Below are 1153433 nucleotides of genomic sequence, written 5' to 3' on the forward strand. Positions count from 1 at the left end.
CTAACTGCCCACCGGTTCCACAGTAATGGTGATTTATAAAGTAGGGAAGTAACTTTACTTTATAAAATTTATAAAGCAGAGTTACAGCAAGTTAAAGCATATAATAATAATTACTTACCAAGTACTTTATGTTGGATTTTTGCTGTTTGGCAGAATAAATCTTCATAAAACAACTTACTATAGTTAAATCTATCTTTTTGTTTATACTTTGGTTGCTCCGCTACCACCCACCATGAAAGCTGGAATGCCCACTAGTGGGCGGTAGGGACCAGGTTGACTACCACTGCTCTAAATGAAAGTGAGAAAAATGTGGCAAAAAAGCCAAAAGTCAGTGAAGAAAATGATGATTAAGCAAAGTAAAAAAATAGCAATTAAGTTTAGCAATAAAGTTACATATTATACGTAGTGTCTAAGTTAAATTTTGCAGTTAAATGTAGCATTAAGTGTGTAGAGAGTAAGGTATGTTAAGCAATAGCACACAAAATGAAAACCTCCTCTGCCTTCGCCTCTGCCAACATCTTCAGCTGACCTTGAAGGTAAATACACTTCATAAACCAGTTTATTTCTTTATATTCTCTCTTATTATGTATATATGTATATGCATATGTATTTGTTATTTATAAAGTACATTTTCTTATTTAAAAGCGTATAAAACAAAAAAATTCATGTGGTTTTTGGGGGCTGGAATGGATTAATTGCATTCTCACTCATTTAAATGAGGAAATTTGATTTGACACACGAGCAAATTGAGTCACGTGCTCAGACATGAAACATTAAACTCGTGTGTCGAGGTACCACTGTATTTGAAATGTATTAAATATTAGATTTCATTTTTCTATTTTTATTATATGAATCACTTTTTAAAATAATGCCAAATATTTTTTTCTGTGAAATTAATGCCATAATAAATGTTATAATCACTACTGCTGGAATTCTTCAGCTTAATTTAAAGATGAATAAAGCCACCCGCTCTTCTTAGCTGGAATTTCATGGAATCCACCTTAGAAAGGCTCATAGGCAGTAATTTCCTCTTGTTCACCACTAGATGGTACTAGTCACCAAAATCTCATAGCAGATGCTGACCCTTTTGAGGTGATAGAAGATGCAAGAACTTTGTCAGTACTGCTAACTGTAGGCTTCTAGTGCTGGAGTCTGGGGGTGAGAGAAAGGCAGTCTGCGCGGGCCCTTTTCCTCTGAAAGCTCAGGATGTGCCACACAGGAGGCACTAGGAGCAAGCCCTGAAGTTCAAATAAAATTCTAAGTAGGAAAATATGTTAGCTCAAGGAACTAGAGAATCATTTAATAGGTTATACCTCTTTGATACTGCGAACTAAGTAAGGAAGAGAGATAAAACAAAACTGCTCATAATGCATATTTTAGTTCTTAGATCAAAAATATGCAAAACCTGTTTTATTAAAACAGCTGTTGTCCATTTAATAATATAGAAAACACTGCTTCAAATCATCTGCAAGCTTGAGATTTGCTTTTCTTTTTTTTTTTCTTTTTTTTTTCTTTTTTTGCATTTTTCTGAAGCTGGAAACAGGGAGAGACAGACAGACTCCCGCATGCGCCCGACCGGGATCCACCCGGCACGCCCACCAGGGGGGGGTGCTCTGCCCATCCTGGGCGTCGCCATGTTGCGACCCTCCTGGGTGTCGCCATGTTGCGACCAGAGCCACTCTAGCGCCTGGGGCAGAGGCCACAGAGCCATCCCCAGCGCCCGGGCCATCTTTGCTCCAATGGAGCCTTGGCTGCGGGAGGGGAAGAGAGAGACAGAGGAAGGCGCGGCGGAGGGGTGGAGAAGCAAATGGGCGCTTCTCCTATGTGCCCTGGCCGGGAATCGAACCCGGGTCCTCCGCACGCTAGGCCGACGCTCTACCGCTGAGCCAACCGGCCAGGGCCGAGATTTGCTTTTCAGTTGCAGTTCTTAAAGATGCTGTGCCCTAAAATCATACTTAGGTAGTCTTCTCTCTTTCTGCCAAGCTCGCATCCCATCCCACATCCAGTGTTTTTTAGACTCAGAGATTATTCTTGAAACTGGATTCACAGAGTTTAAGTGACACTCAAGGTCACTCAGCTAGTGGGAGAATTTTGAAGTAAATTCAGATCATCTTGCTACACTCTTAACTTTCCTACACATTGTGTACCAGGCACAGACTGACAATATGAGCTAAAGCAAACCTTACATGAGCAGTGTCAGTATCACATCTCAAGTGTCCAATAAGCTAAAAGTGTGGATGGAGTTATTAACATATCGTCCCTCTGCCTGGATAAACATGATGAGAAGTCAATCTAAGAGACCCAGGAGAAGAATTAAGAACTCATCGTCTTGTACTCTCCAGGGGGTTAATTGGCTAGAGATGACTGACTGGTCAAGCATGTGCACAGATTTGAGTTACTTAGAATTTAGGGCATGTTTTAGCCTCCTGAAAGGATACTAAGATACCACTTTCTTTCTACCACCAGATTGGATGATTTGCTGTCCCTAATGAAATATTTGTTTATATCCTGTTATACTTTTTTACTTAAGAATTTTCAGAACTAGTAGTTTCATTGTATTAAGTGTTCTAGAGGTATATACTCTTCACTTTTAACATGTTCTTGTTTATTCAGTAATTTATTTCAGAAAGTACTTTATGAGCATGGGTCTGAAATTTTGGTAGTGATTGCCTTGCTCCAGCATCATCCAAGCTTTGCCAGGGGTCTCCTGTGACACCATGTTATCTATTACGTCTCCTCCTCCCTGAGCAGTCCTTCTCCAGCTAGTTCTCTGCTGAGGCATTACTATGGAATTCTGTGCCTTTTGACAACCTTCACCCATTTTGCCCCCTACTCCCCAGAAACCACAGTCTGTTCTTTGAATCTATGAGTTCAGCATTTTTTTAGATTCCACATATATGTGAGATCATACAGTATTTATCTTTCTCTGTCTTATTTCATGTAGCGTAATACCCTCAAGATTAATATATTTGCTGCAAATGGAAGGATTTCCTGTTTGGTTTTTATAACAGCTGGATAATATTTCTGCTGTATATATGGGTCACATTATATCCATTCATTCGTCAGTGGATACTTAGGTTGTTTCTACATCTTGGCTATTGTAAATAATGATGCAGTAAACATACGGTGCAGATATTTTTTTGAGATAGTGATTTAATTTCCTTCAGATCAATACCGAGAAGTGGTATTGCTGGATCATATGTTAGATTTATTTTTAATTTTTGAGGAATCTTAAAATTATGGTCTTGTACTCTCCAGGGGTTTGGCTGGCTAGAGATGACTGGTCACGCATGTGCACAGATACATGAGTTACTTAGAATCCTGCCACATCCTCACCAACACTTGTTGTTTTCTTGTATTTTTGATAATAGGCATTCTGATAATTGTGAGGTGGTATCTCATTGTGGTTTTGATTTGCATTTTCCTGATGATTAGTGATGTTGAGCACCTTTTTATGTTACCTGTTGGTCATTTTTATGGCTTCTTTAGGAAAACATCTACTGTATTCAGTTTCTCTATCCATTTTTTAATGACTGCTTTCTATTGAGTTGTATGAATTATTTATACATTATTATATATTGGAAAGAATATTCTTTATATGTTGAATATTAACCCTTTATCGGATGTATGATTTGAGAATATTTTCTTCTGTTTTGTAGGTTGCCTTTTTATTTTGTTGATTTCCTTTGCCATACAGAAGCTTTTTAGTTTGGTTTCATTTGGGTTTTCTGTTGTTGTTTTCCTTTTATGGTCTTTGCTTTTGGTGTGAAATTCAGATAATCACTGACAAGACCAGTGTGTAGGAGCTTATTATCCCCTGTTTTCTTCTAGGAATTTTATGGTTTCAGGTTTTACATTCAAGTCTAACCTATTTTGAGCTGGGAGGTCTTCATACTGATTCAGTCTCCTCTCTAGTAATTGCTCTGTTCAGTGATTCAGTCTTGGCAGGTTATGTTTCAAGGAATTTTATCCATAACTTCAAGGTTATCCATTATGTTGGTGTATAATTGCTTATAGTGGTCTCTTATGATCTTTTGTCTTTCTGTAGTATCAGTTATAATGTCTCTTCTTTAGTTTCCGATTTTATTTTAATCCCTTTTTTCCCCGGTGAGTCTAGCTAAAAGTTTGTCTCTTGTTTATCTTTTCAGAAAACTAGCTCTTAGTTTCATTGATCTTTTCTGTTATCTCTTTTTGGTCTCTGTTTCTTTCTACTCTGATTTGGTATATTCTTCCTTCTACTAATTTTGGACTTAGTTGTTTTTTTTGTTGTTGTTGTTTGTTTGTTTTTCCTTTTCTAGTTCCTTGAGGTGTAAATGTAGGTTTGGGAACTTTCTTATTTCTTGATGTAGGCGTTTATCACTGTGAACCTCCTCCTAGGACTGCTTCTGCAGCATCCCGTAATTTTTGGTATGTTGTATTTACGTTTCCTTTGTTGCAAGACTTATTTCTTCTTTTGATTCCTTTGACCCAACAGTTGTTCAGTAGCGTGTTGTTTAATCTTATGTTTGTAAATTTTCAGTTCTCTTTTTGTGATAGATTTTTATACCATTGAGGCCAAAAGCAATGCTTGATATGATTTCAGCATTAAAGTTATTGATAATTGTTTTGTGGCCTAATATATGATCTATCCTGAAGAGTATTCTATGTACACTTTAGAAGAATATATATTCTGCTAATTTTGGATGAAATGTTCTGTTAATATCTGTTAAGTCCACCTGATCTAATATGTCGTTTATAAGTTCAGTGTTCTCTTACTGATTTTCTGCCTGGCTAATCTATGAATGGTAACTGTAGAATATTTGAAGTTACCCTACTATAATTGTATAGCTAGCTATTCTCCCTTTAGGTCTGTTAATATTTGCTTTACATACTTAGATGCTCCGATGTTAGATGCATAAGTATTTATAAATTGTTTTATCTTCTTCTTGGATTGACTCCTCTATCATTATATAACGACTTTCTTTGTTTCTTATTACAATCTTTGTCTTAAAGTTCTTATATAAGACAAAATAGCTATCTCATCTTTCTTTGATTTCCATTTGAATGGAATATATTTTTCCATTATTTCACTTTCAGTTTGTGTGTGTCTTTATATCTGAAGTATTTTATAGGCAACATATATATACTGCTCACAAAAATTAGAGGATATTTCAAAATGAATATGAAGTGATAAAATATCCTCTAATTTTTGTGAGCAGTATAGCTAGGTCTTGTGCTTTTTAAGGCTTTCAGCTACTTTTTGTCTTTTGATTGGAGAATTTAGTTCATTTACATTTAAAGTAATTACTAATATGTATGAACAGACTTAGTGCCATTTTGTTCATTGACTTCTGGCTGTTTTGTAATTCCCTTGTTCCTTTTTTGTTCTCTATTTTGTGATTTGATTATTTTTTTTGTATTGGTATGCTTAGATTGCTTTTTTAAATTTTATATATATTATAGGTTTTTGTTTTGTGGTCACCATGAGGTTTACAGAAAACAGCTTTTAACAGTCTATTTTAAGTTGATAATAACAAGTTTGAATACATTCGGAAGCTCCACCTTTTTATTTTTACTCTCCTTCTCTGCCACACATTAAAAAAGAGATTGCAATTTGTATTTCTTTATCTTGTATATTTATTAACAAATTATTGTCATCATATTTTTACTACTTTGAACATTGATGCTTGATTTATAAGTGATCAACCTACCACCATGACATTAGATTATTCTGAATTTAACTATACATTTACCTTTACCTGTCATATTTATACTTTCAAATGTTTTCCTGTTACTAATTAGTATGCTTTCATTTCAACTTAAAGACGTCTCTTTAACATTTCTTGTACATCCAGTCTAATGGTGATGAATACCTTCAGCTTTTGCTTGTTTGGAAAGCTTTTATTTCTCCTTCAGTTCTGAAGGACAACTTTGCCAGGTAGAGTATTCCTGGTTGGCTTTTTTTTTCCCTTCAGTACTTTTGACTATGTTGTGTCACTTTCTTATGGCCTGTCAAGTTTCTGCCTAAAAAAAATCTCCTAATGGTCTTATGGGGGTTCCTTTGTTGATATCAAGTTGTTTTTCTCTTGCTGCTTTTAAGATTTTCCTTTTGTCTTTAACTTTTGACAATTTAATTATAATGTCTCTTTAGAGTCATTATTTTTAGAATACTGAGCTTCCTAGATTGAGATGTCTGTTTCCTTTCCCTGGTTAGGGAAGTTTCCTGTCATTGTTTATTCAAGTAAGGTTTCTCTATCCCCTCTTCTGAGACCCCTATGATGCAAACAGGTCTGTTTGATATTGTCCCATAAGTCCCTTAAGCTGCCTTTACTGTTTTTCATTCTTATTTCTTTTGGCTGGTATGATTGGATGAGTTCCAATGCCCTGTTTTCTAGTTTGCTGATCCTTTCTTCCACTTCATCTAGCCTGATATTGAAACCCTCTTGAGTTTTTTCACTTTATTTACTATATTCTACACCTTTGTGATTTCTGTTTGGTACTAATATTTTCTGTTTGTTGAAATCCTCATTTATGTATTGTTTTCTTGAACTTGGTGAGAATCTTTATGATCACTTATTTTGAGTTCCTTACCAGGTAAGTTGATTTTTCTGTTTCATTAAGATGTTTTTCTGGGGTTTTATCTTGTTCTTTCATTTGGAACATATTCCTCTAATTCATTTTTCTTGACTTTCTGTCTTTCTATGTTCATTTCTGTGTATTAGATAAAAGAGCAACCTCTTCCAGTCTTGAAGGTGTGGCCTCATGTAAGAGATGAACCTTATTTTTCAACCTTGGCCTAGGTCTTGGTTTTCTCTCAGATGTTTGTGATTATCCAGCCTACTTTGTCCTTAGTGTCTTCCAGTAGTTGAGGGTGGGCCAGGATCTATCAGTGTCCCAAAGGGGAGGATTTCAGTGAGCACCTAGATGCAATTGAATGAAAGCTACTTTTAACCCTTTGAGTAGTGAGTTTTTTGTTAACCCTTTGAATGAGGATGTACATGAACTTCGTACTACTCAAAGGGTTAAAGCAGGGGTCCCCAAACTTTATACAGGGGGCCAGTTCACTGTCCCTCAAACCATTGGAGGGCCGCCACATACAGTGCTCCTCTCACTGACCACCAATGAAAGAGGTGCCCCTGCCCTGGCCGGTTGGCTCAGCGGTAGAGCGTCGACCTAGCATGCGGAGGACCCGGGTTCGATTCCCGGCCAGGGCACACAGGAAAAGCACCCATTTGCTTCTCCACCCCTCCGCCGCGCTTTCCTCTCTGTCTCTCTCTTCCCCTCCCGCAGCCAAGGCTCCATTGGAGCAAAGATGGCCCGGGCGCTGGGGATGGCTCTGTGGCCTCTGCCTCAGGCGCTAGAGTGGCTCTGGTCGCAACATGGTGACACCCAGGATGGGCAGATTATCGCCCCCTGGTGGGCAGAGCGTCGCCCCATGGTGGGCGTGCCAGGTGGATCCCGGTCGGGCGCATGCGGGAGTCTGTTTGACTGTCTCTCCCCGTTTCCAGCTTCAGAAAAATGAAAAAAAAAGAAAAAAAGAAAAAAGAAAGAGGTGCCCCTTCCAGAAGTGCGGCGGGGGCTGGATAAATCGCCTCGGAGCCACATGCGGCCTGCGGGCCCATAGTTTGGGGATGCCTGGGTTAAAGCAGGGGTCCCCAAACTACGGCCCGCGGGCCACATGCGGCCCCCTGAGGCCATTTATCCGGCCCCCACCGCACTTCCGGAAGGGGCACCTCTTTCATTGGTGGTGAGAGGAGTGTAGTTCCCATTGAAATACTGGTCAGTTTGTTGATTTAAATTTACTTGTTCTTTATTTTAAATGTTATATTTGTTCCCGTTTTGTTTTTTTACTTTAAAATAAGATATGTGCAGTGTGCATAGGGATTTGTTCATAGTTTTTTTTTATAGTCCGGCCCTCCAATGGTCTGGGGGACAGTGAACTGGCCCCCTGTGTAAAAAGTTTGGGGACCCCTGGGTTAAAGTATGCGAATACTTTGGCAATACTTTTTCTGGGTAAGACTGGGAGATAGGCTTTTCTTTCTATTTCCTCTGCACCGAGACCTAGGGGGATAACCAGTTAAGAACTGTTTCTTTGTTTGCTACCATCCTCTTGGCCCTATGAACACAAGCCCTGCTGGACACCAGAGCCAGGCTATCAACAGATGTGTCCTTTGGGCAAAGTCACCAAAGCTGGGGCACCAGATATAGCACAGCCGCCATTCACAGAGACACCAGTGGTGTGGGGTAGGGCAGAGGGAGGGTGTGAACATGACATCTGCTGTCCTTCCCATCCCTGGAGAAGAGGGCAGTTGGACTCTACATGTTGTTAAAGGGTAAAAGGATAAGCCTGACCCTTAGGCTATATCTTTTAAGAGCTACAAGTAGGGATCTTTCAAGGAAAGATACTAGTTCATTCTGCTGCCTCTGGGCTGTGCCTTGAGGATATAGCTAGTTAAGAACTGTTACTCTGTTTGTTACAGTCCTGTGGGACCCAGAGATACAGGCCCTGCCACTAGCACCTGTCAGTCGAGGGGTATATGTCCCAAACAGCAGCTGCGAAAGCCAGGGGGTCAGAATGTGTAGATCCTTTCCCAGAGTCACTCACCTGCAACCTGGGGTGAGTCAGGAGGAAAGCGTGAAGGTCCTACCTGCTGGCTCCCCTGGTCTCTGGAGAGCACTGCAGTTGCCATCTAGGTGTGTATTACATTAGAAGCCTGTCCTCAGGCAGAAGCTTTGAAGATTAGCAGTTAGGCCTCTTTTACCACGAGACTCCTGACTCCAGTCTGCTCCACACTGGGCCTTGGGAGGGCAGCCATGTGACTCTGTGTGAGCCCTTTGAGCGCTTAGTAGTTCGCTATGACCCTGTTGGCTTTCAGAGATAGATGTTTTGAGGATCCATCAGGTGGAAATCTTAAAAGTTGGGGTGTCACATGTGGGATCCAAATTCTGCTCCTCAGGAAGAGTCCGAGAGCTGTGAGTTCTGGTTGCGTGTCACCCACCAAGGGTGGGTTTTGTGGCGAGCTGGTGATCAGCCATTTCTGCCTATTTCAATGTGAGTTTTTTCTTGCTCGCCTGACATGCAGCAGTCATTTAGCTATTTCTGGATTTCTTTCAAAGGGAATTGTTCGATATGTAGCTGTAGATTTGGGTGTCTATGGGAGGAAGTGGGCTGAGGAGCCTTCAGTGTTGCCATTTTGACCCTGAACTCTACTAGAGTTTTATAAATAGTTTTCACAGTCTTCCTCTTTGGGGGATCTGAAACATGGTAAATAGTGTCCCCAGTTGCTTTGAGGCATAGCCCTATACCCTTTCCCAGCCCTGACCTAACAGCTGCTGTGATTCTAGAAAAATAACTGTGTGCTGCCCGAGGATGTGAAGAATTTTTACCTGATGACCAATGGCTTCCACATGACATGGAGTGTGAAGCTGGATGGTGAGTCAGCCCCCTTGCTGTATGGGGTCATTTCCTGCCTGAGAGATTAGACAACATAAGTCTGAGGGCCATTACCGCTTGAGTCTTTGAATCTGGATGGCTTTCCTGGGTTCTCCTAAAGTACAGTGTCCACAAGCTGTGACCAAAGCTAACATATGCCATCGTTCTTCACCCTATCCCCATGCCAAAGTCTGGCCAGTCCTTAACTGGAAGCTTATTTTAGAGGTTTCCTGTTGAAATGAGATGAAAGAAAGGAGTAATCACCACACAAAAATCCGGAGCCACCTCAACTTGAAAGCCCGAGGAGCCCACCCCCAAGCAGTCTCCACAGGGCGAGCTGCAGTGGCAGCCTCTGGTGGGCAGAAGAGGGGCTCCTTCCTCAGTTTCCTGCACAGTGACGATTTCAGGGCTCTTCCTCAGACCAGAGCCTTTCCTTCTCTCCCTCACATCTCTTCAGCCTAAGTCACTGCCCATCTCAGCATTAGCTGTGTCTGCGACAGACTTCGTGTGCAGAGGTGGGAACTCGTGGGGAGAGCGTGCAGATGCAGGCACTAGGCAGACACGGAAGGCAGTGCTGCACGTGCAGGGGAGCTCCAGTCCCATGGCATCAGCTGGGCAATCCTGAGGTAGCCGCTGAGTGCAGCCAGTTCTCGGCACAGACCTCCCTGTCCCTGGAGGCCTTTGTTCCCTCCACACTCTAACCACACCCCCAGATCTGCCGTCCTTGGGAAGCACCCCGCTCCTCTCCATGCTGTCACGGAGAGTGCAGTCACTGCTGCTGCCAGTAACTGTGCAGACCGGCTCTCCCCTTCATGGCTTCTGCCTCCTGCCTTTCCCTTTTTTGGTGATTCCCAAAGCCTTACTGTTTCTCTCTCCCAAACGAGCAGAGGCACTTCTTGTAGCTTACTACTGAGCATTTAAAATGAACTTTCAGTGTAAAATACTGTCCTCAGATGGCCTAGAAACCGTTCATGTCACCAGTATCAGAAGTCTGCTTTATAGAATGGCCATGGCCTTTGGAGTTTAGTGCACCAGAGAGAGTGGACAGAAGCGAGACTTGCTCACATCATGGAGATTGGTTAGCCCTTCACAAGCTTGAGAAAAGAAACATTTCAGGAAGCTTATATGAATAAGCCACTCTTCATTATTATGCCTTCTCTAATCCTCCCAACTCATTTGCCTGTCCTTATTCCCATTAACATACCTATTTTTCACTGGGTAACTGGAGTCAGTGACAGGAAGGCCAGCAGAGGCAGCTCACCATGTTGACTTCTTCAGTGCTCTTTTCTTTTTGAACGTTCCGTGGTCTGTACACCAGCTGTTTTATTGTCGCACCATTCCAGTTCTTTAGCAGTCAGAAGTGTATGTCTGTGAGCCATCCTGTGTCCAGCACCCTGTTCACAAGGCTTCTACATAATAGATAAGGAAAATACACATTCTTATTTATACCCTAATCGCAGAAGACTGCAACCAAGCAAGAAGCCTGCTAAGTTGTCTCCACTGAATAAGGAAAAATGAAGTAAAGGGGGAGGGATTGTCCATCGTGAAAGCTTATAACAAGAGTAGAAGAAGGGGCAGGTATAGAATCGAAGCTGTTACTCCTGTGGAAAGCGCATGTAAATTCTCATGCAAGGGAGAGAAGGAAGAAGAACATTTTTAAGTCCTTTCTCTTCAAACGGGGCTCCTACGCTAGATCTCCCAGTTCCTTTGCGCATCCTTTGTAATTCTTCTTCAGTACTCCGCCCTAACACAGGCCCTGGGGACTCTTCACTGCGGCCCCAGTGGCTTTTTTTTTTTTTTTTTTTTTTTTTTGCACGATAGGTTGGTGCTTTAGAGCATGTAGCACAAGGATTCTCTTCTTCCACTTTCCATCAGATTTCTCGGCCCTAGGATCAAACAGTAAGTGGGCTTAGGTTTCTTAAGCCAGGGGTCCCCAAACTTTTTACACAGGGGGCCAGTTCACTGTCACTCAGACCATTGGAGGGTCGGACTATAAAAAAAACTATGAACAAATCCCTATGCACACTGCACATATCTTATTTTAAAGTAAAAAAACAAAATGGGAACAAATACAATATTTAAAATAATGAACAAGTAAATTTAAATCAACAAACTGACCAGTATTTCAATGAGAACTATGCTCCTCTCACTGACCACCAATGAAAGAGGTGCCCCTTCTGGAAGTGCGGCGGGGGCCGGATAAATGGCCTCAGGGGGCCACATGTAGCCCACGGCCGTAGTTTGGGGACCCCTGACTTAAGCAGAAGCCCAGCTGATAACCATGGTAAGTAGGCTGTTACTCCATGTAATTCTCTTTAATGTTCCCCTAGAGAACACCGTTCCATTGGGCAGCATGGCAATTAACAGTATCACCAAACTGACTCAGCTCAACCAGTCTTCCATGTACTCCCTTCCTAATGCTCCAACTCTGGCCGACCTGGAGGACGATACCCAAGAAGGTACTGGGGGCTTCTGCTCTGAGTTAGAAATTAGCCTGCTTGTTTCCCTTTGGTAATGTTGCAGACTGTGGGAAGATGTGGTGGCATTATGTTTCTCCAAACCCTTCCCATCCATGACTAAAAACAGCTTGTATAAAGGAAATTTCCATGAAGAAAACGCCAGGGTTGGAATCTTTGTTTTGCTTCTATCACCCACTTCAGCACCTGGCACATTTTAGACACCTAAGGAATATTTGGTAAATGACTGAATGTTACAGATTAAACTTTGCTCAGCATTTCCGTATCCGAGGTTTCTGGGAACATGGCAGTCTACATGCAGCTCCCTTCCTCCCTCCAGGCTCGTTGCCACTTCTGATTGAAACGGCTTATAATTCAGACAGCTGCGGAAGCTCTGAGCACCCGAGAAGTGAGGACTCCTCAGTCAGAAGAGTGTTTGGCTGCATGTCACAGACCCAGTTACAATGTCTGAACTAAATACTTTTATTTCCTTTCTGACAACCCTGGAACCAGGCTGGTGCGGCTGCTCGAGGAGCTCAGCGCTAGTCTCCTTCTGGCTCCTAGGGCACCAGCCTTGCTGTTTGGTTTTCATCCTCATAGGCGAGGGATGCGGGCTCTACCTCAAAGCTTCCAGCTTGTTCCAGGGAAAAATGTAAAGGGCAGAAAAACCCGTCTCTCGGCAGAATCTTGCCCTTCTTACCAGGAAAGCAGTGGTTCTTTCAGAAGCCCTTCCCGGTAGCCATTAGTGAGAACAGAGTCAGGTGACGCATCGCTGCCAGGGGCTGTGAGGAGGTGTGTTTAGCTATGCAGTATTGATTGCCTCCTCAAGCAGAATTGGGGTTTAAACAAGAAAGAAAGAATTAATATTGAGTAGGCCACTAGCATCTCCAATACTGAGGCCTTGGAGTGCACTGAAGTCTTGGCAGAGAGAACCAATACAAGACTTTCTCCTTCAACTGGACAAGCTATTGGGCAGCAGGAGCAGTTCATCAGCTGAGACTGTCAAGTGATGGACCCTGCAGAAAGCCCGTCACTCAGAGACGTGTAGAATTCTCAGAGGTGGGGGGAAAGTCACACTGACTTCATATGTGTGTGCCAGGCCCACTGACCCTTTAAAGACAGAGTTAAGTAAGTGGAGGAGTCTTCCCTGCTCTTGAGGCCGGAAGAGTAGAGTTAGATTAGACACCAGAGAGGATGTCAAGGGGCCTTGGCCAAGGACTGAGCTGGGATAGAGACCACATTGTACGACATATTCATGGGGGTAAAAACCATTTCCTATAGGGAAAAAAAGTAAAGATTTTTCAATTAAACAACTGACTGGATGAATTGAAGACTATAAACATTGAGACTGAGTTAGTAGTCTGAAAAATGAAATACAAGAAATATCCAAAAGCACAGATGAGTAAATTTAAAAGGGAAAATTATGACGGAAAAGGTAGTAAGGTAAGAGAAATAGAAAATAGATCCAGGAGACCTTCCATTGGAATTACAGGTGCTGAAGAAGCAGAACAATGGATGGAAAGACAATAAATAAACAGTAATAAAATACAATTTCTCTGCAGATTAAAAAAGTTCTCCTAGACCCAAATTGAATTCATGAGAAAAGAGACACCTAGGCATTACATGATATGGAAAAAAATTACAGACGTCTAAGTAAAAATAACAATTTACTTGTGAAGGAATAATAATCAGACTTCTTACCTGCAACAGTGAAACAGGAAGATAATGAAAAAGCACATACTGGTTACTGATAGAGAAGTCAAGAGTCCTGAAAATATAGATCAGACACCTTCCAGGTATAAGACTTATTAAAGGATGTCTTAAACTTCAAGGATATATTTTAACCAAAAGATAAATGAAACTGAATGGAGAGCTCCAGATGTGGATGCAGAAAGAGGAAAGGAATCAAGAGATTAGTGAATCTCCTATGAACAAGAAAGAATGTGTGTATTTAAAATTAAATTGAATTCTGGTCAAGATGGCAGAGTAGGTAAAGGCTGTGCTTGCCTGGCCTACTTCCACATCACAAGTGCACCTAGACTTTAGAACAGCCATTGAGAACCACCTGAAGTCCAACTGAACAGAAGTCCTGTAACTAAGGATATGAAGAAGGAGCCACAGTGAGACTGGAGCAGAGGTGTGGACCAGCATGTTGCATAGCTACAGTGTGGTGATTCAGAATCAGGAGAGACTGTTGCCGGGGGTCCCCTGAGGAGCAAGGGTCACAGCCCGACACCGGGCACGCCAGCCTAAGGAACCAGTGCAAGGAAGAGGGGTCCCTATAATATCTCTATGAAAACCAGTGGGGAAATTCTCCACATGAGACGGAGGACTGCTGAAAACCCAGGTGCTCCTCTTAAGGGTCCCACAGATGGACTTCCTCACTCCCACTGCAGGGGCAGCAGCTCAGAAAACACCAGGGACCTATGGGAACTAAGTTGACATGCTTCGGGTGAGAACTCAAAGGGCAGGGGTCAGGCAGGGGTCTGGGATGGAAGTACTGACAGGTGCCATCATTCCTTCGTTGAGTCCTACCCGCACCCAGTGTAGCACAGGTGGGCACCAAACCGGTGCTCTCCATTAACCTATCATTCTTCACCGTGTTCTGGCAATTCCCAAGACCCCATCCCACCCAATTCACGAGCCCGGCCTAAGCTGCTTCCGGTAGCTTTTCCACAGGAGCAGCCTGACTCGGCTCCCACTGCAGACCTTCGGAAAATTGCTCAAAGGCCCACAAACCCCAAACTAGCAGCAGCTGGCCTCTTGCTAAGCAGCCCCAAGCCTGGCACAAGCAATGACCTGTCCCAACTTGCATTTGAACTCCCATCAGGTGGCCCTAAACCTGGCATACGCAGCAGCTGATCTTGACTTGGAACATAGCTGTAACTAAGCAGCCACTAGCTCGGCACATGCAGAGGCTGGCCTCAGCTCACAGGTGCCCAGCACAAGGGCAGCCAGCCTCAGTTCACAGCGTAGCCTCTTCCCAAGTGTGTCCAAGTCCAGCATGAGCCAAGCAGCAACAAATCTCAGATCACTTGAGCTCCTACCAGGTGGCCCCAAGCCCAGCATAAGTGGCAGCTGACCTTGGCCTGCCTAGGAGCCATTGCCAAGAGGCTCCAAAACCAATACACCCAGTGGCCAGCTTTAGACCACACCAGAGCACCACCCAGCCAACTTCACAAATGACATACCCAAATGGCCAGAGCCCCTCCAAAGTGACCTTCGCTTCGTGGGGTCAGCCCTTGCATAAGAGCTCATCTGCGGTCGTCACAGCCAGTGAACCCACCCGCAGATGTGTCAACAGCAGTCAGGGGTCAACTACAACAGGAAGTCACACATCTCCCACAAGGAACACCCCTGGGGCACCCAGCTCAGGTGACTAGGACACTGCCATTTCCCAGAGATGGAGCAGAAACAAACAAGGAGTCAACTAAAATGAGGAGACGAAGTTTGCTTCAAATGAAAAAACTGGACAGAACTCAAGAGAAAGAACTAGACGAATGGAGCCCTCAAAAGGAACCCACTCTGCCAACACCTTGATCTTGTCACTCCGGAACTGTGAGAGCCACACAGTCTGTGGTGCTTCGTTACAGCAGCCCTAGTAATGAATACTAAGACTGTTCCGGGGTTCTCATAGTAGGAACTGTAGTACTGGAGAGGAAAGAAGCAGAGAGGAGTAGGTTTCATACTAATGAAGGGAAGAAATTGTACACCTTACTGAGGAAAACAAGTGTCTTGGTGTACCAGTTTTCTATTTCTGTATAACAGATGACCACAAATTTTAACACTTAAAACACCATAAATATATTATACAAACAATACAACAGTTTTCATTCATGAATGCAGCTACAGATTAGCAGGGTCTTTTGCGTAGGGCTTTCCCAAGCTAAAACCAAGGTGCCAGCCAGTGCTGCGATCTCAGCTCTGACATGGTGCCTCTTCTAGGTTCTCTGGCGGTTGACATTAGTTTCTTGCAGTTGTGGGATTAAGTTCCTGTTTTCTTGCTGGCTGTTTGCCATGGGTCACTCTCAGCTCCTTGCCACTTGACTCTCTCACTAAAGGGCAGCTTACTTCTCAGCCAGCAGGAAAATTTCTCCCCAGTCTGCTACAACAGTTTCATATAATGTTCCCTAATCAGGAGAGCAACTGCTGTTATATTCACAGGTCCAGGAAGGAGGTTTCCCAGGGTGTGCATTCCCAGGAGCAGGAGTCTTGGGGCCAGCCTAGAGCTCTGCATGCCGCACGTGGCTTAGGAAATGGTATATTTTCAAATACAGGTAGTCATATTATCCAGTCGTGCAAGCAGACAAAACAAAAAGGAAAATAACTGAAGAAATAAAAAAAACTACATTAAAATCTCTTAAGGGAATTGTTGAATCACATGAGAAAAAACAAGAGAAAGGGAAAGAAACATTATAAAGCAAAATAACAAAGCATTAAGAGATATAAGATAAAACAGCATTCATTATATCAGATATGTTGTGATGGACTTTCTCTTTTGAAAAATAAACACTGTCACATTGACATAAAAAGCACAGCTCAGCTATGTCATTTTCAGGACCATGCTTAAACTGATGACAGACTTCTTCTGGTAAATCAGAGCAGCCTTCCTGCTGAGGACAACTCGGGGGTGAGGGCAGCGTGGGAGCTCATCTTCCTAAAAACATCAGAGCTGACAAGGTGCTGAGGTAGTGCCAGGTCAACATCCAGAAGAAAAGAGAATCCAGGGGAGAGACTCAGCATTTGGGGTTGCTTTTGCCTGGGGTCCATTGTACATTGTCCTTTTCAAAAGAGACCATGGCCAGTTGGCCCAATGGAAGAGCGTCTGCCTGGTGTGTGGAAGTCCCGGGTTTGATTCCCGGCCAGGGCACATAGGAGAAATGCCCATCTGCTTCTCCACCCTTCCCCCTCTCCTTTCGTTCTGTCTCTCTCTTCCCCTCCTGCAGCCAAAGCTCCATTGGAGCAAAGATGGCCCGGGCGCTGGGGATGGCTCCATGCCTTCTGCCTCTGGTTGCTGCGAAGCAACACCCACGTGGGCAGAGCATTGCCTCCTAATGGGCATACTGGCCGGGTGGATACTGGCCGGGTGCATGCGGGAGTCTATCTCTCTGCCTCCCTGTTTCTTACTTCAGAAAAATACAAATAAATAAAGAGACCATGGGGCTGCTCTGAAAAGCTGAGAATTTGACCCATATGTTAGACGAAGGCAATAAAATAGAATCCAAGAACTACAAAAGATGCCACCATAAAAACCACGGTTCTTTTAGATGACAGAATGAACCAGAAGTAACCACACTTCATGTGGACTCTAGCTCAGGTATGTCATCTGTGTGTCCCAGAAAATGCTAAATCCCAAAATTGAACTAAATTGATCCCAGCTTCCTAACTACCTCAGGGGCTTAGCAGAAAGAAACAAACTCACTTTAAAGAAATTCTAAAATTGTGTTAATGGTTACACAACTCTGTAATTATACTAAAAACCATTGAATTTTATAGTTTAAATGAGTGAATGTATGGTATGTGAATTGTATCTCAATATAAAACTTTTTTCAAAAGAAAATTCTTAGAAGATAACATCATTCCAGACCTCAAATTGTTTTATAAATGATTTTTCAAAAAATAATTCCTGCCTGACCAGGCAGTGGCGCAGTGGACAGAGCATAGGACTGGGATGTGGAGGACCCAGGTTCAAGACCTCGAGGTCGCCAGCTTGAGTACGGGCTCATCTGGTTTGAGTAAGGCTCACCAGCTTGAACCCAAAATCACTGGCTTGAGCAAGAGATCACTCGGTCTGGAGTCCCCCAGTCAAGGCACATATGAGAAATCAGTCAATGAACAACTAAGGAGCCACAACTAAGAATTAATGTTTCTCATCTCTCTCCCTTCCTGTCTGTCTGTCCCTATCTGTCCCTCTCTCTGACTCTCCGTCTCTGCCACAAAAAAACAAAAACAAAAAAACCCCCACAGTTTCTACTAAAAAATAACCAGGGACATGAAAAACCGCAGCATGAATAAGAACCAGCACAATTAACAGGTAACAGATCCACTGGTACTCCCAGGAGTGGGCTTACTAGGTACAGTCTGTGACATATGCACACACACAGAGATCGAACCAAAATTCCAGTGAGGAACTGATGACATTGCAGATTTGAAACTAAAATTCAAATATTGACCTTGTGCTTTTGGTAACAGCAGACTACTTTTTATCAGATCAAGACTTAAGCCAATAATACTCTAAACTCTGGAAAATTTTAAAAACAATTACCTCAGAGGTCTGGATAATAACCAAAAACAGGCACAAACTGGAGTAGCATCTACAAATGGCAGAAAGAAAGCACCCTGAATGAGTTTTCTATTTGTTTAACTTTATACCTGAGGGCGGGCCTCGGTCAGGCTGGCTCAGACCTGGTGGGATCTATAGTGGGAACTTTGGATTTCATCCATGATGGAATAACAGAGACTAGATGCATCCTCCAACCTGGATCAACAGAAACAGACAAAATCTATAGAACAGTAGGTTTCAAGGCACCATCAGACAGTAAAAGCCAACGAGCAAGAGATGAGAAACAAAGGAGGTGAACCCAGCTTACGACCTGAGTTCCCAGTCTGCAGCACGGGGAGCCCAAGCAGAACCTACTGCCCTCCGTACATGGAGGAGACAAAGCTAAGAGCACAGCGAGGGGAAGGCAGCTCGAGTTCACAGGGCTGAGTAATAGAAAAAATAGTTGGTTTCGCAGTGCATATATGAGTTATGTTTATAGTATACTGTAGTCTATTAAGTGTAGAACAGCATTATGTCTAAAAAACAATGTGTATACCTTAATTACAAAATACTTCATTGCTAAAAAATGCTAACCGTCATCTGAGCCTTCAGTGAGTCATAATCTTTTTTCTAGTAGAGGGTCTTACCTTCAGTTTGTAAAAAATGTACTGTATTTCTCCATGTTAAAGACGCCCCCATGTATAAGTCACATCTTAATTTGGGGGCCAGAAATTTGAAAAAAAAATGTATTACATAAAGTTATTGAACTCAAGTTTTATTCGTAATAAAATTCATACAACTGCTGATCACTGTCAAAGAAAAAAGCAGGAAATGCAAGTAAAAACATCTATAACCACTGTATAAGATGTCCCCAGTTTTTAGACCCCAAATTTTTTGAACAAAGGTATGTCTTATATTTGGGAAATACGGTAAATATCTGTGAAGCACGATAAAGCCAAGCACAATGAAATGAAGTCTGCCTGTAGTGAATCCACCAGAACATAAGGACGTGTCCAGAGACGACAACGGGAGCGTTCACAGCAGAGGAATAGAGGTGAAGGCCTATCGATAGGGCGTGCTAGGTGCATTAGGGTACATCCACTCCCGCAGACTATCCAGGCAGCCATTAAAAGGATTGAATTTTGGTTGCACCAAACGTCTTAAGAGGCCTTTCCGTGTGGTATTATTGCATGGAAAGCAACATTCAGATACAATGTGTGCAAACAATCTTGACAAAATTTAAATATACCCCTGTATGTCTGTCTAGGACCATATGAGATCAAGAAAAATATGAAGGTATAACCTCCTAGGGAGGCAAAAAGCCAAGTTAAAAAAACAAGGAAAACATTTCAAAGAAATGTAAATATGCATTTATATAAAATTGTGTGTATATGTAGGTGGTGTGTATGTGTGTGAATATATGTGTGTATGTCAAAAATACTGTTTATATATTTTGTTTTATCCAACCTATAAACTCTCCACCCCAGTCACTAATACTAATCTTTATTACATATTAGCTGTAATCAAAGAAGCAGAAGAGAAGGTTTCTGATGCTTTATTTTTAAGAATTTATCTTTTATCTGTTACTCCATAATATTTGATTTCTAGATAGGTATTTCTAACTTGAGCCAGACTTAGCATTAACTATAACATAAGTTAATATTATGTACATCTTAGTCTGTGGGAAGGTGATTCTAATCAAAAGATCATAAAATGCTATAAATAAGGGGATGCAGTTCTCTGGAAAAAAGAAAAAAGGTTGTCACCACCGGGTCATCTGGATTGCTCTGCCTTGTGTAGTCCCCTTCCGAGTCCGGTCTGTTTTCCTCGTGCTGCCTTTGTCCACCCTTGTGACACCGTGGATTGGTGATGGGGAGCCCAGACAGAAGGCCAGACTGTGGATAAGGTCCAGGGCATTTAGAGTGTAGCATTGTTTTGGCCCACATTGGAAAATAATATTTAAGAGTATGTCTGAGATGAGGCTTTTACCCCCGTTTTTTTAATCCTAGCAAAGCTGGATGAATAAGTGTGTGTTTGAGTTGAGTATTTGAACATTGCCATTACCTTCTGGGTTTGCAGCCAGTGAGAACCAGCCAGAGAAGCCTCACTTTGATTCTCGCAGTGTGATATTTGAGCTGGATCCTTGCAATGGGAATGGGAAGGTTTGCCTTGTCTACAAGAAAGGGAAACCAGGTAAGAATCATTGACAAGCATGGTCCCGTAGTTTGGGTGTAGCGTCAGCTGACCCTGCTCTCCATCTGTCACACGGAGGGCACACTCCTCCCTGGCCTCCTGAGACACTACCAGGTCTCTTCCAGGTGCCAGGACCTCTCTAAGCATCTCCCTCTGTGCCAGTTACTAGAGTGTTTTTAAGTTATTGTCATTTGTGAGTTATTGCAAAATAATGGGATTAGGATAACAACTGAATAAAAACTAAAAGGAATTGTCATTCTTTTTATAACTCCTCCCTCAGACGCATGTGTTAGAAAAGCATCCAGGAAAAATATTATCTTTCTTCAATACTTCTGTATGTGAGCCAATTAACAGCAATAAAAACCTGAATTACTAGACTTGAGTCTAAGACTACGATAGGAAATCAAGGAAGGCTCTGGCTCCTCGAGCAGTGGCCACTCCCTAACAGCAGTTCAGGCCCCGGCCTACAGAGCTGGACACAGCCCAGCCCTCTACAGGTGGCTGTCTGCCTGGTAGGCTGAGAGGATACACCAGGGTTCACCTTGCCTTGGGGGGGTGACAGGTGATCTTCAGCTGGAGGGATCTTTATGAAATGGCCTTTGAGCTGCATTTTGAATTGTGGGTAGGAATGAGATATGGGCTGGGACAAAAGGGTTTGGCGAGTTACAAGGGCCATCCGAGCAAAGAGGCACAAATAAAAGCCATGTCGTAGCAAAGGGCAACTGATTTGGGGGAATGACCAATAATTCCAATTCACTGGACCCCCGTGGTTCATCCTGTGGAAGAGGAGGAGATGAAGCCAGAGGTCAGTTCCCCTTGTGGGTTTTGAAAGCCAGGTGAAGTCTAGACATAGCTTAGAAGAGGGTAGGGACTTGAGAATGTTCAGAAGAATGGCAGGATTCAAAGACAAATGTGACCACAAGCAGTGTGGGGCGAGGAAGAGACTGCAGGGTGGAGGCCACTCGGGAGATGGTACAGACACTAGGCGGTGAACTAGGGGAGGCCTACCAGGAGGAAGAGACTGCAGGGTGGAGGCCACTCGGGAGATGGTACAGACACTAGGCGGTGAACTAGGGGCGGCCTACCAGGAGGAAGAGACTGCAGGGTGGAGGCCACTCGGGAGATGGTACAGACACTAGGCGGTGAACTAGGGGCGGCCTACCAGGAGGAAGAGACTGCAGGGTGGAGGCCACTCGGGAGATGGTACAGACACTAGGCGGTGAACTAGGGGCGGCCTACCAGGAGGAAGAGTGGAGGGTCGGAAGCAAGTGTGAGGCTGGCCTGGAGCCACAGTGCCTGCTTCGGGCCAGCCGGATGTCTCCCGCAGACTCCGGGAGAGGGAGCTGGTCTCGGCCCCTCCAGGGTGCTTTCTCATGGCACATCTAACTCCTGGCAGAGACGCTGTAGGAAGCCAGCACCATTCAGAGCTTCTCTCCCTCAGGAAGCTGAGGCCACAGTATGTCCCGCTGGGGGAGGGGAATGCTGTTTCCGTCCAGAAAAGGAGTGCTGCTGCCATAGCCCGATGCGCAGATGACCACAGCCCAGCAGAGGGGTCAGTCGACTGATCAAGAATCCCTAACAGGCCCTGGCCAGTTGGCTCAGTGGTAGAGCGTCGGCCTGGCGTGCAGGAGTCCCAGGTTCAATTCCCAGGGCACACTGGAAAAGCACCTATCTGCTTCTCCACCCCTCCCCCTCTCCTTCCTCTCTGTCTCTCTCTTCACCTCCCGCAGCCAAGGTTTCATTGGAGCAAAGATGGCCCAGGCGCTGAGGATGGCTCCTTGGCCTCTGTCTGCCTCAGGCATTATAATGGCTCTGGTTACAACAGAACAACGCCCCAGATGGGCAGAGCATCGCCCCCTGGTGGGCGTGCCAGGTGGATCCCGGTCGGGCGCATGCGGAGTCTGTCTGACTGCCTCCCCGTTTCCAACTTCAGAAAAATACAAAAAAAAAAAAAAAAGAATCCCTAACAATACCAAAGAAACCAGGCACAATGGCCACTGGAGAATAGGACTGGGAGGTTGGAAGAGAAAAAAGGGAACTTTTACTTACGTTCTGCATCCCCTCTGCTATATGAGTGTTTTTAAACCAGGAGTATGTATTGATGGTATTAGCTAAAAGGAAACCATGTTAAGCCATCCTTTCATTCAGTTCCTTTGCTATTTCAGCACTGGCGAAGGACACCGAGATCTGGTTCCTGGACCGGGCCTTGTACTGGCACTTCCTCACCCAGACCTTTACCGCCTACTACCGCCTGCTCATCACACACCTGGGCCTGCCGCAGTGGCAATACGCCTTCACCAGCTATGGCGTCAGCCCGCAGGCCAAGGTGAGGATGCCTGTCTCAGGCTGTGGAGTGGATCAGAACCTTCTCGGGAAATGCCTAAATTGCAGATCTCAGCTTTCCCATGATTCAGGAGGTCTGGGGTGGAGCCAAAGACCTGCATTTTCAATAAGCAGGGCAGGTGATTCCCACCACACTTTATACTCACTAGTTAAGTGGTTTCCAAACGTGGCTGATGCTCAGTATCACCTGGGGAGTTTTTCCAATGGAACTGGTCAGGCCTTAGGTCTGACTGTGGGTTCTGGATGGGCAGTGCACGCCCGTGGGGACAGAGAGAAGTCCTTCTCCTCTCTACCGGGCCCCAGCCTCCCAGTGGACTTCCCGCAGGCAGCCCTGTAGTTTCTCGTGTGCCCTGACGGGGCACTCTGCTGCATATGGCTTTGTATTCCTTTTTCTCCATCACAAATGCAGTCTACTGTTCATATTGTGCATCTCTTCACTGCACACGCCACTCTGGAGCTCATTCCCTGTCAGCACAGAGAGCTGCCCTTTTTAACAACAGTGTTGCAGAATATGGATGTGCCTCGTTTCTATCCCAGACCCTGCCAAACCCACCTCATGGGCTGTGGCTGGGGTGAGGGCAGAACAGCCAGACACTGCCCTGTGGGTTTGGGACCTAGCATCCCAGGCTCAGGGCTCACTAGAGCGGAGGAAGGAAATGGACTCCAATTCTTAGTTCTCATGCTGGTACTTTAAAGGTGATGAGACCTCGGCCCTGGCCGGTTGGCTCAGTGGTAGCGCTTCGGCCTGGTGTGCAGGAGTCCTGGGTTCGATTCCTGGCCAGGGCACACAGGAGAAGCGCCCATCTGCTTCTCCACCCCTCCCCCTCTCCTTCCCCTCTGTCTCTCTCTTCCCCTCCCACAGCCGAGGCTCCATTGGAGCAAAGATGGCCCGGGCGCTGAGGATGGTTCTGTGGCCTCTGCCTCAGGCGCTGGGATGGCTCTGGATGCAACAGAGCGACGCCCCAGATGGGCAGAGCATCGCCCCCTGGTGGGCATGCTGGGTGGATCCCGGTCAGGCGCATGTGGGAGTCTGTCTGACTGCCTCCCCGTTTCCAACTTCAGAAAAATACAAAAAAATACAAAAATAAAAAATAAAGGTATTGAGACCTCATAAAGTAATGCTGTCACTGACTAAAGTGCTAATAGATTTTCTAGGAGTTTTTCATAAAAACTTACTCTCTTTGCCTCATCTCTCCAGCTCTCTACCCTGGATCCCCACTAAAGAGCATAAACAAAGACGTTTCTCCTTTGAATTGTGACCCTCTCTCCCAATTATGCCTTACAGCAATGGTTCAACATGTATAAACCCATCACCTACAACACACACCTGCTCACCGAAGAGACAGACTCCTTTGTGAACAAGCTGGATCCCAACAAAGTGTTCAAGAGCAAGAACAAGATCTTTATCCCCCCGAAAAAAGGACCTGTCCAACCTGCAGGTGGCCAGAAAGGGCCCTCCGCTCCTCCCTCCACCCCGAAGTCCTCTGGCTCTGGAAACCCTGTCCGGAAATGAGCGCCCCCCCCCTCGAGCTCCCGGCCCACCCCACAGCGATGACTTCCATGCGCAGGGGCCCAAGGGGTGGTCCGCGCCTGGGGGCCTCCTCCCATCTGAGTGACCAAGTCCCAGGCCTTGGACTCCCGTCAGCATTAGCCGGAGTTGGAAGGGCACACTCAGGTCTCCCCAAGTCTCCTCAGACCCCTTGCAGCAGTTTGTGCCATCCCCTGCCTCCAGAAGCCGCGGAGAAGTTCAGATCTTGTCTAAGTAACCAAATAGATCTGCTAGAGCTCCCTGTCTTCCCAGCCACAGCCCTCTCCCTTCAGCTGTGATTAGAGCAGCTCCGCCAAGAACTGGTCTTGACGCATGAGGCATCAGAACTGCAGTGTTCACTTGGTATCCACTAGTCCCTTATAACTATTTAAATGTAATTACACTAAAAATTCATTTCCTCATGTATATTGCATTATAGCCACATTCTGAATATTCATGTGGCTCGTGGGTTCCACAGAGACAGCACAGAGACAATGGACATGTCTGTTGTCACGGAAATTTCTACTGGACAGCACTGCATTCGAATATTTTTGCACTGCTCTTCCTCAGATCAATATTTGTTAGAGAATGTTGATACCTTAATTGGGTGGGTTATAATGTTCCATGACCTCTTGAAAATACAATTGTATGTTCTTTCTTTACTTCACCACAAACAAATCTCATTTCTTTTTCAGTTTCCTATAAAGTTCCTCATCTTCGTTTCCTATAAATTTTTGCTTCTAGTTTTATGTTGTGATGTTTGCACTTTTGCCAAAATGATCTTTCTCAGTTGTTTTTATTTTTAAAGGAGAGGCGATTCCGCTGTGCTCCATTTAAAGACACTCCCCAGAACTGCTCTGCAGGACTTCACGAAGAGCTTTGATGAAACCAGTCACTGTTCCCAAGGGCTTTCCCCCTGCTCTGCCTACTCACAGCCCTGCCCCAGTCAGGGAGTGAGTGGCTCAAAGAGTAGACAGGGACCAGGTTGTCAAGCACAGGAGTGGAAGTTAGTCTTGCAATATTTTTATCCTCCCAGAACTGGTCACACGAAAGGAAGAACCAGCAGCACCAGATAAGAGATTCCAGCCTTTGGCCGCTCCTCCAAAACAGTTGAGGTCAGAGAGGATTGAGAAGTGTCATCTTCCGGATGGCAGACGGCCTTCCTCTGGTGCTCCTGCAGGATTACTGCTCTGTCAGTCTCTGTCAGTCCCCGGTCAGTTCCGGGCTTTGCAAGGGAAGCGGCAGTGGCGCCCTCGGGGCAGTGGCGCCCTCAGGTCAGTGGCAGTCTGGGAGGGCCTGTGAGGGCCTCCGAGGGCTGGAGACTGAAGGGGTTCTGATAAGGAAAGGCTCAAGACCTGCCTGGGGACAGGCAGGGCAGGGCTGTGCTCCTAGGCATAGGGGCCAGTGCGAAATGATGTGGGACCTCTGGTTCAAAAATCAGGAAACAGTACCACCAAAGGCACTACAATGTTTTCCCTTTATTCCATGGTTTCTCTAATAGCTTGTTAAAGTGGGGTTTGCTACTTAATGCTGTTATAAGTAAAATTTCAGTATTAGCATTAATTTTATCACTCATCTTTTTATTGTCTAATTCCAGTTTTAGCTGCAAATATAAAAACATTAAAATTATAAACATTAACTCAAGCAGAATCACCCAAAGTACATAATTGTATTTCATACCTTCCATATACATATTGTATGCATATGTATTCTTACCAGAATGGTGGAAACACTGCCTAAAATTAGCTCAGATGTTACTGTTTCAGTTCAAGATATGTATACATTCTGTCAACCCTCCTTTAACTTACTGATAAAGGTCAGCAAGAAAAAGATACTGAGCTCCTATATGATTTTATTTTCTCCACCATCATTTTTAGCATAAGGGGTTGGCCAAAAATACAGGAAAGTAACATAATACAGACTTTGTTAGGGTTCCGTGGTCACTCATGGTCCTTGGGATGCCATTACCTTCCTTTTGCATTCGAGTCAACTCTGGTTCAAATGAAAAGGAAGGCTTTTGGGGGCTCTCAGTGCCCCCACTTACTCAATCGCACGTATCTCCTCTGCTCAAGTGTACGGTCCTTCGTCTCATCAGACTTCACTAAAAACCACGAATTCAAAGATGAAATTAAGGACCACAAACTAGTGCGAAGAGAGCAGTAAACCCAGTGTCGTGGCGCTCCGCATGGTGCCCATGAAGCAGGCCCTGGAGGAGGAGGAAGGAGTGCTCCCAGAGAAGGGCTTCGGACGAAACGTAGGCTAAGTGGGGAAAACACCGCGAGATTTACGTTTAGAAAGGGAAGTGATTAAGATGGCAATAGGCTCTCCTATAAATCATCTGCCCCTCCTTAACCCAAAAGACACCATGCTGGAATTAGAAAATGAGAATAAATGCAGAATGCCTCCGGAGAAAAGTGCAGGCTTGATAGCACTCAACATCAATCAGAACTCTTCCTGGAGGACAAGATTCCCAAGGCGCAGAGCACAGTAGGCGGGAGTGGACACAGTTTCTTGGACACTGAAGTTCTTGATGGAGTAAATGGCAGTGTAAAGCAATTTTATACACAAAGTTTGCATGGAAACCTGCATGTAAAATGAATAAACAGCAACGAAGTCTACACAAAGTGGGTTCTCTTAGACCTGGGCAACTCGTCATAGGCAGCCATTGAAACTTAAGAAAAAATTCTGTTCCTTAGTCTCTCTCCTGTCACATTTTAAGTGTTCCGCAGTCACATAGGTCTAGTGGCTACCACACTGAATAGGTCGTATGCAGAACATTTCCATCACAGAGTTCTGCTGGGTAGCCCTCTCAGGTCAGGCACGGCTTGTATTTACAGTTCTCATAATCATTCTGCTGCCAAGCCTTTTTATGTGATGCTCTACTCAACAGAGACATCTACCTAATTTAAGACACCTTATTTCTAGGACAGCATCCTTCCCTACTTTATATATTTTACAACTCCTGGTTTACAGGGAAAGCCAAGGGTGAGTCAGCAGCCCCTGCACATCTTGGAAAAGGTCCCTGCATTCTGGCACTGGAGTCAGGGCTTTGCCCCACATGGTAGGCACCAAAGCAGCTCAGCCTCTAGGCCTCCACATGGTCTCCAGCGAGGAAAGCTGGGAGAAATGGAAGAACAGGTTTTCGGCATCTTAAAGGAGTACATCTCTGCCTCCTCAAGGCCCAGGTGGGCCTGGCTTTGAGAATGCCCTCCTGAGCTCGGAAATGTTCCCTCAAATGATACTCAGTTACCTTTTTCTTTTCTCACAGCATAAAGACTGGCAAAGAATATCTTGTAGACCAACCAGGACAGGGACACAAACAGCCATCAGAATAGTTCAGATCCAATAAGAGAGACCTCATCCCTCAAGCAAAAGCTGCAAGGGACAAACTATTAAGGACAAGATTAGTAAGATGGAAAAGCAGCTTGCCTTTACACTATTTGTAAACGAGGTCACCTCGTGATCCAAGTGGAGGTTCAGATTGCTGCTGAGGGGCTGTGTAACGCCTGGCGGTCCTGAGGCACAGCGCCCACAGGTGGCGCTAGCCCACACCCACTACTGCGATGACACTGGGGTCCTAGAATGGAGGCTTATTACGTACCTTAATAAGGAAAGTTGTTTTTCTTAAATATTTGATTCTAAAACAGGACTAGTGTGGCCTTAATTACAATCTTCACAACTCATGTTTTCGCCCATTCAAAATAGGAAATAGCCCTCTGTAAGAATGAGACGGCACTCGAACCCCAGGTGTGCAGGCTTTATTAGAGGAGAAAGACCTGCTGGGGCACTGCTCCAGGAGAAGTGCACTGAAACAGACTCTGAGGCAAACATTTATTAAGGCGGGGAGAGCTTTGAGCAAGTGTGCGTTGAGTCAGCAATCCTGGTGTACTCCCTTCTGCAGTCCTACGATTTCAGATTCCTGGAACGCTTCTCCTCGGGGCAGCTGACCACCTCCCTAGAACTTTTCTGCTTCAGGGGTGATAGTAAGTAAGCAAGGGTGAGGTCAGATAGACAAGTGGAACAGCGAAAGGGCAGTTGGAAGTTCTGGTGAATTCATGTATCTATCATGTCTCAACTCTGAGGTATAAAAGAAAAAGAGGTGAGGGGAAGAAAAAAAGAGGAAAAAAAAGGGTATGAGGTCCAGGAAGGAGGTTCGTCTCGGATCAGCCATCTTCTGGAGCTACTTCCTGCTGTTATCCCTATTGAGGGCCTCCTTCCTGGACCTCTCCCTGGGGCAGTTGGAATAGGGGTTATTTATAGGGTTCCAGACTTTTTGTTTTGCGAGGGCAGGTTTTAGGGTTGGTGTGTAGGGTTAGGTAGATTTTTCCAATTTTCTGATTGGTGAAGGTCTGCATACGGTTCTGTAAGAAACTAGTGAACAAATGTAAGAGGTAGGGTCTAAAAGTTAGAAAAATAAATAGGAGAGTGAGTGGACCAATGAAAGGCAATAGTCAAGACACCCAGTTTGTGTGAAACCACTGATTCCGTGTTTACGAATGCTGGGCTTCAGAGAAAGAGAGAGAGAGAGAGAGAGAGAGAGAGTAGGAATAAGACAGGGCAGTGGCCAGTCCCCCTGCCCCTAGACCTACTTCTGTAGAGATTCCTAAAGCAACAAGAAGAGGGATTACCTGTACAGCTCATTTGGTCCTTAGATTGACGGGTAGTGTACTAGGAACTGGAAGAGGCTCATGGGGTGAGATAGATTAGGGTACAAGTTTTTGTCTAATTAGTAGGGAGACACATATAGGTGTTGGTTCCACACGAGTAGAAAGCACCTGATTGGGTGAGGTAGGTTGAGAGGTGAATAGAGAATAGAAAGACAAGGGGTCAGTTTCGTTTCTTTGTTTCTGAGCTCCAGATGGTCAGGGTGGAGGAAAGAGTTGCCCTTAGCAGCAGTGGGAGTTGTCAGGATCACAGTGTGTGGACCTGTCCATGTGAAAATCAGTCCTTGGGTGATGTAATGCTGGAAGCATCTCTTGGATAGTCTTTAAACAGTTTGCTGAGTAACCTGTAAATCCTGCAAGTACTTAGGGAAAGTGTGGTTACATTTCTACACTTTGTAGTTAAGGGTTTAAGTCCTAGTGACCACTGTTTCTAGCTGGAATTAATAGCAGGTCCCAGCCTATAATAGACATGGGGCATTGAGATAAGAGGAATAAAGGAGATGCTATATACATTAAATAAAGTAACAAAATCAGACTATCAATACCCACAGTAGAGATCCTTGAAGGATAAATAAAACTCAAATATTCAGGCAAGGCATAGTAGATGGCCCTTGTGTTTATAAGAAATGAGATTAGCTTATCTGCTACTTGAAAGAAATACCTTAGGCTCATGAACTATATGTCCTTGCGTCTTCAGTGGCAATTCCCAGCACGCTGGGCAAGGTCAGGTCACAGGTAGCTGGAGCAGGGCTAGAAGAGACTGAACCCTCCCTCCATGGAGCAAGAGGGCAGCTTACCTTCTCGTGTCCCTCTTTCCACAGCACAGATGTGTCAACCAGTGGGGCTGGGAAGCCTGGCAGGCTTCAGTTCAATGACCTTTCTTTCCACTCTGGAGCAGGACCCTGATGGAATTCTATGAAGCCCTTTAGGGTGCTGGAGCCTTTAAGAGCATATGCCAAAAGCTGGTATTTCCTGACTTCTTTTGGGCCTTATTTGTTTTTTCTGTTACTTCCTTGGCCATTATAGACCTTAAAAGCCATGCTCAGAAGATCTCACTGAGAGGTTTGACTAAGCAAAATTGGGAATCCAGTGTTTATAGAAGCCTATTAGACTGAGGAAAGAAAAGATTTGATCTGCGGTGGTAGGTGGTTGGAGACTGCGGAGGGTATGATTTCGATCTAAGGTGAGACCTTAGGTGGTGGGGGTTAAGGTGATGCCCAGATAAACTAGGGACTGAGAATGAAGTTGAGTCTTAGCAGAGAAGACGCAATATCCCTTCATAGTGAGGAAGTTAAGAAGGGTGGAGGTGTGTCTCCTTGAGGCAGGCAGGGAGGGGTTGCAGAGGAGTAGTTCATCTACATATTATAAGAGAGTATTAGTTTTAAGATTGCATGCTGTTAAATCCTGAGCTAGTGCCTGCCCAAACAGGTGTGGGCTGTTTTTGATCCCCTGGGGTAAGACAGTCCATGTAAGTTGCTGTGCTGCATTAATGTCCGGGTAAAGGCAAACAGAAAGTAAGAGTCAGGGTGTAGAGGAATGGTAAAGAAGGCATTTTTGAGGTTTAGGACTGTGAAGTGAGTGGTGTTTGAGGGAATGTGTGACAGTAACTGGTAGAGATTAGGGCTACTAGACAGAGGGGAACTACTGCCTCACTGATTAGGTGTAAGTCTGGTACGAGGTGATAAGCCCCTGAAGGTTTTTGAACAGAAAGGATGGGGGTATTGCAGGGAGAGTCCGTGGGGATAAGCCTTGATTTAAGAGGCAGGTAATTATTGGTTTAAGGCCTTAGAAACAGACGCAGTTAAGGAAGAGAGGAAGCAGAAGGACGGACAGTGTGAACAGCTTAGATGGAAAGAAGGAAGGTCAGAATCTGCAGGAGGAGAAGGAGGATTCGTGGTGGGGCCAAGTGGTCAGAGGAGTTAAAGGATTTAGAGCTCTGAGGAGAGGGGAGGGGGCAAGGGGTAGTGGAAGGCAGAGTCAGTCTCTGAGGAAGGGGAAGGATGGGACAAAGAAGAGAAAGAGACTGAGCCGCCCATCTGTAAGGAGGGAGAAAGGGTTTAAGAACATAGTGGAGAAGGGAGGGGCCCCTGGCCAGCAGGGGAGGAGAAAGAGAGACTGGTATTGCAGGTGAATGAGAAAACAGGTTTCTGTGAAGGCAAGGGGCTTTCTGGAGGGAGAGACTCGAGTGGAAAAGATTTGCAGAGGGACCAAAGAGGGGTCCTGAGAGAGGGGTGCCCTCGGGGGTCAGGCAGGAAGGGAGAGAGTTAGGAGTCTGCGGAGGAGAGATTAGGAGCGAAGGTTTTAGGTGAGGTTTCTCTGGCCAAAAACGACCTGCATGTAGAACAGGAGGCACAGAAATTAAGGGCAGGAGAGAAGGGAGAGGAAAAGCCTGCATGTAAGGAATCTCTGATGCCCTCCCTGTCCGGTGGCAGAAATTGTAAAGATCTCTTAAGACATTGTAATCAAGGGTTCCATTCTCTGGCCAGTGGGAGTCGTTGTCTAATTTACATTGAGGTCAGGCTGTATTACAGAGAAAAATGAGTTTTTTTGGTTTGAGGTCAGACAGGCCAAGTTTGGCGAGATTTTTGAGGACACAGCTGAGGGGAGTCTGTCCGAAAGGTTTGGACTGAGAGGAGCCCACAGTAGAGGAGACTGGTGAGAGAAGGGGGTGTCCCTGCCTTCAGTCACAGTTCCAAGAGGAGAAAATCTCCCTAGAAAGAGAGTCTCAGACAAGAGGTCGTCACCCCAAGGCCGAGATCCCAGGACGTAGGAGAGGGGTCTGGCTAGGCGCGCCTAGACTTTCATAGAAGTCCAGTAGAGGAGTAGAGGCAGACCACCCGTAGATATGGGGTCCGAAGTCAAAACCATCTGACCAGGAAGGAGTGTTTTTAGAGAGAAATTTGGAAGCCAACCGGGGAAGGAGAAGGGAGAAACTCCTTACCTTCTGGTCCAGCAGGGTTCAGGACAGGGTTAGACTGCTGGCCAATAGACCCTGTACCGGGCTTCGGCACCAGATGTAAGAATGAGACGGCACTCGAACCCCAGGTGTGCAGGCTTTATTAGAGGAGAAAGACCTGCCGGGGCACTGCTCCAGGAGAAGTGCACTGAAACAGACTCTGAGGCAAACATTTATTAAGGTGGGGAGAGCTTTGAGCAAGTGTGCGTTGAGTCAGCAATCCTGGTTTGCTCCCTTCTGCAGTCCTACGATTTCAGCTTCCTGGAACGCTTCTCCTCGGGGTGGCTGACCAGCTTCCTAGAACTTTTCTGCTTCAGGGGTGATAGTAAGTAAGCAAGGGTGGGGTCAGATAGACAAGTGGAACAGCAAAAGGGCAGTTGGAAGTTCTGGTGAATTCATGTATCTATCACCCTCCATATTATAAAATCAATTAAAAACAGGAAGATTTCAGTCAAGCACAGACATTAAAAAGTCTGTCTAACCAAAATCCTGAGACTGGGCCATTGAAGGCCGTGGATTTGAGGTGAGTTATATAATAAAATTTATCCCTACGTTGTCACAGGGGAAAAAAACAACAACATTGATTTATTAACAAGTTTACAATTTCCGGACAGTCTTTTTGTCCGAAAAGAGACAAGTTATTTTTTCCTAGCTGCCGAGAGGGGCTATGGATCAGAACCTTCCTTCCATTGAGACTGCATTGCTGAGGCTGCACTGAGCTGGGAATGAACTCCCTTTATTCCCTTGCCACTTCCAATCTTATGCCTCATCTTTTATATGATCAGGGCTCTGATGTTGATTGAGTTGCTCTAAATCTGTAGCCAAGTCTACCACCAGCTGCTGGGTGCTGAGTTCCAGTAAGAATAACCTTGTCTAAATCAACATGTCATCAAGGACTGCTTTTTTTCAGGAACTGGATAAAGCATCTACAGAAGCTTCCCTAGGCAGCCAGTTTACTTATTTGAAAGCTGGGGTTTACAAAAATATACTTATTCCGTTGAGTACACTCTCAAGTGTTTTTTAGACAGGGTGACTGCTTCATTTTCCTAGCCCACTGCTCTGGCCAGGAGTACCTGCTGTCCCTCAGCGGGTCCCCCGTCCAGCGAACAGTACGGGTTTAAGAGCATTCACAGGCAGATGCTATTACGGGGCTGGGTCCCTCTGTAAAGGAAAATGAGCATTCTGGTTTATTTTCTGAAAGAGCAAAACAGCCAAGGCCTCTGCTTAGCTGGGTCTGTATCAGCAGTGCTAATAGTGCCCTGCTAACCTTGTGCTTGATGGAATGCCATATCTATAACATGCTCTGCAGGTCCTCTGTGAATCTCCTGGATGCATGACCAAAATCCATTTCCTCCTGTTTCCACCAAAATCAGGTAACTTAAAGATTCTATCAAAATGAATAGAAGAAATGTGTTCAATAGAAACTGGTTGTCTAGCCCCTCCCCCGGGAGCTGAGGTGAGCGTGCTGGAGTCTCTCAGGACCCATGGGGACCAGCACATACATGCAGCCCGCTCCTCCCCACCGCCCACAGCAGAGAGCCTGCAGCGTGGGGCCCCGGAGGTGCTGTGGGTCCTGCACCCCTGATCCCACGTGCTCCTGATGCAGCGTGGTGTCACAGTCCTTCCTCAGTGAGGGTTAGAATGTGCTCTTTCTCATTCTCACGTGTTAATTTTCCTGTACATGTAATGCTCTACTTCTAAATTACAAAACATTCTGCAAACAAATCGTTGCTGATCTAGTGGTTAGGAATAATTTCTATGATGTCAACAGCTGAAACGGGGTTTGAACTACACAATCATAAGTTTGTACTTCAAGTACATCTTCTTAAAAAAAAATAAAGACCGTAATTAAATAGTGCTTATTAAGAGAATATAAATCAGCAACCCGAATGACCTCTTACCTTATCCTTTCAGCCATCAGAGCGGAATCATTCCATCAGAAAGTCACAAGATGCCTTTGAGCTTCTCAACTTTTCCTACTTGAGCTGGATGTAGATGGACAGATGGGTGGGTGGATGAATGGACTAGGAAAACCCGGCCTCCAGGGCTTCGGCTTGGTCCCGGTGGGACTGACTGGCTCCCCACCCACCCGGCCTGCCCCTGGTTCTGTCTCTTCGGCATGTTTGGGCCCAGAAACAGAGCTGGCTATCCAACTCACAGGCCATCGTAAGGATTCTAAAAGAACAAAAAGTAAACTGTTATGACAGCCAGGATATATCACTTTCTATCCTCAGTCCTTGGGGCAAGTTACTCCTTTTCTCTCATGCCCGGTTTCTTCATATGTGGAATGAAAACACAGAGTAGCAATAAGAATTATATAAAATTATACATAACAAGTACCCACACAGAGATGCCTTTAATAAATATTTTAACTATTTTTAAAATCTTTCAAAAAGTCCATTTGCCCTCCCTGAATTGTCTAGCAAACAACAGATTTTTCTAAAAAATTGATTTTTTTTTAAACAAAATTGATGGGGCATTTTAATACCATGGACCATCACTGCAATTGCAAAGACACTCCATCCCTGATCCTAGGCAACAGGTGCTTTCATTTTTACTTACCTCTCTGACAGAATGTATAAATAGCTGCAGAGTGGTTGATTAAACTAAATTCTAATTTTAGTTGACACCACCTCTCATGGCCCCAGGTAAGCTCCCTAAGGGGAAGGATCATGACCTCACTTTTCCTAGCTGAACCCCTGCACCCCCAGCCCCCGGCACAGGGTCACCTCTCCAACAGGCCCTCAGTGCTTATTTGTGATTGGTGTATTACTGTATTTCCTCATATATAAGACACTCCCATGTATAAGATGCACCTTAATTTTGGGGCCTGAATTTTGAAAAACAAAATATTACATAAAGTTATTGAACTCAAGTTTTATTCATCATAACGTTCATACAACTCCTCATCACTGTCAAAACTCCCATACAGCCTGACCAGGTGGTGGCGCAGTGGATAGAGCGTCGGACTGGGATGCGGAAGGACCCAGGTTCAAGACCCCGAGGTCACCAGCTTGAGCGCGGGCTCATCTGGCTTGAGCAAAAGAGCTCACCAGCTTAGACCCTAGGTCGCTGGCTCCAGCAGGGGGTTACTTGGTCTGCTGAAGGCCCACGGTCAAGGCACATGTGAGAAAGCAATCAATGAACAACTAAGAAGTCGCAACACTCAACGAGAAACTGATGATTGATGCTTCTCATCTCTCTCCGTTCCTGTCTGTCTGTCCCTGTCTATCTCTGCCTCTGTAAAAAAAAAACAAAAAAACCCCAAAAAAACAACAACTCCCATCCATTATTAGCTTGTCCTCATCTGTGTCTGATGAGAAATCACTCTCTTCAACAAGGAGCGCAAAAACAAGCACAAAAAAGCAGGAAATACAAGTAAAAAATCTACAACCACTGTATAAGACACACCCAGTTTTTAGACCCCAAATTTTTCAAAAAAGAGGTGTGTCTTATACATGGGGGAATACGGTGTTTTACTAGGGCTGTGATAAAACATCACCATAAATGTGGTGACTTAAAACAACAGAAATTTATTCCCTTACAGCTCTGGAGGCCAGAAGTTCAACATCAGTTTCAACGGTTTCACTGGACCAAAATAAAAATGTCAATGGGGCCACAGTCTGGAGGTTCTAGTGGAGAATTTGTTCCTTGCCTCTTCCCAGTGTCTGGTGGCCACTGGCATTCCTTGGTTTGTGGCCACATCACTTTAACCTCTGCCTCTGTCTTCACAACTCTTTCTTGTTTATCAGATCGCCCTCTGCCTTTTCCTCATAAGGACGCCTAGGACTGGATTTAGGGCCCACCTAGATAATCCAGAATACTCTTCCCATGTCTAAACCCTGCATTTATTCACAGCTGAGAAGACCCTTTATTATAAAGTTACTCTTTAGAGGTTCCTGCAATTGGGACCTGCCATCTTTGGGTGACTACAAACTACAGCGGCATCTACTGAAACACCATCCCAGGACCATGAGCCCAGAGAAGGTGGATTTGGGGACTGAGGACAGTGAGGCAGCCACCTACAGGTTAGGAGCTTGGAAGCCAGGTCTCTTGTAGCCCACTGTGTTCAATGATGGACTTGGAAGAAAACAAAACAGGGTCTTAACTCTCCATGTCCCTATGCACCCACCCCCCCATCACCAAATCTCCAAGTTATTTTTTAAATAGAAAGAAAAAAACCTTTAAGATCTCCCCTCCAAAAAACAAAACAAAACAAAAAAAACCTTCAAACCCAGGCATCTTTAACAGGAAAGCATTTGCCTTTCTTTACCAGCAGTAATTTCGACCCAAATTAAGAATTAGGCACAGGAATATCTATGGTGATGACCAGCAAGATTAGCAATAGCACCCCACAAGTGTTTCAAAGGTCTCTTAGAGAAATTGAGCCTCCTGAATCAAACAGCGCTAACAAAGAAAGCCAGAGTGAGTGGCAGCAAGAAGACAGGCAATGAGCAACAGGAAAAACCCTTCAGTTTCACTAAAAACCACTAAGCCAAGTCCCCAATAGCAAGAGACCCTCTATGCTTAGTTGTAACCAAAAAATTAGCTTGCTTACTTCCTCTGAGAACTTTTTTTTTTTTTTTGGTATCTTTCTGAAGTGAGAAGCAGGGAGGTAGAGAGACAGACTCCCGCATGTGCCCAACTGGGATCTACCTGACGTGTGCACCAGGGGCAATGCTCTGCCCATCTGGGGTTTTGCTCTGTTGCAACTGGAGCCACTCTAGCACCTGAGGCCAAGGTCATGGAGCCATCCTCAGCACCCAGGCCAACTTTGCTCCAATGGAGCCTTGGCTGCAGGAGGGGAAGAGAGAGAGAGAAAGGAGAGGTGGAGAAGTAGATGGGCACTTCTCCAGTGTGCCCTGGCTGGGAATCGAACCCGGGACTTCCACTTGCCGGGCTGACACTCTACCCCTGAGCCAATTTGCCAGGGCCTCCTCTGAGAACTTTTTAATTCTTAAAGTTAATATCAGATTTATTCAGCCACTCCCAAATGTGACCTTTTTATTCTAAAGCAGTAATTCAACAAAGCACCTAGGGCCCCTGTAAGGGTATCAACGTGTCTGTTCATTAAATGGTGTGAGGAAAAATGCCTCTTCCTTTTGTTTGTACATCATGATCGCCAGTGATACAGACACTCCATGTCTATTCAGTGCCAAAGCAAATAAGTGTTCATACAACTCTAAACCATATGCAGAACAGTACACCTTACTTAGCTCCATAAGGAAACACCACCTAACACCTTTTAATAAAGTGATTAAAAAAAACTCAACTATCTGTAACATACCGACCTAACTCTGGCAGGTCCCAGCCTCTCCTGGGGTGCTCACAATGCTCATGAATTACCTGACAAATAGAGCCTGACGTTTCTCCGTGAGTAGAGATGCAGAAGACGGGGACACCGTTACAGAGGCCTGTGGTGCTGTGGCGTGAACCTATGATCGCTGGTTCTTCAGAAAACACGTACGCCCAGATTCCGGAACGTGGAATAACAGTGTTGACAAAGGTAGAATCAGGGACCCAGTGATCTTTCAACCCCCCAAGTACCTGCTGCAGTGGTTTGTTTACCTTTCCATGTTTTCGGAGGCAGGGATTCTTCACAGGGAGCCATGCGACCCTGGACCCAGTGACTTCTGTGAAGGGCTCAGCTACCACCTGGGCAGCACCCCCTACCGCGTGACTCTGCTGTTGCCAGGAGACCTGCACGACCCCTCCAGCTCTGGACACCTTAGCTTCTGAGGGCCTGTACTTGAGTGCCCAGGACTATACTCGTCATTCTCTGTTATCAAAGCCTTAAGTTTCCATTTTGTTTTGGTGACTTAGTAAATTTTTTGAGAAAATGCATTTTTATATAAAGAGGCAAGTGAGTGAGTTGCAGAGTGGTTCGGATTTTTAAACGCTACTCTAACTTTCGCCTCCGTATCTCGCTGGAGCAAAACAGAGCATGTGGGTAAGGTTATTGCTAGCATGTCCTGCAGACTGCCTGGAGCCTAATTAATCAGGGCTTCCAAAGAGCGCGTCCTCAGGGCTCCTCATCTATAGCCAAAAGCGGAACCCCCAAGGCCTGGGGGCCACGCTGAGACGGGCCTTCTGATGAGCCTGAGGAGAGAGGTCTTGCTGATTTGGAAGGAGGCAGGCAGGTCTGTGGAGCTATTTAAAGTCAGACAGCCAAGAGAATAAAAATGTCTGGTTATGACATTAAACTCTATTTATTTAGTATTTGAAACATGGTGTACATTTATGAATTCATATAAACATTTAATACATCTAAAATCCACAACTGGTAAACAATCTGTGCTTTCTTTTGTGTACAGTTTTGGAGTTTACATCTGGATATGTTGGTGTTGCGGAGAGACCCAGTCTGTGAATCTAATCCAATGGCCTCATATGACCATTGTAACTGTGACGGAAGTGAACTGCTCCTTGAAAGGACTGTTCCTTGCACAGAGAAGGCGTCACACTTGGGAACTACTACAACCACGTGTCGAAGAAACAAGAGAAACACAGCTGACACAATGGAGAAAGTACGTGAAGGAGGCCCCGAGATCCACTTCAGTGCCCAGCGTGCCAGCCAGCCACGCAGGGACGCACGGAAATGGGCACTCCCTTTCCGAAACCTCAGATGTTAATGTGGAGCCTCCTGGCTGCCCGCTGGAGGGGAGGTGTCCAGCAGGAGCGCGCACTCCACTCGGGCACACTTCCTAGGGTGCCCGCGGTGTCACAGCTGCACCTCCGAGGTGCCCACCAGGCCCAGGGCTCTGGCCTCTTCCGGAGTCAGGCCGCTCTTCAGGGTCCTTCGCACTGTGGTGGTATAAGCAGATCGCAAAGGGAGGAGAAGGGAAGGAGGTATTAGCAGCCAGGCATACGGAATTTGGTCCAATAGCCCCCTACCCGTAAGGTCCCCCAGGGGACGAGTCACAGGGCTCACAGAGGCTCAGTCCCCTTCTGCTCCTGCTGAAGTGCCTTGGTCATCTATCTGCCAGGGCAGGGGAAATCTTGGGGCTGCAAGAGGCTGACCTGAGGATGGCACAGCCGACGGGGCTTATAAGGGAAGAAGGGGAAAGAGGCCATCCTTACACAACTTCTGAGCACTGCAGAAGTGCAGATGGCGTGCTGAGAGCACAGCCTTTGACGAGCACAGGGGACGGATCCGAGCTGGAGAAGCAATTACAGAGCATAGGAAGATGTGAGTCCCAGCACTGCAAATTAGGGAAGGTAACCCCACTCATGGGAACATAACCAAGAGTCCATGGCCTTACAGAGCAAGATGCTGAGGACCCAGGGCAAGGAGCAGCAGTCAGGATGAGTCTCTGTGAGCCTCGTGGGTCTTCGTCTCAACTCATCAAAGAGCCTTGAGAGAGAATAACCAGGATTCCTTGCAGACTGGATGCCAAGAGGCTAACTGCTAAACCGGGAGGATGTGGTGGATATTCTCTGTGCTGCACACAAGGCTCAAGAAGGACCAATGATCTCCCCTCCTGTCACTTGAAAAAGAACCAATGATCCCCTTCGCCGGGGCTTATAACTGGTCTTCGGAAGAACACTCATGTTTCACTGACTCGCATTGGCTTCCCTGTAGCTTGGCATTATGGGTTTTCCCATTGTTCAGAGTGGATCAGTTTTGACATCAAAACAAAGGCTGGATGAGGTGAAAGAGGAGACAGCTGCCTCTTCCAAGACGAGGCCTTTCCACTGAAAGGTAGCCTAATTACATGTCCCTTAATTTATAAATTATGTTTAGCCTACCTTCCATCCTAAAGCTTCAATCAGCCAGCGTCCCTGAGCTGATCAGGGAGGTCCTTGGTCAGAACGTGGAGGAAGTAGAGCTCACTGCTGGTGTCTTCCCATCCTTCCTTGCCAGACCCCATTCCCTGAATCCACTCTGGGACCATGGCCTGTTTCTCTGAAGCCTCCTCTGGGGTCTCCCCAGAGTCCAGGGCCCCACCTCCTCTGTCTGCAAGCGATGCCCCAGACTCCACATCTCCCATCATCCCCTGGGGAACAGCCCTCTTCGCCTGTGGACAAAGTCTGAAGCATCTGTGCCCGTGGTAGAATGCAAAGGGGCTAATATTGATTAATAAGTGGTTGCTTTTCTCCCAGGAATCAACATTTTGAACAGGGCCCAACACCTAATCCATGAATTTGGTCAATGAACAAATTTTATGGAGAACCTATTGTGTGCTCAGTACTTCACTCAGAGAATCAGCACACTTCTGCAAGGCTCACAGACATCAAGTGCGGGTTTTCACAGAGACTCAAACACCTGCACCATGCCAGAGTCACACACCACCGCATTCCGAGGCCCAGCCCTGGGCCCCCAAGCTGCCCATCTGCAGCTGCTCCCGCACGGGCTCCCCCTCCCCCACCCCAGCCGGGCTCCAGACTGAGTGTCTAACCCATCCAGACAAAACGTTTGGCTCCAGAGCTTTGGCTGGAGGCAGACTGCATTTAATTGAGTAATGGAATTTGTTCTATGGGGCAGCAATAAAAATACTAGTTTGTAATAACCTTTTATGTCCTTTAAACACTCCTTCAAGTATTTGTTAAAGAAAGATAATTTTAATGGCAGAAAACAAGATAAAATACTTCTCATTCTTGAAAAGGACTACTAAGACCTCTTATCCAAGATGCAAAGCTCTGCCCGAAGAAGTCCATGCTGCCCTAGCAGGACACTTCAATTCCGTTAGCTGCAGAAGGCAGCATGGACGTGTGTCTGTGGACCATGCTCTTGCACCTCTTAGGTAAACATGCTTGGCCAAATGCAGAGAAGACTCCACGGCCTGGTGGGCATTTTGCCCATGAGGGCATTTGAATGCTGCTTTAACACTTCTGGTCACACGTTTGTTTTAGTCCTGTAACTGTAGAGTTTGGTTCAAGTGAATACTTGAATCAGAACCCTGGCACCTGACAGCATGTGCAATGATGGATGGATATGGGCCCTGGGCCAGCCCAACTGGGACAGGCTCAGAGCACAGAGCAGAGCTCACTGGTGCTTCGTCAGCCTCACTGCCTGGCTACCCAGGGGCTGACTTCAGCATCATGCTGTACTCACAGTGTCGATGGGCCAGACCCCTGGGACCCTCCCACACCCCTCCTGCATGGGCTATGCGTTCTCTGCTGCAGGGAAAAGCCAGTATGTTTCCCTTTGCTTGCCAGATGTGTCCTTGAGAAATGAGTCTTCCTAGAAAAATCTGTCCCATCTATCGAATCGTACTTCCTGTAGGCCTTCATGACAATTCCGACAAATTCTGTCATAATAAACATAGTAAATAATGACTATAACAACCCCTTTATAAACATAAATATATTAGTCCCCCATCTACAGACTTTAAAAATTTGAATCTTTCCTTTGTTAAATAGTTGAAGTAAATTCATGTTACCACTTAAAGAAGGTGTGAAAGGAAGGCAATCAGTTAATATCAGTTTCGTACCCCAATTCAAATCATGCAGGGAAAGGGCTCTCTGGGTGTCCGTTCATCCAGCTGTCGGCTCATCAGCTCACTCATTCATTCAGCAAACGTTACTTGAGCCAAGTACTGCAGTCATGCAGACAGGGGCTGACAGGGACCTGCTGTGAGAAGTCAGCCAACCCTGTCCAGAGAGGGAGTTGGCTCTCACCCCAGAAAGCAAAAATGGGCTGGGGACATAAGAGGATGAGGGGACCAGCAACCGGGGGCTGGCAGGATGTGGGGCTTTCACAATAGAAACACAGAGGAGATTTAAGCGCTGGAGGTGGGGGGACTGGCTTCCCTCTGGTAAGATAAGGTCTGGGCCCTCTCCGTTCCCCTTTCCTACTTGCCACTTGAATGCTCTGGCTGCAGCTACCCAGCCTGTCACATGCCACTGCCTCCCCTCCTCACAGCTGCTCAACAGAGAGCAGACCGTGGAAATGTTTACCCCTGCCCGCCTCGCAGCTCTTCCACAGATGCTGCGGGTCACTTTGCTGGCACCAGCGGTCACTCTGCCTCAGGCATTGGCGATGGCTCTCACGCAGCATTGACAGCAGTGGGACCTGACTCAGGGGTGCCTCTGTGTCAACATGCAGTGCAGGGGTGTCTGGGGACTCAGACAAAACCTACGTTCTTTTTCTCATTTGCCCCCTTCCTAGAATTAAAAACAAATGTTAATCCTACAGGTGTTCTCAGGTGACTCTCTGCTAGAATGACTTAAATCTGAGAAGATTGGCAATGGCGGCCATAATTTACTAGCCGGAACGTGGATTATTTCATTTGATCTTTGCAGAAAGCCTGTGAGATGGGTACTGCATCTCTCCACTAAGTGAGCAAAAGGCAGAGATCGAGCCCACGGTGCAAGCACACACAGTAAGTGGCAGAGAAGGACCGGACACAGAACGTCTGACTCAGCCCCCCCTGGAAACAGCTGTGCCCCGCGGAAGCCTGGCCGGGCACCCACTCACCATCTTTCACACAGATGCCAAATGCACCGGGTTTAATTCAGGTGACAGAACTCCACTCGTGCTCCTTCACCTGTGGGTCACTGACAGATTTTTTGTTTGTTTTTTGCATGTAATATCAAACAATGGAAATAAATTGCTTTTTGGTAATCTCTAAGATTCTAAAGTTTTTCTACCAAGGTCCTGGCTGGTTAGCTCAGTTGGTTAGAGCATTGCCCCAAAACACAAAGGTTGCAGGTTCAATCCCCGGTCAGGCCACATACAGGAAGCAACCCATGAATGCACAAATAAGTGGAACAACAAATGAGTGCTTTTCTCTCTCCCTCCCTCTCCCTTCCTTCTCTCTAAAATCAACCAACGTAAGAAAAAAATAAAAAAGATTTTCTACGAAGTATACTGAGAACAGCGTGTCTAGAATATAGGGACTAATATCGGAACTTCAAGGTGTCTGACGCGCATATGTCTTGTGGTTGGGGACACCCAGCCCTGCTCCACTCACAACTGTCCTCTTATGCTCTCCTTGTTCCTCGAAGGACTTGTCTGCCGAGTGGAGAAAATATCACGTCTCATCATGCCTTTTGGTCTGAATGTAGGAAACTGGTTTAATGTGTAGAGTTTTTAGTGATTTGATGTTAGAATTGGAGTGGGGTTTTGATTTTCATCAACATCAATTATTTAACCATCTGAGGTATTTTCCTTATTTCCACCCTCCATCTTTTTTTTAAGCATATAAAATCCTCTTCCATTAAAAGCAGAGGTTTCCTAAATTGACATACATTCTACAAAATAACTGACCAGTACCTTTTGAAAGTGTCAAGGTCATGAAATGTCCTCCACAGACAGACAGGAGGAGACATGGTGACTCAGGGCAATGTAGGATCATAGAACAGAAAGAGGATGTTGGTGGAAAAACTGGTGAAATCTGAATCAAGCCACCAGTTCAGTTAATAGTACTGTGCCAGTGTTAATGTCTTCGTTTAGATAAACTGTCCTATACCATGCAAAGTGTTAACATTAGGGAAAGCTGGGTCAAGTATATAAGGCAATTCTCTGTGCTATTTTTGCAACTTTTTTGTTAGTATCTTTTTATTTTTTCAAAAGAAAAAGTTAAAAAAATGAAACTTGAACAACAATAAGCCAAGGTTTTCAAACTTCACTGGTTTAAACTTGACTTCTTAGACTCAGCCCTGACATGCAGGAAGAGGACCGCATGCTCCAAACAGCCTTCTCAGGAGATCCAATGGCAGCCAGGTTTGGGGTCCCTGACTTAAATCCCTGCCAATGGGACTGAGACACAGGGAAAGGCGGGCCCTCAGGAAGGCGATGGCCTTTGTGGTGACAGGGTTGAAGTAGCAGAGTTTAGGTCACTCAAGCTGAAATGTCTCTTGGAAATACTGAAGATAGCAGGTGTTTTCTATCACCCCGGTCTCACAACGGTTTCGGCTCCCGTCACACTGCCCTCCCACACCCGTGGCTACCTTCACATCCGGGGCTCCCCAGAAATCTCTTTGGTTCCTAGGTAGGCCCTGAAGAGAAAGCAGCCAGTTCAAAGGCAAAAGCCAGCTGCCTCATAAGAGTCTTGTTATGGGGGAGGGAAGGGAGAGGGTGGTGCGTGGCTTGAGAGGAAACAGATCAAACACGTTCTCTTCATTGATCTCTGGGAGAACCGACATCAACTTGGGAAGTCTGCAGTAAGAAAGAAGGCGGCTCTGGGCCCACAGACTCGAGTTTCCAGCACCATTTCAAGCGCTGCACCAGACAGAACAGCCTTCCCCCTTTCCAATGCGGTCCAGCTCTTCCGTTCTCCTCGGGGTGTCACAACAGTACTAGACAAGTGCCACGCTGACCATGCAGCCTCTGGCGCACAGGTGCAGGCCCATGACACCAGCATCTCCTGGGGATAAAAGGAGAGGTGAGGACGGGTCTGGGCTACCAATCAGAGCAGGCCACGTGGCGTGGACAGGGGCCCGCAGGGAATGAGGTGGGCGAGGTGGCAGAGTGCCGACTGGGGAGGTGTTGTTTCTGGGCACAGACTTTCTTGCGACTTGTACACAACAGCCCCCAAGCACCTGCAGGCAGCTTTGTATTGCCACCAGGTTTGGGAGCTTTGAGCAGCAATATCACAGAGCATGGAAAAGAGAGAGGGCAGTGGGAACCCGCCACAGGTGCCTCACTTAAACCTCACAACTGCCCCTGGAGGTTGGCACGACTGCCCTCACTGTATCGAAGAAGACTGGGGTTCAGTGAGGACAAGTAATTCATGGAGGACCCAGTCCTTCTCTGATCTGTGAATTCCTGAGCTTTGAAACTGATGTTGGACTTGGCAGCAAAGGCAACAGGAACACCACAGCCTTCTCTCGGCGAGGCGCTCGGCACCTCCCAGAGCCCCCGGACGGGGACCCCTGGTCTGTCCTCAGAACAGCTCTCGGAGGAGGAAGGACAGGCTCTCAGGTTCCTCTTTCTACTGATTCTCCCTCCTCTCTGGGCCAAACGGGTGCCTGGCACCCAGACAGACATGGTGAAGAACACCCGAGCCAGCCTCCTTTCAATGTGCTGTTTCCAGTAAGGGGGAGGCGAATGGGCTGAAAAGAAAACTACCAGAAGGCCATTCACTCCGTGAGACACTTCCAAACTCTTCCCCCATTGGCTCCCCAACTGTCAGGCACCTCCCTCAGCTCCCTGCCACCCTGGAGTCTCGGCCTCCACCCGGCCCTGCTCGGGGCTCGGGGCTCGGGGCTCGGGGCACCGGGCTGCTCCTACCCCTGGGCTCGGAAGCCAGGTCTGCACACCCCTGCTCTGGACCTGCTTCCAGGGCCCTGATGATTCGGGGTTTGTGTACAGTTTTGATAGCTTCTGCTCTGGTTTGGACCTCATTTTTCTCCCTCCTTCCTAGACTCTAAGCAGGTCCTTCCTCTATTCCCTTCCCCACTTTCCCCCTTCCGAGCCCCTCTCCTGCCTCCACATACCCCTGCCTGCAGGGCCCTCCCCATGCAGAGCAGAGGCTGCAAAGGCCTTCCTCACTTCCCTTCTTCCTTTTCCAGGGAAAACACCTCAAAACCCACTACAGGCTTAAAGTAGGTCCCAGAGAACCAGAGAGCCGCTGTCAGCTCCCTCCTGTTCTGGCCCCTCCACTCCTGCAGCCGGAGGCACAACTCACTCAGGCCCTCAGCCACCCTCAAGAGCTACCGACTCTCAGCCCGGCACCTGGTTCTCACGTGGACTTGTCCTATTTGCTCTCCTGTTCTGTGCCCTGCACACGTGTGTGGGCACCCTCAGCCGTCTTCAGTGGAGGGATCAGACCAGCTTTAGTGAGTTCAAAGAATGATTGGGTGCTGAGTAAACAGTAACGACACTGTTGTTGAGAAGACAGAAGTTGGATGGAGGAAACGTTAGTTCTTGCCAACATCTTACTTTACTTATCGCAAGAGCAGTAATTTTAAGGCCTCTGGCCTATTGGCACTGTTATCTTGCCCTATAAATATAAATTTTATATAAATATGAAATTGGTTCATGGTAAGTAAGGAAGAACTATTTAAATAAAATGCAGAAGAATTTTTTAAAAATGAGGTTAGTGGGAAAATTCCTCGTATTTTCAAATACCACTTTGGAAAAGTAGAGACAACTAAACTGTGTACTGATTAGATCTAGGGTTGAATCTCATATTTTGTGAGGCATAAATCATGTTTTTTTTCCAAAACAGATTCAATAACTGCTCAGATTCAATCATTCTCTTTCTCCATGAAAGTTTACTTCTTAGATAGGATGGCTACATTCCTCAATATTCTACAGCAGAGATGAGGTTTTAGTTATAGCAAATCAACGTTTACTATGCCTGGTGCCCTGTGAGAGGACCGAACGGGGACCTCACAAGAGGCACACTGTGCGGGGGGTGGGGGGTCATGTGTGAGGGGAGGACGTAAAGTCTGAGTTCTCTGCGTTCCGTTCCCAGCAGGCCCTGGAACTGCACCCCTGGCTCTGCCCACCGAGAAGCTGTTCTTGTAAGGGTATCCAACCTTATGATACTACTTCACTAAGAGATTAGTTGATTACGTGCAGGTCACATCAAAGTGGTCACATCTTTAGAGAAATATAGCTGTGAGCCCACAATTCCATGGTCATTATCACAGGCGGGGCCCAGACTCTCCCTTGGAGGGAACTCAGCAGAGAGGGGCACCTGCCTCTCTCAACCTTGGCACGCCCCTGGTAACAGAGAGAAGGCAGCGCTGAGTCCCTAGTCCCCGCTCTGTTCCATGACCTTCCGGGCTAGTGGCCACATGCAGGCAGCCAGCTGGGTGGAGACCCTCTTCTCAAGATGGGTCCAGGAGAAAAGAGCCCTGGGGAGGGGCCCCCTCTGCACCCAGGCACGAGGGCCCATCCCGCAGAATTACACCCATAATGATGCCTCAAGGGCCAGTTAGCTTCAGGGTTTTCTAGGGAAGGCCAACATCCACGAGGCCTAAAAGAACAAACAGCTCTGGGACAAAATACCTGACCCAATATGATGAAAAGAAAAACAAAAGCAGAAAAACAAAACAAAACCAAAAAGCTCAGAGAACGTTCTCCCTCGGTCAGACGCAGCGGCCGATTGGCAAGTCTTGGCTAGACTCTGGGGAACACACGAGGTGTGTTGGATCAACCGCTGCACAGGCTAGAACTCAAGTGGACAACTCGAAATGTTTTATATAATGAGACCCTGATAGCACCAGCTGGAAAAGCAACAGAACTGAGCCATGGGAACCTGCAAATCGATAAAGATGCCCCTGGTGTGTCTCAAGTGACTACATTTGTCAGGCTTGAGCAAGACATTTGGTGTGGCCTGGCCACCAGCACCGAACAGGAAAGCAGACATTTAATTTGTTCAGAGGATCCTCAAGTGGCTGGCAGGTCATAAATTTCTAGGTTATGGGATGGATTCTGTTTAGTTTTCTGCAATAGCTGGACTGTTACTGTCTTTGGCCAAATGAGTTATAGCCCAAATATGTCAGTTACTCATTACCCACTTGCCTCATTGCCCCCATTAAACCATCAAATAAAACTCAGTGTGGTTTTGCGGAGGGACCCAAAAGGCAAAACTTCATGTTGATTTTGTAAATTATTTCTTTTCTTATTCCTTTAAGCGCTTGTGAAAAGCTGGAGTTTATCACCCCTTTAAATGGAAATCAAAGTAACTTTCTCTGTCTTAAATTTCTGTGGATTGTGCAATTACTAATAAATTAAACCTGTTACAGATCAACATTTACATACAGACAGTGCTATTCTTGTTGCAGTAACTGCATCACAGGATGAAATGCGTTTGGCTAAATAAAAAGAATAGACGGCTGTTTTGCATAAGATTGGAATGGAAACGATACCAAAGGATATTATTTTATGTCAACAACAAAAACAGGCAAAATATCTCTCTGGCCAGATTGAAGAGGAAAATTAATTATGGCTGTGTGATTGTCCCAGTGACATTATGTGTTTCTGTAAGAATCTGGTTCTCTAGACCAGAGGGCAGGGCCAACACTCTCTGCCAATGCAGGCGTGCAACCTGCAGGAGTGCGTTCCCTGGGACTCTGGGACTGGCCAGGCCACTGTCTCATGCAGTCTCTTTTTCTGACGTGCCTGGCCCAACCCTGCCCACCTCGGTGAGGGCACTCCCTGGCCTGGCATCCTTTCTCTACCCCCTTTCCCTTTGTTTCTTCCTCCCACCCCCACCCCCATATGCTTTTCCAAGGTTCTCCCAGGAGTGATTCTTGCGCTGAGGTTCCACACTGTAGCAAGACCAGGGGTGACTGGGTACAGGGTTTCTACCATCTGGTTTCCGGTTTATTGAAATAACTAACAGGAAGGCAATAAAGGGCAAACACTGAAGATAATCTACTGAAGATCTCCAAAAGCCTTTCATAAGCTTCATTAAATAAATCTATTTTAGAAAAAGATTTCTTATGAAAAATAGCAAGAGAAACACAGACACACTATATGGACAAGCCATCCACAAAAGAGATACAAATGGAAGAGACTCAACTCAGCCTTCCTAGTATGCAAGAAAAAGTCAGCTAAAACCCCAAGGAAATGACCTTTCACCCCTTCAGCCACGCAGGAAGAGAAGTGCCACACTGGCCTGGAGCCCCGAGTGGCAGCACGCAGGGTGGGGAGTGCGGACGAGCCCCATGTCCCAGGAGAGGAGTTTGCCGTGGAAGATGTGCACCCCTGAGGCCCCACAGTTCCACCCAGGCCTCACATCGAGGGCTGCTGCACCTCACTGTGCCCATGCGTCACCTGGACATCTTGTTAAATGCAGATTCTGAATCAGTTGTGCTGGGGGTCCTCATGGATATGTTTCTAACCAGCCTCCAGGAGATGCCCTAGTGTCTGAGTAGCAAGCCCATAGCCAAGTTCTTACACTGGTTCACTAGGAGACTGGCAAAGACTTCACCGCAGCACCAGGACATAGCAAAGTGCTGGGAAGAATAGACGTAAAGGCCTTAGATATTGATGCTGGAGCCCACAGATATATTCCTGAAGATGTCTCCCTCAGTGATAGTTTTCCATTTAAAAAAAATGGCGAGAGTGTGGCAGGGACACACACAGTGGAGGGGAAGCCCTCCTCCTCCTCCTGCCGCTCATCACCCAAGGGGCAGGGTGGAGGGAGAGCCCTCCTCCTCCTCCTGCCACTCATCACCCAAGGGGCAGGGTGGAGGGAAAGCCCTCCTCCTCCTCCTCCTGCCACTCATCGCCCAAGGGGCAGGGCGGGGCTCCAAGAGGCTCTGAAGTGGCTGGCCTGGGTGCTTTCAGACACCTGCAGCGTTCAACACTTGGCAGAAGGTTCTGAGGTGCAGCCACTGCTGAGAGCCACAGCTCAGGAGCCTTGTCACTCAGAGTGGACCCAGGACCAGCAGCACTGACCTCATCCAGGAGCGTGGCAAACACAGACCGTCAGCTGCCCGTCGTGCTAAATGAAAACTGTCTCCCCCCCCACCGCCCCCAGCTCTGGAGGTTGAGAAGCCCTGCTTCTCTCCGGTGCAGATGTCACATGCCACTTTCCTGTCTGGGAAGAAGTCTCCATCAGAAATGAAAGCAGACCGTATAAAATGAACAGTGTCCAAGAGTCGGCAGCAATTTGGTTTGGTGTCCTTTACCCTAGAAACAAGTGTGCCGATGGGTCACACAAAATCCTGGGGTCCAATGTACGCAGCTCAAACCCAATCACAGCCTGTGTGACCCTGAAGGTTGGCACCACTGGGAGCTCTCCGAGTCTGACTGAACTCCTTGCCTACTTGGACTCACTCTCCTGTCACTTTTGGGAGTCAGGACATGGGGAGGCAATCAGCCCTCCTTCTTGTAAGAACATAAATCCCTTCCCTACTCATCACCCTTTATTCCAGGAAACAGAGCCAGTCAAGACTCAAGCTGCCACTGTGTGACCAAAGCTTGCGGGCTGAGCTTTCTCTTGACACATGCAAGGGACACAGCAAATGCAAGTGCTATCAAAGGACTCAGGAGAACCCTGGCACGGTGTCTACAGAGGCAACGCTACACCCAGCACTCAGGGCAGGGGCAGGGGTCAGGCTCCAACTAAAGGAGAAGGCAGTTGCTCTGATTCCGTTGAATCCTCATTTGATAGAAAAAGAAAAGCAAAAACATTGGTCAGCCTAGGCTAACATTAAATATTTTAAGCATCCTTTGGTAGGAAAAAAGCGAAAACATTGGTCAGCTTAGGCTACCGTTAAATATTTTAAGCATCCGAATGACCATGAAATCCCTGGTTTTCACCTTGAGCGTGTTCACAGGCAGCAGCAAAGCCCTGGGGGAACCACCTCGAGCTCAGAAAGTGGCCCCTGAGGCTGGGGGAGGGGAGAAATACAGCCTCTACAAAACATGCAGGTCTGTGCTTGGCAGTGGGCTGCCCTGAGCCCACCCCTGCGTGCCCAGCACATGGAAGGGCCTTTCAGACCTTTGTAGGAACAAAGAGTGAATTGAAGGAGTTCTGGACAGAAACGACAAATGCTGGGCAGGGGAGACTGCAGCACTGCTTCTCCAAAACGCCCACACTGACTGCCAAGTATGACACCTTCAGCTGACGAACACCGGTGGGCCCTCCAGGCACTACTGACAACGCACCGGAGCCCCCCTGAGTCTCTGCCCTTCCCGGTCATACAGAACCGGAGGACAGGTACCTGCGCAGTGAGCCTCTCACCCCAACTCAAAGGCACTTACAAGATTTCCGGTTAGCCCGCGACCGTTTCCGCTCCCGGGGCACCGCTCGCTGACTGGGCACTTGGGTGGCCGACTTGACGATGCGGTCCATGATCTCATCAGCTGCATCATCCGTGACATTTGGCGAGTCATCGGTTCCCATAGTCCATGAGCTGGTGGATCCTGACGAATTAAACAGGGAGAGCGATGATCTCAGAGAGAAGGAAAGCACCAAAGACGACACACAGCCCTGCTCCTGCAGCAGGGACGGGGCCGAGCCGGGAGCTTGAGCCTGACGGGTCTGAGTGCCCACCGTCCCCACCACAGGGCCAGGGGCACCGCTGTGACCCCTGCCCTCCAGGCTCTGACCTCACACACACCTGCACTTGGGGCACTTCCGTTGTAACACTTTGCACACAGTTGTGTTCTTGTCTTTCACTGTCTGTTAACTTCTACGCTTGGCTATTTTACAGATTTTATCTTTATCTTTAGTTTGAGCTTTTAGTCCATGGGATGCCTCCATAGGTTTTCTTAGTATTTCTTTTCCTTGGATTGCTTCAGTTTTACATTTTCTATTAATCTATCTTTGGATTCACAAACCCTTTCTTTTGCTGGGACCAGTCTGCCTTTAAACCCATCCAATGAGTTACTTATTTCAGATATTTTCTTTTTCAGTTCCAGAAGGTCCACCATTTGATTCTTTTTATAAATTTTAACTGTCTGTCGGAATTACCCAATTTGTCTATATTTTCCTTTACTGCCTTTAACATTTAAAATGGTGAAACTTTTCAACACCTAGATCACCAGTGGATCTGTCAATATTATCAGTCACATTTTCACATTCTTCTCTTGGCTCACAATTTTAACTGGACTTTGTAAATAAAAGAATGAGAAGCTTGACCAGGTGGTGGCACAGTGGATAGAGCATTGGACTGGGACACAGAGGACCCAGGTTCAAAACCCTGAGGTCGATGGCTTGAGTACAGGCTCACCAGTTTGAGCATGGGGTTGCTGGCTTGAGCGTGGGATCATAGACATGACTCCATGGTTGCTGGCTTGAGCCCAAAGGTTGCTGGCTTTAAGCCCAAGGTCACTGGCTTGAGCAAGGGGTCATCTGCTCTGCTGTAGCCCCTCCTCATCAAAGCACATATGAGAAGGCAATCAATGAACAACTAAGGAGACTAAGGAGCCGCAATGAAAAATTGATGCTTCTCTCTCTCTCCCTTCCTGTCTATCTGTTCCTATCTATCCCCCTCTCTGTCTCTCTGTCACACACACAAAAAAAGGAGACTACAGTTGGTGTCATTTCCCCTCAGGCTTCACCTTTTTCTGTTGGGCAGACACAGTAAAATACTGTGCAGTGCTGGGGCCAGACAGCATTTGGGGGGGGGGCAGATTCAGCCCACCTCTGTCTTGATATAGCTGTATGCATATGTTGAAGGTGAGTACTGTTGCTTATTTCCTCAGAACTTCAAGGTTGCAGGCGGCTTCCTTCAGCCTTCCTAGCCCAGCCCCTGCCTCCCGTGCTGCCCAGCGCTCAGCAGAAGCCTCTTGGAGAAAGCTGCCTGCGTCTGGAGCTCCTCCACCGTGCGGCCCCTTACGGCAGCTCCCACGGCTACGGGAGTCCTGCCGGCTCTCTGTACCATTAGAACCACTCTGCTCAGGGCGAGCCCCACACAGAGCCTGTGCCTGGACATGGCAAGTGGCTCTCTGTACCATCAGAACCACTCTGCTCGGGGCGAGCCCCACGCACAGCCTGTGCCTGGACATGGCAAGTGCTCCTAGAGCGGCATCTCGGCTCCCCTGGGATTCTGGTTTGCGTACTCCTCTTTCCTTTCTCAGCTCTCAGATGCCTTTTAAAAGAGAGCTTTGGTGTTGTCTAGCTGTGGTAGCAGGACTGGCCGCTTGCCACTCCCAACTACGTGCCCCTGGAAACAGCCATCTCTGTGCAGAGAGACCGAACAGCCCTCCTTCCTAATCCCTTTCATCAGCTCATGAAGATGAACCTATTTTGTATAAACCCAGAAAAAAAATCTTCTTCTCTTTGTCCTTTCAAGTCAGAAACAGTTATTAAAAATAATTAGCACAACCTGTATGTTCCAGTAAAGATACTGGACTTCATCTCCCTGATGGCTTTCACCCCGCTTTGCTGGCTTCCTGCAAGGCACAGGGCTCAAGACCCCTGGTGTCTGGGGTCACCCCCATGCAGGTCTTAATGTTCTCCTTGGTCTTCCTGGTGGCCATGTTCAGTCCAGCACACAAATTCTGCAAGAGCTGCCAAGCACAGAGAGCCCCATGCCTGGGGTGTCGGAGGCTTTTCTGAGTACCACAGGGTATAAATGGTTCCATTCCCTCAAACCCATAACATTGCAAAGCTGTTTTATTTTATTCTTATCCTTGTTTTATGCTTCATCTAGACCACTGGTAGTCAACCTGGTCCTTACTGACCACTAGTGGGCGTTCTAGCTTTCATGGTGGGCGGTAGCAGAGCAACCAAAGTACAAATAAAAAGATAGATTTAACTATAGTAAGTTGTTTTATAAAGATTTATTCCACCAAACTTAGCAAAAATTCGACATAAAGTACTTGGTAAGTAATTATTATTACATGCTTTAACTTGCTGTAACTCTGCTTTATAAATTTTATAAAGTAAAGTTACTTCCCTACTTTATAAATCACCCTTACTGTGGAACTGGTGGGCGGTTAAAAAATGTTACTACTAACAGAGATACAAAAGGGGGCGGTAGGTATAAAAAGGTTGACTACCCCTGGTCTAGACTGACAGTCTCTCCTGCTCAGCATTTAATGATAGTTATTTTCTTCACCTTCTAACTTTCCCCATTTTCTTCTCTTGTAGTCCTCCTTGTTTACATACTTTCTAACCTGTCATTTCTCGGCTGTTCTGAGCAATGGAGGCCTTTTATAGACAGTAAGATGTAATACTTTTCTAATTGTCATCTGTGTCTTAAGTGGGGCCAGGGTGAGTGGAGATAGACCCTCTTCTGGCGTACTCTAAGCTGCATATCAAAGTAAAAGCCCTGTTAAAGGGCCAAGACCGAAGCCTAGAGACAAAGAGTGACCTGCAAGTCAGGGAGCAGGGAGGCGGTGGACTCCGGGAGCAGGGAGGCGGTGGACTCAGGGGGCAGGGAGGAGGTGGACTCAGGGGGCAGGGAGGCGGTAGACTCCGGGAGCAGGGAGGAGGTGGACTCAGGGAGCAGGGAGGAGGTGGACTCAGGGGGCAGGGAGGAGGTGGACTCAGGGGGCAGGGAGGAGGTGGACTCCGGGAGCAGGGAGGCGGTAGACTCCGGGAGCAGGGAGGAGGTGGACTCAGGGAGCAGGGAGGAGGTGGACTCAGAGGGCAGGGAGGAGGTGGACTCAGGGAGCAGGGAGGAGGTAGACTCCGGGAGCAGGGAGGAGGTGGACTCCGGGAGATGCATGGGGCCTGGATAGACTGAGAAGGGGACAGCAGGAGCAACATGGTGGCTCAGGGAGACACAGAGCATGTCCACCATGTGGGGGTGAGTGAGCCCCAAATTTGAGAGACAGGATAGGCCCAGACCACAGAGGTCCTCAAACAACAGGACAGATGATGCGGCCATATCCTGCGGTCAGTGAAGTAACTTAGGAAGGCCAGTGTTGAGTCAAACTAAACCAGGGAGCCATAAATCAGCATTCTCAGAAGAAAACTGAACTTAATTAATTTATTATTGTTGTTATTATTATTATTATTATTGAGAGAGTCAGAGAAACAGAAAGACAAGAAGGAAAAGTGATGAAAAGAATCAACTCTTAGTTGTGGCATTTTAGTTGTTCATTGGTTGCCTATCCTGTATGCCTTGATGGGGGCTGGGGGGGCCCTAGCCGAGCCAATGACCCCTTGCTCAAGCCAGCAATCTTGAGCTCAAGCCAGCGACTCTGCACTCAAGCTGGTGAGCCTGCACTCAAGCCAGCGACCTTGGGGTTTCGAACCTGGGACCTCAGCACACCAGGTCAATACTATCCACTGAACAATACCATCTGGTCAGGCAAAAACTGCATCTTAATTCTTAATTAAAATAAGTCCCTTTCAACTTACGAAACCAATCTGGATATACTTATCTGTTTTTACTATCTTGAAGTTTTAGTTTCCTGTCTGCCTTTCAGGGTTTAAGTAGGCAGACAAGGACAGTGCTTTTGTCTAGGGGTCAGCAATCTTTTGATGTAGAGAGCCAGGTATTTAAACTTGAGGTTCTATGGTCCCTGCAGTCTCTGTCATAGCCACACAGCTCTGTCACCACAGAGGGAAAGCACCACAGATAACACACAAACAAGTAGGGGTGGCTGTGTTCAATAAGTCCTTATTTACAAAACACATGGCCAGCCAAACTTGGCCTTGGGGCTGTATTTGCTGATCCCTGATTTAACCTAGGAGGATTCATTCACAACAATAATTCCTCTTGTGTGAATTAAGTTATATTTTTGGGACTGTCTGTTTCTGAGATGAAGCTGTGGAAGGTGGGCACAGAGGTGAGTAAAGAAAAGTGTGGTTACATCAGCACTGGGGAGCTGACTGCCCATAGAAGCCACTGCCTGGGCACAGTAATCTATATCCTGGGATGGGACCGGGCCCCCATGGGGTGGCTAACTGCAAAGTCGGGCCCTGCCCAGCCCGGAGGTACCTCGGCTCACTCGGCTGCGCGCGCGGACGCCCAGCACCGGGGTGGTGTCCTCCACAGCCGGGGACGAGGTTTTCAGCACAGCCTTCATGTTCTCGTGCTCAGCGGCGTCCTCAGCATAGCTCAGGCCCTGTGGTTGGCTCGAAGGTGCTGGAGAACTGCCGGAGAATTTGCCGGACTGCAAGACCAAAGGAGGGGGAGGGCGTCAGTTGACTTCCCAAAAGCCAACTCAAGCTTATAAAACATTGAGTTGAGGGAAACCTCGTCTGTCTTCCTCTGTGTTTTTTGGCTTGTGTGCATTCTGCAGACACATCTGTTATGATAGTCTGAGGTTGTGGATGAGCTAGTGACAAAACATCTGTGTCCACAGAAAGTTCTTTTATCAGAAAGAAAAGCCCTGGTTCCAGCGGGACCACACCCATCCCTCCGCTTAGCAGGTCTCCTGGCCGGCTGCAAACTCCCTCCGCGGGGGGCCTGCAGGGGCGGCTGGATCACCTCGGTGAAGAACTCAGAAACCCAACCCGTTTCTCACGCCACAGCCCTCATATGAGAGTCAAAATAGGCTGTGTTAATTAAATATAGTAAGCTTTTAAGTTTTTTAACTTTAGTGTCAGAAAGCAGTTAACATTTTCTTATATATCACTTATGACAGCAGAATTTTAAAAGTGGGATTTGGTCACAACATTACACAAGAGTAAGAGCTGGGAAGAGCTTTTCCATATCCAGACCCACCTCACTTTACAGAGAAGGAAACTGAGACCCTGCAAGGTTAAGTGACTTGCCAAAGGCCCCTAGGGGGTTGGTTTCAGGGACCAGATCAGAGCATGACTCAGAAATTCATGCTGAAACTTACTAGTTGTTTTAACAAGCTTTACATGTATACAGTATTCTCTAATTCCAGCTGAACAAAGATTCAGGACATAGATATATTACAGGAGGTATACTAGGTCATTTGGGCCATATCACACAGTGCCCGACCTCTCGAAGAAACAGAGAGAGTCAGATCCACGTTTACAAGAGGAGCTCCACGGATCCCAGGCCACCTCTATGCATCCAGTGTCCCGGTCATGGCAACAGGGAGCCCAGGACACAGCTGTGGTCTGTACATCTGTACTGTTCCCTCCGCGTCTTCCAGAGCCAGTCAGCTCAGACTTGGACTCTGGTCCTGACCTCTGCACCAGGACCAGGAGGAGGAGCCCCTGCCATCCCATGCCTCACACACTAATCCCACCAGACGCAGTGGTGTGCCAGGAGAGGAAATGGGCATAAGTCAGAGGCTGCCCACAGCTGGTCACTTCTATGGTCTGGCACATGGCCACTACCTCGCTTCCTCTTTGGTTTTAGGGGTCTTTTGTGGTTATTCGAGAGTCCATTTCTCATATTTGTGTTGCCAAGTATGGTCTACCGGCCTTACTCCTGCTCAGACAGAGCTGGAGGGAAAATTCTCTGCCTGCTTTTCTAGCAGTAGAGAGAGGTCCACTGAAGCTGTCACTCTTGACAGGGCCTGGGATGTAGGGATATCTTGGAAAATGCAGTTAGCCACTCAGTTGTTGGCACACAGCATGACCAGAACTCATGTAAGGAGGTTAGTGATCACACAGAAACCGACAAGCAAACGTCCATGCATGGCTTAGAGCACTGAGCAGTGCCGACACTTCATGCTGCTCATGTTAGGTTAGACTCTACAGCGCTCCTGTAGAAGGAAGGTCAAACACGGCATTCTTCATGTTTATAAAGAGTCGTACCTCAACTTCATCCTCTTCATCAGTCTACCCGAGGGGACAGGACAGGACGGGAGAGATAGAAGAGATTCTTAGAAGGCACAGAAGTCAGCAAAGATGAGACCATCTCATGTCATATCATATTCCAAATAAAAGAACCGACCCCCACAGCCAGGCACACCCTCTTGATTTGGAGGTTGCCACGCCCTGCTCACATAGCCCTCCTGCCCTCGTCTGGAAATTCCCTGCACGCGTGAGTCCCAAGCTACATCCTGAACGAAGTCAGAAGGGGCTTGCAGGCCTCCAGGTCAATCTCCTAAGGCTGCCCATGAGGTCGATGGCCAGCTTGCCTGGTTCGTCGGCCGCTACAGACCTTACTCCCAGCTCTGTTCCCTGCCACTCAGACAGCCACAATCTGGAACTCACCACCCGGCCTGCTACCAGGGCCTCAGTCAGTGACTGGCCTCCATCAGCCTGGCTCTGCCTATCAGCTGTTGTCTCCCCTCTCGTCCCAAATGTTGGACCCCTCCCGGCCTGGGCTGCCAGGTATATATACCTCCGAGAACCTTCCACACACAGGTCAGACGGGACAAGAGGAACAACTGCCCAAGTAGATTGGATATCACATCACTCTCTCCTCAGAAGCATGAGATTAAGTTCTCTTTACAATCTCACCTGTCCCTCATGGAGGCTGTCAGAACTGACACGCCATCCTTTTAATTCTCAACTTCCTGAAGTAACTTCAAAGGAAATACCCCTTTTCTAAAGATAAATTAAGGACAGAAGTTGGATCAATCTCTTAACTTTAAATTAAACATGCCTCAATTGTACCTGAGTTTGTTTCCACTGAGCTGGTGAGGCTGGGCCAGCACATCAGACACAAGGGTTTTGAGAACCGACTCAATTTCTGGAAGCCAAAATGACACCAGGCTTCTAGTGCATCACGTTCCACACTGCCCCCAGCCAAATGGCACTGTGACAGGAGATGACAGTCCTGCTGTGCTATTTTTTTTTTTTTTAAATCTTAGAACTTATTTATTTAACCAGGATGTCTGGTGTTTCTTTCAGCAATTAGCACACGAGCAAGATGCTGACATATAAAATCTCTAGCCCTCGCATATCCCCGAAGTAATTAGCATTCCCTTTACACAAAAGAGGAGGCCGGGCTTGCGGGGAGGCTCGGGCCTCCCCCAGCATCACTCCTGCCTTGCCTGGGAGTCCTGGCGCGGAAAGCCTGTGTCCTCGCAGCCCACTTGGAGCTTCATGACAGCGGACAGGGCCACCACTGCCTTGGGCTGCCTCGGCTACGGCACCGTCTTGTTGAGAACCAGTCTGGGACACAAGCGTGAGGAATTACCGAGTTTCTTACTGGCTCTTCCCCGGGAGGACCCTGGACTTAAGAAAAGGAGCCTTTTGCATATTCAGAAACAGAGAAAGGAGGGGAGAGACCAACACAGGGGAGTCGATATTGGGCTGACTTTACAAACAGAGGGTCTTAGATTTAACCCAGACTTCTCTGTGTCTTAGAAAATCATGGTTTTCCTAAAAGCATCTCTGTCTAACCAGTACCACTTCCTTCCTCATTATTTGGCATCTATATTAAAATTAACTTATTGCACAGTTTCCTCTAAAAATCACTTCCGGCTCTAATACACCGGCACTCTGTGATTTTCAAGCTATTTGTTTGGTTTTGTTCTCAGTGGTTTAGGTTGTGATGTGTTGTTTTCTAACCAAATCATGACATCCTTAGGGGATAAGCTTGTCTTCTGTTATACCCTCAATCGATGCCCATCCCGTGCTGTGCATGCGCTGGAAGCCTGCTTACCTGAGAGTTGGAAAAACATGAAGCTGTACACTTAGTTTTAAGTGACAATATACTAATCTTCCAGCAGATGGCAACCTTTCTACACAAGTGATGCCACTTAGCTCATGAACAATAGGGACTACCTACATTGAGGATAAACCTTGCGGAAGCCTGTACTATCCAGATGTTAATGGGAATTTAAATACTTTTTAATCAAGCCCTAGAGAAATTTAGCCCTGCTTATACATAGGAAAGCTAAAAGTTGTCAGACAAGGACAGAATTTCAAAATTAGATCTGTAAAAAAAAAAAAAAATCTCAAGAATTTAGCAAGAGCCTGACTGGGCGGTGGCGCAGTGCATAGAGTGTTGGATTGGGATGCGGAGGACCCAGGTTTGAGACCTCGAGGTCGCCAGCTTGAGCACGGATTCATCTGGTTTGAGCAAGGCTCACCAGCTTGAACCCAAGGTCGCTGGCTCGAACAAAGGGTTACTCGGTCTGCTGTAGCCTCCCGGTCAAGGCACATATGGGAAAGTAATCAATGAACAACTAAGGTACAAAGAACTGATGCTTCTCATCTCTCTCCCTTCCTGTCTGTCCCTCTCTCTGACTCTCTCTGTCACTAAATAAATAAATACATAAAAATGCTTTAAAAAATAAATAAATAAAAAATAATTTGGCAAGAAATTTTGATGTGTTTTCATCACTACAAGCATATCAGATTTGTATTTTTTTTTACCCTCCAATGTTTCTCATTTCCACAAAAATAAGTACTCCCCTTTTACAACTTTTAGTATATATGCTGCCGAAGTGAGCGCCCCTTTTACAACTTTAAAAAATAATACGGAATATTGTGGCATGAAATGTGGGACCTAGTTTGCCCAGGTGCATTCCGTTTGCTCCCAGTGCTGCTGTCATCCAGCTGGAGAAAGATTCTATTGAGCCAAGACTGCCTGGGAGGAGACGGGAGACGCCAGGATGGCCTCTGGAATGCCAAGGGACTGTACCAAGGGCGTCTCCTGCAGAAAAGCGGTCTGAGCACTCTCTAAGGGTCCAGAAAATTCCAAGGAAACAAGGGGTCTGTGTGGGAGTAGATGGTAAGGGGATCAGTCCTTACTTTACCTCAATTATTTTAAAGCACTAAGATAATGTATCTGGGTCTTCATGAAAAGGTCAGACCTCTTAAGAATGTGGACAGTAATCATGTGTCCTGTTTTCCTATAACATGAACACCCTTCTGAGCACAGACAGCAGCCTCGATGAAGTCTTCTTAATTGATTTTATCCCTTCCCAAAGAAATCAGCCCGACTTGAGTACAGCTGAGGCATGCAAAGGATATTGGCTTAATCATTTATCTATTCCATTTCTTGGGAATGGGTAAACTGAGAGCCAACGTGCTTCTCGACATACATACAGGTGGAATCAGTTTCACAAAGGCACGTCAGAAGGAGACACCTGTACTGTGTATCTTTGTCTCTGGCATCTTCACGTATCCTTTCTCCACTTATAAGCACCTACCATCTGAGAACTCCCTACACCCACGGCCCAGTGGGCTCAGGGATGAGGTGGGAGAGATGGAGGAAAAACCCAGTAGTGAAACAGGTAAGTGTGCAGGGTCCCCCACAGGGCTCTCCTGCTCCGTGCACTATCTTCTGGGATCATGTCCCATCCTGATAGCCTCTGACTCAAGGGACTGCCAAGAGCCCATCCGAGTGCACCTTTGAGCAAGCACATCAATTATTTCTCTATTCAGATGACTTGATGGGTGATCCATGTGTCAACTGATTGGTTATACAGCATCATTATGATGTTTAAAATCCTGAATCAATTCCTAAATCAGTACATTTGTCTTCTGATAAGTGTTATTGTCTTCCATCACAGAAGGTGAAAATGAAAACTAGCATTTAATGTCACCAGCACTATACAACCCCCCCCCACACACACATGGGTTACAAGTTCCTTCTCCAGCCACACATTCTTTTTTATTTTTTTATTTTTTTATTTTCTGAAGTTGGAAACAGGGAGGCAGTCAGACAGACTCCCACATGTGCCTGACCGGGATCCACCCGGCACACCCACCAGGGGGCGATGCTCTATGCTCTGCCCATCTGGGGCATCACTCTGTTGCAACCAGAGCCATTCTAGCGCCTGAGGCAGAGGCCACAGAGCCATCCTCAGTGCCCGGACCAACTTTACTCCAATGGAGCCTTGGCTGCAGGAGGGGAAGAGAGAGACAGAGAGGAAGGTGAGGGGGAGGGGTGGATAAGCAGATGGGCGCTTCTCCTGTGTGCCCTGGCCGGGAATCGAACCCAGGACTCCTGCAAGCCAGGCTGACACTCTACCACTGAGCCAACTGACCAGGGCCAGCCACACATTCTTAACTTATATGTCCTAGTTCCTCATTCATTATATAGCAGATATTTTTTTTCTTAAGTGAGAAGCAAGGAGGCAGAGAGACAGACTCCCTCATGCATCCCAACTGGAATCCACCCAGCAAACCTCCTACCAGGAGATGCTCTGCCCATCTGGGGCTGTTGCTCTGTTGCTCAGCAACCAAGCTATTTTAGTGCCTGAGGCGAAGCCATGGAGCCACACTCAGCACCCAGGGCCAACTTGCTTAAATTGAGCCATGGCTGCAGGAGGGAAAGAGAGAGATAAAGAGAGAGAAGGGAGAGAGGAAGGGGTGAAGAAGCAAATGGTGCCCTGACCAGAATCAAACTTAGGACATCCATATGCTGGGCCAATGCTCTACCAATGAGCCAACTGGCCAGGGCTCAAATTAAAAAAAAAAAAAAAAAGGAAAGAAAGAAAGAAAGAAAAAAGGAAAAGCACAGTCCCCAAACTGTGGGGCATTTTGTGGTTGATTGTACTTTCAAAATAAAAGACATAAATAAGCTTATTTCACCTGACCAGGCAGTGGCGCAGTGGATAGAGTGTCAAACTGGGACATGGAGGACCCAGGTTTGAAATCCCCAAGGTCACCAGCTTAAGCATAGGCTCATCTGGTTTGAGCAATGCTCACCAGCTTGAGCCCAAGGTTGCTGGCTTAAACAAGGGGTCACTTGGTCTGCTGTAGCCTCCCAGTCAAGGCACATATGAGAAAGTAATCAACGAACAACTAAGGTGCCGTAACAAAGAATTGATGCTTCTTATCTCTCTCCTTTCCTGTCTGTCTGTCCCTGTCTGTTCCTCTCTCTGTCTCTATCACCAAAGAAAATAAATAAATAAATAAGCAAGCCGATTTCTTGAAACTTACATCAGTGATCATCTTCCCTCTGGTTTTATTCCTCTCCCTGTGGTTGGCCCGCTTCTGTTTCTGCTGCAAGACCCTCTCCCTGGTGGTGCGATACTCCAACGCAAATTCACTAATGATCCTGCAGAACTTGTTTATGTTCACTTCTCGAATTGCATACGGTGGGTGTCCCATAAAGAGCAAGAAGGAATGGAATCTGCAATGAAAAATAGTGGCAATGAGTTCAGTTTTAAGGAACAAAACATCAAGGATCTAAAAGCGTTCTGTAATAAACCAATCAGCTGAAGACGCTGTTCTTCATTCCCGGGGCTTTGAGGCTGAAGAGTTTTCTCAAGTGAAAATGCGACTCACTTTCTCACTAAGAAAGGCTATGTCAAGATGGCAGGATTTCAGAAGATTATATATCTTTTTTTTTTTTTTTTTTTTTTTGCTTGTCTGTGTTGCAATGCTTGCTAAAAAGGATAGGTGAAACTTTTGTTAAAAAAATAAATATCGTAGTTTCTAGGCCCTGGCCGGTTGGCTCAGCGGTAGAGCGTCGGCCTGGTGTGCAGGGGACCGGGGTTCGATTCCTGGCCAGGGCACATAGGAGAAGCGCCCATTTGCTTCTCCACCCCCCCTCCTTCCTCTCTGTCTCTCTCTTCCCCTCCCGCAGCCAAGGCTCCATTGGAGCAAAGATGGCCCGGGCGCTGGGGATGGCTCCTTGGCCTCTGCCCCAGGCACTAGAGTGGCTCTGGTCGCGGCAGAGAGACCCCCTGGAGGGGCAGAGCATCGCCCCCTGGTGGGCAAAGCTTCGCCCCTGGTGGGCGTGCTGGGTGGATCCCGGTCGGGCACATGCGGGAGTCTGTCTGACTGTCTCCCCCCGTTTCCAGCTTCAGAAAAAAAATAATAAAAAAAAAAAATAAATATCGTAATTTCTAGATTATATAAAAATTGAAAAAGGAATAAAAAAATGTTGCTTAGCAATTCCTTGGGGATCTGCTCCAATGACTACTTGGAAAAGACATGCATATATTTTGAACATACCTATATTATAAATAATATGTAAATTGATTTATAAAAAGATGCTTGTAAAGTTTTCTCTGAGTAAATATTTTGAAATATTTTCTTGTAATATTAATATAATCTTAATTTAATTAAGAACACATTGAATGAGCATCAAAATAAATTTACATCGGCTATTTAATTTATAAATAAAAATTTGTCAAATTTTATTTACTTAAAATTTTTTGTAAAAGAAATTAAACGAGCAAACAGTGCACAATTTTTAGTTATCAGGAAATGAGAAAGAAGATACTAGAAGCCAGAGTGAAATTTTTATGTAGAACAAACAGTATTATAAAAACTTTTGTTTTTGATCACTTGAATTTATAGTTAGAATGAGGTTTGGTTTATTTTTCAAATAAGGGACATTGGCTTATTCTTTTTGTGGAGCAATAAAATAAAGCATACAACATTAACTTAAGGTAAAAGGCACCAAATGATGCTGTTTAAAAGCAAAAGTACGCCTGATCAGGTAGTGCTGTAGTAGACAGAGTGTTGGCTTGGGACACGGAGGACCCAGGTTCGAAACCTGAGGTAGCTGGCTTGAGCGTGGGCTCATAGACATGACACCGTGGTCGCTGGCTTGAGCAAGGGGTCACTGGCTCAGCTGGAGCCCCCTCTTCAAGGTACGTGAGACAGCAATCAATGTAATAAGTAAGGTGATGCAACTATGAGTTGATGCTTCTCATCCCTCTCCCTTCTTGTCTTTCCCTCTCTCAAAAAAAAAAAATACATACATATATATTTGCAAAATTCCTAGGGAAAGTATAAAACTCTTAGAAGAAAATGCAAAATTTTATGACTTTGGATTAGGCAATTATCTCTTAGTATGATATCAAAAGTGTAAGCACACAAGGTAACAAATAGATAAATTCAACTTTATCAAAATTAAAAAGCTTTTGTGCTTCAAAGGACACTATCAAGAGTGAAAAGATAATCCACAAAACGGATGAAAAGATCTACAAATCATATGTCTGATAAGAAGGTTGTATCCTGAACATATATATAAAAAAAATCTTACAACTCAATACTAAAAAGACAAATAAAAAATGAACACAGAATTTGAGTAGACATTTCTCAAAAAAACATGTGCAAATAGCCAATAAACACATGAAAAGATGTTCAACACCATTAGTCATTAGGGGAATGCAAACCAAAACCACAATGCTACAGTTCACTCTCACTAGCATGGCTATAATTGAAAGGACAAACAATAGCAAGTGTTGGTGAGGATGATGTACAGAACCCTCAGATAGCACTGGTGAGACCATAAACCTGGTCCAGCGGCTATGGAAAAGTCTGGCAGTTCTTAAAAAGCTAAAATGGACTTACTATATGACCTAGCAATTTCGTTTCTATGCATATACCCCAAAGAAATGAATATACATGTCCACACAAAACCTTCTACACAACTGTTCACAGCAGCATTAATCATAATAGCCAAAAAGTAGAAACAACCCAAATATCTATTAACAGATGAATAAATGTGTTATTACCATAGAAGGCCTGCATAATCAGCCTACTACCTCTCTGACCTTATCTACTATGTTCTAACCACACTGGAACCCTCCTGATTCCTTAAACAAGCCCACCTCAGGGCCTCACTCCCTGCTATGTGGTATGTAGGGGACCCTAACAGGACACAGATAAGCTGAGAACTGGCAGAGGGTCAGGGAGGCCACTGCATTGGGAGGACCATGAGCCCTGACAAGGCATCCAGTACCAGCTGTTCCCTATGCCCAGACATTGACACCATAGACAGGTGCATGGATAACCGCCTCTCAATCCACAGGTCTTTGCCTAAATAGCACAACTTCAGAAAAGCCTTCTGTGACCACCTAATGTAATCAGCACCTTCTTGTCACTCCCATTTATACTTATAGTTTTTCTTCCTGGCTTATTACCACCTGACATTATATAGAGATATGACATGATACATTGGGATAGGGTTGTGTAACATACTACATATATTGCCACTTCTCACTACTCAAGATCTGTGTGCAAAACAAACCTAGGGAGGAATCAAACAGTGAGAAGAGGAAGGGAGAAAGAGAGACAGGTACATCGATCTATTCCTGTACATGCCCTCACTGGGGATTGAACCAGCAACCTCTGCGTTTTGGGATGATGCTCTAACCAACCAAGCTATCTGTCCAAGGCAGGGGAGTTCTCTTTTATATTTAAGTATAACCCAAGAGTTCTTATCTTCTACCTTCTAGAACATCGTTTTTATGTACAATAGGGGATTAAAACTTAACATAAGTTAGTAGAATTCAAGCATATATTTTGCAAACAAGCCAATAAAATGCACATCTGAAAAAAAGATTCCCATGCATGTTTGAAAGGAAAGACTAGGGCATGGCATGTCTGCATAAGGAAGAGGGGTATGGCTTTAAGGGATTAAAACAGTGAAAGGAGTTTTTTGTTAGTCGAGTTTGTCACTTTCAAAACACGTGACATGAAGGTCTGACGGTTATGGAGGCTGGTTCCCCTCATCAGAATCCTGAGCACAAACCAGACTTCTTTGATCTGTCCCATCACTCACCATTTTTTTCACATGTACCACTGAGTAGGGTGTGTGGCCCAGAAAGGGGACACATGGATTTTAGGGTGCTAGGAAGCCAGGGTGGGTGTGCCCTTGTGTGCTGCCCGTCTCTCCCCACAGAATGGTAGCCTCTTGCTGCAGTTCTCTGCCGCTCCCAGGAAGCCTCCTCCCCACCTCCCACCTGCTCCCATCTCTCCAGAGCCTGCCTTCGAGGACCTGCAGCCTACGCAGCAGAGCGGAGTCCGGCTGTCGGTGCAGCCGTGTGAAAGGAGAGGTTCAGATGCCGATTCGGACATCCAGAACAAGATTTTCTTAGCCAGACAACAGTTTTGAAAGCCAGGTTTTTCCTAAAGAGGACTAAGTTCTTTTGTTTTTAAATTTAATGTATTGGGGTGACACTGGTTATAATTATAGAGGTTTCAGGTGCCCAATTCTTTAACACATCCCCGTACACCACTTTGGTTCAGTCCTTTATCAAGAAGGGACCCACTGGAATAACTCAGGGAGGGCCCGGCAGAGCAGTAAGGGTGGTAGAAAGCCTGGCCTTGAGCTGTGTGACTGAGGGGAGCAGAGAGGTGGCAGCCAGATGCGTGTCCTCAGCTCTGCCCCCCAAGGAGGCCCTGCAATGGGAAGAGGTCTGTGGAGAGGGGGGTGCAAAGTCTAAAGGACTCCTTTCGCATCAGAAGGCTCCCAGGGAAAACGGAGCACTCCTGGCAGAGTCCAGAGGGCAGCCAGTGAGGTGAGGAAGCCAGGGGGCCTGGACTCATGGCTCCCGTGGGACCTGAGGTGGTGTACTGGGACGCTGTCTGCTGGCGGACAGCTGCAGGGTCTGGGCAGATGGGTGGCGCAGAGGCAAAGACCTGATGACTTGTTCCTTCAGCCGCTAGTCAAGCAGGAGATGCCAGCAGAGGCTGAGCACAACCAGTCCTAGCCTGTCCGTGTGGGAGACCAGTGAGGAGCTCAAGTCTCCATCCATCTGGGAGCCTGTCTCCCCCCTCACCCGTAAGGTACAGAAACCACGGTTCTTCCCTGAAGCCAATTTTGAGAGGAGTAGCAGGGAGGAGTTGAACTCTTGAAGACCAGACATTCAGGAGGCTAAATGTTTAGCTGTTTACATGATTGGCTAGATTACCCAACAGCTACCCAGCCAAGTGGGTCCTCAAGGAGATGGAGTAAATAATGAAATAAATAAAAAAAGCCCTTCTCTCTGCACATCTGAGTGCCATGAAAAAAAAGGAGGGGGGTGCCTCTTGGCTACCTGTGTAGGTGTGAGTTAATCCCCAGGAGGTAGGCATCTTCACAATCTGAGAGCCTCAAAGCAGCGTCCGCGTAACAAGTGCTTCTTTAAAAAGTGCCCTGTCAAGTGAATTCCTCACTTCACAGATAAAAACATAACTCTTACACTTGCGTGTGAAAAAAAAAAATGATGAAGGCCTAGCTCCTTGAGACCTCCTTTTCTGAAGTCCTGTTTAGGCTGCTCTTCATGACCAGGGTGATTCTGTGACCCGGTCCGACTCTCACCTAGGGTGTGACTCCTTTTTAGGCCTCAGCTTCCCAGTGTCTAGAGGGGATGTGTTAGATCACCGGGTTGTGGGCTGTGCTCCTGGAGAGCGGTGGGGGGGGGGGGGGGAGGGAGAGAGGAGGCGCAGCTCGTCGTTGGGGTTCTGTGCCCTCATCTCCATTCCAGCAAGACGGTCCTGCTCTAATCAGCTGTGCATCTGGGACTCCCGATAATGACTCCATTTAAACCTGGGGCTCATGGTTTGTATCTGTGGATCTGTGGCTTGGCCACCACCTGGACCAACCTTGCTCCTTTTACCTCCCACCAGAACTACAGTCAGTTGCTGGCTCATGCTTGTCATCCCAATGGGATGGCCAGCAGTGAGTAGGCAGGGATCCAGGTTATGCAGGGTCATCCAGGTGACCAGGTTAACAGGAAGACAATCAGAGCAAGCATTATATATATGTTATATGCCCTAAATATACATATACATATATATATATATATATATATATATATATATATATATAATTACACACACACATGCATTATAGCTTAAGGAATAGATGGATCACTGAGATTTTATCTGTCAGGAATAAAATGGTTAATGTGACTAGTCATAACAGTTTTATAAGACTTTATAAAATTGCTCCAGTTTCATGATATTCCAAATGGAAACTATTTGTTTATTTGAGTAGTTTTAAGTGGGAAATTGCTTGTATCATACAAAGCATGGAGGGCCAAAGCACTCACATTCCATGCCTCCCCTCTGTAACCATGTTAAAAGCACAGTGTGCTTTGATTTCAGTGAGAAATCAGACAAAGTCGCGGGTAAGATCCTCCCACCCAGAGGACAGCTGGGAGGTCCAGATGAGACACAGTGACTGGGATGCAGAGTTGAACAACCAAATTCCCAAAGTACTGAGTAATGAATAGCTGTCAACCTAAAGGGAAGATTCCGTTCCTTATTCCTGTTCCTAACATCTAAAGATCACTGCCACTGCCACCACGACCCACACCAGACAGTCTGGATCAAGACCCAGGAGGTACGATTACCAAAGCGGCAAGTGACACAAGCTGGCAAGGGCTCACAGGCAGACAAGAGAATTAGCTTTTTACGAACACAGGGCTGTAAAGGACAGCGTAGGGAATCTAGTGAATAATACTGCATAACCAAGTGGGGACTGGGCCTCCTGGGGGACCGCTTGGTAAGGTATATAAATGTCTGATCACTACACTGTACACCTGAAACTAATATTGTATGTCAACTGTAATTGACAAAAAAGTTCTGTATGACTTCAGGAAGGTGAAGAAAACAAGGAGAGAAGGGAAAAGGAGGGAGAAAATAGAAAAAAGTAATAAAAAATATATAGGATGTTCATGGATAAATGGAAATACAACACATCTGTTTTAAAAAAAAAAGTATCAAGTGCTCAGGCGCCGACCGGGGAGTTTGCTGGAGAAGCAGGCCTCTGGAAAAGGCTGCGGCTTAGATGGCCCCAAGGGGAGGCTTCCTGAGCCGAGCTGAACGAGGCCTGGCTCAGAGGGGCTGCCGTCCGGGCTCCTGCTCCACGTGGATCACAGCCTGCAGGTCTGCAGGGCTGCACATTTGCTCACCAAGGTGTGCGGTCCAGCACAGAGCACAGAGACCCCACAGGCCAGAGGAAGGGACCCACCGCAATGTCTGTGAGGAAGCGAACGGAAAGAAAGCGGTGGTGCATTGTGGGCAGTGCCCTGGAGATCCGGGCTACGGTCTGGGCTGGACTGGACAGCCGCGGAGCTATCCTCGACCCCAGGCAGCCGCCCTACAGGCAAGCAAGACCGGACACTGGCTGCTGCGTCTTTCAGGGTCCTCTTGGATCCTGTAAGTCTGCGGAAGGCTGGTCCAGAGGGGGGCATTCCTGGTGGGGCCCAAGCCTCATCCAGACAAACTGCAGCAGAAAGCAACCACCAGAGAATCAATGAATGGAACGCATCACAGGGCAGACTGTGGATCATATAAAGAAGGAGCTTTTCTAACGAGTCAATCTGCCTTAGAAAACGTGGGCTCTCTGTTCAAACAAACACAGAGATTCAGGGTCAACTCCTCAGAGATGTTACAGATTCAATTCCGGATCAAGGAGCACTTCTGAATGACATTCTTGAGGTTCTTTCTGACCTCAAGAGTCAATGGCATTATATTATTGTATATGTGTGTATGTGTGTATGTGTGTGTGTAAGAAAAAATAAGTGCCCATGAAACAAACATGTGCATCAAAGGTGCTCTGGCCATGTACCAAGAATTTATAGTAAATTTTTGTAACTGTAACCTTCCGATCTTGGTTTGCAGAATATTTTCAACATGCCATTTTACTGGTGTTTCCTTATATTCCTCAACCCACTTACCTGTTAATTATTCTTCTATGAACAATCTTTAATATTATAATGCGCTCTGCACAGTCTTTCAGGAACTCTGACATTCGTTGTTTTAAAACTGGTTTCATTTCATGTTTTGCAATTGCCTTGAGGTGATCCCATGAAGCTTTGCATCTTCTCTCCATCTGACATAAATTATCCTGAAGTTGATCAAAGTCAACCTGAAAATAAGAAAGCGACCATTGAAAACGCGCGGAAACGACGAGGCCCCAACCTGAACCCGGAAGCCAGACTGCCTCTGGGAAGAAATAAACATCGAAACCAAATCTGCATCTTGAAGTACAAACATATTTACAGCCTAAACATCACCCACTTGTGTATCTGTCATTATCTTGGCATCAAATTATTTAGTGATAAAACAGTTCTCCACATAAATCCAGTGCAAGTGTCACTTTTGTGTGTGCGCCACGTTTGGAAAGAAATCTAGGCAAGCCTTGAAAACTGTAAATTAAAACATAATATCAAGGAACCCCAGTACAAGATGAACTGAACAGATGTATCATAAAATTTTTCAGAGCACTCTTGTTTTTCAGAGATGACAGTTCACTTAAGGTTGTTGGAATGCACTATAGTCATACAGGCTGATTGTACAGATAGGTGATACCAAACACTAGGGATACATAGAACCCACCAGGCGAGTGTGTGTGTGTGTGTGTGCGTGTGTGTGTGTGGTCTGAGTGCACGTGGCTAAGCCTCATGTGTAGGGACAGGTATAACAGAGCACTCACTGTGCTCTTCAAGGAAGTGGGAAGTCTGGATTGACTGAAGTGGCCTCAGATGAAGCTTTCTAAGGTAATGCTTTTATAGAGTCTCTAGACTAGCAATTGTGTAAATCAGGGTTAGTCATGAAAAAGTGCCCTCGAGGGTCTTTATGGAGATGTGGGAGAGGGGAGAGGGGAGAGGGGAGAGGGGAGAGGAACTGGGCAGGCTGGGAGGGCTGGAAGGAATGGATGAGCAGGGGGCTGAAGGGAGGGCACAGACAGGGGCAGGGCAGGTGTGGCCCAAGAGAGCGGGGAAGGCCAGGCAGCCTGGGTCGGAGAAGAAGGAAGGTGTGCAGAGGGAGCCACTGCGGCTCAGGTGCCAATGTGGTCACGAGGGCAGGCAGCCTGGTTGGAGGAGAAGGAAGGTGTGCAGAGGGAGCCACCGTGGCTCAGGTGCCAATGTGGTCACGAGGGCAGGCAGCCTGGTTGGAGGAGAAGGAAGGTGTGCAGAGGGGGCCACCGTGGCTCAGGTGTGGTCATGAGGGCAAGGCCTGGGTAGGAGGAGAAGGAAGGTGTGCAGAGGGGGCCACCATGGCTCAGGTGCCGATGTGGTCACGAGGGCAGGGGCTGGGTCGGAGGAGAAGGAAGGTGTGCAGAGGGGCCACCGTGGCTCAGGTGCCGATGTGGTCACGAGGGCAGGGGCTGGGTCGGAGGAGAAGGAAGGTGTGCAGAGGGAGCCACCGTGGCTCAGGTGCCGATGTGGTCACGAGGGCAGGGGCTGGGTCGGAGGAGAAGGAAGGTGTGCAGAGGGAGCCACCGTGGCTCAGGTGCCGATGTGGTCACGAGGGCAGGGGCTGGGTCGGAGGAGAAGGAAGGTGTGCAGAGGGAGCCACCGTGGCTCAGGTGCCGATGTGGTCACGAGGGCAGGGGCTGGGTCGGAGGAGAAGGAAGGTGTGCAGAGGGAGCCACCGTGGCTCAGGTGCCGATGTGGTCACGAGGGCAGGGGCTGGGTCGGAGGAGAAGGAAGGTGTGCAGAGGGAGCCACCGTGGCTCAGGTGCCGATGTGTTCAGGAGGGCAGGGCCTGGGTGGGAACGCCCAAGGGGGCTCGCTGGAGCGGCCTTAGATTCCGGCCACTCCCTCCAAACAACAGTAGAGGGGACCAAGTCAACAAAGGTTGATTCTGGGAGACAATCTGTCAGCAGGCAGGATAAAGATGTGCTTAGCATGGTGGTGGTGGAGATGTCCGGGGGGCCAGGCCAGACACTGCATGCCCTGGGTTTCCTGGGCACTAAGGAGCCAAGAACAGAAGGCAAGCTAGGCGGAGCCCTGCGATTCAGGTCAACCGGGGTTCATGGAACTTTTGAGAAAAATGATTTTTTGAAACCAAATACATTCTGGGTCTAGATTTTAAAGGCTTTACTTTCTATGATACTGTGGAGCTGAGAAAATAATTGGCATTCAGCTGAAAGGAAAAAATAAAGCAGATTTAAATAAGAACTGAGTAGTTTAAAGAATAAGTCTAGAAACTGATCCAGATGACCTGGGATTGACAAGTACCATGGAGGAGGCCTCGGAGGTTTAAGGCAACTGTACTAGTTCTAACCACAGCTCTGGCTCTGTCTGGCAGCTCCCTTGAGCCACAATAACCTGACTGCCGTCCAGCTCAGACACGCACCAAGCAGCCCTGTGCTGTCTAACCGGTGATACTTGCCCAGCACTGCAGTGGGAACACAGCAGGCAGAGACGTGGAGGTGAGGGACGGTATTTTTAGGGAAGAGAATCCACTGTGAGCTCTTACAGTGGTGGCAGAAGAAAGTGGCTTCACTACCAATAGAAGCCAGGTGGGAGCCCTTTGGTAAAAAGCATTTTGAGGGCTGAGCTTAATGTAGGTCTTTCGAGGAGCACTGGAAGGCTACCCCACCTGGCAGCCCTCCTGGGAAGGACACATGACCTCCGATTCTGTTACTAGCTTCACTTCTTAGGGGAGAAATCGATGCACAGGGAGGGTAAGTAACTTGCCAGAGGCCACACAGCTGATACACGGTGAAACTGGGATTTGAATCCAAATCTCCCTGGATCTAGAGTCCACATTCTCAATCATCACTCCTTAGGCCTAGGCTTGCCCATGAACACATCCTGCCCAGGGAGAGAGCTGGCCCAGACACCCACTGTGAGAAGGACCGAGGCAGGGCTCCGTCCGGGCCACTTCCCACGGGTGGGAAGGCCTGTGAGCTGTGCTGTGGAGCAAAGTCAAGTGTGATCCAGTCCGTGTGGGATGCTGGGGACACTGAGGAAGCTTTCCTGCAGATGCCAGAGCAACGCGCCCCGTGGGGACTGTCGTGGTGAGGCCCACAGTGTGAGACTCCAGGGTGTGGAGTGAATGCAGCTAGGGTTGGTGAGTCCTGAGGCTCACTTTGTACCTATCTGCACACAAGGGCCCCTCAACACCCAAAAAGGCTTTGAAATAGTGGTATGTGCCCTCTTGACCTCTTGCTGCAAGTCACAGGGACCTGGGTCAATTGTCATGTTTAGTAATTGCCAAAGTTAATGGGTAGAACCTATATATAATTTTGGCTTGTGCAGCCAAGCCTCAGGCAAGAAAAAGTCATTTAGTTATTAGTTAATAATAAGTAATCATCCTTTGGAAAAGGCCTGATACTGAGGGGGGCCTGGGGCCTTCACTCGGGTCAGCCCGGTGTCCGGACTCCTAAGCCAGGGCTACTTTGGTTACAAGCAGGTCCCACCCAGGGGAAGGCCCTGGGAGGAACAAAGGACCATGTAGAAAGGGAACTGATTTGTTCTGGGTGGTTCTGGAAACAGGAGCAAGACGAATCTAGACAGCCAGACAGACCGTCTCAAACAGAGTTATTCCTAACAGTCTTCTGGGACGGTGCTCATGGTGCAGGGAGGGCAGGGGGTGTCAGAGCAGCAATTGGAGGATCCATTTTGGGATACTCAGAGGGGCTTTTTCCTTGGTTCAGATGTTAAAGTCATATTTGTAAAGACTTCAGAATAGCACCCGGCACACGGTAAACATGGTAAGGGTGCCTGTTTTCTAAAAACCTCTCTGTTAGCCCTCTGAGCTGGGGGATCGCTGGCCATGCCTCTTTCCGCCTCAAGACATGGCCCCTGTCAGGCTGGCTCGGGGGCCCCTGCTCAGTGTGCCTGGCAGCTTGCCAGCCTGTTGCTCCTGCAGCAGGAGAAGGAAGGTCCCCACAAGTCAGTACTGTGGGCGCAGGCAGAGAGAGGAAGAGCTTTGTGTGTGGGGGGACCTTAGCAAAGCCCCCTTCCCTACTCCTCCCCCTTCTGCCCACCACTCTCTCCTCTCCTCATACGAGACTCCCACGTGTCCCCGAGCCGAAGGTCACTGTGCGTTCAGCTCCTTCGCCTGGGAGCTAAACACTCCTGTCTTTCCAGGAGTTTCCACCACACTCCTCCCCGTGTGTGTTCTGTCGCTCTGCTGTTTGGGATTCCTCCGGGGTTGTTCCACCTCAGGGATGCTCCTGCAGTGGGGGCAGCTGGCTGTCTAGCTATTGTAACTGTCCCTTTCCTAATAAACCGTAAGTTTGTGAAGCTTTTCACTCTGCACTAAATTTTGCAGCTTGCAGCACAGGGTCCAACGCTGTGTCCCGGTTACAGCCCCATAAAACGGTTCCCTCTGTGGGAGATCACAGGGATGGCCAGTCTGGGTGAGCAGGGGTGGGGGCGCCCTGTTTCCTGGCGTGGCACCTCACGGCAAGGCCCTGTGGCAGTCTGGGGAGGAGCCAAGTCGCATCCTTCTGACATTTTCCCACCTACAACAAGCTGGGGAGTTCCAGTGCCTGCGAGTCCAGCCTGGTGAGTAACACGGCTCCGCACAGCCGTGGCAGTCAGGACGGATGGCAGGCTCGCCTCACATACCTCAGCAGGAAAGAATCCGACAGGGAACTGGAGATGGGAAAGGATCTGAAGAGCCCACTGCCAAAGGCACGAGGCGGGCCACGTTCACAAACGCCAGGGCAGGGGACTCAACAAGCCCTGCAGTGTTTTACTCAGCAGAGCCCACGCTCCTCGGAGGTGACGCAGACCCAACCGAGGGACAGACAACCGACGGCTCCACGGCCACACACGTACCTTGGCTGACCTGGTGACGGCCCCGATCTCCGAGTACAGGTCGGAGCTGTCTGGGAAGTTCTCCACCACCATCGTGCACACGTGATGGAGGAGCGACTGCTTGTGCACGGTGTCTTTGACTTCCGGAACCTTCTCGAGGTAGCTTAACTCAAATGCTTTGGCCTGGTAGGTGAACATTAAATAGAGACAGGAAGAACAAATTGGACGCGGGTTCTTAGAAAGGCACAGAATGCTAGAATCAATGCCCTGTTGCAGTAGCCCAACATTTAAACCTAGCTCCTTTGTGACAGGAACTTCTTGGGCCACATGCTCTATCATTCTTAGCTGATCACACGTGGACAAGCCACGCCAGAAGGAAATGAGCCTCCAGCCCTTCCCCACCACGGCCACCAGCCACAGGCTGTCCCAAGGCTTGGCCCCTAAACACAGAGGTGCTGGGAGCTTGGGCCTCTGTCACCTGCGTATCTATAACCTCTTCCTCCCTTTGCCCTATTGCTGTTCTACTTCCTGGCCAAAGATAGGCCATTTTTTCAAAAAGTTTGTTAAAAATATAAGTACAGATTCAAGTGATAAAAACAAATATTTGTACTTACACACATCAGACCAAAAAACCAAACAAACAAAAACAACAGCCCAGAAGAATAATCTTCCATGTCAATTTTGAGAGTAGCCAACCTTGGAAGAAATACTGTATTTATTTTGCTTAAGTTTCCTTATTTATAGCAAGACACAGGTTCAAATAAATAGGCCCTGATATTTTAAGAACAAATTCCGTCTAGATTTTCAGCAGGAGGACACAAGAGCTGATTTTTAGTTGTGCTTTGGAGGACCAGAGGTCTGAGTTCCCTCAGCGAGCGAAGGGCAGGGGCTTCATGACAAGTAGTAGGAGGACAAGGGACGTGGGAGACTTACATTAGTTCCGTTTAGAAAGTTCCCAATGGCTAAGAGAGTAGATAGGATAAAGCCCAAGGTTTTATTGTTCTCCAACTGGTCTATTCCTTCCTTCAGGTCCAAAAGTGGTTCTGCCACTTCCTTTCAATTAAAAAAAAAAATGGAAGAAGATGATAAAGAACGTTCATCTTGGCTGTATGTTGTTCTTTTTAATTTCTGTACAAGGTAATAACAAGTGGAGTTCTCCTCCATATAATGCGGTCGTTCCCCCAGGATTTGCATATGCTCCTTGTTATGAAAAAATGCTGAAAGGCAAGCAGTGAGCAAGTCTAGTCCCCAAAATCTCCCCAGCAGTCACCAGTGGAGGCCAAGTGCATCTGTGGCTAAGAGGAGTTAGTGCTGGGGTATAAATAATCTGTCCTCCCCTTTTCCTGCCCACCTTCCAGGCACCAGCAGGGCCCTTAGTTCACAGCCTCCTCTCCTCCTGTCGTGTCGCCATGTGACGTCTGTGACACTCCTCCCTCACATGTTCCTTCAGAATCTGGACCAGTCTTATTTGCCTTTCTCCTCCCAGGTACATGACACTGGAAACTGTGGCCTCACTGTCCCTGGACCACCCAGGACTCTTATCCTTCCCTCTTAGCACTCTGCCTGGTCACCTCTTAGCCCGGGTTACTTTCTGCAAGGCCACCACCCTCGTTGCTCCCTCGCTTTCAGAATGCCCACTCCCTCACTTGTAGACTGTCCTATAGCCTCGTGGCCTCAGTCTCTCTCTATTATCACTGTGTGATCCGCATTCCCATGTTCCTCTTAAGTTTCTCCCCGAGCCTGTACCCCAGAGCTAGAAGGTTCAGCTTCATTCTCTCCAGCCTCGCTTCTTCCCTGCCTGGCCCCAACCAAGGCTGACCCAACGGTCTGTTTTCTCCATGATATTATCTCACTTTGCTAAAGACAGTCACCTAAGCATGCTGACTGGTTCTGTGACCAAATCCTGCTAAGTCACCTCAGCAGTCCTCAGTTTCTTCATCCCTGCTGATTCCCAAATGAATTCAAATACAGCGGTTTCCTCCTGAAGTCCCCCAGACCCACTGCTACCTACCTGGCCCTCATTATAGGAGTATGCTCTCTCCTTTGCAGAAAGAGGAAGGCCTTGCAACCTGTCCACCTGTGCTTTCAATCTGTCTCCTCTGGGCACTTCCTCTCAGTTAAACTCATGTCCAGCTTACTGTCCACCTATCCCTTTTCCTCTCCACTAGTTCCTTTTGCTCAGCTGGCAAAAATACTCACACTGCCCCAGGCCAGAGGGGATTCCTGCTTCTTCTGCTTTCTATTCAAGATGAGTCTCCTCCCTCTGCCTTGACTATCAAGGCCCCCTTCCTTCTACTCTCCTCTCAACCTCTAGCAATCTGTTTCTTCTTCAACTTTCTTTCAAGATATGTTCTCAGCCCTGGCCGGTTGTCTCAGCAGTAGAGCATCGGCCCAGCGTGTGAAAGATCCGGGTTCAATTCCGAGCCAGGGAACACAGGAGAAGCACCCATCTGCTTCTCCACCCTTCCCCCTCTCCTTTCTCTCTATCTCTCTCTTCCCCTCCCACAGTCAAGGCTCCATTGGAGCAAAGTTGGCTTGGGTGCTGAGGATGGCTCCATGGCCTCTGCCTTAGGTGCTAGGATGGCTCCGGTTGCAATAAAGCAACCCCCACGTGGGCAGAGCATCACCCTCTGGTGGGTATGCTGGGTGGATCCTGGTCAGGTGCATGCGGGAGTCTGTCTCTCTGCCTCATTGCTTCTCACTTCAGAAAAATACAAAAAAAAAAAAAAAGATATGCTCTCAAAGGGACCCAATGGCCTGCTAATTGCTAGAGTCAGTGGCATTTTAGATGATTAGCATCAAGTGGATGGATTACAGATCACTTTCTGTGTTGTGTTTTTCTATCTTTTCCAAATCTTCTATAATGAGAATCTAGAGTCAGAAGAAACTTTAGTAGTTGTTTTGTTGTGTGTGTGTTTTTTTAACCCACAATTGCATGTCTGAGGCTGGTGCCAGGCAAACACTTTAGAACAATACCTCTCTGGCAGGCTGCTGGCCCCTTAGTTCAGGCACAGCCTCATCGTAATCAGCTCAAGCCCTCTCTCGAGAAAGACACTACACCACCTTCACCAGTTAAAAACTGACTTTCTCAAGACTGGAGAGGTAGGACTGGCTGCCTCTCGTCCTAAGAGCTTACCTTCTCTGTACTTTCGTAATCCATCTTGAATGCCCAGAGGTGGAGCCGGGCTGAGAGCTCGCTGATGGAGGAGAGTGTGAGCAGGAACTGCTCCGCGCTGCCCAGCGGGGCCTCAGGGTTGGCCAGCTGAGCCTCCTGGATTTTCTGTTTCTCTTCTTCCGTAGGGATCATGGTTAGAATTTTCTAGAAAGATGGGATGATACAGTATATGTTCTCTCTTAGTAATGGAACCTATCCCACCCCTTTGATGTTTCCAAATTCACATTGCAACTTTCCAATCAGGTAGTAGAGACAGTCTGTTGTCCATGTTCCTAGCACTCAGTGGCATCTACATGTACACTCATTTGTTTTAAACTTCCCTCCTCCTCTCTCCTTTAATCTGTTTCATGAGCAACTTGCCCCAAATGTTCTGGGTCTTGTACATAAAGAACCCTCTAGGCCAAAGAGGATGATGGTGGGAGAAAGGTGAAAGAACCAGATAGAAGACTAGAGAACAGCTCCTTGTTCCCTAGGAAAGAGAGTACCACATGTCAAGAGCATGTACTTACCAGTACTTCTGATTCATTTTAAAGCTTACCAAAGTGGATCATTTTCAAAGAACTCAGATTGATTTGCACATAGGACTTCCTAATTTTAAATGTTTTAAATATTTAAACCATATTTAAAATGTATATAGAAATAAATAAACTCTAAACAAATATCCAATTCAAGGCTGACTAAGGAAAAATGAGGATGATATTTATAAAGAGCAATCCCCAGCAACTGCTAAAAAAAAGTACATCTTTTTGCTTCTATTTCATTCTGGTTAAGATCAATTGCAGAAGGCAGGGGACACAGAAAAGGCATCATGGGGATTATGGCTCTTAGAGATTCAAATTTTTTAGTGACGACATTTTAGAAGAAGAGAACAGTTCCCATCACGTGACATAGCACATACAGCATTAGTTAAGATACAGCGCCATCGTTTTTCTCTCATTTCTCCTTCTGTAGCATCAAAGAAACACATCTTGTGCCATACTTTTTGTCACTTGCGTTAATTCATTAATTTTAAATGGCCTTGGTTACTGCTCTACATAGCAAGCATCTGGATAACAGGTGGGGATGAATTCTGGTTCTGGGTGAGATGGGCCAGTCACACACCACCCTGTCTGTCCCACTGAATGTAACTATACACCCTGGACAGCATGCATAGAGCAGCTCTTTGAAGACTCTAAGAAACATAAATAGTGGCAGGTGGACTGCAGAAGAAGACCAGCACTGGAAGTTCATCTGAACATGTAGGCAATGAGTTGACCATTTTTCCTCTGGCATTCTGCAGCCTGGGCATAAGGTAGCCAGAAACCTGGATGAGAGTATCCGGTGCAGCAGAGAGAGCTCCAGTGAACCCTGTAGTCCTGACTGGAGGAACGGGAAAACGGTCTCCTAGCAGTGGCGGCCGGAGCCGGGAGGCACCTAGAACTCTGAGGGAGGGATTCTTTCTTTGCAGTGTGATGCTGGGGTCCCAAGAAGCTGGGGCGAACGCCTTCTGCTTTTCTTCTCTGTCCTCCCTTGGCATGGCCCTAGACGTTAGCATAGTTACCGAAGAGGGGTGGCAAAGTGAGGTAACTAAAGCCCTAGCTTTCTGTTGGAAGATCAAACGGGAAAATACAGGAGAGGACACTGAAAGTACAGAGCCTGGCCAAGCAAGTGTATCAAGTTGTTTAAGAACTTCTGGGTTCGTCCCTGAGCTGCTTATATGTGAATCTGACCTTACACAGCACATCAAGGACTTGGAGACCTGAACTAGTCCTCGAAAACTTTGATAAGTGAGCTGACCCTGGAACCACAGTCCACAAGAGGCAGGGAAGAGCCTGCAGCTTGAACCCAAACAAAGAAGGGGTAGTTTTCAATTCTATATATAAGAACAGAATTACCCTGATATAAAAAATAGTCAAAGATAGTACAAGAAAGCAAGCCAGAGACCAATATCCCTGATGAAACTAGATGCAAAAATCCTTAACAAAACATTTTAAAATATATAAATAAATGTCAGTATGTTAAGATATATAAAGACATGACTATATTTTACATAGCAATAGAGTAAAAATAATAAACATGTGATTGGTTCAATATACAACATCAATACAATTAATCTACCAGATGAATAGTCTGAACAAAAAAATTCACATAATTGTTTTAATTGATACAAACTTTTTTTGATAAAATTCAATACCCCTTTATTATACACAAAAATGAATAAAACAAAAAGACTCTTAGCAACCCAGCAGTAAGAGAGATTTCCCATATCTGATAAATGACATTCATAAAAACCTACAGTTCACATCATGTTTAGTGGTGACAGATTGAGTGATTTCTCTCTAAGACTGGGAACAAGACAGGAGGTATATAAAAAAAGCCATACAGATTGGAAAGGAAAATTTTAAATTGTTCCTATCACACATGGTATAATTGTCTACATAGAAAATTGTGAAAAATCTAATCTAAAAAAATTATGGAACAGTGAGTTTGATACTGTTGCATGATATATGGTCAATACACAGAAAAATCCATTTTATTTCTATATATCGATAACAAACAATTACAAACTGAAATTTTAGAAAAAGCCTATTTGACAATGAAACATTTAAGTATAAATCTAGCAAACCATGTGTGGATCTTTATGCTGGAAAGTAGAAAATGCTGATAAAAACGATTGAAGAATATTTAAACAAACATATGGGCTGAAAGACAACAGTCACATATTAATTTCTCAAAAAGCAGTTCAATAGAGAAAAGGCACTATTTCCAACAAACAGTTTTGGAACATTTAGAATTCTTATTCAATAAAGGAACATCAACCTAAACCTTACACTTTACACATGAATTAACTCAAATCTAAAAGTAAAGGGTAACACTGCAAAAGTTAAAAAAAAAGAAAAAAGAAACACAGAACAAAATCTTTGTGACTGATGTTAGGCAAGGCTCTCTTAGACATGATACCAAAAAAGAACAGGTTGATAGATTTAACTTCACCCAAATTAAAAACATTGTCTCTGTGAAAGACGCTGTACAGAGAACAAAAAGACAAGTTACGGTTCCTCATAAGGGTCAAACACAGTGTTACCATATGACCCAGCAAAACCATTTGTAGATTTTACCCTAGAAACAAAATTAAAACTTATGTTTGCACAAAAACTTGGATATGAATACTTATAGTAGCTTTACCCATAACTCCAAAAACTGGACCAAGCTACATATTCTTCAACAGGTGACTAAAGTGCCCTCAGCAATAAAAAGGGACAAACTACAGGGACGTACCACAACGAGGATGACTCTCAAAGGCCTCAACCATGCCGAGATGAAAGAAGGCAGCTACTCACTGCATGATTCCACTGATGTGAAATTCTCCAGAGGACAAAACCACAGTGATGAGAACAGATCAGTGGTTACCAGGGGCCAGAGGTGAGCTGAGGGTGTGCCTAGAAAGGGACAGCCGAGCACATTTTTGGGGGGAGATGGGACTGTTCAGAATCCTGACTTTGCATTGCCTGAGTTTATGCATATTTTACAACTCTTAGAACTGTATACCCAACAGTTTAATTTTACTCTACAGTGTGTCCGTAAAGTCATGGTGCACTTTTGATCGGTCACAGGAAAGCAACAAAAGACGATAGAAATGTGAAATCTGCACCAAATAAAAGGAAAACTCCCAGTTTCATACCTATTCAGTGCAGTTTGATGTGGGCTCACGCACAGATTTTTTAGGGCTCCTTAGGTAGCTATCCCGTATAGCCTCTACAGACTCGTCACTGACTGATGGCCTACCAGAACGGGGTTTCTCCACCAAACTGCTGGTTTCCTTCAACTGCTTATCCCACTGAGTAATATTATTTCTATGTGGTGGCGCTTTGTTATAAATGCGCCGATATTCACATTGCACTTTGGTCACGGATTTGAATTTAGCGAGCCACAGAACACACTGAACTTTCTCTGTACCGTCCACATCTCGACTGGCATGGCCGTGGCTGCTCCGCTGTATACACGGTGTTACGTCATCATCTGCACATGCGCACATGCTGCCACATCATCCTACAGAAACTGGGAGGGTTTTCCTTTCATTTGGTGCAGATTTCACATTTCTATCTCTTTTGTTGCTTTCCTGTGACTGGTCAAAAGTGCACCATGACTTTACGAACACACTGTATATTAATGCATAAAATAAAAAATTAAAAAGCTGGACTCCTGACACCATAATCAGCAAGCATGCAGATGTCAACAGGATTGTGCCTCAGGATGTACATGGGGTGAGGAGGACAAAAGTCATCAGGGTTTGGTGAGAGTGCTATCAAGCAGGGCTGTCTTCGTCCTCTATCAGAAGCCAGTGACGCCAAACTGCATTGAAGATGAGTGTTCTGTACGGGAGTCAGACTGAAGTCACAGACTCTATGCCTTCAGATACCTCCTCTTCCAATGTTCTCTTCATCCTGGCCCCAAACCCTGAGAGTGTGTGGGGGGAATGGGAGCATCAGGGGCCATCAATATTCAGTAACAGGCTCATGCTTTGACCCCACCTGTCCACATGGATGGTATCATAACATAACCCAAGGAATCCAAGCAGAAGCCACTTCTTTGCAAACACCCAGGATTTGAACTCAACCAGCATTCAAAATAAAAAATGTAACTAAAATCTGCATTTTAATTTTCTCCTTGCTCAAATTGTTTTCACCATGTACAAGAGTTCCAAAATAAAAAATTGTCAACACTTGACCCCTTTCTTCAGAAGGCATTTTCCTGCCATGGTCTTAGTTGCTTTTCTTCTTTGGGAAAGTCATCAAAACTCTTACTTTTGTTTTTCACTTCTCTGACTAATTTAAACCATTTGTTCACTGTTGGAGATGTATGCGGTTGCCATCTGCCAGTTTGTTTTATTTATTTATTTTTTTACACATCACTGGCAATAAAAACAGCCGTAAGACAGTGGAACGCCAGGCAAAGCCGCCGGCTGAAGGTGATGGCTGTTTTTTCCATGAGCAGATGAAAGGAGACGAGCAAGAGAAGGAACTCTAATTTGCTCTTCTGCCTTGTCAGGAGATTTAGTGACAATTTTACGATCACCATTTGGTCCCACAGGGAGAAAAAACATCAAACAAGAACACTACACAATAATCTCAGTGTATTTTCTCTTACTTTCTCTCCAGCACTGCTTTACGTAGACTTGCTTTTGTATCCGAAAGCTGTATTTCAGAGAAAAATGCACAAGTCTCACTGTTCATGGACAAATGTGTTTGGCTATCTCATTCACCTGCTGCTCAGATTGTAATGAGTAATTATTTTGCCTTGTGAGTTTTGAACAGAACCCTGGCTATGGCTCTGGATGAAAATCTCATACAAGGATTTTGGTGACAACAAGAGAAAGTTGAAGCCCTGCAGAGCTGGGCCTGGTTTGTAGGCAACTTGCATATTCTCCTGAGATAATGGCTTTCTACTCGGGAACTTATCCTCATGGACATGCACAGACATCTTTCCTTTTTTCTTTTTTTACTTTTTAAGGTGTCTTGATAGCATCTTCTTTCACTGTTGTAACTATTCAGTGAAGCACATGGGATAGAAATTATTGCATCAAACTTGCAGATGAGGTGACTCACCTGAAGCGAGGCTGCATCACCAGGCGGAGCTGGAGACCCACCAAGGGGCTGCTCCTCGCCTCCACACCGCCGCACAGCCCGCAGCAAGTCAGCCAGGAGCACAAAGCTGACCACGGGGCTAAGGTGCCCAACCTTCAGGACACTGTCCCTGGCACTGCTGACTGACCGTGGTGCCCGCACGCAGGCTCAGCTGAGTGTGCCCGGCACCCATCGGGCACCTGCGGACAGGAGTTGCACCACACAAAGTGCTTGGGAAAGTGCTCTCGTTCTGTACCTGTGGCCAAAGGGAACTTCTGTTTGTAGGATGCGGACAGGCCTGGCAGCCACACGGGCCAAATGAAATGTTCTGTGGGACCACTGAATGGTGCTACCCTCTGAGTCGACTATAAAATTCAGAAAGGAAGGTCCCACTCAGAAACCTCTTTGTACCTCCCTTTGTGGTACCCTAATGACATCTTACTTGGGAAATATCACTAATACTACTTAGAAGCGGCCTCAAAATAATGTTCTCAAATTTAATCCTCTTAAGAAAAACGACTTCCTTAATGAAGTTAGTTAATGACTCCCTTGGGTTTACACAACAAACTGGATGCATACCGTCAGGTTGCTAGGCAAAGCCACAGGATGTCTTTTAATACATCCTAATCACATTCAGGTACACAGAGGTTTCCCATCACTCTGTTAAGCCATGGTGCCATGCTACAGTGCCTGCGTCCCAGAAGCAGACAGCTTGGCCAAAGGCCCTTTGCATGCAAGCTAGAAATCTTATTAGTAAAGATCTGCAGGACAAAACTTCCATCTCTTCTCAGTCCTGACTTAATTCCTGACCGACAAGCCTAGCGAATAAAGTCTGGGTAACTGGCTCCACACAGGGCTGTAGACCACGTGTGCCCCTTGAGTCCCTGAGATCAGGGGGCAGAGACAGCACGTAATGGCTGACATGCCTGGGTTCCAAGTTCTCCGAGAGAACTGGTGTTTGCTGGACTCTACTCAACTATGACTGACAAGAGTTAAAAAAAACATATACACAGCTTCAGGAATCACACAGGCAGCCTGAAATTACGGGTTCTCAATCGGGGTGATTTTGTGCCCAGCAAACATTTGACAAAATCTGGAGACAGTACTTCCGGCTTGTGGGGAGAAGCCAAGGATGTTTGCTAAACGTCCTACAGTGCACAGGGCAACTCCCACAGTACAGAACTGCCCAGCCCAGAATGTCAACAGTGCCACTGTTGAAAAACTCTGCTTCAGATGAAAACTGGGATAGAAATGTGTAACTCTGCACACTGTTGTGACTAAATATGGATGCACTGAGCACTCAGGACACAGTAAACTCTCGGTAAGGGCTTAGCAGTGTTTTTTTTTTACCTCTAAGTCTTCTTGCTTTCTATCACTGCGTATATCAGCTACCCCAGGAGAAAGCCACAGGCAGCGCTGGGAAGTGGCCTGTGTGGCCTCCTGAGTCTTCTCACCTCCCTTTCAGGGTCCTTCTTATTCTTTTTGGTGCCCACGAGCCCTCCTGGGCTAGCCGTCCTCCAGACCCGTGCTCTGCACTTTACACTCAGAGTCTAGAGCTCATATTTCACCTGACCTCTCACTGGCTTGTGAATTTGGGCACAGACTAAAACTGGGACTCACTCTCTTCATCTCTAAGATAGGAAATTTAATAGTATGTATCCCATAGGTTCTGACGAGCCCCTGTGCAAAGCACTACCCGGAGCCCGGCCGCAGGGAGAAACCTAAGACCGCCAGTGTCAGTGCTATGTGGCCATTCCTGTGTCCATCATCATTACTGAGGCTATCATTACTCCTTTCTGGATCAAAAAGGTGCTCAGCTGGAAACCAGTCAGGAAAGGAAAAAGTGATTTGATTCATTCTAAAATCTAAGTAACCTACTGTATCTGAAAACTTCCCTCCCCAGGGAGATCTGCATCTCAGGAAAGAACAAAGGCAAACCCAAAGGAATCAATCTCTCCTAATGGACCTTTCAAGTTCTCAGGAAAAGAAGGGGAGATATTTTTAAAAGAGGACGTTGTCATTTTTTCCCTTTAATCAGGCTGGCTCTGGCTGCATTTGCAGCCTCCCTCTCTTTGTATCTATCTGAAGCTTTGCAATCTCTAAAAGATGCTTACATAAACAGGAAGGTCAGAATGGGTATCAGGGAACCACGTTCTTTGTCATTTGCACTTGGTTTGTCCAGGTCGGCAGCCCCCAGCTGCCCAATGGCAAGCCAATGCCTTTCTTCTCCCTTGCCCCTCTGGGGGTCCCAGAATCGGGCTGCCTCATACCGAGGCCTGGGCAGCCCCCTTCTTCCTGACGGCAGTGTCTCAATGTCCCTCTCGGCATGTACCTACTGCCACCGGCTTTCTCCTTCGGGCCCTCTGCCCAGTCCGCCATGTGCTCTCACTCCCTGGCTGCCCACTTGCATCGTTGCCCGGCTCTGCTGCCTGCTCTGACTCTGTGGCTGGGAGTTCAACTCCTCTCCAGCCTGAAGGAAATGCATTTCCCTCCTTGGATCTGCTTCTTGAAGCAGAGTATGTGTGTGTTTCTCAGAGCAGATCCGTTCAGGCCTGTACTGGTTTCCTAAGGTTGCCATCAGCACAAACTGGGTGGTTTAAGACAACAGAAACTTACTCTCTCATCATTTGAGAGACTAGGAGTGTGCTATCAAGGAGTTCTCTCCAAAGGCTCTAGGGAAGGACCCTGGCTTGCTGCTCCCTAGTGTCTGGCAGTTGCAGGCAATCCTTGGTGCTCCCTGATTTGTCAACACATCACTCTGGAGTCAGTTCTGCCTCCATCATCACATGGCTTTCTGTTCTGTGTGTCTCCCTGTGTGTTTTCTGTCTTCACATGGCATTCTCCTCTCTGTGTCTATGTCCCAGTCTCCGTCTTCTTATAAGGTTATCAGTCACTGCAGTAGGGCCCACCCTAATCCCATATGACATTATCATAACATGATCACATCTGCAAAGACTATTTCCAAATAGGGTCCTATTCTGAGGTTCTGGGTGGGTATGTATTTTAAAGGGATGCTGCTCAACCCAGTGCAAACCTCTAGGAACCCAGTGTTTCCTGCAGAGGGTTCTTGTAGAGCACAAAGGTATGCCTGCCCAGCGGGGCTCTGATGCCACATGCCCTCCCACACTCAGGGATGGGTCAAGTCTGGCACCATGACCTGAGTCATTCCTCACGTTCAACTCTTTTGCCAAGAGTCTGCTTTCCCTCACTGCAGTCAGTCCTCATCTGTTCCCTCTACTTTCAAGACTTTCAAATAAGACTATGTATGAATGAACCCCAACTATGGAAGAATGAAAAAGGAATCCAGGGCTTCTTGCTAATAGGAGAATGGAGTGGGTGTCACCCAATGCTATGAAGCAGTGTCCTCCAGTCCCCACTCTGACCCAGTGGGGTCCAGGCTATATTACCCATCAGTAGGAATCTGTGGGCTGGGCCACTGGCTCTACTCACTCTGTCTCTATTATTAGGAGATCTGACTTGCTGCAAACTGGCACCGCCCACAGTGAAGGACACAGGTCCTGGTGGAAGGCACAGAACCCTGCCCGGAAGAACAGGTGAGCTGTGGCTCCAGCGAGGACACGTTCCAGTCACGTAGTCACAGCCAAGTCACTCAACCTCCCTCCACTTCTGCCATTCAGATCAGCAAATGCTAAAGACTCAGTCAGCTTGGGTTCTCCAGTTTATCAAATGAAACTTATCTCTACATACCCTAATGAGTGCAAAGGGAGAAACAAAATCATTTACATGAATATGAGCACATCTGAAAACCTTACTTTTGAAACTGCTCATTAAACATATGGGGTCCTTGGGTTATGACACAGTTCCATTTCTACGACAGTAACATAACCTAAATTTGGGGGTAAGTCGAAACACATCCTAGCCTAAGTCACTTACTTATCCTAACACCGTTATAAAATCATAATGTAGTACATAGAAACACAACTAAGCCACAGAAAAAGAACATAAATATATTATGCGGTACACTGTACTGTAGTAACAGAACAAAAATGACAAAAAACGAGTGTAAAAAAAAAAGTACGACACTAACAGTGTAAGCCGAGACGCATCTCAATTTCTAAGTTTTTATGGGTATAAAGGTTGTAAACTTGAAACGTTGTATGTCGAGACTGTCATCACCTGAGGACCCTGTATACTTAGTTTGAAATTAAGTGGAAGAAGATCCTAACAGCCTCCTAAAGAGGTCATCATACTCTTCTTCCAGGTTTAGGAGGCAGAGTAGAGTCAGAAGGAAGTTGGTAAATGAACCAGATGAGGATCCCTGAACTTCATAGGTAAAGGGGGATTTCCCCGTCTCCCAGAAGCGTTTTAAAAAATGTGAGAATTATTAACATTATTCAGAGTCTGGCTGAAACAGAAAAATATCAAGCCATGCTACAGGAAAAGTCATACTGGACACAGTAATGCTTTACAGATGTGACGCATTACAGAACAGAAAGGATGGTAGAGCTTCTCTTACCTCAATTCCTTCTTTGTTTAAGGCATATTCGTCAAAATTCAGAATAGCTATTTTAATCGTTCTTGGAGGGGGCAGCACTGTCAGGCCGATATTGATAGCATTGCTCCTCTTGGAATCCAGGACAATGATCTCCTGCCTTTTCCCGTCTGCAGCAGTTTTCTTGGTGACAAAACAAGGAGAATCTGAGATTAATGTATCATCTTTGGTCTTTTCTGTGTTTCATTATTAAAAGCAAACTCGCTACTTATTTAGAGACGAAAATCAGTGGCCCCAACTCAGCTTGGAAAAGACTGGCTACCGCTCAGCGTGGAAGAGATCAGGGATTAGCCCCGAGAAGCCGCCAAGCGCAGGTCAGCAACGGAACTTCGCAAGTCAGAGATATTACAAAATAAAATGGATTTTCCTTCAATTGGGAATAATGTGATATTTTGTAAACAAGGAAAAAAAAAACACCTATTTTTTTTTCCATAGAAGCAATGGAAACAAAACTAAAACCTCTCAGGGCTCACTTCCTATGGTCTGCAAGGTGTCAGAATGTGCTCTGCGTGGCCCTGGAGCGCCTGGTGCGTTCCTGCAGGTGGAGACGGTCAGCACCCAGGCCAGGAAGACGGGAGTGATGGCGGGATCTGCCCCGGCTGGACCCCTGGCTACATCGTCTCAGGCGCTCCTCTCACCGTTCAAACATCCCCTGCCTCTTACCCCAGAGCACCTGCTACACAGACATCTTGGCAGCTGCAGCTGGGGGGAGGGGCGGTGTGAAGAGGGACCTTCTGAGGAAGGAAAACCAAAGGGCACGTGCTGGTGAAGAGGAATGCGGGGCAAACAGGCCTAGAGGCTGAGGAGGGTAACATGGGGACAGAGGTGTCCAGGTGTCCACCCAGAGCCCTTGTATGTGTGTGGCTTCTCTGCTGGTCTGAGTGCTTCTTGGGGGCAGGCCCTGGGTGTGAGGTGCTGAGCCATCACCTGCCCAGAGGTGAGACAAGGCCTCCGCTTTCCCCCTGAGCTCTTAGGAAGTTAAGGGCGGGTGGCCATGGGGACGAGTGGAGGGGCTCTAGCCCAGCAAGCTCCCTGACTCTGTCGTTTGCACTTGGTTTGTCCAGGTTTCCCTTCCGGCAAACAGAGCTGGGAGAGCGACTATTTTTATTCAGATAACAAGCCTAGCGGATAAGGATGCAACAGGCATGGTGCACATCCTGAAGGAAAGGTGGGGTGTGTTCACAGAGAGAGGGGCTTGACCGGGGGGTTATAAGCTCATCTATGATGGGGGGGGGTCTGGAGAAGCTGACCCTGAGGTAGACTGTCTAGGACAGCGGTTCTCAACCTGTGGGTCGCGACCCCAGAGGGGTCGCCTAAAGCCATTGGAAAATACATAATGCATATCAGGTATTTACATTCTGAATCATAACTGTAGCAAAATTACAGTTATGAAGTAGCCACCAAAATTATTTTTTGGTTTGGGGTCACCGCAACATGAGGAACTATATTGCGGGGTCACGGCATTAGAAAGGTTGAGAACCACTGGCCTAGGATCTAGTCCTGAGCTGGGGAGGGAAGATAAGAAGTGGCTTTGTCAAACTGAAAATAGAACTACCTTATGACCCAGCAATCCCTCTACTGGGTATATATCCCAAAAACTCAGAAACATTGATACGTAAAGACACATGCAGCCCCATGTTTATTGCAGCATTGTTCACAGTGGCCAGGACATAGAAACAACCAAAAAGCCCGTCAATAGATGACTGGATAAAGAAGATGTGGCACATATACACTATGGAATACTACTCAGCCATAAGAAATGATGACATCGGAACATTTACAGCAAAATGGTGGGATCTTGATAACATGATACGAAGCGAAATAAGTAAATCAGAAAAAACCAGGAACTGTATTATTCCATACGTAGGTGGGGCATAATAGTGAAACTAAGAGACACTGATAAGAGTGTGGTGGTTACGGGGGGGGGGAGGAGGGAATGGGAAAGGGAAAGGGGGTGGGGAGAGGCACAAAGAAAACAAGATAGAAGGTGACAGAGGACAATCTGACTTTGGGTGGTGGGTATGCAACATAATTGAACGACAAGATAACCTGGACTTGTTATCTTTGAATATATGTATCCTGACTTATTGATGTCACCCCATTAAAAAAATAAAATTATTAAAAAAAAAAAAAAAAAAAAAGAAGTGGCTTTGTCTAGGTTGCTGGAACTGCCAGAGAAGAAGCTAGAGGTTTGGGAGGGACACCTCCAGGGGACCTTGGGGGACCTCAGGAGCCAGCCACTCTGACTCCACTGCAGGCCCCAGCCAAGTAGCTGAAGGCTGCTCAGTGTGAGTCTGCGCTGAGGCCCCCTAATGGCCAGGCCTGGGAGCGCTCGGACTGTCCGGAGAAGCTGGCCTGTTGCTACGTTTAGACTAGAGGCTGGACGCTGGCAAGGAGAAATGGACTGTGGCCCCTTAAGCCCTACTGAGCCCTTCCAAACTCAATTATTAAAATTCTATTTTACATCCTTAAATATGCATTTGGTAATAAATTAAAATTTCTTCACGAGGAAAATAATTGAAAGCATCCCAGCAGTTCTGGAGCCTGGTGGTCAAGAGGAACAATTCCTCTTTGCACAGTGGGCTTCCAGGGATATGTGGCATACGGAAGCATCTCCATTTTGCAGGGCAAACTTGTTTTCTATTTCTTGAATCAAATAAGCCTATTGGGAATCCCTGAAACTTAGCTTTCAGCTCTAATTAAAAATGTTACTTTGTGTGTGAAAGGCTAAGAAGGAATAAGAAAAGTTTGATAAAATGCTGACTACAGGCAGTGAAGAGGGATGTTATAATTCTCAATGCTCACATTGGGGTGCTGGGGTGCCCAGCCATCCAGGCTCTGCAGGACCCCTACCCCAACCACATCCTTCCCCTCCTCTGTGCTCACCAACAGGGCCTTGACATTCTTCAAGTTGGCACTGTGTGAATTATATCAGTCACCTCCCTGGACCCTTTGCAACTAAAGCTGGCCCTGTAACTTAGTTCTGGCTTTTGTTTTTCTGATGAAAAAGGGATAGAGCCAGAGGGCCATGCCTTTTGCCCTTCCCCATTCTTCCCACCTCGAGTGTGGACTTGTGGCCTGGAGTGGCCACACAAGGCGTTGTGAAGCCATACAAGGATGGCAGCAGGGAAGGCAGAGGGAGCCTGGAATCTGTCACTGGGGAGGCAGTTACCCAGAGCCCGGTTCCAGTGCAGAAGACATTTCTCAAAGGCGGGGATTCCCTGGGAATCATTTGCCCTTAGCCGCTCACTGATACAAGTCCCCCAAAGGCGGGGACTCCCTGGGAATCACCTGTCCTTAGCCGCTCACTGATACAAGTCCCCCAAAGGCGGGGACTCCCTGGGAATCACCTGTCCTTAGCCGCTCACTGATACAAGTCCCCCAAAGGCGCGGACTCCCTGGGAATCATTGCCCTTAGCCGCTCACTGATACAAGTCCCCCAAAGGCGTGGACTCCCTGGGAATCATTGCCCTTAGCCGCTCACTGATACAAGTCCCCCAAAGGCGCGGACTCCCTGGGAATCACCTGTCCTTAGCCACTCACTGATACAAGTCCCCACACCTTAGAAGCCCGGAGAGATGCCTGGGCAGGCCCTGCCCAGCTAGAGCCTTGGTGCAAATGAGGAAAAGAAAGAGATGCCCCTCTCTGGGGAGACACAGCCCTACTGGCAAACAGCCTGAGAAAAACGCACTACTCAGGTTTCAGCTCTTCCCCTCAACCAGTGTCCATGTGCAAAACAATGTGCATCGACCTATATGGGGACTCTGAGCCGGACACAGCCTTGTCCCCACTTTCAATAGAAGTCAATGGACACGAGCAGACACACCCACACACTCCCCTGGAAGTCAGGAAAAAGCCTCAAAGCATATGAGATAATGGGGAGAGCTATCCCCAGAGATGACTCTCCATGTTCTCAGAGCACTTCCTCCCACTTCCTGAAAGAATAAGATTAAAGTAATATCTGAAATTGAATGATTCAATCTCCAGATTTTATCCAAGAAGTGTTTTAAATGCTTTTCTTCATAATTACAACAGGTTCCACTGGATGCTATTGAACACGCAGTGTCCTGGCTCACGCTTTGCCTGGATGAGGTAGTGGTCATGTAGGGCTAACTCCCTCCTTCCCCCCACAGTAACCTACAGAAGCACCTGCAAGAACAAGGCCAAGTTCTCTCTGTCCAGGAGCACATGTTCATTTCTAAGGATTAGCAGTCACCCATTCTGACCCATTTCAATCATTGTTTTGGGGTTCAAAGTCCTAGGTCAGCAAGTATGACCTTCACTACATCCTTCACATGGTCCTGTGACAGAGAAGCTGTCATCCATCCTCTTCCACAAGGCCGTTAATGCCCCCCTATTCTCCATGCCCACCACCTCCACCCTGAGCCTGCCCCGGCACCCACCATCCCACCACTGGTCTCCTGCTTCTAGCCTCTTCTCTTCCCAATGCTCCCTTCACACACTTGCTAACAGTCTGGCTCAATCACCCATTTCCTTACTGTACTTCTTTGATCGAAAGTCAGTGATTGTCCATTGTTTGAAATTAGAAAAGTAGAAAATTGGTTGACAATGGAAATAGGCTATAAAGCAGAAGCCAAAGAAGAAAGAGTGGTCCTTGTGGAGAAGATCAGGAAATGCTAAATGCCCTTCTAAAGGGATCCAGAACAAAGGGGTAAGATGTGATGGGAAAAAGGTGGAACAGGACTTGGGATGATGACAGGGGGCATAACTTCTAGGCAGGAAATCAGAAAGTTGTTCTGCACTTGATACGAGACCAAATACATCCCAAAAAGCAACATCCAAAGTAGGAAACAACAGACCTCTTGATATATCAATAGAGGGTCTACCTAAAGGAAATAACATCATCATCTTGAGAATAATAAAAGATGTGAATAAATGAGGAACATCATATCCAGGATAGGAAGTCTCAATGTTGTAAGGAGGCTCATTATCTCTCATTGAATATATACATTTAAAGTAATTTTAATAAAAATCCAGCAAGATTTGTTTTTGGAATAACAAACTATTCTAAAGTTACTATGAAAGGTTATGTGTGCAAAAATCAGTATATAGAATTTACTTAGCGATAAAAACATTATAAAACTGATATAATTAAAATGTCTAGCACTAGAATAGCTAGAATGATAGAACAGAAAAAGCTCTTATACGGTAGTCCAGCCCTATCATTCCAACAAAACCACCAGGTTAGTGAGTCACAATTCATTAGGAAAGCCTGATTTCTAAGATGGAACCGAAGAAAGTAACCTGAAGTAAAAAAAATGCCAATATGGCAGGTTAACATCATGATAGAGACTGGATTGCCAGACATCGTCCTTCTTGAGAAGAGAGAAAGCAAGAGTTCAGGCATGGGTAAGAGAGGAAGCAAGGGTACAGGCATGGGTAAGAGAGGAAGCAAGAGTACAGGCATGGGTAAGAGGGGAAGCAAGGGTACAGGCATGGGTAAAAGAGGAAGCAAGGGCACAGGCATGGGTAAGAGAGGAAGCAGGAGTACAGGCATGGGTAAGAGGGGAAGCAAGGGTACAGGCATGGGTAAAAGAGGAAGCAAGGGCACAGGCATGGGTAAGAGAGGAAGCAAGGGCACAGGCATGGGTAAGAGAGGAAGCAGGAGTACAGGCATGGGTAAGAGAGGAAGCAGAAGTACAGGCATGGGTAAGAGAGGAAGCAGGAGCACAGGCATGGGTAAGAGAGGAAGCAAGGGCACAGGCATGGGTAAGAGAGGAAGCAGGAGTACAGGCATGGGTAAGAGAGGAAGCAGGAGTACAGGCATGAGTAAGAGAGGAAGCAAGAGCACAGGCATGGGTAAGAGAGGAAGCAGGAGCACAGGCATGGGTAAGAGAGGAAGCAGGAGCACAGGCATGGGTAAGAGAGGAAGCAGGAGCACAGGCATGGGTAAGAGAGGAAGCAGGAGCACAGGCATGAGTAAGAGAGGAAGCAGGAGCACAGGCATGGGTAAGAGAGGAAGCAGGAGTACAGGCATGAGTAAGAGAGGAAGCAAGAGCACAGGCATGGGTAAGAGAGGAAGCAGGAGCACAGGCATGGGTAAGAGAGGAAGCGGGAGCACAGGCATGGGTAAGAGAGGAAGCGGGAGCACAGGCATGGGTAAGAGAGGAAGCAGGAGCACAGGCATGGGTAAGAGAGGAAGCAGGAGCACAGGCATGGGTAAGAGAGGAAGCAGGAGCACAGGCATGGGTAAGAGAGGAAGCAGGAGCACAGGCATGGGTAAGAGAGGAAGCAGGAGCACAGGCATGGGTAAGAGAGGAAGCAGGAGCACAGGCATGGGTAAGAGTACAAGGATTATGTCACACACCACAAGAGCCCCTTGGCTGACTGGAGTCTCAAGGCATGATCAGTGATGGTTCATGACAAACCCTGAGCAGAAGCAGGAGAAGAGACTAAGTCTTCCAACAGTCTCTTTCTGATTGGCTGTCTTCCCATATTTATTGATATTTATTGATTTGTTGCCTCTTTTGGATATGGATCCCATTTCCTTAAGCAGATATTTCCTGAGTGTCTGTGAAGTGCCTGCTTCTCGAGTGGGGACACTGCCACAAGGACTGTGGAGGGCCAGGAGGCCCATGACACCCACGGTCAGTCCTGGGGAAATAAGAAAGAAGGGTTCCTGCCTCGAGTCTTTGATAAAAGGTCAATCAGCCGAACCTTTGCCCTCTTTCTCTGTAAGCCCCAGAACTATCAGGGAGGAAAAGGTGTTGGAAGGAAGCTCCTATGGGCCCAGCATCCATCCAGGCACAGGACTCTAAGTTAGGAGTTGGACGGAAGTGAAAATGGAAACAACTCTCTCTGGGGTGAGACAGTCACCCCAAGCAAGAGCGGAAGTGATGTTGTGTGGGATTACCTCTGTGGAGCTGCTTCTGAATAGGTTACTTTTCCAAATATGTCCAGAAATGTTCAAGGAAAAGGCACTTTTCTTTTAAGAGGGCCGGGGTATCCTGGAAATAACCCAGTCTCTGGTTTTTGCTTGCAGAAAGCCTTCCTTAGCTGAACCCTGAGCGAAACCCAGCACGGAGCAGAGCCGCCCCTCTGAACCACGGGCCTTTGGGAAGCCTCCGGGATGTCAGCAGCTGCCCTTCCAGAAATACTGAGAAACAGTCTCTGGAGAAATGCTTCAGGCTTAGATACCATGTAGGGCTTTTGTTCGATTTTGCTTTTCACTAAGCCTAGAAGACTGCAGGGGGAGGGGAAGAGGGTGTGGCTAGCCAAACTGGTAAGAGAAAGAAGTTACCCTCTGTGCAAAGGGGTGCTATCAGAGACTTCTTAGAGAGAAGGCACAGAAAAGAACCAAGGCAATTCCACACCTTTGTCCCCAGCTGCCTAGGAGGGCTGAAGGTCCAGCTTCCAGGAAGACAGAAGTGAGCTCCTCTCCAGAAAGAGGTTTCAAACAGGCAGCACCCAAGGCTGCAAGAGTTACCGGATTTCTGAGCACAGAGGAGTTAGCCAATTTAAGTAGTGATTGCTGACTTCCAAGGTGCAGGGCAAGGGCTGAGACTCTTCTCTGCAGCCCTAGGGTCATTTGGTGGTCAGGTTTCTGGGTTGGGGTCTACTCTCTAGAACCAACTAGGTCCAAAAGGTAGGGCCCTGCGAACTCAGCCACTCCAACGGGCAGAAAGTTACATACAATAATAGGAATATTTTCTGGAACGGAAAAGCGAGATGTTCAGGCCCACTCGGGAACCTTGGTACAACAGCCGGGCTTTGATGCAGAGACGATGTCTACCTGCCTCACAGGGAGAAGACATGAAGGAACAAAGTATTGCCTCAAGAATGAGTATTTCAGAATCTGCAAGTAAAGAAACCACTGGATTCACTCAACGACCCCAGAGGTCAGATACCTAGACCAGGCCTGATTTCTCCCCGCCCTCCCCTACCGCCCTAGGGGAGAGCAGACTCAGAGAAGTTGACAGACTTGCTTAAGGTCACACAGGTAGAGGTAGAGCCTAGACCAAATGAAATTTAAAATTGCAATAACAAATCACATAGGTCTTTCGAGGGGTGGGGGAGGAGAGTCTTTTAAGATGGCAAGAGATAAAAATCCCCAAGGGAAGAGTACAAGGATGTGTTCAGAGATGGACTGAAAATTCTCCAAACAAAATGGAATCCAGGGACCACAGAGACAGACTCGGAGTCCCTGAAGCGCCACTGAAACTACCCAGAGGAGCAAGTCATCCAGGTGGGTCAGCTGGGCTCTGACCCAGCATAGCTCTGTGACCTTGGCAGGCCACCGAACCTCTCTGTGCCAGACGGCTCTCTGGCATCTATCTTGCAAGGTTTGTTGTGAGGATGAAAGGAGACAATGGATGCAAAACAATGAGAACAACGCCTGGCCTGTGGCAGCACTACAGAAGTGTCTGCGCGGACTATTAGAATAGTATTGCTGGTATTAATATATAGAAAGTACTTATGTCAATGCCTGGAACATAGCACTTTCTGAGAATTAGTTCTTAGCTATTTTCACCACCAATGACTCCCTTATATCATTTTCATTCTACTGATAACTGCATTTTAAAAATATATAGTCTACCAATGTATATTTTTCATAACGAATGCATCTACCACACTTACTGATCAAAGGCATCTACATAAATAGTGATGGCGGATCAGATCAGTGCTCCTACCCTGACTAGTGAGAGTTTCAGGGGAAAGTATGGAGACTTGATACTCAATGTAGCTTGCAGAGCCGAGTTCCAGGGACCTGGACATCATGGGACTTTGTGAATAACTGTAAATGACTCATGGATGTTCATGGGACTCCATGTGTGCAAGCCCCCAAACACATGGAATCCCAGAGATTAAAATGGGTGCAAAAAATAAGCATGCCCCGCGTGGTACTGAAGACCTCCTTGCAAAGAGAATATTCTGGTTTCTGTTTTTAACAAGGATAATATCATGGTGATTTCCAGACGCCCAATTCTCTTCTGAGGCTGACAGACTGGCCTCCAGGACTGATGGAAAGGGGAGTGCTGGAGAACGAGCAATAGATGCTTCTTCTTTGCTAGAAGACATGGCTCCTCATGACTGAGAGCAGAATGGCAAATGTGAAGTCACCACCATTAACTGGAAGAAACTCAACATCATTTATCTGAGGAGGAAACAGGTCTGATCAACCTACCAACACCCTCTGAAGGAAAACCAGAAAAGGTAGCTTATTTAGAGCAGCACTTTACAACATGGGGTGCACAAGGGATTCTGTAGGACTACCCTTAGACCACAGGGTACTTGGGACCCCACCCCAGTGACCCTGATCGCCACAATCTGGAGTGGGGCACAAGGGTCAAAGCTGTGTAAAACATCTCTCTTGCAGCCGGATTCTCTGATTTAGACTCTCAAGCCTAAAGACTTTGAGATGGGATTTTTAGGGGAGTAAAAAGTTGTTCTTTCAAAAAAAGGAAACAATTTAAAAATAGGAAACAAAAGACAAGGATAAGAGACCATTTCTTAGGATAGAAAGACAGTAAGTAGCAGGGCCCTCGCCTAGCCCCCATTCCCAAAGCAGCAAGGACTAGCCCTGTTGTTTTTGTGAATGATGTGGGATCTAGTCCTTATGGCTACAGACAATGCAGGAAGTTTCCATTGATGTTAAAATGAGCCTGAGGTGCCCCCAAAATGCCCAGCTCCTCCTAGAGCCAAGAGCTGAGCTGTCAGGCCTTCTGCACACAGGCACGATGCCGCGTGGGAGGCCTGAGACTGGGTGTGACAGATTCCTGAGGACACGGCCACACACTCTGCCACAGCTAACCCCACACAGCCAGATTCCGGGGGTGGTTCTTGAAAATAAAACAGAAAACCCTGCTCCACCAGTCCTGGGGCTTCTGTCTGCGGGACACCACGATAAAGAGGGCCAGGGTCCAGGGAAGGGTCTCTGTGAAGGCAGCCACGTCCTTATGAACGAACAGAACAATATGAGGCAAGTAAGGAGGGGAACATGACCAAAGCTGTGGAGGCGTGTGGTCTGGGCAGGTGAACAGGGCATGTTTTCCTGAAATGCAGCCACAAAGGATCACTCCTTTGGATCTTTAAGGAGTAATTTGATGAGCAAATTTTTTTAAAAAATTCAGCCTCTGACAAGTAGATATTCAGCACACAGAACGTGTCACTGCAGAGGATGCCGTGGCTGAAAATAGAAACTAACTAAGGACGTGATTTATTAAAAGGACTCTGTGAGTCTTGGAGAATGTCGCTAAGTTTGAGAGCACTTCCATGAAAGGCGACCGACTTCCCAAAACCCTTCTCAACATCACTGCTGCAGACCCCGGTCTGGCTCAGAGAGACGCTCGTTCTAGAAAAGGCAACGCATTCCTCACTCCCTGCTAACTGCTAAGAGTGACGCCACTGGATATTTTCAAAACTGTTCATTGAGAAAATGACAATGACAATGATGCTGTGATACAGATGTCAGGAAGATGTGACAGCTACGAAATTTTCCTAAGTTCTGTAACAAGGGAGCAGGCAGTATACGTGGGAAAGTATTAAGGCAAAAGACAAAACAACAACAAACACACTAAGTCTGAATAAACACTAACACATCTTTAGTGAGGAATAAAGTTTCTAAGGCATTTGCCTAAACAGGCTCGCTTTATTCTTTTTTTTTTTTTTTTTTTTTTTGTATTTTTCTGAAGCTGGAAACGGGCAAGCAGTCAGACAGACTCCCGCATGCGCCCGACCGGGATCCACCTGGCACGCCCACCAGGAGGCGACGCTCTGCCCACCAGGGGGCGATGCTCTGCCCCTCTGGGGCATCGCTCCGTTGCAACCAGAGCCACTCCAGCGCCTGAGGCAGAGGCCATGGAGCCATCCCCAGCGCCCGGGCCACCTTTTGCTCCAATGGAGCCTTGGCTGTGGGAGGGGAAGAGAGAGACAGAGAGGAAGGAGAGGGGGAGGGGTGGAGAAGCAGATGGGCGCCTCTCCTGTGTGCCCTGGCCGGGAATCAAACCCGGGACTTCCACACACCAGGCTGATGCTCTACCACTGAACCAACTGGCCAGGGCCACGCTAAATTCTTAAGTTTAGGAAAAAAGTATTAATTTCCCATACTTGCGGTCTGAGTTTCTATAGCAGAGGCCAACTATAAAACAGTTACATCTTCAATGTTAATATAGTTTATCTAGTACCCTAACCTAGACATCATCATCTCTGAAATTTTTTAAAATGTCATAGCAAACAATGTCTGATACATTTAGAAACTTCAAGGTAAATGAAGTTGGACAAATTTCGCCCAATCTATTCTACAGTCCCCTCTCCATGATGAGCCTAGTGGACCCAAGGTAAGACAGAACTGAATCCCCAGAGGAAAGCCACGCCCCTTTTTGGGTAGATGTGTCCTCTTCCATCCCACATCTATCTCGGTCTGTCTACAACTCGGGATAGAAAAGCTGTCTATTGGGAGCAAAAAGACTTTGCTCCCCTTGATTAGGCACAGGTTAAAAGGCTACTTCCTGGGGCTCGTCAGGATGATGTCACGTTCATGCCGGGTACATCCCCAGAGCCCCAAGGGCTTTCTGCCCTTAGATCTTTTTCTGGGGTCACTTTTTCTCCTATGTGATTCTCCACATCTTAGGCCAACAGTAGAAACACAACATGATGAAATTTAGCACAGGATTTCTGTCTTTCTCCACCAAACATAATTAAAGTAATCTTACTGAAAAGTTGTGTGTATTTCCTGCTGAGAGACAATAAAGTAGATCCAATTCCAGAAACTAATTGGAAAGGAAACCAAAAAGAACATTTTTCTGTTCTTATCATTTCCATTAAGTGGTAGCTCAGCCTTGGCTCTCGCTCACGAATCTTTGTTTGGGGGGTGACCTGGACGGCCATAACCATGACCTTTTATGACTCTGCTCTCGTGTTCAGTTTTCTGATGGAAACTAAAACAGATTCCTTTTGCTAAGCGTTGTCTTGTAAAATCTACTTCATTTTCTTTTTGTTACACTCTATTGTGCTTAATAAAAAACTTCTCATGAGCCAGAATTCGGAAGTGGCTGTTTACAGCTGTGTTTCATACAAATCAGTTGTGGATTAGAAACAGAAGTTGAAACTGGTTAGATATGTAGTGGGAACATACACATAGTGGATTCAGCTCTCCAGTGTATTGTGTTTTAAACCTAATTTGCATTCTCATCTTTTGTGACATTTGTAAATTAACCCCTGCTCACATTTTCTATCCCCCAGAAACTGGCGGCATGGGCTCCTGAGTCCTGTTGTAGAAAATTCTACAGTCAGTTTGGTAAATTTTTCAATATATCACTTTCCTCTTAGGCTCTCACTTTATAAACACCAGGCAAACATTTGTCCTTTATCTAGGCAATAAACTGTTTTAAGAGGTCACCATGTACTTCAAGCAAGAATGAAACTTTGGGCTCCTAACAGGGCACCAACTGGACTTACTGCTGACCACAGAGGAACCAAGAGGAGGGAGGTAGGGGAACTGTCCATTATGGGTCTTCTGAAGGAAGCTTTTAATTCTTACCATTTCCTTTGTAAAAAGGATGTCAGAAGTGCCTTCTCTGCCAAACTGTCACTCTCTTTTATTTCTCCTACCTCGCTGTCAAGGGCCAGCCTCTCCCCAGCAATCTTTGAGGGTGATGAGCAACCAAGGGAGACCTCGAGGGCGCGGCCAGCCAAGGGAGACTCCGAGGGCGCGGCCAGCCGAGGGAGACTCCGAGGGCGCGGCCAGCCACATGAGCTGATGGGGGGGGGGGGGCAGAGACAGCCAACTAGATCAGAGGACCAGAGGGTGGAATGAGTGACATTAAGTTCTGAGTAGCTCCTGGCAACCAGAGACTGCTGTTTTAACTCAGCCAGCTCAGTCTTCTCCAAATGCCAGGACTGACTTTAAGAACTGAAGGAGTGCTGGGCATTTAGCTTAGAGTGTCGGCGTGGTGTGTGGAAATCCTGAGTTTGATTCCCAGTCAGGGCACACAGGAGAAGCAACCATTTGCTTCTCCACCCCTCCCCCTCCCCTTCTCTCCCTCTTTCCCTCCCCTCGCCAATGCTCCAGTGGTTTGAGCAAAGTTGATCCCAGGCACTGAGGGCAGCTCCATGGCCTCACCTCAAGTACTAAAGTAGCTACGTTGCCAAGCAAGGAAGCAATGTCCCAGATGGGCAGAGCATCGCCCCATAGTAGGCTTGCCTAGTGGATCCCGGTCGGGTGCATGTGGGAGTCTGTCTCTCTGCTTTCCCACCTCCCCTTAATGAAAAAAAAAAAAAAAAAGAACTGAAAGGGGGCACCCAGGCAGCTCAGCACCACATGTTAACAGTCCTGGGAAAGTCAGGACACAGAGACACCTAGAGTGAGTGAGTGCCCAGCATCACTTTCTCAGGTGTCATTCTCTAGAGAGGACAAAGGCAGGTCTACTTTCAGCTAAAGGAGGGGGCTGATTTGGCATGATTTTCTGTACGAGAGTCCAGGGCTTTGGGTTTATAAACAGGAGAGGGCTTTAATTCTGGCTGGGGGGATGGTTCCCAAGGCTGGAGACAAGGTAGGCTCACAGCCTCCCTGAGACCAGGCAGAAATCAACATGAGGCTGAAGGCGAGCTCTGGAGGAGCACACACAGTTCCCGCCCTCTCCACAACGTGAGTTTTAACAGGAAGCTGACCAATTACAGCTCCCCTGCCTGGCCTGTCAGCAAAACACAGAGGTGACAGGCACTAACTCTGTCACCAGATTCCTGTCTGAAGGATGCTTTCGTCCTGAGGATGCTCGCTGCACCTAGAGCGTTTTGATTCAGAACAGGCTGACTGGTAAGTCAGGGCACCTGACTCAGGCAGCTCTATCCTCACCCCACACAATGACACATGGAGAAACATGTGCAGCTAGAACTGGTTCATGAGGATAAGTTCTTGTATACTCACTCTAAATTATACTTTACAAAGTGTTTTCTTAGACCCCTAGATCCTGAGAAGGATCGTCTTAAACCTGTTTTATATCTGTCACACACCCAGAATCACAAGGGTTTCATAAAAACAGTTCTTTAAGTGCTAGAAAGAAGACTCTTAATGCAGCAAATCATTAGAAATAAAATCTGTCATCCAGTACGCTGCAGCTACTCTATCAGTGTTCACTAACCATGACTTTACTGTTAATGTCCGGTAACTTCACGCACAGCACTTTCCGTTTATAAAAACGGATGCAACATCACTCTTAAAAATACCACAGCAGCAATGCCTACCGAGTTCTCAGACATTTATGACCAATCACGTGGTTACCGCTGAGGGTCAAACGACTACTACCAGCTATAACCAATGAAGGTGAGAGTAATTAAACACATCTCCCGGGGAAAGTCAACATGTTTGATAAATTAGCAAGTGTACTCTGCTCTGGCTGAGGTTAACCTCTGCCGTTGGGCTCTGCTAATATTGCTGGGTTAATCTTTTTGTCTTTTTCTCCAGATTATTTGGAAGCTACTTTACCCAATGGTGTTACTAAGATGCCTTGTTAGCTATTGAGGTTCCTTGCTCACTTAGCTTACATCTAGGATGTCTAGGACATGGCACAAAAGTAATGTATTAAAGGTCAGATTTTTCCTCTAACACCTCCCCCCCCCTTTTTTTTTACCAAATAGCAAAAGCAACACAAAGGGCAGTTTATATACAAATCTCTTGGTCCTACTCAACAGCTTCAGATAACTCTGTAAATCAAGAAGCATGCCAGGTGCTAGAGGTACCTTTGAGACGGACAGTTCCTTAGATTTAGACTCGAACAGGTGCTCCAGCCTGGAAGTGTCCACTTTAATAGGTTCCAGTTTTGACCACAGGAATTCTCTGCAGCGGCGGTTGTTCTTACACGGCCACTCAAAAGGCCGCACTTCGTTCCAGAAAAGACGGATGGTCTTCTTTTTCTTCGTGAATGCCGGCTGACCCCTGGGTACCTGGGGCCACCCTAAGCCCTGAGGAGCATTGAGTACTGGAGGAGGAGCCAATAAATTACCGGGGACTGGAGGGGGAGGCACGCTGTCCAGCAAGGGCGGAGGGGGTGGGGGCGGCAAACCCAGAAAGGTAGGTGGGGGCGGGGGAGGCGGCCCCGGGGCCTCCCCATGACCCAGGTCCACGTCCAGGACATCGATGTCATCCTCCTCCCCTAGGTCGGTAAAATCCATGTCTTGGATTCTGAGCTCCCTAGGATTGGCCATGAGCTGGTCCCAGATGTAGTCAGATTCCGTCTTGGGCTGTGCGGATGTTTTCTCTGGGACCTTGTCATCGGTCTCAGCGTCGGAGGAGATGGATCCTCTCCCAAGGTCCCCGCTGTTAAACTTCTCAGCAAAGGCTTTCACGCTGCCCCGATTGTCCAGGCAGCCAATGTTCACCGTCCTGATGCTCTCGTCCTGGGCCAGGGAGTGGGCCTGCAAGGTGGATATCCTGCTGGCCAGGCTGGCCACCGCCTCCGCCCCCTGCTCCGTGCCCACCGGCTGGCCCTCGCCCTTCTCCTCGGCATCCGTGGGCTTTCTGTTATGGGCATACAGCATGTCCAGCATGAACCGTTTGTTGGTGAGGATGTCGCCACACTGTTCATTTACACTGGCATCCTGAACACCCGTGGGCCACAAACCTGAAAGCATGTAAGAGGGGAAAAAATGAGAAAGTAGCAGGGGCCTCCATACCACCAGAAAACCAATTAGGTAATAGGTGGGCTTTCCACACAGAGCCACTTCAAAGAAGACAGGGAAACAAAGCAATTGAAGAGGAAGGTGGTTGTGGCTGACAAAACACTCTTGACTCCCAATGACCCACTGCAGGACCCAGGACTCATGTAGGTGTGACTCTGCTCGTAGCTTCTGCCTAGGCTCATGGGAGAACTGTTGCTGACCTTTACTACTCACTGGAGACAGCTGGTCAGGACCCACCCAGCCACAAGGCAACCAAAGGGCTTTTGTCCTAACTAGACACAGGGAGGCAAAGAAGATGCTCCCTCCCCCACAAAGGTGCTGGAAAGGCTGTGGAGTTGTTTCTTCCCCACCCCACCACATCTGCACCAGGGTAGTTCAAATTACCTGGAGAAATGCACAGATCATGCCATTGGTTGCAATTTAAGTTCACGGTCACTAGTCTTCAGGAGATTCTTAAAGCTGCCTGGCAGTCTTATCTAAGACCTTTCCTGGATAACCTTGACACCCACCCTCTCTCCTCTAATTTCCCTCACCTATCTCATCTTCACACAACATGGCCTTGCTTCCTAGTTCAATAATGTAACAGACAAAATCAGAGGAGATCGTCGGGGCTCTTCAGCCCACCTCCACCACCCTGCCTGCACCTGAATGCCAACCATGACCTCCGTCCAGTAACTACTGATACACTGCCCATCTTAGCAGGAGTCAAGTGCTCTACTTGTGCATTTGGAAACCACTCCAGCCTCTCTCTGTCCTGCATCGCCCATGCTCCTCCCACATGACCTTACTACTGGCAAATGAACATGGTATAATTTCACCCATCTTAAAACAGACAAAAACCTCCACTTATCCCTCCTGCTATAATCCAATGTTTCTCCTTTCCTTTAAATTAAAGATGCTTATGAGTTTTTGCTCACTGTCTCCAACTTCTCTATTTTCTCTTGAACCAGTTTCAGGAAGATTTTGATCCCACCACCTTTCAAAGCCACTCCTTTCCAGGTGACCAATGACTTGCCGGTTGCACTAACCCCAGCTGATCACTCCTTCCTTTCTATATTTATCTCCATCACTTGGCTTCCAGGACTTGCTCTCAGCAGGTTTGCTTCCTTCTTTCTGGCTACTCCTTCTCAGTATCTTGTGCTGGTTCCTCCTTATTCTTTAACCTTGAAATGTCGTAGACCTCTTCTCTCTATCTATCCTCACTCTTAGTCATCATCTAATCCAGTCTTAGGGCTTTAAATACCACCTGCTGCAACTTACTCCCATTCCCCTCACTGAACCTGCTTCTCCTGCATTTCCTATTTCAGGTATGGAAACTTCATCCATCTTTCCAACAATTTTAAAAACCTTGGAGTTATCCTTGACTACTCCTTTTATCCCACACATCTAACACAGCAGGGCACCCTGTTAGCTAACTCATGTCATATCCAGAATCCAGCCACTTTTCTTACCTCCTCCTGGTGTCACAATCTGGGCTAAGCCAGCATGGTTTCTTGCCTACAGCATTGAATGGTCTTACTGGACTCAGTCTCAACTCCTGCTCCTCTACAGTCAGATCTTCATACCAGCACCCATTCATGATCAAAACTCTCAACAAAGTGGGAATACAGGAAACATACCTCAACATGATAAAGGCCATCTCTGACAAACCCACAGCCAACATCATATTCAATGGGCAAAAATTAAAAGCAATCCCCTTAACATCAGGAACAAGGCAGGGGTGCCCCCTTTCACCACTCTTATTCAACATAGTTCTGGAAGTCCTAGCCATAGCAATCAGACAAGAAAAAGAAATAAGAGGCATCCAAATTGGAAAAGAAGAAGTAAAACTATTATTATTTGCAGATGATATGATATTGTATATAGAAAATCCTAAAGTCTCAGTCAAAAAACTACTTGACCTGATAAATGAATTCAGCAAGGTGGCAGGATATAAAATTAATACTCAGAAATCAGAGGCATTTTTATATACTAACAATAAACTGTCAGAAAGAGAAATTAAGGAAGCAATTCTCTTCACCATTGCAACCAAAAAAATAAAGTACCTAGGAATAAATTTTACCAGGGAGATTAAAGACTTGTACTCGGAAAATTATAAAACATTGATAAAAGAAATCAGGGAAGTGGAAGCATATACCATGCTCATGGTTAGGAAGAATAAACATCATTAAAATGTCAATATTATCCAAAGCAATTTATAAATTCAATGCAATACCAATTAAAATACCAATGACTTACTTCAAAGATATAGAACACATATTCCAAAAATTTACATGGAACCAAAAGAGAACATGAATAGCCTCAGCAATCTTGAAAAGGAAGAATTAAGTGGGAGGTATCACACTTCCCGATATCAAGTTATACTACAAGGCCATTGAACTCAAAACAGCCTGATACTGGCATAAGAATAGGCATACATATCAATGGAACAGAACTGAGAACACAGAAATAAACCCACACTTTTATGGACAACTGATATTTGACAAAGGAGGTAAGAGCATACATTAAAGTAAAGACAGCCTCTTCAACAAATGGTGTTGGGAAAATTGGACAGCTACCTGCAAAAAATTGAAACTAGACCACCAACTTACACCATTCACAAAAATAAATTCAAAATGGATAAAAGACTTAAATGTAAGCCGTGAAACTATAAGCATCTTAGAAGAAAACATAGGCAGTAAGCTCTCTGATATCTCTCGCAGCAATATATTTGCCGATTTATCTCCACGAGCAAGGGAAATAAAAGACAGGATAAACAAATGGGACTATATCAAACTAAAAAGCTTTTGCACAGCTAAAGACAATAAGGACAGAATAAAAAGACAAACTACACAATGGGAGAATATATTTCACAATATGTCTGATAAGGGGTTATTAACCAAAATTTATAAAGAACTTGTAAAACTCAAAACCAGGAAGACAAACAATCCAATCAAAAAATGAGTGAAAGAAATGAATAGACGCTTCTCCAAAGAGGACATACAGATGGCCAATAGGCATATGAAAAAATGCTCAACATCACTAATCATTAGAGAAATGCAAATTAAAACCACAAAGAGCCTGACCAAGCAGTGGCACAGTGGATAGAGCGTCGGACTAGGATGCAGAGGACCCAGGTTCGAGACCCCGAGGTCGACAGCTTGAGCGCAGGCTCATCTGGTTTGAGCAAAAGCCCACCAGCTTGAACCCAAGGTCACTGGCTCCAGCAAGTGGTTACTCGGTCTGCTGAAGGCCCGTGGTCAAGGCACGTATGAGAAAGCAATCAATGAACAACTAAGGTGTTGCAACATGCAATGAAAAACTAATGATTGATGCTTCTCATCTCTCTTTGTTCCTGTCTGTCTGTCCCTGTCTATCCCTCTCTCTGCCTCTCTGTCTCTGTAAAAAAATAAATAAAATTAAAAAAAAAACCGCAATGAAATATCATCTCACACCAGTCAGAATGGTGCTCATCAACAAAACAACACAGAGTAAGTGCTGGCAAGGATGTGGAGAAAAGGGAACCCTCCTGCACTGCTGGTGGGAATGCTGACTGGTGCAGCCACTGTGGAAAAGAGTATGGAGATTCCTCAAAAAATTAAAAATCAAACTGCCTTTTGACCCAGCTATCCCACCTTTAGGAATATACCCCAAGGACACCACAGCACTGTTTGAAAAGAAGAAATGCACCCCCATGTTTATTGGCAGCACTGTTCACAATAGAGAAGATCTGGAAACAGCTCAAGTGTCCATCAGTGAATGAGTGGATTAAAAAGCTTTGGTGCATATATACTATGGAATACTACTCAGCCATAAGAAATGATCACATCGGATCATTTACAACAACATGGATGGACCTTGATAACATTATAGTGAGTGAAATAAGTAAATCAGAAAAAACTAAGAACTATATGATTCCATACATAGGTGGGACATAAAAATGAGACTCAGAGTCATGGACAAGAGTGTGGGGGTTATGGGGTATGGGGGGTAGAGGGGGTTGGGGGAGGGGAGGAGCACAAAGAAAACCAGTTAGAAGGTGAAGGATGACAATTGGACTTTGGGTGATGGGAATGCAGCATAATCAAATGTCAAAATAACCTAGAGATGTTTTCTCTGAACATATGTACCCTGTTTTATCGATGTCACCCATTAAAATTAATTTAAAAAAAAACATGGAGCAGTAAGGAGGCTTGTATGATCCAAATAGCTCCTTAAAGTCTCCTTCTGCTAAAAATAAAAAAATAAAAAAAAAACCCAAAAAACAGAAGACAGTGTTTGAGCATGATGGAAAAATCTGGTTATTTGGAGTCCCTATAATTGGTCATACAGTCCTGTAAATAGGGTGACTGCTTTGACACCAGGAAACTACAGCAGATAAAGTGGCCAACTCTCTCACACCAGATTGCCTTTCTCTTTCTCCATTTATTGGCAAATGTTGGCAATTTCTTATTTTGGCAACAGGAAGAAGAGCATAATCAGGTAACATTTTAAATGCTGTGTTTATTCACTTAGGTCCTCCTATATGGTTATGTGATGTGCTTCTTTGCCCCTAGTTTTTCCTTTGCTCTGAAGTCTACTTTATCTGATATTAATACAGCTACTCCTGCTTTTCCTTATTAATGCTGGCATGTTATATCTTTTACCAACGTTTAACTTTTCATCTGCCCGTGTCATTTTTGAAATGAATGAATTGACAGCATAGAGTTGGATTGTGTTTTTATCCACTCTGCAAATCTCAGTCTTCCAATTTAAGGTAATTATTGATATGTTAGTGCTTAAGCCTGCCATTTTATTTGTTTTGTGTCCTTTATCTCAGTTCTTATTTCTTCCTTCTCACTCACAGTAACTTACTTGAACATGTCTTAGAATTTCAATTTGAGTTATACTGTTTTGGAGTATGCTACTTGGTGTAATTTTCCTAATAGTTGTTCTAGGTGTTATAATATATACATTAACTCATTAGTCTACTTGTATTGATATTTTACTACTTTGCAGTATAGAACCTTACTTCCATTTAGATCCCTTTATCCTCCCCTTTTTAATATTATTGTCAAAAGTATTTTTTCTATGTATATTAAACACAAAACCAAATAGAATTTTTGCTTCCAACTTTAAATATGATTTAATAAACTCATGAGAGAAAAGACAGGTATTTTAGTTAACCCCTATTTTTATCCATTCTGTTCTTCCTTTCTGAAATTTCAAGTCTTCTTCTGTCTTCATTTTCTTTTTGTTTGGATAGTTTGTTTTATCTATTCTTTAAGAGTAGGTCTGCTAGTGACAGATATTCTTAGTTTTTCTTTAATTGTAAATATTTATTTTCCCTTCATTCTTAAAGGTTATTTTTGCTGTATATAGAATTCATGGTTGACACATCTGGTTATTTGGAAGCTACTGGGTGGGTTGTTGGGGGTAGGACATCAATAGATTTTTCTATTAGTGCTTGTCTAGGGTAGGGAATATATTAATAGCCAAAAAGATGGTCTGTTCTGTTAGGCTAGGCCTTTTCCAATCCTTTGGCTAGGGTAATAGACTTTACTTGGTGCTTCATTGACACAGCATTCAAGACAGGTTCCTACGCAATCTGTCTTCTTTCCACCTTTCAGAGTTTTGCCTATGATTGGTTGTTCTGTTATGCCCAGGATGTTTATATTTTAGTTGTAAGAGGGAGAACCTGAGAGAAATTGAGCTTCTCCATCTTAGCCAGATGGCTCTTCATTCATTTATTCACCAATGGTTTTGTGAGCCCCTACCATGTTCTGGACACCCAACTTGGAAGTCTGAACTCACAATGAACAAGACAGACATCCTCATCCTCCCAAAGCTTACATTCAAATGGACACAAAGAACAGTTAGACAAGTAATGACAAAATGTGATGAATGCTATGATAAAGCCTCTCCATACAATAATACATGAAACAGAACACAGGAAACAAATAAACAGGACACTACACAGCTGGAATACGTTGACTCTCTTTCAAACCTTACTAGTTCAGATACAATCATAGGAATAATATTGGATATCATTTTGATTGTCTTTGTGATTTAGTTGAGAACATTCTGAAAAGGAAGAGCTACACAGACAAAGCTGTCCGACTCCACAGCTGCTAATAGTGTCTGTGAGCAGTGGGATTCTTTTCAGAATCAAAGAGCTACCACATAAAAACATGATCACACCTCTTAAAAGCACCAGACTGAAGCAGAAAAATCACTGTGAAGCCTAATTCCTGAGTGTATATCCTTGGACACCACCAGCTCTTGTTAGGAAGTCGATGGCCCTGCACTGGGAGCAAAATCTCCATTTTTGGAAAGTTGTCCTTATTTGGAAGAATATTGGACAATATGATCCAAGAAAGTTCTGTTCCCTGGCTTATTTTTACTAAGACAACTTGTTGATATGTTTTAGGCCTGCTCAAACTAGTTATGAAGAATAATTCTGATAGCTATTCATAGTAAATAAAACATTTTAAGGCCAAACTGATCAAGAAGACTTGACCACCTTGTACTCTTACTCTGGCCATAATTACATTAAATGTGAATAAACAAGTAGAATTTGGGAGACTAACTGTAATCTGACTTGGAAAAAAAAATTAAGTATTAATATATTTAATATCTCTTAGCACTTAGGTCTTCAACAAGACACAAGCCTTTCAATGCAATATTTCCTAAAATAGAAATTAATCACATCTTTCTGTCTTCTTTTTTTTTTACCTGTATCATAGGACTAGTAATGTAGAGAATAAAATCTAATATAACTGGTGAAGGCTCAACGATTAACTATTTTAGATGAAGCCATTGAATGACAGGTTTCATGGGAGACATTATAGCTCCATTCATTCATTCATTCATTCATTCATTCATTCATTCAATTTTCTGTCACACACCCATGCTTCAGAGACAATGTATTCTTAATCTGTGAACTAACAAGGCAGACATAGGTCATGCCATTGGCTGGCAGGCCCTTACAGAGCCTTCATGCTACCCTCAGGCTTGAATGCATGTCAGTCTGCGGCAGAATGAAGGTTGGCCTGTAAGACATGATCCAACAGTGACAACTGTGCATCGAGAGAGAGGTGGCTCCCTAACGTCCTGACAGCACTCAAGTCAGGAGTGAAAAATCAACCCCATGGTTTCACAAAGAAATAATAATTCAAACGATTATATTAGTTATTTGCAATTCCTACAACCCTCTGTAGCTCCCTCCACAAGTCCCTACTGAGGACTAACATTACCTTTAATCCTGAATCATAGTCACCATTACGTAGGTGAACTGAACATCAGAATATCAAATATAATACTAAAAAGATATACTCCCCTAAAAAGAGCATGTACTTTGTACCAAAGAAGAGCATGGTCCTGAGTCTGCTGTATAAAATGACTTAAACTATGTCCATGCCAGTAGAGTGCATCTGTGGACATGAGCGCTGCGAACTGCCCCTTTCTGGAAGTCCTCATTTGATTCCCTTTACACAAATTTGGACTGGTCTGAGATGTTGTCATAACGGTTTAACACGTGTCACTGGAAAAACTCAAGTGAGTAGACAACAACATGGCATGTCTCTAAATTTAAATCAGGAAAGAGTCACAGTGAACTATGAACAATTAGAAGGAAATGAGGAATAAGGGGCTCAGTCCTCAGAACGGGGGCTCTGTCACCCTCACGTTCGGGCTCTTTCCCACCTGTGGAAGTGATGTAGCAGCATGCAGAGGGTGTGGGCATTCCCCCTCTATGGGGCAGGATGCTGCTGGCTGGCAGTGTGGCCACATTCCTCCCCTCCAGACCCTGGTGACACAGCCCAGTGAGTGAGCTGAGCCAGCAGGTGACCTCAGAGGCCAGCAAACCAGGCCCCGCACCCCAGGGCTCCCTGGAATGTTCATGGAGAAAGGGGCTGTATTACCTGGTCCCCTGTCCCTGGAGAGCTTGTCCTCCCGCGCCCCAGGGCCCCCCGGAATGTTCATGGAGAAAGGGGCTGTATTACCAGGTCCCCTGTCCCTGGAGAGCTTGTCCTCCTTCTCCTCCCGCTCTAGCGTGCTGCTGGAGGACGAGATGCTGGAGGCAGAGCAGTTGTCCCTCTCGTTCACCTCTTCGTTCCGCCTCTCTTTCTCACTGAGGGAGGCTCGCTCTTCTGGCTCCTGCTCCACTTCACTCTCTGTCCCCACGTGGGCAGGGGCTACTTCCTGGTGGGCCTCACGGGCCGCCTGCCCCGCCTCTGCCTCTGGTTCTGGTTCTGCCTCTGGATCAGGTGCGGGATCCCCGGTGCTCCCTGGTGGAGACAACAATGCAGACACAATCACAACAGGAATTTCTTAGAAGTGTCGAGCGAGGCGTGAGGATGGATGTGAGGCGCACTTCTCTGTGCCCTTCATAGTAGGCAGAATTCTGCAGACGGCCCCCAAGACTCCTGTCCCCTGGTGAGTCAATCAAACACAGGTCTAGGCACTGCTAGGAAAGGATTCTGACTGAGGTTAAATATGGAGATTATTCAGGTGGGCCTGATCAAATCCCAGGAGCCTTTTGAAAGCAGGATGTTGTCTGATTAGCAGCAGAAAAGGAAGTCATTGAAATTAGAAACAGGAGAAGCATCTGATATGACCCTGATGGCTTTAAAGATAGAGAGGCCATGTGTCTTGAAATGTGGGTAACCTCTAAGAAGCTAAGAGTGACTCCTGGCCAACAGAAAACAAGGAATAGAGACCTTGGTTTTGCAAGCACAAGAAACTGAATTCTGCCAACAACCTAGATGAACCTGCAGGTGCACTGTTCCCAGGGGCTCCCCATAAGAGCCCAGCCAGCCCAACCTTGACTGTGGCCTTGTGATAGGAAAGGCCAAGAACACAGCTGAGCCATGCTGGACTTCCAGATTTCTGACCTATGGGAATTGTGAGATAATGAATGGGTGCCATTCTGAATTGCTATCTTATACTAATTTATTATCCAGCAATAAATAACTAATACATGATCCTTCTGACTCTCAGGGAAAGAGGAAAAAACCAACCAACCCATCGTGAATCAAGCTGATAAGCAAGTAGTAGCCCAGTGTTTTATCAGTGGCCACACCAATGAGCCCTGTCACCCTCTGTTTGAATCGTTTGCCCATAATGCAAATTAGTCCATAATTTTGAAAGCTATGCAGAAGAATCCCTCATGAGTACAGAACTATTTGTAAACCGATCAAGATTGGAGACTGGATGCTTGCACCAGGTCAAGCCCTCATGCCCCTGTGTGTGTCATCCTCATGCCCCTGTGTGTGTCATCTTCATGCCCCTGTGTGTGTCATCCTCATGCCCCTGTGTGTGTCGTCCTCATGCCCCTGTGTGTGTCATCTTCATGCCCCTGTGTGTGTCATCCTCATGCCCCTGTGTGTGTCGTCCTCATGCCCCTGTGTGTGTCATCCTCATGCCCCTGTGTGTGTCATCTTCATGCCCCTGTGTGTGTCATCCTCATGCCCCTGTGTGTGTCGTCCTCATGCCCCTGTGTGTGTCGTCCTCATGCCCCTGTGTGTGTCGTCCTCATGCCCCTGTGTGTGTCGTCCTCATGCCCCTGTGTGTGTCGTCCTCATGCCCCTGTGTGTGTCGTCCTCATGCTCCTGTGTGTGTCGTCCTTACGAAACTGGCACGGTGTGGCTTTCTTTGCATGTTTTTGCTAAGCGAAAATCTCAGCTGTGTGTTGTGAATAAGTAACAAAGTGATTGAGAATACAGAAAAAAATTTGAGCCAACTGCCACATAAGAGGGCCAGAATAATGGGACATACCACCCCTGAGGGTCTTTGACCAATGTGGGCAAAGCCACATGGCTGGAATCCTGGCAGTGTGCTCCAAGAGTGTGCGCTCGGACCCAAGGCATATACATCTTCAGACAGGATCTGCAGGTGGCCTGGGCAGACCCCATAAGGACAAGCAGACCGGGCTCGCTCGCTCTCTCTCTCTCTCTCTCTCTCTCTCTCTGGAGGTATCCTGCCAGCGCTGGTGAGCAAGAATAGCTGGCAGTGGGCTGCGCACAGCAGGCCCCCAGGAGACCAGGCCATGGCATTATTATGGGAGTGGAAAGCTCAGCCCTTACTGGGCAGGGGGCCTAGCTGTCCCCCAGCATCTTAGCAAGAAGTCACATTGCCAGGACTCATGGGTCTAACACGTTCGCCCCTCGTCTGCTCACAGGCTGCCTTCCTCTGAGAATGCGCCAGGGAATTCGGGAGGGAGGTGAGCGGTGGGGAGGATAAGATGCCAGTCTCTCCTCTGTCCCTGGGTAACTTCCAACCTACGCAGGGTAGAACACCCCTTGGTGCGACTCCTCCCTAGTGTCCTTCAGGGAACACTGGGGGTAGAGGACGGAGGGCCTCTTCCTTCTGTCAGCCTGGGGCTTGATGACTTGTGGCTTGTCCATCTTCGGCTGGGGACTCTAGCCTAAGGCAGGAGCCCGCTTCCCTGGGAGACGGAAGAGAGGCCGAGGCAGCACAGGCCCCTCTCTCTCTTGGCTGTCCCTGCTAAGTGTGTTTAAGGGGGACGGTCATAGGAATTGATGATCCGAGGCAAAGTTTTTGAGCAGAGACACACTGGCTGGTGGTAGCAGGAGGAAACCACAGGGCAGGACCATGAACATGAACCCATGTGCCTATGAATGGGTGTGTCAGGCACTTTTCCTTAAAAGCAAAACCAGGGCTGCTACAGGGAAAGAGTGAACATCACTTCAGGAAAAATTCCCTTTGATGTTGAAGAAACTCTTATAGTAATGTCTTTTTCATCTGATAATAGAAAGAGATATAAAACCCTCCCCAATTCACAAGTATGGCAAAAGCATAGTTTTAGCAATAGCAGTGTCATCATTTGGTTGACAGAAAGCATCTGTTCTTGCACACATTAACTTCAGAATAGCCACATCAAAACGAAAATGTGTTTCCGACAGCCTAGCATGTGGCATGCATTTGAGGTTTAACTGGCGAGCATATGGCGCAAACTGGTGAGGGTGCCTTCCGGAGGCTTCCTCACTGACAGGGAGAGGGGTGCAGTTGGTTGCCATAAGCCTGTGTCTACTCCCCATCCCCAGGAGACTGGGCAGACAAAGTAGGAGGGATCCAGGATTTGATGGCTGTTTGGCTCTAGCCTACACGCACTCCACTGTCTTGTTTCCTTCCACTTAAGCAGTGGCTCTGCCCTCTGCTTAGACAGCCAGTGGCTGTGGGGATAGGTAATAGACACACAATCTCTAGAAAGCCACATACTCTTGGGAATAAACAGGGCAGTTGCATCCCCAGACGTGAGGGCCTAACTTCGTGGAATCAGATGTTTATTTATATGTGTGATCTGACCACTGGGAGAGTTTCTCTTTTCTTTTCTTTTCTTTTTTTTTTTTTTCCTTTTTTCTGAAGCTGGAAACAGGGAGAGACAGTCAGACAGACTCCCGCATGCGCCCGACCGGGATCCACCTGGCACGCCCACCAGGGGCGACGCTCTGCCCACCAGGGGGCGATGCTCTGCCCATCCTGGGCGTCGCCATGTTGCGACCAGAGCCACTCTAGCGCCTGAGGTAGAGGCCACAGAGCCATCCCCAGCGCCCGGGCCATCTTTGCTCCAATGGAGCCTTGGCTGCGGGAGGGGAAGAGAGAGACAGAGAGGAAAGCGCGGCGGAGGGGTGGAGAAGCAAATGGGCGCTTCTCCTGTGTGCCCTGGCCGGGAATCGAACCCGGGTCCTCCGCACGCTAGGCCGACGCTCTACCGCTGAGCCAACCGGCCAGGGCCAAGTTTCTCTTTTCATTACTGCTGGGGAGGTAGTCATCTCCACAAGGTCTGACTGCAGGTCTGTGGTATGTGAGGTTGTTCTAATGATGAACAAATTAAACAGTATTCACACACACACATTGAAGTCAAAGAAGGCAGAGAGCACACATATATAGCTGCCCATTCTCGACCATCTCTGTGCTATATACACCAGGTAACACCTGTGTCATTTGATGTAACATGCGTCCCTACCTTCAGAGGTCTCACCACTTGGCTAGGGACACAGGGCAAAAAACAAACAAACAAAAAACAAACACAAAAAACAAAACCCATCAATAGGTCACAGCTGTTTGTGACCAGGTACCCAGGTGAGGGCACTAGATAACAAGTGCAGGAGTCCCTGGTAGGAGCAGCCAGGGTCCACGGAAGAGCCCTTCTCGAGGCCTGATCTGTGGTGGCGCAGTAGATAAAGCGTCAACCTGAAAACGCTGAGGTTCCCGGTTCAAAACCCTGGGCTTGCCTGGTCAAGGCACATATGGGAGTTGATGCTTCCTGCTCCTCCCCCCTTCTCTCTCTCACTCTCTCTCCCCTCGCTATAATGAATAAATTAAAAAAATATATTAAAAAAAAAAAAAGAATCCTTCTCGAGTTGTATTGATCAAACACAGGTACAAGAGCAGAAGGTCCTTAAGGGCTAAGACCCCACCTCCCTTTCACATCCAAGAGCCCCCAGAGAGGTCCTGAGCCAGCACCTGCTCATAGAACTCTCACTGGTCTCAGGAAGCACCCTGAGAACACACACTAAATCCCAGGACGTTGCCGTTCCCCTTCCCCATGGTCTTTCATCAGGAGCTCCTTTATGAAGACCTCCTTTCCCACACACACAGTCGTTTCTTCTGAGTTATTACCCAAGCCGGCTGTCTCCGGGCAGATGCAGGGAAAAGTGTCATCTATACTCTGTGAGTCCTTGACAAACAGGAGGACCTAGAGTTGTCTGCTGGAAAAGTCCTAAAGAGAACTAAGGTACTTGCCAGCGCCACGGGGTGAAATTGCTCCTAACCTCCCGCTGTTGCTAGTCCCAGCATTTATAAGCCTTTCTCTGGCCCAACAACGGTGTTGGTGGTGAGAGACAGTGTCACACCTGACAGCCTTGGCTCTGGCCATCATGGAGGTTACAAAGGAGCAAGAGCTCCTAGCCTTCCTGCCATAGCCTCTGCACAGCAAAGGTGGGCCAACCCTGCCACCAACGGACAAGGGGAAAGACCCGTCCTCAGCTCCCACTAGACACAATTACAAATATTTATCGATGTGATGGATATTCTAAGAGCAGGAGCCTGGTGCCCTGGAGGGTATGGCAAGAGTCTGTGGCAAGGCCTGGGAAGGGATATATGTCTCGGTGCTAAAATGACATTTCAGCCGAGTCTGTAAGGATGAAAAGGAGTTGAAAGAGGGAAAGTGGATATGAGAACGTTCTGGGCAGAGACTCGGAGCACAGGGTGTGCTGGAGGAATAAAAGACGTCCAGTGTCGGGGGCAGGGCCACAGGCTTTATAAGGTGACATAAGGACTAAACATTATCTAAGGGCAGTGATGGTGGCTTCAGGTAGAGACAGGCCATGTTTCATTTTGCCTGAGAGGACCCCTCGATTCCACGTGCATCGCAGCTGCACTCCCTCTGGGACAGCACAGGCGAGCCGGTAGCCGCAAGCAAGGCTCCTCGTCCGTGTGGAGCAAACAGACCAGGAGGCAAACCTGCAGACACACAGAGTGGGGAGCGGACGGCGATGGCCAGTCCGTGGGGCTCAAGAGCAGAATGCATAAGCAGCGCCACGGGAAGATTACAATGGTTGAAATTCTGGACAGTGGGACCAAGTTTCCAACCTGGAGACCCACTGGGGGAGGTGCTGTGTTAGCATCTGAGGAGCAGGGGCTGCAGGAGGGCTGTTGGCTTCCTTCAAGGCCCTGCACACAAACTGGCCACTAGATCCTCACCACCTATCTGTCCCAAGGTCTCCTTGTTGTCCTCAGAAAGCCGAGGCCAGGAGGAAATGGTGAAGGCTCAGGTCAACATGCCGGCAGAAAGAGAGGGACAAGGTGCCCACCCTCCAGCTCACACCTGCAAGGACCCTGCAGCCTCGTCTTCACGTGAGACTCAGGAGCGACGGTGGTAAACCAAACCTGCGAGTCAACGGCTTCCAGGGCTCCCCACACCTGTCCACAGCCACCCACACTGGCCAATCGCCTCCGAATGAGGAAGGACACAGAAATCCGACGGCAAAGGAGGGCAGCCCTGTGGGGACCGGGCCAGGTGACAGGCAGCCCTCTCCCTGTGGCTGGATGCGAGTCTGGAAATAAAAGGAGGACATGGCAAGAAGTAGCTGGCAACACAAAAGGCATCCAAACCTGGGATTGGTCTTTCTGGACCGTGTCCCGACACAGCAGACTGATGGGATCTTGGCGTTGCCTGAACGCACTTAACAAAGGCCAGAAAACTGGCTTTGGCCAGAACCTGCGCTGACCTGATTCAGAGGGCTTTAAACTAAATCTTAAGGTCAGAGGGTGGGGGAAGGGTATTAGAAGGAGAAATAAATTTTAAAAAAGGGATATGGTAATGGGTAATTGATATAATGTGGAGAAATAATAGGAAGGCATTTACAATATATTCAGGACCCTGGTTGTTGCTATCCTGTAGGAAGGACCCATGGCTAACATGGTTACTAATGGGAATTCTCTATCCGAAGGAAACAGACAGAGAGTGGCTGGGGAGCCAGAATGGAAACAGCAATACAGAACCACAGGGACAGAGGGAACACTGAAGTGTTTTGATTGAGCGACTGTAAGAGGGTGCCTACTCAGATCACTGTTACTTCCCTCCTGCAGGTCACAGAAGTCCGAGAGATGAGGAGAGAGCAGGGCGTGAGGATTTCAGCCAGCTCAGCCCCTGTTCCCAGACATAGTGCAAACACTGACTCGTCTTAGTGAGTTCTCTTTGTCCCTCCGAAAGCCCAGCACCGATTCCTCATCTAATTTTGAAAATCTCACTAGATATCAGATCCTGCTTGGCCTTCAAGTCAAGTGAAAATAAAAGTTCTATATATCCGGGCAGTTCTAGATACCATAACCACATTACCTTGTTTATATTAATCACAGCAACAACATGAAGGGTGGTGTTCCATATGAGAAACGAGAAAACAGGTTCAGAGAAGTTAAGTAACTTGTCCAGGGCTACGGAGTGGGCTGGGTCCTCCCGGACTGCTTCTCCCAACCCGTTCTCCACTCAGCTCCATGCCTGGGGAGGCGGGCCTCTATGGAGAGCGCTCCTCCATTTGTGGTCCATCTCACTTTCAGACGAGATAGCGGAAGGTGAGGCTGGAGTATTTATGCCCCTGCTCTCTTTAAACGGGGTCGCAATTTGGCAGAAATTGTCAAGTCACCATTTCTGAACCATGGGCTCCCTGCCAAGGCTACAGAGATCTTACCAAGTCCCAGCCGGTCACCAAGTTCCTCCAGGCCTAGAGGCAGACAGAGTTGACATGTTTCACTGATCCTAGTTTCTGGATGCTTTGCAACCTCTAATGTCCCCTGACCCTCTGCATACCTCTGTAAGTAGTCCCTTCACTGACCACCCTCAGGCACCCTTCTGAAAGTGCACCATCTCCTTCCAAAAGGACTCACTGACAAGCACAGCAAATGCTAGCAGAGCTGGGATTTGAACCTTGAATGGCCTGATTGAAAAGCTTGGGCTGTGAATCATGCTGTTTCTGTGTGGTGAGTTGACTTCAGCCTTAAAGGATAAGTACACTGTAGTCATTGCTTTAAAAAAAGAAAGTACGGTGGGTACAAACATTTCAATTCTGCTTTTATCGATGCCCCTGACAGTGAGTCCAGGAGATCCAACTGGAATCTTGTCAAGCAATTTTTCTTTGAAGAGATAAATTGCTGGTAGAAAGATCTGAATTTAATAAGTCTTTGGGTGGCTTCAACTGATTTCAATCTGTGATGGTGTCTCGATGACTTTGCCAGGACTTGGCTTTCTGGCAGGTCTTATGAAACCAAGGGCTGGGCCAGCCAGCTCTATAATAGTTGCTCCAAACTGTGTAGATTCCAGGGACCTCCCCAGTTCATAGCTAATAACTAACACCATCAACTTTAAACTGTGGTTGAATCACATAAATGTGAAAAAGGTCCCAAGGGAAAAAGCTCAGAACTTTGAAAATTCTTTAGCCTTTGCTTTTGGTGTTGGGCCAGTTCTTTCTAAGCTGTTCACTCAGATTCACTCTACAGCAGGGTTCCCTAGCCTTGATACTATGGATATTTGAGGTTGGCTAATTCTTTGTTGTGGAGGGCTATCCCGTGCACTATAGGACATTTAGAAGCATTCCTAGGCTTCTACCCACTATAGGTCAACAGCACCTTCTCCCCAGTTGTGACAACCAAAAATGTCTCCAGGCACTGCCAAATGTCCCTTGGGAAAAAAAAAATCACCCCTGATTGAGAGTTACTGCTTTAGGTGAATAGTTTCATCAGGATAGGCACAATCTCAGCTTACTCAAGTTTTATAGAAGAAATAGTTTATCACCTGCAAAATACTGATTCATTGCCTAATGAATTTATATGCCTTCGAAATTAAGCACAGCTTTGTTCTCAGAGTTTGGAGCTAGATTTTCTAAACCACTCAGGCTGAAACCATCTCTACAGATGAAAACCATACATGGTCAGAATCACCTTCAGAAACCCTTCTGGAGGACGCCTCTTTACCAATCCCATCCCCACCCTGGTCGTTCCAACAACCAAGGTTTTCATTCAGTTTCAGGGGAATGCAGTAAGAATTTGAGCTTGATGTTCTGGGACATATTGTCTCCAAATACAAATCCTTAAACTGTAAAATCACATTTGATGTAGCAAGTCATTCATACGACAAGAGGCATGTGAGTAAGGAATGGTTCAAGAAAATAAACAGGTCTTTGGTCCTCGTGTCATGCTCACATCGGGACACTCACCTGAGCTGAGTGTTGGGAAGGATGACAAACGCTATTAAATTGTCATTTCCACTCCTCCCCTTTTGCCTCTTAGATTATGCTTCTGATTGAGTTCACTTGGCTAAACATACATATGATACAACTCCACTGTAGTATCATATAGGACAAAAAAGAAGCCAGTTTTAGGTTCAATTATTCTAATATTTCTTACCACAAAGATTCTATTTCACATTATAAACAGAAAATGAGGAGCAATTTAAGATGATTGTATCATTTATTACTCTATCATTATCTTGAACTTGAACCATATGCATAGTTCCAAACATCAACCCCCCAGTTACAGAGACTTCCTTTGAACTTGTTCAAATTTCTCTTTGACAGTCAGACAAGTCTTGCCTTGGTTCAAACAGAGTCAAACAGAATCAACTCCAATATTTGTCCTTCCGTGCCCCGTAGGGCTGGTGGAGGTCCTGGCTTTACTACATGCCCATTTTCTTGTAAGAGTAAATAGGAAGACCAGCCTCTCCTCAAGGACAAAGACGCTGTCTGATTTCAAACTGGCAATGCGTTCAACAGCACTGCTAGCTCTCGTCAAGTCCCAGACAGAAACAACAAGGACATCAAAACAAAAACTGCTATTTTGGAAGGGATACACTAACACTAAAATGGACAGTCCTAAATAATAACAGCTAGCAAGTAAACTGAATTTGAGGGGATTTTATTTTATTTATTTTTTGCTAATTCACTTTTTTTCAGGCTGAGCAAGATACTTACTCTTAATTAGATGTTCTAATATGATTAGTAGCAACCTCATTCATTCCATAAATATTTATTTAGAAGTCTTAGGAGCCAGGCACTATGAAAAACTGTCTTCCTTAAAATATTTTTCAAGCTAAAGTGGTCTCTTAAGTCATAGTCAATAGATATTATATCAAAACAACAAATATCTAAGGAAAATATTAGCCCTTCCTATCAGTGGAATATGACCATGCCCAAGCAGAACCAGCTAGCCTGAGATTGGGGTACAACTAGAAATCCCACTCTTTAATTCTCATCCCAACAGGTTGAGCCTTTCTCAGTTACATCTAAGCACTGATGGATGTGGCTCTCCACTTAATCAGTGATTGAGTTTATTTGTGCTTGTTAACAAATTCATTCACGAAGAATTCATTCATTGTTAAAATATGGAGTATTTTAAAAGGCAGTTGAATATGTTAATTACAAATTTGTTAAGACTCATTCTCTGAATTTTCTTTCTTTTTTAGAGTTTGACCTCAGAAAGAAATAGTCCTTAGACACTGTGTCAACTCTCTGTAAAAGCTCCACCTGCATAGTAGGCCGCCATCATTCCTTCACTTTTTAGAATGGATTAGATAGTCAAAGGTGTGTCTTCCGTCATGGCCTGTATAGTAAATACCTGGGTACAGGGGAGAGAGCCATCTGTGTAGATTAATGTGTCTGCTTTCTTTTTTTACATGTTGTTTATTCATGCAGGAGCTCATAAAATATCTACTAAATGCCTATGCTGCTCCAAGCATTGAGTGATCACAAAGGTGAGTGCATGCATGGGCCCTCCTCTGAAGAGCACATAGATGAGGCAGGGGGACGGCTGTATATGCAGGGAAATGCGCCCTGTATTGGGGACGGCTGTATATGCAGGGAAATGCGCCCTGTATTGGGGACGGCTGTATGTGCAGGGAAATGCGCCCTGTATTGGGGACGGCTGTATGTGCAGGGAAATGCGCCCTGTATTGGGGACGACTATATGTGCAGGGAAATGTGCCCTGTATTTCAGGCATGCACAAGCTGAAGGGAAACAGAGGAGAGGCACAAGGAAGGCTTTAGAGATGTTTCAAATAGCTAAATAAAAGCCCAGCGGGCACCCAGTGGAAGAGGGCAGTCAGGCACAGAGGCACACCTGAGGGAATGCAGTACCTTCCAGGGACACAGTGATTGGTGCTGATGGAACCTAACTTGTGGGGGTGGGGGATGGGGGGTAAAGACTGGTTGTAGGAGAGCCAAGAGAAGAACAAGATATAGATAATGATTGAGTTGTTAAGTAGACCCTGGAAGATGTAAGATCTATTAGAACCAGATCAGAGATGGCTAACACTTGGACTAAGGCACTGGTGACAGAAAGACAGGGAAGAGGGCTGACTTCAGAGAAAAGAGGACATAAACACTTGGTGACTGACTAGATGTAGGGGAGAACATTGAGGGAAAAGTAGAAAATTATATGTATGCTTCCAGCTTAAATGACTAGGCCAAGAAAGATGGTCTTAACCAGATGACGACTAGCAAATATAAGCAGGTTTGCGGGTAGGAGTCTTATGGGTGAGGTCTCCCATCTGAATGTCTGGCATCCATGAAGTCTGAAGTGTCTGAGGAGCATTCAGATGGTAATGCCTACAAAGGTTGGATACACGCGTCCTAGCTGTAGATGCAGACCCAGCAGTTTTAGCACATGGGAAGTAGTTAAGAATCACAGATGTGATGTGAAGACACAGCCAGAGAGTGTTGAAGAGAGGGGTTGCTGGAGAATGAACCTTGGTAAAAACTTGACACCTAGAAGGCAGGCAGAAAAAGAGTAAGAAGATTGAAATAAAATGATGAGATGGGTATGCAACATAATTGAAGGACAAAATGACCTGGACATGTTTTCTTTGAATATATGTACCCTGATTTATTGATGTCACCCCATTAAAATTAATAAAAATGGAAAAAAAAGAAATAAAATGATGAGAAAGACTGAGAAAAAAATTGATGAGAAAACAATGATGAAAAATGTAGAAGACAATAAAGCCAAACAACACATAGAGTCTGGAGATTACCTAGAGGGATACACAGGGATCCAGAGATGCTGGATCTAGAAAGTCAACAAAATCTACCGAAACGTCTCACTATATCTAGTGGAGGCAGCTTTCTTGGAGGGGCTGCAGCTTCAGAAGGCTCCAAAGATTCATGCCAGGTTCAGAGGCAGATAAGATATAGTCCAGGGTCACTGAACCCAGGGATTCTCTTGAAAAAGCATAATTTTAGGGACTGGAAACCCCATGTGTGATTATCTTGCTCCGCACTGCAGGCACTGTATCATTTTGTACAAATACCTTATGGGGGGGGGGGGGTAAGGGAGAGGCAGGGCTGCTAGAGGCAACAGAGGAGTGGAAGAAATAGCAGAGTGGTGATCGAGGCCCTGGCCACAGATATGGATACTAGAGGGAACCAGAGAGTTATGCTTTTTTGCCAGTTCCCAGTCTCAGTCACTGACTATGGAAATTCAAACTGCCACACTGATTGAAGAATGCTCATCGCCCCTGCCTGCGGCCGCCGCCTCACCGTACCTGGGAGCATTTACCCAAGGCTCCGACCTGCAATGAAAGGCACTACTGTCTTTCCAGATTCCCTGTTAGCACCTCAGGGTGCAGAAAAATTCATTCACCTCCAGTGCCTGCTGCAGACTGGGTCTGGCAGCTCCTGGTCCTCTTTTGCTAAGTAAAGAACAAGCTAATTACAGTTCAAAATTCAAATTTTTGGTTTACATTAAACAGATGTTAGGATGCACATTTGACTGTAAAGGTTGATTCAAAACCCTTATAATACAATGCTTGGAAACAGTTCTCCAAGGTCTCTCGTGTTCTGCTATCTTGCAAGCAGTGGCTCTGGTAGCCTTTGGTTCTGGAATATCTAACAGCCTCGGAAGACAGAGACAGTGTCTCCCTCTAGAGCAGGGGTCGGGAACCTATGGCTCAAGAGCCAGATGTGGCTCTTTTGATGGCTGCATCTGGCTCACAGACAAATCTTTAATAAAAATAATAATAACATTAAAAATATAAAACATTCTCATGTATTACAATCCATTCATTTCCTACTGCTCATGTTCATGGCTGCGGGTGGCTGGAGCCAATCACAGCTGTCCTCCGGGACAACACCAAATTTTTATTGGATAATGCATAACGTACATGGATCGTTGTATGGCTCTCACAGAATTACATTTTAAAATATGTGGCATTCATGGCTCTCTCAGCCAAAAAGTTTCCTGACCCCTGCTCTAGAGCAAAGGATTGGTTGGTTTATTGTCCAGTGTATGAAAGATGTCTTTCTCTGGGACAAAGGGGAGGCATGCTAACTGCCTACTATAAACGAGTTGGGATCCCAAAGCTCAGGGTCTGTGTGTGTGCACGTGCAGGTATTACTTGGGCCTGGTCACATCACCTCATGGAAATGGGGCTTGGAGAAATGGCACAAATGCTGATACTCAAGCTACTGTTATTGCTATAAGTAATGAAGTCCTTTGGCTCTGATCCAGGAGCCTCATGTCTTCTGGCAATATCCATGAAATTGGGGCAGGCTGACTTACCAGCTTACCACGTACAGTAGTCTTAGCTCCTTCATGAGTGGGAGGCCTAATTGCTATCTGTGAAGTTACGGTGTTGATCACACAGTACACTTCCTTAACAACTCTCCCAATGCCATTATTTGCCTTGTCTTTACTTAAGTAAGATTCACATTTTGTCTACATCAAAAGGACTCAAAACTATTTAATGATTTAAAATACAGTGTAAGAAAATACATGGCAAGCAAATGTTATTCTCAATGGGAGAAAAAAGGGGAAGGTTTTGTCTTTTTTCATTTTTAGAAACAGCGAAATGGCAAAAACCAAACCGAAAAACCCTACAATGATTTGCAAAGGCTTGCACACACACACACACCCCCAAACCCCACAGCAGTTGTGGCCGGCAGGGCTTTGGCCTTAGGGAGAGTTTCTGAGAAATTTTAATTGACCAAGTGGCATCAAGTAGCAACAGTCAGGTGAGGTATGGGGAGGTGGGTCAGCCCTGAGTCACAGAACCACAGAGAATCTAATCTCCTGCCAATTCATGAAATACGGGACTGGAGGTGTCCAAAAGCTTTATGAGAGGGAACCAGCATGCATTAGGCTGACAACTGATGATCTATTGTGACTGTGCCAGCTGGAAACGGGATACCAGATGTTTCTGATTGCTGCCACGTGGATTGGGTCACCTAGCAGAGTGTCTACACCTAAAGGAATCTCGGAACACATTGCACAACAAAGGTGGTAAGATGCTCAATGGCCAGTAATGACCGCAGCCATGACGACGGTGACACCTCCATGAAACATGACTATTCATTTAAACAAACTGAACATTTCATGATAATAATTATATGTCTGTAGTTTAGGTACAGGTGTGAGTATCAGGAGCTAGAGCAATTATATTTACCAGTACTTGAAATGCTTGACTATCTGAAATAAAATATCAGTATACCATGTCAACAACTTCTGTAAATGCCTGCCGTGCCTGCTGGTGAGTAGGCCAGGGCCGTGCAGCCTACGGTTTACATCCCGAGGGCCAAACAGTGAAATATTTGGAAATATCTAGGAATCCAATTATAGGTAGAAACAAAACATCACTGTTGAACTATTTTTCCCTGACATAGAATATAGTGTGGTAAAATTTTCAAATGTACTTCTAAAGTGCTATTTATTTCTCTGTGAAAAGAGAGGGTTGCTGGAGAACGAACCTTGGGAAAAACTTGACACCTAGAGGGCAGGCAGAAAAAGAGTAAGAAGATTGAAACAAAACGAGAAAGACTGAGAAAAAATTAGGTGGGACAAAAGTAGACTTACATCTGTTTGTATTGAAAATAATAAAATAATTAATAAACAATACAGGAATAAACCATGTCACATACTCACACTGTAAACTACTTTTGCCCTGCCCTGTAGAGCACTAAACTAAAAAATAAGAAAAATAATCCAGCCATTTATATGCTCTCACCTGACACCAGCAGGTGAAAGATACCCAGGCTTCCCCAAACTACGGCCGTGGGACACATGCGGCCCCCTGAGGCCATTTATCCGGCCCCACACCACACTTCCAGAAGGGGCACCTCTTTCATTGGTGGTCAGTGAGAGGAGCACTGTATGTGGCGGCCCTCCAATGGTCTGAGGGACAGTGAACTGGTCCCCTGTGTAAAAAGTTTGGGGACCCCTGCACTCTTGAAGGCAGCTCCCTTCTCTCTCCATCTGGCCTTTGGTGTGTAAGCCAAAGAGCAAAAGAGGAACACAGTTCTAGCCTCCAAGAAAGGTAGTTCAACCCTGAGACACCCTCCAGAAGCCACCATTAACACCTGGCTTTGAGATGAGTGGTTCTCTACACCTTGTTTCTATGAAATAGGTTACCTAGATCTGATACCCACTGGAGTAATAGGTGATCTTGCTATATTTATTTCACTTGTGGGTACACAGCTTACTTTTAATCCTCAGAGCAACTTCCTCAAGGGTATACCAAATAACTCGATCCTAGTAAGAACCCTGTACCTTTTTCTCTGGTTTGTGAGAATAATTTATTTGTTTCTAGTGTTATCTGTGATTTTTTAAAAAAAATGATAGGTAATAAACTGACAAGCTAGATATTCTGATGTATACCACCAAAGCTGAGTGAAAATAAGGAACGGATAATTACAGCAATGGGTAAAGAGATAGGCTCTTCCATGTTTACCTCAGTTTGGGGCTACCTGCATTAATTACAGCACAGTGCGAATGAGAACACATGTGTATGTTTGTTCCTTACTTAGGACTGGTAGTTTCACACAGAGAAAACATATTCTGACCATCACCACTAAGTCTAGGTAGTATTGGGCAAACATCTGCCCTGAGCCACAAGAGGGCCAGATGGGAAAATGATTCAAGCACACACTGACTTGATGGTGGGGGTAGGGCATAATACGTACAAAAGTTATAGCAGATTTTACCGGGAACATTTTTGCCTAAAGATCTCACTAGATGGCACACAATGCTGTGGGTACTTTATCATTAGCCCTTTCTTCTTTTAAAATATACTTTGTAAAAGAAAAGATGAAGACACTTTTAGTGTTTTCATACCTTCTGCTATTAAGTTCTCCGGAATCTGAGTAAGTTTTAACAAAAGAAACCACAAAGTGACCTTCAATCCCGAAGTACAAAGAGTTTAATAACAAATACATTTGTTTTTTTCTTTTCTTGTAAATACAATCCTGAAATGCAGGCCACAATTTTGCAGATGCTGAGGAGAAGGTGTGGCATTGCTGTGGACACCACCACAAATACTGTGATACTGTGACACCCTGAGAAACAGCTGGATTGAAGTCAAAACGCTGGCTGTGCTCCCAGCAGGGAGCCAACAAGAGCTGAAGCACGTCTTCCCATCTCTCTGACACTTGGTAAAACACAGACAGTAGCCTCCCCTACTTCCCTAGATGCACAGGTGTTAAATAGCAGCATCTGGGGGGAAGGGGCAGAGCACGAGAGCAACGTGAAGTGGGTCACTGTCATACGATTCCACAAGGAGAAAGAATGAAAAAGCAAGTCAACCCTGGCACATTTGGACCACATAACATAATGCCAGGTGTCTGGTGCAGGACAAACATCTGGATGTGTGATTACATTTTTTATTCTTCCTCCAGATGCTGCTGGGATATTGTAAAGGTTAGGGATAAGCAAAAAATTGCTTTCAGCATTTGAAAATATGACCTGGTAAAAAGAATAGGCTATTAATTGAATGCTTAGTTTCAAAGAACAATGACAAATTAGGCTGAGGGAAACCTTTCTGTCATATCAACATTATATTTCTGTCCTGAGGTCAAAGACCCCCAAGTCAGAAGGAAGCCTCAGCAGTTCTTTCTGAGACCATTCTCTAGCAGCGTTTCTTCTCATATACATGTAATTTCCAATTGTATGAATTCAGTTATGTATTAGGACAAGGATGTTAGAATAGTTGACTGGTCCCAAGTGACTTGGATGATGACTACTTAACATGTGACAGATGGCTCTTCTCAACTTCTTAAGAGCCACTGCTTTCCTTTTCAGAAAAAAAAGCAAATGTCCCATAGTGTGACTTTATCAGTTTGTAGTCATGACTATATTTAGCTCTGCATTCCTTTTTCAGGGGCAGAGATCACTTGTATGATTTCACTCACAATTTTCTCAGTCTCTATTAATTCCTTCTCTGTAGAGAAAAATAATATTTGCTATTTATCTTTCTGGAAGTATACTTGAAATAACTTTGTTTCTTTGAATGTACATTGTATATACTCCAAGTAAGTAGTTTCTGTGTTCTTGTTGACATTAATGTTCTTTTCAATGGGCTAGAACAGCCTCCACTTTGACTGTAAATGGATAAATACCTGAGGAACTCTTTTTGCCACAAGTAGATTTAAAATGCTGAGGACAAAGACTATTTATAGATATTGACAATTACCTCTCAGCGTGGGGCCACTCTGTATTTCATAGTAGAGACAAACATTCTGTAAAATTCTGGAGGAACAACAATTAGAATTAAAAGTCTCAAGGTTAAGTGCTGAGCTCCTTTGCTGGGAAATACTTTTCACATTGCTTCTGGAAACACCACGCTTGAGATAGAGCAGTGATCTCAGGCAGGGTTTGGAACGCACAGAGTTGTTACAGAAGAGTCTTTTTTTTTTCCTGATTCTCAGTCTCAATATTTTAAGACCAACATCACTCGTCTGTGCCTGAGCCATCTGCCTGGGACAGTGCTCCATGGCTCAGGGACCAGGAGAACCCGGACGGGAGGGAGAGCAGTGGAGCAGCCAGCCTGCTCCTGCAGAGCGAGCCCTGAGGCTTGGAGAGCCAGCAAAGAATTGGACAGATGACTTTGTTCTGTTACATCCAGTTCTGCTGAGGTCATGGAGTCCTGGCTTGTTTAAATTAAACTTTGCGCCATATTTAGTCAACCCTCCTAGAGTTAAAAGTTTAGTGTCTCTGTTGTCTTAGGTTGGCTGAGTCTATGTCAGGCTGCAAGCCATAACACTCGAGCAAACCCAGCAGTGCTAGCTGCAGGGTTAATCAGCATGCCTTGTGGAGGTGCCTGTGCCCAAGAACCATCCTCTCTGTTAATGGGAAAGAAAAGGGACCCAGATTCGCAGAGTAATTGGGAAAACAGCTGATGCCCAAAGCTGCAGAGTACAATACCCTTGTTTTTCCCCAAAGAAAGCTAAGGCGACAGGGAACTTGTCCAGGGAAAGCCTGTCTGTCTGCACACAAGCACCTCCACCCACACCACGTGCCAGCAATCTGTACTATTCTCCATAGTCTTCCCTTCTTCAACGTGTAACTCCTATTCTCACCAGGTCCACGTTTTTCTTTGCTTACACTGATTACTTCTATTCACCATCAGTTTAATTTAAACCAGACCAACAATTCCTAGGGTAAGAAGAACATTTCAAAGTGGCCACTTTATGGGGCAGAGCCAATAAATAAATAATATCCAAATTATAGAGTACTAAGTTAAAACCCTGTGATTTAGGATTAGATGTCAAAGTCAGTCTTATTCTCAGTATTTTATTTCAATGACCATCTTTACAAATCATTTTGTTTTACTATAAGTGACTCTGAAAACGCTATTTTATTAGTGGCAGCTCAGGATGCAGCCACTCCCTAAGCTTACCCTTAGTTGACTGTCAGCATTAGTTTGAACGTAGGAATGATTACCACCGCCCCAGAAAAAGCCTGTCTGGTGTTAATGAACCCGCCAGTCTCCCCCGCCTCTCCCAGCACTCACCTTGGGGATGCTGAGGTGTTCCTGAGGAGGAGGATGCTCCCGGGAGAGCTTCTTGGGAGTCTAGAGATAAAGGGCTTGGACTCAGAAGGGCGGAGGAGGCAGGGGCTGCCGGTGAGGTCAGGTCCAAGGCGAGGTCAGCTCTGCCCCGGCTCGTGCTCCGGCTTCTCAGCTCCTTCTCGTGTGCCTCCGCTGCCAACTGCTCCAAGTATTTGTATCTGAAAGTTAAATTCCAAAGCGTTTCCGTAAAAAGAAAGAGGAGCCCGTGGCTGATGCTTGTTTATGGATGAAACACCTGCAGAGTGAGCTGGTTTCCCGATGCACAGAGCACAGCGCAGGGCTGGCTGGAGAGCCCGCTTGCCAGAAACACCCAGTGAAGCCAAGATGCAAATGATTAAAAATCCCGCATCATGCATAACCAAACAAACGGAGGGGAACGGCCACATCACACAGGCTCCAGATACCGGGGCACTGCTGCAGAATCCTAGTTGGCCCTTTTAGGAGACATTTGTACAAATAAGCAAAACAACAATAACGACCATCAAAAAGGGCCCAAAGTGACAGCTGAAAACCACACGCCCTCGGAACTCATAGCTATGAAATGGGAGGGTGTCCTCGTGTGACAGAGGGAAACAATGCCCCCAAATACCATAAAGGGGGTGTTGGACGAAGGTCTCCCTGAGTTTCTGAACCTGCTTCAATGCTAACAGCAATGCGACTGGAATTCACTTTGTTCTTCTGGTGTCGACCATGGAAACTTTTTTATATTCTAAAATATTTCTCAGTCGGACTCAGACATCCAATAGCTTGGACCTGACGTCACATATAGTTTATTCATCAAAGTCAGTTGAAAAGAACAAAGATACATCTGTTTTGCATTTCAGGCAGGCAGAACCCACTAACTGTTTATTAAGACCAGCTACCAATCATATTCCTCATGGTGCGCTTTATAGATCAGACCAAAATAACTTTGAAATATGTGCCTCTTCCAGATGTCTGCTAATTTTACCCACCATTATTTGCTCAGAAATAAATTTATGAACCCAGCTGTAGCTGGGTTCTGACTGTCTTACCCACCACTAAACTTTGAAAACAGCTTATTCAAGACCCTTACTCACATTTGTCCAGATTTATTGCTTCAGTTCCTCCCCATAGGCAAGCCCCTAACCCTGGCCCACCTAGGCACCAACTTGGCACTCCTAATTCACCTCGATAAGAAAGGTGGGACAGCTATATAAAACCTTGAGAAATGCATTTCATTTAAAAAGCACGCATTTCTTCATTTCTCCTGAAGGGGGCATGGCTCCCCATGTCTGAAACCATCAGCCCTTCTCCTGCCAGCCCCAGGGTAGCCTGCCCTCCAGGCCAGGCCCGCGTGTTTCCCCGTGAGGCCTGCCTTGACCACCGCAGCTGGAAGTGATCTTGGCCGTGCCTCTGAACTCATGTCGGATATGTAGTCCATTCAACTCAGATGGCATTTTACATTTACTGCCTGGCATATTTAGTCATCTTTTCACATGTGCGTGTCTGTTTCCAACAAGCAGATAATAGGATTTCTGAGAGCAGGGAGATCACCTCCTTTGTTCTTTCCCTCGGTGCCTCGTGCCTCGCACTTGTCAGCGGCCTGGAAACAGGCAGGGCGGGCAGTGAGACCCCTGCAGGGGGCACCCACATGCAGAGGTCCACCTGAAGTACAGGACGCCAACGGGGCCAGTGCACCTATTTCACTTTCTCAGGGGGTGTGCATACGTGCACGGTGGTGCAGCTCCGAGAGAAGGTCTGTGGGGGGTCTGCGCAGGTACAACCAGCTGAGGTTGGCTTGGAGAGCCGCTGCCTTGCACCAGAGGTGGAGACGCTATGCCCAGGGAGAAAGCTTGACAAACTCGAGGCTTTCCTTGCCCAGAGCCACCTCTCAAAAGGTAGGAGAGGTAACAAAAGATAAGTATTTCTGAACTTATTTTTGACCAGCAAGGAAAACCCACTTGGCTCTGGAGGTGATGGGAATCTTGGAAGAAAGTGATCTTGAGGGTCAGTGCCCATAGGAGGCATATTTTAAACAAGACGGCAGCAAACAGAGAGCCAGAGAGGCTGTGAGCCCAGGGGGAGTGTGAGCATTGAGCCCAAGCACTCTGGGACAGAAGGAAGGGACATCAAGGAATGACATGTAAATAAGGGGAGCTGCGTGGTCCAGGAGACCGGAATCCTGGAGCAGGAAAGCCGTGCTCAGCAGGGAGAAAGATGACAAAGCCAGGACAACCCATTTCTGACCTGGCCCCGGTGCAGAACGCACTCGCCACGCCTCATCCTGTGGGCAGCTCAGTTGGCAGGCATGTGCGAGCAACCAAAGGGTTCACCTCTTGTTCAGGGAGCTCCAGGGGTTACTCACCCAGAGTCCGGGTGAATATGACTCAAAGACTATTCCTGGGCACCCCTAGGTCTCACGAATGCCATCCTCGAGGGTCCAGGAGGCATGGGAAGAGTCACAAATTCAATCGGAAATGTCCCAAGGATGTTTATGTGGTGGGCAAAAACATCAGGGGAGGGGCCATGGGGACTTGCTTAGTGGGTAGACAGTTTCGGTTCTACAGAAGGAAAAGCGTTCTTGGGAATGGCTTCACAACAGTGTGACTGCACCAAATACTACCAATTTGTGCACTTAAAAAAGATGGTTATAATGGTAAAATTTATGTTCTTTACATTTTGCCACATTTAAAAACTTTTCAAAAAGGCAGGGGCAGGGAGGCTCAGATGTCAAAAGCCACTAATTCTTTCTATAAAGGTAGCGGCAGTGCCACCTTCAACGGGCCGGAGTAGTGAGGGTGGACTGCATGCTAGGCCACCTGGCATTACAGCTGTTCAGCTCCATGACCTTTCCTGGCCTCCACACACCTCCCGCCATCCCTAGGGGAAGCTGGGCCTATGTCATGACCTCCCCTTACAAAGTGACTCTAAGTGGCACCACTTAGGGGCCCAGTGGAACTTGATTCAGGAAGCCCACCAGCCTATGCAATGACTGTCACAAGTCCCTGCTGCCTACTGACACGACCTCAATCCCAAGACTCTGACGAAGCCTCGTGTGTGCAAGGCTGTGGGCTTTCTATCTACAGCCCCAAGAAAAGACTTTTCATCTTTGCTGCCTTCATCTAAACGTTCCCATTTATCTTCCCTCTGCCCAGTTCTTTTGCTTCTTTATTCATCTTTTCATTATTGATTGAGCAGTTGTTGAGTGCCTCTCATGTGCTAAGAACCACAGGGGACACTAGAGATTTAATAATAAACAGGAACCCACTCCCCCACACACACCTCATGGAGCTCACAGGCCAGTGGAAAAGACAGTCAAACCAACCTTTGGGACAAGCTCAACACCCACACGGGGGCAGCGGCAGGGCTGGGACTGCAGCCCAGGGACACACTCAGGCCCAGTCTCTTCCCACAGAGCCCCACAGAAACCCTGCTTGTCTTCAACCTGAACCTGCTTACCGATGACTTCTCCTGTCGCCCTCCTACTCGGAAATGTCCCCGTATGTTAACCCCCAAACCTGGCTCCCTCTACGTTCCACTCTGTCCTCTACCTGTTAAGCAGTGCTCAGAATCCTGCCTTCCTGCCACACGGATCACCTCTTGCATCACTTCCCAGATCGCAGCCCAGTCCCCGCCTGGCCCTGCGCTCTGCTCCCGTAAGCCTGCTTGGCGACAGGCATCCCTCCCCGTGACCTGCCGCTCCGACTCCTCCCCATCCTGCCCCTGCCCCACCATGCCCCCAGTCTGAATCTCATTCCTTCCTGGTTCCTTAAAAAATTATTCATGAATGTCACTTAAGTCGATTATTATCAGAGACAGCCTTTCTTCTCATATTTAAAAAGTTAAAAGCAGCACCTCCACAGAAACGTGCTCTGGGTCTATACCGCTGTCAGCACAACAGTCTACATGAAATTATGAAGCGAGATGATAGGAAATAAATCAAAATCAAATCAAATGTGTCTGGATGACCACTGCACATCATAATACATAGCAAAGTGACATTCATTTGTTACCCTAGATCAGGGGTCCCCAAACTTTTTACACAGGGGGCCAGTTCACTGTCCCTCAGATCGTTGGAGGGCCGCCACATACAGTGCTCCTCTCACTGACCATCAATGAAAGAGGTGCCCCTTCCGGAAGTGCGGCAGGGGGCCAGATAAATGGCCTCAGGAGGCTACATGCGGCCCACGGGCTGTAGTTTGGGGACACCTGCCCTAGATATTACAAACCTCAAAAAGCCCTCTGCTGTGATTCTGGCCATTTTTTTCTGAGTCATCGCAGGAAGAGTAAGAAACATGGAGCCCTACACACACATGCCCGGCTCTATCAGGAAGAGTTAACAGATGGAGTCCTGGTCCTTATTTCTGTACTGCTCTCCTCCTTTGATCTCCATCAGTTTCCCCATCTATTTCCAAAGTCCATTATACTTGGGAGTCTGATCATTTCCTGGTTACCACCAACAGCTTTCCAAACGGGGATAAAAGCGTCTCTCTTCCTCACTCCCATCTTCACCAGGTAATCCAAGATGCAAACCAACCAAGGGAAGTGGCTGGTCCAAACCAGAGGAAAAGGCTCTGACGCTTCCCCAAACCTCCATGGAAACAGAGAGGTGGGCCGTAGGGTAAGAGCCCGCATGGGGCCAAAAAGAGCCCGCGCCTGCTCTAGCTAGCAAGACCCAGGCAGGCGAGGGGCACGGGAGCGAGGGCTGAGCGAGGAGACGGGAGGGCGTGGCAAACTCTTCTGCACAAGTTTTCCAGGCTTAAGTGATATTCTGCTTTGGGAAAAAGAACAGTAAATAATATCCAGAAAGAGGTAGCCTTTGGTGGTTTGGAAAATTTTGAGTTCAGTCTGAGCCAGTTCAGACCTTCCATCTCCCCAAGAGCTTTCGAGCCTTGCCTGTGCAGACATTACGTGACGGTCACGTTGTCAGAAGCTCAAAAAAGTGCAAAATCTGGAGGAAAAGCTAAAAAATAAGATAAAAGTTGACTTCTTTTTAAGCTTGAGCACAAAGTCGACAGCATTTTCAGTATATGTCGTGTTTACCGGTGTCAAAAAACCGTATGAATTCGAGAAATCGAAGTTTCTTGGTTCTTTACCAGCCTCTTTCACTCTAAATCTGCTGGCTGCAACTGGTTATTAGGAGGGCAATAATCGAAAATGTTGGAATTAAAGCAATGCCATAGTTTTGTTTATGAGGCTGACATAAGCATCTAATTTTTAAATTGAACACAGGCAGACTCCACTCCTCCATGCCACAGACTGTCCTGATCTATTTAGTTGATGGTGTCTAAAAAAATTAGTACGATTCCATGTTTTATTGGCATCGTTCAGAGACTGTTAGGTTCCCAACTGGCTCTGGTATGGTATCAGCCTTTCCATCTCTCCATGCAGTAACCCCCTCTGGTGGTAGAGGAAATAACTGCAGCACTACGGGGTAAAAAATTGTCTTGTGCTGTTCTACTTCCCGTTTCCTTTGCTTATCTAAATTGATCAGATACTGAATACATTAACTTTGCATCTTTTAACTGGATTCAAAACATGTTGCCATTGAAATTTTAAAAGCTGCCTTACAGTCTAAACATTAACAATCTGAAATAAAGCTGTTACTGCATTTGCTCACTTATTCCATACATCTTTCCTAAGTGTCTAATAATATGTGTCAAGAACTGTGGCAGAAAAAAAAAAAAAAAAGAACTGTGGCAGGCACTGGGACAACCAAGAGAAACCAGGCCACCACCGAGCTGGGTACAGTTCAGTAAGGAGACAGGTCAATGGTCAGGCCCATACAGTGAGCATCTCAGGTGCATGTAGCTCCCCAGCCAGCGCTCAGCATAGTGTGTGTACTCAAATTATTTTTGCAGAAATGCTGAACAAGTGACCTGGAAACATACAGTAGTGTAAAGCCAGAAACCAGGGTCAGGGCCACTATCAGAGCAGCCCAGCCCATGCAGGTTCGCATTGGATTCGGACAGTCGGTAAAGAAACAACGGAGCCAAGAACTGATGGGCCTTCATCTTTAATCCTAGCTTGCACCCGGCGGGCAAGTAAAAACACACACTGGGCTCCAAAACCCACTCACATTCAGTGCTCACAAAGCCACTGAATTATCCGAGTTTCCTAGAATCAAAGGTTTCTAGCTCACCAGCCTTATTCTCCTCAGTTCCCCATCTCCTTCCTTATCCCAGATACAAACTCTACACAAACTGGCATCTCACTCAGCACTCCGCCATCTTGGCTGCTTCTCCTGGCCACATGGCCTCTTTCTGCTCTCCGCTCTGCTCTCTCCTCTAATCATCCCAGGAACCAAGAGAACAAGCTCCTGCTCTGTCCCCATTTTATAGTGTAGAAATCCAAACCCTTAATCCAATATACAAAATAGGGAAGTCTCTAATACAAAGTCACTTCTCTGAGGCATGATTGGATTGTACCGCCCCACATCAAAATGGGTGGGAAAGGCCTAATCCCAAAACCAAGCCCCAGGCTACAAGGATTCTACCTGCTCACAGAGACACACATTAATATCACCTGGGCGACGGCCTCCTCGTGGGCAGCGCCGTCTTTAACAAAGTGAGCATAATTCATTTTATCTGCCCAACAAGTAGGAACACCTAACCCAGGCTCCATAGTGGTGGTGCAGAGTATTGAAAATATATACATACCACATGTCAATATACTAAATTAATGTGCTCATTTGGAGAAGAATTTTGGAAACAGACTCATATTTTACACCATGATGGCACTAAATAATTAACCTGTACTTTCCAGGAAAATTTAGATAACCAGGACCCTCTATTGTGTAAAATGCCAATTATCAAAGGTCTTAGGTCTCTTAGGTAATGCTTGAATGTTTTAATTAGCACAGTCTCCACTGCATGCTTGGTTAGGAGTGCAGTCAGTCACGTGCCATGTGGTTACGTGGGAAAGAAGAGATATACAAACCTTTCTTCTCTCGCTTGTCTTTGCTCCTCTCTTTTGTCTAAATACTCTCGGCTAATGGGAAAATATGGAAGAAATAAAATAGGGAAGAAAAAGAACAGAATTATATGCTCATAAAATCGCCAAGAAATGATTAACAGTATACAAAGAAAGCCCACTTTTGCCTCGGAAATGGAAAGTGATTGTCATTGACTTTATAAAAACCATGGGTAAAGACTGTACTTGAAAAATACTAAACAGAATGGATTTTCCATAAAATCATAGGGAGTCCGAAAACATGGGATTACTGGATTCACTCAGAAACATGACCAATTACTTTATGGAAAGAAAAATGAAAGCATATGGGGGGAAGGGAGAAGAAAAAAATTATCAAAGGATGAAACAATGCATGAATAAAATATGGCAATCACAAGCAAGCAAGGGCTTTCAGGGGTGATTAACGTTCAATCGAGCTCTGGTAGCTCCACAGCGTTCATCTCTGGAATGAAGTCTGAGCGACTCGGGTGTCACGGCCACTTTGTGCTGCACTCCCGAGTCTGAACGTTCCTCCCACAGCCCAGGATCCTTCCTCTGCACCCCCACATTCTATCTCTCTGCAGGGATCACTGGAAGCTCCTGCTTTGTGCATTCTCTTTTGTCTGTACCCACGAGATGCTCAATTTTGTCCAATTTTAAGGTTTGTTTTTCTGTTCTTGCTGGTGAGGTTTCAATGTGAACCTAAGTGTAAGACCACGTGATCAGTCACCTCTCAATAGACCATTTATTTTCCTGAAGAATTCTGACATTAAGGTTTTCTACATTGGACCTATCATAGTTTAAACGTTCTACCCCTCGATGCACTGGTAACTGAACATAAAGTCAGAGCAACTAAAACAGGTTAGGACAGGGAGAAAAAGCAACAAAGACTCAAATTTTGTTATCATTTATAAATGCCCATCCTCATCACTTTCTGTACTAGAAATAATTTGTTTCATAACCTCATCACTTTCCATACTAGAAACAAATATTTCCATAAGAACATATTCCACAAAAATAACAGCAGATAAGGAACAACTTTTAGATGACATGCAAGGAGCAAAGCCCAGGAGCAGGAATAACGCAAATCAACATGATGGGTAGTGAAAGGTCAGCCATTTGGATAATTCCAGGGACTACTTTATATTCCATTTCCTACTTCATTTTTTATTTCATTCATATCCTCAGACTTTTAGGAAGAAACTATAGTCATTGTAATTAATAGTTGTACATGGTCTGTCCTGATGGTCAGTGTTCCTTCCTGGACAAGGTTTATTTTAATATTTTCTTTCTTTCTTTCTATCTATCTATCTATCTATCTATCTATCTATCTATCTATCATCTATCATCTATCTATCTACCTACCTACCTACCTACCTATCTACCTACCCACACACACACCCACCCACCTACCTATCTATCTCTGTTGATAGAGTGAGGCTTAGACCCAGGCAACTATCTTCCTAGGCCATGCTCATAACTGAGAAACTCTGGTTATGATACATATTTCTTGTTATATGTCATATGGATCACATATATATTATATATAACCTAATGACTAATATATATTGCAATACACTATGCACTCTTACTCTATTCTTCTGTGATTCCAATGACATGAATGCTAGACATTTAGGTATTGTCCTAAGGGTCCTTGAGCAACTGCTCATTTTTTTCCACTGTTCTGTTCTGGTTTTCAGATTGGATAATTTCTCCTGTTCTGTCATCATGTCCAGGCTCCTTTCCCTGCCTCCATTGAGCTATCAAGCCCACCCAATGAATTTTTTTATTTTGGTTGTTGTAATTTTAAGTTTCACATGTATTTCCATTTGATTCTTCTGTATGTCTTCTATTTCTTTGTAGAGACCTCGATTTTCGTTTCTTTCTAAACTATTTGCCCTACTTCTTAGAGCCTATTTATAATAAATGCTTTAAAGTCTTTGTCTGATAAAGACAACTTCCTTTTGTGGTTATTAGCACATTTTGATTCTCTTTTCCTTCTGAGTTAAGAGTCTCCTGGCTCTTTGTATGACAAGTTATTTTGGATTGCATTCTGTTTATTTTTAAGTATTTTGCACAGAGACTCTGGGTCTTATTTAAATTCTGTGAAGAAACTTGACTGTTTTCTTTTGTTTCTCTTTAGTAGGCACACAACTAGGTTAGATTCAGCCTGCAAGTTCTGGCTGTCTTCTTATACTGGTTCCAACATTAGCTCAGTTTTCAAATATGTTTAGTGCTATTGAAGCCGAGCCCTGTGTGTGCAGTCTGGGCCCCGAGTGGTGGTCCATCTGCACTTTGTTCTCCAAGCCTGTGCTGTGCTGCTTCAGGTCGGAACCGCCACACTTGCACAAATTGGTACTCTGATTTCTCCACTCTTTCCTATCATTTCCTGGCTTCCTTGTGTTTCCACTTCTGATCCTCTAGCCACAAAGCTTGGCTTGGTTTTCCCTGCTCTGCTGTACTGACTGTAACTCCGCCCGCACCCAGGGCAACCCAGCAGGAGGACACAGAGAGAAGGTGCTGATGTGTCTGGTCCCCTTGGGCTCACTGCTCTTCCGGTCACAGGAAGAGCTCCCTACATCAGTTTTAGGGACCTGCCTGGACATCGCTGCTGTCATTGTGCTTCTATAATAATATTGCTTAGAGGCTGGGGTAGGAGAGAAGGAAAAAATATGAAAACTCAGGAAATTCTCTCCACTCTCTGACCCTTAGAAATTCCTGGTACAGCTCTTCAGCCCAGAAAGAGAGGCTTTCTCACATAGATCTTTCAGCACGCACGTGGTACGTGCATCTGGGTCTGGGGGTGTCTGAGCACAAGCCAGGTGATCGTGGAGGAAAGAGTGGTAACCCTTCACTGGTTCAGTGGCATGTTGTATGCTAGCCTCCTTCCCCAACTGGCCCTGCCCCCTCGAGCACTTCAGTTTTCAGAGCTCTGCGCGCTGCCCATGACGGACGGGGCACACAGCGGTGCCAGAGAGGCAGCGGGGCGGGTGCTGACTCCATCTTACACAGAGCTGTTGCCCTGTTCTCAGAGCTTTTCAATCAAAATCTTTAGGTATGCAAGCTAATCTCTGAATTTTCCAGGTGTTTCAGCCAGATTCTCCACTGCTATTTGGTGGTAAAATATGCAAATCTCCCCAGAAAGCTCTGACACAGGAAGCATTTAACCTGTTCCAGTGGTTTTTACAAATTGGTCTTTCCAAAAGTGACAAATCCCCGAGCTACGTCATGAGAAACGGTGCATACAGGTCTGGCGTTGCCATATATCATTTAGTGGAAATCTGACAGCGCAGGGCATGCCACCCAATCGCGGTGGGGCTGGTGTTGTTCTACTTCACGCACCCACTCATCCAGGCTTACAAAAGCCAGGGTGGGCATTTCAGCGCAGACTTGAGATATTTGTTTTCACACAGCAGTGAGTTACAGTTATGGCAACTTCACAACTTCGCTCCTATTTTGATCATTTTTCCACAGTTACACATACTCTTCCTGGCTGCTGAAAAAAACATTGAACCTGTAAATCCTCCTTGACAATGCTTTACATTCTTTGTAGGTTTAACTGGGAGGGGTTGATGGGAATATTGTTTGCCAAAGAAAATGAACGGAGGAAACAGGAAGTGGAGGTGGGGAGAGAAAGAAGAAAGATGTAGCAGCCACAGGAGAGGTGACTGAGAAGACAAAGAAGGGAGAGATAAGGACAAAGCAAGTAGGAAGGCGGGAAAAGAAAGAGGGACAAAAGGATGAGCAGAGGAATGAGAGGTGTAAGGGGAGACTCAGTGGGGTTTTTGTCCCATGGAGCCCTACACAACACGGAGCCCAGGGAGGGGCCCGGACGGAGGTGAGGACAGGGAGAACAGGTGAACTGGCCGAAAAGAAACACAGTGATGCTGGACTCAGCGGGCAGACAGGTAAGACATGGAACCTGGTGTGGGCCACACGCAGGAACATATTTTTGGAGCTGAACAGAGACCAGGAGATCAGGGGACAATGAGCTGGGAGTAATCAGCACAATGACTCCCCACCCTCCACCCCTCCCAGGAGGAGAGATTACTGTTTTAAAAAAAAAAAATTTGGAAGATTGCTACAGGGAACAAGCAGCAAACCGGAAAGTGAGAAAAGCATTTTCTTTCAGGCATCCAATAGAATATGAATAAAACATGAGTAGCTTTAGGGGAAATGGCAAATGAAGTTAAGACAATTAGGTTCTCTGTCTTTAGGAAGGCCTGGATAAGACTGTTTTAGATCATGGAAGACCCAAGAATACAGAAATGCTTAATTGTATTTGGCTTGCTGGCTGTGCTTCCTGCCATGTGGGTAGAGAAAAAATGGCTGGAACAAACCAGATGTATCCTAATGCAGGTATGTTCTTGCTCTTCTTTGAAAATCCAAAGAAAATGCAAACCTCCTAACCTGATGACACTATTATTCATCATACAGAGCTGTGGAGGCACGTGCTTTCATTTCAATTCACTATTTTAAAAAGCTGAAAGTCCTTCTTACCTGAATTTGTTCCTTTCTTCCCGTTCTATTCTCTGCAGCCTCTCTTCTCTCTCCTGCCGCCGCCTCTCCCGCTCTGCCGCCAGTGACTCCTGGTGCTGCCTAAAGGATGATGTGAGAAGACCACTCAGAGAAGACCTAGAGATACAATGAGTTCATGTTTTAGTGGGCTGGCCTAGGGTTCCAGGCACTGACGTAGGAATCAATCAGACCTTGGTGAGGACGGAGGGTCTGCCGGTACCTAGGTAAGCACTTGGGGGAAATGACCGGGTGTCTCGGCTATTCTGTTTCAGCATCGTCATCACTAAATGGAGACGAGTACCCTGCCTCATGCACTGGGAGGACAAAACCGGTGTCACGTATAAAAAATACTAAGCATTCTGCACAGGGAAGAAAATCGTCAACACCAAGACAATGGGAGAAAATATTTGAAAGTTATATATGATATGGAGCCGATATCCAAAATATATAAAGAACTTATATAACACAGCAGTGAAAAAACAAACAATTCAGCTAAATGGGCAGAAGATCTGAGTGGATATTTCTCCAAAGAGGACATACAGAGGGTCAACAGTTACATGGAAAGGTGCTCTGCATCCCTAATCATCAGGGAAATGCACATTAAAACAATAATGAGATATCACCTCATACCTGTCAGAGTGGCTGTCATCAATAAATCAATAACAAATGTTGACGAGGACATGGCAAAAAGGGAACCCTTGTGCACTGTTGATGAAATTGCAAAGTGTTGAGTTTCCTCCAAAAGTTAAAAATACAACTGCCACATGACCCATAAATACCCATTCTATTTCAGGTATTTATACAAAGAAAACAAAAATACTAACTTGAAAAGATATATACACCCCATATTTAGTGCAGTATCATTGACAACAGTTGAGATATGGAAACAACTAATGTGTCTCCATGATCATGAATGGATAAAGGAACTGTGACACACACACACATACACATACACACACACACACACACAGTGAAATATTATTCAGCCATACAAAAGAATGAAATCTTGGCATTTGCTTCAACATGGATGGACCTCAAAGGTATTATGCTAAATAAAATAATTCAGCCAGAGAGAGACAAATACTGCATGATCTCTCTTATATGTGGAATCTAGAAAATACATACATACATACATACCAAATTCACAGACACAGAGAACATGTATCAGTGGTTGCCAGAGGCAGGGATGGGAGAAATGTTTTTGTTTTAGTTTACATAAATTGGATTATTCTTTATTTAATATTGCATAAAAATAAAAAAAGACAATACTAAGCAACATGCCTGGTATAAAAACAGTCAATTTCTCTTTCTCTTATATATACATGCATTCATGTACGCACACACACATAGTCGTTTTAAAGTCGGTCTATGGCAGGACTTTGATGAGCTGGAATCAATGTTAAATCTAAAACTCTTTAACATTTTACATTTTTACCATATATCAGTTGCTCAATATACTGCCTCAAATAATTGTGTCATCTTAAAACAGGGTATTGGGATTAACAGTTGAGTAGAAAAAGACATAGCAATGGTTTGAAACCTGAGATAGAATTAAGGATATTTCCTTCTATGTCAAGAAGCATCCAAGAACACTCAGCATTTTCAAAGGACGGCCCCTGACTCTTGGTAAAACCAAACACACTTGGTAGTAGACACTGAAGAGGGCATATGGGGAAGATCAGCTGTGGGGAGACCTCAGTGAGAGATCACAGGGGTGGGTAGAACAGGAAATTTGAAGTCAGGAGAATGGAAGGGACAGCCATCAGGGTCCCTGTGCTGGGTTGTTCTACACACTGCCCGTAGATGCCATCTTTCCTGGGTCAACCTGGAGGAAAGCACAAGGCCCATCATCCCTGCTCCCTGTCACCCCACCCTGCACAGATCATGCCTTGAAGAGGTGTCAGCTGCCTTGGCCCATGGGACAGACTTTCTTGGAGGGCTCTTGAGGACAAATTCAAGGGGTGTCAGAGACTGAGTTGTGTGATTCTGGGGTGGGTGCCATTCCCTCCCCTTCACTCCTCCCATGTCTTACTGGTGCTTCCTGCCCAGGGGAAATGTGCTGACACTACCCTCCTGACTCCCAGCGCTCTCCTTGGCTGAGCTTGCACCCTGCAGAGAAGTCGCTGGCTGTGGGTAGTGTGGGGTCTCATTATTAAAATGTCCACACTGCCCAAAGCAATCTATAGATTCAACACAATTCTTATCAAAACACCAATGATGCAGTTCACAAAACTAGAACAAATAGACCAAATATTTATGAAACTATGCTGTACACCTGAAACTAAGACAAAATGATATTGAATGTAAACTGCCATTAAAAAATGAAATTTAAAAAACTGGGATTCATGTATTCTACACATTCTGCCCCAAGTCCCACAGCCACTGTCTCCAGAAAAGGCCAGTCAGGCCTGGTTATTAGCCAGGCGGTAGAAGTACAAGGAGGAACCTCTACTTCTGGTAGCTCTGGGGAGCTCCCACACTCCAGGATCACCAGGGGGCTACTGTATCAGCTCTGGACACTTAGGCATAGACAGACCTGTACATATCTTTTACATAAAAGTTAGACTGTCTTATATAATTTCTGTTTTGTTTAGGCAATATCATTTTTTATATTTTTTCTGTTATGTGTAGTCAAATCTAATCCACAATCAGAGAGGTTGCCTATACTTCTTGCATAGTGTTTGACAGAAATTATTATATATATATAATAGATTTGTTTAACCTAAGTTTTATCATATAGATGCACATATATAATCTGGTTCCCCAAATTAGAGAAAACACAGTCTTCTCAAATACACAGGGACTATCCAAAAATTGGCCATCAATCTTACCACAAAGCTTATGAATGAATGCCAAGAATTGGTTTTATATGGGCTACCTTTCCAAGCACAATACAACTGAGTTGAAAATAAGTAACAAGATGATCATAAAAGTGGAAAATTTAAAATACTTCTAACTCAGATCAAAGAAGAAAAATGCAGAAAATTAGAATACAATCAAGCAGTACTATAATTTAAAAAAACTATATATCAAGATTTGTAGGATGCTTCTAAAATAGCATTAAAAGAAAATTTATTGCCATACGTGTTTATATTTTTAAAAAGTAAAATATATGGGTTCAAATTGTGGTGAACCCAACAATTTGAAAAGCAACAATGAAATAAAATAAGGCAAAGGAAGGAAATAAAGATGGAAACAAAAACTTATGATATAGGACATGAAGGTATATAGAGAAAATCAATAAAACAAAAATTTGGCTTGTAATTTTTTTAAAGCTAATAAACAGGCAAATTCTTTCAGAATTGCTAAAAAAAAAAGATGAGGCAATATTCAAGAATGACAAGTAGCAAAAATAAAGAAAAATTATGATGCAACAAGGGGAAATTTTATGACAGTACATTAAAAAGCTTTATAAAATGTTTGATTTTATAAAAGTATGTAACTTATCAAATCTGACTCAGAAAAAATAGAAATTTTAGATAGCCCTATTAACCATTAAAAAAATAGAATCAATTGATCATAGATATAGCCACATGCATCAAGGAACAAACAAACAAAAGAAAAAACAAAAACGAAAAGCCTCTCTAGGCTCAGATTTTTAAAGGTGGTTGTACCACTTAAGAAAGAGTTCATCTTGGCCCTGGCTGGTTGGCTTAGCAGTAGAGCGTCGGCCTGGCGTGCAGGAGTCCCAGGTTCGATTCCCGGCCAGGGCACACAGGAGAAGCGCCCATCTGCTTCTCCACCCCTCCCTCTCTCCTTCCTCTCTGTCTCTCCCCCTCCCGCAGCGAGGCTCCATTGGAGCAAAGATTGCCGGGGCACTGGGGATGGCTCTGTGGCCTCTGCCTCATGCGCTAGAATGGCTCTGGATGCAACAGAGCGACACCCCAGAGGGGCAGAACATCGCCCCCTGGTGGGCATGCCGGGTGGATCCCGGTCGGGCGCATGCAGGAATCTGTCTGACTGCCTCCCCGTTTCCAGCTTTGGAAAACTGAAAAAAAAGAAAAAAAGAAAAAGAAAGAGTTCATCTTAATCATATGCAAAGCTTGAAAAAACAGATTGAAGGGAAAGCTCTCCAACTGATTTCTTGATTAAATCACTCTTACACAAAACCCAGACATGAACACTAAGAGGACAGAAATTTATATAGTGATTGCAGTTATGAACACCACTGCGAAAATGTGAAATACAGTCATGTTGGGTTTCTCCAATGAATGCAATTATAGTTTAAGATAAGCACACCGGTGAATGTCATTTACCACATCAGTAGATTGTAAGAGAAAAGCCAGGACTAGCTCTGTAGGTGCAGAAAAAGCTTTAAACTCAATAACCATTTGATATAAAAAAAAAAACAACAACACTTTTTTCAAACTTAGGAACAGGAGAGAGCTTTCTAAACCTGACATTGGGTATTTCGTAAAGATATTTTTAGAAACTACAGTAAGCATCACTCTAAATGCTGAAACATTAAGAGCAGTTTTTGTTTGTTTGTTTGTTTTTTGTGACAGACAGAGTCAGACAGAGGGACAGATAGGAACAGACAGACAGGAAGGGAGAGAGTTGAGAAGCATAAATTCTTTGTTGCGGCACCTTGGTTGTTCATTGCTTTCTCATATGTGCCTTGACTGGGGGGCTACAGCAGACTGAGTGACTCCTTGCTCGAGCCAGCTACCTTGGGCTCAAGCTGGTGAGCCTTGTTCAAACCAGATGAGCCTGTGCTCAAGCTGGCTACCTCGGGATCTTGAACCTGGGTCTTACGTGTCCCAGTCCAACACTCTATCCACTGCGCCACCGCCTGGTCAGGCAAGAGCAGTTTGACCATTAGAAATGATTCAAAAATGCCCCCATCATTGCTTATACATACTTGATGTTATTGAGGAGGTCTTAGTACAAAAAGATAGAAAAACCACATGCATTAACATCAGTTCCTTGTTTAAAATGACAATATTAGAGATTGTTTAAAATTAGAATAGTATTAGAATTTGAGAAAGTGAAAAGTGTCCAGTTCTGTCAGGTGGATCCTGGCATTGCTTCCTGGGTGCCTCAGAGAAAGAATAATGCAGATGACCCTCCTGCCCAGTTGGACCAAGCAAGAGAGGGTCTCACGTTGGCTCTGAGGCCAGCATTACTCCAGTAGGCACACCTGCAGGTGGCATTAAGAACATGTGGAGGCTCTTTCTTCAAACATTTCAGTTCCGAAAGAACTACTAACTCAAAGCAATAAGAAATGGTTCTTCTTTTCCTGAAGGGAAGCATGATGCCGGAGCCATTCAAGATCCATTCTCTTGAACACTCTAACACAGATCCCCATAGCAAGGAGAGAAAATTAGAGAGCTCCTAAGAGCTTGCCTGTCCTGGATGCACATAAGCCATTTTGGTCGTACTTGAAACAAAGGGTTATAAATATAATGTTAATAAATTAAATTTCCCTAGGTCTCCTGCTACCTAAATAAGCCCAACATGTGAGAGCATAAACTCCTGTTCTATAAATCCTGTTTCTAGAAATGAGCTCACCCTATAATACCAATGCTGGAATGCATTCAAACCATAAAATCATTATTAAAAAACAAAACAAACAAACAAACAAACAAAAAACCCAAACACCAAAATTCAAGCTAGCATAATAAATTCTTCTTTTTATAAAGGCATCTTTAACAGATTCTTTTTTCTTTCATATTAAGTTTTCCAGTAAAATACCTAATTAGAAGTTGCTGCAATGTTTAATCTTGAGTGGTCTGAGGACCAGCTATGATGTCAGGTAATAAGCAAGAGCTCTGGACTGAGAAAACCTGAGTGTGGCCACTCAACCTCTCTGAGCCTCAGTTTACTTGTTTGTAAAATGAAGATAGTAATACTCTCAACTCATGAAGGACTATAAGATTTAAATGAGTGGTATGTTTGAGTTTGCTTAGAACAGTGTCGGGGCCACAGTAGGCACTCAACAGACATCATTTTGTTGGGAGTCTAAAAATTGTAGATGCGGAAGAAGGCTTGAGCTGCAGTCCCCAAGGCCAGATCTGGACTATGACACTGAAGTTCCCAGCCTGAGAAACTAGAGTGGGTTGGGAGTTTGATCTGAACCTTCCCAACATGGCTACCAGCTGGGTCAGTCATGGAGACCGCATGCCATCCCAGAATGCACCTGCAAAGCTGAAGTCAGCGAAGTTACACCCGAGGCAGCTGAAACCGAGTGACGCCACACAGGAATGCAGGTGGTGAGAGCACAGGGAGAGATTTTGCAAGGATGGGGATGATATACTCTGAGCAAGAATTACGATATTTAATCTTGGCTATACCAGGTTCCAGGATCTGCCCCATAAATCCCATCTGCTTAGAGCCATGCTCTCTAGGACATCTGGAACAGAAACTTTATTTCACTGAAATATGGTTGGTAATAATAGTTAACCTTTGTGGAAACAATATGGGGTGCCAATTATTTTATATTACATCCTCTTTACAGATGAGGAAACTGAGGCACAGAAAACTTACATTTAGAATGTAGCAGAGCTGGGCTCCTAACAAACCTGTTAGGCCAGAGACCCAGTGTTGACCCATGTCCTACGGAAAGTTGAAAAGGAAGGAGGCCACTTCATCTCCTTTAATGAGGACAGCATTACTCTGGACTACCACCATTTTGGAAGACAGTTGGCAATTTTTAAAGAAGTTAAACATGCATCTATTACTTCTCGATATTTATCCAAGAGAACTGAAAACACATTCCCATACAAAGGTGCACACAAATGTTCCCAGGCAGAACCTGGAAGCGACCAACGAGGCTCTGATAAACTGTAGTATGTTTATATATACAGTGAAGTACCACTCCGCAATAAAAAGGAATGAACTATGGAAATGTATGACAAAATGGGTGAATCTCAAAACAATTATGCTCATTGAGAGAAGCCAATCCCTCCACAAGACTACCTACTACAGGGTTGTATTTATACAAAACTCTACACACTGTAAACTAATCCCTAATGAGAGAAGGCAGACCGGTGACTGGGGGCTGCTGGGGGATGGGGCGAGGAGGCCGTGCTCACAGGAGAGCAGGAGAGAGAGCGTGGCTGGGGCGACGGATACGTGCGTTACCTCGATTGTGGAAATGTCCACTGGTGCGCACACATGTCAAGACCGATGCGTACTTTTTTGTATGTCAATTCTATGACAAAAGTGTTGAAAAATATATGCTCCTTTAGTAGGTTTGAGTTAAGTAAAATCTTATTTTTGAAAGGAGCAAATCTTTAACATCTTACTTAAAAAATAAATTATAATCTCTGGTTACACATGAACAGAAGTCACTTACATTTTACAAGTTATCTAATATTTGAAATTATCACTTAATTCACAAGTAGACGATTTCACATGAAGACCTAGAGGTAAAAAATAATAATGAAGGGGCAATTCGATGATGCGGAACAGCGAGGCTATCCTCAGGACCCAGCTACGAAATCGGTGTCACGTGATCAACTGCTTATAGGGGAAGAGGTAACTCGGGGTTACACCCAGCTGAACAAAGAAAGGTCAGAATCTTCCTTTGGACCTTTGGGGCCACACCCCAGCTCTCAGGAGGAGATGAACAGAGCCCTAGGAACAAGCACCTTTTCTCCATCAGCACTGCTACAGTCCTGGAGACGTCTGCCGTCAGAGACGGGGCATGGCTGTATCTCCGGAGCCTGTCCCACACCGCTCCAGTGAAGAGCTGAGCCCCCCCCACCATCACCACCACCATGGGAGGACACAGCCCGGCTCCTGCAGCTGCTGCGGAGACGGGTCCCGTGTGCAGTCTCACGTTACTGTGCTGGCTCATGCAGACAGCGTGAAGCCATTCCTCCGGGCCGGCTGGCATCACACCTTGGCCTGTCCACTGGCCCTTCTGCAGGTTCCGGCCCTGGGCATATAGCAGTTCTAGCTCATTCCCTCTTAGTTTCCACCCTCCTGTCCAAGACCAAGTGATTCCTCCAGCCAGAAGGAGGTCAGTCCTCTCCTGTCACAGCTCCAGGTCCACCCTATTTGGCCCATAATTAAACCATTCTCCTGGCCGCTTCCAAAAGCTTTGATGGCCACCATACCTCCTGTGCTCCATGGTTTCCTGGCCGTACTGACCCGGACTAAGGTCCATGCTTCCCACCTCCTCGCTTCCTCTCCACTCCAGGTCCACTCTCCCTCCCCCCACTTACCCCTTCTCTAAACACCAAATCTCTTCTCAACACAGCCTCTGCCTCTTTCAGATCTCAGGACTGTGTTGTAAAGACAGACATGAACTCACTCTATTTTCCTCTCTCCCTCTTTACCTTCCCTCCCGCACATACCCCCAGCTTCCCATCAGCGAACCAACCGCAAACTGCAATCTGCCCTCCATCAGAGACTCAGTTTCCCAGACTTCTCACCAGAGGTGTCTGCGTGAGGATGGACCACCTGTGCTATGCTCCCCCTCTCCAGCTTTTCTATGAAGGTTCCTTTTCTTCACAATGTTTACTCCAATGGAAACTCTTTGTAGGCTGATGGCGCACTTATCTTCTGTTTCTGCCACTAGATGTAATCCTTGTGAAGTCAGGGATAGGGTCGGAACTGGTCAGTGTCGGAGCCCCATGCCAAGCACAAGGTTGGCACATTGTGAGCACTCGGTATTTGCTGAATGAAGTACATGAGTATGCAATGTTTGTGAGTGTGTGGGGGTGAGTGTGTGTGTGTGTGCAGCCCCAGTGGCCAGGTTTCCAGCTGTCACTGGCTACAGTGGTTTTGCACTGTCACTGTACAAGGAGTACTGAATAAAAAAGAGTAGAAGGGACTATCTAGCTACACAGTAAATTTCTTCCACATTCGGTCTCTTCTACTATAATGGTAAAGCTTCTCACTCACTGCTGGGCTTTGAGGTAACGAGTAGGGAAATTGGATAAGAGAACACATATCAGTGACCCTGGAATACATTTTCTGAAGGAAAAAAATCTCCCCCTCCTCTTCCCTTTTGCTCTGTAACCGTTGTACAATGCCAGAGCAAAACCACTGTCGCCAGCGACAGCTGGGAAGGTGGGCGTCGGGGGCCGAGACAGAAGCAAGGGGTGAAGGCACACGGCTCAGCTGACAGCACCGAACTGTAGCATCTCCAGCTCTGTGGGCGCAGGAATGCCATCCGTCCTTTTTGATCTGTGATATTTACACTTTCTTGTTACAGATCTCACCTAATTCTAAGTGTTACACACGCTGTTCTCACTTCCAACCAGAATGATAATACATACGTCTTAAGGTTGCCATGTACATCTTTTCTGTAAACAAGGGTTAGAAAATTGTCTAGTTAAAAAATATATATCTTATTCTGATTCCACTTTCCCAAGGAAGAAAACAGGATTCAGACAGGTGAAACAAATGTTCCTGCATTTGTTCCTCTGGTTACTTGACAAAGAGGAGCAGGGCAGTGAAAGGAGCTGGGAATCTCACGTGAGAGGCACAGGAATGGCTGTCACCTGAGAAGCAAGAAGGCCTCGAGGCAGAAGATGAGGACCTTGGGGACAGCACAAAGGATTCCCTGCAAAACCAAAACATGTCTTTACAATTCCTGGGAACATGGATTCTCCTACGTATAGTCCTGCTTGCCTTAGTAAAGATTTCCCCAAAATCTTTTTTTTTTTTTAAACAGCCAGTCAGGGAAGATAACCTATGATCTTATGGGACCCAGGTTCATTGCCATGGGTGACGATAGGGTTGTGAGCCCCAATTTAGAAACAAATGGTAGACACATAATGATTCCAAGGGCTGAGAGCTTAAATAGTAGACTAGGAACCCAAGAAGATGTCACAGTCCCTTCTGTCTAAAGAAGTCAGAGGACAATTACAGGGCAGATGTCACCTACTTGGGTCTTAGAGGATGTGAAAGAATTGACTAAATGAAGAAGGGAGGCAGCTAGCCAAGGGACAGAGAAAATAGGAAGGAAGGGGCCTCAGGAGAGCCTGGCATGTTCAAGTGATATTTCTATGGGGGTAAAGTACAGGGAGGATGGGGGTGGGGGCTGGAAGACGCCTGTAGGACCCAAACAGGAGAGATCCTACAGGCGATGGCAATCAGGCTGAGATACACTGAAAGGTAGTTGGAGTCATTCAAGGTTCCCAAACAGGAAGAGTCACCTGCTCAGATTTGTATCTCAGAAAGGATAGAAGACATACACCACTGTAATATATAGTACAGGCATGACGTAGATCTTGAACTAAATCTATGGTAGTAGGAATGATGATGAGTAGTCTGATTCAAAACAGATGTGAGATAAAGAATCTCTAGCATCTATTGAGGGCCCAGAGCAGCCCCCCTCCAACAAACACAAAACAGAGGGCTGACACAGAGCCCAGGTTCCCTAATGCCCGCAGTTGTTACATAAAATGGCCATCCGAGAGCCAGGCCCTATTGTAAACTCACTCTGTCAACTGACCAGTGCTTCTCCTCTGCACTTTGGATGTAACACAGTCAATTAATCAGGACCTCATTGTGCCTTACAGGAACTCATTGTCTGTAACAAGATTGCTATCGGGAAGTAGCAGCAGGCAAGGAGGAAGTCTGCTTGCTGCTGCTCAGTACAGGAGCCCGTGGCTTCTTTCTGTGACTGGCAGGGAATATTCGGCATTGGTACCTTTTACTTTGTGCTGGCAGTTGTGAGTCCAGAACCATTAACTGTGATCACAGAAAAAGGCATGCTTTCTATCCCATTTCACATGCTGTTCAGGATTTTCTCAGTGATTAAAAAAAAAATTGCCTGACCAGGCGGTGGCGCAATGGATAGAGCGTTGGACTGGGAAATGAAGGACCCAGGTTCGAGACCCCAAGATCACCAGCTTGAGCGCGGGCTCATCTGGTTTGAGCAAAAGCTCACCAGCTTGGACCCAAGGTCGCTGGCTCGAGCAAGGAGTTACTTGGTCAACTGAAGGCCCCCGGTCAAGGCACATATGAGAAAGCAATCAATGAACAACTAAGGTGTCACAACAAAAAACTGATGATTGATGCTTCTCATCGCTCTCTGTTCCTGTCTGTCTGTCCCTATCTATCCCTCTCTATGATTCTCTCTCTGTCTCTGGAAAAAAAAATTTACTTTGACCAATTTAAGTTTAAAATAAAAATTTAAAAAAAGCTTAACTAAGACCTTTTGGACAGTGGCATTCTTGATTCCTCTGACACAAAATTTAAAAGACACTGTGTAGATCAAGTGATAGGACATAGTGAACAAGTATTTGGGATCCAGACAAACACATGGGTCATATATGTTAAAGAAGAAATGATTTGAAAATCAGACAAGTAGAACCTCAATGCACAGGGGATACCAGTGAGGGCAAGAAATGATAAAAGCCAAAGTTGCCCAGAATGGGAAGACATTAGCACTCAGACTCATACAGAACTGACCGTCACCTGGAGGAAGAAGACACAGGTAGCGGCAAACTGCACTCAGGGCAATAGTCAACAATCCTGCCACGCAGGCAATGACTAGAAGAGCTAACGTAACTGAAAATAGGTAGAAATGCATGGAAACAGAGACCATCGTTCTGAAGGAAGAGTGAACACACCAGTAGTAGAGACAGGTGTTGAAGGGGTCAAAGGGACTGGGATCCCACAAGGGAGAGTTCGAGCTGGGGGAACAAGCCACCACTCAGCATGACAGGCTCCCACTTTCCTGGTCCTAGCTCCTTGGTCCCAGTGTCCCCAAATATTCCCATGCCCTTTATTCCAGCACTGTCGATACTCACACAAAACTCAACAACAGCCAACTGACAAACTAGCTGGACTGTTTCAGTGTAGCACACAATACATTCCTATTCCAAAGACTACTAACCGAATGGGACAGACAAGTGCTGGGAGAAAGGAGAGCTCCTGACAGCCCAGAGTGGTTGACCAGAGAAGGTGGAGATCTGACCTGCTCCTGAGGAAATGGCTCAAGCACACAGATACATAAACACACCTGTATTCCCATTGGTAGATGACAGGTTGTCAGGGAAGTGATGGATTATTCAGTAAATGATATCCAAAGTGAAAAAATTTAAGTTGGATCTTTGTTTCACACCATATGCCAAAGTAACTTCCAGGTTGATAAAATATTTAAATGTGAAAATTATAACTATGTAAGTATTAGAAGAAACCACAGGTGAAATGCTTTCTTTGGGAATAACACTAAACCCAGAAGATAAAAACATTCATAAATTTAATTTTTAAATTTTACATTTTTCTGCATGATAAAAACACCACAAATGAAGTAAAAAGACCAATGACTGAGGAAAATCTTTGCTTCTCCTATCACGGTTTATGAAGAACCTCTAAACTTCAATTAAGAAAAAGACTACTCGGCCCTGGCCAGTTGGCTCAGTGGTAGAGCGTCGACCTGGCATGCGGGGGACCCGGGTTTGATTCCTGGCCAGGGCACACAGGAGAAGCGCCCATTTGCTTCTCCACCCCCCTTCCTTCCTCTCTGTCTCACTCTTCCCCTCCCGTAGCCGAGGCTCCATTGGAGCGGAGATGGCCCGGGCGCTGGGGATGGCTCCTTGGCCTCTGCCCCAGGCGCTAGAGTGGCTCTGGTCTCGGCAGAGCGACGCCCGGAGGGGCAGAGCATCGCCCCCTGGTGGGCAGAGCATCGCCCCTGGTGGGCGTGCCGGGTGGATCCCGGTCGGGCGCATGCGGGAGTCTGTCTGACTGTCTCTCCCCGTTTCTAGCCTCAGAAAAATACAAAAAAAAGAAAAGAAAAAAAAAAGAAAAAGAAAAAGACTACTCCATGATCATGAATCAAAAATCCACAGAACAGAAAACATTAAAGGCCCCTGGATGCCCAAAAAACTTGCTCAATACATTCACAATAAGAGAAGTGAAAATATAAATATTAATGACACACAACCCTTCAGGTGAGTGTGGGTTGGCATGTTGAATGACCCTTGGGTGGGGCCATGGGTAAACCAGCTCTCTCAGTCATGGCGGTTGAGAATCAACAATCTTTATGGAAAGCAATTTGGCAAAATTCAAAATTTAAAATACAGAAACACATACTTACTAAATTGACATCTAGGAATTTATCCAAGAGATAATCACTGGGTGTACAAAGTAGTGCCCAGAGAAAAAAGTACACTATATGCAGCCATTTAAAAAAAGCAACAGCTAACAGTACTGCTATGGAAAGAAACAAGATACGTATTTTAAGTGAAAGAGCAGGAGGCAGAATAACTTGTAAAATTGTTATTATTTGTGTAAAGATATGACATAAGATATCTCTGGAAGTTTCCACAAGAATTGCTAGGAGCAGTTGCTTCTGGAAGGATAATGGGCAAGGCAGGAACTACTGTTCACCCTTTCATACCTTTCAACTATTATATTTGTACATTAAAGCCTATATTAAAATTAATCAAATTTATTCATCCCTTATTATACATATGACTCCCAAAGGGAAGTGTCATTACTTATGTATGGGCTCACAGTCTTCCAAAAGTAGGGAAAACTCCACTTGGATAACTAGACAGGGCAGATAATTGCCCAACTCTTCAGAGGGCTCTGGACATTAATCCATAGGACAGACAGGTGATTGTCATCGACAGTGAACAGTGGCACTGTTGTAAGTGGAAAAGAGAACAGAATCAGTGCTTAAGGCACATACTGATCCTTCAGGTTTCAGCTCAACATGTCCACAACGAAGTCCTCCTTTGTCCCTAACATCTAAGCCTGAGGCCCCTCCGATATGCTCCCATTAAGCACTCAGCATATTCACCCGCTCAGGGTCCCCTTCCACAGGGCAGGGTGGGCCTCGTTATCGGGCGCTCACAAGCCCCCCACAAAGACGGACTGCTTCAGGCACCGTCAGCCCCAGGCATGGACTTACTGTTCCCTCAAGTCCACTGTGCCCTAACTGTCACACCAAACAAGCCTCCAGCCACCATTTCTGAAAAGGCCCACAAGATGGAGACGTCCCCACAGGGATGGGAACGAACACCATCCGCCTGGCCCAGCTTCCCAGAGCCACAGATTCATGTGGTGTGATTGCTGTTTGCTTGTTTATGTTTTATTTGAACGCTTGAACCTGAATGGCTCAACAAGTCCTGTAATTATGTTCTCCCTTAACAATAAAATATTTAGAACTTTTCCACTCAAAAAGTACATTTTTCAAATCGAAGCACTTTAAAAGCCTGCTTTCACTACAGTCGCATCTTGTAACCCTGAGGGCCTTTGCAAATAACTCCGGCATTCCTATTTTGTTTTGGCACAATTCAAGTTCCAGTGTCATGAGCATTAACGCTACACTCTGTTCCCAAGAGAGAGCCCTATACACGGAGCTGTAATAGGAGATGTGGGGATGGATTCTTCTTAATTCCCTTGTTTTGACTTAATTTTGTACACTGTTTCTTCAGTTTTTCCTTTCTAGGTCAATTTATCATTCCCAGTTTTATTAACATCCAACACACGAATGAATGTGCCTGAGGAAACTATGGAAAACTCTGAAGTTCACACCGATGTTCAGAGTAATGTCCTAAGTGGCCCACCTGCCCGAAGGGATGTTTTAATTGGCCTGATTTTCCTACAACTTCTGAGAAGTGAAATCTGTTTCCAGATCCAGAGCATGAAGTTCTAGAGCTCCCAAGTACTGCACGGGGGCCCCAGCACACTGTTTAATGGTCGGGGGTTCGCCGACAGAAGAGGGGGTTTTACCCACAAAAATGCAACTGTTGCTCACAATAGTTCAACGTCTTTCCTAAGAAGAAAAGTTTTTGGTTTCAATAAAATATGGATATATGAAACATTTCAACAGTAAACATTACACATTCTGCTAAAGTACATAGCTCAGTAAAAACAATCATATATCTTAATAGGGCAGAATATAATATTTGCCAAGGTGAATATAGATTCTGGGTTCAGTTGTCAAAAATGAAAAAGTAAAGTGTACTAAGGCACATATTACCATAAATGCACCCGGCATAATATGCTTGGGCAATGGGGTGCAAATAAGATTTGGAGTTGGGGACCCCTCTTGTTTTTCTATTTTTTTTTTTTTACAGTCACAAAACATAGCTAGCAGGAAGGGGTGATGTAGTCAGGTCTGGTGGCTTTCTGGTCTCGATAATGAAACTGCACACCTAATGTTTCCCATGATTCATCACATGGGTTTGCAAGGGCACAGACAGTGATGGTTGAAAAAAAACCCATGCACACGGAAAGTAGCAATAGACTCTTTGAAGCGATGTTACTCACTAGTGGATACAGGGATGGCAAAGGTGATCAATGTCCTGTGGCAGAAATGCACTGTAAGAGGGAACAGGCGGCTTAGTAGAGGCTCCTGCCACTGCCAGTCCCCATTGAGCAGTCTCAGAGCACGGCTCCCCTTAGGCGAGGCACCTGAGCCTTCTTCAGGCGGGACCGCTGGGTCCGCATCTTTCTTGGTGTCATTCAGACTCCTGAGGCTCCTGCCACTGCCATTCTCCATTGAGCAGTCTCAGAGCACGGCCCCCCGCAGGCGAGGCACCCGAGCCTTCTTCAGACGGGACCGCTGGGTCGTCCGCATCTCTCTTGGTGTCATTCAGACTCCTCAGGCCTTGCATGCCCCAAGCTGAACATCTCCACCCTCCATGTGCTTTTCTTCTGGTACCTTCTATCTCAGCTCTTTGCTTCTGACGTCCACATGCAGGCCTGAGCCTTCACTCGCTCCGCTTCCCCTGCTGCCGCCCCCCTGGCCGCAGTCAAGTCTGCCCAAACCCGCTTCTCCCCTCGAGTCCTCGGGTCACTGGCCTTCTGGGACATGGTCACCTTTCTTGGAGTCGGAGGCAGTTTCTGGTGTCCCCTGTCCCTGCAGCTTCACCCTCTAGGTTCCATTCATTGATATGTTAGACAGGACATCACCAGCTGTTTTCAAACCTGAACAGCCTGTGGTCTCCGGGTGAAGACTAACTTCCTTCCTCAGGCTTCTGGATCCAGCCCCACTCTTCCTCAGTACCTCCCTCCCCCAGGAGACACTCAGCCAGGTCAAGAAGAGAAGGAGACACAGGTCAAATTTGTTTTAAATTCAGGATTTGAGGCAAATGACCCCTGGGAATTGCTCATGTCTAGATTTCTGATCAGTTACGAGTCGCTGGACATTATACTGCATCATCACACATTGTCACTTCCCACGGGAGCCGCACTGTGGGGTCCACACAGAGTTTCAATGTGTCTTTGCATCTGTTCATCAACACCACCCTCTAAGGTACGGGTTGGCATACTTGGCGTTTTACCCTCTGGGGTAAAATAACTTGCCAGTGAGTTGGAACCCTAACCAGTGTTCTCTAACTCAGCACTCTTGCCATATAAGGGTAACTGTTTTTAATTGTTCTAAAATTACAGGTCTTACCTTTCCCTTGTAAACACATCCTTGTGCAATCACTCACTTCTAAAAGTAATAGTAAGTGAATTTCTGGTGGTCTAATACTCTTGCCAAGTTAAATTCCTTCCAGAGGCCCATACAATTCTTTTCTCTTCTGGTAGGTCCTGGGTTAATTATACTGTACCTTAATGGGCCCACTACCTACTGATTTACACAGACTTAATCATTCAGAGGTGAAAACTGATGTGTTTAAGACAGATTGCAGAGCCTACACCAGATCTACAAGTTTCTGGGGGTCGAATCAAAATATTCACATTTAAATGTGTTGGTGAATATTTTTATCCTTTCTATTGAAAGTAGGTAGCGAGATGAGACAATAATAACAATGTATCTTTCAAAAACATTTTCTTACTAAATAGGGTGAAAGAAAAAAAAAACAATCTTGTCTTTAGACTACATTCTGTAAAGCAAAATACTTCAGATTATACTTTTATTTATACTTTTTCCATTAGGGACTCTTAATCAAAGGGATCCCTTTTACCTGAGGACAGTGAAGCTGTCAGAACGCTCCTTATAAAACCCACCTTTCCAGCCTGGCCTCCTGTGGGGATGAAAGGGAGGATGTGGAGGTGGTAGGCACCAGGGATCCAGATGACGGTCTTGAAGATTGGTACGAGTGGTTGCCAAAGCTGTTGTATCTAAAGTGTGCAGAGGATTAAGTAGGGGGACAGAGGAGACAAAGAAATGAGTACAAGTCACTAAATAAGAAACAGCAAACCATCTTAATTTTTTTGCAAGAAAAACAGGTCTGGAAATGCTGGCATCATTAGTGATTGCACTAACTTAGAGAAATTCACTAACTACCCTGTTTTGATTATTTTTCAGTAGAGAAGTTTCCCAAAGTCTAAAACCATTGGGCAGCAGGTTTTTTGACAAAGGGTTTAAATAAGACATTCATATTTCCTGTCTTTTAAAATAATGAACATAAATTATAACCCAAATTATTTTCATTTGAATCCTAAAGATTTTTCTTGCCTCTCCTGGTGATACAATTAGCATTAAATCCATCCAAGATTTGTAGAAAAGTGCCAGATGTTTGGCTAAAGAAACATCTTACAAATTCTGCTTTAGGTATTTCTGAATCAATTTTATTCATTAACTATAGTCTCGCCGTGCAGCTGGCGACCACGAGTGAAATGCCACCAGGCTCTCTGGGTTCACCTGTGGTTGAGAGGTGCACGTGCCATGTTTTCATTCAATACTTCCCTGGAGCCAAAGTTACAGACACTGGGTTCAAATGAGCTTTTATAAACATTTCCCAGTCATCTCTGGCAAGTTTCAAGGTTTGTAAAATTCCAGTTTTCTTTGTTTTTCAGAATAGATGTCCTTTAGCAATTTATATGTAGCCATCATCACTCAGTGATTTCTCAGAAAACAAATCATCATGTGAAGCCCTGGCCTGGGGGGGTGGACACTCATGATTAATTACAAATAACAAGCTTCAGAGAACTCTGCCTCTCAATCTACTCAACCACAGGGAAGGGCTGACTCCTTCCCCTCAGCTGGTTAGGGACATTATGTTTGGGTAAATGGGACCTCAAGGGTCACGATGATATAAGTGCACAAAGACATTCCTGTGTACGGTGAATACAGTCCAAACTCCTGTCAACAGAAGTGAGTACTAATCATTCTGAGAAGCAATCTGACCTCAAAATGTAGATATCCTTTGACAGAGTCAGTCTACTTTTGGGAAGTTATCATAACCTTATGGTTATTTATATACAGAAAATGTCATGCGGAAAGCCATTCACCGTAGCATTATTGAGATCACAGTGAAAAACTGGAAACTACCCAACCAGCTAATAATGTCAGAATGGGTGAGAAAATATGATATAGTATTCACAATGGAATATTATGCAACCATAAGAAATTATTGCCAATTTTTAAGTGATAATATGGAAAAGGTCATATATATGGTATATGCTGAATTAAAATATTAGGATATAATCTACACCAAGTTTGATTATAATTGTATGCAAATATTCTTAAAAGTCAAACATTATGTGTAGAAAAAAAGCATTAAAAAATCTATTTCAAAAAGTGAAATAGAGATAAAATGTCAGTTTTCCTTAACAAGTTCCACTATCATAATGAGAAAGAAAATATTTACATTTCCCCCAATCTATCCTGTGTTATTAAGTCTCGTGTGCTGGGCTGTTTCCCTTACTGTTTAGTCGGTACTGCATGTGTGGCCTGTGCTCAGGACCAGGTGCCCCACCAGGCGACAGGGACTCATATCACACATTACTCCACCAGCCCCCTCTGTGAACATGCCACCTTTGTGGGGCGTGGTTTCTGGCATTTGTGTTCCCTCCTCCTTAAGAACCCAACACTCTGCACATCCAGCAGGTTAACTGCGTCTCTGAGTATTGGTTTGGTTTTACAAGGAGATGCCCCAACCGCGGTTCCCTTCCGACCATCGCTATTCTATACAACCAGCGCGGTTCCCTTCCGACCAAAAGTGGGCATCCAGGAGAAAGTCTCAACGGGGTTAGTTTACTAAAATTACATTTACATGATGTTATGGAAGTAAGACAAGCATAACGCGCTTTCCCCTCCTTTGGTTTTTATAATGGCTGAGCAGTTAATTCAAATACCTCCCAGTCTAGTTTTGCTTCTCAGTTTCAGAGGAACTGAGTGGATCATGCAATTCACTACCCAGTTGTTGTTTTCTTTTAAATTCTTTTTAATGACTAACTGGTTGGTCTCTAGTATAAGCCATTTAATTGCGATCATCCCCTGATCAGTCAAATCTGTCACTGGTTACCATCAGAAAATTAATGGGAACAAACAATATTTAGACAGAATTCAAAAGTGTAGCAAATATTTAAAACCGTAAACTTTTCTCAGTTAAATCTAAATCAATCCTCATTCACAAACATGTTGCTGCTTTTTCACAATTTCCATGTATATCCATTTCAGCAATTTATAGGTCTCTGCTGCTCCCACCCTCCAAGGGCTGGAAGTGGTTGTGACACTTGGAGACCAAGTTTGAGGAACTGGGTCCCAGGAAAGGCCCATCAGCGGCTGTGAGCCCATCACCAGAAAGCTCTGGATTGCCATCAGGAGCTAACACCACCCTGCTGGGAAGATGAGGTTACCAAGATATTTGAACTTCAATGACATGCACCACTCCTAACTTGCACATAAAGGGCATAAGAACCATGATAGAGGCGATCCTCAAAAATTGTGGGAAAGATCACAGCAATGCCAGAGCTTTAAATCTGGAAAAAAACAGGTGGAGAGCTTGTCGTTCGGAGGTGTTCCAGCTGGAGTTCACAGACTCCTGGGGGTATACAAGGACATGAATTTTCAGATCCTCAAGTTCCATATTGGCTCTTTCTTAGAATGGATCTGCCAACGGCCATCCTAGGGACCCCCGATTCTCTTGTTCCACTCCCCCTTCCACAACTACCTCTCACTTACAGTGGGGGAGGGATAAGAAACAGTTTCACCCAGGCAGAATCTGTGTGGGATACCACTTTGAGCTGTAAGACCTCCAGGGTGCGTGCCGGGCAAAGGACTGTGATAGGAAAGCAGCGTGCCTGAGGCAATTCCTTAAGCAACGCTTAAGAGGGAGAAGGCGGTGCTTTCCTTACCCAGGGACACACTCAGAGCCAGGTCTCAGATACGGTCTCTGTCACCCACCCAGCTGCCTGCAGTCAGACCCCAGAAGTGAGATGCATATTAATGGATCTGAACTGAAACATGAAGTCAGACTGTTCCTGACGGTCTCGTGTGACTGAGGACTGGCTTTGTCAGTTAAGCATCTGGAGGTGTTTCCCATTATTAAATCAGTTCAATTCAAATTCCCAAGGTTTTGACAAAAATAAATTAAAAGCACATATACCATAGACAAATTACAGCCTTTACAATTACTTAAGTTTATGATTAAAAAAAAAAAAAAACTAGACAGGCCACTTGAAACTTTGAGAGAAGTTTTCATCATCTTTTAAGCTGTTCGTAAGCAAAAAGGGTTGATGACCGCAGTTCTAGATGAATTCTTCCATTCATCCGATGGAATGGCTGACACCCATAGTGATGGGTTGTTTCATGGTGTGAAAGAATTCCTGGAAGGCTTCACCAAGAGTGAGGTGTGACTTCTTCCTTGGCACCCAAGCTGAGGGTCCCCCAGGAAGACTCTAACCAAAAAGTCTTATTGAGCAGGACTTGCCTGAATGAGTCCTGGCAGGGAGCAGCCAGGGTTAGGGGCCGGGTTAGGAGTTATTGTGTACTTGAGTCCACGCAGGAGACTGACAAACTGCCTAAGAGAGAGGCCTATACACCGTACAGGTCAGGACCAGACTGTGGAGCAGGTGCCTGGGGTGGAAACCACTCCCTACCTCCTTAGCCTCTCTGTGCCTCGGTTTCCTCTTTCACAAAGAAGGGCAAGTAATAGAACCTACCTCTTAAGGATCAAGTTGATACTTTTAAAGCACTAATTTGTGGAAAGTATAGGCCTGGCTTATAATAAATGCTAGCAACTATTATTACCAGAAGATAGGAGTGGCCATGTGTGTTATCAGTTATTGATTTTGGACAGCTGATTGCTCCAAATACACAACCCTCTGGTCCCCATCCCCCCACTGTGCAGAAGTTTGTCATCCAGGCACTAGTCAAGGGCAGACAAGCACTGCTGATAATTCCCTATGCAGTTTTGATTTGCACACCTCCCTTCCCCTGCCTTCCTCTCCAATTTTATGAGTTATTGAAGTGTTCACATAATAGCATTAATGTCCATGAAGTGATTCAAACTGCAATTGCTGGCCATCTTGTGGGAAGTGATGAGCCCTCTTTGAAAGGAAAAATACATACAGTAGAATAAAAACAGAACGCTACTGAAAAGGGAAAGGAAATAAAGGCACCCACCTATTGGAAGAGAAAGACCGGAAGTTGTAAGGCTCAGAGGCAGAATACGAGCTCGAATGCAGAGAATCAGAGCAACTGTTAGAGGAAGAAACGCCCCACTTAGAATGCCGCATGGCAAGGCAGCTAAGCAGGTTGCTGAATTCTGCTAGTCAAGAGACCCTGTGCCAGAGAGATGAGCACGAGATGGGTCCGCTCATCTCATGCAAAACATATCTGACATATCTCAAAGATATGTCAGACTGTGCATATTTCTAAAACCTTACATTTAAAATCCATGTTTACTAATTGTATTATAACAAAAGAATCCTTTAATTCAAGCAAATGACAGTTTTCTTGTGCCCCTGGCCTAACTACTGGTAAGTAAGAATTTAGTCGGGGGTTGGTGAGTTAGTTCTCACCACAACTGCACTCTGCTCTAACTGGGATCCACACAAACCGGGAGGCAAACCAAGCGATGCAGTTAGTAGGCTGCGGTGCCTTCCCCGGGTGAACCTCACGCAGGCCTCCTTGTGGCCCGGATCTACCTTTCCTTCTGGGCCTCGGCTTCCTTCTCCTTGGTGGATAAGGGCGAGTCCTCAAAGTCATAGGAGAAGAGGTGGAAGGGGCTGTGGGGCACGTAGGGCAGCTTTTCTACCGCCAGCGAGGCCTTCGGGGGGCCGGGTGCAGTGGAGGAGGTCTGAGAGGCTGAGGCAGGGGTGGGGTGGGGCAGCAGGGCAGGCCCAGAGGACCCACTGCCCCAGGGGCTCCCCCCTGCAAGGCCGCTGGCTGGAAGCTGCTTTCCCTGCGAGGTGGTGCTGGAGGCAGAGGGGAGCGCTGGAGTCTCCTGTCCGGTGGGGTTCTGCTCTGGGGCGGGGCTGGCCTCGCTGCCGGCCCAGCAGGGAGAAGAGTGGAAGAAAAGGAAGGGAAAGAAAAGAGATTCAGGAGAGAGGGAGTGAAGGTTAGGAAAGAAAAAAAGACATGTAAAAACCCACTGCTGTCATGGCCACTTTCCAAATCCAGCTGTGCTTCTCGAACTGCAGTATAAGCACCAACACCAGAGCCTGGGTTCGCCCAGGAAGCCCAGTGCCCTCGGCTTGCCATTCTGGGAGACCCACCCGGCTTATGGGCATAGAGGCCCTTGGGAGAGGATTTAATGGAACCCAAAGGCTCTTCTGCACCTGCCCTTCAGCTGTCCTCTTTGCTACAAAGCCAGCCTGGAGGAAAAGACATCCCATAGCGCTATCCTTGGCTCACTGCCCTCAGCCCTTTCTCTAGGGCAGGTCTGCCTGGATAAGAGGGAAGGACCAGAGCTGCCAATAAGGAATGCAAAGAGCCAGGGGAAGGGCCAGCACAAGGATCACACACTTTCCCGGGCCCCCACCCCTGGGCCCTAGACACGTGTCCTGCGGGCAAGTCCCCTTCTGCCCAGGTGCAGCTATAAACACACCCCACCTTCAGAGGACTGGGTGCAGACCACGTAGATACTTTGGTGCAGACCCTTATAACATGAGAATTTATGTTAACTGCATTTTTCAAAATCACAGCCCCTCTCCCAAAGAACTTGACTCCTGGCCGTGCCCATTTGGGAATGGGAGGCGAGCTGGTTTCTTCCGACCTCACCATCTGAGCACCATCTCCATATACGGGCAGTGGTATACCTGTTTCCCTGGCCCGATAGGAGGATAAGACCACACTGATGTGCTAGATATAGGCCTGGCACGTGTGGTGGGCACACACGGCAGGCATGGAGGATGGGTATGTGTGGTGGGCACACACGGCAGGCATGGAGGATGGGTATGTGTGGTGGGCACACACGGCAGGCATGGAGGATGGGTATGTGTGGTGGGCACACATGACAGGCATGGAGGATGGGTAGGCATGGTGGGCACACATGACAGGCATGGAGGATGGGTAGGCATGGTGGGCACACGACAGGCATGGAGGATGGGTATGTGTGGTGGGCACCTATGGCAGGCATGGAGGATGGGTAGGCATGGTGGGCACATATGGCAGGCACGGAGGATGGGTAGGCATGGTGGGCACACATGGCAGGAATGGAGGATGGGTATGTGTGGTGGGCACACGCGGCAGGCATGGAGGATGGGTATGTGTGGTGGGCACACACGGCAGGCATAGAGGATGGGTATGTGTGGTGGGCACACACGGCAGGCATGGAGGATGGGTGGGTATGTGTGGTGGGCACACACGGCAGGCATGGAGGATGGGTATGTGTGGTGGGCACACATGACAGGCATGGAGGATGGGTAGGCATGGTGGGTACACATGGCAGGTATGGAGGATGGGTATGTGTGGTGGGCACACATGACAGGCATGGAGGATGGGTAGGCATGGTGGGCACACGACAGGCATGGAGGATGGGTAGGCATGGTGGGCACATATGGCAGGCATGGAGGATGGGTAGGCATGGTGGGCACACATGGCAGGCATGGAGGATGGGTAGGCATGGTGGGCACATGACAAGCATGGAGGATGGGTAGGCATGGTGGGCACACATGGCAGGCACGGAGGATGGGTAGACATGGTGGGCACACATGGCAGGCATGGAGGATGGGTAGGCATGGTGGGCACACATGGCAGGCACGGAGGATGGGTAGGCATGGTGGGCACACGACAAGCACGGAGGATGGGTAGGCATGGTGGGCACACATGACAGGCACGGAGGATGGGTAGGCATGGTGGGCACACATGGCAGGCATGGAGGATGGGTAGGCATGGTGGGCACACATGGCAGGCACGGAGGATGGGTAGGCATGGTGGGCACACATGGCAGGCACGGAGGATGGGTAGGCATGGTGGGCACACATGGCAGGCACGGAGGATGGGTAGGCATGGTGGGCACACATGGCAGGCACGGAGGATGGGTAGGCATGGTGGGCACACATGGCAGGCACGGAGGATGGGTAGGCATGGTGGGCACACATGGCAGGCACGGAGGATGGGTAGGCATGGTGGGCACACATGGCAGGCATGGAGGATGGGTAGGCATGGTGGGCACACACAATGAAGCAGCCATCAAGCAGCAAGGGGGGCAATCGAAGACACCACAGCCACAGAAGTAAACAGAATCTTTCCTTCTACTTCAAAGTCTAATAAGTTTACACCCGAGAACAAATAACATCAGATTAAGGTTAATAAATACCTCAGGTACTGTCAAGATCTAGCCCTGGTGTTTAATATGCACAACTTTATTTCCTAAAACTAAAAAACCTGACTCTAGCCTCTAATCAATAACACTTTCAACAGTCAGTCATGTAGTCATGGTGCTATCTGAAGTATAACCACCATCTATCTACCTGTGCAAACAATTCTATGTAAAGACAGCACGGTGTCAGTAGGGGTGCCATTGAGAGGTGCCCATTCTGGCCAGATTCCTCCATCTGGCCCATAGGTGCTGAACTGTGTGTCTGGTAGTTGAAGAGTCTGTGTGTGGAGTGGAGGGGGATGGAGGGGTATGAATGTGTATGTTTCAGTACATATAGAGCCATGACCTTGTATTTATTGAGGGTCTACACAATTTCCTGCAGCTAGTTTTTTTTTTCCTTAGGTGGGACTGTCAATTAAACCTTCTCCCTTCCCAGAGCATCCCTAACTTAAAAGTCACTATTCCCCCACAGGACATTTGGCCTGGGAGAAGAGCTCTAGTAAATGCCAACCCTTGCTGCCCTCTCATTCCGAACTGCGTGGCTCACCCTTTGTCACCAAGCCATTCCTTCCCTCTCTCCATGCCCTGCCGGCTTCCTCTCAGGTATTTCCAAAATGGTGGTGGTGGGGGGAGCAATCATTAGTTTGTCAGTTCCGAGAGGATTCCACGACCCCTGGGTATGGTGGGCATTTAGTGCATCGAATGAGCCTATTTGAGAACTTTTGTTTGTGCTGATGACCTAGAGAATGAGGCCACAGCAGCAAAGAATCACATGGACTTTGAAGTTAATAAGAGAAAGGTTTTACCTCAATTCTTCTAAGATCATTTTGATTTTGCTTATTTGTGTAAAAACTAATAGTAAAAATGTCAATTTGTAGCATAATCAATTAAGTGGAGGAAACCAACTTTGATATATTCAGGAATATCAGAAATTACCTATGCTCGATTTTTATTTTTAAACAGACACTATTTTCGGAAAATGCCTACAAAATTTAAAAATATCTGCAAGGCACCTATGTGTGTTACCATCGTCTGAAGACAGAAAGAATGCACGTTGGAGGCAGGAACAAAGAACAGTAAACTCTCTGACAGGCCCTAGAGCTATGTTAGTTGTTCTGGGCATGAAAAAAACACTCGGAAATTTAGCTGTACTGTAGAGTATAAAAAGTGTTCCTGCTCACTTGGATAAAAAACAAACTTGCATCATTCACATAGAAGTTACCCACACATTTTAGCTAATACTGTACTGGTAAAATTAGTAGAAAGAAGGAAACACACATAATTATTTTTACTACAGTGCTGAAAGGGTTACGTTTTCCTGTCAATCTGAGTGAGCTAAACAAGGGAAGGAACAGTGGGAAGAAAACCAATTGGGCGAGTTTTCCATAAAGCCTGGTTAGGAAGGCAGTATTTAAGTTCAGCTCTCTAATGAAAACGTGCTCAGAGATTTCTGCACACTAATCACTCTGTGGCTCTGTGTACAGGGTCAGTTAAGGTTTGCCAGGGGGGGCTGGTGAGGAAGGGAGGGGACTGGTGCCTGCAGACTATTCATTAGTGGGGGTCTGGGAAGGCCCAGTCCTCAGTACCTGTCCTTGCCCTGAGAGGGGGCATCATCCTCTCTCTCTTCCTCGGAATTGGGTTCCGTGACTGGCTGCTCCTCTTCCTCTTCCTCCTCCTCCTCCTCCTCCCTGAGAGAGGCCAGGAAAAGAGAAATGCAGACAGAGACAAGATGGAGAAGCGAGATAAACATTATAGATGAACAAGAAGATAAAGCACAGAAACTCCAGCTGGATGAAATGAAAAGAGCCCGTTCGATCTGTTAGGAGAAAGGAAGACAGTTCAGAGACAGGGAAATTTAAATGTGGGGTAGAGAGGCAACAACCCAGCACAGGCCAGATTTCTTTGTTGATTTGGCTGGATGCCACTGCCTTGCACCCCACCTGGGATGCAGAGCAGCTTCTGGCCTTGGGCGGGACTCGTATGGTTTTCCTCCTCCACACACAGTCACGCAGTGAGTGCTTGGTGATGCCCAGCTCCTGCAGCAAGCCAGGTTCTCACCTCTGCCCTGCACCACTCTTAGGTGGCACCGACCTCCACAGCGGGCGTGTGCTTGTTGCATACCATGCCCTCGTTCTGTGAATGGGATTCAGAGGGAAGGAAGGGAGGGCTGAGGTACCTCCACTTCAAGGGTGGACGCATGGCCTAGGTGGCGTCAGTCCGTGTCACCCCTGGGGTTTCTCCTGGTGCCTTCAGAGGAGCCAGAGCTGTGAGGCCACCCTAAGTCTGGAGCCTCCTGTAGCTGCTAGTGGAGGGAGACTGTCTGTGAGTGAAACTGACCCAAGAAAAGCAGAGTGAAGAGAGAGCGCAGGCAAAGCCGTCCCCATGACAAATTTAGAACCTGGACCCAGTACTTTTGAAGTTCCATTCTGGCTTTTTACTAATGGAAGACGATAAATTCTCATTTTTGCCAAGGGTAGTTTAACTTGGGTTTTGCCCTTGCACTAAACAAGGGCAGACTGTAATAACTGCCTCATTACCCTTCTTTGGCCTCTGAATCCTGTCAACATCTGAATTATGTCAGTGTCCACATGAAATACCTACCCAAGACCATGTAGGCTTCTAGGCGCCTTGACAAAGGAATTGAACCTCTTGAACTGCAGTGACTTTTACCTTTTTTTCACTTCAGCCCTGCACACATGGGTCCTCCTCACCATGATATGGAACTGGCCTACACCCTGCATCCAAACTTCCTATCCCAACCTCAAGCCCCCGGCACCCACTCTCCCATCCCGCTTCTCGAGAACCACCTTAACTCTCCTGCAATCTCACGGCGCCTGTCCTCTGCTTTCTAAACGTCCACCAGCCCCCACTTCCCTTCAGTCCTTATTCACCCACCACTTTCGCCTGGTCAAGATCTTGAACTCTTCTGTCTCACTGCCGGTCAGCTGTCATAGAAGCTTCACAAGACAGGTCCCTCCATATAACCAGCGTGCCTTTCGTGCTCCCTGCTGGTGGTCCCCCACCCCCTACTTCAAACGCCGTAGGTTACTTTGCATGTTTCTCTTCTCCGCCTAAAAGGAATCACACCATGACCAGCTTCTTCTGTTCAGTGTTACATTTGTGAGGTCTGTCCACATGCTTTACGTGCAATTGAAGACCATTGTCTTCATTGCTATATAGCATGCCCTTGTGTGAATACACCACAGTTTAGTTTATCCAATCTGCTGTTAATAACCAGGTACTTTTCAGTTAAAAATGACAACCTTCAGCCGGAGGCCACCTCCCCTCAGCTGGATTGGCAATTTGCAGATGTTGTCACTCTTGGTCTACCTAGCACCCATGAAAGCAAAGCAGGATCTAACCTGGTTTTATCACTCTGTTGTTGCTGCTTTGGTCCTTCTAAGCAAGCCTCCTAAACTCAGCTTCTCAACCCTCCTCTCACACAGTACAGACAACAAGATACCACTGGCACCACCCTCTAGAGCAGGGGTCCCCAAACCTTTTACACAGGGCCCAGTTCACTGCCCCTCAGACCGTTGGAGGGCCCAACTGTAAAAAAAAACTATGAACAAATCCTTATGCACACTGCACATATCTTATTTTAAAGTAAAAAAATAAAACGGGAACAAATACAATATTTAAAATAAAGAACAAGTAAATTTAAATCAACAAACTGACCAGTATTTCAATGGGAACTATGCTCCTCTCACTGACCACCAATGAAACAGGTGCCCCTTCCGGAAGTGCGGCGGGGGCCGGATAAATGGCCTCAGGGGGCCGCATGCGGCCCGCGGGCAGTAGTTTGGGGACCCCTGCTCTAGAGTAAAGGACAAAGCTGTGTGTGGTCCCCAGGAGACCTGCCCAGGGCCCTAGTGGAATCAGGTGGTCCTGAGAAATCAGTTATGACACAGGTATGACCTGTCTGTGGCAGCTAGTTAGAAAGCTCTGCAATAAGGTTTAGATAAGATGCAGGCCTCTGAAATGCCCCATTTAGTTCTGTAAAATGCATAAGATGGATCAAAATGAGATGAAAAAGAATATTTCTTGTTAAATTTATGACAAAGAAAGTGCCCCTTTGGGGTTTGCCTGCATCACTCTGTGTTGGAGGAGACTTAAACTGGAGTTTGAACTTAACCTAACAGTGACTCACACTTTCTGTTCATTTGAGGGTTTTTTTAGGTTACCAAGGGTCCAAGATGAGGTTTAAAATTTTCCAATTAGTGATCTTAATCAGTTAAGCCACATATCTGACCAACTGAAGCAGTGATTTCATTCAAAAATAGAGTTTTGTTATCCACCAAAGACAAAAAAGTTTCCCTCCTCAGATTTTTGCCAGCCAAGAGAATGAAAAGACATCTAACAGAGCCCAGCTGTTGCTCCAATGTTTCCATGGTGAGAACCCAAAGTTAGACGGGGAAGTATTTATTGTCCTTGTAGCACGCAAAGTTTAGAAGGCATTTAAAGTCCAGGCCCTGGATACTGAATATACCCAAGAACTGGACTACCAGCCAGAACCTTAATGCATAAGCCATTATTTTGCTATTTTGTTTTAGAATGAAATACTAATGGATCCAGCACATTCTTTTTGCTGAAAACATGGAGTAGTTTAATATAATGGAATTCCAGTCTGTAGAGTATAAACATCAATAGAAAAAAAGGAAAAAATAAAACCCCACATTTAGTAGCCAAGTCGCAAATTTATTCATGTGTAAAACAAATCAATCTAAGGACCATGAGCTGTCTCACTATTTCTTTTTATATACTTTGATTTTATGTTTTAGGAAAACCTTATTCTAAGCCACAGATACCAGTAAGGTGCTTTAAATGTCCCTAAGCAGTCTCACAGAACAGAAGAGAAACTAGGATGATGGCAGACTAAAATGCTCTATGACCTCTTGGAAACAGCAGAGACGCCAAGCACGGTCCCGGACAGGGAATTCAAGATGGCAGCCTGCAGAGGTGAAAACAGCCCTGCCCTGTGTCTGGCGTGGCTTCATCCTGAGACCCTGGGGCTCTCTTATCTTATAAAAGAAAGTGGAAGAGCAGAATGGGAGTCTCCAGCTCTAGTGATCTGTGATAGATGAAGAAACAAAATTGTGTGGACATTAGACAAGTGCTTCCATCTCTAGAAGTTGTCCAATCACTAGTCTAACGTGTGTTGTCTAGTCAAACTCATTTCTAAGTGTTTCAAATAATGGCACATCTTACACACATTCTGTCTTATGTTTTTTACAAATGGTAATGGAAATATGTAAATATGTAAATAAGGTAAAAGGTGAAGGACTCCTCGTTAGAAATGAGACATAATATGTGTGTGTTTAAGCAGCAGACATCAAATACAACTCCCACCACGAGGAATCCAGGCGTGTTTCAGAGTTTTAGTGCAAAGTAATATCTTTCTAACTCGTGACTCAGATTGAGTCTAAAACTCTAATTGCCTTTTTACATGCTTTGCACTTCAACATGCCACAGTCAACTCTTAATATGGTCATAAAGTACAAATAATTGACATTTAGAGATAAACCCCGAATCTTACATTTCAGCCAGGATTCTTCCCAATAACCTCATTTTCTATTTTCTATCGCCCCAAGTCATGCTCCAAATTACCAACAGTAACCACATGGACTTGTTTGGGTAGTATTTGCTTTCTGCTTCATTGACCATCTGCTGGTATAGATGCCAGTGAAGAATGAATTACATAAAAGGAGATAATGGGAAGAGAAAAAAGCAGCAAAGGGCCAGAATTATCTAGAGACCAAGGAAACTGGACACATGTCACAGGTCCTCATTTCCCTGCACACTTCCACAGTTCCCACAGTGTCCCAGTTTATGGGCTCAGCCTGGTTCAGGAGGGTGATCCTGGAATACCCTGTGTGTGTCCTACTGACTTTCCAATGCATGCCTCAAAGTCTCCACACCTCTCCACGGCCAATAGCAATCTCCAACCTGGTGATCCTCACCCTTGTGATGTATTATTTGAAAATATAAATACTTAGATCCTACCTTCAGAAATTGTGTTCAACTATTTGGGGGTTTGGACTGAGCATGAGTTATTTTAGTCCATGTGCTTCAGAGGGTTGGGAACAACTGCCCTAGTCCAAGCTATCAATGTTTTTCAATAGTTTTGCATCAGTAGCAACCAACAAGTGTTTCTGTTTCCATCCCCCTTCACCTCTGATCTGATCCAAACCAGTCAGACAGCCATCTGTTCAGGTGCGCATGGCTGAGCATTGCATGTCAGGCAACAACCAGACTCCAGGCTACGGTTTTCAAGACTCTGTGTGACTTGACCTGCTGAATGTGCAACCTCATCTCATCTCTCTCCCACCTCGGTGTCCCACTCTACACTCCATAACCTTGTCTCTTGAGACACCTAGTCGTACCCTGGTACAAATACCCTTTCCTCCGTTGGCCATTGAACATGGCAGTCCATCAGCCCAGGTGGCTCTTCCCATCCTTTAGGATTCAGCCTAAATGCTTGAAAAGGCTTCTTGGACCACACCCCACCCCACTCTTTTCTTTTCTAAAGAATCTTTTACATGAATATTTAACTACAAGTATCCATACTTTCTTTGAAAACAGTATAATATTACTGATAAAATTAAGTCCCCTTTAACCAGAGGTAACCACTGTTAAATTTCCAGATTAAAAAAAAAAAAAAAGACATATTACCATATTACTCTACAATCTTTTTCTAGAGAAATTGATGTGACTAGTAAAGTCTGTTGATACTTCCAATATGCTACCTTTGTTAATGCTGGTTGCCTTCCACCATATGGCTATTTCATGTTTGAATTATTGAGCCTTTCCCCAAATCTCTGCTGTTGTGATGTAAAGATAATTCTACACATGTCTTTGGACATATCTGCAAGATCTCTTCAAGGGCACACCTTTGTACCCATTATGTCTACCACACAGCCCTGTTTGCTCTCTTCAAAAGCTATACCTGCTGACTTGCTACAATATTTATGTGTCACTGTCTCATGAAGCCAGGAGCTTTATGAGGACCATATTTACCATGTATCCTCAGAATCAAGAATGCGGCAGGTGCAAGAAAATATGAGTTGAGTGAATAATGAATGAATGGATATGATTTCGTTCTCCTTTAGCTCTCGAGCCAGTGTTCCTGCCTCAATAAATGCAGGGCAGTAATCATAATATCAAAGTTCATAAAATGCCAGTACTGACTAAGAAGTCTATTCATGTAAGCTTACTAGAAAAACAAAACAAAACATACTCAGTATTGGGGTTTGTTTTCTAGAGATTTGCTGGTTTGCTCATTCACTTATAGACGTGAGCTACTGCGGATGTGGACCTGAGTCTCAGCCATGTTTTAACAAACATAAAAATCACGTCATCTTTGTGTCATGATTATTCTCCCCATTTCCTTATCAAAATTATTTACCCTGATGATTCAAAGGCAATTTTACAAAAACTTGTTATAGTTGAAAACATGTAAACAAAGAAAACTATCTCCTCCAGTCCAGTTAACTGCATTTGCTCCATTTCAGAGAGCCTGCCATAGGCATGCTGCCGTGACACCCTCCCCGACTCCGCCCGCCCGGCCCCCGACCTCTAGCAGAGAAATGCCTGCACGCAGCAGGTCCAGACTGGCCACTTCCTGGTGGCAGCTCATCTCTAGTCAATTTTTAATCTCATGTTTATAAAACCAGAACCACACGGCTGGAAAAATAAAACCTCAGGAATGAAATTATTTCTCTGAGGCGATGTGAATACCATAATTGAGTATTCCTGAGGTGTGATATAATTGCCTCTGAATTCCTTACTGAGTTTCATGTCTTTGAGAAGCACGCTGTATCAGGTGATCAAAAAGCATTTAAGCTGCAGATACCTGTCCCGAATGTGCCCGGGCATCCCTGAGCTCTGCAGGGTACTCTCCAAGGGCAAGGGGCAGGCTTCCCTCTTCTTTGCTTGGCCCTGCCTTCTGGGGAGCTCTCTCTCCAGGGAATACAGACTCCACTGGGGGCCTGCACTCACCCATTTATTCTATTAACAAAATCTGTGTCAGGTGCTCTCATGCTAAGCACTTTCACTCCTTTTATCCTCATAGGAACTGCTGAGGTAGGTACTATTATTACTGCATTCACAGAAGAGGAGCTGAAGCCCAGAGAGGTTAAGGAATTCTCCCAGAGCCACACAGCTAAGAAGCCAGGATTCAAACCCGGTAATCCACTCCAGCATCCAAGCTCTTAACCTCCGTGCTCTGCTACCTCTGCTATAACCATTTCTTTGTGGCTGGGGGAAAAAAAAAATCTCTCCTATTTAAGGACTGTAAGAAGCCATTAATTCTTTCTGCTTTCAGATTCTTTTCTGACCATCTATGTCTCCTCTCACCATATTCATGAGCATGGGGAGCCTCCAGCTCTCACCCTCCCCATCCTACCGAGGCCCCATTCTACCAGGAGAGTCCATTACAGCTTGGTACGGGGCACCACAAGACATATCCAAACAATGACTACAGCCCGTGTTAATTCTGATCAGTTTCTGAACCCTAAACATGACCTTGCTTAGGAATAAGTATTTTTCTACTCAGATACGATGCTCGTGTGGCCACTGGCAGCTGGCTGAGCTAGTGGTGTGAGACGGCACTGACTTGGGCCAGGGCTCCCTTTCTCCGCGCCTGCCCGCTCCTTTCCAAAGCCTGTTCTTAAAGGGCTCCCTTGCAAAACACTTCCCCCGCTTCCCTCTGCCTGGTCTTCCTTTTTGCCATGTCAGATTAGGCCTCTTCAACCTACATTTTCAGAGGCTTATTTCCTTGTTCGTTTAACCTTCTCCAGTAAAGAGTTATCACCAGGCTCTCCACACAGACTCTTGTCAAGCAAAGATAATCTCATTCCTTCCATGGCTGGATTCAATCAGCTCAGCTTAGTAATCACTAGGAAGCTTCTTTTCCCTTTCCAAACGGATCCTGGGCACTGCCTGGGATAGAGAGAGAGATGCTTACTCTGTCAAAGGCCACCTACACTCCCACCTGTCCCTTCATGAACAGCCAAAGAAAATCAAGGTCTTCCAGGAAGGGCTGTGATCATTCAAAACACAGATGGAAAGGTGTGCATTACAGCAAATGTGGCTTTTGCACAGGTCAGGAAGAAATGGATTTGACTGTAGAGAAAAAAATTCCTGGCCCTGGCCTATTGGCTCAGCAGTAGAGTGTTGAACTGGCGTGAGAATGTCCCAGGTTCGATTCCTGGTCAGGGCACACAGGAGAAGCACTCATCTGCTTCTCCACCCCATCCATCCTCTCACTTCTTTCTCTTCCCCTCCTGCAGCCATGGCTCGATTGGAGTAAGTTGGCCCCAGGTGCTGAAGATGGCTCCATGGCCTCTGCCTCAGATGTTACAAAGAGCTAGGTTGCTGAGTAGCTGAGCAGCACCCCAGATGGGCAGAGCGTATCCACCTAGTGGGCTTGCCCAGTGGATCCCAGTCAGGGCACATGCTGGAGTCTGTCTCTGTCTTTCTCCTATTCTCACTGATTAAAAAAAGGAAAAAAAGGAAGGGAGGGAGGGAGGGAGGGAGGGAGGGAGGGAGGGAAGGAGGGAGGGAGGGAGGGAGGGAGGGAGGGAGGGAGGGAGGGAGGGAGGGAAGGGAAGGGAAGGGAAGGGAAGGGAGGGAAGGGAGGGAGGGAGGGAGGGAGGGAGGGAGGGAGGAAAAAAGATTCCCAAAGCAAATCCAAGATTTGGCTAGAAACAAGACTCTTTCTTTCTTTTTGAAGTGCGCCCCCTAACACGCCCAAAGTGAATGGCTTGTCTCTTCCTGACACATCACACCAAGTAAGGCCACTCTAGCTTTAGAAACAGTTACACTGGAAGACAACTGACTGCAAGGTTCACCGACCTGGAAAGCATGTGGACTTCTCAGTTTCAGTGTTGTGTGAGATGATGACTCTACACTTTCCATCTAGGGCTTTATCTGATAGCTTCTTTGCTCATTCGGTTTATTTATCCTGGGCTGTGGCATCTAAGCCTGGGCTTCAACCCTCACCTACATGTACCTGAGTTCCAGAAGTGCCTCTCAATCGACCATAGACACCTCAAACTTAAAATGCCCAAAGCTTACTGAGTGGCCTTACAGCCATCCCATGACTCTGGGTTCGTGGTGATGTAAGAATAACCCAGACTCCTTCCTCTTTCTCACTATAGCGTCCAGGCAGCACCCGGAATCTCAGCACCTCCCCTACTCGCCACGCTCCCTGCCACTGCCCGAGGCGGCCTGCTCCATCTCCCCTGGACTGTCCAGCAGCCTGCCTGGCCACCTGTTTGCAGTCAGCTCTCCTCCAGTGCACTCTCCACACTGCTCCCAGAGCAGTCTTGCTGAAACACACGCCTGATTGCACTTCCTCACTTACAATTCCTCAGTACCCCTGGAAGTTTTAAGAATAAAATCTGCCATTTTCTTCAAAATCTGAAAAGAGCCCCAAATTCAATTCAGCAAAGTCCAACCCCTCCCCACCTCCAAGAAATCTGCAATCTGGTCACTGTGAATCTTGGAGAAACCGGGAATCCTGCCCCAGGAATCAAAGGGGCTTTACTGAGTGACTTCCTCCTTATACCTCAAGGCCACTGCCTTCTCCTGGTGGAGGCTTCCCCAGCTCCAAGCTCACTCCCTATGTCCCTTCCTTACTCAATACTCAGGGTACCAGAGCCTCTTGGACACTAAGTGATAAATCCAAATTGCTGGCTGTATTCCAATCACACCTACCTCAGGAAGTCACATCTCTTGTGGGTGAATCCCCTTTCTAATGAATCATTTACCATCAGATAAATCTTCCCAAGTAGCTACTTGCCGCTCATGGTACCAGCGGTTGTTAACCTGGTTGTTGTGAAATCCTCTAGTGTGTTTACGCCAGTGCACACTCTTCCCTCCAGGTCATGTCCATATTTATTTAACAATTACCTTCTTTAATAGACCAATATCCGGGAAAGCTCCGGGGCATGGAGTGACTGTAATGATAACAACCCTGAGCTGAGCACACACTTGGGCTGCCTCTCTTCACACCCTCCCCCCACTAAAGAGGCACCATCAGCCTGAGTTTGCAGTGGAGGAGACTGAGGCTGAGCCTGGCAAGAAAGCTGGTACTGTGGCTGCAAAAACCAGGCCTGTGCTCTCAGTGGCCTCAGCTGAGGTACTGCATTTGGCCAAGCCTCTGGGAACCAGGACTAGGATGGTCACCCAAGTCATAGATTTTGTAGGTTAACAGCAATTACATAATACCTTCTATCCCATAATACTTTGTGCTTGCAAATCTATTGCTCATTGCCAACTGTTTCCAAGACAGAGCTGGGGAGGGTATCTCTATATCTGCTATACATCCTGCACCTAACCAGTGAATGAATTCTCTGACCCCTGGCAATGGAGTCCTGTGGACAAGGCCTGATACAAACCAGAGAGTAAAGCTCTGCCCACAACTCACCTCCTTCCTGTCAAAGTATAGGGAGATGAGCTAAGCCACACTACACGGTTCAATAATTAGGCTGCCCCGTTTGCCCACTGGTTCTTGCAGCTGGTGGAGAGGTGCCAATCCCCTTCTGCACTCCTGCAGGAAAACAGAAAACACCACCCACCACCCTCTCCAGTCACCCCCCTCCAGCTCCTACCTCTGAGGCTGAGCCCTGGGGCTTGGCTCCCTTCTTTCTACCACCCACTGGGCCGCTAATTGGTGTGCATCAAGTATGACCCTCCAAAAGGTGAGGACTGGTTGGCCTCCAATAATTGATAGTAACTGCAGCTTCCTCTCTCTCAACCGTGAGTGTCTGTTCTCTATATCTTCCTTCCCTACCCATCACCAAGATTATGGCTGGTTTGTTATGATTAACTGGAAAGGCTTGTTCCAATGCTGCGATTATTGCTCCGGTATTTTTGTAACTCCTCTTTGGGAACTGTCTGCAGTGCCAATTTATGAGAAAAATAAGCAAATTAGGATGGCGATTTCAGGATCAAAATCAAACAGTAACTATACCCAATATAGCTCATTAGGATTACCAAGCTCTAGTAAACATTTGCTCTGAATGATGTTTTGCTTTCTCAACAAATCTAGTTCCTCCTCCAAAGAAAAAACACTTGCCACTACTGAAAACATTCTACAGGTTCAGAGACTAGCTGCAGGAATGTTTGGTTCTGAGTGTACACTCTGGACTAGGGCTGTCTGGGTTCAAACCCAGTTGTGTCCCTTCCCACCTGTGAAATCTGGGGCAAGTTCTCCTCTCTGTGTGTCAGTCTCCTCATCTGTACATTGGGGAAGATACTGCCATCATCTTCATGAAATTTCCAATATGTGTGAAATTGCTTAGCACAAGAGCCAGCACAAAGTCAGTGCTTCATAAATACTGGCTTCTGCTATCACTGCTGCTCCTACTACTTATCTCTGAGATAGTGAAAGAATTGCAAAGCATTCTTCCAGGACAACACAGAGAGGTTGCAGTTAGAAAGAAGACACACTTTCCTGAGAGAGCATGACACCTAAAAGCTACATAGGGGCCCTGGCTGGTTGGCTTAGTGGTAGAGCATTAGCCTGGCATGTGGAAGTCCCAGGTTCATTCCCAGTCAAGGAACACAAGCGAAGTGACCATCTGCTTCTCCACCCCTCTTTCTCCTTCCTCTCCCACAGCCATAGCTCGAATGAGCAAGTTGGCCCTGGACACTGAGGATGGCTCCATATCCTCATCTCAACTGCTAAAATAGCTCAGTTGCTGAGCAGCCCAAATGGGCAAAACATCAGGCCCAGACAGGGGACTTGCTGGGTGGATTCCAGCTGGGGACATGTGAGAGTCTTTCTGCCTCCCTACCTCTCACTTGATTAAAAAAAATTAAAAGCTACAAAGGAAAAAGATTTACAAATTGGATACTTTAACAACAGATTTTATGCATATATCAAGAGACACCATAAATTATGATACTTGGAAGACAGGGAGAAACTATTTATGACATAGTTGTCAAAAAGTTAATATCTATAATGTATAAAGAATAATTTTTCTGCTTTTGTATCTGAAAGTTTCTGTACTAAAAACAAAGAGTAGCTGTTCATCAATTTGAAAGGATACGCCATTCAGAAGACAAATGAGCAAAGAATATCAACAGGCAATACTCAGAAAAGGTCAATAGTCAATGGACAAACTAAAGATGAACAACCTCAGAAGTCAGCAAAAATGCAAATTAAAATGTGCTGAGGCACATTTCACTTTTCAGAATTATAAAACTTCCGAAAAACTCTTACTATCCAGCACTGGTGATGGTGTGGAAAAATGGTCAACTGCATGCTGATGGTAGGACAGCACACTGGATTGCCCCTTTTAGAAAGCAATGTGGCAATATCAATATTTAAAATGTTGTATGCCTTGATCTAGAATTCCATTCCTGAGTATCTCTCCTAAAAGAAAGCTAATGTGCACAAGTGTGTGTGTATTCATTACAGCAAGTTTGGTACTAGGAGAAAACTAGAATCAAGCCATAGCAAAATGAATGAAGGTTTTTCCATACAATGGAACACTAGGCAGTATTTTTTAATGTACTGATACGGAAAATTATCAGTGTAAAAAGACAGCAACATGAAGTTACTACTTATTAATGCTCAGTACCTAGTACATTTGTTTTATATCTACAGAATCACAGGAGGAAACAAGAGGGGGTTGTTTAGTAAAATGTTGGGACAGGGACTGCGAAGGCAGACCGTCTCACCTCTAAGCCAGCTCCACAATAGATTAGCTGTGGGACTCTGGACAAGTTACTTCAGCTCCTTGTGCCTCAGTTTCCCCTCCTGTCACATGGAGGTAATAACAGTACCTACCCCGTGGGGTAAGGGTGCAAAATGGATTTAGCACACTAAAGTTCTTAGCACAGTTCCTGGCAAACACTTAAGTGCTCAGTAAAGGTTACTGTTGGTCCATTCGTATATGGACTATGTGATCCAACTATCTCCATTGTATGTCACATAGTTGGTACCACATCCTTAAATCCTCTATTGTGTTTATTTGAAAACATACAGAGTTTCCACTTATTCAGTGCCTGCTCTGTGCCTGGGGCCCTAAATTGATACATGGCTATTAGTGGTAGAGCCCGGCACCCCCTCCCATGCTTCAACATCTCTGCTATGTCCAATAAATAGACCACAGTGACTCCGCAGGCCACACTGGTGAGGACTTGCACAAACAGTGCTCCTCCACTCCCTCAGTGCTGTGACCTATCCTCCGCCAGTCAGTGCAGACCAGACTTCCGACGCTGGTGTCTGCACTCCACCTCACACCATACCCTGCCAGCCAAACTCCTGTCCCTACAGCATAGATGGGCCGGCCATCACCTACCATGTCAGCATCCATGGCTGGCAACCCACCTGGCCATGGTCCCTCCTCATTTTCCTTTTTCTAGGACCAGCAGGGGCCAGGCCATATATTATGCTCTCTGCTACATAAAGGTTAGGTATTCTGGTCAAACTACTGAGTCCAGTTTTTTCCAAGTGCAAACTCAAGGCCTGGCCACAATCCCTGACTCCCCGTCATCCTGCTTACTTCCTTATACCTTTCCATTTATTAGAATAAATACTTTTGTATAACATATATTGAACCTTTCCCCCTTATTTTTATCCCTAATCTAACCTACAGGATAAAATTCTTTATTTTTTTATAACAGAGACAGAGAAAGGGACAGATAGAGACAGACAGACAGGAAAGGAGAGAGATGAGAAGCATCAATTCTTCGTTGTGGCTCCTTAGTTGTTCATTGATTGCTTTCGCATATGTGCCTTGACTGGGGCTGGTGGGGGGGGAGCGCTACAACAAAGTGAGTGACCCCTGGCTCAAGCCAGCGACCTCAGGGTTTTGAACCTGGGCCTTCTGTGTCCCAGTACGATGCTCTATCCACTGCGCCACTGCCAGGTCAGGCTAAAATAGCAATTCTTGAATTTAACATTTCAACTTCTTGACCACCAGCTAACGATACCACCAGCCAAGAGGAGACTCTTCGTTACTCCTTCCCAAGTCCATTTGATTATCTGTGAGTACTGGGTGGGCAGAGGTGGCTCTAACGAGCTTGACCCCTGCGTTACTATTCCTTCAAATAGGTTCCTGAGCTTGGCTGTAGAACAGTACACCTTCTATTATATAACCATTCTTCCAGTATGCCATTTTGTTTTATGCTGGTGTCATATCCCATTATCAATGTTTGGAATGTGATGAATGTGACGCTGATTAGACTGGATATGCTGGGCATATAGATTACTGAGAAGAGCAAGAGGTTTAGTCAAGCCTTTGGTTCCCCAAGAGGGTTCTGCACATTCCCTGAGAATTAGAAGTGCACAACTTTGCTAAATGGAGTCAAAACAAAAACAAACGGACCTACTATACTCTCTATGTGGTAGCCCAGAAATTTTGAGAATTATAGTCTCTGAAAACAAGAAAACTTTGATTCATGAACATGAGCATTTAAAGTAAGTCCACAGAGGTCTCTGTGATTTTAAGGAAGCTATCTTCCAATAGCCCTAATACTTCTAAACCATGGCATCATCCTAAGAAGAAGAAAAAACATTTTAATCAATTACCTACCTTCCTCTAAGGCAGGGGTTCCCAGATTCAGTACTATTGACATTTTATAAGAGGTCATCCTTTGTTGTGGGGGCTGTCCTATAATATACACTGTAGGATGTTCAGTTAGCATCCCTAGACTCCACCTCCAAGATACCAATAGCACTCCTCCTGCCCCAGCTATGATGAACAAAAAATGTGTCGAAGCATTGTCAGATGTCCACTAGGGCAGTGTTCCCCAACCTTTTTTGGGCCACGGACCGGCTTAATGTCAGAAAATATTTTCACGAACCGGCCTTTAGGGTGGGATGGATAAATGTATCATGTGACCGAGACAAGCGTCAAGAGTGAGTCTTAGACGGATGTAACAGAGGGAATCTGGTCATTTTTTAAAAATAAAACATTGTTCAGACTTAAATATAAAAAAACGGAAATAATGTAAATTATTTGTTTTTTCTCTGCGGACCGGTACCAAATGGCCCATGGACCGGTACCGGTCCACGGCCCGGGGGTTGGGGACCACTGCCCTAGTGGACAAAATTACCTGTGGTTCAGAACCACTGCCTTACAGGACACCTAGGACCACCTGCCTCCACCTTCCTGAACAGCTCCACCTTTCCCAGACTCAAGGCCAGACCCCCTTGCTCCCAGCTAGCTCTGTAGGTCCCCTTGTCTGACACATGCTCTGCATTCTCCAACCCCCTCAAAATTCCACAGTGCTGTGGGAACTCGAGAGCAACCACAACCATCAGCCAGATCCCCTACAGCCAGAGTCTCTTCACGGAATAATCTGTGTTCTAACCCTGAACTTAAGCACGCTGTTCCCTACAGCCCTCTCCCATGGCATGCTGGGCTCTTCTCTCCGACTCCACATACACCTCTTTGCCGACTCCAGACCATTTCCCTCCCAAATTCCCTCAAGTAACCCAGACCCTTAGGATCTGGCCTACCACCTGCTTTTATACAGTCTGGCAGCTAAGAATGGTTTTCACATTTTTAAACGGTTGGAAAAAAATTCAAAAGAATATTTTATGGCATGTAAAGTTCCAACGTCAGTGCCCACAAAGTCTCACTGGAATGCAGTCACACTCATTCATCTACCTATTGACTACAGCTGCTGTTATGCTACCAAGGCAGAACTCAAACAGTGGCAACAGACACTGTCTGGTTTGCACAGCCTAATATATTTACTATCTGGCCTTTGACAGAGGAAGCTTCCTACCCTTGCCTTTAAGGCACGGGGCAGTAATCTGTACCATCCACTCCCAACCCGTTGTCATCATCTACAACCTGCCAGGTCACTGGTCCATGTGTATTAAAATATACACATGACCGAAGGCTGGATGGCACAAATGCTTCCACCAGTGACTGAGTGAAGTTCAAAATTACCTCTGCGGGTTGGAATGTTGCGTGGAAATCAACAGGATAAAATTTGAAGTTCATATATGAAGTTCCATGCAGTGCTCACTATCAGAAAGACTGACATAAGGAGCAGGAACAAGACCTGGTATGTGTTGACAGAAGTAGGAACCAGGATGAATAGGAAAACATTATGGGGAAATTTTATCCATAGAATGGAAGACTAAGAGTAATGGAGCTATAATAGGTCACATGACTTTCCTAGCAAGCAGAAAGATTCGAGGATAGAATGGGGTGTCCCAGGGAGGAGAGTCCTGAGCCTGGAGTGAATGGGAAGCCTCCTGCTCTGAGCTACACGACCTTGAAGACGTTTTAACCCTAAAATTATATACTATTACAATTTAAGCCAGAGACAATGGTTCTTTTGCTGATTAGATGCTAAAAATAAATTTTCTTAGAAAAAAAAAAAGTGCTAACATTTTCTTCCTTCCAATCAAATCTGTAAATTTAAGTACAAAGATAAAACACCCATAGTTGCAAAAGATAACTTTTTGGTGACACATGACCAATAAACTCGCCCCTTATTTGGTTAACAGCTTGGTGAGGTTTGGTTTCTATTTCTTCAGAAACCAAAGCAAAGCAATATGAGTTAAGAGTCTTATCAGTCCTTAGAATTAAAACCCATCGCCTAGCAGGTCTACGTCTATAAGGAGACTTGGAGATTTTCTGCTTTTCAACTCTCTTTGAATTTTGGGGTTTCTCTTCAATGGAAACAGAAGCACATCCAATATGTAAATCAAATTCCCTGTCTAAAAAGTCAGACGTGTAAATCTCACTCAGAGACTATATTTAGGAATGGTTAGTTGGGAAATGGTTTTGCCCAGTTCCGACATTGAAAGGCAAAGACCAAAGACTCGAGTTTAATCCGCGGCTCAGCCGTCTAGCCCTATGATTCGTCTCAAGGCACCAACCCACTGGTTGATTTTCTACTCGTAGAATGAGGATGCTGACATTTGTCCTGCCTGGATGCTACAGGGGAGCACTGTGGGAATTAAATGATGTCAGAATCAAATGATATGGAAGGGTCATCTGAGGGCTGGGGGCCACAGACATGTTAGGATATCATGAATCTCTTTCTAGACTCAGACATTTTTATCTTCTTTTCAAAGTATCAGCATTCGTTGGGTTACAAGGTTATAACATCCAGCCTGAAATTCCTCCTGTGTGGAGTATGTGGGCATGTTGCTACAAGTTAGCAGTCCCTTGGGCCAGAACATTCAGGTAGGTGAGGAGTAATCTAGGTCAGGCATGATTCTGTGTCTTTCAAGGCCTACAGGGAATCTAACAAAATGAATTACTTAATACCAAGGTAATGTTTAGAGGCACACATGTTGACCAGGTGGCTAAGCTATGCACGCAGAGATCGTTTCCAGTTTTGTTTCCCGTCCCCCTTCCCCTCTACCCCACTCCCGGCTCTGCCAGACTTGTGCTGTTGTTCGGGGGCCGTCGGGCAAAATCCCCCCTGCAGGTCCTACGGATGAAGCCACTTCCTGATCCTCAACCTGTAGAACCTTATCTGCCTTCATGAGCTGGAAGGTATATTTTTCTCAAATAAATGCTACAAATTTAACACGAAAGTAATAATTCCTGTGAAATGAAAAGACAGCCCACTTTGGAAAGGATGAGACAGCAACATTCAGAGCAGCTTCTGTGGACTCCTGGTTCCAGATCCCACCCAGCCCAGTGCCTCCAAACTGTGAATTGTGCTCAGGATGGTCTACTCCACCGCTATTACCTATCACAAGGCACTGTTGCCTGAACTCACAACATGGGGACCTTTGGGAAGTGTAATGGCAAGTAATAGAACAGGAACAAGCACAGCAGAGTCACGGAGAACAAAAGATCAGCATGTGCTACTGACAAGGTCTCTCAGCTCCTACCCTCAGCATCAATGGTGGTTTTAAATAAAGATTTTTTTAGCTCATTGTATACACACATTCCTCAACTCTCTCCACGTTAATTTTTCAAGTATTAGTTACAAGAAGTGCTAGAGAAACCTTCAAGGGCCTTTTGAGCAGTGCCTGAGTTTCCTGATGATCTTAGATCACAGAGTGCAATGGTCGAGATGTTGTTTTTCGTCAATCTGTTTAGAAGTTTTGGTCTTCTTTACACTAAAATAGACTCTCAGAAAACAGTAAGAGCTTTAGCTAGAGGCCTATGTGGTAGAGCAGGTTATCAACATGGACCATGCCTTACACATCACTCTCAGACCAGTACCCTCTTCCTCCCACAATGGGAGGTACCCAAGGGCATGGGTTGGTTCATGTTTTAGTAAGTCCATGAATCTCAGACCATTCAGGGCCATCCTCAGTAGCAACGGAGGTAGGTGGTCCTTCAGGGGTAGAGAGAAAGGGACATATCTTGATCACTCTTTAAGGTCATCCAACTTATTCCGAGTTATATTTTTCTTCACCCTGTTGCCTCCTGAACTACATTTGGCTCCCAGGTGGATCTCTATGATGGGGAGAAAGGCTCCAGCCACGTGATCTGAACAGAACTGGCAAGTGGTGTATCAATCAGGCTCAGTGGACCTGGGTGGCATGGACTGGTCCATAGAGCCCCATCATCCTAGTAAACTGACAGCATCAGGAAGACAGAACTGGCTCAGATCCCAGGACAGCATGGCTACACCTGTGCATTATGGGATCACTTCTGAGTTCCCTTAAATTTCATCAAACTTTGTATTTTGAACATGTACAATTTCTCATGAGATGGACAATCTAGCTCTTTCTTCCTACCTACTTGTCTCATTCTCACTTTCTCCCAACCTAGATTTGAGGTTCCTAAGGACAAGGATCAGACATTTTCCATTTATATATCTTCACGGCTTCAAACAGGCCCGGCCTATTGCACACACTTAATAAAAATCTTTGCTGCTTGACGGACTGAATAAATGATGGAATTCACATTCACTGGGAATTCAGATGTATATACAGTTACATATTTTATATATGTATATTTTAGAACTTACACTGATTTGTTCTATTTAACTCAGCTGTAACTGTGTATTGTCATCAGTGTCTGAGGACTGTCACCATCTCACAGCTGAGAGATGGCATCGCATTTATTTCTAGGTCAAAACTTCGTGTTTTGTATTCTTTTTCATTTGATAAAGCACAACTTTTCTAGACAGACGTTAATTGAAGTATTAAATAATATGAAAACACAGATGGGTGGAGAAGAAATCATGGAGTTAGTAAGAACAAATCTATGCTTGTCACCAGGGCCACCTTGCCCTAGGCAGTTCCGTGGGAATTTGGGGTGATGTTTTAATGTAGAGAAGAGACAGGGGAGTAAGTGGGATGAATGTGGGGCTCCATGGAGTTGAGGCCTCACTCCCTAGGTTTCTTGTACCCCTCTCCACAGCTAGGTGAACACTTACTTTTCACGGAGGTCTCGCACTTGACTGGGCTTGAAGCAGGGAGCCGACTGGGAGCAGGGACTGCTGGGGGCCGACAGAGGATTCTTCGTGCTCTGGACCGAGTGCCGGCGGCTCCGCCTGCGGTCCAGCCCCCGCGGCTCCCTCTCGCTGCTGCCGCCAGTACACACGCTGGCCCTCCTCCGGTCCCGGCGCCCGCTGGGGGGGGGCTCGGCCGTCTCATCCCCGTCCTCGTGTCGGAGTGCCACCTGCAAAAGCAGAGAACGCCCAGCGCCAGGTCAGACCTGACATCCTGTCGCGCCCCGAGGTGGGACTGTGCGCTGCAGGCGCGCCCTGTGAGAACTGAACGGGCTTTTCCCAGCCTGCTGCCTCAGAGTCTCCGCAGGGTCTTCACAAGCAAACCCACCCACGGCGCAGGCTGCAGACCGAAAGATGCCGGCCGCCGGGCATTTACCCAAACAGGCACGAAAAAGACGATATCCTGAATTGGTCTGCGAAGTGTTTTGTAATTGCATGGCATCTTCACCCTGGACCCCCAGTCTGCCATATTCCTGGGCCATGCCCTGCTCTTCTCTGGTCCAGGAGGTGGAGTCCCTCCTGCGGCCCAGTGACAGGAAGCCCTAAACTTCCTGATGGTTGCAGAGCTGGTTTTCCCAATGAGGGAGCTGGAAGGAGCTCGGAGGGATTCTGGTCATAGTGGGGAGACACAGGATCCAGGTGAGGGGCACCAGCCTCCCCCACGGGTCTTGTTGAGAGGCCGAACCCACAGAATGTGCTACCCTCTTACAGACCTCACATTCCTCCCTCACTAGCAGCTCCCCGCAGCAGCCGGGTCTCAGGGCTGGGGTGGAGCCTGTAGTTAAACTAGACAGCCTGCATATGGGAGCCACCAAAACATGTACCAGAAACAGGCTTGACCTCCAGAATACAATTTTATAAAAAGTGATGCATACTTGTGCAGAGGAATAACTGGCTTATATTTTGTCCCTTGGGCTTTCATGTGGAAACCTGAACCAACTGTCACCACCCTACCCACCCCACCCTCTTCCGAGGGGTATTTGGGTCCTGCCCCTAGTTGGTGCCCCTTCAGAAGCCCGGCTCGCCTGCCCCTAATCTCACCCTAACCTGGACCCAACTCCGCGGCTTGCTCACCTCACCTCATTGGTACACATCTTTGCACATGCCCCTTATGCATGCTCACTCTTCCCGGCCATGGGCTATCCACCTGTATCTCCAGTTTCTTTAATTTTTTTATGCCTACCTCCTCTAAAACCGGATAGTAAGAAGAGCACGAGTTACCACCGACGAGACTTTTGTGTGCAAGCTTGCTGTGCCACGAAGAGACCAGATGTGACCTGCAACAGGACACTGACCCTCACTCTAGCCCACCAGATGAGGAAAATAGGATTGCATCTGCAGGTTTAGAGCAAGGATAACTTATATAAAGGTAATTTACGCAAAGCAGCTAGAGCAGGGCGCTCCCTGTGGCTGGTACTCAATAGCCATGACTGTCCTTCCCCAACCTATGCCCTCAGATGAGGGCGCCTGGGATGCCCACAGATTCCTCCATCTCACAGGCCTGGTGGGTCAGCCACCTTGCAGTCCAGGTAGGCCAGGCCCACCAAGTCCAGCAGTCTCTCTGACTTGGCAACTTTGGGAGTCCCACAGTGTCATGTCCCCTCAGGTGCAAGTGCTCCAGCCTGTGGGTGCTCTCAGTCACATTCCCCAACTTGGTCCTGGTGCGAGAATGAAGAAGTGATAAAGACACAGAGAGATCATCACACTACATGGCGTTTATATCACCTAGCTACAGAAAATCTGGCCATTGCAAAATCGGTGAGCCCCCGTGTCCAGTTTGGGCAGCAGTGTTCGCCAAGCAAGGTAGGCTTGGCAGAGTCGAGGCGAGGCCAGCCACTCCCACGCAGGTACACAGGACTGGGCACCCGAGACACGTGGCCTGTTTCACAAGCGTGCACCCCTTCATCTGCCCTGTTTCCCGTACCCTCCAGCTTTAGCTTTCAGAGAAGATCGATTTAGTGAAAACTCTTCTGTCTCTGAGCCAGATACATTTTATAACAAACTCTCAGATATATGAAGGCGATTTAATACTATTTTGACTATTTGGTGCCTCTGAATTTACTAACCAGACATAATTTTGGGAGGTTTGAGGTAAGAATTGATACGAGTTCAGAAAAAGCCCGATTGTTATAAAATCTCGTTGGAAAGGCTGTTTCCTAGGAATCTCCTCTCCAGTTGAACTGCAAGAACTAAGAAATTATGCACTTGGTCAGTCACATTTATCATCCTCTCAACCTGAACACTTTAAATGGCATTCTCTGGGGAGAGTTTGAGAATGATTACGTACTTAACCAAGGACAGTATTTTTAAATATTTCTAGCCAATTACTTTTTCTTCATTTTGAGATATAAAAATTCTAGACCATTTGAACTCACTCTGACCTGAGGTATTGATTCTGCTTCTCATTAAAGACACATTTGGAATGATAAGATTAGGGGCCAAAGTAGAGCTCAGATATTTCTAATTCCTTGTCTAACCTCAGTGATCCAAGGACCAAACAGCTTTCCCCTCCCAGGGCCTGGCAGAGGCCCTCGCAGTGTGCGCACAGGGCAAGCCACCTCATCTGCCTTCTGTCAAGAAACTCAGACACAATCAGAAAGTTTCAATGAAAAGAAAAATCTGGGGAAATTATCAAAGCAACATTATAAAGTGAAATTCAATGGGGGACTTCCTAAAGCTCAGATCCTCAACAAAAACACTAATTTCCTTAAAACAAGAAAAGAGTGATAGAGGGGTGATGGGGGCACAGAATCCCAGCAGAGCCCAAGGCAGCCTCGGGCTTGGTATCACCGGAAATTGGGGGCTGCTGTTTGCTCATGGTTTTGTTCTTAAGATAAATCCTAGACTCAGCAGTGTCCACAGAAGACAGGAAGGCAGACTTCACTTCCACAGTGGGGCTACAGTGGCAGTTTCACATTCTCCCGGTTCGAGGGAGTCCTACAGATTAGAGTCAAGGACCCTACAAGCTGGGAAACACCCGAAGAGGACAAACCTCACTAGGAGACTTACTCAGAATCTGTGGTGTCAGATCTAATTTACTGTAAGTGCAACAGATGTCCTCCATGGGGACACAAGGTGAGGTCGAACTTGTCCTGAAAGATCCCTACTGTCACCCAAATGATGGAGTGAGTCACTTGCTAGATCCCATGTCAAATATCTTCTAACTCTTTTAATTAAACGTGGAACACTGTTTGTAAATGAAAACCCAGACTGAGGAAGAAGATTCCAGAGTCCAGAGCACTGACCACTGGCACCCCCTACCCTACCTTACTGAGAAAGCAGTTAGAGCAGCTGGAAGTGGCATCTCTGAAAACTTCTATCAGTTTTTGAGGCCACTGAACGATTTGAGCATTCTTTCTAATGCTTTATTAGAAAGAATTTATTGTGGAAATGTTCAAAAAGATACAACATATGGTTTTGTTTGTTTGGTTGGTTTTTTTTGTGTTTATTTTTGTGACAGAGAGAGGAACAGACAGGGACAGACAAGAAGGGAGAGAGATGAGAAGCATCAATTCTTTGTTGCAACACCTTAGTTGTTCATTGACTGCTTTCTCATATGTGCCTTCACCGGGGAGCTACAGCAGAGTGAGTGACCCCTTGCTCAAGCCAGTGACCTAGAGCTCAAGCCAGTGACCTTGGGCTTTAAGCCAGTGACCTTTGGGCTCAAGCCAGCAACTATGGGGTCATGTCTATGTTCCTATGCTCAAGCCAGTGACCCCGTGCTCAGACTGGTGAGCCGAGCTCAAGCTGGCAACCTTGGGGTTTCAAACCTGGGTCCTCTACATCCCAGTCTGATAATCTATCCACTGCGCCACAGCCTTATCAGGCTATACAAGGTATGTTGAAGAGTATAAAGACTGTGACATATTCACTACCAATTATGGTTCAACAGTGATCAACTCCTGGCCAATCTTGTCTCATTTACACCCTGCTCCCTCTGTGTCCCCAACCCCACACAGCCAGTGATTTTTTTTTTTTTTTTGGAGGGGCGTAATTCCAAGATCACATAATTTTATCTGAAACTATTTCAGTATAAATCCCTAAAAGATAAGGCTTTCTAAAAACCATCACCGGCATACACTGTCTCACTTAAAATGGTTTCTATCAACTACTATCCAACAATCCAAACATTCCTGATGGAGGCCAAAAGCTATTAAGGTTTCTTGGAGTTTATATTGCTACCCTGCTACTAACATCCATGACTGGCAGCCACCTTTACACAGGAGATCCAGTCCTGCCTGACATGTGGTGGCTCGGTGGGTAAAGCATCGACCTGGAATGCTGAGGTCACCAGTTCAAAACCCTGGGCTTGCCTGGTCCAGGCACATATGGGAGTTGATGCTCCCCCCCCCCATTCTCTCTCTCTCTCTCTCTCTCTTTCTCTCTCTCAAATGAATTTTTTAAAAAAGAAAGAGATCCAGTCCTTTCCCTTACTGCTATCCCACATCTTCTTTTTCATTCATATATATACAACCTGATTCAGTCTTTAGGGGACATGGATGCCAGCGCTGGTATCATTTCAGAAAGTAACCATGCTGCTGACAGGGTGTGACAGGCTGGAACAGCACTGGGCTCCCCAAGAACAGCACTTCCTGTGTCCTTACCCTGTGTAGCCCCTCCTACACTGAGTCCAGGATTACTCACATGACTTCCACTGGCCAATAGGACATCTCAAACACGATGCCAACGGAGGCTTGAAAAGCGCTGGTGTTTTTGTACTTGCGCTTTGGAAATGCTGCTATCCTGTGAAGAAGTATAGGCTAGCCTGGCTCAGCCAAGAGCCAGCATCGATGCCAAACCAGGTAAATCAGGCCACCTTACACCACGTGGCCCCAGTCCAGCCATCAGATGACTGAAGCTGCCTGAGTATCTCCCAGGTGAACCAGGTCCAAAGCTCTGACCCACAGATTCATGAGCAACACTTGTTCTTTCAGGTCATTACATTTTTGGCATATTTGTTATGCCCAAGAGCTAACTGATACACATTTTTTATCCCCATGACAAAGAAGGATCTTAAGATATTAGACCTGATAGTTAATGATTTCTAAAAGTACTGATTACCCCTCATCCCCAAAGTCTCCAGCCTTCAGATGCCTTTCCCATTACAAAGACCACATTTTGAGAATTAAAAGTTAGAACACATAACCTGACAAAAGACTTATTTCTTTTTGATTTGTGAATTTACGTATTTGTAAAATTATACGAAGCTATAAAAATTCAAATGAATGAAACATAGATTAACTCACCTTTCTGAAATGGAATTAAATTACATGGAATTGGGCCTGTCCCCAGAAAGTCTAGGACATATGGTCACCAGACGTCCTCCACTACTAAGAAGAATTCTAGAAGCCCAACCAAGTTTTCTTCAATTGCTTAAAAACATTCATAGAGGAAAATACTGGCTTTGCTTATAGGCCTCCTTGCTGCTTGTGTGTATTCTGAAATTAGTTGTCCTGTAGCAATAAATACATATTTTTAAAACTGCATTGGCTTTCAGAACAAAATAAAAATCCTGACTTTGCCTGGTATATAAAGCACTCAATTGTCACCTTGAGTGATTACTCAGGGCATCTTCCCTCTAAGGTGAACTATTTTCTGATTAAATCATGCCCTTACTTCAACCCAGCATCTGGAAAACATTGTCATAAAACATGTGATATAAAAAGAGACCTTTATTTGAGTACTTACTGCACTTCTACGCTGAGCAGGTGCACTACTGGGCACCAGGGCTCGAGAGAGGAATGAGGCATACAACGTAGAGTAGCTCAAAAGGAAACAGGCAAGAACGTCCTGAGGGCTGCTCAGTCCAAGGACATAAGCGCCTGCTCTTCCACGGTTATTAACAAAGTGCAAGGACAAGCAGCAGAGGCTCTTTTTACCTTGTCAAGGAGACCTCGTGGACAAGGGGCACTTGAGCTGACTCCTACAGGAGAAGTAGGAGTTTGCTAACTTGAGAACTAACTTGAGAGTACTCCAGGCAAAGAAAAGAGACTAGATACAGGAAGGTTCCCCGAAGACCTGCTTTTCGCATTCAGGATATAGATGTTGAATGTGGCTGAAACTTCAACGACATCTTAGGAATGGCTGGAGTAAAGGCCACAGAGGTTTGAGGCCACAGACCATGTAGGCCCTTGAACTAACTCAAGGAGTTAGGGCTATATCCTGCTGGCCATGAAAATGATTTTTTCATTCATTCATTCATTCATTCATTCATTCATTCATTCATTCATATATTTATTCACTTGCTTACTATTGGTTGTTTTGTTCAATAGTGAAATGGCCTAGTCAGATCTGACTTTCCCACACCTTGTTTTCAGTTGCAGGGAGTAAGGAAGGAGGAGAGAGAGCAGAGAAGGCCCCATGGGATGTAGCACCTGCAGGATGTCAACCTCGCCAGGTTCTGCTTTCGCTGCCCTCCCCTTCCAATCACACCAGTCTCCTTTCGACCCTGCACGCCTGGTGAGCTGGAGCTCCTCCATTGCTTTCCTCTACGTCACTGTCTCTCTTGAGGCCGTCAGCTCAGAAGGGCCTTCCTTATCTACACCACAGTTTCTCATCCCACCTCATCTCTTTTCTTCATACGGCTAAACACCATTCCCATGTGACCAGCAATTTCACTCCTAGGTATATATCCAAGAGAATTGAAAACGTATACATACAACTATTCTTAGCAACATTACTCATAATAGCCAAAAGATGGACGTAATATGCCCAAATGCCCATATGATGGTGAATGGAGAAATAAAATGTGATGCAGCTGTACAATAGAATATCAGTCAGAATGAGTCTTATAAAACATGTTAAGTGAAAGCTAGTCATAGAGACCACATGCTGATTCCATTTACATGAAATGTTCACTTATGTAAAAGAAGAGACAAATAGATACAGAGAGACAAAGTAGATTAGTGGTTTGGGGTATGAAGTGTGGGAGCACGAGAGGAATAAGGAGTGTCTAATAGGTCCAGGTTTCTTTTGGGGGTAATGAAAAATTCTGGAAAGTGATAGTGGTGATGGTTATGCAACTTTATGAATATACTGAAATCCATACGATTTTACACTTTAAAACGGTTAATTTTGTGGTATGAGAATGATATCTGGAGAGGAAAATGTGAAGAAAAAAAAAGTGAAACACCACTGACAGAATGTCCTCTGACATAGCCTCATTCACTGCATTATTGTGGAAAAATTTGGGTCGAATCAAATAAGCTTTCCTATTCAAAGTCACATTACCTAAGAGAAAGCATGTCTCCAGACTCTGTCCCCCACTAGTCATGGAAGGAAACTAGGATGATGGAGAATGCAATTTGCTATTCATAAAATGTGCTCTAACCTTCGTTTCAAGCAGGGGTCTCAAACTCGCAGCCGTGCGGCCCGCCCACCAATTTTATGCGGCCCGCAGACTAATCAAACTTCGTGGATTAATCTGCGGGCCAGTCTGCGGGCTGCACAAAATTGGTGGGCGGGCCGCGAGTTTGAGACCCCTGGCAAGTCCAGACAACAGTCACATCAGATAACTAACTTTAACCCACTGGGAACAGCTAGACATCAAGTCAACAGGCCTTGAAGCCATGCTGCATCACCCAGAGCAGGGCCTGACCTCTGCAACTGTACCGGGCTCCGTCCTCGTGCTCAGCGGGGCTCTGCACTTGGCTTCCTGCTCTGCCTTCCCCATCGGGAAATTCTTATTAACTTTAACTTCAAACTTGGGTTTTATAAGTGAAGTCCAGTGGGAAAATGGAGCACATGTATGCATAGAGGTGTAGATGCAATACGCATGTCCGCTATTCCATGCCCCTGTGAGTCGAGTTCTGGTCGACCCGTGACACTGGGAGGTCAGTGAGACTGTCTGGCTAAGCAGTCACTGGCAGCCCTGGAGGCAGGGTTTCCATGCAAACCAGAAAGTGCTCTAAAGGAAGAGATGGCAACCCAAGGGTCCTATCTAGGGTGCGATTCAGCCAGTTCGTACCAGTTCGGCAGAACTGATACCTAATTCTTTGTTGGGTTTGGTGAACTGGTTGTTAAAATGGCACTTGTCATCAGGGATCTCTAATATGAAAGGCACAAATTTACATTCCTTACTCTTTTTTAACATTCATCTGCGCAACAGCATATTCTAAGCGCCCGTAGTCATAATGTTCATTCTGTCCACAGGTGAAATAATTTTAAGTGAGGATGCCAATCAAAGAAGCAATATGGAAATATCTTAAATAGCAGTTTTACTGCTTTTTTTTTGTCAGGTATTATTTAATATTTTTTTTCATTAATATTTTAAAACTCTTTCTTATAACCAACCTAGTTTTGTGCATCTCTTTTATTGTTCTCATTTAGGTATTAAATGCACGAAGTAATAAACTACTTTCTGGTATATCGGGGGGTTTTTTGTACTTAAAATGGTCATTAGGGCAGAGAACCAGTTGTTAAATTATTTGAATCCCACCACTGGTCCTACCCTATTCTTTCTCAACAGTGTTACTTTCCCAGATTAGCCAACCACTGATGCTGAAATGACGACATAGGAAAAATGAGGAGCTAGGACAGCCCACAGCCCACAGCTCCTTTCCCTTTCAGCCTTCCTTACTCATCAGTAAGTGGAAGACAGAGTGTTGACAGAATGAACACATGTCAAGAAATGAAGTAAAAATAGCTGAGTTAGTTTGTACAGCGTTTCCACTGTTCTGGTAAGGATAAAATGCCTATGGATGCAGGGGTGACAAATACCGAATTTTGCTGAGTATGCATCCAGGTTAAATGCTCTTATAATAGCATTTTAAACTGGCATTGCACAATGTAAAGGTGCACAGTAAAAGCCCTGTTAATACTTTTTTTTAATTTTAAATTTTTATTATTAATTTTAATGGGGTGACATTGATAAATCAGGATACATATGTTCAGAGAAAACATCTCCAGGTTGTTTTGACATTTGATTATGTTGTATTCCCATCACCCAAAGTCAAATTGTCTTCCATCACCTTCTATCTGGTTTTCTTTGTGCCCCTCCCTGCCCTCCCGTAACCACCGCACTCTTGTCCATGTCTCTGAGTCTCAAAAAAAATGAGACCCTGATAATTTTAATTGTTCTTTCCTTACAATGACAGTAAATAGCAAATAAAAAGAAACACCGTAACAAGCTGAGAGAGACTAAGGAAGAAGTAAAAAGATGTTTAGTATCTTTAACATCAGTTTTCCCCCATGTTTTTATTTTGTCCTACAAATCACGTAGCAGGCCCTGCCTGAAGTCCCACCCCTATGAAGTATGAGAAATACGATCTGTTTGTCTCTCTGTCTCTGCCCCCCTCTCAGCCTCTCTCTTAGCCTGAATGAAAACACTGCTGGTAGAATCCATGTTTTTTAAATTAAAATAGCAATAAATAAATGAGCAAGCAAGCTCCCATGCTTCTGCCAGATCGGTGCTTCTCTCACTTGAGTGTGCATCACAAGCACCAAGAGGCTTAGATACCCCGGACTGCCAGGCCCACCCTCAGAGTTTCCGCTTCACCAGGTCGGGGCTGGGCACTGAGACCTTGCATTTGAAAAAGTTCCCGGGTGTTTCAAGCGCTGCTACATCACACTCAGAACCACAGGTCTAGAGTGTGTTTACCTTGGCCTTTGACATTTGTCCAAGCTGTAAGATGCCTTAAAAAAGGCATGGTCTGTTACCTCATAAATGTTCAACTGCTCCACTAAGTCCAGGTCAGTTCCTTTCTTGCTCAGGTGCCGCTGGGACACGGCTGCAATGCCCAACTCCTCCAGGCAGTCCACCACGTCATAGAAGGTATCTTGGTCTGGCAATCCTGATAATGTCTGGACGAAAGAAAAACAGGACACAGACATGTCTTAGATAATTGTCTCAAGGTTCTCAAGGCATTTATTTATTTGTTTGTTTTTGCATGGTAGACAGTGGCCATGATTATAACAATATGGGACAAAGCAAGATAGATAACAAGTTCAATTGAGAATTAAAAAACTTTCTTGTTTTATTATTATTATTTTTTTATTCAATGAGAGGAGGGGAGGCAGAGACAGACTCCTTCATGTGCCCCAACTGGGATCCACCTGGCATGCCCACTAGGGGGCGATGCTCTGCCCACCTGGGGCCTTTTCTCCATTGCTCAGCAACAGAGCTCTTCTTAGTGCCTGAGGCAGAGGCCATGGAGAAATCCTCAGTGCCCAGGGCCAACTTGCTCCAATTGAGCCATGGCTGCAGGAGGGGAAGAGAGAGAGAGAGAAAAAAAAAAAGAGAGAGAGAGAAAGAGAAGTAAGAGGGGGAAGGGTGGACAATCAGATGGGCACTTCATCTGTGTGCCCTACCTGGGGAATCAAACCCAAGACATCCATATGCTGGGCCAATGCTCTACCACTGAGCCAACCAGCCAGGGAACTTTCTTATTCTTTAACATAAGAAGAATGAACCCCATCTTATTAGTCAGGTACTGTGTCCCCTCCCCTTGAGTATAGGGATATCATGGCCATGATTAGGTTAGGTTATGAGGCAAGGGTGAAGGAATTCTACAGATGTCATCAAGGTCCCAAATCAATTGATTTTGAATTAATCAAAGGGGATATAATCGTGGGTGGGCCTGACCTAATCACATGAACCATTTAAAAGTGGGCTAAGGCCTTTTCCTGAACTCAGAGGCTGGAAGAATGATAATCCTGCTGGCCCCAGAGCAGGAGCAAGTCACCATGAGCTCTACAGCTGCAAGAAAATGAGCTCTGCCAACAACCACAAAAGCTTGGAAGTGGATCCCAGGCCTCAGATGAGACTCCAGCCCCAGTCAACACCTTGACTGCAGCCTCGCGAGAGTCTGAGCAGGGGACCCGGCGAGGCAGTGCTGGACACCCTCCCATGGAAACTGTGAGATGATAAATCTGTGCTGTTTGAAGCTGCTAAGTTTGTGGTAATTGGTTACATGGCAGAAGAAAACCAGCATAGTCAGGGATCAGAAACTCCTGTTAAGATCTATCTACCAACAGCTGGAGTGATAAGAATTTAATGATTCTCTCTCTCTTCTTTCAATTTGGTAGGCCTTCCCCTTGGTCTATGAAATTTATGAAAACACGAGAAATTTCAAAGCAGCAACCCAGACACAAATAAGTAGATAAATAATCCAAGAAAGAAAAGGCTGACTTCTCTTTGAATTCTGCCTCTCTTACAAGAAGTATCTCAAACTAGGCCTCTGATCAGAACTGGAAGGACCTCTGAGGTGATTTACTGCAAGTCCCTTATCTTATAAGTGAGGGAGATAAAGGCAGGGAGAGAAGGAATTTGCCTGAGGTAACAGGAAGTTCCCGAACACCTGGGATAAACCCTGCTCTACCCTAGTCTCCTCTCCCTCACACGCTTGCCTTCTACACAAATTATTCTGGCCTTCAGTTTCAGACACAGACCTTTAGTCCCTATTGATTTCACTATCTTGCCTTTCTAAGAGCCTTACATATATATTTCAAAATTATTGTCAACATGGTGACTTGCCTCGGAAGAGAAAAAACCCAATACTTTCCTAATGATTAACAATCATTTCATAGCACCAACTTCCCTAAGACTTCTATGTGCACTTACTAATATTGGAAAGAATGTTTCTCTTCATAATGCTAACAATGCCTTTTCCTCTCTAGGCTGAGCCACCAGACTGTTCTTGAGATCAGAAATAAATGAAAAATAACTGGATGCAGTCGCTTCATGAGTCAGGGGCCCCAGCTCGGACACAGAACAGGAGCTGCGAACCAGATAAGGCTGTAATAAATGGTGCGCACACCTATGGCCAAGTGTGATGTGAGCCACTGTCTGCAGATGCCAAGCCAGGCGGGCACTGAGGCGTCAGTAGGCACAGCCGTCCACTGCACTGCCCCCAGCTCCCACAACTAACTGGAAAAGTAGGCACCTGTTCAAAGAAGGCTGTCATCAGAACAGGGCATCCTTTGGTTTTAGCGCCCAGAATTTGGTTAAAAGATGAGGAGATGGAAATGGTGACACCAAGGCGAAGGGAGGGCTGATGGCTGGAGGGGCCCTAACTGCTAACGACTCTCCCAAAAGCAGAATTTGAGGAATGCAAATCTTTCTATACCATAGTGCAGGGGCCAGGACGAGGAATGGGGGGGTGAGGAGGGAGCTCTGGAGTCTCCTCACCTCTCCATTCCCCTCCTTCTTTCCTTTTTTCCCTGCTGAGTTCTTTTTCTCAGAAGTTTCCAGGGGGTTGAATTCCTAGATCTAATCCCCATCCCTCCAGGAGGCCCTACCATGATTGGCTGGGAGGATTACTATTAAATAATTAAACAAATAGGTCTAGGAAACCAAATAGACTCACGGAGCCTTTGATCACAAATAGGCTGAGAATTGAGTGTATTAAGAGGTCATCTGTCATTTCCACTGTGAAGATCTGGGCTGGAGCCAAGCCTGCATCCCCCCACCTTTCCTGTGTGGCTGCGGCGGCAGAGGGAATGACCTTGGCCACAAGCAAATGCGGTTTCTTTCTCCACTTGCACGGGGAGGGACTACACATCCTAGACACGTGTTCACCCATTTTCAGCTATTCTCTAACATGCTCGGCCATTCTGCCATAGCCCCATCTCTCCCCAGACCCTGTCCTCCCATTCCTACCCTGACACCTCACTGCTATGGCATCTACTCCTGGCAAAGGTGGCAGTTATTCCAGGAGAGACTGTGAGGCAAAGGTCCCTTGATGCCTTCACTCTCAGCTGACACCTCATGACCCACTTCCTGCTTCCTCTCAGACCTTGTCTTGCCTGCCCTGGTGATCAGTAAACCTTTACAGGCATCTCTCAGCGGGAGAAAGCTCTGTCCTAAAGGACATTACAGTTTCCTCTCCCCAGGTTTTTACAGATTGCATCCAATCTTTCTTGTAAGATAAAATCAGTATGGCCAAAGCCTGAACACAAAATTTGTAGCAGCATTATCTATGAAAACCAAAAGCTGTAAACACCTCAATCTCCTTCAGTGGGTGAAGAAATCAGCCATCTGTGGTGCATCTACAGTGCATATAACACAGCAGCAGGAAGGAGGGAAGTATTAATACACCCAGAAACAGAGAAATCTCTTCCATTAATAGAAGCCAACATCAGAGGGCTACATCCTATACGATTCCATGTGACATACTTTTTTGTTGTTGTTGTATTTTTTCCAAAGTGAGAAGCAGTGGGGAGGCAGACCACATGGACAGACTCCCGCATGCGCCTGACCGGGATCCACCTGGCATGCCCACCAGGGGGCGACGCTCGGCCCCTCTAGGGCGTTGCTCCGCTGCAATTGGAGCCATTCTAGTGCCTGAGGCAGAGGCCACAGAGCCATCCTCAGCGCCTGGGCCAACTTTGCTCCAATGGAGCCTTGGCTGAGGAAGGGGAAGAGAGAGACAGAGAGCAAGTAGAGGGAGAAGGGTGGAGAAGCAGATGGGCGCTTCTCCATGTGCCCTGGCTGGGAATCGAACCCGGGACTTCCACGCGCCGGGCCGACACTCTACCGCTGAGCCAACCGGCCATGACCCCATGTAACATTCTTGAAATGACAACACAATAGTGATGGAAAACAAATCAATGGTTGTCAGGGGCATAAACAGGGGATCAGGAAGTTACTATAAAAGCAGAGAGATTTGGAGGGGAGATGATCTGCATTCTATTTATGAAGGTTATCCATATATACTCATACAGCTAAAACCAAAGGAAAAACATGAATCTTGTTGTATGGTAATTAAAAATTAATAAAAGAAAATATAAAAACAAAGGCAAATACTAAGAGTGAACCCCGTCTACAACACTGAGCCCCTGGCCCTGCTAGAGCAGAGTCCCCTCCCTGGGCTCCGGGAACCCTCCTTCCCTGGACACCCCAACCATCCCCTCAGCAACGCCCATCACTCATTCTCCCATCTGCCACGGATGATCCCCCTCCGTGTGGGGTACTCCCACTGAGGGAATTTCAGCTGGATCAAGACTGGGCACTATATAACTTCAGCTCTCAGGGTGAGAAACGATCTTCTGAGGACATGGGGTGGGAGGTGGGGGGAAGGATGGAGGTGGAAATTAGTCTGGATCTTGGAAACGCCCTTCTATTAATGCCTCCCCCCCCCTCCATTTAAAAAGTGAGACTTCAGTCCCAGAACCATAATCAGGCTAGAATTGAGTTCCTTGTTTTGCCATAAAAATGTTAACTCTTTGAATTCCATGTCATTAGGACATCTTTTATTATGTTGAAACAAAAGTCAGAAAAGCAATATAACAATTTCCTAGATTTCAGAGTCTAAATTTTTTCCAGACCCACATAACATTTCATTATTTTGTTTGGGATCTCAGAGGATTTTTACTCACTGGGGCAATAAACACGACTACAATTCAACAACGGAAGACAAACCCAGTGTGGGTGCCAGCCGTCTGCGGACTTCTTTCAGAGGAAAAGATAACATTTGGAGTAATGTCCTCAGGACCTGCCTGGACTTCCCCTGGGCCAGAATTAACAAAAGATGAGACAGAACTGCCAGAAGAGAAAGAGTAAGCGAGGAATTCCTGGACATGGAACACCGTATGAGGCCAAGGCAAGTGTGACACGCGCTGGGGCCTGGCCAGCACTGGCAGCAGACGGGCCACACCGCACAGACGCCGCCCGGGCCATCGGAACAGCTGAGCGCGGCCTCTACCAGTGAGACGGATAGCGTTACAATGGAAACCGCTGTGCAAGAAAGAAAATTCCATTTTTTGCTGAATTCAGTGTTTTCCAAAACAATGTCAGTGACTGAAGATGACAGGAAATCGATGACCTTAATCTTACAAGACCAACAGAAAATTGCTCTAAAATTGCACAGTAAAATAAACTCAGAGATTTTAAAGTAAAAGCAAAATTCGTATCTACCAGAAAGTGGTGCTCATTCCCCACTAGCATTGTAGAATTCCCTGTGTCCTCATCAACAATGCCTGTCATTAAAGAGCGATCCCTACCCATGGGGCCCAAAGAAAATGTCTGTTGTTTTACTGCATATTGCTTTCAATCTCCATAGGTTTAATGTTATTAATTTTTTGACCAGGGTCTTAATTATTTAGGATAGTATCATTTTCTGTCCTTTTTTTTTTTTTTTTTGCAAACAATTTTCTAGTTTTTCATTTGCCTTTAGTGTTTGTTTTTTGTCTGTTTTGTTTTGTTTTTGTAGTTTTCTGAAGTGAGAAACACGGAGGCAGAGAGACAGACTCCCGCATGCACCCAACCGGGATCCACTCGGCAAGCCCTCTAGGGCAGTGGTCCCCAACCTTTTTTGGGCCACAGACCGGCTTAATGTCAGAAAATATTTTCATGGACCCGCCTTTAGGGTGGGACGGATAAATGTATCACGTGATCAAGACAAGCGTCTAGAGTGAGTCTTAGACGAATATAACAGAGGGAATCTGGTCATTTTTTAAAAATAAAACATTGTTCAGACTTAAATATAAATAAAATGGAAATAATGTAAGTTATTTATTCTTTCTCTGCGGACCGGTACCAAATGGCCCACGGACCGGTACTGGTCCATGGCCAGGGGTTGGAGACCACTGCTCTAGGGGATGATGCTCTGTCCATCTTGGGCGTTGCTCCGTTACAACCACAGCCATTGTAGTGCCTGAGGTGAAGGCCACAGAGCCATCCTCAGCTCCTGGGCCATCCTTGCTCCAATAGAGCCTTGGCAGCAGGAGGGGAAGAGAGAGGAAGGAGAGAGGGAAGGGTGGAGAAGCAGATGGCGCTTCTCCTGTGTGCCCTGGCCGGAATCCAACCTGGGACTTCCACTCGCCCGGCTGAAGCTCTACCACTGAGCCAACAGGCCAGGGCATTTGCCTTTAGTTTTTATTTGTGGTTTTCATTTCTACAGATAAAACCTTATAGAGTTTGGTACACTAAAATATTTAAGTCCTTTTCTTTGGAATGTCTCTTGACTGTTTTATTATTAGTATTAGTATTAGTATTAGTGAGACAGACAGACAGACAGAAAGACAGGAAGGGAGAGAGATGAGAAGCATCAACTCATAGTTGTGTCACTTTAGCTGTTCATTGACCGCTTCTCATATGTGCCTCGACTGGGAGGCTCAAGCAGAGCCATTGACCCCTTGTTCAAGCCAGTAACCATGGGATCATGTCTATGATCTCACGCTCGAGCCAGCAAACCCACACTCAAGCTGGCAAGCCCACACTCAAGCTGGCGACCTCAGGGTTTCAAACCTGGGTCTTCAGTGTCCCAGGTTGGTGTTCTATCTATTGCACCACCACCAGTTAGGCATTGATTGCTTTTATTATTAAAGTAATCTTCACCTACCAGAGATCAATTAATCTTCACGTTGACTTTTTTCCCCTCATTTTTCTATGGTTTGATGTGTTACATTAAACTCTTTGATCTGGAAATTTATTTTGGTATATGATCAAAGTATGTTTTTGTTTGTTTCCATTTAGCAAGACCTCTCCCAATCATGGATGAAGCTAACTCAGCCCCCAGATTGCAATGACGGGGTAATAAGTTCTGAGCATTGGGTCTGTCTCAGGGTTCCTCTGCTCCCCTCTGTCTGTTGAGCAAAGAATGGGGATCACATTGTTTTAATCCTTAGAGTTTGCACAACATTTCAATATCTAGTATAAGTTACTCCTTATAATGATGCTGTTTTCTACCCATTTTCCCCAGTTCACGAGACCAAATGCTTCTCCTGTTTCATTTCAGGGAGAGTTTCCAGGTCTGCTCTGTAGGCCTGCAACCAGCAGCCCGTGGAGAAACGAAGGAAGCCCGTAGCAGGACTGATGCGGGCTCTGGGGTCTGGGCGCACCAATCTGCAAGATCCAACCACCGGCCCCAGCCTCAGTTATTAAGGAGGACCGCATTGAAAGAAGTGGGCTGTCCCAGGCCGTGTGGACCCACCACTGTCAGAGCAGCAGCCCCGGGGATCCGGGGATGAACACTGAAGATCACAGCCGCCCTCGAGGTGGCGACCCGTGAGGGGCATGGAGGGGGGATGAGAGCACAGGGTGCAGTCACCATCGTAAAGGAGGCTGGGACCCTCCCCCAGGAACTCTGATTTCACCCCCAACCTTTATTTCTTCCTGACTGTGACCTATTTCCTTAAAGTAAAACGTGCTAATTAATTTCTGAAGGAAAAATGTTTTTAAGGGGACCTCTTGATAGGAAAAGTCGACATAAAATCCTTGCTGTCGTCTTTCTGGTTTTATTAAAAAAGATCAAAGCAACTGGGAGCAAGCAGACACTTAGAGGGCCTCACACGCATGCGCCGAGCACAGAAGCACACACGCCACATGTGAGTGTCAAGGGTTTTCTCCTGCAAAGGAGCACACTGTAGCCGTGATTCCAGCCACTGTGATGGAGGGCCACAGGACGTGGCTCTTTTTCAGAGGGAAAATTCTAAATGCTCACATTGTATTAGTTCCCTAGGGCAGCCAGAATTAATCGGGCAGTCCCCAGGCTGGGAACAAGATAAGTTCAGTAGGTTTGTTCTTAAGTTGAAAATGTATGTCACTTGGAACAGCTACAGTTACCTATTAAATACAACTTAGATCAGGGGTCCCCAAACTTTTTACACAGGGGCCCAGTTCACTACCCCTCGGACTGTTGGAGGGCCGGATTATAAAAAAACTATGAACAAATCCCTATGCACACTACACATATCTTATTTTAAACTAAAAAAAAAACACAAAACGGGAACAAATACAATATTTAAAATAAAGAACAAGTATATTTAAATCAACAAACTGACCAGTATTTCAATGGGAACTATGCTCCTCTCACTGACCACCAATGAAAGAGGTGCCCCTTCCGGAAGTGCAGCGGGGGCCGGATAAATGGCCTCAGGGGGCCGCATGTGGCCCGCGGGCCGTAGTTTGGGGACCCCTGACTTAGATGCTTGTCTTAACATAGTAGTTATTTTTACCTTTCTGTGCATATAAATAAACATTTCAAACCTACAGAACCTACCCCATTTTTAACCCAGGGACTGCCTGTACTAGCAATGGGGTGGCTTAGAACAATAGAAATGTATCCTCTTAATAGCTTGAGAGACTAAAAGCCTGATACCCAGGTGTCAGCAGGGTCACGTTCTCTCTGAAGGCCCTAGAGGAAGGGACTTCCTTGCCTCATTCTAGACCAGTTGCTAGAAATCCCTGACTTTTTTGGGCATCACCTGACTTATAAATGCAGTCTATAAGACAACAGTCTCTGCTTCTGTGTTCACACGGCTGCCTCCCTTGTGTACATGTCTCTACATCGACTGCTCTCTGTGTGTGTCTCTCTTCCTGTTCTCATAAAGACACCAGCCATCCTGGATTAAGGCCCACCCTAATGACCTTACCTTACCTTGTTTACATTTGCAAAGACCCTACAGTCTCCAGTAAGGTCACATTCACAGATACCAGGGATTAGGATGTCAACCTAAATTTCGGGGGAAACAAAACAAGCCACAGAAAACAGTGACTGACCTTGTTCAATAATGTCATCGCATACACTAGCAGCTCCGTGTCGACCCCATCTTTTTCCTCCAGGATTTCCATGATATTTGACCAGGGTATGACTCCTATGAGTAAAGCAAAAATCATTAGGAATAGGAATTCAACATTCCTTATCTAACTCGTATCAGAGTTTATCTATAGACTCTTCACCCAACGATTGCCGTATCTCAGTCACCAAATATCAAAGCGTGACACATGTTCTAATTAGGTGAGAACATACTACATTATTCTTGTCCCCTTGAAAATGTATGTTCTTCAGTGTCAGGAGGCCTATAAATTTGCTTGAAAGTTCCTTTTATCTTAATTATGTAACTTTTAAAAGAACGTTTTCTGCTCAGCTCTTTAAGCTGTGCGCTTGCCGGGCTCTCTGTGCACCAGCATGCTATGCTCTGCACTCCTGCAAGGAGAGGGATGTGGGAGGACTCGGCAGCCACACTAGCAGTGGGCTCGAAGAACTAACGGTGAGACACCCGTCTGGCAAACAGTTTAAGAACTGAAGTATATTAGCTCTATTTAACCAAGGCAGAAACACTGTTTAAGCATAAACCAGGTACAAGGAACTGGGTCTAGTGGAAGGCTGTCCTCAAGAGTTTTATCATCTAATGGAGCAATTAGGCCTCAGCATCAGAACACATGACAGCACAGAGTGAAAGCACTTGAAAGGCAAAAGCACTTATTGAAGCCTGTCACTCGGGGAGGAGGTCTCCTGCTGTGCAGACGGTGGTGGAGGGCTTGGTGCACAGTGGTTCCTAACTGGGGCTCTGCAGGTGCAGGCTCATAGGTCGTTAACCCCTGGCTCCAGGAGAAAGTAGGGAGACTCTTCACATCAGCACTGCCAAGGTCGCAAAGGGTACAGGACACCCTGCCACACTTCCTGTGCCTGAGACTGATATTTGAAGTGAAGTGTTGCCATGCCTTTAGTGTGGTTGTATGGAGCATGAAGCTCTTTCCTGTTTTCTCTGTAAAGATCACAAAGGGTATTTATTGCTGGTTTTTTGCTAATAAACGTAAATGCTGAACTAACCTAAAACCAGTGGCTTCTCAATGCTGGTTCTCGGATGTGTTGTGTCAGAGCTGACGCGTCTGCTGAGATGTGAAGGGAGGTCTCTGGGAGGGCATGGGGTGGGCTAAGCTGGAGCAGTTTTAAAATCACCAGAAGGAAAATGTGCACAGGAAGAAAAGGAGAAAAGATAGCAGAATTTTAAAAAGGTACGGCACCTATACAATGGGAAAGATGTCGATGTAGTTTGAGGTAGCCATCTGTTGGCTCTCCCAGCGAGTACACAGAGAGCCTTTCCTTCAGCCGAGTTGCCCAGCTGGTCAGAATGAGGCAGGCTTCTATGACCCTTTCTAGCTCTGAACACAAAAGCATGATCTTTCTCCTGTTAACTGCTGAATTGTCTTCCTTCCGATATTTATCATCCAATGATGTTGAAGTCCTCACCTGTTCTTCAACCCCCCGCAAGGTAACCATTTCTGCCCTCAGGACAATCAATCAGTGTCATTTGTAGGTCTTGGGTCTCACTGTCCAGGTGCAGTCCAAACGCTCTAAGTGCCTATGCTTGTGTTTATAAGAAGAGCAACTTCTATTATTCATACTCGGCACCCAGCCTCAGCAGAAAACACATATTTTAGTTGGTTACCCACACGTGGTTAAAAGGAAGATTGTGCAGGAGAGCAAGCATTGAAGCTAAGAACTCTCACTGGTGCTGGTGAAAAGAGCTGCCTCCTGATTGCAATCTTTGGAACCAAAGATGCCAGCAGAGCCTGGCAAAGAAAAGGCCAACGAGCAAAGGTGAGCATCTTGTAGAGAGGGAAGTAGGCAGATTACATTCTCCCTCTCACATATAGACAAACACACTTGGGTACCATCTTATTCTTTATAATGAAAACATTCAACTGTTTTAGAATCATAAACCATATATATCATCTTACTCCTTCACACAACAAAGAAAGAAACTGAGCCCCAGAGTGGTGGGATGAACGGTGGCTCAGGAAATGCATCTAACCTGGAGTGATGGCATTGAGCTCATAGGATTGCTCTCAGGTATCATTGAGATAAAGGTTTTTTGCCTTCACACTGACAAAACTCATCAGTAGAAGACAATAACTGATTTACTCACTCACCATCCCGTCTCTCCAACTCCACCCCCAAGCACTGGAGTGAGTGTAGGCTCTGTGAAAGCCTCTTTTTCCTCTGATGTTTCAAGCACACGGTTGGTATTTAAATATTTGTCAAGTAAGTGAGTTTTATATGAAAAATTCTTTGCATGGTGTCTGTTCCATGGTAGGCACTACAATATTTGTAGCTGGAATTGTAATCGCGGTTAGAGGTGGAAACACCCTGGGAGCACAGGCTCCTAGGCCAGAACTCGCTCCCTACCAAACCACAACGCCTCTCCCTTAACCCAGAATAAATAAGCACGGAATAAGTTGCTCAATACTTTCCCCCTTTTACTTTCTAACTAGGTCTCTGTATTAAACCCCAAAGGAAACAAGATCATCAGCATGATGCCTTGTACATGAGTTGGTCTAATACTCGAACAGGAGGTCTTCACAGTGTGAAGACACGGAGTGCCATGTCTTTCGGCACGATTGATCAAGACACTCAGCATCCACACTTCAGCTATAAATAATAATGGGAATGGACTTAAGTTCTGTCAACCCCTAACTTCTACCATGCTTTGTGCATTCTTCACAGATCAATGCGTCCCCGAGTGGACGCCAGAGACAAGAGGACTTGAAAGGGTGGCTGGATGCCCTCCCCTGTTAATCATGTGTGGTCCACATGTTTCAAAATTATGTCATATCTCATCATCTCACATTCCCATGAAAAATGGAACGTCTTCAAAAGCAGTGCTGAACCAAATTCGTGCTGACTCACAATTTAGGACTGAAATAGATCACCCAGTCTGGTCACTCGCCCCACCCTCTGTCTGAGGGGCAGACCCATACAGTCAGGGAGAAGGGCATCCTTCCCAGGGCGGCAGATCGCAAACAGCTTCGTGTCAGTCACCACGAGGAGCTCTCAAGGAAAGGGGCCTGTGTTGCTGCGGAAGGACAAGGCAGAGCCCTCTCGGGGGCCTCCGTGAGCTCTCACTGCTGTTCTATCTTCCTGCCAGGCCCTGTGCCCTAGAAGGACAAAGAAACATGGAGTTCCAAGCCAAGGAGAAGATGACTCAGCAGTCTGAGCAGAAGATGTGTCTGACACACACACACACACACACACACACACACACAAATCGGGGAAAGATGGCCATCATTTTGTTTTGGAAGAACAAGTACAGCACAGCCCCTGTGTCATACCCCAAGACTTCCTCGAACCCACCTCTTCAGTCCAGTCTCTGAGCAAAAGTGCCGCTTGCTAGAGCAAACAGGGCATTTTTAATTTTTATTAACTTGTAAATATATATTAGTCCCCACGATGGACTTAGATCTGCAGCGTTTCTACTGGCTCTCTCTGCAACTGGCCCACTGTTGGCCAGAGGGTAAACTGCCCAGGCTCATGGAATAAACCCTTCTGTGATGTTTATGAAGCAACCAGGAGAATTTATTCTGGGACAACCTCATTTGCTGTTGATGGAAGTAATTTTTGAGGACTCATAGCTTTTTGTTGTTTTTCTTTGTTAATTCTTTAAATCAGACAGTTCCATCATCCTAAAAAATTCCTTTCTATTAAAACACAACAGTCTATACTTGAGCATACCCATTCTCCACCCTATCTCCCCAGAGGAACATGTTCAAAGCCACATGAGTAGTAAAATTTATGGCTTACACAAAGGACATGCTCGAGTGGCCCTTGGCCACTTCTGGCACTTTTGTCTACTCTCACCCAGCTGAGAAGGAAGTGAAGAGCTCCTTCTAAACCTGCTGGTGGAAACACACCTGGAAATCATGTTGCTCTCTGCAAGCACTATGGTATATTTATGTTTAATTCCATCATAGGGGTCAGGAGCACTTTTACCAGCAGTAAAATACTATGATGCTATATGCATGCATTATAAAATTACGGCCAAGGCCACATCTGCCTATAGAGAAACATGCTATTGAATCACATGTGATAAGCTATGTCGTAATATTTTCCATGAGTTATATTCCTTTTTTCCCAGCTGCGAGTGCTTAGTAACAGAGAGATAACAGTAGTTGTGCAAAACTTAAGAAAATTTATAGGCAAAAAAAAAATAATAATAAAGTTAAGTAAACAAACCATTTGCTTCTTAAATTTTTTTTTTTTTTTTTACAAATTGGGAAACGGTCATCATGCTGTCGTGGAGGAGAGACTGAGCACAGCACAGAGCCCCTGTCTGGGCCAGTCGATGGAGTATTGAATAGGGGGCCATGCTTTGGGTTCATCTCAGGATCACTCTCCTACCCCACAATATACCCTTTACAAAATATGAAGCCCAAAAAAGGAAACTGAGTTACCAACTGAACAAAGTCAAAGAACAACTCCAAGGCCATGAGAAGACTGGCCCTTTTAACACGGCCCCCATGACAAGGGCTCATGGGTTACCTGAAATTTAGGACAGGAAAATGAAGAGCCCATTCTTCATCCTAAAGCAACCCCCAGAGCTGGGGATAGAGCATGACTCCTCTAGGCATGGATGAAGGGATCTGCCTCGCTAACCTTCCAAACACTCCATTTGGCCCTAAATCTCATTTGCTGATCTTGGAAACACCAACTTTGGTTTCTGAGCCATTGACAGTCTTCATTAGGATTCTCAGCTGGCCCCAAGATCTACTCTTAGCCATAGGGAATTTCAAATCTTGTACCAGATGGCAACACGCTATGGTAGGAAGAACACACAGACATGCCCTGTCTGGAGCCCATTTTCCAGAGTCACAGGCCCTGGCCACGCACTAGGGTTTGTCTCTGGCACACACATCCACACAGAGGCCCAGAGTTGCCTGTGGCCTGTGATCCACCAGGTGGGGAGCTAACATCTGTCTGTGCAACCACGGGAAAAGCATGGGAGCCCGATTTTCGGTTCTAAATGGTTTTCATTAACTTATATTCCAATTTTCAAAGTAACCAGTGACCTACTTTCTTTCACCTTTGAATTTAGCACTGGGAGGTGGGCCTCTGAGCAACACTGAGTCACAGACACAGAAGATTTGAACCAAAGAGGGCTCTTTAGGCCCCTTGTTTCTTTTTGACAGTTGTATTTTGGCTGACTTGTGCATACACAAAACCATAAGGAAATGCATCACCATGATAACAATTTCTGTCTGGGGAGATTAGAGTGATTTTGCTATTGCCTATTTTATACTGGTTTTTTTTTCCAAACTCTCTACAGAGAATTACTATAGCATTACTATAATCATAAAAAGAAAATAAATGTTATCAAGCTTTGTTCTTTGAGTTTTTGTGGAGATGATGATGATGATAACAATAATAATATCTTACTGGGGAACAAAACCAAACGAAAAAACCCAACATCTTCACTTCAGGCTTCGCAGTATTATAGGGGCCAAAGCATGTGACACACTAAGCCAGATCCCAAGCTGGCTCTTCACCAAGGGTGCAGTGCAGGCCAGCCAGCTTGGGTGCCGGGACCCCAAGAGGAGCTGGGAAGCCTATCGTCAAGCAGGGTGCACACCCAGCAGAGACAGCAGTGGAAACAGTGCAGCAGAGCAGAGGGACACAGGGGCTTGGAGAGAGAGCACAGGGTTGTCTGACCAAGGGGACAGGACCACGCACCTCTCTTTGTGTCGACAGCAGAGACCGCCTGGATCAGCAGAGGAGCGTTTGACTCCGAGTACTCCACAAAGACGAGCAGCAGCTTCAGGGCCGTCTTCACCACCAGGCGGAACTGCGCAGAAAACAAACCATCAGGAGGGGGCAGGCACAGCCGTGGACACCCAAGGCACCGTCTCCCAATGGCAGCTGCACCCAGGGCCTGCTCCGGCCTGGTGCTCTTTTCAACAATTACACGGGTTTCTTCATTGGTGCCTCAGAAGGCAGGTATTAGAATTATCCCATTGCACAGATCAGAAAACTGAGGGACAAGAGTATCCTGCCCAAGAACACACCCCTAAAATAGCACCAGAATCTGAACCCAAGGCCTTTGGTCCCAGAGCTCACACCCAGCGGTCTCTCAATACCTCAAGTAGCTGCTCCTTATCTATGGGGATATGTCCAAGACCCCCACTGGATGTCTGAAACCACAGGTGGTACTGAACCTTTTATACTATGTTTCCCTTATACATACACATCTACAGTACAGTTTAATTTATAATTAGGCACAGTCAGAGATGAATAATAAGAACATGATAAAAAGGACAACTGTAGCAATATGCGGTAATAAAGTTAACATGAATGTGGTCTCGTTCACTGTTCTGCGCTCACTCTTCCATTTGTGATGATGGAAGAGGATACAGGCTTGTGTGGCGAGATGGAGGAAGGTGAACCATGCAGGCAGCAGGACGTAGTGTTAGGCTACCATTGGGGTAACTTGAACACAAGCACTGTGATGCGGCAACAGTCGTTCTGATAACCAAGATGTTTGCTAAGTGACTCCCGGACAGGGAGCCTGTAAGTGTGGATATTGTGGACGAAGGGATGAGTCATGTCCTGGGGGGGATGTTGTAGGATGGTACAAGATTCCATCACACTCTTCAGACCAGCAAGCAATGTAGGAATTATGAACTGTTTATTTCTAGAATTTTCCATTTAATATTTTCAGATCGTGGTTGATCATGAGTAACTAAAACCACAGAAAGCAAAACCACAGACAAGGGGGGAATAGTGTACTTTGTTTTTTCTAGACTAGAACATTGTAAAGTAGGAATGATCACAATTCTAACTTTTTTCTGGTGAGGACACAGGGACAGCAGGTTAAATGACTTGTCCTAGGTCACAACAGCTAGCTCAGGTGAAGAGGAATCTGAACCAGGTTCCAGTCTTAAAACTGAACAAAGAAGGCCATTTTGGGCCTTGCAAACCTCCCTCGCTGGGAGATTGTGGAGAATTGGCTGCAGGTTCTCCAGTTGCAGCCCAAGGAAGACCCAGGACCTCCTGGAAGCATCTTCTTACATCAAAATATTAGGGACCCAGTAAACATTACCGGGAACTCTGAGCATGGTGCATGCTCTCGGGCAGCCGCGGAAAAGCACCGCTCATCCCAAGTCGTGTTGTGCGAACACCTCTGCTCCCGTGCCCTCTTCACCCCGTCACACTTCCCTGCTAGACCACCTGTCATCTTCTACTGGCTCCATGTCTCTCTCCAGCCCGCCCTGGGGTTCCCAGATCCCCTTTACAGGAAAGCTTCTCAAAAGAGTTGTCACACTCTTTGCTCAACTTCTTCCCTTCACATTGACAGCTCAACCCAATCTGACCGGGCTTTGATCACCACCAAGCAAATTAATTTATTCCTATTTAGGGTGCCAATGGCCTCCATGCAGTCAAATCCAATGGTTACTGCCCTGTGCTCACTTTAGTTCAACTCATCGCCCTCTCTAGAAACAGCACCCGCTCCCACGGCTGAGCACAGGCGCCTCCCTGAACGGCCGCCCCTTCTCTGGCTTTGTCTAAGGCCCTCAGCCTCTGGGTGTGGAAAAGCCTCCGAGTCCACTCCAGTGCCCTTTCCTTCTCTGTCCACACACTGACTCCAGGTGAGCTCACCCAGTGTCTTAGATTTAAATCCCATCTGTAAATCAATGCTAGGTGTTATTTGCCAGGCCCAACCACACTCCCGGGCTGGGTGGTTGCACACTCAGCTGATCCCTGACATCTGTACTCAGGTGCTAACAGGCATGTCAGACTCAATGTGATCCATGGAGAACTCTTCATTTTCACTCACGCTCGCCCCATCTCACCAACCACTCCAACCTGCTCCTTGCACAGTCTTCATCCCAGTCCAAGGACCCGCCATCCACTGCGCGGCAAGTGGGAGTCACCCTGAACTCTCACCCCATTCTCACAACAAAGCTATCTACCAGTTGTGACAGAACTCACTTCAAAAACTGTCCTGACTACATCCGCCTCTTCGTCTCCCATCCTGGACCACTGAGAGAGCCTCCTAGGCACCTCCACCCTTGTCCCCCTGACAGCCAGCCACCAAACGGCAGCCGGAGTGACCCTGCACTCTCGCCCTCCCGGGCTGTACCTCACACTCAGGACACAGTCTACTCCTGCAGGGTTTATGTCCAGACCTCTGTGCTGTGCCGGTCAACGATCTCCTCTCCTGTCACCCTCCCTTCTGTCATCGACCTTTCTTTAGTCACATGACTGTGTTTCTAACAGACTGAAGCTCACTCATGATTCAGTCAGTCTCATTGGCTGTTCCTTAACCAGTTCCTATAGGAGTGGTCTTTTCCTATCCCTCAGGTCTGAGAAATGTCCCCTCGTGGGAAATGTCTTCCTGACGACTTCATCTGAAGGAGCCCCTTGGTCACTGTCACATTACCCTATTTTCTTCACATCTGTTATTATTACCTGAAATTGCTACATACACATCTGTTCACCTAATACTTCTTTGTTGCTCCTGACTAGAACCTAAGCCCCAGTGGCCCACATGTTTTTTAACTGAGACACTGGAAACAGCATCTGTCCCCAAGGAGTTGCTCAGTCAGAACTGCACAGGAGAGACAGGCGGGCACGCCCCTCTCACGGAGGCCCCTTGTTCAAATCCAGCCCCTTACACTGTGTGGAGCGAGTCGCCTCGGCTCAGCTTGCACGTCCTCACCCCATCACGGTCCTCAGCGAAGCCGAGGCTCCTGCACAATTGTTCCGGGGACAAGCAGGGCCTTGGACTCTGTTCTCATGGTTCCATCCCCACCACACCAGGGATTGACTTCTTTGGAAGGCTTTCAGCTCTTTAGGGCGTTTCACCTTCATAACTTGGGTCCCACATTTGGTCCTCTGTTCCCTGAGAAGGAATAAACTAAAGGCCAGAGTGTTTTTCTCACCGACTACAAGGTTGGGGGTAACAGGGAAAGGCATGGCATAATGAGCAGTACTATCTTTGCACATTTAGAGATGAAGAAATTTCTTCAAGTAAATAAAACACCCAGCAAGTCCGGGCTTGGAGACTTCCTTAGTGGGCGGAATGTCATTATGTGGTTTGAGCCTTCTGGTGCCTTCCTGGGAAAGAACCCGGCTGCTGCCCAGCCCCCTCCCCCTTAGCAGCTCTCAGCAGGGTCCTCATGCCCATCTCCTCAAGGTTGCTGTTGAGCACCTCTGTGGTCATGGGGCCTTGGCGGACATGGTCCCAGGACCCAGAACCCCTTAGCCACTCTCTGTCACTAGGCTCTCTAATTAAGAAAACCATTGTTTCCTAGCAAATCTTTTGCTATTGGTCTCAACATGCCTATTCATGTCATCTTCTTTGCTGTAAAGACTCTGTTTGGAGTGTCTTTGGCACTGTAATTAAAAAGATAGAGAGAGCCCCCAAACTCTTCTGATTTATGATTTCAGGTTTCTATGAATTTGGCTTCAGTTGAATCTAAGTTTATATGTGTTTGGAAAATTTACTATTTAAAATTAATAATAAATATATTAGGTAGTTAAACTACCTTAGAAAAACAGAAAGCAACATTAACTTCATGGAAATGCATGGCAGTAATTGCAAGCATGTCCTAACTAATCATCAAAATAACCTAGCAGGACTCTTCTGAAATACCTTATTAGCATTTCTGCATACACTTGAAAGTAATAAAAGTATATTACTTTGAAAGATCTCTGTATCAATCCCTCATTTATCCAGAAAGCACTTAATTTGATGCCCTCAAGTATGTAGAATACAGTCAAACCCTTCAAAGCCTTGGTTCTTTTTGGTACTTTTTTCTTTATTAAGTGAGAGGCAGGGAGGCAGAGACAGACTCCCACATGTGCCCCTGACCGGGATCTACCTGTCAAACCCCTTAACGGGCGATGCTCTGCCCATCTGGGGCTACTGCTCTGTTGCTCAGCAACTGAGCTATTTTAGTTCCTGAGGTGAGGCCATCAAGCCATCCTTAGTGCCCAGGGCTAACTTGCTCAAACCATTTGAGCCATGGCTGTGGGAGAGGGAGAGAGAGAGGGAGGGAGAAAGAGAGAGAGAGAGAGAGAGAGAGAGAGAGAGAGAGAGAAGGGGAAGAAAGAAGTAGAGAAGCAGATGTCGCTTCTCCTGTGTGCCCTGACTGGAAATTGAACCCAGGACTTCCACACGCTGGACTGATGCTCTACTGCTGAGCCAACTGACCAGGGCCACCCAATCCTTAAAACAGCCACAATGGAGGCCACACACCCATTCCTCCAAGTCCAAACACACGGCTAATCTCAAAGTTCTTAAATATCCACACTAGGTGCCACTTGTGTTTATCTTAGACATTCTAACAATAATGGTTACTGAGACTCTAAGCCCACATCTGCTGAAAGGGGCAAAGCAAAGACCAGTGACAGATCAGGTAAGGCAGGCCCACGAGCGAGAAGGTTGGGAGCGAGCTACCAGTTGCCGGCGCACACACCACTGCATGGCTCAGATGCGGAAGGCTTTCCAAAGGGATGTGGCCGTGTCACTCCAATCTGAACTGTCTGACTTTCAGCTCTGCCTGGTGCTCTGCCATGTTCTAGTGAAGAGTCCTATGAAATGACATATAAGCTCAAACACTTGCACATCTGTCTAGCGCCGAGGGAAAATCAATCATAATTGATTCTCATTTCTATGGAAGATCGACTTCTTGGGAAGATAAAGCAACCAATCGCCCATGAGAGGCAGGGGTGCCAGGCAACAAGGAGTCAGCCTCAGAAGCAGGCGCTCAAGGCAAACGGGCGGATGCAGAGAGCATGAATTCCTACATCCGGAGGCTCTGCGTGGCCACTTGCTGAGGTTGTTGCTGAGGGAATTCAGAACCTGGATGGAGGTGGACTGGCTGCCCCATAAGGTCTCTCCCAATCCCAAGATGCTCTGCTTCTCCTTTCAACATTTTCAGCACCTTCCAGATTCCCAGCCCCCAAAGAGGGTTTAAGGGAGTAAGAAAGCAATGGCCCTGCCTTCAAGGAGGTGGTCATCCCACTGCCAAGAGAGGACCCAGAACACCTCCACAACACACAACTGAGAGTGCTACCCATATGAGGGGCCCCCAGAGCCAGGTCTTTGAGGACAGAAGCCCTTCCCAGGGGACAGCCCCTTCAGTGAGGGGGAAAGTCGGCCATTCAGGCTCAGAGCTGATCCGGCCACCCTTCTGGGTTTCCCTGGAGCTGAAAAGCTGTGTGACATCGTTTGGGTTCCTGCTAACACCAATGATCCCACTTCCCCAGGGCTGGAGGAATCACACTGAGGCTCTATGTTCAGCCTCTGGGCCACATGTTACCTACGTTTCATGGAATTACCTTCTAGGAATGCTAGTATTCTATTTCAACACTCCATTTTAATCAAGTATGTTTGATATTGTTTTAATAAAATGCACAGCGAACTGAAAGTGCATAGCAGGAACCAGAGAAAAGCCCTTGGTACGAGGGGAAGACCTCCAGGTGTCACCTGCTGTGCTTCTCAGACACATTTAGCACATTTTAGGGGCGCCTGGGTCGAGCTCCTCTTTCTACTGCAGCTCTCAACTCTCTGTTCTTCCTAGACACAAAACAGAGGCCACGCGTCCTCAGAGGAACAGAAACGCCTCTAACCCAGCGATGTACCACTTGTCAGGCCTGAGTCGGGGACTAAGCCTCCAGATTGCATAATGACTCAGGGCTCCAACATCCCCCTCCGGCCAGGAGGCTGGACTGGAGGGTGGCTCGATGGTACCCACACGGTGCTCTGCTGTTTGTTGTTGTTTTTGTTTTCATTTTCTGGGTCAACCCACAGGGGAGGTATGGACTCAGCCTGCACAGAACCCACTGTCTAGGTTTTAGATAAAATGTAACCACCAGATGTATGGAAAAGGAATAAAAGGCAATTTTCCTCAATAATTTTGCACTTAAAAGCAAACTGGAGCTCCCTGCATGTTTTATTGTACTTAGAGAAACCCAAGAACTATACTTAGCAGGTCAAATATGCTGCTTATTAAGTAGAAATAAAAGTATTCCCAAAAAATTTCCAAATTTCTACTCCTCTTCTAAAAATTCAACAACCGTAAAAAGAAAACAATTTCCAAACCTCAGGATTTAAATTACAAAGGGGATTAGAAAAACATGTTTCATTCTATTTGTTTCGTTCTCCACAAGAAAAGCATAAATACATGTTATAGAAGTGGATGCTGGTTATTAAAACTGAATTCAAAATTGGTGAGATAACTTGATCTGCAAAGCTTTGCCACTGTTTACACATTTACCAGAAAGAACTAAGATTATCTGAGTATGTTAACAACAACAGAAAAATTCAAGTATCTCAAGATACTTACCTTTCAGAAGTTCTCAATTAAACACTTTATTCCAATAACATACACTTAAGTCCAGAATTCCTGTGCAACAAACTCAGATTAGGCTGTCAAGTCTTTGTAACTGGTCAGCCAACAGTCTAATAGACACCTCAGACTCAAATAGCTCCCCCCCCCTTCAAAGGCACTGTCAGCAAAATGAGGTAGGTCTTATTGGAAATAAAGTACAGTATAGGCCCCAATGTGTTACCTGGCACAGAACTCTGGGCCTTGGCTTTCAGGTGTTCCTGAAGGAGGGATACAGACACCAGGATTGGCACATCTGCCAGGACAGGAGTCACCAGCACCAAGTCTGTGTGCTATGGCCACAGGGTCTGGGGGTGGACTTGCTAATGACCCGATGAAATGGACAAAGAGAGCCAGCTTTGTGATTAATGTAGCAGGCCAAGTGCAAGGCTGGGAACCTCTTGGGTAGGAAATCTTACAGAATACAGCAAACTATTTAAAAATAATTAAAACATGTCAAAATAATAAATAGTGCTACAAATGAACATTTCTTTTTTCTGTTGAGATAAAATTCTTGGGGCTTAGCTGGGAGTTTCTTTAAAGCACAATGACTAAAAGTGGACAAGACCAGAAAACATCCACTTCGCTAACTTTCCCCGAAGCTATTCATTGTAATTATGAAGCATGAGGTAACATAGGCCCATAGGTACCATAAATCCATCCTGTTACTGTTAACTAAGGGATACCAGGAACTGCACTGAAATACTGCCCTATGGAATATCGTGAAGGAGGGAAAACCATCAAGGCTGGGTACTCTTCCAGTTAGTGACATCCCTATTTCCGGATGCAAAACCTCATGTTCTATATAACTTGTCACACAGCTAATTTCTGGAGGAAGTCAAAGGAAAACATGGGCAAATTGATTCTTTCTTCTCTACTACAAGGAACCCATCTTTAGCTCTTGTCCAAAAAACTTAATAAGCCTTGGGAAAATATGACAAATATTCTTTACCAAGCAATCATAAAAGTAAAGGAACTTTCTTAAATAAATAACCAGCCCTGGAAACATGACAGTGGACAACTGAGCATCAGGTATGGTGAATGTGCTGTTAGCAAGAGTCGAGCAGCCAGCTCACATCTCGTCAGATAGATGGAGGAGGGAGGGCAGATGAGCACAGGCAGGTGAGCACAGGCAGGTGAGCACGGGCAGGTGAGCACAGGCAGGGGGGAGAGGCATGGGGGTGGCGGCCAGCAGCCTGGCAAAGGGAGACCTAGCCTTTAGCGCCATTCTGGTTTATCAACGAGCCTCTTAAGGATCAAGGAACCACCAACCGGCTCCCTGAGTGGATTAGAGAAACTATTGTCCCAGCCCTGTGGCTGGAGACCCATCCTGGACCATGGGGTCCCCTCAATATGTTAGTCCCTATAAACTCTGGCCCGAACCTCTGGTCTCTTTGACATCTTCCTGAAACAATGACTGGCAAAACTCTCCCCACCCTAGTTTTTCTTCCACTGAGATTATCCTCAAATGGGAGTGGGGGAGATGGACAACCATGAAATCAAATAAGTGAGAATTAGCTTTCTGAGTGTAATAGCCCAATATTCGGTAGAATAGCAATCAATAGTCCTAAAGCAGAAGCTGGCTCTTTGTATCCACAATGCCTCTAACACAAATATTATAGGCTATGCCATTAAAACCCATAGAATTAAAAAATTTTGTAGGCATTAAATATTATGTTTCTAAAATATTGTAATAAAACATAAAAATGCCTGATATATATTTTTAGTTCACTATATAAGAAAAATTTAAAGAAAAACTGAAAAGAAATGTCCAAAGTTAAAAATCTTTATACCAAGGTAGCACTTCAGATGATTTTTACTTCACTTTTTTGTAGTTTTAAAGATTTATACAAGAGAGTACATTACTCTTATAATCATAAAAAAAATCAGTAAAAGTTTTAAAAGGCTATTTTTTAATATCTGATTTCATATTACACCAATAAATTACAGTGTTTTCTCCTCAACTTGTTGTCGCAACTACATCATGAAAATGACTTTTTATTTTTCTTCTTTTCCAAGTGAGAGGAGGATAGAGAGAGAGACAGACTCCCACATACCCCCTGACCAGAATCCACCTGGCAACCCTTGTCTGGGTCTGATGCTCTGCCCATCCGGGGCCATGCTCGCATCCAAGCTATTTTTAGTGCCTAAGGCAGAGGCTTAGCACCTGTGCCTATGTGCTCGAACCAATCGAGCCATGGCTGCAGAAGGGGAAGAAAGAGAGAAGGGGGAAGAGGAGGGGTAGAGAAGCAGATGGTTACTTTTCCTGTGTGCCTTGACTGGTGGTAACTGAACCCAGGACATCCACACACTGGGCTGATGATCTACCACTGAGCCAACTGCTAAGGCCATAAAAATGACTTTTAATCTAAATTTATATGAATAATATACATATTAATTCAAGTAATTTGGAAATATTAAACTCAAAAATGCAGTAGAATTCCTTGGTTGAGTAGATCCATGGTATTGAATATATTCATAGTGTTTTTCAATCAACAAAATTAGACCTCTGGCTTCTACTTAGAAAGCCACAAAGAATGTCAACTCCAAACCTAACAATAAGAAAAGCCAAATAATCATTAAAATCATAACTTTTGGGGAGTCCATTAGAAACCTGAGGTTTCGGGGCAACCCACAGTCTGAACTCTAAGGAGCAACAGCTTGCATTCCACCAGGAAAAGATGAGACACCAAAATGGCCCGTCTGAAGCAGAGCAGGGAAGGAAGGTAGAGCCTCCAGACCATGCAGTAAGAGAAAACACAGATAATAGCTTTAACAAATTGCAAAAGGGTCTGACCAGGCAGTGGAGCAGTGGATAGAACATCAGACTGAGATGAGGAGGACCCAGGTTTGAGACCCTGAGGTCACCAACTTGAGCACAGGCTCATCTAGTTTGAGCAAGTCTCATCAGCTTGAGCCCAAGGTTGCTGACTTGAGCAAGGGGTCACTCAGTCTGCTGTAGCTCCCTGGTCAAGGCACATATGAGAAAGCAATCAACTAAGGTGCTGCAACAAAGAATTGATGCTTCTCATCTCTCTCCCTTCCTGTCTGTCTGTCCTTCTTTCTGTCTCCATCTCTGTCACCAGAAAAATAAATAAAATTAAATTTTAAAAAGTGAAAAATTTTAAAAAGGCCTGGACTTTAGCATGGACTACCGTAAGAATATGGAACTCCCAGGAACTACAGACATAGAGAAATTCAGCATCCGCTTGCCAGTGCTCTCCAATGACCTTGATGCCACTCATGAAGAAGACCTAGGGGACAGCTAGAGACCTAAAAACACCTCCCCATAGTGCAGGCCTGTGTGTGGACAGATTACCAGAAAAGCAGCAACAACCCCCCCAGGAGGAAGGGAGCAGCCACCAGCCCACCTGGAAAGGCGGAGAACCACACACAGCCTCCTCCTCTGTGAGACAAAAGCCATGAGCCACAGGAAGGGGCCGAAAATCTTGTTGTCCTTGCAGCACAGGTGGTGAAGGGGGGGGGGGGGGGAAGACTACAACTCCTGGGGCAGGGGCAGAAAACCTAGATTTTTTTCAAAGTCTTCTGCTACCAAGGGAAATACAGGATCGTGGAGACTGCTTGGCCACAAGACCCTGCTAAAGACTAATGTGGGCCAGAAAGGACAGAGCAAGCCCAGGCCAGCATCCCCAGGCGAACAAGCACCAAACGACAGTAGCTTGTCACTAAGAAAGGAGCAGAGGAATAGAGAGAGACCCTCCCTAAAGCTCAGAGTAAGAAAGGAACCATTGACAAACATTCTAGCAAACCGGCACTCACTCTAAGCACAAGAGAGTGCTTTAAGAAGCCAGGCAACTGGTGGTGCACTGAAGACGACACAGCAACAACAAACCCAAACCCAGATCCACACAGGAGCGGACTGACAACCAACCGCTCCCCTCTAACATCTCAGAATTACAGACCTGCCCATTTGTAGACACTGATACCACTGACCTCAGTCCATATCGACCTCCCTCTTCATGACATCAAGCTTTCAACCAAAAATTCCAAGATGTACAAAAGAGCAAGAAAGCCCCCAAGTTCCCACCTTTGCTGTCAAAGAAGCAAAGCAATCAACAGAACCAGCCTTAGATTTGACTCAATGTTGGAACTACGTAATTCAATTGTTAATATGTTAAAGACTCTACTGGACAGGCGAACACCACACATGAACAGATAAGAAGTTTTGGCAGAGGCAAACTATAAGAAAGATCCATGGAAATGCTAGAAATAAAAAGCACAATAAAAGCCATGAAGAATGTGCTTCCTAAGTACACAGCTGAGCAAAGAATCAGTTAACTTAAATAATATGTCAATATACACTGCCCAATAAAAACAATGAGGAAAAAGAAATGAATAAAAGTTTTACCTATGCAAATCATATTCTTTTTTTAAATTTTATTTATTTTTTATTTTTTCTATTTTTCCGAAGCTGGAAACGGGGAGGCAGTCAGACAGACTCTCGCATGCGCCTGACCGGGATCCACCCAGCATGCCCATCAGAGGGTGATGCTCTGCCCATCTTGGGGCGTCGCTCTGCTGCAATCAGAGCCATTCTAGCACCCGAGGCAGAGGCCACAGAGCCATCCTCAGTGCCCGGGCAAACTTTGCTCCAGTGGAGCCTTGGCTGCGGGAGGGGAAAAGAGAGAGAGGAAGGAGAGGGGGAGGGGTGGAGAAGCAGATGGGCACCTCTCCTGTGTGCCCTGGCCAGGAATCGAACCTGGGACTCCTGCACGCCAGGCCGACGCTCTACCACTGAGCCAACCGGCCAGGGCCGCAAATCATATTCTTTATGTCACTGAAAACATTAAAGCCTAAAACTTTCCTTTCCTGGACAGAAGTCAGATGTAAAACCTTAAGCATTCTATTGATGATAAAATGATTCCAGTGAAGACATACAATCTGTTTCCCAATGTGAAGACACAGAGATTAAAGGACCTTGGAAATAATGTGACTTAAATGATAGTATAACATGTGACCTGTTATAGTGAGAATGGGAGTTCAGATAATTATGCTTATCAAGATAGAAACTTCATTTCATTTTGTACATTTAGACACATCAATTAAAAGGATTCTTCATAACACTATTAAGAATTTACAAGGTAGGCACTCAAACTATTCAAAGTCAAAATTAGTAAATCTTGAGACAACGGAGAGAATAGAAGAGTTGCCAAAATCTATAAAGAGTTAACTACCCCAATTTTCAGAAAAAGATTAAAGAGGAAGTCTAAACATCATATCCCACACTTTACTAGATCCATTCTTGATCTCTGGCAATATGCTCCAGATGATCAGGGGATGAGTGTCTCATGAGCACTTAGAAAAGACAGGAAAACACTGGGACCACCGGTTTCCAGGTGAGCTGGTCCTGGCCCCTGAGCACATCTTCTTTTTTAACAGGTAAGAGGTTGGTGGACTTGTGGAAAGAGTTGTTAGCTCACAACACTGGGCACTTCTATGCCGTTACAATGCTCAGTGTTATACATATTCTTCCTTATCATGATTACACTTTATAGATTATTATCTCCATTTTAAAGATGAAAAATAATCTACCCAAAGGATCACACAGGTAGGCTTGACCCTAAAGCTCTGCACTTACCACCAGAGGCAGTATAACTTGACTTCAGGAAGGCCTGTCAACTCAATGGAGAAACGAGAGCGCATGGTCACAAAGTTAGGTGTCTTCTCGCCGACTGCACCAGGTGATCCGAGCATGCCTGGACTGATCGGTCTCAACCTGCAGGCTGCACTGGATTATTATGCACCTCGCCTCTGCCGACATTTTGGTCAATGACACAGAAGTTCTGCTTATTAAATTTATGTTAAATCAAACCAAGATTAACAGATTAATATGATGAATGGCCAAAGAAAAATTCATGTAATTATCTTGGGGTTGGAACTCTGGCCTGGAATCAAAGGGAAAGCCCTGCCTTTAGGTGACAAACAGCCGCAGAGATGCAGATGGGGAGAAACTGGCAAACCCGGCCGTGTGAAAAAAACCTGGGAGGTTAGTGGAGTCTCAGTTTGATTTGAGCCGGCACCCAGAGCGGCTGCTGAGAAGCCCTAATGAATCAGAGGTGGGATCTGTGGAGGAAAGATGTGGTATCGGTGTCCCAGGAGGCTGCCGCATTGCTAGTCTTTGTACAGGACGGGCAGAAAAGTTAGTAACCTGTATGATGAGGAATCACAAATTACGTACCCAAGAACTACCTGTGGAAACCATTGCTTATAGCTTGGACAGGATAATGTAGCTGCCTCTAAAAACCCAACTTCCATGGAGAAGCGAGTGCGTGGCTTCAGAAGGCAGTGCGCAGCATTTGTTCACGACAGAGAGGTAGATGCAGGTCCCAGTAAGGAAGGCTTTCCGCCGATTCCGGTGTCTAACAATGGCGGCTGGCATTAATTATCAGGACTGGCTGGCGAATGTCAGCAACACCTTCAGCAAGACTTTGTCACCTCTCCAAGACTGGGATTTTGTGATTTTATAGTATGTATCTCAAAAAGCACTTCAGATCTCATCCACACGTGGGTCATCGAAGTACCTTACACAGCAGTGACATGCCAGTGACTCCGAGATTCAATGGCTCACCAGCCAGCACTTCCCTCAGCACCTGGCACCTTGGATGCATCTGCTGAGCTCTCCTTGGGGACCCTGCCTTCATCTCAGAACCAGCGCATTGAAGCCTTCCTGCTGAGGAGCTCCAATTTCCAACTTCTCTCCTCCTATCAGAATCCTAGCTGCTCAGATTCAAAGCTGCGACCCCCGTCTTTGATTCCTGCTCATATTTTTCCATATTCAGATATCCAATCCTAGAAAGCTATTCCTCAAAAGGTCTCCATATTTCCATTATCCTCTGTCCAATGTGACTCTTGACCTGTCCTCATCACCTCACAGGTTTGATACTGCTCTAGCCCTTAGCTTCCTATCCCTGTCCATTTCTCCCCCTCTGCCACTCCATCTGTACAGCATATGTTACTTATCACCTTCATCACCTTACTGTCCTAACAAGAAATGTCAGCAGTGTCCCCAGTGTGTGTGTGTGTGGGGGGGGGGGGGTGCCCGCGCGCACACGTGAGAGGGAGAGAGAGAGAGAGAGAATGGCTCTCTGATGTGTGTAAGAGTATGTGGAGGTATGTGTCTGAAAGCAGGCTGTGACCAGGGCTTCCCTCAGCTCCGGTGGAGTAGCCCTGCTGGCGCTGGGCATAAGGGAAGCATGGCTAACCTCACACAGGTACAAAGGGTATCTAGAGATCTGTGATCAGCAACCTAGGGCACAGCTGGAGGAGTTAGTTTCAATGGGGCTGACAGAATACTAGAGAGAACAGAGAGAGCCGTGGTGGATAGCACCACAGACAGGGAAGAAGAAGTTAGGGGGTTCCTAGGGCCTCCCCCATGGGACAGAAGGGAATCCATAGACACACAGAGAGACAGATGCCTTGTTAGAGTGACAAAAGGCTGTGCCATATAAGCTGAAGCATCTTACTCCAATTAATTAGACTTCCAGATGTAGGAAGAGAAAAAAACTTCATGCCATGTGAGAAGTCACGGGGTGGGCATCTGCTTGTTACCGCTGACTGTGGAATTTAAAGGTGGACTTTGGTAAATAGAATAAAACACTTTATTGAAAACACTTTTTTCTTTCTTTTAAAAAGTAATTATTGGCTGCAAACACATCATTTTGTCCTCTATGAGTCTCAAATATCTGCAAATATGCATTGCATAATGACCCTCTGGCAAACTGCAGAAGCCCAGCCTGTTGCCTTTCATGGAAGGAAAAATGAAGAATTATGAAGACAGGATGACAAGGTTTCCCTAACCTGGGTTTCCTGATCAACTCTGTGCCTATTTAAGGTAAAACCACAGGATCTTGAGGTAAACCATTTGGGTTCTGATAAGTCTGATTCTTAGTCAAAAGAAAGCCTGTAGGGCCCCTGGCTTTTCTGACTTCTTAACTGCATCTGAACTGGGAAAACCTCTTGTGGCCATACTGCCAAATTTATATGTTTAAGGAAGGAACCGAGGCTACCTTCTCGAAGCCTAAGGGCCTGAGGTTGGTGCATCCTCTCTGCTCGCAGCTTCCTCGCTACCCAGATGGGGTGGGGGGGCGTGTCAGGGACACCCTGTAGGTTTTGTAAAGAAGAGGTGATCCCATTAGAACTGCTCTGAGAACAAACTCAGTAGCTGCTGCCATTGTTGACTGCTGGCCACAAGCCTGACACTGAGCACACCCTGCAGTGTCACCTGACGTCACAATGCGTGAACACAAGCTGCGCTGTGGGGCATCACCCATGGTCCCCTTCCTAACACCATAGCCACAGGGTTGAGGTTGACCCTTGGCTCTATTATCTGGAGCCAGAGACTACTATGGACCTTCCTTTGGGAAAAATGGAAGATGGAGACAAACACCAGCACTGATCCTGAACTGCTGCCCCAAGAAAGACGCCAATGTCCCAGCTCAGAGGGCCGGAGGGCAGACGCCCAGGGTCCCGGACACTGCACGTGCCACAGAAGGAGCCCGGACGCAGAATTCCTACATACTCATTCTTGAGGGCTTTTCATTTGACGATTTCTTCATGGTATTTAGAAATGCAATAAGGATTTTCCTGTGTGTCCCTTTTTAGTTGTTTTCCTTACAGAATGATTCTAAAAAAACTCGACGAGATGCTGTTGCAACAGGGAAGACTCCGAGTCTTCTCCGATCCCCTGAGCAGACAGGTGCGTCCGGTGAGAGCTGTTTCCTTTCGTTTCTCTCCCCTTTTCCCTACCCCCCGCCTGTGGTCTCTGCTCTCATCAGATCCCATCGCCTCCCTTCTCTCCTTTGTGTCTTTCCTCTATGTATCTTCTCTCCGCCTCCCCTCTCTGAGGATCGGCTAAAAAATGGTCACTGATCCTACTGGAAACATACAAGGTGTTTTTTTTTGTTTTGTTTTGTTTTGTATTTTTCTGAAGCTGGAAACGGGGAGAGACAGTCAGACTCCTGCATGCGCCCGACTGGGATCCACCCGGCACGCCCACCGGGGGCGACGCTCTGCCCACCAGGGGGCGATGCTCTGCCCCTCCGGGGCGTCGCTCTGCCGCGACCAGAGCCACTCTAGCGCCTGAGGCAGAGGCCAAGGAGCCATCCCCAGCGCCTGGGCCATCTTTGCTCCAATGGAGCCTTGGCTGCGGGAGGGGAAGAGAGAGACAGAGAGGAAGGAGGGGGTGGGGGTGGAGAAGCAAATGGGCGCTTCTCCTATGTGCCCGGCCAGGAATCGAACCCAGGTCCCCCGCACGCCAGGCCGACGCTCTACCACTGAGCCAGGGCTAACATGCAAGGTTTTAATTTGGTATAAACAGGGCTGACTGTTGGTGTTTTTGGTGTTTTATTGCAACCATAATACAGCTATAAAGATTTCTTACTTCAGCCATGACATGTACCAAACGTCCATTTCTATGGCAAAATCTCCTTCATTTCCCTGGCTTTGGGGGTCCTGAGACCCTCCAGAAGCCGCGAGGGGGAAGCAGTGCCAAGCGCACGTGGGGGCTCGGGAAGGCTCCAGTGGAAGGCAGGGAAAGCCAGAACACACCGAAGCAGGGTGCGAGATATAAATCTCCCCCCAGCCTGGCTCGGACGAACCAGTGCGCTCGCGGTTCCGCTCAGCTTCTAAGGTCACCCCAGCCGTTTATAAATAGAGTAAGCGCCATTTTCCATAGAAAACAAAGCCACATAAAAAAAGAACGTTTTCAGTCTCCTGAGAAAAACTATGGCTATTTTTGCTATGAAATGAGGAAAAATTCCATTATCAATAATATCAGGAAAAAATACCTTGAGAGAAGATGTAAGGGTCAACCTGAGACCCCACGGGCACGGATACCAGGGCCATTTACAGAGGGCAGGCCCTCCCACCCATACAGGGCTCAGTCACCAGGGATCTACAAGTCTAAAAAAAGGCACAGCCTCAAGCGAGATCTGTTCTTGACACAAAGTCAGATCAGGGCTGGGCACTCCTGAAGCCCAGCAGAGTTCTTGAGAAGCAGAAGCTGTGAGTGAGGCAAAGCCAAACGATATGGCTCCCACCAGGAGCATGGCACGGGTGCATGTAACAGCTTCCCAAAGTAGCGTGACAGTGAATGCAGGGATGGGGACCTCAGGGCTGGCCATGTGCTCTACAGGGGCCCCCGGACAGCTATGTGGATTCTGTGACCTGCTTATGTCAGGTTCAAATCCCCTATCCAGGCCCGTGACCCTCCTCTCCCTAACTCTGCTGCCACGACAGTCACCCTGAGCTCTTCCATGATGCCCTGCCCCACTTCAGCTCAAAAGCTGACCACAGTCCAGCCTCAGTTTATTTGCTCCTGCTTGGAAGAGGATCACTTCCTCCTCTTTCTTCTACATCCCAAGGATTAGGCACAGCACTACCACAGTGCGAGGGCCTCACAGCCAAGGCACGGCTGGCAGACATGTGCCAATCCCCATGGAGGAAATCAGATAGAGTCTCATATCTAAGCATTATTTCTCCAACTACAAGATGGGGATTACATCATTGGCTTCATCATGATCTCAAGCGGGTTAAAGGAGACAATGCTTGTGAAGCAACTTACTATGGTGTCTGTTGTCTGGTACATCTTTCATAAATGTTGATTACTTTCATAATGGTAGAGCTGAAAGGCAGTTTGAAATTCTTTCATCCACATATAGGAACATGCATATACATCTGTACAACATGTAAATATGTAACAATGTATATGAAGATGAAATACAGCAGGTAAGACTGATGCTATAGTTATGATATAAATTTTAAATTAAACATTAAAGAACCAGAGGTGCTGAAAGCATTTTGACCAAACTTAAAAGAAGAAAACTGAAAAGGCATTAAAAGCATACACCCTTGCAACGTGACTGCGATTTTAAATCTATAAAACAGGAGTCCTCATGTGTACTGCGACAAGGCTGGAACCCAGTTGAAAAGAATTTCTTTCTGCAAAACCACCTCAGTCGGGGTAACAGAAAGAAGGGTGTAGGATACCAAAACCAAGGTCAGCCAGAGTCTTCTCTTACCTTTGACCCAGTGAGAGTGTATAGCCACTGAATGGTTTCATTGTGGTTTATTACTCCGTTCATCCCATCCACGTATAACATGATCTGGCCCAAAGCTACAGAGAAGAGAAAGAAGCAAGGAGACATTATGGTTGTCCATGTGAACATATTTTTCAACATATATTATGTCAGTTGAGGGTTTCATACTTTAAGGACACAGCAGGTTAAGAACCAAATGTGAAGAGAATGCCTGGGCCCTGAAATGAGCAAAATCTCATTTCAGAGGGAAAAATGTTGACCGCAGCAGAAGAAACAAGGGCTATTCCTGGTGTCTGGAGGATACAATTAAGGTACCAATCCAGTGATTGCTGTTTCTCTGTGTCTTGATGTATAACTGCATGTTTTTATGTTTCTATATCTGTGCGCAGTCCTAGACAGGCAAAGATATCCACACGATGGTGTCTGGGTCGTGGCTCCTGCCGAGGCCAAGTGGACAGAAGTCTCCAAAAGCAACCTGTCAAGTTGGCCCAGCCTGTGGCCAGGCAGGTCCCGGAGGCTGCAGAAACATCCCTAGCCAATACTATTTGAATCCTTTAGATAAAAGATACACATGTATTTAAATATTATTCATAATTCCTTTCAGAGATTTTCAGATGGTAAAATGTCAGAAATCATGAAAAATATCATTTTTCAGATACAAAGTCCTAAATTCTTAGTCAAGAAAAATACAGTCACCATATTTGCCATTATCAAAAAGAAAATCCAAATGTTATTACTATTAAAAAATATGTTAATTCTATTGTTCCTTTAACATCAAAATAACCTAGATAATGAGCAGAACAACATACTCTAAATAAGTGGGCTCCCTAAAATCATGTCTGGTCTCCTAAGTCTCATTTCACCCATAATTAATTGGCATGGCATTGACGTTTTTAGGCAACACTTTTTTTTTATGGTAATGGTAGGACACCACATTTTAGAAAACTGGAAAACACAGAGGAGTGAAGTGAAAATAATTCATAATCCCATAATTTAAGTCAATCATTCCTAATATATTAATGTATTTTTCTTGCATTTTTTTCCTCTGAGGCATTTCTCACAAGTTTATATGTAGGTTGTAGGAAACAGTCTATATACAAAATGGTGTTAGTTGAGAAAAGTAAAACACAAACTAGTGAGTAACACTAATTCCAAGTATACAAATATATGTGTGATATTAGAAAATCATTATTACCCTACTCAACAAAAGATCAGATAACACAACCATATAATCATTCTGAAAAAGAAATTATGCTCCTAAATAGATAAAAGCTCAAAAAATTTTTAAAAATTAATTAAACCTATCCTTGATACAATAAACAGCATATTTTGGGAAATAACAGACTCTTATTTTATGTAATGATGAAATTCATATTGAAATCAGGAATCATTTAAAAATGAAGCCTTATGACCTGATTATTTAACACTGCTCTAAAATTCCAGCCAAAATTAATGACAAGAAAAATGGTAAGAGGTAGTATGATTGGAAATAAATACATAATACTGTCATTTTTTTGCATAAAATATCATAGACTCAATATAATATTCACCTATAGACTGTATAATGAAGGCATCATGATTACAACTACTTCTCATCTGGATGAGAAATATGTATGTTACATAAAAAGAAAATCAAAGTTTGATATAAAAAGATTATAAGATAAAAGGACATATGACAACAAATATGATAAAGGTTCAAAAATGTATAAATACTACTACAAATTGATTTAAAAAAAAATACTAAATGCCAAGAGAAAAAAGAAAGCCAAAAGTATTTCATAAGAGAGACAAGCTAGTTTACAGTAATACACAAAGTTGTTTGTTCTTACTCTAATTGAAGAAATATAAATTAAAACAATATTGAGGTAGTTTTACTTAAGTTGTCAAAGATCATTTTAAAAGAAATGATTAGGTTATTAATCGCTAGCGAGGTTCAACAGGTAACTTTATACATCACCAGTGGTGCGGCAAACTGGTACAAATCCTGTTTTAAGACTACTTAGTGCTATAATTGTTTTTAAAATACTACAGTACATATTTAGTGCCTCCTGTGTGCCATGTTCTGAGGAGGGACTTTATACATGTTATTAATACAACAGCCCTACTGTGCAGTGGCAGCTATTATCCCCACACGAAAAGGAAATACCTGAGGCTCTGAAAAGAGGAAATGTACCCCCAAGCCCTTTGAGCCCACCTCCGGCCAGGACGAGCAGACTCCTCTGTACCCACACTGGAGCCGAAAGTCCTCTCCAGGTTCCTCCCCTAGTCACTGTGACTGGAGGATGCTAGGATGCTATCCTAAGGAAATAACCCTATGTTAAAGAGGCCTGACCAGGCGGTGGCGCGGTGGATAGAGCGAGGTTCGAGACTCCGAGGTCGCCAGCTTGAGTGCAGGCTCATCTGGTTTGAGCAAAGCTCACCAGCTTGGACCCAAGGTCGCTAGCTCAAGCAAGGGGTCACTCAGTCTGTTGAAGGCTTGCGGTCAAGGCACATATGAGAAAGCAATCAATGAACAACTAAGGTGTCGCAATACACAACGAAAAACAAATGATTGATTCTTCTCATCTCTCCATTCCTGTCTGTCTGTCCCTGTCTATTCCTCTCTCTGACTCTCTCTGTAAAAACAAAACAAAACAAAACAAAACAAAAAAGGGGGGGGATGATACAAAGGTGCTCAATTAAGCGTCATCTACAATATCAGAATATCAATTAAAACCTATAATACTTATCATAGCTCTAAAATTCAGCATACACAGTAATTTACCAATGCTAGGTCCTAAACTGCGAAATGTTTATAATAAAAATTAAAATGTAGAAAATTATGAATAAAAATCACATAATTCAATTAAACACAAAAATCTTCATGCATGGAAGGAAAGGAAAACCACAATATATTATGCATTGTGATAGTGTGTGTGTTCTTTGGATGTATTTTTTCCTATTTTCCCACTTTTCCATTATGAGCTATTACCTCTAGAATAGAAAAGTAAACTAATAGAGGAAAGAGAACAAAGTAAGACTGTATAATGCCGAATGTTAGGTGCTTTTTTTGGTTTTTAGAATTTTTTACTAGCCGTGTACCCCTCCCAGCTCTGAGAATTCAGCACATCCTGCCCCATTTTCGCTTTCCCCCCTTTCTTTCCTCCTCTCCCTTCCAAACCAACTGGCAAATCCCCAGGGAGGGGGGATTTACACTACAGTCCTCCCATTTGAGTGCCACTGTTGAAGAGGTAGGTGCTGGGAATATGGGCAGGGAACACTTTGTAAATTATATGATTGTCTAACCACTGTGCAGTACACCTGAAACTAATGCAAAATAATACTGAATGTAAGCTATAATAAAATTAAAAATATTTTAAAGAAGCAAATCTAGAAGCAGATTTAACATCTTCTTCTACAGCAGCCTAATAGCACAGAGAGAAACACGACAGACTCATCAGGCTGTGGCAGGTACATCCCCCGGACCTTCTCCCCAAGGCTGACTGGCAGAAATGACGCTCTTCATCCTAACCTCTCGGAGCCTCTAGACTGCAGAAAGCCCAGGAAACCAGGACACTGCTACAAAAAAAGGAAGGCAACGTAAGATTTATAAGGCAACTTGAATATTGTTTTCTCTTTATGATGTTTCTCTCCAAGATTCTATTAACTGATACCATTTCAGACAAAAAGTCACCAGAAAGTTTCTGTCTGGTGGAATTCAAGTTTCTGATTACACTGATTTGTGATAATAAGCTGGGTAATCAACAGCTTGCCCACTCAATCTTTTGTTCCCTAGCTCAAGTGCTAAAGCACTGCTTTCTATAAAAAAAGCCACTCCAAACACAAGATGGCGCTAAATACCAGATTCAAGTGGGTTAATACTGGCTTCAACAGCAAAAAAACCACCATTCTATATGTGGGTCTATGAATAAAACTCACAGGAAAAAAACGAAACAAACAAAAAGTAGATGGTCTGGGTCACAGGAGTCACGAATATTAGTAATGCACATTTTCAAGTAGGGTGAGGAGGGTGAGAGTGTCAGAACAGAGTGGTGGGTAACAGCCCGATCTACTATGAGACGGCCTGGCTCGTGGACTTTACTCTAGGCACCTTAATTAATTTTCCTGTGCTTCAGTTTCCCTATCTCAAAAATGAGCTAATAATACTGTAATGCCTGTTTTTTCAAGGATGTTGTAGGAACTGAGTTAGAACACTGCCTGAGTCAGAATAACAGCTCAGTAAATGTTAGCCGTGTAAACCACCTCACTGAAGTCAAACATCAATTATCTATTGAGCAGAAGTACACGTTGATAGAATATCAAAGACAAAGTGGGAGAGTGGGTCCTTTGCTTAACCCAAAGTGATAAAAACTTTTTCTTCTAAAATTCTTATAGCTTCACTTTTTATATTTATATACAGTACATGATCAATTTTAAAATAATTAGAATATAAATTGTAAGGTTTAGATTCAGGTGTTTGGTTTCTTTTATAGATATCCAACTGATCTAACATTATCTGTTACAGAGATGATTATTTATTTAACTGCTTTTACAAATTTTCCCCAAAAAATCCATGGGCTATATTTGTGCGGATCTACTTGTAGATTCTCTGTGCTATGACACTGGTCTATCTGTCTTGTTGCCATTCCCACATTACCTGTTTACTACAATCACTGGCTTTAAAATCAGGTAGCATGCCTCCTAAAATGTCATTCTTCTTTTTCACAAAAATTTTGGCTATTCTTGTCCTTTGTCATTTTCATATAAATTTTGGAAGCAGCTTGTTTAAATCTACAAAATCAAAAAAAGTCTTTCTGAAAGTATTATGGGAAATGCATGAAATGTGTAGATGAATTATGGGAGAATTGACCTATGTTGAAGCTTCTAACTGCGAGGCTACTACATCAATGAGTTTAGATCTTCTCTGATTGTTTTCATAAGTGTTTCTGTCATTTTCTTTTTATAGTGACAAAAGTCCTTAATCAGTTGTCTTCCTGGCCATTAGTTGGCCTGCAGAAGTAAATCTTCATTCCTTGATTTACTTGCAATGTATTGGACACACCTCTTAGCACTTTTCAATGGCGAGAAAACAACTTCAGATTGAGAGGCATGGACAACTCGAATTTAATAACATTGCTTTGCTTTCATTAAATTCATTTTCATAGTTCCCTTCCATTATTGCCACATGATACTAGATTTTCATTTCTAAAATGTCCTATGTGAAGATATTGGTCCCTGATCCAAAATATACAAAGAACTCACACTATTCAACAACAACGAAATAACAAACAATCCAATTAAAAAATGAGCAGAGGACCCAAACACATAACTCTTGTTTTGTCATTTTTAACTACAGGTCTTATATCTGGGTATTTTGCCAGATTTATATAAGTAGCTCATATTTTTTTGGAGCTATTGGAAATATTTTTAAATCTTGTCCATTCCCAACTATTTATTAACAGCATAGAGAAGTAAAATTTATTTTTGTGTGACTTTGCATCTTATAACTTTATTAAATGTATTAATTCTATGAGTTTTTTAGGTTTTGTTTTTGTAGATTTCCTGATATTCCTATAGAGAAAATAAGGCTGTCTTTGATGAACAGTGTTATTTTGTCCCTCCCAATCTATACCCCCCATTCCATCTTCTTACAATGGTTAAGGTTTTTGGTAGAATGTTCAACTGGAGTGCTGAAAAGTGGACAGCCTTGTCTTATTCTCAATCTCAGGAAGAAGGCAGTCAGTCTTCTGCCATCAATTATGTTAGGTGTAGGTTTTTGTACATTGGTCTTTATCAAGGTGAGGAAGTTCCACCCAATTTCTAGTTTGCTAAGAGTTTTAAAATAATAAATGAATGTGAATTTTGTCAAATGCTTATTCTATTTCAACTGATTCTCTGTGCCTTTTCTTCACACTGTTTGGTGGACATTACACAGAGTGAATTTCAACTACGATATCAGCCTTGCATTCCCTCATGGCCACGGTGCATCACTCTTCTCATATAGTGCTGGACTGGCTATCATTTGCTGAGGATTTTCGCAACTTGGTTCATGAGAGATCTTGGCCTGTAGTATCCTGTCTCTGCCTCATTTCATATCATGTAATACTGGCCTTCTCAAATGAGTTGGAAAACATTCCCTTCTCTTCTGTTTTCTGGAAGAGACTGTATAAGATTGGCTTTATTTTGTCTTTAAATGTTTGGTAGAATTCGCCAGGAAGCCATCTGGACCTGGAGATTCCTTTTTCAGAAGATGAACTGCAAATTAAATGTATATAATAATCATAGCTAATATCAAGTATAGTAAAAGGGCTAGTTGGGCTATCTATTTTATTTTGGCTGAGTTTTAGTAGTTTGTGGTTTCTAAGGACTTTGTCCATTTCAACTAAGTTATCAATTTTATGTGCTCAGAATTGTTCACAGAATTCTCTTATTTTTCATTCAATGTCTGTGGGGGCTGTTGTTATATCCCCTCTTTATTCCAGATGTTGGCAATTAGTTTCTTTTTTTCTTTGTCATCAATTGCTTGTTATTTTCCTTTTCAAACATTTTATTTTTCTTTTTGTTTAACTGAGTTTTCCCTACTGTTTTTCTGTTTTGAATTTCATTATTTTCTATTCTTATTTCATTATTTTCTTCCAATTGTGGTTTTATTCTTCTTTTTCTATCCTAGTTTATTAAGGTGTTTATATTATTGATTAGAGATTTTTTTCTAATTTAAGCATGTAATGCTATAAATTTTCCTCTATTCATTACTTCAACCACATCTCAAGAAAAAAAATTTTTGACAGAGAGGAAAGGAGGTGAGGGAGAGGGAGAGGGAGAGGGGAAGAGGAAGAGGGAGGGGGAGAAGAAGGAAAAGAGGAAGAGGGAGAGGGAGAGGAAGAAGAAGAGGGAGAGGAAGAAGGAGAGGAAGAGGGTGAGGAAGAGGAGAAGGAGAAAGTGGAAGGTTGGATAGAGGGAAGAGGAGGGAGGAAGAGAGAGAGAGAGAAGCATCAACTCATTGCTCTACTTTAGTTGTATATCCATTGATTGCTTCTCATATGTGTCTTGACCAGAGATTAAGCCAACAACTTCAGGCTTGAGCCAGCGACTTTGGGCTTGAGCCAGCAACCCCAGGATTAAGCTGGTGACCCCAGGATCAAGCTGATGACCTCGGGTTTTGAACCAGTGACCTTGATGGCGCTCTACCCACTGCACCACCACTGGTCAAGTCACATTCCAGAAATTTTGATATTTTATATTTTCATTTTCATTTAGTTCAAAATATTTTCTAATTTCCATTAAGAAATTTTCTTCAGCATATGGACTGTTTAGAAGTATGTTGTTTACTTTCTAAATAGCTGGAAATAATCCTGTTATCCTTCTGTTTAATTCCATGATGGTCAAAAACAGACAATCTCAAGTCTTTGAAGTTTGGCTGTGACCTAGGACACCAGGATACGGTCTCTCTTGGTGAATGTGTGATGCTCACTTGAGAAGAGTTCCATATTGCTTTAGCTGTGTGGGGTGCTCTCAAAATGCCAATTAGAACTAGCTGGTAGATGGTGCTGCTCCGTTCCTCCTTAGCCTTGCTGATTTTCAGTCTACCAGTCCTATTGACTTACCAAGAGGAAGTGTGTTGAAGTCTCCAGCTTATAACTGAGGGTTTTCCATTCCTTATTTCAGTTCTTTTAGTTTTTACTTCATGACTTTTGAAGGTCTAGGTTTTCCAATTCTGTGTGAATTAACCCTTTTATCATTATAATGTCCTTCTTTATCCTTTGCCATTTTCTTTATTCTAAAGTCTACCTTCTCTAATGTTAGTATAGCCTTCTTTTGATTCGTGTTTGCATGATTATATATTTCTGTACCCTTTTGCTTTTAAACTGTCTTACATATAACATTACGTGGGTTTCTTGCAGGCAGCATTTAGCTGGGTCTTACTCTGTTTACTCAGTCTGATTATGTCTTTAATTATTGTGATTAGGCCAGTTACATTTAATATAATTATTGGTGTATCTGAATTTAGGTCTATTATTTCCAATCTGTTACTGAAATGATCTAGTGAGTTTTTTTATTGTGCTTATTATATTTTTCATTTCTAAATTCTCCACTTGGTTTTTTTCTTTATACCTTCTATATCTTTCTTTGCTGAGACTTTCTATCTTTCCATTTATGGCAACAGTGTCTGTCACGCTTATTTCCTGAAGCATTTTTATATTAGCTGCTGTAAAGTATTCGACAAATCCCCAGTCCTCTTGGCACTGGGGTCTGCTGATTTGTCTTTTGCCATGAAAGTTGAGATATCCTAGTGTGTTGCATGCCAGGTAATTCTGGTTTGTGTCTTGGACATTTTGAAGATTATATTATAAGACTCTGGGTTTCGTTTAAATATTACAGAAAATGTTGACTCTTTTGTTTAAGCAGGCAGTTAACCTGGTTCAGTTCAAGCCACATGCTATGACCTGTCTTTCGTGGGCTACGGTTCCAACGCCGGGTCAGTTTTCAAAGCCCTTGTGCCACTTGGACTGGCGCTGCATGTGTATCCACTGGCCAGTCTGGGACCGGCCCAGTGATCTACCTTGCTATCCACTTCTCAGCATTCTCTGCATGCAGTTTAGGGTCAGATTCGCACGTGCACTGTTTATGGCGAGCTCAGGGCTCCACAAACATCTCTGCAAGTCACTTTCCTGAGCTGCTCCTCCATTATCCATCCCCCTGATACTTTCAGGTTCCCTGGGACACCCCTTCTTAATCCTTCAACCAGAAAGCTGGTTCATTATTTACCCTGTTCTGCTACCATCGCTGCCTCAGGTCCGGTTTCCACTGTTTGTTCTGGGTTACAGCAACTGCTGATCCCAGCTGGAGTCCCTACTGTGACGTACGCTTTTTCTAATCCATTACAGATATTGTTACCACTGAATTTTCCAAATTATTGAAAATTCAGCTGAAGCGGGAAGGCCTTAGGGCTCACGTCTGCCTCAGGATAAGGCCTAGGGCTCCGCACACCCCCAGCCAACCTACCTTTCAGCTTCTTGCCCATCCCACCTGGGTTTCTGTGTCTCTGGAACCTTCTGCCACCATCTCGGGCCTTTAAGTCTAAGCCTATCAGCTGTCAATTAATTACATGTCTCTTGCATTTAAGAGAAGTCCTTACATATAAAATGTATATTCATTCTACAAACCAGAGGCAGACATAGTCTTTGAAAGAAGAATTCCTTACACATCAAAGATGTACTAGAAAAAAAACCCCAAAATCAGTTATTTGCCTGCTTGTTCATGTCCTTTCCTTTGGCCCAAGATGCCAGAAATGCCACGAAAGAAGCTGAAAGGTAATTCCTTCCTGGCAGAGTCATCAGACTTTCTAAACAAAGAGCTTTTAAACGCTGCTGCCCTGTGTGGTCTTTTAACAAGCCCCTCATCCATTCTTTCCTCTCACCCGAAATTACAGTGAAATCACAGGTCATGCGTGTTCTGTAAGTGGGCTCAGAGATGCAAGGGCTACAGTACCTTCTGAAGAGAGTTACACTGTGTAGAGCCAAGGATTTTTAATGCAGTGTGGATTATTGTTTTTACAGAGCACTGTTATAACTATAGGTATATCACATTTTACTCCAAAGCAGCCCTTTTGCATACTAGACAAGGCGTGGTTTGTAAACTAAGTAACCCCTTGTACATTTGACCCTGCGGTTCCCATGGAAAAAAGATCCCACCCACTGAAGTCTGAGCATTTCAGTTTGCCTTTCTATATAGCACCTACCTTTCCACTAATTATTTTTTTCATTTTGGGGCGACTTTTAATTTTTATATAATTTCAGAGTTATGAAAAATTGCCAGAATAGGACTCTTGGCTGCCCATACACGTTTCACACAGATTCATTCATTGTCTACCTTGTGTATCATTTACTTTATCATTCTCTCTCTCCTTTCCTAAACTTCTCAAAAATATTTTTAAAATAAAAAAATTGTGCATATTTAAGGTGAACAACATGATGATCTGACATACATATACACAGCGAAACAATTACTGCAGTCAAGCTAATTAGCTATCTCCTCATGCAGTTACCTTTTCTCTGGGTGATGAGAGCACCTGAAATCTACTTTCTTCGTGTATTTCGGGAATTCAGCCCAGTGTTACTAATAACAGGCTGTACATTGGATCCCTAGACTCATTCATCATGCTTCCCCACTCTCGATTTTTTTTGTCAAAAGGCAGTGGGAAGGTAAGTCTGTTCTACAGCCATTCCAGAAGAGCCGATATTTTACCACTTGAAAATGTGTCTAAAAATAACTCCTATTTATTTCAATCAAAAGTACAGAAAAAACAGACTGGTTGTATAAAAAATTGGAGAATAATTGTCTCGCTAAAGGCAACTCTCTCCTAAAAACAATGATCAGTAATCACTAGAGTTTCTTGGGGTGTTTTGGGGGAAGGGGTGGGAGGGGTCGACCTGTGACTTGTGCTTTGGGAGTCAAGGCAGGTGTCACTGAGCTGTTGGATGGAGTCCGTTCTTTCTGGGGGCCTGTGTAAGCCAAAGACTGATGCTGTGTTCTCAAGCAGAGCACTGTAGGGGCTCCGACAGTCGCTGAGAGTCCTTAAATCAACGTCTCCCCAGAGAAGGAAAAACCATTACCACTACTAAAACCTTATCTTCTGGGAAGGGCTAATTCATCATTAAGATGGGATTTCATCTTATTTTAATCAGACCATTAAAACTTAACTCTTCTTCACTCTGAAATGGATATGCCGACCCCCACTTTCCATTATTCACCGAAGCCTGCAGTAAATATTGAAAAGAAGTTGATAATGCTGACATTCTTGGAACTAAATGGAGACCTTGGAGCCTGTGTTATTATTATTCTCTCTCCCACTTAACTGTCTGCCCTAAATAACAAGCCCAGACCACGTTCTCCCCAGGGGCAACTGTCAAAGAAGTATTCTTTCAGCACTGATTACTGCATGAAAATTAAGGAGAAGAAGCTGCCAATTCTAGACTGAAGACAAGAATTTGATCAGCACAAAGAGCTCCAACAAGGTGTCAAAGTTTTAAGTCCCCTGCTGATCTTTAGCAGGATTTGCAATGCAAATCTTCAGAAGCAGTCTTTGAAAAATTACTAACCTCTCTCCACCCCAGGATTCCTGCTTCCTAAAAAAGGGTCCCCCCCAAATTTTAAATAAATCAGGCCTATGGCCTCTCTTAATGCTTGCAGGCTACTTCAGTAACTCAGAAGACAGAGGGCACTCTACCAGGGCCTCCAAAGCAGTGCCATTGGGGTGGTTCTTTCTGATCACCTTCCCCACGAGGACATTATGCAGCCAAGCCCTGCATCCTCTTCTCCTAGCTAATGCCAAACAGGGGACTGATTTTTTTCTGAACTATTCCTTTACCTTCCCACCAGCAGCAAAGTCGAATTCCAGATTCCCACAGCAAAGGTCCAAAGCAGACCCTCCCCAGCCTCCATGACTGTGGAGGCTGTTGTGGCCTTGATCACATGCTCCCTGGCCTCTCTCCGTCTCTCCCATTCCACATTTCCCCATTTTTTAGATAAGGAGAAAGCAAAGGCATGAAGAAAGGTTTAATAGATGAGCAGGTTTTGAGCTTCTAAAAAATGTTGGCAGACTTTTAATTTTTCTGTGCGAAGAAAAACAGTCATTTTAATAACCTGCTCTATAGTGATCTGTCAGGATCTACGTCCAGTGAAATACCCGGAGCAGCACCCAGCCATCCCAAGGCATCTCAGAGCCAGAAAGGGAATGAACCACAAACAGACTCCACAGTCGTGACTGGGCCATCCTGATCACCTCATGTGCTCAATCTAACCCTGCTCTTCCCACAGGGACCTGGGGTGGCATCATGAGTCAGCGACAAGGGCTTGACAGTGACCCCGCGGAAAGCAGCTCCTCCCCGGCTTAGGGAAGGGACGCACTAAAGGTGTACACATCGGGCATCTTCTCCAAATAGCTTACCTGTATTCTGAGGTGACAGAGGCAAGAGGCATGAAGCTTGAGAGAGCCAGTAAGCCCAAGCGAGGTGGGTTGAAGCTCATAAACACCTCAATTTATAGAAGGGAGGGGCTGTTTTGAGCCTGTGTGATTAGAGATGGTTTCATGAGGAAGGACAATAGAACCATAACTTAAAGAATGGGGCACACTTAGCTGCAAGAAGACAGATGGGCTTCTGGGACATGAGAAAAAAAGAGATCTATCAATGGTTCCCCTCATTTCTGCTTTCAGGACAGTGTTGCCCAAGCTCCAACATTCTGCATTTCCACAACATTACTTCCCAAAGCCATCTGTGGGGATGTAATGTGACACGTCCAGCGCCGGGGGGCACTAATAAGTGGTGTCTATACCTGCAGTCCTAGCTGTCCCAGATGTGACTTTGTAAAAATCTGAAATATACGTTTTGGCATTATTTAAAACATCAGAGTATATTACAGTAAGTTAATTCCATATTTCTATTTAAGATTTCATAACCTTTACAATTTTAATTTCCTAAAGCAAAAACCAACTTACTAAACTTTCTAAGTTACTACACTATTTAGGATATTCCTAAAATCCTACCAACTATTAGTGAATCTATATCTCAAGGGACTCACACTGGGCCCTCTCCAGGGTGTAGCCCTCGGCCGTCTGAAAAGGATCCGTGTCCTGAGACTACCCTGGCTCTGCCAGCTACCAGGCAGATGCTACTCAGGGCTCTCCAGCTGGGCTGCAGAGGAATCACTGGTGCCTTAGAAGCCTTAAACCACACCTCCTCACCCTCTTGGCCCCGCCCCCATCACTTGATTTGATTGGTCCTGTGTGTGGACCTGGCATCTGTGTTTGTCCACGTTCCACAGGTGACTCTCCAGCACAGCCAGGGATGTGAACCTCTGGTCCATGCTAAACCAAACCACTATCTAAGAACTCTGCTGGCTTAGGGTTCTCTCCCAGCTCAATATCAGCACCTACTTCTAACCAAAACCAAACTCAAAGGCCAACACAAGAAAAGCCAAGTTCCATGCTGTCCAGCAGGCAGAAGACTGTGGCTATGGACAAGTTAGGGGATGTTAGCTCCCACGAACCCAGCTTGCTTGCTCCCACCCACAACTCCAAATCTCAAAAGTGGCTCCCAGTCCTCAGCCTGTTTGATAGACAATTTTAAAATTTCAACTTTGAAACATTATTTTCAAGTCACATAATGCAATGTATTAAATAATGTTTTAAAGTAAAACAAGCCTTAGTGTCTTCTCAGAGGATTTATCATGTTGTTGTGGACCTCCACAACGGGATTTCGAGGGCTTTTAAAAAATGGGGTACAGTGCAGTCGCCATTTGCCTACTATGGCTTAGTCAAACCTAAATTCTTTAGAAGTATTACAGGTTTGACAAATGCATTTTATGATATTATTTTATTATCTAGAACAAAACCAACACATGCATAGTAGACAAAGAATTGGAGACCTTCATATTGTGATTCATTCATACTCATTCATACCTATTGGCTCTGCAATGGTGATGTTTAAAGAAAAAAGATGAAGAGAAAGAATAAAATTTCCTTCAAAAACAGAAAAATAACAATCAAATCTCTCTCTTGATTGTGCCTATACCACTGTTATCTGCATTCCAACAGACTGAGATATGTATGTGTCACTTGGTTCCTCACACAGCGCACCACTCGTGGCGGAGACAAAGACTACTCAGAGACCACATGGAGGGCACGGTGGGACCTAGGGAAGACCACCTCACAATCCCCTACACAGGTTTCATGAGAGAGCCCGAACACCCAGTTCCTACAGGTATTTATTGATACACACAAATAGAAGCAGGGACAAGCATGAGGAAGTCAGGAAGGGGAACTTCTTTAGAGCAGATTAAAGGGCAAGGAAGTAGCTCAAATGCCCCCACCTATCCATTAATCAGAATTGCTAATTCTATCCCTATTGTGCTTCATTCAGCACAATACTGCATTCAGTAATTTTGTCAGTCAAGCCATTGTGGTTTTTGCCTCAGGGCACTGGACTCTGTCCCTGCTCTATGTTCCTATTCAGGGCCTCTACATACATGGATACAGTAATATGTATGGATACATTGAACATATTTTAAAATCGTATCAACTGCATGCTACAACATGGATGAACCTTGACCAAAGAATCATGCTAAGTAGAATAAGCCAGTCACAAAAGGACAGCTATGGGATGACTGCATTTACAAGAGATGTCTAGAATAAGCAAATCCACAGAGATAGAAAGGGGACTGGAGGCGGAGAGAATGGGAATTACAGCTTAATGGGTACAAGTTTCTGTTTGGGGGGATAAAACGTTTGGAAAACAGATAGTGGTGGTGGTATTACAACATTGTGACGGCAATGAACGCCACTGAATTATACAATTAAAAATGGATAGCATGACAGACTTTATGTTATATATATTTTACCACAATAACATAAGTAAAAATAAAATCATATCAAAATACTGCTTGGCTAAAGACCAATTGCCTAATATCCATAGCAGAAAGTCCTGAGAGCAACTAAGACAATGCCTCCAGGGTCAGGGGGCCTGACCTCCTGACCTGGGTGTCCAGGGTCCGAGCAGTTCTGGGGATGTTTCCTGTGTACAAACAGGTGTAAGACTAGTCCAGCCCTCGAGAGCTGCTGGGGTTGTGAGTCCCTGAACTTCACCATCATCCATCCTGTCTCCTTGGCCAACGCACTAGACTCCTATTTATTTAACAGCTGTTCCCTGGCAGCTGTAATCACACGTTCATTAGAACTGAATTGTTTTGCCATGCTAATAGTCATTACAGGCTGTCAATGATGAGCACTTTGTTTTCAGTTCTACAAACACTGAGCAATGAATGCACGGGTAATCAGCTACTTAAGCTGAATAAATACTAGGCATTCTCAATGGGAGCAAGAACCAAGAGAGACTGGTTCTTGGGGGCAAGAATACCTTAGATATTACAATGATTTATGGTCCTCAGGGACGCAGTCTATAACAGATATACAGTATGTCTTTGTCATTAAAATTTCCTGGGGGGGGGGTGGCTAAGAAAAAAATGTATTAAAAGTCTCCCTTGGAGGATGATAATGGCAAAAAAGGAAAAAAAAATGATTGAAAAATATTGCTTAATTAAAGATGTTCCTTAAACCAAAAAGAAAGAAGACAGCTGTTTTTCAAAATAAAAAAGAAGAAGAAGAGGAAGAAGAAGAAGAAAAGAAAAACCTATGAAAAGAAGCTTTAATTAGAGAGCAGTGTGTGGCTTTCCTGCGGGCCTCCTCCAGCCTCCAGCACCGTGTGGCTCTCTGTGAGGGGCGTTCCCCTCTGCTTGGCGAACTCGCCCAGCTCTCCCTAAGGCTGACGTGTGCACTCTATGATGCAAGCAGTCACGAGCATTTGTTAAGCACCAGACACTCACTTGGCTCATTTGGAAGGACCTGCCCAGTCCAAATGGACAGAACCCGCAGCCATCAGGAAGGGAGAATGCCTTGACCCCTTGCTCCACTGCAGCCTTGAAGGGAAGAAGCAGGCAGCAGGCAAGGGGAGTAGCCACACACTTGAGCTCTGAAGCCAAGAAACCTGGGCTTGAGGTCAGGCAGCATTGGCTCTTATCAAACAATTGGCACAAGTGATTTGAGCTCTGGAGAACAGAGATGGTGATGTTTCTTACAGAGAGGCTCTGAGAACCAAGCAAGAGATGACAATAGACATTTGTCCCTTACAAGCTCAAGTAACTACTGGTAATGCCTTATCGGGTGAAATAATAGACCAGCTAGGAAGTACATAGCTACCCGTCATGATTTCCATCAGTGTATGCTGTGTACCAACACCCTCTCAGTCCTGCCAGGGCCCTGCAACTATCTCTGCGGGGGGGTCCAGCTTCCAGGGCAGCACACAGGAGAGTGAGCTCCAGCAGGTCAGATGAAAGCCCAGCTGGAAAACCAGAGAACAGTGTGGAGCTGCAGCAGGCAGGGTTTCCAAGTCAGTGACGAATTTCGGCAACATGTATCCCTCTCTTCCATGCTAATTTATTGAGCCAAGAAGAGGCGGACTCACTCCGGGTGCCCAAGGACACACTGAAAGGACACAGTGAGTTCACTTCCCACAAACTTGAACTAATAAGCAGGCAAAGAAGTTGGCTGCCTTTGGGGTATGATTTCAGGGGCCCTAGAGGGAACAGGCCTTTGAAAAGTATGCCTCTCCCCAGCTTGCTGAAACTTTTTCAGTGAATACATGTTTCCATTCCACAAAAAAAAGGTAAGCTTCAAGCATACCTCCCCTAGGACAGAGATGCTAGCTAGTAAAGCACACTCCAGGGCCTCACTCCCACAGGCCCTTTTCCCAGACCTCGGGAGGGGCCCTAGCAATGCGTTCTCATAGTCTTATATTTTCATGCAATTTGCAAAAGGAAGATACCGTAAGAGAAATCACTGAAGACCATGGTCCCTCTCCATGCTAGCTGCCTCCATCACACTTTCTCCCGTGGCAGGTGGTAGAATGATCACAAGCATGTGGGGACCCAGGAAGAGAAGTGAAGTGGGGGTTTAGTGGGATGTATTTACACGGTTTACCATCTCTTTGGTGTACAGTTAGATTTTTGCTGGTCATCCCAATGGAAGAGTGACTCCCAGAATACCCCTGCTGGCCAATGCAGCCACTCACCAATTGTGAGACCGCAGGGGAGGCCCAGAGGTCACACTGCAATGTCAGTGTGTCCTAAGTGTGAGGCAAGTATGTGAGCAGGAGGAAAACCAGAACTTCTGATGCAAAGAACAAGAAGTGTATCTGTGGTCTATTTCTCCAGTTCCGTTGCTCCCATAGGAAAGAAAACTAACAGAGATTCCTCACTCTCCATGGAAAACATCCTAGACACTTCCAAGAGATTACCCTGAATGAGCTGTGAAGATTAAAAAAAAACAACACAAAACAGTCTAAAGCAAGGATTGGCAAATTATGTTTCAACAAATTAGAGCCTATTGGCCAAATCTAGTCCACTCCCTGTTTTTATAAAGTTTTATTGGCACAAAGCCACACTCATAATTTATATAAGGTCTACCAAAAGTTCTGTCCATTTTTGGAATAAAACAAAATACAAATTTTTTTTACCATCAATAAACTTTATTAAATAATATAATTGCCATTATTATTAATGATTTCTTGCCAGTGTGAGGGCAATTTGTATATCTCATTTTTGAAAAATGTTTTATCTTTTCATGTAAAAAATTGCACCAGTGCTTGTTTGATATCTTCTTCATTTTTGAATTTTTTTCCCTTCAAAAAATTTTGTACGGACAAAAACAAGTGATAGTCGGAGGGTGCTAAGTCCAGGGAATATGGTGGATGCGACAGACGTGCTTCTGTAGCATTTCTTCCTTGTTGAAAGTCGTAAAAATTACAGTGGCATAAATGAATTTTATCAGTAGCCATGGATACACTATCGCTTCACACATAAGACTAATACGAATCAACTTTGTTTTAGTTAATTTGCTACGTCAGTATGTATTCATTAAGTGATAAAAAATAGAGAGGCACACATGCGCCAAATAAACGTGCTTACGTGTCGAAACTTGTTATGATAGAAACGGACAGAACTTTCCGGTAGACCTTATATATTGTCCATGACTGTGTTTGCCTGTATAAGCAGAGCTGACTAGTTGTTACCAGGGCTCTGTGGCTCCCAAGGCCTAAAATATTACCTGGTCCTTTACAGAAAATGTCTGCTTACCCCTGCTCTAACTATTAATAACACAAAGCAAATTCTGATCAGCCATAACAAAACAAAGACTGAATTATCATCCTGCTTTCTAATAGAAAATGCTACCAAATCATTGTAATATTAAGAGAATGGTAAGCATGCAGCCAAAATATGCACCAAAAAAACAACAACTGTGTTTAGATGTATGTTTGTTTGTTGATTAACAAAAATATTAAGACTTTTTCTGAGTTTTGGGATGTTTCTGAAGACCTGTTATAATCTGTCATTTGTTCATTTATTTTCTCATTCTAAAATATTCACTTTTGTACCCCAAGTTGTAGGACCTCAGACCACACAAAAGCTGGACATGCACCTATAATGTATAAAGAGATGACCCCTGATTATTGTCGTGGCCCTCAGCACCCCACGCAGAGTTCTCCTTCACTTTGTTGGCGGGGGAGGGAAACTGATAGAAGAGGCACACAGAGGAAGCCTCTAATTGGAGACAAGGGAGCTCAGAGTAAGGCAGTGGTGATAACCGAAATAGATATATCCTCAGGGAGCACCAACCTTACACGAGGAAGAAAAATCACAGCTCTGTTTAAAATGAGTGTGTTCTGTCCAAGCAAAGTAATAAAAGGAAGTGTAGGCAAGGGTACAGAGGAGGCAGAGGTAGCTGAATGCTATGTAATTAGTAAATAAAAAAATCACATGCAAATCACAGCCTATTAGTAAGAAGGAAAGGGTAAAGTCAGCGAATCTGATTTTAAAAGCTTCCTTCTGAGTGGAAGAGGAAGGCTTTCTTTCTCTTTCTGATGAGCCGAGAGAGACCAGAGCAGAGGAAGGGATCCTGGGAGGTCAAATAGCGCCACTGGGCTGACAGCTGGCAGCTAGGCACAGCGGTGGGATTCAGCTGATTGGCACCAGTCTGGCAGAACCAATACCTAATTTTTTGTTGACTTTGGAGAGCTAGTTGTTAAAATGGCACTTTGTAATCAGGGTTCTCTCTAAGGTGGGCACTTGGGCAGCCACCAATGTGGAAATCACAAATTTACATTCCTTACTCTTTTTTAACGTTCATCTCCACAACAACATATTCTAAACTCCCATAGTAATATTCATTTCATCCATAGATTAAAAAAAATTGCAAGTGAGGATGTTAATCAAGAAGCAATATGGAAATATCTTAAATAACAATTTTATTGGTTTTGACCTGTGGTGGCGCAGTGGATAAAGTGTTGACCTAGATTACAATTTTATTGTTTTTTTTCGGGTACTATTTAATACTTTTTATTAATATTTTAAAACTCTTTCTTATAACATAATCTAGTTTTGTGTACCTCTGTTATTGTTCTTATTTAAGTATTAAATGCATGAAATAATCAACTACCTTTTGGTATATCATTTGTTCATACTTAAAATGGTCATTAGAGCAGAGAAGCGGTTGTTACATTATTTGATCCCACCCCTGGGGAGGCAGTCTTGCAATTGTGAGGTGAGCAAAGGGGGAAGGTTTGAAACCAGCTGGCTTCTCTACCTCATCCTGCCCTGAAAAGATGAACAAGTTCCAGAAGTTTCCAACCCCAAGAGTTTGTCAAGGAACAGGAAGTGATGACTGACTGCGGTCCACAGAGAAGGTCAGTAATTTCCAAAAGGTAAAGATGAGTGAGGTGGCTGGAGCCAGGTGATTCTTCCTGTGCTGTGAAAACATTGGTGGCAACAGGACAGGTTGCCAATGAGGCAGGCCCGGAAGCTGAGCAGAGCACGGGCCAAATGTGAGCGTGAGCACAGCCCAGGCACACTGCAGCTCTGCAGGGAGACAGCCAGGGGCGGTAGCCTGAGGTGGTCCAGCAGGAAAATCCCAAGAGTCTTCATGCATAAGGGAGCGCTTATGAATGGTGCCAGCCTAGAAACTGAAATCCTAAGAGACTCCCTAAATACTAGACAACTAAGGCAGAGCTGTATGGATTAACCAAAAGGTTCCAGATCGTCATGTAAATTTCAGTTGATCTGATTAATAATGCAATTTTTGGTGCCGTTGTTTCATTTAAAAATCACATAAAAATGCTTTTAACATATAACTGGAGATATAAAGCACCCCTCCTTCCAGAGAACAGGTAAAACGAGAGAGGTTATGAAGCTGAGCTCCATAAAACATAATTACTGACCTCGCAAGCCTGTAACTTCTCTCACACTAATGTGCTCTCTCTAGAGAAATACACACATGCACAAGAAGACACGTATAGGAGTTTTTACAACATCAATGTCTATAACTGTGAAAAACTGAGGCAACTTAAATGTCCATCAGCAGGAGATGGCTCCTGTTTCCATATACAAATATGCCACGCGACAACAAAAACAAATATAAAATTTGTTTATTCCTTATCAAATTATTCCTTATTAAATCACAGAAAATCACATGTACTGTACTAGTTGCAAAAGCTCTGCAAACCATATACACAGTACTATATAAGGATTAGAGACTAATACATGCAGGGTGAGGGTAGTAGTTACTAGAGGGAGGAAAAAGATGTGATTGACTTTGATTTCTTAAGGTTAATAGTATGTCCACAGATATTCACCTTATTTTTCCTCATACATCTTTGTACGCTTTTAATATTTTGTAATTCGTTTTTAAAAGAATAATTATCAAATTAATTCCAAATTGTCAGATTCTAATACAACAATAACTACATTCTTTAAAATAGAAAAAACAAGTAATCAATACCATCTCCCTAAAATGCTCTGACATTTTGAATCTTTATCCACATAAATCTTTTATGACACTGTGATGGTGATATATGGAATCTTGAAAAAACATTTTTAATGTTGAAAATACTTTGAAATTGTCATTTAAAAGAACCCTCAAATATTTCACTGCATAGATATGCCTTGATTTTAACCACTCCCTTTTTCTTAAACATAGATTTCTTCTAATTCTCCATTACAAATAACACAGTGCAGAATATTTTTGTGTGTGTAATTTTTTCAGAATTATTTAAGATATGTTCTCAGAGGTAGGATTATAGGTCAAAAGTTTGATCATTTTTATGAGTCATTATACACTGTCAAGCATTTTAAATATAAATGGTGGCAAGACTACTGTTTCTGGCCAATGTTGAAATAGAGGCACCAAATTTCCCCTTCTGCTTAAAATACACAAAACCCCGGTTAACTGCCTTAAGACAATTTCCAGGCCGGGACACAGGGAAAGGGCCTCTAGGGAGGGCTAGGCAGTCCATAGACTCTGCATCAGGAGCTCTAGGAAAGCAAGGTACTGTTTTCCCCGTGTATAAAACGCTCCCATGTATAAGACTCACCTTAATTTGGGGGCCCAAAATTTGAAAAAAAAATGTATTACATAAAGTTACTGAACTCAAGTTTTATTCATCATAAAATTCATACAACTCCTCATCACTGTCAAAATTCCCATCCATTAGCTTGTCCTCATCTGTGTCTGATGATGAATCACTGTCTTCATATATTATCTCATCCTCAGTTCCATCTGTGGCATTTGAAATGCCACAACTACTGTATAAGACGCACCCAATTTTTAGATCTCAAATTTTTCAAAAATGGGTGTGTCTTATACACGTGGAAATATAGTAGATAGAATTCAGAGGCCCGAATATGACAGACAGCTGCCCAGAGAAAGAACCTGGAAATCTAAGGAGGGTCCCCTTTGAGTATTCAGCATGCTAATCAGTGCATGCAAGTACCTGAAGCTAGGGAAAGAACCACCCAGAAAGATTAGAAGGAAAAGTGCTTAGTGCTCATACAGGGCTATTTCCCCAGCCAGACTAGAAAATCTCATAATTCATGGAACATTGGGTACAGTACTCAGAAGGATCTTGTCTTAGTCATGAGGAATAATTAACCCTCCACTAAATGCTTCTCTGATAATACCTTACCTTAAAAGTAAAACCTAAAAAGATCAAACGATTTCCAAGTAAATTAAATATGTCCCAGAACAAAATTTATAAATATTAGTAAGAATATAAAAATACAATACTAGCATGCAACAAGGTGAAATTCAGTGTCTAGAATTCAATAATAATAACAATAATAATAATAATAAACTATCAAGCATGCAAAAAAGCAGAAAAAGATGTTCCTAGTTTGAAGAAAAATTAATCAAAACTAAACAGAACTCACACTAATACTGTTATCTTGGACAAGGCCATTAAATCAGGTCAGAATCTGGTCTGTCTATGGGCATGTAAGAAGGTGCATTCTGATGTTGTTGGGTGGAATATTCTATAAATGCCAATTAAATCAACTTGATTGATAGTTTTGTTTCAGTCTTCTATATCCTTATTGATTTTTTTGTCTGCTTGTTCTATGGATCACTGTGAAAGTAACTGGGTTTTTCTATTTCTGTTCTGTCCATTTTCACTTCAAGTACTTTGAAGCTCTGTTGTTATGTGTAGAAACATTTAGATTGCTATTTCGACTTGATAAATTGACCACTTTATTGTTCTGAAATGATATTCTTCATCCCCGGCAATATTCATTTACCTTAAATCTATCTTGTCTGACATTAACATAGTGTTTAGATTAGCATTAGCATAGTTTATCTTTTTCCATCCTTTTACTTTTATCTTATTTTTATCTTATAGAAAAAGTTTGTTATATGTACGAAGCATTTGGGTCTTGCTTTTTAAAAATATATATATAATCTGACTTTAAATTATTGAGTGTTTAGAACAATTATAGTTAATGTGGTTAATTGAATGTTTAGGTTTAAATCTATTATTTCGCTACTTTTTATTTGTTCTACCTATACTTCATTACATTTTTTTTTCCTGCTTGTTTTGGATTAGTTTTTAGAATTTTTAAATTTCTTTTGTTGTCTTTAGCTACATATAACTCCTTGTTATTTTTGTGACTACTTTAAGGTTTATTGTGTATATAGTTATCCCATTATACTTTTTTCCAGTGATATTATACCACTTCACGTACATGCTAAGAAACTTGCAATAACAGTGTCATTTCTCCCCTACCAGTCTTTGATAATTCTTTTTAGATATTTACTCTAAAATATTAAAAGCATGTGAAGAAATATAAAGAGAAATAAATACTTATAAATATACAATTAACCCTAAGAAATCAAAATCAATACTACAGTTGAAGCTCCTTGTATAGCGCTCAGCAGGTGCGTCTTTCTCTTCCCTCCAAAGGTAACCACTACTCTGATTACACATATATTAATCTCCAATCCTTATGTAGTACAGTATATACATGTTCTTTCAACAAATGGTGCAGGAACTGTTATTTATACATAGTGGGAAAAAGAACTTTGATCTGCATCATATGCAAAGATTTACTCAAAATAGATCATAGATATAAATTTAAAATCTAAAACTATAAACCTAAAAGAACACAGGGGAGTAAGTCTTTGTGACCCTGAGTTAGGTAAAGATTTCGTAGATATGACACTACCTACATGTACAGTACATGAAAGGAAAAAGAAATGAATAAATCAGACTTTTCAATATTGAATATGTCTGCCCTTTTAAAGACACCATTCAGAAAAGACAAGCCACAGACTTGGGGAGATTTCTGCAAAGAACATAGTTGATAAAGGGCTTGTATCTGGAACGTATAAAGAATTCTCAAAACTCAAAAAAACAAAACAAGAAAATCAATATAAGTAACAAAATAAACACAAAATTATAAGAAACAGACAATTCCATTTAAAAATTGGCAAAAGATTTGAACAAACATTCCAGCCAAAGAAAATAGATAGATGGCAAATAAACACATAAAAAAATGTCCAATATCATTAGTCATTAGGTAAATGCAATTTAAAACCCCAGTGGGTTACCACGACTCACAATTAGATTGGCTAAAGTTAAACAGACAAACCATACCAAATGTTGAAAAGCATGTGGATGAACTAGATTCTCATACAATAGTGCATGTAAAATTGTATACCCACTTTGGAAAAAGTTGTCAGTGTTTTAAAAAGTCAGCATCCAGCCTGACCAGACAGTGGTGCTGTGGATAGTGTCAACCTGGGACACTGAGGACCCAGGTTTGAAAACCCAAGGTTGCCGGCTTGAACACAGACTCATCTGGCTCAGTGCAGGTTCACCAGCTTAAACGTGGGATCATAGACATGACCCATGGTCGCTGCCTTGAGCCGGAAAGTTGCTGGCTTGAAGGCCAAGGTCCTGGCTTAAGTCTGAGCTTGCTGACTTGAGCAAGGGGTCACTGGCTCAGCTATAACCCCCCCCCCCGGGTCAAGACACATATGAGAAAGCAATCAATGAACAAATAAAGTGCCACAACAATGAGCTGATGCTTCTCATCTCTCTCCCTTCCTGTCTGTCTCTCTCTCTCTCTCTCTTGATGATAAAAAAAAAAAAAGTTAGCGTCCATCTACCTTATGATTCAATGATTCCCTCTTAGGTATTTACCACAGAGAAATGAAAGCATGTGTCTACAACACTTGTACAGTAATGATTACAACAGCGTTATTTTGAATAGTCTAAAATTGAAAACACCCAAATGTCCATTGATATGTAAATATATAAATAAATTGTGGTTTATCCATACAATAGATTGCTACTCATCATAAAAAGAAATAAACTATTAATAACGTGCTATATAGATAAATTTCAGAATAATTCTGCTGAGTGAGAGGAGCCAGGCAATAATAGAATGCATACTATCTGCTTCTACTTATATATAGTTTGAGGGAATACAAACTAATCTATGGTGACAAAAAGTAGCGCAGAGGTGGCCTGGGGAAGGGACAGGTGGGGCTGGGGATGAGAGGAACTACACGGGAGCACAAGAAACTTTTTTTGGGGATGGATACCTCCACTCTTGACTGTGGTGCTGGCGTCACCAATGTATACAAATGTCAAAATGTATCGAACCTAACACATTTAACATGTACAGATTATCTATTGTATGTCAATTGCATCTCAAAAGCGTTTAGAAATATCGAAGGTTGCATCTAAGAAAATAGAAATATATTCCACTAAATGAAAAAGAAACAACTGCATAACAAATGCACTCTCCTCGGCAAATAAGTTTGGAGCTTCTCACAATCTCACTCAGAAATCATTGGACTCCCAGAGCTAAACATGGTACCCGGCACACTGTCAACGTGCTCAGTGTGGTTTGCTCAGTGAATGCACAAACTTGAGTTTTAAACACTCATCAAACCAAAATTTCACTCAACATTAATCCTTTTTTTTTTTTGCTCTGAAGCCTAACTCAAAACTATGGGCTTCATGAAAGAACTGGCCCCCTGGTGCCCCACACTGGGCCCATGCTGAGAGCTGACCAGTCACCCCAGGGAGGAAAGAGCACAGATGTACCAAGCTACCAGAGGTGCCCAGCTCCCACAAATGTTACTTCCCTTTCTGAATTACTCTAGGGTTTCTGCCCTCCCACGTTCTTTCTCCCTCTCCCCTTTTGTCTTACTGGATTTGTAAAGAGGAATGGTTAAGGTCCTTGTCCCTGGTTTTAAAAATAAGTGGTTTAAACATGTTATGTATCTCCCTCCCAGTAAGAAAAACAAAACAAACCAATATTTTCTTCTAGCTCGGGGTGTTCTCCCCTGCGTCTTGGCTGTAACGCTTTGACACAATGATCTTAAAGTGAGGAAGGGACGGGAGGGGCTCTCCCACCTGAGTCAGTGCATCAGATCCGGGGCTTTACTCATGCAATGGACAATGGACCAGCCCCATGCCGCTGGGGGCTTGGCCTTTCCTTGCCCATACTCTTCTCTCCCCCCCAGGATGCTACTTCCCTTCAGTAAAGGGGGCCAAGGGAAGGCTCTCCCCAAAGACTGGCTTAGGGCAGGGCGGATCAGCTCCGTGAGGTGGTCTGTGACAATTTAGTCTAGAGACTGTATGGCATGGCAGCACTGATGACTTTGAAGTCCCTAGATCACATGTCTTGCTTGGAGCTTTCATACTAATTTGCCCTAAATAATATTAACAATAAAAGAAACACAGAGAGGGCTTGAAGGAGCCAACATTTGAGCTTCAAAGAGAAGCATTAAGCAAGTATTTGGTGTCATTGCTAGATTCTTCATGCCATACAAGCTTTTGCCTCCTACAACATCCAATAAATATTACACTGAAATGTACTAGGTGTAGGGGGAATACCTGTGTACAAGCAAACACATGCATCATGTCAAAGGACTTGAGATCCTAAAGTCAAGTTAAAAACAACCTGCTTTATCTTTCAAAAGAAAAGCCTAAAGTCTCCCTAATGACCACTCCAGCCTGCCCTTCTTTTCCTGTTGCTGGACAGGGAACATGGGGAACTTCCTCAAGTTGCTCATTGATGCCACTCTCTCTGAAGAAAACAATAAGCCAACATCTGAAAAATTGCTATGCTCCTAAGAGAGCCATTGTATGTTGATCGCACCAAAGATGAAACTCGCCAACCACCACACATGTTTAAAGTTGCTTTTAGGTTGCCCAGGTTAATTTTTTAAATATCAAAATCAGAAGCACAAATGATGGAAACCAGTAGGAAAAAAAAACAAACACAGAAAAACATGAGTAATAAATACACAAATATGGAATAAAAACAGCCCAAATGCCACTAAGAACCTGGGCAGTATATCCTAGGGGTCCCAGTTCATAGTATCACTAAAAACAGAGGATTACCAGCAATATGTAAAGCTGAGATGCCGCAGGATGACAGCCTGGGAAAGTGCGCCCTGAAAGGGACTTCTCCCTGCGCACCTACAACACGGAGCTTATTGTCCATTTCGCTCAGGCACTTATCTCTTCAGGAGGAAACACCTACCATGACACACACAGAGTTTCAAGACAGATTCACAAAGGTTGCATTCCAAAAGGCAAGCCTACATCACTCATGGAGGGTCCTTCTAGGAAAGAAGTGTCCCAGGCAGCCCTCAGCAACTCCTCACAAGCTGTCAACTCTGTACCCGGCTGTTCTGACAGCTGTAGAGGCTTAAAACTGTTTTTAAACAGCATTTTTTATATCAAAGTAGCAGGTATTTTTTAAAGACAACTAGATATGGATAGTTTTGGGTTTTTGACAAGCATCCCCAAGTCCTCTACCTTCCAGGTAAATTCTGCCATGTCTTGCCGAGCTCTTCTTTCAATGATGTCCTCAGAAAGATAAAGCACACGTGCAGAAATTGTTTCCAGAACCTAAAAGCATTTTGTGATACACATCTTTGAGCTGATACACTATCGGTAGTATTGCTGGTAGCTGAGGATTCAGGGAGCTGCTCTCAATGCCCTGCCATCCCTTTTCTAAACTTTGGATGTAGAATAACCTCCAGCTTCCTCCCTCTTTGGGTGAAACGTCACCTCTTCCGAGAGGCCTTTCTACCCAGCCTATATAAAACAGAGTGTGCACTGTACACCCAATATCCTCCTGTCCCTATGCCCTGCTTTATTTTCTTTCACAGCAGTTATCACCACCTGTCATTATTACATCTACCCTTTCTATGTTCCTGTCCATCACCTTGGCCAGAATGGAAAGTTCCATGAGGCAGGACCGTATCTACCTGGTTCACCACTGTATGCTCTGTTCCTGGCTCACTGAGGACGATATAAGTTTCTGTTGACCCAAAGTGGGAGAAAAAAGGGAGGGGGGCCTGAGCATGGCTGAAGTTTACATTCTGAAACCTCAAGCAAAATTTTGCATGACTATCTCTAGTATTGCTCTAGTATATACAGCATAGACATAATCTACAAGCATGGCTTCAATGCATCCTCATGACAACAGTACGTAGATAGTATTATTAGCCCAGTTTTAAAGATGACAAAACTAGATTTAGAAATTTTAAGTTACAAGTCTAAAACTTTAGTCTAAGGAGTGCCAACTTCTGAGAATAGGCTGTTTTTTGTTAAATTTTTTAAAGTTAAAATCATCTGCAAAATTTCTCTGTTTACAGGTTCATAGATACTTGAAAAGTACCCAGCACTCAGTTTAAAGAAAAGCCTGGGGAAGATGTGAAGGAAGGGAGGGAGACACTTAGGAGGCTGAGCAAGAAACAGCTGAACACGCTTAGCTGCCAAGCCTGACTTGTCCACCGACACTCACCTGGTTTTTAGGTTTCCTCCAAAACACATCTACTGCTCCGCAACTCTGGTTGGTTTTCCTTGGCTTTTTTCAAACTGTAGCCAACTTCTCAGCTTGCCAAAACTTGTGTAAGTCCAGAGGCAGTGGGATAGCCGGTCACTGTGACCGTGACGGGGCACCGTGGCGTCTGCAGCCAGCCAGCCTCTGCATGACTCAGGTGCCCAGGCAGCTCACAGCAGGAGCTGACTCAAGATACAACCTGATTCATCGAGCCCAGGGGATGCCTGGGCTTTGGCCCCAACTAATAAAGCATTACCCACAGCCTCGATGCAAGGAGATGGGAAACAAACAAGAAGTAAAAAGGAAAGTCAACACATGGTGAGCAAGCGGCATATGGGCTCCTCGTCCCCACGAGCCCATGAGCGAGCAGAGGATAGCACAGCAACAAGGAGTGTGTGGGGGGATGTGGGGCGGGAGCCTGGGCCCGTTTCCAGTACTAACTCTTCTAACCTCATCTTTCCTTAGAGAAGAGTCTAGTCAGGAGCCTTTGTTCAAGGGCAGCACCCTACCTGCTCAAATATTCAAGGGAACAGCCAGAAAATCTCTCATTCACATGGCATATTTAATGAACACCTGTAGGTGCTTGAAGCTTATAAAAAGACCTTAAAACAATTTTATGTTTTGCATGAAGATTTAATTTGCTGCAGCAATATTCAAATACCCTCCCCTACCCCAGATAATTCATCCGGGTTTTGAGTCATCAATGTGTCAGCCTTCCCTCAGAGATAACTGAAAGAGATTAGAAGCATGATCATTTTCCACAAACACTTTCATTTTAAAAAGTAGAACTGTTTTTTTTGTTTGTTTGTTTGTTTTTGTGTATATGACAGAGACAGAGAGAAGGACAGTAGGGACAGACAGACAAGAAGGGAGAGAGATGAGAAGCACTGATTCTTTGTTGCGGTACCTTAGCTGTTCATTGATTGCTTTCTCATATGTGCCTTGACCGGGGGGCTACAGCAGACCAAGTTACCCCTTGCTCAAACCAGCAAGCTTGGGCTCCAGCTGGTGAGCCTTACTCAAACCAGACGAGCCTGCGCTCCAGCTGGCGACCTGGGGGTTTCGAATCTGTGTCCTCCATTTCCCAGTCTGACACTCTACCCACAGCGCCACTGCCTGGTCAGGCAGTAGAACTCTTTTTGAAACACTAAGCACTGTTAATATCACTAAATACTATTTAAAAAGCAGAGAGAGCAAACACGTTGATACATTTTAGTGCCTTCATCCCCAGTATTCAACTGGGCCTTGCCTTTATGTCAACACACCAAACCTGATCCTTTACCTTCACCAGAGTCTCCCCAGGGGCTGGCTGGGCTCCTAGGTCTTCACAATCTTAGCCCACCTTGGCTTTAAAACGCTTGTTAGCATCTAGAAACTTCAAGAATGTTCCCCTCTGTTCAGGTAGCCTAATTAACCAGTTAAAGTTTCTTCCTGGATCATGGACTGCTATTCCCCGCTGAGTGCCCTGACCTTTCCTCCCTGAACATAGCAGGACCAGTGCACATGTTATGATGTACAGTCCCACGAGGCTATTGAGGAAAACACCATGGGAATTTAACTTCTTGATCACAGATTTTTCTGCTGGTAGATTTCTCTAAAAGGGGATTGTATCAATCAGGCTTCTCCTGAGAAACAGACCCAATAGAAGGAAGATGGGTGGATGGATGGATGGATGGATGGATGAATAGATTTTAAGGAACTGGCTCCTGCGATTGTGGAGAGTGGCAAATCCAAACCTGCAAGGTGAGCTGGGAAACTGGAGGCCCAAGAAGAGCCAGCACTTCCCCATTCAAATCCAAAGGCCATCTACTGAAGAATTCCTCTTGCTTAAAGGAAGTCAGTCATTTGGTCTATCCAAGCCTTCAACTGATAAGGTAAGGCCCACCCACACTATGGAGGGTAACCTGCTCTCTCAAAATCCATTGATTTAATTGTTTATCTTACCCAGAAACATCAAGAATGATGTTTGACCACATATCTGGACTCTGTGGTCCTGCTAAGTTGACACAGAAATTAATCAGCACAGGGAGCTAATGTATTCCCTCTCCCTCTGCCTTTTTTATGCTTACACATATACTAAATGTTTTGAAAATGTAATAACCTCTCTTAGCAATGCAGGTGCCTGCAGAAACTTCAAAGCTTTATAAACTATCTGTGACAACTTAGAAATTGATTCCCTTTACAAAGGTTGTCACACAAATCATAAGTTTAAGACTTTTTTTTCTAAATATGCCATTCTTTATGGAAACAAAAAAAATCAAACTTTTTTAAATAGAAAAAGAGTGTTGTAAGACAGAGTAGATATTTTTCTAATATAATTTCTATTTAGCAAACTGATTCTGGAAGAAAAGATAATTCAGGGGACACCATATATATTTAGCAGGTAGAAAGGGTAAATGTCAAAGCCGAGGGTAGTAGAGAATACTCAGTGAAACCGGCCTTTTCTAGAACTTCATTTTAGTTTTTGGAAAACATTAGTGTGAAATGTTTGCCTATTATTTTTCTCTGAATTTACCAAAAACTAACGCAGTGTTTCAAATCCTTAAAAATAAAAATAAATTGGACTAATTTGAGTCAGTAAAAGAGATAAAGGCACCTCCACCCTTACCATCCTTGACACCCGTGAGATTAAAAGCACATTAACATAGAAATCGTGATGTGTTGTACTTCCTGTTTGGGCGCCAGCTCTGATCCATTTAATTTTCACAGGGCAGCTAGCATCATAAAAAGACAAGAATGGTACTAACTCTACAAAGGGCTGTGGGGAAACCCATTAAAATCGTCCTCAGTATAAATAGCTCTATCCTTGGTATGTTGGCCTTTTAATTCCAGAATTATGAACTGGGAGCCAAGTTCCCATTTGTGAAACAGCTTTGATGTTGGGCTGGTGAGGACTGGACCGGCAAGGATTATTTCCTGGGAGCCCTTAGATGCGGGCACATCTCCTGCCTCTCCCCTGGGCTTGTCTCCCAGTAAAGAGTACTTTAGAAGCACAGAGTATTGCTATCTGAAGATCTCTAAATACTTAAAAGGAAGGGTATACATTTCTCATCATTTTCATGAGAAATAGCCTGGAAATTTAGCTCAGTTCAATTGTGAGGCTCACTTCCAATTTCGTCCCATAAAGAGACACATTAGATTAAATGCCAACTCTAAAAAGATTTTAGGAATCTATGGACCCAGAACCTGAACTGCAAACAACTTTCCTGTTACCCTAATGTCCCGGGGGCCAGTTCTACATTTTACTGACTACTCGAATAACTTCTCATTTTGTTTGGAAGGAATAATGAAATGTGAAAATAATAAAAAATGAAAAAGCACAGACATGCGTACCACATTTTATATTTCTGACTGCTGAAATTGAAAGCAAAAAATGAATAAATAACAAACTTTTCAAACATGCCTTTTCCTAAACTCCCTTTGAAAAGTGACATAAATAGAAAAAGAAACAGCACAGAATCAAGTACTTGCTTGCTGTTGGTGAGGACAAACTAGCCTGGAGACGAGGATTGGGGAAACGAGCCCAAGAGGCTAGGTGTGCTCTGCTCCACAACGTAGGGCCTGGAACCAGAGAGGCCACACAGAGTGTCCACGGGGCTGGGGGCTGGGGGCCAGGGCTGGGATCCGGGCACTTCTAGCTCCTTCCTTGAAAGCTGCTTTCGAACCAACCCGTCCTTCCTGTCCTCACTTTATGCAACCCTGCTTTCTTTCTATACTTCTCCAGCCCACTGTCTCTCCCATCCCTGCTTAAATCACTGGGTACCACTCAAAAAAGAGGGTTTAGTCAGGCAAGCACAAGCCTGCAAACTGCCACACTATGAAGTCTATTACTTCAAATGCATTAACTTTATGTAATCAGCAAGACCCCCCCACACACACACACGCACACACACACGCACACACACACACGCGCACACACGCACACACGCACACACACGCACACACGCACGCACACGCACACACACACGCGCGCACGCACACACGCGCACACGCGCACGCACGCACACGCGCACACGCACACGCGCACACGCACACACGCACGCGCACACACACACGCACGCACACACGCACACACGCGCACGCACACACGCACACGCGCACACGCACACACGCGCACACGCGCACACACGCACGCACGCACACACACACGCACACACGCACGCACGCACACGCACGCACACACACACGCACACACGCACGCACGCACACGCGCACACACGCACACGCACACACACGCACACACACGCACACACGCACACACACACGCACGCACGCACACACGCACGCACACACACACACGCACACACGCGCACACGCGCACACACGCACACACGTGCACACGCACGCACGCGCACACGCACGCACACGCACACGCGCACACGCACACGCACGCACACGCACACACACGCACACACACACACACACGCACACGCACGTCTATAAGTTGCATTTGGCACCACCGCACCTTTCTCCCAACTGTACCTTCAAACTATCTTTGAAAACCCTAGCACAGGTAACCCCGATTTCTGGTCACAAGGGTATCTGATATGGCAACAAAGGATCTTTGTCCTATGCTACCTAAACTTTTAGCCATCACCATTCTAAGAGTTATTCCAAGGGGGGGGGGGGAGGAATATTCATCCATGTGACATCTGTAGGGTCTGTAGGGATAGCCCTTCTTTTATTTGTGATATCAGTGATTTGTGTCTTCTCTCTTTTTTCTTTGTATCATTCTTGCTGGAGATTTATCCATTTAATTATCTTTTCAAATAACCAATTTTTTGTTTGATTTTTTTCTTTTGTCATCCTGTTTCAATTTCACTGGTTTTTGTTCTTATCTTAATTATTTCCTTCTTTCTGCTTGTTTTGGGTTTATTTTGTTCTACTTTCTCAAGTTTCTGGAGGTGGGAGCTTAGATTAGTTTTTCTCTCACCCTATTTAGTATAGTAAATATATTTCCACAAGTTTTGATGTGTTGCTTTTCATTTTCATTCTATTCAAATATATATTTAACCCTTGAGACTTCCTATTTGATTAACTGATTATTAGAAGGATATAGTTTAGTCTCTGAGGGTTTAGACATTCTCTGTTATCTCTCTGTCATTGGTTTCTAGTTTGATTTCATTGTGGTTAGAAACATACTCTGTGTGATTTTGGTTCTTTTTAATTAATTGAGGTTTGTTATGTGACCCCCACTATGAGGTCTGTCTTGGTATATATCACACAGGCTTTTGGAAAGGTTGTATATTTGTATATTCTGCTGTTATTAGTTGGAGCATTCTGTAAATGTTTGATAGTGACACCAAATTCTTCTACATCCTTGTGATTTTCTGTCTAACTGTCGTGAGAGGGGTATTAAAGTCTCACAATGTAACTGTGGATTCGTCTCTCTCGCCTTCAGTTTTATCAGTTTTTGCTTCACATACTTCACAGGTCCAGCGCTCATGCACATACATTTAGGATTTGGTATGCCTTCTTGGCAGACTGAACTTTCCATCCTTATCTAACGTCCTTCTCTGTCTCTGATAATTTTCTTTGTCCTTTTTCAACACAGCAGTAGCAAATATCCTGACTGTCCACTTGGCCTCCCCCAGCGCCAGCTCAGCAAAGAAAAGGAAGGGCCCCTCATAGCCAGCCCCCAGGGAGGGGCCGGTATCCACTTCCCCATGGACTCCCGGGAGATGAATGCCCCCATCTGAGCACAGTCAGGAGAAGACCAGATGGGGTAGTGGAGAAACCCAGAGCAACGGTCTGACGTCATGGTGAAAAACAGGGGCACGAGAAGGCTCAAGAACTGGGCTCCTTGGCCCACAGCAAGGGTGAACGATGGAGAGTCCGCAAGGCCCTCCCAGGCCAGAGCCCCCACCCTGAAGGAAGAACGTGAGGGTTGTGGAGGGAGAGCTGGGGCTGTGTCTGCAGTGGAGACAGAGCAGCCTGCCTCCCGTCCAGCAGCAGCCGGGAATCCAACCCCGAGGCAGCCGCGGGCAGCGCAGGCGGAAGCCTCGGCTCCAAACAAGAAGGGCCAGGAGGGTCAGGAGGCCCGGACTGAAGGGAAACCAAGGCCATGTCAGATTTCAGTCAGGTTAGAACATGTTAGTCAAACTCTGATTCCGTAAGTCTACCTTCCTCGACATTTGTTTTTCTTTCCTTTCATGTTGTTAATTCTAGAAAATGTTCCATTTGAAAAATGACACTATTTTAGCTGAACTAAGGGGAAAAAGGGACTATTTCCCAGGCATTTGTATGGGGGCCAGGATTGCAAGCAGAATTAGTGCGCCCCAAGCGGCCAGGGGTGGCACAGCCTCGGAGCAGCAGAAGCAGACAGGAGTATGGGAATGAGGCCTTCCCTCCTCCTCCCTGCTTTGATCCTCACCGGGAAGCTGCCGCTGCTGCTGCCGCCTCCGCAGGGAGTCTGAGCTCGGGGCTGCTGGCACAGAGGCAGGGCAGTGGCAGGCACACATGCGGGACCAGCACGGGGCCTGGATGGAGGAAGCCCAGGAAGCCCACGGTGCACGCAGTAGGAAGAGTTCAGGGGCTGACCCGTCTCGGCTGATTTCAGAATGCCTAAGTGGGCTCAGCGGGGCACCAACGTCCTTCAATCCATTTTTATTAATGACAGGAAGTCACCAAGACTTATTTGTAAAATCACAAAAACACACGGAACAATGGTTTAAAATCAAGGTGTCACAAAGTTCGGAAGCATGAGGAGACCACGAAGCTAGATGAAATTGTATTTGTGTAAGACGGACATTTACACTGGCCCTGTTCGTGGGAGGAGGGATGAATTTTCCACACCAATCACGTGTGTAGATCAGGAGTCAGCAAGCACAGTCCATGGCCCAGGCTTGGTTCACCTTTTGTGTTTGTGCAGCCCGTGAGCTAAGAGCGGGTTTCTGCTGGTGAGTATCTGCGGTCAATTTGATGATAGAAAATACTAATTTTGAAGCTCAAACAAAATGTTATCCGCCCACACCAAAATTTCACTCGTATCATTAGTGAACCCGAGTTATAAAACCATCGCACTCAATTATTATTATATTTTGAACCTCGTCAGTAAAAGTTCTACAAACTTGCTTTCTCTTTCATCATAGAAATACCTACTCAATATCCTCAGTGTTGCCTCTTGCTCCAAAATGCCTAACATATTTAATTTATGGTTCTTTACAGAAAAATGTTGTCAACCTCTGCTACAAATTAATAATATACATGAAATGGCAAAAAAAAAATAATATTTTTTTTCTTTTTCTTTTTTGTATTTTTCTGAAGCTGGAAACGGGGGGCAGTCAGACTCCCGCATGCGCCCAACCGGGATCCACCAGGCACGCCCACCAGGGGCGATGCTCTGCCCATCTGGGGCATTGCTCTGTCACGACCAGAGCCACTCTAGCGCCTGGGGCAGAGGCCAAGGAGCCATCCCCAGCGCCCGAGCCATCTTTTGCTCCAATGGAGCCTTGGCTGTGGGAGAGGAAGAGAGAGACAGAGAGGAAGGAGAGGGGGAGGGGTGGAGAGGCAGATGGGCGCCTCTCCTGTGTGCCCTGGCCAGGAATCGAACCCGGGACTTCCACACGCCAGGCCAACGCTCTACCACTGAGCCAACTGGCCAGGGCAAAAATAATAATTTTTGATATATTGGTAAGCAATCAGAGAAATAAAATATGTGAATTTTAAAATAATCATCTGTTCATTAAAGCACAATTCAGCAGCCCTCAATTTGCTGATATAATTCTGACTTAAAATATCAGACACGTGTATTTTACACTATTATCTAACTCAGACTTTTGCTCCAAAAGGCCCTCTGTTTTCAGGCAAAATAAAATAACATCAGACCCCACCGAGTAAAGGGATTTCTGCTAACTGCTTCCCTCCTTACACCCAGAGTTTTACTTTCAATGACCTTCAAGGGTTCAGACCTCATATTAACCCTTTACTTCTCCCCAAAGCAACCACGAAGTGGCTATTGGAGGCAGAAGGATGATGTGTATGTAGGGAGGGACAGGAGAGAGGGCTTTTGCCACCCAGATGCCAGCCAGGGCCCATAGGCAGGGCTGAGAAGGCCTGGTCAGAGACCCACTCTGGATCTCCTAATCTGGGATGAAGTTATCGGTTCAGAGACTTGACTCTTGGCAAGTGAAAAACACGCATTTAACTCAAGCAACTGACCAGTCCATTGAGCCTGCCTGTCAGCTCACAGCGCAGAATCACAGGTAGCACTGTTTGGGTAACGCTATTTTTGTTTGTTTCTTACACATATTTTTAATCTGAAAAAAAAATCAGTTTCCTAGAGTAGCAGCGGGATGGAGTTTGAAGGAACAAATGGGACAAGTTAGTAAAACAAGAAACACAAGAAGAAAAACATTAAGAAGACATCAAAGTGGCTCCGACTGGCCCAGTAGGGTCTTCCCACCACTGGGGGAAACTTTCACAGATGGTCCTGAGTGTTTTGAGTGGCCTTCTAAGGATTTATAGACAAGTAAAAGCTAGACATGGGGTTTGCAAGTTAGCACCCGGGAAACACCCCTCTCTCTTGCACGGGTTGGGGGGGGGGCATCTCTGAACCAGTGGGCTCAGCAGAGCTTTGCAAAACAGGAAATATTTGAAACAAGCAGGTGATTCAGTTCCTGCACATCTTTTGAAGGCACTTGGGATAGTTTCGAAGGTACTGATTGACAGGATAACCCAGGGTGATTAAACAGGCAGATGCTGAACTTATGAGCCACATTAATAAAATTCCATCTCTGGTGGTCACTCTGGGTGGGGACCAGTCCCACCCAGAGCAGCTGCAGGAACATCCCTCCCTCCACAATCACCCCGTGCTCGGGCGTCCACCCTGCCTCATCCACAGCTGGCCAGGAGAAGGAGAGGCTGCCGCCTTGCTCACTACTGGGAACACAGCACAGTGTTACCAGGGACAGGCAGAGGGACCGCGTCCTGACTGAGCGGCGGGTCTATCTTCTCCTGAACCCCAGAGTACAGGCAGTAGAACTGTGACCATTGTTTTTGGCTGTCTGAAGGGTTGTCACTGGAGTGGAGATTAGAATGACTGCATGTCCCACCCAGGGACAAAAGGAGAATGTTACAATGATGCAGATTCCAGGAAGGAAAACTTTTGTCAGAAGTGTCCAAAAATGGGATGGGTCAGCACTCCAGGGTAGTAAGACCTAGAGGTAGGAGACCCAGCCATCATAAATGGGAAGTTAGTCCAAATGACCCAATAATTCTGACATTCTTAATATAAATACTAATGAGGAAACTATTTCTCAACAACACACAAGCATTTTAGACAACATATCACATCATTCAGTTTCCTATTTCCCACGCCTGTCCCCTACACACACACACACACACACACACACACACACAGCCTCTAATGACAGATTTTCTTACCTTACAATTTCTTTGCAAGCCCTGGAGGGCAGGCCAGGCTATGCCATGCTTTCCTCAAAAGCTAAGACATTAAGTCACCTTCCCCCATGCACTCCATGAGGTGGCCAGTCACCTGCTGTAGCCAAGAGCCACCTACCAATTCTTCAGCCCCCCTCATCTTCACAGCCATCAGAGTTTTCATTCCTTGGGAAAGTTATCCAAAGACCACCACCAAGGCCCTTAGACTTTTCAGGAGACACCGGACCCCTGAGCTTATTCTGCCTGCCCCACAGAGCCATACCTAACAGTCCACTTTGAAGACAAGCACATCTGGACAGGTGCTGTTTCAGCAACGTGTCTCTTACAAGAGCTCAGTAAATATCCGGACTCTCCTCCTCCATCCCTGGCCGGTTTCTTCTTCCAGGCATGCCATTGGCAGAGTGAGCATCCCTCCAGCCCTCACTCTGTGCCAGGACAAACCTAAGTGCATCCCACACATGCATTCATTCAACCCGGCAGCAAGCTCTCAAGGGGATACTTGTATTATCCCATTTATAGCTGAGGATATGCCTTTGAGAATGTCTAGTTCCTAGTACTGAAACCTGGCTGTATATCTTCTATAAGTGGCCCGGCTCAAGGTCTAAGGTCCTCCAGGGCTTTCTGTTTCCATTGGTAAAGCACCAATGTTCCCCCTCACCTGTGACTCGAGTATTCACAGCTCAGGGCCAATGCAGCCCGCGTCCCAAGCCCCTGAGTGTCTGCCCTTGAGTTGCTGGGACAGTTCAGTCCTTGGGGCTTCTTCCTGTCTCTTTGACCATTTGCTTTCTGCTCTCTTGTGGCTGCTGGGTTTTCTCCTGTGCCCCGTGCGAGCTAGAGTCATCCAGCTGTGCCCCCGACCCTGCTTCTCACTGTTGAGTACTATCTACATGGCTCCTGCTCACCCTGCGCCCGATTTCAGAGGGCCCTGTGCTAAATCGGTCACACCCCCATCCCATCAAACCTCAGGTCAGAGGCAGTGCAGCCCACTGCAGTCCAGCGCCCAGGCTGGCAGGGCCAGAGCTACCCTCATGGCTCAAAACCCTGTCTCTGCCACCTAGGGAACCTTGGTGCTGCGCAAACCCTGTAAAACCTGTTCCGACTTCCCCCTCGTGTTTTAGATTCAGATATTCAATTGCCTGCTGACATTTCCACATAAATGTCCACAAGCATCAAGCCATTCAAGCACACCCTGCACACTGCTCCCCCGACCTCCCTCTCTGCCTCATTCAGTGATGCCCTGGTGTGCCTTATGACTCTGGCTTGGCACCTGTTAGTCACCAGACGCCTCCCTCACCCTCAAGCCCCGCACGGGCAGACAGTAATGCAGCCACCACCCATGTGGGGAGCAGTAGCTCCCCTTATCTCCTCACTTCAGACAGGGCCACCTCAGCTTTCCCCTGCCGCCAGGCTTGCTCCTCCCCCCCCCCCCCCAGAGCCCCAGTCCTAAGACCAGATCTGAACCACGCCCCCTCCCTCCAGACCCTCTGAGTGCCCTGCGCCCTGCCGCACGCCAGTCCCGGCTCCTCTGCAGGACACTCGGACACTCCGCGCCCTGCACTGCCAGGCCCTGCCCCGCCTCCCTCCTGCTCTGACCACTCCGCCCCTGGAAGTGTTGGGCAGGCATTCGTTCGTTATGCGGTCCCTTGCTCTGTACCTTTATTCTCCTGTCCCCTTGCCAGAAACAATGGTTTCTGACCTAAAATGTTTTAACAACAGAACCTTTTTCAGAGAATGCTTATGCGCAAGCCTGGAATGTAACACAGACCCAAGTGGAGGCTCTGCGGCTGCAGTGGGGGCGGGGCTGTGGGGCCTCAGAGGGACCCTAGGGTTTGAGGAATAGCACGTGGAAACCTCTGGTTTCTCACACAGATGGGAGCAGGAGTGGCTCCGAAGGTGACTCACGGAGGTTCTAGGGAAAGCTTTGGGCTCCAGTCCCCCGAGGAGCAGAGCAGGTGAGAGCCTTGGAGTGTTTCTAGGGGAAGGAAGAGCCAGGAGGCACCCACGCCACGCTGAGAACACGACCAGTAACTGCAGCAGCTCCTTCCACCCACAGGACACCCCAAAGATGCCTTAGCGGTCACCCTCGCATAGGCTAGGCACCTCCAGAGGCCACCACGGGGGGTCCCCCTTCCTGCTGCTCTCTCCCAGGGACGGTGGGACTGGGAGGAAGTGGCTGGGGACGAGGAGGGTGAGGGTCCTGCAGAATCCTAAGCACGCAGACTAAGGGCTCTCTGAATCGTGGCACCCACTGCGTGCGCAGTGAGACAAGAAATGAGACACTCCGTACTTTCGTGTACTTTCAGCCTGAAAATTACAGAGCCTCGCTCGCGTCCCAAATTATAGTTATAGAGAATAAGCAGCAGGGGTAAGATCTGGGGCACGGGGGGAGCTCACGATTGTCCTCCAGTGACATGCGAGCTGCATGGCAGGGACGTTTCTCCAAGGGCAGAGACAGCAGCGGGCCAGCAGCACGGCTGAGGGTGAGCATGAGGGCAGAGGGAATGGCTGGGGAAGAGACTTTCTTCCACAAGAGCAAGAGCTGGTGCCAGGCCACCAGCCATGCAGAGGGCTGGGCAGGGCAGCAGGGGACACAGGGGAGCACCTGTGAGGAGCCAGCCACAGGTGAACGACTCTGATCGGGAGCCTCCGAGTCTGAGCACATCGCAGGCCACAGACAGCAGACGGTGGAGGTCAGGAGCTGGAGGAAGAGACAACCCATTTTGGAGACATTATCCTGACTCACGTGGGTTTATATCTGTTCCTCTAAGTTCCATCACTTCTCAGGGCATTCAAGGCATGCCCTTTTCATATCACACATGCTCTTGTAAACCAAGGGGTTCATATAACCTGAGGTGCTGCTGCAAAGGGCTCCTGCAGACATCCTGTCCACCCCAGTGACACAAGAAGTGCCTTTTAGTGACTCAGGAAGGGACGGAGGGATGGGCCAGCTGGGGAGACACAAGAAGGGGAAGGGTCCCATCAAGCAGAACATGACAGAACAGGAATGGCCATGTCCACTGAAATAAGAGTCACAGCTGGAAGAGAGAGCAAAGGGTCAAACTGTGAGAGCAAGGTCAGCCACAAGGAAAGGAAAGCCTGTCCAAGGGGAAGGGGAGAGGTGTGGCTGTGACAGCCACGAGTCTGTGGACCAGTCACTCTGCCCTCTGGGCATCCACTTCTCTATGAGAAGGCCAGCAAGGCATCTGCTGACACTTGGGGCTCTAACACTCTGCGAGCAGCCGGGCAGTCAGCCACTGAACGGGGCACTGAATCTCCACGGTCAGGGAGGCCAGGCCCTGAAGGCCAGTGGAGCTGGGCCAAGGAAAAGTCTCTTCCCAGCCCAAAGACTCCAGTACCAAGGTCACCGACCATTTCAGTCACGTGGTCACTCACCGCAGGGGCCTCAGGGAGAGCAGCACTCAGTCTCGAAGCCCCCCACAGAGAAGCAGCCCTCTGTGAATGCAGGATGCCCATGTTCAGTAGCAGCAGCTGACTCGGGTGGGGAAACACTTGGCACGTTATAGAATAAGTGTGAAAACTCCCCTGACTCAGTGATTCCACTCCTCTGTGTACAGCCCAGAGAAACTGCCCAGAGAACACGAGGAAACACAGGAACGCACATTAGCGATGTTTACAGTTCCAACGTCAATGCGCAGCAACCCGAGAACCACTCAACAGTGGTAATCTATTCATACAACAGAAGACTATCCAGTGGCAGAATGGACAGGCAGGACCATGTTCACTCTTAGATGAATCTCACATCCTTATGTTCACTTATCTTTTCAAAAGCACTCAGGAGGACAAGACTCTGTGCCAAGGCACTGTTCCCTGAACAAAGTGAGTGAACACGTGATCACATGTCAAGTTCTACCTGTCCTGTAGAACAATGTCACCCCCTACAGAGAAGCGTGGAGGTGCTATTGTCACAGAGGTCAGCAAAGGCCAAATCATGTCCTGGTGATGCTTCTTATCTTGAGCAAGCGGTGGGTGCATATAGGTTGTTTTATACCTTTATAAGTCCATTGTAGTTTAAAATAAAAATTAATTATAACTATGACTGATAAGAGAATTAACTGATAAATAGAGCTAAATATACCCTGTCCTCATGATCCTGAACCATCTGTCCATGCCCCCCACACCCCCTTCTCCCCGCACAGAGAGCCTAGTGCTCACCAGGGGTGGGGGAGCCACACCCTGGCAGAGGCACCCGAGCACCTATGCCCTCGGCGGGTGCAGGCACAGACTCCGCAGACCGCCGTTCCTGTCTCTCAGCCCGTGTGCAAACCTGCAGTCCACAGAGGCTGATGTTTCTCAGGAAGCAGAGGCTCTCAAGGTCAAAAGTGATGCTCCTGGAATCTAGCCCACCCTCGTAGTGCCTGCTGCTCCAGAGCCCTGCGAGGAGCCTTTGTCAGAGATCTGACTTCTGCTGTTGGACAACGGACTTCCACTCCAAATTACATGGGCTTCTCGGGCTTCAGACTGCCTCAGCCTTTTCACACATTCAGAATACATGTGATATGAAAATAGTTCCCCAAAACCTTCCTCTCTTTAGTTTCCTGCATTGAAAAAAGAAAAATCAGCAAGCAGGATGCACTTATTCCCTGAAGGTGCTCTCCCACGAAAACACACAGGGCCTGAAAAGGGCGCCCCAAAGCCTCATCAGGAATAGAACAGGAAAAGACACGGCTTCTGCCTCACTCTGGAACTAGCAGTTGGGAAACAGAAAGCAGCAGATGTGATCACATGTCAAGTTCAGGCCGGTTTGGAATCTGAATTTTTTTCTTTTTTGGCGAGGCAGGGAGAGAGAGACAGGAGTACTGAGCTGGTTCTGTAAGTGCCCTGACCAGAGAATCGAACCAGCAACCTCCCCAGGATGGCACTCCAACCAACTGAGCTCTCTGGCCAGGGCTTTGTTTTTTGTTTTTTGTTTAAGGACAGAGAGAGAAAGGGAATGAGAGGGGAGGAGGGAGGGAAGCATTCATTCGTTGTTCCCTCAGTTGTTCATTTATTGTTTCCCATGTGTTGCTTCCTATATGTGTCCTGACTGGGGATCAAACCAGCAACCTTGTCATTTGGGGACGACACTCTCAACTGACTCAGCAAACCGGCCAGGGCTGGAATCTGAATTTAAACCATGTGCCCTCGAATGCTGCCACATTTCCAGAACAACCTCCTATCAATAGGATTTTCAGAGCTAAGCATTCTGGTGTTTAGCTATATCTATAGAAGCAATATCCAAAGCCTGGGTATCACCCACAGCTACATCTATTTATAAAACTCCCGGTAAGCAGTCTGCCTCCAGACACTCTCTTTATAGCAAATGATGGTGACGTGCGCTTGAAGTCAGAATCCCCCCAGAGTGTAAGGAGTTTGCTGCGATGTGCAGCATCCGGTCCAGCTGACACCAATCTGTCAGCAGGCCCGCAAGTGTGCGAGAAACAAGGTGAATGGTGATTTGGCATGGCACACTGGCACAGAAGCAGGTGTGGAAATACGTGATGTAATGTACACAAGGCCAGCTTTCTAAAGGAGCAGAAGCTGTGCAATGAAGTCAACAGTTTTCTCAGTACCCAAACCTTCAAGGCATAATCTGATAAAACAACCCTGTCCTCTTGTTAATACTGTAAGTCTAGTTAACAAAGGAAGCCAAAGGCACCCGGCTGTGCATATGGTCCCGGCTTTGAATCAACACTGAGCCAAATGAGATCACAGCCCCCACAGGGGTGAATTACCTATACAACCTGAGGCTAAAAGGGAAGCCGGAGAGATAGCAGGCGCCAGCTCAGATACCCAGTCTAGGGTGCTGTGACCTCGAAGGGGGAGAGCCAGGACACTCTGCACTGCCCTCTGGCTCTCTCAGCTCTGTGCCCTTTGCCCAAGGGGAAAAAACTGAGCTACAGAAGAACAGACTTTGTTCCAGAGAAGCACAGGGCTCGCATTAGGAACGCAGAGCACTCTGTTCCCAGCAAACCATGCCAAATGCCCAGAATGGGGCTCAAGATGTCAGGCTCCTATTACCTAATATGGCAGACTGAACGAGACCAGCCAAGGACGCTGAGGTTCCATCTAACCGTCCACGTGTATGGACATGGCTTTGCCTATGTTCATGATCATCCCTGTGGTTCTTTCCTCCAGTTTTTCTAGCTTTTAATCCTAAGGCTTCTTTGTTTTATCCTTGTTATATGGAGTTGTTGTCTCGCTGACATCCTCTTAACAACACTTACTGGTTGATTCCTTTACTGAAGGGCCTCGCAAGCGCCAGGCACTGCCCAGGGTGCCTGCTTAGAGCGGGACATGGAGAATCCAGGGGCAGATAAGAGTGCCTGATCATTAAGGCGGTCTCTGCCCAGTCAGGGAGAAGGACAGGGGGCAAATGGTTACAAATATTCTGTGAGGTGGGAAGGTCAGACCCCCAGAGGTCTCTAGGTAGGGCCCCCCAGAGGTTATCCTGGGAAGGGTATCACAAAGGGTAAAGAGAAACCCTACAGTATGCCAAGGAGGAGGGTGCAGAAAGATCAGCATGTATAAAGCAAAAGGTCAAGTGCACAGTGGATTCAGGCCCTTCCATTTAGTTCAGCTTTACGTACACCCTGACACAGAGCCAGAGTAGAGGATGTCTTACTCCCTGGTGACACAAATATGTCTTCTCAGTTCCGCTACCATATGCCAAGATGGGAACGTGCCCTGTGGCTGGTCTGTATGCTGAGTCCAAAACACGCTTGTGATGGTAACTGCCAGGAGACACCACTGTACTCAGGTGACAGAAGATCCAGAAGGTGACAGAGACAGTGGGCTTGGGAAGCTCCTGTACGCCGACCCCCTTTCTTGTCAAGCCCCTGGGGAAAAGCAGCCCCAAACCATTTCCCCTACAGCAGTGGTCCCCAACCTTTTTTGGGCCACAGACCAGCTTAATGTCAGAAAATATTTTCACGGACCGGCCTTTAGGGTGGGGCGGATAAATGTATCATGTGACGAGACAAGTGTCAAGAGTGAGTCTTAGACGGATGTAACAGAGGGAATCTGGTCATTTTAAAAAAATAAAACATCCCTAGCGTGCGGAGGACCCGGGTTCGATTCCTGGCCAGGGCACACAGGAGAAGCACCCATTTGCTTCTCCACCCCTCCGCCGCGCTTTCCTCTCTGTCTCTCTCTTCCCCTCCCGCAGCCAAGGCTCCATTGGAGCAAAGATGGCCCGGGCGCTGGGGATGGCTCTGTGGCCTCTTCCTCAGGCGCTAGAGTGGCTCTGGTCGCAACATGGCGACGCCCAGGATGGGCAGAGCATCGCCCCCTGGTGGGCAGAGCGTCGCCCCTGGTGGGCGTGCCGGGTGGATCCCGGTCGGGCACATGCGGGAGCCTGTCTGACTGTCTCTCCCTGTTTCCAGCTTCAGAAAAGTGAAAAATAAATAAATAAATAAATAAATAAATAAATAAATAAATAAATAAATAAATAAAACATCATTCAGACTTAAATATAAATAAAACGGAAATAATGTAAGTTATTTATTCTTTCTCTGCAGACTGGTACCAAATGGCCCACGGACCGGTACCAGTCTGCGGCCCGGGGGTTGGGTACCAATGCCTTACAGTATCCTACAACCAACAAGCCTACAAAGACAGAATAAAAAGAGCACTAGTCATTTTATTGTAGGAGTACATTAGGTTATAAGACGGGTTCTACTGCTACCATCTCTTAAGATTCGGCCATTGAGAGAACACTTCTGCGATACTTGCAGTACCTTTTAAATAACTCCTTTTTCATGAGGAAGCATACTAATTTCTCAGTGCAGGACTAGACTAGTCAGAAAATAGACTTTAGACCAGATAATTTAGATGACAATATGCCTCTCCACTTTGGCTCAAAGAAGACAAACAGCACCCCTTCTCACTTGTTAACTAGGCACAGTTCCCAAGGGAATAATCAGAGGGTCTTCAGCAGGAAAATGCTCCCAGAAACCTTCCATCAGGTACTGAAGAGCAGCTAGTCGCCACTGTCCCCTTCCCCAGTGTCACAGCACCCAGATGTAGTCCCCACAGAATATCAGTGTGTCCAACCAGGGGCTCCTTAATAGGTTGCAAGGTTACTATTATCTCAACTATAATTTACAAAAGGGTCAGCCCTTCTTGATTGCAAGCACCTTTCACATTGGACTTCATCTGACATAAGAGGGATTTTGTAATCCACATGGAATTCAGAAACAAAACCATAAAATTACATATTTCCTTTCTTTTCAAGCCTGATAATGCCTAGAAACCTTTGTGCTGTGTTTTGCCTACATGAGAATGAACAATTGACTCAAGTACAGCATTTCATGTTTTTATGAAATTCCCATGAAACGTGATACATGAAGCTGCTTCTAAAAAAAAGAGAAGCTGAATTATGAAAAGCTAACATCTTGAAAGACTGAGCAAAGAATAACTGAAAAAGTTTCCTGTGTCTTTGAAACGGATGCTATAGGATTGAACCACTTAAAATTTATCAACTACCTTTGGAAACAATGCTGATGCAAGCAAAGTTGAGAGGAAAATACCAGAATTTCAGGATATTCATCCAAAACCTAACTTAATACAGTGTTTTTCTGTATATCCATCTTGACTCGATGGCTCCTGTCCGGAGGCCACTGCCAAGTGCCTTGTGGTAAGGGGCCTTGGCTGGAGCTCTCCCCCTCCCTGCAGGTGTCTGCACAGGGCACGTGCTGGGCGGGTGGACACGTGAAGGAGGGGATGGTGGGGACGCAAAGAAAGATGAGCAAAAGCCATCTCTGAAAAGGAGCAAGACTTGCCCAGAACCCTTGTGCCTCAGTGGCCCATCTTTAATTCATGGGCAAGATCCCCCAAGATGACCCAAGTGCTGGCTTACCAACGTCCCTTCTTTTCCTAAAACCTGCCCCAGTCCTTACGAGACCACCATGTTCTCTCATGTCCCAGGCTACTGGAAATAGTAAATTTTCTTCTGAATCACCTTATCAATTAGTCAGTCTGTGTACAGGAGAGAGCCCTTTTACTGCATGGGCATAGATGTCACCAAAGTTTTTTTGAGATACCCAAATCAGTAGCCACCGCCAGAGCGGGGGGTCTAAGCAGACCGTGTGAGAGGCCCACACCAGCAGTTGCAGGGACGTGGAGGGGAACCGAGTTGAGATAGACGGCATGTAGTTGCCTAAGAACCCCACGGGAAAAATAAGAAGTTGCTGCCTTTGTGAAGCCTTCGCCTACACCCCCCCACACACACAAAGACCTCTGTTACTTCTGCGGTCACACAGCATTTTGTATCAATTTTAGCATGTCCAGATGGCTTTGTATTACAATTTTTGTATGTAACTGCATTTGTTTTCTATTGCTGTATAACAAATTACCATCAATTTAGCGGCTTAAAACAACATACATTATCTCAGAATTTCCATGGGGCAGGAGTCCAGGCCCAGCTTAGCCGGGTCCTCTGCTCCAGGTCTCACAAGGCTGCAATCAAGGTGTCAGATGGGGGTTGTGGCCCCTCTGAGGCTTGGGGTCCCCTTCCAAGCTTATGTGGTTGTTGGCAGCATCCATTTCCTTGCAGCTGTAGAACTCATGGCAACTTGCTTCTTCAAGGTCAGCAGCAGAGCGTGTCTCTGACTTTTAGACTCTCTTTCAAAGGTTCACCTGTTTCGGTCTGTCCCGCACAGGATAACGTCCCTTTTAACTGACTCAAACTCAACTGATTTAGGAACTTAATTACATCTGCGAAATCGTTTCACCTTCGCCATATAATGTGACCTAATTACATTTCTGCGATATTCACGGGTCCATCATAATCACAGGTCTCACTCGCACTCAAGGGAGAAGATAACACAGGCTGTGCACAAGGGGGCGGGGCTCTTTCGGGCCATCTTGGCGCTCTGCCTACCACAGTCTGCATATCACTTGCCCTGCTACAGTCTAAGCTCTCTCCTCTTAGCACCTTATTCTTGGACTTGTAACCAGTCAGTATTTAGTTCGTGTTATTCCCATCTACCCTGAACTCAGACACCAAAGTGACCGAATCAATCAAGTCACACTCACTGATTAATGAAGAAAAAAAAAACAAAACCCAGTCAATTCACCTTTATTTATTGAGGCTCCAACCCCAGAAAAACGGGAGCACAGCTGACAAAAAGCAATAAAATCTAACATCTGGGGGATGTTGATCTTTATGTAACCCTCAAATTAAGACCTGGAAGAACTAGGAAAAGACAGAAAGATCTAGACAGAAGGATGTGGGGCAGCAAGGTGCACACAGAGAACAGATTATCTGGACGCAGCTGGTCGTGTGAGTTGAGAACAGGGAAGCTGGGAAGGCGGCAGAGTGAGGCAGCCCTGTCGGCAGGCCCTTCCCTCACGGCTGCCAACCTGCTCCTCCGGTCCCGCCTTGGTCTGACTGGGGAGGCCAGCCCCTGGGGGTTTCTGTGACCCCTCCTGACTGTTGGTCCTCAGGCTCTGGAGGAGCAGCAGACCTATCACTGTCTCCAGACCTCACCACGAACATACGAATTCCTGGACATAAGCTAATACTCACCCAGCTAACCCTTCAAAACTCTGCAGATCAACATAAATAGCAGCCCCTCAATGACTAAGGGCACCTTCATTTTCAATGACTTGGCTGTGCTCTATGTCATGTAACCAGGTGGCCCTCTCTGAAGCTCGAACAAGACAACATATGCTTGGTGACAGCCCGGAGACCCCACCACAACCAAGACAGAACACAGAGAAGAAGGAGAGCCAAACAGCTCCACGTTCACTCTCCTGCATTTTCTATTTTACGTAGAAACACAGACTCTTAGAGCTGGAAGGGATCTAAGAGGTCATCATCTCCTTGGACCCCACCCCAAGTCTTGCAGCCCTAACAGGACATCTGGTCCCTGCTGGAGCATTCGCAATGCAAGGTGCTGTGATGAGGAAACTCAGTGCCATGTGCCTGCCTAAAATCAACTGAACAAGCATTCTGAAAATGCCCAATATTTCCCAGAATAAGCACACACCATATATAGTATTCCCACGCTCACCCCCTACCTCTCGGGCTGCTGGCGGACATCATGACTGGCCGTGGCGCTCTTTCCTGCTGATTCTGGATGTGGCTTCAGAATCCTCAACAGACTGCTCCAGAAAGTCACCGCTGATCAGTTTGTGTTGGCAAAAGAAAGAAACTAATTTTCCAATTCTGTTCCAGCAGTTTGTCTTCGGTCGAAAACCACTTTCCTCTTGCTCCTACTCATGGCTCCTAATCTGCTTTTAAAAGCAACTCGTTTGCCCCTTCCTCCGAAAACAACTCTTACATTGGTAACTATATCTAAATGTATCCCCCACTTAAACCCTTGCAGGGTCCCAAATCTGAGGGGACCTGATGGGTAAAGAGTGGAGCTCTAATTCTGGGGTGATTAGGATGCCCCAGTAGTGTTTCAGGGAAGTCTGGAGCCGAGAAGGCCCTGGGGCCGGAGGTGAGTGTGTGCAGTGGGGGCCGTGGCACACGGTTTGGTTCTGCCTACGGAAACTGGCTCCAGAAATGTCAGGCCAACCTAGCCCAGGAGTGGCTCTGGGGGAGTCCACTTTCAAGAAGCAGAGGACAGGAGAGGCTGGGGAAAGGAAGCAAGGAATAACATGGCTGCGGTCAAAAGAATACTGAAAATCAAATCAAATGAAAATGCTCCCAATCACACGCCATCATTTATCGTATTACTGCTGTCTCCCACTCCGCATCTCCTGACCATGCACGCCCAGGCCCCAGGGTGAAGTATGCGCTTACCCACACTCCCTCACAGACCAAGCACTGCACTACATGAGACCAAGGCAGAGCTCCATGGCATGGTTCTAGGCACTCCCCTCCAACTCATTCATTCATTTACCTTTTTAAATCAAATAGCTACTCAATATCTATGAGGCTTCAGGGTCGGGCTGGAGCTGGGGCCACAAAGGCCATGACAACACTACTCCTGCCACCAAGGAACCCTTATTTATCTGCTTGAGAGGCAGTCAGAGAACTCCTTGAGAAACAAAACATACAGTATAATCCCTTTTTATATGGATTTTATCTTCAGAAAGCATAACATTTAAAATCAAGATATAATCTTGATCTACTGAACTAACAAAATTATGAAAGAGAAAATTCAGTCATTTAGCATTTTTTTCTAAGTACAAAAAACAAATCAACACAGGCTATAGTGACTCAGAAACAAGACAATCTGGCAAACTACAGCTTCAGGTTAGCAAACCCGGGCTCTCTCTGATTCTCCGAGTAAACCAGCAGCTTCTTCGGGGATTATGGCTTCTCTTCTCCACAGACATTCTATCCTTCCTCTGTTCTCTCCTCCAGCCAGGTTTCACTGAGCTCCTAAAATATGGCTGGCATCAAGGATGGAAACTGACATGCAGGCAGGCAGCCAACTATGGTAGAGGGAATTAGCCTAGGGTTTCTGGCCCAAAATGTATTTGCAACAAATATTTATTATCAGTAAGTGTCAATACCAAAACACGCACAGAGGACCACACTATCAGGGGACAAGGGGAGGTCTGGAGAATCTGGCATCTTAGCCCATCCCAAACACAAACAGGAAGCAAAGGGTAAAGCGTGAACCAGGTGAGGAAGGGCTCGTAGACAATACCGAGGTCAGAGTGAAGGCTGAAGCGACTGGACTGAAACACTAGCCACATGGATACTCTGCCCACGCGAAGGGGCAGGACTTCTTCCTGGGATGAGAGGAGCCCCTGAAGGGTCTATCTACACCAGGGACTGAGGAGTTCAGATCTAGAAGGCCAACCCTAGCAACAGGGGAGAAAATGGACCAAAGGGAGGCAGAAATTAAATCAGAGAGACTAATATTAGCACGTAGAGAAGATTAGGAGGGAAAAATGCTGGTCTGAACTGAGAAACTATAGCTGGAAATGAAACAAGATGGAAGGATATGAAAGGGAGTGAGGAGAAAGGGGTCAAGAAGGCCGAATCTGGCTGGGGATGATGACAGAGAGTGAGTGAGAAGGAGGGGTCCAGGTGGCCCAGGTAGCTGACGTAAATGTGATGGAGGACCATGCTCCTCACAGAGGTGATGAATAAGGCAGCTGTGGGGTACTGACAGGTGTGCAAAGGTGCTGTGCTGAGCTTTGGACACAGGGCCTAGGCCAGCGGTTCTCAAACTGTGGGTCGCGACCCCGGCGGGGGTCGAACGACCAAAACACAGGGGTAGCCTAAAGCCATTGGAAAATACACATTTATTATACGACCAAAACACAGGGGTCACCTAAAGCCATTGGAAAATACATATTTATTATACAACCAAAACACAGAGGTCGCCTAAAGCCATCAGAAAATATATATTTATTATACAATACATTTTTAAATAAAATATGTATTTCCGATGGCTTTAGGCGACCCCTGTGTTTTGGTCGTTCGACCCCCGCCAGGGTCTCGACCCACAGGTTGAGAACCGCTGGCCTAGGGGATACCCAGGACATGGCTGGCTCCATACATCTGGGACATTGCAGAGTGACCTGCGCTGGGGTCTTGTGCACATCGGTGGCAGGGGAAGCCACATTGTCAGGGAAAAGAGTGGCGACCTGCAGGAAGGCTGGTCCAGTCTACCAAGAGCCCTTAAACCTCCAAAATGCAGGAGTCTATGAACACAGCAACTGATATTTCCCCAACAAATCCCAGCCAAGAAAATAGTTTTAATCCATGTTTCGGGTTAGTTCTAAAATTTGCTTAAGACATTCTGTTCTATCATAAATTTGGATTTGTAAGTAGATGCCCTATAAAGGAGACCACAAGAGAGGTAGTTACAGCCAAGGAGGTAACAATTGTGACTTGAGGTACACCTCGTCAGCTGTCCCTCTGGAAGAGTCTACCAAGCAAGGAAAGAAGGACAAAGTGAGAGGCTCATCTTTAGTATGAATAAGATGGAAAAATTCCTGATGAACACACGACGTTGGTATTTGACTGTGGAAAATTCCACACAAAGGAATGGCCAAATAACTTTGTCTTTTTCCTTCTTTTCTCCTATAAAGGGAAGAAGATAAAGGCTTCTAGGTGAGATGAAAATTCTGCAGAAATCTCTTTGACTGAGACGGTGGCAGGAATGGCTCTTTAAGTGGAAGTGCTCAGAGGTACAAATGCACAAAATTACAAGGGTGGTTGTTGTTGGGGAGGGGAGGTGGGTCTGCAAACTGGCCTGAGTGTGACTCCATTTAGAATGCAAGGTAAAATTGGTCTAGGAAAGAGTCGGGTTGAGGTTCAATTACAATATATTAAGTTAAACCCTTTGACTTTGCCATTTCTGTAGGTGAAAAATGGTCAAATACGAGCAGTTTCCCACGACTTGGTCTACCAATGCTCCACAGTGGAGGTGTTGGGCAGGTAGACCTCGCTGTGTATTGCTTTATCAAGACTGCTCTATGTGAAGTATTTTTGTTAATGCTCAATGCTTGCTGTGTTCAAGAGTACTCATCATTCACTTTTACTTTTGAAAAATTAAAACTTGAAAGAAAAAAAACCTTATTAATCATAAAGCAAAGTTACCAAGAGAAAAAACATTATCTAATTACAGGGGAAAAAATACCTTGAAAGGTGGCAAGAAAGGGGAAAAGCAAAATCATGATTAAAGTTGCAAGTATCCACCTTGAGTCAGAACCTGAAGGCAAACATCCTACTTGCTGCCAAACACGGGGAGGGGCTCAGGGTCAGGAATGTCACCTCACCTGGGGTCTAGCCCAGTACCTCTCTCTGTCACCTGAGAACCCAGAGGAGAAAAAGCACTGGGTCCTCTTCAGAGGCCTGGCCCTGGCCCTGGCCCCCACTGCTTCCTCCAGCAGGTGCGCCCTCCCACCTGACCCTCCAGCAGGTGTGCCCTCCTCACCTGACCCACCACAATCCTGCACACGGACTGCAGACTGAGGGCAGGGCGGGGCCAGACCACAAGCAGCGGGGACTCAGAGAATCTGGCACCTCCAGAAAACAATGGCAGCACAACAGAAGCCTCCAAACCACCTTCCTACCAGTCCATCCAAATGACCCATGGGAAGCACAGTGGAGAAGAGATTCCTCCAGCCCCAAGCCCGAGGGTAGCCAGCCACATGCCAGTGTGGACCCTTCTAGAGGGGTCCATCTAAACACACCAGTGACTACAACGTCCTCTCCTAGGGAATGCAGCATTGTGGGAAGTGATTAGAAAACTCCAGCAAACCCACAATATCTTGAGGTCTAGTCAGGCCAAGGGGTTCCGTGAACTTTCCCAGCAGAATGGGCCAGAAGGTCAAGGACATGAGGGTAGCTCAGTTATTCTCTGACCCAGTTTTAAAGGGGGATTCAGGCCTGATTCACCCCTGATGAGGGGGTGACAAGAGAGGCCACAGATGGGACATTCAGAGGTATCATTTCTGTCACCACACACCAACAGCGGCAGCACGAAGGACTCAGCCTCCCTCCCCAAGGAAGGGCGGACTGTGACTTTCCTGCCCCTGACCAAGCCCTTCAGCAGGTTCGTGCTGGGTTCAACCTGGTGGCCGCATCCCCAACAGTGTGCCAAGTGGGTGAGCAAAAAGGTCAGGCCAAGGTCACAGATCAGGGCAGAGAAAACATTAAATGCTAACAAAAAAACAAGCAAAAGTGTGAAGACCACGTCGCCCGCCTGTGAGCGGCCCAGCGTCTCAGCCCTCCGCAGCCCACAAACCACAGCTGGCAAGCTAGTCCAGGCACTCAGAGGAAGTCTCAGACGTGCAAAGCACAGAGGGAGAGGCGGCCAGCGCGCCCTCAGGGAGAAAGGACTCCACACAGGAGACTCGGCATGTTCACCAAGTTGTTGTCACGACTGAAGAAGCCAGGACCCGTAACACAGAGAGCTCATGGTCCTGTGCATCAGTGCAGTGTGGCTGCTCAAAGCCATGCGCACCCAACGGAGGTGAGAGAGACCTTCTTGGGAGAGGACATTCCCAAACCAAATCTACAAAATAAACAGAAAAAGGACCCAAGAGAATTTTCTCGCTCTATCGTGTGGTAAATAGCAGGCCCAATTAAAAAATAAACAAAGAAAATAAATAAATAAATGCATAAAATTGAGAATGTACTCTTGAAAAGGATTTGTTCCAGACATGGAAGGGTATGCAAGCATTAGTTTTGAATTTTCAAATAAAGTTGTCCATCCTTCCCAAAGTAATAGGCAAATTTAATTCGATGACAACCAGAGTTACAAACCATGTTATAAAAATGACTACAAAGTTCATGGTAGGAGTAAGCGTGCTCTCGTCACCAGGAACGGCACAGACTGTGAAGAGTGGTCACCCCACCGGGGTGGATTCTGAGGCTCACAGTGCAAAACTGAGATGAAAGTCTTGGCCTGACCTGTGGTGGCGCAGTGGATAAAGCGTCGACCTGGAAATGCTGAGGTCGCCGGTTTGAAACCCTGGGCTTGCCTGGTCAAGGCACATATGGGAGTTGATGCTTCCAGCTCCTCCCCCCTGTCTCTCTCTCCTCTCTCTCTGTCTCTCTCTCTCTCTTCTCTAAAAAATGAATAAATAAAAATTAAAAAAAAAAAAAAAAAAAAAAAGAAAGTCTTGCTGTCATCAGGTTACAAGTTCAAGCAATGCGGCGGGTTCCCGAGAGGAACCTTGTCTACAAACTCTCGCCTCAGTCAGGGGCTCCGCCCACTCTCAGCTTCCATTTCCCAAGCTTGGCTGTTCAGACTCTAGGTCCCCACTGTCCATGTAGTGATAGGATGTCTATCCTTAGATGATTTCATAAGGGCTTGAGTGGCTTTGCACGTTTGAGAAATGCCAGAGGTGAGGGAATAAGAAAATAAAATGTTTTTGTTGGACTGAAGCGCCAAGGTCACAAAGTAGCAATAACATCACAATTTCTGTCCAGCTGTAACAAAGCTGGGCTTCTCTACTTTAGGTAACAGTAATTCTTTTTCACAGGCTGTGATGTTATTATTCAGAGGTCTCCAACGTACTTACCTATGAGGCATAGAGGCCACCAAATAAGTGGGCAGCCCAGGGGTCCTACAAAAGGCAGTGGTAGGGACTGTGGGAAACAGCCCACGTGCCCCCAGTCAGGGGACCAGCTTCTTCCAATTCCAGCTCATTGGGCCACGCAGCGATGAGGACCCCGTGTTGGCTCAAGTGTGCAGTTTTTCCCAACAGAAGCCAGAAATCCATATGTTTATGTCAAATTTCCCAATTTTTAAATGCTTGTGATTATTTTAAAATCTTTCAACATGCTAAATTGGGTAAACAAAATACCTGTGTGTTCACTCTGGTCCTGTGAGCTGCCAATTGGTGCCAGCTGACATGATTCCCTCCTGCGACTAGCCCCTGTCACACCAACTCAGCACAAGGAGAGACATCAAGTGAGGAGGGACTTCATCCTCCACACCGGCCTCCCCACCCCCCAGGGGCTGCCAACAGACACCACTTGTGCAGCTGTGCCATCCACACCCAAACCAGGCCATCTGGCTGCCATAAGTGATCCCTGACATCCCGACCAAACACAGAAAGCTCGCAGCAAGAGGCAGAAGAGAGGAAGGCTCCTCCAAGCCGGCAGGTGTGGCCCAGGACCAGAGTCAGGGACTACGGGAGTGTCAAGCCAGGCAGTTCACTGGAAAACATGGGAACCAAGCATTTGACCTTGGTTCGGGACAGAAGCTGCTGCCGCCTGCTGCTGCCGCCTTCTGCTCCCAAGTCCTCACCCTGGGACTGGTTTGAGCCCCTCCCTCACCCCCGTGTGCCCAGTCTGAACCCAACCTATGCTCTCTTCCTTTGTTCTGAAATGCCAAAGCACAAGCACTTAAACTTTTCTGAGATGGGGGATGTTGCTGCAACTACCATTTGATCATTTTGTACCACTGCTTTCTGAAATCACAAAATCTCTTCCTATGCTGTCTATAATATTTCTGTTCCTGGTGACATAGATGCCAACAGAAACGATCTGTCCAGAAGTCCTGATCCTCATTAAGAGATCACCTAATATGCAAGGCATTTTTCCCCATGGTCGAATATAGTTAAGTGATATTTGGTAAGGTACTAAGGTTGTAGTTTTTTACAAAACAAAACAAAACAAAAGTCTAAAATCTGGATTAAATATCCCATTTTTAATACTGGCAACCATTAAAACATTTTTAAAAGACATACTATGGGGGCAAGTTTTCTCCTAAAATGACAGGGTTGAAGGAGTGCTAAGACCATACCCAGCTCTGATCATGACTGAGGTGGTGTCTCACAACGCGTAGATGGCTTTAGAATAAAATCTCATTTCTCCATGCAAAACTAGCCCTGACGAGGCAGCTTCCCTTCAGGTACAGCCAGAAAAGGTGGCTGGTCTTACTGATTCTGCTCGTCTCTTTCTCTTTCTCCCCGAAAACGTATCACCTATATGCAATTTCTAAACCAATAAGGCAAATCCGATACAACACCTAAGATGGGCCGTGCCAGCCCCTCCCAAGGGCTCCTCCAGAGCAGGGCTGTTTCTGGGTTTCATTGTCACGTTCCTCAGGGTCAATATGGCCCACAGTTGGAGGCTCAGCATGTGTGTGGAAAGTTTAAGTTCCCAAGAATATACCACTCTAGGTCCTACTTCAATAAGAATAATTGTGAGGTACAAATTCCACAGTAGATTTATATTAAATACTGGCTATCACAAAAAAAACTTTAGATCATTAGCTATGACCATCCAAGAATAATAAGCCAGATAAATATTATTTCTACATGTTGTACATTTAAGACCTATTCCCAGCAGCCGGCTCACATTTTTTGGAGAGCGCTTGGCTACACCGTAACTCAAAACCTATCTTTACTTCTCAGCAGATACATCCTCTACTAAAAGCAACAGATTCCTGGGCCTCAGAAGAGGAGCTGACAGAGGGCTGAGTGCAAAAATAAAGATAAATTAAACGAGGTCTGAAAGCAGATGTGGAAAGCACTGGGTTCTCCAAATGCGCTTGTTTCCTTTGGATCTGGGGACTCGCACCTGGTCACACAGAGCGGAGCTCCTAAGGTAACACGGCAAAGGGCACGCTCCTCCACACTTGGATGGTCGGCCCACCTTACAGTGTGTAACGCTTTTTCCTTTTTATCTGGACCCAGGGTTTAGGCTCTGGCTAGTCGTCAGTCAGTTCCCCTTCCCCAGCAGCTCATCAGGACTACACACCCAGCCACCTGCCATGTGGCTCTCAAGCTCCAGGCTATGACGTTCCCGCCATCATCACCCAGGACCAGGACAGCCCTAAACTCCGGCACCCTCGCCCGTCCTAGCCTGCTTCCTCCGCTTCCCCATGGCAACCACAACAAGGGTGCTGCCCCCCGAGGACTCTGCGTGCCCCTGGATAGCACGCTGCGCTCTCCCCGGGAAACTGGGAGCTACAAATGGAACACTCTTTCCCATTCCTCTCCCTCGATCTGCATCTAAGGTAGTATGGTTAAAATACGCTTGGGCAAATAAAGAGGCAATCCAAAGGTCATCCTTGATTGCAAACGTCTCCTGGCAGCCGGCAGCTGATCGCAACCTAAAAAAAGTCTCCATGAGACGTTTTTCAAAGTCAGGAAGGGGTGACTCAACATGTGGCCTAGGAAAAATGATAGTTTCCTTGTATAAAAACACAAAAGTCACACCCCAAGAAATCTGTCATTTACAGCCCTCAGAAGGTACTTTCCTGGCAGGGGTTTCGGGTCGAATGCGTCAGAATATGCTGATGTTTGCACAGTGCCCTCGTTACCCCGAGTCCTCCGCGGCCTCGCTGAGGTGGGGCGAGCATGCGAACACGCCCCTCCGCATGGAAAACAGGGCGCCTTGTAACCAGAACGGGCGAGCACGTGCCCCTCTCCCGGGTAACACGTGGTGAGTCTTCCGCCTCCAGACATTACCGGGAAAGCAAGAGCTAAGGGCAAGGCCCCGGTGCTGGGGGTGGGAGCTCGGAGTCCCCTACAGATTAGGAAGAGCTGCCTACAAGGAGGGTCTGACCCCGCTGCCATTCTCTGCACATCCAGAGAAGCAGCAGGCGGTGGCAGGGCCCACTCCTGGCTGTGCTCCGGTGTTCTGATTCTTCAACATGTCGCAATCGCCTCTGGCACCTTCCCAGGACAGATCGGAACCCTGCACGTCAGTAGCGCCCTGCAGGTTAATGATACGCAATCGTGAAGCCGGCGAGCGCAGCTTTAGTTACATGAACACCTCCTTCCATCGCCAGGAAGGGCAACTCACACGACGCGCCATATGCGACCTTGTGAAGCCACCAAAGTCACTCTGCCTCCTGGAAAACCAACCGTCCTCTCAGCAGCGGGGAGGCCCTCACTCCAGCCAGGCCACCACATAGTGTTTTCTAGAAGGTTTGCTCAGCTGGGCTGAGTTTTTCCTTCTTAATTCCCTCTATGTGGCAAGCACTGGCCACCCTCAGGTCCAAAGCCAGGCCTTTCTCTCTTGCTGCCAAACCTTCCAGTCCAGAAAACCAAATATAGTAGGTCCTTGAGTAATAGTTTCATTCAGCATCATTTTGTTGTAACATTCATGAGATGTCATAGGCACTTAACTCTTGTTTGTATCAATCACCTTGGGTAAAACTGGTTTCCTTGCATCATTTTGCCACAGTTGCAAGAACCTATGGACACATTAAGTGAGGACTTACTATATGTACCACTTCTCTACCCTCCCTTTCAGCTATTAGAGTCAAGTGGCCCAGCTCTAATCCATAGGAAGTCGGCAGGGGATTTTTTTTTAAGAAAATTAAATTTAACAGGGTGACATTGACCAATAAGAGTATATAGGTTTCAGATCAACTTTTCTATCGCATTTGAACTGTTGATTATGTTGTAGATCCATCATTCAAAGTCAAATAATTTTCTGTCATCATATATTTATACAGGGGGCTTCTGACAAGAATGATAGCTTCCTGATAAAAGGAATCTGACCACATTGGCAGAGCCCTTGTGTCTCCCCAGCCTTGAATGTAGCTATTTACACTGATGATTACTCAATAAAAGCATGCATTTACACTCCCAAATAAGCATCAGAAGAGTAACGATAAATGCGTGGATGGTTTTATAATAGTATTACTTGTATAGAGGGGTGTGTGCTTACACATTCATGCAAACACCTACCAGAGAAGACTTCTTTTTGTAAAGTTAAAATGATATATACTTTAAACATAACAAAAATATTTATTGTCAATTTGGACCCACTATTCAGAATTAGACCACTTTAGGTATATTTCCTTCCATGTGGTTAAACTTCTGACCATCTATATTTTAGGTGATCTGGAAAACAAACTAGAAGAAGTTCCCCCACCCTGACTTCTGTGCTTTTCCCTATTTGAGGTGTCCTACAAGTGTGAACGGAATACAAGGGTGAGAATCAAGGCTTGCACTGTCCCTTCGGACTCAGAAAGACAGCTGCATTGGAAGGCAACTAAGCAGGAGAAGTTTCTGGTTAACTTGTCTACATATGTCACAAAAGTTTCCATATAAGTGTTTTAATTGTACTGAGGATAGAAATAATAAAAATCACCAATGGAGCCTCTGTACAGACAACTTGTAATGAGGCTCTATCACACGTCCAGGAAAAGCTAAAGATCAACAAAGGGAGGCAACTCCTTCGCCTCACAAACACCACGTGCAAGAAACACCAGAGGCTCGGGGACTCTCTCACGCACACTGGGCATTTATCAAAGTGAATGGAAATGGCTAGCACCGACTTGAAAATATGTCCTTAAAAGCATTTTTTAAATGAACCTGTAGTTTTCTCTTTTGTTTTTGCCTTTTCTTACAGTGGCTTTCCAGGGGTCAGGGAAAGGGAGGACTCCGCGTTCAATGTGCTGGGTAACAGCAGAACAGAGGAGACTTCTCAGAGTAAAACACAACAGGAACTGCAGCAGACCGTTTCATTTGCCTGTCTCCAAGTAGCCATGGACACTTGAGATTAAATCACACGTTTCATGTATTTATCCTTCATCCCGGGGAGAAGGAAAGGAGGGGCTTTTTCCTTATATGGTCACAGAACAGAGAGTTGTGGGGTGTCAGGCGCACGTGCAGAAGAGGCGACAGAACCTGCACCAGCCCCGATGCACCCAGCCCCTGGCACGGCCCCTGCTGAGCACACACCAGACAAACTGACTTTATCAGGCAAACATCCTACCTCTTGAAGTCTCAACTTTTTCAGCTGTAAAATGAAGATAATATTAAGCGATACTAAATTTCTCCTTTTACAGGTCAAAACTGTTGACAGCCATGATGTCATATGGTCCAACCTAATCATTTCTGCCCTGTTATTCACAGACGTTTCCTAATAGGATCAAATAAAATTAGTATTTATATGAAGGGGTACAAACAGAAGACCTATAACTATAAAAAGAGCATTAACCTTATAAACTGGAAGTAATCAGTGCTACAAACTCCACATGTGCATTGCTTTATAAAAATGAAATTACAGAGGTAGGTGTCAGAAACAGTCTAATGTGAATTCCTGGGTGCACCCCAGACTGATCGAGTCGAGAACAGGAGGACCAGTCCAGTGAGAGATGCGCACTTCTGACACCTGGTCCCAGTGAAAGCTCAAATTGAAGGAAATATTTTTTCCCAGGAAATAAATTGGCCTCCTTAGTTTTGAGTGGCTTTCTGCTGAAATGTAGGCTTTACCCAAGCCCGCATTTAGTATGTCCTCTTCCTCACTAAATCAGGGATTATAAAGAACCTAGTTCATAGTACATTCTTTTTTCTTCACGTGAAAGTCAATAAAATGAGCTCAGTCACTAATAACTAAAAACTGATAAAGCCTGATGAAGGTGTCATCTTTTGCTACAGAGTGGTTTCACCACCTTGCTCCTTAATCCAAGTCTTTTATTTTATTTTTTATTTTTATTTATTTATTTTTTGTATTTTTCTGAAGTTGGTAACAGGGAGACAGTCAGACAGACTCCCACAGGCGCCTGACTGGGATCCACCCGGCATGCCCATCAGGGGGTGATGCTCTGCCCATCTGGGGCTTTGCTCTGTTGCAACCAGAGCCATTCTAGCACCTGAGGCAGAGGCCATGGAGCCATCCTCAGTGCCCAGGCCAACTTTGCTCCAATGGAGCCTCAGCTGCAGGAGGGGAAGAGAGAGACAGAGAGGAAGGAGAGGGGGAGGGGTAGAGAAGCAGATGGGCACTTCTCCTGTGTGCCCTGGCTGGGAATCAAACCCAGGACTCCTGCATGCCAGGCCGACGCTCTACCACTGAGCCAACCGGCCAGGGGCTAATCCAAGTCTTTTAAAAAGCCCTCAGCATTGAACTTCCTGGAGGGGGACCCCAGACCTCCCTTGCAGCAGGGGCTGCTGCATGGCCCGTTGTGACTTACCCCTCAGAATGTAGTTCTGATAGTTCTGGTCTGCCTCAGCTCCCACCTTGATCAAACAGGTCAGACCTTCAGCCACCACAAATTCATGCACCAAATCCTTGTCATCCTGGCAGAAGGGGGAAAGAAAAAGACTTCAGATACTGTCCCAGTCCAGCCTCCATCCAGACTGTGCTGTTAAAACTATGCACAAGCATTTGAATGAAGCCAGACTGACCCCTAAGACTGGTCTGCTCTATTCAAATGAAGCATCCAACTGTGGCCAGAGGAATTTTACAACCAGTCTTGACATTGTTGTTTGTCAAAGACCAATTATTGCCTTCTGGGCAATCTAATAAAGACAAAGCAAATGAATCCCCCGACTGTCTGCAATATTTATAGTGTTCTGTTTCCCATTCTTCAAAAATCACCAGGCTCGGCCCTGGCCGGTTGGCTCAGTGGTAGAGCGTCGGCCTGGTGTGCAGAAGTCCTGAGTTCGATTCCCAGCCGGGGCACACAGGAGGAGCGCCCATCTGCTTCTCCACCCCTCCCCCTCTCCTTCCTCTCTGTCTCTTTCTCTTCCCCTCCCGCAGCCAAGGCTCCATTGGAGCAAAGATGGCCCAGGCGCTGGGGATGGCTCCTTGGCCTCTGCCCCAGGCGCTGGAGTGGCTCTGGTCGCAACAGAGCGACGCCCCGGAGGGGCAGAGCATCGCCCCCTGGTGGGCAGAGCGTCGCCCCCTGGTGGGCGTGCTGGGTGGATCCCGGTCGGGCACATGCGGGAGTCTGTCGGACTGTCTCTCCCCGTTTCCAGCTTCAGAAAAATACAAAAAAAAAAAAAAAAATCACCAGTCTCCTCCACAAGTCCCTAGGGACTAACCCATGGAGCTCAACAGGTTTTAACAACAGGAAACATTTGATAGCAGCACAGACCATCAATGGAGGATTCAAAGCCCCTCGTGTGTTCCAAAAGACAGTCCTTCCAAAGGTATCAGAAGGTAGAAAAGACGTCTTCCCACTTCCCGAGCCGTGCACCTGCCAGACCAGCAGAGCGCAGACGCACTGTGTGCCTGGAGCAGCACACCACTCCTTGAAGGAGCCACTGTGTTCAGCCTGCAGACCTGACCGCAGGAGGCAAGGCGTGGACGAAACCTCAGAGGTCATCAACTCCATGGTTCACAAAGCAAGGTCTCCAGACCCACGGGCAGAAAGAGTGTCACCTGGGGAACTTGTGAATGCAGACACCTAACCCAACCCCTAACTTACTAGATAGGAAAGTCCACTGTGGGGCTCAGTGACCTGTGCTTACCAAGCTCTCCAGGTGACTCAGAGGCATTCAGACGGGCCTCAGCCATCCAGATCTGGAGGTGCTCATATACGTTTCAACCCTGATCCCTTCACATGAGGATCATCTGGGAGCTTTTAAAGGAATAGGAAGCAGGACCCTTCCTGGATGGACTTCACCAGAATTTCCGGGGGTGAGGTCCAATCTTTGCTATTAAAGTCCCCAGGAAATCCTCAAGGCTAGCGGGTTCAAGAACCACTGATCTAACCCTACCTCCTCTTTACAGAGAAGGATTCAAGAGCGGCAAACTTTGCCCAGATCGCCTCTGTCCCGCCGGCCCCTGAGCACGGTCGTTTTCCTGGAGCAGCCAATCCTATGGACAGCTAGGAAGGAGATTTTTCTCTGGCTGCTTCAGGAGATCTCCTCAGTCGGACAGTGCCGTGTTGCACATGCAACCAGGACAGGGCTGGAACATTCAACCTCAATTATAACAACAGAGCAAAAATTAAAAACAAAACAAAACAAAACCTCAGTGATGTATATAGTAGAAAGCTTAATGGAATAATGAAAGGTTATTATTATAGGAATGGTTAGCAACCATGGTTTACCTCCAAAAAAAAAGAAAAAATAATTTAGACGAAACTGGCATCGTTCTCCTGTCTCTATGTTAAATCAGCTCCTCATTTTGATTTGATTTTATGGCATTTTCCAATTATATGGATGGAGGACTTGAGCTAAATGTGGGCAGGCCAGGCAAAGGCTCCCTTTGAACGGAGAAAGCACTCTCCATGTTCAGAGGGCACGGGGGGGGGGGGGGGGGGGGGGGGGGAGAAATGCTTGCGCCCTGAAGGTAATGAGAGACAGCTGTGTTAACTCAGACTTGAAGATAATCATGGCTTAGGAAAGCAAGAGAAAAATGGGACAATATCATGAGTTTTTGGAAAATTACTTTACACTCATCTGTATAAAGGAAATAAAAAATAATTCTCTCTCCATCCATATCCTTTTCCACCAGCATATGTGAAAAGTGAACATTTAGATGAGCTCATGTCTAGTCAGAAAGTTTTTCCAAGCATGTAACAAATGTTTATTACTTTAACTAAAACTAGATTCACACATGACTTCATGGTGAAAAAGTGAGAACAAGCTCTCAAGAAACCACTCAAGCTAATCACTAATATTAATATAGCATAGAGTTGACTGTCTGGCAAAGGTACTTTGAAAAAAACACTGGTCAGAGGAGATAGTGGATATAAAAATAATTCAGAACCCTAGCTAAAATGTATGCACATATGTAGATAAGGCACTTAGGAAGTAGACATTTATGGATAATAAATGTGGAGAGTATCTTCCAAACTGGCAATGTACTAGATTTTAAACACGTACCCTAAAATATAAAGGCATTGATAAGGGGTTCTTGAAACATTGGTTTCCAACTAGAACGCAATCAAAATGTTAACACTAACTGATAAGTGATTATCACTGCATTTCAGAATTTTCTTTAATAGCTGTTCATTAATAGCTGTGATCATTTTTTAAATACCTATTAGTCAAGAAATATTCAACTCAATCCAAACAACCAATAGCTCTAGTTTTTTGCACCCTTATAAGTCTAGTTGCAAAAAGAACCTCCACATCTAGACACAAGAGCTGATGGAGAGACCGGCTCATGGGTGTGAGAAGTGATTTGGTCCCAGACAGCTTGCAGCCTGTGTAATCCATTCAGCCCCCAGTGCACCTTTGCTCTGTGGTTTACAGATGTTTTGTGCATTCCTGGGTGGTCTTCCTGTCAGGTTATGAACTCATATAGCAAGCACCTTCTTCCTTACCTACACAGTGTAGGCAATGGATGCTCAAAAATATTTGCTTGACAATAGTAGAAGTAGCATCCTTGATGATGCAGAGAGACAACACTACAGAACAGGATTGGTGAGGGGATTTGCAACAAGACCTTAAACATGTTTATTTTTAAAATTTTTCACCATGGAAAACTTTAAACATATACAAAAGAAGACAGAATAATTTAGTGAACCCCTGGTGTCGATCAACTCACACCAATCCTATTTTATCTGTTATCCCCCCATCTGCTGTCATATTAATTTGAAGCAAATTCCAGACATCACATCATTTAATCCATAAGTATTCCAGTATGTATCGCCAAAATAGGTACTCTTTTTTTTTCTTTTTATTCAGTGAGAAGAGGGAGGCAGAGACAGACTCCCACATGTGCCCCGACTAGGATCCATCCAGTAAGCCCACTAGAGGGTTACACTCTGCCCATCTGGGGCACCACTCAACCACTCAACAACTGAGCTCTTCTTAGCACCTGAGGCGAGGCCATGGAGCCATCCTCAGTGCCTGGGGCCAACTTGCTCCAATAGAGCCTTGGCTGCAGGAGGGGAAGAGAAGGAGAGAAGGGGGAGAGAGAATGTGTGAAGGGAGAGGGGGAGGGGTGTAGAAGCAGATGGGCATTTTTCCTGTGTGCCCTGACCAGGAATCAAACCTGGGACATCCACATGCCAGGCCAAGGCTCTAGCACTGAGCCAACCAGCCAGGGTCATGACTCTTTTTAAAATTATGTACTCGCCTGACCAGGCAGTGGCGCAGTGGATGGAACCTTGGATTGGGACGCAGAGGACCCAGCTTTGAAACTCTGAGGTCGCCAGCTTGAGCGCGGGTTCATCTGGTTTGAGCAAGGTGCACCAGCTTGAACCCAAGGTTGCTGGCTTTAGCAAGGGGTCACTTGGTCTGCTGTAGCCCCCTGGTTAAGGCACATATGAGAAAGCAATCAATGAACAACTAAGGTGCTGCAATGAAGAACTGATGCTTCTCTTCTCTCTCCCTTCCTGTCTGTCTCTATCTGTCCCTCTCTATGTCTCTCTCTGTCTTTGTCACAAAAAAATAAAAAATAAAGTAAAATAAAATTATGTACTCATAATAAAAAATTAATACTTACTTATGTTATCAAATGTCCAGTCAGTGACCAAATTTCTGTCTCATAAATACTGTTTTCTTACAGTTTGTTTTAGGATACAAATAAGATCCATATGTGGCAATTAGTTGGTATAGTTTTTAAATGTCTTTTAATACATCTCTTTTTGTTTTCCTTGAAATTTATGTGTTGAAAAAACTAGGTCATTTGCCCACAGTCTGGGTTTTGTTGATTACATTCTTGTACCTTGGTCTTATTATTTATAAATTGGTTACTGCATATATAGGCATGATTAGATCCAGGGCTGATTTTGTTGGCTTGACAACATTGTTGATGGTAGTGTGGGTTTCCATGAGGACATACAAAATATCTGGTTTGGTCTCATTTCTGTCACAACAGCTCTTGGTCTCAAGGGCTATATCCATTAACTCATTAGGGGTTACAAAGTTAAGATATTTTAATTCGCCCTGGCCAGTTGGCTCAGTGGTAGAGCGTCGGCCTGGCATGTAGAAGTCCTGGGTTCGATTCCCAGCCAGGGCACACAGGAGAAGCGCCCATTTGCTTCTCCACCCCTCCCCCTCTCTTTCCTCTCTGTCTCTCTCTTCCCCTCCCGCAGCGGAGGCTCCATTGGAGCAAAGATGGCCCGGACGCTGGGGATGGCTCCTTGGCCTCTGCCCCAGGCGCTAGAGTGGCTCTGGTCGCGGCAGAGCGACACCCCGGAGGGGCAGAGCATCGCCCCCTGGTGGGCAGAGCATCGCCCCCTGGTGGGCGTGCTGGGTGGATCCCAGTCGGGCGCATGCGGGAGTCTGTCTGACTGCCTCCCCGTTTCCAGCTTCAGAAAAATACAAAAAAAAAAAAAAAAAGATATTTTAATTCTAACACTCCTTCTTACTTCTTAGGTATGTAGATTATTTTTAAAAACAAAGTGTCACCTCAACTACTGTTCGATTATCTAAAATTCACTTAAGAGGCTAGATAGGCCCTGGCCGGTTGGCTCAGTAGTAGAGCATCGGCCTGGCGTGCAGGAGTCCCGGGTTCGATTCCCAGCCAGGGCACACAGGAGAGGCGCCCATCTGCTTCTCCACTCCTCCCCCTCTCCTTCCTCTCTGTCTCTCTCTTCCCCTCCCGCAGCCAAGGCTCCATTGGAGCAAAGTTGGCCCGGGCACTGAGGATGGCTCCATGGCCTCTGCCTCAGGCGCTAGAATGGCTCTGGTTGCAACAGAGCAACGCCCCGGATGGGCAGAGCATCACCCCTTGGTGGGCATGCCGGGTGGATCCCGGTTGGGTTCATGCAGGAGTCTGTCTGACTGCGAGTGGATCCCGGTCGGGTGCATGCGGGAGTCTGTCTGACTGCCTCCCCATTTCTAACTTCAGAAAATACCAAAAAAAAAGAAAAAAAAAAAGAAGAGGCAAGATAAATATGAGATTCTAAAACTTTACCCATTTTCAAAATAATGAGCTGGATGCTAACATTTTCCAATGACGAACAATCTACTACGTTTATTTTTTCTAGTATCATTATCCTCTCATCAATACAAATACTTGATGCGCTTTATATCATTTTAATTATCATCCTATTGATGCTTATATTGTCCCTTCTTTGGCCAGCCAGTGGGAGACTCTTCAACATGTTTCTGAGTTATTCTGGCAATAGTCCTAGTAGTATTTGATAGCTTCCTTTCTGTATTAAAGGTTCCAAGTTTATTTTACTCATTTCCTACACCAGACTTAGAATCAGCTATTTCTCCAAAGAGGTCTGGTTCCTTTCAGTATTTTAAGACCACAATCTTACTGACTGTGGTGCTTTTTGCTAATGGGTTGATCATTGTTTCTAATCTTTTTCCATAAACAGAGCTAGAAATATGCTTATTTGCTTGTTTGTCTGTTAAAATAATATACAACATGGGTTCAGTCTGACTCTTCCAATTAAGAAATATGGAGCTTTTAACTTAACCTCTTCTATCTTTCTCTTATTTCTCCCACACACCAAGAATCCTAACCTCTGAGAACTCTAAGAGTGACAAAATTGGGATCTCTCTCTCTCTCTCTCTCTATCTCAAAATAGCAATACCAACAGCATGATTACCGTACACATGTAAACAGTTCACTTTGAGTGTGTGGTTCAAGATGCACAAATTACAGTGTTTTTAAAGTCACTTAGAATAGCTTTTCTCTGTGTGGTTCTGCCAATTGGATACTAAACAAGGTGAATACAGGTTTCGAAAGAAGTCGAGGCTGAACAGTGGACACAGTAGGAAGATGGAGGGACTAAGTGAGTTAGGGTGAGGAACGGCATGGCATGGCCCTCTGGTGGCGCAGTGGCAGCCCAGCCCTCCTGCAGCAGGGACCTGAGTTTGAGAGGAGGAAGTAACGGAGGGTGAAGAGCTTTGGCTTTGTTCATCTAGGAATAAGGATACACAGATGGATACGTTGGAAGTGGAACTTCGGGACAAGTAATTAGTCAGTGAAGCACTGACTAAATTAGAGACAGGAAAGACTGAAGACAGACATCTATCTGCTGGGCTATTCAGCTCACCCAGTTCATTCATCTGGCACCAGACACTGTGCGAGGCCCCTAGGACTCAGCGATGGAACCCAGGGAACTCCCAGATGATGAGACTCAGACAGTGCCCTGAAGTATCTTAAGTTCTGTACTTGACATAAGCACAGAGGACATCAAAAGTATTCCGAGGGACCATGATTAGAGTGAGGGGTCATTTACTTTAGGGAGAGGCTCTCTGACAGGAGAAACCAGGAGGGAAACTCAGAGATGTGGAGAATAGATGTGGGGTGGCAATGCATTCTGGGATAAAAGCGATAGGTCCAGGGGCAGGGGTACAGAAGAGAAAGGCACAGCTTGCTCCCAGAATGCAATCACGGTGAAACTTAGGATGCATTCAAGGACAGTGAGGTGTGCACAGAAGACAGATCCAGAAGGGCCTCGGTGTTATACTGAGAGCCCCAGAAGTAACCCAGAAGGCTACACGGAACCAGCAAAAGAATGACTTCCCCAAACTCCTCTGGGAAGCACAGAATGGGTTGAACTGGGGAGGACCGAAAGCAGGCAGTGCCCGTGGATAGCTGTTTTAATTCTCCAGAAGAAACGGCCTGAACCAAGACACAGCCCAAACCCCAAGGCAGTTTTCTGAGATGTGCAGCCCGAGGGCAATGACATAAAAGTCCACACTGAGAGAGACTGACACTGAGAAGGGACTCTGCTCTGGGAAAACCGTGGGGGCGTGGTCAAACAAGATGAAGGAAGAACAGGAGGAAAACACGCAGAGGGGATGGATTCACTGGGGAACAAAACTTTTGTTGCATCCACAAAAACACTTGTTCTTACCTAATTCGAGTGTGCTGATCTCAAATCTGATATTAGTTTTTCTCTGTAAGTTACAGTTTTTTTGCAATTCAAGATTTTAGGTTTTCGTCTTATTGTAAAATTTTCAACATTTAGTTTAACATAATGAAGTAGAATGTCTTCTTGGGCATCATCTTTGTGAAAAATATAATAATTTATAAAATGCAGTAAATACACTAGTACACTAAAAGATATGATTGCAGCAAAATTTGTCTACAATTTTGAAATAGAACATATTAAAACACATATTTTAATCATAAAATTTGCACAAAACTTATTTAAATTCTATTCAGGCAAAAATTTGCATTTGTAGCTCTTGTGTTTGTGTACTTGTTGAGGACAATCTTGTTTGATACTCCAGCAGTAGTCTGCTCATCACTACCAGCTCCGAGATTTTCGGGAAACTTATCAAGGTGACTGACGACTGTTCAGGAAGTGAATCTTAATGCTCATGTTTCATCCAATGTCGCGAAAAGCCAACAGCATTCTTTGAACCAGAAGTTCATAGTTTTCTGCTTTTTTGTTGCCTAGGAAGTTCTTTGTAACTGCCACAAAAGACTGCCATGCTGCTTTCTCCTCCTTATTCATCTTCCTGGCAAATTCTTTGTCACGTATGAGGGTTCGAATTTGAGGTCCATTGAATACACCTGTTTTTATCTTCTTGAAAGACAAGGCAGGAAAAGCAGAAATAATATGTCGAAAGCACTCACTTCCTCTATTCAAAGCCTGAACAAACTGCTTCATTAAGCCAAGTTTGATGTGAAGTGGGGGAAAAATGATCCTGTCTCTATTAACTACAGGTTCAGTCACAATATTTTGCATCCCTACCTCCAGAGCTTCATGTTTCGGCCACTCCTTCTGTGTCCAGTGTTTCTCCCAAGCTTGGCTGTCCCACAAACACAGAAAGCAAGGATACTTCATGAAACCTCTCTATTGTCCTAGCAGGAAATTTACCATTTTAAGATCCACACAAATGATCCAGTTATGCTCCTCATACTTCAGAAAGTCAGGGACAATTTTTATGTCATTCTCACTAAGTCATTCAATTCGGGTTGACTAAGCTGCTGAGGGGTTAATGACTGCTTGGCATTAGAAGAAGACCCTTCAGATTCTATACAACCATTTCCTCATGCATCTTACCAAAATACACTTGATCACCATGTTCACTTTCTTCATCCTTAGAAGAAATAAAACCATTGTAAACTGGAACCAGGAGTATCTCAGAGTGTGGGATAGGTCATATTGCTGAAGGAACATTAGGATATGCGATCGTATGCCGTTTATTCTTGCCAATGCCCTTTGTATGGATCAGACAGAAATAACAGTCACTGCTGTGGTCCTTAGGTTCACGCCAAACCATGGGAATACCAAAAGGCATTTCTTTGTGTTTCCCTTTTGTCCAGTCATGAAGCATTTCCTCACAATTATGACACTCAATATGAGGAGCCCAATTCTTGTCTTGATTGCCAAGGGGAACTTGAAAATAGGCAATATATGCATGTGTTACAGATGATGAAATATTGCGCTTTGACGTTGAAGTGTGTAACAGCCACATATATAAGAGAAGGTGTCAGGACTATTTTTACATTTACACCTACTCGAAGAAGCCATGATTCGATCTTAAAACAAAATAAGAGGGTGTTTTTTATCAGATAATAATTTTTTACATTTAAAAACAACTACAATTATGTAAAAGTGATGTTTGTAAAACATTAATTGCCTTGTGGTTATGTTCAATCCAAGAGTCGTTGCCCTTTAACTCCAATTTAAAAACCAATGCATGCCATTAACTGTAACAAAAAGTAATTAAAATTGCACAAAAACTAGAGCATGCACCCCCCAAAAAACGGATTTCAGATTTGGAATCAGTGATGCAGAAATATATAGAAACAGTTCTAAAACCTCATGCAACAGAAAATGGAAATAATTAGTTCCCCAGTGTTGTTGACCTGCCCATTTGCCTATTCCCTCTCAAACAGGAAGACACGAAAGGGACTGCCACGCTAGCTAAAACAATCACTGACAAAGGACATCTTTTAAATATGTAGATAAAACTACATATTTAACTGAGGAGAAGTGGAATCTACCCCAGAGTCCAACATCACAATGGAAAGAACAACAAACACACTCAGACACAGGTTCAATGCAAATGCCATCTCCTCCATGAAGCCAGCTCCTGATCCTGCCTGGGCAGAGCAGCCTCGTCCTCCTCCCCTGACTTTGTGTCCCTCTCCTCTGCCATGTCATGTGTGTGACAACCTCGAAGCTCATCTGCACACCTGTCTCCGCCCTCTTCACTGAGCTTGTGACTTTGTCAGGGCAGGGACCTAGGGAAGGCTCAGGAGAGAAGGGCTAGATGGACCCGAGAGAGACGCTAGCACATGTGCACAAGGGGTCGTGTTCTAGCAGCGTGTTTACAAGAGCAAAACCCTGGGAATAAACCAAACCATCTGCCAAGAGAAGAATGAACAATGGAACCTGTGCTTCATTCATGCGATGGGACAGTCACTCAGGGCTGAGCCAGTCATTCCTACGTCTATCCGCTCTCAGCGAGTAAGGTCAAGTATGACGCATGTGGCATGGTAACATAGATATTAAATCAACACAGAAGAATATGACATTGCTGGAAATATTCACCATTAGTAAGAAAACATACACGTGCATGATAAACACCAAATGTAACAATCAGTCGGTAGGGACCTGGGGGTGGGTTGGGAAGGAAAGTTGGTACTGCGGAGCAGAACACAAGACTTCGATTAATCCATAGTAGGTTTTTCTTTTTAAAAGTCTGAAGTAAATATGAAAAAATATTATGATTTAATAAAATTGTCTTTACTTATTATGTTTGAAATAGTTGATATGGTAAAAACACTCTCAACTGGTATTTTGACCTAATTTACATTGTAATTTAAAGAGACTTTTCTGTAATCACTAAAAGGTGTAACCTTGTCTGGGTCTCATTCCACAGCAATGCAAACACAGAACCTGAGAGCACTCTTTTTCCTTTTTTTACCTGAAATATCTGCTTCAGGGAGAAAAGGGCCCTTCTTAAATCACGTCCACTGGAGTTGTACAGTTTTTCTGAAATAAAGAAATAACATATAAAAATTAATTGACTCAAAAGATGGCAAAAACACAGAGAGGATATGAACAGCTACAGAATTTCCACTGGAAAGGGGAGTACATCGACTCCATGTCATTTAGGATACAGGGCTCACCTCCAACACTGCAGAACACATCTGGGCGGTTACAGGGGACAGGAAGCAGGTTTGGGGGGGATGAGTTACAGAGAATGATGCCCAGATCTGCACCCTCAGACTTCACCCTCCCTCTCTCCAGATCTCTATGTCTAGCTATTTATAGATCATTACACTTGATGGTGAACTGTATCCAAAAAAAACCACACAGATTAAACAGAAGTCACCCTTCCACCAGCCTCCTTCCTGGCCTCACAGCCCTGAACCACCATGCTGTCAGTGGCTGGGCTGAGAAAGTTTTGTGGTGCCTTCTTTTCTCTGGGGACTGATGGTCCCCTCGAGAGACCCAAGGGAAGTATGGTGGCTCTAAGCACGGACCGGCTCTTTTGATGACAGGAACCCAGCCTCATCTCTGCCTGCACCTGACCTCTCCCTCATGTTCAAGGTTGGGCCCTGGCTCTGTGCAAGGTAGGTGGAGGAGCCCTGACTCAATATTCTCTGGCTCAGGACTCCTGCCAACTTCTACAACCCCACTATTCAGTGGATCCCATTTAACATTTACTAATTAAGCCAGGCTGTGTGAATAAGGAGGTGAACTTGACTCAGGACCCATCCTCCAGAGGTCCCAAAGCAGCAGGATAAATAGATGAGTGATCCACAATGACCAGGTAGCCACTGTGTAGCTCTACAAAGTGGTGAAGGCACACAGGAGGAAGGGAGAGTGCAGTCCCGCCGGGGTAATCAGGATGCCTGGGAGCACGGATTCTGCTCGGCTTCTCAGACCCAAGCTTGGCCCTGACTCAGGTGGCTCAGGTGCCCAGGGTTGGGTTCCTCACACCAGATATTAGATTGCCCCATTATAAATCATCCAACACGTCACATATTTCCTGAGCACCTGCCAGACACTATTCTGGGCACGGAGGGTACAGCAATCAAGAACGGATATAAGAGCAAATGTTGAGTTTTCATTTTTATTTGATTCAAAATTAAATGAATGTTGAATATTTCATTCCATTCAAAAGGAATAACTTTATCCTGTGATTTTTTTGAACTATGGTTTATTTAGAAGTACAATATTGCTTAAATTACAGATATTTGGGGATTTTCCAGTTTAATTTCTCTATGCTGAGAATATATATTTTATATATTAATTATTTAAATTAATTAAGTTGATTTTATGGCCCAGAATTTTTTCATATTGGTGAATATCTAAGGCACACATGAAAAAAATGTATATTCTGCTCTTATTGGGTGGAGGTTCTATAAATATCCAAGTTCAAGTGATAGGGTTGATAAGGTCTTCTATTCTTTTTTGTTTTGTTTTGTATTTTTCTGAAGTTGGAAACAGGGAGGCAGTCAGACAGACTCCCGCATGCGCCCGACTGGGATCCACCTGGCACGCCCACCAGGGGGCGATGCTCTGCCCATCCGGGGCGTTGCTCTGTTGTAACAAGAGCCATTCTAACGCCTGAGACAGAGTCCATAGAGTCACCCCCAGCGCCTGGGCCAACTTTTACTCCAATGGAGCCCTGGCTGCAGGAGGGGAAGAGAGAGACAGAGGGGAAGGAGAGGGGGAGGGGTGGAGAAGCAGATGGGCGCCTCTCCTGTGTGCCCTGGCCGGGAATCAAATCTGGGACTCCTGCACGCCAGGCCGACGCTCTACCACTGAGCCAACCGGCCAGGGCTAAGGTCTTCTATTCTTATTGAATTTCTATTTACCTGTTCTATATTTTACAATGAAGGGAGTGTTAGAAATCAACTATTATCGTGGATTGGTCTATTTCTTCTTTCAGCTTTACAAGTTTCTCTTAGGTCCTTTGAAATTCTGTTGTTAGGTGCACTCACAATTAGGTTGCTATGGCTTCCAGGTGAATTGACCTTTATGTTTATGTAATGTCTCTCTTCATCCCTGGCAATATTCCTTGTTTTAAAGGCTACTTTTCTAACATTTTTTCATATTAATATGGTAGGTTAGTGTGTGGTTAGTGTTTCTAGGGTATACCTTTTTCCATCCTTTTATATTTCACCTATCTATGTAGAGTTTCTTGTGGATGTGGTTGCAACCTGTTTTTATCCAATCTGGCCATCTTTATCTTCTAACTCAGGGGTCTCAAACTCAACTCAGCATGTGGGCCGCAGAGCAAGATCACAGCCGTTCGGCGGGCCGCACTAGGTCTACAAAAGGCAACTGTTACGCAACACTTTTCTCACTGCAGTTGAAAACAAAAAAGAATCACTACAACAAGCACAATCGTACATGCAGTTTACTCAGTGTCACAAAACGACCAGAAATTGTAGTTCGCATCACAACTGCTGTTAACTAAGCTAATATCTAGCTAGGATGCTAGAGAAATGAAAAATACAAGTAGGCCCCTAGGCTTACTTAATTTTATCCAAAATATTTTGAACTTCATGGATTAGTCTGCGTGCCGCACAAAATTGTTCGGCGGGCCGCATGCGGCCTACGGGCCGCGAGTTTGAGACCCCTGTTCTAACTGATCTGCATTCACTGTCTTTCTAACCTCTAGAACATCAGAACTGGCTCCTCTGTGGCTCTGACAGAAGACCCTCAGGGAGGCCTGATGGTGCCCCCTACCCTTTGATGAGAAACAAATGCCAGATCTTTGAGTACTGCCAAAAAAACTCTTCCCTCTTCTTTTTCTGCTGTATCTCTTAATTAAAACAAACTAGAATTTCTACTCAGAGGACTTTTCATTCCAATTGTCTTTAATTCTTTAAAAATACTTATCATTATTCGTTAAATAAGTTTTAATTCCAAATGCTGAATAATAAAATAGTATGATTCCCAGGTAATAATTATTTCTTTGATGTGAGAAAATTATCCCTACAGACTTCAGAAAGAGATTCCCAAAATGTAATGCAGTATTTTTTCATATCAAAGCTCAAAAGATCAGCCAACTTATATAAGAATATTATGTATTTCTGCTGAAATGACCTTTAAAACATTTTGTTTTGTTATTTTATAAATTATAAAGCGCTAGGTGAGGTCTAGATAAAAAATCTATCCATCTGGCGTCTAAGTGGTAGTTTCTTTGTTTTGTTTTGTTTTGTTTTGTTTTCCATTTTTCTGAAGCTGGAAACAGGGAGAGACAGACAGACTCCCACATGCGCCCGACCAGGATCCACCCAGCACGCCCACCAGGGGCGACGCTCTGCCCATCCTGGGTGTCGCCATATTGCGACCAGAGCCACTCTAGCGCCTGAGGCAGAGGTCACAGAGCCATCCCCAGCGCCCGGGCCATCTTTGCTCCAATGGAGCCTTGGCTGCGGGAGGGGAAGAGAGAGACAGAGAGGAAAGCGCGGCGGAGGGGTGGAGAAGCAAATGGGCGCTTCTCCTGTGCGCCCTGGCCGGGAATCGAACCCGGGTCCTCCGCACGCTAGGCCGACGCTCTACCGCTGAGCCAACCGGCCAGGGCTAAGTGGTAGTTTTTTGTTGTTCTTCTTGTTATTTTTTTTTTTACCTTTTATAACAGTGATAAACAGTGAAGTTACATTTTTATGAAGAAAGATCCCTCTCCCAAAGTGCTGCAAACCTTTTCTTTTCCTATGCAACCAACACTTAACAAATGTCATTAGTTGATCCCTAGATTATATGAGAGCAATACTGGAGTCATCACCATGGTGGTTGAAAGTTAAATGAACAAATGCTCATTCAAAGAGATAGTACTCTAGATTACTGATTTTTGGAAAGGATAATTGATATTATAACTCTACAAAGAACCAACAACATGGTGTAAAATGAAATAACAGGGCTTACTTAAAGCAACATTGCATCTATTTTAAAAACATTGTGGTACCAAAAAGCTTCTATACCCTACCTGGCTTGTTCTATTGATTCTTATTTTATTTTTAAATTGCAGTTGATGTGCAATATTGTATTAGTTTCAGACATTGTATAGTGATCAGACATTTATAAACGTTAGGAAGTAGTCGCCATGATAAATCTAATAACCATCTGTCACTATTCAGTTATGATATTATTGACTATATTTCCTATGCTGTACTTTATATCCCCATGACTAATTTTATAACTGACAGTTTACACCTCTTACTCTTCGTCAGGTTTTTTGCCTCTCCCCCAACCCATGCCATCTGACAATCATTAGTTTGTTCTGTTTCTATAAGTTTGTTTCTGTTTTATTGTTTGTTCATTTGTTTGCTTTTTTAGAATCCCTATATAAGTGAAATCATGGTGTTTGTTTTTCCTCTGACTTATTTCACTTAGTTTCATCTATGTTGTAGCAAATGACAAGATTTTCTTCTCTTCTATGGCTGAATAATACTGCACAGCTTCTTTATCCATTATCTGTCAGTTACAACTAAGTTGCTTCCTTATCTTGACGACTGGAAATAATGCTACAATAAACATAGGGGTGCATAAACCTTTTCAAATTAGTGTTTTTATTTGCTGAGTCATATGGTAGTTCGCCTTGTAATTTTTTGAGAACTCTTCATACCATACTATTTTCCACGGTGGCCGCACCAGTTTACAATCCCACCAACAGTGCACTAGGGTTCTCTTTTCTCCACATCCTCTCCAACATTTATCATTTGCCCTTTTGATAATAGACATTCTGACACAATGGGATCTCATTGTGGTTTTTATTTGCATTTCCTTGATTAATGATGTTGAACATCTTCTCATGTGTCTGTTGGCCATCTGTATGTTCTTTCTGTTGATTTTTTAACATGAAGACACCACTGTTTACTAAGAGGTTAGGAAGGATTAGGGATAAAGGACATTTGTAAATGACATAAAATGTCATTTTATGAGAGTCACAATTCCTGCTGGTAGAAAAGGAGCCGACAGATGTTTCACCACATCAGACACTACATTCAAACCAAAGACTGCTGATAGCCCTTTGATGTGGTTCAGGGAGAAGGAGAAGCATTCCTTCCCACAGCCTAGGGTCTGGCTACCTTGCTGTGGGCTAGCCACAACTGTAGGTGTTGTAGTCTGCAGCTTTAACTGCTGGGAAATACTCTGAGTTCAAGGAACTGACTGCTCCATTTGTGTTGCATACTGGCTCACTATACAGAAAGTCAGACTCTGTGGTTCTGGGGCCCTCCCCTTCAACTTAGACTAGAGTGTGAAGGAATCACCAAGGAGCAGAGTATGGACTGCCAGCTTCCAAAGGATATGCTTGATGTCACTCGTGGATGCATTCCCTATTGAACATCAATCATTTCTTCTTTAGAAGCAGCCTGTCTATGCAGATTTCAGGTATAATTCTCAGTCCTGGGTTATAAGGCTTCCTCAGTGTAGAATGACTGATGACCTTGCTGCTTCCTTGTTCTGTTATCAGTGTCCACAGACTCTGCTTTCTTTCTGTGGATCTTAGGTGCATGCGTCTGTGGGCCTGTGTGTGCAAATGCAGGTGCACATTTGGCTTCCGCCCGTGAATGATGGAGCAGACCTTGAAGGTCCTCTGCCCACCACCTATACCTGATACACTTTGTAGACTGTGCTAATGGTTCCCACACGCCAAGGGAGGAAATGTGTGCACATTGTCTGAAAATCAAGCAATGTGGGAGGAAAAGGACCCCACGTGCAGAGCTGGGGTAGGGGATGCTGGAGCCCACCCTAAATCAGCAAGAGAGCAGCTCCAGAGACTTCACCTGTGTGTGAATGTCACACTTCTCCCAGGAGCTCAGATGTTCTCCCTTCTTTTCTTTGTCCACCTTGGTTATGAACACATGCCAAATGGGGGTTGGGGGATGCAGTCCCTCTCAGGGGGCAATGCAGGGAGAAAACGGATCCTGCCACCCCAGGCTCAGCTTGAGAGCACTAAGTCAGAGCAACCGGAAAAAGGTGCCTGAGTGAAACGTGGGTCCCTTCCTGGTGAATACCAAACAAGCACAAAATCAAAGCCAAAGCAGAAGCCTTGTGTGTGAAATGGGTGGAAAGAATTGAGTGCTGATTAGCAGTTACAAAAGAGTCACTGGATTGTAAAGCACAGCATAGGGAATCAAGTCGATAGTATCATAATAACTATGTACGGTGCCAGGTGGGTCCTGAAAATATAAGGGGGCCACTTTGTAAAGTATATGATTGTCTAACAATTATGCTCTACACCTGAAACTAATACAATATAATATTGAATATAAAAAACAACAACAAAAAATGTCAGGCTGGGACCAGGTTGGAGTTCCCAGAGGTTTGTCATTCTTCCTGAAGCTTTGAGACTGCCAGGTGGGAGGTATGCAAATAAGGCCCCACCTCCCACCAGGACAACCGCCAAGGGGTGGCCCGTAGCTCAGGCTGCAGGAGCCCCATGCAAGAGGCACAGCCAGGGCCAGCAGTTGGAAAGACGCTGTGAGGAGTTGATTATAAATTCAGCAACTAGTGCTTGGCAAACAAGTGGATGTGTGCGTTGATTCTCCCCCTTTCCAGGATGAATAGACCTGAAATACACTCATCTGTGTGGGGATAGCCTTTGAGTAAAGGGCAATTCGGAGCCTATATTGGGTGGGGAAAGGAGGTGTGATCACGTCATTTGTTAAAGTCTACATAACTGCCGTCCCAAATTTTCTCTCCACGGTTCCTACCTTCTAAAATGAAACATGCTCCTTTAAGAGATATACAAAATGTATGACAGTCTAAACTAGCCTATGATAACATGGAGGAGAGGGCAAATTAGTTAAAGGCCAGTGGGAACCATTCCCACTCTGTCGTTAGGAAGGAACCCGCATGGCCCGCAAATATCAGCGCTGAGAAGCGCAGCCTGAGAGGCCCTGCACTTCCTGCTCTGCCAGGGCAAGTGCAGACACTTCCATGTGGGGGGGGAGGAGAGTCCAGACATTCTAAGGAACCAGTGAAAAAATTAGCACCAACTTACATCGGCACAAGAATGTGGAGGGGAGGAACCAAAGGCATCTGTGAGTGTGTCGAGGGAAGTGGGAGAGTGAAAGATACATCTTGAATAGCATGTTCAGGCTGTTAAAATCACAACTTGAAGACAAATGGTTACAATGTGGCCTTCTCTCATCAAGCGTCAAACATATTAACCAAGTGAAACATAGCCAAGACCACAGAGGCCCTCCTCTGCACAGGGAGACAGTGACTTTCCTTTTCCCTTCAGGCTACTGCAAAAGACATCCCATTGAGGAGGGAGATTATTCCTAGGCAAAATGCCCGTGCCTCTATTTAAGGGTCTGTTTGCACCAGTTACAGACAATATAACCATCACGATTTTTCAGGCGCAGCTGCGAGACACGAGTTCCTCCTTTGCCAGGATGTAGAAGCATGGCATCTGCTCTTCAGGCTCACCCAGGGCAGAGGGCTGGGGAAGAACAGCTCTGCGGAATGTGACCAAAGACAGCCCGCGGAACACCGGTGGCCAAGCTCGCGAGATGCTCCCTTCCCCGCCGGGAAGCCCACAGCACAAGTTACTGTCAGCACAAAGGCAAAAGAATTCCACTCTGGAAACTCTTCCCATGGACTCAATCATGACACATGACGCACTGAGGACTGGGATGTACAACCCATTGCAACCTGCGACCATTGCTTCAATATCGCCCCTGGATATTTAAAGGGGGAGAAAAGAGTGGCACAGTGGAAACGCTATTTTTCAGTGAAAACATTGCTTGGTCAGATTCTGGAAATCACCTTTCTCCAGTGATTTTTAAGCTTTTGGAGTTAGATGCATTTGAAAGTCATGCATAAGCCATAAAATGATATTCAGATACTAAATGTTAATGTGACCTATGGGCCTTTAGAAGATCCTACGGACATGAAGTTAGAATCCTCGATCTAGTACCACACCTTCCTTTCCCAGGCGACGAACCTAAGGCCCGAGAAGTGACACGGTTGCTGTCCCTGGCGCTGGGATTAGCGGCTCTCAGAGGAGGGGGGCAGTAACTGAAATGGCTAGTAGAAATGGAATTGGCCATATGTTCTGTCTGTACATGGAAAAATAAACACTGGGCCACGACAAGTCACTCACATGCTAACCGTGACACTCAAGTATCCACGAAATCCCGAGAGAAAACACACCCAGAGAAAAGCAAGGACTCTGGTTCTGGAGGTGGGCTGTGAGAAGCAGTGCAGGTGACAGCAGGGACCCCAGGGAGCCCTGCTGCCCCGCCCCTCATTAGCCGGAAGCAGCCAGATCAGCCTGCGGGTAAAGAGGGTAAAGGTCAATGGCAATAAGTGAGACCTGATGAAACAAGACTGCTTAAGAAGACCTTAATTAAACCCAAATTCCCTTCCTTACACCCAAATTCACTGTAAGTGCTTATTTGTAACATAATCCTTACAATATTCCTTTATTGATTACTTACTAAGCAGGTCTTATGCTGAGGTTACAAGGGCAAATGAAGACAGTCTTAGTTATCAAAAGAGTTGATGGCCTAATAGAGGAGACGGACATGTCCCCCAATAATGCCAAGGCCACGTGAGAAGGTAACGGCACCACTATAGGGCCACAGAGGAAGGGAATACCCGTGAGCCTGGGCCTAAGTGTGGAGATTCAGACGAGCTGACAGCAGACTTCAAAGGCACAGGCAAGGTTAACCACAGTGAGAGGCGCCGTGCAGGAGGGAGGCTGGAGGAGGGAGGACAGAGCCCACTCAGCAGCCCGGGGGGGGGGGGGCAGCGGGCTCAGGAGGGACAGCCGCTCAGCTCGGCCAGTGCATCCACAGGCTGGGGCAGTGATGGCCTCGGGCTGGGGACATGGGAGAGTCGGCATGGGAAAGTTGAGCCCCCACTTTCTGTCTCACAGGCAGTGACAGGGGGTTTGAGAGGTTCTAAGCCAGGAAGGGATCCCACAAAGCACGATTTTATCACGTGTTTGGCACGGCCAGCCAGGGCCGGTGAGCAGGAGCAGCAGTGGGTCAAGGCAGGAAGCCTGTTAGGGGGCCTCTGAAACCAACTCAGCGAGGGATGGTAGGTCTGTGCAGGAGCAGTGAGGGCAGGTTGGAAGGGCTGATCTGAGGGAGATGGAGTGACAGACCTGAGTGTGGGACGGGGGACGAAGGACTCCCAGAGTTCCAGCTTGGCTGACTGAACTTGCGGGGGGGCCACTCCCTGAGAAATGGGCCACTGGGAACATGGGCAATCTGTGCCCTGAAATGGATCCCCTACGAGTGTTCCCAATCACTATGTACGGATGAGAGGGGGGGGGGTGATTATTTGAAATATGGTGTTGGAGGAGAGCCCTACAGATAGTCTGAACCACCAGAAAGATGAACAAGTGGACCCTAGAGCAAATCAACCTGAAACACTGCCGGAGGCAGGGGTGGGAATGGTAAAACTGAAGCTGTCCAGGGTTCTTTGGAAAAGACATCAATGCTGGGAAAAATAGGAGGAAGTGGGAAAAGAGGAAGACCAAATATGAGATGGACTGACTCCATCAAAGAAGCCATAGGCATGAGTCTACAGGAGCTGAGCACCACTGCTGAGGGCAGGACGTTACTCATTCACAGAGTTGCCAGGAGTCGGAGCTGACTCAATAACGTAGTACCCATAAAAGAGCTCAATGCTGTCCTTGCATCTCTGGGGTCAGAAGAGGCCTAATGCCCCAGCGCTCGTGCGCTGGGCTGGACCAGGGTGTCCTGCTGCTTCTGCCACACCCACCCTGGGTGCCAGTCAGCTGCTCCTGGAGGAAGCCTTCAGCCTCTCAAGCCCCTTGCTGTGAAGTCCAAGCATTCACACTTGTCACAGAGGGCTGCAATCAGTTTCAGTAATGGTGCTGTTTTAATTGTCTATTTTTTCATACCACAAATCAGCCATTATTACTATTTTTTTACAGTGTTTCTCCAAATATTTCCAACAACTAATGATCCTTTTGCAGTTCACCTCACTAAACTGTAAGCTCCTTAATGTCAGAACCTGTGAATAACTTGCCTTCATAACTCAAGTACCTAATATCTCAATAATGACTGATTAACTGACCAAGTTGACTCTGACACCTGGAAATAGAACCTAAGAGGATCACATATCTTCCAGATCCCTAATGCCCCCAACATCTGGCTGATGGCAACTTCACAGGTTAGTCAAACCTAAGCACATTCCAGAGTCTGGCCTTCAGTGAATGGGCCCAGCCCCCAAAGTCACTGCCCCACTTGGCCACGTCCCTCTGGCCAATCTGCCGAGGAAGACGTGAAACTCACGTCCATACTCAAACCCGCCAACCCTCGGAAACAACCAAGATGGCCTTAATTGGGTGACTAGATCAATAAAATGTGGTATTTCAGACAATGGAATACTATTTAGCGATAAAAAGAGTTGAGCTATTAAGTCACAAAAGTATATGGAGGAACCTTAAATGTTTATTATTAAGTAAAAGAAGTCAATCTGAAAAGGCTACATACTGTATGATTCCAACGATGTGACATTTTGGAGAAGACTAAACCATGAAGACAGTAAATGGATCAGTGTTTGCAGAGGTTCAGGGGCAGAGAGAGACAGATGAATAGGAGAGGTGGGGGGCTGGAGGGGGGCAGCGGAACTATTCTGTGGGATACTATAACGGTGGATACATGCGATGATATACTTGTCCAAGCCCATAGAATGTACAACACCAAAAAGCTTAACCCTAATGTAAACTGTGGTCTTTAGTTAATAATAATGCAACAATATTGGCTCATTGATTATAACGATGTATCACATTCATGCAAGATATTAATGGGGGATTAGGGGTTGGAAGGATATAGAGAAATTCTCTGTACTTTTCGCTCATTTTTTTCTGTTCTCCAAAGCTGAACCCACAGGGAGTAAGAGGTTATGAGTTTGGAGATTACGAAGGACACTGCTCTCCTTATAATCCCTTCTGCACCCATGCGACCTCAGGCCCGAAATTCCCATGTGCACTTTTATCAGACCTCCCATACCAGAGCCAACTCTTATCCATGCCTTTTTCTTCCTGCCCCTGGCAGTGTCTGGCACATGGTCAGCTCTTAGTACATGGCTGATGGACACAGGACATGTTCTACTGGCTGAGCTCAAGAATCTATCGACGTATGATCCCCTAAAAGGTCCAAGGGTGGGTTTTGGGTGTGTCTGTACATATGGTTATAGCACAGGTCTATAGCCTTCTCTGGCTTCCAAAGGGCACAAAAAACTTTTAGAACCCTGGACACTCCAGGATGCTTCTTTGTATCACTCAGCAGGCCATTCTGGCTCTTTCCTTTTTCCAGACAACCAACAGCCACTTGTGGGTTCCTAAGGCCAAGCCAGGCAGGGGAGTGAAAAAGACAAACAAGGCACCATCTTGCTTTGTAAAGCTTGGAGTCAGTGGAACAAACAATTTGTCAGCAGAGGACAGCGGGCACTGCAGGCACTGACAGAGAGGACACTGCAGAGGAACAGGGAGGTGCCAGCATGTGGAAGCCACCCTCCAAAGTGGCAAACAACTTCCAAGAAGCTATCACCAAGAGGCTGCACCAGGCTGAAAATTATACGATTTTGTGCATGGTTGTCTGTCATCACCATCTTGCTGAGCCCCACCCAGCTTCCCAGTTTGTTACCTTGGAAACCACGCTGCCACCCTTTTCATCTTTACTGAGGCAAACAGCCCAGGCAGGGCCACCACGTACCTCTGGGTCTGAATTCCCTCGAAGGAAACACCGCCCCTGCCTGAGGGAGCTGGTTGGTTAGCTTTGGGCCCCAGCAAAGTGCACTCCCGTCTGCTCCCATCTTGGCTCTAACAAAACTCTTCCTTCTCAGGGGCAGAAAGGCTGGGGTCAGCTAGTGTAGGCCACTTAATGAATTGAAATTCTGTTTAAAACACGCCTTCTTTTTTTTCCAGGGATCAAAGAATGGTGGAAAAGAGTCCTTAGAGACCATCCAGTAGGCCACCTCCCTCTGCGGAAAAGCTAACCGCTTGCCCGGTCCACAGATGCCCTGCACCTGTGTGGAGAGGGGTCAGCGCCCCCACACTGCCCCTCTCAGAAGGCTGTTGACCCGGGGGAATCAGATCATTAGCATCTGAAACGTAGCAAAGACACTCAGAGGCAACCAGTCGAGTGACAAACAGGTGTGGGGACCTTTTACTTCAAGTGAACTGTTTCAGAACTCGGTTCCTCTGTCTACAGGGCTCCCTCTCCAGTGCCTTGGCTGCCGGCCTTCCTGCCTCCTCCTCTCTTTCTACACTTTCTTCTTCCTTTGTTCCCTTCTCCCCAAATTAGGACTCCAAAGAATCTCAAAATATTTATTTATGGACTTTTATCATTCTCTTTCTTTATTTTAGAATTAAGTTGAAACATTTAAACGTATGTTTCTTCCAAATTACATATATTTCTCTTCCTAGTCCTCTAAACAATAGCAAAAAAACCCGCATGGCCGAGCCTGCCTGAGTGCAGGGTGTTTCTCTCCTGAGGTGGCCTCCGCGCACGGGCAACGGCAGCGGGCGACTCGGCCCAGCGCAGCCCTGCTGGCGGGCGCAAAGGGAAGAGAGCGATCCTGAGCAAACCGGCTCATCGTCTTCTCCCAGCACTTCTGGAAGCACCCAGAGTCCCTGGTGGTGCCCAGTGGAGACCATCCCTGCTTTACTCTCCAGGGAGCACATTTAAGAGAAGAGAAGCATCTGGCACAAGGGCATAAAAGCACACCCCCACCCCAGCAGCCGCTGAGGACACGCCTTGAAACTCTGCAGCCATGTCCTCCGGGCACTGACTGTAGCCAGGACTGGCCTCATCTTGGCCGCAGCAAAGCACACCCCTCTCCCCAGCCTCAGCCCACAGAAGCAGACACCCTCAGCCCCTGACCTCCTCTCCTGCCCACCACTGGGGGGCACTGTGCCCTCTTCACCTACTTTGTGTCCACTTCACCTTTACTCCCAGCTGGCAAGGTCCTTGCCCTGAACAGTGCGCCACCCTGGTCTGCCCTTGGCCTTCTGCCTCACTCCCCATCGCCTTGGACAATACCAGCATCTAGACTCCTAAACTGATGTTTGCATTTCAGAAAAGATTCCTGTCTGTGCCTCAGTTTCCTCATCACTAACACAGGATTAAAAACACATATTTCAACATTCTGGAATAATGCGATAATGAACACAATAATGTGGATAAAGCACCTGCACATTTGTGCTCAATGACGAGTCTGCTTCCTTCTCTCTCCAAACCCCAGAAGCTTCCATGACATTTCCAAAATAGTAGCCAAGATCCTTCATGCAGTGATAGGCAGGCCTTTCATGGACATGGCACTCTGGCTTGCAAGGTACCTCCTTGTCCTGTTAGGTCCTTCCAACTGTGCTGAAAAGGTCACCTGAGCTCAGACAGCCCTGGTGGGTCCCTGGGGGTGCCTCTCCCAGGCAAGATCACTCCCTCGAAGAGATGGCCTCTTCCTTCCTGGGCTCAATGGCTCTTGACAGGGAAAATGGTCACCATCCTGCCCTAAACACTTTGAGAAAAAAGAAGTGGCTGTCTAATCCCTGGAGAGAAGATAAGGATCATTAACTGGGGTCAAAAGGAAGCAATCTGGCATCAATCATGTCACCGAGCAGAGATGGCAAAACTCAGCAGTCCACCCGACCCACCCCATGGGGCCAGGCTCCTCCGTGAAGTGTTCTTCAAGATGGAAACCGCCACCAATCTATGGCGAGTGGCGATCATGCAAACAAAACTGCACCAGAGAAAAGGGGTTTTAAAACAATTCTTTTGATTAAAGTTTATTCTCCAACCAAGGAGGAGGGTTACATCAGTAAAAGAATACAGCATTGCATTTTTACAATAAAGTGCAGCAGACCTTAAATATTGATTTTTGTCTTGTAACAAAACCTGAGGGTTTCTGCACACGAAAAGAACAGTCTGCATCCCAATTCTCCCTTTCCCTCTGGGTTTATTTGAGGTTGTGCCAATGTCCTGTGCCAGGGAGGGCTAAGCTCAGGGTGACTTAGAACTGTGGCAAGTTGTCACAGTGAAAATGCAGAATAGCCCCAGCGAAACTGTTCATCACCTCTGTACTAACAGCTAGGTCAGGCCAACTTCCTGGAGAACGTAATTAGGCTTCTCCTAAATTCATCCTAAAAAAACACTGCACGTGGCTTCAGATTTCTGGCAGACTTCCATTATGAGGAAGAGGACCAGAAAAACCAGAGTCAGAAGCCTCAGTGACAGCAGCGCAACGCCCCCCACCCCATCCTCAGGGGATAAATTCCGAGACCTCCAAAGGATACCGAAACCTCAGATAGTACAAAACCCTACACATACATATGCTTTACAGCCTCTCTTTGGCTTATCCAAATTGTCAGCATCCCCACTCCTGTGTTTTGGGACCATTATTAACTAAAATAACGGTGACTTGAGCACAGGCACTGCAATACCATGTCAGACGGTCTGATAACCAAGACCGCTAAGTGACTAATGGAGGGTAATGTACACAGTGCGGATACGCTGGACAAAGGGATGATTCATGTCCCAGTCAGATTGGAGCCGGACAGCACAAGATTTCATCACACGACTGAGAACGGTGTGCAATTCAAAACTCATGAGTTGTTTATTTCTGAAATTCCATTTCATATTTTTGAACCACAGTTGACCACAGGTAACCGGAACTGTGGAAAGTGAAACCGTGGATAAGGGGGCCCATTATTGAAGATAATATTTTATCAGTATTTCCTAATGAAATCAGCAACTTGCCTGGCTGTAACTTCTCCCACTGAATAATGGAGCTACCAAGTGCCGACATATGGAGAAGGGGGCTCGTGACTCTGAGTCTCTTACAGTTACTTTACGGAGAAGGCATTGCATCCCAGCCTCACAGATAAACAAAACACAGTGCCCATGAAGAACCTGGAGTCTACTAGGAGTGACTCGCCAACAGATATGGTCCATTAATACAGGATGTGGTGAAACAGGACAGGGCCAAAGAAGGGTTGCCCAGTCATCGTGGGAGTTCAGGGAGACTCCCCAGGCAGACTCTGGGAAGCTGAGCCACTTATTCAGGTGACTGAAGGCAGACACAACTTTCCAGGCTGCGGGCTCAGATGCAACAGACCCCCAAGAAGTTAGAGTGCCTGCTGTTGCTGGGGAGTCTTTGCGGTCCTGCGATACCGAGGAGAGGGGCCGTGGATGGGCAGATCAGCTCATCCCTCCGGATTAGACACAAGCTGGTTCCAGGAGCAGGCGTCAGTCATGCATGTGGTAGGCTGGTGGCGTGGCGTTTTCTGATGTCCACCCAACCAATACTTTGTTACCAGCTCTGTGCTGAGTTTCAGGTTCCCTCAATGAGGTTGGTGTTTTGTGATGGTAGTGCCATTTGTTTGCAAATTAAAAGAGTCCCATAGTGCCCCCCCTCCCCTGCCAGCCTGCCTATAAGGCGCTTCGCAGGTGTGAGTCTGCCTTCTTTTCCCCTCCAGTGTCTCTGCCTCGGGAGGTAACAGCTTTATGCAGAGTCCACCTGCTTCACCCGAGTCCATTCAAAGGAAAAGCACTGGGTATCCCTGGATTTCCCCATAGTGGTGAGATAAGGAGCGAGGGCCAGGAGCAGCTCAAGGATGGACGATAAGCCACAATCGGGACACAGTGCCTCCAACACCCAGTCAGCCGGGGTCTAAGCCAAGGGAGCCTTTAAAGAGTCACAACCACTGGTCACTGACAGAAGACCAGCAAAAGGGCATGCTCTTCTAACACGGCAATCCCAGCAAGTCTCCAGGAATCGAGGCAGAGACACTGAGTAAACTTCTGACTGGTACCTGACAATGGTCAGGACGTGGGGGGGGGGGGCTAAAGCACCTTTGCAAGAGATAAAGTTATCTTTGGCTTGTGGTGATCTACCCCCTACTCCCTGAGGCCCAAGCTCCGCACACATTACCCCTGGACACAGAGGGCAGCCCCCTCCTTCCCAAGGGCAGATGTATTTCCAGTAGAAATGCAAGTGAGTGATAAAGACAAATGGGGCAGGGCTGGCGTGGCCACACCCTCTGTGTGACGTATTACCTAGGTGGTAACTCCAGATGCAGGGCTATGCGGGTAGGTGGCACTTAGTGACAGAACCCAGCACGGGAAGCTGCTGAGGGTGGCTCCCTTTGGTGCCCCAGTGTGGTCTCTCTGCTGCTCTGCCCTCACTCCACACAGACCAGAGCCACAGGCATGGAAAATGCCCTCAGTAATTTCTGTGGTCGGACAGCAGGGCCCCAGCCTTCACCACACCCCCCAAAGGGCTGGAGCTCTTTCCTCAGGAAAGAGACATGGACACCCGTCATTATACCACACTTAGAGGCTCCCTCAAACACTGACTGCAGATAAAGGTGCCATTAGGGTAAAACCAAGCCGTTTGCAAGGCCCAGACGGTTGCCGTGCTCTGCAAGGGAGCAGAGCTCGGCTTTGTTTTCTCCTCGTCTGAAAAATAGGAGGAGGCTTGTTGTTGTTTTCTTTTACATTCTCATTGGGACATAAGACTAAATTTTTAGCATCATTCCACCAGTTAATACTTCTCTTTAGAGGATGTTTAAGCAAAGTCAGCCTCAAGTCAGGAAAGCACTTTTAACCTCTCTATGAATCAAATAATTTAAAGAGCAGCCCTTCCCCGTCCAGCCCCCTGTGTGGCATGTGAAGGAAGGGGTACAGCCGTATGCTGCCTTCTACTGTAAAGCAAATTATCAGAAGTTTGGGGCACACGCTTTCTGTGATGTCTGTTAAAGGAACAAGACAAATGAATAGAAAAAGATTTCCAAGGCCCTGGCCGGTTGGCTCAGCGGTAGAGCGTCGGCCTAGCGTGCGGAAGACCCGGGTTCGATTCCCGGCCAGGGCACACAGGAGAAGCGCCCATTTGCTTCTCCACCCCTCCGCCACGCTTTCCTCTCAGTCTCTCTCTTTCCCTCCCGCAGCCGAGGCTCCATTGGAGCAAAGATGGCCCAGGCACTGGGGATGGCTCTGTGGCCTCTGCCTCAGGCGCTAGAGTGGCTCTGGTTGCAACATGGCAACGCCCAGGATGAGCAGAGCATCGCCCCCTGGTGGGCAGAGCGTCGCCCCTGGTGGGCGTGCCGGGTGGATCCCGGTCGGGCGCATGCGGGAGTCTATCTGACTGTCTCTCCCTGTTTCTAGCTTCAGAAAAATGAAAGAAAAAAAAAAAAAAGATTTCCAGAAATCAGCAACAAAAGGGAAGCAATTAGAGACACAGGTTATCTATGTAAGAACATTCATTACTAAGAATTAGTCACATGATCTGATTTATTTTAAGATACAAATATTGATCAGCTTACGACCTATGCAACTTACAACCATTTGACTTTACGACCACAATCGCTAGCCACAACTACTCCGCGTCTGGCAGCGCAAGCGTTGCCCAGCTGGGCTTATGACAGTGTGGACCGGCTTCCGGCAGCACTACCATCTCCGCGTGCACCATTTCAACTGTTATCCCAGGCTCGGTACAGCAATTTGTGTTTTGTGTCTTGGATATTTTCATCAAAACCCTCCCAAGATGTCTACCAAGAGAAAATTGTCTTTGCAAATATTAAACCAGTTGTACTGGTAATGCAGTGTTTTATTTAAGCCTTATGAATGTAAAAATAAGAAACAAAATGGTATAGAGATTATACAAATTGCATAAAATGAACAAAGAAAATTATGATATATAACAATAATGAAAGAAAATTATGATAATAGCGTGCGGAGGACCTGGGTTCGATTCCCGGCCAGGGCACACAGGAGAAGCGCCCATTTGCTTCTCCACCCCTCCGCCGCGCTTTCCTCTCTGTCTCTCTCTTCCCCTCCCGCAGCCAAGGCTCCATTGGAGCAAAGATGGCCCGGGTGCTGGGGATGGCTCTGTGGCCTCTGCCCCAGGCGCTAGAGTGGCTCTGGTCGCAACATGGCAACGCCCAGGATGGGCAGAGCATCGCCCCCTGGTGGGCAGAGCATTGCCCCTGGTGGGCGTGCCGGGTGGATCCCGGTCGGGCGCATGCGGGAGTCTGACTGTCTCTCCCTGTTTCCAGCTTCAGAAAAATGAAAAAAAAAAAAAAAAAAAAAAAGAAAATTATGATAAAATATGACAAAGATTTTTATAGCACATTTCACAGTACTGTACATATAGCCTACTCATGACCAAATTGTGTCACCACAATCGTGTTCCTGTCAGAACCAATCGTGGTCATAAGTCGAGCACTAGCTGTAGACCTACAGAAATAGTTGATTTCGTGGGACCTTTTGTTGCCTCACACTTCCATGTGCCCAGAAATCACCTACAGAGCTGTAAGGCACAGGTGTGGATTAGGTAGCTTTGATGTAGGCATGACAGTCTGCATTTCTATCCACTCACAGGTCCCAGGACCACAGAGAGGGAGCCACTGAGCTTGGGGTAGTAAGTTAATGCCTTCAGGGTTTGAAGGGTAGGCTAACCACCAGGATGACCAGTTAGAGTTTGAAAGAGCCCACGCCAAGGGTGGCTAGCACAGTGCATCTGACCCTGCCGTCTAAACCCGCTCGCCAGAGCTCAGAAGCCAACGTCAGAGAGGATAACACACTTCTCCAATGGCAAGAGGTTACAGTGCTGAAGACCATGTCATCGCCGGCTAGAAAGATTGTAAGGCGCCTCTGCCCTCTAACTACAGTCAGTCCCTCCACCCGCCCTTAGCTGGAAATATGGGGGACTATAAAACCTGCCCTGCTCCTGTGAAAATACTTGGTAATGTATTTTACCAGCATTAATGATGACTTTTCTCACCCGAGAATAAAACAAAACAAGCCAGTGGGGATTGAACTCCTTTGACACATATGTGATTTTCACACTCAGTAAACAGATTAACTAATCTATTAAAACATAGACACAAATGACAGGCTAGAGCGGCTATGAACTGACTACCACTGCTCCTTCCTCACTTCAAAGACATTGCTGGGCTGTGTTGAGTGGAGCCTTAAGCAGAGCCCAGTTCTGCTGGGATCTTTGCTCACATCTGGCGGGGCGGACCCAGACTGCTCCTGTCTCTCCATCCGCCATACTGCCCTGCTGGCTTGTCCTATGTTCGGGACACACCAAAAACCCTGGGTCATTTTCAGGGACTGGCCTTCAAACCAGAGATCATACTACCTGGCAAAATCTCAAATTCTTCCACTCTTCCCTCTCCCTTCCCAAAGCACCGTCCTGCCGGGCTGCTCGGAGCCGGAGGCATTGCATTTGAAGTGAGGCTCTGCCTCTGTTCTCTGTATTCTGAGTCGGTGCCTCTGTCTCTGGGGCATGAGTGTGTCTAGGTGACTCAGAGAAGAGTACCTCGTGTCCCTTGGCTATCATTTTTACTGGAAGTGAGTCATACATTCTAAACCTGGTAGGTATTCTACAATGTTCTGTGCCTCTTAAATGCTGATCTGGAATAGTCAATTCAGTTCCAGCCAACAAACATTACTGGACTCCACAGGTAGAGAAAGAAAGATAAAGAAGAAGTACACTTGCTCTCAGGGAGTTTGAAAACTAGTGTTTGGTCACCCTGCTTTCCCTCTTTCCCCCATGGGATTCACAGCCTCACATCTTCAGAAAACATCCCCTTCTGAGTGACACCTTCCTGGCTATTTAAAATCTCTGTCAAGCACTCAAATAGACACATCTCAGAACCGCTTGTCTATTGTTCTCCTCATCGCATTTATCACTGTCACTGTATTTTACTTATGTACCTTGCTTACTGTCTCCCTCACCGCCAGCAAGCGCCACACGAGCAGGGACTTTCGCTGCTCACCACTGCTCACCCCATTGCTATAGCCCCAGGGCCTAAAACACTGACTGACAGACACATAATAGGTGCGGAATAAATTTCTGTGGAGTGAATGAAAGGATCAGTGCCCTCCCTCCCCCTCCCACTTCCTCTTATCTTATGAATAGGGTGTTTGAAGGCTGTTTCCACCGCCTTCTTCTTTCTTATAATATCTGAGAGCTAAGAATAACTTTCATACCCACCTTCTGCTGAACTCCTTTAAAACTCCAACCCAGATCCTGGCATAAAATAGGAATAAGCTTCCTTCACATCATTGTTTGGAATTAAGGACACATGAATTAATTTGTTCTCCCTTTCACCTAGAGTAATGGCAGGAGTCCCAGGTTCAGAAAGACTGCCTCCGACTTGGTAGTGTAAGAACTCTTTCTGTATTGTGTAGGAGGGGAAGGAACGCCGTTTAAAATGCCAGCCATCAGATTTAAATACCTATGTCTTCGGTGGCTTATATAAAAATTGTTTAACTTATTTCCAACATTAATTTCCATGTTTAATTGACTTAGGAAATAATAATAAAAGTGCAATTTTTATCATGTGCGTTTTATGTTTATTTTTTTTAAAGAGAAAAATAGTTAATGTTTCATGAAAAAATGTAGAAAGCTTTAGAAAAGAGCTATTAGGTTTCAGTGCACAGTGCAAGCACACTCTTGCTTTCTGTAATCACATGTACAATCCTTTTGATTTGGTAATGCAGGCCACTACACACTCACTCCAAACAATCGTGTATTAACACATGGACTTGAAAAAGTCCCTGAAAATAGTCTCAAAATAAATGTAGAGATACAGTGCTGTATAAAAATATATTAATCTGTCTACACAAAACACTTAGAAATACAAGTCAAGTAAATTTTTTAGAATGAGACCATGTCTAGAAATACCAGTATATGTCCTTATAGAATGGATTTTTGTTGCGCTTTTTCATCTCCAGAAAGAAAATAAATACAAGCAAGCCTTTGAATGACAGCTATAAAGTCAGCTCAGCAGACCAATTCTATTCTCAGAAATAAAATTACAACTTTATCAACACAAAAGTTTGTCTTTAAAATTTGACAAATTTATGAACTGTCACAGGTACAGAGAAAAGTTTGATTTGTCCATAATCCACATATGCATTTCACATTTATTTTCAGGTGTGTCATAATCCAAAATATGAATGAAGAGACTAAAGTATTAGTTTGGTATCTGTCCATGGTACCAGCAGAACGCAAAAGCCCCCAATTTCAGAACCATAAAAAGCAATTTGTGGCAGCCAACTTGGGTGGTAGGAAAGGGAAAGAAAAAAAAAAAAAGAGGGAAGAGGGGTGGGTAGTGAATGTGCTGCCTCCCCCAAAAGCAGAGTTTTTTCTCCTTTTTCCAGCCACCTTCTACAACATAAGGAAATTTCGTCATCTCAATAGAAAGACCATGGGTTAATACGCACTCCCTTTCTTTTCATTGTTTCCTCCCAAACCCTGCAGTCCTTGAGAGAGTTTTGGCTCACTTGAAGAGCTCAGTCCAAAAGGAGGCCTTTCAAGAGTAGATTACAGCTGACTGCAGAAATTCCTGAGGCAATTTACTAAGAAAAGAGATGCAGAGAGCAAACACAGAACTAACAATGATTTCCACCACTCCCCTCCCTCCCTCAACCCTCTTGCATTTCTCTTCCAGTGAAAGAAACGAGCTCAGGGAAATTAAGGTTCATTTCCAACACCAGCTGGAAAATTCTTTAAAAGACCATAATTAAGTTTGCATTCCCTCTTCTGGGTGGACATTTCAGCTACCCCCGATTTTCCACTCTGGATCCCTTTGATGGACACTTGACAATGGATATCTTCACGTATGTGTGCAAATATTTCTCTACAGAATTAAATAAAATTGTGTCCATGATTCTAATGTGCTTGGTGTTGGAACACAGCAAGTCAGAAGCAATACATGAAGCGAGGAGTGGGGTGGGAAGGCTGGGGCGCGTCCAGAGCAGCACTAAGAAGAAGGCATCCGGCCAGTGGGCGTCAGAAATGTCCGTCAGAAATGTCCGAGGCTCAAGGCAAAGCTATCTCCCACTGGGCCACCAAGATGCCACCTCATAGAAATAGGCTAATTTGCAGCAAGTCCATTTGCCTAGACCCTCTTTGCAGAACTTACTTGTTTTTCTTTATTATTTATCAAGTTTTAGCAATTTGTTTGGATGTGTTGATCCGAGTTCTGGATGGCCAGTTTTTAGGAATGGCTTGTTTGTTTCTGACCCAGCCCCCTGCAGCTGGGAGAGCAGGGAGGGGAGAGGGCGGGAGGAAGCACTGGATACCAGCGTTGCCTACTGGGCAGTCAGCTGCAGGAGCAGCCATGGGTGGAGGAGGGGGAAGGTGGGGTGGGGTGGGGCGGAGTCTGGTCATTTTACATCTGTGCATCTAATCCTTTGGTTGTGGACATTCTCTCCTGACAGAAACTTTCTCCAAATACAGAAATAGCCCTTCTTCCTCGCCTTCTCCTGGGTGCCCCGGTCCTCCTGTCTCACCAAGCTCTACACACCTTCACGGACTTGCTATGACACCCCTCCTAGCCAGACAACTCGTCATGGTGGCTCCTTCTCCTCTTTAACGTCTCATGGCACAGCACACTGTGTCACCTGATTCGCCATTTGATTAGACAGCACATGACAGTTGTGCAGTTCTTTCTCCCCCAACTAATGGTAGGCAGTTTGCTGACGAAACCCTCCCCCTGCGCTTCTCCCCCATTCTGGCAGCTTCAAGAACATCCCGTGGGAAAGAAAGTGTTCAATGAGTTTAATTGACCTCCGTACCCCCGCAGTGAAATGGCTATATCCAGTTTGGCTCTTTCCACTTAGAAACAGTTGATTTTGGAAGCAAGAAAGGTCAAGAGATTGAATTATACATCAAAGAAAAACAATTTGCTTCCAGAGTCCTAATTTTTCCCACGACTTGCTTTGAAGTGGCTAAAGGACGTGAAATTACCTACTCACTTTGATCATGGGGATTCAGTGACTCCAACTGGCTTAAGATCTGACTTAAACCTCAATGCCAAGTATTCTACAGCCCTTTCCTAGTTATGGGGGCCAAAAGGCAGACCTTGCCCTGAGCAACATCTTGGAGAGTTGAGTATTCTGATCCTTTCATCTTCAGTCTCAAGGGGCTTTGAAAAAAGGACACTCAGAGAACAAAATGCTATTGTAGTGTCTCAAAGAAATTGCCTCTTCCATGGCATCTCTGTCATTCTAGGCAGGTAGTCCAGAATCTGAGTCCACATGCCCTCCCATGCACACACAGGTCTCAGGGCTGTGGGAACGGGGGTCCACTCTGGATCGACCTGCCCTGGCTTCTGGGCTCACTCCTTCACACCTCATCAATGGCCTGGCCTCCACCGTCCCATCTGGCTATCAGCGATTCATACAAATTAATGCTTTACTACCTCATTAGTGTTGAGGCTCATCCTGAGAGAGCTAGAACTTGTTCCTATGGGTTCCCTGTCATGAGGGAAGTTGTACAACCCTGATCTGGACAACTGAGGATTTTAAACATATAACTACATTATAATTAGATCACTTTATCTGGTCCAGAAGTCCTTCTGAGTCCCTTTCTCCTAAAGGTCATTAACCCATAAAAACAAACACAATGATGAAGAAAAAAATTGACTTCTTTCCTATAATGAGAGATTTTTCAGAAGGAAAGAAGAGAAAGCATATGGCATAGCTCTATTTTTAATGACACATAAGAGCCTTCAGGTTATTCAGTAAATATGGCAGTTTATAAACATGATTTATTTCTATATTAATGACAACTAGGGACAAGTGAAAGAGAGAAGGGGGTTCAACCAATAGAAATAGAGAAAAATCAGAAAGAGACAAAGAGAGGGGCAACAGAAGAGGAAGCTAAAAGCTCTCCTCATACATACACACACCAACCTCACCAATCCCAGACCTCCCATGGAGTCGATTCCCCTGATCCAGCCTGTTAAAGGCCACCCGTTCCCAGAAGCCCTTCTTGGATGATCCCAGCTTTGTGAGCTCTCCTCACTCCCCTCGGGGCCAGGTGTAGTTTGCCAGTGAGAAAAGTGACAGCACGAACCATCCCCTCATTCCCACGGGCTGAGCTCTCCCACTCCGGCCACTCTGCCTGCCCGTCTGCAGGAACAGGAGAAGCCAGCCCTGTGTGGCCTGACAGGCTCCACCCCACAGTCCTGCACCCTGTGGCCAACAAGGGCAGCCACGGACTGGAGACAGAGTCCTGCCTGCCCAGCCGAGGGCATCACCTTTCCCACCCCTGCAGAGGGGAGCGTGCTCTCGGGGCCCCTCGGCAGCCTGTAACAGACAGCCTTAACCAGCAGCACCCAGTGGAAACGGGTCCAGGCCCCACGGCCAGGGCACCTCAGTGCCCCAGACACACTCAGCACTGTGACTGGTGAGTCCCAGGGCTTAATAAAGAACTGCCAGATTGACGGGTGGGCCAGATAAGTGAATGAACCAACAAACTTCATAAGTTATAAACCACTGTATTAGTGAAATGCTTTTAAAAATAAATTTCTCTTGACCAATCTTTAGATCATATTTTTCCTAACATACCTAGTGAACTGTAAATTCTCTGTCACATTTTTTTCAACTCATAGGTTTTAGATAACATTATCTAGGCCATTATTAGCTTTAAAAATGTGTGTCTTTTCTCTGGTTATAAAATACCTTCCTACTGTGAAAAAATGCTGCAATTATGAAAAAATAAAAATCTACAATTATATATCTATTTATGAGCTAAAAGTCTCCTATAATTCCACCTTGTAATTTTGTTATATATTTCTCCAGATTTCTTAAATAATAGAGTTACATCAGATAGACGTTTGGACTAAGCAGCATAAACAATAGCTTCTGCACCTAATTATGCAAGGGAAATTTTCTAAGAAATGACTTTACTGGTGTTTTATTTCAATGGCAGGTCTGTCCCTTTATGTTTCTTCACCCTTCTCTAAGACATGTCTGACTTAACTATGTAAAATGTCCGCTATGACAGCCTGTGAGGAATGTCAGCTAGAGGCTTCACCATCTGGGGTCTCTACAGATCTTAGGGGCCAAGAAGGCCAGCCATCCAAGCTACCAGGGCCCCAAGGGACACCATCTCTGGTGGGCTTAGCCCTAGGGATGGCCCAAAGCTGGTGAAGGCTCCAAGGACCAGTGAGCACTCAGGCCCGTCGAAAGCGAGGGCACAGCCACATGCACACTAAGAAGGAGCTGAGCCACGTGGGGGCCGAGCGTGGGTGAGGGAAACACTGCAGGAAGGGTACAACCTCTCACCCAGACAGAAAGCAAGAACACTTTCCAGGTTGAATAAACAAATACAGAAATAGTACCAAGTCCTTCTGTTCTCCAAGTACAAGGCATAAACCTTGGTTTTTGGTTTGTTTTATTGAGATATATTTCATATAAGATAAAATTGACCCTTTTAAACTGTACAATTAAATGGTTTTTAGTATCTTCACCAAGTTGAGCACCTATCACCACTATCTAGTTATGAATATTTATATAACCTAGAAACAAACCCTAACCTATTAGCAATCACTCCCCACTGGCCCCCCCTCCCAGCCCAGGCAATTTTTTTTGTCTTATGTATTTGCCTATTCTGGGCGATTCACGCAAATGTAATCATATGATATGCGGCCTTTTTATTGGCTGTTTAGCTTCTTTTAGTTAACCTCATGTTTCCAATGTTATATCATATATCACTACACTCAGCACTTTTTATGGCTGAATAATATTCCAATGTTGGGATAGACCATGTTGTATTTATCCATTCATCAGCTGATGAACATTTGGGTTGTTTCCACCTTTTACCCTCATAAATAACGTTGTGTATAAGTTTTTGTGTGAACATGCATTTTCAATTATCTTGGGCATAGAGGGGTGGGCAAAAGTAGGTTAATATTAATAATAAATTATATAATAATTAATAAATAATAATTCAAGAATAAACTCTGTGTTCACATACAGCTATAAACCTACTTTTGCTCACCCCAGCATATCTAGGGATAGATTGGCTGGGTCGTATGGTAACTCCATGTTTATGAAACCTTGGTTCTTGATGAATGATTTTCTCCAGCAAAGCAGAGACCCTCCCCCACCCACACATGCACATTTTCTATTACTAGTGGCTGGGCCCCACGAGACCCTGATGTTTTACAAAATGCAGAGAATGGGACATGCCCAGAGGCCTTCTCTCCTGGAATATTCTCATACTATCTCTGCCCTCCTTAGAGCCACAAGACATTCAAACTCCTCAAAAGACTGTGAAGACGGAACTGAGCCCCTAACTAGCCAAGAATGGCCAGCAGCTCCAGGTAGCTCTGACCTCATTTTAAAGGAAAAAGGGTCACACTTTCTAACATCCAAAGGATACAGCCTGCCAGAGGGTCACAGGACTTGGGAATCCACTCTGGGCCAGGGAGGGGCATCTGGTCTGCTGGCTCCATGAGCCCTTCCCTCGCCACCGCCTCACCAAGTCTAGGGCAGAAATGGTCTAGGAAGCATGACTGGGAAACCAAGCCAGATCTGAGCCTCCAGAAGGTTCTTCCCTGGGGTCTCCAGGGCTTGCCCTATACCTCCCTCCATTCTCCAACCATTGCTTCTTGGATACCAGCACTCAGTTTGCAGTCTGCCTCCTCACTCAAAACTCAGCATCCAATTATAAGGACTTGGCCCAAATGGTGGGCCAAGAACCATCTTGAAGGTATTTTCCCAAACCTATGGAAGTAACATCGATATCTCAATCCTGTTTTCCTCCCTCCCAGGCCACATTCCCATCACTATCACCTACTGCATCCCTCCTGTAGGAGCCGCACTAACTCTTGAGACAAAGCAAAGGAAACCATGTCCCCTCAGATATAGTGTAACCAGTAAAATATAATCTTCTGGAGTACAGTTTTTACTGTTTTACAAGATTAACCAAAAATCAAGACGGTTCCTTAGGGTTCTCTAATACCTTTCAAGGTTTTTTTTTTATTGTCCTATGTTGCACAGATATTAAAAGACATGTGGTTTCCTAAACTCCATCTTTACTTAACCGTCCAGGGTCAATGGAAGAAGAAAGTTAGAAGAAACCAAGTATTTATACAGAAAACTTGGACATCGCAGCCAAATGACCGTGACTCAGAGGAAGAGTGGGATGTGGGATCAGCAACATTGGGATCGAATTTATTTCCCAAAATAGGTTCCAAGTTGTGATTTTCAATTTTATGTGTCAAGTTGACTGCCCTGGGGGGATGACAGAAAGCCAATGAAATATTATTTCTGGGCGTATAGGAGAGGGCATTATTTCTGGGCATATAGGAGAGGGCATTATTTCTGGGGTAGATGAGAGGGAAGAGAGCAGCACTTGAATAAGTAGCCTGAGTTAAGAAGATCATCTGCCCTCATGAATGCAATGGGCATCATCCAATCCACTGAGGGTCTGAATAGAACAAAAAGGCAGAGGAAGACTGGATCTGTTCTCTTTATGCCTGAGCTGATACATCCATCTCCTCCTGCCCTGAGACATCAGCACGCCTGGTTCTCAGACCTCTGGACTCAGAACAGGATTCCAATCATCAGCCCCACTGGTTCCCAGGCCTTTGAATTCAGACCATATTGTACCACCAACTTTCCTGGTTCTCCAGCTTACAGATGGCATATGTTGGGATGTCTTGTTCTTCATAATTGTGTGAGGCAATTTCTATAATAAATCCCCTCTTTTATATGCATATACATTCTATTAGCTCTGTTTCTCTGAAAAACCCCAGGTAATACACAAGTATTACTTATCACGAGGATGCCTCTCAAAACCTGTGTTCTGGAGAAAAGAGCTTTCTATATCAAGGTGTTCTCAGAGCCACCAATATATTCCTCTGGAACGGAAATCTTGCAGAGGGAGGTTAGACACAGCTGGCCCAGGGAAATGGAAGGGTTAGGATGAAAATGATGAAGGAAGGATGCTAAAATGCCTTCCTTTAGGTTTCAGCTCTTCTACCTCATCAGTGTATTGGTTCCTCCAGATCTCTTTTCTTGGTGCAGTGAGGAAATTATTAATGTTTTATATTGGGGGGGAGGGAGATATATTTGGTGGGACACTTGAATCTATGTAAGCACAATAAATTAAAATCAATATAAAAATATTTTATAGAAGAATGTACTGTAAAAATGTTCTAACGGTCCCTCTAGACTAGAATCACAACTCTAGCCCCGCTATGAGTGACTCAGCAGTGCTTCTCCAACTTTCATGGGCAGGGATCTTGTGAAGATGCAGGTTCTGAATCAGCAGGTTTGGGTGGGATCTGAGATTCTGCACTTCTAATTGGCTTCCAGAAGAAACTGGTCCTGCTGGCGCAAGCACCACACTTTGAGTAGCCAAGATTAAAATACCACATTTCATTTCCCTGGGCTGGTGGCCTACCTACAAATGAAGGAAATTCAGAATTGGATTTGATCATTTCTAAGGACTCTGCCTCTTGTGAAATCCTAATTTCTTTGGAGGAGATACAAAGTATTAGTGACAACCACATGCAGACAGCAGAATTGTTGAGAGCCAGTTTCAAACTCCAGCTCCTTAAGTCTACACAATGTTCATAGCAATATTTTTTAAGAATACTCAAAAAGTGGACCCAACCCAAATGTTCATCAACTGATATATGTATAAATGAAATGTAATACATACAAACAATAGAATATTATTCAGCCACAAAAAGAATGAGGTAGTACTACATGTTACAAGATGGGTGAAGCTCAAAAACAGTATGCTAAGTGAAAGAAGCCGGTCATAAAAAATCAACAATTACAAGATTTAATTCTATGAATTGTCCAGAATAGACAAATGCAGAAACATAAAGCCGATTAGCGGTTCCCAATTTAGGGCTGTGGAGGGGAAGACAGGGAATGAGCAGTGACTGCTAGTGGGAATGAGGTTTCCTTTTGAAGTGATGGAAATGTACTGAAATTAGATACTGGTAATGGTGGTACAACTCTGTGGATATAACAAAACCCATTAAATTGTATACTTTAAATGGATGACTTTTATGGTATTAAATTTTATGTCAATGAAGCTATTTAGTTCCTATATTTACAAAATATATGACCATGGACAACTTGGGTGTTTTTTCATCCATAAAAGAGGAATGAAGTAAGAATAACCTGCACTGAATTGCTGTGGAGCTGGCCACCATTGTGTGAACAACCGCAATCTCCAACTTGTTCACCGAAAGCCTTCAGCAGCATTAGTCAAAAACCCTACCAGACACTTATCCATACTTGAAAGTTCATTAAAGCTGCATCCCTAATGGGAAGCATGTAGGGGAAATAATTCATAAATTCCAGTTTACAATAAAATATGAACAATAGAGCGATGGAGTTTGCATTTACCACTCTTCACTTTTTTTTAGAGACTCCGATTATTTTTCTCAAGCAACATCATTACCTGAGTTTTGCCAATTTCATTCTCTCCACCATTTAGTTGCTGAAGTCCTGGGAACCCTGGACACTAAAATGATTGGAAACAGTTATGAACTCTCTACCTGATTTGAATCTTTCACCGCTATTTTGTTACTGTCCACAAAAATCTCTGTAAATCATTACTCATATCATCTAGTTTATGTAAAACTCCATGGGGTGGCAACAAAATTGTACTTTGGAATCTATATCCCTAAAACAAATAACCTTCCATGTGCTACAAAGAAAATATCCCTTATACTGTGGATAGACAGACAAGCAATTGTGAGAGTAGCAGAAAAACAGCTACCTTTAAATGGGACTACTTTCCCACGGGGAAGCTCTCCTTTACTGCCTTTGCCCTGGTGAGTCTAACTCCCTACAGCGAAACCTTAAGAAGAACTTTCTGAAGTCAGCAATCTGGACAAAAGGAGGCTTTACTTGGAGAAGCGCTCAATAGACCATTGTTTGGATCCTGATTGCATGGACCGCTTTCTATTCTGAATGAGCCCAGCGCTCAGGAGGAGCCCAGGAGGCCACCAGTACAGGGCAGTCGGTAACGACCACTCGCAGTGAGTATAGATAGGATGACCAGGGGAAGTATTAGGGGTGGTTTGTACCTCTAACCTTGCAGGCTTCGGGGAGAAGATATGACCACAGGAATCCTGGAGGGAGCACAACATGTCACAAAGCAGGATGCAAGCCAGCTGGGGTCAGGCAGGAGGGAGCGAGTTCATCAGGAGGCCGCCTGGCCTTCATCAGCTCATGGCACTTGTGACAGTGTCCACGGGGCACAAACGCATTTTCCTCTGCCTCCTAGGACTGAGCAAAGGACCAGGGGTGGCTTCCTTGTGTTCTCATAGCCACCCCTTGAAAAATAGTGCACAATCTCTGCCCTTTTGTTTTTATGACAGAAATGCATTAGCACTGTTAACTCTGAGATGCTACGATGTCTGAGTCACAGAGGAATACGCGTGGGCGTGCGAAGCCAGGGCTGAAAGCCTCCAGGTCTCTGCTCAGAAAGGCGAAGCAGGCCTCCTACACCACATGCCATTGTCTCTCCAGAAGAAGGTGTCATTCGTCCAGGGGTGAAGCTGCCAGCTACTTAGCATTCACTAACCACCTAACACCTGCCAGCTCTTCACCTGCTACTTCATGTCCAACCACATCACCTTGGCCATTTTATCCCTTGCTGCCAGTGAGAAAACATCAATGTCCAGAGGACTCTGACACTGGCCAGACCTCCCACGCTCAGTGGGAATCTGGCTAACTGTGTCTCTCTCCCCCTCTGGAGGCAGGATACTTCTCCCCTCTGCTCACCAGGGGACGCAGAGAGTCACGGAGCGGACCCAGAGTCTGCACTGACTGCGGAGCGCCGTTCCCATTACAACTCTCTTGGGGCCCTGGCCGGTTGACTCAGCGGTAGAATGTCGGTCTGGCATGCAGGAGTCCCGGGTTCGATTCCCGGCCAGGGCACACAGGAGAAGCGCCCATCTGCTTCTCCACCCCTCCCCCTCTCCTTCCTCTCTGTCTCTCTCTTCCCCTCCCGCAGCCGAGGCTCCATTAGAGCGAAGTTGGCCCAGGCACTGGGGATGGCTCCATGGCCTCTGCCTCAGGCGCTAGAGTGGATCTGGATGCAACAGAGTGATGCCCCAGAGGGGCAGAACATCGTCCCCTGGTGGGCATGCCAGGTGGATCCTGGTCGGGCGCATGCAGGAGTCTGTCTGCCTCCCCGTTTCCAGCTTTGGAAAAATGAAAAAAAAAACACAACTCTCTTGGAACAATACACTTAAGATATATTAATGAAATGTGATTACGGAACTACATAGGGCAGGAGGAAGTCTGATTAGGAAGTGCTTACTCTGTCACTGCTCCCCCCACCTTCTGTGCTAAATCTGTGCCTCAGAACCGTCTCCACCAAGCTCTTCCGTCCTACAGGATAACTGCTGCAGACAGGAACGATACAGTCCTCTGAGTTAACCCCCAGTGCACGATGCAGGGAGACTACAGGAGGCTCGCTCAGAGAGCTAGTATTTACTGAGCATTTACTATGCGCCAGGCTACTGTTAAGAAAGGAGAAGACAATCGTGGGCCAAAAAGGGGCCTAGTTCCTGCTCAGTGGCAGAACCGAAACCCCTTCCACAGGTCTCCTGATGTAAAAGAGGACGCTAGCTGCCACTCCATGCTCACACTCCTTCTCTGAGCGACGTGTTCTGCATCTAACCTTCGCCAGAGTGCAGAGGAACTCAGCGAGGCAGACAAGACCCCGGCCTTGGGGCACCCCACCCTCTCCTACCAGCTGGAACTCCTGCCAGCTCTCCACTCCAGAATTGCCTCATGAACCAATTTCCTAAACTTCTAGGTCAGCCTCTTGACAAAGAACAGGAACTCGTTTTCTAAAGACTCCTTCCCACACATATGCATTCCATAATTACACAGATCAAGACACAGGAGGAAATATGCATGAAAACGGCTTGATTTGTGGAAACAATAATGCTTATTCTGGCTCAGCCACAGAGCCCTGGAGCTCCCCTCCCCCAGATGCACTGCCACCCCCATAACCTCCAACAAGTTCCCTCAGGGCCTGAGAAAGCCCACAGGCCAGAAAATTCTAACTCCCTCCAAACCTGGTCAGCACCGACTGGTTTCACATGATGATCAAACTGAATGAGATGAAGCTTTGCAACCCCCTGTCAAACCTGACCTTCCCGCCAAGTTCCTGCAGGGTCAGCATCGGCTGCCTATTGGTCCGGTTGTAGCTGCCTAGGACGGGCTCCATTTCTGGGAGCTGAGGAAGCAGTTTGGTTTTCGAGCCCCACACATAGCATTTGTACCCCCACGGCTGAAGGACAAGGTGATGGATACCTTGAGGGGACCTGGCCAGCCTGCTGGGCCTGGGGCCAAAGGAGGGTCAGATACTCCAGGGCCACTGCCCGTCTCCCAATCACAGGACCAGGCCGGACAACTGCCTGCACTGCCATTGGCCAGCTCAGCAACCAAGGCTGTCAACGGGGCCCGGGGACCTCTGCGTGCGGCTTGTACAGGCCCCTTCATCTGTGCCCAAACCCACAGAACCTAACCATGGGGAAACGTCTCCTTAAGTCTCAGGAAGATGGAGTCAACAGCAATCATCCAGCCCCAGGAGGGTCAGTACTGTGAACCTGGTGCTAGGCAGGGAGCTGGGGTGGGGGCCACAGGCACGTGTATAATGAAAAATTTCACCCCAATTCTTAGAAAACAGCAGAGTGGTCACAGTTCTAAGAGGAGAAATCCCCATACTGTGACACCAAAGTCCTAAGGCAGGAAGAGACCAGCCCCGGGTTACTGGGTCTCCTTCCTTAGAGCTCATCATGATCTGAACCCAACACCACTGTCCCCGGAGTGACTGTCTGCCCTCCCTCCTTGCCCCAGCTCCAGGAAGGCCCAGGCCTGGTCTGTCCTAGTCCCCGTTACTCCTCCAGCAACAAGGCCTGGACCTGTAGCCCAGAAGGTACTCAGTGCTCATCTGTGTGATCAACAGTGCTGGCACCCTTGCCGCCCTCCACCTGGAGGTGCCCTGCTCTCCCCTGCAAGCAGAGCTGAGGCCAGCAGCTACCGGAGGGCGTGGTCTGGTGGTGGGAGGGCGTGGTCTGGTGGTGGGAGGGCGTGGTCTGGTGGTGGGAGGGGCGACCTGCATGAGGAACCAGAAGAGCTGGGGACAGACTGTGCTCTGCCACCAACCTTGCAGGGATGCCTTTCAGAGCCACAGACTGCTCCCCCACAAAGTCCTGGGATGGGGGCGGAGTCTATGCTCACTCAAAGTCTGCTGCCTCTGAAAGTCAGCAACTACTCAGTCTGCCTGGCACACTTCCTCGCACCGGCTCTGGGCCGCACCCTCTGCCGCAGCTGCCGGGCGCCCTTGTCGGCAGCATGCTCCCACCGCCACCTCCAGAGCCCCAGCTGGGCATTCCTGCGTCTCAGTCCCTATCTTATCGCCCTGTTCTTCCCCCACCACCTCCGCCTTCCCTGTCCCCAACTGACGTCCCTGACCATCTGGGTCCTTATCACCTTGTCTGGCTGGCTATTCTTAGTACCACATTTTCCCCTTGTAGCCCTGAACTCCTCCATCCGCCTGGACCTCTCTGCTGCGTTACTCGGCCCGAGCAGAGGCACCACTAGGCGTGTGGCTCCAGTACTACAGGGTCCGTGCAGTGGAAGGGACAGCAGAGACAATCTGGCCAGTTGGAGCCCTGCAAGTGATGAATGCGGCCACTATTCATCGTGTGATTGCCCCCCACACACACACACACACAGACGCTCCACACAGAGCCTGTCTTCATGCTGATAGACAGTGGGGGAGAGGCGTGTGTAGGAGCTGGGGGCTACCCTAACCATCTAGCTAGGGACACACCTACCCTCTGCCTCAGACTGTAAAAGTATCTTCTGGGATTTCTTGCCATTTGAATTTGTTTTCAAAAGTGTCTACTTTCCTGCTGGGTCTGCAGTGTGGGCACCCGTGACATAGATGAGGTCTGGTGCCATCTTACCGCCTTGCCCGAAACGTGAGCACCCCCAAGTCTCGTCAGAATTGGACGTAAATAAGTGGAGCACATCTTTGAGAGATGGGACACTATTCACTCAGTGACACCAAGGCCAGCACAGAGCGCTTCTAGGCTGCTGGGAAGTGTGGCAGCATTTCCAACAGGCTCTTACTGGATCTGGACCACCACTCTGTAAGGAGAGAGTGGTGCTTTCTGTTTTGTAAATGAGCAAACTGAGGACAGTAAAGTCACATGACCTTCTCCTACCTCCCTTCCCCAGCTATAAACTGAGGAGTTGGGATTTGAATCCAAGCAGTCAGAGCCCAAAGCTTCTGCCCTTGACCCCTCACTCCCTCCTGTTCATCCTGTGGGAGTCGGGCTGGACCACCTCGTGCCTCTGCCCAGGTTGAGAGCATCTAGGGGCATCCACAGGTGGTGGTACCTCCTCTCCACCTGCAGGGCATCTCTCTCGGGAACACAGGGTACACAGGAAAGGGCGTTTTTAGCTTTAAATGTTGAAAACACTCTTCACACAATGACTTTCTAACCACCCCAGGAAAACAATTATCCTGCAGTGTTGCAAGTCGGTCAGAATGCTAGGAGATCACTGGAGGAGCAAAACAAGGGGTGCGGCGAGACGAAGGCGAAGGCGGGGAGCCCCCAGGAGAGGCTGGGACCCGCGACTCTTATCTTCTGAGGGTCTCCCACCCTCCCGAATGCAATGTCTTCTCCACCATCTTTAAAGAGTTGGACTCACTGGTCAGCAGGAGCACGCACGGTCTGGGAAGACCAGCCCAGGTGGCCAAACAGACACCTGAGCCCAGACAAGGGCTCAGGCCGGGCTCAAAGGCAAATTCACCCACTTTCAGGGACCACATCCATGTGAGGTTCCCTATCTCTCTCCCCCTGGGAAAAACACGGGCCATAGTAGTTCACCCAGGGGGACGGCAGCTCTCTGATGAAAAGCTGACAAGTCTTTATTTTGTCATGAGGTTTCTATCATGGAGGGATGGGGAGAAGGCCAGGGAAACAGGCAAGCAAGAAGGTGAGTAAGCCAAATTGTCTAAAAGCAACTGACAGCCCTGGCCGGTTGGCTCAGTGGTAAAGCATCGACCTGGCGTGCAGGAGTCCCGGGTTCGATTCCCGGCCAGGGCACACAGGAGAAGCGCCCATCTGCTTCTCCACCCCTCCCCCTCTCCTTCCTCTCTGTCTCTCTCTTCCCCTCCTGCAGCCAAGGTTCCATTGGAGCAAAGTTGGTCCGGGCACTGAGGATGGCTCTGTGGCCTCTGCCTCAGGCACTAGAATGGCTCTGGTTGCAACAGAGTGATGCCCCAGATGGGCAGAGCCTCGCCCCCTGGTGGGCGTGCCGGGTGGATCCCAGTCAGGCGCATGCGGGAGTCTGTCTGACTGCCTCCCCGTTTCCAACTTCAGAAAAATACAAAATAAATAAATAAATAAAAAATAAAAGCAACTGACAAATATTATCTACTTTGCAGACTTACTCTAATTTTAGGCTTTAGAATTGAAGTCAGGCCCTGGCCGGTTGGCTCAGCGGTAGAGCGTCGGCCTAGCGTGCGGAGGACCCGGGTTCGATTCCGGCCAGGGCACACAGGAGAAGCGCCCATTTGCTTCTCCACCCCTCCGCCGCGCTTTCCCTCTCTGTCTCTCTCTTCCCCTCCCGCAGCCAAGGCTCCGTTGGAGCAAAGATGGCCCAGGCGCTGGGGATGGCTCTGTGGCCTCTGCCCCAGGCGCTAGAGTGGCTCTGGTCGCAACATGGCGACGCCCAGGATGGGCAGAGCATCGCCCCCTGGTGGGCAGAGCATCGCCCCTGGTGGGCGTGCCGGGTGGATCCCGGTCGGGCGCATGCGGGAGTCTGTCTGGCTGTCTCTCCCTGTTTCCAGCTTCAGAAAAATGAAAAAAAAAAAAAAAAAAAAAAAGAATTGAGGTCAGATTCAAACTTAATCTCAGGCAAAATGTACATATACCTGGGAAGAGACGAAGGAATATCTACGCTTAGGGTGCTTTAGAAGGACTTAGATTAGAAAAGGGGGGAAAATCCATGTCCTCCCCTATTATCCTCATGGCAGATTCTACTTAATTGAACTCACTGAGCCCAGACACAGCCTCAGAATCATTCTTAGCATGGCATTCTACAAATCTAACATCAATCAATAAGTGTTACCTTTTGAGATAAAAGTTATTTGGGGTTCTTGTTTAGGTCAATATACAGATGATCAAACGTTAACAGATGTTGGATGAACCTAGAAACTTTAGGAGGATACTGGCTATGCCCTCTCCTATTACAGCCCCAGATGACTGCATCGGGGACAGATCAAGAAGGACTTCCACAAGGGCTGGAAGGCAGCGCTCTGCCTGTGCTGGCTGCCAGCCCAGGGCTCTGCAGAAGCCAGTCCAGACTGCAGTCTCCCTCCCAGTCAGCAGAGGCCTCGTGTTATCCCAGGTCACTCTGGACCCATGGTTACAGGAAGGTGGCCACAAATGTCATCGTGTGTGATCCTTCAAAGTTCCGATATCCACATCTGTCTGTTTTTCACCTAAAACTGTCAGACCACATTGATAATAAATTACCATTTCATTTTAAAAGTTTTAAACATTTCACGGTAGGTTGCCTGTGTTTGTTCGGGGGGAGGGTGTGCCTGTCAGGGGGAGGGCAGCTAGCCCGTGTATGTTCAGGGCCAACAGTACACACAGAGGAAAGAGGGGAAGACAAGGGGGGACAACGAACGGGACTGAGAGAGGGGTCTCTGTTCTCGCCGCCATCAACCACACCACCACCACCTCCTCCCTGGGGCCTCCCCGCCTGACCCTGCCTCGTCCTGGGCCTCCTTCCCAAGGGTACCATCCACCTCTCTGTCCCTGACTCCGGGTCTCTGGCACTCTCTCTTCTTCTCCACTTGCACACAGAGCCTTTCCACTTCTGCAAGTTATCACACTGGCAGTCTCTAAAGGAAAAGAAACGCAATGTCTCTTAACTGTGAGTAGATGGAATTTTTATCTTCTCGACCCAAGTTTCCCTGGCTGGGCCTGACTCACTCCACAGGAGCTGATCGGCGCCTGGCCCGAGCTGCCTGGGTGCTGGGGCCCAGGACACATCACACAGCACAGCGCCTGCTAAGCCCCCAGAGGTACCCCGAGGTCAGCCTCTCTGCACATCTCAGACAGCAGTAAGCGTGCAGCTACCATTCAGAGCCTTTCCTGGAAGAATTTTAAGAGCAGCAAAAAGTCCTTCAGGAACCATTCAAACATTATTAATGAAAGGAATGTTTATTGCTCTGTAACTGACTTGTACTTTACTAATCCTTTCCCCAGATACTTTTTATCACAGAGGCATGTAGTTCATTTCTTCCACACGTCAATATTGTCACAATCATCTGAAAACTCAAGTAGAGTGTGGCATGTTTCCCAAGAGAATTATCAACCTCACCACAGATATGGTCCAAATTAAATGCCAGCTACTGAGAGCAGAAGGCTTTTCTGACTAAATAAAATTAAAGATGGTTCCTTCCTCCTATTTCATCTCATTGTAAAAATTACCTGCTCTATTGCTGCGTGAAAATATTGCCATCGATACTGTGGGTTTCCGTTTAGCTTAACCTATTTTCTGAGTAAATTTTATGTCTCCTTTTACTGATATCCGTATATAGGGACCAAAATAAGAAAAAAAAATACACTTTTAAAAACAATTACTATATCATTAATCTATCCATCTATGAAATGCTTTCAAGAAATTACTGGATTTCATTTTCCCAACTTCCAATGTCTCTGACACTTAAATATAAGAAAACACTGAGAACGTTTATATTCTCTGCAGATAAAATGGCACGTGAGCTAAATGCCTGTCACAGCCTGCAAGAGGCTATCAGGAAGGAATTCCTAGGGATGCGATTCTGACAGCACAGAGATAATGGAAACGAAAGATACCACCTAACTAATTTGGATTTTACCGAAATTGTTTAACTCTGGAGATAAAAATTAGTTAACCTCTGGAGAGAAAAATTCCCATCAACAAAGCTGTCTTTAAATAAATATCCAGCAATCATGCAAATTAGAGTGTAATGGGTTGGTGTGCAACAGAGAGATTACTATAATTTGTTGCTGTCTTTAAACTACTTCTAGGAAGCTTCGAGGGTCAGTAATGGATAATTTTTGAGTCATCAAGTACACCAAGGATGACAGAACTAAAAGGAGGCAGTTGAAGGAAAAGTCTACTTGTGGCACACAAAAAACTGCACAAAGCCACGAGGAAGTGTATCTCCTTCTTTCTATAGCATCTGGCCAGTGAGCAAGCCCATGAGCCAGGGCGCAGAACACTTAGACAGCCCAGAACTCTCTTCTGGGGAAGGGGGGGAGGGGGAGCGGGGAGAGACAGAGCAACTTCAATAAAAACAGGTTGAATAAAATCATCTGAAAGTTAGCAAAACTACTTTCACTTTTTGTATATTATTCTATGTGGAACATAAGTTCTTAGATCTGAAAGAGAGCTTTAAGATCTTCTAGTCCAACTTGAATTTATTGAAAAAGGAATGAAAAGTTCAAGCTTAGAAGGAATTGGCCCAGGTTCCCAGTAATTTGTGACAGATCCGTGACTAAAGCAGAGGTCTTCCAACTCCGAGGGCAGGACTGTTTCCACTACATTACCCATTCCTTGCTGGAATCCTGCTGTTTCTTACACAACAGACAGGCAGAAGCCCAAGTCTGTGAGGCGAACTACTTACCTTCCAAGAACTTATTGGTAAATTAGTTACTTGAAATTAAAAAGAAATTTCCCTATGAAAGCAATGTTGCCTGTGTTGGATGTGTTCCCAGGCCAGCCCACATAAGTGAACTTAGAAGCTATGAGAAGCAAAAGTGGGTAATCCTTGAGCCTTTTGAGATTCCTTAACTCCTCAAATACCTCTAATTGAGGTTCCAATACCGGGCAAGCATTGGGTCATAAGCCGAGTCACTGTCAAACCATGAGGGCAAAGTGGGTAAATACAAAGCCTGGAATGAGACCAGCCTGAGTTCAAAGTCAGGTTCAGCCAACCTTAGCAGATAGTTACAGACCTTATTCTCTTAGTAAGAATCAAGTGGAAAAAGAGAATGGGAGGAGGAAATCAGTTTACTCTCAGTGTGTGCACCTATCATGATGGTACATTAGAAATCAAAATGGTCCTTCTCCCTTCAGAAGCAAGTGAAGAGAGAAAAGAGGTGCGGAGATACCGTCCCTCAGAGGAAGGAGGGAACCTGCTCGGAAGGAATGGGTGGGGCACTGGAAAGGAAGCAGGCAGGGGCAGCGGAGCCCAGAGTGGGGACAGGAGCTGAGGGGCATCTGAGGGCTAGCCCAAAGGGCCTTCCATGCCCCGCCCTCTTTTACTCTGCAGGTGAACCCTTGCCACTAGCTATTGGGTCCCTCCCTGTCAATCCCCATCCTGGGCACCTCCCCATCCTCACCACTTCCAACAACTCATCTGCTATGACCCGGGAGTCACCACCTGGGTCAACTCAGATTGCAGGGAGGCTTTATTTTCCCTGATCTGCAGGTAAGGGGATAGAATAAGGCCAAAACATAACCATCTGCTGCATGGCAGGCCCTTCCCAGTCCCCTCTTCATACATTTACCACAACAACCCTCTCTCTGATGTAGGTCTTACTGACCTGATCTGACCAATTAGACAGCAATGCTCAAAGAGATTTAGTGACCTGCCCAAGGTTGCATGGTGAGCGAACCAGGGTTCACATCTACAACTAACTGCCCACATGGGACAAGTAGGAGATGTGTCAGTGCCATCAGCAGGCACTTCGAGCACACGTCCCTGTCAATCACAGCACACACAAGTTAGGAGCTACTCGACTCCACTGTCCACATTGCGTGCTGTGCAGCCTGCCGGGCCTATTCAGGAAACAGCTTCTAGAAATGCCTCATGGGAAAATGACCTCCAGAGTAGCATATAACACAATGATTATATCAGTACCTCATATTGGCATAGTGATTTGTATTTTGTAAAACCTCTGCTCCAAAGTAGTAGTAAATTATAATCCAAAATATAAAATAAATATCCATGAGTCTATACTGATGTGAATGACTGAACAAATACACACAAGGGGGAAGAATTGAGAAATAGAAAAGCGTATCTCCCCACCCCTTGGGCTTGGGCTACCCACTCTGACACCCTTCCAAGGAGGGCAGTATGGAAGGAGAAGAAAGAGAGCAGCTTCACAGTGAAGAAGACGGACCAACACCACCCCAGCCAGGTGCTCAAGGACCTGCAGATACAACAACACAGCTCAAAATAAGTCACGTTCCACAGACAGACTGTTTTTCCTTTTAATCTGGAAAATACTAAACTATACTCAAAGATTAAGAGGGGGGAAAAAGAAGGTAGGGAGGATTCATGAGAACTCATTCGGCTGAGTAATTCAGATGGTTCAACTGAAACATTTTGAAATTTGATGGGGAAAAGTTTGATTTTCCACCAAAGGAAAAAATGAATGTGCTTTGTTAAAAGGCTTGAGACAGTCCTACCCCCTTTCACTGCAGCAAAAGATCAACAGGCAGATAGAGAGGCAGGGAAGAGTCAGCACTTATTTCAGCTGAGACATTCCCCATCCTCGATTCTGGTTTTTAGTCTTCTCCACGGCGCCCCGTAACGTCCAGACACATCATTGTAAGGGTCATGAGGGGTAGGCGAGTGCTTTGAAGCTGTATGCTACCAAGAAACCATTTTTTCAAACTGCTCAGTTCTCTTCTGTGTCACTTCTTACAGAACTATGAAGGGTGACGGAGGTGAAACTGCCCTCTGAGAAGGCAACCCGGGACCACCCTCTTCACCGCCACTGCCCAACCTAATCACTAAGTCTTCACTTCCATTCTTCTTTCTCTCTACACTGACCAAAGAGTCATTCCTGTGAGTTTGCAGGTTTTCTCTGACCCTCCAAATACCTCCAGAGAGAATTTCTTCCCCTGATCACTCACACCACACAAGCGATTGCTTTTATTCAGTCTCACAGATGAAGGATCCTTCACAGAGGTACATGGGCAAAGAGGGACGAGAGGACGTGAAGGTGGCTATCTAATCCTCTCCTTTCCCCAGCCTTCTATGGATTCTAAAGTGTTCTCATGGTAAAGTTTCCAGAGGTCACCCCTCGGCAGAGTGCAGGGCTTTCCGAGTCATCCCAATGTTAAGAACGGTTAAGATTATAATGAAAAAAGGAGCACATAAATTCTGAAGCTATAATTTTTCTACTTAGATCTTTGTTTACTATAGAGCAGGGGTCAGGAACCTATGGCTCACGAGCCAGATGTGGCTCTTTTGATGGCTGCATCTGGCTTGCAGACAAATCCTTAATAAAAAAAAAAATAACGTTAAAAATATAAAACATTCTCATGTACTACAATCCATTCATTTCCTACCGCTCATGTTCATGGTTGCAGGTGGCTGGAGCCAATCACAGCTGTCCTCCGGGACAACACCAAATTTTTATTGGATAATGCGTAAGGTACATGGGTCATTGTGAGGTCAAGAAGTAAACTTCCCTCCTTTTAATCAAGTAGTCAGCTAGCTAATTGCAGAAACCCTTTTGACAAAGATAGCTAAAAGACAAAAAGATGAGGAGTATCATACTTTTCAGCAGGAATGGACAGAGGAATTCGCCTTTGTGGAGAGAGCAGGTTCTGCAGTGTGTCTAATATGCAATGATAAAATTGCATCGATGAAACGGTTAAATATAAAGCGGCACTTCAACACACACCATACTACATTTGCATCGAAATATCCAGCGGGGGACAGTAGGAAGAAAGCATGTCAAGAGCTACTGTGCAGAGTGCAAACTAGTCAGCAGCAACTCCGTGTTTGGACCCAACAAGGTGACTTGAGTTCGGCTAACTTTGCTGGTGCTTTAGCAATTGTGAGAAATGGGAAGCCATTCACAGATGGGGAGTATGCCAAAACATTCATGCTTGATGTTGCCAATGAACTTTTTGACGACTTTTCGGATAAAGACAAGATAATCAAACGAATAAAAGACATGCCTCTGTCGGCAAGAACTGTTCATGATCATACCATCATGATGGCAAATCAAATTGAGGCAACACAAGTGAAGGACATAAATGCAGCACCATTCTTCTCCCTCGCTTTGGATGAGTCAACAGACATAAGTCATTTATCCCAGTTCAGCGTGATTGCAAGGTATGCTGTTGGTGACACACTATGTGAGGAAAGTCTTGCTCTTTTGCCTATGAAAGAGACAACAAGAGGGGAGGATTTATTCAAGTCTTTCACTCAGCTCACTAAAGAAAAAAAATCTACCAATGGATAAACTTATTTCGGTATGTACTGATGGTGCTCTGTGCATGCTGGGGAAAAACAGAGGATTCATAGGGCTTCTTCATGAACATGAAAAGAGACCCATCCTAAGTTTTCACTGCATTCTACGTCAGGAGGTGCTTTGTGTTCAGATGTATGGTGAGCAGCTTGGTGAGGTGATGTCACTGGTCATTCTGGTGGTCAACTTTATTGTTGCCCAAGCTTAAAATGATTGCCAGTTTAAAACACTGCTGGATTAAGTTGGGAATAATTATCCTGGTCTGCTTCTGCACAGCAATGTGCGTTGGTTGTCAAGAGGGAAGGTGCGGGCCCTGGCTGGTTGGCTCAGTGGTAGAGCGTCGGCCTGGTGTGCAGAAGTCCCAGGTTTGATTCCCGGCCAGGGCACACAGGAGAAGCACCCATCTGTTTCTCCACCCCTCCCCCTCTCCTTCCTCTCTGTCTCTCTCTTCCCCTCCTGCAGCAGGGCTCCATTGGAGCAAAGATGGCCCGGGCGCTGGGGATGGCTCCTTGGCCTCTGCCCCAGGCACTAGAGTGGCTCTGGTCGCAACAGAGCGATGCCCCGGAGGGGCAAAGCATTGCCCCCTGGTGGGCAGAGCGTCGCCCCATGGTGGGCGTGCCAGGTGGATCCCGGTCGGGCGCATGCGGGAGTCTGTCTGACTGTCTCTCCCCATTTCCAGCTTCAGAAAAATACAAAAAAAAAAAAATAGAGGGAAGGTGCTCAGCCATTTTGTGGCTTCTCTGAGCGAAATCCAGACTTTTCTTGAAATGAAAAACGTCGAGCATCCTCAGTTAGCTAACATTGAGTGGCTCCTGAAGTCCTACTATCTTGTGGACATGAATGAACATCTGAACCAGCTCAATGTGAAAATGCAAGGCATTGGAAATACAGTCTTATCCCTTCAACAAGCAGTGTTTGCATTTGAAAACAAGCTGGAACTCTTCATCTCCGACATTGAAACAGTTCATTTACTACACTTTGAAAAACTGGGAGAGTTTAAAGATGCATGCACAGCAAGTGACCCTGCTCAACATCTTGATCTCCAGCAGCTAGTGGGCTTCACATCTAATCTCTTGCAGTCATTCAAAGTGCGCTTTGGAGAATTTCGTGAGCGCACTTGTCTTTTTAAGTTCATCAGCCATCCACACGAGTGTGCAGTGGACAGCACCGACCTGAGTTACATCCCCAGTGTCTCTGTCAGAGATTTTGAGCTACAAGCTGCTGACCTGAAGGCCTCAGACATGTGGGTGACTAAGTTCAAGTCACTGAATGAAGATTTGGAAAGACTTGCACGACAGCAAGCAGAGTTGGCGAACAAACACAAGTGGGGAGAAATGAGAAACCGCGGACCAGCTGATTGTCAAAACGGGAACACGCTTCCCATCACATACCACACACTATAGCGTGAGTATTGCTGTACTGACAATGTTTGGCTCTATGTATACATGTGAGCACTCTTTCTCACATCTAAAGAACATTAAGACCAACCTATGATCACATTTAACAGATGGAAGTCTCAACGCCTGCATGAATCTTAACCTCACCACGTATCAACCAGACTACAAAGCCATCAACAAAACCATGCAGCACCAGAAGTCGTATTAATGGTAAGAAGTACTTTATTCATCATTGGTTAGCAACAGTATAACAACATTAAAAAAGAATTCAGAGACTTATTGTACTTTAAAAGTGTTGGTCTTACATAAAATGTACACATTTACTTGTATTTAGTGCTAAACATATTGTATGGCTCTCATGGAATTACATTTTAAAATATGTGGTGTTCATGGCTCTCTCAGCCACAAAGGTTCCCGACCCCTGCTATAGAGCAGGGGTCCCCAAACTTTTTACACAGGGGGCCAGTTCACTGTCCCTCAGACCATTGGAGGGCCAGACTATAAAAAAAACTATGAACAAATCCCTATGCACACTGCACATACCTTATTTTAAAGTAAAAAAACAAAACGGGAAAAAATACAATATTTAAAATAAAGAACAAGTAAATTTAAATCAACAAACTGACCAGTATTTCAATGGGAACTATGCTCCTCTCACTGACCACCAGTGAAAGAGGTGCCTCTTCCGGAAGTGCGGCGGGGGCCGGATAAATGGCCTCAGGGGGCCGCATGCGGCCCGCGGGCCGTAGTTTGGGGACCCCTGCTATAGAGTATATGATGAAACAGAAACAAAATTTCTGTCTTTTAAACTATTCCCAGGCCTGAGATAAGTGATGTCCTGAGCTAAGTTAACTGTACTAAGCCCTGGAGATAGCTCTCAGAGACAGCAAGAAAGGCAGGAACTGACTCAGAGGAAAGTCACTTCAAAAGCAGGCACATCCTTGTCCACCTGCTGCAGCAGCTGCACGGCCTTCTCCCTCCTCACCCTATCTGGCAAGACTGTCAGACTCTGCAGAATCAGTTCCAGCTCTACCAACTCAACTAATAAAAGAAAACAACAAAAGCTGTCTCCCTTTTTATTTATTTTTTTCTTTTTAAAGATTCTGCTGGCCCTGGCCGGTTGGCTCAGCATTAGAGCAACGACCCAGCATGTGGAAGTCCTGGGTTCAATTCCCAGTCAGGGCACACAGGAGAAGCAAACCACCTGCTTCTCCACTCCTTCCCCTTCTCTGTCTCTCCCCCCTCCTGCAGCCATGGCTCATTTGAGCAAGTTGGCCCCAGGCACTGAGGATGGCACCATGGCTTTGCCTCAGGTGCTAAAGTAGCTCCGTTGCTTGGCAACAGAGCCGTGGCCCCAGATGGGCACAGCATCGCCCAGTAGGGGCCTTGCTGGGTGGATACTGGTCGGGCTGCATGTGAGAGTCTGTCTGTTTGCCTCCCTACCTCTCAATAATAATAATAATAATAATAATAATAATAATAATAAAAGACTGCCTTTTCACTGCTGAATTCAGACACCTTAGTATTTGAATTTAGGCCAAAATACTTGCAAAAAAACAGATGTTCTATACAGAAGCTTGTGCTCACCACAGAGTTTTCTACCACATCTGAAGTGCTCTTCCTAGTGGACAACCCACCCACGCTGATGGCTACAGCTTTCACCGGGAGGTCCGCATGATGGCCCAGCACACAGGAGGACCCTGACCAAGCTGAGTGACTCACACAGCTGTGCCTGAGCATGGCACGCAATTCACTAAAAAAATGCAAGCCCAACATCACAGCAATCCCCAGTGGCTGTTTAAATCCATGTTGACAACAACACACTGCAAAACACTGTCAAGGTGTTCTTCACTTGTCTCTCTTACCCACGTCATATACATCTTGGCAACTGTTCCCTTGAAACCTCTCTCCTCCCAAACTTTCTAGTCCTCCATCTCACTTGCCACTTCCCCAGCTGCTGGGTCTGACCTGCAGCTCTATGTTCCAGCTAGCCCTTCTCATCTCTCCACAGTTCTTCTCTTCACTATCCCACACCACCAACAGTGCAGGTGTGCAAAGGGGAAACACAATCCTTCAGAAAGGGAGATCCGTTTAAAGGCAAATACAGCCCAGTGTCTTCCTTCTCAGACTTCCGTTCATCACCTCTAAAGGGTGCCGTGACGAGTTACCCCAGGACACACGGAGGATGGTAGTCATCGTTTTGTGGTCCTGATTCACAGGGACAGGCAGGAACTGGGGCATGTACACAGACCTGACCTTCACGCAAGGCTTTCTCAGGAAGTGCAGTGCAGCTCAGAGAGCCCAGTGCAGGAAGGCAGTAGAAATGAGTCCCTCTCTGACCCCATCACTGACACTGTTACCCTTCCGTACCCTTGCCAGCAGCAACACCCTTCTTCAAGGAACACTGAGGGCTTTATTAAACAGTTCAAAAACTAGAGGCTAGATGATATACAGCCCTATCCTCCTATTCTATACTTACCTATGACAAAAGAACATGATTGTTTTTATAAGAAGTGACCATGTCTTTTCAAGATACTTCCTAATGCATTATAATCAACCGCCTTTTCTTTCTCTCTCAAGAAGAAAAGGAAAACCATCAACATGTCCAGCGCATGTTGAACTCCTGAGCTGGTGCAGCTAACCCAGTCTACAGCCTGAACCCCAGTTCAAGGGCAACCTTTTCCATTTGTCGGAAAACTACTCCTTTCCAATCACTGTCAGAGGCTGATTCATCGCAGGCCATCAAAGGTCTTGCAAAGAGGGAAAATCATGCATAGCTAAAGGATTTGTTTGAGGCCTGCAGTTAATTATAACTGCACTGGGGGCCCAGGAGCCAGACTCACCTGTCACTGTTCACTGCTCCGGACAAAAGGAGTTCAACAGGAACAGAAGCCCCATTAACTCCACAGGGGGCCTGGAAAACATCGGAAAAGTACAGGCCCTCAGGGGTGGCAGATCCAAATGCCAATGCACTCTCAGAGTGCACGTGGACTTGGAAGTATTGACACACAGAGCTTCTGGACTTGAGTGCAGCACCCAGAAGATGCTATGTCTGGGAGGTGGCCCCAGTCATTAACGTGGCAGGTGGAAAGGGACTAGGAGTGAAGGGTCAAGCCAAAGGGATGAATCTGTCACTGTCCAGAGGCTACAGTCCCATATCTGTTTCCACCATCTCCCCAGACAGTAGCTGTAGCCGGAATGAAGACGTTTGCGGTCAACATGGAACTGTGTGCAATAAACACTGAAATCCGCGTGCCAAGAGTTGGTGGCTCGTCTCAGAGCCTCCGAAAGGCAGCACGACTCATAATATGGTTTATACTGTTATCTATTTTTTAAAAAGATTCTTTGGCTCTTTCCCATACAAAAGGCATTCGTATACCTGTGATCCCTCATAGCTTAAAAAAGAAAATGGAAGATCCACAAATATTGACAGCACTTGTCTAAAGGAAAAACAAACCTCTTTTTTTTATTAATTTTAATGGGGTGACATCAATAAATCAGGGTACATATATTCAAAGAAAACATGTCCAGGTTATCTTGTCATTCAATTATGTTGCATACCCATCATCCTAAGTCAGATTGTCCTCTGTCACCTTCTATTTAGTTTTCTTTGTGCCCCGCCCCCGTAACCACCACACTCTTGTCCATGTCTCATAGTCTCAAAAAACAAACCTCTTTTGATAAAACTGCATTAAAAAGTTTTTCTAAATAATTATTGTGATAGATTACCATTGTTATGGATATGATCAAAACAAAAGATCCACTGAGAGCCATTAAAAAGCCTTTCCCTTATTCTTCCTGCACCCTCCCAAGATACTTTCATAAGCATTTTTGTTCTCAGATCCAAACACCCCTTGACAACAGGCTCTTCCTCGGGTTCAGACTGACTCTTCCTCGGGTTCAGGGTTACGGCCCCGCCACAGCAGCGCACAGTGGGAAAGAGAACCCGCATGTGGGTCCAGGACAGTGGGGAGACAGATCCTCCTTTCGCACTAGCCCTGGGCTCACAGCTGACTCCACTCCTCTCAGCACCTCTTTCTCCCCAGGTCTTTCATGACCCACCTCACGTCGTCAGGAGATCAAATCATCATAGAAATTAAAACCTTTGCCAAACGAAAGGTGTTTTATTACATAGAGACAGGGTATGCCGACCCCTTGATCCCGATGTTCTCTGCGGCATGTGACCTGACACAGAAAGCTAACAGAAAATGAATCCATGCTCCGGACAATTCCAAGCTAGAATTAAGCTCGACTGAGAAGAACTCTGGCAAAAGTATGCATATCTCTGGCAAAAAGTATCCGTATTTTTAATTTTTTGAGAAACCTCCATCCTTACTATCTTCCATAGCAGCTGCACTATTTTATCCAGCAATCACAGTTCTGGGAATTTATCTAAAAGAATTAAAATCAAGATCTCTAAGAAACATCTGCATCTCCATGTTTGTTACAGCATTATTCACAAAAACCAAGATGTGAAAACAATCTAAGTGTCCATCAACAAATAAATGGATTAAGAAAATCCCTCTCTCTCTCCTTGTCACACACACACACAGGAAGTTAGCCTTAAAAAGGGGGGAGGGAACTCTGAAATATGTGACACATGGATGAAACAAGAAGGCATTATGCTAAGTGAAATAAAGCAGTCACAGAAGGACCAATACTGTGTGATTCCACTCGGTGAGGTATCTAAAACAGTCAAACTTATAGAAGCAAATACAGAATACTGGTTGCCAGGGACTGGAGTGGGGAGAAGGGGGAAATGGAGAGTTACCATGGGCATAAAGTTTCAGCTAAGCAAGATGAGTAAGTTCTAGAGATCTGTTGAAAAACATTGTTGCCTGTAGTTAACGATACTGTACACTTAAATTTTTGTTGGCCCTGACCAGGTAGCTCAGTTGATTAGAGTGTTGTCCGGATACGCCAAGGCTGCGGTTTGATCCCTGGTCAGGACACATACAAGAATCAACCAATAAATGCATAAATAAGTGGATCAACAAACTGATGTTTCTATCTCCCCCTCCCTTCCTTTCTCTCTAAAATCAATTTTTAAATTGTTAAAAGAATGATCTAATGTTAAATATTCTTACTACAATAAAAAAAAATTGTTAGTGGAGATGAAAGACAGCTACTTCTGCTTTTCTCTTGACTTCTCAAATTCTTTGGAATTTTTTTCTTGACTGACACTGACAACAAGTGGTGAATAGCTCCAAGCCAGATGAGTCTGCTTTATTCATTCCCCTGCTATTAGATCCTGCAGCTCTGGGGAGGCGGGGAGGTGGGGTGGGTGGGGGCAGAAGTGGCACAGAAACTGAAAAGGCGCCTGAGATGCCTCCCAGATCTAAGCCTCGAAGTTAGCATTTGTGGCACACACACATAAAAATGCCAACAGGCACCCTCATAATTCTAACTCCTGGTGACAATGAGCTGCAATCACAGTTTGATGGTAGCCAGTCGCTGGGAGGGTAAGTGGGACCATGAATGAATCCCCTGCGCCTGGCTTGAAGGAACTTGCAAGGAAATGAGGCTGTTGATTGGGGGGGGGGGGGGGGGGTAGAGGAGACATCTACAGGGGCAACTCAGGGAGAAGGTCAGGGGCAGGAAAGAGAGAGCCTGGGAGAGCTTGGCAGCTCGACGTCTGATGAACAACCGCCGTGGCCACTTTCATTTATTCCCTGACAAGTTCACTCTAAATACATGACGTTGCTGACATACACAGGACAGGCTACCCGTGGGATGAGTCAGAACTGTAGCCTCTAGCCTGTAACTCTCCTTCCCATCACACAGAATACAGACTTTGCCCTCATGAGGGTTGGGCTCCTGCCAGGCAACTTTCTGAAGCTGGGTGTGCAGAATCCAGGACATGAGGAGGAGAAGAAAAAGAGAGAGGAAGAAGTCTGGGAAATTACCCAATTGGCTAAGTCAGTCTACTAACCAAAGTGCTGAAGGAGAGAGGGAAGAGGTGGGAAGGGCAATGCTATGCAGGCTGGGCGGAGAGGAAGGACAAGTTCTTTGGATTTTTCACCCCAGGCAGCTTTGAGTTCTGATAGACATGAACAGGAGAGAAGGGGGTACTTGAATTCACTTGAAAGAAAGTAAAGAACCAGTTTTAGCTCTTTTGAAATGATTTGGCTGCAGGACCCTTTCTTTACCATGGTATCACTCCAAGACAGGACCTGCGGAGTGCTGGCTTCGTAAGATGACACACAACACCAGGGTCATCAACTCTGAGACCTGTGACCTTGACTGCATTTTTTAACATTACAGATAAATACTTTTCTCTTTCCTCTACCCATTACATTATAATTAATGACAGTCACCACATGACCAGGAAACATGTGATAGATTAATTTGAGATGTCATACCAAGATTATAAATATTTTGTTTTTTAACTGATTTCTCTGGGAGTAAGGAGAAAAATGAAAATTCATAATGTAAATGTGGGTATGTGTAGCTTGTAGAAAGAAACTAAATTGAAAGATTATTATAGTAGAAACAAGTAAATGAGTAAAAGTGATTATAAATTATTCTTATGGAAGAGCCCAGATTTTGGAAACCACATTCAGCTTTTCTGTGCTCATTGCTTATTAAGCAATTATTAAACATACATAAGCAAATTAAAAATTAACATATGTCTAAAAAAATTAACATATATCTAAACCAGAGGTCCCCAAACTTTTTACACAGGGGGCCAGTTCACTGTCCCTCAGACCGTTGGAGGGCCAGACTATAAAAAAAACTATGAACAAATCCCTATGCACACTGCACATATCTTATTTTAAAGTAAAAAAACAAAATGGAAGTAGTACTGTACGTGAGCAAAGCCGCGCTTTGCATCCGCATCCTGTGCTCCTCTCACTGACCACCAATGAAAGAGGTGCCCCTTCCGGAAGTGGGGCGGGGGCCAGATAAAGGGCCTAAGGGGGCCATAGTTTGGGGACCCCTGATCTAAACTAACTAAAAATTTAAAAATAATCATAAATTCATGATCGGTGATTTTCCTTAAAAATGAGTTTTGAATAAGATTAGTCCCACTGTCTTCTATTTTTAATCACTTCACCTCAAGACACTACAGATGATTTTACATCAGACGCTCTGCAGCCCTTCGCCTTCCCCGCCCCCCAAACAGCCCCCCCACTGCCTTCTCTCCCCCATTAATTCTGTTCCCAGACTTATCACTAGAGGTTCATTGAATGTGTAATTTTCTTTCCTTTATCAAACTATAAAAAAAACACATGACTCTAAAAAATCAAAAACTAAGAAACAATGGTCATTTTCATCATGATTAGTATAATATAAAATCTTTAGTGTTTATTTACCTACTCTGGGTACCATTCAATATTGACTCAATAATGAAATTGGACTGGGGAAAACATTTTTCCCTAAATAATTCTTATTTTAGGAAATATGCATCAGGCCCTGGCTGGGCAGCTCAGTTGGTTAGAGCATTGTCCCAATACACCAAGGTGGTGGGTTCGACCCCTGGTCAGAAAATATCTAGGAATCAACCAATAAATGCATAGTTAAGAGGAACAAATCAATGTTTCTCCCTCTCTTTCTCTCTTTAAAAAAAGCAATAAATAAATAAATAAAATTAAAGGATGTATGCATCAAGAAAAATTTCCTGGACAAACTAATTATTTGTGTATCAGAACACAGGGAAAGAACTGTCATTTTTTAAATTCCAAGAATTCTAGCCAAGCATAAAATATTGAAAGTTTCTTTAGGCTTTAAATTTTGCAGCTATTTTAGAATACACTTAATTATTTCTATGTCTGTGGAACAAGTTGGGGAAGAAGGGAGTGAAAGTGAGGAAAACAGTTAACACAGTAACTCAAGTTCTGGGGTCAGATGAACTTGAGCTACGACCCTGCCTGCTGGCTCTGAGATACTAGGCAGGTGCCGTAAGCCGTCGGCGTCTCCACACTGTGCCTGCAACACGGAGACAACGCGGGCACACAGGCATAATTCAGGGGACAGGGAGAGAAAATTAAGAATGTAATAGTCCTAAAAATCATCCGAGCTATATACTTAATATTTCGTGCCCTCTTTGTATGTTTTATCTTATAAACAAAATAAAAACTTAAAATATACATGTACCATTCCCTTTAAACCCAGTGTTAGAATTGCCTTTAAACACAGGAAACGTAGGCAGCTTCCAAGGTGAAGTGTTTGAGGGTCACTGAAAGGCATTCAGAGCTCCTTAAATATATCCAGCATGCCCTTGCTATACAATCTGAAATTGTATCATTAGGGATTCACTGCTTTGGTTAAAATAAGGTACTCTTCAGCCATCTCATAAATGTCAATACCCCTGAGGTTTCAGAGTAAAGGATTTCTTCCCATCACTCCCAGTGAAGAGAAATGGCTGTCTCAAAGGGGCAAGGGAGGCACCGAGGGAGGTTTGAAGGTAGACTGGGGAGCCCTGGCTTGAGTCAAGGAGGACATAAAGAGGCTGTCTGTTTGGTCACAGAGAGTTCAAGGAGGTAAGGCTTCAAATGGGTCAGGCAGCCCAGCAAGGAACGGCACCCAAGACAAGTTTCTCAGTTGCAAGACCAGCTACGGGAGCTCCCAGGGACAGCCAGAGGTCACACACAGGGGTGCTTCCCGCACGCTGGTTGGCAGGAACCCTGTCCTGAGTCATCTTATACACTCTGCCTGGAGCTTGCCTAGGCCCAGTAAGAGGGGAAGAAGGGGCAGTTATTTGAGGTCCTGTCCCCCAGGCTGGACCCCCACAGTTGCAGAGCAAAGGACTGTCTAGACAAAACACTCCCTTGTGCAGAGAGAGTAAGAAAAGATTGCTCATAAAATACTTGGGAAGCCAGGCCAGCTATTGCCCAGTGAACCAGGTGGGAAAAGGTACAGCCCGCCACGCCACCTTCAGGCCTGAGCACGGGCCAGCCCAGACAGAGGCACGTCACCAAGCAGAGGAGTCTGGGCAGGGTTCCTGGAGTCTACAGAATAGGGCTGGACTGTAACAAAAACAGGTCTTCGTTATTATAATAAATGTGTGGCTCTGAAACAAATAAAAAAAATCCAATCCAATATTCCAATCAAATTCTTGCTAACACCCCCACCCATTGGGATGATCTACGAGAGAGCTGCCACCCCACCTGTGACACACCAGCACAGAAAATACAGGGTGGACTCTGTCTTCCTTCCTCAACAGTTGAGCAATTTCCGAGAAGTTCTTGCTGCCACATATGTATTCACACTTGCTCCTTTAATTAAAAAAAAATTATTTTTTTTAGCAAGAGAGACAGAGAGAGGGATAAATAGGGACAGACAGACAGTCAGGAAGGGAGAGAGATAAGAAGCATCAATTCTTTGTTACGGCACCTTAGCTGTTCATTGATTGCTTTCTCATATGTGCCTTGACTGGGGGGGGGGGGCTCCAGCAGACCAAGTGACCCCTTGCTCAAGCCAGCGACCTTGGGCTCAAACCAGTGACCTTGGGCTCAAGCCAGTAACCAAGGGGTCATGTCTATGACCCCATGCTCAAGCCAGCGACTCTGTGCTCAAGCTGGCAAGCCCGCACTTAAACTGGATGAGCCCGCACTCAAGCCAGTAACCTCGCAGTTTTGAACAAGGAGCCTCTGCATCCCAGGCTGATGCTCTGTCCACTGCTCCACTGCCTGGTCATGCTAAAATAATAATTTTTTCTTAATTATTATAAAAAGCCTGAAGTGAAATAAAAATACTCTTCATAGCACCACTTAATACAACCGCTGGTCTCCTTTGCTGTATTTTCTTTCACTCTTTTCACATTTCTCTTTTCCTATTGTTATTTATTTTTGAAAAAAAAATGCAAAAGTTAAGAGGCACCAAAGCCTACGCAAGCAATAGTCTCTCTTCCCGCTGGTCCCCAGCTCCCCGACTCCCCTTCCCAGGGCAGCCAAGGCACCGGTTTCTTCATTCACCATTCAGGTATCATTGCAATGTGTTTATAAATCAAGTTTGAAAACGTTTTTATTTACCTTAACAACCCTCTTCCCGGCTGCTACACTAAAAATAATGTTAATGATGGCAAGAAGTTCCACCAAGCCATTAATTTACTTAAACTTATCCTGCTACAATTAAACATTAAGGTTGCTCTTCGATTCTCATTATTATTAATGTTGCAATAGCCATCTCGTGACATTGGTTAGCTTTTGCCATATTCATAGTATTTCCTGAGGCTGGGTGCCCATCCCCTTCCCATCCCCACCAACCATTTGGATAGCTGTGCTGAAGGTCAAGAGAAACATATAGTCAATACCACAAAAGCTCTGTGTTCCACAGTCCATACTAGACTTGTCATTCTATCGGAAAAGATCAGCTCATGTGGAAAAACCAAACCCACCAAGTCAGGGAAGGTCAATATGGTGATGCCCAGACATGGTTATCACACACTGAGGCCAAGTTAAAATCACGTCCCAGACTAAACACAAAGTCATGTGGATGACAGCATCTTGAGAGACACTCTGGACTGGGCCCCTGAAACATGTTCATATCCCTGAGGACCTACAGTGACACAGGGTGACTGTGTTTCATCCTGAGCATCATTCTCACTCAAAGGTCTGGGAAAGGAGTTGTTACATTGATATCACTCAAGATACCTTAGAAAAGAGAAGGCAGAATTCAAGTGAGTTTCTCAAGTAAAGCTCAGAAAATAAGATGTCACCAAGGCTGCGGTAGAGGCAGGCGGTTAAGGGCTGCCCCACCCTCCCAGACACCCCCTACGTAGTCTCTGCACTGCGCAGACACTGTGGTCTCTGACAGAAATTCATTTCAAATCCAGAAGAGCAGGACCTGCCCCAGCTTCTGGCTGTGACTTCTTGGTGATCACAGCAGGTCCAAGACAAGGATCTGAGGGCTCTCTCCCACACCTGCCACTGCCCCGGCAGAAGTACTGATACAGGGCAGCTTCTCCTCTCCCCACCTGAGCCCAGCCAGCCCTCCTCTTACTCGTGTGATAAATGTGTTGAGGAAGGCTCCCGGCCATGCATGCACTAGATAAATAGAGGAGTCAGACCTCCATTCTGGTGCAGGGAGATGGATATACTGAACAACTTTTAGAGTGTTTATTTACACTAAGCACCCAGGGAGCACATGGGGGAGGGAGGGTGACAAGAAGGCAAACTGAGTTTGTGTGTGAGCTGGCCAGGGTGAATCGGGCAGCTTTCCTTCAGGACCGACCGTGGACAGGAAATGATTTCACAGCCCCCCAACCAAGGCACCTCTCTCAGTTCTCTCTACTTCCTTGCCAGTCTTTACTGGCTTGCAAAGCCTTTCCATTCAAAAAGGGTTCAATTTGGGACATGTGGATTAAACTGAGGCAGAACTTGCCAATAAGGCATAATTCCACGACCTCTCTGGGGAGCAATCTCCAATTCTGATGAGACAAGACATTGGAAAAGGAAAATGCCCGCAGAGGCTCAAGCCGCTGAGTAGGAGAAATCAATGCGTAGATTTAAAGCTGTTAAAAGACAATCTGAGTCTGTCCCTGGCCTCTCGTGCTGCTGGTGGTTTCAGGCCGTCACTAACCACAACTCACCATTCCAATAACCCCAGGGCCCTTCCGGCCAGCCAGGAGACCAGGTTCCCAGTGTTCTGAATTCCCATGGACCTGGTTCGAGTGACAACTGCACATTTTGAGATCTGGTTTTCAAACACGTTGCCCGTGTGGGTCAGTCCTCCGTTCACAGCAGGATGAACTGTGGGCCACACTTCAATGGTTCCAAGCCCTCTTATACCTGCTGTCCTAGCAACACACTCCTGCCCCCAGAGCCTACCCCAGGGAAGGAGCCAGGACATCAGCTCAGCAATGGAGCCTGCAGGAAGGCTGCTCTGCTTGGATGAAACATGTCCACACTGGAGAACCCTGGAATAGGGTCAAGAACTCTTTAGTAATCAATTCAGAAGAAATTTGTGATTTCAGTTTCAACCTAAGTTATATTAAGCTACAGGAGACTAGCCTGACCAGGAGGTGGCGCAGTGGATAGAGCGTCAGACTGGGATGCGGAGGACCCAGGTTTGAGACCCCGAGGTCGCCAGCTTGAGCGCGGGCTCATCTGGCTTGAGCAAAAAACTCACCAGCTTGGACCCAAGGTTGCTGGCTCGAGCAAGGGGTCACTCAGTCTTCTGAAGGCCCCCCGGTCAAAGCACATATGAGAAAGCAATCAATGAACAACTAAGGTGTCATGACAAAAAACTGATGATTAATGCTTCTTATCTCTCTCCGTTCCTGTCTGTCTGTCCCTATCCACCCCTCTGACTCTCTCTCTGTCCCTGTAAAAAAAAAAAAAAAAGATACAGGAGACTATAGTCACCATTACCAAGGCTAATCAGTTAATGCCTTGGAGGGTACTACCTAGGAACACCCAGGATTCCTGTAACTCGCCAATAGGGTCTCCTCAATTGGAAAGAGGAAACCCAAGATGAGGCAGAGGCCCAAACCTTCATAACCACGATGTTAGCCAAGGCGTCAAATACTGGAATGAAACAAAGCCTATTTTTATAGCAATTTTAAACACAGCCTCATGGTCAGTCAGTGGAATGATTTAGCATCCCTTTTCCTACTTCAAATAAATTGAATAGGACTGGGAAGTGAAGAAGGGAAATAACTTTCATTGTGGACCACTCCGTTTATGAGTTATTTACTCCTCAGACCAATCATATCCACCCTACCAGACACCATGAAATGTACTTTCCATATATTAGTATTTAGTGTTCTCATTTTTTCAGAGAGATTAAATAAAACACCTGCTTAGGAGTCATACCGCTAGAACTCAAGTCAGGGTTCAAACCCAGAAGATAACCCAACTCCAACTCCCACTCCCATCCCCACCAAGCTCTTTCCCTAAAATAAGATACTGTTTCATTCACCACCATGAGAAGCAGCCCGTATGTTCCCTCGGGTAGCCTGGAAAAGCATGGGTTATCTAAATCCTAAACTGGCCTCCATCTTCCTTCTACTATATAGTGCGGACGTCTTAGAAGATGGGGGGAGGGAAGAACCATAGTCAAGTCCCCGCCCTCCAAGAGAACCACTCACGCCCGTCCATCTCTGCAACTACTGAGTGTCATCACAGCCAGCACCTTTGGTAACACATGAGTCACGGTTTGCTGAGCCTGTCCTATTCGAATTATCCTTTGGAGGGTAATTTGGCAACATCTAAATTGTAGAGGCACTATATCTTTTGACTTATCTTTTAGTTCTAAGAATTTACCCTGACCATACACCCCTACAACACAAAAATCCACATGCATGAGGCTATTCATGCACATTGTCATTGCAGCATATTGAAAACAACCTACATACCTACACAGAAGAGAGTTGTTGAATTAACCATGGTACAGCCAAACAGTGGAATATGAGGAAGATCTTTGTGAACTGCTCTGAAGTGATTTCCAGGACATTGTGCTAAGTAATGTAAGAAAAGTACTAAAGAGGATCTATAATGTGCTACCCTTCCTGTAAGCAGAAGGAGATAAGAAAACCTGCTCACTTATGCAACATGAAATATAGAACGATAAAGGAAAAACTAAGGGGAGCAGGTATTACAGGATGGGATGGGAATAAAGTGGAAAGAAGGGGCAGTAGGAGAGTGGGAGTGAGACAAGTGGGAAGTCACTCTTCCGAGCATGCCTCTTTGCATTGTTTTGATTTTTTTAATCATACTTATATTTCTCACATATTCAAAAAATAAACAAAATCAGCCAAGATATGAGAGGAACCCAAAACAGGGCACAAAAACTAACAAACAAATCTAACTGTACTACAAATGAATAACACAGCCATGCTGAAGGGGATGAGAAAAGAAAAGCACTAATCTCAGTAACTTTGAGAGGTAGCACCTTGACTAGATCCTCTAAGGCGAAAGATAAGAAGAGCTGTGCAATAGTTACCATGCTCTAGACCCCCCCCCCCCGTAAGCACATGTATTCAGAAAGTATTCCACTTTATTCTAAGACTGAGTAAATAAACATACTGTGGCTCACAGAAGTCATGTTTCCCCGTTGATGGAGAAAGGAATTACAGATAAGAAAAGGGGGAAGAACAGGATAAGCCCTGTAAGGGTAGACTAAAATAGGTCAATATCAGTACAAACCCACAGTCTGTGACAGAAAGACACACAGAGATAGGGAAGTGTATGTGTCTTTCCTAGCTCTGTACTCTGAAACGGTATAAAACCAATGACACCTCAATATCACTGACCTCTAACCTCTGAGATCTTGGTTTCTATACAATGCTCCACTAAAGGAAAGGGGGCTTCTTGGAAAAAATGGCTGCTTCTAAGACTGGGCATAAGACATCTTGAGATGCCAAAATAAAAAGGTCCAAAAAATATGAAAAAAATACCTAAAGAACACAGGAGTCAACCTGAAAGATCTCCAAATAGTCAAATCTGGAAGAATCTGAGCAACAAAATCAATGATGATAATAATGGTTTATAACTGATAGAATAAAACAAATCTCCATGAGTCTATACCGACGATAATAGGTAAATAAATAAATAGCCGGAGAAGAGAGAAGGGAAACTGTTCCTTGCAGTAGAATTCCCACTTGTAAATGCATATGGAATGATAGAAACAGAGAATTACCCCTTGGAAAAAACCATAACGACTGTCACAGGCAAGAATTATCAAGGGATTCTGAAGTGTGACAAGAAACAGAATATTTACATAATCTCAAAGCATTTTCTGATAAGAGGTTTATTAATTACAAAGAGGAAGACAGTAACTTTTTAGTGCAGAAAGTTTTCAGATAGCACCTCATCCAAGTGACCCAAGTTATCACCAGCAGCAATGAAACCTCTCACATCCTGTACCTCCTTGGGTAATGAACTGAGGGAGACAACATTTTTGTGACATTTTTGTCAAAAAGGTGTAATTTGAATTCAGTCATGAGGAAAGATCAAACAAACACATGCTGATGGGCAATCTACAAAATTAACTGGATAGTTTTCTTCAAAAGCATCAAAGTCATGAAAGAGATTAGCTTATAAAAGGAAGGAGCTGTGACAACTGAAATAAGTGTGTGACCTAGATTGGATGCTCAAAAAAGCCAATAGTAGGACAACTGACAAAATCTCAATAAAGTACAAAGAATACTCAATAGTATAGTACTGTCACAGTATGAATTTCCTGGTATTAATGCTTCTATTATGGTTTATAGCAGTGGTTTTCAACCGACAGTCCTCAGACCAGTGCCAGTCCGTGAAAGAGTTAATCACCCCAATATTGTATGAAGATTCGACACCCCATGATTATAGACTCTATAATCTTCATAAAACATCAGGGTGGTTAACTCTTTCCCAGACTGGCATGAAATTTCTGGCAGACTGGCAGCTGAAAACCACTGGTTCATAGTATAGTTAACTATGTAGATGTTAACATTTGGGGAGGCTGAGTAAAAGACACTCAGAAAGTTTACATACTATTTTTGTATTTGGGAGAGTCCGTAATTATAAATATTTTAAAATGAAATATTAAAATATAAAAATTAAAACACACAATTTTCCCAAGTTCTCAGTTCTTGGGAAGTTGCCTGTAGTTTTCCTCTGCGACCACGAAGGTGAGACAAAGAGGCGAGGCGTGATAAACAAGCGAATCAGCGTATGAAGTCCAATGCCAGTGTAAGAAAGTCGGCCAATGAAAACAAGCTGGTACAGAAAACCTGGTTTTAAGAAATGAGAAGCAAAATCCTTTGGAATTTGAAAAGAGGAAAATTTATCTCTTTTGAGCTAAATGTAGAAACATATTTTTGTGTATGATAAATATATTATCATGAACATACTCTGAATGAAAGAAAGAAAAAAAAAACAACTGTGGCCTCCACAGACTATTATCAGCTCTACGAATGTCACATACTTAGGAGAACGTTGGGACTCCAGTCCTGCAAACGTCACGTGACACAAGGCACACAGGAAAGGGGGTGTGGGGAATGGGAGCGGGGAGAGGGTGTTCCAGGAACACATGGAATGACCAGTGTCTGGACGGTGCTGAGTATTCCGGCCCCTGGCAATGACATTTCTACGTTGTGAGAAATAATGACACTCTCTCTCACCATGACTCATAGAGGAAACACTCTGTAATCAGTAATTTATTATTCTATTCCTCAGTTGTATTCACTGACTCTCATGAACTGGAGCGAGAAATCCTAACTTAGCATAACTTGGCGTGGCCTTTCTGATTTTGGAGGGGGACTTTTTATTTCCATCATGCAACATGTCACTGGAACTTGACCATGATCCTTTCGAGCTTGACCAAACAAATTCAGCGAGTCCGCAACTTGGCAAGTAGGTACATTTTGTTCCACAGGGCAGCCTTGCATCCAAATTGTGACTGTGCTGTCTCTAATTAAGGCACAGAAAGGCAATTGCGTAGCCCAGCTGTTTGAGTGATGGTTTCCCAATCTCTACAGCAGGCGTCCCCAAACTACGGCCCCACGGGCCACATGCGGCCCCCTGAGGCCATTTATCTGGCCCCCGCCACACTTCCGGAAGGGGCACCTCTTTCATTGGTGGTCAGTGAGAGGAGCACTGTATGTGGCGGCCCTCCAACAGTCTGAGGGACAGTGAACTGGCCCTCTATGTAAAAAGTTTGGGAACCCCTGCTCTGCAGTGATCGTGGAAGTCAAAGTAAAGGAGCCCCCCAGCCAACATGAAGCTGAGAAGAATCCTGCCGGTGAGACTGCCCTCTGCACCTGCTCTCAGACCCCCGCCCGCAGCAGGCTGTCAGCACACACACTGCGGGCTTCCCGGCCTCCACTGAGGCCCCTGAAGCCAGGGGGACTCCCACCCTCAGGCTGGGCCTCCTCCTCTGTGTTCCCACCCTCAGGCTGCGCCTCCTCCTCTGTGTTCCCATCCTCAGGCTGCGCCTCCTCCTCTGTGTTCCCACCCTCAGGCTACGCCTCCTCCTCTGTGTGCCCACCCTCAGGCTGGTCCTCCTCCTCTGTGTGCCCACCCTCAGGCTGGTCCTCCTCCTCTGTGTGCCCACCCTCAGGCTGGTCCTCCTCCTCTGTGTTCCCACCCTCAGGCTGCGCCTCCTCCTCTGTGTTCCCACCCTCAGGCTGCGCCTCCTCCTCTGTGTTCCCACCCTCAGGCTGGTCCTCCTCCTCTGTGTTCCCACCCTCAGGCTGGTCCTCCTCCTCTGTGTGCCCACCCTCAGGCTGCACCTCCTCCTCTGTGTGCCCACCCTCAGGCTGGTCCTCCTCCTCTGTGTTCCCACCCTCAGGCTGGTCCTCCTCCTCTGTGTTCCCACCCTCAGGCTGGTCCTCCTCCTCTGTGTGCCCACCCTCAGGCTGCGCCTCCTCTTCTGTGTTCCCACCCTCAGGCTGCGCCTCCACATCTCTGGCACTTCAGATGGTGACTCAAAATTGGTTGTTTCCTTCCCTCTCTCCCTGCTGCACTTGAACTACCTGAAGGCCGGGCCCACGCGCACCCTTCTGCACCTCCCCAGGGTCCGACCCCGGCCCCTGCAGGTGCCAGGGCATGGTGACAGGCAGGAGGCCCACCGGACCGTGCAGGGGACTCCAGCTAGGGAGCGCACGTTCGTTGGTGTAACCTACTTGACAGAGCTCCCATGTGCCTGGCAGTGTTCTAGGTGCCGAGAACATTGCAATGACAAAGACGCAAGAGGGGCTTGCCCCTGGGATTGAGACTCTAGAAGGGGAGACTGACCTAAAACACATAACCATGAAAATGATGTGATTACAATTAGGGAAAATATTGTTAAAAAAAAATCAAAAGTAGAGCACAACTGTAAGATCATGTAATTAGATGACCTGACCACATGAGCTCCCAATTTTAAAAGATTACCCAAAGCAATAACGGGGTTTGGAGGGAGGGCTGGAAATAATCTTAGTAGACAGTCACAACCCGGCTGTTTAAGGAAAAAAAATCTGGAGATGAGCCAAGGGCCGGCCCCAGGGGAATGGCCACAGCCACACATGGCCTTGTACCAACAACCTGAGGGACTGTAACTACTGAGCCACTTAAAAATGACAAGTATGTGAACTATGTTGATATGTGGGAAGATATTAATAGAGCTTATTATGGGGGTTTTTTTCTACCATAAAGGTACTTAGGTTCATTAACAAAAATTTCAGATCTTGGCCTCAACCACTTCTGCCTTAAGATAACCTACATTCCAGGAGTCTCGCAGCTGTGGTGACTCTCAGGGCCTTGGTGGCAGAACTGTAGCACCAGCAGGGCTTGAGGACCATCCAGGAGAACCCCGCATTCTCCAGATGCAGACTCAGAGGCACAGTCAGAGCATCCACGCGGGCCAGTCCGCACGCCCTTTGCACCCCACGTGCGACCCTATCAAAGGCTTCCTCAAATAAGGGAGGGAGGTCGGAGATCAGGCGGTGACACATCCATCACCAGGGAAAAAAGGCTCTCCCAGGAGGACGCGGAGAGGCGTCCTGAGATGCAGCAGAGCCCGCCCCATGACAGAAGATGACAGATTGGCTGGTCCTCACAGCAGGTGGGGGCTGAAACTGAATGTCCCCACTATTTTTGAAAGGTTAGTGGTTTCCTTAGCTACTCAAAGCATGGATCCTACACCAGTAGCACCATCATCATCTGGGAGCTTGTCAGACGTACAGAACCTTGGTCCCAATCAGACCTACTGAAACATCATCTGCATTTTAACAAGATCTCCAGAAGAGTCACACTCACATTAAAGTTTGAGAAGCACTGATTCAATCTTCGAGCACAGAGGACATGTTTATTCACTGAGGATTATTCAAATCCTCAAACCTTCACTGACTTCTCTTCTAAATCCCGGGACAGATCCAAATATCTGACAGGTACCTACAAGGTCCCCCGGAAGAGGCAACCAGGTGAGCAAGTGATGCGGCAGCCCTTCTGTGACGCCAGGGAGACAGCCCTCAGCTGAAACACTTAAGATCTTCTCAGACAGAAGCCAGAGGGTCCAAGGTTGGGGATGAATCTAGGAAAGTCTTTAGAAAGAATACATGCCTGTTACACCACGTCCATCACTTCCATTTGTCAATAAGGTGCTGTACTGTTCCTTCCGTCCAGTATCCTCTGCTGGCCAGAAACATTCGCTTTCTCTCTTGACAAAAGTTTCCCTGAGATGCTGGTACATTACCTCATTCCATTGCAGCCCGCATGGATCCTAAACAGTCTGTGTCAGCATCTGACTGTATTCAGCAGAACCTGGAGCTCAAGGCTGACACAGAGCCATCCAAGGTGAGACCAGATATTTATCAGTTTGGGGAATTCTTACACAACTAATCTAATTTAAACCCCAAACTCAAGCAAGGGCAGGCTTGAAGTTACAAATCCCACCACGCCCAGCCCCAAGCCTGAATGGATAAACTGCCCAGTGATCACCTTAGTCAGATGGGCATATTTTCTGTGGTCCATTCTCTCACCAAAGATATGGTCCTGAGTGGCCTGGCTTTAACCAAGGAACTCCACGCCTCCTTGGACCTACCGTCTCATCTTCCACCCCCACCTCCCTCCGTGCCCCTTGGCCATCGAGACTGGCCAATTTTCCCAGGGCGCCTCTAGCATCAGCTCACACAGCTCTCACTTATGAAAAGGTGTTTATATGCTGGGGATTTCCTGTGGCTTCTTGTTATCTCTACAACACTTCTAAAAGGATGCTCCATGTTTTATAGCCAGCAGTACTAAGTAGTCTGTAAGATGAGGGTGTTCACGGTATCCCACTTTCCATACTGCCAGAAACAGAAGTCCCAGGGTATACAATCAATAAGTATGAGATATTTTAAATCAAGCTTTTATTCCCCCTCACACAAGCTACGCAGTCATAATAACTTCAATCCCATCTTCTCTAGCCTCTCATCCATAAAAGATCTGATCCTGTGACCCACTAGCTGCTGCAACAGGTCAAATGAACATATTTAACAAGATGCTGAAAAATGCAGACAAGTAGAAAGAAGAAATAACACCAATCCCCTTACTATTATACATATAGTTTGTTTACAGTATTTATTATTAGAACTCATTGTTATAAATGTTTTAAAATGAGTATGTTTATGTTTTGTATTTCATAAGATTTCCTTAGGATTTGTTCCTGGAAGTTCAATTACAATGACAAAGAGAATAAACTTGTAAAGATATTTTCTAAGCAATAAAAATAAAAGCTAAATGGGTCTGACCAGGCAGTGGCACAGTGGATAGAGCATCAGACTGGGATGCAGAGAACCCAGGTTTGAAACTCAAGGTCACCAGCTCGAGTGCAGATCATCAGCTTGAGCACAAGGTCACTGACTTGAGCTTGGCATCATAGACATGACCCCATGGTCACTGGCTTGAGCCCAAGGTCACTGGCTTGAGCAAGGTGTCACTGGCTCTGCTGTAGTCCCCTGGTCAAGGCACATATGAGAAAGCAATCAATGAACAACTAAGGTGCAGCAACGAAGAACTGATGCTTCTTATCTCCCTCCCTTCCTATCTATTCCTCTTTGTTTCTCTCTCTGTCTCTGTCACAAAAAAATTTAAAATTTTTTTTAAAAAGCTAAATGCATGTTGCTTAATTGCTTTTCTTAAAGCACTGTACTTCCAACGCAGATTTTGAGAACACCCAGCTAAGAGTGTCCTACCAACTCTGAGTTGCATAAACGATTTTATTCAAGAGTCAGTAAGACACTTGAACAATGAAAGGGAATGAGAAAGAAAGATAAGACTTTAAGCTGAAGAGGCAGAGAGTCATGAACTGAAAAGAAAGCTACTCTCCTAAGATTTTCAGTACAGACATACGATAAAGAGCAATGCACCAAATAGCCACTATTACATATGAGTTGAGCATTTGCATTTCAAAAGAGCAAGAAGGTGTCATTTATTGCCTTCTTCGGTTGACAGTGAGCCATAAGTACAAGCACTGTCTTGGTCCTGCCTGCCTGCTTGCCTCCCTCCCTTCCACATGTGACCCTAACAGGCCCAGAGAATGACAGGCAGAGCAGGGCACCCAGCACACGCTCAAAGGTCCCCTGAGAACACAGCTTCCCAGGCTGTAATCAGTACGCTAATTCCAGAAACCCATGGTCCTTCCCTCATTTATGTAAGATGAAGTTGGTGGAGGTAACCCCACCCCTATTCTAAGGGGGGGAAAAAAGGACATTTAACATAAATCTTAACCTGGTGATTTTGTTTTCAACCTCCCTGTCCACTGAAGTTAAGGAAACCAAAAGATACATCTCACGAATTTCTAAACAGCAAAACATCCAAATTGACAGTCCTATTTAAAATTTTAAAACTAGAGAAAGGAAGGAAAGTCTTTAAACTGACATCCAGCTGGCACTCTGTTGACTCTTTGTATAGTGGATTTTAAATTACAGATGAGAGTAAAACAACATGAACAAAAATAAAGAGTCCTCAAGGTCTCTTTCTGCAGACGCTCTCCAGGCCGGCCATGGCCCCGACGGTCTTCAGCCACCCATGCCAGCTGTAATCACTGCCCTGAAACACACAGCCCGCGGGAGGCGGGCCTCTCTCGGTAAATCAGAGCTATGATTGCTGGAAAGCGGAAATGCTCAAAAAGAATCACCAGAGGGAGAAAGGACTTTGAAAGATATTTCAGATGTATCAGATGGAGTCAACCTTGACTGCCTAAACACAAAATGCATTTTGGGGGGCATGTCCCACATGCTGCACGTTTCCTGCACGCTCTTTTGTCCCTGTATATTTTTCCATGTAACAAGTTTATTTTATCATCACAATGACATTCAACAAAACTTGCCCTCCGCAAAAATAGTCATGGCTTCTCTTGTTTCTCTGAATACTTCCTTGAGCCTTCTCACTTAACGGAGAGTCATATCACAGTTTCCTTTTATAGTATCACACAACCTAAATTATAACAATAAACCCTTCTCTAAACCATATGTTAGCGGCTCTGAAATTAAAGCAAAATGTAGATTGTTCAGTATTGCAGAATCTAAGATTTGGAAAGAACCTCAGAGGGCAGCAGATCTCCTCTCCACCCATGGAACACACACCCTGACCCAGCCATCAAGCTTGCCCAGACCTGAGTCCAATCTGTCCACCAGCGACCTCTACCCACAGAGGTCATGCTGCCCTCAGGAGCCACCCAGAAATGCCAGCTTCTTGCTCAGGACCGACCTGACCCTCAGGAAGAGGCCTTCCAGGCCAGGCCCCCCAAGCCCTCTGGTTAGACACCCTCCAAAGAGTCAGAGCCTCTCTTAAGGTACTGCTTACAGAGCATTGCAGCTGGGGGACTTTATATACCTTTAATAGAATATAAAACTTTATAGCCTAAGACGGCCTGTAAAGCTTTATATTCTGTAAAGCAGGGGTTGGGAACCTATGGCTCGCGAGCCAGATGTGGCTCTTTTGATGGCTGCATCTGGTTCACAGACAAATCTTTAATAAAAAATAATAATAATTTAAAAATATAAAATATTCTCATGTATTACAATCCATTCATTTCCTACCGCTCATGTTCACGGTTGCGGGTGGCTGGAGCCAATCACAGCTGTCCTCCGGGACAACACCAAATTTTTATTGGATAACGCGTAACATACACAGGTCATTGTATGGCTCTCACAGAATTACATTTTAAAGTATGTGGTGTTCATGAGCTCTCTCAGCCAAAAAGGTTCCCAACCCCTGCTGTCAAGGTAGTCAACTAAAATCTACGGGTCATCTTTCATAGAAATGCTGTTTTCCCAGTTTCTTTCTATACTCCCGTAATGAAATTTTATAACCCAAGACACAGGACATGTATTTCAATTAGATTTCACTGTTTTAGCTAATTTCAACCTTGCTACCTCAACCTTGTCATATAATATATTAGGTATTCCTATCAGCTCTCTTTCTGTCACTTGAAATTATTTTGAATACAGCCTCCACATATGAAACACTGATTTTTTTCAACTTGTTTTTCAAGTACAGTTGTCATGCAATCTTGTATAGGTTTCAAGTGTATAATATAGAGATTAGGCAGTTACATAATTTATGAAGTGACCCCCCCCATAAGCCTAGTACCCACCTGACACTATGTACATATTTATTACAATATTAATGACTAAATTCCTTATGCTGTAATTTATATCTCCATGGCTATTTTTATACTTAGAAATTTGGTGGGGAAAAAAGGTAAAAGACATTAATGATTTTTTTTAAACATACCAGCCTATGGCATCAAGTGGGACTAACTGTCCCATTTTAATGAGTCAAAAAAACCACTGTTTTTAAATAAATGATGATTTTGTCTAATAATAACATCTAGCCCACAAAGATATTACAAAAATCCTTACCAAATCGATTCCCAAAATAAGACCTACTAGCCCAAGTTATCTCCAAGCTGAGGTTGGCTTAGCATTATTCACTTTTTACAAACCCACACCAGTGCCTAGTAACTCTGAAATCATTGGAAATGCTCACAATATATTTATAAATTTGCCCGCAAATTTTACTCTTGATTCAATAGAAAATTACTAATTATCTACTATGTACTGGGTCGTATAGATCTCACTAGCAATTGCTGTCAGACTAAGAGTCAAACATTTAACCTTGTTCATTTCCCATTTTTAAAACCTGGCCTGATTTGCTCAACCCTAGTCTTCTGGCAAATCATGCACATCATCCACAATGAAAGAACCTATAATTTAAATCAACGTCACTGCACTGTCAAAGTCCCATATCTTTGTTCTCTTTCAAATAAAGATCTTTCCATTGCTAGACAAGATAAAAGTAGCTCTTTGTTCTGAGGTCCTTTGGCTTTACACCCTCAACCTCAAGGTCTCTGGAGATAGAGCCAGAGGCACAGAGACTGCACGAGGCCACAAGCACCCATGTCCATCAGCGAGCTCCTCCACCCCATCCTGAGAACCAGCCACACAAGACTGCTAGCCGGTCAGCTCTTCAGACGGCCAACCTCTCACCGTCTCAGGCTGCTAAGCAACAAGACACCTTTCCAGTGCTGGCAGGGTCGTGCTACCTCCTGAGGTTCCAGGGAGCAGGAGACGCCACTCCCGAGGCGTGCCTCATATCCTCAAACAGCTCCCCCAATGGCTCTTTCCATCCTCAGTTCCTCCTTCCTGCCCTCTGTGAGATGTTTCTCTTCTGTCACCTTGACTCTCTGACTAGTTCTTCAATCCTCAAAATTTCTTCATCTGTGTACACAAGCTAAAGGTAGAGAGACATTTTGTAAAGCCATTTGTTTTCCCCACAGCAAAGAAATGAGCTTCATGTGTAACAGATAAAACAGCTGCTTCAAAGGAAGAAGACAACATGGCAGCTGCTTGGCTGCATGTTGGCTGTTTACAGAACTCAGTCATTTGTGGCTGCCCCAGGACCGGCCACAGAACACTGGGTGTCTTCTTCATCCGTTTTGGCTGGGGCTCTGAATCCCATCAGATACAAGTCTACTTAGTTCTTCAGCCCCCTTTCCCCACTGAAGTTTGCTGAAAATCATCACCAAAACCCATGTCTGGGAGCTTTGCCCCCTATATTTTCTCCTAGAAGTTTCATAGTGTCAGGTCTTACATTTGTCTTTAATCCATTTCGAGTTAAATTTTGTAGTATATGATAGTGGTCAAGTGTAATGTGGGTGGCCGAGGCCAGACAGGTTCCCATTGGATTCGGGCAGACGGTAGAGGAACCGCGGAGCCAGAAAGCGTCGATTCATGACCGTTTATTGAAGGCTCGCAAATAAACAACAAAAGGGAAAGAGCTAATAAACAAAGGAAAATCTGCTATTTTCCATAAGGACAAGGGAGCAAGAAAAACCGCACCTCGCGGTGGTGGGAGAGTGATCTGGGAGAATTGCCGCCCAGGGGAAGCACCCATATCCTCATATAGGCTATGCCCACGTGCCTCTGCCACGTGCTCACGCACTAATCCGGCAAAGTGCTTGCAGCTGGTAACCCGCAAGCACCCCTAACACAGTTGCCCCACAGTAAGTTTCATTCTTGTATATCTGAATATCCATTTTTCCCCAACAACATTTAATAGACTCTCTTATCTCCATTGAGCGTTCTCGGCTCCCTTGTTAAATATTAGTTGACTGCATATCATTCATTAGGTTTATTTCTGGGGCTCTCAATTCTCTCCCATTAGTCTATTTGTCCACTTTATGCCAGTGCCCCATTCTGTTTTGCTGACAATATTTTTACAGCATAGCTAGAAATTTGAAAGTTTGATGCCTCCTGCTTTGTTCTTCTTTCTCAGGATTTCTTTGGCTCTTCTGGGTCTTCTGTGGCACCACATAAATTTTAGGAGTGTTTTTTTTCTATTTTGTTAAAAATAACATTGGAATCTTGATAGGGTTTACACTGAATCTACAGATGGCCTTTAGTAGCATTCACATTTTAACAATATAATTCAGCCGATCCACGAATACAGGATACTTTTCCATTTATTTGTGTTTTCTTTGATTTCTTTCATCAGTGTCTTGTGGTTTTTCAGTGTACAGGTCTTTCATCTCCTTGGTTAAATTCACTCCTAGGTATTTTATCATTTTTGATGCTATTGTAAATGAAATCTTTTTCATTTCTTTTTCAGAAAATTCATTGTTAATATATAGAAACACTACTGATTTCTGTATATTCCAGCCACTGTTTGCCATGCTGGTTTGTCAAACATCCTGGTGGCAGGGACTCCTGGGGAAAAACAATCATCAGCTTCTAAATGGATCTCAAAGGACTCCATGGGGGGCCAATTCTGAGGCTAAAGTGCACATACCAGCATAGAATATCTCTCTCTTCAGTCCAAGCAATGTTGGCATGTGGCCCCTTAATTAATTTAGCATTCTCATTTCAACTGACTACTGCTGAAACATATTTAAGTGTCACTAGAGAAGCCTGGCATGTCCAGGCAGCCCACACTGTCTATCAATGATGTATTCTCACAACCCTGCTTGGAAACATTCACACCCAGGGGCCACAGCTGACTGGGCCGGGGGAGAACACCTGACCAAGGGGAACCAATCAAGTTCTTGGTTTGAAAAATGTATATTGTAAGTCAGAAAGTACCATAGGGTCCTGGAAGGGGCCAGTCTGCTGCCATATTCAAAGAGAAAAAAAACAAAGGTCCAGTAAGCAGAAGAAGACAGGAAGGTGGGGCACTGGGCCCAGATGAAGGAGGGATGAAAGACTGTCTGACATTACAGACAGACACTGACCTGCCCGGTTCCCGAGACTCCCATTTCCCACACCCTCTCAGGAGGCCCAGCTGCTCTACTTGCTTTTCTGTTTCCTGAGACCCCCCTGGACCCCGACAGCAAACTCCCTCTACTGAGGCAGGCCGGAGTAAGGTTCTGCTTCTCACAAGAAAGTGTAAACCAAGAATGGAAGAAGGAGTGTTTTGCAATTTGCCAAAACAAAATAAGTCAGTGATGGAGTATAGACAAGCGTCTTCAATGCTTACCACAGACAAGCATACCACTTTAGACAGGCTGGGGTGTGGGGGGAAAAGGATGCACGTGGCCCCTGACCTCTGAACATTTCTCAGCTGGTTAGGGAATCAAGAGCAACCTAAGGAAGATCTAATGAAAAATAAAGCCATGTTCCATATCTTAGGGATGACCTACACAGTATCTGAAAACTACTGCTAGAGAGGTTCCCTGAAGAGGCTGGGCAAGAGAGGACAGGGCAGGTGAGCAGGGAGTTGTTCACAGGCTCAGCATTCACCTGGGACCTAGAAGAATGACTAGGATTTGGAAAGGCAGGGAAGCAAATATACCAAATTTTAAGATTTCTTAATTGGGACCCACTGAAAGATACTATAACGTGTCTTGTTTAAAACCTGTTTTGCCTCCTAATTTCTGAGAATGATTATTTTTCAGAAATGATGAAAAATTAGTAATTCCATTTATACAGATAAAGAATTCAGTGACAATGGCCAAACAGTTCCCACTTTAGAATAACTCATTAACCTAGTATCACAGTTTTTATAGGATAATTCAAACATTTTATCCCTTCTTCCATCCATCCATCCATCCACCCACCCCCCTACCCATTCCACTAGCACCGACTGGGTGTTCCAGGCCTGGGTCAGGAACCAAGAGCATGAACATGAGCAAGACACAGCCTTCCCATAAAAAGTTTTGAACCAGTAGGAGAGTCAGCCAAGGGCTGCAAACTAGTGTACGGAATTCCTGTGTGAGATCAACAAAGATCTGGGTAACAAGAAAATGAAACAACTAAATTTTGCCTGAGGGGCTTGGAGAAGTCTTCCTCAAGGTCTAAACCTTGAACTAGATTTTGCAAGAGAGAAAGAGATAGAGCCTTTTGGGCACAGAGGAGACTTGAACTGTATTATTATATGAAAATACACAGACAGCATTCAGGGCTGGAGAGAGAACCACTAATGTGAATTGCCTGAGGAGATGGCAAGTAATGGACCGTAACAGTGGACATCCAAGAATCATACTCGGCAGACCAAAGGAACCAGGAATGATCACTTTTTTCACGGGAGAGACACAGATCAGATCTGGGTTAGAGAGGAATCATTCTGCTGGTAGTGGGATTATTCTTGTCTCATAGGTACCATATTTTAAACCATGTTTCTACAAACTGTCTGACTACTTGATGATTTTTTCCTTCTAAATATAAGACAGTCATTATTCTAAGTACACATTTATCTTTATTAAGCTTTGTAGGAACTTACTTCTGTCTCAGTTATCCTTCCATATTTATTCTAGAAACACACCTCAACTCACCATCTACCTTATTTAGATAGGAAAATCAAAGGCTGTGAAGACATCTGAGTTCAAATCCTAACTGTGATACTTCTTCACTGTGTCTTAATTTCTTTTTCTTTTTTAAATTTATTTTTATTAAAAATTTGGGGGTGACATTGGTTAATAAAACTATATAGGCTTCAAGTGTACGGTTCTATGATACATCTCTATATTATATTGCATTGTGTGCCCACCACCCAAAGACAAATCTCCTTCTGTCACCATAGAGTCAGCCCCCTCCACCCTCCATTACCCCATCCCCTCTTCCCTCTGGTAACCTGCACACTGATGTCTGTGCTTATCAGTTTGTTTTTTTGTCATCTTTGTCCATTTGTGGCTTTCAGTTTTATGTCCTACATATGAATGAAATCATATAGTTCTTAAATTTTCTGACTTATTTTGTTTAACATGATATTCTCAAGATCCAACCATGTTATCACAAATGTAGTATTCCATCTTTTCTTATGCCTGAGTAATTCCTACCCATTGGTTGGTGTGTGAGGACAAAAAAAAAGCCTTTTTCTAACTGTGATTTGGGGCACATGCTTTTGGGTTTTATGAAAAATGAAGACCAGAAAACCAACTTTGGGAGTACTGTAAAGATTAAATGAGACAGGCCTGACCAGGCAGTGGTGCAGTGGATAGAGCGTCAACTAGGATGTGGAGGACCCAGGTTCAAAGCACCGAGGTCGCTGGCTTGAGCCCGGGCTTATCTGGCTTCAGGGGAGGCTCGCCAGCTTGAGTGAGGGGTCACTGGCTTGAACATAGGATCATAGACATGACTTCATGGTCGCTGGCTTAAAGCCCAAGGTTACTGACTTGAGCCCAAAGTTGCTGGCTTGAGCAAAAGGTCACTCGCTCTGATGTAGCCCCCCAGTCAAGGCATATAGAGAAAACAATCAATGATCAACTAAGGAGACTAAGGAGCCACAATGAAGAATTGATGTTTCTCATCTCTCTCCCTTCTTGCCTGTCTGTCTCTATCTGTCCCTCTCTCTGTCTCTCTTTCTGTCTCTGTTACAAAAAAAAAAAAAAAATTAAATGAGACAGAACAAGTAAACGCACTTACCACAAAGTCCAGAATCAAAATCATTAGTTACTAATACCATGCATAAAAACCAACTAGTCCAGTATTTAGAATGACATAGGCATCAAAGAAATATTAGTTATTTCCTTCATGTACAGGTCTATACTTTCTTCTTCATTGGGTATTTTTGGCTCCTTTCAATGGAAAGGGCACCTCCCAAAGCACCTAGCCAATGGGTGGGGAGTCCATGACATGAAGCTGTTAGGTTCCTGCTCCCTGACCTCCAGCCCACAATTTCATGTGCTTTGCTTCACTTGAGTAGCAATGGCACTGCTACTTTTTACTTACATCTCCATTTCCTCCTCCTGGAGGACAAGAGACAAGTTTTCTTAACTGGAATCACCGGTACTGAGGTAATACCTTCCATGCATGGAGGCCTGGGTTCTGTATCCCACATCCCAACACCTCAGGTCCACCATTCACCATCTGCATAAATCTCACTAAGTTACTTAGCCTCTCTGGGCCTGTTTCCTCATCTGAAAGGTAAGAAAAATAGCAGCACCTACTCTGTGGGGTTGTTGTGAGGGTGAAATGATACACGTACAGCACCGCCTATAGTTGCAGCACAAAGTCACATGTCTAAACATAGATCTAGATGTGCATATGCACACATAGCTATGTCCTCAGGGCTTGGAGGCCTGGTATATCTACGATCTAGCTATCAGTTTAACATGCACTAATACTCAGTCCATGCCTTCATTTACTGTGCACTAACCATTTACGTATTTTAAATATACATGACAGGCGCTGATCAATGATGCAATGATGAATTTCAGTTTAAAATATAAACCAACCTGGGTTCTTCCTAACAACTGATCAGAAATATCATCTTTCTGAGTTTTAATTAAAAAGTCCTTTTTCATTTACTAAATTCTCTTGAAGTTAAACACCATCATTAAAATCTCTTCTTTTTCACTATTTTTACTAATGAACATATAGCTCCTTCGTGGGTCTGGCCACTTCTGCTAATACTCTGATTGTTCCTACTTTAATTGACTTTGAGTATGAGAATATTGTTAGAATGTTTCTTTTCAAACTTGAATACTAAAAAAATCTATGTGACCTATATTCCACATTTTCATTCCTGCCTTCCCATGATAAGCTATGTCAGTCAAAGCACCAGATGCATGTGTCAAACTCAACAGTTATACTATACTCCTTAACTGTAATAAACCTAAACCTTTTGTTAACAAAACCATCAATTTGCAACAGAATGTGAGTAGAATTCTGTTTCCAGTAAAAGATCTGATAATTCATTCATTCAACAAATGTTCATTGAGCTCCGTTCTGTGCCAGACACTGAGAAGTTGCTGGAGACACAACAGTGAGCAAATGATCAAAAACTCTGCCCCCTGTGAACTGACATATGGGAAGAGGGACACAAAGAGACAAGACAATGAACAATAAACATAATAAGGCAATTGTACTCATGTAGTCAATTCTGCTGTAACACCATGTGTGTGTTCCTAAAAATCAACAGGCTCTATGAAAATCAGACGCTAAAAACAAAAGGACATATAGGGGGTGGGGAGTAGGCAGGAACCTAATAAAAACTGTTGCACAATTTTATATGTGCTGAATGATTAAGAAATACATAAAAGCTACAATCACTATGGCCTTTGACAAGAAAAAAACCTGAAGAGTGCTTGTGTAAGTGGGCATAGGAAGTACTGTAACTTGTAATTGTGGAGTAGGATGATTACCGGAAACCAGAGAGGAAGTTGTAACACCACATGCGGACAAAGTGTGCCTTATAAAACAAGACATTAACGAGGCAGATGGCAGATGGCAGATGTCTGAGGTGTGTACATGTGTGCGTTTTGCATATTCCCATGTGGCTTGGCACAGCTGGGTGCGATTTTCTATGTTCATCTACTGCTTTTGCAAAGAAAACCACATATAAGCAAATGCAAAATCAATGTTATGCTCGAAATGTTCTCTAATATGTCAACTGCATTAGAACAGATAGGTGTTTTAAAAACAAATAGCATACAGAATTGAGTATATAATATCAGGTGGTAATTGCTGTGAAATACTATTGCAGGGTAAAGGAAAGTGAGAATGAAGACTTTGTTTAATTGTGTAATGAATTATTCTATTCCACTGCATTCTTTCTATACCAACTGTTAAATGAGGGGCAACACTTTATAAAGTATATAAATGTCTAACCACTACACCATACACTTGAAACTAATACAAAATAATACTGAATGTAAACTGTAACTGAAATATTTTTTTAAAAAAGAAAAGAAAATGGAAACCACTTAAAAAGAAGTACCTTTTATGAAAAAGAAAATAAATGAAAACCTATGTGTGCACAGCATTTATGGACTAGCCTGCGATCACTGTAGTGTCTCTTCCACCTTCAGAAGTGTGTGCTGTTGTCACAAAGCCTCTACTCAAAGCCCTTCGATGGGGCCTCGAAGCACTTTCTACTTGTATCTGCTATTATAAGGCAATGTGATTTTTTTCCAATAACTGAATTTTTAGGGTAACACTAGTTAACATAATTACATAGGTTTCTGATATCCAGTTCTATAACACATCTCTGTACACCGTACTGTGTTTCACTCCCAAGTCAAGTCTTCATCCATCACCATTTATGCCCCCACACCCTCCTCCACCTCCCCTCCAGCATCACCTCACAGTTCTCTGTGTCCATGAGTTTTTCTTTTTGTCCTTTCTTGCTCTATCCCTCCTCTTCCCCCCAGCATGATTTGATGCACTGAGTTGACAACTGTTTTTCCAAATCAGCCCTCTATGCTGTCAGTGGCGCTGACCACATTCTCGGCACCCACCGTCGTTCTATTCTCACGGTGTGTTCAGAAATTCTCATCAGATTTGCCCAGGCAAAATGCTATTTGATGGCTTCCTCTTTTGCTTTCCCAGCACTCAAAAATATGTGGAGATGATTTCAGCTGTCCACATACTTTGAGCACTTCACCCAAATTCAATTTACCCCACTTCCTACCTCCTTTTGCATACCTGTCCATTCCTTATTCTAACCCAAGCTAATCTCTGACAAGACTGCAAAATTGCAATCACAGCTTTCAAGCATAAACACCTTAAATTTTCTGTCATAAATGTATAGAGATGTTTCTTGACCTACAATAATGGGGTTATGTCCTGACAAACCCATCATAAACTGGAACTGTAAGTAAAAAATGCATTTAATACACCTAACCCACTGAACCCCCTAGCTTAGCCCAGCATTCCTACTGAATGCATGTCACTGCTGCGCCATCATAAAGTCAAAATAATCTTAAATGGAAGAATCCTAAATCTGTACTGCTTTTATTATCAGAAAAAGTTTTCATCACTTAATTTTAAAATTCATAGTGGAATGAGAATTTGGAAACGAAGCTTCAAAAGGTGAAGAAGCAGGGAGAGGAGAGAAGGGGACACGTGTATAGTAAACCCGGGGAGGCTGACGCTGGAGCGAGGGACGGCGGGGGAGCTGAGGCAGAAGGAAACCCAGAGAGGCTCCTTGGGCTGAATTTCCCAACCTGCCACCCCCTGCCTGGTGGCTTTGCCTCTTATGTTAAAAGGATGGATATATCAACACTTTTCCGCTCGGTGTCAACAATACTAAAAATGTAAGCCCGCCCTGATACTCCCTCCCCACACATCTGATCAAGACGGGTGTTTCATTCATTCAGAGGCTTTCATTCTGTCAAAGGCTTGCTCGGGGACTCTATGTTTTCTAATCTGAACTGGATCCTCTTTGTTTCTCAAACAGCTTCTTCAGCCAGGGCTGGTGTTGGGCAGCCGAGAGAGTGAGCTGGATCTTGGGCCAGCTCACACTTCATTGGGTGGGTGCCCCTGGGCAGTGTACAGCAGGCACTAATGTCCAGGGTGGGCCTGTCTTACATGAAATCAGGACTCAGTGGGTCCCCTGCACTGTTAGGAAGCACTGTCACATTCCTGGTGCTGCTTTTAGACACGCACATAGAATATGCTTTTTGCATCACTATTTGATGCTCCAAGAGATATTCCAACATATTTGAGTTGGGAGCTCTGCTCTCTTCGTCCTGTCTCTATGCTGACTCCTTTATAGTTAGTTCTCTTTATTCAGGTAGCACACCTCTCCCTTATTATAGTACCTATCCACACAGGTGTTGCCATCCAGGAACCGGCATGGCCCTGTTGACCCCTAAAACTGGCCCATGCCCCCAAACCACCAACAACATTCATGGCAGCCCTAGCTGGATATCAAGCACATGTGTCACTATTGTGTTCTTGCTGACTGCTGATTCTGCAAAATTATTGCAAAAGGTCTGCCTGCAACCCCACTGAACTCAGAGCCACATTTAGTATAGTTAATTGCTCTAAAATATTTTATAAAGAAGAAAAACAATTAAACCAGTCACCATTCTACTTATTGTATTCTTCATTCTAAAATTTAAACCACACACAAAAAAACTAATTATATACAATCTCGGTCTTATATTAGATTGCAAAGCTTAAGATCTTTGAAATACCAACTCCACAAACTCAGTTCAACTGAAGTCAAGTTTCCAGGGCCAAATGACTTCACAAAATGAGAAAAGTCTTACACACACACGCAAAAGAAGCTATTCAAATAAGTCAGAAAAAGCTAAGAACTGTATGATTTCACACATAGGTGGGATATAAAACTGAGACTTATGGACACAGATAAAAGTGAAGTGGTTACTAGGGGGAAGGGAATGTGGGGGAATGGGGAAGGGAGAGGGCATGGGGGAAGGGTGTAAAGAGGGACAAATGGAAGGTGACAGAAAATTATTTGCCTCTGAGTGATGGATATACACGTAATCAACAGTTCAAATGCTATAGAGATGTTTACCTGGAACCTGTGTACTCTTATTGATCAATGTCACCCTGTTGAAGTTAAATTTCTAAATAAAATTTAAAAATTAAAAAAAAAGCTATTCCTCTCTCTCATTGGTTACTGCTTAAATAAATATTTAAAAATTTTAAAAGCATCTCTCATTATCTAAATATGAAAGTTAGACTTAGTTCAACTGTGTATATTTCCTCATACATGAATGTCACAGGGCAAGTCACCCTAATTTTTGGTTTTTAAAACATGCCCAGGAGTACATTATTATCTTATTACCACAATATGTCCTGGTAATAAGCTAAGCATAACCTCAGTGGAAAGCATGAACAGTTGAAGGGCCTGCATGCCAGTTCTTTTTTTGTTTTGTTTTGTTTTTGTTTTTGTTTTTTATTTCTCCGAAGCTGGAAACGGGAAGGCAGTCAGACAGACTCCCGCATGCGCCCGACCGGGATCCACCCGGCATGTCCACCAGGGGGCGATGCTCTGCCCATCCGGGGCTTCGCTCTGCTAGCAATCAGAGCCATTCTAGCACCTGAGGCAGAGGCCACAGAGCCATCCTCAGTGCCCGGGCAAACCCTGCTCCAATGGAGCCCTGGCTGTGGGTGGGGAAGAGAGAGAGAGAGAGAGGAAGGAGAGGGGGAGGGGTGGAGAAGCAGATGGGCGCTTCTCCTGTGTGCCCTGGCCGGGAATTGAACCTGGGACTCCTGCACGATGCTCTACCACTGAGCCAACCAGCCAGGGCCTGCATGCCAGTTCTAACAAGACCCGTGACCATGATGCTGTCCTTCCTAAGGGCCACTCCGGGGCTTCGGCTGAGCACTGGCTGAGTCATGACCATATTTAACCTTACCATTTGTCTTCTGGGTAAGGAAGAGGTGGGGGTGAAAGAGATAAGGATAAACATCAAAACCCCAGAACTACTGGGGGTCGCCAGCTGGAACGGAAGACGAGGGAGACATGGTCCCAGCAGCGACGCAGCTCACACCGTACAACTTCCTGCTTATCACCCTGGGCTGCCAGCAGACGGTTGGACCCCAAGGTCATAAACATTCCAGAAAGGGGAAAAAAACTTATCAAGCATTTAAGCTTGATAAACTAAAGGACACCGGCCAAATACGAAGGCTCGTGCCTGACTCCTCCCAGAAGCTGGTTCTTGCTTTGGAAAGCACTACTTTTTCAAAACCCCTGAAGTGTGGGGGTGAGAAATAATTCAGACCAAATTTCTAGCTGGTGTCAACAAAGGGCTTGTGGTTAAATCAGTCACCGTGCAGGAGCAAGGGCCACACAGGCAAAATGGACTGTGAGGTTATCAACAGACTGCTCCCAGGCTTCCCCGCAGACCCCAGCGGTCCCCCTTCTGAGACAATGCACACAGTCGCCGGCGCCCCACCGTGTGGGAGCAGCCCGGCACTGACAGGTTCAATCATGCTCAAGGGGCAGTACCACACCAGGTGGCCAGCAAGAGATGAGACTCTCGATCACCACCTGATGTCCCCTCCCCTCCCTAAGTATTCGCAGCTGGTTCAGGACTCACAGGCTGTAAATCTCAGTCCCCGTGACACCTGTGTGTGACAGCCACAGACTGCACCCTCACATTGTAGCTAGTCTGCTTACCACTGTGCACCATCAATTAATCCAACACTGACATGTGCCTGGCACTGTCACCTAGGGCCAAAAGGGTGCAGACAGATTGGTATAAATCCACCACTGTAAGGAATGTGCAAGGCCCGCATCCTCTCTTTCCACCTTCTACATTCGAGGGGAAGGTCAGCCGCAGAGAACAGGGAGCCCAGGAAAAGACAGGAGAGGTCGTCAAGCGTAACTTCACGTGACAGTCCTCTGGGAGCTTACTGATGCCGCTGAACATCATATCGGACTGTGTCTTCTTCAAGAAAAGGGACAAGGCCTTTCTCAACCCTATTTTTAGGCCTTCCCAGTAGCCTGTGCCCCAGAGCTAACACAGAAGGCTAATTCCACGATTCAAGCATCTGCCCCTTCTGGGTGTGGAATGAAAGGCAAGTGCACCCTCATCCCCTCGGCCAAGTTTCTCCCCGGCCACATGGGACAAGGCTGGCCCTAGGAAGCCCTCCCACCTCTGAGGTCCGTCAGACACACTAAGACCTATTTATAGATGCCCCATCCACCCATTACTTGGGCACTTAAAGAGCATGGGTTACTCCTAATCCAGTGTCAGCACAGATAGGCTTGATTTACAGTAAACCTAAAAATTACAAGCAACAAGCCGCTACAGGGTAACTATTGAGTATCAGCATTCTTTCCTTCCATGGTTTATGTCAATTTGTGAAAACATGTGTGAAGCATCTGCCTTTTTATTTAAATGGAAAGCAAGAGCTCAGATTGCTGGGCTCAGGCATTCTGTGCACAAACCCAATAGCTAAATTGGGAGCTCCGTCCACGGGAGAGGCACACACTTGAGTTGGGTCACCACAGCTGCCCTGGCCACCAGCTGCCCAGGAGGCCTCCACTTGAACCAGAGGGGGAGACAGTCAACAACAATGCAAGGCCAAATATTTAGAGCAAGGAGTAATGGTTCTGCACAGCTAGAAAGTCAGATTCCAAACTACTCTTGACTGTCTAGCAAATTATAATTATTTTAAAATTCCTTTGACTGCTTCCAGCATTATTTCACAACATTTTCCTTGAATTTGATACTGGTAAGAATTTAGTATGTTTATGGCCAGGCCTATTGTAAAACCATAAACCTTAATTTTAACATTATAACTTCTTCTTAGAGCCCTATGCTTTTTCTACCCCTCCCCTTCCACTTTCACTGAGAATTCCCTCCCAGACCACCATTTTAGTCCTTTTTATGAAAAATGAAAGTCTCATTTAGCAAGAGAATGTGGATTCTGACAAAAGGGTCTGATCTGTGTCACACAATAGGAACAAGGCAGGAAAAACTAAACACTCGCCAGGGGCCTTCCCTGCAAACCTTTTCCATCCGGAACCCAAATTCCTCTGTTGCTTCAGTTTCACAGCGGTTATCCCAAACCTCAACCGGTTTCACTTGTGCGCGTTGAAGCATTCAACTGACGTGAGTATCCTCGAACTCTTTTTTGCAAAAGCAACATGGGTACTTTAAAAACTGCAACAGAAGATCAAGTGTTTTTATTTGATCATTCTACCTCTCAAGTCTTCACTTGGAATTAGATGAGCACTAAATGCTAATCACTGTGAAATTCCTTCTCAGAGTATGTGAAAATGTGACACTTTTACAACCATCCATACTCTGAGGTAGCCACTTTGAACCAGATCAGATGTGGGTGGGTGTCTAAATGAACTGAAAGTGCAGCATTTCCAAATTCCAAAGGACAAGCTACCTACAGGAGCAAGAGTGTCAGCTAATCATTGGGGTGAAAACTGCCAAGTCTCATATTTGCTGGAAAAACCAAAGCATATGCTTGCATCTAATAATATGCATAAATGTGTATTAATATGCCTAACACTTTTCCTTTTTTCAAAAAGTATTTTTCAGCCTAAATTTCTTAACTTAGCAATAACCATTAATGATAAAAAAAACAACAACCTCTGTAAACCAAAAAGTTTCCCAAAATGCTAAAGAATACAGAAAGTCAGTAAAAGAAATTAGAGACAGCATTATAACCTTCTCTAAGGTAGTTCACTTGCTGAGTGGCTTGTTTTCCAAATGTCTAGGGAGGAAATGCCATCAAAAGTTCCATATTTGTTTTCTTCTCTCAACAATTCCTTGCTGGCTCAGAAATATACACAACAGCAATTAAAGACAAAGCGTGCGGTTACAGAAAGAGGTTTCTGAGGTATATAATCTCATAAAATAAAGGAATGTGTATATATATATATTTTGGTTACTCCAGCACTCTTCATCCAAGAGGGGAGAAACTGAAATAGAATTAAAGAAGTAGACGTCTTCAGTTTAAACGGCTTCTTGACAAACAAGAGCAAGTTGGGTGGCAAAGGAGGCAGGAGGTGGTGTGGCCACTGCAGGCAGAGGGAAGGGCACCGGAGGAGAGAGAGGACGCTGGCGGGCAGGACAAGGTGTCTGTACACTAGTCTAAGGGGCACAGAAGTGGCCTGAAGGCGAGGAGTGGGGCTGACTTTAATAGGCTTTAAGCAACAGAATGTCCAGGTCAGATCTGCAGTTCAGGAAGATCACTTGCAAAATGAATAGAGGAAGGGTTGGCAGAGAATCCGGTGGAGAGAGACCACAGGGAGAGTGTCCCAAAAGTCCCAAAAACAGAGTTCAAGAACCCCAAATTACAGTGGTAGACCTGGAATAGAGAGAGGGAGCTAAGGGAAACAACTTTACACATCAAAGGTATGTGTTCTTAATAAACAGAAATTAGAGATCAAACAAATCAGTGCTATTAACCAAATATTGAATAGCTGTGGGTACTAGTGAGAAGATTCTCATTCATTCAGTCACCTGTGTCAGGCACAGGCCACAGCTCCGTGATGTGACACAGATGCCCAGGATAGGGATTAAGGACTTGTCACACTCCCAAAGTGATGTCCAACCCATCTTTTCATATTTCAGTGTAATGACAGGTGGCTCAGAAATGAATCCCATGTCTATGATACTCAGACATTTGATGTGTTCAAGATTTTTTTTTAATTTTTTATTTATTGATTTTTAGATGGGGGTGGAGGAGAGAGATGGGAAGCATTAGCTTCATAGTAGTTGCTTCTGGTATGTGCCTTGACAGAGCAAGCCCAGGGTTTTGAATCGATGACCTCAGCATTCCAGGTTGACGCTTTATCCACTGCACCACCACAGGTCAAGACTTTTTTTAAAAAAACAAAACAAACTTACTTCCAGCCAATGTGGAAATTAAGCAGTACGGAAGGCAAAGAGATCATCTGATCAGTTATCAAACTTCATCGAAGAGACCAGATTCCTTTCTCTGGCGGGGGCACCATGGCATGCAAAGGAGAAATACCACCCTTATTATGTGGTCTTGGAAAAAGAATCACTCGTTGGTGCAACAAGAATGTTTGTCTAAAATGAAGACTATATAAATATACCCCAGAATTGGGTATTACTTTTAGGATTTGAGAAACATGCTGGTAATTTTAATCCTATTGGAAATGCCTTACAATGTAAATATAGATTTACTGCAGCCTGGTAAACTTTAAAACATCCACAGTTAACTATTTATTGCCTGACTGAAACAGTTCAAATTACAAAGGGCCATAAAGGGGCCAATTGTCCTCAGTGGCAGATTGAATGGTATAATTTAAATTTTAATGATGTATAAATAAATCCTTGCATACTAAGACTTTTTTTAAAAAAGTCAAATTTTATTCTTAATCTTTTCTTCCCCTTGCAATGACAGCCTCATAGAGTCTAATCCCAACCACCTGGTGCTACGTTGCTAGGCTCCTGGCTGGAAGGTGTCACACTTCCTACGTCCTCAATCCTGAGAAACAACAATGGGACCTCTGGGAGCGGGCCCTAGTCTCGCAGGCGTCTGCGTGTGCACTTGGGAAATGGGTCTGAGCATGGCAGTGCTGAGCTGCTCACCTGGGAAATAAGCTCCTTTCCCACGGGGGTCAGGGAGGAAGACATCCCTGGCCACCCCACACCAAGACACCTTTTCTTAAGGTCTCTTATTCCAAAGTCAACCTGACAACTTTTGACTTACTAGGAAAAATGTGAAAAAACAGCCTGACAAGTTTCTGATGAGTATCACTGAAAATGAGGGTGGCTCAATTATGCACCTGTGTTTTGGGAAAGGTGCATTCGCCTCCCTGGCTCTGTCCCTCCCCATCACTGATTCTTTCACTGTGTCCTTCATGGCGTCGTCCATTGAGCAATGGTTCGCCAGGTGGCCATGGCAGGCAGTAGCCCTGGCCAGCCTCCAGGGACATCTTTGCTTACGCATTGTCTGGGACATGTGTTCCAGATGAGAAAATTTCTCATATCATTTATTCTTTTTTACCTACTGGCTTTTGATGCTGTTTTTTTTTTTGTTTGTTTGTTTGTTTTTTCATTTTTCTGAAGCTGGAAACAGGGAGAGACAGTCAGACAGACTCCCGCATGCGCCCGACCGGGATCCACCCGGCACGCCCACCAGGGGCGACGCTCTGCCCACCAGGGGGCGATGCTCTGCCCATCCTGGGCGTCGCCATGTTGCGACCAGAGCCACTCTAGCGCCTGGGGCAGAGGCCACAGAGCCATCCCCAGCGCCCGGGCCATTTTTGCTCCAATGGAGCCTTGGCTGCGGGAGGGGAAGAGAGAGACAGAGAGGGAAAGCGCGGCGGAGGGGTGGAGAAGTAAATGGGCACTTCTCCTGTGTGCCCTGGCCGGGAATTGAACCCGGGTCCTCCGTGATGCTGTTTTTAATATTAGATTTCCATACCTAATTGATATTTCTAACCTTAACTTTATTCAGTAGTGAATCTTCTCTAGTCAAAACAAAAAGAATCTGAAATAACTGTCAAGTTATTTTGACATTTATAAAATTGCTTTAAGAGCAAGTTCTTCTCTCTACCTTAAGTCTTGCTTTAGGGTGAATAAATTAATCTGGGCAACTCATGTCCAGAATCACATTTACATTCACATGGGGAAAATGTCCCGATAATCTCCCAAGACAGAGACAGCTCTCCCAGCTGCACAGGAATAACTCCAGCGTGCCTCCTTGTCACTTGTCAACCACCCTGATTTTAAATTATATGCATTTAAGCAACATTTTTATTTTTGTCTTAAGAAAATCACCCTTTCCCCTGAGAGTTAGCCACATTTCTAGAAGTTTAACTTTAAATACTATATAGAACCAAAGTAGTTTGTGTTTACTTGGTAAGTAGCTTTATTTCAAAGTGCTGTTCAAAAGCGTATGTGAACAGACTCATGGACGGGTCCTACTTTTGTGCAGACACTCTGATCATAGCTGCTCTAAAAGTGCTAACGAAAGCGCGCTGTTTGAGCAGCTTTTCTGTTCCCTGCCACCCTCCCCCTAAGGCAGTAGCCATGAGCACTCTGAACATCTTCCCATTTGCCGCCTTTGTGGGTGGGGGTCGGGGGACAGTCCTGGTCATAACTAAACAAACACAGAACACACTTGAAACAAAAAACTCAAATCCTACTCCGTAGCTGCAATGATCCATTTGTCGCCCTGCAGATGGTCCACCAGGGCTATACAGACACTGCTTATTTTAAGAACGTCTGGGTGGAGGTGGAGAGAAGAGGCCAAGAGAGCAGCCATTGCCTGGAGCAGAAGCTACTCAAAGGGGAGGAGTCAGCAGGCAGGCCAACCTCCCAGTGACCAAACGGCGGCCTTGGTGTAGGATCGGAAGCGGAGAGTGCCAAAGAGCACCGGAATAGGCTAGGTGCTCTCATCTGGGGGACAGGAATCAGAATGCTGGCTCCCCTCTGAGCACAGCGCTCTCTGTGGCAGGCCAGGTTGAGACAAATCCACAGGTACATACTCTACTCTCTGCTCTTAGCATTTTAAATGTGGTACTCTATACGGTATGAACAAAAATTAAAACACAATAGTAAACAAACATGGGAAGCAAAATGTGAATAAAGTTGGAAAATGGCCACTGAAAAACAGAAACAGGAGAGCGTCTGGAGGCCAGACCTTCATGTGCTTTAAGAACTGGAATTCAACCATTAGCTATTTTTGTGAAGATGTTAGTTTCAAATATAGACAGATTAGAAATCAATTGATTCTTCATTGAGGATCACATAATAATAAATGTAACCCTTTAGGAAATTACATTATTTTAATAACCTTCTTTCTAACAGATGCCAAGGAAAGTAACAAAGGCTCTTAAAAGTTATAGAAGTAAAATTTTAAATATTTATTAATTTGTCGAAAATGGTGCTAGAACTGGATATCAACATGCATAGAACTAAAATTGGACCCCTACCTCACACCACTTTACAAAAACTGACTGAAAATCAATAAAAGACTGAAATGTGATGATTAGAGTAATAGAACTCTTAGAGCAGGGATCCCCAAACTACGGCCCCCTGAGACCATTTATCCAGCCCCCACCGCACTTCCAGAAGGGACACCTCTTTCATTGGTGGTCAGTGAGAGGAGCACAGGATCCATCCACATCCTGTGCTCCTGGAGTACTGTACGTGGTGGCAGCGCAAAGCGCGGTGTTGCTCAAGTACAGTACTACTTCCGGTGACAGGGGATGCACGTGTCACGGCTCCGGAAGCGCGTCATATCACTTGTTACAGCTAGCATTGACAAATATAGAACCGGACATTGACCATCTCATTAGCCAAAAGCAGGCCCATAGTTCTCATTGAAATACTGGTAAGTTTGTTGATTTAAATTTACTTGTTCTTTATTTTAAATATTGTATTTGTTCCTGTTTTGTTTTTTTTTTAACTTTAAAATAAGATATGTGCAGTGTGCATAGGAATTTGTTCATAGTTTTTTTAATAATCTGGCCCTCCAACGGTCTGAAGGACAGTGAATTGGCCCTCTGTGTAAAAAGTTTGGGGACCCCTGTCTTAGAGGAAAACATAGACATCAACCTTTATGAGTCTGGATTAGGCAATGGTTTTTACATATAATACCAAAATCATAAGAGGAAAAAAAAAGAGGTATATTAGACTTTACTAAAATAAAAAATGTGCTTAAATGGACATCAGGAAAATAAAAAGGCAACCCACAAAAAGGGGGGAAATATTTGCAAATCATATATCTGATAAGCAACTTGTATCTAAGATATATAAGGAATTCTTACAGCTCAACAATTAAAAAGCCAAATAACCTAATTTTTAAATGGCTAAGAATTTGAAATTTTTTTCTCCAAAGATAAAATACAAATGTATAATAAGCACATGAAGAAATGTGCAACATTATTAACCACCAGGGAACTAGAAACAAAATCACAATGAGATACTTCACACTCACTGAAATGAGGATACTCAAAAAGACAGACAATAACAATGTTGGCAAGAACCAGAAGAGATTAAAACCCTTGTAGATTGCTGGTGATAATGTAAAACAGTACAGCTTCTTTGAGAAACAATTTGGCAGTTCTTTAAATATCACACATAGAGTTACCATATAATCTAACAATTCTACTCTAAGTAGATACCCAAGAGAGATGAAAACATGTTTACACGAAAACTTGTACCTGAATTTCAAAGCAGCATTATTCATAATAGCCAAAAAAAGTGGAAACAACTCAAATGTCCATCAACTGATGAATGGACAAATAAAATGTAGTATACCTATACAATGGAACATAGTCAGTCACAAAAAGGAGTGAAGATAGGTAAATCTTACAACATTTGATGAACCTTAAAAACATTATGCTAGGTGAAGGAAGACAGATTCAAAAGGCCACATATTATATGGCTCCATTTATAGTGAAATGCCTAGAATAGGCCAACCCATAGAGACAGACTAGATCAGAGATTACCAAGGGCACAGGAGGTGGGGGGGAGTGAAGAGTGACTGCTAATGGGTATGACATTTCTCCTTAGGGTGGTAAAATGTCCTAGAATTGTGGAAATGGTTGCACAACTCTGTTACTACACTAAAATATTGAACTGTATACTTTGAGTGAATTGTATAGTATATGGATTATAGCTCATCAAGCCCTTTAAAAAAAAAGTGAGAGGTTATACTTCTGGTAGGTTCACAGCACCATGACCAAGGTGGTAGGTGGGAGAGCCCCTGAGTCATGTCTCTCTCCTCTGATCATCTTCTTCCCTCTGAGCATGGTTGCTCTGACTACTATCTTTCTCCAGGTCTTCAGGGAAGAGAGGACATTTGACTCTGAAATTTGGGTAAGAGTGGGACAAGCCACCACCAAGCAGTGATCAGCGCTTCTTCCTCAGGCCCCACAGCAGCTACCAGAGCAGCCCCTGCAGGCCACACCAGCAGTGCTCTGAGATAAACACCAAGCTCTGCTTTATTCCAGCAACCAAAAGTCTGTTTCTGACACTCAATGCTGGAGACTGAGACCAACGGCCAACAACGTCCTCTCTATTCATTCACTCAGTCAACATCTAATGAACACCTACTGCAAAGTGAGTGCCGAAATGGACACGGTATTTGGCACTGAGAACACAAAAATGAGAGACAAAGTCAAGGAGCTCTGAGCTCAGCAGAAGAGGGAAAAGTGAATAATAACCTCGGAACACAAATGTGAGGCACCCAGACAAAACAGGTAAAATACAGACAGTTTGCCGGACAAGCAAGCACTAAGCTGAGCATGAAAGACAACTAGGGGCTAATGGAGCAGACATGATATCCAACAGCACAGATGAGTTTTTATAGACTCTTGAACTGCCAGCCTTGTGTTATCACCAGTCCTGACAATAACACCTCCTTGCCTGCTTAAGAATCTCATGCCTGCATGTTGCAGATTAGCAGCTTAATTCCTCTAGGCCTTAAAAAGCAGGAGCTGAAGTAGATCAGCATATGCCTCAGCCCCACTCCAGGAGGAGTTACTTCCCAGGTTTCGCATGGTCAGTGGAGAATGGTGAGTCTGGTGGTCTCCACCGAGGAGGGGAAGGAATTCGCCAGGTTGCAAGGCTCAGTTTTGAGAAGCACTGTAAATCCAGGCACAGCTCAAGTCTCCATCCTGCTTTAAACTGGCCGCGTCATCTCAGCCGTCACCAAAGTACTCAGGCTTGGCCCCCCAGAGGGAAGCGACAGAGTCTCAGGAGCCCCTCCTATAATAACAAGTAATATTCCATGACCTGGTCAATTCACCCTGTTTTAACCATTTACCTCAGCCACTTCTCATACCTTTTTACTCAGACATCCATTATTGTGTCCCTTTAATGGCAGAGTCGAGGGGCCTGCCCTTTCCAAGCAGATGATCAAGCCCACACTCTGGGCGTGGCTCCAGGGCCCTGGACTTCCTCATGATGGCTACCTTCCCGCCCAGGCCTGATCTCAGCCTGTCTACCCCTGGCTCCTTCCTGATAACTCCCTGCTGAGTTGGTGCCTGTCGCTGGCTGTCCAACCCTCACCCCAGATAAACCACTGGCACTATGTCCTGGATATTAGCCAACCTGGCTGCTGGTCTTCAAATTGACTCTCTGCTGATGCTGCTGCCTTTGTCTACCAAGAAGTCTCTGGAAGGCAGCTTCCTACTTGCTGCCATCAGAGCTCCCTTCCTCTACACCCCACAATGCCCTTCACACCTCCATCTCAGCAACTCGCAGCTGCCTTATAACACCTGCCCGCCCTCCCCACACCACTTCCACCTAGAAGGGTTAACCCCTGACCTCAAAAGCCCCACCCTTGGGCATGTAGGACCCTTGACGCTGTAGGCCCGCCCTGGATGGCCTGCCAACTTGACTGGGCTTCACCAGGCTCGTGTGCATAGCTCTTCTTCGTGACCAAGATCATCTTCAAGATTCACATTCACATCCCCCAGTTCGTGCAAACCATTTGACTTGTCCTCTCCTTCCTTCTGCTGCTGAGCATAACAATAAACAAGTAAACTCTCCGTTATTGATTTTAAAGGCTGGTAAATGGGCAGCACAGAAGATGACCCCGGTGAAGGAGTCATCATCAAGTGCAGCCCCAAGGGTCCTGCAAGGTGCTCTCAGGGCCCCAGGGTCCCCTCCCACAGGAATCTGAACAGTCAAGGCCACATGCTCCTCACTCGCCCCCAAACAGCCCCACGCCATCAGCCTTCCTCCTTTGTTTCCTCATAATTATATAAAGAAAGGATTGTGCTTCTTAAATAACTATGGACGATGTAGCAGCCCCCACTTGGTACACAACAATCCTGCAAGAGAAGAACTGTTATTACCATTTTACAGATAAGGATGCTGAGGAACAGAGGTAAGCAGGATGCACAAGGTCCCAGCCAGCAAGTGGCAGAGCCAGGACTCAAACCCCCGCAGTCTAACTCCCAGGTGCGCACTCTGAACCCTACTGCATTGGGTGTGAATTAATGTAGGTGATCTGCAGAGCTCAAAGAAGATTCGGAGAAGCAGCCTGGAATATGGAAAGGTCGTGGCCTTGGAGTCAGTCTTCAATTCAAACGCTTATACACGAGTATAAGTTGGCAAAACAAGGAATTTTTGGCAGCCCAGGAATTTTTTTTTTTTTTGAGCTATGGTTTTCTTATTTGTAAAAAGAGGATGACACTACCCATTTTGCAAGGTCTTAGACTTGGATGAGACTGAAATCATGAGTGTGAGTCTCCTAACTCAGTGCAGGGAGCCCATGCAGGGGTGCTCCCAAGCTTCAGAACTGGGTACCGTCATCAGTGCTCCTGAGCACAAACAGGAAAGACATCCCGGGGGAAATGCAAAATTAGGGAGGATCAGTGAACTGGTAGAGACTGGGGGAAAAGGAGAATCTGTCAAGTAGTAATTCTTAATTTGGCTTCATGTAGGAATCGCCCAGAAAGCCGTGTGGCCTTACAAAAGCCCTCCTGGGCTTGACCTACATCTGCCAAGTCCCTCACTGTTCTATCTCATTTCATGCCACACTCCCACCTACCCCCCACCCCCATCGACACTAAGGTGAGTGCTCTAATGCCTGGTTCACAGATGAGGAAGTGGAGACCTGGAGAGGTTCATTGAGGTCATACAGCAGCAGGAGGCCATGGCCATGAACCATCGCCAGTCCTGATCCTGCAGCTTCCGTCCCAAGAGGGGTGTCATTAAGACCCCCAAAATACCCCATGTTTCTAGAGCACACTCCTGCATGACTGTGGAGGAGGAAGATGAGAGGGGCACAGAGAGGGGGAGGAAAGCCAGAGGACGGCAGGCATATCCTCATCACTGCGAGAGCCTGTCAGACCACGCACTCGTACTTCATAGCAATGGACCCTGAGGGCCGGCTGTTCGCAGAGCACTGGACTCATGCATGAACCCATCCCTCAACGGTCACAAAAGCATGTGTGCTTAGCAAAATGTATACAGGGGTGGCGTGTGTGTGTGTGTGTGTGTGTGTGTGTGTGTGTGTGTGTGTTGGACTGATGGGTGGATGATGTGACAGTCAGAATAAGAACTCAGGACGTCACGGAAATGGCGCCATGAGCAGCGCGTCCGACAGATCTCCCCTAAATCACAACAAATTTATCAACTAGAAACAGAAAAATTTATCCTCGGAGCATTCCGGAGTTCCACACAAACTGAAAGCGAAAGGACTGTTATCACTTGAATCTGAGAGACGAGGGTGTGGAGGAAGCTACTGCAGCGACGTTCATTCAAGCCAGAGGGAGTGTGCCTGTGGTGAGTCAGCCCACACTCGGGAGCCGCGAGCAGCCGCGGGCGCGCGCCCGGTCCGGTTGCAGAGCGAGCACCGCTAACGTTCCCAGCGGCTGGCGCACTGCGAGTGAGAGTCGCCAGCCACCGGTGCCTGGAGCAGCCCATTCGCACGCGTACCCTGGGCATTCCACACGCCCAGAGCGCCTTACTGGCCCGCACACCCAGGGTGCCCCATTATCCTGCGCCTGGTGCGATTCAGCCGCCAGCGGCAGGGTGAGCGGGAGAGGCACCAGGGTGGTCTTCTACTTGGGAGATTCTCTCCGTGGACGGGGCACCTCACCCAGCCATTCAAGCTAACAATCAAGCATTGGGGGAGGGGCACGCGCAGGCAGCCTAAAATACCTTCGGGAGCACAGCTGCGACCCAATCACTGAAATTAGCTTAAGCCATGAAATCTGCGCACCCTTGGTTCTAATTGATAAGATCTCTCTCAGTTCAGCGACCCAAGACAAGAGGCGTGATATTTTTTAGTGCCTCTCGCTAAAGGGGCGGGGGCAACTTCTGATTGATAGAGCCTCCATATTCAGGGATAAACGCTAACAAGAGGGACTTGGCAGATAATAAGATCTATACTACACTAGTCGCAAGCAGAGACTAGTGCCTCTTCTTCCCAGCCAAAACAGGCTACAAAGTGTGGAAAGCCTGGGTTGAGAGGTCCAACTGAATGCTAGGCGCTGAACAGTCACCTTGACAACAATTGACTCCCACCCCCGCCTGATTACACTGGAGGCCCTGACTGCCAGAGCCTTTCCCAAAGCCTTGCACTGAGTGGGGATAGAGTGGGGATTTCCCAGCTCTTTGAGCCTCTTACTCCCCAAGCAGAAGCAGTTGCAGCCTTATAGCTGGATCACCAGGCTGCTAATTCAGGAAGGGGGGACTAGGAGAGAGAATCCAGGAAAGCAAACTCTCTCATCGTTGGACCCTGCAAACGCCAACAAGCCTTGACTACCAGCAAGACTAAAGCCAATTATATGACATTGCCATAGAATCCCATCAACTGCAAATCCCTACCTAAGTGTGACACAGGGGCAGAGCCTGGGGTACAGAGTCACCGACCAGGAAGAGGGAGAGAAAAGAAAAAGGAAGAAGTTAACCTCTCAAAATCAAGAAAAATCCACAGACTTTACAACTTGTTCCACTAATTTTTTTGTTGTTGTTGTTTGTTTCTTCTATCTTATTGCCTTTATTTCCTCCACCTCGGTCCTTCTATTCTCTGCCCATCTTATGCTTCCCTTTTCTTGAACTACACTACCCATAACTGTTACATTTTATTTCTCTTCTTCATCCTCACCCTCCTTTAAGGTTATACTCCAAAACACTTAACTCTCACTCTCTCCTCTTTTGTTTTGTTTTTTTGATTTGCTTTATTTTGTTTTTTTTCTCTTCCTTTTTTATTTCTTCCTTTGTTTTTCTCTTTTTCTTATTTTTTCCTTTCTATTCATTTTTTCTTTTCTCGTTTTACTTTCCTCCCATTTAATCCTCAATCACGAACAAATTAGTTAATTTGGGACTCAAGGCTTTTTTTGGCTTTATTTTTCTTTTTTGCTTTTGTTTTTGTTTTTTTCTTGTTTGTTTATTTTTGTGGCATTTTGGGTCCTCCCAACCCAAGGTCTCCATTGTATTTAGTCTTCGCTCCACTTAATACAACAGATTTTTACTTATTATTTTTATTTTTTTCTTCTTTATTATTCTTTTTTTTGGTCCTTTTTTCTGGTTCCCTCTTATCCCTCTCATTATATCTCTTAGTTGACCATCACTTACAAGCAAATCATCTTATGCTTGTCTAAAATTTTCTTCCTTTTTTTTTTTTTTTTTTTTGCATTTAGTAGGTCCCTACTCCCTTTTTTTGCCCCTTGAACTCTTCACCCCAAATCAGGCCCTCCATTATAGGCACGATATTTCCCTGAGGAGGGGAGAGGAGGGAAAGAGAAGAAAGAAAAAAAGGGGGAAATAATAAATTATTACTGTTTTTTTTTTTTGTGGGGTGTTTTACCTTTTTTTTTTTTTTTTTTTACTTTTTACTCTTTATTAATTCTAATTAGTGCTATCAACAAGACCACCCTCAGATGCCAATAAGAAAGAGGAAATCGAATATTATGGTTACAAAAGAAAGAGAGGTAACACAAATAGATGTGGAAAAATCTATGGAGAAAAGACTTAACATATTGGAAGCCTTGGAGCTAAATGACAGAGAATTTAAAATAGAAATCTTAAAAATACTCAGAGATATACAAGAAAACACAGAAAGGCAATATACGGAGATCAGAAAACAACTCAATGAACACAAAGAATATATTACCAAGGAAATTGAAACTATTAAAACAAATCAAACAGAAATGAAAAACTCAATTCACGAGCTGAAAAACGAGGTAACAAGCTTAGCTAACAGAACAGCCCAGATTGAGGATAGGATTAGTGAAATAGAAGACAAACAACTTGAGGCACAACAGAGAGAAGAAGAAAGAGACTCAAAAATAATAAAAAACGAGAAAGCCCTACAGGAATTGTCTGACTCCATCAGAAAGAATAACATAAGAATAATAGGTATATCAGAGGGAGAAGAGAAAGAAAATGGAATGGAGAATATACTCAAACAAATAATAGACGAGAACTTCCCAAGCCTGTGGAAAGAACTAAAGCCTCAAATTCAAGAAGCAAACAGAACACCGAGTTTTCTTAACCCCAACAAACCCACTCCAAGGCACATCATAATAAAGATGACACAAACCAATGACAAAGAAAAAATATAAAAAGATATAAAAACATTCACAAATACAGAAAAGATGAGAGAATTTATCAACAGAAAGCCCCCACTCCAGGAAATACTAAAGGGGGTTTTCCAACCAGATTCAAAGAACAAAAGAAAACAACACCACAAGTAACAGCTCCACCAAGAACACAATAAAACCAAACTTAAACTGTGACAACAAAGGAAAAAAAAGGGGGGAGAGGATGGAGATTAACAGTAGCAAAGGACGATGAAGTGCAGAAATACTTATAAGATAGGGTACTACAATGAATATGGTAGGTACCCTTTTCATTACTTAATGGTAACCACCCTTGAAAAAACCACCACAAAAACACTTGACTTAAAAAAGGTAGCAACAGAGGAAAGAAGTATGGAACACAAACAAAAACAAATGATAGAAAAACAAAAGAGAAGAATCAAACTAGATACAAAACTAACAGAAAGCAATTTATAAAATGGCAGTAGGGAACCCACAAGTGTCAATAATTACACTAAATGTAAATGGATTAAACTTACCAATAAAAAGACACAGAGTAGCAGAATGGATTAAAAAAGAAAATCCAACTATATGCTGCCTACAAGAAACACATCTAAGCAACAAGGATAAAAACAAATTCAAAGTGAAAGGCTGGGAAACAATACTCCAGGCAAACAACACCCAAAAAAAAGCAGGCGTAGCAATACTCATATCTAATAATGCTGACTACAAGACAGAAAAAGTACTCAGAGACAAAAATGCTCATTTCATAATGATTAAGGGGAAGTTGAATCAAGAAGACATAACAATCCTTAATATATATGCACCAAACCAAGGAGCACCAAAATATATAAGACAGCTACTTATTGACCTTAAAACAAAAACTAACAAAAATACAATCATACTTGGAGACCTCAATACACCGCTGACGGCTCTAGATCGGTCATCCAAACAGAGAATCAATAAAGATATAGTGGCCTTAAATGAAATACTAGAACACCTGGATATGATAGACATCTACAGGACACTTCATCCCAAAGCGACAGAGTATACATTTTTCTCTAGTGTACATGGAACATTCTCAAGAATTGACCATATGTTGGGCCACAAAGACAATATCAGCAAATTTAGAAAAATTGAAATTGTACCAAGCATATTTTCTGATCATAAAGCCTTGAAACTAGAATTCAACTGCAAAAAAGAGGGGGAAAAACCCACAAAAATGTGGAAACTAAACAACATACTTCTAAAAAATGAATGGGTCAAAGAAGAAATAAGCGCAGAAATCAAAAGATATATACAGACAAATGAAAATGAAAATACGACATATCAGAATCTCTGGGATGCAGCAAAAGCAGTAATAAGAGGAAAGTTCATATCACTTCAGGCCTATATGAACAAACAAGAGAGAGCCGAAGTAAACCACTTAACTTCACACCTTAAGGAACTAGAAAAAGAAGAACAAAGACAACCCAAAACCAGCCGAAGAAAGGAGATAATAAAAATCAGAGCAGAAATAAATGAAATAGAGAACAGAAAAACTATAGAAAAAATCAATAAAACAAGGAGCTGGTTCTTTGAAAAGATCAACAAAATTGACAAACCCTTGGCAAGACTCACCAAGGAAAAAAGGCACAGGACTCAAATAAATAAAATCCAAAATGAAAGAGGAGAGATCACCACAGACATCATAGATATACAAAGAATTATTGTAGAATACTATGAAAAATTATATGCCACCAAATACAACAATCTAGAAGAAATGGATAACTTCCTAGAACAATACAACCTTCCTAGACTGAGTCATGAAGAAGCAGAAAGCCTAAACAGACCAATCAGCAGGGAGGAAATAGAAAAAACTATTAAAAACCTCCCCAAAAATAAAAGTCCAGGCCCAGACGGTTATACTAGTGAATTCTATCAAACATTCAAAGAAGACTTGGTTCCTATTCTACTCAAAGTCTTCCAAAAAATTGAAGAAGAAGCAATACTTCCAAACACATTTTATGAGTCCAACATAACCCTCATACCAAAACCTGGCAAGGATGGCACAAAGAAAGAAAACTACAGACCAATATCTCTAATGAATACAGATGCTAAAATACTAAACAAAATACTGGCAAACCAAATACAACAACATATTAAAAAAATAATACATCATGATCAAGTGGGATTCATCCCAGAATCTCAAGGATGGTTCAACATACGCAAAACGGTTAACGTAATACACCATATCAACAAAACAAAGAACAAAAACCACATGATCTTATCAATAGATGCAGAAAAGGCTTTTGATAAAATACAACACAATTTTATGTTTAAGACTCTCAACAAAATGGGTATAGAAGGAAAATATCTCAACATGATAAAGGCCATATATGATAAACCATCAGCCAACGTCATATTAAACGGCATAAAACTGAGGACTTTCTACCTTAAATCAGGAACAAGACAGGGTTGTCCACTCTCTCCACTCTTATTTAACGTGGTGCTAGAAGTTCTGGCCAGAGCAATCAGACAAGACAAAGAAATAAAAGGCATCCATATCGGAAAAGAAGAAGTAAAGCTATCACTTTTTGCTGATGATATGATCCTATACATCGAAAACCCGAAGGACTCCACAAAAAGATTATTAGAAACAATAAACCAATACAGTAAGGTCACAGGATACAAAATTAACATACAAAAGTCCATAGCCTTTCTATATGCCAACAATGAAATATTAGAAAACGAACTCAAAAAAATAATCCCCTTCACGATTGCAACAAAAAAAATAAAATACCTAGGAATAAACATAACAAAGAACGTAAAGGACCTATATAATGAAAATTACAAAGCATTGTTAAGGGAAATCGAAAAAGATACAATGAGATGGAAAAATATTCCTTGTTCTTGGATAGGAAGAATAAATATAATCAAAATGGCCATATTACCCAAAGCAATATACAAATTTAATGCAATTCCCATCAAAATCCCTATGAGATTTTTTAAAGAAATGGAACAAAAAATTATCAGATTTATATGGAACTATAAAAAACCCCGAATAGCCAAAACAATCCTAAGGAAAAAGAATGAAGCTGGGGGCATTACAATACCTGACTTTAAACTATATTATAGGGCTACGATAATCAAAACAGCATGGTATTGGCAGAAAAATAGACACTCAGACCAATGGAACAGAATAGAAAGCCCAGAAATAAAACCACATATATATGGTCAAATAATCTTTGATAAAGGGGCCAACGACATACAATGGAGAAAAGAAAGCCTCTTCAACAAATGGTGTTGGGAAAACTGGAAAGCCACATGCAAAAGAATGAAACTCGACTATAGCCTGTCCCCGTGTACTAACATTAATTCAAAATGGATCAAAGACCTAAATATAAGACCTGAAACAATAAAGTACATAGAAGAAGACATAGGTACTAAAATCATGGACCTGGGGTTTTAAAGAACATTTTATGAACTTGACTCCAATGGCAAGAGAAGTGAAGGCAAAGATAAATGAATGGGACTACATCAGAATAAAAAGTTTTTGCTCAGCAAGAGAAACTGATATAAAAATAAATAGACAGCCAACTAAATGGGAAATGATATTTACAAACAACAGCTCAGATAAGGGCCTAATATCCAAAATTTACAAAGAACTCATAAAACTCAACAACAAACAAACAAACAATCCAATAAAAAAATGGGAAGAGGACATGAACAGACACTTCTCCCAGGAAGAGATACAAATGGCCAACAGATATATGAAAAGATGCTCAGCTTCATTAGTTATTAGAGAAATGCAAATCAAAACTACAATGAGATACCACCTCACACCTGTTAGATTAGCTATTATCAACAAGACGGGTAATAGCAAATGTTGGAGAGGCTGTGGAGAAAAAGGAACCCTCATTCACTGTTGGTGGGACTATAAAGTAGTACAACCATTATGGAGGAAAGTATGGTGGTTCCTCAAAAAACTGCAAATAGAACTACCTTATGACCCAGCAATCCCTCTACTGGGTATATACCCCAAAACCTCAGAAACATTGATACGTGAAGACACATGTAGCCCCATGTTCATTGCAGCACTGTTCACAGTGGCCAAGACATGGAAACAACCAAAAAGCCCTTCAATAGAAGACTGGATAAAGAAGATGTGGCACATATACACTATGGAATACTACTCAGCCATAAGAAATGATGACATCAGATCATTTACAGCAAAATGGTGGGATCTTGATAACATTATAAGGAGTGAAATAAGTAAATCAGAAAAAAAACAAGAACTACATGATTCCATACATTGGTGGAACATAAAAATGAGACTAAGAGACATGGACAAGAGTGTGGTGGTTACCAGGGGTGGGGGGAGGGAGGACATGGGAGGGAGGGAGGGAGAGAGTTAGGGGGAGGGGGAGGGGCACAGAGAACTAGATAGAGGGTGGCGGAGGACAATCTGACTTTGGGCGAGGGGTACGCAACATAATTTAATGACAAAATAACCTAGACATGTTTTCTTTGAATATATGTACCCTGATTTATTAATGTCATCCCATTACCATTAATAAAAATTTATTAAAAAAAAAAAAAAAGAATAAGAACTCAGGTGTAGCCTGACTACACCAAGTGAGCGCCCCGGGGGACCTACCATTAATGTACAGCCTCCTGCCAACAGCAGCTCCTCTTCAGCATTCCATCGAAATGGTTCCTAGGTTGCTCTGACTCTCACACCGCCAGCCAAACTGGCAGCATCATGAACTTCAGAATTCCCACAGAAGCCTCCCAAAATAAGACTGTTCAGTCCCAGCAGGCAGCTGATCTCGGATAAGAGACAAACGACCAGTTCAAATGCATCCATTCCAAGGTGAGGATGACCAGAGGGGACAAATTTTCAAAAACAATATTTGCTGATCCAAATGCACCTCCTTCTCAATGTCATATGTGAGAAATATCCTGCTCTTGTCATCCACCCCACTCCTAATCCTCTGCCAGAGGATTCTAACATAAACACACTGCCCTCACCCCCACACATATCTGAGGCTACATTTTCAGGCACAGGTAGAAACTCTGAAAGGACAACTCTTAAAAAGGTATACAGCCCGACCAGATGGTAGCGCAGTGGATAAAGCATCAAACCGGGACATGGAGGACCCAGGTTCGAAAACCCAAGGTCACTGGCTTGAGTGCGGGCTCATCCAGCTTGAGCACGGGTTCAACAGCTTGAGCGTGGGGTCACCAGCTTGAGCACAGGGTCACTGGCTTGAGCATGGGATCATAGACATGAATGACCCCATGGTCGCTGGCTTGAGCCCAAAGGTCGCTAGCTTGAAGCCCAACATCGCTAGCTTGAAGCCCAAGGTCGCTGGCTTGAGCAAGGGGTCACTCACTCTGCTGTAGATCCCCGGCCAAGGCACATATAAGAAAGCAAACAATGAGCAACTGAGGTGCCATAACAAGGAATTGATGCCTCTCATCTCTCTCCCTTCTTGAGTCTGTCCTTATCTGTCCTTCTCTCTGACACTCTCTCTGTCTAGCACCCAAAAACAAGAGAATAAAATGAGGCAGGAAGATGGGTGGGTCTGCACGCTGTCCAGCTCACAGAGCCTAAACCCATCTCTCCGTGGCGGGCCACAGCTCAGCGGGTCCTGTGCAGCGGGACTTGCTAAGCACCAAGTGCGGCTGTGGGAGCTAGCACCAGCCAGCGAGCATCCCAGGAGGCCAGCGTTCATTTCCCGTTGCCTCGAAAGGCATTTGCAGGGGCTGTCCTGCTCTAAGAAACAGAGAAGGCCACAATGTGAACTGAGGGCAGATCCAAGTCCGCACTCCTGAAATGAATTTGCCACCTGGCCATTATCAAGGACCTACTATGTGTTTAGCAATGCTGAGCACAGACCCCTGCACGGCTGACTCGACGTTTAGAACCCACAGGCAAATCTGACATACCATATTTTAAAGAGCCTCACATCATTTAACTAACAAATAGGGAGGAAAATGGAAATAATTATGATGCAATTCCCAGCATACATGAACTTTACAGCCACAAACAAGAGTTATTCCTCCACGTGGATAAGCACATCTGTTCCATATTTTGACACGTTCATAGTCACATTAAAATGTCCTCACAGCCGGCTCCTCGGGAACCTCATGAAGATGTGTTCTTTCTTCATCCTGAGTTCTATAAATACTGGTCCTGAGCTTTTTAGTCCTCTTTGGTTTCTGATTATCCTATTTTGGCCTACATGTTATGTATTCAAAAAATTCTTCATTAAAATGTCATACATACATCAGGTAATGTGGGCGAAAAAATTAAAACTTTTAAAATTGAAATAGCATCCTGCAAGCACTTCATGCCCATCAGTTTGGCTCCTGATATGACACCTCCCTCCAAACAAAGCAGTGGGGGCAAGAAAGAGGAGCCGCTCCAAGCTTTGAAAAGACGCTTTGGTCTTTGAACTAAATCCTTCTGCCAACTAAAACTTTTTTCCTTAAAACATAATTAGACAAAATGGTGAAATCTGAGCCTCCTGATCATTTTCACTTAACCAACCAGTGCTGTTGGGCCCACTTCACAGATGCACAAGTGGAGAGCTGGAGAAGTCAAGAGAAACCGCTACAGAATGGCAGAGCCAGGAATTAAGCTCTGAGTTTCCAACTCCATGTCTATTTCCTGTTCTGCTTGATGGGAGTTAATGTGTTATAAATAAGAAATGAACAGTAATGATTTCACAAAAGCCAAAAAAGTGAAAAAAGAGCATTTGATACACTATCATTTAGTAGCCCATTGGTTTTAAATTAAAGTATAAATATACTCCTGACATTATAATTCTTCTAGCGATTGGTTACTAGAAGGACGGAAAGGAACGCCAGCCGAGAGTTGGAAGCACTCACAGCCACACCAGGAGGACAGCTAGCATCGCAGCCCTTGGATCTGGGAAAGGGGAGAGCAGTACTGTGAACACACAACTTCCCAGCCTGCCTCGTGGCTGTGTCTCGGCACCCTGTTAGCCACTGTTGTGGAGGTATGAGAGTCCCAGAAGCTCCTGACTCAGGCCGTGGCATCAGTAAGAAACTTGTCAGAAATGCAGAATCTCAGGCCCTGCCCCAGACCTACTGAATCCATGTCCCCAGGGATACACAAGCACACTGAAGGTGGGGAAGCTGCCCTGCAGGCATTTGGACCTGGTAGGGGGTCAGTCCATATCATACACAGCCTGTATCCTTCTTATATGTCAGCCACCATGCCAAGTCCTTCAACACCTTTCATTTTTTATTCTTTCTTTCTTTCTTTCTTTTATTTTTCTGAAGTGAGAAGCGGGGAGGCAGAGAGACAGACTCCTGCATGCGCCCAACCGGGATCCACCCGGCATGCCCACTAGGGGACGATGCTCTGCCCATCTGGGGCATTGCTCCATTGCAACCGGAGCCATTCTAGTACCTGAGGCGGAAGCCATGGAGCCATCCTCAGCGCCTGGGCCAACTTTGCTCCAATGGAGCCTTGACTGAGGGAGGGGAAGAGAGAAAGGAGAGGGGGAAGGGTGGAGAAGAAGATGGGCGCTTCTCCTGTGTGCCCTGGCCAGGAATTGAACCCAAGACTTCCACATACTGGACCGATATTCTACCGCTGAGCCAACCAGCCAGGGTTTCACACCACTCATTTAATCTCTCTATCAGCATGGGAAGGTGGGCACTATAATCCCTGATTTTAGATGAAGCAGAGATCTGAAGAGGTTAAGTGAGGTCACAGAGCAGCAAGAGGCCAAGGCCATGAACAAGTGTCAGCCCCCAGAGCCCACTGCTTCCATCCCAGGAGGTATGTCCTCAGCAACCCAAGTAGACAACACCTTAGCAAATGCCTGACCTAGGGCAGGCTCTCCAGAGAGCCTGTTGAATGAGACAGTCCCCAGAGGAGGGCACAGGAGGAGGCAGTAGAGCCCAGGAAGAGAGGCAGGCCTGGGCTGGGTGCCCAAACTTTCAGGGTGCAGTGTGGGAATAGAGGGGTCTTAAGTTACTTAGCCCAGGGAAGCTCAATTTCTGCCTCTGTTTGGAGGGGATAAGGAAACCTCCCTGCTAATGAGGCAGAAATGTGATCCCATAAATAAAGCGCTTAGCACAGGTGGAGCTCAGAGCACAGTGGGCTATAGTTACCCCAAGGGCACTGGGGCGTGAGTTAGTGCCAGTGCGAATCACCTGGGGAAGTTTCTGAAGGACTCAGATGTTGCCTTGGTCCCACCTCCTGAGTCAGATCTCCCTGAGCTGCGGCGGGATCCAGGCAATAGTTCTTAAAAGTTGCTCAGGTATCCCAATACAGTACCAATATTTCCACCTGAAATTGATGCGTCTCTGACTGACAGGTGCTGGAAAAACTCAAGAACAATTTACAAAGTGCACTATCCCTATGAAATCTGAAATTACTTTGGTAAGGTCCGCTTGTCACTTTTTACGAAACTTACCAGTGTTTTTAGTGATGACTAAGTGTTAAACCTCTTCACTGAGCATTCTTTTCATTATAAAGATGAACAGTAAGGTCCCTAAATGCTAAGTTCCACTTCGAGAGTATATATTTGTAAAAATGCCCTGGCATACCAGCGAGCTTCTAACACTCCCACCTTAATAGGTGGCTCAGAAGGAAGACTTCCCGCTCATGCCACAGATGATCTGAGACCTTTCTCTTCTTTAAGGTAGGAAGAGAATCACGGGGTTTTGTGAACTAACTAGGAGTCTTCTTTCCACACTGACATGCCCTTGGGTATACCGTATTTCCTCATGTATAAGGTGCACCCTTTTTCAAAAAATTTGGGGTCTAAAAACTGGGTGCGTCTTATACAGTGGTTGTAGATTCTTTTTTACTTGCATTTTTCGCACTTGTTTTTGCGCCCATTGTTAAAGACGGTGGATCGCCATCAGAGACAGATGAGGACAAGCTAATGGATGGGAGTTTCGACTGTGATGAATAGTTGTATGAATTTTATGATGAATAAAACTTGAGTTCAATAACTTTATGTAATACATTTTTTTTCCGAATTTCAGGCCCCAAAATTAAGGTGCGTCTTATACATGGGGAAATACTGTATGTCACAGTAAGTGACATCTAACCCATCCTGCAGTCTTATGCCAAAAGGCGGGCTGTAGGAAGGCTGCAGAGGACAGAACACACCCTAGCCAGCCCCTCGAGGACACAGGAAGAGGACAGCCCGAGAACCGCTCTCCCTGCCCCTCAGAGTGCCCAGGCCTTCCTGGCTGGGCTGGGGTCCACTACAGCTCCGGCCTTGGAGGACTCTCCCGGAGAGTTTCATCAGGAGCCCAGGATCCTGCACCACCGCAGCCCACCCCCCCAACAAAACCATCCTCGCCGATATTCACTTCACTGTCATGACCAGCACAGTCTAACCCAGGAGAGCTCTCCTACCGCCTTGCCAGCTTGAGTTTCAAACTTGCGTCACAGTTGGCCACAGCTCGGGCCACGCAGACACGCCTCTCAGCAGATGTGAAACAAAAGATGCTGCTCTGTGTAAACGTTGGGTTTTCTGCAGCTGATGGAAACTGACTGTGGTTCTAGTTCAGAGACTCTGAAAACTAGAACATATTGTTAAGGCCTTAAAATGCAGAAAGCTATAAAATCCCGCTCCGCACAAAGCCGTTTCCCTTTCGGACATAAAGAAAGGGAACAATGACTGAAAGGGACCCCGCACGGCCACATCAAAGGAGAAGCCGTGGATATCAGGGAATATCTTAAGTCACAGAAAAGTGGACTCTAGTCCTAGGCTTGCCAGCTGTTGGCCAGGGGACCCTAGACAAGTCACCTCGCCTCTCTGGGGCATTTTCACATAAATCTAGAAAATGATCAAGGTGAACACTCCGGTTCTGTGCAGTCACCCAAGCCCATGACTCGACTCGGGAAGGCCTCTTTCCCACCCGATGAGAGGAAGAGGGACTGGCCTCTTTCACCCTGAAGCTTTAACAGGTTTTCTGCCCCCTCTTTTTTTTAACAATTAATTTTCTTTTATTTAGGAAAAAAAAAAAGTGAAAATGCAATCAAAATGTGCTTAGTTCCAGGATAATTTGGCTTTAAAAAGACCACCTCTTTAACAACTAATGTGGTTGCCTCCTGCACGTAAGCGGAAAAACCAAGGGCTGTGAAGGCATATAAACCCCACCCCCACCCCACCTCTCACCCCCGGCTTATTACTTGAGAGACTTCAAGCAAGGCATTTAACCATGAGTATCAGATTCCTAACCCAGTCTATTTATTTAAAAAATAAGGAAAAATTGTTGGTGGTTCTTTTCTTCTGCGAGGCTTAAACCTAGCCCAGCTGACTCTGTCCTTTAGTCCGATCCTGACTGCCCCGGACGCCCCTGCGCCCTGTCCGTCTCTCCTGTTCTCAGGACTGGACATGAACAGTCAATCAGGAGTCTATGTTTAAAAAATTCCTGCCTAAAGGAACCAACAAATTTTTAAATGAATTTTAAAAGAATTATGTGTGAGAGGACTGAAACATATGTCCACACAGCCACCTGTACATGGATGGTCATAGCAGCATTATTCCTAATAGCCCAAAAGACAGGAAGAACCCGGAAGTCCATCAAGTGAGTAATGGATCAGCAAAGTTTGATAGGTCCATAAACAGTATGCAGTCACGAAAAGGAATGATGTACTGATCCGTGCTCCAACGAGGATGAATCTTGAAAACATTATGCTACATGGAAGAAACCAAACATAAAAGGCCACATGTCATGATTCCATTTATATGAAATTTCCAGAATAGACAAATCCATAGAGGCAGAAAGTAGATTAGTGGTTGCCAAGGACTTGGGGGGTAGGGGGAGGGGTGATGGGGAGTAACTGCTAGTGGGTACAAGGTTTCTTTGGGGGGTAATAAAAATATTCTGGAATTAGATAATGGTGATGGTTGTAGAACTCTGTGAATATACTAAATACCAGGTGAATGTATTAAATGCTTTTCTTAAAAACAAAAGTGTAGTTTTTTATAGTATGTGAATTATATCTCAATAGAACTGTTTTAAAAAATTGAGTATAGGTACGTACCTAGATGTGTGGGAGGCTAGTGTAAAAATCATCGCAATCGGGCCTGACCTGTGGTGGCGCAGTGGATAAAGTGTCGACCTGGAAATGCTGAGGTTGCTGGTTCAAAACCCTGGGCTTGCCTGGTCAAGGCACATATGGGAGTTGATGCTTCCTGCTCCTCCTCCCTCCTTTCTCTCTGTCTCTCTCTCTCCCTCTCTCTCTCCTCTCTAAAAATGAATAAATAAAGTTAAAAAAAAAAAAGAAATAGAAATTAAAAAAAAATATCATCGCAATCCTGCTGACAGTGTCACTGAGGTGAAACCTGCAGCCCCCGTGAGACAGGCCAGCCACTCAGGGCTGCCCCACCTGACACCATCAAATACCTGAGCCAGACAGCTAACAGACCCCCTGCACACCAGGCGCCCTTCAGTGCCCAGCCAGCAGACCTGGAGGAGAGAGCTGAGCTGGCCACCTCTATGTGGGAATCCTCTCCTGCGTGCCTAACATATTTCTACACGTAGATCAATAAAATGCCAAAATGGACATTCAGGTTTGCTAGCCAACTATGGCTGTCCCGTGGTGCACCCTATGTGAGATTTCCTACACGAGATGTCTCATTTACAGAAGTTAAGATTTCTAGCACTTAGCTTTACTTCCTTTATCACATCCGATCCTCACAAAAGCCCAGAGAGCACGGATGTTGTTGTGCTCATTTTATAGACTGGGAAACTGAGGATCAGAGAGGTGCAATGACCCGACCAAAATCGCCCACTAGCAGGAAACGGTGCATAGAGCAAGAACCTGGGCATCCAACCTCCTGGTCCAGCGTTCTCTTGAAGACACCTGCCTGCTCCTTCTTCCCACACTCTCGGTTGTTGAGAAAAACATCCATTTCAATGAGGCCAGGCATCACATCCTCCAAAATGCTCCTTTCTTCATACCTAATATTCAATGGCTCACCTCTGTCCCAGCTGTCCCCCCAGAGCAAGAGGCCAGCCGACATTTCATCTGCAAATCTGTGACAGAGCTAGAGCCCCCCCCCCCTTACACTCTCCTCTGTCTTTCCTCCTCAGGACTCCTCGCTTGATGTCAAGTGTCTTCACAAGCCCGCTCTGTCCTTTCTGGTCGCTCTCCCTGCTGCTGAGCTCCATCCTCTCCTCCTCTGTGGATGAGAGGAGAGACGAAGTCCTCCTGCAGGAGATGCGTGCAGGGACTCGCTGCCTGGTCACATCTGGTGAGATCTGCCCCACCCCGTCACGTCCCAGGGCTGGTCCTGCGCTCCTCTCCTTGGGCTTGCTGAGTCAGGAGAGCACTTCCCTGTACCCACCCCCACCCCCAGCCCCACGGCCCCAGTCTCAGAGAGGCCTCCCTCACCAACCAGCCTCGGTGGCATATCTCAAACGTGAGTGAGCTCACCCTTCACCCAGAGACTGAGGAACAGCAGGCTCTGGGAGGGGCTGTGATGGTGCATTCTACCCAGGGGATGCCGACGCTGCTGGCTGGAGACCACACTGCAAAAAACAAGGTCCTGAGCCCTCCACTGAAGAGCCAGGAGGTAGGAGACAGACAGCAACCAACCAGACTTAAAGAAAATTCCCTGCCCATTTAGAAGGAACGTGAGCAGAAGCAGTGTTTTTATTTCTCTTCCCTCCCCACACAAAAAGATAACAATTTATTTAAGTAACTACTTTTTTAAACTGTGTAATTATTAAATACTGAGTATTTCTAGCACATAAAATGATCGTTTCTTCAAAAATATACTTTATTTACAGTTCATTTTTTCTCCATGGCTCCATAAACAAGCAAAAACAAATATTGAAGATTAATTAAAACCATCCATAAACTCGACTACTGAGAACCAGAGCAGGAGAGATAATGACGTTCAGTTCACAGACAGAGGCATGGCCAGCCGAGAAGCGTGAGGGCTGCAGCCGGGACCCCACCTGCCCACTTCTGCCTACCTAGTTTTGGGGAACATTCCCATATTATTTCTCGAGGTGATTGAGGGTTGAACTCTACAGTCCAGAAGAAGTCAAGTCAAATTCTGCTTCAGCCATCAAACAGGGCCATTGTCCTTGTGCCTCCAAGCCCAGAATGGTCCTCTAGCTGTGTCCTTGTCTGGTCTTCCTCCTGGCTCCAGCAGAACCCAGGCCACCTTCCTGGTGGTAGAGAGTAAATACTGGGTTCCCAGCAATAGGTTTCTTTCTATGGGATTCTCATCCCAGAGAAGCCTCCCCAAGCAGGTTCACCAAGGCTGAGCAGGGAGCAGGACAGGACAGGACAGGAGCCAGAGCACCTGTGAGCACAGGGCTCCTCTGGAGAAGCTGCTTCCAGGAGTCACTGCCCTAAGGCCAGTCAGCATACAGCCTATGAGGAGCTGCTAGGTGCCACAACAAAAGACACGCAATAGTCCGCATGTGGACACGTGAGATTCACCCAACCTCAGAAAGCTCAAACATGTGTCCAGTCATATCAATGTAAGACAAATTATAGTCCCAAAGAACCTGCAGGCTGGGACAGTCTGATTTACACTTGTCCTTGTTGGGACAAGTGAGCAGGACATTCAAGTTAGACCAGACTGAGGGAAGAAGCATGTGACCTACACCTTCCAGTGCTCCAGAGATGCCATTTGGAATCTCAAAGCCAAGGCATGTGTCAGGCCTGTTTTAAGAACAGCAATGCCCCCCTTCCTAGAAGGTTGAGGTCCCTCTGTTTGCTTGGTGTTGGGCACAAGGCCCTCAGACTCTCCTACAATTCTGGAAAATAAGCAGCTTTGGGCAATCAAGTTCTGGGTCGCAAAAATCTCAGTCTCCCAAAAGAGTGACTTCAGAGCTGGTTCCAACTATAGTCAGACCGAAAGCTAGAAGACCCAACATGTACCGCCCTCCTCCCAAAACACTCAAACACTTCCCTTTCCAGCAGCCACAGAGACCCCAGGCACAGACAGAGCACCTTCCTTACAGAAAATGGTCAGGCTTTTACTTAATCTGGTCAGAGCTTAGAGCAAAGGTTGAAGAGAACTCATAGCACGTGTGGGTGAGCGGAATCACAGGGGCCACCGCCTCAAGTTCTGCCCAGCTGGGGTCTCCATGAGCTTACTCAGTCACGGAGCACCCAGGAGGTACGCCTGTCAGTGCACTGGACGCCCCTCTGCCCTGGGTTGCTCCGAAAGCACTTTAGCCATCTTAACAGAACAGCTATTCAACTCAGCCGCAGGACCACATGCCAGCTCCACTGCCCTCGAGCCCCATGTGCAACCGAAATCCAAGCCAGTACACAACCAACCCTAACCAATACGCAACCAAAATCCACCTACGCAACCAAAATCCAAACCACTGTTTGGCAGCTGCATTTTCCTTCTCCAAAGACAACGGTTATAGAATTACTATGTAATCCAGTAAATCCACTCTGGGGTATACATCCAAAATCATCAAAAGCACAGTTTCAGAGAGAGCTGCACACCCACGATCACTGCAGCACTGTTCCCAATGGCTAAACAATGACAGCAACCCAAATGTCCATAGGTGGATGACTAGGTAAACGAAGGTGATGTATACATACAATGCAGTATTATTCAGCCGTAGAGAGGAAGGAAATTCTGACACATACTACAACATGAACTCTGAGGACATAATGTTAATTGAAATAAGCCTGTCACCAAAAGACAAATAGATATGATTCCACTTTTATGAGGAATCTAGTATAGTCAAATTCCTAGAGACAGAAAGTAGAAGGAAGGTGGTTGCCAGGGACTGGAGGGAAGAACAGGGAGCTGGTCTTTAACGGGTATGGTGTTTCCGTTTTGCAAGATGAGAAGAGTTCTGAAAACGGATGGTGGTGACAGTTGCACAACAATGTAAACATACTTAATACCACTGAACAGTACACTTAAAAATGGTTCAGATGGCACATTTTATGGGTGCATATTTACCACAATTTTTTAAAGCAGTGATTAAAAGTAGAAATGGTCAGTAACTTGCTTACAAACATGTGTGGCTTGAAACAAGCTGACCAACAAGTGTGGATTGAAAGGGGATATTTCAAAATACTCAGATTCTGAACAAAGGGAAAGAGCAAGACCAATAGAGCACAAGGAAAATGGACAAAATAGCAGAAACGATGGGGAAACTGAGGGCCAAGAGCTATTGTTTTATTATAACTAAATAGCCTACTTGAGAAAAAGTGCCACATTTTCTCTTGAGTACTCTGGAAGCCTGTGACCCAAAGACTTCATTTGTTTTGCCACTGAAGGACCTGACCAAGCACCCCCTGCTGAAATGATAACAAGACATTAGTTACATCACAGCTCTGGTTGGGAGACAATCAGATATGAGTAATTGCAGTCCTCAGAGTTTCACATCTTCCCCAATTAAGTGGAACTTTTGTTAACCTTTTGAAAACCAGCAGGTAATTTTGAAGGAATAACAAGAAGACCCTCTTTACATTTAAAAAAAAAAAGGTTGCCAAAAAAGTCTGTTATATTTTAGGAGATTTTCTTAAAAAGCAATGTTTTTAGCCTCTGTGTTTCTGCTGTCCTTTCTTTCTTTCTGCCCACAGTACAATGACAGTTCAGTAGAAAAGTTGAGCAAACTTCAGCACAAGAATTACACTCCATGAAGTGCAGAGGAAGCTTCTTTTTGCCCAGTGGCAGCACCTGGACCACCTAAAAACCCATAATATTCCAAAGCAATACACATTTATCATAGAAGAATGCCCTAGATGTCTCCATTTAAAGACAATGAAGGTACAGAAAGATCTAATGATTATAAATATCTACACACCTAATATAGGAGCACCTGAATATATAAAGCAGATATTGATGAATATAAAGGGCAAGATCAAAAGCAATACTATAATAGTAGGGGATTTCAATACCCCACTAACATCACTAGATAGATCCTCAAGAAAGAAAATTAACAAAGAAACAGCAGACTTAAAGGACACACTAGATCAGTAGTCAGGAACCCTTTTGGCAGAGAGAGCCATGAACGCCAAATATTTTAAAATGTAATCCTGTGAAAGCCATACAATATGTTTAACACTAAATACAAGTAAATGTGTGCATTTTATGTAAGACCAACACTTTTAAAGTACAACAAGTCTCTGAATTCTTTTTAATAACGTTGTTATGCTGTTTCTAACCAATGATGAATAAAGTACTTCTTATCATTAATGGACTTCTGGTGCTGCATGGTTTTGCTGATGGCTTTGTAGTCTGATTGATACATGGTGAGGTTAAGCTTCATGCAGGAGTTGAGACTTCCATCTGTTAAACATGATCGTAGGTTGGTCTTAACGTTCTTTAGATGTGAGAAAGACTGTTCACATGCATACATAGAGCCAAACATTGTCAGTACAGCAATACTCACACACTGCAGTGTGTGGTAAAGGATGGGAAGTGCGTTCCAAGTTTTGACAATCAGCTGGTCCACGGTTGAAGTTTTTTCATTTCTCCCCACTTGTGTTTCCATGCCAACTCTGCTTGCAGTCATGCAAGACTTTCAAAATCTTCATTCAGTGACTTGAACTTATTCACCCACATGTCTGAGGCCTTCAGGTCAGCAGCTTGTAACTCAAAATCTCTGACGGAGACACCGGGGATATAACTCAGGTCAGCGCTGTCCACTGCACACTCGTGTGGATGGGTGATGAACTTAAAAGAACAAGTGCACTCATAAAATTCTCAAAAGTGCACTTTGAATGACTGCAGGAGATTAGATGTGAAGCCCGCTAGCTGCTGGAGATCAAGATGTTGAGCAGGGTCACTTGCTGTGCATGCATCTTTAAACTCTCCCAGTTTTTCAAAGTGTAGTAAACAAACTGTTTCAATGTCAGAGATGAAGAGTTCCAGCTTGTTTTCAAATGCAAACACTGCTTGTTGAAGGGATAAGACTATTTCCAATACCTTGTATTTTCACATTGAGCTGGTTCAGATGTTCAGCCATGTCCACGAGATAGTAGAACTTCAGGAGCCACTTAGTGTTAGCTAACTCAGGATGCTCAACGTTTTTCATTTCAAAAAAAGTCTGGATTTCGCTCAGACTAGCCATGAAATGGCTGAGCACCTTCCCTCTTGACAACCAATGCACATTGCTGTGCAGAAGCAGACCAGGATAATTATTCCCAACTTAATCCAGCAGTGTTTTAAACTGGCAATCATTTAAAGCTCGGGCAAAAATAAAGTTGACCACCCAAATGAGCAGTGACATCACCTCACCAAACTGCTCACCACACATCTGAACACAAAGTGCCTCCTGATGTAGGATGCCATGAAAACTTAAGATGGGTCTCTTTTCATGTTCATGAAGAAGCACTATAAATCCTCTGTTTTTCCCCACCATGCACAGAGCACCATCAGTACACACCGAAATAAGTTTATCAATCAGTAGATTTTTTCTTTAGCAAACTCAGTGAAAGACTTGAATAAATCCTCCCTTCTTATCTTTCATAGGCAAAACAGCAAGACTTTCCTCACATAGTGTGTCACCGACAGCATACCTTGCAATCACGCTGAACTGAGATAAATGGCTTACGTCTGTTGACTCATCCAAAGTGAGAGAAAAGAATGGTGCTACATTTATGTCCTTCACTTGTGTTGCCTCAATTTGATTTGCCATCATGATGGTATGATCATGAACAGTTCTTGCCAACAGAGGCATGTCTTTTATTCGTTTGATTATCTTGTCTTTATCTGAAAAGTCGTCAAAAAGTTCATTGGCAACATCAAGCATGAATGTTTTGGCTTACTCCCCATCTGTGAAGGGCTTTCCGTTTCTCACAATTGCTAAAGCACCAGCAAAGCTAGCCGAACTCAAGTCACCTTGTTGGGTCCAAACACGGAGTTGCTGCTGACTAGTTTGCACTCTGCACAGTAGCTCTTGACATGCTTTCTTCCTGCTGTCTCCCGCTGGATATTTCGATGCAAATGTAGTATGGCGTGTGTCAAAGTGCCGCTTTATATTTAACCGTTTCATCGATGCAATTTTATCATTGCATATTAGACACCTTGCAAAACCTACTCTCTCCACAAAGGCGAATTCCTCTGTCCATTCCTGCTGAAAAGTACGATACTCCTCATCTTTTTTTATTTTAGCCATCTTCTTTGTCAAAAGGGTTTCTGCAATTAGCTAGCTGACTACTTGATTAAAAGGAGGGAAGTTTACTTCCTGACCTCACAATGACCCATGCACGTTACACATTATCCAATAAAAATTTGGTGTTGTCCTGGTGGACAGCTGTGATAGCCTCCAGCCACTCGCAACCATGAACATGAGCAGTAGGAAATGAATGGATTGTAATACTTGAGAATGTTTTATATCTTTAATGGTTTTTTTTTTATTAAAGATTTGTTTGCAAGCCAGATGCAGCCATCAAAAGAGCCACATCTGGCTCGTGAGCCATAGGTTCCCGACTCCTGCACTAGATCAACTCGATTTAATAGATATCTTCAGAAGCTTTCACTCTAAAGCAGCAGAATATACATACTTTTCACATGCTCATGGTACATTCTCTAGGATAGACCATATGTTAGGGCACAAAAGCAGTCTCAACAAATTTAACAAGATTAAAATCATATCAAGCACTTTCTCTGATCACAATGGCATGAAACTAGAAATCAATCACAACAAAAAAACTGAAAAATACTCAAACACTTGGAAACTAAATAGCATGTTATTAAATAACGAATGGGTTAACAATAAGATTAAATAAGAAATAAAAAAAATTCCTAGAAACGATTGATAATGAGCATACATCAACTCAAAATTTATGGGACACAGCAAAAGCAGTATTGAGAGGGAAGTTCATGCATTACAGGCATACCTTAAAAAGCTAGAAAAGGCTCAAATAAACAACTTAACCCTGCATCTAAAAGAACTAGAATAAGAACAGCATGTAAAGTCCAGAGGTAGTAGAAGGAAGTAAATAATAAAGATCAGAGCAGAAATAACTGACATAGAGACTAAAGAAACAATACAGAGGATCAATGAAACAAAGAGCTGGTTCTTTGAAGAGGTAAACAAGATCGTAGAACCTTTAACCAGACTCACCAAGAAAAAAAGAGAGAGAACTCAAATAAATAAAATTAGAAATGAGAATGGAGAAATAACAACTCACACAACAGAAATACAAAGGATTGTAAGAAAATACTATGAAGACCTGCATGACAAAAAATTAGACAACCTAGATGAAATGGACAAATTCCTTAAAACATATAATATTTTAAAAATCAATCTGGAAGAATCAGAAAACCTAAACAGACCGATTACAACAAATGAGATTGAAACAGTTATCAAAAAACTCCCAACAAACAAAGACTGGAACTGATGACTTCACAAGTGAATTCTACCAAATATTCAAAGAAGAACTAACTCCTATCCTTCTCAAGCTATTTCAAAAATTCAAGAGGAAGAAAGACTTCCAAGCTCCTTTTATGAGGCGAGCATAATTCTGATTCCAAAACCAGGCAAAGACAACACGCAAAAAAGAAAATTATAGGCCAATATCCCTGATGAATCTAGATGCTAAAATCCTGAACAAATTATTAGCCAACTGGATCCAGCAATATATGAAAAAAATCATATACCATGATCAAGTGGAATTTATTTTGGGGAGGCAAGCCTGGTACAATATTTGCAAATCAATCAATGTGATTCATCATATAAACAAAAGAAAGAAGAAAAACCACATGATAATTTCAATAGATGCAGAAAAAGCATTTGATAAAATCCAGCACCCATTCATGATCAAAACTCTCAGCAAAGTGGGAATACAGGGAACATGATAATAGCCATCTGTGACAAACCCACAGACAACATCATACCCAATGGGCAAAAATTAAAAGCAATTCCCTTAACATCAGGAACAAGGCAGGGGTGCCCCCTTTCACCACTCTTATTCAACATAGTTCTAGAAGTCCTAGCCACAGCAATCAGACAAGAGGAAGAAATAAAAGGCATCCAAATTGGAAAAGAAGAAGTAAAACTATCATTATTTGCAGATGATATGATATTGTACATAGAAAACCCTAAAGTTGCAGTCAAAAAACTACTTGACCTGATAAATGAATTCAGCAAGGTAGCAGGATATAAAATTAATACTCAGAAATCAGAGGCATTTTTATACACCAACAATGAACTGTCAGAAATAAAAATTAAGGAAATAATCCCCTTCACTATTGCAACCAAAAAAATAAAGTACCTAGGAGTAAATTTAACCAAGGAGATTAAAGACTGTACTCGGAAAATTATAAAACATTGATAAAAGAAATCAAGGAAGATACAAACAAGTGAAAGCATATACCATGCTCATGGTTAGGAAGATTAAACATCATTAAAATGTCTATATTACCCAAAGCAATTTATAAATTCAATTCAATACCAATTAAAAAACCAATGACATACTTCAAAGATATAGAACACATATTCCAAAAATTTATATGGAACCAAAAAAGAACACAAAGAGCCTCAGCAATCTTGAAAAGAAAGAATAAAGTGGGAGGTATCACACTTCCGGTTATCAAGTTATACTACAAGGCCATTGTACTCAAAACATCTTGGTACTGGCATAAGAACAGGCATATAGATCAATGGAACAGAACTGAGAACCCAGAAATAAACCCACACCTTTATGGACAACTGATATTGACAAAGGAGGTAAGAGCATACATTAGAGTAAAGACAGTCTCTTTAACAAATGGTGTTCGGAAAATTGGACAGCTACCTGCAAAAAAAATGAAACTAGACCAACAACTTACACCATTCACAAAAATAAACTTAAAATGGATAAAGGACTTAAATGTAAGCCGTGAAACCATAAGCATCTTAGAAGAAAACATAGGCAGTAAGCTCTCTAACATCTCTTGAAGCAATATATTTGCCGATTTATCTCCACGAGCAAGGAAAATAAAAGACAGGATAAACAAATGGGACTATATCAAACTAAAAAGCTTTTGCACAGCTAAAGACAATAAGAACAGAATAAAAAGACAAACTACACAATGGGAGAACATATTCGACAATACGTCTGATAAGGGGTTAATAATCAAAATTTATAAAGAACTTGTAAAACTCAACACCAGGAAGAGAAACAATCCAATCAAAAAATGGGCAAAAGAAATGAATAGACACTTCTCCAAAGAGGGCATACAGATGGCCAATAGGCAGATAAAAACATGCTCAATATCACTAATCATTAGAGAAATGCAAATTAAAACCACAATGAGATATCACCTCATACCAGTCAGAATGGCATTCATCAACAAAACAACACAGAATAAGTGTTGGCAAGGATGTGGAGAAAAGGGAATCCTCCTGCACTGCTGGTGGGAATGCAGACTGGTGCAGCCACTGTGGAAAACAGTATGGAGATGCTTCAAAAAATTAAAAATGGAACTGCCCTTTGACCCAGCTATCCCACTTTCAGGAATATACCCCAAGAACACTATAGCACTGTTTCAAAAGGCGAAATGCACCCCCATGTTTATAGCAGCATTGTTTACGATAGCGAAGATCTGGAAACAGCCCAAGTGTCCGTCAGAGGACGAGTAGATTAAAAAGCAGTGGTACATATATACAATGGAATACTATGGGGCCATGACAAAGAAGGAAATCTTACCTTTTGCGACAACATGGATGGACCTGGAAACTATTATGTTAAGTGAAATAAGCCAGGCAGGAAAAGAAAAATATCATGACCTCACTCATTTGAGGAATCCAATGAACAATGTGAACTGAGGAACGGAATTGAGACAGAGGAGGGATCAAAGGGACCAGAGGAAAAGAGGACAGAGGGAAAGGGGATGATAGGATGGGATAAACCTGAAGAGAAGGGAGGAGGGTGCTGTGGGGAGGGGGGCAAAGGAGATGTTGAGGGAAATACAGGGGAGGGAGGATGCATTCGGGGCGACACTAGAATCTATGTAAACATAATAAATTAAAATCAGTTAAAAATCATTAGAGAAAATACCAAAAAAAAAAGAAATTAAAATAGAACTACCAGATGGCCCAGCAGTTCCCCTTCTGGGTATATCCAAAGGAAAGAAAATCATTTTCTCAAAGAGATATCTGCACTCCCATGTTCATTTCAGTGTCATTTACAATAGCCAACTGTAGAAACAACTCAAGTGTCTGTCAAATGATGAATGAATAAAGAAAATGTGGCATATATATGTATATACACATGGAATATAATTCAGACTTAAAGAGAAGGAAACCCTGTCATTTGTGACAACACATATGAACTGATGGGGCATTAGGCTGAGATAAGTTAGAGAAAGACAAATACTGTATGGTAGCACTTTTATACGGAACCCCTCCCAAATAAAGAAGTTGAACTCAGAAACAGTGAGTAGGAAAATTGTTGCCAATTTTATGGGAGAAAGGGAAATAGGGAGATGTTGGTAAAACGAGTACAAACTTTCAGTATTAAGATGAATAAGGTCTGAGGAGCTAATGTAATCATTGTGACTATAGTTAATAATACTGTATGGTATAATTAAAATTTGCTAAGAGAGTAGAACTTACATGTCCTCACCAAAAAGAAAGAAGGAAGGAAGGAAGAAAGGGAGGAAGGAAGGAAGGAAGGAAGGAAGGAAGGAAGGAAGGAAGGAAGGAAGGAAAGAAAAAATGGATTGGATGAGATGCAGGGACTTAAAAAAAATACCATTATCAGAGGCTGTTTAGTACAGGTATTTCAATTTTCTAGGAAAAGATAATAAAATAAATAAATAAATAAAGACAATGAAGGTGAGCATTCAAAAATATAAGGGCAGAAATTCATATGAAAACCACAACTAAACATCACCTCACATGCCTTAGAGTTGCTACAATCAAAAAATAGAAAATAACAAGAGTTGACAAGGACATGGGGAAATGGGACCATCGTGCATTTTATTGGTGGGAATGTCAAGGGGTGCAGCCACAATGGAAAACAGTACGGCGGTTTCTCAAGAAATTACAAGTAGAATTGCCGTAGGATTCAGCAATACCATTCCTGAGCATATACCCAAAATAACGGAAAGCAGGGTCTCAAAAAGATATTTGTGCGTAGGTAGCACATACACGTATTCATGGTAACATTCACGATAGCCAACACACACACTGAGGTGGGAAGAGAGGCGCGCCTTTCCATTACCCCAGTCACTGAACACCATCTGTGGATTCTCACATTTTACACAAGAGTGTGCCCAACACAAATTCTTCCAATTCAACATCAGACTCAGATTCTGCCAAATTCTTTGACTCCAGTAAATCAGGGAGCTACGACTTCCATGAGTATATCCCAGTTTCTGTATGAAAATAGAAAAGTTATCCACTGCCTCATGTGTCTCCTCATGGTACATATGTTTCAAAGGCTATAAGATGCTTAGTTATCTAAATTGACAAAGTTAAGAAGCCAAGGAACCCTTTGAATCCACACTCATCACAACTTGGATGTACTCGGAGTTGGTACTGTTGTCACACTTAAAAGACAGTGACCCAGAAAGTACTGTTAGGAAGGCAGAAAGAAGAGCCATCTCTCCCCTCCCACCACTGAGCCAAGAGATTCAAGATCTATGCGGACAAGATACCATCAGTATCTGAGATATGTGCAAAAAAAGTTTAATTCATAGCACTGAATTGTTTTCATTTGCAGAACAGCATAAATTTAATAAGAAAAATATGTTAAGATTAAGATCATACTCAGAATATCCTTTTAACTTCCCACATACTTATTCATTTTTTGTAAGTTTGTGTTCAAGCACATACAGGAAAAACTCATTTGTTTTTGAGCTGCTTATCCCAATGTCTACTCTCCCATTCTTACCATTAAAAGAACCACAGTGTTACTCAGGGTGGCCATGCAGTCAGCTAAAAGAATTCATCTCCAGAACTCCATAGACTACATTCTGGCCAAATTAACAAAAGCAAAAACTTCCAAAAAGTGTTTGAAGAGGATGGGACAAGCCCTTCCTCCTCTCTGCTGCCCAGAATGCAGAAGTGATGACTGGGGCTCAAGCAGTCGTCCAGGACCGTGAGGCGTGTGCCGAGAATGACAGAGCTACAGAGAGAGGGAGCCACGGCGCTGATGATTTTGGAACTGTTGTACTAGTCCTAGAATGCATCCCCAGACTTCCACATAAAAGGGAAGGACACTTCTATCATTAAACCACACACAATTGTTGTCGGGTTTTTGGAGGGGTGAGGGGTACTGTTACACAAAGGTAAACTGAATGCTAAGTAACAATTTTAAGAAAATTATTTGAAGAATCACCAATGGGGAGGGGATTCTATGAAGAAGGAGGCAGTGGCAGAGGCAAAAGCTTTGAATCTTTCAGAACTCTAGATAAAAATAGAAAAACCAATGAATGATGGATATAGGGGACCCCTCTGCACGATTTCTTACAACTGCATCTGAATCTACAATTATGTCAAAATAATTTTTTTTCATTTCTAAAATCTATCTTTAAAAAAAGCAGCCACATAGCAAAACAAAAACTCCATAAACAACATTTACAATAAAGTAAGTATCAAACACAAGTGTGTGAAAAATAAATCCAACACACACTAAAGTGCAAGCGAGTGCAGACAAACCACTAAAAGCCAGAGACACGCATGGCATTGCCATCTGTCCAGCAAAAAACAGAGGGAAACAATGAGGCACCTGATTGATGTGAGAGCAGGAGAATCCAAAATAGTGAACAGATATTCACTGGAAAGTATGACAGGCCAAGCTGGGGGCAGCCACTGAAACTGAGAAGGGTACTGACCGATCCAATACCAGACAAGTCAGTGATTTCATGGCTGGGACTGAGATCTGGAATAGTCCAGACCTTGTGAATTATTAAAACTGGCCCCCAGGGCATCCTCCCAGGATAGGAGAGACTGCTGGCAGTAGAATCAAAATTGAGCAAGGCAGAAACTGCGGTACAAAGGAAAGAGATGGTCCAATTAAAAATGAGAGACAGAAACAGAGGCCAGAAATCTCAGAACGCAACCAGCCATGTTTCCGAACACTATACTATAATAGAGGAGAGAGCTCTGTGATGTTAGAAAAACAACCTTGCACCAAAACTCCTAAAAGTTCAGGAAAACTAATCTCACATAAAAATGAGCAACATGGAGTATAAAGGTCAAATCACATGCAGAGTTGTTAGAGGGAAAAATTGATTAAGGAGATGAAACACCGTTATGGACAATGTAGCCATAAGACAGATTTAAAGGTCAAATTTGTAGCCTACTGTTTAAAAAATGGAATAAAAGATATAGAGAAACGATATTAAACAGGAAATAACAATATAAAGCGTCGACCTGGAATGCTGAGGTCGCCAATTCGAAACCCTGGGCTTGCCTGGTTAAGGCACAGATGGGAGTTGATGCTTCCTGCTCCTCCCTCCTTCTCTCCCTTCTCTCTTTCTCTCTCCCTCTATCTGTCCTCTCTAAAATGAATAAAGTATTTTTTAAAAAAGAAAGAAGAAAATGATTCAATAGACAGTAAATTACTGCAGGTAGGGAAAAAAAAAAGATCTAACATGCAGAAAATGAGAGTCCTGGAAGAAAACACAGGAACAGAACCAATATTTTAAAACTATAATACAAGAAAACTTTCCTAAAATAAAAATAAATAAATATTTGAAATACATATAGTTGGCCAAATAGCTCAGTTGGTTAGAGTGTCCTTCTGATAAGTTAAGGTGCAGGTTCAATCCCTAGTCAGAGTACATAAAAGAATCAACCAATGAATGCATAAATAAGTGGAACAACAAATTGATTGATGTCTCTCTTTCTCTCTCTTCCTTCTTCTCTAAAATCAATCAATAAAAACTTTTTTTTTTTTTCTTCATTTTTCTGAAGCTGGAAACAGGGAGAGACAGTCAGACAGACTCCCGCATGCGCCCGACCGGGATCCACCCGGCACGCCCACCAGGGGCGGTGCTCTGCCCCCCAGGGGGCGATGCTCTGCCCATCCTGGGCGTCGCCATATTGCGACCAGAGCCACTCTAGCGCCTGAGGCAGAGGCCACAGAGCCATGCCCAGCGCCCGGGCCATCCTTGCTCCAATGGAGCCTTGGCTGCGGGAGGGGAAGAGAGAGACAGAGAGGAAGGCGCGGCGGAGGGGTGGAGAAGCAAATGGGCGCTTCTCCTGTGTGCCCTGGCCGGGAATCGAACCCGGGTCCTCCGCACGCTAGGCCCACGCTCTACCGCTGAGCCAACCGGCCAGGGCATATAAAAACTTTTTTAAAAAAGAAAATATATACTGAAAAAGCACATTAAGCCTCTGAGAATACTGGCCCAGAATAAACTGAACCAAGACACACAGTCTAATTACTGAACTTTGCAGAAGAAAAAAATATCCAAGTGACTTATAAAGGTAAGAAAGTAGATTATCAGCAGACTTTTTAAAAGCAACACTTTATATAGAAGAAAACACAGTAACAAGGAAAGAAAATGTGAGCCAAGGATATACTGTACAGCAAAAATTTAAATGCAAAGTATACCAATAAATGTGCAAAACATTAAAACCCTTCTTGAAGAGTCTACTAGAATGACAGTCCTCTAATTCTTTATCTCCAACTCCTTACACTCTTCAAATTATTGAAGACCCCAAAAAGCTTTGTTTATGTGAATAATATCTACATCACTTACTTTTTAAATTTTAAAACAGAAAATGTTAAATATTTTATTAATTAGTCAAAAATAAACCCATTATATGCCAAAATAAATAACAGATTTTAGGGAAAATAACTGTTTTCCCAAATAAAAATAATCAGTAGAAAGAGTAGGACTGTTTTCATTTTTAAGTCTCTTTCGTATCTTTTAAAATATAGCCAGACTTGCCTATCTGCCTATACTTCCAATTTTTTGTGATGTCACAAGTCACATACCCTCTGAATAACTCCACTGTACATGCAAGAGAGAATGAGAGTGGAGAAAACAGAAAAATAACATCTTAAAATGATTATAAAAACGGTTTTGAGAGAATGAGTTTCAGACACAAAATGACTGGAAAGATATGAACATAAGGATTAAGAGTAAATAAGAAGATGAAAACAGGAGAGTTTAAAATAGCTATTTATTCTGACAATGTAGATATAGAACTATAAAAAAATGAGGATAGCAAAAATAAAAATCTTAACTCTTCTTGACTGATACTGCTGTTTAACAGTACAGATACTCTGACACGCTGGGAGCAGGATGTAAAGTAGATGGATAAATATGGGGCCGCTCTAACTCAACCCACTGCTGAACTTGTGTGCTCCATCAGAGCAACCCTAAACCAGTAACCCCCCAGGACCATATTCCTAAGCCAGATATCTTGTCCTTCAAGAACCATATGATTTCACTCGTACATGAAATCTAATGAACAAAATGAACTAACAAGCAAAACAGAGACAGACTCATAGAGAGCAGCCTGACTTCTGTCAGGGGCAGGGGCTGGATGAGGGGGGGTGGAGAGATTGAGTAAAAAACAACCAAATAAAGAGGAAAAACTCATGGGCATGGACAACAGAGGGGTCATTGCCAGTGGAGGGCGGGGGAGGGAAGTATACAGGGGATAAATGGTGCTGGACAGACTTGACTTGTGGAGGGGGTGAACACACAATACAGAGTACAGAGATGTGTTGTAGAACTGGGCACCTGCAACCTGGGCAATTATGTTAACCAGTGTTACTCTCAGTACATTCAATTAAAAATCAATAAAACCCTCTGAAGTAAAAATGAAAAGCTATGTTGCCCCTTCTCTAAACTTAACTTGCCCAGAACTGAGCTCCTGACCATCTCCCCACAAAATCAGCTGCCCTCCCTTGTCCTCCCCTTTCTCTGAGGTTTGCACTCTTCCTCTCACTGTGCTCAGTTAGAAAAGGCTCGGTTTCCTCTGCCTGTTTTTTCCTCCAGGTCAGCTTAAATACTCATGAAGAACATTGTCCTGACTGCCTTCAGGCAGTCATTCAAAGGTTATGGATCCTCTTACTCAACACCTCACTATCACTGCGTGGATTCGGAGCGAATGCGTAAATCACTGTATCACCAGTCAAGCGCTATGCATGCGTCTGTGTGTGCTCAAACTGGCCCCCTCATGCTTCAGCCATCCCTGGAGAGATACGAGGAAACTGATGTCACTGACAAACTGGAGGGACCAACCAGGGAAGGAGAAGGACTGTTCACCCTTTGCCCTTTACACCTTTTAATTTTCAAATTATTGTATTAACTATTCAAAAGAACAAAATTAGAGTTTAATTGCTAAATCAAACCAATTTGTATTAAATATGAATGATCCTATACACATAAAGAATAACTATAGGGAAACTCAATTTATAAACATGAACCAATTGAAAGACAGAACCAACTTTTTTAATGGCTGGAAAAAATAAAGTTCGTGTCACCACTTCACGAAAATGCCAAGCCAGCCATCAAGGTTCTAATCTCCTCGGGGTAGCAATCATTCCCACCTGACAGAAGATGCCCCACCACAGCCCATCCCGGAGCGACGGACAACTGGACTCCCGTACTCGCTCTTCCTCCAGGCTGCTCTGAGCCTTCCTCAGGTCTCTTCAATCCCAAGAGTGAGCTTGGTTCTCTGAAGAATTCAGCCTACATAACTTTCAATGAAACACACCTGTACACTGGTATTATATGCCCCATGACACTGAGGGACCCTGCAAGAAACCAGAGCCCAGCCTGCCATGCTCCACTGGGCACCTGCTGAGGCCTCAAAAAGGGTTTGGTGAAAATGGAAATGAGCTCAATGAGACCGCTGAGGCAGACATTTAAAATGTGCTTCCATTTTTTCAAAAAGCTTATAGATAAAAGCCCATTTTAACAAGGTTGGGTGGAGTTTTTTGTTTGTTTTTGTTTTTGTTGTAACGTATAGCTAAAGCTGTAGTCCAGGGGTCCCCAAACTTTTTACACAGGGGCCAGTTCACTGTCCCTCAGTCCATTGGAGGGCCGGACTATAAAAAAAACTATGAACAAATCCCTATGCACACTGCACATATCTTATTTTAAAGTAAAAAAAACAAAACGGGAACAAATACAATATTTAAAATAAAGAACAAGTAAATTTAAATCAATAAACTGACCAGTATTTCAATGGGAACTATGCTCCTCTCACTGACCACCAATGAAAGAGGTGCCCCTTCCGGAAGTGCGGCGGGGGCCGGATAAATGGCCTCAGGGGGCCACATGCGGCCCCGCAGGCCGTAGTTTGGGGACCCCTGCTGTAGTCTGTGACTTTGTATAAGGGTCTAAATCTGAGCAGAAGCACTGGTTTCTTCCTCCAGACTCTCTTAAATGGACATCCCAAACAGAAAGAAACAACCAGGCTTGAAGGCAGTGGTCTCCTTTGCAATTAAACTACCAGGAAGCTTAGTGCTGAGTTCAAATGACCAATTATAGTAACTAATTCATCCTGAAACACCTGGTAACATCCACTTCTTTGTTCCTTATAATCTGTCATGACTCGTATCTGTTAAATATACTGTTCTGTGTTATTTTAATACTGTACACCATTTTCAATCATTTTGGAAAGCAGGAAAAGTCTACCGGCGGTCAGTTACCATGGAATCAGGGCCAACCACTCTTTCCCCAACCACATGTCTCAGCGGGAGCTCTGAAGACCCTCCCCTCCACCAGGACCCTTCTAGTACTCTCTTGACGGGAGAAGCTGGTCAGCTACATCAGCCTCCTCTCCTCCACCATGACTGCTTGACTCCTTCCCATCCAATGCATCCTATATACCACTTCCAGAATATTCTTCCTAAACTTTTTTAGAGAGCTAGGGTCACGTTCACTCACTTTGCATTCTTTGGGTCTATCACAGTACCAGGCACAGAAAGGGGGCTTCGTCATCACTGGTTCCCGGAGGGAATGAAACACCAATTGACTTTGTGTGGATGAGTCTAACCAGACTCCTCTCTCAACGCATGGCGCTGCTGGGGGGATGGCCACAGCTCCTTAGTCCCTCCACACTCTCTCAGGGGCAGCCCCAGAGCAGCAGTTCTCTTCCCCATAAGGGACAGTTAGCAATGCCAGAAGGCATTCCTACTTCCACAACTGGGGGGGGGGGTGCTACTGGCATCTAGTGGGTAGAGGCCAGGGAAGCTGCTAACCATTCTACAATGCACAAAATGACCCACAACAAATATCTGGCCCAAATGTCAACATGGGTGAGGGAGAGAAATTCTGGTCTAGAGTGAAAAAAAAAAAAAAAAAAAAAAAAAAACAAGAAAAGAGAAAGTGCCCCAAAAGACCTAAGCCCTCCAGGAGAAGCAGTGGAAACACCACCATGCCAGTTGCCAGACCCAGATCCATCCTAAATGCTTTCAATGTTGCCTGTGACTATTTAACTCTAAAATAAAGTGGCCCAGCCTCCCCTCCTGCAGCCGTCCCCCAGCCACGTGGCAGGCGTGGCAGACACTGTGGAATGACCACATCACAGACTGCTGGTGCGGGCTGCCGCGTTCCTGCCTACTAATTTTAATCTCTCTTTCTCAAAGGTCAGGAATATTTTCAGACCTCTCAGCACAGGCGTATTATGGGCAGACTTGATATATGTTGCTTCCAGTTGGCAAAGGACTTCATTCGCCAGCACCCAGAGCTGAGTTGCAGGCTTAACCTTGTCCCTGTTAGTGTCCAAGGGACTTTTTAGTCCATTATCCTAATTGGCAAATAATATGTAAGTACCAGAAGGCTGTGTGCCGGCAATTATATTTATAATGAAAGCTTAATCTCAGAAAGAAAACAGTAATTCATTAAAACCGCCCTTCCCAGCTGCCATGCCAGCAGCAAAGGAAAAAGAAGCCACTCCATGGTAAGGTACAAATTAGCTGCTGAGCAGGAAACACAGACAAAGCCGGACCAAGGGGATGAAGGAGATGCATCCTGCTCGGTCCCAGCAAAGCTTTGTCTTTGCTCCACATGGTCTCACCACACCCCCCGGAAGGGGCTGGGAAGGGACAGCGGCTTGAGGGTCAGGGTCTGGGACGGCAGGAAGCAGTCCTTCCTCTGTCCCCTGCGTAGGGCAGGCTTTTTTAGCAAACACTTCAGTAATGGCCACTACATCTTATCAGCATATCAGGAAAATTTGTTGAGGCTTTTGGGAAGAAAAGGAAGATGAGGAGATCCCCTCATGGTCTGATATTTCAGCTGAACTCTCACCATAACCTCAAACTCTGCTGCTGTCTTTATCGTTCATGTCAGTGGTAGTCAACCTGGTTCCTACCGCCCACTAGTGGGCATTCCAGCTTTCATGGTGGGCGGTAGTGGAGCAACCAAAGTATAAATAAAAAAAGATAGATTTAACTATAGTAAGTTGTTTTATAAAGATTTATTCTGCCAAACTTAGCGAAAATCCGACATAAAGTACTTGGTAAGTAATTATTATTGTATGTAACTTGCTGTAACTCTGCTTTATAAATTTTATAAAATTGTTACTTCCCTACTTTATAAATCACCAATACTGTGGAACCAGTGGGTGGTTAGAAAATTTTACTACTAACAGAGATACAAAAGTGGGTGGTAGGTATAAAAAGGTTGACTACCCCGATGTAGATATTGTAAGATCCACATGTACTGTGCATTGTGCTGGGGAAGCCAATAATAACTGCTCTGTGGTGCTTACCATTGGCTGCACACGGTTCAAAGCATCTGATGGATAAATTCATTTAACCCCCCCAACAAACCTGACTGTCTCATTTCACAAATGAGAAAAGAGAGGCAAAGAGAAGTGGTAACTTACTCAAGGTGCTGCAGCCTGTTATGGGTGGAGCCCATATGAACCAGGTAGACTAGCTCCAAAGCTCCCCTTCCTACATGGGACCAGAGCCCCAAGCAGAACAACCAGCACTTACCATATGCATGCCAGGGGCTATAACAAACTCTCGAGGTGCCCCCAATGCACACGTGGGGAACACAAAAGGCCACACATTATTATCCCTGTGATCTAGCAGGATATTTGAACAAAACCCAGAAGTCTGAATAGGACTCGAGAGTAGTAGGGCCCCAAAACGAAGCTGCGGGGCCACGGGGCTCGTCTGGGAAGGCACCAGCCGTCCTCCAGCAGAACGGACGCCGGAGGGGCAGGAAGTGCGTTGTCACTTCATCTAGGCCCCCAACCCACTCTCTGCGGTGCGCACAATGACCAGCCGCGCCCTTACCAGAGGGTCACCCGGCTGCCCCATCCTGCTGGACGTGAAGGTGCTTCCCAGGCATCCGCCAGCAGCCCTGTAGATGCAGAGACACCGGTGCTGCTGCAGAAACCGCAGCCCCTCCCGCCCGTTCCACAAGCCCTCCCCCTTTCAAGTGCGCACGTTTTGCTTCCCGGTGCAACATGCGGTGCAACATGCCCCTAGGGTCCTCGAAACCTATTCCACAGACCAGCTGGGAGCCTCGGCACACTGAGGGCCTCTACCTGATGACAGCAAAGCACCCCCTCCCAGAGGTGTTGGCATCACCACGTGACGACGAGCCCCATGCCTAAGGGAAGATGCTCCAGCAGCAGTAACAGAACCCTGACTTGGGGCCGCAACTCCAGTTATGAGGCTCTCTGCCCCGCCCTCAGACCTAACTCCCCAGTGCGCAGGCAACAAGTGGGTGAATATTCATGAGCCATCTTTCCTGGGCGAAAGGAAAGAAAGCCAAGGCAGTGTCATTTCCTGTCCTTGGAGCGGATCTCCTGATCTTACCAAGTTGGTTTCACGCATGAATGATATATTATTATCCACGTGGTCCAGGTATCATTTCCCCCCAAATTTAGCAATCAATCCTTCCATAAATTCTACTACATGATTACTCCAGAGTTTAATAGTTGATGCTCTGAGTGGAAAATCCTGTGAGGCATAAGAGAATCACCATCACTGGTGACTGTGCACCGTCTCTTATCTCAGTCACTCAAATGGGACTTTTCTTCTTATATGTATTTTAATTATTTTTTTTTCAATTACAGTTGACATTCAATATTTTAGGTGTAGAGCATAGTAGTTTGACATTCATAATAATTTATGAAGTGACTCCCCCAGTTAGACAAGTTAATAACCACCCAGTACCATACATAGTTGTTACAATGTTATTGACTACATTTCATATAAACATTTTTCTAAAGCAATTTTGCTGCAAATGTATTCGTCTCAAAACCATGTCTTGTTCACACCTTGATACACCAAGCAACAGAGGTCAGAGCGTGGTGCCCTAAACTGCTTTGGTTACATTCTTTAAATAAGTATTTACTGAAAATATCAAGGAAGAGAATGTCTCCCAGAAAATCGGGATGAATAGAGCTCAGCGCGGCGGCCATCGTGCATGTCGGAGCAGGTCTCTGCACCGGGACAGGTTCGGTCTCCTCTAGAACAGTGAGCACAAGGAGGACACCTGGCTGCACAACACAACGGAGTCACATTTTATTTTAGACTCACTCCTTGTCTTTAATCTCAAATATCCAGTCTTAAAAAGAACAAAGCTCAGGGCACTTCCAGTTTTAATTTAGCCTGGCACAGCCCCGCCGCTCCACGCTGGCATCCGTGCAGAGGGAAGAAAGGCAGGAGCAGCTGCCTGTCACCTCCCTCTGGACATGTCACCCCTTTCTGCTATGTACACAGCTCATCCCTCTAAGCTGCTTCACCCTGCAGCTTCGTGCCTTTGACAGGAGGGACAGAACTAAAGCCCCGCCTCCCCAGCTCCTGAGCCCAGTGTGCAGAGAACCCTCTGTGGGGCTTCAGAGGTCCGTAGATAACACTGGGGTCTTTCTCTCCTGCGCTCAGCAGCACAAGGGAGAGGAGGCAAGCCAGGCGGACTGATGGAGTTTTACCCGCATGTGCAACTGGACGGGCTACCGTGCATTCAGGGCATGACCTCAGGCCCCACACAGGGGCCAGAAGTGAGAGAGCCTGAACCCCACCTGCTCCCTTCTTTTCTCAAATCTACCCATCTTTCCTTGAAATAAAGTAGGTGGTACAGGGTAAGCCACTGTGTCCTCCTGGGGAACTGAGGAGAATTCCCTGCTCTCTAGAAATAGGAAGAATGGGACATAGGCTTCCCTGAGATGTACCCACATCAGAGGGAAATGGAAATCCAGGGTCTATGTGGACAACGGTTTTTAAAAATCAGTGCTCCAGGATGGCCATGGGGATGGAAAGTACAGCGTAGGGAATACAGTCAATAATACTGTAATGACTATGTGTGGTATCAGATGGACACTAGACTTACCAGGTGATCACTTCACAAGTTCACATACCATATTTTTTGCTCCATAAGACGCACCTAGGGTTTTAAGGAGGAAAATAAGAAAAAAAATATTCTGAACCACATGGTGTGTTAAAATATTTAATTTAATATACCACATAATATTTCAACAGTGTAAACTCAACAGCGGTATTAACAACCATTAGCCCTGTTATTAACAAATGAGAAGAGACTTCAATGTCCAAATACTCTTCTATTATAGTTGTCTGGGAACCCCAGGAACTCACCATCGCTAGAGTCAGAATTTAAGAAGCTCAGTGGCTCACAATCACTGGTATCACTTTCTTCGCTATTTTCATATATGATACCATCTTCAGTGCCATCTGGGCATGGCTAATGAGCTGGTGCTCATTCTACATATGTTTACTGCTGCAGCGCCCCTCAGCAGCTAAGAAACATGAGCATTTGCTCCATAGATGCATGAGTATTTCCCCCTTCACTTCTAGGGGTAAAAATGTGTGTCTTATGGAGTGAAAAATACGGTAAATGTCTAATCACTATGTTACACACCTGAAACTAATATAATATTGTCTGACTGAAAAGTAAAAATCAATGCTCTGAAAAAGGGCAATAACGAGCAATTACATAAATTCATTTTGAAATAAGAAGGTGAATTCTTCGATTCTTGGGTTTGGAAGTGATGCTCTCCTAGGGGATAAGGAAGAATGGGAGAAACACCCCTGTAGGAACAGCAGGGAGGGAGGGCTGCTGCCCAGCTGTGACGTTCAGGCTTCCGCACACGGCTGAGCTCCAGTCCGGAGAACGCGTTCTGTCCATTTTCTGTTTCTGTCTGAGAAACAACAGACCTAAGGAATCAGTTGGGGACTGCGGGCTTTGCTTTGTTCTCTCTACTTACCTTGGGCCTACCATCTAGTCCAATTTAAGAATCAGGAAAAAGTCAGAAAAACACAGGACACTACAGAATCAGAAGAGAAATAAAGAGTATACATAATTAGAATTTTGTGAGCAAATACCCTTGGAGAAAAAACACACAAAAAAAGACAAAAGATTCAAGAGAAAATCCAATGTAACCATACTAGTAAAGAAGGGGAAAAATAAATGTATATAGAGAAGATTCTCATTGTTAAATAAACTCTCCCCAAGTTCAGGTGTGGAAACTGAGGCTCAGGGCAGCTCTATGATTGGCTCCTGGAAGCCTCAGACTCCTCCTCCTTCCAGGTGTGCTTACCCTTCCACCTGCCCTGAACGGTCACTGTCACTGGGAAACAAGACGTAGGGCTCTCACACAACTGGAGACACAAGAGAGGACTGGTCAGAGTACAGTGCTGAAAGTACTGGAGACTGAGAGGTGGGTGGGCAGCAGCCTCTCTGATGGGATGGGGATGGGGAGTGGAGATGAGGGATGGGGTGGGGAGTGGGGATAGGGGATGGGGATAGGGGATGGGGGATAGGGGATGGGGGATAGGGGATAGGGGATGGGGGATAGGGGATGGGGATGGGGGATGGGGGATAGGGGATGGGGGATGGGGGATGGGGATAGGGGATGGGGGATAGGGGATGGGGGATAGGGGATGGGGGACAGGGGATGGGGATAGGGGATGGGGATAGGGGATGGGGATAGGGGATGGGGATAGGGGATGGGGGATAGGGGATAGGGGATGGGGATAGGGGATAGGGGATAGAGAATGGGGGATAGGGGATGGGGGATAGGGGATAGGGGATGGGGATGGGGATGGGGGATAGGGGATAGGGGATGGGGATAGGGGATGGGGGATAGGGGATGGGGGATAGGGGATAGGGGATGGGGGATAGGGGATGGGGATGGGGGATGGGGGATAGGGGATGGGGGATGGGGGATAGGGGATGGGGGATAGGGGATGGGGATGGGGGATGGGGATAGGGGATGGGGGATAGGGGATGGGGATAGGTGATGGGGGATAGGGGATGGGGATAGGGGATGGGGATGGGGGATAGGGGATGGGGGATAGGGGATGGGGATAGGGGATAGGGGATAGGGGATGGGGGATAGGGGATGGGGGATAGAGGATGGGGGATAGGGGATGGGGGATAGGGGATGGGGGATAGGGGATGGGGGTAGGGGATGGGGATAGGGGATAAGGGATGGGGGGATAGGGGATAGGGGATAGGGGATGGGGGATAGGGGATAGGGGATGGGGATAGGGGATAGAGAATGGGGGACAGGGGATGGGGGATAGGGGATGGGGATAGAGGATAGGGGATGGGGATGGGGGATGGGGGATAGGGGATGGGGGGATGGGGGATAGGGGATGGGGGATAAGGGATGGGGGGATGGGGGATAGGGGATGGGGGATAGGGGATAGGGATGGGGGATGGGGGATAGGGGATGGGGGATAGGGAATGGGGGATGGGGGATAGGGGGTAGGGGATGGGGGATAGGGGATAGGGGATGGGGGATAGGGGATGGGGGATAGGGGATGGGGATAGGGGATGGGGATAGGGGATAAGGGATAGGGGATGGGGGATAGGGGATAGGGGATGGGGATAGGGGATAGGGGATGGGGGATAGGGGATGGGGATAGGGGATGGGGATAGGGGATGGGGAATAGGGGATGAGGGATGGGGGATAGGGGATAGGGAATGAGGGATAGGGGATGGGGATGGGGGATGGGGGATAGGGGATGGGGGGATGGGGGATAGGGGATGGGGACAGGGGATGGGGGATAGGAGATAGGGGATAAGGGATGGGGGATGGGGGATGGGGGATAGGGGATAGGGGATGGGGGACAGGGGATGGGGGACAGGGGATGGGGGATAGGAGATAGGGGATAGGGGATGGGGGATGGGGGATGGGGATAGGGGATAGGGGATAGGGGATGGGGGATGGGGGTTAGGGGATGAGGGTGGGGATAGGGGATGGGGGATAGGAGATAGGGGATAGGAGATAGGGGATAGGGGATGGGGGATGGGGGATAGGGGATGGGGGATAGGGGATGGGGGATGGAGGACAGGGGATGGGGGATGAGGGTGGGGATGTGGAGTGGGGATAGAGGATGGGGATAAAGGGTAGGGTAGGGGAAGGGGATGGGGATGGACAAGAGATGAAGTTCAGGTATTCAGTGGACACAGCACAAATCTCAACAACAGCTCCAGAACTCAGGGGAGAACTGGAATCATCAAGCACACAGCTTCTAATTACTCATGAGAGAGGATAGGACCGCTTCTTATTTGTACTGCATTTACTTACATGCGTACTTATTCCCTTTATAGCAATTAACACAGTGATTGCAACCAGTAGGCATTTAATAAAAGCTGATGAGGTTTTTTTCTAAGTCATGTGTAAATCTGGACAGGTCTCACATTACACAACATGAAATGACGGTGATGTGTTCAAGCCCCCCCCCCATGGGCTTGAATCCTGACAGCAGCAACAACAGAGCTCATGTCACGAGAATGCTGCACAGCCGCCAGACACCAGGCTCTCCACCTCAGACCTCCTCACGGCTTCCCAGCCCCTTCAGCAACTCATAAGGGAAGCGAGAGGGTCCCCACTTGGGGAAAGGCATATCCCAGGTCCACCTGCCTGACCACGCTGGCTCCAGAATCCAAATCCTGCCCCCACTGCTCCTCCTCGGCCCCCACTGGAAGAGGGACCAACACCTCCAGATACAGTACTGGCCTCTGAACCTTAGCAGGACCGCTCTAGAGCCCTGCTGTTTAAATTTTAAATTTTTAACTTTCACTTCTAAGCCATGTATTTAAGAAAAATAAAGGAAAGCCAGAAGAGGGCTGTTTTTTTTAAAAAAAAAAACTGAATATTTTATTTTGGATTCTACCACAACCTCATTTGAAGGTGACACTACAAGTCCTCCTTACAAGGCCTAAGTCAGAGGTCTGCTGCCCCGAGGAGTGAGGTAAACTCAGAATCCCATATTCCTCATGCCCCCTTCAACCCAAAGCCACAGCCGGGAGCCTCCTAGGAGTCCTGACAAGGGCTAGGGCTTGAGGCAGACCCTGGAAATGCCTGTGCCCCAGACCTTCAGGACAGCTAGAGGCAGCAGGCCACACTGAGAAACCCACCGCTGTGCTGCCCTCTGAGGGGCCCCATTCTTTTTCTGTGTGTGTATTTTTCTGAAGCTGGAAAGGGGGAGGCAGTCAGACAGATTCCCGCATGCACCCCACCGGGATCCACCTGGCACGCCCACCAGGGGGTGATGCTCTGCCCACCAGGGGGGACGCTCTGCCCCTCCGGGGCGTCACTCTGTCACGACCAGAGCCACTCTAGCGCCTGGGGCAGAGGCCAAGGAGCCATCCCCAGCACCCGGGCCATCTTTGCTCCAATGGAGCCTCGGCTGCAGGAGGGGAAGAGAGAGACAGAGAAGAAGGAGAGGGGGAGGGGTGGAGAAGCAGATGGGCGCTTCTCCTGTGTGCCCTGGCCGGGAATCAAACCTGGGACTTCCGCACGCCAGGCCGACGCTCTACCACTGAGCCAACCGGCCAGGGCCTGAGGGTCCCCATTCTTACACTGCACTGGAGCTGACCAGCAGCCCGGCCTCAGAAACCTGGCCTGAGCAGATCCAAGCCCTCTGGGAGGCCATCTCAACGGACACATCTCTCTTCTAGATTCCACTCGATTCCATCAGAGAAAACCTACAGCACAAATCACATCAGTGACGCACAGTGGCCTTGGCAACACCTAGCCAGGGCAGCTTTGTGGAGCTCTCCTTTCCAAAGTCCCTGATGGGCTGGTAATTGTTTTTTATGGCTTTCTGATGAAGTGCAAAGTGCTCCGTGGCACTCTGCTTTGCTTCCCCGTGGCCTCTGAGGCCATGGAGCCAATGCCCGGTGAAGGGGACAAGTGCCTGATCAGCCCACCCTTGGCCAACCACATCGCCCTCATCAAGCCCTTGACTCAGGCCCCGTGCCCGGGCACCCTGAGCTGCCAGCTCACTGCAGGGAGATGAGGTGGAGGAGAGGCCAATGTATGATATCATGGGGGAGCTTTTTAAGGTGTCCTGAGCCAAACAAAACTTCTTTTTTAATTCTCCAGATACTGAGCCAGCTGCCAAAATTACTGTTCTACATGTAGTGAGAGTTTCCCATCCGCTAGTGTGGCTGTTGTTGGAAAAACAAACACACAGATTGTATCTTCAGGTGTGATTTAAACAGCTTATCTATTTGAGCATTTTGTAAATATCAACTCATACAGAATATGTTGGCTGCTTTTACAGTACTAAGAGCGTAATTTGTAAACTTTAAAATTATTATTCAGTGTAGCTAGCACTTGGTGCTAGGTTGTGGTCTTGACATGACTCTTCCTGCATTCAACTGTCTCCCTTAGTGTTTGATCACACGTGCTCAGGGCTTGCTTATTCTCCACATCAGTAGACCCTCCCCTGAGAGTGCAAGCCGGGAATGATGATGGGGTTAAGAGCATCCCACCCAGTTCCCTAGAAGCACTGTTCTACAGAGCAGTCATTTATCGGGTTGTTAGCCCAAGCCACCACCTTCTTAGCCTCCAACCTCAGGACCAAAATTTATGCTCACAGCTCCACGGAGGCCTGGACACCCCAGGTTGGGGCAGCAAGGGGTCCCCAAGTCACCACTCACATTGCCGTGCATGGCACAGGCCACAGAAGCCATGAACACCCACAGCTGTGCAATCCCAGTCACAAAGTACCCTGAACAACCGAGAGCCCTCCCTCCTGGAAACACCCTCAAAAATGACATACTACCCACTTCCATAGCTTTGTGACTTCCCATTTACTGCCTTTTGTTCTTCTTCTTGAGAAAATACCAAAGAAATACTTTTTTCTTTTAGTGAGAGAGAGAAAGAGGGACAGACAGGGACAGTTAGACAGGAAGGGAGAGAGATGAGAAGCATCAACTTGTTGCGACACCTTAGTTGTTCATTGATCGCTTTCTCATATGGGCCTTGACGGAAAGGGGGAGGGAGTGTCCCCACCTGAGCCAGTGACGTTGGGCTTTAAGCCAGTGACTATGGGTCATATCTATGATCCCACACTCAAGCCAGCGACCCTGCACTCAAGCTGGTGAACCCTCGCTCAAGCCAGCGACCCAGGCATTTTGAACCTGGGTCCTCAGTCTCCAGGTCGATGCTCTACCCACTGCGCCAACGCCTGGTCTGGCAAGGAAAACATTTCTGAAGTAAACAAATTAAACTGTCATCAATACCATGACCCTTTCAGCAGCTTTCTTTAATCAACAAATAACTTGGGGTCTCTTTCTGTGAGTCGGACACTGTGCTGTACAGGACACAAAACAGTCTATCTTTAAATGATCCAGAGCTAGCTGCTACCTGATGCTGAACCCCTGCCTCACAGATTTTGCCAGAAAAGAGCAGAAGGACTCAAGGCCACCAGCCCCGAACCCTTCTTTCCTTCCGAGCAGCTTCTAAAGCTAGAAGCCACTTCTAGCGCGTAGTCTCATCAGCTGAGCATCGTCCTTTCCAGGGACTTCCCGACATGAAGCCTGAAACGCCAGGCTGTGCGTCCAGAGGGTCAGGACGGAGCCCGGAAGGAACGTGGAAGCCCCAGCTCCAGGCGTCGCAGCCTGGCTGGGAGGGAGGACCTTTCAGGGCATTACCAAACATCAGCATCTCTTGAAGAGGAGGGTAAAAGCCAGCTCTTTCAGCTGACTTCCTTTCTCCTGAGGCCATCTGTGAACCACAGCAGAACTCAGCTGGAAAACCATCCTTTGAAGCCTGGTGAAACTTCACTTGGGGAAAATGTTTTGAAAGACATTTATTTAGATGTTTTGGCAAGCATCTCTCAGACTCTTCAAACCTTCTGGGCTGCACCGGTCTCTGCAATCACTAATCCAGAAAGGGGCTGAAGACTAGAGAGATGGCCCCAAAGGAGAAGTAACAGACCAGGGCAAAGAACACTAGTCAAGGATGGAAAACTTAAGCTTAGTCCCACCACCTGCCAGGCACTTGGCCTATAGGAAAACGCCCACCGCCTGGGGCCTCGCCTTCCTCAGCCCCTCCGGTGGCTCAGGAAGGGTGGCAGGGTCCGTGAAACTGTAGATGGGACTGGACGAATCTGTGAAGGTCAGTCAGTCCGTACACGTGGTCCATGTTACTTTTTTTAAATGGCCAAGGTAAACAACTGAGATTTCTTTTTCAGTTATTTCTTTTAGCAGAGTTTCTCTCAAACTAATCATCTTTTATAGCATTTTACAAATACTTGTAAATACATTATCTAATTTTAAGAGTGTTATTAAATTGATCATTGAATCTAAAGCGGAGTCTTTTTAAAAAGTTAAATGACTGAAGTGTTGATGGCATACCTAACATTATAACTTGTCCCACAAACATTTCCCTAAGAACCTAAAACGGATCCTTCTCCTGCCCACACGATCACAATCCAGTTACCAGGATGCAGGGAAAAGACATCCCCTCTGGGTACAATTAAAAACATAAATTTTCTCTTTCTCCAATTATGATAACAAGGTTTCATTTATGCTCACCTATCTAAATTTGCTCCTTTGCTATTCTGTTGCTGTGTGACTCTAGGATATAAACTGGAGACGACAGCACCTGTAACAAATGCCCTAAGACCTTTTCTTCACTGAATTAAATCCTGAATTGGTCGCCTGTTTTGCAACCAGTGTCTTCCAAGGGGTTTTTCCCATGTTAAATATTTGCCATTAGGTATTTCTAACACAATAGAAATCAGTAAAACGCCCAGAAAGTCCCCCTGTCAGGAATCTGTTCTGTGTCTCTCAGTAAGACCTGAAAAACATGTGGGTGCACACCTAGTCCTGAGAGAACCCCCAGTCGGCAGGACATCTGTGAGCCATCCACCCCTCCTTCAGCTTCCAGGCCCGCTGCTATCAAAATTTCTATTAACAAGACGTTTTCCCAACATAAACTTTGTTCAGTGACAAAAATGAAGTTGCCTCTTCAAGGAGACAGCCGTGGGACAGAGAGCCCGTCACTAGGGTTTGCATTGTACCCACAGGCAGGTCAGACGCGCAGGGGACAGGCCAGAGCATTGTAGAGACGCTGGTAGAAATCGACCAAAAGCACAATGGTTTCTCCACTCAGGGTTGCGTTCTGGACGTAACTCAAGGCTCTGCTGGACAGCAACTTTAGAGTCTAACTGGCAGCACGTGGTTTAAACTAGTCTTGTAACAACTGCAGGTGTCCCCACCAACATGACTATTTTCTACCATCTTTTTCTCTTTTTTTTTTTTTGGCCAGAATTCCACGTCCCTTCTTAAGGCTGTACACATTGATGATGGTTGTAACATATGCTCAGATTCTATTATACAACATCTAGAGAGTGTTAGAGATGAAAGATAAAGTTCTAGAGAGGCAGAGAATAAGCGATTTAAATCAAGTAAAAGGCGGGGATAAGAATACAAATATAAAGTGAAGCTGCTGTAAGAGGCCCTGACGCACCTGCTTTTCTTTCCTGTGGCTCGGTTCACATTTGTTCCCATTCGTATTTCCTTTCTGTGTGTGTGTGTGTGTGTGTGTGTGTGTGTGTGTGTGTGTGTGTTTCTGAAGCTGGAAACGGGGAGGCAGTCAGACTCCCGCATGCGCCCGGCCGGGATCCACCCGGCACGCCCACCAGGGGGCGATGCTCTGCCCATCCGGGGCGTCGCTCTGTCACGACCAGAGCCACTCCAGCGCCTGGGGCAGAGGCCAAGGAGCCATCCTCAGCGCCCGGGCCATCTTTGCTCCAATGGAGCCTCAGCTGCGGGAGGGGAAGAGAGAGACAGAGAGGAAGGAGAGGGGGAGGGGTGGAGAAGCAGATGGGCGCCTCTCCTGTGTGCCCTGGCCAGGAATCGAACCCAAGACTTCCGCACACCAGGCCGACCTGCTCTACCACTGAGCCAACTGGCCAGGGCCCGTTTTTCCTTTCTTGATACCTCTTAATTCCTAGAGCTGACCTGAGTCTCCAGCTATACCTGGAAGGTTCTCATGTTAACTCTCTCATAGGTGTGTGTCTTTATTTCTTTAACCACACACCATATTTATGTTTGCCTACATGCCTTAAATTCTCGTTTCCCTTTTCATTTTTGGTGAGAAATTATTCCTGACCTATCTATTCTAAGATCATAGCACCTGTGGACAGATATGTGATGGAACTGAATACCCACCCGCATCTAAATACTAAATGCTCACACAGTTCAACAAACCTGTTGGTTGTTTTATATCCTTCCCATATCCTTTCTGCCTTCATGGGGGGGGGTGGCATATTTGTCAATCAATATTTGATTGTAAGGCATTTAGAAGTAGCCACCTATGGAGTAGCTGACCTATGCCAGCCAAGACTCAAGGTGGACATTCTGTGGGTTCTGCCTCCTGGGAGCTGAGGCAGGTTAATAGGAAACAGATGATGGGAGGCATTTATCTGATTAACCCGCAGAGCTAGTTTTTACCTAGAGACCGGTACCCTGGGCAAAAATGGGTCATGGACTTGATGGGGTGTGAAAGGGAGGAGGTATTTTAAAATGCAGGCACCACAAGTCTCCTGGGGCAGAGGGAGACTCAAGATTGCAAAGCCAACCCCACCGTGTGCCGAGGCTGCAGCGGGCACTCTGGGGACTGTGCAGGAGGGGTGGGAGCTGGGCTTCCAGGGTTCTGGAGGGCCAAGTAGATCTCATCATCAAGGACAGAAAAAAGAAAATGTGATCAAATGCACATAATACCACTAGGGGAGAATATGGCCAGGACAACGTCAGCTTGGCCACTGTGACATCCAGGGACAGGACAGGAGGGACACCACCTGCAGAGGCAGGACAGGAGCAAAAGCAGCCTCCGGTGAGAGTTAGCAAGAAGCCCAGGTCAGGGCCTGAGGTCAGGGAAAGCAGGGCAGGGGGCCAAGGGGAGAAAGAACGGCTCTGCGGGGGTCTCCTGGCCAGAAGACAGCCTGTTTTACTCTCTTCCTGCAGCCACACAGGAGACCCCAAATGCCCAGAGGCTCTGGACACCCAAGCTAACACATGTCACTACACAGGCCTCTGGTGTCTCAGCTCCCACGGTGCTAAAGGACTTCTCATCTGGAACCAGCACTCAGGTAGTTATTATGCCCAAACGGTGTCAAAAAAGGCATTTTGCTGTTTCTAGTACGAAACCTCTAGTTTTAATGGAAATTCCAAATAGTCAAGAGGCAAAACAAGGACCACATTGGAATCCAGTTAGTGCCAAAGTCCAGTGGCACTCAGCAGGCCACCAGAGGGGCAGGCGGGATATCAGCCGAGGAAGCCGGAAGGGAGCCTCCCTGCAAAGCCAGGAGGCTCAGCCACATAAAGCCGGCTCACAGGCGCAGACAGGAAGAGACACGCAAGGTGGGGGAAGCAGTGCTCGGCCCCGTCAGAAAGCTCGGTGAGCTGAGAGAGGATGGAGGAGCCATGCTCACCTTCACAGGCTTAAAAATGAAAGGCAAGCTCTGCTGGGATAGCTCAGTTCGTTGGAGCATCATCCCGATATGCAAAGGTTGCCGGTTCAATCCCCTGTCAGGGCACATACAGAAATAGATTACTGTTTTTGTCTCTCTCTCTCTTGCTCTCCCTTCTTCTCTTTCTAAAATCAATAAGTAAATTTTAAGGAAAAAAATGAAAAAGCCAAACCTGAGACAGGTATTGGGGACAGAGGGTCATGGATTACAGCTCCACTCCCCACACTCAGCACACTGAAGACCAGCACCCTCCACACTGTAGCTACAGGTGGTTCAGACACTGGGCAGAATCCGTGCCGCACCCTGAGCTGTCATCCATGCGTATGGACACACACTATCTCCATCACCACCCACGAAAGCCCGCATGGATACAGGACTTTTCCCTTAAGACTGTACATGGCCTCGGGATGCTACCCCACACTGTGCCTCGGAGTCACCTCCTCCAAATCAGCTAGCACGTCAGATGAAGAGCCGCATGTGGCTCGTGACCCACGGTTTGCCGACCACTGCACTAGAACGGTCTTCTTGAAGAACTGCCCCACTGTCACTCACCTCCTTGGTACAGGGCAAAGCACACAGCTGCATGATCTCACTCTTGAGAAGAGAATGCTTTGCAAATGATAGATTGATGCCACATTCTATTCATGCCTCATTCTACAGGTATATCTGCTGGAAATTGGCTACTTTTCTGCATCTGTGCATGAAAAGCCCCCTCCTACATTGTTTTCTTGCACTTTAAAGTTGTCTTTATCTCTGTGACTTTCCCCTTAATGAGCAATGACACTAATCTCATGCAGCCACTTGCCAGCTTCTACCTATGTCATCACTGTCTTCATGGGGGGACCTCACCATCTCAGAGTTTGGGGGAACATGCCTCTGAAGACCCTTTGTGCCAGGTTCTTCTTTGCAACTACTAGTATAAATGACACTTTGGGGTCTTCAGCCAACTTTTTTTATCCTTTTGTTTAACTAATGCTGGATACTCAACAGTGTCAGCCTTCTTCATCCCAGACAATCAATCAACAGGGCTTGTTTGGGAAAACAGGGTCGGCTTCAGGAAACTGAAGCACAGGAGTTCTAAGCCAAACAAAATGCCTTCAAAGTTAGCCAGTAGAAAACACGCAGACATTAACTTTAGGATCCTGATGACTTCAAACCTTTTTTTTTTTTTAATTCTCGATTCCATTCCTTACCCACAATGCTTCTGCTCTTTTTCTCTTCATGGGGAGATTTAGTCATCAGAGCCAGTTGGCCCTCCAAACATTCTTCTGGTGTCTGGAAAGAGGATCTCTTGCAGGGACCAAAAAATTTATTTTCTCTAGCTAACCTCATAAAATACAGACTCCTCATTGCCTATCACAAAATTTTTTTTCATATATAACTTCATGCCCATGATAATACCATCCTTTTTTGGAGAGACAGAAGCTAGATTAAGAAGACAAGTTATGCATTGTTTGCTACAATCTGTTACATCAAGTGGTTCTACTAAAAATGTGCCAAGAAGTAAAAACTATAGTGGGGAGGACGGAGGTGCAAAAGGCTGGGGAGCAGGGCCTCTCTTCATACCAAAATCTCATTCCGTCTTCCTGCCAAACGCATCAGAACTCCCGTGCTATCAGAAAAGACCTGTCTCGGCTGCTGGCTGTGACCATCAAAGCAGGGCCCCTGTGGCCTTCATTTTTCACGAGCTTTGCTCAGTTGTGAACCATGAAGGCTTAACTCCAGTCCTGTCCCAACTGATACAGAGTTCCAGAGTTAACACTGGGGAACTCCAAAGGCATGTCACCTCCAATTCATCAACACACAGTCCTGGATGCTAAACATTCTTGCACTTAATAGAAACAGGAATGAAGGAGAAGAGAAAGTGGGGTGAGGAAAACATTATTTTAGAAAAATTTATCTGAAAGCATTTTTTTTTTTTTGCATTTTTCTGAAGCTGGAAACAGGGAGAGACAGTCAGACAGACTCCCGCATGCGCCCGACCGGGATCCACCCGGCACGCCCACCAGGGGCGACGCTCTGCCCACCAGGGGGCGATGCTCTGCCCATCCTGGGCGTCGCCATGTTGCGACCAGAGCCACTCTAGCGCCTGAGGAAGAGGCCACAGAGCCATCCCCAGCGCCCGGGCCATCTTTGCTCCAATGGAGCCTTGGCTGCGGGAGGGGAAGAGAGAGACAGAGAGGAAGGCGCAGCGGAGGGGTGGAGAAGCAAATGGGCGCTTCTCCTATGTGCCCTGGCCGGGAATCGAACCCGGGTCCTCCGCACGCTAGGCCGACGCTCTACCGCTGAGCCAACCGGCCAGGGCTATCTGAAAGCATTTTAAAGCCATGAGCCAAAGCTGATCCTGGATCCTTTTCACCCAACAGTGAGGCGGGAAGGAAGATCCCTGGGGAAGCCTCAGACATCAGCCATTGTCCAACACCTATAATAACTCAACTGTTTATTGTATTGTGAAGAGGAAAAGTAACCTTGTAAAGAAACAGCGACTCAAACTGCTGATGTGAATGGTTGTCCACCACCCTTGTCATGTTTTCCTGTGTCCTTTTGACTAAAGATTGTGCCAGGCTTGTTTGTTTGTTTTCATCCCCAAGAACTCTCACCTAATATTGCCATTTGGAAAGGGAAAGCATATATCACAGTGGAGGCTGGTACTTTATACACATGATGCATACATTCCATTTTCTGTATATAACCAAAGGATAATATTTAGTGCTATTATAATAAATCTTCCCCAGATCTTGCAAATAACAGGAAGGGGGATTTTTTTTTTTAATATTTTGCCTTCTTGGATGCTGATGTTAATTGACACAATCAAATCCTCATCTGACATACTCAGACCAAAATAGTGGTGAAAACTGATTAAAGCAGAAAATTCTTTAAAAATGATATATACGTACCCTAAAACTATACCCTGCAGTTCTAGTGACCGGCCATCCTGATTGGCCTGTAATGGGGCACAGATGGTCACCCCGTTTATAGCACAGAAGGAGACACACCCTGTTCTGGGCCATGGCCCTTCTAAGAATCTATTACCTGGAATCCTGTGTGGACCTTCCTCCATGAACCATCCCAATAACATGGCCTGTGATTTCTGACCTCAGGTTCTTTGAAGTCAAGCAAGAATAAAGATACCCGTGAAGACAAGAGCCCTGTATTTTTACAATACCTTCCACCTATTGTAGTTGTCACAACCCAGGTATGTTGGCAGGCTTTTGTACTAATTTTCAATCTTTCCCAATATAATCAATGGATTTTCTAAGCAGTGACATTTCTAAGCATTTAAACAGTTTATAAAATATTCATGTTACAATTTCATTAAATAACAAAATTCTACTAACAAGTGCAGTTGGCTTAAAGAGATTTGGGAACATACACACTGACCCTGTAAGCACCCCCTTACAGTTCACCCCCTCAAGCTGAAAGGGGGGTGTGTCCTGGGAGAGAGTGAGCTGGACTAGCTAGAGGTACTCACATACCACGAGAGTAAGATATGGGTCTTACATGGACTACAAGGGACTAGAGAATACACGAATTAATGCAGTGAGTCAATAACATAGTAGCTAATTAGAAAAACTACTAAAATATTTAAGCACATATCGCAAAAGAGTGCTCCTTAAAAGGAGCTAGTTCATTAGGATTTTGAACTAGCGCATTTTGGTGTAAATCTGCTTTCCACTGTCTTTCTATTGCTGGGAAATGCCAGTTGATACTCATGTCCCAAGTCCTAGCTATATTTCAACCAATACTGAACAGTTTAGCACACTATATGCCTGGATTTGCTCTAGATCAAACATGGGGGGGGGGGGTTGATCCAAAAAGAGTCACAGGCCTTTTCTTCAGGTAGGCATGATGTATATATATATGAAATAACCAAAAAATATATATAAAGCAAGTAATGCAGAAGCAACCAATTAAACATAATCAAGTGCACACACATGGCTTATGGTCACTCAGTGCTACAGGCAGTTGAGAAGTGTATGGTTAATGTTAGCTGAAGGTCCTACAGGTCCTGCTTTGCTTCCAACAAGATTACAAACCCTCCTGATACCATGACCCACCAGCTCCTGAGGGTTATGAGTCTGCTACACAATTACTCCGGGCCATGGAGTTAAGCAAAGACTGTCACTCAAGACACTTGCAGTTTGACCATGCCTAACCCCAAATGAAGTACCATTATGTAGCTTTCCCTCCACATCCAGCTGCTCCCTCACCCCCATCCCCGGGTCTCCAGCAGGGATGCAGGAAGAAGAAAGGACCACAAATGATTCCTCCACTCCGCCCATGCACACCACACTCCAGGTGCAGACTGGGTTTCAACAGGATGACTTATGCTCTCCTAATTAGAGGCCTGAATTAAGACCACAGTGTATATTAAGTAAAAGCAAAATTACTCAGAGATATGAAACAACTTCTATGCATAAAGTAAAATTTAGTTCCTCTTTTTTTCCTTTTTATATTACATACTTGCCTCAGTTTGGCCCAATGCCAGGAGGAAACCAAGCCAGATTTAGAAACACTTTACAGAGAGTTTGTCTGCTTTGCATCAGTAATTTATTTCTGTCCCATTCAACCTTTGTGTATTGGTTGGGAAACCAGAGGGTTCAGAAAAAAATCAATGGCTACAGGAATGGCCCCAATGGGGTTCCCAAGTGACCGCAGGCAAACCATTCTGAACCACAAATACATCTGTTCAACACCCTATTTCTCAGTATCCACATGTGCCCCGGACTGCACTGACATCAGATTTCCCTTTCAATCACTTGACCAGAAACCAGCGCCTCAGACCTCACTTCCCCACAGGGAGCTTCGCAGACCCCCCAGAAGCACATGGAAATTGACACTGGCACAGCCCCAGAAAGGACCTCATCTCTCTTAGCATCACCAAAGAGAACCTCATCAACAATGTCTTAGCTCCAGCTCTGTCCACTGACCAAACAACAAAGGAAGTCAGGCAAAACAGGGTTTCAAAACTATTGCTAGAAATTGCTTTACTAAGAACCAAGCCAACAGTAGAGGCTAATCCAAGTAGGTAGCATCACAGTGACTATCGCATTCCTGGGAGTGGCATTTCTCATCATGTGTTTAGTCACTGAGGTCAGATGGCAAGCACCCCCTTCTACAGATGTCACTCACCGATACAGGCATGGACCCTCACAGACAGTTGTGTTCTTAGGATGATGCTGTGCTTCTTGCCCCGCCTAATGGAGAGAAAACAGGAAATTAAAAAACACATGGGCATCAGGAATCAACAAGAAGAACCCTAGATGCTGTCAAACAACTTGAAGCTTCTGACAAACCCACCTGACAGGGGTTCCGGGTAAGCAGAGACCTAAGCAGAACAAGACTCTGTCCTGAAATAATGTGATGTCACAGGGCTTTGCAGAAAACAAAATAATAAAGTTCGACTCTGTTAGATTGACACACACATTTTATTGCCAAACTCAGTCAACTCATTCTATCCACAGAGTTTGCATGTACTCATGCTTGACCATGTTGGGAAAATTTTAAAATCTGTGCCCATAAAGTGAAATCCCAGGAATGTAACAACACAATCTGCTTGGTCATTTCCATGGCTATTTTTACATTTTTCTGGGTATAGGAAAGGGGCACACAGAGTACGGAAATCAGAAAGAGCTGCTTTGCTGTGTATCCGCTCAAGACTGCAGGGCTTTTATATTTTACAGGAAGATGGGAGTCCACCAAAGAGCTTACGGGCTACTTATTACCAGGAACACCAATTTACACGCCATCCTTCACCTTCGCTTCCCTCTCACTTCATTTCTTACGAGGCAGGAAAAAGATGGCCCTCTCCCCGATCCTGTTGCTACCAGGGCTCACCCACTTTATGCACACGAGGACTGAAGCACAGAGCAGCTGACGGAGATCATGAGAAGTGGAAACAAGCACTAGTCCTGGCTGCCTGGGGGTAGCAAAGGCTTTGAGATTTGGGGAAAGAGGAAGCCAGTGGACAAAGGTAAAATGGAGCCAGCCAAGCAGCGTGGCAGCAGATAACGCACTGGGCTCTTGGTGGCTAGACTCCCCTTCCCATCGTGCTCTGGCCACTCTCATCTCTGCCTGTCAGGGCCTCATCAGTAATGGAGTCTGGCAGTCCTGTCCTGCTTCCTGGTTTTACAGTTGTGTTGGAGGGGAAGAAACCATACCTCTCACCAGATTACACTATTAATATTGTGATTATGAACCGATAGTCATCATTGAAATAATTATATCTTTTATTCTTGAGAACAGACAAGAGGGCAAAGTATGATTCCAAAGGGTTTTTCTTTTTATTCTTCTTTTAAAGGAGAAAAGAAAGCCAGTTGCATAGTCCTACGAAAGCCTGCAGGAGCCTCCCTCGCTGCAGCTGTGTAGGCAGAGAACCTGCAGTCAGTCCCCTTCAGTCCCCAGAAACCGCTCGCTCTCACCCTCTTACCTTGTTCATTTGATTGTCTTACATTGCTGTGTGCAAGGCACTAGTCTCAAGGAGCGTACAACAAACACACAGCACTTGACCCATCTTTGGGAGACAAGTTTGAGATTCCTACAAGCACTTCTTCAAAACTTTCTTCCCCACACACACAATTTTCTCTCCTGACAATCCTGATGTTGACACTTGACACTCCTCTCATTTTTGTGATCCTACTAGGAGGGATGTTTCAGTTAGGTGCACTGAGCTGAATTATCGAACGGCTTTTTGGGGAACTACCAGGACAGGTGTTCCGGGGTGGGGCCAGCTCCCATCAGGTCGGAAGCCTCACCCAGAGTGGGGAGCGAAACTGCAGAACCCTACCGCAGCCAGGCCCTGGCTACGGGGAACAGCACCGGACTCCTCAAACCCGGAGCATTGTCTGCAATTCACGTGCTCAGCGGATATGAGTCAATGATAAATACCGAAAGGTGGGCAAAGTACATGCTCTAGATGCCCAGAGTGGGGAAGCATAGATGGCCAGGGAAAATATTTCAGAACGATTCAAGTTCTGGAGAAGCCCTACTTTTATCAACAAACAGTTGCAAAGTCACCTTTTCAGGAAGTGTCTGAGTTTCCCCACAGAATTCTCCATTTCCACAGTGAGTGTGCGGGCCAGTCTCTCAAGAATTCCAGGAACTCCATGAAAACTAGGGCAGTCTTTCTAAGGGGGACCTGGTAGGCCAACCATTCGGAGCTGCCATCTCCTTTCCGGCCTGCCCCTGTACACAAAACCCTATGATGAAAGGAATCTGTGTGAAGTTCTGTGTGTGGACCCGAGGGCTGTGGACGCCGAGGGAGCCGGCCAAAGCAGGACAAGTGGCGGTGAGGGCAGCAGGTGCCCAGAGGGGGTCCTTCACCTTCCACTCTCTTCCCTCACCCACTGCCACTATCTCCCAGCTTTGATGTAGGTACCATTGCTGTGCCATTTTACAGATGAGAAAAACAATGCTTGCAGGAATGGCATAGCCTCCATAAAGTCAGAGGGCTGGTGGTAATAGAGCCAGGCCTGAAAGCAGAGTGACTCCACAGTCACCAGCAGCATCCTGCCTTTTGCCACACAACCACCTCACTGTACGGCCTCCTCCAGGGTTTGCAGAGGATACAAAGACTCTCTGTTTTTAGTGGTTTAACCTCAATACTAAAATCTAGCAAAGAGGATATTCATTAAAAAATTAAGATGCGGCCCTGGCCGGTTGGCTCAGTGGTAGAGTGTCGGCCTGGCGTGCAGGAATCCCGGGTTCGATTCCCGGCCAGGGCACATAGGAGAAGCGCCCATCTGCTTCTCCACCCCTCCCCCTCTCCTTCCTCTCTGTCTCTCTCTTCCCCTCCCGCAGCCGAGGCTCCATTGGAGCAAAGATGGCCCGGGTGCTGGGGATGGCTCCATGGCCTCTGCCTCAGGTGCTAGAGTGGCTCTGGTCACAACAGAGCGACGCCTCGGATGGGCAGAGCATCGCCCCCTGGTGGGTGTGCCGGGTGGATCCCAGTCGGGCGCATGCGGGAGTCTGTCTGACTGCCTCCCCGTTTCCAGCTTCAGAAAAATACAAAAAAAAAAAAATTAAGATGCAAATATCTGAGAAAGTATTGGTAAACCAAATTACGAAAATAATAAAATAGTATAATAGGACCAAATAAGGTTTATCCTAAGAATTCAAGAATTATAGGAAGTTCAATGTTTTATATATGTATCAAATACCAGTGCATAGAGGACACCCATCATAGAGTTCCTTTAAGCTTGACAGCTTCCCTCACTTCACCACGTATTTTCTAATTGGTTAATGCTGATATATTAGAGAGAGTTAATTTTTATGGTTTTCCTCTGTGTATGGCCATCTTACAGCTATTAATGATTCTAAAAATCTTTTGGCTGATTTATTTTTGGCTTCTTTTAGGGAAATATTCATATCATCTATTTAAAAATAATCATTTTATCCCCACTTTTGTAGTAAATATGCCTTTGTCTTCTGTTTCATGGCTAAAACCTTCAGAGAAAATTTAAATAATCATGGGTATCCTTTCTCCTGCCCACAGTGGGATACAATATCAGTTTGCATTTGGAAAATAATAATCATAATAGTTGTTAAGATTTATGGAATGCTTATCACATGCCAGATGGGATTCTAAGCACTTTATACAGATTTAATCTTCACAAAATAGGTAACATTATTGCTATTTTTAAAATGAGGAAATTGAGGCCCAGAAGGGTTAAGCGACTTAGTTGAAGTCACACAGCTAGGAAGGGAAAGAACTCAGATTCAACCCAGGCAGTCTGACCCAGAGCCTGTGCCCCTATCCCCTCCCTGATGTTAGTCCCTTCATTCATTCACTCATCCCACTCTTCATATGAAGGTGCACAATGTACATTCTGCCTCAAGGCAGCAGCCACACAAACTCGGCCTGCCCTGCAGATTATGGACTCAAGACTGAGACCTCAATTTTTACCTGAATGGCCCACTCTACAGATTTCAGACCTGCCAGTCCCCACAATGGAGTGCGCCAATTACTTGAAATAAATCCCTCTTAGATAGATTCAGTAGACCAGATGGATTAGATTAGGTAGCTGAGACTAGATGGCTAGGTAGACAGACAGATATCTCAAAGGTTCTATTTCTCTGGAGAACTCTAATACAAACTTCGGTATCCGCCTTCATGGAGTTTCCACGTTCCAAAAATCAGTGAGAGGCTGTCCGCGCAGAGTCAGTACAAACGCTTTAGTGATCCTTTCCTTCCTGATATTGACATGCGGTATCAGTTTCATAGCTGCCACTCCTTCCGAATCCACCTGTTTACAGCAGGGGTGACCCAGAGGCAAAAGCAATTTAATTTGACCTGTACCTCCCCAGGGAGACTCAGATTCCATTCCTATCAGCACAACCACTGCCAGGGAAACATCACCAGCATTGGAGACCGGCCACAGCCAATCAAGTGCCCACACCCAAGGCCAGTGCTACCCAAGTGACAAGAGAACTTTCTAAAATAGACACTCAATTCAAGGAGACTCCAATCAAGGCAAACATGCCAGGGACGTGAGGGTGTTGCTGCTACAGGAACTCTCCAAAACTTGCTGGCTTCTCAGAACACACAGTTGTTCCTACCATAATGTCTATGGCCTTGGGGCGGGGTGTGGGGGGTGGGGTCTGGTATAACCAAGTAAGTCTGACAGAAACCCCTGTATTTCAGTTCTGTCCCTCAAGAGAATATTTTTATACAAATAACATATAAAGTATTTTTGTGACTGTAAGAACAGTGCATACATTATTAGGTGGCATAGAGCCAAAAGCTTGATGACTTTCTTGCAACCAACAGCAGAATTAATTCCTCCAAATATTCCTCCACTCAAATTAGAACTATACTATGGTTTTGATCAAGAGTAGAAAATACATGTTTTAACCACATGGCAGGAACAGAAACTAGGGCCCCCTCAGCACCCAGGAATAAGCTTCCTTTTAGAAAGCTTCCAGATCTGTGAGTCTCAGCCAGCGCTCTGCCCGAGGGATGGAGAGATGGAGTTGAACTAGTCATCAGCGAGTGAAAACACAGCGTCAGCAAAGATTAATTTGTTCAAAAGCTCCAAGTCCACGAGAGCCAGCTGCTACTGCATTTGTCTCCAGGTGCATTCTGGTCCTTCCCTCGTAGACAGTAGAGACAAAAAGCATCAACTCGGAAGCCAACTGTGTGGTCTTGGACAAGATACTCAGCCTCTCTGAGCCCCAACTTCCTTGACTGTCAAATGGGATAATAATATGCTTTTGGTGTCATCATCCCTAAGAAATGAAGACTTACTGCTATCTTCTTCTAAGAGTTTTAAAGTTTTAACCTTTCATCCTTAGGTGCCCCTAGTGGGAAAGAAGCCTTGGTGGAATGGTTCAGAGCTCCGAGCTCGGGTGCGATCCTGCTCCCTCTCACCCTCAGTCCTCTGCTCCACTACTTCCCTGCTTCCTTGCTCCCTGCGGACAGCCTGCATCTCCTTACCTCACCCCTGGACTTGCCTTGGTCTTCTCACAACGCGGTTTCTTTGTGGCGTGGTGTTAACTGCCCTTTTTTTTTCTTTGAAATGTTCTCTCTTTGCTGAGGCACACGGTTACCTACCTAACACCCATGTTTCCCTTTTGTCTTATAAAGAGGACCCAATTTTGTTTGAGGTGACAACGTACCCATCTCAACATTGCATTCTCGCCCTGGCCGGATACCTTCGTCAGTTGGAATGTCATCCCGAAGTGCAGAGGCTGCCAGTTCAATCCCCAGTCAAGGCACACACAGGAGCAGATTGCTGTTCACGCTCCTGTCTCTGTCTGTCTCTCACTCGCTTGCTAAAATCAATAAATTCTTTTTTAAAACTGCATTCTCCAGTCTCACTGGCCCCCAGAGGTGGCCATGTGACACAGTTCTCCGCAGTGAGCTGCATGTGGAAATTGGCGGTGCTTCTGGAAAAGCTCTTTAAAGGGGGCCGACCTAACTGGCACTAACACTTGCTCTTCATCTCAGGCAGGGACCACTGTGCACCCATGGTAACAGAGGCAGAGGGTTCCCTGGCCACAAGCCCAGATGAACCTACGTCAGGCCACGGGCGTGTGAGGGAAAGCTACATGCACAAGGAATGGACAAGCACGCCCTCGGCCCCTTTCCTCCTTCCTGGCGGCCAGGAGGCAGGTGGGCAGGGAAAAGTCAAAGCAACTCTAGACACAGAAATGAAATCCTCGACCAGCCCCAAGAAGGACTGCCCACATTTGAACCCTTACACAAGAAAGAAAGAAAGACTCTTCTCTCGCCTTTAAACTACCATGTTGGAACCTCTTGGTTACCACCGAGAAGATACACCCTAACCAATGCGCGCTTCCCTGGCTTCCTGTGATGCCGGAGGAAGAGCAGCCATTTTTTAACTGTGATGAAGCATCCAAGGGGGAAGCTGCACCCTAAGGATGGCAGAGCAGAAAGAGACAGGAAGCCTGCGTTTCCGAGAGCATCTGTAACCAACATAGCGTCCTGGACACAGCCTGATTACTCACTTGTTAAGACAGACTTCATTTTGTTAGAGAAGTTTTAGGTTCACAACTCCCTCCAGTGGATCACCCCCCACAGTCTCTCTGCTCCTTGATGCTTCTCAGCTGGGGCCCAGGCCAATAATTCTCACCTGGCCACTTCCTACCTTCAGTGTGGAACATAACCTCAGACTAACCTGTATAAACCTCTTCTCCCCTCCCCAATTTCCCGCGCCCCTTAACCTCACTACTTCAGTAAGTAGTCCATCATCTCTCTGTGTGTTACCCATGGTTTCATATGTCCATTTTATTCTTTTGTTTCCCTCCCCCCAACCAGTACCACGTCTTCAGGTTCACAGCTCCTTCCCCCTCCTCCATTGAGTGGGGTACTGCCCCACTCTACCTGCCTACCTCGGCCACAAGGCCCACTTGGTCACATCCACAGTGAGCCACACCTGACCACAGCCTCCCTGCTCAAAGTTCTGTCCACTCGCCCCACTCTCTCTCAGTCTCAGGGTTCCACAGCAGCTCCCTCTTTGCAGGTCGGTCCTCTTCTGTCTGATCCCAATCCATACTATAAAGCCCAGCGCCTACCTGCACCCCCACTCCTACCTGCTGGCATCTTTGTCCCATTATACAGTCTGACATTTGAAGGTACTTAGGGCCTGTCAAGTCCCACTGGCCACTCAGCACAGGCATTCATCCCCTCTTGTCTGACCCACTGCAGCCTTTGCAGGAACAGTCTCCCTCATGGAGCGGAATCACTTGGTGGGGGCTTTATAAAGCCTGAGCCCACCTCTGAGATCTGATTTCCTTGGTCCAGGGCTGGGTGTGGGAGGGCAATTTTTCTTTCTTTTTTTTTTTTTTTTTTGTATTTTCTGAAGCTGGAAACGAGGAGAGACAGTCAGACAGACTCCCGCATGCGCCCGACCGGGATCCACCCGGCACGCCCACCAGAGGCGACGCTCTGCCCACCAGGGGGCGATGCTCTGCCCCTCCAGGGCGTCGCTCTGTTGCGACCAGAGCCACTCTAGCGCCTGGGGCAGAGGCCAAGGAGCCATCCCCAGCGCCCGGGCCATCTTTGCTCCAATGGAGCCTTGGCTGCGAGAGGGGAAGAGAGAGACAGAGAAGAAGGAGAGAGGGAGGGAGGGAGAAGCAGATGGGTGCTTCTCCTGTGTGACCTGGCCAGGAATCGAACCTGGGACCCCTGCATGCCAGGCTGACGCTCTACCACTGAGCCAACCGGCCAGGGCCTAGGAGGGCAATTTTTGAAGTTCCTCAGAGGGTTGCACTGTTTTCCATGATCAAGAACCTCAACATGGCATCCAACTACTTGGTGAGTTTTTTAAAAGGCAAGGTTCTCAGGCCCAGGGCAAACCTCCTGAAGTAGGCACCTAGAAACCAGCATCTAAATAGCTTTCTCCTGGGGTATTCAGAGGCAGCCGCCCTAGCAGCAGGCCAGAGCTGGTGTGCAGGGCCTCTGTGCTACCCCGCCCAGACCAGCACTGAACTCACCCTCACGGCACCTCTTGTGTGAAAGGGCAAGTTTCCTCCTGACCATGGCCACGAACAGGTCTTAGAGGTTGCACCTTGAGCCTTGCACAGCACTGAGAAGACAGGAGACCCTAATACCCTTCACTGATTGGCCGGAAAAGCCTCAGACAACAACACACTGCACTCCAAGCAGAAGATAATCACGAAAGAGGAAAAAGAGGGGAGACTCTTCATTGCTTCCTCTTATACCCTAACCAGAGTTTCTTATAACTTGTAGACAGTTTCTGTCTGTGATCTGGTTTGGTTTTTCAGGTTCAGTAGGTTTTTGAATTAAGGTTTAAAATGTATTTTAGGTGGTTTTCCATTGCAGCAGGTCTAGATGCAGAGGAAACCCAGACAAAGATGTGACTGGATGACGTTAATTTTTGTAGCAGACAATGAGAAGGGAAAACTGCTCTTGCTCCTTCACAGTTGACATTTTGGGATGAAAAGAACTCTTTGGGAATCTGATTTAAAAGGCAGCTGAAAGCCTTCCCCACCCAAAAACCCTGCATACTCACCAACTATACAGAAACCTCAGGGATTCAGGGACCCCCCCACCCACACACACGGATCCCTGGGGCAGTTAGGTGTCTAAGAGTCTAACCAGAGATCTCCCCAAACCTCTTCTTCCCTCTAAGCATGTCCACTGCAAAGCTGGCGGGCCAAGCCCACCCGCCCCTGCCGACGGGCTTCCTTACAGCCCTACCCGCCCCTGCCTGGCTTCACGTCCTTCATTTCTGAGCCTCACCCTGCCAGACTCTCCCCAGACCCCCTCCATCAGGTTTCATCTGCCGTTCGCCACCCCCATAACACCCCTGGGGACAGGAGAGGGGGTGGGGTGAGTATTTACCAGCCCCCCTGTCAGGTGAGCAAACTTCCAGATAAGCAGCAGCTGTCTTCGGGGCTGACCCTCAGAGTGAAGCCAGGGGTAAGGTGGCTGCTCCAAGTCACCCAAAGTTCGGAGCAGCTGGGGTTGCTTACGCCACATCCAGCAGCCATGCTGGTCCTTACAACGTCCCTAAAGCACAGTGCTGCCCAGGCCCACTCTCAGCTCTGCCATACTCCCACCCACCGCGCCCCCCCACCTTACCCCCGCAGAGCTAACTGCAAGCCCACCTTTTCTGTGGGCTGGTTTCCTTTCTGAGGCCGTGGGGTGGGAATAAGCAGAAAGGGGGGGGCCAGCCCAGTTTTGGTTTTCTTTAAAAAAGGAAAAAGAGAAAAAATGCACGGGCCCTTCCAGGTCTAAAATCCAATGATTCCCATTTTAAAGTACAATCTTCTCAAATGCTGACTATAATTACAGGGAGGGCTGCTCGCTTTGAGTGTGTATCACATACCAGAAACTAGCTTCCTGTTTTAGATACATCACACTTTACCTCACAACAACCCAAGGAGGCGGTATTATGACTATGTTATCCCCACTTAAAGGAAACTGAGGTTCAGAGAGATGAAATAACATTCCCCTGGTCGTACACCTACGAGATGAACCACAAGGCCCGTGCCCCTAACCACTAAGCTATGCTGCTCGGCACTGTGCTTTCCTTGAATGCCAGAGACCCTACTGGAATCCCTACTGATGCAGGGAGGGAAACAGGATTGGGTAATAGTGGCCTCGTTTTCTAAATAAATTTTATTAACTCCTATGAGAGGTCAAATGGCTTGCCCAAGGTCACACGACGGCAGGGTCAGGCATGCTACCCAGAGGCTTTCGGGCTTCTGTTTCCCCTGCTCAGTCCCCCAGCCCTGCAAAGCCATGAGCAGAGCTGGCTCCATTCTGCTAGCGTAATCAGTACTTTGTCCTTCCACCTTTGAAGGTCTTTCCCCTTCTTCTCCAATTAGCTATAGCTTGCGTGATAACTCTAAACAAGGAGTTAGTTAATTTTTAGTCCCAGTAAAAAAGAGCAGGGTAATGAATAAGAACAAAGAAACAAACTCGTCCAGCCGGGAAGATTCACTCAGGACATGCTGTGTGGAAAACACTGTCATTTTCACACTGCTCGCCACATTGTCTCTGTCAGATGATCACATTAGGAGGCATTCTGCTATCACTTACACATAGAAATCAAGAGAAGAATGGTATTTCATTTGACCCCTTCATGCCTAAATAGGGCAATTGCTAACTAGGAAGAAATTATATTTTAACTCCTGTTTGTGGGAGACATGAGTTCTCAGACACACAGACTTTGCCAAATGCTACACTTCCCGGAGAGGACCTGGCTGGGATGCTCAGTGCAAGTGACGCTGCGAATGTGCCCAGACACCTCCCACCTGTGCAGGAGGGCTCAGCCTGCAGGCTGCTCCCAACCAGCTCGGCTAGCGCTGTGTGGTAAATAACCCGGGCATAACCAGGGTCACCCGGCAATGCCAGGACAGTACAATTCTGGCATGTTTTCCGCAACCCAGGTCAGGGACAGAGGGACCTCCCCACCAGAGATCAGTCAAGGTGGCTTCTTCACACCCTTCTGGACAAAGAGAGTGTCACCCAAAGCATGTGGGGTGGGTCACCACAAACGAAGACTAGTTGGAAGACAGCACACCTGTCAAATGTGCAGCTTTTGGGCTGCTTTTGGGCTACTGTCCCCTGTCCGCAGCTGCCCATGTCAGGAGGCCTGCCTTCCCACCGTTTCATTTCCCCAGCATCCCATGCTGTTACGGTGCAGAAACGTGGTCAAGGACCATGGGCCCAGGGCCAGGCAGTGATTCAGAAGGAAACAAAGTGAGAAAGTAAGCCAGGATCTGCTGTGGTGACCTTGCAGCAGAGTTCCTGGCCCTTGAGGAAGGGCAGGAGAGAAACTTCCAGCACCTGAATGCCGATGGGGACAGTGCGAGCTGCAGTGACAGGGCCAGATGATGGCAGTAAGTGTGTCTTCCTGGAGCCACCCTGCAGGATGGTTGGGTGCCGTTTCAACTAGAGCCAGAGTGTTAGCCTGTGCCTGAGGATGTCCTTGCATGGATCAGCGTATGTCAAGCATGGTGCAAACGTACGTACTGAGTAGAACCTCATGTGCCATTGCCCAGATGCGCCTGGGATGGTGGAGGAGTACAGACACACCTGGGAAATACTGTGGGTTTGGTTCCAGACCAAGGCAATAAAGCAAGTCTCACAATGAAGTGAGTTGTAATCTTTTTGCTGGTGGGGGACCTTGCCTTCAATTTGTAAAAGAGGCAACATCCATGAAGGACGATAAAGTGAACCACAATAAAATGAGGCATTCCCATACAGACTTGGGAATCGGTCTCACCTATGTTCAGACCTCACTCCACCATCCACTGGCTTTGCAGCCTAAGTGTGTGAGTTAACGTCTTAGCCTCGGTTGTTTCAAACAAAAAATGGAGATGATCAATCCAACCATATGACTGGTAAGAGAGTGAGCAATTAAACAAACATAAGGTGCCTAGGATAGTGGTTGGCATGGCACGATTCCATAAAGGTTGTTTTCTTCCTGACTCTTAATTCTTGATACTGTTGTCTAATATACTAACACTTTTTGTCTAAGTTGCTATCTCTAAATCATTCAACTTTTGATAAGAGGGGAAAAAAATCAAACAGGACATGGTCTTTAAGCATTCTGCCAACAGAAAAAATTTTTCAGGTTGACAATGAAGTATTCATAACACTCCTGGGATCTGTTGGATCAATGAGCCATACAGTCACCCAATTAAACTGTCATCCAGCCTGAATTCTGACATCTTCTGCAGGCATCCCCAAACTACGGCCCGCGGGCCACATGTAGCCGCCTGAGGCCATTTATCCGGCCCCCTGCAGCACTTCCGGAAGGAGCACCTCTTTCATTGGTGGTCAGTGAGAGGAGCACTGTATGTGGCGGCCCTCCAACGGTCTGAGGGACAGTGAACTGGACCCCTGTGTAAAAAGTTTGGGGACCCCTGTAAGAGCAATACATGGTCAAATACCTGGTAAAAACTATAGCAATGGAATTTACTCAAGTCTGTCCATCTAAATATAGTAATTCTTAAAAATGATAATTAGAATTTGGTGTGAGTTAATAGTAATACCCGTCACATATGTATACCCTATGGGAGTTCCCAGGTCTTTCCCCACACACTATGGGTGCGGCCCTCGGAACCACTTGGAGACAGGAAGGGCATCCTCACAGAACCTTGGTATTTCCTACCCAGGACCGCGGTGTTCTTGGTGCTCGTGGTGATGACATTCAGGAATCCATTCTGGAATCCCCTCTCTTACCTGGCTACCAACGTTCACTAAATTGCCTATAAGGGCTTGAGATAAAGCTAGGCATTGGATATTCAGACAGGTCCAATTCTGACCTAGCAGCATTATAGCAGAAGAGAAGAGGGACAATTAAGGAAAAATGGGCTTTAAATTGTAAAGGGTAAAAAAGAAGGGAAAATCCAGGAACTCAGCAGTCCACAGTAGAGTCAGGTAGAAAGGAAACTAACACTAAGAAGGTTCCTTTTTTTTTTTTTTTTTGAGCCATTCATGAAAAAATCAGTATTCTCAGATAATATTCATCTGAGTGTAATATATTTTTAACTCAAACTAGGTAATGTCAAAACAACTTTTGGGAAGCTCTCTGACCACCAGATTAAGATAGTTGAGCATTATTTGGAAAGCAACAGGGAGTCCCTGAAGTTTTCTGAGGAGGAAGATGGTAAAATTAGAGATACACTTGACTCTAGGTAGATGAGGGAAGAAGGCAGGAGGCCTTATCAGAAGACTATTTCAATAGTTTAATAAATACAGGAATGCCTGATTTTATGGGTATATTTCCACAGAGATTTTATTTTCTGTACACATCTCTGATTTTATATGTATACCGCTTTATTCAGACTCAGGAATCAGAAATATTAAGCAATTCTTGACGTAGACTAAAAAGTGATTTGGCATTAATTAACATAATTAATAATTGTTTTTCCATTGTAATGAGTTCAAAAGATGGTGCAGTATAAAATGATCTACTAGGACATCTGCCAGAAAACTAAGTACCCAGTAAGTTATCATTAAAAATGTTTAAAAGAGTTGTCAATCAACTAAAATCTTGAAAATATTAATTCAATTATATTTAACTTTTTAAAAAAAGGAAAAAGTATGTAAATATCATATGCCTAATTCTTCCAGAAATGTTCCTACCCCGTGTAGCCCGGGCAGGAAGAATTACTCAAATATACTGTGTCAGTTGGGTATTAAACTCATCAGGGGGATCACATTGTAAGTTGTATAAATGTCTAACCACTGTGCAGCACATCAGAAACAAATATAATATTGAATGTTGACTGTAATTGAAAAATATTTTTTTCCGAAGTGTTACTCGAAATGCCGAAGACTTGGCAGTGACTAAGGCTGTCACCTGCCTCTCCCTTCTTGTTGTGAGCCTGGGAGAGAGAAGAAGACCAAAGGGACGGCGGTTTCTCCAAAATCTTTCCAGGCCTCAGTGCGCCACCGTTTCTTGGAGGTCAGGACCAGCGAGCAGGGACCGCGGTGGCTCTTACCCGGCGTCATCCTGGAAGCCTTCCAGCTCATCGCGCTGCTCTGCCAGGGTGGCTTCCAGGTCCAGGTAGGTGCCGTTGTGGGAGAGCTGCAGTGTGCAGTCGTCGAGCTGAAAGAGAGAGAGAGAGCCTGTTAAGCCCTGCCCGCTGCTGGGATCGGGACTCTGGATGGAGAAATCACTTCATGTTGCCCTCATGTGGTTTGTTTGTTTTTTTAAATCAAGCATTATTCCAAAATTCAGATCATAATTTGAAGCGGTAGTATGTTCCTATGAACAGATTGGGAGCAAACTGCATCCTGAGTATACAGATAAGACACCTACTAAGAAAAGTGGCATTGACAGGACCCAGGAGATGTAGATGAAAGGGGGGGGAGGAGAAGGAGCCCTTGGGTCCTGGGTCCCTTTTCCTCCTGGACCTACAGACCACATATCCCAGCCTTCTAGTTGGACTTCGGCCATCTAACTTGAGTACCAACCAATGGAAGGTGGGTGAAAGTGGATAAGGCCCCCAGCAGGCCTGGCAACACAACACCCCTGCACAACCTTCTACTCTTCTTCTCTTCCCTGTGGTCAGATACAGAGAACCAGCGGAGCCCCAGATGGAAGGAGCGGCTTAGGTTCTGGAATCGCTGCACGGGACGGAGCACCTCCCTCCTCTGGGCAGTGACAAGAGCAAGACACAAGCCTTTGTGGGGATGAGTCATGAAGATTTTGAGGTTGTTTGTAACAACAACGTTATGTGACGTTTAAAATGATCAATACACATGCAAAGATTAAAACTGACATGATGAGGAAATGCAAATGCATAACTTCACGCCTGGTCTCTCGGGCTGTAGGGTGGCTCATCTCAAAATCGCAGGAGACTGGGGGAAAACGGAGGCAGCTAGGTGGCTGCTGTAAAGCATCTAAGTAAATATTTGATAATATTTCCGCAGTGAGATTTCAAACAAGGAACTAGTCTGTTTTGCTAGGAAATTTTTGTTTATTATCCTCAACAAGAGAAACAGAGGCTGTCATCTTGTCTAGAATCAGCATTTATAAGAGGCTGCTGGGTTTTGTTTTCTTGTAAAATCAATTCTATGAAATATAACTTACATTAAACTGCACAGATTTTAAGAGTACAGTTTGATGGGATTTTGGTCTTTTTTTTTTTTTTTTTTTTTCAATTAGAGACCCGGCAGGTCCGTGTTTCTGGTTATCCTCAACAAAATGAAAGGAATTTGTTCTTTATTATTTGTAAGAAACACCTAGTTAAATTGTTTGAAGGGGTTAATCCTATTTGATTCACTTGTTTTATTTCTCTAATAACAAACTGTTCTCTGAGGGCGTGCTGGTGAAGTTCAGCATTCTTGACTGGCACTTACAGATGGGTCATCTGATCCAAGAGCATTTAAACCCAGGAATCCCATTGGCCAAAGTCATGGTTGTTTGGTGTCAGAGGTGCACCCATGGTTTTGGGGAAATGCACAGGGGAACTTCCCCCTCACCCCAGCCTACAGAACCAACAATAAAAATGCTTTCCTGAAGAAGGCATCTCCGAAGCCAAGGGTCTCCTGAGGACTGAAATCAGACTTTTATGATTCCGAGGTGGAAAATTCCATTAGAAACTGGACCTGGAAACATGGACACTGGACCATGTGTAGAGTGGGACTCACCACAGCTCATTCTAGCTTTTAACGCCGACAGGTGTTGTTAATTAATAAAGCTTTCTTGGTCTGTTCTGTTGATGGTATCAGCACATTTGCTTATTTTGAATCCCACATATAATCAACAGCCTAGAAGATGGGGATAATGAAAGCGCTTTAAGCCACAACAATTTCTTGAGCTTCAGCCCCTAGAAACATGTGAGCCCAGAGAAAGAAGCTTTGGATAGAGAGTTTCTGCTGCTCCGTGATGGGGTCTGAGCCATTCTGAAGTCCATACTCCGGCCGACAAGAGAGCCCGTGGGAGAGGGCGTTCTGCTCTGGGGTGGAGAGGGGCAGCATGTGCATGTGTGTGTGGTATAAATGCTCCCACCCCGGCTGATTTCAAGCTGACAATGTAAAGTTACTGAACGTGGAGTTGCAAAAAGACACACAGCAGCTTGCCAGTATGTAACATATTTACCACACAGATATGTCAGAAACCTCAAAGGAATAAGTAGCAGTGAAATGTAATAAAACAATTAAGAAGTGACATATTTTGAGTTACTATTATCTTTGTTGTTTACATTTTGGTTGTTTTTATTTAAGTAGAGTTGACATACAATATTATACTAGTTCAGGTGCACAACACAGTGATTTGACATTAAGATACCATATGATGCGATCACCACAATAAGTCTATTAACCATCTGTCACCGTATAAAGTTATTACGATGTTACTGACTATATTCACTGCACTGTCTGTACTTACTGATTTTATAACTGGAAGGTTGTGCCTTATTATCTTTGTTTTTAATATAACTTATTAATTGTGCATTTATATCATTAAATTTTTAATAATGGCTATGCTGAGCAACTGGCTCACAGAATGCCCGAAAATACCAATCAGCTCTCTCAAGCAACCCCAGCCAGCTGCGGCTCACACCCTCTGGCCCGCTCAGGTCATTAACTGGCGGTGTCTGAAGCGGAGAGAGACCCTGCCCTGGGCTTTCGGCCTTCACCACCCCACCCTGCGCTGCTCTTAGTGCAGACGTGGGGATTCCTGGTGGTGGCAGCTGCAGTCCTTACCGGCAGCCATGGCTCTTCTACACGCATCTCCACACCATACCTTCCGATTTTATTCCCAGCAGCCCGAGGTGAATACCTGGTTTTCCTCAACACTCACCCTAGCCCACCAGTATCTGTCCAAACAGGCTCCCAGCCAGCCCTGAACCACCACAGGCAGCCCCGCATCGCCCTAGCCATCTCACAACAGAATCCCCAAACTTTAGCAGGGCTGCCTGTTCTCACCATTCCTCTCCTCACATTCAGGGCATCCTTAACTAGTACCATTTCCATAGTTCAATTTTAACAAAATTATATGCCAGGCATGGACTGGGCACCAAGGAACATAAACATTTCCTTCCCTCAAAGATCATTTTATTGAGTGAGTATGATACACAGAACACAGAAGAGAAAAAAATATCCATTTAAACCAACTGTCAAAATGTGTAGACATTTATACTCAGTTGTATTCCTTCTCTATAATTAGCAGCTGCAGCCTCCAAGACCCAAGCATCCTCCATAAAACTGCCCCAGTCCCCCTTCCAAAAAACAAGGAATGTCATTACTTCCTAAGCCAGTGCCATGACCTTGATCCCCCTGCCCAATAGGTTAGCCATTTGTGCCTGCATGTCCTTCAACTAAAATAGAAAAAAATGAATATGTGCCTTTTAATCCCTTAAGAAGTGTATGTAAGAAAGTATGGTGGTTCCTCAAAAAACTGAAAATAGAACTACCTTATGACCCAGCAATCCCTCTACTGGGTATATACCCCAAAAACTCAGAAACATTGATACATAAAGACACATGCAGCCCCATGTTCATTGCAGCATTGTTCACAGTGGCCAGGACATGGAAACAACCAAAAAGCCCATCAATAGATGACTGGATAAAGAAGATGTGGCACATATACACTATGGAATACTACTCAGCAATAAGAAATGATGACATTGGATCATTTACAGCAAAATGGTGGGATCTTGATAACATTATACGAAGTGAAATAAGTAAATCAGAAAAAACCAGGAACTGCATTATTCCATACGTAGGTGGGACATAAAAGTGAGACTAAGAGACATTGATAAGAGTGTGGTGGTTACGGAGGGAGGGGGGAGAGGGAGAGGGAAAGGGGAGGGGGAGGGGCACAAAAAAAACTAGATAGAAGGTGACAGAGGACAATCTGACTTTGGGTGATGGGTATACAACATAATTGAATGACAAGATAACCTGGACATGTTATCTTTGAATATATGTATCCTGATTTATTGATGTCGCCCCATTAAAAAAAAAATTATAAAAAAAAAAAAAGAAGTGTATGTAGAGTCCTCACAGTAGGGCTACATACAGCAAGGCCACCTGGTCAGACACCACCACCTTTAGTGAGCCAGCACACATGGGCACAAAAGGGGTCCCAACAACACAGGCTGCTTGTGCAGATACCGCATGAATCAACACACACTGCCCACTCCATCATGCAATACAAACCTCACCTCGTCGTTACACCTGGGATACACAAGATTAAATCATCCCGTGAGACAAGGAGTAAGAATAAAGGGCTTCTGTGCTGGACTGACACATTCAAACAATGTGTTCATATTTTGGGAGGCGGCTTTAGGTATAATTTTTGCAGAGCTAAATGGACTCTTCAGTCTTGCCAGGGATACCTCAATAACAGTTATAAAAGAATACGACAGTGTGACGAGACAGTAAATGGAGGTTAGTTCCAATCTGCTTATTATGAAGATTCAGACGGAAATGCCCAGACTTAGCCTACAGAGGGCAGGACTCAGACACCTCCCCGCCAGACCAGCTCCTGACGGGAACTTCCATTCCTACTTACACAGAGGGAGGCAACCTGATCCCTTCCCTTGGCCTCCCGTGTCAACTGTCTTCCCCAATGACCTAAGGGCCCTGGAATTTCCTGACTCCGATGCTTTTCATGTCAACCCTCGTCCCCTGGCAGCATGTCCCCTGCCCTGCACTCCTTTCTTGGCTCTTGGCTCTAGGCTCCGTGGGCAGGACACTGCCGGGCACTTCAGGACAGAAGACAAAGCTGGGAGGGAGCCGTCTGGGAAGATAACGTTACAGGGTTATTATAAAAAGTGCGGCGTTAGGGAAGTTTAGGGGCAGTGACAGTGACTGAGCAGGAAGACTTGGGATCAGGTTGCAAGCTGTAAACCAGTGGCCAGTGTGCTGGTGGGGGGCAGGGTTCTCAGGAGGGCATCCCTCGCAGATCCACCAGAAGGGACCCTTGTAAATATCCTGGAATTCTGTGCCACTCCTCCTGGGTCCAGGGACTTAGAAAGAGCCCTCTGCTCCTTGCGCTCAGGTTGCACAAGGTCATTTGGGTCCTTTGACCATGCCTACGAAGGACACTGCTTTCAAAAAGGAAGAACAGATTCACCAACCTGGGGGGGGGGGGGCGGGGGGAGGGGATATCTACCACAAGACTAACGTCACGTCTGGATTTACAGATCCTTTTCTTTCCTTAATCCAGTGAAGTGGCACGTTACTGGGGTGGCTTAATGATTACCTGGGTTTGGCAGCAGGTCTACAGAGAACCTTAGTCTAGGCAGTAAAACTTATTGTAACCCTGAAATAGATTTATCCAGCAGCATTCTATAAACACACGTCAGGACTATCCTTTAAGCTAATTTTGGTAATAGTTCAGAAGTGGGAAAATGTATGCTGATGGTTAAAAGGGGGAAAAGATAATGAAAAGCTAAAATAAATACCATTTGCTTATGGCATTTCATTGGTTCCTCCTGTCCCTGAACCCACATCCCTTGCAATGTGATTTTGCAGGTCCTTCCATCAAGAGGAGGCTCTTTCTCTTCCCCTGGAATCTGGACTGGCCTGGGTCTTGCTTTGGCCGAGGAGGTAGCAGACATGACAGGGCGGAGACTTGGAAGATACCCGCTCCCTGAGGCGGGCGCCCTCTCTCGCTGCTTTTGGAACTCCGCCCCCACATGGCTCGCCGGCTTCGCCAGCCTCCAGGATGCCCGACTGCTCCCGCTGCCCCCGACAGCCTGCCCACTGTCACACACTACATGAGGCCGACAGCCTGCCCACTGTCACACACTACATGAGGCCGACAGCGTGCCCACTGACACACACTACAGGAGGCCGACAGCCTGCCCACTGACACACACTACATGAGGCCGACAGCCTGCCCACTGACACACACTACAGGAGGCCGACAGCCTGCCCACTGCCACACACTACAGGAGGCCGACAGCCTGCCCACTGACACACACTACATGAGGCCGACAGCCTGCCCACTGACACACACTACAGGAGGCCGACAGCGTGCCCACTGACACACACTACATGAGGCCGACAGCCTGCCCACTGTCACACACTACAGGAGGCCGACAGCCTGCCCACTGACACACACTACAGGAGGCCGACAGCCTGCCCACTGCCACACACTACAGGAGGCCGACAGCCTGCCCACTGCCACACACTACAGGAGGCCGTCCGGCTCAGCACGCCTCCAGGTGACCTTCCAGCTGATGACAGACACAGGGGAGAGCCCAGCAGGGATCGGTCCGACTGGCCCAAACCAGAAGTGTCCAGTAGACCGGACTTACTAGAAATATTTTTATTGCTGTTGCTTTAAGTGAATCTTCTCTTCCTGTGAGGAAAGACCCACAACGAACGGGCAGCCAGCAGAGATGGCAAGTTCACACTCGAAGTGCTCAGTGCCTGGATCGATGGTGGGTGAGACGCTCGCCCCACCAAAGTGCCCTCTGAGTGCGCCACGCCACTGCCAGCTCGAGGCAGGAACGCCACCACCCTGCCCAGCCCTCAGATGCCACAGCGCACACACACCTGGCACTGCCCTGCCCCAGCCCCTCACCCTGGGAGCCCAAGGCCATCCGCAGAGGAAGGACGGCAGCAGTTGCTGGGTGGCAAGGCCTGAACACAGGGGAGTAGGGAAGCAGGCAACCGAGAACCCCCCAGGGAGGTGAGGAGGGTGAGTGCCCTCCAGCCTGCAGAGCATGTTTCACTGTCTCATTATGCTCCGCCTACAACGTGCACGCCCAGAGATAACAGCACGAAGACTCGCAAGACAGCAGCTGCAAGCGCAGGGCCCTGGGACCGCACTGGTCACAGCCCATGACGCCTGCTCCGGGCTCAGAAGTGAGGCGCTGCTGCGGCCTCGCCTCACTCCAGGGTCAGGTTTGCCATGAGCCCCGCCAGCGCCCCGCTTCGGGCTATCCCAGCTCTGAGAGCGGTTCCACGGCTGTCAGCACGGTCGGTAGGTCTAAGAGGGCCACACCCACTTCCCCTACAAATGGTGCTTTTGTTGCTAGGCAATCATGAAGCCCATGATTTCCTTCAACTTCCTGGTTCCTTCTAAAGGCGGGAGAGACAAGAGACTGGACTCTGATGACAAGCAAAAGAAGTTAGAAAAGAGAGTGTTCCAGCAAGCAGGGCCACATGCTTCTTTCAGTGCTGAGGAATACCTAGACAAAACCCCAGCTCGGCCATTCAAGCCTTTCTGTGTTATGATGCCAGCATACCCATAATGAATGGCCTCCTCGGAGGGCCAAGGTGGAGGCCACACATGCTGTGGCTGCCCTCTGCCATTTCCTGAGATGGGCAGTGAGGACAAGCCATTCATTCACTTCATTATCCTTCAAACTGTACATGCACTTCATGTTTATTCCTTTGTGTGAATAAAAAATGACTCCGTTCCACATAAAGAGGTCATTTTATATATATAGATATAAAAAAATACATGTAACATTTGATCAGTTTTCTTAAGAAAAGACCAAATGAAACTAATTTACATGATATTAGAAGAAAATAGATCTTGTTGGCTAATCCTAACAAATCATATTAATAGTTTTAAATCCCTATGGGCTCACTTGGAATAACATATACATCACAGGTATTTTAATAAGTGTTTTAGGATGAAGTATGAGAACATTTTTTGAAGATTCAGCAGGCATGGCTGATTTAATAATCTGAATGTATTTACTCTGAAAGCGGTTGGAGTTTAGTTCCTCAGAAACCTTCAATAGGTTATGTTATTAGTGGCCACCAACCCCAGTGAGAGAAGTGATGTTCTGAAATTGGTTTAGGCAGTTTCTAAATCAAGCCCCAGATTTCTATTTGAGTCAACAAATTGCACAGCTCACCAACCAAAGGCAAAAGTCTTTGCCAAATTCTACAAGAAAGACAAAGGTCAGGATTCTCCCATTAAGAGCCTAAACTGAGTGGGTGTGGTAAGCTGGTAACTATTTGAATTCTTTTACAAGATCTTTTTATCATTAAGTAAATAACCAAAAATGCATTAAATTTCTCTCCTGAAAAAGGCTGGACTGAATTTACTTAGGTTTACAGGGACTGTTTTTCCATTTTATCTCATTTCAGTCAAGGTGAAAAATAATGTCAGCACTAAGATTCAGGGTTCTGACAGATCCATTATCATTCATTCACTCACTCGTTCAAATTACTGATCCTTTTCCGTGCCCCCTCTCTGAGCCAAGCACTGTGCCACGTCCTGGGGAGCTGACCATAAGTATGATAGGCCGGGTCCCAGGGCACTCCGGGCTATGGATGGGACAGATCACCAACAGCTGGTGGGAGTCCAGGGGAATGAGGACAGTGAGTTGGTTACCTTTGTTGTTTCTGTTCCTGCTTTCCCTGGAGGAGGAGTGCAGGGCATGGGGAACTAAAAAACAGTGGATACAAAAGCCCTGACAGGAATGTGAGTAGTCGAGGCACTGAAAGAAGGAAGACCAAGGGCTCTAGAGGTGGAGCCTCTGTCCCTAGCAGACTTTAGACCTGATTCTAGGGCAACAAGAAGCCATGAAATGGTGGTAGATGAATGCATGCAGGACCAGCTTTGCAAGGTGCGGAAGGAAGGGGAAGGCAAGTGCTGGAATTGGAGGTGATTTGAGGGTGGCTGGGACAATCATGGAAGGAGTGGAAATGCAGAGAGGAGAAGGGAGAGCAGTGACACCGAAAAAGAGAATGGAAAAGTCAAAACGACTTGGTGATTTATCAAATGTGAAAGTGTCCAACAGAGAGGCAAAATCTTGGGTTTCTTGCTTGAGCAGATTAATAAAGAGTGGTACCTTTTTACAAGTATGGTGAACATCAGACCAAAAGCTAAGGGGGCAGAGAGATAAGATAAATTGGGATTTTGGTTTTTACATGTTATGTCTAAAGCAAGCGGAGACATTGATTTGGGGGCATGGCATGAACAGAAATATAGCAGTTGAAATCTCAGAAGTGCACTGACATACCTAAAGGTAAGAGCTAACATTTTGTGTCTGAAGGATTTGTGGGGGTGTCCCCCTTTTTCTTTCCTGACATTGGTAATTGGTGCTTTCCCATTTTTTTTTTCTCTAACAGTTTAGGATTGAGTCTTTATTCATTTATTTCTTTTGAAACAACCAACTTTTTATTACATTGCTTTTCTATTACTTTAAGTTTGTTTTGTATCTTGTTAATTTCTGTTCTTATCTTTATTATTTCCTTCCTTCTACATTCTTTGTGTTTAATATGCTTGTATTTTTATAACATTTAAAATCTTAAGATTTTTCCATCTTCTTTTCAATTATGTGCATTTAAGACTAGAATTTCCCTCTCACTAGGGTTTAGCTACAGTTCACAAGATATGCTATGCCATATATTCATAACCTGCAGCCCAAAATATTTTCTAAATTTCACTGGAATGTCTTCTTTGACCCATGGATTATTTAGAAGTATATTACATAATTTCCAAATATGTGGGAATTTTCTAGCATCTTTTTTATTGTTGGTATCTAGCTTAATTTACGGCCAGAAAATACACTCTGTATGATACCAGTTCTATGAAATTTCTTGAAATTCATTCTATGGCCCCATGGAAAGAATGTGTCCTTCACAGCTGCAGGGCTTACTGAATGGGACTTCCGTGTCTTCTCTGTCCTTACTGCCTTTAATCCACTTGTTTTATAAAGAGGTGTTCTGATCTCCCACTACAACTGTGACTTTCTCTATTTTTCCTTTTAATCCCATCAATATTTTACTTCTCTCTTTGTTTATATTTCCTAGTGAAGTGACTCCTTTAGCGCTGTGAGTTTGCCTCCGTATCTCTAGCAATGTTTCTTACCTTAAAGATGACATCCTCTGCTACCAGCACAGCTTTACCACTTTCTTTTGGTTAGTGGTCCATGGTGTATCTTCTTCCAGTCTTTCCCTGACAACAGTTGGTGCCCCATATATTTAAGATGTATCTCTTTTAAGTAGAACATAGGGGTTTTTTTTAAACCAACTGACCAACTTAGTTTTTTAATAAAAGTCTTTAATCAAAGTCTTTTTATATCAAGTAGTTTCTGATGTTTGGGTTTAAATCTAGATTTTAGTATTTGATCTACTTGTTCTAGTTCCTTTATCCTCCTTGTAATCTTTTGCTTTAATCTACTAGTCTCTATTATTCTGTCGTTTCTTTCTATTATTCTAAGTGTTCCTAGGTATATATTTGTTCATTATTATTTTAGTAATTTACCTTACAATAATCAGATGGCTTCCAGACTCAGCAGAACCTGCTACGAATGGGTATCATCTCCCAGACAATGTAAGGGCACTAGACCACTTCAATATAGTCTATACCTTTTGATATTGAAAAATGTATTTTGAACCCCAATACATAGTATTGCTTTGGGCAGTCAGTATTCATTTCAATTTGCCCAATTTTTATCTTGTCTCTTGCACATCGGTTCCTTCCTGCATTTCTGTCCTTCTATCTTTGATCATTTCATTCTTTAGTGAGAGTCTTCTGGCAACAAATTTCCTCAGTTCCTATTTTTGAGAAATATCTACATTTCACCTCCATTTTTTTAACAGGTTTATTGAGATATAATTCACATACTACATAATTCACCAGTTACAGTATATAATTCCCTGGCTTGTAGTATATTCACAGAATTGTGTACCCATCACCACAATCAATTTTAGAACACTTCCATGACCCAAAAAAGGAGCCATGTATCCATTAGCAGTAACTCCTCATTCTTGAAACATAGCATCTCTAGCTTCCAAAAACCACTAACTGACTTTCCTTCTCTCCATATTTTCCTATTCTAGACATTTCATATTAATGGAATCATACATGGTCTTTTGTGACTGGCTTCTTTCACTTAGTATAGTTTTCAAGGTTCATCCATACTGTAAGATTTACGTCATTCCCTTAACTGCTAAAAAAATCTTTATTTTATAGATACACCACATTTGGTTCATACATTCATCAGTTGATCGACATTTGGTTGTTTCTACTTTTGGGCTATTATGAATAATACTACTATGAACATTTGTGTTCAAGTTGTTATGTAGACATTTATTTTCATTTCTCCTAAGTAGTTATACCTAGGAGTGGAATGGCTGGGTCACACAGCACGTCTATGTTTAACATTTTAAGAAACTGCCAAACTGTTTTCCAAACCAGCTATACCATTTTATATTCCTACCAGTAATGCATGAGAGTTCTAATTTCCCCATAACTTTGCCCACTGTTGGTTTGAGGATTTTGGGGGTTTTTTTGCTTGTTTTGTTTTGCTTCATTGTTGTATTCTAACCATCCTAATAAATGTGAAGTGTTATCTCATGATTTTGATTTGCATTTCCCTGAAGGCTAAGGATGGTGAGCACCTTTTCCTGTGTTAACTGGTCATTTGCATATCTTCCATAGAGAAATGTCTATTCAAATCCTTTGCTCATATTTTAATTGGGTTATTTGTCTTTTTGTTGTTCAGTTATTAAGAGTTCCTATATATTCAGGGTACAAGTGTTTTATCAAATACGTGATTTACAAAAATATTCTCCCAATCTGAGTTGTCTCTTCACTTTCTCAGTGGTGTCCTTTGAAGCACAAAAGCTTTTAATTTTGATGAGGGACAGTTTACCTATTTTTTTCTTTTGTTGTTTTTGCTTTTAGTGTCATATTGCCTTCACTTTAACAGATATATTTATAAGATACAGAATTCAAGATTAGCAGTTATTTTCTTGGCATACTCACAAACTATTATTCCACTGTCTTCTAGTTTACAAAATTTCAGTTGAAACATTCAGCTGTCTTACTGTCATTCTTTTGAAGATAATCTATTTTTTCCAGGATGCATTCAATATTTTCTTTGTCATTAATATCCACCAGTTTTACTATGAAATGCTTATGTGTGATTTACCTTGCATTTATCTTGCCTCAGATTTATAGCATCTCTTAAACTTATAGCTTAATGTCATTTGTTGGTTTTGAAAAATCTTGGCCATTATCTCTTCAAATATTCCTTCCCCCCCATTCTCTTTTTCCCACTAGGGAACCCCAGTACATGTGTTCTAGACCCATGCCCCATATTCCTACTGTGCTTTTTTCTGCATTTGCCATTTGTTTGCTCTCCATAAATTGGCCTATAATATCTTCTACTGATCTATATTCCAGATCATTAATTTTCTCTTCATTTGTGTCTAATCTTCAGATGAACCCATCTTTTCCAGTCTTTTTTAATTTTTCATTTCTAAAATTCCCATTTGCTTCTTTCTTATATCCCTGTTTTATTTTGTTTTGTTAAAATCCTCCATCTTGCCTATTTTCTTGAAAGTATTTATCATTATTGTTTTATTGATTGTATCTGATAACTCTAATTATCAGTATCTGGATCACATATAGATATTTCTATAGTTCTCCTCACCATTGGCCACATCTCTGGATATACCAGGTATGCTTCATTGAATACAATCAGTATTTGCAAAAATAAGTTTGAAGGCTTTGGGTGATAGCTTCTGCCAGAGAGAATTCCCTTAACTTCTGGCAAGCTATAGGAGTAGATCGCCTTAATCCAATCAAAGATTTAGCTTGCTGAAAATGGGTTTGTCTTTGTAGGCCTAGTCTATTTTAAGTGAATCCTTACTTCTAGAGTGTAATCTTTATAGGTCACAACTAAATGCATGCAGCATTTATTACAATTCATATACAATACCTTGATGAGCTCTGATCCCTGCTTTTTTTCTCCCCAGGGTGATAAAACTTCTAACAGCATTCTTAAGCTCTCCGCCACCTCACAGTCACTTGCTGCTTGCCTTCATAGTCTCTGCACCAGCCCCTGATGAACTGGTAGATGCATCAAGGTGAAAAGCAGCTTAGAATTTCAGGCCCAGTGAGCCAGACCTCAGTGCGTCTCCCTCCTCTCTGGGATCTTGGCCTCCCAAGTCCTGGTTGCCTTGGCAGCTTTCTGGTGCCTTTAAACACGTCTTTTTGTCTATCGTACCTGGTTGTTCTGGATAAGAATATTGGCCTGCTACACACTCATTCATTATAACCAGAAGCAGAAGCTAAAACACCTAACTTTTTTTTTTTTTTTTTACAGAGACAGAGAGAGAGTCAGATAGAGGGATAGAAAGGCACAGACAGACAGGAATGGAGAGAGATGAGAAGCATCAATCATCAGATTTTCATTGCGACACCTTAGTTGTTCATTGATTGCTTTCTCATATGTGCCATGACCACAGGCCTTCAGCAGACCGAGTAACCCCCCGCTCAAGCCAGTGACCTTGGGTCCATGCTAGTGAGCTTTTTGCTCAAGCCAGATGAGCCTGCACTCAAGCTGGCAACCCTGGGGTCTCAAACCTGGGTCCTTCCACATCCCAGTCCGACGCTCTATCCATTGCGCCACGCCCTGGTCAGGCAAAAACACCTAACTTTTAATAGCTGAAAACATTTACTATTCATTTGACGTGAGTTATATAAATTATTTAATCCTCATGTAAGCTATGAAGAAGTGTTATTATTATTCTCATCTTATAATTGATGTAAGATGATGGAGCACAGGCTCACAGAAAACCATAACTTAACTGAGCAGCTTGCCTAAGACCACCACAATTAGAGCAACTACACCAGACAGCCTGGCTCCTGACACTGTTTCTCATCTACTACAGTATATGGAATGAGGAGGAACGACAGACACAGGTGTAAGCCCTCCACTGTTCCAAAGTTAGAGACGGAGCCAAAGAAAGGGAGACTGAGAAGAACAGCTAGAGAGGGACCAGAGGAAAACCAGAGGCTGTTCTGTAAACAGACAGAAGAGAGTGTTTCAAGTAGAAAAACATGGTTAACTGTGACACGCTGGAAGAATTTTCATTTGGAAGTAACTAGGCCTAGTGTCATCAGTGGCTCATCCCCTTAAACAATAAATATTAAAATCTTTGCCAAGACACCAGCACATCCGTCCTGCAGACATTCGCTGACCACACACTGTGTCCTAAGTGTCTCCTGCTGACTTGGCCTGCCACATTGAGGCAGTACAGAATACCTCTAAACAGTGAAACCACATAACCAAACCAGTGCGGTTAAAAACAGAACAATTAATAATTAGAGAAACCATGTAAATGTGATCGTCTGATTCTCTTTAAAATCTCCAAAACTCTTACATGGAATTTACAAGGGAATTTTTAATATATTATTGCTTTATTCTTCAAATATCCCTCTTATTCACATTCATTGAAAGAAAAAGACTGGAATGTATAAAACACAGAAACTTGTTAACATATAGAAGACTTGGGATATTATAAGAACAGAGTTGGTGAAATGGGGAGAGAGAAAAGATCTAGGTTAAGAAATGCATCATTTCATTAATGTGAGTCACCAGTAAAATAGACCCACTAAGAATGAGATTTATGCAAAGGGTCATCTAGGCCCGCTATATAATTTGCAAGGCCCAAGGCAAACTGAAAATGTGAGGCCCCATGTTCAGAAAATAAAACTATTTTTCCTTTCTCAGTGGTCTTTCTTTTGACCTGTCATGATAGGTTCTTTTTTAATCTGCTATTTACTGTTACCTTTCATGGGGCTCAGGGATGCTCACTGGGCATGTTTAGACCCTCGCTGGCTCCCACAGTCTTGTCCCCATTACTGAGCACACAGCATGGGCCTGCACCCAGGTTCCTACTAGGGGAGAGGACAGAAGAAGTCACTGGGCAGGGTAGGGTAGGATGAGATGGGGACCCCCAGCAGAGAACCAGTCCTGGGGAGGTGGGGAGGTGGGGAAGGGGAAGGGGAAGAAGGGGAGGGGGGAGGCAGAAAGGCAAAACCACATAATTGAGGTTTAGGCCCCCAGCGCACACTCCATTCTTCCATTAGCCTTCACTTAAAAAACATAAAATCAAAAATAAAATTATCTAGATGGTGAATACACAATACTATATAGGTGGTGTATTAAAGAATTATACACTTGAAACCTATATAATTTTATTAACCAATGTCACCCCAATCAATTCATTCAATCAATTAAAACTTAAATTAATTATTAAGAGTTTTAAAACTGTGACCACAGAACGTTAAACCCCAAGTGCAGGGCCCTGTGCAACAACACTGGTCACACAACACTGGCCCTATATAGCCATCCTGGGCCACCACATAACACTGCCTTCTGGTTCTGGATGTGAGCCAGAAGGGCCCATTGACCTTCCTGCCGCATTACTGCACAGCAGGGCCCATCCAGAGGAGGCCCTATTGCCCAGTGCCTCTGCCATCTGCAGAGCAGTGGTTCTTAAAACATTTATGTGCACAATAACCTCCTGGTCAAACCCCATATTCTAATTCTGAGGCTGTGGCTGGTAAGCACTCGGGACACTGCTCATTTCCCACCATCCCCAGGTGATCTAACGCAGGCAGGGGTTTGGGGTCCACTCTGAGAACAGGTGCCAAAGATACTTGACCCCAGCTCCCTTGGGGGAGGGTGTCAGTCTCAGGTGAGGCTGAGGTCCACGAGCAGAAACCTGGGGTGGTGGGAGGGTAGAGTTGTCTGAATCTCTTTGGAACTTTTCCCTCTCCACCCATCCCTGGCTCCTTCCTCCTACACTGCACACTTGGGTACACTGATCTTCGGGCTGACGGAGTCTGCCTCGGGGTCCAAGTGTGTGGAGATTACCCGCCACCCACGGAAGAAGGAAAGCACACGAATGGCTCAAGAATCCAGCCCCCCCTGGCCTGTGTGACATGAACACCCAGGCGTAGAAGCCACACCTCAGGGAAGTCCAGCTGGCCATGACAGTGGACTTCCAGAAAGAGCTTTCAAGATCATTAGAAGGTGAGCAGCCCGCCAGCCAGAACACCCTGCACACCACTGTCACTCCAGAGTGTGCCCGGAAATGGTCCTTGGGAAGACAAGAAAACCAGCCTCCCATACAGGAAGCTGGGCCTCAGGCTGCCCCAAGTCAGCGCCAGAACCTGGGGCCACCAGTCATCGCATCTGTAGAACGAGGGAGACCACAGACATCAGAGTGCTCACGGACACACTCAGCTTGGCCTGCATGGCATTTTGAGTGGTTTTGGTTAGTTGCCAATACCTAGAAGAGATTACACATAGAATTCCAGGCTCCCAGCTTCTTTTGAAGAATAGAAAGATGCAGGGAGACCTGGCTGAGCAGCACAAACCCTTTATTTGGGGCACGTGTTGCCGAGTCCCCTGGGCCACTTTCCACCTGGCTCATTTCCAGACCGTCTGGACCCTGGCTCAGGTAACTCGAAGGTCCTTTTCCCTCAAACACGCTATGATTAAATGTTCCATTTCTTCATTTAGCTTCAACCATACATAACACCAATGTTTTCTCAACAACCAGAGGGTTTCAAAATCAGCGGCATAAAATCAGCAAACATTTTACTGCACTCTATTCCCTTAGTAATGCAGGAACTATATGACCGACAGCCCTAGTTTAGTGATCGGCTGAAACCCCTCAACAAAACACTCAGGTCTCCAGTACCTCACCGAGGTTTGGGCTGTCCTTAAGATCGCCAGTGCCCCCGGTACCCACGTCCGCATCTGCTTCTCCACTCTGCGTCCTCTCTTCCGTCGCCATGGCGAACAGAAAGCCCATCCTGAGATGCCTGACTCTGCTCTATGGTGGTACCTCCCCCACCTGGCATGACCAAGTACAGGCTGGTCAGGGCTGTAATTAAAGACTGATCACTCTACTCCTGGCCACAGCTTTTTAAATCCAATTTAAAAATCCACAGGCATCCATGTATTTCTAAATTACAACTTGTCCACTTTTAATTGGAAAAAAAAAAACACTGCCCATGCTCCTAAGCAGAGGACCACACATCTCTCGGACAGATCTCCCCCAGAACTGCCAGGCACTGAAGGACAACCTTCCAAAGAGGCCACGCAAGGGACAGCAAAAGTGGGAACACTCCCATTGGAATGCCATGTGCTCCCTGTAAATATTCCCTGAAAAACCCCAAACATGTTGTCATTTTGAATTTGTGTTTGATACATGTTTGCAGACAAAAAGTCATCTCCTCTTCTGGGATTATGCATGTTACACAGCAGCCGGGAGCAGGGCCCTCTCTGTAACCAGGTCTGGGGATTAGAGGATCTCATTCATTCTGCAGGACATGCATTTATGTAACCGAAAATCCATGCTCTCAGTATATGACCCTAGGTATGTTCTCAGCTGGTACATTTGAGAGTCTGGGGAATATGACTTTTGATATGAAAATAATTTTCAACCTAAGGTTGTTGAGGATCAAGTTTTTAGAATCAAGGAAAACATAGTATATTTATTGGTGAGTGATAATCCACTGTGAAATTCTGAATTTACATTATTGCTGTGAGGTTTGGGTCAGTTATCACCTTTTGGGATTTAGAGATACTTTACAACTAAAATGTCTATTACAATGTTGGCTTTTAAAAAGTCAAGATTGACGGATCCAAGATGGGAGTAGAGGAGGTGAAAGTTACACTCACCTCCTCCCAGGACCAAACTGGAATTTCAACTAAAATATAGAACAATCACCTTGAATAACCAACTGAAGACTGGCTGAACCTTGTAACCAAGGATTTACAGAAGAAGCTGCAGCGAGACTGGTAGGAAGGGCGCAAGTGCAGAAAGGACTGGCCCCACTCACATGGGCAGTGGCCGAGATTTCATTGGGGTATCTCAGCTGCAAAGATTCCCCTTGCGAAATGTGGAGTCACTCCAGGTTCCCCAGCCCAGATCACCAGAGCCAGAAAGAGGCACTCACATAAAATCTAATGATGAAAATCAGCAGGGATTCTGTCCACCAGGGAGAGATAGGTGGCAGTCTGCGAGAAACAGTTACATTCTTAAAGGGCCATGCACACAATCTCATTTGCAGCCACTCCCCCTGGGCTCCAGTGGAGGGAAGGCAGAGTGGACTGGAGTTGTGTGAGGAGAGACGGGCTGGGGTTCTAGGAGAGAGCTGATGGGACCGCTGTCAGGTTCCCTGTGCTGAGTCCTTCTCCCACACCACAGACGCCATCTTTCTTGGGTGGAGCAATCCCCTCCTTATGTAACAGCCAGGGGAAATGCAATAGCCCCACCATCCAGCCTCCCTATCACCCCCATCCTGCAGAGCTCTCCTCCCACTGAACAGTCAGCTACTGCGGCCAGGGTGTAAAGGTCTGGGCAGACTCAGGGGGTGTGGAGACTGAGTTTATGGCTTTTCAGTGGGATCCTTTCCCCCTACTCTCCTGTGAACCTGACTGATGCCTCCCCATCATGGGAGAGCTGATAGTCCCACCCTCAGGGCTCCCAGTGGGCCCCACCCTCCTGACCCCTGGTGGCCCAGCTCTGCCAGAATTAGGTTCCCCAGGAGATCTAGGCAGACTCCAAGACTGACTGAGTTGTGTGGCTCTGAGGGGTAGGCAACTCCCCCTACCTTTCCCTAAGCCGGACCAACACCCCACCTCATGGAGACCCACTAGCCTAATACTCCTGACTCCCAGCAGATCTGCCTTGTTGAGTTTAGGCTCCTGCAGAATCTGAAAGAGACTGAGATGTTTGGATCTAGGACAGAGCCATTATCCCCTCACAAACCTGACCAGTATAGAGCCTTCTCTTTACACAGTCAAATCTTGGTCTTTTTGGGCCTGATAAACTCTGCTGGCCTCACCCTGATGACTCCTTAAGACCCTGCCACACCGAAAAGGTCCATAGGCAATTGGTGTATCCTGGAACATTTGCTAAGTGGCCTCGGACCCACCACTGGCACAGAGGTTGAACCTGTATCAATCTGGTGAATACTACTCACTACTCACCTTACCTGGTAACTCACTGAAAACCCATCTCATGCAACTTAAGTACTGCTGGAGGCTCTGTCAGTGACTGAGCCTAAGAGGTAGCCAGCAGACAGAGAAGGACCTTAGGGTGCCTGGGACCTTCTGCTAACCTGCCCTGGCCTTGGTGCTGGTGGAAACCTGCTTTGGTACACAGCTTGTTCCTTCCAACACACACCCAAACCCAGAACAGGCAGCCACACACTGAAGATCACTTTGTAGCTGCAAACAGGTTTCCCAGGGCCAGTAACACATAGTCTGACATTGGCTTGCACCAGAGTCCCTCCCAAGAAGCCCCAGAACCAATACACCCAGTAGCCAGCTTTGGACAGCATCCGAGAAGGATCAAATTAGCTTCACAAGTGACATTTGAAAAGGGATATCTTGGCACACACCAGACCCTGCTGAGGCAAATTCCACATCATGTGGGCACACCTGCAAAGCAGCTCATACACCATGATTAGGGTCGATGCTCACAGCCAGCCAGCCTGAGGGTGAACCTCATATGTGAACAGGCCAGTAGCAATCAAGACTTAATTACAATAGAAGGGCTCAGATAACCTACACAAGGGAATTCTTGGAGTACCCAGCTCAGATGATCAAGTGGACTGTACCACTGGGTCCCACAGGACACATACTGCATAACAACACACTACTAAGACTGGTAGTCATAGAAGATCTACCTAATATAGAGAAACAAATGCAGGGAGGCAGCCAAAATGGAGAGACAAAAAAAAAATGCCACAAATGAAAGAATAGAGGAAATCTTCAGAAAAAGGGCTAATCATATTGAGGCAAGCAACTTATCATATATAGAGTTCAAAAAATGGTTATAAAAATGCTCAAGGTACACAGTGACAACTTCAGAAAACTTAGTAAAAATTTCAACAGCATGAAAAAGAACAGAGAAACCATTAAAAAAACAGTCAGAAAAAAATTCAATATGTAAAATGAAGACTACACTAAAAGAAATAAACAGTAGGTTGGATGAAGCAGAAGATTAAGTCACAAATTGGAAGACAAGGTAGCAGAAAACACCAAATCAGAGCAGCAAAGAGAAAAAAAAAATTTTTTTAAATAAGGCTAGTTTAAGATACCTTTGGGACAACATGAAGTGTAGAAACAGCTGCATTATAGGGGTACCAGAAGGAAAAAAGAGAAAAAAAGTGATTGAGAACCTATCTGAAGAAATAATGACTGAAATTTCCTAACTTGGTGAAGGGAAAAGACACACAAATCCAGGAATCAGAGAGAGTCCCAAACAATATGAACTCAAAGAGGCCCACACCAAGATATATCATAATTAAAATGGCAAAGGGTAAAGACAAAGAGAGAACCTTAAAAGCAGCAAGAGAAAGACAGTTAGTTACTTGCAAGAGAGCTCCCAAAAGACCATCAGCTGATTTCTCAAAAGAAAAAAATTCAGGCCAGAAAGATGGGCATGAAATATTCAAAATGATGAAAAGGAAGGAGCTACAACCAAGACTACTTTATGCAGCAGACTAACATTTATAACTAAAGAAGAAATAATGGACTTTTCAGATAAGAAAAAAAGTTCATTATTACCAAACCAGTATTGCAAGAAATGTTAAAGTGTGATGAAGAAGAAGAGGAGGAGGAGGAAAAAGAAGAGGAGGAGGAGGAGGAGGAGGAGGAAAAAGAAGAGGAGGAGGAGGAGGAAGAGAAGGAGGAGGAGGAGGAGGAGGAGAAGGAGGAGAAGGAGGAGGGGAGGAGGGAGAGGAGGAAAGGGAAGAGTAAAGAAGAAGGAGGAACAGGAAACATAGTGAAAAGAATTAAATGGCAAAAAAATGTACCTATAAATGATCACTTTAAATGTAAATGGCATAAATGGTCCAATCAAAAGCCATTGTGTAGCTGAATGGATAAAAAAAAAAAAAAGCCAAGCCAAGACCCATATATAAGCTGTCTATAAGAGATCCACCTAAGAACAAAAGATATAGAGACTAAAAGTAAAGGGATAGAGAAAGACAATTCATGCAAAAGGAAACTAAAAAAAAGAAAAGAAAACCTGGGCTTACAATAGTAATGGGCAATCTTTTGAGCTTGGTGTGTCAAAATTCGCCAAAAAACTGAGCATAACTCGGGTGGTGTGTCACTTCGAGAAAAAAACCATAATTTCACCATATTTATAGAAGCTGGATGAGCCCATGCTCAAGGCAGCAACCTCAGGGTTTCAAACAAAAAACAAACAAACAAAAAATAACAAAAATGTATAATTGTAATATATAACTGTATTTAATAAACCAAAAATAATTATTTAACTTAGCTACTTAGTGACTTCTTTGTTCATCTGTCAGTCGGTTTCTTTTGTTGGTCTTGATATTATTTAACTTGTATGGGATGCCGTGACCTAAGATAAGTGAAGGAGAGGGGGAATTCTTGAACTAACCTGCCTATTAGTGATTTTTTTGTGTCTGAATTTCATTGGCTAAATCTTCAGTTGAAGGTTGGTATTTTGTATACTTCAAGCCCAAGCAAGTGCAACTAATTTCATCTGTCAAATCTGTTTCTTTTGTTGGTTTTGATATTATTTAACACTGAGAATAAGGTCTCACAAAAGTACGTAGAGGGAAAAACTGTGAGTAAAGCCATTGCTTTCTTTTTCAGGGTGCTAAACATGTCTGGTAATTGGTTCCAGGCACTCCAAATTTCCTGTTCGTAGTGGCACTCCTCTTCATTCTCCAAGAGGCACCTTTCCAGATTTTCAAGCTTTGACCTCAAGTGGACAAACACCTGAGCCCAGATGCTGTCTTGAAATTCTGCAAGTTGCATCTTATGTAAATTAAGATGGCTGCCGCTATTTCTAATGGCGGGAAATGGCACCCATAGCAGAGGTCCTTGCCTCTCCCAGCCTCTCCCAGCCTCCCCCCCTCACTTATCTCAGTAATGATGGTCAATTAGAAATCCACGACACCCCAGAACAGTAGATTGAATGATGATTGCTGTGGTTATGTGGTTGCTGGTAATGGCGATCACAGGGCCCCCAGAGATGCGAACCCCGCAGCATTCCACTGCTCCCTGCTCCAGCCAGAAGTGAGGTCAAAGATCCCCTAATGGCCTAACTGAAAGTCCCAGAACTAGACGCTCTGTGCCGGAGTTCTGTTGTTTTGGCCTACAGACTTCCGGCACAGAGTGTCTACACTACAGCAAATGTTTTATCCTCGGCTACTGCACCTGGCCATGCAGGAGCCAAGGATGAAACATCCTTCTCGGCATGCGGCCCCATACTTCTCTGGTATGCAGCCACGTGCGGCCGTGTGTCATCAAAAATGGCTACATGTGTCAGTGCTGACATGCGTGTCATAGGCTTGCCATCACGGTCTTATAATATTTATATCAGACAAAATACACTTTAAAACAAAGGTTATAGTAAAAAACAAAGAAGGACACTACATAATGATAGAGAGCACAATCCAACAAGAGAATATAGTTCTTGTAAACATTTTTGCACCCAATGTAGGAGCCCCGAAATATATAAAATGAATCCTGAAGGACATAAAGAGAGAGACTGACAGCAATACAAGTGATTGTAGGGGATTCTAACACCCCATTGACATCAATGAATAGATCTTCTAGACAGAAAATTAATATGGAAACAGCAGCCCTAAATAACACACTAGATCAGATGGATTTAATTGATATCTTCAGAACATTCCACCCCAAAGCAGCAGAATATATATTGTTTTCAAGTGCACATGGATAGACCACATGTTATGACACAAGACAATTCTCAATAAATTTAAGAAGACTTAAATCATATCAAGCATCTTCTCTGACCATACTGGTATGAAACTAGAAATCAATCACAAGAAAAAAACTGAAAAATACACAAAAACATGGAAGCTAAATAACATGCTACTAAACAGTGAATGGGTTAACAATGAGCTCAAGGAAGATATCACAAAATAACTCGAAACAAATGAAAACGACAGCACAAAAACCCAAAATCTATGGGACAGAGCAGAAGTAGCCCTAACAGGGAAATTCATAACATTACAGCACTACCTCAATGAACAAGAAAAATCTTCAAACATCAATCTAACTTTACACTTAAAGAAACGAGAAAAAGAACAACAAACAAAGCCCAAAGTAAACAGAAGAAAGGAAATAATAAAGGTCAGAACAGAAATAAATGAAATAGTCTAAAAAAATAAAAAGAACAATAAAACCAAAAGTTGATTCTTCGAAAAGAAAACTGACAAACTTCTAACAATCCTCATCAAGGAAAAAAAGAGAGAGAACCCAAGTAAATAAAATCAGCGATGGAAGAGGAGAAGTTAACAACTGACACCAAAGAAATACAAAGGATTGTAAGGAAATACTACAAGCTATATGCCAACAAATTGGACAATCTGGACAAAATGAATAAATTCCTGGAAACATAAGAACTTAATCAGGAAGAATCAGAAAATATGATTAGACCAAATATAACTAATGAAATTGAAGTATAAATCAAAAACTCCCCACAAACAAAAGTTCTGAACCAGATAGGTTCAAAGGCAAATTTTATCAGATGTTCAAAGAAGAACTAATACCTATCCTCAAATCATTCCAAAAAATTCAAGAGGAGGAAAGACTCCCAAGCTTATTTTATGAAGCCAGCATTATCTTAATTCCAAAACTAAATAAAGACACTACAAAGAAAAAATTTATAGGCAATATCACCGATGAACATAGATACTAAAATCCTCAACAAAATATCAGCAAACCAGATCTAGCAGTACATTATAAAGATCATACACCATGATCAAGTGGAATTTATTTTAGGGGATGCAAGGTTGATACAATATCCACAAATCAATAAGTATGATAAACCAGATAAACAAAATAAAGGATAAAAATCACAAGATCATACATAGATGCAGAAAAAGCATTGGATAAAATCCAGCACCCATTTATGATAAAAAAACAACTCTCACCAAAGTGGGAATAGAAGGTACCTCAACATAATAAAGGCCGTATGTGACAAACCCACAGCCAACATCATACTCAAGGGGCAAAAATTATAAGCGTTTCTCTTAAGATTAAGAACAAGACAGGGATGTCCACTTTCACCACTCTTATTGAACATAGTACTGGAAGTCCTAGCCACAGCAATCAGAAAAGAAAAAGAAATAAAAGGCATCCAAATTGGAAAGAAAGAAATAAAACTGTCATTTTTTGCAGATGACATGATACTATATAATAAATGAATTCAGTAAAGCAGCAGGATACAAAATAAATATCCAGAAATCAGTTGTGTTTTTATACACCAATAATGAACTATCAGAAAGGGAAACTAAGAAACAATCCTATTTATAAATTACATCAAAAAAAATAAAATACTTAGGAATAAATTTAACGGAGGAGGTAAAATACCTGTACTCAGAAAATTATAAAACACCGAAGAAAGTTAAGAAGACACAAATAAAGTGGAAGCATATATTGTTTTCATAGATAGGAAGAACTATCATCATTAAAATGTCCATACTATCCAAAGCAATCTATAAATTCACTGCAATTCCTATCAAGATAACAATGGCATATTTCACAGAACTATAATATTCCAAAAATGTATATAGAACCAGAGAAGACACTGCATAGACACAGCAATCTTGAGAAAGAAGGACAAAATTGAAGGAATCACACTACCTGATATCAAACTAGATGAGTGGATAAAAAAGCTGTGGTACTTTTACACAATGGAGTACTACTTGGCCATAAAACAGAAGGAACTCTTACCTCTTGGGACAGTGTGGCTGGACCTGCAGGGTATTATGCTAAGTAAAATAAGCCAGTCAGAGAAAGACAACTACCCATATGATTTCACTTATATGTGGAATCTAATGGACAAAAGAAACAAACAAAATAGAAATAGACTTACGGATACAGGGAACAGATTGGCACCTATGGGGGGGGGGGTTGCAGGGCTAGGTGAAAAGGTAAAGGGAGTAAGCGGGGGAAGAAAAATCCTCATAGACACAGACAATGGTGTGGTGATTACCAGAGGGAAAGGGGGTGGGGGAGGTAGAAGAGGGTAAACAAGGGATAAATAGGGATGAAAGGAATTTCACTGTGGGTGGTGAACACACAATATAATATACAAATAATGTATATCATAGAGTTGTATACCTGATCCCTATATAATTTTATTAACTAGTCTGACCTGTGGTGGCACAGTGGATAAAGCGTCGACCTGGAATGCTGAGGTTGCCGGTTCAAAACCCTGGGCTTGCCTGGTCAAGGCACATATGGGAGTTGATGCTTCCTGCTCCTCCCTCCTCCTTCTCTCTCTCTCTCTCTTTCACTCTCTCTCCTCTCTAAAAATTAATAAAAATAAAAAAAAAGTAATTTTATTAACTGATATCACCCCAGTAAATTAAATAAAAATGATTTTTTCAAGGGTCAAGATCAAAATTTTCTTCAGGTCCCAGAAGAGGTTCCAGTAGCTTCAGTCACAAGCAGTGGCATGTTTGTGACAGCACTCAACTTGGGTCCCTTTGTAGCTGGGCACGCAAGGCAACAGGACATGGTGTTTCCAGAAAACAACCCATACCTGCCACTCCCACAGAGGATCACACATGAGCAAGACTGTCTGCTTATTATAATCCACCAAAATGTGCAGTTTCTCACGGCCACCACGGGATTTGGTTGCAGACACACTAACATTCCCAGGCCTTTAAGACAAATGCTCTGGCCAGGCAGATGCTGCCGGGCCTGATGTGTGTGCTGTACGCTCGTATCCTGTGTCCTGCAAGGTTGGCACCAGCACTCAAGCTATTTTTGCCACAAGATGCCCAGACCCTCGTGTGCACACACCCACCTAGTCTCACACACCTTCGTGCATGCTCATGGAGGGTAATGACCACACGACTGCAGCCAGTCACACTTGAGGTCCCCTGTGCTGACACTTCTGAGCCGCCACTCCTTAGCAAGAGAAGTCTGCGAAGAGCACAGTTGCACCTTGGTTTCTGCCCCCGGGAGGCTGAGGACAGTGATGTGTTCAGTAGCGTCCACATAGAGCACGCTAGGCGCTCCCCTGCGCTGCCGTCTCTGGCACTTACCAAGGAAGAAAACAGCTCTACAGAGTTGGACAAAGGGGCCAGAGCTGAGAAATGTGGGACAGATCAAGAACCTTGAGATTATAACCCCAAGGCCACGGTTATTTTTACTAGGTGACTCCCCTGTGCATCCATGAACCCAGACCAGGCTCTTCAGACTTGCAGCTGTTCCCACACCCGACAGGGGCTGGGGGGACAGGCCTCGCGCTCTGCTCCTGAAAGATGGGGCACACAGCCAGGCGTGCAGGGCTGAATGGCTAAAGGTGGACTCTGGAATGTTTCCGAATGTCTCTGACCAGCTGCTGGGCTCCTACAGGATTAATTAAATTAGTCCCTAGGCTCTGAGCCAGAGTGGCAGGCAGAACGATTCCCTCTCTCCCCAGGCCCCCCACCCCATCCACACTGGAGAATTCGAGTGAACACAAACAGTCCCAGGACCCATTCCAGTTCTCAGAGTAGATCAGAAAGTGGGCTTCCCGGTACAGAGCATCTTCACCATGACTAAGAGCTGCACGCAGTGTTTCTTTGACAAGCTCCACTGTCCCTCAGGAGAGCCAGCCACAGAGGGTTCAGACTGAGATGTTCTGGTCACTACCCCAAGACCTAGCAGCCATGTGAAGCTTAGCCCAAAAGCAGCCTTGAACTACCTCTTTAATATACTAGGGCCTCCAACCTCTCTACCTTTATAGTAGCAGAGAATTCTTAAATTCCCTCTTCGGTGTCCTTAAAAAGTTATTGAACACCTCCTTAATGCAAGATACGGTGTTAGCTGTTGTTTAAAGTCTGACTCCTGTCTCAAGAACAGGTCACCTGAATATAGCTCTACCTAGCACTGAGGTGGGACAGGTATGTCAATAATGACTCCCAGAGAACCTACTCACGTCAGTGTTATCTCTGGGCTTTTCTATAGTTCCCATTTTTTCCCAATAAAGATTTATTTAAAATGTATTCAGTAAAAAAAAAAACAAAAAAAAAACACACATATATATTTGTTTTAGTATACTCAGGATGGTTTGATCAGTGTTCCCCCTAACCTTTGAAGTGGACAGAAATCACCTAAAGATTTTGTGAAATGCAGATTCCAATTCGGGAGGTGGGGCAGGGCCAGGATTCTGCATTCCTAACAAGAGCCCAGTGATGCTGGTGCTGCTGTAAGGGGAAAGGGGACCATATACAATGATGGTTTAAGACGGGGGTGGGGGGGGAGCAAGCACCATCAGGAGAGTGAGAATGCACTTGTTGGGGGATAGGGGCGGGTTAGGCAAGACCTCGTGAAGGAAGTGACATCTGACTTCGGATAGGAATATGGATGTGATTTCAAAAGGCACACATGAAGGAAGTAGAGACAGGTAGAGATAAACCCTTGGAAGTTAAAAGAGAAAAGAATATGTAAGTTGGACTTGCGGCACACTAAGGCATCCGTCCCATTGGCTCTGACGGTTGAGTAGGCTAACCGTTCTCCAACATGAGCATGTATCATCACCTGGGGGCTTCTCATAATGCAGAACGCTGGGCTCCAGCCCCAGAGTGTCTGGGCCAGTGGGAGAGGGGGTATTTGTACTTCTAACAAGTACCCAGAAGATGCCGAAACTGAAAGTCTAGGGACCACACTTTGAGAACTGCTCAGACAGTGCTTGCCAAACAAAAACAAAAGGCTCTCTCCACCCCCACTGCCACCCAATACATTCCAGGGAGGACAGCTGGATTGTCTAAAAGAGGTGGGCTATTTAATTCTGGAAACAACCATGATAGCTCGTGTTAGAGCCTGCCCGGGCAAAAATGGTTCTAACCCCAACAAGGCAAAACCATACGTTCCTCTGAATTAGCTTTACGGTGGTTTGAACCCAGCTCGCCAAATTAGAAGGGGACAATATGGAATCCTTTCGACTCGTAAATGAACTCCTGCAGCAGAATTCAAGTTGACAAATGTCACTCCTACATGTCAGCAAGGCAAGCATTCCAAGTCAGAGTCAGCCAGTGGACGTGGTCTGCTCCACAGCCATCCTCACCAAAGCTGGCTGTCCTCAGTTCCTGCTTTGGCAAGTGACAGCTGGACCCTGAGAAAGTCTAGAAAGGCAGGCCTCACAGGTGGGGACTTAGCTTCTGGGGCTGACGATGAGAGAAACCTGCAGGCACCTGCCACTCCTCCGATTCCACCAGCAGGGGCTGGCCGATCCAGTGTTAAGTTATGCAGAGGCCGCCACCAGCCAGGCATGGCCTTGGGGACAGATGCACAGGGAGGATGAACAGACTCTGCCGTCACAATGCTCACAGGTAATAATCGAGTGGGACGCACAAACAGCTAAATGGAAGAGTGCAGGAGCCAAGAGGAGCCCCCACCCAGGAGGCAGAGACTGGTTCAAACCAGGTTCTCCCCTTGGCTGCACTTGCAAACCACACAGCAGGGCTGGGGTGCTATTAAAGAGTCAGTGTGCCAAAGGCCCGCTCCAGATCAATTAAGTCAGAACCTCCCGGAGTTGGGGCCCAGGCAGAGGGCTACTGAAGGTCTACACCGTTCCACACCTAACCCTGGCACCTACTCCTACAGGCCTGTCCATCCACCCCAACACAGCCAGAGAGCTGGTCCAGTCCTCACAGCGACAGGCACAGAACCTGCCCTCGTGCCTGAAGTGTGCCAATAAAGAAGTCCTCCTTCCAGGAACTGCCCGAGCTGTGATCGGAGCAGTCGTCCAGGACTGCAGACATCTAAGTATTTGGCACCTCCAGCTGGCCTGAAGAGAGAGGGGGAGAGGGAGGTGCCCTCGGTGAGCCGTCAGAGATGCTGCTCTGCCAACCACAGAGCCTCCAGTTTGAGTCAGGAAGCACACCTCTCTGGCAGGAACCCCGGCCTGCAGCGCTAGGTTCCTGACACCCCCACACCCCCACAGGAGCTGTCTGGCAGCCTGTGAGAGCGTCACGACCTCCGCCACCGCTGTCCTTAGCTGCCCCAGTGCCCTCTTATCAGGAGAGTCAGCCCCAGTGCGAGCCAGTCTTGAGAAGCAAACAGGGCAGCCCAGAGGAAGGGGACACTGTCCATCCTCACAGACATCCTGGGGCCACAGGTGCTGCAGGGAAGGGCGACCCAAGGATGCCACTTATCAGTGAATCCCCCTCTCAGTTCCAGATTCGCCCGTCAGTACCGCTCTGCAGTAGGGAGAGAGATTCCCTCGCGCCCTTCTCCCTTCCACCCACACACGTTACCTGCTTTCTCTGCAGGTGGTGCCCAGCGGCTGCTGGGGGGGAACAGGACGGGGTGGGGTGGGTGCTATGGGATGAGGACAGCCGTGGGCTCTGCCCCAGCTCCCCCTGCAGATGTGCTATCCCCGGTGACCTCACGGCCCCTGCACAGCCCTCTGGGGACAGGCCCTGGGCCCCAGGCCTCCTGCCCACGCCCGCACCCGACTCCCTCTGCTCATTCGTTGCCTTCCCTGGGTTTGTCTCCTGGGGCCCACCTGACATATGGCCTCTGGACAGAGACCCTTAGGCTCTAGGCCTCTTGCCTGCATGGGTGCCCCACGGCCGCCGCACGCCCACACCAGCACCCGACAGCCCACCCTGCGTGAACCCTGGGGGTCGGCCCAGTGACTGCAGACCAGCTAAACCAACAACCTCCTCTGTCATCCAGTGCAGTCAGCTACATTTCCAGCAAGGGCTGAAGTCCTTCCAAGGTGGTCCTTCCTTGGGCCCCTGTCCTCAGTCCTGGGGTGCTATTGGGTCGTATGTTCTATAATTACTCTCCCTTCATAGTTTAATAATTCTTTGTATTAAACTTCCCCTGCTTAAATCACTGTGTGGTGTCTACCTCTTGACTGGCTCCAGACCACCGCACCAGGAGATCTGCCCTGATGGGCATCCCACAGAAGCCCTACAGTAATGGGGGTGGCACAGGCAGCAAAGCCTGCATCGTTCATCGGCTGACATTGATGTACTCGGAGGATCTGGGGCCCCTACAAAGTAGGTAGACTAACTTGTATTGTACTTTGCGACAATCAATCCTGTCTCTTTGCCAACTGAGTACAGTGTACAGAAGCCAAGAACAATGGCTCAAACCTTTGTCCTAAAGCTTCTTACATCATCTGTCAACCCAAGAGCTATCTGGATGCTTACTAAGGATGAGTACTTCGTAGCCTGTTTCTTTCAAGCACCAGCAGGGAAGTTATGTGTACCTTATTGTTTATAATTTTTCATCTCTTTTAAAAAAAGTAGGAAATAATTGGATATACACTTCTTTGTAATAAGTCAGAAGAAGCGAAATCATACAAAGAGATGGATGCTTCAAAGCATCTGTGATCTGGATAGAATCAGATCTGCAAGGGCGGCGGAGGGGCCCGGGAGGGAGCAGAGAACGTCACCCCTCGAGGATGGAGGTAGGGCCAGGCCAGCCCCAGAGTGGGCACAGTCCCAGGCTTGCTGATGTCTGGGAGCCACCTCACTGGTCCAATTCTACACTCGCTCACCAGGCGGTACTGAGCGTCCATCCAGTGGATTGGGATAAAAAGAAATATACACTCTGATCTGCATTTACCAAGACCCTCCTGACCTTGATGTGGTTTCCCAAGGAGGCTTTCCCACTGGGAAAAGAACGTGCCCACAAGCAGCGGGCTTCCCAGCAGGCCCGTCGTTATCAGAGAGTAGGTTGGCCTCCACATATGAAGCCAACTTGCACAGCACTGGAAGCCACAGCCGACTCTTCATGGGCTAGGTCCCTACTAGATAAACTGGCCATCAAAATGATGGACACTGGGCCCAGCAAGGCCACATGCCCCTGCCTTCAGCCTACCCTCACCGGCAAGGACTTTCTCCAGACCAGGCTGTTCGGTAATTGTTAGCATTAGGGCTGAACTAGTTCTCACGAGCAATACAGAAGAACCCGTCTTTACATTTACAGAGCACTTTACAGCACTCAAATACTTGCAAACCTTATTTCCTTTTGGTGAAGGAAATCTCCCACTACTCTGGATAATTTTTCTTAGATGCTTTGTTTTTACTTCTTTAGAAGTTTCTGTGTAATTTGCTCCATGATGTAAAACACAAAACAATGTGAAGGGTCACCTCCAAAGTATAAAGAGAAAACCTGTGACATTTTTAAAAAGCACTAATAGATTTAGTTAGCTGGCACTTAAGTTGGTTAATTTCATACTGACTCTAACGTGGCAGGTGTCTGATTCACGCAGCACGACACCCCACTAGTGTTTGAGGAGTGCCAAGCACTCCTGCGGTCCAGACAGCTCTCAGTCAGTTTAGAAGCTCTCTGCAGGACCAGAACCAGGGCCAGAATGGCGAACCCAACCCTACACAGCCCCTGGTAGACATGACTAATTGATCATTGCATTCTTTCTTCTGAGACCTGACCCCAGATAGGCATTACCAGTTGATTTGACTTGGCATAAGCAAAAGAAAGCTATTTGCCCTGCCTAAATCTCAGACGGCTGGGGGTGGGCCCAGCCATGGCTTGGGCACCCTGCTGAAGTTCTTCTGCGGGATCCCCTCTTTTGTTGAGATGTGGCTTGTGAGCCCACACGGGAATCCCAAGATGTCTCCAGCATTGCTGGGAACTCGCTCACACTGGGCAGGGCCACCGTACCAGCTGGCCTCATCCCTTCTCCAGTCCCGTTCTCCTCCTTCACAGCTAGAACGTGACTTCCTCGTCCACGCCTTCTTGGTGTCTCCCTAATATGATCCTGTGTACGTGAACCACTCTGCCCCACATCACAGTGGCCACCAAACCGCAAGGCCACAGCAGGCCTCTGACCACATCCCCAACACCCTCTTTATCAACAGGAGGGATCACTTTAAAAAGCTGTACGTCTCCACCCCACAATGATTTACATCTCTCTAGAGTCTTCTCGTGTCCTCAGCACAGTGGTTACATATTTATTACACACTGCTGGGAAGGGAGTGCTTCTTCAGGGTGGGGAGAACCGAGAGACTCAGAGCAGGGAAAGGCAGAACTTCGCTCGGCTTTGCTCATGTGCAGTAAGGGTGAACGGTGGGGCACGGGAGAGGTTAGGAGGACAGACAGGTCACACAGGACAGAGGTGCCCACACTCTTCTGCAGGCTGTGTATATACCAGAATTTCAGAGGGAAGGAGCGTGGCTGGCGATGGCTTCCACATGCCCCCCCTTTCTCTGCACTCCCTCCCTCGGTGATCCCAGCCAGCTCATGGCTTTAAAGACCACCCGTCCTTTGCTGACCATGACTGCATAGCCCTAACTTACCTCCACACTTGAAAATCCATTGCCTATTTGACACCTGCACAAGGATATCCAACTGACAGCCCCAACTTAATACATTCAAACCAATCCCCTCATCTTCCCCACACACCTGCTCTCCTAGAGCCCTCCATCTCTTCTTCCCACAGCCCGCTGTACTCCGCTGGGAAAGCATGTGGCTCTGTCTCTATAACGTATTCAGAATCTCCAGGCTTCTCCCACTTTCATCTTCCTAGTGAGGCTCCTGGCATCCACCCCCACTCACCCTACAGCCTTTCTTCACCCAGCAACCCAAGGGATCCTTTGTAGTGTGTGTCAAATTATGAAACTCAAAACTTCCCTGTAGCTAAATAGTGTAAAGTTCTACAGTGATATACAAGGCTACGTGAACTGTCCCTTATCGGCCTGCCTTTCTCCCACCACTTTTTCCCGCCTCTCTGGATTCTTGGATGTTCCCCAAACATTCCAAGCACACACCTATCTCAGGGCCTTTGCACTTGCTGTTCTCTCTACCTGGAACACACTTCCTCCAGATAACCATGTAGTTTATTCCTTTCCTTCCTGTAGGCCTTTGCTCCAATGTCACCTTTTCAAAGCCCTTCCTCCACTGTTTTACGAAAAAATAACAGCCCTGTCACTCTCCACCCTTTTGCCTTATTCTTCATACCCTTTACCACCTAGCATACACCTGTCTGTCTCCCCACCAGAATGTCAGTTCCATGAGGTCAGAAACTGTGTTCTGCCCACTGCCCCATCCCCAGCATCCAGCACATGGCAGCCACTCAAACATTAGTAGAAATGTGAGATTTTGATAATAGAAGGCTTCCAGGAGGACAGTGACACTGTCAACAGAGAAGTGGGAACACCCTATGAGGTGGGGGCTTGAAGAGAACAGGAGGCAGCATGGAATAAAGCAGGGGTCAGCTAACTTTGGCCCACAGGCCAAATTCAGCCCATCGCCTGTTTTTGTAAATAAAGTTTTATTGAAACATAAAGATACACATTTCTTTAAGAATTGCCTATGGCACAAGCTGCAGCAAAAGAATAGAGTAGCTACAACAAAGATAGTGTGGTTCACAGAGCTCAAAACACTTATTATCAGGCACTTGATAGAAAACGGCTTGTCAACCTCCTGCATAAAGCAGGATTTTTCAAACTATAAAATCATACACAATCCCCCATAGAAACTTCCCAAAACTCCTGGGAGGGTCAGACCCCAGTCTGAGAAATAGAGAGAGAAGAGGGTGATGGTAGGGGAGACCTTACCACACAGCAGCTGTGTGACCTTAAGTTAAGTACTTAACCTCTCTGAGGCTCTTCTACCTTATCAACAAAACAAGAACTACCACCTTGCAGAACTGTTGTGAGGAGTCAAGGTTTTGTAGGTGAAGCATCTGGCACTGGTTAGCTCTCAGTCTATCAACACAACTAGCCACTTTTTAAGAATGAACTGTATTCCAAGCACACTATCAGGCGTCCCCAAACTACGGCCCGTGGGCCGCATGCGGCCCCCTGAGGCCATTTATCCGGCCCCCCGCCACACTCCTGGAAGGGGTGCCTCTTTCATTGGTGGTCAGTGAGAGGAGCACTGTATGTGGCGGCCCTCCAACGGTCTGAGGGACAGTGAACTGGACCCCTGTGTAAAAAGTTTGGGGACCTCTGCGAGATGCTACGCATGTATGTATTAACTCATCTAATCCTCCCAAACCCACTACTAGGGCTGTGCCACTGCTGCGGTGGAGTTTACTTATCTTTAATGAAAATAATTTTTTTAATATTTTTAAATAGAGGTGATGGAGTCCATAGTTTGAGCATTGTTGTGGGAAAAAACTGACGTTGGGGAAGCAGAGAGACACCCAGGCTGTCCGGGGAACAGCGTGGGTCCTGTGAGGGGCAGGCCTCTGCCAGCCTCCTCCGCACCTTCCCAAATTAGCAGGAAAATCTCCCAATTCAAAGGAACCTCGTGACACACTTTGCAGAGATACCATGGAAAGCAACTGGTTTTGTGCCTATTTTTGGCTGGTTAGCAGATAAGTGGCCGCTGCAGAGGCAAACTCTTGCACTGCCGGATTAAAGCAGCCAGACTCAGGGCAGAGAAGCAGCGGAGGGCAGGGGATGTTCTTTTGAAATTTGTCACAAACCAAATGATTCAGTATTATTTTCTCAGCAGTAGAGCGATTGGGACTACCTTATTAGTGTGCAATATGCTGGAAAAAGTCTACACCACTGAAACATACCGTCTGTTAAATGGAAGAGAACTTTCAGTTCGGACCTGATCCAGGACACGTGGCAGTAATTAAAAATTAAGAGAAAATTCAATTCTGATAACTTTCTTTAAGAGTAAATAAGAAGAAAAATAAATAAAATAAAATAAAAAAGAGTAAATAAGGTTTCCAACTAATTGGTTAGATGAACAACAAGCAGAATTTAAAGGGAAGCCCTGACCTGGAAGTCAACCTCATCCTGGCCCGACGTGCACATTGGAATCTTTCAGTTCCCATCAACTCAAGGGTTTCTCATTTCTTCCCTTGACTTTCCCACTTCCAGGACAGGTCGACGGAAACTCTAGTGCTCACGCAGGTCATTTTTCATCTCAACCCAACCTCCATGCTCATGAAAGATGGACAAGCCCGGGCTGCCGAGAGATCCCACAGAACAGACGCCCTCGGGGACGAGGCAGCTGTGCTCCAGGCTGCAGGAATCAAAGCTGTTGAATCGGGTGACATTTTATTTCCCTGTCTTAGCTCAGGCTGCTAGAATACCATACCAGGTGACTTAACAGATGCTAGGAAGCCCAAGATCAACATTGGTGCTTTATGAAGGTCCTCTTCCTGGCTTGTAGACTGCCACCATCTCACCGTGAGGCCACCTGGCCTTTGCTAGGAGTGTGTGTGTGTGTGTGTGTGTATGCGCGCGCGCACACATGTGTAGAGAAGGATCTCTTATGTTATTTCTTCGTCTTATAAGGGCACAAAATCTCTATTAAGTAGATATAAGGGCACCACTCCCATAATTGAGCCCCATCCTTATGGGGCTAAATCGAATTAGTTCCCAGAGACCTCACCTCCAAATAACATCATCACAGTGGAGGTTAGAGTTTCAACATATGAATGGGGGAGGGGGGCAGACACAGTCAGCCCATGCATTCCCTATATGAAGTTTTTCTTAAAATTTTTATTTATTGATTTTAGAAAGAGAGGAAGGGAGAGCTAGAGAAGGAGAAGGAGGAAGAGAGACAAAAGGAGAGAGGGAGGGAGGGAGAGAGAAACATTGATTTTTTTGTTTCACTTATTTATACATTCATTGGTTGATTCTTGTATGTGCTCTGAGCAGAGATCAAACCCACAACCTGGGCATATAGGAAGATGCTCTAACCAACTGAGCTCCCCAGCCAGGGCCTTCCCTATATAAAAAAAAATTTTTTTCTTGAAGTTAGAAGCGGGGCGGCAGTCAGACAAACTCCTGCAAGTGCCAGACCGGGATCCACCCGGCACGCCCACCAGGGGGTGATGCTTTGCTCACCTGGGCATCGCTCTGTTGTGGCTGGAGCCATTCTAGTGCCTGAGGCGGAGGCTGTAGAGCCATCCTCAGCACCCGGGCCAACTTCGCTCCAATGGAGCCTTGGCTGCAGGAGGGGAAGAGAGAGACAGAGAGGAAAGAGAGAAAGAGGGGTGAAGAAGCAGATGGGTGCTTCTCCTGTGTGGCCTGGCCAGGAATCGAACCCGGGACTTCCACACGCCAGGCCGATGCTCTACTGCTGAGCCAACCAGCCAGGGCCCCTGTATAAAAATTTTAAAACATCTTTTCATTCAGCTTCCAAAACTGGAATTTTTGTCTTCTCAAAGAATCCCTCTTTACTGCCCACGATGTCTAAGTTCTGCTACATTCTTAAGTCTTAGCATTTATGTCTCAGTCTAAAAAATCCTAATTTACATCTGTCCTTTTTAAAAATAAATGTCCTTCTGTCTTTTTCAGCTGTGGGTGTGGGCTCCCAGCAAGAATACCGACTGTCTGCAACAGAGTAAGAAAATGGGGGGGGGGGGGGGGGCTGCCACTAGTTTCCTTCCTCCTGCCCACACACTCCGCACACTCCGCACTGTATATTAGGGAAACGACAGAGACAATGGAGCTCCAGGGTCACCATGGGAGGAGGAGGGCCACAGAAATGGCTAATCACTGCATTCTGGTCCTCAGAGACTATAATGCTAAAGACCTCCCTGTGCTCAGAGAAGAGGATACATCTGCCACTGGACAATCTTGACATCAGAGTATCTGAAAAACATTTGGGATGTTATCATCACCACCTTCTTTTCCACATAGCTAATTTCCAAATGGCAAATGGCAAGAGATTCTATACCAATTGCTTCCATCCTCTGTGTTATTATACATATAACTTTTTTTTTTTTTTTACAGAGACAGAGAGTCAGACGGACAGGAATGGAGAGAGATGAGAAGCATCAATCATCAGTTTTTCATTGCAACACCTTAGTTGTTCATTGATTGCTTTCTCATATCTGCCTTGACCGTGGGCCTTCACCAGACCCAGCAACCCCTTGCTCGAGCCAGCGACCTTGGGTCCAAGCTGGTGAGCTTTGCTCAAACCAGATGAGCCCGCGCTCAAGCTGGCAACCTCGGGGTCTCGAACCTGGGTCCTCTGGATCCCAGTCCAATGCTCTATCCACTGCGCCACCACCTGGTCAGGCACATATAACTTTTATTATTTAAGTATAACACATAGACAAATGTATAAAGCAATTAATTTTCACAGTGAACACACCCATTTAACTGCCACTCAGATAAGAAAACAGAATATGACAGGCACCTCAAAGGCCTCAGCCAGCTACTAAAACCCCCTTCTCTCCAAAGGTAACTGCTATCTTAACATATAAAATCATAAAGTAGTTCTCCCTGCACTTGAACGTGATTAAATTATAGTAGGTACTTGCCTGTGACTAGCTTCTTTCACTCAACTATGTTTGTTACATGGATATAACAGTACATTCACTTTCTGTGCTGTATAATTTCTATTTCAAAAATATAATACAAGTATCCATTCCATTCTTGATGGGCATTGCATTGTTTCAGTTTTTGCTCTCCCACAGACTACTATTGAGAACATTATTTACATACGTCTCTTCAGGCATGTGTATATGCATATCTTTTGTGTCTCTAGTTCAGTGTGGAATTGTGGGGTCATAAACCATGCAAATGTGCAGCTTTGTAGCTATAAAAGAATAATTGAAAGTACATATGTGAGTGTTCCTTTGACTCCACATCTTTGTCAACACTTAGTATTATCATGCTTTATCATTTTAACCATTCTGGTGGGTGTGCAGTTGTAGCTCTATGGTTTATTTAATATGTCCCTCATCTTCTCCCATTGTATGACTTGCCTTTTCCCTTGTATAGGTGTCTTTTGATGAACAGAAGACCTTTAATTATAGTGTGTTCTAATTATCCCATCGATGGTATTTCTTTATGATTACTGCTTTTTGTATCTTGCCTAAAATCTTTGACTACACAAAGTTGTGAAAGTATTTTCCTTTGTTAACTTCTAAGGGCTTTATTGTTTTACCTTTCACCATTAGATCTCTGATCCATCAGGAACTGAGTTTTGAAAACAGTGCAAGATAAGAGGCAAAGTTCATTTACTTCCACATGGAAACGTATTTAACCTGGCCCCAACAAGCTTGTCCTGACTACGCTGCAGCATCACCCCGCCTCCCCAGGTGTGTATGGGTTTGCTTCTAGAGTCTATGCCGTTCCAGTGGTCTTGTCATCTGCCCAGGCACCAATACCATGTGTTCTAGAAACTAAGTTTAAAACAAGTCCTGATATATGACAGTTTAAGTCCTCCAATTTTGCTCTTTTTTGAGACTGTCTTGCTATCTTTGGCCTTTTCCATTTCCATATAGATTTTGGAATCTGTTTGTCTGTGTCTACAAAAAAATAAAATCTACTGGGATTTTAACTGGAATTATATATCTCCACTTGAGACAGATCACATTTTTGCAATATTAAATCTTCCAATTTATGACAATTGTATATCTCTCTATTTAATTTGGTTTTTAAAAATTATCTCTCAATTTACTAAAGTGGAAGTCTTGAAAATCTTTGGTCAAATGTATTCTTAGATATTAGATGATTTCACGCTTGTCAATTTTTTCTAATTTTGTCACCGTGATATAGAAATAAAGTTGATTTTTGCTCACTGATCCTATATCCAGTGACTTTGCTAAATCCATTTGTTAATTCTAATTGTTAAACTGCATATCATTTTGAATAATCTCTGTATATACTCATGATGCCTGCCAATGCCTCTCAAATGCTTACACTTTTTTTCTTGCCTTAATGTACCTACCAGGACTTCCAGCACCATGCTGGAAAGAAGCGGCCATAACTGATCTCCTTGACTCAGTCTAATTTCTGGACTTCCAATATTTTACAATTAAATATGATGTTCGCTAAGTTTTTAAAGAAATATCATTCAGCAATATCTGTGTTTGCAGAGATACAAGTTTGCTAGAGATTTTATTTCCGCAATGGGTGCATGCTGTGTCGAATGTTTTTTCTATATTATGCGCCTATGATTGTTTCTCTTTCAGCCTGTTAACCTTTATGTATATGGAAATATAAACTAGGATGACTGCAAATGAGCAAGAAGCGGCTGGTCAGGGCCTGGTGGGATGGAAAGCAGACTGTGAATATCAAATTACGTAGGCCTTTGGTCACAGAATCTAAGCAAAGCTCCCCTAACCAGACCATCTCTCTGTTCTCAACTCAGCCCAATACAGGTCCCTCATGGGCACCACTTGCCCGGCCACAAAAGTTGGGGAGTTGGCAACAGCTAGCAAAGCAGGTAGAAAGAGAAATTTAGACCACAAAGCCCCACAACGGGGCACATCATCAAATTCCTCCACTAAAGACCCTGGCAAAAAAAGAAGAAGAAGGAGGAGGAGGAGGAGGAGGAGGAGGAGGGGGGGAGGAGGAGGAAGAGGAGGGGGAGGAGGAGGAGGAGGAGGAGGAGGAGGAGGACAAAGAGGAGGGGGGGAGGAGGAGGAAGAGGAGGGGGAGGAGGAGGAGGAGGAGGAAGAGGAGGAGGAGGAGGACAAAGAGGAGGGGGGGAGGAGGAGGAGAAGGAGAAGGAGAAGGAAGAAGAAAGAAGAAAGAAGAAAGAAGAAGGAAGAAGGAAGAAAGAAGAAAGAAGAAAGAAGAAAGAAGAAAGAAGAAAGAAGAAAGAAGAAAGAAGAAAGAAGAAAGAAGAAAGAAGAAAGAAGAAAGAAGAAGAAGAAAAGCAAGACTGTCCTGGATCAGATTATCTATGAGGCAAGATTGTAGATAATGAGTAAGTTTTAAATAGCATGTTTTTATTACTCACAAAATGCAGTTCTTGATGGCTTGGGGGGTCACAGCCCTAGGCATATCAGGATCCCTCTGCCCATCCCTTCTAGCACCTCCAGCTTCCTGGGGCCGGGCACAGTGAAGCTCTTGATCCCAGTCACAGAGGACAGACTTTGCTGCTGGCCTCAGTGCCCGCTTCCTGGTTTCCACCCCCTGAGACAGCGCCAAGCCTTCCTGCCTGTCACTCCAGCCGTCCCCTTGGAATGAAGACCCAGCAGCTCTCTCGGGAGTATTCTAAGGGAGCTGAACTTACTCCTTCCTCTTCAACTATCTCAATCATACCACATATTATATCAGATCATAATTGCTAATTTATCTGTCCTTTTAAATTATGAATAAGTGGCAGACATTCGCTAATACCTCCCTGGATATTAAATCCATATCTGATGCTCAAAATACATGTGTTGCATTTCTCAATTTGCTTGACAGCCTTAGAAGTTGGCCCCACGTCAGCTGATCATCCAGACTCATTGTAGATAAACCACATCCTGGTCACAAAGGCCAGACCTGGGCCTTGCATCCCAGGCCTTCATTGGCTGACCTCAACTCATTTCACGCACCCCTCTCCAAGCCTTTTGCCTACTCTCCTCTTCTCCACCCACCTAAACTCCCCTCCTGTCTCGACTAGATCCACCTCCTTCCGGAAGCCAACCCTGACTGCATTGATCTGACCCCCGCCCCTGGCCCGGGAAAGAATCCCATCAGGGAAACCCAACCTGAAGACAACACAAGGAAGAGAGGCAGCAGCAGGATGCCTCCGTTCCCGGAGTGGGCCCAGCACTGTGCTAAATGCTTTCCAGATGTCATTTCCTTTAAGGCTTGAAACCACCCTCGGAGGCAGTGCCTGTTTTATGGATACAGAAATTGAAGCTCAGAGAGATTGATAGCATGTCTGAGGGATCCAAAGCCTGTGCTTCACATCATTAGGCTACACTAAACAGAAAGCCAAAGGAGCACCCACACGGCCGGGGAGGGTGGGGGAGCAGCGGCAGCACCCAGCAGCCACATCTGGGCTGCTTAACAGGCAGCAGTAAGTGTCAGTGGATGAATGAGTGAGTTCATGTGGAAGCAGACTGTTTATGACGAGGATGACCCAGCCAGGAGCAAGGGGTGGGTGGGGGAGGGGGAGGGGTGGGGAAGGGGAAAGGGAGGGGAAAGGGTGGGGAAAGGGGGGAGGGAGGAGGGGGGAAGGCAGAGGCAAAGGCAGAGAAGCGGGAAGCAGCGAGGAATGTGAGGAGCCAAGGCAGTCAGGTTACTGAAGCATTAAGCGTGACACAGAGAGCGGGAAGGGACAACACTGGACAGAGGGGACCCTGCCAGGCCACAGGAGGCTGAGAATGCCTCATGAAGGCACATGGGCCTGTGGGTGTTAAAGACAAGCAGTCACAGAAAAGAGAGGCCATCTGGACCCCAAAGCTCCAACTCAATGTGCCCAACACCAAGCCTACCAATTCCCCATGAAACCTGCTTTCCCTTTCAGGCCACGGGCTCCAGGAGAGCCCAGCCCCCTCCTGGTGCCTCTGCCGCTGTCTCAGCTACAAGTGGGGCCTGGCCTGGGATTCAGCATCAAGGAAACAGACACAGCTGACTGCCCTCCTGAAGATTCACCAAGGACGCCCTTCCCTGTCACCCTCTCAAGAGAAAGCAGTACACCCACCCCCCAGATTCTCCTGGCCCAGGGGCCGTCCTTCCTCGACCCACTGCTCCTTCACCATCTGGCTACACCAGCCCTCCTCACGCCTGACCTCAGGACCCTGGCATCTGCTCATGATCTTTTTCTTCACTCTAATTTTTGCCACCACCTTAGAAGACCCCACCTGTGCACCCGCCACGCACACACCTCAGTGACCTAGCACTCCTTTCCGGAGCAAGAAAGAGTCAGGAGGACATGTTCATCGCAGCCTCATTCACTGTGGCCAAGACATGGGAACAACCAAAGTGTCCCTCGATACCCCCGACAGAGGTTTGGATAAGAAGATGTGGCACATATATACAAGGGAATACTACTGAGCCATAAGAAATGATGACACAGTGCCATTTACAACAACATGGATGGACCTTGAGAACATTATACTGAGTGAAATAAGTAAGTCAGAAAAAGTTCAGGACTATATGGTGATTTCACACATAGGTGGGATATAAAACTGAGACTCAGTTTTAGACAATGAAGTACTGCTCACAAAAATTAGGAGATATTTCAAAATGACTATGAAGCAATAAAAAAAAAGAAGCATTTGATTTTTTTTTTTATTAAGCAAGAACATCAGAAAATCAAACAAGTCAAAGAAAGTTGTTCGATTATGTAAATGATATGCAAACCCAACTTTTCTTTCATTGGTGAAAATGCACTCTACAAAAGGCTGAAAGTACTGGAGTATCTGCACGTTCCCTGATATTGAAAGTGCATTTTGAAATATCCCCTAATTTTTGTGAGCAGTATAATTACCACAGGGAGGGGGTAGAGGAGGAAGAGGGACAAATATATAGGGACAGAAAATGATTTGACGTTGGGTGATGGGCACATAATGCAATCAACAGTTCAAATGCTATAGAGATGTTTACCTGAAACTTACATATTCTTATGGTCTAATGTCACCCTGTTAAATTGAATTTCTAAATAAAGTAAATTAATAAATTAAAATTTAAAAAGAGGTAGGAGGAGCCACATTCATACTGGGTCCTAATTACCCACCACACAAACTCACACCAGAAAGTGAACAGCTCACACTGAAGAGATACTGTCCTAGAGGCAGGCGCTGTGAGTGGTCACAGGGACAGCAAGGCCTCGCTGGCTGTCTCCCTGACATTCCAGCCAGAGGAAGAGTAAAGAACCACTCAGCATCACCTGCAGCTCCATGCACTTCCTAGAGACTCGGGAACACGGCAGAGCAGACACCGGAAACAGGAAAACAACTCCCCTCCTCTGTGGATGGGAAGCTGCCCTCCCTTCACATTCGCCTCCTGGCTCCCTGGCTGCGATGGACAGCACCTCACACAAAGGGCCCACAGCCCTGGGCACGAGGAACCCCCCTGGAAGGGCACTTGCTACTTGCCTGCCTTCTCATCCCCTGCCCCTTGCCCAGTGACTGGCGTTCACTGACTTAAACTGAGGGGAAAGCAACAGTTCTATATCTCCCAGAAGCACAAAGCGTATTAATGAGGATTAGGGGCAGTCTCCTTATTAAAAGCGCTGACCCAGGAGAGGGAACACAGAGAAACGACTCCACTGTCCCATTATCCACAAGCTGTGGAGGCTGCGCTGTGGCCTGAGAACACCTGGGCCCCTGTCCTGCCCGGGGCTCCCTAGCGCCCTAACCTACCAGAGAGAGGAGCGCCCATTTCTGAGCTTTCCTGACTGCTTTCCCACAGGCCATGCTGGGCTCTGCCAAACCCAGAACAGCAGTAATGGATCTTGGTCTCATCCTACATAGGCCACAGAGTCACACCACTTCCCACTGGAAACCTGGAGAGACACATCCCTACTGTCCCCAAAAAGAACCACGACACAGAACTACACTGTAGGAAAGACTTCTGTATTCTCATGAAGAACACCTGCAGGTAAGAGTGATAACTGGATCTCCTTATGAAGCAATACAAGACACTCCCGTGGAGATCTAGAGAAGACGTGGAAGGAAGAAACAGATGGTGGGGTCTGGCCCAGCTTTCCCATTCTGCAGATGAAGAAACCGAGGTCAGGAAGATCAGCATGGATCACCCTCCTAACACATGATGTCACTTGCTATTTTGCTTTAGTTATTATCTCTCCCTGCATCTCCTCCACTGGGATATAAGCTCCATGTGGGTCAAGATTTTTGCCTATTTTGTTTGCTGTTGCTCCTCCAGTGCTTAAAACAGAGCCTGGCACATAGTAGACACTCAATAAAAATGTGTTGAGGGAACATATCCATGACTAACACAGCTAATTATCCAAGTTCATCAGCAATGACCTTTGAAGACATCATACTGATTGTAAACACACTGCTGGTTATTGATCCCAGAAGCGTAAACAATAGCCTCACCCTAAAAGTCGCTGGGCTGCAGAATGGTGGGCACTGGCGTAAGCTAAGGTAGTTCACCTGATCAGTTCAGTCCTCAGTTCACTGACTTCTCTGAGCCTGGCGTAAACTGACAGGAAACTATTAAAACACTAATGATACCGAAAGCCCTCCAATCAGCAATGACTGACAGCATGACTGTAATACACCGTGAAATACCCACAGACAGCTCGGCAAGCACAGAGCTGGCTCTCTCCATCACCTGCGTTTTGAGCCCCAGTGATCCATGGTGGAGAATAGGTGCCATCCCGTGTCTGCAGGACAACCACCTCAGTGTGGCAGAGCCTCTGGAGGGGCTCGGGTGCCATCCCGTGTCTGCAGGACGACAACCTCAGTGTGGCAGAGCCTCTGGAGGGGCTCGGGTGCCATCCCGTGTCTGCAGGACAGCCACCTCAGTGTGGCAGAGCCTCTGGAGGGGCTCGGGTGCCATCCCGTGTCTGCAGGACAGCCACCTCAGTGTGGCAGAGCCCCTGGAGGAGCTCGGGTGCCATCCCGTGTCTGCAGGACGACAACCTCAGTGTGGCAGAGCCTCTGGAGGGGCTCGGGTGCCACACGTGTCTGCAGGACGACAACCTCAGTGTGGCAGAGCCTCTGGAGGAGCCCGGGTGCCATCCCGTGTCTGCAGGACGACCACCTCAGTGTGGCAGAGCCTCTCGAGGGGCTCGGGTGCCACACGTGTCTGCAGGACGACCACCTCAGTGTGGCAGAGCCTCTGGAGGAGCCCGGGTGCCATCCCGTGTCTGCAGGACAGCCACCTCAGTGTGGCAGAGCCTCTGGAGGAGCTTGGGTGCCATCCCGTGTCTGCAGGACAGCCACCTCAGTGTGGCAGAGCCTCTGGAGGAGCCCGGGTGCCATCCCGTGTCTGCAGGACAACCACCTCAGTGTGGCAGAGCCTCTGGAGGAGCCCGGGTGCCATCCCGTGTCTGCAGGACGACCACCTCAGTGTGGCAGAGCCTCTCGAGGGGCTCGGGTGCCATCCCGTGTCTGCAGGACGACAACCTCAGTGTGGCAGAGCCTCTGGAGGAGCCCGGGTGCCATCCCGTGTCTGCAGGACAGCCACCTCAGTGTGGCAGAGCCTCTGGAGGAGCTTGGGTGCCATCCCGTGTCTGCAGGACAGCCACCTCAGTGTGGCAGAGCCTCTGGAGGAGCTTGGGTGCCATCCTGTGTCTACAGGACAACCACCTCAGTGTGGCAGAGCCTCTGGAGGAGCCCGGGTGCCATCCCGTGTCTGCAGGACAACCACCTCAGTGTGGCAGAGCCTCTCGAGGGGCTCAGGTGCCATCCCGTGTCTGCAGGACAACCACCTCAGTGTGGCAGAGCCTCTCGAGGGGCTCAGGCCCTCTCCCACACGCACGAGGAGGCAGAAGCAAGTCCTGAGTGTGTGGCAGGCAAAGCCTGTCTTTGCCCCTTGCAGATTCCCCCTGCTTTGGCAAACTCATCCCCAGACAAATTCTGCCCAGAATAATGAAATTTAAACTGTTTAGACTTTGCAGAACTGCAAATGTTAATTTAATGGAGCTGGCATGCTCTGCTTCAGGAACCAGGCAGGCCGAGAAACTTGTGCAAAAATGAAAGCAAGAGACTGGAAGAAGAAAAGAGGCTTAAAGACACCCGAGCTGGAGACACAAAAAGCCCACTGCCCCTCCACCCCCCGCCTAGGATTAGCTCTTGTCTTACTCACGGCTGTCTCACCAGCAGCCCGGCGTGTGCAGTCACAGCAAGCAGACAGCTGCCACTGAAGGGCCTGGCAGGTTATAGCATTGGGGCAGTGCACCAAGGAGGAGACAGGGGACACACCCCGAAGCAGGAAACCAAAATCATGTTTCCAAAAGTCAGGGTGATGGCAGACATGATGGGGGATTTTCCCGGCTGATCGCTGGTGGTGTTCACTGGGATATCACAGGTCGGAGAGCGGGGGGCTCTCTCAGGCCAGGCACAAGGCAGGAACTAATGAGGTGCACATGTTAGCACAGACAGGTTCTGGGCTTTCATCTAAGTCCCCCCTCACTGCTGATGTGAGGCTGGGCCTTCAACCAAAGGGCTGTTCACAGACTCTAATGTTACAAGGAGAGTTTCAAAACCTCCGGATGCACCAGAGGCCCCCAGCCCCACCTGGCCCCACAGCCCTCTGCGGGAGCCCCCGCTGTGCTCATCTGTAAGCGGACCTGGAAGAGCCTCTGCACACTGGGTGCACGAGGGACCCAAGAGGCTCCGACTCAGGCCGGCATTTCAGGAGACGGGTCCCAGGTAGCAGAATCTGGAATACAGAGACCTTGCATAGCCAAGGAGATGGGCAGAGACCAGGGAGAAGAGAGACAGGAGAGAGACTTTTCAAGGGAGGAGGTAAGGGACACTGTCCTAAACATCTTTATATAAACTAAAGGGTCTAATGAAACTCAACTAAATATAGGCCAGTCACAATTTCCTGCATAAGCACAGTTCCCAACTTACCCACGGCTGGCATACAAACGTTCACTATGACCTGGCTGTCCGTGTCTGGAGCTCTGAATGCCTTTTCCATAGAAATCAAGTGATACCTATGGTTAGAACACCAGGCTAGGTGTCACCATGGCCTGTGAGTTCTTGGCAACAAGGCCCACGCAGGAATTCACACCTACACAGGGTGAGTGACAGACTTCTGTCATGCAGAGGTCAGGCATGACTTCACATTGAACTTCCCTGTGTGTTCCTAGAGACCACGTGGGCTGACATCTCATTTTTTAAAGGTACTTGGAATAACGAACAGAGCTCCCCCTCTTTAAACCTTTGATCTAATTTCCATAGTGTAATCCTAAAGAGACTAAGTCTCCCGGGTGATCCTGCAGCATGGAAAAGGTGTGAACAGGTGGGCACTGCTGTGCATTCCAGGCAGGTCCCAGGCTGGGAGTTTCATTCAGCCAAGCGTGGAGGGAATGTGCACGGAGCACTGGAGAAGGCGTCCTCCTCCGAGGGCCACCTTGAGCCCTCGGCAACCTCTGGACACTGAGCTCTCCTTTAGTTAAGAGAAGGACAAACTTATTTAAAGACCAAATTTCCACTATTATAGCTTCTGAACTTAAGTATTTCTCCCCTTTACCCCCTCCCATTGTCCCCACTGCCTCCTTCACTTGGGATCTGTTCTCTGACTTGACAGAGGAAGAGAACCACAGCCTTCCGGCCACTTACCCCCCGTGACTGCTCATTTCATCTCTATGCTCAGTGATCAAAGTGCATGTTTCGTACACTAGCATTCTCTAACGCTGCTTGCTGCTTCGTTTATTTATGACCTGGTGCCAATAGACAGAATTTCTGATGATCCTGTGCTCCGTGAGGTTTGACAAGTGTTCCCACATGGCTCTATCACAGGCACAGTCCCTTTGTAAACTTAGGGAATGAGGATATAGTGTGAGTGCTGGGTGGCACCAGAGCTCAGGGTGACGAGGCTGCAATGGGACACCAGGGCATCACTGCGTCCCTCCCAGTTCATCCACAACAGGGTGACGGAGGCTTGAGAATAAAGAGCAGTCAAATAAGGCATCAGGGACTTTTAAACGAATGGTCTTTCCTGGAGGCAGAGTTTTAGAAGGTCCTTACTACATTCTGAAGTCAAAAGGCTTGAATAACAAATTCTTCTTACACAGGGTAACTTGCCTAATGAGTAAAAACCTCCTGATAGTCCAGCTAAGGAGGATGCCAACGAACTCCCTGCCAGAAAGCAATCTCACTTCTAGATATTTATCCTAGAAAAATGAAAATTTATGTTCACACAAATCTCTACACGAATGGGTATGACAGAAAAAGGTACGACATAGTGGCTAAGAGATGCAACCCCCAGAAAAAAAATGTTTATAGCAGTTTTATTTGTAATCACCCAAAACCAGAAGCAATACAAAATCCCTTCATGGAGTGGATGGATCTATGAACTGGTACATCCAGGGAGTGGAATACCACTCAGCATTAAAAAGGAACGAACCAAGGACACCCGCAACAGATTAGATGGACCTCAGGGGCATTATTCAGAGAGGAAGTGGCCAGTCTCCAAAGACTGCACATTGAATAATTCTATTTGTGTGGCATTCTGGAAAAAGCAAAACTATAAGGAGAGAGAACAGATCGCTGGTTGCTAGGGAATGCCTGACTAGAGTGGGATAGCCCTAGGGAACTCTTCAGGTTACTGGAATTGTTCTGTATCCTATGGTACAGCAGGTCGTTGAATAATGGCATTTCATTCAATGTCCTTTTGTTATACATTGATAACAAATATATATATATATTGATATATATTGATATATATATATCAATTCCCTACCTGGCCACTGTCTGTGGGGAGTTGGCACGTTTTCTCCATGTCTCTGTGGGTTTTCTCTGGGGACTCGGGTTTCCTGCCATATGCCAAGAGTGTGCAGGTTAGGTCAACAGGCACGTCTACATTGTCCCAGTCTGAGTGTGGGGCTGGGTGTGACGCGCCCTGCAGGGGAAGGGCGTCCTGTCCAGGGTGGGTTCCTGCCTTGCATCAGGTGCTGCAGGCATCAGCTGTAGCCGCCCACCACCCTGAACTGGCATAAGGGAGTTGGAAAAGAATTCTCTTGTTATTAATCTTTCTTAAATGCGTGTATAGCTCACATTTAATTCAATGTTTACTATTAGAAGTGTTTTTGAGTCTTTATTTAGACGTTTAGTGATGTTTCTGTGACCAGTAATATGCCATAGGAACTTGACTCTTGTTCATATCAATCAGCCTGCAGTAAAACTGGTTTCCTTGTATGTACTTTCACTTAAAGTTGAAGTTTCCAAGGAGCTATCAACAACATTAAGTGAGGACTTACTGCAGTTCCAAGAACCTATGCATGTGTTAAAACTCACAGGTTTGTACACCAAAAAATAAAAGTAAATGTTACTGTATATCAGTTTCTCTTTTAAAAGTTCACAAGCCTTTTGACACTCCTCCCGTGAAACAGTAGAATCTAATCTCTCTGCCTGTGAACGTGGGTCAGCCGTGGGGACCTGCTTCTAACTCTCTCTGTAGCTCTGGGTGTTCAGCGGAGGCGTCCTGGCCCGAAGCCACTGTGCTAGAGACACCTTGTGCAGAGCCCATGGAGAGATAAAGAGAGGCCAGAGCAGCTTCCCGCTATGTGCGTCTTCTTAGCCCAGACGCCAGACTTGTGAGCAAAGAGGCCTCTGAGATGGTTCCGGCCCAGCCATTCTGGCTGTGACTTTATAAGAGACTCTGAGCCAGTACCACCTCGAGCTGCTCCCAAGTTCCTGGCCCAAGGAAACTGTGAGAGATAATAAAAGTACTTTAAGCAACTATGCTCTAGAGCAGGGGTCCCCAAACTACGGCCCGCGGGCCACATGTGGCCCCCTGAGGCCATTTATCCGGCCCCCGCTGCACTTCTGGAAGGGGCACCTCTTTCATTGGTGGTCAGTGAGAGGAGCATAGTTCCCATTGAAATACTGGTCAGTTTGTTGATTGAAATTTACTTGTTCTTTCATTTTAAATATTGTATTTGTTCCCATTTGGTTTTTTTACTTTAAAATAAGATGTGTGCAGTGTGCATAGGGATTTGTTCATAGTTTGTTTTTTTTATAGTCCGGCCCTCCAACGGTCTGAGGGACAGTGAACTGGCCCCCTGTGTAAAAAGTTTGGGGACCCCTGCTCTAGAGTAATATGTTCACAACCACGGATAACTAATATCCGTTGGTGGGGTGGGGGGGGGGGTAAGCAACTACCATATGACAGACACTTTCTCACATCATCCTGTTTAGTTTTGATTCAGTTCATCATTTACTGAGCACTTTCTACATGCCAAGGACTACACATGGAGTGGAGAGGAAAGTGCTGAGCGGCAGCAGTCACTGGATGTTGGGGCTGAGGGATGGGGTCAGAGGCAGGGAGAAGGGCTTGGTTTGGGCAGCTGGCTGGCTGGCACCGTTTCTCACTGAGGCGGCACATGTCTGCCAGGTGGTAAGATCGGATCCCAACACGGTGCGTGTTCACCATCTGTAAGACACCCAAGAGGAGCTGTCCAGGGGCTTCTGAGAGTCCTCAAAGCTGCCCCAGAACGGAGGTCAGCAGTGAGGAGAAGGCACAGTCTTGAGACAGAGCCTGAGGAAGGCTAGCATTCAAAGGGCAGAAGGGACCAGAAAGACTGGGGAGGAAGAGAAACGGAGGTGAATCTCTCACCACACACTTAGAACACCAAGCATTCCTCAGAGGGGGCGGCCAGAAACGGCAGGTGCTACGTAGAGATTACATGAGACCAAGAGGGAAAAGTAAGTACTGCACTGAAGACAAGCACCTTAGCAAGAATAGTTCCACCATGGGGACAAGAGGGAAAGAGAGGTAAGGCCGTGAAGCTTACTCGAGGGTGAAGAAAGAGGACTGGATCTGGGGTCCAGGGAGGAGTTTTCTGGATAAAAGAGATTTTAGCCCATCTCAATGCTAAAGGACATATCCCAGAGGGAAATTCAGTGCACTTTTGTCCGGTCACAGGAAAGCAACAAAAGACGATAGAAATGTGAAATCTGAACCAAATAAAAAGAAAACCCTCCCAGTTTCTGTAGGATGATGTGGCAGCATGTGCGCATGCGCAGATGATGAAATAACACCATGTATACAGCGGAGCAGCCCACGGCCATGCCAGTCGAGATGTGGACGGTACAGAGGAAAGTTCAGTGTGTTCTGTGGCTCACTAAATTTGAATCCGTGACCAAAGTGCAACGTGAATATTGGCGCATTTATAATGAAGCGCCACCACACAGGAAATAACATTACTCGGTGGGATAAGCAGTTGAAGGAAACCGGCAGTTTGGTGGAGAAACCCCGTTCTGGTAGGCCATCAGTCAGTGACGAGTCTGTAGAGGCTATACAGGATAGCTACCTAAGGAGCCCTAAAAAATCTGTGCATGAGCCCACGTCGAACTGCACTGAATAGGTATGAAACTGGGGGAGTTTTCCTTTTATTTGGTGCAGATTTCACATTTCTATCGTCTTTTGTTGCTTTCCTGTGGCCGGTCAAAAGTGCACCATGACTTTACGGACACACTGTAGGTGTGGAAGGTACATGGTAAGAGGCCTGGCCATAGCCAGGAGAAGGGACACGCCTGCTGTGTCACAGAGGAGGGGCGCATGGGTGCAGGTACCAGGCAGGTGGGGGCTGGGGCTGCATCTGAAGGCTCTGCTTTGTCTTTGCGGTCACAGGTGTGGCAGGGCAGAGGGGGAGCCCAGCCTGCTGACGCCCACCAGGCAGCTGGAGCTGGAAACCTTGTGAGTCTAGTGGCAGGTCTCTGTGACATGTAACGGCGGGATCTTTTTCTTTTTGTCCGCAGCACCCATATAAGGGAGGTGCTACTGTTCAAAGGTCGCAGACAGGGAGCGTGGAGTGCCCAGGCTGGGCCAGAGCTGGAGCTCGCTGCCATTCAGACTTTGTTTTATTTTGGTCGCTATGTGGGCCTTACCGGAGTCTGACACCAAGCAGATGCCCCATAAACACCGTGAAGAAGAGAAAGCAGGGAGAGCCCCTGGAAAGGGTCCCATCTTAAAGCCCTCTCTGGCTGATACCTCAATTCACCAGGAACCAGGAGTGACCAGGGCACTGACAGCAGGAGACCCTGCCCTTGCCACTCATGCCAGGCCCGTTCGGCAGCTGGGCAGCTGGTCCCCGACTCTCTTTCTCATCACGCACTCTTCAGGGGTGACTTTTCAGCAACGACCTGTGTATGCCTCTTTCTTCTTTTCTTCGTTTCTCTTTCCCTCACCTCTTACTGATAATTATTTCCTTCCCATGTTCCTGTTTTTCTCGTCCCTTGTGTTTCCATCTCGCAGAATGAAAGCAAACACTGAACAGTTTTGTGCACACAGATGACGGCCTAGCACACCAGCCTGGGCCCAAGGGCCCCTGCTGGGAGTCACTGCCTTCCAGAGGGTCACTCTCACCCAGCCACCCAGGCCTGAGCCAGACTGCCAGGCCCCTTCTCACCTGCCTGGAAGGCCCGCCCCTACTCAAACCTACCCTCCCGCTCCTTGCAGTTGGCTCGGATTTCCCCTCATCTGACATTTCTATAGCCTGGGCTGCCCACATCGCACTGAGGAGTCATATGCTGCCTTCCGTTGTTGCTTCACTTTTACGTTATGACTTATTTCCCCCAGCGAATCATAACATGATCATTTTCATGTCCTGGGATCAGTGGCGTGGACAGAAGTAAAGCCTCCCACTTTGCCAACTCCACTGCCCAGCCCTCATAAAAATCATCTCCATATAGTTATGTATGGTGTCCACGAACTCAGCTAAAATTTTCCCTGACTGTGCTCACTCCACAGACTCCTCTGGGTGTCGGTAAGCGTTCCTCATGCCAAAGTAACCTCGCTGGAGGGAGCTGGGCCTGGAGGACAGAGGACTGCGCCTGAGTTCTCATCCTGCCACCCTCTGAGAGGCCGTTACTGTGCAGCCATCATGAAACCAACCCACCTTTAGTTTTCCCATCTTGGATAATGGGCCTACATGCCCCGCCTCACCCCCTTCCAGGGTTGTGTGAGGACCAGCCAGGAAACCTATGTCCTAGTGCCTCGTAAACTGCACAGACACGCCGTGGTTCCGTTACTGGCGTGTTCAGGGATGAATCACTGTCCACAAAAATGCACCCTGTTCTGGGAACAAAAAACCACTCATATCCTTAACTATTGTTCTCGACAGGGTACCAAACAGCTCTCTTCTCCCTGCCCCAGACATGCAATGCTCTTGAACTTGACGGAGGAACCCCCAGGGAAGTATCTTCTCCCACAGCACTCGGGTTCTGCCAGGTCCTGCAGAAGCCAGAGGGATGGTGATGTACGGCAGCTGTGACCAGGAGCCAGCTGAGCACCCTGGGGCCTGAAGCTAGGATCTGATATGGTGAAGGGGTAATATATCTCTCCTAGGTGAGTGCCATCGCCTGAAATAAAACCTACCTGAGCTGTAAGGTTGGCAAGGGGCCGAGTCTCCCTGTGTAGAAAGAAGGGCACTGGGACGCTGCGGGCACCACTCCAGTCCCCCACGTCCACCTTCGCTTGGAATTTCCTACTGATAACAGATGCCGCTGCCACCTCGGCCGCAGGGGTCCTGCCGCTGACACGAGCTCACAGCTGCCCTCGTCCTCTGCATCTCAACAGGAAGAGTAACGAGGCTGAACAGAAAGAAGGCTCAGGAACAACAAGGCAAGGGGGACACCTGGCTCACCTGGTAGTGCTTCCCCATCTTGCCTGCAAGCTTCAAGTCTGACCATGGAGGAGACATCACTACCTCTACACAGGAGAACCACAGGGCATTTGCACGCCCTTCCAAACTCAACAGAAAATGGCCCTGACAGGACAGTGGGCCTTCTCTTGCCAAACCATAGCTTCCCTTCCAAGGACCCAGCATGGACCTAGTGTGGAAAAGGCCAGAATGAGGTCTTCACACCTTGAGGAGTTGGTTCTAGTTTACTCACCTGCAGTTTGTGGAGAAAAATATAACATCCAAATCAAGTCTACAGATTAGGGATCTGACAGAGGTTTGAGGATATCTGCTTTTGAAGGTCAATGGTCTGCAAACATCATGAATATGAATACCTACTGCATTTAACATTCTTGCAAATATTCATAAATCATTTATTAGGGCTTATTATGCGTCAGGCACTGTCCTAGGAACTCAATCAAAAAGTGAGTTAAAATGCACTTCCTGCTACCGGGGATTTACACCTGGTCAGGAGATGGTGACATGGAATAAAATGAGAACCAGAGTGTCATAGGTGAAAAGGTGACCAGAGGGTACCACATAAGTCTGGAGGAGGGCCAGAGATGCCCAGTGACCCTTAGATGCAGTCTTGCATTTTAATAATTTTCTCTGAATACCACTTTGTGGTCATCCCAGAATTCAAATGTCACTCTCAGCTGTGACACCAGCTGCTCATAAAAGGAAATGGTCAGACTGTACTTCACAACTTGGCCCTACGTTGATTTAGAAACCATCTTTCCAACCATCTCCAATGCTTAAAATGGGGGAAACTGCTGTCATCCAAAAATAATTCTCTACCCCTCTACTCAGCAATTAAATATCTAGGAATTTATCTTAAGGAAATAATCAGATATAAATGCAAAGATTTTTTTCTGTGAATATACACATTATGGCACTATCTGTATTTTTTCAATGGCAACCACCTAAACATTAAATGACTCACTCATGCATGCATTTATTTAATGAATATTTATTTACTAAGTACCAAGCCTGGGACAAAGAAACACTTCAGAAGACAGAGCCCTTTCCCTCACGGAGCATGGGAGCAATGTCTACATGGACAATGGTACATGCACAAACTGCATTACCAGGCCGTCTTTAAAGATGATACACTCCAAGAATATTTAATGACCTGGGAAAGTATTCAGATATAATGTTATAGGTTAATATGCATGAATATTAAAATTCTAGTAAGACACAAAGGTGTTAAGAGTGCTTCTCTTTGGGTGGTGAGAAAAGTGATTTCTATCTCTTCAAAGTGTTTTTCAGTAGTCTACATATTTATATATGTGCTCACTCTCAATGGAAGCAGATGCTTTGCTTGTTGCGTGAGGTTAGACTCCTGGCCTCTCAGCCTTTCCCTCATTGAATCTGGCTTTGTTAGTGGTAACGTCTCCCAGCAATGTCACCCTGATTCTGCATACACGGTTTAAGTCCCCAGCTGCAAGTGTTGAAGATGCGTTAGGGTACCAGACATATACATATCAATATACACACAAATGTTGATTTGAGTAACAAAAACTGTCCGTATTACTTAGCTTTAATATGAGAAGAAATCAGTTTTTCCTTCTGCCACCACCAGAAAAAGTAACCGATTTGATCTAGCTACCACTTTAAGGTACTGTCTGCGGGCCACAGGTCATCCCACTTACCAAACCCTGGGGTCATGTTCCTCTGGCTTATCCAGCCTACTCCCATTCTCTTGTACACAGCAACTGATGAAATGTCCAGACCCACCTCCATCACTATCTGTGGGGATATAAGGATCTACCTCTCCAAGCAAAATCCAGGGACAAATAAAGAATAAATTCGAACAAACTGTAAAAATGGAAAAGGCCACTTGAAGAGAGGGGGCAACCACTCCCTGTCATACATTAAAAAAGCTAGAACATCATTGACCAGGGGCTTTACAAAAGGGCCTTCTGTGTGGACACAGCTTGGATGAAGAGACCTTGTCTTTCCCTCCAACTGTAAAGTTTATGATAATTCACTTATTCAAATACTATATACTGTACACACACTATGTGCAAGGCACTGTTCTAGGCTCTAAAGCTACATCAGTCAACCAAACAGACCATAAAACCAACCAACCCTGCCCTCATGGAGCAGTGGGCCAACCACTCCACTCAAAGGCTTTGGAGATGACCCTGAGTCTCGGGGAGGAGGCAAGTTGGAGGAGTGACATGATCTGACGCTCCTTCTCCTATTTATACTCAATTATACAGGCCTGTTTCCTGAGCTGTTCCTTCAGTGTACTGAATGGACCCTCTCTGGTCCTCTCTTACCTTTTTCTTTTTCTCTATTAATGGCTATGCTCTAAGGCAAGGAAGGCACTTCCACCCCACCAGACATCAAGACTTACTGTAAACTACAGTTGAGACCGTGGGGCCTTAGCACAAGAACACGCTGCTAGATAATAGAGCGGAGGGCCCAAAATACACCCCAGGGGCTGTGGCCAGGATGTGGGTCTGGGCGTAACTGGAGACTATGCTCCAAGGTCTCCGCACTCCCTGCAGCTTGGAAATGACCCGACCTCTGGTCCACGGCTGGCTGCTTCCCTTCAAGCTGATTGCAGCCTGCCTGATAGAATCAGAGGACTGGACAGCAGTCTCCTCATAACTGTTTACAAGGGTTGAAACCTAGGTTTGCAGGGTTGTAGCATACTTAACAATATTAAATTTTGCTTCATCTGATAAAACTACAGAAGGGGGTTGGATTATTTAAACCAGTTGTCTAAACCCCGGTACCATGGTACACTCCTGTTGTCATGAGTTGTAAGTGCTACTACAATCAACTCTTTTTTTTAAAATAATTTTTTAACATTTCATGTGCTTTTATTTATTTTTTTAATTATTTTTATTTATCTATTCATTTTAGAGAAGAGAGAGAGAGAGAGAGAGAGAGAGAGAGAGAGAAGGGGGAGAGGAGCAGGAAGCATCAACTCCCATATGTGCCTTGACCAGGCAAGCCCAGGGTTCTAAACCGGCAACCTCAGCATTCCAGATCAACGCTCGATCCACTGCGCCACCACAGGCCAGGCCAACACAACCAACTCTAAATTACTAATTATAATGAGGGTAGAGTTAGAGAAGGTGAACCCAAGTCACAGATAAAACAAAACTTGGGCTACAATGGTATAAAATGGGATTGGTATAAACATCTTTAGTCAAAATTATGACCAAACTGGGCAGCCACAGCGAACAGCTCAGTGCTGTTTGTGACTCTGGCACAGCGAGTGGCAGCAGCACTGTGTGTGCCCTTGGCTTAGCCAGAAGGACCCTCCTCCTCGTTCCTCCGCCAGGTGCCCACTGCACAGTCTCCAACCTGCAATAAACACGTCAGTATCAAGCCACTCAGGAGTGTTTGACCATCAACTCATTTGCTATGATGAGGCATCAACATACAAATTATTCTGGGTTTTTTTTTTCTTTTTTGCCAAATCTAGGACCATTGTTCTATATCAAATGGCAAAATGTTTAACATTTTCTCTTTTATCAACATGGCCAACAACTTGGAGATTTTTTTTCTCTCTAACATGAAATCCCAAACATGATGAGCCAAGCTGAAGATGCATCATTTTTCTTTCATTCTGAGAACTTCTGAATACTCTTTGGCTGGCCTGTGACCTCTGGTTAAAACCCTGGCATCTCATTCCCTGCCACAGTGCCAGGCAGGAAGAGTCGGAGTAGCAGAATCAATAACAAAAATGTCTTCGTCTGGGTTTTCTTCTTTCCCAGAATGCTAAAAATATTTGATGAGGGATCAACGTACAAATTTTTCTGGGTTTTTTTTTTTCTTTTTTCTTTTTTGCCAAATCTAGGACCATTGTTCTATATCAAATGGCAAAATGTTTAATATTTTCTCTTTTATCAACATGGCCAACAACTTGGAGATTTTTTTTTTCTCTCTAACATGAAATCCCAAACATTTTTCCTTGCTACTCAACAGACAGACAGGAATGGAAAGAGATGAGAAGCATCAATCATTAGTTTTTCATTGCGCGTTGCAACACCTTAGTTGTTCATTGATTGCTTTCTCATATGTGCCTTGACCACGGGCCTCCAGCAGACCGAGTAACCCCTTGCTTGAGCCAGCGACCTTGGGTCCAAGCTGGTGAGCTTTGCTCAAACCAGATGAGTCTGCACTCAAGCTGGCGACCTCAGGGTCTCGAACCTGGGTCCTTCCGCATCCCAGTCCAACGCCACCTATTTCCATTTAGCATAATACTCTCCATCTAAGCTGTCCACTTATGATCTATCCACTGCGCCACCTCATGATCAGGCGCTACCCAACATTTTAATTTCTAGGTTACATATCTAAGTGGTGAGGAGGAGGTATGTTTTCAAGTTGTAACTAGACACAATGTAGATTCAATTTGTCACTGTGGCTCTAAAAATAAACTTCTGGGTGTATAGATTATTTTGCTGATACATGGTAAATTGATTGTTTTAATGAGCTCTCTTCAACCTAATCTACAAATGGGTTCATCTGTCTATAGCAATCATAAATTGCTCATAATAGTAGGAGTGGTAAGGTACACAATCAATTCATATTTTTTAAAAATTTTCACTGAATTTATCGGGTGATATATGTTAATAAAGTGATATAAGGTTTCTGGTGTACGTCTATAATGCAGCATCTGTGTACTGTACTGTGTGCTCACCACCCCAAGTCCTGTCTCCTTCCATCACCATTTATACCCCTCTACCCTCTCCTCCCTCCCCCAACCCCTTCCCTCTATTAATCACAATACTGTTGTCTGTGTCTATGAGTTTTTGTGGGGGGAGACTGGTTAATTCCTTTACCTTTTTCACCCAGCTGCCCAACACCCCTCCCCTCTGAAACCTGTCAGTCTGTCCTCTGTAACTATGAGTCTGTTTCTATTTTGTTTGTTTCTTTTGTTCATTCTATTCCACATATAAGTGAAATCATAAGGTATTTGTCTTTCTGTGACTGGCTTATTTCCATTTAGCATAATACTCTCCATCTAAGCTGTCCCAAAAGATAAAATTTCCTTCTTTTTTATTGCCAATTAGTATTCCATTTTATCAATGAACCGCAGCTTTTTTATCCTTTCATCTACTGACATACCCTTTTGAAACATTGTTTTGGGTTTCTTCAAATATATTCCCAGAAGTGGAATTGCTGGGTCATAAGGTAGTTCTATTTTTAATTTTTTGAGATAACTCTATACTGCTTTCCACAGTGACTGCACCAATCCGAACTCCCACCAACAGTGCACGAGAATTTTCTTTTCTCCATATCCTCACATCACTTGGTTGTTGATTTATTAAGATAGCCATTCTGACAGGTGTGAGGTGATGTCTCATTGTGGTTTTAATTTGCATTTCTCTGATGATTTGTGACATTGAGCATCCTGTCATACATCTATTGGCCTGTATATTCTCTTTGGATAAGTGTCTGTTCAGGTCCTTTGCCCATTTATTAATTGGATTGTTTAGTTTTGGGGGGTTAACTTGTATAAGTTTTTTCTATAAATTCTGGTTATTAACCCCTTATAAAATATGTCATTGGTGAATATGTTCTTCCATTCAGCTGATTGTCTTTTCATATTGTTAATGGTTTCCTTTGCTGTGCAAAAACTTTTCAGTTTGATGTAGTCCCATTTGTTTATTTTTTTCTATTGTTCCCCTTGCCTGAGGACATATATCAAAATAAATATCGTTACAAGAAATGTCTGAGATTTTACTTCCTATGTTTACTTCTAGGATTTCTATGATTTTGATTTTTATATATAAGTCTTAAACTGCTTTGAGTTTATTCTCATGGATAGTATAAGAAGGTAGTCTACTTTCATTTTTTTGCACATATCTGTCCAATTTGCCCAGCATCGTTTATTGAATAGATGGTCTTTATTGTCTTTTATTCTTGCCTCCTTTGTCAAATCTTAATTGACCATAAAGGTGGGGGATGATTTCTGGGCTCTCTATTCTATTCCATTGATCTATACGTCTGTTTTTATGCCAGTACGTGCTGTTTTGATTACTGTGGTCTTGTAATATAGCTTGATATCAGGTAGGAGTGTGATTCCTTCAACTTTGTTCTTCTTTCTCAAGATAGCTATGAATATTCAGGGTATGTGTGTATGGTTCCATGTAAATATTTTAAATATTTACTCTAGTTCTGGGAAATATACCATTGGTATCTCAATAAGAATTTCATTGAATCTATAGACTGCCTTGGGTAGCATGGATATTTAATGATGTTAATGCTTCCTATCCATGAACACGGTATATGCTTCCACTTATTTGTATTTTCTTCAATTTCTTTCTTTAGTATCTTATCATTTTCTAATTACAGGTCTTTTACCTCCTTGGTTAAATTTGTTCTTAGGTACCTTATTCCTCCTTCACGTACCTCTATGATGTAGCTATTGCTATATTTCATGTTGTCCAATGGTCCCTTAAACTATCTTCATTTCTTAAAATTCTTTTTTCTTTCTGCTGCTCTGTTTTCTGCTACCTTGTCTTCAAAATCACTGATTCAATCCATTCAATGCTCTACTTTATGCAACCTATGGTTTATTCTTTCTAGTGTATTTTTCATTTCAGCTATTGTATTCTTCGTTTCTGAATGGGTTTTTTCATGGTTTCTATGTCCTTTTTCATGCTGTTGGGATTCTTACTAAATTCCTTGAGTATCCTTATGCTTTTTGAACGCTATACCTGATCAATTGCTTGCCTCCATTTCATTTAGCTCTTTAAGATTACTCCTGTTCTTTCATTTGGGCATGCCTCTCCATTTGGCTACCACTTTGTGTTTGTTTCTGTGTACGTCTCCCAGTCTTGGTAGAATGGCCTTATGTAATAGGTTCTCTGGGACACACTAGTGCAATCTCTATGTTCACCTGAGCTGGGTATTCCAGGAATGTCCCTTGTGTGGGTTCTGTGGGCCCTCCTGTTGTAATTGAGTCTTGATTGCAATTGGCTTGTTCATGGATGGGGAGCAACAATCAATTTGCTAGTGATTGACCATCTCACCTGTAGCAAACATGCTCTGGACACACAGTTACACTCAATGAAAGGACTCTGATCCCAGAGGAAACACTGGAACATGTCATCTAATTTTAAGCTCTTTTATAAATTAAAAATGTTCAAAATATGCAGTAGAACAGAAAATGGTATAATGACCTTCCCCCCATATACCCATACTCTGGCTGTCACTCATGGTCTATCTTGTTTCATCTACACTCTCACCATCCTACTTGCCCCTCATTCAAGATTATTTTGAAAAAATTCTGCGCATCACATAATTTTATCTGTAAATACTTCAGTATGTATCTCTGAAAGACACAAACTTTTCTTTAAATATCACAAGAACAAGGCACAGATATACTTCCTAATAAAATAGCTTTTAAAAAAATAAAGCAAAAAACAGCCTAGTTGTCTCTCCAAAGGAGCAGATGCTGGCAAACCCAAGACTCTGAAAACGTCACACAAAAGTGGAACCAGCTATGCCAATTAGAAAGCCAAATTTATAATTTTTTTTATAGTTTACATTCACTATAGAAAGCCAGATTTAAATCGGAGACATTCCTGAGGCAGCTACAGCCAAGAGAGGCATCATCTGGAGATGAGGTGCGGAGGTTGCCCAGAGTGGTGACTGTCTTCCCTCTGAGGACAGAAAAGTTCCCAAGTGTTCCAAAGTTTCATCTGAAAGAGACACAAACCATGGAAGAGAGAGGAGGCTAGGGGAGGGGTGTTCCTGAGTTGGCCTCAGCATGTTAATCAGTTTTAAATCTGCCACCATTAGGAACTAACATTTCAGAGTCTGGCGGGGGAGGGTGGAGGCAGTGCTGTTGTTTTCCAGAAGGACACAGGTTGGACTCTGAGGACAAAAGGCACAGACTCACAGAGCTTCACCACTGGAAAGACTTACCAGAGCGCAACCATCTAAGTCACAGCCGTGTGACAGGAAGCCATACATAAAGCAATGCAGTCAGCGCCTCCCCCCCCCACACCCCTCCTCTTGCACAGAGCTTGTGCCCTGCCCCGTTTTCTAAGAACTGGACACAGCTGGCTACAAGCTTTGGATTAAAAAAAAAAGGCTTGACCTTAAATCCCACCTCCTTCACTTAAAAGCAGTGTGGGTTCAGAAAATGTGCTTAAGCCCCATGTGTCTCAGTTTCCTCATCTGTTAACTGGGGACATCATTGTCTATCTGCTGGAGTTGTGAGAATAAATGAAGTTATGCATGGAGGCCTACAGTATAGTGACTAGCACAAACTCATTATATGTTAGCCCTTTCCCCGCAAAGATTTCTACCAGTCCATCCCAATGCAAATCCTTTCAGGGAGCCATGACAGCACCTGCTGGACGTCTGGCTGGGTTATTGATGCCATCTGTGGCTGTGCATGAAGGAAAGCCAACTGACCCATAAAGGGTTCAATCCCATGATCCTGATCTCAATAGCACAGCTCCAACCAACTGAGCTAATTACGGTAGAGCCCGATTCATCTTAGCTTGCACAGAGATGCTTAGCAGTTCATACAACATTCTTAAACAGTTTTGTCCTAAGATGCTATGTGACACACCACATTTGCCAACTTTACTAATGATCTCATCTTTCAAAAATCTCAATGTAATGTAGCAAACAGATGTGTCACTTAAGAGGATTAAGGTGGAAATTCATTAGAGCAATAATACCAGTGGATTTGTGTTCTAAAACTAACACTGATCGATCAACTTAGTGCACACTGCACCTTAGCACTACTCAGCCTGAAGAATACTGAAGCACTGGAAAGCCAGTCTTCACCCTCCAGGAACTTATCTGAGAACAGGAGAGACAGTGATAACCCCCACATACTGAGAGTCTGACCTAAATGACCTCTAATCCACACTGTTTGAACTGCAGTATGCACAGGAATCATCACGACATCTTGGGAAAATGCACATTCTGATTCAGCAGGGGAAGAGGGAGACCAGAGAGCATTCCTACTGCGAGCCCAGGTGATGCTCAGCCCCGACTTGGATCACCACGGCTCTCATTCTCACTGCAATCAGCTATTTTACAGGTGGGATAGCTAAGGCAGCAAGGTAACCACAAAGACAAAAGGCAGTGAGAAAGAAACTAACACAAAACGTGGTCTAGTCAAGGTTAATCCAATCAGAGGATGGAACACTGGAACGTGGACAGGCTGCCTGGAGGAAGGGCATTCGAGACACAAAAGTGGAGTTGTTAAGAGCTTAGACCTGGTATCAAATTCCAGCTCTGGCACCCACATGACCAGGTGACTTCCTTCTGCCCTGGGTCTCTTCTGCTATGAGATATAACAGCACCAGTACCTGAACCATGGGAGGTCATGGCCTTGGTGAGCTGATGGGTGTCTAGGACACAATAGTTACTAATTCTTCACTTTCTAGTCCACAGCAGTCACCAAAACATTTCCTGAATTAAATGACTAAGTCCTACTTGCCATTTTGACACATGAGCTAATTGTCATTGTCTTCGTAAAAGTATTCTACAATTACAGTTTTGTCTATCAAAAAGAAACATGAATTCTTACAGCCTTAACCTTCGGTGTCAATCTCAACACATTTAAGTTTTGAAAGGTCCAGGATTCTATTAATTCTACTGCATAAATTTTTCTGCACTAGAGGTCCCGTAATGACAACTTTTTTCTTTTAAAACACTACACCTGAAATAAATACCTGTTATACACATGTGAAAACAAAAGGTTACACCTAGTCCAGTCAAAACACATCACCAAAATGAACATCTCCCCAGTGAGAACACTGCCCCTGCTTTGACCTTTTAATCAGATTAATCATTTATTTAATCATCTTCCCTGGAACTGCTATGAAAAGCTGGGGTTTCTTTTTTTTCCAATCTAGCAATTTTAAAGAAGAAAAGATAGAGCATAATAAGTGCAATATAGTGTTTTTTTGTCAGAAACAGTGTTTTAATTCAATGAACTTCTAATGGAGTCAGCAGACATGAGCTCAGGTTAAGAAAAGATGCACAGACTCAATTTTGGGCTGGGAACAACCTGAGAGGTCATCCAGTTCAAAGGCTCCCAATACAGGAGAATCCCTAGGGAGTTTTACAAATTAGGACCCTTTGTTGGGGCCTTCCAGGGACTAGTTACACAGGTGTGTTCATTTAGTGAAAATTCATCCAGCTGCTCACTTATGCCCTGCACACTTTTCTGTGTGTGCAATCTACTTCACACACAAGACCTCTCCCAGGGGACTTGAATTTGCAGGAAGGCTGAGAACACCGAGTGTCAGCATGTTCCACAGTCATGCTTCTCCCCCTTTTCTACCACCCAAGAAGCTCCCCCAACCCCTCCCAGGAACTCCGCCTCTTGTCAGGCTGGGCTCCATGGACCTGGGAGAAGCTTATCTATGGCAGGGATCTGGGGTAACAGCTTGCCTACTCATTCACTATTAGTTTATTCATGGCAAGCTGGGTAACCATTTACTCCCACCTCTGACTGTGAACTCTACCAGGCCAGGAACTCTGCCTCAAGGCTCTTACTCATGCTTGTAACATTCATCTACCCCAGGCCAAAAAGTACCTACCACAGGAAGGTGATTTGGTGAGTTCTCCCCAAGTGAATGGATCAGAAGTACCAGCTGGTCCAGGGAGCAGAACAGCACTGGGGCGGGGGGGGGGGGGGGGGGGGGGGGGAGGCTCCAGTCACAGAGGCCTGAATCTCAGCTCCCCACTCCTAGTGGAGAAGCTAGTTTACTTAATGCTCTCTGCCTCAGTTTCTTCATCAGTAAACTAGGGAAATAAAAGTTTCCACTTCACAGAGGTGTGTGGTCTTAAATGAGATCATGAATTGACACCCCTGGTAGACCACTCACTGGCATGCCAAGTGCTCAAACTATGTCAGCTCTCTCTCTCTCACAGGTGGACCATCCAATGTTAAGACTCTCTGTTGGAAACTAACTAGCATTTTAAAAGATGAAAGTGCACCTAGGCTATAAATGCCCTGAATCCTGCTGTGCAGAACCCTGGCTAGCAGAATCACCCTTTCACTCAGCCCTAGATGCAATAAACAAAAACCAAACATTCCAATACACTGCAGTGGTCTTTGGGCAGAAGACTCTGAGACTAAGTCTGGCTCACCCCCAAGACAAGGGCTCCAGGGTCTCTGTGGGATGTCTTCTGGTTTTGTTTTTCCACAAGGGACACCTCAGAAAGTTCTGTGAGTTGGTGCCACTGCTGTGCTGTGGCTTCTAGCGGGAGTGAAGGTGCTGGGGAGTAATGCTACCACACTAGGATTTCCTCCTGCCAGACAGGAACACTGTGTCAAGACTGTGGGGCTCTTCCATGGAATCATAAAAAGGTATTTCAGCTTCCAGCTTGAAAAGTCAACCATGTATATAGGGTTTGAAATCCAAGGAAACCACTTCAAGGTCATAGGACCACAATTATGTCTTCCGTGGTTTCCACCAAAGATCCCTGCAATCAGAGACCACAGTGAAAAACATATCATAATGCTGAGGAAGCCCTTCAAAAAGTTTTAGCTGAATCCACTGGCTGAGAAGAGCTAAATAATTTATAAAAGTAACTCTGATAAGCTGAGTCCACAATACACCATTCTGTCCATTTCCCAATCCAACCAGTCAGAGAGGTTCCCAGGAATAGTGACTGTATCCATCTTGCACCAACACAGACAGAATAAGATAGAACTGCTCTTTTCCCCATTCCTGAAAACGGGTTACTAATTAAGTAGTCGAGGGCAGTACTGATACACTATTAATGGAGGGAGAAAAACACCACTGCCAAAGTTCACCGGTTTCCACACACAGCCTCCCCTTCTGTTTCCACGGCAGGTGAACATCATATAGAAGTCTAAAGAATGTTTAAAAATCACATTTGTTCTTTTGGTATCATGGGTATATCTTTTCCAAATATTTATCAATGTTGATCCTCAAAGAATAAATCATCTCCAAGCTTGAATATGGACTCTAAGCAAAAATGTACCAGGGAAGTAATTCTTCAAGCTCCAATCAGACTGCTTAAGTGGGAGGAAGGGTTCTCCTAGCCAACTAAATGGTCAGCTTTCAATGCTCAGCTCTCTGCAACACACACTTTGCAAGACGCCTGTCCTCCTGCAAAGGGTTAAAAAGAAAACTCTATCGGGTGGACTGAGAAGCCATTCTTCCCGGAGGACACTCATTTCGGGATGCGAAGCTCAGGCTTTGTGCGCGTGCCGCCCCTGCGCGCCCCCGCCCCTCCTCCCACAGCGACTGCTCCTCCAAGGTTCCCAAGGCCACCTGCTTCTACTAAGAAAAAGGGGCTCCTTCGAGCGCTATCGCAGTGAGCGGTCTGCGGCCCAGGCGGTGCTCCCCCCTCCGTGGGGGAGAACGAGGTGTCCTCCGGGAAGCGTGCTTTGTCGCGAGGGTCGGGAGACCGCCCGCAGCTGACCCAGAGGCCTGAGAGGTTTTGTCCCGGGCGTCTCTCGGGACTCTCCTCCAAAGGACCCGGGTCCTCCGGGGCCCGTATTCTTTCTGCGCCGGGTAGGCACCCGCCCGGGTACCGAGGCCGGCTGCGGGTGTCCGTGTCCCACCCCGCCCACCCCGCGGAGCTAACGGCGCGGCGCCGGGAACCTTCTCCATCCCGCCTCCAGCCGGCGCGGCACCTGCTCAGCCCCGCCCGCCACCCGCTCCGGACCCGAGCGCGGGGCTATCCCACTCGCCCGCCCAGGAGATCCCGCGCCAGCCGCCGGGTGCCCCGGGCCACTCTGCCTAACGGGAAGGGGGAACGTCTGTCCTCCGGCTCTTGTCGCCTGGGACTGCGCCCCGCCCAGCCTGCCCGCAGTCCCCCCACCCCGGCTCTCCCCGTGGCAGGGGCTGCGTCCAGGGGGCCCAGCCCGCCCCGCAGGGCCGTACCTTGTGTGGCGCCCGCAGCAACCGGTGGACCCCAGCCAGCTGGGTGCCGAGCGCGAGGTCCTCGCGGAACGTGAACAGAGGCGGCCGGCTGGGTTCGGGGAAGTTGGTGCTGTTGAAAGGGTCCGTGTCGTCCAAGAACTGCACCCGGCAAGCCAGCGTGGCCATGATGCATCCCTGCTCCGGGGGGCGCGGGCCCCGGAATGAGCGGGGCCGCAGGCCGGGACGCCGGGGTCACTGAGCAGGGAGGCCGCGGCCGCTGCTGGCTGGCTCGCGGGCTCTCAGGCTCCAGGGCTCCCGGCTGCAGCCCGGGCTCCGGCCGCGGGGGGGCGGGGCGGGGCGGGGGCGGGGCCGGCGGGCCCCTCCGTCCCCTCCTGCCCCTCCTGCTCCCGCTCCTCCCCTCCGCGGTCCCCCTAGCTGCAGGCCCCGCTCCCCGGACCTACCCGACCCCGCCGCCGACCACGGGAAGGGCAGAACGGCTCGTGCGGCATCCGCGCCCCTGCGCCAAGCCCGCCGGCGGTGGCGGCGGGGCGCGGACCCACCCCCCTTGGCGGCAGACCCCGGCAGCGCGGACGCCACTAGGGCCGCCGGCTGCACGTGCGCCCCGCGGCCGGGGAGCCCCGGCAGAGCTGCACCGCTAGGAGTTCCGGGAATTGGGGCAGGGGGCGGGGGCACGTGGCTGCCCCCTGGCTTCTTAGCCCTCTGGGAGAGGGCTTAGCGACGGCGGGCTCCTGGGCGCCAAGAGATGAGGGAGCCGGCCCGGCAGCAAGCAGGGCAGTGGCAGCACCTGGAGCCCAGGCGAGGTTTTCCTTGGGTAGAAGGAAGCTAAGGAGGAGGGTGAGCCGTGGAAATCGGGCAGCTCTTCTTAAGAGAGAAGCCGGAGGGGTGCCAGGAGAGAGGCCTGGAGGGTACGAGGCTCCGCTCCGGGACCCCAGCTCCAGGCCTGGCACAGGGGCTGCCTGGTGGATACTGTTTGACCTCTGCACTTCCACGGCCTCTTGTCCCGTGTGGTTTCCAAAAGCCCGCACTGGACCGTAGTGGGCTTCGGGGGCTGCTTCTACGAGGTCACCGAATCGCTGAGGGGCGGTGGAGAGCTAGGGACCCGCTATAACTTGGAGGAAAGGTTTGCCGCTTGCCGGCCTCGGCCAAGCGGGAGCCCCGAGACTCCTCTGCTTGCCACCGCTCTCCTCGCTGCTCGCGGGCGACCCCCTTCGTTTCCAATAGGAATTCACCGTTCTCTCCATTTCTGGCTATTGCCAAGTTCGCGGTTCATAATACCTCCTGTAGGTCACAGAGGTAATACCGATCGCTTCTAACATCCACCTCTTTGCAGGCATCTCTATAATGTGCCTCTCTCTCTCTTTCTTCTGGTATCGGCGGGTGGGGGGTTAGGGGGTTGTCCTGTATAAAGCCCCTTCACCTGTCCCTTTAACCTTCCATCTCCATAAACTCTCCTGGTCACACATGCACACTTAGGCCTGGTCTTAAACGAACAGTGATCCATGACACTTCTGCTCATTCTAGCAGAACTTCTACCTCTCCTTGCTTTTGCTTCTTAACTCTTTGAATGAGTCCTCTAGACCAGTCGACACCAACTTCACCATCAGCTCATGGTCAGAATACAAACCCCACAAATTGCGCTGCTTTGATCCAGGCCTCCTACCCTCCCACTTTCATCCGTAACTCCCTCCTCACTGAGCAAGCCCTCCACTCTTTCTGGACACCCCACTTCTCATCGCTGTCCCAACATGAACCCCCTCCCCCCATCATCTCCAGGGCCTCCTTTCCACAGGCTCCCTCAGTCTCACTTGCTCCTGTCCTGTTGGCAGTGAGACCACTCACAGTGACCCATTCCCTCCCTCCCCAAGCTCCTCAGCACTGCTCAGAGTGGCCTCCCACTGCCCTCGTGCTGCCACAAACTTCTGTCACTTTTCTCTGCCTACAGATTATTCAGTCAAGAAAATGATCTCTCCAGCATGAAGTTCTCCTGCTCCAGCACCCTCCACCCATCTTCCACCTGCCCCATCTCAGGAGATTACCAAAGCCCTGTTTTTCCTCTGGCTCGCCCTTCACCTAGACCCTCCCTCCCAATTGCTCTGGGACCTGACCCTGTCATTGATTCAGCCCCCCATCCTCCCCCCTCCCAACTCCTTCCCCTGGGCATGCAATCTGTGCAGTCACACAGGGCTCTGCATTTAGAAAAGCCCCACACTGGTTTTATGGTCTGCCATCGCTGTCTTCACAAGAGGCCCCAGATTGTCATTGTGCCCTTGGGTTCCACAAGTGATATTGCTGGCCCTGATGAGAGAAAATACTCATGTGTTTTCTCCATCTTAAAAAGATATCTTTATGGCCTGACCTGTGGTGGTGCCATGGATAAAGCTTCGACCTGGAACGCTGAGATCGCTGGTTCAAAACCCAGCACTTGCCCAGTCAAGGCACATATGGGAGTTGATGCTTCCTGTTCCTCCCCCCTTTCTCCCCCCCCAACTCTCCTCTCTAAAATGAATAATAAAAATAAATAAAGAGTTGAACAATATTTTTTTTTTAAAAAAAAAGATATCTTTATGAAGCTTTCCTCTTTCTGGCTTGCCTCTTCCTCACTTCCTGACTAGTTTCTAAAAATGAAGCTGCACTCATTTCTCAGCATCCTCACCACCTCTTTGCTCCACACCCCATGACATGTGGTGGGCAACCCTCCCTGCTGTTCTGAGCATATCAGTGCTATCTGGGGAACACCTCAGCCTTGCTACCCACTTTTTTGACAGCGTCTGTCACCAGCGACCACTCCTCCAAACTCTTCCCTTCAGCTTCACAGTTTTACCCTCTGGGTTAAGCTTCTCTCTCTCTCTTTGACAGCTTCTTCTGAAGTCCCTCTGGGCTCAGTTCTCCTCTTGAGAATATAGCTACAGTTACTTGTTAGTTTATTTATTCTCTTTGTTTCCACTAAATTGAAAGCTCTTCCAGGGTAGAAACCATGCTATATTAAACCCTCCCAGTGCCTGATAGAGTTCCTACTAAAGCCACACAATGAATGTGATGGATGAGTGAGTATCAGAGTCATCTGTGAATCCTGTCTCTTGCATTTGGTGACTATGACCTGTCACTGAATCAGCCTCTCAAATATTTCCCAACTCTTCACTCCTGTCTAGACCTCACTTCCTATGCTAGTCTTCCAACGAGTCTCCCTCCCCCAGTCTTGTAGCCTGCATTTGATCTTTCATCAGCTTCACCAGAGCCAGTGATGTGATTTGATGCATCACACCTTAAGGTAAAATCCTAACACGCCAACCCCCTTAGACCCTCCCCAATCTGCCCAGTCTGCCACTCCAGGCTTACCTCTCTGGTCATTCCCATTTTCACATCCTATTTCAAGCCACCTCAAACTTATTACTTTTTCCTAAACAGGCTGAGATTTCTCATGGTGAACTTCTCAAACTGAAATGCTCTTTCCTATCTAATTGGCCAGCTGAACTCACTTATCCTTCAATACTCATTTCTAGGGTCAGCTCTTCTAGACAGCCAATTCTAATTGAACCCCAAGGATTGTCTCTTTCCTCTATGTGTCTAATTATTTTCTACATGTCCCTATTCATGTAGCACTTTTCATGTTGCACTGTAAATACATGCTAACCTATATACCTACCCTGCTAAACTATAAGACTTTCAGGATTGGAATTTGCCTTACTCATTTTTAATCTCAAAACTTTATATGGTGACTGGTATTTAAATGAAAAGTAATCCTTTAAATTATTTAATCATATAGGTTATTCTTCATTCTTTTATAGATTTTTGCCCTGACAACTCCCTTGAAACTGCTCTTAGCAATAATTTTTTTCTTCCAATAGCCAACATTTATTTTTCTCAACCTATTCTTTGAAATCATTTTTTTAGTAATGTGATACTTTAAAAGGTCAAGAGTAATAAAAAGTCATAACAAAAAAAACCAGTGCCCTATTTTACAACCCCCACCTCCACACCACACTTCTTAACGGCACTCATGCCTAAATAATGCAAGAACACTGCTATACTCTGATCTATGAGTTTTAGACAATACACTGACTTTCTATCATGCTGCATGAGGATTTTAACCTCATTGAGACCATTTCCTTTTCTCGACCTATCCAATATAGTTTTATCACAATTTTAAATTCTTGCTCAGTGATTTTTTAAAATGATGATTAGGTTAATATTGCTCACTTTTGTGTCAAGTACTGCACATGATTACATGACCTTTCTTGTACAACTTTTTGTTTTTCCTGAAGTTAAAATTTGCCTCCATTTTCTTCAGTTGTTTATTATTTTCTTGAATCACTGCTTATACCTTCTCGTATCCCACCACATCCATGGAAATGCCTCTTTCAATACTGTCAAATAATCCCTCAGTGCTCTACTTTCCTCTGAGACTTCCTTCTCAGAGACACTCCTCTGGGACTCCTCCACCTCCCAGCTCCAGTGTGGGGTGTGACTCTCTAGGCTGTATCTTCCAGGAGGGTTCCTTGGCTTCTCTCTCTATGTGGAAGCCCCTGGTTCCCGATCACTTGACTTACCGTATTTCCCAATGTATCAAGACATACCTTTTTTTTGAAAATTTTGGGGTCTAAAAACTGGGTGAATCTTATACAGTGGTTGTAGCTAATGGATGGGAGTTTTGACAATGTTGTATGAATTTTATGATGAATAAAACGAGTTCAATAACTTTATGTAATACTTTTTTTTTTCAAATTTCAGGCCCCAAAATTAATGTGCATCTTATACATGGGAAAATACGATCTTCTTTTTTGACCTATGCCCTCAATTTTTGTGAATACATACCCTAGTCGCTTCCTGAGAAAAGTCAAATTTTTGAGAACATTCATGTCTGAAGGTATCTTTATTTTCTATCCTCACACTTGCTTTGGTGTGGTATATTCATTGGTAAAGAGGACCACAGTAATTCTTCCTACCCCCTTTATTCCAAACATTTTGTAACATGACTGCCACTTCTCCCCTCAAAAGGTGATATCTATTTCCCCATTCCTTGATGCTTTGTGACTTGCTTTCACCAACAGAACATGTTGGAAGTGGCATTGTGTGACTTCCAAAACTGGGTCTCAAGACAGACAGCATCTGCCCTCACCCTCCTGGAATGTTGACCTGAGGCTGCCATGTGACAAAGTCAGGTCTAGCCTGGAAAAAGTAGTAAGAAAATTATTACTAAAGACTAAGGATAGGGTTACCTGTCTTATGTAACAATGAAACAATTGGCAAAACAATTGCCTGCAGTCATTTGGAAGATAGAAAATGTATGTGATGAATTTGTGGACTTGGCAAAGGAGATCTCTAGACAGTGTGTTGAAAATATGTTAGGTGTTTCTACAAGCATATAATAGGGTATTCTGTTTTTAATCAGAATTTAAGAGAATTATAGAGGACTTAAGACCTGCTGGGTTGTAAAATAAAACAATCTCTCATCTCGCCTGTCCAGCTAGCAAATGATCTTGGTAAAGATCAATTATTAAATGTGGCTGTAAGACCCTTTGTTAAGGTATCAGCGAGTGCCTAAGTAGATCCTCTCCTTTAAGGCCAAAGGGCTTCTAAGAATTTTCAGGGTGTTGTTTCAAAGCAGCCTGACAGGCCCAAATGAAAAAGAAGTATGGATGTAGCATTTGCAACATGGAATAAAAGCCAACAAACAGAAAATCCACAGTGTTTAATTTGGTTGTACTTATGAAATAACAGTGAGCTTGGAGTAAAAGGGACCGAGATTATTCAACATAAAAAGAACTCCCAGTTACAATGGGTAGGAAAGCTACTCAGCTGCAAAATGGAGAAGCTTAAAACAACAACTATTTTATCTGCTCTCAATTCTGTGGGTCAATTCTGTGGCTTGAATTGTGGGAATGTTCTGGTATCATGTCTTGGATCATTTCTTTTCCACAGTGTTCTCTGCTTGCTCTTTCTGGAACTCCTACTATTTGGAAGTTGGACCACTAAACAGATCCTCTAATTTTCTTAACTTTTCCACTCTGTTAATCTCTGATTATTTTTGTTACACTTTCTGAGAAATTTCTTCAATTCTATGTTCCTTCTCTTTTAATGAATTTGTGGTTTTAGCATTCATGTTTTTAATTTTCAATAACTTTCTTGTTCTCTGATTTTTTAGAGGTATCTTATTCTTGTTTTCAGGATTTTTCTGATATTATTAATTCCATTTTCTTTGAAGTTTCCATTTTATTGCACTGTTTCTGTGTTCTTTGAGGGTTTTTACCTCCTCTTTCTTTCAATTTTGTTGTTTTATAGTAAAGGTTATCCTCAAATTTTTGTGGTCCTTGGCTGTTCATTTATAGTAAAAACTGATTAGAAGCTCTCTTGGGTACAACAGAGGCGCATTGCCTGGTGGGCTTCGCTGTAGATCAAGCCGGTGGGCAAATATCTTTTTCCTTCAGTATCTGTAGGTTTTCTCTTCGGGGTAGTTTACTTTATCCAGGAAAGTTCTTACCAGCATTGCCCTTGGCCAGAACAAGAGGGCCCCCTGCCTTAAGCTCCTGTGTGTAGGGCCTCACTCTGCCCACCCCTTCTAAAGGGCAAGGAGTCCACAGGACCAAGAGTTCATGCCCACCTGGGACCCAGGCTGCTCTCCCTTTATATTGCTCTCCAAGCACCTGGGACCACAGAATCCCCTGCCCAAATGACCCATATTTCCGAGGCCTATGTATGTCTGCCCTGATGGTCTTCCTAAGAGTGGGCCCTGCTGCACCCCTAGGCCTGAGAAGAGGCTCAGGAGCGGCTGTTTGCAGGGCAGTGTAGATGGAGTGGAAACACTTAGTTTCCAGCCACAGGTGGAAGACGAAAGACCAGGACAAGTCTTTGTGTGGCTGTTTATTTTAGACCGTGAACAAAATGTGGTTTATTCTGCAAACTGCAAAACATAGGAACAGGAAAGGAGAGCAGCAAAAAGAAAAAAATAGGCAAAAGTAAATTCATTGCAAAAATAACAAAGCTGAGGTTCAGGGCCTCTCACTCGTACAGACCTCTTCCAAAAACCTTTCTTCTGCTCATGCAAGTAAACATTCATTTCTGTACCTAATTTTTATTTTGTATTATTTTCTTTAAAGATATTTTTTAATTTGCATGAGCTTCACAGCCACAAAACCTGGATCTGCGGCTGAAACCAGGTACAATATATTAAAACTTGAGAGAGAAAAAGATGAGAAGGAGACAAGAATACATACCTCACAAAACAGCTGACTCAAAGCAGCATACTTTTTTATTTAAAAATCCCAAGAAAAATAGGGGACCCCAAAGGAATAGTTGATGCAATACAGGTTAAAAATTAATCTGACCAAAAAATAATCCAGTAACTAACTTTTAAAGGACTCCGATGTCAATAACGAAAATTTCTCAGAGTTGGTCTATTAAGGAAGCCAAGCAGAGAGGTATGCCCCACTAGTGTTGGCCATCCTCTAGGACAGGGGTCCCCAAACTTTTTACACGGGGGCCAGTTCTCTGTCCCTCAGACCGTTGGAGGGCCGGACTATAAAAAAAAACTATAAAAAAATCCCTATGCACACTGCACATATCTTATTTTAAAGTAAAAAAACAAAACGGTAACAAATACAATATTTAAAATAAAGAACAAGGAAATTTAAATCAACAAACTGACCAGTATTTCAATGGGAACTATGGGCCTGCTTTTGGCTAATGAGATGGTCAATATGCTCCTCTCACTGACCACCAATGAAAGAGGTGCCCCTTCCGGAAGTGCAGCGGGGGCCGGATGAATGGCCTCAGGGGGCCGCATGTGGCCCGCAGGCCGTAGTTTGGGGACCCCTGCTCTAGGATTTGCTGACTCAATCTGAACTAGTTTTCAGCCTCTTGAAGTGACTATGTCTGTTCTTACCTAATGCTGCCACCAGGTGGTAGACGCGGCTTACTCAAACATGATTTTGCCACAATGCTAAAACACAGTATGTCTCATTTAATTCTCAGTTCGATGATATAGTACTGTCGTTTTCATCACTTTTCAGATGATGCTAAGAGATGTTCAATAATTTTCTCGTATAGGATGTTGTTTGCCACGATTTTAACTTGGTGGTTTGCAAGATGAAAAACGGAGAAGTTAACTTTGTTGGCACAGTCAGGAGAATTAGAGAAAGGCACACTAGAAAGTGTCTGTCAGCTTTCCTTCTATTTCCAGTTATGCCCTGAACTCTCCCCGGACCACAGCTGTATGCATGGAGTGTCACATGTCTTTGAAACAGTCTGTATCACACCTATTTATTAGTCTTTCTCCTCTTGGTATCAGCCCCAAGGTGAGATCTTTGAATGTACTATGCTGTTTCTTTCCTTTCTGTAGCCCTAGAACCTGTTCAGCACTGAAGAGGGAACCAAGAATAGACACCTTTCAAGAGAAGGAAGGAATCCCACCTGGCCTTCCCCATCCCACACGCTGAGCAGGGGATGGAGCTGAGTCTCAACGGGAGAAAGCCAGCACCGCCATCCTCCTCTGAGGAGTGTTGGCACAGTCCCTAAGGCATGCAAAAGAGAGCCTCTCCCCTGGTTTCAAGGACCAGGAAGGGAACACTCAGAAAGACAGGTTGATGTTACCTGTACTCAGGACTTGTAAAAAAGCAGTTTGACTTTCGGTGACTCTCTGATATTTGGTATTAGAAATAGTTTCAAGGGACATGACATTGCCCTTGATTTTCATAGTCTTTCAGAAGCTCATAGGGCTGAACTTCAGGACGTGGGAACCAAGGAAGCGACACAGAATTATAAGGGCACAAGAAGTCTAAATATGAAATCCCCCACAGAATATAGAAAATACATTTTTAGCTGAAACCTCTGAGAAATATTGGACTTCAGTCGGCTCTGAGGACAGGCCCATATGTAGGACGCAGTATTGGGTCTTAGAAGAGGATGAATCTTTTCATGAACAGTTTGAAATAATAAAACTCCCACCTGAGCTCATTTGCCTTCTCTTTCACTGACCTCAAAAACCACCAAGTCAGAGGCCACTCCTTACACTTAATTCTGTACACCAAGTGACAGCCCAAGGTTCCATCTCAACAATTCTCGAGAACAGAGCCACACCTCCTCTTCCAAATCTCACAGTGCCGAGAACAACACAATGTCCTTACAAATAAGATAATGAAACAAATCATCTCCAAATCCCCAGGCCTCTGATTAGGTCAGACACAGAAGCCTGAGCATGATGTGCTAAACAACTGAGCAGCAGAGAAATGCAGAGGCACTGGCTTCAGGAAACGGCTGTGGGCAGTGGTGGGTGGGGGGGTTGAGAAGGGGAAATAATGGGTAAAGGAAAGATCCAGGTGGAAGGGGCTGAAGCCAGGCCAGTGGCTTGGGGGTCTCACATGGACTCCGTGCTTCAGCGGGACTCCAGCAGAGTGAAGGTGGGAGTATACAAGCTCATTCTTTGTTGCTCCAGATGACAGGCCAAGACCCATGGCCAGAGTCACAGGGAGGCAGATACAGCTCAATACAGAGGAAGTTTTGAGCAACACAATGGGACAGATAACTTCATTAGAGTGAGCTTTCTGTCACTGGACATATTCAGTTGGAGACTGCAAGAGCGTTGGTCATAGGTGGCACAGATGGACTCCCTGAACTTCCAGAGTTCCTCTTCACTGGGATTTGAAGAGTCTGTGGGGACAAACCAACACTGTGGAGGGGAGCACAACTGCTCACGTAACACCGTCTTCAATGAGGGTGACTTCAGGCTCACGAGTAGTCCTTGGGGCATCAACTCAAAGGGAAGGTGGGCAGGGATAAGAAGCAAAGGGAAGGGGGTTGATGGCCTGTGCCTTTGCTCAATGTAGAAATATCCTGATGGAACCTCTCCTAAAGAAATGGCCACAGTCACACTCTGCACCCCTGAGCATAGATCTACCTCTTCTATGGACATGGAAGAGAGAGGGGCACACTCTCACTCCCCCAAGATTAGACTACCTTCTGCCATACAAGGGGGTTGAAGAGCATCTCAGGATTCTAAAGACAAACTAACAGCATGGGAAAATGGCAAAATGGCGGAGATTAAACATTCCCAGTGAGCTTCATTTTTTTTTTCTTTTAATAAATTTTTATTAATGGTAATGGGATGACATTAATAAATCAGGGTACATATATTCAAAGAAAACATGTCTAGGTTATTTTGTCATCAAATTATGTTGCAAACCCCTCGCCCAAAGTCAGATTGTCCTCCGCCACCCTCTATCTAGTTCTCTGTGCCCCTCCCCCTCCCCCTAACTCTCTCCCTCCCTCCCTCCCATGTCCTCCCTCCCCCCCCCACCCTTGGTAACCACCACACTCTTGTCCATGTCTCTTAGTCTCATTTTTATGTTCCACCAATGTATGGAATCATGTAGTTCTTGTTTTTTTCTGATTTACTTATTTCACTCCTTATAATGTTATCAAGATCCCACCATTTTGCTGTAAATGATCTGATGTCATCATTTCTTATGGCTGAGTAGTATTCCATAGTGTATATATGCCACATCTTCTTTATTCAGTCTTCTATTGAAGGGCTTTTTGGTTGTTTCCATGTCTTGGCCACTGTGAACAGTGCTGCAATGAACATGGGGCTACATGTGAGTGAGCTTCATTTTTAATTAAAACTATCATACTTCCAATACATGTGGAAGCTCTGCCAGGCGCGGGCAGCACTCATGCTGAGCTTACTTCTCAGAAAGCACAGGGGCCTGAACTGCCTGCCTGGGCCAGTGGACACTGGAGAGTTAGAGGAAGGAGGAAGCCCCGAGAGCACTTTCCACACAGAAAAAAAGAACTCTCCTTGTTCAAAAGTCCAAGGGCTTCTGAACCACGTGCTGATCTTCATAAGAGTAGAAAGCGATGTAAAAGAGAAATTTTAATTTATGCTAAAAAAAAAAATCTTAGGAGATAACATTCTAATGTTTCCCGGAAGCAGGTCAATTGTGGCATTCCACATTTCCTTTCAACGCAGGCAGCACCGGAGAGCCCACAGACAGGAAGCGGGGAGAAGACCCGTCCAAAGAGGTGTGCATCAGGTACACTCCAAAGTTCACCTGTGGACAGAACAGCAGCAACACGCTAGATTATTTTAGCAATCGGAATCACTTGTAACTAATAATGTTCAACTAAAATTAAGTCAGATATTTCAAGACATGTATTGGGACTTGGTATGTCCTGTCACTTAGTAAGATAACAGTGGAAAATAAGGAGAATCATCATTTCAGACACCAAAGATTCTCATTCTGATGTGTCCTTTCCCAATAGTCACCCCTACCTCTTTATTGATGGATCCATTCTTTTTCCTCCTTCCTGTCATCCCTGCATTTTCTGTGAGAACACGTGATGCCAGTTAAGTTCTCCAGATTCTCCAGAATAAAATGGAAGGTCCAAAATGAAGTCTGCTCAAGGTTTCCACCGATGCCAGCAAGCTAGTAACACTTCGGAGTATGTGACGAGCTACCAGATCTGTGCATTGCTGTGATAACAACAGCGGGTCATCCCCTCCCCATGTGCCAGGCCTCACTCAGAGTAGAAGGTGAGGCCGAATGAATTCTTCAAGATTTGTGCATGTGTGCGAAGAGTACACAGGAACTCTTTTTGCTATCTCTGTAATTTTTCTGTGAATCTAAAAATATTTCAAAATTTTAAAAAGTGATTTGTGCACATGAGAATTATAGTGATGCTTTGAAGTATCATAGTATGTGTGCCTACCCATCCCCTCTCCTAGCAACCCTCATGGGATGAGCTCAACGTCCACATGCCCCTGGTTGACACAGCCTGCCTCAGCGGAGCAGACAGACATGTTGGGATAACACTCAAGTGCAACACCTCTGAAGACCATATCTATCCTGAATCCACAGGGAGATGTGTCAATCAAATACTCTGAAACAAAACCCTGGTTTCAGAGAAACACAAGAAACAGTGCAGAACATTGTACCTGATTTCACCTGCCAATTTATTATTGGAGAGAGATTAAATATTTGCATTGTGTCAGTTAGTTTTCAAGAATTGCTCCATGCAAACTAACCACTTCCTTGACTTCCTGGAGTTCTTTGCAGACAAACAGTCTGCAAAGTGAGCCTGGAAATAAATCTTCCTTAAGAATCAGTCTGGCCTGACCTGTGGTGGCACAGTGGATAAAGCGTCGACCTGGAAATGCTGAGGTTGCCGGTTCGAAACCCTGGGCTTGCCTGGTCAAGGCACATATGGGAGTTGATGCTTCCAGCTCCTCCCCCCTTCTCTCTCTCTGTCTCTCTCTCTCTGCCTCTCTCTCTCCTCTCTAAAAATGAATAAATAAATAAAAAATTAAAAAAAAAAAAGAATCAGTCTGTGGCCCTGGCCAGTTGGCTCAGTGGTAGAGCGTTGGCCTGGTGTGTAGAAGTCCCGGGTTCGATTCCCGGCCGGGGCACACAGGAGAAGCGCCCATCTGCTTCTCCACCCCTCCCCTTCTCCTTCCTCTCTGTCTCTCTCTTCCTCTCCCGCAGCCGAGGCTCCATTGGAGCAAAGATGGCCCGGGCGCTGGGGATGGCTCCTTGGCCTCTGCCCCAGGCCCTAGAGTGGCTCTGGTCGCGGCAGAGCGACGCCCCGGAGGGGCAGAGCATCGCCCCCTGGTGGGTGTGCCGGGTGGATCCCGGTCGGGCGCGTGCGGGAGTCTGTCTGACTGTCTCTCCCGGTTTCTAGCTTCAGAAAAAAATACAAAAAAAAAAAAAAAGAATCAGTCTGTTAGAAGTTTAGCTTTTACAGGTATAATGTAAACTCCACAGAAAACAGGATTTAGTCCTTTTAACCCTCCAGAAGATGACTTACAAACTTAATGTAGTGAAATGTATTGACTGTTTCTATGCAGCTACTCTATCTGCCATAAGGCATTTTACTTTTCATGAGAGTTCTGCAGTGAAGAAAATAATATTTCAAAAATAGAACTGCTTTACTTATTTACTTCTTTTTATGCTCCATATATCTTCAACAAGATTTGAGGGCATCAAAAATAACATAATAAGAGTCCCACAAAAGTGAAGATACAGATGGAAAGGAAAGACAAGATGGTGCCACAGATGAAGTCAGAAACTTAAGAGTAGCCCATCAGCCTTTGAATGTTTCCCCGCTTCTCAAAATGGATCAGCACTGCCTGACCGGTGTGGTGCAGTGGATAGAGCATCCACCTGGCACACTGAGGTCCCAGGTTCAAACCCTGAGGTCGCCTGCTTGAGTGTAGGCTCATCCAGCTTGAGCGCAGGGTCGCCAGCTTGAACATGGGATCGTTGATATGATTCCACGGTCACTGGCTTGAACCCAAAGGTCGCTGGCTTGAACAAGAAGTCACTGGCTCAGCTGGAGCCCCTCAGTCAAGACACGTGTGAGAAAGCAATCAATGAACAACTAAAGTGCAGCAACTACGAGTTGATGCTTCTCATCTCATCTCTCTCCATTCCTCTCTTTCTCGCTAAAACAAACAAACAAGAAAACTTTGCACTATTAGGGTTATAGTTCTGGGATTAGATAACACACCAGGATCTTAAAATAGGGTACTACATTTTTCAGTCAGGCTTACCTTTCTTTCTCGATACTCAGAAAGCTTTTGGAAAACATCTTGGTTTCGTTGCCCCGTTTGCTGGTCAATGCAAATCATCTGGCACCGGTGACAAGGTCCCAAAACCTGGGAGGTGAGGATGGAAAAGACAGCACGGATATGAAAGTGACCAGCCTCCTACTCTGCAGGGAGGACTCTGGGTCCAGGAGGGTTTAGATTGTAAGAGGCCATCCCCCGGCCAATTCCCGACTCACACAGAAACACTCAGTACTAGACTCTTAGCTGTGAGGAGCCCAAGAGCGGCACCTGTCCACATGCCACTCGGGAATCATCCGAAAGGTTGCTGCTTTGGGGCTTGGCAGTGAAACAAGAGAGGCTGTGAATCTCAGATGGTCATTGGGCAGGTTGGGGGCCTCCAGGAAGAAAAGAATGAACTGACCAGGGACAAACTGGGAGAATTTAAACAGCCCAGACCCATCACTGAGTCTCCGTGAGGGAGTCACAGGAAAGAGCCTGAGTGTGTCCATGTCCTCTGACCCAGCAATTTCACAACTAGGAATTTAACCCAAAGAAAGAATCAGAAGTACAAACACAGACTCATGTACAAGGATATTTCTCTCACTATTCATAATAGAGAAAACCTAGTAATATCTTAAACATCAAATAGTATAGAAGAATGGTTAAGCCAACCATGCTACATCAATATAGCACATATCATCCAGGTTTTAATACTATTCTATAAAGGGCTTTAAATAAATTGTGAAATGTTTATCTTTACAACTGAAATAAGCAGGAAACAAAATTATGCGTATATTCATGAATATGTGTTTACATATATAGACACATGTACACCATACACACAACTACATAAAACACAGTATACAGCTTCTTAACAGGGGTCCTACTTCTATTCTGGATGGTCCATGAGCATGAATTGCTTATTTAGAAAGAAAATTCCCCATAAATGTTAACCTACAACAAGGAAGAAGGCAGCTCAGCAGTGACAAGATGCTTTGTTTATCTCACACAGAAAAGGTGCAAAAGCACTTAATCTTCTCATAACCATTTCCTCCTCTGCTCACACTGGGCAAGCACAAAGCAAGCCCTAAAATTAGAAACACCCAACTGAATCTGGATATGTCTTGGCCTCTACCTATCACTCGTGTTCTGGCTGTTGGGCATTCAGCCAGAGGACGTATAACCTCCTGTGGTATCAAAGTTAAGATTCCAGGCCTCATAAGCAGCTGGCTCTTAAAGGAGCTCTGCCTGGTATTTTTACCCTGGGATGCTCGGCAGCCAGTGACCTCGACAGGCCTTGTTTCCCCATCCAGCTCCTGAGCTGGATTTGATAAGGAGTCCAGATACTATTTCTGAGAGGCCAAGCCCAGGCCTGGCACTCAGTTGTGCTAAAGTGTGGACACTATCATTATGATAACATGAGAAACCCCAAAATAGTCAGTTTATACAACTGGCTAATAACACTACTAAATTAAAGTGATTTCATGTGCTCCTATAGAACTGGGCATATTCAGTGCAGATGACCCACCCCTCTGTCCCTAGCTATTCCTTACCTTTTCTCTCCATTCATTACCTCAACAATTACTGAGCACAGACTCTGGGCCAGGACTGTTCTAGGCCTTGGAGGTAGAACAGGGAACAAAACAGACTTGGTCCCCATCCCTGCAAGTTCTGAAGCAAGAAGCAGGTGTTGTGTGAAGCTTGACCATGTGGTGGGTCAGGAACATCGTTTCTAAGGAGATAACATCTGAGCTGAGACCATGACAGGAAGAGGGGACAGGCTGAAGAGCGTGGAGAGACTGGTGAAACAGGAGAAGGTGATGAGCTCAGGTCTGGGAGGTGGTTGGGGGGGTGCCTTATGCTCCCCTGGGGAGAGGGGCATCTCAGTGGCTTCGCCTCAACTGCAAGCTTCTCCCAGTACAATAAGAAGCTGGAGCATGGGAAGAAGGTGTAGCCGCATTGCAATGAAAGACTACTAGGCATGTGAGGTCCTCCGCCATGAACTTCAGACAGCTAAAAAGTCCAACAAGTTCAGCAAGACAAATTTCTCACAGACACAAGCATTCAAAGAAAACAGAGTTTAAGCCTAGATATGATGATGAGGTGGAGGTTGTGCTGAGCCCTCCGCCACCTGCATAGGGCACATTCTCTCTTCCTTAAATTCTATAAAACTGACTGCTGCCACCCTTGTGGAGAATAAGAGATGGGTCGTCCAAGGTGCGTTGCAGAATGAAGATGTCACACACGCTCCTGCTGAGGTTTTTGTAGACAAGAGTCAAAGATTAGGAGGATTCCCTCCTGCCACCATCCTGGCCTAGGATTCAGTCTCCATTAGCATCTCCTAAGGAAGGATAGCAAAGCTTCCCAGAACGCACCTGGAAATGCAGGGAACCAATTGAAACCTCATCCCATTTCTCTTCTTCGAAAGCACTTGTTCCATTGGTTATAATATTGGCACGGAAACGTGAGATGAGATCTTTCATTGGTAATAATTCCTCCTTTCCATTCTCACCACTGTTTAAGACATACCAAAAAGGGAAAAGAGGAGCAGTGGATAATTACACTGTTGTAATCATTCAATGTTTCTATAACTCAAAACCTGACTTCAACAGCTGTACTTTGGCCTGAGGTTTGGATGACCAGATCAAGCTTTTTCTGAGGCCAAGAGGCACCCACGTGTTAGACAGAGCTCAGTAATCTCCCTCGGGTTATGATCCCACATCTGGGGGGAGTCCCACAAGAGGCAGTGCAGAGGGTGAGTGGACCTTAGTTTAAGACATGAAGGATTTTGGACACCAGGTGCACAGAGGTCAAGTGAATGAGCTTCTGAGAAAACACCAATCTGCAAGGTGAGTCAGAAAGAGATATTTAAAAAGTGTCAAGCTTAATTACCAAGACATCACATTCTTTTGGGATACTAAAACATCATAAAGCAATATAGAGTATATTTGGGGGTTGATACTGATATCCCAACTTTCATTATGTTTGTAATGAAACTAGCATATGCTATTTTTTTATAATGTAAAAAAAACTAGCATATGCTATTTTTTTATACTTCGTATTAAGTTTTTGTTCACTGCCATTAGGTTCCGTGAAACGATTCTCTGCACCTGCATGCTCACCTTCCACCATGGGAGAAAGCACTAAAAGCATCTGGAAACCTAATGAAAGAGCGCACTGCTTTACCCCATTATGTCGGGTTTGAGAACAGGTGACACTATGGTGAGAGAAGTCAGGGCAGGGGAGACCTTTGGTGGGGTCGACTGCGTGGGGATGGAGGGAGCTTTCTGAGGTCCTAGGAATGTTCTCTACTTGATCTGGGTGGAGGTTACAGGGGCATGCACTTATAAAGTTCACTGAGCTGTGGACAATTTTTATACTTTATTGTACTACAACAAAAGTACTTTTAGCCCTGGCCGGTTGGCTCAGCGGTAGAGCTCCGGCCTAGCGTGCGGAGGACCCGGGGTTCGATTCCCGGCCAGGGCACACAGGAGAAGTGCCCATTTGCTTCTCCATCCCTCCGCCGCGCTTTCCTCTCTGTCTCTCTCTTCCCCTCCCGCAGCCAAGGCTCCATTGGAGCAAAGATGGCCCGGGCGCTGGGGATGGCTCTGTGGCCTCTGCCCCAGGCGCTAGAGTGGCTCTGGTCGCAACATGGCGACACCCAGGATGGGCAGAGCATCGCCCCCTGGTGGGCAGAGCGTCGCCTCTGGTGGGCGTGCCGGGTGGATCCCAGTCGGGCGCATGCGGGAGTCTGTCTGACTGTCTCTCCCAGTTTCCAGCTTCAGAAAAATGGAAAAGAAAAAAAAAAAAAAAAAGTACTTTTAGGCCCTGGCTGGTTGGGTCAGTGGTAGAGCGTTGGCCTGGTGTATGGAAGTCCCAAGTTTGATTTCTAGTCAGGACGCACAGGAGAAGCACCCATCTGCTTCTCCACCCTTCCCCCTCTCCTTCCTCTCTGTCTATCTCTTCCCCTCCCGCAGCCAAGACTCCACTGGAACAAAGTTGGCTCTGGTGCTGAGGACAGCTCCATGGCCTCCACCTCAGGTGCTAGAATGGTTCCAACTGCAACAAAGCAGTGCCCCAGATGGGCAGAGCATCGCCCCCTGGTGAGCATGCCAGGTGGATCCCTGTCGGGCACATGTGGGAGTCTGTCTGACTGCCTCCCCGCTTCTAACTTTGGAAAAATACAAAAAAAAAAAAACTTTTAAAATTGTGTAATCTTGGAGAAATCCTTGAGTGTGACTGGAATTTTACCCGGAGATGGAACTGACAGGCTCCGGGGAGGAAGGGACCGTAGCAGTATCCCAACGCCCTTCCCACAGTGAACGGGCGTAGAAAGCCGGGAGCCGGATGGCTAGGTCCAGCTGTCCCTCTCACTGTGCAACTGCCAGGACTATGAGGACTACAATTTCCTCACCTAAAATCCTGTGACTGTGGATTTACCCTCCAGGTTATAAAACTTCCTTCTGTGCTTCATAAAAGGAGGTTTTATGTCCAAAAGCTATAGTAGTCAACATGGATATGTCTGTGGCCAGCAAATTGGAAATCAGAACACAGAGATACACCAACCAGACCTCCAGGAACCCTCACCATGGATTAGCCATGGGACTGTTCCTTCTACCGTGGATCCCCTGTCCTACCTATCCCCGGGTGTCAGCCATGGGACTGTTCCTTCGACCGTGGATCCCCTGTCCTACCTATCCCCGGGTTGTCAGCCATGCACCAAACCAACTGGCTGGAAACGGGGTACCCTCCTGTGGGAACCAGGGTTGCAGCAGGCCTGTCTCCACCTCCTACCTTTCTACACCAAGAAAACTTCAGACCTGCTCTCACTGCACTCTAGGCACCTGAAGAGAAGAGAAGGGTCACTCAGTGCAGCTAAAACTCAGTGAACACCCAGGGACCAGGCAGCCATGTCACACTTCTGCCCCCAAGAAGGGTGAGCTGGGCCATGGCCGAAGGGAACAATGTTGTAGGTTTTTGCCAATGTCTATAAACAGGAACTACTACAGTTTATCTTTGTCACACTTATTAAAAACACTATGTGTATATCTGTGTGAGCGTGCACACAAATGCACAGGAGCCCGTGGCATGTGAGGGCTGCCCGGCGTGTGCACACCTGTCTGTCCTGTGGGCTAGGAGTGAGCAATCCAGCACTCACGTGACAATGATTTTCCCCCTATTGTGTGATGACCTTGGGACAGCAATTTCCTCTGAAAAACAGGAGGGTGAATGGACCAACCAAGACCCCTCATAGACCAGACGTCTTATGACTGCCGGGGCCCTGGAGAGAGTGCTGGGCGGGAGAGAACAGGCGTGTTAGCTCTGTCTAGAGATACAAGCAAATGATACTCAAAGTTACAACTTTAACAGCTCTCGTAACCACCCTTCTCTTCCTTCAAAAGCACTTTGGAAGTAGAGCAAGGCTCTCAGGAGACAGAAGACGGGGGAGAGCAGGCCATGTAATTAGATCAAGTTGGTGTTTATTCCATGAAAGCAAATGTTAAGAAATGAAATGATTAAAAAATGAGAATTGGGGTTTTCTACTAAGCATCTTGAGGGCATCAAGAAGGACACTGGAAGATAAAAGAGGACCCTCAGAAGGATTAATGAGAACTTACCTAAAGGGCTTTGTGATTTTGAGGTCTCAGTCTTATAATGAAGAGTCTGGACTTCATGACCCTAGGAACTTTTCTCCCCAGTCGAAGCCAGGCTCACTTGCCGGAGCAAGTAGTTACCCGTGTACGGTATTCCCGAGGTAAACAGAAAATAGTAAAGGATTTCTTACCTGGTGTTTAATTGCTGCTGGAGTTCCAAAACACTAGATCTGTTTACCAGCAGGTACTGGGCCTCGTTTACCAGAGAAAGAGTGGCTGTTGTGCCAGCAGATTGACCTAAAAGTGATGGAGTATTTAAAAGAAGAAATATTGAAACAACCTAAGAGTCTATTTATGGGTGACTGGATAAAGAAGATGCAGCACATACACATACAACAGAACACATGCATATCTATGTATATAATGGATATTCAGGGAATTAAATCATTATGGTATTGAGATTCCACTGACTTAATGTTTAAAAGGGTAATCTACAAGTTTTCATTTAAAATTGCTATATTCACACTTGAAACCGTGGCAACACAATAAATTAAAATTTTAAATTTAAAAAAATTACTAAAGCAATCTTCAGGAAAAAGAATGAAGCCAGAGGTATCACACTACCTGACTTCAAATATAGAGCCATGATAATCAAAACAGCATGGTAGTGGCAGAAAAACAGGCACACAGACCAATGGAACAGAATCGAGAGCCAAGAAATAAAACCATATATATATGGACAAATCATCTTTGACAAAGGAGCCAAAAACACACAATGGAGAAAAGAAAGCCTTTTCAATAAATGGTGCTGGGGAAATTGCAAAGCCACGTGCAAAAGAATGAAACTTGACTACAGTTTGTCTCCATGCACAAAAATTAATTCAAAATCCTTTAGGATCAAAGGCCTAAATATAAGATCTGAAACAATCAATGACATAGAAGAAAACATCGGTACTAAGCTCATAGACCTTGGCCTTAGAGAAGAATTTATGAATTGACCCCAAAGGCAATGGAAGTAATGGCAAAAATAAATGAATGGGACTCTTTCCAACTAAAAAGCTTCTTCACAGGAAAAGAAACTGACAACAATACAAATAGGCAGACAACTAAATGGGAGATTATATTTGCAAACAACAGCTCTGATAAGGGGTTAATATCCAAAATATATAAAGAACTCACAAAGCTCAGCAACAAACAAGCAAACAATCCAGTTCAAAAATGGGGAGAGGACCTGAACAGACACTTCTCCCAAGAGGACATACAAATGGCCAACAAATATATGAAAAGATGCTTGTCTTCACTAGCTATTAGAGAAATGCAAATCAAAACTACAATGAGATACCACTTCACAACTGTTAGATTAGCTATTATCAACAAGACAGGTAATAACAAGTGTTGGAGAGGCTGTGGAGATAAAGAAACCTTCATTCACTGCTAGTGGTAATGCAAATTAGTACAACCATTTTGGAAGAAAGTATGGTGGTTCCTCAAAAAATTAAGAATAGAATTACCATATAACTCAGCAATCCCCCTACTGGGTATCTACCCCCAAAACTTAAAAACATTAGTATGTAAAGACACATGCAGCCCCATGTTAATCACAGCATTATTCATAGTAGCCAAGACATGGAAACAACCCAAGTGTTTCTCGATAGAGGATTGTATAAAGATGTGGTACATATACACAAGAAATACTGTCTGACTGGGCGGTGGCGTAGTGGATGGAGCGTCGGACTGGGATGCAGAAGACCGAGGTTCAAGACCCCGAGGTCGCCAGCATGAGCAAGAGCTCATCTGGTTTGAGCAAAAGCTCACCAGCGTGAGCCTAAGGTCACTGGCTCAAGCAAGGGGTTGCTGGGTCCGGTGAAGGCCCACGGTCAAGGCATGTATGAGAAGGCAATCAATGAACAATTAAGGTGTTGTAATGCACAAAGAAAAACTAATGATTCATGCTTCTCATCTCTCCGTTCCTGTCTGTCTGTCCCTGTGTATCCCTCTCTCTGACTCTTTCTGTCTCTGTAAAAAAAAAAAAAAAATACTACTCAGCCATATGAAATGATGACGTGGTGCTAGAAGTTCTGGCCAGAGCAATCAGACAAGACAAAGAAATAAAAGGCATCCATATCAGAAAAGAAGAAGTAAAGGTATCACTTTTTGCAGATGATATGATCCTATACATCGAAAACCCAAAGACTCCACAAAAAGACTATTAGAAACAATAAACCAATACTGTAAGGTCACAGGATACAAAATTAATATACAAAAGTCTGTAGCCTTTCTATATGCCAACAATGAAATAATAGAAAACGAACTCAAAAAAATAATCCCCTTCACAATTGCAACAAAAAAAATAAAATACCTAGGAATAAACATAACAAAGAATGTAAAGGACCTATATAATGAAAACTACAAAGCATTGTTAAAGGAAATCAAAAAAGATATAATAAGATGGAAAATTATTCCTTGTTTTTAGATAGGAAGAATAAATATAATCAAAATGGCCATATTACCCGAAGCAATTTATAAATTTAATTCAATTCCCATCAAAATTCCTATGACATTTTTTAAAGAAATGGAACAAAAATCATCATATTTATATGGAACTATAAAAAACCCCGAATAGCCAAAGCAATCCTAAGGAAAAAGAATGAAGCTGGGGTCATTACAATACCTGACTTCAAACTATATTATAGAGCCACGACAATCAAAACAGAATGGTATTGGCAGAAAAATAGACACTCAGACCAATGGAACAGAATAGAAATTCCAGAAATAAAACCACATATTATGGTCAAATAATTTTTGATAAAGGGGCCAACAACACACAATAGAGAAAAGAAAGCCTCTTCAACAAATGGTGCTGGGAAAACTGAAAAGCCACATGCAGAAGAATGAAACTCGACTACAGTTTTTCCCCTTGTACTAAAATTAATTCAAAATGGATCAAAGACCTAAATATAAGACCTGAAACAATAAAGTACATAGAAGAAGACATAGGTACTAAACTCATGGACCTGGGTTTTAAAGAGCATTTTATGAATTTGACTCCAAAGGCAAGAGAAGTGAAGGCAAAGATAAATGAATGGGACTACATCAGACTAAAAAGTTTTTGCTCAGCAAGAGAAACTGATAACAAAATAAACAGACAGCCAACTAAATGGGAAATGATATTTTCAAACAACAGCTCAGATAAGGGCCTAATATCCAAAATATACAAAGAACTCATAAAACTCAACAAACAACAAACAAACATCCCAATAAAAAAAATGGGAAGAGGACATGAACAGACACTTCTCCCAGGAAGAAATACAAATGGCCAACAGATATATGAAATGCTCATCTTCATTAGTTATTAGAGAAATGCAAATCAAAACTACAATGAGATACCACCTCACACCTGTTAGATTAGCTATTATCAACAAGACAGGTAATAGCAAATGTTGGAGAGGATGTGGGGAAAAAGGAACCCTCATTCACTGTTGGTGGAAATGTAAAGTAGTACAACCATTATGGAAGAAAGTATGGTGGTTCCTCAAAAAACTGAAAATAGAACTACCTTATGACCCAGCAATCCCTCTACTGGGTATATACCCCCAAAACTCAGAAACATTGATACGTAAAGACACATGTAGCCCCATGTTCATTGCAGCATTGTTCACAGTGGCCAAGACATGGAAACAACAAAAAAGCCCTTCAATAGAAGACTGGATAAAGAAGATGTGGCACATATACACTATGCAATACTACTCAGCCATAAGAAATGATGACATCGGATCATTTACAACAAAACAGATGGACCTTGATAACATTATATGGAGTGAAATAAGTAAATCAGAAAAAACCAAGAACTACATGATTCCGTATATTGGTGGGACATAAAAACGAGACTAAGAGGCATGGACAAGAGTGTAGTGGTTACTGGGGTGAGGGAGGTGTGGGAGGGAAGGAGGGAGAGGGAGAGGGGGAGGGGGAGGGGGAGGGGCACAAAGAAAACTAGACAGAGGGTGACAGAGGACAATCTGACTTTGGGTGATGGGTATGCAACATAATTGAATGACAAGATAACCTGGACATCTTTTCTTTGAATAATATGTACCCTGATTTATTGATGTCAGTCACCCCATTAACATTAATAAAAATTTATTTATAAAAAAAAATCTGCAGCGTGGCAAACAAAAGCCCCATTCAAAACCCTTGGGTCTGTGCTGAGATAATAAAAGTCTCTATAGCTTGGGTGAATGATCCTCCTGTGGGTCAGATGGGTTCCAATTCTTCACTCTCCACAAAACTACCACACCTAATTAAGTTGTCAAGTGACATTATTAAAGTCATCTTAATGTTAGATCCCTGTGTCTCAGGAGAAAGTTTTGAGTGACAGTGGGTTAACCAAACTCCTTTCATCCTCAGGTCTTTATTCACTGAAATAAGGTTTTTCAGAAGAGAACCAATGCTGAGCACCAGCTCTCCTGGTCACAGGTGAGTTATTCATGAATATGGGAATTAATGATGCAGGGCTCAGCCATCTCATGAAAACATTGATTTTCAACATTTTCTCTATCTTTTGAAATTTATAATATGTTTGCTGCTTTGATTAACTATATTATTAAAAATTATGATGATTCAATCTAGAAAAAATTTGTAACACTTAACTCTTATGATCACAGTAAACTAAAAGTATTTATATGTTCCAATTTATATAGAATTTTACTTTCAGATAAATATGATAGGGTGATTAAGGATTTTCAAGCATAAAGTATATAACACTAACATTAAATACCATTAAAGAAGTGGAATGGAAATATAGGTAAAGATATAAAGGGAAGATATAAAATTTGTGACCATTAAATGACAGTTTGTATAGATATATAATGAATATTCTTGGGAATTGAATCACTATGGTATTGATATCCCACTGGCTAATGTTTAAAAGGATGACCTATGAATATTAATTTAAAATAACTCTATTTATAATATGCTAAGAATTGCATCCTTTTTTATTATTGAAACTATTTTCTTTGTTTTTTAATTTTGATTACATTTATTGTGATTATATTGGTTAATAAAATTATATAGGCTTTGGGTATACAGTTCTATATGATGTCATCTGTATATTGTATCATGTGTTCATTACCCAAAGTCAAATCTCCTTCTGTCACCATTTATCATCCCTTTACCCTCTTATACCTCCCCCACCCCCACTTCCCTCTGGCGATCACCATACTTTTGTCTATGTCTATGACTTTTTTTCCTTTGATTAATCCCTTCACCTTTTTCACTCAGTCCCCCAACCCTCTCCCCCCGACAGCTGTCAGTCTGTTCTCTGTATCTATGAGTCTGTTTCTATTTTGTCTGTTAGTCTATTTTTTTATTAGATTCCACATATAAGTGAAATCATCATGTACTTGTCTTTCTCTGACTGGCTTATTTCACTTAGCATAATACTCTCTAGGTCCACCCATGATGTCACAAAAGATAAGATTTCCTTCTTTTTTTATAGCCAAGTAGCATTCCATTGTGTAAATGTAACACAGTGTTTTATCCACTCATCTACTGATGCTTCCAAATCATGACTATTGTAAATAACACTGCGATGAACATAGGGGTGCATATATTCTTTCAAATCAGTGTTTTGGGTTTCTTTTGATATATTCCCAGAAGTGCAATTGCTGGGTTATAAAGCAGTTCTGTTTTTAATATTTTCAGGTAACCCCATACTGTTTTCCACAGTGGCTACACCAATCTGCATACTAACAACAGTGTACAAGAGTTCCCTTTTCTCTTCTTCTTAGTCAATACAACTGTTGACGTATTGATGATAGGCATCCGGACAGGTTTGAGGTGGTAGCTCATTGTGATTTTTATTTGCATTTTTCTGAGGATTAGTGATGTTGAGCATCTGGTCGTATGCCTATTGGCCATTTGTATGTCCTCTTTGGAAAAGTGTCTATTAAGGTCCTTTGCCCATTTTTAAATTGGATTTGTGTTGCTGTTGTTGTTTTGGTGTTGAGTTGTGTAAGACCTTTATAAGTTTTGGATATTAACTCTTTATCAGATGTTTCATTGGAGAATATGGTCTCCCACTCAGTGGGTTGTCTTTTCATTTAATTAATGGTTTCCTTTACTATGCAAAAACTTTTCAATCTGATGTAGTCCCATTTGTTTGTTGTTTTTTCGTTTGTTTCCCTTGCCCAAGAAGATATATCAGAAAAAAAATTTGCTATAAGAAATGTCCAAGATTTTACTGCCTAAGTTATCTTCTAGGATTTTTATGATTTGGGGTCTTACAATCAAGTCTTTAATTCATTTTGAGTTTATTTTATTTTTTATTTTTGTATTTTTCTGAAGTGGAAACGGGGAGAGACAGTCAGACTCCCGCATGCGCCCGACCGGGATCCACCCGGCACGCCCACTAGGGGCGAAGCTCTGCCCACCAGGGGGCGATGCTCTGCCCCTGGGGGGGGGGGGTCCGCTCTGCCGCGACCAGAACCACTCTAGCGCCTGGGGCAGAGGCCAAGGAGCCACCCCCAGCGCCCGGGCCATCTTTGCTCCAATGGAGCCTCGGCTGCGGGAGGGGAAGAGAGAGACAGAGAGGAAGGAGGGGGGGTGTGGAGAAGCAAATGGGCGCTTCTCCTATGTGCCCTGGCCGGGAATCGAACCCCGGGTCCCCCGCACGCCAGGCTGACACTCTACCGCTGAGCCAACCGGCCAGGGCCATTGAGTTTATTTTTAAGAACTCATGGTGTAAGAAGGTGGTCTAGTTTCATTTTTTTGCACATAACTGTCCAAATTTTTCAAAGGTCTTTCATGCAGGCGGCCAGGATTGCCCCTTCTCCTCTGACAAAGCCATTTAGCAATGAGAACATTTGGAAGAGGAGGGTCTGGAAAGTGATTCTCTTGAAGTATCCATTCCTGTGTATTCCAGGGTCTTCCAACCTGGTTTGGGGACAGCTCACTAGGCGTGGCCCAGCCAACCCTTTTCACCAGCACCTTGGATCAAGACAGCGATGGCATGGCCACATGTGGGAGATGGAGGCCAGGCCACAGGCCTGGACACGTTTGATATTTCCTTTTACTCTTTCTCCTCCCCTTTAATTAGCTTTAAAACTTTTATTATTTTAGTTTTAATTCCAGTTTGGTCCCAGGAGGAGGTGAATGTAACTTCTACCTATTCCACTACCATCTTGGATTCTCCTTTAAACTACTTTTTAAACTTTAGATGACAATATAAATGTCTTAGGAGGTAATGTAGCTTTAAATTTTTTTTCAAAGGTGTTTGAAAAAACACCAATGCAAAATGTTTGAAGACCTGTGACCTAGACCATCAGAGACCTCATCTCCATAAATGGCATCCTTCGGGTAAAACTATTCACTAGCTGACATTCTCTTATCCTGTATTGTGCAGGTGACAGCCTTCCCTCTGTGCCCATCTTTGCCTCACCCAGACCCCCATGTCCCACTAGGACAGTCACAGCCATATCCTGCCTAAACCCTTCTCTCCTTGCCCCAGATGCAGCCTCTATGCTAGGAGTGTCTTTCTAACACAAGCAGCATCTTGAAATCCCCAGCTTAGAATTTTTCAGTGAGTCCCCAACCACACGATGGTACATACAGACTCCTCAGCGCACATTCACCCCTCTGCCCAGCTCTGCCCCCTTACACTTCTAGCCACATCCAACCTTCCTAACCCTTCTCTGAGCCCATGAATGCCAAGCCCTGCCATGTTCCTCCCAAGTAACCTTCCTACCTCTCTCTGTCTGAAAAACTCCTACTCTCCTGTTAAGATGCAGCTTCCCTGAAGCCCTTTGTGCCTCCTTCCAGGTGTAGAGGATGCTTCCCCCACACCCATGCCCACTGCACATACCTTTACTATGGTGTTGCTGTCTGCTGGTGAGCCATTGACTCTAAACTGACATCCAGAAGGACCGTGACCATTGCTTAATTATCTCAGCCAGCCTCCCGAGGACCCAGATAAGCCCCAGGTAAACAGGAGGCATTATGAATAACTGCAATTTATTCAACACGATCATTCATAAGGGTAGCCCAGGTCCTGATGAATCCCACTCCTTGTGTGTCTCTACTCAGGAAGATGCCCACTTCTCTCTCCTGTTTAATCATGTCTCTAAGCTAACCCATGCCCAAACACCACCAGTTCACCTCCTCGATAAAATGAGCATAAGTTTACTCCCATTCTCCATCACGTAGCAACTCAAATTCTCTAATAGCTCATGACAAAAAAAAAAACCCGTCAGAACTTGTAAAAGTCTAAGTAGAATACATCCTTCGATTCCTTTCTCTAGCATACCTATTCAGGGATTCATAAGTTCACATGTGCGGGGCTCAAGACTCTGTTACTGGTTCTCCATATGATCAAAATTCTATTTGGGTTTACAAGCCAGTCTCTCTGAGAGCTAATCAGTAAGATGGTCATCCCTGCACAAACCAGTAATGTAGTAATGATTCATGCCTCCACACACCTAGTGTTCACTGAGCAACTACCATTTGCCAGGTAAGCACAGGAGATGCAGCACTGAACAGAGTAGACAAAGTCCCTGCCCTCACAGAGCTGACGATCTCATGCAGTGTAAAAGGCATGGCCTACAGCAGGGGTCCCCAAACTTTTTACACAGGGGGCCAGTTCATTGTCCCTCAGACCATTGGAGGGCCAGACTATAAAAAAAACTATGAACAAATCCCTATGCACACTGCACATACCTTATTTTAAAGTAAAAAAACAAAAAGGGAACAAATACAATATTTAAAATAAAGAACAAGTAAATTTAAATCAACAAACTGACCAGTATTTCAATGGGAACTATGCTCCTCTCACTAACCACCAATGAAAGAGGTGCCCCTTCCGGAAGTGCAGTGGGGAGGGGGGGAGGCGGATAAATGGCCTCAGGGGGCCGCATGTGGTCCGCAGGCCGTAGTTTGGGGACCCCTGGTCTACAGGATGGGAACAGTGGCACAGAGTAAAACAAAACAGGGAAGAGAGCTGGGGAAGTTCTGGGAAGGGCTTTGGTTCTATGGAGAGGAATCAGGCAAGGCCTCCCTTGAGAAGATAAAACTTCAGCAGACACCTGAAAATGACCTGGTCTTCCCCTATGACACTGTCAACTTTCAAAGTTCTTTCTTCTCTGCTATCTCGCTTCATCTTAAAAATATCTTATGGCAGGAAAACTGTCAAAGGTGCCAAAGTCTAAGACCTGAGGTCTATTGAAGTTGAGGCACCAAGGATTTGCCAAGGTCTCATGCTATCTGGAGATAGAGCCAAGACTAGAACCCAGGTTTCTTAGGACTTAGCAAGCTACAAAACAAAATTGTGCTTCTAAATATGCATGGCTGAGACAGAGTGTTGAACAGAAGCAAAGCAGCTTTCTGGGAGCCCACCCTAGCCTCTCAGGGTTCTACTGAAGACCACATATATGGGTCCTGCTGACCTGGGGCCACCAGGGTACCTTTCTGACAACAGCAGACCACCCCACTTTCTGTACATGAGCAAGCTGCACTGTGATAGATATATGAATTTACCAGAACTTCCAACTGCCCTTTTGTTGTTCCACCTGGCTGCCTGATCTCACCCTTACTTACTGGATAATCGCCCCTGAGGCAGAAAAGTTCCAGAAAGTTGATCAACTGCCCAAGGAGGAGCATTCCAGAGAGCTGAACTCCTAAAACCATAAAAGGGAACATACCAGAACTTTTGACTCAGTACCCCCTCAGGCTCTCCCAAGCCCTATAAAATTCGCCGCATAATCTGTAACCGGTGCTCTTCTCCCCAAGAAGTGCCAGGCAGGGTTCCTTTCTTCCTTTCAATAAAGCCTGTTACTCTGGTCTTTTCAGACTCCCATGGATTCCAACACCCTGTAACTCCACTTCATGTCTGACTTTGATATATGCAAAGGTAAGCCCGAGTTCCTGTGCCCTGAGAACCCATGTGAAATGTGATACCTTTGTCATGTTTCTTCTTCGCGTTTCTTTGGAAGTTCGAACTTTGTTTGATCAAATGACATGGGCGGCCCAAAAACTTTGACAACCAGCTTGAAATCTTTTCTCCACAATCATAAGTATTTACTCTTTAAAAAAAAAAAAAAAGAGGAATGGTGAATGTTGTATAGTATTTCTTTAAGTAATACTCTAAATGGCAAAGAAGTAATATTATAACATAATGTAATATAATATAAATCATTGAGCCCCCGGCTGGAAGGAAGCCTAAAGAGACAGACGCCCTTATGGAAAGCTGCAGGGAGAGCTCCGAGGCACAGGAAGAGCTGAGACCTGGGGCTTGTGCAAAGCTTTAGGACAGGGGTCCCCAAACTTTTTACACAGGGGGCCAGTTCACTGTCCCCTCAGACCATTGGAGGGCCGGACTATAAAAAAAACTATGAACAAATCCTTACACATACTGCACATATCTTATTTTAAAGTAAAAAAAAAAGGGAACAAATACAATATTTAAAATAAAGAACAAGTAAATTTAAATCAACAAACTGACCAGTATTTCAATGGGAACTATGGGCCTGCTTTTGGTTAATGAGATGGTCAATGTCCGGTTCCATATTTGTCACTGCTAGCCATAACAGGTGATATGACGCGCTTCCGGAGCCGTGATGCGTGCATCCCATGTCACCGGAAGTAGTCCTGTACGTGAGCCATGCTGCGCTTTGTGGCGCTGCCACATACAGTACTCCCGGAGCACAGGATGAGGATGGATCCTGTGCTCCTCTCACTGGCCACCAATGAAAGAGGTGCCCCTATCAGAGGTGCAGCGGGGACCGGATAAATGGCCTCAGGGGGCCGCATGTGGCCCGCGGGCTGTAGTTTGGGGACCCCTGCTTTAGGATCAGATTAAAGAATTTAGAAGTTCCTCTTGAAAGACCTTGTTTATATTAAACACAGCCACCGAGAAACACAAACCTTGGAATTTGAGACTTTCCAGAGCATTATTTTGCTTTAAGAAGCCCTTGCACCCAGACCTCTGTCAGTTTTTTATTATGGGCCTGATGGTACTATTTTCTCTCCCAGCCAGACCACATGGACTGACATGTTTGGTTTAGGGGGTGGGGGACCTACGCCTGTAAATTCCCAATGTAAGTACATTTATTGATCTGGTTTTAAAACTCTGTAATCTTCTATCATTTTTAAATAGAATTTAAAATTCTTTTAATCTGTACTTCACCAGAATTTATAAGGAAAAAAATTGCTAATAACTTACACGGGGATTATAAAACAGATATTATTGAAATCTATCTTATCCTTAATTTTTTTCTGAGAAAAATAGTTATCTTTTCTAGAAAGGGAAGAGATGAATAAGGCCTCATTTAGTAGTGCATTCTCTCTGGTGAGATTGCACCAAATTCCATTTTCACTATATTAAGCGCTTCTGGTTCTGAGCATAAGAACCCTACCCTCTAGCTATCTGTAAAGCTTTATTAACTGGAAAAATGGCATCCGTCGTAGATGCAGCTAAATGAAATGTCCAAACAGGGATGAGCCTAATGCATAACTGGAGGTACTCCTACATGGCTAATTTCTATGAGAAGATTTATAATAGTGACATGCAAAAATGTTTACCTAAGATTCACTGCCCTCTAACCTGTGGTGGCGCAGTGGATAAAGCGTCGACCTGGAAATGCTGAGGTCACCGGTTCGAAACCCTGGGCTTGCCTGGTCAAGGCACATATGGGAGTTGATGCTTCCTGCTCCTCCCCCCTTCTCTCTCTCTGTCTCTCCTCTCTCTCTCTCTCTCTCTCTGTCTCTTCCTCTCCTCTCTAAAATGAATAAATAAATTTAAAAAAAAAGATTCATTGCCCTAATTTGGTGTGCTACAGTCAGTGTTTACTGACTCGAGCACCTGTGCTTAGCTCTTAGCCCCAAGATGGCCCAGTATCCACGGTGCTCAGTTGTGCCCAGCAGGATTGATGCTCAGTTATGCATTAGTATTTAACATACCATTTCATGATTTACATGATAAAAGGCAGTACAGAAAGAAGTAAATGTCATCAGATTCCATACTAGGCAGCATGGCCATCTACTGAGCACCAACATACCCACTAATGAGTGTATTGTGTTAACTAACAGGCAATTAGCATTTTTAAAGCCTCTATATGTAAATTATTAGTAACCAGCTACAGTTAACTGTTTTACTATTTGAGAGGTAAATTGTTCGGGGTATTATTGATAAATGGGCTGGAAACCTATTGGATCGGTTCCCACAATCAGAAAATATGCTATTCCACATGATTTAGGGTACAGATTAGATTTAGATAAAAAGGGATACAAGTATTCAATAAATAGGTTTATAAGCCTTCACCTAGAATCAAGAAATAAAATAGAAATGCTATTATCATACTCAATCTCACTTTCTACATTTCCTAGGATTTAGCAGTTGATTTATCATCAGTAACTCAGAGTAGGCAACAATCCACAACTATATGAAATATAATTATGGGTTATCACCTGAAAATTATACAACCCAAGAGAAGTGACACCTCCCACACCTTCAGTATCCACATCCAATCCATCAGCTAGTTCAGGTGCATCTACCTCCAGAATACATCTAACACACACCTGCTTTTCTCCCTGACCCTGACCCAAGCCTCCAACTTGTCTCAGTTGGCCTTCCCACTTGTACCCTGACCCCCTCCCAACTATTCTACACCCACAAGCCGGTCTTTTCAAAATACAAACAGGTCCCTTCCCTCACCACTCTATGGTAGCCACGCTGTGCCTTCTCTGAACTCACCCGCCTCCGCCACACCACACTGTTCCAGGCTCTGCAGGAAGCAACACAGACTGAGTCCTGCTCTCTCTCAAGTTGGAGAATGCAGAAGAGATTAAAGATAAATGTTGGAAAAACAGTAAATGCAAAGGAGAAGAATGCAACAAACAGGTGGAGAGAATATCAGCCTGGCGTATAGATGTCCTGAGTTCAACTCCTGGTCAGGGCACACATGAGAAGCGACCATCTGCTTCTCTTCTCCTTCCTCTCCTCCTTCTCTCTCTTTCCTTCCAGCAGCCAGTGGCTTGATTGGTTCAAGTGTGGCCCTGGGCGATGAGGATAGCTCCATTGGACAGCATCAGATTCAGGCACTAAAAATAGTTTGATACTTGAGTATTGGCCCCAGATGGGGGTTGCCAGGTGGATCTGGTTGGGGCACATGTGGGAGTCTGCCTCACTATCTCCCCTGTTCTCACCTAAAAAAATGCAGCAGGGCAAGCAGAGAGGGAGGGGCTGATTCTGTGGGAAATCAGGTTGCCCCTTTGAAAAAGGGGCCAACAGAGACCTGATGAAAGTGAGACTGCTGGAGGTGAGGGAGTGAGCCCTGTGGAGGTACAAATAGAGCAAGAGCATGCCAAACAGAGGAAACAGCAAGTCAAAGTCCTGAGAAGGGAGCATGCTTGGTAGGTTTAAAGACAGCGAGGAGCCAATGTGATGAGAGTGGAGGGGAGCACAGCAGAGGACTCTTCCGCCTCCCGCCACCCTGCAGACGGACCTGAGATCATCACCTGCTGAAGAGCCTCACCTGTCCGCACAAACCCTGCTCTGACAAACCTGAGCCCGTCCACCGTTCTCCTCAAGAGGCACCTCTATAGGCTCCATTCCTGCTGAACAAAGATTAGAGAGAGATTTATCATCAGACAAAAAGAACAACTGCGTAAGTCATTATCATGAAATATGCAAGAAACTGGTTGAATCAAGTGTCTGGGTCTTGGAAATATCTTTATAATACAGAGATTCTCTTGAGCATGATGAATACCACGAAGAGTGTGTGCACGGAACAGCTTCGTCAGGGGAGACCCTGCATTGGGCAGTCACATCCGTGGTCCCCGGAACACTATAAATTAGTTTGAAAGTTTTCTCTACCAGTGATGACTTGACATCCCAAGGTTACTGTTCTCTAAGCTACCTAAAATTCTTTAAAAATAAACAGGCAGGCATGAAACCTCATTCTATAAAGATATCAACATAGAGTGTCAATTCTCAGTAGCCCCTAGGAGTCAACATCAAATTGAATTCCTGCCCCAATCACCATCTTCCATGAGTACAGGGCCTGCCATCTGTCCAGAGGACCACAATGAGGGTCCCACTGGACCTCGGAACCACCTGGGATGAGCTGCTTCTCAGCCACCATGTCTTCAAACTCATCCATATGAAATTTAGTAAAGCCCCGCCTCTTGAAGATGTGGATCTTCTGGCAGCCAGTGAACTTGAACTTGGTTCTGCAAAGGTCCTCAATCACATCCTTGCTCTGCAGCTTGGTGCAATGGACATGATGACTTGGCCAATGTGGACCCTAGCCACTGTGCCCTGGGGCTTCCTAAAGGCACCCCACACACCTGTCCGGAGTCTGTCAGCCCCAGCCCAGGACAGCTTGCTGATGCAGATGGCATGGAATGGGTGGAGCCACAGTTAGATGTGAAAGCCCTCTTTGCCACAGCTTTTCCCTGTGTACTTGTTGGCACAAATACGGGCAACATCTAGGGCTTGGGCAGAGAGCCGCTTATATTCATCTGACACCATGTGGCCACAGAGTGGGAACTCGTCCACTTTGCCTTCTGCCCAAGCTCAAAGATGTGGATCTTGGCATCAGGGACACCTCAGCAGAAGTGAGACTTTGGGTACGGCTTGTTCTTACAACGCCGGTAACACCAGGAGGGGCAGCAGCCCATGATGACACCAGGACCTTCAGTGGCATGCCAAGGGAAAGAGACCTGTTCTGTAGCTTGCTACATGTAGCTATTTAAGCGAATAAAATTTAATAAAAAATGTAAAATAAAATAAAAAATTTAAATTTAATAAAAAAATAAAAATTTTAATAAAATTTAAAACTCAGTTCTGAAGTCCCACTAGCCACACATGAAGTGTTCGGTAGCCACATGTAACTTAGTGGCTACTAAACCAGGTAATGTAGATAATGAACATTTCCACCGTCACCAAAACTTCCACTAGACCGAGACGACCTGCACTTTTCTATACGTTACCTAGCCTGTAATAAAAGTTGGCAGGGCAGAACCGAAGCTGGCAGAACAGACAGGGCTGGGCAAAGGCAGGTTTGAGTTCAGCCACCTCAGGAGGTGGTGAGGCCAGCCCAAGCAGGTCACTGAAATTCAGGTTTCTTTACTGATTTTCAAAGACTACAGAATGTGTCAATAATGAAGGCCAGCAATTTGAACACTTACAAGATTGCACCTAAGTGCGCTGTGCCACTGTGACAATCTTTTGAATGAATAAAGCTATTGTAATAATCAGACCTGCATGATTTTCCATATAAAAAACTGTAAACCTACTTTTGCCCACTCCTGTGTTACGATGATGGAAGGAAATAAAAGGAATGTAAGTGAAAAGCATATCATATAGCAGGGGTCGGGAACCTTTTTGGCTGAGAGAGCCATGAACACCATATATTTTAAAATATAATTCCATGAGAGCCATACAATAACCCGTGTATGTTACGCATTATCCAATAAAAATTTGGTGTTGTTCGGAGAACAGCTGTGATTGGCTCCAGCCACCCACAACCACGAACATGAGCAGTAGGAAATGAATCAATTGTAATACATGAGAATGTTTTATATTTTTAACATTATTTTTTTTATTAAAGATTTGCCTGCGAGCCAGATGCAGCCATCAAAAGAGCCACATCTGGCTCGTGAGCCATAGGTTCCCGACCCCTGTCATATAGTCTCAAAAGTTATGCCTCGTTACCTTTTTTTTTTTTGAGAGAGAGACAGAGAGAGGAGAGAGAGACAGACAGGAAGGGAAAGAGTTGAGAAGCATCAACTCATAGTTTTGGCACTTTAGTTGTTCATTGATGGCTTCTCAGATGTGCCTTAGCTGAGCCTGTGGCCCCTTGCTCAAGCCAGTGACCTTGGGCTCAATGTCTATGATCCCATGCTCAAGCAGGCTACCCCACATTCTAGCTGGTGAGCCTGCATGCAAGCTGACAAGCTCAGGATTTCAAACCTAGGTCCTCAGCATCCCAGGCAAACACTCTATCCACTGTGCCAGCACCTGGTCAGGCTGCCTCTTCACTTTCTGAATGGACAATCAGATCTTTGCCTTTCCCCAGAAAATCCGCACAACACAAAAGGAACAAACTGTGGTCTCTTCTAGACATTGTTTCATTTTCGGATTACTTTAATATTTGATAAAGGAGAAGGTATTATCTTACTTTCATATGAGTATAAAAGCCACTCTTGACAGCAGCGGTGTGAAAATGAACCCAGGTTTCATACCTTTGGCTTTAATGACCATGATCCTTTGCTGCAGGTCAATGATGGGCTGGATCAGACAGAGCCGGGGCTCCTGCTTCTGACTCAGGCAGATGCCATTGTGATTCACGACCATCCAGCCTCGGTCATACAGCAGCCCATGATTTCCTACAGGCCACTTGGTCACCTAAACGAAAAGGTAATGCACATTTTAGGTCAGGGGTCCTCAAAAATGACCTTCACATTACTGCACAGTGGCTGCACAAATACAGACGGGCTTCAAGAATTCAGCACATACTCTTGAAGGAAGAAAGAGAGGAAGAGAAGAAAGTAAAACTAAGAAGAGGATGCACAGGAGACAGTGTAGAACCTAAATACCTTCCATTCACCCTACAGATCCAGTCTCCACCCTTCTCCACTTCAACCTCTTTTTTTTTTTCTTACATGAGAAGTGGGGAGGCAGAGAGACACACTTCTGCATGCACTCTGACCGGTATCCACCTGACAAGTCCCATTTGGGGCTGATGCTCTGCCCATCTGGAGCCGTTTCCCTGTTGCTCGGCAACAGACCTATTTTAGTGCCTGAGGCAAGGCCATGGAACCATTCTCAGCACCCAGGGCCAACTTGCTCCAACCAAGCCATGGCTGCAAGAAGGGAAGAGAGAGATAGAGAGAAAGAAGGGAAAGGGAAAAGGATGGAGGCACAGATGGTCACTTCTCCTGTGTTCCCTGACCAAGAATTAAACCCAGGACATCCACATACTGGGCAGATGCTCTACCACTGAGCCAACTGGCCAGAACCCACTTCAATCTGTTTTTTAAGCAAGTAATGCATGTGCCTGGTACAATATTCAGAGAGAGCAAGGATAAATGTGAAAAGTAAATCTCCACCCAACCCAGCCTCCCAGCTCTCCATCACTCCTGCTTTCTGTATTCCCACCACTGTGAGGGATGCCTGGACAGGAAGATCCTGATACTATAGACCAGGGGTCCCCAAACTTTTTACACAGGGGGCCAGTTCACTGTCCCTCAGACCATTGGAGGGCCGGACTATAAAAAAAACTATGAACAAATCCCTATGCACACTGCACATATCTTATTTTAAAGAAAAAAATAAAATGGGAACAAATACAATATTTAAAATAAAGAGCAAGTAAATTTAAATCAACAAACTGACCAGTATTTCAATGGGAACTATGGGTCTGCTTTTGGCTAACGAGATGGTCAATGTCCGGTTCCATATTTGTCACTGCTAGCCGTAACAAGTGATATGACATGCTTCCGGAGCTGTGAGGCATGCGTCCCGTGTCACCGTAAGTAGTACTGTACCTGAGCGACACTGCGCTTTGTGGTGCCGCCACATACAGTACTCCAGGAGCACAGGATGTGAATGCATCCTGTGCTCCTCTCACTGGCCACCAATGAAAGAGGTGCCCCTTCTGGAAGTGCGGTGGGGGCTGGATAAATGGCCTCAGGGGGCCGCATGCAGCCCACGGGCCATAGTTTGGGGACCCCTGTAGATTTTTTAAACAACTGTGGCTACACTGGAATGGTCACTAAGTTGATCCACATTAACTGTGAAGGTTTTCTTGCATTCTTCATATTTCTACAAAATAAATATAAATTACATCTAGTACCCAGACCTTGCATTTTAACACCATACGTCAATATAAAGAACCAAGACTCCTTGAAAAAACATGTGAATTTAGGGGTGGGTCAGGGAATATGCAAGATACGCCAGGAGCACCTTGTAGTGATAGAAAAGTAAGGTAGTGCTAAAAAAAAAAAATGTCAAAGGGATGCAGGAGTCAACCCAAAGTGTGCCCAGAGTCTAAAACTGGAACAATTTTAATAATAATAATAATAATAATAATAATAATAATAATGTAGTATTGGTTTATAACTCAAAATATAAAATAAATATCCATGAGTCCATACGGATATAAATAAATAATTGACTAAATCAATAAATAAAGGAGAAAAGTCTCGTATAAAGACTCATAGCCCTGGCTGGTTGGCTCAGTGGTAGAGCGTCAGCCTGGTGTGCAGGAGTCCCAGGTTCGATTCCTGGCCAGGGCACACAGAAGAAGCACCCATCTGCTTCTCCACCCCTCCCCCTCTCCTTCCTCTCTGTCTCTCTCTTCCCCTCCCGCAGCTGAGGCTTCATTGGAGCAAAGATGGCCCCAGCGCTGGGAATGGCTCTGTGGCCTCTGCCTCAGGTGCTAGAGTGGCTCTGGATGCAACAGAGCAATGCCCCAGATGGGCAGAGCATCGCCCCCTGGTGGGCATGCTGGGTGGATCCCGGTCAGGCGCATGTCAGAGTCTGTCTTACTGCCTCCCTGTTTCCAACTTCAGAAAGATATACACACAAAAAACACTCATATAGAAGAATCCCAAAATAATTGAGTAGATACTCTCCCCCCCCCCCCCCCGCCCAAGAAAGTAGAGCATAACTCCCTACTCCTTAAGGGTGGGCTATACTTAGTGACTTTCTTCCAAGGATTACAGTATGTAAATGGGTGGAAGGGAAACTGCACAGTAATGAAGCCTAGAAAAAACACTATCTCAACCAGGTGATCCAGGTTGACATCAATAGTGACAAGTCATGTTGACAGTATGCACCCTGATATGGTATGATGAGAATAACACTTTACCTCTGTGGTTCTCCTCCCATAAAAGCCATCACCCCAGTCTAATCACGAGAAAGACAGCAGACATCCAAACTGAGGAGCATTCCAAAAACACATTATCGGCACTCCTCAAAGCTGCCAAGTGCTGTGGATGTTTAGGGGCCGCTCCTGGACCCACACAGGGGTTCTCCCCTCCTGAACCCACATGGGGGTGCACCACTGCCTTCAGTGGGATGGGGACATGATACCCACAATACTCCTTTCCTGATCTGAGGGAGACAGCTAGGACAAATGTTCACAGACCCCCCTGATTCCTGGGTGCTGGCCGAAGATCATGGTCCCCAGAACATGAGTCAGGAGGACATGGACTGAGGCGGTGAGAGTGTTATATTGATTGGGACACTTGAATCCATGTTAACAAAATAAATTAAAATTTATAAAAATTAAAAAAAAATAACATAAGTCAGGCCCCAGTACCACAAGTAACTCCCTTGCTAAAACCCTCTTCCACTTAGAATAAAATTGCTCAACTACGCAGCCCTATGAAATCTAACCCATGCCTAGGACATCTCACTACACTCACCCTCCTCACCACTCCCCACTCTTGGGCCACATGTCTTTCTTTCAGTTCCTCGTGGGACCTGCTCTCCCTCTTATACAGGTCCCTCTGCCTGGAATGCTCCTCCCCTCTCTCTGTATGACTGACTCCAAGGTTGCAGATTAAATGTCCCCTCCTCAAGAAGCCTTTCCCGCCACCTCCAAATATAATCTACCCCACTGCAATGGACTAAAATTTAGTCCAGTGGTTCTCAAAGTGTGCACCAGGGCACACTGGTGCGCCCTAGAGGATTTCTAGGTGTGCCCTATGGTATTCCAGAGAAATATGTGCCTGTTGGGGACCAAAAAACCAACAGGGTTTTCAGAGTTTGGATTTTGGGGGGACAGAGGTATGGGGAATTGGCTATAAACTGACAGTCAACCCAACCCCCCACCTCACTTGCCTGATTAGGTTGCAAAAGGCTCTTAAGCTGTGGTGCTGGATTGTTTACACTACCCCTCACGTTCCCTGGAAAGACTGGAGGCAAGTTTCTTCTATCCTTTGTTTGGTGTCAAGTTAAGATGATATGTATGGTGGGGGTTTTCTGCACTCAACACAATTAAGAGTAAAAAGAGAGGAATTTTCCAATCTATTGATGAGGAAATAAAGAGTTTGTCTTTCAAATATATGCCCAAACATTGAAGAAATCACTAGGACACATCAGGCTCATGTTTCTCATAAACACAAGAATGAAAAACACATTCATGTCGGGACCTGCTGAATTTACTAAATCTTACTAAGAATGTGTGTGTGTGTGTGTGTGTGTGTGTGTATAACTTTTCTTTTTTTATTTTTAACCACTCTTTTTTACGAATTCTAAAAAGCATAACTCAAAAAATGTAACATAAAAATGTTTGTGGCCCTGGCCGGTTATCTCAGCAGTAGAGCATCGGCCTGGCATGCGGGGGACCCGGGTTCGATTCCCAGCCAGGGCACATAGGAGAAGCGCCCATTTGCTTCTCCACCCCCCCCCTTCCTCTCTGTCTCTCTCTTCCCCTCCCGCAGCCAAGGCTCCATTGGAACAAAGATGGCCTGGGCGCTGGGGATGGCTCCTTGGCCTCTGCCCCAGGCACTAGAATGGCTCTGGTTGCGGCAGAGTGACGCCCTGGAGGGGCAGAGCATCGCCCCCTGGTGGGCAGAGTGGTCGCCCTGGTGGGCATGCCGGGTGGATCCCAGTTGGGCGCATGCGGGAGTCTGTCTGACTGTTTCTCCCCGTTTCCAGCTTCAGAAAAATACCAAAAAAAAAAAAAAATGTTTGTTATGTCAGAATAAATTTAATTTTGTCATATTTATTCCCTTTAATTACCATGAAAGCATGCTTGGACTTTATATTTTTTCTTTAATATTTGACTTAATTATTACAACATATTTTCAGAAATTTGTATATAGTGCGCCTACAATTATTTGTAGGATTTTAAATGTGCCCCAACTTCAGAAAGTTTGAGAACCACTGAACTAAATGTTTGTGTCCCCCAAAATTCATGTTAAAATTCTAACCCCCAATATGAAGCTATGAGGAGGTGGAGCTTTTTAAAGGTCAAAAGCTCACAAGGGATTATTGCCCTCACAAAAGAGACCTCCGTCAGAGAGCTCCCTCAGCCCTACTACCAGGAAAGGACAGAGCAGGAAGGCAACCCTCCATGAAACAGGAAGTGAGTTCTCACCAGACACTGAATCTGCCTGTGCCTTGATGCTGGACTTCTGGTCTCCAGACTGCAAGAAATAATTTCTGTTGCTTATTAGCCACCCAGTCAACAGTACTTTGCTATAGCAGCCTGAACGGACTAAGACACCCATCAGAATTCCCCCTGGCATATCCCACCTTTGCCTTCTTGGCCTTTATCAGCAATATAACTCCATTCACTTGCACGGTATTTGGTCTTGTGTGTTTCCCTTCTGAAGCATCACCCACCCCAAGGGAAGGAACCATCTCCATTCTGCGCATCACTGTACACCAGACTCTAGCCCACAGCCTAGCAGGCAGCAGGTGTTCAGTATGTAGTTTTTGAGTCAGTGCATAGATGGATGGCCTTTAGCAATGTATGAAACCTTACTGAGACTCAGTGAACTCATCTGTAAAATGGAATGCCCATGCTATCCTGTACAACATGACCCATCTGATACTCAAGGAAAACGTGGATTCCTCACTTGCCTCTATTTGGAAGTGCAGGTGAACTTGCTTATTTCTGGCCTCAGACTTGATGGCAGGCTTCTGGGACCACCCTGAAAACAGCCCTGACCATGGTTATATTTGACCCAGTGATCCTGTCATCCAAGAGGCTCAGAAACCTGGGACCTTTGCATGGGATTTGAGACACACACAGATTATAAGGAGAGCCTCACTTGGCCATAGCAGGGTGGTACCAAGGGAGACAATCCAGTCTGTCAGTTCAAGTGACCTCCAGGCCAACATGTTTTAAGACATAATAACATAGTTCACTTCCATAAGGAGCACTGAGCAGAACAAGTCACATAAAAGCATGGACTCAAGGAGTCAGCAGACCTGGTTTCAAATCCCTGCTCTACTATTTATTAGCAGGTGACCTGGGTAAAGTGCTTACCCTCAGTAGCCCTCAGGCTCCATATCTATAAAATGGGGATAACATTACCATGCACCTCACAATGTTGTTTTTTTGTTTTTGTTTTGTTTTTTTCTGAAGCTGGAAACGGGGAGAGACAGTCAGACAGACTCCCGCTTGTGCCCGACCGGGATCCACCCAGCACGCCCACCAGGGGCCGATGCTCTGCCCCTCCGGGGCGTTGCTCTGTTGCGACCAGAGCCACTCTAGCGCCTGGGGAAGAGGCCAAGGAGCCATCCCCAGCGCCTGGGCCATCTTTGCTCCAATGGAGCCTCGGCTGCGGGAGGGGAAGAGAGAGACAGAGAGGAAGGAGAGGGGGAGGGGTGGAGAAGCAGATGGGCGCTTCTCCTGTGTGCCCTGGCCAGGAATCGAACCCAGGACTTCCGCACGCCAGGCCGACGCTCCACCACTGAGCCAACCGGCCAGGGCCTTCACAATGTTGTTTTAAGAATCAAATGAACAGCCTTGGCCACGTAGTTCGGTTGGTTAGAGCACTGTCCCAAGGCACAGAGGTTGTCAGTTCGATCCTCAGTCAGGGCACACACTGGAACAGCTTAATGTTCCTCTCTCTTTCTCTCTCTATCTCTAAAAAATTAATTAAAAAAAAAAAAGAATTGAATGAAACAAAGCATATAAAATACTTTAGTAGGGAGCCAGCCCATGCATACACTGAAAGTTATATCCATAATTACTAACAATAACTAGCTGTTCACTACTCAGAAGCAGGGTTGTCGGGGTCCTCTGAAGGGTCCCCACAAGCAGGGCCATGTTCAAAAATCAGCCCATACCAAGAAAGGCAGAGTGCGAATGGCTCCTTATCTGTCACAATACTCTGAACTTGAGTGCGATTTTCTGCATTTTTTTTCTTCACTTTCTGTACTTTTTTCTTCATTTTGTCAAAAAAAACAAGGAAACATTATAAAGTAAAAAATAAGCACTTTCCATTCTGCCATTTCACCCCTACCTCAAACGCGGCACAGGATTTGATCGGGTAGAGGTAAAGGTTGGTGATGACATGTGGCCTAAGGTCCCCATCCAGGATTCCTGCTGCTGTCTCTGAAGGGGTCTGCGGGGTACTGGTGGCCTCCAGCAGGGATGGGCGCAAACCCACAGCATCCACAGCCGTGGGCACGTTGTTCCAAACCTTGGAGTCTGTGGGAGTGTCTTCCTGATGTGTGGGACTGCATCTGTCCATGGCGGCAGGCAAGGTTTCCTGAGCCTCATTCTCTGCCAGTGGGGCTCCAGCCTCCCCTGGGGTGGCCTGAGGGACAGGCTGGCTACTTGATGGGTGCAGTCGGGTTGCTATGATAAACTTGAGAAAGGCTTGGGCATCCTCAAGAGTAGACATGTATCCAAATGAAATCCTCACAGATCCCGTGGGCTGCCCTTCTATGAGGTCCACGTCATCTCCACAGACATGACCAGCCTGGAAGAAAGGGGAAATAAGTCAGCCATTCCTCACATATAAATTGGAAACAGTTTTGCAAAAACAAATTTTGTTCAGGTTGAAAACTAAAAGTGACCCAGAAAACAGAATTGCATCTGCAACATGCATGGGGTGCCGGAGACACAGTTCCGCAAGCATGGGGGCTCACTTTCGAGATCTCTTGCTCAAGTAAATTGGGGTCAGCACCAATCTCAAGGGGTCATTAAAAGCTTAAAAGAGAGGGCGACAAGATGGCGATGGAGTAGGCAGACGTACCAACTTCCACCTCCCAGAACCAAAGTGGATTACAACTTGATTTTAAGAACCATCATCTGGAAAAACCAACTTTGGACTAAACTAAGAGGACTCTTCAACCAAGGAACACTGAAGAAGCCACACTGAGACTGGTAGGAAAAGTGTAAACGCAGAGAGGGCTGCCCAGCTCCCCGGAGCTAACAGCAGCCCGAGAGACACGCATGGTGGGAAGTGAGTTTAGTGGAGAGGGGAGGGTCCTGAGTCCCAGAAAAAAAAGCCCCAGCCTGCAGCCCCAGAGCCTAGAAGAGGAGTATGGACAGTGTTTAGCTGGAAACAAGTCAGGTCAGAATACTGTTTGTGAGAAAGAGACTGATTTCTCAGACCCAGGATTCTTCTTAAAGGGACTGCACAGAGAACCTCTTTCACAACCACTCACTCCGGGCTCCGGGAGACAGGGAGAGAGGAGAGGACCGAAGCAGTGGGAAGAGAGTGTAATCTAGGAGGCACAGGGAGAAACACTTTGAGAGACAGCCACCCTAAACCCTGGGCTGAGTCACTCCCCAAATCTGAAGTGAATATTTCCCCTGGAAACAGCAATACCAGCAAAGGGAAACAGGACACCAGCCAAACAAGCTCTTCCGCGGTACTTAGGGCAGAGTCGCTTAGAAGGAGGGAGGTTTCCGGACTACAATAGTGAGTCTTAGGGTCTGAGCTGCAGCACCCCCACCCACACGGCTGAGGGCTTCCCTGAGAGCAAGCAGTGGCGGGATGCGGAAGCACGGTTCCATCGGCAAGGGTGGGACCCGGCTGTCCACCACTGAGGCCCAGGTGTGAGCTCAGTCTTGCATGGCTGGGGAGGAGGGAACATGCAAAAGTGGTCATGCGCAGCTGCGGGCCACCTGCAATCCAGCCTGTGGGGGAAGGGCAGGAGCCCCAGAACAGGCGGAAACACACCCATGAGCAAGGGCGCAGGAGCACAGCCCCACTTCTCCCATGGAACCAAAGCTTGTGGCCTGACTTGGGAGGCAGCTCCTCCCGCGGGGGTGGAGCGAAAGCCCAGAACACGCAGAGTCCCGTGACTGAGCGTGGCCATGCAGCCCTGCCTGGCCTGTGGAGCCAAGACTTGCAAGCAGCCATCCTGTGAGTGAGATCCTCCTGCAAGGGTGGGACAAAAGCCCGGTATCAGACAGAGACCCGCAGCTGAGGAAAGGTGCTCACCTCTGCCCTCAGGGCTTAGGCTTGCAGTAGGGTGCGGCGCATAACCCAACCCACGGGGGTGGGGCAAAGGCTGAGACCACCGAGGCTTGTACACCTGAGCCTCGTGATCACAGCCCCTCCCATGAAGGAGAAGTGGAAACCACAGCAACAGCCCCAGTGGGCAGGCACCAGCAACACCCACTCCAATGCCCTAGGCAGCAGTAGCAGAGGGGGTGGCTGGCCTGCAGACAGATCACACCTACAGAACACAGGGGCCACACCCAGGGGACTCTAGTGGCCAAAAACTTCTTTTACATAGATAAAATGAGAGGGCAGAAAAATACAACACTAATGAATCAAGAGAAATCCCCTGAAAAAGACCTGAATGAGTCAGATATAACCAAATTACCAGATGCAGAGTTTAAAATAACAATTGTTAGGATGCTCAAAGATCTTAGAACAACAATTGATGGTCATTACGAACACCTAAATAAAGAGATAGCAAATATAAAAAAGGACATTGAAATAATAAAATAGAATCAGTCAGAAATGACAAATACAATGTTAGAAATGAAGAACACAATGGAAAGAATTAAAAGCAGAATGGATGAAGCTGAGAATCGAATCAGCGAGTTAGAGGACAAGATAAATAAAGGCACAGAGGCAGAGCAGAAAAAAGAAAAGAGACTCAAAAAGTCTGAGGAAACTCTAAGAGAGCTCTGTGACAACATGAAAAGAAATAACATCCGCATCAAAGGGCTTCCTGAAGAAGAAGAGAAAGAACAAGGGATAGAGACTTTGTTCAAGCATATCATAGCTGAAAACTTCCCTCAATTAAGGCAGGAAAATATCTCACATGTTCAGGAAGCACAATGAACTCTATTAAAGAGAAACTCAATGAAACCAACACCAAGAAATATCATAATTAAAATACCAAAGCTAAGTGATAAAGAGAAAATATTAAAAGCTGCTAGAGAAAAAAAGGCTATCGCCTACCAAGGAGCCCCCATAAGGATGACTTCTGACTTCTCAACAGAAACACTTGAGGCCAGAAGGGAATGGCAAGAAATATTCAAAGTAATGCAAAACAAGAGCCTAGAACCAAGACTACTTTATCTAGCAAGGCTATCATTTAAAATTGAAGGAGAAATAAAAAGCTTTCCAGACAAAAAAACCTCAAGGAATTCACTACAACCAAACCAAGGCTGAAAAAAATGCTAAGGGGCCTGTTGTAAACAGATCAAAGAAGAAAAGAATATAGCAAAAGAGGAATACAAATTTAAAGAATAAAATGGCAATAAACAATTACATATCAATAATAACCTTAAATGTAAATAGATTAAATGATCTCATCAAAAGACATAGGGTAGGTGTATAGATAAGAAAACAGGACCCATACATATGCTGTCTACAAGAGACACACCTTAAAACAAAAGATGCACATAGACTGAAGATAAAATGATGAAATAAAATATTTCATGCAAATGGAAATGAAAAAAAAGCTGGGGTAGCAATACTTATATCAAACAAAATGGACTTTAAGAAAAGGCTATAGTAAGAGATAAAGAAGGTCATTACATAATGATAAAGGGAGCAATCCAACAGGAAGATATAACCATTATAAATATCTATGCATCTAATATAGGAATACCTAAGTATATAAAGCAGACTTTGATGAATTTAAGGGTGAGATCAACAGCAATACTATAATAATAGGGGATTTCAATACCCCACTAACATCACTAGAGAGGTCCTCAGGAGAGAAAATTAACAAAGAAACAGCAGACTTAAAGGACATATTAGATCAACTCGATTTAATAGATATCTTCAGAACCTTTCACCCTGAAGCAGCAGAATATACATTCTTTGGTACATTCTCTAGGATAGAGCACATGTTAGGGCACAAAAGCAGCCTCAACAAATTTAAAGATTGAAATCATATCGAGCACTTTCACTGATCACAATGGCATGAAACTAGAAATCAACCACAACAGAAAAACTGAAAAATACTCAAACACTTGGAAACTAATTAGCATGTTATTAAATAACGAATGGGTTAACAAAGAGATCAAAGAAGAAATAAAAAAATTCCTAGAAACAAATGATAATGAGCATACATCAACTCAAAATTTATGGGACACAGCAAAAGCAGTCCTGAGAGGGAAGTTCATAGCATTACAGGCATACCTTAAAAAGCTAAAAAAAAAGCTCAAATAAACAACTTGACCCTGCATCTAGAAGAACTAGAAAAAGAACAGCAAGTAAAGCCCAGAGGTAATAGAAGAAAGGAAATAATAAAGATCAGAGAGGAAATAAATGACATAGAGGCTAAAGAAACAATATAGAGGATCAATGAAACGAGGAGCTGATTCTTTGAAAAAGGGAAACAAGATTGATGAACCTTTAACCAGACTCACCAAGAAAAAAAGAGAGAGGACTCAAATAAATAAAATTAGAAATGAGAGCGGAGAAATAACAACTGACACAACAGAAATACTAAATATTGTAAGAAAATACTATGAAGAACTGTACGCCAAAAAACTAGACAACCTAGATGAAATGGACAAATTCCTTGAAACATACAATCTTCCAAAAATCAATCTGGAAGAATCAGAAAACCTAAACAGACCAATTACAACAAATGAGATTGAAACAGTTATCAAAAAACTCCCAAAAAAGAAAAGTCCTGGGCCTGATGGCTTCACAAGTGAATTCTACCAAATATTCAAAGAAGAACTAACTCCTATCCTTCTCAAGCTATTTCAAAAAATTCAAGAGGAAGAAAGATTTCCAAGCTCCTTTTATGAGGCAAGCATAATTCTGATTCCAAAACCAGGCAAAGACAACACAAAGAAAGACAATTATAGGCCAAAATCTCTGATGAATTTAGATGCTAATATCCTCAACAAAATATTAGCAAACCAGATCCAGCAATATATGAAAAAAATCATATACCATGATCAAGTGGGATTTATTCTTGGGAGGCAAGGCTGGTACAATATTCGTAAATCAATCAATGTGATTCATCACATAAACAAAAGGAAGGAGAAAAACCACATGATAATTTCAATAGATGCAGAAAAAGCATTTGATAAAATCCAGCACCCATTCATGATCAAAACTCTCAGCAAAGTGGGAATACAAGGAACATACCTCAACATGATAAAGGCTATCTATGACAAACCCACAGCCAACATCATACTCAATGGGCAAAAATTAAAAGCAATCCCCTTAACATCAGGAACAAGGCAGGGATGCCCCCTTTCACCAATCTTATTCAACATAGTTCTAGAAGTCCTCGCCACAGCAATCAGACAAGAAAAAGAAATAAAAGGCATCCAAATTGGAAAAGAAGAAGTAAAACTATCATTATTTGCAGATATGATATTGTATATAGAAAACACTAAAGTTGCAGTCAAAAAACTACTGGACCTGATAAGTGAATTCAGCAAGGTGGCAGGATATAAAATGAATACACAGAAATCAGAGGCATTTTTATACACTAACAATGAAATGTCAGAAAGAGAAATTAAGGAAGCAATCCCCTACACCATTGCAACCAAAAAAGTAAAGTACCTAGGAATAAATTTAACCAGGGAGATTAAAGACTTGTACTCGGAAAATTATAAAACATTGATAAAAGAAATCAGGGAAGATACAAACAAGTGGAAGCATATGCCGTGCTCATGGTTAGGAAGAATAAACATCATTAAAATGTCTATATTACCCAAAGCAATTTATAAATGCGATGCAATACCGATTAAAATACCAATGACTTACTTCAAAGATATAGAACACATATTCCAAAAATTATATGGAGCCAAAAGAGAACATGAATAGCCTCAGCAATCTTGAAAAGAAAGAATAAAGTGGGTGGAATCACACTTCCGGATATCAAGTTATACTACAAGGCCATTATACTCAAAACAGCCTGGTGAGAGACAAGATGGCGCTGGAGTAGGCGGACGTACCAGCATCTACCTCCCAGAACCAAAGTGGATTACAAACTAATTTTATGAACTATCAGCTGGAAAAACCTACTTTGGACTAAACTAAAAGGACTCTTCAACCAAGGAATGCTGAAGAAGCCACACAGAGACTGGTAGGAAAAGCGGAAACGCGGAGAAGGCTGCCCAGCTTCTTGGAGCCAACGGCAGTAGGGAGAGGCTCGCATGGTGGGAAGTGAGTTTAGCAGAGAGGGGAAAGGGTCCTGAGCCCCAGGAACAAAGCCCCAGCCTGCAGCCCCAGAGCCCAGAAGAAGCATAAGGACAGTATTTAGCTGGAAACAAGTCAGGATACTGTTTGTGAGAGAGTCTGATTTCTCAGACCCAGGATCCTTCTTAAAGGGACCACACAGAACATCTCTCTCACAAACACTCACCTGGGGCTCCTGGGGACGGAGGGAGAGGGGAGAGAACCACAGTAACAGGAAGAGAGTGCAATCTAGGAGGCATAGAGAGAAACATTTTGGAAGATAGCCACCCTAACCCCTGGGACGAGTTACTCCCCAAAGCTGAAGTGAATATTTCCCCCGGAAACAGCAATACCAGCAAAGGGAAGCAGGAGAGCAGCCAAACAAGCTCCCCCGCAGCATTCAGAGCAGAGTCGCATAGAAGGAGGGAGCTTTCGGGTCTAGTGTAGTGAGTCTTAGGGTCCGAGCTGCAACGACCCCACCCATGCGGCTGAGGGCACGAGGGTGGGCGGCAGCGGGAGACAAAAGCGGGGTTCTGCTGGCAGGGTTGGAAGCCGGCTGGCCACCACTGGGCTCAGGTGTGAGCTCAATCGTGCCCGGCTGGGGAGAAGGGTGCGTGCAAAAGCCACCAAGCTCAGCTGCCGGCAGCCTGTAATCCAGCCTCCGGGAGAAGGGCGGGAAACCCGGAAAGAGTAGAAACCAGCCCCGGAGCTAGAGCAGAGGAACACATCCCTGCCCCGCCGGTGCAACCCAGGCTTACGATCTGACTTGGTAGCCGGCTCCTCCCGTGGGGGTGGAGCCAAAAGCCCAGAAGAGGCAGAGTTCCGCTACGGAGCGGAGCTTGGGCACGCAGCCCTGCCTGGTGGTAGAGCCAAGGCTAGCAGCTGTTCCTTGAGTGGGATCATCCTGCAAAGGCAGGGCGAAAGCTCGGAAATAGGCGGAGACCCACAGCTGAGCAAAGTTGCTCGCCAGTGCCCTCAGGACCGAGCATAACGTCACACACGGGGGCAGGGCAAAGGCCAAGGCCACCAACCCTTGTGCACCCGAGCATGTGATCACAGCCACTCCCGTGAAGAGAAAATGCGGAGACAGAGAAATACAACACAAATAAACCAAGAGAAATCCCCAGAAAAGGACCTAAGTGAATCAGATATAACCAAATTACCAGATGCAGAGTTTAAAATAACGATTGTTAGGATGCTCAAAGATATTAGAACCACCATAGATGGCCATTATGAAAACCTAAATAAAGAGATAACAAATATAAAAAAGGACATTGAAATAATAAAAAAGAATCAGACAGAAATGACAAATACAATATCTGAAATAAAGAATACAATGGAAGGAATTAAAAGCAGGATGGATGAAGCAGAGAATCGAATCAGTGAGTTAGAGGACACAATAAATAAAGGCACGGAAGCAGAGCAGAAAAAAGAAAAGAGACTCAAAAAGTCTGAGGAAACTCTAAGAGAGCTCTGTGACAACATGAAGAAAAATAACATCTGCATTATACGGGTTCCTGAAGAAGAAGAGAAAGAACAAGGGATAGAGACTTTGTTCAAACATATTATAGCAGAAAACTTCCCCCAATTAAGGCAGGAAAACGTTTCACATGTTCAGGAAGCACAGAGAACTCCATTAAGGAGAAACCCAAAGAAACCAACACCAAGACACATCATAATTAAATTACCAAAGCTAAATGATAAAGAGAAAATATTAAAAGCTGCTAGAGAAAAAAACACTATCACCTACAAAGAAGCCCCCATAAGGATGACTTCTGACTTCTCAACAGAAACACTTGAGGCCAGAAGGGAATGGCAAGAAATATTCAAAGTAATGCAGAACAAGAACCTACAACCAAGACTACTTTATTCAGCAAGGCTATCATTTAAAATTGAAGGAGAAATAAAAAGCTTTACAGACAAAAAAAAATCAAGGATTTCACTGCAACCAAACCAAGGCTGCAAGAAATGCTAAGGGACCTGTTGTAAACAGATCAAAGGAAAAAAAGAATATAGCAAAAGAGAAAAACAGTTTTAAAGAAAAAAAATGGCAATAAACAATTACATATCAGTAATAACCTTAAATGTTAATAGATTAAATGATCCGATCAAGAGACATAGGGTAGCTGCGTGGATAAGAAAACAGGACCCAACATATGCTGTCTACAAGAGACACACCTTAAATCAAAAGATGCACACAGACTGAAGATAAAAGGATGAAAAAAAATATTTCACGCAAATGGAAATGAAAAAAAAGCTGGGGTAGCAATACTTATATCAGACAAAATGGACTTTAGAACAAAGACCATAGTTAGAGATAAAGAAGGTCACTACATAATGATGATAAAGGGAGCAATGCAAAAGGAAGATATAACCATTATAAATATCTACGCACCTAATATAGGAGCACCTAAATATATAAAGCAGACTTTGATAGACTTAAAGGGCAAGATCAACAGCAATACTATAATAGTAGGGGATTTCAATACGCCATTAACATCATTAGATAGATCCTCAAGAAAGAAAATTAACAAAGAAACAGCAGACTTAAAGGACATATTAGATGAACTTGATTTAATAGATATCTTCAGAACCTTTCACCCTAAAAGAGCAGAATATACATTCTTTTCAAGCGCTCATGGTACATTCTCTTAGAATAGACCACATATTAGGGCACAAAAGCGGGCTCAACAAATTTAAGAAGATTGAAATCATATCGAGCACTTTCTCTGATCACAATGGCATTAAACTAGAAATCAACCACAATAGAAAAATTGAAAAACATTCAAACACTTGGAAACTAAATAGCACGTTATTAAACAATGAATGGGTTAATATTGAGATCAAAGAAGAAATTAAAAAATTCCTAGAAACAAATGATAATGAGCATACATCAACTCAAAATTTATGGGACACAGCAAAAGCAGTCCTGAGAGGAAAGTTCATAGCATTACAGGCATACCTCAAGAAGCTAGAAACAGCTCAAATAAACAACTTAACCCTGCATCTAAAAGAACTAGAAAAAGAACAGCAAGTAAAGCCCAGAGCTAGTAAAAGGAAGGAAATAATAAAGATCAGAGCAGAAATAAATGACATAGAGGCTAAAGAAACAATACAGAGGATCAATGAAACCAGGAGCTGGTTCTTTGAAAAGGTAAACAAGATCGATGAACCTTTAACCAGACTCACCAAGGACTCAAATAAATAAAATTAGAAACGAGAGTGGAGAAATAACAACTGACACAACAGAAATACAAACTATTGTAAGAAAATACTATGAAGAACTGTACGCAAAAAAACTAGACAACCTAGATGAAATGGACAAATTTCTTGAATCATATAATCTTCCAAAAATCAATCTGGAAGAATCAGAAAACCTAAACAGACCAATTACAACAAATGAGATTGAAACAGCTATCAAAAAACTCCCGCCCTGACCGGTTGGCTCAGCGGTAGAGCGTCGGCCTAGCGTGCGGAGGACCCGGGTTCGATTCCCGGCCAGGGCACATAGGAGAAGCGCCCATTTGCTTCTCCACCCCTCCGCCGCGCTTTCCTCTCTGTCTCTCTCTTCCCCTCCCGCAGCCAAGGCTCCATTGGAGCAAAGATGGCCCGGGCGCTGGGCATGGCTCTGTGGCCTCTGCCTCAGGCGCTAGAGTGGCTCTGGTCGCAATATGGCGACGCCCAGGATGGGCAGAGCACCGCCCCCTGGTGGGCGTGCCGGGTGGATCCCGGTCGGGCGCATGCGGGAGTCTGTCTGACTGTCTCTCCCTGTTTCCAGCTTAAGAAAAATGAAAAAAAAAAAAAAAAAAAAAAAAAAAAAAAAAAAAAAAAAACTCCCAAAAAAGAAAAGTCCTGGGCCTGATGGCTTCACAAGTGAATTCTACCAAATATTCAAAGAAGAACTAATTCCTATCCTTCTCAAGCTATTTCAAAAAATTCAAGAGGAAGGAAGACTTCCAAACTCCTTTTATGAGGCGAGCATAATTCTGATTCCAAAACCAGGCAAAGACAACACAAAAAAAGAAAATTATAGGCCAATATCCCTGATGAACTTAGATGCAAAAATCCTCAATAAAATATTAGCAAACCGGATCCAGCAATATATGGAAAAAATCATACACCATGATCAAGTAGGATTTATTCTTGGGAGGCAAGGCTGGTACAATATTCGTAAATCAATCAATGTGATTCATCTCATAAACAAAAGAAAGGAGAAAAACCACATGATAATTTCAATAGATGTAGAAAAAGCATTTGATAAAGTCCAGCACCCATTCATGTTCAAAACTCTCAGCAAAGTGGGAATACAGGGAACATACCTCAACATGATAAAGGCCATCTATGACAAACCCACAGCCAACATCATACTCAATGGGCAAAAATTAAAAGCAATCCCCTTAAGATTAGGAACAAGGCAGGGGTGCCCCCTTTCACCACTCTTATTCAACATAGTTCTGGAAGTCCTCGCCACAGCAATCAGACAAGAAAAAGAAATAAAAGGCATCCAAATTGGAAAAGAAGAAGTAAAACTATCATTATTTGCAGATGACATGATATTGTACATAGAAAACCCTAAAGTCTCAGTCAAAAAACTACTAGACCTGATAAATGAATTTGGCAAGGTGGCAGGATATAAAATCAATACTCAGAAATCAGAGGCATTTTTATACACTAATAATGAACTGTCAGAAAGAGAAATCAGGGAATCAATCCCCTTTACCATTGCAAACAAAAAAATAAAGTACCTAGAAATAAATCTAACCAAGGAGATTAAAGACTTGTATTCAGAAAATTATAAAACATTGATAAAAGAAATCAGGGAAGATACGAATAAGTGTAGGCATATGCCGTGCTCATGGTTAGGAAGAATAAACATCATTAAAATGTCTATATTACCCAAAGCAATTTATAAATTCAATGCAATACCAATGAAAATACCAATGACTTACTTCAAAGACATAGAACACATATTCCAAAAATTTATATGGAACCAAAAAAGAACACGAATAGCCTCAGCAATCCTGAAAAGGAAGAAAAAAGCGGGAGGTATCACACTTCCAGATATCAAGTTATATTATAAGGCCATTGTACTCAAAACAGCATGGTACTGGCATAAGAACAGGCATATAGATCAATGGAACAGAACAGAGAACTCAGAAAAAAACCCACAGCTCTATAGACAACTGATATTTGACAAAGGAGGTAAGACAATACAATGGAGTAAAGACAGTCTCTTCAACAAATGGTGTTGGGAAAACTGGACAGCTACCTGCAAAAAAATGAAACTAGACCACCAACTTACACCACTCACAAAAATAAACTCAAAATGGATAAAAGACTTGAATGTAAGCCGTGAAACCATAAGCATCTTAGAAGAAAACATAGGCAGTAAGCTCTCTGACATCTCTCGCAGCAATATATTTGCTGATTTGTCTCCACAGGCAAGTGAAATAAAAGACAGGATAAACAAATGGGACTTTATCAAACTAAAAAGCTTCTGCACAGCTAAAGACAATAAGAACAGAATAAAAAGACAAACTACACAATGGGAGAATATATTTGACATAGCGTCTGACAAGGGGTTAATAACCAAAATTTATAAAGAACTTGTAAAACTTAATACCAGGAAGACAAACAATCCAATCCAAAAATGGGCAAAAGAAATGAATAGACACTTCTCCAAAGAGGACACACACATGGCCAATAGGCATATGAAAAAATGTTCAACATCACTAATAATTAGAGAAATGCAAATTAAAACCACAATGAGATATCACCTTACACCAGTCAGAATGGCGCTCATCAATAAAACAACACAGAATAAGTGCTGGCGAGGATGTGGAGAAAAGGGAACCCTCCTGCACTGCTGGTGGGAATGCAGACTGGTGCAGCCACTGTGGAAAACAGTATGGAGATTCCTCAAGAAATTAAAAATCGAACTGCTTTTTGACCCAGCTATACCACTGTTAGGAATATACCCCAAGAACACCATAGCACTGTTTGAAAAGAAGAAATGCACCCCCATGTTTATGGCAGCATTGTTCGCAATAGCAAAAATTTGGAAACAGCCCAAGTGTCCATCAGAGGACGAGTGGATTAAAAAGCTTTGGTATATATATACTATGGAATACTACTCAGCCATAAGAAATTATGACATAGGATCTTTTACAACAACATGGATGGGCCTTGATAACATTATACTGAGTGAAAGAAGTAAATCAGAAAATACTAAGAACTATATGTTTCCATACATAGGTGGGACATAAAGATGAGACTCAGAGACATGAACAACAGTGTTGGGGTTACAGGGTGGGGGGAGGAGAGGGAGGGGGTTGGGGGAGGGGAGGGGCACAAAGATCATGGCTTTTCAGCATTTGCCATATTCCCCCCTTAATCTATAGACAGACAGCAAATATTTACGTATGGTGTTTCCACTATAAAGACTGCTGTCTTAGGGACAAATGCTGATAAACTATTTCAGCAGTTCCTCCTTTTTTGAAGACTTATATGTCAACATAGAGCTCCACGTTTCATAGGACATACTCAAGCTCACTCCATGCCCCCTGGAGCTTTAGCACAAGGAAATGCCCCCCCCTTTTTTTAGTATTTTTTCTTTTATTTATTTATTTTTTGTATATTTCTGAGGATGGGGATGGGGAGGCAGTCGGACAGACTCCTGCATGCGCCTGACTGGGATCCACCTGGCATGCCTACCGGGGGGAATGCTCTGCCCATCTGGGATGTTGCTCTGTTACAACTGGAGCCATTCTAGCGACTGGGGCGGAGGCCATGGGGCCATCCTTAGTGCCCAGGGTGGATTTGCACCGGTGGAGCCTTGGCTGCGGGCGGGAGGAGAGAGATGAAGAGGAAGGAGAGGGGGAGGAGTGGAGAGGTAGATGGGCGCTTCTCCTGTGTGCTCTGGCCAGGAATCGAACCCGGGAATCCTGCACACCAGGCCAATGACTCCGACGGGTCTACCATATCATGCTTTTTACTTAAAAAAAAATAAATTTACATTTCTTTTGAATGCTGATGAACAGGAGACACCAAATCTTTTTTGCCTGCAAACTACTACCTTCTTTATTAGATCTAGCTAATAACACTGTTCTGTCTTTTTTCCAAATAGCTCCAGATATATGGAAAAGATTTATATAGGCGGATGGGGATCCTCAAACCCCTCAGTGAGATCTTCTGAGAATGGCTTTTAAGATACCTAGAGGTAGAAAAAGCCCAATAGAGATCAGGGGAACTACCAGCTTTTAAGATACACCCTTAAAGGCTCCAACACCCCAAAGGGGTCTCATAGGATGCCATCTGCGTCCTGCTTCAATAGTGGAAAGGAAGGTCATTGAGCTAAAGCCTGCCAGGCTTACACACCTCTGCTGTGAGGAAACAGGGACACTGGAAGGTGGGCTTCCCCCTCGCTCCTCTAAGGGAGGGTTGGTTCAGTCTCTTCCAGCCCTGCTCCAGCCACCTATGACCTAACCTTGCCCAGAAAGCTGGGGTTTGCCACTGAAGGCTGAAGGTGCCCAGGGCCGTCGGCCCCATCTACGACACTGTGGACGAGCCTAGGGTATTTCTTCCAAGAAGCAGGTAAACTGATCTCATTCGCACAAGGGCCACTTAACTATGTTTTGCCTGAACAGTCAGGTTTTTTATTCTTCCCTCAAAGATCTCTGTTGTGGGTGTTGATAGTTCTATTTTCTGCTGCTTTACTTAATATATAGTGTTTCCTTTATCCCTCCTACCTCAATGCCGCACTCATATTTCAGGCTGGGACCTACTCCTAATTTAAAGCTCTCTTTCCTCCTTTTGCCAACTTGTATTATGAATTTACCTTTGCCACCCAGCTTAGTGTATCCCAAGATTCTCTTTACCAGGCCACAGTCGCAGAGCTCCAGGGAAAAGCAACCTGGTCTCAACTCTCCAGGCAGAGGAGAACAGAAGCTCCATATCCACGCATGCTGCAAATGGCTTTTTCCAGTCTACCTGAATCATTACCAGCTAGAAGCAGCGGTCATTGGGACTTGGACATGAGCTGCAAAGTATAGAATGGTGACAACAATTCCAGTGCCATGCGGACTTTTCCTGTGGGGAAATTTCCTGGACTCCTGTTCCCTGTGACAGCTCCTAACAGACTGAACTGTGGTTGGGTTGCATTGTTCAGGGATTTGGCATGGTGATGGGGCCAACTTGGACTTGGGGAACATGTTAAGGACACTACTCTTTTAGGGATTCTTGCTGTATTGGCCAAGAGTTTGCTTAAAGGCTTTTAATCACTGTAAAAAAAATAGAGGACTGGATGAAGAAGATGGGGCACATATACACCATGGTATATTATTCAGCTAGGAGAAATGGTGACATCGGATCACTTATAGAGGAATAGTGGAGTCTTGGTAGCATTGTGCGGGGTGAAATAAGCGAATCAGAAAAAAACAGGAACTGCAGGATTCCATACATTGGTGGGACATAAAAGCGAGACTAAGAGGCATGGACAGGAGTGTGGTGGCTATGGGGGTGGGGGGAGGGAAGGAGGGAAAGGGGGAGGGGGAGAGGTACAGAGAGAACAGGATGGAGGGTGGCGGAGGATGATCTCTCTTCGGGTGATGGGTATGCAACAGAACTAAATGACAAGATAACCTGGAAATGTGTTCTTTGAATGTATGTACTCTGATTTATTGATGTCACCCTATTAAAATAAAAATTTATTTATAAAAAAAAACAAAAAAAAATAAAACAGCCTGGTACTGGCATAAGAACAGGCATATGGAAAAGAACTGAGAAGCTACAAATAAACCCATACTTTTATGGACAACTGATATTTGACAAAGGAGGTAAGAGCATACATTGGAGTAAAGACAGCCTCTTCAACAAATGGTGTTGGGGAAATTGGACAGCTAACTGCAAAAAAAATGAAACTAGACCACCACATTCACAAAAATAAACTCAAAATGGATAAAAGACTTAAATGTAAGCCATAAACCCATAAGCATCTTAGAAGAAAGCATAGGCAGTAAGCTCTCTGACATCTCTCGCAGCAATATATTTGCCGATTTGTCTCCATGGGCAAGTGAAATAAAAAACAGGATAAACAAATGGGACTTTATCAAACTAAAAAGCTTCTGCACAGCTAAAGACAATAAGAACAGAATAAAAAGACAAACTACACAATGGGAGAACATATTTGACAATACATCTGATAAGGGGTTAATAACCAAAATTTATAAAGAACTTGTAAAACTTAATACCAGGAAGACAAACAATCCAATCCAAAAATGGGCGAAAGAGGCCCTGGCCGGTTGGCTCAGTGGTAGAGCGTGCGGAAATTCGGGTTCGATTCCCGGCCAGGGCACACAGGGGAGGCGCCCATCTTCTTCTCTACCCCTCCCCCTCTCCTTCCTCTCTGTCTCTCTCTTCCCCTCCCGCAGCCAAGACTCCATTGGAGCAAAAGATGGCCCAGGCGCTGGGGATGGCTCCATGGCCTCTGCCCCAGGTGCTAAAGTGGCTCTGGTCGCAACAGAGCCACGTCCCGATGGGCAGAGCATCGCGCCCTGGTGGGCGTGCCGGGTGGATCCCGGTCAGGCGCATGCCGGAGTCTATCTGACTGCCTCCCTGTTTCCAGCTTCAGAAAAATACAAAAAGAAAAAAAAATGGGTGAAAGAAATGAGTAGACACTTCTCCAAAGAGGACATACAGATAGATGGCCAATAGGCATATGAAAAAATGCTCAACATCACTTATCATTAGAGAAATGCAAATTAAAACCACAATGAGATATCATCTCACACCAGTCAGAATGGCACTCATCAACAAAACAACACAGAATAAGGGCTGGTGAGGTTGTGGAGAAAGGGGAACCCTCCTGCACTGCTGGTGGGAATGCAGACTGGTGCAGCCACTGTGGAAAACAGTATGGAGATTCCTCAAGAAATTAAAAATCGAACTGCCTTTTGACCCAGCTATCCCACTTTTAGGAATATACCCCAAGAACACAATAGCACTGTTTGAAAAGAAGAAATGCACCCCCATGTTTATGGCAGCATTGTTCACAGTAGCGAAGATCTGGAAACAGCCCAAGTGTCCGTCAGAGCACAAGTGGATTAAAAAGCTTTGGTACATATATACTATGGAATACTACTCAGCCATAAGAAATGATGACATCGGATCATTTACAACAACATGGATGGACCCTGATAACATTATACTGAGCAAAATAAGTAAATCAGAAAAAAAAAAAAAGAACTATATGATTCCACACATAGGTGGGACATAATAAAAATGAGACTCAGAGACATGGACAAGAGTGTGGGGGTTACAGGGTGGGGGGGAGAAGAGGGAGGGGGTTGGGGGAGAGGAGGGGCACAAAGAAAACCAGTTAGAAGGTGACAGAAGACAATTTGACTTTGAGTGATGGGAATGCAACATAATTAAATGTCAAAATAACCTGGAGATGTTCTCTCTGAACATATGTACCCTGATTTATCAATGTCACCCCATTAAAATTAATTTACAAATTTTTTTTGGACGGGAAAAAAAAAGCTTAAAAGAAATACTTCATGGAAAACACTTACCCAGAGCTGCAGAGCCACCTCACAGGGAGAAGTATGGGGAGACAGACCAAAGCTTCCAAGCACGGAGGGGTTAACCCAGGGCTGAGTGGGAGAAACCCCTGCTGGCCACTCCCCTGAGCCCCTCTCAGAACCAGAGGGAGGCCGGTATCCCTGACAGCTGCCCTTTGACAACAGGGCAAGACAGAGGTGCTGCCCCTTTGAACCCTCATCCTAAGGCCACTAGCAAAGTCAAAGGAAATTTAAGTGTCCCTGCTGGGTGGTAGGGAAAGAAAAGCAAGAGATCGGCAGGCCTCTCCAAGGTCAGCTCCCTGGTGTTAGACGTTGCCCGGGATGCCCTCACCCCCCCCCAGCACCAATCCAGGTCGGTCATCCAAAGAGATGGGGCCACAGCATTCCACAAGGTCAAATATTATACCTGGAACTTCTCTCTCTTCCTAAACAAAGCCCAGACTATGGGTTTGATCAGGTAGAGGTAAAGGTTGGTGATGACATGTGGCCTAAGGTCCAAACAAAACTCAACCAAACAAAACTCAAGTTAAAAACTAACTTGAAATAAATAAGGGCTCTTTGCCACTCAAATTGTTCTTAGAAAATGGTCCAAAAAGAGGCGCTGCCTTGAAGTGGAAAACCTCAGCCCAGGGGGAGGCAAAGAAGGAGGGGGTTCTGAGAGATGCAGCGGCATTCCCCCCCCAAGGGTTCCTCCCCTCACCCGGCCCACAGATAAGCAAACTCTAGCTTGGAGTGGTCTACCCCAGTAGGACTGAGCTACTTAAGGGCCCTCTGTGTGGATGAGCACATTCCCACACATGCTTGCCCCCTGTTAAAAAAAAAAACACAAAAAAAACCCCTTCGACTTTTAAATTGTTGCCTTCAATGTAAAAAATGACTTCGATAAAGATACTATCTTGCAGCATTTTCTATTTTTGTTGACAACTTTTCCTTTGCACATCCCCAGGGTAGGCTTAGAAAAGTGAACCCACCCTCGCCCTAGACAAGAGACCAGCCCACAATGTTGCTGGCGGCAGCACCACTGGGTGTTGCTTGCGAGTGTTTGGGCTTCCAAACCTGACACCAACCTGAAGATGCTTCTTGACCATCATGTCACTGAGCCCCAGGTGCCGCTGGCAGGCCCCAGTGTTGCAGAAGCAGCCTGTTCTCACGTGGATATTGTACAGACTGGCCATTTTTTCCACCTGCAAGGTTAATGCGACATAGAAGAGGGGTTAGGAATGTCCAGCTTTAGTCTGCTTTTGCTTGAGAGAGAGTTTCAGATTAATATTTGGATCTCTCTTTCCTAACAATAAAACGAAAATAGGAGACTGCAATTTTGCTCTAAAGTGCCACAATCTGTCACAAGTATTACCAAACACATTTTATAAAATGTTACTGATATAGTTTATCCAGTTGGGTTATAGACAGTGGTGGGATTCAGCCAGTTCACACCAGTTTGCAGAACAAATACCTAATTTTTTGTTGAGTTTGACAAACCGGTTGTTAAAACGGCACTTGTAATCAGGATTCTCTCTAAGGTGGGTGCCTGGGCAGTCGCCCAGTGTGAAAGGCACAAATTTACATTTCTTACTCTTTTTTTAACATTCATCTGTGCAACAGCCATATTCTAAGCACCCATAGTAATGCTCATTCGTCCATAAGTGAAAAAATTGCAAGTGAAGACGCCAATCAAGAAGTAATATGGACTGACGTCAGAGAAATGGCACCATAAGGAGTGATACTGATAAATTTCCCCCAAAATTCAACAAGATCTTCAACCAGAGACAGAAAAATCTATCCTTGGATCCTCCAGAAGTTCCACACTAAACGCGAAGGTATTATAGAGCAAAAAATTGACTAAATATATAATCAACCCGAAGGAAATAAGGAGGAAGAAACACTCCGCCTTCCTCACTAACCTAAACAAGGGCTGCTTTCACTGGGAACTGAGAAAATAGAAACTAAGGCAGGCATAGAGTGTGAATAGAACCAGGCTGCGGCACAAACGTCCGAACCAGGCTGTAGCACAAACATCCCAGCCGAGGAAAAACTGTGCTTCTGGCAAACCAGTCAACACAAGCTAAAGCTCACGCCAAATCCAGACAAACAAAAACAAGGGGGGCAGCCATCGGCCCCGATCTCCTGGTCGGCACACACAGATAGTGGGCGAGAGATTCCTCCTAGAGCCCCGGGAGTGGGCTCCCATGTTCCTGGACAGAGGGGCAGAGTCAGAGGCCTTTGTGTGAGCCGAAACCGGAATCTCGGGGTCGCCCCTGCGCACTGAAAAGCGGCACGCGAGGAGTGAGCGGGAGCGAAATTCCCTATACTCGAACTTCACCCAGCGGGCAGGGCGCTGCCTCACCCAGGGAGAGGCAGCCGGCCCAATATCCTGGTCGGCAAGCGCGGATAGGGGGCGAGAGATTCCCCCAGGGGGTGGGCACCCGTGTTCCCGGACAGAGGGGCAGAGTCAGAGTCAGAAGTCTTTATGTGGGCCGAAGCCCCGCCTGACTATGCTAGCGGCTCTGACTGATTGAGCCTTACCCAGAGCCCTGCACTGAGTGGGAATAGAGTGGGGATTTGCCAGCTCTTTGAGCCTCTTACTCTCCAGGCAGAGGCAGCAGCAACCCCATAGCTGGATCATCAGGCTACTAATTCAGGAAGGAAAGACTAGGAGAGAGGCTCCAGGAAAATGGACTCTTGCATTGGCAGAGCCTGCAAATGCTAATGTGCCTCGACTGCCAATGAGACTGAAGCCCAATATATGACATTGCCATGCAGGGGTCGTCAAACTTTTTATAAAAACCGCCCACTTTTGCAGTGCTGGTAGACCTGGTCCCTACCGCCCACTAGTAGGCATTCCAGCTTTCATGATGGGCCAATCGTGGCACTGTTTGGTTGCACGGTAGGGACCAGGTTGACCAGCACTGCAAAAGTGGGCGGTTTTTATAAAAAGTTTGATGACCCCTGCTAGAGACTTATTAACTGCAAACCTCTACCTAAGTGTGCCACAGGGGCAGAACCGGGGGTACAGAGTCACCGACCAGGAAGAGGAAGAGAAAAGAAAAAGCAAGAAGATAAGAATCAAGAATAATCCATAGACTTTATAACCTATCCCATTTTATTATATTTGTTCATTTGTTTCTCTTATCTTCTTATCTTGATTATTTTCTTCCTCTTCCAATTTGGTCGTTTAATTCTCAGCTGGTCTTACTCTGTCCTCTCCTTGAACTACACTACCCATAAGAGTGACATCTCCCATTATCTTTTCTTTCTTCTTCCTTTCTCTCTATGAGGGTTGCACTCCAAAACGCTTAACTCTCTCTCTCCTTTTGTTCTTTTTTCTTCTTTTTGTGTTTTCCTCTTTCTTTTTTTCTCCCTCTATATTAGTTTCTTCTTTTCTCCTTTACTTTTCCCCTCATTCAATCCTCAATCATGAACAAATTATTTAATTTGTGACTCAAATTTCTCTTTGTGGCCATTTGTGGGTTTTTTACTTTGCTTTTTTAACTCACTAGCAGTGCTCCCAGCCCTGGCTATCCATTTTATCTAGTTCTTGCTCCACTAAATACAATAGTAATTATTTAATTTTTCCTGTTTCCCTCTTATTCCTCTCATCATATCTCTTAGTCAACCATCATCTAAAAGCAAATCATTTTATTCTTGACCCAAATTTTGTCCTTTTTTGCATTTTGTGGGTCCATACCCCCTTTTTCTGCCCCATTATCATTTCTCCCCAACTCAGGCCCTCCATTATAGGTAGTTTTTGTTCTATTTAGCACATTATAATTCACAGTTCACCACAAAATTTTCTTAAGAAGGAGGGAAGAGGAGAGGAGAGGAAAAAAAGGGGGGGAATAATAATTTTTTAAATTTTTTTATTTTTATTTTTTAACTTTTTATTCTTTATTAATTCTCATTAATACTATCAACAAAACCACCTTCAGATGCCATTAAGAAAAAGAAAATCGAATATCATGGATACAAAAGACAGAGAGGTAGCACAGATAGATGAGGAAAAATCTATGGAGAAAAAATTTAATATATTGGAAACCTTGGAGCTAAATGACAGAGAATTTAAAATAGAAATCCTAAAAATACTCAGAGATATACAAGAAAACACAAAAAGGCAATTTAGGGAGCTCAGAAAACAACTCAACGAACACAAAGAATATATTACCAAGGAAACTGAAACTATAAAAACAAATCAAACAGAGATGAAAAACTCAATTCACGAGCTGAAAAACGAGGTAACAAGCTTAGCTAATACAAGAGGCCAGATAGAAGGTAGGATTCGTGAAATGGAAGACAAGCAACTTGAAGCACAACCGAAGAAGAGAGAGTCTCAAAAATTTTAAAAAATGAGAAAGCCCTACAGGAATTGTCTGACTCCATCAAAAAGAATAACATAAGAATAATAGGTATATCAGAGGGAGAAGAGAGAGAAAATGGAATGGAGAACATACTCAAAAAATTAATAGATGAGAACTTCCCAAGCTTGTGGAAAGAACTAAAGCCTCAAATTCAAGAAGCAAACAGAGCTCCAAGTTTTCTTAACCCCAACAAACCTACTCCAAGGCACATCATAATGAAATTGGCACAAACCAATGACAAAGAAAAAATTCTCAAGGCAGCCAGGGAAAAGAAGAATATAACATATAAAGGAAGGCCCATTAGATTATCATCAGATTTCTCAACAGAAACTCTACAAGCTAGAAGAGACTGGACCCCAATATTTAAAGTCCTGAAAGAGAGGAACTTTCAGCCACGAATACTATACCCATCAAAGCTATGAAGGAGAAATAAAAACATTCACAGATACAGAAAAGATGAGGGAATTTATCATCAGAAAACCCCCACTCCAGGAAATACAAAAGGGGGTTTTCCAACCAGATGCAAAGAACAAAACAAAACAAAACCACAAGTAAAAGCTCCACCAAGAACACACTAAAACCAAATTTAAACTGTGATAACAAAAACAAAAAAAAGGGGAAAGGACGGAGATTAACAGTAGCAAAGGACAATGGAGTGCAAAAGTACTCACAAGATAGTGCACTACAATGAACAAGGTAGAAACCCTTTTCATTTCTTAATGGTAACCACCCTTGAAAAAACCACCACAGAAGCACATGATTTAAAAAAAATAGCAACAGAGAAAAGATGTATGGAATACAACCAAACAAAAATAAAGGATAGAAAAATGAAAGAGAAGGATCAAACAAGACATAAAACTAACAGAAAGCAATGTATGAAATGGCAATAGGGAACCCACAAGTGTCAATAATTCCACTAAATGTAAACGGATTAAACTCACCAATAAAAAGGCACAGAGTAGCAGAATGGATTAAAAAAGAAAATCCAACTGTATGCTGCCTACAGGAAACTCATCTAAGCAACAAGGATAAAAACAAATTCAAAGTGAAAGGCTGGAAAACAATACTCCAAGCAAATAACATCCAAAAAAAAGCAGGCGTGGCCCTGGCCGGTTGGCTCAGCGGTAGAGCGTCGGCCTAGCGTGCGGAGGACCCGGGTTCGATTCCCGGCCAGGGCACATAGGAGAAGCGCCCATTTGCTTCTCCACCCCTCCGCCGCGCCTTCCTCTCTGTCTCTCCCTTCCCCTCCCGCAGCCAAGGCTCCACTGGAGCAAGGATGGCCCGGGCGCTGGGGATGGCTCTGTGGCCTCTGCCCCAGGCGCTAGAGTGGCTCTGGTCGCAACATGGCGACGCCCAGGATGGGCAGAGCATCGCCCCCTGGTGGGCAGAGCGTGGCCCCATGGTGGGCGTGCCGGGTGGATCCCGGTCGGGCACATGCGGGAGTCTGTCTGACTGTCTCTCCCTGTTTCCAGCTTCAGAAAAATGCAAAAAAAAAAAAAAAAAAAAAATTAAAAAAAAAAAAAAGCAGGCGTAGCAATACTCATATCTGATAATGCTGACTACAAGACAGGAAAAGTACTCAGAGACAAAAATGGCCATTTCATAATGGCTAAGGGGACACTGAATCAAGAAGACATAAAAATTCTTAATATATATGCACCAAACCAAGGAGCACCAAAATATATAAGACAGCTACTTATTGACCTTAAAACAAAAACTGAGAAAAATACAATCATACTTGGAGACCTCAATACACCACTGATGGCTCTAGATCAGTCATCCAAACAGAGAATCAATAAAGATATATCGGCCTTAAACAAAACACTAGAGTATCTGGATATGATAGACATCTACAAGACATTTCATCCCGAAGTGACTGAGTATACATTTTTCTTCAGTGTACATGGATCATTCTCAAGAATTGACCATAGGCCCTGGCCGGTTGGCTCAGCGGTAGAGCGTTGGCCTAGCGTGCGGAGGACCCGGGTTCAATTCCCGGCCAGGGCACACAGGAGAAGCGCCCATTTGCTTCTCCATCCCTCCGCCGCGCTTTCCTCTCTGTCTCTCTCTTCCCCTCCCGCAGCCAAGGCTCCATTGGAGCAAAGATGGCCCAGGCGCTGGGGATGGCTCTGTGGCCTCTGCCCCAGGCGCTAGAGTGGCTCTGGTCACAACATGGCGACGCCCAGAATGGGCAGAGCGTCGCCCCTGGTGGGCAGAGCGTCGCCCCATGGTGGGCGAGCCGGTGGATCCCGGTCGGGCGCATGCGGGAGTCTGACTGTCTCTCCCTGTTTCCAGCTTCAGAAAAATGAAAAAAAAAAAGAGTATGGTGGTTGGGGGGGGAGGGAGAGGGAAAGGGGGAGGGGGAGGGGCACAAAGAAAACTAGATAGAAGGTGACGGAGGACAATCTGACTTTGGTTGATGGGTATGCAAGATAATTGAATGACAAGATAACCTGGACATGTTTTCTTTGAACATATGTATCCTGATTTATTGATGTCACCCTAGTAAAATTAATAATAAAAAAAAGAAGTAATATGGAAATGTCTTAAATAATAGTTTTATTGTTTTTTTGTCAGGTATTATTTAATATTTTTTCATTAATATTTTAAAACTCTTTCTCAGAATATAGTCTAGGTTTGTGTACCTCTTTTTTTGTTCTTATTTATTAAATGCATGAAATAATAAACTACCTTTCAGTATATCAGTGTTTTATATTTAAAACGGTCATTTGGGCAGAGAACTGGTTGTTAAATTATTTAAATCCCACCACTGGTTATAGATGTATGTCAGAGAAAAGAAAAAATATCAAAGTTAGGCCAAAATTCCAAGTTAGGGCCCACATATTTCAAGCGAGATTAATAAGTATAAAACCAGAGTGTGGCTGGGACGTGGGGCACCCCCTTAGTGTTCTGCCACAGGGTAGGTCACAGGGCAGGGCAGCTGAGCCACCACTCAGAGCAGCCCTGCCTGGGCCCACAGCCTGGACTATAGACATCACTATGTTGATGCTATGTGTTTTCAATTTGCTTTTCATAATGTCCCTAACTTTGGGCTGAATCACAGAATTGCTGTTCAATCTAGAAGTTCCAAAGCCCTTTCCTGTCCCCTGGAAGATCAGGGAGGTGATCTGCATTCATTCAAAGTGCAAAGGCAGGGTTAGCATGGGGGATGTTTGTCCCAGCTTTTCTGGCTGTGGGTCCAGAGCTCCATTCCTCCGAGAGCCTGGAGGCCCAGTGAGGGTCCTCAGCCCCAGTGGCTCAGGTTAAACTCAACGGAGTCACCTGACTGTGTTCAGTGAAACAAATAGGTCTTACCCAGCTGAGTGAGCCTTTGACACTTCTCCCACCCCCAGGGTTGGCCAGAGGCAGCCACGAGGATATGGCGCCCTCAGCAGACCACAGGTCACCATGCGGTCAGCCTGAGCCCTGGCTGGGCAGTGCAGCACAATGGTGCCTCCCTGCCTCCCTTCTCAAGACCATGGCTGTCTCCCCTGCAACATCGGAATGCACAGCTACTCTCTGGGCTGAAGTGAGAGGCCTCCGGAAAACCACTCTGCTGCTTTACCCCTGGTGAACAGCTCAGTGATGTGGAGGTCTGGTCATGAGCTCTCTGGCTCTCTGTGAGGAGACCTGGCAGGAGCACACGGTCTGGCCAACTCCACGTCCAGGGTCAAAGGGCCCCTCCTAGGGAAGCCCCTTCCTGCCCCATCCCCCACCCGCTCCGTGAAACAAGCCGCCCAAACTCAGTGGAATAAAACACCCTTTTACTGTGCTCAGAGATCCTGTGGGTCAGGAACTCAGACAGGGCACCGAGGAGATGACGTGACTCTGCGTCATGGCTGCTCCCATCCTGGCTGGGAGTGTGTGGCGTCTGGGGTTGGAATCATCTGGAGACAGACTTACTCATGCATATCTGGCCTCCCCAGCCAGGCAGGCTCAGAGCAGCACTGCCACCATAGTGCCTGCCTGTGGCCTCTCCCCCGTGACATTGCTTCCTCACAGCATGACGGCGACAAGGTAGGACTTCTTCCATGGTAACTCGGGGCTCCAAAAGTAAGTGAGCCAGGGAACAACGCCTACGTGGCATAGCTTTTTTCAGACCGTGCAACATCACCTGTGGCATTCTATTGGTCATGAGCAAGTCGTAAACCCAACAAGAATGTAGGGGAAGAGACAGAGACCCCACCTAGAAGAGGATATGGGTAGAAGATGCCATTTTGGCCACACTTCCCTTCATCCTAATTCGCCGTTATGACTGAGTTCCCTCTCACTCTCAACCCTGCTGACTCCCACACCAGCCCGGCCTGCGCTCGGCCTGGTGCAGAAGCTGCTTGCTGTGGTTGGATGAGCCCTGCATCCGGGGAGGGGGAGGGGCCAGTCTGACCACAGGGAAGCATCAGAGACTCCCCACCCAGGAGCCTCATCCTGGGCCGTGTGTTAAGGGCCTGAATGTTGTATCTCATTTAATCCTCATAACGTTATCAGCAAGGTGCATTGTTACCCCAAATTTCATGCAGACTTGGAAAGCTTAAATTCACTTGCTCAAGCTCACAGAGCTAGCAAAAGGCAGTTCAGAATCTGAACCCCCATTCTTAACCACCGTGTAGACTGACTTCCACCACAGGGGAGAATGAAATTAGGAGGCCTGGGTATCAAAAGCAAGACCTCAAAGGTGTCTCACAGAGGCTCAATTCTTTCACATATGCCCTGAAAGAGACCACCAAAGCCAACGACGACACCATGTGGTCTCCACACTGTGAGGCCCCCTGAGCCCAGGAGGAACGGGGCCGACTTCCCTGAACCAGCAGAGCTGGCCCTGCCTCAGCCCTGGAATCCACACCTGCGCCAGCTTCTCCTACAGACGCACAGAGAGACACCGTCCCAGGGGAATGACCTTCCTGGTGAAGCCAGTGAGGCACCAGGCCAGGCAGCTCCTTCTCCCCGCTGGTTGCTCTTCGTTGAGGCATCCCTGAGCAAATGAGGAGTCCTTTCCCTGCTCTCCCTGCCACAGCAGACTTCATGGCCTGCCTTCCTCTACCCCTCGGGAAACACAAACTTATTTTAGCTTTCAGAATTAAAACTCATTTTACCAATGACCTAGAATCCTAGAATAACATATCTGAGAAGGCAACCCTTTTGTCTCAATGCATTTTCCACACACATGCAAATTGCATGCTTCTGGGTGTGTTGAGGCGGTTGCTGCAGGTATATGACTAAGGGACTCTAGGGGGTCTGCAGTCAGCTTGCCCAAGAGACCAGCATTGGTCACACAGTGTCTGCCTCCAAACACCAGTGAAAACCAGCATTCCCCCACAGGAGAATATTTCCCTAGTTTATTTCCCAGAAAGTTCATGGCTACTCAGAAGAGCAGGAAAATGATTTCTTGCAAAATGGATTTTGAGAAATTCAGGGTCTAACAAAGGTATATGGAGATAGTGGCTTTTGAGAGAAGACAACCATCTTCCACACTTATCTGATGATCAACCTTGCCCCTCACAGAGTCGCTGTAGAAACCCTGGCTCTGGGAAGGAGCCTGGGCTTCCCATGCCCCGTCTGTAACATTGCATCCAGTGACCACCTACCGCCATATCTCAGATATGGACTTTTTAAAGGAATGGGACTTTTTAAAGAATGGGTTTACTCAACTGTGACAAGAATGCAAGCAGTTCCCAAATTACAAACTACTATCAGCACTTTTTTTTTTTTTAAAGAAACAGAGAGAGTTATAGATAGGAACAGACAGGAAGGGAGAGAGATGAGAAGCATTAATTCTTCATTGTGGCACCTTAGTTGTTCATTGATTGCTTTCTCATATGTGCTTTGACCAGGGGGTTACAGCAGAGTGAATGACCCCTTGCTCAAGCCAGTGACCTTGGGCTCAAGCCAAGGGTCTACCTGCAGAAACTATTTTATAACCAACCTACCACATCCTCTGAACTCATAAGATGCATGAACTGTGGCAGAAATACGGGCTTTTGTGGTACTAAGGACATCATTTCTACAATACTTGTCATTTCAAAAAAAAAAGAAGAATTCTGAGTTCTAAGCAACATGCAAACAAATGGTGGAAATGCCCCTGATTTTGTGTGACACTGTGGTCCAGTCTCATCTGTCACTGGGGCTACCAAGCTGTCATCTGTACATCAAATGAGCTTAGACATGTTGTTCAGTCTACCCTGCTTTTCTGTCTCTCTATTTTAGGAGGTCTTCCCTGTGAGCCTCTCTCAGCTGTCCCTTCCCACTGTGGTCAGACTCAGCCTCCCTCTTCCACTTGAAATGGACTATTTCTGGCTAACTAAAGCCCAGCCATGCTTGTTCAAACTCTGTGTCAACAACAATGAAAGGAAGGGTCAGTGGCCTCTGCAGCCAGGCACAGGCTTCATCACAACCACCGCAAAGGTCCAGAGGCCTTGACTGCAAGTGTCAGAGTTGGAAAGGCTGAAGAATTCCAGACAAGAGCAATCCTGCTGGGAAGAGGTCAGCAAGACAGAAAGAAAACTCACCTGGGAGTAACCAACGATGTTCCCATTGGCATCAAGCACATTAAAATTGATGATGGGACCCTGAACCTCAGGGCTGCTGAACTCCGAGTCGCTGTAAATCCGCACCACGGGGGTTCCGTTGGGGTACCGGAGAGAGGACAGGGCAGCATAGGTGTACTGGGCCAAGGCAAAGGTGTGCTGCTTTATGTTCTCCATCCCACCTCAAAAACAATCAGGAAATGTCAAAGGGTGTCACTGACTTTATGTAGAATTCACACACTTATTTAAAAAAAAAAAATGAGCTCATTATAACATAAACTTGCCTGGAATGCTGAGGTTACTGGTTCAAAACCCTGGTCCCGGCCTGACCTGTGGTGGCACAGTGGATAAAGCGTCGACCTGGAAATGCTGAGGTCGCCGGTTCGAAACCCTGGGCTTGCCTGGTCAAGGCACATATGGGAGTTGATGCTTCCAGCTCCTCCCCCTTTCTCTCTCTCTGTCTCCTCTCTCTCTCTCTCTCTCTCTCTGTCTCTGTCTCTCCCTCTCCTCTCTAAAATGAATTAAAAAAAAAAAAAACCCCTGGTCCCCCTATTATCTCTCTCTTTCTCTCTCTCTTCCCCCATCCCTCACCTAAATAAACAAATAAATAAAATTTTAAAAAAATAAATGCAAACTTGAACCTGCTATTATTCATTTTAAATACTTGTAAATATTTGGAAGGCACCACCCTGGCCGGTTGGCTCAGTGGTAGAGCATCGGCCTGGCGTGCAAGGGGTCCCGGGTTCGATTCCCAGCCAGGGCACACAGGAGAAGCGCCCATCTGCTTCTCCACCCCTCCCCCTCTCCTTCCTCTCTGTCTCTCTCTTCCCCTCCCGCAGCCGAGGCTCCACTGGAGCAAAGATGGCCTGGGCGCTGGGGATGGCTCCTTGGCCTCTGACCCAGGTGCTAGAGTGGCTCTGGTTGCGACAGAGCTACACCCCGGAGGGGCAGAGCATCGCCCCCTGGTGGGCAGAGCATCGCCCCCTGGTGGGTGTGCCAGGTGGATCCCGGTCGGGTGCATGCGGGAGTCTGTCTGACTGTCTCTCCCCGTTTCCAGCTTCGGAAAAATACAAAAAAAAAAAAGTTGGAAGGCACTGAACCTCTCTGAGCATAAGCTCCTATGTGGATAAGTAGGCTCATTGTCTAGCTCCCCAGGGTGGGCTGCAGGGAGAATCCAGGGAGATAAGAGCTGAATAAGGTCTCGGGATCTGTAAACATTCCCAGTGCAGGAACCCAGGTTGTCTTCTCTGCTTCTGTGAAGCTATTAATCTCTGAATTTGAGATGTCTTTTACCTGTCATAATGTTTTTTAACAGACAAAACAACAAAAGCCTTAGTCCAGTGGTTCTCAACCTTTCTAATGCCGTGACCCCACAATACAGTTCCTCATGTTGCGGTGACCCCAAACCAAAAAATAATTTTGGTGGCTACTTCATAACTGTAATTTTGCTACAGTTATGATTCGGAATGTAAATACCTGGTATGCATTATGTATTCTCATTGCTACAAATCAAACATAATTTAAATATAGTGATTAATCGCAAAAACAATATTTAATTATATATTGAGAAATATTTATTACTAATAGACCTCCTTACCTAGTGTATTGGGGCTACCATTCTGTAAATAGCTGCTTAACTAATGGATCTGTTTTTTCCAGATTAGTGGCAAGTTTTCTATATAGAACAGTGTGAACTACGTCATAGGATACACTGCAGTTTCTGCACAGCATGGTATCTTTCAGGGCTCTCACACTATAAAGCAGCGGTTTCTGCGGTGGAATCCACATCTCATTTACTTCAATGGGAGACCCGTGGATTCCGCAGAAGAGAGATCCCCTGTACGGCAGAAATGCAGTTCCGACACATTTCTTCCTCTCCTATTCAAGTCAATAGGAGGCCGCAGCAGATTCCGCTCAAATATAGAGCATGTTGCTTAATTTTTTCCACGCTAGAACTTTTCCTAGAGCAGAAAAATTCCAAAGGTGGAATCCGCCACCCCCAATAGACTTCTATAGGAGGCAGATCTTTTACACTGCAGAATCCGCACAGCAGATTCCTCAGTGTGAGGCCTCTTTCAGTCTATTGGGGGTGGCGGACTCCACCTTTGGAATTTTTCTGCTCTAGGAAAAGTTCTAGCGTGGAAAAAATTAAGCAACATGCTCTATATTTGAGCGGAATCTGCTGCGGCCTCCCATTGACTTGAACAGGAGAGGAAGAAATGTGTCGGAAACTGTCATTTCTCCGCCTCTTATTGAAATCAAAAGGAGGCTGCAGCGGATTGTGTGGTAACCCGAGATTCTCGGGAGCTCTCTTCCACAAAATCTGCCGCACTCCCAATGAAATCAATAGGAGGCGGATTCAATGCCGGAAACCACTGATTTCAGCAGTTTCCTCATTCAGAATATGGGAAAATAGTGGGAGATATGGGAGATAATTATACATTGGGGAACAGTGTGAACTACATCTTATAGTAGTCTCTTATAGTATAAGACCCATGTAGTTCACACTGTGTAAATGTGATGGTGCTTTGTGTAAGTGTAAGCTGCTTTGTGTACTGTGTAATGATTACACACAAAGCACCTTACACTTACACAGTATTGTGTGTATGGTGTGTGTACTGTTTTTACATTATTAACCTTTTCTACACCAGCAGGCTGTCTCGCAGGCTCTCTTGGCTCTCCGCCTCTTGCTTCTCCACCTCCTAGGCTTCTGTCCTTCAGCACTTGCTGCACCCGCCCACTGATGACGTCAGCAAGCACCGGACACACGTAATGCGCTGCTATGGACTGTGGAGCGTTCCCTCTGCTTCCCCCGCCCCTTAGGCCCTGGACAGATGATTCAATCACGTCTGCGCATGACCGCAGGCATTCAGTTTGGAACGCAGGTCCATAATGGCGTGCGTTCAAGCTAAATAGCGCTGCTGCAGACGGTAGCGCGGCTTCTCAGCGGCTAAAGCCATCGGGAAATATGTATTTTCCGATGGCTTTAGGCGACCCCTGTGTTTTGGTCGTTCGACCCTCGCCGGGGTCGCGACCCACAGGTTGAAAACCGCTGCCTTAGTCTGTTGCTCTTGCCTCAGAAGTCATTTGAAGTTCTTTAGCCTTGGCTTCAACTGCGCTCACTGCACAGCTGCTGTGTGCCTGCCACTTGCATGGATTCTTCTTGGTCTGAATCACAGCCACCCAGGCTCCCTAGGACACATGGACAACAGGAGCAGATCCCACAGCGATGAAAACGTCCCCTACCTGTGAGGCGCTCCAGGGTATCAAATCCATGTTTTAGTGCTATCACATCAAGGAACGAGATGGTGCCATCTTCAAACCTGTAACCAGGGTGAAGGGAACAAACAAGGTCAAGCCATGGCCCATGTTTCCATGTGCGTTTTGTGGTATGTGACAAGGTTCTGATTCTAGACTCAGCCATAATCCATGGCCACCTTCTCTCTGCTGCCTTATACACCATTGCTCTCCTCCTCAGGACAGCAAGACCCATCAGGCTGCCTCTGTCCCTGATCCACTCTGCAGCACTCTCAGGATGGGCTGGCCATGGTGACAAAAGGCCCTGAGTGGCTGCTGTTAACACTGCCCCACAAGCCTGGTGGCCTCTAGTTTAATTGATTCCCATTACACTGGGGAACAATTTTATTTCCATTTTCTATTGCATAAGGTTTTAGAACTGTTTCTATATATTTCTGCATCACTGATTCCAAGTCTGAAATCCGTTTTTTAGTGCATGCTCTAGTTTTTATGCAATTTTAATTTCTTTTTGTTATGGTTAATGGCATGCATTGGTTTTTAAACTGGAATTAAAGGGCAACAACTCTTGAATTGAACATAACCACAAGGCAATTAATGTTTTACAAACATCACTTTTACATATTTGTAGTTGCTTTTAAATGTAAAAAATTATTATCTGATAAAAACATCCTCTTATTTTGTCTTAAGATCGAATCATGGCTTCTTCGAGTAGGCGTAAATGTAAGAATAGTCCTGACACCTTCTGTTATATATGTGGCTGTTACACACTTCAACGTCAAAGGCGCAATATATCATCATTTGTGGCACGTGTATATATTGCCTATTTTTAAGTTCTCCTTGGCAATCAAGACAAGAATTGGGCCCTTCATATTGTGTGTCATAATTGTGAGGAAATGCTTCATGACTGGACAAAAGGAAAACACAAAGGAATGCCTTTTGGTATTCCCATGGTTTGGCGTGAACCTAAGGACCACAGCAGTGACTGTTATTTCTGTATGATCCATACAAAGGGCATCGGCAAGAAAAAACGGCATATGATCGCATATCCTAATATTCCTTCAGCAATACGACCTATCCAACACTGAGAAACTCCCAGTTCCAGTTTGCAATGGTTTTATTTCTTCTAAGGATGAAGAAAGTGATCATGGTGATCAAGTGTATTTTGATAAGATGCATGAGGAAATGGTTGTAGAATCTGAAGGGTCTTCTTCTGGTGCCAAGCAATCATTAACCCCTCAGCAATTTAGCCAACCTGAATTGAATGACTTAGTAAGAGATTTGGGCCTATCAAAGAAAGCAGCTGAGTTATTAGCCTCCAGGCTTCAAGAAAAAAATGTACTTCACTGGTCAGCTAAAGTATCCCATTTCAGGAAGCGTGAACAAATTTTTGTGGACTTTTTTCCGAAGACAAACACTTTGTTTACTGTCATGATTATCAGTAGTCTTCTCAGCCAGCTAGGTGTTACCACTTACAGCCCAACAGAATGGCAGCTATTTCTTGACAGCTCTAAACGAAGTGTGAAATGTGTTCTCCTACACAATGGTAAAGTTTATGCAGCGGTTCCAACTGGTTATTCAACTCATCTGCGAGAAGATTATAATGACATAAAAATTGTCCTCGACTTTCTGAAGTATGAGGAGCATAACTGGATCATTTGTGTGGATCTTAAATGATCTTAAAATGGTAAATTTCCTGCTAGGACAGGGGTCCCCAAACTTTTTACACAGGGGGCCAATTCACTGTCCCTCAGACCATTGGAGGGCCGGACTATAAAAAAAACTATGAACAAATCCCTATGCACACTGCACATATCTTATTTTAAAGTAAAAAAGACAAAACAGGAACAAATATAACATTTAAAATAAATAAGTAAATTTAAATCAACAAACTGACCAGTATTTCAATGGGAACTATGCTCCTCTCACTGACCACCAATGAAAGAGGTGCCCCTTCCGGAAGTGCGGTGGGGGCCGGATAAATGGCCTCAGGGGGCCACATGTGGCCCGCGGGCCGTAGTTTGGGGACCCCTGTGCTAGGACAACAGAGAGGTTTTACAAAGTATCCTTGCTTTGCCTGACCAGGCGGTGGCGCAGTGGATAGAGCATTGGACTGGGATGCCGAGGACCCAGGTTCGAGACCCCAAGGTCGCCAGCTTGAGCGCAGGCTCATCTGGTTTGAGCAAGGCTCACCAGCTTGGACCCAAGGTCGCTGGCTCGAGCAAGGGGTTACTCAGTCTGCTGAAGGCCCGCGGTCAAGGCACATATAAGAAGGCAATCAATGAACAACTAAGGTGTCACAATGCACAACAAAAAACTAATGATTGATGCTTTTCATCTCTCCGTTCCTGTCTGTCTGTCCCTGTCTATCCCTCTCTCTCTGACTCTCTCTCTGTCTCTGTAAAAAAAAAAAAAAAAAGACAAAGTATCCTTGCTTTCTGTGTTTGTAGGACAGCCAAGCTCAGGAGAAACACTGGACACAGAAGGGGTGGCCGAAACCTGAAGCTCTGGAATTAGGGATGCAAAATATTGTGAATGAACCTGTAGTTAATCGAGACAGGATCATTTCCCCCCCTCTTCACATCAAACTTGCCTTAATGAAGCAGTTTATTCAGGTTTGGAATATAGAAAGTGAATGCTTTCAACATTTTATTTCTGCTTTCCCTGCCTTGTCTTTCAAGAAGATAAAAGCAGGTGTATTCGATGGACCTCAAATTGGAACCCTCATACGTGACAAAGAATTTGCCAGGAAGATGAATAAGGAGGAGAGAACAGCATGGCAGTCTTTTGTGGCAGTTACAAAGAACTTCCTTGGCAACAAAAAAGCAGAAAACTATGAACTTCTGGTTCAAAGGATGCTGTTGGCTTTCTGCGACATTGGATGGAACATGAGCGTTAAGATTCACTTCCTGAACAGTCACCTTGATAAGTTTCCCGAAAATCTGGAGCTGTTAGTGATGAGCAGACGACTGCTGGAGCATCAAACGAGATTTTCCTCAACAAGTACACAAACGCAAGAGCTACAAACGCAAATTTTTGCCTGAATAGAATTTAAATAAGTTTTGCGCAAGTTTTATGATTAAAATAAGTGTTTTAATATGTTCTATTTCAAAATTGTAGACAAATTTCTGCTGCAATCATATCTTTTAGTGTATTAGTGTATTTACTGCATTATATAAATTATTATATTTTCACAAAGATTATGCCTAAGAAGAGATTCTACTTCATTATGTTAAACTAAATGTTGAAAATTTTACAATAAGAGAAAACCTAAAATCTTGAATTGCAAAAAACCTGTAGCTTATAGAGAAAAACTAATGTCAGATTTAAGATCAACACACTCGAATTAGGTAAGAACAAGTGTTTTTATGGATGCAACAAAAATTTTGTCCCCCAGTGTTATTAACTAAGGCCAAGCTCAGTAGACTCTAGATCAGTGTTTCCCAACGTGGGGACCACGCCACACAGGGGGGCAATTCGATAGTTAAGGGGGCAATTTGAAAATGGACTCGACAGGACTTTAACTCTTTCGCCCCGGGCCATTTAAATGCAATGCTAGATATCGGTGCCAGATTTAACAAAAAATGCAATTCTTAAATAATTGCGGTAAATAATTATTAAGTATAATTTCGTTTGACAAGACCAAAATATCAACTGGGTGATTGGCATCGTCAAGTAAACTTCATCCTGGGTTCACCGCGGAGCGTGCCGTCTGCTGCGGGAACCCCAGACGTTTTGAAAACTCGCTAAACAACGCAGTTATTCTCACCTAATTGGCCCATCGCAACTTCTGTAGTGTTTCACGTCATTCAGTTGGTGTTAATTTGAACTAAATGTCAGTCAAAACTGTTGTAAAAGCTCGTTGATTTAATAAATATACATATATATTGTATAGATATAATTGGTAAGTATTTGATTTTATTTTTATCAATATTAAACTCTTTATTAAGTACTTCTTGCATCGGGGCTAGAAAGCACTAATATTTTATAAATATTATTGGGGCTATAATAGTGCATGCACGACAATTTTAATTTTAGAAGCATAACTTTTCAGGAAATTTTGTCAAGTGGAAAAAATATAGATACCTTTTGATTTGCAGTAGTAGTGTAGTAAATGTGTTATATACATTTAAATAAATATGAATTTTTAGTATACGTTTACTCTATGTCACATTGAATATATTTTACACATATTTTAATATTAGTTTTTAATTGATCTTATTTTTATTTCTTATAGCCCATAGTAAAATGAGTGGTGCAAGCAAGAAAAAAACTCGTCAATATTCAGAGGAATATTTAAAATTTGGGTTCATACTCCCTGTTCACGATGAGCGGATTCCTTTTTGTCTTTTATGCCAGCAATGCTTGACCAACAAATCAATGAAACGAGGTTGTCTTGAGGCACATTTGAAGGCGAAACATAGTGCTCATATTAATTCAGATTTGAGTTACTTTAAAACTTTAAAGAAAGATTTTGAAAAAAGAACAATATTAAAGTCTCTATTTACTGCTCATACTTCAACTAATAATCGTGTTCTTGAGGCTAGTTATCAAATTTCTTTATTCATTGCTAAAACTGGAGAAAATCACACTATAGGAGAGAATTTAATAAAACCGTCAATATCAGCATTTCTTAAAACGGTTCTTGAAAAAGATGACAAAGATGTAAAAGCTATGCCACTCAGTGACAATACTGTTAGCAGAAGAATAGATGAAATGAGTGAGGATATTGAAAAGCTGAAAAAAAGAAAATTCTCCTTGCAAATGGATGAATCAACTTTGAGAGACAGTGAGGCAGTATTGATAACTTACATAAGATATATTGATAAAGGACATTTTGCTGAAGAAATGTTGTTCTGTAAAAGATTAGAAAGTACCACTACCTCCAAAGATATATATAATAAGCTAAAAAACTACTTAGATGTCAATGATATACCAATGAAAAATATAACATCTTGTGCTGCAGATGGTGCTCCCAATATGATGGGCAAGAAAAATGGCTGCTTAAAATTGATGAAAGATGTGAATCCAGAAATGATTCTTGTGCATTGTGTTATTCATAGGGAAAACTTGGTAGCTAAAAACATCTTGCCTGTTCTGAATGAAGTATTACATACAGTAATAAAGTGTGTTAATGCTATTAAAGCTAGTGCCAAATGTGAGCGTCTTTTCAAGCTATTTTGTGAAGAATAAAATGAAGACCATGTGAGACTTTTACTTCATACTGAAGTCAGATGGCTATCTAAAGGAAACTGTTTGAAAAGATTTATGGAACTGTTTGATACTCTTAGTGATTTTTTAAGCGACAAACCTGAAATGAAGTATCTGTTAACAATAGATGGTAAAGCATTTGTGAGTTATTTAGCCAATCTCTTTGAAAAACTAAATATATTAAATAAGCAACTTCAAGGAACAAATAAAACTCTTGTTGATGCAAAAGCAAAGATATTTGGTTTCATTACCAATATTGAGTTATGTCAGAAACATATTAACAACAAAAACTTTAAACAGTTTCATTGGCTCCAAAAATGTGAAGTAACTGATACTGCTTTACTTGTTATTGTCAATCATTTGAATAATCTATCGGCTGATTTAAAAGAAAGATTTTCTGGCCTGACCAGGCTGTGGCGCAGTGGATAGAGCGTCAGACTGGGATGCCGAGGACCCAGGTTCGAGACCCCGAGGTTGCCAGCTTGAACATGGGCTCATCTGGTTTGAGCAAAAGCTCACCAACTTGAACCCAAGGTTGCTGGCTCGAGCAAGGGGTTACTCGGTCTGCTGAAGGCCCACGGTCAAGGCACATATGAGAAAGCAATCAATGAACAACTAAGGTGTCTCAATGGCAACAAAAAACTAATGATGGATGCTTCTCATCTCTCTCCATTCCTGTCTGTCTGTCCCTGTCTATCCCTCTCTCTGACTCTCTCTCTGTCTCTGTTAAAAATAAATAAATAAATTTAAAAAAAAAAAAAAAAAAAAAAAAAAAAGATTTTCTGATTTAAAACAAATTGATTTCCCAACATGGATGATGTAGCCAATGTTAGTGGATTTGTCTGATATATCAAATATGCGGTATCAAGAAGAACTCGCAGAATTGCAAAATGATGAGTCAGTTAAAGCTTTATTTAATATCAAAGGAGCGATGGCATGGCTTTGTGAGGAAACAGAAATCAAATACCCAAATTCAACCAAATGTGCAAGAAAACTATTGCTACCATTTCCATCTTCATTTTTAGCTGAATGTGGATTTAGTGCTGTAAATGATTTACTGGTAAAAAAAAAAAAGAAAAGAAATCGGCTGGATATAACACAACATGGAGACTTGAGACTAAAGCTAACCAAATTGGAACTTAATATAAAATCTCTGTGCAGCAAGCATCAAGCGCAAGGATCACACTAAATTAAAATAATAAATTAATATAGAAAAATCTGTATTAAAATTATTTGGAATTTAAATTTGTTTTTCATTATATGTTTTGAAATTTTACTTACTGTGTTGTGTTAACAATTTCATAGTGATTTCTTCCTAGAACTTATCATTTATGTTTATTAAGTGAACAAATCAATTTTTTATGTTAAAAATTATGTATGTTACATAGAGCGGGGACATAAAAATTTTAGAAAGGTTAAGGTGGGGCATGGCACAAAAAAGGTTGGGAAACACTGTTCTAGATGCTAAAAGCCAACTATGCCATCAACTTGCTCAAAATCTTTTAAATCATAGGTTTAATAGATACATCTTGTCAGCCCTGCTGCCAGCCTCTGTCCCTGCCAAGAATGACCAACTTCCCTGACCCCAGGAACCCAGCCTGGTCCCCTGCACAATCCTACAGGTGGCACAGGCCAGACCCCAGACTTGCTGAACTCTGGCCAAGCCACTTCCACATCGAGGTTACCTTTCTGCCACCGACTGTCTCGGGATATAGAAGTCTTCGCCTGCGAGGTATGCAGCGGCTGTGCCTCCTCCAAAGTAGGTTTTCCGCAGCAGAGGCGCCAGGCGGTTTCGCACTAGCAGAGCGCCCAGGCCGGTGGGGAAGCCGAAGATCTTGTAGAAGGAGAGGGGGATGAAGTCAGCCTGGTGCACCGACAGGTCCAGAGGCGAAGTGCTCACGTAGGAGGCCGCGTCCAGCAGCACGAACCACTTCCCAGGCGTGCTCGCAGGGCACCTCTCCCCGGACTGGACCTCTCCTATCCAGGACAGAGGGTATCTGGCTCCAGAAAAGTTACTCTGAGCTGGGTAACAGAAGAGATGTGGAAGATGGCAGTTGGGGTTGCTGGCAGCAGCGCCCCGCTTCTCCGCCAACCGCACGTCCTCTGGCCTGACCGGGATGGAAGTGACGTCCATGGCTGCAGCGACCGTCCTCATGCCCACCACGGAGGTGTGGCTGTCGGTGAGGTAACAGAGCAGACTTTCGCGGGGCACCCAGGGGAAGGCCTCCGCCACCAGTTTAAGAGCGGCCGTGCTCCCAGCGGTGAAAACCACAGTGTAGTCTTCGGGGGAGGTGTGGAAATGCGCCAGGATCCTGCAAGAAGCACACACAGCACGGCCCGCGGCGCAGCTGGGGCTCTCTCCAGTTCCATGTTTGGAATTGCATTTCTACTAATTAAGACATCTCTCTACCTTAAGAGCTAGGAAAAATCCCAGAGACTCATTGCCGTCACTGTGAAGTTAGGGCAGGTATGGAGGAGGTCACAGGGAAAATGGATCAAACTGGCAAAATCACCTTGCTTCCTAACCCCCGCGGGATAAGACAGAATTCCACAACTACCTTCACCTTAACTGGAAAGGTCCCCTCAGTCTACTATCTGGCTCCATCATAATGAGTGTTAGGTCATCAACTTGTTCCAGGTCGCCTTTAATGTTGGCAACCCGATATTCCCTTTCAAATTGGATATATTAATTTGAAATTGTATCAATGCAGGTCACTTTAGGTAGGTACCACCTGAAAATTATTTACCAAAAACTAATTATTACATGTGGTAATAATATAGAGAGCTGTTTAATGTGCAAATATCAGTAAAAAGGGTGGAGTGGGGGTGAATAAAATAAGATGCCTAATAAAACATGAAAAGAAAAAGCAGAAAAATTCTTTTTCTTCTCTCTAAAAACAAGACTTAGAAGCTAGGGCACTCCTTATCACTCTAGTCCCCAGAAACTATAGCTCTAGCCATTAGCCACTCACAAGTGGCGCAGACCTGAGCTGCATACCTGCCCCACTTGGCACCTACTCACTCTCACCTTCCTGTCCTCTGACCCTGACCTGTACCATTGTATGTGTGGCCATGGAGCTGAAGCTGATCTTTCTGAACCAATTCAGAATCTTTGTGGGATGCGGGCACTTGATAGGAAAAAAGCCCATATACCTGTAAGTGCCCGCTCAGGCTGGCATCTCGGTCACTCACCTGTAGCGCACCTGCTCCACAGTGTCGTGGGTGAGCTTGCTGCTGATGTTCTGGCTGTGAGGATTACCTGGCAGGTTACAAAGACAAAGCCATCAAGTCACTTACTACTTATGGTCTTTCTTTTTGGGTCCCTACAAAACCCTCTCCTTCCATTCCTCAAAAAGTTAAGCATAAAACTATCATATGATCCAGAGATTCCACTCCTATAGATTCAAAATAAATGAAAACATGTCGAAAAGAAGATTCATGCCATGATTGTTTACAGAAGCTCTATTTGTAAAGCCAAATTCTGGGAACATAAATGTACACCAACTGGTGAACAAGTAGATAAAATGTAACATATCTATACAATGGAAAATTATTTGGCAGTAAAAAGGAACAAACTACTGGCTATGTCAAGCATGAACCTCAAAAACATGCTAAGTAAGACAAGATGGAACTGGAGTAGGCGAACGTACCAAGATCCACCTCCCAGAACCAAAGTGGATTACAAACTAATTTTAAGAACTATCATCTGGAAAAACCAACTTTGAACTAAACTAAGAGGACTCTTCAACCAAGGAACATTGAAGAAGCCACACCGAGACTGGTAGGAAGAGCGAAAACGCAGAGAGGGCTGCCCAGCTATCCAGAGAGAATGGCAGCGGTGAGAGACTCGCATGGTGGGAAGTGAGTTTAGCAGAGTGGGAGGGTCCTGAGTCCCAGGAACAAAGCCCCAGCCTGCAGCCCCAGAGCCTAGAAGAGACGTATGGACAGTATTTAGCTGGAAACAAGTCAGGATACTGTTTGTGAGAAAGAAACTGATTTCTCAGACCCAGGATTCTTCTTAAAGGGACCGCGCAGAACACCTCTCTCACAACCACTCACCCGGGGCTCCGGGGGACGGGAAGAGAGGAGAGGACTGGAATAGCAGGAAGAGAGTGTAATCTAGGAGGCACAGGGAGAAGCATTTGGGGAGACAGCCACCCTAACCCCTGGGACGAGTCACTCCCCAAATCTGAAGTGAATATTTCCCCTGGAAACAGCAATACCAGTAAAGGGAAGCAGGACACCAGCCAAACAAGCTCTCCCACGGCACTCAGAGCAGAGTCGCTAGAAGGAGGGAGCTTTCAGGACTACAGTAGTGAGTCTTAGGGTCTGAGCTACAGCACCCGCACCCCACATGGCTGAGGGCTCGCTGGAGGGTATGTGGAGGTGGGCTGTGGAAGCGCGGTTCTGTTGGCAAGGGCAGAAGCCAGCTAGCCACCACTGGGCCCAGGTGTGAGCTCAGTCTTGCCCGGCTGGGGAGGAGGGGGCATGCAAAAGCGGTCAAGCCCAGCAGCAGACAGCCTGCAATCCAGCCTGCGGAAGAAGGGCGGGAACCCCGGAAGGGGTGGAGACAAGCCCTTGAGCAAGGGCGTAGGAGCACAGCCTTGCCCCGCCCGCAGAACCAATGCTTGTGGCCTGACTTGGGAGCCAGCTCCTCCCACAGAGGTGGAGCCAAAAACCGAGAACGGGCGGAGTCCCGCGGGACCTGTGGAGCCAAGGCTTGCAGCCGTCCCACAAGCGGGCTCCTCCTGCAAGGTGAGAACGAAAGCCCAGAAACAGGCGGAGACCCGCAGCTGAGCAAAGGTGCTCGCCACTGCCCTCAGGGCCAAGCATAACACCACCCACGGGAGCAGGGCAAAGGCCAAGGCCACCAAGGCTTGTACACCCGAGCTCGTGATTACAGTCACTCCCGTGAAGGAGAGGGGGAAACCACAAAAACAGCCCCAGTGGGCAGGCACTGGCAACGCCCATACCCAAATGCCCTAGGCAGCAACAGGAGAGGGGGTGGTGGGCCTGCAGACAGACCATACCTAGGGAACAGAGGCCACACTCAGTGGATTCCAGTGGCCAAAAGCTTCCTTAACACAGAGAAACTGAGAAGGCAGAGAAATACAACACTAATGAATCAAGAGAAATCCCCAGAATAGGACATGAATAAATCAGATATAACCAAATTACCAGATACAGAGTTTAAAATAACGATTGTTAGGATGCTCAAAGATATTAGAACCACCATAGATGGCCATTACGAACACCTAAATAAAGAGATAGCAAATATAAAAAAGGACATCGAAATAATAAAAAAGAATCAGTCAGAAATGACAAATACAATATCAGAAATGAAGAACATAATTGAAGGAATTAAAAGCAGAATGGATGAAGCTGAGAATCGAATCAGCGAGTTAGAGGACAAGATAAATGAAGACACAGAGGCAGAGCAGAAAAAAGAAAAGAGATTCAAAAAGTCTGAGAAAACTCTAAGAGAGTTCTGTGACAACATGAAGAGAAATAACATCCGCATTATAGGGGTCCCTGAAGAAGAAGAGAAAGAACAAGGGATAGAGACTTTGTTCAAGCATATCATAGCTGAAAACTTTCCTCAATTAAGGCAGGAAAACATCTCACATGTTCAAGAAGCACAGAGAACTCCATTAAAGAGAAACCCAAAGAAACCAACACCAAGACACATCATAATTAAAATACCAAAGCTAAGTGATGAAGAGAAAATATTAAAAGCTGCTAGAGAAAAAAAGACTATCACCTACAAAGGAGCCCCTATAAGAATGACTTCCAACTTCTCAACAGAAACACTTGAGGCCAGAAAGGAATGGCAAGAAATGTTCAAAGTAATGCAGAACAAGAGCCTACAACCAAGAATACTTTATCCAGCAAGGCTATTATTTAAAATTGAAAGAGAAATAAAAGGCTTTCCAGACAAAAAAAATAACTAAAACAATTCACTACAACCAAACCAATGCTTCAAGAAATGCTAAGGAGCCTGTTGTAAACAGATCAAAGAAGAAAACGAATATAGCAAAAGAGGAATACAAATTTAAAGAATAAAATGGCAATAAACAATTACATATGAATAATAACCTTAAATGTAAATGGATTAAATGATCTGATCAAAAGACGTAGGGTAGCTGTATAGATAAGAAAACAGGACCCATACATATGCTGTCTATAAGAGACACACTTTAAAACAAAAGATGCACATACACTGAAGATAAAAGGATGAAATAAAATATTTCATGCAAATGGAAATGAAAAAAAAGCTGGGGTAGCAATATTTATATCAGACAAAATGGACTTTAAAACAAAAACTATAGTTAGAGATAAAGAAGGCCACTATATAATGATAAAGGGAGCAATCCAACAGGAAGATATAACTGTAATAAATATCTACGCACCTAATATAGAAACACCTAAATATATAAAGCAGACTTTGATGGATTTAAAGGGCGAGATCAACAGCAATACTATAATAGTAGGGGATTTCAATACCTCACTAACATCACTAGATAGATCCTCAAGAAAGAAAATTAACAAAGAAACAGCAAACTTAAAGGACATACTAGATCAACTCGTTTTAATAGATATCTTCAGAACCTTTCACCCTAAAGCAGCAGAACATACATTCTTTTCAAGTGCTCATGGTACATTCTCTAGAATAGACCACATGTTAGGGCACAAAAGCGGTCTCAGCAAATTTAAGAAGATTGAAATTATATCGAGCACTTTCTCTGATCACAATGGCATGAAACTAGAAATCAACCACAACAGAAAAACTGAAAAATACTCAAACACTTGGAAACTAATTAGCATGTCATTAAATAACGAATGGGTAAATAATGAGATCAAAAAAGAAATTTAAAAATTCCAAGAAATGAGCGATAATGAACATACATCAACACAAAATTTATGGGACACAGCAAAAGCAGTCCTGAGAGGAAAGTTCATAGCATTACAGGCATACCTCAAGAAGCTAGAGCCATGGCCAGTTGGCTCAGTGGTAGAGCGTCGGCCTGGCGTGCATAAGTCCCGGCCTCGATTTCCAGCCAGGGCACACAGGATAAGCGCCCATCTGCTTCTCCACCCCTCCCCCTCTCCTTCCTCTCTGTCTCTCTCTTCCCCTCCCGCAGCCGAGGCTCCATTGGAGCAAAGATGGCTCGGGCGCTGGGGATGGCTCTTTGGCCTCTGCCCCAGGCACTAGAGTGGCTCTGGTCGCGGCAGAGCGACGCCCCGGAGGGGCAGAGCATCGCCCCCTGGTGGGCAGAGCGTCGCCCCCTGGTGGGCAGAGCGTCGCCCCCTGGTGGGCGTGCCGGGTGGATCCCGGTCGGGCGCATGCGGGAGTCTGTCTGACTGTCTCTCCCCATTTCTAGCTTCAGAAGCTAGAAAAAGCTCAAATAAACAACTTTACCCTACATCTAAAAGAACTAAAAAAAAAAAAAACAGCAAGTAAAGCCCAGAGCTAGTATAAGGAAGGAAATAATAAAGATCAGAGCAGGAATTAATGACATAGAGGCTAAAGAAACAATACAGAGGATCAATGAAACCAGGAGCTGGTTCTTTGAAAAGGTAAAGAAGGTCGATGAACCTTTAACCAGACTCACCAAGAAAAAAAGAGAGAGGACTCAAATAAATAAAATTAGAAACGAGAGTGGAGAAATAACAACTGACATAACAGAAATACAAAATATTGTAAGAAAATATTATGAAGAACTGTACACCAAGAAACTAGACAACCTAGGTGAAATGGACAAATTCCTTGAAACATATAATCTTCCAAAAATTAATCTGGAAGAATCAGAAAACCTAAACAGACCAATTACAACAAATGAGATTGAAACAGTTATCAAAAAACTCCCAGCCCTGGCCGGTTGGCTCAGTGGTAGAGCGTCGGCGTGGCATGCAGGAGTCCCGGGTTCAATTCTCGGTCAGGGCACACAGGAGAAGTGCCCATCTGCTTCTCCACCCCTCCCCCTCTCCTTCCTCTCTCTCTCTCTTTTCCCCTCCCGCAGCCAAGGCTTCACTGGAGCAAAGTTGGCCCGGGCGCTGAGGATGGCTCTGTAGCCTCTGCCTCAGGCGCTAGAATGGCTCTGGTTGCAACAGAGCAACGACCCAGATGGGCAGAGTATCACTCCCTGGTGGGCGTGCCGGGTGGATCCCGGTTGGGCACATGCGGGAGTCTGTCTGACTGCCTCCCTATTTCCAACATCAGAAAAATACAAAAAAAAAAAAAAAAAACCTCCCCAAAAAGAAAAGTCCTGGGCCTAATATTCAAAGAAGAACTAACTCCTATCCTTCTCAAGCTATTTCAAAAAATTCAAGAGGAAGGAAGACTTCCAAGCTCCTTTTATGAGGCAAGCATAATTCTGATTCCAAAACCAGGCAAAGACAACCCAAAGAAAGAAAATTATAGGCCAATATCCCTGATGAATTTAGAGGCTAAAATCCTCAATAAAATGTCAGCAAACCGGATCCAGCAATATATAAAAAAAATCATATACCATGATCAAGTGGGATATATTCATGGGAGGCAAGGCTGGTACAATATTCGCAAATCAATCAATGTGATTCATCACATAAACAAAAGGAAGGAGAAAAACCACATGATAATTTCAATAGATGCAGAAAAAGCATTTGATAAAATCCAGCACCCATTCATGATCAAAACTCTCAGCAAAGTGGGAATACAGGGAACATACCTCAACATGATAAAGGCCATCTATGACAAACCCACAGCCAACATCATACTCAATGGGCAAAAATTAAAAGCAATCCCTTTAAGATCAGGAACAAGGAAGCGGTGCCCCCTTTCACCACTCTTATTCAACATAGTTCTAGAAGTCCTAGCCACAGCAATCAGACAAGAAAAAGAAATAAAAGGCACCTAAATTGGAAAAGAAGAACTAAAACTATCATTATTTGCAGATGATATGATATTGTATATAGAAAACCCTAAAGTCGCAGTCAAAAAACTACTGGACCTGATAAGTGAATTCAGCAAGGTGTCAGGATATAAAATCAATACTCAGAAATCAGAGGCATTTTAATATATCAACAATGAACAGTCAGAAAGAGAAATTAAGGAAGCAATCCCCTACACCATTGCAACCAAAAAAATAAAGTACCTAGGAATAAATTTAACCAGGGAGATTAAAGACTTGTACTCGGAAAATTATAAAACATTGATAAAAGAAATCAGGGAAGATACAAACAAGTGGAAGCATATGCCGTGCTCATGGTTAGGAAGAATAAACATCATTAAAATGTCTATATTACCCAAAGCAATTTATAAATTCAATGCAATACCAAATAAAATGTCAATGACTTACTTCAAAGATATAGAACACATATTCCAAAAATTATATGGAACCAAAAGAGAACATGAATAGCCTCAGCAATCTTGAAAAGGAAGAATAAAGTGGGAGGTATCACACTTCCGGATATCAAGTTATACTACAAGGCCATTATACTCAAAACAGCCTGGTACTGGCATAAGAACAGGCATATAGATCAATGTAACAGAACTGAGAACCTACAAATAAACCCACACTTTTATGGACAACTGATATTTGACAAAGGAGGTAAGAGCATACATTGGAGTAAAGACAGCCTCTTCAACAAATGGTGTTGGGAAAATTGGACAGCTACCTGAAAAAAAATAAAATTAGACGACCAACTTACACCATTCACAAAAATAAACTCAAAATGGATAAAAGACTTAAATGTAAGCCATAACACCATAAGCATCTTAGAAGAAAACATAGGCAGTAAGCTCTCTGACATCTCTCGCAGCAATATATCTGCTGATTTGTCTCCACAGGCAAGTGAAATAAAAGACAGGATAAACAAATGGGACTTTCTCAAACTAAAAAGCTTCTGCACAGCTAAAGACAGTAAGAACAGAATAAAAAGACAAACTACACAATGGGAGAATATATTTGACATAGCGTCTGACAAGGGGTTAATAACCAAAATTTATAAAGAACTTGTAAAACTTAATACCAGGAAGACAAACAATCCAATCCAAAAATGGGCAAAAGAAATGAATAGACACTTCTCCAAAGAGGACATACAGATGGCCAATAGGCATATTGCCGGGGTCCAGCCCCGGGGGGGATCCAGGGGTCCCACAGGAGGAGACGGCGTCAGCGAAAATGGAGTGAGAGAGCCGAATTCTTTATTCTCTGGTTAGCATTTACTGCCAGGCATCTCTCTCAATGGCTGGTCAAACATTACTTTTTATGCATACACACTGAGTTACAGTCACATGGTATTTTGTTTCACTATGGTTACATGTTTCCAGATAACAGTTAATTCATATCTATAAGCTACAAGTCAGGTGGTAAGTTATTCAAAGTACAGTTATACAATAGTAATAATAATATTGGTACAAACTTCTAAAAGATTAGTACTAATTAATAACTCTATTTTACTCTTGTTGTGAGTCAAGGGCACAGAAAGAGATAGCAGACGAAATCATCAAGGACTAGCAGAGGACCACCGCTTGCTCAGGGAAATAGCCTTGAGTTCATGTAGTGTCCTAATTCTTTTTTCACAAGACTACAAAAGGCTTGCTATTAAGAAACTGACATAGTATAAAGAGTAATTTTTACTTAAAGATACATAGAGTGCACCTGCAAGATAGCTAGTAGCAACATAATATCAGAAGGCATTAGTTGCTACTGCTGCTATGAATCCCACCACATACCTCTCCTATTCTTAGAAAATACAAAAATCTCATGAGAATGTTTTACTGAGAAAAGCCCAGCAACTGCCTTCAGTGACAAAACAAGTCTTTTAACAAAACATTCTTTACTAGCCAGCTGCACTCCTATTCAAGGCCACTCAACAGGCCACTCCACTACACTTTACCTAAGATTCTAATGTCTAGTTAAACTTTATTCATTTACTATATTCATACACTAGTTAAGTTCTAACTTTATTCTTTCTAACATGATTAATAAGAAGAAGTTTTTCTACAAACTTAACCCTTTATGAGGGATATCATGGCCAGCCTCTTATGTTTATGAGCCCAGTTCAAGGGGCTTACAGGCTTTTCTGTGCAACTTACACCTTCTGTCTCATTTCCAAAGAAATTACTACAAATCTACAGGGAAAGCATGGTACTATTATCCCTGTGCCATAAATAATAGCACACACCCAGAAAAGGGGGGAATATAAGGCCAGATTAATTCAAAAGATTAAAGGGGGGAGTATCGTTGTGCCTATCCTTTGCGGTGACTTTGTCAACCCGCAGCTGTTGGTCTTACTGCGGTGACTCTATCTTCTTTTGCTGTGACTTTGTCAACCAGTAGTTGTGGATCTTCTTCTGCTGTGACCTAGTTAGCCAGCATTAGTGGATCGGCTCCCGACAGCATATAAAAAAATGCTCAATATCACTAATCATTAGAGAAATGCAAATTAAAATCACAATGAGATATCACCTCACACCAGTCAGAATGGTGCTCATCAACAAAACAACACAGAATAAGTGCTGGCGAGGATGTGGAGAAAAGGCAACCCTCCTACACTGCTGGTGGGAATGCAGACTGGTGCAGCCACTGTGGAAAACAGTATGGAGATTCCTCAAGAAATTAAAAATCGATTTGCCTTTTGATCCAGCTATACCACTGTTAGGAATATACCCCAAGAACACCATAGCACTGTTTGAAAAGAAGAAATGCACCCCCATGTTTATGGCAGCATTGTTCACAGTAGCAAAGATCTGGAAACAGCCCAAGTGTCCGTCAGTGGATGAGTGGATTAAAAATAGTACATATATACTATGGAATACTACTCAGCCATAAGAAATGATGACATCAGATCATTTACAATAACATAGATGTACCTTGATAACATTATACTGAGCGAAATAAGTAAATCAGTAAAAACTAAGAACTATATGATTCCATACATAGGTGGGACATAAAAATGAGACTCAGAGACATGGACAAGAGTGTGGGGGTTATGGGGTAGGGGGGAGGAGAGGGAGGGGGTTGGGGGAGGGGAGGAGCACAAAGAAAACCAGTTAGAAGGTGACGGAAGACAATTGGACTTTGGGTGATGCGAATGCAGCATAATCAAATGTCAAAATAACCTAGATATGTTTTCTCTGAACATATGTACCCTGATTTATCAATGTCACCCCATTAAAATTAATCAAAAAACAAAAACAAAAACATGCTAAGTGTGAGATGACAGACACAAAGATCACATATTGTATGATTCCATTTATATAAAATGCCCAGCCAAGGCAACTGTATAGAGATATAGAAAGTAGTAGATTAGTTGTTGCCTGGGGCAAGGGTGAGGGAATGGAGTTGGGGGAGGTTAAGGGGTTGGGGGAACAACAAAATCAACTATGACTGGGCATCAGAGATTTTATTAGGGAATGAAAATATTCTAAATGATTTAGAGTGATGATTGTCCTAAAAATCATTGTACATTTGAAATAGGTAAATTTTATTAACATAAAATATAACTCAAGAAAGCTGTTAGGCCCTGACCAGTTGGCTCAGCAGTAGATCATCGGCCCAGAATATGAAAGTCTTAGGTTCAATTCTGGTCAAGGCACACAGGAGAAGCCACCATCTGCCTCTCCATCCCTCTCCCTCCCCCTTCTCTCTCTCTCTCTCTCTCTCTTCCCCTTCCATGGCTCGAATGAGCAAGTTGGCCCTGGGTGCTGAGAATGGCTCCATGGCCTCGCCTCAGGCACTAAAAATAGCTCAGTTGCCAAACAACAGAGCAGCAGCCCCAGATGGGCAGAGCATCACACAGGGGCATTGCCAAGTGTAACCCAATCGGAGCACTCTGCCTCTCTGCCTCTCACTTGATGATGATGATGATGATGATGATAATAATAATAATAGTAAAAGCTGTTACACAAACCAAACAAACAAAGCCCTTCCTCACTAGTAAAAGAAGACGGGATCTAGGAAGCACATTTTGGAACTGGAAGTTAGTTCAGAGGCAGCCAGGCCAATGCAAGAACCTTTTCTACAAGTTTTCCAACAGGTGGTTAGCCTGGTTCTGTTCATTAACTGCAAGGAGCCAAATCCCCAACCTCAGGAGGCTGTCCTTTCCCTTAACCATGAGGCAGAGCCCTCTGTTGCCCTGCACTCACAACCTTGCTAGTGGTACTGTTTATGCAGAAACACAAATGTCTCCTCCTCCTAATGTGTGAAGGTGGCACTGTCATGACTCTTAGCCACCCATTCTCAAGGCCCCCCCAATTTCACCTTTCCTTTATCAGTTTCTAGTTTTTCTCCTCCCTGCCCATCCTGGTGTGCCCCCTGAGTGTGTCCCAGAATATCATTATCTCCCTCAAAACATGGCCCCAAGATGTGAACACAGACATTCAAAGGACCTAACCTGCAAGGCCCGGTACATGTGCAGGTTAAAGCAAATACTGGGCTTGTTTGTTTTAGAGTCTTTGTTTTTGTTTTCTCAAATCACACTGGATGTTTGGCCATTGAAGCTACCGATGTTCCTTTTCCCTACCAGCTAGTAACCTGTGGGATTTGGCATCTAGGCGGGTTGCCTGTCTTCACCTTGGTTTTCAGTCTGGTTTCATTATGACTACCTGTAATCTCACTTCTGTCATCTCTCAAGTCAGCACCTTTCCCACAATTATGACTCTTGCAAAGGTTTGAAAAAGATAATTGCAGGTCTCTGAAAACCATGGCTTAAAGTCAAGATAAAGCTCCTCATGGGCATCTTCCCTGAGGACTGTTCCCCCACACTTAAACATCTGCTGGCCACCAGAGCCTTAGTGTGGCATGACAGACAGTCAGGAACAAAAGTAGCCTGGGGGAGGGGAAGCACTTGCACTCTGTGGCCAAACTGCCTAGAGGCTCAGCTCCCCCAACTTCCCGCAGCTCCAGCACTTCCTGACGATGTGGCCTCAGAGTAATTACCTGCCCTCTCTGGGGCCTGTTTTCTCACTTGTGCAACAGGAGTGTAAACAGAACCTGTACTTTAGCTTGTCCTAAGAACGGAGAGATAATGCAGATGAAGCACTTGGAACAGCACCTGAAGTGCAATGAGTGCTCAGTCGTTATTATTACTATCTATTGCTATTATCATTACCACTGTTATGTCTGCTACGACTGTCATTTCAAACTCCCTTTCTATATTTATCTCCTGATCACATCATGCTGCCAGTTAAAGCCTTCAGTGACTGGCCACCATTTCTAGAATAAAGATCAAGCTCTACAGAGCACCTATCATGTATATCTACCTACCACACCATTCATACCTCCACTGCTCTCTTCCCCTCCCTCTGTGTTCCTGGGCTGGCTCCGGAAACCAGAGCAGGGCCTTGGCTCATGCTGTTCCCTCTGCCTGGAAAGCCCTTCTCCTCTTTTCTGAGGGAATTCCTGTTCATCCTCCAGCATCAACCCCTAAGGAAACTTCCCTGACATTCACACTGCTGACCCACTGTCTCTCTGCAAAGCCCACTTAGCAGTGGTGGGATTCAGCCAGTTCACATGGGTTCAGTAGAAGCGGTACCTAATTTTTTGTTGAGTTCAGTGAACAGGTTGTTAAAATGGCACTTGTAATCAGGGTTCTCTCTAAGGTGGGCGTCTGGCAGCTGCCCAATGTGGAAATCACAAATTTACATTCCTTACTCTTTTTTTAACGTTCATCTGCACAATGGCGTATTCTAAGCACCCAAAGTAATGTTCATTCCGTTCACAGGTGAAAATATTTGATGGAATTATGCTTGTAATGTTTATTTATTCATTTCATAAAACTCATTATACCTTTGATAAAATATTACATTTTAATTCCCTTGCGTTTGTTACTTCAGTAAACAAGCATATAACCTAAAGAGAAAAAGCACCAAACAACCAGGGGGTGACAAGCTGTCATTGGAAATATCTTAAATAACTGTTTTTTGTCAGGTATTAATATTTTTTCATTAATATTTTAAAACTCTTTCTTATAACATAATGTAGTTTTGTGTACCTCTTTTATTGTTATTTAAGTATTAAATGCATGAAATAATAAATTACCTTTTGGTATATCTTTTTTACACTTAAAATGGCCATTAGGGCAGAGAACCAGCTGTTAAATTATTTGAATCCCATCACCGCCCTACGGCACCAGAGGCCTTTGGTTCACAAGCCTTCACACAGTTGGTAATTTACATTTATTTGGATATCTCTTGATTACGGTCTTGCCTTGACTAGACAGAGTCTATGAAGGCAAGGACTGTTTACTTTGTTCCCTAAGTGGCTGAACAGATGTTCATGGAATGAATGAATGAATGTTCCTCCTGTTGTCCCATCTCCTGCACAGTGCCGCCCCACAGGGTCATGACACCACCAAACAAAGCACCATGTACAGCTCCTCTGTGCTCTTCTTGATGCCAACCCCTTTTTTTGGAAATAACCCACGTGTCCTTGAGCTGGTTCTCCCGCCCGGGAGCATACGTGTTACAGGGAGTGACGTGTGTTTGCCCAAACCCCTCTTCATCGCACATATTCGGCTTTGGGTGCTCAGCTCAGTCCCAGCCTATTATTCCAACATTTATTAAGCAGAAATCTATCAGCTGAATGTAGCTGACTCATGTTCAGTGCAAAAATCAATTATGGTGCGTTTTTCTTTACCATAGACATTTTCCATGAGATCACGAGTGAAGCTTGTGAGCTGGCTCTGGGGGAACAGTGTGGCTCCTGCATGGTCAAGGTAGACAGTTCCTGAAAGACAGCACAAAATAAAGCTGCGGTTACTTTTCCAAGGTTTTGCCCACTTGTTTTACTGAAATCTGATTTGTGTGAGCAATGCCCATCTGATGCTCTGAGATATAACATCAGGTCGCTCATATCTCCCAGCCTCTCGATTTGGGCTTTTTAATCCAAGTATAGATCTGAGCCATGGAAAAACTGCACTTCCAATAATTAATGACCTTGAGAGCCCTGAGAGATCATTCCTGAATAACCAGCTCTCTTATGAACCTGGAAGAGCATCTCACACAGAGGTGGAGCCCAACAGAGGTCTGGGATTAATGCCAGCAATGCTAGTTCACCTGAAGACTCACACCCCCGTCTGGATTTCTGTGCTGCTTCCTGGTGGGTGCCTCCTGATTCTGCTCCCCTAGAGTGAATTCTACCTCCCTCCGAAGCTTTGAGAGCTTTAGAATACTAGTACTTTAAATGATCTTTCTTGCCTCTCTCATAAACAGAGAAAGGCAAGTTTAAATGAGAATAAGATACCAAGGTTTACCCATCAGATGGCCAAGATCAAAAGATTGAATAACTCACTGTGTGGGGAGCGGGTAGGGAAACAGGCCCACGGGTACATGGCTCACAGGTAGGAGGCACAACTCTTTATGGACAGCAATTTGGCAATATACGTAACACTTTAAAATGCAAACTCTCTTTGGCCTAGCAATTACTCTTCTAGGAATTTCTTTTTTTTTTTTTTTACAGAGACAGAGAGAGTCAGAGAGAGGGATAGATAGGGACAAAGAGACAGGAATGGAGAGAGATGAGAAGCATCAATCATCAGTTTTTTGTTGCGACACCTTAGTTCAGGGGTTGGGAACCTTTTTGGCTGAAAGCACCATGAACGCCACATATTTTAAAATGTAATTCCATGAGAGCCATACAACGACCCATGTAGGTTACGTATTATACAATAAAAATTTGGTGTTGGCCCTGGCCGGTTGGCTCAGTGGTAGAGCGTCAGCCTGGCATGCAGGAGTCCCGGGTTCGATTCCCGGCTGGGGCACACAGGAGAAGCGCCCATCTGCTTCTCCACCCCTCCCCCTCTCCTTCCTCTCTGTCTCTCTCTTCCTCTCCTGCAGCCAAGGCTCCATTGAAGCAAAGATGGCCCTGGCGCTGAGGATGGCTCTGTGGCCTCTGCCTCAGGCACTAGAATGGCTCTGGTCGCAACAGAGCAATGCCCGGATGGGCAGAGCATCGCCCCCTGGTGGGTGTGCCGGGTGGATCCTGGTCGGGCGCATGCGGGAGTCTGTCTGACTGCCTCCCTGTTTCCAGCTTCGGAAAAATACAAAAAAATTTAAAAAAAAAATAAAAAAATAAAAAATAAAAATTTGGTGTTGTCCCGGAAGACAGCCATGATTGGCTCCAGCCATCCACACCATGAACATGAGCAGTAGGAAATGAATGGATTGTAATACATGAGAATGTTTTATATTTTTAAAGTTATTATTTTTTTATTAAAGATTTGTCTGCGAGCCAGTTGTAGCCATCAAAAGAGCCACATCTGGCTCATGAGCCATAGGTTCCCGACCCCTGCCTTAATTGTTCATTGATTGCTTTCTCATATGTGCCTTGACCACAGGCCTTCAGCAGTCCGAGTAACCCCTTGCTCGAGCCAGCAACCTTGGGTCCAAGCTGGTGAGCTTTGCTCAAACCAGATGAGCCCGTGCTCAAGCTGGTGACCTCGGGGTCTCGAACCTCTTTCGCATCCCAGTCCGATGCTCTATCCACTGCACCACCGCCTGGTCAGGCACTCTTCTAGGAATTGATCTCATAAATAACCGTTCTTTTGTAAAATGGCCTGTCTATGAGGATATTCAATGCAGCATTGTCTGCCATAACAAAAGATCAGAAATGACTTCAATGTTCATCACCATGTATTTAAAATAAAGATTTATTGTACACCCATCTAGTACTTTAAAAGTACTAATAGGGAACAAAATCTGAGACACATTTGCAAGAAAATACAATGTAAATAGATCCATTTATTCATTTATGTAACAAATATTTTTTGTTCTGTGCAGGATAAGTTTTGTTTGTTTTACAACAGGTTTGTTGCAATATTCACATATCATAAAATTCACCCTTTTAAAGTATACAATTTAATGGTTTTAGTACATTTATAGTTGTGCAACCATCACTATTAATTTTAGAACATTTTCATTCGTCCCAAAAAGAGACCCCACACACATTCCCAATCATTCGCAACCCACCCAGTCCCAGCCCTGGCAACTACTAATCTACTTTCTGTCTCCATATTTGCCCATTGTGGACATTTCACATAAATAAAATCATACCATATGTTGCTTTTTGTGTCTGACTTCTTTCACTTAGCATAATACTTTCCAGGTGCATCCATACTGTGGCTTGTATCAGAACTTCATTCCTTTTTATGACTGAATATTATCCCATTGTATGAAAAAACACATTTTGTTTATCTATTCATCTGCTGATGAATATTTGGGTTGTTTCCACTTTTTCCTCTACTATAAATAATGCTGCTATGCATATTTGTTGTGTACAGCATTTCTCCCATTCGGTGGGTTGTCCTTTCACTTTCATGATAGTATCCATTGAAGTGTTAAAGTTTTAATTATGATTAAGTCCAATTTGTTATTTTTGTTATTATTGTTGTTTTTATTTTATTTATTTATTTTGTATTTTTCTGAAGCTGGAAACAGGGAGGCAGTCAGACAGACTCCGCATGCGCCCAACCGGGATCCACCAGGCACGCCCACCAGGGGGCAATGCTCTGCCCATCTGGGGCGTCGCTCTGTTGCAACCAGAGCCATTCTAGCACCTGAGGCAGAGACCACGGAGCCATCCTCAGCGCCCCGGCCATCCTTGCTCCAATGGAGCTTTCGGCTGCGGGAGGGGAAGAGAGAGACAGAGAGGAAGGAGAGGGGGAGGGGTGGAGAAGCAAATGGGCGCTTCTCCTGTGTGCCCTGGCCAGGAATTGAACCCAGGACTCCTGCACACCAGGCCGACGCTCTACCACTGAGCCAACCGGCCAGGGCCTGTTGTTTTTATTTTTGGTGTCCAAAGAAACCATTGCCTAATCCAAGATCCTGATGATTTATGCTTATGCTTCAAAGAGTTTTATAATTCTTTCTCTAATATTTAGGTCTTTGATTCATTTTTGAGTTAAATTTTAAATACAGTGTGAGATAGGAATCCAACTTAATTCTTCTGCATATGGATATCAAGTTTTTCAACACCATTTGTTGGAGAGGCTATTCTTTCCCTTATTAAATAGTATCTGAATCCTCTTGAAAATCAATTTACCATAGGTGCATGGGTTTCTTTCTGGACTTGCAATTCTACTCCATTGGCCTGTATGTCTATTATTATGCCAATACCACACGATCTTGAACTTATACCAATACTTTGTATAAGTTTTACTTACTCTACTTTCATGAAAAGTGTGAGTCCTTCAACTTTGTTCTTTTTAAAGATTGCCTTGGCTATTATGGGTCCCTTGCATTCCGATATAAATTTAAGGATCAATTTATTAATTTCTATAAAAACGTACCTGGGATTTTGATAGGGATTATCTTGAATCTGTGGGCCAATTTGGGGAGCACTGCAATCTTAACAATACTAAGTCTTCCAATCCATGAATACAGTATATCTTTTCATTTATTTAGGTCTTTTTTATTTTTTTCAATGATGTTTTATAGTTTTTAGTGTATAAGTCATACTTCTTTTGATAAATTTATTCCTATTTATTTTATTCTTTTTGGTGCTTTTATTTCATTTTCATTGTGTTCATTGCTAGTATAGAGCAGTTGAAATAACATTTGTGTATGGACTTTGTATTCTGTAACCTTGATGAACTTACTTTTTAAATCTAGCAGTTCTGTGTGGATTCCTTAGGATTTTCTAAATACAAGATTATGTTATCAGCAAGTAGAGGTGTTTTACTTTTTCACTTCCAATCTGGGCACATTTTATGTCATTTTCTTGCCTAATCATCCTACCTAGATCCTCTAGTGCAGTGTTGAATAAAAGTGATGAGAACAGACATCCTTGTCTTGCTCCTAATCTTAGGGGACAGGAGACTGAATCTTTCACCATTAAGTATAATGTGAACTATGTTTTTTTTTTTTTAATTTTTGTAGATGGCTTTCATCAGATTGATTAAATTTCTTTCTAGTCCTAATTTATTGCATGTTTTTACCTCGTAAATATATTCTCTAGTCCAGAAAATTATTAAAATACTGCTCTCTTTTACTGAGGATTCAAAAATACAAAGGTACATAACCAAAGAAAGGCATTGGGGAAGATGCTTGTGTGACGTCCCAGTGCACAAGTAAAACCTGAGGGGCTGCTAGAGGCACCCCACACTTTGCCCACAGGCTTCCGCAGGGCAGGAAGCCCTTTGGAAGAAGGTTTCATTGGCCCTTGGTCCAGTACTTTGTGTGGCAAAACAAAGCAGCCATGTCAAGTCAACGAGAGCTCTGATCTCAGGAAAGGTCAGCCAGCACAGTGCTAACATAACAGAATCCAAGTCAACCAACCTTCACTGAATCCTGCTCCACCACTAGCCATTCTGGGTCCTGGTTCCTTCATTTGCAAATAAGATAAGAGTTAAATAAGTGGGTATATGACAGTGCCCAGTGTAGTTAGTGCTTGGCACACATTCCATAGGGCTCAGCTGTTATTAGAAGTAGGCAAATTACCCAAAGCCAGTTGGCATTAGGTCTTCAAGAAAGAAAATTTCAGTGCCTCTTTGAGGTCATGCTCCTTCAGTTCTCAGTTCCACTCAGGTGAGTGGCCATTAATTAGCACTCTGAAGCTTCAAGAACCAGTTAAATCCATCTGTTTATTCAATGTGCTCCTTTCACCAAGACAAATAAATTTCCATCCAAGTAATTAGGCAAACTATTTCAGACTAAAAGGTTAACTAACCATTTACCTATCCAGAGCTACCTCTTAACCAGACAAATTCTCAAATCTGCAGAAAATCTATGGAGAAAGGGAAAGGAAGAGGAAGTAAAAGTTACATTATCTTGACTCATTTTGTTTGTTTTTCCCTGTCCTATAAGGGAGGGTGTATATGTTCCAAGGCTCCTAGTGGTGGGAAGGGTGAGTTTAGTTTGTGAAGCCTACTTCAACCGCAATGTAGAGAAAATGCTGGGAACTTGCACAAAATAGACAAATAAATAAAAAGGATGCACACAACACTACCATGAGTGTAGACAGTCCCTAACTTATGATAGTTTGACTAATGATTGCTTGACTTGATGATGGTGGGAAAGCAAAACACATTCAGCAAAAACCGTACATATTTTGAATTTTGATCTTTTCCTGGTCTAATGATGTGCGGGATGTTCTTCTCTTGTGACTCTCAGCAGTGGCAGTGAGCCAGGGCTCCCAGACAGCCATGCCATCACAAGGGTAAACAACTGGTGCTATAGACTGCAGTGTCTTCATTGTGTTAGATGATTCTGCCCATCCATAGGTTAATGCAGTGTTCTGAGCATGTTTAAGGTAGGCTAGGCTAAGCTATGATGTTAAGTAGGTATATCAACTACAATTTTCAACTTATGATGGGTTTATCCAGAGGTAACCCCATGGTAAAGGGAGGAGCATCTGCACAGTAGATGTTAAAGGGGCTCTGAAGCCCAGCCTGAAATCCTGGCTATCCCATCTAAATTATACATCTGAGGAGAAAGATGCTGTTCTTTAAAGCAGGAGTCCCCAAACTACGGCCTGCGGGCCACATGTGGCCCCCTGAGGCCATTTATCCAGCCCCCCCCTGCACTTCCGGAAGGGGCACCTCTTTCATTGGTGGTCAGTGAGAGGAGCATAGTTCCCATTGAAATACTGGTCAGTTTGTTGATTTAAATTTACTTGTTCTTTATTTTAAGTATTGTATTTGTTCTCTTTTTGTTTTTTTACTTTAAAATAAGATATGTGCAGTGTGCATAGGGATTTGTTCATAGTTTTTTTATAGTCTGGCCCTCCAATGGTCTGAGGGACAGTGAACTGGCCCCCTGTCTAAAAAGTTTGGGGACCCCTGCTTTAAAGGATGACCATGAACACAGCTCTAGTTTCCCAGGGTTGTGTTGAGGGGTCAGCCAATGATTGTATGAGGAATCAGAGCTGGAGGGGATTAGGGGATTAGGTGCTAAAATAATTAGGAACTGAATGATAGCCTCTGGAACTTGTTTCAAAAGAATGGGAAGCCTATCTCCCTCCCTCTGCACCTGTAGGTGTTCATTGTATCCGTCTAATTCTGTGGATAGGAAATTTCCATAATAAAAAAGTCCAGAGAGCCTGACCAGGCAGTGGCACAGTGGACACAGCATTGACCTGAGACACTGAGAGCCCAGGTTTGAAACCCCGAGGTCACTGGCTTGAGCACAGGCTCACCAGCTTGAGCATGGGTCACCGGCTTGAGCATGGGATCATAGACATCACCCCATGGTCACTGGCTTGAACCCAAAGGTCGCTGGCTTAAAGCCCAAGGTCACTGGCTTGAACAAGGGGTCACTGACCCTATTGGAGGCCCCTCATCCCTGGTCAAGGCACATATGAAAAGCAATCAATGAACAACTAAAGTATCACAACAACGAGTTAATGCTTCTCATCTCCCTCACTGTCTGTCCCTGCCTCTCTTTCTCTCTCTAAAATAAAAAGAAGAGGAGGAGGAGGAGGAAGAGGAGGAGAAGAAAGAAAGAAAGAAGAAGAAGGAGGAAGAGGAGGAAGAGGAGGGGAAAAGGGAAAAAGTCTAGAGATAATGTGGAAGGAGAGTGACAAGGGGCTGTCTTCAGCAAGGAAATGTGCTTCTGTGAAGAATGGGGAGGGGGTAGAGCATGCTGGCCAGAAAGCCCCATTTTCCTCCTGAGCCTTCCCTACTTAACTATGAACAGGGGACATGCAAAGAGGAAGCCACAGCCTTCAAGGTCCCAAAGGGAAAAAAAGATTCGCTAACTGAAACATAAGGAAATGACCCAAAGAGCTAGAATCAGCTACCTGATTAATGAAATGTAAATCATGGTTGCTGTTCTGCCACAAGCAAGGAGAAGTCACCAACTGTTCAAGACAACAGATACACCTCACATCCGGTGCTGGCACCATGACCTGTCACTTAACCTGAGGACCCTCCTGGTTCCTGGCACTACTAGATTCTTAGGCCTCGAGGAGGCCCCTTACACAAGGTCTCTGGCAAAAGGGTCAGTCCTATCCTTGCAGTGATGGATGGGGAATGGCCAGAGGGCTAGCTTGAGCTTGATTTCAAATTTAACCAGCCCCTGTTCAATAGTTCTGAAACTATTGAGTTTCAGAACTCAAAGGCAGGATGTGATCCCTGTCCTCATGTCCAATTTACAGGCTCGCCTTGTACACAATACTAAAATTTCACAGTTTGCTAATTCTTCAAGTCCTCCAGCAGGCTAGAGTTTAGAGGCATTGTTCTAAGATGAGAAAAAGGAGGATGGGGCGGGGAGGGGTGGGTGGAGAAGCTGCTTGTGAGCCATCTCAGCGGACTGGAACGCAGCCTTCGGGCGCCGTGCCCAGCGGCCTTGGCCTCGGCCGGACCCCGCGCACTGCCCGCCCACACACCACTCCCTGGGCCCGGTGAGCATCAAACAGCCACTGCCACTGGACAGCCTGCATTTTGAAACCCCGGTTCCAGTTGGACCTCTGGAGTCAGTAGTCTTGAAGGCAGAATAAGCCCTGTACGGGATGGGGACAGGTGAAAAAGGTCTAGGTTGATCTTACGCCGCTGGAAAGTCAAAGGAGCAAGAGTAGCAAGACGTCTTGAGGCTGCAGGTGGGGCCTCAGGGAGCTATGTCCACGAAATGGACGCAGAGATGCGTCCCCCCAGGTCTTTCGATTTAAAATGCGCCTCAAATGAGGTAACGGGGCTCCCGCTGGGAGCAGAAAGCCCCGCGGCCGCCGCGCGCCCCGCACCCCCACTCCCACGCCGCCGGGGCAGCCCGGCGCAGGTGCCCTCCGCCTCCCCGGCCTCACCTGCCAGGCGGCCGAATTCGCGCGCCCGCAGCTCGCGCAGGCTGGGCGAGCCGTAGCCGTAGGCGAGGGGCTGCGCGCTCGAGTCCCGGAACCGCGCGAAAGCCGGCAGCTCGGCCGCGGGTTGTCCCGCCCCGTCGTCCATGACCCTGGCCTGCCCGCCGCGCTGTCCGGGCCGGCCCGGCCGGGGAGAGCCGGCCCACGAGGACTCCGCCCCGCCGCGCCCGGCCGCGCCTCCCGCCCGACGGCCGCACCGGGTCCGCCGCAGAGGGGCGGCGCGTCGGGGAACTGGCGCGGCCGGCCTGGGCGCGCTGACTCACGGAGTTTCGCTTCTTTCCTTTCCTCTTCCCACCTGGGGGCTGCGGGAGAGAATGCTCATTTTTGTCGCTTGTAACAGCTTCCCAGCGGAGCCCACGGAAACGCCCCAGGACACGGGGAATGCTAAATTCTCCTGTATCTGTGGTTCCACGGGGAGGCTGGTGAAAGAAGCCACAAGTTGCATTTTCCTGCTCGGCCTCCTCTGGCAGTCCTCCCCGCCCGAGTCCCCGGGGCCCGGGCTCTCACAGCTCCTGGGACGGCCACTCTCCGTGGTGGGACCCGAATGTGCGGCGCAGGGAGTGGGAAGGACTGCCCCGCCTGGCGCTCCCCGGAGAAGCGTGCGCTCGGCGTGTCTGAGAACGCGGCTGAGCAAAGGGCGGAGGAGGAAAAGGACTGGAGATTCAGGAGGCTGGTTAATGAAGTCTCGGCGGCTGCGCACCGTCCGAGCCCGGGTGGAGAGCGCCGGTTCCGCTCCGCCCTCGCGCCGACATCCTGGATCTGTCCCGGGACACCACTGCGTCAAATATGGAGAAACAGGCCAACCCTGCGTTCAGGAAGTGTTGGGTCGGGCTCCAGGGCGGGCGGGCAGGTGCACGAAATGGGGCCCAAGTATTAAATAGAGGGACCTCAGGTGCTATCCTAGGTGCGGGGCCCGTCTCGGGGGATGGAGTGAAAGGCAACCAGGTACTGGGGTTCCTGGCGAGGTGCACCGTGTGGCACCAAGCAGGGGAAGCGGTCGGCGTGCCGGGGTCCGAAGAGATTCAGATCTGGGTCGCGTGGGGGCCCAGGAGTGGCCACTGGCTCTGGAAGCGTATCGCGGTGGGACGAGGTGGGAAGGGCGCCCGAGTCAAAAACTCTCCGCGTGCATTGCAGCCGGGCCGGCGGTGGCATGAGTAACTGGAAGCTGCATGCAGCAGACTCCTGGGCCCAGCCTCTGCCTGTACAAAGCGCCAGGAGGGTTCTGCCCATTCTTTGACCCATTGTGTGTTACACAGCCCTGCCACCCCTGGCCTAGCGCCTCCACCACCACCCCATACCAGGTCTGGAAAAGGGTGCGTTGGGGCTACAGTCCTAGAACTGGTACCCCAGCGCCCTCGTGCCTCTGTAGCCTCTGCCCTAGACGGTCCCAGCTTCTCTGGCTCACTGCCCAATCCCCAGACCCTTCCTCCACAAGTATCACCACCAGTCCCACCCCCTTCTACAATAGATACCTTCTGACAACACTTGGAGCAGGCATCTTGGCCCTTATCCACTGCTCTTCCCCCTGTAAATGTGATTCCGAACAACAATAATAACAAAAGCTAGTGTTATGGAGCCGTCCTTGTGTGCCAGGCACTGCACTGGGCACAGGTACACTCTTACCTGTACTAATGATTCCACAACTAAATAAGCAGCTATAAGAGGTGGCTCTGACAAGTGGGGAAGCTGAGGCAGAGAAAGAATAATTGGCTCAATGGCACAAAGAAAATGGGACAAGCTAGTGCCTGGGAAGTCAGTCTACAGAGACCAACCAGATGTACTCAGCAATCTCTCTGGGGCCACTGTGGTTCGCGGGGCCTTGGTTTCCCCATCTCTAAATTGGGAGAGTGGCAAGGGTAGCTCCACCCCAAAACATGACTGTGTGAGCTCCTAACCCCTCGTGTTAATTCCTGCTTCCCAGTGAGGTTCTCTTCTAGGCCAGGCTGTTCTGGTATTAACTTGCATGAATCACTGGAAGTCTACTAAAATGCATATTCTGATTAAGTTTTGGGTGGGACCTGAGGTTCCGTGTTTCTAACTGGCCTGGGTGATGCAGACTCTAGGATCCATCAACTGTGCTCTGAGTGAGGGCCTAGGTCATTTCCCTGGGAAAGTAAGAAGTACTTCTGCTGGAGGTGTTCTGTGTCCAAGTAATAAATCCCAAATCCACAGGGTTGCTACTTTAGGACAAGCTCACCTGGTGAACAGTCTAAATGGGCCAAGTCAGAACTCTTTATTTATTTATTTAATTTTGTATTTTTCTGAAGCTGGAAACGGGGAGGCAGTCAGACAGACTCCCGTTTGCGCCTGACCGGGATCCACCCGGCATGCCTACCAGGGGACGATGCTCTGCCCATCCGGGGCTTAGCTCTGTCGCGACCAGAGCCACTCTAGCGCCTGGGGCAGAGGCCATGGAGCCATCCCCAGCGCCCGGGCCATCTTTTGTTCCAATGGAGCTTCGGCTGCGGCTGCGGGAGGGGAAGAGAGAGACAGAGAGGAAGGAGAGGGGGAGGGGTGGAGAAGCAGATGGGCACCTCTCCTGTGTGCCCTGGCCAGGAATCGAACCCGGGACTTCCACACGCCAGGCCGATGCTCTACCACTGAACTAACCAGCCAGGGCCCTATAATTCTATTTTTAATTTTTGTAGAACTGCTATACTGCTTTCCATAGCTGCACCATTTTACATTCTCAACAACAGTATACACGGTTACCAATTTCTCCCAATTTTTGACAACTCTTCATTTGCTTTTGTGTGATAGTAGCTATCTTACTGGGTGTGAGGTGACCTCTCACTGTTTTTTACTTTCATTTCCCTAATGATTAGTGATGTTGAACATTTTTCCTGTGCTTATTGGTCATCTGTACATCTTTGGAGAAATGTCTGTTCAAGTCCTTTGTCCATTTTGTCAGTTGGATTTTTTTTAATTGTTGAATTGTATGAGTTCTTTATGTATTCCGGATAATAACCCCTCAGCAGATGTATGATTTGCAATATTCTCCTATCCTGTAGGTTGCCTTTTCATTCTGTTGTGTCATTTGATGACAGTGTAAAACTCCTAAAGGTCATTAAAAATAACTTGAAGCTCTTGGCTCTGCCTAAGTTACTATATGCTCAGCCCTGTAGAGAGGTGCACTACGCCTCCAGCCACAGGCCACGTGGGCCGAGTGCCTTACCACTGCTTCAGGATGCGGGTGAGTACTGCAGGAGAGAGGGAGGGGGCTACTCCAATCAGGGAGTCCAGGGAACGTCTCCCAAAGGACGTATCCCTTTGACTTGGGCCACAGCAGTGAGCCTGTGAAAAAGAGAGTGTTGGGGAGACCAGGAGTCTCAGGCTCGAATTGGCACCAAGACTCCTTAAGCCTCTCCTGCCAGCAAGAACCTGTCAGAAATGGGTCGCTTGCTCTCACCCTGCCTGAAGTGGAACCTCCAGCATCTGTCAATGAATGTCTTCCGTGTGCTGACCACCCAGTGAGCTCCAGGGTCTTGTGCTAAAGGACTGCCACTGTCTCATCTCACCTGGTACAACTGCTGGGCCTGGGGCTCAGAGCCAGAGCTGGTCCATGGTGAGGTCCCCAGGCGACCAGCTCCTGCATCCAGTTGACAGCTCTGTAGGGAAACAGCTCTTCAGCTCCTACTTACAGCTGTGCCTGAGAACCAGGAGAACTAGGTGCCTAGGGGATAGGTTGGGCAGACAGGCGAACAGCTCCAATTTTCTACTTCAAACCCCTCTGCCTTGGTGAAGCTCACTGACCCTTGTTCCATACTCAGGATGATGTGTCCCCTAGCAATGGGCTCCATTTGTGAGAATCTCCTTAAGATCCTCACACAAGAATGAATGTCACGTGAGACATTCATTCATGTGTTCATTCATTTACTCCCTTGGTGAAAGTTCAGCGAGTGCCTCTCAGAGTTAGACTGTATGGTCGAGGAAGAAGGCAGGCAGGTTTGGGGATGGGGTTTGAAAGGCTCTAAGCCAGTCTAAGAGACTGGATTTTGAAGAATTTTAAGCAAGAAGAGGTTTGGGCAGAGCTGTCTAATGGCCAGGACCAGGCTGAAAGGGGTGGAAGTGGGGACACGGAAACCAGCTACCACTCTGGCACCTGTCCAGACTTGAATCATGATGATGAAAATAGGCTTTGTCAGGGGCGTCCACTCAGGGTTCACTGGGCAGCGGCTCCCTGACAGGAACATGGTAGGTGCTGGGGTGGCGACAGTCGTACGGCAGCTCCTGGGCCTGAGAAGCACTCAGGCCGTGAAGGAGATGGGTCTGCAGTCAGGCCACCCCTCCACACTGCAGAGCGCTGGAGAAGGGGCCTTTCGGCAAAGGTTAAGGCTGCAGGGGTGAGAACCGCCCCCACCTAGGACTCCAGAGGGTCCTGGAAGAGAAGGTAGGGGAGGAAAGCAGCATTCATGTGCAAGGCCTGGAGCTGCAGAAGGCTCAGAAAATTCCAGAAGCAGGAACTCCAATGAGGCTAAAGCATGAACAGTGGTTGTGCAAGGATAAGGAGTGGACGGGGAGTCAGACTGCAGTGCAGGAAGATCTGGGCACCATCAGGACAGTGGCTGCATCAGTGCTGTGTCTGCCACTGTGGCAGCACTGAGGGCACGGTGTGGGCAGGCGGCAGGCAGTGCTGCCCATCAGAGGCCGGGCAGGAGTCCTGGTGAGGAGCAAGGAGGGCTGACCAGAGGCCAGGACGGTGCTGAAGGCTCTGGGTGACACTGAGCTGTCAGATTGGGGGACTGGGTGGATGCAGGGAGATGGTGGCCCAGGCACAGGCAGACAAGGTGAAGTGCAGTTCAGAATGTCTAGGTGGAGATTCAGGCCCAGGGTTCAGGAAGGACAGTGTCCTGGGTTGGAGAGACAACTCATGGGAGGGGTCATCCCAGGAGCTCTGGGGTGTTCAGGAATAGGGCAGAGCCCTGGGGATAGTGACAATTAAGGGGCACCTGCCCGTGCCACTGATGGGTGAGAGCCAAAGGAAAGTGCCTTCGCAGGAGCTAAGGCTGAAGGACTCAGCCAGGCACTGAACTTGTTGGTTAGGTCATATGCGGGGTTATCTCAGTGAGGACGGGAGGGGGCTCCATTATAATGGCCAAGTCTTAAATGGGGAGGGAAAGTAGAGGTTTTCCCACTGGCTTAAACCCCAGACCTCATGATCATGGAGGTAACTATAGGCTGCAATTATAATGGATCAAATTTCCTACCAAGTACTTGGGATGGGAGGTGGGTGTTCAAAGGAGGCGGGCCCTGGCCGGTTGGCTCAGCGGTAGAGCGTCGGCCTAGCGTGCGGAGGACCCGGGTTCGATTCCCGGCCAGGGCACATAGGAGAAGCGCCCATTTGCTTCTCCACCCCTCCGCCGCGCCTTCCTCTCTGTCTCTCTCTTCCCCTCCCGCAGCCAAGGCTCCATTGGAGCAAAGATGGCCGGGCGCTGGGGATGGCTCTGTGGCCTCTGCCCCAGGCGCTAGAGTGGCTCTGGTCACAACATGGCGACACCCAGGAGGGTCGCAACATGGCGACGCCCAGGATGGGCAGAGCATCGCCCCCTGGTGGGCGTGCCGGGTGGATCCCGGTCGGGCGCATGCGGGAGTCTGTCTGACTGTCTCTCCCTGTTTCCAGCTTCAGAAAAATGCAAAAAAAAAAAAAAAAAAGGAGGCGGAATTTGGCTTGGATAATGAACTTAATTAGTACTTCCTTGCTAGAGTGAAATGCCTACCTCCCTAACAACAAGAACCTGCTGACCTAGATATTCTGGTACCTGAGAAATCAGAAGACGGCCTGCACAGCAGGAAGTAGTTAGAGAGACAGCAATAGAGCATGTGTCTCTCCAAAACCTGTCAGAGTACAAGCTCTGGTAGCAACTTCTTGAGAGCAGTGGGAAGACAAACTAGAAACCCCAGGGAACTCCTTCCCCTAGAATGGCAGACCTTTTCTGTGAATAGAAGCTAAAAGGGCAGCTCAGAATCATGACATGGTTGGAAACAAGGCTCCATTATATCTAAACCCATAATGTTCAAAACAAAACCCCACCAGAACTAGGCAGACCACAGGAGAGTGGGTGGACCCAGAGCAGGGACCTCCCAAGGCTGTTTTTTGGGGGGATGGGCATCTCCCTGTGTTCATTCAGGGGAAGGTCCACTGGGCAAGCCACCCCTCTCTTGGTCCCTTCTGTGTTGACTCCTTCCTCCTGCTCTTTGCCTCCTGCCCCTTTATCCTACCAAGATAGGGAACACATCAGACAATTCTATTTACTGAATGGTGGGTTACATTGGAGAATGCTTCCTCCACCAGGCAGCCGTCTATGTTGTCAAACTTATCCTTGAATTCACCAAATATTTGACAACACATTTAGATGCTGGGGAACACATTTAGATGCTGGGGCAAACAGGACAAATCTGATGCCCAGATGCTCAGGCTTCAGTGGGCTTGTCAAGAGAGCTTCCATGGGCTGCCCACCAATTTTGCTTTGGAACGCCCTGTATGGAGCAGCCACATGGTCCTAATGGGACCAACCCTGCCCCCAGCTCCAGAACAGTCATCTCATGGCTCTTGGTACATCAGATGGGCACTCGATATGTGGTTTTCTCCTGCCAGCTATGCTTCGTCCAGGATGGTCAGGCCAGAGTAAAGCTAGGGACTTTAATGTTTAAAGTGCAGTATTCTCTTTGATATGAGCAAGGAAACCTCTCACCTTGGGAACTGCTTTCACCCACGAAGGAGGGCAGCTTTAAATGAACACTGACACACAGAGAGGACAGAGCTGAGGGAGTCAGAGAAGGGAAATAGTGCGCCTTACTTAAACTGTACCTGAGCTTTGTCTTACCACTGGGGTCTCTTCAGTTATGTGCGACTGTAACTCCCATTATTATTCCGAGACAAACTTTCTTATCACAAAAAGCATCTAACTGACACAGCCTAAGACACACATAAATAAAAGATAGGAATGACAAGTGCCATTAAAGAAAATAAGAATAAAATATGAAATTCAGAGAAAGGAAAGAATACTTGAAAAAGGGGTTAATAAAGGCCCTATGGAGGCAACATAGGTTGAGCTTTAATTTTAAAGAGTAACAGTTACCAATTACTGGTATCTTATATATATCCAGACCCTGGGCTAGTGTTTTTCATGCATCAACTCATTTAATCCTCAAAACAACACTACGAGATGGTTATGTTTTATAAAATGAGACTAGCCAGAAAAAGCACCTTAATTCTTAGCTGAACACATGACTACCTACAATTAAGATTTCATTTCCCGGTTTCTCTTGAGATATCCACAAGACTACTTTTGGCCATGGAGAAAAAGCAGAACGGTGTGGATAAAGGTAACGTTTACCCTCAGCTATGGCCAGTGTGAGCCAGGATTCCAATGCACTTCTGATTACTTAAGTCCAGGTTCCGAACCTCACCTCAAATGCCTTGAGAAATATATAAAATTTGTACAAAAGTGGGTAGAAGGCCTTGTATATCTCTTACAGACGACCCAGGATTTTCTATGACGGTTAGAATCTCTTATTTAAACAGAGAGATTCTGCCCTTTTACTTCATTCCTGAAGGTGCAATCTCCAGGTCCCACATTCTCCCTCTGGAACCAGTAATCAACTCTGCTTCCCAGAGGCTATTGGGAAGACAGTGATTTGCTTCCTTGCTGTCCAATGCAAGTATGTACTTGGAACAGCAGCCCAATTACCTCTTCTGTGTCCAGGAAAGTTCTGTAGGTCAGAACACCCAGCGCGTGGCATCAATCTGGACTTTGTGCTGTGCCGGTCAGTGAAATGAGATATCAGGGCAATGGAGAAGAGAAGGTTGGAGATTCTGAAATATTCCTCAGCTGCTCGGGAGCAAAGTTCTAAGACTGCCTTTTGGCTTTAGATGTTACGAATTGCTACAATATGGTTCAAAGGATGTTCCTTCAGCAGATTATGACCTGTGTATATAATATTACACTGTACTTGTATAAATTACAACGCAGGCCGCCCAAGGGTACAACAAGTCCTCTGAATGCTTACTCAACTGAATTACCCAGGTGATTACTGAGGAAGATGCTTCAGGACAACTTGGGAAAACTGTCTATCCACAAACTCAACTAACAAAACAATAACCAACCATGAACTCAAGACTCTCCAAGACCAGGCCCGCTTTCAGGGAAACTTTGAGGGTTGAGTTCTCTGCTGGAAAAAGCTCTAAAGGACCAAGTCCACCGAACCTGCTCTGGAATCCAGCATACACGGGATCTGAAGAATCTGTGTGCCAATGGGGTTCGAGACTCAGCTCCTTCAGCTGACAGCAAGGGAACAGTGGTTCAGGGTGCCCTGGCTTCCGAGGTTGGGAAGCTCAGGTGCTCACTGCCTTGGTGCATGCATGCATGCACACACACATGCTTGAAAAGAAGTTTATACAAACCCAATCGTCTAGAACTGCAAATATGGATGGCCACTAGCCACACGTGGCTACTGAGCACTTGAACTGTAGCTAGTCAGAACTGAGATGGGCTCTAAGTGTAAGATGCATTTTATATTGTACAAAATGTAATCAATAATCTTTTATACTGATACGTTGAAATAATACTGTTTTGGATATACTGGGTTAAAACAAGTGTGTCGTGACCCTGGCCGGTTGGCTCAGTGGTAGAGCGTCAGCCTGGTGTGCAGGAGTCCCGGGTTCGATTCCTGGCCAGGGCACACAGGAGAAGCGCCCATCTGCTTCTCCACCCCTCCCCCTCTCCTTCCTCTCTGTCTCTCTCTTCCCCTCCCGCAGCCGAGGCTCCACGGGAGCAAGGATGGCCCGGGCGCTGGGGATGGCTCCTTGGCCTCTGCCCCCCCAGCCGCTAGAGTGGCTCTGGTCGTGGCAGAGTGACGCCCTGGAGGGGCAGAGCATCGCCCCTGGTGGGTGTGTTGGGTGGATCCCAGTCGGGCGCATGCGGGAGTCTGTCTGTCTCTCCCCGTTTCTAGCTTCAGAAAAATACAAAAAAACACACACACAAAAAAACAAGTGTGTCGTTAAAATATTTTACCTAATTTTTTTTTACTTTTATTATGCAACTACTAGGAATTTTTTAATTACATATGTAGCTCACATTATATTTTTACTGTACTAAGAAATACTGGATAATGCTTGTCTAGAAACCTCCATTTGGACAAACTATCGCTTAACTCTTTTGGAAGCAAGATGTCACATTAGATAATGGCATAAACTCCCACCAAGAAATCTAAATGGCATAAACTCCTCACCTATAATCTTTTAGCATATTTATTATATACAATATTCACTTAATTGACAATTTGCCAGATGACTGCAATTTCCAAGAGGGCAGGGCAAACCTCCACTCTCACACTAGTCTTTATAGTACCTCTCACACCCCCTCTTAACTTCTCTCCTCCCAGCTCCTCCCAACTCCCAATTCCTGTGCCACCTCCCAGCTCTCAGCTGGCACACCCAACATTCTGCTTCCAGCACCTGCCCTCTGCTCCCACGACTCATTCTCCCGGGGAACATCCTTTACTCTCAAGACTCACTTATGACTTCACATAAAGTAACTCAGAGCTTGACTTTTGAGCCCTTACATCTATCAAATTAAATGTTCGGATTTTCTCCTTTAAGTCAAATTTGAAACTGCAGTTCAAATTCCCAACCGCCTGCCAAACTCCCAGAATGGGTGGTGTGTGCTGAGAAGTAGGGGTCAAGACCCCACTTTGTGTGGTCTACTTATAAAAACTGTTGACATAAAAATCAAGTCATCTGGCTTTTATCTTTTTTTATTTTCTATGCTCTCCCTCTGAAGAAGGTAATAAATAGTAAAATGTCCCAAAGAGGGGCATATGAAAAGACAAGACCCAACATAATACACACAACGAGGCAAGTTTGGTCATGGAGAAAGAACAGGGGTTCTTATCTGGAATGCATGGATCAGGTCTGAATCCCTGAAAGTCTGGGCCAGGTTTTGAGAGTGTTGGCATATAAAACAATTTTAAAGCTTTCATCAGATTTCAAAGGGTCTGTGACCCAAACTAATACTACTATAGGACTTAAAGATGAAACTCAATGAAATCATGAAGTAAAGACAGGTCCACTATTTACATGACAAATACTTTAAGACCCCACTGACTATATGTTAGTAGTTAGTAAGTCTGTTACAGAGCACCTCGGTTCACTCTGTGTATTTTCACAGTATGATCTTCACCACAACTTGCAAAATGTAACCACTCAGCGCCTTCTGCTTCCTGCTGTTCAGTTTCTCCATCACAATTCTTCCAGCATAATTTTCTGATAGCAAGTGTATGGCTTTGGCTAAAACAAAGATAGAGAAAGCATGAAATGAATGTATGCCATGACTACAAAATATTTTACTGGGTGATTACCTACACATTAATTTAACTCTAGCATACTCTTACTATTAATATTGTCGACCTAAATGGAAGTCAAACTGTACATCAAAATATAGAGGTTTTAAAATACCATCACTAATATTTTAGCAATTTTATGAAAACACTTTTGCTTTAAAGCTGTCAATCTCTAATTTACTGCCTCAAGATATCACCAAAAAGAGCAAGAAAAAGACTGAATTTCCATCAATTTTTGTTTTAATGGTCAGTGGAATTCATGACACTATTAAAATCGGCCTTTCAGCCTGACCAGGCAGTGGCGCAGTGGATACAGCGTCAGACTGGGACACGGATGACCCAGGTTCGAGACCCCGAGGTCGCCAACTTGAGCGCAGGTTCATCTGGTTTGAGCAAGGCTCACCAGCTTGAGCCCAAGGTTGCTGGCTTGAGCTAGGGGTCACTCGGTCTGCTGTAGCAACCTGGTCACTGCACATGTGGGAGGGCAGTCAATGAACAACTAGGGTGCTGCAACGAAGGGCTGATGCTTCTCGTCTCTCTCCCTTCCTGTCTGTCCCTCTGTCACAAAAAAATAAAAAATAATAAAATCAGCCTTTCAGATAACTTTACTAAATATGTTTCTTTGAGAATTCCAACTTAGCAACATACTCTAGATTTTATTCTTTTGACATCCCTATGACGTGGGTGGACTCTTACACTCTTTCTGCTGGGTAAGGACAAACAGTGAAAGGTTTAATAAACTGTTCAATGAAAGAATCTTGGTCTCCAATGTGACGTTCAACTGCATGACCTTGAGCAAGATGCTCATATCAGTGCACATTCCCACCACATAACACACCTGCAATACTCCCAAACACAGATTATTCATAAATTTTGATGAAAACATCCTCTGTAAATTTAACCTTCCAATTAGACCTCCAAGCAAAAAGGGAATGAAGTGAAAATCTTAGATTTTAAACACAGCACACATATTTTCAAGAGCTGAGAGTCCCTTTGTCCAGATGCACTCTCAGGTTCTGAGGTAGCATTAAAGCAGAATCGTAAGTATGCAACACATTTTAAATCAGCACAGCAGAACCTATGCACACAAATGACTGTGAGCCCTGCAAGGGGCGGAGAGCTCCTGTGCACCCGCTTCCCTAGCTCCTCCCACAGGAGTGCTTTGTGTTGTCATGGTGCGCAGGCTGTGACCTGAGTACTGCCAATGCCAGCTCATCTTTGTGTGAGGATGAATTCGATTACTGAAAACAGTTGTCATTTGGAGATAAGCTTTAAAAAAAGGCCTGACCAGGCGGTGGCGCAGTGGATAGAGCGTTGGACTGGGATGCAGAGGACCCAGGTTCGAGACCCCGAGGTCACCAGCTTGGGTGCGAGCTCACCTGGCTTGAGCAAAAGCCCACCAGCTTGAACCCAAGGTCGCTGGGTCCAACAAGGGGTTACTCGGTCTGCTGAAGGCCCGCAGTCAAGGCACATATGAGAAAGCAATTAATGAACAACTAAGGTGTCGCAGCGCGCAATGAAAAACTAATGATTGATGCTTCTCATCTCTCTCTGTTTCTGTCTGTCCCTGTCTATCCCTCTCTCTGACTCACTCTCTGTCTATGTAATAAATAAATAAATAAATAAATAAATAAATAAATAAATAAATAAAATAAAATAAAATAAAATAAAAAGAGTAAAATGGGTAAAAAAAAATAATAGATTAAAAAATGATCCCTGCTGTCTCGGCAGGTGGAGGTGGGGAGGACACTGTAAAGAGCAGGTACTCTAAGCCAGCTCGTGTGGCAAAGGCCCGTTTCCAGGGCCTGCAGCTCAAATTACTATGCTTGATCAAAGCCAGTCACAGGACCTTGAGGAGCACTTGACAGTTTGCTCCATTGCAGGACCTGAGCTGAAGTGTTCAAACACCACCAAAACACAATCAATGGTATTTCAAAAAATCACCAACATTTTGAATCAATATTTATCAAATTCTAAAACACATCATTATGAAAATCACCTTTATCAAATGTGTTATATCTATAGACAATATTATGCAAACAAGTAATTTGGTCAAGCAAGCTTTCAAAACCAAGCGCAACAGAGTTATAATATGAGATTATAACAAAGAACACAGGTACCACTCAGTGGTAAGCACAATAAAATGTGTCCTTCTCCATGCAAATGTGGCATCAAATTTGCTGCTAAAGATTTCAGATTTCTAAGTCTAATGGAAACAAAAATAGGAAGAAAATACCTTTGACTTGTGTCTACACAGTGGGCCCAATCATTGACTTCTGGAACTTGATCAGTCTTTTTCCAGGTGTACAAACAAATCTTTCCACACTCTAATCCTACCGCAACAATGTAGCTGTTTTGAAGGGAGGGAGGAAGGCCGTTATTAATTTAGCATGCATTTCTGTTATCCCCATCATCCCTATAAAGGAGTTCTTCACAGGGTTCCCAACTGCCGCTTGCTTACAAAGCCCTCTGTTTAAAACTACCAGCCCAGAATAAGGTACACTGCTGGACTGTGCCCTCAAGGAGCCTCTTCTCCACCAAGGGTGCCCAGTTACACCTCTGTCTTCCACTGGCAAAGCCCAAGAACCAGTTTCCCTGGCTGGCTGCAGGGGCCCTCGTTCTGCTGAAGACACTAATTACACTGAAAGCACCCCAGTCCTGAATTTGGTGAAGTAGGAACCTCTGAGCCACACTCCCAACCTCCCTTTTACCACTTTGAATATCATCAAGTTCTATCAATTTAAAAAAGTCTTATGAGCAATATAAGCATTATGAAAAAAAACGGCAGCTTGAAAGCTAAGAGAACCCATGAAAGAAAGTATGAAAAAGCTATATATTGAGAAACCAAGTGGTCTTCTTAGAGAAAACATACAAGGAAGTCCCACACGGAGACTTACCGCTGGGAAGGGTTAAGCACTGGGCAGATGCTAACTGCGGTCACAGGCCCACCCACGTCCAGAACAGAGGAGCAGGGGCCAATGCTGTGCTCGACGGAGTCATCACTGGAGTTGCACTCACCCCAAACTACCACCTAGCACAGACAGATCAAACTCTGTAAAGCTTTGCAAGGTTTCTAGCAATGCATTAGAGGGCTTCAATGGCATAGATAAAGCAAAAATATTTTCTCTGGCAATCAAAAAATCCAGCATTTACATTTTTGTTCCAGGACTTAAGAGCACTTTAAGCTCTTAAGTCACAGAGAAACGACAGTGTAGCAGACACACAAGTCTCTAAGACCTCGACTACATAACTGCACCATCCAAAGACAGACTGTGCCTGCCAGGGGGTCCCTGGCATGCACTTTACACTCAGGAAACCAGTTCCGATCCAGTAAGCTACAACTGATCATGTCCTCACAGAGGGGCTCATGCAGCTACCCAAGAAGTTACCACAAGATGTATGGGGACCAATTAAGTCCCAGGCTTTTTCTCTACACTACCCACTGCTCAAGGCATCAATCAGCCCAGCTGTCAAGAGGCCCTACCCTTGAGGATACTCCACATAAGACATGAGGCTTCCCTGGAAACTCATGCCTCAGGGGTGAGACTGGTCACAAAAAATGGAGAGGGAAGTGAAGTGGATAATAACTGCAAAATGCCGGACCAAAGCAGGATTCCAAGCGGAAGGCCCTGCTCTAGCAAGTGGAAGAGCTTTTCAGAGCATGCGCAGCGGATGACGCCTTGTCTGTTCCAGCCCCGATGTATCCCTGAGAGCCACAGCTGGGCCACCTACTGCTGGGCCACCCACTGCTGGGCGTGGCTGCGAAGGGCAGAAGCAGTCCTGCTTCCTGGGCAGGGGCAGTGTGTAAGCAAACAGAATTAAACCGGCAAGTGAATGGAAGTAAAAGGCTGAGGAAAAGTGTTTTAGGGACATATATTTCAGTGGCTGAGTGACAACATGCCCATGCTGGCCCCCCACTTCAATAGTTTGTACCATGACTAGGACTGGAAGGGGCAAGAGGGGGAAAGGAAGCGCTAAACTGCCTTGCCACCCCTGGTCTGCAGGAACTGCGGAGAGAGGAAATAAAAAGCACAAAAACAGGAAAGACCAGGAGCCAGGTGAGTATTTCCCAGAGAATAGGGTCAGGTCAAGAACCTACTGCTAGCTCACTGACTCTGGTTTTTGGAAAGCTTGGATCTCACACACACACCCACTCTCACCACTGAATGAAAAGGTAATATTCATTATAGAAAAGAATTTCATTCACTAAAGTATAAAAAAGAAAAGTAGAAACTGTTTTCCTCCTTATGCCCCCTTGCCCTGCTCCTGCTTCTAACTTTCTTAGTCTTAATCCACTTCATTTACTACTTTTCTCCCACTGGGGCCATCAGATACAGGTCATATGTCTGAAAGGTCTTGTTTTATCTGAGAATCCAGAGAAATGTACTTAGAGTGTTTAACAAGAAAATACATTTTATGCATACATATGAAACACATATTAAAGTCAGGATTATGTGGTTTCTATCCAAACATACCTGTGATAATATTTTACATTTAAAAAAATATCAAGTTAAAGAAATATCACCTTTTTGTCTCGACTTCCAGTGAAGAAAAACCTGCTATCAGGACTCCAATCACAAGACCAAATAATTCTACTGTGCACAGCAGTGACTTTGTTGGTGAAGGCAAAGAGACTGAAAATTGGGTCTGAAAGAAACACATACACACAAAGCAGAGAAAGCTGTTTTCTTTCGCTTGTTAAAAAGCTATGTCTAAGTGCCACATACATCAGGTAATTTAGTATTCAATTTACATATGCTGACTTTTGCAAGAGACCAAGGCTAGGCCACTAACCCCTTACCAGAGGCTATGGGAATACTGTTATTTTTCTAGTAGGGAATAATTTTATATTGACTAGTCACTCACTAGTAACTAATGACAAACATCTTCCAGGCACTTAGCCAAAGGTTCAATCTCTGCCTATAGAAGATGCCTGATGCAATTTAAATTTAACCTTCCTTGGGAAGTAGCTAAATTTGTGTATTAAGCTATGGAAAAAGATTAATGCACCCTTAAATGTTGTTTAAAAAAAACCCCAAACGTAATCTTTTCCCTTGTAATATTTAAATATAAGATAACTTCTAGCCCTTACATGGACTAATCCTAAAGTACACAACTGCTTATGAGGAGGGAAGAGGAAGATAGCTATTAATCCATAATTCATAAAGATACAGATCAATGGATATGTTACTAGTATTTTAACTTTTTTAAAAGTAAAGGCTGCATGTTAGGAAATAACTAGTTAGTTGAAAGAGAAATTAAGTCTGCTCTAACACAAACTGCCCAATGTGTGACATAGTTCCTGGTATCTCTAAGACAAGAAGCCAAGGGACTAGAAACAGCACAGGCTCAAACAGCATCCAGGCTACAGCAATGGAAAAATTAAAAAGCAGGAATAAACAACACAGAGATACTTTAAACACTGTGGATTTTACCCAAAAAAACTGGGCGAACAGGAATGACCACTGCTGAAAAAACACAAAGCTTTTTTCCCTCTATTTTTTTCAATTTATGCCAGGCTCAGTGTAAAATGTAGGTAAATATGTTAACATCTTGCCTGGGGTCATGTTATTCACAGATGGATACCTAAAACACCCTTCCAACTATCAAAGTGACAGGAGTGGGTAGGAAAAGTGTAAAGATAATGGTCTTTTGAATTTAATTGTATCTTCATTATTCCCGTTCCATAAATGCCTAGCCTGGAATATGCCATCCATTTGGTTTTATGGGGGCATTCTATAACCATCTGCTAAATCTCAATTTCCTACATATAGATTTTTCTATTTAACTGAGACATCTGAACATATGCCAACCTGACTATATAATCACAAGGAAGTCAACTCAAAGACCACCTGCATTTAAATCTTACAAGTAAGGTTGAGTCTTCCTCAATTATAAGAGTGTTTTTCTTTACCCAACAAATGTTCAAGGTAGACAAAACGGATGTAACTGCCTTACTAATAATCTTCCCAATCAGAAACTGTTCTTACCTAACTCAGGTGAGATTGTGTCCTGCCTCTTCCACAGTGACCAGGTCCGATCTCTGGAAACAGCTAGTAAGAACTTGTCATTAGGTGAGAAGGCCATCTGTGTGACAGTCAAACTGTGAAAAACTAAGTTCTGCACCTGTTTCCAAGATGCAGTATTCCAAAGAATGATGGCAGCATGCTCTTTCCTAGCTGCCTACAGGAGAGGAGACAATAGTTTAAAGACACTTCTAGGCAAGGTGTAGTAACAGGGATCAGATTTACTATGTGAAAAAACGAAAACTCCAGACACAGTACATGAAGATGATGGCATTCCAAAGCTGAGACAGCTGGAAACAAAGAGCACTGATGCTTGAGAGAGAAAATGAACCAGAGTAGGGGAAAAAAGAGCATTATCAAACTCTATGACAACTTCCAGCAGTTAATTACAACAGGGTGTAAGTGGAGCCACCGGAAAAAAAATAGCAAGAAAAAATACTTAAAAAGATAACAGTTGGAAACTTTCCAAATTGGATGAAGCCAAGACACCTACAGACCCAGCAACAGGAAGAAAACAACACCAACCACAATCCAATCGTAAACCAGCAATAAATCCGGGGCTGCAGTCGGAGGGGGAACAAGACAGAGTGCAGCAGACTTAGGGACAAAGCAGGTCAGAGAACATGGAGCAACATTTTAATACATGGAAGGAAAACAGTAATTCTTCACTCACCAGAAATAGTATTCAAAAATGAATAAATACATATTTTTCAGATAAACAAAATCTGAAAAGATAATTCATGGCTAACAAAAAATGTTAAAGAATAGCCTTTAGGCAGAAGGAACATAGTACCTGATAGTAATTTTTTTTTTAAGATTTTAATTTTTATTATTTATTCATTTTAGGGGGGGGGGGAGAGAGAGAAGAGGGAGGAGCAGGAAGCATCAACTCCCATATGTGCCTTGACCAGGCAAGCCAGGATTTTGAACCGGCAACCTCAGTGTTTCCAGGTTGACGCTTTATCCACTGCGCCACCACAAGCCAGGCAGTAATTTTTTTATTATATAAGTCTCTTTAAAAGATAAAAGGTCAAAACAAAAATTATAACAATATGTTATGGGATTTCTATGAATAAGTAAAATGTACAACAATACCACAAAGTAGAGGAAAATAAAAGTGTAATTCTGTAAAGTTCTTTAGTTGTATATAAAATAGTGGACTATTACTTGAAGGTAGGCCATAGTAAACTGAAGATGTATACTATAAAATGTAAAACAACCAATAAAATAACACAACAAAAAGTTTTATCTACTAATCAAACAAAATAAAGTAAAATCATAAAAAGTAATCAGTTAATCCAATATAAGTAAAATAGAACAAAGAACAGATGGATCAAGTAGAAAACAAACAGCAAGATGACAGATTTAAATCCAGCCACATCAATTATGACATTAAATATAAATGGTCCTAATAAAACCCCTATTAAAATTAAAGATTATCAAGATGAGTAAAAAAAACAAGACTAAACTATATACTGTCCCCGAAAAACCCACTGGAAATAAAATAAAACATAGTAGCTTAAAAGTAAAATGATGGTAAAAGATAATATAATTCAAGCACTATTCAAAAGAAAGCTGGAATGGCTATATTAACCGCAAAGTAGATTTCAGAACATAAAGTATTACTAGAAATTAAAGAGGGCCAATTAATCAAGAAAACATAATGATTAAAAATGTTTTAACAACAGAGCTTCAAAACACATAAAGTAAAAACTAGTTGAATTGCAAGGATTAAAAGAAAAGTCTACAATAACAGTCAGAGATTTCAAAATGCTACTCTCAATAAAACTGAAAGGATAAAAACTGAATAATACTTTCATATTTTCAGGACACTCCACCCAACAGAAATAGAATCCATTCTTTTCAAAGTGAACATGGAAACTTACCAAGATTAAATTTTAAAAGATTCACATCATAGTTTTTCTCTGACCACAATGAAATGAAATCAGAAATCAGTAACAAAGACAAATAGGAAACACTTGGCATATGGAAACAAAATAATACATTTCAAAATAAACTATAAGTCAAAGTCAAAAATCAAAGGAATATAGAAAGTATTTTTAATGAAATGAAAATGAAAATATAACATATTAGAAATTTGCAGAATGGCTCAAAAACAATGTTTAGAAGAAAATTTATTGCACCAAAGAGGTGTATTAAAACACAAATATGGAAATAAAGCGGTAAGTTAGACTTTACCAAACTGTACAACTTCTGCTCTTTGAAAAATACTCTTAGGAAAATGAAACAAAAGCCACAGGGAGTAATAATCTATATAGTATATATCTGAGAGGTGGTAGTGTATATAAAAAATACTTTCCGCCCTGGCCGGTTGGCTCAGCGGTAGAGCGTCGGCCTAGCGTGCGGAGGACCCGGGTTCGATTCCCGGCCAGGGCACATAGGAGAAGCGCCCATTTGCTTCTCCACCCCTCCGCCGCGCTTTCCTCTCTGTCTCTCTCTTCCCCTCCCGCAGCCAAGGCTCCATTGGAGCAAAGATGGCCGGGCGCTGGGCATGGCTCTGTGGCCTCTGCCTCAGGCGCTAGAGTGGCTCTGGTCGCAATATGGCGACGCCCAGGATGGGCAGAGCATCGCCCCCTGGGGGGCAGAGCACCGCCCCTGGTGGGCGTGCCGGGTGGATCCCGGTCGGGTGCATGCGGGAGTCTGTCTGACTGTCTCTCCCTGTTTCCAGCTTCAGAAAAATGAAAACAAACAAACAAACAAAAAAAAAAACAACACTTTCCAAATTCAGTAATAAGAAAACAATCCAATATAAAAAAGACAAGAGATTTGAATATGTTTCATCAAAAAAGATACATAAATAAAACATTAGCACATGATCAAATGATCAACATCATTAGTCATTAGGGAAATGCAAATTAGAACCACAACGAAATATTATACACCTATCAGAATTGTTAACTATTGACCATAACAAGTGCTAGTGAGGGTGTGGAGCAACTAAAACTCTAATACACTGCTGGTGGGCTTGCAAAATGGTACAATCACTTTGGAAAATACTTCAGAAGTTTCTTAAATATTTCAATATACATCTACCATATCATCAAGCAATTCCATTCTTAGGTATACTCACCTTCAAAGTGCAAGTTATGAAACACTAATGACATCTAAATAAAGCTATTAAAAACATTAGTTTAAAATAAAGATGCATCTAATCACTTGCTTTACCAGTCAAAACAAAATGTTGGCTGGCATCTTCTATTCAAGAAACCCAGCTACACTGAGGTTGGTGTCAGGATGATAAACCATCAGGAGTTTCTGTGGGTCCTTCTACTGAGCAGGTGAGTTTACACAAACATCCTGATTTAAACTTCCCAAGCCACACTGTCCCCATATCTCTTTCCCACTGATTATTAAAATATAAAACACATAGAAAAAGTACATAAATTTAACAAAACAAAAAGTTGAACATGCCTGCTACAACTGGCCAACTTGAAAAAGTAAAAATAATCATGTGATTAACAGTGCCCAAAGCTAAAAACAAATTAGCTGCTCAACAGAAGCACAGCTATTGCTGCTACTAAGCCCTGTTCTTCCCACAGGCCCCGGTAACAGGAGGAAGTGCGCTTTAGCACCATCTTCGCAGTGAGGACAAACAAGCGGAGTGGAGCAGGAGAGCAGAGCAATGTCTCTTACGATGCCTTTCAATACAGGTCAGTGGCAAGTAGCCACAGCAAAAGCAGGGACAGTGGACCGTCCAACCTGGCAGCTCTCATCACCATGCTTAAAACAAGGAACTAAACTTTAGAGAAATATGTGGGTCTCAGACCCTACCAACAATCCTCCAGAAATATTATTTCACTCCGCAGCATATGGATAAATACTGAATAGTGAGTTCAAGGTCAGTCTCTCAGGCACATGTTTGCAATGCACTCTTCTATAGTACCACATGCTGGTGATTAGCTGAGGTCACCACCCTGCCTCACCTGGAGAGACTCACTTCAGTCCGCACCCAGTGACTGTCCTTGAGAAACCACTAGCTAGAGTGCCCTCTGAGTTTCACCTCCTCATTCCCGTTTCGCCAGGACTCCAATTATTTAAAATGCATATTGTTAGGCCTCATTAATTTTTGAGTTGGGGCATAAATCAGTTAAAATCAAGTATTCAGGAATAAAAATGTGCAGCTGAAACAGATTTAATATACAACTGCACGCTTTTGATGAAACAGAAAGTAAAAGAGATTGAGAAAGCAAGATTCAGAAAAAGCAGACACCAGTGGCCGTTCAGAGTTCTGACTAAATTACTACCAAACCTAGAGGAGCCTATCGACTCAAATAACCTGTGTCCAAGTAGAATAAAAAAGTAAAATTCCCTACCTTACAAGCTGAGGCAAGCAGAGTCTTTGAATTGTTACAAGCAACACAAAATAATTCGTAACCATGTCCATATCTAAAATTTAAAATGAGAAAATGCATGAGCCCTGTATTTGTAAATATTCACGCTGCAAAAATTTTAAATGTGAAAAGAATAGCATCAACCCCTCTAGCTAACATACAGTTCTTTCAGAGAGCATTAAATTTGTTTACGCAAATATTTGGAGGAAAAAAAACAGAGACTGGAGAAAAATGGCAGCTTCCTATAAGTAATACAACTTATTCAAACAATTAAAATACAAATTTTCACCCCAGCCAGCCAGTACAATCAACAATAAACCATGGAAAGGTTTTGACAGGGAACCACATAAGGAGGAAAAATAAACAGAATAAGAAATCTTAAAAGACTTTTTGAAAAAAGAAAAAATATGGCCCTGGCCAACTGGCTCAGTGGATAGATTGTCAGCTCAGCGTGCGGTTGTCCCAGGTTCGAAACCCAGTCAGGTCACACATGAGAAGCAACCATCTGCTTCTCTACCCCTTGAGAAACCATTAGATAGAGTGCCCTCCAAATGTTTGCATAAACAAATTTAATGCTCTCTGAAAGAACTGTATGTTAGCTAGAAAGGTTGATGTTACTCTTTTCTTTTTCTTCCCCTCTCGCAGCTCGATTAGTTCAAGTGTGGCCCTGGGCACTGAGGATAGCTCAACTGGTTCGAACATCAGCCCCCGGCACTGAGGATAGCTCAGCTGATTCGAGCATCAGCCCCAGATGGGGTTGCCAGGTGGATCCCGGTTGGGGCGCATCTCACTTAAAAAAAAAAAAAAAAAAAAAAAAGGAAAAAATATAATGTCATGCTTCTCTACTTTAAAAATTAAGACCAATAAAACAAACCTAGTAAATATAAGACATAGTAATAACTTTGATCCTCACTCCTTATGAAAGCCACTAAAACATCTTTAGAACAGGGAAGACAATGTAGAAAAGAGGAAAGTAAAGGAGAAAATGAAGTTGTGGGGGCATCACAAGTTATGACAGAATCAGACTAAACTGCTAACAGTTTAACTTACAGTTTTTGAACTTCAGGCCACAAAGTATTCTGCAGAAGTTGGTCCTCAGTGGGAGGTTCTAAAATACATTTATAGCACTGCAATTATTTCTTTCTATTTCCATGTGAATAAAAAAGTACATGCTGGAGTCTGACCTGTGGTGCACAGTGGATGAAGCATCGACCTACAATGCTGAGGTCACTGGTTCCACCCCCCTGGCTTGCCCAGTCAAGGCACATGCAAGAAGCAACTACAATGAGCTGATGCTTCCCGTCCCCCCTCCATTCTCTCTCTTCTCTTTCTAAAAAAAATCAATAAACAAAATCTTTGGGGAAAAAAAAAGTAAATGCTAGAGCACTCATATAGGTCAGCAGTGACAAATATGAGCATTAATGATTCCTTCAAGTCATCTTTTTGTCATTTCTTACCAGTAAGTACAGAGGGTTGAAAGGCCACCTGGTGATACTCAAAACCTGTACCAGTTAACAGCTCTTTTTCATCAGCAGGCTGAGAAGCAATCTCTCCTAGATGAAAAGAAATACATAAATCGTGAATGTAGTCACCATCTCAATGTCTCCTATACACGTTCCAATATTCAGGTCACCAGTTAGAAAGCAGTGGCACCTCGGTAATGTAATTCAAAGCCATATCCTCATGATTCCAAAGCCAAGGGTATTTCTGCTACTCCAGTATTTTCCAAACATGCTCCTAGAAGCACCAGTCAATTCCATAAGTATTCCTTCCTTTTTCTTTGACTAACATTTCCCAAACTTTCAAACCTTGGAGCATCCCTCAGGTTACCACGTTAGCGCCCGTGGTTGTAGTGTCCACGGCACGTTGTGCGGAAGCTGCACCTGCTGCACGGTCTGCATGTGCACAGAGTACTCATCACAAAATATGTGGCAGACATATGTGTGTCTTGATTTTTAAAAAATATCGGCTGTAATTAAGTATATGTTATATAAGTATGTAATTTGGTTTATGTACCACTATAAGTTCAACAGTTTTGGAGGCTAAAGCCTTACCCTGAAAGACAGCTTTATTTGATAATCCCAAAGCAGGAACAGTAGCTCCTTCTGGAAGATCACTGTCTTGCTGGAATAAAAAGTGATAAATATTTTAAAAACTAAGTTACTGTTCCCTCAGGCACTATAAACACGTCATGCTCCTAAATGCTGAGAATCAGTTTAAAGGCCACCTATGTGTGGATATGTGCCCACACCCCACACTTCCATTTCCTGAACTAACAAATGCAAGCTAAGGAACCACACACCAACAGACAGGTTCCAGCTAAATTCCATCCTCCACCCAATCCAGAAAGTTGGGCATCCTCTCATACATGATGAGCTCATCACACCCTAGTGGGTTTCAGGGTCCAATAGGAAATGCACTGGGCTGGCTTCTAGCAAAGAATGCGCTGGAAATGGAAGGCCCGGAGCTATACTTCCTAGAGTCTAAAAGGCACATTCCTAATGATGCTCATGCAAACACAGATGTTTCCCAGAAAGGCATCATAGTATTTTCACTAAACATATATAAATACTCAAATATTTTAAATTTTTACAGAGTGCCATTTTAAATACCTATAATAAAGATTGCCAGTTTGATCCCTGGTCAGGGCACATACAAGAATGAATTGATGTTCCTCTCTCTCCCTTCTTCTCCCTCTAAAATCAGTAAAATAAACATTAAAAAAAAAAAAGCAGAATGGCTAACCACATACCCACAGTTCTATATTTAAGGTACTTCTATGTGTTCTTTATAAACAATCATGTATATAAATCAAAACAGCAACCACTGCTATTATGAAATGCCTATAATCTGCTTAAATTCTTCAATTTATATCAATCAAATTATCTCATATAAAACTACTGTATAGTATATGCTATCCATCAAAATCAGGACAGTAATAATACATAGTATTCATGCCTTAATTTAACACCAATTTTTTTTTTTTTTTTTTTACAGAGACAGAGTCAAAGAGAGGGACAGATAGGGACAGACAGACAGGAACGGAGAGAGATGAGAAGCATCAATCATCACTTTTTCATTGCGACACCTTAGTTGTTTGTTCACTGATTGCTTTCTCATATGTGCCTTGACCGTGGGGCTACAGCAGACTGAGTAACCCCTTGCTCAAGCCAGTGACCTTGGGTCCAAGCTGGTGAGCTTTGCTCAAACCAGATGAGCCCATGCTCAAGCTGGCGACCTCAGGGTCTCGAACCTGGGTCCTCCGCATCCCAGTCTGATGTTCTACCCACTGCGCCACTGCCTGGTTAGGCTATTTAACACCAATTTTTTAGCACTTTGGTTAATTTGTTACAAAATTTCTGGTTTTAATATAATATTTCATATTTAAATTACTGCATGCCACAGTGTACACAAAAGTTTGTCAAGCCAATAAAGTCTATCTACTCATATACTCCATTTATAGCCTTAAGCAAATTTTTTTTACATTTAAAATTTTGTGACTAGATTTAGTTAAAATATTTAGAGGGATACTCACATTACAAAGCACATGATTCAGTGGTTGGCCTGTAATGGCACAAAAATTTTCCACAAAATTCCGAGGTGCAGAGAATACTCGAAGAACTTTTTCATCTGCTCCAGATACAAACTGAAATCGATTAATCATTGCCAAACATTTCAGGTCGTATCCATGTATCTGAGGCCGTGCAATTTCATGCCAAGTCACCTAGGTGTTAAAATAGGATAAACAAAAATAATCATGTGTTGCAAAAAACTGAATTCTTTTCAATGAGCAAAATATCAGACACAAAAATCAATTATTATGCCACTGAGCTATGGCCTTGGGGCAGATTCATCCATGCTGTTGTGGTTATGAATGTCCAATGCCTTTATTGCTGAGTATTTCCTTGCGCTGATATACCACTGCTTGATCCACTCTCCTACTGATAAGACATTTGGATTGTTTCCAGTTGTCTTTTACTAAAAAAGCAGTCACGAACATTCATGTACTGGTCTATGTATGGATACAAGCTTCTATTTCTTTGGTAAATACTACCTATAGAAGAATGGCTGTATGACATAGTAGATGCATATTTAAACATTTAAGAAACTGCCTAAGTATTTCCAAAGCAGTTATACATTTATCAGTAGTATATGAGAGTTCCAGTTGCCCACTCCCTCATTAACACTTACTTTGTCTAGTCAGTCTTTTAACTTTCATCATCCCAACAGGTGTGTCTTACTATATATAGCTTTAACTTGCATTTTCCTAATGACTAACAAGAATCCTCTTCCTGTTCTTCTTTTCCAGTCAGATGTCTTCTTTGGAGAAATATCTGTTTAAATTTTTTGCCCATTTTTTTTACTGCATTATTTGCTTCCCAATTACTGAGTTCAGAAAAGTTTTATATATATTTTGGATATAAATTCTTTTCTGACTTGTAAATACTTTCTCCCAGTTTGTGATTTGTCTTCTCATTTTTCTGATGATGTCTTTCAAAGAGCAAAATTTTACATTTTTGTTAAGTCCAATTTATTGATTTTTTTTTAAGTGGATCATGAATAAACAACTGAGCTGTATCGGTAACAAATCACCAAAAGTAACAGAAAACCACTCCAAATCATTTGCCGGGTTTTTCACTGACTATATATAACACTACTCCACTGAGGACTGTATCCTCAACTCTATTAATCTGAATCTCCCGCATTCTACTGAAGCAGTAACGTCAGTGGCAAATTTCATTAGCACCCGTTGCCTGACCCGGAGTCAGAGTCCATGAATTTTTATCAGAGATTGGAGTCAGCTTTCTCTATGGCAGAGCACCGCTCAATGGCTTACCAGTGGTAAAGTTTTATTTAGATTTTTTTGAGCTCAGGGCCAAGACTGGAAAATGTCCTGAATAAAAACAACCCTCAAACATTATTACCTGACACTCTGACTTTAGAAATCATCTCTTACAGCAGACTTAGTAGTGCTTCCTAACGAATTAAAAGGCATAACACAACTTTTGTGTGGAACTAAAGTAAATACATTTGAATTATTATTATTATTTTTTTAATTGATTTTTTTTAGAGAGAGAGGAGTGAGAGAGAGAGACAGAGAGAGAGAGAGAAGGGGGAGGAGCAGGAAGCATCAACTCCCATATGTGCCTTGACCAGGCAAGCCCAAGGTTTCGAACCGGCGACCTCAGTGTTCCAGGTCGACGCTTTATCCCACTGTGCCACCACAGGTCAGGCCCATTTGAATTATTTGAACTGTAAAGAGTACATGTATGTTTAAGTTTTTAAGAAAATAAACTGTGTTCCAGAGTGCTGGTATCTTTTTACATTTCCACTAGCAACATATGAAAGTTCCAGTTGCCACTTGTTACTGTCAGTATTTTTTACTTCAGCCATTCTAGAGCATGTATAGTGACATTTTGTCATGGTTTTAAAATATCCATTTCCCTAATGGGTAATGATATTGCTCCAATTTTCATATGCCATGGATGTTTCTGTAAAGTTGATCAGTAGAGTAGGACAATATTTTACCTGTGATTTGTCTTTTCTATTCCATGGAGCAAAAAGTCGAGTTGTCTGGTCAGTCCCAACAGTAATGATAAATTCTCCTTCTGGATCCCACATTAAGTCTTGGACACCATCAAAGTGTCCTGAAACGACAATCTCTGGAGTCCACTCTCTCTGTAATGAAAGTGTTCATGACACATCACCACCCAATAAAATAAAGACTGATAATGTCTTCAGCCCTCAGGTCCTACAATGGGAAAGACTGAGCCCCCAAGCAAGAAGAAAAGGCAAGTAAACAAGATGGAATTTTAAAATAATAGAATCTGTTTTCCAGTCAAGCATATTAGAACTTAAACATTCAAATATGTCCTGTGCCCCTTAAAGCTGTAACTTTGGGAAATTCCTCTCCATTCATTATTTAATGAATGCCTCCTAGAAAACAGATACTATTGAACCTTTCTGTGCCTAAATTAACTTTTCTGTAAAATTACCTACTTCATAGAATCATTATGAGGATTAAATGACTTTATATGTGTAAAACACATAGGACAATACCAGCACATGCTAGGTATTATATGACTATTATTTAAACTAAATTAGAAGAGTACTGTGTAAAATGAGTTAGTAGATTCTGAGTGTGTGCCTCAATGGCTTCCTTTACTAAGTAAAAGAAAACACAGAGGCCTTGGTCAGGCGGCTCAGTGAATAAAATGTCACCCCAGTACACTGAGGTCATGGGTTAGAACCCAGGTCAGGGTACATATGAGAAGCAATCAGTGAGTGCACAACTAAAGGGAACAACAAAGGGAAACAGAGTTGATGCTTCTTGCTCTCTCTCTCTCCCTACCCCTACCTTCTTTCCCACTATTAAATTGACAGAATTTTGTGTGTGTGTGTGTGACAGAGACAGAGAGAGACCGAGAGAGGGACAGATAAGGACAGAAAGACCAAAGGGAAAGAGATGAGAAGCATCAATTCTTCTTTGTGGCACCTTAAGTTTCTCACTGCAGAAAAAAAATTTTTTAAATTTAATTGGATCTGTAAAAAGAGAAGACAAAGCAGATGTATAAGACAGAAGGTGAATCAAATCTAGTTGGTCCATTGCTGAGGGAGCCTGCACTGGCCATCGTAAATAAACAGTAACAATGAAATACAGAAAATGTCATATGCCTGCTTTAACTCAAGTGGTGGCAAAACTTGTCTTAGAAGAAAAATTAAATTGTTGTTAGTAACTAAAAGGTCATTCAAAGTCAAGTCTTATGATGGGGTCAGTAATTAAGCTAAGCTGTATTATTTTCTGGTCAAAAAAATAAAAACAAAAATAAATAATAAATAAATAAAAAATAAAAACGCTATGGCAAAGAAATGTGATTAATGTCCTCTGTGACATAAAAACAGATTCTAAAGTTAGCACTAATGGGAGGTTTCAAAAAGTTCTGAACACAGGGCAGCACTTTTGGATTATTAGTAGTATTCCACTCCATAAGTGGAAGGGCAATATTTGCTTTTAAAAATCACTCTTGTCCTGGCTAGGTGGCTCAGCTGGTTAGAGCATCATCTCAATACTCAGAAGGTTGCTGGTTCGATCCCAGGTCAGCACACATACAAAAACAGATCAATGTTTCTCTCTCTCTCTTTCTCACCCACTTTCCCTCTCACTCTAGAATCAATAAATAAAACTGTATAAATAAATAAATAAAATTAAAATCACTCTTGATTGTAACAAATGTGCCTCTCTGGTTTGGGATGTTTGACAGTGCAGAAGGCTGTGTGTGTGGGGTAGGGACACAAAGATATATGAAAACCTTGCATGCTCTCTGCTTAAGTTTTCTTTAAACCTAAAATTGCTCTAAAAAATAGTCAATTTAAAAACTCATCCTCAGTACTTGTAAGTATATTATAAATTTGAAGCCAAATTATAAGAATAAGTACAGTAAAATTCTGTTGTCTGGTTTGAGTTTCTCCTTACTCATTTGATGCTTTTTTCTATGAAGGCTTTCAAAGACCATCTGAAATATGGCTCAAAGGAGCTCCGAGTTAAGAATGAAATTAAATTTATCCCCCCAAACACAAAGTGTTATAGCTGGTGATTCCCTCTTAATTTAATAGTCCAAATAATCATGAAGATCAATTACAAACAGAAGACAGAAGGGAAAGAGTAAGTCACCCTACGTATGAAGATATTAAATCCTCATAGGTAACACATCTATTACAAAGCCCACAAATGAAAGGTTATGCAAATCCATAATTTTTATTTATAAAAGAAGTAATCAGATGTACATGTAGAATCTGCTAATAAAACACCCACATTTCACTGTATTTTACTGAAATACATTTATATAGTATCCAGTATATGCCAGGCCCTATTTCTCAATACTGTACAAATATTAACTCATTTAAGGATCATAAAAATCTTATGAGTAGGTGCTATTACTATCCTCATTTTACAAAGGAGGAACCTGAGACAGAGCTTAGGTAATGTCCTCAAGGACACACAGTTGGTAAGTGAGCACTGGGGCAGAATCTAAACTCGGGATGTCTATCTCCAAGGCCTGTGCTCTTAGCAACTATGTTCCTACTATTTTATTTCCCCAAACCCAAGCAGTAGATAAGAAGCAAATTTGAAAGTAAGAGATGGAATACTGTTGAATATAATGAGAGAAAGATTACCTCTCTTTAAGAAGAGACCAAAAATTATAAAAAGCTAAAAGAGTCCAATATTTGGTGGGCCATGCAGAATAATACATATTAACAACCTCTGAGAGCATCAACATATTCCAACACAAAATAACAGGTCCTCAGAATGCCTTCTTTCAGTTATTTATTCAGTAACTATCTATGGGGTACCTAGCCATTCAAAAAGAAAATATCAAACTATGTTACCTTCTTTAAGACAGGGAAGCTGTACATTTTAGATAAAACTCCCATAAAAAAATTATATAGCTTAAAGGGAGAACTTAAAATTTATATAAAGTTCACTTATGTAGAAAATGTATGCATGTGCTCATTTTTCAATACTTCAACAATGCCAGAGAAATGAATACTCTTCTTAGAAAAGCATGAGGTTCTTACCTAGTAAACTACAAAATAATGTTTACAAAAAGAAGTGATGTCATTTGAAGTTAAATGCCTCTACTATGGTTCTGTAGACTGTTTTATGTAAAACACTATTAACATGGGTTTCAGTTAGCATTCACTCTTCTAATCAGAAACACTTTATTTAACAGTTCTTTTCTTACTGGATTAGCTGCATTCTGTTTCCAAAGGTGCAATGCTCCGTGGAAAGCGTGAGCGATGATCATAGAGCCATCTTCATTGAACTGGCAATCATAAAATCCCAGAGTATTTCCACCTACTTCACCTACTCGAACCTATGCAATAAACAGAAAACAATTTGTAACCAATAGTCCACATTTCTCACAACACACACCATTGACTCCGAGATTGTGTCCTCACTTATATAATATATACAAAGAGTGAACACTTAAAGCTCTACGAATAGACTTGGGAATTAAATATTCAGTTTCTAAACCCAATTTTCTATTCCTTAAATATTCACATTTTTACCTGTTCTAGCCACACTCCTGACTCTTCATCTGGAGCCCAGAGAATCATGGTCTTATCCATTGAAGCAGACAACAATCTCATTGGCTGCTGTAGAACACCATCTAAAAAATGTAAACTAATTTCTTTAGGGTTTCAACAGGCATTATGTTTGAAGATTACCAGAAAAAAAACAAGGACACCACAAAAATGTTCATTTTACAATGCAATAGCAAAATTCTGGAAAACAACACAAATGTCTACCACTGGTGGAACAGGTAAACAAGTTGTGGTATATTTAGACAATGAAATATTAAACTAACCAATAAACAAAATAAAAATAAACCAGAATCTGACCTGTGGTGGCGCAGTGAATAAAACATTGATCTGGAATCCTGAGGTCACTGGTTCAAAAGCCCAGGTTTGCTTGGTCAAGGCACATATGAGAAGCTGATACTTCTCGCTCCCCCCCCCCCCCCCCCCCCCCCGCCTTTCTCTCTCCTCTCTCTAAAATCAATAAATAAAAACTTAAAAAATTAACACACTAGAGCTAGATAAATCAACATGGCTACAACTCCAAATATTTAGCATGCTTAGTTAAAAAGGCATGTTGTAAGAGGCTAAATACACACTGATATCAAGTTTTGTAGCTGTAAAACTATTGTTTATGGCTACATAAGTAGTACAAAGTTAAAGTATAAAAACATGCATGGGAATGCAAATGCCCTGAATTCAGTACTGCAGTTGCCTCTCGGGAAGGATAGAGGGACAGAAGTTCAGAAAAGAATACACAGCGGTCCTCAATATCTAAAATATCTGAATTTATTTGCACTACAGCAAATACAGCGTAATATAATAAAAGCTGAGTGGTGATTACCTAACACTGACTATTGATCCTCTCTATTTCTGCCTTGCGGGAGGGGCCGTGGGACAGAACAGGAGGCTGTGCCTTCCTTAGCTCCACACCCCAGGACCAGCTGGAGCGGGCACACAATCACCATTCCATAAACAGAGGTTAAGGGCAAAAGGAAGAGAGGGAGCCTTATTTTTTGATAAATTATGTGCGTCGGTATTACCAGCTTCATATTGCTAAGGGTCAAGGATCCAGTGCAGTTTGCCTGAAAGTCAGTTTCTCTTAAGACCCATAAAAACTAGTCCAAAACTTTTCAGAGACCAAGTTAATAGGGCTGAGGTGGTTCCAGGATCTTGGCAGGAAGCATCCCTTTCCTACTCAGGAGTACAATTCTCAATGGAAATGAGTGTCCAGCAGAATAAGAGTGTAGCATTACACTTTGTCAACTTGAAAATGTCTTACAGTTGAGATTTCTAATCAGACTCAAAAACAACCTCCACTTGCCTGACCAGTGGTAATGCAGTGGATAAAGTGTTGAGCTGGGACGCTGAGGTCCCAGGTTCAAGCCCTGAGGTCACTGGCTTAAGCGCAGGCTCATCTGGCTTGAGCACAGGCTCAACAACTTGAGCGCAGCATCACTGGCTTAAGAGTGGGATCACAGATATAATCTCATGGTCACTGGCTTGAGCCCATGGTCGCTGGCTTGGCTGGAGCTCCCTGGTCAAGGCATGTATGAAAAGCAATCAATAAACAAATAATAAAACAAATAATAAAGTACTGCAACTACGAGTTGATGCTTCTCATCTCTCTTCCTTCCTGTCTCTCTGTAGCTTAAAAAAAAAAGAAAAAGATATCCTCCGCTTTATTTGGTCAGCTGAAAAATCTGTGAGATTTAACTGAGATGAAGGATATGTGTACATTTTTCTTCCTACCTTTGTAAAATGAAGGCTGCCAATGAACTGCATTGACCCAGTTTTCGTGACCAGCCAGCACCGTCTCCAGAGTAACTGCAAATGCTATTTTAATACCTGTAACAAAAGCCATAAAGTACTATTTCCTCAAAACTCTTCTAAAAAGAACATTTTCATAACCAATTCAGTAATACATTTGTCTAGAAAAAAATCCAGAACTAAACATGATTTATTAGAGTCAACAAAAAGAACATGCACTCTAAACTTCATTAACTTTACTCACCCACTGTTCAAAATTACAGAAGGAAAAACATTCTAAATATAGATAAATTCTTCTCTATCATTGTCTCTACCTGGTCATAAGTAAATATTAAAGAATATTCTCTATTTTTAATATCTTCCGGATAGCTACTGTTATAGTACTACAATTTAAAAGCAAAAACACCCATGCCAACCTCCTTCATTAGCACAGTATTATTATACCATTTTTAAAAAACTAAATGCAGAAAAGTAAATGATGTCAAATCAGTATTGTTATCTCTCAAATAAAATAGTTAATAAAAATATCACAAAAAGGCCCGAGCCAGTTGGCTCAGTGGTAGAGCATTGGCCCAGTGTGTGGAAGTCCAGGGTTTGATTCCCAGTCAGGAGATATAGAAGAAGCGACCATTTGCTTCTCCACCCCTCCCTATTCTCTCTCTCTTTCTTCTCTTCCCACAGCCATGGCTTGAATGATTCGAGTAAGTTGGCCCCAGGCATTGAGGATGGCTCCATGGCCTCACCTCAGGAGCTAAAATAGCTCGGTTGCAGAGCAACAGAGCAGCAGCCCGAGATGGGCAGAGCATCGTCTTGTAGAGAGCTTGCCAGATGGATCCCGGTCAGGGCACACGCAGGTGTCTGTCTGTGTCTGTCTCCCTGCCTTCCCGCATCTCACTTAACAACAACAAAAATCACAAAAAAATTCAAGTTTGGGAATAGCTACTCATAATATGCTGGTTATAGTATTTCTTTGTTTCCACTCCATTAAACTGTTACCAAAATCTCAACTCTTAAAAGCTTTATGACCGCCTGACCAGGCGGTGGCGCAGGGGATAGAGCATCAGACTGGAATGCAGAAAACCCAGATCCGAGACCCCGAGGTCGCCAGCTTGAGCGAGGGCTCATCTAGTTTGAGCAAAAAGCTCACCAGCTTGAGCCCAAGGTCGCTGGCTCAAGCAAGGGGTTACTCGGTCTGCTGAAGCCCCGTGGTCAAGGCAGGTATGAGAAAGCAATCAATGAACAATTAAGGTGTTGCAATGTGCAACGAAAAATTAATGATTGATGCTTCTCATCTCTCCATTCCTGTCTGTCCCTGTCTATCCCTCTCTCTGACTCTCTCTCTGTAAAAAAAAAAAAAAAAAAAAAAAAAAAAAAAAAAAAAAAGCTTTATGACCAAGGAAAGTAATAACAAAGAAGAGAATTCCTGGGGGAATAAAGCTGCTGAAAACTAACTTCACAATATATATACACATGGAAAAATATCTTCTTCAAAAGGCAAACATAACAAAAATAATTTCTTCAATTACGATATTTCAACAGGATCAATACCCCATGCAGGTGAAAATCAGAATTATATATACTCCTCAAATGTAGTGATTTAGTTTGTCTTGTAGAATATCTTCCAACAAAGGTATAGATAATTCACATTATCTCATTAGATCTTCCTATGCTTAATTACAAATTTAGCAACATTATACAAATTAATTTGTTGAGAAAACATTAAAAAATACTTTTAACAATATTTTAAAATCTCACTAACATGATTTAGAAGAAAAAGCTTCATATATGAAAAATGACTCATCATTCTATTAAAAGAAAAAATGCACAGTATCAAGCTTTAGGTAGGGCTCTGACACTTTTGAAAAACTAACCTTTACATACATATATAGTGAAACATAAATGTATCAGCTAAGAGATATAAGTATTACTGAAACAAATACTTTCATTATTCCTTACTTTCATCTTCTATAGTAAAAGTATTTTCCTTCAGTCTTATATTATCATCATCCTGAGTCTCTAACGATGTTGATTTCATATACAGCTTCCATACACGTATCAGGCAATCTTGTGAACAGCTTGCTAGGAAAAGATCTCTACCTAATTAAAAAACAAAATTTATTATTTTTAAAGCATTATATTCTTAAATTTAGGTAAATGACTTTCTCCTCTACAGTAGGCACATTTCTAGATTTCCTGAAAAAATTAAGACTTTGCTTCCTTACCCTTCATTCATTTGACCTTATTAGTTTTGCTAACATTGATATATATATAAACACAATGCTAATGCCAATATATTCACTCAGTATATATCTAGATATACACATACAACATATATATATATATATATAAAGTTGTAGCATGCAGTATTCTTAAATATAGTATACTAAGATTTACAAAAAACTTTTCAAGAATGTCTGCATGTGGAATAGTCAGCTCATGCCCTCTTTTGTGTATGTGGGTGTGTGTTTGTGTCCTATTCCTAACATCAGCTTGTTTCATCTTCTACCACCTCAAATAATAGTCCATGAAAGGGATAAGTATTCTCTTTTCTAATTGGGACAATAGAAAAACATTACATGCAAAAAAAAAAAAAGTTTGGGCCCTGGCCGGTTGGCTCAGCGGTAGAGCGTCGGCCTGGCGTGCAGAAATCCCGGGTTCGATTCCCAGCCAGGGCACATAGGAGAAGTGCCCATTTGCTTCTCCACCCCCCACCCCCTCCTTCCTCTCTGTTTCTCTCTTCCCCTCCCGCAGCCAAGGCTCCATTGGAGCAAAGATGGCCCGGGCGCTGGGGATGGCTCCTTGGCCTCTGCCCCAGGCGCTAGAGTGGCTCTGGTCGCGGCAGAGCGACGCTCTGGAGGGGCAGAGCATCGCCCCCTGGTGGGCAGAGAGTCGCCCCTGGTGGGCATGCCGGGTGGATCCCGGTCGGGCGCATGCGGGAGTCTGTCTGACTGTCTCTCCCCGTTTCCAGCTTCAGAAAAGGAAAAAAAATAATAATAATAAATAAATAAATATTAAAAAAAAAAAAAAGTTTGGCCCTGGCCGGTTGGCTCAGTGGTGGAGTGTTGGCCTGGCGTGCAGAAGTCCCGGGTTCGATTCCCGGCCAGGGCACACAGGAGAGGCGCCCATCTGCTTCTCCACCCCTCCCCCTCTCCTTCCTCTCTGTCTCTCTTCCCCTCCCGCAGCCGGGGCTTCACTGGAGCAGGGATGGCCCGGGCGCTGGGGATGGCTCCTCGGCCTCTGCCCCAGGCGCTGGGGTGGCTCTGGTCGCAACAGAGCGACGCCCCCTGGTGGGCGTGCCGGGTGGATCCTGGTTGGGCGCATGCGGGAGTCTGTCTGACTGCCTCCCCGTTTCCGGCGTCGGAAAAATACAGGAAATAAAAAAAGTTTAATTAAAACACAGGAGGCTGCTTTCCCAGAATTTACACGTTTGTTCCCAATACATGTACTTGAGCAAAATTTCATATTTCATACTGACCAAAGACTGCCCACTCCACGCCTCTTATCCAATCCTCATGTCCACGGAGAAAAAGCACTTTCTGAAACTAGTAAGATAAAAATCATCGGGCTTGGTGTAAGAAAGTATTTTCATATCACTGATTTCATTTGGTCTCAGCCAGTGCTACTACATCTTTTTTCTTTTTAACAAGGAACACCATCTGATTAGACATAAGACAGAGGTCTCACATGAAAAAAATCTCATAATGACCAAAATCATCTAGCTGAGCAATGCTGAGTAGAAAATATAATATCTGTAGACTTCAAATATTCTAAATATTTACAATATACAGTAATATATGCTATGATGTAAGACAAATAAAAGCTGGGTAGTTGGACATTCACAACCATTTTAAACTATCTTACAGAATGCAAAGAAGGAAGTACAGTATCTCCATTATTAAATAAATGAACAAGTTAACCAACCCCCTTTCTAGAAACTTCCTCCCCTAATTTAATCACTTAAAGTGTACAAAAGGTTCAGAAGGACAAATAAACACTACTCGGGAGTGTTCTGACTGTAGGTATGATATGTTTCATTTAAAAATTAAAAAAAAAAAATCTGCCACAGTCTCTTCCTTCTTTCCCTCCTCAATCTGACAACCTGTTTCCCTCTAAAAACTCTGGACCTGGTAGTCAAGGCAGCAGCTGCTTGGTGTTCAGAGTGGGAAACCATCCAGCAGACACTTATAGAAAGATCCTATTGGATTATTTTGGTTTAAATGAGAACATTCCTAAAAGACTATAATCTGGAAATAGCCTGTACTAAGAAATGTAATTCAGCAGAAGCTAATGCCATTCTCTTAATAAAGATCATTAATTACCTGATCATTTTGTTGAACAAATAAATGGATTTTGCAGTCATCATCGCCACATGCTAATATTGGCACTGGGGGGGAAAAAAGAGGCTTCACTGTTAAGTATTCCATCATATGTTACAATTATCACCTATGCTGGAGTCTAAGCTCTAAATAGTTTTGACTTTTATTTCTCACATCACTGAACAAATAAATTGAAAGTGCTCAATAAATGTCTATAGGAATACAATGAACGCTCTAAAATGCTCTATTAAATGGTGACTTGGCAATAAATGACTACTGATTAACTGAGTCCTTTTCTCATTATACGTGTATATTTTATGATAGAAGGAGCAGTGAAAAGAGAAGCGCAAGAGCAAGCTGGGAGGATTCTCACTGTTGGTCAGAAGACTAATATTAAGGTTAGCCCGAATGAATAAAAGAGCTACTACGAGCCTGGCATCATGGTTACTGCAAAGATGAAATGGTATTTGTTACTTTGAGGGCCTTACATTTTGTTTGAGAATTCAATAGTAAAACAAAACTGCTGAAGCAATTAGAGAACCAAACAAAAGAGTATGAAATTAAACGTGGTTAAAAAGATATGAAATGTGCAACTGTAAAAGTGGTTTTCTTTAATAGCACAAAAAACTAATTCACATTACTAAGAGATAGCCCTAATGATTGTGCAGCAAAATAAAATAGGAACTCTTTTTATAAGGAAACATCTTGCTACTAAGTGGATTTTTCTAAGATTTTCTCACTTTAAATCTACTAAACACAAGAGCAAGAAACTCTAGTCACTTGGCCTCAGTGTATGTGAAAAAAAAATTAATTCTGTTATAAAACCTGGATGTGTGAGTTCCTTTACCAAGGGAGCCCTTGCACAAAGAGGAACATCACATGAAGCCATGAAGTTGCAGCTCCTGCCACAAAAGGCAAGAGGCTGGGGGCTTCCAGACTCCACCTCTCTCCACCAGGCCTGTTCTCCAGATTACTGAGGAGGCAAAGAGACAGACTGGCTCACACTGGCCATTGTCTTTGTGAAGGATAATCAAAGAAAGGGACATCTGGGTTTCATAGCAAAAGGGAAAATTTTCTGTTTAGAGATTTTAAGTGGTCATAAGCAAAAATGTCATCATGCAGGCTATAAAGGGTTGTTCTCTTGAAAGAAATGTTCACATGGTCCATCTTCAGTATTTTTTCAACTTATCCCAGACCTTTACCTTCTAAAGAGTTAGACAACTTTTCCAAATGAGATCTACATACATCGCCAATATATTTGATAAATAGCAATATTGCCCTGGCCGGTTGGCTCAATGGTAGAACGTTGGCCTGGCGTGTAGGAGTCCCGGGTTCAATTCCCGGCCAGGGCACACAGGAGAAGCGCCCATCTGCTTCTCCACCCCTCCCCTTCTCCTTCCTCTCTGTCTCTCTCTTCCCCTCCCGCAGCCAAGGCTCCACTGGAGCAAAGTTGGCCCGGGCACTGAGGATGGCTCTATGGCCTCTGCCTCAGGCGCTAGAATGGCTCTGGTTGCAACAGAGCAATGCCCCAGATGGGCAGAGCATCGCCCCCTGGTAGGCATGCCAGGTAGATCTCAGTTGGGCGCATGTGGGAGTTTGTCTGACTGCCTCCTGGTTTCCAATTTCAGAAAATACAAAAAAAAAAAAAAAAAAAAGCAATATTGATCTTGATTACACATTAAGCCATTTAAATTTTCAACAGCTACCAAATTTCCTAATAGCCTCCCTTAATCTTTAGGTTCTAGTCATCTGAAGATATAAAAATATGTTCTTTTATTTCTTTTTGTGTAATTTTTTTATTTTTAAGTTTCTTTTTTTACTTTTTGGTGTATATTGTTCTTTTAACATGAACTTAACAGGATACTCACCATCAGTATTAGGCAAAAAAGATAAGCAGAGAGCCAGCATGAATCCATCTCCAAAGTTCAAGATCTGAAGGCATGTTACTAAAAAATAACAAGAAACACCATAAACAAATGACTCTGAGCTTCCTCACCACCGAGGTTGGTTAGCGTCATCACATCAGCCGGGAGATGAGAGAAGCCAATCCCAAGTCCCCACTGACCAGGTGAATTTAAATGGTCAATATTTAACAAGCTCACAGAGAATAAAATTTCTCATCTGAAAATGCACAGAGGGAATTTACATTAACAAATCATTTGGTATAAGAAATTTTGAAAAAGTGCAAAGAACACAATCATTTAGATAAGAACTATAACATTTTAAAAGCTGCTTGAAAGACTAAAAAGATGATATACCCATTCTCCTGGTTGTCCTTCATCTGATAATAACTGTTTCACTGGTTTGGATTATAATGTCTCTACACATACCTTCTGATCCCTCTTTAGACCAGACCCGAACAGTGGAGTCCGAAGCTGCAGAAACTATCAGTGTATGTACTGCAGTATCTGATGCCCTCCTCTGGTAGACAGCATGCACTGCATAAACAGGTCCCTCATGGCCACGGAGACGGATCGCTTTCAAAAGCTGAATCAGAAACAAAATGACCAAAAAAAGTGTCACCCAAAAATAGGCCCTCACAGTTGAAGAGAATATAAACTTTTGAGAAGTCTGACCACCGTTTCTGATTACTTGCTCCCCTAACCACCAGCTCCCAATTCCTTTCATTACTATGTAGTCACTACCAAAATCACTTTTTCTTTGCAAATATACTGCTCACAAAAATTAGAAGATATTTCGCCTGACCGGGTGGTGGCACAGTGGATAGAGTGTCGGACTGGGATGCAAAAGACCCAGGTTCGAGACCCTGAGGTTGCCAGCTTGAGCGAGGGCTCATTTGGTTTGAGCAAAAGCTCACCAGCTTGAGCCCAAGGTCGCTGGCTCGAGCAAGGGGTTACTCAGTCTGCTGAAGGCCCACGGTTAAGGCACGTATGAGAAAGCAATCAATGAACAATTAAAGTGTTGCAACGCGCAAAGAAAAACTAATGATTGATGCTTCTCATCTCTCCGTTTCCTGTCTGTCCCTGTCCATCCCTCTGTCTCTATTAAAAAAAATAATAAAAAAATTAGAAGATATTTCAAAATGAATATGGAGCGATTAAAAAAAACATTTGTTTTTTTTTTATCAAACAAGAACATCAGAAAAGTAAACAAGTCAAAGTTGTTTGATTATGCAAATGAGATGCAAAACCAACTTTTATTTCATTGGTGAAAATGACTATACAAAAGGCTGGAAGTACTGGAGGATGTGCACGTTCCCTGATCCCCTAATGTCTGTCAGCAGTGTACATCCTATATACCTTCTTTTACATTTTTCCTATTTTAATTGGGGACACAAATGTCAGATTAATCTTTTGATATTCATACTCCTCTTCTTAGAAATCAGCAAAGGTTAATATTTTTATATTCACACTCCTCTTCTTATAAATCATCAATGACTTCCAAATATCTAACATGTAATAATTTTTTTTTTTTTTTTTGTATTTTTCTGAAGCTGGAAACCGGGAGAGACAGTCAGACAGACTCCCGCATACACCCGACCGGGATCCACCCGGCACGCCCACCAGGGGCGATGCTCTGCCCACCAGGGGACGATGCTCTACCCCTCCGGGGGTCGCTCTGCCGCGACCAGAGCCACTCTAGCGCCTGGGGCAGAGGCCAAGGAGCCATCCCCAGCGCCCGGGCCATCTTTGCTCCAATGGAGCCTTGGCTGCGGGAGGGGAAGAGAGAGACAGAGAGGAAGGAAGGGGGGCGGGGTGGAGAAGCAAATGGGCACTTCTCCTATGTGCCCTGGCCGGGAATTGAACCTGGGTCCCCCCGCACGCCAGGCCGACGCTCTACCGCTGAGCCAACCGGCCAGGGCTATAATAAATTCTTAAAGTAAGTATTCAGATTCCCTGAAGATCATCTCCTGCTTCACTAGTATTACTGCCCACATATTATCTAGAATGTATACTGCATTATCTAGAAACATTTCCCAAATTGTATTCCTCAGTTATAAGGGATGCTAAGAGATTTAAAAGGAAAAGGAAAATTAGACTTGAAACAAGTTCAGGAAATGCAAGATAAACAAAGATAAGGCCCATTAGAACTTCTCAGAGCCCTCATTACACTCACATGCACTGGATTCTCTAAAAGTACAGGATATGCAGTGTTTTCCAAACTTCAATGCCCACAGATTCCTTTTCTTAAAGAACCTATTAAGAGACTAATAATTCTCTGAATGCATTAGAAAGTCCTGCCCTAAAAACATCTTACTTGGGCTTTGGTTAAAACAGTATGTTCCTGAGCAGGTCATCTCCTTTCTCACCTGAGCTTTTACTCATGCTACTTCTCCTCCCAAGAATCCTCACCACTGAAACTCCTTCCAAGGAAATCACCTCCCACTTTAAGAACTAACCCAGAGGCTACCTTTAAGTCTCTTCTGAACTCACTTCACCAAGGTTGTGGTACAGCAGTCAGGGCACGGACCCAGGAGCAACCCTTGTACTTTACTCAAGGACATTTTGCCTTCAAACTATGTTCCTGATTCAGGAATAGCATTCTGCCTCATCCGCATCTTCTGTATGGAAGATGTTCAAATATCTAGCATACCAACTTTTCACTTTTAATCTTTTCTTCCAACTGGAAACAACATAAGTGCTCCTCAGTGGAGGTCCATCCATACCCAGCACTGCATATCCTATCACTCACAATTATGTAAATCTGTATCTATATGGCAACAACTATTCTATAAACACAGTAGTATGTTGTGTTTTTTTAGCTGAGAGGAGGGGAGATAGTGAGGCAGACTCCCACATGCACCCTGACTGGGAACCACCCAGCAACCCCGTCTAAGGCCGATGCTCAAGTACCAAGCTATTTTTTTAACACTCGGGGCTAATGCCCTCCAATAGAGCTATCCTCAGCACCTGGGCCCACATTCAAACCAATTGAGAGCCACTGAATGTGGGAAGGGAAGAGGGAGAGAAGGGGGAAAGGGATGTGGAGAAGCAAATGGCTACTTCTCCTGTGTGCCCTGACCAGGAATCAAACCTAGGATGTCTATATGCTGAGCTGACACTCTATCCACTGAACCACTGGCCAGGGCCAGCAGTATTAATTTTTGCTGTCACTGAAAACAGATCAAACAGCCCATGTAAGAGCAGTTTGAAAATTATTCCAAAAATAATCAGAAGTTCACAGTAATGACTGATAACATGAATATGGAAGCAAATATATATATATCTATATATATCTCTATGTTTTTTGTGACAGAGACAGAGAGAAGGACAGATAGGGACAGACAGAAAGTGAGAAAGATGAGAGGCATCAGTTCTTCACCACGGCTCCTTAGTTGTTCATCGATTGCTTTATCATATGTTGGGGGGGCTACAGCAGAGCAAGTCACCCCTTGCTCAAGCCAGTGACCCCATGCTCAAGCTGGTGAGCCCACACTCAAGCCGGATGAGCCCATGCACAAGCTAGTGACCTTGGGGTTTCGAACCTGGGTCCTCTAAGTCCCAGTCTGACGCTGTATCCACTGCGCCACCACCTGGTCAGGCTGGGAGCAAATATTTAAGGGAAGGGTACACACAGGGACTGTGAAGTATAACAATACAAGATCTGGATTACTGATAAGTAAGAATTAGGCAACTTTGTAAAGGAAGAACAGAACAGAAATGAAGAAAATATTGAAAATAAAAGTAGATAGAACTGTCATTTCTTTTATCTATAAGTATGTCTACCCACCTGATTACTCTCTATTTCCCAATGAATCACTTGATTATCAGATCCTCCAGAAACTAAGTCAGTAGAAGGAGCTGGAAAAAAAATATCTCAGTAAATATTTTTATTTTATACCAACTATTTTGAAAAACTCATAAACCCTTTCCTTAGATTAACCAACTGTTAAAATTGTGCCATATTTGTTTAAGAGTTTGCTCTCTCTCTATGTACTGGTGGGCAAAAGCCAGTTTATAGTTGTGAGTATGCGACACACATTCTTGTATTATTATTTATTAATTATCATATTTTCCATACAAACAACTGTAAACCTACTTTTGCCCCACTCTATATACAGAGATGGCTTTTTGTTTTTGACAAACTACTTAAAAATAAGTTGCAGACATCAGGATCTTTGACCTTCAAACACTTCACTGTGGATCTCTTAAGAACTAGAACATTCCCTTACATTACAAGTATCACATTCAAGAATTTTAACATTTATATAGTATCATTATGTAATATACAGCCCATATTAAAATTTCCCCAAATTGTCCCAATGTCTTTTATAACATTTTTTAAAATTCAGAATCTAAGAACCACATATTACACATTTAGTTGTCAACCTTTTTCACTGTCCTTGAATTTAGAATAGTTTCCCAGTCCCTATTTTTGTGATAATGAGCATCCCATCCAGTTGCTTTGCAGAATGTCCCTAAATCTAGATTTTAAAAAACTTTTTATTTTGATTTCAGCAAGAGAGAAAAGGAGAGAGAGAGAGAGAAAGAGAGAGAGAGAGAGGAGAGAGAGAGAGAGACAGGAACATCAAGCTGTTCCTGTATGTGCCCTGACCGAGGACTGAACTGACAACCTTGCACTTTGGGATGATGCTGTAACAAACCACGCTATCTGGCCAGGGTAAATCTAGATTTTTATTTTTATTTTTTGTATTTTTCTGAAGCTGGAAACGGGGAGAGACAGTCAGACAGACTCCCCACATGTGCCGGACCGGGATCCACCTGGCACGCCCACCAGGGGCAAAGCTCTGCCCACCAGGGGGCGATGCTCTGCCCCTCCGGGGCGTCGCTCTGCCGCAACCAGAGCCACTCTAGCGCCTGGGGCAGAGGCCAAGGAGCCATCCCCAGCGCCCGGGCCATCTTTGCTCCAATGGAGCCTTGGCTGCGGGAGGGGAAGAGAGAGACAGAGAGGACGGAGGGGGTGGGGGGTGGAGAAGCAAATGGGCGCTTCTCCCATGTGCCCTGGCCGGGAATCGAACCCGGGTCCCCCGCACGCCAGGCCGACGCTCTACCGCTGAGCCAACCGGCCAGGGCCTAAATCTAGATTTTTTAAAAGGGGGAAATAATAAATAATTTTGCTTTGGATTTTCCAGTTATTTTTTTCTTCTGGCCTATGTGTTCAGGAAGCTCAGAGACTGTGGGACTCAGAAGTTATAGATTCCTGTCCTAACCCTGCTGTCAGCCAGCTGCGACCTTGGGATTTAATTTTTTCATGCATCACAGAAATTAAGCAGCTTACCTAACTACATGATTTTGAGAGTTACTGTAAGATACCTGATATGTGGGTTAGAAAGAGTATCTAAATTATCTGGTGGCAGAGCCTTATTTTAGGGAAAATCAATCCTAATAGTTACAGATTAGTGATGTATAAGCAATTCATTTTATGTAACCTCACTTTTAAAGAAAAAATATACAAGCCCAAATTAATATTTTATAACGAATCCCTATACTGAGATTCAAGTAGTCTTTGACGTCATTAGTAACAATTAATAAAATTACAACTTTTTTTGTGTGTGTGTGTTTTTTTTTTTTAAAGAGACAGAGAGAGAGTCAGAGAGAGGGATAGATAGGGACAGACAGACAGGAACGGAGAGTGATAAGAAGCATCAATCAGCAGTTTTTCGTTGCGACACCTTAGTTGTTCATTAATTGCTTTCTCATATGTGCCTTGACCGCGGGCATTCAGCAGACCGAGTGACCCCTTGCTCAAGTCAACGACCTTGAGTCCAAGCTGGTGAGCTTTTGCTCAAACCAGATGAGCCCACGCTCAAGCTGGCGACCTCAGGGTCTCGAACCTGGGTCCTTCCACATCCCAGTCTGATGCTCTATCCACTGCGCCACCGCCCAGTCAGGCCAACTGTGTTTTAATATCTGCACTAACAGCCACTCTTACTATACTATTTAATGGTTTTTACTGACTGAATGTGACTAATCCTGCATTACAACTAAAATAAGTAGCTTATTCAACTTTTTTTTTTTTGGTCACAGATGAAATCATAGCAAGAGTCTCACTGGCCCTGGCCAGTTGGCTCAGTGGTAGAGCATCAGCTAGGCGTGTGGAAGCCCCAGGATCGATTGCCAGTCAGGGCACACAAGAGAAGAGACCATCCGCTTCTCCACCCCCCATCTCTCTCTCTCTTCCCCTCCTGCAGACATGGTTCCAATGGTTTGAGCAAAGATCCAAGTCAGAGCACATACGGAAGTTTGTGTTTGCCTTCTTGCCTCTCTCACTTAATTAAAATAAAATTTTAAAAATAAAGTCTCGCCCTGGCCGGTTGGCTCAGCGGTAGAGCGTCGGCCTAGCGTGCGGAGGACCCGGGTTCGATTCCCGGCCAGGGCACATAGGAGAAGCGCCCATTTGCTTCTCCACCCCTCCGCCGCGCTTTCCTCTCTGTCTCTCTCTTCCCCTCCCGCAGCCAAGGCTCCATTGGAGCAAAGATGGCCCGGGCGCTGGGCATGGCTCTGTGGCCTCTGCCTCAGGCGCTAGAGTGGCTCTGGTCGCAATATGGCGACGCCCAGGATGGGCAGAGCATCGCCCCCTGGGGGGCAGAGCACCGCCCCTGGTGGGCGTGCCGGGTGGATCCCGGTCGGGCGCATGCGGGAGTCTGTCTGACTGTCTCTCCCTGTTTCCAGCTTTAGAAAAATGAAAAAAGAAAAAAAAAAAAAAAAAAAAAAAAAAAAAAAAAAAAAAAAAATAAAGTCTCACTAATTCAGGTAATTCATTTGTGTCTGGCTCGGAATGCCCTTAATAAATGTCTATAGAACAAAAAGTAAAATTAATTGAATTCATAAGAAAACTACAGTAGGTATATTTAAGGAAATTCCATAGGATTTTGGAAGCACCATCTAAAAGCAATATGTTAAACACTCTGGAGTCACATAATCTTAGAGATAAAAGAGACTTGGAGATAATCTAGTCCAGCAAATTTCAAATTGTTTGGTGTCAGGACTCCATTACAATCTTAAAATTTTTTGAGGACCCCAACCCTACCCAGATAAGCCTGGTTGCTTAGAGCTTCATCCCAAAGCACTGAGGTTGACAGATTCCTGGTCAGGACACATACAGAACATATCAATGTTACTGTCTGTCTGTCTGTCAGCCTGTCAGCCTGTCTTTCCCTTTCTCTATCAGTGGAAAATTTAAAATAATAATAATAATAAATTCCATCCTGGCCTGTGGTGGTGCAGAAGATAGAGCGTTAACCTGGAATGCTGAGATCACCGGTTTGAAACCCTGGGCTACCCTGGTCAACGCACATATGACAAACAAGCAATAAATAACTAAAGGAACTATGACTGGATACTTCTCGCACCACCCCTCTCTCTGTAAAATCAATAAATAAAATCTTTAAAAATAATAATAATGAACTCCATTGCATGTTAACAAAATAAAATTGTTACAGTGAGGGAAAACCCTGTATTTTCCAAACCAAAATATTAACAAGAGGCATTGTCTTATATTTCTGCAAATCTCTTTAACATCTAACTTTATTAGAATACAACTGGATTTTCATGTTTCTGTATTTTATCTGTTGCAATTTCAAACATCATGTAGCTGCTAGAAAGTGCCACTGTATAATTATGATAGAATGAGAATGAAAACTATGAATAACTTCTTGGTATTTTTCTGAAAACAAGTTTGACCTCACAGCTGTCACAAACCTCCAAGGGTCTCCTGATCCAGTCCCAGCCTTTACTTTTCAGATGTTAGTAAGATGAAAACTGGGATCAACAAAAAAGTAATAGCCTGTGTGCCCTACAAGCCAAATCTTTGGAATCCCAGCCTGGGCCCCAACATGGACCATGCTTACTAGCTTTCAAGCAGAAGCTACAGGAGATGGCAGGGGTCTTGCCATAGTTTGAGGCTGCCTGTACCCTCACTCTAAACCAGGGGTCCCCAAACTTTTTTCACAGGGGGCCAGTTCACTGTGCCTCAGACCGTTGGAGGGCCAGACTATAAAAAAAACTATGAACAAATCCCTATGCACACTGCACATATCTTATTTTAAAGTAAAAAGACAAAACTGAAATAAATGCAATATTTAAAATAAAAAACAAGTAAGTTTAAATCAACAAACTGACCAGTATTTCAGTGGGAACTATGCTCCTCTCACTGACCACCAATGAAAGAGGTGCCCCTTCCAGAAGTGCGGTGGGGGCCGGATAAATGGCCTCAGGGGGCCGCATGCGGCCCGCGGGCCATAGTTTGGGGACCCCTGCTCTAAGCACTACTGTGTTATTCCTACTTGGATTGCTATAAAGTAAAAATACAAGTCAGATATTTCATTGGACATACCACTTTTCTCCTATTTTCCAACTGCGTATCAGATAAGCTACTGGTAAATCAAGAGAAGTGTTGAAAGAAAAATGACTAATCACGCTTTATCAGAAAACAATTCAGATAAGCTTTAACAATCAGATTAATACTTACAGCCATCCTGTTTACAAATCCACTGTATGCAATTGACTCGAGCAGTGTGACCATTCAGGTTGGTAATAACAACCCTTTTCTTTAACAAAGAAAACACCAGTTAGCAAATTAGAATCTATCCTACAGAGGAATTAGTAAATTATTTAAAAAGTTTTCCGTGTTTTTGATGCTAAACAGTTCAGGATTACTTCAAATCGAATCACCTTCCTTAATTTATAAACTTGTAACCAGGGCTTAAATCATCGGCTCACTCTGATTCATTCTTTTCACCACCTCCCATTGCCAAGGTCCTGTGCTCTCATCACACTGAGCGTTCAGGTCTTCAACTGCCTAGCTCCTGCTCACCACCCCCACCCCTTCTCCACCCCTGTCCTTTTCATCTGGGGAGCCTGTCTTGACACCACAGGCTAGATAGAGAACCTCTTTCTCATGTTCCCTCAGGTCTCAGCCTTACTTCTACAATACTTGCACCAATTTAAGAATTTCATTGACACACACAAAGAAAAACACCTTCGATAGAGAAATTTGTGATTAATGGATACAAATTCATGTGCACATTATGGCTAACCAGATGTTGGGTTCTTGAACCCTAACGACACAAGGTCACCAGGCCACAACTGTAAGGTCTTCAGACATCAGATCTCTTCAGACTGCTGCTTTTACCAACATCACTCCACACTTGGGCTTTCTTTACTCCACTCACTGCTGAAGACAATACCTTCTTTATATGATTACAGTACCTTCCCTTTATAACCCCTTTCTCTATTGCCAATTGCACTGGCTTCGTATTAACTTATATGCCAAATGGAATTCCACGCTGAGAAAAAGGCAGACAGAGGTAAATATGCATACACAAATATATTTCACACGAGTTAGTTGAGGCTGGGGAACACTTTACAGCATTTCATTTTCTCTCATTAGATAGAGAATTCCTTAATGAGCAGGAGCTATCTATTACCCATTATCTTTCTGCCATTAGCACCCAGTCCAGGGCTAGCCCCAAAGGGTCCTCACAAAAATTTATAAAACACCCAAACTTTAGTATCTCACATGCTCTTATTCCTACATTAAATTAAATGCACAATCAGCAAAGAGTTAACAAACCAAAGTACTTCTTAGGTTCAATACATATTTTTTCTTTTTTTTTTTTTTTTCTGAAGCTGGAAACGGGGAGAGACAGTCAGACAGACTCCCGCATGCGCCCGACCGGGATCCACCCGGCACAACCACCAGGGGCGATGTTCTGCCCACCAGGGGGCGATGCTCCGCCCCTCCGGGGCGTCGCTCTGCCGCGACCAGAGCCACTCTAGCGCCTGGGGCAGAGGCCAAGGAGCCATCCCCAGCGCCCGGGCCATCTTTGCTCCAATGGAGCCTTGGCTGCGGGAGGGGAAGAGAGAGACAGAGAGGAAGGAGGGGGTTGGGGGTGGAGAAGCAAATGGCCGCTTCTCCTATGTGCCCTGGCCGGGAATGGAACCCGGGTCCCCCGCACGCCAGGCCGACGCTCTACCGCTGAGCCAAACGGCCAGGGCTATTTTTTCAAATATGTTAAAAATCCCCTAACATAGCCACAAGTTTATCATTAAAAACAAAAATATGAAGTCAAGGCATGGGCACAAATCCACTAAATAGCTACAGAAAGATATGCTTCAACAGCTGACTCAGTCCTCACTTGATGGTCACTGTAAAGTTTACCCTTAGCTGTTTTTTTTTGTTTGTTCGTTTTTTGTGACAGACAGAGAGAGAGAGACAGATAGGGACAGACAGGCAGGAAGGGAGAGAGAAGCATCAATTCTTCGTTGTGGCTCCTTAGTTGTTCATTGATTGCTTTCTCATATGTGCCTTCACTAGGGGGCTCCAGCAGAGTGAATGACCCCTTGGTTCAAGCCAGCGACCATGGGGTCATGTCTAGGATCCCATGCTCAAGCCAGCAACCCCGCGCTCAAGTGTGTGTGTGTGGGGGGGTACTCTGCGTCCCAGTCCAAAGCTCTATCCACCGGGCCACTGCTTAGTCAGGCCTACCCTTAGTTTTATGTGCTTTCTCTTGCCAGTTAGAGTACATAGCAATACTGTAACAAACAAAAACTGAAGGAGGAAAGCAAGCTCAAGATACAGAAAGCAAATACAGTATTTCCTATATAAATCAGAATCTGCAAAGGGTGTGAAGACAACGGAATTTTCAATCAAATTAATAAAGCAGTATAACAAGAAATACATAAAGCTAGCTTCTGCACTGCATTTAATTTCCAGCACTTTAGTTTTCACAATGAGGCTCTCTGAGAAGCAACACTGTTGTCCAAAATTAACCTGTGGAAATGGAAGCAAAACGAAATCCGGGAAGCATGCAAAAACTAGCCATTTGAAAAGTTTGGTAGGGAAAGGGCCAAGAAAATAATCAATCACTGGGTCTTAAGTTCAGGGAATGGGTTAAGTCCTGCCTTACAAACTAGTGCTTAGGATCCCCATCCCCTATGACCTTTACCCCAACGGCTCCACCTTTAAAATGTCCAATTCCAAAGCTAAAATACAAGTGGCATATATATTTTTAATTCAATACAACAAAAGTTTAATAAGTAACACTGCGGTAAATATAAAAATGAAATAGCACCTGTGATAATGGATTTCATTCATACCCGAATTACAAATCTTTCAAAACCCAAACTAATTCTTTAACAGCACTACAGTTCCCACAGAAGTTTTCAGAAAAGGTTGTCAACATTTCGGTTTCTATGTGGGGTTAACAGATCCCTGGTGAGAACAGATCCCTGGTGAGAACAGATCCCCAGGCTGACGGAGACCGCGAGGAGAGAGTCTGGAGCGCTCCCGGGAGAGCCCTCGCCCAGACACCCTCCCCAGATCGGACCCGGCCTTCTCGCTCTGGCGCAGGGTCTCCAGTCCGTCCCCAGGGTAGCCCGCTGATTCAGCCCCGGAAGCACGGGGGGGTCCGGCGTCCCGACATCTCTCTTACCAGAGGGTCATAGAGCACCACGGAACAGGACGTGCCGAAGGCCAGAAGTCCTTCAGGCCCAGAGCTCCAGCTCAGAGCTCCATGCACCCGGTTCGGGCAGCAAAACACATGAGAGGTCTCCAGCACGGATGCCACCATGTTGCTGGCTGGACAGCAGCTGAGATCTGAGCACACTTCCGCCCTCTGACCGGAACTACTAGCGAGGCCGCCTCTCGCGCTGGCGCAATCCGCTCCGCGTTTCAGAGGCAGGCAGGGGCGGGGCGGAGACGGCCCGGTCCCCAACGGCTTCTTTCCCACCGGCCCCGCCCCGGCCTGGCTCCGATGGCCCTTTGTGCTGGGTCTCCTCTGCTAATTCGTCTCCTGGGCCGTGGCCCTGCGCACAAGCGCGGCCTCCGTCCCGTGGACGAAGACCCGGCCGAAATAGCTCAGGACCTTCTAGAAGGACCCGCGCCTCAAGGGCCCGGGTAGCGTCAGGAACCTCCTGCTGCCCCTCAAGTCGGGGCTCCCAGCAGCTAAAGGGGTTAGCCCAGGCTGGAGCCTTGGCAAGCGTGTCTCGGGCTTCAGTGGCGCAAATCCGCGGAGGGGTTCGAAGACAGGCTCCCCAAGAAAGGGTTCCCAATCGGTCTGGACGCTCACAGTTCGCTCAGACCGCGCCTTTGCCCGCTCCCAGCCCTGCGAGCCTCGCGGCGCTGGCGAACACGTGGCCAGGCTGGCGGATTCGCTGGCCGGGGACGGGGATCTGAGCCGCACTGCGCATGTCCCGCAGTCCGGGCCGGTGGAGGCGGTGTTTCCCGGCCGCGCGCTGCGCGCCGCTCTAATTAGTAATTGTCCTGCTCCGGAGAGGCGCGGGCGCGTGAAGCGCCTAATCCTGGCGGCTCTCCGGCGGTACCCGGACCCAGGGGCACTCGGGCCGATGAGATCGCCGTTTCTCCGTACCCTGTAGAGGTTTCGAGAGAGAGAGAGAAGCACGGGCCGGTTCTGAACCCTCCGGACCGCCTGCGGGGAACTGAACCTGCGCGCGGGGCCGGGCAGTGGGACTGCGAGGCCGCGAAGAGGTGAGTCCCGCAGGTCCGGGCGGGAGGTGGGGGGGGGGGGGGGCTGCAGAAAGGGGAATCCCCCGGGCTGTAGAGGCCGGACTTCTCAGTTTGGGATGCACAGATGACTTCGGGGTCCAACGGATGACTTTCGTATTCAAAGGTACGGTCGTATTTAAAAAATAAAAAGCCCTTAGAAGCTGTGGTGTGCCCCCTTTTTCTCTACTTGTCTCTTTCTCCAGACCCTTTCCTTAGGCTTTTTGCGGGTCCGCGATCGCCTTAAGCATCCTCCCTGGAGAAAGGCACGGAGCTGCCCCTGAGCGTACCGTCTGTGCTTGTCCCAACCCATCCCGCCCCGTGCCTCTCCTGTGATTGATTTGGCTCTCGTTTGCCCATTATAACTTCAGGTCCCGAAGACTGTTCTTTTAGGAGTCTGGCCCTATGGTCCTTACATATTTCCATATTCACTGCTCCTGTCTGTGCAACACTGCTGACATTGTTTGGAGCACTTTTCATGTAGTTTCCTCAGTCACCCTGTGAATAGGTATTGCCAGCTTTTCCTGGTGCAAGGAAGAACACCTGAAAGTGGTAGAGGTAGATTGCCCCATGCCCTTGCTCTCTCATACTGTAAAACCCGGCTTCTTTGTTTCGCTGAAGACTGGTGAGCTCCGTGACGACTGGACGTTTGAATCTTGAGTTACCCGTCTATCCACCTATCTGGACTATATCTCCCTCCCATTAACTGAATTCTGCTTTTCTTTTCTCTTTTTTAAAAATTTATTTATTGACTTTTAGATAGAGGAGGGAGAGAGAGAGAAAAGGGGGGCAGGAAGCATCAACTCATAGTAATTGCTTCCTGTATTTGCCTGGACCGGGCAAGTCCAGGGTTTTGAACTGGTGACCTTAGCATTCCAAGTGGATGCTTTATCCACTGCGCCACCACAGGTCAGACGAATTCTGCTTTTCAAGTCTCAATTCCTAAATCCAGACATCATTGTCCGGGTGAATGTTGGTCTATGATAAAAATTTTCACTGATTTATAGCAACATAATATAGTTTTTTTAATGAATTTTAATTTACCTAAGGAGCCCTTATTATGCAGTCATTCAAAAGCATGAAATTAATCTATATGTATTGACATGCAGAGATATCATTTTTGAGTAGGAAAAGCCCTGTTTCTGTGGTTTAAGTTCACATCTGCTTGAGTATACATAGAAAATGTCCTCAGACATACACTGAAACTGGCAAAAATTGGGTGACTTTGAAGAGAGGTATTGGGGGAAAGAAGACTAAAATTGATTTGTGTATAGTTTAAGAAGAGTTTTAAATGTGAATTATTCTTAGGTTGCCATATCTACTTCTTTTGATGTTAAAATAATTGTTTTATGAAATGATGATGATGGTAGAGGTAGTTTCCTTTGTTTTAAATCATTGTTCTCAACACAATAAGAAGTTGCCAATATGGCTGTGGCCACAAGGATCTCTCCAAGTGTCTGGATTGCTTTTATAGTGATAATTACAGAGTCTCTTAACACTGCAGTTCTCCAGTTGTTTTGCGTGATTTGGTAATGGAAAGGGTAAGAGTGAGGACTCTTTTTTCCATATTTTCACAGCACCTAACACTGCACTAGTCACACTAAATGATGCTCTGTAAACATTGATTTGATTAGACATCAATGTTCCGCATGAAATTTCTTAATTCAAATTATTTCAGAAGTGAAGGCAAAATTTCTTTTTTATGTTTTTTCTAGGAAGGTACAATGGCAAGGAGTTTATCTGTAATCTTCATCCTGACCTTCACTCTGTCAGGCACAAATCCCCTTCGTGAACTAGAACCAGCAACTGCCTTCCCTCAGACCACTGAGAAAATTATTCCAAACTGGGAATCTGGCATTAATGTTCACCTGGCAGTTATCACACGGCGACATCATCTACAGCAGCTTTTCCATCGCTATGGAGAAAATAATTCCTTGTCAGTTGAAGGGTTCAGAAAATTGCTTCAGAATATAGGCATAGATAAAATTAAAAGAGTTCATATACACCATGACCACGAGCATCACTCTGACCATGATCACCACTCCGACCATGATCACCATTCTGACCATGATCACCACTCCGACCATGATCATCACTCGGACCATGATCACCACTCCGACCATGATCACCACTCCGACCATGATCACCACTCCGGCCATGATCACCACTCCGACCATGATCACCGCTCTCATCATAATCATGCTACCTCCGGTAAAAATAATCGGAAACCTCTTTGCCCAGAACATGAGTTTGATAATTCTGGTAAAGAGCCTAAGAACAACCAGGGGAAAGGATCTCGCCGATCAGAGCATGCCAATAGTAGAAGGAGTGTTTTAATCAAGGATGGTGTTGGTGCTAGTGAAGTGACCTCAACTGTGTATAATGCTGTCTCTGAAGGGACTCACTTTCTAGAGACAATAGAAACTCCAAAACCTGGAAAACTTCTCCCCAAAGATATAAGCAGTTCCACTGCACCCAGTATTACAGAAAAGAGCCGGGGAAGCCGGCCAGCTAGGAGGAAAACAAATGAATCTGTGAGTGAGCCCAGGAAAGAATTTATGTATTCCAGAAATACAAATGAAAATACTCAGGAGGTAAGATGAGTGCTGATCTTATTTTACTCAATATTCCTGCTTGTCCTGTCATTGCCATTTCATTTTTAGTCAGAAGAGTTGAAGGTAAAAATAACATGGCGAGGTTATTAAAAAAAGAATTTCCATTTTCAGCAAGGCACTTGGCCCAAAATGTTCCTACCGTGTTGTAATCGTTTCTGATAAAAAGATAATAATAAATGGGGAGAGGGGGCCAGTAAGAATACTGCTGCTTGCTAAAACTGTTTCCTAATATGGAATTTAAAATAAGTATAGAAAGCAGATATCAAAGTTATCTTTGGAAAAAGTCTTTAAAGAAAAATATTAATTAAAGATAGGAGGTTGAAAATGTAGGAGTTCGAATCCATGTTTTAGGGAAAGGTATGGTTGAAGAGGCTGGAGAATTCAAGAACAGCCATACCTCCTTGCAAAGAGATCATAATGACTTGTGGAGTGATTGAAATGGAAACTGCTACCAAGAACAACACAATGGACAAATGAATGTCTGGGCAGTGAAGTTCATGTTTTTTTCTAGATTAGACTTCCAGACTGGACTCAGTTTGTCTGCCTGAAAAATGTCAAAAACAAGAATTAGTTGTTACATGTTTAGTAAGCAAAACTTAAGTACTTCTTTCAGTCCGTCATATGACTATTAATTTTGGGATAAACCTATTTATGGTCATTCCCGTAGCAACACTGGTAATAAAGTTTGTTCTGAGTAGTGTTAACCAAGAAAGAATTGGTGCAGTTTAAAATAACTAAACAGAAAATGAGAAATAGTTACCACCACCAATTCTGGGGGAATAGAAGGAGCTTAGATTACTCAGAAGATTTTCTTCAAACTACTCATCTAATTGTTGAAACAGTTGCTTGCTGGTACAGGTTTGTTTTATTACCAACCCTACCCTGCACGAGAGTAATATACATACTTTAATGTTCTCTTATAGAGCATTATTTTGCTAGGCGTGTAGTCATAACTGAGCTAACATTGCTGAAAGAGGGACGTGTTTGGGGCTTGTATAGGCCAGGTAGAATGGCGTGGGGTACTAAAACAACATGTTTCAATCTCTAATGAAGCCCATCTCAAAATTAAAGCTCATTTCCTTAATAGGTTTATACAATGAGTTAACAGGCTTGTGAATGTTCATTTATCCTCAAGCTTATTTCACTTGAGGCTTTCCCCTAGGTGACTAATGATGTGTCTCTTTCTGTGAAGATATAGGAGGCAGAGAGATGAGATAACACTATTGTGGCATGGTACCTCCAGGTAGTTTGAGGCAAGTTCCAAAGTACCTAAAACAAAAGTTGATTTCAATTAGTGTTAACTTAAAAAAAAATTAAGTAGCTTCCCTAAGGAGAAAGGGTGTGGTGTCATCAAACAACATTTTCAGATTTTCTAGTGGGAATGCCTTCTGATGATTTTCACTGCTTTTTTTCTTTAGTGTTTCAACGCATCAAAGCTGCTGACATCTCATGGCATGGGCATCCAGGTTTTGCTGAATGCAACAGAGTTCAACTATCTCTGCCCAGCCATTATCAATCAAATTGATTCTAGATCGTGTCTCATTCATACAACAAGTGAAAAGAAAGCTGAAATCCCTCCAAAGACCTATTCTTTACAAATAGGTAAAATCGCATTTTTATATGTAAAAATAATTTCCAATAGATACATATATATTATAGGTTTCTTTACATTTACAAAAACCTATTCATTTTTCAGCACTATTTCAGATATATCAATTGTTCTCTGCCTTGAATGTGAAGAAAACAAGTGTGTTAGCCTTACTCTTAAAAACAAAACAAACAAAAAACCTTAGCTTGTTATTTGCCTGTGTTAACCTTATCTTTTAAAAAGTAAATAAAAATAAAGCATAGGTTGTAACTGGCCTGAGGTCATCCCACAGGAAATGTCAAAGTTATCTGAAATTTGGACTTTTTATATATAGTCACACTGGGAAGAAGGTTCAAAGTTAATCTCGGCTGTTTAGGAGACTAATTCAGGATAAACTCTGCTATGGTGTAGAGTTTCAGTGCTCGTAAAACTAGAATGAAATAATTGCATTCTTTACTGAGGAAATTACTGAATTCCCTGTTTCCTTCTCTTTTTTTCTTTTTCTTTCCCCCCCCTCTTCTTTATTTTCTTTTTTATTGATTGATTTTAGAGAGACAGAGGAAGAGGGAGGGAGAGAGAGAGAGAGAGAGAGAGAGAGACACGGGTTGGGGAGGGAGAAACAGAAGCGTTCATTTTGTTGTTCCACTTAGTTGTGCATTTGTTTGTTGCTTCCTGTATTGCTCCCCGACCAAGGATTGATCCCACGACCTTGGTGTTTCAGGACAATGCTCTTACTGACTGAGCTAACTGGCTGGTTCTCTTTCTTTTCTTTCTCTGTCTTCCTTTCTTTTCTTTTTTATTTTTCCTTTCTTTCCTTTCTTCCCTTTCTCCACTCCCCCCCCCCCAATTTTTTTCTCTCTTATACTTTAGGTGTTACAGGAGTTTGAAAATTCTGTTCCCAAATGAGCTAGAGTTCATCCTCGTTTATCAGTTTTTTCCCTTCTTTCTCTCCAGCTGAAGGATATTCCACTAGGTTTATGCTGTTTTTCTGGAGAGTTCAGTCAGATTGTTCATTTGAGCCCATTTGTTGGTTATTGCTCTGTTACCACAGTCTTATTCCACTGAGTTTGTATTTCTTTAAGACTGCCACACTATTTTACAAGTTGTTTACAGTTTATCAATTGTATGTTTTGTCCTTCACTCTTTTTTATTTGACAGCCTGGGTTGGTGGCTTTATAGCCATTTCCATCATCAGTTTCCTGTCTTTACTGGGTGTTATCTTAGTGCCCCTCATGAATCGGGTGTTTTTCAAGTTTCTCCTGAGTTTCCTTGTGGCATTGGCTGTTGGGACATTGAGTGGTGATGCTTTTTTACACCTTCTTCCACATGTAAGTATGGTAGTTTTGTCCTAATAGAATATTGTATCATTCAGCATTGAGAATATATATTGTTTTTGGTTTGTACTAGAATTTTTTGTATTGATATGTATAAAGGTTAGAAATTTGGTTTAGAGGAGTTGATTTTAAAATATATTTGGTAACCAAAAGGTGTGGTTTTTTTGCTTTTTAAAGAGAATTAACTAAATACAGACTAATTTAACACTTTGGAACCCTGTTAATAAAGGAGATGGATTCTACTCAGATATTAGTACTGCAGCACACTGCAACAGTGTGAGTTATATGCTTGCATGTTAGTAAGTATAATTGCCACAGAAATAAAAAAATGTGACTGTGTATCCAAGAAACTTAAGGGTTTTTGTTCAGAATTGTGTTTATGTGTGTATTTAAAGTTACACTTTGTGGCACAAGTAAATTCCTAAATAAAGCAAGTTTGGTAAAGTGAGTTCACTTCTCCATTAAATATTTGGGATGGATGCACAGGCAGAAAATATTTGGATCTCACTTTCTGAATTTCCTTTAGAGGTTTGCAGGTAAAGGGGGGAGGGAGGTATTCTGGATTATTTTTCACCAGGCTTTATCTAGTGTGAAAGAACTATTTTGCTGTGACAAACTCCCTGACAGATGTTCAGGAATACCCGATGCACAAAAGTGGTATGTGCAAGGGGCATACCCTATGTATGACATCACCACCACCTCCAGTCTCATCTCTGTGTGCATGCCACACCGATTTCCTAACGTGCAGTATTAGCAGCTCCTGCACTCAGCTGCAGGGCACTGAGGCAGTACCCTGCCTGTATCTCAGGGACTTGCCAGGTTCACTGCACAGATTGGGTTTCTTGCACACGTACTTATGACAGTGGAATGAGCTGTTCAGTTAGGAGTGTGAGCAGTAAGCACTATAGGCCTGGTAAATCTAGCCATTCCCTGTTGTTTGTGGCCATTGTAACTTGTCAAACATTGAAAATACCCACTACCTATGTGTTATGAGGATCATTGGGTAATGTTATCTATCTTTATACTCAACAGATCCAATCTGCTAAGTGCCATAGTACATTATGTTCATTAAACTCTAGATAGCTGGCTGCTTTTTGGTCATTTTATTTTTAATATCCTAAACTTATCATTCCGAAGTATCCCATTAACTTTCTAATTCTGAACTATTTAAATTTGACCTTAGCCAGTATTTCTCATGTGTAAAACTAATAAATTTATAAAGTACATGTTTTTTGCCTTTAGTCTCATGCAAGTCACCATCATAGTCACAGCCATGAAGAAACAGCAATGGAAATGAAGAGAGGGCCTCTATTCAGTCATCTGTCTTCTCAAAACATAGAAAAAAGTACCTATTTTGATTCCACATGGAAGGGTCTAACAGCTCTGGGAGGCTTGTATTTCATGTTTCTTGTTGAACATGTACTCACATTGATCAAGCAATTTAAAGATAAGAAGAAAAAGGTAAGAAAAGCATACTGAGTACTTACTATGCATCAGACATTTAGAGTAGTTTTCTAACTAGACTGTTAGCAGAACTTGTCTAGGTTCAGTGATCTTTGTTTGAGGGGGCTTGAGTATCCTTGAAATCCTTTTTGCTCTGAGAGGCATTAATGAGAGCTATTCTGTATCTTTATAACCCTGGAGTTGTCTATCCTCAGAATTCCCTTCAAACTCACGAGAGGGCGAGAAAGGCAAGGATTAATATTTATACAAATGGCCTGACCTGTGGTGGCGCAGTGGATAAAGCGTCGACCTGGAAATGCTGAGGTTGCCGGTTCGAAACCCTGGGCTTGCCTAGTCAAGGCACATATAGGAGTTGATGCTTCCTGCTCCTCCCCCCTTCTCTCACTCTCTTCTCTCTGTCTCTTTTCTTTTTTTCTTTTTTTTTTTCTTTTTTTTCATTTTTCTGAAGCTGGAGACAGGGAGAGACAGTCAGACAGACTCCCGCATGCGCCCGACCGGGATCCACCCGGCATGCCCACCAGGGGCGACGCTCTGCCCACCAGGGGGCGATGCTCTGCCCATCCTGGGCGTCGCCATGTTGCGACCAGAGCCACTCTAGCGCCTGAGGCAGAGGCCACAGAGCCATCCCCAGCGCCCGGGCCATCTTTGCTCCAATAGAGCCTTGGCTGCGGGAGGGGAAGAGAGAGACAGAGAGGAAAGTGCGGCGGAGGGGTGGAGAAGCAAATGGCCGCTTCTCCTGTGTGCCCTGGCCGGGAATCGAACCCGGGTCCTCCGCACGCTAGGCCGACGCTCTACCGCTGAGCCAACCAGCCAGGGCTCTCTCTCTTTTCTAAAATGAATAAATAAAATTAAAAAAATAAAATAAAAAAGAAAAGAAAAACTTTATTTAAAAAAAATATATATATATATTTATACAAATGACCAAACACAAGTGGGTCCTTAAAGATCAGAACCATCATGATAATGGCCTTGATGATAGCAATGTTTTCGTAAGTGTATATTTATTCTCAAAGTCACTGAGTAGTATACATTAAATATATAAAGCTTTTTATATGTCAGTCATACCCCAATAAAATGGTTTAAGAAAAAAGTATTATGGATACACCCATTAATATTCGTTGGTAGTTATGATTATATGATTATGTGGTTATCTGCCTTTTATCTGATGTGACTGGGCAAGTCAGTCAAAAGACTATCCTAACGGTAAAAATGACACATACACACCTTTGATATTTTAATTCAACTTAAAACATCTGTACACTGTCATTCTGGTCATTTGGTATTGACCAGGATTATTGGAGTTCTGATTTTTTTCTTTTTTTAATTTTTATTTATTGATTGATTTTAGAGAGAGAAGAGGAAGAGAAAGAAACATTGATTTGTTCCACTTATAAATTCATTAGTCGATTTCTTTTTTTAAGCAGGAGAAGCATCAAGTCTTTGTTGTGGCACCTTAGTTGTTCACTGATTGCTTTCTCATATGTGCCTTGACTGGGGAGCTCCAGCAAAGTGAGTGACCCCTTGCTCAAGCCAGCGACCTTGGGCTTCAAGCCAGCGACCATGGGGTCATGTATATGATCCCACACTCAAGCTGGTGAGCCTGCGCTCGAGTTGGATGAGCCCGTGTTCAAGCTGGCAACCTCAGTGTTTCAAACCTGGGTCCTCAGCATCCCAGGCCAATGCTCTATCCATTGCGCCACCACCTGGTCAGGCTCATTGGTTGATTCTTTATGTACCCTAACCTGGGATAGAACCTACAACCTTGGCATATAGGACGATGCTCTAACCAACTGAGCTACCCAACCAGGGCGATGATTTTTTTTTTTTCTACAGCTATGCTGCTTCATCTACAATTTTCCATTTTAATTCTCTAAAATTGAGTCAGAGGTTACATACTTGTAAGGATATTTTGAGTGTTGAATCCAGATTTCAGAAATTTTTAAAATTTTATACAGTAGTCACTTTATATAATTTGATACCCTTTTTTTTAAAAAAAGCAACTTGTGTTTGAATCTTTTAAACCCATTCAATTTCATTTTTCATAGAAATAACAATTCTCACCATCGTCACATAGTAATTAAATTGTGTGGTTACAATAACAAGTGTAACTGGCTTGAAGACATTTGAAAATTTGCTTAGTTGATTCTCAGTCACTGTGGGAAACAAGTGCTTGTATGAACCAGAGAATAGACAGACCTTTTCTCAGTCCTGTAAATAGTTGCCCTTATTCCGTTTATATTCACTAAATTCTCAAATTGTAAATCATTTTTTTGTTTCTTGTTTTTTGTTTTTGTTCTGGTTGTTTTATTTGTATACTTTTGAAGGGGTTGGATTTTTTTGTATTTGTTGTTTTTTTAAAAATTGCAGTTTTTTTGAGAGAGAAAGAGAGACAGGAAGGGAGAGAGATGAGAAGCATCAATCAACTTGTTGTTGTGTCACTTTAGTTATTCATTGATTGCTTCTCATATGTGCCTTGACCGGGGACTCAAGCTAAGCTAGTGCCTTGATCCCTGGCTCAAGCCAGCTACCTGAGGTCATGATGATCCTGCACTCAAGCTGGCAACCTCGGCATTTTGAACCTGGTACCTCACTGTCCCAGGTCAGCACTCTATCCATTGTGTCACACTGCTCAGGCTCAAATTGCGTATCTTAAATCTTCTCTTGCCTCACCAGGGGGTGGCGTAGTGGATAGAGCATCAAACTGGGATGTGGAGGACCTAAGTCCGAGACCCCGAGGTTGCCAGTTTGAGCACACGAGCTCATCTGGTTTGAGCAAGGCTCACCAGCTTGAACCCAAGGTTGCTGGCTTGAGCAAGGTGTCACTCGGTCTGCTGTAGCCCCCCAGTCAAGGCACATATGAGAAAGCAATCAATGAACAACTAAGGAACCGCAATGAAGAATTGATCTTTCTCATCTCTCTCCCTTCCTGTCTGTCCCTATCTGTCCCTCTCTCTGACTCTCCCACAAAAAAAAACAACAAAAACAAAACAAAAAACTTCTCTTTCCTGGACCTAAATTTAGAAAAAAGTAGTGAATAAGAATAGTTGCTTGACCAGGCAGTGGCGCAGTAGATAGAGCATCGGACTGGGATGCAGAGGATCCAGGTTCGAGCTCCAAGGTCGCCAGCTTGAGCACGAGCTCATCTGGTTTGAGCAAAGCCACCAGCTTGAGCCCAAGGTCGCTGGCTTGAAAAAGGGGTTACTCGGTCTGCTGTAGCCCCCCAGTCAAGGCACGTATGAGAAAGCAATCTATAAACAACTAAAGTGCCACAACGAAAAACTGATGATTGATGCTTCTCATCTCTCTCCGTTCCTGTCTATCTGTTCCTATCTATCCCTCTCTCTCTGTCTCTGGGAAAAAAAAAAAAGAATAGTTTATTAACCTGACCAATGGTGGTACAGTGGATAAAGCATCAGCCTGAAATGCTGAGGTTGCTAGTTCGAGACTCTGTGCCGCCTGGTCCAGGCATATATGAAAAGCAAGTTGGTGCTTCCCATTCCTTCTCCATCCCCCATCCTTTCTCTCCCTCCCCTTTCTCTCTAAAATCAATAAAATTTTAAATAAAAAAAAAAAGGACAATTTATTCATTATTAATCCAGAAAGTCATTTGTCATTTGTGTTCCTATTGTCCCCAGTTGCTTTGCTTGGACTGCTTTGAGGAAATGTCCTTCTCCATTATGTTCTCTAGAATTATTCTTTCACACTCAGCTTTCTGAAAAGGATTTATTTATTTATTTTTAAAATAAAGGATCAAAATTAAATAATGCTCATTAGAAAAGTTTTGGAAAATTTTGGGGAAAATAGAAAAACATTTTCTTTTGTTGTGGACTCTCTAATGCTGTCATTATTTACTTTTACTTTTTTGTGTTATCTTCCCAGGCTTTCTGCCACTCTTTTTATTTTTGTTTTAAATTTTTTAATTATAGGCCCTGGCTGGTTGGCTCAGCAGTAGAGCGTTGGCCTGGCGTGCAGGGGACCGGGGTTCGATTCCCGGCCAGGGCACATAGGAGAAGCGCCCATTTGCTTCTCCACCCCCCCCCTCCTTCCTCTCTGTCTCTCTCTTCCCCTCCCGCAGCCAAGGCTCCATTGGAGCAAAGATGGCCCGGGCGCTGGGGATGGCTCCTTGGCCTCTGCCCCAGGCACTAGAGTGGCTCTGGTCACGGCAGAGCGATGCCCCGGAGGGGCAGAGCATTGCCCCCTGGTGGGCAGAGCATCGCCCCTGGTGGGTGTGCCGGGTGGATCCCGGCCGGGCGCATGTGGGAGTCTGTCTGACTGTCTCTCCCCGTTTCCAGCTTCAGAAAAATACAAAAAAAGAAAAAATAAAAAAAATAAAAAAATTTTTTAATTATAATTGACATTTAGTATTATTTTACATTAGTTTCAGGTGTACAGCATAGTGGTCAATTATATAATTTACAAAGTGATCTCCCAATAATTCTTGTACTCACCTGTACCATACACAGTTATTGCAATTTTATTGACCATTTTGTAACTACCAATTTGTACTTCTTTTTCTTTTCCTTTTTTTTTTTTTTTTTACAGAGACAGAGGGAGAACCAGAGAGAGAGATAGACAGGGACAGACAGACAGGAACAGAGAGAGATGAGAAGCATCAATCATCAGTTTTTCATTGTGACACCTTAGTTGTTCATTGATTGCTTTCTCATATGTGCCTTGACCGTGGGGCTACAGCAGACCAAGTAACCCTTTGCTTGAGCCAGCGACCTTGAGTTCAAGCTGGTGAGCTTTGCTCAAACCAGATGAGCCCACACTCAAGCTGGCGACCTCGGGGTCTCGAACCTGGGTCCTCCGCATTCCAGGCCGACACTCTATCTACTGCGCCACTGCTTGGTCAGGCCCAATTTGTACTTCTTAATCCCTTTACCTTTTTCACCATCCCCTAACCTCATCTAGAATTATTCTTACCCTAAGAAAACAAAAGATCATTTTTAGGGGATTTTTTTTGGAGGGGAGTGGAGGTTAGTTGGTTTGTTTTACCGTTTTTTGTTTAAAATGCCATAATTTATTGAACATTATCATTTCAATTTAGTTTTTTGTTTGTTTGTTTGTTTTTGTTTTTGTATTTTTCTGAAGCTGGAAACGGGGAGAGACAGACAGACTCCCGCATGTGCCCGACCGGGATCCACCCGGCACGCCCACCAGGGGCAACACTCTGCCCCTCCGGGGCGTCGCTCTGCTGACCAGAGCCACTCTAGCGCCTGGGGCAGACGCCAAGGGGCCATCCCCAGCGCCCGGGCCATCTTTTGCTCCAATGGAGCCTTGGCTGCGGGAGGGGAGGAGAGAGACAGAGAGGAAGGAGGGGGGGGGTGGAGAAGCAAATGGGCGCTTCTCCTATGTGCCCTGGCTGGGAATCGAACCCGGGTCCCCCGCACGCCAGGCTGACGCTCTACCACTGAGCCAACCGGCCAGGGCCTCAATTTAGTTTTTAAATTAACTTAAAGATAACTTTTCTTTAATCTGTCTTTAATCTTTAACATGATAGACTCTCTAAGATTTAATACAGAACACTATATTTCAAACTCTAGTTGTAACCTATTAGTTGTAAAATCAATCTTTTGTCATGACCAGTGTTTTAAACACAGCAATAATATTACAGTATAGTACATACTATATTACTGTTGATTGTAGACAAAGTTAGATAATCTTTTTTCTAAAGTAATATAGTTTCTATTAGAATGTAGTAAGCTCTTAAGAGCCAGAACCTCTTTGCCTGTTTCCTGTTACATCTCCAATGCCTAGAACAGTTACTGGCTCATAAGAGATGATTGAAAAATAGTTGCTGAATGTATAAAAAACACTAAACAACAAACAAGTAAGCATAATTTCTAGGTAAAGACGTCCCATAGGAGTTCTGCAAACATTGTTCTCTTCCTTTTTAGAATACATTAAGTATCTTTTTTCAAGGGCATCCAGATCTTAGTTTTACTTATTTAACATTTTTAATCTCATTTGGTTCCTCAAAAAGAAAAAAGTGAACTATTTATTTTAATGTAAGTGTTGAAAGCTCTTGAGGCCCATAACAGGACATTTTACCTAGTATTTTCCTTAAGACATCCATCCTGCACTCCTTTATGTCATAGTTTTAGTTTACTTGCCATCCTGGCAGTCTGAAATCTTTGTATTCAAGTTAGCATTACATTTCATATTTGCTATAGATAGTTAGACTCTTACAGTAACTCAACATCAAACTTTCTTTCTACCAGCAAGGTTATTGCTCATGCTGGGAGCCTGTGAATCATCTGTAACATCTCCCACCTCCTCATATTCAACCTAGTTTTATTAAATATATCTAGTGTCTTTTTTCCCTCTTCTGTTCTAGTCCACCTTATCCTTATCTCCCACCTGGGTGGCAGTAGTTGCCTCCTAACTGACTTGTCTACGTTATTTTGTCTTCTAATTTAGGCAGAGTGATTTGTTTAAATGAAAATCTGATGAAATAGACTCCACTAAAAATCCTTTTGTTAGTGATTTCTGATTGGTTTTAAGACAAAGCCACAACTCTGAACAGTCGTGCATTGTCTGGCCTCCAGCTCCCCAGCCTTATCTCTAGCCACCCCGCTTCTGACCTAGGAGGCCCTAACCACAATGTCTTCCTTTCTAGTCAAGACGGGCGGCCCCTTCCTGGCCCTCCTACATGCTCTTCTCCCTGCCTAGAGTACTACCTCCCTTTCCCTTCCCCAGGAAACCCTCCTCATCTTTAGGACTTGATATATAAGTGCTGTCCTAGCACTTTTTATGGTCTTGTTGTTATACACTCTCATAGCACTCTGTGTTTTTTCTTTGGAAATGTATCGAAAGTTGCAATCAGAGAACTGTGTAATCATTATCTGTATAAAGCCTCCCTCTCTGTTGGGGATAAGCTGCATGAGAACAGAGACCTTATGTATCTTGTTTTACAATATATTGCCAGCATTTAGCATAGGGAACATTATAGGTCCATAGTACTAAAGGAATAAAGAAATTTATTAAAATCTACAAGCATCAAGTAAAGTGATTTAAAATTCCCTGAATTTGTTTATATTCACAAGTATTTAAATACATTCTCTGAGACACATTAGGGATAGGTATAATGATTTGTTTGTGTACTTGCCTTTAAAAATTCTTAAAAGCTGTTGACATAAGACCATCCAAAGCTGTAGAAAATTTTTTAGTTTATTAGAATTTATCTGAGACAAACAGGACATGCCTGGAAACAGTATAGCAACAGACTGAGAAAAATGCTTTCCAGAATGCCGGTTTACTGCCTCTGACGCATGTGAAATTAAGGAGGGAACATACTGAAGCTTACATGAAGTGAGATAAAGCAGGGCCGGGAGATCTCTGATTAGATTACAGGATCATTAACAAGATTGTGTGCTCTCTTGAGGGTGGTTCCAGTTCCATTCCAAGGAGTCTGAGAAAGAGGCATTTTAAATGTGTGTGAATGTAGATACACAAAAACAATGGACAAGGTTTGCTTAAAGCTAAGATAACCTTTTACCAGGGAAGTTAGAGGCTGGAGGTAGGAGCACCCACAAGGACCTGCCCATTTAGAAATGTATGGCCTGATCAGATCATGCTGTGAGGTTACTCTCAGTCACTGCACTCTTCAGATTTATTATAGAGCCCCATTTTTGTCCACAAACCTAAGAGTATATAGCTATTTTATTACATTTTTAGAACTAGAATGCAATCTTAGGTATGGTAGTCATATTCAAAGGTACTACATGTTTTTAATATTTTGAATATTATTTCTATGTCAGTAGATAATACACAGGCAGCATTGTTCAAACAGTGACCTTTATGCTTGGCCTCAGAAATAGGAACAATATCTCAAGTATTGTGGTTAAAAAGCCTAATTATAAATTTAAGGCTAACTAATAGAGATTTGTTTAAAAAGAGAAAACTTGTTAATGGTGTTTTATTATAGGAAAAGTATTTTAGTTGTAATAACAAATACATAACAGTGTCACAGTGTAGTTTTAGACTGGAAAATGTATGGGAAGCATGGGTTTTCAGCGTACAATGGAGATCTAGAGAAAACCCAGCGATTGGTTAACAGATCATTAAATGTCTCAAGAAAATGCCTCTAGCTTGTTCTAAATTGATAACCTGAGGCAAAGCTCAATTTTAATGTGTACATGAATCACCTGGGGATCTAGTTAGATTCATTAAGTCTGGGTGTGGCCTGGATTGTGCAAATCTAACAAGCTCCCCGGGGACTGCTATGCTGCTTATTTCTTTTTTTTTTTTTTTTTTTTTTTTTTTTTTTTTTTTTAAGAATTTTTTTATTTTTATTTATTCATTTTAGAGAGGAAGGAGGGAGAAGAAGAGAGAGAGAGAAAGAGAGAGAGAGAGAGAAAGGGGGGAGGAGCAGGAAGCATCAACTCCCATATATGCCTTGACCAGACAAGTGCAGGGTTTTGAACCGGCAACCTCAATGTTCCCAGGTCGACGCTTTATCCACTGCGCCACCAGAGGTCAGGCTATGCTGCTTATTTCAAGCCTCACTTAGAGTAGGTGATCTAGGGCACATTCAGAAAGATGAATGTAGTTTTTCTGTATTTCATATTACCGGCACTGACCTTAACCTTTTGAACACTTACTACACCTGGCACACACTGCTAGGTTAAAATAAAATACAGGCTTTTATTCCATTGGAGGTCTGTTACTCTGCAGTCTTTTTCTATATCTTTTGCTTAAGTGTTTATTTAAAGCCCTGTGCATAAGCAAGTCAACTATTTTAAAGTATTGCTTTCCTTGCTATTTTAGAATCAGAAAAAACCTGAAAATGATGATGATGTGGAGATTAAGAAGCAGTTGTCCAAATATGAATCTCAACTTTCAACGAATGAGGAGAAAGTAGACACAGATGACCGTAAGTCCTTGTGAATCTGAAGGCTGGAGGGGCTCATTGCTCTGCTTGGACTGGATGGAAGACATGAGACCATGTCCCCCTTTTTTCTAACTCATATTTTTTTCTTTTAATTGTCAGTGAGGAGGTTGTTTCTGTGTATATTTATAATTTTTAAATAATTTTTTTATTTTGAGGTAATTTCAGACTTAAAGAAAAATTTCAAGAATAATACAAAGAATTCTTAGGGCCCTTTCCTGTATTCCCCAGTTTTTTTGCCTCTATCATTCTCTCTTTCTTTGTACACGTACATACACATTTTTCTGTAAACCAGTTGAGAGTAATTTACAGATGTGGTGTTTCTTTACCCTTACATACTTCAGCATTTGTTCCCTAAGAAAAAAAAAGAGCATTCTCTTACATAACCACAATTTGGTTATGGAAATCAGGAAATTACTACTGATACAATACCATTATTTAGTCTATAGACCTTACTCATGTTTTCCTAATTGTTTTTAATTCCTTTATACGCCCCCCTCCCTCAAAAGAAAAAAAAACGATCTAGAACAGTGCTGGTCCGTGGACTGGTCCGCCAGAAATTTTGTGCCAGTCCACGAAAGCGTTAACCACCCTGATGTTACATGAAGATTATAGACCCAGTGATCTTAGTCTAAGTTCTGCCTTAGTGATCCCCAAAATAATTCTCTTATTTTCACCAGTCCCCAAGTATAAAAGGGTTGATGAAAACCACTAATTTGGAGTACAATCTAGGTCAGATGTTGAGTCTAATATTTTTTTACATGTAAAGCTTGATCAATTTTGGGGGCAATACCACAAACTGGTATCCCTTTCAGTCACATGATATGTCACCTGACACGATGCTCTTTGTCCTATATGGGAAGTGTTAATTATCATGTTTTTTCAGTGCAAAGTTACTCTTTTTCCTGTAATTTGACTGTTAGCTTTGCATTTCTTGTTGGACTGGTCAGTTAAGAGTAAAATTTTAAACCAGACTCACATTGACTTTCAAGACCCTACCCCTCCCACGGCTCTCCTTCATTGTTCCTTTGTCCAGCTGCTGGCCCTTTGACCCTGTGAGCATACCAGGTTTTTCTGAGAGCTTTGCATTCACTGTTCAGTGTTTCTTCTTGGAAGCCTCTTCACCCAGATCTTAACATAAATTCCTTCTGCTATTGTTTAGGTCTCAACTCAGATATCTCCTCCTCAGAGGTCTTCCTTGATCACCCACATACAAAGTTTTCTTCTCACTCTCTATCCTGTTACCCTTACCTATTTTCTTCTCATGCTTTGCAGTGCTTTAAATTACCTTATTTATACCTGTAGTTCCCTGTTAACCAGCTTTCTTCCCACGAGAACATAAGTTTCCTCAAAGCAGACATTGTCGTTCCATCCTACCAGCAGTGCCTAGCAGGGTGCCGGGCCCAGGGCTGGTGGTCAGTAGACAGTTGTTGACCAAGGAAAGGAGAAAACTTGATTTGTTGCTGCCTGTTTCTTTGTCTGCTCTTTGTTTTCCGGCATACTGTCTTTCTCTAAAGAGAAAGTGAAATGTTTTTGCTCCTTTTCATGCAACCTATTCTCTCAAACCTTTTTAATGGACTCCAGTGAAATATGTAACAATGAGAGGAAATACCTGCTTTACAAAGGGACCCCCGTGTCCAGACTGCTTCCAGGAAAAGCAATACCAGTGTACAGGACAAAGGAAAAACAAAACCTTATTGTTGCAATTTACTTCTCTCTGTACAAATAGATAATAAATGGATCTTGGTGGTGATGGTATTTCATATTATTCTGTTTTCCCTTGAATTTTGCCTTCAAAAAGGAGAAAGTCAGACAACAGAATTATGTTTTTTTTTAATTTCCAATTTAAGTATTTTTCTTAAGTATTTCTAAAATAAGTATGTGCTTTTATAATCAGGATATAACACTCATCTTTTAAAATGTAAGGGGGTGGAAGAAATTAAGGGAGGATCTGGGGAGGTTAGTTATTGAAAGTTACTGTTTAAAATTCGTTCTTAATATATTAGACCATTTAATTTCTAAAATTCATTAAAACCTATTAATATTTTTCACCACTAATACTCTAATAATGTATACTCCAGGCATATGTGAGAGAGTTGCTCCACTTTTTTTTTTTTTAAGATTTTATTTAATGATTTTAGAGAGAGATGGGGTGAGGTGGGATGACAAGCAGGAAGCATCAACTCATAGTAGTTGCTTCCCATATGTGCCTTGACCAGGGAAGCCCAGGGTTTTGAACCAGCAGCCTCAGCGTTCCAGGTCGAGGCTTTATCCTCTGCGCCACTACAGATCAGGGTCCACTTTAAGATTTTTTTTTACTTTAATGGTTAATGAGAATGTTTGAAATATGTCTAAGCACATTAACAAAGCCTTCTGACTGTATTGATCTTTTTGTTTATGCCTAGGACCTGAAGGCTATTTACAAACAGACTCACAAGAGCCCTCCCACTTCGATTCTCAACAGCCAGCAATCTTGGAAGAAGAAGAGGTCATGATAGCTCATGCTCATCCACAAGAAGTCTATAATGAATACGTACCCAGAGGGTGCAAGAATAAATGCCATTCACATTTCCATGATACTCTGGGCCAGTCAGACGATCTCATTCACCACCATCACGACTACCATCACATCCTCCATCACCACCACCACCAAAACCACCACCCCCATAGTCACAGTCAGCGCTACTCTCGGGAGGAACTGAAAGACGCCGGCATCGCCACATTGGCGTGGATGGTGATAATGGGCGATGGCCTGCACAATTTCAGCGATGGCTTAGCTATTGGTATACCTCTACATATTTGCTCCTTATTGGTTGATTGTCAAAATGTTGTTTCTTTGGCTACTTCGACAATGAAATTCTCGGTAAAGTGAAAGGAACTGTGTCTAGCCATTATAACTGCCTAAATTATAACTACCAAAAGTTGTTTTAATTTGCAAGGTCTCAGTGTGTTTGGAGCATGTGTGTTTTTCCCTATACATTTAAATTCTCTTATCTGTGATATAAACACTGTTCAGGTAAAGGAATATCATTTTTTCTCTCATGCTATAAAGAAATCGTATATTCTATAAGTTCAGTTTCCAGTCTCTATCCAAAGAACTATAGGGTTTTTGCTATACCACAATTAAGAGATAATAGCATACTTCCAAATTTCAGTAACTTAGTGTTGAAAGGAACCATAGAAATAATTACAGGGAGGGGCAGTTGAGGCCTGGCAAGGTAAACCTCTTGCCCAAGGAGACAGCCCTGTTTTGTGCCACAGCTGAGAGGAGCCCAGCCTCTGCTCCTGGGGAGCTCAGAGCTCTTCCACTGCTGTGTGCCACACACAGCATAAGCAACAGAGGAGAAGATTCAAGTTGTATAAAATATTAGCTTTTAACAGGAGGGAAGCTATTTGTCATCAAATCTTTTTATGAGACAGTGAAAGAATGAATGTAAACAAGTCTGATTAGTAGTGAATTCCTTGAAGGCCAATGAAACAATTTGTATTCTTTTTTTCTTTTTTTTTGTGGCAGAGACAGAGAGAGGGACAGATAGGGACAGACACACAGACAGACAGGAAGGGAGAGAGATGAGAAACATCGATTCTTTTTTGTGGCTCCTTAGTTGTTCATTGATTGCTTTCTCATATGTGCCTTGACCGCGGGCCTTCAGCAGACTGAGTAACCCCTTGCTCGAGCCAGCGACCTTGGGCTCAAGCTGGTGAACCTTGCTCAAACCAGATGAACCTGCGCTCAAGCTGGCGACCTCGGGGTCTCGAACCTGGGTCCTCTGCATCTTAGTCTGATGCTCTATCCACTGCTCCACCGCCTGGTCAGGCAACAATTTGTATTCTTTTTTTTTTTTTTTTTTTTTCATTTTTCTGAAGCTGGAAACAGGGAGAGACAGTCAGACAGACTCCTGCACGCGCCCGACCGGGATCCACCCGGCACACCTACCAGGGGCGACGCTCTGCCCATCCTGGGCGTCGCCATGTTGCGACCAGAGCCACTTCAGCGCCTGAGGCAGAGGCCACAGAGCCATCCCCAGCGCCCGGGCCATCTTTGCTCCAATGGAGCCTTGGCTGCGGGAGGGGAAGAGAGAGACAGAGAGGAAAGCGCGGCGGAGGGGTGGAGAAGCAAATGAGCGCCTCTCCTGTGTGCCCTGGCCGGGAATCGAACCCAGGTCCTCCGCACGCTAGGCCGACGCTCTACCGCTGAGCCAACCGGCCAGGGCCAATTTGTATTTTTAACTGCTGAGTTTTTTCCCTAAACATTTTAAATAAGTTTCTTTTACATTTTTAAGTGTTTTATGCAGTATCAGTTACTTCTCAGGTTTGTGTAGGATCATCTAATCACTGTTAAGGCATAATAAAACCTTCCCTTCTTAATCATACTACCTTGTGCTCCATTGGGAAATTTAAATATAATTGAATATAATCTGAGATACAGAATGCAGTTGGCAAAGTTCTGTTTATTCACAACCAGAATGTAGTTTATTTCTTTTACCTCATTCTGTATTCTGGTAAGATTTTTGAAAACACACCTACAAAATAATTTAGTCTTTTTCTGATTGATTTTTACACAGGTGCTGCTTTCACTGAGGGCTTATCAAGTGGTTTAAGTACTTCTGTTGCTGTGTTTTGTCACGAGTTGCCTCATGAATTAGGTAAGAGAACCATACAAATAGTATTTTTCAGATGGCTGAATTGACCAAGTGTCACTAGATTTTGTTTTGTTGTGGGTTTTTTTTTTTTTTTTCCATTATTTTGAAGGGGGGGGAAAGAGGGACAGGAGTGATAGAGAAAGAAGCATCAACTTACTCTTCCACTTAGTCTTTCCATTTAGTTGTGTACTCATTGGTTGCTTCTCATGTGTCCTGGGGATGGAGTCCACACCCTAGGTGCCCTGGGACGATGCTCTCCCGCCGACCCACTCGGCCAGGGCTAGAGCTTTTGCTAATGATAGTTCCATCAAGCTCCCTCATAACTTTTATGCCTTCTCATAAGTCTGCTAATCTAGCTAACTTAATTTTCTTAGTGAATATAAGTTTGTTTCTAGCCACAATTCTGACATTATAAGTACAATTACACTATTTCCTGTGTAAGGTTGCCAAAGACATACCTACGCCCCTTTCTCATTCTCAGCTCCTATTAAATATTCTCTCATGCCAGCCTGCTGCTGACCTCAGTGGTCATTATCTTCATACATGTGATATGAATCAGACCACAGGAATCAAATGAATCATCTTACATTAAAAAAGAGAATGTCATTGGAGCTGAAGAAAAAAAACCTTCCCAGAGTTGTTCTGGATCCCAGTTCATGTCCTTGTTTTTTTTTTTCTTATGGATACATGTTTGCACACGCCAGTGACACTGTTTGCACTTTTGTTCCTTGGCATGTGTTCTGCCATTCAGAAGGCTTCTCATCTGCCTGCTTAGTGCATATAATCAGTGACTGGTTTATGTTCTCTGTTCTGGATCCTCTTTGAAGCCTTAACTAGTCCCATCTTAATTTGACTCATTTTCTCCTTTTAATAGTAAGTTTATGGTATTTATCACCCATTAACAAAGTGGGAGCCTTAAGAAAAACTTTGGCCTGACCTGTGGTGTTACAGTGGATAAAGCATCAACCTGGAATGCTGAGGTCACCAGTTTGAAACCCTGGGCTTACCCAGTCAAGGCACATTCAGGAAGCAACTACTACGGGTTGATGCTTCCCACTTCTCCCCCCACTTTCTCTCTCTCAAAATAAAAATAATAAAAAACCTGGGGCCTGACCTGTGGTGGCGCAGTGGATAAAGCGTCGACCTGGAAATGCTGAGGTCGCCGGTTCGAAACCCTGGGCTTGCCTGGTCAAGGCACATGTGAGAGTTGATGCTTCCAGCTCCTACCCCCTTCTCTCTCTCTGTCTCTCTCTCCTCTCTAAAAATGAATAAATAAAATAAAATAAATTAAAAAAAAAACAAAAACAAAAAACCTGGGCTTACCTGGTCAAGGCACATACAATAAGCAACAGTGAACAGCTAGAGTGAAAAGCAACTACTTCTCATCCCCTCACCACAAAAAATCAGTACATCTTTTTTTTAAAAAAAGAAAAACTTTGAATAAAATATTTTAGTTTAGCCTGACCAGGCGGTGGTGCAGTGGATAGAGCGTCAGACTGGGATGTGGAGGACCCAGGTTCGAGACCCTGAGGTCGCCAGCTTGAGTGCGGGCTCATCTGGTTTGAGCAAGACTCACCAGCTTGAGCCCAAGGTTGCTGGCTTGAGCAAGGGATCACTTGGTCTATGCAAGCCCCCCCCCCCCTCCAAGGCACATATGAGAAATCAGTCAATGAACAACTAAGGAACCACAACGAAGAATTGATGCTTTTGATGCTTCTCATCTCCCCCCCTTCCTGTCTGGTCTATCCTTCTCTCTCTCTCTCTCTCTCTCTCTATCTGCACCCAAAAAAACAATCTTAGTTTATAAAGTTAATAGAGTGATTTACACTGTTGCTTTTATTCCTCTTAAAAAATTGGAGATTTTTTTTTAGAGATACATGGGAACGGAGAGAAATGAGAAGCATAAACTTGTAATTGCATCGTTTTAGTTGTGCATGGATTGCTTCTCATACATGCCTTGACCTCAAGCTGAGCCAGTGACCGCTTGCTCAAGCCAGCGACCTTTGGGCTCAGTGGTGACTTTGGGATCATGTTTATTGTTTCTCATATGTGCCTTGATTGGGGTGGGGGGGCTCCAGCCTAGCCAATGACCCCTTGCTTAAGACAGTGGCATTGGGCTCAAGCCAGAATCCTTGGATTCATGTTGATGATCATACACTTAAGCTGATGACTTCATACTCAAACTGGCAAACCCACACTTAAACCAGCGACATTGGGGTTTCAAACCTGGGACCTCAGCGCCCCAGGTCAGTGCTCTTACACTGCACCACCATCAATTAGGTGGAGAATTTCTTAAATCTGTGCAATCTCTTGGTTGTATGTGTTTTAAAAATGATCTTTCAATTACTTTGTCTCCTTTTTTTGTTTTCTGTTAAGGTGACTTTGCTGTTTTACTAAAGGCTGGCATGACGGTTAAGCAAGCTGTTCTTTATAATGCTTTGTCAGCCATGCTGGCATATCTTGGAATGGCAACAGGAATTTTCATTGGTCATTATGCTGAAAATGTTTCTATGTGGATATTTGCACTTACTGCTGGCTTATTCATGTATGTTGCTCTGGTTGATATGGTAAGTTTTTAAGGTCAAATTTTAGTATTGGCTAACAATAAAATAGAAAAAATGTTTATTGGAACCTTTTTTTTTTTTAAGGCAATAGTGAAACGAAGTCATTCTATACTCAACAAGGTAGCCTATAAAATATAGTTCCTTTAGAGTTTATCTTTGGTTGTTGATCACAAGCATATTCTTATCCTGCCTAATATGTGTGAAGATACATAGAAATATTTACCCTTGCTGATAAGTCTTTTTGAGAGTAAAATCTCAGCAGTCATACTTTGAATTGTATATAGATTTATAGGAGCCTAGCATGAACCACATATTGTTGGTATGCTGTGTCTACTAAGAATCCTTAAAGTTCCTTATTAATGGAAAAAGGAGTCACACTTCATCAAAGTACACATAACAATCCCACCAATCTTACTGCTAAAATTTTTTTGCGTTTTTTTTCTTCTTTTCCAAGTGAGAGGAGAAAAGATAGTGACAGATTCCCACATGCTCCCCAGCCAGATCCACCCAGCAACCCCTGTCTGGGGCTGATGCTTGCAACCGAGCTATTGTTAGCACCTGAGGTGGAGGCTCCATGGAGCCATCCTCAGCGCCTGGGGCCAATGTGCCGCAACCAATCAAGCCATGGCTGCAGGAGGAGGAGGCAGGTGGAAAAGCAGATGGTCACTTTTTCTGTGTGCCCTGACTGAGAATCAAACCTGTGACATCCATATGCCAGACCAATGCTCTACCACTGAGCCAGTTGGCTAGGGCCTAAAATTTTATATAGTGTAAGGTTCCTATATATCTGAACTCAGGTAAGCCATGCGTTATATTCACTTCAGATACTGGCTATAACTGAAGCAGGAACAAACTGGACCAGTATAAATTTGACCTGCTAAGCAAATTGTAAATAATCATTGTTAATAAAACTGCTATGAAACAATATGTGACATTATTAGCTAGAATCAGTATGTATGCAGTCATGTTTTAAGGAATTGACTCAGTATATCCAACTTCATATATTATGAATATACTGTCCTGCAAAAGCTTATAAAAACCAATCTGTAGTTTTGAAACCTAAGGGTTGCTTCCCTTTTTTCTTTTCTGAGGTACCTGAGATGCTGCACAATGATGCTAGTGACCATGGATGCAGCCGCTGGGGATATTTCCTTTTACAGAACGCTGGAATGCTTCTGGGTTTTGGAATTATGTTGCTTATTTCCATATTTGAACATAAAATTGTGTTTCGTATAAACTTCTAGTTAGGATATAAATGGTAGAGAAGCTTAAATTGCTGTCTATAGTTTGAATAGGTCATAGGGTATGCTGTGATATGCCCCATTTAAGGTTAGTGGATTTTGTGCTTTTTGTATTGAATATTACCATTTGTTACGCTTATAAGGTCAGTTATGGTGGTAAAAGTACTTTTTAATATTTAAATTATTCTATTTGGGGACTATTAACTATATGTGCAATTTACCAGTTTTACCAGTTTACTGTATAAACAAGAAATTTGGCATGACATATTCTGTATATTTCAGGAAAAATGTCTTTAAGGTTTTTTTCTAGAACTAATTTAATACAGTAATTCCCATGCTGGATTTCTGGCTCTGGAGAACTGCTGGGGTTTAGGACTAAGGATATGCATGAAGCCTAGGATACCAATAAAGCTTGTACTGCATATAAGCTTAGAATTAACGGGGAAATATGTAAGGATTAAGAAGACATAAATTTCTTACAAAAATATCAAAAATGTGGTTATAAAATAGAAGGAAAATTTAGATTTAAACTGAAAAGGCAATATTAGTAAAGTATAAAGTACATTTATAAACATTTTTGTCAGAGTGTTAATGTTCCCATAAAACCAGTAAGCACTTTTTACTAATATAGTTGTATGTTTACCTTTGTATAATGGAAATGTCTAAATATATTTAATGAATTCAAGCACTATATTGCTGGACCAAGAAATTTGAATTTTAAAGTATTTGTGTGGAGACACACCAAATGAGTATGAATAAGTTTATGTATTGTCCAAAGTTATAAATTGAATGGTTATCTGGTTTACTAAATGTCAGCGTATTAGAACTTTGAGGTAAAGACAGGAAAACTGTACTGAGTGTAATTTGATTTCTGGATTCAAGAAGTACTTTGGTATCGTTCAGTGCTTCAGTGTTGACATGAGCAGTTGTTATGTTTATATGTAGTACTTTAGACATGCTAGGGCCATCTGTGGCATTCTCTAGATGTTTTTCTACCAAATAAAATCCCCGTATCAGCCTGATATTAGATGTCTGATTTTTTTTAACCATCTTAACCATTTTTAAGTATATTCATTTTGCTGTACAATGGATTTCCAGAATCTTTTCACCTTGCTGAACTGAAACTGTACCCAGTAAACGACTTATTTCCCCCACCACAGAGCCTGGTAACCACCAGTCTCCTTTCCATTTCTGTGAATTTGAGATAGCAGATTTTCTTCAATACAGTCCAGATTGCCTGACCTGTGGTGGTGTAGTGGATCAAGCGTCGACCTGGAATTCGAGGTCGCTGTTTCGAAACCCCGGGCTTGCCTGGTCAAGGCACATATGGGAGTTTATGCTTCCTGCTCCTGTCCCCCTTCTCCCTCTCTCTCTCTTTATCTCTCTCTCTCTCTCTGTCTCCTCTAAAAAAATGAATGAATAAATAAATAAATAAAACCTCAATACAGTACAGATTATAGTATACTTATCAATTCATTTATATTGTATTGGGTGGTCTTATTCCAATTAAAATTCTTGATCACAAAGCATATTTCAGAAAATACTAGTCTAGTTTGTTCCACGCTATCCTCCCCCCTTTTTTTTAAACAACCAGAGCCTTAAGCTAAAGAAGCATTAATACCCTAATTCTAGGAATCAGAAATAATTGGTCAAGACTCTGTACCCCTCCTAGGACCTATTGAGAGACAACTGGAGCATCATTTTACTCCCTAAACCAAGTAAAAGGGATGGGATGGGGATGGTAACCAGAGAATTTTTGGATTGGAAGTACCTAAAAGGATGAGGTGCAGCATCTCCTCTGGCTGAGTGATTGCTCCGCTGCCGAAGCCCACACGCCTATTCTAATGGCACGGCTAGATCAGTGCAAGGTAAAGAAGTTCTGGAACAGGTGGAAATGTTCCTCGAGTTTGGGAACACAGACTTGTACCTGCTCTTTTCTTGGAGATTCTGAAGGTGGAAGATGTGCTGGACCAACCCACAAAACAGGATGGATACGAACAATAGTTTGTGAACCTATTAGTGGAAGTGTAGAAAATCAGTGAATGGTTAGTTTCCATGTCTCTGTGGGGGGAGAAGGGAGATTAGAGGAAAATGCAGGTTAAAATGACCAAAAGCTGATTTGGGGTGTGGGGGATAGGTGAGACTGATAGAAAAAGAAATGGTACAAATAAGTGTCTTCAGTGAAAAGGGAGGCAAAAATAGAGATAGATTTAAGAAATCATAAAAGCAGACTATATGAAAACTTTATGGGTTAATTTTCTGGAAAAATATAAATGCTCACTCAAAAATAGTCTATTAAAATGATCACAGCAAAAATCTCCCCTCTTCCGAAACAAGGCATCGTTTGCTGTGAGTTTTTGGGATTAGAAAAAAAGAACGGTCATTGTGCTCATTGAATTCGGAGTAACCTTGATAAAACCATTCTGAGCCTGACTAGTGGTGGCACAGTGGCTAGAATTTCAACCTGGGACTCTGAGAGCCCTTGTTTGAAACTCTAGTTTGCCAGCTTGATCGTAGTATCATCAACGTGATCCCAAGGTCACTGCCTTGAGCCCAAAAGTCACCGGCTTGAGCAAGGGGTCACTGACTCAACTTGAGCCCCCCCCCCCCCGCATGTATGAGAAGCAATCAGTGAACAACTAAAGTGGTGCAACTAGATTGGTGCTTCTCATCTTTATCCCTTCCTGTCTGTCTCTCTCAAAAATAAATAAAGCCATTCTGAGAAAGACCATCTACTTTGGACCCTAAGACTTACCGTACTTTTTTTTTTTTTTTTACAGAGACAGAAAGGGATAGAGACAGACAGACAGGAACAGAGAGAGATGAGAAGCATCAATCATCAGTTTGTTGTGACACCCCAGCTGTTCATTGATTGCTTTCTCATATGTGCCTTGACCGTGGGCTTTCAGCAGACCAAGTAACCCCTTGCTCAAGCCAGCGACTTTGGGTTCAAGCTGGTGAGCTTTGCTCAAACCAGATGAGCCCACACTCAAGCTGGAGACCTCGAGGTCTCGAACCCGGGTCCTCCGCATCCCAGTTTGATGCTCCATCCACTGCGCCACCGCCTGCCTGGTGACACTTTCTATACATTCTTGCTAGCTATTCAGGAATGTAGTGCCCTGACCACTCTATCTGGGCCATTTATCAGTGAACAACCTTGAAGAATGAGGTCTGAGAGAAAGATCAGGTCTTGTATAAAAGGTGAATTCTCCAAGCTCAAACAGCAACACAGACTCACAACCTATGCTACATCCACCTGAAACTTCTCACTTTGCTTTTGCGGGACTTGGGGGGGGGGGGGGTCAAGAGGTATTGATGCAAATAAAGCTTGCATGATTTGCTATATTGTGAGTTTTAAAGTCCTTTGTGTCCCAGGAGTCTCAAGTCTTCTGTTCACAACAGTTGGGTAAAATCCTATAACCTCATAAAATCTCACAGGTAGTGCAAATGAAAAACAAAAATGATTATATACTGCTCACAAAAATTAGGGGATATTTCAAAATGAATATGAACTGATAAAATATCCCCTAATTTTTGTCAGCAGTGTAGATACAGAATCCTAAATAGCAAATCAAACTCAACAGTATATGTCATTTCTCAGCCTTTTGGCTAAAATCTAGCATAGGTAACAGTATATAATATGATCCAGAAAGGTGTGCCTGAGCTGTGGTGGTGTAGTGGATAAAGCGTCAACCTGGAACACTGAGATCGCCGGTTTGAAATCCTAGGCTTGCCTGGTCGAAGCACATATGGGAGTTGATTCTTCCTGCTCTTCCCCTCCTCTGTCTCTGTCTCTCTTCTCTAAAATGAATCAAGTCTTAAAAAACAAAGAATTTGTCCCACTACACATTAAAAAGAAGAAGGCGGCCTGACCAGGTGGTGGCACAGTGGATAGAATAGAGCATCAGACTGGGATGCGCAAGACCCAGGTTCGAGACCCCGAGGTCGCCAGCTTATCTGGTTTGAGCAAGGCTCACCAGCTTGGACCCAAGGTCGCTGGCTCAAGCAAGGGGTTACTCAGTCTGCTGAAGGCCCATGGTCAAGGCACATATGAGAGCAATCAATGAACAACTAAGGTGTCGCAACGAAAAACTAATGATTGATGCTTCTCATCTCTCTTCGTCCCGTCTGTCCCTATCTATTCCTCTCTCTGACTCTCTCTCTGTCTCTGTAAAAATAAATAAATAAATAAGAAGAGCCTGACCAGGCAGTGGTGCAGTGGATAGGGCTTTGAACTGGGACGCAGAGGACCCAGGTTTGAAACCCCAAGGTTACTACTGGTTTGAGAGTGGGCTCATTAACTTGAGCACAGACAGGGTCACTGGCTTGAGTATGGGATCATAGACATGACCCCATGGTCGCTGGCTTGAGCAAAGGGTCACTCGCTTTGCTGGAGCCCCCAGTCAAGGCACATATGAGAAAGCAATCAATGAACAACTAAGATGCTGCAACAAAGAATTGATGCTTCTCATCTCTCTCCCTTCTTATCTGTGTCCCTATTTGTCCCTCTCTCTGTCTCTGTGAGAGAGAAAGAAAGAAAGAAAGAAGAAAGAAAAGAAAAAGAAAGAAATAAAGAAAAAGAAAGAGAAAAAAGAAAGATAGGTGTTCCTAGGAATGCAAGAATGGTGCATCAGAAAACCCATTACTATAATATAATACCATTATTATAATATACCATGGTGACAGATTAAAGAGGAAAAAAATCACAATTAAATCAGAAATTTAATAAAAATTCAGGATTAAGGAAAAACATTTTAGCATAATAAAAATAGAAAATATTTAGAATTTAGGAAGTCTATTAAGAACTCTTGAGGCCTGACCTGTGGTGGCGCAGTGGATAAAGAGTTGACCTGGAACGCTGAGGTTGCTGGTTCGAAACCCTGGGCTTGCCTGGTTTAGGCACATGAGGAAATTGATGCTTCCTGCTCCTCCCCCTTCCCTTTCTCTCCTCTCTAAAATGAATAAATAAAATATTTTTAAAACTAAAAAAACGAATATTCCCATTCTATGAAGGCAGGGTTTAAGAAAATTGGAAGGGGAAATGTGCAAAGAGGGAGAAACTAATGTAGACCACTACTCCAAAAATGGAGTGGATCTTGAACCTCCCATATGAAGTACTATAAAAAGTATAATAAAAACTAAAGGAGGGCCTGACCTGTGGTAACGCAGTGAATAAAGCGTTGACCTGGAATGCTGAGGTCACTGGTTGGAAACGCTGAGTTTGCCTGGTCAAGGCACATACAGGAAGCAACTACATACTAGGAGTTGATGCTTCCCGCTTCTCAACACCCACCCCTCCACCCTCTTTCCTGTAAAAATCAATCGATAAAAAAAACTAAAGGAGGTAGCAAATTGTACCATTTCCATAGCTGTCACCATAAGCACTGTCATTGATAGCTAGGAAAGATTTTTTTCCTCTTTAAAACAGTTTCTGGTAGCCCTGGCCAGTTGGCTCAGCAGTAGAGCATTAGCCAGGCATGTTGAAGTCCCGGGTTTGGTTCCTGATCAGGACACACAGAAGCGCCCATCTGCTTCTCCACCCCTCCCCCTCTCCTTCCTCTCTGTCTCTCTCTTCCCCTCCCGAAGCCAAGGCTCCATTGGAGCAAAGTTGGCCTGCTGAGGATGGCTCCAGGCCTCCACCTCAGGCATTAAAAAATACCAGCTCTAGGTTGCAATGGGCAACACCCCAGAAGTCTGCCTCCCCGCATCTCACTTCAGAAAAACACCAAAAAAAAAAAAGTTTCTGGTAAAATATGCATGACATAAAATATACTGTTTTAACCATTATTAAATGTACAGTTCAATGGTATTACATGCATTCACTTGTATAACTATCACCACTGTCTAGCTCCAGAACTTATTCACCATCCCGTACTGAATCTCTGTCCAAATAAACAACAATGCCTCATTCACCTCTACCAGAGTCCCTTGTAACCACAATTCTATTTTCTGTCTCTGTATTTATTCTAGGTACATTGTATAAGTGGAATCATATAATATTTGTCCTTTTGAGTCTGGCTTATTCACTTAGGATAGATCTGTAAGATTCACACATGTTGTAGCATGTGTCAGAATCTCCTTCCTATTTCAGGCTGAATAATACTCCATTATATGTATATATCGCAGTCTGTTGATTTATTCATACATCCACTGATGGTGAATAATGCTGCTATGAGCCCGACCAGGCAGTGGCACAGTGGGTAGAGTGTTGAACTGGGACAGGGAGGACCCAGGTTCGAGACCCCAAGGTCGCCAGCTTGAGTGCAGGCTCATCGGGTTTGAGCAAGGGGTCACTCAGTCTGCTGTAGCTGCCCGGTCAGGGCACATATGAGAAAGCAATCAATGAATAATTAAGGAACCGCAAGGAAGAATTGATGTTTCTCCTCTCTCTCCTTTCCTGTCTGTCTGTCCCTTTGGGGAACTGTTATACTGTTTTCTACAGCGACTGCACCATTTTAAATTCCCACTGCCTTTTTTTTTTTTTTTTTTAGAGAGAGAGAGGCAGGCGGGAAGGTAGAGAGATGAGAAGTATCAACTCATAATTATTTATTGATTGCTCCTCATATGTGCCTTGATCAGGGGCTCTGACCAAGCCAGTGACCCCTTGCTCCAGCCAGCCACCTTGGGATCATGTCAACGATCCCATGCTCAAACCGGCAAGCCCACACTCAAGCTGGTGAGCCTGTGCTCAAGCAGGTGACCTCAGGGTTTCAAACCTCAGCATCCCAGGTCAAAGCTCTATCCACTGCACCACCATCAGTCAGGCCCCATTGCCACTTTTTGTTAAGCCAAGGATAAAAATATTTGCATTTGGAAAATAATTGTATAATTAAATAAATTATTTCTTAAGTTTGGTTTAAATGTAAAATTTCATAATTCTGTTACAACTAATTTAATGGTAGTATTTTTGAACTGATTTACAAAATTAGCTATCATTTATAAAGTTGTTTCTGGAAGAAAATACCTCAGATTTCTTGTGTTGGCTTAGAAAGTGTTTCTATACACTGTACTTGGGGATGCCTATACGTACTGGGAATATCTGTATCTAAATCAGTGCAGTAAGCCAGATTTAATGGAACCAGTCTGCCGCCTTGTGGAATTTTAATGACACTTCCAGTTTTACAAATAAGAGGATGCCTGTAATTTAGAAATTATGCCAGTTGTGTTCAGCCATTAGGTTTTTTTTCAATGTCAACTTAAAGAACCAGTTTTATTTAACATATCTATGCAAGATCTATATGAGGACAACCAAAAGGCTGCTAATGGACACAAATATTTGAATAAATATAAAGGTATTTCTGCTCTTGACTAGGAGAAATGCACAAAAGACATGAATTTAGTGGTCATGGAAAAAGATTCAAATTGCTTTTTAAATTTTTTTATGAGTTTTTTATTAATTTTTAGAGAGGAGAGAGAGAGAGAGAGAGAGAGAGAGAGAGAGAGAGAGAGAGAGAGAAGGGGGAGGGAGGAGCAGGAAGCATCAACTCCCATATGTGCCTTGACCAGGCAAGCCCAGGGTTTTGAACCGGCAACCTCAGCATTTCCAGGTCGACGCTTTTATCCACTGCGCCACCACAGGTCAGGCCGCTTTTTAAATTTTTTAAAAAAGATTTTACTTATTGATTTTAGAGAAAGGAGAGACAGACAGAAGGGGGGGGGGGTTGGAAACATCAACTTGTAGTAGTTGCTTCTGGTCCTGCCTTGACCCTGCAAGCCAAACCAGCAACCTCAGCATTCCAGGTCTACCCTTATCCACTGCACCACCATAAGTCAGGCTCTTACCGTATTTCCCCATGTATAAGAGGCTACCATACATAAGACATGCCTTAATGTTGGGGCCCGAAATTTGAAAAAAAAAAACTACATAAAGTTATTGAACTCAAGTTTTATTTATCATAAAATCCATACAATTCCTCATCACTGTCAAAACTCCCATCCATTAGCTTGTCCTCATCTGTGTCTGATGACGAATCACTGTCTTCAACAATGAGTGAGAAACAGCCACGAAAAAGCGGGAAATGCAAGTAAAATATCTACAACCACTGTATAAGACGCGCCCAGGTTTTAAACCCCAAATATTTCGTAAAAGGGTGAGAAATACATGGGGAAATACGGTAATAGTTAGAATGTGACAGTATCAAGCTGTGAACTATCATAGTTAAGTACTATGTCAAAATGGGCTGATTAATTATGGATTTCTAAAATTAATTTTTAAGTATATGTAATACATGAATATGTTCTTGTAAAAAAAAAAAGAGGGGGGGGGACAATATTGACACAGCTTAAGGACTCCAATTCTGATCCTCTCTGATATCAATCACTATTGATGGAGTGCGTATTCCAGATCTTTCAGCATGCAATTTCATACTTAACAATTCATAAAATTTTATAACACATACTTTTATGAAACAAATTTTATTCTGTACTTTTCCTTGTGCAACTTTAAAAAGCCCTATTTATCGTTTGGTTTTATTTATCGTTTAAACTGCTGCATGTATACTGTAATGTGGAGTATCACAATTCAGCCATTTACCTGCTGTGAACGTCCCAATTCTTCACTCTTACTGAGCTGGACGGAACAACTACCGGTAATATAGAACTTCTTGTGCAAACATGCTGGTGTTTACCTAGTATTGTGGGCAAGAAGTGAAATTTCAGGGTCACAGGGAAGGTGTATTTTAAAATGTAATATATCATCCCAAATAAATTTGCACAATGCCTGTACCAATTTACCCGCATATGTAGAGATTTTTAAACACTTTTTTCTTGGCACTGATAGTTACCCACTGGAAAGGCTAGGCCGGGCAAGGCAAACCACACCCACACCCCGCTCGGACCCAGGCGGCTCCGCAGGGTCCCCCTCCCCTACGCGGTTTCGCTCCGCCTATCCCCTCGGAGGTCCCGCCCCTTGACCGCGCCCTTTCCGAGGGCGGGTCGTGACGTCACTGCCGGCCGGACGCCATCTTTGCGGCGGGTCTTGGATGTAGAGGCGGCGGTGGCGAGGGCGTGGGGAAGGGTGGGGTGAGGGGGCGAGGCTGCAGCGAGTGCGGCAAAACTCTCCTCCCCTCATCCCCACCGCGTGGGACTGCGAGATCGCGGTGTCGGAGGCATGTCCGCCTTCTCCGAGGCGGCGCTGGAGAAGAAGCTGTCGGAGTTGAGCAACTCGCAGCAGAGCGTGCAGACCTTGTCCCTGTGGCTCATCCACCACCGCAAGCACTCGCGCCCCATCGTCACCGTGTGGGAGCGAGAGCTGCGTAAAGGTGAGTCGCTCGGGACCCCCCGTCCTGCTCATCGGGAGCCCCATTCCCCCAGTGACCTCAGCTCCCAGCTGCCTGCCGCTCCCCGCCCGGCTCCCCCGCTCCGGTGTCCCGGGGGCTTAGAGGCGCAGCGTGCACTGCGCTTCCCGCAAAGTCGGCGTGCTGTAAGTATTGCTGATCAAGGGACGAAGGATTGAAAAAGAACTTCTGTTGATTTAACACAGAAACAGTAACCCGGGAGCTCAGGACTCTGCACATCATTAAAGCCAAAAATTAAGGTAGTCGGGTAATTTTTTCATTCTGCACGTCAGTAATGGAGGCTAGGGAGGAGAAAGGTAGGAAAGTGGAAAGGAAAAGGTGTGGGGTTGGGAGTTACTGCCATCATTTCTATGACATCAAACTCAGTCTTGTAAAATTAATAAAGGGATCAGAGTTTTAGAACTGAGCGGTCTAAAATAAGATGTGCAATGCAATGCAGAGACCCCTGAATTTATAGATGTTTTTAGAGGACCTAGATTGGGCAAATTTCTTAATTTCGGTGTTACTGTTGCCTCACCTGAATGGGAGGGAGTTGGATTACCGATCTAAGGTCCTTTCTTGCTCCATGATTGATTATATGCGTCTAGGGCAGTGTCTTTATTTTGGAAATACCTTCGGTAGTGCATCTGTAAATGAAGTTAACTTTTTGGAGTAGTCTGCCATCACTAAACTATCCAGAATCATTTCACTTCTGCAGAGCACCTTTGTAAGAACTGATTGCATGTTAGTGCAACTGAAAATTCAAAGTATTTATTTTTTTAGTCTGGGTTTGTATCTTAACTCTTAATTTATTGGGTAGAGAGAGTGGGCACTCTTAATTGTAAAAGATATTTATTAATTAGGGGTTTTAATAAACCATTATTAATCAAAATAGATGCCATTTTACTGACCAGTAAGAAAGCTGTATGATATATTGATACGAGAGCCAGTGTAACCTTGGCTATATAGAATGGAGACAAACTATCCTTTTCTAGTGTGTTTGCTTGTGGTTAATTAAATAGAGGAAAGTGTATTTGCATTGATTCTCAACATTCTCAAGAAGGAATTTATCTTCCATGAGTGACCAGAAAGGTTTGAGAATCAGATATAAAAGTCTGAAAAATAACTGAACTTCAATAAGGCAGGACTTGTTTTTGCTTACATACCTTACTAGATTTCAAAATCAGCAACTGATTTATTTGTTTGTTTATTTATTTTTGGATAGAGCTTTTAGGAACACATATAATCAATAAGGGATTGATACCAGACTATTTAAGAACTAATACAAATCAATTAAAAAATGGTGTGAATAGAAAAATAGCAATACTGTTAAAGACATCTCACATGAGAGGAAACTTGAAAGGCCAATATATGATACTTAAATCTTACTAATTGTGAAAAAATAAACCAATGAGGTACCACTTTGTATTCTTTAGTTAGCAAAATTAAAGAGTATGACAGTGGAATTGAGGATGAGGAGAAAAGGGAATGTTTTTGTCTGTTTGTTTTAAGAGAGAGAGAAAGACAGGCAGGAAGGGAGATGAGAAGCTTCAACTCATAGTTGCAGCACTTTAGTTGTTCATTGATTACGCCTTATACATGCCTAGATCAGGGGGCTCCAGCTGAGCCATTGACCTCTTTGCTCAAGACAGCAACCTTGGGCATCAAGTGACCATGGGATCATATCTTTGATCCCACACTCAAGCCAGTGTCCCTGCACTCAAGCCGGCACCCTTGGGGTTTCAAACATGGGTCCTCAGCATCCCAGGTTGATGCTTCATCCACTGTGCAACCCCCCTCCACCCCCCAAGCAAGAAATGGGAACTTGCTTTCTTAACAGGACTGGTTGCAATGTAAGATCAGCCTAGCAACCGCTAATGAAGTTGAAGGTATGTATATATCCTTTGACCCAGCAGTTTTAATTCTAGGAATATATACTAGTACCTGTGCTCAAGGATTTATGTGTATTGCAACCTGTTAATAACAAAATTAAAAACAAACATCTCATTAGTTAAGTATGGACAAATATACTATGATATTTTTCATACAATATAGTGCTGCCAGCAGTTTTCATGAATGAACTAGGGCTACATAAAACATGACAGATTAAAAAACAAACCATAAACGAGAGGAATATTGAGCTGAGAAAGCAAGATATAGACCATTTTGCCATTTAGTCATTTGAAAATTTGCAAAGCAGTACTCTAGTTGACAAATAATCTATAGTTTCAGTTACATGCATACTAAGGATTAATACCATATTTTATGATAGTTGTGTTGGTTTAAGAAACATCCAAACATGTAGAAAATCTTTGTAAGTTTACTTGAGCCAAACTGATGACAGACCAGAAGGCAGGGTTTCAAATGCTCCGGAAAATAGCCATTTTGTAGTTTTTGTGCATTTAAAATTAAGGAGGGGAAAGCAGGCAGGGATTGGATTACAAGATAGTTTACAAGATTATGTGTTCTCTTGAGGATTACTACCCCCTTGGATGGTTATTCTGGTATTTCAAAGGTTTCTTAACCTAGATGCATAAGAACAATGGACAAGGATGGCTTAAAACCTTTCACTAAAGGAGTTACAGGCCTGGGGCGTGACTACCCAACACCTGTCGGGTTTGAAATCCCTATTCAGATCACTCTGTGAAGTTAATTTCCATAGAACCTTTTTATTATCAGTGTTTGAGGATGTTTCCATATTTAGAAAAATTAAAGGCATGTAAATAGATGCCTTAGGAAGAGAATGGTGTTGGGTGATGATGGTAAGGGTAGTAGTAATGGTGGTGGTGATCGTGATGCTGCTGTGTTCTGAGTTCGTTCTGGGATTATCTGCCAAGGGTTTCCTTTCTTGACCTGTAACTATACCTTCTAGGCATGGCTTTCTCGCTCTCCCCACTTTCTGCCAGTTTGCTCATCATTTTAGGATCCTCTATCTCCTGTAGCCTAATAATAGTGACAATTTACTGAGTACCAGGCATTGTTTTAGCAATCTTACTGTGATAACTTAAATCGTCACATTATCTCTGCAAAATAAATATTTATGAAATGAATGGATTAAAATTGAAATCAACCTGACCTGTGGTGGCACAGTGGATAAAGCGTTGACCTGGAAATGCTGAGGTCGCCTGTTCGAAACCCTGGGCTTGCCTGGTCAAGGCACATATGGGAGTTGATGCTTCCAGCTCCTCCCCCCTTCTTTCTCTCTGTCTCTCCTCTCTCTCTCTCTCTTTGTCTCTGTCTCTCCCTCTCCTTTCTAAAATGAATAAATAAAATTTTTTTTTTAATTAAAAAAAAAGAAACTAAGAAAAATGGTTGAATATTTTGTATTCTGTGGTTTCTTGAAGTTCAAAAAAGACAAAAATGTGACATTAGCAGGAAAACTTACTTTTAAAATATGAGAATGAGTACATAAAATATGTCAGATATGGTAATCATTCAGTTATGAAAATTTCCTCTTCCTACCTGCTTTATTTCATTTCCTGTTAAGAAAAAATTTGTTTGGGGGCCTCTGAAAAGACCCCAAGGCTTCTGTAAAGACCAAGTAGTTTTAATTTCCCTGACAAATGCAACAGTGTAATAAGGGAACTTTTTGTTTGTCTATGCTGGTTTTATTGAGATACAATGAACATACCTTACAATTCACCCACTTAAAATATACAGCTCTGAAATTTATATAACCATTACTTTATTGATAAACATTTAGGATGTGTCAGTTTTTTTGTCTTAAAACTTATAAACATTAATTTATGTTACTAAATATTCTAGTTATTTTATTAATGGTTTCATCTGATGATTTAAGAGACCCTGATAGAAGTGCTGGCATTAATGTGTCATACCATTTTTTAAAGTTCATTTTTACTTCCACCCATTTGAAATGCCTCCTTTATCATACACTAAGTTTAAATAACATTTGGTAAATTTCTAGGATCATTCTGTTCTATTGTCCGTTTGCTTGTATCACTATCACACTCTGTATTATGTTTTCATATCTGGTAGGACATCCTCCCCCATTCCTACCCTGCTCCCAGGCAAATTGCTCTTTTTTTTTGTTCCCCTGTGTCTTTTTATTTTGTTTTTTTTTTCCTCCATATAAACTCTAGAATTAAGTTGTCATTTACAGGAAAAATAATTGATATTTTTGGAATTATCACTTCAATTTACAGATTAGCTTAAAGAAAATTCACCTCTTTATTTAATGTTTTTTTTTTTCTTTGTTTATTGAAAATTCACCTCTTTATGATGGCTAATCTTAGGCTGAGAACTGAGAATTGTGATTATTTAAATAAGTGGTTTTCATACTTGTTCAGGTGTTGGTTCATGATGCTTATTATTAGTAAAGCTCTGTAAAGACCATCATGAAATGCACAGTTGAGTTTAAAATAACTGACTTTGTGTTTGTCTAATATAGGCTAATAGGAGAAAGTGTCCAAGGATTAAGTCAAATTATGCAAAAAAAAAAAAAAAAAAACCCTGAAAACTGAAAACAAATTATTGTGTTTACTTACTTATTTATTTGGTAATTTGGTAAAGTGGTTTGCACGGGTTGGGTTTTGTGCTGGAACACGTTGATCCTGCTCAGGGCGCATCATTCTGTTTCAGGGGTGTGGTTTTAAAGCCGTGTCTATTTAATTCAACAAACTTGGGCTCTTTAGCATTTGCATAACTCATAGTGTGCACTGTATTCTATTTTATTGTTTCTTAAAACAAGTGAAATTTGGGTGATTAAGGACCACATTTTTGCTGCACTGTCAAAAAAATGTAGTTTTCTTAGTAGAGTATCATGTGTTATTTTCTTGAATAGCACTTGTGATGGTTAATACTGTATGTCAACCTGATGGGGCTATGAGGTAGCTAGATATTTGGCCAAGCAGTATTCTGGGTATGTCTGTGAAGGTGTTTCTGGCTTAGATTTATCATTTCAATCAGTAGACTGATTAAAGCAGAGTACCTTCCTCCAATAGGTTGAAGGCCTGATCAGAACAAAGAGGCTGGGCCTTCTGTGAGTAGGAGGGAACTATTCCTGCCTGACTGCTTGTTTTCTTGCCTTTGGACTCAAAACTGAACATGGGTTCTTTGGCTTTCAGACTAGAACTACACTATCAGCTCTCCTGGGTCTCTCACTTCCTGACTGCAGATCTTGGGACTTGTCAGCCTGTATTATCACATGAGCCAGTTTCTTATAATGTTATATATAATCTCTTTGTATGTATGTGTACACACACACACCCCTTCACCTTATTGGCTCTGTTTCCTGTAGAACCCTGAGTAATATAGTGCTTTTTCTCAATTTATTACAGTTTAATTAGTATTTATTGTAGATTTAATTCAGTTGAAGTTATTTTAGAATTTTAAAAATGCAGTTGATATGATATATTGTAACTAGCACATAGGATACTCTTAATAATTTCATGCTTTAGATTTAACTTTTGCCATTAGTATGCCGATGACTCAGAGATCCTTTTTTAGCCCTAGTCTCTGTCACTGAATGGTACTTCTTGCACACCTCAAACTCAACTGTGCAAAGCAACCCTTTATGTTATCTTTACCTACTCCCATTTCACTTCCTGGTTCCTCTTTCTGCCTTGTCTATTTCAGTGATAGGCATTACTGCCCACCTGATGCCTAATCTCAAACTTGAGGACTGTATTGACCCCTCTCTTATATATGCCTCACCTTCCGTTTTTTTTATTGCTGTTATAGCAATATCTCCTTTCCCATCCCACTGCGTAGGTCTTCATCTTTCACTAGCACTCTTGCAGTAGCCTCTCATCTGATCTCCTTGTATCTAGTCTCAGTCATGAACCAGTTGTTCTCTTTACTAATGTTAATATAGAATTATCACGGGAATTTAGGATAAGAGGAGTATTTAAGGGGGAAATGAGGGATTATTTAATAAGCAGTACTTTAGGACAACTGTCTGCAAAAGTGAGATTGCTACCTCACAGTTTCCACAAAACGTAGTCCCAGAAGGGACAAAAATTTAAAAGGTTAAACTACAAAATTACTAAAGAAAATATAGGATATTTTTATACCTCTGGTGTGGGAAGGTCTGTTATAAACATGACACAAAACCGAAACAATTTATAATAAGGGAAAAGATATAATGAGGGAAAGATAGAATTTATCACAAAAATATTCAAAGTTCCTGTATGATGGAAAACATTAAGGTTAAAACACAAAAGGCAGGTTTGGGAGAAAATATTTGCAGCACTTAAGAAATTGCTGAGAACAATTACTTTAGGAGAAAAGGCTTGTTTTGGGGTCCTTAGAGAAAGTCACTGGGCCTGCTAAGCAGCTACCTAAAGCTTCCAGAGTGGCACAGCATTCTTCCAGACCGTCCAGGGCACATGGTCCCAGCTACATCATAGTGGAAAAAGTGAGATCATCAATGTCAAGTGCTTAGCACAGTGCCTAGTACACATGGGAGCTCAGTAAGTATGAGCTGTAATAGTAGTAAAGGATGCTAAGCAATTACATTACAGCAGGTGTTATCTGCTAGTATAAAATAATTTGGAGTCAAATGATAAGGGAGAATTTGTGATCCCTGTAGGAAATTGGCAGAATAAAGACTATTATTATCTTTGAAAAAAAAATAGAATTATCATATGACCCAATAATTCCTCTCCTGGGTGTATATTCAAAAGAATTGAAAGCAGGTATTCGAACAAAGACCACACAGTGCTATTTACAATACCCAAAAGGTGGAAACAGCCTGAATGTCCATCAGTGAATGAATAGATTTATGTACTATATTCATGCAATGAAATTTTATTCAGCCATAATGAAAGAATGAACTGGTTTGATGTGGATGACCTTCAAAAACATGCAAAGTGAGCCTGACCAGGCAGTGGTGCCGTGGATAGAGCTTGGGCCTGGGATGCACAGGACTCAGGTTCAAAACCTTGAGGTTGCCAGCTTAAGCATGGGATCTTAGTCATGACCCTATGGTTGCTGGCTTGAGCAAGGGATCACTGGCTCAGACAGTAGCCCCCCAGTCAAGGCACAAATGAGAAAGCAATCAATGAACAGCCAAAGTGCTGCAATGAAGAATTGATGCTTTTTATCTCTCTCCTTTCCTGTCTGTCTGTTCCTATCTGTCCCTCTGTCTCTCTCTCTGTCTCCCTCTTGCTAAAAAAAAGAAAAAGAAGCAAAGTGAAAAGGCTGAACACAAAAAGTCATGATTGTCTGATTTTGTTTATATGAAGTATTCATTCAGACTAGATTAAACCACAGAGATAAGAAGTGGTTGCTAGGGACTTGGGGGCAGAGGTGGAATGGGGAATGAATGGTTGTTTAATGTGTATTAACTAGGTACAGGCTGATGATTGCACAGCCTTATAAATGCAGTAAATGCTCTGAATTATACACTTTAACATGGTTAATTTCGTTATGTGAATTTATCTCAATAAAATGACAAACACCTTGCACTTTTATGTGTCTTTATTTTTTATATTTTTATTTATTGATTTTAGCAACAAAGGAATAGAGATAAATAGGCAGGAACAGTGATCTGTTTCTGTATGTGCCCCACCCAGGGATCGGACCGGCAACCTCTGTGCTTTAGGATGACGCTCTAACCAACTGAGCCATCAGGCCGGGGCTGCATCTATGTGTATTTTTTGTTTGTTTTTAAAGATTTTATTTTATTATTTATTTGTTTTAAAGAAGGAAAAGAGAGAGAAACAGAGAGAAGGGGGGAGGAGCAGGAAGCATCAACTCCCATATGTGCCTTGACCAGACAAGCCCAGGATTTCCAACCAGCAACCTCAGTGTTCCAGGTCGAAGCTTTATCCACCACAGGTCAGGCGTGCCTGTGTGTTTTATATACTCGTTCCTTTTGTATTTTTGTTCTGTTCCCTAGTCTTTGAAACTCTGGTGTCAACTCCTCTATGCAGCTTTCTCTAGTCTCTCCAGGATGAGTTAAATTGTTCATCCATAGTCCTTAATCCTATTTTGGGAGATGATGATTTTGTTTTTTGCTTCTGTTTTGTTGTTTGGGGTTTTTATTTTCAATTCTAGTTAACATCCTAAATTTATAAAATTGTAGTTTGAATTGATACAATTAATCTTTAATAGCATACAAAAACTTCTGTTCCTATATAGCTTTCTCTCTCTTTTATGTTATTGTCACAAATTATATCTTTATATGTTGTGTGCCTGTTAACAGACATAATTATTATTTTATTCATTTTGTCTTTTAAATCATACAGGCAACAAAAAAGGAGTTACAAACCAAAAAATAAATACTGGCTTTTATATTTACTTATGTAATGTCCTTCACTGATGTTCTTTTTAATTTTTCCATTGATTTGGGGGATAGAGAGAGGGAAGCGTCAACTCATTGTTTCACTTAGTTTTTCTATTTGGTAGTGTAATCATTGATTGTTCCTCGTGCGTACCCTTACAGGAACTAAAACCTGTGACCTCTGCTATGCCTGCACTACACTTTATCCACTGAGCACCTGGCCAGGGCCTGTTGATGTTCTTTATTTCCTTATATGGCGTCTAGTTACTATCTAGTATTGTTTCATTTCAGTCTGAAGGATTCCCTTTAGCATTTCTTGTAGGACAGGTTAACTAGTGACAAACTACCTCAGCTTTTGCTTAGCTTGAAATGTCTTAATTTCTTCATTATCGAAGGATTTTTTTTTTTTTTTTTTTTGTATTTTTCCAAAGTTAGAAGCAGGGAGGCAGTCAGACAGACTTCTGCATGTGCCCAACTGGGATCCACACAGCATGCCCACGAGGGGGCAATGTTCTGCCCACCTGAGATGTTGCTTCCTTGTGGAAGAAGCCCTTCCAGTGCCTGAGGCAGAGGCCATAGAGCCATCCTCAGCTCCCAGGCCAGCTTTGCTCCAGTGGAGCCTTGGCTGTGGGAGGGGCAGAGAGAGACAGAGAGGAAGGAGAGGGTGAAGGGTGGAAAAGCAGATGGGCGCTTCTCCTGTGTGCCCTGACTGGAAATCGAACATGGGGCTTCCACACGCCGGGCCGATGCTCTACCACTGAGCCAACCAGCCAGGGCTTGAAGGATAGTTTTGCCAGATATAAAATACTTAGTTAACATTTTTTCCCCTTTCAGTGGTTTAAATAGTATCTCACTGCCTTCTGGCCTTCATTGTTTCTAATGAAAAATTGGCTTGTAGTTCAAATCACTTCTTACTGCTTTCAGAGTTCTTTATTTTTTGACAATTTATTAGAATGTGTCTCAGTGTGGGTTTCTGAGTTTATCCTAGTTGGAATTCATCGAGCTTCTTGAGCTTCTTGAATTTGTGTGTTCATGTCTTTCTAAAATATGGGCAGTTTTTGACCATTATCTCTTCAAATATTTTTTTTTATTTAAAAAAAATTTTTTTTTAAGATTTTATTTATTCATTATAGAGAGGGGAGAGAGAGACAGAGAGAAGGGGGGAGGAGCAGGAAGCATCAACTCCCATATGTGCCTTGGCCAGGCAAGCCCAGGGTTTCGAACCGGCAACCTCAGCGTTTCCAGGTCGACGCTTTATCCACTGCACCACCACAGGTCAGGCTCTTCAAATATGTTTTAATGCACACTCTTCTCTCTCTTTCAGGGACTTTTATAATGTATATGTCTGTCAGCTTGAGCGTGTTCCACAGGACCTTTAGGCTCTGTTTACTTTTTTTGGTTTTTTGTTGTTGTTTACTTTTCTTAATTTTTGTTGTTGTTGTTGTTCCCCTGACTCCATATCAGTGGTCTTGTCTTTATGGTCTTATCTTTAAGTTTCATGATTCTCCCTGCTCTGATCTTTTCTGTGGTGCCCGTTCCAAAAGCAGTACTTTTTACTGCTATTCTAGCATTTATTATACTGTATTGTAATGGTCCTGCATTGAGTTGGCTATTTCGGAAGGACTAAGCGCATTTGTTTTGGTCCTTCAGAAGCTCGCTCACTTGGATACAGATACTTAATAAATGCATGTTGAATGAACTATTGAATGAATGTTGGAAAATATATAGACTCTGAGACTTTTAAGAGCTGAAGGGAGTATTTTGCAGAGGGTTTTGGTGTTTCTCCTAAAGATATGCCTGCCTAATTTAGGATCTGTTGACATCTTTTCAAATAATGAACTTTAGTTATAAGCATTTTCTAATTGAGAAAGACTTTAAAATTTTTCAGCATTTTCAGTCTATCATTTTTCTGCTGTTCGCATATTTATTCTTTAGAGAAATGGTTATAAGTGTGGTCAGCAGATCTCTAGTGGTGGATCACCAAAACCCCTTTAGGGGTTGTTTACCTAAAGATAAAAATTATTTACACAAGATAAAAATTATTTTCATGGCCCTGGCTGTTTGACCAATGGGTAAGAGCATCCCTCTCCACCTTCTCTCTCTCTACTATCTGTCCCTGTCTGTCCCTCCCTTTCTTTCTCACCAAAACAAAAATAAAACCTAGAGTGAAGCAACTACTTCTTGCCCCCCTCTCCTCTCTGTAAAATCAATAAATAAAATCTTCATAAAAAGAAAAAATGGTTGAAATATATTTTATGTTATGTATAATTTACCACAATGAAAAAAGACATGCACTAAACGGTCTGGATTTAACAAAATTAATATGAGTTGCTTTGATAAGCACAGTTGGAAAGCAATATATATTTTTAGCTGTGTATATGTGGTGTGTAATATGGAGCCTCTGCTTTGATGATTAGGGTCTACAGTTCTTACACACCTTGTTTTTGCACTATCGAAAAGTTCATATCAGCTTGAACAGGTGGTGGCTCAGTGGATAGAGCATCAGACTGGGACGCAGAGGACCCAGGATCAAAACCCCGAGGTCACCAGTTTGAGCATGGGCTCATCTGGTTTGAGCAAGGCTCACCCGCTTGAACCCTAGGTCGCTGGCTTGAGCAAGGGGTCACTCAGTCTGCTGTAGCCCCCCCCCACCCCTGTCAAGGCACATATGAGAAAGCAATCACTGAGAAACTAAGGTCCTGCAACAAAGAATTGATGCTTCTCATCTCTCTTCCTTCCAGTCTGTCTGTTCCTCTCTCTGTCTCTGTCACACACACACCACACAAAAAAAATTCATATCAACACAGTGAAGGAGGGATATGTCTTAGTAGCATTATAAAAATAATTTTTTTTTTTATTAAGTGAGAGACGGGGAGGCAGAGACAGACTTCTGTGTGCACCCTGACAGGAATCCACCCAGCCACTACCTGATGATGCTGTGCCTAGCTGGGTGTAGCTGCATTGCTTGGCAACTGAGCTATTTTAATGCCCAAGGCCAGGGCCACGGAGCCATCTTCAGCACTCGGGGCCAACTTTGCTCAAACCATTCAAGCCATGGCTGTGGGAGGGGGTGGAGAAGATGGTCACTTCTGTGTGCCTTGACTGGGAATCAAACCTGGAACTTTCACACACCGGGCCAATGCTCTATCTACTGAGCAAACCAGCCAGGACCTGAGAATACATTTCAATTTATTAATGTCCTTCATTTATTTCAGCAGCATTTCATAGTTTTTGGTATACTACAAGTCTTAATACCTCCTTGATTAAATTTATTCCTAAGTATTTTATTTTTTTTATATAAATATTGAATATAAATGGAATTTTCTTTTGGATTGTTCACTTTTAATTTAGAGAAGTGCAACTGATTTTTAAATATTGACTTTGTACCTTGCAACTTTGCTAAATGTGAAAAAGTGGTAAAAGTAGGCATTCTTCTCTTGTTTCTGAATCTTAGGTGAAAGCTTTTAATCTTTTGCTATTAAATATGGTGCTAAATGTGAGTATATCTTTTTAATTTGTGTGACAAAATGTGAAGTATATATAAAGAACTGTACTAAACATTAGGGAGGAAATATGTTTGTGTGATTGTTTGAGTTGTGAGTGAAACCAGCTGCCTTTTTTTATGGAGCACCATTTTATTTGGAAAAAGGACAGAGAAACTGGTTATTTAGACATGGATACTTGGCAGGTGTTTTCTCAAAAGTGGATCTAGTACTTTTATTGTTCAGGAAGAAAACTGACAGTATTTGCTACCCATTATGAAATTCAGGGTTTCAAGCAAATATTGAATTTTGAAAAATTTGTATCTACCACCATGAACCTGAAAACTTTCTAATACTTTTTTTTAACACTTTTCCAATGAAATAAATAATATTTACAAATGTGATTTTTGGTACTTCCTAATGAAATGTTTCAGCAATTGGAATGTTTGTGTAAACTCCATGAACCGATGTTGTTATTTGTTTGTTTTTTACAGAGACAGAGAGAGAGGGATAGATAGGGACAGACAGACAGGAACAGAGAGAGATGAGAAGCATCTATCATTAGATTTTTGTTGCAACACCTTAGTTGTTCATTAATTGCTTTCTCATATGTGCCTTGACCTGGGGGGGCTACAGCAGACCAAGTAACCCCTTGCTCAAGCCAGCGACCTTGGGTCCAAGCTGGTGAGCTTTGCTCAAACCAGATGAGCCAATGCTCAAGCTGATGACCTTGGAGTCTCGAACCTGGGTCCTCCACATCCCAATCTGATGCTCTATCCACTGCGCCTCTCTGCCTGGTCAGGCTGAACTGATGTTTTTCAAAAGATGAATGCATGATGTTATAAAATTATGCATGAGTAAAGTATCCAAAGAGCATGATAGATGAAAAGGATTTTAATGTGACAGAGTTTTGAAAGTTTGTTGATATGTTTTAATTTAGAATTTTTTTTGTATTTTTCTGAAGTGAGAAGTGGGCAGGCAGACAGACTGACTCTCACATGTGCCCAACTGGGATCTACCCGGCATGCCCACCAAGAGGCAATGCTCTGCCCATCTGGGCTGTTGCTCCATTGCAACCAGAACCATTCTAGTGCCTAAGGTGGAGGCCATGGGGCCATCCTAAGTGCCTGGGCCAACTTGGCTCCAATGGAGCCTTGGCTGTGGGAGGGGGAAGACAGAGATAGAGGGGAAGAAGGAGGGAGGGGTGGAGAAGCAGATGGGCGCCTCTCCTATGTCCCCTGGCCAGAAATCAAACCCTGGACTTCCACACACCGGGCCAGTGCTCTATCACTGAGCCAACTGGCCAGGGCTAATTTAGAATAATCTTTAAAAGCTAATTGTTGGGTTTGGTATAGTTTCAAGAAGAATATCTGCAATTACCTGTAAAGGCTGTTAAAAATTTTTTTTTCTTAGCAGCTATATATCTGGACAAGGCCTGCTTTCTTTTCATTACTTACACCGAAACACTATATTGTGGTATATTTAACAGAGAAACTGATATGAGAATACAGCTATATTCTGTTGAGTTGGATATTTACAAAAATGTAAAATAATATGACTCTTCTCACTTTTTTCTTAAGTTTTGGAAATTTATTTTTTGCACAGATTTTATTTCTGTTAGCATATAATGGTTTCTATTACTGCTTTTGAATGAACTAATGTATATTTTAAATTTTCTAGTAAGGTAAGTATGGGTAGGTATTACCTGTGTGAACAAAAGCTCTTTGCAGTTCTCAATAATTGTAAGAGTGTGAAGGGATACAACCGCTCTCAGGTTAATAGAGACCATGAATGATTTATGTTGTGTTTTATTTAACCTCAATCACATCCAATTTATTGCAGTAATTGTTTTAGTTTAAAACCTTAGCTTTTCGCCTTGACCAGGCGGTGGCGCAGTGGATAGAGCATCGGACCGGGATGCGGAAGACCGAGGTTCGAGACCCCAAGGTCACTGGCTCGAGCAAGGGGGTTACTTGGTCTGCTGAAGGCCCATGGTCAAGACACATATGAGAAAGCAATCAATGAACAACTAAGGTGTCGCAACGTGCAATGAAAAACTAATGATTGATGCTTCTCATCTGTCCATTCCTGTCTGTCTGTTCCTGTCTTTCTGACCTCTGTCTCTGTAAAAAAACAAAGAAAAACCTTAGCTTTTCAAATCTTTCTGGAGTTAAATCAGTGAAATTGCTATTAATAATCTATAAAAACACAATTAGAACAATGTCTAGACTAGAGTTTCTTCCAACCACCCTCTTCAGGGAGTGCCTATATACTTATTCTTTAACCCTGAGACTAAAGATCTTAATGTGCAATTTAAAAAATACTGTTTAAGATAATTGTAGATTCACATTAAGTTGTAAGAAATAATAGAGAGATCCAGTTTACACTTTGCCGACTTCCCCCAGTGGTAACATCATGCAAAACCAGTTTTCTATAATATTTCTAATTTTTTATTTTTCTGAAGTAAGAAGCGGGGAGGCAGAAAGACTCCCGCATGCACCCGACTGGGATACACCCGGCATGCCCACTAGGGGGCGTTCCTACATGGCAACTGGAGCCATTCTAGTGCCTGAGGCAGAGGCCATGGAGCCATCCTCAGTGCCCAGGCCAACTTTGCTCCAATGGAGCTTTTGCTGCGAGACAGAGAAAGGAGAGGAGAAGGGGTGGAGAAGCAGATGGGTGCCTCTCCTGTGTGCCCTGACCAGGAATCTAACCCTGGACATCCCCACACCGGCTGACACTCTACCACGAAGCCAACCAGCAAGGGCCTTCTATAATTTTTAAAACTAGATATTGTAAAAACAGCACCAAAGCTCTGATATTGACATTGATATAGTCAAAATAAAGAACATTTTTATCATACTAAGGAGCTTTCACGTTGCCTTTTCAAAGCCACGTCCTCTTCACTCCGGCACACCCCTACGTATCCCCGTTTGTCCAAGTTTTCTAAATCATGCTTTGAGTGTCCTGCTTAAGAATTCTGCTTAGCCCTGGCCGGTTGGCTCAGCGGTAGAGCGTCGGCCTAGCGTGCGGAGGACCCGGGTTCGATTCCCGGCCAGGGCACATAGGAGAAGCGCCCATTTGCTTCTCCACCCCTCCGCCGCGCTTTCCTCTCTGTCTCTCTCTTCCCCTCCCGCAGCCAAGGCTCCATTGGAGCAAAGATGGCCCGGGCGCTGGGGATGGCTCTGTGGCCTCTGCCCCAGGCGCTAGAGTGGCTCTGGTCGCAACATGGCGACGCCCAGGATGGGCAGAGCATCGCCCCCTGGTGGGCAGAGCGTGCCCCTGGTGGGCGTGCCGGGTGGATCCCGGTCGGGCACATGCGGGAGTCTGTCAGACTGTCTCTCCCTGTTTCCAGCTTCAGAAAAATGAAAAAAAAAAAAAAAAAAATGAAAAAAAAAAAAAAAAAAGAATTCTGCTTAGCCCTAGATTCCAAAGATATTTTTAGACATTTTGTTCTAAAATATTTATAGTTTTTCATTTAACTTAGTGATTATTTTGAGCTAATATTTGTATAGGTGTGAAATTTAGGTCAAGATTCACTTTTTGATGACCTGACCTCTAATGGCACAGTGGATAAAGCGTAAACCTGGAACGCTGAGGTTGTCATTTGAAACCCTGCACTTGTCTGGTCAAGGCACATATGGGAGTTGATGCTTCCTGCTCCTGCCCCCTTCTCTCTCTTCCTCCCCCCCCTTGTCTAAAATGAATAAATAAGACCTTTAAAAAATAAAGATTCACATTTTGCATATGGTGTTACATCATCTGTGAAAATGTGTTTTTTTCTTTATTGCTTTTATGCCTCTGTCAAAATTGACCTGGGCATATTTATGTGAATCTGTTTCTAGGTTTTCTGTTCTAGTCTGTTGATCCATATGTCTCCCTCCACCAATACCATACATAGTTTTGATTACTTTACATATGTAATAAATCTTGAAATCAGATAGATTCTTTCCACTATATTTTTTTCCAACATTTTATAGCAGGGGTCCCCAAACTACGGCCTGCGGGCCACATGCGGCCCTCTGAGGCCATTTATCCGGCCCCCGCTGCACTTCCGGAAGGGGCACCTCTTTCATTGGTGGTCAGTGAGAGGAGCATAGTTCCCATTGAAATACTGGTCAGTTTGTTGATTTAAATTTACTTGTTCTTTATTTTAAATATTGTGTTTGTTCCCATTTTGTTTTTTTACTTTAAAATAAGATATGTGCAGTGTGCATAGGGATTTGTTCATAGTTTTTTTTTTTAGTCCAGCCCTCCAACAGTCTTGAGGGACAGTGAACTGGCCCCCTGTGTAAAAACTTTGAGGACTCCTGTATTATAGTTTCTTTGCCTTTCTATACAGACATTAGGATAATCTTTCTGTATCAGTAAAAATTATTTTGCTGGGGTTTTGATAAGATCTGCATTAATCCTATGTATCATTTTAGGGAGAATTGACTTTTTTTTTTTTTTTTTTAGCAAGAGTGAAAGACAGAAGGACAGATAGACAGAAAGGGAGAGACATGAGATGCATCAATTCTTCATTGTGGCATCTTAGTTGTTCATTGATTGCTTTCTCATATGTGCCTTGACCTGAGGGACTACAGCTGAGCCAGTGACCCATTGCTCAAGCCAGCAAACTTTGGCCTCAAGCCAGTGACCGTGGGAGCTCGTGTCTATGATCCCTTGCTCAAGCCAGTGACCCCGCACTCAAGCCAGATGAGTCTGTGCTCAAGCCAGTGACCTAGGATTTCCAACGTGGGTCCTCTGCATCCCAGTCTGACGATCTATCCACTGCGCCATCGCCTAGTCAGGCAAGGAACATGAATTCTTCATTGTAGCATCTTAGTTGTTCATTGATTGCTTTCTCATATGTGCCTTGACCAGGTGTGAGAGGCTCCCACAGAGCCAGTTCCTTGGACTTCAAACTGGTGACTTGCGCTCAAGCTAGTGAGCCTGTGCTCAAGCCTGATGAACCTGTGCTCAAACCAGCAATCTCAGGGTTTCTAACCTGGGTTCCAGTGTGACACACTATCCACTGCAGCACTGCCTGGTCAGACAGCTGTACTGTTTTATTTTTAGATGCTGTATTATGTGGAGGAAGTGCCCTTCTATCTGGTTTTTGAGAGGTTTTTATCATAAATTGTTACTGAATTTTATCAAAAGCCCTTTTTTGGTATTAACGATATGGTCATGTGATTTATTTTCTTTAGCCTGTTAATATATTGTGTTAATATTGATTGGTTTCAAATTTTCATTTATTTATTTATTTATAAAAGCCCTTTTTTGGTATTAACGATATGGTCATGTGATTTATTTTCTTTAGCCTGTTAATATATTGTGTTAATATTGATTGGTTTCAAATTTTCATTTATTTATTTATTTATTTATTTTTGCAGAGAGAGGGACAGACAGGGACAGACAGACAGGAACAAAGAGAGATGAGAAGCATCAATCATCAGTTTTTCATTTCAACACCTTAGTTGTTCATTGATTACTTTCTCATATGTGCCTTGACCGTGGGCCTTCAGCAGACCGAGCAACCCCTTGCTCGAGCCAGTGATCTTGGATCCAAGCTGGTGAGCTTTTGCTCAAACCAAATGAACCTATGCTCAAGCTGGCGACCTCAGGGTCTCGAATCCGGGTTCTCCGCATCCCAGTCCGATGCTCTATCCACTGTGCCACCGCTCAGTCATGCGATTGGTTTTAAATCTTGAACCAGCTTTGCATTCCTATAATAAATTCCCCTTGTTTGTAGCTGTTAATTCTTTTTAAATTTTTTATTTATTCAATTTTTAGAGAGGAGAGTGAGAGAGAGAGAGAAAGGGGGGAGGAGCAGGAAGCATCAACTCCCATATGTACCTTGACCAGACAAGTGCAGGGTTTCGAACCGGCGACCTCGGTGTTCCAGCTGGACGCTTTATCCACTGCGCCACCACAGGTCCAGGTCAAGCTGTTAATTCTTTTTTATATTGTTGAATTCTATTTACTAATATTTTGTTAAGGATATTTACATCTGTATTTATGAGGGCTGTTGGTCCCTAGTTTTTTCTCTCTCTCTTTATATGGTGTCTTATTTTGAAATCGCAGTAGCACTAACTTCATAAAATGAATAGGAGTGTCTTCCCCTCTCTCCTATCTCCTGGAAGAGATTGTGTAGAATTAAAAAAAAAAATTTTTTTTTTAATGTTTTGTAGAATTCTTTGGTGGAAACCTTCTGGGTCTGGAGATTTCTCTTATAGGAGGTTTACAATAGTAGATTAATTTTCCTTAATTGTTATAGAGCTGTTCAGGTTTTTTTATTTTTTTGTATTTTTCCGAAATTGGAAACAAGGAGGCAGTCAGACTCCTGCATGCACCCAACCGGGATCCACCCGGCACGCCCACCAGGGGGCGATGCTCTACTCATCTGGGGCGTCGCTCTGTTGCATCCAGAGCCATTCTAGCACCTGAGACAGAGGCCACAGAGCTATCCTCAGCGCCCGGGCCAACTTTGCTCCAATGGAGCCTTGGCTGCGGGAGGGGAAGAGAGAGACAGAGAGGAAGGAGAGGGGGAAGGGTGGAGAAGCAGATGGGCGCTTCTCCTGTGTGCCCTGGCCGGTAATCGAATCCGGGACTCCTGCACGCCAGGCCGACGCTCTACCACTGAGCCAACCGGCCAGGGCCTTGTTCAGATTTGTTTGTTCATATATATGTGAACAACACATATGTGTGTGTGTGTGTCAGAGAGTTAGAGAGGAAGGCAGAGAGATGAGAAACATCAATTCTTCATTGAGGTTCATTAGTTGTTTATTGATTGATTTCTCAAATGTGCCTTTACCAGGGGGCTATAGCAGATCAAGTGACCCCTTGCTCAAGCCAGCGACCTTGGGTATAAGCTGGTGAGCCTTGCTTAAACCCAATGAGCCCATGCTCCAGCTGGCGACCTCGGGGTCTCGAACCTGGATCCTCCAAGTCTCAATCCGACGCTCTATCCACTGCGCCACTGCCTGGTCAGGCTATATATTTTTTTAATTTTTATTTTGAGAGAGAGGAGAGCAAGAAGGGGTGGGGGGTGGTGAGTAGCAGGAAGCATCAACTCGTATGTTGCTTCTCGTGCCTTGACAGCACATATTCCATTCCACACAATGGAATATTTTTAAGCTAGAAAAAAAGGAAATGCTGCCATTGCTACAACATGAATGGACCTTCAGGGCATTATCCTAAGTGAAATAAGTCAGACAGAGAAAGACATACTGGATGATCTCACTTGAATGTGCAATCTAAAAAACAAAACAAAAACTCCAGGAACCAAAATTCACAGAAAAAGAGACTAGGTTTGTTACAACCAGAGGCATGGTGTGGGATTAGGGGGAGTGGGAATTGGAAGAAGGTGGTCAGAAGGTGCAAGCTTCCAGTTATAAGATAAATAAATACAGGATGTAATGTACAACATAATGACTATACTTAATACTGCTGTATGATATATAGGAAACTTGTTAAGAGTAAATCCTAACAATTGTATCACAAGGAAAAAATTATTTGTTTTTCTTTGTGTTTATATGAGATGATGCACGTTACTTGTTCCACAATATATGTAAGTTAAACCATTATACTGTATACCTTAAATTTACAGTGATATTTGCCAATTATATCTCAGTGAAGCTGGTGGGGGGCAGGTTCTTTTTCTTTTAGATTTTATTTATTGATTTTTGGAGAGGGGAGAGAGAGACAAAAAGGAGAGTGAGAAAGGGGGGAGAAGAAGCAGGAAGCATATACTCGCAGTAGTTGCTTCCTGTATGTGTTTTGGCCAGGCAAGCCCAGGGATTTGAACCGGCAACCTCAGCATTCCAGGTCGACACTTTATCCACTGCACTACCACAGCTCAGGCGCAGGTTTTTTAAAATTGATTCCCCCCCCCCTTTTTATGTTTTCAATTTGATTGATTTTTGCTTATACTTGTTTTTTTTCTGCTTTTACATTTTATTACTTTACTTCCTCCAGTTAGCTCCGGTTTGCTTTGCTTTTATTCCAGATTCTTGAAATGGGAGCTCAGATTATTGAATTGAGATTTACCTTTTCTGATGTATGCATTTAATACTACAAGTTTCTCAGCACTGCTTCAGCTTTATCCCACAAATTCTGATAATGTTGTATTTTCATCATATTTGCATATGCTTGTTGAAGTACATTTATGAAGGAAGGCGCCTTAAAATTTTTGTCACATAATTCTAACATTTTTGTCATTTTAGTGTTGGCATCCATTTATTGTCTTTTAAAATTCAATTTGACATCTTCCTGGTTATGATGAGTGATTTTTTGATGACATATGCTATTTCTTTGTTTTATAGGTTATTTTTTTGTCTTGTGTTATGAGACTGCATCTTATTTAATCTTGTTTTAGCTGTGTTTTTCTGACACTATCCCACAAGTGAGGGAGGTACTCTTTATTATTGTTGGATATGAGTGGAAGTTCCTGCTCCCCATTGCATTTCCACTGACACCACAGTGTGGGGGGGAGCATGGTAAATGTTCTGACTCACCACTAGGCCTTCTGTGACATCACCTGGTGGGAGCCCAGGCCCCCTACTTCACCGTCTGACACCATTCTGGAGAGCTGCTGGGCTCCACAGTATAGCCTTGCATTCCATTTAGCCTTTGCTGGTGTGGATGTGGGTGTTCGCAGTTGATTATGGTCCAAATGTTTTCTGCTAGGCTTCCCTTTTCCTGCTCTTTTGGCTAGAGTGAGAGGCTTTTGTTGGAGGTGTTTATGTCTGTACTTGTTAGGATTTCTAGATTGCGGGCTTCTTCAACTCCCAATCTGAGATAGATGCGGCCAAAATAAAACACAGGAGACTGACTTTGTGTTGCTCGTTGGGCCCCAGGGCTCCTAGCCGGTTGACCTTCTTTTTTCTTCTTCTGTAATTTTATTTATAAATTCCAGGATTTGTAATTGTACTTTGTAGAGGGACTAGGAGAAAATACGCCTGCTCTATTTTCCTGGAAGCAGAAGTTCTCTACAAATAGGTCTTGATATTGGACTGGGATGCATCATTTAGAACTCTGAGACTCGTGTTTTCCAATAGTATTTGCTTGTCTTTGGTATTATGTGATTCTTTCTGGTTTGAATGTTGTGTTACCATATTTCCCCATGTATAAGACGCACCCTTCAAAAAAATTTGGGTTCTAAAAACTGGGTACGTCTTACACAGTGGTTGTAGGTTTCAAATGCCATAGATGGAACTAAGGACAAGGCAATAACGTATAAAGACAGATATGAATTTTATGAGGAATAAAACTTGAGATCAATAACTTTAATACATTTTCCCTCCAAATTTCGGCCCCAACATTAAGGTGCATTTTATGCATGGGAGCTTCTTATACATGGGGAAATATGGTAGTATCTTAATATTTTAATGTAACTGCTAAACACTTTTACTTTTTTTTTTAAGCGAGAAAGAGAGGAACAGATAGGGATAGACAGGAAGAAAGAGAAATGAGAAGCATCAATTCTTTATTGTGGCACCTTAGTTGTTCATTGATTGTTTTCTTATATGTGCCTTGACTGACAGGTTTCAAACCTGGGTCCTCCTCGTCACAGTCTGATGCTCTATTCTTTGCGCCACTGCCTGGCCAGGCTAAACACTTTTACTTTGTATTGGTTTAAAATATGCATTTATTATAAAATTTAAAACAGTACAGTAGTATGTCAAATTGCTAAGTAAAAAGTCATTGCAAAATAGGTCATTTATCCATCTGTAAATTAAGGGCAATGTGTAAGGAATTTGTCTTTTTTACAAGAATTTTAAAGCTAATTCTAAAGATCATTGGGAAAGGAAATAATGAAAGAAGAGCAAAGGCAATTTTTGTCTGAATTTTGAGTTTTGAAGGGAAAACAATAATGGAGGGTAGTGTCCTTTTAGATCATCACACACACTGTAAAGACATTAAAATGAGAAAAGCATGATGCTAAATGACCAGGTGGTGGCGCAGTGGATAGAGCATCAGACTCGGATGAGGAGGACCCAGGTTTGAAACCCTAAGGTTGCCAGCTTGAGCGTGGGCTCATCTGGTTTGAGCAAGGCTCACCAGCTTGAGCATAAGGTCACTGGCTTGAGTAAGGGGTCACTCAGTCTGCTGTAGGCCCCCCCCCTTCGTGGTCAAGGCATGTATGAGAAAGCAATCAATGAGAAACTAAGCTGCCGCAATAAAGAATTGATGCTTCTCATCTCTCTCCCTTCTGGTCTGTCTGTCCCTATCTGTCCCTCTCTCTGTCTCTGTCACCAAAAAAAAAAAAAAAAGAAAGAAAGAAAAGCATGATGCTATGATGCTGATACAAAGATGAGAATATATGACAAAGGGACAGAGTACAGTTTTATAAGGAGACCCATTTTGTATGGGCAGTTAGTAAATTAGACACTTTAAATTCATAAGAGAATGAGTAGACTATTAAATGATCCTTAGATTTCTAACTCCAAATATAAAACTAATTCACTTGAATTAAAGATATAACATTGGAAAAATTAAGTATAAAATCATATAAAATGCACATTTATATTATTTCTAGTCTTGGATTGTAAAAGGACTTTCTTATTTTTTTCTCTATATATTGATTTTAGGGAGAGAGGAAAGGAGAGAGAAACATGAAACGTTGATCTGTTCCTGTATGTGTCCTGACCAGGGATTGAACCCATAACTTTTGTGTATTGGCACTATGCTCTAACCAAACGAGCTATCAGTCCAGGGCAGAAAGAACTTATTCTAAATAAGGTACAAGGAAGGAATCATGTAGGAAATAGATTTGGCTACTAAAAATTATAAAATCCCTGAAAGCTGAAAATAGCAGATTTCAATTTTAAGCAGTAGATTCAGAGACAATATTTGCAATGTGTAAAACAGGAAGAAGCGCCCTTGCCTCGGGTAGCTCAGCTGGTTAGAGCGTTGTCCTGATAAGCTAACATGGCAGGTTTGATCCTCAGTCATGGTAGCAAACAGCCCAGTAGAGGAGTAGCAACATGATACAGACAGGCTGTTCACAAAAGATGGAACATAAATTACTAAGAAATCGGGTTCAGTCTCATTTAGGAAATTACAAATAAAAACATGGTCCTTTACTTCCAAGAGATTGTCAAGAACATTAAGTACTAATAATATCATGTTGATGCTGTTGTAGGGAAATGAGCATTTTCATGTGGTAGAAGTTCAAACAGCCTTTTTGGCAAGAAACTTGACAATCAAGATTTAAACTGCCTACTTTTTTAACCTGTCACCTCTTCCTCTCAGAATCTATTCTGTAGAAATACTTGCTCAGATTTACAAAGATAAAAAATGTTAAAGATTTGAAGCAATTTTTATATCATGTAACTAAGTAACTATGAAAAGGAATGAGACTTTAATAAGGTTGGTAACAGATCTGTTTCTGAATACAGAAATGTCTTAAATATAGGAAATGTGAAGAAAGCTGTAAAACATGGGTAGCATGAACTCATTTGTGGGAGGAAAATTCCATTTATATGTATATCTGTGTTTATGTAAGTAGTAAATAATGTTTGCAGAGGTACATAAAATGGTCCAGAAAGGATACCTACACTAAATAAGTAACTCATATTTCTGATGAGGGGGTAAAGATGAAAGGAGATTTCACTGTTTATGCTCAATTTTAAATTAACTTTTTGTGTTAGATTTTTAAAATTACACAGAGTAAAGGCAGTAAGATAATGATCTTTCATGAATCCATCACCCATCATTAACATATCTTTCTGGTTTCATCTGCCTAAATCCACCCTGACACCTCCTTTTCTATCTGGTTATAAAGCAAATACTGGACGTCAATTTTAATAACCATGTATATCTATCTATATCAGGGGTCCCCAAACTACGGCCCACGGGCCGCATGCAGCCAGCCCCCTGAGGCCATTTATCCGGCTCCCACTGCACTTCCGGAAGCGGCATCTCTTTCATTGGTGGTCAGTGAGAGCATAGTTCCCATGGAAATACTGGTCAGTTTGTTGATTTAAATTTACTTATCCTTTATTTTAAATATGGTATTGTATTTGTTTCTGTGTTGTTTTTTACTTTAAGATATGCGCAGTGTGCATAGGGATTTGTTCATAGTTTTTTGTTGTTGTTTATTACAGAGACAGAGTCAGAGAGAGGGATAGATAAGGACAGACAGATAGGAACGTTGAGAGATGAGAAGCATCAAACATTAGTTTTTCGTTGCAACACCTTAGTTGTTCATTGATTGCTTTCTCATATGTGCCTTGACCGTGGGACTATAGCAGACCGAGCAACCCCTTGCTCGAGTCAGCAACCTTGGGTCTAAGCTGGTGAGCTTTGCTCAAACCAGATGAGCCCGCGCTCAAGCTGGTGACCTCGGGGTCTCGAACCTGAGTCCTCTGCATCCCAGTCCAATGCTCTATCCACTGCGCCACTGCCTGGTCAGGCCATAGTTTGTTTGTTTTTTTTGTATTTTTCTGAAGTTGGAAACGGGGAGAGACAGTCAGACAGACTCCCGCATGCACCTGACCGGGATCCACCCGGCACGGCAACCAGGGGCAACGCTCTGCCCACCAGGGGGCGATGCTCCGCCCCTCCGGGGCATCGCTCAGCCGAGACCAGAGCCACTCTAGCACCTGGGGCAGAGGCCAAGGAGCCATCCCCAGCGCCCGGGACATCTTTGCTCCAATGGAGCCTTGGCTGCAGGAGGGGAAGAGAGAGACAGAGAGGAAGGAGGGGGTGGGGGTGGAGAAGCAAATGGGCGCTTCTCCTATGTGCCCTGGCTGGGAATCAAACCCGGGTCCCCCGCACGCCAGGCTGCCGCTCTACCGCTGAGCCAACCGGCCAGGGCCAGGCCATAGTTTTTTTTATAGTTCAGCCTTCCAACGGTCTGAGGGACAGTGAACTGGCCCCCTGTGTAAAAAGTTTGGGGACCCCTGATCTCTATCTATCTATATACAGTGTGTCTGTAAAGTTATGGTGCACTTTTGACCGGTCACAGGAAAGCAACAAGACAATAGAAATGTGAAATCACCAAATAAAAGGAAAACCCTCCCAGTTTCTGTAGGATGGTGTGGCAGCATATGCGCATGCGCAGATGATGATGTAACACCGTGTATACAGCGGAGCAGCCCCCTTCCATGCCAGTCGAGATGTGGACGGTACAGAGGAAAGTTCAGTGTGTTCTGTGGCTTGCTAAATTCGAATCCATGACCAAAGTGCAACGTGAATATTGGCGCGTTTATAATGAAGTGCCACCACATAGAAATAACATTACTCGGTGGGATAAGCAGTTGAAGGAAACCGGCAGTTTGGTGGAGAAACCCTGTTCTGGGCCATCAGTCAGTGATGAGTCTGTAGAGGCTATACGGGATAGCTACCAAAGGAGCCCTAAAAAATCTGTGCGTGAGCCCACATCAAACTGCACTGAATAGGTATGAAACTGGGGGAGTTTTCCTTTTATTTGGTGCAGATTTCACATTTCTGTCGTCTTTTGTTGCTTTCCTATGACCAGTCAAAAGTGCACCATGACTTTACGGACACACTGTATATATAATAGATAAAGCCTGTATTAAAATTTTAATATATTTGTACACTATCACATCTGTTATCTTTGATTTTGTGTGTGTGTGTGTGTGTGACAGACAGTCAGAGAGAGGGACAGATAGGGACAGACAGACAGGAAGGGAGAGAGATGAGAAGCATCAATTCTTCATTGTGGCATGTTAGTTCATTGATTGATTTCTCATATGTGCCTTGACTAAGTGTGGGGGCTATAGCAGACCAAGTGACCCCTTGCTTGAGCCAGCGACCTTGGGCTCAAACTGGTGACCCCTGCTCACATCAGATGAGCCCGCGCTCAAGCTGGCGACCTCGGTGTTTCGAATCTGGGTCCTCCGTATCCCAGTCCAATGCTTTATCCACTGCACCACCGCCTGGTCAGGCTGTTATCTTTGATTCTTAATTATTTTAAACCCAGTCCATGTTCAGCATATCATATTTCCTCAGAAATATCTTTTTATAGATAATGTTCAAAATAGAATCCAACTAGGTCCACTCATAATATGTGCTTGAAAGTTCTCTTAAATTTGTCTTCCTTACCCCCATTTTTTTTTTCCATGAAGTTTGTTTGTTGGGAAAGATGTCCATTTGTCTGGGCCTACGTTGAGGTTGTTTTTTTGTTTGTTTTGTTTTGTAGCCAAACATTGAAACAGGAGAGATTATGGATAAATGTAACTGAGGACACAGTAAATTGGTAGAGCATCAAGTCAGCATTACCCTTTTTCAGCATGTGGGCTCAGCTTAATCATTTAATATATAACTCATATATTTCCCCTTTGTGACTTAATTCTTTGTTGGTAACTCTTGACATTCTCCCTAACCCCATATTCTTGCCTGACGTTCCCCACTGTAGAGCTATTGACTATGAGTATGATTATATGTATGTGTGCAACTTAACACTATGTGTAAGATATCTATCTTTCCATATCAGCATATAAATATCTCATATTTGAACAATTGTGGAGTATTAGATTGTATGAATGTACCATGATTTATTTAGTCATCTCTTTCTTTCTTTTATTTTTCCCCCTGTATTTTTCTGAAGCTGGAAATGGGGAGAGACAGTCAGACAGACTCCTGCATGCGCCCGACCGGGATCCACCCGGCAGGCCCACCAGGGGCGATGCTCTGCCCCTCCGGGGCATCGCTCTGTTGCGACTAGAGCCACTCTAGCGCCTGGGGCAGAGGCCAAGGAGCCATCCCCAGCACCCGGGCCATCTTTGCTCCAATGGAGCCTCGGCTGCGGAAGGGGAAGAGAGAGACAGAGAGGAAGGAGAGGGGGAGGGGTGGAGAAGCAGATGGGCGCTTCTCCTGTGTGCCCTGGCCGGGAATCGAACCCGGGACTTCTGCACGCCAGGCCGATGCTCTACCACTGAGCCAACCAGCCAGGGCTAGTCATCTCTTTCTTGATGTTATGAATTTCCTTAGTGATTTCTTTGTGTAGTGATAAGAATATATCTATAGTATAGATTCCTAGAAATGAAGGGATTTGTGCATTTACATTCTCTCTCCTTTTTTTTTTTATCTATCTATCTATCTATCTATCTATCTATCTATCTATCTATCTATCTATCATCTACCTATCTTGGTAAGAGGAGGGGAGATAGTGGAGCAAACTCCTGCATGTGCTCTGACCAGAATCCACTCGGCCACCCTATCTGTGACTGATGCTAGAGTACCGAGAGTACCGAACTACTTTTAGCGCCTGAATCTGATGCACTCCAGTTGAGCTATCCTTAGCCCCTGGGGCTGTGCTCAAACCAACTGAGCCACTGGCTGCAGGAGGGGAAGAGGGAGAGGAAAGGGGGAGAAGTAGAGGGCCACTTCTCCTGTGTGCTCTGACTGGGAATCAAACCTGGGATGTCCATACACTGGTCCTACATTTTCCATAGATATTGCCAAAGTACTTTTCCTAAAATTTTGCACCAGTTTATATTTTAACTGCCAATATCTGAAACTATCTAATGGTGATACTCTTACCTATACTCTTTCCAATTTTAGTTAGTGTCATACTTTTTTTTTAAGTTTACTCATTTTAGAGAGAGAATAAGAGAGAGAGAGAGAAGAGGGGGAGGAGCAGAAAGTATCAATTCCCATATGTGCCTTGACCAGGTAAGCCCGGGGTTTCAAACCGGTGACCTCAGCATTCCAGGTCAACAGTTTACCTGCTGCGCCATCGCAGGTCAGGCAGGGTCATACTTTCATCTTCATCAGTCTAATAGGTAGAAAATGATAATTGGTTTTAATTCCTTAACATTTGTGTTTTTTCACCTTCCATCATAGTACTTGCCCATTTTTTAAGTAGGTTATTGATTTCTGAGAACTCTACAATAGAAAAGAGGAAATGAAAATACTTGAATGCAATACATTGAAAATAAACAAGAGTAGGTGGATCTGTAGGATTGTCTGTCTTTCATAATTTGAATTTCAAGTTGAGGTTCCGAGAGCAGTGTGATTTTACGTGTGTTTCCTTTTTAGCTATGCAGGGTGAGGTTGAGACCAGAAGCCAAGTTTGTGGAACAAATAATTAAAGACACAGGTCTAAGCAAAAATTGATTGACATAATAAATACTGAGAAAATTCTGAATCAGCTTCTGGGTTTGATTTTCATAGATTGGTAGATGAGATTAACAGTTGTTCCGTTCAGTGGAACTTAGTTCAGTTGGGAAACACTAGATTCAGAACAATTATATTTGGTTTAAGTGCTCCATAGGAAACGTGTGGGGTGCTGTGAGAACATATCAGGGTTGCCCAACCCTGTGGATTGGGTGGTCAGGGTAAAGTAAAGGAAACCATTTGAGGCTTGAAGAATGGGTCGGAGTTAGGGGAGTTGGAGTAAAGGTAGTAGTGGGCAATAGAAAAGAGTAGTGTAGAGGGTGGAGACAGACCTGTTTGAGTCTTTGATTTCAAAATAATGAATAAAAATGTTATCTAGAAAATCTCTAAGGGAGTTAAAGCAAGGGATGGGCTGCCAAAACCTGAGGCACCCTGACAGCGACACAGGAATTCACCAGCTCTATCCATTTTGCTCCCACCTCAGCTATTAGGAAGCAGCCAGCTGTGTTAGACTGAACTCTTGATCCAGTCTGGGACAGATAAACTACTTTTAAGATTTAATGTTGATTATATACTTCCTGTGCCAAAGAATATTAATAAGTTAAAGTAGATTGTGCCTTATAGCCAACTATCCATCTCTCAAATGTGTGTTCTAGTCTATAGTGATTCAGTTTACCAGGGAAATAAATGAGGCTATCCAACAATTATTAATATATCTCTAATAGATTTTTTGTTTCAAGGCAATGACTTTTCTTCTGACTTATTTCTATAAGAGCTACAGCAATACTCATTGGTGCTTGTGTGTGTGTGTACCTGCATGTGTATATATATATTTGTTTATTCAAGTTTTTGCTGCTGCTTTCCTGGTGGAATGCTTTCCCTGGAAAAAGTGTTCTTATATTTATAGATAACACAATAAAATTTTAGCTAGATGTTGTATTTATCAGCCTTGTCATCTGCTGTGATTTTAAATTTCAATCTCTCTGGAAACATGGGTGATTAAGTCAGACTATAATATTCTGCATTATATCAAAATGAGTAGGCATATGGTCTGTGCAGTTTAGGAAAATAAGTAGTGACCCTAATTGATCTCTTTTTTTTTTTTGTATTTTTCTGAAGCTGAAAACGGGGAGAGACAGTCAGACAGACTCCCGCATGCGCCTGACCAGGATCCACCCGGCACGCCCACCAGGGGCGAGGCTCTGCCCACCAGGGGGCGATGCTCTGCCCCTCCGGGGCATCGCTCTGCGGCGACCAGAGCCACTCTAGCGCCTGAGGCAGAGGCCAAGGAGCCATCCCCAGCGCCCGGGCCATCTTTGCTCTAATGGAGCCTTGGCTGCGGGAGGGGAAGAGAGAGACAGAGAGGAAGGAAGGGAGGGTGGAGAAGCAAATGGGCGCTTCTCCTATGTGCCCTGGCCGGGAATCGAACCTGGGCCCCCCGCACGCCAGACCGACGCTCTACCGCTGAGCCAACCAGCCAGGGCTGATTTCTGATTAATAAATAAAACTAGATTATGAACTGATGGTGAACTAGTGAAATTAAATGGCATTTCTGTAATCCTGATTGCTTCATATTTTTTATCTTAAATCCAAACTGCTTTTTGAAGCCTTGTACTTGATCTTTTAATTTTAATTTTATTTTATTTATTCATTTTAGAGAGGGGAGAGAGAGAGGTGGGGGAGGAGCAGGAAGCTGCAAATCCCATATGGGCCTTGAGTAGGCAAGCCCAGGGTTTCGAACCAGTGACTTCAGTGTTCCCAATCAACGCCTTATCCACTGTGCCACCACAGGCCAGGCCTTGTACTTGATATTTTATTTGAGTTTTACATTATTTTTAATATGCTATATTTTATATAGTGCTTAGTAGTTAAAAATCTTTGTGTAGGATAGAGTCACAGAGATGCATTGTTTCAGACATTAGGATTTCAGTGTAATAGCATTAATTTAGGAATAGTGATAAGACTAGCAATCAGGGAAAGGTAGTTTGGGCAACTTAGTAAAACTGCAAAGAGGCTGCACAATTTGGGTATGTTGCCCTGTGTTAGCCATATGTGGCCTGCAGATTTAATAAATTTCCTCCTTTAATAAAAAACAAACAAAAACTGCAAAGAAACAGATATGTCATTGACTACTTCTGTCTCATGAGTTCTCTTTACTCCTCACATGATTGATCTCCAGAAACCATAGAATAGTTTGTTCTTCTGCTGAGTTAAAGAACTGTGGCTTGATAAGTTTGATTATAGAAGGAGAAGCCAGGGTTGAACTTAATAAATAAAGGTGAGTAGGTTTGTTGTAGTTCTCAAACTGCTTAATTCAGGTGTTGAGAAAGTTTGTCCAAGTTTCATGAGGATATTTTAAGTAGGTTTTTAAATTTTTTTATTTTTCAGCCAAACCAAACAGGAAGCTTACTTTTCTCTACCTAGCCAATGATGTCATTCAGAACAGCAAAAGGAAGGGGCCGGAGTTTACAAAAGATTTTGCACCAGTTATAGTGGAGGCTTTTAAGCATGTATCAAGGTATGATCATTGTTTTGGGTACTAGGTAATCTGTTTTAAATGCATAATATGTCCTTTTGCTACAATTGCCTTAAGCCATTAAAATAAAAACCAAGGAATGTATTTGTGTCAAGTTTTTCATTTGAAAAGACTTAACCTATAAACAGCATTTGTAAATGTGTTACCATACTTTCTGTAAAGAAGTTTTTCTGAACTGTTGCTAAGGTGGATATTTGTAGTACTTGTATTACAACTTTCCTTAAAGAGACCAAAAGCAACTGCCATATTGGAGTGAATTTAGTTAAGAATGAATGAAGGTGTTGAATTGAAAATTTGAGTGCTCATAAAGCTATCATAATCTTCCATTCAGTATTTTTGGGTAACTTTGTATGTTTTCTCCTCATATTGCTTATAGTAGTTTTAAGGTTTTCTAGTGTTAAATGCTTTGGAAATAGAAACTATTTAAAATAATCATTAATCTATTGAAAATTTTTGGTATAGAAAGATTCTGAGAGTAGAGGTCTACTTGGCTTGTGCCCCTTTTAAATGCTTATTTCCAAATATATGCAAATATTTAGTAGGTTACTAGGCAGATATTATTGGGATAGATTATTAAATCAGTTTAAATTATAAAATTTAATGGTGAATGATGATTTGTGTTGGATGATTTAGGGGTGAAAATATACTCATTATAGGTCCTCTAGTTTTAGTCACATTGGGTACATTTTTAAAAAATACAGGGTGAAATACTGCTGTGTGTTGCTTTCTTAAGTATTATTTATCCTTCAAGTTAGATATCATCTTTTATTATCTTTTCAGGTGTTGGTACGTAAGTCTTAAAGTTCAGTCCTATGCCCCCTTCTTGGGTCAGAGCCTTTACTTGCCTTCTGGGCCATTTCCATATACTGCCTGTATTTCGTTATTATCCATATTCTGGTAACTCACAGTCTTATGCTCCAGTCCAGATGTTTTTCTTTTAGACTTGTGTGTTCAGTTGCCTGTTGAATTTCTAGTTGTATGCCTCCAAACAGCTGAAACTCATTATGTCTGATACTGAACTCATTATGGCCTTGCTCCCTGTCAGACTGCTTCTCCTCTAGGCTTCACTCTGTCAGTGAGTAGCAACTCCATTTATTCAGATACCTATGTGAGAAAGTAGGTATCCTCTTTAACTCTCTGTGATATTGTGATTTATTATATTTCATGCTCTCCTTTCTCCTTCTCGCCCCTTATCCCATATACTACATAGAGGTTCCTCAGTTCTTTAGATTTCTTTCCATTTCAGTAACCACATTGTCATTTCTCTATAATTGCAGTAGCCTCCAGTATTGTTTAGTTTATTTAGGAAACTGTAGCCAACACTCCCTGGCCTTGGTGTGGTTCACATTTGTCCTAGAGATCGAGTCTAATTAATGTCCTGAGCAAGACTTAAGATGTTCCTTTATGGTCCTCTCTACCTCTTCAAACTCTTCTCTTCCATTCCTTCCACACGCATACTCTGTAGTCTACAATTTAAGCTAAGCAAACCTCTTTTGTTTGTTTCTGTTTTGAGACTTTTATATATGTTGTATCTCCCTAGAATTTAATAAAATATTTATTGACTGCCTACTGTGTGCTAGACCCAGATGATACAATAGTGAACAAGACAAAGTTTTGTTCTAGTGGAGCTTGCATTTCAGTGGATGACACAGGTAATAACTAGATAGATAATGAATAGGTTAAAATGTCAAAAGATGTCCCTAGCTCCCTGGCTGGCAAACTGCGGCTCTTTGGCCCCTTGAGTGTGGCTCTTCCACAAAATACCATGTGCAGTCGCTACCTCGATAAGGAATGTACCTACCTATATAGTTTAAGTTTAAAAAATTTGGCTCTCTAAAGAAATTTCAATCGTTGTACTGTTGATATTTGGCTCTGTTGACTAATGAGTTTGCTGACCACTGGTAGCTGGTTGGCTCCGTGGTAGAACATTGGTACGGCATGTGGAAGTCCTGGCTTTGATTTCCTGTCAGGGCACAAAAGAGATGACCGTATGCTTCTCTGCCTCTGTCCCTCCCTTACTTTTCCTCTCCCCCTTCCCACACCCCTGCTCCCGCAGCCATAATTTAAATGGTTCAGGCAAGTGGCCCTAGGCGCTGAGGATGGCTCCATGGCCTCCTTAGGTGCTGAAGTAGCTTGGTTGCTGAGCAATGGAGCAGCTGTTCGAGATGGGCACAGCATTGCCCTGTAAGGGGCTTGCCGGGTGAATCCTGGTCAGGGCACATGTTGGAGCCTGTCTCTCTGCTTCCCCACCTCCCTAGCTTTCACTTAAAAAAAAAATAACAACAAACATTTGGAGACTCTGAAGGTATACAGACATTAAGAAAAAGATAAGTACTATTAAGAAACCTAAAGCAGGGAAGGAACTAGAGATACATGATGGTGCTCAGTTATATCAGTGACTAAAAAGTGACTATTTTGGGGAGGTGGCATTTCAGCAGACTAAAGAAAAAGATGAAATGAGCTATGTGACTATTTAGGGAGGAGAGGATTATAAATAGAGAAACTACTTGGCAGAAACATTGAGACAGCTGTGTGCTGGGCATGTTTGAAGATCAGGAAAGAGATCTGTGTGGGAGAAGGTAATTAGGGAATGTTGACCGAGGTAGCCAGGAAGCAGAACACGTCCACCTTGTGGCCCAGGATAAGGGTCTTGGGGTGTTGTCTTGGTATGATTGGCAGGTGTTAGAAGATTGAGAGCACTACAGTCTGATTTACATTGGTAGAGAATACTGAAAGAGGAGAGTCTTGGAGACCAATGAAAAGACAGTTAAAACATCCAGGCCAGAGACGGCAGGGGTATAATCTGCAGTGGTAGTGATGAAGGCAGTAGGAAGGGCTGGAGCAGCCTGTTCCCCACTTCCCTTTGTATCCAATCCTCAGATCTCAGATTAAATACCTTTCCTCAAATAATTCTTCCTACTCTGTAGAACTGGGCCAGGGCTCTCTATTCTCTCTGTTATGCCTGTCTTTAACACCTTGTTCTTTTTTTTTTTTTTTTGTATTTTTCCGAAGTTAGAAGCCGGGAGGCAGACTGGGATCCCGACTGGGATCCACCTGGCATGCCCACCAGGGAGCAATGCTCTGCCCATCTGGGGCGTTGCTCTGTTACAGCTGGAGCCTTTCTAGTACCTGAGGTGGAGGCCATGGAGCCATCCTTAGCACCTAGGCCAACTTTGCTTCAGTGGAGCCTTGGCTGCGGGAGGGGAAGAGAGAGACAGAGAGGAAGGAGAGGGAGAAAGGTGGAGAAGCAGATGGTTGCTTCTCCTGTGTGCCCTGACCAGGAATTGAATCTGGGACTTCCACATACTGGGCCGACGCTCTACCACTGAGCAAACCGGCCAGGGCCAACACCTTGTTCTCTTTTGTGGCACTTATAAATAACAGCTGCATTAAAGCTCCATTTGTATCTCCTGTGTCAAAGGTAGTGACTTGATCCGTAAACATTTGTTGAATAAATTTTAAAATCACCTATTAGAACTCCTCTTCCTTAGCCTCATGTTCAGCACCCGTTATTTAGGGCATCTTCTTTGTAAACCCCTAGTAGCTAGCACTGACACATTTGCTTTTTTTTTTGTAATTTTTTGTTTAATAATATGTATATAAGCTCTTAAAGGGAAGCAAGGAGGATGTCAAGACACACATAGTCCTTGTGACCTCTGAACTGCTGGGCACATAGTAGTGCTCAGTAAACATTTGGACAGCTCTTTTCAGGGAATGTCTGATGATATTTAAAATCGTTATCTTTTCAGTAGCACTATACTGTTCAATAGCCTTTTTACTTACTGTTAATACTTTATTTTTTTTCTTTAGTGAAACTGATGAAAGTTGTAAGAAGCACCTTGGAAGAGTGTTATCTATTTGGGAAGAAAGGTCTGTTTATGAAAATGATGTATTAGAACAACTTAAGCAAGCTCTGTGTGAGTATATGAACTTTTATCATGACCTCTTAATTAAAATGTATTCTTTCATTAAAACTTAAATTTTCTTTCAATTAAGATGGTGATAAGAAATCTAGGAAACGAACTTACGAACAGATAAAGGTTGATGAAAATGAAAACTGTTCCTCTCTGGGATCTCCAAGTGAACCACCACAGGTAGAAGTTTTTCTCTGTTAAGTGAATTATGTTATTGTTGCTTCTTATGGCCACCAGGCTTTATTAATTTCAGTGTTTTCCTATTATAAATTGATTTTTACTATAGTTCTGGATACAGGAAAGAAGCTACATGAATATCTCATTTTTTATTAGCAAAGTACTTATGATTAAAGTGATAGGGTGTGTGTTATATGTTAGGGAATAATATATTGCACAGAAGAATTCTGGTTGCTTAGTATGATTAGGTCTAGTGAGGTATCTACTGTTTAAACAGTTTCCTTTTATATTAATAAAACATTAAATAAGATTATTTATTGTATGACTTAAATACATAAAAAATTCCATTACTAGAGATAACACTGCCCTGTTAATTATTTTTGCTTTTAAATGTGTAAAAACAGGTGTTAAAGTAGCAAGTATGTGTTCCCACAGTACTGTGTGACTATAATAGGACCATGTGGCTCCATGGTAGGCTAAGCTGGATTAGAATCGTTAACTTAATGTTCCGTGTCCTCCCAGGTTGGTATAGTGTAGCATTCCTTAACCATTAGATAATTCCAGAAAGATAGTTTCAACTTTCAATTACGTGGGCGTTAAGTCTTAAAACTTCCTCCTCCTATATTTCAAACATGTAGGGGGGACAGATAACATTTAAAAGGAGAGAATGAAGACATAGACATACTCTTAAGACAAGGTAAATATTGTGGTGGGCTAGAATGGTACAGAAGCCTAACTCCATATGTGAGCCAGAGCCTTGCTCCTGCTGAGCTGTGATCTGGAACTGGCAGGGTGCCAGAAATTAGTAACCTAAAGGGTAACAGGAACTCACAGTGCTGCCTGGGCGTAGGAGGACTGCATCCAAACTCACTGCATAAAACCAGAGGCTGGGGGAAGCTTCTCTGTGACAGGAACTTGAGATAAAGGTACAATCAGTTATTTCCTAGAACTGTGGATTTATATTAGTGTTAGTGCTAGGGAGGCAGAAAAAAATTCGACCAAGGTGCTCCACTAGGATTTGAGCTAAGCTACCTATTGATTTAGTTGCAGGAATGTTGAAGCCCATGTGGTCGCCAGCCATGGGTAAGAGCTTGATAGAAAAGTAATAAGAACATAACATTTGGAATAGCCAAATAGTAAGGTTTATATTTCTTCCCATTTGGTAGTAAGAATCACTTTCTGTTAAGACCTTTATTATGATTATACAAACAGTAGTTTACTCAAATTCTAGATACAGGGTTTGACCCTCACCTACTCTCCCTAATGAGAAGTAGCCTCTGTTGTACTTCTTAGGAGTATCTTTGAGTAACTCTCTGATTCTCCTCTAGTACTTGTATAAATATTGTTGCTTTCCATTTTATATTGACCACTTTCAAATTAGCTTTACTGCTTAATTCTCAGTGGTTCATTTTTGTAGTTCACATTTTATTTAGGTCGTTCTTTATAAGAATGACTAAAATTTTTCTTCGTAGGATCCAGTTGAACTCATTTCATTCTCCTTTATTAGAAAGTCCTGCCCTGCCGGATGGCTTGGTTGCTTAGAGCATCATCCCGAAGTACAGACGTTGCTGATTTGATCCCCGGTCAGGGCACGTGCAGGACTGATTGATGTTCTTGTCTCTCTATCTCAATCTCCCTCCCTCTCTGTCTAAAATCAATAAATTAAAAAATTTTAAAGAGATATAGTCTTGCCACTTTAAAAAAAAGAAAAAGAAAGTTCTAGGCTAGTGTTACTTCAGACAACTTTGTTTTCTTATCTGATCTCACATAGGAATGTGAAGATGCGATGAGAATAAATTATAGTTAAAGCATGCGTGTATTGTCAAGACCATAAAACCAGGCTTTTTAGAACTCTAGAAAATTTTAGAACTCTCTAAGACTGAAAAAATTATATATATATGGCAACAGGGCACTGTGAGAAACAAGCTTCCTGGTAATTATCATTGCTCTTAAGCTCACTTTCATCATAGAAGGGATATGTCTTATAATGAAATTATTTTCAAATTAAAAAAAATTTATTTACTGATTTTGGTGAGAGCGAAAGGGAGAGAGAGACAGGAACATCAATCTGTTCCTGTATGTGCCCTGACCACAGATCGACCACAGCAACCTCTGTACTTTGGGATGATGCTCTAACCAACTAGCTACTTGGGCAGGGCAAAATAATAATAATTTTTATTATTATTATTTGTATTTGTATTTTTCGGAAGTGAGAGGCGGGGAGGTAGAGAGACTCCCACATGTACCTGACCGGGATCACCCAGCATGCCCATCTGGGGCATTGCTCCACTGCAACCAGAGCCATTCTAGGTCCTGAAGCCCAGGCCATGGAGCCATCCTCAGCAGCCAGGCCAACTTTGTTCCAGTGGAGCCTTGGCTGTGGAAGGGGGAAGAGAGACAGAGAGGAAGGAGAGGAAGAGGGATGGAGAAGCAGATGGGCGCTTCTCCTATGTGCCCTGGCCAGGAATCGAACCCGGGACTCCTGCACGCCAGGCCGACGCTCTACCACTGAGCCAAACAGCCAGGGCCTATTTTTTTATTATTGGGATTTAAAACACATAGTAATGAATTAAAAGTATGCTGGGAATAGTATATTTCTTACTGGGTTTCATTGATTTTTTATATTTGATCATTTGCTCTGTGCTAGTTCCCAGTGGTAGCACTTTTTGTAAAAGAATAACTTAAAAAAAAATCAATAATTGGCTGTCATTGTCATCTTAATATATACACCGAATTTGTAATTTCCTATATTTTTCAAATATGTGTATAATTTTTAGTGTCCAGGATCTAGTTTTAGAGATTACAAAAAAAAAAAGAAAGTAGGTGGAATGGGATGGAGACTAGTAAAAAAGAAAATTTAAGGCCTGGCCGGTTGGCTCAGTAGTAGAGCGTCGGCGTGGTGTGCAGGAGACCCGGGTTCGATTACCGGCCAGGGCATACAGAAGAAGCGTCCATCTGCTTCTCCACCCCTCCCCCTCTCCTTCCTCTCTGTCTCTCTCTTCCCCTCCCGCAGCCAAGGCTCTATTGGAGCAAAGTTGGCCCGGGCGCTGAGGATGGCTCTGTGGCCTCTGCCTCAGGCGCTAGAATGGCTCTGGTTGCAACAGAGCAATGCCCCTGATGAGCAGAATATCGCCCCCTGGTGAGCGTGCCAGGTGGATCCCGGTTGGGCACATGTGGGAGTCTGACTGCCTCCCTGTTTCCAATTTCAAAATAATAAAAAATAAAAAATAAATTTAAAAAAAAAGAAAATTTCATTTTCCTTTGTAATAAGTTTATAGACATTATGAATTGTGAAATCACCAGGAGAGGGTGCCCTGTCCTCCTAATTAAAACTGGTATGTGAAACAGTGCAACTAAACTATTCCAGTTAAATAATTTTTATGCTGGTTAAGCATTATATAAATGAGTCATCAGATAGATGGAACTTCATGATCTTATTAACAAAACATAGAATAGTTGAAGACTCCATAGTTAAACGTATTCTAAAACTACATTTTTTTGGTGCTGTAATTACATCATTTAGAAATGGGAGTCTAAACTTCTATGTTGTGATAGAAGATGATTTGTGCCCACCCCCCAATATTCAGTTTTGTATTAAATTCTTCTCATGTATAATGATAATATAATGAAGATATCATACATAAAGCTTGTATTCTCCAAGTTTAATTTATAGCCTGCCTTCCCTTTTACCATTATGTGTTTCTGGCATCTAAATAATCGCATCAATTTAATAGTCAGATAATTGTTTTTATACTATCTGTCTCCACCACTGGAGTATGAGTTTGTCATGGCTAAGTGCCACATCTCAGTAATATGTTTCCAATTTGTATATTTCCAGTACCTACCATAGTGTAGCTTCTTTTTCTTAATATATAAAAGAAATGGGAATGTCCTCAAAAGAGTTTATGTTTGAAACTGAACTAGTAAGCAGCCTGTAAGTATTAAGATATATGAAATAAATTTCATCTTTTGTATTTTAAAAGCTTCATTTATTTTGGTTCTAAAGTTGTGTAACTTTTTAGACTCTAGATCTCGTTAGAGCATTACAAGATCTAGAGAATGCTGCTTCGGGTGACGCAGCAGTTCATCAGAGAATAGCCTCTTTGCCTGTTGAAGTCCAGGAAGTGTCCTTATTGGATAAGATAACAGGTAAGACATCTTAGATGTGATCTGAACTTTTTGGGTGAGTTTGGCTGAGGGAACAGTATATGGCATTGGTTTTGTTTTGTAATTATTATTCTGTGCTTTTCTTAGATAAAGAATCTGGAGAAAGGCTTTCCAAAATGGTAGAGGATGCTTGTATGTTGCTGGCAGATTATAATGGCAGATTGGCGGCTGAAATTGATGATAGGAAGCAACTCACTCGAATGTTAGCAGATTTTCTTCGTTGTCAAAAGGAAGCCCTTGCAGAGAAAGAGCATAAATTGGAAGTGCGTAACCTTTAACTTCTTTAGTGTGTATTTAATTTATTCTTTGGTAGGACTTTTAAAATATCTTAATGTTCCTGCACATTTTGCCTTTTTTTTTTTAACATTGACCCTTTTTTTAGACAATGGCCAAGGTATACCACTAATTGCATTAATGGATTCTTTTCTACTTGAATCAAATCACCCTGCTTGAATAAATTTAGAGATTTGAATTAGCAGAATTGCTTGCATTTAAAAATTATTTATAGGAGATTCCCATTATAGTAATTTACCTTATGAGTTTAAATCCTTCTTTTCAAGAACAAAAATAATAGGCCTGACCCAGGCAGTGGCGCAGTGGATAGAGCGTCGGACTGGGATGTGGAGTACCCAGGTTCGAGACCCCAAGGTTGCCAGCTTGAGCACGGGCTCATCTGGTTTGAGCAAGATTCACCAGCTTGAGCCCAAGGTCGCTGGCTTGAGCAAGGGGTCACTCGGTCTGCTGTAGTCCCCCGGTTAAGGCTCATATGAGAAATCAATCAATGAACAACTAAGGAACCGCAACGAAGAATTGATGTTTCTCATCTCCCTCCCTTCCTGCCTATCTGTCCCTCTCTTTGACTTTCCCTCTGTCTCTGCCACCAAAAAAAAAGAACAAAAATAATGGGAAAATAGTTGTTATAAAGTCTGGTATTAAGTACAGTAAATTATGGTTGTATGTGTTTAATACGTATTCTGAGTGGTAGATAGAATTTATTGTAAATATGCTAGTTCTCAATCTCTGTTCCTGAACAATTCATCAGTTTTGTTGAGAAAGGTAGTCTTAAGTTACTCCTTTGTTCCATACCTGATTCTGATGCTTAACATGTTCGTACCCCACTTCCAGCTCAACACATCCTTAGGTAGAAATTCATTACTCCTTTAAATTGAGTGGTGATTGATACTGTTGTGCGAAGTCTGGAGGTGCAGCAGTTAAAAAAAAGAAAGAAAGAAGCATTCTCATATTTCCTGGAGCAGAGTAGCTGTTGTCAGATGTAGATGAGCCAGATTTGCTTTTATTCAATATTTAAAACAATCATTTAGGTCCTGGCTGGTTGGCTCATGGTAGAGCATTGGCCCTGTGTGTGGTGTCCTGGGTTTGATTCCTGGTCAGGGCACACAGGAGAAGCTCCCATCTGCTTCTCTACTCCCCACCCCCTCTTGCTTTTTTCTCTCTCTCTCTCTTGTCCTCCCCTCCTGCAGCCATGGCTAGATTGGAGCAAGTTGGCCCCAGGTGCTGAGGATGACTCCAAGGCCTCCACCTCAGGTGCTAAAAAATGGCTCCATTTGCAACGGAGCAAAGGTCTCAGATGGGCAGAGCATTGCCCCCTAGTGGACTTACCAGATGGATCCCAGTTGGGGCACATGCTGGAGTCTGTCTCTGCCTCCCCTCTTCTCACTAAATTAAAGAAATAATAATAAAACAATCATTTAACTAGTTCTTGTTTAAACTGTTTACTGCTCAAGCAATTTATTATTCTAATGATACATAGGAGAATTTCTGATTTGGCTGGATCCCTTTATTTAGAGATTGTTCCTCTGCAAATTTGCAGTAAGTTGTGATACTACCTCTATTAAGTTGCTTTTATTTATTTGTGTTTAGCTTAGTTTTGTTTTCTTTTCTTGGGGTCAAGACCATATAATTCAAGCATTTCTAGTATTTAGCTCCTGTTTCAGTACACTAGTTGTGCCGAAGATTGTTGCCATTTCTACCTGTGAGAGCCTCTCCTGGATGCAGTACCAGCAGCGGGCTCTCCCCTTCCTTCTTCCTCTTCCTGAAGCACACCCCTCTGCAGTTTGTTCCTCCTCTGCTCACACACACACTCTCAGAACATAGTTGTTGACACCATACACCACCTTTAAAGAAGCTGTCCAGGTCTCTATGAAAGAAATAGGTAGAATTTTTTAAAAGGATGATTTTGATAGTTAATGTGCCAGGTTTTGATCTTGTGAGGGAATTTCAATCTTAAACCTGTTGTTACTTGTTTTATTGTTAGCAGAAGTCAGGGTAAGTAATGTAATACAGTTTTGTCTTCAGTCTTTTGGTATGGTTTCTTTAACTTCTGTTGAGCTTCTGTTGCAGGTATTGGACATGGCGTATCTTCTAACGGTGTCATCATCATTAGCATATTCTTCCTGTTAAAAATAAATATCAAACTCCAAAGCCTGTATTGTCTCATGTTTTTCAAAATTGAAGAGAAGACTGAAACTTTGTTATTCTACTTGAAACTGATTTCTCATTTAAGTTGGTTATCACTGGTTACAAAATAGAACTTATGTTTGAAATGTAAATGTAGAAAACAGAACAGATTCTCCCCTCCTCCCCTTTCTACCCAGTACTGTATTCTAAGTGCTTCACATATATCAATTCATTTAATCCTGTAGAGCAAAAGTATTATTATCCCCATTTTACAGATAAGGAAACTGAGGCACAGGGACATTTAATAACTTGCACAAGCTCACAAAGAGGTAGCAAATTGTTTAGAACCCAAGGAATGGCCTCCAAAAAGACATTTGCTTTTAATTTTTACTTAAAGAAATGTAGAGTTACAGCAAAATCTAGGCCCCACCTCTGCAACTCCTTTCTGCTTCCTCCTTCCTTAGAGGTAATCACTGTCTTAAAGTTTCCTAATGCTTTTATCAGCATCACAAATTCATATTATAAAGACACACCTAAATTATGTTAAACATTTTTTACAAGTAAAGAAATACTTAGGTTTCTAACAAAAGAGGTTATTTCACAGAACTATTTGTAAATTATCATTTATAACTAAGTGATTACTTTGCCATAAGATAGGAAAGTGATTGGAGGTATTTTTTGTACTAAGTAGGTGGCATCATTTGAGACTGAAAAGTCGAGATTTGTACTTACCAAATCAGCTGTGAAACCATCAAATAGTTTTAGGTTATCCATTTTTGGACGTCAACCGTGAATGACCAAGTATTGATGTGTCATTTTTTTAAAAGAGGACGCGGGGGGGGGGGGGGGGGGAGGAGAAGTAGTTGCTTCACTCTAGCTGTTTCTTTAGTTGCTTGCGAATATACCTTGACCAGGCAAGCCCAGGGTTTTGAACAGGCGACCGCAGCATTCCAGATCAGCACTCTGTCCACTGCACCACCACAGGCCAGGCCTCTTTTTTTTTTTAATAGGACATAAATGTAAAATAAAAGTTCGGAAATTGGCTGTTGCATTATTTTATATGTATAGATTTTATTTATTGATTTTATAGAGAGGGGAGAAAGAAAAAGGTGTGGAGGGTTGAGGGGAGCAGGAAACATCAACTTGTAATGGTTGCATCTCATATGTGTCTTGACCAGGCAAGCCCTAGGTTTCAAACCAGTGACCTCAGCATTCCATGTTGAGGCTTTATCCACTGTGCCACCACAGGCCAGGCAACTCTTGCATGTTTCTTCAGGAGGCCAATGAAGTATTTGTTATGAATGAAACCATGAAGTTTCTTTTTTGTTTTTTTTAGTTTATTTTTTTGACAGAGAGAGAGAGATAGACAGGGACAGACAGACAGGAACGAAGAGATGAGAAGCATCAATCATTAGTTTTTCGTTGCGCATTTCAACACCTTAGTTGTTCATTGATTGCTTTCTCATATGTGCCTTGACCGAGGGCCTTTAGCAGACCGAGTAACCCCTTGCTCGAGCCAGCAACCTTGGGTCCAAGCTGGCGACCTCAGGGTCTCTAACCTGAGTCCTGCATCCCAGTCCAACGCTCTATCCACTGCGCCACCGCCTGGTCAGATTGAAGTTTTTTTTTAATTTTGGAAATAATTATTATTTTTGAAACTTATGGCTAACTTTAACTGCTTATTAAGTAGATAACAATAGACTATTGGTAAATCTAATTTACAATTATAAAATCTTTCATAAATTGCTATGGGAATCATTTCACTATTCAGAAGTTGAAGTTATTGCATAAACTTATTCACTTAGCTTATTTTGCAAGGCATTCATGGGTAGGGAACTTATAACGTTCTTATATTTTTTGGAGAGAAGGTAATACACAGATCAGCGATGCTTTCATGTTTAGGAAGATACTGTTTTTGCTTAAATTTGAGTACTTTTTTTCATGATGTAGCTGGTATAAGGAAGCATGCTTTTATAAATTTCCTGTGTCTTGTAGTACATTGATCTAGTTTAAATTCCTAGGCTTCCATAGAAAGTTGGAAATCACAATTTGATGGCTCTTAAATGAAAAAATCGTCATAGTTCCAAGTTCTAGAAGAAAGGGAAAAGCTGTCAGGACAGTGTTTATCTTTTGCAGTTTAACATCAATATATTCATATTTAACTCATTTTTCAAAATGAGGGCATAATATTTATTGTATGTTTCTTTACGCTTCTCATGGTGTTAGAGTGCACCCATTGGATTGCTTTTATTAGTTTGTGCTATATATGTAGTCTATGGAAACATCCTGGTTATGGTAGGTCAGTATAGTGTGCAAGAATATCTGCAGGACTGATTCTCAGAAATAGGTCAGAGGGAGTGTATGTTTTAAGTGTTGATATTGTACTCAAGCCCTCCAAAGGTTATGCCTTCTAAATTCCTTGTAGTATGAGAGCATCATTTTCTATATAGCCTTACCCACTCTCAATGTCAGTGATCTTTTAGGTTTTTATATATCTGATAGTTTAAAAATGATATTTTTTATTAAGTGAGAGGAGGGAAGGCAGAGAGATAGAATAGACTCCTGCATGTCCCCCGACTGGGATCCACCCAACAAGCCCCTATAGAGCAGTGTTCCACCCATATGAGGCCATTGCTCTGTTGCTTGGCAACCAAGCTGTTTTTAGCACCTGAGGTAGGCCAGGGAGCCATCCTCAGTGCCTAGGGCCAATGTGCTAGAACCAATCAAGCCATGGCTTCAGGAGGGAAGAGAGAGAAGGTGGAGGAGGAAGCGTGTAGGAGCAGATGGGCACTTCTGTGTGCCCTGACTGGGAATCAAACCTGGGATATTCACACACCGGGCTAACATTCTACCACTGAGCAACCTGCAAGGGCAAAAATGATCATGTTTTAAAAATATTTACTAGCCATTTTATTTCTGTAAATTCCCTACATCTTTTCACTTCTTTTGTGTTTGCTTCTGAGAGGTCCTTTGTCTATAGGGGGTTAGGATCCAAAACCCTCCACGATAGGTGAAAATCTGCGAAGTAGCGACCTTATATTTTATTATTTGTATGTATTTTAAGGCTTTATAAACCCCACATTTTTATAAACCTTTCCCACACTATTAACACTTATTTTGCTTACTTTACCACAAAAAATATATAAAAATACCTATATATCACCAAATCCCCTGATATAGCGAAAAATCGTGATATAAAGTTAGATATATACAATTTAAAAATCCATGATACGGCCTGACCAGGCGGTGTGCAATGGATAGAGCGTCGGACTGGGATGCAGAGGACCCAGGTTCAAGACCCCGAGGTCGCTAGCTTGAGCATGGGCTCATCTGGTTTCAGCAAAAATTCCACCAGCTTGAGCCCAAGGTCGCTGGCTCCAGCAAGGGGTTACTCGGTCTGCTGAAGGCCCGCGGTCAAGGCACATACGAGAAAGCAATCAATGAACAACTAAGGTGTTGCAACGCGCAATGAAAAACTAATGATTGATGCTTCTCGTCTCTCTCCATTCCTGTCTGTCTGTCCCTGTCTATCCCTCTCTATAAATAAATAAAAAATTAAAAAAAAAATCCATGATACACTGAGACTGCAAAAAGTGAACTGCAATATGGTGAGGGACTACTGTATTTGTCTTTGTTATAGATTCTGGGCTTTCTGGATATAATTATGATAGCCTTCTCAATTTTTTTTTTTTTTTTTTGTATTTTTCTGAAGTTGTAAATGGGGAGGCAGTCAGACAGACTCCCGCATGTGCCCAACTGGGATCCACCTGGCACGCCCACCAGGGGGCGATGCTGTGTTGCGACCAGAGCCATTCTAGTACCTGAGGCAGAGGCCATGGAGCCATCCTCAGCTCCCGGGCCAACTTTGCTCCAATGGAGCCTCGGCTGTGGGAGGGGAAGAGAGAAACGGAGAGAAAGGAGAGGGGGAGGGGTGGAGAAGCAGATAGGCACTTCTCTTGTGTGCTCTGGCCGGAAATTGAACCCAGGACTCCTCCTGCACACCAGGCCAACGCTCTACCACTGAGCCAACCGGCCAGGGCCCTCAATTCTTAACTCTAAAAATACTATGCTGTTTTATTTGTACCTTTTTTAATAATATTTTTTTGTTCCTGGTATGTACAATATTGGGCCCCCTTCAATCTAACTAATTATGTGAAAGTGACAGTGTATGTGCCTTCATTGTTTATTGATTAATGATTAATTAATGACATTGTGTAAAGCAATTTCTGTTATAGTTAATTCCTTTATATAAGTGAGAATGTAATTCCTCTTCTACTCTACTGATCCATTTGTCTTAACACCACCACTCCTGTATTTATACAGTAGATTTTTGTGTTACTTTTTGGTATTGTTTGTTATAGTTTTTTTCTCTTTACTTTTTTTTTTTTTTTTTTTTTTTGTATTTTTCCAAAGCTGGAAACGGGGAGAGACAGACAGACTCCCGCATGTGCCCGACCGGGATCCACCCGGCACACCCACCAGGGGCGAGGCTCTGCCCACCAGGGGGCGATGCTCTGGCCCTCCGGGGCGTCGCTCTGCCGTGACCAGAGCCACTCCAGCGCCTGGGGCAGAGGCCAAGGAGCCATCCCCAGCGCCCGGGCCATCCCCGCTCCAATGGAGCCTCGGCTGCGGGAGGGGAAGAGAGAGACAGAGAGGAAGGAAGGGAGGGTGGAGAAGCAAATGGGCGCCTCTCCTATGTGCCCTGGCCGGGAATCAAACCCCGGTCCCCCGCACACCAGGCTGACGCTCTACCGCTGAGCCAACCAGCCAGGGCCTTCTCTACTTTTTTTAGGGGATTTATTTGCATATTTATTTTTTATTTATTGATTTTTAGAGAGAGAGGGAGAAAGAAAGGAAGTGGGGGCAGAAGCAGGAAGTATCAACTCATAGTTGCTTCCTGTATGTGCCTTGACCCTGCAAGCCCACAGTTTCGAACCGGTGACGTCAGTGTTCTAGGTCACGCTTTATCCATTACACCACCACTGGTCAGGCTGTGTTACAATTTTAACTATGATTGTGTATATGAATTTTTACTTCCCACTTATTTTATACAATATGTATAAAATTGCCTACATACTTAGTATTTTAAATGACATTTGTTAAGCATTTTATATTAAATTTGTTTTCAGTTGCAGTTAAGGGGAAAGTAGACTTAATTGCCTTTACTCTTCCCAGTTTTGGGACATATTGTTTACTTTTGTTGTCTTCCTCTATCTCCTCCAGGGTTCCCCAAACTACGGCCTGCAGGCCGCATGTGGCTCCCTGAGACCATTTATTAGGCCCCCACCACACTTCCGGAAGGGTCACCTCTTTCATTGGTGGTCAGTGAGAGGAGTACTGTATGTGGCAGTGTCACTCACGTACAGTACTACTTCCGGTGACGCGGGATGAACGCGTCACGGCTCCGGAAGTGCGTCAGATCATTTGTTACAGCTAGCAATGACAAATATAGACCCGGACATTGACCATCTCATTAGCCAAAAGCAGGCTCATAGTTCCTATTGAAATACTGGTCAGTTTGTTGATTTAAATATACTTGTTCTTTATTTTAAATATTGTATTTGTTCCCATTTTGGTTTTTTACTTTAAAATAAGATATGTGCAGTATGTGTAGGGATTTGTTCATAGTTTTTTTTATAGTCCGGCCCTCCAACGGTCTGAGGGACAGTGAACTGGCCCCCTGTGTAGAAAGTTTGGGGACCCCTGTCCTAGACAGTCTTTTTCAGGTTTTTCAAGAGTGCTTACTTTCTTAAAACTTTGTTTTCCAAAATGTTCAATTTGCATTTTTAAAAAGTATTAATATAACTTTTGTTTTGGCTAGGACATGTAATGATTACAGATTTCTGATGTCATACTTTTTTTTTTTTGCTAGAGAAGGACAAAGAGACAGAAAGGGAGAAGATGAGAAGCATCAACTCATAGTTGTGTCACTTTAGTTGTTTATTGATTGCTTCTCATACATGCTGCCTTGACCAGAGTGGGGGGAGGGGGTTCATGCTGAGCCAGCGACCATGAGATCATGTCTATGATCCTGTGCTCAAGCTGTCAACCTCGGGGTTTCTAACCTGAGACCTCATGTCTCAGATCGACACACTATCCATTGAACCACCACCAGTCAGGCTGATGTCATACTCTTAATGTAGGCAAGAAAAATAAATCTGTGGATGAAGGTGTTACCTTCATGTAGTTTTTTAGTGTTTACTGATTTATTGCTTTACCAATATTACTCAAAGTCATAGTAGTAAGAATATGGGGCATTGGTTATGGAATCTTATATCTGTGATTCCGATATTTCTTTACATCTTACTCTTTTTCTGTTTATTGATTAAATGTAGAAATAATGAGAACTATGAATTTTTCAAAGAAGCAAATGTTAATGTTCTTTACATTATTTTTTGAGACCTAAATATCATTAAGTCTAAAATTTATAATAGTTAATCCATTTTTGAAGAATCATATCTTTTAATTATTTTTATTGATTATTTTTGTCATAGGAAGAAAGCTGTATAAGCAGCGGGCTTAGCACTGTATTGGCTCCAATGTGTTACTTTGCATGTACATCTTATATGATTTTTCCTTTTTAATGTATGGTTATATCATAGTTTGATCAGTATATGTTCTTCATAACTGTCTTTATTGCTTTGATATTATCAACAGTATTGCAGTGAGTAACTCTTTACTCCTGTGATAAATTCCTAAAGATGAAATTACTGATTCATGTTAAAGACTTGATAGATGTCACCAATCTGATTTTCTGGTAGATTGGTCATTGTCATTGATGATTCCCAAATATCTATAGGTCTTCTCTCTTCAGGGCTATTTACTTTCTCCAGAGAAAATACATTAAGTTTGCTGGGTAGATGACAGTAAGGCATCGTTTGTCTGTTTTGATGTCCAAATACAGATCTTTAGCTTGTTTTTTTATCCTCCCATCTTCTGGTTCTATGGGATAAGTGTTTTAACAAACCAATATAAAGATTTTTCAATTGATCCTTATTGTCAGTTTTAAGACTACCCATTTCATTTGAGATAGCTTGGTACCTTAAGTCATAAGCCTATCCAAAGTTTCTCAGGATGAATTACATTTCTTTTGGTTATTATTCCTTGTTTCAGTTTTTTTCATCTTCCCTTCCAAAAGTTTCTTGACATCTGTGTACCATGGTTTCCCTCTTCTCAGTCCTTATGTGTTTCTGCCTTTGTAAATTAGTTCATTAATTTAGCGGCTTTTTTGTAGGGAGCTGAAACATGAGTTCAATATGTTATATAAATGGAAGCCCTTTTGTGTTTTATTAAATGGAACTATAGTTGACTCTTGAACAACATGGGCTTGAACTGTGAAGGTCCCTTTACAGGACTTGAGGGTAGGGATCAAAAGTTATATGTGGATTTTTTTGTTGTTTTGTGAGAGAGACAGGATTGAAGAGAGATGAAAAGTGCCAACTCATAGTTGTGTCATGTTAGTTGTTAATTAATGGCTTCTCATGTACCTTGACTGGAGGGCTCAAGCCAAGCCAGTGACCCCTTATTCAAGCCTGTGTCCTTGGGCTTCAAGCCAGTGACCATAGATTAACATCTGTGATCCCATGCTCAAGCCAGATAAGCCCATGCTTAAGCCAGTGACCTTGGGGTTTCAGACCTGGGCCCTCATTGTCCCAGGTCAGTGCTCTATCGTGCCACCACCACTTAGGCTGCAGATTTTTTTGTTTTATTTTAGAGGGAGAAGAGGTAGAGATAGACATGAAATAGCTCCATTCCTGTCCCCTGACCAGGGATTGAACCAGCAACCTCTGCCCTTCTGGCTGTTATTCTAACCAACTGAGCTTTATGGCCAGGGCTATCTGCAGATTTTTGACTGCATGGGTTGTAGACACCCCTAGTAACTTATGTTGTTCAAATGTCAACTGTATGTCTTTGATAACTTCTGCCAAGCTACTCCCTTGTCATTACATTACCTGGATTGTCAGTCTTCCTGTTCCCTTGTGGCTTTCTATATCACTGCACCAGACTGATCTTTTTTAAAAAGATTTTATTTATTACTTTTTACAGAGAGAGGAAGGAGGGGGATGGTGAAAAGTTTTAACTCATAGTTGCTTCAGTTTAGTTGTTCATTGTTTGCTTTTTGTGTGTGCCTTGACCAGGCTAGCCCAGGGTTTCGAACCAGCGACCTCAGCATTCCAGGTTGACGCTTTATCCACTACACCACCATAGGCCAGGCCAGACTGATCTTTTAAGAAGAAATCAGGCCTCATCTTAGCCCTGTTTAGAATCTCCAATGTTTGCCATTATATTATACTTTTGGATCTTCTTTAAACTCATATGGCCTATGACAGGGGTCCCCAAACTTTTTACACAGGGGGCCAGTTCACTGTCCCTCAGACCGTTGGAGGGCCGGACTATAAAAAAAAAACAAACTATGAACAAATCCCTATGCACACTGCACATATTTTAAAGTAAAGAAACAAATACAATATTTAAAATAAAGAACAAGTAAATTTAAATTAACAAACTGACCAGTATTTCAATGGGAACTATGAGCCTGCTTTTGGCTAATGAGATGGTCAATGTCCGGTTCCATATTTGTCATTGCTAGCTGTAACAAGAGCAACACCGCGCTTTGCGGCGCCGCCATATACAGTACTCCAGGATCCTGTGCTTCTCTCACTGACCACCAATGAAAGAGGTGCCCCTTCCGGAAGTGCAGCGGGGGCGGATAGTTTGGGGACCCCTGGCCTATGAGATTGCTAGTCATGAGTCTCCAGTTAGCCTTACCTTGTGAAGTCTCATAAGCATCCATTTTGCTCTTCAAATAGATGAAGGCTGTTTTCACACCAGGATTTCTGTTTGCTAATGGCTCACAGAGTGGCTGGAATGCTCCCTTCTGATCTTCACTGGTTCCTTTTTCCGTTCAGGTTTATGTCCCTTTGTCACCTCTTAAGAGTCCTCTGCTTCTTTCATTTGGTTCCACCCAGCTGTTCTCCTTCCTTCTCACCTCCCACTGTATACACTGTTGTTTTGTTTTTCATGGTACTTATGACTATTTGAAATTTTAACGTATAATAGCTATTATCTGTACCTGCCACTAGACTGTGAGCTTTGTGAGGAACTTCTTTGTTTTTCATGTGCTGATCATAGAGTAATTCTATTATCAATCTTGAAAGATTACTGTATTGTACCATAACATGCATAGTGGCCACACTGTTTTATACTCCCAACAATGCACAGGGTTCTGATCTCTCCACATCCTTGCCAACACTTGTTATTTCTGTTTACAGTTATGTGTATGTATGTGTGCACACTTATACATATTCATGCATTGGGCAAAATGTGGAAAATACCGCAAGTTTGAAATAGATGTATACAGAGTGGCTTTCATTTCTGCTCATCCTTTTTTTCTTTTGGCGTGTCTGCTGTATTTTTTTGTTTGTTTGTTTATTGATTTGAGAGAGAAAGAGAGACGGAAACACCTCCTGTGTGTGCCCTGACCCGGAATCAAACCCACCACCTCTGTGTATTGTGATGACGCTCTAACCAACCGAGCTCTCTGGCCAGAGCTTTGCTACATCTTGTTTTTCTTTCTCCTCCACATTTAACACTTTGGCACATATCTAATATATTATTCTTTCATTAATTTTGCTTGATATTTGATGTACTCTTTTATTGAGAAGACCTAAGTTGCTTTTTATTTTTGTTTTTTAGTTTTTTATAGCTTCTGCTTAAATTTTATTACATATATGTATATCTATATATATCTATAGAGAGAGACATATGTATATATACATAGACTATTCTAAATCTACTCCATGTTACTCTTACCATTTTTTTTTTCCATTTCATTTTCCTTCAGTATTTCCTGTGGAATATTTGTTTACTTTTGTATTTGTTGTACTTACTGTTGGGAGTGAAGTTGTTTTGTCAGATTGTTATGGGTTTTTGTTGAAAAGGGGACTTACTATAGATTGCTTGGCCAGTTTACAGATTCTACAATTTCAGGGCAAGTTGAGAGGGAACCAGAGTCTGAGAAGAGTTAGTGCTTTTCTGAGTTTGCTGAGTCATTTTAGACCTGACTGGAACCAAGCCTCTAGTTTGCCAGCACACCAGCCACACAGTCCAGTACCCTGGGTCCTCCCCATGCTGCTGGGGGTCCAGTGGGTGCAGATTGCCTGTTGAAGTGACTTAGAGGAGAATCAGTGGTATAAATGTCACAGCTATATGGAAGTCATGCTGCCTCCCAAGCTTGGTGAATTGTACGAGTGTGTTTGAACCTATTCAGTTGGCTACTGCCTACTTTTTATAAACCTTAATATGTGTTTCTTTGTTGTTTAGCTTGTATTTTTTCTTGCTGTCAGTGAGTACTTAAAGCATTTTCAGTCCCTGCTTTACTTCTCTTAATGTGTTTTGGAATTACGCAAGTAAAGAAAGTGTATGTTTTAATGAAAGTATTTTTAAAGAATTACCATTTCTTATTTTGGTTCTCTTGGCTTTTGTTTTTCAGTTTTTAAAGGATATACTCTGAGTTGTAGATAAAAATATTTTTATGTGTTGATGGGACCAGAAACATAGACCTGTGGTTAGAAAATTTTCTTAGATCAGTGAACATTTCAAGAGGCAGTTTGGCTTTGTGGTAGGCATTGGGGACTCGGAAACTGGATTGCCTAAATTGAAATTTAGGCACTGGATTCACCACTTAGTGGCATTAGGCAAAGTAAGTAAGTACCTGTGAAGTTTCCAGCCCCAAACAAAGAAAATTGAAGGTTTTCTAACTAGCTTATATCTGTCATAATTTAACCAGTGACTTTTGTGTTTAATTCATAAGAATACTCCAAAATAGTGTAAGGTGTCTGCAATATTTTTAATCTATATTCTCTCAGAAGGAGAGTTTCTATATTCTAGGTATCTCTCTGAATGTACCTGGATTCCTTAGTTCTTTAAAAAAACATGTTAATCATATTTTGAGATTCTGACTTATCTGCAACAGGCCTACCTGTCCACAAATTAGATTTGTGGAATCTAATTCTTCAAGTTAAGTACAGTATTTGTAGCATTCGCCCTTTTGATAATTCTTCATGATTTCTTGGGAGTAATTGTCTCAGAAATCATGTTAGTCTGAAGTAGTGGTTTTCACTTGAGGACCAGTGAACATAGGAAACTTATTTGGGGGACCGCTAAGTCAGAAATCACCTTGAACATAAGTGAATTTGACTAATATCGATGAGTCTTTACCTGCATACAACATGAGGGTGGTTAACCCTTTTGCAGACTAGCATGAGATTTCTGGTGGACTGTCTGCAGACCAGCAGTTGAAAAACATTGGCCTAAGTATTTCTTACTTGTACTCCAGTGTTCTGGATTGTAACTGATTATGTTAAGAGATACGCATTTAATTAAAGCATGGTAGTTCACATTATTTTCTTGCCTGATTTACCATATTTTTCACTCCATAAGATGCACCTGACCATAAGACACCTAGGGTTTTAAGGAGGAAAATAATAAAAAAGATATTCTGAAACCAAATGGTGTGTTAAAATATTTAATAAAATACCGTATTTTTTTTTTCCTGAAGTTGGAAACGGGGAGGCAGTCAGACAGACTCCCGCATGCACCCGACTGGGATCCACCTGGCACGCCCACCAGGGGGTGATGCTCTGCCCATCTGGGGTGTCGCTCTGTTGCAACCAGAGCCACTCTAGCGCCTGAGGCACAGGCCACAGAGCCATCCCCAGCGCCCGGGCCAACTTTGCTCCAATAGAGCCTTGGCTGCGGGAGGGAAAGAGAGAGGAAGGAGAGGGGGAGGGGTGGAGAAGCAGATGGGCGTTTCTATGTGCTCTGGGTGGGAATCGAACCCAGGACTCCTGCACACCAGGCCGATGCTCTACCATTGAGCCAACCGGCCAGGGCCAAAATACCGTATTTTTCACTCCATAAGATGCACAGGCATTTCCCCCTCCACTTTTTTTGGGGGGAGTGTGTCTTATGGAGTGAAAAATACAGGATTTTCACTCTTCTGAGTTTTGTTTTCTATTTAAAGATATTAGACTGAGTGGCAGCTTTTCCCTCCCTCCTCTTAGAACTTACAGGAAATATAATAAATAAAACCTAGTATAGTCTGTATCATTTAACTGTAGTAAATATTTTATTAAAATATGTTACATAAGTATACAAGATAGTTAAAAGAAGAAGGGGGATAAATAGAGATAAAATGGAAAGAAATGAAGTTGAGATACAGATGCAGTGAAGTTAGAGGTGGAGCGATGTGCTGTTCAGTAAGTGGCTGTTAACCACATGCACTCCTTACACTGAAACTGAATACATTTACACTCTCAGCACTAGTGATATTGCAAATGTTCAGTAGCCACATATAGCTCTTGGCTACTGTGTTAGGTAGTACAGATCTATAACATTCCTATTGTCACAGTAAGTTCTATTCATCATGATTGGTAAAGATTGCTTAAAAGATAGGTATGGAAAAAATGGAGAAATAGATGTATAAAAAATGAAGAAATTACATTTACTATATAAGGTGTATGTAATAGCTCTGTTCTAGTAAGAGAAAGGGTGCTGTGGGTACCAACCTGCCAGTGGCCATATTTTTAGAAGATGGATTACTGACAAATGAAGGAGAGAACCACATCCTGGCATGTACCCTCCTAAAGGTGGGAGCACTTACACAAATTCTCTGTGCCCAGAAGTGGAGCACCTGAAGTAGGTGGCTGGAACAGCACACAGTGACTGACTACAGCAGTGGAAACGGAGGTCAGGTGTGCATTTTTCCTCTGTGGGCCAGGTAGCGGGGTTGAGGAGTCTGTGTGGGAGCTGGGAGCATTGGAAATGCATGTGTCCTCCAGGCTGGTGAGGCCCAGGAGTGGTGAAGGTCATCTGTATCTGAAAAACCAGTTGCTGTTAGTATCCATTTTGGAACTTGTCCACTTGACTGACAACCTAAGCAGGTGGAGTATAGTCTAGTTACATAAAGATAATACCATTGGGCGTGACCAGGCAGTGGTGCAGTGAATAGAGCATTGGCCTGGGATGCTGAGGACCCAGGTTCGAACCTCTGAGGTTTCTGGCTTGAGTGGGGACATGACCCCTTGGTCACTAGCTTGAGTACCAAAGGTCACTGGCTTGACTGAAGCCCCCTGGTCAAGGCACGTATGAGAAAGCAATCAATGAACAACTAAGGTGCTGCAACTATGAGTCGATGCTTCTCTGTCTGTACCTCTCCTCTCAAATAAATAAACAAATAAATAAAAGACCACCACCATTGGGAAAGGTAATACCATTCAGAAAGATAGTAAGACACATTCCGAGAGAAAAACTTTCCCCTGGAAAATAGTTTGTAGAAAAACCAGCAAAGTAATGTAAACTTTAAGAAAAATGTCTGACCTGTGGTGGCACAGTGGATCAAGCATCAACCTAAAATGCTGAAGTTGCCGGTTCAAACCCTAGGCTTGCCTGGACAAGGCACATACAGGAAGCAACTATGAGTTGATGCTTCTTGCTTTTCCCCTCATTTTCTCACTCTCCTCCCATCAATAAATAAAAACCTGAAAAAAGTTCCTGAATAACTGTAGAGCTCACCCCTAATTAGTTTCAGAATACAAGGTGTCTACACAGCCACATTATGACAAGCTCTGTACTTTATTTTCAATTACACTTAACAGTCGGTATTTTCAGGTGTACAGCTCTGTACTCTTATTTTGATTAACAGAAGAATGGGAATACTAGGCAATAGCAAGGAAGCAGTGGCATCAATGCCATAGTAGCTGTGAGATGAGAAATGAGGGGAACAACAGAACAACAAACAGATATTTGTGTTGAGCTGGAATGCTGAGGTCCCAGGTTCGAAACTGGGATTGCCAGGTCAAGGCACATACGGGAATCAACTACTATGAGTTGATGCTTCCCATCTCTCTCTCTCTCTCTCTCTCTCTCTCTCTCTCTCTCTCTCTCCTCAAAACAAAACAAAAAAACAAAAAAAAACAACAACCATACTTTGTGGGGTTTTGGAAAACAAACTATATTGAAACCATTTAAGCAATATAATCAGTGCTCCATCTTTGTGCATGATGCATCTCTAAAAGTGAATTTAAAAAATAAATTATACTAAATTTTAGCAACAAAGTCATATACTGGACATTTTTTCCCCCAGAGAGATTTTATTTACAAAATTTCTCACTATATTATTTGAGATGTAAAATTAGTAAGGACATAATCTATTAAATATAAACTTTATTTTTTATTTTTCTGAAGCTGGAAACGGGGAGGCAGTCAGACAGACTCCCGCATGCGCCCGACGGGGATCCACCCGGCACGCCCACCAGGGGGTGATGCTCTGCCGCGACCAGAGCCACTCTAGGGCCTGGGGCAGAGGCCAAGGAGCCATCCCCAGCGCCCGGGCCATCTTTTGTCCAGTGGAGCCTCGGCTGCGTGAGGGGAAGAGAGAGACAGAGGAAGGAGAGAGGGAGGGGTGGAGAAGCAGATGGGCGCTTCTCCTGTGTGCCCTGGCCAGGAATCGAACCCGGGACTCATGCACGCCAGGTGTCGACGCTCTGCCACTGAGCCAACCGGCCAGGGCTAAATATAAACTTTTAAAATAGTTTATCATTCTCTTGGCTAAATTTAAATAATAGTAGTCTGGAAGACTGATCTTCAAGAAGGGTTGAGTTTCAGTGGGTTGAACTGGAGCTCAGGATGCTGGTGGTTGGGTGGCAGTCCCATCAACTTCAATCTGTCAAGCAAAGTACATATGTGTACCAGTTTGCTCTCTTGTGTTTCTTATGAAATGCGCAGAAGCAGTATCCTTGTCTTCAGATTCATGAAATTTCCTTTGCATTTTGATCACTGGAATCTTTTGATGCTGAATTCCAATGTAGAATTATAATCTTTCCTCATTTTTCTTTAGTGTGGAACATACAGTTAACCAGCTGAAGCCTAGGGAATATGTGAGGGAACCTGAACATTTGCCACTCTTAGCCCGTCTGATTTCTATCCTTGCTACTTATACCCGTCAGCACCCACGTAACTCCACAGACTACTGTAAAAACTGAGATGCTGACTGTAGCATCACCATGAGGTAGCTAACTAATGTGTGAAAGCCTGGATTCTGTGTCAGAAAGTGTTCTGGGTTATCTGTATAGTGTATACATAGTATATGTTAGGTATATTGGTATACAGTGTAGAGAGACATTTCACACAAAATGGACTTGGTGTGAAAGTTGGAGGTGTCCTGTAGATAATGCAGATCTGGGCATTTCGTGGTACAGTTGTCAATGGGGGCACTATTAAGAGTTTCCTTTGGCAGTAAAACATAGGATGAAGCCAGGGAACAAAAAGTAAAGAAGAGAGAAAAGAGGACAGAGGAGAATAGATAGGAACCAAGCACAGCTGTCTTCGTGGTGCCCGAATTGACTGTTGCGTCCCATCAAGCAGTTGGTGTCACATATGCTGGATGGCCCACTCTCCTCAACTCCCTATCTACCTACAGCTGTGACGATTTATCCTCAGGGAGGAGTGGAGCATCTGGCTTCATAGTCCTAGTGAGGTAGAATCAATTTCAGGATGTCAGCTTTGCTCTCTGGCTAGATTTTATTCCAAATGCAGTCCACTTTATTGCCCCTTTCTGACTAATCATTGAGTGCTATATCCCTTCATTTGAACTTGGGTAGTCAAAATGGGGGGGGAAATCCATTAAGCCTCTTGAGCCTGTAATAGCTTCTTAGTTTTAGATTATCAGAATGCCTCAGTCTCTTGAATGAAATCTTCCAATACTGCATACAGCAGGGCTCGGGAACCTTTTTGGCTGAGAGAGCCATGAATGCCACATATTTTATTTTATTTTGTTTGGTTGGTTTTTTGTATTTTTCTAAAGCTGGAAACGGGGAGGCAGTCAGACAGACTCCCGCATGCGCCTGACCGGGATCCACCCGGCATGCCCACCAGGGGGCGATGCTCTGCTCATCTGGGTGTCGCTCTGCCGCAATCAGAGCCATTCTAGCACCTGAGGCAGAGGCCACAGAGCCATCCTCAGGCCCTGGCCAACTTTGCTCCAATGGAGCCTTGGCTGTGGGAGGGGAAGAGAGAGACAGAGAGGAAGGAGAGGGGGAGGGGTGGAAGAACAGATGGGTGCTTCTCCTGTGTGCTCTGGCCGGGAATCGAACCCAGGACTCCTCGCCAGGCCGACACTCTACCACTGAGCCAACCGGCCAGGGCCTACATATTTTAAAATGTAATTCCGTGAGAGCCATACAACAACCTGTGTACCTTACGTATTATCCAATAAAAATTTGGTGTTGTCCTGAAGGACAGCTGTGATTGGCTCCAGCCACCTGCAACCATGAACTGCGGTAGGAAATGAATGGATTGTAATACATGAGAATGTTTTCTATTTTTAACGTTATTTTTTTTTATTAAAGATTTGTCTGCGAGCCAGATGCAGCCATCAAAAGAGCCACATCTGGCTCGCGAGCCATAGGGTCCCGATCCCTGGCATACAGGAACCATTGCTGTATATTAAGTTGATGAGAAATTACCAGTGTCTCTGTACCTATTCTGAAACCCTACTACTGCATTTAAGCTTTATTGTAGGGGAGATAATTTAAAATTTCTTTTTTTTTTTTTTTTTTTTTGTATTTTTCTGAAGCTGGAAACGGGGAGAGACAGTCAAACAGACTCCTGCATGTGCCCGACCAGGATCCACCCAGCATGCCCACTAGGGGTGACGCTCTGCCCACCAGGGGGCGATGCTCTTCCCATCCGGGGTGTCGCTCTGTCGCGACCAGAGCCACTCTAGCGCCTGAGGCAGAGGCCACAGAGCCATCCCCAGCGCCCGGGCCATCTTTGCTCCAATGGAGCCTTGGCTGCGGGAGTGGAAGAGAGAGACAGGAAGGAGAGGGGGAGGAGTGGAGAAGCAGATGGGCACTTCTCCTGTGTGCCCTGGCCGGGAATTGAACCCGGGACTTCTGCACGCCAGGCCAACGCTCTACCACTGAGCCAATAGGCCAGGGCTAAAATTTCTTTCATAAAGTAGTAACAAATACTTAGCATTTTCTTTGTGTCGAAGTACTGCTTTAAGCACAGGTACTCGTTTTATTTGCCACTGTGTGAGATGGAGACTACTATTATACCTGCTTCATAAATGAGAATACTGAGACACAGAATTATTTATAGATTCAAAGGAAATTTGAAAAATAACATTCAAATGAATACATGAAAACCATTTAGCTCCTGAGAACATTTTGATATGTTTTCTCTGTTCTTTTAAAAGTTATACATTGCCTGACCTGTGGTGGCACAATGGCTAAAGCATCGACCTGGAATGCTGAGGTCGCCAGTTTGAAACCCTGGGCTTGCCTGGTCAAGGCACTTGTGGGGAGTTGATGCTTCCTGCTCCTCCCGCTCCTCCCCCCTTCCCTCTCTCTCTCTTTTTGTCCCCACTCCCCCAAAATGAAAAAATAAAATCTTAAAAAAAAAATTTTTTTTAAGTTACACATTAAAAGCATTTTTAAATTAGTTACTAAAATTTTTTGAAAACTGTTCTTGGTTAGTCTTCAGTGAGTTTGGATTAGAATAATCAACTGAAAATTAGGTTCTGGAACTTACCATGTAAGTTGTGTAATATCAAGCCCATTTTTTTCCTCATCTTCAAAATGTAGATTTTAAACTTAATTTATAATACCGCTTCAAGCTCAAATTAAGTGCTTTTAACTTTTTTTTCTATTTCTTATAATTGACAACTTCTAAGTAGTTTAATTCAAGTCATAAAAGTAATATGTAGAGTTTAAAATTCTCTTTCCTTATCCCCCCCAAATCTTTACTAACAAAAACAATACATGTTTATTGTAGAAAACTTGGAAAATAACTAAAAAAGCAAAACAAACCACTCACAGGTTTACATTAACCACAAACATATTTTGATGTATTTTGTTGTACTCTCTTTTGTTTGTTTTAAGTAGTTCTATATATTCAATTTTATTTTTTAAAATTATTTTTAACATTGTATTAAGTAGCCAGCATTTATTGTATCTTCATTTTATTTTTATTTTTTTTTATTTTTTAAATTTTATTTATTCATTTTTAGAGAAGACAGAGAGAGGGAGAGAGAGAGACAGAGAGAGAGAGAAGGGGGGAGGAGCTGGAAGCATCAACTCCCATATATGCCTTGACCAGGCAAGCCCAGGGTTTCGAACCGGCGACCTCAGCATTTCCAGTTTGACACTTTATCCACTGCGCCACCACAGGTCAGGCCGTATCTTCATTTTAAACAGGAGTGAAACTTTAAAAGAAAAAGATAATGAGGTATATTTCTCTACATTGGGATAAATAAGTTAATACTTATTGGATCTATTAAAGGAACTAAGTGTATGTGACAAATTAGTGAGTGGATGTTTTACTGTCAAGAATGTTGGGCATTACTTGTTTAATAAAAGTCCTTATTTCCTGTAAGTCCAGTTCCTTCAGTACACCATTGTAATTTATTGGGAGAGTGGTATTCTTGGTAACTAAACATGTAATTGACTTACCTACTCATCACTTGAAGTAAGATTTGTGTCAGACTAGAAATTGTCTTTATATCTGTACACATCAGATTTGTTCAAGCAATATGTGAACCTCTTATGCAATTAAATCAATCAAAATTTTAAGGAGAGCCTTATGTCATTTAGATAAACTATGATCTCACATAACTCCATCAGACTGAACTTCCTAAAGCAAGCATTCTTTGTAAAGCATTCTTCAGATCTGGTTATGTTTAGATGATGGAGAAAGTCATTGCTTTATAGCAAAGTCTGTTCTATTGGAATTTTTCTAAGAGCAAGTTATATTATACCAATATAAAGTAAATTATTGGCCTTGGCCAGTTGGCTCAGTGGTAGAGCGTTGGCCTGGCGTGCTGGAGTCCCGGGTTCGATTCCTGGCCAGGGCACACAGGAGAAGCACATCCTGCTTCTCTACCCCTCCCCCTCTCCTTCCTCTCTGTCTCTCTCTTCCCCTCCCGCAGCCGAGGCTCCACTGGAACAAACTTGGCCTGGGTGCTGAGGATGGCTCCATGGCCTCTGCCTCAGGTGTTAGAATGGCTCTGGTCGCAACAGAGCAACGCCCCAGATGGGCAGAGCATCGCTCCCTGGTGGGCATGCCGGGTGGATCCCGGTCGGGCACATGCGGGAGTCTGTCTGACTGCCTCCCCATTTCCAACTTCAGAAAAATACAAGAAAAAAAATGTTTTAAAGTAAATTATTGGAATTCTTTTAGGATTAATAAGCTTAATACATTTTAATATTGAAATAAATTATATGCAACAAAATGCACAAATATTAAATAGGCAGCTTCTGTAAACTTAATAAATTTTGATAACATAGATGATAGACATGATACTATAGTAATATGTTTTATATTTTACTTCCTAATGAGATTTTCATTAGCAACTAGGCGGTGGCACATTGAATAGAGCATTGGACTGGGACGCGGAAGACCCAGGTTCAAGACCCTGAGGTCGCCAGCTTGAGTGCAGGTTCATCGGGTTTGAGCAAAAGCTTACCAGCTTGAGCCCATGGTCACTGGCTTGAGCAAGGGGTCACTCGGTCTGCTGTAGCCCCATGGTCAAGGCACATATGAGAAAGCAATCAATGAACAACTAAGGAACTGCAACGAAGAATTGATGTTTCATTAGCTTTAGACTTTAGATATATATAGCTAAATACAGCTTGGTTTTAAAATGTGTGTGTTCATGAAGCATCCAAAAGATTATTGAATATGAGGAGAACATGGGCATTCTTAACTTCCGAGTTGCCAGCCTTTGCTACCAGGAGAGTTCAGTTTACATAGGGCAGAAGGAACAGTGGATGTGTTACATATGCCAAGACCATTCTGGCAGTTAGAACTGCCTAATATGAAAGGACTATTTAATAACATATGCCAAGACCATTCTGGCAGTTAGAACTGCCTAATATGAAAGGACTATTTAATAAAGTAATGAGTTTCAGCTCTGCCATCTACATCTACAGAAAACTTTAAACACAGCCTAGCTCCTCACAGATTAACATAAAACCTGACAATCAAGACCTACTTACCTCAGTTATTATTACCCAATGATCATTTTCAGCTTTCAGAAAAATTCTAGCACGTGCCAAAAGGCTAGAGCAAGCTGCAGAGATTTTTTAGTGAGAAACAGATTTCTGTATGACACAGATTTTGGAATTATCAGACTGGAAATCTAAAATAACTGATTAATATGGTAACTCTAATAGAAAAGTGGACACCATGTAAACTACAGATTTAAGTACACGTGGAAATGGTTAAGAAAGAAAATCAATGCTAGAAATTAAAAACAACTGAAGAATGCCTCTGATAGTCACTTCAATAGACTGGACACTGGTGAGGAATAACTTAGTGAGCTTGATGACAGTTCAGTAGAAAACTGAGATGAGGCCCTGGCTGGTTGGCTCAGTGGTAGAGCATCGGCCTGGCGTGCAGGAGTCCTGGGTTTGATTCCTGGCCAGGGCACACAGGAGAAGCACCCATCTGCTTCTCCACCCCTCCCCCTCTCCTTCCTCTCTGTCTCTTCCCCTCCCGTAGCCAAGGTTCCATTGGAACAAAGTTGGCCCTGGCGCTGAGGATGGCTCCATGACCTCTGCCTCAGGTGCTAGAATGACTCTGGTTGCAACAGAGCAGTGCACCAGATGGGCAGAGCATCGCCCCCTGGTGGGCATGCCAGGTGGATCCTGGTCAGGCGCATGCGGGAGTCTGTCTGTCTGCCTCCCCATTTCCAACTTCAGAAAATACAAAAAAAATAAAATAAAACTGAGATGAAAAGCAAACAACCCATTCAAGAATTGAGACAATTTGGAAAGGTATAGCACACATGTACTTGGAATACCAGGAGAATAAATGAAGTTGAAGAAATATTTGAAGTCATAATGGCCAAGCATTTCTAAAATTGACAACAGACATCAAATCACTAATCAGGAACATCAGAACAAATGCCAGGCAGAATACCAAAAAATCTAGTCTGCTCTTAGGCTTATTGTATTCAAACTGCAGGAAACCAAAGACAAAGAAAAAACCTTGAAAAAAAAATCCCCAGGGAAGAAACATCTTAACTTATAGGATGAGAATTACAGTGGTGGGTTTCTCAACAGAACCATGATATCAAGAAGAGCATGGGGTTAAAAGTGTTGAAAGAAAACCATCAACCTAGAATTCTATATCCAGTCAAACCAAGTGAAGGATAAAATAGTGAGTTTGCTGTTGGAGGTGGTCCAAGAACAGGTTCAAGGACAAGATAATTGTATCTAATGTTAACTGTATTCTATGATATATATAAACTATTAGCTCTGGGCAATGGTAGTATGTATGCCACAAAAATGTATTTCATTGATTTTGAGAAGTGTTACAAACCTGATTCCACTCTTAGAGCTTCCCTCTAGACATGAGCATATTGAGGATTGGAGCAAGGATGTTGCAAAGAAACTTATTTTTACTCCAAAACTGCCTAGACCTCTGGTTTATGGTTTTCCTAGTAAGACCTTGTGGACTGTATTTCATGGGACACCCAATTTGGGAAACACCAAATTAGCTGACATGACCCTGAGATACTGTGATTCTTAACTGGATAATGTATTCTATGGGAGTGAGGCTAAAAAAGTCACACAGAAAATGAAAGTAATTTAAAGATAGCATGATTAAGTCAACTTCCTCATTTAAGTATCAGTGAAAGTTGAAACATGACTTTGATTGTTCCAGGGTCCCATCCAGGATATCACATTACATTCACAGACTGTTCTTAGCTGTGGCACTTTCCGTGTGTTTGATGACTTTGATGGTTTGGGGGATTATTAGTGGTTTTGTAGCATGTCCTTCAATTGAGATTTGTTTAGTGTTTGTCTCACAGACTAGGGCTAATGTGTTTTGAGAAGGAAGACCATACAGGTAGAGTGCCATTTTTTATCATATTTTATCAAGGGTACATTCCATCAATATGACTTACCAGGCCTATGTGCCCTTGATTGCCTGCCTGGGATAGTGTTGACAAGATTCTCCATTGTAAAGTTAGTCTATTTCCCCCTTTTCATACTGAGAAAATAAGTTGCTGTGTGCAGCTCACATATAATGCATAGAAATTCATACGATATGTAGTGCTTTAACTGAACCTTTTTGAAATATCAACTTACAATCAATTTTTTAAATTGAATTCACAAGAACTTGGAGAGCAGATATTCTGAGTTGGTTAAGGATAACGACTGAGGTCTTCAGGTAGTGGATGTAAACAGTTTTCTCAAAGTGCTGGATTATAGTCACAGCACCCAAAGCATCTGTTGGGAAAGCTAGTATTTTTCCTTAAAAAATAACAATTTTCCAAATATATGCTCACTACTTTTTTCTCATTCACTTTTGATATCTTTTTTTCACTGGGAACAATTATGCAATCTGCTATTAGCTCACTTGTCTTCCTTCCTGTGATTCCCAACCAGGGGAGGGAGGGGCCTTGCCATCCCCTATGGTGCACATTTAGAATCATGGAAGGTGTGTGTGATACGATGGCCAATTCAGAAAATTATATTCAATATAAATACATTTTTCCTGACACAAAAAAAACCGGTTTGACAAAACCGTGGCTGACGGATGTATGGAAGGTAGAGTGGGGTAAGAGGAGAAAATGGTTGAAAATAATGGAGAAACCCTGCTGTGTATGCCCTCATTTAAGCCTGATTGGCTCATACACATCTCAAGATTTTCAATAGATTCTGTTTGCTCATGATGAAACAAATTTTTATTTCTAGCCCAGAATGCTAGAATCACATTTGCTCGAAGCAGAACTATGAATCCATTTCCCCATTAAAAATGATACTATTAGTGGTATTTAAATCCTCAGACTAACTCACAAAGGCTCCCCCCCTTAACAGTTTTATTGAAATATAATTCACATACCATGTAACTTACTCATTTAAAGTATACAGTTTTTTAGGATAGTCACAGGATTTTGCAATTAATAGGATTTTTAGGTTTACTAATTTTTTTGTCTACCGTGTATACCAATTGGCTGAGGCTCACTACAACCTGTAATTTTAGAACATTTTTGTCTACCCTAAAGGAAACCTACCTATTTCTACACCACCTGGCCTCAAGCCCTAAGCAACCACAAATCTCACTTTTTAAAAAAATTTCTCCCATAAATTCCAAAAATTTATTTTTTAAGTCATTTGAGAGAGAGAGGAAGCTCACATGTGTAGGGGGGTGCGGCGGGGGGGAAATGGGGAGAGAGAAAGGGGGGAGGAGCAGGAAGCATCCACTCCCTAATGTGCCCTGACTCTGCGACCTCAGTGTTCCAGACTCACTTTTGTCTCTTAATTTTTCTACTCTGGATATTTAATATAAATGGAACCACACAGAAAATGGCCTATTTGGCTTCTTTCATTTCTGTGGCTATGAATGTTCATGTATGAATTTGTGTGTGGACACATTTTTCTTTCTTTTGTGTTTCTAAAAATAGAATTTTGGAGTTATATAGAAACTCCATATTTTTTAGCAACTGCGTAACTGTTCCCCACCATGGTAGGCCCTTTTGACATTTCTACCCATGATGCAATATAAAAATTTTAGGACGGCAGCCTGGATTGTACAATCAGCGATCAGATTTCATCCAGTTTTGTCTTCAGACTAACATGAGGTGATTTAACATGAGGCAGTTTACTGCACTCTGTCTTTAAGATGAAGATAGAAAGTTTTCTGTGACAGTATCAGAAAGCTTTTGACTGCTGCTTTGTTCCTAATTTGTGAAAGTATGATTGCACAGGTTTATGAAGGATAACCTCTTCTCATAGAAGTATTAAGAGGATTAAAGGAGATAATTTTATTGTGCCATGTATACCAATGGGCTGAAGGCTTTTAATTGCCACATCATCTGAATCAAAGGATTAAGAGAAATATTTTTTAGTATTTTTTTTATTAAATTTAATGCAGTGACATCAATAAATCAGGGTACATATGTTGAGAGAAAACATCTCCAGATTATTTTGACATTTGATTGTGCTGTATACCCCTCACCCAAAGTCAAATTGTCTTCTGTTACCTTGTGTCTGGTTTTCTTTGTGCCCCTCCCCTCCCCCACCCCCTCTCTCCTTCCTCGCCCCATCCCCCCTCCCCCCACCCCCATTGCTATCACATTCTTGTTCATGTCTCTGAGTCTCATGTTTATGTCCCATCTATAAATGGATTCATATAGTTCTTAGTTTTTTCTGATTTACTTATTTCATTCCGTATACTGTTATCAAGGTCCATCCATGTTAATGTAAATGATCCGATGTCATCATTTCTTATGGCTGAGAAGTATTCCATAGTATATATGTACCAAAGCTTTTTAATCCACTTGTCCTCTGATGGACACTTGGGCTATTTCCAGATATTCGCTATTGTGAACAATGCTGCTACAAACATGGGGGTGCATTTCTCCTTTTGGAGCCGTTCTATGGTGTTCTTGGGGTATATTCCTAAAAGTGGAATAGCTGGGTCAAAAGGCAGTTCGATTTTCAGTTTTTTGAGGAATCTCCATACTGTTTTCCACAGTGGCTGCACCAGTCTGCATTCCCACCAGCAGTGCAGGAGGGTTCCCTTTTCTCCACATCCTCACCAGCACTTATTCTGTGTTGTTTTGTTGATGAGCGCCCTTCTGGCTGGTGTGAGGTGATATCTCATTGTGGTTTTTATTTGCATTTCTCTAATGATTAGTGATATTGAGCATTTTTTCATATGCCTATTGGCCATCTGTATGTCCTCTTTGGAAAAGTGTCTATTCATTTCTTTTTCCCATTTTTTGATTGGATTGTTTGTCTTCCTGGTGTTGAGATTTACAAGTTCTTTATAAATTTTGGTTATTAACCCCTTATCAGACGTATTGTCAAATATATTCTCCCATTTTGTAGTTTGTCTTTTTATTCTGTTCTTATTGTCTTTAGCTGTGCAAAAGCTTTTTAGTTTGATATAGTCCCATTTGTTTATCCCGTCTTTTATTTCACTTCCCCGTGGAGATAAATCAGCAAATATATTGCTCCAAGAGATGTCAGAGAGCTTACTGCCTATGTTTTCTTCTAAGAGCTTATGGTTTCATGGCCTACATTTAAGTCTTTTATCCATTTTGACTTTATTTTTGTGAGTGGTGTAAGCTGGTGATCTAGTTTCATTTTTTTGCAGGTAGATGTCCAATTTTCCCAACACCATTTGTTAAAGAAGCTGTGTTTACTCCATTGTATTTCCTTACCTCCTTTGTCAAATATCAGTTGTCCATAGAGCTGTGGGTTTATTTCTGGGTTCTCTGTTCTGTTCCATTGATCTATATGCCTGTTCTTATGCCAGTACCAGGCTGTTTTGAGTACAATGGCCTTGTAGTATAACTTGATATCAGGAAGTGTGATACCTCCCACTTTATTATTTTTTAAGATTGCTGAGGCTATTCGTGTTCTTTTTGGGTTCCATATAAATTTTTGTAATATGTGATCTATATCTTTGAAGTATGTCATTGGTATTTTAATTGGTATTGCGTTAAATTTATAGATTGCTTTGGGTAATATAGACATTTTAATGATGTTTATTCTTCCTAACCATGAGCATGGTATATGTTTCTACTTGTTTGTATCTTCCTTAATTTCTTTTATCAATGCTTTGGTAATTTTCCGAGTACAAGTCTTTAGTCTCCTTGGTTAAGTTTACTCCTAGGTACTTTATTTTTTGGTTGTAATAGAGAAGGGGATTGTTTCCTTAATTTCTCTTTCTGACTGTTCATTGTTGATGTATTAAAATGCCTCTGATTTCTGAGTATTGATTTTATATCCTGCCACTTTGCTGAATTCATTTATCAGGTCCAGTAGTTTTTTGACTGAGACTTTAGGGTTTTCTATATACAATATCATATCATCTGCAAATAATGATAGTTTTACTTCTTCTTTTCCAACTTGAATGCCTTTTATTTCTTCTTCTTGTCTGATTGCTGTGGCTAGGACTTCCAGGACTATGTTAAATAAGAGTGGTGAAAGGGGGCACCCCTGCCTTGTTCCTGATCTTAAGGGGATTGCTTTTAATTTTTGCCCATTGAGTATGATGTTGGCTGTGGGTTTCTCATAGATGGCTTTTATCATGTTGAAGTATGTTCCCTGTATTCCCACTTTGCTGAGAGTTTTGATCATGAATGGGTGCTGGATTTTATCAAATGCTTTTTCTGCATCTATTGAAATTATCATATGGTTTTTCTCCTTCTTTTTGTTTATGTGATAAATCACATTGATTGATTTACGAATATTGTACCAGCCTTGCCTTCCCAGAATAAATCCCACTTGATCATGGTGTATGTGTGATTTTTTCCATATATTGTTGGATCCGGTTTGCTAATAATTTTGTTGAGGATTTTAGCACCTATATTCATCAGAGATATTGGCCTATAATTTTCTTTCTTTGTGTTGTCTTTGCCTGGTTTTGGAATCAGAATTATGCTTACCTCATAAAAGGAGCTTGGAAGTCTTCCTTGCTCTTGAATTTTTTTAAATAGTTTGAGAAGGATAGGAGTTAGTTCTTCTTTGAATATTTGGTAGAATTCAGTTGTGAAGCCATCAGGCCCTGGACTTTTCTTTGTTGGGAGTTTTTTGATAACTGTTTCTATCTCATTGGTGTAATTGGTCTGTTTAAGTTTACTGATTCTTCCAGATTGATTTTTGGAAGATTGTATGTTTCAAGGAATTTGTCCATTTCATCTAGGTTGTCTAGTTTTTTGGCATATAGTTCTTCATAGTATTTTCTTACAATATTTTGTGTTTCTGTTGTGTCAGTTGTTATTTCTCCACTCTCATTTCTAATTTTATTTATTTGAGTCCTCTCTCTCTTTTTCTTGGTGATTCTAGTTAAAGGTTCATCAATCTTGTTTACCTTTTCAAAGAACCAGATCCTAGTTTTATTGATCCTCTGTATTGTTTCTTTAGCCACTGTCATTTATTTCTGCTCTGATATTTATTATTTCCTTCCTTCTACTACATTTGGGCTTTACTTGCTGTTCTTTTTCTAGTTCTTTTAGATACAGGGTTAGGTTGTTTATTTGAGCTTTTTCTAGCTTCTTAAAGTGTGCCTGTAGTGCTATGAACTTCCCTCTCAGTACTGCTTTTGCTGTGTCACATAAATTTTGAGTTGTTGTATGCTCATTGTCATTCGTTTCTAGGAATTTTTTTATTTCTTCTTTGATCTCATTCTTAATTTATTCGTTATTTAACAACCTGCCATTTAGTTTCCATGTGTTTAAGAATTTTTTGAGCTTTTCTGTTGTGGTTCATTTCTGGTTTCATGCCATTGTGATAGAAGAAAGTGCTTGATATGATTTCAATCTTGTTAAATTTGTTGAGACCACTTTTGTGCCCTAACATGTGGTCTATCCTAGAGAATGTACCATGAGCACTTGAAAAGAATGTATTAAGTATTGCTACCCCAGCTTTTTTTTCATTTTCATTTGCATGAAATGTTTTTTTCCATCCTTTTACCTTCAATATATGTGTATCTTGTTTTAAGATGTGTCTCTTGTAGACAACATATGTACGGGTCCTGTTTTCTTATCCACGCAGCTACCCTATGTCTTTTTTTTAAATTATTTTTATTTATTTATTCATTTTAGAGAAGAGAGAGAGAGAGAAGTGGGGAGGAGCAGGAAGCATCAACTCCCATATGTGCCTTGACCAGGCAAGCCCAGGGTTTTGAACCGGCAATCTCAGCATTCCAGGTTGAGGCTTTATCCACTGTGCCACCACAGGTCAGGCTACCCTGTGTCTTTTGATTGGGTCATTTAATCCATTTACATTTAAGGTTATTATTGATATGTAGTTGTTTATTGCCATTTTATTCTTTAAAGCTGTATTCCTTTTTTGCTATATGTTTTCCCACTTTGATCTGTTTACAACAGGCCCCTTAACATTTCCTGCAACATTGGTTTGGTTGTAATGAATTCCTTGAGTTGTTTTTTGTCTGGGAAGCTTTTTATTTCTCCTATTTTAAACGATAGCCTTGCTGGATCAAGTAGTCTTGGTTGTAGGTTCTTATTCTGCATTACTTTGAATATTTCTTGCTATTCCCTTCTGGCCTCAAGTGTTTCTGTTGAGAAGTCAGATGTCATCCTTATGGGGGTTCCTTTGTAGGTGATAGCTTTTTTTTTCTCTTGCAGCTTTTAATATTTTCTCTTTATCGCTCAGCTTTGGTATTTTAATTATGATCTGTCTTGGTGTAGGTTTCTTTGGGTTTCTCTTTAATGGAGTCTTCTGTGCTTCTTGAACTTGTGAGAGTTTCTCCTGCATCAATTTAGGGAAGTTTTCAGCTATGATATGGTTGAACAAAGTCTCTATCCCTTGTTCTTTTTCTTCTTCTTTAGGAACCCCTATGATGCGGATGTTATTTCTCTTCCTGTTGTCACAGAGCTCTCTAAGAGTTTCCTCAGACTTTTTGAGTCTTTTTTCTTTTTTCTTCTCTGCTTTCATTCCTTCATTCCAGTTGTCCTCCAACTCGCTGATTTGATCCTCGGCTCTATCTATCCTGTTTTTAATTCCTTCCATTGTAGTCTTTATTTCTGATATTGTATTTGTCATCTCTGACTGATTCTTTTTAATACTTGCTATTTCTTTATTTAGGTGTTCATAATGACCATCCATTGTTGTTCTAAGATCCCTAAGCATCCTTACAATCATTATTTTGAACTCCACATCTGGAAGTTTGATTATTTCCATATCACTCAGGTTCATCTCCTGAAGGTATCATTTGGATTGCACTTTTTTGTCTTCTCATTGTCTGTGTTTTGTTTGTAGAGTTGGTTGAGTCTAGGCTTGGTGTTGTCTGCCTCCAGTTTTCAGTTGTGTTATTTCTAGGTCGTCTTGGGTTGGTATCAGCTATTATTTGTAATCCACTTTTGGATTTGGGCAGCTTTGAAGTCTTGATTTGTTTGTTTTCTTAACAGGTGACAGTCTTGTTTACTGATCTCAGCAGGGGGCTTCCTTGTAACTGTATCCAGGAATGCAGTGGGTGTAACCTGAGACTCTGAAGGCCTCTTCTACCAACTAATCTCTCTGGGGGCAGGGTGTTTTCTCAGCTTCAGTAGGAGGAGGTGTATCTCAGATCTCCATGGAGACCTGAGTTACTGCCCCTCCTCCCCACTTCTTGTTTTCAGCTGTGTCTTATTGCACTGATTGGAGTTGGAGAGATGTCTGGAGATCTCTGATCCGGAAGCAATTCAATACTGTTTTGTGGGGAAGGATCAGTCTCTCCCCCAGCTATGGCCGCCTCCAGCTCGGATGAGTCAGCTTTTTTTAGATCATCTCCTGCATTCCTTAGCTCCTCACAGTCTGTCCCTCTCTCTTTCCTTTCCAGTGGGGAGATAAGCTGGTCTTTTCAACACACCTCGCTCCCTGGTCGCCAGGCAAGTGGCTGTGAGCAGTATTTTTTGCTCTTTTCCCTGACGTGAGATCCCTTCTGGGCTCTCGGCCTCACCTTCCCCCCTCCGTTCCTGTAAGCAGGGGAGATTGAGGCGCTCTCTACCAGGTTTGTTGTGGCTTCTTCTTTGCTCCTTGGTTTTTGAGAGCTGTTCTTTTTTTTTACAGAGGCAGAGATAGACAGGGACAGACAGACAGGAACGGAGAGAGATGAGAAGCATCAATCATCAGTTTCTCATTGCACGTTGCGACTTCTTAGTTGTTCATTGATTGTTTTCTCACATGTGCCTTGACCATGGGCCTTCAGCAGACCGAGTAACCCCCTGCTGGAGCCAGCGACCTTGGGTCCAAGCTGGTGAGCTCTTTGCTCAAGCCAGATGAGCCCACGCTCAAGCTGGCGACCTCGGGGTCTTGAACCTGGGTCCTTCCGCATCCCAGTCTGACGCTCTATCCACTGCACCACCACCTGGTCAGGCTTGAGAGCTGTTCTTGTAGTCCAGAGTTGGTTTTTCACGCTGATTTTTCCTAAATTAATTTGTATTCCAGTTTGGTGGTGAGAGCTGGGTGTCTGTGCGTCCACCTACTCCGCTGCCATCTTCAGGCCCCCTTTTTTAGTATTTTATTGATTTTATAGAGAGGGGGTAGAGAAAAGGGGAAGAAGCGTAGTTGCTTCACTTTAGTTCTTTGATGGCTTGTCATATGTGCTTTGGTCAAGCCTAGGGTTTTGAACCAGTGACCTCAGTGTCCCAGCTTAACGCTCAATCCACTGTGCCACCACAGGTCAGGTAAGAGAAATCTGAATTGAAAAACAGCTTATCTGGTTGCTAGAAATTAGGGTGGCACTAATGACCACTAAAGGCATAGATGGCATTTCTCAAAACATTAGGCCCCAAGAGAGGCAGAGTGTAACTGCTTGTAGTGCATTTGAAAGACATCTGAATATTTTGTGCTGACCCCAGAGTACTTTACATATTGTTTATTCAAAAATGATTCAGTGAGACCGATGGAGATGTGTGTATACCCGCATACTAGCATGTGCTAAGGAAGAACCGTGCTAAATGTGGAGATGTGTAATGAGATCCAACTGAGAAGTACGCATCTATAATGTGAATCACTCTGGTGCTTATCTCTGCCAGTCCAAGCTAGTGTGCTGGAACCTGCCCTGTGATCCAATGTGTGTCACTGGTGAAGGGGAAGACTAATGCCTTGAGTTTCCGGTCCCCATTAACCTTTTATTTATTCTTTGTCAACCTTCATGGTAGATTAGCATTGCAGGGACATGTAGACATGGCAAGAATTGGCACCTCTTTTATGTGCTCAGAGCTATCCTTGACTCACCCAGCTTTTAACCTTGCCTGCTTTGTCTGCCAGCGGCCCCGGTCCTCATGCTTCCGAATACTTCTTTCCCTCAGTTTTTAGAGTATTTGAGTTACAGTAATTCTGATAAATCTTTGCCCAGTGTAGTTTCTCTTTGAAAGAGGAGGGTTTATAGGAGAAACCTCACTAGTTTATTTCGTTTTAGGCAGAAAAACAGGGAAGTGTCTCACAATTCTGTGTATTAGCATGATTTTGGGGAGTTTTTACAAAATTCACAAGCTGTGGACCCACTTCCAGAGATTTTCATTTAATTGGTATGTAGTGGGGCTGGAGTTTTCTTGAAAAATCTTGAGTTTTTCAAGTTTCCTAGGTGTCTCTGCTGTGCAGAGTTGAGAATCATTAATGGGGCTTTGTGGATAGGCTGTCTCTCCAAAATGAAAGCTTATTACCCCGTCTGGTTCGTGAGGCAGCCTTCGTCAGAGGGAGGGAAATGTTCCTAGTCTTTCCAGAAGGAAGAATACTCATTTTCCAGATTCCCCCTTCACATTCTACCCCCAGTAGGTGTTGGAATATAGAAAGATTCTCTTTCCCTTCTAGGAGTTTAGAAACTTGAGTTAAAAGTAGATATTTCCACTACAGAGAATGGGCTGTTTCCCTGTAAGCCAAGCATGATCTTCATTGGTTTCCAGTCTCTGATTCCTTGGGCTACTTACTGTTTTCAGGGTTGCCTAACCTTTGTGCCATTGGAATTCTTTGGTGGTCTGTTGAAACCTTGGACCCCTTTTCAATTTAACTATTTTTTATGTATAGAAAGATGCGTAGCATTACAAAAGAAACAGTTATTGAAGTACAGTAATTGAAATAAAATTTGTACAATAATATACAGAGTGGGGCAAATGTAGGTTTACAGTTTGTGTGAAAATGATACAAAAATGACTAAATAATACAAGTATAAACTGTTTTGGGCCCTGGCCGATTGGCTTACTAGTAGAGTGTCGGCCCAGTGTGTAGATTTCCCGGGTTCGATTCCCAGTCAGGGCACACAGGAGAAGCACCCATCTGTTTCTGCACCCTTCCCCTCCCGCTTTTCTCTCTCTTCCTCTCCTGCAGCAATGGCTTGGTTGGAGCCAGTTGGCCCCAGGTGCTGAGGAAGGCTCCATGGCCTCTGCCGCACGCACTAAAAAATGGCTCCGGTTGCAATGGAGCAAGGGCCCCAGATCAGCAGAGCATCGCCCCCTAGTGGGCTTTCCAGGTGGATCCTGGTCCAGGCATATGCAGGAGTCTATCTCTGCCTCCCATCCTGTCACTAAAATAAAAATTTTAAAAATTTAAAAAAAGAAACTTTTGCATACTCACAACTGTAAACCTACATTTGTCTTATCTTGTGTGCTTTTATGTTGACACATTAAATAACATTTAGTGGTTGGTCTAATAACTACCATAATTTCAAAGAAGTGATAAACGCTGTAGTATAATTTGTTTCATTTTTTATTTTAGAGGGGGAGTAGGGAAAGGGGGAGGAACAGGAAGCAACTCCCATATGTGCCTTGACCAGGCAAGCCCTAGGTTTTTTATTTTATTTTTATTTATTTATTTTTTACAGAGACAGAGAGTGAGTCAGAGAGAGGGATAGACAGACAGGAACAGAGAGAGATGAGAAGCATCAATCATTAGTTTTTCATTGCGCGTTGCAACACCTTAGTTGTTCATTGATTGCTTTCTCATATGTTCCTTGACCACGGGCCTTCAGTAGACCGAGTAACCCCATGCTGGAGCCAGCGACCTTGGGTTCAAGCTGGTGGGCTTTTTGCTCAAACCAGATGAGCCTGCTCTCAAGCTGGCGACCTCGGGATCTCGAACCTGGGTCCTTCCGCATCCCAGTCTGACGCTCTATCCACTGCACCACCGCGGCGGTCAGGCAAGTCCTAGGTTTTGAACTGACCACCTCAGCATTCCAGGTCGACGCTTTATCCACTGCGCCACAGCCAGGCTTGAAAATTGAAAATCTTATATGCTGAGGTTAAGCATATGAATATGTTAGTCCTCTTATTACACATGTGAAACAATAGTTTAAGATTGTGGGGTGTTTTTTCTTTCTTAAAAATAATAGCTTACCTAGTATATTTCCAAAGCCCTTCTTTTGATCCTAAAATTGACACTGTAATAATCATTTTTAATTTCAGCATTAACTGAGTCTAGCACCAGATTTTATGCAGAGCATTATTAGCTAGATAGCACTTCTGTGACCTGCCATAATTCTAATGAAAATTACTTGATGTTACAGGAATACAAGCGCAAGTTAGCCAGAGTTTCCCTGGTGCGCAAAGAACTCAGGTCCCGGATTCAGAGCCTGCCAGACTTATCTCGACTGCCCAACGTCACTGGCAGCCACATGCACCTGCCCTTTGCAGGGGACATCTACAGTGAAGACTGATGACCAGTCTCTTTCCAGGGCCCAGAACTTTTCAGAAGATGGAGACAGGTTAGGTGGATAGTCCTGTAGCGTTATTTTTGTATATTGTTGAGAAAGTGACACTAACAAAAAAAACAACAACAGGTAATTTATATAATTGTTTAAAATGTTGGTTTGTTTACTATTTTATTGGTAAGTTAACACGACTTAGTTTAAAAAATAGTGATTGATCTCTGTGTATTAATGAGCTGACAAATAGTGATTATTTTCAAAAGATCTTTTGTAAAATTTTTTTGATCCAGGGCCTTGTGAGAAAATCCATGTTTCTTTTTCCTCATGTATTTTCAAATGTTTTTATTTTCTTCAACACCTAATCACTGTATAGTATATAATTCCTATAGGGTAAGAGCTAATCAGGAATTGGTTGAGACTTAATTATGGTACAGTTAGGACTTGATTGTAGAAGGGACTAAATGTTTCAACTTAATCTTCACCCTTCTTTCTCCCCGACAGAAATCTCAGTTCTGTGCCTCTCGAAGCCTTTGATTCCTTATCCTTAGAGGTCAGAAATTTAACACTAACCAGGGATGTTATTTTTAGGGTCAGAGTTTAGAGAACATCTCCACAAGAGCATCCTGGGGGTTCCATTCCAGCTGCCAGTGTAGAATAGGAGAAGTGTTAAATAGGGACTCCCTTGATGAGACTGTTTAGAAATAGTTGATGAGGTTAATATGAAATGTTTGGGAAATGTACAATGTTTTGGCATTCTACCATGAGGACAGCTTTCATTCTGGAACTGATTTCTGTTTGTCAGATCAGTCTCCTTTTAATGTAATTGACCCCTTTAACATAAACCCATCTGTGGGATTAAAAGAAACAAAATAATGATACTTTTATTATTCCCATAGCCTTTAACTTTAAAAAAATGGTATTTTTAGCTCTAATATCTCAAGGATACAGTATTCATTAATGCTCAGTAAAGTAGCCTGGAACATTTTGAATGTTTCCTTAAGGTTTTTGAATGTCTGTATATTTGGAAATTAAGCAGGGCTGCACTACAGGGTAGATCTGGTAAATATTATATTTGTATATTCAGAATTACCAAAACAAATGTACGTTTACCTTTTATTTTAACCCTGTGTGTTAGAGCAGTTGCATGCTCTCCTGCTTTCTTCTCACATCACACTGTTAAGCTGTGGCTTTGTAGTCAGTAATGACTTAGGATAAACTTTTTTTCATTCATTACTTTACATATTAGACATTTTTCATTGTTAGCAGATTCAAATTAGATAGTCAATAAAACATCTTTAAATCCCATGAGCCTATTATGTCTCACTAGTCTGAATGGCTTCACTCTTTCTTCCTCAGTATTAGAGATTATAGTTAAAATGAATCTTATGTGAAGGCAAATATTTATTTTTAACAGCCAGTAGTGCTGGAAACTGCTTTTAAGAATTTGACCTTTCTCCAAAACAGACACATATAGTGGTTCCCATTTATATGTGGCTTAGAGTCCAAAGCTTTCTAGTCACCTTTTGAGAGTTGGGGCACATTTTCTCACAGAAACAATTGTAATTGGTTTCCCTGTGAACACCACCACAGAAAACTCACCTGAGACCCTAACCCACTTAGCCACGGATGTATGTAGTTCATGTAGACATAAATTAATGTAGTTAACAAATTATTAAGAGTTATTAATGGTAGATCCTGACCAGCATTTGGGACATCACTCTGAGGAAATAGTGAGCAGCGGCCAGGTTCCCACACTGCGGGGTCTGTTTTGTGTACCTCTGTCGTCAGTATACAGTATCTAAGGAAAAGATTCAGCTTGGTGGGTGTGTAGCAAATGCACAATTATAAAAACCTACTTATACCTGTTACAAAAGTATGCCACGTAAGTTAGGGTTTTTGTTACAGTGAAAGCAAAAGTTTGTATGTTAATTTATTTTCAACATCTTGACCTTATTTATGATATGGTAAAGTGATTTATCCATTCAAAATCTTTTTTTTTCATTTAAAGCTAATTTATAAACTGTGTACTCCTGAGAAGATCTGAAATCTATTAGAAGTTTGTTGAAATATTTTCACCACTGACAGACTTCTGACTTACATACTGATTTTAATGCCAGTATCTGCTCTAAATATTTATTATAAAAATGCATTATTTTTTTAAAAGAGCTTGATGCAATTTGTGATAAGTGATAGTACTCAGCCTGAATCCTACCCCCAATCCCATCTTTTGACCAGTCTTCCTCAAACCTTCAGGTGTTGGTTAATTCACCAACTGTGAACACAAATGATATGGTGTAGTTTAGAAGTTACATTTTCAGCCTTACGACAGTTAATATGGTAAGCCTTAGCAGTGAATAGTCTTCTAAAAGGTAGAAGACTTCTCAAGAAATGGGGTTAGATGGGGGTATTGTAATACGAAATTCTAAATCATAAGCATTTTCTCCACTGTATGTGAGGCAAACCGTGCATCCTTGAGTGTAGTTTGGCCTGGCCCCTCAAAAGAAAAGCATGTCACACTTGCAGTAGGGGTACTACGGCTTAGATGGATACCATCACTCTTCTCTCCACAAACAGTGCAGAGAGCTGTCTGGAGTGGCAGTGTGAACAGATTCCCTGGCGTTCCCTCTGCTCCTATCATCGCTACAGTAAGTAAAAAAAAACCATATGGTGGAAGCCGGGAGTCTGGGAAAATCGCTGTGCTCAGTAGCCAGCCTCCCCTCTAGGAAAGCCAGTCCAGATGCAGTTATCTGGAACACTTGCTCACATGCACTCCGAATCAGGGCTTTTCAGTAAAAACAACTCCAGAATCAGCAAAAGCTGGGATGGCCTGGTTGTCTTGATTTGCAAAATTGAAAGAACTAAACTAGGTTGTCACTGTAGATAAGCAACTCATCTATTATTGAGCTGGTTCTGAGAAATCTTTAGAATGGAAAAAGTCAAATAAAAATTGGGGAAGTTAAAATGTCCTTTCTGAAATTATCATTCTAAAAATTGATGTTATATGAAATAACATAAAGCTACTAAACTGCTTTGTGTTCAATTAAGAAATAGCTCCTAAAGGTCCAGTTTTGTTTCATAGTTGCTGCACTATATGAAATTTTTTAAGTGTAAACCTAGTTCTCAGTGTAGAATGGGGCATTGAGTTACCTACTGAAGTTATTTATACAGAGCATTTGTTGCCATCTGTAATTCCAGCCATCCACGTGAGTCTGTTCCGAGGTGGCAATAGCACATGGGAAGATGAAGTTTCCCTGTTTCTTTAGCCCTATTTGTTTGGCTGTATCTGATGACAATATAAGATGTTCTTAATAAAGTTTTGTTCTTTTTGAAATGTGTAGATTACTTTTGTGAATCTTATTAATTGGATATGGGATAAAGAGCGGAGAGATGAATGAAATGGGAGAGAAGGAAAGTATCGGAAGTATTCAGTGACATAGTGGAGAAACTGCTGAAGATTTTGCATGGTCAGTGGTTCCCAAACATGAGGGAACATCAGGATCACTTGGAGGGCTTGCTTTTTTTTATTTATTTTTTTATTCATTTTTAGAGAGGAGAGAGAGACAGAGAGGGAGAGAGAGGAGAGACAGAGAGAGAGAAGGGGGGAGGAGCTGGAAGCATCAACTCCCATATGTGCCTTGACCAGGCAAGCCCAGGGTTTCGAACCGGCAACCTCAGCATTTCCAGGTTGACGCTTTATCCACTGCGCCACCACAGGTCAGGCATGGAGGGCTTTTTAAACTACAGATTGCTGGGCCCCACCCCCAGAGGGGGTTCTAGTTTACATTTCTAAGTTTGATGCTGGTACCACTGGGTTTAGAGACCACATTTTGACAACCCTGCTGGAGACCAACTTTTGAAGTCCATGACTTGCGTCATGATTTAACATTCTAGGCAATTCCAGGTTATAAGATACCATATTTTTCACTCCATAAAATGCATCCCCCCCCAAAAAAAATGAAGGGGAAAATGCCTGTGCGTCTTATGGAGTGAAAAATATAGTATTTTATTAAATATTTTAACACACCATTTGGCTTAGAATATTTTATTTTCCTCCTTAAAACCCTAGGGGTGTCTTATGGTCAGGTGCGTCTTATGGAGTGAAAAATACAGTAATAAAGTATGGGTTTTACAGCTTATTATATAGCAAGTGCCTATGGGCAGAGAACCAAATCTTTTGTGAACCCTGCTCAGTAACACTTAAGTGCTTTTGAGAGAACAGATTCACTTAGTACCTTGAACTCCTTTGGAGCACAGGCCCTCTCCCCACACCTTGAATTTAAAGCAGAAGAGGGAATATTAGAAACCTGGGGATCTCTGGCAGGGTATGCCAACTTCTTTGATAAGACTCACTCGGGACATCTGCAGAAGGGCACACACCAACTGAATCAGAATTTTGTGATTCTTACCACCTAGAAACCTGGGAGATGTCGTCCTCTGACCCGTGCCCTGGCTCTCCATTGGCAGACAGAATTACTTAGCTCTTATACACAGTAAATGTAATTGCAAGATATTGAAACAAAAACCCAAAACATGGATACTTAGCATCCAATCTTGACACGAGCTTTGTACCATCTTTTCCTAAGTTCAGAATGCAGTGATGAAACAAGTAATCGGAAATGACTGTGATCTAACGATCTCTCTGGAGATTATATTTTTAAAATTAAAGATTCAAAAACATACTTTAAATATTATGATTTGGAATTACTCCAGAGTAACTTACGTATATAAATCTTGCACTTACAACTATGGATTGGGCCGTTATGGGAAGACTCAGCAGAGGCTGGAAGGCCCCCTTGCATGTATCTTTGCAGATTGAACCACTTGGACTTGATGCATTTCATGAAGTGAATTCACAGATCAAACCCCCCTTAACCTCCAGTACCTACATGCCTCCTCAGGAACAGTCACAAGGTAAGTCTATCACTTGTCAGAAAACCGAACTGTCTTGAGCTAAACTAGAAGGAAGTTCAACTGTCAAGACCTTCAAAGAACTAGAATGAAGATATATTAGACAATGTCAATAGTGTTCAAGAAAAACTGTTCTAACACTTGGTTTAAGGTGTGGAAGACCACTGACTTGCAATAGGGAAGAAAGATAGGTCGACAGCTGACTTTATAGCCAAGGAGCAGAGTGAGGTCAATGGATGGAAAAGTACTAAGAGGAGACATGAAGGCCAAGGGGATTGTTGCTGAAGGTAGGTCAAGGTGATCATGTATAAAGAGTGGAAGAATTCTTGCTAAACTGGCTTAGTAAGATTCTGGTTAAAACTGGGCTAGGGAGGTGAAGACAGAGCCCAAAACGAGGCCTTGTTGAAAAGAGGGCTCAGAGAAGCCTGTCTAAAGTTTGGTCAAGAGAGTCTTTGTCAATATAATCACAACAAATGTATTTTTATAAATACTTGAAAACAATGGCCTACTTCATAAGTGAGGTACATTCAAAGGACAACCACCAGAGTAATGCTAGATTTTATTTGTCTAGTGGTTTTATTGTTGGTGTTGATACTCAGATTTTGAGAGATTTTTTTGATTGTGATAACACAAACTGCTGGAAAACTCTTTTTAAAAATTTATTCATTTTAGAGGGTGGAGAGAGAAAGAGAAGGGGGAGGAGCAGGGAGCATCAACTCCCATATGTGCCTTGACCAGGCAATGCTGAACCGGTGACCTCAGCATTCCAGGTCCACGCTTTATCCACTGCACCACCACAGGTCAGGCTGGAACACTCAATATGCTATCCACTCTTACAGGTGTTTTTAGCATAGCATCTCATTGAGTCCTCATGGCATCTTTATGAGGTTAAGTGCTGTTATTCTCATTTTACACATAAGGAAACAGGCAAAGATCACACTGGTGGCCTCAGTGTTCCAGGTGGATGCCTTATCCACTGCACCACCACAGGTCAGGCAAACTAAGGGTTTTTGTGGGGTTTTTTGTTTGTTTGTTTGTTTTTACAGAGATAGAGAGAGAGTCAGAGAGAGGGATAGACAGAGACAGACAGGAACGGAGAGATGAGAAGCATAGCATCAATCATTAGTTTTTCGTTGCGCATTGCGACACCTTAGTTGTTCATTGATTGCTCTCATATTTGATTGCTTTCTCATATGTGCCTTGACTACGGGCTTTCAGCAGACCGAGTAACCCCTTGCTTGAGCCAGCAACCTTGGGTCCAAGCTGGTGAGCTTTTGCTCAAACCAGATGAGCCCGCGCTCAAGCTGGCAACCTTGGGGTCTCGAACCTGGGTCCTTGGCATTCCAGTTCGACGCTCTATCCACTGAGCCACCGCCTGGTCAGGCTCAAACTAAGGGTTTTTAAGGATTTATCTTTTCCAGCTCTGCCTCTGGAGTAGTCTACTGTAGCAATATCATTTCTTTTTTCTATTTTAATATTTTTTATTTATTTATTTCACAGAGAGAAAGGAAAAGTGAGAGACAGGAACATCAATCTGTTTCTGTATTGCCCTGACCAGGGATCGAACTAGCAACCTTTATGCATTGGGATGATGATCTAACCAACTAAGCTATCCAGCCACGGTACAATACCATTTCTATCCCTCAGTAAAAGTATTGCCAACATCCCATTTCTGGTGTCACTACAAAGGTAGCAGGGTTTCTTGGAGAGTGACTGCATACAGGTTTTAGGGCTCAGAGAAGAGGGTTCTGGGACTTTCCTGTGAAAGAAACCAAGGAGTCTGCTTTCAAAGTTTAGATGGGATTAAAAGAAGCCAGCCTAAAAGGGGCTCCCATTGGCCAACTCGTAACAATTTGAGCATCAAAATATAAAATAAAAATTGCACTTAAGCCCTGACTGGGGTGGGTCAGTAGACAGAGCATCATTCTAGTACACCGAGGTCACGGGTTTGATCCCTGGCCAGGGCACATACAAGCAGCAACCAATGAGCACAATACTAAATGGGACAAACGGAGTTGAACGAGTTGATGCTTCTCTCTCTCAAAATCAATGGGGAAAAAAAATTTTTAATTGTATTTCATTAAAACATGTACTCTGTACACAATGCAGTATACAGATGTATTAAAGAATTATACACTTGAAACTTGTATTATTAACCAATGTCACCACAATAAATTTTTAAAAAACGAAAGCAAGTTTCTGAGAAATTTTCCTAATTTTAATTAATTTATTTTTTTAAAGATTTTATTTATTCATTATAGAGAGGGGAGGGGGGGAGGAGCAGGACGCATCAACTCCCATATGTGCCTTGACCAGGCAAGCCCAGGGTTTTGAACCGGCAACCTCAGCGCTTCCAGGATGATGCTTTATCCACTGCGCCACCACAGGTCAGGCCCTCATAATATTTTTATAAGAAAAATTGGGATTTCTTTTCACATAACTAATATTATATGCAAATTGACTTATTCAGAAAAAAATCCTATTTATAGTTAATTGTAAGTTTAGTCTCAGGACAGACAGCAGCATACTGAACACTTTCTAGCTGAGCTGCACTTTGTGGAGTTGCAGCCCCCACAGAGCTCAGAGGGGGAGACACATGGGACGGTCTCACCAGGCCTCCGTGGTGTTTCCAAGTCCAGTACAGACACCCACATCAGGCTTGTGGTCGGATTTGAGCATTTCTCTGTGTATGTGTTATACATCAGTAAATGGTTTACTGAAAGAGAAAAAATAAAGTGCTGAGAGAAAGGATCCAGTGGAGGGAGAAGGAGAAGCTGAAGATGCACAGGGCAGGACTATCCCACTGGCCAAGAGCCATGAGGCAGAGGAGGGCGGCTGGGTGGCCACGCCTGCTGGGCAGGGGGAAGGCTGCCTCTTCCAACAGCAGGGACGCAGGCAAGAGCAGCACTGGTGAGAACTCAGCCCCAGGTGCAATTGTACCGTCCCAGGGGTCCTCGGCACTGTCCCTCTGGTGAGAACTCAGCTCCAGGTGCAATTGTACTGAGTCCCAGGGGGTCCTCGGCACTGTCCCTCTGGTGAGAACTCAGCTCCACGTACAACTGTACTGAGTCCCAGGGGTCCTCGGCACTGTCCCTCTGGTGAGAACTCAGCCCCAGGTGCAATTGTACCGAGTCCCAGGGGTCCTCAGCACTGTCCCTCTGGTGAGAACTCAGCTCCACGTACAATTGTACCGAGTCCCAGGGGTCCTCAGCACTGTCCTTCTGGTGAGAACTCAGCTCCAGGTGCAATTGTACTGAGTCCCAGGGGTCCTCGGCACTGTCCTTCTGGTGAGAACTCAGCTCCACGTACAATTGTACTGAGTCCCAGGGGGTCCTCGGCACTGTCCCTCTGGTGAGAACTCAGCTCCACGTACAATTGTACTGAGTCCCAGGGGGTCCTCGGCACTGTCCCTCTGGTGAGAACTCAGCCCCAGGTGCAATTGTACTGAGTCCCAGGGGTCCTCGGCACTGTCCCTCTGGTGATACACTTAGGAACATTGCTCAGAGTTCTAAAATCTGAGTAGGGATCACATTAAAAGTCACCATTGTCCTTTTGACGGTTTTAAACTGTAGCATTAGAGGGGCTTGGAGACATAGTTTAATTACCCAAATCATTTGAAGAGCTTTTTATAAACAGGTTGAATACAATTCTAGCCTATCGTTTTTAAAAAGTGTATCTGTGGTCCTGAGAAAACTTAAGACAGCTCAACTCTTACTATGTTATTTTCTAGTGTAAATTTTAGACTTAGAAATAATAAACTTAGACTTCACCAGAGCAAATGAAAGGCTATTTATGGTAGAATATTACCAAATGAACAGAAGGTTGAAAAATGAAAAATTTGGTCTGAATCATCTACAATCAAGAATATTTACTTTTGCATGCAAAATAGAGGAATATTCAAATTTTACTAATATACAATTATGTGGAGGATTGTGGGGAAACGGACATACATCCTTGATCCTTTTTCCAAATTAGCATTACTGGCAGAAAGGAGTCGACCCTCTCAGAGGTCTCAAGTCCCTTAATGAAGCTGTAAATTAAGGGAGGAGAAAATAATATAACCGCTCAGTGTCCAAATGTATCTACTACTTACAAGGAACTTTTCAAGTGTTTTTTTTTTTTTTTAATTAATTAATTTATTCATTTTTAGAGAGGAGAGAGAGAGAGAGAGAGAGGGGAGAGAGAAGGGGGAGGAGCTGGAAGCATCAACTCCCATATGTGCCTTGACCAGGCAAGCCCAGGGTTTCGAACCGGCGACCTCAGCATTTCCAAGTCGACGCTTTATCCACTGTGCCACTGCAGGTCAGACACTTTTCAAGTGTTTTTGATTCTCAGAACCACCCTTCGAGGTAGGCAGGTTTAAGTTATTTCTAACAAGGTATTTTCTCAAACACTGAAAAATGCCAAGAAAAGTCTGCTTTTGGACCCCAGATTTTATGTATTTAAAGAATAAAAGTTTTTAAAAAGCTGTTTTTCCAGCGGTAGAGCGTCGGCCTAGCGTGCGGAGGACCCGGGTTCGATTCCCGGCCAGGGCACATAGGAGAAGCGCCCATTTGCTTCTCCACCCCTCCGCCGCGCTTTCCTCTCTGTCTCTCTCTTCCCCTCTCGCAGCCAAGGCTCCATTGGAGCAAAGATGGCCCGGGCGCTGGGGATGGCTCTGTGGCCTCTGCCTCAAGCGCTAGAGTGGCTCTGGTCGCAACATGGCGACGCCCAGGATGGGCAGAGCATCGCCCCCTGGTGGGCAGAGCTTCGCCCCTGGTGGGCGTGCCGGGTGGATCCCGGTCGGGCGCATGCGGGAGTCTGTCTGACTGTCTCTCCCTGTTTCCAGTTTCAGAAAAATGAAAAAAAAAAAAAAAAAAAAAAAAAAAAAGCTGTTTTTCTAACCTTAGTTTCAAAAATTGCATTAAATATTTCTTATTTTCATAGTCCATCCTTTACAAAGAAGATAAGAAATTTCTGAAGTCCACCTTTGAATTCTTTTGGGATTCACTCTGACTAAGCAACATTTTTAGTTGAGAGAAGTGTTTCTTTGTTTTCTTCACATTTTTTGAGGAGCAAGTGGGTGTTGACTGTCCAGACGTAGGTGTTCTGAAAAGAAACATAAAACCACCCTCAGGTATACCGACAAATAATAGTTTAAAGTGTTTTTCCAGCTTTGCCTAAACTGCTACTAGAAACGTTTTCTACTTTTCCATATGGTGGCCATACACGGCGAGCAGTGGCTGCACCCAGCAGTCACTCCCAAAAACCTCCTCACTCACTAGGCTATCAGCAACATTTATTTGGTCAGCGTTTTCTGGAAGCTTCGATCACACCTGAAAGAGAAGGCTAAAAAGGTAAAGTGTCATCAGGTTTGAGTTCCTTTTAAGTCTGATACCAAGACTCATGACAGTGCTAAGCAAGGACTTTGAAAACATATTTCTTCACAGCTCAAGACCACTTTACAAGTGAAGGACTTCAACCTACACAGGTAGGTATCATCCCCTTGTATGTCCCCCAGAACATAAGCTCCAAAGGGCAAGCACTTTGTACAAGTGGTTGTATGGTCCAGTGCTTCTTACCAATGCCAGGCACAGAGGAGGCCCTCTAAATCTATTCACTCAATAAATGACTCCCCATCTGGTACGATTCTTCCAATTGTATTCCATCTCCTGAACCCTTATTTGGGGTTTTTCAGCCCTCTTCTGCCTTCCTATCTATAAGGTAAATGTGAAATATCTTTCTCATTCCTACATATGTAAAACAGCAGTCTGGTCTAAATGCAAGCGAATTATTTTAAGTATGCCAAGTTTTCTTTTATCTATTTTTATCCAATAAAGAGGAAACTTTCACAATGAATTCCTATCATATATCAAATATCAAAAACAATTAAATCAGGAATATAGAGAAAACTGGTCTTCAAATTTTATTTACTTATTTACTTTACAGAGAGAAAGAGAGAGAAACACTGATTTGTTGTTCCACTTATTTATGCATTCATTGGTTGATTCTTGCATGTGCCGTGACCAGTACTGAACCCACAACCTTGGTGTATCAGGCCAATGCTCTAACCAACTGAGCTACGTGGCCAGGGCCTCAATTGTAATTCCTACTTAATAAACACAGTATTTTAAAAAGCCCAATTCAGTACGCAGATAATTATCTAGTCCTTCCTGAATTTTGTTATTTATGTTCAAGAAACTACCAGACTATTTTTCTTTTGTAACAAATGTTCAAAAACACCTTTCCCAGATTCTATGGAATTAAACTTATTATCACAGTGACTACACCATTGAGGACCACTAAAAATAAAACATGTGCCCAGTCACAGATAACTGAGTGTCATTTGAAAAACCCCTATTTAACTAGATTTCTACAGGAATTTCTGTTAGAATAAACAGCAAGAACAAAGTTTTAGAGCAGGAAACTAAATTGTGAGTTGTTCGGTTCTGCCGACACAGAGGATAAAATAAGTCAAAGTAAGACAGGCAGACAGACTGGTGGCAGACAGGGAGAGCTGGAAAGCGTTACTGCAGCATGTGGCCCACATGGAACAGAACGAGGTGCTTTTAATCAGAGCTATGCTTCAGGAAGACATCAGACCAGAAAGGTTTAATTAAACAGGCCTGACCTGTGGTAGCACAGTGCATGGAGCATCCACTTGGAAAGCTGAGGTTGCCGGTTCAAAACCCCAAGCCTCCCTGGTCAAGGCACACACAAGAAGCAACTCCTACAAATTAATGCTTCCAGCTCCTCCTCCCTGTCTTTCTTTCTCTCTAAAACCAATAAATAAAATCTTTATTGAAAGGAGAGAAGGGAAGGGAGAGAAGGGGAGGGGAAGGGAGGAGAGGAGAAGAGGGAGGGGGGAGGGGAAGAGGGAGGGGAGAGGGGAAGGGGGAGAGGAAGAGGGGGGAGGAAGGTTGGTTTAAACAGGAAGACTCAGCAACAGGTGACTGAAGACCGGAACAGAGAGCAGCAGCAGGGAGAAAACGAAGAGAACAGCTGCAGAAACCATGAAGGAGGATAGAAACTGGCAGGTGGATAAGGACAAGGCAGTCCAGGCAGTCCCGGGTTACGAATAGGACAGGTTGTATAGGTTTTTTTTTTTTTTTTTTTTTTAAATCAGTCTTATTTTCATTGTTATTTTTTTTTAATTTTATTTATTCATTTTTAGCGAGGAGAGAGACAGGGAGAGAGAGACAGAGAGAGAGAAGGAAGAGGAGCTGGAAACATCAACTCCGATGTGTGCCTTGACCAGGGTTTCGAACCGGTGACCTCAGCATTTCCAGGTCAACGCTTTATCCACTGTGCCACCACAGGTCAGGCTGTATAGGTTTGTTCTTAATTAAGTTGAATTTGTATGTAAGTTGGAACAGGTACATTTATCTATTAAATGCAACTTAGATGTTTGTTTTAACACAGTACTTATTTTTACTTGTCTATGTAAATAAATACTTAAGACATTTTCAAACCTGCAGAACCTATCTCATTCGTAACCCGGTGACTGCTTGTAATAGTCAAATGCACCCGCCATTTCAAGTCAGAATGTACAGAGGACGTGTTTGTTAACAGAATAAAGAACTTGAGTAGGATAAGCAGGTTTTTCTGAGTAGTCAGCTGTGGGAACCTGTAGAGGGCTGAAGTGGCTATATTTAGCAGGCAGCTAGGAACAGGGAGAGGTTGGAAGTAGAGGGAGGTACCTAGAAGTCACGCAGAGAGAAGAATGTAAGATGTGGGAGTAGCTGATACTAGAGAAGAAAGGGTATGGAGGAGAAAAGGGGACCAAGGCCTGAACTGCATGGCAAATTGAGAGTGTATATAACAGAGGAAATTAGAAGAAATACTCAAGAATTAACATGGCAACTGAAATAATTTAATACCTGAAAACACTTTAGATACCTGCAAATCAATGCTGGGCTCCTGCCTCTGGAGGCAGACATACTGTGATTTAGGTTTGCAGAACTCGGGGTCTTTCTCTCTGGCGTCTTCAGGCTGAGTTTACTCACAGGAGAGGTAGGGCTGCTCTTCAATGCGGATAGAAAGCTCCTACTTTTACCAGGATGTTTAACTGTCTTGTTGCAGGTTTTACAAGTAACCAACTACCATAAAAAGAAGAAAGATTTGGTGTGATTTCTCTTATAACACTGCAGTAAAGCACACGTTCATTAAATTCTGATATGCGGGAGAGTGGGCCTGGTACTACAGGGTCAGTAACAGAGGCTGGCCTGGGGAGCCTATAACCTAGCAAGAGTCCAAACAAATTTAAAATGAGAAAACTTGCAATAAAAAAATGACTAAACATTTGTACTTAACTTAAAATACCTGTTAAAGATAACAGTTTCTACTTTCTCCCTGTAAAACAATATTTGGGCGGGGTGGGGGTGGTGGAGAAGAACACCGGGAATGATACCCTTTAACATCTGGATAGCTCTTTTTTTTTTAAAATTTTTTTTTTTTTTGTACTTTTCTGAAGCTGGAAACGGGGAGACAGTCAGACAGACACCCGCACGCCCACCAGGGGGCGATGCTCTGCCCATCCGGGCGTCGCTCTGTCGTGACCAGAGCCACTCTAGCACCTGAGGCAGAGGCCAAGGAGCCATCCCCAGCGCCTGGGCCATCTTTGCTCCAATGGAGCCTTGGCTGTGGGAGGGGAACAGAGAGACAGAGAGGAAGGAGAGGGGGAGGGGTGGAGAAGCAGATGGGCGCTTCTCCTGTGTGCCCTGGCCGTGAATCGAACCTGGGACTCCTGCACACCAAGCCGACACTCTACCACTGAGCCAACCAGCCAGGGCCCGGATAGTTCTTTATAATAGCAGTAGACATTGAACATTTTCTGCAGATGAACTCCAAGTCTTTTTCCCAATAAAACCTGGCAAATATTACTAAAAATTTAAGCGATCCCTTCAAATCTTAGTGGTTCAGCCCAGGCCTCAACAAAAATTAACACAAATGAGTTTAGCTGAGAAGTACTCTGATGTTCATGAGCTGATGAAAATGAAAATGGAAGATCTCATGTATCAAAGGTCTATGTACGTTGCTTTATATTCTTTGAAGAGGCTGGATATAGATTAAATAGTCAATTTTATGACAAAGCAAAATGCATTTACCAGTCCAATACTGGTACACTCCTAAATATGGCAGTTCCAATCCAAGTTACTACTAGTTGGAATCTTAGGACAGATATTATAAGTTGTCATAATATCCAGTGCCCAGCAGAGTGGTAATAATGTATCTGATAGTGTTCTTTATATAATAAACCACAAGCAATTTGATTTTTGTTTATTCCAATTTATATCCCAAATATTTAGCATTATTTGGCATAAGACCCTCAGTAAAGGTTTCATGAATAAACATAAGTGCTTACCTTTCTTGAGTATAAACTCAAATATATCCTCTGACATGGAAAGGGGATGACTGAACAAGTGACACTGGCACCTAACAAATAAGTGACTGTTGTTTGAAGAAAAGGACCATTAGCTGAAAAAATAAGTTAGTGGTAGCTGCAGTTCAAGTGAAGTCACACTGGTCAGCTCAAGAAATCCTCAAATTTGTAAAAAATAATTGTGCTCCACAATGAGATCTGAGAACTGCAAGCTCATATTTGGTTAATTGGGAAAACAAAAATAAGCTGTACTCTTGCTGAAATAGTAATTATTAGAAAAAAATTTTGTGTATATATATTAACAATTTCAATGAGTTAGGTTCAGGCTGATTTTTTTTCAGGCTGATTCTTAACCTTTTTTTTGTTGATTTTTTGTTAGCAAGAGAGAGAGTGAAGTGGACTGACAGGGACAGAGAAGAGAGAGAGAGATGAGAAGCATCAACTCGTAGCTGCAGCTCTTAAGTTGTTCATTGATTGCTTCTCATACATGGCTTGACCAGGGGCTCCAGCTGAGCCAGTGACCCCTTGCTCAAGCCAGCAACCCTGCCCTCAAGCTGGTGATCCCGTGCACAAGCCAGTGACATCAGGGTTTGAACCTGAGTCCTCAGCGTCCCAGGTTGACACTCTATCCATTGCACCACCACCTGGTCAGGCTATCAACCTCATTTTAAGTAAAAGAATTCTGGTTTAGGAATTGAAATCTTACCAATATACTTTTAGAGTCTTTGTACTTTTTCACAATTTTTGCTTCTTTAAAACTGAGTGTATAATTTCTTGCTTCTCGATTAAGAAGTTTCTGTATTTTGGGTGTCACTTTGGGCTTTGGTTTGAGGCGCACTCGAGAATTATCCAGAACCAGAAACTGGAAACAGTATGGACATGTTCCTTCAAAAGTACTGTTAGCATCTAAAATTAACAAATGAAATTCATGATTCAACAAATCAGAATATTTTGTTACCTCAAACTGCCAATATTATAAATGTGAAAAAATTATTTAATATATTACCAGATATGCATTATCCTTAGGCACACTCAAAATATGAGAATTTATTAAAAGATAAACTTGCAATAATTTATTTTGCAAAACACTGTAGCTGTATCCATTCATTCCTTTTAGCAACAAGGCAATTAATTCTCCACTCTGCCGCTCATTACTTGTAGTAAGTAAAAGAGGCTGTATGTCTCACCTATTTTACAAACACATTTATCTCAAAAGAACTATGTTTACTGTGACTTCTTTTATAATTATCAGTTTTGTGGTTTGTGGACTGGTCTTTGTAGGTAGTTCTCTCAGTACAAGGTAACAGACAACAGATTTGCCCCAGACCCTTTATGAATCAAGAAAGCATTCCCTGTCCATCTACCATGCTAGGACATGGAGACACAAATATGGACGTGAAAGAGTTGCTCCTTTTAAAGAACTCACAATCTAGGAGAGCCTAAATAAATGAAGGTAAGACTGGCAAGAACTATAACAGAATATAATGTAAATCATTTATTTTTTTGTTTGGTTTTCCTCTGAAAATTCTTAAACTCTGCATGGACCAGGCAGAAACACTTCAAAGAGAGGCTTGACAAAGTTTGTCATAGATGACTATACATTCTGTATTTGGAGATGGCATTCATTGCAGGAAAAGGGCTTTCAGGCAGAAGTACAGTGAGAAAGAGAGTGTGGCTATGGAGGTAGAGGTGAGGGCATGAAGGAGATGCAGCTGAAAAGGAAGGTGAATACACCATCTATTTACTCAGTGAATATTTACTGGTGAGCACTGTGCTGCATCCGAAGGATGTAACAGTACTGCGAGGAGCTAAACACCGTGCTTGTAACCTAGCTCTGCCCAATGTAAAATTCACTCATATTTACTGAGTGACTGTTAAGTGTCAGGCACTGTGCTGGAAGCTGGGAAGACAGCAGTAAGCAAAAGGAAACTCTGTGGAGAAAGACAATAAATATAACACCACCAAATGTGAAGAATTGGGAAGAAAAAAGAAAGAAAAGATGAACAGGAAGTGGTGATGGAGCTACTGTAATCTTTTTGTTTGTTTTGTTTTTTGGTTTTTTTTCTGTATTTTTCTGAAGCCGGAAACGGGGAAAGACAGTCAGACAGACTCCCACATGCGCCAGACTGGGATCCACCCGGCACACCCACCAGGAGGTGATGCTCTGCCCACCAGGCGGCCTCGTTCTGTTGTGACCAGAGCCATTCTAGCGCCTGGGGCAGAGGCCGAGGAGCCATCCCCAGCGCCCAGGCCATCTTTGCTCCAGTGGAGCCTCGGCTGCAGGAGGGGAAGAGAGAGACAGAGAGGAAGGAGAGGGGGAGGGGTGGAGAAGCAGATGGGTGCTTCTCCTGTGTGCCCTGGCCGGGAATCGAACCCAGGACTTCTGCACGCCAGGCCGATGCTCTACCACTGAACCAACCGGCCAGGGCCGCTACTGTAATCTTAAAGAAGGCAGCCAGTGAAGGCTTCGTAGAGTGACATGTGCAGAGACTACAGGGAGGGAGGGATGAAGCGAAGCAGATATGTAAGAGTTCTAGGAAAAAGAAGGGTAGAGACTGTGAAACAATCTACTAGTGGTTAAATTCAAGGGAACCAAAGGGACAGTAGGTCAGAGAGGTAATGCTGAGGCTTTGTAGTCCTTTCAAAAGATTTTCACTTTTCCTCAAAGAGTGTGCAGCAAAGGAGTGACATGATCTAGCTTAGGTTATTACACTCACTTTGGCTTCTGGGTTGAGAATAGCCTACAGAAATGCATGGGAACTGTTGGCAATAATCTGGAAGACTGGTGGTTTGGACCACAGTGTTAAAATGGAGGTGGTGAGAAGTGGCTAGATCAGGGGTCCCCAAACTTTTTACACAGGGGGCCAGTTCACTGTCCCTCAGACCGTTGGAGGGCCGGACTATAAAAAAAAACTATGAACAAATTCCTATGCACACTGAACATATCTTATTTTAAAGTAAAAAAACAAAATGGGAACAAATACAATATTTAAAATAAAGAACAAGTAAATTTAAATCAACAAACTGACCAGTATTTCACTGGGAACTATGGGCCTGCTTTTGGCTAATGAGATGGTCAATGTGCTCCTCTCACTGACCACCAATGAAAGAGGTGCCCCTTCCGGAAGTCCAGCGGGGGCGGATAAATGGCCTCAGGGGGCTGCAGGGTAGTTTGGGGACCCCTAGGCTAGATTATGGGTCTATTTTAAAGCCAATCAGATCTGGTGACACAAGGTTTGGGAGGTATGCTGTTAGGGAGTCAAAAACTGTCTCAAGGATTGGGGGCTGATAAAAGTTTTTATTTGCTGAAACGGGAAGAATTGTGTTGGGGAGGGGGGTAAATCTCAGGTTCTGGCCTGATACATTCAAAAGTTGTCAAGAACGCATCTGAATCTCAGTCTAGAATTTGGTGGAGAGGTCTGGGCTGGGGATAGAAATTTGGAAGTCCTCAGTATACGGAATTTAAAAGCCATAAGACTAGATGGAAAACTGTCACCAAGGAAGTGAGTGCAGCTAGAAAAGAGGTCCCAGGGCAGAATTCTAGGACACTTCCAAACATTTATAGAGGCTGGGAAAATTAGGAGGAACGAGTGAAGCAGATAGAGATGTACTGGATGAAGAGGCAGGAAGATGACTATGTGATAACCTGGAAGTCAAGTAAGGAAACTATTTCAAGAAGACTGATTAATGTGTCGAATGCCGCTAAAAGGTCAGGCAAGTTAAGGCACATTAATCCTTGGCGCAGGAGGGTGTGGGGGTGGGGGTGGGGATGAAGGCAGTGGGGCGATGACTCCTTACCGTGGGACGAGCTGTAGGCCCAGCTGTAAAAGAGTAAGAGATCCGTAAGGAAAGAGGGAACAACACTTCCTTGCCGCTTGCCTCCCGGCCCCCTCCCGTCCTTGTCTTACAGGAGATAGCGGGCCTGGCCCGGACAGCTATCTTGCAGTTTCCGAGCCGCAGCCTCAAGGTAATGCTTCTGCCTCATCACCACCCCAGTAACCACGCCATTAACACACCGGGACTAAAGGAGGCTCCGGAACCTGGATTCCGGGCGTGGCGGACTTGGACGTCGGGACCTAAGGTCCCTCCGGAAACCGGCGCTTTAGATGAGGAGTTCCGGTTTCTTTCGTGTCTGTCCCGCGCCAGTCGGACCATCTCCCGGACTCCGCCCCTGCTCCCGCCCCCGCCCCCGCCCCCGAGCCCGCGAGGATCCTCCTCAGACGCGTGCCTGGGCGGAGCAGCTTGACGGGGCAATGGTAGTGTAGCAATGTAAGGAGCAGTGTCTCACCGGTTCCTCTTTCTCTGCTGATAGCCTCCTCTCTGACACCTCTGTTGTCATTTCCTCAGCCCATGTCGCCCTCTAGATTCGCGATCCGGGGTATTGACTTTGGCGAGGCAGGTGAATGCACGGTCACAGGGGACCTCCAGTGCGGCACGTGCGGAGTCCCCCCCCCCTTTTTAATTGAAGTCACCCAACATAAAGTTAATTGTTTTAAATTGTGATAAACCATAATTTATTTAATCATTTTTCTATTGATGGACATTCAAATTTTTTTCATTGCTTTCTTTGCTAGTTCAAACAGTACAGCAGCAAACATCTTGTATACACTGATGCTTTTTTTAAAAAAATTTCTTTTCTTTTTTTTTTTTTTAACAGAGGCAGAGATAGACAGGGACAGACAGACAGGAACAGAGAGAGATGAGAAGCATCAATCATCAGTTTCTTGTTGCACGTTGCGACTTCTTAGTTGTTCATTGATTGCTTTCTCACATGTGCCTTGACCGTGGGCATTCAGCAGACCGAGTAACCCCCTGCTGGAGCCAGCGACCTTGGGTCTAAGCTGGTGAGCTCTTTGCTCAAGCCAGATGAGCCCGCGCTCAAGCTGGAGACCTCGGGGTCTCGAACCTAGGTCCTTCCGCATCCCAGTTTGACGCTCTATCCACTGCGCCACCACCTGGTCAGGCTAAAAAAATTTCTTTTGTCTAAATTCCTAAAAGAGAAATTACTGAGTAGAATGATATGCATATTTTTTATTCACCAGATCATCCTAAAAATGTTTTAGTAATTCATACTCCTAGCATCAATGTCTGAGAAAGCTGGGTCAAACTGGATAGGTGAAAAAGTAAAACTTATAGGTTCACTTAAGTACTAGTGAGCTAAAGCTTACTTTCATGTGTTTCTTGATGGTCTGTGTCTTCTCTTGTAAAGAGAAATCTCCTGTTGGGTTGTTTGTCAATTTCTAGGAGATCTTTGTATTTTGGGGAAAATCATCCTCTGCTTGTCACATATAATGCAATATTTTCTTACTTACCTTTTACTGATCTTTGGCATGGTTTACAGCATTTTTGTCATACAAAATTTTGCATGTAATCATACTCTTCATTATTGAGTCCGGGTTTCTATGGAGCTTTAACAAGGCCTCATTTGTGCCAACGCTAGACAATTATTCATCCAGATGTTCTTCTCATACTTTTCTAGTTTTATTTCTTCCATGCACATCTTTAATCAGGATGAAATGTATTCTCACTTAAGTATAGATAGAGCACCTAACTGATATTTTTTTCAGATGGATAGCAAGTTATGCAAAGATTTCTTACTAGGCAAATTTGTCTATTTCCATTGGAATTGAAGTAAAAAAAAAATGCAACGAACACTTGAATATGTGCCATGCACTTTTCTTACTTGTATTAATTCACGTAATCTTCAGTCTGCCATATATACATATGTATTTAATATAGTTACATCTGTATCTAGATTAGTTACCCATAAAGCAAGAGTGGAAGTGCACTACATGCGCATGCGCACGTACTCACCTTGCCTTTCCGCACATTTCCTTCAGCGGTTCCTCTTCTCTTTCCACTCCTATATTCAGATGCCTCTTCACTATCTCTACTTACATTGCAACCTGTCTTCGCAGACGCAGTGGGGTCCAAATAGCACTGTTGATCCCCCACCACCACAACCTGCACACTGCCCAGTTTCTAACATTACAGCCTTACCAAGCCTCATTACTGCTCCCTCTCTCATCCTTGAGCTAGTCTGCCCACAGTGCCTGCCAGCTCCCCACCAGAAGCAAATCAAGACTCTGCCAATTCTCTTCATTCGTGGATCATCCTCTTCTTTTGCCTGCATCCCCACCGTGCCCCCCCCCTTCATTCTTTTTCTGCTTCCTGTCTTGCCTGCTTTCTCTCTCCCAGTCCATTCTTCAGAGGGCAAAGTGGCCTTCTTAAAATGTTAAATCATTTCTTGGGACATGGAGTGCCCCTGCTCAGAATCCTCTCCAGGCTCCTCATTAACTTGTAACCCAAGTGCCTGGCCATGCTCTCCAGGGCCCTGCATGGCTGGCTGGCAGCTTCTTCACCTCAGACCTCACCTTGTTGCCCCTGCCCACCCTCACATTGCTCCTGCCTCACTGGATTGCATGACGCTCTCATTGAATGCAACTATGAAACCTGGGCAGAATGCGTAGAACACCCAGAGGAAAACTGAAAAGTATATAGTAGCCGACTGAGTGGCGGGGACTTGAAGAACTAAATTGAGTTTACCACTGTTGTTGTTTTGCTATCTGCTGGCATTGGGTTTCAGACTTTCAGTGCAGTCTGAAACCCAGAGGTGGGAGCTGGAATGTGTACAGAGAAAGTTCCAGAGGAAGCCCTTTAGTTCTGACTGAATAACAGGAAATGCCTAACACCCAGAGAGAGAGTATAAAATTCTGCATGTTTTCCCCCCTTTCTTTTCTTTTCTTTTCTTTCCTTTACAGAGACAGAGAGAGAGTCAGAGAGAGAGATAGATGGGGACAGACAGACAGGAACGGAGAGAGATGAGAAGCATCATTTTCGTTGCGCATTGCGACACCTTAGTTGTTCATTGATTGCCTTCTCACATGTGCCTTGACCGCGTGCCTTCAGCAGACCAAGTAACCCTTTGCTCAAGCCAGTGACCTTGGATCCAAGCTGGTGAGCTTTTTGCTTAAGCCAGATGAGCCCACACTCAAGCTGGCGACCTCGGGGTCTCGAACCTGGGTCCTTGGCATTCCAGTCCGACTCTCTAACCACTGTGCCACCGCCTGGTCAAGCCCTTTCTTCTTTTTTTTTTAATTTAAAATGTTTTCCATTGATTTTGGGAGGGGAGGAAGAAACATCAGTTCCTTGTTTCACTTGAGTTGTTCTGTTTAGTTGTATACTTCCTGCTCAGAGTAAGGGTTGAACCCACAACCTCTGGCATACTAGATCGACACTTTATCCTCTGATGTACTCAGGCAGGGCTTCCCTATGTTCTGCCTGTGTTTTGCCACTGGCCAAAGATAGAAGCAGTCACAGAAGTATACAACAGAGAAACTTTCCAGCCTCAGCTTCCTACCCATAGAACCAAAATGGGGAATTGTGGGAAACTGGAAAGTACTGGGGAAGTTGTGGAGAGAAAAGAGCTCTTTCATAATTTTATGGGGAAATTGCATCTTTATTATATGCGGCTTAAGTGTCTGTTTGTCGCCGATAGCTTATTGGTTGCTTCCGTAACTGTACTAGCCAATGGGGTGAAGTTGCCACAGCTGAACGCAAATTGAGCGGGTCAGGGGGAAGGTGAACATTTGTTTGCATTGGCAATCATCTGTTTTACATAAAAACTACGTCTTAACGTAATTTCTTTAGAGGTTCTCCAATTGAAAAATAATGTCATAATTGCTAAGTCTTTGACTGGCTCCTCTAAGTCTTTGACATGTTATTCCAAGAATTGATTTGGCTCCATCTCAAACAGGGTTGCCGTTTCAATTGAGACGTAGACAATTTCCTGTAAAACTTGCCTTTGCTATGACCATCAATAAGTCTCAGGGCCAAATGCTTAAGCGTGTTGGCATTTTTTTACCTGAGCCTGCATTTGGACACGGTCAACTTTATGTTGCCTGTTCAAGAGTTCATGAAAGAACGGACGTAAAATTAAAAATAATTGATGGTCCTCTGCAAGGCGAGCTTAAAAATGATGGAAAGATCTACACAAGAAATGTTGTGTATAAAGAGATCTTTGACATGTGAATTAACATTTTATTATTTAAATCACCTTTATTTATTGAGCTAGAGGTGGCTCTTAAGAAATGTACCGCCAGTGGTTTCCTTCATTGCACTCTACTTTAAGCAATTAAGCAAGTAGAAGGGGGAAACCCCGTTGGGCACTAAGCAAAGGGGCGTCCTCGCCGCCTGCCCTGGGTAATTCAGTTTGAATTAGCAGACACCTTTGCACAAATCATTTTAATTACAATTTATAATATCTAGAACAGCAGTCATTTTGTATGACCACCGGGCTTTCTAGTAAAGTTGTATCTGTATTTCTGGGATTACCACTGAGCTGTGCACACATAGATCTGATCAGTGACTTTAAGAACGAAACTCCCTGGCTGGTTGGCTCAGCAGTAGAGCGTCAGCCTGGCATGTGGGGGACCCGGGTTCGATTCCTGGCCAGGGCACATAGGAGAAGTGCCCATTTGCTTCTCCACCCCCACCCCCTCCTTCCTCTCTGTCTCTCTCTTCCCCTCCCGCAGCCAAGGCTCCATTGGAGCAAAGATGGCCCGGGCACTGGGGATGGCTCCTTGGCCTCTGCCCCAGGCGCTAGAGTGGCTCTGGTCGCGGCAGAGTGACGCCCTGGAGGGGCAGAGCATCGCCCCCTGGTGGGCAGAGCGTCGCCCCTGGTGGGCGTGCCGGGTGGATCTCGGTTGGGGGCATGAGAGAGTCTGTCTGACTGTCTCTCCCAGTTTCCAGCTTCAGAAAAATACAAAAAAAAAAAAAGAACCAAACAGACCCTCCACCAGGTCCCATGTGACCACTGAGTGGTACTTTTTCAGAATTTATCCAAATGGCACTGCAAACATTTGAACCACAGCTCACAGAAGGCAGGTTGAGCCTGTGGCCTGAACCTAAGTAGGTCTATTGCCTAAAATAAAAATATGTACATGCTCCACAGGATTTAAACAAGACCTAGAATCTCCTTACATAATATTTTAAATTTCCAGAAGACAATTCAAAATTACTTGGTGTATGGAAAACCAAGAAAATCTCAACTCACATGTGAAAAACAAACAACAAACACAACCAGATTGACACAGACATTGGAATTATCTTTCAAAGACTCTAAAGTAGTTAGTGTACAAATTCTCCAAGTAATCACAAACGCTGTTGAAACAAGTTGAAAGTTAGCAAACTTTTTACATGCAGGGCCCTGCAGTAAAGTATTTTAGGCTTTTTAAGCCACATGAGTCTTTGTAATATCTACTCAGTTTTGTGAAAGCATCCACAGATAGCCATAGACAATACATAAACAATGGGTGTAAATTGTTTTCTATGAAAACTTCATTTGTGGGATTTGGCCTGAAGACCATAATTCACCAAACTCTGGACTATAAAGTTTTATAGATAGTCTATATAGTGTTTTCTTTTTCTTTTTTAAAAAATCTAATTGCTCTATCAATTACCAAGAGCAGTGTCTTAAAAATCTTTCACTGTGATTGTGGGTCTGCTTATTCTTTCTCTTAGTTCTGTTAGTTTTTCTTAAGGTATTTTGAAGCTCTGATATTAAGTACATAAACAGTTATAATTGTTATGATTTTCAATGATTTTGATCTTTTATTTGTCTTGATCTTTTTATCATTATGAAATTTCTATCTGTGATGATATTCTGTCTTAAAGTTTATTTTGTCAAATATTAAATAGCCACTTCAGATTTTTTTTAATATGGTAAAGACATATAACATTAAATTTACTATCTTAGTCATTTTTAAGTGTACATTTTAGCGTGTTAAGTATTTTTACACTATTGTGCTACCAATATTTAGAACTGTTCCATCTTGTAAAACTGAAACTCTACATCCATTATACACTAATCTCCTCCTCCCAACCCACTGCCCTTGAAAACTGCCTTTCTACTTTCTGTTTCTATGAGTTTGAACTAGTTTAGATACTTCATATCAGTGGAATCATACAATATTTATCCTTTTTTCACTGGGCTATTTCACTTAGCGTACTGTTCTTGAGGTTTATCTATGTGGCAGCATGCATAGAATTTTCTTCTTTTTAAATGCTGCACAATATTTCACTGTATGTATATACCGAATTTTCCTCATCTATTTGTCTGTCAATGGACATTTGGGTTGCTTCTATACCTTGGCTACTTTGAATAATGCTGCAGTGGATATGGGTGTGTAAATATCTCTTTGAGATCCTGTTTTAAATTCTTTTGAATAAATACCCAGAAGTGGGATTGCTGGATCATATGGTAATTCAATTTTAAACTCTTTAAGGCACCTCCATGCTGTTTTCCATAGTTGGCTACACCATTTTATAGTCACACTAACAGTACACAAGCATTTTAATTTCTCCATATCCTCACCAACACTTGTTACTGTCTATTTTTTATTTTTCTTATAATAAATGATTATGAGCAGGGGTCCCCAAACTTTTTACACAGGGGGCCAGTTCACTGTCCCTCAGACCGATGGAGGGCTGGACTATAAAAAAAACTATAAAAAAATCCCTATGCACACTGCAAAAAAACCAAAACGGTAACAAATCCAATATTTAAAATAAAGAACAAGTAAATTTAAATCAACAAACTGACCAGTATTTCAATGGGAACTATGGGCCTGCTTTTGGCTAATGAGATGGTCAATATGCTCCTCTCACTGACCATCAATGAAAGAGGTGCCCCTTCCGGAAGTGCAGCGGGGGCCGGATGAATGGCCTCAAGGGGCCGCATGCGGCCCGCGGGCCATAGTTTGGGGACCCCTGATTATGAGCATGCTTTCATATGCTGTTGGCCACTTCAGAATTCTTCTTCTTTGTCTTTGGTATAATTCTTTTCATCCTTTTACTTCAACCTATTTGTATCTTTTTAGTTAAAGTTCTTTTTTTTGGTATAATTATGTAATTGGGTCTTGTTTTTGTTTTGTTTTGAATATAATCTGACAATCTCTGTCATTTAATTGTCATGTCTGGTGTATTTATATTTAGTGTAGTTATTGATATTAAAGTGTGACATCTTTTAGGGGTCAGAGGGCAGAATCTGGTAGGCAGCACATGGCCCCGTTAAAAAGTCTATGTCCTAGCCTGACCAGGCAGTGGCACAGTGGATGGAGCATCGGACTGGGATGCGGAGGACCCAGGTTTGAGACCCCGAGGTCAACAGCTTGAGCGCGGGCTCATCTGGTTTGAGCAAAGCTCACCAGCTTTGACCCAAGGTTGCTGACTTGAGCAAGGGTTTACTTAGTCTGCTGAAGGCCCACGGTCAAAGCACATATGAGAAAGCAATCAATGAACAGCTGGGGTGTCGCAACGAAAAACTGATGATTGATACTTCTCATCTCTCCTTTCCTGTCTGTCTATCCCTCTCTCTGACTCTCTCTCTGTCTCTGTAAAAAATAAAAAAATAAAAAAATAATAATTTAAAAAAAGTCTATGTCCTAATTCCTGGAACCTAAGAATATGTTACTCTACATGTCAAGTGAGATTCTGCAGATGTGATTAAGTTTACCTACCTTAAAATAGGGAGGTTATTCTGGATAATCTGGGTAGGCTCAATCTAACCACATGATTTCTTAAAATTAGAGAACCTTCCCAGGCTGAGTCAGAGATGAGACAGAAGAAGGAGCAGATCTGAAGCATGAAAGGGACTCCACCTAAAGCTACTAGCTTTGAAGATGGAAGAAGAAAGCCTTAAGTCATGGAATGCAGCAGTGACCCATAGGTTTTTGGAATGACCCTCAGCTGACAGCCAGCAAGAAGGCCGGAAACTTAGTCCTACCACCACAAGGAACTGAAATCTGTCAACAACCTTCATAAGCAGGAAACATATTCCTCTACAGCAGGGGTCCCCAACTACGGCCCCCTGAGGCCATTTATCCGGCCCCCGCCGCACTTCCGTAAGGGGCACCTCTTTCATTGGTGGTCAGTAAGAGGAGCATAGTTCCCATTGAAATACTGGTCAGTTTGTTAATTTAAATTTACTTGTTCTTTATTTTAAATATTGTATTTGTTCCCATTTTGTTTTTTTACTTTAAAATAAGATATGTGCAGTGTGCATAGGGATTTGTTCATAGTTTTTTTTATACTCTGGCCCTCCAACGGTCTGAGGGACAGTGAACTGGCCCCCTGTGTAAAAAGTTTGGGAACCCCTGCTTTACAGCCTCGAGAAAGGAACACAGCCTGTCAACATATTGACTTTGGTCCAAGGAGACCTTGATTTTAGAGAGAGGAGAGAGAGAGAAAGCAGAGAAGAGGAACAGGAAGCATCAACTCACAGTTTCTTCTCTGTGCCTGGGGTTTTGAACCTGCAACCTCAATGCTCCAGGTTGATACTTTATCCACTGAGCCACCACAGGTCAGTCTCCTCTATAACTTTTCAATTCTACTTGTTCAAACTCTGTTTTCTCTTCCATTTAAGCCAGTCAGTCTGTGGCTCTCTGCAATTAGAGCTGCGCAGGGTTTGGGGTTGCCCTCAGGTGAAAAGCCACAAACTCCCAAATCTCAATTTCCATTCATCTTTCAAGGGCGCCTTTGTTTGGTCAATATCCAAGGTCTTCAAATACTCCTTTTTAATGTTTGCTCAGATGTTATCATTTATACCTGAAGTAAGGTTAGCCCACTATTGCCAAAACGTAGAACCTCATTATACCCTTCTGCCTACCTGTATATTTGCAATTTTCTATAATTTTAAACAGAAAAATGAAAAAAAAAATAGGTCGTGACCATACCTTAATTTTTCTCATTCTCAATAATCTGGAGGTAAAAATCAAGTTTCCCTCTCTTAACATGACACTTTAAAAAGTAAAAGGAGTAAAAAGGAAACTTTTTAAAACTTTTGATGAGGTGGTTGGGGGAAGAGCCTCAACCTTAGCTGCTAGGAAGGAAACCTTCATTTGTTCCACCACGTACAGTTCCTCAAAGTCACCAGCAGGGGGAAAAGTAGTTTTCTGTATCCGAGGGGTCCCTGCGCCTCGCCGCGAATTCCCTAACCAAAGGGAAAGAAGGGAAGAGCGCCGGGGAGATCTCGGTCAGTGTGCGGCGGGAACTGGCCTAGAGGGGTCACCAGACCGCAAAGACCCCGCGAAATACAGTACACCTATTCCCAGCAGCTGCCCCTGTCGAGACACACGGGAGAACTTGGCTGGAACTCCCTGCTGACCCCTCAGCCCCGCATTCACCGCCGCAGCAGCCGAAGCCTCCTCCCGAGCGGCCGCAGCGGCGCAGGCAGGATGGGCACTCCTAGGTGCGGCTCCGCCGGCCACCAGGTGAGCCCGAGTCCGAGCGTGAGCCAGGTGAGCGTACGCCCGATTCCGCGAGTGACCAGGTGAGACCGCGTCCGGGTTCGCGACGGAACCAGGTGACCCCCGCGTCCAGCCACTCGAACATCGTGGTCTGAGTCGGGACACGGGACTCGAGCAGTCAGTGGGCAAAATGGGTTGAAGCGGAGAGCGAAGCCAATTGTGATTCAGGATACGGGCCCGGGCACAGCTGTGTCCTGCAGGGCTGGGGTCGGGAGATATCAGAAAGGACCTTCTTCTACCAAGTGCGTTCATCGCGTTAGCCTTAGAAAGAAGTCATGCTAATGAGATGATGCGTGGGAGGGGCGGGAGAGTGGTCATTTTCTTAGTGTTGAACACGAATCATTTTCTGGAGGACCTTGGCTGAACCGTTTATTTTGTAACGAGGGGTAGAACCTGGGTCTGTGCCCCTGAGTTTTGAATGACTGCGTGGGTAAATGATATGAGCGGCAGAAGGCAAGAAATAACCAGCACTTAAGGGGTATTTTAAGATTGAAAGTCGGTGGATGCTGAAGCAGTGAGAGAGAGGAAATAGCAAAAAAAAGCAGAAAGATAAGAAAAGATATGGGAAGTGAAAAAAAGAAAGAAAGAAAGAAACCGCGTGGACAGAGAGCCTGGTGGATCCCACAGCACAGTGGGCTGCAGAGGTCAGGGGCAGAGAGCTGATTGGATTGACACCTGTGGGGGGCGGAGGAGGCGCAGGGGTTGGGGGAGAGATGTGATGGGGGAGAGCGTGACCCTGAACAGATCCCTGGAATCCGAGGTCATTAGTTAAGAATCCATTGGTTGTCGCTGGAATTTTAAGGTTATCATGGTAGGAATGAAAACGTATGCAACAGTGGAGGCAACAAGTTTTCTTTTGACAAATGATCAAATAAGATGCAAACATTTAATTGGATTAGGAGATAAGTTGTAAAGAGCTGTGATTTTCTATACCCTGATGCACATTCCAAGATTCTCTGGAAAAGCATTTAGTGTAAATAGACTTTAAAATTAAAGTGTTGCAGAACAGCACAACAAATTATTATTATTGTCTTAATGACACTGTATATAGCAGCACTAGTACTCCAGTTACTCAGGGGTGGGCAAAAATAGGCTTACAGTTGTGAGAATGCAAAACAGTTTATTCTTGTATCATTATTTATTTATTAATTACTGTATTATTTGTTTGTATTACAACTGTAAACCTACTTTTGCCCACCCCTGTACTTAAGTACATTTCAAGAATGTGTTCATTTGTTTTTACATAGCTGACTACTAGTGTAAAAATAAACAGAAATATAAAATACTCCAATAACTTGAAATCTATGCAAAAGTCTAATAAAATATTTGCCAAACCCTGCACAAAAATGAGATAATAACATAGCGAAATTCAGCTGCTTTTCAAAAGAAATATTTTAGGCTACGATGCTGCCATTTCCCTGTTTCTGTACTTGACAGTTGAGGGGCAGTTAGTCATTGCATGTGTGCACCTCTACCCCCAGTAAGGCTGAGGATACCAGACTGTCCTAGGGTTCTTCTATGCACACCTGAAAAAAAAAATCTATTTTTGTGTTTTAAAACTTGCCCATTTATTTGGTGTTTTAAAATTTTTGGAATGGGGAGGAAACAAAAGGCAATGTTTCTATGAATCAGACATGGCCATGAAACCTTAATTCTTGGAGAGGGATTGTTGACTAATGGGAAACAGTAGCTGAGGGGAGGATGTGGTGGCCCCATTTGCGTGGTGTGCACTCTTTCTTCCTAAGTAGTGGGGAGTTCAGAACAGGCAGTCAAGCTTAGTTTTGGCTAAAAGAAATTAAAAATACATTTTTCAGGAAGTGTTTATATGGGAATATTAGGTAGCCTCTTAACACTTTCTTCTAAGCCCTCAGGGGTTGACTCCTAGCGTCTTAGAGGCAAAGTACTGTCACTAAACCTTCACCCTGAACCTTGCTTTAGTATATTTTATCTGATTCTAATGGAACTTAGCAATTAATCAGAATATGTGCCATTAGTTATATAGTCATATTTTTAAAAAAACAGGAAATGTGCTGTAGGCTATGTGATTCTTTCTGTTAGTTGTTCATATTTGAGCCTATGGAAACAGGTAAAACCAAATAACCATTGCTTCAGTAAGATAGAGGTCTAAGGTTTTTGTTTATTTTAGTGTTAATCTTTTTATTTTATTTATTGATTTGAGAAAGGAGAGAGAGAGAGAGAGGGAGAGAGAGAGAGAAGGAGGAGCAACTTATAGTAGTCGCTTCTGGTATGTATCTTGAATGGTCAAGCCTGGGGTTTCAAACCGGGACCTCAGCTTTTCTAGGTGGATGCTTTTTCCACTGCACCACTGCAGGTCAGGCTGAAGTGAGGTCTAAGGTGTGTTTTTTTTTTTAATGTATAAACACTCTAGAAATAGGCGGTTCCTTGCTGGTATAACAGCTACTCTATCTCCCCAGGAACCTAAGTTTCCTTTTTCTTTCTGGTATTCTCAGTGTAAGTGTGTAGCTTACATCTTCCAGGTTGCCTTATGGTTGCAATATGGCTGCTGAAATTCAGTCATCACACCCAGATTCTAGGCAGGAACAAGGAGGAAAGGGGCAAGGTAGCTGAGTAAGATTTAACAATTTCCACTTCAATTTCATGGTAGAGTGCCTGCAAAGATAGGTGCTCATAATCCTTATATGCTCATGTCACTTTTCCCATCAACGAGTGGAGTCTATTTCTTTTCTCTTTGATTCAGGCTGGCCCTATGACTTGCTTTGACCAATAGAAAGCATTGCAAAGCCTTACTAGGCCTTGCTCCTTCTGTTTTTACCACCTGGGGAGCCAGCTATCATGCAAATAGGCGTGGATTACATTACTGAATATGAATAACCCTGTGAAGAGAGCCCTGGCCAGTCCCCAGCTATTCCAGCTGCCCCAGCGGAGGTTTCAGTCATGAGCTTGAAGCCATCTTGGATGTACCAGCCCCAACTGAGCTCCAGTTGACACTACGTGGAACACAAGAACCAGCCAGCTAAGCCTAGCAAATTTACAGAGTTATCAGAAATGACAAATCATTGCGGAATTGTGCTGAAACACAATCAGTTGGCCCCCTGCTCCAAAATGGCAGATGGCCAAGAAATGAGATTCAGTAATCGGTCCTTTGGCCCCACTGGATATGGTAGAAGTATGTTACCATAGACGAAGGGGGTGGCTATTCCAGGTGGGATAGAGAAATAACATTTGTCCTCAGCCACCGGTCATCTGGTGGCATTCCCATCTTGGAACAGGAAAACCATCTCTCAGACCTCAGGAGCAAGGTTGTATGGACTCATGACTCTTGCCCTTTGGCATTAATGAGATGGGACCACCCGCAGGGCTCCTGTGTTCAGCTTCAGTCCTTCTTGCTCTGCTCCTAAGACTCTGTGCCCGTGTGACTTCAGCTTGCCTCAGGCTCCCTCTCTGAGCACATTGTGAGCCCACAGCTCCCGGATGCAGTCAGGTCACCTACCTCCTGTTCTCAGAGAAAAAGTCTAATTGGATCAGCTCATCGTTCAGCCAGGGCACTGCAAGATCATTGCTGTGCTCTGAATTGGCTGCCTATTCCTTATGTCCAGTTAGTCCTGTTCAGAACGGGACATGGTCCTTGAGTTCTTGAAGAACTGAATCAAGTCTTGGCTTACACCCCTTTCTGTCCGGCACCTTGAGCAGCTTTTACTCTTTGCCTCAGTTTTCTCATCTGTGAAAGTGCACTGTTGGTACCCACTTTGTGAGGTTATTGTGAAGATTAAAGAGAGAGACTTGTGAACACTACTCATGGTAGCCATGACTGTTACTGTTTCAACTTGCATAAGTGGCTCTGTACTTTTCTTTATGGAACTGATCTTGAAAAATTAGCTATCAATCAAGTGATAACTTTCCCATAGATGTCTGTCATAAGAATTTTATGCCACTGAAAACTTTATTTTCACTAATGTTACTACACATAAAAACTTCTTTTAAAATACTGCAAAACATTTTTTCAAAATTACTAATTGAGAGGAACATTGTCTGATTAAGTTGGCTGCAAATGACACCAGAATGTTACCTGCAATTGGACCTCAGTTCAACAACCTCAGTACTTGAGTTCTGGCTAAGAAAGAATTCAGAACTAAGACTCAAATACAAGCAGAAGTTTATTTAAAAAGTCAGAGAAGTAAAAGAAGTGAGCCACCTGGGCTGCGTGGGCTCAGGAAACAAATTACAGAGGCAAAGAAGGGCCCTTGGAATTTAGGAGAAAGAAAGCAAGGATGGATATATGGGCTGGAGGAGGTTAAGGCTCCCCGTGTGCCTCAGAGAGCGCGTGCTCTGAGGAAAGAAAGCACGGAGAAAGGTGTGGGCATGCTTGCTTGAGAGAGCCTGGCTGGGTCTTTAGTCCTAAGGGCTTTTAAAGGTAAGGATTTGGGGGAGGAAGCAGGGGAGGATCTCAATAAAATAGTCATCTGCTTTCCAGGTGTGTCCTTTCAAGTTTGTGGTCTCCACTGATCGGTCAGCATCAAGGCAGGGGGTCAGTAGTGATGCAGCTGGTCCTGATGTCAGCTGTGGCATTGCCCTCCTGGCCTTGTTGCCTTTCTGGGCCTGGAGCTGAAACACAACTGAAGCCTAGATGTTATCTCTAGCTTGACCAACGCTGTCTCCATGGTCAGTAGACCCAAGGCTTTGTTCCTAAGATTACTCATTGAAGGTCAGAACCTCGTTGTCCTGGGAACTTCATGCTTAAGGGAGCTGTCATGCAAGGGCTTGTATGGGAGTCTACGAGGCTATTCTTCAGTCCCCTTGTTCCTCCTTTAAGAGGGTCTACTGCATAACTAGTGATATGAAAGGTGAGGGGGTCTAAAACACATGACCAGCAATATGATAGGGGAGGAAAGGTCACCCCTGGGTGGGGTGGGCGGGAGGTTCCTACCCTACAATTGTCCATTGCTAGGCACCTGTGGCTTTCCACCCTGGTGACTTTCTGTTCTTGGCCCGTCGTTCCTACTCTACCCATGCCGGTCTAACTGCCTCCTACAGTTATATACCAGGTGTAACCAAAAGTCTCTTCATGTGGTTTTGCTTTGTCTGAGGGGAGTGGGAGGTTGGGAGTGTGTATTTCTATGCTCCTGTCACATAGTCCCTCATTGTTGCTTTTGGATGGGACTTAGGCTTCTTCCTTGAACCAAAGGCAACTTGAGAGAAAAATCAGTGACATTTGGGTGACTTTGAAAACATATTTGTAATTTGTTCTAGGCTGTGCCTTAACCAAAGGTACATGTAAGCTTCCCTGCAGGGAGAGTTTTTAAATTTTTGTAAAGTGGATTCTATTATAATTGCTTATTTCATAGCTATGGGCAGGGATGCTACAAGTTGTTGATGCCTTTACTTGATACTTTTTAAAGTGTTTATAGTGAGGACAGGTTTGCCATTCTGCTTATGATGTACCTTTCAAAGTATTGCTTGCATTATGTATTACTTCCTTAAAAACAAAATTTTCACACAAGACTATTTGCCTTTCCTAGACTATCAAGGATTATATAAATGTAGATGTCACATAATTCTTTTTTCCCCCACAATAATTCTTTACATTAGACACACCTTTACTTGGTTATGACATATCTTTTTATAACACCTGGTGGGTAGTTAGTACCACATGCAGAAATTGATGATTGATTTTGTGAGCCTGAGGCTGACACAGGCTTTACACCCTCTGGTCACATCTCAGTGCAGTCTGTTGATATGAGGCAAGGAAAAGAATTACTTTTCCTAAAACAATTAATTTTTACTTACTTACAAGGTAATCTACCCCTACCCTGGAAAAGTAGGCAACAACAGCTAAGAATCTCACACTCTCCTTACAGCAATTTTCTGGGCATTAACAAACACACATGCATGATTTGTTTCAATTGTAATTCAAATGATGTCACACTAGATGTATTGTTATGGCGTCTTTTTTTTTTTAAACATATCTCTAGGTCTGGAATGTATTTCCATTCTTTTGAACTGTTTCATAGCATCCACTTAAATGGCAGGACCATGATTGACAAATCCCATATGACAGTCATTTCCAAATAGGCTACATCTCAAACTAAAACCTGTACTAGATTGTTTAGAGTTACTAAAATTTTTAAATAGACTTTATTTTTAGAACAATTTTAGATTCACAGCAAAAGTGAGTAGAAAGTGTAGAGATATCCCGTATAACTCCCTGCCTCACACAGGCACAGCCTCCCTCATTATCAACATCACTCAGCAGTGTGAGATATTTGTTACGATTAATGAACTTACATTGAGATATCAGTATCATCTAAAGTTTATAGTTTACACTAAGTTCACTTTTGGTGTTGCACATTCTATAGGTTTTGACAAATGTATCATAACAAGTATTTACCACTGTCAGATCACACAGAGTAGTGTCACTGCCCTAAAAAACCACTACACTCCCCCTACTCATTTTCCCACCGTCCAACCACTGACACCCACTGATCTTCATATTGTCTTCGTAGTGTTACCTTTCCCAGAATGTCATATAGAGTAATCCTATCATAGCCTTTTCAGATCGGCTTCTTTCACTTAGTAATATGCACTTAAGTTTCCTCCACATCTTTTCCTAGCTTGATAGCTCAGTTCTCTTCAGTACTGAATACTATTCCATCACCTTGATGTACCACAGTTTATTCATTTACCTACTGAAGGACATCGTGGTTGTTTTCAAAGCTTCATAATGATGAATAAAGCTGCTGTACACATCCATGAGCAGGTTTTTTGTGGGTATATAGTTTTCAACTCCTTTGCATAAACACCAAAGAGTGTGATTTCTGGATCATATGGTAAGAGTATATTTAATTTTGTAAGAAACTGCTAAACTGACTTCCAAAGTGGTTGTACCATTTTGCATTCCCACCAGCAATAAATGACAATTCCTGTTGTTCTGCGAGGTTGTCAACATTTGGTGTTGTCAGTGTTTTGGATTTTGGCCACTCTAATGAGTTGTGGGGTATTTTTTTTTTAATTTTATTTATTTATTTATTTATTTATTTATTTATTTATTTATTTATTTTGTGGCAGAGACAGAGAGAGCCAGAGAGAGGGACAGATAGGGACAGACAGACAGGGAGACAGATGAGAAACATCAATTCTTCGATGAGGCTCCTTAGTTGTTCATTGATTGATTTCTCATATGTGCCTTGACGGGGGGGGGGGGGGGGGGGGGGGGGGGAGCTATAGCAGACCGAGTAACCCCTTGCTCAAGCCAGCGACCTTGGGCTGAAGCTGGTGAGCCTTGCTTAAACCAGATGAGCCTGCTCTCAAGCTGGCAACCAGGGGGTCTCGAACCTGGGTCCTCCACATCCCAGTCCAAAACTCTATCCACTGCGCCACCTCCTGGTCAGGCTAGTTGTGGGGTATTTTGTTGTTTTAATTTGCAATTCCTAATGACATAATGTTGAGCATTTTTCATATGCTAATATGCCATCTCTACATCATTTTTAGTAAGGTGTCTGTTCACATCTTTTGTTTTTTGTTTTTTGGTTTTTTTTAGTGAGAGAGACAGAGAGAGATAGGGACAGACTGACAGGAAGGGAGAGAGATAAGAAGGATCAGTTCTTCATTGTAGCACCTTAGTTGTTCATTGATTGCTTTCTCATATGTGCCTTGACTGAGGGACTTCAGCTGAGCCAGTGACTCCTTCCTCAAGCCAGTGACCTTGGGCTCAAGCCAACAATCTTTGGGCTCAAGCCAGTGATCTTTGAGCTCAAGCCAGAGACCGTGGGGTCACATCTAAGATCCCATGCTCAAGCCAGTGACCCTGTGCTCAAGCTGATGAGCCTGCGCTCAAGCTGGATGAGCCCACACTCAAGCTGGATGAGCCTGCGCTCAAGCCAGCAACCTTGGGGTTTCGAACCTGGGTTCTCTGCTTCCCAGGATAACACTCTATTCACTGTGCCACTGCCTGGTCAGGCTCTTTTGCTAATTTTTAAATTGGGTTGTTTGTTTTGTTTTTTAGTTTTAAGAGTTCTTTTTAATATTCCTGTATCAGATATACTAGTCCCTTGTCTACTGCGGAGGTTAGGTTCCAGACGAGATCGGGCGCGTTCAGGGTGGTATGGCCGTAGACTAGGTTAGGTTCCAGAATCCCCTGCGAAAGACAAAAATTGGTGAAGTAGAGACCTTATATTTATTTTATTATTTATACATATTTTAAGGCTTTAAAAAACCCTTCCTACACTCTTACCTTTCCCATACTTTTATAAACACTTCTTATGCTCTTAAACCTACATAATTTTAACATATAAAATTCTATCTGGGTACTCACCAGTGAATATGCTACAACTTGAATGATGAAGATGATGATGAATTAGCTGTGCAGTACTGATGACGGTGAAGGTGATGATGATGAGATGAATGTACTGCACGGCCAAGAAGAGCATTACAATTTTTTAGGCTAGAAAATGCTTATTTTACTGCAAAAATAATTAGAATAACAAATACATAAAAATACCTATATACTGCAAAAGCCCACAATATAGCAAAAAATCCATGATACAGTGAGACCACAAAAAGTGAACCGCGATATAGTGAGGGATGACTGTATATCTTTGACAAATATTTTTTTCCAGTCTATAGCTTGTCTTCTCCTTCTCTTGACTACACTTTTTTCTCACTGATTTGAAAGAGAGGAAGTGGGGTTGAGGAGAGAGATAAACATCAACTTATTGTTCCACTTAGTTGTGCACCCATTGATTGCTTCTCATATGTGCCCTTACCTGGGCTCGAACTGGCACTCTTGGGGTCAAGCCAGCACCCACAGGGTCGAGCCAGCACCCTTGAAATTTAGCCAGCAACCCTGCGATCAAGCCAGTAACACTAGGATCGAACTGGTGACCTCAGCACTCCAGGATGATATTCTATCCACTGTGCCAGGGCTTGACTAGAACTTTTTAATTACTAAAAAAAAAAAAAAAAAATTATGGCCTGACCTGTGGTGGCGCAGTGGATAAAGCGTCGACCTGGAATGCTGAGGTTGCCAGTTCAAAACCCCGGCCTTGCCCAGTCAAGGCACATATGGGAGTTGAAGCTTCCTGCTCCTCCTCCCTTCTCTCTCTTTCTCTCTCCCCTCTAAAATAAATAAATACATAAATAAAAATAATTTAAAAGTAAGAGACGATCTTCTTCTAAAAAAAAAAAAAAATTATGTCCATTGTAGCAAATGTTATAAGGCAGAGATATATTAAGAAAAACACAATAATCCTTTTTTTTGGTCTATAATTGTTGCCTTTGAGGTAACTAATCTGAACAGTATGATTTGTGACCTTCTGCCTCTTTCCCTCTGCTCAAATATGTGTGTATATATTCCTTATTTTTTAAGAATAAGCTTTCCTCTGTACATTTTTTTCATAATTTTCCATTTTCCCCTCCTACTAAACAATACATCACTGATATGTTTCTAGGCAAAAATGAATAAATGAAACATTCTTTTTCACGGATGTGAAATATTCCTTGGTACAGATGTAATTTCACCAGCCATTCCTCTATTTAAGCTGTTTCCAGTTTTATTTTCCTTTTCCATTATAAACAAAGCTGGTGCTTTAATTCATGTAGAAGAAATTCCTTACGCAAGACTCATAGGTCAAAGTTGATATATATTTTTAATATTATTGGATTTTGCCAGAATATCTTTCAAAAAATGATGAAGATTCATACCCTCACCAGAAATGAATGAGAAGTGTACTTCCTCATATTCTCATCAGTGATTGATGTTAGCCGTCTTTAAAACTGTTAGTATTGATTTTAATTGTTTTTTTCAATTAGTGACATTAGGTATCTCTTTATAGGCATGTGGATTGGTTGTTTATATCCTTTGTCCATGTGTCTAGTAAGATTAAATGTGGTGGACTTTGAAAGGCTAAAGTAGGCCTGACGAGTGGTTGAACAGTAGATAGAGCATCGACCTAGGATGCTGAGGACCCAGGTTCAAAAACCCAAGGTCACCAGCTTGAGTGCAGGTTCATCCAGTTTGAGCCAAAGGTCACTGGCGTGAGCAAGGGTTCAGTAGCTCAGGCTCAGTTTGATCCCCCCCCCCCCATCAAAGCATGTATGAGAAGCAGTCAATGAATAACTAAAGTGAAGCAACTATGAGTGATGCTTCTCATTCCTCTCCCTTCCTGTGTCTGTCTCTGTCTCTCCCCCACAAAAAAAAAAGAAAGAAAGAAAATAATAATAATAATAATAATAGAATACAAGTAGAATACAGCACAATGGAGCAGAAAGTACAGGCACCAGATTTGTGGTGACAAGCTGTAGGGTCCCATCCTGCCATAATCACAATAAGGTGGTGATGGCAACCATTAGCATATTATGGGTGACATCCAAGGCCTTTGGTGGCACAGTTCCAGGGCATGTTCATGTAGTGAATGAATAATGCAGGAAGAGTGAGGTCCCCGTAGGCTCCCAGAGTTGTGCCCTCTAGAGCTGTACATTGCCACTACCCTGGTCCTACTTTGGTGATAGTACTTACAGGGCTGCAATGTAACCTCTATGCATGTATCTGTCTGTCATCTTTTCAGGCTCTGAGCTTACTAAACTTTGATCCTCAGTGCCTAATATAGTGCCTGACACATAATAGGCCTCCAAAGTGTTGGCTAATTGAATGAATAGAAGTGTCTGAGAGAGCTGGCAGGCCTCAGATGGCAGTGGTGGTCGTCGTATGTCTGTCTGTGTATAAGTGTAAGACATTAGGTTGGCCTTCATGTGGAGCTGCTGTCAGAAAGCTGAGCCTGGGCAGGAAGGACAGGTACCCAGCAGGCTGTGGTCTCCTTTCTTCCATTTTCCTCTACCCACTACCTTCGAAGGCAGGGGTCCCCAAACTATGGCCCGCGGGCCGCATGTGGCCCCCTGAGGCCATTTATCCGCCCCGCCGCACTTCCGTAAGGGGCACCTCTTTCATTGGTGGTCAGTGAGAGGCCCATAGTTCCCACTGAAATACTGTTCAGTTTGTTGATTTAAATTTACTTGTTCTTTATTTTAAATATTGTATTTGTTCCCGTTTTTTTTTTTTTTTTTTTTACTTTAAAATAAGATATGTGCAGTGTGCATAGGGATTTGTTCATAGTTTTTTTTATAGTCCGGCCCTCCAATGGTCTGAGGGGCAGTGAACTGGCCCCCTGTGTAAAAAGTTTGGGGACCCCTATTCTAAGGCCTCCTTCTTCTGTGCCCTCTCTCTCTGACTTTATGGAGGACTCACTGTCCTTTCCTGAGAACTCCCTCCCACCCACAGCTTGAGGGACCTTTCCACACAAGGGCCAAGGGATTGTGTGAGAGGGAGACAGTTATTCCTCAGAAATTCTTCCCTGGGAACATGGGGTCTGCAGGCCAACCATTGACTTATGTGTAATTCAAAAGGAACTGGCTGAACCCCAAAAACATAGTTCAGAAAAATCATGACCAACTATTAATGATTAAAGAAGCCAGTGTGTGTTGGGAGGTTGCATGGTGAATGGGGTGGGGGAAAACATTGAATAGATAGCAAAAGCCAAACAGAATAATATTTTATTCTTTTATTAATTTTCTTCCACTTATTCATGTCAAGAAATTCTCTGAGAATCTGATGAAAGCAGTAGACTTCTCTTACAAAGAGGCCCTTTATATGCACAAAAGTCTTGCACACAATTTGGGGGCTTTACCAATTGCCTGACACTAAGTTACTGGGTTCTTTATCTGTATGGAGCGGAGGAGGAGAGATAACCTAGAGGCATCTGACTTCTTGAAAGACTATTACCAGATTATAATACCCCCCCCCACTAAAGCTAATTAAAGCGCCCACAAAGCATTGAAATGTGCTTAGTTGGGTTGAGTCACAATGGAAAGATGTGTCAGTTGCCAGAAGCACATGAATGCCAGGTGAAGATTAGGAAAACCATATAGGAAGGATAAAAGACAGAGTTTTCACTTTGAACCTGACAAACATCCACCCTGCACAGAACCAATTGGCCAAAGCTGACCGGCACAAAAACAAAACAACAGAGTTGAGAACTAGAATCCTAGATGGCTAGAGCTGTGTGGGGAGGGCAGGTGGGGTAGCACATAATGCATTTACCCTAAGGCATTACTGCACATTTATTCCATAATTCTGTCACATTTTTAAAACCTAAATGCCCTCTTTATCTTTATTTGATAGGAAAAGGCCTTGCATGGGGTCCATGCCAGAGGCCAGGAACCCTTTGTGTGACTGCAGGCCAGGCAGGGGCTGGTGCAGCCACGGCCGGAAAGGAGGCCGGGGAAGCGGAGGGAGGGTCTTCTGCACAGAGTGGACAGACTCCTATCCTGAGGTTTCAAAAAGTCCTCACCCTCCCAGGCATTGGCTGTGAGTCTGTTCCTTCTCACAGAGGCCATTTCCCTAGGATTTGCTGCCTTTCTTTCTCAACTCTCTATAACCCCTGACCATCCAGGGATCTTCGAATGCAAATTTTCCAGATTAGTAAATGTCAGTCCTTTACATCCACAAGTGCTATGCTTTTGACAGAAGTCATTCCAAATACTGTACTATGTTTCTGACCTTACTCAACTAAATGGATTGTTTTGGGGGAGCAGGGGGAGTGGCCTCAGGGCCCTGGTTGGTGCAGACGTTGGGAGGGGGCACATGTGGGTTTAGAACAGTTTCAAGCACTGACCGGCTTCCCGGCTTGCCTCCTTCTCACAGAATGCAAAGAAGAGTGTGGACTGCAGCCCTGCAGGCTGTTTAATATGGCTACTTTCCTCAAAATTAGTACATGACGTGCAGAAGCAATCTTTTCCTATGATGCACAACACTTTCTTAAATGGCAGAAAAACTCTACCTTTTCCTTTTTCTCTGCCATTATCTGTGTCCTTATATTTTCTAGGGGTATTCCAAACACTGTCTATTGTTTGGCCTCTCATAACACAATGCGTTTCTTCAGCCTTCCCTTCCACGTGGCTGGTACCGAAGCTGCTACCATGCGCAGGTGCTGCCTCTCTCACCATCTGCAGTTTTTATCCTGAGCCTGCCTGTGAGCTGAGCACACTTTTGGTCACATATATACTGCTCACAAAAATGAGGGAATATTGCCTGACCTGTGGTGGTGCAGTGGATAAAGCGTCGACCTGGAAATGCTGAGGTCGCCGGTTCGAAACCCTGGGCTTGCCTGGTCAAGGCACATATGGGAGTTGATGCTTCCAGCTCCTCCCCCCCTTCTCTCTCTCTGTCTCTCCTCTCTCTCTCCCTCTGTCTCTCCCTCTCCTCTCTAAAATGAATAATAATAAAAAAAAAATTTTAAAAAAATGAGGGGATATTTCTCGTCCAGTTTGACATGCTTCTGTTCACCCCCACTAGTATGTCACTTGCTACTCAACCACGATCATTGAGTTTGTATCTCATTTGCATAATCAAATAACTTTCTTTGACTTGTCGTTTGCTTTTCTGTTGTTCTTGTTTAATAAAAAAAAATCAAATGCTTCTTTTTTTTTATCACTTCATATGCATTTTTAAATATCCCCTAGTTTTTTGTGAGCAGTGTACAAGACGACAGTTCCTCCTCGGCTTCCTTGATATTTTACTTTTTCACTGAATTGCAAGTACAAGAAATATTTGAAAAATTAGAGCTTTCGTACGCTGAGGATGATAGTCTAGTAGAGTGCTGGGTCAGTCAGTCCCTAAGCTCTTATCTCTTTGCTGCAAACCCATCCTGTGTTTTGGATAATGAGAACCTCATTTTTGCTTTTCAAGCTGACGCCCGTTAGGCCCTACCAATAGGGGGCGCCAGATGGAAACTGCAAAGCTGCAGGAGGAAGGGACTTGCTCCAGACGCCCTCCCAGGCTTGCGGTTCCTGTAACATCACTCTGACTTGGTTTCTCATGCTGGCGATGACAGTTCCTTCCTTGGAGGCCCCTGAATCCTGTTTGTACAATAGTTTTTCTGACACTTGCAAAACCAGCTTCACCTTGCCATTCTGAGTGCCTCCAGCACCAGCTGCCCACGACCTCCGAGAGCTCTGAGTTCCAGGCACCCTGGGCCTCCATCCAAGCTCGGAGACCCCAACACTGACTGGCCAGCATCCCCTCCTCGGGGACTCAGTGCTGGATCCTATCTTTCTCTAAGCAGCTCAGAAATACCAAGGTCAGTGGAAGCTCTTGCCCTCTTGTGTCTGAGGAAACTAGCCTTCCCTTGCTGGAGAACTTTCTCATTAAATGTCCCATGAAATGAAATTCTTTAATAGCATATTATTTTCTGAATAATGTCTTGGACTATAAGTTGAATCATTGAGAGGTAAGAGTGATGGCTAGAAAATAAAAATAATCTCAGACGTTTGTAGCTCAGGGGGAGCCCGTTCATCTTGTCTGGCAGTAGGCTCATCTGCTGTCCTCAGGTAACCCCCTATTCTGTCGGCCCCACTGGATACAGCTGCATAAATTCAATGCAATCATGAAAGGTCTCTTTCTCAGCGCATTGGCGCACACGGTGCAGGTAAGAAATGTGGTGGCAGCTTTGAGACCTTGGAGAAGATTAGATTTCTTCACAGGCACCAAAGGTATTTTTTTTGGGTGTGTTTCTTTAAATGGGTACCTATAGCATTAAAATATGCAAAATGAGTCAATGTGTCCTTTTTTTGCCTGTTTCAAATCAGGGACCTGTGCTCCACTTAGGAGGGCACAGGCAAGCAGCCCTACAAAGACTCATTTCAACAACCTTTGTATACAACTGCCCAAGAGAAAGAAATGCGTTTATTGAGAACTCCACATGCAGTCCAACACCTCCATGGTCTGGTGATTCCTGTCGTGACTTTTTTTGGAAATGGACAAGTCAACCTTCAGAAAATATGTAGTTCAGTCAGACGTATTTTGTTCATTGAAATCTTTTGCCTTTGAACACACAGCCTATCTTTCCCTGAAAACCTCTTTCTCCTCCGCATCCTCTCTCTCCACACAGTGTGGGGCCACGGTCAATGGCTTGAGCAGTATGAGTCTAAATCTGCTAAGAATTTGATGTGCTGTGCTTTCTTATCTCTTGCTGTCCCTATGCTGATGCCTTGGCTAAGTTTGCTTTCACCAGAGCCTGTGACAAGGGCTTTGCGGCAGGCGGTTTATTTGGGACGTGACTCCAGGAGTGGGAGAGACAGGAAAAGAGGTGAATATGCGGTTATGCACGTGGAGGTCCGCTCTTGGGGGGGGGGGGGGCGGCAGCATTGCTTCAGGACCCGTGGAAAGCATGCGGGATGCCATTCAGAGATGTCTGTCCAAGGCCAGAGCCTCTGCTGGCTCCTGGTGCCTGTTGGTTGAATGCTTCCCGGAGTTCTTCACTGTCTTGTGCTTCTGGCCCACAGGGATAGTGGACTAGTGTGGGAATGGGGCAAGGTGCAGCACAAGCCGGAGGGGCCATCACAACGCACATGGAACTGTCCTTTGCAGCTGCATGGGATGGGCATGGTCACTAGAGGTGGCCGTGGGCTTTGCAGCTACCTCAGATCAGACCCCAAGCCCCATCAGAAACCCAAGAATCACTTTCCTCATCAGATGTTATTATCCTCATTGGGATAATAATAGCACTTTACTTTGTAGAGTGTTGCACTCAGTAAAGATTAGCTAAGGTTACCAAACAGTCATCTAATCCAGATTGTGTCCAGAGCTCCCTCTTCTCTTTCAAAGTTAATACAACTGCTCTGTGTTTGCACGTTTGTTTAGGGGAAGGTGGACCCTGTGTCAGCACGCACCGATGAAACATACCTCCTCCCTGCTGCTGCACACACCAGGGTCCTGCAACTTCGCTGCCCCTCTGAGGACTCCCACATAATCTCCCTTCTCCTTTTCATCTCTCTGCTCCTCCACCTTACTGCCCTGTTTGTCCTCGGGGTGCAGAGAAGCTGCGGAGCTCAAGCCCTCAGTGTGCCCTCTTCCTGCTGCTGGCCGTGGCCCTGTGATGCTGGTGTCACATTTTGTACTTTCTTCAAAAACTCACTGCAGCCCACTATAGTTTCTTGCAGGTGCTAATTGTAACATCCACCGGGTACAAGAACAAACGTCGGAGACTTTCAGGAGTATAGATGTAACTTTATTGGCCATTTTTTTTACCTGTGCAGGGGCAAATTCCCGAGGTGTCCAGAGACACTGTGCTCACAAGGAGCTGCAGATGGGAATCGCACCTAGCGCTCACAGCTAAATCTTTTTATAAGCTAAGCAAGCAAGCCTAATACAGAAGCAGATGGGGCGGTAACCTATTTGCTAAGGGGGCTGCACATAGCATAGCAACAGGGGCTGGGGTCTAGCTCATTGGCGAATTCCAAACCTAAACTTCTGATAAGGGTCTTTTAACCAATAGAATGCAAACGTTTGTCTCTTTTTCTTTTTTTTCTTCTCTCTCAGCCTCCCAGAGTCCCTATCTGTCTCTGCTTCTTGAACAACCTTGGGCATGTTATTCCTAACAGAACAGGAGCAGGACCTGCCTGTAACCCTTAAGTTCCCTGTTCCATTAGTGCCCTGCTTATTTTCTTATCTTCTCTTGGTCCTTACACACTAATGTCAATGTTTCTCTGACAGGGTCCAGTAACATTCTAATACTGCCAATACTTAGATTAATGTTGACACTTTTGTTGACCCTCCAAATACAGATAAACTGACATGGTTCAGCTAGTGTCAGCATTCGAGGGCCTAAACTTTGCAAACTGACTACAACTGCTCTATGGCTTACTGACGCTGAGAAAAGTGTCACATCAAAGTGACAAACAGGGATGTTTTCCTTTTTCAGATAATAAGAGTTAGGTAATAATTATCTACTCTTTTTTCCCCCTTTTTTTACGTTGGCTGCTCAGGTGCTCTAATCTAAATTCTATGTTCCAGAATAACAATTATAATTCATTATTGTTTTCTGTTATATGCATCGCTTCCCCTGGATATTTAACTCTTATTTCAATTATTCTAATACATAGGTCTTTTTATTGTAAGCTGACTCTAATCCTATTTCAGAAGCAGCATGTAAGTAGAAAATGAAGCATGAATTATTAGAAGTGTCATGCTCCCTGTGAAAAAACAGTAACTGTTGGTTGTTCAGTCTTCCTGACTATAACATCCTTCAAAGCCAGGATTTCTAAAGCCTGTTCTACAAGATGTTGGTAGTTTCCATTCCATTAATTGTTTAATAATTCTGGAGACGTGATATTTTAGTTGGGATGCTTTGAGTGCCGGTTACTGAAAATCCCTTCTAATGCACAAGCTGGAACATGAGAGGAGATTGGGTGGGTTTTGTGACCCAAATGCATCATGGACTCTAGGCGTGATTTGACCAAGGTTCCGTGTCTGGCTCGATTTCTCTTAGTTTCTCCTAGCTTGGCTCTGTGCTGGGTTTTTCTTGAGGCTGCTTCCCACCACAGGGGCAGGCACTGCCAGCTGCCTCTGATGAAGGCCCTGGGCTTTACTTTGCTTGGACACACTCTGAGGGAGCCTGGCCCTGAACCAGAGGCCACAGCAAGGGGAACGGAGTGCTCTGGTGGCCTGCAGCTGCGACCGCACACAGCATCCTCAGGTGCTGCGCAGGAGGGTGGGATGGGCTGCAGTGGACAACAGAGAGGGAAGTTTATTGTGCACTCTATCTGACTAACGAAAACGGAACAAGGGAAGGACTTCAATCTGCCATAAAACTTTGTGTGTGTGCATTTATTTGGGATGGACAATGCCAGCTCGTGCCTCAATAGGCCCGGTAAGTTCTATCAAAACACTCTCATTCTTTTGGTGGCCTCCATGAAGAATTTGCCTTGGCATGCCTCTGGAATGGGCAGGTGAGAAGCTTCCTGCAACTATATTCCTTATGTGTCACATTTCTCCACCACAAGTTTGTAGTTTTATAGGGTCCATCAACCAATCAGCAGCTGATTTGAGATTTGAGTTTAGTGTATCAGAGAAGGAGAGGTTGGTTCCACAAGGCCCAGGAAGCAGACTGGTGCTTGACCCAATGTATCCACTACAGGTATTGATCGACTTACGACCTATGCAACTTACGACCATTCGACTTTACGACCACAATCGCTAGCCACGACTGCTCTGTGTCTGGCAGCGCAAGCGTTGCCCAGCTGGGTGTATGACAGTGCAGACCAGCTTCCGGCAGCACTACCATCTCCGTGTGTACCATTTCAACTGTTATCCCAGACTCGGTACAGCAATTTGTGTTTTGGATATTTTTCATCAAATCCTTCCCAAGATGTCTACCAAGAGGAAATTGTCTTTGTCTACACCTCAGCCTGCCAAGAAGGAAAGAAAGGCCATCGATCTCAACATGAAAATGAGCGTGGGCTTATCCGACTTGAGCATGGGTTCACCAGCTTGAGTGTAGGGGTACTGGCTTGAGCACGGGATCATAGACATGACCTCATGGTCGCTGGTTTGAGCTCAAGGTCACTGGCTTGAGCAAGAGGCCACTCACTCTGCTGTAACCCCCTGGTCAAGGCACATATGAGAAAGCAATCAATGAACAAGTACGAAGGAGGAAAGAAAGTGAATGTGATCACACATGTTTATGAAAAAACCAACTCCGGTAACTCCAACTGCTGCCCCAGATGACGACATCAATGATCCGCAGCCAAGCACCAGCAGCCAATAAAATGTTTCATACATGTTTATATATTTTGATATCTTTTGCAATTGGGAAAATGTTTCCTATGGTATTTTTTACACCTGTATTTTGCATTTTTGTATGCACTGTATTTTGTAATTTTGTATGTTTTGCAAATATTAAACCAGTTGTACTGGTAATGCAGTGTTTTACTTAAACCTGACGAATGTAAAAATAAGAAACAAAATGGTGTAGAGATGATACAAACGGCATAAAATGAACAAAGAAAATTATGATATATAACAATAATGAAAGAAAATTATGATAAAATATAACTTAAAGATTTTTATAACATCATTTCACAGTACTGTACATATAACCTACTCAACTTATGACCAAATCGTGTTACGACCGATCTGTCAGAACCAATGGTGGTTGTAAGTCAAGCACTAGCTGTAATTGCTTTACACCAGAAAAATCCTTAAAGGCATGAATACACCCCTGCAGAGAGGGCTTATTGTAAGGTATCCCCCCCCACCCGACCCCCCCCCCCTGCAGAGGAAGAAAGAAAAGTGTAGCCACCAAGTGTGGAATAGCAAAAGCTTTATTTAGTAGAGCGCTTCTGGACGAGGTTCTCTGGTCTGTGATACGGAGGCCAGAGAAGTCTCACCCCTTCCCGTTTGGGAGTAATTTATAGCATCATAGGGTAGTTGGGTTGATGTGACGTGGTGAAATTTCATTGGCTGACAGACAGTCATTCTTTTTCAAAGGGCTCCTGGGAAGTTTCTTTTGGTGCTCCTGGGTGTGGGCGGTTCTGGCCAAAGTTCCTGGGCCTGGTTCCTCACGTGACCTTCGCCCATTGCCAACTGAACTCACATTCTGACCTTTTATGTTAGAAAGGCGCGCCACTATTCGTCTGGATACTTCCTGCTGGTTTGGGGCATCGTGGGGAAGGGAGGTTGGAAGGTGGTGGCTCTGAGGGGAGTCGTGTATATGGTGTAGGAGCATCTGGTTGACCGTTACTTGAGAAACCTCGCGGATGAAGCCCTGTAAGAATCTAAGAAAAGGAAGAGTAAACATGAGTAATATGCTGATAATTAGAAATGGACCTAGGATAGGGGCAGCACAGGTGAGGATGGGTGGCTGCCATCAGGAGTTAAGCGGGTTGTAGGAGGAGAGATTCTTGTGCAGTTTCTCTTGTAAATGGTTGAGGACATTGATGTTCTTTTCCATCGGGCCAGTCTCATTGATATAGTAACAGCATTGCTCCCTGCTTTAATTCACTCTGGATGCAGGTTCCTGGTGGGAGGGACAGGAGCAACAGGAGGGTCTGCAGGGCCCAACCTTTTAGTGAGCCAGAAACGGGTATGGCCCAGTGGTTCTGACTGCCAGCAGTCCTGCATGGGGACAAGCTTGAGGCGAAAGACATGGTACCAAGGTGTTCGCCCTAGGAGCTTGGCTGCGGTAGGAGTAATCAATATTACCGTGTGGGGTCCCATCCACCTGGGCTGTAGGTAGCCGGGCTGGAGCTCCCTCGGAAGAACCCTGCCTCCTGGCCGGAGGGGGAGAGGAGATGAGGGCGTCTCGAAGGGTAGAGAAAGCCCTTTTGAAGGTGTTGGGGGGTGTGAGAGGTCCCGTGGGAGTCTGTTTTGCAGCCTTGTAGAGGGGTTTGGCTAAGAGAGCAAAATTAGGAATCTAGTGTCTAAAAAAGCCTGTTAGACTGAGGAAAGAAAGAATCTGAAGGAGTGTGAAAAAGGGGATTCCGTCCAAACTGCATGTCAGGAGTGGTGGCGAAGGGGAAAAGAAGGGGTTCCATCCACTCCCATAACTGAGACCTGTGAGGAACTAGAGGTCCAGACTGTGATGGCAAAACAGAGAAGGTAGCCCCCATGTTCACAAGAAATGAGATGCACTTACCCATTCCTGCAGCATTACCCTGGGTTTAGCGTGGGTAAGGATGATGGGGGTCTTCAAGTCCGGGCTGCGTCAGTCGTCCATGAGGCCTAGGAGTTCAAGCGATGGGCCCACCTGGCTGGCTTGGCCTCCCATTTGGGCGGCTTGTACTCCGCATAGAGGCACCAAGGAAGAGCCTATTGCCCAAAAGGGGCAATCGCTCCACCAGTAACCGGACTGCTTGCAGTTAGGGCAGGGCTTAGTGGGTGGCTGTGGGCAGGGGCACTGTCGGGACCAGTGATCCTTTCTGCGACATTTAAAGCAAGCTTCTGGTGGGGTTCCTCTTTATGGCCTGGACTGGGGTCGGGCACCCTTTATGCCTCTCCCCTGTTGCTCTGCCGGCCTCAGGGCTGCCACAGGAGCCTGGGTTTGGAGTGTCACCTTCTGCTGCAAGCGGGCCTGGCAGACAGCCTTGGCCTTTTTCTACTAGCTGCGACCACTAAAAACTTTAAATGCCATGTTCACAGGTCTTAGATAGGGGTTTGGGGCTGAGAATAAGAGGAGGAGGGCTCCCGGGGAGCCCAGCACCCAGATCCGGCCAGAAATGCTGGAGCCAGAGGCAAGACAAGGCCAGACCTTCCTGCAAGAAGACCAGGGTTGGACTGTGGGGTCAGGAGCCCTATAAACCCGCGTGAGGGCCAATGGCCAGCGGAGGAGGGCCTGAAGGGGGAGGTGCTTAAGAACACAGCGGAGAAGGGAGGGGCTCCTGGCCGGCAGGGGCGGGGGCTTTTTGGAGGGAAGAGACCGAAGCAGAAGAGGTCCACAGAGGGGCCAGAGAGGGGCCTTGAGAGAAGGGCACCCCCCGGGGGTCGGGCAGGAGGGAGGGAGAGTTGGGGGTTGGCGAAGGAGGAAAGATCAGGAGTGGAGGGTTTAGCTGAGGTTTCTCTGGCCAAAAAGGACCTGCGCCATAGAACAGGCGGCACAGAGATTAGGATGGGAGCGCAAATACTGGAAACCCTGAATGTAAGGGATCTCCAACCATTTCCCAGTTCTTTGGCAATAGTTTAATTGGTAAGGGTGTTAAAATCGAAAGTCCCTTTCAGGAGGCCATCTGGTTTGATTATTCAGTGGGTTCTGTGGCCCGGCCACATTGGAGAAGATCAGTTTCTTCTTCTTTAGGGAGAGAGAGATTCTGGATAAGGCACTCCAGGAGTGTTTTTGAGTCAGGTTTAGATTCCTGTGCCTTTATAGCCGCCCTCACCCTCAGAGTGATCAGAGATGAGAATTGGCATCCCGCAACTCAAGCTCTGGTCACCAGATGGTTAGGTAGAGTGGGTGTGTCCGGGACGTCTCCACAGGCACACACGCACTTGGAACGGATAAGAGATTCCTGACACAGCTGCAATTATGGACAGGGAGTCTCGGTGGAAAGAACTGAGGGGAGGCTGGAGGCAGGGGACTTACCGCACTGTGTGCCAAAGTGGGTGGAAAGTCGGAGATCCTGGTTCTTTCTCGGAAGGGAAGGGGAGAAGAGCGGCCCCAGCAAGCTTCAAACTCCTCCGAGGTTTCTGCACCAAATGTAAGGTATTTTCCCTGCTGAGGAAGAAAGAAGGGCATAGCCACCAAGTGTGGAATAGCAAAAGCTTTATTTAATAGAGCGCTTCCTGGACAAGGTTTTCTGGTCTGCAAGATGAGGCCAGAGAAGTTGCACCGGCTCCCCTGTTTGGGGGTAATTTATAACTTCAGTAGGGTGGTCAGGTGGATATGACATGACGAAACTTCATTGGCTGACAGACAGTCGTTCTTTTTCAAAGGGGTCCTGGGAAGTTTCTTTTGGTGTGCATGGGTGTGGGCAGTTCCAGCCAAAGTTCCCAGGCTTGGTTCCTCACGTGACCTTCCCCCATTGCCAACCAACCTCACACTCATAAGGGTTCTAGATACCTTTTCCTCTTAATAAGCTGAGGAATAGTCCAATTCTTTTAATAATATATACTTTTATTCAATTTTATATTTTCCTATATCTGGCTATGATTTATGTCTGAAGTAAGCATTTAATAGAGGGCTATCAGAATTTATGGAGAAGAAGAAACCCCATAAGTTCATAGACACACATGACTGTTTCCTTACTTCTACTGTAGTAAGGTACCAAAAAGCTACAAAATTAATATTGATATTCTAGGAGGAAAAGTCAGGCTTTTCTGTCCCATCCTTCCTTTGGGGAGGGGAGGGAGAAGAATGTAGAAGTTTCTGGCTTGCAAGAACAATGGGTCATTTAGTTTTAAATCTAAAATAAAAGTTAACTGAGAAACTTCTTCTCTTTCTTTTTTTTAATTTTTATTTATTTATTTATTCATTTTTTAGAGAGGAGAGAGAGGGAGAGAGAGAGAGAGAGAGAGAGAGAGAGAGAAGGGGGAGAAGCTGGAAGTATCAACTCCCATATGTGCCTTGACCAGGCAAGCCCAGGGTTTCGAACCGGCGACCTCAGCATTTCCAGGTCGACACTTTACCCACTGCGCCACCACAGGTCAGGCTCTTCTCTTTCAATGGGAGGCAGAATTTACATACTACTTTGCATTGATTGTAGTTCCTCCCCCTTCCTGGAATCCTGAGGGTAACATACCTCTAGGCAAAGGAGGAGAGATAGACACTGAAAGATTTGCAAACGTCTTTGATTGTATTACCTTGAAAGCTTTAATGTTTCTATGGATCCCCGAAACAAATGTTGTAAGCTTGCTAATAATTGTGTCATGATGTCATGCTCCCCCCCTCCCCCCGCCTGTATGTGATCAAGGGTATATATCTAGCCTCTGAGATGTATTTGGGGCATACGATTTGGGTCTGCAAATGCCCCGTGTCAGCCATATGCAGCCGGCATATTTAATAAATCTCCTCCTTTAATAAAACCCTTCAAAATTCATCTGGACTTGGTGTCTCTACATAAACCCGCAGAAGTGAGGTACGGTACTTTACAGAATCTGTGGTATGGTAGTTTACAATACTATTATCTTCTTCCCTGCTGGACTAAAGGCAAGACAATGGCCTCTGTTAAATACCTTTTCCTGGAGGAGCACTGCGACCTCTGAGCTCCCTTGCAGAATGGTGGCTTGGCCATATGTCACAGCAAAAATGACCCACGGTGGAAGAATGGGCTTATTGGCTGTGTGAAGATGGGACAGACCCCAAGAGACAACCTTTGTCATTTCTGAACCTGGACTCATGTTTTGAGAGACTGTCCACTGCCATGTGAGGCCAGGGTTCCTGCATCTCACACGGGCTTGGAGTAAAGTATGAACTTTGATGGCTTTGTCCCCAAGGTGGCCTGGGGTTCTCTATAACAGGAAAGGCACTATGTGCCTAGGTGGTGGTGCTATGATTGTTTTGGTAATTACTGTCAACTGCTTAACACTCCCCCCTTCACGTCCACCTGAAAAAGCATGAAGGAGGACATCAAAAGGCCATTTGTTGAATGCTTTGATGATGGCACAAGACAACCAACTCAACTAAGACTGTTTCTTGCCCTAGGAGAAACTGTTGCACACCCATGCCAATGCACACCTCACCCAGATGGAGCCAGTTGGTGGAGAGGTGTGCAGGGGCTTTGTGAGCTTAGCCATGGAGCACAGGGAAAGACCAGGAAGGCCAGGTAGGGGCTGGCAAGCCACACCAATTAATGCAGTGGTTCTCAAACTTTTTGAAGTCGGGTGCGTTTAAAATCCTACACATAATTGTAGGCGCACTATATACAAATTTCTGAGAAATATGTTATAATAATTAAGTCAGATATTAAAGAAAAAAATATAAAGTCCAAGTATGCTTTTATGGTAATAAACAAAATAAATATGACAAAATTAAATTTATTCTGACATAAAAAAAATTTTTATGTTACATTTTTTGAATTATGCTTTTTAGAATTCGTAAAAAAGAGGGGTTAAAAAATTTTAAAAACTGCCTGACCTGTGGTGGCACAGTGGATAAAGTGTCAACCTGGAAATGCTGAGGTCGCCGGTTCAAAACCCTGGGCTTGCCTGGTCAAGGCACATAGGGGAATTGATGCTTCTAGCTCCCCTCCTTCTCTCTCTCTGTCTCTCCCTCTCCTCTCTAAAAATGAATAAATAAAAAATTTAAAAAAAATTAAAAACTGACAAAAAAGTTATCTTTTTATATATATAGATACATTCTTAGTAAGATTTAGTAAATTCGGCAGGTCCTGGCATGAATGTGTTAAGTTTTTTCATTCTTGTGTTTATGAGAAACGTGAGCCTGATGTGTCCTAGCGATTTCTTCAAAGTTTGGGTATATATTTGAAAGGCAAACTCTCATTTCCTCGTCAATACCTTGAAGAATTCCTCTCTTTTTACTCTTAATTGTGTTGAGGGTAGAAAATCCTAATTCACATAAATAGGATGTTGAAAATTGTAGTAAAATGTTCAAAGCTTTTATAGATTGTTGGGCAGATAAAATATATTATGCTCACTTTGTTAAAGATGGCACTGCCCTCATGGAAGCCTGTCAGCCAGGTGATATTAATGTGTGTTGGGGGTGGGCTGTGGGCAGGCAAGATGCTTGTAGCTGGGGCTTGGTTTTAGGACTAAGCCTTTCCCACCCTTTTTGATGTGGGGTGGTACAATCCTATCATGCCTATCATAGAGACTTCCCTATTTTGTATATTGGATTAAAGGTTTTGATTTCTACACTATAAAATGGGGGCAGAAAGGGAGCTTGCTCTCTCGGTTCCTGAAATTAGCATTAGAGAGCAGAGCAGAGCAGAGAAAGGCCACATGGAGGAGGCCAGAAGAAGCAGGCCAAGATGGCAGAGTGTTGAGTGAGAAGCCAGTTTGTGCAGAGTTTGTGCAGGGAGAAGGAAGGAGATGGAGAACAGAGGTGAATAAGTCTGGTGAGCTAGAAACCTTTGATTCTAGGAAACTCAGATAAGTCAGTAGCTTTGTGAATACTGAATGTGAGTGTGTTTTGGAGCCCAGTGTGTGTTTTTACTTGCCCACTGGGTGCAAGCTAGGATTAAAGATAATGGCCCATCAGTTTTTGGCTCCATTGTTTCTTTACTGTCTGTCTGAATCCAATGTGAACCTGCAGGGGCCAGGCGGCTGCGATGGTGGCCGTGGATACTGGCTTTACATAGATATTGCCACATATTCTTTTATAGAAATCCAAAAGGCTTCAAGAGACAACTCCTTATGTTTAATCATCAATCCACGATCAGTAGATATAGCTGCCAGTTCTTCTTCTGTTAATGTTAAACCAAAATCACTTAAAGCTTCCATGAATGGGTTTCTAATCCAATTGTTCAGTGTTAAGTGATGGAAAATGCTATAAATTAAATTCTGCCCGTCAGCCTTCAAGTCCTTTTTTTTTTTACACTTAACTTTGCTCCCTTCCAGAATTGAATTCTTCAATATCATGCTTCTTTTTGAGAAATCTATCCATTTTATTTAGGTGTATTTATCTAAAAATAATATAATGATGTGTTAATAAATATAATAATGATGTGTTAACAAAAAGAGTGGTATTTCCTTAATAAAATGGTATAATAGAGCAACTATATTTATTTTTATATCTGGGCACATGCTGCAAACCAGTGCAGCTAGTAATTCCAGGTCCCGAGTGGGAACAGTGCGGAATTAAGAAAATATATGGCCTGACCAGGTGGTGGCACAGTGGATAGAGCATCGGACTGGGATGCAGAGGACCCAGGTTCGAGATCCCGAGGTCACCAGCTTGAGCGCGGGCTTATCTGGTTTGAGCAAAAGCTCACCAGCTTAAACCCAAGGTCACTCGCTTTAAGCAAGAGGTTACTTGGTCTGCTGTAGCCCCACAGTCAAGGCACATATGAGAAAGCAATCAATGAACAACTGAGGTGTTGCAATGGAAAACCGATGATTGATGCTTCTCATCTCTCTCCATTCCTGTCTATCCCCATCTATCTCTCTCTCTGTCCCTGTAAAAAAAAAAAAAAAATTATATATATATATATATGGTCTACCGGAAAGTTCTGTCTGTTTCTATCACAACGTTTTGACACGTAAGCACATGTTTATTATTTATTTGGTGCATGTGTGCCTCTCTATTTTTATCACTTAATGTATACATACTGATGTAGCAAATTAACTAAAACAAAGTTGATTCATGTTAGTCTTATGTGTGAAGCGATAGTGTACCCATGGCTACTGATAAAGTTCATTTACGTCACTAATTTTTACAAATTTCAACAAGGAAGAAATGCTACAGAAGCATGTCTGTCGCATCCACCATATTCCCTAGACTTAGCACCCTCCGACTATCACTTGTTTTTGTCCTTACAAAATTTTTTGAAGGGCAAAAAATTCAAAAATGAAGAAGATATCAAACAAGTACTGGTTCAATTTTCGCATCAAAAGATAAAACATTTTTCAAAAATGGGATATACAAATTGCCCTCACGCTGGCAAGAAATCATTAATAATAATGGCAATTATATTATTTAATAAAGTTTATTGACGGTAAGAAAAATTTGTATTTTGTTTTATTCCAAAAACGGACAGAACTTTCCGGTAGACCATATATATATATATATATATATATATATATATATATATATATATGGAATTAAGAAAATACGGGGTCAGATGGCCCTGTAATTGCTGCTGGCAAGAACAAAGCGTGCCCAAAAACTGCATCTTGCTTTATTTATAGGGCAAAGTGAGGCTATTAGCAAATCTTAACTTGATACCAATCAAAGGGTAGATAAAATTTGCCTCCCGTCTTTCCAGGGAACATGGGGGGTAGTGTAAAGAATCCAGCGCCACGGCTTAACAGCCTTTTGCAACCTAATCAGACAAGTGAGGTGGAGGATTGGGCAGACTGTCAGTTTACAGCCAATTCCCCACACCTCTGTCCCACAAAAATCTATACTCCAAAAACCCTGTTGGTTTTTTGGTCCCCAACATGCACATATTTCTCTGGGATACTATAGGTTGCACCTGGAAATCTTCTAGGGCACACCAGTGCAGGACCCTGGTGCACACTTTGAGAACCACTGAATTAAGGGGTCACCCTTAAAGGGAGTGGTCAGCCATTTAAACTGCAAGGTTCAAAGGGTTGTGGATTGATTGATTTAAAGGCCCTAGATTTATCTGGCTGGGACATGAACTGACCTAGGTTGAAGTCATGATTCTCTCTCTCTTTTTTTTTTTACAGGGACAGAGAAAGAGTCAGAGAGAGGGATAGATAGGGACAGACAGACAGGAACAAAGAGAGATGAGAAGCCTCAATCATCAGTTTTTTGTTGCAACACCTTAGTTGTTCATTGATTGCTTTCTTATATGTGCCTTGACCGTGGGCCTTCAGCAGACCGAGTAACCCTTTGCTTGAGCCAGCGACCTTGGGTCCAAGCTGGTGAGCTTTTTGCTCAAGGCAGATGAGCCTGCGCTCAAGCTGGCGACCTCGGGGTCTCGAACCTGGGTCCTCTGCATCCCAGTCCGATGCTCTATCCACTGCGCCACCTCCCAGTTAGGCGAAGCCATGATTCTTGAGCCCTAGCATGTTGACTATGGCCCTGAGGCAGAAGCCCCATCATATGAATATTGTAAACCATGAGGTTTCTATAAAGATCCTCAAGTAGGGAGATCTTCCTGGAAGAACAATTTTAAACTTACTGCAGTCTGGTCTTCAGGAAAGTCTGGAAGATTACCCAAAGGCTGTGGAATCCATCCACAGCTCCACCTGCCAGGAATTAAAGGGGCTGGGCCTAGCATCCTGCAGAATTGCTTTCACCTAACTGCCCAAGGTCAGGCCATCACCCTGATGTTGATGAAGACATTCGTTATGTGACACAGGCTTTGCTTTATGGGCACCCTCAGGAGAAACGTGACCTACTTGAGGAACAGGAAACTGGCACTTCTCAGCATGAGACTTATTTTTATCTTAAGGACACTGTGAACCTATTAAGTGTCTTCTCCCAGTGTTGAAAGTTTCTTAAATGTCAGTGTTAAACCTGTGTATAGAGTTTTATAGTATGCATATATTAATGAACTCCTGGTTTTATTTTATACCTCTATCCTGTCTCATTACTTCTTTTTTTACCTACTTTTTGTTTATGTTACCTTGAAGCATTTGATATGTCCTTTTAGGTTGCCTTCCAGTGGTGTGCTAGGAGCTTTGTGCTTGTTAAATATTAAGGAATTTCGTGAGTCCCTTGTTAGACAGTTGATAGTTTGAGATCAGCCATAATGGGAGTATTTATACCATGGATATAAGAAGACACTACAAAATAGATCTTCCACCCCCACCGTACCCTTCCAAAGCACTAGTTTGCCAGCAAAACAATGTTTTAGTCCTTTCTGGAAAAGGTGGAGTCTTACTTTCTTTTAATTATTTTTATTTATTTATTCATTTTAGAGAAGAGAGATGGGGGGGGGGGGAAGGAGCAGGAAGCATCAACTCCCATATGTGCCTAGGGTTTCGAACTGGCAACCTCAGCATTTCAGTTCGAAGCTTGATCCGCTGCGCCACCACAGGTCAGGCCTGGAAAAGGTGGAGTCTTAATCAATATGTAAAAGTTTTATAAAATTACCTACCTTATTTAAAGAAAATGTAATTTTTTTGAGAGAGAGAAGAAGAGAGACAGAGGAAAGGAGAAGAGAAAGAGAGAGAGAAACATTAACTCATTGCTCTACTTATTTGTATATTGATTGCTTCTCATATGTGCCTTGACTGGGGAGTCAAACCAGGGACCAGGGCTCAGCCAGTGACCTCAGTTTAGAACCTGGGACCTCACTCTGGGTTGATGCTCTATCCACTACACCACTACCTGTCAGGCAAATGATATGTAATTTTATTGATTTTTTTTTCTTAAGAAGGAAAGAAACATTGATGTGTTGTTCTACTTACTTACGCATTCATTGGTTGATTCCTGTATGTGTCCTGATTGGGAATGGAACCCACATCCTTGGCGTATCAGGATAATGCTCCAACCAAGTGACCCACCCGGCCAGTGCTCAATGATATATCATTTTAAATCTTAACAGCAGGGACACTTATTTTGGGTCTAAAAATGTTTCAAGAGTAAATAAATTTATGAGACTGTGTTTCATTGGTGGCAAGGGAAGAACAGGATTCATCTAAAATGTGCCTTCTAATCACTTGGCTGTCGTACAGCGGTTCTGTAAAGGAGGATATTCATGTATACAGATGTGTTGAACTGTTTACATTTCTGTTGATCACTTTTTAAGTTGTACTCTGGTAGAGCTAAGATTCTGGTAAATCTAGCAGCATTAGAAGCGGGTTGATATTCCATTCAATGCGGGATGGTTGCTTAGGGACCAGCCAATGCAAATTAGAAGTAATAATAGCTCTGGTTTAAAAGGGCAAAGAATCAGGGCTGGGAGAGGAAGATGACTCCCTACAGGAGACAGGGGTTTTGCAGTGACTAATGTGGGTGCTTGCTTCATAGCTCTTCTCTCTGCCTCTGCTCTGGGACAGAGAGCCAGGGAGCAGTGGGGACGGAGCAGGAGACAGGAAAGCTGTAGTTGCCGCAGGCAGGGGCCCAGGCTGCTCTGGCTTTGCCTTGCCACGGAGTAAATTCAGATAGCCACAGAAAGCATGCCTGTTATCCTGCGTTGGCAGCCCTGCCATCATAAACTTCAGCAAAACACAGGGAAGAGAAGATAAAACCTCCGACAATAAGATAACAACTGCTGGGCTACAAACAATGATACCGAAGGCAGCTAGGAAGTGCCCCAAACCTGAAGACATTTGCAATGGGATGGTTCATTGACCGTGGAAGAGCTAATGGCTATTGCATGTCCTGACTAAAAATACAGTGCTAATAAACATTCTCCTCTACTTAACCCATTTAACTCACACAACAGACAAAGAAACTGAAGCATGGATGGATAAAGTCACTCGTCCAAGGTGCTGCATGACTAAGAGATGGAGCCAGGATTTGAGGCCCTGCTCTTAACTGCTCAGGTCAAACAGAATGGTGTGTGTGGATGGTGAGGGTATGAAATGCAGTCATCGGGTGTGGGGAACAGCTGAGTGAGGAGTAAACGTGTAAGTAGCAGGAGAACAGTCAAAGAGAGGCCAATGGCAGATTGAGGTCTGGGGATGAGACAGAGCCCAGTCCAGGAGACTACAGACTTGAACCAGAGGGAGACAAAATCCACCGAGAGAACCTAGACAATCTGCTCTCTGGCCAAATAGCACCACATATCCAGGCCATTACTGAGCCTCCACACTGTTAAAGGCAGCTACTGGTGTGGATTTGAGGGGTGGGGAGGTTAGTGGCCACTGCTTGTCCTCTTCTTCCCTTTAGTAGTTTGCATTCAGAGAGAGCCCATGCCTGTTTAGGGCAGTTTCCTGAGGAGACCCTGCTGAGCTGCATGTTGGGAGTGGTGACCTATAATCCAAGGGGTAGATTATTATCACATAGGGGATGCTGTTGAGCAGTGGACTAGAACAGATTCCAAGTTCCTGAGATAGTCAGGAACAAATCAACAAAAACATTGTGCTAAATTTTAAAGGAGAAAAGGGTAATCTCTGTAATTAGAACAAGTTGAGCCTGACCAGGTGGTGGCATGATGGATAGAGTGTCAGACTGGGATGCTGGGATGCAAGGATCCAGGTTCAAAATCCCAAGGTCTCTGGCTTGAGTGTGGGCTCACCAGCTTGAGTGCACAGTTCCTGGCTTGAGCGTAGGATCATAGACATGACCCATGGTCACTGGCTTGAGCCCAAAGGTCGCTGGCTTGAAGCCCAAGGTCACTGGCTTGAGCCCAAGGTTGTTGGTTTGAGCAAGGGGTCACTCGCTTTGCTGTAGCCCCCCAGTCAAGGAACATATGAGAAAGCAATCAGTGAACAACTAAGGTGTTACAACGAAGAATTGATGCTTCTCATCTCTCTCCCTTCCTGTCTGTCTGTCCCTATCTCTGTCCCTCTCTCTGACTTTCTCTCTGTCTCTGTCAAAAACAAAAACAAAACAAAAAACAAGAACAGGGTGAGTGCTGAAAAGGGGGTTGGATGAGCAAAGCCTTGGATCTTCCTTGTGAACTCCATCTGTTTATTCTTGAAGACTTGAAGACTACAACTCATTATCAAGGAGCACCAGCACCACCACATTCTTTAGTAGCTGATGAGAACCTTTATGGATTGCTGGTCAAGTACAATAGGTCCTTGGATAACACTGTTTTATTCAATGTCATTGTGTTATAATGTTGATGAGATACCTTAGGAATGTAAACTCTTATTTATGTCAATTAGCCTATGGTAAAATTGTTTTACCAGGTCATGTAGCTCAGCAACTTTCAACCTTTTTCATCTCATGGCACACATAAGCTAATTACTAAAATTCTGTGGCACACCAACTAATATATTTCTTTCAGATTTGACAAAAATAATAGATATAATTTTGATTTATTCACACCAGATGACTATGATCATGTTGGCTGTTGTCATTTTTTTATTTGATAATCTAAGGGAAAATAGGCCAGTGCCTCTGACTAAATAGTCAGGTATTGCATGTTTTAAAAATTCTTGTGGCACACCACCGTGCCTCTTGGTTGTGTGGCACAGTGGTTGAAAATCTCTTGTTTGGCTTAAAGTCACAGAAGCTATCGATGACATTAAACGAGGACTTACTGTAACTACAGATGAAACTGCCACACAGACACATCAGGGCCCAGACCTTGCTTTTCTGGAGGAGCTCTTGGCTGCTTGTTGGGCAGAGCCCTGACTCCTGCTAGATGCCTTTGGTGTTTCCAGATCCAGCCCTGAAGGCAGCTCTGGCTTCTGTGCAGTGAGCTGGAGGGTGGAGCATCCTCTCCCAGCTTCTACCCACATGACTCCTGTCTTCACTGAACCCTCTTCTCTCTCTTTTTAAAGAACAGTTTTATGAGGTAATACTTTCTATACCACTCAGTTCACCTGTTTTAAGTGTATATACAAGTCAATATTTTTTGTATGTTTAAAGAGCTGTACATATATGACAGATCTAATTTTAGAACCTCTCCATCACCCCAAAAAAGAACTTCTTTGTCCATTTGCATTCATACCCCATGCTTACCACCAGGCCCAGGCCACCACTAATATGCTTTCTGTCTGAAAAGATTTACGTGCTGGCAAAATGGGATGTTTTACAAACAGCATCTATCCTGCACCTGAGGTGGAGCAAACACAGACAGGTTGATTTTTTTTTTTTAAGATTTTATTTATTGATTTTACAGAGAGAGGAGAGAGAAGGGTGAAGGAATGAGAAGTATCGACTTCTCTTCACTTCAGTTTGTTTATTGGTTGCTTATTGTAAGTGCCTTGACCAGGCAAGCCCAGGGTTTTGAACCAGCGACCTCGGGGTTCCAGGTCGACATTCTATCCACTGCGCCACCACAGGCCAGGCACAAGTTGACTCTTTTTGGCTTGAGCTGATGTTCAGTGGCATGAAATAAAAAATTTGGTAACTTGACAAAGTTAATGTGTCAAAAGATCCAATTAATTACCTACTGCTTATCATCTTTGAATATATTCTATAAAGATAAGAATTGTTGGCTGTCTGGAAGGCCTGTGCTTTTATATTGCTAGATGATTGTAGAGCTGTCCTTGAAAAGTGGGGTGGGTGCTTATTTTTGTTTGTTTGTTTACAATTTTTTCCTTCTGAAATTCCAGGTCATTGATGTAACTTGTACCTTTGGGTGCTCCTCAGGATATGAACTGCTATTACAGAGCCGATTTTGTGAGGAAATTGGTCCAATATCCAATGTTAGAACTCCTCAGAACATCACAGATGCATTTGAACCTTGCCTATAATATTAGATGGCTGGGTGCAGACCACTGCCTCTCCTCTCTCTGGTGGGCCCTTTGCTCCTGCAGTTTTCTCCATTCTGTTGTGTACTGTTTGTTTGTTTTTTTAATTTTATTTTTAGATTTTTTTTTTTTTTACAGGCACAGAGAGAGAGTCAGAGAGAGGAATAGATAGGGACAGACAGGAACGGAGAGAGATGAGAAGCATCAATTGTCAGTTTTTCGTTGCAACACCTTAGTTCTTCATTGATTGCTTTCTTATATGTGCCTTGACCACGGGCCTTCAGCAGACCGAGTAACCCCTTGCTCGAGCCAGCAACCTTGGGTCCAAGCTGGTGAGCTTTTTGCTTAAGCCAGATGAGACCGCGCTCAAGCTGGAGACCTCGGGGTCTCAAACCTGGGTCCTCCACATCCCAGTCCGACGCTCTATCCACTGCGCCACCACCTGGTCAAGCATTAATTTTTTTTTTTTTAGATTTTATTTATTCATTTTTTGAGAAAGAGGAGAAAGAGAGAGAGAGAGAGAGAGAGAGAGAGAGAGAAAAGAAGGAACAGGAAGCATCAACTCCCATATGTGCCTTGACCAGGCAAACCCAGGGTTTTGAACCGGCAACCTCAGTGTTCCAGGTCGACACTTTTATCCACTGCGCCACCACAGGTCAGGCCTGTTGTGTACTGTTAAGTTCTCCCTCTCCACTGGACCATTTGCATCAGGATGTACACTTGTTGCAATTTTTTTTATTTATACAAACACTCTCTTTGACCCTATGGATGTTGCACATCATCCCTGATTCTCTTTTCAGAAAATTCTGTGATAGAATCATGCAGGCGTCCCCAAACTACGGCCCACAGGCCGCAATGCGGCCCCCTGAGGCCATTTATCCAGCCCCCACTGCACTTCTGGAAGGGGCACCTCTTTCATTGGTGGTCAGTGAGAGGACCACTGTATTTGGCAGCCCTCCAATGGTCTGAGGGACAGTGAACTGGCCCCCTGTGTAAAAAGTTTGGAGACCCCTGATAAAGGCTCTGTTTTCATCTCTTCTATAGTTCCTTCTTGAACCCACTTGGGCAGGGATTTGTATTTGCCACTCCCCCAAAATGGCTCACTTTGTTGTTGCATGCACAGTGACCTCCATGTGGCCAACCCAGTAGTCGAGGCTTAGACTCTCCTAGCTTATCAGGTGCATTCAACACGTTGATCGTTCTTGCCTTCCTGGAACACTTCCCTCTCCTGGCATCTGCAATCACAATGTCTCTTGTTCTTCATCCGTCCACATCAGGCTGCTGTGCGGGCTACCGATGAGCATATCTCTAACATATCTAAATGCCGGAGAGTCCCAAGTTCTTGCTTCTGCAGCTCTTCTTTCTTCTACCCGAGGCATCCTCCAGGTGATCTCATACCAGTTGGTGGGTACACTAAATGCTATCTCTGCTGACTTCCATATTTGTATCTCCAACCCATCTTATCCTCAAACAATGAACGCTCAAGAGAATTATTCTTGGAGAAACTGGAAATGTTAGCCCAATGGGCTCTGTCCTTGGACCTCTTCTCTTGTTTCTCTACACTTTCTCCCTTGGTGGGCTTATCCAACCTTATAGCTTTATTTTAATGAAGTCCAACACATCAACTTTTCTTTCATGGATTTGTTTTTGGTGTTGCATCTAAAAACTCATCGCTAAACCCAAGGTCATAGATTTTTATCCTAGAAGTTTGATTGTTTTGCATTTTATATATTGGTCTGTGATCCATTTAGAGTTAATATTTAGGAAAGTTGTAAGGAAGTCTGTGTCTGCGTTCATTTTTTAAAATATGGACATTCAATTGTTCTAGTCTCTTCACTGTTGGTTGAAGAGACTATCCTTTCTCTACATAATTGACTTTGCTTCTTTGTCAAACATCAGTTGACCCCAGCAGGGGTCCTATCCCTGCCGTGAGTTCTCTGGAGGCAGTTTGGGCATGAAGATTTGTAGAAGACTTTGAGGGCCACTGCCTCAGTAGATTCTTGCCTGAACACTGGCTCTTTCCAACTATCTCACAGCCAGCCCGAGGGGCCCCATGTACATGCTCACTTGAACTTACGGCAGAAGCGCCCACAGTCTCTTGGCATGGTCTCCTGGCCATGGTGTTGGGTCACTGCCTCCAACTCTGGGAACACCTGGCCTCAGGAGATACTGCTTGCCCTAAGCTGCAGACCTCAAGTATAAGACAAGCCCTCTTGTGAGACCCCACAGAGCAGCTAATGTGAAGCAATGCGCCCCAGGCCTTCCTGAGGTCCTGGGACAATGGAAGGGAGTACCCCAGGGAGCACCTGACAAGCCCTAAGGATGAGGTAGCTCACAGAGCCAGGACGGTCTTCAAGAACCCATGCAGGGCCAGTCACTGCCCTGCCAGGTTGTCACTTTCTCAGGAGTGCTTTGGGCATCACCAACACTCATACAACAGACCCTACTGCTCCAGGTGGTTGTCCCACATCTTTCTCTACCCCAACTCTAAGTTCTCACCTGATGTCCCACTTCCAGCTCCAGGATGATCAATAATGGGAAGGATCTCTCTCTACAAAGGAAACTGCCCTCACTCAGAGTTCTGCCCTGTGGCTGCCAAAGACATAGAACACAAATGTGCGACATCATCACTTTGAGGGTAACTCGGTCCTTAGCAGTCTCAGTCACCTGTAGTCCGTAGGACAGCCTTTTCCCAGGGCAGGGCAGAGGGCAGAATTCATGACTGTGTTTTTCTCACAATCTGAACCTTCGCTGTGGATCCCAGAATACAACCATCTCAATAACCCAGACAATGACAGGTGACAGTTCACAGCTTGATTCCAGCCACAGGGTGACCATGTGGCTCCCATAGAAACAGTCTTCAGAGTTGAGGTAGTTTGTAGAATTCTGAATACATATTAGTTACAACAATGAATATTGACACAGGAGAAAAAAAAAGCTCACCAAATTAAAATTTTAAAATGCTGAAAAATACCTTACCTAGCATGAAATCCAGGAAAATGACTTAATCTTTTAATTAATTAGCAGTGTGACCCAGCTCCATGCTTTTCCCTATTTTTTATTTATTTGGCTGCATACTCTTTGATAACCTGTCCTATTCTATGGAGAGAATAAGAAGGTAATGTTATTTGGCATAATTTCAAGTTAGCATGATGGATAAAAATTTTCTTCCTAAAAATGCAAACTTGATCAGGATGAGATGTGTCAGATGTATTAAAGTGGGATCTGACGTGCTGGGATGCATAAAACATGTGACTCCCACAGAGACGCACTCTGCCTTGCTAGTATTTTATAGGTTTATGTCTCACAAACACAGAGGTTCTGATAAAAGTGCATCAAAAAAGAGAAAACGATATGGTCTGTGTATAATCACGAGAGCGTCATTATCGAGTCTGTTCCTGCTGAGAGCATGATTGGTCTGATGAGGGTCATTGAGAACTGAAGCCTCTGCTTCCAATTTTACACATCTGGAGATTCAGGGAATTTTCCTCAGACAAACTACTGGCTCTGCACATTTCCAAGCGTGTTTCTCCTCCTACCCACATACTTCTGTTGTGGGGCGGGGCCCAAGACTCGTTCTTGTTACAAGACAGCCATGGGCCCTTAACCTTTGTGGCCAGGCAGGGGGAGAGGGTGTCTGTTCAGAGGTGGTAGGATTGTTCCTGGAAGACATTCTTGTACCAGGGCAGCTGGCAGTGACTTTACACAGGGAAGTGACTGCAGACCCACTAAATGGATCTGCAACCTCATTTCCCTTGTTGGGACCCCCAAATGTCATGGCTGTTCCACCATCATGTGGCTTGAAGGCATGTGACATAGGGGAGTTTAGAGTAGACAGAGTCCGTGGTCTTAGTCAATGGTTATTAAAGTATTGTACTTCTAGAGATTTTACAGAGATACGTGACCATGTCTTCAGGGTCTGCAAAGTGACTAGGCAACAAAGGACCCCAAAACTGGAGCTTTGGAAGTGTATGTAGACAGAACGGCACAAGCCACGTACAATACACACTAAACTTCAGCTCTTTGCTTGCAAATCTATAGTTCTAGAGGTGAGTCAACCTCAGTGGTGGGATTTAGCTGGTTTGCACTGGTTCGGCAGAACTGATACCTAATTTTTGTTGAGTTCAGCGAACCAGTTGTTAAAATGGCACTTGTAATCAGGGTTCTCTCTAAGGTGGGCGCCTGGGCAGCCGCCCAATGTGGAAATCACAACTTTACATTCCTTACTCTTCTTTAATGTTCATTTGCACCCATAGTAATGTTTATTCCGTCCAACGGTGAAAAAAAATTGCAAGTGAGGATGCTAATCAAGAAGCAATATAGAAATATCTTAAATAACAGTTTTATTGGTTTTTGTCAGGTATCATTTAATATTTTTCATTACTATTTTAAAACTCTTATAACAACCTAGTTTTGTGTACCTCTTTTATTGTTCTTATTTAAGTATTAAATGTATGAAATAATAAACTACCTTTCAGTATATCATTTTTTAATACTCAATACGGTCATTAGGGCAGGGAACCAGCTGTTAAATTATTTGAATCCCTGGTTGACCACTGGTCGACCTCCAGATCTGAGGAAGTGGGAACTGGTTTTACACATCAATAGCCAGAAGGCCATTTAGAATGTGTTTCCTACAAAGAGAGACACTGCCTCAAAATTCAAGCCTCCACCATTTGGGAGGCAGAAAACTCCTAAAAACGTTTAAGTTTTTCCAGTACCTATTCATTAAAGGTTAATTTTTTGCCCATCCAGAGCTAGTCACTTCCCTTTTTATATCTTCAGAGGACACCTGGCTGATTTTTTAGTTATCTGGTGTCAGTCTCTAAATTAGTGTTCTGCAAACTGGAGTCCACAGGTTCCTGATGACAATTTTTAAACGTTACGTTGTGTGAAATGGTGCAGGTGCTCTGGCTAAGTCTGGCAGTTTCTTACAAAATTTAACATACAGTCACCATATAACCTAGCACTCTCATGCTAGTCCCAGAGAAATAAAAATTTATGTTTATGCAAAAACCTATATTTAAATATTCATAGAAGCTTTGTTTTACTTTAAATTGAATTTATTGGGGTGACAATGGTTAATAAAATTATAGAGGTTTCAAGTGTATAATTCAATAATACATTTGTAGATTGTACTGTGTCGACCTCAGTGGTGAGATTCAGCAGGTTTGCTGGCGGCCATGCTGGAGTCAGTGCGGGTGCAGCAGTTGGCCAAGGAGCTGAAGTGTAAGGCCAGGGAACAGCTTATTGCGGAGTGCATGGCCAAGATGCCTCAGATGATTGAGAGTCATAGCAGCTCTATTTGTAATAGCCCCAAACTTGAAACAACCCAGATGTCCTCTAACAGGTGAATCGTTCAACGAACTGTGGTATAGCCATATATGGAATACGACTTAGCAATAAGAAAGAGTAAAATTATTGATACACATTACACTTTGGATGGATCTTAAGGGAATTATACTAAGTATAAAAGCTAATCCTAAAAAGATACAGTGAATTTATATAACATTTTCGAACTGACCAAACTATAAAGATGGAGAAGAGATGAGCGGTCGCCTGGGGTCTGTGGGTGGGTACGGTATAGGAGGGAGTGTGCATGGTTACTAAAGGGTAGTCCTAGGGTCCTTGTGGTAATGGAATTGGTCTAATCTTGACTACGGCGGTGGAAACTACACATATGATAAAATTGCATAAAACTAAAAACACACAAAAATAAGCACAAATGAATAAGTTCATGTCAAACTGGTAAAAACCAAGATAGGTGCGTTATCATTGGCGTTGTCAATGTTATGATATTGTTAAACTATATAGGATGTTACCATTGGGGAAACTGGGTGACAGATACATGGGTGTCTCTGTATTATTTCTTATGACTGCATGTAAATCTACCATTAACTCAAAATAAGTTTAATTTTTTAAAAAAGTTAAATGGATATTTTGATGGTAATAAAAAAAGAAAAAAATGAATTATCAGCATATTCTAGATCAGCAGTTCTCAACCTGTGGGTCGTGACCCACAGGTTGAGAACCGCTGTTCTAGATGATCTGAGTGATCCCTTTATGGCTTCTGCCCTGTGGCTCATCAGTGCTTTCTTTGATGTGGACGTTGATTGCCAATCACTCTGCATCAATAACAGCCACGAGGCAGGAACAGAGAAGGCCAGCGGCAGGAGTGCACAACAAAGCAAGGAGGATTTGGCAAGGCCGGACTGAGAAAAATTCTTATGAATCCCCATTGTTGGCTTTGTTATTAGAATGCTACTTAAATACATGTATGCTCATATACAGCTATAAAATGAAAACAAATTTCCAATGGAATATAATAAAAATCTACAAAGCCAATAAAATTCAAATCAGTGGGATTCATTTAATGGATGAACGGTGCTGTTGTGCTGAAGCTGAACGGTCTTCACAAGTGGCGATGCTGGCCTGCCATCTTCGTTTGAAACTAGGATTTCTTCACTCACAACTTGAGCTTTCTAAGGAGCCAGAGAGCAAGAAAAGGTCTCAGACCTTCTAGAATAAATGGAACAAAGACCCCTAGCTCTCTACCTTAAAAACATGCATCTTGCTCTGACACAGCCCTGACCAGCTTGGTGAGCTAGTTTTCTGGGCTAGTTTTGGGGGGTGCTTCTGCAGGCTCTCCTCTAATGAAATGATCACAGAGAATCTGAGAGTCATCATGAGATTGGAAAATTATGAAAAGCAGGTATAGGAACTAAATATTTTAGCGACTGAGAGAAAAAGGCACAGAGTTTCTGAAAAAAAAACACAGTATGAATGCACAGCACAATAAATCACATTCATGATAATGACCCTGAGCAATGAATGAAATGTTGAGTTAAGTGGAGAACCTCATGTTTAGGGAGATAGGGCAGTTCATCTGGGTCCTTATGTGTTTTTGAGTTCTGGCCCTTGAATGAGCAAGCCGACTTCAGTTAGCTCTAGACTTGTGCATCTGGGGACCCTCCCTCTCAGTATAGGAGGGGGGTAGAGAGAGAGAGTTGGGATGAGATGGGAGAGGGAGACTGAATTTTATGACATTCAGAACAAATGGCCTCACACGTGATTAATCTTGCCCCCCATGGCCCCCGCACTCAAGGCTGCTGCTAATTGCCCCCACTTCAGAATTCTGAGCCGGCACATCCGACCTTCTGAGCCTCCATCTCCACACCTCTTCATGCCTCTCCTGACAGATAATTATGGCTGTGTAGGGGCATCAACAGGAAAGCAAACCTCTTCATGTTGGGCACTTAAATAAGCGTTTTAAGGCAAATTATTAACAACAGTGCTCAAAAAATTAGATCAGCAAAAGCTTCTGAGATATTGACTTAGAGTGTAACTGAGGAAGGAAAAGGCCATTTGCATGACAAAGAGGGGAACTTTTATAAAGTAATTAAATATTAATTTATCCAACAATATATTTATTACATACCCTCAATATTCAAAATATCTTATTAGGAACCACAGGATATGCAAAACCATACACAATTCAGTTTCTAATCTAATGGCATTTACAACCATGGAGTTTAAAAAAAGATTTATTGTTTAAAAGACCTGCTGTATAAAGAAGTGTCAAAAATATAGTTCAATGTTAGCACTTGAGGAGGTGTGAAGTGGGGGTGTGAAAAGGGAAAAGACCCCGAGCTGCCCCTGAAGGATGGGTGGCACCGTGATGGGCAGGAACGGAAAGGGGGCATGCCCTGTGGCGCAGAGAGGACGTTCTGGACGAAGCTGGGGGGGAGGGCAGCAAGCATGCGCTGAGTGTCTCAGGACTCAGACATACTGATGGAGGAGAAGCGGAGATGGTTAGAGACCAGACTGTAAAGCATTTTTTTTAATTTTTCTGAAGCTGGAAACGTGGAGAGACAGTCAGATAGACTCCCGCATGCGCCCTACCGGGATCCACCCAGGGGGCGATGCTCTGCCCCTCTGGGGCGTCCAGAGCCACTCTAGCGCCTGGGGCAGAGGCCAAGGAGCCATCCCCAGCGCCCGGGCCATCTTTGCTCTAATGGAGCCCTGGCTGCGGGAGGGGAAGAGAGATACAGAGAGGAAGGAGGAGGGAGGGTGGAGAAGCAAATGGGCGCTTCTCCTATGTGCCCTGGCTGGGAGTCGAACCCGGGTCCCCCGCACGCCAAACCACAATGCTAGGCTGATGCTCTACCACTGAGCCAACTGGCCAGGGCCTGTAAAGCATTTTTAAAAGCCAGGCTAAGGAGCTACGCTTCACTCTTTGGAAAGTGGAGTGACTAAGAGAGGTGGTGTGAGGGGGACAATTAGAAGGGGTTAGAATGGCCACCAAGTAGAATGCTTTTGTAGGGGTCCAGGTGAAAGGCCTGGAAAGGGGAAGTGGAAACTTCCAGTTTTAGGGAGTCTGAAAAGACTACGCTAGGTAAAGTGTGGAGGACGGAGAGCTTCCCGTTTGGTCAGAAGATCGCAGGACAGAAAATAGCAGTGTTTGATTAGGCTCTATGGGTTGCCCCAAGGAAGGGGACTCGGCTTGCAAGACATTCTCTGCCCCAAAGGGCTGCCCCAACTTCAATGCTTTGAAATTAATCTATTAACTTTATCTTATCTGTAAGTTGACATTTTGTAGTTTTGAACTGATCCCACAATCATGTGATTTCATAGGATGTGCCCCAAATCTCTCCAGGAGGTAACCCACACCTGGCGCTGAGTCCCAAACCTATTGCTAGAGTTGCTTGAGACCTTTCTCACATGCGCAGAGTGTGCCTGGCACCCAGGATGTGCTCAGCAAACGCAGAAGTTTATAACGTGGTTTCTATGAAAGGCCTAGTTCAGATCAGACAGCGGTTCTCAACCTGTGGGTCACGACCCAGGCGGGGGTCAAACGACCAAAACACAAGGGTCACCTAAAGCCATCGGAAAATATATATTTCCGATGGCTTTAGCCACTGAGAAGCCGCGCTACTGTCTGCAGCAGCGCTATTCAGCTTGAACGCAGGCCGTTATGGATCTGCGTTCCAAACTGAATGCCTGTGGTCATGCGCAGACGTGATTGTATCATCCGTGCGGGGCCTAAGGGGCGGGGGAAAGGGGGGGACGCTCCATAGTCCATAGCAGCGCATTAGGTGTGTCAGGCGCTTGCTGACGTCATCAGTGGGCGGGTGCAACAAGTGCTGAAGGACAGAAGCCTAGGAGGCGGAGAGCCCAGAGAGCATGTGAGACAGCCTGCTGGTGTAAAAAAGGTTAATAATGTAAAAACACTACACACACCATACACACAATACTGTGTAAGTGTAAGGTGCTTTGTGTGTAATCATTACACAGTACACAAAGCAGCTTTCACTTACACAAAGCACCATACATTTACACAGTGTGAACTACATCGGTCTTACACTATAAAAGACCACTGTAAGATGTAGTTCACACTGTTCCCCAATGTATAATTATCTCCCATATCTCCCACTATTTCCCCATATTCTGAATGAGGAAACTGCTGAAATCAGTGGTTTCCGGCATTGAATCCGCCTCCTATTGATTTCATTGGGAATGCAGCGGATTTTGTGGAAGAGAGCTCCCGAGAATCTCGGGTTACCACACAATCCGCCGCAGCCTCCTTTTGATTTCAATAAGAGGCGGAGAAATGACAGTTTCCCACACATTTCTTCCTCTCCTGTTCAAGTCAATGGGAGGCCGCAGCAGATTCCGCTCAAATATAGAGCATGTTGCTTAATTTTTTCCACGCTAGAACTTTTCCTAGAGCAGAAAAATTCCAAAGGTGGAATCCGCCACCCCCAATAGACTGAAAGAGGCCTCACACTGAGGAATCTGCTGTGCGGATTCTGCAGTGTAAAAGATCTGCCTCCTATAGAAGTCTACTGGGGGTGGCGGATTCCACCTTTGGAATTTTTCTGCTCTAGGAAAAGTTCTAGCGTGGAAAAAATTAAGCAACATGCTCTATATTTGAGCGGAATCTGCTGCGGCCCCCTATTGACTTGAATAGGAGAGAAAGAAATGTGTCGGAACTGCATTTCTGCCGTACAGGGGATCTCTCTTCTGCGGAATCCACGGGTCTCCCATTGAAGTAAATGAGATGTGGATTCCACCGCAGAAACCACTGCTTTATAGTGTGAAAGAGCCCTGAAACATACCATGCTGGGCAGAAACTGCAGTGTATCCTATGACGTAGTTCACACTGTTCTATATAGAAAACTTGCCACTAATCTGGAAAAAACAGATCTATTAGTTAAGCAGCTATTTACGGAAGGGTAGCCCCAATACACTAGGTAAGGAGGTCCATTAGTAATAAATATTTCTCAATATATAATTAAATATTGTTTTTGTGATTAATCACTATGTTTAAATTATGTTTGATTTGTAGCAATGAGAATACATAATGCATACCAGGTATTTACATTCCGAATCATGACTGTAGCAAAATTACAGTTATGAAGTAGCCACCAAAATTATTTTTTGGTTTGTGGTCACCGCAACATGAGGAACTGTATTGTGGGGTCACGGCATTAGAAAGGTTGAGAACCACTGATTTATGGGTTTGCTCATTCAGCGAGTATGCTGAGCCCTGCTACGTGCTATGAGCCAGGCTACCTCTGTGGCTAGCAGCCACGGTGACCGTCCCCTTCTCTGTAATACTGCTCTTGGGAGCATGCGCAGTGCATCGTCAGTTCGCCTCACTGACAAGTCTGTCCTTCTGGAGGTGGAGGCAGTGGAGGGTCACCTGTTGGGTGAGATCCAGACAAACCACCAGGGAGAAGTGGATTGAGGGTCACCTTTGTGGGGAGCCTGAGGAGAAGCCATCATGTCACCTCTAAATGTGTCACCGTGAAGAAAACAGCATTGCTGGTGCACATGGCGGCCACAGCAGCGAGTACACGCGGGGCGCTCCGTCTGTACCAGTCGCTGAGGTCCAGCTTCCTTAAAGACAGAGCACCTTGTTTTCATGGGGACTGTATAATGTCTCCTGGGTTATACAGATTGGAACCCACAACCATTGAGCTCCAAAGCTTAGGCCCTTTTGATCTGAAGTAGGATTGCATGTGGCTGCAGGTAACAACCTGACCATCGTGTCCTGAACGGGTGCAGAGTTCACTGCCTTATTTCCAATACTTAGCACAGAGCCAGGCACACACTAAATGATGATAAATGAATAATAATTTGAACTGAGTGTTAAATCAAATTCAATAAATGTTTAAGGGATGTTTTAGGAGTGCATATTTTCCTTAAATAATAATTCCACGGCCCTGGCCGGTTGGCTCAGCGGTAGAGCGTCGGCCTAGCGTGCGGAGGACCCGGGTTCGATTTCCGGCCAGGGCACATAGGAGAAGCGCCCATTTGCTTCTCCACCCCTCCGCCGCGCTTTCCTCTCTGTCTCTCTCTTCCCCTCCCGCAGCCAAGGCTCCATTGGAGCAAAGATGGCCCGGGCGCTGGGGATGGCTCTGTGGCCTCTGCCTCAGGCGCTGGAGTGGCTCTGGTCGCAACATGGCGACGCCCAGGATGGGCAGAGCATCGCCCCCTGGTGGGCAGAGCGTCGCCCCTGGTGGGCGTGCCGGGTGGATCCCGGTCGGGCGCATGCGGGAGTCTGTCTGACTGTCTCTCCCCGTTTCCAGCTTCAGAAAAATGGAAAAATAATAATAATAATAATAATTCCACTAATACCTTGCATCAATTTTTAACAATGTTATTGTTAGTGCTCACTCATGTTTCAGGGGTAACAGCAGACCTTTTACTGCTCTCCCTGTGGAAACAATTCTGTGCAGAGGCCAGGTCAGGTTTTCATGTTCCCATTTTGCAGAGAAAGAAACTGAGGCACAAAAAGTTTAAGTGACTTATCTGAAGCCCTAGAGTAAGGGCATCACTATGTAGAATTCAAAGTCTTTTTTCCTGACTTTGAGTCATTATCCTTTCTCCATTGCTCTGGCTCTTCCTCTAAACCAGGGGTCCCCAAACTATGGCCCGCGGGCTGCATGTGGCCCCCAGAGGCCATTTATCCGCCCCTCCCCCCCCCCCGCTGCACTTCTGGAAGGGGTACCTCTTTCATTGGTGGTCAGTGAGAGGAGCATAGTTCCCATCGAAATACTGGTCAGTTTGTTGACTTAAATTTACTTGTTCTTTATTTTAAATATTGTATTTGTTCCCGTTTTGTTTTTTTACTTTAAAATAGGGTATGTGCAGTGTGCATAGGGATTTGTTCATAGCTTTTTTTATAGACCGGCCCTCCAACAGTCTGAGGGACAGTGAACTGGCCCCCTGTGTAAAAAGTATGGGACCCCTGCTCTAAACGATGTGGTAGAAGCTAAGGGGTGTAGTGTTTCTTTCCTCATTAGCATTCTTTCCAAAGCAGGTGTAGAGATTTTACCAATGCACCCGTCTATTAAATGTCACAAGCCAGTAGCTCCCACCCTGTGCTTCCCATGTGGTCCTCCGTCTGCTTTGGAAGGCGTCTGTGAGCCTTGTGTTCTGAAAGCAAGGGGAGAAAATATATTAGGCTCTCTAATATGATAATAACATAAAAGAAATATATGGTGCCCCAGAGGGAGAGAATTACAAATGGGTGAAAGGTGCCTATGTAATGCAGAGGCATTTTCTTTTCTTTTCTTTTCTTTTAAGGATGTAAAAGTAAATAGAAGAAAAGAGTGCAAATAGAACCTGCAGCAAATGGAAGGCACGGGCGTTTCATTGGCACTTACACAGCAATGTGATGCCATTTTTAACATTTCCTACTCTGTCATTTCTTCAGGCAGCCCTACAGTCTCCTGCTTGCTTGCCAGGCTTCAGGAGATTTCCGAGCTGCCAGTGAGTGAGGGGTGCCTTTGGCCCGTCTTTCTTGCCCTTACTTCTACAGGCCTTGTCCTCCCCACCTCCCTCAAGCTTCTTGGTTGTCTCCTGAAGTCAGACCGTGGGCCAGGCAGAGATGAGTGACAGCTGAGACTGCCATGCTAGGACGGTCTGTGTGTCCGGCTGGCGGCACCCTATGAGCATCCCTGGTGAGGGGCAGTGAGGGGCAGGGAGCTCACCTCCCAGGAAAGCCAGACCTTCGCTGATGTCACAGGTCAGGCTCCTCCGTGGGCTCTGGTCTCTGGCACAGCCCTTTCCCTCCCAAACTCCCAGGCAGGTTGTCACAAGGCCTCCCCCTGAAGGGCAACACCCAGGGGCCTGCACCCTAGATGCACAGTCCAAGGTGGGGTCCCGCCCACTGCCCTCTCACCGCAGGCCTTGGTCTGCTCTGCCTGCTCCATCCCAGCCCTGTCCAGTGGGGAAGCTACCAGGATGCTCCATGAAGCCCATGTCCACCCTGAAATCCAGCTGCACTTCAGCCAGGCCACTGGCCATTCAGGAAGTCAGTTCCCTTGTTTCTCTCCAGTCTTCCCCCCCCACTCCCGACTTCCCTGTTCACGAGGAGGCCCTGACCCCTCCACCTGCAACAGTCTCCACCTGGTACACATGCCTTTGGACTTCACTGCTGAGTATCTCTTCTCCTTTGTCCTCGGACTGCAGCCCTTCCATCAGGTAAGTTTGAGCTTTAGTGTAAGCTTTTCTTTTGGATTTCCATTCTCTCTTTACTCTGACCTGTTGTTGGCACAATCAAGCCAGGCTGCCCATCTCAGTGCGGGCATGGAGGAGACGACAGGTTCCCTCCAAGACCCTGAGGGTGGGGTTGGCAGTGGAAGGACCCAGGCAGTGGGGGCGGGCAGGAGGCTTGCCCTGTGCTCATCATCTTTCCACTGCCCAGGCTTCCCCGGCCCCACCTGTCCTGGACTCGCCTTCTAGCCTGGCTGGGCCTGGAGCTTCTGGCAGGGCCCCACGTCCACTTGGGCCCACTGCTCCCTTCTGCTCAGGGGGGTGCAGACCACCCATGACTGCCCCTCTGCTGTTCCAATCAAATGTCTCATGTGAGCCAGGCTTCTGACTGGGGTAAAAACCCGGCCCACAGCACCCGGAGGATGTGGCATAGGGCAGGTGTGGGAGGGCTCCCAGGGGCAGAGGCTGGGCTCCTCCCTGGCCCACACTTCCTTGCTGGTTCCTAGGGATGCCAGGGATCGACCAGTGCGCCTAGCTTCATGCCAGCAGGCACGGCGTGCACACAGCCACTCGGGGTCTGTTCCTGGGGTTCATTCACTGTGGCTTTACCCTCTAACTCTGTCTGGCTGGGGTTGGAGTTGGAGTCTCCCTGGCTTTGCATCACCACGGGGCTTTCTCGTCAGTGTCCTGCCTGTCTCTGTATCCCTTATTTTCTCAAACTACACCACCGGGCATCACACATGTTTACACCAAAAGTGCTGATAAGCACTGGGGGGATAGCTTCGCTTTCTTAAAACTGACCCAATAGCTGACCTGTGGTGGCGCAGTGGATAAAAGCGTCGACCTGGAATGCTGAGGTTGCCGGTTCAAAACCCTGGGCTTGCCCGGTCAAGGCACATATGGGAGTTGAAGCTTCCTGCTCCTCCCCCCTTCTCTCTCTCTCTCTCTCTCTCTCTCCTCTAAAATGAATAAATAAATAAAAATAATTAAAAAAAAAAACTGACCCAATAACACAAACCCATTCCTACTGTTTTTCGAAGGCAGGTTAATCATGGCAGAATTTTGTTTCCTTCTGAGTTTAGTGAGACGGAGCAAGCCCTCCAAGCCTGGCTGCTCAGGGACACATGTAACATCGGGTGTCTGTATTTCCTAAGCAGAGGGGCTGGGGAGTGGGGAGCTTCTCCCAAGCAGCGAGCCACTGCCTGCTGGTTCTGTGATAGGTTCTCCTCTCAGAGCTCCTGTCCTGGGCCCTTCAAACACAACAAAGTCTTAAACAGTGAATGGTATTCAGAAGAGATAAGACAGAAAAGCCCAGAGACCTTGGAAAGCTCATGCATAATACTAGAGGGCTTGCACACCATGGTGTTCCAGGAGCTCATGGAGGGCAAGACTGGGGGAGTCAGGGAGCTTCTGGGAGAACGTGAGCAGAGAGCAAAGAGCGCCATCCATAGGGGGTGTGGGTGTGAGGAGAGGAGCCCCTGGCCTGTAAAAGCCATGGGGTCAGTTTTCTGTCCTGTGCAATCGAATGCAATTGTATTTAACATAAAAGGGGGCAGAAAACAAGGCACTGACCCTTTTTGTCTCTACTGCCATCCATTAATTTTTTTTCTCAAGCCTGCAATATTGATGCAATTTGCGCTTTCTGCTCTCTCCCTCTTTGTGGCAGGTGTCACGTGGTCTGCGCCCTGTCTTCCTTCAGATCTTCCCAGGGCACATTCCTGCAATGTTCTTCTCAGCCCACTCATGCCCTATACTTCCTAATCCTCTCTGTCCGCTTTATTTTTCTCCTGAGCACTTCTCTCCTCCCATCACATATTCACTTTTTCATTCATACTTAATCTGTCTGTCTCCTCTAGAATATGACCTTTATAAGGACTGGGGTCTTTGTGTTGTTCCTGCTGTATCTTCAGTGTCTAGAGGAATGCAGGCTACAGGAGCCACTGCAGTGCTATTTTCTGAGTGAATGCTCGGATGTAAGAAGAAGCCTGGAGGCAGGAGGTCAGGGCTGGCGGGAGGCCCATCAAGGACACGAGTCCTTCTTTGTCATGCTCACAAGATGGCTTCCAGGCAGCATGTCCATACTCAGGGCAGGAAGAAGGGGAAGGCCAAAGGCCAAAACTCACGTGACTACTGTTGTCAGCCCCCATGACAACAGCAAAAGAATAGCTTAAATCCATCATGGTTAGAACTGTCACAGGCCACCTGCTGCAAGGAATGCTGGGACATGGCCACAGGGAACGCATCAGTGCCTGCTGGCGAGGAAGAGGCATGGACAAGATGTGGGATGGCAGCCAGAAGTGCCTCAGCTGCCCTGTGTCCTCTATTGCTTCCCCATGGCCTGATGTGATACTGGGTAAGGGGATCACCTGGGTTGCAGAAGGAGTTTGGGGGGAAAATAACTTATTTGGAGAACGTGCCTCCAAGGCATTGCACACACTCAGATACAATGGTGAGTATCCAGGTTACCTGGGAAGAACCCTTGTAAATCTTTCGGATCATTTAGGCAGGAGAAGAGTTGTGGTTTTTCCCCCTTTGAAACTCTTCAATTTTAAGTTCCTGTACAAATGTGGGCATGATACAGTGTACCTCGTTTTATTGTGTTTTGCTTTACTGCACTTCACAGATGTTGCCTTTTCACAAATTGAAGGCAAGGCCCTCCACCAGCAAAAAGTTTACACCTGGCTTTACCGTGGTGGTCTGGAGCCGGACGCACAATGTTTCCGAGGTATGCCTGTGTTGCTATCCCTCTTCCTTCCTCCTACCTGGTGAGTCTGTGGAATTCTTGTCTTCTTTCATTGGTGGAAAACCATGTGTTATTTAATTTCTACTCTTTGACCTAATGTATAATCTGTGCTCAAAATCTACCGCGTTTCTCAAAAGATGGTTTGAACAAAACTAATGGAAGCTAGCAGTTGGTCTTGAAGCCCAAGATTTCTGCAAAGAGCTCTCATCCCAGAGGGATGCTGGAGAAAAAAATTTCAGTAGGTTGCCTTTTTATTTATTTATTTTATTCTGGACCCATCTCATTTTACTTTGTAAGAAAAACAAGAAATGACTCATCAAAAGAATCCACATAAAAATGATATGTAGGATTTTTGAATAAAAATCAGCCATAAATAAGCAATAAATTCTTCATAGGCCCATTGGAAATGGATAGCGATAATTTTGTGTTTACTTTCCTCACTCCCAAAGTAGAGAGATTTATTATAATTTGGAGCAATTCATTGTTCTAGTCTGGCGTTTATGAAATCCTCATCATAGTATTAGAGTAAGAATGCGTTTCCTAGGAAGCATGTTGTAATAAACTGTAATTAGTGGCTTGTAAACAGCTGTAATTCATATTTGAAAAGAAAAGGCCTGTGTGCCTGTGTGCTCTCCGAACATGTCCGTCAGGTCGGGCAGCTCACCCAGAGCGCCTGGTACGCTCGCTGCGCAGGGCAGGGGGGTGCCAGGCGCCCAGGCTGCCCCTCACGGATGCCACTGGACTTTCCTCTGTGGCCTGTGGTGCAAGGACAGCCCCGCTTCCTGCGCCCAAGCTCGATTCCAGCCTCTTTTGTTTTATAGTTTGCTGGTCTGGACGCTCAGCAAGTCGGATTCCCCAAGCCGAACCAGGGCGGCCCACCTGGAAGAGGAAGCGGGGCAGGCGCCCACAGGCTGGGCTCACCTTGACACGGTGTGAGACCTCGGGCTACAACACGGGACCCGGGCGCTGCTCCGACCCCTCGTGTCTTGTGTTGCAGCCGGAGGGACGCAGGTCCGCAGCAGAGCCTGCTCCGTCACCGCGGGACTTGATGTGTGGAGATGGCGGCAGAGCCCGGCCCGCGCACAAGGTACCGGGTGCCGTGCGGTGGCCGTGGGCAGCTGCCGCCCAGCCCCCTCTGGGTGCGCCCTCAGTCCCGGTGCAGGGTTTCGCCGCACCCCTGGTTAGCTGCAGGTGGCTTATACCAGCTGCCTGATGGCGCAGCTTTGAGGGCCGCTCTGTACTCCTCACCCCTTCTCCACCCAGATCAGGTGACTGAGGCTCCACAGTGAGGTTTGAAGAGCAGCAAGGAAGGCAGTTGACCCCCAAACATCTCTCTCATTGGTAGGAAAGCCCACCACAAGACCCGCATTTGTGACAATAAGCATTGTACTTTTAGACGTTGTCTATTACAATGTATTTTCTGCAAGGTCAGTAGGTTGCATCACTACAAATATCAGCTGGATTTGGTTGATTTGCATTACTTTCCAACATGATAGGGACTCAGAGAGAAATGAAATCCGATGTGAATTTCAACACGGGAAAAGTTCCAAAGGAGGACCCTAACACTGGGGGTGGGGGTTGTCAGAGGCAAGCTTCCTTCACCATCCCTTCAGTCACAGCACTGGGGACACGGGGCCCAGTGAATGACTCCTGCCGTCACAGCTAAGATCTGTGGGTCACATTTGCAAAGTGTCTGCCACCTAGCAGCCTCCTTCTGCCAGACCCAGTCACCTGCTGGCCCCCACCCCCACCTGCCTGGGGGGGGGGGGTATTCTCTCACTTCTCACCAGCCTCCCAGTGTTCACAGACCCTCTTCTTTTAGAAGGGATTTACGGGGTTTTTAAAATTTTTTTTATTATTTATTCATTTTAGAGAGGAGGGGGGGAGAGAGAAAGAGAGAGAGAGAGAGAAGGGGGGAAGAGCAGGAAGCATCAACTCCCATATGTGCCTTGACCAGGCAAGCCAGGGTTTTGAACCGGCAACCTCAGTGTTTCCAGGTTGACGCTTTATCTGCTGCGCCACCACAGGTCAGGCTGGATTTACAGCTTTTTAATTGGTTTAACGTTTTTCCTCTTTTGGGGGTGATTTGGAGGGGAGCAGAATAAAGTGAGATTTATAGCAACACTTAAACCAGGCAACCAGGTGCTGAGAAGATTGAGAAGAGGATGGCTTACAGCTGGTACTAGAAGGCTTACTTAGGCAGAGACCTCAGGATGGAAAGTGAGGTCCCTGAGTTGTAGTTTGGCGATCAGTAGAAACATCTAGATTGCTTTTGATTATAAATGAACAATAACTTTAGGGCAGGGGAGAACAGAAAAGGAAGGGAGAGAGAAGAGAGTGGTTCAAAATGACAGGGGTTTTATTGCACAATTCCTAGTTGCTTATGTGGCTGAAAGAGAATCCATCCTGTCTCCCCCAACATCCACTGAAGTCTGTTACACCCACAAAAGCCTGTGTGAACCGGGTTCTGTTGGTTTCTTGGCTTTGGTGGAACTTGGTGGGAGGGGCTGAGTTTCTTATTAACAGCACACGTGAGATGTCCTGATGATTCACACACTGAACTAATTTAGGAGAAATCATGGTTCAGAGAAGTGGTGGTTCATCTGATGGGTCAACTCAGCTGGCCTGCAGTGCCCTAATATTTGGTCCAACATTATTCTGGTTGTTTTTGTGAAAGTGTCTTTATGGAAGAGTAAAGCGGATTGCTGTCCATAGTGTGAGTGGGCCGTATCTGTTACTTGAAGGCCTCAGTAGAACAAAGACTGACTTCCCCTGAGCAGAAGAGATTCTGCCAGTGGTCTGTCCACCTTGGGACTCAAATTGCAACTCTTCACTGACTCTTCATTATGCCTGCTGTTAGTCGGTGTGGGGATGGGAGGGCAGCACAGGCAGCAGCCCGCACAGCCTATGATTCCGCACTGCCTCCAGCTCCCCCAAATCTGCTACCATCTGTGTAACTGTGTTGATGGGGTGCCCCACATAGGGGCTCAAGATAGCCACTAGTGACCCAAAAAGGACTGATGAAGTGCTGTACTGCCTACCGTGAAGATTTGGACTTATTAAGCCTCCACAGTTGCATGAGCCAATTCCTTAAAATAAATCAATCAACATTCTCTCTCCTAAGATATTGCGATAGATAGATATAAATTTCATATCTGTCTGTATCGCTCTGTCAGTTCTGTTTCTGTGGATAACCCTGACTAATACAGGAGAGGATACCAAACAGTGATGAGATTCAGATAATTTAATAACTGACTCTCTGCCCTAATGACTGTTTTAAGTATGTATAGAAAAACGATATACTGAAAGGTAGTTTATTATTTCATGCATTTAATACTTAAATAAGAACAATAACAGAGGTACACAAAACTAGATTATGTTATAAGAGTTTTAAAATATTAATGAAAAAATATTATATAATACCTGACAAAAAACTGTTATTTAAGATACTTCCAATGACAGTTTGTCACCCCCTGGTTGTTTGGCATTTTTACTCTTTACATTATATGTTTGTTTACTGGAGTAACAAATGCGAGGGAATTAAAATGTATTTCATGAAAGATATAATGAGTTTAATGAAATGAATAAATAAACATTACAAGCATAGTTCTGTCAAATTTTTTTCACCTATGGATGGAATGAGCATTAACTATGGGCACTTAGAATATGCTGTTGCTCAGACGAACATTAAAAAAGAGTAAGGAATGTAAATTTGTGACTTCCACATTGGGTGGCTGCCCAGATGCCCACTTTAGAGAGAACCATGATTACTAGTGCCATTTTAACAATTGGTTCTGCCGAACCGGTGTGAACCAGCTGAATCCCACCGATACCAGATATGCATAGAGTAGAGAATAAAACAATCTTATCAAATTTATTTGAGCCAGGGAGACTGCTGACATAAAGGTAAAGACTTATTTTGTTTTGTAATGCCCTGGATGGGTATCTAAGTGGTTAGAACATTGTCCCACTACACCAAGGTTGTGGGCAGTCAAGGCACAAACAAGAATCAAACAATGAACGCATAAAAAAGTAGAACAACAAATCGATGTTTCTCTTTTGATCTTTCTCCCTTTCTCTCTCTAAAATCAGTCAATAACTAGACATTTTAAAAAAAAATTGATTTCTAATTTAATTCCAATGTGGTTAGAGACCATATTCTGTATAATTGCAATTCTTTAAATTCATTGACTTGTTTAATGGCCTGATATATGATCTATATTGGTGATTATTCCATGTGCATGTGAAAAGATTGTGTATTCTGCTGTTGCTGGGTGGAGGGTGTTCTATAAATTAAGTAAACTTGGTGGATAGTGCTATTGAACATTTCTATATCTTTACTAATATTTGTCTGCTTATTCTAGAAATTACTGAGAGAAGAGTGTTAAAATGTCCAAGTAAGATGAGGGGTTTGTTTGGTTCTGTCAATTTTTGCTTCATGTATTTGTATGTGAAGGCATATTATTGGATATGTATGTTGAGGGTTTCCATGTTCTGTGGAACTGATACTTTTATTACTATGAAATATTTCTCTTTCACTGGTGATAATTCTTGTCCTGAAATATACTTTCTCTGTTATTCCACATGGCCACACCAGTTTTGTTATAATCAGTGTTTGTGTAGCATATCTCTTTAGACCCTTTTACTTCCAAATGTGTCCTTATATTTAATGTGTACCTATATAAATAACATATAGTTGGATCTTTTTTAAAAAACAAACAAACCCAATAACAATATCTTTTATTGGAGCGTCTAGTTCATTTATAGTTACCATTATTATTGATATGGTTGGGTTAAATAATTTTGTTCCTACTTCTGTTTGTCCCCTCTGTTTTTGTTCCTTGTGTCATGCTTTCTCTTGGATTAATCAGGTACTTTTTAGAATTATATTTCACCTCTTCTACTTGCTGATTATTTGCTGATTAGTTATACTGCATAGATAGATAGATTTTGGTGGCTATTCAAGGGGTTATAGTATACATCCTTAAGATCACAATCAACCTGGAATTAATATTATACTATCACACACAAAAACAATATAATAATCTTACAACTGTATTTAACTCCTTTTTTTTTTGAGAGGGGGGGAAGGGAGAGAGATAAGAGCATCAATTTGTAGTTGCAGCACTTTACTTGTTCATTGATTGCTTCTCATATATGCCTTGACTGGGGGGCTCCAGCTGAGCCAAGGTTGCTTAAGCCAGCAACCTTGGGCTTCAAGCCAGCAACCTTTGGGCTCAAGCCAACAATCAGACATGATTCCACACTCAAACTGATAAACCCATGTTCAAACTGGTGAGCCTGTGTTCAAGCCGGCAACTTCAAGATTTTGAACTTGAGACCTCAGTGTCCCAGGTCAATGCTCTATCCACTGTACCACCACTGGTCAGGCTTTAACTTCACTTCTTGCTTGTGCAATTTTTGTTGTATATTTTACTTCTTTGTTTATTCCATACACTGTTACTGCTTTTGCTTTAAATATTCAATAGTTTTTCAAAATCTTTTGCTTTTGAAATAATTATAGACTCACCAGGAAGTTGCAAAATTAGGACAGAGGATTCTATATATTCTTCCCCCATCTCCCCCCAGTGATAACATCCTACTAGCTAGAGTACTGTACCAGAACCAAGGCTTTAATATGGGTACAATACTGTTAATTGTGCCCTATTCAGATTTCACCATTTTTCACAGGTAAGTATATATGTATGTATAGAACTATGCAAATTTATCATATGTATAGAATAATGTAACTACACAATCAAGATACAAACTGTTTTATTAATATCAAGAAACTCTTTTGTGCTACCTACCCCTTTATAGTCACACACTCCCACCTCTCTAATAAATCCCTGTCTTCTGGCAACCATTAATTTATTCTCCAGTTCTAGAATTCTACCATTTTGTGAATGGTATATAAATGGAGTCATACAATATGTAATCTTCTTGAGATCAGCTTTCTTTGCTCAGAATAATGCCCTTGAGATTTATGCAAGATATATCATTTATCAGTGGTTTTCTCCTTTTTATGGCTAAGTAATATTACATTTTGTTGTATCACAGTTGGTTCATCCATTTACTGACTGAAGGATATTTGGACTGTTTCCATATTCTGTCTATTATGAATAAAGTCGCTATGACCATTCACATAAAGGTTTTTGTCTGAGCATAAGTTTTCATTTATGTGGGATAAACTCTCAACTGTGCAAGTGCTGAGTCAAATGGTAAGTATATATTTAGTTTATATTTTACATTCCCACCAACCACGTATGAGAGATTCAGTATCTTCACATTCTCACTAGCATTTGTTGCAATTTTCTTACTTTAGTCATTCTAATAGAGTTGTAATGATATTTCATTGTGGTTTTAATTTGCATCTCTCATGGCTAATGAAGTTGAACAACTTCCCTTATGTTTTTATTTGCCATTCATATATCCTCCTTGGTGAAACATGTTTGTTAATGTCTTTTGCTCATTTTCTTTTTGTTTTCTTTTTATTGAATTTATGGGAGGGTGACACTGGTCTTTTGCTCATATTCTAATTGGATAGCTTGTTTATTTTCTTCTGTTTTTGAGTTCTTTCTATATTCTACATGCAAGTCTTTCGTCAGGCATAGGGTTTGCAAATGTTTTCTCCCAGTCTGTGGCTTGTTTTTCATACTCTTATGGTCTTTCACAGAGCAAAAAAAATTTTTATTTTGCTGAAATTTCATTTATTAATATGTTATTTTAGGAATCATACTTGTGGTGTCATGATTACTGATGAATGATGTTGAACTTAGCCTTAGGTTCCAAAGATTTCCTTCTCTTTTTCTTCTAAGTCTTATCAGTTTACAGGTAAGTCTATGGTTCATTATAAATGATTGTGTGTGTGTGTGTGTATACATATATGTTTGGGTCAAAGTCTTTGTTTTTGTTTTGATATTGATAGTCACTCCAGCATCATTTGCTGACTAGACTATCCTTTCATTTGATTACTTTTGTCACAAACTGGTCTGGCATCTTAGTGTGGGGCTATTCTTTCTGCATTCTCTGCTTTCTTGATCTGTGTGTGTCCTTTCACCAATATCACACTGTCTCAATTACTGTAGCTACATAGTAAGTCCCAAAATTGGGCAGAACAATTTTTCCTCCTGCACTAATATTTTCTAAAGCTGTACGCCTTTCCATATACGTTTTAGAATAAGCTTGTGTCAATTTTTTTAAAGAAACATTTAAAATAGTCTTTTATGTTTGTTATGTTTATCTGCATCTTCCCCGTTCCCAGGACTCCACTTCTTCCCACAGATCTAGGTCTAAAATCATTTCCCTTTGGCTTTTTTTTTTTTTATCCCTGTGGTTCTATTGGTATCAAAATCTCTCTATTTTTGTCTAAAAATGCCTATTTTGTCTTTATTTTTAGAAGATATTTTCAATAATGTGTATTCTAAGTTGACTAATAATATTCTTAGTGCTTTCAATATGACATTCTACTGTCTTAGGGTTTCTATAGTTTCTAGTGAAAAGTCAGTCATAATTTATGTTGTTGTTTCCCTGACTGTAATGTGCCCTCACACCTACACTAGCTGATGATGTTAAGAATTTTCTTGTCTGACCTGTGGTGGCACAGTGGATAAAGCGTCGACCTGGAATGCTGAGGTCACTGTTTCAAAACCCCGGGCTTGCCTGGTCAAGGCACATATGGGAGTTGATGCTTCCAGTTCCTCCCCCCTTCTCTCTCTCCTCTCTCTCTAAAAATGAATAAATAAAAAAAAATTTTTTTTAAAGAATTTTCTCTTTCTCTTTGGTTTTCTGAAGTGTGATAATGATGTATGTTGGCATGGTTTCTTTTGTATTCATTCTTGGATCTATAAATTGATGTTTTTAATCAGTTTTGAAATGATTTAATTTATAGTCTCCAAACATAGTTTTTTTTTCTCCCATTCTTCTTCTTTTGGGACTTCATACATATATGTTAAACTGTTAATATCCCACTAGTCTCAGATGCTCTTGCTTATTATTATTTTCTTTATTAGGATTTTGAATACTTTCTACTGACTACTTTTTTTCTTCTTTATTTTTCTACTATTTTTAAACTTTACTGGTCATTTCTTCTTCTGTATCCAGTTTTTAGTTAGTCTCCAATGAATTTTTTTTTTAAGAGAGAGTGACGGACAGCAAGGGAGAGAGATGGGAAACATCAATTCTAAGTTGTGACATTTTAGTTGTTCATTGATTACTTTCTCATATGTGCCTTGACTGGGGGGCTACAGCTGAGTCAGAGATCCCTTGCTCAAGCCAGCGACCTTAGGCTCAAGCCAGTGACCATGGGGTCATGTCTATGATCCCATGCTCAAGCCAGCAACTGCACTCAAGCTGGTGAGCTCGTGCTCAAGTCAAGTGAACCCACACTCAAGCCTGTGACATTGGTGTTTTGAACTTGGGTCCTCAGCATTCCAAGCTGATGTGCTATCCACTGCACCACCGCCTGGTCAGGCTCCAATGAATTCTTTTTTTTCAGATATTGTATTTTTGATTCTATAAAGAATTTTTCTTTCTCTTTTGGAGTTCCACTTCTATTCACCCATTTTACATTTTTTATTCTAAATTATTTAATGTATTTATAATATTTTCTAAACTCTTGTCTGACAATTTGAATATTTGAGTCATTAATGGATCTGCTTAATTTGCTGTTTTCCCTCTTGATTATGTATCACATTTTCTAGTAATTTTTTCTGACTGTAGTAAACAATACATGGTAAAGGCTCTGAGCTATGCTGTCTTTATTTAAAAATTGTGAAGTTTTATTCTGTCACACAGTTAAATAACTGGTAGCTACTCTTTTTTTTGTTTTGTTTTGTTTGTTTGTTTTGTTTTTTTCTGAAGCTGGAAACAGGGAGGCAGTCAGACTCCCGCATGCGCCTGACTGATATCCACCCGGCATGCCCACCAGGGGGCGATGCTCTGCCCATCCTGAGAGTCGCTCTGTCGCGACCAGAGCCACTCTAGCGCCTGGGGCAGAGGCCAAGGAGCCATCCCCAGCGCCCGGGCCATCTTTTGCTCCAATGGAGCCTTGGCTGCGGGAGGGGAAGAGAGAGACAGAGAGGAAGGCGTGGCGGAGGGGTGGAGAAGCAAATGGGCGCTTCTCCTGTGTGCCCTGGCCGGGAATCGAACCCAGGTCCTCCGCACGCTAGGCTGACGCTCTACCGCTGAGCCAACCGGCCAGGGCTAAATCATTTTTGATATCAGAAATGTTCAGAGTAGAGGTCCAAAGATTTTACATGCTTTGACACATCTAATTGATCCCTTTAAGTGAGTGTTACTACAATTCTTCACCTTTATATCATAGATCCCTGTATAACCAATAATGAGATAAGTTTGCAAAAATATTATCTTCAAGGATGTTTATTAAAGCATTGTTTATATAACCAGAAAGGGGTAAACAACCCAAATGTCTATCAGTGAATGATAGATTAAATAATTATATATATATATATTTTTTTTAGAGAGAGAAAGAGAGAGAGACAGGGACAGATACACAAGAAGGGAGAGAGATGAGAAGTGTCAACTCACAGTTGCAACACCTTAGTTGTTTATTGATTGTTTTCTCACATGTACCTTGATTGGGAGGGGGTGCTTCAGCCAAGCCAGTGACCCCTTGCTCAAGCCAGTGACTATAGGGTTATGTCTATGATGCCACACTCAAGCTGGAGACCCCACTCCCAAGCTGCTGAGCCCACGCTCAAGCTGATGACCTTGAGGTTTGGAACCGGGGTCCTCCGCATCCCAGGCCCATGCTCTATCCACTGCACTACTGCCTGGTCAGGCCATAAATTCTTTTTTTTAATATCATAAATTCTATACAATAGAATTCTGTACCAATAATATATTTATATTTAAGGACATAGGAAATATGTCTTTTGTATTAACTGAGAAAAGATTACTAAACAGTATATGTAATATGATCCAGTTTACATTAACAAGAATGGTAGATTGCAAAGAAAAAGTCTCTGTGTGTAGATATATTCATATATATTTAGAAAACATTATCTTTAGAAGTTGGACAATGAATAATATTTGTTTTACTTTTTATATTTGCATTGAGCCTCCCCAAGATTATCTATTATGTTCAGTGATTTACTAATAGGACTCAGAGGACTCAGAAAAGCTGTTCTACTCACAGTTACAGTTTATTACACCAAAAGGATGCATATTAATATCAGCAAAGGGAAAAAACACATGAGACATAGTCTAGGAATAGCCAAATCAAACTTCGATTTGTCCTTACCTAGTGGAGTCACACAGACAGAACTTAATTCTTCCAGCAACAGTGTGTAATAACCCATGTGAAGTGTTGCCAGCCATGGAAGCTCATAACTGGGGTTCTAATTGAACCTTGGTGCCCACAAGTCAGTCATAGAGGGTGTAGACCCCACTTCAAACTGATACAGTATGGCCTAAAAACTCCGGCATACTTAGAATCATTGTTCACTATAAATCACATTGTTAGCACAAAGTATGTGGTATATATCAGGCATACAAAGACAGTATCATCAGGCCAGATACTCCAGAGACCCAGAGGTCATCTCCAAGGCCTGGGCCAAGGGCAAGTCCTGAAGATGTTGCAGATGTTTAAGGTCAAGCAGCCCAAACCTGCTGAGTTAACTCTTGACTGAACACTGCTTTTCTTGTTTTTAATGTTTTGCAATAACCACATGTTGCTTTTATCATCACAAACAATAATTAAACCATTCTGCAAAAAATGAAATGCATCAGAAATGTTTGTGTGCTCTTGTTCTATTGTTCTTAGATGGGATCTGATTCAAATTCTAAAGGACAACTTTCTGAGCTGCCGGAAATGCCATCTCAGTAACTACTGGTGAAATATATTGTTTTGAAGTAACTTTCTTGCCAGGAATTCTCTGAACTTTATAAATAGTCTCATGAATATCTATATCAGCAAAGACCAGGAGCCAACTTGCTAGTTTCTACTGAAGAAGAACATCTCAGTGCATGGTGCAAAATGATCTGGAAGTCAGAGAAGCTAAATAAGAAGGTAACTGGAAGAAATGTTTGTCACCGCAGCCACTTGAGATTTAAATAATTCCAAGTTATTTCGTTCTGGCGACTGTATTGAGAATTATGATAGAGGACTTCAGAAGCCTGGCCTGCTTCAAGACTGTTATGCTCTGCTGTTCATGTGCAGGCAGTCCCCATCCTGGACTCAGACAAGCCATAGGAAAGATACTGTATTCCCTCACCCACTTCAGTCATGGCTATGTTGCCTTTCTTGGCTAGCAATAATAATAATAATAATAATAATAATAAAAGTAGGAACTGCTTACTGTATGCCAAATCCTGTGCCAAATGCTTTGATAATAACCTTTACAACAATTTTGTAGCCTATGTGTTATCATCCCTATTTTATAGATGAGGAAACTGAGGACTGGCACATGCCTCAGGGCAGTGACAATGGAATGAAATGAAAGAGAGTTCTCTTCATTGTGATATTTAAACTAATGCCAGCAAAGCTACCAAGTTCAAAATTCTCACAGCCCCAATGAGGGGCAGCATTTGAAAGCCGTCTCGATGCCCAACCATCATATTGTTGCAATATCACGGAAAAGGCATAACTATATGAACATTTATGGATAAAATCTCACCCTCTCAATCTAAGAAAATGGCAAAACCTAAAGAAAATCCTTAAGAAAAAGAATATCACTAAGGCATATTCAGCCCAGAGTTGACAGTGCTTCTGTAACATCTGAATTTTAAATCATTGTGAGTTAAGCTGCAAGGGGCAACAAATTCTGAACAAGTAGCTTGAAACTAAATAAACAGTTGTTTCATCCTACTCCTCCGTAGTTAATTATAGCAAGAACTCTGCTTCCTGGGAAGTATTGTTATAATAAATTATAATTAGTGGTTTGAAGCAGATACTTTTTCCTTAAAAAAAAAAAAATATGTGTACCAGAGTAAAAAGCTTTGTTGGAGCTGTTCTGTTTGCATTAGAAAAGAGCTACAGTAGAAAATTGGTTATTCTTTTGGCAGCTGGGAAAAGCTGTCTGTCAGTCAAGACGGTGAGTCAAGAGCCCCGAATATTATTCAAAAAGGGAGAGAATGAACTTTGCAGAATGTTTAGGTGTGGAGAGGCCCTTGGAGCCTTGGAAAATGTTCTGCATTGCTTAATGCCGAATGCTAATTGATGGATCTCTGCTGATTGCTGTTGGTTTTAAAGCTGCATTCAGATTAGGCTTTCTCTGCCTCAGAAAATGTGGCAATTAAAGAGTACCTTAATATAACCAAGAGTGGGCCCAGGAGCGGCACGGATGGCTCCGTGAGCTCATCCAATATAACGGCAGATGTGGGGCCGCTGAAGGTGCTCAAGGTATTAGGTAAACAGCTCCATGCTCTGGTTTTTAAACAAAAGCTCAGAGCTCAGTTTGACAGCAGAGAGCTCCTGGACTCTGCTGCTTTGTTACCTCCCAAGCCTGTCTTTCTCTTCCTGCGGCCTTTCTTTTTCGTTTTTTCTCTTGGAGTTTCCTTCTGTTGCTGTCAGAGCCCTGGGCTCTCGCTATAGGGATGCAGACTTCCTGTGGCTGCCATCCCTGCAAGGAGCTTTACATTATCCAGTGGTTTCTGGAACCTCTGGGAAGAGGAGTAAGCCAGAGTGGGGAGGGCTGGCTGTTTTGTTTGCAGCACGCTTCCCTCCCAATTCTGTGCCTCCTAAGGCTGACTTCTGTGGACTGCATCAGCTGTGTGCTCTTGTCCTCTGGATCTGGTCGGAACAGCCAGAGAGGCACGAGGCACGGCAACCGCTCAGAGGATGCTAAGGGAAAGAGTGGGAGGTGTTCCTTCTCCACCTCTGCGCAGTGCTCTCAGCAGGCAGATCCTGTCCTGCAACTCTCACTGGGTTACAGCAACGCTCCCTCCCCTGACCTTTGTAGGTTCAAGGTTTAATGAGTTCTTTCCATGTCCATCCCTTGCTGCTTCTCCATGCTTCTCAGTCCCCTTAATCTCACCCATCCTTCTGTAAATAGTCCTTCCTTAAACTCTCTTCAGTGACCTTTTGAGTGGCTGGGGAGGCCCTTTCCGCAGAAGTGTTTAAGGTAACACAAATGTGTGGGAGAACCCGTTGTCACCTGGGAAGTCAGGTAGCTGTCCTCTTTCCTGCTCTGCTGAGGTCCCAGTGAACCTTTCATCCAGTAGCATTCCCAGGTTCCAATTTTAATATGTTGTGGGGCCATGATCTGGGAAAGGTCAAAGAGAAGAAACAGTTGGGGTCAAAGGCTCTTGCTGCAGCCCCATCGGTCCTTTGTTCCCTTTGGTAGACTTCTGGGCTGGAAGTGGTACTCACCAGACTGTGGTTTTCTTGCTTCTTTCAGTATTGCCAGCAAAAATTGCTCTACTGCGATTGCTTTATTAAAGTCACCAAGTTCCAGGACATAGCATCCAGGTAAAACAATCTCCTTAAAGCTGGTAGTGGCCCTACCTGGTTGGCTCAGTGGACAGAGCATCAGCCTGGCATGTGGACATCAGGGCACACAAGAGAAGTGACCATATGCTTCTCTTCCCCTCCCTTTCTTCCTTCTTCCCCTTCTCTCCCCCGTTTTCCTCTTGCAGCCAGTGGCTTGATTGGTTTGAGCACGGCCCAGAGTGCTAAGGATAGCTCAGCTGGTCCAAGCATGTCAGCCTCAGGTGTTAAAAATAGTTCAGTTGACTCGAGTGTCAGCCCCAGACTGGGTTGCCTGGTGGACCCTGGTTGGAGTCTGCCTCACTATCTCCCCTTCTCTCACTTAAAAAAAAATGCTGGTTGTTACTCCTCCCCCCTATGCTTCGGATAACTTATATTCTGAACCCCCAACTTCTGGCTTCGTGTGTGTGTGAGTTTGTGTGTATACATGAGTGTTTGCATGCATGTTGTGTATGTAAAGACGTGTATCCGAGGTCTGTAAGAACCTCATTCAGTGTTGGTTGAGCTCTGTGTTAGGTAGAATAATGGCCCCCAAAGATGTTCACATTCTAATCCTGGGAACCTGTGAATATGTTATGTTATGCGGCAGAGGAGAATTAAAGTCGATGGAATTAAGATTGATAATTAGCTGCCTTTAACACTGGGAGAGTATTATGAATAAGTGGGCCCAGTGTAATCATCAGAGTCCTCGAGAGTGGAAGAGGGCGGCAGAAGAGAAGGTCAGAGTGATGTGATGTGAGAAGTCAATTTCTTTCCCTGACTCTGACCATGGGGAAGGTGGGCTACGGGCCAAGGATTGCAGCTGCCTCTGGAAGCTGGAGAGGGCAAAGCAACAGTCCTCTCCTAGAGCCTCCAGAGAGGAACACAGCCTTGCTAGCACCGTGGTTTTCCCCCAGTGAGAACTGTGTTGGCCTTATAACTCACAGAACTGTAAGGTCATGGGTGCTGTGTGAAGTCCCTGAGTTTGTGATCATTTGTTACAGCAGCAACAGAAACGAATACAAGCTCCATGCCGATCCACCCGGAGGAATGGATCTAGATAACCAGTGGTGGACTAGGGGTTAGGATGGGCTATGTCCTGTGCAAGAGTGGGACTTAGCTGACTCAAGAGTTATGGCCAGAAAACCAAAGGGTAGACAGGTTGGAGGTCCTTAGACTCCCATAGGACAGGGGTTTAAATCCCTCACTCAAACTGTGCTTTATCCTGCGGGGAACATCATGGTGGATAAAACGTGGTCTGTGTGTGCTCAGTAGGGATGCATGCATGGGGGTGGATATGCTATACTGGGAGGGCCAGTCCGCAGCTCAGGATGGCTACTTTACCATAGTGCCTGGAAGGACACCTCCTTCGCTGGCCCTGTATGATGTCACACACACATACCCCATGTGCCCCCACCTAGCTAGGGCTGGCCAGATACTGTGGGCGCCTGGCCACCAGTCTGTAGGCTGTCAGTGAGTGACTCTGGTGTGATCTGACATAGGGACAGAAACTGGACTTCAAAGACTTCGTTTTCCAATCATTTAAACTAAGAACGATGAGAGAATAGGGCAATTGAGCCACAGAGGAAGGTGAGGCTGTGTCAAGCTAAAGCGATGTACAAGCCAAGGAGGGACCTAACAGCATGAGGGGGCAGTGGGCAGTGGCTGGTAATGAATAGAGCAGAGGCCACGTGGTCATGAGGGAGAGCTGGAGAACAGCCAGTTCCTCTCATTCCCATGATGCCCCCTGCACTGCAGGGTTGCTTTAAGTCCCCACGTGCTCACTCTTTGCTCTTAGGTGCCAACTGTATCCTAAGAGCAGCAGACCCTTTAACAGATCAATATTATATAGGTGTCTGGTCTTCACAATAAAACAAGCCTAAGTAAAATCTGGGGGCTCCCAAAGTTGACATCACATGTTACTCGGGACCTGGAGACCAAGAGCAGACATAAAATGCCTGGAGGGAGGATGGAGGAGCTGGAGGGAGAGTGGAGGAGCTGGAGGGAGAATGGAGGAACTGGAGGGAGAATGGAGGAGCTGGAGGGAGAATGGAGGAGCTGGAGGGAGAATGGAGGAGCTGGAGGGAGAATGGAGGAACTGGAGGGAGAATGGAGGAGCTGGAGGGAGAATGGAGGAGCTGGAGGGAGAATGGAGGAGCTGGAGGGAGAATGGAGGAACTGGAGGGAGAGTGGAGGAGCTGGAGGGAGAGTGGAGGAGCTGGAGGGAGAATGGGGAAGAGGTTCCGCAGCTCCTACCCCTCTATATTCCCGGGGCCATGGTTCCAAAGTGGGACCCACTGTCCTCTGTCCTTTCCCCTTGGATGCAGCAGGTCCACATAGCCTGGTGCTTTCAGGGTATCGGACACTGTCATGATTTAGGGTGATGGTTCTGGAGTCAGCCTGCCTGTGTCTGATCTTTACACTGCTAGATGTGACGTCTTGAGCAAGTTACTTAGCCTCTAGCTTGACTTCAACTTCCTTATTTGTAAATTATAAAATAGTTGGATCCATCATAGTGCTGTTGTGAGTGCTAAATAACTAATCCCTGTGGGTAGTTCAGCACAGCTGCTGGCATATTGTGAATGATCAGTGTAGTGGTTTGAATTGGAAAACAGTATGGCATTTTCTCAAAGTTAAACATAGGAGCACCCTATGAACTAGCAACTTTATTCCTGGGTGTATATCCAAGAGAAATAAAAACATGTCTACATAAAAACTTATACATGAATGCTGATAGCAGCATTATTTTTTTTTTAATTTATGACAGAAAAGTTTTTTAAAAGATTTTTTTATTGCCTGATCAGGTGGTGGTGCAATGGATAGAGTGTTGGCCTGGGATGCTAAGGACCCAGGTTCAAAACCCTGAGACCCTGAGGTCGCCAGCTTGAGCATGGGCTCATCCAGCTTGAGCCTGGAGTTGCTGGCTTGAGTGTGGGATCATAGACATGACCCCATGGTTGCTGGCTTGGGCCCAAAGGTCACTGGCTTGAAGCCCAAGATTGCTGGATTGAGCAAGGGGCCACTGGCTCGGCTGTACCTCCCCCCCCCCCCAGCCGTCAGGGCACATATGAGAAACAATCAATAAACAACTAAGGAGCCACAACAAAGAGTTGATGCTTCTCATCTCTCTCCCTTCCTGTCTGTCCCTGTTTGTCCCTCTCTCTCTCTCTCTCACTTAAAAAAAATTATTTGTTGATTTTAGAGAGGAAGGGAGAGATAAAGAGAACAAGACATTGACTTGTTGTTCCACTTATGCATTCACTGGTTGATTCTTATTTGTCGTCTCCTGACCTGAGGATTGAACCTGCAACCTTGGCCTATAAAGACGATGCGTTAACCACCTGAGCTACTGGGCCAGGCCTCAGCATTATGCATAATAGCCAAAATGGGGAACAACCCAGATGTCCATCAATTGATGAAAAGGTAAACAAGATATGGTATGCATATAATAAAATATATTTATATAATCACAATTTAGTATCAAAACTGGATTTGAATGCTGGTGCATTTAATTAATAGATATATGAACCTGAGCCTGCTAAATAACTTTCTTGAGCCTCAGGTTTTTCAGCTGTAAAGTGGAGACCACATTTGTATGGTTCCATTTATATAAAATATCCAGAAAGGCAGATATATAGAAACAAGTAAGTAGATTAGTGGTGCCTAGGTCATTGGGGTTGAGAGAATATGGAGAGTGACGGACAATAGATATGGGATTTGGGATGATGAAAATACACAAAATTGATTGCGGTTATGGTTGAACAACTGAATGTATTAAAAACCATTGAAGCCTGACCTGTGGTGGCGCAGTGGATAAAGCGTCGACCTGGAAATGCTGAGGTCGCCGGTTCAAAACCCTGGGCTTGCCTGGTCAAGGCACATATGGGAGTTGATGCTTCCAGCTCCTCCCCCCTTCTCTCTCTCTGTCTCTCTCTCTCCTCTCTCTCTCTGTCTCTCTCTCTCCCTCTTTCTCTCTTCTCTAAAAATGAATATATAAAATAAAATAAAATAATTAAAAGAATAAAAATAAAAACCATTGAAATGTTTAAATGAGTGAATGATATGGTATATGAATTAGTTTTAATAAAGCTGTTACAGAAACAAATACTAAAATATATATAAAGAGAAATCATTAAAGTACAGATAAAAAAGCAATTGTAATACAGTTGTTTAATCATATATTCACAGTAAATTATTCTGTGGAGCATTAAAAATGTCCATATACATTCACTAATGCTAGGGTAGGACCTGGCCTCTGCAGCTTTAATACAGTTTCCATTGGTGTAGTGCAAAGGCCATGGTTCTAGTCCCAGATTTTTTTTTTAAGGTAAAGGGAGAGGAGATAGTGAGACAGACTCCCACATGTGCCCTGACCAGGATCCACCCAGCAACCCCATCTGGGGCCAATGCTCAAGTACTGAGCTATTTTTAGCACCTAAGGCTGATGCACTCCAACAGACCTATCCTCAGTGCCCAGGGCCAGGCTCAAACCAATTGAGCTACTGGCTATGGAGGGGGAGAGGAACAGAAGGGGGAGAGGGAGGGGGACAGAAGCAGATGGTCACTTTTCCTGTGTGCCCTGACTGGAAATTGAACCCGGGACATTCATGCTCCAGGCCGACGCTCTGTTCACTAAACCACCAGCCAAGTCCTAGTCCCAGATTCTGACCCCAACTTACTCTGGGCCCTGGGGTGAGTCACTCTATCTCTCCAGGCCTCAGGTTCTTTACCTGGAAAGTGAGAAGAGGCTGTGTCACCACTAAGAACCTTCTGCTCTCTCATCCCTTGAAGACCTGGAGGTTTCCTTCAATGTGCTGTTTCTGGTGAGCTCTGCGACACTGACACAAGTCCTGGCATCTCCTCCCAGTCAATAGTCAGAGTCCTACACAATCCACAGCAGGCCCGGCACAACAACTGTGCAAAGAGAAGAGACAGAGTGTATGTTCATTTGACTCTGTGGAGGCCGTTGCCAATCTGGACCTGTGTTCATTTCAGTTTTTTGTTTCTTTGTTTGTTTCAGTTTTTAAGAAATATATTTTGCCCTGTCTGGTTAGTTCAGTTGGTTAGAGTGTTATCCTGAGACACCAAGGTTATGGGTTCAATCCCCAGTCAGGACACATACAAAAGTAAATATCTATCTATCTATCTAGTCTTCTATTTAAAGCATTATGTTAGTATTTCTATTCAAGAAACTTGACTCTTATGAGTAGTTTTATTTGCCTTTTCCTATCTAGGGGTCCTATGAGTTCTTTCAGAACATTTAAGCATATTGGACGTCAGCTTGGTGATAGCCACTGTGATTTGCAGTTGGGACCAATGATCTAAACATGGTCTGATTGACCCAAAAAACATTGAGGCTGTTTCTTCTCTTAATGCTAATGGAGCCTAGAGCATCATTAGCTTGTTTAGCAGCCTGGTCACATCTTTAGTTCCTATTGGATTTGTACTCAGCCGAAACCTGTAGAGTTTTTCAAGTGGGCTATTTTCAGAGTGAGATCCTTGGTCCTTTTCATCCTATAGTTGTATATACCTTTTTAAACTATATATGTTACACACACACACACACACACTTTGTACTCCATTCTCAGATGAGAAAACACATTACATAGCTTGTTCAAATTCATTTTTTCTCAACTTACATCTATGTTCCTATACCTCAAGAGTTCTAGAAAGAACTAAATACAGCTTGCATATACTACTTAACATTTATTGAAAACTTGTTATGAGCTGACACTGATTTTTTTTTTATCCAATTTTCAGATGATAAAAGAGAGAAGGTAATAGCTTGTGCACATTTCACAGCATGTGAGTGACAGGACTGGGGCCAAAGCTTGTACTCTTATCAGCTGCGGGATGCCAGTTCCGGACACGGCACCACGCCCGCCAGACTTCGGGAGGGCTGAATTTCAAGTCTTAATGAGGTCAGCGTCTCTCTGGGCCCCGTGTCCTAATCTATACAATGACTAGTTGGGCTAGATCACTTCTATGTTTCTCTCAGCCCCCAGATTCTGTCTAAACCCACCAAGACTTCAATCAAAGTCTAAAAGAGGAGTTAGAATTTGGATTTTCTTTCCCAGGGATTCTTCTTGTACTTGAGCTCACAGGCAGACTGCACATTTGCCCCGGTTGAATGTCATCTCATCAGATTTACTGGGGTGGTAAGAGCTTCCACACGCAGCCACCCTGCTGTCCTCCCTACAGTGCAGCAGCCTCTGCAGCTGAGGCTCCGATCTTTTCAGCCTCTTCCAGGTCACTGGTCACCTGCAGCAGCTCGCACGGGCCTGCAGGGTTCTTGCACAGCCACTAGACATGTTTCTAGGAATAGGACAACTTTGCATACTGCTGTCTCTAGAAGTCTTTAAAAGATGAGCCCCAAATTGATCTTCCCTGGAATAACCATCTACTGGTGCAAGCTGAGATGAACCATGACCATGGTCTCCGGGTCAGAGTGTGACTCTGAACAAGTCCCTTAACTGGCTGGCTGTAGCCAGTGGTGTTAGCTTCCAGGAGACCCTGTGAGTGCCCGGGTAGAGGTGGGATCATATTGAGGGGACACTGAGAAGCTTGCCCACACCCCCCTCCACTGTTGCGTTTCCTGCGGGTTTGTTGGGCAAACCAATGTGTTTCAAGTGTGAAACAGGTGAGTTAGGCTTGCTCACTTGTATTTTGCCTAACAGGTGCAAGGCGTGGGGCAGCACCATGTGTGTACTGTCTATGGAAGGCTGCAGGTGCTTGCCCTGGGGGGGGGGGCAGATTGCAAATTGCGGATTGCCTGCCTCCATGGGGAGGGGCGACTGTTTACTATTGTTTGCTAGAGAAGGGGTTTATTTCTGCCCAGCCTGTAGGTTGGGAGTGCCAGGCTGGTGGGGGCCTGTGAGTCCAGGGAGTCCGGAATGCTGAGGGCTTTGGGGGAGTCTTGAGAGAGAGGGAAATGGTCTTCCCTGCCTGTTTGCCCATCCGCCCTTATGAGACTCTAATAAACGAAATGGCCCACCATTTTCTGGCTCCACAGTTCCTTTACCGTCTGCCCGAATGCAATGAGCACCTGCCTTCCAATGACCCCCCGCCCTACAAGGTTCAATTCCACAGCACCTCTGTGGACCACTTTTCCTGTTTTGATGAGCTCACATTGGTGACATCAAAAGCTTTACTTTTGGCAAAAAGAAAATGTTGGCCTTTATTTCTGACCTTTTTATCTCTTACCCCAAACCTAAACAAGAACCTTATCTTTTCTTAGTCAATACACATTTTCTGTCTCCAAGAAAAAGAGTCCTTTTTTGCCCTGGCTGGGTAGCTCAGTTGCTTAGAGCAGTAATTTTCAACCTTTTTTTTTCATGGCACAAACACACACTAATTACTAAGGTCAGTGCCCCTGACTAAATACAACCATTTTCATCTCATGGCACAAATAAGTTACTAAAGAAGAAGAGGTCAGGGGCACTGACCTTAGTAATTAGTTTATGAGTGCGTGAGAAACAAGGTTGAAAATCACTGGCTTAGAGCATCATCTCAATACACCAATGTTATAGGTTTGATTCCCGGTCAGGGCATATACGAGAGGCAACCAATGAATGCACAAATAAGTGAAACAACGGATCGATGTTTCTCTCTCTTGCCATCTCTATCTTTCTAAAATCAATAAATTAAAAAAATATATGTTAAAGAATTCTCTTTTTGGCCTGACCTGCAATGGCACAGTGGATATAAAGTGTCGACCTGGAACTCTCAGGTTGCCAGTTCAAAACCTGGGTCTTGCCTGGTCAAGGCACATATGGGAGTTGATGCTTCCTGCTCCTTCCCCCCTTCTCTTTCTCCTTTCTGAAATGAATAAATAAAATCTTTTAAAAAAAAAAGAATTATTTTTTCATCACAAAGGTATGTTTTTACTGGTCGTGCCCTGTCTCTGGAATGCAAATGCAGACCTCGTTGGTACTACATTTGACTAGTAGAGAGACTGGCACTATTTTGGGAAACTTCTGGGGGAAAATCTCCTTTTTGATGATGGAGACTTTTCTTGCTTATTTGCAGCAGATAGGATGAATAGAACAATTGTCTTTTTCTTAAGCGACTATATAATGATGGGTGCGTTACTTTCCCAAGATGTGTACTAAGTGTCTGCAACAAGGAAAACTACATGCAATTTTGCCCATTTCCAGTTTATTTTCCCTCTTTGTTTAGAAATTATGCTTGCTTGTTAAAAACATTTATAGTCAAGACTAGAGAGAAATGTGTCTGTGTCCCCAATGAGGGAAGGGCATTATGATTAAATGTCACCTTCGACCTAGCATTTCTGTCCTGAAGAAAGAACTAGAAATTAATTGGGATTCTTTGCCCCCAGGAAAGGTGGCAGAGATGCAGCTCGATTGTAGCCCTGTTTTTCTGCTTCTAGAGACAAACCAACTCAGTGGGCTCAGGGGCATTAGAATCTCACACAGACAGAGGAAGTTGCGACCAGATTATGTGTGGATTTTCTAGGACTTGTCTTTCATAAGATGGAGAAGGTGGAAGCCCTTTGTTGCTGCCTGTCTCTTAGACTCCTAGCTTTCTATCACATTGCGCTAAAAAGAACGAGAGTATGACCTGGCTCAGACAGGGATAGCATCCCCAAACTTGACAGGTTCTAAAATAAAGAAGAATTTAAGTGCTTTAGCCAGGAGCACCCAACACCCAGGTCAACTCCTGACTAGGTCCAAAGATCTCCCTATTTTGTCAGGTGAAGGACAGGCAAATGCCACCAGGACGTGGTTTCTAGGACGGGCCACCACTGAGCTCATATTTCCTCTCTCGCACAGGAGCCCAGGTTCCAGGGCTCCCGGGAAGGATGCAAATGAGAAAGTTATGTCTGCCCAATATGCCCACTTTGAACACAAGGTTAGCAATAGGGTTTCTCTGCTTGGGGAAAAGAGTAAGAAAGGACCTGTGGTTTCTGTTGGGCCGTCTGTCTCTGTACAACGGTAAGCAGCCTCTGCTGAGAGCACTTCTCCCTTCACCATTGTATTGCTCTGAGCAGCCTGGGCCAAGTACAAAACAGATTGCATTCCAGCCTAGTGAACTGTGGTGACAGCAGTTATTCTGGTTCTTTTGCTCTTCTTGGTTCATTTCTTTTGTTGATTGATCTGTCTTTCATCGCTGCGCCTTTCTACAGCTCTGTTTCCCTCTTGGCCTCATCAGTGGACCATCGAAAGAGGGTCAGTTTTCACGGCCCCTGACTGCCCACCCCTTGTGCCTGACCCATCATGTAGGCGTCTTCCCTTTTCTGCTTCTGACCACAGAACAGACATTCCCACCAAAGGTGCTGTTTGATTAAGAGAGCCCCTAATGAAGCATCTGGAAGCCTGTTGATCTGGCAGCCCTGGACAGGCTCCCTGGCAGCGATGTTGGGAGAAAGCCCCAAAAGTCTAAATTTAGGATCAGTTCCGAAGAACTGACACATAACCTTATCCAGACGCATAAAAGCTTTACTAGGAGAAACTTACATACAGGCACAGCAGCTGCTTCCTCCCAATGGTGGCCACACCCCTCCCAGAACAGGGTCTTCTTTTTATAGGGTGTTAATAACAAAACTCTATGGTGGGTAGTCACGTAGACCATCAGAAAGAACAATACATTTCTAAGTAAAAAGATAACATCAGGCCCTGGCCGTTTGGCTCAGTGGTAGAGCGTCGGCCTGGCGTGCAGGAGTCCCGGGTTTGATTCCCGGCCAGGGCACACAGGAGAAGCGCCCATCTGCTTCTCCACCCTTCCCCCTCTCCTTCCTCTCTGTCTCTCTCTTCCCCTTCCGCAGCCAAAGCTCCATTGGAGCAAAGTTGGCCTGGGCACTGAGGATGGCTCTATGGCCTCTGCCTCAGGCGCTAGAATGGCTCTGGTTGCAACAGAGCAATGACCCAGATAGGCAGAGCATTGCCCCCTGGTGGGCATGCCAGGTGGATCCCAGTCAGGTGCATGCGGGAGTCTGTCTGACTGCCTCCCCGTTTCCAACTTAAGAAAAATACAAACAAACAAAAAAGATAACATCAGGCAGTTGTTACACTTTATACATTCATTAACTTCGCTCCTGGGACATGATTTTTGTCTTTGGGTGGAAGCATTTCAGCTCTCTAGCAGTCAGCCCAGCGTGAGGTTGCAGGGAGTCACAGAGAGAAGGCAGTGAGAGTACAGCACTTTCCAGAAGCCTCTGCTGCTGGAGCCATATTGCAGCTCTATCATGAGTCCCCTACAGCAGTGCATCCTCAGACCCTTGGACCGTGGCGTGGTCATCCAGCCTGCCTCCCTGCTACAGTGGACAGCCAGCCTGAGGAGCCCATTTTCCTGGTGACAATGGGACTAGGAGACCATGGCTCCCTCGAGTGCTGCCTCAGGTATAATAATCGGTGTTCTTAATGTGCCCTAAAAATAAAAAGTCCTTTCAAAGGGAGAGGCAAAAAAGTATTTAGTTGAGATCAATAAGAACAGCTATTTAGAAGTCATTAATTCAGGTCAAGCCCAAATAATGTTTCCATTAAGAAGCAGAGGTGACAAGTATTTATGAAAAAGGGAAGGAGAACAAGTACACCAATTAGAAGGAAGGCATTTCTACTGTGCAGATAACATTCGATAGTGATGTTAATTAAACAATGCTGTTGGTCAAATAAGTTTATAAATATGATATATATGTTTGCTTGCTTATAGTTTGCATTGGGTATTGGGGACACGCTATAAGCAGGCAGAGTCCTTATAGCCTAAGGCTTAGTTTTAAGACTAAGCTTTTCCCCACACCCTTGACTGTTGCATGATAGGGGGTGGTGCACTCTTATGAGGAATCCCATTATGCCTCAGATAAATGACTTTGTATCAGAGACTTCCTTGTTTGTATATTGGATTAAAGGTTTTTATTTTTATACTATAAAAAGGGGCAGATTGGGAGCTTGCTCTCTCTCAATTCTTAAGATTAGCATTAGAGGGGAGAGCAGAGAAAGGCCACGTGGAGGAGAGGAGAAGCAGCCAAGATGGCGGAATGCTGAAGGAGAAGCCAGTTTGTGCAGAATTTATACAGAGAGGAGATGGGAAACAGAGGTGAATAAGGCTGGTGAGGTACAAACCTTTGATTCTAGGAAAGTCGGTTAAGTCAGTTGCTTTGGGAGCCCTGAATGGAGGGGGAAGTGTTTTCCCACTGTGTGTATTTCTTGCCCGCCCAGTGCAAGCTAGGATTAAAACTAATGGCCCACCAGTTCTTGGCTCTGTTGTTTCATTACCATCTGTCTGAATCAAATGAGAACCTGCATGGGCCAGGCAGCTGTGATGGTGGCTGTGGCTACTGGCTTTATAAATGCCTTTAGTTTTAGTCAGTTGTCATCAGTACTAGAGTCATAATAACTGCTTTCTTCTTCGCAAACAGTTCTCTGTGAAACAAGTCTGCTTAGGCTCAGTCCAATGGTTATTTTGCCCCATTTTTACATTCTAAGGTTTGGGGTGTAGGATGCACAAGGCAGTTCCTCTGGCATGGCAGCTCTGGCTCCATTTTACAGTGGCTCCATTTACATCATTGTTTACACTACACCAGTAGCCATTTGTGCTCCAGATTTGCAGGGGCTTTCTACCTTGGCCCAAGAACAAATCATTTCTGCTGCTTAATCTTACTTTTTATGATAAATACAACCCGGGTGAGAAACTGACTATACAAACAGATGATGACCCCACCGTATATGACAATGAAACTGACCTACAAACTCTGCAACAACCAGTCCTAGAAGGGTCAGCACTTGGGTTTTGACTGCAGCTTCCCTTCTTTATTTTTTTAACCCCCCCACCACCACCACACTCACAACCAACCAGAGAAAGCCAAATGAACTCCCCAAGTCAACCCCATAGGATGCCCCATTTCAAATTAGCTGGCCTCCAGCATCCCCATGTCAAAAACCTCCAGACACAGCATACCTAGATCCTTCCTTTTTTCCACTATAAAGCCTTCCCACTCCCCTGCCTGCCTTTGAGCCCCTGCCAAACACAAGTGATGCCGGCTGACTGACTCCCTTGCCATAGCAAGCTCTGAATAAATAGCCTCTGCCTGTTCTCCTTCGGGAAGTCTGTTTATTTCCACACTGGGTAAGTCATAACAGCTCTTCATCTCCTGCTGCCTCCTACCCTGAGCTGCTCACAGGGAAAATAGCCTCAGTAATGGAAAAGGAGTGATGTTATGGTGATGGGCTCTATTTCCTTTAAAGGAATACAATAAAACGACAGCAGAGAAACAGATAAGCATTTTTTTTTTTTTCCCTCAGCGTTTGGCGTTGTCTCTGCCTTACCTGCACAGATGTTAAAGGAACGTGGCCACCCTGGGGCGGAGGCTCCACTGTGAATGGAAAACTCAAGTTCTGCGAGAGAATCAAGCTTTCAGGATTCTGAAATCTCCTGAAATTGGTGCCCTCTTTTATTTACAGCTGAAACGTCACCCCCCTTTCTCTTTGGACACTATTTTTCTTACAGAGGATTCACACCCAAGAATAGCTCCTTGGTCCCAGTAGAACCTCTGATTAGCAGCAATTAAAAAAAGGTCTTCCAGCAACTTGACACTTTTTGAAATGCTAATTGATGCTAAGCAGAGCCATCAGGCTGTCTTTCACAGTCCCTGCCCCAGGCTGTTTTGCATATTCGAATCAATAAGTTTCTAAACCGCGGCAGGGTGAGATATGGAAATAAGAGTGCTCCACTGCCCTTGATGACATGGGGACCTGTGGGGCCCAGGAAATTCCTGGCAGCACCCCTGCACTGACAGTGTATTTGACAGCATTTTAATTCTTCTACGGGCAGATGCTCAGATCATCCTGGGAGTGACCGTTATTAGAGCTTTGTTGGAATATTTGCATAAATCGGTTGGCAAACACTTGTTCAAATCTGTTGCTTAAGCAATGAAATGTTTTAAAATGAAACCAGTGTATACAGCCAGTGAAAAAAAGAATTGCAGAGATGAGATGGCTAAAGAGGTACAGAAATAAATGGTGTCCACAGGCAAGAAAACCACAACCATTGGATAGAAACCATCTAGCACATATCAGTTCTCTATAAGTCAGTGTCTAATGTCACAATATGATCAGTTTTCAACAGTATGTCAATACTATGTCACGCCAGGTTACATTTCTCTGGAGAGCAAATGACATGAGGCTTGTCAGACAATGATCCCATATGAGTTTAAAGAGCCATGCAATCATCTTTAGCTTTAGTTTCTGATACTTTCAGAGGTTTCCCTGAAGGGTAGCAGAACATGTCACCCCAAAATAGGCCTCTTGGCATAAGGATAATTTTGAGCTGACTATGTAAGCAAACTGAGCAAGTGGGCTTGTCGTGTGCTGTACAGCAGTGTAAGGCCAGGAGCCGCCATCATGGCCATTCACGTGCAGGTTCGCATTGGATTTAGACAGACAGTAATGAAACAACGGAGCCAAGAACTGATGGGCCATCATCTTTAATCCTAGCTTGCACCCGGTGGGCAAGTAAATACACACACTGGGCTTCAAAACCCACTCATTCAGTGCTCACAAAGCTACTGACTTATCCGAGTTTCCTAGAATCAAAGGTTTCTAGCTCACCAGACTTATTCACCTCTGTTCCCCATCTCCTTCCTTCTCCCTGCACGAACTCTGCACAAACTGGCTTCTCACTCAGCACTCCACCATCTTGACTGCTTCTCCTGGCCTCCTCCACGAGATCTTTCTCTGCTCTCCTCTCTGCTCGCCTCTAATGCTAATCTCAGGAACTGAGAGAGAGCAAGCTCCCGGTCTGCCTCACTTTATACTGTAGAAATCAAAACCTTTAATCCAATATACAAACAAGGAAGTCTCTGATACAAAGTCACTTATCTGAGGCATAATGGGATTTCTCATGAGAGTGAACCACCCCACGGCAAAAAGGGTGGGAAAGGCTTAGTCCTAAAACCAAGCCCCAGGCTACAAGGATCTGCCTGCCCACAGCCCGCCCCCAACACACATTAATATAATTACTCCTATTCCAAGCATAACGGCAACTAATATCATCACCTGGGAGGCGGGCTTCCACATGGGCAGCGCCATCTTTAACAAAGTGAGCATAATATATTTTATCTGCCCAACAAACTGAGACCAAATAATGAGGCAATAATACTCTTTTGCAGAGAAAATAATTTATTGCAAGGCTGCCAGACAAGGAGACGGGAAACAAAACCCAAATTTGTCTTTCTGAACTAAGGCTTGGAATAAGTTTAAGAGGCCAGGTTAAGAAAAGGTTATACTGTATGGCCAGGGGCCGCCATTGTGGCCATTCACACGCAGGTTCTCATTGAATTTGGGCAGATGGTAAAGAAATGGCGGAGTGGGAGGATGTCGGCCATTCCGTTTATTGGTGTCTCACCAAGTGTTGGGCAGATAAAATGTATTATGCTCACTTTGTTAAAGATTACGTTGCTCGTTGCTCACGAGGAGGCCGTCACCCAGGTGATATTAATGTGTGTTGAGAATCCTTGTAGCCTGGGGCTTGGTTTTGGGATTAAGCCTTTCCCACCCTTTTTGATGTGGGGCGGTACAATCCAATCATGCCTCAGAGAAGTGACTTTGTATTAGAGACTTCTCTATTTTGTATATTGAATTAGAGGTTGTGAAGTTACACTATAAAATAGGGGCAGAATGGGGGCTTGCCCGCTCTTGGTTCCTGAGATTAGCATGAGAGAGCAGAGAAGAGTAGAGCCAGCAGTGGAAGGAGGCCACATGGAGGAGGCCAGGAAAAGCAGCCAAGATGGCGGAGTGCTGAGTGAGATGCCAGTTTGTGTAGAGTTTGTATTTGGGATAAGGATTGTTGGGCAGATAAAATATATTATGCTCACTTTGTTAAAGATAACACGAGGAGGCCTGGGGAACTGAGGAGAATAAGGCTGGTGAGCTAGAAACCTTTGATTCTAGGAAACTCAGATAAATCAGTAGCTTTGTGAGCACTGAATGTGATTGGGTTTTGGAGCCCAGTGTGTATTTTTTACTTGCCCGCCGGATGCAAGCTAGGATTAAAGACTATGGCCCACCAGTTTGTGGCTCCATTGTTTCTTTACCGACTGTCCGAATCCAATGCAAACCTGCAAGAGCCGGGCTGCTTTGATGGTGGCCCTGACCCTGACTACTGGCTTTACACCAAGACAGGCAAGCCACAAGAAAAGCCAAGGGAAAAGCAGATTTTCCCTTGAAAAATAGAGAGCAAGGGATCAGGGAGGCCTCTGCAATGCTGATGGCAGGAATCGAGCAAGAGAGCCCCCGGTCTGCCTTATTTTATAGTGTAGAAATTGCCTTTAAGCCAATATACAAATAAGGAAGTCTCTGATACAAAGTCACGTATCTGAAGCATAAATGGGATTCCTCATAAGAGTGCACCACCCCACATCATGCAGCAGTCAAGGATGTTGAAAAGATCTTAGTATTAAAAGGGTGGGAAGGATTTAATCTTAAAAATAAACCTTAGGATTGAGACACCGCCATCTTGGCTGCTTCTCCTCTCCTCCATGTGGCCTTTCTCTGCTCCCCTCCAGCATGGGCTCCTCCACCCCATTTTATAGTGTAGAAATCAAAACCTTTAATCCAATTTACAAACAAGGAAGTCTCTGATATAAAGTCATGTATCTGAGGCATAATGGGATTCCTCATGAGATTGCACCACTCAACATCATGCAATAGTCAAGGGTGTGGGGAAAAGCTTAGTCTTAAAACTAAGCCTTAGGCTATAACAATCCTGCCAGTTTACAGCCCCCCCACACCCAATGCAAACTATAAGCGAGCAAACATATATATCATATTTGCAAATTTATTTGACCCACAGGTGTACATGTTAATAACCTCTTTTTCTCTTGTCTATTTGTCTTTATATAGGGGGTCTCCCACAAAACCGAGAAAGGTAGAGAGACAGTTTTGTGTTTTTTTTAAAGATTTTATTTATTGATTTTGAGAGAGAGAAAGGGGAGGGAAGCATCAGCTCATAGTAGTTGCTGGTCATGCGTGCCTTGACTGGGCAAGCCCAGGGATTTGAACCGGCAACCTCAGCATTCCAGGTTGATATTTTATCCACTGCACCACCACAGGCACAAACACTGTTTTTAATGAGGGACAGTTATTTTTTCTACCCTACATCCCCACAGCCCCAGGGCAGCCCCAAGACTTCCATAGGGATATTCTCATCCAGGAACATTTCTTTGCAGTTCATTTTACCCTCCAAAGTTGGAAACTAGATGTTCCTCTCCACTGGGCCTTCTTGTATCCAAAGCCATAGTTTGGGCAGCTCTTCTGACAAAAACTCTTTTTTTTTTGCAACAGAGACAGAGAGACAAAGAGAGGGACAGAAAGACAGACAGGAAGGGAGAGAGATGAGAGCCTCAATTCTTCATTGTGACATCTTAGTTGTTTATTGATTGCTTCCTCACATGTGCCTTGTCAGCAGAGTGAGTGACCCCTTGCTCAAGCCAGCAACCTTGGGCTTCAAGCTAGCAACCTTTGGGCTGAAGCCAGTGGCCATGATTCATGTCTATGATCCCATGCTCAAGTCAGTGACCCTGCACTCAAGCTGGTGAGCCCATTCTCAAGCCAAATGAGCCGGTGCTCAAGTCTGTGACCTCGGGGTTTCGAACCTGGATCCTCTGCATCTCAGTTCGATACTCTATCCACTGCATCACCACCTGGTCAGGCTAACAAAGACTCTTTTGACTAAACTTTATTTAGGCTTCTGTAAGCCCTGTTCTTGACTAGGTCTCAACCTTGGTCTTCTGTATCCATCCTTGTTGAGTTCCCAGTATTAGTAAGTGTTGGAATCCATGGGAGTCTGAAAGACCAGAGTAACAGGCTTTATTGAAAGGAAGAAAGGAACCCTGCCGGGCACTTCTCAGGGGATAAGAGCACCGGTTACAGACTAGGGGTGAATTATATAGTGTTTGGGAGAGCCTGAGGGGATACTGAGGCAAAAGTTCAGGTATGTCCGGAATGCACCTCCTTGGGGAGCTTGCCAGCTTCTTGGAATTCCTCTGTCTCAGGGGCGATAGTCCAGCAAGGGTGAGGTCTGACAGATAAGCGGAACATCAAGAGGGCAGTTTGGAATTCACGTATCTATCAGTAAGAATCCCACTAAGTCACTTTAGAAAAAAATCCCCAGTCTTGATATCTGATCAAATTTTTCATCATCTGCCTGTGATGTGTAAGCCCTTGGGGGCCATTTGCCTGTGAACATCAAAAGTCCAATCAAATGTGAACAAGAATTTTCAGCCAAGAAAGTAAGGGCTTATTAGTTGAGGAAATGGTGCCAAGCCCAGTGTTACAGGTAAGCTAATGCTCAGAGACCTGGCTCCCAATGTCTCCCAGGGAATGGGTTATAAAGGGGAAGAATCGTCAATCATGGTGGCTAAAGGAGTTGGCGTCTTGGGCTTTACTGATTGTTGGTCAAATAAGTTTGTAAATATGAAATATATGTTTGCTTGCATATAGTTTGCATTGGGTGTGGGGGACAGGCTGTAAGCAGGCAGGGTCATTATAGCCTAAGGCTTAGTTTTACGTCTAAGCCTTTCCCACCTTTTTAATACTAAGATCTTTTCAAAACTAAGCTTTCCCCCACACCTTTGCTTGTTGCATGATGTGGGGTGGGGCAATCTCATGAGGAATCCCATTATGCCTCAGATACGTGACTTTGTATCAGAGACTTCCTTGTTTGTAAATTGGATTAAAGGTTTTGATTTCTACACTATAAAATGGGGTGGAGGATCCCATGCTGGAGGAGAGCAGAGAAAGGCCACATGGAGGAGAGGAGAAGCAGCCAAGATGGCAGAGTGCTGAAGGAGAAGCCAGTTTGTGCAGAGGTTGTGCAGAGAGAAGGTGTAAAGCCAGTAGCCAAGGCCACCATTACAGCCGCCTTGCCCATGCAGGTTCGCATTGGATTCAGACAGTCAGCAAAGAAACAATGGAGCCAAAAACTGATGGGCCATAGTCTTTAATCCTAGCTTGCACCTGGCGGGCAAGCAAAAAACACACACTGGGCTCCAAAACCCATTCACATTCAGTGCTCAAAGCTACTGACTTAGCCGAGTTTCCTAGAATCAAAGGTTTCTAGCTCACCAGACTTTTTTTTTTTTTTTAATTCATTTTAGAGAGGAGAGAGAGGAGAGATGGGGGATGAGCTGGAAGCATCAACTCCCATATGTGCCTTGACCAGGCAAGCCCAGGGTTTCGAACTGGTGACCTCAGCATTTCCAGGTCGACGCTTTACCCACTGCGCCACCACAGGTCTTTGGCTAGCTCACCAGACTTTATTCACCTCTGTTCCCCATCTCCTTCCTTCTCCCTGCACAAACTCTGCACAAACTGGCTTCTCACTCAACACTCCGCCATCTTGGCTGCTTCTCCTGGCCACATGGCCTCTTTCTGCTCTCCTCTTTGCTCTCTCCTCTAATGATAATCTCAAGAACCAAGAGAGCAAGCTCCCGTTCTGCCCCTATTTTATAGTGTAGAAATCCAAACCTTTAATCCAATATACACAATAGGGAAGTCTCTAAAACAAAGTCACTTATCCGGGGCATGATGGGATTGTACCACCCCACATCAAAAAGGGTGGGAAAGGCTTAATCCTAAAACCGAGCCCCAGGCTACAAGGATTCTGCCTGCCCATAGCCCGCCCCCAACACACATTAATATCACCTGGGTGACAGCTTTCACGTGGGCAGTGCCATCTTTAACAAAGTGAGCATAATATATTTTATCTGCCCAACAGAAGGAGATGGAGAACAGAGGTGAATAAGGCTGGTGAGGTAGAAACCTTTGATTCTAGAAAAGTTGGATAAGTCAGTGGCTTTGGGAGCCCTGAATGGAAAGGGAGGTGTTTTCCCACTGTGTGTATTTCTAGCCCGCCGGGTGCGAGCTAGGATTAAAGCTAATAGTCCACCAGTTCTTGACTCCGTTGTTTCATTATTTCATTACTGTCTGTTCGAATCAAATGCAAACCTGCACGGGCCAGGTGGCTGTGATGGTGTCTGTGGCTACTTGCTTTACACTGATTAACTGGGGCTAGCATTAGGGAGTAGTTGATTATTGCATTAGGTCCTGATGTCAGCTATGGCCTTCTTCTGTCTGGTTTCATGAGGTTGTGGTCCACAGGGTATTCTGCTTTCAAGGGCCTGGGGTTGTAACACAACAAAAGTCAAGATGTTACATTTGGCTTGACCAATACTCTGTTTCTGTGGTCAACAGACATGGGCTTTGTTTTTTGGTTTTTGTTGGGCAGATAAAATATATTATGCTCACTTTGTTAAAGATGGCGCTGCCCATGAGGAGGCCATTGCCCAGGTGATATTAATGTGTGTTGGGGGTGGGCTAAAGGCAGGCACAATCCTTGTAGCCTGGGGCTTGGTTTTGGGATTAAGCCTTTCCCACCCTTTTTGATGTGAGATGGTACAATCCCATCATTCCTCAGAAAGTGACTTTGTATTAGAGACTTCCCTATTTTGTATATTGGATTAGAGGTTTGGATTTCTACACTATAAAATAGGGGCAGAACAGGAGCTTGCTCTCTTGGTTCCTGAGATTATCATTAGAGGAGAGAGCAGAAAGGAGAGCAGAGAAAGGCCACGTGGAGGAGGCCAGGAGAAGCAGCCAAGATGGCAGAGTGTTGAGGGAGAAGCCAGTTAGTGTAGAGTTTGTGCAGGGAGAAAGAAGGAGATAGGAAACAGAGGTGAATAAGCCTGGTGAACTAGAAACCTTTGATTCTAGAAAACTCGGATAAGTCAGTAGCTTTGTGAGCACTGAATGTGAGTGGGTTTTGGAGCCCAGTGTGTGTTTTTACTTGCCCGCCGGGTGCAAGCTAGGATTAAAGATGATGGCTCATCAGTTTTTGGCTTCATTGTTTCTTTACCGACTGCCCGAATCCAATGCGAACCTGCATGGGCTGGGCTGCTGTGATGGTAGCCCTGGCTTCTGACTATATTTGGCATAGTCTGTGGCAGGATTCGGAATTGTATGGAGCCACCACCACCTTTGAGTGGTGGAGTAGAGGACTGGCTGCTGTTATGGTTCCCCATGGCTGTCCTTTTGGGAACCGTAGGCTGGCTGACTTTTACAGCCATGCGTGAGGAAACTGAGAGCTCTGTGGAAAAGGCTACCTGGGACCTGCAAACTGAGCAGTGGAAGGAGCTGGAGCAAACATGGGAGAAGAGATGCTGATCCTGGAGCTGGAGTAAGCGCTGGAGGAGGAGGCCGACCAGGTTTGCGAGATTCGCCTGGAAATGGAGCAGCTGCTGGAGGAGGATTCACAGGTTCGTGAGCTGCAGATTGCCCTGGACGTTGCGGAGAGCCAGCAGCGGCAGGAGGCTGAGGCTGAGGCCAGGTCTGGAGCTGCAAGGTCTGTGGAGCAGAAGGTGGCATCAGCCCAGGACTTGAGCCTGGCAGCGGAAGCTGATGTTTTCAGTTCCTCTTTAGAGGATGAGGAGAATCGGGCTGGAGTTGCAATCTGCAGTCTCTAGAAGACGAGAGCCCGGCTAGAAGGAGCACCTACTACGGCCCTGGTAGGTCTGCGATTTTGGGACATAGGGCTGGACGCCATGTGCCCCTCTTTGGGACAGTGTAAGACCTGCCAGGATGGCAGGGATGAGGGGGGTGGCTGACGCCCCATGTGCGTGGACTGATTTCCTGGACTATGACCGGAGTGGGTATTGGCTCCTTTGTTGGATGGATTTACGGATTACGGATTTTGGACAATGTGAAATACCCTGATGGGGGTGGGGGTAGCTTTGCTGGAAGCACTCCCCTGCCCCGGGAAGCTTTTCCTGTGGCTAGAAAGAAGGCCGAGGACATTTTGTGCTTTGGGCTAAGTGCTCAGAGACTGGTGAAGTGTACCTTTGTGATAGTTGAAACTGTATGATTTGTCATGTTGTAATTTGTGTAATGTGCTTAATTCCCTTGCATGGGGATGCTGGTGATGTAAATTGTGGGTAGTAAAGTGAGCATAGGGGTGGATTGTTGGGCAGATAAAATATATTATGCTCACTTTGTTAAAGATGGCGCTGCCCATGAGGAGGCCATTGCCCAGGTGATATTAATGTGTGTTGGGGGTGGGCTAAAGGCAGGCATAATCCTTGTAGCCTGGGGCTTGGTTTTGGGATTAAGCCTTTCCCACCCTTTTTGATGTGGGGTGGTACAATCCCATCATGCCTCAGAAAGTGACTTTGTATTAGAGACTTCCCTATTTTGTATATTGGATTAGAGGTTTGGATTTCTACACTATAAAATAGGGGCAGAACGGGAGCTTGCTCTCTTGGTTCCTGAGATTATCATTAGAGGAGAGAGCAGAGAGGAGAGCAGAGAAAGGCCACGTGGAGGAGGCCAGGAGAAGCAGCCAAGATGGCAGAGTGTTGAGTGAGAAGTCAGTTTGTGCAGGGAGAAGGAAGGAGATGGGGAACAGAGGTGAATAAGTCTGGTGAGCTAGAAACCTTTGAATCTAGGAAACTCAGATAAGTCAGTAGCTTTGTGAGCACTGAATGTGATTGGGTTTTGGAGCCCAGTGTGTGTTTTTACTTGCCCGCTGGGTGCAAGCTAGGATTAAAGATGATGGCCCATCAGTTTTTGGCTCCATTGTTTCTTTACCGACTGTCCGAATCCAATGCGAACCTGCATGGCCCGGGCTGCTGTGATGGTGGCCCTGGCCACTGGCTTTACAGTTTTGTTTTTTCAAAGTGGACATATGTTTTTATTCTGGGGTTTTATTCTTAAGACAGTTTGATACTGACCAGCATCTGATGTCCTGAGGGCTTAATGATTAAGGAAGGTGGAGGACAGACGGAAAGGAGAAAGAGTCACATTAGAGAAATGAAGTTTTTGCATGGTAATGCCTTTAACAATGTTTTGTTTTGGGAGTCAGCAAAAGTTATACTCAGAGATTGACTCTGTTTTTGCCAGCAATTTATTTAGCATAAGTTTGCTGTAGGAATTACAATAATTTTATAAGCCAGTAGTGTACAGGATAATACCTCTTAAAATAAGCTAAATAAAAAAAGAACATATCCAAACAAATGACAGATTACACACTTGAGTGTTCCAGGCAAAGGGAAATGAAGAAATACAGTCCAAATTTGAGATGAGGTGTACCTTTTTCTATGAGGAAGCCTCTGGGAGAGGCAATGACCAACCTAGACCTGATTTTCTGGGCCAGCACAGAAGTACAAGTTCCCTCATGCTAGAGCATGTTGCTAGGGAACAAAGATGCCAGAATTGGCAGGTAGACTGACTTCGCTCATGGGGCTACTGCATGGCTTTTTGCCACTGCCCACCAAAGAGTTGCCGTGGCTATGGCAGGAGCTCAGTGTTCCAGAGGTCTTCGGAGAGCTTTTAGGTTAGTGGGGAGATGTCTTACCCAAACTGAAACTTTCCAGGAGTCCTCGCACACTCTCCATATTTACAGTCTAAATGTCCCCTTGCCATAGTTGCTTCTCCGCCTGTTCTTATCAGTACGCCCCCTATAGGGCCCCTCAGCAGCTGGGCTGCTGACTTCTTATCAACCACAACAGGTTCAGAATGACACCCTGGCACCCCTGACTTCATTTTCATACCAAAGCAACTTTTTGTGTCTATGTCATAAACAAGTAGATTAAAACAATTTCACTTAAGTCATAAACGAGTGGATTTGAAATCATTTTAAACCTATGCACAGAAAGAAGAAATCCTATTAGGTCAGTTTAGCAAGAATCTTCCTACCACTGATGTCTCCTTTCAGTCATTTTCCATTGACTGGCCCCTCACCCTGTTCCTATAAATAAATCCCCACTGTCTTTGCTGGATTCTGAGTTGAGCCCAATCTCTTTCCCCTATGGCCTATTGCAATAGTCTCGAATGAAGTCTTCCTTACCAGTTCAGGTGGTGTCAGAATAACTTTTCGTCTAACACTTGCACCACGCATCACTCCTGCCAGGACCTGGCATTGCTGAGGTCTGGAGCTTAATAGGAACACCGCGCAGCAGGCACACTGAGGTGGAGAACAATGAGCTGTTGTTTCTGGCCAGCACAGTCTCGATTCATCCGCTTTGGTAGTACCGGCCCCTCTCCTTGGCCGCAGATGGGCACAAGATTCAAGCCTGGGCCCTTGCCTGGACACAGGCTGGTCCACATGCGCTAGGTCTGATACACAGACAGTGACATAAAAAAAAAAAAAAGTGTCGCCTGACCAGGCAGTGGCGCAGTGGATAGAGCGTCGGACTGGGATGCAGAAGGACTCAGGTTCGAGATGCCAAGGTCACCAGCTTGAGCACGGGCTCATCTGGTTTGAGCAAAAAGCTCACTAGCTTGGACCCAAGGTCACTGGCTCAAGCAAGGGGTTACTCAGTCTGCTGAAGGCCCACGGTCAAGGCACACATGAGAAAGCAATCAATGAACAGCTAAGGTGTCACAATGAAAAACTGATGATTGATGCTTCTCATCTCTCTCCGTTCCTGTCTGTCTGTCCCTGTCTATCCCTTTCTCTGACTCTCTCTCTGTCCCTGTAAAAAAAAAAAAAGGGTCTTCAGTGGAGATTGCCAATATGGGAAGATGTTAAATTGGGGCTTTGCCCCCACACCCCCAAGAGTCTAATCCAGGGGTCCCCAAACTACGGCCCGCGGGCCGCATGTGGCCCCCTGAGGCCATTTATCCGGCCCCTGCCGCACTTCTGGAAGGGGCACCTCTTTCATTGGTGGTCAGTGAGAGGAGCACATTGACCATCTCATTAGCCAAAAGGAAGCCCATAGTTCCCATTGAAATACTGGTCAGTTTGTTGATTTAAATTTACTTGTTCTTTATTTTAAATATTGTATTTGTTCCCTTTTTTTTTTTTTTTTTTTTTTTTTTTACTTTAAGATATGTGCAGTGTGCATAGGGATTTGTTCATAGTTTTTTTTTATAGTCCAGCCCTCCAACGGTCTGAGGGACAGTAAACTGATCCCCTGTGTAAAAAGTTTGGGGACCCCTGGTCTAATCCCTTCTGCATTTGGCCAGAATGACACTAAGATGCAGAGGGCAGCTGGGCACAAGAGGAAAGCATCCTGAGAGTATCCAGCTGGCCTAGGGCCCTCCCAAAGCCAGGACATTCCCTTGGGTCTGAGCTTAGATTTCTGTCAGTTTCAGCTGAGAGCCCCCATCCTGCAGGGCAGTGGTACAGCCAGCGCCCCTTATGCGTTCCCAGAACAGCCCTCCCAGGCCCGATCCACAAGCCCCAGGCACCGCCAGGGCCATTTCTGTCCCTCTTCTGGAGTGACACTTATCACAGAACATGTCTGACCCAGGTCTGGTTTCCCTTTCTCTTTACAGCGGCTCGCCAAAGTTTGTCATGACAGTACATTAAAGCAGTGTTTTTCAAACTTGAGCAATGAACGGACCCCATTCAAAGAAAAACAGCTGACCCCCTGTGTGAATTTAAATTATTTTTATACTAAGTACAAACATATAACATATGCCCTAGGCTATATAAAACCCAAATAAATGTTCAGCTATAAAACCAACAAAACTCAAATTAAAAACAATAATTTCTCTCTTTTTAAAGAAGCACCTCAAGGATAAAAACAATAATTTCATGACCTCATATTTTGCTAAAGCCACATTGCTGACAGTGAGTTTATTATTAGAAAATATTCTCTACTTAATTCGTTCTAAATTTTGATAAGGAATAAATGGTGGGCGAAACCCTTGGAACGCTTTCCGTTTCCTGGGCTCCTAACAATTCCATTTCATTGTGATCTTCCAAAAGGAGGCAAGCAGGCTGGTCCTAAGCGGGGCTGACTTCCAGGTCCCACCTGAGGTTCTGAGAGCCCGGATTGGAAACGTGAGGTTGTGAGGTACTTACTCGGTGCTCTTAGTGCCCCTGTTCAGGTCCCTGTCTGGAGCAGAATGGGAAAGACCTTCCAGGAGGCACATAGCCTTGGGCTCTTAAAATACCAGCTACTCTGGGTTTTGGTCCCAAGCAGGCAGGTGTCAATGTCTCCCTCATGGAGGGTTGGGTGAATGTGAGGGAAGGGTGGATGGGTGGGTGTGGGGGATGGGTGGTGGGGTGGAGGTCTGCCCTTGTGGAGAGCAGTAGGGTTCTTGTGGTAGTTAAATGCTCCCAGCATTTAGAAGGGATGATGGAATAATAGGAACATCTTCAAAGAATAATGTGGAAGAATGGCAAAACAGAACAATATTTATTTTCCCAAAACATTTTTTTAAAATGCTGCGAAGAAACTGAGACCTGCAGGACTGGGTAGGACAGCTGGGTACAGAGAGGGGTTACTCTAGGACCCTATGCCCCAGTCTTGACTCCTCAGCCGAGAACCCTCAACCCCCAACTTCCCCCTCCCAGATTTGGGGTCTCCAGCTCTAAGACCCAGCCCCTCCTCCCCAGATGACAGCACCCCATTTCATTCTGGTTTTTTTTAGCAAGAGAAACAGAGACAGAAAGAGGGACAGACAGGAAGGGAGAGAGATGAGAAGCATCAATTCTTTGTTGTGGCACCTTAGTTGTTCATTGATTGCTTTTTCATATGTGCCTTGACTGGGGGGCTCCAGCCGAGCCAGTGACCCCTTGCTCAAGCCAGTTACCTTGGGCTTCAAGCCAGTGACCTTTGGGCTCAAGCCAGCAACCATGGGGTCATGTCTCTGATCCCAAGCTCAAGCCAGTGACCATGTGTTCAAGCTGGTGAGCCACATGCTCAAGCCAGCAACCTCAGGGTTTTGAACCTGGGACCTCTGCATCCCAGGCCAACGCTCTACCCACTGCGCCACCGCCTGGTCAGGCCACATTATAAAATTCTTAAGCATAGCCTGACCTGTGGTGGTGCAGTGAATAAACCAAACCATTAACCTGGAATACTGAGGTTACTGGTTCGAAACCCTGGGCTTGCCCCGTCAAGGCACATATGAAAAACAACTACTACAAGTTGATGCTTCCTGCTCCTCCCCCTTTTTCTCTTTCTTTCTTTCTTTCTTTCTTTCTTTCTTTCTTTCTTTCTTTTTTTTTTCTTTCTTTTCTTTTCTTTTTCTTTCTTTCTTTTTCTTTCTTTCTTTCTCTCTCTCTCCAAAATCAATAAACAAAATTAAAAAAAATAATAAAACACTTAAGCTTCATTCATCACCAAAAACTTAAAAATTTTTCCTGGGACATACTGCCTGCTTTGTTTCTTCTGAAAACAAGTAAAGTTGCTTTTTGGAAGTGCATTTCTGAATTCTTCTGTGCTTAATAAGTGCTCATCAAAATTCATAATACATAAAGTGATTTTTGATAAAATAGATAATACTAATAAGTATAATCTTTATTCAGTCCAGAAAATTTTTAATTAGGAAATATTTTAGTACTTGGAGTATTCCACTTACAGGAAACTGTTTAAAGTTTTAAATGTCAATTATCTGATGATAAATTGCTTTGTGAGTTTTGGCATAAAATTGGAAGGAGTTCAAAGCGTTGGGTGAAGTACTGTGACGAATCCTCTCCCTGTTCCACCTTTTTATTTATTTATATGAATAAGGGTATTCAGTGCTCACATCAATGAAAATGAAAAATGGGGATAAAATCTTTGCTTAACTCTGTCTCATTCTAGTAATAAGTACTATCTATGCATGAACACGTGAACTGATTTCTAAAAAGCCAGCAGGGAAGGAAGGCTGGTTGGGGATGACTGCGGCGGGAACTCCTGGCAGGGGTAAGTTTGCTCTTTGGAGCCTGTTGCCTTCTCCCTTCCTCTCAGTAGAGTTATATTGCCCTTTAGAATTCAGTCAACATTCAGTGTTTACATTATTATGACTGAGTAAATGTTATTCACAGCTGAAGCAGTGGTGGACTATGCTTATATTTCCTTTCCTATACAGTGATTTTTTTTTTCTATTTTAGTCTTCTACATTGTTATCACCAAGTTAGTCCCAAGCTCTGCTATAGAATTGGAAGTCTGCTCTCAGTATGATTAAACGCGTCAGGTATAAACAACAATTTCAGTTTGGTTTTCCTTGGAGAACTCTCCTTGGAGCACACGGCCTTTTCCTGCTCCAATCCGGGTTTCACTCCCAGCATCTGCTGCCCAGCTGTGGAGCAGCATTGACTCCTGAGCAGAATCTCCGGTCCTGGGTCCACAGCCCTGGTTTTACTGGAACACATCCTCATTGGCTTCCCAGGAAAAGCATGATAAGGGAGGTTTTTGTTCTCATCTACATCCAAATACTAACATCCGGATACTAGATCAGAGGACAATATTGACAGCGTGGGGACACAATCAGCAAAATAATCTAGCTAGAACATGGGCAACGTTCCAGGGCATACAATTAAGTTTCTTCAGCAAATATACTTCAGAGGGAAAAAAAGCATTTGCAAGAAAATAATTTGCAAGGAACATAGATGGAGGAGGAAATCATAGATTAAAAGATATAGAAAGCAAACTATGCACGACGATCAGTGGAGCTGAGATGAATCCTGATTTTAACAACCTGTATTTTTTAGAAGTGACATTTATGAAATAACTGGAAATTGGAACACTGGATATCTGATGATATGGTTCAGTTTTATTTTAAATGCAATAATACCTTTATTTTTATATTATTTAAGTCCTTGTCTTTTAGAAACACATTGATTATCCAGGAGGGGGAAACACGGTTAAGGTGTAGCTGACACAAGGTTGGCCATGATCTAATAACCATTGAACCTGGGCACTAGGTACATGGGTCTTCATTATTCTATTGTTTCTATTTTTAAACATGTTTGAACTGTTCTACCATACATAGCTTTCTTTTAAAAATTAAGAAAACAACCAAAAGTCCCTGTTTTATTCCCATATTTAAGTGATAACCACAACTGGATATGAATTAGAAGATAGAAATTCTTTTTCCTCAGAATTTTGAAGGAGTCTCTCCACTGGTGTCTTCTATTTCACAGTAGAGTTGGTGTCTGAGAGGCCCAAGCTTTTCTGAGTACTGCTCCTTTGCCCTATATAGTCTATTATTCTCCCTTCCTGTAAATTTTTTTTATTATTAATTTTACTAGGGTGACATCAATAAATCAGGGTACATATGTTCAAAGAAAACATGTCCAGGTTATCTTATCAATCAATTATGTTGCATACCCATCACCCAAAGTCAGATTGTTCTCCGTCACCTTCTATCTAGTTTTCTTTGTGCCCCTCCCCCTCGCCTGTAAATTTTTTTAAAAGTATTTCTACCTGAGGACTTTAAAAAAAAATTTTTTTTAATTTATTCATTTTAGAGAGGAGAGAGAGAGAGAAAGGAGGGAGGAATAGGAAGCTTCAACTCCTATATGTGCCTTAGACCAGGCAAGTGCAGGATATTGAACCGGCAACCTCAGCATTCCAGGTCAATGTTTTATCCACTGCGCCACCACAGGTCAGGCTCCTTCCTGTAAATTTTTAACAGTTTCTTTTTTTAATTACTTTTATAACTTATTTATTTATTTATTTATTTATTATTTTTATTATTTTTTTAGTGAGAGGAGGGGAGGCAGAGATAGACTACCACGTGCGCCCTGACCTGGAACCCACCCAGCAAGCTCACGGGGTGATGCTCTGCCCATTGGGGTCATTGGTCCATTGCAACCCGAGCCATTTCTTTAGCACAGGGGTCCCCAAACTTTTACACAGGGGGCCAGTTCACTGTCCCTCAGACCGTTGGAGGGCCAGACTATAAAAAAAACTATGAACAAATCCCTAAGCACACTGCACATATCTTATTTTAAAGTAAAAAAACCAAACAGGAACAAATACAATATTTAAAATAAAGAACAGGTAAATTTAAATCAACAAACTGACCAGTATTTCAATGGAAACTATGGGCTTGCTTTTGGCTAATGAGATGGTCAGTGTCTGGTTCCATATTTGTCACTGCTAGCCGTAACGAGTGATATGACGCGCTTCCGGAGCCCTGACGCGTGCGATCCGCATTGCTGAGCTTTGTGGCGCCACCACATACAGCACACAGGATGCATCCTGTGCTCTCTCACTGACCACCAAGGAAAGAGGTGCCCCTTCCGGAAGTGCAGAGGGGGCCGGATAAATGGCCTCAGGGGGCCGCATGTGGCCCGCAGGCCGTAGTTTGGGGACGCCTGCTTTAGCACCTGAGGTGGAGGCCACGGAGCCATCCTAAGTGCCTGGGGCCAGCTTACTCCAATTGAGCCATGGCTGCAGCAGGGGAGGAGGAGAGAGAGAGAGAGAAGAGAAAAGTGAGAAGGAGAGGGGTGGAGAAGCAGATGGGCACTTTTCCTGTGTGCCCTGACTAGGAATCGAACCCGGGACTTCCACATGCTCGGACGACACTCTACCACTAAGCCAACGGGCCAGGGCTCTTTTTAAATTTTATTATTATTTATTGATTAATTTTTCTTTTTAGAGAGAGAGAGACAGAGAGGAAGGAAGAGAAAGGGAGAGAGAGAGAGAGAAACATTCATTTGTTGTTATAATTTAGCTGTGCATTCACCACTGCTTCCTGTTTGTGCCCTGACCTGGGGCTTGAACCCACAACCTTGTTGTTTTGGGACAATGCTCTAACCACCCAGGGCCTTATTTTATAATTTTAAAAATTTATTTATTTAATTGTGTTTACATAGATTCTAGGGTCACTCCAAATGCACCCCCCTCCCCCATTTAATTTTTTAATCAAATGCCTTGGCATAGGTCTTTTTTTCTCTTCCTCATTTATTGTACTGAGAATTCAAAGGTCCTTTCAATCTCAAATGTTTCATGTGAGAAATTGTGTTTTTCTATGATCATTTTTTTCTAACATTTTCTTTGTTCCTTCTTTCTGAAATTCCTATTATTTGGATGTTGAACTGATGCTATTTTTGCTGAGATCCCATTAAATTTGTAGATAAAACTAGAGAGAATCGATGCCTTTTATATGGTGGGTTTTCCCATCTTGAACAGGACATGCCTTCCCATTTATTCAGTCGTCCTTTCAGTTTTGTCAATAGCGTTTGAAATTCTTCTTCATACTGCACATTTTTAATAATATTATTCTAGCAATTTTACTTTGTTGTTGAAAGGGAATCTGATATTCTGTTTTGTTTGTTGGCTTGTTATTGTTGCATGTAGGAAAACTGTTATTTTTGTTTATTAGTTTTTTAACTAGTTTGCTAAATTCCCTTATTTCGAACAGTTTTAGTTGATTGTCTTGGTTTGTTTGGGTATATTCTCTATCATTCATTACCCAATGAAATTAATTTTGACTCTTATTTATTTTTTAAATCTTTTTTTTCATTCTTTAAAAATAGATAGTAGGGCATTTAGTATGTTTCTACATTCTGTTCCCTAGTATTTCACTGTGGAGTTGTTATTTTTCTTCACTATTGATAGGTGATACTGAATTCTGTTGGTTATGGCATGGGACATGTTCCTCTGTCTTCTGTATTTCCTTCACATTGACGACTAGTGCCGGAAACCCAACCAGACTCAAGTTTAATTACTTTGGCAAGCCTACAGGAGATACATATTATCTAGTTGTCTCCCTTTTTGTGATCATAGCAGTCATTGATGCTTAATGTCTATATTCATTCACTGTGTGATTGTAAAATGATATTATATTTCTTTTTAAAAGTATTTAAGTTTTTTAGTTTAGAATAAGATTTACAAAAATTTGAAAAGATAGTAAAGAGAATTCAGTTTATCCTGTCCTGAGTTTACTCTGTTGTTGACATCTGATACATTTGTTGCAACTACTGAACCAACATTGATATATCATTAACTAAATTCATGCTTTATTAAAATTTCCTTAGGGTTTGCCTAATATTCTTTTTATGTCCCAAGACTCACCCAGAATATTGCAGTACATTTAGTTATCATGTCTCATTTGTTGCTATAGTGGGAATGAAAAATGGTAGAACCACCTTGGAAGACAGTCTGGCAGTTTCTTACAGAACTAAATATAGGCTTACCACACGATCCAGTGATTGTACTTCTTGGTGTTTACCCAAATAAGTTGAAAACACATCTTCTATACAAAATCTTGCATACAAATGTTTTCATAGGTTTATGCATGATTGCCAAAAATTGGAAGCAACCAAAATATCACTTAATAAGTAAATAATAAATGGTATATCTATACAATGCAGTATTAGTCAGCAATAAAAAGAAATGAGCTATTAAGTCATGAAAAGACATGGTGGAACCTTGAGTGCGTATTGACAAGTGAAAGAAGCCCATCTATGAAGACTACATACTATGGGACTCCAGCTATATTACACTTGGGAAAAGGTAACACTAGGGAGACAGTGAAAAGGCCAGTGATTGCCAGGGTTCAGAGGGAGGGAGGGAGAGATGAATAAGTAAAACACAGGAGATTTTTAGGGCACTAAAACTATTCTACAGGATACTGTGATGATGGTTATATCTTATACATTTGTCAAAACCCATGGACTGTACAACGCAAAGAAGCAAATGATGGACTTTTATTAATAATGTATCAATATTTCCTCATATACTTTAACAAATGTACCATACTAATGCAAGATGTCCATAGAAGAAGCTGTATGAGTGTGTGTGTGTGTGTGTGTGTGTGTGTATGTGTGTGTGTGTGTGAGAGAGAGAGAGAGAACGTGAGAGATGAAGGAAGTGGGGAGGAAAGATGGAAACTGCTTTCTGTTCAATTTTTTAACAATGACTGTAGACCTTGGCTGGTTGGCTCAGTGGTAGAGCGTCGGCCTGGCGTGCAGAAGTCCCGGGTTCGATTCCTGGCCAGGGCACACAGGAGAAGCGCCCATCTGCTTCTCCACCCCTCCGCCGCACTTTCCTCTGTGTCTCTCTCTTCCCCTCCAGCAGCCAAGGCTCCATTGGAGCAAAGTTGGCCTGGGCGCTGAGGATGGCTCTGTGGCCTCTGCCTCAGGCACTAGAAAGGTTCTGATTGCGGAAGAGCGTTGCCCCAAGATGGGCAGAGCATCACCCCCTGGTGGGCATGCTGGGTGGATCTTGGTCGGGCGCATGCGGGAGTCTGTCTGACTGCCTCCCGTTTCCAACTTCAGAAAAAAAAAATACAAAAAAATAAAATAAAGTAAAATGACTTTAAGACATCAAGCCTATTAATTTTTTTTAATTGTTATTGAATTTATTTGGGTGACATTAGTTAATAGAGTATGGAGGCTTCAGGGGTACAGTTCTATACTACATCATCTGTGTACTGTACTGTGTATTCACCACCCCAAGTCAAGTCTCCTTCCATCACCATTTATCCCCCTCTACCCTCTCCTCCCTCCCCTATCCCTCTTTCCTCTAGTGATCACCATACTGTTGTCTGTGCCCATGAGTTTTTTTCTTTGCCTAATCCCTTCACCTTTTTTACCCAGCACCCCTCCAACTCCCCTATGACAGCTGTCAGTCTGTTCTCTGTATCTATGAGTCTGTTTCTATTTTGTTTCTTAGTTTACATTCTTTATATTCCACCTATGAGTGAAGTCCTGTGGCACTTGTCTCTCTAGGACTTGCTTATTTCACTTAGCATAATGTTCTCCAGGTCCATCTGTGCTGTCACAAAAGGTAAGAAAATCTTATTTCCTCATCATTTCTATAGTTTAGTTAATTAAGGTATGACTTTATATCTGTATGGATTAACAGATGCTTCTTTTGTCTTTGGGGTTACAATCCACTATTACTAAGAAAGAAAAAGGCAGTGCCTGGCATCTGGGAACCTGTCGGACACAGCGAAGCACAGTGTCAGAAGCGGGTCTGGTACCCACAAGAAAACCATGTGTACTTTTCCGTCGGACACAAATCTTCTCGCAGAACATCAGCATCAGTCGAGGTCACTCTGAGACGATGGTAAAATGAGGCAACACTAGGCCCCTTCATAATTTCATCTAGCACAGACAAAAACAAGATGCAACCCACAAAATACCAAATACTCCTCTCTCCTGGCTCATGTGAGTGGCTGCCGCTCCTACACCACCACAGCTTTATCCCCGAGCGAGGCTGCCCTCCCTATGGGTAAGACTCATTATTCCAGTCATAGAGTTGTCTCTACTTTCTGACAGTGTGCAATCTAGAGCAAACCCCATGTTTTTGGACTCTCCCCAAACCCTTCCAAACCAAAGCCAAATCTTATAATAGTTTCTTTCTGACACCCTCTTACTGAGACACTCCAAGATTCCCTATGGTGTGTGTTTGCCCTCGTGAAAAAAATAATAAATCCAACTAGTTCAACTACATCTTTAAAAAAAAAAAATTTAATTTATTGATTTTAGAGAAAGGAAAAGAGAGAGAGTAACATAGATCTATCTCTTCCTGTATGTGTCCTAACCGGGAAACAAACTGGCAATGTCTGCACTTCCGGATGATGCTCTACCAACCGAGCCATCTGGCCAGTGCCAACCACATCTATTCTGATGCTGGGATTGTCTCAGATCTGGCGTACAGGCTGAAGACCTTTCGACATAGCCTTGTTGTTCTTTGAGTATCTTCCTACTTTCTGACAAAACAAAATGTCCCAGGCTCATTTTGTAATTTCACTGCCCCAGCCCTGGAATTAGCTATTTCTCTAAGGAGCCCTGGTTTCTTTTCGTGGGAAATACTATTTAAAAGCCAACATGTGGGCCCTGGCCGGTTGGCTCAGTGGTGGAGTGTCGGCCTGGCGTGTGGGGGTCCCAGGTTTGATTCCCGGTCAGGGCACACAGGAGAAGCGCTCATCTGCTTCTCCACCCTTCCCCCTCTCCTTCCTCTCTCTTCTCCTCCTGCAGCCAAGGCTCCACTGGAGCAAAGTTGGCCCAGGCACTGAGGAGGGCTCCATGGCCTCGGCCTCAGGCACTAGAATGGCTCCAGTTGCAGTGGAGCAACGCCCGAGATGGGCAGAGCATCGCCTCCTGGTGGGCATACTGGGTGGATCCCAGTCAGGTACATTTGAGAGTCTGTCTAGCTGCCTCCCTGCTTCTAACTTCAGAAAAATACAAAAAACAAAAAACAAACAAAAAAAAGAAACCAACATCTGGAAGCTAAATGTGTTCATTGTTTTCTGGGGTGCTGCTGCTCCTAGGTGTGGCCACAGCTCGGGAATATATACCTGTGCTTTTCTGTATACGCATACAAAGCAGCTACATTTCTCTCTCTTTTAATTTTTATTCATACACACACACATGTACACATACATACACAAAAACATGCATTCATGCTGATACTGCCAAACCCAATCCAGCACCAGCACCACAGGATTCATTTTATTTTCTCCTTCCTTATTTGAAACTCTTTTCTGTCTTGGCTTCTATTACCCTTAATATACTGCTCACAAAAATTAGGAGATATTTTATAGCTTCATATTCAGTTTGAAATATCCCCTAATTTTTTTCTTTTTTGTGTATTTTTCTGAAGCTGGAAACGGGGAGAGACAGTCAGACAGACTCCCGCATGCGCCCAACCAGGATCCACCCCGCACACCCACCAGGGGCGACGCTCTGCCCACCAGGGGGCGATGCTCTGCCCCTCCAGGGCGTCACTCTGCCATGACCAGAGCCACTCTAGCGCCTGAGGCAGAGGCCAAGGAGCCATCCCCAGCGCCCGGGCCATCTTTGCTCCAATGGAGCCTTGGCTGCGGGAGGGGAAGAGAGACAGAGAGGAAGGAGAGGGGGAGGGGTGGAGAGGCAGATGGGCGCCTCTCCTGTGTGCCCTGGCCGGGAATCGAACCCGGGACCTCTGCACACCAGACCAATGCTCTACCACTGAGCCAACCGGCCAGGGCCTTATATCCCCTAATTTTTGTGAGCAATATATATCTATGCACACACGCGACTAATCCCCCTGTAGGTAGCCAATCCCCCACCTCAGACCCCACCCCCTCCCCCCATGCTGATGTCGCCTCACCTTACCCAGGCTCAGGAATGTGGCACTGGGCTGTCCCCTCACAGATGCCCTCCTCACCCAACTGGGCTCTGACACCCTGCATAGTCAGCACCTTGCTCTGCCCCACCTAATGGCTTTAAGACTGAATTGAGGCCTGACCTGTGGTGGCGCAGTGGATAAAACGTCGACCTGGAAATGCTGAGGTCGCTGGTTCGAAACCCTGGGCTTGCCTGGTCAAGGCACATATGGGAGTTGATGCTTCCAGCTCCTCCCCCCCTTCTCTCTCTCTATCTTTCCTCTTTCTCTCTCCCTCTGTCTCTCCCTCTCCTTTCTAAAATGAATAAATTAAAAAAAATAAAATAAAATAAAAAGACTGAATTGAGAGGAAGGGAATAAGGAAGAGGAAGAAGAGGAAAAAAGCTTTTCTATATTTTCTTTTAAAAGAATTTTTTTTTAAACTGTCAGCCAGTTTGATCTAGGCAAAAAAAAAAAAAAATCTGCCTAAGGGAATATTCATGGCAGCTTGAACATTAAACATTTAATTTTATTTAGCAATGGTTTATTATAGCATATGTCTATATTTTAATGAACGTTTGATGACCAGTGTTAGTATTCTTGTGGCATAGAACATATTTCAGACCAGAGTCCAATTTGCAGCATGCCCCTGCAGAGCTGGTTCACCTCTCGTGCCACCCCGCTGACAGATCTCGGGGCTGGGGGGGGTGGGGGGCAGAGGTGGGCAAAGGCCTGCATCTGCAAGGGCAGCATCATGCTGGGTCCTCCCAGGGGTCCAGAGGTGTGGACCCACTGGGGGCAGCACAGGCAGGAGGAACAGGACAGAGGTGGATTTAACGGCGGGTGCACCGGGCGCGTGCCCTGGGCCCTGACTTTGGAAGGGCCCTGCAAAACCCCAACTTTATACTTTTTTCTAATGTAAGGGCTCCAATATTTTCTTCTGCACACACGGCCTCAACTGACCTTAATTTGCCTCTAGGCAGGGAAGTGAGTGTGTTTGTGGGTGGTGGCACGTGGGACGGAAGTAGGGAGGCTGGTGGTCCTGTTAAGGAAAAAATTATTTATGACACTTGTCAAAGATGGTAAGGCAGACTTTGCTCAGGGTCATTGCAAGAAAGTATAGGGACCGCCGCAGTGGAGTCTTGCAGGGGAGGAAGAGGACGGGACTCAACTTCAAATACAGCGGTGGGCCAAAGAGTGCACTGTGCCACTGGACATTCCTTTGAGTTAATAAAGCTATTGTAATGATCATAACACTGGGGCCCAATTGTTTTTCATTTTCTGTTGCCTGAGGTTTTAGAACTGTTTCTATATATTTCTGCATTGCTGATTCCAAATCTGAAATCTGTTTTTTGGTGCATGCTCTAGTTTTTATGCAATTTTAATTTCTTTTTGTTACAGTTATTGGCATGCATTGGTTTTTAAATTGGAGTTAAAGGGCAACAACTCTTGGATTGAACATAACCACAAGGCAATTAACGTTTTACAAACATCACTTTTACATAATTGTAGTTGTTTTTAAACGTAAAAAATTATTATCTGATAAAAACACCCTCTTATTTTGTTTTAAGATTGAATCATGGCTTCTTCAAGTAGGCGTAAATGTAAGAATAGTCCTGACACCTTCTGTTATATATGTGGCTGTTACACACTTCAACGTCAAAGGAGCAATATTTCATCATTTGTGACATGTGCATATATTGCCTATTTTCAAGTTCCCCTTGGTGGTCAAGACAAGAATTGGGCTCCTCATATTGTGTGTCATAATTGTGAGGAAATGCTTCATGACTGGACAAAAGGAAAACGCAAAGGAATGCCTTTTGGTATTCCCATGGTTTGGCGTGAACCTAAGGACCACAGCAGTGACTGTTTTTTCTGTCTGATCCATACAAAGGGCATTGGCAAGAAAAAAACAGCATATGATCGCATATCCTAATATTCCTTCAGCAATACAACCTATCCCACACTCTGAGACACTCCCGGTTCCAGTTTGCAATGGTTTTATTTCTTCTAAGGACGAAGAAAGTGAACATGGTGAACAAGTGTATTTTGATAAGATGCATGAGGAAATGGTTGTAGAATATGAAGGGTCTTCTTCTGATGCCAAGCAGTCATTAACCCCTCAGCAGTTTAGCCAACCCGAATTGAATGACTTAGTAAGAGATTTGGGCCTATCAAAGAAAGCAGCTGAGTTATTAGCCTCCAAGCTGCAAGAAAAAGAATGTACTTCACTGATAGGCTAAAGTATCCCATTTCAGGAAGTGTGAACAAATTTTTATGGACTTTTTTCCCCAAAGACAAACACTTTGTTTACTGTCATGATATCAGTAGTCTTCTCAGCCAGCTAGGTGTTACCACTTACAGTCCAACAGAATGGCAGCTATTTCTTGACAGCTCTAAACGAAGTCTGAAATGTGTTCTCCTACACAATGGTAAAGTTTATGCAGTGATTCCAACTGATTATTCAACTCATCTGTGAGAAGATTATAATGACATAAAAATTGTCCTTGACTTTCTGAAGTATGAGGAGCATAACTGGATCATTTGTGTGGATCTTAAAATGGTAAATTTCCTGCTAGGACAACAGAGAGGTTTCACGAAGTATCCTTGCTTTCTGTGTTTGTGGGACAGCCGAGCTTGGGAGAAACACTGGACACAGAAGGAGTGGCCGAAATGTGAAGCTCTGGAAGTAGGGATGCAAAATATTGGGAATGAACCTGTAGTTAATCGAGACAGGATCATCCCCCCCCCCCCCCCCCCCGCTTCACATCAAACTTGGCTTAATGAAGCAGTTTGTTCAGGCTCTGAATAGAGAAAGTGAATGCTTTCAACATATTATTGAATTTCCTGCCTTATCTTTCAAGAAGATAAAAGCAGGTATATTCGATGGACCTCAAATTCAAACCCTCATACGTGATGAAGAATTTGCCAGGAAGATGAATAAGGAGGAGAGAGCAGCATGGCAGTCTTTTGTGGCAGTTACAAAGAACTTCCTTGGCAACAAAAAAGCAGAAAACTATGAACTTCTGGTTCAAAGGATGCTGTTGGGTTTCCGCAACATTGGATGGAACATGAGCGTTAAGATTCACTTCCTGAACAGTCACCTTGACAAGTTTTCTGAAAATCTTGGAGCTGTTAGTGATTAGCAGACTACTGCTAGAGCATCAAAAGAGATTGTCCTCAACAAGTACACAAACGCAAGAGCTACAAACGCAAATTTTTGCCTGAATAGAATTTAAATAAGTTTTGTGCAAGTTTTATGATTAAAATAAATGTTTTTATATGTTCTATTTTGAAATTGTAGACAAATCCTTATACAATCATATCTTTTAGTGTATTAGTGTATTTACTGCATTATATAAATTATTATATTTTCACACAGATGATGCCCAAGAAGACATTCTACTTCATTATGTTAAACTAAATGTTGAAAATTTTACAGTAAGCTAAAAACCTAAAATCTTAAATTGCAAAAAAACTGTAGCTTACAGAGAAAACGAATGTCAGATTTGAGATCAGCACATTCGAATTAGGTAAGAACAAGTATTTTTGTGGATGCAACAAAGTTTTGTTCCCCAGTGTAACCTCCATGTCTTTTTCCGTACAAACAACTGTAAACCTACTTTTGTGCACCCCTGTATAGCATGGGCAGGTGGGAATTTTTAGAGCAGGGCATGGTGGGGTCAGGGCATGGAAAATTACCAAGAGGAAACAGGAGGGGCGAGGGGGGTTCTGGCTAGAGTGACCTGACAGTATCCTTGCAGAAGACAGGCCAGGGTGCCCAGACCTGGGCATGGTGGGCGGTGCCGAAGCTGATCAGATACTTGCTGGGCTCTTGCTGAAACTGGATTTTACAAGGAAGTGCACAGATGGCCCCAGGAGGAGGTTCCGGAGCGGGGCTAGAGTTCGGTCAAGCAGAGAATCTTTGTCAGTGCTCACAGAATCAGGCTGACCCGTGAGGCCTGTCACCCCTCCCAGCCTGTCACAGGGACCAGCCTCCAGGCGCCCTGCTGCTGAGCCAGCAGCTCTCACCTCATAGAGAACAGCAGGGAGTCACAATTTGACTGTTCATTAGGTCCGGTGAGGCTCAGATTGTTCTGCTAGCCCCCCCCCCCCCAATTTAAGAAATTGAATATTGATAAAACATGGATTACCTCCGTTACCTGTTAACATTAAGCTAATGTATACCTGCTGACAGACATACTGTATTTCTCCATGTATAAGACGCACCCTTTCCCAAAAATTTTGGGGTCTAAAAACTGGGTGCGTCTTATACTGTGAGTGTAGATTTTTCTACTTGCATTTCCCACTTTTTTATGCTTGTTTTTGTGCTCATTGTTAAAGACAGTGATTTGCCATCAGACGCAGATGAGGACAAGCTAATGGATGGGAGTTTTGACAGTGATGAGTGTAAGGTATTTTTCTCCACCGAGAAGGAAGGAAGGGGGCTAGAGCCACCAAGTGTGGAATAACAAAAGGCTTTATTGAGTACAGAGCACGCATCCCACACAGCGAGGTTCCCTGGCCCCGAGGAAAGATGGAGGCTAGGGAAGTCGCAAGGATTAAACTGCGTGGGAGATATTTAAAGGGGTCCCTCTAGGGAAGTCGAGCTAACATGACGTAGTGAAATCCCACTGGCTGGTAGATGGTCGCTTTTTTCCAAACGGTTCCTGTGAAGCCTCTTTTGGCCTGCTTGGTTATAGGTGGTCCTAGCCAAAGTTCGCGGGTCTAACCTTTCCCATTATCCACCGACCTTACAATGAGGAGTTGTATGAATTTTATGATGAATAAAACTTGAGTTCAATAACTTTATGCAATACTTTTCTTTTTCAAATTTTGGGTCCCAAAATTAAGGTGTGTCTTCCACATGGGGAAATATGGTACTTCCTGTGCCCAGCACACCATTCCAGATACATCAGAGAGACTGCCACCAGAACATGCTCTGTGGTCCTCTGCCCCTTTGCTGAAGCTCTGTCCCTTCCTGGAGCATCCTCATTTACACCCCTCTCTGCCCGTCATGTGCACCCCAACTCCACCTAAACCCCTCCTGGACCACGACACTCACCAGACTCTCAGCAGAATTACCCTCTCCTCCTTTACCTGAATTTCCTGGGCACAAGGGCATGCCCTCCTTTGTACGTCCATTAGTCACATATCCCATTTGCCTTTACCCCCAGTTCCTGTCTCTCCCCTGCTCAGACGAAGGGGGCAGAACTCAGCGCCCTCACCCTGTGCCCTTAATTGGTGGTGCCTATTTATAAATTTGTCCTCTGCATCATGGACCCTAGAAATCATGGCCCTCTTCTGAGTTTCCAGAGCCTTCTCTCCTCTGTCCTTTCTTTCTCCATCCCCCAGGAGCTGTAATGTGTTCTTAACGGTCATTTTCTTGACACTAGACAATTGCAGAGTGGCTGTGATTTCGCCCTGACAATGCAGGGAGGGGGAGGGGCAGGGGGTTGTGGGAATCAGCTCTAAGGAAATAAGGCCTCGTCCTGAAGTTGTGGGTGCGAAGCCCAGACAAAGCTGAGCAAGTTCCTGGAGGAGCGATTCATGTTCTGGGGAAGCTTCGATAAAATCGTGTCTTTCACTAGCTGCCTTGGGCACCTACCCCACTGAGTTGTTTCCCTTACCTGTCACTTTCTTGTCATGCATCCTACTCACCATTGGGCTCTGGCTGCAGAGCTCTGGCCCTGCTCCCAGGCTCCATCCTGCACCCCCCCCCCTCCTTCATCTATCTCTGTGTGCTGGTCCCCATTCCCTTTGACAACAGTCGTCAACCCGCTCTTTTAGCCCCCTCTGCCCTCCTCGAGGGCCCAGTCCAGTGAGGCCCTCCCAGCTTCTTCGCTGCTTACAGAGGACAGACAAGGGACCCTTGGCATTCAGAGACATCTGTCCATTACCACAGGTCCATCGACTGCGCCTCCTCCCGCACCCAGCAGTCACCCTTCCTCCGGGGCGCCGGCCTCTGGACCATGGCTGGCCTCCTCCACTGCAGAGAGCTACCCCGATTTTCCCCATCTCCATGAAGGTCTTTCGCTTTTTTCCAACATAACAAAGCTTCCATGGGCATGTAAAGGCCATAAAAATTTGCCAGCAAACATACATTCTTCTGATCTTGTTTGCTTTCTTGACAGGTTGTGACTTGTTTGGGGGGGGGGGGGGGACTAAGGAGCCACAGGCTGGTGGGGCAAGTTGCTATGTTCAATGCACTATCACCTTTACAGCTGTAAAGGCAGGTGGCCAGGAGGCTATTCTTTGCTGGAAGTTCTCGCTGGCCCAGACTGTAGTCAGGTGGTCGAATCCAAGCTGTACAAGGATTCTCTCACCTGCAGCGTAACCCCGCTATTATTTTTGTGCTTTTTTGGTGCCAGGCCCTATGCTAAATGCTTCATTGCTAAGTTCTGTCCCGTGGAATTCTCACAGCAGCTCTGTGAGGCAGGTGTTAGCAATCCCATCTTCTGACAAAGGAAGCAGGAAGGTTAGAGAAGGTGTCCATGGCCATGACGGTTGAGCTGCCAAGGTCGGCCTGGACTCACAACCAGTAAGCTCTCCCAGCCCTCAGCACACACCCACCACCAACCTTATGAAGTGCGAAGACATTTTATTAAAATGGAAAGCATTAGTGGTTCAAATAGCAAATAGGTTATACAAGGCAAGCACGTGATATGGTTACAGAATCACCTTCAGACAGCTGAAACCCTGGTCTAATTTCTTTGCTGGATCACAAACCACCTCTAGTTCAGGTGCCCTAATGGAATTTGAGGGTTTAGATATCTGTGCTGTCCAAGACACTCCAACCCTCAGACCCCAGAACCACCTCCATCCTCAGGAGTCTGGCATGAGCAAACACCTTTTTCTCATCTCAGCCCTTTCATTTGGACCTCCTAGTCTTTCTGTGATCTTTCCTTCCCCTCATCTAAGCGCATGCCTGCTCCCCCTTCCAAGGATGTGATGGTGCAGATGAGCTAGGATGGAGTTTATTATGGGATGTGCACCTAACCTCTTGGTCTTGGTTTTAGTCCTTCTGGTCTGTAAACCAGGACAAAAGCAGAGTCCGAGTGTCCACTATGCCTCAGATCCATTCCAGCCCACCCTCTGTTCCCCTTTTGATCGAAAGGAACTACATTTCCCAGGCTCCTTTACTCGATGGCCTCTGCTAGGCATTGGCCACTGGAAGGCCTGGTGGAAAACTGGAGGGAGGACGGGAAGGAAATTTCCTGGTGCTTTACTCCCATCTCTGCTTCTTGCATCTCAGCAGAGGCTGGGTTTCCTTCACGGCTTCACCTTCTATCAGACCAACCCCTCCCGTATTGTCCCAGCCCTTACCTGGGTCTTCTCACCGCAGTTTCAGCATCTACAGGAAGACCCTGTTCAGACCCCTGGTTGTACCCTCTGCTCCCTCTGGTCCTCCTGCACTCTGGTGCGTTAGCAGCTTTTTGCTGTAGCTGATCCCTGCTTTTCCCACTGCACTTCTGTCACCTGATCAGCCAACTGCTGTATTAAATCCCTCTATTCAAAGACCTAGAGGGGTTTCTTTTCTCCTGGACAGACCATGATTCTCACTAAAGGCTCCGCTGCCCTACTGCCTAGACAGGCTCCTCCTCCTCTGCTGCTCCCTGTCCATCCTGGAAGCAAGAACACCAGAGCTCATTCCTCTCTTTTAAAAAATTCTATGTTTGTTATAATTCAAGAGTTTCTGGCCTGACCTGTGGTGGCGCAGTGGATAAAGCATCGACCTGGAAATGCTGAGGTCGCTGGTTCGAAACCCTGGGCTTGCCTGGTCAAGGCACATATGGGAGTTGATGCTTCCAGCTCCTCCCCCCCTTCTCTCTCTCTTTCTCTGTCTCTCCCTCTCCTCTCTAAAAAATGAATAAAGAAAAAAAAAAAGAAAAAAAGAGTTTCTGTTAGCAAGGAAAGCCCGGAACAACAGTGAGACCCTGCTCTGCCGAACCGGTCCCCTCCTTCCCCCAGATTGTCAGCTCCTGCACAAGGGGGTCAGGTGAACATGTGCAGCCTTCACAGCTCTTACCCCAGATGACTGCAGCCACCTGCTGGGAGCCCTTCCTGGTGAGGTCATGGCTCCGAGCTTCAGTTCACCAGGCACGAGCCTGGAAACATGTGGGAACATGAGATGCCCTGGTGGCAGGATCTGTGAGGGTGGGGGAATTCTGCCCGGGTACATGCCAATGCCATTCACTGCAATGGGAACTTTGTCTGGCAGGGTCTCCCAGGAGCACAGGAGGGGATGGGGCGATGGGGAAACAAGCAGGAGTCTGACGGAAGTCAAGCCTGTAGCCCTGGAAACCCATACTCTTCAGCATTCAGCAAACCCTGAAGCCTTCTTTCCTCTATGTTATATTTATTTCTCCTAATGTGTTACTATTCGACACTCGAGTTATTATGCTTTGTCAAATAAAAAAAAGGAATATTACATTTGCAGGGGGAAATTCAGCCAGTTCCCTGGTGGTAAGGGAATGGAGAATGATGTTGGCAGCAGAAAATCTCCACTTAAAATTTGGCAGGTGCTCTGAAGGTGGCTGCCCTGATATTACTGCAATGCTTCTTTCCTGATGCCCCGGTGGAGGGAATCGAGATAGTCCATTCTTCCACTCTTTATGTCAGAGGTGTGGGACTAATTATAAAATATCATTCAATATACGTTCAGTTGAAGGATGATGGCCACTGTTTTTCTCTTCTCAGAATGCAGAAGCAACCAATCCATTTCACTGCCAGGCCCTGCATATGTAACAGTCTTTCTTATGGTGCACATTCTGGATGTTAACTGTTATGTGTTTTGGAGCAACTCCCCTTCGATAAAACTTTTCTGAATAGTAGATGATGCATTCTTCACATTTAAGAAAAGGACATGCAGCAGAAAGAGAGAAACAGGGCTGGAAGAGTCCTCTTCTTGCCCTCTAACCTTGAGACAAATACCTGAGGTGGGTAACTCCTGCTTATGAGTCTTTAAGAAGTGATGGGTGGCCGACCTGTGCTGGTGCAGTGGATATAGTGTTGACCTGGAACACTGAGGTCGCCAGTTCGAAAGCCTGGGCTTACCCAGTCAAGGTACATATGACAAGCAAGCAACTCGTGTGAAGCAACTATGAGTTGATACTTCTTGCTCCCTTCTCACCTCTCTGTAAAAATGAATAAACAAAATCTTAAAACAAGACATGGAGGGTGGAGAGGGGCCACCTTCCCAAGAACTGCCCAAGGGAAAGAACTTCTATTTCAAGGCTCTGATGCAGAATTTGTAAACTAAAGCTATTAGCTATTTGATGGGAACGAGGGGGGAGAAAAAGCCCCTCCTCTGTACCCTCGGCATGGTCTGGAAAGAGGAGGGTGGACCAAAGGGCTCAGCCCAACACAGTGTTCATCAGAGGCCCACAGAAGACTTATCTTCCTTTTTATTATTATATTGCTTTGCTTCTGGAAATTTTTGTCACTGGGATGTGTGTGGGTGTTGGAGTGGAAAGCATTACTACCCTAAGATTTTTTTTTTAATTTAGAAAATTAAATTTAACAGGGTGACATTAGTCAATAAGAGTACATGATGTGGGGAAATATCTCCACATCATTTGGACAGTTGATTATGTTGTATACCCATCACCCTAAGTCAAATCATCCTTCATCACCTTATAATTGTCTCTCTTTATACTCTCCCCTTCCCCCCTTCTCCTTCCTTTCTCCTCCCCCTGGCAACCACACATTCTTATCTATGTCCATGAGTCTCAATTTTGTATCACACCTATGTATGAAATCATACAGTTTTTAGCTTTTTTTTTTTTTTTTAATAAATTTTTATTAATGGTAATGGGATGACATTAATAAATCAGGGTACATATATTCAAAGAAAACATGTCTAGGTTATTTTGTCATCAAATTATGTTGCAAACCCCTCGCCCAAAGTCAGATTGTCCTCCGTCACCCTCTATCTAGTTCTCTGTGCCCCTCCCCCTCCCCCTAACTCTCTCCCTCCCTCCCTCCCATGTCCTCCCTCCCCCCCCACCCTTGGTAACCACCACACTCTTGTCCATGTCTCTTAGTCTCATTTTTATGTTCCACCAATGTATGGAATCATGTAGTTCTTGTTTTTTTCTGATTTACTTATTTCACTCCTTATAATGTTATCAAGATCCCACCATTTTGCTGTAAATGATCTGATGTCATCATTTCTTATGGCTGAGTAGTATTCCATAGTGTATATGTGCCACATCTTCTTTATCCAGTCTTCTATTGAAGGGCTTTTTGGTTGTTTCCATGTCTTGGCCACTGTGAACAGTGCTGCAATGAACATGGGGCTACATGTGTCTTCACGTATCAATGTTTCTGAGGTTTTGGGGTATATACCCAGTAGAGGGATTGCTGGGTCATAAGGTAGTTCTATTTGCAGTTTTTTGAGGAACCACCATACTTTCCTCCATAATGGTTGTACTACTTTACAGTCCCACCAACAGTGAATGAGGGTTCCTTTTTCTCCACAGCCTCTCCAACATTTGCTATTACCCGTCTTGTTGATAATAGCTAATCTAACAGGGGTGAGGTGGTATCTCATTGTAGTTTTGATTTGCATTTCTCTAATAGCTAAAGAAGATGAGCATCTTTTCATATATCTGTTGGCCATTTGTATCTCTTCCTGGGAGAAGTGTCTGTTCATGTCCTCTTCCCATTTTTTTATGGGATTGTTTGTTTGTTTGTTGTTGAGTTTTATGAGTTCTTTGTAAATTTTGGATATTAGGCCCTTATCTGAGCTGTTGTTTGTAAATATCATTTCCCATTTAGTTGGCTGTCTGTTTATTTTTATATCAGTTTCTCTTGCTGAGCAAAAACTTTTTATTCTGATGTAGTCCCATTCATTTATCTTTGCCTTCACTTCTCTTGCCATTGGAGTCAAGTTCATAAAATGTTCTTTAAAACCCAGGTCCATGATTTTAGTACCTATGTCTTCTTCTATGTACTTTATTGTTTCAGGTCTTATATTTAGGTCTTTGATCCATTTTGAATTAATTTTAGTACACGGGGACAGGCTATAGTCGAGTTTCATTCTTTTGCATGTGGCTTTCCAGTTTTCCCAACACCATTTGTTGAAGAGGCTTTCTTTTCTCCATTGTATGTTGTTGGCCCCTTTATCAAAGATTATTTGACCATATATATGTGGTTTTATTTCTGGGCTTTCTATTCTGTTCCATTGGTCTGAGTGTCTATTTTTCTGCCAATACCATGCTGTTTTGATTATCGTGGCCCTATAATATAGTTTAAAGTCAGGTATTGTAATGCCCCCAGCTTCATTCTTTTTCCTTAGGATTGTTTTGGCTATTCAGGGTTTTTTATAGTTCCATATAAATCTGATGATTTTTTGTTCCATTTCTTTAAAAAATCTCATAGGGATTTTGATGGGAATTGCATTAAATTTGTATATTGCTTTGGGTAATATGGCCATTTTGATTATATTTATTCTTCCTATCCAAGAACAAGGAATATTTTTCCATCTCATTGTATCTTTTTCGATTTCCCTTAACAATGCTTTGTAATTTTCATTATATAGGTCCTTTACATTCTTTGTTATGTTTATTCCTAGGTATTTTATTTTTTTGTTGCAATCGTGAAGGGGATTATTTTTTTGAGTTCGTTTTCTAATATTTCATTGTTGGCATATAGAAAGGCTATGGACTTTTGTATGTTAATTTTGTATCCTGCGACCTTACTGTATTGGTTTATTGTTTCTAATAATCTTTTTGTGGAGTCCTTCGGGTTTTCGATGTATAGGATCATATCATCAGCAAAAAGTGATAGCTTTACTTCTTCTTTTCTGATATGGATGCCTTTTATTTCTTTGTCTTGTCTGATTGCTCTGGCCAGAACTTCTAGCACCACGTTAAATAAGAGTGGAGAGAGTGGACAACCCTGTCTTGTTCCTGATTTAAGGTAGAAAGTCCTCAGTTTTATGCCGTTTAATATGATGTTGGCTGATGGTTTATCATATATGGCCTTTATCATGTTGAGATATTTTCCTTCTATACCCATTTTGTTGAGAGTCTTAAACATAAAATTGTGTTGTATTTTATCAAAAGCCTTTTCTGCATCTATTGATAAGATCATGTGGTTTTTGTTCTTTGTTTTGTTGATATGGTGTATTACGTTAACCGTTTTGCGTATGTTGAACCATCCTTGAGATTCTGGGATGAATCCCACTTGATCATGATGTATTATTTTTTTAATATGTTGTTGTATTCGGTTTGCCAGTATTTTGTTTAGTATTTTAGCATCTGTATTCATTAGAGATATTGGTCTGTAGTTTTCTTTCTTTGTGCCATCCTTGCCAGGTTTTGGTATGAGGGTTATGTTGGCCTCATAAAATGTGTTTGGAAGTATTGCTTCTTCTTCAATTTTTTGGAAGACTTTGAGTAGAATAGGAACCAAGTCTTCTTTGAATGTTTGATAGAATTCACTAGTATAACCGTCTGGGCCTGGACTTTTATTTTTGGGGAGGTTTTTAATAGTTTTTTCTATTTCCTCCCTGCTGATTGGTCTGTTTAGGCTTTCTGCTTCTTCATGACTCAGTCTAGGAAGGTTGTATTGTTCTAGGAATTTATCCATTTCTTCTAGATTGTTGTATTTGGTGGCATATAATTTTTCATAGTATTCTACAATAATTCTTTGTATATCTATGATGTCTGTGGTGATCTCTCCTCTTTCATTTTGGATTTTATTTATTTGAGTCCTGTGCCTTTTTTCCTTGGTGAGTCTTGCCAAGGGTTTGTCAATTTTGTTGATCTTTTCAAAGAACCAGCTCCTTGTTTTATTGATTTTTTCTATAGTTTTTCTGTTCTCTATTTCATTTATTTCTGCTCTGATTTTTATTATCTCCTTTCTTCGGCTGGTTTTGGGTTGTCTTTGTTCTTCTTTTTCTAGTTCCTTAAGGTGTGAAGTTAAGTGGTTTACTTCGGCTCTCTCTTGTTTGTTCATATAGGCCTGAAGTGATATGAACTTTCCTCTTATTACTGCTTTTGCTGCATCCCAGAGATTCTGATATGTCGTATTTTCATTTTCATTTGTCTGTATATATCTTTTGATCTCTGCGCTTATTTCTTCTTTGACCCATTCATTTTTTAGAAGTATGTTGTTTAGTTTCCACATTTTTGTGGGTTTTTCCCCCTCTTTTTTGCAGTTGAATTCTAGTTTCAAGGCTTTATGATCAGAAAATATGCTTGGTACAATTTCAATTTTTCTAAATTTGCTGATATTGTCTTTGTGGCCCAACATATGGTCAATTCTTGAGAATGTTCCATGTACACTAGAGAAAAATGTATACTCTGTCGCTTTGGGATGAAGTGTCCTGTAGATGTCTATCATATCCAGGTGTTCTAGTATTTTGTTTAAGGCCACTATGTCTTTGTTGATTCTCTGTTTGGATGACCGATCTAGAGCTGTCAGCGGTGTATTGAGGTCTCCAAGTATGATTGTATTTTTGTTAGTTTTTGTTTTAAGGTCAATAAGTAGCTGTCTTATATATTTTGGTGCTCCTTGGTTTGGTGCATATATATTAAGGATTGTTATGTCTTCTTGATTCAACTTCCCCTTAATCATTATGAAATGACCATTTTTGTCTCTGAGTACTTTTTCTGTCTTGTAGTCAGCATTATTAGATATGAGTATTGCTACGCCTGCTTTTTTTTGGTGTTGTTTGCTTGGAGTATTGTTTTCCAGCATTTCACTTTGAATTTGTTTTTATCCTTGTTGCTTAGATGTGTTTCTTGTAGGCAGCATATAGTTGGATTTTCTTTTTTAATCCATTCTGCTACTCTGTGTCTTTTTATTGGTAAGTTTAATCCATTTACATTTAGTGTAATTATTGACACTTGTGGGTTCCCTACTGCCATTTTATAAATTGCTTTCTGTTAGTTTTGTATCTAGTTTGATTCTTCTCTTTTGTTTTTCTATCATTTGTTTTTGTTTGTTTGTGTTCCATACTTCTTTCCTCTGTTGCTACCTTTTTTAAGTCAAGTGTTTTTGTGGTGGTTTTTTCAAGGGTGGTTACCATTAAGTAATGAAAAGGGTACCTACCATATTCATTGTAGTACCCTATCATATAAGTATTTCTGCACTTCATCGTTCTTTGCTACTGTTAATCTCCATCCTCTCCCCCCTTTTTTTCCTTTGTTGTCACAGTTTAAGTTTGGTTTTATTGTGTTCTTGGTGGAGCTGTTACTTGTGGTGTTGTTTTCTTTTGTTCTTTGAATCTGGTTGGAAAACCCCCTTTAGTATTTCCTGGAGTGGGGGCTTTCTGTTGATAAATTCTCTCATCTTTTCTGTATTTGTGAATGTTTTTATATCTCCTTCATACTTGAAGGATAGCTTTGATGGGTATAGTATTCTTGGCTGAAAGTTCCTCTCTTTCAGGGCTTTAAATATTGGGGTCCACTCTCTTCTAGCTTGTAGAGTTTCTGCTGAGAAATCTGATGATAATCTAATAGGCCTTCCTTTATATGTTATACTCTTCTTTTCCCTGGCTGCCTTGAGAATTTTTTCTTTGTCATTGGTTTGTGTCATCTTTATTATGATGTGCCTTGGAGTGGGTTTGTTGGGGTTAAGAAAACTCGGTGTTCTGTTTGCTTCTTGAATTTGAGGCTTTAGTTCTTTCCACAGGCTTGGGAAGTTCTCGTCTATTATTTGTTTGAGTATATTCTCCATTCCATTTTCTTTCTCTTCTCCCTCTGATATACCTATTATTCTTATGTTATTCTTTCTGATGGAGTCAGACAATTCCTGTAGGGCTTTCTCGTTTTTTATTATTTTTGAGTCTCTTTCTTCTTCTCTCTGTTGTGCCTCAAGTTGTTTGTCTTCTATTTCACTAATCCTATCCTCAATCTGGGCTGTTCTGTTAGCTAAGCTTGTTACCTCATTTTTCAGCTCGTGAATTGAGTTTTTCATTTCTGTTTGATTTGTTTTAATAGTTTCAATTTCCTTGGTAATATATTCTTTGTGTTCATTGAGTTGTTTTCTGATCTCCCTATATTGCCTTTCTGTGTTTTCTTGTATATCTCTGAGTATTTTTAAGATTTCTATTTTAAATTCTCTGTCATTTAGCTCCAAGTCTTCCAATATGTTAAGTCTTTTCTCCATAGATTTTTCCACATCTATTTGTGTTACCTCTCTTTCTTTTGTATCCATAATATTCGATTTCCTCTTTCTTATTGGCATCTGAGGGTGGTCTTGTTGATAGCACTAATTAGAATTAATAAAGAGTAAAAAGTAAAAAAAAAAGAAAAAAAAAAAAAAGGTAAAACACCCCACAAAAAAAAACAGTAATAATTTATTTTTTCCCCCTTTTTTTCTTTCTTCTCTTTCCCTCCTCTCCCCTCCTCAGGGAAATATCGTGCCTATAATGGAGGGCCTGATTTGGGGTGAAGAGTTCAAGGGGCAAAAAAAGGGAGTAGGGACCTACTAAATGCAAAAAAAAAAAAAAAAAAGGAAGAAAATTTTAGACAAGCATAAGATGATTTGCTTGTAAGTGATGGTCAACTAAGACATATAATGAGAGGGATAAGAGGGAACCAGAAAAAAGGACCAAAAAAAGAATAATAAAGAAGAAAAAAATAAAAATAATAAGTAAAAATCTGTTGTATTAAGTGGAGCGAAGACTAAATACAATGGAGACCTTGGGTTGGGAGGACCCAAAATGCCACAAAAATAAACAAACAAGTAAAAAACAAAAACAAAAGCAAAAAAGAAAAATAAAGCCAAAAAAAGCCTTGAGTCCCAAATTAACTAATTTGGTTGTGATTGAGGATTAAATGGGAGGAAAGTAAAACGAGAAAAGAAAAAATGAATAGAAAGGAAAAAATAAGAAAAAGAGAAAAACAAAGGAAGAAATAAAAAAGGAAGAGAAAAAAACAAAATAAAGCAAATAAAAAAAAAAACAAAAGAGGAGAGAGTGAGAGTTAAGTGTTTTGGAGTATAACCTTAAAGGAGGGTGAGGATGAAGAAGAGAAATAAAATGTAACAGTTATGGGTAGTGTAGTTCAAGAAAAGGGAAGCATAAGATGGGCAGAGAATAGAAGGACCGAGGTGGAGGAAATAAAGGCAATAAGATAGAAGAAACAAACAACAACAACAAAAAAATTAGTGGAACAAGTTGTAAAGTCTGTGGATTTTTCTTGATTTTGAGAGGTTAACTTCTTCCTTTTTCTTTTCTCTCCCTCTTCCTGGTCGGTGACTCTGTACCCCAGGCTCTGCCCCTGTGTCACACTTAGGTAGGGATTTGCAGTTGATGGGATTCTATGGCAATGTCATATAATTGGCTTTAGTCTTGCTGGTAGTCAAGGCTTGTTGGCGTTTGCAGGGTCCAACGATGAGAGAGTTTGCTTTCCTGGATTCTCTCTCCTAGTCCCCCCTTCCTGAATTAGCAGCCTGGTGATCCAGCTATAAGGCTGCAACTGCTTCTGCCTGGGGAGTAAGAGGCTCAAAGAGCTGGGAAATCCCCACTCTATCCCCACTCAGTGCAAGGCTTTGGGAAAGGCTCTGGCAGTCAGGGCCTCCAGTGTAATCAGGGGGGGGTGGGAGTCAATTGTTGTCAAGGTGACTGTTCAGCGCCTAGCATTCAGTTGGACCTCTCAACCCAGGTTTTCCACACTTTGTAGCCTGTTTTGGCTGGGAAGAAGAGGCACTAGTCTCTGCTTGCGACTAGTGTAGTATAGATCTTATTATCTGCCAAGTCCCTCTTGTTAGCGTTTATCCCTGAATATGGAGGCTCTATCAATCAGAAGTTGCCCCCGCCCCTTTAGCGAGAGGCACTAAAAAATATCACGCCTCTTGTCTTTGGTTGCTGAACTGAGAGAGATCTTATCAATTAGAACCGAGGGTGCGCAGATTTCATGGGTTAAGCTAATTTCAGTGATTGGGTCGCAGCTGTGCTCCCGAAGGTATTTTAGGCTGCCTGCGCGCGCCCCTCCCCCAACGCTTGATTGTTAGCTTGAATGGCTGGGTGAGGTGCCCCGTCCACGGAGAGAATCTCCCAAGTAGAAGACCACCCTGGTGCCTCTCCCGCTCGCCCTGCCGCTGGCGGCTGAATTGCACCAGGCGCAGGATAATGGGGCACCCTGGGTGTGCGGGCCAGTAAGGCGCTCTGGGCGTGTGGAATGCCCAGGGCACGCACGCGAATGGGGTGCTCCGGGCACCGGTGGCTGGCGACTCTCACTCGCAGTGCGCGGGCCGCTGGGAACGTTAGCGGTGCTCGCTCTGCAACCGGACCGGGCTTGCGCCAGCGGCTGCTCGCGGCTCCCGAGTGTGGGCGGTGCTCGCTCTGCAACCGGACCGGGCACGCCGGTGGCTGCTCGCGCTCCGGAGTGCGGGCGGTGCTCGCTCTGCAACCGTTCGGGGCGCGCGCCCGCGGCTGCTCGCGGCTCCCGAGTGTGGGCTGACTCACCACAGGCGCACTCCCTGGCGGCTTGAATGAACGTCGCTGCGGTAGCTTCCTCCACACCCTCGTCTCTCAGATTCAAGTGATAACAGTCCTTTTGCTTTCAGTTTGTGTGGAACTCCGGAATGCTCCGAGGATAAATTTTTCTGTTTCTAGTTGATACATTTGTTGTGATTTAGGGGAGATCTGTCGGACGCGCTGCTCATGGCGCCATTTCCGTGACGTCACCAGCTTTTTCTAATTTACTTATTTCACTCAGTATAATGTTATCAAGATCCATTCATGTTGTCATAAATGATACTATTGATATGTCATCGTTTCTTATGGCTGAATAGTATTCCATTTTATATATGTACCACATCTTCTTTATCCAATCCTCTATTCAAAGGCACTTTGGTTGTTTCCATGTCTTGGCTACTGTGAATAATGCTGCGATGAACATGGTGGTGCATATGTCTTTACATACCAATGTTTTCAAGTTTTGGGGGTATATACCCACTAGAGGGATTGCTGGGTCATATGGTAGTTCTATGCTTAATTATTTGAGGAACCACCATATTTTCTTCCATAATGGTTGTACTAATTTACATTCCCACTGACAGTGAATGAGGGTTCCTTTTTCTCCACAGCCTCTCCAACATTTGTTATTACCTATCTTGTTGATAATAGCTAATCTAACAATATGAAGTGGTTTCTCATTGTAGTTTTGATTTGCATTTCTCTAATAGCTAGTGAAGATGAACACCTTTTTATATATCTTTTTGCCCAAAGATAATTGATGGGAACTGAGGAAAAGCAGAGTAGAAGCCCCACCCACTGAAGCACTGCAGGGTAGCACCAGTGTAGGTGGCGGGCAGCAGCCCCCAAATCTAAGTGGTGGTCATCAGCAGAGTGCTGAAGGCCATGAGAGCTGACAGCCAAATAATGAGGCATCAGCACCTGTCTGCAGCAGGGCCTGTGTGAGACACAGTACTTTTTTTATGGAAACATGACAGAAAATGAACTATGTCTGAAAAGGCTGATGTACATACAATTGTCCAGAGTTTAATGAAGGACTGTTTTTCTAGGGCTTAATGTAGGACTGTTCTAGATGTACCCATTCGTGATGATATTCAGAAGGCAATTTTTCCTCCAAAACCCATGCTATTAAAAAAGTGAGTCAAGCCTGACTACGCGGTGGCGCAGTGGATAGAGTGTTGGACCAGGGCACAGAAGACCCAGGTTTGAAACACCCAAGTCGCCAGCTTGAGCACGAGCTCACCAGCTTGAGCTTGGGTTTGCTGGCTTGAGCATGGAATCAGAGAAATGACCCCAAGGTCACTGGTTTGAGCCCAATGTCACTGACTTGAACAAAGGGTCATTTGCTCTGCTGTAGCCCCCAGTCAAGGCACATATGAGAAAGCAATCAATGAACAACTAAGGAGCTGCAACAAAGAATTGATGCTTCTCATCTCTCTCCCTTCCTCTCTACCTGTCTCTGTCTGTCTGTCTCTCTTTCTCTCTCTGTCTCTGTCACAAAAAAAGAAAACAAAAGTGAGTCAATAACTTGAAACCATGTCAATACAATAAATTAAAAAATAAAAACGTGAGTCAATATAAGTAACTAAACTCTTAAAATAGAAATTACCCAAACTCATGCCATAAAGAAAATTACCGTATTTCCCCATGTATAAGGTGCTCCTATATATAAGATGCATCTTAATTTGGGGGCCCGAAATTTGGGGGAAAATGTATTACATAAAGTTATTAAACTCAAGTTTTATTCATCATAAACTTCATACAACTCCTCATCACTGTCAAAACTCTCATCCATTAGCTTGTTCTCATCTGTGTCTGATAACGAATCACTGTCTTCATATATTTTCTTGTCCTAAATTCCATCTATGGCATTTGAAATGCCACACTTCTTAAATGACTTGACAATGATCTCAATCTTGATATTATCTCAGGATCTTTTCACTCAGGTACAAACTTCTCCTATAGTTGATTTCTTCACTCTTCCTACTGGTGTCAAATTGTCCCCAGAAGACTTCATCCATTGGTTCCATTTGTCTCTCATGGCAGCTTTGAAGGGTTTGTTAATGCTGACATTACGTGGTTGGAGCTGGGATGTCAAGTCTCCAGGTATGATGGCAAATTTTGTTTTTTGCTCTGCAGCAATCTTTTTTGCGTTTTTTGTTATATGTGCCCTGAACTGATCAAGCACCAATAAGGCAGGTTTGCATAAGAGCCCACCTAGTCTTCTCCAAACATTCTCAAACCAGATCTTCATCCCATCCTGATCCATCCAACCACTGTCGTGAACATGGACAATCACTCCTTGCGGAATGTCTTCTTTCGGCATTGTTTTGCGTTTGAAAATCAGCATAGGAGGCAGCTTGGTTCCATCGGTACAACAAGCTAGAACGATTATATAATGGCTCTTTTCGTGTCCACTTGTCTTCATAGTTACAGTTTTCACCCCCTTCTTATCAACAGTTCTGTTACTTGGGACATCAAATTGAAGGAGGACTTAATCCTTATTTGCAGTATGTCCCTCAAACTGATGTGTCCTCTGACATTGAATGACAACACAATGAAATTCAAGGACCTTCTGCTCATAGCTTTCAGGCATCTTTTGGGCAAGTCTGGTGCATGTACGCATGCTTAGTCCATTTCGTTTCATGAACCTGAAGCACCAATTGTGTCCTCCTTAGAAATCAGTAACTTCTTTTTCATCAACAATTCTTGCCTCATGGTGAACCAACTTTGTGGACACAGGAATTCTAGTTGCCCTTTGCTCTTCAATCCGTATCTTCAATTCCCTCTCTAAATCAGGCCATTTTGCTGACTTGCCTCTCATGGCCTTCTTCTGCCGTAGTGTTTTCAGTAGGGTTTCTTCTTCCCGTAGCTAGTCAGTCTCGGATTGATTTCTCATTTGAAGGAGGACCAAACTTATGTTCAGCAGCACAATTTCCATTCATTTTTGCAAACTGGATCACTTTTAACTTGAATTCAGCATTGTACGAAAATCTTTTCTGAGACATTTCTGGGCAGAATGTGGCAAAACGTAACCTACCATAATATACCAGTAACAAGTGTGAAACAATGAGTGCAAAGACAACAAGCATGAAAAAGCGGAAAATGCAAGTGAAAATATCTACAACAATGAGTGCAGAAACAAGTGCAAAAAAGCAGGAAATGCAAGTAAAAAAATCTGCAGCCACTATATAAGACGCACCCACATTTTAGACCCCAAATTTTTTTTTAAAGATTTTTTTAAATTCATTTTTTAGAGAGAAGAGACTGAGAGAGAGAAGGAGGGAGGAGCAGGAAGCATCAACTTCCACATGTGCCCCGACCAGGCAAGCCCAGGGTCTCGAACCGGCCACCTAGGCGCTCCAGGTCCACACCTCATCCACAGTGCCACCACAGGTCAGGCTAGACCCCAAATTTTTTGAAAAAGGGTGTGACTTATACATTAGGAAATATGATAGTTACATAGAACAAAGAATGGTTGCAAGGGGTGGGAAATAAGGGAATGGGAAGATGTTGGTCAAAGGGTACACAGTTCCAGTTATAAGATGCAACCCTGGCCAGTTAGCTCAGTTAGTTAGAGCATCATCCAAAAACAAGGTTGTGAGTTCGATCCCCCATCAGGGCACATATGGGAAGCAACCAATGAATGCACAACGAAGTGGAACAACAAATGAATGCTTCTCTCTCTCTCTCTTCTCTTCTCCCCATTGTCCCCCATTCCCCCCATTTCCCCTCTCATTCCCGCCTGCCCTCCCTATCCCCTTCCTCTCTCTGTCACTCTAAAAGCAATCAATTAAAAGAAAAGATGTTAAGTTTGGGGATCTAATGTACAGTATGGTGATTTTAGTTAACAATACTGTTTTACATTCTTAATTAATTATTTTTTTATTTATTCATTTTAGAGAGGAGAGAGAGAGAGTGAGAGAGAGAGAAAGGGGGGAAGGCAGGAAGCATCAACTCCCATATGTGCCTTGACCAGGCAAGTACAGGGTTTTGAACTGGCGACCTCAGCGTTCCAGGTCGACGCTTTAACCACTGGCCACCACAGGTCAGGCGTGTTTTACATTCTTAAAAGTTACTGAGAAAACAGATCTTAAAAGTTTCACAAAAGGACCTGGCCGGTTGACTCAGTAGTAGGGCGTTGGCCTGGCGTGCAGGAGTCCCGGGTTCGATTCCTGGCCAGGGCACACAGGAGAAGCGCCCATCTGCTTCTCCACTCCTCCCCCTCTCCTTCCTCTCTGTCTCTCTCTTCCCCTCCCGCAGCCAAGGCTCCATTGGAGCAAAGTTGGCCCAGGCGCTGAGGATGGCTCTGTGGCCTCTGCCTCAGGCACTAGAATGGCACTGGTCGCAACAGAGCGACACCCCAGAGGGGCAGAGTATCGCCCCCTGGTGGGTGTGCTGGGTAGATCCCAGTCGGGCGCATGTGGGAGTCTGACTGCCTTCCTGTTTCCAACTTCAGAAAAATACAAAAAAAAGAAAAGCTTGCTCATAGCCTATTTTGAGGATGAGATCCTGCTATGCTTACACAGAGACTGTTATGTTTTCAACAGGCACAGGGGCCAGTGTCCTTCCACACTTGCCAGATTACCACTGGGTCCAGGTCAGGAAAGAATCAACTACAAAAAACTCAGCATTGGTGGCAAATGAAACAAGGGTAAGACAGAGGAAGGGAGCTAGGAGAATGAAAAAAAAAGGTTTTCACAATACACACAAAAAAGGTAATTATGTGAAGTGAGGCAGGTATTAATTAACCTTACTGTGGTAATCATTTATATGTATGAAATAATCACAATGTATATGTTCAGCTTACACAATATTATATATCACTATCTCAATAAAGCTGGGAAACAAGGAAATGAGTTAATTGACTAAGAAATTTCCCAAACCCAAGCTATTAGGAAAATGAGTTAATATAATAAGTGATTACTTGAGGGACAAATCCTACCCCAAATAAGGCAAATCATTACATCATCTGGAAATTTTGAAGTGTGGTGAAGAAAAGAAACTTAACAACAAAAATTAAAGACTTGCCCTGACCAGGCTATGGCACAATGGATAGAGCGTTGACCTGGAATGCTAATGACACATGTTTGAAACCCTGAGATTGCTGGCTTGAGCGTGGGCTCATCTGGCTGGAGCGTGGGCCCACCAGCTTGAGCATGGGGTTGCCAGCTTGAGTGTGGGATCATAGACATGATCCCAGTGTTGCTGGCTTGAGCCCAAAGGTCGCTGGCTTGAAGCCCAAGGTCGCTGGCTTGAGCCCAAGGTCACTGGCTTGAGCAAGGGGTCACTTGCTCTGCTGTAGCCCCCACCCCTGCCCAAGCAAGGCACATATGAGAAAGCAATCAAAAAACAACTAAGGTGCCACAATGAAGAATTGATGCTTCTCCTCTCTCTCTTTTCCTATTTGTCTGTCCCTGTCTGTCTGTCTCTCTCTCTCTGTCTCTCTCATTAAAAAGTAAAAAAAAAAAAAAAATGAAAGACTTAAGGAATCTCAGATTATCATGTAATACCTTGAAGGTGTTTTATCCTATGAATTAGGAAATACTAAAAACAAATTCAAATCTCATTCCTGGGATTTATTAAGATTTGTCCCAGGGTCAGTAGCCTAAAGGTAGCCCAATGATGAAATTCAAAATATTTGAATAGCATCATTTTTGAATAGCAAAATATTTGAATAGCAAAAAGTCTATTCAAAATATTTCTCAATTGAGCAGTGGCTCTGGTGTCAACTACTTATACTGCCTGTTAACACTGATGACTCTTCCACATGATAACCCACCAATTTACGGTGGTGGAAAGGAGTGAGGGCTTTGTGGGAGGACAAGAATCAAGTCAGAGGACAACAGGGGACACTTGAGGAGCTCAGAGAGAGGGATCTTAACCAATGTGGAAGTATATAGCTTGACAACCTAAATGCCCATCTGGCGCATACCATCTTGGCCTTACATTCATGCATTTAATTATCCACCCTTCTATCTATTCATCTGCCCACCCACCCATCCACCCACTCACTCATCCACCCACCTACCTACCCATCCATTCATTCACTCAGTATTCCATGTATCCGTCCAACAAACATATACTAAGGATGTTTCCATGGGGAATATGTATCACGGTGGATGAGCTGGAATGGCTCTTATCCTTGAGGAGCTCACAAACTACTCTTGTTACTTGTGGGAAGGATGTGTTTCAGCTGCTGCCACTTACCCTACTGTGATAGAATTGTGGTGAGATGTCATGGAATAACAAATTACTTTATAAAATCTCACAGAGAATATGTTCATTGTTTCATATTTCTCAAAGAAATTTTGTATTTTCTCACTTGTTTCTTACAGCACTCCTGTGAGATGGGTAGAAACATATTCTATAGACACTGAGAATCAAAACCCTATGGGACAGCCAGAGGGGGACAGAGCCAGGAGTCTGACCAGTGAACTTCATCATGGGTGGAAACATTTCATTCAGTGATTTTTGGCTTCAAAGTGTGGTTTCCATTCCAATCTTTTATTATTATTATTATTATTATTATTTTATTTATTCATTTTTTAGAAAGGAGAGAGAGAGGGAGAGAGAGAGAGAGGAGAGAGATAGAGAGAGAAGGGGGGAGGAGCAGGAAGCATCAACTCCCATATGTGCCTTGACCAGGCAACCCCAGGGTTTCGAACCGGCGACCTCAGCATTTCCAGGTTGACGCTTTATCCACTGCGCCACCACAGGTCAGGCTCCATCCCAATCTTAACATTGACATTGTTTGACAAACTGTATAGCCAGCAGTAGATAACCCAGTCTTTTGTGGTTGAATTGATACTCTGAGTGCAATTGGCCAATGTTTGGTCTCTGCTGGTTTGATAGAGTAAGAAGGAAGGGTCCATCGACATTCAAATGTCTGCTGTGATTGGAATAATAAATTTTCATATAAAATACAATTCAGCACCCTCAAATGAACCAAGTGCTTCTCATTTTCTTACAAGAACTTACTGAACTAAGACAATAGGATTTCCAGTGTTCCCAATAGGATTTACTTTCTTCCTTTTTGTAAAGCCAGTATGAATGGTTACTTGTCAGTCATCTGGATCCTTGTGTACCCAACTTTCACAGACTCTGATAAAGTGACTGCCTCTGGCTTTGAGGGTGAGTTGAGTGAAAGAATAGCTCCCAGAAGTTGATTAAGTTGGAGTCCATTTTTAAACTGTCAGTAGGGAACAGAGTATTCATCAGAGGAAAATAAGATTTACTGTCCTTCCTCCTTCCCTGGACTTCTCTGAAGGTTTTTGCTAGAGAAGAAATAACTGCACGAAGCATGACCTCTCCTCAGGAGATTTATGACCAAGGCCTGACCGGCAATGATTTAAGATAAAAGCACCTGGTCAAAAAGCAGAAGAGTTCACTCTTGGGTTGTTGGTCATTCAAGGGGTAAAGCAATAATCAAGAATTATTACTCCCTAGTCACACCTCCTTGAAATGGGTCAGCAGTCCTATACTCAGAGCAAGGGCAAGTATATTCTTCTACCAAAAATAAAATGGGCTCTTCTGTGGTTTATGATGGCTCAACCCCCAGAAAACTCTGTGAACAGAATATGTTGTTCATGCACAGATGATCAGAGACTTCCATATGCCCGTAGGAGATGTTAACTGTTAACTGAGAAGAGGTCTTGGGGAGTCTGCCTGGCCCTGCTGCCCCTCGAGGCAGGAGTGGACCCTGGACGGGGAGGGCCTGGGGAAGAAAGATGGAGCATCAAGGTCTAGGCCTTGAAAGCAGCAATCTGAAAGAGACAGAGCCAAACTCAAAGAGGGGATGGTTAAAGCCAGGCCTGTCTGCTGCATGAATGTGACCACCTCAGGCCGCTGAGGTCCCTAGCTGTTCCCTTTCCTCAGCACATTCTGCTCACCTCCTCCACTTGGAACCCCATGAGGTTGGGGCTTTTGACACATATGATAACCCCAGAAGGAATCAGAAAGCCTGCGCAGCACTTCAGGCACTACAAAGAGCTCGCATCAGTTATCTCTTGCTGAGTTAAAAAAACATCTCAAAACTTAGAGGCTTAGGACAACCATACTATTTGCTCGTGATTCTAAGAAAGTAAAATGTGGCCCCACACCCGGCGACTTAGAGTGTTTCTGAATGTGTATGAACAGTTTTCACAGCATATAAACAACGCTCAGACAAGGCCGTTCTCTGACCAGGGTGAAATAAGGCAGAGACAAGACTATTTTGTGATCATATCTGAAAATATATCAAGACAAAGACATTCTTTTTTTATTATTATTGATTTTCGTGAGAGAGGAAGAGAGAGAGAAAGAGAGACAGGAATATCGAGCCGTTTCTATATGTGACCTGACCCGGGATTGAACTAGCAACCTCTGCAACTTCGGATGATGCTTTAACCAACTGAGCTAGGGCAGGACATTCTAGAAATAAAAAAAATAATTAAATATCTCCCTCTTCCAGCTAATATGAGTTACCACTGACAACGTTAGTTCCACTTTAATCCTCCTGCACCATAGATAAAAATTACCAAGAGATCCAGTCACCAAGCTGCCCTCACTTTCTGATAGTACCCAATTAAAAACAGGCTCCTGCTTCATTAAAGCCTGTAGTGTAGAGTATCACCCAGCAGATGCCCAGATCCTGTAATAAGCCCCTCCCAACTTCCTGTTTCTGGTTCCTCTGGTATATACTCTCCCTTGCTGAAGTATCATACTTTAAAGCTAACTTTGCTTGACTATAAGTATGTTCCTAGGGTCTTTGACATGTAGGTCAGTAATTTGGGCTGGGCTTATCTGGCTGGTTCTTCTGCACTTGGAGTCTCTTATATGGCTGCAGCCATCTGGCTGCTGGACCAGGATAGAATGATCTAAGAGAGCCTCACTCACATGCCTGGTAGTTGGGTGCTGACGTCTGAACCACATATCTCCAACAGGCTAGCGAGCTCAGGCCTTTTTACGCGGTAACTTGCCTTTTTACGTGATAACTTGCGTGGCATAAGGAGGCAAGCCCCAATGCAGAGTATGTTAAGCCTCTGCTCGAATTGTTTGCTAACGTATCAGTGGTCAAAGCAAGTCACATGGTTAGTTCCAGAATCAATGTGTGGGGGAGACATCAAAGATGGGGAGAGGAAGAAGTGATTGGGGGCACATTTCTGTAGGACACTACCGTAGCACTGAACATACACAGTTTCATTCAATCCTCACAGATGAAGGACACTGTTATCCTAATATTATCAATGAGAAGATTCAAGTTTAGAGAAGTCTGAGTCTTGACTGAGGCCATAAAGCTAATAAATGGCAAGGTCAAAACCCAGGACCAGACTGCTGACTCATACCTCAGTTTCCCTCCCAGACCCTCACTGCAGAGGTGCTAATTATGTATAGATACATTGTCACTTTGGGTCCACAGAGCCCTTCAAGTACCTTTAAAGATTGACTTCTTTCATTTAACATCTCGTTTTCAGGTTCATCCATTCCTTTTCATAGCCAAATAATATTTCATTGCATGAATATACCATATTTTGTTTACCCATTCATCAGATGATGGGCATTTGGGTTAAAGCCCCAAAAAGAAGGAGGGTCAGTGAGTTAAATTATGAACTTTATATAACAAAGTCATGCAAACCCATTTATGTATTTTACTTGGGCAACTGGATAGTGAGGCTTTAACATCCCAACCTGCAATCTGCTTTTTCTCCTGCAGGTCAAAGAGGGAGCAGATGCCCCGGGAGACAAGGAGAGCGAGTGGGGGGAGTCAGGAAGGGCCTCACTGCTGTGAGCCCCTCCCAAGGCCATCAGAAGTCTTGCTTCGATGTGGGGGGTTCCCCCCAGGACCCATCTGGGGCCAGACTCTCAATTCGATTGCTGGAACATCTAGCCATGACACACTTTGTTTATCAGAAATTTCTTCTGCCACAAGATCTACAGCCCTAATACAGCTAGAAAATATCACCTAAAACTATGAATTTGACCAATTTATGATTTTTTTTTAAAGGTAAACATGGAAATCCTAGTTTGAGGGTTGAGAAGAAGAAGAGGAAATAATCTCTTTCTCCAGAGCTACTCCATGGGAGACGGCAGGAAGTTTCAGGGTCTGGGAGAACTTGCAGGGCTGCATAAGCTAAGTGTAATTGGAAACGGCAGAAATTAGAAATTAGAGTTGGTTCTTTAAAAAAGACCACACGGCCCTGGCCAGTTGGTTCAGTGGTAGAGCGTCAGCCTGGTGTGCAGGAGTCCCGGGTTCGATTCCCGGCCAGGGCACACAGGAGAAGTGCCCATCTGCTTTTCCACCCCTCCCCCTCTCCTTCCTCTCTGTCTCTCTCTTCCCCTCCCGCAGCCAAGGCTCCACTGGAGCAAAGTTGGCCCGGGTGCTGAGGATGGCTCTGTGGCCTCTGCCTCAGGCGCTAGAATAGCTCTGGTCACAACAAAGCAACGCCCCAGATGGGTAGAGCATCGCCCCCTGGTGGGCATGTCGGGTGGATCCCGGTTGGGCACATGCAGGAGTCTGTCTGACTGCCTCCCAGTTTCCAACTTCAGAAAAATACCAAAAATAAATAAATAAATAAAAAAGACCACACAAATGAAAACAATGGTACATTAGAGAAGATGGATTGCTAGGATTCATTGTACAAAGCAGAGATAAAATGGCATCAGGACATGCTCTGAGACCTCCTCGCTGAACTGTGCTCAACTGCCGGAGGATCCCTGGAGAGCAGCTGCCCCCTTGGGGTTTCCTGGGGCATTGAGTGGGTCCCCAAGTCCATGCTCTTCACAGTACCCAGAGTGGTCTGAGCACCCCATTTTCAAAAACCATGCCCCAGAAGACACTTTAGTTTTTCTTCTTTTGGTTACAAGAGTCATTTCTGAAGATGGAAGTCACAGGAAAAAGAAGAATGCTTTGGAATCTTTGGGAGTGAAATGGATTAGTCCTCATTTAACTGGAAAATTTAATTGACTAACTTCTCTTAACTCCTTTAATTGAGTTGAGAAGTTCTTGGGAGAGTATAAAGCCAGTAGCCACGGCCACCATCACAGCCGCCTGGCCCATGCAGGTTCACATTGGATTTGGACAGACAGTAATGAAACAATGGAGCCAAGAACTGGTGGGCTATTACCTTTAATCCTACCACTGACTCATCCGAGTTTCCTAGAATCAAAGGTTTCTATCTCACCAGTCTTATTCACCGCTGTTCCCCATCTCCTTTTCTCTGCTCAAACTCTGCACAAACTGGCTTCAGCACTCCACCATCTTGGCTGCCTCTCCTCTGCAATGCTGATGGCAGGATCTGGGCGAGCGAGAGCCCCTGGTCTGCTTTATTTTATAGTGTAGAAATTAAGGCCTTTAAGCCAATATACAAATAAGGAAGTCTCTGATACAAAGTCACTTATCAGAGGCATAAATGGGGTTCCTCATAAGAGTGCACCACCCCACATCATGCAGCAGTCAAGGGTGTGGGGAAAAGCTTAGTTTTAAGAAGATCTTAGTATTAGAAAGATATTGAAAAGATCTTAATATTAAAAGAGTGGGAAAGGCTTAGTCTTAAAACTAAACCATAGGCTATAAGGACCTTGCCAGCTTACAGCCTGTCTCCCACACAATGCAAACTATAAGTGAGCAAACATATATGCCATATTTACAAACTTATTTGACTAACAGGGAGGCAGACCCACACCATTTCTACTGGAAACTAGTGGATATTCACAGGTTGACCATGTTATATTGTATCAGTTAGGGTTTTCCTGAGAAACAGAACCAGTAGAATGTATATGTGAAGACATTTATTATAGGGAATTGGCTCATGTGATTGATTATGGAGGTGAGATGTTCCAGTTTGAGTCTGAAGCACAGTGTAACTTTCAGTCCAAGTTTGAATCCAAAGGCAGGAGACCGGTGTCCCAGCTCAGAGACTGGTACAGAAAGTGCTTTTTCCCTTACTCAGCCTTTTTGTTTTATTCAGGCCGTAATTTGATTGGATGAGGCCCACCCACATTGTGGAAGGCAATCTGCTTTACTCAGTCTACTGATTTAGATGTTCATCTTACCCAGACGTGCCCTCACAGACACACCCAGAATAATATTTAACCTAATATCTGGCCCATTTGACACATAAAATTAACCATTACATTTGTTACTGCACATTTTAAAATAACAAGGGGGTCAGCCCTGGCCAGATGGCTCAGTTGATTAGAGCATTGTCTCAAAACACAGAGGTGGCCAGTTCGATCCTGGGTCGAACATACAGGAACAGATGGATGGTCCGGTCTCTCTCTCTCTCTCCATTCTTCTCTTGCTAAAATCAACCAGTCAATCAATAAAAAAATAAATAAAAAGGGATCTGACTGTAGAGTATTATATTACTCTAAATTTAATTAAATCTGGTTCAAGACCCTCTAGTTATGAGGTCTTTTAAAAGATACCTTGAGATTGTGCTTTTTCTCAGACTGGCTGGCTGGTGCCCCTCCCCTCCTCTTTCTCACGATAACACTGTGGCTTCTTGACTTTTATGTGTCCACCATTATTAGACTGTGAGTTCCCAAAGCCAGGAACCTGCTCTGTATTGCTTACCCAGTACTGCCAGCCCGGGACAGTGACTGCCACGTAGAAAGTGCTCAATAAACTTAAAAAAAAATTGGACTTGATACTTGGCCCATGATACTGTCATGTGAAGTTGGCTTCCCCACCAAATCTCAGGCAGAACAGGTTTATGGCATTGTATGAGCTTGGTTTGACAAATTAATATGAAATACTAAGAGAAATTATTGACATTTTTATGATAGAGAAAGTATTAGAATGAGATGAGACTATAAAATAAAACTGTAGCAAATGACTAATAAAGAAGGGACTCAAGTCAATAAATAATCTTTCTATAATTTGTTTTATTCTAGTGAATTGTGGCAGTAATTTCTGATTTACGACAGGCTGATTCTGACCAAATCTAGCTCAGCTTGTGATAAAGAAATATAACTCAACGTTAGATACAAAATAGAGTTCTGTTTTTTTTGCACAAAATGTCATTCAGAAAAATGTTACAATATCTTTCATAGATGATTTTTCTCCAGTATATTTTAATCACACCAAATATGCAATAAACAAAATGCAGTTGTTTCCTCTGTAATTAAATTGACTAAATTTACAAGTTCATCACACTAATGAAAATAGCATTCACCCAGTTGTAAAATTACAAAGAGCTAGTTATCTCTTGGGCTTCAGATGGTGGCTTTTATTAGTTCATATATTTAAACATATATAAGCTATCATTTCCCCAGAACTGTTTCAGATTTCTTAATTTTGCAACAAATCTTGTGTTATAAAAAATGAAAATTGAAGTATAATTGTCCTTTTCCTGAAGCTCACGATTAAAACCTATACAACATTTTTTCAGTCAAATGTCAGCTCTGTCCCTATAAATAAAGCCAGTTACCAACTTCAAAGTCATAGATAACCTTGAACTTTCAGAGAAAAAGTACGTTTATTTTAATCCATTTAAGTCTGGATATAAATGCTTTTTAGGATGTAATGGTATAAAAACCCAATATTCCCAGAGACTGATTATATTTGACTCTGAAGACTCAAGAATAATACAATATAATTAAACACGTGGGGCATGAATGTCTTTGAAATACATTATCTGTAGGGTAGATTAAGAGAAAAGAAATGAGATTTCTTTTTTTCCTTAGATGGGATTTTAAGAATATAAATCTGGTTTTGAAATGTTGGGCTAAATCATTCCCTTATCTCTGTCTCAAATCCCACATGCAGTCACTTTTCTTATAGACTCAGATTTGGAAGTTCTTGAGTCTAATTCCCGACTCAGTGTCAGAATCTCCTTTGTGTTGCTGTAAGCTCCTGCAGCCTCCCAGGGCAGCCTTTTCCTGTGTTTGAAGGGCTGGCTGCTGGAAGCGTCTTCCCGATATTGTTACGCCTTCCACCATGTCCCTGCAGTGCTACACATCATCAGTCCTTGTTCGCCCGTTTCTGTCATATAGAAAAAAGCCCCTCGTGACCCTAAAAATGACCCAAATCCTGCAACTGTTGCTCATACCATAAGTTTTTCAGAGGACTCCTTATTCTAGATACCATATCCCTAGCTGATTCAGATTTGTCAATACTGGTTTTAAAAGATAAATTATGAATTCAAGTCTACAAAATTTATTGAACAGCATGTGCTGGGTACATGCTCGGAATTGAGTATTAAAATTAGATAATTGCTAAATGAATAAAAGAGTAGCCCTGTCCCCCAGAAGTTCTCAGCTGGGAGCAGACAATCTGCACCTCTCTCCACGCTTGACTTTCTGCCTCACCCTGGTGCCCCTTTAAGGGGAGGCTGTGCCTGTGCTTGGGCACAACCAGGACAGTCACTGGGCCGTGTTTTACTAGAGGACTAGGTGGCTGAGCCTTAGAAAGATCACCACCTGGCTGGCCTGTGGTGGCACAGTGAACAGAGCATTGACCTGGAACCCTGAGGTAGCAGTTTGAAACCCTGGGCTTGCCTGGTCAAGGCACATACAGGAAGTAATCAATGAACAACTGAAGTGAAGTGACTTTAAGTTGGTACTTCTCATCCCCCCCCCCACCTCTCTTTCTCCTCTCTCTGTAAAATCAGTAAATAAAATAATAAAGGGCAGTTATTTATTTTTAAAAAATCACCATGCCCTTGTGGAGCCCTTTCTACCTTCCTGTCCTACACCGAAGTCAGACTTGGAGCCTAGTGACAGGTCAGCCATCTACTGTTTCTACTTTAAGTGTCTATTCTGGTTAAGTAGTCTCAGTGTCCACTTGGGCCTCTCCATCTTTCTATATCTCTCTGCATGCCTCCCCCCGCCCCCTCTTTTTCTCTTTATCTTCCTCTCTTGGCACTGGAGATGAAGGTGAATGTAAAAAAATTCGACTTTGACTTTAAGACAAAGCTGCCAATTCCAACTTAATTTTCCAAATGGGTTTTATTTTTACATCGTGGATCAAAGGAATTGGTTCAAATTTAATCCTGGGAATTTATTGTCATTCTGCTACTGTTCTTCACATACAGATTCCTCAATCTAAGCCCTCAGGAGGAGGAGGGAAGAGGAGAAGCATGATACAGGCATTCTTGGGACCCCACGCCTAATTCCACTAGATAAACACCAGAGCTCCACCCAGAAATCCCACCACTCACAAATTAGACATGACTTCAAGAACTACTCATAAAAGGAGAACAAACACATGGAGTTTCATGGGTGGGAAATTGAGAGTGAGGAGGAGAAGGTAAAGCAAGGTGCAGGGAGAATTAGAACTTTCAGCAGGTCCAGCTGGAAGACTATGGCGGGAGACGACATCGCAGGTGGGGGTGGGAGAAATTGAAACCTGTTCAGGGAATGGTAAGGTCTCAAATTCAGTTCAAACATGTAGGAGAGAGTGGGGAGAAGAATGCTAGAAAGAGAAGCTGGCCAAGATGTGGAGAGGTTTGACTGCCAAGCCAAAGTTTTACACATGACCTGGTAGGCAATGAAGAATCGCTGTGGATTGGGGCACAGAGGTGCGGAAGCGATGCCTGTATATATACAATGACAGAGCCGTCTCTAAGGGCAAAGGAGGAGGGAGAAAGGAAGGCTGGTATTACTGGACTGAAGTGGTCTGTTTGCCTGTGTGCATCAAAACCCAAGAAGACATGAACAGGAGTTTGCAGCCAAGAAAATAAGAACTTATTAAGGAGGTGGCACCATGCCCAGAATCACAGGTGAGTTAATGTTCAAAAACCTGGCTCCCCAATGGCTTCCAGGGGGTGGATTGTATGAGGGGTTTTTATCATTAATCATGTTGAATAAAGGAGATAGGGTCATGGTCTCTACTGATTGGTTGGTGCTAGAGTAAGGGTAATTGATCATTGCATCTGGTCCTGATGTCAGCCATGGAGTTGTTCTTTCTCACTATTCAAGGATTTATTTAGTAGGGTCTTATGCTTTCTTGGGTCTGGAGGTAAACCACAATAGAAGCCTAGATGTCTTTAGTTTGACTAAAAACTCTGTCTCTGTAGTCACTAGACCCAGGTTTTTGCTCCTAAGACTACTGGATCAGAGCCTCACTGTCCTGAGGCCTTCATGATTAAGCTAGGGAGAGAGAGGTAGATGAGACAGGGTGCTAAGTGAGGCTAGTTTGAGTCAAGGGAGGGGGGCGGGATCCAGATTAAAGAAAATAAGATTTCTGAATGATCACTCTGGCACTGCTGGACCTCTTGAGCATAATGCCCAAACATGGTGGGCATGCAGCCCCAATGTCCTGCTCTCTAGAGAGGATTGATCCAAACACAGGTTGGACTCATTTTTTTAGCTGCTACAGCAAACTCTTGGCTGACACTGGGCCTGGCATTGACTGAGATGACCAGGTCTTATTTTATTTTTTCCCCCAAGAATTCTTCAGACCTACCCACACTCCCAATTTACAAGTGATATGTAGAATACTGGTGTAAAACCTGACCTTCATTCTTGTGCAGATCAATCATTTCTAGTGTTAACTAGACATTACTAACTCCCAAGATAATTGTAAGTCTTCACTCTGTTGTCTACCAATTTATCTCTTTTTCTCGGCTCTGGTTTGTTATAAATGGAATAACCATCAAAATTACCGATAAAAATGTTGACAAGATAAAGATGAAGACAGACCCCTAGAGCTCTAATTGGAAAACCCACTAATAGCATTAAAAACATTGATCAACAGACTGCAGAAACATTGCTTCCCTGAGGCAAATCCACCCTTCAGGCTCATCATGCCCCTCAGAATTAATCGTTTCATGCCACATAGACCTCACAGTGATATCAAAGGCTAAGCACTTCCCTGGCCTCAGTCTCTCCAGAACCAGCAAGCTCAGAAGGAGATTCATGGGAGACTACTGTTCTTCTACTTTTGCAGAGACTGCTTTTTCTTCTTTCTCTTTTTTCTTTTCTTTTCTTTCTTTCTTTCTTTTTTTTGTATTTTTCTGAAGCTGGAAACGGAGAGGCAGTCAGACAGACTCCCGCATGCGCCCAACCAGGATCCACCCGGCATGCCCACCAGGGGGCGATGCTCTGCCCATCTGGGGCGTTGCTTGGTTGCAACCAGAGCCATTCTAGCACCTGAGGCAGAGGCCACAGAGCCATCCTCAGCGCCTGGACCAACTTTACTCCAATGGAGCCTCGGCTGCGGGAGGGGAAGAGAGAGACAGAGGAAGGAGAGGGGTAGGGGTGGAGAAGCAGAGGGTTGCTTCTCCTGTGTGCCCTGGCCGGGAATCAAACCCGGAACTCCTGCACGCCAGGTCGACGCTATACCACTGAGCCAATCGGCCAGGGCCTCTTCTTTTTCTTTTTCTTTCTTTTTGTGACAGAGAGAGGGACAGATAGGGACAGACAGACAGGAAGGGAGAGAGATGAGAAGCATCAATTCTTTGTTGCGGCACCTTAGTTGTTCATTGATTGCTTTCTCATATGTGCCTTGACTGGGGGGCTCCAAACCGAGTGATCTCTTGCTCAAGCCAGTGATTTTGGGTTCAAGCTGGTGAGCCTTGCTCAAACCAGATAAGCCTACGCTCAAGCTGGCGACCTCTGTGCCCCAATCTGATGCTCTATCCACTGCACCATCACCTGGTCGGGCTATTTTTATTTTTCTTATACCAAAACAAGATGAGAAATTGCTGGAATGGTATAGTAGTTTTCTATAGTGGCTACATCAGTTTACATTCCCACCAACAATGCCCAAGAATAATCTTTTCTTTTTTTTTTTGTATTTCTCTGAAGCTGAAAACGGGGAGAGACAGTCAGACAGACTCCCGCATGCGCCCGACTGGGATCCACTCGGCATGCCTGGGGCAGAGGCCAAGGAGCCATCCCCAGCGCCCGGGCCATCCCTGCTCCAATGGAGCCTCGGCTGCGGGAGGGAAGAGAGACAGAGAGGAAGGAGGGGGGGGTGGAGAAGCAAATGGGCGCTTCTCCTATGTGCCCTCGCCGGGAATCGAACCCGGGTCCCCCGCATGCCAGACCGATGCTCTACTGCTGAGCCAACCGGCCAGGGCCCAAGAATACTCTTTAACCCAAATTCTCACTAACACTTGTTATCTCTAGTCTTTGATAAATGCCATTCTAACAATTCAGGGTGGTATCTCATTGCAGTTTTGATTTGCATTTCCCTGATGATTAGTGATGTTGAGCCCCTTTCCATGTAGCTGTTGGCCATTTATGTCTTCTTTGGAGAACTGTCTATTCAGTTCCTTTGTCCACTTTAAAATCAGATTCTTTCTTTCTTTTCTTTTTTCTTTTCTTTCTGCTATTGAGTTGTGAGTTCTTGATATTTTGGATAGTAACCCTTTATCAGATATATGATTTGCAAATATTTTCTCTTATCCTGTATGTTGCCTTTTCATTTTGTTGATGGTTGCCTTTGCTGTGCAGAAACTTTTTTAGTTTGATGCACTCCTGTTTGTTTATATTTGCCTTTGTTGCCTTTGCTTTTGGTGTCAAATCTAAAAAATTATTTCCAAGACCAATGTTAAGGAATTTACCCTCTATGTTTTCTTCTAGGACTTTTATGGTTTCAGATCTTATGTTCAAGTCTTTAATCCATTTTTGAGTTAATTTTTGTTTATGGTATAAGATAGTGGTTTAGTTTTATTCTTATGCATATGGCAATCCAGTTTTCCCAACACCATTTATTGAAGAAATTGTTCTTTCTCCATTGTATGTGCTTGCTTCTTTCATTGTAAATTAATTGACCATATATGGATGGGGTTATTTTGGGGTTCTCAATTCTGTTCCATTGATTTATGTGTCTGTTTTTATGCCAATACCACAGTTTTGATTACTCTAGCTGTGTAATACACTTTGAAATTAGAAAGTGTAACACCTCCAGGTTTGTTCTTCTATCTCAAGAATGCTTTGGCTATTGAGGTTGTGGTTCCATACAAATTTTAGAATTGTTTGTTCTATTTCTATGAAAAATGTCATTAGAATTTTGGTAAGAATTGCACTCAGTCTGTAGACTGCTCTGGGTATTATGGACATTTAAAAATATTAATTTTTCAATCTGTGAGCATGGAATATTTTTCTTTTATTTATTGATTTTAGAGAATGGGGAAGGGAGAAATAGAGAGAGAGAAACATTGATTTGTTGTTTCAATTAGTTATGCATTCATTGGTTGATTCTTGTATGTGCCCGGACGGGGGATTGAACCCGCAACCTTGGTGTATAGGGACAACACTCTGACCACCTGTGTTAACCAGCGAAGACCCTAACAAAAAAAATTTTTGTGTGTGTGACAGAGACAGAGAGAAGAGCAAACAAGGACAGACAGGAAGAGAGAGAGAGATGAGAAGCATCAGTTCTTTGTTGTGGTACCTTCCTTGTTCATTGATTGCTTTCTCATATGTGCCTTAACCAGGGGGCTACAGCAGACCGAATAACCTTTGCTCAAGCCAGTGACCTTGGGTTCAAGCTGGTGAGCCTTGCTCAAACCAGATGAGCCCCGCGCTCAAGCTGGCGACCTCGGGGTCTCGAACCTGGGTCTTCCTCATCCCAGTTTGATGCTTTATCCACTGCACCACCACCTGGTCAGGCCCTAATGAATTCTTTTAAACTTCTTTGCCAATAAACAGAGCTAGTTCTGAATAATATAAAATTATAAAAGAATACTTTGTCAACAAATGTTGCTTGGAGTTTAAGTTTTGGGTAGGAGAATATGTTCTGAGAGCACAACTACACTGACAGGAGAATGTTCTGGATAAGTCAGCAGCTGGATGTAGGAGCTTGTGAATTAAAGCACTGCTCTCTTCACTGACAAAGTCTTGCTACCAAAAATAAAATCAGGTGACTAAATAAATAGTGTACTTAGTGATTAAGAATCTGTGAATTAAGGACCATTCTACTTTTATATGATGTATGGAAGTAGAACATGATAATGTCTTGCTTCACGATGAGGCGCTATGCTTTTTGGGGGAATATTCTTTTGGTATAAAATGCAGAACAAATTCATCATGTTCCTGTAAGATAAGAAATCAATTTGAGCCAATGTTTAAGATGTGAATTGGACACCCAGACTTGCTGCTTTGTCTGATATCTCATTAGATATTTTTAATGATGTTAAAACTTCTACATAAGGAAGAATGCAACAAAAGATCCACAAAGCAAAAACAAAAAAGTTGGAATTAGTACAGATTTTTGTGATAGGTCTCAACAACAATCAGGAATGTAGGTGGTAGCCTGTTACTGTACACTTGTACACCTATGACTTTGGATTTCTGTCAAAAAATAACACACATGCAAGAAATCTATGGCTCCGGAATCTATTATTTTCATCAAAAGATATATATAATTCAAACTGAACTACAATTTTACAGGATAAATTGATGGCACTGGCTACTGATCAAGGACTAGAGATGAATTTTGAAAATAACATCATTATTTGCTTCTCTCTGAATAGAAGTTAAAAATGAATATTCTGATCTTGCTGAAATTACTTTAAAGTCTCTTCTCCTATTCCAATCAACACACATCTCCTGTCAACACACCTCTGTGAGGCTCGGTTCTCTACTAAAAGGGTCATGACAAGGAAACAAAGAAAAGTTTAAGTACGCATTATCTCCTGTGAGTAGTGTTGTCATTAGTCCACATTAGGTTAGATCAAGTTACAAGCAAAAAGCAAGTTTATTTGTCACATTAAAAGCCTTAAATGTTAGCCTACCAGGCGGTGGCACAGTGGATAGGGCGTAGACCTGGGATGCAGCAGACTCAAGTTTGAAACCCTGAGGTCAGCGACTTGAGCGCGAGCTCACCAGCTTGAGTGTGGGGTCGCTGGCTTGACTGTGGGATCATAGACATGACCCCATGGTTGCTGGCTTGAAGCCCAAGGTCACTGGCTTGAGCAAGGGGCCACTGGCTTGGCTGGAGCTGCCTGGTCAAGGCACATATGAGAAAACAATCAGTGAATAACTAAGGTGATGCAACAAAGAATTGATGTTTCTCATCTCTCTCCCTCCTGTTTGTCCCTATCTGTCCCTCTCTCTGTCTCTCTCTCGTGTGCTAAAAAAAAAAGCCTTAATTATTAATGTACATGATTTTTGTTCAAGCTGTGTGCAGAGGCAGTTAATATGGGAAATCACTCTTACTGTATCGCTGATGAGTTATGATTGTGGAATGATAAAAAGTCTCAAATGTAACAGCAATTATCCATAGTCATTACTCATATACACACATTCAAAGCCACATATGTTTAAAAATTATTTTCTCTTTCCATAGGATATGCTTGTTCTGATTATATTTATTGAGATATAATTTTATGTGTTGAATCCAATAAAAAATTGGATTAGCGCTGGCCAGATAGCTTGGTTGGTTGGAGTATCATCCGGTAGCACAGAGGATGGCAGTTCGATTCCCAGTCAATGCATGTAAAAGAACAGATCTATGTTCCTTTGTGTGTGTGTCTCCCTCTCTCCTTCCCTTCCTCTCTCACTAAATTCAATAAATTAAAAAAAAAGTTGGATTGTATGTCTGTTTTTATATCATTTAATTTTTTATCAATTCACTTATATTGTAGTTTATAAAAGTATTGGTGTACCATAAGTTGGAAAATTTTAAAAAATCAAAGCAGTTCTTTCTCCCAGATAGATGAGCAGCTAGCTACCCAGGTGTAAAACTACAGGGGCAGCCCTGGCTGGTGGTACCCTGGATAGAGGTGGTCCTGCAGTGCTATGGTGACCTACCTATATGATCCTGGGTTTGCTGGCTCTATACTGAGGACACTGGCCCAATCCCAAGGTCGCTGGCTTAATCCCAAGGTCCCCAATTGGAGCCCCAGTCAGGACACATATGAGAAGCAAGCAGTGGGTGCACAGCTAAGTGGACAAACGACTTAATGCTTCCCTCCCTCTCTCTCTCCCTTCCTGGATCTCTTGAAAAAACAAGAACCCTGCCGGGCCAACTTCTCCTCCACAAAGACCTTCCCTTCAGCATCCCTGTCTCTGCTGTTCTCCCACTTCTGTTTTTGTTGCAGTAAATAATTTTACATGCAAATACTTCAATCCTTATCTCTAAAAGTAATGACTTAAAAACACTAACCGTAGTATCATCACATTCAACAAAATAAATACTACTTCTTTGTAATATCCAGTGCCTGGTTTATATTTCTTTTCCCCTGATTATCTCAAAAACATATTTTTGTAGTTTGTTCAAATCAGGATGCATATTAAGCACCAGCCACAGCATTTGGCTGTGACATCTCACATTGCCTTTTATCTAATGGTTGCCTCTTCTCTTTCTTTAAAACATTGTTGAAACTGAGTCATTTGTCCTGTGGAATTTCCCACAGGTCCGGGTTTGATTTAACCCGTTCCTCTATCTTTAATAGTTCCTTTTCCTGGAAGTTAGAGTTAAAGGCTTGATTAGATTCAGGCTTTTTTTTTTTTCCTTTAAAATTACTTCCGAGGTTATTGAGTGCTTCCTGTTGCGTCATCGCAATGGGCATGTCAGTTTGACTGCCCACTTGTAGTGTCGCTAGCCAACATGGATGGGTGGGCTTACTTTTCTACGGTGGACTAATCATTATATATTTCATTGACTTTTACTGAATGGTTAGCGGTTAGCAGCCTTTAATTACTGCTACCTAGATTTGTTTTTTATGGGGGGTTTGCAAAATGCTGATTTTCTAATTATCTCATGGTTTCATTTATGAGCTTGAATGGCTTTCCATAGAAAGAAACATTCCTCTTTATTTGGTTATTTTAAAATACAATCTGTAGAAGAAAGCAGGATAAATATATTCAATTCTTTCCCTTCCTTTTTCAATTTTCAGAATAACAAATTTGTGCATTATCTGAGGTGATTGATTAATTTTGTTTGGGATTTATTTCTTTTTAGTGTCAATATGATCTTATGAGATTTTAATACATTTGATGTGTTTCAAAACTTTGTTATCATGATTGAAATGGCCCCCGCTTTGGGCATCGGGAGCCCCTTTGAGCTGGCTCTTGGCTCTGTTTCTGTCATCATCCCAGTCATCTCTGAGAGCTCCTTCTTTTCAGGCATGACAAGCTGTCCTGGTTCACCTTCTGCACATTTGTCCCAGACCTAGAACCAGAGGGAGTTGGCATTTACGGGCCACAGTGTGTGTTTTACTTGTTCAATTTCTTTAATCCCTTTTCTCATGGATTAGAAGAACTCACCAGGGACTGAGTATGTTGGAGTTTAGGGCTAAAGCTATTGCTTTGCTTTGAGAATCCGACGTATGTGTTGTCCTCAGGGAGCCCATGAGGAAAGAGAGACTTAATGACAGAAATTAAGTCATTTTGTCTTAATTTCCTGACTTAATGACAGAAAATGACACTATACTACCCCCTGAAACATCTAAGTGACCTCATTCATTCAACAAAGACTTAATGATTGCCTAGTATATCTAGTGTTCCAGGCCTCTGGTAGTCCTAGTCCCTGCTGTCATGGTGATGACATTTTAGTGAGGAAAAGGCAACAACAAACATGTGTGACGGGGCTTTGGAGGTGGCTTTTCTATAGAGGGTGGTGTGATAAACATTGAAGCAGAGACTTGAAGGAAGTGGGGAAGGATGCCAGTTAAAAGTCTGGGGGAAACGTGTTGGAGCAGAGGGAATGGCCAGTGTAGGGGCCCGGTGTCAGGAATACGCTTGCTGTGATGTCTGACACCAGAAAGAATGACAAATTCTTTTTTTTTTCTTTTTTTTTCTTTTTTTTAACAGAGTCAGAGGGAGGGATAGATAGGGACAGACAGACAGGAACGGAGAGAGATGAGAAGCATCAATCATCAGTTCTTTGCTGCGACACCTTAGTTGTTCATTGATTGCTTTCTCATATGTGCCTTGACCACGGACCTTCAGCAGACCAAGTAACCCCTTGCTTGAGCCAGCGACCTTGGGTCTAAGCTGGTGAGCTTTTGATCAAACCAGATGAGCCTACGCTCAAGCTGGCAACCTCGGGGTCTCGAACCTGGGTCCTCAGCATCTCAGTCTGATGCTCTATCCACTGCGCCACCGCCTGGTCAGGCAAGAATGACAAATTCTTTACTTTTAAAAGTCTCGATATTTTTTACCAGTTGCAAAATATTTTCTCACAGTAAAAATTTAAAGTTTACAGCTGGCCTTTCAATGATCTTCTATGTAGTGACGTTTATGCCATTACTTCCTGATGTCTTGCAAGATATCCCATTCCCCCACCCCATCCTCATAGTCTTAAAAATAACTTCTAAGCCCTGGCCGGTTGGCTCAGCGGTAGAGCGTCGGCCTAGCGTGCGGAGGACCCGGGTTCGAATCCCGGCCAGGGCACACAGGAGAAGTGCCCATTTGCTTCTCCACCCCTCCGCCGCGCTTTCCTCTCTGTCTCTCTCTTCCCCTCCCGCAGCCAAGGCTCCATTGGAGCAGAGATGGCCCGGGCGCTGGGGATGGCTCTGTGGCCTCTGCCTCAGGCGCTAGAGTGGCTCTGGTCGCAACATGGCGACGCCCAGGATGGGCAGAGCATCGCCCCTGGTGGGCGTGCCGGGTGGATCCCGGTCGGGCGCATGCGGGAGTCTGTCTGACTGTCTCTCCCCGTTTCCAGCTTCAGAAAAATGAAAAAATGAAAAAAAAAATAAATAATAACTTCTAATCCTGGAAGCCATAGGTCTTTATTGCAGGGCACTTACAAAGCACACAGAGGAAAAAACAACAACAACAAAATACTGAACAAAATCAAATGAAAACAAAACAGAAGCCATCTGTTATCTTGCCACTCAGAACTAACCTCTGTAATATGGCATTTTTTTAATAAAAAAAGTTGATTTTAGTGAGCAGAAGGGAGCGAGAGAGAGAAAGGAACATTTATTTTGTTGTTCCACTTATTTATGCATTCATTGTTTGATTCTTTTTTTTATTTATTTTTTATTTTTTTTATTCTTTCTTTTTATTTTATTTTATTTTATTTCTGTATTTTTCTGAAGCCGGAAACGGGGAGAGACAGTCAGACAGACTCCCGCATGCACCTGACCGGGATCCACCCGGCACGGCCCATGAGGGGGCGATGCTCTGCCCCTGGGGTGGGGGTCGCTCTGTTGCAACCAGAGCCACTCCAGCGCCTGGGGCAGAGGCCAAGGAGCCATCCCCAGCGCCCAGGGCCATCTTTGCTCCAATGGAGCCTCACTGCGGGAGGGGAAGAGAGAGACAGAGAGGAAGGAGAGGGGGAGGGGTGGAGAAGCAGATGGGCACTTCTCCTGTGTGCCCTGGTCGGGAATCGAACCCGGGACTTCTGCACGCCAGGCCGACGCTCTACCACTGAGCCAACCAGCCAGGGCCCATTGTTTGATTCTTGTATGTGCCCTGATCAGGGATTGAACCCACAACCTTAGCGTATCTGATGATGCTCTAACCAACTGAGCTCCCCAGCCAGGGCACTATCCTTTCACTCTTTTACAAAAATGCTGTCCAGCTGTGAGCTCTGGACCCTGCTTTCCCACTTTCAGACACGGTCTACAGTGGCTGTTGAGAGTTTTTTGCTTTTATCTTCTCAATACTTTCTTTTTTTAATGTTTATTTTATTGATTTTAGAGAGAGGAAGGGAGAGAGGGAGAGTCAGGAACATCAATCCGTTTCTGCCCTGACCAGAGATGAAACTGGCAACCTCTATGCTTCGGGGCGAAGCTCTAACCAACTGAACTATCAGACTGGTGCTGCTTCTTTGTCAGAACAGGTGCTGCGTGCTGAGCTATGGTTTACACCTGCTGCCTTGAATTGTCTTTTTAGACTTAGGGGACACTTCTAGAGTGTCAAGGGAATGCCACTGTGTCCTGCCTTTTTCACATTGCCAGTCAGTTCTTGCTTCTTGGTCAGATAGGAGTGACAAGGAGAGTCTGTCTTCACTGTCACCATTTCTCCTTCATGCTGAGAGTGAGAGGGGTAGGGGACAGGGAAAAGGAGACAAGCAATATTTCAGAGGCAACAGTGGAGCCAGGATTTAATCAATTCTTCTGAAAGAAAGAATTTACTTTAGTGTAAAGTGGCATTTTCTCTGAGTTTGCTTCTATCACCTGAGACTGTGTGGGGTATTATCACAGAGGACATTGGGTCAGTCTATCACCTGAGACTGTGTGGGGTATTATCACAGAGGACATTGGGTCAGTCTATCACCCGAGACTGTGTGGGGTATTATCACAGAGGACATTGGGTCAGTCTATCACCTGAGACTGTGTGGGGTATTATCACAGAGGACATTGGGTCAGTCTATCACCCGAGACTGTGTGGGGTATTATCACAGAGGACATTGGGTCAGTCTATCACCCGAGACTGTGTGGGGTATTATCACAGAGGACATTGGGTCAGTCTATCACTCGAGACTGTGTGGGGTATTATCACAGAGGACATTGGGTCAGTCTATCACCTGAGGCTGTGTGGGGTATTATCACAGAGGACATTGGGTCAGTCTATCACCCGAGACTGTGTGGGGTATTATCACAGAGGACATTGGGTCAGTCTATCACCTGAGACTGTGTGGGGTATTATCACAGAGGACATTGGGTCAGTCTATCACCTGAGACTGTGTGGGGTATTATCACAGAGGACATTGGGTCAGTCTCATCACCCATTATCTGAACACTTGTAATGTAAAATATTTTTAACAAATTGAGATATATGGGGGGGGGGAAGACCCAAATGAGAACAAACAGGTACCAGGTATTAGGCTTTCAGCCGATCTTTCTTGAGGAAATTATTGAATGCACAACAGTTACCTTGATACTAACAAAAATATCTTAGTATTTTTGAAAGACAGGATAGCATGGTGGTTAGAAGAGCAATTCTTTGTGTGTGTGTGTGTGTGTGTGTGTGTGTGTGTGTGTGTGTGTGTGACAAAGACAGAGAGTAACAGATAGGGACACACAGACAGGAAGGGAGAGAGATGAGAAGCATCAGTTCTTCACTGAGGCACCTTAGTTGTTCATTGACTGCTTTCTCACATGTGCCTTTACTGTGGGCTCCAGCAGAGTGAGTGACCCCTTGCTCAAGCCAGTGACCTTGGGCTCAAGCCAGCGACCCTTAGGCTCAAGCCAGTGACCATAATGTCTTGTCTATGACCCCACTCTCAAGTCAGCAACCCCACGCTCAAGCCAGATGAGCCCACGCACAAGCCAGTGACCTTGGGTTTTTTGTTTGTTTGTTTGTTTGTTTTGTATATTTCTGAAGCTGGAAACAGGGAGAGACAGTCAGACTCCCGCATGCGCCTGACTGGGACCCACCCGGCACGCCCACCAGGGGTGATGCTCTGCCCACCAGGGGGCGATGCTCTGCCTCTCCAGGGCGTCGCTCTGCCGAGACCAGAGCCACTCTAGCGCCTGGGGTAGAGGCCAAGGAGCCATCCCCAGCACCCGGGCCATCTTTGCTCCAATGGAGCCTTGGCTGCGGGAGGGGAAGAGAGAGACAGAGAGGAAGGAGGGGGTGGGGGTGGAGAGGCAAATGGGCGCTTCTCCTATGTGCCCTGGCCGGGAATCGAACCCGGGTCCCCCGCACGCCAGGCCGACACTCTACTGCTGAGCCAACCGGCCAGGGACGGTTTTTTTTTTTAATAAATTTTTATTATAATGGGGTGACATCAATAAATCAGAGTACATATATTCAAAGAAAACCTTTCCAGGTTATCTTGTCATTTAGTTCTGTTGCATACCCATCACCCAAAGAGAGATTGTCTTCCGTCACCCTCTATCCAGTTTTCTTTGTACCCCTGCCCCTCCCCTTCCCCCTCTCCCTCCTTCCCTCCCCCCACCCCCCGTAACCACCCCACTCCTGTCCATGTCTCTTAGTCTCGTTTTTATGTCTTACCAATGTATGGAATCCTGCAGTTCTTGTTTTTTTTTTAATTCATTTATCTCACTCTGCATACTGTTATCAAGATTCCACCATTCTGCTATAAGTGATCCGATGTCATCATTTCTTCTAGCTGAATAGTATACCATGGTGTATATGTGCCCCATCTTCTTTATCCAGTCTTCTATTTTTTTTTACAGTGATTAAAAGCCTTTAAGCAATTTTTGGCCAATACAGCAAGAATCCATAAAAGAGTAGTGTCCTTATCATGTTCACCAAGTCCAAGTTGGCCCCATCACCATGCCAAATCCCTGAAAAATGCAACCCAACCACAGTTCAGTCTGTTAGGAGCTGTCACAGGGAGCAGGAGTCCAGAAAAGTCCACATCCAGGAAAAGTCCTCATGGCACTGGAATTGTTGTCACCATTCTGTACTTTGCAGCTCATGTCCAAGTCCCAATGACCGCTGCTTCTAGCTGGTAATGATTCAGGTAGACTGGAAAAGCCCTTTGCAGCATGCGTGGATATGGAGCTTCTGTTCTCCTCTGCCAGTCTCGGTGTGGCTTCATCAGTGTTCCTTGGTTGAAGAGTCCTCTTAGTTTAGTCCAAAGTTGGTTTTTCCAGATGATAGTTCTTAAAATTAGTTTGTAATCCACTTTGGTTCTGGGAGGTAGATGCTGGTACGTCCGCCTACTCCAGTGCCATCTTGTCTCTCCCCAACCTTGGGGTTTTGAACCTGGGTCCTCCATGTCCCAGTCCAACACTCTATTCACTGCACCACTGCCAGGTCAGGTTAGGAGAGCAATTCTGGCATCAGAGTGTCCAGATTCAACCCCTGGCTTTGTCACTTCTTAGCTATGTGACCTTGGGAAATCTGTACCTTAGCTTCTGCATCTGTAAAATGGGGATGATGCTAATAAAAAGTACCGGCCTTTGTGGGGTTATAAGAGGATCCTGTGAGTTGGCATGTGTTCAGCATTAGCACAGTGCTGGCCCATAGAGGTGCTCAACCCACATTAGCTGTTTATTGACCTGATCTTTTCACAGGTGTTAACCTTCTTAATATTCAAAACAACCAAGTTAAATGTGTACTGTCATTACCCCTCTTTTACAGAGGGTTTAATGGAGGCACAGACTGGTTAATAATTGGTCCAAGGTCACACGCTGAAATTGGTACAGCCGGCATCCAAACCCCGAGGGATCCTGGTTTAGAATCTGCTCTTCACCCTGATGTCTGGTGTCATTACCCACTGCTTAATCTATCTGACCTTCTCCTCCAGACCCAAGGAGCCTGTGTCTTTTGAATGCTTTTTCTTTCTCATATCTTTGACTCAAATATGAATGTAGATATGGCTTTAAGTTTTAAATGAGGCTTTCTGTGCCTCCTCAGTCCTCTGGGGCTGTTGCCCCCGTCCTGCACTTGTCTTCACTCCTTCAGCTGCACAGAACTCTTGACCTATACAATGAACTCCCTGGACCTTCCTGCCTTTGCTTACTTGCCGGGAGCTGCCAGTGAAAGTTTAGTTATAAAACATATCTCTTGCCTGACTGGTGGTGGCACAGTGGATAGAGTATCCACCCAGGATTCAGAGGTCCCTGGTTCAAAATCCTGAGGTCACAGCTTGAGTGTGGGATCATTGACATGATCTCAAGGTCACTGGCTTGATGAGCCCAAAGGTCGCTGGCTTGGAGCCCAAAGTTGCTGGTTTCAGCCCAAGGTAGCTAGCTTGAGCAAAGGGTCTCTGGCTCGATTGGAGCCCTCTGGTCAAGGCACGTATGAGAAGCAATAAATGAACAACTAAAGTGACAAAACTACGAGTTGATGCTTCTCATCTCTCTCTTCCCTTTCTCTCTCCCTTCCCATCTCTCTCTCTCTCTCTCTCTCTCTCTCTCTCTCTCAAAGACAAACAAAAAAAATGTCTCTCTACAGAGTGTTGTCCTTACAGTCTGCTTGCCATCTCTAGACCTTGCCCCTTCTCCCTTGTTTTATTTCTTTTTTAGAAAAAACTCAGCCCCAATGCTAGTTCATTTTGTGCTTTATTTGTATCTATAAGAGAATGGCCCTTTCACAGAGTTCTGAGCCCAGGTACCTGTGAGCATGAGTCAGAGGACCACACAGGGACACAAGGGTGGCAATGCTTGGCCACAAAGGAGGAAGGGTGCAACTTGGCATTGGGTTCATTTTGGAGGAATTTATCCAGAGGCCGCTTTGGGCTGGGACTGGGAATAAATGAGGAAGTTCCCAGGCTGCTTTTGTGGTCTAGCATTGGAAGCAGATGCCTAACAGGTCCCGGGGTACCGTACAAATGGAATGTGGTGTATGGAGTTCAGGGAAGGCTTCCTGGAGGAGGAGACCCTGAGCTGAATCAGACCAAAGGGTTTGAATTGAGGCTTCATCGCTCCCTGTGTAATATTATCGGCCTCTCTGGCCTTCTTTCCTCGCCAGCTAAACGAGGCTATTAGGAAAATGAAACGTGCACCATATGTGGCACACAAGAGTCACCCTCTGAATCATAACAGGAAGTGCTATTGTTAGCAGTATACACACTACTAATAACAAGGGTTGCTTTAGAATAGCATACATACCTTCCTCATGTTATTATATTTACTTCCCAGCCTGCATGCAGATAAAAGCTCTTTAAAAATACAATTATATGATGGCTACTAGACTCAATGTGGTGATCACATTGTTAGGTATATAAATGTCAAACCACTATATTGTATACCTGAAACTAATATAATGTTGTATGCGAACTATACTGTAATAAAACATTATTTAAAATAATCAAAATACAATGACATAGAAAAGAATAAGTTTTTGTAAAGGTGTTAAAATAGCTTTCAGTGCAGACCATTCTATGCGGCTCCTGCACCAGCCGTCTCCCTCCTTCCTCGTGACTCATTTGCCACAAGGCCCATTAAACGTTCGGAGATTTGCAGAACTGGAATCAGACGTTCCATCCTTGATGCCAGCTTCCTTCTTGAGCAATAGCAGCAAAGATCTTCCTTCACATTTTACACATAACCAGGGATGTGCAATTAGGACTGTGGTGGAGCACTCGGCTCCCTGGGATCACATCCTGGCAATGATTCCTCTGTAATGTGGCCGTTATTTCTCCACCGAGTACAAGTGAGCAAAGCCAAGTTGCTGAGACAAATGATATAAGCATGTCATCGCATTAAATGGACGCTTTTCCCCCGTGGCCTTAATAATTTATACTTTAAGGAAGACAAGTAGCTGTCCAGCTAGCTAATTAAAAATGCCAGATTTGTACAGATGAGAAGTAAGGCTCTTATTAAAGTGTCTGTTTGCTACCTTGACAGCTTCTAAGAAACAGATGTGTCTGCTGCTCGAGATATAAAGAAACAAAGTGACTCAGCCCTGGGAAATCCACTTTGGAGAACAAATGAATCCGTGAGACTCTCCCGGGATGGCACAGCCCTCGGTGCAGAATCAGACACTGGGTAAAGTGGAGTACCTGCAGAAAAAATGCGGTCTCTTCAAGGGAATTGAGACCTTCTTAATCCCAATATCAGCCTGTGGTCTATACATTTCCCCCCACTTCATCAATGGGGGGGGATTTATTAAGCATAAGTAACAGGCAGCCCCTCACCAAGGACAGAGGGCCTCACTGAAGGGCAGTACTTTGGCAAAGGGGCCCAGCTGGAAGCTGCACTTACAAGTGCTGAGCGGATGCAGTCACCAGCCTCTGCTCTCTCCCTACGGTCCTCTAAATGGCAGGAAGGGGGCAAAAACAAAGGCATATGTCCCTGGTGGTAAAGAGACTAGGCCCAGAGACCACAGCAGGGAGAGAAGATAAAAATTTGGAAATCAGATTACTGAGAAAGCGACCTGGCAAACCAGAGAATGCTGAGAAATGCCCGGGAGGCCACTGAGAAGCCAGCACGTGAGCGTAGAGCCTGGAAGAGGCCAGAGATGTCGCAGGTGCCATTAGGACCCGAGAAACAGAACACAGGCCCTGAGAGCGGGAGCTGGCCTGACACATACAAGTAGGCTGGGGGGTTCTCCTGTTGAACAAAGACAGGTGCAGAGAACACGCACGATAGACAGGGCCACTCGGGGATGTGACAGATATGATAAAAACAAGATCAATCCACGAGCATGCTGAGCTTCTGTGAAAACAAGAACACTGACCAGGCCTGAAGAATGGCCCAGAGACCCCCTTTGCTGGCTCATACAAATGACTGAGGCTTCTCTGCTGATTGCAGCGTTAGCCCACTTCTTTGGTCCCAACTCCTAGATGAGATTAAGTCTTCACGGGATTGCTTATTTCCAGATAGCACCCAATCCAGAGAAAACCACCACTTTGCTGACCCCTCCTCCCAATCACGTAACTCAAGTCCAAATCATATTCTAAGTCCTTCCCAACACTCTTCCAGGGCGCCCGCAGTTCTCCGCAACACCGGCCTCTCTCATTGCAACAAGAAAGGTGTGCTTGACTACAACGCCTGGTGGGCTGTGACTGAGGAACATCAGCAGGCTCAGACCACCTCCACTCCACCCAGTTTAGACAGCCAGGGGTGGCGGGGTATCTAGAGAGACTGGACCTGGGGGACTGAGGCTGGGGAGCATTGAGCCCTGCTGGAGGAAAAGGTGTAGTCTCCAGAATAGGACATTAAATGGATGATGGGGGCAAGACACCTGCCCCCACCACCACCTGGCTCTAGAAAAGATAAAAAATGAACAAGAATCATACAGGAAGCAGAAACAATGGCTAGAAATGAAGAGAATCTCTGAAGCTGAAGCATAGTCTTCAACAAACAAGAAAAAAGTGTAGAAAGAAAATCGACACCTTGAAAGGGACTTAAGAGCTTTATTAACAAATAGCAAAGTGTGGACCTTATTTGGATTCTGATTTAAACACACCATAAAAACAAAACCTTTTATGAAACCATCAGAGAAAGATGAATATTGCCTGCACATGAGGGAATTTGATGATATGAGGGAATTATCATCAACATTTTTTAGATGTGATCATTGTACTGTGGTTATATTTACATAAAAGGTTCCTCACCTCTCAGAGATACCTATGGGAATATTTATAAGTGAAATGCTTTGAGTTCTGACACTTGCTTCACAAGAATCCTCTGGGTGGTGGGGTAAAGATGAATCAAGACTGGCAGAAGTAGAATTGTCAAAGCTGGGTGGGGTTATATAGCAGTTGATCATTCTATTAGCTTATTTTTGCATGTGGTTGAAATTTTCCACAATACAAAGTGCACAAAACAAGAAAAACAAAACAAACACCTCCTTTCAAACAAAAACCTTTGAGACCAAACACTGTTCTGAAAGAAAGGGTTTATGGAGCCTTAGGCTAGCCCGAGAAAGGCCCAGGTCCTGGGGGGTGCAGTCTAAACCACAAGCGGCCAGGCAAGATGGAGAAGGCAAACGCATCATCTACCCTGGGGTAGGTGGGGCTCTTTTATACAATGAGTTTGGGGAAGAAAGGTGTAGGTTGTTTTGCATTTCCATTCCCTATAAATGGGGGCAGGAGCCGGAGTGGGAGAAGGCAAGGCAGAGAAAATTCTGGGATAGGTGAGGAAGTACCTGTTGCTCCTGGATTGTTTGTGAGCAATAGTCCGGAACATTCATCCTTAAGCAGGATGTAGTGGCGTCTGGTAGTCAGCTAGTCTTTCTAAATAAGTGCTGAAATAGCTGCTTGGAAATGGATTCAAAGTTTCAACATACATTCAGGAATGCAATCAGTCTGTTTACTGATTAAGTTTCTTTGTCTCTTCCTCTCACTCTTCAGGCTGCTGTAATTTTTTTTTTTTTTTTGACAGAGACAGGGAGAGAGTCAGAGCGAGGGACAGACAGACAAGAAGGGAGAGAGTTGAGAAGCATCAATTTTTTGTTGTAGCACTTTAGTTGTTCATTGATGGTGTTCTCATATGTGCCTTGACGGGAGAGGGTTAGGAGCTCCAGCAGAGTGAGTGATCCCTTGTTCAAGCCAGCGACCTTTGGGCTCAAGCCAGTGACCATGAGGTCATGTCAGTGATCCTATGCTCAAGCTAACGACCCCAATCTCAAGCTAGTGAGCCCACGCTCAAGCCGGCAACCTCGGGCTTTCGAACCTGGGTCCTTCGTGTTCCAGTCTGATGCTCTATCCACTGCGCCACAAACCTGGTCAGGCTCCAGCCTGCTCTAACTTAATTTAGAACGTAACGATTTTTCTCTTGTCACTCTTAAAATATAACTTTCTTTAATTTCCCCCAAATTCCTAGACCCCGAGCCAGAAAGATGTCCAGGCAATCTGTACTTAAAGACAGAAGACACAGAAAGAAAGCTTTAGAAAGTGATTTGAAAATGGCATAAAACAAGGCTCCATTGGAGCAAAGTTGGCCCGGGCGCTGAGGATGGCTCTGTGGCCTCTGCCTCAGGCACTAGAATGGCTCTGATTGCAGCAGAGCGAAGCCCCAGATGGGCAGAGCATCACCCCCTGGTGGGCATGCTGGGTGGGTCCCGGTCGGGCACATGCGGAGTCTGTCTGACTGCCTCCCCGTTTCCAACTTCAGAAAAATACAAAAAAAAAAGAAAAGAAAAGAAAAGAAAAGAAAATGGCATAAACCTTATCGAGGACTGGAAAGCAGGGAGGTAAGGGACAGTCCCAGGCACAATTGTACATTGTTGTCTTTCCTCTTCTAACTTCTTCTCTGATCCCACCTGTGGTCTCTGCTCACAAGCCCCATGCAGACCTCAGGAACCAGCTGGCTGGGCAGCTTGGCTGAGGAGTTCTGGAGGGCAAAATGCAGGTGGTAGCAATGGGATCCGATCTGGCCCTGGGTGAAGGAAGGGAGGTGGCTTGCTTTTGATGAGAGGGAGGTGATGAGAATGCCCTGCCCTGACCTGGGTCACAAGTGGGAGGGGAGTGTCAGGACTGAAGGGTGACTTTGTGGCACTGAGTTGTGGACAGAATGGGATCTGACTCCTGCAGGGAAGGAGCCGGAGCTGGGGTGGGGGGTTGTAAGGGATGTTGTTCAGGGTCTGTAACTTCTAACATTCTCTCTGCAGTGTTCCTCTTGGGGGGAGAAATCCTGCATCTTGGACTGAGTAATGTTCACTTGGAGGCCCAGAGGCAGCTTGAAATGGAGTGTGCTCTTTTTTCTTTACCAAGAAATGTCCAAGGACTCTCCTGCTTTTGAACAACTTAGTTAGCTTTTCATATTTTCTGAGACTTGTTTTCAGCTTTATTGAAGTACAGTGAAAAACTATTATTCTGTCTTTGTGACAGAAAGTATTTTTATGCTTTACACATAAAGATAAGGGTTTCCACCAACTGCATGACACTGGGGTTTCATTTAATGAATCCTAGATGGAAATCTGTGGTGAACACAGAGCTGTTCTCTAAAAAATAGACAATTATCAGTACAATTGATTCACCAGGAAAAGGCCCATTGAAACAGTCGTGAAAATAGGCACAGGGCAGAGCCATGTGTCCTGACCTTTTTGGAGTAATAGGCTCCTTCAAGAGTCTAATGGAAGACATGAATACCTCAGGATGCGTGTTAGCAAGCCTTTTGCATATAATTCCAGAGGGTTCGCAGAACCCTCTTGAGCAAGAACAACAAAGAGCTGCGAGGAAGCGATGGACCATTTACATTACAAAAGGATTCTTTGCCCCCCAAAAAGAAAAGGATTTACTAAGGCTCCAAAATGCCTTCTGGTAAATTCCAGTTGGCTTATTTGATTTGCAAATATTCTATTTCTATAAGACTTTACAGCTAAAACACTGTTTAATCAGTTGAAGCCTAGTCCCTACACAAATCCATTAATGAAACAACAAATGCTTCTAACAAATGGTTTATTGTACCATTTTCTGTGCTGGCCAGACCTGTGGGCAGCAGAACAGATGCTGTTTGTGTCTCGCGGAGCAGGCAATTGGCTGAGCAGGAGAGCAGGTCTGGGTTGTTCCTGGCTGTGTCTCCAGTACCTAGGACAGCGCTCGGCGCGGCTGCGTGTGGGAATGAATGCAAAGAAAGCTAAGTACCCAGTACTGGGAAGAAAACCCAGTGCTGAAGGGATGGGGCAAAGGAGAGCAATCTCTTTGTGAAAGGAGGTGGGGAAAGATCAAGGCCATTGTCCACACGGAGGAGAGATGTAAGCTGTCCCCTGAAGGAGAGACCTGCGGAAGAGCATTTTAGAAGGGAAGACCTGTCCCCCACCTCTGCTCAGCTCTGCGCTGAGCCCAGAGGGCCAGCCAGCCCCGCCCCCAGCTCATTTCCCAGGTAGGCATTGTACACTGTCCGTGGTGCCCCCACAACACAGAGGACATAAGTCATGCTCTCAAGTGCCCCGCTGAAGCTCCTCTCTGCATTTGAGGTGAAGGTGAACACCCTCCCAAAGCCGGTGCTCAGGCCTCTCGTGTCCTGGAGGAGGGTGTGTGTGAGAGGCACGGGGCTTCTGGCGAGTCCTGAGTCGTGGGCTTACATCCCACTCTGAAACATGGCAGCTTATAAATTAGTACCCTAACTGCAACTTAAATATTCCATTATTTGTATACTTATGACCCTTTGTTTCTAAAGGGATACAGGATTGGGTTGGGGGGTGGCCTGCCACAAGGGCAGGTTTTAGACAGTGTGACAGTGTGACGAGGAGGCGTCCAGAGCGACAGTGAAGGACAAGAGGCCATGGGCTGAGGCTCTGCGAATTGGCACCTAGACCATTTCAGTGATCCCCTTTCTAACAAAAAGGGCTCTTTGCCTTAGTCGTGTCAGACTGGCCAAATGTTTTTGTTTTTTAACCAGCTAACATGAGTAAAGGTGTTTTTTTAATTATTGGGGTGATCTGGGCTAATGAAATTACTGTATACAGGTTTTGGGTGTACAATTCCATAACACACCATCTGTATATTGTATTGTGTGTTCACCACCACAAACGGATTTTTCTCTCCCCCTCTTGGAGCCTCATTCTAAGCTTAGTGACTAGACTTTGGGGTAGGGTGGGGCGCTGAGAGCCAGAGAGGGGAGTGGATGATGGCCATGCAGGGAGTAGGGAGCCAGTGTAGGTTCTGGAGGGGAGGGGGATCATCCCAAGAGCCCCATGAGGTGAGGACAGATTGGAAAGTGACTGGAGGCTGAGAGATCAGCGAGATGCTGGCCCTGCCGTCCAGGTGGGAAACAGGAGCTTTGGGAGATCATCAGGAGCAGACCTGCTGGGTCGGAGGCCCTGATGTCTCCCAGGAGTGGTGGGTACAGGGCTGAAGGAGAGGAAGGGGTCGAGGTCCCCTGGGGACTTTCCTTAAAGAGGGAGTGCACAGGCATCAGGGCAGACCCCCTTGCACAGTGTTCTTGGCTGCATTCATTTGCTATTTTGGGGCTACGCAAGAGAAGTATCTCACAGGCCTTTAGCACTGGCCAAACTAGCTCTGGAGTGCTGAGAGCCTCCCTGCTAGGAGGCGTCCGCTCGATGCTGTCCTGCCTAAGGCTGACGTAGCAGACAGAAGCAAGACCCATCGTGACTCTGGGTTGTGCCAGCTGTTAACAGTGGCATGCTGGTGCATGGCTAGCAAACTGGCTCTTTGAAAAGTTGGGGGGGCTGGTTTGTAAATGCTCCAAATGGGGCCCATATCAAGCCACCAGGTTGACCTTTCTGAGACTTACTGAACACCATTATTTCCACCATGGATGTGAATAACTTCACAGACATAGACGGTAATGAAACAATAATGAAGAAATGAGTTTGGAGTATTTCTTTACCTTCATTTTGAATACAGTCTGTTTCTTTGTATGTTTACATAATTTAATTTTTAATAATGACTGTTGAAGAACTGGTTTAGAAAATTCCTAAAAATTTAACAATCAGCTCTTAAGAGGTGATACAAGCCAGTTCCAGCAGGCCACTGGCTGTTGCCAAGGTCAGGTTCGGCTCTGGTACCGGGTCCCCTTTCCCACAGAGCTGTCCTGCTGCCGGGAGGCCTCCTTCCTGCCCAAGGAAACTGGAGGGCAGGGCGCATGACTGGATGACTTCTTTTTTCTGTTCAGTGTACAATTATGTATTTTTTAAAAGAAAAGTTATTAAAGTATAGCTGGCATATAATGTTGTATTAGTTACAGGTGTACAACATATGAACCTTGACATTTATGCACCTTCCGATAGGATTCCCACCATGGCTGTCAGACATCTTTCACCGTGCGAAGCTGTAGGATATCATTGACTATGTCCCGCAATTGTTACACTACTGAGGACAGCTCAGAGCGGGACAGCTGAGCCCGCCAGTGAGATGAGCACCTTTTCGGTAAGACAGATCCAGGAATGGTCTGATTATTTTTTTACCCCTAAAGAACAAAAAAAACCGTTAAAACTTTCATTTACATGTGTCATCTGAGCTGGAATGGCTAGAGTAACACAATGTATCAGTGTTAAATTAAAGTGAAAATTAAGCACCCGCCACTCTATTAGTCAGCATTTTAAAGGCTCTATTATTGTGAGATTCGGAAAGAGAGTTAAAGAATCTATTTAAATGCAAATGTGCCATAAAACCGACTAAGAGCAATGCATCTTCAGAATGCTCTCGGCCCTTTTTTCAGCAGGCTCTGCTATTAATGGTGTTGCTATTTTTTCAACTTAGAGAATATCTCTGAGATAGCCTGTGTCATTGGAGTGCAGCTGGTTTGATTAGCTGGGGTAGGGGAGGTACTCAGGGCATAGCTGGAGCTCCTTTGGGGCAGGACTGGTACTTGTGATCCGTGCCCTCTGGGACTGGCTGAGCAATGCGGAAGCCCATGGCATCCGCTGGACAGGCTTTGGGCTGAGGGGGATTGTCCTCTGCCCAGAGTTGTCCTTCCCTGGCCCACCTGGTTACAGTGCTCCAGAGGAGTGAGGAGCACTGTAAGGTGCTCACAGACCAAGGCCCAGGGGGATCTCCTGACCCAACCTGACTCACCCCTAAGTGTATACCCAAGAGAAATGAAAACATTAAGTCCACATTTGTTTGTGCACATATGTTTGTAGCTATATTATGCCACAAAAAGTAGAAACAGCCCAAATATTTATCAACTGATGAATGGATAAATCAAAGGCAGTATCCATACAATGTAATATTAGGTGACTATAAAAAGAAGTGAAGGAACCAATACATGCTACAACATGGATGAACCTTGAAAATATATGGTAAGAGAAATAAATCAGTCACAAAGACCACATATCATATTATTCTAGTCTCATGAAATGTCCAGAATAGGCAAATTTATAGAGATATAAATTAGATTAGTTGCTGCCTAGGGCTGGAGGGTTGGGGGAAAAAGAGGAGTGGCTAGTAATGGATGCAGGGTTTCTTTCTGGGGTGATAAAAATGTTCTAAAATTGAATGTGGTGATGTTTGCAGAACTCTGAATATCTAAAAAACTATAGAATTGTGTGGTATGTGAATTATATCCCAATAAGGCTGTTACATTAAAATAAATGTTATCAACAAAAGCATTAGGGCTTGAAGATTTTTTAAAGCACAATTTTAAACTATAAATTCAATTTTAAAAATTGTTATAGGACTGTTATTTACTTCATATTGGGTGAGTTTTGATAGTTTGTGGGTTTTGAGAATTTTGTCCATTCATTTTCAAATAGGTGTTATTATTGTTTTAATGCCGGTGTGATATATATGTATAGCAAGAGAGAGAGAGAAACAGACAGACAGTGACAAACAGACAGGAAGGAAGAGAGATGAGAAATATCAACTCATCGTTGCATCACTTTAGTTGTTCATTGATGGCTTTCTCATACATGCCTTGGGGGGGGGGGAGAGGTCAAGCTGAGCCTGAGCCAGTGAATCCTTGCTTAAGCCAGCAACCTTGGGCTCAAACCAGCAATCTTTGTCTCAAGTCAGCGAGCATTGGGTCATGTCTATAATCCCACGCTCAAACCAGCAACCCTGTGCTCAAGCTGGTGAGCCTGTGCTCAAGCCAACGACTCAAGGGTTTCAAACCTGGGTTCTCAGCGTCCCAGGCTGATGCTCTATCCACTGTGCCACCACCTGGTCAGATGGATCTACAATTATATTTCCTTTTGCACTCTTGGTAATTTCTGTCTTCTATTTGTCATCAGTTGTATTGGTCTTTCAAAAAACTATCTTTGGTTTCATTGATTTTCTGTTTTTTTATTTTTAATTTCATTAATAACTAAAGAATATTATTTTCTTCCTCCTAATTGCTTTGGTTTTATTTTGGGTTCCCCGTTAATGCCCCTAGTTTCTTAAGAAGGAAGCTGAGATGGTTTCTTTGAGACATTTCTTGTTTTGTAATATAAGCATTTAATGCAATAAATTCCCCTTCCACTTTTGCTGCATCCCACAAATTTATGTTATATATTAATTTTCTTTAATTTTACTACATTTAAAATTTTTATTTTAAAATTTTTATGCATTAATTTTGGAGAGAGAGGAAGGGGAAGAGAGAAAGAAACAGAAATAGAAACATTGATCTGTTCCTGTGTGTGCCCTGACTGAGGATCAAACACACAACCTTTTCTTATTGGGTTGATGGTCCAACCAACTGAGCCATCTGGCCACAGCTGAGATTTATTTATTTATTTTTAATAAATTTTTATTAATGGTAATGGAATGACATTAATAAATCAGGGTACATATATTCAAAGAAAACATGTCTAGGTTATTTTGTCATCAAATTATGTTGCAAACCCCTCGCCCAAAGTCAGATTGTCCTCCGTCACCCTCTATCTAGTTCTCTGTGCCCCTCCCCCTCCCCCTAACTCTCTCCCTCCCTCCCTCCCATGTCCTCCCTCCCCCCCCACCCTTGGTAACCACCACACTCTTGTCCATGTCTCTTAGTCTCATTTTTATGTTCCACCAATGTATGGAATCATGTAGTTCTTGTTTTTTTCTGATTTGCTTATTTCACTCCTTATAATGTTATCAAGATCCCACCATTTTGCTGTAAATGATCTGATGTCATCATTTCTTATGGCTGAGTAGTATTCCATAGTGTATATGTGCCACATCTTCTTTATCCAGTCTTCTATTGAAGGGCTTTTTGGTTGTTTCCATGTCTTGGCCACTGTGAACAGTGCTGCAATGAACATGGGGCTACATGTGTCTTCACGTATCAATGTTTCTGAGGTTTTGGGGTATATACCCAGTAGAGGGATTGCTGGGTCATAAGGTAGTTCTATTTGCAGTTTTTTGAGGAACCACCATACTTTCCTCCATAATGGTTGTACTACTTTACAGTCCCACCAACAGTGAATGAGGGTTCCTTTTTCTCCACAGCCTCTCCAACATTTGCTATTACCCGTCTTGTTGATAATAGCTAATCTAACAGGAGTGAGGTGGTATCTCATTGTAGTTTTGATTTGCATTTCTCTAATAACTAATGAAGCTGAGCATCTTTTCATATATCTGTTGGCCATTTGTATCTCTTCCTGGGAGAAGTGTCTGTTCATGTCCTCTTCCCATTTTTTTATTGGATTGTTTGTTTGTTTGTTGTTGAGTTTTATGAGTTCTTTGTAAATTTTGGATATTAGGCCCTTATCTGAGCTGTCGTTTGAAAATATCAGTTCCCATATAGTTGGCTGTCTGTTTATTTTGATATCAGTTTCTCTTGCTGAGCAAAAACTTTTAATTCTGATGTAGTCCCATTCATTTATCTTTGCCTTCACTTCTCTTGCCATTGGAGTCAAGTTCATAAAATGTTCTTTAAAACCCAGGTCCATGATTTTAGTACCTATGTCTTCTTCTATGTATTTTATTGTTTCAGGTCTTATATTTAGGTCTTTGATCCATTTTGAATTAATTTTAGTACACGGGGACAGGCTGTAGTCGAGTTTCATTCTTTTGCATGTGGCTTTCCAGTTGTCCCAACACCATTTGTTGAAGAGGCTTTCTTTTATCCATTGTGTGTTGTTGGCCCCTTTATCAAAGATTATTTGACCATATATATGTGGTTTTATTTCTGGGCTTTCTATTCTGTTCCATTGGTCTGACTGTCTATTTTTTTTGCCAATACCATGCTGTTTTGATTATCGTGGCCCTATAATATAGTTTAAAGTCAGGTATTGTAATGCCCCCAGCTTCATTCTTTTTCCTTAGGATTGTTTTGGCTATTCGGGGTTTTTTATAGTTCCATATAAATCTGATGATTTTTTGTTCCATTTCTTTAAAAAATCTCATAGGGATTTTGATGGGAATTGCATTAAATTTGTATATTGCTTTCGATTCCCGGCCAGGGCACATAGGAGAAGCGCCCATTTGCTTCTCCACCCCTCCGCCGCGCCTTCCTCTCTGTCTCTCTCTTCCCCTCCCGCAGCCAAGGCTCCATTGGAGCAAAAGATGGCCTGGGCGCTGGGGATGGCTCTGTGGCCTCTGCCCCAGGCACTAGAGTGGCTCTGGTCGCAATATGGCGACACCCAGGAGGGTCGCAACATGGCGATGCCCAGGATGGGCAGAGCATCGCCCCCTGGTGGGCAGAGCGTCGCCCCCTGGTGGGCGTGCCGGGTGGATCCCGGTCGGGTGCATGCGGGAGTCTGTCTGACTGTCTCTCCCTGTTTCCAGCTTCAGAAAAGATGAAAAAAAAAAAAAATTTGTATATTGCTTTGGGTAATATGGCCATTTTGATTATATTTATTCTTCCTATCCAAGAACAAGGAATATTTTTCCATCTTATTGTATCTTTTTCGATTTCCCTTAACAATGCTTTGTAATTTTCATTATATAGGTCCTTTACGTTCTTTGTTATGTTTATTCCTAGGTATTTTATTTTTTTTGTTGCAATCGTGAAGGGGATTATTTTTTTGAGTTCGTTTTCTAATATTTCATTGTTGGCATATAGAAAGGCTATGGACTTTTGTATGTTAATTTTGTATCCTGCGACCTTACTGTATTGGTTTATTGTTTCTAATAATCATTTTGTGGAGTCCTTCGGGTTTTCGATGTATAGGATCATATCATCAGCAAAAAGTGATAGCTTTACTTCTTCTTTTCCAATATGGATGCCTTTTATTTCTTTGTCTTGTCTGATTGCTCTGGCCAGAACTTCTAGCACCACGTTGAATAAGAGTGGAGAGAGTGGACAACCCTGTCTTGTTCCTGATTTAAGGTAGAAAGTCCTCAGTTTTATGCCGTTTAATAGGATGTTGGCTGATGGTTTATCATATATGGCCTTTATCATGTTGAGATATTTTCCTTCTATACCCATTTTGTTGAGAGTCTTAAACATAAAATTGTGTTGTATTTTATCAAAAGCCTTTTCTGCATCTATTGATAAGATCATGTGGTTTTTGTTCTTTGTTTTGTTGATATGGTGTATTACGTTAACCGTTTTGCGTATGTTGAACCATCCTTGAGATTCTGGGATGAATCCCACTTGATCATGATGTATTATTTTTTTAATATGTTGTTGTATTCGGTTTGCCAGTATTTTGTTTAGTATTTTAGCATCTGTATTCATTAGAGATATTGGTCTGTAGTTTTCTTTCTTTGTGCCATCCTTGCCAGGTTTTGGTATGAAGGTTATGTTGGCCTCATAAAATGTGTTTGGAAGTATTGCTTCTTCTTCAATTTTTTGGAAGACTTTGAGTAGAATAGGAACCAAGTCTTCTTTGAATGTTTGATAGAATTCACTAGTATAACCGTCTGGGCCTGGACTTTTATTTTTGGGGAGGTTTTTAATAGTTTTTTCTATTTCCTCCCTGCTGATTGGTCTGTTTAGGCTTTCTGCTTCTTCATGACTCAGTCTAGGAAGGTTGTATTGTTCTAGGAATTTATCCATTTCTTCTAGATTGTTGTATTTGGTGGCATATAATTTTTCATAGTATTCTACAATAATTCTTTGTATTTCTATGATGTCTGTGGTGATCTCTCCTCTTTCATTTTGGATTTTATTTATTTGAGTCCTGTGTCTTTTTTCCTTGGTGAGTCTTGCCAAGGGTTTGTCAATTTTGTTGATCTTTTCAAAGAACCAGCTCCTTGTTTTATTGATTTTTTCTATAGTTTTTCTGTTCTCTATTTCATTTATTTCTGCTTTGATTTTTATTATCTCCTTTCTTCGGCTGTTTTTGGGTTGTCTTTGTTCTTCTTTTTCTAGTTCCTTAAGGTGTGAAGTTAAGTGGTTTACTTCGGCTCTCTCTTGTTTGTTCATATAGGCCTGAAGTGATATGAACTTTCCTCTTATTACTGCTTTTGCTGCATCCCAGAGATTCTGATATGTCGTATTTTCATTTTCATTTGTCTGTATATATCTTTTGATTTCTGCGCTTATTTCTTCTTTGACCCATTCATTTTTTAGAAGTATGTTGTTTAGTTTCCACATTTTTGTGGGTTTTTCCCCCTCTTTTTTGCAGTTGAATTCTAGTTTCAAGGCTTTATGATCAGAAAATATGCTTGGTACAATTTCAATTTTTCTAAATTTGCTGATATTGTCTTTGTGGCCCAACATATGGTCAATTCTTGAGAATGTTCCATGTACACTAGAGAAAAATGTATACTCTGTCACTTTGGGATGAAGTGTCCTGTAGATGTCTATCATATCCAGGTGTTCTAGTATTTTGTTTAAGGCCACTATGTCTTTGTTGATTCTCTGTTTGGATGACCGATCTAGAGCCGTCAGCGGTGTATTGAGGTCTCCAAGTATGATTGTATTTTTGTTAGTTTTTGTTTTAAGGTCAATAAGTAGCTGTCTTATATATTTTGGTGCTCCTTGGTTTGGTGCATATATATTAAGGATTGTTATGTCTTCTTGATTCAACTTCCCCTTAATCATTATGAAATGACCATTTTTGTCTCTGAGTACTTTTTCTGTCTTGTAGTCAGCATTATTAGATATGAGTATTGCTACGCCTGCTTTTTTTTGGGTGTTGTTTGCTTGGAGTATTGTTTTCCAGCCTTTCACTTTGAATTTGTTTTTATCCTTGTTGCTTAGATGTGTTTCTTGTAGGCAGCATATAGTTGGATTTTCTTTTTTAATCCATTCTGCTACTCTGTGTCTTTTTATTGGTAAGTTTAATCCATTTACATTTAGTGTAATTATTGACACTTGTGGGTTCCCTACTGCCATTTTATAAATTGCTTTCTGTTAGTTTTGTATCTAGTTTGATTCTTCTCTTTTGTTTTTCTATCATTTGTTTTTGTTTGTTTGTGTTCCATACTTCTTTCCTCTGTTGCTACCTTTTTTAAGTCAAGTGTTTTTGTGGTGGTTTTTTCAAGGGTGGTTACCATTAAGTAATGAAAAGGGTACCTACCATATTCATTGTAGTACCCTATCTTATAAGTATTTCTGCACTTCATCATCCTTTGCTACTGTTAATCTCCATCCTCTCCCCCCTTTTTTTCCTTTGTTGTCACAGTTTAAGTTTGGTTTTATTGTGTTCTTGGTGGAGCTGTTACTTGTGGTGTTGTTTTCTTTTGTTCTTTGAATCTGGTTGGAAAACCCCCCTTAGTATTTCCTGGAGTGGGGGCTTTCTGTTGATAAAGTCTCTCATCTTTTCTGTATTTGTGAATGTTTTTATATCTCCTTCATACTTGAAGGATAGCTTTGATGGGTATAGTATTCTTGGCTGAAAGTTCCTCTCTTTCAGGGCTTTAAATATTGGGGTCCACTCTCTTCTAGCTTGTAGAGTTTCTGCTGAGAAATCTGATGATAATCTAATAGGCCTTCCTTTATATGTTGTACTCTTCTTTTCCCTGGCTGCCTTGAGAATTTTTTCTTTGTCATTGGTTTGTGTCATCTTTATTATGATGTGCCTTGGAGTGGGTTTTTTGGGGTTAAGAAAACTTGGTGTTCTGTTTGCTTCTTGAATTTGAGGCTTTAGTTCCTTCCACAGGCTTGGGAAGTTCTCGTCTATTATTTGTTTGAGTATATTCTCCATTCCATTTTCTTTCTCTTCTCCCTCTGATATACCTATTATTCTTATGTTATTCTTTCTGATGGAGTCAGACAATTCCTGTAGGGCTTTCTCATTTTTTATTATTTTTGAGTCTCTTTCTTCTTCTCTCTGTTGTGCCTCAAGTTGTTTGTCTTCTATTTCACTAATCCTATCTTCAATCTGGGCTGTTCTGTTAGCTAAGCTTGTTACCTCATTTTTCAGCTCGTGAATTGAGTTTTTCATTTCTGTTTGATTTGTTTTTATAGTTTCAATTTCCTTGGTAATATATTCTTTGTGTTCATTGAGTTGTTTTCTGATCTCCCTATATTGCCTTTCTGTGTTTTCTTGTATATCTCTGAGTATTTTTAAGATTTCTATTTTAAATTCTCTGTCATTTAGTTCCAAGACTTCCAATATGTTAAGTCTTTTCTCCATAGATTTTTCCACATCTATTTGTGTTACCTCTCTTTCTTTTGTATCCATAATATTCGATTTCCTCTTTCTTATCGGCATCTGAGGGTGGTCTTATTGATAGCACGCAGGCGCACTCCCTTGCGGCTTGAATGAGCGTCGCTGCTGCGGTAGCTTCCTCCACACCCTCGTCTCTCAGATTCAAGTGATAACAGTCCTTTTGCTTTCAGTTTGTGTGGAACTCCGGAATGCTCCGAGGATAAATTTTTCTGTTTCTAGTTGATAAATTTGTTGTGATTTAGGGGAGAGCTGTCGGACGCGCTTCTCACGGCGCCATTTCCGTGACGTCCGAGATTTATTTTTTAAAAGTGTGTTTTTCCTAGTGTTTGGAGATTCTTCAGTTATTGATGTCTAGTTTAATTCCATCTTGGTCAGAAAGCATATTTTGTATTATTTCAATCTGTTTACATTTGTTAAGATTTAATTCATGACTCACGATATGGTCTATCTTGGTAAATGTTCTGTGTGCATTTGAAAAGACTGTGTACTCCGCAGTTGTGTGGAGTGTTCCATAAATACAAATTAATTCAAGTTAGTTGATGGTGTTGTTCAGTTCTATTCTCGCTAATTTTTCGTCTACTATTCAATATTTCTGTGTATTATATAGAGGGGAATGTTGCAGTTTCCAAGTGTAATTGTGAACATATCTACTCCTTTTCTGCTCTGACAATTTTTTACTTCTTATATTTTGAGTCCTCTATTCTCAGGTGCTTATATATTCAGGATTGTTATGCCTACTTGGTGAATTGATTCTTCTATCAGTATGCGATGTTCCTCTTTAACTGTGGTAATTTTTTTTGCTCTGAGTTTACTTTGATGTTAATGTCACTCTTGCTTTGGTTTGTCAGGAGTTCCATGGTGTGTGTGTGTGTGTGTGTGTGTTACCATATCTATATCACAATGTTTGAAGAAACTTTCTTGTAGACAGGATGTACTTGGGTCATTTTTAGAAATTCATTCTGCCATATTTTATCTTTTAATTGGTATGTTTACTTCATTTACATTTAATGTAATTGATAATATGTTTGGGTACAGGCACCCATTTTATTATTTGTTTCCTATTCCCTCTATTTTTTGTTCCTCTGTTTCTCCTTTCCTACCTATGTTGTTTTTAATCATTTTTATTTTTCAATTACAGTTGACATACAACATTATATTAGTTTCAGATGTGCACCCCAGTGATTAGACATTATGTAACTTACTAAGTGATCATCCTGATAAGTTTCATGCTCATCTGATGCCACACATAGGTATTAAAATATTACACTGGAGAACTTTTTTTTTTTTTCATTTTCTGTTGCATAAGCTTTTAGAACTGTTTCTATATATTTCTGCATTGCTGATTCCAAATCTGAAATCTGTTTTTTGGTGCATGCTCTAGTTTTTATGAAATTTTAATTTATTTTTGTTACAGTTAATGGCATGCATTGGTTTTTAAAAATGCCTTTTGGTGTTCCTATGGTTTGGCATGAACCTAAGGACCACAGCAGTGACTGTTTTTTCTGTCTGATCCATACAAAGAGCACCGGCAAGAAAAAACAGCAAATGATCACATATCCTAATATTCCTTCAGCAATACAACCTATCCCACACTGAGACACTCCCGGTTCTGGTTTGCAATGGTTTTATTTCTTCTAAGGATGAAGAAAGTGAACTTGGTGAACAAGTGTATTTTGATAAGATGCATGAAGAAATGGTTGTAGAATATGAAGGGTCTTCTTCTGATGCCAAGCAGTCATTAACCCCTCAGCAGTTTAGCCAACCTGAATTGAATGACTTAGTAAGAGATTTGGGTCTCTCAAAGAAAGCAGCTGAGTTATTAGCCTCCAGGCTTCAAGAAAAGAATGTATTTCACTAGTCAGCTAAAGTATCCCATTTCAGGAAGCGTGAACAAATTTTTGTGAACTTTTTTTCTGAAGACAAACACTTTGTTTACTGTCATGATATCAGTAGTCTTCTCAGCCAGCTAGGTGTTACCACTTCAGTCCAACAGAATGGCAGCTATTTCTTGACAGCTCTAAACAAAGTCTGAAATGTGTTCTCCTACACAATGGTAATGTTTATGCAGTGGTTCCAATTGGTTATTCAACTCATCTGCAAGAAGATTATAATGATATAAAAATTGTCCTCGACTTTCTGAAGGATGAGGAGCATTTGTGTGGATCTTAAAATGGTAAATTTCCTGCTAGGACAACAGAGAGGTTTCACGAAGTATCCTTGCTTTCTGTGTTTGTGGGACAGCCAAGCTTGGGAGAAACACTGGACACAGAAGGAGTGGCTGAAACGTGAAGCTCTGGAAGTAGGGATGCAAAATATTGTGAATGAACCTGCAGTTAATCAAGACAGGATCATTTTCTCCCCACTTCACATCAAACTAGGCTTAATGAAGCAGTTTGTTCAGGCTTTGAATAGAGAAAGTGAATGCTTTCAACATATTATTTCTGCTTTTCCTGCCTTGTCTTTCAAGAAGATAAAAGCAGGTGTATTCGATGGGCCTCAAATTCGAACCCTCATACGTGACAAAGAATTTGCCAGGAAGATGAATAAGGAGGAGAGAGCAGCATGGCAGTATTTTGTGGCAGTTACAAAGAACTTCCTTGGCAACAAAAAACCAGAAAACTATAAACTTCTGGTTCAAAGGATGCTGTTGGCTTTCCGCAACATTGGATGCAACATGAGCATTAAGATTCACTTCCTGAACAGTCACCTTGATAAGTTTCCCAAAAATCTTGAAGCTGTCAGTGATGAGCAGACTACTGCTGGAGCATCAAACGAGATTGTCCTCAACAAGTACACAAACGCAAATTTTTGCCTGAATAGAATTTAAATAAGTTTGCGCAAATTTTATGATTAAAATAGTGTTTTATGTATTCTATTTTGAAATTGTAGACAAATTCTGATGCAATCATATCTTTTAGTGTATTAGTGTATTTACCGCATTATATAAATTATTATATTTTCACAAAGATAATGCCTAAGAAGACATTCTACTTCATTATGTTAAACTAAATGTTGAAAATTTTACAATAAGATGAAAACTTAAAATCTTGAATTGCAAAAAAAACCTGTAGCTTACAGAGAAAAACTAATGTCAGCTTTGAGATCAGCACACTCGAATTAGGTAAGAACAAGTGTTTTTGTGGATGCAACAAAAATTTTGCTCCCAGTGTTATTGACTGTATGTCCCATACTGTACTTTATACCCCGTGACTATTCTCTAACAACCAATCTGTGCTTCTTAACCCCTTCACCTATATCACCCACCCTCCACCCCCTCCCATCTGGCAACTGTTAAAATGTTCTCTGTATCTATGAGTCTGTTTATGTTCTGCTTGTTTGTTTATTTTATGTGTTTTTTTTAGATTCAATTATTGATAGATGTGTATTTATTGCCATTTTATTGTTCATATTATTTTATCTTTTTTCCTTCTTAAATAAGACCCTTTAACATTTCATGTAATACTGGCTTTGTGGCAATGAACTCCTTTAGCTTTTTCTTGTCTGGGAAGCTCTTTATCTGTCCTCTGATTCTAAATGATAGCTATGCTAGGTATAGTAATCCTTGCTTTTCATCACTTTGAATATTTTCTGATACTCCCTTCTGGCCTGCAAAGTTTCTGTTGAGAACTCAACTGACAGTCTTATGAGAGAGCTCCCTTGTAGGTAACTAACTGCTTTTCTCTTGCTGCTTTTAAGATTCTCTTCTTGCCTGATCAGGTGGTGACACAGTGGGTAGAGCATCAACCTGGGATGCTGAGGACCCAGGTTCGAAACGCCAAGGCAGTCCACTTGAGTGCGGGCTCACCAGCTTGAGCTGTGGGGTCGCTGTCTTGAGCAAGGGATCATAGACAGGACCCCATGGTTGCTGGCTTGAGCCAAAGGTCACTGGCTTGAGCAAGTGGTCACTGGCTCAGGCTCAGCTTGACTCCCCTCACCCCAGTCAAGGCTAGTATGAGAAAGCCATCAATGAACAACTAAAGTGATGCAACTACAGACTGATGCTTCTCATCCCTCTCCCTTCCTGTCTGTCTTCCCTGCCCCCCATCTCCCTAAAAAATAAAGATCCTCTGTCTTTAACTTTTCCATTGTGATTACAATATGTCTTGGTGTGGGTTTCTTTGTCATCTTGTTTGGCACTGTCTGTGCTTCTTGGACTTATATGTCTATTTCCTTCACCAGGTTAGGGAAGTTTCTGTCATTATTTTTCAAACAGGTTTTCAATTTATTGTTCTCTCTCTCTCCTCTTTCCACACCCCAATGATGCAAATGTTAGTATTCTTGAAGTTGTCCCAGAGGTTCCTTACACTATCTTCATTTGTGGGGGAGTTATTTTTTCTTTTTGCTGTTCTAGTTGGGTGTTTTTTTGCTTCCTTATATTCCAAATCATTGATTTGATTCTTAGCTTCATCTACTGTACTGTTGATTCCCTGTAAATTATTCTTCATTTCAGTTAGTGTACCCTTTGTTTCTGACTTTTTTTTTGAATGGTTTCTATGTCTTCACTCAGTTCCTTGAATATCCTTATAATGATATTTTTAAACTCTGTATCTATTAGTTTGCTTGCCTCCATTTCACTTTGTTCTTTTTCAAGAGATTTCTCCTTTTCTTTCTTTCTTTCTTTCTTTCTTTCTTTTTTTCTTTCTTCCTTCCTTCCTTCCTTCCTTCCTTCCTTCCTTCCTTCCTTCCTTCCTTCCTTCTTCCTTCCTTCCTTCCTTCCTTCCTTCCTTCCTTCCTTCCTTCCTCTTTCTCTCTCTCTCTCTCTTTCTTTTTCTTCTTTTCCTTTTCCTTTTTCTTTCTTTGTCTCCACATTTTGGCTGCTTCCCTGTGTTTGTTTTTATACATTAGGTAGAGCTGCTACATCTCCCACACTTGGTAGAGTGACCTTGTGCAGTAGGGGTCCTGTAGAGCCCAGTGGCACAGCCTTCCCAGCCACCTGAGCTGAGTGCTCCAGCTGTGCCCTGTGTGGGCTATGTGCACTGTCCTGTTGTAGTTGAGCCTTGACTGCTGTTGGCATCACTGGGAGGTATTGACCCCCAAATTGATCAACTGTGAGGACTGGCTGTGACTACAGCAGAGAAGTTACTGTGCAGGACTTGACGTATGAAGCAGGACTTGCTTCAGTGGGGCTTTGGTGCTCACCAAGTCTGTCCCTTGAGTGTGTTGCTTGTGGAGCTGGTAGGGTTGTAATCTGGTGTGGTCTGAAGCTGCCGGTGGGTACACTGGCTCTGGGGCCTCCCAGGAGATGCAAAGTCAGCCACTGCCTGTGCCCTGCTTGGGGCCACCCGGCACAAACTACAAAGCAATGTGCAGACACCGCTACTTGTGCTGGGCTTGGAGGTGCCCAGGAGAGGCCACGCTGTGAACCAGTGCTGGATGTCACTAGTGCCAAGTCTGGGGCCACTTAGCAAGAGTTACAGAGTACACAAAGGCCAGGTGTTGCTTGTTTCAGAGATTTTAGAAAATCCAAATCATGAGGCAAGCGAGGTCATTTGTATGGAAAAGCCACTGGAAGCAACTTGGGTAGGTCCACAGAGTAGGTGGGGCAGGGGCTCAGGCTCACCTGGGTGGGGCAAACAGTGCGAGCCAGGTGGATGGAGACTCAGATATGGGCTCTCAAAAAAAGAACAATGGTCTCTGCCAGCACTTTTATCTGGCAGAGAAATGCCTCCTTCACCTCTTCCTCCCCTGCAGCTCTTACCTTGATGCTGGACAATCCAGTTCTTCTCCTGTGTCCCTGGTGCCTTTCAATCTGCTGCCCCAGCACTGAAGCTCAGAGGCAGTGAGTCTGAGTAAGTCCGTACTCAGGCCCTTTAAGAGGAACTTCCTGGGACTTCTGTAGCTCTCCATCTCATTCAGCCACAATCCCTGTTGGTTTTTAATCCTTTGAGTAGTACGAACGTTTATGTATGTCCTCGTGCCTCTTGACCATTGAGAGTACAATCATACATGTACATTTTTAAACTTTGACCTGGAGAATTGCGTGAGATAACAAAAACTTTTATTTTAAAAATGTGTAAGGCGCCCTGGTTGGTTGGCTCAGTGGTAGAGCGTTGGCCTGGCGTGTAGGAGTCCCAGGTTCGATTCCCGGCCAGGGCACACAGGAGAAGTGCCCATCTGCTTCTCCACTCCTCCCCCCTCTCCTTCCTCTCTGTCTCTCTCTTCTCCTCCCGCAGCCAAGGCTCCATTGGAACAAAGTTTGCCCGGGCGCTGAGGATGGCTCTATGGCCTCTGCCTCAGGCGCTAAAATGGCTCTGATTGCAGCAGAGCAACGCCCCCAGATGGGCAGATAATCGCCCCCTGGTGGGCATGCCGGGTGGATCCTGGTCGGGCGCATGCGGGAGTCTGTCTGACTGCCTTCCCGTTTCCAGCTTCGGAAAAATACAAAAAATAAAAAAATAAAAAAATGTGTAAGGCAACATTAAAAAAAGGCAAATGTATGTTCTTCTTGTTTCCATAAATTGGCCATCAAACAAACATGATTTTAAGTTAATAAAACTGTAACTGGAACTAATTTCATTTTTTGAAAAAAAACACCCAAAACCTCACTCCAGGGGTCAGCGAGCATAAAAGAAAATTCACTACTCAAAGGCTTAAAGCCAGAAGTTATGGGGACTTCTCTTCCTGGCGCTGGAACCCTGGGGTGGGGGTGCCTGGGGTGGGGCTGGGACCCCTGGTTCCTCAGGGGAACCTCTGCAGCTAAGATATTCCTCCCGATTTTAAACCACTCCACGCGGGTGTGGGACCAGCCCGTTGCACGCCTCTGCCCCTCCCACCAGTCTTGCTGTAGGACTTCCGTTCTGCTGGATTTCAGGTGGTTCTGAAGGATGGCTGTTCTGTAGTTTAGTTGTAATTTTGATGTGGTTGTAGGAGGGTTTGAGAACTGTGTTCACCTATGCCGCCGTCTTGACTGGAAGTCTCCCCTTTTGTACCATTGTATTAAAACTTTTTAGTATATGTGCTGTCAAAGCGAGCATTGTATTAAACTTTTTAAAAAGCATTCCATTTTAAGTTACCTAACATATTTTTGACATTTTCTCTTTGCATAGTTGTTATCAGTGTTGGGAGAGGCGATTCCCCTTGAGCTTCCTGCTTTTATCTCCTAAGCCCTGACCACTCTTTTATCCGGGCCATTTCTCACCTCTGGGTAGGGGGTGGACTGCAGGTTAAAAGGCGATGGCCTGTGTAGAGGAATACAGATGTCCCCGCCTCATACACCGAACACCCAGAGGAAGAAATGTCCATGCTCAGGTACAGGCCCTGGGGGAAGGACGGAAAACAGCTGACATTAAGGTTCTTTCCGCTGTTTTCACTGTCCCGTGAGCAAGTCTGAACCACACCTTGTGCTCCCTGAGCTCCCAGCCAGGGGACAACATCGTCTTCTGGTGTTAGGGACTCATACCACTGTAGTCCCTGACTTGTCTGCATGTTAGAAACCTTAGTTCATGTTCTCGTGGAGAAAAAGGTCTTCTGAATTCAATTGAGGGGGTTTTGATGAAGTTTACAGAAGGGTAGGAAATCCAAAGTGGCCTCTTGGGGGGGAGGGAAGGGGTCTATGAGCCAATTCACTGTATTGTAGTTGTGGCTTCCACTGCAGAAGGGATAGTAAGAACTAGTCCTGTGTGTTCTCTGCCTGCTCTTCCCATCCCATAAATGTCAGAGGAGACTCTCCCATCCGGGACCGCAGCCTCTACAGCAGTTCTAGAAGTACATGAAGACTGCAACCTCCCCTCCATCCTTTACTTTCTAAACCATCCCTGGTTTAGAATCCCAGCAAAAACAATACAGAATTCTAGCACGAAAAAGAGAAATCCGTTTTAGTTAAAAAATTTAATGGCTGCCTGGCTATTCAGAGGCATTTCCTAGTATCATAGCGCCACCTGCCGGGTAAGCCACCAAGAACACTTTTTTGAGGAAGTTAAGTACTAAGTAAGCTCTTGTTGAAACTTCATGCCTCACCCTTGACTGTTTGACTAGACATCCCCGTTTTGGGGTGGATCACCTCAGCCTCAATGACTAAAAGTGGAAAAAGCCCCAAAGCGCTCTGCTCAGAAGGAAATGGCATATTCAAGAGCCAGTTAGCTGTGCCCTACCAGCGCCTCAGTTTTACATGAAAAAGTGATAGCAACCCCTTAAGGGAAACAGTGCCCCCTAGAGGCAAAGCCACTGACTCAGTGGGATCCTGGATTCTCAAAGATGCCCTAAATTCCTGGGCCTGGTACACTGGTGGTTTAGCAAAGCTGATGACGTCTGTGGCACTGCTGCAGAAAGTGAACATGATTATTTGCTTAGGGGACAGAGCTCACCACAGTCCCAACCAGCCTGGCATGGGAAAACCCTGGACTGGCAGATAACAGATTCTGCCCAAGAGACAGCAAACTGTGGGAACAAAATCTCCACTGCCAATGGGACAGTTGTGTCACCAATGCAGGTGTACTCAGTAATGATTCTCTTGATAAGACTGGAATCAAACTGCGAATCAAGCTGTCAGTGCCCAAATCACAGCCATCACTGGATCCACTGGCAGATGCCAGGCTGCCTCCAGCGCAGGCGGGGGAATATGGAGAGCAAACACGGTGCGTTATCCTCTGGGGCTGGCGTGCTGCAAACCCCGCTCTCCTTCCCCCGTCCACCTGCTACTGTGTACTTTAAATAAGAGTTCTCACAGAGCTGCTGCAGGCGCGCTGTCCAGGCTGTGGAGATGGCTGTGTGAGACGAACTGCAGCGAGCTTTCTCCATCTCACCCAGCACCAGGACCACGGGGTGGTATGTGGGGGGATTTGAACAGTGGGGACGAGAGGAAGCGGCAGCCTGGGGGGCCCCAGCACCAGGGCAAAGGCACAGAGCTGGGAACACAGCACCGGCTCTGGGGTCAAGAACAGCCCACCGGTTGGGTCCTGAGCTCTAAAGGCGAGTAGCAGGAGAAAAATCTGGCAGAAGAGCTTGACCTGAGAGGGGGTCCCAGGTGAGGAGTGTGGGCTTTTCTGGCCAGTGGTCATGGGGAGCCACTGAGAGGATGTAAGTCGAGAGAGGAGAGAGAGAGAGAGAGAGAGAGAGAGAGAGAGAGAGAGAGAGAGAGAGAAAGAGAGCACGCTGTGATGAGAGCTATGCTTGGGCCCTACACGTGCTGTTCCCTCTGCCTGGAACATTTTTTTCTTTTGCTCTTCATCCAACCATCTCCTCATTCCATTCTTCAGGTCTCCGTTTAAATCTGGCCTCCCTAGGGAAGCCTACCCATCCACTCTTCCACTCTCGCCCACCCAGCTCAGACCATGGCTCCCAAAGAATTCTGTACTTTTTCTTCCTTAATTGTTAACTTAGTCATTTGCAATCGTTTAACTCACACCAGTTTCCCCTGCTAGACTGTGAGAATACGAAGGCGGTATCCACATACAGCTTGTTCATTACTAAGGTCAGTCAATTAGCAAACTCGAAGGGAGAACATACTCTGTGCCCACCATTGTGTTGGGCTCCAACACTCTTAAGGCCAAGGTGTGAACCTTTCCCACTGTTATGTGCCTGTGGTCTGCACAGGTGCTGGAGTTCAGTCTGCACAGGTGCTGGAGTTCAGTCTGCACGGGTGCTGGAGTTCAGTCTGCACAGGTGCTGGAGTCCAGTCTGCACGGATGCTGGAGTCCAGTCCGCACGGATGCTGGAGTTCAGTCCGCACAGGTGCTGGAATTCAGTCTGCACAGGGGCTGGAGTTCAGTCCGCACAGGTGCTGGAGTCCAGTCTGCACGGATGCTGGAGTCCAGTCTGCACGGATGCTGGAGTTCAGTCCGCACAGGGGCTGGAGTTCAGTCTGCACGGATGCTGGAGTCCAGTCTGCACAGGTGCTGGAGTCCAGTCTGCACAGGTGCTGGAGTCCAGTCTGCACGGATGCTGGAGTTCAGTCTGCACAGATGCTGGAGTCCAGTCTGCACAGGTGCTGGAGTCCAGTCTGCACAGGTGCTGGAGTCCAGTCTGCACAGGTGCTGGAGTTCAGTCTGCACGGGTGCTGGAGTTCAGTCTGCACAGATGCTGGAGTTCAGTCTGCACAGGTGCTGGAGTTCAGTCTGCACGGGTGCTGGAGTTCAGTCTGCACGGGTGCTGGAGTTCAGTCTGCACGGATGCTGGAGTCCAGTCTGCACAGGTGCTGGAGTCCAGTCTGCACGGATGCTGGAGTTCAGTCTGCACGGGTGCTGGAGTTCAGTCTGCACAGATGCTGGAGTTCAGTCTGCACAGGTGCTGGAGTTCAGTCTGCACGGGTGCTGGAGTTCAGTCTGCACAGGTGCTGGAGTTCAGTCTGCACGGGTGCTGGAGTTCAGTCTGCACAGGTGCTGGAGTCCAGTCTGCACGGGTGCTGGAGTTCAGTCTGCACGGATGCTGGAGTTCAGTCTGCACAGGTGCTGGAGTTCAGTCTGCACGGGTGCTGGAGTCCAGTCTGCACAGGTGCTGGAGTCCAGTCTGCACAGATGCTGGAGTCCAGTCTGCACGGATGCTGGAGTTCAGTCCGCACAGGGGCTGGAGTTCAGTCTGCACAGGGGCTGGAGTCCAGTCCGCACGGATGCTGGAGTCCAGTCTGCACAGGTGCTGGAGTTCAGTCTGCACAGGTGCTGGAGTCCAGTCTGCACAGATGCTGGAGTTCAGTCTGCACGGGTGCTGGAGTTCAGTCTGCACAGATGCTGGAGTTCAGTCTGCACAGGTGCTGGAGTTCGGTCTGCACGGGTGCTGGAGTTCAGTCCGCACAGGTGCTGGAGTTCAGTCCGCACGGGTGCTGGAGTTCAGTCCGCACAGGTGCTGGAGTCCAGTCTGCACGGGTGCTGGAGTTCAGTCCGCACAGGTGCTGGAGTTCAGTCCGCACGGATGCTGGAGTCCAGTCCGCACAGGTGCTGGAGTTCAGTCCGCACGGATGCTGGAGTCCAGTCCGCACAGGTGCTGGAGTTCAGTCCGCACGGATGCTGGAGTCCAGTCCGCACAGGTGCTGGAGTTCAGTCCGCACGGATGCTGGAGTTCAGTCCGCACAGGGGCTGGAGTTCAGTCCGCACAGGTGCTGGAGTTCAGTCCGCACAGATGCTGGAGTTCAGTCCGCACAGGTGCTGGAGTTCAGTCCGCACAGGTGCTGGAGTCCAGTCCGCACGGGTGCTGGAGTTCAGTCCGCACAGGTGCTGGAGTTCAGTCCGCACGGGTGCTGGAGTTCAGTCTGCACAGGTGCTGGAGTTCAGTCTTCACGGATGCTGGAGTTCAGTCCACACAGATGCTGGAGTTCAGTCCGCACAGGTGCTGGAGTTCAGTCCGCACAGGTGCTGGAGTTCAGTCCGCACAGGGGCTGGAGTCCAGTCCGCACGGGTGCTGGAGTCCAGTCCGCACGGATGCTGGAGTCCAGTCCGCACAGGTGCTGGAATTCAGTCTGCACAGGTGCTGGAGTTCAGTCTGCACAGATGCTGGAGTTCAGTCTGCACGGATGCTGGAGTTCAGTCTGCACAGGTGCTGGAGTCCAGTCTGCACGGGTGCTGGAGTTCAGTCTGCACAGGTGCTGGAGTTCAGTCTGCACAGGTGCTGGAGTCCAGTCTGCACGGATGCTGGAGTTCAGTCTGCACAGGTGCTGGAGTTCAGTCTGCACGGATGCTGGAGTCCAGTCCGCACGGATGCTGGAGTCCAGTCCGCACAGGTGCTGGAGTCCAGTCTGCACAGGTGCTGGAGTTCAGTCTGCACGGGTGCTGGAGTTCAGTCTGCACGGGTGCTGGAGTTCAGTCTGCACGGGTGCTGGAGTTCAGTCTGCACAGATGCTGGAGTTCAGTCTGCACAGGGGCTGGAGTTCAGTCTGCACAGGTGCTGGAGTTCAGTCTGCACGGATGCTGGAGTTCAGTCTGCACGGATGCTGGAGTTCAGGGTGCTGGAGTTCAGTCTGCACGGATCCTGGAGTTCAGGGTGCTGGAGTTCAGTCTGCACTGAGGTGAGTCTGGCTGTCAGGGGGGTGTGTGGAGTGGAGGTAGAGGGGGCAGGTGGCAGAGAGGCCAGGGCAGGATCTGCTATAACGGCCCAAAGGAAGTCCCAATCAGGCTCTGCCCAGACTGTTTTGAGACTCTGGGGATTAGACAGTCCTGACTCGGGACCTTCTGATGTTGGCCCGCCCCCTGCAGGCTGCAGCGAGCCAGGCTGCCAGGTGCCCTGGCAGATCGGAGTGCTGAGCGTCCTGTGCCGGGTGAGAGCTAACTCCATCATTATTTCCAACGCGTGTGCAGATGAGGCTCGAGCCCAGAGAGCCCCAAGACATGCTCGGGGGCCTCTGACTCGGGAAACTGACAGGGCCAGGACAGGGAGCCTGGGCTTGTCTGCTTTGAAGCCCCTTGACCTCTGTGCTCCTCGGGGAGAGGGTCTGGCTGGGAAGACCCTCTCAGCCTCACCATTATCCTCTGACTTCTGCACCCAGATTTCCTCAGGCTGTGGCCTTGGAACAAAGGAATCCCCAATGAAAATGGGGTCTGCAATCCACCCGGCTGTGCCCCGGGTGGCCTCCTCCTCCCACCTCCCTGCCTAGCACTCACCCACAGGGTATCTCCTGGGGCTCCCCATTGTACACCCCTCTTGGGGAGTTGGCTCCGTGAGGAGGACCCCTGCTAGGGCTCTGTGCCAATAGTTCCAACCCCAACGGCCCTGGGCATGGTCCTTGCTCCCCAGAGATACTGTGCACAGGATCATGGTCTTATTCACAGATCAGCAGCGTTCCAGTTGAGCCTCTCAACCTATCTGGAATTTCAGGGCTTTATTTATTTATTTATTTATTTATTTATTTATGAGAGAGAGAGAGAGAGGAATGGATAGGGACAGACAGGAAGGGAGATGAGAAGGATCAAATCATAATTGCAGCACTTTTGTTGTTCATTGATTGCTTTCTCATATGTGCCTTGACCTGGGGGCTCTAGGCAAGCCACTAGCCCCTTGCTCAAGCCAGCGACATTGGGCTCAAACCAGTGACCTTGGGGTCATGTCTCTGATCTCATGTTCAAGCCAGCAACCCCATGCTCAAGCTGGTGAGCCCATGCTCAAGCCAGATGAGCCTGTGCTCAAGCCAGCGACCTTGGGGTCTCAAACCTGGGTCCTCAGCATCCCAGGCTGACGTTCTATCTGCTGCACCACCATCTAGTCAGGCTTGGAGTCATATTCTTGAAAGGAGGGGTTTGGCCTTGGCCAGTGTAGCAGTGGATAGAGCAGCATTCCAGAGCACAGAGGTCACCAACTCAATCCTGGGATCACGATAAGCAATCAATGGCCCAACTAAGTGGAACACAAGCTGCTGCTGCTGCTCTCTCTCTCTCTCTTCCTCTCAAAAAGAGAGAGAGAGAGAGAGAGAGAGAGAGAGAGAGGGGGTTGGCCTAGACAAGCCTGCCCTCTGGCACAGGTATTTCCCCCAGGGGGCGCTCTGCTCACAGGACCTGGCACCTTCATGACTGCATCCCTGGCTGGAGTCAACTCTGGGGAGAAAAACTTGCCCAAATTTGTCTAACCTATAGTTTCTCAGACCTGTATAATTGTGATATCTATTTCCCACAAAACACCTTCTGAGATTCCATGGAACCCAGACTGAGAAACTCCTGAATGACCTTTTCCCATTTTAGCCTTGTATATAGTCGGTGCTCAATATATGTGTTCACTAAACAAATGAAGGCTCAAATGGGGTTGCATCCCTCCCTCCACTCACCATCTTGTCCTCTCCAGGCCCACTGTCCTCCCTCCCTACCCCCTTCACACCCCAGCACCGACTCCTCCGGCCCAGCGTCTCTGCTCCCACAGGGCCTGCGCACAGGGCGCTCCGAGCCTGACACATAGTAACCGTCTCAGGAGCCCAGCTCAGCTGCTCGTTTTTGTTTTTGTTTGTTTGTTTGTTTGTTTTTGTATTTTTCTGAAGCTAGAAACGAGGAGAGACAGTCAGACAGACTCCCACATGCGCCCGACCGGGATCCACCCGGCACGCCCACCAGGGGCGACGCTCTGCCCACCAGGGGGCGATGCTCTGCCCCTCCGGGGCGTCGCTCTGCCACGACCAGAGCCACTCTAGCGCCTGGGGCAGAGGCCAGGGAGCCATCCCCAGCGCCCGGGCCATCTTTGCTCCAATGGAGCCTTGGCTGCGGGAGGGGAAGAGAGAGACAAAGAGGAAGGAGGGCGGGACGGGGGGTGGAGAAGCAAATGGGCGCTTCTTCTATGTGCCCTGGCTGGGAATCGAACCGGGGTCCCCCACACGCCAGGCCGACGATCAACCGCTGAGCCAACCGGCCAGGGCAGCTGCTCGTTTTTAAGCTAAGGATTAAAAGGGGTGTTGAGAGTTCAATTTCCGTAAGAGTAGGGCATGGTGAGTGCCATCAGGATTGGTTAAATGCGTTTCTTGAGCAACTGCTGTGTACCAGCACTGTGTGGTCACTTTGGGGCACATTTTCTGCTCTTCTAAGAAGTTCTAATGCTTTGGGGGATACATTATTTGATCCAGGAATGACATTGGCCCTCACTTGCTTGCCCTGCTCTGGCTTACACAGGCCTATTCCTGTAGATTAACCACACCCGTGCTCCCTCCCTGGGCTCCCTCCCACAGTGGTCAGTGCTCAGCGAGCTTGGGGACAGAGGTGGTGGGTGACTGCCACTCCTGCGGACTGCCCCCAGCCCTGCTGTGCCCCACGCCTATGTCTCTCTCACTAGTCCTCCAGCAGCTCTGACTCCTTGCATCCTGTCATTAAAAATAGGTGGAGAACCATAAAACTTCAGGCCTTGAGGTTTTCGAGGCAATTCTAGTCATTTCCGCAGGTATTTGCTCTACAGATCTGCAGCGTCTGGTAATGTCTGTCAGTAATTAAAGCCAGGTATTCCCTGGCAAATTCAGTTGTTTTAGAAGCAAATTATTTCATTGACTCCAGTGAAGTAAATGGTTTATTCTCAGCGTGTTTGGAGACATTCAGAGGCGTGTTACCCTGAAGCCATGAGGATCTGCACTGTGGGAATCCAAGGTCCTTGTCAAAGTGACAAGCAACATGCAATTTGAGAGGCTGCCAGAGCCTCTCCCATTCACCTGGAAGGGCGATGAAGCTGAGGCTTCCAGGGTTACCTAAGAGCCTTGGGTTGTCATCAGGGTGTGGTCCCAGCTGGCCAAATTCTGTTGGGTCCTTTCAGCCAAGGGTTCATAAATGCAGGAAAAAAAATGTGTGCTTTAATGACAACTATGAACTGTGTATGTAGATTGGTGTTATCTGTTTCTAGCCTTTTATTGCCAAGTGCAGCCGCATACCAGAGAAGTATGGGGCCGCATGCTGAGAAGGATGTTTCATCCTCAGCTCCTGCAGGGCCAGGTGCAGGAGCCGAGGATAAAACATTTGCTGTAGTGTAGACACTCTGTGCCGGAGGTCTGTAGGCCAAAACAACAGAACTCCCGCACAGAGCGTCTAGTTCTGGGACTTCCGGTTAGGCCGTTAGGGGATCTTTGACCTCACTTCTGGCTGGAGCGGGGAGCAGCGGAATGCTGCGGGGTTCGCATCTCTGGGGGCCCTGTGATCGCCATTACCAGCAACCACATAACCACAGCAATCATCATCCAATCTACTGTTCTGGGTGTCGTGGATTTCTAATTGACTATCATTACTGAGATAAGTGAGGGGAGGCTGGGAGAGGCGAGGGCCTCTGCTATGGGTGCCGTTTCCCGCCATTAGAAATAGCGGCAGCCATCTTAATTTACATAAGATGCAACTTGCAGAATTTCAAGACAGCATCTGGGCTCAGGTGTTTGTCGACTTGAGGTCAAAGCTTGAGAATCTGGAAAGGTGCTGCTTGGAGAATCAAGAGGAGTGCCACTACGAACAGGAAATTTGGAGTGCCTGGAACCAATTACCAGACACTTTTAGCACACTGAAAAATATAGCAATGGCTTTACTCACAGTTTTTCCTTCTACGTACTTTTGTGAGACCTTATTCTCAGCGTTAAATAATATCAAAACCAACAAAAGAAACAGATTGACAGATGAAGTTAGTAGCGCTTGCTTAGGCTTAAAGTGTACAAAATACCAACCTTCAATTGAAGATTTAGCCAATGAAATTCAGCAGCAAAAACATCACGAATAGGCCGGTTAGTTAAAGAATTCCCCCTCCCCCTCACTTATCTTAGTTCACGGCATCCTATACAAGTTAAATAATATCAAGACCAACAAAAGAAACCGACTGACAGATGAACAAAGAAGTCACTAAGTAGATAAGTTAAATAATTAGTTTTTGGTTTATTGAATAGTTATATATTACAATTATACATTTTTGTTAAACTATAAATATAGTGAAATTATGGTTTTTTTCTCGAAGTGACACACCACCCAAGTTATGCTCAGTTTTTTGGCGAATTTTAACACACCAAGCTCAAAAGCTTGCCCATCACTGCTCTAAGGGCATCCTCAGGGGTGACAAGGACTCAGTTGTGAGGGAAAATGGGGTGTATAACCTAGGGATGCACAGGGTGCCTCCCAGAGCCCCACGAAGACTCCATAGGAGACCCACGGAGAGGAGCCCAGGCTGGCGGAAGAGGGATCGTGGGGCCGACACCTTCCCCAGTGCCTGCTGCACCAGTCAGCCTGGCTGTGTGCTCTCATCCATGTGCAACTACCACTTGTGCCCTTCAAGTGGGGATGTTCCGAGCTGGGCATGTGGCCCGGGAGGCGGAGGTGAGCTGGGCCTGGCTGCTTCCCCCGGATGCCGTTGCTCTTCCTCAGGGCAGTGCCAGCCTCCATGCGGCCCTCCGTGGAGCCAGGGGCCACATCACCTATTGGGCTGGTCTCCAGGACCTGGGACCCTGGGAGGAGCAGGGAGGTATCATTGTGGCACCCCATTCGCGGTTAAGGCCCTAATGAGAACTGGGGTTTGGTTGACAGGTGACTTGAGCCAGGTTCTTTAAGGAGTCTGAGAGGAGGAGCCTCAGCACCTGGGGAACCCAGGTGTTCCTCATCCTCAGACTAACCCTTTCAGCTCCCATAAATATCTCGAGATCCCACGAGACCTGACTTTCTCTGGGAAGAGTGGTGGAGGCCTCAGTGCCTACGACCTGTGCCAGCATTTCCTGCGCCTCCCAGGACAGTCTGCACAGTGCACTGAGCTGTCCTGCAGGGACAGGCTGGAGGAGGAGCTGGCAGCGTGGTCTCCTGGGATGAATTAGAGACACCCGCAGTTGCCTGCATAACAACTGGCTCTGGGGATGTGTGTGAGTACGCAGTGTTTTGTTTTTGTGTGTGTTTGTGAATGAGGGACTGTGTGGCTCCATGTTTGTTTCACATTTTCCCCTAAAACCTACCCCGCTACGTGCACTAAATCGACCAAGCCCTCGCTCTCTGGAACGGTAGCCCCGAGGTGTGTTTGCACCAGCTGTAGCCTGTGTGCTAATTAGATGCCTTGGGTTCTGGGAGTAAGGGCTGGGTTTTTTGTTTGTTTGGTTTTTCATGTAGGTTGTGCTGTGACAAAGAGGAGATTGGCTGTGGTAGATGGTGTCCAGGGTTGACAGACAGCACTGGGTATTATTTGGTGGGCTTCCATTCAGTTCCTCTGCTGGCCTGACATCTTATTCTCTGATTTGAAAATGTAACCTACCTGTGGCCTTTGACCTTGCAGCACACAGGTACCCCTGCAGCCTGTGCCGGTATCTTGGGACTTTGGTCCCAGGGCTCTGAGCATCCTGGAGAGTGATAGACTCCTGGCAGTCACAGGCAAGGCTCTCTCCACCAATGGGGCCTTGGATGGTCCCATCCTTGCACCTCCACTGAGACAGAACCTGGTCCCTCCCTGCTTGCTGGGCCCCTGGGATGAGCCCCATTCCTTGCAAGCCTCCTTGGAGGAGCCACTGTCACAGTGTGACTCTAACCATTGGGTTGAGTGAAGTTTCAAAGAGGATTTGGGTTTGTTGGATATGTGGCAAGGCCAGACTCCATACCTAAGAGTCTGGAAAAGGCGACAGAAGACCTGGCTGACTAGCTGTCCACTGTCGCTGTCCTGTACTTAGCTACTTGCTTTGAGATGCCAGGTTGAGAGGTCGTCTTGTTAACATGGTTGTGGCGCAATTGCTTTGAGATGGTCTCCTGAGAATAGCAGATGTGGGTAAAGTGGGAGGGCACGGGTGGGAGGGTGGTGGGACCCGTTTAGAGGTGACACAAGCAGCCTACATGGACAGGTGGGCGTCAAACACTGAGATTCATATTTGGGATGGGGGAGTGTCCTTAGGTTTACAGGCAAATATCAATTATAATTATGATTATTATAAGTATTATACATAGAAATTAAGAACTTTAAAACATAGACAATCACAAATTATTTGAAATATCTTTTAGGGGATATTTATAAAAAAATAAACATGTAAGCAATTATAAAAACAAAACAAAACAGAAAAAATTACCCAATGCACATGATAGAAAAATAAGGTTAGAAAAATAAGAACAATTGATAGATTAGAAAATTAGCAAGAATATAGAATTCAAAATTATTATTAACCAGTGGAATCTCATTAACATTTTTGGAACAGTCTACCCAACACCAGCAGATACACATTCTTTTCAAGTGCCCATAGGACATTTACCCAAATAGTTATAAAGTAAACCTCAACAAATTTAAAAGAAAGTCATACAGATTGTGGTGTTGTTTTTTTTAACCACAATGGAATCAACTAGAAATCAGTTACAGAAAAAAAATAGAGAAGTCTGCAAACACTTAGAAACTAAACAATACTCCTAAGTAATCCATGGATCAAAGAGGAAGTCTTAAGGGTAATTAAAAATAAAATAAATAACATTGCAAATACAAACATCAAAATGTGAAACACAGCGAAGGAAGTGCTGAGAGGGAGGTTTGTAGTGCCAAAGTTCTATAGAAAGAAAGAGGCCTGGCCGGTTAGCTCAGTCAGTTGGAGTGTTGTCCCAAAATGACAAGGTTGTGGGTTGGATCCCTGGTCAGGGTACATATGGGAAGCAACCAATGAATGACCAGCTAAGTGGAACACAAATCAATGCTTCTCTCTCCCTCTCTCCCTCTTTCTGTCTCTAAAATTAATCAATAAAAAATAGTTTAAAAAAATTTCCCCACTGACTTGAAAAAAGAGAGAGAAAGAGAAGGGGAGGAGGGGGAGAGAGAGAAGTTCATCGTTCTACTTAGTTGTCCCATTTAGTTGTGTACTCACTGATTGCTTCTCATATGTGCCCTGATCAGGGATCAAACCCCTGACCTCAACATGTTGGGATGATGCTCTAGCCACTGAGGAACCCAGCCTGAGCAAAAAAAAGTTAAAAAAAAAAGAATATCTCAAATCACTGTATGCTTCCACCTTGAGAAACTAGATCAAAATAAACTCAAAGCAAGCAGAACAGGAAATAAAGATGGCAGAAATCAATGAAACAGAAAAGTAATAGAAAAAAGAATCAATAAAACCAAAACAGGTTCTCTATAAAAGATCGGTAATACTGACAAACCTCTAGCAAGACTGACAAATTTTTAAAAAGAGGGAAGATAACCCTGGCAGGATAGCTTGGTTGGTTAAAGCACCGTCTAGAAGCACAGAGGTTGATAGTTTGAACCCTCATCAGGGCACATACAGGAACCGCTCGATATTCCTCCCTCCCTCCCTTCCTTCCTCCCTCCCTTCCTTCCTCCCTCCCATCCTCCCTCCCTCCCTCCCTCTCTTCCTCTCTCACTGAAATCAATAAATTATTTTTTTAATTTTAAAGAAAAATTAGCCAGTATCGGGAATGAAACAACATCACTACAGACCCCGCATAATAAAGGAGGCCCACACACCCCTCTATACACAAAAGTTTGGCAACTTAGATCAAGTGAACCAGTCCCTCAAAAGCTACAAACTACCAGTTTGCCTGCTATGACACAGATAATTAGGCCCACAACTATTAGAGATACTGACCCTGTAGTTTAAAGTCCTATAAAAGAAATTTCCAGGTTGAAAGGGCTTAACTAGATAATTCTACCAAACATCTGAAGAATTCTATTGCTGCGCAGTCTCTTTCAGGAACACGTCTCAGCCCTTTTTATGAAGCCAGCCAGCATTATTCTGCTACCAAACTCCACGATGACAGTACAAGAAAGAAATCTACGGACCAGTGTCCCTCACAAATAGAGATGCAAAAACTCTTAACCGTACATTAGCAAACAGAATTTATCCATCTATAAAGTAATTATATACCATGACTAAATGAGGTTTATTCTACGGATGCAATACTAGCTTATTACTTGAAAATAAATCAATGTAATCTACCACTGTAAATTGCTGCTATAACAAATTAACACAAAATAATAGCTTAATAAACACAAATTTATTCTTTTAGCATCCTGGAGGTCTGAAGTCTAAAGTGGGTTTCATTGACCTAAAATCATGGTGTCCATAGGGCCGTGTTCCTTTCTGGGGATGTTTAGGGGATAATCTGTTTTCTCGTCACTTCCAGCATCTAGAGGCGGCTGGCCTCCTTTCGTCTTCAGGGCCAGCAACGGCCCCTGGAGTCTGTCTCATGTGATATCACTCCAACATTGGCTCTTCTGCCTTTCTCCTTTGCATTTAAGGATGCTCGTGGTTGCAGTGGAACCAACCAGATAATCCAGGATAATGTCCCTGCCTCCAGGTTTGCTGATTAGCAACCTTCTTTCCACCTGCAACCTCAATTCTCCTTTGCTAGGTAATCTAATGTAGTCCCAGGGCCCAGGGATTATGATATGGCCGTCTTTGGGAGCCACTGTTCTGCCTGTCACATCTGACCCTGTGCCTGCTTCCTGGCCCTATTGTGGGCCTTCTCCCTTCTCCCAGCTAGTCCCTGTGTCAGTCTGCAGACCCTGCATCTATCCCAGGACCTCTACCCTGGCTGCATCTGCCCCCCCCAAGTACACTGCCCAGTTGCCCCCTGGCCTGCTCCTTCGTGCCTTTCATGCCCCGGTCATACATCCCTGCTGTGCAATGGCTCCAGCCCCTCTGTCTCTCTGCCCCTGCCCCCCTCGCTCTGAGTCCTTGCATGGTGTGGGACATAGAGGAGCCTCTGGGTGCGTATGTGGTGAATTAGTGAACAAACAGATGAGAGTCATCTGCAAATAATAACAATGAATTGTTGTTCTTGATATTTTTTGCCTTCCCTTTCTGTTTCATGTCCTAATGCATTGCCCAGAACTTCCTGAACACTGTTGAGGGTAATGGTGCTCGCATGCATCCTTGTTTTGTTTGATTTAAATAGCATAGTCTCTAGGGTTTTCTCTTTAAATATAACTTTTGCTTTTGGTTTGAAATATTAGTCAAAGCACAAGAGTACTTTTTAGAAAACATCTATTAAGCTCATGCTTTTGCAACAAGTTTTTACTAGTAATGTTTTACCAAATATCTACTGATTCAATAGTCATAAATGTTTCTATTCAACCTTAGTTACATTTTGAGACAATTTCAGCTCAGTTGCAGTGAATTGTACCTTTAATCAGATGTTGAATTCTCTCTGTTAATATTGTACCCAGGGGTCTTGAGGCTGCAGTCAGGAGGGAGATTGAGACCTTTCTATTCCCTCCTTGGTTCTTCTGTCTCCAGCCAGCTCTTTATCCCCAGATGCCCGTGGCCCGTTGATGAGCGTTCCTTGGAGGCCCCGTGCTCAGGGTGGAGGGTGGGATCAGTGGGCTGGGCTGAGTAACAGTGGAAATACTGAAGAGTATAAATACTCTGCTGTTTCTTTTCAGTTTTGTATTTTTTTTTAACTTATTGACTGATTTTACAGAGAGAGAGAAGAGACAGAGATGGGGGCAACAAGAAGTATCAGCTCATAGTTGCTTTATTTTAGTTGTTCATTGATTGCTTGTCATATGGGTCTTGTCCGTGCAAGCCCAGGGTTTGGAACCGACAACCTCAGGGCTCCAGGTTGATGCTCTCTGCCCAGTGTGCCAGGCATGCCTTTGTGCAGTTTTAATGTTTCTCTGCTCAAGTCAGAGCAGGTCATACATGGTGAAGGACTGGATTTACATTCTGGACAGAACCGTCTTCCAGCTGCCCAGCCCTGGCAAAGTGTCCTTGGTCTGGTCTGGCACACAGCTGGGAGCGGCAGCCCCACCCCAGCAGAAGCAAATGATGGAAATGGCAGGAGGGGAAAATTGTTAATGCCATCTGTCAAGATGTTGTAACTCCCCAGAGAGACAGGCTTTAGAGATGACAAGGCAGGGCCCAGAGGGATTAAGGGACTTGCTTAAGGTCCCTCAGCGGGCAGGGTGTTTGAGCCTGTGACTATCTGACCTCAAAGCCCGTGCTTGTTCCACAGGGCCAGACCGTCTCCCTTCATGGCTGACCCTTCCCTGACTTTGGCTGTTGACATCAGGCAGTTAATGAACAGAGACTGTCTCCCTCTCCCACTTCCCTGATGGCTGTGCTGAAATCTGGCAAAGGCCCAAACTGGGGACAAAGAGTGAAGATTCTTTCTGGCCTCTGAGGCAGGAACCGAAGCAGTCCGGGCTGCCCCCTGAGCCCAGCGTCTGGACGGGGAGGGCGGGGGAGGGGTGAGAGCGCCAGTCCTTCTGCGGAGCCAGCCTCTCCCCTTCTCCAGGGTGTGTCCCCACTCAGGTGGAAAAGGGTGCCAGCCTGGGCAGGAGCCGGGCACACACGGCCAGCCTATCTGCCTGGCAGGGGTGCTTGCTGGGGTGCCCTCTCCCACCTGAAGGGCAGAGTCTGAGTGCATGGCGAGAGCTGCCTGGGGTCCTGGGGACGGAGACTTAGTTCCTAAGAGTCAAGGAACAAGCTGACAGAGGAACCCACAGCCTGGAAGTTGGCCTCAGAGCGCTGTCCCCACCCCACGTGGGGAGGTGCAGGGCGAACGGGTGGAATTGATGGAGAGATTCACCAACCCCTCCACCTCCACCAAAAACACTGTGGAAGGAGAACAGAGAGGAGTTTTGACTGAAGCTCAGCATTGAATATCAAAATGAAACAAAAGGCGTGGCTAAAAAGTTGTGGAATTGGGCCAAAGTGTTTTTAAGGGAGCTACTTCCAAATGCAGGAAGCTGCCCAAAGATGGCTGGCAGACAGGCACCGGAAGAGCAGCCATTTTAGGAGAAGGCTCCTCAGTACACAGGTTGCATACTTGGACGACTGGGTGGATTCTGGACGCCCACCCCGACCCCCACCACAGAGGGAAATCCTGGACTGGGGCACTTGGGGACATAAGTGCTCCACCACTTACTTACTCGACACACCCTTTCATTTGATTCGTGTGCTGTGGCCCCTTAGCTCAAACAGACAGCATTCCCGACAGGCCTTCAGCGATGTGCAGGTCCCCTGCCTGAGGGTCACCTGCGTGTAGCTCCCCTGCAGCCGCTGGCCTGAACGGCCAGGCCAGGGCCTCCTAATAGCCAAAAACGTGTCCGTTATGTCTCCTCCTCCTTGGTGAACCTTGCTGAGGAAACCGCTCTTCCTTAATTCGTCTATCTGCGGAGATAGAAGTGAGCCAACATGGAAAAGGAGGAACTGAAGGCAGGGGACGTCCAGACACAGGATTCCTACCAAGCAGCCTTCTGGACGGTGGCTGGAGCAGGGCCGCAGCAAAGCTCTGGGCTTCCTTCTGGACGGTGGCTGGAGCAGGGCCGCAGCAAAGCTCTGGCCTTCCTAGCAGCCAGGAGAGAGGGGACCGCATCAGCGCTTCTGCAGCGTCACCGGGCCAGCGCTCACCAAGAGAGCGGCTGGAGGAGGTGCTAGTGCAGGTCCTGAGAAAGAGGGGACATTGGGTGACATGGTGAACAGTGCCCCTGGGGAGGTGGTTGGGTGGCTTTCCCAGCACCCATTTCAGGCTGAAGAATTAATGTGGTGCATCTCAGCCCCCACGTCAGTGACAGCTGGGTGATGGGCGGGTGTCCCAAGGGGATGAGCTGTGAGAACACTAGGAGTGAGGTTCTAGAAGAGGCCTTCTTGCCCCTAAGAGACAGACTTTCTCTCTCTGGTTGTGTTCTGCGGTGGGGGCGGGGGTATGAGGCTTCCAAGGAGAGGAGGAGGGTGTGGCCAGTGAAGTGGAGCTCCCGCTGGCCCTCTCTTATGTGAGATGACAAACGTCTTTGTCCTCAAGGCCCTTGAAAGTGGGGTTTACATGCTTGGAGCTGGCAGCATGGAGTCTTCCAATTAATAAACATGGTTTATATCTCCAATTTTTAGTTCTTATTTAATTTCTCTTTATTGTACTTTTTAATTGTTGGCGAAAAAAATGTCTTGAATATATTTCATTAAATTTATTCCTACTTTGTGGTTTTTGTTGCTGTTGGACATATTTTTCGTTTCTAGTGGTTTTGGTTCCTTTTGTAGATCTGAATGTTTATCTGCTACCATTTCCTCTCAGCATGAAGAACTTTTAGCATTTCTTATAGTTCAGGACTATTGGCAACAGGGGCTCCCAGGGTTCATTTATATGAAAATGTCTTTTTTTCACCTTTTTTAACTTGTTTACTTACTTTTTTAAAGTATTACAATTTCATAATTTTAAGTGTACTCAGATTTTATACTGTATCCACTATCTAATTTCAGGATATTTTTATAATCTCTAAAATAAACCCATACCCATTTTCAGTCACTTTATTTTCTGTCTCTATGGATGACTAATATGAACATTTCATATACATGGAATCATAAAATATATGTCCTTTTGTGTCTGGCCTCTTTCATATAGTAGATTTCCACGGTGCATCTATGTTGTAGCTTTGTTAGTATTTCATTCCTTTACAGAGTTTTTTTAGAGCAGTTTTTTTAGGTTCACAACAAAATTGAAAATAAGGCTCTCCTATTACCGACATCACTCACAAGGGTGGCACATTTGTTACCAAGGATAAACCTGCATGGACACGCCATACTCACCCAAAGGCCATAGTTTAGTTTACAGTGCGTCCTTGGTGTCTACTCTGTTGGTTAGGACCAAGGTTAATGACATATACCCATCCTTATATTATCATTCAGAGTACTTTCACTGCCCTAAAAATCCTGTGCTCTGCCTATTTATCTCCTTAACTCATGGCAATCACTGATCACTTTGTTACCTACATCATTTCGCCTTTCCCAGGATGTCTAATAGTTGGAATCCTATAATATGAATAGTTGGACTAAGCATGTAGACTTAGTAATGTGCACCTAAGGTACTTCCGTGCGCTTTCATGGCTTGATAGCGCATCTCTTTTTAGCGCTGATAGTCCATTGTCCGGATGTACCAGTTGATGTATTCATTCGCCTCCTGAAGGCCATCTTGGTTGTTCCTAGGCTTGGACAGTTATGAGTAAAGCTGCTATAAACATCTATGTGCAGGGTTTTGTATGGACATATGTTTTCAACTCCTTTGGGTGAGGACCAAGTGTGATTGCTGGACCATATGGTTCGAGTATGTTTAGGTTTATAAGAAACGGCCAAACTGTCTTCCAAAGTGGCTCTATCATTTTACATTCTCACCAGAAATGTTACACTACTTTTTCTCCAGCATTTGGTCCACTCCTTCTTTAGTTGTGGCAAAAATAACCCATAAAATTTTCCATTTTAACTGTACAATACAGTGGTGTTAAGTATATTCACATTGTTTGTGAAAATACCCATTAAACAGCAACTTATTTCCCCCTTCCCACCAGCCCTGGTAAACTACAATTCTATTTCAATAAATTTGACTACTTTTGATACCGCATGTAAGTGGGAACGTGTAATATTTGTCTTTTTGGGACTGTCATATTTCATTTAGCACAATGTCCTCAACGTTCGTCTATGTTGTAGCACGTGCCAGGATTTCCTTAGTTGTTGAGGTTGAATAATATTCCATACTTCTTGACTACTGTGAATAATGCTATAAACATAGTTGTACAAATATCTCTGAAAACCTGCTTTCAATTCTTTTTTTTTTTTTCTCTTCTTTTTCTGAAGCTGGAAACAGGGAGAGACAGTCAGACAGACTCCCGCATGCGCCCGAACGGGATCCACCCGGCACGCCCACCATGGGGCGACGCTCTGCCCACCAGGGGGCGATGCTTTGCCCATCCTAGGTGTCGCCATGTTGCGACCAGAGCCACTCTAGCGCCTGGGGCAGAGGCCACAGAGCCATCCCCAGCGCCCGGGCCATCTTTGCTCCAGTGGAGCCTTGGCTGCGGGAGGGGAAGAGAGAGACAGAGAGGAAGGTGCGGCAGAGGGGTGGAGAAGCAAATGGGCGCTTCTCCTGTGTGCCCTGGCCGGGAATCAAACCCGGGTCCTCCGCACGCTAGGCCGACGCTCTACCGCTGAGCCAACTGGCCAGGGCTCAATTCTTTTTAATATATACCCAGAGATGGGTATATATTGCTGGATCATATGGTAGTTTTCTTTTTAATATATATTTTTTTAATTTAATTTTTTGTATTTTTCTGAAGTTGGAAACGGGGTGGCAGACAGACTCCCGCATGCGCCTGACTGGGATCCACCCGGCACGCCCACCAGGGGGTGATGCTCTGCCCATCTGGGGCATTGCTCTGTTGCAACCAGAGCCATTCTAGCACCTGAGGCAGAGGCCACAGAGCCATCCTCAGCACCCGGGCCAACTTTGCTCCAATGGAGCCTTGGCTGTGGGAGGGGAAGAGAGAGACAGAGAGAAAGGAGAGGGGAAGGGGTGGAGAAGCAGATGGGTGTTTCTCCTGTGTGCCCTAGCCAGGAACCGAACCCGGGACTCCTGCACGCCAGGCCAACACTCTACCACTGAGCCAACCGGCCAGGGCCTTCTTTTTAATTTTTTTAAAACATTTTTTCATCAATTTATTTTAGACAGAGGAAGGGAGAGGGTGGAAAGCAGGGATTTGTTGTTCAAGTTAGTTATGCATTCATTGATCACTTCCCATATGCTCTGACCGGGGATTGGGTCTGCAATCTTGGTGTGTCTGGACAACTCTAGCCAACTAAGCTAACTAGGCTAGACCTATTTTTTTTTCTTTTGAGAGAGAGACAGGGACAGACAAGAAGGGAGAGAGAAGCATCAACTCATAGTTGCAGTACCTCAGTTATTCATTGATTGCTTTCTTGTATGTGCTTTGACCCAGGGGCTCCAACTGAGCCAGTAACCCCTTGCTTAAGCCAGCGATCATGGGGTCATGTCTATGATCCCGTGCTCAAGATGGAGAGCTTGTGTTCACGCTGGATGAGCCCATGCTCAATCCGGTGACCTCAGGGTTTTGACCCTGGGTCCTCAGTATCCCAGGCTGACACTCTATCCACTGCACCACCTCCCGGTCAGGATGCCAGGGCCTATTTTTAATTTTTTGAGGAAACTCCATAATGGCTGCAACAATTTTATGATCCCATTAACAGTGCACAAATTCCAATATTCCAATTTCTCCACATCCCTGTCAACACTTTTTTTTTTTTTTTTTTTTTTCTGAATCTGGAAACGGGGAAAGACAGTCAGACAGACTCCCGCATGCGCCTGAGCATGCGCCTGACCGGGATCCACCCAGCACGCCCACCAGGGGCGTCGCTCTTTTGCGACCAGAGCCACTCTAGCGCCTGGGGCAGAGGCCAAGGAGCCATCCCCAGCGCCCGGGCCATCTTTGCTCCAATGGAGCCTTGGCTGCGGGAGGGGAAGAGAGAGACAGAGAGGAAGGAGGGGGAGGGAGAAGCAAATGGGCTCTTCTCCTATGTGCCCTGGCCGGGAATCGAACCCGGGTCCCCCACACGCCAGGCCGACACTCTACCGCTGAGCCAACCGGCCAGGGCCATCAACACTTTTTTTATATTACCCATACTAATGGGTAAAAGGTGATATCTAATGTGATTAAATTTTGCATTTCTCTGATGATTAATGATGTGGAGCATCTTTTTATATGCCTGTTGGCCATTTGTATACCATCTTTGGAGAAATGTCTATAGGTCTTGTGACCATTTTTAATTGAATTATTTGATTTTGGTGGTGGTGGTATTGATTTGTATGACTTTCTATATTCTGGATATTAACCCTTTTGTCAGATATGATTTGCAAATATTTTCTCCTATTCTTCAGGTTGCCTGTTAACTCTGTTGACAGTGCCCTTTGGCACACGTTTTTAGGTTTGATGTAGTCCCCTTTGTGTATGTTTCTTTTGTTGCCTGTAATTTTGGTGTCATATCCACGAGATTTTGGTGTCATATCCACAAAATTATTGCCAAGTCCAAAGTCATGAAGACTTTCATCTGTTTTCTTCTGGGAGTTTTGTAGTTTTAGACCTTATGTTAAGATCTTTAATCCATTTTGGATTACTTTTTGTATATGGTATAAAATAAGGGTCAAACTTTATTCTTTTGCATGTGGATATTGTTTTTCCAACAATTTTGGAAGACTGTTTTTTCCTTATTGAGTGGTCTTGGCACCCTTGTTGAAGATCATTTGACCATGTATGTGAGGGTTTATTTCTGGGATCTCCATTCTATTGTTGGTCTATTTGCCTGCTTTATGCCAATATCATCCTGTTTTGATTATTGTAGCTTCGTAATGTCTTTTTTTTTTTAATTTAGCAAGAGGAGGGGAGGCAGAGACAAGCTTCTTTCTGCATGCACCCCGACTGGGATCCACCAGGCAAGCCCATTAGGGGGCGATGCTCTGCCCATCTGGGGCCCTTGCTCCATTGCAACTGGAGCCATTTTTTTTAGTGTCTTGAGGCAGATTCCATGGAGCCATCCTTAGCACCTGGGGCCATCTCGTTCTAATGGGCCATCTTGCTCTAATTGAGCCATGACTGCAGAAGAGGGGAAGAGAGAGAGAGAGACAGACAGACAGGAGAGAGAAGTGAGAGGGAGAGGGGTGGAGAAGCAGATGGGCACTTCTGTGCACTCTGGGAATCAAAACTCAGGACATCCGCATGCTGGGTGGATGCTCTACCACTGTGCCAACTGACCAGGGCCTGTAATATCTTTTGAAATCAGCCTCCAAATTCAAAATTGTCTGGGCTATTCAGGGTCCTCTGAAATTCCATATAAATTTGAGAATTATTTCTGCCCCCAAAAATGCTGTTGAAATTTTTATCGGTATTGAGTTGAACTTACAAAGTATAGTATAAACATCACAACACAATTAGTGCATTTGAGTCACTTTGAATTGTGTACTCAGCACTTTTTCACATTGCATTGCTTTTGCAATAGCTTTTAGTTGGTTTTCTTCATACAAGTCTTTTGTCAGTTACAGGCATTTCAAGTATTTTGTTTTTGGCTGTGGCTTGCCATTTCACTTTAACAGTAGCTTTTTTAGGAAAAGGGTGAAATTGATAATTTTTTTCTTTTATGGTTGATGTCTTTTGTGTCCTAAAGATATCTTTGCCTACCAGAGTCATGAAGATACTCTTAGATGTATTGTTTTGCTCTTCACATTTAGGTCTATACTCTATTTTGAATAAATTGTGTATTGTGTGCAGTATAAACATCACAATATTAAGTTGTCCAATTCATAAACATAGGATATCTTTCCACTTCTTTCTTTAATTTTTTTCAGCTATGTTTTACAGTTTTCAGTTTCTAAATCTTTTATCTTCTTGGTAGGTTTATTCCTAAGTGTTTTATTCTTTTTGATGTTATGAATGGAATTGCTTTCTCTTTTTAAAAAATTTTCCATTGGTTTGAAAAAGTATCAACTCATTGTTTCATTTAGTTTTTCCATTTGGCTGTGTCCTCATTGATTGCTTTGGTTTCCTTTAAACGCAGATTTCTTACCTACCCTTTTCATTACCTCCTCTGACCACTCCAATTTTATGCAGAGATCTCCAAATCTCCAACTTTGTTCAGGCCCAAAGCCTAAGCACCCATTCCCCAAACTCTGGTTATATTTTATTCATATGATAGGAATGTAGTTCATATTTAAGTTACTTCTGGGGTTTAAGTTTATGTATGCATTCTTTTCTCATTTTTTCCCCTGGACTTTAGGGATTTTCCGTATTTCCTTGTGAGCTCAGCATCCCACTTAGGAGTATGTGTGTTGCAATTTATTTAGCATTTAGGTGTTTTGTAGCAGTGGAGAACTTCTTAGAAAACTTTGATACCAAAAGGGTAACTATTTTCTGTATTTTCCCCCAGCGTTTTACTGTGGTATAATTTACGTACAGTAAAAAGCATACAGTATATCCTGAGAATACAACTCAGTAATAAAATTTAAATATATATGCACTTTACCATTATCTAAATCAATTTATAGAATACCTTCATCATTCCATTATGTTCTCTCAGGCCCCTTTCCAGTCTCTACTCACTCTGAGGTTATCACCCTAGATTTGTTTTGCCTGTCTTTGAGCTTAATATAAACATCTATTTTTTTCTTGTCAACAATGTATTTTAGACTTATCCCTCTTATGAGTGACTCATTTTTTTAAATTGCAGACTAGTATTCCAATATACCAATCTTTGATTATCCATTAACTTTTTGGTGGATATGAATAGTTTCCAGTTTGCAGGCATTATAAATAAAGCTGCTGTGAATATTCTTGTACAAACCTTATTGTAGGCATATGTAATCATTTCTTTTGGTTGTATTTCTAGAAGTGGAATCAAAGAGGCACAGTGTAGACATATATTTACCTTTATAAGAAACTGACAAGCTTGCCTGACCTGTGGTGGCGCAGTGGATAAAGCATTGACTTGGAATGTTGAGGTTGTCGGTTCAAAACCCTGGGCTTGCCCGGTCAAGGCACATACAACAAGCAATCAATGAACAACTAAAGTGAAGCAACTACGACTTGATACTTCTTGTTCTCTCCCCTCCTCTCTCTGTAAAATCAATAAATAAATAAAAAAAAAAGAGCCCTGGCCGGTTGGCTCAGTGGTAGAGCGTCAGCCTGGTGTGCAAGGGGTCCCGGGTTCAATTCCCGGCCAGGGAACACAGGAGAAGTGCCCATCTGCTTCTCCACCCCTTCCCCTCTCCTTCCTCTCTGTCTCTCTCTTCCCCTCCCGCAGCCAGGCTCCATTGGAGCAAAGATGGCCCGGGCGCTGGGGATGGCTCTGGTCGCGACAGAGCGACGCCTCGGAGGGGCAGAGCATCGCCCCCTGGTGGGCGTGCCGGGTGGATCCCCATTGGGTGCATGTGGGAGTCTGTCTGTCTCTCCCCGTTTCCAGCTTCAGAAAAATACAAAAAAAAAAAAAATTGACAAGCTGTTTCTCAAGGTGATTATACCAATGCACATTTCTACTAATTGCTCCATATTCTCACCATTTGGCTAGTACAAAGTGGTATTTCTTTGAGGTTTCATTTTGCATTCCTTGATGTTGAGAACCTTCCTATTCCAATTGTTTATTTGAGTCACTTCTTTGAATTGTGTACTCAGCACTTTTTCACATTGCATTGCTTTTGCAATAGCTTTTAGTTGGTTTTCTTCATACAAGTCTTTTGTCAGTTACATGCATTGCAAATATTTTCTTCTTGGCTGTGGCTTGCCATTTTACTTTAACAGTAGCTTTTTTAGGAAAAGGGTGAAATTGATAATTTTTTTCTTTTATGGTTAATATCTTTTGTGTCCTAAAGATATCTTTGCCTACCAGAGTCATGAAGATACTCTTAGATGTATTGTTTTGCTCTTCATATTTAGGTCTGTACTCTATTTTGAATAAATCGTGTACTGTGTGAAAGCATCAATGTTTATTTTTCATACAGATAATCCAGTTACTCTAGCTCCAACTAAAAAAAACAACTTCCCTTTCCCTATTGAATTGCTTGGCGTTTCTGTTGAAAAGGCAGTGACCATATATATATATATGTGTGGGTCTATTTCTGGGTTCTTTTCTATCTACTGATCTGATTGTCCTGACTCTAGTTCCATACTTTTAGTTACTATAGCTTTAAAGCAAGTCATGAAATTGAGTAGTATAAGTCTTCCAAAATTTTTTTCCTTCTTCAAGATTATCTTGACTATTCTGGGTATGTTGCTTTCCATATATATTTGCCAGTTTATATTTGGTGGCCTCATAGGATTTTGATTTCATTGAATCTATAGATTACTGAGATCTTAACAGTATGTAGCCTTTCAATCCATGAGCATAATATATTTACTGCAGAATGTTCAGCAGCTTCTCTTGGCAACATTTTGTAGTTTGTATGGCAGAAATCTTGCACATTTTTTATTCACTTTTTTTTAGGTAATTTGACTTATATGATGCTATTATAAGTGATATCTCAAAATTAAATTTTAAATTGTTTTTGGTAGTGTATAAACAATACAACTAGAGTTTTGCCTCGTATCCTGCAAAATTTTTAGTTCTGGTAGATTTATCAAACACTTGGTAATCTTCAAGGAATCAGAGAATTACAAATACATCGAATTTCCCAAACAGTGTAAAAAAGGATTCACTGTTTGTATACCTCCTTTCACAGTTACCACCTCAGACACATTACCTTCTGATTTTTTTTCTTCTTTGAAGAACATGTAAATTCTGGAGTTAAACTTGCTTTTGGTGTATTTCTGGGGCATGAGAAGTGCACCAAATCTTTACAGAGGAACTTGTTTTTCAGCTGAATGTAGAATAGGGAAGTGAGGACTTGGCCTACATGCTGCCCTTTTTTTGCAGAATGGTGAACAAAGTACTGTTTTTCAAGAATGACAATGAGAACACAGACATTAAGATGGATGGGATTAGAATAGAATAGATAAGTTTGTGATATTAAATTATCCTTGTCACATTTATGAATTCTTCACTGGTCAAATAAATGGTCCCATCTTTTCATCTTTTGCTTTTTCTTTCATTTTTTTCTTCCCTGTTTGATTTACAGCAGAGTAATCAGCATGCTGCCTAAACTACAAATGGATATAATAAACAGGGACCCATTTAACTTCAAATAACACCAATGTAAGCACAACTATTCAGGAATATTTTATATTTTCAAAGTATTAAGGAATTCTTTAATTAGAAAAATAAAGGCAATGGGATTATCTATCAGGTTCTAAAAGTACCCATGAATTAAATCACTCATACCCCCCTCTAAAAAACAACAAAACAAAACTTTAAATCACATTGCTATTAAGCTTTCTTACAGTAAGGAATAAGACCAAGCTATACTAGAGTACAAAACCTGAAATTCTGAGCATGAAAATAATTTATTGATTAGACTTCTGGTTTATTCAAGCACTAGGCCTACTGAAGATAGAATTAACACAGCTCATGGAGCAGGAAAAAAATTCCATCCTGCACTGCTTAATTTCAAATTTCCTGGGGACAAAATTTTTGCATTCTGTACTACAGACTCACCTTAAAGCACCCACATGTGCATGATATTGATTAACTTAATAGAATATGAGAACTTTCTATACACTCAACTTGGCAAGTTTCATTAGTGAATCAACTTTCAGAAACATTCTTAGGCACAAGAAATAGCATTGCCTGCAGTGAAAGTCTTTGATAATCAAAGAAAAGAATATCACTTAAATATAATCTTATAAACAGAAAGGAAAACATATGCACTTTTGCCAATGGATTGCTTTACGTATCAGGAAAAATGCCACAATGAGATTTTCTATGAGATCAAAACTTAATTATATTCAACTTTTAATCAATATTCAGGTTATTAGAGATCAGAAAAAAAGAAAGCTGTGTAACCTAAATTTGGGATGGAAGTGCAGGATTAATGGTACGGAATAACACCTGCACTTCTTTGGCTAACTCATTAAAAAATGCCAATTAAACATTTTCAGTCAAATTTTATTATTTTTTTAAAAAAAGCAGCAGATCAACATTACAATTCAAGAACCTAACCTAAATATGCACTTGACAATGAAGCACATCTGAGTATGGAGTGAAAACAGTTTTGAAAAAAACCATCAAATGTATCATCTCCAAATACCCAAATAATGAATCACTTCTGCAGGCCTTTCGTTGAGTGAAATCATGAACAAAAAACTGGAGATTTATTGCTGTGAAAACAAATCTGTAGTACAGTAGTATGAATCTTGGGTATGAAACAATCGGCTAAATCAAGTTAAGAAGTTGAAAATCTAATAAAAAATTTGTGTGTGTGTGTGTAAAAGTCTACAAGCCAGTTGACCCAAGAGCAACTGAGAGATCTAACTATTCAGTGAGACCAGACATTATTTTAAATCTCCATTTTTGGAAGGCAATTAAAAATTACAATTCTAACAGCCCACAAACCAAATTTTAAAAATTGTAGAAAGCAATTAAAACTACGTTCAAAGAGCTTCTTTTCCCAGCTCATTTTCAGCACCCCAAGGAGAAATAAAAAAGCATCCATGACTATCACAGATGAAAACAAAATGAAGGTCATTGGAATCTGTTATTTTTTCCCCTACTGAGGTATAAAATCTATATAGAAATTTGATACTATACTATAACAAATTGTACTTCTCATAGTTCTAATTTCTTTTAAACCCTGTTTAATATAGTTTCTTTTTTAATTGTAAAAATGTTGTTTTCATGATTCTGAATCTGGTTCCAGTCCTTTTCATATATCTTTATATCAATATTTAATATACTGGTTCCTAGTTCTAATCAGGAAAAAATCTTGGAAATCTCTTCATTATGACAGCACTGTTCAGCAGAAATTACTGATGTGCAAGCAAACCCTAAAAGGTACAGCTTTCCAGAAAGCACGTGTTGTTGACTGTTCTTTTATCTGAATGCTCTTATAATGATTCTGGACGACAGACGTTCAATCTTGTAAACATCGATGTGCACAGTCTCGCTACATTGGAGTTGCACGTCCTTGGACAGGAAGGCTGGTTCCCAGCTAGTGAGAAGCGAGAGGAGTCTAGTTTTAATGGCTGATAAACCTTACATCCTGCAGGAGGAAGCACTTTTCCTTTTTTGCTACTTAAGAATGTGGCAGAAATGTATGCTGAGGTAGCCCAGTCAATCCTTATTTTTTTCCTTTTTGTGTAAATTTGGTCTCAGAATATTTCTGGAAGGGTGACATTTCGAAGAAGCCACTGCTGTGACCGGCTTCCGCTGCAGTCTCTGATGCTGGGCACCTGGCTGTCCTCTTCTGTAGCTTTGTCCAGGCACTGATTGCTGTTCACATGCTGCAGGGTTAATTTCTGAAAAGGACAGAAAGAGAGTCTTCACGTGAAAATGGAAAACAGAACAAAAACATCTCAATCATTATTTTTGGTAATTATATTCCTCAGTAGAAAGGGATTTTTTTGTTGTTTTGTAATATAGATTTATTTAAATAACAATGGAGAAGGGTGGCTATGTAAAGACAGAGCTGTGTGGGAGGCAGAAAGCATGGGGTATAGTGGGTGATAATAAACTTGCAGTAAGATGACCTAAATTCTAAGTCCAACTCTGCCATAGCTCTGTGAGAAATTTTACTTTTTTGCACTTCAGTTTCTTAAAACTGACTAGATTAGTGGTTCCTAATTTAGGATCCTCAACCTATTTTCAAAAAGCTATTTCAAAATTGCTTCATTTCCCTACGATAAGGCTGTTCAAATTGTTTCTGTGATTCCATACCTCAAGTCCTTAGAAACTCAGGTCCTTTTGAAGACTCAAAATCATATGAAATCATATGACTTATAAAGCTGTTCTTAACAAAGCCGAACAGATACAGCTATATATCTTCCTATCTACCTGTTTATATTCTAAACTGTCATGTTAATTTTTAGGATAATTTTAAAAGGTGAGAGTCAACAGATCCACATTGACCCACACTAACAAATCTGACACTGTTCCCTGGTTAGGTTAAGGACGCCAACTGTGTAGGAACTTCTATTAAGCATTAGCTTGTGTGTACATCTATAACAGGGGTCGGGAACCTTTTTGGCTGAGAAAGCCATGAACGCCACATATTTTAAAATGTAATTCTGTGAGAGCCATACAACGACTTGTGTACGTTACACATTATCCAATAAAAATTTGGTGTTGTCCCGGAGGACAGCTGTGATTGGCTCCAGCCACCCGCAACCATGATCGTGAGCGGTAGGAAATGAATGGATTGTAATATGATACATGAGAATGTTTTATATTTTTAATGTTATTATCTTTTTTATTAAAGATTTGTCTGAGAGCCAGATGCAGCCATCAAAAGAGCCACATCTGGCTCGTAAGCCATAGGTTCCCGACCCCTGATCTATAAGGAAATGTGAAATATGTTTATTAATATATATGTAGATCACTTTTTACTTATGGCTCTATTTTAATTTAATTCATTTAGCTGGAACATTTGGTTTTCATAAGGTCCTTTTTGTACCTATTTGAACTTAGAACAAAACCTACTGACGCCCTGGCCAGACAGCTCAGTTGGTGGGACCATCACCCCAGAGTGCAGAGGTTGCTGCTGGTTTGATCCCCGGTCAGGGTACACATACAGCAGCAGACTGATGTTCCTGTGTCTCTCTCCCTCTCTAAAATCAATACAATAAACATAAAAGATAAATAAATAAACCCTAATGACTGTATACAACTATTTATATTTTAGCTTTCAGTCCTTGCCTCCATATTGTGGTCAAAGTGGGAACTGGCAAAGGCAGTACACAGCTGCAGATGCCGTAACTGACCATCACTACTGCCTCTAGGTTCAGTACTGCAGATGTCCATTCTTACAAGTGCACAAGTATGGAACGTGGCCACGAGCACGGCTGTAGTGGTTTTCTATGCAGATGCTCTGTAGTTTACTTATTGAGAGAAAGGGCTTATTTTATTATTTCTAAAATAAATTCCAGACTTGTCAAATACCAACCACAGTCATGCACTGCTTAACAATGGAGATACGTTCTGGACAAAACAACACGAGATTAGATCAAGCACAGGAGAAAACAACACAGTAAATACAAGATGTTGCTGCCCGCCAAACACGGCATAGTGTTTTACAGCAAACTTTTTGTTTAAAGTAGAAAGAGTTGACTCTACTATACTTTGTTATATACTACTCACAAAAATTAGGGGATATTTTATTGCTTCATGTTCATTTTGAAATATCCCCTAATTTTTGTGAGCAGTATATTTAAACACATAAACCAGTAACAGTACATAATTAGGCGTTGTACTTTTATACCACTTGGCAGCACAGTAGGTTTACATCATTATCACCACAAACAGTTGAGTGTTGTGTTGTAACGGCGATGCCACCAGCAATAGAAAATTTTCAGCTCCACTATAATTTTTTTTTTTTTTTTTTTTTTTTTACAGAGAGGGTTAGACAGGGACAGACAGGAATGGAGAGAGATGAGAAGCATCAATCATCAGTTTTTCATTGTGACACTTTAGTTGTTCATTGATTGCTTTCTCATATGTGCCTTGACCCTGGGCCTTCAGCAGACCGAGTAACCCTTGCTCGAGCCAGCAACCTTGGGTCCAAGCTGGTGAGCTTTGCTCAAACCAGATGAGCCCGTGCTTAAGCTGGCGACCTTGGGGTCTCGAACCTGAGTCCTCCACATCCCAGTCTGACGCTCTATCCATTGCGCCACTGCCTGGTCAGGCTCCACTATAATCTTATGGGACCGCCATATATGAGGTCTGTTGATGGAAGCATTACACGGCACATGACTATATGCTCCTGAGCAAAAACCTCTCTGTGCCCAGGCTCATCTATATAGTGGAGATAAAAATAACTGAAATGGTTATGAGGACAGATTAAGATAATGTACAGGAAATACTGCTTAGCTTAGGGTAAGTTCTCAATAAACGGCACTCGCTACTGGAAAACTCAAATATTCCAAGCAACCATGGACACACTGGCAGAACAGAGAGCCAGCGGTCCCCGCGCGTACTGCCTGCGGCCAAAGCCTCCAGTCACGTGGGAGACAACACCCCTCAAACATCCCAGAAGGCCTTGAGAAGCTTCTCTGAGCATCAACCTTTTATCAGGCCCATCATCATTATTAATAAAAACTAAACAAACAATTCAGTTAGGGAATTGATCCTTTCTCATCTCAATTTATAAAAATAATCTCACTTGTTTCTATTCATTAAAACAGACCCCTAACAAAGCCATAGGTTGCTGTTCCTTTGGAGACCTGGACTGGGTGCAAACCCCGCTGCAGGCACAGTCTGGCTGCCGACAGCAGGGGCAGGGCTCGGCGGCTCTGACATTGCAGGAGCTGTCGTCACTACTCAGAGGACCTGGTCGGCACCGACTAGTTTCCACACAGAAAAGGCTTGATTAAGGCAACTGGACAAATAAGTGACATAGCTAATTGTAACCTTTGAAAAGCAGGATAAAAGCAATAATTATTGCATCAAGTCCATCCGCAACGTAGAAAAATAATGTCACCACCTGCCCCTACTCTTTTGATATAAGTGGGTCAGAATCTACATTCTACCCTAGAAAGGACAGCTACAACTAGTCAAAGCAAAAGAGCCTGGTGTCATAAACTCTACATAAAATATAATATAAACAAGTCTTAAAGATATAAGCATACACAAGTTTAATCACACATAGTATTGTACTGTGCAAGAATCCGAGGTCTGCCGGAGATCTGCTTACGTCATTTACATTAGCTGTGACCTGGGGGATTGATTTCTACTCTGGGCCTCACTGTACTGGTATGAAACAGGTCCTGGGGTTATTTCTAGGGTTCCTTTGAAATATAAAGACTTCATGATTTCAAGTTTAGATAGATTACTGGCATAAATATTTTTGCAAATTGCTGTTTTTCACTGTTGAAGGCAGGGCAAATCTGGCACCCTTTACGAAGCTCCTACCACAGTTGGCTTAGGCTGTGGGACCTACATTGCAGCTTGACTCTCCCCAATTCTGTCTTCTGCCATTCCTTTTTTAAATTTTTTAAAATTTTAAAGATTTTACTTATTGATTTTTAGAGGAGATAGAAAGAAGAGGGGAAGGAGCGGGAAGCATTAGCTCGCAGTAGTTGCTTCTCACATGTGCCTTGAGCAGGCAAGTCCAGGCTTTTGAACTGGTGACTCAGCGTCCCAGATCGACGCTTCACCCACTGTGCCACCACAGGTCAGGCTCCAACGGTTATTTTAACTGAGTAATTGCCTTATTTAATATTATTTTTACTATCGTTTGACATGGTGAAGGGAGACCCAGGAATTATAAAACATGGTGTTTGCCCTCCAGGATCTAACAACCTATAGTGGAAAAATATTGGTAGATTAAAAAAAACCACTACAAATAAGCACAGTATTAGAGGGTCAGAGACAATTATAACTAAATTAAGATGGAGAGTTGATTTCTGGCTGAGATTCATGGAAATGATGTCAAACGTGTGCCCTCCTGACTGGGTGGAATTGGTTAGGCAGAGGGAACTGGACGGTCTTAAATGCAAAGAGGGAGAGTCAGGGTAAGTTCAGGGAACAGAGTGACAATTAAAGTAGACCAGGGTTGTAGGACACAATATAGGAAGAAAAGATGGCCCGAGTCATAACTTTGGACATCTCCAACGAACGGGTAGAATGAAAAAGCAGAATGAGCCAAGCAGACAACAGGAGGAGGCAAAAAGCTAAGAGAAGAAACTAAATAGCAGTGCATCTAAAGCCCACGGCTCAGAGGACCTGGCATCATCAGCTCAGCCACAGTCCATGCCATGCAGAGTGAAGGAGACGGATGCTCCTGCTGCGCAGCCGGGAGCTGCTGCTGCGCTGTCGGGCTGCCGGCCGGGGCGGGAGTGCTGGCGGTTCACTGGCCATCGAACGGTGCAGGAGAAGAGGACGGCATGTAGTCAAGTAGGAGCTCAAGTCTTTCCTTACATGAAGAACACTAGTGCTTGTCAGCAGAAAAAGAGCTAGAGCGAGACATCTGGAAGATGCTAGTGCTGGTTCCAGAACCGTAACAAAAACACAAATTGGATGTGGAACACGGGGCGAGGGAGAGAGGCTTCCTGGAGATGCTCTGACTGAACTAGCCTCTCTCAAGTACCTCTGTGTACGTGAGGACGGCACGCACTAGGTGGGCAGGGCGACGAGCTCCAGAGGAAGGCACAAGTCAAAGAGGTTTTATCGTATTTGTCACTGAACTATCACTATGAGCCAGAGAATTTCATTAATTGAAGCTCACCTTTTACCTAAATGTTTAATTCCGTAATTAAAAAGCCTATTTACTGTTTCGTTTCTCCCATACAAGACTGCAGAGATTGCTGACATCCAGAGGGACAATGGCTACTTAGCGACAACAAGGACTCAGGGACTGGAGGCTAGACTAATATAATTAACAGGGAGATTAAAACATGTTTATTTTACTCATATTGTTCTTCCCACCTGTCAATTTTTAGAGTATAAGAACAATCTGATCTATATTCTAACTCCCCCAAAATTTATTTTTTAGCTATAAAGTCTATACATATATCCAACCACACACATAATTTTATATATTTTTATCCTATATGTAAATGAGTAACTTACCACGGGATCATACTCCCAAAGCTGGTTGCCTTTTAGGTGGTGGCATTTGAGCATTGTGACTGGGCCGTTGAGTTTGGAGACATCCAAACAAAGGTCATCTGTCCGAATTTCTTTGTTGGCAGTGTAAGAGAAAACCTGAAAAACAAAAATGCCCACATTTAAGCTTTAATAGTAAAATCAGCATTTCATCTGCCCAAAATCTGGAAGGAAAAAGACAATTCAAGATACACAATTCTGAACTTCACTAATGTAACAGAGAATAACTGATGCAGAAAAGCTACCAATGATTTTACACAGAGGAAGTTCTCTGTATACACTGTGTGTATTGTCAAGGATTACCTTTTTGACTAAAAATGGCAAAATAAATCTCATGCACAGAAATGTAAGTATAGTTCTCACAAGGAGCCTTTTACAAATGTTTCATTTAAAAATAATCATTAGCCCTGGTGGGCTGGCTCAGTGGATAAAGCGTCATCCCGGTTGCCAAGGTTGTAGGGTTTGATCCCCGATTAGAAGGGCATGTATGAGAAGCAATCAATGAGTACACAACTAGATGGAACTACTAAGTAGAATGAGTTGATGCTTATCTCTCTTCCCCCCTTCTTTCTTTCTCAAATCAAGGGATTAAAAATAAATAAAAAGTAAAATAAAATACTCACCTGATTACCTCCCATACCATGACAGTTAAAAATTCCAACTTTTTCATTCTCTTTTCTAGCCATGTTATCTAGACACTGATTTGTTTCCACATTTCGTATCTATGGGACAATGAATAATGAAAACATCAGGAGCTAAAGAGGTTAACTGGACAGATACAAGTACAGATACATATACAGTAAAATCAATCTGAAATTTCCACTACTAGAAACAACTTCAGATGCTAGAGGAGGTAATAAGGGCTATGAGTTGGGGGTGGGGGGAAGATTCACTGTCTGGCTATCTAAATTCTGTCTAGAAAGGTCTTACTCATACAGATATATAAATTTTTGTGTTTCAGGGAGAAATCCTTGAACTTCTTTCATTTTTTTCAAGCTGTTGTCTAGAATTTGTATTTAGTTCAACAAGTTCTATTTTGCCTAATAATTTTAAGCAATTTAACAACTTCCTGAGGATACTCTTAACCACCAAGTTAAGGTGAATTACTTTAGATAACTATTCTGATGACTTCTTAGGCCAGTGGTCCACAACCTTTTTGGGCCATGGACCGGTTTAATATCAGAAAATATTTTCACGGACCGGCCTTTAGGGTGGGATAGATAAATGTATCACGTGACTGAGACAGGCGGCAAGAGTGAGTCTTAGACGGATGTAACAGAGGGAATCTGGTCATTTTTTTAAAATAAAACATCGTTCAGACTTAAATATAAATAAAACGGAAATAATGTAAGTTACTTATTCTTTCTCTGCGGACCGGTACCAAATGGCCCACGGACCAGTACCGGTTCATGGCCTGGGGGTTGGGGACCACTGTCTTAGGCGACTCAAGGTGGATATTTACTAATCAGAGTTTTGAGCCTGGCTTAACTGGGAGCCTAAGCATGGTGCAGTGCAAACATCACTCTTTTCTTAGATAACTGTCAGTTACATTAAAGAAATTTACATTGGTCATCAAAATTAGGAAGAATATTTAAAGCAATGCCCCTTGCTATTGTTTCCTCTGAATCACTGCAGTTCAAGAGCATATTGTAAACTAATAGATGTTTGAAAGTCCTAGATCTATTCCCATGGATGGTATTGTTAGCATCCAAGCCAAAGGGAGATGTGTGACAAACTACATCTGTATGTCATGTAGATAGGAAAAAAAGTAAGTAATTTTGTGTGGTAGATAAAATGAGGGTAAAGGTGAAACCACAAATAAGCCATCTGATTTTATAAACAAATATACAGACTACACATTATTCTAATAACTTATAAGACACTAAAGCAAGCCCATATGCATTTTTTTTCTTATAAAGATACAAAGACATCAGTGTGAAAACTGTATTATTTACAGGCTGCCAGAAATAGGAACTGGGGTTTTGGCGTAAGTGAAACCTGGGTTTGAATTCCAATGACCCAAACCTCTGAGATCAATCAATGTCCTAACAGTAACTGGGAGATAATGGTGGGTCCACGCTGAGGTTAGGTGAGACAATGTACCATCTATGTACCTATTTCAGAGTCTAGCACACAGTAGGCTCAGAAATAGTAACAGTCTGCATTGCCACCTTATTGCTAGTCACCTCCATTTTGCTATTCCATCAACCTCAAACTCAGTTCATGCAAAATACGGTTTTTCAACTGTATAATGCTAATACACCCTCATCCCAATATTTCAATAGGCCCCTGCTATTCCACCCTTGACCTTGAGAACTCCGTATCTAAAACAAACCTCATTATTAATCCTTCAAAAAAAAAAACCCCTCTTCTCCTGATACCCTACTCTATTTTTGTTAATAATCCCATCATCTGTCCAATCATTCAAACGAAAATCTCAGGGTCCTTTCTTTTCTGGGTCCAACACATCATGTTAGTATCCAGAAATTCTTTTACAATGCAATTTACCTATTACCTCAAAAACAGACTTTTTAAAAGTTGCTATAATTAGACACAAATTTGCTTAAAACAAATCTTTCTGCACTCCAGTGAGTAATCAATTAATACTTGATGATCATGGCTACCTTACCTGAAAAGAATTCACTTCACCAGATTGTGACAAGAAAAGTCTATCTCATATAGTCATATGAAAATTATTTCCTTGTATTTTTGAAAAAAATGATAAATTCTCTAGTCCTTTTTCTCAAAATTTCCCTTTCAAATATAGATGTAATGTTTGCTAAAGAAAGTTAATAAATGCCATAGGAAAGATTAGAAAAGATCCAATATTATCCTTGGCGCTCCCCACTCCCATATGGAAGTCTTTTGGTTAAATGATTCTCTTTTACCAACCTCTAAATTAATAAAACTCTATAAGCCCCAAATGTAATAGGGTTTCCTATCACTCTGTAACTGTCCTGAAATAAATCAACGTTGGTTATTTTATTTCCATAATTGATGTTGCTAACTCTAGCAAATAAATTACCCTTACTAGGCACTGTTCTATGAGTTCTGTAGGTAATAGCTTATACCATCCTTATGACTTTCCTATATATAATTCAGGGCTGTTTTCTGACATGAGAGATCTAAGTGTCTATCCCTTGTGGTCACTACTGATTATAAGGTTTTAAAAGTCCAGTTTCTTCAAGGGTTGGAAACCACTGTTTTCTGCCAATTGTTAAAGTGACATTGAACCTTGATCAGCAAGATGTGGTCAGGGACTTGGCTGTGGGCCTCTGGTAGCACTCCTCTAAAATGCAGGGGCATATTGGAACACTGCCCTGCATATTCAAGATGAAGAAGGAATTTCTTTAAGAGGGCAGCTATTCATGTTTTGGTCCCTGGGTGGCTTTAACATTAGAAGGCAGAGAAGATTCTATTTGTCCCCACAAATATGTGGTATCTTGTAGCTGAAGGGGACATCTGCTCTCCAGGCTGGCTCTTCTGCACACTGGGTGACTAGAAAAAACAGTTTATGGAGAATATCCTCCTTCTCCTGGTAGGAACACATGTGGACTACCTCACCTATGGGATGTGTAAGATGATTTCTTGAGGACATGAAAGGATGACTAGAGGGTGAGCTGTAGGAATAATTTTGTCCTTTAGAATATCAATTAGGTTTGGTAGGAGTTAACTTTAAAAAGTCTTTGGAGAAGGAAAAAATTAGAAAAAAATATATTTTCTAAGGATGTTGAATCAGATGTTCAAAGTTGTAATTTTCTATACTGTAGCTTTAAGCCTATGTACCCAATTACCAGCTTCCTAGTGAAGTGCAGAAGGTAGAGAAGGTGGTAACGTACACTAGCTCCAGTGTTTACACTAGGAAGCAGATAGGTACTCGAGTTGTTTATCCAACATCTGACACTTAAAAGTTCTTGAAAAAAATAGCCCTTGGAAATTACAGAATGACATTAAATGTATAGGCATGTTATCAGGGAGAAGAGAAATTGCAGGAAAGAATTTAAGACTGGTTAACATTAGGATGTTCTAGTTAAATGTCTCCTTTGTTGGATTTCTAAAAAAGGCCCAAAACAAAAAAAGTGAGACCCTTGTGACGAGTTAGGGAGTACACTGAAGTACAATCTAAGGAAAAGATGGGCTAGCTTCTGGGTTCTCCCACTCTTTAGAGGCCTCTGTCCCATCCTTTGGTATACACACATAACAGATTGACAAAGACTGCCCAATAAGTAGTCTTATTACACTATGAATTCCTTCTAATTTGTTCGCATTCCAAGCTATATCTTGAAGAATATATTGGAAAGAAATGAGAGAAGTCCCCTTGTTTTAGAGTGCTTGGTAATTATCAGGTTGTCTAATACCGAGATTCTAAATTATTCAGGACCCTTAAACCAAAAGACTGATTTGCTATGGAAAAAGAAGGGAGCTTTTCCTCACGGGAGCAGTGACTTCTGAATACAAATGTGATCCTGATGGTCTCCTTACTGGAGGAGGAAAATAACCACTGATAGGGTGGTTTGGGAGTTTGATATAATACCATCCTACAAAAGTTGTTTTGGGATGTACATATTCTAAATTATTTGAGAGTAAAGATTATTATGGAAGGTATAGACTGGTTAATGAGTTTTTTAAATACTAAGCTTGACAAGCAAACACAAACACTTCATCCTAAGGGACGGGCAGGGAGAAATGTGTGGCAAGACAGCAACATAGATGGACAGCGTCCTGTACTGTCTATTGTGTTAATGTCTCCAGCACTGACTGTCCAACAGAACTTTCTGTGATGATAGAAATGTTTAATATCTGTGCCCTCCAGTATGGTAGCCACTAGCTATATGTGTCTAGTGTGACTGAGGAACTGAATCTGAATTTTATTTAATTTTAATTAAACAGCCACAGGTGGCTACTGGATGTGCAGGACTAGATGCTGACACATAGGAAAAAGCCTCCCACCTCTTGTGAAGGCTGCTTGTCAGTGATGAGAACAGTGAGCAGACCTGCTAGTGAAGCCATCATCACATCCTTGGCACTCTGTGAATGGCGTGTGGACGTGCCCAGGTTTGGTTAGTACTTTCTGGAATTAATAGTCATCGTAGGGAATCTAAATGATTCCAAGGGGGAATCGTAGACCAACAGTCCTTTTTATAGGATTTCTTTATGACTGAATAACACATCTTTCCTTACATAACCAGAATTGCCAACAAGCTAAACCAAAACTGTTGTAGGCACTGGGTACAACAAACTGTGAGACTGCCAGTGAGTGAGGAGTTGTTAGAAGCAGGAAGTTTTCTACCTGAATCGTAGCAATACCTGAACTATGGTGGTCGGGGAAATAGCTGCACTTCCAAGGTGTCTGGAGGCAGACGAGTAGGAGTGGGTGGGTTTGGGGATGTGCAGACTGGGCCTCACTTACAACTACCATTACGAGCCATGAGACCTTGGCAGGTCAACACTCCAAGACCTTGACTCCCAAAGCCAGGACCTGAACAACAGTATCTGGCCAGGTGCAGAAACACGGGCCACTAAAAGGGGGATTTTGTGATCAAATATGTGTAAGAAATACCGGTTAAATAAATTTAAATAGGCTTCTTTACTGAAGGACTTCGTGAAGCCTTTTCCATGCTGTGACTCTTGATACAGGTAGGGATGGGCAGTACAGAAGGAAATAAAAGCAGCAGTTCCCAAACATTTTTAGCCACAAAACCCACTCCCTTCTCCCCTACCCCTGGCCTTTCTAATCAAGCGGGCAGCTTGAGGGACATCGAATATTAGCCTTCTTTACACAGTAGTTAGGAAATGCTGCTGTAAAAATCTCATTTCTCATCTGTAAAACAGGGATAACCACCTCAGGTTTGCTGAGACCTCTCCATAAGCCCAGCAGACACCGACACAAAGCAGGCTCACAATGACTGGATTTGCCTTCCTCTTCTACACACCCAGCAACTCCTAATTCCTAAAGTAGCAACTTAGGTATACATACACAACTATCACTAAAACACTGTTTTGTACCTTAGAAGTTGAAAATAATTGTGAATGTACTCATTCTTGGGGAGCAGGCAAGAAATCAGAGCCTGAGCTCCTCAGTTTCTGCTGTAGCCCCTCCAGAATCTTGGTGTCTCCACGGGAGGGGGGGGGCAACATGAGTGGTTACAGGATGGGGGAATCTAGTACAATGGAATCTGGGGTCACTATTTTACTCCTTGCCATGAGTTAAAGATTGGTTAGACATGAGAAAGAGGGTGGGTATTTGTGGTGAAGAGCATAAGCTCTCAAACCAGACTGCCTGTGTTCAAATCCTGCTTCTTCCCTTTTGTGGTTGTGATCTGAGCCGTGTTGTTTAAATCATTTACCTATGCCTCAATTTACTCTCTGTCAGGTGGGGATAACACCACCTCTACCTCACAGCGTTACTGTGAGGATAAAAGGAGTTACTTTCTGTAAAGCTCTGACTGGGCTTGACAATGCTCACAAAACCACAAGATTATCAGATCAGCCTGGAGAAGCAACTGGTCAGTCCGTAAGACTGGCTAAACCATCAAAGGTCTGCATTATTTGCTTCTGTGGTGGTTCAGAATATTCCTCTCCTGGGTTAACAACTATTACCTATCACCATGAGACACATTTATTCTGGTCCAGGTCCTTTAGGAGCTTATGAGAGCTGGGCTCAGTGAAACCAGGCTAAAGTCGAACTTCCCTTTCGACTCTAAAATCCTATGAGCTCAGGTTTCCCCAGGCCCCTGGTCGGCAAACCACAGCTCGTGAGCCACATGCGGCTCTTTTGACTCCTTGAGTGTGGCTCTTCCACAAAATACCACATGCGGGTGCTACCTCGATAAGGAATGTACCTACCTATATAGTTGTTTTTTTTTCCTTCAATTCTTTTTTTTTTTTTTTTTTTTTTTATCTGAAGCTGGAAACAGGGAGAGACAGTCAGACAGACTCCCGCATGCGCCCGACCGGGATCCACCCGGCACGCCCACCAGGGGGCGATGCTCTGCCCCTCCGGGGCATCGCTCTGTTGCGACCAGAGCCACTCTAGCGCCTGGGGCAGAGGCCAAGGAGCCATCCCCAGCGCCCGGGCCATCTTTGCTCCAATGGAGCCTTGGCTGTGGGAGGGGAAGAGAGAGACAGAGAGGAAGGGGGGGGTGGAGAAGCAAATGGGCACTTCTCCTATGTGCCCTGGCCGGGAATCGAACCTGGGTCCCCCGCACGCCAGGCCGACGCTCTACCGCTGAGCCAACTGGCCAGGGCCAACCTATATAGTTTAATCAGTGGTAGTCAACCTGGTCCCTACCGCCCACTAGTGGGCATTCCAGCTTTCATGGTGGGCGGTAGTGGAGCAACCAAAGTATAAATAAAAAGAGATTTAACTATAGTAAGTTGTTTTATAAAGATTTATTCTGCCAAACTTAGCGAAAATCCGACATAAAGTACTTGGTAAGTAATTATTATTATATGCTTTAACTTGCTGTAACTCTGCTTTATAAATTTTGTAAAGTAAAGTTACTTCCCTACTTTATAAATCACCATTACTGTGGAACCGGTGGGTGGTTAAAAAATTTTACTACTAACAAAGATACAAAAGTGGGCAGTAGGTATAAAAAGGTTGACTACCCATAGTTTAGGTTTAAAAAATTTGACTCTCAAAAGAAATTTCAATCGTTGTACAGTTGATATTTGGCTCTGTTGACCAAAGAGTTTACCAACCACTGACCTAGGCCCTTAAAGAATGACAAAAGATCCTTGAAAGGCTAAGCTCCAGTGGCCAGTGAAGGAAGGTTCACAGGTGGGGCTATGAATCTGAGCTTGAGAGCGACCTGGTCCAGAACCGGAGCTTTTATCTGGACAGTGTGGAAGGGCACACAAGCTTCAGACCTGCTGCTCAGTTAAGAGCAAGAAGGCCACAGAGGGTTAAATCTGTTCCTTACATGGAAAGCCAGCTGGCAAGATGTAGGTAAAGGGCAAGTTTGCCTTGGCGATCGTCTCTTACGGGTTAGACAAGTGGCTCTTTGTAACGCCTATATTCTGGCCTAGCTAACAATGCCTAGGTGTTGTCCAAAACTGGGTCAGTTCAAAGGAAAATAAACCACCTTTTTCTTCTCTATTCTAAAGGCAAGTTATTGGAGCAACTACTATAAATCTGCCCATGGCCCAGCCCTTTCCCCAGGCCTTTCTTGACTGGAATGAGGCTGAGCAAAGGGAACAGATGCTCATTGATGTGCCAGGACACTGCATACCCCTCACTTGTTTGCGGGGAACTCCCTGAAGCACAACCAAGTTCAGAGGTAGGGAACTTTCAGCCCTGCAGCAGCCTCAGCACCTACTGAGGACGAGCACGGGAGCCTGCCTGCCCTGGCACGGGGCAGACCACGACCAGGTCAATGGGTTTCACTCTCACTCACCGGCATCCGGCCCCCTCTGTGATCTAGCTGCTTTCCCATAGCTTATGTTTCTAATTTACATCTTTTCCTCTTTCTGTAAGCCCCCGTCAGTAATGCCACCCCTTCACTCTTATCTGAGGAAACAGAAGTCATCAGAGAACTTCCTCACACTTTCACCGCAAACTACCAGCTTCTACCCCCAAACCTACAATTGACCTGCACTAGTGCCACGCCTCCCACCTTCTTCCTGTAACAAAGGAAGAACAGCCTTCTCCAGTGTGGTGGAGGTGGCCCCACCCCTACCTGCTCTGTGCACTGGAGCTCGTTGACTCCCATCTGACTCTCACAGGACTCCTGTAATCGGCGGCTTGATTTTAGAATAAGTCACATTTTCTTTTTTGGGTTGTTTGCATTAGCACACAGTTCCATCATAGCAAAATCAACCAACAAACCTTTAACTCCCTGTTCCTCTCAAGCTATCATCCATTTCTCTGCTCTTTTTTTATAATAAAATTTCTTCCAAGACTTGTCATTCATGATCTCCACTTCCTTTATCCCCTACCCTTTGAAGCCATCAGGAATTTTGGTCCCTACCTGTCTCCATGGGAACATTTTTTAAATGGTGTTGACATGGTTTCAAGTGTCCCACTCAATATGACACTCTCTACATACCACTTCATGCCTCCCTGTGCTCCATGCAAAGTCTCTTTCTACCCCTCCTACCCCCACCGTCCTCCCCCTTTCCCTCTGGCTATCACTACCCTGATGTCTCTATGTTATGTATATACAATTTGGCTAATCCCTTTATCTTCTTTGATCCCATACCCCATACTTCTTCCTTCTGACACCTGTCTGTTCCCAGTGACTCTGCCTCTGTTTCTATTTTGTTCCTCAGTTTATTGTGTTGATTAGATTCCACATATAAGTAAGATCATACGGTATTTGTCTTTCTCTGCCTGGCTTATTTCCACAGGAACCCTTCTTGACAGAGTAAGATGGAGCACACCTACAACTTCTCCCTTGCCAATCAGTGACCAATGCTCAGTCGTCGTCTTGAGCTCTCTGCAGCGCCGAACAGCCGATCACTTCCGCCTCCTTACACAAGTCCCCTGCCTGGACTACTCTTCCCCCAGAAATTCATGCTGCTTGCTCATTCACTTCCTTCAGATCTCTGCTCAGAAACTACCATCTATGAGAGGACTTCTCTAACCACCCTACATAACACGGCACCACTACTCATGCCCCCTAGTCATTCTCTATTCCCTTTTCCCTCACAACCACCTAACATATTGTAATACTGTATATTAAAAAAAACAATCTGTCTTCCTCCGAGACTGTCAGACCCACGAAAGCACCGCTGCATTCCCAGCACTTACAATAGCACCTATCACATCGCAGGTACTCAAATATTTGTTGACTGAAAGAAGGAATAAATTGGGGTAACTCCCTGAATAACAGAAAGGTTCAATTCTAGGATGAGGCCTGCTTGTGACCTGGTACACACATATCCTTAGTTGCTGCTGTGACTTACAAAAGGAAATTTTGTCAATTTAGAACTCACAAAGGAAAAAAAATGAATGCTAAAAATACAATTAATTATCAATGGTCTTGCAAGATTCCTTGTTAGTTCTTTACAATTTTTCTTTGAAGTACTTCAAGCTTTGATTTGGGCTAATTAATACTAGGACATTAATTTTAGAAGTATATGATGAGTTTGTTAAAATAAGTTTATGGCCTGACCAGGTGGTGGCGCAGTGGGTAAAGCATCGGTCTGGGACACTAAGAACCCAGGCTCGAACCTCAAGGTCACCAGCTTAAGCACGGGATCATACACATGACCCCATGGTCTCTGGCTCAGCTGAAGCCCCCCTGGTCAAGGCACATATAAGAAAGCAATCAATGAACAACTGAAGTGCTGCAACCATGAGCTGATGCTTCTCATCTCTCTTTCTTCCTGTCTGTCTCTGTCCCTCTCTTTCTATTGCTAAAAAAAAGTCTATAGAAGACACTAATGTATTGTAACAAGAGTCCAACTATGAAAGGCTAGTGGTAGTTTTAATGTGAAGGTACTCTCTTGTTGGAAGTTTAACCTCTGTTGATTCTGATATATAAGTGAGAATGTAGTAACAAAATAGAATACATTTTTTCCTTACCTCTCCCAAAGAGAAATAGTGACGTGGAATCTGGGAATCAGGATAAATATTCTCTAGGTACCAAGAGAAAGGTTTGCATTGGAGTTTATGTCTTAGACCAAGTCTTGATGCTATATCTCCATAATCTACCTTTGTAACACCTGTTAAAAAGAAGTGATTAAATTATTAACATTCTATTGAAAACTCATTTCTATTTATGTATTACATCTAAGCCAGATGAATGGGAACAGTGGTACTATTTTGATGTGTGACTACTATTCAAGTGATATATCCATCAGAAATCCACTTCCTAAACTACAGAACAAGGAAACATTATGTTTTTCAAAGAAAAATTTATGAAAACTATATACATGCAAATGATAATAAGTTATATGGAGTCAGACAATTTTAATATGGTAAGCCAAAAACAAAAATCAAGATTTATTTTGCCCAAATATTAAACAGAAACTAAATAGAACAACTGTTTCTAGTCAGGTTTCGCGCACCCTGCCACCTGACAGTCTTGTGGCGATTCAAAAATGTGGGTGGAGTGGTAACAGCTGACAGAACAGCTATTCCCAGAGACAAGTTCCCACAGGGAAGCCCCCTGAGGCATGCCACAGGTTCTGCACTGTCACAGCAATGTTAAAAGTCCCCGTTAGGTTAAAAACACACAGGTAACACCTGGACTAACAGTAACTTCTGCAATACTGACCTGGATAAATTATTATTGTTAATAATATACTAGCTATTCTGCTAAACCTTCTTATACTGTGTGTGACTTCACTGATGGCTTACAGTGACTTACAATGTAGGCAAGGGTTTCACCTCCGCACAGAGCTTTTTTCTATCGCTTCTTACCTCAGAAGGTATTCCGGTTAGGGACAAGAAACTTAGTCTTGTACAGTCGTTCTAATGCAAAATAATGCTAACCTGGAGAAATTATATAGAAGAAATTCTTGAATTCATCCATCCACACTTCTGCAAGTCGTCTGTTATTTTTATTAATAATCTGTCCTGTGCCTCCGGGAAACGTGTAAGGTGTAGCTTTCCGAAACACATGGCCAACATGTGAGCAAGTGACAATCTCCAGAGTCCCTCCACACTGCCAGATCTGCCACAGACCAAGGAAGACACGTTTGAAAGACTGATAGTTTAAAAAGAGATCTATCTGTTCACAGATACTGAGTTTCACACTTGGAATCTCACAGAATCAAGGGCACATAGTAGAACTTCTGTTTTATGGTCATAAAACCAGTGCTTCCTCAGGAGCAAACCTTTCTCTAATTCTTGGTTCTGATTAAACCAGAAGTTGAAGGTTAAATACAGACAAGACATGAGGTCGAGAGCAGTGTCTTCCTAACTACAGACCGAGACTCATAAAAGGATTATAAATTTCAATTTGATGGACTGCACCCAGTACTTGCTAACAAGGACCTACTGTTTCATGAAGTGTTTGTTTTGTGTGTTGTGTGTATATAATGAGTAATGTATTTATTAATATGGTTCATGGTCAAGAAGTTTTGACCACAGAGTATTCAGCCAGAGTCCTATCTGTTCCTTCCCATCCTCCAGCCCTGTGTCACAGCCAGTACATTCAAACAGAACCCAGGGATGTAAACTGGGTCTCCCCCGAGGTCTTCAGTGAGAGCACTAGCACATTGTGCTGTCCTTGTCCACAAAGAAACAGAGAGGGGAGAAAAGACAGATCAAATATGGTTTCACATCCTTATATAATGAAATTATCCTTCTTCTTTCAAAACATATTTTTCTAAGTTAAAAATCTACCAACTACTTATATAAAACATTTTGAAAAGTTTTGATTTTGTTAAATATTCAGGGTGTGTATTTTAACATTTTCCCAGGATCATAAAACGGTACAGCTGGATAGGATCTCAAGTCCAAACCCCTTCTTTTAAAAGAAGGTAAAGACATCTACCAGGAACAAAACAAGGTAACCGGCTCAAGTTACCGCGCCATCAGTGTGGTTTCCACCATCGGCTGTGTCTAAAACCTGATTATTTTCAGAAATACACAAGTGTCATTTAATATACTGATTATTTTTAGAGCTTGAATTACTTCCTTGAAAATAGCAGAAATTAAAAACAAATAGCGAGTCTTGTATAAGTTTTATAGGTAGACTATTAAGATAACTGAATTATTTCCTTAAAAGAGTTTATAATGAACCCTTAATAGTATTGCCAACTTTTTTATGGACTGAGGGCTTTAAAGTCTCATTAAACTCATACTAAGTTCATCTTTTTACTTAGTGAAAACATGAATAATTAAAGCATATCCATATTTGAGGTAAAATAGAAATTACTTTTTTCAAAGAGAACTTACCCTAAAGGAAATTTCTAGGTTTTCTCCTCCCCAAATATCCATTCCAGCATCATATGTTCCAATTTCCTGAAAGTAATCTCTGTCTATTGAAAAAAGGCCTCCTGCCATTGTAGGTGTTCTGAAATTCAATCATAATACTATACCATTAATTGTAACAACTTAAAATTTACAGTCCTTGTTTTTAAAAGTAATTTTATAAGTGTTTATAACTACAGAATAAAGGCTTATTCTCCCCCTGTTCAAAGGCTTTCTTTGTTTTTATGTGACTTGGTTTTCAGACATGACCTGCACCCTGGTCATGCTGTCCCAGCTTCTGCCTGGACAGCCTTCTCTCCAGTCCCAAGGGCTCTTCCTATCTTTAGCACTTTTCTGGTCCTTAGGTTCGGACTGAGCATCCACCATGAAACTCCTAAATTGAAGCTATTTCTCAAAATCCTCTCCATCAGAGTGTAACTAACTCCACAGTTCCTAGCAACTATAAAAGCAGCTGTGTTAACGACTAGATTCATGTTAGCAACTCTAACATACCAGGTTCTAAAGAGTGGCAATATTGCAAAGACCCAAGATTAAACAGGATGAAAACCACATGGTCCTTTCCCTGTATCTAACAGGAACCTTTAAGGAAAGGAGATGAAGTACAGAATAAAATCTATACATCTTTCCAAGGGGATCTTTGTCCTGACCAAGTATGATATATCCTCCGTAAAAGAGGAGACCAATTCCTCAAAACATAGCCCACCTATGCAGAGCACGTAAGAATAGGGGAAATTAAGCCGAGAAATGGTAATAAAGGAGATTTAACTAAATGAATACCAAACGTGATTTTCTTGAATGAGTGTGAAAAAAACCAGACACTGACTAGGAGAAAGCAATTAAGCTCCAGGGAAGGAAGACACTATGAAGGCCGTATTTTAGGATAAACTGAGCCACCTCTGTAACTCTAAAATGTACTCATTCTGTGCCCTAGTGAGGGAGGCACATTTCTTTTCCAGTAGAAATATTTGTTTCCACACAAAAAGTTAGGACTTCCTTTGATTTTAGAAGAGAGCAAGTCAAAGAAATAGGCCAACACCCCAGAGCTATCATCATTCAGTACAGGGGGTTTCTTGACCTGAGTTTGAGGGCATCTCTGAGTGTCCTAGAATTATATGCTGTATCATATTTGCACATGTGCATCCCCTCTTCTTAGAGGAGACGTAGCTTTTATCAGATTTATCCAAGTCCATCATTTACAAAATGTTTAGGAAACTTTGGCTTAGATGGTGATTTGACCTGTCAGCAAAAGAGTGAGAAAATCTCTTTATCAGGAAAGAACTCAAGTTGGCTGGGGGAAAGAGATTAGATTAGATTAGAATTATGAAACCTCTCTTGGGCTTTGCCAGAACTGGACTGGAATTCAAGGGAAGGCAGATCTGAGAAGCCCAGACAGGAGAAAACTGAAAAGCCTGGTTCTGAAGGAACTCTAAGTTATACAGAAACAGCAGGCTGATGTGACTGGAATAAACCCTTAGGGTGGCTCAGAAAGCTCAAGGTCTAAATTTAAAGATTCTGAACAGTGGGAAGATTTTTATCCCTTTCTGGGAAAAAAGTCTGCATGTGACCAAATGTAGAACAACAAAAAAAATTCAGAAGTGCATAATAGAAATTCTTTTTTACACATTTGTCAATTATTTCTGTCTAGTTATTTTTATATTTAAAACAAGCTTTTTAAACCTTACCCGTTAGTAACTATCATCCAGATGGTACAAGTCTAAATCTAAAATCTTAATTTTGATGCAAGGACCCAGTTTTAAGTGACATTTTCACATCATTAATTAAAGGGTAGTATGACTCAAGTTCAATATTATCCTTAACAATTGAATTAAAGCACAAATCTGACTTACAGATATGCAAAATGTTGTTCATTAGGAATGAAAGAACATGTCACTGTTGTTTCTCATGTGCACTAGATTTATATAAATGAAAAAACTGATGGGGGGGGAAAGTCCCTCTTTAAAGTGTGATATATGTGAAAGATAGCTGTTAACTACATATAGGGCACCCACACACTTCAGGTCTCTCAAAATACACTTAATGTGCTCATAATATGATTTTCAAAGCTTCACAACCCCTGCTAATAACACTCAAGGGACAATGACATTATTTACCTGACAGGAAGAGTCCGATCCCCTTTCCTTCTGTCCATTTCTCTTTGGGGAACAGGATACCAGCGAAAATTGAGCTTCCAGTTGAATCCACCATAGGTCATGTCAGAACCTGCCATGTACTCAAAAGTGTCATCACTGATCACATCAATGATGGGACACACCACCGTCTTCCTAAAATCATAAAAACAAATTTAAAAATCTTTTTAAATTTCCCCTTTTGAGGCCTACTATAATAATCGTATACTAAGTGTTTTTATAATAAAAATACATTCTACAATGACTGTTAAAGACAATGGTGAAAAGATTTCCCACTATATCCTACCAAGCTAGCATCCTAATTATTTACATTTATTTATAACTTATTGATAACCTTCTAGCCCTTTTTCATTCATACTTTTACATATTTGCCACCAAACCACCACATCTGGTATTTTTGCTGTAAGCACTGCACTGCCAAAAAACATTTTAGCCTCAGGTATTTTCGATACATAACTACCTGGCCATAAAAAATATAAAATCCTAACAAATAAGAGACATGATGAAACCTGAGATATAAATAACAAAAGTTTTAATTTTTTTTTTTTTTTACAGAGACAGAGAGTCAGAGAGAGGGACAGATAGGGACAGACAGACAGGAATGAAGAGATGAGAAGCATCAATTATCAGTTTTTCGTTGCAACACCTTAGTTGTTCACTGATTGCTTTCTCATATGTGCCTTGACCGCAGGCCTTCAGCAGACTGAGTAAGCCCTTGCTTGAGCCAGCGACCTTGGGTCCAAGCTGGTGAGCTTTGCTCAAACCAGATGAGCCCACGCTCAAGCTGGTGACCTTGGGGTCTCGAACCTGGGTCCTCCGCATCCCAGTCCAATGCTCTATCCATTGCGCCACTGCCTGGTCAGGCTTTTAAAAAAATTTTTTTTATTATTTTTAACAAAAATTTTAAAAACTTTATTTAAAATGCGTGTAGATTCATGGTAATACTGCAGAAAACTGATTTTATACTGTGGATCTGACCTATGGGGAATGTGGGTTCAGCTCTGAGGCCTCAACGAGGGCTTCAGCCTCTCTGTCTCCTCCCAATATTTTGTGTTTCAAAATAAGAAACCAACTCTTGGGGCAAATCACTGTCATCTGAAAGAAATGCTATTTTAACTATTTTAAGACCACCACCAAAGATTGATATAGAATATAAAATGGGAGTAACTACAAGAACTTTGTCAATGCAGGAATGAAACCAAACAAACAAACCAGACTGTTAACCAGTTATTTTATCTCTTTTGCTACAGTTGGTTGACTTGTCAATGGAGAAATGAAATCAAACAAAAAATCCCTTACACTATTAAACACTTATTTAATCTCTTTTACAGCAAAATTGTGTTATAGCCAATTAGTAATGCAGCAAAATGCTTGCAGCAAAGATGTTACAGCCAAAGTACCTAAAACCATTTGGCAAATGTAAAAATACTTCTAATATTTTTAAAGTTTTAAAAAATAACACTTTTACTGACTACATATTAAATAATTTTAAGCTAATAAGTTTCTTAATAAATAATTCTTGAACATCTGTGTTCCTTATAGTTTTTGCTATTAAGGTGCCGAGTGAACTTGTTCATCTACCTACTTCACTTTTGCTTCATGAGTAGACTTCTAGGAGGGAGATCACCTAATTAAAGAACTTTTCTCTCTGCCATCCCACACCAAGGCTGACACAGACAAGATTTCTTTGGTGTGATGGGGTTTTATGTCTTCTTCTCACACTGAGGGCCAGATGTCAGGATCCTGTTTACACAGGTGTTTGCTCTCCATCTTCCCACCTTAGGCAGGGCTGAGTCCTTGTCCCCTATCCGCCCATCTATTTGTCTTTCAAGGCAGAAGCTCAGTGTCCCCCAAGTTCAGCAAAACCACACAACTGAAAGCTGGTTTTAGTATGAACTGCTTACTTATTCTCACTCCAGTTTGAGCTCTGCAATATTTCTTACTTTGGTGGCTAGTCAGTAATGCAGTTAAAATTGCTTTCTGTATTTTGCCCAGCATTTTACAATAGCTTTCAAGCTGCAGTTATTCAGCCCCTTTCCTATCATACAGCCCAAACTGGAAGCTGCCATTATTCCAGCCAATTCCCATTCATATTTCGGTTGTCACCACACACTGCTTTTCTATGGATCCAGGCTCCTCCTTCATAAAGGTTATGTGTTATCTTTTTGCAAGCAAATATTTCCTAAATCAGTCATCTATTACTTATAGAAAACAATTTACAGAGCTATCCTGTTCCTTTGGGCAATGTTCTCCTTCCTAAAGGTGCTCTATCTTATTGCCCCAATGATGGTTTTGCTTATTATTATCTCTGAATGGGGAGAGATTTAAGGCTAGCAATTGCTAACAAACAAAATAGATGTAGTTAGTGGCTTTGATGTGCACTGTGCTCCATTTGACTAGTAAAAGTTTAGCCTACTAAAATCTAAACTTCAATGGTAAGTTGACAAAGACAGCTCCTAGCTCAAACTGTGATGACAAGCAGAAATTCAACTAACAGAGGTCTAGCAGACTGAAGTGAGGTGCTCTCCTGATACACAGCCCAGCAGAAGATCGTTCTTTAAAAACTGTGCATTATGAAAGACTACAACCATGGGTGGGCATCCACAGCTCCCGGTGCTCTTCCTGTACTCTCTAAGATTATAGTGCTTTTCGATATGCAAAAATTTCAGGGTTTAACAGGTATCTCCCTACCCCCTTCTACTTCTTACTGTACTACAGTTCCAGTAAGTATGCAGACAGAGATGGGATGACTACCTGACTCAGTATTAGCTTACGGAGGAGGAACAAGTCAAGGGTGTTTTCCTACCTTCCCTGTATGCATCGTCCATCTCTGCTCCCGTTCAGTGAACAGAGTATATACACAGTATACATCTTAATAAATGCTTACTAATCCATCCACATTAACAAGACAGTTTGCAAACATTCCTTCTAGACTTTAGAATATAGTCTTCTTCATAATTAGTTTTCATGGGTGTTCTTAGAGAAATTTCAGGGGTAAATTATTTTTGTTATAATTCACAAATACAGAATTTTGTAACTTACCATATACGTAGTTTAAGACAAACACTCTGAAAACAAATTTATAGACTCCAGAAAATTACCTGTCCTGTTTGATCCTGGCTAAAAGAGGCTCCAGCCACCCCACTGTACACTCACAGTGGGCATCCAGGAAAGTGATCACTTGGCCTTTTGACACGGCAGCTCCTTTTAATCTAGCTCTGATCAATCCAGAGCGTTGCTCCATTCGAATTACATGAACTGGTACTTTTAATTTTTTTACATAACTCTCTAGAGGTCTTTTCAAAAAGTCTGAAAAATTAACAAGACAAAAATAACATAAAAATACTGTGACCTGGCATTATCTAGATGTAAAGCAAGTTTGATCTGTAATAGTCATTCAACACATATTTACTGAGCACTTTTGGTGAGACTCCCTGACTCACACTTTATTTCCTGAGACAGAGTATGAGGCTGCCTCTACCACATTACACAGGAATTCGGAGAGAGCCTTTGGGTTCAGGCTCATCAAAGATAGGCAGGTTACCATATTTCTCTAAGCAATTCTTTGTCAGGCTCCATTCTGCTTTTTCTCATAATGCTTAAGGGTCAGGAGTAGAAAGAATATATAGTTCAAGAGCATTAAATCCAGACTGCAATAGAGCAAAGGAACAGAATATGCAATAGCTGTCAGAGTTCAGAAAATTGTGGGATTTCTTTAGAGATAGAAGTAACTGTCTTACTGATTACTACAGTCTTTGACTGTAGTTCTTTATCGGGAGGTAGGAAGTGAGGTCAAGCTCAGAAGAGAAATGCTGAACTGTAATTGCAAGACCAAATGGAGATCCTAACTGACAAGTATGTTTAAGTAAAAACAGTCCTAGAAAGAAAGGGCAACTGAAGAGGAAACGCGGGAAATGGAAAGGGAGAGGAAGTGGGTATATAAATGAACAGCTATCCTGGAGCCGTGCAGAAAAATGTCCATTAACAGCTATCCTGGAGCCGTGCAGAAAAATGTCCTGCCTCTAAAGCACACAGTTGACTTTTAAAAAGCAGAAAAGGCTCAGCTTCCTCAATGCAAAGAGAAAGAATTTTTCACATCAGGTTATTTCACTGCATTTATGCCAGAGATGCCACTGATGTTGGTATGGCCAAATGTCTTTCCAACTAGTCCCCATACAACAGGGATGAGGATAATCTCTCTAGGGAAAGAAAAACTTGAGATCAACTACTGGGACTCTGATGACTAGCTTTGTCCCATTGGACTTTAACAATGGGAAAGTCACATGTAAAGGTGTATTATGGGGCTCTTTAAGTAATAAAAGTGGGGATACAAAGGGGTTTCCTATATAGTAGAGAAGGAAAGACAAACAGGAATGAAATGGTCCTCATCTGTTTAACTGGGTAAGACCAGAGTGACTCAATACTGAAGTAATCTGGGCTATGTAAATTGTGAAGGAAAAAGGCCCGTGTGTCCCACCACACCAGAATATCTATCACTTCCACTGATGCTAATATATTCCCTTATATATTTGAGCTAAAAAGAGTATCTAAAAAATATCTAGACGTCACCCCATTAAAATTAAAAAAAAAAAATCTAGACTAGAACTCCTAGCTGATCACCACTGTGATCTCTAAGTCAGAAAGATGTAATTTGAGTCTGAACAAAAAGGTGAGGGTAGTGCCAATCAGAGGAAGCAACATTTTGCAGCAATGGCTATCATTTTGTGTCTGTTTAGCACAAAGGTAGGCTCTTTACATATTTAATCTCATTTACTGCTCACGATGACACCATGAGCTTGTCGTGTATTTTAGACACGAAAATCTAAGGCTAAGAATATTAAGTGAGCTGATCAAGGTGACACAGCTTGTTAAATTGATTCAAAGCCATGTCTGCCTGACTTCGAAGCCCATCTTTTCATCGACAGCAAGAATTTCTAGAAGAAAACTACAGAGAGAATAATTCAGGACTGTGAAGTCACCTGCTTGGACACACATTTAAATTACTTTATGTCTAGAGTATAATAGCAAGCATCGCATGTGAAATATATTCCAGTACTTTTATCAGTCAAGGCTGGGTGTGTTGTCAACAATGTGTCTCATAATAAGTTATCAAAGCAATCTAATGCTTGAATCTCCCATCTTTGAAAGCTATAACACTCTGCCCTGTCTATAAATGAAATGAAAAAAATGTAAGGCTCTTTGGTTTGGTAGCTCAAAAAGGTCACTATTCCACAAATTTTCTTGACATCTTAGTTTGATTATTTGTGGCTTTTATGTAATAGTAAGGCTAAGAAATGGGTGTCTTCCTAATAGTTGATACAGAATTATGGACTTGGAGCCAGCTCCAGGATTAATAGCAAGTCAAGCCTCATTTTACAAAAATAAGCATAGATGGTGGCAGAGGGAGGTGTTAAATGATTATGATTAGAAGCTGCTATGTCATCTAAAAATAAGAGAATTTTGTTTATTAGAATATCTTTATCTTTACAGCTATTCGCCTATAAATGGATACCCGGGTATCTCTGCATCAGGGAGTATGAGGCTGTCAGAGAATGTGAATGTTAAGGGAAATTTCACTGCTCACAGCAACACCTGATAAATCTTAGCCAGAACTTGAAAGAGCTATAGAAAGAGCAAGGAATTTAGAGTCTAATAAACCTGACTCCTAATGCCTAGTAAATAAGAACCTCCATTTCCTTTTGTGTAAAATGAAACAAAACAATAGTCACCTCAGTTCTAAGTCTCAAGGTCACCTGAGATGACAATTATATAACTTCTGACATGAACTAGGGATTCACCCAGACTGTCTTCATTAGAGACCCTGTAACAGCCAAGTTACAACAGCCATACAGAGCAGTTAAGAGGTCAGGCCCTTGGTTTTGCTAAGCTTCCTTTTCCTCATCAATAAAATAGGAATAATTACTGTAAATACTTCATACTTCTTAAATAAATGGGGCTACAGCAGGTTAACTGTGAAATCAAGGATACTGAGGCCATGAGCAGCATGCATGCATGCTACACAAGCTAATGAGGCCATGAGCAGCATGCATACATGCTACACAAGCTAATTAGGAAGCCTGTGCAGATAAAAAGTAAAAGCAAGGGTCAACTGACTGGTAGATTATTCATTCACTCATTAAATAAATCTGTTTACTAAGTAAGAGGCACTGTGGACACTGAGGAGACAATGGTGAACAGAGACCTGATGGAGAGGAGAGTCCAGCTGGGGGACGTGAGGCTGGGGGCAGTCAGACAACTACACAGTTAAATCTCTGGTGAGCGCTGGCGAGGACAGCGTGTTCCGAGATGTAAGCAGAGGGATATAACCTGATCCTGAGAGGTCAAGGAAGGTCTCTCTGAATACGACTTGATTCTGAGTAAACACCGGAGCTGAGCTGTGGGGACTGCGTAGGCAGGGAATGGTTCAGGATTGACTGAGATGCAGGAAGAAGCCTGGTCCTGCAGGCCTCTAGGAAAGATTCTCATCAGAGAAGTGACATGATCAGATTCGCACATTTAAAGGCTTACTCTGCATGCAGGTGGTGAGCGGGTGAGGTGGGGTAACTTGCAGGGGTCCCCAAACTTTTTACACAGGGGGCCAGTTCACTGGAGACCGCTGGAGAGCCGCCACATACAGTGCTCCTCTCACTGGCCACCAATGAAAGAGGTGCCCCTTCGGGAAGTGCGGTGGGGGGCCGGATAAATGGCCTCAGGGGGCCGCATGCGGCCCGTAGGCCATAGTTTGGGGACGCCTGGGTAAGAGTGTGTGTGAGAAGACAAGTCTACTTCACCAGTCCAGGTGAGAAATAATGGTTCCCTGGATGTATCTCATAAAGAGGAAAAAGCCAACTTAGAGATTTACTTAAAAATAAAGAGCTTGCTCTGTCTGGTTCCTGGGCCCAACAATTACTACCTAAACTAGAGAACCAAAGAAAATTATATTATGTACTCCTCAATCTGGATAGGAAAACTACAATCATAACCTCAAAAACACAATGGTGGTTCCCAAATATCAGAAATGATGACCTAAGCTCCTGAGGCTTTCTAGGCAGCAAGAGAAAGGAAAGACCCCCGACCTCTGACTGGGGGCTCCAAGGAGCACTCAGGGACCCCGCATGGACTTGGAGCCCAGGTGGAGCAGTGAAGTCTACGTCTACCTGCACATCTCCTCTCACAGATTTACACAGCTGGTGTGATTAAGAGGGGCCTACATGAGCAAGAAAAAAAAAAAACTGGTATGTGCGACTTTGTCACTTTAGAGTTGTGGACACATGTTTTAATTAGACCACATGCTACAAAAAAATTACAATTTCACACAGCCTTCTCAGGCACCCAACAGAATAAAAATATCTCTCCTTGAGGAAAATTTAATTTAGCAAATATCAATATATGAGTAAATCAAACACACAAGTCACTTGCAGTATAGATTGCTGCTTAAATTAACTTAATTTTAAGGGATTAGCTCCTAGCAAATAATTATCCACATGAGGTTTATACTTCTATTATCAACAGTAATTATCTAAGTGTATTCTTAATTTATAACACTCATTAATTTTCACATTATCACATTATACATTCTACTATTATTTAAATGTTTTACATGCTTATAAACCATCTCCTTAATTAGATTAGGGACATAAACTATAAGGTACATGAGAAGGTAGGACTGTAACTTATTCTTTGTATATACCTCTATAATCTGGCAAAGTAACAAGATTTCATTATTATTAATGTGCAAATTGCTCCCAATAATGAGGAACACAAAGTGATTAAATTTAATCATGGTTAAATGTACATATTTACTGTGGGCACAGAGAGGAGAAGGTATATTACTTGTCTAAACTATCTTAGCAGAAGCAACGAGAAATTAGGCAAGAAAGTTGAAGATATTTGCGAGAGGCTGAAATGATGGGTCACTGAAGCATAAGACTGGTCAAGGAAGAAAGGAAGAGCCATTTTCTGTGGTTCCTCCCAAATTTTTCTCAAGTGAGCTTAGAAATATTGGGGGAATACTGACACCAATGATCCTAAACAGATGTGCTAAGAGGTTTTGAAAAGTCTGGGAAGTGCTAGGTAGTTCTGAATTTAACAGGCTTCTTTACTGGCGGACTAAGCAGAGCCTCTTCTACGTTTTCTTGTAGTGTGAAATCTCCAAGAAGGATTCTGAACAAATAATGTTGGGCCTTTTAATTAATATATCTTTCTAAAAAGAGTACTTCATGAAACAGTTTAAGAGATTTTTAAGCTCATGAAAAAGCCTGAGATTCTTGGAAGATTGAGCAAGAGTCACTATTAAAGACTTATTATGAGATCAGAGTCATATTATCTACTACTTTTTCTTTAGTTGCTTTCTCATCCTTTTATGTGCCTAGCTATAGATCATTCCTGAACTTAGAAAGGAGTAAAACGGGGAAACCCAAGCAGAATCTGGAGAACTAAGCTCACCCACTAAGGCAGGGGTCCCCAAACTGCGGCCCCCTAAGGCCATTTATCCAGCCCCCGCCGCATGTCCGGAAGGGGCACCTCTTTCATTGGTGCCGCAAAGCATGGCATCACTCACATACAGTACTACTTCCGCTGACACGGGACGCTCGCGTCATGGCTCCGGAAGCACGTCATATCACTTGTTAGGGCTAGCAGTGACAAATACGGAACTGGACATTGACCATCTCATTAGCCAAAAGCAGGCCCATAGTTCTCATTGAAATACTGGTCAGTTTGTTGATTTAAATTTACTTGTTCTTTATTTTAAATATTGTATTTGTTCCCATTTTGGTTTTTTACTTTAAAATAAGATATGTGCAGTGTGCATAGGGATTTGTTCATAGTTTTTTTTATAGTCCAGCCCTCCAACGGTCTGAGAGACAGTGAACTGACCCCCTGTGTAAAAAGTTTGGGGACCCCTGCACTAAGGCTTCATTTTGCTGCCAGAGATACTTCCCACTGTACATGGAACTAAATTTCTCCATTCATGGCTCTAAATAAGATCTAGTCTCTCTCCAGTGACTCAAGCCTGCAGCTTCCCACAGAGAAAATCCTAATAAAATTATGTGGATTTATTTACTATTCTGCATAAATGTTTATATTATATAGCATTATTTCTTTTTTAAAACAAGATTAAAATGAGACACAAATTTAAAGCTAACTAAAGTAATATTTGAAATTTCACAGAGTGTAGTTTTTTGCATATGTAAGTCCAAATGCCACAAATATTTTTAGGGTAAATTAAAAGTTTGTTTAAAGTTATTGGGTTAAAAATGATAGCAACTAGTTATTTTTAACCATTAATGACAAAAGGTGTAGCATATTACTGGCATTACAGTTTAAAATTTACCTCTTTCACTGGCATCATCTACTAGAACAATTTCTTCTAGCATGTGTCTTGGTGAGCGATTAATGACACTATGGACAGTTCGCAGGAGTGTGCTCCAAGCCTCATTGTGGAAAACAATCACCACACTTGTTGTAGGAAGGTTATCTGGATACACCTTTGTTTTACACCTAGAGACAAAGCAAATGCCTTTATAAAAAGTGACTGTTACGATAGCACAATGAATGGATCCAGACTTAGAAAGGGTAACAGAACAAAAATATAGTTTGCTCTAGTGGTAGGGTTCTTGGTAACTTGTCATTTATTTAAGTTTTGGTTAATACTGCAATGTTTAATAAATAGTACCTATTCAAAGTTAAATGTTTAAATTGAAATTATTTTAAAGAGATCAATTGTATTCTCAAAATTACCTCTTTCTGATGAATGTTTTCTGTTGATTCATTTTAACAGAGAATGTATTATTATCAATCCCAAACTGAATTTTTCTCATGCATATAATTGGACAAAAAAAAAAAAAAAGAACCACTAGAATCTACACAATTTAATAATTTAAACAAAAATATGCCTTCTACAAAGGAAGAGAACTGACACTCACTGAGTGTGAGGCACTTAGGCTTCCTAACATTCCATGGTGAACTTGGAGCTACATTTGACAGATGGAGGCTGAGGACTGCTCAGTCCATGCCCTGCTGACCAAGCTCTTAATGTTGCCTCCTCCACACTGAAATGTCAACATGCATCTAGTTTAGTAAAGAAAATGTCTAGAAATGCTATCATCAGAAAGACCAAACACATTTAGAAATATACCCACAGAATCAATGTATTTACTGTATGTTTCTAGCACTTTGTTTTAGGCAACAGGGTCTGTTCTTTCAATCTTGTCAGCTAGATGAAATGACTAGAGATCCTAGATAATAGGCTAGTAGAGAACAATAACAGCAGAAAGTGACCGGAGGTCAAAGGATGTGCTTTAGAATATAAATGCTCCTAAAATGTACACACAGAACTTTCTTAGGTATCCCCAAATCTAACTTGCTCTCACTTTCTCTTTCCACCTTTTTCCTGCTCTCTAGCAACCTGCCCAAGCCTGTGGTCTCTCCAGTCTCATCTGTCAATAGGAGTGAAGAAAGAAAAAAGGGGGAAGAATAAAAAATATCAACAAAATCCCTCTTCAGAAGCTGCCATAACAATGGCACTTACTGAAAGCGCCACCCTAGGGCTGTTGGTTGGCAGCAGAAAATAAAAATATGGAAGGGAAAAAAGTTGACAAGGTCAAGGGGTTGAATAAAGGAGAAATGGGAAGGAGAGTTCACTATAGGAGCCCCGTCAGCACTGGTCCCACTTTTCTCCAAGGAACAAATAGCTTCCACTGTCCCCTTCATTAAATCTCATTTCAGCCCCACCATCCTCCTTTTCTACTCCCAAGACTCTTCACAGTATGGTCTCCATCTCCTATTATTAGTAACATCACTACTACTCACTGACCCAAAAGACCCATAGCCTCATTCTATATCACAGTCCACTCCCCTCTCCCCCACGTCCATCCCAAGATCCACTAGAAGGCCACCACACAGCCTGCCACCTCATCCACACCTCCCTGCCTCCAAGTCTGGGCTACAGAGGTGAGGCCAAAAGACTAGTTGTACAGCCTATGGCATAATGTGTCCTTAGCATTCCAAATTAATAGTTTTGAAAAGTTTCCCATCAAAATTGTTTTGTCATAAATGATGGCTAGATATTTATATGAATATAATAATACCATTAGTATTATGCATCAGGTACATCACAGGTCAGTGAGCCAATTATGTTTTTATAGGAAGACACATCCTGAAGGCCTGATAGGCTACTTGAACAGGACTTTGAAGTAAGGAATGGCCTGGGTATGAGTAAAAGGGGTTCAGAAAAAGTTTCTAGTATTATTTAACTGAATCGAATTAAGTTACATATAATCTCTTTTCCCAAATTAACCCTACATATCATTATAGAACTGGGAAGCAGAAAATAGCCAATGTGACTACAAAGCTGCTGGCTTACCAAAACAACAAAAACAGCAAAATTAACTGAGACATAGAAGATTATCAGGCAAATGCACTGTGTGCAAACAGTACCACTAGCCATGTGCACGGCTAGGAAGTGGACAGGAAGAAAACAGAAAAATCTGAGATAGAGAGTTCTGCAGAAGAGAAATGATAAGCCAGATTTATTTCTTAGATAATATGTTAGAGAATTAAACTCTGAAATTGCATGTAAAAAAAGAACACTGGAAATAAAGACTAAACTGGAAATCACTCAATAGAATGGAAGAACTAGGAAGGCAGGGCAAACATTAGGACGCTAACAAAAAAGAAAATAACTTCCTAATTCAAAATGTTAATCATTCAGAGAATACAACAAATTTACAAATATTCTCAAAGCAAAATAGAAAATATATTGAGAAAACACAGGGAAAAATGATAACAGATCTCAGAACAGATAAATACACATACCCTCCTCTACCTGGGAAAGCCACAAAGCACTTGAGAAAAACCAACAATTCTTTCAGCATTCTACCCAAGTTTCTCCCATGGAGGGACCGTCTGTTCCTATGGAGTTAAGGGTGGGGGGTGATTCCTTTGCAGGTGGGACACAGAGCTGAGGATCCACAGGAAGGCCATATGCAGTGTTATGAAGGAGCTTTCACCCACCCTGTCACATCTGAGTCACCCTCAGGAATGAAAATTAGCCAGTGTAAAGCTGTACATATTTTTTTTAAGTTATGTATAGCTTTGTGGGAGGGAAGAGTCTTTTTATTGAAATGTAATGTAGATATAAGAAAGCTGACGAATCATAAGTATGCAGCTGAATGAATTTCCACAAAGTGAATGCATCAAGTAGTCAGCACTCAGGTGAAGAAACAGACTGTTACCAACACCCCAGTGCCTTCTCTCTCTGTGCCCACCAGGAACATATGCGAGTTCCACCTGTCCTGAATCTTTGTCAGCACTTGACACTGTCGGCAACTTTCATCTTAGCTATTTAAATAGGCATAAAGTGGTATCTCGTTATGGTTTTAACTGGCACTTCCCCAGTGACTGTCTTTTCGTGTGCTCATTTGCCATCCATAGAGCATCCTGGCTGAAGTGTCAAGTTTTTTGACATTTTATTGCATTGCATTTTTTTTAATTGGGTTGTATGTTTTGAGAGTTCTTTATATGTTCTAAATACAAGTCCTTTATTGAAAGTGTGGTTTGCACTGGATCTCCTGTTTTCCCTTCCTTCATTTACTCCTTTGTTTTGGCTGACAGCAGACTGAGAAAGGGGGAGGGAAGATGGGTATGTTTTTCAAATTATACCATCACTATCATAGTGGCCTGATGCTACTAATGGGAGCGAGTTATATACTGGAGGGGAGTTGGAGTTAATTGAAAATCCCTGGTTTTTAAACAATGAGTCAAAACACAAGTGGTTTCATTTATATCCCCTATATACACTAATTAAAAGATGGCCTATTTAATGAGCACTCTTTGTTTTGAGTGAAAGGATTACCGAATAAACTCTAATGTATGAAATTCACTATGTGGTCTGAGGGTTAGCTTGAGTGCCTGTCTCAGCGAATCACAAACATTGCAGAAAATAGATTATTAAATATACTTAGGATAGTGTTCATCTCAGCAAGACTGGGCTTACCAGAGAATCAATCCATACAAACACCTAACAATTCAGGAATGCAGAACAACAGAAGTCCCTTGATAATCACTTTTTAAATTATTTTTCAACTGTTAAAGTCCCACTCTACTTACCCTATCCTTCTAACAGCCTGAAATGGCACTGAGTTTTATATGCATTATCCCACTTCATCCTTACAACACTAAGAGGTGTTATTATCCCAATTTTACAGATGAGAAAACAGGCTTAGAGAAGTGAAGCAGCTTAATTCCAAATCAAGGTGAATATGCACATTTAACCCAATACTGTTCTCATGTCCCTTTGAGCTATGATTTTTCAAGGTATTCTTTGTCATCCACTAAATTTAGCCTGTCACCACCATTTACCAAGGACAAGTCTATAGCTCTTTAGATGTCTGGCTACCTGCCTGGCAGTGTTGGACAACATTACATAATTTCTCCCCTATATGTGCTCTTTCAGTCAAGATCAATGAAGATCTAACCAAAAAAGTGATGGCAAAGCATACTGATTAAGATTACATGTTTTGCCTGACCTGTGGTGGCGCAGTGGATAAAGCGTCGACCTGGAAATGCTGAGGTCACCGGTTCAAAACCCTGGGGTTGCCTGGTCAAGGCACATATGGGAGTTGATGCTTCCAGCTCCTCCCCACCTTCTCTGTCTCTCCCTTTCTCTCTCCTCTCTAAAATTAATAAAAAATTTAAAAACAAAGATTACATGTTTTGACCCTGGCCAGTGTGCCTAGATTACGGGTTCGATCCCCTGGTCAGGGCACAAACGAGAAGCAATCAATGAATACCCAACTAAATGGAACAAATAAGTGGAACAAGTTGACGCTTTTCCCTCTCTCCCCCTAGTCCCTTCCTCTCTCTCTTTCTTTCTCAAATCAATGAAAAACTAAAAGATAAAAATTGTTTTTAAAGATTACATGTTTTGTCACAAATTTCACTTGAATCACTTACTAACCATCCTTAGCACAAATCATTTCATCTCTCAGTCTGGGTTTTCCCACCTGTAAAGTGGGCATACTACTGCTATTTTGTTGGACTGCTTAAATACAATAATGTGTACGGTGCTTAGAACATAATAATAAATAGTATTACTATTATTTTTTAAGCATCTAAGACTAATTGTATAGAATAAAATTGCCATATTAGGTGACTTGAAATTTGTCTTAAACCTGCTTCCCTATGATCACATACTACAAGTTATTCTTTGACCATTTCTATTTAACACTTCTTGACACCAAAAAATGGTTATTCTTTCCTCCAAAAAAGTGCCCTTAGGGACCCTACAAGAGAGTAAAAGTTACTGGCAGGCACAGGATGATCTGGACACTGCCAGCTGTACCCTGGTCCAGCCCATGGCTGAGAATAAGCAGGGCTTCTATGGATTCAGAACAGGGGGTGCAAACGCTGCATTCTAGGGGCCATCCCACATACTATCCTTCCACCTCTGGGAACTGGTCTGAAAAGAACCTGCTGGCTAGCTCTGTCCAGCTTTAGTATAGTGATAGTATTGATCCAGTATTTCTCACTTAACACTTCATCGTGAATACTCTTCAGAAGCCAGATAGTGATTAGTAAGAAAGAGTGGAGGTGGGAAAGCACGCTTAGGGCTGGCTTTTCCTGAGAACTGCCTGGGGCCTGCAGCTCACCCCCTGAACAAAGGCCTAGAGATTCCAGGAAAAGTTCAAAGCACTACAAATTCTCACAGCAATCCTTGTTATTTTCCTTATTGTACAGATAAGGACCATAAAGTACAGAAAAGTCAAGCAACTTGTTCAAAGCCACAAAGCCAGTAAATGGCAGAGCCATTTACTATTTAATATTAATCAAAATATTAATGAGAAATCCATCTAGATACAGTTCAAAAAGGGAAAAAAACAGTTTAGATTGAGAAGCTCTAGTATATACATATGAGTAGTTTCAGATGAACAGATTGGAGAAACCAGTGATGCAGCAACACCTGAGATTACTTCTAGAAATGTCCTAGAATTGAAGAATAATATGCATGCCCAGATCAAAAGTGCACTATGTGCACCAAGCATGTAAATGAAGATACATCCATACCTTGACAGAAAATTACAGGTCTTACTACTAAAGGAATAGAAGTAAAATGTACAGGTTCCAAGCCAAGAGAGATAAAAACACAAATACTAAAAATTTTACCAGCTGAAACTGGATTGGTTAACAAAATGGAAAATGAAAAATGGAAAAGGCTATAAATAGAAAACAAGATTTATTAGGTTGAACTTTATGAAACTGTCATTTTCATAAGTCAAAAATGGTGAATATCCCCCTGGCCAGTTGGCTCACTGGGGTATGGACATCCCAAGTTTGATATCTGGTCAGGCCACACATGAGAAGCACCCACCTGCTTCTCTTCCCCGCCTTCTCCCCCTTCTCTCCCTTTCCCCTCTCTCAGACAGTGGCTGGGATGAGTTGAGCATCAGCACCAGATGGGGCTTGCCAGGTAGATCCTGAATGGGGTGCACGGGGGAGTCTATCTCACTATCTACCCTCCTCTCACTTAAAAAAAAGGGATATCAATATTGTATGGTTCAACCTATACAAATATATCAAATAGTTACAATAATTAGATTTATCAAACTCAGCCCATTAAAAAAAATTATTAAGAGTGAATGAAAAGCATAAAATCCAGCCAGCTAGCAAAGATACACCTAAAACAAAATCATACAGATGACTGAAAGTAAAGAAATAGAAAGAAGTAGACAGACCAGAAAAATGTTCAGCATATTAAAAGTGGTATAGCACTATCAAAACTACAGGGGAACACTGGGTTAGAAACAAACAAAAACACCATAAACTTCTTAAATGCATCCAATGTTGCATCCTTGAAAAATAAACAGAATGAGTTAGAGAAACTGTCAAAACCACAATAATAGCAGTTTTTTAAATAATGCAACATCATCATAATCTAATAGAAGACACTAAAACTGAAAGAAAAAAACCCCCAAAAGTAACAAGCTATGCAATGTCTGAGTCATCCCTGTTTCTGTACATTCCTTCTCACCTACTCAAGGTCAATACTTTTGCTATAACAGTTCCCTCTCAAATTTTCCCTCAAGGGGATGATTCCCACCAACATATAGCTATATTATGCCATATACCATTTTAAAAAGGAAAAAAGAAACCGTCTCCCTCGACTGCACGATCTACCTAGCTAACACCCCACTTCTCTCCTTTTTCCAACTATACTTCACAAGTACTGCTACATTTCCTGTCTCCACTGCTTCCCCTTCTTTGTTTCTCTTTTCTCAAGTTGATTTTATTTGAAGTCTAAGAGTTCACAAAACCAATTGCTCAGTGAGCTATCTATCACACAGCAAACATCACTCAAGTGAATAAAGAACACTGTCAATACCTTCCAAGTCCCTTCATCCTTCCTCTACACCTTTTCCTTCCTCTACAAAGGTGACCAATCACTATCCTAACAGTTAACATCATTGTTTTGCTTGTTTTGACCTTCCCAGAAACAGCCATTATTCTACATATATATTCTTGTGTGACTTTCTGCATAGTAAACGGTGAGATTCATCCATGTTGTGGCATGAAGCTATTGTTCATTTTTATTGCTGTGAATATTTATTGTATGAATATATCATGTTCAACTGTTGACAGACATTTAAGACTATTTTCAGTTTAGAACCAATACAAATAGTACTGCTATAAACATTTTTGGTTTTGTCTCCCGATGCATATGTGCAAACATTTCTGTTAGAGATACCTAGGATTGGATCTGCTGGGTCATGAATCGTTAGTATTTGGTTTTAGTAAACATTGACCTGTTTTTCAATGTCAGCATACCAATTTACACTCTCACCAACAGTGTGTGAAATGGTATTTCATTGTGGTTTTGTTTCTTGATTAAAAATAAGACTAAGCATCTTGTCAATGTTTATTGGTCACTTAGATAAACTCTTCTGTGAAGTTCAAGTCTCTCATCCATTTTTCTATTATCTTTTATTGATATGTAGGAGTTCTTTATATATTCTGGATCTGAGCATTTTGCTGGTTATGAGTACCATAAATACCTTCTCTTCTGTGACTTACCTTTTCAATATATTTTTCTTTTCACTTTTTTTAAATGAGAAAGTCTTTAATGTAGTCCCATTTATATCAAACTTTCTCTCATCTTTGGGTAATTTTTGTGTCCTCTTGAAGAAATGTTTCCCTACCGTAAGATCATAAAAATATTCTTTATATGATCTAGCAGCTTTACTGCTTTGCCTTCCTATTTACATCTGCAATAAAGCATGAAACTAATTTTTCTATGTGGTGTGAGATAAAGGTACAGTTTTAGTTTTGACCTTAATTGTATCAGGCTGACCCAGCAGTTTACTTTTTTCTTGAGAAAATCATCCTTTCCTACTGCTGCACAGTGCTACCTTTGTCCTTAACCAAGTGCTCTCCAGGGGTATGAAACTGATTATGAACTCCCTATTTTGTTTCACTGATCTGTTTGTTTATCCTGGCAACAATACCACACTATCTTAATGATTATAGTTTTCTAAGAAATCTTGGTAATTTATTATAAATCCTCAAACTTATTCTTCTATAGAATATCTGGTTCTGCCAGGTCTTTGCATTTACAGTTACATTTGTGAATCAGTTTGTCAAATGATACACACACATACAAATGTGGCTGTTTGGGAATGCACTAAATCCATAAATTAACTTGAAGAGAACCAACATTTTTATAATATTGAGCCATGCACACCCCTTAAATTTGGGGATTTCTCCATTTCTTTATGTCTTTAATTTCTCTCAATATTATAGAATTTTCTTTTTTTTCCCTTTTTAAAAAAATTTTAGTGAGAGGAGGGGAGGCAGAGAGGCAGACTGTCACATGCGCACAGACCAGGATCCACTCAGCAAGCCCACTAGGGGCCATTGCTCTGTTGCAACCAGAGCCATTCTAGCACCCGAGGTGGAGGCCATGGAGCCATCCTCAGCACCCAAAGCCAACTCGCTAGAGTCAATCAATCCCATGGCTGTGGGAGAAGAAAAGAGAAACAGAGAGAGAAAGAGAGAAGAGGAGAGAGAAGGGTAGAGAAGCAGATATCTGGTCGTCTCTCTTGTGTGCACTGACCGGGAACTGAATCCAGCACTTCCAAACACTGGGCCAATGCTCTACCGCTGAGGCAACCGGCCAGGGCTGTTTTAGAATTTTCTTTAAAGAGTTTCCTATATTTGGTATTTTCTGGTTACGTTTTAAAGTGGTATATAAAATTTGTAAATTTTCTGTTGTAAAACTGACACATAGAAATACAATTGATTTTTCTCATAAATATTTGTCATAAAATTATCAACATTGCTAAACACGTACTGATTCTAATCCTTTATCTGTAATTACTTTGGACTTGAACTGCAAGTAATAAAGTTTTATTTCTTCCTTTCCAATCCATTTAACTATTAACAGACTAATTTAAATTTTATGAAGCAGGTAGCGATCAAACTATAAGATGATAAATACCAGTACAAAAAAATTTAATATTTACTTTAGAGTATTTTTTTGCAAAATTTTACTTAACTGAAACAAAACTACCCATTACTCATTACAGAACAGTATCAAAGCTACTGAAAGTATCTGAAAAAATATAAAATCCTAAGTCTTAAAAATTACAAGCAGAGCAACTTACATACTTTCATTAAAATAACAGAGATGTGAGAAAATAAACAGAACTCTACTAAATACATAATTTTAATGTTTCCAGAATTTAATCTTGTATTAAAAGGAATAGTTTTAAAAGTGAGAGGAATTAACTTTCAGCTATTAGGTAGAGATCAAAGGGAATTCAGAGTCAGAGAACCTATTTTCAAACCCATTCAATTATTCTGGGCTATCGTGGTATCTGAGGCACTTGACAGCAGTTTGCCTCATTGGACTTAATAATTTTAAGCCAAAGTTAAAATTATTCTAAAAACTACAAAGATTAAAATGCTACTGTCATGCTAAATATCTCATAAATAATTTATATGTATAAAACTGGTATGCTGCAGGTTGTCTATATTTTTTAAAAGACAATAATGATAAAGGCTTAGTAATAAAAAATTCAATAAAGTAGCTGAAAGGATCTAGGATTTCTCCCTGGACATTAAAAAACAAAACAAAACAAGAAAAGACAAAAATATATGACACTAAAAGAACCAATTCCAGCAGTCCAATGCCTAGCTAACAGGAGTTCCCACAAGAGAAGAGACAGATGGGACAGATAACAGACATGCTCATGATGATGCACGATGGTCCAAATTTCCTACCTTTACTACCTCACCCCACTTAGTGACTTCAAGGATATTAATACAAAATGTCTTTAACCCACCACTCTACAGGAAAGAGAAGGGACAGAGGGACACAATCAGTAACATCATAGTGATGCAGACAGCAAAATGCAGGCTGAGGAAGGATTCAAGACACTCTATGTCAAATAATAAACTGTAAGGGGAAAAAAGAGGATGGAGAGGGAACGTGCAGGTTGAAAAAGGATTTAAAGGTTGCACCAGTTGCAATATGTAGATCTTATTTGGATCCTGATGCAAACATATAAAAAGAAAAAAGAAAAATACATGACATGACTAGGGCAACTTGAACAATAACTGGGTATTTCAAGTTATTAAGAAATCACTGTTGGTATTTTTTACCTATGAAAATGGTGCCATGATATTTCTTCTTTTTTTTTTTTTTGAGTCCTTATCTTTCAGAGATACATACTGAAATATTTCCCAGTATTTGCCTGGACTGGAAAATCCACTTCTAATTTCACTCAGCCCATTAATCACAAAGGGCCAAAACCATAGTGCTGCTCCTGTCATGTCAGCTAGCTACCCCAGAGCCAGTGACCCAAGTAAGAGTAAAAGATCAAGTTGGAAACCATAGCATATTTTATAACCTAATCCTGAAAGTGACACTCCATCACTTGTACTGTCTTCTACTGATCATACAAACCAACTCTAGTACAACACAGAAAGAGACTATGCAGATTTCAAAGCAAGAGGTAAGAGATTGTTGGAGGACATCTTAACACAAGACTGTTAAGAATTATTGAAAAAGGTGATGAATATATGATGGTTCATTATACTATTATCTCTATTTTTGTATACATTTGATATTTTCCATAATAAAATGTTTAAAAAAAGGGTACTAGCACAGAGATGGAGTAAGGTTTAAAAGGTTACTTAGAGGCAGTGGTGCCTTTGTGTCCCCTTCTTTCCCACAAGCAGCACTGTCCCTCCAAGACCCAGTGGTCGGGCAGAAGGACTGTGTATTAACAGCTTGCACAAAACAGAGGTTTTTCAAGTACGAGTAGTCCTTATCAAGTCTGAAATTCAGTGTACAAGCATATGTGTTACACTGTTTAAACTCTTCATAACATCAATGAAGTTGTTCACTGTCCAAAAACTGGTCACTTCTAATACACTTAAAATCTATTAATTAATAAAAGTATCTTTAAAAAACATTTAAAGATTAAAATATAAATGCCTAATAAAATGTGTTAAGAGTAGTTATGCGCTCAATGAAATTATTAAAATTACAAAAAGTAACTACAAGAAACAGTAATAGTTGAAGCTCTTTTTAATATAGACACTATTAAAATTTTAACTGTAGGCTTCCCTGAAGAGTCTAGCTCTCTTCAATAAATCCTAAATTGTTCAGGAAAGTATACACATCTTGTAAAGATCTAAGATTACAGTGAAACTTCTGTTGACTGATCTCCACTTACCCAATTTGCTACGCCGATACTCTCCATCCCCTCACTCTGTCTTACACGCACAATTATAATGTTATCTTATTTTGACTCATTCACAGCTCTGCCATGCAGTAACTATGATTATTTTTGCTTTCTCTGAACAACTTTTAAGAGCTTTCCCTGGAGTTAATGATCATTTGAGTTTTTTCCTTGCTATGGTTTTCTATGTATTTATTTGTAATTCAAACCCAAACTCTCCATCAATTGTCTAAATCTCTTCTAAAAACATTTGGTTGTATCAGATATAATTTCAACAACATCTTGAAGCTCTACTGGAGTGCGTTTTTGCACCTGCTCTTATCTGGACTGGTTGCCTTTCTCCTTGCACAACTCTCACCAGGGCTCTCCCTTCACCATCCTCCAGGCATTCCCAACATATCTCATACATGTTGGATCTCCTGTCTTCCACATCTTGTGTCCTTCTTTTCTTTGGTTTAAGTCAGGAATAGTCAACCTTTTTAACCTACCGTCCACTTTTGTATCTCTGTTAGTAGTAAAATTTTCTAACTGCCCACCGGTTCCACAGTAATGGTGATTTATAAAGTAGGGAAGTACCTTTACTTTATAAAATTTATAAAGCAGAGTTACAGCAAGTTAAAGCATATAATAATAATTACTTACCAAGTACTTCATGTCGGATTTTCGCTAAGTTTGGCAGAATAAATCTTTATAAAACAACTTACTATAGTTAAATCTATCTTTTTATTTATACTTGGGTTGCTCCGCTACCACCCACCATGAAAGCTGGCGCACCCACTAGTGGGCGGTAGGGACCAGGTTGACTACCACTGGTTTAAGTCCTTATTTGGTAGAGCACTCTTTCCAGTAACTTCCCGAGAAAAGATGTGTGTGGCAGTTCAATGTTTTCAGACCTTGCATTTCTAAAAAAGTCTTTATTTAACCTGTGCATTTGATTGTAAGTTAGAATGAATATAAAATTCTAAGTTGGAAACTATTTTCCTTTAGAACTTTGCTCCTTTGTTTCCAGAGCTACTGCTAAGTTTGAAAACATTCCACTTAATAATCTTTTGTGATCCGCTTTCTTCACTAGAGAAACCTATATAGTTTCTCTATTTAAAAAAAGTTATGTCTTCTGGGTAGGAGGATCCCCAGTGTTCTAAAATTCATAATGCTTTGGGTGCAGTCTATTTTCATCTCTTGTCCTGAAAATGTGATGAGCTCTTTCCTAAAAATAGTCCAGTTCTAGAAATTTTTGTAGATAAATCCCCCATTTTTTTTGTTCTCTTTAAGACTCCTATTAATCAAATATTAATCCTCTATTGTCACTCCAATTTCATATGCTTTTACTATTGCCCATCACTTTGTTTCTTTGATCCATTTTCATGGAAGATTTCCTCCCAACCTGCTACTGAATTTGTTGCTTCTTCTCCTCTTCTTTTTTTTTTTTAAATTATAAGAGCTCTTTTTGATTCTCTCAGTGTATCTTTTTAATAGTATCCTATTCTTGTTTTGTATGGTTGTAATATATTTTCTTATATTATTGAGATTATTAATTATTTCTTTTTAAGTAGTCTTCTCCCTGAATAGTCTTTGATTCATCCAAGTTGTAGTTTGTTTGCTTTGAACTATCCTTTTCATGTTTGAGGCCTTTCCTATGATATCTAGTATTCCTTGGTTATGTTATAAAAATGGAAGATCAACAAGTTGAATATAAGCTCTTAGATTGTGCCATAAATTGCAGAATCTCCGATATTAGTGTCTGTGTGTTTTTTTCTAAGGCTAGTCCAATTCTATTGAGAAAGATCCTCCAATCTCTTGCCTGAACAGGATGGCATGGATGCTGGCATTAATGGGAGCTATAGATGGCACGGTACCTAGGGGTCTTGGCAATGTTTATGTTCACTTAACCCACCTGTTTTTGTACAGTTCCCTTGCTTTTAACTGGACCTATTGTTCTCTGGTCCAGATACTTTGTACTACCTTCTTCCTTTGGAGCAAGTGGTCTGTTATATTGCTAGTAAGAGTGTAAATTGGTGCAACCATCTCGGAAATTGGAAAGATGTCTGGCAGCATGTGCTAAAGCTATAGAAACATATACTCTATTCCTTTCCCCCAATACATATAAAATATATAGAAATGACAGCTTAAGTCTATCAGAAAAGATATATAAAAAATATCACAACAGCTAATTCCTAAGAGTCAAAAGTGGAAGCAACCCAAATGTCTACTGATGTATAAATAAACTACAGTATAGCCACATTAACAAACCATTATACTGCAATGGAAAAGCATAAATTTCTGATATATGCAAAAACATGAATTTTAAAGACAAAAGAATATATACTGTGGATCTATTTATAAAAAGTTCAAAAAAAGGACAAAATTAATATATGGTCAAAACAAAGGCTGCCTCTCAGGGTGGCAGTACTGACTAGAAAGGAACATAACAGGACTTTCAGGGATGATGCAAATGTTCTATATCTTGATTTGGATGACAGGTATATATAAAAATTTAGTAATCTGTATACTTACAATTGTATACTTCACTATTTTAAGTTACAGAAAACTTTAAAGACTCTTTTTCAAAAAGTTAATAATATGAATTCTTTGGCAACAATGAAGTTTAAAACCTCCTACCATCTTAATCTATTAAAATAAATACTTCCCAAACCTCAAATACAGAGTCCTAATGATCAATAGTAACTTGAGGTATTATTTTATCAGCATTTAATTATTTTTAAGTGGGATAAGTAGTAAATTAGTGAGATTCACTTCAGGAACAATCAACACTAACATGCACTTTATTAGGAATTCAGAACATACTTTTCATTCCAATTAAATACTACCAGGACCATCCTAAGTACTTACCCTTCTAATCTAACATCTGGTAAAGATCTGTTGAGTGCAATCATTTCACTTGCCATTAAATTGAACTGATTGATTTTAAACATCTCTTTCATCTTTTCTTGATCCTCTTTAGGAATGACGACTGGTTTCCCCATTTCTCCAGGACCTTCATGAGGCTTTTGTACTGGCTCTAGAACTAAGAATAAGAAGGAAACTTTAACTAACAATTTTATAGCAATCAATTCATATTTCTGTTTAATAACATTTGAGTTTAAACCGTGCCCTCAACGAGAGCCGTTTCTGAGCCCACCCTCTCAGAGTGGCACCTCCTAGAAGCCGCCCTGCCCTTGACGTCACACCACTGTCATGACTTAAGACCTTCTCACCTTGCACCACTCACCTGAATCACTGCATTGCCTTGGCACACCCACCTCAAATATTGTTACCACATTAACCTCCCTAAAAGCATTAGGCTTAATTGTTATTTCCATGGTCTCCAGAAGTCCAATCTTTTTAATGTGAAATTTAGCCGAACTTGCCAAACAAACCACCTTCTAGGCCTTCTACCCCCTCTCCCCAGTACTCCATCCTCAGCCAAATAAGAACTCACTACTTCCCCCCAAATATGCCCCATGTTTTTGTGTTTTGGGGCCTTCGCTCACACAGGTTCCTCCCTTGGCATCTCCTACCCACTCCTAGCTCTGCAATACGGAACACCGATTTGTCTCTCAAGGCCCAGCTAAAACAGCTTCTCCTGTCCACAGCTTTTATCTGTCTGCTTACTGCTCTTGACTACCACATTTCATCTACTGCTCTTATATCTCTGATCAACTGCTGTTTCTTAATGATTGCTAAACCTGCCTTATCAGCCCCCTAAAACTAGGTTATGATCTCTTTTTAGCTGGGTTTTTTGATTCATTCATGTAACTTCAGTGGAGTTTAGAATAGTGTCTTATACGAGTTTTATCATTATGTGCTGAACTGGTATGTGAGTAAAAGTGCTATTCAAAATAAGTCAAAATGCAATCCTCGAATTTGTAACAGTATACATTACAATAGCACCATGCAAGGTGGAGCATCATTAAAGAGAATTCTAATCAGAAGTAATGTTATATCTTGATACATACATAAAGAGTAGTATTCCAGATCAGCAATCCCCAAATCTCATTCTTTGTTATATGCTTTTGAGATGTTAAAAACATTCTAAGAAGAACAGGTTCTACAATGTATTAAATTTGGATAAAAGTGTGTTAAACTTCCTATCTAAAAGGGACAGATAGATATACAATGAGGTGAGGACAATAATGCAGTAACAATATCTGTTTGGGACATTACTTCTTCTTTTAACTGAAGGTTTTATTCTCCTGTAGTTTTTCTCTACACATCCCCAAAAAATCTCTGCACAAAAAGAGAGAAATCAAGGCAGCAGACAAACCATCTCTCTTTGGCCAGACTTCATCTGCCCAAGAACAGCACTAATTGGTAAAGCTGACCTATAGGAAGATTGTTTCAGACAATGGTACAAAGCAACCTACCAATAAAAAAGCTGCAGCATATGTGAAATTATTCATTGTGTCTTTAACAACTTTGTCTGGAATATAAAAATCTATTTTATAGAACCATCAAGAAAAATATGTCATACAATAACTTCCCTTATTCTCAGCATAAACTGTGATTTTAGGAGGGACCTGAAAATATTAGAAAATAACTTTAAAAATTATAGAAAACTCATGTAATATATTTTTTAAAACAAATCCTGCCTAATGTTTACTCAGCAAATAAACTCTTTAAAGGCTGAAAAAAATTTTAAGTTGTCATACTTATTCTCAATAACAAGTATAATAAAAACTATCATACAAGTAACAGAGGTATAATGCCCATGTAAGCTTTTAAAACTATAACAATTATAAAACTCTTAGAATTAATTCTACTCATTTATCTGTCTTGGAAAATAAAGAGCAATCAACAGATTTGAGGATTGGGATGTTCAGGGGTCAACAGAAAGCAGCAGAGTTTTGGAAGTGACAGTTATCTTTTGTGTGTGGCAAAGGTAACGTTAAGAGTAGGTGGGAGACATCTAGTGACCCTGATTATAAATATTCTTCAGTTATCTCTGCCCTGTTTTAGTATAAGATGATGCTTTAAGCAAAAGTTAGAATGAAACATGTTCATCCTGCTCAATTTTGAACATCCTGCTCAGTTACGAGAATACCATCTATATTATATTCATCTATAATATATTTTTCCAGGAGAAAAAGGGGAGACACTGAATCTGATCAAGCCTCTGAACCTATCCATGAACTCAGAAGGACTTGATAAAGAACACTAAAGGGATGCAAATCTTGACTGTGGGAAACTGGGAAAAAAGAACCCAATTTCTTCAATAATAACCAAAAGCTGGGGGGGGGTACTCATGTATACATGCCACAAGACTAGCCTTGAGTTGACAACTGTTGAAGCCAACTGATGGGTAAATGGGAATGACATTTTTTATTTTTTCTACTTTTATTTTATTTTGAAAATTGCCATGGGATTAGGGGAGCATGTAGGAGGACTCAAGGAATTATTACTATAAGAACTTAGTAAATATAAATTGTATTCCTTATTGCATAAGAGACTATATGACCAGATAGTTAAAAGCTTGCCCATCACTGTAAAGTAAAAACTCTTGAGATCTTAAAGAAGCAGGCAAAACTGCTTCTTTACAATTCTGTTGCTGCAATGTTTTACATATTTGATCACCGGGTACTTAGCAATAATCTGAATATCTAATATAGTGCCCACACTATATACTTTAACCTTCTGAAACACATGAGATTTCACAGCCACATTTAAAATTACAATTAATTAAAAATTATATGACTACTTCATGACTTACAGAATCTAACAGAATACTCTAATTTAGAAATTACAGTATCCTAAAAAATTAAATGGACTAGTTAACTACTTTTCTTTTGCAAAGAGGCCAGGATAAAATGTATGTGGTTAGTAAATATTTTTACTATTAATGCACTTGCAGTATAAAGAAGCAACTAATAAAAAAGAGGGTCAGCATTAACTTTACCTGTATTCTACTTAGCAGTATTTTATGTAAATTAAAAGTGAATTCAGTGAAATTTTTGACAGTTACTAAAATGGGGTTTGGATATCATCAATTTCCTAAAGTAAAAAAAAATTTTTTTCTTGGCAGAAAATTTTACATGCAGATCATGTCTAAAATCAAATCAAGTTTGATAAGGGAATTAGTCCAAGCTTTTATGTAAGAACAAAGATATTTTATACTTCAGTTTAACTTCATTCATACAACAATGTAAAGAGGTTTCATATGTTAGAAAACTTAATTACCAAGAAAACTACAGGTTCCTTCTGTATGACACTAAATAAAATTAATGTATACAAACCACATTACATACTTTTGAAGATACTTTAATAAATCTTACAAATCACTAACATATTTTTCTCATGGAAGTAGTATAAAGCAGTGGTCCCCAACCTTTTTTGGGCCACAGACCGGTTTAATGTCAGAAAATATTTTCATAAGAATAATAAATCTATTCTACTTAAAAACAGAACACCTTTATTCACAATATACAGAACATAATTTGGTAAATTTCCCTAAATTGGCACTGTAAAACAGTTCAACAAATGTTCAGAAATGAGATCCTTACACTACTGAAACAATTACTCTGGAGTGTTACATCTGCTCATTGTTTTGTTTTTCTTTTTTATTTGTTTTGGTTTTTCAAATGCCATAGAAAATGAAGATCCTGGAGACCTTATTTATGTATTGTACCAAAGGAGACTTACATTCTTCTCGGAGGTCACTGAGCATACTTGCAAATTCCACTAAGAACGTCCAAATCCTTAGTACCATTACCAAGCCATGCTCTTGCAACATCTTAGTCACAGGTCTTTGCAGACACCACAGCAATTCCTCACCTACTGAGAACTTGAATAATCTCGGCGCTCTGAGTTACCTGGGACCTCCCAGCTCCCACTGCACTGAAACTTCACACTAGAGCAGATTTTTCAAACTTCTTGCTTAGCATCAACAGTCTCCCTTCCCTGTCAACCCTTAAGGCTCACAGATCACAATGGGAAACAGGCTCTAAGGCCCCTGTCTGGGTACACTGGCCTTTCAAATCCTTCCCGGTCAGCTGCTTGCTCACCTCACCTCTGGCTTCCTGCTCAGTTCTCTCCTTCTCCCATTGCTGAACCCTGCTCAGTCTGCCCTATCCACACCTGACACCCCCAGGCTATCAAGTTTCTTTCTGTCTCATCTCAACACAGAGCTCCCATCTACCTCAGACTTACCGGGAACCCAAATCTGGCTCTTCCCTAGAGCCCACAAACGCATCACCTTTTCAGTGAGAACTGCTCGCTGTCCTTTTCCCACGAGGTAAATACGCCATCTCAGAGCTCCTTGTTACTTCCAGACCATTTCTCCTTGACTCTGTACTTCAGCACTTGTATAGAAGCTGCTACTTCTTTTCTTTGGTACTCATGCCTCTTGTGGTTTTCAAATCTGTATTAACCTAGAATCCTCTTGAAGGATAATCCTTTTCTTACGGTTTTGATATCCCAGTCTCATCTGCTGAATATCTGTTCTTTCAAGTATTGCTTCTTTGCCTTACATTTTAAATCTTTCCCTAAACATATATAAAAAAAACATACACAGAAAACCAACCTTAGCTCCATTCCTTCAACAATTTTACTACCCCATCTGTCCATGTAAAAGTCCCTAAAAGAAGAAGCTGCACACCTCCACTACGTCCCTGGTGCCTCAAGTCTGCGGGCACTGAAACAGTGCTTGCCAGGGTCACCGGAAATCCCAATCCAAACACACCAGGAACACCAGGTCTTCAGCTCAAGCAAAATCTCTGAACAAACACCACTCCTGGCTTTCCATGACCTCGCTCACTCTGGCTTCTTCTCTCAGTTCCTGACAAGCCTCTCTTCCTTCCCTGACCCTCCAAGATGCTCTCCAACACTGGGTCTCTCTCTTCTAACTCTACCTACGTAACCAGTGCAGTCTCTTGTACAGACCAGGCTTAACTTTCTGCCACCTATGTGCCCCCAACCACTCTCTACCACAGAACTCTCCACCAGCACCTCATAGTTCAATAGCCACAGCAATATAGGCAACCACCTGCTCATCAAAGCTGCTCTGCCTCTGGGGACCCCGCCTTGCATCAGTTCATCTACACGGGGGACCTGGGAGTCACCTTGGACTTACATTCAGTGGCTCTCTAAATTATGTAAATTCCACTAATTACATGCTCCTCATACATTTTATTTTCTCTTTCCCACCAGTGTCATTTCGGTGTAGGCTCCAAGAACTGCTCTAAATGTTCACAACTACCTCACAACTGGTCTCTGCTGTCTTGTTCTCTTCTAGTACATCAGCCACATGACCACCACTTCTGAAAGTCTGATCCCACCAGGTTCCTTACTCCCTTTTTAAAAATCTTCATGGCATGCCACTGCCTACAGGATGAAGTCCAAAACCCTCAGCATGCCACATGGGCCTTTGGTGACGTGGCCCCTGCTAACCTCCAAGCTTCCTCTGTGCTTTCCCCACATTTCCTATCCATCAACTCTGTTCTCGCACTTGCTTATCTTGCACATGCTCCTTTCCTTTGTTCAGAAGGTATCCTTACCCATCAAACCTAACGAACATCTGTTCATCTATATCACTCAACTTCAGTATTCCTTCCCGCACCTTCCCAGACGCCCAAGGCCTTCCTTCCTTTCTGCTCTTACGCAATCTCTAGTATGCTATTTATTATATCCATATCCTACTATTATTCTCTCTCTCCGATTGGACTGTGAGCTCCCCAAAGGAAGAAATTTCGTCTTTTTTTTGTTAGTGTTGAACTGTCTATTACTAGCACCTATTACATTGCCCAGCACAAATTAGAGTTTCAAAAACATCTGCCAAGTGGATCTTCACGCACTACAGGTCCCGTTCTCTTACTTCCATGCGTTTGCATTTAAGATAGAACACCATGAGCTCCCACCATAAAGAGCAATGAATTAGGGTGAGGAGAGTTAATCCGTTCTCTTTGGGAAAAAACTACCCTAGTCTCTTACTGATGAATGGTAATACCTGCCCTTTGATTTAAATGTGGATATGATGTACAGAGATGTGATGCAGAACTGGGCACCTGACACCTGTATCATTTTGTTGACCAGTGTCACCCCAATAAATTCAATTAAAAAAATCAAATAGCCAGAAGAAGAAAAATGTGGACAGAGCTATAGCTCTAATAACCGTCCAGGAAACAGTATTCTGTCATTCAACAGTTACTAAACAACAGGGCCAAAGAGTAAACCAAGAAAATAAGCAAACAGGCTGACTTTGAATAGAAATATATTTTATTAAAACTTATGGGAAAAATGAAATTTATTTTTTTAATATTTTAAAGTTATTGATTTTAGAGAAGAAGGGAAAAAGAAAAAGACACAAACATCGACCTGTTCCTGTATGTGCTCTGACCAGGGATTAAACCAACAACCTCTGCCTATCAGAACAATGCTCTAACTAACTGAGCTATTTGGCCAGGGTGGGAAATTGAAATTTTAAAAGTTAGGGATTAGCCTAGGGCAGAGGTCAGGAACCTTTTTGGCTGAGAGAACCAGGAACGCCACATATTTTAAAATGTAATTCCATGAGAGCCATACAACAACCTGTGTACTTACGCATTATCCAATAAAAATTTGGTGTTGTCCCGAGGACAGCTGTGATTGGCTCCAGCCACCCTCAACCATGAACATGAACGGTAGGAAATGAATTGATTGTAATACATGAGAATGTTTTATATTTTTAACGTTATTTTTTTTTATTAAAAGATTTGTCTGTGAGCCAGATGCAGCCATCAAAAGAGCCACATCTGGCTCGTGAGCCATAGGTTCCCAACCCCTGGTCTAGGTGTTAGTAGAGTCCAGTGCTGGCAACTGAGGCTATTTTTAGGCAAATTTCCGAAGATGAAATAAACAGAACTTGTTATACAATCCAATCTATAAAAATTACAGTAAGTAGGCACAGTTACCAATACAAATAAATAATTTTAGATTATAAATTTTAGGGAACCAGTTCCCTCAATATAAACTATAAAATATTTAAGTGTAGCTACCCAAATAAGACTTATGTTAAATAGTAATCATTTATACATAATTTCTGAAAACAGAATTACTGTAGAGCCAAATATTCTATAAATAATCCAAGTTCAGAGCCCAGAACAGCTAAATTACTGACTCACAATGCAAAGACATTTTTATTATGTTTCGTTTTTTTTAAATAAAGGAAGCATTTGTTTGCTCAATACAAACTGAGTATTCCTAGTGTCCTCTGCCAAAAACGTCAGTCCGTCCTACCCAGAGTCTCCACATTCATTTCCTTTCCTTCCCACCCAGACATGCTGTGTTCCCACTGCAGCCCCCTCCGTAGCCTCACCTTTCAAAAGCCTGCCCTCGGGCGTTAACTGGAGCTATCTACAGCATATCTACAAAGTTCCTGCTTTCATCAAGAGAATTCTCCAGGTCACATCCATCTAGAACGATTTCTTCCCTTAGAACTGAGATGGGAAGGTAGGAGAAATATCTTTTGATACTTGATAATGTAATTTTAATTCTCCACTCAGCATTATGGCATGAGACTAATCTGTAAAATTCTGATGAGTCCAACTATAAGATTCCTTGTATAATTTGGTAACATAACTTCCAGCTAATTAACTACATTTAACACTGAACACAAAATTAAATTTAGTAATTCTATACATGATAGTTTAATACTTTTAACTACTGGAAGAACCCATTAGAGAACTGTTAGAAATATGATCATCTTATATAAGAAAACAGGGATTATTATTAATCTAAAAAATATTAAAATTTTATAGTATCCAAATTAGTTAACAACAAAAAACCAGTGACATACTTATCAAAATGAGCATTTTATTATAAAATGTCACTCACCATCCCCAGCAGGAAGTCCTCTCTCCTTTTTTACATCACATTTGTTGCATTCACTGAAGTAAAGCAGCAGGAACATATCCAAGAGTACCCAAATCAAGGAGGTGGCTAGGACCACCTTGCAATATGCAAATTTTCTCATGGCACTTTAAGTCAATGCAAAATTTTAAAATATATATATATAAATATACAAAGATCATGAAAAATTTTCCAATCCAGTTTCATCAGCAATCACATTCATAACCTATAGAGAGAAAAAGAAAATAAATTAACTTAAAATTTTAGAATGTAGAAAATGAATTGCAACAAAGAATAATATACATATGAAATTTTACTATGGAGACTAAGTTTATAAATCAAACTTAGAAAGATATTTGTAAAATACATAAAAGTTAATAGTATCAAGGATATACAAATAAGTCGTACAAATCAATACACAACAGCCCAGCAGGAAAATAAGCAGAGGATATAACAGGCACTTTGTAGAAAGTAAACCTGAATAGCCAATAAACATGTAGAAAAGTGCTCAATTCACTATAAGTAGGAAAATATAGATTAAAACAACAGTGACCTACTATCTCATATCCATCAAACAGCCGGGGCTTAGCTGCCTTCTACTCAATTACTACAATGCTAAAGCAGTGCTAAGCCACTGATGACTATAGGAATTTAAGAATCTAGTGATTCCCAGTCTGTTTCAACCACTCATATTCAGTTCTCAAGGCCTAAAGATTAATACGGGTTCTCCTAGGAGCCTGTACTATAGAGGTTTATTGGGCTCACTCTTGTCCCTCTGACCCATTGAATCCTATTTCAAAAATGCTAGTCACCAGCCATTAAAAAACAAACATGGAAATCATACTGGAAGGAAAAAGGGTATCATAAGGTCTGAGACCTAGTGTTGGCTCTGCCAGTAACTTTACAGATTTCCCTGATCTTTAGTTTCCATTTCCCACCCATACCCCACACCTCCATCTGTTGAAATATGAGAAAATAACTTGAGGAACTGTCACAAAATTTGGAAAGTCATTTGGGGCAGTTTGACTAGAAACATTTCTTGCACCTGGGGAGTTCACCTTGGAGAGCTCTGGAGAAGTCTGGGAGTCCTCAGAGAGGTACAGAGTCATACACTGAGCAGCTGAAGCCAAGGCTCCAAAGGCCTGTGTCACTGTTGATTAGGAGAGAGACTGGCCAAGTGCATTCTGATGAGGCATGCATTCAGAGGAGGTGCATGGACGAAACACACACTTCACACATATGACCCACATGAAAGCCACATCAGTGTATGCTCTTAGGGACCAGGCTGGTGGTCTATGCTGCAGCCCCTCACAAGGGAAACTTTATGTAGCATGTTCCGTGGCGAGCAGCACAGATGTAGTTACCCAAACAATTCAGAACAGGCCAGAGAATTTATCTATGAAAAAGACAAAGTGGAGAAAAGGGAACCCTTATGCACTGCTGGTGGGACTGCAAACTGGTGCAACCACTATAGAAAACAGTAAGGAGTTCCCACAAAAAATTAAAAATGGAACTGCCTTATTACCCAGCAATTCCACTCTGGGTACATATCTGAAGAAACCCAAAACATTAATTCGATTGGAGATATGCCCCCCTAGATCAATGCAGTGTTATTTATAAGAACCAAGATATGAAAGCAACCCAGGTGCCCATCAACAGAAAAGTGTATAAAAAAGTTGTAGTATATATATACAATGAAATACTACTTGGTCATTAAAAAAAGATATCTCATCATTTGCAAAAGATGAATGGACCTAGAGGGTATAATGCTAAATGAAACAAGCCAATCAGAGAAAGATAAATACTTTATGATTTTACTCACATGTGGAATCTAAAGAACAAAAGAAATAAGCAAACAAAACAGAAATAGACTCATAAATACAGAAAACAAACTGATAGTTGCCAGAGAGGATGGGGGTTGGGGGCTGGATGAAAAGGGTGAGGATTAAGAAGTACAAATTGGTACTTACAAACAGTCACAGGATGTAAAGTACAGCATAAAGAATACAGTCAGTAATATTGTGATAATTAATATGGTTCCAGGTTGGTTACCTGAAATACTGGAGAGATCACTGTGTACGTTATATAACTGCCTAACCCCCCCCCACACACACACACACACACTCACAGTTACTGCCTGCATTACAAGGTTGCTAGACAGCAACCTGAAAAGCACCCCCAAAATAATAAAGGATATTCATAAGCCTGAAGTATTATTTATGCTCATCTCTCTGACAACTTTGATCTCTTGCCTATATTCCTCTTTTCATCAAACCAATACTCCCTGACTACACAGTGAGAACAGGATGCTACTATCATATTTTTGCCTCAAAATCAAACTTATTCAATATCTGATCTTGTATCACACACAATGAGCAACTACAGATAACTGTGGTAACTGGAGTAAAGGGAGATTCAAAACCCTGAGAGTGTACAGTATCATGGAATCTCAGTTCTCTCCAGAGAATCCAGATATCGATAAATTTATATTCTGAGCTACTTCGTATGAAAGGCCACTGGCAAGGCAAACAGACTGCTAGTGCAGTATCTGGGATTCAAATGCAGCTTTCTTTATGTTCTCTAAAATCTGCTGTGTGTTTTTATAATGCTTACAGCCCAAAATATATACTTAAGTGTAAATCTTTAAACTATTCATCCACTCCTCTTTAATTTTTCCAAGATTCTAAAGTTGAAGGTGAAATGCAGTGGGGTGGGGTGTTTGAAAGGAGAGGTGTCGGGAGCCGACCCACAACTGCTGGCTGACAAGGTCACAGCAGGAGAAGACCCACAACTGCTGGCTGACAAGGTCACAGCAGAAGAAGACCAAAAACTGCTGAATGACAAAGTCACAGCAGAGAAGACCAATGGCTGCAGAGTGACAAAGTCACTGCAGTGAAGACCAATGGCTGTGGAGTGACAAAGTCACCACAAAGGATGGGCACAACGATACTCCCCCCTTTGACTTTTTGAATTAATCTGGCCTTATATCCCCCCTTTTCTGGGTGTGTGCTATTATTTGTGGCACAGGGATAATAGTACCGTGCTTTCCCTGTAGATTCGTAGTGATTTCTTTGGAAATGAGACAGAGGGTGTGAGTTCCACAGAAAAGCCTGCAAGCCCCTTGAACTGGGCTCATAGACATAAGAGGCTGGCTATGATATCCCTCGTAAAGGGTTAAGTTTGTAGGAGAATTCCTTCTTAATCATGATAAAAAGAATAAATTGTGACTTGTGAATGGTTAGGAGGCAGTGGCTGTGCACAGAGTACCCTTAGGCCTTCACTTAACATTTTCCTCCCTAGCCTTTTCATGTGATAAGTAGAGAAACATTCCTTTCTTCTTTGATTTGCAAATAGTGGTATATTCTGAGAAGAATAGAGTCAGAACTTAACTAGTGTTTAAATATAATAAATAAGTAATATTTGACTAGACATTAGTATCTTAGGTAAGGTATAGTAGAATGGCCCATTGTGTGGCCTAGAATGAGAGCGTAGTCAGCAAGAAAAGAATGTTTTACTAAGAGAATTGTCTTTTGACTAAAGGCAATTGCTAGGCTTTCTCAATGAGATGTTCTCTTGAGATTCAAAAATGTAGGGAAATCCATGGAATGTCTTGTGTTGCTCCTGGGCTATCTTGCAAGTGCACTCTGCATATCTTTGGGTGAAAGCTATTCTTGATGTTATGTTAATTTCTTTAGAGGCAAGCCTTTTAGAACTAATACTCTAAAAGTTTTTACTAATGTTGTTATCGCTATTCAAGTTATTTTGTATTTTGAATGATTTGCTACCTGATTTGTGACTCATAGATGTAAATTAACTGTTATCCGGAAACATGAAAACATAGTGAAACAAAAGTAATAATTAACACCATGTGATTGTAACTCAGGTGTGCGTGTATAAAAAGGGAGCTATACTAGCATTTGGTAGAGATGCCTGGCAGTAAATGCTAACCGGAGAATAAAAGAGAAAGAAAAGAATTCGGCTCTCTCACTCCATTTTCGCCGACGCTGTCTCCTCCTGTGGGACCCCTGGATCACCGCCGGGGCTGGACCCCGGCAGAGAGGGGTATGAAAGAAGCAGGAGGTATAGAAGAAACGGTAAAGGAGATAGCAAAAATCTTTGCGACTTTGGGTTACGCAAAGATTCCTCAGACAAGGAAAACTCCCACAAATTGTAAAAAGAAAAAATGGCCTTTATAATTAAAAGCTTCTGCTCTTCAAAAGGCACTGTTGTGAATATAAAAAAAGTCACAGATTGAAAAAAAAATTTACAAATTACGTATTTAATAAATGACTTGTATCCAAATTTCAAAAAAAAATTTTAATAAAATGGGCAAAAGATTTAAACTGTATCACTTCACCAAAAGAGCAAATCAGATGACAAATGAGCCCATGAAAAGACGTTTAAAATCATTAGCTATTAAAAACTGTAAACTAGAGCCACAGTGAACCATCACTATACTCTGATACAAGTGTCTAAAAGGAAAATACCAAGTGCTGCTAAGGAAGTGGTGCACCTGGAACTCTAACCATTGCCAGTGGGAATACAGTTTGGCAGTTTCTGACTACACAAGATCAGCAATCCCACTCCCGGCTGTTTACTGAAGAGAAAGGAAAACATATGTCTATACAAAGGCTTGTACACAAATCTTTTTAGCAGATTAATCATAATCATCAATATCTGGAAATATTCCAAATGTTCATCACTAGATGAAAAGGTAAACAAATTATGGTACATCTTACGGTAAAAATACTATCCCCACAATCCAGCAGTGAAAAAGAACTAATGCTTGATAGGCATACAACAATATGGATTAATCTAAAAAGCATTATGCAAAGTAAAAGTAGTCACAAAAGGCTGCACACTAAACTTTATGATTCCATTTATATGACATTCTAGCAAAGGAAAGACTATGGAACAGATCAGATCAGTGGTTACGGGAGCTGGGGAGGAAGTAGGGGACTGGACACAAAGCGGTAGGAAGAAATTTGTGATAATGAAAACACTCCATATCTTGTTTGTGGTGCTGGTCATACTACTGTGTCTATTTGTCCAAACTTAAAAAATTTCTGATCCTACCTACCTGTCATATGCCAAGTTTTCCCAAAGAAGAATCAGCATTTTCTAGGGCTAAATAATTATTTTCTCCTACCCCTCAAACTTCTAGCCAAGGCTTTCCAGAAATTTCAAGCCTAAGAAGTATCTTCAGTTCAACGGAACCATTAGGAGAAAATGAAAGCTTCATTCTCCTGGACCAAAAACTTTACTAGGGCAGTGGTTGACAAACTCATTATAGTCAACAGAGCCAAATATCAACAGTACAGCGATTGAAATTTCTTTTGAGAGCCAAATTTTTTAAACTTAAACTATATAGGTAGGTACATTCCTTATCGAGGTAGCGCCCGCACGTGGTATTTTGTGGAAGAGCCACACTCAAGGGGCCAAAGAGCCGCATGTGGCTCACAAGCCGCAGTTTGCCGGCCAAGGCTCTAGCAGAGGTCCCCAAACTTTTTACACAGGGGGACAGTTCACTGTCCCTCAGACCGTTGGAGGGCCGCCACATACAGTGCTCCTCTCACTGACCACCAATGAAAGAGGTGCCCCTTCCGGGAGTGCGGGGGGGGGGGGGGGTGGATAAATGGCCTCAGGGGGCCATATGCGGCCCGCGGGCCGTAGTTTGGGGACGCCTGCTAGGGTATACTGTGGAGCTTATCTCCTAAGAACACAGTACTCTCAAGGCTTCCAGTAAAAATGGCAGACAGGTAGACATGGTACTCCATTCTCCCACAACCACATCAAAATTACAACTAAAATACAGAATCATTATTCAGAACCTCCTGAAAGCTTGTGAACGTAAGTCCTATAACTAAGGATATAAAATAGAAGCCACAAATAGGGGGTAGCAGTAGGGGGAGTAAAAGGGGTAAAATGAGGATAGAAAGAGACTTTGCATGGGGGGGCACAATGAGAGGGGCTGAAGGTGTTATATCAGGTGGGACACCTGAAACCATGTCAACACAATAAATTAAAAGTAAAAAGTTTTAGCCTGACCAGGCAGTGGTGCAGTGGATAGAGCATCGGCCTGGAATGCTGAAGACCCAGGTTTGAAATCCCAAGGTTGCCAGCTTGAGCAGAGGCTCATCTGGCTTGAACGCAGGCTCATAGACATGACCCCATGATCACTGGCTTGAGCCCAAAGGTTGCTGGCTTGAAGCCCAAGGTTGCTGGCTTGAGTCTAAGGCTGCTGGCTTGAGCAAGGGGTCACTCTGCTGTAGCCCTCCCCATCAAGGCACATATGAGAAAGCAATCAATGAACAACTAAGATACCGCAATGAAGAATTGATGCTTCTCATCTCACTCCCTTCCTGTATGTCTGTCCCTCTCTCTCTCTAAAGATAAAAAAAAATTTTTTTAATAAAAACAAAAATAAAGAAGAAGCCACATAGAGACTGGTAGGATGGATGGAGACATTGAAGGGCTGATCCCATATCCACATGTGGCAGATAAAAATCAGAAGGGATAATTCAGCTGTAAGGCATGTCGTGAGGATCAAGGGGTCCCAGTCCCGCACCAGGCTCCCCAGCCTAAGGCTTCTGGAAGAGAGGTCCCTGTAACTTCTGGCTGTGAAAACTAGCAGAAGTTGTAGCTGACTGAGGAGGAGAACTGCCAGAGTCCCAGCCCTCTTAAAGGACACACACATAAACTTACTCAGATGCACTTGCTCTGAGCTCCAACACTAGGGCAGCAGCTGGACAGACAGACGCCTCCAACACTGGGGCAGCAGCTGGTCAGACAGACGCCAGGAATGTAACAAGAGAAAATGAATTGTCTGGGTCCAGGACAAGGTCTGAGGGGCAGCTTTATCCCACACAGAAGTGCTGGCAGGGGCCACTGTTCCTTTGCTGAGTCCACTCCCCCATCATCCTAGCTGGCAGGTGTGTAGAACATTTGAGTTTCCATCAACCTGGCTAACACTGTTCACCCCACCCTGGTAATTACCTGAGACCCCATCCCACCCAACTTGCAGGCCCACCCAAGCCATTTCCAGTGGCATTTCCAAACAAACAGCCTGACTTGGTTCATACTACAAACTCTGTTAAAATCTCTCAAAGATCGACAAGCCCCAAGCAAGCAGCATCTACTCTCAAGAGTACCCTGTACCTCTTGCTCAATGGCCCCAGGCCCAGCACTAGAAGCAACTGGTCTTGGTTCACAGCTTGGCCTCTCCTGGGCACCTCCAAGTCAAGTACAAGTAGCAGCCATCTGCAGACTGCTTTGTAGCTCATGCTGGGTGACCCCAGCCAGGGCACAAGGAGCAGCTGACATTGGCCTGCAGCTCCTGGGAGGCCCCAGAGCTAGCACACCCAGTGGACTGCTTCAAACCATGCCAAAGCACCATCCAATCACCTCCATGAGCAACACTCTCAAGGGGCAAACTCATTGGCACCAGAGCCCTGCTGAAGCTAGTCCCACTCTGTGGGGTTGGCCCCTGCACAGCAAATCCTCTGCTGTGATCACTACTAGTCCTCATAGCTGATTGACCTGGGAGGGGTAAATCCTTCCCACTGACATGTCAACAACAATAAAGACCCCATTATAACAAGAGAGTGCAGAGAGCCCACCTGGAATTATACCTGAAGTGCCCAGCTCAGGTGGCTGACTAGGATGTGCCATTGGACCCTATAGGACACCTACTACATGAGGTTACTCTACCAAACCCAGGGATGTAGCAGCTCTACCTAATACAAAGAAACAAACACAGGGAGGCAGCCAAAATGAGGAGACAAAGAAACATGTCCCAAATGAAAGAACAGAACAAAACCCCCCAAAAAAGAACTAAACAAAACAGAGACAATAAATTTACAAGATGCAGAGTTCAAAACACTGGTTATAAGGATGCTCAATGAATTTAGGTTAAGAACAAATGAACTTGGTGAGAACTTCAACAGAGACAGAAAATATAACAAATGAAGAATATGTTACAGGAAATCAACAGCAGAGTAGATGAAACAGAAGATCAAATCAGCAACCTGGAAGATAAGGAAGCAGAAAACACCAATCAGAAGAAAACAATCAGAACAGCAAAAAGGAAAAAAAATACAAAAAAAATTAGAATAGTTTAAGGAACCTCTGGGAACACTTCAAGTGTGCCAACATTTGCATCATGGGGGTGCTAGAAAGAGAGGAGAGAACAGGAATTGAAAACCAATTTAAGAAAATAATGACGGCAAACTTATCCAACCTGGCAAAGGGGACAGATAATCCCAGGAAGCACAGAGAGTTTCAAGCAAGATGAACCCAAAGAGGCCCATACCAAGACATATAATTAAAATGTCAAACATTAAAGATAAAGAGAGTATCTTAAAAGCAGTGAGAGAAAAGCAGTTAGTTACCTACAAGGGGGATCTCATAAGACTGTTAGATAATTTATCAACAGAAACTTTGCAGACCAGAAGGTATTGGTAAGAAATACTCAAAGTGATGAAAAGCAAATATTTACAACCAAAATTACTCTACCAGCAAAGCTATCATTTAGCATCTAAGAACAAATAAAGAGCTTTCCAGACAAGAAAAAGCTAAGGAGTTCATCACCATCAAACCAGTATTATAAAAAATGTTAAAGGGTCTTCTTTAAGAAGAAAAAATAAATAAAACATATGAATAATAAAATGGCAACAAATACATATCTATCAACAGTCACTATAAATGTAAATGGATTAAATGCTCTGATCAAAAGCCATACAATGGCTGAATGGATAACAAAACAAGACCTTTACATATGCTATCTACAAGAGACTCACTTCAGATCTAACGACACACACAGACAGAAAGTAAAGGAATAAAAAAAGATTATTTCATGAAAATGAAAACAAAAAAGGCTATGGTAACAATACTTGTATCAGACAAAACAGATGTTAAAACACAGGCTATAACAAGAGACAAGGACCCAGCAATTCCACCTCTAGGTATATATCCAAAGAATCCCTAAACACTAAATTAAAAAGACATATACAATCCATATGTTTATTGCAGCATTATTTATTGTACAATAGCCAAAATGTAAAGCAACCTAAATGTCTATCAATAGGTGAACCGATAAAGAACAAGTGGTACATACAACTTGGCTATAAAAAAGAATGAAATTTTTCCATCTGCAACAACACGGAGAAGGCATTGCGCTGAGTGGAACAAGACAAAGACAAATGCTACATGATTTCACTTATATGTGAAATCTAAAAAACAAAACAGAAACTCACTCAGAGATACAGAGAACATTTTGACAGTTACCGGATGGGAGGGGGGTTGGGAGAGAGTAAAAAAGGTGAAGGGATTAAGAAGTACAAATTGATAGTTACAGAATAGTCATGGGGGTGGCCTGTGGTGGCACAGTGGATAAAGCATTGACCTGGAATGCTGAGGTCGCTGGTTTGAAACCCTGGGCTTGCCTGATCAAGGCACATATGGCAGTTGATGCTTCTTGCTCCTCCCCTCCTTCTCTCTCCCTTCTCTCTCTCTCCTCTCTAAAATGAATAGATAAAATCTTAAAAATAGTCATGGGGATGTCAAGTGCACATTGAGGATGTCAAGTACAGCATAGGGAATATAGTCAATAATATTGTAAGAATTACACTGCTTAGAGAAATTAGGGGATATTTCAAAATGAATATGAAGTGATAAAATATCACCTCATTTTTGTGAGCAGTTTATATATGTATGTTGTCATATGTGTACTCGATTTATCAGGGTGATCACTTCAAAAATTATATATATGTCTAATTACTGGGATGTATACCTGAACCTAATATAATACTGTATGTTAACTGTAATTGAAAAATAAAATAAAAAACCACCGCACTATCAGGCATCTAGCTCTAGGATAACTATCTTTGCATCATGCTCGCCAGGCTGAGATTCGAGACAGGAGTTTCTACATTAGATCTGTTCATTAATTTGTAGCTGGACTCTCTGCCAGAAAAACAGGACTCAAAAAGATGACAGTTATACTCTAACACAGTATAGGAGAGCCTAAATTATTTTATTTACTAATTATATATTCCATTTGCTCCATTATCAATCAGATCTATAATCAAGTATATTCATTCACTTATTAATTCAAAAAACTCTGACTCAGTAAATGTAGGGAATGTATCAAATGAAGGGAAAACAAAAGTGAACAAAATATATACTCCCTGCATGTATTTTAGAGTTGGCTATAGGAAAGCAAGCATTAATCAAACAGTCACATAAATATGATTTATTTCAATTGTGAAAATGCTTTGAAGAGTGGGACACAGCACACTATAAACATCTGTAATAGACCTGACTTTGTCACAAAGGCTTCCCTGAGGAAGACATTAGTTGAGGGGGAAATAAGCATTTCAGGCACTGAGTAGCAAAGGCTATATATAGCAAGGAGGAGGTAATTAAAGGTCAATGAATCAAAGACAAAAGAGGAACTTTGAGATGAAGCTGGAGCCAGATAAAAGTGGGCAGGTGTAAGATATTACCGGCAAACTCAATGGGATTTAAGGGTGGTCAGATGAGGGTAAAGAGGAGGGAATCTGGGCTTGTGCAACTGGATGCAAAGTGATGCCAGTCACAGAAATGAAAAATACTAGTAAAAGAGGACCAGTTTTCCGAAGGAAGAGAATTAAGATGGAAAGAAATGTAAGTCTGATTTTGGACATGCAAAGGACGAGGTAACTTTGATACCTTCAAGGTGTGATGTTAACCACAGCTGCTGGACACAAGTTTGGGGCTCAACAGAAGGGTCTAAGGTAAAGATACACGTAAGTCTCTGCTCTAATGCAACTTTGTGGGGCAAACAGACTAAAAAAAAACCTTTATGCAAAATAACTTTTGTTGAATGAAATTTCCCTCCCTAGTGTGTGGGCTGGACTAAGTGACTTACTTGTGACCAACAGCATATAGTGGACGTAGTGGTGTGTGATTTCAAGGCTGGTCATAAAACACACTTCCTCCTATCTCTCCCTCAGACCACACACTCTGGGGAAATCCAGTGCCATGTCAGAAGGACACCCAAGCAACCCTACGGTAAGGTCCACATAGTAAGAAACTGAAGCCTCCTGCCAACCAGTACTATCTTGCCAGGCAGAGAACTGAACCAGTTTGGAAGCAGGTGCTGTCAAGCCTTCAGATAACTGTAGTTCTAGCCAACATCTTGACTGCAACATCCTGAAAAATCATGATTCAATACCACCCTGCTAAGCTGCTCCTGCATTCCTGATACAAATAAAATATGAATAAATGTTTATTACAGACATTAACTTTAAAGGCAATTCATTACTCATGAATAGAGACTGCAACAGCAAACTAGGACCAGCCTATAGTACACATTTAATGATGAAATTTCTGTAACATAAAAAAGACAAATTATGCATCCTTACTTCAATTTGATACTGTACTGAAGGTCTAAGCAATAAGACAAGAAAAAAGAATTAGAAAATAAAAAGACAAAATTATCTAAGCACATAGCATAACTTCTACACAGAAATTCTAAAAGAATCAATAGATAAATCATTGGAACTACTGTAATTCATGATTTAATTAATGTTGCTGAATACAAGATGAACTAACATTAATTATGTTCCTGTATAATAATAAGAACTAATTAGACTATATATATATAATCACATTCCAAAGCTATAAAACTCTAAGGCAGTGTCATATGAAGATTACATCAGGGTGGCTAACTCTTTCGCAGACCAGCATGAAATTTGACAGACTGGCATTCATCCACAGACCAGCAGATGAAAAACACTGCTCTAGGGTATTTGGGCATAAACTTAACAAATTACGTGTAAGGCAAGGAGAAAATTGTGAAGCGCTATCCAAGGGTATAAAATAACATTTGACTGATGGATAGATATACCATGTTAGAGACAAAAACTAGCTTCTTCCCAAAATTAATCTATATATAAATTTAATATAATTATTTTATTGAAGTAAAACTGACATGTAATATTATAAATTAATATAATTCTAATCATTTTCTAAGTCTTAAATTCTTCTGTATGTAGAAGCTATTTTAGAGTTTTACCCTTCAGGTTTAAGTAGAGATTCAGTGTCATTTTCTTCATGTGGATAATCAACTGTTACGATATTACTAATGGAAAGTTCATCCTTTCCTTAATAATGTGCAATGCCAACTTTGTTATAAACCTGGTTTCCAGGGTTCCATGTCCTGTTCCACTGGTCTATCTATTGCTATAGCACATTGATGTAGTAGTTAGTACAGCTTCATAGTAATTCTTGCTATATGGTAAAGCAAGCCTTCTCACCTTTCACTACTTCTTGAGGAATGCCTTGGCTACTGTTGACCCATCCACTGGCCTTCCTTAGCTAGGATGACCATTTAATTAGTTAAAATAAAATTCCATCCACTGCAGAAGAAACCTTGTGGTTAAAACTGTTTACATGACTATGCAGGAACAATTCTGTTCTGTGAAAATAATTTTTTTTCGTATTTTTCTGAAGTTGGAAACGGGGAGGCAGTCAGACAGACTCCCGCATGCACCCGACTGGGATCCACCCGGCATGCCCACCAGGGGGCGATGCTCTGCCCATCTTGGGGCGTCGCTCTGTCGAGATCAGAGCCATTCTAGCACCTGAGGCAGAGGCCACAGAGCCATCCTCAGTGCCCAGGCCAACTTTGCTCCAATGGAGCCTTGGCTGCGGGAGGGGAAGAGAGAGACAGAGAGGAAGGAGAGGGGGAGGGGTGGAGAAGCAGATGGGCGCTTCTCCTGTGTGCCCTGGCCGGGAATCGAACCCGGGACTTCTGCACACCAGGCCGACGCTCTACCACTGAGCCAACCAGCCAGGGCCTGTGAAAATAAATTTTAAAAATCATAAAGATCATTAAAAGTGTTGGTGATGAGGAAGGAATTAAAACTCATCTCTAATAGTTAAGTTCCAAGAATGTTTTTCAAAATGACATCATTTTCAAAATAACTTCTATGTCTAAATGTGTTCCTTAAAAAAAAAAGTTTCAGTATTTTAGAGTCACAATTCATTACATGCTCTCTGGATATTTACTGAGTCCTGGCCAACTATATTCCTGATACCATGTCAGGTACTGTGTAAGGTATAAGCATAAAGGCAATGATCCATACCACAGAAGCTCTTATCACACTGTTCACCACCAGCCTAAGAGAAACATGCCATTCACATTATAAGAGAAACATCAATTCAGGAAACTTGGCAGGAAAAAGACATCCAGATAGGGAAGTTTCTGAACAGGTTTTATCAGAAGGTAGTATAAAATACTGAACTTCCTGCAACTAGGTTTTCTTTAAATTTTTTCTACACTGTTTTCTGTCTCTCCTCTACCTAAAACCCATTATGGCTTCCTCTTGTCCTTCTGTTTTATTCTAAAGAAAACTGTTACCACAGGTCCTCACTAAAGACAGTCTATGGTCAAATAAGTTAGGGGAATGTCATATGCTCTCTTTGCCCTGCAAGATTCATACTGTGTACTATCGCACTGAAGGCTCTGTGAAGTTCTGCAATAAGCAAACCTATTCAACTTAATATTAACTCAGAACTTCTCATTTTCAAGCATGTAACTTTTCCCATATACTTTTGTCTTTCTTTTTTGCATAACATAAAACAGGTTTCAAAGAGCAGTAAATAAAGTAGGAGAGGTTGGTTTCAAATCCTGGAATCAGGCAACTTTTCAACTATGGGTTATTTTCTTTCTGCAAAACTGATTGTCTGTAAATCTGCAAATTCCATAAAAAAGAGATCTCATTCTGTTTAGAAGTCCCTCACAAGGAAGGCCTTCATGAAACAAAGGTTAATTCTGTCTAATATCTTAATCTAACAGTTTGAAGTTCATATTTCTATTTTGTTCCTTAACATAACATATACCTGGATATAATAGAAATAGTTGTGGACAAAAATGGGAAATCCACAACTCACCATTATGTAAATCCCTAAAAGAAAAATTATCTACAAACTTCCCTCACAGAAGTGAATTTTGTTAACTATTTCTACTACCAGTTATTTTTTCTAAGTTTATAATACTAAATTCTAAATAATGTATCAGCACTAAATAGTACATTCAGCAAATGCAACATGCAGCATGTATCACATAGGATATACAGTGAGAAAGGAGTTAACAGAGCAGGTCTGTTTTACTGAGTCCTTGCTAATCTCTGGGGGAATGCCTGGAGCCAGAGCAATGACCCCTGGCCAAACCCTGAGAACTAACCTCCTGAAATGTTCACAGTTACTGGGAAAGGATGTTAGAGGCAGGATGTACCAGGATGTTAGCATAGCTGAAAGTAATCATCAAGATTTAAGATGTGTACCTGGTATTGTTCTGAGTTCTAAGCTTCAATTACGAGGGCTAGTCATATGGCAGAAATGTGCCTTATGTGACCAGCTTCCTATAAGAACTCTGGACTGTCACAATCATGTACTTCCCTAGCCAGAGACATCTTATACGTGTCTACTCATCACAGCTAGTGGAGAAACTGTGTCCATGTAATTCTCACAGCAGAAAGATTTGGAAGTCTGTGCCAGATCTCTCTAGCATTCACCTATCTTCTTCTTGCTGTTACTGCATCGTATCCTTCACTGTAATAAACCCAAACCATGAGGACATTATGTTGAATTGCAAGTCCTTCCAGCAAATCAAATTAGTAGGCAGTCATGGTATCCACAAAACAAATATTATTAAAGAATTTGGTTGGCCATTACCTGCCTCTCATTTTTCAGAAGCTAAATGATTAGAATCACAATCTCCTTAAATGAAAAAAATCAGTGTACAGCATAAAAACACAGTAGGCCTGAGACTGCTATCCCTCAGAAAGACCTGGTTGCAAGGTTGGCCCATAAGCTGGCGCCAGGGACCTTAAATTATAAGCAGCCTGACCTGTGGTGGCACAGTGGATAAAGTGTTGACCTGGAATGCTGAGGTTGTCGGTTCAAAACCCTGGGCTTGCCCTGTCAAGGCACATACAGGAAGCAACCACAACAAGTAGATGCTTCCTGCTTCTCCCCCCTCTCTCACTATCCTCTCCTCCAAAAATCAATTTAAAAAAAATGATAAACAGTACCTTCCATTGATATAAAACTAACCTTAAATGATAGTATGCCTCACTTGCCTGAACTATTTGTACAACAGCATGGTTTACACAAAACACCCGCTTTCCTTCTGGGGGCCTGAAATTTTGGTACCTTGTTAGGCAGAGGGCACTTGCATCATGAGCCCCAATAAACCCACTGGCAATGAGTCTAATGAATTTCCCTAGTTGATGACATTTGACATGTGTTCTCACACTTCACTGCTGGGGGAATAAAGCATACCCTGAGTGACTCCACTGAAATGACTCCTGGAAGCTTGCCCGTGGTTTCCTCCTGACTTCATCCCCTGCACTTTTCCCTTTGTTACTATTATTGCTTTGATTCCTTTCACTGTAATAAATCGTAGCCATTATTATGACTATATGCTGAATCCTGTGAGTCCTCCGAGCCAATCACTGAACCTGAGAGTGATCTTGGGAACCCCCAACACAATCTGCATATTAAAACAGAAGTGAATGTCTAGAAGGTCAAATGCTGAAATTCAAATTTGGGTTCAAATTTCAATTCTAATACATATTAGTTATGTGATCCTATAAACATGGGCCTCTTTATTCCTCTAAATGTCAAAAACATACCTACCTTATAGTCCCATTACACAAAATTAAATGAGGTAATGCACAATACACTCAGATAACTTAGTACATAATAAGTAAATACTAAATAGTATTTCTAAAGGCACTAAGATAGATAAAACAAAAAATTAGGAACCCATCATATTTGTACTGATGCAACAAGAATTCAAATGGCCATTGGAGTACTGAAAAAAGACTCTTGGAGACAAACTTTAACACTGATCTTCAACACTAGCTCTATGAGTGATGACCAGTCCATACGACAGGATTATTGTGTAAGCTCCAGCAGGTCAGTCAGAACTTATTTTATATATAAAGATCTAAATCGTGGCAGACTGCTAGTTGCTCACCTAATATTTACTTTCCCTTTCTTTTTTTTTTTTTTTTTTTGTATTTTTCTGAAGTTGGAAACGGGGAGGCAGTCAGACAGACTCCCGCATGTGCCTGACCAGGATCCACCTGGCACGCCCACCAGGGGGCAATGCTCTGCCCATCTGGGGCGTCGCTCTGTTGCAACCAGAGCCATTCTAGCACCTGAGGCAGAGGCCACAGAGCCATCCTCAGCGCCCAGGCCAACTTTGCTCCAATGGAGCCTTGGCTGCAGGAGGGGAAGAGAGAGACAGAGAGGAAGGAGAGGGGGAGGGGTGGAGAAGCAGATGGGCGCTTCTCCTGTGTGCCCTGGCCAGGAATCGAACCCGGGACTCCTGCACGCCAGGCTGATGCTCTATCACTGAGCCAACCGGCCAGGGCTACTTTCCTTTTCTTATGAATTACACTGCTGTACTACTGAGACTGGCAACTTGCATATCCTGGCCTGCCTTGCAGATTAGGATGGCCAGTAAGATACAATGAGAAATCATTGTTCCATCCTAGAGCAAAAAAGGACACATACAGACAACAGTGCAGTGTGACTGGGGGGTGGGGTGTAGAGAGGATAAACAGTGATGGATGAAGCCTTGATGGGGAGGGGGATGAACAAACAATACAGTGTTACAGAGATGTGTTATAGCAGTGGTCCCCAACCTTTTTTGGGCCACAGACCGGTTTAATGTCAGAAAATATTTTCACAGACCGGCCTTTAGGGTGGGACGGATAAATGTATCACGTGACTGAGACAGGCCGCAAGAGTGAGTCTTAGATGGATGTAACAGAGGAATCTGGTCATTTTTAAAAAATAAAACATCATTTAGACTTAAATATAAATAAAACGGAAATAATATAAGTTATTTATTCTTTCTCTGTGGACCGGTACCAAATGGCCCATGGACCGGTACAGGTCCGCGGCCCGGGGGGTTGGGGACCACTGTGTTATAGAATTGAACACCTGAAACCTGTAAAATTATGTTAACCAGCATCATCCCAGTAATATTCAGTTAAAAAAAAAACATTTGATGGAGGTATAGAAAAGTATTAAAAGGGCCCTGGCCAGGTAGTTCAGTGGTTAGAGCATCATCCTGATACGCCAAGGTTGCAGGTTCGATCCCTGGTCAGGGCACATACAAGAATCAACCAATGAATGCCTAAGAGCCATAACAAAGTGATCCTTCCCTTCCCTTTTTCCTTCTCTTCCTTTACTTCTCTCTTTTTCTTTCTCTTTTCTTTCTTTTTCCTTTCTTTATCACAATCTCTCTTTCTCTCCCTCCCTCTCTCTAAAATCAATAAACATACCCCCAAAAAAGTATTGCAAGGGGACTGGCTTCACTGGGACCTGAGCTCCTTTTCCCTATTCCTTCATCCTCCTGCCTGGAATGTGAACACAAAGGATGGGGCTGCTAGGAGGACTGTCTTTGCAACCATGAGATGACCCTGAGAAAGAAAGCTACAAGCTAAGGACTATAAAGCAGAAAGATAAAAAGAGAGGGTCCTTGATGACCACATAGCTGCCCTACCCTAAGAGTTAAAAACTCTCTTTAAAACACTTTTTTTGGAGGAAATGGGGAGGGCTGGGATCTTTTACATTCTAACTGATACAGATGCAAACAGAGTGTTAAGACATAGGGGAAAGATGGGTTTGTAAGTGTTCCTTATTTTCTGCTACCGTACTTTTACAGATGTTTAAATTTCTTTCTTAGAAAGTATCTGTTGCCCTGGCCGGTTGGCTCAGTGGTAGAGCGTCGGCCCAGCGTGTGGAAGTCCCAGGTTCAATTCCCGGCCAGGACACACAGGAGAAGTGCCCATCTGCTTCTCCACCCTTCTCCCTCTCCTTTCTTTCTCTCTCTCTCTCTTCCCCTCCTGCAGCCAAGGCTCCAATGGAGCAAAGTTGGTCCAGGCACTGAGGATGGCTCTATGGCAGGGGTCCTCAAACTTTTTACACAGGGGGCCAGTTCTCTGTCCCTCACACCGTTGGAGGGCCAGAGTATAAAAAAAACTATGAACAAATCCCTATGCACACTGCATATATCTTATTTTTAAGTAAAAAAACAAAACGGGAACAAATACAATATTTAAAATAAAGAACAAGTAAATTTAAATCAACAAACTGACCAGTATTTCAATGGGAACTATGCTCCTCTCACTGACCACCAATGAAACAGGTGCCCCTTCCAGAAGTGCGGTGGGGGCCAGATAAATGGCCTCAGGGGGCCGCATGTGGCCCGCGGGCCATAGTTTGGGGACCCCTGCTCTATGGCCTCCACCTCAGGTGCTAGAATGGCTCTGATTGCAGTGGTGCAATGCCCCAGAGAGGCAGAGGATTGCCCCCTGGTGGGCATGCTGGGTGGATCCCGGTCGGGTACATGCAGGAGTTGTCTGCCTGCCTCCTTCATCCACTCCCCCTTCTCACTTTGGAAAAATACAAAAAAAAAAAAATCTCTTGCCCTGGCTGGTTGGCTCAGTGGTAGAGCATAGGCCTAGCGTGTGGAGGTCCCGGGTTCAATTCCTAGCCAGGGCACACAGGAGAAGTGCCCATCTGCTTCTCCACCCTTCCCCTTCTCCTTTCTCTTTATCTCTCTTCCTCGCTCACAGCCAAGGCTCCATTGGAGCAAAGTTGGCCCAGGCGCTGAGGATGGCTCCATAGCCTCCACCTCAGGTGCTAGAACAGCTCCGGTTGCAATGGAGTAATGCCCCAGATGTGCAGAGCATTGCCCCCCTAGTGAGCTTGCCATATGGATCCTGGTCAGGCTCATGTGGGAGTCTCTCTGCCTCCCTGCTTCTCCCTTCAGAAAAATACAAAAAAGAAAAAGAAAAAAGTATCTGTTACATCTCTGATTTCAAACAGAGATTCTGAAATGTTACCCTTTGATAACCATCAGCCAAAAGACAAAGCCAAAATGCAAAGGCAACATGTGTACTTTATGAGATGGCTAACCAGAGAAGATATTCACTAGTGAAGAGGGCCAAAGTTTGCCACCCCAAAATATATGCCTTTTGGAATATTGATTTTAAGCTGGTTATTAAAAAACAAGACTCAGAAATAACCATAATCCTTCCCCTTATCTGCCTAAAGGAATTCAGACATAAAAGGAGGGTGTGCTACCTAAATGTGACAGATGGGGAGAATCTAGCAAAGCCTATTTGTTGGACTCCCTACTGTGTCTTATTATTTCAGGTGGCCCAGCAAGAATTTGTTTACCACCTGTCTGTGCTTTCTCATTTACCTGTGAATTTTCTATTTTCCCTTTGAAGTCCCAGACTGGTGCCTCCCACTCCTCAGTCCAGAATGGCATATAAGCTGCCCCATCTGTCCTCAGATTTCATATTCTTATGGAACCTCCATATGCTGATATTTTTTAAATTTGGACATTTTCTCTTGTTAACCGTCTCATGTTAACTCGGCTGTTAATCCAGCCAGAAGAACATAGAAAGATGGGAAAAAAGTTTATTTTTCACCGCCACACTAGAAACTGGCCAACCGCACTGCAGTCACTATGCCACAGGTACCAGCACTGCTGCTGCCAGTCTGGAGAACGGACAAGACGGTAAGATACCAGTCTCTTGGCTCTGGGTTAGTGATGACAAAGGCCAAACACAATCTGCAGACCAAATGGAAACTCTGCTGCCATTCCCTTTCCCCTATTTTCCTTCTCCTTGAGTTCCCCAGAGTTCAGCACCATACTTTTCCTCCTCCACAAGTAAAGCATCTGGGAAGAGGGAAAAAAAGTATAAAAGGACAATACCCAAAGATGAAGTGTACTTGTCTTTTACAATGGCAAACCTGAAGGTTCTTTTGAGAAATATTTTACTTAAAAAACTGTGGTGTAACTTACACATCAACTGAAGTAACATTTTAAAACCTAAAAAGTTTTAATTTTTGCTCAACAAACCAAATAAAAATGAAAAATTGAATATATTTTGGCCCAAGGTAATAACCTGAAATAGTTAACTACTACGTGAAAAACAAAACCAGCCTTGTTCATTTATTAGTTGTTACAGAAAGATAGTGCAAAACACACACATTCCTCATTTTCTTTCCTTAATTAGTCAGCAATTTGGTTCATATGTTTTTGCTTTGTGGATTCCCCCACCCCAATTAGGTTTCTCTCTTACTTAGTTCCAACCTAATGCCACTTAACTTCTTTTCTTAGCTTATAACTTTAATGGCTGGTCTACATTCTCTCCTGCTGATCGTACTCAACTTTCTGGCCCATTGCCTTTTATTTCTGTGAATGGCTATTCTAGGCTTCCTTTCCTCAATTCAGTCTTCCCCCAGTCTCAGATTACTTCTGCACCGATACTAGTAAAGATCCATACTAGATGATATAACATTCCAAGTGCCTTTTCTTAGAACTTTTTCTGCTCTTTGGGGGTAGATTATAGGATTTGTTTCCTACTCTCAGAACCACTGCAATTAGGATGTTAACAATGCAATAGAAAATTAACATGTAAATGTTTTAAAAGTCCCTATAATAATCCTGCTATTTAATTCACATCAATAATTCAAAGCATTTCTTCTGTATTATTTTTTTAATTCTACCTAATTCTTAAAGGTGTAATTTGCTAAAATCCCTCAACACTTGGGTTATCCTACCTCTCCTTCTTACATATACCAAACAGTTGCATGTTTGCCTTTATTACCAACAGAATTATAACTAAAAGATAATTTTTTTTGCAAATAGCATTTTTCACTTCAGCTTTAGAGAATTTAACAATTAAGTTCATAAGCAAAATTTGCCAACACACATACTATCAGCTTAGATCTGGCTTCCTTTTTGTAACTATAAATTCAACAGGAATAATAATTATAAAATATTTAAGATACTATATTTAGGGTCCTGGCCAGTTAGCTCAAGCTCAGTGGAGTGTAGTCCCAAAAAGCCAAGATTGGAGGTTCAATACCTAGTCAGGGCACATACTGGAAGAAACCAATGAATGAACAACTGAGTGGAACAACAAATTAATTCTTCTCTCTCTCAAATCAATAAATTAAAAAAACCAGACTATATTTAAACATTATCAAAGAGCATATACTTCTTAATGAATATAAAATAATTTTACAGCTTTAATGAAAAGTCCTAATAGTACTGAGGGGACAGTTAAATTTAACTGTAACTTTCATTTTGTATTTTGCTGTGCTGTTTATCTATAGTACTGCCCTATATACACTGAGTGCTTGATTCCCACCCCGCCCCGCCCCACTCCACCCCACCCCAAAATGGAAAGGAACAGCAAAGCAGTCTTAAAAGAGATGAAATCTTTAACTGATATAGAATTTATTGTTTTATAAAGAAACAATCTCAAGGAAGAGTTATTTTTTAAAAAATAGAAAGGGGAAAAAGGGAGAGAAATAATATAATCTAGTTGTTTTCTTCATAAGAGTTTTTTTCATAGAAACAAATGTAATGTATAGATTCGTTTGAGTTTTGGTCTATAAACCAACTCAAAAAGACACTTTGGGGACCACCAGGTAAATTTTCTCTATGAACTGGGTATTAAATGATACTAAGGAATTACTGTTAGTTTTATCAGGAAGAACAACAATATGGTGGCTACATTTGAAATGGTTCCCACTTTTAAAAGACTCATACTGAAGAGTATTAGAGGTAAAATGACATGATGTCTTGTCCTGTTATAAAATACTCTGGTTTGGGGGTTGCCGAGAGGGTTGAAAGGTAAAGTATATATGGCAAATCTTAACTGTTGTTGAATCTGGAAGATAAATACAGGTTTAAGGGGGTTCATTTTACTATTTTTCTATACTTTTATGTATGTTAGAATTTTTCTGTTGTTTTTTGGTTTTTTTGACAGAGACAGAGAGAGTGTCAGAGAGAGGGATAGATAGGGACAGACAGACAGGAACAGAGAGAGATGAGAAGCATCAATCACTTAGTTTTTCGTTGCGACACCTTAGTTGTTCATTGATTGCTTTCTCATATGTGCCTTGACCAGGGGGGCTGCAGCAAACTGAGTAACCCCTTGCTCGAGCCAGCAACTTTGGGTCCAAACTGGTGAGCTTTTGCTCAAACCAGATGAACCCGCGCTCAAGCTAGTGACTTCGGGGTTTCGAATCTGGGTCCTCCACATCCCAGTCCGATGCTCTATCCACTGCGCCACTGCCTGGTCAGGCTGATAGAATTTTTTTGAAATACAAAGTTAAGTTTCAGAGAGCTGAAAGCTAAATCAGAATTACAAGTGGCTTAAACATCCCACTTTTGCAGACCAAATATTACAAACACTGATGTTCTGGTGGTACACAAAATCAAGGCATGCATTCATTCATGACAATGTCACTGTCCTTAGAGAGAAAACAGTTCATATGAATACCTGAGCTAAAGGATTCTAGGTGGTCAGGCAAAAAGGGAACAGCAGCAGCAGCAGACAGAAGATGGAGGAGGCAACTGTATGAATGCCTGCAATGTGCCACATACATTATTCATATATCACTGCTCCCCAACGGAAGAGGAATTACTCATGAAGTTTTGTGGATTTTATCATCAGGCTCCACCCCAGCATAAATGAGTGGTTCCATGGGTACTGGGCTCTTCTTTTTTTTTTTTTTTTTTTTTTTTTTTTTTTTCATTTTTCTGAAGCTGGAAACAGGGAGAGACAGTCAGACCGACTCCCGCATGCGCCCGACCGGGATCCACCCGGCACGACCACCATGGGGCGACGCTCTGCCCACCAGGGGGCGATGCTCTGCCCATCCTGGGCGTCGCCATGTTGCGACCAGAGCCACTCTAGCGCCTGAGGCAGAGGCCACAGAGCAATCCGCAGCGCCCGGGCCATCTTTGCTCCAATGGAGCCTTGGCTGTGGGAGGGGATGAGAGAGACAGAGAGGAAAGCGCAGCGGAGGGGTGGAGAAGCAAATGTGCGCTTCTCCTGTGTGCCCTGGCCGGGAATCGAACCCGGGTCCTCCGCACGCTAGGCCGACGCTCTACCGCTGAGCCAACCGGCCAGGGCCGGTACTGGGCTCTTCTATGGATGATTATGCATTAGAATATTTTATCAGTCCTTTCAAGTTGGTCTTATCTTCCTTTTTCAGAAGAGGAAATTGAAGAGTCCTAAGTTTTAGAGGTAGGCAGAACTTCAACATTTAGAGAACTAAAAGGTCTGAGAAGAATCTCGAGAGTGGCACATGAACCCAAGGAGGACAAAGTTCAGAGAAAGGAGTTCTCTACATGTTAAAGGCTACAAAGAAAGAATTAATTGACGCTTGAAGCTATCTCTGTCAATTATTTTGTAAGCTACAGTGAGTTTGGTAATTTAAACATGACACAAACATCAGGTCTCATAAGCTGTGCTAAGTAAAAGAAATTAAACATTACTCCAAACTTCAGGGTGAGGACATTTCAAGCCTTACTACTAGCCTCATTAGCCATTTGCTGCGCAAAGCTGAATTAATAAAAACCTAGAGTTCCCAAAGCAGGAAAAACTACCCTCTCGTTAAATAGGGATATAAGTTAAAGGAGGAGAATGAAAGCACAGCAACAATCACTGAGCACTTACTATGTGCTAAGTACACTTAGGGGCACTATTAACATAATCCTCCCACCAAACCATAAGCTAGGTACTGTTATGTTCATCATCTTACAGAGAAAACTGACACTTTAAAAAGTTGAGTAACTTGAGGAAAAAAAAGAGTTGGGTAATTTGGCCAAACTCACAGACTTTGTAAAAGCCAGAATTCAAAATCAGTTAAGTCCCAGGAACCTTGGTAAAAATTTATAAATATATACTCTTTATGGCCCACTGCTGAAACTTTTTGTTTTTTTTTTTTGTTTGTTTTTTTAAAGAGAAATGAGAGAGAGAAAGGGGGTGGGGAGGAGCAAGAAGCGTCAACTTGTAGTTGTCGTAGTTGCTTCTCATGTGTGCCGTGACCAGGCAAACCCAGGGTTTCAAACTGGTGACCTCCACATCCCATGTCAATGCTTTATCCAGTATACTACCACGGGTCAGGCAACCACCTGGGAAATTTACATAAATGGAACCATAATATAATGTATTCTTCTGCTACATTTTTTAAAATGCTTATTTTATTGATTTTTAGAAAGAGGAAGGGAGAGAGAGACAGGAACATTGATCAGTTCCTGTATGTGCCCTGACCGGGGATCAAACCAGCAATCTTTGTGCTTCTGGACGATGCTCTAATCGAGCCATCCAGTCAGGGTATATAATGTATTTTTCAGCTACATTTTTAATACAACATCATATTTTTAAGATTTGTCCATGCTGATATATTAAGAGTTCATTATTTTTGGTGCTATACAGGAGTTGGCGAATTTTTATTTTTATAAATAAAATTTTATGGGAACACAGCCACACCCATTCCTTTTGTTTACATGTGGTGTACGGCTGTTTTTGTGCTATAAAAGCAAAGATGAGTAATTGCCGAAAAGACTGTATGACCTCAAGGCCTAAAAATCTTACTATCTGGTCTTTCACAGAAAGTTTGCTGACCTCTGCCATAGTGGTGACCTCTGCAGTGGTATATTTAATATTGTCCAAGTTTTCTAATTTTGTTAGAGTAGTTTTAATTCGTATTTTCTTGTTGACAGATACTTAGTTGCTATTTATTTTTCTTCTATAAAATGGCTTTTCCTTTCTAATGTCCATTTATCTTTTCACATTGACATATGCATGAATATATTTACTGACATTTATACATGTGTTATTATGATTTAAAAATTAAATTTTATGTTAGAAATATCTTCTACTTGTGAATAGCCTCTATACTCCTTTTGTTATAAACAAAAACCAAAATAACTTTATTATAAGCATATTTATTAACCATTTCATTCAACAACTGTGTTTTTGGTATCTAATTAAGAAAACTCGAGGGCCCTGATGGGATAGCTCAGCAGTAGAGCATCGGCAGTATATGGATGTCTCAGGTTCGATTCCCAGGCAGGGCACACAGGAAAAGTGACCATCTGCTTCTCTACCCCTCCCCCTTCTCTCTCCTCTCTCTCTTTCTCTCCTGCAGCCATGGCTCAAACAGTTTGAGCAAGTTGGCCCTAGGTGCTGAGGATAGCTCTGTGGCCTCACCTCATGTGCTAAAAATAGCTTGGTTGCTGAGCAACGGAGCAGAAGCCCCAGATGAGCGGAGCATCACCCTGTAGGTGGCTTGCCAGGTGGATTCCAGTCAAGGAGTATGCAGGAGTCTGTTTCTGCCTCCCCACCTCTTACTTAATAAAAAAAACAAAAGAAAACCTGAGGTCATAAAATACTCTAAAATTTTATTCTGAAGAGTTTTGCCTTTCACAATTAAGTTTTAATCCCTCTGGAATTTTATATATACTGTATATAGTGAGGCAATAAACTATTTTTCTTTCTATTTGGCTGAATAATAATCTCAACACCCTTTACAGAGTATTCCATTTCCTTATTTGATTTATAATACTAGCTCTGTCATATTATCAGATTTCCATGTATATAAAGTTCTGTTTTTCACCTTATTTTTCTCCCATTATCTGTGTGTCTATCCTTTCCCTAATAGTACACTAACTCAATTATTCAAGTGTTACATTAATTTAAACTGGTAGGACAGGGCAAGCAGTCTTTAGAAATATTGACTATCCTCAGAGACGTGACCATCTGCTTCGTTTCACCTCCCTCTCCCCTTTCTCATCCTCTTCCCCTCTTGATTGGTTCGAGCATTGGCCCAGACACTGAGGATAGCTTGGTTGATTCAAGCATTGGCCCCAGACAGGGGTTGCCAGGTAGATCCTGATTGGGGCACATGTGGGAGTCTATTTCCCCTCCTCTCACCAAAAACAAAAACAAAACAAACAAACAAAAAAAAACAATACCCTACAGGGTTTTTACTGAGATAGCAATGAATTTATTAATGATGGGTTAACTGATATATTTATAAGAGATAGTCTTTCCCCCTATAAAAATGGTATGCCCCCACATTTATTTAGGTCTTTAATGTCTTTCAATAGATTTTTATAATTTTTAATATAAAGACCTTGGTACCTCTTTTTATATTTATTCGTAGGTAGCTTATTTTTAATTCCTGTGAAATATTTTTATTGAATTTTTTATTTGGAGCTGCTTAGAGTACAACTGATTTAACTATATTGATCTTATATTTAGCACCTTGCTATTTTAAATCTTTAAAAAAATGTATCTATGGACTTGAATTTTCTATGAAAATGTTAATACTGACCCTAAGAACAAGCACTTTGTTTCCTTCTCATAGCCTTGTAACTTTTCCTGCTGTACTGACTGACCGGCAGCTTCAGTGCACTGCTGGAGAGCCGGGAGCAAGGAACGTACCCTTATATCATTGCTCATTTTTAGAGGAATACTTCTAATGTTTTACTATCAAGTATGATGTTTGCTGTGGGGTTTTTATAGATGTCCTTTGTCAGGTTATGGAATTTTTCTTCTATCCTTAGTTTGGTATGAGTTAATATCCTAAAAGAGTGTTGCATTTTAATAAACGCTTTTCCTGCATCTTTTATGGTGATACAGTTTTTTGTTGTTATTGTTTTCATTTTAAATTGTTCATGTGGATAATTACATTAATAGATCTTCTAATACAGAACCATGCTTGTCTGCCTAGAATAAACCCTTTGTTCAATATGTAGTATTTCCTTTATACATCACTGAACTCAGCTTGCCAAACATTTTTTTTCTTTTTTTTTTCCAATTATAGTTGACATTCAATATTAGGTTGACTATTTTTGATAGCCTCTTGCTTCACTGCCATATTTTTTATACTCTGAACATATTAAACATTTATTATATGTTCTGTATCTGACAATTAGAATAACTGTAAGCTTCTGAATGTCTGGCCAAGTAGTTACCCAGTTCTGCTGATTAACTCACTGTGACTTATTTGAAGTGCTTTTGATTTCTTTTCAAGTGTGAGTTCATTTTCCTAGAAACTTTATCTGTGTCAATTCTCTAAGGTCTGTGTTCCTATATTTCCCCAGGAGGATTTGGTTTCTCAGTCCTAACAACCTCAGACCACTTTGCACTAAATTCTTAGCTTGGGTTGGTGTGCGTGTACACGCCATTCAGGCAGTACGAGCTCTGACCCCAAGTCCAGTGCGAGTGGACTCCTAGTTAGAATTTCTCAGGGAAGACCACTTGAACTTTCCAGTGCTAGACAAGCTGAGACTGGCGACTCCCCTTATCTCACTCCTACTCAGCCCACTCCATACTTTCCCCCCCATCCTGCACAGTGGAACAGGTTTATAATTTTTTTCCTAGTTTACCTACTGATACCTTTCAGGAAGTTGCAGCTTTATACAGCGTCTCTGGATTTTACTTCTCACCTTGCTTGATCCCTAGACTCAGTCTAGTACCCCATGGTCACCCTAGAAAATCCAAAACTCTAGGATTCCGGAGATACCAGCACCCCAGCATAGCAACCAGTATCACCATTAGCTTACCTCCCTAGATTCAAGATTTGTTTTCAACCTCTACAAGTTTCCTTATTTGTTTGTCAGCTCAACTAAGCATTTACAATTTATTTCTAATCTGCCATAATGCCAGAAACTGAAGCCTCTAAACATTCTGAATAGTTCATTAGCTGAGTATTCTTCCCCCTTAAAATATGTACCTCTACTTCTAAAAAGCAAAAGAAAAATGATTCATTTGGCTAACAAATATGTGCCAAACATGATCTCAATACATGCCCAGACAAACCCCTGGTGGGCAAACTGCGGATCGCGAGCCACATGCTGCTCTTTGGCCCTTTGAATGTGGCTCTTCCACAAAATACCACGTGCAGGTGCTACCTCGATAAGGAATGTACCTACCTAAATAGTTTAAGTTTAAAAAATCTGGCTCTTGCCTGACCAGGCAGTGGCACAGTGGTTAGAGTGTCAGACTGGGATGCAGAGGACCCAGGTTCAAGACCCCGAGGTCGCCAGCTTGGGCGCAGGCTCATCTGGCTTGAGCAAAGCTCACCAGCTTGAGCCCAAGGTCACTGGCTCGAGCAAGGGGTTACTCAGTCTGCTGAAGGCCCGCGGTCAAGGAACATATGAGAAAGCAATCAATGAACAACTAAGGTGTCGCAACGAAAAACTGATGATTGATGCTTCTCATCTCTCTCCATTTCTGTCTGTCTGTCCCTATCTATCCCTCTCTCTGACTCTCTCTCTATTTAAAAAAAAAAAAAGGCTCTCAAAAGAAATTTCAATTATTGAACTGTTGATATTTGGCTCTGTTGAATAATGAGTTTGCTGACCACTGGCCTAGATCAGTAAACTAAACTAGGTTTGATGCACTCAACAACCTTATGTAGAAGAGGTGCAGACAGCAAACAATAAACATAAGTACGTAAACTGAATTATATCAGAGAAGGAATTAAAGACAATGGAAAGGAAGAAGAAATAGGTAGAAGATCAAGAATGGGGAGGGTCTGTGATCTTAAACAAGGTAGCTATTACTAAAAACATTAAATATTTCCATACAACATAACGCCAATTAATTTCTATTAAACATAAAATTATAAGAAACTATAAGTATTTTTCTTTTCTTGATGCGAAGTAGGATGGCAAACAGCCTACAGACACGTTAATATTACACGACTCCATTCACTTCAAAGAAATAAGGGCACACTTTAATAGTTGGAGATGTTGCTCAAAACATGATGATGCTACCTATTTAAAAAATAAAATAAACAAAATGTAAAAACAGAGTTATGGTGGGATCAGAGTAGGTAGGTAGAGGAGGCCCGAGGGGGGGATAAATGATAATGAACGCACAATACAGTGTACAAATGCTGTGTTGCAGAACTGTGCATCTGAAACCTGTATGATTTTGTTAACCTGTGTCACTCCAATAAATTCAATAAAAAGGAAGAAAATAAGAATAAAAAGTAAAGAAATTAATTAGTATCACAATTAGGCAGGTTTTTTTAAATGTTAAACCTAATAAAGAAGTCAATTTTCCACTTACAGGTCATTCTGTCTTTCATGAAGATGTGCCCTATTTATAACTCTTTAAAACAGGTTTTTCTCTTTTCATAAGAATCATTTATGAAGCTGAGTTATTAAATCACAACTTAAAATATGCAACTCCAAATCCAAGACAAAACTTTTTAGTCCTGTAATTATTGTCATTATTTTTCTCTGTATCTCTCAATAAAGCTTGAGTTTATATTCTATACAGTCGTAATTATATAAACAGATTATCTTTATTTATTTATTTATTTATTTTAGAGAAGAGAGACAGAGAGAGAGATAAGGGAGGAGCAGGAAGCATCAACTACCATATGTGCCTTGACCAGGCAAGCCCAGGGTTTTGAACCGGCAACCTCAGCATTCCAGGTCAACGCTTGATCCACTGTGCCACCACAGGTCAGGCCAGATGATCTTTTTTTTAATGATACGGGTAATAAAGAATAATGATAATAACTTAAAGTTCCAGCATAGCCACTTTATGATGTCAGATAAAACTCCTCAAGGACAGGACCTGCAAAACGTAAGAGACAGGATTTACTTGCAAAAACAGAAGCTTTACAGGAAGCGTCTAGTGATTCTTTTTTTCAAGACAAAGAAGTAGAAACAGTTCTATATAATAACAAAATACAGCAACTGGAGAATGTTTCCTTAGGCAGACACAGCAGTGTAACTAAAACCAGCTAGTGGTAATGATGCTTAAAAGCACTGGCCGAGCTGAGTCTTCCTCTTACCAGCTACCCTTCTCCACTCTACAGACCCTGAGAATTCCTCTCACATTTGACAAGTAGAATTAGACTGCCTCCACCTTCCTATTTTTGCCTGATTATATACTGGACCTTGACTGACTTTTATCTTACTCTCAAATGTGCAGAGAGAAAAAACTGTCGTTTAAAAACTCAAGCTAGGCCTGACCTGTGGTGGCGCAGTGGATAAAGCGTCGACCTGGAAATGCTGAGGTTGCTGGTTCGAAACCTTGGCTTGCCTGGTCAAGGCACATATGGGAGTTGATGCTTCCTGCTCCTCCCCCCTTCTCTCTCTCTGTCTCTCCTCTCTCTGTCTCTCCTCTCTCTCTCTCTCTATCTCTCCCTCTCCTCTCTAAAATGAACAAATTAAAAAAAAATTAAAGAAAAAACAAAAAAAAACTCAAGCTAGGTAATGTTTAATGACAAAAATATTTCTATAAGGTTGCCACAAATTTTAGTTAATTTCCTTACTTACACAAAGTTGGAAAAGTATACCTCAGGAACAAAATTAGGTCTCTGGTTGCATTTAAATCTTTCTTTCTTTCTTTTTTTAATGAAAGCAAAACAATGATTATATACTTGAAGAAAAATAGCCTTTATAAAATATTAACACTAGTATTTCATTGCTTAAAATGTAGTAAGCTTTGATATAGTAAAAAGCCATTAAATAAAATACTGAAAGTTAAACTATGGTACAGAGTGGAGAACCCCCACTGTATGCTCACTCTCACACACAATATCCCCACCCTGGAGGAAATACTCCCTTGACCAATTTAACAGGTTAGTCAAGGAATGAGACAGGAAGAGTGAAAGCAGGCCTCCAGCGACCCCCTTCCCTCCCTAACCCCCAACACACATGCACTTGACTCCAACAGCTCCCCCTTTTTTCTGTTTTACACACTGGAGCCTGGTAGAAGGTACCATTTGAAAACACTCTTGCCACTATAACAGATCTTATAATGGTAGCACAGGGATCCCCCTAAAAAGGACCATGAGAACCCCAGAGGGTCCTTCTGAGAAGTCTGCAAGGTCAAAACTATTTTAAACTAATACCAAGTCATTAATGCCTTTTTACTTTCATTCCATACTGAGTATATAGCTGCATTTGAGGCTACACGTGATATAAAAGACTGAATACAAAAGGAAATTTACAGTCTAACTACGAAAAGCCAAACATTAATGAAAATTGCACAAATGTAAAACACCACACAGCTCACTAACTTTCTTGTTTTGGAAAGCAGTTATTTTTCATAAAATATATTTATATTAACATATAATAGGCTTATTATTAATTTAAGTGAATTTTTAAAATATCTAAGTTTTTATCTTTAATATGACAAACATCAATAGACATAATCCACAAAACAAACTCTTTGACGTCTTCAATAATTTTTAAGTATAAAGGGGTCTAGAGAACAACAATAGACTATAACATCTAAAAATTCATAGTAAAAAACCCATACTTACATTCATGCCATACACAGTTATTACATGTCAGCTTTAAGCTAGGTTCCAGATGCAGGGGATAGAGCCATGAACATGACAGACCGGGTCCCCGCTCTCGTGGAACTGTAGTCAAGTGTTGGTATACAGACAACGAACAAAAGTCAAGTGTCAGCTATGCAGGAGCACTCCGTAACTATTATAAATAAGAAGGAGACATGGTGGGCGAGCACGGGGCTGGGTGACCAGGAAAGGCTGCTCTGAGGCAGCATCACTGAGGAGGAGACGGGTCGCACCAGAAGCCAACTTCAGGAAGACCAATGGAAGAGTGTCCCAGGCAGAGCCCTTGGGGCTCTCCCCAATGTTACCCTACCCATATTTCAGCCTCCACTCTGCACCACCTTCAGTGTCCTGCTCTTTAGTCGCATCCAACCACTCCTTATTCCCAACATGCCATGCTGTCTCTTGTTTCCATGTCTCCACACGTTGTTTTCTCTGTCTGAAATGGCCTCTGCTTGTCTTTCTGTCAAACTCATACAAAACTCAAGCCAAAGCTCCGTGAAGGCAAAGGGTTCTACTCCCGGGTCCCAGGGCTGTGCCTGCTGACACACTGCTGGGATTCAAGCAACCTCTCCTTACCTCCTGGGACTTTCCCTCTATACCAACAACCTCTACTAATGTCATCATGCAATTGTATTTTTGTAGGCCAAGTTTACCCATTTGACTGTAAGTCCTGGAAGGCGTATTTGAATTCACAGTGCCTGGTTCAGTCGTAGGTGCTTAAAAACTATCACATTACTAAATCCTTGAATCACATTTTTAATTTTAACTATAATTATTTTTACATTTAATCCCTTAAAGGCAGGAGTTATGTCTTATTTTTCTATCACCCACTGAGTCTAACACTGGGCCTTAAACATCACACCTACTCTATAAATGTTCATCAGATTGCTGAACTAAATTCACCTGTAAAACACTAAAAACTTCAAGCCATTTTGTAAAGGGCAATATTCTCAAACAGGAATATCCCATTCTGTTTCTAACCTAATGTACCAGACAGTGGCTGGTATCCACATCACGGTTCTCAACACCTAGGTCAGTATTTAAGGGCAGCAAAGGCTCCTTATTAGACATTGGACTGCAGTAAAAGCCAATGTAGTGAATGCCAGCATTTTAGCTGGCAACTGCACACACAAGCAAAACAGGAAAGTATGACCCCAAAATTATTTAATTTAGAAGAGTGTTAGTTATTGTTTCTCATCAACGGGGCTGATTTCTGTTATGTGAAAGGCAGCTCTACTACACAGCAGCTGTTTACATAATAAACTCCCTTAACCCCATCACATTCTTAATTTTCATGTGCTCTGAACAGTGTGTTTACTAAACTTTTCTAGCCATTCTCTTCAGTTGGCTATTCAGTGTAATATACAATGCTAAAACAGCAGGTCTAATCTGTGCTATACTGTCTGAGTTAAAATACATACAAAATTGGATAAGCTAATAAAAAAAAGATACAGAATGCCCCTTCTAAAGTAGCTATCAGAAGGTCAACATTCAAATTTTGTTTATTTGGTTATCTATCTATCTATCTATCTATCTAACTATCTAGAGAGTAAGTTTATCACAGTGGGGACAGTGAAACAAGGTAGGCCTGGGATAGAAGAGGGAAAGCTATCTATCTATCTAGAGAGTAAGTTGATCACAGTTGGGGACAGTGAAACAAGGCAGGCCTGGGATAGAAGAGGCAATAGGAAAGCCTAGGCAGGCCTGTCTTGGCTCTCTAAAAATCTTACGGGAAATAAATGAGAGGAGAAAAGGGAGCCTTGGAGACAGGTTCAGGGGGTTAGCCCAGGAAGAACTACTGCTGCCACTGCTCCCCTGGTTTTAAGTCTCCTGAGGACCCTTAGAGGTTTAGGAGATGCATGCTTGTAGGGGGGAGGGGAAAGAAAGGAAGGAAGGAGAAGACAGGAAGAGAGAAGGGAAAGGCATGGGCTCCTCTGCGGAAGAGCACACCTCAAACACACCTCAAGTTTGTTTGTTTTTTCCCCAAGATTCAAGTTTTAAAGTGATTTAACCATGAATCATGTGTGGGTAGTAGCTGCTTCCATTTATTTCTATCAGCAGTCATAATAAAAGTGATTTTGCAAAAACAAAAATATTTATTACTAGCTAATTTTGAAAACTGTTGTGACAGGGGTGTATATATATAGCAGGTTTTCAATAACAAACACACGCTATTTCTCTTCCAGAGTCCTACAGCAGTAGGGTATCTGCCACACGTACACAGGCACCCTTCACAGCCGCCAGGGCTTATTCTCTACACTGCAGATTATAAGAGCCCTTTGCTTCTCTCCATTCCCCTTCCTGGGGTCCTTTCAAGGCCCATTAGAGCTCTTAGAGAACTTACAGGAAAATAAAGAAATTTAAATCTAAGACAATAAATATTGCAGCAGGACAAAAACTATAACAACGATCTTTTTTAAACCATTGTTAGATGGAAAATTTGGAAATAATTCTCTTTGGGATTATTTCAACTATCCATGCCATTATTTTTATGGTCACTAGTAATAACTGATCATAATTTTAAATTACCCTGACTAAATATGCCTACAGATTTAAAGGTAGCAAAAAGTTAAAACCTTCAGGAGCACCTATGTTTTAATGTTGAGGTCTTGGTCCTGCTATATAGTAAAAGTTTATCAACATGTAGTTGTATATAAAATGTCATACATCCTCATCAATAAAGGGACGGAGGGCCTATACTAAATCAACCTGAAGATGGTTTTTGAAGGGCAGGTTTCATGGACCCTGAATCTGCACAGTCACTGAGGCCCCATACTGAGAAGGACCCCACATCTGGTTTAATGCTATGCTGTCAGCATCTTGAAATTCTTAGTCATTTTTTAATAAGAGCCCACCCCCACTTTCATTTTGCACTGGACTCACATGATATAGCTTGTCCTTATGGGTCCTCTGTGATTCTACAGAAGTATACCTCTATGGTTCCAGGCACAATGATTAAAAATAAATTAATTTAAAAAATTGAAGTGACCCATGTTTCCTTAGTTTCAGAATAATAACTTTCAGGACAATTTTCTACCTCTATCAAAAAGAATCAAATGTACCCTGAAAATAACTCAAATGTTAGGTATTAATTGTAAGTATTTTTGGGCTGTCATTACAATTCATGTCTTCAAAGTAGAGAATCTGAAAGGATTAATACTAAGCAAAGAGCAAACAGCTGACTATAATCAGTATCAAAAAAATAATTCCCTTTGTCTCCTAGTCACTACTCTCTCTCAAATGCCTCTATGTCCTTCCTAGCTTCCATTTCTTTTTTAATAATTCTCTTACAGAAAAACATTTTTTTCCTGATATATCCAATATCTCTGATGTCAAGAATTAAAACCAAATGTAGAGCTATAATGAATCCAAATAAACCATTACGCACAGCAGTGCTTTCAACTCATACATTCAACACACACTCGGACAGAGCAAACAGAAGAGGCTCAATCGGTAGCCACGGGCTCCAGGTAAAAGAGCCAAATAGAAAACAAACACCATTCCAAAGAAGAGTTCTGAACAACAAAGCCATTTTCATACACCAGGATATGAGCTGCAGGAACAGTGCTTTATTAATCTCATGTTACCCCATATATTCTGCATAAGCTGATACCATTTTAACTGACCTGATTTTTTTGTATAAAAATTCTATTTTGACCTAAGCTTATTGTGTAGATATCCAAAGCATCTACACTGCAGATTATAAGGGCCCTTTGCTTCTCTCCTTTCCCCTTCCTGGGGTCCTTTCAAGGCCCATTAGAGCTCTTAGAGAACTTACAGGAAAATTAAAAAAATTTAAATCTAAGCCAATAAATATGGCAGCAGGACAGAAACCATAACAATGAGATTTTTAAAACATTGTTAGATGAAATATCGGGAAATAATGTCTTTGGGATTATTTCAAGTATCCATGCCATTATTTTTATGGCCACTAGGAATACCTGATAGTAATTTAAAATTACACTGATTAAATATACCTACAGATTTAAAGGTAGCAAAAAATAAATAAAAGATAAACTTGCTAAAGAAAGATACAGAAAAAAGGTAAATGAAGATATAAAAGTAAAACAAAACCCTACTTGTAAGTCAGTCAATGCACACAGACTGCCACATAAATAAATGTACAAATGAAGATCTTAGTTTTGAGAGGGTAGAAGGAGGTAGATAGAGATGGTGACGGAGGGAGACTTGACATAGGGTGGTGAACACACAGAGCAATACAGAGATGATATATTTTGGAATTGTGTACCTAAAACCTGTATAATTTTATTAACCAATGCCACCTCAATAAATTCAATAAAAAGATGTTTTTTAAATCTTAGTTTTAATAAAACTAGGTAACTGGATTTCTGAAAAACTGGGCTTTATAATGAGAAGCCTCATATGACAGCATTGTATATATAGGTTATATGTTGTATATGGTATGCTGTACATGTATAATGCTCTTTACTGTGGTAGATTCAGGGGTTTGCTTCTAGAAAGTTTTATTCTGTTCACTGACAGGGAAGAATGGGGAAGTGCCTGTAAGAAAATACATCTGAATCTGACAGTATCCCTACCATATCTAGTGCTTCCTTAGCAACCATGGGCTTTCATTTCCTGTGTCTTGAAGATGCAGCCAGCATTCCTCTCTGTCACCTTAATAGGTATACTCTGTATCTCTAATGAGATCTTCATTGCTGCAGTTATCACACTACAGTATTATTATTTACTTAGACATCTCTGAAAAATTGTGAGCTGCTTGAGGGCAGAAAGCACACATTATTTAATCGTTTGTCTTTTCAACATCTAGGACTGTGCTTAAAAGTGCATAATAAACACTAATAAAATGTTTAGTAAATGAACAAACAAGTGATTTTGTTTAGTTTGGCTTAAACAATCAATTAGTGAAGCAGAAAGTTGGAATGAAAGAATGAAATTCTTGATTTTGACTCCTTTCATTCCAAGGTAGAGACAACCTCAAGCAACAGAGTTTACATAAAGCAGATTGCAAAATGTCCCCCATTTTCATGCCCACTTCTTCAGATAAAGAACCTCCAATTTTTTGTGAGGCACATGGATCACTAGAATAAAATAAATTTCTCAGTCTCCTTTGCAGTGAAGTTCTAGTTGATAATAATGAGAAGTCTTGTGTGCCACTTTTAGAAGTATCTAAAAAAGCACCAGAGCATGCATGCCCCTTCTCCTCCTCCATCCTGCTGCGTGGAACATGAATGTGATGGTTCAAGCTCCATTTGAGACCATGAGGATGAAGACGAGGACCTGCGATGGCAGATGAAAAAGCAAGAACCACCAAGATCCCAGAAAATCATGGAGCCACCAAACCAGCCATGAGCTATGTCCAGACTTGGACACAAGAGAAGTACTTCTTCCTTGCTCTAGCTACACTTACTCTAGGTCTCTGTAACAAGTACTAATAACTAATCCTAACCTAACAACACATGCAAGGAACCCAGGCATCCCAAGCCAGGGAGAATAGAAATGACCAGAGCTAGACCTCACAGAGGAAAGCGAAAATGCCAAAGCTCTGAAGAAAACAAGGACCCAGCAGCAGGAATTAGCAGGGTCCACTTCCAGGACTACATGGTAGCACAGCACTCCAGGAGCCTGCTTCTTTCCTTCTCATCCCCAAGCAATCAACTCTCTATCCCTTTCACCTCCTCAGAATGCCTATGGAGGTCCTGGCCAATGGTGCAGTGGATAGAGCGTTGCCCCGTAGTGCTGAGATTCGATCCCAGGGTCCCTGGCTAGAGCCTGAGGGAGCCAGCTCAACCCCCAGTCAGGGCACATATGACAAGAGATCAATGGCACAACTACGTGGAACAAGTTGATGCTTTTCTCTCTCTCTCCCCCACTTCCTCGCTCTTAAAAAAAAAAGAATGCCTATGAATAATCAAGCTTTTTTACTCTCTCATGGCATCATGGAGACTCAGTGCCTTGTCTCAGTCTTGGAAGTTCAATTCTTAGGAACAGAGACAAGCTAGCCAATCTTCCTTATCTTTTCAAGTCAAGTCATATCACAGCAGCTGCTATAGGCCTGGCTACCTAGGGTCCTGTGTTCATTTCAGCGGGGTACAAAATGTGACCACCAAGAGCACCTCTGAGCAGGCACTGCAAGAGTCAAGCAGTTTCCTCTGGAAGGTGATGTAAATATGGCCAGTGCTGTAACTGATATACCTCATATACGATGGTCAGAATCTGTTTAAACTGCAACGTGCAAATGCAAGACACAAATAGATCTGATCTAAAATTCTGAACCCCACTTGAAACAGTCCAAGGGTCTGACCTGGGATTTTACCCATGTCAGAATTCAAATCCAAACTAGTACTTTTAAAAGGATGAGGAGCAGAATGAGGAAGATCGTCTTCTAATGGAGACAAAAGAAGCTAAAATTACTCTACCTTCCCTGATACACTACATCATCTGAGAGAAATGAAGTCTGTATCTTCCAAAACAACAACAACCAGGGATCCAATCTAGAAACTGGTATTTCCTCTCTTGCGGACTTTTTCTAATTAAGTGGTCAAAAGTCATTTTTAAATAAACAACAACTACAGAAACAAGGAGATTATTGTACTGCCATTACTGCATTTGTTCCGTGAGAGTTAACAAGTCTTGAAAACTTAGCTGTTACACATAAAGTTGAAAGACAGATGAGATTTTACATTTGCCAAGCTATTGTAGTAGTCATTAGTGCTATGCACCAAGTATGTCTGGTTCTCTTTGCAGGCACATGGTAGATGTGCACTTCTCCATCTCCTTGAAGAATGGGTTAGCCATGTGACCTGCTTAGGCTAATGACGTGTGAACAAATGGCATGCCTTACTTCCTTCCGCACAGACGCTTTAAGAGACTGCACAATCTGCCCTGCTCTATTTCCCTGTGACAGTGCTGGCACCCTTCAAGGCAGCCACTTCGAGCTCCCTAAGCATCGATCCCAGAGGGGTCTGAGGCAGAGCAGAGTCCACAGTCAACCAGTAACAAAGCCAACAAGTTGTGCTGTTTTAAGCCACTGAGATTTGGGGGTTGTATATTAGTACATCATAACTCGTCCTACCTTGACATGCACAAATATGAATGCCTTCATATTATAATTATTTAACCACAACTATTAACGTAAAGACTTGTTTTCAGTATTGTAACATCTTTTGATGTTAAAAAGAATAGTATTAAATAAACAAACTTTAAAACAAGGGAGACCTGATTAAGCTCTGAAGTTTAGCTGGAAAAATGTTTGTCTAGAAGAGCCAAATGTAAGCACTTAACGCTACTTGTTTTGAGATTGCCAAAATGTTAATAATTACTGAGGTGAGAAAGTGAGTATATGGGAGTTCATAACACGAGTCTATTTTATATTTTTGAAAATTTCCACAACAAAAAGTTAAAGAAACAGAGAAACACACAAAGAACAAAGAATCTGAAAAATCTTAAAAAAAAAAATTTAAGACCTCAGAAATAAAGAAATTTTAAAAACACTATTAAAATACTTACTGGTACTACTTAGAGAAAAGTTGTAGAAATGAAGTGTTTTAGGGCTACTAGATGATAAAAATCTGAAATGCTTCATGTTTTTCAAATAACCATCTCCTTAATTCTTAATTAAGTCTAACCAGGTATTTTTCATGGATTCCAAAATCAGGATATTTTAGAGGAAAAGTACATTACAGCTCATTTAGAGTGACTTTGATATTCTTACTCATATGGAAATTCAGGTCTGGTGACAGGCAAAGTAGAAACTAAAACCTCGGCCCTTTGACTCTTCCTTCATGCGGCTGCTAACCTATTTAACATTATTCTGATGATTTTACTCTCAACATCCAGCAGAAAGAAGCTCTCTTCCCATTGCAATTATGCTTGACACGTCAGCTATGGTGTTAGCTATATTAAGTGAAAAGAAATCACACCACTCGCTGCTTAAAGAAATGGAAATGTACTGACTCACAGAACCTTATCCAGGAGTGGGGTGGAATTCAGGGCTGGCTTAACCTAGTAGTTCCAGCTCCACCCCTCTGTAACTCTCTCAGCTCTTCCACCTTCTTGAGCTGGTTTCCTTCTTAGGTTTGATGACAAGACTGCTACAGCAGCCCAGAGCCTCACATCCACATGTGACAATGTCCCCACAGAGAGAAGTGGCCTCGGACAAGGAAAAAAGTCGTTCCCAGAAGCTTCTGCAAACCTTCCTCAGCCTAAAATGGTAACCTCCCTATTTCTAAATCAATCCTTAGCAAGGGGGATGGGATTACCATGATTATTTGAATTCAGGGTCCCCTATGATTGCCACACAGCAGGAAGACAGGCCATGACTGGGAGAGAACCACACATCACGACCAGGACAGGCAGTGATCCCTAATCAATAGCCTGAAGAGCCTTGGGAAGTTAAGGAGTTACTGCACTAACTCTGAATAAATTATATTATTGGTGTGTGTATGACAGAGAGGGAGAGAAACATGGTACTAATATTTTAAAATATGCACAGATATTCTAAAATTAATAAAAATCCAAATTTATTTAAGAGTAGTAGGTAATTCATAATTTTTTAAACAGCATAGGCCAATGCAATACCAGGCTACCTGGGTTTGTGCCTGGCTTTAATACCTACTATCAGGTAGAGGTTCACCCAAGTAGTTACCTACACCACAAGATTATTTTGACAAACAGCATGTAAAGGGATGAGATCAGACACAGTATAAATTGTATTGAGCAGAGCACTAAATAAACTCCAGCTATTATTTGTTTCACACACGTAAGTTACTATGATGTGGAGAAATTTTTTATGTTGAAAGGAGACATTTCTTTTTAGCTGCCCAGCATCTATCTATTCCCCTTCCTAATTTCATTCTGGAGAATTACCTCTACCCTACCTTATATAATTTTGCTGAGACTGTAAATCGATGTTATCTACCTTCCCACTATAGAGGTTAGAGGATTCTTGGAGGTTCCTGAACCTAAGTCCCTGGTATACCAACCATGACTTACACTCAGCCAATCAGATGTACTCTCCAAAAGTCTCATAAGCAAATAATCTGCAAAGATGAAAGAAACAGGGAATTCATTCATACCAGTGGTGACACCCTGATCAGATCATTCTTGGAATTCTGCTTTCCAGCTCCCCAAAACTGCCTAAGTTTCCACTTGTTTCCAAGCTTGGTACCTTGCAGATAGTTCTGTAAGTTTTCAATTTCAATTTCTTTCCAATAAATTACCTCCTGCTTAATTAGAGAGTTGGATTCTACTGCCTATAACCAAAGAACCCAAATAAGAAATGACCTAAGATCAGGCCCTGGAATATAGCACGGAGGCACTGTGCTAGGACTCAAGAGGATGAGAAAGTCTTAGAAAGATGTTTTAGAACGTACAGGGAGTAGCCAGAAGGCTAAGATGTGATGAGAAATGAAGTAAGGTTGATTCCAGTGTGGATGTGAAGGAGTTTGCCCTGGAGAGCTGAAGAACTGTGTTGTGAGGGGAGGAAAAGAGCCCACCTACTTCTCATCGAAACTTTCTACCTGGTGAAATGCTGGGGCAAGTGTTCTTATGAGACCTCTCAACAAATTCGGAGTTCAAGTTCACTGCTGCTATCTATACGAGAATATAAAAGGGGAGATTTTCCCCATCTTACTCTCAGTCTGTGGTAGAAATCCTCTTCTCTAGTTCAGTATACTTTAGCATATAGAAGGTTAAAATTAATAAGGAAACTATTACAGCTCAACTGTATTTAAGAGCAGATAACCAGAGGTGAAAGAAGAGTATAAAAGTTATCCAGATGGCTTGGATTCAGGTTTAAGGTCCTCAACAATTTTTTCCAAGAATTCTATTTTTACTCCTCCAGTCTACATCACTAGATTCTCGTCTACTTTGACTTGCCTACCTATTTACACCTTCCTGCCCAGTCTTGATCAAGGTACTGTTTTTAGCTCTTATTGTGAGTATCTGAAGAAAGGGAGTTCTTCCTGTTAAGGGTTCATATACACTTTACCTGACTTTCATGCTTTTCTCTGCTCTGACATAATCTTCTACCTCTGTATTTAAACCCAGATTCCTAAATTCTCCCTAAACTCAACCCCCGTTTCCTGTCTTCATAGTACCTCTCTCTCTGCAAAATACATACCCCTAGCTTCTTCCACTTCTCAAAATGCACTGCAAAATTAACTTTTTTGAAATGCTTACCAGCAAATCACATCCAGCTGGTGGTTTCTTTCTCCTCTAGCCTAAGAATCATATCCCTTTATAATATTCTAACACACACACACACACACACACACACACACACACACACACATTTGATGCTACTTTCATCTGGTCCAGAAATATCTATAACTTCCATTTATACTAAAAAAAATACTGGAATGGAAGAATTATTTTTCACTGTAAACTTTTTGGTACTGTCAGAATATCTTACCACACACTATTTCTATTTTTAAAAATCCCATTATTTACTAACGCAAAAAAAAAAAAAAAGTTACCTTACTCTACTTATTCTCTGGATAATATTTTTATGCGTGTGAACATTACAGCCCTAAATTCCTAACCACTTTTGTTTAGTGTTGACTGGAGGGTGGGAGTAAAAGGCAGCAGCTTGTGGCCACAGGTTTATGGTCTGGTTATGATGCTCTTCTACATCTGAAAGTTTAAGGGAAATCTGAAGACCTTTTTCAGGCTCCTGAGTCCTCAGAAAGTGATACTGCACATACTTCCAGGTCCCAGGAGCTAGCGTGACGGGGTTAGACACTGCCACTTCTCATAAGTCTGGGAGGTGCCAGTAAATCAGAGCAGAATAGGTCAGGGCTCCAACTGAGCACCTCTGTGTGTGTGGGTGTGGGTGACATGAATCCTGGGGACTCCACCCTGTCTGCCCTAAGCAAAATCGACCAGTCCAAATCTTTCTACATATTATTTTATTACTCATTGTTAAATGACAGTGTTTTATATAGGATATTTTCCATAATATTATAATAGCATAGTACAGTTAAATTTGAATTATGGATTAGTCAAAATCTGCTACTGCATTTAGGTCCCACTCTCAAAAGATTTATCCTTATAGTCTGAGACTGATGTTTAACAGGCACCTTCCGCCCTTCCCCAGTGTGCTGGGGTCAACACTGGAATCACCATCTTCTTTACCCCCAACATCACTCCCAGTTCCCTGTTGGCTACAACCCGTAAGCTGCCTTCTAACACTATTAATGTCTTCAGTACCTGGTGATCTGCCTTCAGTCTCAGGGCCCAATACCAACTTGCCTATTGATACTTAAATTGACACTTCAGTCCAAATCAAACCCAGACAGACAAGCCCAACTACAATCTCTGACCATATGGTGCTTAGAGTCTCCCGCCCTGACAAGCCTGCTCTTCCCCACCTACTTCCACATCAGCTGTCTCCCACCTAAGCAGGTTTCCGGTTTCATGTGCTTAACTACCAACCTAGAAGGGCACGCAAAAACCCCCTCACCTGTTGGGCCTTTCAGCCCTTTTAATCCCTAATCCTAGACAAGTCCCACTAGTCATATTTTCTGCTTCAACTCCCAGGACATGAGCATTACAGAGAAAGTACCGAAACAGGGCTGGCTGAGTCCACTGTAAACCTACGATAACTAGCACAACAGAGCCCTTACGTTTCTCTCTGATTCTCTCCTGTACAGCCCTCACTCAATACGTGCACTCACTGACCACTTGACTACAAAGCCTCACCGCCCAGATGCAAGTTCCCACCACCTGGCTTTCACTTCACACTCCCTTTGTTGCCCCCTCTGAGTCCTTTCTTTTCAAGGAGCATGCCCTCCACTTGTCCACTTAATTGCAGCCTTGGAAGCCTTGTTTCACAGATACCACTCTCCTCCCCTTCACTTACCAACCAACTCTACCAGCCCTTTCTCTCAAGGTAACTTTCAGGTCAAACTGTGCCCAGAGACCAAGGTTTGGTCCCTCTCCTCCCCCCCCCCCCCACACACACAAAATTCATAGAACTTGAATTGCCCACATTTAAAAATCAGGACATTGAACTTGAATAATCAAGATTTCTGGCTTCTCTGGTAAAAGAAAACCCTCTGCCACCAGTGAGTGAGCGCACCTAAACAGCAAAATCCTAGGAGCTGATTATGATCACCCCTTTCAGTGGCACCACAATACCCTCTCCTGTCCCATCAGACCCACCCTGACTCTCATCCACCTTACTTCCCAGGCTCTCATTGGTTACATTCTGCTGCTTACAAATAATAGGCTCTGCTTCTTCCTACTCTAAAAAAAATTTCCATTAACTACCCCCAATGCAAGCTACACCCTCCCCCTTCCTCTCCACAACACTTCAATGTACTGTCTACGCTTGCTGTCACCACTTGTCACCATGCACTCACTCCTACCCCTATAATATGATTTCCGATGTTACCTCTCTGCTGAAACTACAGAGAGCAGAGAAAGCAAAGGACGAAATCCTTTCACATTCCTTCCCACCTGCTGGTGGCGACATCAATGCCTATCATTCTTTGTAAGGCCTCCCCCCTCGAGTTCTTGACTCTGCCCTCTTCTAATTCTCCAGCTGAGGAAATCACAGGACCCCCCCCAACGGCTAGACACCTGAAAACACCTCTGAATGCCACACAGGCCCCAAACAGTCAGCCTGCTCTCCCCTGTAAGATGGCTACCAGCCAGCTCATAGCTCAGAGTTTCTCTCAGGGGGAAAAAACAGCAAAAAGGCTCACTCTAAAATATGACCAGAGTCTTGCACCTCTGCAGTCAGTAGACTGAGTTATTCAACATTCACTGATCACTTCAGGTGGTAGGCTCTGGTGCTTAGGTGGCCAGTAAAAGAAGTCCCTACCCTGCTAAAGTAATTCACTGGCGAGAAGGGACACAGGTGAATACACTGACAATGTCAATGTGATACCAGGATCTGACAGAGAAAAAGAGCCGCAGTAAGGGAAAGCCAGGGACAGCGGAGCAGCTTGCTGAAATACCAGAACTGTGCTTGGCCTCACACAGGTCCACTACCATCACTTTGGTCCAGGCCTCCTGCAAGTCTCCTGATCGCTCCCCATGCCTCCCTCCTACCCCCACCCTCTCAACCAAACCTACTCTCCACAGCACAGCAGGGGGGATCTGCTCAAAATTTGAAACAGAGCTCCCTCGTGCTCAGAACTTTTCAATAGCACTGACATAAGGTCCTGCATATGTCACATAATGCCTTTCCTCTCTTCATCTCCCACCACCTTCCCTCGCACCATGGCCTTTCAGCCACACTGATTTTTCAGTTCCTTAAACAGAATGAGTTCTCTTTTGCAACATGGCCTCTGCACATACTATTCTTTTTATCTGGAATCCTCTTACCCCCACTCTTTGTATTAAAATACTTTTGACCTCTGGGTCTCAGCTGAAATGTCATTTCCCCATTTACTTAACAGTCCCTATTCCTGCCTGACCTATTAGGTTGTATAATTAACAAGGACAGGCACCAAGTTTCTTTTGTTCATTTTGTATACACAGTACCTGGCACACAGCAGACACTCAATAAACATATCTGCTCAATGAGGATCTAAAAGATTGTTTCCTCCGCTAGGGTCCTAACCATCAATGTCCCTCAGGTTTACTTCTCAGCCCCCTTTACCCCTCCCTGTTTTCATCATCTCACTGCTGACTCCCAAAATCGAGTTCCACAGTTATGATGCCTCAGGTTAGTTCTACGTGCAGACTCTCTCTGGTCAGAAAGACCTGCAGCTAGACAAGTCTCAAGACACTCATTAACTATCCTTAACCAAACTCTCCTGGGTTTTTTCCATTGCTGTTCATGGTGGCATCTTCTTGCAGGTCAAGCGACTGACTTCCTTCTTTCCTTTACCCACTGAAAGGAATATCTGATTCCATCTCTAAAAATGCACCTGTGTATCCCTATATACACAACTAATTGTACTAGTACGTTAACCTTATTTTCTACATCTAGTCTTTCAAATTAACAAACATCCACCTATATGTACATTAAAGCTTAATTCTGATCTTAACAATCAATACTTATCAAAATCCTTCAACAGCTCCCTACTACCTTCCAAATAACATCCATACTCTTCTGCTTGTTATTGAAAATCCTAGCAAGCTTGCCAAAGCTATCCTAGCAAGTCTATCCAGTTTGGTGGTTAAGACCATAAACTCTGGAACGAAACAGTCATTTAAAAATATAGAGGATCAGGTGCAAGTTCCAGCTTCACCACTTAACTTCTCTGCACTACAGGTCCTTTATATGTACAATGAGCATAATGTCAGAAAAATACTGTTATAAAGATTAAATTAGGCCCTGGCCAGTAGCTCAGTGGATAGAGCATTGGCCCAGCATATGGACATCCTGAGTTCAATTCCTGGTCAGACCACACAGGAGAAGCGACCACCTGCTTTTCTCCCCCTTTTTCTCCCCCTTCTCTCCCTCTTCTCCTCCCATAGCCAGTGGCTCAATTTGATCAAGTGTGGTCCCAGGTGCTGAGGATAGCTTGGTTGGTCCAAGTGCATCAGCCTCAGGTGCTAAAAATAGCTCAGTACTTGAGCATTGGTCCTAGACAGGGTTGCCAGGTGGATCACGGTCAGGGAACATGTGGGAGTCTGCCTTTCTATCTCCCCTCCTCTCACCCTAAAAAAAAAAAAAAGGACTAAATTAACTAACATAAGTAGAACACTTAGAATAGTGCCTGGCACTGGCCACTGCATTTTGAAACCCCGTCTCCAATTATCAATAGCCTACATCCCAGTCTATCAGAATCAGATCACTGCTCTACTAGTACTCCTCAAACTTTCCCTTCTGAAGCAAGAGCCCACAACAGGGGAAGTACCAGCTGATAAGATGTTACTATTATGCTCCCTCCACCAACTCAAGGGTATTTCCAGTCAAAAGCTCTGCCACAAAGCTCCTTCTTCTCCAGGAGTGCTTTCATAACTCATGTACTACAATGACCCAAAGGTTTCTCATCAAAGGATTTCCAGTCCTGTTCCAAGACCCTTAGATTACAATTAACCATCCTCTCATTCCCCTCCCAAGTTTCACATCAGAGACCATCCTACCACCATTTTCTATACCAAGTTCTCTTATGTCCCTGATCAGGGTAAACGCTGAAACTCTAGTGGGTACTCTCCCTACAACAGCTTACTACTTCAGATAGTGTTCCCTCTGCATGGAAATATTCAAAATAATTCAAACTAACTCTGCAGTCTTATTATGAGCAGAACATGGATTTCAATATCTGAAGTGGTCAGGTCTCACACTATGATAGTGCTACCTTCCTATCCTCTAAAAATCCCGGCTATGCACAAGGACTTGTACAAACTGCTAGTGTTTACTGAGAAACATTCTAATTCCTAGGGGAGACTAAATAAGTTACAAAATTCCCAGAAATTTTCAATTACTATTTAACCTTAAGGAAAATAATTTATAAATTGTAATGTGTCATTTCCAAAGAACAATTCAATAACTTGGCATGTGGTTCTATCACTGCAATGCAAATTGTATTCCTTTTTATAACTTTTTGATACTTATAAAAAATTTTAATGGGAGCAAGTCAAAACTACCAATGACACAATAATAGCAAAACCCATGACACTCTAAACCTAAGACACTGTCTTTAAATCACCTCATGGCTCCCCAGAAGGCTTTACCTAGGGTACCTCAGCATTTGTCCCATAGCTGAGGTTGTCAACCAAAGGTAACGTACCACCGTCTATACTTAGATATCTTTACAGAACTAAAAACAATTGTATGTTTTCTGTGTAACATTAGAAGTCATAAATTACAAAGACTTTAAAGGACTCATAAAAACTTATAACAATTTATAGGAGAAATGAATCACAAAATCAGAGATGCACTAACTCTCCTTAGTGTTGCTGCAGCTGTCCTAAAAACAATCCCAAATATTCCTTCTCCTTAAGGACTTAAAGAGCTTCACATTGAATACAAGGAAAACAACAGAAGAAAAAACTGAATGGCTGATCACTGATTTATGATTTCAAACAGAACCCAGCAGTAATGCTCTAGGAAGTGCTAGTCACAGTGCAGTCCCTAGAGAGCAGACCACTTAGACCTCCTCCATGGGGAGCTAAGCTCAGAGACCGAGTACATGCGTTTAGAAAGTAGGAGAGCAATTTCACAGAAATCTCACATCTACTGAATCAAAGAATAAAAACTGGGAGTTGTATAACGTAAGTTTTATTTTGTTTTTGTTATCATTCCATTTTTATATATTTCAGAAAAGAATCGGACCAAGACAAAAGAAATGTTAAAAACTAGCCCTTCATGCCTGACCTGTGGTGGCGCAGTGGATAAAATGTCGACCTGGAAATGCTGAGGTCGCCGGTTCGAAACCCTGGGCTTGCCTGGTCAAGGCACATATGGGAGTTGATGCTTCCTGCTCCTCCCCCCTTCTCTCTCTCTCTCTCTCTCTCTCTCTGTCCTCTCTAAAAAGGAATAAATAAAAAAAAAATAATAATAAAAAAAAAAAACTAGCCCTTCAGGGACATTTGCTTCTGGGAAATGGAGTTGATGCACTTTTCCCTACCCCCTGCCCGGGAACTACAACTAAAAATTCTGGACATTACATATAAAACAAAAAGACTCAAGTGTGGGCAGAAGACAGACTGGCTAGAAACATCAGGCCCCAAGGAACAATACAATGGTGAGCTTCTGGGGTTTTATGTTTGTCTCATATACTCCAGATTTGTAGCTGAAGAAGCTGACAATCTACAAATGCCAACAGGCACAGACCAAAAAAAAAAAAAAAAAAAAAAAAAGCCCCAACAAAAGCAGCTCTCTCTAGCCAAGGGATCAGAAAAAGGACATCCTAGCAGGACAGAAAACTCTTTGGAAAAATACTACTCTACTTTAAACAAACCACAGAAAAAACTGTGACCCCACCCACATCAGCAAAGGTCAGCTGGGTAGTCTACACTTCCATATACTTGTCAGGCTATAACAAGGCACTGCTCCACATAGTGATGCTAAGAAGGCCATGTAAGGAGCCCAACATCATCCAGGGCAACCTTCCACAACATCTCCCCTGGGACCTTGAGCCTCTAACCCTACCTGGAAGTCACAGAACATTCTCTCTCTCTCAGGTCAAAGAAGGCCACATTCTTTGATGAAATGAGATGTCTTCCTCATTTCTCCTAGTGGTAACAAGGCAGTACAGTTAGTTCCCCTACTGGAGTGGTATCCCACCCCCCCCCCACCCCCACCCCGCAAAAAAAAAAAGCCAGATGAAACACAGGCTTTAAAACAGATCCAGCATTTCATACCATCATATGAAAATATCCAGTTTTAAATTTAAAAAATCATTCATTATACCAATAGTAAGGATGAACTCAAACTGAATGGAAAAGACATCTGTAGACACCAACACCAAAATGACATAGATGTTACAATTATCTGACAGTGATTATAAAGCAGCTTTGACAGAAATGATTAAATAATTTCAAGCACAAATAACCTCAACAAAGCAATAGAAATTATTTTAAAAATGAACATTTTAGAGCTGAAAACTACCGAAATAAAAAGTTAAGTGGATGGACTCAATAGCAGAGTGGAAGGGTCAGAGAAAAGGGATGGAAGATAGAGCAATAGAAATTACTCAACATGAAGAAGAGAGAGAAATAAACTAAAGAAAAACAGCAGCCTTAGGAACCTATGGGACCACACAGAAGATTTAACATTCAAGTCGTCAGTCTTGAAAAGAAGGAAGAAAGAAAGGCTGAAAAAACACTCAAAAAGTAATGGTGAATACTTCCCAGATTTGGCAAGAGACATAAGCCTACAGGTTTAGGACGCTTCATAAAGCCCAAACGTGACAAAGCCAAAGAAATTCACACAAAGACATATCATAATTAAAATCTGAAAACTAAAGACAGAGAGACATCCTGAGAACAATGAAAAAAGTTCTCAACTACTGAGAAAAACTTTGAATGACAGTGTATTTCTTATCAAAAACCATGGAAGCTAAAAGGAAGTTTTTCAATATTTTTCAAGTGCTGAAAGAAAAGATCAACACAAAATCCTATACTCTGAGAAAATATCTTTCAGCAACGAAGAGGAAATCATGATGTTCTCACATGAAGGAAAACTAAGAGAAATGTCATCAGGAGAATTTGTCCTTGTCACCACTCAAGGACACACACAGCTCATAAACAACACACACACAACACAAAGACACACACCCTAAGGTTTATTATGGCTAAAGAAAGTTCTTAAAACAAAAATGAAAGAATACATCAAAAGAAAACACAGTAAGCAAAAATACAGTTAAATAGGGTTTCCTTCTCCTCTTGAATTTTCTCATTTATGTTTGACTATGGAAGCAAACCACAACACTGTCTAACCTAATATGCTTCTAAATGTACGTAGGGAGAATATTTACAATTGTATTAAAATTTGGAAGGGTAAAGAGACATAAAGGGAAAAACATTTCTACTGAACAGATAAAATAGTAAACAATGACATTTTATATATATATATGCATGCACACATAATCTGGAGCAACCAGTAAAAAAAATTTAATTTTAAAAAATTGTACAAAGAAATACACTAAAAAACAATGCAGATAATTCAAAATGGAATTCTAAAAAATTCCTCAAGTAATCCACAGGAGTTTGGGGGAAAGAAAAACAAGAGAAAGAACATAGGGAAGAAACAAAAAATAAAATGGCAGACTTAAGCCTTAACAGATCAGTAAGGACATTAAATGTAAATTGTCTAAATGCAACAATGAAAAGACATAGATTGGCAGAATGGATTTAAAAACATGAACCAACCATATGCTTTTACAAGAAACTTATTTTAAATACAGGCAGGTTGAAAGTAAAAGGCTAAAAAAAGATGCATCATCCAAACAATTAAAGAAAGCAATCAAAGGGAAAAGGGCAGTCATAGCTATGTTAACATCAGATAAAGGAGAACTGAAAGCACAGAAAATTATTGTACTAGAGACAGAGGACATTATATAATGATAGAAAGGTCAATCCACCAAAACACAACAACCCTTAATGTGTATGCACCAGAGAACTGCAAAATACGTAAAGCTAAAAATGGATATAACTTAAAAGGAAAAAAAGATAAATGCACACATGTAGTTAGAAATCTCAAAACCCCTCCTCAACGGTTGCTAGAATAGCTAGGTAGAAAACCAACAAGAGTAGAGAACTCTATACCAAGGATCTAATTGATATTTATAGAATGCCCCACTCGATAACAGCAGAAAATACATTCTATTCAAGTGTCCACAGAACATGTACCAGGACAGACCATACATTTAGCCATAAAAGAGGTTCAACAAATTTAAAAGAACTGAAATCATACAGAGTGTCTTCCAATCAGAATGAAATCAAACCAGAAACTGAAAAGAGAATGATAATAGGAAAAATCCTCAAACATTTGGAAACTTAACACAATTCTAAATAATCAATGGGCCCAAAAATCTCAAGGAAAACAGAAATATATGTACCTTGAACTAAATGAAAATAAAAATATAGCACCTTAAAATTTGTGGGACAAAGCTGAAGCAAGGCTGAGGGAAATTTATAGTGCTAAATGCCCCCATAAATATAAATAAAAACTCCTTAACAAAATACTAATAAATAGAATTTAGCAATATATACAAAAAAAATTATACACCATGACCAGCTGTAGTTTATTTCAGGGATGCTAGACTGGCTCAATTCAAAAATCAAAGTAATCCATCATATAAATAGACTAAAGAAGAAAAATCATACACCATTTCCATATGTTGGGAGAACTGGGTAAAGGATACATGAGGGTCTTTCTGAATTATTTCTTATAAACTGCATGTGGATCTACAATTAAGTCACCAAGTTATTTTTAAGAGTTTATTTATTGACTTTATGGGAGGGAGGGAGCAAGAAGTCCCAACTCATAGTTGCTTCACTTTAATTGTTTACTGCTTACTTGTTGCTTGTCATATATATGTGCCTTGACTGGGCAAGCTCAGGTTTTCAAACTGGAGACCTCAGAATTCCAGGTCGATACTTCATCACTGTACCACCACAGGCCAGGTCAAAAAAAAGTTTTGGTTTTTTGTTGTTGTTTTTTTGTATTTTTCTGAAGTTGGAAACTGGGAGGCAGTCAGACAGACTCCCGCATACGCTGGGCCAGGATCCACCCAGCATGCCCACCAGGGGGCGATGCTCTGCCCATCCAGGGCTTTGCTCTGTTGCGACCAGAGCCACTCTAGTGCCTGAGGCAGAGGCCACAGAGCCACCCCCAGCGCCAGGGCCAACTTTGCTCCAATGAAGCCCTGGCTGCAGGAGGGAAAGAGAGAGACAGAGAGGAAGGAGAGGGGGAGGGAGGGGTGGAGAAGCAGATGGGCGCTTCTCCTGTGTGCCCTGGCCAGGAATCGAACCCAGGACTCCTGCATGCCAGGCTGATGCTCTACCACTGAGCCAACCGGCCAGGGCCAAAAAGTTTTCTTTAAAAAAACAAACAAAAAAACTGGATCTTCACTGACTGCTCTAAGGAGTTCATCACCCAAATGTTAACACTTCAGAATGGATTGACCCTCTTAAAAACCCTTTATTAATCCTGGCTTTGTGCTAGACTAAATGAGGATACACAGATATAAAATATCCTTTACACCCTCAAACACCATATGATCAAGTAGACTGATAAACACAGGCACAAATCAACAGTGAAGGACTTCATTAAGGAGATGGGATGTGAGTAAATTCTTGAACAGGTAGCATTTCCACAAGTGGAGGTGCAGAGGGGGACATGTTAGGAAGAAATCATATATAAAGACACAGAGCTAGAAATAATAATGCTTATGGAGAAAGGTACACCAATGCCTATGGTGTGCATGCTGTGAAACAGAAAATATAGAGGGAGAGGGTGCCCAAAAACCAGACAGAAGAGTTCAAATGTCACTTATTCACAGAAGCCTTCTTCACCAACCCAGCCAACCAAAAGCAGCCGCCCCTCCCACCCACAATCTCCCCAGCTGCTTTCCTTTTTATAGAATTTATCACAAGTTACAATTATTATGTACATATCTCCATGCTCATCCATTTAGTGCTGTCCCACCCCCTGGTATCTTGAGTATTAGCACTGGGTCTGGCATAACATAAGCACTCAATAAAGTGTTAACTGAATAAATGAACATCCACTCCTAGTTCTCTTCAATGCAGCTGCCCCATGCCTCTTGCTCCATTATCTGTCACTCCATTTACCTTGATCCCTCTCTGATCTACTGCCTCTTTCAGCTGATCTCTCCTCTCTCCTTTTTCCTTGCTCCTCCACTTCAGCCAGCTATTAACCCATCATAAAAATAAAAACTGTTTATTTTAAAACAGTTGTTCATGATTGCAATGTTGTAACACTCTTCTGAATCACAACCAATTTAGCAATTGTATCCCAAGGAATCTATTACTGCAAAGAACTAAAGTTCTATGTTGTTACATAAGCATAATAAATGGGTATATTACATGAACAAACAAGAGCAGAAATAGTTATTTCTGCTGCCTTACTTTCCTGAATTTGAGAGCTTTTTCCCATAACTGGATGTTCCTATCTGGCTATTAAAGACAGCCAAGACCAGGGGTCCCCAAACTACGGCCCGTGGACCACATGCGGCCCCCTGAGGCCATTTATATGCCCCCGCTGCACTTCCGGAAGGGGCACCTCTTTCATTGGTGGTCAGTGAGAGGAGCACATTGACCATTTCATTAGCCAAAAGCAGGTCCATTGTTCCCATTGAAATACTGGTCAGTTTGGTGATTTAAATTTACTTGTTCTTCATTTTAAATATTGTATTTGTTCCTTTTTTTTTTTTTACTTTAAAATAAGATATGTGCAGTATGCATAGGGATTTGTTCATAGTTTTTTTTATAGTCCGGCCCTCCAACGGTCTGAGGGACAGTGAACTGGCCCCCTGTGTAAAAAGTTTGGGGACCCCTGGCCAAGACAGTACTCATGGCTACGGAAGTCATGAAAAACAAGGAAAGACTGAGAAACTGTCACAGACCAAAGACTGGGGAGACACAATGACTAAAGGCAATGTAGTACCTTGGACTGGATCCTGGAACAGAACGTACTTATTAATGGAAAAACTGGTAAAATCCAAATAAAGTCTAGAATTCAGTTAAAAATATATATGGCACTAAAAAATAATTAAGATTCAAATTATTGAATCTTATTAATATTTTATATTATTAAAAGAAGAAAGAGATGGGACATGCAAGTGAGCCAGGAGTAGAACTCATGCCAGGATAGTTAGGGCTTGAAGCTGAAAAGCTACATTTGGATCTACCTTCATTTTGGCTCTGGTTCCATGCTCTACCTACTGCTCTGAGAATTACCCTGCCTGCAATTGTTTGAGATTAACAAGCAGTTTTCACTTACTTACTAGCATGCTCATTTATACATAGTTAATGTTTTAAGGATGGGGTCACATATTCTTAGAAATATGTCCTTAGGTGATTTCGTTGTGTGTGAACATCCACAGGGTGCACTTACACAAACCTAGAAGGCATAGCCTACTACACACCTAGGCTATATTGGTACATCCTCTGCTTCATGTTACCTTACAGAACATGATACTAAATCAAGCACCAGAGAAAATAATACAATCAAGAGATGCAGTGAACACCAGATGTATGAGGCTGCTGCTGGCTTAACATAGCATACTGTTTTATAGCAAACTTTTTATAAGTAGAAAAGAATACACTATAAAATAATGATTAAAAAGTATAGTATAGTGAATACATAAACCAGTAATACAGTCATTTATTATCATCATCAAGTACGTACTGTACATAATTGTGCTATACTTTCATATGACAGGCAGTGCAAGTTTCCTTACACCAGCATCACCACAGATGTATGACTAATGTGTTGAGCTACAACTCCCGAGGACTACGACTTACGAGGGTTATGACTTTACTAGGCGATAGGAATTTTTCTGCTCCATTATCATCTTATGCGACCATCACTGTAAACGCGGTCTGTTGTTGACTAAAACTTTGTTATATGGCACATGACTGTACTCACAAGCATTCATGGAGTGCCTACTGCTTTACAGGCACTTTAAAGTCCCTGGGATACATGGCTGGAAAAAGGAAGACACAATCTCTGCTCTCATAAAGCTTACACACTATTGAAGAAGCCAGGCATTTAACAAGTATTTGCATAAATGGTAAATGCTCCCAAAAGTTTTACAGCCTGCTTCTTAAAAGCCCTACCAGTCCATCAGAACATTTGTAAAACCCAGTTATTACTGGTGTTCTGAATAAAGTTTTCAATGTGAACACAAATCAGCTGAGACAGATCTACCTGTGATCTGTTAAGTCACTTTAACAGATGCTAATTCAGTTGATATGGTTTGGGACCTGAGTCTCCGTTTCTTCCACTCCCAGATGACAGGGATGCTGCTGCTAGTTCACTAACCACACTTGGAATTAGTAAGGCTCTGAAGTACCATGGAAACATCCCTCAAACTATCATGGAAAATGCAAGCTCCAGAAAGGCAAGGGCATTTTGTCTCTCTTTTTCACCACAGTATACATACCAGAACTTAAAACTGTGCCTTATGACAGATGGCACTCAATGATTAGTTATTTACTGAAAAAATAAATGGATGTGTGGTCTAGACAAGCACTGAGCACATCTGGCTACTGAACAATTGAACTGTGGCTAGTGCAAGTGAGGAGCTGAATTTTTTTAAATTTAATTTTAATCAATTTAAATAGCTACATGTGGTTAGTGCCTACCATAATAGACAATCCAGGTCTAGACACAGATGTGATGTAAAGTGTGCTGGAATAACAAGGCCTAGGTTTGATTCCCAACTCTGCTGCTTAGCTTGTGACCTGTAAAGTTCCAACTTCTTAGGATCCCAACTTCTTCAATTGCGAAATGAGGACAAGACACTACCCCACACACACCTCTCAGGGCTCTTGACAGTGTTATAAATCAATGCACTAAGCATAAGGTATGATTAAGCTGACATTCTCTGCCCTCTAGAAACAGTCCACAATCCCAAAGGCTACTATGCCTATCGCGCGCCACATCTCCAGAAAATGCGAGGCGTTTGGGTGACGGTTTGGTTAGCTGAATGGCTTTGAGAATCAGGACAAGGTCATAAGTTTGGAGGAGGGGGGAACACTCACTTAGCAAGGTTGACCAGGTAAGAACGGCAATGACAATGCAAATCATCACAATTCCTGGCAAATCTTTAAATGGGCATTATATTGATTATGGATGAGCAAATGACATTTCATTCATTCATTCTTCCAGGAAGGGCTGCCACATTACTAATGCCCGCTACACATCCACACACATTTGCTAATTCAGGACCTGGTTCTCTTCGCGCGCAGAGGGCCGGGAAGCCCCCAACCCCCGGCCGCCCGCGCGTCCTCCCCTTCCCCGCCGCGCCGACCCGGAGAGGATCAGCCTGTCCCCGGGCTCCCAAGTACCACACGGCCGGGCCGAACCCAGGAGCCATATTTAGCTGTATTTCTGGTCAATAAAACAAACTTCCGTCTTCTAAAGAAAAACGGTTCTAACTCAATGTCAAACTAGGACGGAAACTCGCAGCTCGCTGCTCGCTGCAGTTGCCAAGCAGAGACGCCGCGTGTCCAGCAGCCCCGGAGTCCCCGACCCGAACCCGGTGCCGAGCGCGCCCGCGCCCCGGCCACGGCAGCGCCGGCCACAAAGGGACGGGGGACGCAGACGCGGACGGGCCTCCTCCACCTCCTCCTCCAGCCCCGCGCAAACGGCCGCGGCGCTGGGACGGCCCGGGCGCGGGGGACACTCACCTCAGTCCGCGCGGCGGCGGCGGCGGCGGCGGCGGGCGCTCCTCGGGGCCGGCCCCGGCGGTCGCGGCGCGGTCCCGCGGGCCGCAGCGCGGGCGCTTCTCTCGGGCCGCCGTCCGCCGCGCCACCTCCTCGGCCACTGCCGGCGGCTCCCCCGGCGGGCGGGCGGGCGGGCCCGGCGCGGGCCCCGCCTCCGCCGCTCTCGCTCCCGCCTCCGTGCGGGGCCTCGCGGGCTGGGCGCGCTACTCCCAGCCGCCAGGCATGCTGCCGCCGCCGCCGCTCGCTCGGGGCCGTCTCCGCGCGGCGGGACGGGGCCGCAGGGCCGCTCGGGTGTGGTCCTCGGAGCGCGCGACGCGCTCGGCAGCGGAGGCGGCGGCCCGTGCGGCTGCGCGGGGGAGGCGGGGGCGCCGCGCGCTCACCCGGATGCGCTGCCCCCGCCCCTGCGGCGAGCCCACCTCGGGGCCGCGGCGCTTCCCTCGGGGCCCGGGCGGTTCCGGCGGCTCAGCGCCCCGGCCCCTGCTTCCCTGACCCGCGGGGACGCGAGGGCCCGGGGCTCCAGGGCCAGAACCCCGGGGCGGGAGGCTCCGTGTGCGACGAGCGCGACCGTGCCGTCTGGGCCGGGTGGTCTCCACCTGAACCGTGTAAGGACAAAGAGGCTGCCGCAGCAGGAAAAATCGAACTCGGGCCGGTTCACGTCGAGCAGCTCGCGGGTTGAGAGGAAATAAGTGCCCTCATCGCGCGAGGACGTCCTCGGATGTACCCCTGGCCGCAGCACCAGGCTGCTGCTGACCCAGGTGGGGCGCCCGCAGTGCCCGAGGCGGACTGGGAGCTGGAGAACTGCCGGCGGCCCCTTCGTCGGGCTCTGCTGAGCCCTGCGCCAGGCGATGGGCGTGCGGGGGTCCAGGACCCGGGCTGGGTGGAAAGAGGGAAGGCCACGACCTGCAATGCCGGAAGACGCAACCAGCCCTCGGGGGGACTAAAACGCCAGGTCCCCTGCAGAGTGGCGACAGTTTGGGGAACTCGGAGAGAGCCCCTTCTACTCTGCCCACTTGGGCAACACTCCTTTTTGACACTGATGGGAAACACTCCTTTTTGACACTGATGAGAAGACCCAACCCTGATCCTCCATCACTCACACTGGCCATAACCTGCTGTTGATTGCTTCAATCATTCAGAGGTTTGTGTGTCTTACTTGGCAGCCAAGAGCTGGAATGATAAGAGACTAGTGTTTATAATCTTATTTAAATTGTTCCATTTTTATTATAAATAAATGCTATGTATGTTCACCAAAAGAACCAAAAGCCTGGTTGTAAGCAAAACATGTTATTGAAGACTGTCTTTGGAATTTCAACATCCTGTTTTGTTATATTCTAAAATAAAAGTTGTTTTTTGAACCTATATAATATTTCAAAACAAAGTGAATCATTGACCTGTTAATATACCACAAGGAAACTTCATTTTGAAGTTTGTATCTCTTAAAATTACCTATCAAAATGAGAAATACTGAATCTCAGGGGGAAAGAAATTTGCAAAGCATGTATCTGCTAAAGGATTTGCATTCAAATATGTAAAGAAACCTTACAACTCAAGAATAAGGCTAATCAATTGAAAAAGGCAAAAGATTTAACTAGATTATATTACTGAAGCGGATATGGTCGACAATAGAATAAAAAAAGCTCAATGTATCATTCACTAGGAAAATGCAAATCAGAAACAATGAGAAAGTTTTTCACACCCACTACAATAGCTGTAAAAAAAAAAAAGAAAAAAAGAAAGAAAAAGACTGACAATAAAAAGTGTTAGTGAGGACAAATTAGAGCCCTCATGTATTGCTGATGGAAATGTGAAGCAGTGCAGCCACTTTGGAAAATTTGTTAGAAGCTCTGGCCGGATAGCTCAGAGCATCATCCCGATACACACAGGGCACATTACAGAAACAGGTTGATGTTTCTGTCTGTCTCTCTTCCTCGCTCAAATCAATAAATAAAAATTTTAAAAAAAATTCGGTTCTTCAAGAATTATACATAGATGTACCATTTGAGCAACAATTCTACCCCTAGGTATATATCCAAGAAAATTGAAAATATGTTTATATAACAAGTTGTATACACACACACACACACACACACACACACACATATATATATATATATATATATATATATATATATATATTCATAGCAGCATTATTCATAATACCTACAAAGTGGAAGCAATCCAAATGTCCAGCACCAGGTGTGTGGATAAATAAAATGTAATATACCCATACAATGGAAAGCTACTCAGCAATAAAACGGAATGAAATATTCATAGAATATACAACATAGAGGAACCTCAAAAACATTAGGCTAAGTGAAAGAAGCCAGATGCAAAAGAGTACATATTGTATGGCTGTATTTATATGAAGTGTCTAGAAAAAGCAAATCATACAGGCAGTTAATTAGTGGTTGCCTGGGGCTAACGGTGGGAATGAAGTGATGGCAGAGGTACACAAGAGATCTTTTTGGACTGATGGAAATGTTCTATAGCTTGTGGTTACACAACTATAGATTTACTAAAAATCATTGAGTAGTGCCCTAGCTGGATAGCTCAGTTGGTTAGAGCATTGTCCTGATACGCAAAGGTTGCTGGTTCAATCCCCAGTCAAGGTACATACAGAACCAGATTAATGTTTTTGTCTCCCTTCCTCTCTCTAAAATTAATAAATAAATTTTTAAAAAATTGTATCTTTAGAAAATCATTGAATTGTGCACTTGAAACTGGTAAATTTTATGTTATATAAATTTTACCTCAATAAAATGTTCAGGGGGAAAAATCTGTAGCATTAAGTAGCCCAGGATAATATAGTACCTTATCTAGTTGCAACAAGTTTTTTGCAATTAAAAAATGAAACTTTTAAAACAAATAGAAAATCATGAGCTGGTTGCATAGTACAAGGTAAAAAAATATGTACTTTTTGCAACTGGTTATATAATTACTGTCCAGAACTCAATCTACTCCTATTTATTCAAAAGTTACCTTTATTTACTGAAAGAATTGGAAATAGTGTGGAAACAGTAAGCATGTTTGAGAATAGGAAAAGAACTGGATGCCTTACAACAAGGTAGGGTGTAGGGGCTCAGACTGGGAATCCAAATAAAGACAATGACATAATCTTTCCCGGTGTTGTTCTTATTTCCGTTGGCCCTGTGCCCTGGACCCACTGGCCTCCTCTAGTTGTGCAGATGTGGGCTTCAGGGGGAGCACCACTTTTGGGTTGGATAATGGTATGATATATCATTTGTTTTCATGATTCTATGGATTTATCATAACTTCTACGATTTTACCATAGAAGAATTTAATCCCTAGAAGATTAACTAGTGGAGACACATTGAAAGTCAACTGTCCCGCAGGAAGTAGTCTGCCTGCCCTGACACTTTCTCACCATAGCCCCTACAAAGCAAAAGCAGACATACTCTTTTGAATGAATGATGAACTTCCTTCATTGTTTCTATCAGGCCCTCTCTAAAGTAATTGTTATCTGAATAATACGAATATTCTCTTAACTTGGGAATAAGAACTAGTTGTTTGCCCCCAATTAGCTAGAAAGCAAGAGAATAGTGCCTCTGATGGATTTATTGGAATGGGAGGAATGTGGAAGATCGCCTAAGGCAGGGTAAACTGCCCAAAAATAACTGGCCCATGTGGTGGGCAGGAGGAGGAAAGAAGGCATCTGTTACACAGAACTGTGTGTCAAACATGCCAACAGGATGAGGTAAAACAGAAATGATGACCTTGAAAGAAGGACAGGCAAACAAGCCCACATAGAAGTCAACTGCTATGAAGCAGGTGATAATCTTGCAGAACGCATAAATGCTACTATTTTATGACTTTTTTACTCCTTGTTTTTGCTTTTGCCAACCAAAAACCTGACAGCCCTGCCTTGTGACTGAAGCCTACAGCATATGGGTGCCCTTCTTCCTCTCCCAGCTCTTCTGCCCATAACACAACATTATCATCATGACCACTATACTGTTCTAACCCAGAGAAATGAGAGGGGCAGAATGGATGGAGGCAGGAGCCTGGGTCCACTCATCCACTGGGTGATGATCATGGGTAAGGTCAGGCAGTGAGGGTATATGGGCATGATGGGAGCAGTCCTGGAGGTGGGGGGTGAAGGTGAATCAAAAACAGGAAGGTGCCTTGCCTTGGATCTAGTGATAAGAGCAGTGCATTGTAGACATTTGTGAGGGTGGGCAGGCAATGGTGACTAATAGTTATAGTATTATACTGGATAGCTGTATCTAAAAGCCCCAAATCTTGGTGGCTTAAACCTACACAAGTTCCTTTCTGGCCCACACTCCATGGCCTTGGAGGGTGAGTGGGGGCTCCAGAAGTAGGAAGTCGCGTGGCAGATTGTGCATGGTATCGTAACACTTCCTCCCCCACCTGTCCCTTTTATGTATGCATTTCAATGGCCAAATCAAACCATGTGTCATATCTAACTTCCAAAAAGCAGTGACATACAATCAACCCCAGTATTATCCTCAGAAAGCAGAGCTTCAAAATTTGGATTATGATATTGATGACTATCAGAAATATAAAAATTAGATGATAACTCTTAATTTTTAAATTATAGGAAGTAGTAAAAATTGTACAGAGGTCCTTTCTACTCTTTACTCATTTCTCCCTGATGGTCATGAGAGGATTCACATTTTGCCACCTCAAAATTTGCCTTTTGGGATATTGATTTTAAGCTGGTTATTAAGAAATAAGTCTCACAAAGAAATCTGACCCTCCCCCTGACCTGCCTAACAGAATTAAGATAGATAAACCTGCTGAAAGGAAGGGAGCTATTTACTTTAGCTATTCACATTAGAAAATATTAATTAGAAGTGGCAGACAGGAGGAAATCCAGTGAAGCTTGTTTGTTGGCCTCCCCTCTGTGTCCTATTGTTTCAGGTGGCCCAGCAGGAATTTGTTTATCACAGGTTCGCTCTTTCTCATTTACCTTTAAATTAACTACTTTCCCTTTAAAATCCCAGGCCCCTGACTCCTTCTCCTTAGCCTATAATAACAGAAGCCTCCATTGCCCAATCTGTCCTTGGGTCTCATATTCTTATAGAACCTCCATATGTATATATGTAATAACTTTAGACAGTTTCCCCCATTTACCTGTCTCATTATTTATTTATTTATTTATTTATTTATTTACAGAGAGAGAGAGAGAGAGAGAGAGAGAGTCAGAGGGAGGGATAGATAGGGACAGACAGGAACGGAGAGAGATGAGAAGCATCAATCATCAGTTTTTCGTTGCGGCTCCTTAGTTGTTCATTGATTGCTTTCTCATATGTGCCTTGACTGCGGGCCTTCAGCAGACTGAGTAACCCCTTGCTTGAGCCAGCGACCTTGGGCCCAAGCTGGTGAGCTTTTGCTCAAACCAGATGAGCCCGCGCTCAAGCTGGCAACCTTGGGATCTTGAACCTGGGTCCTCCGCATCCCAGTCCGACGCTCTATCCACTGCGCCACTGCCTGGTCAGGCTGTCTCTTATTATTTTGATTATTATTCCAGCCCAAAAAACTTAGGTGGGAGGAAAATTATTTTTTGCAACCCCAATTATATATAACTATAACGTATTAAAAGCTATAAACTTATAACTATAGCATAATATCAAAACCAAGAAATTGACATTGGTACAATGTGTGTGTTATAGTTCTGTGTCATTTTATCACTTTTGCAGATTCCTATAACAACCACCAGAATCAAGATACAGAACTATTCCATCACCACAAAATCTCCTTCAGCCTAGGCCTTCATAATCACACCCACCCTGCCTCCACCCCAGACTTTCTCTAACCCCTGGAAACCACTATCTGTTCTCCATCTCTCTGAGTTGGTCATTCCAAGAATGTTATTTAAGGGACTCCTACAGTGTTTGGCCTTTTGAGACCGGCTTTTTTTATCCAGTAAAATACCCCTGCATATATTTGGATCATTTTGTTTTGTTTTGATTGTGCCGATCATTCTGTCCCCATTTGGTCTTCTCTGACACCACCCCAGCAGAGGTTAGGGCAGTCACAAGGTTACCGTGTAATAATATGGTGAAGCTCTAAGTCTAGGCTCTTTATTCAAACTTTCTGACTAGGACAAGGGGTACAGTGCATCTTTTTTTTTTTTTTAATGCCGTATTTGGCTGGAATAGGGCTGTTACTAAACGTTTTCTAGGATGCCCCTTTCCTGGCCCTTGGGCTCTAGCAAACCAGCCTTTCTTGGAGATTTTTTAAAAAAACACCTGACCCTGTGTTGTATCTATCTGTTGCCAGCTCTCCAGCACTCAGTCCAGGATAAATGAGGCAAGAGGAAGACTCAGGGAACTCTGTCCCAAGGCCCTTGGTCACTTGCCTTCTTCTCTCCATCTTTCCATTTTCTATGTTTATGCACCATGTCCAGAGCTTTTAGCTGTTCTTAAAATTGAAGGGTACTCCATCCACTATTCCATCTTGGTCTGGAACTAGAAACTGAGAATAAAGTTTCAGAGCATAAATTAGAGCAGATTGCAGATTATGCCTTTAAAAATGCCACTTCCTGTTTCTTGCATGCCAACAGGCTTTCTTGAGTCAGAGAAGAAAGGGAAGACCTACTGCTGGTTCCTTGGAAATTTCCCACATATATTCTGAACAATTTATATGGGCTATAACGTTTATCATATGGAAAAAAATGAGGGAGATGCTGGGAACTGCTAGATCAGAGATTCACTGGAGTCTGAATCAGCAAATACGGAGGAGTGAAGAAGTTGAAAAAGTGAGGGGAACAAGCCTGAGGCAGTGCAGGTAGAACTGACCTTGAACTAGTAAGGCTTTATTTTCCCTTTCCACTTGCCAAGGAATTTTCCTCACTTCCTGCTGTCCTGCCTCACTTTATCCAATGTGATCCATCCTGCACAGCCAAACCCTGTTATACTGGTCTTCCTAAAGCACCTGGTTCATGAAGCCATTCTTCATCTACACATTTTAGTCAAGCATGTCAGGCTCATCACAATCTGGTCCCACTCCCACCAGTCCCAGAACTCTTGCTTACAGCTCACCCATAAGAATTTATAAAACTCAACACACACACACACACACACACACACACACACACACACACAGAAAAACAATCCAATTAAAACATGGGCAAAGGACCTGAATAGACACTATTCTTTTTTTTTTTTTTCATTTTTTTTTTTTTTTTTCTGGAGCTGGAAACGGGGAGAGACAGTCAGACAGACTCCCGCATGCGCCCGACCGGGATCCACCCGGCACGCCCACCAGGGGCGGCGCTCTGCCCATCCTGGGCATCGCCATGTTGCGACCAGAGCCACTCTAGCGCCTGGGGCAGAGGCCACAGAGCCATCCCCAGCGCCCGGGCCATCTTTGCTCCAATGGAGCCTTGGCTGCGGGAGGGGAAGAGAGAGACAGAGAGGAAAGCGCGGCGGAGGGGTGGAGAAGCAGATGGGCGCTTCTCCTGTGTGCCCTGGCCGGGAATCGAACCCGGGACACTATTCTAAAGAGAACATACAGATGGCCAATAGACATATGAAAAGATGCTCAATGTCACTAATAATCAAAGAAATGCATGTTAAAACTGCAATGAGATATCATCTCACATCTGTCAGAATGGCTGTTATCAATAAATCAACAAACAAGTGTTGGCGAGGATGTGGAGAAAAGAGAACCCTTTTGCATTGTTGCAGATTGATATAGCCACTGTGGAAAGCAGTATGGAGTTACCTCAAAAAATTAAAAATGGAACTGCCCTTTGACCCAGCCATCCCACTTCTGGGAATATATCCTAAGAATCCTAATTCAAAAGAATACAGGCATCCCTATGTTCACTGCAGCATTAGTTACAATAGCTAAGATGTGGAAACAGCCCAAGTGCTCATCATTAAATGAGTGGATACAAAAGCTGAAGTACATTTACACAATGGAAAATACACAGTCATAAAAAGAAGAAAATCTTACCTTTTGCGACAGAATGGATGGACCTGGAGAGTATTACGCTAAGTGAAATAAACCCTTCAGAGAAAGACAAGTATAATCTGATTTCACTCATTTGTGGAATCTAATGAACAAAATGAACAAAGAAGCAAAATAGAGACAGATTCATACATAGAAAGCTGGCTGACAGTTGTTGGGGGGCAGGGGTCTGGGTGAGAGGGAAGGAGGGATTGAGCAAAAAAAATGACAAAAAAGGTCACGGACAACAGTGTGGGGATTGCAGTTTGGGGGAGAGGTGGAGGAAGGTATGAGGGATAAATGGTGATGAAGAAAGACTTGACTTGGGGGTGAATGCACAATATGGTCTACAGAGATGTGTTGTAGAATTGGGCACCTGTAACCTGTATGTTAACCAGTGTCACCCAATAAATTAATTTAAAAAAAAAAGAATTCTCTGCTTCAGCTGCACCACAACTGCACTACTCCACTCTCAATTTGTTATTCTATTTGTTTCTTTGCCTGCTTTTCTCCACCTATCTTAATCCTAAGGTTTCTTTTCCAGTATAATTTTCTCTCCCTTTACAGATCTGATCTTTTCTTTTTTCTACATTCCCATAATTTAATCATTTGTAATATTTTATTTTTCAACACAATTTAGCTGCCTCATCATATTGTTGTTAGAATGTTTTACGTGTTTAAGGCTTATATCACTACCAGGATGATATGCTCTGTACCTGTACATTCTAAGTATAAAAGTAATAAATACATAGGATTAAAAATTTCAAATGGGTCAGGAAGATGTGAAACAAAACCTTTAGTTCTGTCCTCTAAGAATATCATAAAAGATAACTGCCTTTAATTCTATTTCTTGATTGCCACCCCTACCTCTCTTGATGGATATCTCCCCCAACTCTAAAAATTTACTTACAGTTCTAATTCTTGATTTATCAACTTTAGGCAGTATGCTTGTCAATTTTTGCATCCATAGAACAATCCCCAACATGCATTTATAAACACATATTGCAAGCTCACACATCATTGGCTGCTATTATGCTGGACTTGGTTAAGTGTGGCTCTATATGTCTTTTCATTTTGGACTTGGGCTAAAGAAGTGTTCATTATTTGGGGTGTGCTCTTCCCATGGCAAAAGGCCATATCTGAAGAGAAGAAACTGAAACATGATACTTCTGGCCTGGCTGAATAGGCTCGGTTGGTTGGAGTCATCCCAGTGTGCCAGGGTTGTAGGTACAATACCTGGTTAGGGCACACATAAAAACAGATCAATATTTCTGTCTGTCTCTCTCCCTTCCTCTTTATTTCCCTCTCTAGAATCGATAAATAAATTGTTTAAAAAATGAAATAAAGAAACATGATACTTCTGAAAGCCTTTGTTCAGAAGTAACCACTGTCACTTTCACTCATATTTTATTGTTCATAGTAATTCACACAGCCAAGCCCAGAATCAATGGGAGTAGAAATAACACTAGGTATATATGTCCCACCAGGACATATGATTTCTGAAGAAAATCGTATGACAAAGAGTGTGTATGTATAATCTACTACAGAGAGGGAGCAAGGAATTGGGAACAATGATCCAATCTATCACATATAAGTTTCTACTGATTCCCACTTCTTCTCAAAGTTTTGTTGTATTTCTTTTTGAAGAGAGAGAGAGAGAGAGAGAGAGAGAGAGAGAGAGAGAGAGAGAGAGAGGTACAGACAGACCAGAAGGGAGAGACATGAGAAGTATCAGCTCATACTTGCAGTACCTTAGTTGTTCATTGATTACTTTCTCATATGTGCCTTGATTGGGGGGGGGGTTCCAGCCAAGCCAGTGACCCCTTGCTCAAGCCAGTGACGTTGGGCTCAAGCCAGCGACCTTTGGGCTTAAGCAAGCAACCATGGAGTCATGTCTATGATCCCACGCTGAAGCCAGTGACCTCAGGGTTTCCAACCTGGGTCCTCAGTGTCCCAAGCCAATGATCTATCCACTACTGCACCACTACTTTGCCTAGTCAGGCAAAGTTTTGTTGTATTGTAAGTAGTTCTACTGCTTACTTTATAACTAAATTATACAGAAAACATACTTTCTTGATCATTCAACTTCAAATAGAATCTCTCAAAACTTTATAGTAAAAAATGAAGATATATATGTACATCCTTATACTTTCATATCCTCTCATCCTTTTCCATCTCACAACTCGTACATTTTGAAGGTTTATAACATTTCTCTTCTGTTTTGGAACTATAGTTAGTCTTCTATGCTTTGCATATAAATTGACTTAAAAAGCTAAATCTAATAAAGAACACTTCTAATACTATAACTGTGTGCATATTATTTTCTGCAGAATCAAGAAATGTAATTGGACTTATAGAGAAGGAAATGAAACCCCTTTTCCTAAATATATGTAACTGCAAAGCAAATATTTCTGAAACCATGTGTGAATGTTGTATCATTCATTACACTCCATATGCTGTTCTGAATCATGCTACATGTAATTTGTTTAATAGATCATGATTTTGCTGTTGAGTATTTTGGTTCTCATGGAGTTTCTATTTGCCTTACCTTTTTCTTATTGACAGAATAAACATTTGACTTCGCTTTATCACTAAGGTCATACAACACCATGCTTATTTGTTGAAGTGAATCTATTTTCTTATCAAATGCATTTGTCTGCAAGTCTTCTGACTATGTGTTTAACTTTGAATCAATGGCCTTTTTACCTGCTACTCAGCCAACACCCTAGGAATTTTTTTTATTGCTATTCTGAGTTATGGACATTATTTCTTGGATTCTATAGATACATCATTTTTTATTTTCATATTCATTTTCTTAAAGCATATGCTCTAGTGATATTTTTTCTGGAAAGCAAAGCAAATGTTGGGTTCTTCCATCTGACTTACAGACTGATAATTTGGCTAGGTATAGAATTCTGTGTTCCAAGCCACTTTCTGTTAGCATTTTGAAGGCATTTCATTGTATTTCAGCCTGAAGATGGAAAATATGAAAAGCAGTAATACTCTCATCTCTTCACAAATAAGTTGTTTTTGCTCTCAGGAGGTTTTCAAAATTCTCTTTTTAAGTTAGTATACTGAAATTTCATAAGAATGTGTGAGTTCACAATGAGTGTTTTTAAAAAAACAATCAATTACTTAACCAAGATGCATTTTGATATGCTTATTACATGGCCAGTAGTGTTGAAGACACATGGGATGCACACAAAAGGAACACAATTATTTCTCAGAGAGCTTCAATCTATAGGACATTTGCAGTCTGGCTTAAAAAATGAATTCCTAAATGGCTCTTGCATAATGATTCTTACTACACCCGATTGAATTCAGTCATCTGTTTTGTGTCTGATGGGATTACATATAGTAGAGGCTATTTATTTTTGCACCTGCTGGTAAAAATATTAAGTTCTGTGACTGTGAGGAAGGAACAAAGTCAGCCATTTCTTTGCTCTGTTGCCTCTTTAAAGTTAATGTTTCTACTAACCCTTCCCCTGTCATTTAAAAACAATTTTTAAATAAATATTTTAAATTATGTTATAAGAGAGCATTTATTTAGTAAATGACTATAGAAATTGAACTTAATTAGTTTCACTTACTTTTTTTGGGCTGTCCTGTTACTTGATCACATATACAATGAACTACTTGTTGCTTGCTTTGTGTTCCTGAGACCATTGCTATACTTTCCTTTTGAATCATAGAACTCACATCTCCTAACCTACGTTTCTACACCAGTCAAGAAAATAAAACCATGATTATTTTTGTCTTTTCCTTGTATGTACATTCCTAGATCACCTGTACCACTAAGGCCAGATTCCTACTATCACAGTGAATAATGACATGATATTCTTTCAAAGTAGCTGAAAATAAAAGAGAGCTGATTGGAAATAATCAAGATGGTTTTCAAAAAAAAAAAAAAAAAAGAAAGAAGAAAAGAAAGAATGAAGTGTGAATACCATTTCCAAATGTCTTTGTAATCATTGTCTCCAATAAAATAAAACAACGAGAAATAGCCTAGAGAAATCGATATTTTAAAGCATGTAAAAAAGAGACCACTTCTTTTATACTAAAGCCCTGCCTGAGATGCCTCAAAATTTATGTTTCTCTGTCCTTAGAATGATTCAGAATTCTCTTGAGATCCTTGTTAAAAATACAACTCTCTGGGCCCCACTCTTGAAGTATCTTGGAGCATGTAGAACTGGCTCTACTCCAAGTGCCAGAGATCTTCCAGGAAAATATTGTAGATTTTTTGATAGATCTTGAGCAATCAGTTAAAACCATGAGTATCTGTATTGCAAAAGAACAGCTGAATGCCATTGCCAAACAGTTGCCACCCACCCCACCCTCAAAAGGTGCTGCCATATTCTCAAGGTCTTGCAATGCTTATCTTTCTTGGCATATCTGTTGGTAACTCAGACAACTACTTGCACTGACTAACTTGGATGAGATAGGACATGACAATTTCCCTTTGGGAGTTTTTTCAACATACCTTCTCCAACAAATGGTTGTAAAACAAATCTTACAACAGAGGACATTGAAGTCATATCAATGGACATGATTGTGTACATCAGTGGTAGTCAACCTGGTCCCTACCGCCCACTAGTGGGCGTTCTAGCTTTCATGGTGGGTGGTAGCAGAGCAACCAAAGTATAAATAAAAAGATAGATTTAACTATAGTAAGTTGTTTTATAAAGATTTTTTTCTGCCAATCTTAGCGAAAATCTAACATAAAGTACTTGGTAAGTAATTATTATTATATGCTTTAACTTGCTGTAACTCTGCTTTATAAGTTTTATAAAGTAAAGTTACTTCCCTACTTTATAAATGACCATTACTGTGGAACTGGTGGGCAGTTAGAAAATTTTACTACTAACAGAGATACAAAAGTGGGTGGTAGGTATAAAAAGGTACACCCCTAGTGTACATAGACACCCTAAGCCCGGCATGGCCAACAGTTTTTGCCCCGGGCCAGATTAAAAAGAAAACTTTTGTCATGGGCCGGACAAAATATTAAAATTTTTTAATGTTAAATACAAAAACGATTCATTTAAGTAAACAATATTTTATTATGTAATTTGCTTATGAATAAATGTGAGTGAAAAAAGTTTAATATATGATATTATTTTAATAAAAATATAATTACATACTGTATAAATATTCAGATTGTATCACAATCAATTGAAACAATATTTAATTAATAGAATGAGCTTGAAGGGGTTATATCGCAAATAAAACAATTATTTCATTGTATAAACAGCTTGGGCACGCTTTCAGTTATCAACTGCAGCTATTGTCTATGCTCCAGTGCCACTTGGTTCAGCACACTTAACCACAAAAATACTGAATTGTCTGACCTTGGGTGCACACTGGCAAACTCCGCCTAAAAGAATGTGAGTTTCACATCGCAGCTAAACGTCAAACAGTTCATATCGAGTACAGACAAGTACAAAAGTTGTAAATCTTTATAATGGAATTTTTTTAAAAAATAAGTATCACGAATCCACTTGACCAATTATTGGAAGTTAATCCTATATTAGTCACACGTGGAATTCTTTTCCGCGTATCATTATCTTCTTAAATATCTCGATTTCTAATAATCAAAGACGCTTCTGCTTCTGAGTAGCTGAGATTTTAAAGTAGCGGAAAATATTAAAAATTTAATATCAGGCCGCATAAACTCATTACGTGGGCCGGATCCGGCCAGCCGGCCATATGTTGGCCATGCCTACCCTACACCATACATACATTCTTCATACATATATGTGTGCACCAGACTTTTTACTTGAGAGATGAAAAGTCTTAGTGAGGTGGGAACGTCAAAGCTTTCCTTCTGATACATGACTAATCAGGAAATCAAGCCATGAGAGAATGACTAATCTGAAAGACAATGGGAAAATAAAAGAACATTAGGATTTTAGGATAGGGAGAAACTGTATGTTTGGACAAACTGTATGTTCATTAAGTTCTATCCTTCCTGTGGTATTTTATTGTCCTCCCTGACATACGAACCAGTTGGTCACTCCTCAGATTTGATTTTCTCAAGGGATGGGAGATTCAGTGACTTCAGTGGTCACTCATTCCACTTTTGCTATAGCTTCCTGAGAAATTTTTTCTTTACATTGACAGAAAACCTGTGTCCTATAGTTTAACTGTAATATCTATTTTTTCTGATTTTTATGTTTTGGTATGTTTTTCTATCCTTTCATTTTCAACTCTGTGCCTTATGTTTTAGATATGTCTCTTGAAAATGATATATAACTGGATTTTTAAAATCTATACAACAAAGTCTATATTTGAAAGTTTATTCTATTGAGAATTATATTTGAATTTATTTCTAATACTTCTTTTATGCTTTCTATTTGTCTTATCTTTCTGCTTTTGCTTCTTATTTTTTTAAAGATTTTATTTATTCATTTTTTTTGGAGATATGAGAGAGAGAGAGAAGGGGGGAAAGAGCAGGAAGCATCAACTCCCATATGTGCCTTGACCATTTTTACCTTCCCCCAGTTTTCCCCAATGATTATAGCTTACATAAATGTAATACAACATCAAAATGAGTAAATTGATATTGGTACAACATGTATGCATAGGTCTGTGTCATTTTATTATATGCGTAGATTCTTATAAGCACCACGTTTCAAGACACAGAATTGTTCCATTATGACAAAGATCATCATGCTTCCCAATAGTCACACCCAAACCCCTTACACCCCTCACCTCTGGCAACCATTAATTTGTTCTCCATCTCTGTAATTTTTTTATTTTTGAAAATTTTATGTAAATGAAATCATATTGTATGCTGTGGACTAAATTGTATCCTGTAGTACAGCGGTTCTCAACCTGTGGGTCGCGACCCCGGCGGGGGTCGAACGACCAAAACACAGGGGTCGCCTAAAGCCATCGGAAAATACATATTTATTATACAATACATTGACCCCTGTGTTTTGGTCGTTCAACCCCCACCAGGGTCACGACCCACAGGTTGAGAACCGCTGCTGTAGTATGTCGAATCTCTAACTCCCAATATGACTATATTTGGAGATAGGACCCTTAGGAGGTAATTAATGTTAAACGAGGTCATGAGAATGGGGACCAAATCTAATAGAATTATTGTACTTAAAAGAAGAAACACCAAGGATCTCTCTCTTGCTCTCTCTTCCATGTGAGGATTCAATGAGATGTCAGCCAGCAGCAAGCCCAGAGGCCCCACAGTAACCAACTCTACTGGAGTTCTAACCTCCAAAACTGTGGGGAAATAAATTTCTGTTGTTTAAGCCATCCAGTCTATGACATTAATTTCTATGGCAGCTCTAAAGGACTAATGACTATATGTGACCTATAAAAATGGTTTTTCCCCACACAGCATAACATTCTTGGAATCCACCCAAGTTGTTGAGTGTATCATTCATTTGTTCCTATATATTGCTGTGAAGTCTTCTACCTGACTGCCTTTAAAATAAAATATTGATTTGAGAGAGAGAGAGAAACATCGGTTTGTTATTCCACTTATTTGTGCATTCATTGGTTGATTCTTGTATGTGCCCTGACTAGGAGTCGAACCTGCAAACTTGGTAAATGAGGACAGTGCTCCAGCCAACTGGGTTACCTGGCCAGGGCCCTACCTGGGTGCTTTTAAGGGCTTTGATTTGTCTTTGGTGTTCTGCAGATTAACTATGATGTGCCTAGGTGTTCATTTCTTTTCTTTTTTTCTAATTATCTTGATATATGTTCTGCTTCCTGAATCTGAAAATTGATGTCATTAATTAATTCTGGGAAATACTTAGCCATTATCTCTTCTGATGTAACCATTCTCCATTCTCTCTTTTCTTTCCTTCTAGAACTCTAATTGGACATATTATTTGATGTTTTCACTCTGTCCTTACATGACTCAACTTTTCTTGTACATTTTCCATCTGTCTGCATCTTCTTGTTGTAGTCTGGGTCATATCTTCAGATCCATATTCCAGTTCCATTATTCTCTCCAGAAGTTTAACCCAACTATTGAGTTTTTAATATCAATTAGTATTCATATAGAAACTTCATTATGATATAATTTACAGACCAAAAGGTTCACGCTTGTCTAATTGGTGGTAGTACTATGAATAGAGCATTGACCTGGGATGCTGAGGACCCAGAATAGAAACCTCAAGGTCTTCGATTTGAGCACAAAATCATCAACCTGATTCCTTGGTCTCTGGCTTGAGCCCAAAGATTGCTGGCTTAAAGCTCAAGGTCGCTGGCTTGAAAAAGGGGTCATTGGCTCTTCTTGAGCCCCCCGGTTAAGGCACTTTGAGAAGCAATAAACAACAAGTGACACAACTGATTTGATGCTTCTCATCTCTCTCCTTCCTGGCTCTCTCTCTGTCTCTCTCATATACACACACACACAAGAAAAAAAAGTGTACAACATAATCAACAGTTCAAATGCTATAGAAATGTTCTCCTGAAACCTATGCACTCTTACTGATCAATGTCACCCTGTTAAATTTAATTTTCTAAATAAAATTTTTTAAAAAAGAAAAAAAGTAAAAAAGTTCACCCTTTTAAAGTGCACAAAAAAAGTGGGATAAAGTGCACAAATTTTCTTTTGCCTTTTTCCAGGTTTTTTTTTTTTTGGAAAATAATTGACATAACAATATTATATAAGTTTAAGACATACAGCATGATCACTTGTTTTACATGTACACTGTATTGTGAAATAATTACAATAGGTTCAACTAACATTTATATTCTCATATAAATACAATAAGAATAAAAGAAAGAAGAAAAGAAAAAAGAAAAAATGTTTTTTCCTGTGATGAAAACATTTAGGATTTATAAAGTGCATGAATATGGTGTTTCTCAGTATAGTTTCAGAGTTGCACATCTACCAGCATTATCAGTGTCCAGAACATTGTCATCACCCCAGAAAAAAACTCCATACGCATCGGCAGTCACTCCACTTTCACCTCTCCCCCTAGTCCCTGGAAACTACTAATCTACTTTCTGTCTCTACAGATTTGCCTTTTATGGACATTTCATATGAATGGAATCCTTCAATATGTTGCCTTTTGTGTTTGACTTTTTTTCACTTACTATACGTTTTTCAAGGTTCATTCATGTTGTATCAGTACTTCATCCCATTATATTACAAAATAATATTCTATTGTACAGACCATATTATACACCACCTTTTGTTAACCATTCATCAGTTGATAGACATTTGAGCTGTTTCCACATTTTGCCTATTATGAATAATGCTGCTATGAAAATTCATGTACAAGTTTTTGTGTGGACATATGTTTTCAATTCTCTTGGTTATATACCTAGGAATAGAATTACTAGATTATATGGTAACCCTTGTTTAATCATCTAAGGCAGCGGTCCCCAACCTTTTTTGGGCCACGGACCAGTTTCATGTCAGAAAATATTTTCACGGACTGGCTTTTAGGGTGGGACGGATAAAAGTATCACGTGGCCGAGACAAGCGTCAAGAGTGAGTCTTAGATGGATGTAACAGAGGGAATCTGGTCATTTTTAAAAAATAAAACATCGTTCAGACTTAAATATAAATGAAACGGAAATAATGTAAGTTATTTATTCTTTCTCTGCGGACCAGTACCAAATGGCCCACGGACCAGTACCAGTCCGTGGCCCGGGGGTTGGGGACCACTGATCTAAGGAACTACTGGACTGATTTTCCAAAGTGGCTGCGTAATTTTACATTTCTACTAGCAATGTATAAGCGGTCCAATTTTCCTACATCTTTGCCAACACCTTTTATTTCTATCTTTTTTATTATGGTCATCCTAGTGGGTGTGGAGTGGTAGTATCTCATTGTAGTTTTTATTAACAATTTTCTAATGACTAATGATGTTGAGTATCTTTACATATACCAATTGGCACATGTCTTCTTTGGAGAAATCTCTAGTCAAATGCTTTAACTATTTAAAAAAGTGGGTTATTTGTCTTTTCATTGTTGAGTTGTCAGAGGTTTTTATATTTTTGAATATAAATCCCTTACCAGATATATGATTACAAATATTTTTCCCATTGTGAGGGTTCTCTTTTCACTTTCTTGATGGTATCCATTGAAGGACAAATTTTTTTTTAGTTTTCTTGAAGTCCAATTTATCTACTTTTTCAGGTGTTGCTTATGCTTCTCATGTCACATCTAAGAAACTATTGCCTAATCCAAGGTCACAAAGACTTGCTCCTATGTTTTCTTCTAAGAATTTTATAATTTTAATTCTTACAATTAGGTCTTAGATCAGATCCATTCTGAGTTAATTTATGTATATAATGTGAAATAAGAGTCCAACTTCATTTTTTTGCATGTAAATATCCAGTTGGTCCAGAACCATTTTCTGAAAAGATTATTCCCCTGAATTGTCTTAGCACCTCTTACAAACTGAATGGTTGTGACTCCCTACCCCCAGATTCATATGTTGAAATTCTAACATTCAATGTTTTAGAGATTGGACCTCTGGAAGGTGATTAGATCATGAAGTAGAGCCTTCATGAATGAGATTAGTGCCCTTATAAAAGAGACTCCAGCCTCACCTGTGGCAGCACAGTGTATAAAGCATCTACCTGGAATGCTGAAGTTGCAGGTTCAAAGCCCCAGGCTTGTCTGGTCAAGGTACATATGAGAAACAACTACTATGAGTTGATGCTTCCTGCTCTTTCCCCCTTCTCTCTCTCTCCTCTCTCTAAAATCAATAAATAAAATAATAAAAAATTTAAGATTTATAAATTAAATAAGTAATTATTATTAATAATTAAATAAGTAAATAAGATTTAAATAATTAAATCTCACCCCTTATGTTATGTAGGTGAGGGCACAACAAGAAACAGCTGTCTGTGAAACAGGAAGTGAGCCCTCAGCAGGCCCTGTCTGCTGTGCCTTGACCTTTGTCTTCCAGCCTTCAGAACTGTGAGAAAATCAATACATGTAAGGAATAATTTCTGGACTCTCAGTTCTATTCCATTGATCTATATATCAATACTTATACCATACCATCTTGATAACTGTAGATTTGGCTTGTTTCTCCTGGTGACTGAAGTTATTTTAACTTTTTATACTGAGATTTTATTTATTTTATTTTTATTTCTTGATCTTAGAGAGAGAAAACACAGGAGAGAGACAGAAATGTCTATCTGTTCCTATATGTTATATGTCCTGACTGGGGATCAAGCCTGCAACCTTTGCATGTTGGGGTGATACTCTAACAAAAAGAGCTGTCCGTCCAGGGCTAGACTGAGGTGTTAAACCTTGCAAGACCCATAGGAGACCTGCTGAGGTTTACACATTATCGGGGCAGAATTGTTTCCCCCTTTATCCAATGCCAAAATCAAGGTAGTGAGTTTTTTTTTGTTGTTGTCCTTTTCATCAGGGTAAATTTATTAGTAGTTTATCACTATATTGATGTTATACCCCTTGGGGTTCCCAACTTTATGCAGACCTTTAGATTCCGTACTCTAGGCAGGTCTTGCATTTTTGCTTCTGTTCATTGTGTCCAGAAGTGGGTTGGGCAGATGGCCTCAAGGTGAAAGCCAACCCCAGGGATTTCCTACTTATATTTCAATTTTCATTTTATTTCTGGCTTGTGAGGTTTTTTTACTGCAAGCTCAGTGATGCATTTATAAATACATGTGTTTTAAAGTTTTATTCAGCAGTGTTAGTTGTTTCTTTAGGAGGGTTATTTAAGGTATGTAGTAAATCATACTGCCCATATTACCCATTAGTCCTCAGAAGCACAGCAAATTTTATAATTCACAGAAAATAACATATTAAACAGTTGCTACTTTTGACTACTTTCTCGATGCATTTCACAATGTAAACATCTCTTTAAGAGGTAGTTCTTGTGGAATAATAAACAAAAGACATCTCTTTAAGAGGTAGTGCTTGTGGAATAATAAACCCCACTGTCCACTCTTAGCTCCTCCACTTTTTCATCCACTCAGTCTCCCTGATATCATGGTCTCAGGTCAGAAAGACAGAGTTCCTGAAACAGAGGGCAGCAGAAGGAACAAATATTGTACATGAGCATAAGTAACAGGAACAAAGAAAGGGCCATGCTACAAGTCAAGAGCAGGAGGAGAGTCAGATAAAGAGAAGAATAAAACGTGAGTGTCAGAGTATGGGGCCATGGCTGCGCAGTTAGAGTGCTGCAGGATAGCCCTCCAGTGTTTGAAGTCAGTTTCCTGTTTCCTCCACTCCCTCTTCAAGCTGTGCCCATTTTTTACACCATGGCATGGGAAGTGCTATTGTGAATGTTGCTAGCAATGCCATAACTCCCATGGCTGACACTGTCACTACATTAATGCAGTCAGATCTGCTTCAGCTTTGTCCTGATGACTCTTTTGGAGCTACTGTCTAAAGCATCCCAATTCTTGTGGGGCGGCAAGATGGTGATGGAGTAGGCGGACGTGCCAACTTCCACCTCCCAGAACCAAAGTAGTTTACAACTTAATTTTAAAACCATCATCTGGAAAAACCAACTTTGGACTAAACTAAGAGGACTCTTTAACCAAGGAACACCAAAGAAGCCACAATGAAACTGGTAGGAAAAGCTGAAACACAGAGAGGGCTGCCCAGCTCCCAGGAGCAAACAGCAGCCAGGAGGGACTCGTGTGGTAGGAAGTGAGTTTAGCGGAGAGGAGAGGGTCCTGGGCCCCAGGAACAAAGCCCCAGCCTGCAGCCTCAGAGCCTAGAAGAAGCGTATGGACAGTGTTTAGCTGCAAAACAAGTCAGGATACTGTTTGTGAGAAAGAGACTGATTTCTCAGACCCAGGATTCTTCTTAAAGGGACTGTGCAGAAAACCTCTTTCACAACCACTAACCGGGGACTCTGGGAGACTGGGGGAGCTGAGAGGACCAGAGTAGCAGGAAGAGAGTGTAATCTAAGAGGCACAGGGAGAAAAACTTTGAGGGACAGCCACCCTAACCCCTGGGCTGAGTCACCCTCCAAATCTAAAGTGAATATTTCCCCTGGAACCAGCAATACCAGCAAAGGGAAGCAGGACACCAGCCAAACAAGCTCTCCTGCGGCACTCAGAGCAGAGTCGCTTAGAAGGAGGGAGCCTTCAGGAATACAGTATTCAGTGCTGAAGTCTGAGCAGCAGCACCCCCACCCACACTGCTGAGGGCTCGCAGGAGGGCGGATGGTGGCGGGATGTGGAAGCACAGTCCCGTTGGCGGGGGTGGAAGCCCTGTCGACCACAACTGAGGCCTGGTGTGAACTCAGTCTCATCCAACAAGAGCGGTGAAAGCGGTCCAACATGGCTGTGGGTTGGGTGAGCATTGGGCTGGGGCTTGTGGCCAGTGTGTGAGCACAGCTTCGCCCACAGGGGTGGGGCGAAAGCTGGGGAACAGGCGGAGACCCATGGCTGAGCATAGATGCGCAGCCCGCCTGCAGTGCCAAGGCTTGCAGCACAGTCGCAGCACACAGCCCTACCCGTGGGCACGGAGTGAAGGCCAAGGCAGGCTAAGGCTTGTATACTGGCACATGAACACAGCCTCTCCCATGGAGGAGAGGTGGAAACCACAGCAACTGCCACAGCAGGCTGGCACCAGCAACACCCATAACCAAATGCCCAAGGCAGCGGCAGAGTGGGTGATGGGCCTGCAGACAGACTACACCTAGGGAACACCCATTGGACTCCAGTGGCCACACACTTCTTATACACAGACAGAATGGGAAGGCAGAGAAATGCAACCCAAATGAATCAAGAGAAATCCCTAGAAAAGGATTTGAATGAGTCAGATATAACCAAATTACCAGATGCAGAGTTTAAAATAATGATTGTTAGGATGCTCAAAGATCTTAGAACAACAATAGATGGACATAACAAACACCTAAATAAAGAGATAGCAAGTATAAAAAGGACATTGAAATAATAAAAAAGAATCAGTCAGAAATGACAAATAAAATATCAGAAATGAAGACCACAATGGAATGAATTAAAAGCAGGATGGATGAAGCTAAGGATCAAATCAGTGAGTTAGAAGACAAGATAAACGAAGGCACAGAAGCAGAGCAGCAAAAAAAAAAAAAGTCTGAGGAAAATCTAAGAGAGCTCTGTGACAACATGAAGAGAAATAACATCCACATCATAGGGGTTCCTGAAGAAGAAGAGAAAGAACAAGGGATAGAGACTTTGTTCAAGCAAATCATAGCTGAAAACTTCCCTAAATTGATGCAGGAAAAAGTCACACAAGTTCAAGAAGCACAGAGAATTCCATTAAAGAGAAACCCAAAGAAATCTACACCAAGACACATCATAATTAAAATACCAAAGCTAAGTGATAAAGAGAAAATATTAAAAGCTGCGAGATAAAAAAGGCTATCACCTACAAAGGAGCCCCCATAAGGATGACATCTGACTTCTCAACAGAAACACTTGAGTCCAGAAGGGAATGGCAAGAAATATTCAAAGTAATGCAAAACAAGAGCCTACAACCAAGACTACTTTATCCAGCAAGGCTATCATTTAAAATTTAAGGAGAAATACAAAGCTTCCCAGACAAAAAAAACCCAAAAAACAAAAAAAACTCAAGGAATTCATTACAACCAAACCAATGCTGCAAGAAATGTTAATGGGCCTGTTGTAAACAGATCAAAGGGCCTGTTGTAAACAGATCAAAGGGGCAAAAAGAGGAATACAGCTTTAAAGAATAAAATGGCAAGAAACAACTACATATCAATAATAACCTTAAATGTAAATGGATTAAATGATCCAATCAAAAGACATAGGGTAGCTGCATGGATAAGAAAACAGGACCCATACATATGCTGTCTACAAGAGACACACCTCAAAACAAAAGATGCACATAGACTGAAGGTAAAAAGGATGGAAAAAATATTTCATGCAAATGGAAATGAATAAAAAGCTGGGGTAGCAATACTTATATCAGACAAAGTGAACTTTAAAACAAAGGATACAGTAAGAGATAAAGAAGGTCACTACATAATGATAAAGGGAGCAATCCAAAAGGAAGATATAACCATTATAAATATCTACGTATCTAATATATAGAAGCATCTAAATATACAAAGCAAACTTTGATGACTATAAAGGGCAAGATCAACAGCAATACTATAATAGTAGGGAATGTCAATACCCCACTAACATCACTAGATAGATCCTCAAGAAAGAAAATTAACAAAGAAACAGCAGACTTAAAGGACACACTAGATCAACTCGATTTAATAGATATCTTCAGAACCTTTCACCCTAAAGCAGCAGAATATACATTCTTTTCAAGTGCTCATGGTACATTCTCTAGGATAGACCACATATTAGGGCACAAAAGCGGTCTCAACAAATTTAAGAAGATTGAAATCATACCAAGCATTTTCTCTGATCACAATGGCATGAAACTAGAAATCAACCACAACAGAAAAACTAAAAAATACTCAAACACTTGGAAACTAAATAGCATGTTATTAAATAACAAATGAGTTAGCAATGAGATCAAAGAAGAAGTAAAAAAAATTCCTAGAAACAAATGATAAAGAGCATATAACAACTCAAAATTTATGAGACACAGCAAAAGCAGTCCTGAGAGGGAAGTTCATAGCATTACAGGCATACTTTAAGAAGCTAGAAAAAGCTCAAATATACAACTTAACCCTGCATCTAAAAGAACTAGAAAAAGTACAGCAAGTAAAGCCCAGAGGTAGTAGAAGGAAGGAAATAATAAAGATCAGAGCAGAAAGAAATGACATAGAGGCTAAAGAAACAATACAGAGGATCAATAAAACCAGGAGCTGGTTCTTTGAAAAGGTAAACAAGATAGATGAACCTTTAGCCAGACTCACCAAGAAAAAAAGAGAGAGGACTCAAATAAATAAAATTAGAAATGAGAGTGGAGAAACAACAACTGACACAACAGAAATACAAAGGATTGTAAGAAAATACTATGAAGAACTGTATGCCAAAAAATTAGACAACCTAGATGAAATGGACAAATTTCTTGAAACATATAATCTTTTAAAAATCAATCAGGAAGAATCAGAAAACCTAAACAGACTGATTACAACAAAAGAGATTGAAATAGTTATCAAAAAACTCCCAACAAACAAAAGCCTGGGGCCAGATGGCTTCACAAGTGAATTCTACCAAATATTCAAAGAAGAACTAACTCCTATCCTTCTCAAGTTATTTCAAAAAATTTAAGAGGAAGGAAGATTTCCAAGCTCCTTTTATGAGGTGATTATGAAATTAGAATCATAATTCTGATTTCAAAACCAGGCAAAGACAACACAAAGGAAGAAAATTATAGGCCAATATCCCTGATAAATTTAGATGCTAAAATCCTCAACAAAATATTAGCAAACCAGATCCAGCAATATATGAAAAAAATCATACACTATGATCAAGTGGGATTTATTCTGGGGAGGCAAGGCTGGTACAATATTTGTAAATCAATCAATGTGATTCATCACATAAACAAAAGGAAGGAGAAAAACCACCTGATAATTTCAATAGATGCAGAAAAAGCATTTGATAAAATCCAGCACCCATTCATGATCAAAACTCTCAGCAAAATGGGAATACAGGAAACATATCTCAACATGAAAAAGGTCATCTATGAGAAACCCACAGCCAACATCATACTCAATGGGCAAAAATTAAAAAGCAATCCCCTTACGATCAGGAACAAGGCAGGGGTGCCCCCTTTCACCATTCTTATTCAACATAGTTCTGAAGTCCTAGCTACAGCAATCAGACAAGAAGAAGAAATAAAAGGTATCCAAATTGGAAAAGAAGTAAAACTATCATTATTTGCAGATGATATGATATTGTATATAGAAAACCCTAAAGTCTCAGTCAAAAAACTACTGGACCTGATAAATGAATTCAGCAAGGTGGCAGGATATAAAATTAATACTCAGAAATAAGAGGCATTTTTATATACCAACAATGAACTGTCAGAAAGAGAAATTAAGGAAACAATCCCCTTCATTATCACAATCAAAAAAATAAAGTACCTAGGAGTAAATTTAACTAAGGGGATTAAAGACTTGTACTCGGAAAATTATAAAATATTGATAAAAGAAATCAAGGAAGATACAAACAAATGGAAGCATATACCGTGCTCATGATTAGGAAGAATAAACATCATTAAAATGTCTATATTACCCAAAATAATTTATAAATTCAATGCAATACCAATTAAAATACCAATGACATAATTCAAAGATATGGAACACATATTACAAAAATTTATATGGAACCAAAAAAGAACATGAATAGCCTCAGCAGTCTTGAAAAGGAAGAATAAAGTGGAAGAATAAAATTTTATCAATGTTTTATAATTTTCCAAGTACAAGTCTTTAATCACCTTAAATTTACTCCTAGGTACTTTATTTTTTTGATTGTGATAATGAAGGGGATTGTTTCCTTAATTTCTTTTTCTGACAGTTCATTGTTGGTGTATAAAAATGCCTCTTATTTCTGAGTATCATACTTCCTGATATCAAGTTATACTGCAAGGCCATTGTACTTAAAACAGCTTGGTACTGGCATAAGAATAGGCATATAGATCAATGGAACAGAACAGAGAACCCAGAAAGAAACCCACACCTTTATGGACAATTGATATTTGACAAAGGAGGTAAGAGCATACAATGGAGTAAAGACAGCCTCTTCAACAAATGGTGTTGGGAAAATTGGACAGCTACCTGCAAAAAAATGAATCTAGACCACCAATTTACACCATTCACAAAAATAAACTCAAAATGGATAAAAGCCTTAAATGTAAGCCGTGAAACCATAAGCTTCTTAGAAGAAAACACAGGCAGTAAGCTCTCCGACATCTCTCACAGCAATATATTTGCTGATTTATCTCATGGGCAAGTGAAATAAAAGACATGATAAACAAATGGGACTATATCAAACTAAAAAGCTTTTGCACAGCTAAATAAGAACAGAATAAAAAGACAAACTACACAATGGGAGAATATATTCGACAATATAAGGGGTTAATAACCAAAATTTATAAAGAACTTGTAAAACTCAACACTAGGAAGATAAACAATCCAATAAAAAAATGGGCCAAAGAAATTAATAGACACTTTTCCAGAGAGGACATACAGATGGCCTATAGGCATATGAAAAAATGTTCAACATCACTAATCATTAGAGAAATGCAAATTAAAACCACAATGAGATATCACCTCACACCAGTCAGAATGGTGCTCTTCAACAAAACAACACAGAATAAGTGCTGGTGAGGATGTGGAGAAAAGGGAACCCTCCTGCACTGCTGGTGGGAATGCAAACTGGTGCAGCCACTGTGGAAAACAGTATGGAGATTCCTCAAAAAATTAAAAATCAAACTGCCTTTTTACCCAGCTATCCCACTTTTAGGATTATATCCCAACACCGTAGCACTGTTTCAAAAGTAGAAATGCACCCCCATTTTTATGGCAGCATTGTTCACAATAGCGAAGACCTGGCAACAGCCCAAGTGTTCGTCAGTGGACGAGTGGATTAAAAAGCAGTGGAATATATATACAATGGAATACTATGGGGCCATGAAAAAGAAGGAAATCTTACCTTTTGCAACAACATGGATGGATCTGGAAACTATTATGTTAAGTGAAAAAAGCCAGGCAGAAAAAGAAAAATATCATATGACCTCACTCATTTGAGGAATCCAATGAACAATGTGAACTGAGAAATGGAATTGAGACAGAGGAGAGATCAAAGGGATAAGAGGAAAAGATGAAAGAGGGAAAGGGAATAATAGGATTGGATAAACCTGAAGGAGGAAAGGGGGGAAGGCGCTATGGGGAGGAGGGCAAAGGAGATGTTGAGGGGAATACGGGAGAGGGGGGATGCATTCAGGGCAACCCTAGCATCTATGTAGACACAATAAATTAAAATCAATTTAAAAAAAAGTATTCCAATTCTTTTCCATACCTAATACTAAATCATATATCCCCTTCTTATCGAATGGGTTTTTTAAAAAGTATTTATTTATTTTTAATGTTTATTTTATTGATTTTAGAAAGAGGAAGGGAGAGAGAGAGAAAGACAGAAACATCAATTTGTCTGTGTATGTGCTCTGACCTGGGGTCAAACCAGGAACCTCTAACCAACAGAGCCTTCCAGCCAGGGCACTGGATAAGCTTTAAGAAACATGTCTGAGTTCATGAACACTTTTCTTTGTTAGTTTCATCCTATCATGCTAGCCTGCAAGAACTTTTAGTCCTGATCCTGTCTAATTAGTAGATACTGTTTTTTTCTTGTCACCTGCCAGCTTGATGAGTACTTCACTATCTTTTCATCCAAATCACTGATAAAATAGATCAGGCTTACCTTTTGAAATTTCCTTCCATGTTGATGTTGAAGTATTACCCAATACCCTTTGGGCATGATTGTTCAACCAGTTATTAATCAATCTTATTGTACGTGTACCAAATTTACATGGATGTCATAGATGTTCTTATCAGTAGCCTTGTTACAAGTGTGTGTTTTGTTGACCCACCAGTATAGCAACCATCTTAAAAGAGTGACATGTTCAACAAGACTTGTTCTTGGTGCAACTGATTTAGAGCCTAGCAATCTCTGTTGCCTTTTTTAAGTGATTCCCCAACATCTTTTTATTTTTATTTTATTTAATTTATGTTTTTAGTGCAAGCTAGAGAGAGACAGACAGACAGGAAGAGAAAAAGATGAGAAGCATCAACTCGTAGCTGTGGTACTTTAGTTGTTCATTGATTGCTTCTCATATGTGCCTTGACCAAGGAGCTCCAGCCAAACCAGTGACCCTTTGCTCAAGCCAGCAACCATGGAATTATGTGGATGATTCCACACTCAAGTTGGCAACCTTGGAGTTTCAAAGCTGGGAACTTAGTGTCCCAGATCGAAGCTCAATCCACTGTGCCACCACTGGTCAGTCCCAACATCGTTTTATTAATCAACTCCAGAAAACAACCCAAGGGTGTCATGAAATTTACCAGCTTGGGGTTTATAGACAGAGGCGGATTAAGGTCGGTTGAGGCCCCAGGCACAGAAGAAAATATTGGGCCCCTTTAAAAAAAAGAGAGAGAGAGAGACAGGGAAAATAAAAACACGTGTTAACCATATTTTTTAAATAAATAAAAAATATTATGTACTATTAATGTTAAAATTGCACATATGAAACCAAACTTGATGTCATTAGAAAAAAGTGTCAAGTTGGGGTTTTGCGGGGCCCTTCAGAAGTCGGGGCCCAGGGCGCAGGCCCGGTGCACCTGCTATTAAATTCACCTCTGTTTATAGACCATTCCTTCTTTCCTCTTTTGAAGATCAAAAACACTTAAATCTACTGAAATCATGTAGACTACCTGATTGAGCTCTTAAGTACTATATTAAGCAAGTAGCCATAAAAACAGACCTACAATACAGGGGCTTAAGCAAAATAGAAATCTATTTCTCTCTCAAATAAAAACTGGGTAAGTACCTCTGATTGTTAATGTCAGCCTTCTAATAATCAGGGATTCCATGTCCTTCTCTTCTGTTGCTTTGGCATTCTGAACAGCAGATTCTATCTCCGAGTTTAGGATGGCTATGACTGCTCCTTTTCTCACTTCTTCACTTGAGTGAAGACAGAAAAAAAGGAAGAAAAGAGCATATTCTTTCTTTTCATGTGAACAACTCATAAAATTCAGACATCACTGTTGCTTTTATTTCATTGGTCATCACTTAATCCTATTGCCACATCTAGCTGAAAAGGAGGCCGGAAAATAATCATCTTTATTTTGGGTAAGCAAAGACCTACCTAGAGTAATCAACTCATTCTGGTTTACCCATGTCTTTCCCAGCACTAACACTGAAAGTCCTGCATCCTGGGAACCCCCTTAGTCCAGGGCAGAGAGGTTGGTCGTTGCATATCTGGCTAAAACTTGGAGGTTCTAAAGAAAGAAGAGAGAAATGGTTATCAGTGAACCACTAGGTCTCTTCTCACTCTCCAATTTCTCTTATGGATCTACTATTTCTTCCTATATGTGAGGCTGCCTTTCCTCCTTTTAGCCTGAGAGTGTTTCTCCTTGAGGACTAAAGCAAAGTAGCTGTTAAAGAGTCTGCATTGTCCTTATTATCAGTCAGCACTACATCTATTATCTACTCCCCCTTCGCTTGCCTCTGAACACTTACTGAAGTACCTTTTGCTGACCTTGACATTAAAAAAAGTCACTCAGACAATTCACACAAAAATGTGGAAATGGCTATGAAGCACATGAATAAGTGCTTACCAGCACTAGTAATCAGAAAAATGCAAATAAAACCCATAATGAGATTCCTACACATCCATTAGAATAACTGCCCTATAAAGAGACTGATAATAACAAGTATGGGTAGGAATGCAGCACAACAACCACTCCCGACACCTCTGTTGAGAATACAAAATGCTACACCACTTTGGAAGACAATTTGGCAGGATCTTAAAAAGTTAAACACACACCTACAATATGACCTAGCCATTCCACTCTTAGGTATTTGTCCAAGAAAAGTGACAGCTCATATTTCTACAAAGGCTTAATGATGAATATTCACAGCAACTTTATTTGTAATACCCATATGCTTGTAAACAACCCAAATGTCCATCAACATGTAAATGGACAAACTGTAGCAATAGTATGCTCCTCATCAATACAAAAAAACCAAACCATTGATTTATAAAACAACAGAAATTAATCTCAAAATCATTACATTGAGTACAAGAAACCAACACCCCCCCTAAAAGGGTATATGATCCCATTTTGCAAATGATACCATTTTTTTTTTTTTTTTTTTTTTTTGCATTTTTCTGAAGCTGGAAACAGGGAGAGACAGTCAGACAGACTCCCGCATGCGCCCGACCGGGATCCACCCGGCACGCCCACCAGGGGCGAGGCTCTGCCCATTCTGGGTGTCGCCATGTTGCGACCAGAGCCACTCTAGCGCCTGAGGCAGAGGCCACAGAGCCATCCCCAGAGCCCGGGCCATCTTTGCTCCAATGGAGCCTTGGCTGTGGGAGGGGAAGAGAGAGACAGAGAGGAAGGCGCGGCGGAGGGGTGGAGAAGCAAATGGGCGCTTCTCCTGTGTGCCCTGGCCGGGAATCGAACCCGGGTCCTCCACATGCTAGGCCGACGCTCTACCGCTGAGCCAACCAGCCAGGGCGCAAATGATACCATTTGTATACATTCTGAAAAATGCAAACTAACATATACTGACAGTTATTCTCTGAAAGCTCAGTCTTTTTGAAAACACACTTTATTTTAAAAATCTTCCTGAGAAGCTCAAGTAATCTCTGAGCAAGCCTGTTCTTCCCTATCTTTCTGGGGCTGACTTCTTCTCTAGTTAGGTACTTCTCATTCCAGGCCTTTATGTTAAGGTCCAATATTCCCATGCCATCAGTTATAAAACCATTCCTCTTTTTTATTTCTTTCCCAAGTTCAAATAGACAGCTTGCAAGAAGCAACAACAATACCATGTATATTCTTTAGGCCTTCTGTCACCTGCCTAATAGTTTACAAATGTTAAAAGAATCTTTCCGGTCTCTTTTAAGCAGTGCCACTTGTCTTTCTGTAAGGCAGCCCTTGTGGACATCTGTGAATAGGTTTGAAATAATGTTCACTCAACTCTGTGCCATCTGGGAAGGTAGCACAGGCCCTTGGTCATGCCTGGATCCATTAATCTATTCTATCTATTTAATCTATCTCTCTATCTATAGCTATCTCTCTACTATATTTATCAACATACCTATCTGAATATCCATCCGTTTCTTTTCCAGGTTTTATAGACTCTCATTCAGTTGCGTTTCTCCAGTACTCCACTGGTTCTTTTATTTTTATTTTTATTTTTATTCATTTTAGAGAGGAAAGGGAGAGGCAGAGGAGAGACAGAAGGGGGGGAGGAGCTGGAAGCATCAACTCCCATATGTGCCTTGACCAGGCAAGCCCAGGGTTTCGAACCGGTGACCTCAGCATTTCCAGGTCAACGCTTTATCCACTGCGCCACCACAGGTCAGGCCTCCACTGGTTCTTCACATTTTTTTCTCCGCTACTTTTTTGTTCTAGTCAACAATATTTTTATTTAAGCTTTTTTTTTTTTTATTCACCTCCTCAGAATCTTTCATTTCCTAGTTTCTTTTCTTTCTGGAGTGTATACTATTTCTTCCACTGGATCTAGGAATTTTACTTCTTTTGTCGAGGGGCATCAGAATAATATTAAATCACCCTCTGGGCAAGGAAAGCATGAGTTCAGCAACATGAGTATCCCTATTAAGAAAGGAATCAGCTTCTGGTGCAGCGGAAATGAGGAAGCGATCTCATGACTCTGTGTTTATTCAGGTGCAGTACAGTAAATTGCCTCTGCTCCAGAATATTTCCAATGCTTGTGTGTTATGCAGCTCATTTCAAAGCTAGCCCAGGTGGACTAAGATCAAAGGTCTATAGAGATGGTGTTCTGCTGCTCTCTGGGTTTCCTTCCTGATATCATTCATTTTCTACTTATTGTCACCCAAGGTCCAAGGAGATAAGGACTCTCTCAGAAGTGTTACAGAGCTGGCCTTTGTCTTCTAAATGAAACACTAACCCTCATCCTGGTATACACCTCTAGGTCTGTGAACAGTATCTCAGATAACTTCACAAAGCCATAAAGTACTAGTGTAGAAGACAATGGAATGGCTGCTCTCCTTGAATCCTGAAGTTCTAATGGCCATGGCCTCTGGCATATGCATTAGTGTGAGAGTGAGAGCTGTGTGCAGGCAGAAACCAAGGTATGAACGGAAAGAATGCATTGTTGTCATTTCTGAGGCCTGCTCTACTTGCACTGTCATGGATTATTTACTTTGGTCAAAACTTTCTTGCTTAACCTTATATTATCCGGGTTTCACGAGTACTTGAAAAAGCCTTGATGACAGCACGTGTGCCCCTCCTACTAGTGGGATCCCAGGCACTGACAGCTTTGTTAGTAGTAACGGGACCTCTGGGAATGGGAAGCCAGTGTCTGATCGGATACTCCAAACATGCAGGTCTGAACTTGGAAGGCCAAACAGAAGAAAGGAGGGAAAAGAAGGCGGCTCACCAAACAGTTTGGACACAGAGGTAGTAGCTTGTTTCTCTGGCCTCCCTGCCAAGGTCAACTTGGTAAACAAAGCAATCAGCAGCTATAAAAAGCAAAAAGATAACAGTTTGCAAGCTTTAAGCAGATCCCTACATGAAGGAACCAAAAATGTACTCATCTTATTACTGAAAGTTTGTACCCTTTGACCAACATCTTTCCATTTTCTCCATGAAATTCTTAATAATTTTGAACAAGGGGCTCTGCATGTTCATTTTACACTGGCCCCTACAAATGATGTGAAGGCTCAGATGTAGCAATTGGGTGCAGTGGTGGCTGGAGGTGATGTGCAGGCCTAGCAACAGGGAAAATTAAGTGAATGTCAGGGGCTGAACTATAGACCTTTTCACCTCTCTCCTACCCTGTCTCCACAATACAAATAACCACACATTTAATACCTCTCCATACCCCGGTTTATATACTAACTTTTCCAAACTTTTTTTTCCGAAGTGAGAAGAGGGGAGGTGAGAGAGAGACTCCTGCATGCACCTGACTGGGATCCACCCAGCATGCCCACTAGGGGGAAATGCTCTGCTCATCTGGGACATTGCTCCATTGCAACTGGAGCCATTCTAGCACCTGAGGAGGAGGCCATGGAGCCATCCTCAGCGCCTGGGCCAACTTTGCTCCAATGGAGCCTTTGCTGTGGGAGAGGAAGAGAGAGATAGAGAAAAAGGAGAGGGGGAATGGTGGAGAAGCAGATGGGCGCTTATCCTGTGTGCCCTGGCCGAGAATCAAACCTGGGACTTACTTCCACATGCCGGGCCAATACTCTACGATTGAGCCAACTGGCCAGGGCCTTCCCAACTTTTATTACTTTATTTAGGTGCAGGGAATTCCAATCCTCTACCATCTACTCCACCATGTTCTTTAATTACAATAATCCTTTTATCTTCTATTCCCCCCCTCATTCTTTTAATATATTTTTGAATGGATTTGTTACCACAACTCCTCTTTTATGTTTTTTAATGAAGTCACTTCTGGACAGACTGAATGGTTTAAAGAAAAGGTTTCCAGAAATTTCTAGAAACCTTTTAAAGTAACCCTCAGAATGGCCCCTATCACTTTATACTAAAGCCCTCTATCCATGTACTTTGAAGTTTTAGTTAGCTCTTAAACATAAATAGTCCTTTCCAATCAAGATCATCAGACATGATGGAAGCCCTCAACATGAAAGTCAGATTACAAAGCAAATTGGAGGGGAAAAAGGAACCCAGCGAAAACAGAGACAGTAAAGAAAGCAGCAGGAAGCTTGAACAAAAATAACATCCTCGAAAAGTTAGAAGAGGACATTTCACTCTGAAACCCAAACAGGAGTCTATAAAAAGAGGAAGAATAATCAAGGTACAAGAAAGAGCATTTAGAAATTTAAAATATGATATAACTACTATAATATAAAAATTAAGTAGACTACATAGATGATGAAGTTAAAAATATGTCCAAGAAGATAAATTAAAAATATACATTTTTTATATAGAAATCAGAAAGGTAGGAGAAGTAATATGAGAAATTAGAGGTTTAATATAAGAATCCAAGATCTTTTGTGGGATATTAAAATTCCATAAAAGATCAGGGAAACAGAAAATAGAAGAAATTATCGAAGAATGCAGAATCTCTGGATTCTATGGGTCAACCAAAGAAACACCCAGTGCAGCAAATGAAAAAAGCCCACACTGAGGTACATCATCATGACCTCTGAGAACACAAGAGGCAAAGAGAAGATCCAAATGCTTCCAGATATGGGGTAAATCACTGGATTTTACCACTGGAAACTAAGGGAGAATGATTTGCTTGTCTTGTTCTGTTCTGTTTGTTTGTTTGTTTGTTTTCATTTCTCCATTGAACTGAGAAAGAGAGACAGAGAGAAGCATCAACTTGTTCTATTTAGTTGTGTATTCATTGATTGCTTCTCATATGTTCCCTGTCAGGGGTCGAACCCATGACCTCAATGTGCTGGGACATTTTACCCATTGAGCCACCTAGCAAGGGCCTGATCAGGTCTTTTTATCATAATGATCTTCTGTCTGCTTGTTCTATCAATTATGAGAAAGGAGTATTGAAGGCTCCACTACAACAGAGTGAATTTGATTCTGTTTTCTTTCTGTTCTAACAGTTTGTGTCATGGAGCTTGGAGTTCAATTTAGGATTGTCACATACTCTCAGACAATTTACCTCCTATCATTCTGTAACACTTCTCTTATTCCTCAAGTAATATTCCTTGTTCTGAAGGCTAGCTTATTAGATATTAATATAGCCACTCCAATTTCCTTTTGGTTAGTGTTTACATGTTATATCTTTTTCCATGCAAGCACATTTAATGTGATTATTTATATACTATGATTAAGTTAAATTCTATTTTTTAACCTGTTCCCTGTTTCCTTTTTATCCTGCCTTCCTTCTCTTGGGTAATTTGAACAATTTTTATAAGTCTATTTTATCTCCTCTATAGAATTATTATATATACAGCCTTTAAAAATTTTTAGTGGTTGCCCTAGGGGGGAATGTATATGTATATGTATATGTATATGTATTATATATATGTATGTCAGAATCTACTTTGAAATAATAATCTTCATGTTTAGTGTAATGATTTTGCAAGCATATATTCTCAAGTTTTCCTTCCATGTGTGTTAATGTTGTCATATCTTTCAGTTTTACCAACCAAACTGTCTTTGGTTGATACTGACCAGGGCTCAAACTCACAACCTCTGCATGTCAGGGCAACGCTCTAACCAACTGAGCTACCCAGCCAGGGCTTAGAACCTTTTTCTTATGGTACATTGTAGGTCCCACTCTTTTGTAATTTTTTTATTGATTGATTGATTTTAGAGAGAAAGGAGGCCCTGGCCAGTTGGCTCAGTGGATGGCGCATCAGCCCAGTTTGCGGATGTCCTGGGTTCCATCCCCAGTAGGGCATACATGAGAGGCAACCATCTGCTTCTCTCTCCCCATTCTCCCCTTGTCTCTTCCTCTTCCCCTCCCATAGCCAGTGGCATGATGGATTTGAGTGTGGCCCCGGCACTGAGGATAACTCAGTCTGCCCATTGGCCCCAGACGGGGTTGCTGAATGGATCCTGATCAGGGCACATGTCAGAGTCTGTTTTTCTTTCTCCCCTCCTCTAGCTTAAAAGAGAGAGAGAGAGAGAGAGAGAGAGAGAGAGAGAGAGAGAAAGAGAAAAGAAGAGTAAAACATCTATTTGTTATTCTACTTATTTATGAAATCATTAGTTGAAGTTTTAAATATACTTTAAATATGTAATAAATATATTACTACTATTCTACTATTTTGCTTTAGGCAGTAAGCTTTGTCATAGAGTAATTAAAAATAAGAAAAAAAACAAATTTTATTTTACTTTAATTTTATCTACTTCTAGTTCTCCTTATTTGTGTAGACCCAGGTTTCAACCTGATGAATTTTTTTGGCTTGCAGAACTTCCTTTAATGTTTCCTGTAGAGTAGATCTGCTGGCAATGAATTTCTGCAGTGTGTGTTGTCTGAGAAAGTGTTTATTTCTTCCTTTTTTCCTTCTAAAAAAGATATTCTTGTTGAGTATAGGGATCTGGGTTGAAAGTTTTTGCTTTCAGCACTTCAAAAGTGTCATTCCATTATCATTTGTTCTTACAAGAAATTTGCTTTAAACCTTAGTATTGTTTCATGTATGTTTTGTTGCTTTTCTTTCTGGCTGCCTTTAAGATTTCCTCCTTCTTTTTTGTTTTAATAATTTTAATATGATACGCATCAGTGTGTGTGTGTGTGTGTGTGTGTGTGTGTGTGTGTTGTTTGTTTTGGTCTTTATCTCATTTGTTATTCTCTGAGTTTTTCAGATCATTATCTAGAGTTAGTCATTAATTTTGGAAAATTCTCAGCCAACAGTTCTTCATATTATTTTTCTGCTCCATTTTTTCTCTCTTTTTATTCAGGAATCCAATTATGCATATCGTAAAGTGTTTGGTATTGTCCCACAGCTCCTTGAATGTTCTGATTCCCACCCCCCCCCCACCCCCCACCCCCCGCCACACACACATTTTGCTCTTTGTATTTCAATTTGGCTCCTTGAATGTTCTGATTCCCACCTCCCCCCCCCCCCCCCCCCCCCCCCCCCCGCCACACACACATTTTGCTCTTTGTATTTCAATTTGGGGGATTTCTATTAACCTGCCTTCAAGTATCCTGATGAGCCAGTTGGTACTACTGTACTCTTTCTAGACTTCCATCAGATTCTTATATGTAGTTTATATCTATTGCTGAAATTACTCAAACATGTATGTTTTTGATCTTTTCCATTAATCATATATTAATCAGAGTTATTTTAAATGGCCTGTCAATTTCAACTTCTGTGTCCTGTCTGAGCATATCTCTTAGGAGTGTGTTTTTCCATACCTTTTTTATGCCTTATAATTTGTATTGGAAGGTGGACATCTTGTGTAGGACAGAAACATGAAGGTCATCATTTTATGCCTGGCAATTGGCTTGTCTTTCCTTTTATACACAGGCATTGGGCTGGGTTTGAGATAAACTGTGGCTCTATAGTTACCTTGGGTGTACAGTAAGCTGCAAATTCCAATAGGGACACTGTGTATATGGTGAGGGTTGGTTTGTTAGAGCAAGATCTGTTCAATCTTGAGCTTTCGGTCAGTTCGAATATTTAGTTTCTCTCCTGTTCTCTCAGTATTCTGCTACTTAGTATTTAATAACTTTCAGCTTTTAAATAATAGTTGGGGCTTAGAGCCTCAGAGTTAGGCATGCTCCATGTCTTTAGCATCCGTTGAGGTGAGGAGCCTTCCCAGTTTTCTTGCCCTTTTCTCAGCTGTAGTTGTGGCCCTTGTACAAGCCCGCCCTTCCCCCAGCAGGGTTTTCTATTGCCCTGTTCCTAGGTGCAATGAGGTTTCTTGGTTTTTTGTTTTGTTTTGTTTTTCTAGCTGTAATGAGTTTTCACCAATGCCCTAAGGCAACAGTGCTTGTGTTCCTCCCCTTCTTCCTCCCACCACATAGACACACACACACACACACACACGCACACACACACACATTAAGGCTTTTATTGAGAGGGAAAGGATCTATGCCAAATTTCTTGCCTCTCTCACAAGGACTGCTATAAAGGAAAGGGGTAATGGACAGTGTTGTGATACGTACTACAAAGTAGGATGCTAATATTAAATAACCTGATATGGATTGGGACAGTAGAGTTATGTAAGAAAATAACTCTATTCTTAGGGAATCGACACCAAAATATTAATAGGTAAAGGGGCATGAGGCATATGGCCTACTCTCAAATGATTCAGAATATATATAGGTAGCTAGATATAGAATAACAAAACAAATATTGCAAAATGTTAAGAGTACAAAAGAGTTTTCTGCATCATGTACAGTAATTGCAACTTTTCTGAAAAATTGAAACTATGTCAGAGTAGAAAGTTTGTTCCACACAGGATGTAGAGGGCTGGAAAGAGCATCATTCCTTTCCTTAAAACAAGAAGAGGCAGACTAACTTCAAATTCAAAACTTTTTTGAAACCAATTGGAGAGCTTAAGCTGCACAGTAACCAGATAGGAAAGACAAGCACTTTCAGGGCGAGAGGAGACTCAGCCACTCCCTTACCTGGGGTAGATGTAACTGGGAGACACCTGTAAGAGGAGTTCAGTGGGATTAGTCAACGTATTGGTGAAGGACCAAGTGTAAGTTGAAGGGACAGTGTTGAAACTTGCTGTCATTCAGGTGATTCTTTCAGTCAAGGGTCACAATTAAGCTACAAAAAATGATCTAGAACTCAGGCTAGAAACAGTAGGCAGAGACACTCCAGTAAAGAAACATTGCCTGAACAGGCAGGGGCACAGTGGATAAAGAGTCAGACTGGGATGCGGGAGGACCCAGGTTCGAAACCCCAAGGCCGCCAGCTTGAGTGCAAGCTCATCTGGCTTGAATACGGGCTCACTAGCTTGAGTGCACGGTTGCTGGCTTGAGCATGGGATCATAGACATGATCCATGGTCACTGGCTTGAGCCCAAAGGTCGCTGGCTTAAAGTCCAAGGTTGCTGGCTTGAGCCCAAGGTTGTTGGCTTGAGCAAGGGGTCACTCGCTCTGCTGGAGTACCCCCCCCCCCAAAGGCACATATGAGAAAGCAATCACTTAACAACTAAGGAGCTGCAAGGAAGAATTGATGCTTCTCATCTCTCTCTCATCCTGTCTGTCTGTCCCTTTCTCTGACTCTCTCCCTGTCTCTGTCAAAAAAAAAAAGAAAAAGAAAAAATGAAACACTAGGAGGGCTCTATCATCAAAACCTGGCATTAAGTGTTGAGCTCCTGACAGGAACTGTGACTGTCTGTTGGGAGATACAGCCAACTGGACAAACCCAGAGGGAGGGAGAAATATACCTGGAATTCACTCTCTTTCTTCCTGCCTCTAATCTCCTGCTGGTCTCTCCCAATTGGCTGAACTCTGAGAAGCAGGAAGCCAGCTGAGGTAGGGCATGGTGGGGCATGCTGGGAAAAGGACCCTGCAGCAGCTATTTATTCTATTGCACTGACCAAGCTGGCTGTAGGAAGAGCCAAAAAGCACAGCAATTAGGTGATGTTTTGAATTTGCTTCTGATTACCCACATGCCTTTGGGAAAACTCCCTTTTCTTTCTGATCTTATTTGTGTATTCTAAATGCTAAGAGCATTCTCTTCCTTGCAGGATGGTTGTGGGCTTTAAATGAGATAAAACATATATTTAAAGTGGCTGGCCCACTGTTAGCCTCCAATAACTGGGACCTTTAAAAAAATTCCAGCAATTATTACTCTAAGTATAACAGTAGGTACATGAAAATATCAACCTCTCCCTATGGAGACACCAGAGAAATGGATACTCCACAATGTGAGTGAATGGTGAAGTTAAAATGGGAGAGATAAAAATAAATAAATCAATAAAAATAATTTTAGAAATTCTTAAATGGGAGAGATATTCAGACCAATTACCAGGAATAGTTACATGATCTAACTTTTCAACCTAGTAAGTTTTACCTCTAGGACTTTATCTTGAGGAAATAATCATTTGAAAATTAGGCAATGAGATGGTTTATGAACTTGGTTGTGCAAGCAGAGAGAGCTAGACTACAATTCCAGCTCTGTCACTGAATGTTTGTATGACTTTGGGAAGTTAACCAGCTTCTCTCAGCCTCCCTTTATCCTGTGAAATGGGCATGAAAATAGTACCTACTAGACAGTTTTTATGAGAATGTATGTAAAAACTTAACACTGACCCACATGAACACATAACAATAACTATTAGTACTTTTATTTACAATAGTGGAAGATAAGGTACAACCTAAATATCTAAAAATAGAAAATGGTGAATTTATTAAATGAAATAATATGCAGCCATTAAAAAAGATGTTTTAAAAGACTATCTTCATGACCTTGTTGTAGACAAAGATTTTTAAAAACAGGATACAAAAAGCTCAAACCAGAAAAGAAAAGATGAATATGTTAAACCTCATTAAAATTAAGAGCTCTTACTCATCAAAAGACACTATTAAAAAGCAAAATGGTGCCCTGGCTGGGTGGCTCAGTGGATACAGTATTGTCTTGGCACACCAACATGATGGGTTCCCCCTGGTCAAAGCGTGTAGAAGAAGCAATCAATAATTACACAACTAAATGAAACACCTAAGTGGAACAATGAGTTCATGTTTCTCTCTCTCTCTCTCTCTCTCTCTCTCTCAAATCAATAAGTGAGTAAAGAAAAAAAAGAGACTTCCTTATAGAAGTCTTCCTTTAAAAATATAATAAAAGAGTAAATACAATAACGACAACAAAAAGAAAGCAAAATGGTGAACCACAGAATGGAAGGCTTGTATGCAGGATACAACATCAAGAACTACAAATCAATAAGAAGATTGAAAAATAGTCAGAAGATTCGAACAGACACTTCACAAAAGAATATCAAAGTTGAAAAGGTGCTCAACATCTTTAATCACTAGGAAAATGTTAAATTAAAACCACAATGGGAAACCACGTACATACCCAGGAGAATGAGTCAGATGAAAGACTGACAATACCAAATATTGGTGAGAACAGGAATAACTAGAACCCCCATATGATACTGGTAGGAGGGTAAATTGGTATACCAGTTTGCATAATGGCTTGGTTATATCTAACAAAACTAAGCATACGTTTATCCTATAATATAGCAATTCTACTCCTCGATGTATACCCAAGAGAAATGTATGTTTATGTCTGAAAAGAGGCAGGTACAAACATGTTCATAGTAGCTTTACTTATAACAGCCCCAAATTAAAAAAAAAAACTCCACATATATCTATCTATAATAACATATAAAAATAAATGTTGATACAATGGGATGCTAAAACACTCAAAAACATGGATAAACCTCATAGAGCTAATATTTAGTGAAAGAAGTTGGCTATGAAAAAGCATTTGAGATATGACTCCACTTAAATCAACACAAGAATAGGCAAAATCAGAAAGGGCAAAAGGAGCCTTCTGAAGAGTTGGAAATACATTATATATACATCTAAATCAGGGGTCCCCAAACTACGGCCCGCGGGCGGCATGCGGCCCCTTGAGGCCATTTATCCGGCCCCCACCGCAATTCCAGAAGGGGCACCTCTTTCATCGGTGGTCAGTGAGAGGAGCACATTGACCATCTCATTAGCCAAAAGCAGGCCCATAGTTCCCATTGAAATACTGGTCAGTTTGTTGATTTAAATTTACTTGTTCTTTATTTTAAATATATTTGTTCCCGTTTTGTTTTTTTACTTTAAAATAAGATATGTGCAGTGTGCATAGGAATTTGTTCATAGTTTTTTTTATAGTCTGGCCCTCCAATGGTCTGAGGGACAGTGAACTGGCCCCCTGTGTAAAAAGTTTGGGGACCCCTGATCTAAATGATGGTTACATGGTGTATATATATGCCAAGTTCATCCATCTGTACACTTAAGATTTGTTTGTGTATTTACTGGATATAAGAAATATCCCAATAAATAATTTTTTTTAAAAAGAAGAAAATAAAAAAATAATGTTTACAAGGAATTCTAATGCTCAAGAAAAAGATTGGTATGATGCCAAATCAGAATCAAAATACTGGATAGGCCTGACCTGTGGTGGCACAGTGGATAAGGTATTGACCTGGAATGCTGAGGTCATCGGTTTGAGACCCTGGGCTTGCCTGGTCAAGGCACATGGGGGCAACAACTGCAAATTGATGCATCCCACTCCTCCTTCACTCATGCCTTTCTCTCTCTCAAATTAGTAAATAAAATCTAAAAAAAAAAAAAATACTATCCAGAACATTAATCACAACATTACCTTAAATATATAAAGAAAGACTGGAAGGAAATACACTGAAAGGTTAACAATGGGTGTCTCTGAGGGTGGGATTATGCTTTCTTTATGCTTGTCTGTGTCTTCAAATCTTTCTTCAATAAACATATATTATGTCTATAATTAAGAAAAATTATCACAAAAATTTAAAATACCTTTTTAAAATTTGCAAGCCAAAACCTGACCAGGTGGTGATTCAGTAGATAAAGCATCAACTTGGGACACTGAAGACCCGGGTATGAAACCCTGAGGTCATGGGCTTGAGCGCAGGCTCACCAGCTTGAGCACGGGGGCACTGGCTT

At 43.6% G+C, this 1153433-nt stretch overlaps 8 protein-coding genes, 2 non-coding genes and 1 pseudogene across 19 annotated transcripts in view; 4 read left to right on the forward strand and 7 right to left on the reverse strand.

Annotated features, from left to right (window-relative positions):
* Nucleotides 1-24937, forward strand: part of TPGS2 (tubulin polyglutamylase complex subunit 2) — a 36628-nt gene extending 11691 nt beyond the window's left edge. Inside the window, exons 3-7 of one of the 2 annotated variants that reach the window (XM_066246457.1) lie at nt 9325-9412; nt 11743-11871; nt 20210-20323; nt 22489-22649; nt 23952-24937. In XM_066246457.1, the coding sequence (XP_066102554.1) occupies nt 9325-9412; nt 11743-11871; nt 20210-20323; nt 22489-22649; nt 23952-24179 (720 nt within the window). In that variant the 3' untranslated portion in view covers nt 24180-24937. The remainder of the gene's footprint in view (nt 1-9324; nt 9413-11742; nt 11872-20209; nt 20324-22488; nt 22650-23951) is intronic. The other variant, XM_066246459.1, reaches the window with a different exon arrangement.
* A 13068-nt stretch (nt 24938-38005) lies between these two features.
* Nucleotides 38006-520420, reverse strand: FHOD3 (formin homology 2 domain containing 3). 5 transcript variants are annotated; one of them, XM_066246732.1, is made up of 29 exons: nt 520131-520420; nt 454552-454658; nt 441238-441302; nt 298457-298524; nt 287893-287998; nt 227438-227532; nt 209737-209848; nt 204006-204100; nt 195224-195367; nt 185492-185736; nt 166747-166848; nt 162543-162881; nt 162019-162093; nt 157674-157787; nt 140781-140915; nt 136269-136319; nt 129312-129526; nt 111022-111306; nt 102122-103002; nt 87389-87547; nt 77270-77452; nt 75067-75186; nt 74155-74316; nt 69310-69500; nt 61841-62033; nt 56807-56830; nt 55065-55239; nt 50428-50589; nt 38006-38615 (listed from the first exon to the last, which is right to left on the reverse strand). In XM_066246732.1, exons 1-29 carry the CDS (start codon nt 520293-520295, stop codon nt 38533-38535), a joined length of 4851 nt encoding a protein of 1616 aa, XP_066102829.1. In that variant the 5' UTR covers nt 520296-520420; the 3' UTR covers nt 38006-38532. The 5 variants fall into 5 exon arrangements, with proteins under 5 accessions (XP_066102829.1, XP_066102832.1, XP_066102830.1 ...); XM_066246735.1 differs by lacking the exons at nt 162019-162093; nt 162543-162881; nt 166747-166848 and having other exon boundaries at nt 140781-140879; XM_066246733.1 differs by lacking the exons at nt 162019-162093; nt 162543-162881; nt 166747-166848.
* On the forward strand, nt 315279-315354 carry TRNAA-AGC (transfer RNA alanine (anticodon AGC)). Its single transcript has one exon. It is a non-coding gene; the product is annotated as a tRNA-Ala (tRNA).
* A 10025-nt stretch (nt 520421-530445) lies between the features above and the next one.
* On the reverse strand, nt 530446-622281 carry MOCOS (molybdenum cofactor sulfurase). Its single transcript, XM_066247374.1, has 15 exons — nt 621992-622281; nt 613895-613984; nt 601464-601530; nt 599957-600583; nt 593052-593128; nt 589788-589987; nt 580000-580116; nt 562245-562706; nt 555498-555660; nt 552785-552863; nt 549210-549334; nt 539453-539558; nt 536043-536181; nt 533671-533775; nt 530446-531172 (listed from the first exon to the last, which is right to left on the reverse strand). Exons 1-15 carry the CDS (start codon nt 622131-622133, stop codon nt 531056-531058), a joined length of 2616 nt encoding a protein of 871 aa, XP_066103471.1. The 5' UTR covers nt 622134-622281; the 3' UTR covers nt 530446-531055.
* LOC136315369 (large ribosomal subunit protein uL16-like) lies at nt 553494-553938 on the reverse strand (annotated as a pseudogene).
* An 8772-nt stretch (nt 622282-631053) lies between the features above and the next one.
* ELP2 (elongator acetyltransferase complex subunit 2) lies at nt 631054-671426 on the reverse strand. The gene is made up of 22 exons (XM_066247526.1): nt 671289-671426; nt 668324-668402; nt 663623-663693; nt 660262-660418; nt 659800-659877; nt 657935-657999; nt 657091-657157; nt 655572-655712; nt 653598-653693; nt 651837-651937; nt 651509-651640; nt 648294-648443; nt 646300-646488; nt 644819-644888; nt 644222-644317; nt 643815-643872; nt 642747-642819; nt 638377-638569; nt 636912-637033; nt 635284-635417; nt 634623-634736; nt 631054-632333 (listed from the first exon to the last, which is right to left on the reverse strand). Exons 1-22 carry the CDS (start codon nt 671424-671426, stop codon nt 632177-632179), a joined length of 2481 nt encoding a protein of 826 aa, XP_066103623.1. The 3' UTR covers nt 631054-632176.
* Nucleotides 671427-672205: 779 nt separating this feature from the next.
* On the forward strand, nt 672206-697722 carry SLC39A6 (solute carrier family 39 member 6). The gene is made up of 10 exons (XM_066247527.1): nt 672206-672343; nt 674074-674952; nt 676392-676575; nt 677720-677889; nt 679138-679356; nt 688132-688237; nt 690658-691035; nt 692818-692898; nt 695272-695462; nt 696551-697722. Exons 2-10 carry the CDS (start codon nt 674083-674085, stop codon nt 696701-696703), a joined length of 2352 nt encoding a protein of 783 aa, XP_066103624.1. The 5' UTR covers nt 672206-672343; nt 674074-674082; the 3' UTR covers nt 696704-697722.
* Nucleotides 697723-705663: 7941 nt separating this feature from the next.
* Nucleotides 705664-783490, forward strand: RPRD1A (regulation of nuclear pre-mRNA domain containing 1A). 2 transcript variants are annotated; one of them, XM_066247375.1, is made up of 7 exons: nt 705664-705960; nt 736165-736294; nt 740123-740229; nt 740309-740406; nt 744426-744552; nt 744658-744833; nt 780019-783490. In XM_066247375.1, the coding sequence occupies exons 1-7, from the start codon at nt 705810-705812 to the stop codon at nt 780166-780168; spliced, it is 939 nt and encodes a 312-aa protein (XP_066103472.1). In that variant the 5' UTR covers nt 705664-705809; the 3' UTR covers nt 780169-783490. The 2 variants fall into 2 exon arrangements, with proteins under 2 accessions (XP_066103472.1, XP_066103473.1); XM_066247376.1 differs by lacking the exon at nt 780019-783490 and adding an exon at nt 746932-747010.
* A 1759-nt stretch (nt 783491-785249) lies between these two features.
* On the reverse strand, nt 785250-798504 carry C11H18orf21 (chromosome 11 C18orf21 homolog). Of its 3 annotated transcripts, XR_010727474.1 has the most exons (6): nt 798337-798501; nt 798227-798249; nt 795135-795334; nt 792946-793145; nt 789952-790155; nt 785250-787783 (listed from the first exon to the last, which is right to left on the reverse strand). XR_010727474.1 is itself a non-coding variant. In XM_066246817.1 (5 exons), exons 1-5 carry the CDS (start codon nt 798411-798413, stop codon nt 790063-790065), a joined length of 612 nt encoding a protein of 203 aa, XP_066102914.1. In that variant the 5' UTR covers nt 798414-798504; the 3' UTR covers nt 789933-790062. The 3 variants fall into 3 exon arrangements, 2 of the variants coding, with proteins under 2 accessions (XP_066102914.1, XP_066102913.1); XM_066246817.1 differs by lacking the exon at nt 785250-787783 and having other exon boundaries at nt 789933-790155; nt 792927-793145; nt 798337-798504; XM_066246816.1 differs by lacking the exon at nt 785250-787783 and having other exon boundaries at nt 789933-790155.
* Nucleotides 798505-1001893: 203389 nt separating this feature from the next.
* Nucleotides 1001894-1111921, reverse strand: GALNT1 (polypeptide N-acetylgalactosaminyltransferase 1). 2 transcript variants are annotated; one of them, XM_066246415.1, is made up of 13 exons: nt 1111764-1111900; nt 1085049-1085251; nt 1055748-1055988; nt 1047795-1047969; nt 1033535-1033701; nt 1027302-1027509; nt 1024165-1024335; nt 1022018-1022135; nt 1020608-1020788; nt 1019696-1019835; nt 1009788-1009886; nt 1009129-1009263; nt 1001894-1003862 (listed from the first exon to the last, which is right to left on the reverse strand). In XM_066246415.1, the coding sequence occupies exons 3-13, from the start codon at nt 1055884-1055886 to the stop codon at nt 1003716-1003718; spliced, it is 1680 nt and encodes a 559-aa protein (XP_066102512.1). In that variant the 5' UTR covers nt 1055887-1055988; nt 1085049-1085251; nt 1111764-1111900; the 3' UTR covers nt 1001894-1003715. The 2 variants fall into 2 exon arrangements, with proteins under 2 accessions (XP_066102512.1, XP_066102511.1); XM_066246414.1 differs by lacking the exon at nt 1085049-1085251 and having other exon boundaries at nt 1111764-1111921.
* TRNAT-GGU (transfer RNA threonine (anticodon GGU)) lies at nt 1068529-1068604 on the reverse strand. Its single transcript has one exon. It is a non-coding gene; the product is annotated as a tRNA-Thr (tRNA).
* Nucleotides 1111922-1153433: the final 41512 nt, after the last annotated feature.

This window comes from Saccopteryx bilineata, chromosome 11 (assembly GCF_036850765.1).
Source record: "Saccopteryx bilineata isolate mSacBil1 chromosome 11, mSacBil1_pri_phased_curated, whole genome shotgun sequence".
Taxonomy (NCBI): Eukaryota; Metazoa; Chordata; class Mammalia; order Chiroptera; family Emballonuridae; genus Saccopteryx; species Saccopteryx bilineata.

Excerpts from the sequence above, each read along its gene's own strand:
- MOCOS (XM_066247374.1), bottom strand. The coding sequence starts at position 622,133 with ATGGACGACGGGGCGGGACAACCCGCGGCCGAGCTGCCGGCTTTCGCG. Across the intron at positions 600,584-601,463 it reads GTGGAGCAGGTGCGCTACAG|GATCCTGGCGCATTTCCACA; the intron begins GTGAGTGACCGA and ends TGCTTCTTGCAG. Across the intron at positions 552,864-555,497 it reads CATGGTCATTAAAGCCAAAG|GAATGGAGCCTATAGAGGTG; the intron begins GTATGAAACCTG and ends TTTGTTCAGCAG.
- GALNT1 (XM_066246414.1), bottom strand. The coding sequence starts at position 1,055,886 with ATGAGAAAATTTGCATATTGCAAGGTGGTCCTAGCCACCTCCTTGATT. Across the intron at positions 1,033,702-1,047,794 it reads CCAGATGTTAGATTAGAAGG|GTGTAAAACAAAGGTGTATC; the intron begins GTAAGTACTTAG and ends CTTTGTCTCTAG. Across the intron at positions 1,009,264-1,009,787 it reads ATGGTATGGGAGGTAATCAG|GTTTTCTCTTACACTGCCAA; the intron begins GTGAGTATTTTA and ends TTTGTTTTTCAG.
- ELP2 (XM_066247526.1), bottom strand. The coding sequence starts at position 671,426 with ATGGTGGCATCCGTGCTGGAGACCTCTCATGTGTTTTGCTGCCCGAAC. Across the intron at positions 646,489-648,293 it reads ATAGAAAAGACAAATCACAG|GTGACTTGGCATGAAATTGC; the intron begins GTAAAATATTGT and ends TTTAACACCTAG. Across the intron at positions 632,334-634,622 it reads TGTGTAGACACAAGTCAAAG|CCAAAGCCATACACTTGCTA; the intron begins GTATTTTCTTCC and ends TCTTTGTTTTAG.
- FHOD3 (XM_066246732.1), bottom strand. The coding sequence starts at position 520,295 with ATGGCCACGCTGGCTTGCCGGGTGCAGTTCTTGGACGACACGGACCCT. Across the intron at positions 74,317-75,066 it reads ACTTTCTAAACGGAACTAAT|GCCAAAGCATTTGAGTTAAG; the intron begins GTAAGTCTCCCA and ends TTCACCTACCAG. Across the intron at positions 56,831-61,840 it reads GAGGGAAGATGATCACTGAT|ACTGATGAAGAGGATGAAGT; the intron begins GTAAGTTTCAAG and ends CCCCTCGGGTAG.
- SLC39A6 (XM_066247527.1), top strand. The coding sequence starts at position 674,083 with ATGGCAAGGAGTTTATCTGTAATCTTCATCCTGACCTTCACTCTGTCA. Across the intron at positions 676,576-677,719 it reads GACCTATTCTTTACAAATAG|CCTGGGTTGGTGGCTTTATA; the intron begins GTAAAATCGCAT and ends TTTATTTGACAG. Across the intron at positions 679,357-688,131 it reads TTAAAGATAAGAAGAAAAAG|AATCAGAAAAAACCTGAAAA; the intron begins GTAAGAAAAGCA and ends TTGCTATTTTAG.
- RPRD1A (XM_066247375.1), top strand. The coding sequence starts at position 705,810 with ATGTCCGCCTTCTCCGAGGCGGCGCTGGAGAAGAAGCTGTCGGAGTTG. Across the intron at positions 705,961-736,164 it reads GGAGCGAGAGCTGCGTAAAG|CCAAACCAAACAGGAAGCTT; the intron begins GTGAGTCGCTCG and ends TTTATTTTTCAG. Across the intron at positions 740,407-744,425 it reads CTCCAAGTGAACCACCACAG|ACTCTAGATCTCGTTAGAGC; the intron begins GTAGAAGTTTTT and ends GTAACTTTTTAG.
- C11H18orf21 (XM_066246816.1), bottom strand. The coding sequence starts at position 798,413 with ATGAGGCAGAAGCATTACCTTGAGGCTGCGGCTCGGAAACTGCAAGAT. Across the intron at positions 795,335-798,226 it reads GGCCTACAGCTCGTCCCACG|ATGCTAACAGTACTTTTGAA; the intron begins GTAAGGAGTCAT and ends TGTTAATTTTAG. Across the intron at positions 790,156-792,945 it reads AGCCCAGCATTGATTTGCAG|AACACCTACGTCTGGACAGT; the intron begins GTATCTAAAGTG and ends GTTTCTTTTCAG.